The sequence below is a fragment of the Prionailurus viverrinus genome, chromosome A2 (genome assembly GCF_022837055.1).
Source record: "Prionailurus viverrinus isolate Anna chromosome A2, UM_Priviv_1.0, whole genome shotgun sequence".
NCBI lineage: Eukaryota > Metazoa > Chordata > Mammalia > Carnivora > Felidae > Prionailurus > Prionailurus viverrinus.
In genome coordinates this window covers 21,793,933-22,779,938 of record NC_062562.1, presented here as the reverse complement: position 1 = coordinate 22,779,938, position 986,006 = coordinate 21,793,933, and the positions used below count along the sequence as shown (strand labels likewise).

The following is a 986,006-nucleotide window of genomic DNA, read 5'->3' as shown; positions in this document are numbered from 1 at the left end:
ATGTTAGAGCTCATACTCTTCAATGATGGGGATAGGAGCAAGGGTTAATTAATATGTGTAAATTACCTGCCTGTACATAATAACTACCCAATACATTATTTTCTTCTGGGAGATTTTGTGCTGCATGATTTAGATGCTGGAGAGGTGGGGACCACAGGATTCATGCTAGGGGAAAGAGGAAGAGTTTCAGTTTTCCTATCTTCATGTATTGATCGGAAAGTTCTGTCTTTAAGCAGCTGATCATACACGACTTCTCATCTGCCTATGATAATGGCTCATGTAATGACACAAATGAACTGGGGAGTGTTTAGAAGCCCATCTTCTTCCCCAGCCCAGAGGGAGAATCCTGTGGGGGAGACCTCTGTTTCTTCCCCTCAGTACTGTCTGTAAAAGGACAGGGTGGCTTAGAGGGTGGGAGAGGATGAGACAGTCTCCATAATATACTCAGTGTAGGGAGAGGAGAAGGAAAGACAGCTGCCATTCTCAGAACATTGCAGGGCTGTGTGCACGTGTGCATCTGGATGGATACAGTGTGCCCATGTGCACGCGGGTGTTGTGAGTGCACGCGCGTGCGCATTTGTGTGTGTGTGTGTGTCTGTTGGGGCTGGGGCAGTTCCAGTACAGCTGCAGGGTCTGGGGGAAGGTGGAATACAGGAAATGGGACTGCAGTCAGTATTGCAAGAACAAGCATCTTCTTTCTTGTTTTCAAAATACAGGAGTAAAGGAGCTCCAATCCTTTTTATTACCGTTGGCTCATTAATTGTGTTTGTGCAACCTTGCTCCTTGGAGACCAAGTAGTCATGTGACTCAGTAGGGTCTGGAGCCCCTCCCATTGGCCGGGAAGTGTGCGAGGACCGCTGGGTTCAGCAGGGGCTGTCAATTCCTCCTATCCTTGGTCAGGCCCTGTAGCAAACGGTGTCTCAGGGAGGGCTTGGTCTCAGGGGACCACAGTCAGCAGCTGGCAAGACCGGCCAGAGAAGGAGGGGGCAAAGCCAGGGAGGCAAGAGTTCAGAAGCGAAACGAGTTTTCCCCACAACCCAGGCTTCTTCCCCACTGCCCTACAAAATGACAGCAGGCTCACTCCCTTGCTCATCGTTATTCTATATGTACACCAAGGAGCGGAGAGGCTGCTTCTGTTAGCACTGAGCAGACAGCCCTTTCTTTTTTTTATGTTTATTTATTTATTTTGAGGGGGGGGGGGAAGAGCGAGCAAGCAGGGGAGGGGCAGAGAGAGAGAGAGACAGAGAATCCCAAGCAGGCTCTGCACTGTTAGTGTGGAGCCCGACGCCGGGCTCAAACTCATGAACTGTGAGATCATGACCTGAGCCGAAATCAGTAGTGAAACACTTTACCAACTGAGCCGCCCAGGCGCCCCGACAGCCCTTTCTGATGGAAGTGTCACTTGGAATGGAAGCAAGCTGGCTCCCTGTGTGCAGATGAGCTTGTTAAGGATGGCGTTTTAACAGGGAGGAGAGAAGGCTGACAAGGAAGAGGGAGAGACTCAAGCAGAGACAGGAGCCAGCCTGACTGGGCTGCCTGGTCCAGAGGGAACAAGGACAAATTGAGGAGGAGGGGTGAAGCGCTTTGGGCTGCCTCATCCACACCATGGAGGTTCAGGCACATTCTGTCTGGAGCACTGGTTTGGCTGCACAGTTTTGATTTTCCAGAGTCTTTGTGGGAGAATGGCTCCTCAAGGGTTCCTTGGGTGTGCAGGTGGATGGCGAGGATGGCTGGAGCAGGCTCCTGACTCAGTCCATTTGGGAAGCTCATCAATGGATCCTTTGCTGTGGGGATTCGAGCCTTCCATGCACTACTCAGGAGAAGGGTCTCAGATGGGCATCATTTTCCAATCTTGGACCACAGTGTCATCTCCAATATATGGTAAGAAGTATTGACATTATTCTGGACAGACTCCACAAACATGAGTGCGTGAGTTTTCCCAAGCTACCCTGATGATACAAGTCCCGTGACGGCCTGTTGAAAGTGTTGCTTCCTGAGTTCCGCCTAGATCTCCCCAAGTAGGAATTACAGGGGGGAGAGGTCTGGGACTATGGATTTTGAACAAGCATCACAGGTAATTTTTATCTGTACAGTCTGAGACAATCATGTGGATATTTCCAGCATTATAGCTGCTCCCTGCTGTCTTCCCTGACGGGCACACTAGCCACCTGTGGCGGCTAAAGTTGGAGATAAGACATAAGGGTCCTTACCCTGAAGTAGGCATGTGAAACATATAACCCTCTTCCCCCACCAGCTTAGCGACATCACAAATCAGTAATTTGACACTTACTTGGATTACTTTGGACAGAGGAAATCTACACTGCAGGCACAGCTCCAACCCAGAAGCCTTCAGTCTGCCTTGCTCTTCCCCTCCATTCTCATGCTCCTCCCTGGTCCACCTTCCTGCTGCCTCTGGGTGCCCTACCATTTTTAACTCCAGAGGTTGGCATCTTTCACGTGATAGCTCAACCTCCCACCCCAACCTGAGCTCAGCACTCTATCTCCTGAGAGAAGTTTCTCAACAGCACACGTCAGCATCATGGTGGGGGCTCCTGTGTAAGGCCCTGGCATCCCTTCCACTATCAGGTGTGGCCTACTGCACCATTCTTGGGCCACCTGAAAGAGTGTGGCCTTAATTTGGAGGTTACCTTACAAGTTTTTACTAAGAACCTGTGGAGCTTTGAGTGTATTTTTAATTGGAAAATATTGTACAGTTTTATTAGTTTTCTATTGCTGTATAACAGTATCAGCACAAACTTAGAAGCTCAATACAGCACATATTTATTATTTCACAATTTCTGTGGATCAGAATTCCAGGCATGGCTTAGCTGTGTCCTCTGCTTAAGATCTCAAAATGTTGCAATCAACATATTGGTTGGGACCATGATATCGTCTGAGGCTTGACTGGGGAAGAGTCTTTCTCCTAGCTCACTCGGATTATTGACAAAATTGTTTCTTGTGGTCCTTGTAGGACTGAGAACTTAAATTTCTTGATAGTTGTTGGCCAGAAGTCACCCTTGGGTCCTTGACATGTAGGGTCTCCCAACACGAACAACCTGCTCCCTTAGAGCAATTAAGGATGGAAAGACTGAAGCAAGATGAATGCTACAATCTTATACACATGCAATCATATACGTATGATCACATACTTTCCATCACCTTTGTCATGTTATATTGGTTAAAAGCATGTCACAGGCCCTGCTCACACTCAAAGTCATGAATACCAGGAGATAAAGGCCACAGGGGTCTCCTAGAGTCTCTCTGCTATAGTCGTCATCACTGATTGAAGTGTCTGCCCAACCCAGAAACAATACTCTTTTTAAGAACTGGGTCGACCTTGGCAGCCATATTTGTGCGATGGGAGTCTGCACTGTGATCAGAGTTGACTGAGGTACATACAGGTAGAGATCTGGCCCAAACTGAAGTAATCAGATCCTTCCAGGATTTTGGCATTGGGATTTACAGACAGCCCATTAGTCTGAACTGTTTCCTTTTAAGGAAAAGGGCAACCTGTTGTTGGGTGACCTTCTTCCAACATGTGCATATGGGAGGAACAGAGAGAATGAAGTTGAGCAGAAATGAACATGAGGTTGAACTGCAGAAAAAAATAGGGATGGAGAGAAAATTTTGTCTGCATTTCCAACAGCTATGCAGAGGCTTGTTCTAGTTTCCCATATAACCCAGTGACTTTTGAGCTTCAGGTCTCTTCCGATACCCTGTGAGTAAATTTTCTACTTTGCTGAGGCTTGTTCATGTTGGCTCCTGTTACTGATCAAGGTAAAGAACTGTGACTGAGTTGAGATGTCACAGTGGGCCCAAGTATCCTTCACTTACCATCTGTCCATCATCCGCCCACCTGCCAGGTACACTTAACATGAAGGGTTCTGGGGTGACAAGAGCAAACTGGACTCAGGATCCCCACCCTCACCAACTCACAGCCCACGGAAGCACCAGGTAAGCAGAGTGACAGGTGGGAGGTGCTGAGGAGTACTGTGAGGGAGCACACCCCTGAACCCGTGAAATAGGTCTTCCAGGAATGCTTTCTGGAGGAGGTGACTAAACCAAGATCCACAAGGTGCAGAGGAACTAACCAACAGCAGGAGTGAGGAGAGAAGGTTGTTCTGGACAGTGGGGTACGGCATGTGCAGAGGGGACAGGAGCATGGCAAATCTGAGAATCAGAGAGCCTCGTGTGTGTGGAGACCTTCCATGGAAGTAGATAAGGAGGCTCACATTTTACATGTCTGTCCCTCAAAACCATTACCTCCTTGAAACTAGGGACTGCGTGTTTTTATTATTATTATAAATGTCTAGCTTGGCACTTAGGGATTTATTAATTAAAAATTGTGTCTGGGCATTTTGTTTACTTTTTCTTTATACAAATTAAAATCTATTCCTTTTAGTGACCAGAGCTATGACTTTTCACAGATGCATACAGCTATGTAACTACCACCACAGAACAGTTCCACCTCCAACAAATTCCCCTCGTGCTGCTGTTTGTGGCCACCCCCTCTCCTTGCCCTTGCTGGTATTTACATACATAGTATTTTGTTTGATTTTCATATCCACCTCCATGGTCTAGATAGTATTATCTCTATTTGACACATGAGGAAAGCAAGGCACAATGGAGTTTTCTTCCTTCTTTCTCTAGTTTCATTCTGGAAACTGGGTGGTTGGCGTGTGAATAAGGGGTTCCATTCTCTCAGATCTCCAGTTAAGACACTCAGATTTCTCAGGTCACACACAGGAAAAGACCAAGTCAGGTCAGAAAAAATTCATTTCCCAAGTCTTGGGCTCTGTGCTGAAAGGATATAAGAACAAAAAACCAGCATTATCCCTGGGTCAGCTCTGTCTCTCCTGGCCTTTTGCTGAAGGGCTAAAGGCACACGTTTTCACAGAACCAGTAATATGCAACCTTCTTCATAAGAAATGTTAGGACAGCTGGCTTCCAGATCCTCCAATTGTTATATCCTTTTCAAGAAATACCCATTAATTATTTTTAATCATCTCTTGATTTTACCAAGAAGGTCATTATTCTACAGGCAGTACACTGATAACTTGGGGAAGGTTTTCATGTTGCTCTCTTCGTGTGGTATGGTGTGGTGTGGTGTGGTGTAACTTTCTTTGTCATCAATACATACGTCAAACAGGCTAACCAGAATATTTCCCCAGCCACAGCATATGGTTGGGTCATGCAAACCACCATCGTAAATCCTCATTGACAATGGCCCAAAATGATATCGTGACCTGGTCCCCTTGGAATCCAGATTTATGAAGATCTGAATGTGCGAACAGAATGTTAGGAGCATGGGTTTTTAAAAATGTGCCACGTGACTACGTCTGTCTCTTGATATGGCTACTTGCCTCCATATGTTGGCAAGTGAATGAAAAATACCTGCAGAGGTATTCGAAAAATTCTTGAGGTGCCTCTAAATAAGCTTACCTAGAGTTCAGTGCAGAGTAAGCACCCAATAAATATTCGTGGAGTGAGTGCACGAAGGAAGAGATGAATGAAGTGGAGCTTGACTTACAAAATCATCTCATTTTTCTAGGAAGCAGCTTATACTAGGAAGGCATACTTGGTTGCCTTTCCAACGCCTTTCTCCCTTTCCTATTTGTCAATGCACACCCAATTTTGGTTCAGAAAACCTCTCTATCCCCAGCTCCAGGGGTAAATCTTAACTTACTCTAAGCCAATCAGAGCATGGCATTTTTTTTTTCATGGAGCTTGTGATTGGTCTGGGAATAGACATGTGACCTTCTTAGCCCAATCAGACTGAAGGAGATGAGTTGAAGTTGTGGCATGGGGAAAAGTTTTCCGTTCCTTCTGAAGGGGATGGGCAAGGAAGCCGGTTACTGTGTTTGCTGCTCTAGAGTTTTCTCTCCCATGTAAACAAGACTCTGCCTGGGCTGCCCTACTGACCCTCTGACTTTGAAGGGAACTAGCTTTGGTTTGAGGCTGGTGCCGTACAAAACAGAGTGGGACAGAGCCTCTTCCTTGATAAGTAGTTGAGCTCCTGAACCTTCCTGGAGAACACCCAGATTCTGGACCACTTGTTATTTGAAAGAGTGATTTCTTTCTGATTTAAGTCAACTTGCGTTGGGGTTTCTGCTGTTTTCCCCTGAAAACAAAACAAAACAAAACAAAACAAAAATCAAAATAAAACAAAAAAACTAAAGTAAAAGCTTGAACGTGAGAAGAGAATAAGAAAGAAAAGAAGAACGAGCTTGGTTATTTTGTGTGCTTTAAATAAGTAATAACATCACCCTTTGCGCGTACAGCACATGTAAATGTGAAGATCACTTTTAGAACTTTATGGCAAGTACCACGGGGAGGGAGAAGTATTGTTATGCTGATTTCACTCAGGTCCTTCAGGGAAGCCTTACCCGTCTGGAAAAGAAGTCCTCCTTGTCTAGTTGGAAGAATTGAGTATTTTTCTCTCCCTTGCTAGTTTTGCTCGGTTCTTCTGGCAGCACGGAGAAAGAAATTCCTATCCTCACATACCCCACAACCCTCCCATGTTATCGGCCATTCATACAATTGTCCCTCTTACTAGTCAATGAAACTTAGAAAACACCTTAGCAAATATTCCTTTTGAAGTTACTATAAGCAGGGTGCCATTCAAGTTACACACACACAAGTATAAAATGACTCTTGGTTACAAAGAGTTTATCTTCCCATTGGAGTGACAGGGCATAGACAGTGTTGGAAGACCTGAGTAAATAGAAATACAAGACTGTGTTAATCATCAAAAGACCGTATGTCATGAATTCCTGGATGAAAGGAAAACAAAGTAGCTTGAATTCAAACACATTTTTGTCTCTTTCCTCATCGCCATCCTTTGCTTATAGGGCTGCAGGGTTTTTACGTCTACCTGACTCTACGCCATGTGTGACCACATTCAGTGTTCTCCACACTGAAATCGGTGAGATCTTTGTAGAGAAGCAAAACAGACCATGGCATTTCTCTGCAATTCCTGCTGTGCGGGCTACAAAAATGCCTGTCCAGCCTCTGCAGCCCAGTCTCAAACCGTGCCTTATCCTATGTTTTATCCTATGTTTCTGTCCCTCTGGGGGCTTCCCAGTCCCACCCAGCAAAGGCCTTCATGTATGCTGTTCCCTGAGCCTGGAACACACTTCCCCCTCCTCTCAGCTAGTCAACATCTACTCTCCTCGTTCCAATCTTGGCTCAAGCATCTTGTTCTTAGAAAAGTCTTTTCTGACTTGGCTGAGTAGGACAAACAAACCTGCCACAGGCTCTCATTGCACCAGGAATCTTTCCTTCACATTCGCCCGGTTGCAGTGCTATGGTTGTTTGTGTTATCATTTGAAACATCACCTACATCCTACGCACGCCTCCAGGTGGACAGGGGTTTTATCTGCATTTACTCACCATTGAATCTCCAGAGTTTGACACAGTGTTGAGCATGTATAGTTGCTCAATAAATATTTATTAAAAGAGCGAGTATATAAAAGTACAATTCACACTCACTTTGAGTCAGACACCATGCGACAAACCTAACCACATCATCATTTACTCCTTGAAACCACCCTATGAGAGAGGTGCTATTGCTGTCCCATTGTATAGCTGAATATACAGAGGCTTAGAGAGAAAATAATGTGCTCGAAGTCATATGCCAAGTAGGTGACAGAGCTGGGATTCCAGCTAGGCGCATGGCTTGCTTCAGATACTGAATTCTTAACCATGACCTCCACCATGCCTCACAGATGAAAGAAAGCTTAGAGAGTTCGGAGGGCGAGAAGCTTAATGAGTGCAAGGAGTTTGGGCTAGTCCCGTGTTGCTCAGTCGGTTGAGCATCCAACTCTTGATTTCAGCTCAGGTCACGATCTCATGATTTGTGAGATCGAGCCCCACGTCAGGCTCTGCACTGATAGCACGGAGCCTGCTTGGGGTTCTCTCTCCCTCTCTCTCTCAAAATAAATAAACTTAAAAAAAAAAAGGCGAAATGGCTTTGGCCAGAGAGAAAAGGTGCATAGCAACACTGCTGGCATAAAGACGCCTTTGAATGGAGCTTCCCTGCTGACTGTGTGAATTAGAAGATGACAGCCCATCCTCCCTGCTGATGCAGCCCCATCCCAGGACACGCAGGATGATGAGCCAGGCACTGGCTCGATGTCGGGTCCTACTTCCCCCCTCAGCTGGGCGCTTTGGGGCAAGGCACAAACCACAGAGCTGTTTGCAGCATCACGCAGGCATAACAGCAAGGAGTGAAAAATCCATTTGGCTAGAGTGGATGCCTTTTGGGGGAAATGCAAATGTCTAAGACTTGCATTATCTAATATAGGAGCTGCTAGCCACATGTGGCTAGGTAAATTTAAATGAATTAAAATTAAATTTAGCATTCTGTTTCTCTACCCACTTTTCAACTGCTTGTTGGCTACATGTAGCCGACAGCTACCACACAGCACAACACAGAGAACATTTCCATGATTGCAGAGAGTTCGGCTGCACGGCACTGGTCTAGAAAGCAAGCCGGAGCCAGGGTTTATAAAAGGGAGCTCAGCCTTCATGCCATGGGCCATGGAGAGTCACCAAGGAGCTGTGAGCAACGAAGTGGTCTGACTGAGGTAACGGCGCTGGGAATAGTAATAATTATCATTTACAGAGAGACTCTGATGTGCCACATAGAGTATAAGGACCTCACAAGCACGATGTTACTTCAGCTTCATGAGAGCCCTACAAGGCGCATTTATTATCTTCATTGCATAGGTGAGAAAGTTGAGGCCCAATAAGGCTAAATAACTTACAGCTGCAGGTCTGTCTGACCCAAAAGGCTTTACTTTGCACCAGGCTCCTACTCTGTACCCAGATTAGGCTGATCGTGGGCGTGGCTCATTCAACAAGGCAGAGAGGGAGGGCAGGGCAGCCTCTGAAGTATTCTAGGCAACAGATGATAGTGGCTTCAATGGGGGGTCATGAGCTTCCTTTGTAGAAAGCTTCAGATGTTCCTTGGTCTCTGTTCCTGGCCTACAGTTTGCTATGGTCTCCCTCCTTTCCTCCCTAGCCATTAATCTCAATGGGCTACATTTTCTTTGGAATCATCTTTGCTTATCCTTTTGCTCCTTGTGTTGGTGTTTTCAGAGAAAATTGTGTTTGCATTAGGTTTTAACCTAATAAATTTTTATCCCTGGGAGGACGCCTCCTGCCTCATCCTGCCGTTAGGCCTCCCCCTAGAGATCCCAGGACACAGCTGGAGAGCTTGTGTGGGCCCCACCACGAGCCAAGCCCAGAAATCCCATCTGGAAATGTACGTGGCAGAATCCTTCTTTCTTCTCCCGCAACCCCCCCCCTTCCATAAATGGAAATGCACCAATGGATCCCACTTCCTGCTGGGACACCGGGTCTTTTTGCCTTTTGCCTTTTAGCATTGAAGGTAAAGGTTTCACATGGAGTGGTTCTCTCTTCATTGCAAGCGATAGCACACCTGAGTTTGTTAAGTGTTTCAGCTTCAGGTGAGTACCGTCTAGCAATAGAGATGGGTTGGCCCTCCCCTAGTCTTGTAGACAGAGCTGGTTTCCGGTATTTGGTTTCACAGGTAATGGGCAAGCAGACCCCCATGAACTCCTCCAGGCAGTCTATGAGAGGAACTGTTGAGCACTTCTGTGTGACTGCTGGGGAAACTGAGGCACGGGAGGAAGGAGAGAATTCCACATGCATCAGAATTAAAGAATGAGAAAGAAAACCATGACATCCAGGTTGCCTGGTCATGCTTAAACCACAACCCACACTTGCCTATTTAGTTACAACAAACACAAAAGAGATAAACATAGATGTAAGTTAGTCTAAACACCAAATTATAGAAGTTTTTCCTCTGATGTCTAGTCAGCCATCCTGACCCTTATTGAAGGATAAACCAACTCACAACAGCTGTGGACAATTATTTACTGTAAGTCAGAGACTAAAGAACTTGGATAATGAAGTGAATTCAGCATTAGGAGGAGAGCAACGGGCTTGGTACCAGAAAATTACCTTTGAAGTTAACTCTTGAAACCCAAAGATCAAGGTACTGAGTTCACGACAGAAGAGGTGTGAGAAAAGCCTAGGATGTGTGGAGCAGTGGGCTTTGCTCACACGTGAGGGGGGTTACAAAAATGCACAGCCACACCTGCACCTTCCTCAGCCTAGAATGGTCCGGGAAGACACTCTGTGCAGATGCTACCGGAATGATGTGTCCCTCGCTGTCCATAAAAGTGATCTACAGCTGGCTGTGGAGTTACCCAGCCGTCCTGGCTACTCAATAAGAACCAGATTTGGATTCCCTCACTCGGGCTGTCAGATTTTACAGCCACCTGATGGTCTCCCGGCAGTGTGGCCTCTCAGCAAGACACTGAGAAGTGGGGGCTCAAACATTTGGCATTCAAAAAAGGGACGAAAGCTTTGCATAATTTGGGAATGAGTTCAGAGCCAATAGCATTTACACTCCATGCCAGGAGAGCATTTTAAAGCCAGTGAGGTGCCTCTAAGCCAATAAGGTGCTATTACCTTTAAACAAATTGCTTTGGCCCTTTGATAATAAGTGGTGTTTTAAAGTATTTGAAAAATACCATCCACAGTTTCAAACAGGATATGTCACCTCTGCACTTGAAACTTCCAAGAGAAAAAGAAGCTTAGCTTGAAGTTGATGTACTTAATTAGAGACATATAATCTCTCTCTCTCTCTCTCTCTCTCTCTCTCTCTGTCCCTCATCCTCACCTGTGCTGCAAAATAATGGAATCTGGCCACCCTGAGTGTGGCAAGAGAAGCAATGAAGCTACTGAATTTCCTCTCCAGGGGCCTCCTGCCTAGAGGCCAGCCCACAGTGCAGAGAAAAAGTTGTTATAAACACTCTGCATCCACTGAATGGGGCTCAGACCCATGATGCCTTCCAAAGCAAGCTGTCGCCCTGAAGAGAAGCTGAGGACTTTGTGTTCTAGAATTTTAAACAGACCACAAAAGCCACTTGCTCCCAAATTGAATTCTGTGTCTGAACTTGAGAACGACTGTGGTCCTTATGGTACAGATGACAACAAGCAGGGAATGTCATCATTGTCCTGGGCAAGATAGTGAGCATAATAGCATAGCAACGGAATAAGGTATAACCCACCCCCCCAAAACAAACAAACAAACAAACAAAAAACCAAACCCACAAAACATAAAAGACTAAGAACAAAGTCTAGAACTAGATACTGAGGTTCAAATCCTGGCTCTGCTCCTTGCCAATTGTGTGTGACGTGGGCCCACAACTTGAACTTAAATGGTTGATAAATCCTTAAAATTTTGGAATGACTGAGAACTGGAAGTAACTTGACCATCTTGTTCAACCATCATCCCATTAGCCTCACCCATGATGGTTCAATAAACTCCAGAACTGACAATCCTAAGCCCTTCTCACTATTTCTGCCAGAGAAGACCATGCTTGTGTCCACAGTGGCAGAGGAAGGAAGAAGAGAGGAGGGGGGGGGGGTCTACTGTATCTCTTGCCAAATACATTGTTCTACATTGGGAAGTGTCTGAGAATCACTCACGTTTTGAGGGTGGACAAGAAAGTAGGCTTAAAGTTTAGGAGCTTAGAAGTTTAACTGGCAACTAAGAAATGGCTTCTTATTCTCTCTCCCTCCTTTCAAAATGCAAACTCCTTGTTTCTGGAGTACTACCATGCTGCCTTTCACTGTTTACTGTATACAGCCTGAAGTTTATGGTGGAATACAAATTTTCCAACCGGTCTACCCTATTCATCCAGTCTCAACCCTTAACTCACATCTGACCACACTGGCCATCTTCTGTCTCCTAGCATGTCACACACATCCATAACTCTGGGCTTTTTATGCTATTCCTTCCACTTGCAATGTTCTTCCCCCCTTTTCTACCTAGCAAAGCCCTTCTTATGATTCAAGACCAAGGCTAATTTTTAACTCCTCTGTAAGGTTTTCCTAGGCACTATCACTAATTCTAATAATAGAAACGTGGAATACCAAGTGTTGAGCACCATGCTGAATGCTTTCCATGTTTATCTCATTTCATTCATGAATTCTCAGTCTAATTCCATGAAGTAGAGACCACTATTATCTCATCTTCAGATGAGGAAACCAAGTCTCACCAGAGTTAAAGAACTTGCCAAAGGTCACAGCTAGTTAGTGGCAGAGCTAGCATCAAGTCCATATCTGTATGACTCTATGACAGAGTTCTTCCCCATCTGTCCATACTGACTCTCCCAGTAAACTTTACTAACATTTTGGGTTACATCATTTTCCCAGTTTAACTTTGTATCTTTTTCTCCCCTGATACATTAAAACTCTGGTTGTGTGTTATTCTGTTTTGTGTCTTTAATACTTAACTCTTGGCCCACACCAGATGCTTCACAGAAATGTGTTTAATGTATTGGATGGAGAAATGGATGCATGGCTGAAGGAACGAATGGATGGAGGGAAAGAAAGAATCAAGAAAGAAATATTCAGCTTCCTCAATAGGTACATATTCTGAACAAGCTAACCTCTTCCAAGTACACCAAACATTGTGTTCCATAAATGAGAATGATAATACTGCCTGAAAAATGTACCTAGATATTCAATGTATATTTTACATTGATCTTGGACCTTATTAATGGCAGGGTATTCAAAGGAAAGTCAAATCCATACTATGTACACTGATGGCCATGGAAGAAGAGCCTAAAAATGTTGGACAAAGCAGAAAACATCAAGACCAGGTTATGACCTTAAAGAATGAAGATACATGCTCTCTGAGATCAGTATTTGAAGTTAAAAAAAAAGCCTTTATGTATTTCTCATGACTTGAGGGCCTTGTCTTTTGCCATGTTCTCTAAGGAAAAAAATCTCACCCACAGATTTCAAATAGATAAGCTCACCGCTGCTACAAATTCAAGTGTTTAGACCACATCGACTTGCTTTTTTTTTTAAATTTTTTTAACATTTATTTATTTTTGAGACAGAGACAGAGCATGAACAGGGGAGGGGCAGAGAGAGAGGGAGACACAGAATCGGAAGCAGGCTCCAGGCTCTGAGCCATCAGCCCAGAGCCTGACGCGGGGCTCGAACTCACGGACCGTGAGATCGTGACCTGAGCTGAAGTCGGACGCTCAACCGACTGAGCCACCCAGGAGCCCCTCGACTTGCTTTTATTAAGGATGCATAAAAAGATCTAAAGAAAATGAGAACAGATCTTAGCCTTAGGAAAAAAATATATAGGGTACCAAACAGACACATTAGGGCAAGTTCAGAAGTCAGTACCTGTGGCTCAGTGTTCGACTTGGCCTGGCCAGAGTGTAAGCCTCCTCTCAGAGCATCTGAGCCAGTGTGGTTTTCATTTGGTGTTTTCAAAGTGTGTAGGCAACATGAGAGGCAAATGTGAGTTTCTGGGTAGGGATAGAGGGAAAATAAGAATTCTGAGTGATATATTAAAATACAAATCTCATGGTCTGCAAAGACTAAATGCTTTGAAGCAGCATCACATTTGGAACCTCCGTGGGGTGGCCATGTCCAGCTATGATGTAATTTCAGGTTGGCCTGTGAGGGGAAAGCCCGGGACCCTGCCTTGATGTGCTCTCAGTGGGGAGAGGCTGACCACTTGCCTGATTGGAGGCAGATGGGAGGTTTGGAAGCTGGATTAGGTAGAAGCTTTCTGTCATTTGTCTTTGACCCCAAAGGAATAAGTTGAGACCATGTTGTACAAAGAAGTCAATGATTCAAGCTTTGTAACCCCTATGGATATCTCAGAAAAGAATGTGCCTCAGTTCTGAGTATATGCCAGTGCTTTGGGTGGATGCCTGAAGGAGTTTTCTACCTTGATTTTCTCCAGCTAAATTTTGGAAGGAGTGTTTATAGGTTCAGCAAATGCCCTGTACATGCTCCCACATCCTAAATATGAGAAATAACCATTGCTTCCAGTTATGGAGGTGTTCATTGAGTGTGAGAGACTCTGCCAAGGGCTTGATGTGATACTGCCTCCTTTAATCTTCACAAGAAACTCTTTGAGAGAGGTGCATGTTTGGCCATTTCATGGATGAGGGTAATGAGACTTGTCTAGTCCTTCCATAGGAGACGCAGGAATTACACGTGGGCTTGTGTTCACACCAAGCTTCTCTTTTGCTCCTACCATAATGCAATACTAGCCACATTTTCACACATTTATTCAGGTCTCCTCTAGGTTCTTGATGGCCAGGACTATGCTTCACTCTCTTGTGGGACCAAGCAGTGCAATGTACATACAAACAGCTACATAAATTGATGAAACCTTTTTTCTTTTTTTAAATAAGGACAGGTATAGCATTTTTCATAAGGTTAATGTGACCTATGCACCGAGTCCAACACGAATGAATTAAGAAAGGAATTATGGAAGACTCGGGTGGGACCATGTGAAGGTACCATTTTATACCAAGATATGTTGAACCTAGGAGCCAAACAAAGGGTATTTGTTGCTGGAGGATAAATGTTCTGTTCACTCGGGAACCAAGACCACTTCAAAGACCATTTGTTGGCTCGGTGAGAAGCTGTTGCCAAGGTGAAGAGTCCCTATGTCCCAACTGCCCATAAACATGTCTTCAAACAGCAGGAAGGAGCCGTACAAAATGGCTGTAGTAGCCAGAAGAGGCAGTGGAGACTCAGGAAATGGATGCGTCTCCCTCGGTAGCACTGACTGAGCCAGGAAGGGTTCCACGTGCCGACTGGCCAAGACAAACACAGCCCAGCACTGACAGAGAGGCAGCCATTGGGGAACAGCTGAACCACCACAGTCATGCAGCCTCTCGAAAGATTGTTGCCGCAAGAGCAAAACCATGGCCTGTGGCTTCCTGCCGTCCTCTCTGGTACACAGCTTGGGCTTCCAATGACTCATGGCCAGTGGTGTGCCAAGATTTCACATCCCATCTCTGATGCAGCCCAACCTGCTCAGAGCCACGGCCCTTCCCACTGCTTCCTCCTCCTGAGGAGCTTAATGAGGGGGTTAACGATGAGCAGGATGTGAGTGGACATCTTCACACGAGCAGCCTGGTTGTAAAACTGGCCGTGCACAATCACGGAAGGACAAAGCGGGGGGTCAGTAACTATCAGCTGTGCTGAGCCAAGGCTGCTATGTCTTAACTCTGCTGGTTGTGTGGGGAGGAGAAGAAACTAACATTTATTAACTTCAGGCCTCTAGAGAGATGGTGCGGTTCATTGGTTAAGAGTGTGGGCGTCAGATTGCATCTGGCTTCACCACTTACTAGCTGAGTGATCCTGGGAAGTTACTTATCTTCTGAAACTCAATATTCCCATCCAGCAGAATAAGGAAGAATAGTAGTATCTACTCCACCAGAGAGTTCTGAAGATCAAATGGAGATGATAAATGTAAAGTTTGGTAAATGTGAGCTTTTATCATTGTTATTATTGCCACTGATTAATCAAGTTTGGTTGGTGCTGGAGCTGAATAACAGAAAGAATTATTTCTGAGGAAATTAATACCTGTTATTGAATAGAATGCTTTATGGAAGTTGAACGCTGGACTACAATTAGAAGTTGGACGAGAGCCTCCACCCCAGCACCAACTGTGTTCTATGGGTGATTAAGCCCAAAGACCTTTTGGGATCTGTGTATACTTCAGGAACAGAATGACCACAATGACCATCTGACTCCCCACTTGACACCATCATTAATGATCCAAACTCCAATCACACATGAGCCTGCTATTCAATTCTGCCGAGACACATTGATGGCTTATCACATGGCAGGCACTTCATTAGGCACTGGTGTTGGGGAGGAAAAGGGTAGGGAATATAACAGAGAGGGGTAAAGCACAGCCCCTGTTTTTTGAGATGTTAGTAGGAGAAATGGACACATGTACATTCGACTATTATGAGATGGGTAAATCATTATTCCAGTGCTGAGACAAACTACATGGTTGATACCTGTGAAGTCTTCTTAGGAAGGTATTTTGAGATGGATTTCAGAAGTTGATGTGAGGGGGAAGAAAGCAGATTAGATAAAGAGATTATCTCTTGTACAAGCAGTAGCCTATAGTGGAAGGAAGGGATACACTGGAAAACAAAGTTGAAAAGGTGGGGAAAGACCATGTTCTGTAGACTTCTATCAGACAGAAAGACTTGGGACTCTGTTCTTTGTTTTGGGAATCAATATGCATTGGGAATATAGGCTCAGGCATTGACACTGAAGAGAATGTGAATCATGGCTCTTCCGGTGTATATGGGGTGGCCTTCAGTCTCCTCATTGTGAAGATTTCAGAGGGTTGTGGGTGTACACAGGCTGCTCAGCACAGCATCTCAGTCCGGTAGCTCTTGCTATCATTGCCAGCAATCAAGATGCTGTTATAAGAGCTTAGGGTGAAATGAGAGGCTCTGGACAAGGACAGTGGAAAATAAAAGAAAGGAATGTGCCTTTCAGAGGCACAATAGGGAAGGTAACAGCCTATGGGGGTGTGAGAAGTGAGAAAGGAGGAGTCAATACTGCCTCAAGGATTCAAGCCTGGGAAATGAGTTTAGGATGGCATTACCAATGTAATGGAAAATTCGTGGAAAAGGATCTCAGTTTGGGGTATAGTGAATCAAAACTGGCTGGTAAGTCCTTTAGGTTGGTCTTTCCCAGGGGAATTTCAAATGCAAAGGTCTAAATTTCAGCAGAATTTTTAGGACAGGTGACTTAGATTAGAAGATCTTATATGTAGATGTAAAGTCCAGCTTGAGAAGATGTCCGTGTAAGGGTCTTTAAGAGCAAGAAAGTTCATGGGGACTAGAGAAGGAACTAGACGGATACCATGTACGAGAAATAGAATGAGGTGGGTTTTCAAAAGGGCTGCGGTAGTCTGCTCTGCAGAGAGAGGTGAGGCTGTTAGCTTGTGATGGCGTCCTTGAGCATCTCAGGCGAGTGCAAGGAGGAAGCTAGTTTGTAAGGCATTATGGAAACCACAAAGGAGGGGCATGCTGTGTGCCTCATTTACAAAGAAGTTCAGAAGTGAAAGGAACGTGAGAGCCTGAGAGAGGTTAAAACCAATCTAGAGCAAGGCAGGAGTGAGTTTTGAATGGCAATTATTGGAACAGTTTGTAGGAAATGTCCACTGGAGAAAAGAGGAAGATGCATAAGAGGAAACAGGCTCTTGATGATTTAAGGAGAAGCAGGAAAGGCATTATGGTGTCAGGAGGGATGTTAGCTTTGGAGCAAACCAGGACCACATCTTACATGAAATCCAGAGCAAGGAAGAAAGGCTGTGTTTTAAGGCAAAGATAATTTTAGTTGGGTAGTTGGTAGAGTTTGGTTTGATGTATCTTTATTTTCTAGTAAACTGGAGATTTACCTTTAATAATTTAATGAACTTCCATAAGTTAAATACACACACACACACACACACACACACACATGGAGTGTGATTTTCTCCACTTAATTCTCTTGAAAGGCAGAGCTGGGGAACAGAAATAACCACAAGAGTTGACCTGGAGTCAGGAGACTAGGCTAGTCACAACCTCATTAAATCTCGGTAATCTGACCTACACGAGGAGAATGCAGAGCACACTGGGGTTCAAATGAGATAATGTAGGTTTCTGGCCTTATAAAATTGATCTGTAATTACCTAGCACTTGTTATTTTGCTCATGACTTGAAGAAAGAACCATGTCTGAGACATGAGCAACGTGGAAAGTTTGTGCAGTGCTTTGTGCTATTGGTAGATAGCGTGTGATACAGAGGAAAGCGAGGCTATCTAGAAGTCAGTCCTTGTCACAAGCTCTGAGAAATGTGCCACTATAACACTGGGGAGACTTCATGGACTTTCCACTAAGGAAGGCCCCTTTTCTCCCGACTTTTTCCAGTGATGTCTCCAACATGGTTTGGAATGACTCAAGCTTTGGGACTCTTACCACTTCCCTTGTCATGCACGTTTGCCATTTCCCAGATTTCACCATTAGGGCATTTCCTGAAATTCAACCCAATGTGTTCCTTTTTTTTTCTGATTTCAAAGAGGATTCTGTTTCAAACCTCAGCTGTCAAATGGGGAACCCAACTGTGAACAGTAGCGAATTTGACTGTGACATCAGAGTTTCCAATGGGAACCCGACTTTCCATCCTGAGATCCAATACCCCCCTTGATTCAGTATTTTAAGAATAATGCACAGGCTTCCAGACCTCACTGAGGTGCCATTGCTGGAGCCAATAGCAGCAGGACCCCAAATTTCCTTTGAGGTTGGCAGCCTGCAAGGACTGCCTGCCAAGAACCCCTTGGAACCTCATCACCTTTCCAAGACCCTGTTTTTAAGAAGATCAAAGTATTCTCCTCATACTGGTGAAAGCCAGAGGTCCAGGTCAAGGTGAATGAGTGTGGGACTCTGAAGGAAGCTGGCAGAACATCAAAGAAGGATTGGGTGGGGCCTGAGTCCTTTCTTTGAAGACTCTTTTGCGTTTTTCTCAGACTTTTTCAGTCTGACACATCACTGAACTTGCCTCTGCTTCCATTCTAGTCTTTACAACCCCTATTCAGCTGCCCATTAGTTGAGTCACCTGATGCTTGAATTCCTCAGGTACTTCCATGTTCCAAAACCCAATGAACATAGATACTGATTTATACATATAGAGAATAAATACCCATGTCCACCCACATGCACCAAACATTTTATTGTAAACCCTGAACTCACAATTTAACTTTCTTTCCTTTTTTTCTGGAAGTGCTTTGCTATAGTCCCCATAGCATACTTAGTTGCACATCTCCCCCACAAGACTATACATGGCCTGAGGGGTTCTAGGTAGTTTAGCTGAAAGCATCTTTGCTGCAAGCATTTTCCCCACAACCATTTTCACTGCATAACTAATTGGCCATAAGGCAATTCTGGTAGGAGTCAGGGAGAGGGAAGAAGGGAGGGAGTTGTCTGTGGCTATAAAAGGCTATAAAAGGGTAATGGAACTGTTCTCTATCTTGACTGTGGCGGTGGCCACACACATGTGATAAGTACCATAGAACTAAATACACACAAGCTCACACAAATGAGTGCATGTAAAACTGGTGAAATCTGAATCACATCAGTATATTTTATCAATTTCCTGCTTGAGGTATTGAATTGTGTAAGATGTTACCAGTGGGGAAACTGGACAGAAGCTGTAGGGGATCTCTTTGTATTATTTCTTATAACTGCAGGTGAATATGCAATTATCTCACAGTAAAAAGTTAAGCAACAACAACGGGCTACTTCTCATTTGTGCTGTGTGTCCTACTTAGTAGGATTGGTGCTTCTAGTCCATGTGGGTGGTGTGGGATATTAGAGCCTCCACCATCTAGGGCATCACCAGTCACCCCGTCAAGGAAAGGGAAAATAGCAAGTTACTCTGAGGCTCTTAAAGGCTTCCAGCTGGTAGTGACACACTCCTATTTCATTGGCCAAAGCCAGTCCTTTGGCCCTCCTAACCTCCAAGAGGTAGGGAGGCTTAGTCTTGCCATATGTCTAGAAAGAGAAGAATCAAAATATTGGTGACAGTACCAATGATCACAGCTGTTGCTTAAGATGAAATAAATGGTTAAAATATTCATAAAATATTTTGCATTTGCCTCATCGTCATGTGACCAATAAGTGACTTCCGCTGAATGATAAATCAAATATAGGGAAACATAAATATGAATATGACACCAGTCACTGTGGATAAAACTTTGTATTGGGCCTGAGTTTCATTTCCTAGAGAAAGTATGAGCTTTCTGAAAAAGACAATGAGAATATTAAAATATATTTTTAAATGCATCTGTATAACATGACCATTTCTCCTTGGCTTTGCTCTTACTTCCAAGTGCATGTGAAAAACAACTGCCCTTTACATTTTCATAGAAGTAGTGCTTGCAACTGACCTTTAGTTTTTCAATCTGAAGGCACAAATGGCCAATTTAAGATGTATCTCAGACGTACGTGAAAGTTTCTACATGTTGAGGGAGGCCACGTGGAGGGCATCGGGATGGGTGGGCACAGGGGGATCAGAATGACAGATTTCAGTGGACATAAGTGTAGGACAAACACCAGGAAGGCCAGGAATTTGCTAGGAAAAGGATAGTATCAGTCAACAAATAACCAGATTGCTCTGGAAATGACCAACTGAATGGTGTGGTTTTTAAAAATTAAATCAGATACCTTGCTACTTGTATGTATACCTAAGATATGGCCTTTAACTTATACTTTGTCAGAAGATAACTGTATTGATCAGAGTTGCTTAGGAATAGAGACAAAGGGAAACCTACCTTTATGGAGTGTCTATTCTATGCCAGTCACTGTCTATGGCAGCCACCTTTCATCTGCACAATGCCGTTATCAGCACTGTATTTTACAAATCCACAAAGAGAAGAGTGAAGTTATGCACCTAGAGCTGCCAATGGCACCCAAGACTGCCTGACTCATTCATCACCAGTTCCCTGGGGGCAGGACTGTGAACAAGAACACCATGACTGTGTTCAGGCTCCTTTTCCAGACTTTGTTAAAGTGCTTCCTTCCATGATGCCTAAGCTTCAGCCAGAGGACACCTGTCACGGCTCCTCGGGCCTAACCTTCAAAGCCTGACCTCTGCTCTTTTGAGAATGTTGTTCCTCCTACCTTTTCTTCCTTCTGTACCCCAATTCTTATTTATTTGGAGTCCTTGCTCATGTACTATCTCCTTCAGGTCTTCCTACATCATAGGCTTAAAATATTATAAATAACAATGCAAGAAAGGAATGAATGAGTATGTGGACACAGAATATCTTCCTATAAAAGCAATGCTCCATTCCTTCTTTCTTTCCACAGTGATACTTCTCTACTGGAGGTGAGTAGCTATTTCAGCTCAATTCAGAAAACATGGATTGAGTTCTTCCTATTGCAAAACTCAGTGCCCAGAAGACTGGAGAATACAATGGTGGGTAAGACTCAGCCTAGCCCCTGTTCACAATCCCACAAATAGCAGAAACTTTCTGTGAAATGAGCTCAGATGCAACTTGAGTGCCCCTGCCAAACTCTCAGCTCCTTGAAGAAGAAACTACATTTTCAGAGCTGGGACTCCACTTCATGTCTTTTCTAAGAGAAGTCTGACTCACATCCACATCCTTCATCAATAGCAAAGCCCAGTGCAGAATGACCCCATTCGTAGCCAAGTCAAGACCCGCCAGGCTCTGGGATGGATGGCCTCATCGCCCAGGATTGCAAATAGCTTATTGTGGCTTCAGCTGGTCCAAAATGATAAGGTTAGAAAACCAAACAATATTGTTCTGAGTGTTCATAAAAATAAGCAGAAATTAGAGAAGCCTTAACATTAAGAGTTATTTATTATTATAACCTTGCTCATTTCAAAAGTGATCCCAGAACATTTAAAAAAATTATAATAAAATAAGATGGCAACATAATACTACTATTTAAAATAAAATCATAGATTAATACCAGAAAACTCCAGACTATTCCATTTAATTTCATGTAGGGGAGTCTTTGAAATTAGGTTAAGTGACTCCAGGCTTTTTATTTATAGAAGCAACTTGGATGTTGGTCTGAGAAGTGAGATACTCAAGTTTTCAAATAAACTCGAGTCACAGAGAATTGTAAATAATGAAGAACCATGTGGATGAAAAAACAAATCTTTTAAATCCCCTATCTAATTGATAGGAAAAGCATTTCATATTAGATAAAACCTAATAAAAATATTTAAAGACAGGATGTAAAAATTACACACACACAGACACACACACACACAACCTGTACCAGGGTTCTGTATATTGACGGATAAAAGAAGGAAAAAGGAAAGTGGGAAAGAAAGTTGCAGTGCTATAATAATTTTAAAAAAGAAAAAGCAAATCCCCTTCCTTCCCCAAGAGGAACCATAGAAATGAAGCTCAGGGTACAGCCTGGCTGAGGGCCCAGCCGGCCTGTAGTGTCCCTTTGTTTGGATTAGCAAAAGGCGCCCCCTCTGGGTGGATATGGCACTTTGAACACATGACTTGGCATCTGAAGAGACTCTATGCTAAGAAAAGGTACTTCAGCCTCCAGGGGATGCAGTCTCACCCGTGTGCTGAGTGCCTCAGCCCCCAGCCCCCTTGAAGTCCAGAGTGAATTTCACAACTGCCCCTGCTTGCCCAGCAGCATTTTGCATTAAATGGCTGGAGTCCTCATTCTAGATTTTGGGCTAAACCTCACCTCTTTGAGCTGTTTCTTCTGCAAAGTGAGAGGGCAACGCCCGCTGGGACCTGCTCCTAGGCAGGAATCAGATGAGCTTACGGATGCCATTGGTGGGAATATGCAGACGCACCTCATTAAATAAGCCGTGTTCCATTTACCTTTCAGGGAATAAAATGCTTTCCCTTTTTACCTTCTAATGCATTCTTATTTGATATTTTAAAATGTATTCACTCTCGGAGCACCTGTGTGGTTCAGTCGGTTGAGCATCCGACTTCGGCTCAGGTCATGATGTTGCCGTTCGTGAGTCCGAGCCCCGCGTCAGGCTCTGAGCTCTCAGCACAGGCTCTGTGCTGACAGCTCTGAGCCTGGAGCTTGCTTCAGATTCTGTGTGCCCCCCACCTCTCCGCCCCACCCCACTTGTGCTCTGTCTCTGTCTTTCAAAAATGAATAAACATAAAAAAATTTTAAAGTGTATTCATTCTCACATTTGTCTTCACTTACGTTTGTTTCTTCAAGTACAAATAATAATGATAAGCCCAAAACACAATAATGATTACCAGTGGCTGACGACTTCCTGGTGCCCCAGGCATTGTGCCAAGCGCTTCCTATAACTTTCTGGTCTCATGTCATCTTCACAAGGTGGGAATGTCATTTCCTCCGTTGTACAGACATGAGAAGTGAGACCGAAGGGTTAAGTAACCAAAAAAGCACAACCAGGGTTTGAATCCACATCTCTGTGATTCACGGCTTCTGCTCCCAACAAATGAGCCTCCAGATCTGCTCATTGTGGAAAATCCGATAAGAGATAAGCAAAGAAGGAAATCGCAATCACCCTTGCTGTCACTTCACTGTTACCATAATGCTGTTACCTTCATGACACTGCTCTAACATTGTAGGATGGCTCCTTTTAGTCGTGGACTCAATAAAAAAGAGAATGAGGTTTTTTTTCAACAGTTGAGGATGTGACTATTAATAGCTAGCCTTCACCACCAGTTTAAGAAGGAGGGAGAAAGACTAATATTGTCTGCATTGTAATTGCTTCCTCTTAGCCTCTGCAAGTGCCATTATTATAATTCCTAACATCATTCCTAGAATCATTTGTTCTTGTTAATAATTGCAGCAATAACCATTCAGAATCTCTGCCACTTTGGCAAAGGCAGTCGAGGAAATATACATTGTATTTAATTAAGTCTCTATTAAGAATAAGTAGAAGGTGCTTAATCATGTTCATAAGCCTGTAACTACTCTCCCTTATCAGAGACTCCACTCGGGAGGCCTGTCGCTTCTTACAGTTGACAGGCTACACATCACGCCCTGAACTGCCCCGCCGCTGCCTTTGAGAAATATCGCCAGCAACTCGTGCACACCATACCTCCAGATGTTGGGCTCTATTTATGGAACCCATCATGTGCAGTTCATCCTGATTTCAAAACACCTTCCCAATGTCAGAGCACGGACATCTTTCTTTGGTTCAAAATATCTGATTCCCTTGGTGTGAGCAATGCCAAGAGTTGCTCGTTCAAAAGCCCAATTGCTCTTCCATTGTTTTTGTCTGGGGATGGCCAAGAGAACTTTTGAGAGATTACTATGTGCCAGGCAGTGGATTGGACATTTAAAGATGACCTCTTTTAATGCACAAGCCAATCCTTTGAAATAGTTAATACCCTCATTTTATAAATAGGGAAACAATCTTAGAGTGATTAAGGGTTCTATTTTTCCTAAGCACACAAGAATCCTAGTAGCACATTTTTAATTATAAATGATACTACCTCCCAGGTTGGGCACTAGCCCCAAGGAGAATAGGATGGCGGAGTCCCTGCTCTATCACCCGCTCTCTCTTCAGTGGCCTTCTGGCTCCAGTGAGTCCAAAAAGAGCACTCTCCAATAGTATTTTTCTCACAGAAAAAGAACAAATGATTCTAAAATTAATATGAAACCACAAAAGACCCTAATTAGCCATAGCAATCTTGACGAAAAGGAAGAAAGCCGGAGGCATTACTCTTCCTGACTTCAAACTATATTACAAGGCTGTAGTAATCAAAACAGTATGGTATTGGCAGAGAAACAGACACATAGATCAAAGGAACAGAATAGAAATCCAAGAAATAAACCCATACATATATGATCAATGAATTTGTGAAATTGGAGCCAAGAATATACAATGGGGAAAATAGTTTCTTCAATAAATGATATCAGTAAAACTGGACAGCCACATTCGAAAGGATGAAAGTGGACCACTATCTTACACCATACATAAAAATCAACCCCAAATGGAGTAAGACTTGAATGCAAGGCCGGATGTCTTAAAATTCCTAGAAAAAAACATAAGAGGTAAGCTCTTTGACATAAGTCTTGGTGATGATTTTTTGGATTTGACACCAAAAGCAAAGGCAACAAAAATCAAAATAAACAAGTGGGACTACATCAAACTAAAAAGCTTCTGTAAAGCAAAGGAAACAATCCACAAAATGAAAGGACAACCTATGGAATGGGGAAAAATATTTGCTAATTATATCTCTAAGGGGTTAATATTCAAAATATATAAAGAACTTATACAACTCAATAGAAAAAAAAAACCCAACTAAAAAATGGACAGAGATATGGAATAGGCATTTTTACAAAGAAGACATACAAATGGCCAACAGGTACATGGAAAGGTGCTCAACATCATTAACCATTAGGGAAATGCAAATCAAAAGCACAAGATATCACCTCACACCCGCCAGAATGGATATTAACAAAAAGACAAGAAAGAACAAGTAGTAGTGAGGATGTGGAGAAAAGCAAATCCTCGTGCGTCGTCAGTGGGAATGTAAACTGGTGCAGCCACTGTGAAACACAGTACGGAGGCTCCTCAAAAAACTAAAACTAGAATTACCATATGATCCAGTGATTCCACTTCTGGGCATTTATCCAAAGGAAAGGAAGTGACTATCTCAGAAAGATCAGCACCCCTATATTCACTGCAGCATTATTTACAATAAAGTAGACACGGAAACAACCTATGTGTTAATGGGTAAGTGGATAAAGAAAATGTTCTATATATCTATAGATATCTATATCTATATATCTATAGATCTCACATTTTCTTTATCCACTTATCCATACACACATATATATTATACATATACAGTGAGACAGAGAGAGGAATATTACTCAGCCATAAAAAGAAGGAAACCTTCTTCTTTATGACAACATGGATGGAGCTAGAGAGTGTAATGCTAAGTGAAATAAGGCAGACAGAGAAAGACAAATGCTCTATGATATCACTTATATGTAGAATTTAAAAAACAACTAAATCTATAGATACAGAGAGCAGGTTGGTGGTTCTCAGAGGCAGGGCTGGGGGTGGGCAAAATGGGTGAAGGCAAAAGATACAAACTTGCAGTTATAAAATAAATTAAGTCCTGGGATATAATATACCCAGCATGGTGACTTTAGTTTAAAAATACTGTATCGTATATTTGAAAATTGCTGAGAGAACTTTAAAGTCCTCATCACAGGAAAACTATGTGTGGCGACGGAAGTTAACCAAACTTATTTTGGAAATCATTTCATAATATACATATACATCAGATCATTGTGTTCTATATCTAAAAATAATACAATGTTATAGGTCAATTATGTTTTATCTGAAAAAGAGAGGGTGAGAGGGAGAGCACTCACTCCAGTAGAACCAGAATTAGTTTATTGGTCAAGTCCATTATCTTCATATTTTACCATCCCAGATCTGAGCCATGATCCACTTCTCTGTGCCATGATTGGGAAGTATTTTGGAAAGTAAGGGAGAATTCACATAGCAATTCCAATCAACCCAACACGGCTTGTTGAACAATTAAAGGAGCTGAAAATTATACTGTATTTGTAGAACTCTTCTAGAGTTACGTGCAATTTGGGAACAATACCAGAGATCAGATAGGACTCTATAAGGGAAAAGTGGCCCCTGGCACTATTTTTCACCCAGATACATCAAGGTAAGCTTGTATTACATCCTCGCTTGAGCTAGTCTCAAAGGGAACAACCGGAGGGTTGTGGCCATGCTTGCCTGGTATCACAACCCTCCCAGGGGCAGGCAGCCCTTGGGTCCTCGTGGGAAATTCAAATGCTCACGATTCCAGCTGTGCAACGGACGTCATTCTCACTTTGTCTCCGCTGGTGTGGGATAGCTGAGGAAATGATACACTTGTCATCCTTACTTTCAAGGGAAAAAAAGTCTCTATTACAAGGCTATCTATAGTTTTCCAATGTTTTCTCAAAGAAGGAAAAAGAGGACGTGTTGAAAGACACGGCTGCCTGTGGAACTGCTGAGTAAATTTTGGCCAGTTTAGCATAGTCATGAAGCTCCAAAAATATATTTTTTCCTGGTCTAAGGGAGAAGGAAACAGCTCCACCACTCCGTGAGAGATGTGCTGGACTTGACAGACCAAGAGGAAACCCACTTTTGCCGCTTTGCTCTAAAGTGTTTCCATAAGCCCAAATTTCTGGGTGGTTACAAGTAATTTGCTTCAACTTAATTTCTTTCATTCAAATCTATGGAAAAAATGCCTGTCATAGGGAATGGAAAATAATTAAGACATTAGCCTTAGTGTTGGATGTTGAGACGGCAAGGACCCATTAGCTTACGTGTCGATGCTGAATTCCAAGATTGTCGAACTTGCAGAACCCAGTGAGTCCCTGTCCTAGTCCTCTCTTTAAGTTCCTCACCCCTCTGTTCTGGCCTTCCTCTTCTCCAGGGCTCTGCTGCTATCTCTTGAGTGAATTAACTTTGCCAATTCTGAGGATCCTCCTTAGTAATCTATTCAATATGTGCACTCCCTTTGGAAGAAATACAGTAGTCTGTGTGCGTTTCCTATCTGCTCCTAATTTCCTATACTGTGAATTATGTCATCTAGTTTTTGTGCCGTTGCCAGTGGGAAAAGGCTGTCTAGAGCAATCTGGTCAGACTGCCTCATACCCCGAGAAATACCAATTAGATCACCGCAAAGTTGACTCACGCCCAAGAAGACCAACCCCAATTTCCTCTAGTGTTCCTTGTTGTTTGAACATTGAGCCCTAGGAAGGCTCTTGGATAAGTCATTTGACCCACAGTGCTTCTTCCAAGATCTCATGCTATGGTGGGTCAGATTTGTACACATCTTACGAAAGTAATGGAAATATGCTGAGATAGTAAATCTAGGAAGAGATCTATTCAGATTATGGAGGGTGGCTTTTGATCCAGGCAGGAGATAAATTTCTATTGTTTTTTGTTTTTATTATTTATTTATCTATTTAAAGTATAATTAACATACACTTTATATTAGTTTTAGGTGTACAATATAATGAGTCAGCAGGAGGTAAAGGTTTTGGATTCTCACAGTTCTGAATTTAATCAGAGCAGCTGTAGAAGTGGAAAACCCTTGTGACTTACAGACTCAATAGGTTAGGGGTAATGTAATGTCCACACCTACACAATCAGTGGAGAGTAAAAACGCCTTCACATCAAATTATGTGGATACTTGTTTCCATTGTTTAGTTTGAAGCCCATGGGCAAAGCACATAATTTGAAGCTTTTGAGAAGTATTTTAATCCAATCTTGTCCCTTGCAGAATCCAGTTAAGGGGGCAGAAGATTAATCTCCAAGACTCCCTCTGGGATCCCTCTAAGATCCCAAGAAGTCACATACACAATCTGGTCATGTCATCCAGAAAAGTGAGAGCCTCTTTCCTACACCTCACCAAATGCTTCTCCCAAAATACAACCATATATGTTTTTCAGCTTCTTGTGATTCCATCCAGAGGCATAAAAATACCCTATATGTATCTGCTTTACTGTATAGAGATAATGTTATATATTTTCAACTAACAGGAATGTACTCAACACAATATTTTTTACTTTTTTCTTTATGAATTTAATAACATATCTATCTATTATTTACTTATTCATTTTGCTAGACAGAGAGCATGAGTGGGGGCAGGCAGAGAGAGAGGGAGAGAATCCCAAGCAGGCTCTGCACTGTCAGCGTGGAGCCAATATGGGGTTCAATCATATCAACCATGAGATTATGCCCAGAGCAGAAATCAAGAGCCTGACGCTCAACTGACTGAGTCACCCAGACCCTCCCATTTAATAACATATCTTAAAGATCTTTTTAAAAGAGCACACACATATCTTCATTGTTCTTTTTAAAAACTGTATGACATTCTGTAATGTGACCGTACTTTCATTAATATTTATTAAAAAATGAATCATTCTGAAAGTATTGCATGCACATCGCTAAAGTGCACAGAATTACAGAAGGACACATAAGGGAAACTAACATTTCTCTATTTCTCCATACCCCCTGAATTCCAATTCTCAGATCAAATAATTTTAATCCTTATACCAATTTCTTCTCCATAATTCTGAATTATATAATAACATAACTATCCCTTGATGTTTCAACCTTGGATGTTTTCTCTTGAATTCCTGAGAACTCAATCACTTGTCTTTTGAACGCCAACCTTATACCACAGAGCTACTCACCCCTTTCTCTGATAAGCTCCAATAAACCTCTCTTGGATATCACCTGGATTTCCATTTTACTGCATAGTATGAGATGGAGTGAGATCTGATCATAATAATATGAGATCTGGCCAAACAAACACAAAACTGAGCTTGATTTGCAATTGGCTGGGTGATAATATGAGTAATGCAGAACAATAATAATCACTAATATCAAAAACATTTAATATCATGAAAAGAAAATCTTGGTTCCTGCTTATGGGAGGCAGAATGAGGTCCCTGCAAAATGTCCGCATCCTAATCCCTGGAACCTGTTACTATGTTACCTTACATGGCAAAAAGGACTTTGCAGACATGATTAAGGTTATGGACCTTGACATAGGAAAACTATCCTGGATTTTCCAACGGGACTCAATCTAGTCACACGAGTCCTCATAAGTGGGGAACTTTTCCCAGCTTCAGGCAGAGAATTGAGGCGAGGAACAGCCTTCCTGTTGCCTGCATTGAAATGGATGGAGGGAGGGGGCCTGGTGAGACCCATCCCAAACTTTTGACCTACACACTTGTGAGGCTACTTATTAAAACAGCAAAAGAAAACTAATATATCACTCTATGTTGCTTACGGTCCAGAAGGGGGAAAAGAAAGCAAATTGGCAGTGAAAATATAGCAGGGAATCCTAGGGGGTGGAAGTGATTTGGCCCTGGCGTCATACTCGAAAGGAGCCTCAAATCTAAATTTGACTTTGTTGCTAAATGACAATACATATGCATATATGGTCATTGCTTTATGAGTACATCTGCCTGGTTTAAATAAACCAATTTTTAAGTGTATACAAGTAAATAATACAATTTTGTTACCTTTTAAAAAAGGTTTATTTATTTTGAGAGAGAGAGAGGCAGAGGGGGGTGGGAAGAGAGAATCCCAAGTAGGCTGTATGCTCAGTGAGGAGCCCAACATGGGGCTTGAAATCACAAACTGTAAGGTCATGACCTAAGTGGAAATCAAAAGTCAGACGCTTAACCGACTGAGCCACCCAGGCACCCCAGTTTTTGTTACCTTTTAAAGCATTTCTTCATGTTTTAATATGTTGCAGATCCTCAAAGAAAGTGATCTGAGCTTCTCTCCTGACCTCTTGGTGTGTAGGGGGAAAGTTTGCCTCCTACCTACGCTGAAGTGCTTGGGCAAACAGCAGCATGCAAAAAGCTGCTGGGTGGAAGCAGGATGGTGTGTTCCACTAGGAAGGAAGGACCGTGCGAAGGTCAGTGGTGAAGACAGACATCATGGGCCCACAGGACCGGAGAGGAGACCACTGTTTCTGGGTGTACTGATAGGGCATGTGTGTATAGATGATGCTGGAGACTCAGGCAGGGCCCATTGGTGTAGGTCCTTAGCGGCTGTGCTTGGTGCTTGGACTTCCCCCTAAGGGTAGTGGGGAGCCATGAAAGGTAGAAGCAGGGAGGGGAGGGAAGGGTGGCGTAAGAGGAGCCACACACTTGTATCCTCTCTGGCATTACTCCCTGGTTGTACGTGGATGTTGCCATTAGCTGCTCCTTCCTTCTCTACATCTTGCCTCTCTTCTGGGAAATGCTCTTGTATTTTTCCCCACTTTTTACGATGTTTTATTTTTAAAATTTTCTAACAGAAAAGTAAGGCATGAGATAATGAACACCCACAAACCCATTTCCTACATTTAGCAATGCTACCATTTTGCCATTTTGAGTAATCTATTTTCTTTTCCTGATACTGAAGTCCATTACAGACAGGAAGACATCTTGTCCTACAAAAGTTCAACATGAATCCTGAAGAAGGACCTTGTTCTACATAAGCCCGTGTCAGCGTCTTGCCTAACATAACTGACAATGGCCCTGTTATCATTTAAGCCCAGCCTATGTTCCCATTTCCCTCATTGTCCCCCCAAATCTCTTATAGCTGTTCTTTGTCTAAGATTCAATCAGAGTCATGCATCTTATTAGATTATTATTTCTCTTGAGTCCCTTTGAATCAGCATAGGCCCTCATTAGCACCCTTAGTTCATTTTCCCAAGACATTTCAACTTGTTAAAGAGATCAGGCCACTTGTCCTGTAGAATGTCCCACCTTCTGGATTTGTTTAATTGGTTCTTCACGGTGTTGATAAACTCGTTGCCTCCTCCTCATTTCCTGTAACCGGGCTTTAGGATCCTTAACGCTTTTGCCATGAATACTTCCTTAGTGATGCTAGGTACTTCCCACTGCCTTCAGTTAGGAACCCATTATGTCTGGTGTCCCCACCCCAACACATGGTCAAATCAATCTCTACTTAAGGCAATGCCAGAGACAGTTTTTCCACTTCTGAGCTGCAAGTGTCTGTAATAATAATACGTTAGCATCATGTGTATCCATTCTTGATTTATATTTGAATAGGGTTATTTTATGGGGGTTGCAAAATGGTCATATGCTTTTTGATCCAGAGGTGGGCTAAACCGTGGGAGTGATCAAATTCTTTTGTCCAGAGGATCAGCTAATATGGAAAATCTCTCATGTCCCCCATTTTCCTTTCTTATAGTTTTGCTTCTCTGGGTGTTGTCTGGAAGGGGCACGTTCAAGGTTGTCAGGCCTCATGTCCCTCCCTGCAGCCCATGCACACGCACACACATACCTAACCAGCAACTGAGGCTGCCTTTCAATCATTGACAGAATTGCAGCCAGACAGCCAACTTCCAAGAGTAGAAGGTGTAAGAGGCCGCAGGAAGCATGGAGCCCCCAAGGGGCCTCCTCTCACATGCATGGCCCTGTCACGAGAGTAGTCAATTGCCCATCTCCTGTTTGTTTTCTGGGGATCACCCAGCCGAGGAGGAATGGGGCATAAGAGATTCATTCAGGCCTAAGTTCACAGCAAGGAAGGAGGTCCTCACTAGAGACCCCAGAGACTTCTCATGACAACGAGAAATATTTCCAGTGAAATGCAGAGGAAGTTAAACTGACAGATGGTTCTTCTTCTCTTAATGGAGTTCTCTCCCAGTCAACGTCTCTGCCTTCTCTCCATGACACACGCACTTGGCAGGGCTGCCCAGAACTTTCTTGTGAACGGGGATTCTGTTAATTAAATACCACTGTGCTTCCGGGAGACGTTTTCTAGGCAATTATTGATTCTGATTCAACCTTGTGGAAAGGTTCCCCCACATTCTTGGGAGACCTCCCTGAAATGGTAACCTTCCCCCAGTCTTTTTTTTTTTGCTTTTACTATTTTTTTAACCTTCTTTGTACATTTGGAAATTATATGATCCTCTAATAAAACCAAAATGAAAATAATTGGGTTTCTCAATGGATTCAAGTATTTGTTCATTTCCAAAACTGGAGACATTTTATCATTTTAGCTGCTTCTATCCCCTCTGCAATTTTAAATTGTATACCTATTGGCTGTTATTTTCTCCAGTTCCTCAACCACGAAACAATTACAAATACAGGGATGCAGCTCAGGAGGCTTTCATGTGGCTCTTTTCTCTGGAAAAACCACTGGCTTGGCATCCATTGGCTCAGCATGTTGGCCTAATATTCTGTCTGCTAAGGTAACATTGTGGTTTAGCAAAGGAAAGGGAAAAAAAATACAGGGGAAGTGGAATGCCACACTATGGTGTAAAAGACTTGCTTTGAAAATCATTAAAGATGCCTCAAGGTTCGGGAGGTCTGTGATTTCAGAACCGATGAATGGGGGTCAGTTCACAAACCCCTGGACATGATAAAGGCTATTTTGTGGGCCTTTGACTTGTGAATTTTCCTGGGAAGAAGGGGCATGACTTTCTCCAGCTCCTTAAGGGGTTCATGATCCAACAGACGAATGCAATTTTCAGTGCTCCAGAAGACAGAGCAAAACACACTAAACAGAAAGGAACTGAAGAACAGAACAAACCTTACCGTGTGACCTCCTCAGATGACAGCCCTGGTGTTGCCTGCTGTCTGAGTGAAAGGAGCATCACCCTCTTTCACTCTTAAAGAGTCCTCCTGTGGATGGCCTCCCTACTTCTCACCACTCTATTGGTGTCAAACCCCCACTCCCCTCCACCGACACCATCCTTTTCCCAGTACCTCTGCTTAATGAGACTTCCTACTAAACACAGATTATGTCTTTTTTGGCTACAACTGTCTTAGAAATGGTGATAATGGTCCAGATTATCAGATCATAAAATCCTGCAGGGTGAGTCATGCCAGGATGTGGGGCACAGTCAGGGCTATGGGAAGACTGTTCTCTAACATCGTCATCCTGCCCAGAAACCACCTTGGGTGGGGTGCAAATCATGGGGCAGGTGAGGGGAAGGGGGACAGTGCAGAGAAATGAAGCCCCCTATTCACAAAGGATAGTCTATCTAGAGCTTTGCCATCATACCATACAACCTTGGGGGCAGGAGGGATGCAGGAGACTATAAAAATAGTTCTTGGGTACAGGACATATTTTCTCAATGTTTTTAATATACAAGAATTTGAGGAATTAAAAAAAAGAAAACATCCTAGGTCACTCTCAACCTCTGGAAAGCCTCAGACCCAAGATATGTATTCATTCATCCATTTAAATATTGAGTCCCTATGATGTGCCAGGCACTGGAAGTACATTGTGAGCAAAGCATATGTGGGTTCCTGCCCTCCCAGAACTCACAGCTGGTCCTTGTGTGGGGCACACAGAGGTGTTTTAGAGGTGACACCAAATGGCAAGCCCTCAGCACAGTGTAGGCAATCAATTAATGGTCTTTATTAATGTTATCCATTTCTGGAACTAGCACAGGCTGGCTCTTTACTTTGAAAAAATAGCAAATAGTTTAACGTTATTTCTTTTATAAGACATAATTAAATAATTGATATTTAATTGCTGATATCTACTTTTAAAATGAGAATCATCACTACAAAGAATTGTTTTTACTGCCATTACAATAATGCATTTACAGCTAATTTCCATCCTATGAATGCTTAGACAGATACATTAGTTTATATAGATATCCAAAAAGTCAACTACACACACACACATATAAAACAATGGAAAAAAGGAAAGACAGATATCCACACATTTTTTTCATAAGTAGTATTAACAATGGAGGCTAGCTTCTGGGTTTTTTGTTGTTGTTGTTGTATTTTTGCTTTGTTTTGTTTTTCTTGTTTTAGAAAATGTTCCAATTACTTAAAGAACTTGACAATTACTTTAATGAAATCTAATAATTCAGGAATTTTCATTTGCTATTGTTAGTAGTAACTGGGGCTGCTTAATGCCTACCTTTAAAATCAGAGTGTCATTTTGAAAAATGGATGGGAAAGGTTTTTGAGAGTATTATTTTCAGCAATTCATCTTTCTCTTTGGAAATAGCCACTTCAATAATAAACCTGATCTGAAATGTGTTGTCTGCACTTGGTCAAAGTACTTTGGGGGGTCACAGATTTCACAACTCTCTAATCTCTGCAAACTGCAAGATCTTTCCCAGCCCAGTGTGATAAATCAAATTAATGTCTGTAATTACAGCCCAGGAAAACGGGAGACAATTGGTTCAGAATGAGCTGGCCCCTTTGCAAATCATGACCCTTTTATTTATTGTATATATCATGCTTCCTCTTAGGCGTTTTTATTTGAGGTGTCTGTAATTAATGATATGGTTCATTAGTTGGAGAACAGCTCATGCATCTCGGTAACACAGTAGTTCACAGCATCGTGGGATTTAACTGATTCCACATGGCCCCAAATATTTCCTTAATAAGGCCCTAGCGGGAATATTTTGATGTGTACATAGCAAATGACATATTTCCAACCAAGAGCACACAGTGAAGATATGGTATGCTGAACAGTGTTATTTTTGGCTGATACGTAATTATTATCAATTTTTGGCTGATACATAATTAATATCACAAGCTGCTTCTACTAGCCTTTTTTCCCCTTTTGACTTTTTTCAGACTCAGGATAATGGCATTTTAGGCTACTGATTAGAATGTTTTTGTGCTTGAGTTACTGTGGGTAAACTGAACACCTGCATTGGTGTGAGCGGTTTTAGTCTTTTTCCTTTGTATTAAATGCAGCCCAGACAGCAGAGAAAAAGCCTAGCCCTGCCCCTTGCCGTGAGATGTCCACTTTGTCCAGTGGATCCCAGCTCTGGTTTCACAGCAGGGCACTCCAAAAACACCCTATCACAGAGAGCTTAATTTAATTGGTCTAGAGTAGGGCCCAGGTGTCAGTATTTTTTAAATCTCTCCCTGTGTTAAGAGTGTCTGATGTATCTTGACCCTGAAGCCATCTTTTATTTTTTTTACTTTTTAAATATTTATTTATTTTGAGAGACAGAAAGATAGAGAGCAGGCAGGAGAGGGCAGAAAAGAGAGAGACACACAGAATCCCAAGCAGGCTCCACACTGTCAGCACAGAGCCTGACGCAGGGCTCGAACTCCAGACCGTGAGATCATGACCTGAGCCAAAATCAGGAGTCAGATGCTTAACCGACTGAGCCACCCAGGGCCCCCACTGAAGCCATCTTTTTGAAACATTAGGTGGGTTAAGCCTTCATAGCTTCCCACTATATTCACATGGCATGCAAGCCTCTTGTACCCTTGAGACCCTAAATGGCCCAGCCCCTGACCTTGCCCCATCCCACTACCCTGGCTGTTCTTTGTGTGTTGCTACTTCAATCACAGAATTCTAGTCTGCCTCAGGCCTCCACTCATGCTGGTCCCTCTGTTTCCTGTGCCTTTTATCCTCCCTTTGCCAGATCTGTTCGCTGTTTGGGTCCCAGCCTAAATATCACCCGGCAAGGACAACCTTGCATCTCGGTAAAGTACGTCCCTATGATTCTCTTTGCAGCCTGTGACTCTCCTCCTCGGCATTTGGCACCGCTTGTACTCAGGATCTGTTTGTGACACTTTGTGTAACATCATCTCTCCTCCCAGAATGTAGTCTCTGCAGGGCCAGGGACCCAGCCTGGGTGGCTCCCTGTTGCATGCTCACCGATCAGTGCTTCATGTGACAAAGAGGAGACAACAAGCTCTGAGGCACCGACGGAATGCACAGATGCCCACAGCAAGGGCAATGCAACATCATTCAATGATGTAGAGCCAGAGAAATTGAACATACATACCGACTTAGCATGAATAGTGAGGACATGGCTTAAGTGGTGACTCATTTATAAACATCCTGCTTTTCTCCAATAAGACTTTCAGAAAGCTGAGTGCAAGTTCTAACAGTCCTCTTTGAGTTTTAAGACATTTTAACATAGTTGTTAGAATGTCAGCATTTCAACTATGAGAAACAGAAAAGTGAAGGTTTGGGAGAATGTGTTTTTGCTGTATTCCTCTGTCAGAATTCCCCCTCCCAAGTCATAAAACAGGTAAAATTAATTCAGAGCATCTACTTGAGTGGCTAGGTGTACCTCTCAGTGATATTTATAAGCATTTGAATTTCATCCTTACTGGTCCTCCACCCTCCAAAGGGAATGTAAGAGGAACAAAGGATTAATTCAATACAAAAATAAAATCTAACTCCAAGGCTTTGCTACTTTCCTGGGAATAGGTGTTTGTTTGTTTGTTTGTTTTTAAGAAGGCATGCTTGCACTTATTACGGTATGATATGACAGCTGTACCTTTCATCTGAATTCTGGAGAAAGCTGCCTGATTTTTCAGGAAGAGGTACAGAGGAGGAGAGAAGAAACCTACGTCCTGGCCTTGGATCTGCCAGTGAACAGCTGTGTGACCCTGGACCAGTGCTGTTAGTCCCAAAGCAGAGAGAAGAGGGTTGGACAGAGAGGCTGTCAAATCCACACCTGCAACATGTTTGGTTTTATTGCTTGAGATAAGTGGTCTCTCATGAGAAAATATGAAAACTTAGCTCCTCTCTTCCTAGTAACCATCAAGAATGGACCAGGAATAGGGTGAGGAGAGGGTGGCAGTTGCCCTAGAACCCTGAACTTGAACTCAAAGTGTTAGGTTTAGCCCGTGGGTGGGATGAACTTGAGTTTTTTGTCTGCTGAGACCATCTGGGAATAACCCTTCAGGGAAAAGCCCTCCAATGTTACTTGGTGGCAAAATGCTTTCAAGAGTGAGGCCCGTGTTTCTTTTCTGTCCCCAGTGACTCCAAAGGAAACTCTGGAGTTATTTTGTCAAAGTTCAAACTTAACATTTCCCACATTTGCACGTAGTCCATTTGAGTGCTTCTCTTTACCAACATGCTTTGGCTGGACCGAACATGATGCACCTTCAAAAATGTTGGAAAAATAAAATGATTGACTCCAAGTGATTTCAAATTTGATCCCTTGTTATTACAGCTATTTAGATAACTGCCTTGATCTTCACAAAGAAGTGTGAAAAGCCAGAGATGTAATTACTCTTCTCATTTATATTTGGGGAAACCGAGATCTCAACTTAATAGTCACATCTGCAGGAAGGCCACCTTCTCCAAAGTTCTGCTCTCCATCCTCACCAATGAGTCTCCTTTCTAGGAGTACCTTTTAAAGGTACTATTAAAATTAATTTCATCTAGTTCTTTTTACTTTCTTAATGTTACTATTAGAAAATTTTAAACGGCAGATGTGGTTAGCATCTGTGGCCTGCTGGGTTAGAAAGCATGTTCTTTGGGTTCCAGGCCCAGGTCTTATGCACGCCAGCCCTTAGCCATCAGTTCTCACACACCATACCCCAGTTCTAAGCTTAGGATCTGATACACATTCAATGCCCCTCCACGCCCAAAACAAAAACACTACTGATGAAATGAACGAAGCAACAACCATGTCAAAAAGCTTTGTAGAAATTTTCATATGGATCCAAATGGATGTAAGCTGTTAACTAAAAACAGTTCATTAAAAAGCTTTAAAAAGTTTATTTTAGAGTTTGCTTGGGACTGCATCTATCAGATCACCATTTGTCTGAGACCCCTTCCATGGCATCTCAGAGCATCCATGGTGAGACTCAAAACCATGGCCAGAAAACAAATGACTTCCAGGTACTCTGTGTACTTTTCTGCATGTTTCTGAGACTAGCCAGAGGAGACTGAGGAAGTTAAGGCTTTTGCTGTAGACTGACTATGGTTTTGGAATCTTGAGAGGTTATTACTGGGTCAGTATCGTAAACTGCTAGCCAGGAGATCTCTTTTACTAATTGTTTATCCCTCTGGCTTGAGACTTTGGCCAGCCACTGATTCTTGGTGTTCCTGGTTTCTTCCTCAATGAAGGACACATAATAATATTTGAACTGAGTCCTTTAGGGGATTGTTGTAAAGCTCCCTGGCGAAGTGATAACCAATAGAAGGCTGTTTGGAAACAAGCATCATTTGTAATACAGCAATGACAAAGTAAACAAAATAAAAGTGCCTCATTTTGAGGCACCTGGGTGGCTCAGTTGGTTGAGCATCCAACTTCGGCTCAGGTCATGATCTTATAGTTCTTGGGTTCAAGCCCTGCATCGGGCTCTGTGCTGACATGACAGCAAGGGTCCTGGAGCCTGCTTTGGATTCTGTGTCTCCTTCTCTCTCTGCCCCTCCCCTGCTCACCTCTGTCTCTGTCTCTGTCTCTGTCTCTCTCTCTCAAAAATAAACAGACAGTAAAAAAATTTTTTGGAAAAAGTGCCACATTTTGTCAATAGTAACTCGAAACCTTTTTGCATTCACAGAGGATATTCAGAAACTTTTTCTCAGGGATGAAAACAAAAGTTATTTCTTTTCTAAAAATTTAATTTAATTTAATTTGAGACAGAGAGAGAGAGGCAAAGAGAATCTTAAGCAGGCTCCACACTCAGCACCAAGCCTGAAGCAGGGCTGGATGCCATGACCTTGGGATCGTGACCTCAGCCCAAATCGAGAATCAGACACTCAACCGACTGAGCCACCCTGGCGCCCCAAAAGTTATTTCTTTAGGGGAATCACACTCACTGCAATTTCTTTTCCTGTTTCCAAGAAAATGTCTTTGAAGTTAATAAAGAAAGTGTCAAGAGTACTCCCAGACAACTCTGATGGACACTGGCTGGGAAAAGTTAGCTAGTGCTGATGTAGATGAAACTGGAAAAATCATTCTTTCCAGACTCTTCACCCAACTGAACAACCTGCCAGGGAAGCCACTTCAGAGATTTGACTTTTCGGTTCTCTACCTTCAGTCCATTATATATATTTTAAATGTAATCCAGCAAAGTGTAACAAATAAGACTGTTTATTGCCTTGATGTTTGTTCTTTACGACTCATTTTAGACACACCGACAATGTAAGTTTGTGAGGAAATATTGGGCATAATTTTAAGCACCCAGATTTTTCAAATAAAATTGCAAACGTAAAGACTGGTATGCTTTGCCTACGTACACATGTTAAATTTGGCAATAGATCCTGTTTCCAAGATCTCAAACATGTGTGGCAATTTTTCTAGTCCCAAAGCCAAATAAAAAAGTCAGGGAGAGGGGATAAATATATATAAATTCTTCCCATCATGCAGATATTGTTTTGGCTTAAATTGCTGTTTGTTAATGAAAATCTAATGCCTCGGTCTTCCATGAAAGAAAATGCTTAATTTATATCTCTAATTTTGAAGACGTATTTGTCCCTCACCCACAGGTACCTGTATAGTCTCTAGGCTGACCTGAATACTCTGGTAAGAGTAGGAATTATTTTTCCTAAGAATCTATGGCTTGCTTAGAAATGCAATCCAGACATTTGCCCTTCCTGGATTTCAGATGTGTTGGTTGATTTATTTGCTGCTGGAATTTCACCTAAAGTCCTTGAGTAATTTTCAGAGTTATCTTTGTCAACTGGTGATGTTGGAGTAACATTGATATTGTGTTCAAGTACCCCAGCATTCATCTGGGGCAACTAAAACATTTAACTATAACTCTTTCAAGGGTTTAAGATTTTGCGTCGACCCTTATCTTCAGCAAAGGTCTTTAAGACAACCAAAATGATCCTAACATAATTGATATAACTCAAAGAATACATTTCAAATCAGATGAGCAGGTGTTGGATTGGAGTTGGGGGTTCTCCAAGTCTTGGTGGTAAAGAGATGGTGAATAAATATTTTATAACCCAAACACTGTTGCTTACCAAGTGGGATGTTGACAATGTGCTATAGACAAATACAACTGGAATGAATGTTTGGGGTGATATAAAGCTCAAATAAAACTGACTTCTGATTTTTAGTCCTTCATTTCTACACTTGCCTTGCTCTTTATATAAATGCAAGATACAGCTTCGTAAATATTTATTCCATGGATAAATATAAACAATGGATTGAGCGTCCTCAGAGCTGGTATCCTGTCCTAGTACAAAACTGATCTAACACTAGCTGTGCACTGTTTTCTAGTCACATCTTGAACAAGTGGTGAGTAGGCCTTGGTCTTCCCCAGCTGGGGAGGAATGAGCATCCCTAAATCTGTTTTTTTCTTCTAGGTAGCTGTCTCAACCCTTGGTTCTCATGTAATGTTTATTTTCCAGATTTGAAATCTAGATTACCCGACTCTCATCCTTTGCACAGTAAAGAGGATCATTTTCTCACATTCCCCAAGTTTTTTCTGATGTCCCCAGACCTGGACCTGAGTAATAACTTCTACTTCAGGTTCCCCTTTGGCTTGTTTCCTGATAATTCCAGGGCTGCTTCTTCAGGCATTGTTAATGGCAATTAACTGCCATGGTCCCCTCTGTCATTTTTGACCCATTGGCCCTAGCTGAGTCTCTAATTAATTCTGGACCCTCTCTTTTCAGAGAACAGTGTTGCCTCCATTGTCTTTTTGGGCATGGCTTTATAAACTTGTGAGAAAGCTACTTTTCTCTTAACCTTTATTTTGGAGGCTTTCTCTTTGGGTGACGGTAATCCTATGATGAATATCTTCCTTTTGCTGAAGGAAGCTGGCTTCTGGGCATGTGCCATTTGTCTCTGTTTCAAGGTCTCACACCCCTTTGCAGTAATCTTTTCCAACTGAATTGGCAGTGTTCTTATCGTCAATGAAAACAATAAAGATTAATCGTTGGTCCCTTCATGCTCTTTGGTAGATCATTAATCAACTGAGTTTCTGCATTGTGTAGCATCCTTGGACCCGACCTACCTATTTCCATGGGACAGATCAATCATTACTGCTTAGTGAGTACACTCACTCTTCCCCAATGACGTGACTCACATGGCGCCATCTGCTCTGGGCCTGACTCTAATCTCAACGATTTATTTCATATGAACTTTTCCTTGCTACCTGATATAGACAGAGCGTGCTCTAGGAATGAATCGATGAGACACCCTCCGTAGTGTCTGGCACATGCTGATCTAATCTGGATTTGAATCCGGGTGTGTGTCATCTATGCTTTGGCCTTAGGTCTTCTTAATTTTTAGACCAATTCTATTATTTCCAGTCACAAGAATAAAACGGGCTTCTACTGAAGGAGGGCTTATGACTTGCCCTTTTATATGTATACATGTTACATTCACCTCTTTGTTCATGCTTCACAACACTGTGAGGTGTGTATATTACTACTGTACCATTTTGCAGATGAGGAAGTGAAAGTAATGAAGAGGTAGAGTGATTTGCTCAAGATCACAGAATTAGCAGTGCTATGTTTGGCTGTTGTTGACACAACAGCATTTCACAAGGCATTTGCAACTGACCCTGGACCTTCTGTAGATTAACTGATGTGATTAAGGCAGCCATATTGTTCTCATTCCTGACCTTCTGTCTTTCTCTCTTTCTGAAACTCAGAGAAATGGGTCTTTATTCTTCCCTTAGTCTTGATGGCTATCTCCCTTCTCAGCTAAAGATACTAAGCCAGCTGACTCTGAGCCATCTGCTCATTAAATTTTGCCCATTGCGTTGGCCAGAGAACTTATGCACAATTGTTTCTCAGGACTCCAGGTTTCGTAAAATATAATGAGCTTCAAGGCCCATTCAGATCCAGTCGTTCATATACAATCAACGTTTGAAATGGGCACCAGCCCACGAGTGCCAAAAAGTCAAGAAGATGCTTGTGTGGGTTCCTTTAACCCTTTTCCAGTAATAAAAATTTTCATCTGTGATCAGTTTTGTATTATAATTTTTTTCCTTCCTTTTTTCAAAGTAAAACTGGTAATAAAAAGCAGAAATGTCATCCGGACAATAAACTCTGCCTAGTCTTCAAAATCACCCAGTAAGTTAAGGAAACAGTTAATGTATTAAACAGAGTGTAGGAAGTGGACATACATAAATTAACTAAGCTTCTGTATTTTGTTTTAACTTTAAAGGATATTATGAAGGCTGTAGGCACCCAGGAAAGAAAACAGCCTGGCAAGGTCCATTCCCCGTCCCCAGCCCCCAGCCACCCTGCATTCCAGGGGAACTTAATTAAAGTCTCTCGTGTTACTCTCACATTTGCCGCCTCCATCCTGACTCTGTTGAAAGAAGTTCTGCCCCAATGATGGGTCAAGGCATGAGCAGGCATAAATTAAATGGTAAGCCAGCAGCTCCAGGTCAGAATGGGGGACCTTGGCCCAGGCATGTCTTTCACCCCTGGGGATCCTGAGGTGCACCCTGTGCCTCTCTTGTCCTTGGGGCAGGAACTGAAGCCCCAGCGTGAGGAAAAGAAGAGCATGAGAAGTGATGGGCAAATTTGGAAGCCTATGGCTCATGGCCACTTCCAGTGGGTGGCTGTGGGGATGTGTGTTGGAGGAGAGAGACATCCTTCCTGATGATGTCTTTTGAAAGTTGAGGACATTACTGAGTAGGAAGACAAAATAATCCTCCCTTGTGTAAGAATCTCAGATATCCCAAAGCTCCCTTAAAACAACTGTCTGAGCCCTACTACAAGAGGCTTGTTTATTTTTTATTTAATATTGACTTTATTTCACAAATAATACATATTCATTGTTGAAGTATTAGAAAACTCAAATGAGCAAAAATTAAGTACATGGATACTACCTGATGTCTTGCCCTCCTCCCCATTCCACCTAGATAACTTCTGTCAGCATTTTGTTGACTGCCTGTCATGTCTTATTGCTTTTAAGTGGGTGGGGGCAAGGAGGGGATACATATACTCCCACAATCCTCTTCACACACCAATGGGATCAAATGTTTTAGACCCTTTAGTTTCCTCTTAGTAGAGCTTAAAGCATCTTTCCATTTCAACTGTTATGACTTGCTCCTGATTTCTGTTAAAATGAAATTGGGATGAGCAAACTTTCCCTTAACATGTGTGGATCTGTAGCCTGGTTCATCCAAGAGAGCAATAGCAGGCTGACACAACACGCGTCTAAATAGTTTAAAGTTGTTAAATGAGAACTCTTTTGTCCTCTGATCTTAGTGAGCACGACTCTAGGAGAACCCAGAGCACCATGTCCCAGTTTAGATTCCTCAGTTCCTTGAGTTCTATGTTAGAACACGGCAATGCAGAGTGAGCTGGCCTTGGTCCTGGTACCCCACTTCCAGCCCCAGCTCATCCTGTACAATAAGGGGACTCTCACACTCCTGTGGTCACTGCCTGCTGTCTACACTGTCCTATGTCTACACTGCCTGCAAAGAGACAACCACTAGGCTCAGGGGTGGGCATACTATTGGCCCAGACTGCCCTCAGGCAATGGACTTGGGAGCTCAGGACCCTTCGTAGAATCTGGGTACCTGGCATGTGGTCTGGGGGGGGGGTGCAGGGTAGCCACCCCATTGGTTTGGGCTTCTTCACCATGAAAGAAAGGGCAAGGCTGGCTAGAGGAGGGCCAGAGGAGGCCACTGAAGTCAAGGGCCTGAGGCAGGGTGGAACTTGTAATCCGCATCCTGGTGCACTGTTTGCACTTTTCCCATTGTTTCTACAGGTGAAAAGTGCATGGGTCATATCAAAATAATGACCATTTTAAGGCATTAGTAATGATGCTTTTGAAACATTTTTTTCATTATGTCCATTATTAGATAGAAAAACATTTCCTGAACATTCCCCCAATAGCTAGTGATCTTGAGAAATTCATTCTAAGTTTGTGGATTCTTTTGCATTCTATACCTGTATATTTAGTTATCTGGAAATTCTATTAGCATTTTCTTTCTTTCACACATTATACATTTGAATTATTTATCTTGTGTCTTTGCACCAACCACAGTGTATAGGACAAACAGAACAGAGTGGTACTCATCTGTATTGCTGTCTCTTTCCCCATCACATAAGAAAAGCTTTGAACATTGTGTCATTGATGACACTATACCTTCTATGCCTTTTGCAGAGACTGGGCTGCAATCTTCCTTTCTAGAATGCTCTTGTTAGGTTTTGATATCAAGTTATTCTGGTCTCATAAAATGAGTTAGGAAGCACACCTTGTCTGTTCTCTGCAAGTTCACATCCCATTTTTCCATCTTTCTGGGTGTCATTCTGGTTATTGGATCTGGCTTTTCTTCCACTTTGCTTTTCAGTTGTGTGCAACATGCTGAAATGAACTATTCATTTCAGTTCATCTGTGGTTCATCTTAGTTTCCATTGATTTTATTTCTTAACTTTCTGTTGCTTCATTGAAATTATTTTTTGAACAGAAACTCATCCTTAAGAATCCCATTATCTAAGCCTCTCTGGATTTACTTCTATTATCTGTTATTTCTCTTGGTTTTTTATTCTATTGTCCTGTCTCCTTGCCTGGGAAGGAGAATCAGACTAAGTCACAAGACCAGCCCAGATTCATGATGTGGAAAAATAGACTCCACTGCTTGATGGGAGGGGCTGCAGCCACATTACAAAGGATAAGGATCAGATCAGCAAAGGTGTAATCCGTCAACATTTTGATGGATTGATTCCTAATTGGGAATTTATCTTGTATTTAATTCCCACTTGTCTTAATACTGAGTAACATTTCCCTATCATCCACTCTCATATTAACAAGTATCCCTCTTTTGTAACACTTATCACTCTTAGAAATTTTAGATTTATATAGGAGTTTCACTGGTTCAGAGGCATCTTTAGCACCACCTTTAAAGACTTTTTTTTTAATGTTTATTTATTTTTGAGACAGAGAGAGACAGAGCATGAATGGGGGAGGGGCAGAGAGAGAGGGAGACACAGAATTGGAAGCAGGCTCCAGGCTCTGAGCCATCAGCCCAGAGACTGACGCGGGGCTCGAACTCACGAACTGTGAGATTGTGACCTGAGCCGAAGTCGGATGCTCAACCGACTGAGCCACCCAGGCGCCCCTTTAGCACCACCTTTAAAAAAAACTTTTTTTAAGTTTTATTCATTTTTCAGAGATGAAGAGATACAGAGCATGAGCAGGGGAGGGGCAGAGAGAGAGGGAGCCACAGAATCCGAAGCAGACTCCAGGCTCCCAGCTGTTAGCACAGAGCCAAACACAGGGCTCAAAGTCACAGACTACGAGATCATGACCTGAGCTGAAGTCGGATGCTTAACTGACTGAGCCACCCAGGCACCCCAGGCACCACTTTTTAAATTAATAGCATTTTTAATAAGCCACAAGGTGTAAGTAGGTAGCACCTGGACTTGCCCACTGTGTACCACCTTCTCAGCGCATGACGTGTGTGAGGTACAAAGTGAATATCAATGGAGTGAAAAATAAAAATGAGTATATAGCCTACCACGGGAGAAAGTTACCACCACATATTCTCATTTTTCAGATGACAAAACTGAGGCCCAGGGAGGTTACAGAGCCCATAAGTGATAGTTCTGCAATCTGCCTGATTATAAAATCAGTGCTGTTGGCTATTGCACACCCTGCTGCCATGACAGACCTCATGGGTTATTTGGTAACACAAACATGGGGTATTTGGTAACAAGAAAACCCAGCAGCCCAGAGCAGGCATTTTCGTGTTAGGCTCCTTTGTGGATTGGAATCGGATCTTTATGAAAGATAAGAGATTTGGACCACTACTGGACCACCAACCATTACCCAAGTCATTTAAATGCTCTGTCTTGTTTTCAGTAGGTACTACCAGCTGAGAAATACACCAAATGTATTACCTTTGGAGCACAGGGGGCAGAAAATGGCCAATTTGCCATCTCTTTCTCTCTGTCTCTTTTTTTTTTTTTTTTTTTTTTTTTTTTTTTTGACTCACGAATGATTGCATGTGGCAGAAGGCAGTTTACATTCAGAAATTTCCCTTTCACACCTGTCAGGTCAGTTTCTCAGGGTCATTAATCCCTACCAAACCACAGCAGCACAGTCTGTTCAGCTCATTCAGTCTGTTCTCAGTATAAAGTCAGTGGGGGACAAAGTGAAGATGGTCACAGTGTGGCCCGGTCGGCCAGTCAGAAGTCTACAGAACAGCTGGCTGGCCCAGGCTTGATCCTCAAGAGCCCTGTTGTAGAAAGCGACCTTGACTGAAATATTCTTTCACTGAGGTTTGGCTTTGGAGGAGTTGTGACCATGCCTTTTACTAGCTGGGAGAACTTGAAGAAAGTTACTGAACCTCTCTGAACCTCCATTTTATCATCTGTAATATGGTGATGGATGATTCCATCAACCTCTGAGGGTTAATTACAGAATCATAAAATATTAAGATTCTTGGTCGAAATGAGTGTTGTTTTAGCCTGATCAGCATCGCTTCCCTCTTTTCAGGAACAGTGCCCCATGTCACCTTTGGGGGAACATTATTCCTTGACACTTGGGCTGTGGGTTTTGGACTGGCCTGTATGCATGGCTCCTGGGTTAGGACATATGATTCAGTCCTGGTCAACCAGGAAATTCTATCACCCTGACCACATTCCAAAGTGACTGCTTCACAGACAGGCAAGTGACCAAATACAATGAGACGGAACCCAGAAGAATGCAGGTGGTGAGCTGCTGTCTGACCTCATGCCATCAACAGGGAGCCTGGACATGAAACCAGCAGAGAAGACAGAATGTGAAGACGGACCAGAGAAATCCTGTTGATATCATTTCGGGTCCTGGATTCAGCCACACCTGAGGACTATACCTGGACTTTTCTATTAGCTAAGCCAATCAACATCCATTTTCAATTAAGTAGTGCTGGTGGAAATTTTTCAAAGGGAAAAAGTGGATCTTCATATCCTTACCCCATTTCATAGAGGAGGAAACCCAGCTTCAGAGATGAGAAGTAGCAACATGTATCTGGGCACTTGGTGAAATGTGAACTTCCTGTATAATAATGGCCTTTGTCATTGCTGGGCCCTCTTCTCTTCTCTACACCTGCCCGCACTCTGCTCACCCTGCTTTGCTTCCCTTCTCTCTTGGTCCCACTTTAATTCAATTCACCTGATCTTCCAAGCACAGCTCAAGTTCTTTCCTCTGGAGATGTCCTTGCGGACCTTGCCTCGTGATGTGTCTCAGGCAGGTTAGCCACAAATGCAGAGCTTTCTCTCTCTGACCTGTTTCTCTTTTGAAGTCTGGGTGCCTTAAGAAGTTTGGCCAAGTTGCTCAGACACATTAAAGGAATTGGAACACTATAATTCTTGGCTCCTGGTGTTCAAATTAGGCATCTTTTCCTGCTGATGGATTGAAATGTATTGGTCACCAATGTTAAAATGCTTTTTAGCAAAGAGAGTTGATTAAAAGTTAATTCATGAAAAACACAAAATGTTAGTACAATAGGGAATGTGTATTGAATCTGGCCTTTTCCCCATTACCTTCATGCTATTTTCTCTTCCTGTTGCCAGAGAAAGAGATGGCTGGACTCCATCTTGCCTTTTTTGATGAGCAATTCTATGGAATTTCAAAGTATCCTGTCATTTCTGCACTTTAAAAAATATTAATGACAAAAATAAGATGAATGCAAACTGAACTATAAAAGGAAACTCTAAAACAATAGGAGGAAATAAAGGTAACCCTCTGACTCTGGGATGGAGAGGGCTTTCCTCAGCATAGGGACAAATGCAGAAACCACAAAGAAGTGTGACGTTATAAAGAGATATGTATATACACTTGGTATATAAATAAAAGTACTATAAGCAGAAGTAAATGACCATGATAAACGTATGTGATAGATGAATGGTATAACTTTTCCAGCAACAAGTTCATTAACCAACTGAAAGTGAACAAAGGACTTGAAAAGGAAATTTACAGTAAAGTGGGGGGAACTATTGATGGCCAATCCCCATAGTTAAAACACATTCATCTTCACGTGGGCTCAGGCGAGCCAATTAGAAAAAAAAATCTGTAGTCATTTCTTTGTGTCTAAAATTGAGAAAAATGTGTTAAAATGATATCTTGTGTGGTCGGAATGCAAAGGATGAGCATCCAAATATGTTCCTGGTACAGACTGTGAAGGGTAATTGAACAGTAAATGTCAACATCAGAAATGGACGTGCATTCTCTGTGATCCTGTAATTCTGGAGGAATTTATCCTGAGAGAACAATCAGAAAAGATTCCTGCACAAAAATTTTATTTTTTTTTACCTCAGCCATTTATTATCCTGCAAAGTTGAAAATGACTTAAAAGTTCACCGGTTGCACATTGGTTCGTTAAATTATGATAAATGGTCCATTCACATGATAGATATGATTAACAAGGGTGATGAAATAGATCTGTATTCATCGATTTAGGAAGTTATTCCAAGTGAACTTATGAGTGAACAAAGGAAAGCCACAAAAATCTATGGGATGTCAAATTTTTAAAAAAGCGATTCTATTAAATACTTGGAGAATCACAGAAACATATATAAGAAGGTGCTAATATTATTGATCTCTAGATTGCAACATCATGGGTGATTTTTGCTTTTGCTTTCCTGTATTTTTCAAATTTCTGTAATAAACACATTACTTTAAAAATTACAAGTATTTTGGAGGTGCCTGGGTGGACTCCTGATTTTGGCTAAGGTCATGATCCCGGGGTCATGGGATCAAGCCCCATGTCAGGCTCTGTGCTGAGTATGGAGCCTGCTTGAGATTCTCTCTCTCTCTCTCTCTCTCTCTCTCTCTCTCCCTCTGTCCCTCTCCCCACCCCCACCCCTCTAAATAAGTAAGCAAGTAAGTAAGTAAATAAATAAATAATTACAAATACTTTTTAAACATAAGCTGCATGCCTTCACATTTATTTCCACCAATGCATCTGATGCCTGTGTCTGACAGACCGCATCCAATAAGGATTTATACGCCATCGGGCTTGCCAGCATCGGTCACATGCCAGCATATGGACCACTTGGGCCTCCTCTTTTTACCAGGACTGGTATTTGGGGGCACAAAGAGAGATTTGCTACCTACTCCATCCATCCACCAACTGGGTACAGACACCATAAACATTGTCATTTCCCAAATGGAAGAAGGTATGGCTTTGAAGAGCAGAGCCTTTAATCAGACAAAACATCTCACTTTGCCCCAGTCATTAAACTGACTTCAGAGACAAAGGCCCAAGGCCTTCCATCTGTTCAGTTTGTGTAAAGACAGTCAAATGATGCTGAACACTAGGGATACTGAGTGTTTATATTAGAAGTAATGAACTGAAAGCAGAGCATCTAATCCTTTCCCTAGCCAGGAGGTACTTCCAACATTTTAAAAGTCTTTTTTAAAGAGTAATAGAACTTTATAAGCATATTGGTCCTTTCATCTCCCAGAAAGTATACTCAAGGCATAATTCAGACCTTTACATTAGATCATATTAAGCCTAATTTGGTTCTTCAGCTCAGCAAAGAGCCCGGGGGTCTTTAGGAAGTTGTAAGAGTCACAGAAGTTAAAGAACCTGACTTTTTAAACAAACATGCATCTTTCCCATATGATAATGAATGTGTTGAATGTACTGCCTGGGGGGTCTTGCCAACAGATTGAAGGGTGTGGGTAATTCCAGCAACAAAGGAGGGGGGAGTGGAGAGCACACCCAGCTGGTTTCTCCCACTGGATTTCCATTTTAGTAGGAGACCTCAACTTCCTCCTTTTAATTTTCTAGGCAGTGGTCATCCTGAGGCCGTTTTTGGCGAGCCAAGAGTATATGGCAACTCTGGGCCCCGAAATTCCCAAGCGGCTTGCCGTGGGGACCTGACATTTGATTCTCAAACCAGGGTGACTTTCATAATCTTGTATTCCAGACACATCTGAGATCTCAGATGATAGTCATGATCTGATTTTTTTTTTTTTTTTTCGGACAGAGAGAGACATAGTATGAACGGGGGAGGGGCAGACAGAGAGGGAGACACAGAATCAGAAACAGGCTCCAGGCTCTGAGCCATCAGCCCAGAGCCCGACGCGGGGCTCGAACTCACAGACCGCGAGATCGTGACCTGGCTGAAGTCGGACGCTTAACCGACTGCGCCACCCAGGCGCCCCTATGATCTGATTTTTTAAAAGAAAAATGTGAGAGCACAAACCTTGCCAAAGGTACATTTGTCACTTGTGGCATAGGCTCTGGGAAAGCACCAGGCATGGGCTCCTGTGACAGGACTGTGTTCAAATCCTAGGACTCACATTACCTCACTGTTGTGTTCTGGGATGAATCGTTCAACCTCTCTGAGCCTCAATTTCTGAGGGAAGAGGTGGTAATATTTGCCCGCCCTCCCTCACAGAGTAGGAAGAGATGAGCTCATAAATGTGGAAACATTTGTGAACTGCAAAAAAGCTGTATGTCACGTCTATAATGCCAAGTTTTGCTGTTTTGCCAACTTCTTAGGCGGCCAAGTAGGAAATGTTGGAGACTGAAGAACAACGGTCAGTGAGCCACAGAGATGCTCAGAGCTGAGCCTGGGGTCCTGCAAGCAGTGTCTCTGGGTACACTATAAGCCTAATTCCACCTGCTGATGGAGTCATCAGTCACTCTCCCAAGCAGCAAGCTCCCAGGACTAAGTGCCTGTTTAATGACCTGAAGTTTTGTTGCAATGACTATTGCTCAAGTGCACAAAAGCTGGCTGTTCCTCTTTCCGGGATGGGGAAATCTTTCCAGAGAGATTCTGTTGGCTAATGGGATCTTCTGAAGGGGACTTGGCCCACAGCCACCTTCATCTGCCTCCCCTCCCCAGGCTGACTCTGCATCTATTAGCATGAAAAATGGGGAAGTGATTGGGCTTATATCATCCATAAGTTAGCTTAGCTGAATCGAGATCATTTGTCTAGTGCGCACATTCCCGAGGCCAAGGGAGGGTTGCCATTCTCTTTTCCAGTGAGGTCATCCTCCTTGTCTGCAGCTTTGACATCTAGCTAACCAGGGCCCTCACCACAGACTGCGTGTTAGCAGAGAAAACAGCCTTTCATCCAGGAGTGACAAGCCAACTTCGGGTTTCCTTCCCTTTTCTCCATGCTGTTCCCTTGGGCTATATGATCTCCCCCTAGGCTGGGTTGATAAGACCCTTAAGCCTCAAACAGGGGCTCCTCTCTAGGCCCTGAAATGTTCTTCCCCAGGCCGGCCGGGGAACACATTTTCCTTTATAGCTCATTTTGTTTTTCATGTGGTGTGGCTTGCAGAAAGCTTTTCTTTCATGATGGGCTGGCTGTTCATGACTCTCAAAAAACACAAGATTTGATCAAAAGGAATGGAAGCCATATAACGTCTGGTGGCCCTGTATTCAGAAACCCAAATGTGCCTCAAATAGAAAGGAAAGCTCATGACGCTGGGATCCTGAAAAGCTCCATGCTAATCTCACCGTTCCAGGTCCCAAGTTGGATGGGAGATTTATTATCCTCCTATTGTGTGCCAAGCTACACTGATGTGTGCTGGAAACTTCACTGTCACCCTATCTGGTGGGTCCTCTCAGACCACTTTTGAGATGAGGAACCTGAAGCCCACAGAAATGAAGCAGCTTGCCTAAGGACACACAGCAAGAAAGTCAAAGCCAGATGGGTAGTGCCCATGCTCTTTGCACTGTTCTCAAATGTTGCTGGCTTGTTCCCTTATTCACTTAGTTCACACCCACTGAGCACTGAATGCCAGGCACACGTGTACATCCTGGGGGTAGAGCACTGAACAAGAGACTGGGTTCCTGCAGAAATGAACAAACCAAGGATGTTGGTTTGCAAGGCTGGTAGGGACTTGAAACCCCTACAAACAAGTGACAGAAAAGAATGGATGGCTGGAGCAGCACCTTCAGCTGGGGTGGTCAAAGCTGCTGTTCCAAGACAAAACACAGACCCCAGACCAAAAAGTGAGAAGTCAGCCATGCCACCTCCTTGAGAAAATGCTCGGCAAGTACAGAGCTCTGAGGATGGGGCAGGAGCGGAAAGAAGGCCCGAGGGTGACCAGGCCATAGAGAGCAGGGCTGAGTGGGAAGAAATGTGTTTGGAAAGGCAAGCAGAGGTCCCGATTATGGGCTTGTGGTCGGCGATCGAGTGTTTGCATTTTATTCTGAGTGGGATGGGACCCCATCTCAGGGTTTTGGGTAGGGGACTTATCTCATGTTCTAAAGAGATCGCCCTAATCTCTGTAGGGATAATGGCTCTAGGCAGACAAAAGGAGGATAGGAAGACCAGGAAGGGATTTGGCAAACACCGGTGGCTGAAGATTTTATACCTCATTTAATTAATTTCACATCTGTGAACTGCTTTTCCTCCAAACATACAGCTATATATTCTCTATTCTGGCATAGGGCTTGAAATCAATATCCACTACTTCATTGAACACATAGTGTATTGGAAAATGAGAACATCCTCTCTGGTTATGGATAGTCGGCATCAGAGCCAGGCAGGGTGGGGATGATGTCCCTGTGTTGATATAACTGGGACTCCTGGCAAAATCAAAAGGGATCTGAGGGTTAGATGATGGGATGTGTGCTTCCTGACTTCCTGATTTTCAGGGTTTTATCGTGGGTACGAAAAGAACATGCTTAATGGGCAGAAAGGCACCATAGGGTGATGGAACCTCAGGTAGGCAACTTACTCTCAAATGGCTCAGGGAAAAAGTTCTTTGTACCCTACTTGCAGCTCTTCTATAACTTGAGATTGTTTCAAAATTTTTTAAAAGTAAGGAAAAACAGGGACGCCTGGGTAGCTCAGTTGGTTGAGTGTCCGACTCTTGATTTCAGCTCAGGTCGTGATCCCAGGGTTGTGGGATCAAGCCCCACGTCGGGTCTGCACTGACTATAGAGTCTGCTTAGGATTCTCTCTCTCAGTCTCTATCTCTGTCTCTGTCTCTCTCTCTCTCCATCCCCTCCCTACACCTCTCCCCCACTCACATACTCACTCTCTAAAAAAACAAATAAAATGTAATATAATAAAATATTTAAAAAATAAAGAAAAACATACACTTAAAAAATGTACTTCTCATCTCCTCAGATCCAAAATCAAGCTGAATCTTAAACCCTGACAGATTGTAGTTTCAGTTGCCTTTTTTCTTATTTGTAGGCTGTCGTTTGATGGAAGAATTGTCACTTTGGGAGTAACTGCTTTCTTCCTTTGATTTTTTGCTTTATCCCATAGAATGGAATCCACTTGACCCCCACATTCAGCTATGACTTAAAAAGAAATTCCACAACAAGTCAGAATGAGGATTACATGTCAAGGATAAAGGCTAAGAAACACATTATTAAATCCTAACTTTATTAAATCTTAACACTCAGACAGTTATCTCATGAAAACCAAAAGAGATTTGCAACTTTCTAAGCCAATTGCAGCTTACTTCAGGACTGTAGAATGAAGCCCCTGGAGAATAGATTCTGATTTTGTGGATATGTAGAGGCTCACCTCTGTGAAGGAAAACAGTTATTGTCTTGGGAAAGCTATATAAAGTGGGAATAATTAAATTGTCAGTCTTTCGATAAGAATTATGAAATTTAGGGGTGCCTAGGTGGCTCGGTCGGTTAAGCGCCTGGCTATTGATTTTGGCTCAGGTCATGACAGAGCCCCGTGTTGGGCTCTGCACTGGGCACGGAGCCTGTTCAGGATTCTCTCTCTTTCTCTCTCTCTACCCCTCCTTGACTCAAGCTCTTGTGCTTTCTCTCTTGCTCCAAAAAAAAAAAAAAAAAAAAAAAAAAAAAAAAAGAATTATGAAATTTGAACAGTACAAAGAGATAACTTTAGACAGTATTTATGAATTGGCTACACCTAATTGAGAATAAAACAAGCATAATTAACTGCTTTACAACTTAAGTAAAAAAAAGAAATCATTCAGAAGTGGATGTTTCTCTGACACTTTCATCTGAAGCATCCTGGTAACTACTGTTAAATTTTAACCACTTCAAATACTTTTAAAATTATATTGCATCATGTTAAATTACTTACATTTGTTGAATGCATATTCCTATAAAATAGGAGACTTATTGGATGTGTACATTTGAATGTTTATTTCAAAGATTATTTGGTATAGTGATCTCCAGATTTGGGACTTTTCTGGGTAAGGAACAATTCAACAATTTAAATTGGAGAGAACTGCAGAAAGTTTATGATGTTCAATTTTGCCAACTGAGGGCATAAAATACAAATAAATTAAAGTACTACCTTTATACTTTTATAATCTCAGAATAAAAGGTAGTCCTTTAAATGGAATACATTTAATTTTGTGAAAACTTACAAGAGTTTCCTTAGTTTTCTTTCAAAACCAGGAACTGGTAGACTCATTTTCATTACCAGCCTTGATGGCCCAATGAATGTTTAGAGATTCCTAGTTTGCATCAGCTACCTGATTCTGCAGATGCTGGGTTCAGAGTGGGGCTGGGACTTGCCTAAAGCGAGGCTGCCATTTAAGAGAAGACCAAGATCTTGCACCCAGGCCCCCTGAGTCCTAAGCCAGCGTGCTTGTCACTAAGCCCAGCAGTTGGCTTTACATAGTTCTATTGGTTAGATTTCCCTAGGCTACGCTCAACAGAAAACTAACCTAAATTGGATTAAACAATAATAAAGGAAATGTGTTGACTCTGGTAATGGAAAAATCCAAAGGATAATTTCAGGCAAGGCTTAATCCAGGATTTCACTTGCTTTATATTGTCATTAACCCTCCTAACCATTCCAGAGAGTTCACATGTGGCTACAGAAAATCCTGTTCTTATGCCATTAAGTCCAGGGCAATGGAAACTACCTCTTTTCGTACTTCCCACACATCCTGAAAGTGATTTTCTTAGATGGACTCACATGCTTCTTTTTAAGTCAATCATTGGTGCTACGTGGGGGAAATTGATGGTTTAAGTCAATCAAGGCTTGTTCTGGAGCTTAGAGTTGAGTCAATTCCCCGTAAACTATCCAATTGACAATGGGAAACAAGTGGTTTCCCAAGGAGGAATCAAGATATTGTTTTATTTTTATAAAGGTGAATTAACCTTGGACAAAAAGATAAACACAGATGTGTGTTACATTGGGTTAGATGGAGACACTATTCTTAAGGAATTTCTTGCATTAAAAAAAAATCCTTTTATGCAAAAGGACATGGACTGTGCCCAGCTTGTTAATGGCTGTATCTCCAGCACCTACCGTGGTACTGGCACGTGGACAGACTTCAATAGAAAATGATGGGAAAAAAATGGAAAAACTAGAAAAGTACAAAAACGTTTCATATGAAAAGTTACATTAATTCCAGTTCATGTTAATGTTCATAATTCCAGTCTAAAAATAATGACTCTTGAAATGTTGGGATAATTCCTTCCTCTTTTTATTCCTATGTAAGGATGCACATAGCTACTTGTACTTAGCAATATAATGTTCACTGGGATTTTACCTCAATTTTATTTTTCCACTTAGTATTACACTATATACACATCCTAAGTCATGAAAATAACTTGAAAGCACAATTTTTAACAACAGTGTAACATTCAATCATAAGGTTTTAGTGTGAATTTTTCAAACAATTCTTGTCTAAGAGATAGTTGTTTGTTTCTAATTTTTCACTATTGTAAATAAGGCTGCAAAGAACGTATGTCTACTAAACCTTTGTGTCTTTAAGAATTGTGAGTAATGCTCATAATTATACTTTTTCATAAACAAGAGCATTCCTCCCACCTTGCCTTCTTGTGTTTTTGCTGACAAGGATAAGGACTAAAGACAAGAATTAGAAGAAGAGAAATGAGCTAAAATAATTTTTTAATTTCACTTTCGCAAAAATTAACTTAAAAAAAAAAAGACAAGTAGGTGCTCAAGAGAGAAAATGAGGGAACGTTGAGTGTTGCTGATCAGAAAACAGAAACACTGGATTTTGGACGGGTGACTCTCTAGGAGAGGAGTGGCACAGCACAGTCAGAATCCTGTGGTGAATTGCATAGTGCGGTTCCCCCTTCGCCTTCTCTCCCTGAGGCTCCAAAAAAGCAACACATTCTATAGTTGGGTGTTTTTTAAGTTGGACTTATTTTTCTATTGGAAGCCTAAATTTGACAGGAGATGAGGAAAAGCTGAAGTCCCACTTTTTCAATTAGATATTCACAGGAAAAACAGCAGGAAGACGGTAGAAATGTATACTTCCACTAGCAGAGAAGGCAAGTGTGCTGGGTGCTCTTTTTTTTTTAAATTTTTTTTAATGTTTATTTATTTTTGAGACAGAGAGAGACAGAGCATGAGCAGGGAAGGGGCAGAGAGAGAGGGAGACACAGAATGTGAAGTAGGCTCCAGGCTCTGAGCTGTCAGCACAGAGCCTGACGCGGGGCTTGAACTCACAAACTGTGAGATCATGACCTGAGCAGAAGTTGGATGCTTAACCGACAGAGCCACCCAGGCGCCCCTAGGTGCACTTTTGATAGAAGCTCTTAACATTTGGGAAAAGCAAATGTCCTTGTGAATTTCCTTCCAGGCATTTTGGTGTGGAGGATGGATTTTATTGACAGATGGCAAATTCTAAAGTAGGGCATCATATGTTTCTTGTAGGTCTTGCCCACCCTGGTTTGGGCCAAGATCAAGAGGCAATGTGGAGAACTTACTATGGCTTCCATAGTTGAGCTGAGCCTGGACTGCACCACCTTACACCCTTGGGTTCAATGTTTTTATTTCCTAGGGACAGTTTGCATGATTTTCCTGAGAAAAAATCACATCAAAGCAGCGTGGGGAGGGGAGGGTGTTCCAAGAATATGATATGGATATGTTCTACCAACTCTCCACACAGTAAGGATGGAGGAGGAGGGTTATGGGGAAAGTGTCCACCTGTTCTTCTAAGACCTCAAGAGCACCTCAACCTGAGTGTGCTGGGGCTAAAGAATATGGCACATTCTGTGAAACTAAAGGGAACTACAGAAGCACACTGACAGAGTTCACCTTGACCTGTTTTTCTGTCACTTCTATTGCCTGATCTCTAGTAAACCCCAACATATCCCAACAGGCCAATGATACCCACATATTCTCCCATTTTTGGAAAAGGCCAAGCAAGACCACGTATTCCATTTTACGGCCTAGGACATCTGAGTCACTAAACCTTATCCTAACATGAAACCTCAGGTAAGAATGTATACCTCCTTCTAATCTGAAACAGTTTTGCCTTAAGGCTTCCTTCTTGAGACAAAATGGGTGCTCATGAAGCTCTTAGCCAGGACTAGTCTTCCTGAGACTGTTTCTGAGCCTTGCTTGCTGCTAAGTGCTTCTTGTAAAATATGGTAAATTCAGGGCCTCAGAAATGCTTTCCTTGGGGGAGGGAAGAAGAAAGTATTGTGCAAGATAGACAGCTGAGCACACATAATGATTGCCATATGTCAAAGAATTTCAAGCCTTTAAAATGGACGTTGGCAGTACTTTGCTAAGTGTTCCCATAAAACGACTGCTTTTATAGGTTTCTGAGGTCTTAACAATGGAAAACATGGAGTCCTGATCTTTCTGTATCTTGGTTAGTTTTACCATTCCTTTGTTCCAAGGACTTGGGACTATCTCCCCTTGGCATCAAACAGACTCTGATCTGGATCATCCAATTACGGGTCATGAGTTACAATGAAGCATTTTCCCATGATAGTCTCAATTTTATTTAGCCTTTAAGAAGTAGGGAAAATTTCCCTTTAAGTAAACCTTAGAGCCCTTGGAGCAGAAACTGATAAAAATCATGACCAAATGAGCAGTTTGTCTGGCTTCCTGTGTCCTTCTTCCTCTTCAGTGGGAAAATGAGGTGATTAATTTGATAATGAGGCAAAAATCCTTAGGTAGGAGGAATGTCCATAAATAACTTCATTTGTATTTAATCCTCAATCCTGGAAAATCACCTCTGAAGCCCTCCACACAATCTGAACTGTCTTAAGTTGCTTTTATATCATAGAAAGAAGCAAAGATTCTTTTGATGGCCCCAAGGAAGAGTTTTGATTAAATTCTTCAAATCAGGGAAATTGAGTGCTCTGCCCCCAAGCTCTCTTTATTTACCTCTTTGCAACTTATAAACCACAGCTTTCCACCTCACAAAGACTAAGAAAGTTTTCTTTTCTATGTAAAGGAGAATCCAGCAAAGTCTTTGTTCTCCTGAAACTTATGTCCTGGCCTCAGAGACAGAAATAAGAGAATAAACAGATGGGATCTCTATGTCATTTACTAAGCACTGTTAAGGAGATACGCAAGAGTGTGTGCAAAAGGTGAATAAAAGGAAAGTTTCCTTTTGAGGTGGGGTGGTCAGCAGAGGACTCTTCAAAAAGCTGATAATTTTATTGACACCTGAAGGATGTGAGCCATGGGAAGGGCATTCAAGATAGAAGGAACAAAAAGGACAGGACAGGGGCACCTGGGTAGCTCAGCCGGTTAAGCGTCTGACTCTTGATCTGGACTCAGGTCATGATCTCACCGTTCTTGAGTTGGATCCCCACATCAGGCTCCACACTGAGTGTGGAGGCTGCTTGGGATTCTCTCTCTTCCTCTCTGTTTGACCCTCTTCCTCTCTTTCTCTCTCAAAATAAATTATTAAACTTAAAAAAAAAAAAAAAAAGCAAGATGAGGACAGAAGTCCAGAGGCCAGAAAGAGTTTGGCAAGGAATAAAGACTACTGATGTGGCTAGAGAGCTGTGAGCAAGGTGGGAAAGCATGAGCTGAGGGTGAAGACACATAATGGTGCAGCTGCTAAAGAGACCCTACTGGGCCTTGTTGGCCATGGAAATGAGTTTAGCCTTCAGCAAAATCTAGGTAATATTAAAGCCTTCAAAGTAACCTGAAAGACTGAATCTTTGTGCCTGGGATTTGGAAAGCCATATGCCAGTAAAGAAAATCTGTGCCATAAGAGGTACAAAAATGATGAGTTTGCAGAGAGAAGGCATAGCACAGAAATGCCATTTACAGTAGTCCCCTCACACAGCTTTCATATCGTAGAAAGAAGCATGGGTATGTATCATCAGCACCTGTCCCAACCCATCCAGTCAATGTCTTATCGGTCTGTCTCATGTTGATGCTGTAGTGTAAACAAGACAACACAGAGCAAATTCAAGGCTAAATGACTGCTAAATGAAATTGCAAGCTTTGCAAAGGTCGAAAAATTTCTTGAATTCCTTAAAAGTTGAAGAATCCAGTTAACCGTATCCAAAGCCATGGACCAGGGAGGATTGGGGAATAAACCAAAAGAGAAAATCAACCACATTGAGGCTATAACTGGAGCTTTAAAGAGAATGATTTGAATATCAAAGATTAAGAGAGACCCTTAGGAAAATTTGTGAAATCCTTGAGTAATTTTGAAAAAAGAGAGAAAGAGACTTTATAACAATGTTGCAAAAGTTCAAGGCCAAGTTGACTTTTGCTATTATACAATTTTGTCAGAACAACTGGAATAGAAACCACTCGACTCATACTGTATATTTTCTGAGAGGGCAGAGTTTTCATCTAGCCCTCTGTTTTGATCTATTTTGTTAAATAGTAAATAAAATAAGCTTGTTTTCATAATTGCTACCTTTGTCTTTCAAGTTAAAGCCCCACGTAACATTTTTTATAGTTTATTTTGAAAATTCAGTCCTTATTTTTGATGGATTCATGTTAAGTAGCATTTTTCCAGCACTAATTATCTTTGGATAATGAAGACCTTCTGTGCACACAGTTAGGAATGTGCTGCCTCTGCAGATTAAGATGGCAGCCATGAGTCACTTGCCCATGCCCGAGTACCTTGAGTTACTTGTTGAAGAGGAAGAGGACACTTCTGAGTATTCATACTCTCCTCTGGTCCTTCACCGTGTGTGAGGGGCTGTCTGGGAAAGGAAGAAACCTGGGTCTAAGACTCACTGGCCACAGTCCAGCCAGCAAAGGAAGACACTTACTCTGAGGGAGACATATTTTTGCTTCGCAAGAGCTTTCAGAAACTACATTTAAAATTTCCCTGTCCCAGGGATTTTCAGATGTCTGGATAACAATCTAAAGGCTTCCCAGATGGAAGATGTATTCTCTTCAGGAATTACAATTATGAAATAAGTACTTGCAACTCCTTCCCACACTGCCTTTGAGAATGTCTTTCTGTGGACACCTCTTCAGAAAGTTTCTGAGGCAGGGCCAAGAGCTCAGGGCATGGTGTCCAAAAGATTTGGAATCGGATCCAGTTTCTCTACTTCCTAATTGGAAAGCAGATGTACCCTCTCATGTATCACAGCTAGGAAGCTGGGCACTGCAATACTAATCCCTTTAGAAGGCAGATAGGGAAATGCAAATCAAAACCACAGTGAGATATTACTTCACATCCACTAGGATGGCTATAATGAAAAGGACAGATGATAACGAGTATTGGCAAGGATATGGTGAAAATGGAATATTCATACAATGCTGGTGGGAATGTGAAATAGTACAGCCACTTTGGAAAAATTTGGCTGTTCCTCAAAATATTAAATATGGTGTTACCACATGACTCAGCAATTCCACTCCTAAGTATCTACCTAAGAGAAATGAAAACATATATCCACACAAAAACCTGCACACGAATGCTCACAGCAGTATTGTTCATGATAGCCAAAATGCGGAAGCAACCCAAGTGTCCATGAACTCATGAATGAATAAACAAAATGTGGTATATGCATATAATGAAATATTATTTATTAACAAAAAGGAAAGAACTACTGACACATGCTACACCATGGATGAACCTTGGAAGCATTATGTTAAGTGAAATAAGCCAGTCACAAAAGACCATGTGATATGACATGTGTTATATGATTCCGTTTACATGAAATGTTCAGAATAGGTGAATCTATAGAGACATAAAGTAGATTAGTGAGTGCCTAGGGATAGGGGCAAGAAAGTGGGGGCAGGGAGAGTGACCACTAATGAGTATGGGGGTTTCTGTTTGGGCTGATGGAAATAGTCTAAAATTAGATCATAGTGACAGTTGCACAACTCTGTGAATACACAAAAAAGCTATTGAACTGTATATTTTAAATGGGTAAATTTACGGTATGTGAGTTATATCTTAATAAAGCATTTAAAAGAAATCAATTGGGTATAACAATAGGACCAGTTCAAAAGTGTACACCTGTAACTGAATTATGGTGTTTAGACTTTGAACCTTAATTGACACATCAAGGGCAAATCCTACTTTGTCTTTCCCTGCCCCCTTCCTCTATTATTACTTACCATCACTGCTTTCAGCAATGGATACACCAAGTTCTGCCTTTTATTTCTTCCAAATGGGTTCTTTGAAAGACTCATGAATGATATATATGATTACAGACAAAGCCCCAACTCTCATATATTGCTAGCAACCAGCAAGCAAATGAATCAAATTAATTTTAAACCGGCAATCTCAAATATTTACAAAGTCTGTCCTTTAATGTCCATCGTGTTTAAAAGTGGTGTTCTGAAGGACTTACTGAGTCATGATTGCATAATGAATCCAAGTGTTAAGTTACTGGTAATTGGAAAGGACCCAACTGAAATTAATTCTAAACCCATAATCTTATGAGTTTACAAACAAAGGTTGCACTTTAATTCTGGCGGGTTTAGAAGTTTTCTCCCAAAAGCCTTGTTCTTTCAAGAATAGCAGCACCTTTCACCTTTCCCACACCAGCTTGTTTATCGTCAGATCTCAGAATAATTTCATTCTTTCTAAAACCCAAAAAAACAGTCCTAGTTCCAAACTGCAATTCATTAGGAGAGGTTCCATGGCATTTGTCAGACCTCGTGCTGTGTGCTTTCACTGAAATGGGGCAATGGTCTGCATTCACTTAAGATGGCTACCATGTGGTTGGGAATTTTTAATTTGAGATTTGGAAAGGGAGTAATGTGAGGTCCAGACGAGGACCTCTCTGCTCATACTTGTGTCGATGGAGGTACAGATGGGAAACACAAGACCTGGTTCTGATACGAATCCTGGCAGTGCAAAGTGAGTCAGATCATGACTACAAGCTAAGGCCTTTGAATTTTATTTGGTTGACATAAGCAAGCCCCTTGAGGTTTTTAAATAGAGAAGTGGAATAAACCAAGATGGTTGTTAGAAAAATTTATTTTGATCGATGCCATCCGTTTTGAATAACTGATGATTGTAGTGAGTGCTTCCTGTATGCCAGGCACCATCTTTACACCTGACCACCTTACTCACTACCATTGTCCTGTGAGGAGGCCTTTTATTATCCCTGTTCACAGGTGAGGAGAATGCATGTGTACCTGATGCTCTGGCACTGAATGAAAATATTTTAGGAGTATAATCTTTAATATATGTTAACTAGATTTGTGTTACTGGGTTAATCAGAACCTGTCTACTCTTACTTTTTGTCCACTTAACTGTCATATTCTCAGAGAGGTCAATTCAAATCCCTCTGCCATAATCTTTATTACCAATCGTACTCCCTACAGTTCTGATTTATTTTTTTAAGTTTATTTATTTATTTTGAGAGAGTGAGTGGGGGATGGGCAGAGAGAGAGAGAGAGAGAGGGAGGGAGAGAATCCCAAACAGGCTCTGTCAGATAAGGGGCTCAATCCCACGAACTGTGAGATCATGACCCGAGCTGAAATCAAGAGTCAGATGCTTAACCAACGGAGCCATCCAGGAGCTTCCACAAGTGACACTTCTCAATGTCCCCTTCCTTTTCGAAGCATACACATCTCATGGCTTCTGTAACAGGGCCCTCTCTTATTTTTTCCAATTGTTCTGGTCACTACTTCCCATCCCCTTTGCCCATCCTTCCTTAGCTCTTCAATGCTGGAGTGCCTTATGGTCCTAGACCCTCCTTTTCTCATGCCATAGGTCTCCCCAGACTCACGCTGCTCCCACTATAAACGGATGCCTTTGAAATCTGATCTTCAGGTACAACTCCTTAACTTGTGGACTCATTTTTCTATTTACTGGTTATACATCTTTATTTGAGTACTTGGCAGTGATCTTAAGCCAGGTAAGCCCTTTATGGAACTCATCCCTTTCCACCCACTTGATCCTTTACTTCCCAAATTTGCCCTTTCTTCCATATTCCTTATTTCAGTGAATGGCACCGCCATGAACCTGTCTGCCAATCCAACAACTCAGATGTCATTCTTGACTCTGTTTTTTCCCTCACCCCCACAATTGGACCATAACTACATTATAAATGTGTCCACTTCTGTCAGTGCCCACTGCTAGGTTACTGCAATACCTAATAACTACTTATTTTCCTTTTATTCTTGGCCCCCTCTGAACCCTTCTCTTCTCTGTGTCCAGAATGAACTTCCATAAACTTCATATCTAATAAAGTCACATCCAGAACTGTCCTAAAATATTGACCATTGATCTATTTGGTCAAAACCTGAGCTTTATTTGTTTTCCACACTCATATACCGCCTCCAGGCTCTGGCAAATTCTGTTTCCCTTCATAAAACTAAAGTCAGATCTGTACACAGGCTTTGGCGATATGAATGTGGGATCAGAACTGAGATATATTCCGAGTGTACAATTCCCAAGAGGTCAGTTTGGTAAAGACTGGTATCACGTTAACACGATCCTGCTCCGAGTACACAACTAAACTTCAATATCTTAACCTGGGGGACTGTATGGGGAATTTTGGAGATTCATCAGGGTTATCAGATGTTTAAATGTTTACAACCATGAAATGTCTACGACTGCTGTTTGACATAAATGAATTATATTGGGACTTGATAGAACTAAAATATTTTAAGATATATTAAGGCCATCTCATCATTACGTGGCATAGTTAAGCACAGAGCTGTTCTGTTACAAAATTAGCAATACAAAGAAATACTGTTACTAAATTATATGAAGAACAACAACTATCCCCAATCAGTATAATTGTTAACAGCATGCTAGCACAACAACGGTGCTGTTACTCAATATTGGCTGGCAATGACCTTCTACTTCTAAGCTACTTAAGCTATAGGCAGAAGGCTGTAGAATGTCATGGCATTATTGTTAGCAGTACTGGAGATTATGTCACCAACTGGGCAATATAGTAGCTCACAGGACAGCCACTTTATTATTATCACAGCTAAGATCAGGGCAGTCAGCTATGGTGATATTGTGCTATAATTGCTATCGTAATTACAGGTAGAAGAGCAAGGAACGATTATTGTCACTGACGTATAATCCATCGAATAGAGGAGAGCACAGTGTGGTGTGGTTATGATTAAAAGTATACATTGTATGACACTGACTAATGACATTGAGACTTGTACGACCAGTAGTAGGAGATAGAATTATCGTACCTATTCTGTTAAAAGTGATGAATGTTATAGCCTACCAATGTGCACAATGGAAGATTGTTATTTCTGTCACCATGCTCATATGGGACACAGTGTAGGTTAGTATAGAATATGGCACAGTAGAGCCATATCAGTGTTACTGTTCAGAACTAAATTTTAAAATTAAAATAGGACAATCTGGAGGTTATGCTGTATACTTTTTTTTTCTTTTTGCCAGCTTAACAGTCAACGTAAAGTAACCAAATCCCAGACAGCCCAGGATAAGCAGTAACTGCCACCAACAGAGGCATGGTGTAATTTAGGATGGAATAGTTTGAAGTGGTGGGCAAACGAGTTAAAAGTAGCATTAATAGCATTAAAGCAGAAGAAAGTAGATAAGGTCAATGCAGCATAGGATGATATGCAGATTTGCTTTAACAAAACTGGTGCAAGTAGTTGATAGCATATTAGGTAGTAGTATTATCTCGAAGTACCCTAGCTAGCAGTATGATAATTGCCAGAATGAGTATAAGGTATTAATAGTAAAGATAATTAACACAGTATCAGCTTATAACTATCGAAATCACCACATCCTATGCAATCAGAAGGATTCCTCCTTTAGATGGATGGTCTCATTGGAAGCACAGAAGAACACTGTGACATAGGTCCTGACATTAGCTCCCCCCACACAGATGAGAAACCAAGGCTAAAGCTATCAGGTTCCTTGAGCAAAATCACATGAGAAGTAAGCAGTGAAGCTGTCACTCGAGCCTAAGTCTGACTGTGTCTGACTTCACAGACCTTGTGTTCTATACTATTCATGATATTCCCTTTGGTAATGTCAGGGTAGTATATAAAATATGGTATACTGTAGGGATAGCAACACTGACACTATAATACTAATAAAAACTGAAGCAGTTCTGAATTATGGGAGGTTGGTACTTGGTTGTTACAAGTTAAGAAACGGTGCGTGTTATATTTAAAAAATTTTTTTTCAACGTTTATTTATTTTTGGGACAGAGAGAGACAGAGTATGAACGGGGGAGGGGCAGACAGAGAGGGAGACACAGAATCGGAAACAGGCTCCAGGCTCTGAGCCATCAGCCCAGAGCCCGACGCGGGGCTCAAACTCACGGACTGTGAGATCGTGACCTGGCTGAAGTCGGACGCTTAACCGACTGCGCCACCCAGGCGCCCCAACGTGTTATATTTTAGTACACATTGTCTAGTAACAAACTGATGCTAAGCAATTGTGACATAGCCCCATCGAATAGAAGTGTTGCTGTCCATTTTGAAGGTAGCGATATATTATGGTACCAGTGTTGTTTCTGGATTTACAGAAATGAAAGGAAACGTGTAGATTACCATGTGCCCTGACAGTAGAGGACGTACATGATAGTAGAACACTATGACATCCCTGATTAATAATGTAAAAGTGTAGGTGTCATCACGGCGCACTATTCGTGTATTATTGCACTGTGCGTATATGCACTATATCTTCTTGCACTGTGTCTACTACATGCATTATATCTATTAAAGAACAATAACATGGCTGATTGTAAATATAGGCAGCACAGCACATCTACTTGTATAAAGCCATACATTACAAATATTGAGACACTCATACTATGTGTGGTCACTCAAAATCCTGTTTTATCGCTGTACTAAACCAAAATGCATTCTGGCGTATCAATTTTGTAAATATTTGAACACTGTATCTTGTCAGTGAATACTTGCTATTTGAATGTTAGAAAAGTTGGGTTAGTATCTTTTGCTAAAATTATGGCCATCACACACTAGTTACTGTAGTGACAGAATCGTTCCCAGCTCGTAAGCAAGTAGGACATGGTTGAGCAGTATCATCACAGATGCTGAATTATAGGACCATTGGATACAACGGTCCAGCAAAGGTATTGCTTTCAATATCAGAGATGGCAGAGAGCCTAAGTAACTGCTCACAGTGTCAGGCACTTTGCAAGGCAGTAGCGATAGAAAAATCAGGACGTCACAATCCACTGTCCTGCTTTGAGGCACAGGGATGTCTGGTTAATGATTTCACTGTAAACACAAAGCGACAATGGTTGATTTCCAGACACAGGATATATGATAGTGTCGACCAGTGGGCTCCAAAGGGCACTTTTGTTGTTGCTACTAAAACTATTGGCCGCAGTAGCATAGCAGCTATGTTGTTTTCATACCTAGAAATGAGGGAGGATTCTGTACAAGGGAGGTGAGTGTTACTGTTATAAAAAGTAGAAAGAGTGTAATTGTGCTGTCACTACAGCCACTGATGAAAGTATTGTAGAATCGTGATGTGTCAATCTTTCTGTTAAGAGAGTATAACAAAACGACACAGGCGTAAAGCTGTGCCAGCATTACAGACAACATAACACAATGTGGCTCTGGAACTGCTCTGTACCGAGTCTCAATGATGGCACGTGGTGTGAAAAAAGCCACGTGGTGAAAGTTGACTTGGTGCCAGAATGAACGGAACACAGGCTCTAGGGTCCATTGAGCTGCCTTCAAATTCTGGCTTTGTCCATTACAACCTGTGTGATGTGGCCCAATAGTATAATTCCCGAACTTCACACCTTTCGTCTTCAAGGTGCATCTCTCCACAGCTCGCACCTGCTCTCTCATCGTGTAAGGGATAGCGTGGGCCGTGGTCACCAGGCAGCGCCGTCCATGGCCAGCATGCTGAAACTGCCCCATCCCTACCCTGAGCCTATCGCTAGAGCTTGCAGGTTGTGTGGCAGCATAACTGAATGGCACATTCAAGGACAATGTACAATTATTCATAAATAAAAGGGCAGTGTGACTGTAACTTAGTACTTGTCTTGATGCTAAGGTCACTAGCGGCATATCATGCCACGGTGACAATATCTTACTAAAAAAGATACCACTCGATATTTCTGTCTCATAACTCACTTATCGTTAACTATTTGGAGCTAGGGTAATTACAACGGGGTTGTTGGGAGTGGGATTTTGTGGTAGGTTTTTTGTCAACAGGATTCTTGGCAGCCTACCGCATGGGATGCAGCAGTCAGATCATGGACGATGTAAGAGTTTAGGGCTGCACAACACATCCTAGGCTGAGAGGAGGGCCTGTCCTGCAGACGGCACCTGCCGGCACAGCTACGTGATTCTATGCTTCACTTTATTGCATATAATTGTGGGAATAGAAATGACAGTACACCGTGCTGACCTGCATTATGCCAGCCTATACCCTTCACCTTATGCTCAAGTAGCAGGATCGCCAGCACACTGCAGTGAGCTGCGCTCTTTGTATTCGCAGTTACGTGAATATAAAGACATCAGATTATACTAAGCTACTCACAGGGCTTGAAATAGTGCCAGCCTGCATGACGTTAAAGTAAACATCATGCAGTCACATGTGCCCCACAGTAGCTCCGACATGGATAGCCCTGACGCTTCTCCACACACATGCCTGCAGGCCGCAGGGATATTTCGAACTCACCGCACTGCGATAGCTTCAGAAACTGTCAGCGGCGATACCGTAAGTCAAGGGGCTGACAAACCATGGCCCACATGTCAGATCCAGCCTTCCACCTGTATTGCACAGTTTGCAGGCTAACAGTGGTGTTTACGTTTCCCAAATGTTTGGGAAAAACTCAAAAGAAGAAGAATATTTTGTGGCATGTGGAAATAGAGGAATTTCAAATTTCAGTGTCCTTAAAGAAAGTTCTGTTGAAACACGGGCTCTGAGGTGCTACAGTGGTAGAGTTGAAGAGTTGCCACAGGGACGATATGGCCCGCAAAGCCTGAGGTATTTACTCTGGCCCTCTGCAGGGAAAGCTTGCTGACCCATGGTTAAGCCATTCTGCATTACCCGAATGTGTACGTGAGTACAGACTACTGTGTTTTGAATGCAGAAAAAAAAGGCAGCTGTGGTGTCTTGTTACCATATGCTCTTTGTAATCATAGTTAACAAAAATTTCGCTCCACCGGTGCAAATTGCCTTTATGTGTCCAAATGCTGCTGAATTATAATCTCCCAAAGTAGAAAGCATTGCCATCTTGACTTACTACCTGAGGGGGCTGGGGTCTGCCGCCGTGGAGACCTATGGTACACAGGATTGGTACCTATGTATATGGTGCGTGGTATGGCCATGGTTAAGGGCAAAGGGCATGGGGTAAAGCGCTGCCTCGTACTGGCTCTCGCACCTTTAAGTAACTTGCTTGTTGAGCCTCAGTTTCCTCATCAGGAAACGGGAACAACAGCAGGTGCACAAAATGATGATGACAAGCGCTCCACATAGTACCTTGTAAATAGGAGGCTTTGACAGATGTGGATGGTTTATTTATGCATGGTGCAGCTACTTCCTGGGCGTCACTGAAGTTGAGGAGTAATTCCAAGCATCGGAAATACTGCCGTGGACAGGACAGGCCTCCTTCACAGGGTGTGGGAGGGGAATCTGACAGTAAACAGGACCATGTCAGCTTTCGTGAGTGTCAGGCCATAAACGAAAGAGAGGTGAATGGACGGTGAGTAGGTGTTGCCGGGTGTTCACTGGAAGACCGCTGGGGTCTGGATGGCAAGGAGGATCCTGCATCTGAGCTTTGTGAGAGGTGACATAGCAGGCTTGCTACTGAATTGAGTCTACACTGTAGCATCTCACACTATGTAAGGGATTCCTGACATTGGTGGGGCCAACATCCACAATTCTGATGCCACACAGGGATCCAGAAGGAGTCTATTAATTTGTGAAGACAAAACCCCGTGACTGCTAAAGATTAGAGCAGGGTTTCTCCGCTTGAGCCCTACTGAGATACCTGAACAATTCTTCGTTGTGGAGACTCTTTTGGTCTTTGCAGCACGTTTAATGGCATCCTTGCCTCTACCCACTCGATGCCAGCAGCACCTTCCCTTGCCTTAAATTTTGACGAGCACACAAGGTCTCCAGACATTGCCAAACATCCCCTGGGGACAAAGTTGTCCAGGGTTCGTAATCACTGGCTTAGGGGAAATGATGGCTGCGAAGCCCCCAGCAGGAATTACGGTTGCTGCAGCTGGACACACGTGGCTGTCATTTACTGGAAATGTGCCCTTGTCTCTCCCCAGCACACGTGCACCAATTGGGAGCGTCTTCACAAAGCTCCCAGACTGCAAATGCTACAAACACCCCTCAAGTGTCTGTCAGATTATTCCAGCCTCCAATATTGATAATCACTAAAATTGTGCTCTTCTGGGGCGCCTGGGTGGCTCAGTCGGTTGGGTGCCCGACTTCGGCTCAGGTCATGATCTCACAGCTCATGGGCTTGAGCCCCACGTCGGGCTCCCTGCTGACAGCTCACGGCCTGGAGCTTACTTTGGATTCTGTGTCTCCCTCTCTCTCTGCTCCTCCCCTGCTCACACTCTGTCTCTCTCCCTCTCTCAAAAATAAACATTAAACAATTTTTAAAAATTAAAAAAAAACCTGTGCTCTTCTGTCTATAATTATAATATTTTACTACAGTCTCTTATAACATGACAAATGGTATTATCCTCTGTAGTGCAGTACTGTTTATAATTTAAGTAAGAATGCTACATTATTACTTTAGAGCACTACATTGTTCCTAAACCTGTGTTCTTGTCTGTGCTGTGTTTTACTATTCTACCCTCAAAGTATATTGTAGCATTCTACTATATTTTTATTAATTTTATCTATTCTATAAATATATTTTGTATGTAATTATATATGTATATCCATGAATATACATATGAAAACTTTCTACCTTTTTGTAAGAATATTGCTACTGTGTTACACTATAATTTTTAATAGGTGCCTTCTAAATCTGTTACCAATTACAGGAGACTCCTGAACAACATGGGTTTGAACTGTGCAGGCCTGCTTATATACTGATTTTTTAAACATAAATACTGTACATAACTGTGAATGTATTTTCTCTTCCTTGTGATTTTCTAATAACATTTTTTTCTTTTTTTTCTTTAAAAATTTTTTTTAACATTTATTTGTTATTAAGAGACAGAGAGACAGAGCATGAGTATGGAAGGGGCAGAGAGAGGAGGAGACACAGAATCTGAAGCAGGCTCCAGGCTCTGAGCTGTCCGTACAGAGCCTGATGTGGGGCTCGAACTCACAAACCGCGAGATCATGACCTGAGCTGAAGTCAGATGCTTAACCGACTGAGCCACCCAGGTGCCCCAACACATTTTTTCTTTAGCTTATTATAAGAATGCAGTTTATAATACATATAACATACAAAATATGTGTCAATCAACTGTTTATGTTATCATTAAGGCTCCCAGTCAATAGTAGGCTATTAGTTAAGGTTTGGGGGAGTTAAAAAGGGATCGGTGCCCCTAACTCCCATGTTGTTCAAGGGTCAGCCATATACTGAATGTCACAGCCTATAATTTCAGTAACTAGTTGTAAGAAAGGAAGGCATGAGGAGGAAAGTCACTTTCCCAAGGTCATAATACTATATAACTCTATTGTTGTTGAGATGAGACTCTCTGAGTGATGGGCTGAGAAGGAACAAGCAGATAAGAGAGTCTCTAAGGAGTTTGGTTTGAGAAGCTGAGTCAGTCAGAAGGAAAGAGGTTGGTGGAGGAGGATTGAGATTTCTGCTCTGGACACGTTATGTTGGAGAAAACAGATATACAAATAGATAAATGGAGTGGCCAGCTGACTGAAGTCACTGAGGGAACTGAGAATCTGAGGCACAAGGTGGGTGGTTCATTCACATGAAGGTGATGCCTGATGATGCCATAAGCCAAGAGTGTGACCCAACTATGCCATCTTCATGTCACTAAAAATGATGCCACACCATTGCTGAGAACAAGGAGTGAATTTATAGATAGTGAAATTATAAATGTTTATTGGACACAAATTTGTATCATTAGTATTCAGGTACGGGCATTATTATATATTCGACCTACTGTTGCCAGTTCTTTAGAAATATAAAGGAGAGGGGCGCCTGGGTGGTGCAGTCGGTTAAGCGCCCGACTTCAGCCAGGTCACGATCTCACGGTCCGGCGTTCGAGCCCCGCGTCGGGCTCTGGGCTGATGGCTCAGAGCCTGGAGCCTGTTTCCGATTCTGTGTCTCCCTCTCTGTCTGCCCCTCCCCCGTTCATGCTCTGTCTCTCTCTGTCCCAAAAATAAAATAAACGTTGAAAAAAAAAATTAAAAAAAAAAAGAAATATAAAGGAGAATGGTGGGTCATGTCATGTTCTTGTTTATAAAAAATACACTATGGTTGTTTAGTGTACATATAATGCATTTTGATACTTGTGAGGGCAACCTATGAATTTATTCATACACTTAGTGCACAGAAGTGAATAATATCAATGACCACGGTGGTTATAATACTAGATAGCCCCATAGTTGTTGACATTTTGACAGTCAACATGTTATAGTATTGTTACACTGTCAACAATATGGGAGGCATTAGAGTTTCAGGAAATAGAGCAACGTAGTATTATTTTTCCTATAAATACTGGCATCATTTCAAGAGAAGGCAGGATAATCACATCAGTTTTTCTACAATATCAACAGAATAATGTGGGCTTTTTTTTTTTAAAGCTTAAGTGGCATTCTCCCCATGACTTTTAGATGTCTGTCTCATAAAATAAGGCATTCTCGATTCTAGTGAGGCATGGAAATTATTCCACTTTATTTGGTAACCACGATCCGGTGGAATCTGTTTTCTTTGGTTCAGGATCCAGTGTTTTAGGAATGCCTTACACGTCTGGGTAGTTTCACATCTTGTAATATTTGAGATCTAATTTCATCCCTTGTTTATGGGGAAAAAGCCAGAAGCCAAATGCTCAAGCAGAAGCTTGAGAGTCATTTGTAGTCATTGTTCTCTTCCTCCATCAAATCTTTTCAGAATGAATTCCTCGCATTTATGACTTTATTCCTCTTCCCACATAGTTCAACACTCGAGTATCTTGGGAGCTCGTGTTCCCATCCAAATTATGATTTCTACTGAAGTTTAGTTCAAAAAAAAAATTATTCAGGGCTCTTTGTAATAAACGCTTCCCATGAAGATGATAGTTTGGTTTACTTCTGTAAACATTTTTATAACTGCGAGTGAAGCACCTAAACAATTGTTAAATATTTGTCTAGAATCTGCTTCAGAGCAAAGTCTCTGCCAACAACCGCCCTTTCCCGGTATCTGGAATGGGTGACTTTTCCATGCGGTTCTGTCTGTATTCTCAGCAAGAAAGCAAAACTCAGAAGATTATGATTTTAATATACTTTATTTAAAAAGTACACAGTTTTAAATTGGTTTCAATGGGTTTCAAGCAGAAGGGACACTGCCCACTTGCAGCCCCGTTTCTGATGAAGGGTGATTATCATGTAGCAAACTCACATTTGCATGACTGGCAAAGTAAAAAGATAACTTTTTTTTTTTTTTGTCAACAGATCTTTAAGAGTTTATATCACGCACAGTTTAAAATCATGAGATGCTGATGGTTGGACTATATTTCATGTCTCCTATGTCGCACCATATTTTGGTTCACAGTTTATCCATAATTTAGCATGCCAAGAGAACATCTCAGTGTCACCTTGAAAAGAGCATCAAGAGCAGAGGGAAGACGACAAGGACCATCTTGGCCTGCAGGCTCGGTGCACCCCCACACTCCCTTGCATTCTCCTACAGGGAAAGGCAGGGTCGGTTAGAGCGAGATGGATTCCAAGACGCCTTCAATTTTCTGAGCTACATCGAGTCCCCAGACCTCTCCCCGCACTCTCCAATGTAGGAATCAAGTCTTTTGGAAAGTAGATAACACAAAGAAATGGACTTGTCTAAATTTCATCAAGTTTCTGATAAGAATCTCTGATTTCAGTTGTCAGTGCCTAAATGTTCAAACTTACTCTGTGCGTATTATCACACAGAACATTCAAGAGGCAAAGGGCTGGTGGTGGAGCTGTCTGTTGTGATTGAATTAGAACAGCCGAATGTTGCCCTTCTAATGTCTTCCTGTCAGAATGTAAGTAAAGCTTGACATCCAAGGGGCCTGATCATTTCAGCACCAGCTGTAAGAGGTTTTGTGGGCCTTCTTTCTTTATATGTGGGGAAAGGAGGGCTTTGTTTTATAAAGATGAAATCACATTACGTAATCCTTTCTGCAGCAGGCTTTTTATCCACAGGTTGATGGCAACTCTTCTAACTCCATTTTTCTAGCTCTATTTTATTATCGATGGGCATTCATTATCTTCTCTGTTCTCTGTTGGTATGAACAGTGCTGAGTGCAGGTCACTACCAGTCCATGGTCCAGGCCTGGGCCCCTGCCTATGGTAAAGATGCCCAGGAGTGTGAGTGCAGGGCGAGGGGTATTCTTGCCTTTCATGGCTGTAGCCGGAGATTTCATCATCACCTGTCCGTTCTGATCACCCAGTGACTTTTAGCTTTCATGCCCTTGGCTTCCTTTTATATGTACTTGTTTGACTTTTCAATTTTAAAAATTTCTTTAATGATTTGGCTTATAAATGATTTTCTAAGTTGTATAAATTGGCTATTAACTGTAAATTCTCTTTTTCCATAAAAAATTGTAATTTTTATATAATTAGATAAATTCTGTTTTTCTTTCACAGCTGTCTGGTCTTGGATAGGAAGATTTCTCCAATTCCTAACATTTCTTGTAAGACTATTATTTTACCATTTAAATCTAATGTGTATTTTCCGCTTTGAATTGAACCTTGGTTATATCTAAGAATTTCTATTCTGTCGTACTGACCTCATCTTATTAGGTTTAGAAACTTAGAGAAAAAAAATACTAATTTTTGAATACTTACATATATTTACCAGAGAAAATTATCTCATTAACCCCAGAAGATTTCTACTTTAGTGATTTTGGTTGTCTACATAGACAGTCCTGGTTTTAACTGAAGTGACTTTAGTGTTTGGGGACTATTAGTTTTATTTGAATTTTATATAAAGATTTTTTTTATTTGAATTTTATCACTGAGTTTTACCAAAGACCTTTCCAGCATATATCTGTATAACATGTTGCTAGTGAACTCTCCTTTGAACACAGAAGCAAACATTCTCAGTCAATTCCAAGTTCTTATTGGTCCTATATTGACTTTAACATCATTTGCTAGGACTTGAAGAGTTTAGGAAAGATGAAAATTATTTGCTATTTAAAGGTGGACTTAAAGCCAGTCCATTGGCTTTGGTGGCATTTTTAAAAATAGAGATTTTCCCAGTATCCCTATAATAATAATTGGTCTAGGCTAGCTTTCCATTTCTCAAAGTGGGGTGGAGTTAATTTTTAAATTTCTATTATTTCTGCTAGACCAGAAAGGGTTTTTTTTTGCCTATGGCACTTTGGAGGGTATTCCTTTTTCAGGTTCACCTTTCTCGGTGCTAAGTTTAATTTTCTTGTGATCGTCACTTCTGGTGTCAGTGGAGGGCCTTTGTAGTTGTGCCTCTATGTGGTGATTATCATCCCCCCGCAGAAACCGTGACTCTTAATCTGGTATCAGTATTGCCATTTCTGCTTTATATGAATTTCTCATCAATAAAAGGCTGTCTAAAAGTAAGCAGGGGAAAATAATCTGAACTGCAATTTGAAATAAGTAAACCAAGATGGTCAGAGCCACGTTGCGTGTAACAGCGTGAAGAGAGAGAACTACGGTACGTTCGTAATAGGGAAGAGAGTAAAGAGGCTTTGAAATATGAATATGGATACAATAAGACCCTTAAGCACAGACTAAATAAGAAGGCACTGAGGGGCTGAAAGTAAAGTACCATTAGCCTTCCTTTGATTTGCCTGAAAGGATTGTTTCTTCACAAGTAAACTTCTTAACTAGAGTTCTTTGCCAATTGTGAGATTCTCATGGTGAACCTGGTAGAAAAAGAGAACAGGAAGGTCTCTCAGACTTACCTCAGGATGGAAGCCATGACAAGACTCGGGACGCCTTCTGATCTTCTGGGCCTTTAAACGTTCACACTTAAGGGATTCGTTATGTTGACTGTAGTTAAGGCATATTGCTAAGATGTCATCACTTTCCCTTACTCTGCATTTTGAAGGTCAAACCTTGGCACTGCACTCCCTTCATGACTCCTCTCTTTCCAACAGTGGAATGGCTGTCATTTCCCCCTAATATTTCTCCCCTAGGTTCCCTTCCCGTAGATCCCCCTCCCTGGCTTCAGCAGCAGTAGCTGGACCTACACACAAAAGGATATACCTGATTTCAATGGGGGCCATGGTGATGGGGGTCACGGACTCACACAGGCAGCTGCTGTCCACCACCACCATGAACAGATTGCTGCTTGGGATTTGCTGGATGACAAAGGACCTGTTGGAACATGAAGCACAGACAGTGGGTGGTCATTTACCATCCATCAAATTAAGAATCCTGAGGAAAACTCCCCTGGGGAGCTAACTACTATAATATTTTAGAAAACAGTTTTCAGAGACTGCCTTACTACTACAGTTGCCTCCTTCCACAAGGTTCTTCACGGTTAAATACCAAGCTTCATTAAGAAGACAACAGTGCAGGAAGTGTAAGAAGACAACCTATGGCTATGGTAACACAGAGGTCATAAAACTCACCCTGGGAAGACTGGAATGTTGTATGTGCACAACAGGAGAGTCAGAGTTGGCTAAATCATCTCAATTTCCAAGGCCTAAAGGCTTGGGCTTTTCCAAGCCTTGCTTCCTTCTCCCAGTTTGCACCTGAAGTTCCCAAAAGGATGAAGAGAATATCCTAGACCCTTCCTGTACTGCTTTGCACAATGTCTGCCCAAAATAGAGGTACGATACTGGCATGAGATGGATGCTGGTTATTGGAGAGTTCCACAGTTCTGGGGCCACGTGTGCCAGTGCTCAGGCTGTGGAGCAGCTTTGACATTGGGCCCATCAGTACAGCTACTCCAATGGAAGTAAGCCCAATGGCACCTCCTCTCTCATCATCCAACACAGTGAAATGACAAAGTAACGCCACCGTAAAAACACTCCTGGAACAACAAATGCTACTGGCTCTGTGGAGGAACAAATTAGCAAACAAAATCCCATATTCTTCCAGAGCAAACAGAGTAGCTAAATATTTAGCTACAAGCCTAGAACTCCCATCGTATAATTTTTCATGACATTTCACTAAATTAAGTTCAGTCAGATGAAATAGACTGTAACATAACAACATAGTCAATTTCCCCATAAGTTTTTACCTCCATTCATCTTTCTCTCAACAAATTTGTTCTATTCTCATCACAGTTTACTAAAATCATGCAATGAAAAAGAATCCTCTGTTTTGTGGGAAATTATAATGAGGAGAAAGGACTACCTTTTCATTTTACCCAATACCACTTCATATGTTGAATTATCCAAGAATGCCTTGGAGATTATAACACAACCCGTTTCTTGTCTACAAATGCCTTCACCTGTTTATCTAATATCCTGAAATTATGGTTATTGTTTTTCTTTCTCCATAGGAAGGAACAAGACATGACTTTCCTCAAAGATGCTTCCTCAATGCCTACACCATACTCTGGAACATGAACTCTCTGCCCTCCCACACTCTCCACAACTCTGTCTGGCTTGAGAAAAAAGTTTGACTTTGCTGTCTCATTAAGGCTTTAAAATTGTTGGCTTTACCTTCCCCTTTTAGCACTGGGTACCTTCTCACCACTGCAATGACACTGCCCTAGCAGGTGGCCTCTTTATAATGGATTATGCCTATGAGAATAAATATAACCTACCTCAGATGGTGCTCATCAGAAAACCAAAGATTTCCATGTTGGGGGCAGGCTAATAGAGTCTAAATGACCAATCAAAACCAAGATCATACAACTCTTTAAAGAACAAATGATTGACTAGAATACTAACCCAAATGAATCTACCAGATGGCAAATAAAGGAAAAAGAGATTTAAAAAAAGCTCCACAGGAAGAGAATATTTCCCCATTAAAGAAAAATTTGACTTTTCTTTTATTAAAAGGGGCCATTCAAGCATGAGTGAAACTTTAGATCATCAAAGATACAGACCAATCCTAAAAGCTTCTCTAGGAAGAAATTACTTAAAGAATGAGAATGACACCAACTTCTCAATGGGGGACTTTAGATTAACAAAACAGAGCAACATACTTAAAGTTTTGAGGGAATGGAAAAAAGAAAAATAAAAGGTATGTCAGAGTCCAGAGGAAAATAGATTCTAACTAACTTGAGATACAGGTAGAAAATTGTGTTTTAAAAGTTAGGGATAATTACTGAAAAGAAACTAAAGAATGCAAATCTGATTAATCCAAGATAGCATGGTAAATAACACACACACACACACACACACACACACACACACACACACACACACACCACCGCCAGTATAAGATTATTACCAATCACAATAAATGTCTGTCGGCTAGATTCACTTATCAAAAAAGCAGAGAATCAAAAACATTAATTTAAAAAAAAGGCAGAGACTCTTAAGCTGAGTTTGCCAGAACATCAGCATTATGCAGTCTATAGCAGATACTCCTGAAACAGAATGACAACGGGAAGACGTGAGGATACACCAGAAAAATACTAATGACAAAATAGAGGGACAGGTTTAGTAAGATTCTCCTACAAATATTCAGAGGGAAAAATCTTTAAGATGTAATAAAGAAATAGTTCATATTGAAAAACAGTATAACAGTATAACAAGATAGGACATGAACGTTTACGATCAGAGTGTACAGATTCACAGAAAGGCCGCAAGTGATTGATGAATATATGATCTATTAAAAAATGGAGTGAAGACTCTTCAGATCTAAGCAACAGAATATATAAGCTAATTTCAAATACAGGGAACTACAACACAGTCCAAAGAGCTGAAAGCACCAATTACATGTTCTTCTCTCTTTTTAAAAAATTTTTTCTAATGTTTACTTATTTTTAAGAGAGAGAGAGAGTGCACGCAAGTGGGGGACAGGCAGAGAGAGAGAGGGAGACACAGAACCTGAAGAGGCTCCAGGCTCTGAGCTGTCAGCACAGAGCCCAACGTGGGGCTCGAACTCACAAGCCGTGAGATCATGACCTGAGCTGAAGTTGGATGCTTAACCGACTGAGCCACTCAGGAGCCCCCATATTTTCTCTTAGGGTAAAAATACAATCAAAAATTAATAGCAAAAAATATATAAACAGTGGAAATTAAAAATAAAATTAAAAACAACATTCCATTAATCCTTGAGAATTTAAGAACAGTCCAGACTCAAATCTGTGCAGTATGACCTTAGATATTTTGTTTATTGGGAGGGGGGAGGAAGTTTGCCAACAAATGAACTAAGGTTTTGGATGGAGAAGCTGGAAAAAATACAAACACAAGCCTGCACCTGTGCCCCTACACTTGGTCTTCCCTCTGGTACCCTGGGTTGAATACTGATGCCTCTCTCCTAAGCCAGCTCTCAGGCTTCTCCAAGGATGGGGCTGATGGAAGGGAAGAGAGGTGATCATTGCATAGTTACCTTTGACTACCTGCCATTCCCTTCAGTTCACAAACATGCTGTCACATCTCTCACCTCAGGAAAAACAAAACTCTCCCTTGACCTCACCAGTGCCCTATTTCTCCCTCCCCTTTTATAGCACAGTCCTGAAAAGAATTCTCCAGAATCTGGCCACTCCCCTGAATTCCTCCATTCACTGCAATTCTTCTGTAGTCCTTACCATTCGACTGAATGGGTCTTGTGAAGGACCCATGACCTCACCACCTTTCTTTTCCCGCTCCAGTGCCTCTGCTTCCTCCTTCCTTGCTTACTGTCCGCCCCTCACCACGGACTGCAGTTTCCTTGGTAGGGAGGCTGCATCTGCCCATCCCCCACCCCTAGAGACTTCCCCCAGCGCCCAGCACTGGGACTGAGCAGATTCTCAGCAAAGATTTGTTGACTCAGTGACAAGAGGAATTTGTGAAGATAAAAGCAGAAGAATAAATGCAAATAAAACTGTGAAGATAACTGAAAGACCCAAATTCTGGTTTAAAAGAACACTGACATAAATCAGCCTTTGGCACAAAAGAAAGAAGTCACAAAGTCACATTAAAACCCAAAAGATCCAGAGGCATTTAAGCATTTTAAGTGACTATTATGTATACCATTGTAAACAATTTGAAAACTTAGAGCAAACACACCTTTGGGGATAAAGTATAAATTATCAACATTTGGCTAAGCTGTAAAAACATAAGCAGACCGACTGCCATGAAAAAAACCCTGAAATGTTCATTGAGAATCTACCCACAAGTGCATACGACCAAATCACCCACAGAACGGATATCAGTGTGTTCATAGAAAACCCATGTGAACCCACTGACCAACTAGTAGAAGAAAAGAACTCAGCAAGCTGACCAGTTACATAATTAGCATATAAAACCACAGCCTATCCCTGACACAGGCAGTAACCAATGAAAAAAACATTTTTGAAATAAAGAACCATTGAGTATATCAATAATGACTATGAAATGCCTAAGAATAAATCTAGTAAATGACTTCTTTATTAAGAAAATGATCATTTTTACTGAACATAAGAAGACAAACTGAGGGGCACCTGGGTGGCTCAGTCCACTAAGCATCCAACTCCTGATTTTGGCTCAGGTCATGATCTCACACTTTGTGCGATCGAGTCCCATGTTGGGCTCCGTGCTGACAGCACGGAGCCTGCTTGGGATTCTTTCTCTTCCTCTCTCTGCCCCTCCCCTACTCACTCTCTCAAAAATATAAATATAAACATTAAAAAAAAAGACAAACTAAGAATTGGAAGGAAGTACAATGGTTGTGGAAAGGAACACATATATGAAAGATGTCATTTCTCTTTCAATGGACCTTTTAATTCAAGCAAAGGAATTCAAAGGGATTCCTACTGGGACTGTCGGTGGTGTCTGAAGTAATGACCCTAAGATTCATTCAGAAGAGTAAATATGAAGAACAGTCTGGACAATCATATAAACTTGAGTTTTAGAAAAAGGGAAGCAAAGCCAAGGTGCATGCCCTAACCAGTATCAAAACCCATGAGAGGATTTACAGAAGAGGAAACACAGTTGGCAACACAGCTGGACAACTGATACATAAAAAGGGGTTTGATCTCACTCAAAATGAGAGAGCATAGAAGTTACAGTGAGACTAAAGTAACGGAATGCACTTTCCACTAGTGGATTGGCAAAAACTGAATCTATGGTCACGTCATGACGGAGTCTGAAGAAGTGAACATCCTTCTATACTGCTGGTGGGAAAGTGAACTTCTACAGCCGTGAGGAGAAAATTTGTTATTACTGCAGTGGACATGAAGTAGAGCTCATTTCTTCAGTACTTTTACTTCTCAGTAAGAGCCACTCTTGTGCCGGAACCAACAAGTCATGTGTAAAGATGCTCTTGGTAACATTGTTCATTGAGAAGAGAAAACCGTGAAACCCACCTCAAAGTCCATCAACAGAGGGAGGATTAAGTAAGAAGCAGTGTGTCCGATCTGTGGTCTACTTGGCACCAGAAGAAAGGGAAAAGGAGGTTGTTTATTGCTGTGAAAGATTATCCCCAAACACAGTAAGTGGGGAAACAATGTTGCAAAACTATAACAAAGTGTGGATATTTAAGAATATTCAGAAATATTCATTTAAGAGTATTTAATTCTGCTACAGAGAACAAGATAAAATAAGTGGGGTGGATCAGATGTATCCAATGTGCCAGTGGTAGCAGATCAGTAAGCAATCCACGATTCCAGGTAGTCACAGAAAGAACAAATGGACGAAACAAGTAGACCCTTGTGAGTTGAACGCAAAGAGAACAGTGCATACGAAGCGTCTTCCTAGCAATATGAAGAAATGAAAGTACCAAATGAAATGAAATATTTGTAAGACATAAACTATGTCATCTCCAGAACTGACAATTCTCATTTATGGCATCCTTAAATCAACCCACTGGCAACTCCCATTCTCTGCCTGAGCCACGCAGACAAGAGTCATGGCGGCTCGGCGGTTGGAAGCAAGCTGCAGACCCGCTCTCTCTCCGATGAAGCGAGCAGGTACCGGTCCGAGTCACCTTCTGTCTGCTGAGCCCCTATCCTCACCCTCAAGTCTGGCCCTCCTACCATGTCATCTATGGGAGAGAGAGCGAGGGCAGTGGTGAGAGGAGGGGAGGAGGGGAAGAGACTAACAGGGTAACTGTCAAAGCAAATTAACTTAATCTCTAACGTTAAAGTTCTTTAGAAGGAGACCGTGTTCCTGTAGTCTTAAAACATTTATAAAACAGGACATTATGTGAAGGGCAGAGTATTGACACTTTTTCTCTACAAAGGAGAAGACTGGGACTCAGAGAGGGTAAGCAAACTCTTACTGAAGCTGTGTGAATGAGACCTGCTTGTGCCCATTTGGAGATGGGGGAACAGGAGGCTGGATAACTTCCTGGATCAACAGGGGCAGACTGCAAGCCTTGGGGCCGGGCCCATGGTGGGCCCCAGGAGGCGGCACACCTCTTGTCTTGTATAGGGACTCTTAGTGCTCAAACTCCTTGAAGGCAGACCGAGTGACGACTCACTTAATGACAAGGGTAAGATACTGGTTTTAGCACACTTCCCCTCTTAGTAAAAGGCTCCCCAAGCATTCTCCATGAAGTCCCATGGCAAACTTCTCTTTTTCCCCCAAATGCTAGATGATTCAAAGCCCTGCATGCAGCTATCCTGAAGCGGGGGAAACAACCCCCTACAAAGGATTTGCCAGCGGAAAGATTAACTGCTTTTCCATATTTTAAAGACTTACTGTCTGCTTATTAACATGGTGCTTCGGAGGGGTCTGGGCAATGTTAGCTGTACATTTATGTGCACAACGTGTATTTATGGCCCAGGGTGCAGGGTTGAACTTCATAAAACACACCTCCATCCAGCTGGGCCCAGCAGCCAGACTGACATCATTGTGCAGGGGAACTGTGGCCTGGTGGGTTTGCTTGGGGGCCAAAAAAGGCAGCAGGGAAATGCCTCAACAGAGAATCACAATGGCGGTTTCTAAGCAGGGATAGGTCAAACTGCGTGAAATAAATTAGGTCCTCCAGGGAAAGAGGAGGGGAGAGGGAGGCAATTTTGATGTGTCCATTGCCGGAACTGAAATAACGCAGTCCTCCCTTTTCCACTGGCTATACACTGAGAAGGACTAGCGGGGAAAAATGATGTGATTTCAAGACAGCTTCCCCTGGCAAGAGAGACTATTAGCTGCATGCTGTCCGCTAAGAAGGGCTCTGCTGACCACATGAGGAAAGCGACCTTGCAGCTTCCCTAATGCTCTCCCCGGACAAACACGCATAATGGGAAGGGCTCAGGGATAAAATACCCGGAGGACCCACAATGCACATTTGGAGAACTTGGTCGGCTTGTCTTTTATTAATTGGGTACAAAACTGTAGCTTGACAAATAATTGGGGCAGGATAGACTATTTTTAAAAAATTTTTTTAATGTTTATTTATTTTTGAGAGAGTGAGAGAGAGAGAAGACAGAGCATGAGCGGGGGAGGAACACAGAGAGGAATCCAAAGCAGATTCCAGGCTGCAAGCTGTCAGCAAAGAGCCTGACGTGGGGGCTCAAATTCATGAACCGCGAGATCATGACCTGAGCTGAAGTTGGTCGCTTAACCGACTGAGCCACCCAGGTGCCCCCAGGATAGACTCTTTAAAAAAAAATTATTTTATTATTTTTTTAATAAAAGTTTTTTTTAACATTTATTCATTTTTGAGAGACAGAGACAGACAGAGTGTGAATGGGGGAGGGGTAGAGAGAGAGGAAGACACAGAATCTGAAACAGGCTCCAGGCTCTGAGCTGTCAGCACAGGACCCGACACGGGGCTCGAACTCATGGGCTGCAAGACCATGACCTGAGCTGACTTGGGACGCTTAACTGAGTCACCCAGGCACGCCTAAAAAAACATTTTGAAGTCTTTCACCCTTTATAGATTTTCACCATTGATACAATTCCCAGATTTTATCCTGACATGAAATAAAAGACAAAAGTCACAGGGGATTCTCAGTCACAGTACTATTCTCCAGATGGCCTGGGTACACAATTGTGGCTCTCCAACGGGATCTTACTCTCGTTAGGGGTAGGACGATGCCTATCCTCCCCCAATGTACCCCAAAATGCCCTAAGTGACCTAGGCCCGTAACTTGTGGAGAGCAAACATTTGGTGACTGTTTAAATTCAAACCAGAGATTAAATATTGAGGATGTGTTCCAGTAGAACTCCAGAGCCCTGCTATGGAACAGCATGGGGAGGGGCGGGGGAGCACCAGCACCTGCTCATGCTCAACCCAAGGGAGGTAAAACAATGAATAGCAGCGCCTCACCTGCTCACCCCCAAAAGTGTCAGGACTTAATAGAAATGTGAAACAGTTCTCTCCTTCCATCCTTCCTTCGTTGGCTTGGTTTTCCACCCTGCTATGTTGAATTCCTGCTTTCTCATCTCTAAATGATATCTTGTACAGACTCCATAACACTCTGACCATTTTAGGTTAGTACAATTAGGCCAGTCTAGTTAACTGCTCTAATTTCACTCATAGGTCGAAGCTCTACACTATTCTTCCTTCAAGCTTCTAGGTTCTAGCCTCTTCAATAGTTGGGATGGGAAAACAGAGCAGTAAAGAGGCAACATCTTCTATTTACCAGGCTGCCGGGCAACCATCTCACCACGGCTTGTTTTCTTACAACACAGCCTAGCCTTTGGTGTCCTCTGTGCATCCCAGCATCCAAATGTTGGCTCTCTTGTGAGGTTATGATGGATTCTTCAGAGGACCAACAGCTCCTCAACATGCCCTAAAGGGCCCACCCATGCAGCTCCTACCACCAGCAATTACTGCCAAACTTCTTGCCTTGTGAGGACCTCCTCTGAAGAGCAACCATCTAGTTGGGTTTAAGCAAGATGACAGCTACTTTCCACACTGCCCACCTGACCCTTGGGAAACACTATCTTTGCTGGCCCAGACATAGGCCACTTCAGAGCTGCCCCTTCGCCAACCCTCACCCTTTCCCTCCAGGTCTCTCCCTGTTCAGACAGACACAAGGATATATTAGTACATCTATCACCTAGAAGACATTTGACCAGTGCTGGACTTGCCCTTCTTCAGGCACCCCCAAAATATAGAAGAGTCTCTTGGAGCATCCCCCCACCGCCCACTGCCCATCTGACTCCCAGCAGGAAACAGCGCCCCCTAGAGCACCACTTTCCATGAACTTGATCTCTTATTAGGCCCCTCATCAGTGCTCACATGGCAGACCAAGGCAGGCCAGCTGTCTGCCCTCAAATGGGCTTGGAGGTGGGGAGTGGGGGCAGGATTTCCAACTCTAGCGCCAGCGAAAAGGCTGTTCTCTTTAGAACCTGCGGTGCCTAGTGTCACTTCATCCTCACCTCAACCTGGGGCTACAAGGAAACCCCCACTTGATATCCTGTTCATATCCCCTGTAAATCTATTCATGGGAGACACCTTGCATGGAGTTGGAAAAAAGCCAGTGCTGTGGGATATGTTCTGTAGGTGCCCAAAAGACACTGAACAAAAATCTTGTCCCTGAAAACAATCTTTAAGAAAACAGGAATAGGCACTTGATTGAGAACCAAATTTAGCATCAGGTTCAGGACAAACTGCCTGGAGCTGTCTAATTAGAGTTGGAAGAAGGCATGGAAGCTCACGGTCCCTCCATTATTCATCCTTGTTCTGACAGTGCCAGCCTATGCAATTAAGCCAGACAGAAGAGGGCTGATTCAATGTTGGAACAAGGGGAGGATTCACAGGTACCTAAATGTCACCTCTGCTCCCAATTCCAGTAATTCTTGCCCCTTTCCCCCCAGATCTCTTAATAGTACCACCATCTATCGAGTCACTCAAACTAGAGATCTTGACATAATTCTCAGCATATTCCTCTTTGAACATCGCCATGGGCTCATTTGACCCTCTCAAGCCCACCCTCCCCCCCGCTGCCCTCCCGGGGGAGCATGTGTAGTCATGCCAGGACGTATACTCAGAAGGGCTTGTCACTTAGGGTTTACTACTCTGCAGTACTATCTTGAAATTTATTTCATCTTTACATTTATGTTCTTTACTTCTCCAAGTAGGACATAGCACCTCAGTCCAGTGATTAGTGTAAGAGAGAACCCACCAGCCACTGGGCTGCGCACCCCAGAGTAACAGGGTCAGGACCTGGGGGTGCCTATGAGGGTCTGCGCTTGACCAGTCAGAATCCATGTGTCTAAAGGGAGCACAAGATCAGACAGCAAATAAATAGTATCCTGGCAGGTCAAGAGAGAACACAGGAAGCAGGAAAATGTCTTACCTTTTAGGTACCTTTAATGACACTTTTTTCCTGCTTTTTGAAGAAGCAGCCCACATTTTCATTTTGTACTGGGCCCTGCAAATTCTGTAGCTGGCCCTCCCAACCTGCATCATTTGTAGCACACCTCCTAACCGGCTTCCCTGCAATCAGCCCCTTTCCATTCTTAAGGTGACAGTGCTTCCCAAATGCAAGGCTGACCACACCATCCCCCTGTTTATACTAACCGTCCACGGCTCCCTTAGCATCTACCCAATGGTCTGCACAGGAGGGAAGCAAACAAGACCCAGTATGATCAAGGCTGGCCCTCCCTCCAGCCTGATAGGTCTAAGCCAACCTTCTTTCCCAACATCCAGACACGCTCCCTACCCTGGGCCCTTGACTGCTTCATGCTTCTCCCTCAGGGCTGGGACCCAGACGGAGCGCGTAAGAATCACCCAGGGAGCTTCCTGTTTTGTTTTTTTCAACTGATGCCTGGGCCACACCTAAAACATATTCTATTAGAAGCCTGGATGTAGGGCCAAGGCATGTATATATTTTTAAAGCTACCTAAGTGATTGCAGTGTGTTGCCAAGGCTGAGACCCAACTACTGATCAAAAGGAGTGCTCCTCAAACCTTAGGTACTTAACAAATGACCAGAGGATCTTGTTGAAATGCAGATTCTATTCTGGGGCTCTAGAGCCAGGTCAATGATTCGCCCTTTCTCACCTGCTTCCAGGTAGTGCTGATGCTGCTGGCTCAGGAACCAGCAAGGCTCTGAGTGCTGCAGCCACCTTTTCCCCACCCTTGAAGAACCCCATTTCAGTTCTAAAAGGATTACTGAATGTTGCCTCCTCCATGAAGAACCCCCTCTCTTAGCGAAGCACGCCCTCCATGCTCCTATAGCATACTGTAGATACCTATAGCATCCGTGTAAGACACATACACTTCTACACACAAGTGGAATGAGAAGCTCAGAGCCATTTTAACCCCCCTGGTGCCACCAACTGGAAAAGGAGGGAAGGATAGACGCTTTCCTCTAGGCTACATTTGGAATGGTTTGAAAACTGTAAGCTATGGAACTTGTAGAAAATTCTTTTTTGGTAACCCAGGGAAATACATGGAAGTTAACCTCTAAAGCAGCTAAAAATGAGGTTCAAGAGGCCTGTGTGGGTATCAGATAGGAGGCACAGGACACACACATTAAGAAGCCAGGAACAAACAAAAACCTTTTTTCTAGTATGAGCTCAAATCAAAAGTCAGAAAGACAAACGCTTCAAATGTTAGGAGTTGACTGGCCACTTGGCTGTTACTCCCCCTCGGGCCTCTTGATACAGCTTATTCTAGGGCTGGTGGCAGTAGAGATGAACTCACTCAATAATCAATACCGTGAGTAAGCCAACTAGTGTCTCTTCTCCTTTCTTCTTTCCTCCCTCTCTCTCTAGCTCCTCCCCTCTCTCATCCCCTTCCTTTGTCCCTCTAGATGGCCAGACAAGGAGCTATCTTATTTTTTAATTCAGGGGATTTTGTCTATTAGACTTCCAAGGACAAGACACAGAGTTTTGCTTTCCATGCATCAGCTCAGTATTAAAGTTCACTGAATAATGATGGAAAAATAGTCAAAGATAAAAATATAATCCAAAGTAGCACAGGTTCCCTGGCAAATGATTTGTACAGAATATAGTATGAGGTTTAAGCAGCCCAGAATGGTTTATTCTAAGGATTCTGCAAGAGCCAAGCCTCCTTGCTTCTGATTGATTTCAGAAAAGAGGGCCCTGCCTAAGTGCTCTAAAGCAGTCTTCTTTGATATCTAATCTCCCTTCTTTTGATACCAATATCCTACTCTGTTCAGGAATCCACCCTTCCTTCAGGCAGCCCAGGTGCTTCTGAAGAACTAGCCCTGCCCAGGCATGTTACTTGAACCTAAGCTGATTGGTACAACTCCTTCCCCTGAAGAAAGTGACTGGTTCAGAGATGGGCACTGGACCTAAGTTATTCTAATCAGACTGAAACCCAGTATGCTTATCTCTATTCCCAATACACAAAGGAGCCACTGATAGCTTTTCTTTGCCCATGGATCCAAGTGTCTGCCGGAAAATTTAAAGAGAAAACCCAAGTCTTGGTGACTAACCTTTGGGAAGCTAGAGTAAGCCTTACCCGAAGGCTGCATCTCAACTTTTCACTTTATGGTTTCAGCTTGCTTGAGTTGAGCCTTCTTTTATTTGTAGTAAAAGAATACTAGGTGATGCACACCTAAATTCCTTACGATGCTCAACATGCTGCCTGATTAAACTGTAACTGGAAAATTCAGGCTTTCGGGAGTCGAGCCCTAGAAGCCATCAGTTTGGTTCCCACCAAATTTCCTTGGATGGCCTTCTAGGAACCAGACGGGTCAGGCTTCTCTTGCTCCATTTCACTAGCAAAAGAAACGTGCTACATTTTCACAGTTAAGAGCTGAGATTAAATGGAGCAAGCATGCTGTCTTTGTTAAACTTACTTATTCAAAAATGTATACAATGAACACATTATGGCATTCCACTTGTGACTTGCTGATGAGGACAGCACACAAAAAGCCTGAGGGGTGCTTTGTCTACAAGGCACAGTGTCCCGTGGAGATAATTATTATATTGCAGACAGATGAGTCAAAGAGAGCCATGACAATGACTTCCACTCATCCTCAGAACCACCAAGGATCCGTTGAGATTTTTGGTGCCAACCCAGAGCCTGTAAATAACTTCAGCAGCAAGTTCTTTGGCATTATCAGCCCAAGGCAGGTGGCAAGGAAGGGTATTTTGTGTCTGAAAAATGGGTGAGAGAGCCCCATAGAATAAAAAGAAAGAGGGGCCCCAGTTTTCTCATACTAGAAGAGAATTTCAAAAGAGCTAACAACAAGAGAAATTTTCAAACGTTGGCTATTTTTTTTTTGTTGTACTAAGGTCTTCCATAAATCCTCTTAATTATGACATGAACCATTTTCTTCTAATCCCTTAAGAAGAGTAAGGAATTTATTAAATATCTTCACTGCAACTATTAGTGTCTTTTGTTCCAAATAATGAGAGTAAGAGCTAACATGTATAGAGGGCTTGCCTTGTGCCAAGCACTTTCTCAAGCGGTTCCCCTTTAATCTTGATACCTACCCAGAGAGTTACCATCTTCATTTATTCAAGCTTTGAGACGTTACACATTTCCAAGTATAAAACCAATCAAGTATCAAAGTATAGAACCTCTGTTTTAAACCCTACAGTATGACTACTCACCAACACCATCATCCTTCCTACCATCCCAGTCATCACCATCTACTGCATACCTACTGTGTGCAGTGTGTGAAAGTCTTTTACTGAAAACTAACTACAGAACAACTCCATGAGCCATCCAGGTGATGTTATTCCTAATATCAAAAAGGCACCTGAGGCTTACAGACCTTCAGAAGTTTGGACCCATAGTGGTTTAAGAGAGCACAGGTAATAGGCTTCAGAGCCATGGCCAGGATTTAAGCTGTCAGACTCCACAGACTGCCATCCACCCACCGAACATCAAAATTTCCTGTGGAAAATGTTTGGACACAATTCACCGATAAACTAAGAGCAGAGACTTTGTCCTTAGACCTTCAGGGGCCAACTGAACTTTCCCTCGGACTCAACATTTATAATTTTCCATTCCCTAGCTCCACACTGTCTTCCACAATCCCCCTGTGAACTGCCATGTTCATTTAGCAAAATACAGCAGCAGCTGTATGAACCATCATCCTCATGAACCATCAGGAGGTCCAAACAGACTCAAAAGAATAAAGCATTCACTGGGGAATTAAATATCTAATTTTAAGTAATCTGACAAAGTCAGACCTGGACCAACAATACTTGCTTTCTAAAAGACTGGACATCTTGCACTACATGAAAAAAGCACTTTGTCCAGCATACTATGTTGAGGGCAAGAAAATAAATAGGCTAACTATGAGGCTAGTTTTGCACAGGGGAAAAGAAGGACTGTAAGGAAATATAGCACTCTTTAAATCTCCTTACCCCCAGTTTACAGATGAGGAAACTAGGTAGCTTCCCTGAAGTTATTAGGCTAATCAGATCTGGAGCTGGGATTCCAATCCAGGCCACCTGGTTTATTTCTGAGTGGTGATATTACGTGTGATTTTACTTTATTCTCTATGCATTTCTCTATTGTTTAGTTTTCTAGAATGAGTAGGAATTGCATTTTAATAAGAACTAAGAACTGTGAATAACTTTCTATGTTTTAGACTACAGACACACATACATGGAAAACTAAGTCTCTGTGATCAGCACTTTGCTTTACAATCTCAATAGTGAACCACGAGAAATAATAAAAATCAGAGTGGTATTCCTCCAAAAGCATTCATTGAAAGAACATGGAATCACCTCCTTAGTTTATAATCTTGCTGTTCTACTCCATGTACCCAATGTATATTCTTGGGGTGAGTCCCATCAAGGAAGCCTCTCTGAGTCCCTCTATCATATCAGCTTTAAAACTACTTGGGTCTATAGGTGGAGATGAATTCATTTCTACTGATTGAAATAAAGGCTGCATCCATGTCTATCTACTCTGATTCTAAGCCTTCTGAATTCTATATCATGTGGCTTTGAATCAATGTCCCAGGGACAGAGTGAGACAAACCAGGTAGTGTGCTATATTTTCTGATCTAACTTCTGAATTCAATGCTTCTAATAATTCCCACGTCTATTCAACAGCCCCTTATCACAAAATAGCAAGATTTTCATTTTGAAGAGTATAAATACTGAGGTGGGGACCTACAGCCATAGGGAAATTTCAAGAGAAACAGATATATCCCAGAAACACTGTATGAAAGGCAATGCTCTCGATTTTAAACATTGATGTTCACAGAATTTTTTGTGATGATTGGTGATCTACTCCAACACAGAGGGGAAAAAAGTCTCTCAGAACAAAAATCAGAACTAATCTCCCATATCCACACAGAGAATATCAATACAAAATACAGGGTAGGAATAAAATGGAGGAGGAGGATAATAGGAAGGACTAGAAAGCTGACTGGTTCAAAAGTCAATGGAGTTAAATCAAGCTCTCCGTGTGAAACCACCTACTTGTCACCTATTGTTCCCTCCTTCTCTCAGTCCTAGTTTTCCTATCTCAAAAGTGATTTGCTCATTTTGGCCACTCTGACTGGTGTGAGGTGATACCTGAGTGTGGTTTTGATTTGTATTTCCCTGATAAGGAGCGACGCTGAACATCTTTTCATGTGCCTGTTGGCCATCCGGATGTCTTCTTTAGAGAAGTGTCTATTCATGTTTTCTGCCCATTTCTTCACTGGGTTATTTGTTTTTTGGGTGTGGAGTTTGGTGAGCTCTTTATAGATTTTGGATACTAGCCCTTTGTCCGATATGTCATTTGCGAATATCTTTTCCCATTCCGTTGGTTGCCTTTAGTTTTGTTGGTTGTTTCCTTTGCCGTGAAGAAGCTTTTTATCTTCATAAGGTCCCAGTAATTCACTTTTGCTTTTAATTCCCTTGCCTTTGGGGATGTGTCGAGTAAGAGATTGCTACGGCTGAGGTCAGAGAGGTCTTTTCCTGCTTTCTCCTCTAAGGTTTTGATGGTTTCCTGTCTCACATTTAGGTCCTTTATCCATTTTGAGTTTATTTTTGTGAATGGTGTGAGAAAGTGGTCTAGTTTCAACGTTCTGCATGTTGCTGTCCAGTTCTCCCAGCACCATTTGTTAAAGAGACTGTCTTTTTTCCATTGGATGTTCTTTCCTGCTTTGTCAAAGATGAGTTGGCCATACGTTTGTGGGTCTAGTTCTGGGGTTTCTATTCTATTCCACTGGTCTATGTGTCTGTTTTTGTGCCAATACCATGCTGTCTTGATGATGACAGCTTTGTAGTAGAGGCTAAAGTCTGGGATTGTGATGCCTCCTGCTTTGGTCTTCTTCTTCAAAATTCCTTTGGCTATTCGGGGCCTTTTGTGGTTCCATATGAATTTTAGGATTGCTTGTTCTAGTTTCGAGAAGAATGCTGGTGCAATTTTGATTGGGATTGCATTGAATGTGTAGATAGCTTTGGGTAGTATTGACATTTTGACAATATTTATTTTTCCAATCCATGAGCAGGGAATGTCTTTCCATTTCTTTAAATCTTCTTCAATTTCCATCATAAGCTTTCTATAGTTTTCAGCATACAGATCCTTTACATCTTTGGTTAGATTTATTCCTAGGTATTTTATGCTTCTTGGTGGCCAAAATGAACAAATCAGGAGACTATAGATGCTGGAGAGGATGTGGAGAAACGGGAACCCTCTTGCACTGTTGGTGGGAATGCAAATTGGTGCAGCCGCTCTGGAAAGCAGTGTGGAGGTTCCTCAGAAAATTAAAAATAGACCTACCCTATGACCCAGCAATAGCACTGCTAGGAATTTATCCAAGGGATATAGGAGTACTGATGCATAGGGCCACTTGTACCCCAATGTTCATAGCAGCACTCTCAACAATAGCCAGATTATGGAAAGAGCCTAAATGTCCATCAACTGATGAATGGATAAAGAAATTGTGGTTTATATACACAATGGAATATTACGTGGCAATGAGAAAAAATGAAATATGGCCTTTTGTAGCAACGTGGATGGAACTGGAGAGTGTGATGCTAAGTGAAATAAGCCATACAGAGAAAGACAGATACCATATGGTTTCACTCTTATGTGGATCCTGAGAAACTTAACAGGAACCCATGGGGGAGGGGAAGGGAAAAAAAAAAAAGAGGTTAGAATGGGAGAGAGCCAAAGCATAAGAGACTGTTAAAAACTGAGAACAAACTGAGGGTTGATGGGGGGTGGGAGGGAGGAGAGGGTGGGTGATGGGTATTGAGGAGGGCACCTTTTGGGATGAGCACTGGGTGTTGTATGGAAACCAATTTGTCAATAAATTTCATAATAAATAAATATATAAATAAATAAATAAATAAATAAATAAATAAGAAAGAAAAAAAAAAAGTGATTTGCCTTCCGAATGTCACATTCTAAAATCACATCCTTGTTTCCACCTTGCACAAAACTCTTTAATTTCTCCAGCCTGAGATAGCAGACATGGGTTATTGGTAACCCCATCTTTCTCTCCCTTTAGCTTCTACTCTGCCAAAGGGAAGCAGATCTTTCTGGGAAGCTTCTACTCTGCCAAAGGGAAGTAGATCTTTCTTTTAAAAAGGAAAAAGCAGGGGCGCCTGGGTGGCTCAGTTGGTTGAGCGTCCGACTTCAGCTCAGGTCATAATCTCGTGGTCTGTGAGTTCGAGCACAGCATCGGGCTCTGTGCTGACAGCTCAGAGCCTGGAGCCTGCTTTGGATTCTGTGTCTCCCTGTCTCTCTGCCCCTCCCATGCTCATGCTTTGTCTCTGTCTCTCAATAATAAATAAACATTAAAAAAAAAATAAAAATAATAAAAGGAAAAAGCAGTTCAGACTCAAAAAGTTAATTAAAAAAAATTCTGAATGTTCAGTTAACCTAGGGTGACACCTCTAAACCATTTTTAACTAACACAGTCAACTTCTACACAAGACCAAAGTAAAAAGTTTTAAAGGGTAAACACTATATTCCAGAGCTAGGGGCAAAACGAAACAGACTCACCTACAAAAGCCTAAGACCAAGGCACCAAAAGAGCAAAATGATCCCTGGTAATTTAAATGCATAGTGCAATAAAACTTACCATTTTCCAGAAGAAGATAACAAAACCCAGGGCATCTATAATACACAATCCACACTATCAAGTGTGCAAAAATTGCAATACGTGTGAATAAGCAGTAAAACGTGACAAAAAAAGTCAAAAGAAAATTTACTCACTAAATACAAACTACTATATGACACAGGTATTAGACTTTGCAGATGTGTAGGTAATATGTTATATTCTTATATGTTAATGAGCCTAAAGCCATGGGCATATTGAGCAGAGAGATGGAGGAAACTTCAGTACAGACACAGAAACTATGTGAAAGAACCAGATCCAATTCCTAAAACAGAAAGAATAAAATATCTGAAATCTAAAATTCCAATTTGAGTAGCATTAAAATCAGATTGTACATGTTAGAAAAAAAGATCAGTGAATTTCAGGTCAATAGCAGCCATGCAAACTGTAGAACAAGAGAGAAAAAAAATATTGAGACAAAAATGAATAGAACCCCAATAAGCAATGACGTAGTACCAAACAGTCTAACAAATGTGTATTTGGAATCCCGGAGTCAAATAATACATAGAAGTCAGAAAATACATAGAAGAAATATTGACTGGCTTAAAATGGGAGAGAGGAATAGGGAGTATCTTGTCATAATGCATGGACACTACACATGAAATCATTTAATATTATGTGAAGGCAGACCATGAGAAATTAAAGGGATATATTGTAAACCTTACTGCAACCACTGGAAATCCAAAAATGGTATAAATAATAAGGCAGTAGCAGGAAAAACTGGAATCGTAAGACAATATAAAATAAGGTAGAATAAAAAAGAGGAAAAAAAACAAATAAGAGGAACAAACAGAAAACAACCAGGAAGATGGCAGATTTTAAGCCAAATATATCAATAGCTGCATCAAAAATAAATACCTAAATAAAAAGCTGCACAGTGAAGGAAACAATCAACAAAACTAAAAGGCAACCTATAAAATGTGAGAAGATAGTTGCAAATGACATATCTGATAAAGCGTTAGTATCTAAAATATATAAAGAACTTATAAAACGCAACACCCCCAAAATGAATAATCCAATTAAAAATAGGCAGAAGACATGAACAGACATTTCTCCAAAGAAGACATACAGCTGGCCAAAAGACACATGAAAAGATGCTCAACATCACTCATAATCAGGGGAATGAAAATTAAAACTACAAGGATATATTACCTCACACCTATCAGAATGGCTAACATGAAAAACACAAGAAACAAGTGCTGGCAAAGATATGGAGAAAAAGGAATCTTCATGAACTGTTGTTGGTGGGAATGCAAACTGGTGCAGCTGCTCTGGAAGACAGTATGGAGGTTCCTCAAAAATTAAAAATAGAATTACCTTATAATCCAGCAATTGCACTACTATTTACCCAAAGAACAAAAAAACACTAATTCAAAGGGATACATGCACCCTGATATTTATAGTAGCATTAGCAACAATAGCCAAATTATGGAAAGAGCCCAAATGCCTGACTGATGAATGAATAAGGAAGATGTGGTTTATGTATACAATGGAATATTAGCCATAAATAAGAATGAAACCTTGCCATTTACAATGACATGGATAGATTTAGAGAGTATTATGTTAAGTGAAATAAGTCAGAGAAAGACAAATACCATATGATTTCACTCATTATGTGTAATGTAAGAAACAAAACAAACAAAAAAAGGGAAAGAGAGAGCGAGGCAAATCAAGAAACAGACTCTTCACTATAGAGAACAAACTGATGGTTACCAGAGAGGAGGTGGGTGGGGGATGGGTGAAACAGGTAATGGGGATTAAGGAGGGCACCTGTCCTGATGAGCACAGGGTGATGTATAGAAGTGCTGAATTACTACACTGGACACCTGAAACTAATATAATACTGTATGTTAACTAATTGGAATTAAAACAAAGACTTAAAAATAAATAAATAACCTAAACATAGCAATTGAAAGATAAAAACTGACATATTAGATAAAAATGTCAGATCCAACTATATCCTGTCTACAAGAAACCCACTTTAATTATAAACACATAGATAAGCTGAAAGTGAAGAGATTTTAAAAGATATACCATGAAAATGCTAAAGAAAAGGAAGAGGGGTAGTTATATTAACAACCACCAAAGGACACAAAGTATACTTCCAGTGCAAGGAATAGTACAAGCTTAAAGAGGGACATCACAAAATGATACGAGTCAACTCACCAGAAGTCATAACAATCCTAAATGTATATGTACCTAACAACCAGATGTCAAAGTAAATGAAGCAAAATCTAATGTGGACTAAAAAAAAAATGCTAATCCAGAATGACAGTTGGAGACTGCAACATCCTTTTCTTGATAGCAATAGAGCAAGTAGACAGAAATTCAGTAAGGGTATAGAAAATAGCATTACCTATTGACATATATAGAACAGTCAACAACAGCACCGCACACACACACACCTCTCTCTCTCTCTCACTGTATGTATATATATATATACACACACACATGTATATATGTGTGTGTGTGTGTGTGTGTGTGTGTGTGTATACACACACCATATATATATCTTTTTTCAAGTCCATATGGAACATTCACCAAATTAGATCACGTTATGGGTCAAAAAGCAAATCTCTGCAAATTTAAAAGAACCAAAATTATACAAAGAATGTTCCCAAACCATAATGAAATTAAATCAAAAATCAATGACAGAAACATTTCTGGAAAATCCCCAAATATTCTCAAATTGAATAACACACTCCTAAATAACCCTAAGGTCAGAAAGGAAACTGCAGGGAAAATGAGAAAATATTCCGAATTTAATGAACAATAAAATACATAACACATAAATGTTTATCACAAATAAATATCTGTGGAATGAAGTTACACAAGGGCTACAAGGAAGATTTCTAGTAGTAGATGCTTATTTTATAAAAGAAGAAAGTGCTTACATCAATAATCTAAATTTCCATCATAAGACAAGGAAGAGAAAATTCAAAACACGAAGGACAAAGTAAGTAATAAAACCAGAAGAACAAAATTGAGAACAAAAAACAATAGGGAAACAATAAAACTAAAAGCCAGTTTTTAAAAATGATCTACAAAACTAGCAAATCTCTAGTCTGTTTTTTGTTATCAAGTAAAAAAAGAGAGAAGACGCAAACTAAAACTATCAGTTAGGAGAAAGGAAGAAAAGAAACTATCAGTTATGAGAAAGGAAGATATTATGATCTATAATAATACAGATATTATAAGGATAATAAGAGAAAACAGAAAACAATAGCCCGTCCTTAAAATTGACAACATAGATAAACTAGACAAATTCCTTGAAAGATGCAAACTACCAAAGTACATTCAAAAAGAAGTAGTTAACTTCAACAGTCCTATATTGATTAAAGAAACTGAATTTGTAGTTAAATTTTCCAGGGCACCTGGGTGGCTCAGTTGGTCAAGGATCCAACTTCAGCTCAGGTCATGATCTCAAGGTTCATGAGTTTGAGCCCCACATCAGGATCACTGCTGTCACACGAACTCTGCTTTGGATCCTCTGTCCCTCTCTCCCTCTGCCCTCCCCAACTCGATCTCGATCTCTCTCTCTCTCTCTCTCTCTCTCTCTCTCTCCCCCCATCTCTCTCTCAAGAATAAATAAACATTAATTTTTTTTTTCCTACAAAGAAATCGCCATGCCCAGAAGTCTTCACTGGGAAGTTCTACCAAACATTTAAAGAAAAAATAAAACAGACTCTGCCAAAATTTCCTAGAATATAAGAGAAGGGAGAACATTTCACAAATCTTTTTGTGAATTCTGGCCTTATAGGCCAGAATTATTCTGATACAAAAACCAGACAACAATAACAAGAAAAGGACATCACACAACAATAGACCGTAATAACATAGAGCAAAAATGCCTCAGCACAATAGTAGCAGTTTGAATCCAGCAATATATGAAAAGAAGAATACATTTTGACCAAGTATGGTTTACCCCAGGAATACAAGGCTGGTTCAAGATTCAAAAATCAATGTAATATACTATATTAAAAGACTAAACTAGGCAAACTGTATGATGGATTATCAAGAAGGATGACAATTTTTTTTTTACAAACCTTTGTATCGTTTTGTGATAACAAATTAGGAATAAAATGGAACTTCTTTAACCCAAAGAAGGGCATCTAATGAAACTAATACCAGCCCTAATAATAAAATCGTAAATACTTTCTTTCTGTGATATGACATGAGAAGGTTGTCTGCTCACATTCTCCCACTCAACATCACTCTGGAGGACCTAATCAGCATAGTATGGCAAAAAAACAAAAAAAAGAAAAGAAATAAAAGCATACACATACAATTGTCTCTATACACTTATGACATCATTTTTCTACATAGAAAATCCTAAAGAATCCTTAGTTTGTTAACTAAGTAGAAGTTAACAAATTAGCAACGTGCAGGATACAAGCTCAATCTGAAAAATCAGTCATGTTTCTATATACTAGCAATGAAGAGTTTGGAATCAAAATGAAAAAAGTATCATCTAACATGGTGGCTAAAGAACAGGAAATATTTTGATATAACTATAACAAAATATTTGAGGGTCACCTGGGTGGCTCAGTCAGTTAATTGTCTGACTCTTGATTTTGGCTCAAGTCATGATCTCATGGTTTGTGGGTTTAAGCCCTGCATAGGGCTTCATGCTGCCATCATGGAATCTGCTGGGGATTCTCTCTCTCCCTTCCTCTCTGCCCCTCCCCTGCTCTTGCTCTCTCTCTCTCTCTCACAATAACTAAGTAAACTTAAAAGAAATAGTTGTTAAATCTGTAAGCTAAAAACTATAAAACACTGATGAAAGAAATCAAAGACCTAAATAAATAGAGATCTACATATGTATGCCTATGGACTGAAAGAGTTACTGGCATTATGATGTTAACTCCTCCAAAACTGAGTTATATAGTCAACCTAATTTTAAACAAAATCCCAGGAGAATTTTTTAATAGAAATTGACAAGTTTACTTCAAAATTTACATGGAAAGGCAAATGTACTAGAATAAACACAGGTATTTTGAAAAAGTAAAAAGTAAAAAAAAAAAAAAAAAAGGTTAAGGATACTTATTACCTGATTTCAAGATTTAATATAATGCCACAATAATCAAGACAGCTTTATACTGGAGAAGAGATAGACACATGCATCAACTGAATAATATAGAGTCCAGACATAGAAATATAGTAATTTGATTTTCAAAGAAGTAAAAAGGCAACTCAGTGGAGAAAGGATTCTTTTCAACAAGTGGTAATGGAATAATTGGATATCCATATACAAAAAAAAAAAAAAGAACCTCACTCTGTACCTCTCATCATGTACAAAAATTAATTCAAAATGGGTTACAGACCTAAATGTAAAGCTAAAGAGCATAACAATTTTATTTTTTTCATCTTTTTTTGAAGTTTATTTATTTATTTTGAGAGAGAGAGAGCAGCTAGGAGAGGGAGAGACAGGGAGAGAGAGAATCCCAAGCAGGCTCCACACTGTCAGCACAGAGCCCGACGTGGGGCTTCAACTCACAAACCATGAGATCATGACCTGAGCTGAAGTTGATTGCTCAACCAACTGAGACACCCATGCACCCCATGAGCATAACAATTTTAGAGGAAAGGATCAGAGAAAATCTTTGTGGTCTTGGGTTAGGCAAAGATTTCTTAGACATGAAAAAAAATGCATGTTCCATTTTAAAAAACCAATTAATGGAATGTCAAGAAAATCAAGTGATTTCTGTTCTGTGAAAGACACTGTTAAGAAAATGAAAAGACAAGCCACAGGCTAGAAGAAAATATTTTCAAATCACATATTTCTACAAAAGACTTATATATAGAATATATTTAAAACTTCTCAACATTCAAAACAATCAGTAAAAAAAGAAAACAACCCATTTTTTTTAAATGGGCAAAACATTTGAACACACATTTCACTGAATATGTGGATGGCAAGAAGGCACGTGTAAAGAAGCCTAAAATCATTATTCATTAAAAAAACGCTAAACCACAATGAGATGCTACTATGGTACTCTTAGAGTGGCTAAAATAAAGATAAAAAAATATGAATGAGAAAACCAAGAGCTTGCAAAGATGGGGAGAATGCAAACTCCCATACATTGTTGGTGAGAAGGCAGAATGGTACAGCCACCTTGTAAAACAGTTTGGTGATTTTTTTACAAAATGAAACATACATTCCATACAATTACCATATAATCCAGTAATTCGACTGCTAGGTATTTATTCAAGTGAAATGACAACTTTTGTTCGTAAGAGCACCTCAATGTGAATGCTTATAGTGATTTATTTATAATCACTAAAAATTCCAAGCTGCTCAAATATATCTAGATTGGAGAATGGATAAACAAATATGGCACACCCATACCATGGAATATTGTTCAATAATGAACAGGTACTACTGATACAAGCAATAACATGAATAAGTGTCAATTACATTATGCTAAGTAAAAGCAACCAGACTGAAAAAGTTACATTGTGTATGATTTCACTTATATGACATTCTGGAAAAGGCCAAATTATAGGGATAGAAAACAGATCACTGTGAGCCAGGAGCTATGCTTGGGGATGGGTTGACCACATGGGCACTTCAGAAGAATTTTCTAGGGTGATGGAACTGTTATATCTTCATTGTGATGATAGATATACAACTATAAATACTAGTCAAAACTCACAGGACTCTACACCAAAAAGGGAAGAATTTATCATATGTAAATTTAAAAAATGAATAAAAATACAATAAATATATCATTAAACATCAACAACAAAAGAACTAAAAAGCAAAAACAAAATGTATATGTTTCCAAGAAGTGTATTTTTTTCTAAGTTTGTTTATTTTGAGAGAGAGAGAGAGAGAGAGAGAGAGAGAGAACGAGTGGGGGAAGGGCAGAAAGAGAAGAAGAGAGAGAGAATCCCAAGCAGGCTCCAAGTGCAGAGCCTGATGTGGGACTTGAACCCACAAGCCAAGAGATCATGACCCGAGCTGAAGTTGGATGTTAAACCGACTGAGCCACCTAGGCGTCCCCAAGAGGTGCATTTAAATAAAAAGTCACAGAGGAGTTGGAAGTAAAAAGATGGTCAAAGATACAACATGCAAATACTAAGCAGAAGAAAGCTAGTTTGGTTATATTAATATCAAAGACAGGGAATATCACCAGCAATAAAGATGGCCATTTACTAATAGTGAAAATAACAAAGTTCATCAAAAAGACGTAAAAAATCTAAGTGTATGGAAACCAATTTGACAATAAGTTATATTAAAAAAATCTAAGTGTATGCAGCTGATAACAGAATCTCAAAATAATGAAACAAAAATTTAAAGAATGAAGGGAGACTACTCCAACCCCAAATTGCCAAATACGCATTCTTTTCAAATGCATGTAAAATATTCACCAAGATGGCAATATAATAGGCCATAAAATAAGTCTTAATAAATGTAAAAGGACTGAAATCATACAGAATATGCAATAGAACTGAAGTAGGCATAAAATATTAAGAAATCTAGAAACTCTTCAAACATTTACAAAATTAAGCAGTATACTTCTAAACAACACATATGGCAAAAAGGAAATTATAGACCAGAAAATATTTTTAACTAGAAGACTGTAAAAAAGCAACCTGTCAAAATCTGAATACTGTTATCATTCTTAGAGAGAAATTTATAGATTTAAATATTTATATTAGAGGAGAAAAATGATCTAAAGGTAATGATGTAGGCTTTTACCTTAAGAAATCACAAAAGAGTGCAAATACACCCAAAGAAAATAAAAGTAAATATAAAGATGAAAACAATAATCGATGAAACAGAAAGTGAACAATAAAGAAAATGTCTAAAAAGTAAAAAAAGATGGTTCCCTAAAAAAGGCAAAAGACAAACCTTGGAAAATTATTTGCAACATATTTTACTACAAGTAATATTTCTAATACGTGTAAAAATCTGCAAGCTCACTTCTAATAAAAGAAATTGAATTGTATTATTGAAATTGAAATTATTAAAACTATAATAAAAACACTCTTCATGTGCATTGGGGGGAAAAACCCTGAGTTTGGCAATACTCACACTGGCAAGGCTAAAAAGTAACAGGTTCTCACTCTCATACTTTGCCGGGAGAAATACAAAATGGTACAACCTCCGTGAGAATTTGGCAATATCTAGAAAAATTATATATGCCTTTTCCTTTCATCCAGCAATGCCACTTCTATGAATCTATCCCCAAATATTCTGCCAAAAAAGTTGTTATGTATGTGTTAAGCTACTTATTGCAAGATAATGGTAATAAGACTGGAAACCACCCAAATGCCAATCAACAGGAGAGTGAATAAACATCTATAGCCACACAACAGAGTACCACTAAGTAGCTGTGGGAAAGAATAAGGGAGATCTCACTCCCCAAACTGATGAAGAAAGATCTACAGCACATATAATATAGAAAGTTAGGTGCCTAACAGCATATGCTATGCTTCCTTTTGTGAAATAAAGGGAAAAACCTGACTACGTTTCTTTTTTTTTTATATTAAAACAAAAGAAAACAAAACAAAACTGGAAAGCTAAACCAAGAGCTAACAAAAATGAGGGAGAAAATGGGTGGAGAATTGGGGATGGAAGTGATGTGCCTCTGAATTGCATCATTTCATGGCTATGACCTTGATACCATGAGCACATTTTATGTAACCAAAAAAAAAAAAATCTTCCTCAAATTTAAAACAAAATCCCTTATTGTATATGAAATTGTTGGCATTACCACACAAAGAAAAGAAGCATTTCAATTGACTTTAAAACACAGTATTTGCAGACTAATTCCATCTTGGGATCTAGCCTAAAAACAAAATAAAGACCACAAAGAATTCTTAAACAACACATGGTCATGCTATTGTTAGCAATAATATTGGTATTGCTATTTCAAAGTAATTTTATGTATATTGTAGCTTAAGCAAATGATTAATATGTTAATGTGGCTACGGGCTGAGATTTTTAGTGTAAGAGTAAACCAAAGTAGCTAATTAAAAATCATGCAATTTTGAATTGGAATCGGAATTATCCAGGGTAGAAGCCCTGGATTTATTTTCCCTTTCTAAACAAATATGTTTCCTGGCTCTTATTCCTGAAAAGACTTAGAAGATTTTGGCAAAGCCATGGTAATGAATAGTTGGGCCTAGACTGTGGTCTCTAAATAATATCACCCAATAAACAGAACCAAGACTCCCTGGAAAATAGCTGATTCCAGATCTGAAGCATAAAATGTATAAAATAAGTCTAGAATATCTTGTTTATGCAGAAGCTAAGGAAAGTATCAGAGACTAATGAGGTCTTGTCACAAAGGACACAGGGATCAAACTGAAGGGGCTCCCGTGGGCCAAGATGAAAGTTATAAATCAAAATGACTTTAAGTCTGCAAAGAATTAAAATACATGTAAGTACATCTAAATCCTTAAGTTTGTCATGTTATTTTCTTTTTTTTCTTTTTTTTTAAAATTTTTTTTAACATTTATTTATTTTTGAGTGAAAGAGACAGAGCGTGAGGGGGAGAGGGACAGAGAGAGAGGGAGACACAGAACTGGAAGCAGGCTCCAGGCTCTGAGATGTCAGCACAGAGCCTGATGCGGGGCTCGAACTCACAAACCATGAGATCATGACCTGAGCTGAAGTCGGACGCTCAACCGACTGAGCCACCCAGGTGCCCCTGTCATGTTATTTTAAAAGCTAAGTTGTTCATCATTAAAGTTGCTAAGGCACCAAGTCATTATTCTGAAAACTGATAGACACAATCAAGAATGTATCCTGCTATCAGTACAAATTACATTTTTAGGCAAGCAAATCATTCATCATTCAGCAAAGACTGCAGAATCACCGTTTACAAATTATTTTCCAATCTTCTGGAAACAGTGGATCCAGGAATGGATCATCAGTGGATCTAAAAGCGACTGAGGGCAACTTGATAGGGTCAGGCTGACACATGTGAATCCAAGGATTAACCTCAGCATCACTAGTGTGATGAGGGTGTGGGCCATGTGTGCCTCCTGATACCATGTAATAGGAAGTAAATGGCACTTCCTATAGAGTATTTATTCCCACTGAAAGAAACTTGATCAGAACCTAATCAGTGTCTATATCTAACCACCAATTTACAGAAACTACCAGGAAAAGAGACCCATTAAACAACACCCCCGGAAGCAACTGGTCAAGTCCAGAATATATAGAGCATCCTACAGTACAAATGACCTCACAGCCAAAGGCACTGCATGCAATTCATTTGGTTTTGCTTCCAACAAAAATAACTTTTATACTTTTTTAAAACTTTTACACTTACATGAAAACAACAGATCCCACTTTAAAAAACTGGTGAATCTTGAATATAGACAGGTTGTAAGATAATATTTAAGAGCTACTATTAATTTTATAGGGTGTTATAATGGCATTGTGGTTAAGAAGTGTTTTTTTAAGTCCTTTTATGTAAGAGATACACTATAAATACTCTAAAGTATTTACAGATGAAAAAATATGATGTCATGGATTTGCTTTAAAATACTCCAGCAAAATAATAATAGCAGTACTACTAATGATTTAATAGTCATAAGAAGAATGTAGATGGGGTTACCTGGAACAAGATGGGTAAAACATTGGTAGTTGTTGAAGCTGCGTCCTAGGTGCATGGGCTCTTTATACTGTAATTCCTCATTTTGCATGATTATCATATTACTATTGAAAAGGCTTAAAAATTAATCTTTTCCAGTGAGCATTAAAATGTCAAAAAGATTTATATGTCCATGTTTTTTCTGAACTCTAGCACTTTCTGCATGTTTTCCCCTTAGCTGATCTACAAACTATCATTTGTGACAGATAAAAAGAATACCACAGTCCCACGCACTGGGGCATTTTCTAAAGATGGACATTGTCGAGAAGGTCCTGGTACTTACTGTTCTTTGGATTCTAAGGGTAGAGTGATGAATGCTTAAGTTTTTTTTACGTTTTAAGTTTCTTTTAATGCCTCTTTTAAGTTTCCCTATGGTCCTATTTTCAAGAAATGTAGTTTGGGAAGGTGCTAGAAGGATCTTTCAGTGTAGCCAATGTGTCCTTCCTGTTTTTTTTTTTTTTTAACTAGACAGCCAAGAGTAGCACGTCTACTTTATAAACCCAGTCGGACACCTGATGACTCCTTCCTCTTTGACACAAAGCTCTAGGTTACTATATCCTACAAAACTTCCTGGCTTAATAGCTGCATCAATATATTAATATTTATGAATTCAGGATGTATATTCAGCATCCTAGCTATTTCATTTTTCTCAGCATTATGTCCTTGGCATCATCTTATAAAATCCCAAGTCATGATGGACTTCTATCTCATTCAGTCTGTAATGGAAATTATTAGCCTAAAACAGTGGCTCTCCAGATGGGTTTTATGAAACTATCTTGCCAAATATTGATGAATGCTTGGTGAATTCCCAGTTAAAAAGAGCTCAAAAGCTTTATTCACTACAGGATTTCTCAGAGCTTTTAACAGGCTAACATGAATTCTAACTTTCTATGAGGAATAAGGAATAATAGCATTTCATACTTGTCAATGCGTATTAATATATGTGTATACCACATTCCAAATCTCTAAATATTCTTATATGGACACACATCACTTAGCTTCATGCCTATAGATAAATATTCCTATGTCCACGTACAGCATTTTACCGAATGCTATAGATGAATATTTACATGTGTACATACAGCATTTCATGTCATATTTGTCAATACATGTTCATATATGGATATATAGTATTTCTCAAACCCATTGGACAAACATGGCCTGAAGAAGCCCAAGGATTAAAAAAAAAATGTAGGTTGAAAAATGGCAACTGGTATGATCACCGTAATAACTTAAAGTGGGTGGGGGGTGGACAAAAGGTTTAGAAGAAAATAGGACACATTCATAGACCTTAGTATGGATTTTACTCTGACTCTTCTAGGCACCATGACCAAATTGTTCAACCTTAACAGAATTTGATTGCTTGAAGTTTTTGTCTATTTGTACAAAACAACCCAACTTTTAGAAGCAACTACTTTACCACAGGTGGTAGTGAGTGGGAGAGTCTTCAAAATCAGGCAAAATAAATTGTTACAGGGATGCAATGACTTCTTGGGAAGGTCATTCAACTAGGTTACAAGGTCAAGGGCAAGAACCTAACTGACCTGATTTTAATTCCCTGGTGCTTACCACAATGTCTGCCACCACACAGGTGCACAGGGAACAAATTATTACACAAATGGAATGCATTTAATAAAATATATTTAATCTAGAAGCAGCAGAGTTGTACTTTCCAGTTTTTGGCTTTAAAAAATATATATGTTTAATGCTGGAGGGGGGAAAAAAGATTACTTCAGAGGAGGAAAGTGACATCACAGATGATTTAGAAAAAGAAATAAAACCTAACACTAAAATGAGAGGGGAAATGTCTGCCATGATACACTAAGCTGTTAATTTTCTCATCCTTTAAAAATCATCGTGGTGGTAATCTGGAGAAATCCATTCCTGTTTACTTTTTTCCCTTTCTAAATTGACGGTGATGACTGACTTCCTGCATCCTGGCTTCTGTTTACAGTTGGGCACACCCTCTTGCAGGGAGGTATTACCTGCTTTCTCCAAGATCCTAGGATACAAGTTCTAAAATTCCTTCTCTCAAAGATGCCAATGATGTCTGGGTGGATTCTGTGCAGATTTTCCTGAAGTCCTTGGCTCACAGCTCACTTATGATTCCTCATCCCTTTTCAACTGTCGGTCATCTTCCAAAAATTCAACTTAAACACTAGGTTAGCCATCTTTCTCTGAGTCCAGTTGTGTGATAACAACACCTCTGGGTTGTAGCCCTGAGCAAACAACAGTTGTATGTACATCACTACAAACCATCTCTGAATCTTTGGGGAGGGTGAAATGCACATGAAAGTTTTGTTACTACTTCATGCTTGGTTGCACCTTCTTTTTTCTGTCTTAGTTATTTCTGGCTTCTTCTTTGTGTTTGCCAATAAGAAAAAAGAGAGAGGAGTCAAACTTTCGGCAATGGAGTCAGGAAAATACTGTCACATCTTATTGTATTTATCCTCGAAGATGCTCCGGAAGCCTCCCAGCCTGGCTGTGCATCAGCATCACCTGGAGAACCTAGCCAAAATACAGATTCTCAGACCCACCTCCTGGACAGTGGGAGTCAGCAGGTCAGGGTGAGACCCAAGAACATCCTTTCCCACAGGCACCCTAGATGATTCTGATGAGCCTTGTCCTATGTTTAAAAACTACTGCGAAATATTTCAAAAGAAAAAAAAATAGAACAATGACATCATTTTAGAAAGTGGGAAATAAAATTCCTTTGCTCACTGTGACTATTAAAAATAAATCATATGGGATGTTCTAAGAATATAAGATGGAGATAATCATAATAAGGAGAATTGGCTTGTTATGTGGTTAATAGCCTAAGCCAAATGGTTTAATCAAAGTGCCCACAGGTCGGGCCCCCTGAAAAACAGCCTGTCGAATTTTACTTTCAAAAAAATTTTAGGGGCGCCTGCGTGGCTCAGTCGGTTGAGCATCCGACTACGGCTCAGGTCATGATCTCGTGGTCTGTGAGTTCGAGCCCCGCGTCGGGCTCTGTGCTGACAGCTCAGAGCCTGGAGCCTGCTTCGGATTCTGTGTCTCCCTCACTCTCTGCCTCTCCCCCGCTCATGCTCTGTCTCTCTCTGTCAAAAATAAATAAAATATTAAAAAAATTTTTAAAAAAATTTAGACCACTGTTCAGAAAACACTTGATGAAATCGATGTTGCTTCTCCAGAGCAAAGTTAAGTGGAGAAGTCTAGCTAATGTGCATTGAAGATCTCTCTCCCCAGTCAGCTCCGTCACTGGGGCTAACATAGTTCAACCTCTATCCTAGCCCATGAACTACAAGATGGTTACCTGCATTCACTGCTTCCCCTAATATGTAGAGACGTGGCAAAGAGCATTTTTAGATTGATCCTAGATACCCTGACCATCCATCTTTCTTTCCTGGCATGCAATTTGCAAGCCTAGAAAACAAGGTTGCGTATTATTTGTTTTGCCTCCTTTCTTAAAAACCAATTCAGTTTTCCAAGCTTGATAGGCATGCATTTGAAGGCTGTGCAGAGACACAAGAGGTGATGAATAGCCTAGTCAGGAAATGGTTGGAATCAATAGCATTAGCATAATTTATTGGAGAGACGGACTGTAGGCTAAATAAGCATTCTGGACCACAGAGGCCAGCTCAGAGAACTGTGTGAATTTATACACCTGAGCACTTTATCCTGTTTTCATCAAGGCTCATTAATCTCAACAATTTTTCATGTTGCTTTAATTTTCCTGATCGGTTGTACTTACAGCCATGCTCACACATTCAGAAAGTGTTTCTGAAGCTCATTTTTCTGTGACCCCCTCCACCAGCCTGTGTAACGTCATTTCAGTGTTGCTTATTAAGTTGAAGTAATTAACTTGGCACCCCACTAGAAGTCGATACTTTTTGTTAAAAGTGGCCTTAAAAAAATCATCTAAGGAGGTTTATAAATGATTACTAACAAAAGTATTAACTGTGTAAACCTGTCTATCACTACTGTACTTTCTGTTTTTCTTACGTCTTAGGCTAAATTGCAAACAGGCTTCTCCTCTATCACCTTATAAGAAATAAAAGCTTAAACCAAATTAAGTTTCCACCCTCAGCTGGCACCACATCTTCCTGGAGCCGGTGTTTTGGAAAGTAACTTCTCTCTATTATCTATTCTTTTTTTTTTTTTTTTTAATTTTTTTTTTCAATGTTTGTTTATTTTTGAGACAAAGAGAGACAGAGCATGAACGGGGGAGGGGCAGAGAGAGAGGGAGACACAGAATCGGAAACAGGCTCCAGGCTCTGAGCCATCAGCCCAGAGCCTGACGCGGGGCTCAAACTCAGGGACCGCGAGATCGTGACCTGGCTGAAGTCGGACGCTTAACCGACTGCGCCACCCAGGCGCCCCTCTATTATCTATTCTTTATAAAAGTTACATCATATCCCTGAAAATAAGCAACAGAAAAAGGAATCAAAAGAAAAATAAACATTTATTTATCTGTAGCATGAAAACTAACTGTCATCAAGATTTATCTTCACAAAGAATGGTTCCAGACTCTTTTACTTCTAGGAATTGATACTAAAAGTATCATTACATGGATACATGGAGTTTTAAGAGTAAAGACATTCATTTGTGATGTCATTGCTTATACAGCAAATATTATGAACAGCCTAAATGGGGCTGGTTAAGGAAACTAGTAAACCTACACACCGTGTCGTTATTTTAAGAATTTATGTTGCAGATTTATTTCAGGGCAGTAACATATGCTCATGATGTTTCAAATTTTAAAAAAGCACGTTATAAAATAATATTTATAATATTGTGCCATTTTTGAAAAACAAAATAAAACAAAAATAATTTACAGAAAACATGAATGAAAGCAAACAGCAAACGTCTATCAGTGGTTTTGCTTCTGGAGGACGAGACTACAGGTAATTCTCTACCATTTCCATAAGGCCATGTATGACTTTGTAATGACAAAATCATTATGATGAGCTCTGTTTTTCATATAATACGTGGGCTAAAAAACAGTTAATATTGTTATTCTATAAGTTCAATATAAAAGTCGAATATCTTAAAAGAAGAGAATACCAACAGACTAGTAAGAGGAAAAGAGAAGTAAGGGCATAATTAGAGAACCTACAGAGGGAGAAATGTAAGTGGCTTTAAAACATAGAAAATATATTTGGCCTCAGTCATTAAAAGCAGAGTTAAGATAACAATGATATTCCATTTTTCATCTCCCAGATTGGCAAAGGACACAACATTTTGGTAATGCGCTATGCCGGTAAGAGTATAACTAACATAAATCCTTCATGAGGATTTAGGAATGCAAATTGGCTTCACATCACCACAGTGCATTTCTGCAGGATATATCAAAATCACAAATATGCGTACACTTTGACCCATCAATTCTTCTCGTCATTTACCATACAAATAAATTACATAGTGCATGAAAACATTCCTTTCTACTCTGCTTCAAGTAGCCAATGTTTGGGGTCTAATTTGGGTTAAATGAAAATATCCCTCCCAATGGAATCTCAGGTAACCACCCCCCCTTTTTTTAATAAAAAAACAAATCTATGTAATGATGTAAAGATAGTTTCAGATATATCAGGTGGAAAAAAAGTGAAGTACAGTATGTATACTATGTTCTCATTCCTGTAGAAAAAAATGAGTGGTATTAAAAAATGTGTGCTTTTATTTGCATAAGACATCCTTGGACGGGTGCACTAGGACCTAGAAACAATGGCTGTCCTCTAGACAGGATTCAGGGGTAATGGGTGGTGGGAGATTTCATTCTCACTGCATATCCTTACACTATTTGAATTATTGACTATATTTGTATATCATACTTTGTATAATCGCTTATTTATGTGTTTAGTTAATAGTTATTTTAAAAGTTACCAGCTATGGGGGAGATCCAATTCTCACTGCATATCCTCACATACTATTTGAATTACTTACTATATTTGTATATCGTATTTTATTTATGCATTCAGTCAGTTAATAGTTACTTAAAAAATTATCAGCTATTGGGGTGCCTGGGTTGGTCAGTCGGTTGAGCTTCCAACTTCAGCTCAGGTCATGATCTCGGAGTTCGTGAGTTCGAACCCCGCAATGGGCTCTGTGTGGACAGCTCAGAGCCTGGAGCCTGCTTCAGATTCTGTGTCTCCCTCTCTCTGCCCCTTCCCGGCTCATGCTCTGTCTCTCTCTCTCAAAAAATGAATAAACGTTAAAAAAATTATAAAAAATTATCAGCTATGGAGAAGAAGCAATGTGACAGAGAAAAATTCTTAATAGGCTGTCGCCTGGGCTTTGCATTTGGAATCAGCTGCTTTTTCCCTGTGGGACATTAGGCAAGCATCTTCCCTTCTCTGGACCATCTTCTCTTTTCCTAAGGAGAATCACAAAGTTCTCTTTTTGCTCTGGGTAATATGAGCTTTTAGTTGTTTCCAAAACACACACATATTTGTTTTCAAATATCATACAAAATAACAGGTGTCTCAGCTACTGGAATTACAAACACACCCTGTCCTCTGTTGCTCACTTACAAGGCTCTTGGGAAACTCTATCTCAATCAACACTTTTCTGAATACTATTTTACATGCAAAGCTGTATTTTAAGTGCTAAGAATACAGGAATTAACATGACATGCCCCATCTATATTGAATTCAGTAGAAGACTGAGCCATTGAATACCAACTAAATGCCAGGGGCTGGATGAAGCTTTTTAAAAATAATTGGGGGCGCCTGGGTGGCGCAGTCGGTTAAGCGTCCGACTTCAGCCAGGTCACGATCTCGCGGTCCGGGAGTTCGAGCCCCGCATCGGGCTCTGGGCTGATGGCTCAGAGCCTGGAGCCTGTTTCCGATTCTGTGTCTCCCTCTCTCTCTGCCCCTCCCCCGTTCATGCTCTGTCTCTCTCTGTCCCAAAAATAAATAAACGTTGAAAAAAAAATTAAAAAAAAAAAATAATTGTACCTTGTAATAGTCACATCAACCCAGCCCCCCTGTAGACACTATTAGCATCGTCATCTTTCAGATGACCAGATGGCAACTAAGATGGGTAATTCACTCACAGGCAAAGGTCACCCAGTTAGGAAGTCATGGGATTAAGAATTCAAACCCAGGTTTGCATGACGACACCAAAGCCTGAACTACTTTTTACCACTGTTCCAGCCTATTTCACCTGATTTGGTGTGTGAGGAAGACAAAGAAACACATGCTTAAACAGCAATGCACCAGGCACTGCAAGAAACCCTCCAAGTAGGTCAGATGGAGAATTGCACGAAACTGGTATTCAGGAAGTATATGGCTCTTGTCAAATTGGATGTTTGTAATTTCTTCCCATGGATCAAATGAATTGGTACAACTGTCAGTTTCCCAAATAAACCTTCACGGTGAGACAAACTCGGTCTGACATAGGTGACTTGGTACTATGATGGAGAGGCTTTTTCCTGGATGCCAGAGGAATTCTCTATCAGGCTTCAGTGTCAGGAAGATGCTGATCTAACCCAAATCTAGAATTTAGCAGCTCTGTAACACTGGTCAAGGGCTTAACTCCTCTGAGCCTCAGGTTCCTACTTGGCAAAATGCAGAAGAAACGAACAAATGGGAAGAACAAGATACATGGAAATAGATATGAAGCGCTTAGCAAAAAGCAGACATTCAATACACAGAAATCATGTATAAATTCTCATACAGGCTGGGATGTACTCAAATAATGCAGGACTGCAGGAGCCACGTACTTCAACAGAAATGGAATCATTCCTGAAATATATAATTTGTTTTCTAAAAGTCAGTAGCAGAGAGTTTTGTTTGAGAAGCATCTGCTATAAAGATTCTAGCCTGAGAATTTCTCCCACATCACTCTGACTGATCACTTACACCTCTAGATATGTGGACCATGGGTGATTCTGATCCTCATCTTATAACCTCTCCACCCATTTTTCTTCCCAATGCGCAAAGAACCTTGGTCATTAACCAGTGGCTGATGTGTTTGTTAAGGATCTTGGGCTATATCTTCCTAGGCATGAAAGGTGGTACTGAGGTTAATGCTTGCCTCCACCCTAGGTTGCCAAGGGGTTTTCCTGTCAAAATCATAAGCAATCCTAAAAAGGTGGAAGTGGAGGTCACCTGAAAGAGAGAGAGAGAGAGAGAGAGAGAGAGAGAGAAATGCCAAGTCTCGAAGAAAAGCTGATCATTAAAAAATGAATTCCCTTCTTGAGTATACAAAATGTCCTGTGAAAAAGTGGTTCGTGTCTAGAAATTTTATGTCTATATTCAATATGCTGCATTTCAAGCAGCATTTCTGCTTTGATCCTTTGAGCTCCTTTAATACATCAGATGGGTTTTTAATACCCATAGGAATATATAAACTCTTTCCAAGCTAAACAAATGGAGGGCAAGCTGGAGAGTTAATAAACACACATCTATAGGGTTTTGGCAACTTGCTAAGCCACTTCAGGTGCAGCACGGGGCAGCCCAAGGGAGGAACACAGACTGCTCTTTGAGGTGGGGATGGTGGGTGTCACAGCACAAACAGCCATTGGGATGGAGACAATGCACCGCAGAAATGCAGCTCGAAAACGTCAATGGTGTGGACACAGCTCTGCACTCCTCCATTCCCCATGCAAATAAACATTCTAAAAATACTCCTTGGCTATGCTGGTCTCCTACCCTCCGGCATGGAAGAGGAAAGCCTCACTGTGTTGTGAGCCCAGCCAAACTTACATATGCTCCCACCCCGCTTTCCCACACATTAAGAAATGCACAAATGGGAAATTGTGAGACTCATTCATGTCAGGTAGAGACCTGCCTACTCATTACAGACATGCGCCCCTCTCATTTTGCATCACGGACTCGCGAGGGAAAACAGTAATTTACAACATTTCCTGTACTAAAACCTCTCCAAATACTGATTATCAAAGGGCAAGTAAAGATAGCAACATCTACACAACCACCATTCTATCTGGAACCTCAAAGTTGTAATCGTCCTTGTGTTTGCAATAGGGCACCTTTCTTCCTTTGAGCATCTGAGAAAGAATCAGTGAAGTCCGGTCTCCACTAAAGTACCTCATTGAGTTGAGATCCAGAAGAACTGGTAGGAAATTCAACCAGAGGTTTTAATCCCAATTATTCTAATGCCTCCGGGACATATTTTCATCTTCCGGCACTATTTCAACAATTCAAAATACAGCTCCCACGATAAGCATTTACCTCCCTTTCCCCTTTTTTTAAAGTTTAAAGCCAGCATGTTTTTAGCAACCACACACACACAGCACTAACTAGGTTGTTGACTGTAAGAGCCAGTATTGAATTATTCAAACCTGGCACCATACCCATAATATGAAAAGAAGGCGGCCCTTTATTAAGGGTAAGGGATGAGTGGCACATTCTCAACATTAGATGACCAAGTGTTGAGAAGCTTCCAGATTGCATATTCATGTTTTAAATCTTTTGTGTTGGAAAGGAATTGCTTTTAGGATCCAGAAGTTATTCCTACCACCTTTCTGAGCTGTAGAACAGGAAGCAAGCACCAAGCAAGGAGGAGGTGGCTGGCTTTCCTCCACCACAGCTGGGGTGTGACACTGTAAAATTCAAAGGGACACAGCTCTGTATATTACCAGCCAACATGGCAAGGTGTAAGTGAGTAAATGACACCAAGGGAAAATTTGGAGAAAAAAAAATGCACCACTCTCAATCTCCAAAGGGAAGAATTTGACCTTTGGTGTTAATCTCATTGTAGAATGGAAAGTTGTCTTGTTTAGAAGTGAACTAAGCCCGTTGGAAAGGGCCAATGATTATTTCATGGGAAATTGAATCACATTTATTTACACATTTTAAACAAGATTGAGTACAGTAGTTTGGCAAGAATCTATAGAGCAGGAGATACAAAAATATTTCAACAAATTAGTGTATGCTTGCAAATTAAGTGGTTAAAACTGTTACATTTTAACGCCTACAAATTACATTATTCATGACACTAATGTACTCCCACTGGCAAAGCCTGTGTCCAATTTGTGTAATGAAGTATCTGATCACTATTGAATATGTGTAGTCCTTAATTCAGATTTCCAAAAATATTTTTTTTTTTTTAACGAACCAAGAGCTCAAGTAGATCCAAGAAGTGGCAAAAATCCAAGATCCACTTTATCTAGGACAGTCTCATTGGAGCAAAAACCTCACCAACTACTTTTCCTGATTGAAACTATTAGTTTTACCTTCCGGGCTAAGAAATCTGGAAGAAGAGCCTGACTGGAGTTCTGTGGTTTTCCTACATCCCTGTCAACACAGATGGGTTTGTGGATTGTGCTCTATAAAAATATCTCCCATTTATGCAGCATTTACTCTGTGCTGGGCACTGTGCTAACTATGAGGGTTATACTTTTTTTTTTTTTAACCCACACAGAGATCCTATGAGGCAGGTCCTTGGGGAGATGAGCAGAGCCCAGAACATTTAAATAACTGATTAAAATCTTGCATGATTAAGTGTGATAGCCCAGACTGTAGTCCAGCCCCAGAGCCCAGCCTCTTAGCCTTGACTCAGGAAGGCACCGTGTCCCCACTGTGCAATGGATCCATTTTACAGGTCGTTTCCAGAAGGCCCACTGGTAAGAACACCTGCAGGGCATTCGCTGGGAACAGTCTGAAGACTTGCGGTAAAACGCCCACCCAGTGTGAGACCCCAACAGGAAATTGGAGAAGTTTGCAGGAAAATGGAATCCCTGAACGATGGTTCTCTGAACTGGAGCCCACGAAACATGTCAACGCAGCTTCGAGACCAATTACTTTCTTTCAGTTTAGCGGACAAATGAAAGGCTCATGGGGAGAAGTGATGAGAGAAGGAAAAGTGTAGCCACAGCTTTCGGGGCTTCCAAGAAGATGAGCAAAGCTTGCGTTCTGATCCCAAAGTGAAACTGATGGCAACATAATTTTTATGAAAAGCGATGAGTGATACCATCCCCCCCAAAAAAAGGACATCCGCACACATTTATACACACACACACACACACACACACACACACACACACCAAAAAAAAATCTAATTTGCCTTAAAAAATGAATATCTTGCCAGCATTGTAACGTGACAAGGTTTTTAAAGCTCAGGCGTTGTATGCGTTACACATGTTCCCCTTTACTCTTGATTAATTATTTTTCTTAACAGGCTAGAAGTAGTTAATTTAGCAGTTGATTTTCATTCCAAGTGGATCCCCGTCTCAGCAAAGGCTGGGAGGGTATCAAGAAGGAGAGAAACGTATTGGAAAATAGTAAAACATTACATTCTCTTTAGATCCCCAATTTTGTTCAACTTGTTGACAGTCACAAATGCCCAGAAAATATGGGCTGAGTTGTTTTCGATTGCTGTTTGAATAACAGATTAATTTAATAATCAGTGGGATATTGAATGACGAAAATTATTGGTTAACGCAGCCAAACCACCAACCCTAATGACATTCTTATGTAAATTCTTATTTTCTTTTAGGCTCCTGCATTCTTAATAAACCCTATATTTTTGAAAATCCTTTTTTAAACATTGCATACTGTCCTTCTGTTATACTATAGCTGTCTATGGCATTGACGGCTAGATGTCCACTTCTAGAGTTGCCAATTTGAAGGTTTCTATGTAGAGCAACTGAGTCACCTCTTGATGTATTTTCCATATAAAACCATCGAGTGATTCTGGAAACAGGCACAAAAACAGAGTTAGGAGCAGTCGGTCTTCAAAGATTACCGGAGACCAGAAAGACTTGGACGATACGGCCAGAACCACCTGACATGGTTTCCTGAGTTCTAGCAACATGTTTAAGCAGCAAGGACATCTGATCGCTTCTAAGAGATGGGCAGATTGTTGGTGACAGTCCACAGCAACATGCAGCATGAGGCATGTTCCCGTGGGAAGCGCACAGTTCCCTGGGATCGCTACTCTATGGTTTGCCATTGCTTGTGGAGGAAAGTAATCGCTGCCTTGAGAAGGGTTTGTAATGGACACAGTTTTGTATGTTCCATTGCGGGAGGCGAGATGTTTTTCTTTGAAAAAGATCTTAGTGCGTAATTTCTGAAATGCTATAATTTTCACCAAACTCCGTTTCCAACTCACTCCTGGCCAAAGGCTGCAGAATTGTGTTATTTTTGAATGTCACTGCCCCTGACCTGAAGTTACCTACAAAGTTGGTCAAGAATTAGTAATTGTCTTAGAGAACCAGTCCTGTAGAATCTCACTCTTTCCAGGCAGAGGTTGACAAATTTCTACAGGAATTAGATGTAAAACAGACGTGTGAATTCAGCTTCCTGGTTGACAGCAAACGTGTAGGCCATTGTCCTGAAATATCTACCAGCCGTCAACAAGGGAAAGATGACAAAATAACATTATTTTTTTCCTTAACATATTTCATTCCAAGAAGACGAAGATAATTTAAAATGTAAGTTGTTATCTTCATATATACTTTGAGAAATACTCAGATATATTTTCTAACAAATTTCCTTTCATAAGATGGGGAAAGGAAAGAGGGAAAGGGATATGCAAAAGATAATAAAAGACTTGGTCCTTCAAGAGCATCTGAGACTATTGTCATGAGCCTGTTTTGTATGATATGAGAGTTATAGGATTATTTTTGGATTAGAAAAAAAATAGTCACAGATTGGTTTCTCACTCAACTAGTTACCCCAGCTGATCTGTCGATTTCTAACCCTTAAAAAGAGGAGGAGATGGAGGAGGGGATATAAATGGGTTTTGCGCTCTATCAGGACCAGAGTCGGTATGGGTGTGTGTGCTGTGCAGGGGAATGGTGGGCAGCATGGTCCTTCTGAATCATGACTTCCTGCCCAAAGAGATCACCACTGCCACTCTTATTGCTGGCATTTTTCCCATCCCTCCTCACCTTCAGCTCTCTGTTCCAGCTTCCCTGAACTTCTAACAATCTGTGAACAGACTACAATTCCTCTTATCTACACATGGCTCTTCCCTCTGCCCGGATGTTCTTACCTACTGACTCCTTTGTATCCCGGTGGTCCGACAATAAATGCCACTGCTTCTAAGGAAGCCTGTCTTGACCACCCCAAGCCTCCCTTCTGTGCTTCCATGCGACATATACTCAATAATCCTAGCCCTAAGCATGGAGTGTTGACATTGCCTAGTTACCCATCTGTAAACTCCATGAGGGCAGGAATTGTGTGTGCCTCATTTGCTTCTGGTCCCCAACAATGAGGCCCAGTATCTAGTACAGAACCGACAATAAAGAAATGTACGCTAAAGTCCTGGGCTATATTTTTTCCCCCTAAGGCCTTATTTTGTTCTCTAAGCTGATTCCTTAGAAACTCCCCTCAAGGTCATTAATACGTCAGCCCTCCTATCTTATGAACTGATTGCCATCTCCCAAGTTAGACGTGAGAAACAAGTAAAAGCAATCACTGACATTAGAATTCAAGACAGTGGTTGTCATATGGTAAAAAGGAGGCTGCACCCAGCAGGGGCAGGAAGAGGTCCTCCAAGGGGCTTGCAATGTTCATTCACTTCTCAGCCTGAGTGCTGTTTAAGTTAATTAATCTGGTTTGTACACTTTTCTGTATGTGCTACACATCAATAAAAAGTTTACTAAAAAAGAAAGGGAAAGCACAAGTCCCCATTCTGGTCCCTCAGAGAGAGAGAGAGAGAGAGAGAGAGAGAGAGATCTTTCTTAAGCAGGCTTCATGCCCAGCACAGAGCCCAAGACAGCGCTTGAACTCACCACCCTGGATCAAGACCTGAGCCAAAACCAAGAGTCAGATGCTTAACAGACTGAGCCGCCCAGGTGCCCCTACTTTAATCTTAATCAAACTGCATTTGTATTTTTGGCTTTTAATTACAAGTCAATAAGGAAAAACATTGCTTGCCTTAGCAATCATCTATCTTGGTTCTATTTGTTTTCTCATTTAGAATGGAAATGAGAAACCTAAGTTAGTGCACTAAATCTGATTGCCTATCATGCACTAAGAGATGCTGGCTGCCAACTGAATCTGGAGTTAACTACTAAGAATATAATATCCCTCTGGTCAAAAAGGTTTGTAGTCATTATAAAGCCAGTGGAGTCTACTTCACAGAGCCACAGTGCCATGACTTGTCAATAATCCTTACTTAAGTCATACATGAACTCTGGCCATCAGAGGTGTATATATGTTGTACCTTTTACTACAGGAATTCTACAGTAGTGAAGTGATGTTAGACTATAAAAAGGAAACCCCACATTTTAACAGAATAGGTAACGGGGGTTAAAATCTTTGCATACAGTTAGTATAGCATTATGCTAGTATTAAATATGGCCGTTTATTGAGAACTTACTCTGTCCTAGGCACCATGCTAAATTTACAACATAAATTTTCTCACTTAATTCTTTAAAAAAATGTTTTTGTAATGTTTATTGTTTCTTGAGAGACAGAGACAGAGCGTGAGTAGGGAAGGAGCAGACAGAGAGGGAGACACAGAATCGGAAACAGGGTCCAGGCTCAGAGCTGTCAGCATAGAGCCTGACGCAGGGCTCTAACTCACTGACTGTGAGATCATGACCTGAGCCAAAGTCAGATGCTCAAATTACTAAGCCACCAAGGTGCCTCTTCCCACTTAATTCTTATAAGCCTATGATATGCTTACTATTACTATCCCCCAAATTACCCAGGAACAAGCTGAGTTTCAGAGAGTTTAGGTTTTTGCTCAAGGTCACACAGCTAGTGATTACGGGAGTTAGGACTCACACTCTGAGCTCCCTGATTCCACAGCTCCTGTGCTAAACTGCTGTATGTCCAGGGTTTCTTGTGGTGGTCCAAACAGTGAACTGGAACATGGTGGATTAAGCCAATATGGAAGCCATTCTCTTTTAAACACAGAGACATGCTGTATGAAACAGTTAAACAATACAAGCATGTTTAAATACAAAATTTACAAGACAAGATACCAAAGGCCAACTTGTACATTTGTAACTAAGTATAAAAAAGCTGATAATCTGGTACTTCTGAGGTCTGAACAGGAAAAACAATATTAGCATGAGAAATCAAACTTTAAGCCGAAACTACATGCTGCCTAGGAAAAATATTTACTGTAATTATATGATGCAGAAACTCCTAAACACAAAAACTTACATAACGAGAATTCACAGGCAATCAATACTAACAGGATGCGTGATTAAAGTCCAACTATAAATCTACTGTGAAGGGAGACTCGAGCTCTATTCTGTTCCCACAAAAATAATAATTAATAGTAAAAATCAGTCCATGGTCAAAGACGACAGAATACATGAGCAAATTTTCTACCAGGAAAGAAAGAAGACACAAGCGACAAGGAAATTGGTGCCCTGCCCCCAACACCTAATTTAAAGTGCAAAAACAAACTTAAAAAGTCTTTATAATTAGGTACAGAAAATTCAAGAATAAGACTCTTAAGTCTTATTAAAAATACACAGATATTTTAAAGTTCACTTTCTTAGCGACTTTAAAGCATGTGAGAATGCAGATTTTTAAAAGAAACAAATAAAACATCAAGAAGTAAGGAGAAAGACATCCACATCAAAAACTCAATGGACTCTAAGCAGTGGACTAGACACAATCAGAAGGAAATCATGAACTGAAGTTTAAGGAAATTACTCAGAATGAAGTATTTAAGCACACAGAAGTAAATTTCTATCTAGACACATGGTGGTGAAACTTCGGAATATCAAAGAGAAGCCCTTTAAAAGCCCTCTGAGGGGGGAAACACCAGAACACCTATAGAGGTGCAAAGCTAACACTCAGGACACAATGGAACAGTATCTTTAAAATATTTCAATTTAGATAGCATGGAGTTAAATGATCACTGCAGAATATATAGCACATAAAGCATTTCAGACAAAGAATGAGATAATTTACCACTCCTAGATCATTCCTGAAGGAATTTCTAAAGTACTGTAAAACAAGAAGCTATGGTTTTTAAAAAACAGGGAGTAAACAAATTGGTAAACATCTCATTTACTATAGGCAATAATAACAACATATTTGGTGGGTTAAAAACACAACATAGTTAAAATGTTAGGAAATATCACAAGAAAGGGATGGGAGTTAATCCAAGTTAGAGATTTAAGAGTTTGTTCTGGAGGAGGGAAGAGATCCTGAAATATGTACCAAGGTTATGGATAAATATCACAAGAAAAGAGTGTGTAACTTACATGCCAGTAAGGGAAAAATGGAATAGAGAAAACTCAATAGATCCAAATAAAGGTGAAACAAGAAAGAGAGAGAAAGAAAAAAGAAAGAAAGATAAAGAAAGGAAGGAAGGAAGAGGAAGAAAGGAGGGAAGAGGAAGAAAGGAAGGAAGGAAGGAATAAAGACAAAGAAAGACAAAGGAAGGAAGAAAAAAAAGAAAAGAAAGAAAGAAAGAAAATGCATGGGGATAGAAAGCCTATAAAATGATGGTAGAAATAAATTCAAACTTAGCAGGAAGTACAATAAATCATAATATTAAATTTCCAATAGTAGAGATAATAAAAATGCCAAATCCAGCTCTATTCTATTTATAGGACAACATCCTAATGCAAAAGGACAAAAAAGAAAGAAAGAAAGAAAGAAAGAAAGAAAGAAAGAAAGAAAGGAGTGGGAAAGAAGGAAGGGAAGTTGCAAATGGAGGGAAGGGAGAAAACATGCCTAGGAAATATTACCAAACAAAGAAACACTGTACTTGTGCTATTAGCAAACAAAATAGACATTACTTTCCCATAGAGTGGGTGATCACATACTGATCATAGCAATGATTTACCAGTCTTGAACAGGGATGTCCATGATAATAGCCTCCAAATATAGCCTCCAAATATAAAAAGCAAAGTAAAATGAATGACACGAAGGAGAGTAAAAATCCATAAGCCTGGGGAGAGCCTGATATCTAAAATAGAACAACAACAGTTTTGAAGCACAGTTAACACACTTGACCCAATGGATCTATATTAATCCCTTTCCTGAGCTATCAGAGAATGAAACTTGCTTTCAAAAACACGAGGACAAGTGCTAGAAATCAAAGCAAGTCTCTGCACAGACTGAAAACCATGTGTTATACAGACTGCAATGTCATTTAATCAGAGATCAATAAAAAAAGATAGTTTCAAAACCCATATATTAGGAAATCTTAAAACGCTATTTAAAAATTTACAGATCAAAAACATGGTACATATTAGAAAATTATCCCAGCTGAATAATGAAAGCCCTATATAAATTGAAATGCAGAGAGAAATTATATATATATATTATATGTATATGAATGGAGCTGCAAAAGCTACACATCAAACACAATATGATAGAAAATTAAAAAAAAACAGAATAAATCCCAAAAACACAGAAGAAGGATAACAATACAGATAAGAAGCAAATAAATGAAATAGAAAGTCAAAGAAACAATAGAGAAAATCTAACAAGCTAGATGATAGTTCTTTGAAAAGAGAAAAAAAGCAAACATCTCTATTAGTAAGAAGAGGGAGGGAGCAAAGGAAGGAAGAAATGATGCAGGAGGGAGTTAGGGAGGGAGGGAGAGAGACAGAGGGAGAGGGTGGAAGGAAGAGAGAGGAAGAGGGAGATAGAAAGGGAAGGAGAGGGAGGGAAAGTGAAAGAGAAAGAGGGAGAGGGAGGGAGGTGGATGGAGAGAGGGGAAAGGAGGGGAGAAGGAAAGGAGGGGGAAGGAGGGGGTGTTGAGAAGAGGAGCTGTGGGGGGGTGTAAGAGAGAAGAGAAGGGAAGGGAGAGAGATTGATTTAAAAGGGCAAAATCACAAATACGGCAGCATTTTTAATCAAAAAAGAACACTATTAACAAATGCATGCAATAAACGTGAAGAGTGGTATGAAATAGGCAATTTTCTAAGAAATATAATTACCAAAATTGTTTCAAGAAGAAACAGAAATTCCAAAGAGATAGCTAAGCACTGAAGAAACTAATTCAGTAGTTGAAAATTTACTCACACAGAAAAGCAATCAAAAAACCTATCAGTCGTTCGTAGTTTTATGGGTAAATTTTACCAAACCTAAAAGAAGCAGATAATTTAATCTTACACAAAATGTTTAAGATCCGAGTAATTTTGTGACAATAAGATGACCTTAATAGCAAAGCCTAATGACAGTATATGAAAGGAAAAGTATAACCCAATCTTCTTTTTGAGCACAGATGCAAAAGATTCATATGACATGAACAAATGGACCTAGCAAGATAGTTTTTGTTTTTGTTTTTTGTAATCATGACCATGAAAGACCACCCTGGGAAAGAAAGCATGTTTTCACACTAGATAAGCCATCTACCATTGAAGATACTATAGGGGTGCCTGGGTGGCTCAGTTGGTTAAGCATCAGACTTTTGACTTCTGCTCAGGTCATGATTTCACCATTGTGAGATTGAGCCCCATGTTGGAGTCTACCTGGAATTCTCTCTCTCCCTTTCTTTCTTTCCCTGCTTCACTCATGCTCTCTTTCTCAAAATAAATAAATAAACATAAAAACGATATTTATAGTATATACTGATATATTTCACAGTTTAATTTTTTAAAACATTTTTATTATTGTAACTCAACATCTTAAAATTATTTTAGTAATGGATGTAGAAAAATGTTTTGATAAAATTAACATCCATTCTTTTTTTTTTTTTAATTTATTTATTTTTGAGAGAGAGAGAAACAGAGTATGAGCAGGGGATGTAGAGAGAGAGAGGGAGGGAGACACAGAATCTGAAACAGGCTCCAGGCTCTGAGCTGTCAGCACAGAGCCTGATGCGGGGCTCAAACCCACAAACCATGAGATCATGACCTGAGCCGAAGTCAGATGCTTAATCAACTGAGCCACCCAGCTGCCCCAACCTCCATTAAAGTTCCAAACAATAGCAATGAGAGCAACAAACACCGCGGAAGAGGTTTTCTTTAACTTAATAAATGGTTAACTACCAAAAATCTAAAGCAATTCAGGAAATGGATAACCGTTATGGTTGCATAATATTGCAAACATATTTAATGCTCTTGGACTGTGCACTTAAAAACAGTTACAATGGGGGTGCCTGGCTGGCTCAGTCAGGGGAGCATGGGACTCTTCATCTTAGGCTGGTGAGTTCAATCCCCACATGGCTACAGACATCACTTAACAAACAAAGAAACTTAAAAAGAAAATCACCATCAAAATCTCTTCAACAGTTACAATGGTAAGTTTAATAGTATCAATATTTTACTACAATATAGAAAACCCAATAGCATACCATATGATATTACTTACATGTGGAATCCAAAAAATAAATCAACAAAACAAAACAAAACTCATAGATGAAGAGAACAGATTGGTGGTTGCCAGAGGGAAAGGGGGTAGAGGGGGATGAAATGGGTGCAGGGAATCGAGAAGTATGAACTTTCAGCACTAAAAGAAGTAAGTCATGAGGATGTAATGTACATCATGGGGAATACAATCAATGACATTGTATTAACTTTGTAAGGTGACATATGGGGGCTAGCTTTATTGTGGTGACTATTTCATAATGTTTACACATGCTGAATCACTAGGTAGTACACCTGAAACTAATATGATATTGTGAGTTATACCTCAATAAAAAAAAAAAAAACCATAGCAAACATCATAGTTAACATGGAATTATTAGAAGAAATTCCTTTTAATTTTTTTAATGTTTATTTTTATTTTTGACAGAGAGACAGAGCATGAGCAGGGGAGGGGCAGAGAGAAAGGGAGACACAAAATCCGAAGCAGGCTCCAGGCTCTGAGCTGTCAGCACAGAGCCCGACGCAGGGCTCGAACTCACACTGCTAGATCATGACCTGAGCTGAAGTTGGACGCTCAACCGACTGAGCCACCCAGGTGCCCCAAGAAGAAATTCCTTTAATTGAGGAACAAGATACAGTTGTCTACTTTCACTGCTTCTAGTCAACAATCCTAGTTATTTCTAGGCAACAAAACAGTAAGTATGGAGGTTAGAAAGGAACATTTTCACAAATGATGTTAGTGTGTATGAAAAAAAAGTCCAAGAGAAGCCACACACAAACTGTTAAATCTAAAAGAGCATTTAGCAAATGGATACAAGATATTCAACATACAGAAATCAGTGATGTTCTCATATTCTAGCAATTACCAATTAGAAAAGGTAGTTTTAAATGTATGCCATTTCTGCTGGAAGGGAAAACTGTAAGCTTTCAAATTATAAATCTAACATAAAATTATAAAACTGTATTAGAAGACCTGTAACTAAGGAGACATACTTAGTTTATAAAAGTTCTAAGATTATAAAAGATAGCAATTATCTTCAAATTAATCTATAACTCACAATTTTAATCAAAATCATAGCATAATTCATAGAAATTAACAAGCTGATTACAAAATTAACATGAAAAAGTAAAGAGACAAGAAGAGCCAAGACAACTTAGAAGACTATATGGAAAAGGTATTTGTTCTCTTAAATATCAAGTCATACTATAAGCTATAATAATTAAAGAGATATGGTGTTGGCATCATTACTGACAAATCATAAAACCTAGAAACAGATCTGTGTAGAACTAATCCTATGACACAGGTGCCATAATAAATCAATTAGGAAAAAAAAAAAAAAGACCATTCAGTAAGTAGTGCCGGTCAACGGGGCAACTATATTGAAAAAGATGAAATTAGACACTGCCTTATGCCACACACACAAATAAATTCCAGAGGGATTCAAGTCCTAAATGTGAAAATCAACACCTTAAAGTGTTCAGAATCAAAATACATGAGAACACCATTATGATAAAAGAAAATGTCTATGCATCTAAAGACATTATAAAAAGTGAAGAGTCAGATGAAGGAAAAGGAAAACACACATATAAAGCATACAACTGCAAAGAAATTGTATCCAAAACATATGACACCCAAATCAGTAAGAAAAGATTCACCACCCAATAGACAACTGCCGACAGGAATGAAGGGGTAAGAAACTCAGATGATCAATAAAACCATTAAAAAAGGCCCAAACTCAGTAGCAATCAGGGAAACGCCTAGTAAGCTACCAAATTTCATTCCCCATACATCAGATTCTGGTGAATCCTGAAGATTTCGTGCCTTCAGGAAAGACATCTAAGGATCTTTTTCCAATAGATAGCCGAAATGGACAAATGTCACCATCAGGACTTTTTCCAACCAATGACAAACCTGACTAAAAATCGTATATATTCTAGGATGCATCCGCAAGCACTCTGAATGCTTCCCAGATTCTAAATGATCTCTCTAACAAAGCCAAATGATGTTTCCTCCAAGCTGGTGGAAACGCTTCCTCACACAAGAGGGCAGCCATGTTTCCATCTCTCGCTGTGATCCTGACCACGCCATTCACACTGGCCCATCTGGGAGAGCTCTACACTGAGGAGAAAGGAGGCGGGAGGCTTACTTAGAGCAGTCTTCACAAGCAATGTTCCCTGAGGTTTCCTTGATGGTGCGCTCAGAGACAAACGCTGGATACTCTGTATCACAAGGTTCCAGGGTCTGCTTCAATTTCTGGGCTGCAGGGATAGGGGGGAAAAAGAAAAAGATGAAGAACACAGGCACAGGCTTTATTGTGACTGGCAGCCTACAGTAACTCAGAACACAGTTCCGCTTCTGCTGCGCTGTGATTTTTCTAGGCACAGCATAATGCATTATTTTCTAATTAGTCAAGTGATTTCATCTGCCAAGCAACTCTATAAGCTGTAATTCCTCAAGCAGTGTGTTGGCTTCATCCACTATCATTTATGCATCACTAGAATACTTTCTGGGACAACATCAGTCAACGGGTCTCTGCCTTCAGACGTACTTGAACTTAGCAACAACACATATGTATATCTGAATAAATGTATAAAATACAAGTTACACCATATTATTCAGGGTGAGACAAAGGTCATGATGCAATTGTGTGGTTTTATTACAGAAACAAAATTGAAACATGGAATAGTAAAATACGTAATGTCTTTGAACCACAGCCATGAACCTAATCCTACTATTATGAAGTTCCTTGTCCAGTAATATAGCACTAGATAAGCCTGGTACATAGATGAGCACACAGTAGGCACTTGGTAAAGTCTCCGTGGTTGGTAAAATAATAAACAAGTTATGTCCAGTGGGCACGTTCCAAAACCTCTTTAAGTTTCCTTTTTTTTTTTCAATGTGCGAATTGGGGATAATATAGTTTCTCTATCAGTGAGTGATGTGAGAAGTACATGAAACAATATATGTTGAGTACTTAGTACAGTACCTGGAACTTAATGGGTGCTGAGTAAGTATCAGTGAATGATAATAAATACTAACAACAGTAATAGTAATAACACTAGCATTCTAGTGAAGCCATTGTAACATTAAAATGATAAGGATGCTAGATACTAGAACATAGCAGTTAAGGTGAAGACTCTGAAGTCAGAGGAGTTTGGAGTACAAATGCCTGCTCCAATGCTCCCAGCTAATCCTCCGTATCCTCATCTATAAAATGGAAATGCTGATAGTACAGGTTCTTGTCACTCATTAACATCTTACCAGTAGAATGCTCCAATAACCAATAGTTTGGAAACCAAAAGTTTCCAATAACCAAACTTTGTGCACAGTTTTTGGCTGATGTCTATACAGAAATATAAACACATATTTATAAATATCTAGAATATATAATTTATGTTTTCAACTCCAAAACTCAGTAAGATTTTAACAAAATGATGCGTTGACAAAGTCTCAAGTTGTATTCCAACGACGGTTGGATGTCAGAAGCACGGGTACATGTTTTGTGGAGTGTCTATGTGGAGGCAGCTGCACTAAGCAAGGCATCAAAGGATTACTAAATGCTAAATGAGCATTTGGTAACCACTAGCTATTTGTTGGGTGACCAGGAAGCCGCATTCCAGGCATGTATATCCTAACGTGATTCTTTTTCTTATATAGGCTTTTCACTGAGCTTTAATTATTTTGAGGAAATTGACTGGGGGCTTGGGGTTGAAGCATAATGCGTTGTAATTTTTCTTTTTTTTTTAAATTTTTTTAAATGTTTATTTATTTTTGAGAGAGACGGGCAGAGAGGCAGAGCGCGAGCAGGGGAGGGGCAGAGAGAGAGGGAGACACAGAATCTCAACCAGGCTCCAGGCTCTGAGCTGTCAGCACAGAGCCTGACACGGGGCTTGAATTCATGGACTGTGAGATCATGACCTGAGTCAAAGTCGGACGTTTAACCGACTAAGCCACCCAGGCACCCCGTAATTTTTCTCATCTAAAACAAAATGAAGTAGATTAAATCAGCTTGTTTATGTAAAATATGTAATTTCTAGAAACTGGTCACTGATATGAAGACAAAATGCCCATATAACTCACTGAGTTGTTCTGAGTAATAATCCGACTATAAAGCAGGTACAGCTCTCAACCGAGGGATACACGTACACACTTCCACAAATATGCACGCGCATACACACACACACAGCCTTCACGAAATGCTGGCTGCTAGAGAGTGTTCCTATCTACATACCAGGAGTTGGACTAATTACATAGTAACTAAGGGCACAAATCAGGGGTCGTGAATCTTGCCACTGCTGTGTGACATCAGGTGAGTTTAATCTCTATACCTTAGCGTTCTCATCTGTAAAATGGGAATAAGAACACCAACCTCGTGTGGTTGTTTGGGGATCAGATGAATTAATACATGGGAAGTGGCTGGCACAAGGTGAGGCCTATTTAAGTGAACGTGCTGACTGCCACAGGACAGCATGTTATTAGATGGAATCCTCAGAAACTGATGGCCTTTTTGAACCATTGCTTTTTGGTTAGAAAGGGCCGATGGCTACCTTCCCGATGTCTGGCTCCACTGCCAGTACAGCACTGGCAAGTGTCACGCTCCCAAAGGCGGAGGTCCGTCCCCTGTGCCCTGCGGTGCTAGCTGATAGCAAGTGTCATCACGTGCTTGCTGGATAAATGAGTAATTCTCCTAAATGGTGCTTTTCAGGCAATCAGACAAAGGAGATGTAAGCGTCTCAGGCCCGCATGACAAACTGCCTGCCTTCAGGTGGGAAGGCAAGGTCAGTTTAGGTGGCCAGTGCCCAACAGCAACAACACAGAGAGGCACCTGGTGGGAACGTCATTCACTTCCAAGTTCCCTTTCAGTGCCTCTGATTTCCTCAGGGGAACATCTTTGACGGTAGGGAGGTTTCCCCACCTTCCTCTCATTTTCATTTTCTTTCATTTGCTCTCCCCCCCCCTTTTTTTTTAACCTAGGAAGGCCACACATAAAGCACAGAGATATGGCTACACTTTCCTGACGCTTTTTATTTTCACGATTCTTATGTTTACAATTGATTCCTTTGTATAGCAAAGGATAGTGACTTTTGATTTGGGGAAACTTCCTTTTAATGCTTAAATTGTTTGAATTTCAAAAGGTAAGGCCATTAAAACGAAAGAAAGTAAAAAAAAAGAAAACAGCACATATGATAAGAGGCGATAGCACCCATATGCAGATGGCATACGATCACTGAATGACGGTAACGGCCACGTTTATTAAGAAAGTACTCCATGCCAGATGCTGTTCTGCTTTACATGTTTTAATCTGTTTAACAGTAAAACATGACAAAAAAAAAAAAAAAACTATAAGGTAGGAACAATTGTTTTCTCTGTTTTGCAGATTAGTGAAAGGAGGAGAGAATTGCATAAATCGCCCCAATTCATCCAATGAGTGTGTGAGTGGGTGAGCCAAAATTTGAACTTGGGCTGTCTGCCTCCAGCACACATATATTTAACTGCTCTGTGAAGTTTGGCCAATGAAAGAAAGGAAGAAGGTCTGTGGGGCGGGCTGAGATGGGCAGCACACATGATTTAACTAAGCCCAATAATTGCACCATCTCTAATTGTAATTGTCTGGGCCCAGTTACAATGGAATGAGTCCAGCGCTCTCAATGGTGAGGCTCATTTGGCTCTGATCCTTCCTGGAGATGAAATTCTTGTTCCCTTGACAATTGTAGGGCACCCATACTGATGTGGCCACAAACTGTTGAATCCATGTGCAACACAACTACAGAGTGGCTGGAAGTTGCTTGATGTGCTTTTGGGAAATGTGCGAATGATCATATAAAACCATGGCCATATTTAATCTAAATAAGATGGTTTACTACGAAGACCTTCCTTTGTCTGGAGTGTTATGGACACCACATATATTTGCCAGTCACTACCATTTATCTATGGAATTTTGAACCAATAGCTAAGGCTGCCAGTAATCTAACGGGCGCTGTTTTAGCCATTAGGTATTTAAAACTCATTAGCTTACAAAGGCAAAGGTAGAAGCAGTCATGAAGCTCAGCTAGACTGATTCCTTATTTTGCAGAAAACCGGGGTTCAAGAGAGCAGACATAGCTTGCCTTGAGCCCCACAGAAAGTGACTCACCATGACCATCATTTACTTAAACACTGAACACCGCCAGCAATGGGGCACCTGGGTGGCTCAGTTAAGCGTCCAACTTCAGCTCAGGTCATGATCTCAAGGTTCATGAGTTTGAGCCCCGCGTCGGGCTCTGTGCTGACAGCTCGGAGCCTGGAGCTTGCTTCAGATTCTGTGTCTCCCTCTCTCTCTGTTCCTCCCCTGTTTGTACTCTCTCTCTCTCTCTCTCTCTCTCAAAAACAAATAAACATTAAAAAATTAAAAAAAAAATCACCACCAGCACGTTCACAGCCAATACTCAGTAAGCACTTGCTACACCCCAAACACCATGCTGGGCCCCTCGCGTGGAATTGGTCCTCACCACCAATGCGGAAGGTCTGGGGCCCTCCTGTTCTACAAAATGAAGAAACTGTAGTCCAGAGAAATAAAGTCACACCGCCATGAGTCAGGGAGCCCAGATCTGCTTCTGCATGGTCACGGCCCGGAGCGTCCCTTCCGTGCTGTCACACCGCTCGACGTCCCATCCGGCCAGGACCGGCTGGCTCCAGCTGGAGCCATGACCTACCACTCACTCACAATGCAGCACCCAATGGAGCATCCACACAATTGAATTTCTTTAATTTTCCCTTAGCAACAAATGTCCCTGATGAGAATAACTGACTTGGGTTCACAGTAATTATGGACAGACAACTGGGAATGAATAGAGTTGCCATTTGAAAAGCTCTCCTCGTCTTTTGTCTCTGTGAATGCACCCCCATTCACACTCGGTGCCAGCAAGCTCCATTCTCTCTGTGCAACTTCGCCAAAATGATACCTTTGTGATAATCAAGCAGAAATGGGCTTCCACAGTCCCCTTCATTAAGGAAATGAAGCAGATAAACAGTGTAATTATGGATTCCATTTTTAGCTAAACAAAGATGTATGTCTCAGCACAGGGTCTTTGTCTAGTGAGGGAGTGGTAAATTTAGAATGAAGAAACCTTGCAAGTCAGTATTTCTGTGAAGCTTGAAACTTTTCTCTCCTTACGCTGGGTCTCACATTTACATTTGTATTTGACAAAGATCTCCAGCAGCCCCGAGGACGAGTTCATTCACCCGCTTTGATTCCATTTCTTCATCTATAAAATGGAAAACGTCAGCCACGTCCAGCAGAGGGCTATAGGCCTGGACGAGACAGTTCATGTGCTTCACACAGGGGTTCAAGGAAGGCGGGCTGCCTTGCTCGCTGTCACCTAGCTGAGCCCTTGGTTTAGGTCTGAGCCCACCGTGACCCAGTAGCTGTCTGACTGAGGGAGCTCAGGAAGGTTTAGTGACAAATTCCAGAGGTCCCCACCGCTCAGGAACGCTGAAGGGGTCTGAAGATCATCTAGTGCCAGGACTCTGGAGATGGAAAAGCACTACACTGTACATGGGCCCACCGTGTGGTGACGATAGAATCATGTGGCAAGGTCTTTCCAATATCTGGGGGAAGGTCTCACGGTGCAGCACAGGGTGACATGACTTGGAAATACCTATGAAAGAACTTGTAGAAAAGCTTCTAAAACAGAAAATGGAGAACTGAGGCATCACATAAGTCCTGTTTGCTAACATTTTGCCCACTGTTGGTCCTGGTACAGGGGGAGCAGGGGAGAGGGGGTGTGGAATTTCAGAATGGGAAACTGCATACATTTCTGTAAGCATCATGAGTGCAAAGACCACATCCTCTTCCTTATTCTTCATCCCCTACCCCTCTACCCTTCAGTCTACACCGGGGTTTTGCAGCAGTGGCACTGATGATACTCTGAATAGGATGATTCTTTGTTGCCAGGGACTACGCATCGTAGGATGTTCAGCACTATCCCTGGCTTCTACCCACTACATGTCAGCAGTATCCCCGCTCACCCCCACTTGTGACAACCAAAAATGCCTCCGAACATTGCAGTGACTCCTGAGAGAAAAAACTCCCCCTCCCCAGGTTGAAAACCAGTGGTCTAAGCAAGGATCACAGTGACTAGCACACAACAGAAATTCTAAAACTGACCGTCAAATCTGAAGGACCAGAACAAGAGCATGGGCAGGGCCTGTGGCAGCAGGTCACCGGGAAGGGGAGCAGGCTGCGGTCAGAATGGGGGCCATGGTAATGCAGGCTGGCATGAAGAAGTGGGGCATCCTCACGCTCACCGTGGAAGCTCCTTAGAGAAGGTGGGCAGGCACCCGGTTGTGAAGAGGGCGCCAGGAAGCAAACCCCGAAGACGACTGGCCACTGCCCTCAGCACTGAACGCACCCCGGAGAGCGAGCCGCGGTCTCAGCCAAAACAGCCGCCATCGCCCCACACGGGAGCACCACCCACCATGTGTGGAGCACTCTGCTGTGTGCCAGGTCTGCCCGTGGGCTTTGTGTGCACCAACCAACCCATCATTGTCTGTGCTGACCTGCCGGGACACCGGAACCCAGAGAGACTGTGCAACCTGCTCAGAACTAAGCAGCTAGCAGGCAGCAGGGGAAGGCTGCCTGATCCCCGACCAGAGCACTTCACCTGGGCAGAACCGCCACACTCTGGCCTCCCGGAGCCAAGCAGAGGGGACTTGTCCCCGGGAACTGGTGGTGCTGTGAGGGCAGCTCTTTGACCCACTTGTGATCCATTCTCTTGGCCTCTACTGATCTTCCTTCTTCCGTTTCTCTCTTTTAATCTCATTTTACTTTTTTCACTCCTAATAGTAAAATTGTGGAAAAACTAGTGGAATAAGAAGAGTAAACAGAAAAAAAGATAGCAAGTGCCCATTTAGCAGGTCCCTTCCCAGCCCTCATTCTCAAATCTGGTGCAATTTTAAACAAAAGCAGGTTCACGCTATAGGTAACATTTCCTTTGGGGGACATAATAGTCTTCTCTTCCTAATTCATATTTTGTTCTGTGCTTACTGAGTCCCCACTGGCTGCTCATCCTATTTATTTAACTCCCTGTAGGGGCGCCTGGGTGGCGCAGTCGGTTAAGCGTCCGACTTCGGCCAGGTCACGATCTCGCGGTCCGGGAGTTCGAGCCCTGCGTCGGGCTCTGGGCTGATGGCTCAGAGCCTGGAGCCTGTTTCGGATTCTGTGTCTCCCTCTCTCTCTGACCCTCCCCCATTCATGCTCTGTCTCTCTCTGTCTCAAAAATAAATAAATGTTAAGAAAATAAATAGGGGCGCCTGGGTGGCGCAGTCGGTTAAGCGTCCGACTTCAGCCAGGTCACGATCTCGCGGTCCGGGAGTTCGAGCCCCGCGTCGGGCTCTGGGCTGATGGCTCAGAGCCTGGAGCCTGTTTCCGATTCTGTGTCTCCCTCTCTCTCTGCCCCTCCCCCGTTCATGCTCTGTCTCTCTCTGTCCCAAAAATAAATAAACGTTGAAAAAAAAATAATATTTAACTCCCTATGCCCCTGTTCCCTCCATCATTGGATGCTTGTCTGGGGTACACACTGTTTAGCATATTGTTTATCTTGGTATGTTACTTAATTTCATGAGCAGTTTCGATCTTAAAAAGTTTTCAGAAGCGGAATCTTGGTAAAGGTTCTCTCTGCCTCTCTGTGGATGGGCTGTCATTTATTTTGAAACATCCTTATTGTTCACCTTTAAAGAGTTACCTGTATTTGCAATCATCACTTTCTTAGTGATGCTCATCCTGTCATACCATCCTTTGTTCCCACCCCAGTTTATTTCCTCAGGCTAGATCTCTAGAGGCGAGGTTATGGACATGCAAAGCAGGTACCAACCCAACAAGAAGGGGCAAGTATGGAGCCCACACACTGAGGGTCACCAGGACAGCGTGTGCATGCGTGTGTGAGAAAACAGGGCACAAAGGTGTTGTTCCACTGGGCTGTCAGCTTCTGAGAACAGGGTCAACCCCAAACACGTTTGGGTCAGGTACACTGTAATCAGAGCCCATCGAGTGCAGCTGGACGCGACCTCTCTGCAGAGGTTGCCCCATGTCATCCTCTAACAAGAAACTAGGGAGGTCCTGGATTTAGGACACATGGTCCTATTTGTAAGTCACAAAGCTACGATGACAGTGGCTAGACCAGTCATCCCCGGCAAAGGAAAGATTTGCCAGGGTATTCAGTAAGTAACCCGTGGCATTGAGCACCTACTATGTACTGAGCACCAGTTAGGTGCTAAGGGATACTGATGCCATCCAGAAACTCTGGTTTAGTGTGAAACAAATTGGGACAAGAATGGTGCAGAAACGCTGGGGAAGTGTGTGAGCTGACCGGGACGAAAACACGATGGAAATGCTACTAACTCTTCCTGGAAGAACTGAGGGAATCCTCACCGACTGGTGTCTCAGGGGATGGGGGAGGAGATGTCAGCACCTGGGGAAGGCTGCTGCATTACTAATCTACCTCTGTGAAAAAGACAGATCATTAAAATAATAATAATGATAATGATAATAATGGCAGTAGTCTAGCCTAATTCTGGTTCCTTGCATCCCAGGGAGGAAAACAGACATGAATGAATGCACACAGGAAAGGAAGAGCAGAGCATATCTGGGAAACAGCAAGTGCCTGAGCAGGTGGGGCGGATGGCTGTGAGACGGCCCTCATTAAAGAGCACGGGTTTTGTAGGGCCCGGGGACTTGACTGTTTATCCCTGTGGTCAACACTGTCTGCACTGTCTTCATAGTTAATTACAGCTCCCTGTTTTGAGTCACCACGCTCAGCAGATAGCATGATTTATCATTAAGCACACACACATACACACACACGTGATAGGAGATAAATATTATTGTCTCCCATTTTGCTTAATGTAGGGAAACTGAGTCTTGAAGACATCAGCTAACTTGCCAAAGGCTAACCTCAGAACCACGACTCAAATCCACCTTGCTCTAATTCCACAACTCATACCTCTACAAGAGTTTCCATGAATTATCAAATCGCTGAAGGCTTTTGAGTGGGGAGACTATGACTAGATTTGTATTTTACGAGGCTAATTGTAGCAAACAAACAAATAAAAAACTAGAGTGGTTATCCATTCGCTGGACTGAAAAAGGCAATGTGTCTCCCTTAGATTCTGAGCACTGCTCGCAAGCTTTTTGAAGAATTCACACGTGCAGTGTTTGACTGCAAAGTCTTAGTGAAGGAAACAGGTCAGAGTGCACATTCAACACGGGAGGAATGAAACCCGTGGCATTTTTGTCAGGCTAGATGGTGCTGCAGTCAGCACAAAGGGTGCCTTTCGCTGACTGAGCTGAAAAATCATCACTGGGTCCCGGGTGGTTTATGTGAGCACATCCTTGATGACAAGTGGCCAGTGACCCCAAGGCTTATCAAGTTGAGCTGGGAAACAAGAACGGGCTGCTACTTACCTGTGGCTGTCATATCTGAGTGCCACCAGCTGCAGAGGTTAAATTCCACCAGAAACCTGAACAGGTAATGCAAAAACCCAGTGTTACTCGGTCATCTGCCCCAGACAGAACGGTGGCATTGCTCCCCTCATTTGAAAGAGGAACGTCATTACCCGAAGCTATCAGTATGGTTGGTTCTGTTACTACCGAGTTTTCACTGGGCTTTCTCTTCCTTGGGAAAGGCCATTTTATCACCAATGCCGGCCCAACAGTGAAAGCGGGTTTACCTAGACTTAATAACTCGTTGAGAAATATCCCGCTTGTAGGCAGAAACAGTTTTCCAGTTATAGTGTGAGTCTATAGTAAAAAATCAACTCCGAAGGGCTTCCTCTGCCTTGGTGCAGAAATACAAATAGCATATTCTCTACCGATACTATGATCTGCTATAATAAAAGAAGCTTTCAAAATTTATACTGCAATGCAAACTTGTTCAGCCCTGTGTGTGTGTGTGTGTGTGTGTGTGTGTGTGTGTGTGTGTGTGTTTGAGTGTGTGTAGGCATAAATGGAACAAACTTCTCTTTATGAAATTACACCACAATACAACTTCAGAAAAAAAAAATCAAAATCTCTCAACTGCTAGTACAAAGAAATGCAAAAGTAATATAAACCATCCTCCAAGTGAATAGAGATAGATCAAAATTCCATCATTTCTTTTTCAGGCTCATGGCTACTACCTACAGCAACTCACAGTCCATCAAAATCTCACTATTCTCTGTTACTGTTGTTCTCTGCCTCTTAGATACATAACAGAAGTGAATTTGAATTTGTAATGTTGTTAAATTAATATGGGCTACAATAAAGCGATAAAGACAATGGCTGTTCATCAAATGGTAAGAAATCTGCCTCCAATCCTCAGAAAGTGGAGCCTTAATGGGGAAAATAAGAATCTGAGGGTCGGATACAGCTTGAACAATCTGGTTTCCATGCTCATCCATGGAATTCTCCCTTTTCTGGAACACAGTGCTTCTGTCATGTGTCCAATACCTCTTCTGGGAGTCAAGGCTTTCATCTTTGAGCCATTTCAATCTGACTTAAGTAAGTCACAGATGCATCCAGCATCCTCCAAATAGGAACACAGTTTGGCAGGGTAAACAATTAATTCACACCTGAGCAAAGCCCCCACCCCCTGGATCATGACTGCACAAAACCCCTGTCCGGGACAAGCCCCCCCTCTTCTGCACATGCCAGCACATCCAAAGGAGCACAGTGGACAGCCCCAGCAATTTGTTCTTCTGACCACAGCCCACCCAGGCTGCATTAAAAACAGCCAGACATCTATGTTAAATTTAACACTAACCACAATAAATAAATTTGGTTTGTATATTACAAGCTGTTAGTCTGCTAAACAATGACATAACGGCATAAGCAGTGACCATGAATAACTTAAAGATAATTTTTTGGTCTCAGCTTTCAATACTTGGAGATATTCAATGAGGTTATCTCAGAGTATTCTGAATCCAATGCTAGTTGAAAACACGGAACAGTCTTCCACTTCGCTTTATAATACAAAAGACAAGCAATATTACTTTTAAAAATGCAGCAAGTTATACTTACAAGACAAGTTCTGTCATTATCCATTTTACTGCAGCAAGGAAGGCATGATAAGGCTGAAGAGAAGAATTCAGTACATTGAAAACAATGCATCACATATGAAATGTGTAGTTTAACTTAAGGCTTTACATAAAGACAATGTTATTCTTCTAGAGAGATTGATATCATGTTAAAAAACAGTGAAGCTCTAGCTAAAAGAAGAAAATGGTTGGATACTGTATCCTAAAACTAACATTTTAAAACTTTGAACTCCCCTGTAGTGAGATGTGATTTACAAGTAAAATAAACATGATCTAATATAGGGGTTATCTCTGGGAGGAAAAAGGAAGTTCAGCAAATGATGTTTAAACCTTTACCCTCCAGGGGCTAATATTTTGCAGCCTGATGCTGAAGGGCTCAAGTCATATAACTAATTTCAAATGGTAATTCACAGATCTGCCTCTCAGAAAGGTGATTCCCTGTTCTCCATCACTGGATGTCATTCACTGAAACCAGCAAAAGTTGCATATACTTCATTTTCATGTTGCCCATGAGTTATGTAGGGTTTAAGCTGCCTTTTCTCACACATACATATTTGGACTTGAAAAAAAATGACAACCATATGAACATGTGATTTTATCCTTGCCGAAAATCCCCTGCAACTCTCTAAAGGACAGCAACGACAGCCCAATCTTTATTTGAGAATATTTTAATTTAAACAAGCAGTTGTATTGTTTACTCGGTGATATTTTCTATGTGGATAATTCAATTTCCTGAATTCTGGAAAATACCAGGCCCCCGTCTCAGTTGGTTCTCTGAATCTACATGTGCCAGATATTTGATTAGTGGGTGCACTTTGAGAGGCAATGACGCTGGCAAAGCCCTTGCCCCAGAGGGCAGGTCCAGAGAAATCTCGGAACCTTTCGTGGTTGCGTTCAGGTGTCAGAGAATTGAAATGACAAATCCTGCTTTCTGAAGTTATGGCTGTTTAATCCTACCCTCTGAGCATTTGGACAGTAAAGACTACAACTAGGAATGGGGGAATTATCCAGCTTTAAGTGAAACAAAAACCGACTTGCATACCTCTAACCATTTTTTTGAAACTTCCCTATTTCAAGCCAGTAAGTAAATGAACAAAACAACAGTAATGACAGTCTACTGGGTTATTCTCAGCCCACAGGGATTTCAGACTGGATCTCTCGCTCTGATTTAATTGAGCATGTCAACATCATTCGGTGAATCACAGGGCTCTCAGGATTAGGGTCAGATAAGGATGTAAACTATTAACTATTTCCTAAAACTAAATGCAACTTGCTGTCCTATGGCTTTGTTATATTTCTTACTGCTTGAAAAACAACCATCTTTTTTCAAAAAGACCCTGGTGGTCAGGCCCTGGGATAGTTCTGTGCCTTTGTACCTGCTGGGATGGGTAGTGACATTTCTGCAGTCCTTGGGTCCCTGGGAGGAGGGACTGAATAGAGGGATTAGGGAGGCTCTGGAGGTGGGGGGGGGGGGGGCAGCTCCCCCAGGGGCCAGGGGGAAGAGCACTCAAGCATTCTGTGCCAGATGCTGGCTCTATGTATGGGCACACAAAGGGATTATGTAAATACAGGATTAAAAATTTAAATGGCACATTATCATTCAGAAGGGTAAAGCCATTGAGCTTTTAAGCCTAATGATGAAAACATATCTTGGGAACATTTTAGGTCTAGAAATAGTCCTGCTAAAGCTAGCGAAGTTGGATTTGGAAAGACATGTTGATTCTCACTAAAAAGTGGTATTTTTTTCAAAGCATTCAACTTTCAGTTCCTAGTTGCCTCTCAGAAATTTTCCAGCTCCAAATCATTTCTTACTCCCTCAGTGTAGGAGAACTGTGTTAAATACTGGGCTTTTAAATAATCCCCTTGCAAGATCTTACAGCTGCAAATGAGAAGGTGTGTGTTTATATCCTAAAAACCAAAATGGCTCATAAATTTTGTGTTTCAAACCAGATTTTAGGTTCATTTTTGGAATTTACAAAATGATAACATGTGAAGCTTCTATTTATACACATAGGTCGGGTTATATTGAAGTATCCTGTAACTGGTTTTTTTTTTTTCCCCTGTGTTTTCAGGTGATGGGTGGCCAAACTTACATTGCTTGTACATCGTAAATTATATTTTCTAACTGGGAGCAAATTGTAACGGTTAATTTCTGGCAGTGTGAAAGCCTGATTCTAGTGATACAACAGCTATATTGATTGGTTCTCAACTGTGACACCACTGATGGAACCAGCTCCAGCAAAAGTGACAAGGAAGCACACCAGCATCCTGATTAGGGTAGAGGATCTATGATCGGAATGTGAATTTATCCACAGGCTCCTCCTAGGTCTCTTCCAGACCAAAGGGAAGATTTCTGCTAAACCAAACTAAATTCTCATTCATATGGGAGAGAATCCACAAACCTTCTCCTCTTTTCTAGCCATCAAAAGGGGGTTGCTGCATTCATTCATCAGTGACTTCAGACCTGCTTGTCATTCATATAATCAATGGGTTTGGGTTTGAATGGAAGTGGTTCTTCTTCACCAGTAAAATCAGGAAGCAGTTTAAAACATTCATGGTTTTGCAAAAAGATGAACTTGATTACCCCAAAGATAAAGACCTGCTCGCACACAGAGACAGATACAAACGTGCCACTGTTTTGTGGGTGACCACACTGTACTTACATCCAGTAGCCCGCTGGCACTGTCACTGCTGTCCTTGTTGGCCCTGCACATGGCTTGATAGTCATACAGGGTAATTCTGTAGGAGAGAACAGAAAGGAGGGTCACTAAATGGGAAGCTGTGTGTGAACCAGCGCGGTGAACTCACCACACCACCATCAAGTGCAGCAGTGACAAACACAAATAAATACAGGCCTGAAACAGATGACAAATCAGGAACATGCAAAGTCTAGGACTGGAGACACAGGCACATCACACTTGGAACTTGAAGAGGAAGGGAGTAAAGGTAGTGGGGTTGAGGGGAGGAGACAGGGATGAGATGAAACAGTCATTTTGGTTTAAACAAGCTTGATCTGCTTGGACTAGGATACTCCAGAGGGACGATGCTGTTCTGAACTGGATTCTGGGCCCTGAAGGGAACCCACTTGGGCCATGTGTCCAGGATTGAGGAAGGCTGGGAAGGACCACTTTGAGTTCAGAATTGGCAGGATCCTCTGACTCTCTTAAGCACTAGGAAACATCCCTGAACCAAGATAAGCACAGCACTTTGACAGCTAGTTGGAAACTAGTTGGCTCCTTGGTTGTAATCCCCACCACTCTCCACTGCCACCACTATACCACCGACTGTATTTTTGCTTTGGAAACAGTGCCATTTATGAAACAAGAAAATGGATTTTTTTTGTTCAATTGGTGATGAAAGGACAGCTCTCACTCCCAGTTATGACCTTAACTGCCAAGATATTTCACTCTATAATTGTTCCAGACATTTTAATTCCTCATCAATAACTTTACAAAGAAAGGAGAATGGCACTTTCTGGTAGCAAGTTAAAGGTTCTAGATGGAGCAAACACCTTATCCCACAAGCGACATGCCTTCTCTCCTCCTACCAGCTCCCCTTCCCACTACTCTGGTATCCCAAAAAAGAGACACTTACGGTCCAGCCTGAATTACATAACAGCTGCCAGGTGACATGTTAACACTGCAATACAGAACTTCTAAATGGCTGCAAGGGATGCTCCCTGCAGGAATTCCTTTCTAGAATAATACAATGCTAACCATGGAGCGTACTTAATGCTAGGCTGGGGACGGGCCCTAGAATAGAAGTTTCATGCAGCAGGACTGTTGCTGGCGCAGGGCACTAGCCCAGCACCCAGCATGGAGAAGGCATTCACTTTCAAAAGGGTGAATGCATGAATGATTGTCTGATTGCATGAATCTTGAAGAGATGCCATCACAACTAGATAGAAGAGGTCAAGTTCAAACTAAGAGGAAAAAGCTTCCTCCTCTAGACAATAAGCTGGAAGCATCATACAGACAGATTAACAAAGAACCATCTACGGACACCAAGTAGAAGACCAGCCATGTGCGATCAAATCAATATGGAAACCAGCTCCTGACCAGCATCACATAGGTGTCTTGGGTAGCAGAGTCCAAGAGGGCACCAGTGGTCAACACAATCTCCCAGCAATCTCCCCAAAGCCTGTCCCTCATCAAAACATTTCTTGCAGTCTTGCTCACTGTCCTCTGGCTATTTTCTTTACAGCAGATGCCAGAAGAAACTGTGTTTATTGAGACAGGAATGAAGCCCATGAACCAGCCAAGCACCTGGCTCAGGGAAGTCCCCAAACAACCCTGATGCTGCCCCAGCCACAGAATCACCTGCAGACCACAATGGACGATTGCATTCAGTCCCTGACTGCCCCACTATGCCAAAGTCCACACCTCATCTGCAGGATTTCTGCAGGTGTCCCTGAAAGGGCTTTCTAGGACTTGGCAAGAATTATCATTGGCTTCATCCTTTTTATACCACTCAACTCCGTCTCTATAGCTAGAACTCAGGCCAGAGCATGGTGAGAGGCAGCATGGGTTGAGTGGAACGTGCCTGTGTGTGGAGTCTTGTAGACAGACACACAGCATGGCCTTGGTTTGCAAGGTTAGTTTCCAGGTGCCATTATCCAGGGTGTAATCTGAGCAAGATGCTAACCTTCTTCTGAGGCCTCATTTTCTCACTTATAAAATGACTCACAAAGATGTTCTGAGATTTAAATAATCAGACATGTGGAAATATACTGAAATATATTATGTAGTATGCTAGATTTGTTATGATCCTTACAACAAAAGGCCTTATTTTGTTCTTTGTTGGAGTTTGGGATCTTTAAAAAATTTTTTTTAATGTTTATTTATTTTTGAGAGAGAGACAGAGCGTCAGCGGGGTCGGCGCAGAGAGGGAGACCCAGAATCTGAAGCAGGCTCCAGGCTCCAAGCTGTCACCACAGAGCCTGATGTGGGGCTTGAACTCATGAACCATGAGATCATGTCCTGAGCTGAAGCTGGACACTTAACCAACTGAGCTACCCAGGGGCCCCTGGAGTTTGGGATCTTAAAGCTATGTTATTCCCAAGGGCTCAAGCGATTGGCAGTGTGGCATAATGGTTAAAACATCAGCTTTGAAGTCAACATCTGAGTTCAAATCCTAACTCGGTCGCTTATTACAATGTTGTTTCATCTTGTTTCGCTCTCTCGGTGCCTCAGTCTCATCTGTAAAATGGTGAGAAAAATGGCTACCCTATGGGTTGGTTGTGGAATTAAATGAGATGATAGACACAGTGCGATCAGCCCAGTGTCTGGTACAGAAGAAGCATTCAACAGAAGGCAGGGCTGCAGCTGCTGTTATAATTTATTAGTCTGGTTTTCATTGCCATGATTAATTAATGGGGGTGGTGTTTAAAGCAATGGGAATTGACTCAGGCTTTACCCAGCGGGTTAGATGGGTAGGCCTCCGGATTTTCTTAGCTCATTGGCACACACGAGGCAGCATAAAACTCACACTTCATCCTGCAGTACAAGACACCTTCTGGTGGCGTACTGGGGTTATCGAGGGATGATGTGGGAACTTCTGTCTGTGGGCCTTACAGCTGAGGACCATCATAACAACAGCTGATGTCTACGGAACTCTACTTAGCAACCATGAGCAAGGTACTCTTGGAAGCACGTTCCTACCAGACAGATTCTAATCATCCCCATTTCACAGAGGGCCAAACCAAGCCTCTGCTAGCCTAAGTAATGCGCCCAAGTTCACACACCTAACAAATGGCAGAGCCAGAATTAGACGGGGGTCAGGCTGAGTCCCCTTCATTCTGCCTTCTGCTCAGTAGCAGTGACTAGAATTCAGCCTGGTGCCCTCTCCCAGTCTCACTGGAATGTCACAGAAAATGCTGCCCAAGATAAGGTCTCAGGACCAAAGTCCAGAATCAACTTTCTTTTTTTTTAATTTTTTTTTTCAACGTTTATTTATTTTTGGGACAGAGAGAGACAGAGCATGAACGGGGGAGGGGCAGAGAGAGAGGGAGACACAGAATCGGAAACAGGCTCCAGGCTCTGAACCATCAGCCCAGAGCCCGACACGGGGCTCGAACTCACGGACCGCGAGATCGTGACCTGGCTGAAGTCGGACGCTTAACCGACTGCGCCACCCAGGCGCCCCCAGAATCAACTTTCAAGTCAAGCTGAGGGACTGTCTGGGGTCATCGGGCCAGGGCAGACCAGCTGGCTGCGTTAGCGAGAGCCCCCGTGGTAACCACCCTCACAGGAAGCTCGGGATTCTCCTGGGATCATTTTCAAAGGCTCTGGTTTACTCGGTGAGGCCAAACTCAATTGCCGTTGGGGCGGCCTCCAGGCCAGAGATCCTGCCTTTCATTTCACAAGGAAGCTTTCCTGATCCGAGTGCCATTGAGGAGGTTACAAAACAAGCCTTCCCTGTCTTCTCCACGCTTAGACAGCTTTAACTAGATGTTGCAGAAAGAGAGACTTCCAGATTATTACCCTTTTTGAAGTGATTTTGTTAGTTTTAAATAACTCCATTTTGTGGCTACCTGTATCCTGTTTGGCTGATTAGAGCTAAAGAACATGATAATTGCCTGCTTTCATTCGGCTCTAAAATAAGCCCCGAGCATTGTGCCCAGCCGAGACCGTGCTGCAGTGCTGCGTTCGCAGTTTATTCTTATTACAGATGGCATGCTTTGGTCCCCACGACACCCCCATGCAGGCTGCCCTGGGAGCTTATCATTAGCATCTCTGTGCCCCTGACGGGTCTCTCTGAGACTCTGATGGAAGGCAGAAGCAGTCTCTGAAGAAGAAACTCAAACTGATACAAAGAAAACCTAGACAGCCTGTGTGCCCCTGTGCACTGTAGGGCCGTGGATGACAGGCCCGTGACATGGGGACTTGTTGAAAGCTATTTTGCTGATTCTGCTCCTTTCCAAGGAGACAAAGATCACAACCAAGAAAAATATTTCTTCTAAGAATTACAAGTTTCCATTTCAGGGACGCCTAGGTGGCTCAGTCAGTTAAGCGTCCGACTTCAGCTCAGGTCATGATCTCACCGTTCATGGGTTCGAGCCCTGCACCGGGCTCTGTGCTGACAGCTCAGAGCCTGGAGCCTGCTTCGGATTCTGTGTCTCCCTCTCTCTCTGCCCCTGCCCTGCTTAAACTCTGTCTCTGTCTCTCAAAAAGTGAGTAAACGTTAAAAAAAAAAAAAAGTTTCCATTTCAAAGGCATAAGCACAGTTAATTTAGACTTGTTAGTAACTGTAGGGACCAGCATTTATTAAACACCTACTGTGTGCCCATGAGGCCGGGTTCTTTACCTGTGATGGTTCGTAGCATTAGCTCTGGCTACACTATCTGCCTAAACACCAATCCTGAAACAGCTGAATGTTTGCAAATACAGCCCTAAAAACAGGACAGAGAGGCATTCGACATAGACGCTCACTGTATTTACGCAATTTTGAATCTAAAAGTGTAAGAAGCAAAGTGAGTGACTCGCTAGGGCAACATGTAAAAATACGTATTCTTTGTTGAACCATAAAGGGTGGTCTCGGGCAGCTTCCAACTTGCAAGTGACAGGGCACGGAGCAGAGACACAGGGCACGGAACAAGGCCACTGTCGCCACGGGAAGCCTTACTCGTTCTTACATCTCAGAAAACCAAGAGAGTGGAAAGCTCAATCTGTCGATCTGAGTGTTAACAGAAGGTTCAAAACGTGCTGTCCCTCCCCTCCTTTTCACGCTGGTGGCCGTGTCTTCCCACAGCAACTTCCTACAGAGACTGCACTGCTCCCCAAAGTCAGCCCAGCACACGGAACACAGCAGAGGCGCGGAACCTACATGACCCTGGCCCTACCGCTTTTGAGCCCCTGGCTGGAAATCACGGACACATCGAGTTAATGAGCACCTGTCATTAGCAGAGAATAAGCGCCAGGTGGCCACACCGGCCAGGAGCCCAGCCCACAGGACGCTGGGGCCACCAGAGTCCAGGGCAGAACCCTGAGAAGCGAGCCTCCTTCATCCGATAGATTAAGCAGGCCATCTGTCAGCACCAAAGGCTTTTCATCAACAGGTGCTGATAACATAAAACGAAGCAAAGTTTCAGAGAGTGGTCGTGCCAGCATCTCACCTAGGTAATAAAAGCAGTAACAATAAGAAATAATCAATTACTTTCTGCAGCATGGAAGCATTACCTCTTGTGTCAGGGGCATGGTTACATTTTATAGGAGAGGGAACAGGCTCAGAAGGTGCAATCACTGCTCCAAAGTTATCACAGCTCTACTAAATGGAGGAACCGCTTTGGTCCTCAGGCAAAGGATAATGGGTAGGCATGGTGGTAAAAGCACATAACTGGCAACTGGTTTGTCCATTCACCTGCTCCTTCCATGAGAATTAGCTCAACTGAAGGGGAAAACGGAATCACGATGAATGCCACATAGAAAAGATTAAATTTCTTTGGCCTCTTTGTTTAAGAAATAGAAGGAAACAGCTGAATTCTGCTTGGGGACTGAGTTGAAGCAAAACCCATTTGCGGCAAGAAACCTGGATGCTGGGGGGGCTTCCTTGACCTCTGCCAAGTTCATGAATTCACGTCCACATTTCACAGCACTGTGCCACAACAATTCCTGTGCTGCACGCAGCATGTCAGGACCTCGGGGAGTCGGTGTTCCTGGTGCCATTATTGCCATTGGTCAAACCCCACGGGTGTTACTGAGTGTTGCTGCTTGTATCGCTTGGGGTCAGGCATCATGGACAGATGAATCAGTTGGTGGCTACGACCATTTGTGTTCAGGACTGCACTGGGCATGTGAGGTGTGGGGAGAAACTGGGGAGTTGTAAACAAAGCCTCATCTTGGGAAGATTTTCCAAGTGGATATCACCGGAAACCAGATTCAGTATTTAGAGGATGTTATGTGGGCTGAAGGAACCAGGCACGCTGGATGTGGCCGAGACTATTAGAGTCTCCCAGTGTCCATTCTCCTGTTTTGCCAAGCAGAACCCCGAGTTTTTGCTATGTACATTTCCTAGGTTCCTTTGTGGCTAGGTGAGGCTGTGTGGAGTGGGAGTACTGTATGGGACAAAATACTTTATTTTTTTGAAACTTTTTAAATGTTTATTTATTTCTGAGAGAGACAGAGTGTGACCAGGAGAGGGGCAGAGAGAGAGGGAGACACAGAATCCGAAATGGGCTCCAGGCTCTGAGCTGTCAGCAAAGAGCCCGACACGGGGCTCGAACTCACGGACCGTGAGATCATGACCACGGCCGAAGTTGGATGCTGAACCGACAGAGCCACCCAGGTGCCCCTGGGATAAAATACTTTAATAAATAAACTTTATTTTACTTTAATAAATAAGATTTACTTCTTAAAGTAAGTTTTTCTTAAAGTTTATTCATTTATTTTGAGGGAGAGAGAGGGAGCAGGAGGGACAGAAAGAGAAGGAGAGAGAGAGGATCCTAAGCAGACTCTGCACTGTCAGCACAGAGGCTGATGTGGGGCTCAAACTCACAAACTGTGAGGTCATGACCTGAGCCAAAACCAAGAGTTGGTTACAACTGACTGAGCCACCCAGGCACTCCTTATTAAAATAAATTTTAATCAAGAAAATTTACTTGGCCTTTTGGACCTCCCTGGAGCCTCTTTCTGCCAGCAGAGATTGCAGATGTGATGGCTGGAGCTAAGCAGCTGTCTTGGACCATGAAGTAACCTTGAGTTTAAATGCCAATGGAGGAAGGTAGAGAAAAAAGATATGGTCATGGGTCCGTGATGACAACAAATTTGTATTTTCAGACTTCCTTCATGAAAAAGAGAAAAAGGCTCCCATGTTCTCTAGCCCCTTGTTATTCTAGAATTTCCTATTATTTCTAGAACTAACTCCTAACTGATATATTGGACTCTAAGTTTGAGAAACTTTCTTTTACTACCTCTTAGAGCAGAATAAGCATAAATGTGAACAAATATTTCCATAAGAAATACTTCAGTCTGCTCCAACTAGGGGAAAAGACGTGTGGGGATTAGGTAAACGTGGTCTGCCATCTGGAATCTGAGAGACAACAGTTCACATTCCGTGTCCCCCACTCACTACTGTGGGTGAACTTGGACAAGTTACTCACATGCTCAGCCACCACTTGTAGGACTTCATGGTCAAAGGGAAATAATGACAGTAGTAACTTCGTGGAGTTGTTATGGGGATTAATTAAGGTAATACACGTAAACTCCTTGGAATAATGCCCGTCCTGTACTTAATATTCAGTAAATGAGGCCTGCTGCTATTATGATGAGGACGAGGGCAGCGTTCTCCCTGTTGTCATTGGGGATGCTCAGGCAGGCAGCTTGAGGATTTTAAAGAGTGATGCACTGGAATTCTCATGTCTCTGCCTTCCAGAAAGTTTGGCTCAGAAACACACTTGTTCAAGCCAATCTGTCTTCTTGTTCCCTTCAATGCCACCTCTGACAAAGCATACTTCTGTGGAAACGGTCAGGTCAACAGGAAGCTGGGAAGCCATTACATTCATTACATGAGTGTTGAGTATTAGACATTGGGGGGGGCAGTCGGCATGAGAGAGCAGCCATCCAAACATAACAGGCTTCTCCTTTCACACTCTCTAGACTGAAAGGCCAGGACATTGGCTGAAATGCAACGTGACTACCAAGGACAGGGAAAGCTGCAGTCACCGGCCAGGGAGCCTGTACGGTTCCATCATGTAGAGACAGGAGAAGACACGTCCCAAGTCCTGAAGTCTACCTGACGTGTCACCTTTCTAGAAAGGCAATTTAGAGAGCAGAAGGAGCCACCACAGGGAATTCTGCACAAGCCAACTATGTTAATGAATGTGTGGGGCGAGGTGAGGAAGACATTCACCAGGCCCCATAGGGAAAATGTGGTGGTGGAGGGGTGAGAGCTCAGGCATGTTGCACCAAGCACATAACACAAACAAAACCGTATAAAGCAAAACACACACAGCCAAGATGGAGAGGACCTATCAGTAGCTCCCAAAGCAAAAACAGATTATTAGCAAGCGGTCCGTTTCTCTGCAAACCAAAGGCCAGGCAGGACCGATTGGTCTTTGCTTCCTCAAGCTGAATTCGATACACAAAGAACAAAGGAAGACCTTTTGGCAGAAACCACAAAGATAAAGTTTGGTAAAAGTACGCATTACTCCATTTAACCCCCACCTGCAGGTATACACATCCTTCTTTCAGTTCTATCTTGCTACTGAGAAAACTGAAACTTAGTGAGTGAATGCTGACCAATGTCAGGCAACTCCAAAGTGGATAGCACCTGGAATGGTACCCTGGTGCTCTTAACTTAGTATGTCTTGACCCTAGCCATGCATGAGAAGCACGTGGATGCTTTCAAAGAGCGTAAGTGCCTGGGCTCCATCCCCAGATGAATTTCATATGAATCTTTGGGGGTGCAGCCTGAGCACAGGCGTGTTTTAATAGCTCTCCAGTGACGGGTACCTGGGTGGGTGGAGCAGCTGACTCTTGATCTCAGCTTAGGTCATGATCCCAGGGTTATGGAATCTAGCCCCACATGGGGCTCTGCACTGAGCTTGGAGCCTGCTTGGGATTCTCTCTCTCTCTCTCTCTCTCTCTCTCTCTCTCTCTCCCCCTCCCCTTCTGCCCCCCTTCCCTGCTTGAATGCTTTTTCTCTCTTTAGAAAGCAAGCAAGAAAGAAAGAAAGCAAGGAAGGAAGGAAGGAAGGAAGGAAGGAAGGAAGGCAGGCAGGCAGGCAGGCAGGCAGGCAGGCACCCAGGTGGTTCAGTTGGTTACATGTCTGACCCTTGATTTCGGCTCAGGTCATGATCTCAGGGTTTGTGGGACTGAGCCTTGCACAGGGCTCTGCGCTGACAGGGTGGAGCCTGCTTGGGATTCTCTGTCTTCCTCTCTCTCTGCCCCTCCCCTGTTCATTTGCACATGCATGCACATGGGCACACACACACGCAATGCACTCTCTCTCTCTCTCTCAAAATAAATAAACATTAAAAATAAATAAATAAATAAAAGCAAAAGCTCTCCAGGGATGCTGACTGAGTCCAGGCCCACAGGCCCATCCCCAAGGCTGTGCTGTGGAGGTTAACTGTTGCATAGTAACCAGCTCTGGGGAGTTTTAATGATTAAAAAAAAGAAGAAAATGAAAAAAGAAAAAGATCAGACATTTGGAGCTATTATTTAAGAGCTAATCTTACATCCTGCCCACAATACTCTGCAATCTGCCGAGCAATTTCACATACTTTGTTTTAGCTAATTCTCACAAAATCCCCTAAGGTCCACATTTGGGTGAGGAAGAAACTGAGGCTGGGAGACGGGGAGTCTGTGCAAGGCCACACACGGCGATTCTGGTGCTCAACCTAGAGTCCTCTTAGCTCAAGTGCAGTGTGTCAAAGAGGCCCCATCAGGAACCATGGATACTCTCCTATCTATCTATAGGTATATAAAATATCATTTTATATATAAAACATATATACATATTCAATTCTCCTGGATATTTGACACTGAATTTGAATCACTGGGGACAAGAAGTGGGGGAGATACATGAATTCTAAGAAAAATCCTTTGAAACTAGGTGTTCTCTTAGTAATCTGAAGAGGGGTGACACTACTGCCAATGACAAGAGAGAGAACCATGGGGTGTGGATTTTGAGAAACAGGAATGCAAGGCTCTTACTGGCTGTGAACGTGAGTGCAAGAGAAAAATAGCTACGCTGGAAAACCCTACATGAGTCACCATTCCGGGGAGTCTACTTACTCTCTGTGATAAGAATGAAGAAGTATTTGAAGTTCTCTGTCTGGATTTCAACGCAAAAAGCTGACCAGGCACATGGTAGATCTCATGAGAAAATACATGAAGCCTGAAAACATGGTTTGGTTTAAAGATTTATCAACTTCAGCTAAAAGAAATCTGGCTGATGCTATCACTCAGCTGGCCTCCCATCCTCAAAGTCCTGCTTGCCCTGATAAGACACTGCTGAGCCAACATCTTCCTCAAGCTCCCCTTCACTTCTCAAACAGAACAGGAAGAAGCTCCATGCACAACTCAATGCTACTCTACACAGAACCAGGTTAAGGGCAGACACTAGAAAATTCTCTCTGAGCTCAAACTGCAGGCTGTTTGAATCCAGCTCTGTTACACAGAGACTTAGGGCAGCTTCTTAACCTTTCTAAGCCTCATTATTTCCATCTGTAAAATGGGTATATTTATACCCAGGGCCAGCGTCATGGGCATACAGCCTGTGTCATTGCACAAAACCCTGTACTTGGAAGGGCCCCAGGCTTCGTTGAATATTCTGCTGTTGGCGGTCTTGAAATTCTTAATAGGTTTTGAACAAGGGACCCCAGATTTTCAGTTTGCACTGGACTCTACAAATGATGCAGCTGGTCCTGTTTATACCTGTCCCACAGAGTACTGGAAAGTGCTGCAAGAGGTAAGATCTGTCAGGTGCAGCTCAGGTCTGGTGTGGGGTAGGTGCTCCTGGAAGGTAGCCACTGTGACCATTACTTTCACACTGCTGAAGCTATTAGCATGTTATTTGGCCCATCATACTATGTCACAGGTAACCAGGGTAGACAGAGTCAAGTCAAAGACTGAGCTAAAGTGACAACGAATGACCATTTTGTCTTTTAGATTATCTGCACACACTGCCACGGAACCTTCTTGAAGCTCCCTTGAGTTGGTAATTTGCACAAATCTGTGGCTTCCTTCCCATCCCCATGGTGCTGTAGACACAGAAGTGGATATTCTTTCCCTCTGATGACGCTGCTAAGTAGAAGGGCCATCCGGTCACCAGATAAGTGACTACACAATCAAGGCAAGAGTCCACTGTCATGTAAACAAGCATCATCTTGCTTTAGAGAGAGAGGCGGCAAATCTGGACCAGGGGAGAGAGACAAAGGGAAGGTGACAGAGGGGGATGGTGTTCTCCCCTGTGAGCTCTTTCTGGAGAAAGTGGTTTGTAGGGTTCTTGTCTGTGAAACTCATGTTTTAGGACTGGATACAACCAGATCAAATCAAGAAACCTTGTGCCATCCTGGCACTGTCCAAGACACCGAGAGGAGAGAAGATGGGAAGTCAGTGAATTCAGGGAATGGGTCCTGGGCTTTTCCCTGGGTTCAATCACGTCCCCAAAGCAATTCAGCCTCCAGGCATCCTGTGTTCCGGGGTGGGGCTCGCTTTCACGGGGACCACAACTTCTGTTCCAGAGCACCATCAGGTACTTTGGGCTACCTCTTTTCAGTGCTGCTGAAATATAGGCCTTCCCTGAACAAAACGACTGTCACCCTTATGCTCTGAGGACACACTGCTTGCTGTAAAAGGCAGGGGCACCGCAGCACCCCCAATGCTGGAGGCCCCCTCGCCAGGCAGCGTGGGAAGTCTGCTGTGAGGTGTGTGGATGCAGAAGGAGCACCACCTGGTGCCAAGCAGAAAGCGAAGCCAAGACTGAGCAAAGATCCGCAGCGATACAAATCACAGCAGCAGCTAGCCATCATTGAGCCCTTAATATATGCCAGGCACCGGGTACGGGCCTTCTGCTTATTATTACCCCATTAACTCTGACAGCATCCCATGGAAGTAATTATTATTATCACCTTCATTTTCCACATAAGGAAACCAAAGCTGGAGAGGTAACTTGACTCAGTTCTAAGGCACGCAGCTAGTAAATGTCAGAGTCTGGATTTGAATCCAATCCATCTGACTCCAAAACATAAACATAAACTCTCATTGCTCTGGTGGCCCCTGTGAGGGCCCCTTCAAAGAGGCCCATGATCATTGTCAGCTAACTCCCAGAGGACAACAGATACTGTTACACTTGTGTCAAGTCCCTACTCCTTACCTTTTTTCAAATATGTTAGCTACTCTCACAGCAAAAGAAAGTTCTAGATTCATGCCAACCATGCTTCAATCACATGAAGGAGAAGACTGGGAATTTACAATCCTACTACAACCTTTCTCTTTCTCCCACCAAGCTTTTTGAAAGGAATATCCAAGAGGGAAAAGGAAAAAAAAAAAAAGATTTTGTTAAAGAAGTTGAAAAATATGCTTTCGAATGAGAAACACGTGTGTGATTATTCTCATCTTTTGTCTTCCCCCACCACTGAGTCGAAAGGAAACTAACAGGACACAAATGCACACACATCCACGTCAAGATAGGAACAACCAGTGGTGCCCTGCAGGGCAGACAATCCAGACGCTGCCCTGGGAAGCTTTAAGAAGCGCTGGAAAACTCCACAGCAACCCAAGCCCAGCTCCAAGCAGGGTTTTCAAGCACGTGTAGCAAAAGAGGAAAACACCGCACTTGAATTTTAAGAAAGGGAATTGAACACCCCGCGGCAGGCAGGCTGGGGGCAGGCAAGTGAGTGTGTCAGAGAGCGCATAAGTGCTGGAGGTATGCCAGTTTTTTATATCATTTCTTTTTTCCCCTCCTTCTGGCACAAACAAGCTATGGAATCTCAAAAATTGGGTCATCATTTTTGAATTCCCTGCTTTCAGCACAGCGCTCAGTTGGTCTTGTTGACTGGCTCAAAAGTCCGATTTCCTGAGCTAACACTTCCTGGCCATTCAGCTGCACGGAGTAATGACTAGGGGCCTGCCTTTCCCACCAGCAACAGCGGTTCTCACAGGTGAGCCGAGGTCCATCCTTGTAGTGCCTGCTATTATGTATTTAACGGCATCAAATATGCCCACGAAAGCACCGCTTCAAAGACTGTCATTTCCTGTTGACTCTGGGGTGGGGTGGGGGACATTACTGACATCCTGATCTCCTTGGGGAGATGGCTTTTCCCATAGGCTTTGGTGTCCCCCAAAGCATGGCCATCCTGCCCAGGAGAGAGTGGGGCCAAGCGGAAGCTGTCATACATAAGCTTCACTTAGGGTCAGTGACAGCGCTCACGACCGAGGTGCCAGTAGAACTGGGCACCATCTGGGTTTTCTTCTAGCAGCAGATTTTAACTTCCCTCCATCTGGGGGCAGGTTTTGAGACCTTTCACTTGATTTTCCAAAATTGTATCGGCAGGTGTCTGTCACTTTTTATCCCCCATTTCCAGATTTCTAGCAGCCTTCCCCAGTTTGCCAATGTGAGACAAAATACAGTCCTCCTTTTTAGCCAGCGGAAAACATTTCCTATGTCTTTGCAGCCACTTGCTTGAGACTGCTATCATTGCGTCCCAGCGAAGGCTCTGACTCCAGTATTGGCCTCCAATAAACCCTATTCTGGGTGAACAGGAAACCCATTGTGAGCTGAGTTTCTGTGACTCTTAACACTCATGCAAGAGGCATCGAATTTCAGCAAGATCTTCTGATGTATGAACACCCGTACAAACCAGGCAGGGGTCAAGTCTGGGCTTGCTTTATTTGACCTTGGTTCGTTTTATTTTATTTAGGCAAACTTTTCCAGGGGGCGCAGGGGGCCATAAAATCCTTACCTTTTAAAGGAGCCCATTGTTAACAGTTTGTTCATCACGGCCCCTTCGACCTCGCCAAAAAAGTCTCCAGTCTGCGGGGAAGAAAAGAAGACCCAGGAGGAAGTATAGATAAACAATGTGCCCAAACACCAGAGAATAGAAACGGGCGCAGCTCTGTGTTCTGGAGCAAAAGGCGCTGTCACATTAAAGTGGAGTATGTCCTCACAATCAGTAGAAGTGGTGGGATTACGCAGCAGACTAGAAAGCTGACAGCAAGGTTCCACCATACGCGGCACTTGCAAAGAGCGCCGGCTTCGCAAACCGCAAGCGGAGCACTGGAACTGAAATGCACACGCATGCGCGCGCACACGCGCACAGACATGCGCGCACACACCCCTCCCCCCCACCCCCACACCCGGATGCAGTAAGCCTTCACCTGCGCTCAGTCTCTTGTGATTAAAACCCTGCTTCGTAGAAAGAAACAAGCTATGAGAGGCCTTCCCAAGCAGTAATAAAAAGAATTGTTTATAATTCCTGGATGACCTGTTTAGGGAAATGTAGCCGTCCTCTTCATCGGCCCTATAAATCTCCTGCTGTTGAGAATGCATCTATTCTCAAAATCGCTTTCTGAAGAGCACACGCAATTGTGTCCCTGGGCAGTTACCATGTGGACAAATCAGGCAGCCCAGGGCCCAGCCCCTTGAAGAGGCTTAATCAGACCTCTAATGGCTCACCCCTACGTCCTCAGGGCATTTAGGGTGTAGCAGTCCTTCCCCACCACCTGATTGATGTTTTTGCCTCAGACCAGCTCTTGGTGTTGGCTGAGATTTGCATACTCTGAATGGTGGGATGAAAAATTAACATCCTTGCCCATCCCTCCAGGCTCTTGGAGCCATAGTCCTCCAGGTCTCATGGGAGAGGGTGTAGGCAGTGCAGCTGAAAAGAGCTTGGGACAACAGCCTTCTTCTGCCAACACCCTGGAATGAGCCAGTGTAGACCAGTAGAGAACCCCCATGTCTACGGTGGGTGCTCTAAGGATTTATAACTTCTGTGTGGGGTGAGTGGAGGGCATTACCGTCAGAGCCTGAATTAATAAATTCCATAGGCTTTGTATTAGCTAAATCCCGATTCAAATTACAACTGAGTGACCTCAAGCACGCTCCTGGGAGTTTTCAGGCAGAAAGGCATAGAAAGACTTTGTCAGAAAGTCACGAAAGAGAAGAGGAAGAAGAAGGAAATGACATTTCACTGACTAAATATGGAGCATTGCCTCTTTCGTTCCAGGGACAATTGGGATCTTTTGCAAAGTCTATGAGTGTGTGCTGCAGCGAGGAGCTAGGACATTTGTATTTTGTGTGTGTAAATATGCCAGTGTCAATGGAACTGGTTGTTAGATGAAGAACCACCCTAATTGGGGTGCAGGAAACCAGACAACATCAAACAAAGGCAGAGCAGGCCAGTTGGCTCCCTGGGCAACGCTGCAGGGCTGTCCCAGGGAGAGATCCAGCAGGGAGCAGAGCGCACGTGCAGGCCGGGACTGGGTAGGAGTGGGTCACACTGTGGGCCAGTCGAGAACCCCCAGGGACCAGGCTCCTATCTCAGCCCTCCATCATCCTGGTGGGAGGACAGGGTTCCTCCTCAAAGGTGGTTAATTTGGATTCCTGCTCCACTGACTCTTGAAAGTTTGGGTTTTTTTCCTCCCAGCCAAACAGGCATATTATCATAGGCCTCTGGGCTCTTGCACTCTCTCAGACTGGCTTTATGTCATGGGTTCACTCCTATCTGATCTTTACCAACTGTCCAATGTCCAGTGATGGTGAGCATCCGAGGAGACAGGCTGTGGGCAGTTTAATTTCTAACATTGTAGCTTTTCTCTCATCACAGGTGCATTTAAGATTCCCACAACATTTTCGTGGATAAGAAGGGAAATTCAAGCACAATTCCACATGTGACCCAGAGCCAGTTCTGATAAATTAACAAGGCACTGAGGTCAGACTCCTTAGCAACTTAAGGACAATTAACTAATTTATTTAGGCATTAATAGCCCTATCGTAGTGTTGACTGCTAAAAAATTTCAAATGATTTAAATGGGACTTCATTATAAAATGGCTGTCAATCATCCTTTTACAGAGCCCACCAGGAGGCTCAGGCAGGTAATGTGAGGCGCCCACCCCCAAACTAGTGAAGGAAGAGAGTGCGTCCCAGAGACCACGCACCTCCTTCTCTAGTGTTCCTTTATCATGCTAAACACATGTGTTTTACACAGATCTCTGAATAGGCTAATTTAATTTCTAATTGCAGAACAAGTTTTTCTGTGCATAGTTTTAAAGGAGAAACCTGGGGCACGCTGGCGGCTCAGCTGGTTCAGCATCTGACTCTTGATTTCGGCTCAGGGCATGACCTCATGGTTCGTGAGTTCGAGCCCCGCGTCTGGCTCTGTGCTCTGACCACATACAGCCTGCTTGGGATTCTCTCCCCCCACCCACCACCCCCTCAAAACGAATAAATAAACTTTAAAAAAGACAGAGAAACCTGTTTTCTCCATTACAATGCTATTGTTTTGAACTCTTATTTTGATTTCCAAACACAGTGGAGATTTCTGGAGATTTCTGTTCTTGGCCCCATTGCTGAGTGTCTTCCCATATCTTTTCCCTTGCCTCACACTGTGTACAGCTCAGTCAAATGAAGAAAATTTCTTCTCTCTTTCTGGATCCTTTTCCCTCAGTGTTGAGTGTTGACAGCCCAAGTTAATCCCTGAACCCAGATAACTGATTTTTAAAAAGCTAAAACCAGAAAGAAAGTCATAAGGAATAATTATGCTGGAATGTGTGTGTGTGTGTGTGTGTGTGTGTGTGTGTGTGTGTGTGTGTGTGGTGTATATATATGGAAAAAGTATTTAAATTTGAAGGAAACCTCCTTCAAATTGTCCAAACTCTTTAAGGCACCTCTACTTTTGAGGCCAAGTGTTCTACAAATTGAACATTTTATGAGTGAGAAAGCAGACCCTGGGCTCTGCCCCACCCCCACCCCCCAACTGGGAGGTAAAAACTCTTTGGGGCCTGCTGAGAAGTAGGCTGTGATATTTTTAGAGGGACAGAAATAAGGGTTAATAATCTCCTGCTATTACTTCTTAAATATAGATCATTGTCTCAAAGTTTTAACACTACCCTTTGTTCCCCTCACCTACACTCATCCTGAGCTCCTTACTTTGAGTTGGTAGAAATTTCTCACTCACCTGGGTGTAGTCTTCAGACACCAGAATAAACCCATTATTGTCTATGAGGTAACAGTTCACAGTCTAGAAAAGAAAAAATACCACAGTTTCAACTTTGGATCCTCCGACTGCTTTTACACAAAATGACGTACTTCCAACCTGAGAGAAACCTACTGTAGGTTGTTTGGGGGGGGGAATTGGAAATGCCTGTTGGCTCTAGGAGTTGAGGCCATGGTTAAGCTAACCCCAGTGTTTACTTGGCAAAACTAACAAACAAAAACAAAACACTAAGCAAGCCTTGAACATCCCAGATTAGGATAAAAAGAATACATGTTAAAAAATTAATTACAGTTTATCTTCCTTCCCCCACCCCCCACCCCCACCCCTTTCTATGACCTGAAGACTATTTCCCAGGAACAAAGTGTTCACAGGCCCCGAGCCTGCATGCATCGCGGCTGAAATGCAGGCTGTTTTGAAAGCAAAACGCCAGCACAATGTCATTACCCTAATGATGTATTAATGAAAACACTGTGTCGGCTCAGAAGACCATCAGGGGACCAGGTAATATTTTTTAATTTGTTCATAGACTTAGGCAGGGGGGAAGGGGCAGACTTCTGTTAAAGGGGCCCCTCAGGCCTCCTAAAGGTTTTCAAACTGTGTTTTTAATTGGGAGCTGGATTTGGGGGCAGGGCTGTTAGCTTTTGGTAGCTCAGACTTATGAATTGTAGACAGCAAGGTAAACCCAAACCTCTGCTTCCCCCACAGTACTTTAATCTCAAGTGAATGATTTGCTACAGGCTAAGTTTTAATTACAGTGCTGTGGGGTTTAAACTTAAGGTTTAATTCCATCCTTGATGTAACTCAGTTTCTATTTATTGCAGCTTTACATACCGACTGCAACATTTAATTTGTAACATATCTTTACCCTGAGCTAAACTCCCCCTAGCTCCGGGCCACCACAGGGCTGGTGTTTTCTGGGACATTTGCCTATCTGTGGAGCTGTTTTCAGGCAGGCACAAAAGTCCAGCAATGAGTTGGTCCAAAAGTTTCATCCTTTATTACTAGGTCGTGGTGGGGAATCAGCAGAAACTTAAAAGCCATGCTGGCACCTTTTTTTTTTTTTTTTTTTTTTTAAAGAGGCCCAAACAACTGTATTTGGCACCTTTTATAAAAGAGTTGGCTGCTTTGGTGAGTAATCAGGTTTTTCTCGGTTGTCCAAAGAAGGCTGAATGAATGACTTGGGTAACCAGGTTCCACTCTTGCTATTTGAAGAAGCTCTTTAGCTGTATGGACACTACTTGGGCCCTACTGGGTGGGAATCTTGACAAACCTTCTCCATTTTTTGAAGATAGCATTATGAAAGCAATCCCATAGAGCTGTGCCATCCAACATGGCAGCCATTAGCTATATGCAGATTTAAATTTAATTTTTTTGTGAATTAAAACTCAATAAAATTAAATATCTAGTTCTTTGGGAGCATTAGTCACATTTCAAGTGCTTTGCACTACCTTGGCTGGTGATTATACCTGTGGACATTTCCATCACTGTAGAAAGTTCTCTTGGACAGGAATGCTGTAGATTACACTAGTACTCCTATGAGTTTTAAGCCAGGCTCCCCTGGGTCATGTTAGACAAATCCATATCTTTGTTTATTTGAATGTCATGATCCTTTACTGAAGCAAAGGGAGGCTAACCTCCATTTCATTAATAAATATACAAGAACAGAATTGGCCTCCACGTGTGGGTATTGACTAAATCCTCCCAGTTGCATAGAGAATCAAAGTCATCATACCCACCTCCACCCCTAATTATAAAATTAGTTTCCACTCAAACATGCCTAGCCAATGAGTACTCTTGCTATCACAGGGTGACTACCTCTCCATCTAATGTTGTAAATAATGGATAGTACAAAGCAGGTACAAGGCCAATAGATATAAAAGTCAACTGAAAATCTTGAGAAAGAAGGATGCTTCCATGAAGTCCATGAAAGTGATGCTGGCGATAGCTCCAATCACATGGGAAGACACTGGCAGGTTAGACTCTCCCAGAGCAATCTCCCAGAGCTCTGCTAGCCTATAGTCTACACATGCACTACTGATCCAGTCATGTGGGTCACATTAGTCTACATCCTACCAGAAATAAGTGAAAGAGGAACAAGAGGGCCAGCCAAGGCTCCTGGAGGATTATATGCTTCAGCTTCCACTTTCCTCACAGGTGCCTCAGATTTTGCTCCAACATAGTGGGTGGGCTCCTGGGTAAGGACTGAGGTATGACACTTGTTTCTTCTACACCAAGTACAAATTGGCATTTACTTCTCGGGCTATGTTTCCATTTAACATTTTTTTTTCATTCATTTCTCCCCCCCTCCCCCCCCCCCCCGGCTCCCCCTTAAGTTAGGATTCCATGACAGGAACTTGGTGGCAGAGAAGACCATGCTTATTGATGGGTAGCTTTGAATTTCATGTTTGCACTGATTATAAAAATACTTGGTCACCCTTTTAAGCAAGAAACAGAATGGCCAAGGTTGTGATACAAATCACTGAAAAAAAACCAAGGTCAAAATCAAGGATGCTGTGTCATTAATGTGACTATGATGATTTCCTGAAGAGGCAGCCTTACCAGCAAGTGCTTAGATTAAATGATTACTGGGAAGTGTGGTGTAGGTGAGTCGGGCCATGGACTTAGGTGAGCAGAGTACCAGGTTATGGGGCAGTAAGGACAGAATTGCCAGATTCCAGTCTGATCAACTGTTTTCTCTATGTCTCTTTACAATAATTAATATTCAGTTGTCTTCTCCATACTCCCTTTCCTCCAATAAAAGAAAACAGAGGAGATATTTTCTCAGTTTTCTGTCACTATGCTACTTTCCCCACAAACTAAGCCAAGCATCTTAGAAGGTGTCCACTTATCACCCTGTCCTAAGGGTGGACAGTCAGACAGAAGGGCTTGGAGGAAAGAGCTCTACATTTTGACAGATATTGCAAGTGCCTATTCCACAGCCACCTTTGATAAAACATGTAGGGATGAGGTTGTTTGAAAAAAAATGCAGACAGGGAGAAAGAGAGGCAGAGAGAATTTGATTTCCTTAAAAAAAAAAAAACAAAAAACTTTCTTGATGATGATTGGGTAAGTCAAGATTGCTCAGAGAGGTCTGATTCCTGTCCCAAAGGCAGATCAGGCAGATACCTGAGGTTAGAGGCCATGGGAATTGGGCAGTCACAGGTGGTAAGGAAAGGCAGTGAGGAAGGGTACTTGGGAGTAGGAAACACAGCACCAAGGCTGTGTTAACCAGAAGGTGGTTTTAGCCCCCAGGCTAACACATCCACTTCAGAATCAGAGACTCTGAGCAATTGCTATCAGTTGACCTTGAGCAAAGTCTTTACCACTGTGAGTCTCAGGTTTCTTACCTAAAAGGTGGAGCTAGCAAGAACCCTTTGTTAGGCTGTTGAGAAGATTAAATGAGAGGGTGAGTGCAAAGTGTTGAGCACAGTGTAAGGTGCACGGGGCACAGTAAGTAGTCAAAAACCTGTGCTTGCATCCACTCGGCAAAGAGTGTTTATTGATCACCTACTATGCATCATCTTTATCCTAATTAGTATCCTAATGCTATGAATTTAGAGTTCCTCAGAAAGGGAAGCTGTTCCATTGTTCATAGCAAGAGGTTGTGCAGGCAGGTTGGCTGAACTTTGTTGCTTTCTGTTTAACCTTTTTCTTTTGGGGGATGCCTTCTGCCTGTTTTGGTTGGTGCAGGCTGAGCAATGATTTGAAACAACTCACTTAGAAGCCCAGTATCATACTGCCTGTTGTTTTCATTTGTGGGGAGAGAGAGGAAGAGAGACAGAGGGGGAGGGCTGGTTCTTCCATCTGAGGGTAGGGCCTGGGTCTCTGCATTCCAGGTGTGCACTGTAAGGGGTCACTCCTTACTACTTTTCTCCACGTCTCACAATTTCAACCCTAATATTTCAGCTGTAGAGCAGTCTGACCCTTACTTCACACCACATGATGTATCTATTCATCACTGGCCAACTGTCTTTATCAAGATACTGTCTTTTAAACAATTTGTTGCAAAGTGGTTATTTTGGAAAGAAGTGCTTGGTAGGATCCCCTGTGCCCTTGCCCTCAATAGCTACTGCATTGACTGTCAAACCCCCTCCTGACTGGAGTCTTTCTAGACATGGAGGCACCAGGTGGCTTGGATTTAGCCCTTCCCGAGTCTGTCCTACTTCGAGGAGACCCTTCAGATTCCAGAGGAAATGCCTACAAGGCCTTATAAAGTCCAGTCATTGATTATTATCTTGACTCCTCTGGACAAGCAAGGGTAGCAGCTGCGCTGGAATACGAAGTTTTATATCCACTCACTGCCCCCAACATCTCCTCCAAATTGCCCCAGTAGGGGAGAACGTTCTCATCTTCCACTCTCCTTGCAAATATTCTGGTGCTCTCATTAGGAGAGGGAGGCTGTTGGAAAGATGAGTGGGAGAAGAAAATGAGAGTGTGAGACAACGGTGCCACAGGTCAGGCTGAGATTAGAGGTGGGCAGGACTTTCCTTCTCCATTTCCATCCGAATGCCAACCACGCTTGCATAGAGTGCAGTAACCTCGGCCACCCCAGTGCCTTGCGGCCACCCCAGTGCCTTGCACGTGGTATTCTCTGCCCGTGAAGCTCTTCTCTGGCTTCAGGCACTGTCTTCAATGTCATCTCCTCCCTCTTCAGTTGACCTACATGTTATCTCCTCAGAGAAACCTTCCCAGATCACCCCTTTCGTTTAATTCACAGCACTTATCACAGTGGATAATCACGTACACTTGTCTTCCCTGCTAATCAGTCAGTTCCAGTAGGAAAGAGGGCATTTCTGACTCTACTTCCCATTGAATCCCCAGGGGTGACATAAAAGGGCTTAGTAAACATGTCTGGAGGGAATGAATGAGTATGTGAAGTACTGCCTCTGGATCTCTAAAGTTGACATTCACCCAGGATGGAATGGAGCTCCTCAAAAGTCTTCAGTCAGACCCACGGCCAGGCCCTCCAAGTCACATGGCTCAGGCACCGCCTGGGCCAACTAAGGATGTCTACTTTTCCAGATGGGAAGATATCTGGCCATACTGACTCCACCCAGCAGCCCAGGGCACTCCAGCCAGGGCTCAGGGAGTCTACTGATGGAGGGAGACAGAGGGGCTGGAATGGGTCCAAAGCAAAGCGTGTCTGATAAGTCTGAGGGAGTTGGGCCAGGTCTTCAGTGCAGAGGAGAAGCCAGAGCATGTGAACTTAATGAGTCCCCACAGCTGTTTTTAATGGGGACCTCATCACTTGAGGGCAGTTGGGGGAGAGGGAGGGACATGGTCTCAAAGGCTTAATTAAAAGTCATGAAAGGAGAATGACACATGGAAAGAGTGTGCTGAAAGGTGGGAAGGGACTTTGTGGGAAAGCAGGACTGGCATTTCCATGTGAAACTATGTCAACTGGTTGCCTGAAGCCAAACTTAAGAGTCAAAAATGGGGAAGGGATGATAGTTTCACAGTGCAGGATGACGATATTTGAGCATCAGATCAAGTTCAGAAATGAGAGCAAACTCAATGTGTAATTTTCCAAGTATGTGGGCCTTTCCATGACATTCATAGGAGGGCTTATCCCAGTGACTGCTGAAGAAGATCATTAGCGGTGAGGAAGGCATGTATGCTGTGCTCACTGGGCCCAGGGGAGGCTGCCAATACTCCTAGAGGGCATATGCCATTGCTGTCTGAGGTTTTAGATTCAGGGGAGCCACTAACTCTAAGGAAAGAAAAAGTCTGTTGACATTTTTGGTTTATAGCTGACCTTTATTGAGTGTTTACCATTTGCCAGGAACTGTACCATGCATTTTCCATATATTATCTCATTCATTCCTCGCCATTACCCTGTGAGGTGGATATTCCTATCCCCACAGAGAGGTTCAGAAACTTGCTCAAGGTCAACAGCTCATTACTGTCAGAGCCACAATTTCAAGCCGGCTGTTCTAACTCTGCAGCCTGCTCGTTTAACCACCGTGCTATATCACCTGTGAATTCAGTCATTGAACAACAAATAGATACTAGATGTTTCTAACTCTGGTTAGTGGCACCCATTCCCACTTACTTTTATATGTGAGGATGCACAGAGGCAGTGAGGATATAGGAAAATGACTGCCTCAGGTTTTATTCATCAAATTGTTTAACTATTCATCCATCTATCCATCCAACTACCCAGGAACCAATCAACCAATCAACTCTCCAAAACACCATCCATCCCACCAGCCAACCAACCATCCATCCAGTCACCCAACTAACCAACACACTATCCTTAGTTCTCTTGCCATAAATTGGGATTAGTAATTGTACCTACTATATGAGTGAAGGGCTTAACACAGGGTCTCGTGGCACTGATTAATCAATATTATTATTGAGCTATGTTGTCTTGAGCTGAGTACCCCAATATGATAATAAATGTCTCAAAGGCAGAGGAGAGGTTTGAGGCTTCTTGAGTGTCTTCTGAATGGCATTCTCTAACTTACTAGAGGGCATAGATCATAAGGTGTCACAAAATGTTCTTTCCTAAAGGAAAATTATTTTCGATCTGATGGTCAAAGAAAATTGGACTTTTGCTCAAAAGCTAATTGATTGGCTTTTAGTCTTTGGATAGTGATTCATACAACAATGATCTTTGGGGACTGAGCCTTTTGTGTTTAACTTCATCCCGGTTTCCCTTTTATACTTCTCTCCTTGTTTTTGCCTACTTTTTTGAAATATATTCCTAATCGATGCTTTCTGTGTTGACATTATATTTGGTTAGGATTTGTTGATATTTGTTACCCTGTGGTAACCAGAAGGAATATAAATATGATTATTTATAAGTTCCGGTTTATGTATTGACTAATGTTTTAGTTACTGCAGCGAAAGAAAGGCTACCTGAGCCACCACGGAAGGCCTCTACATACCTGCTTGCTCCAAATCATGGGGCAGAGGGTGTACAGGATTAAATCCTGTGAAAACATAAGTCTGAGGGGTAGATTTATGGCAGTGGTACATTTTTTTCTCTTATTGCTCACGGGTGGGATTCAAATTCCTCTTCCCAAAACAGCAACAGAGAGAGAGATAAAAAGAAAGGAAGGGAGGGAAGGAAGTGTGGGAGAGAACACTATGCTAGAATAAAAAATCCTGAGTTTTCAACTCCTTACATTTTCATCTCATTTATTACATGAAATTAAGCAAGCCATTTCTCTGATCCTCAGTTTCCCCCTCTGCCAAATGGGATGATCATTCCTATCCATTTGATTGGGTTACTACCAGGATGAGAAGAGATAACATATGGGGCAAAAGCTCTGAGACTTGTCATGTGAGCTTCAAATGGCTGCAATTTGTATTATTTCCTATAAAATGCCAAAATTCCAAAAGTGCCATCCATGGGACATTTAAGCACATTTTTCCAAGTCTTATAAACTATTTCATTAGGGGAAGAAAGAAAAAAAAGAAAGAAAAGAAAGCAAATGTGCTTGAGATTTTGGAGCTTGGTCCAGAACAATCTGTCAGACATGGCTCCTTTTACAGAGGCACTTCCTCTTTGAGAAGGCACCCTCTGTCACCTCCCCTTGACCAGGGCAGAAACAGGGCCAGGGGCCCTCTTACCTCGTCATCACAGCTGATGGAGCATTTGCCATCCAGAGAGGCACACTGTGGGGTGGGGGGAAAGCAAGGGGAAACGTATTGTTACTTGGACATTCCAGAATTTGCTATGGCTGCCACTTAATTATTCAAGAACAAGCTATTTCCTTGCCTTTTATGCAAAAACCAAATTTCATCCAAAGGGAATGCTCCAATGGGGCACCTGGGTGGCTCAGTCGGTTAAGCGTCCTCTTGATTTCGGCTCAGGTCATGATCTCATGGTTCGTGGGGTCAAGCCCCATGTTGGGCTCCAGGCTGAGGCTGAGATTCTCTCTCTCCCCACCCCCACTCTACCCCTCCCACATGCGCCTGCATACTCTCTCTCTCTCTCTCTCAAAAAGAAACAAACAAACAAACAAAGGAAATGCTCCAAGATGAGTATTGTCTGCTTTCCCTAGGATCAATACCAACTCCAAATAGTCATATAAAAAACAATTTTGGGGGGAACTGACTCTTTTTCATTTTAATTTATGTTGCCTATTTTAACTTATGTTGCCATTCAATATTGATATCTTTTTAAGATCTCAAATCTTTGAGTAACAAAAAATATCACTGTGTGAGTATTTAATTTACAATTTATAAAGGCTAGTGACTCTTTAAAAACACTCCTGTCTTAATCTATACTTTCCTAAAGTGTTTAAGTATTTATGTAAGAAATAATATATTACCCCAACATTTAGAATTGGGGAAAAATTGCCATTTCCACTGAATCACTACACAAATACTACTGAGATTGCTCAATACAGAGAACAGAGTGCAAAGAAGGAAGCCTTCCAGATTTTCCAAGGCCTAGAAGTCCTCTCTGGTCAGAGAGGTCAGATGCATGCTTAGTCAGATCTAGTTATGCAAAGGCCTTCAAAGCTGCAATAAGGAAATTCACAAATAGATAACCAGGCACCACAAAGTTAGAAAAAAATCACTGTGGAAATTCATAAAAGTCACCAATAGTTAAAAGAAAAACTGCTCCTTTGGAAGATCACTATCTTGATTTCACAATTAAAACATTTTGTAGGAGCAAATTGCCTTCTTTCCCAGCATGTGCTGTCTAACATGCTGACAGCCTTTTATTTTGCAGTGAAATGAAAGGTAATCTGAGCGGCCAGCAGTTCATTCTACAAACATTCATCGGAAATCTGGCACTTTAGGCTCCGGGTCCCCAAATGTGAACACCTGTATAATAACAGTGTCTCTAATGCTTCAATACGCTGATTATAACTTACCTGTCTGCTGGCAGTCCAGAACTTCCTCTGGAAAAATTCAAGTTTCATCTGAATGCCTACAGCTGGGACAAATTATAAATAAAACAAGGCATTAGAGATTCCTTCCCACAATTACTTAAGATTATCATTGAAAGTTATCTGTCACGGGGAAAAGCTGATGCAAGCATACCAGATAAGAACTTAAAAACTAAATTTACAGTGAAGCCTACAACTAAGACATTTTACCTTTCAGGTAAGGAATTCTCAAGGCTAATTATACGCACAGAACTGTTGATGACTCTTTGGAGACACATTACCTGTGTGTTTCTAAAATTCATACACTTGTGGTCACTCCCCTCCCAAACCCAGGCTAAAAACAGGAATGAAAACAATAAAGTCTATTTCGAAAACGATTGCTTCTTCTGGGTTCTTGTTTCAGTTATTACTGTATGAACTTGCATGTGTAAAATGTATACTATGCATGTGTTTTTGAGATACAACATTTGGAAAGCACTTGTCACGAGGCTGGTGTTTGGAAGGGAGTCACTTTGCTATGATGTGACTTAGTGAAACTGGCCCCCAGTATCCACATCTCGATGATTTTCTCTCCCCAGGAACTTTGAGGGAATTACGCAATTCTGTTTGGCCATGAAAAGCTCCCTTGAGCAATAGTGCATGCCAGTTCCAGTGAGAGAAACATACAGAGAGAGAAGTTAGGAAAGTGACTTGAAACTTTGGGAAGTAACATTTGGTGGAACCTTAGAATCAGGACAGGAACAAGCTCACACTGTTTCTCTTCCTGAAGCCAAAATGATGTAACTCTTGAAACCATTTCGGAAAGTGCTCAAGGCAGAGCAGAAGGCTCATCAGATGGTAAGAAGATGTTAGAGGAGTTTGGAAAGAAAGAATGCGATTCTGTGCTGGAAACAGTGGATTCCACACGGGACGCCATTGGTCCCAGTGCAGTTCTGCAAACTTCAGTCTTTTGCACACCAACTTCCCCATTTTTGCCACATCTGCACACCACCAGTATTATTTATCTTTCCACACATTTTCTTTTACTTAAATACCTAAAGTAACTTCAACCTAAGTAACAGTACCCATCAAAGGAAAGACATGTTTGGGGTGTGGGGGAAGTTCACTCAATACTCTTAAGATCCCACATGCCACCATGTTTAATCCCCCAGTTAGGTAATCGTTGCCATACTAACTTCAGGAACCTGAAGATTTATGAAAGTCTTGGCCTGTTACTCTTATAACCATCAAGTGCATTCCTACTTATTAGAAAAATTGTTGAAGCAAGCCTGAGAGTCAAGGTTGACTGAGGTATGCACATTAGGAGGGACTCATCTTCTACCTTTGGACTTAGAAACTCAGACTCTAGGATAAGGCTAGAGTGAACATGGCTGCAAAATGCAGAATGGGAAGTCTCTGGAATGCACCATCTCAGCACTCTGGATTCACGTGGCTTTGCTCAAAGCATTCCCTACCTTCTGGACCATAAGCTCTCAAAGGACAGGTACCTGATCTTGCTCCCCACTGGATCCCTGCCCCCCAGCAAGGTGCTGAGCATGTAGATGACCCATCGGTAAATGCTTGGCTTTTAAAAAACCTTTCAGGTGACATTACAGTCAGTAGTTATTGAGAAAAAAGAGTAATATCAATATGAATTATAATCACATCCAAATGGAGGCTTTGCAGTGGTCGTTCTCCACACGTTAGAACCCGGGGAACTTTTTTTAGAAAGGACTGATCCCTGGGGTGCCTTCTCCCTCCACACCTAGACCATTTAAACTAGATTTCCTCGAAGTGGTGTCTAGGCATGGGTAGCTGAATGAAGATTTTTTCTTTTAAAGTTTATTTATGTTAAGAGAGAGAGAGAGGGAGAGCATGAGCAAGGGGAGGGATGGAGAGAAAGACTGGAGAGAGAGAGAATCCCAAGCAGGCTCTGCACTGGCAGCGTAGAGCCAGACATGGTTCAGTCTCATGAACCATGAGATCATGACCCGAGCCAAAATCAAGAGTTGGATGCTTACCTGACTGAGCTACCCAGGTGCCCTAGCATAACTGAAGAACAGCCTCTAGCGATTCTAATGTGCAGCCAGGGTTGAGCACGGCCGCTCCACAGGCCTTAGTAAACTGGCTGTGGGGGACCTGCCACCACGTGGACCACTTTGTCAGACTGCAACACAAGCTGCTCTTCCTGGCCCTGGAGAACATTTCAGAGAACACCTCAAGGAACGTGATTTTGGAGGCTGGAGGCTGTGTGCTGCTATTTCCAATAAATCTGACCTTCCCAAATGCCTGACAGGCCATATCCTAGTTGGGGAGGGGCCAACTGAGGGCACTGCAGAGCAGGCTGGGCTTTGCTCAGATCCACAGCAGGCAGAGGTGAGGGACTGCCCTTAAGAGGCGGCTTGGAGGAGCTTCTCTGGTTCTACCAACAACAGGGAGGGTGCAGGCAGCAGAGAGCTGACTTCAGGACAGAGGGCCTCACGTTGCGACATCCACTCACTGGTGTCTAGGAGGAGAGTGGAGGTGAGTTTCTCTCTCGTCTTCCGTGTGCTTCTCTGTGCAGCTTCTCCTTGGCATTGGTCCCCAGCCAGCTCTTCCCAGGCTGGCAGTCAGTAATTCTAAGGCCACTTGTGAAGACCATGGCCAACAACCATGGCAGGCTTCTAGATGCTAAAGGATAAAGCACAGGGCTTCCTGAAAGCGTCACCCCACAGTGGCCTTTCCATGGCGTTTCTTGTTCCAGTAGCCCAGAGTTGCCCCTGGCCTACCCATCCTCACCTGGGTTCCCCATCAGCAGCCCATGCCCTTTCTGAGAACCCCTTCTATCCTTTGATGGATGCCCCCCCCTCCCAATTTTCACCTCCCTAATGAAGCTTGCTATTCCCTCCTGGGTGTTTATCCATCTCACATTCCTGAAGCCTGCTATCATCTGCCCCTTTCGGCCTGCACCCCAGTTCCTCAGAGTGCTTTAATCTTTCCTCCTGAGTCAGCCCCTCCATCCCATTAATCATGTGGGCTGCTTCCCTCTGATCCCCCTCCAGCATGCTGTGTCCCTTCCCTGCTCCCAATGCCCTAAACTAGACACCGCTTTCCTTGCTCCTCATTCCTCGCACCCCCATGTGGGCTGTGAGGTCGATGCCACAGGGCTGTCTGAAGTCCTGACTGCCACATCTGCTTGGTTTTGCCCTGGCTGTGTTTTTGCTGGCTGACCCCCCCTGGCCCTGTCAGCAACTCTGGCCCCTGGCTCCCGGTAGCACATCTGGTTTCGTAGCATTTTCGCCTACAAGCTAACATACTTCTCTATGATTAAGAGAATCACAAGCTCATTGGCAAGTCAACTCCATGACCATTTGTTCAGTGGCCTTCCCTATGCTGAGCTCTCAGTTGGGTGCTAAGGGGAAGGAGAACACATAATCCCATGGTGTCTAGCTGTGGTGTAGCCACATGGTAAAGGCAACGTCAGAGACTTCACACAGGGCTGAAGAGCACAATAGATGGAGCGGGTTTGGCCTGGGAGAGCTGGCAGGAGCTTTGTGTAAGGTGACACCTGGAGACTTGACTGGCAGGAAAAGTAAGAGCAGAGGCAAGATGGTAATCCAAGCATGGAAACAGTGCAGATGAAAGGATGCAGCCTTTTAAAAGACCACAGTCTCTTCTGAGGCTGAAGGAATGGGAGTGGGGGACATGCTTGTGCAGGTTGAGGTCAAACGGCTGAAGGTCTTGAATGTTGGGCCCATGCATCTAAAGAGTCTCCTGTAGGCCTTGGGCCAGATCCAGCCTCTTTTTATAAATAAAGTTTTATTGGAACACAGCCACACGCACCTGTTTCCACAATGTCTATGGTGTGACGGCAGTGCTGAGTCGTTGCAACAGAGACTGAATGGCCCACAAAGCCTAAAATTCACGTTACTTGGCCCTCCACAGAAAAAGTTTGTTGACACTTGCTATGGGGTCTGAGGAGCCATTTAAGATTAAGCAGAGATATGGCAGGACCACAGATCGATATTTTAGAAAGTCCATGATGGAGGCCTTGAAGAGGAAGTACTAGGGAAACGGTCCAGATAGTGGGAGACGAGAACAAGAGGTGTTAGGCACCTCCAGCCACTTGGTACATTTGGCTAATGATCTCTTAAGCATGAAAATGATTTAAAGCAGAGAGAAAAAACACACACCAAAAAAACCCACAAAAAACCAAAAAAACCTAATACCACCCCTCACCAACGGCCACTTCCCCGCCAAATAGACAAAAATGCTTAAGGAGCATCCTCTACCCGACTCTATTCAAGAAAACAAATAGGAGCTTCCACAAACAGAAATTTAGATTCCTTTCACTATTTTCCTTTATCTTTGTTTCACATGGTTTTTTTTTTCAACTCTTATCAGAAGAAAATCATTATTACTTCAGCAAGTCCCACTCTCTTCCCCCACCCCCCACATATCCCAAATGGAACCCAAGATATTTGTCATGCCTGTCTATTTTGCTCTTTCAACAACATTTTAAGCCATAACAGTATACTCTGATTCAAGTCAATCTTGCTAATTTAATAAGGAAAACAAGGACAGAAAATGCTTTAGTGAAACCCAAGTCCCAAAGAGAATGCAGAAAATAAAAACACCATTCCTGGGGTTTGAAATTTTTTAGACAGTCCAGAAAATCATCAACATATTTCTCCTGGAGCTCATGGTTCTCCTCACTTCCATTTGAGTACAAAAGCTCCCAGACCCCCTGTCAGGGGCTTTCACCATGACCATAGAACAAGAGCCCCTTTTTCCATGACAGCATAGGGTGGTACCTTACCTTCAGGAGTGGAATAGACCCAGAAAAAGGTATCCTTTGGGGCCCTTCCCTATGTGCCAATATTGTGTGTGCCTCTAGGACAGTGACGCCCAGATACTGGTATGGTCTTTGGAAATCAGCAAAACAACAAAACCATTTTTGCGAGAACTGCCATCCCAAAGAGCCCCAGGCCCTTTCACAGGAGATAATTCAGGCATCTGGAGTACTGACATCACTTTTGGTTTGAATTACTCAGGTGACTTTTCCTGTAACTCTCCTCAGTACTCCAGGAGGGCCTCGGTACAGATTTTCATTCCAGCAATGCAGACCACATACCTTCAGTGAAGTATCTTCCAGGCTTCCTCCTTCCTCAACTTTGTAACTTCCTTACTACCTACTTCCTCCTCCTTCTCCTCCTCCATATTTATCAGAAACCCAGTATGTGCGAGGGGGTGGGTGTACTGATATGAAGACAAAACAGCCAGGGATGGGGACCTGGAGAGGGCAGTCAAATCACTGAAAAGAGGATGGCACTTCAGGATTCCCAAGTGGATATAGATGAGCACAGAGCATCATCCATGCACCTAAACATGTAGCCATTTCACGTGGGGATGTCAGTGACTAGTGTGCTTGAATCAGGACAGACACCTCAAATGCTCCAGCTCTGTGCTGTCCAGATTGTGGCTACCAGCTACATGTGGCTATTTTAATTAAAATAGAATAAAATTAAGAATTCACTTCCAGAGTTGTGCTAGTCACATTTTCAGTGCTCAATAGCCACATGGGGCTAGTGCTCCTGTAGTGGATCATGTAGCTCAACAACATTTCCATCATCACAGAGAGTTCTATTGGACAGTGATCACTGATAGGAGCATCAGAGAGGAACTGGGTATTAGCACTCTTTAAGGATCAACGGTAAAGTTCTCCACAGAGCTGTCCACGCTACCCACTCCCTGGAGGTGCAAGAAACGAGGATGACTTAGGTATGGAGGATTTAGATCATTTAGAACTGCCAGTGTGAGAAGACCTGGATTTACAAGGGGAAGTTGGTAATTAGTTTGAGAGAAACCCAAAGAAATCAATGCAATATGCTCAATGTGGCTACCACCCCCAAGATTTATTTATTTTGCTTTATAAAATTTGAGAATACAAATTACATTTCCAGTGCTATTATATTCAAATGCATTCAAGATGAAATCATGCATGCATCTCATATCAGGTTAATAGACATGCATTCAAGTGTAATCTGAGACCCGCCAAAGAACAATGTTACATGTAAAATTAGAAATAAAATAACTTTTTCATATTGTATTCATTTAGAAATAATTTTCTGTGGGCTTGGTCTCAACTTGCAACATACCCCTAGGAGCACAAATCCGGTTTGTAAAATAGTGCTCACCATGCCTGGCACGCAAGCTCACACAGACACCCCTACTTCCATTTGCCCACTCTCCCAGCCATACCGTATATTCAGATACACATTGAGAGCTCATCCAGGAGACAGAAGAACAATCCAGCCGCCAGCAACCAATTATAACCAGGAAAAGTTTTACTGAAAGAACTGGATGTGAACCCTGTTTCTAAGACTGCTGTGTGCAAAGGATGTATTACTTCACCTCTCTGTCCCTGAAAAGACAGTCATACCAGCTTTAGCTTCTGCACAGAACTTTTGCGGGATGGGGGTAAATGGTACAAAATAAAATGGTGTGTATTCGAACACTCTAAAGGCTTGATAGTGTTGTCAGCATTCCTGCTATGATCTGTTCCCAGAGTTTTTACCCGTTATTCTTGAATTTCACCACCACATACAACTTTTCGTGCCAATATATTGAGACTGAACAAAAAAAATCCACCCAGGATAAATCCATCCTGTTCACTGCTAGAAATGTCTATGGTATAATATTGGTGGGTAAATACTGTACTAAATTATGATTCCAAAGAAGGGGGATAGAGACCATATGAGTCCTGGCAAGATGAAGCAGAAAACACAAGGTGATGATTCTCTTTCAGTTGAGCAAGCTTTTAGAATGGATTCCCCCCCCCCCCCGCCCCAAATATTAAGGAAAGCTGTGCTCTATCGTTCAAGCCCTTCACACACCCCTTCTGGAACTGTGATCACTTATGCACACTCAGGACAAGGCTAGACAGGTCTGCATATAGAATCCAAGAAGTTTATTGTCCCCAGTCTGGCAGTACCAGCTTCTTGTGTTCATCCAACAGGGTACCTAACAAACAAAGCTTCTCAACCGACTGGTCACTGATGGCAGCATGTGACAACTATTTCATCCCAGTGCTCAGGCAGACAAAGGTTCCAGAGTGACCCTGAGTTAGTGTGGCCCATAAAGAGAAGTCTTTTGTAATAGATCCAATCCATTGATAGGGATATGTAGACAACTGCATCTTTATCAGAGAAAATTGAAACTATAATAAGTTAATAAATAAAATATCTGCTAAGAATACCCCATGTATTTCATTACTTAAGAGTGGGACTTTTATTTTGCTTTTTAAAAAAATTAAAGTTTTTTTAAATGTTTATTTGTTTTTGAAGGAGAGAGAGACAGAGAGAGAGAGAGACAGAGAGTGAGTGGGGGAGGGGCAGAGAGAGAGAGAGAGAGAGGGAGACACAGAATCCAGAATGGGCTCCACGCTCTGAGCTGTCAGCACAGAGCCCAGTGTGGGGCTTGAACCCGTGAACTGTGAGATCATGACCTGAGCTGAAGTCAGACGCTTAACGGAGTGAGCCACCTAGGTGCTCCTAAAATTTTTTTTAAATGTTTATTTTTGAGACAGAGAGAGCACGAGCAGGGGAGAGGCAGAGAGAGAGAGGAAGAGAGAATATGAAGCAGGTTCTGCACTGTCAGCACAAAGTCTGACATGGGGCTTGAACCCACAAACTGTGAGATCATGACCTGAGTGGAAAAGACACTCAACCAACCGAGCCACCCAGGTGCCCTGAGTGGGACAAGTTTTCTCAAAACCTACATTCTACAAATAAATGCTGGCCATACGTTTGTTATCTCTTCCAGAAAATGAGCTCCTGCTGGTTACACTTCTCAAGCAAGGTAGTGGCTATTTTTACTCAGCTGGCTTAATATCGCCCATCCTGTCCTCAACCCCCTTTGACAGAGCCCCTGATTTTTCGTTCCTTTGTGTACAATGGGAATGATTGCTAGCGGTGACAGTAACAAGGGCTGGCACATTTGGATTCCAACTTGCCTTAATTAACGGTCAACTGTAATAGCTGTTAGCCAGGCCACATTTGTTTAAATGTTTTCTTCTGTTTATTTTCAACATAGTTAATTGCAAGCCGAACTAACAAATGAATCTGCATGTCACTTTTGGGGGAATATTTCACGATCAACGGGGGGTTTGGAATAAGGCCACTGTTCTGGGGTGTTGAGGAAAAGAATTCTAACCTTCCTTACATCAAATACAAGCCCATTCCAGAGGTCTGCTAATGTCCAGGATAAATGACTTACCACATGAATAACAATTTAGAGCTGTAATGTGAATTATGACATAACTCATCTGTTAAATATTTCATGTGAAGATTTTAATGAATTGCATGATGGAATGTTGGACAAAAAAGACAACTGAAATCCTGGGACTAATTTGGGTGAAACTGAGAACAGAGTATCCTCACCATGAGGGGGAAGGAAAGGCAGCTGTTTTCATGTCCCCCTGGGTGTCAGACAGCCAAGTCCAAAGCCTTTCTTAAAAGATTATAGGGGAGAGAGAGCAATCAGCAACAACCGTTTGAAAAATATTTAGATCAAAGCAATATTTGTTTATTATAATCTTGGTAAAGCCTGAACATTAATCTCCAAGGTATGATATTATTTCAGAAATTGGGGGGGGGAGGGGTGGAAACAACATCCTCAGAGCAGTAGACACACCTCATATTTTAGCCTATGCCAACTGAAGAAATACAATGATAAAAGGGGAGGAGGTGTTTTAAATACATCCCCAAACCGAGTGCATATTTCACTTCTGAAGTGTTCTGTGTGGTACAGTGTGGGAGGAGGGAGGGGTGGACTGTCTTGTACATGCTTTTAAGTAACAAAGAGCCCCATGATGTACACCTGTGGTAAGAGAGAGGGAGTGGAAACAGGATTCATTATCACTCGATTGACAACGTGATAGCAAAAGATTTTCTTTGAAGACTCATAGCTGTGGAAGCCTCTTTTAATCTGGAACCATCCCCACCCAGTCTGTGACTGGCTTCTGGGAATGTGTATAGGAAGGCCTCATCAGTTGCCTGCAGATTTCTTTGGTAATCGCTTTGTTTTCGTCCTGCCGAAGCTTCTCGGGAGCAGTCACCTCAGGGAAAGTGTAATAAGTGACAATTATGAATGTTTCCTCCATTTTGATTCTAATTGCTTGACAGAATCAACGCTGAAAAGAATTAGCGGGGCCGTGGGATGGAATCATAACTTCCTTTCCACTCCTGAGGTAATCTGGAAGCATTTTTCCAGACTCCATCTGAAGAAACCTATATTCCCTCAGCTTTCTGAGGCCATGGGAGCTGGCATCGACTATTTTTTGTCACATTGTTTTATGCTCACAAAACTCTTCAAATAATATTATTTCAATAAAGTTTTGGAGCCAATACATTTCTAGAGTCAATTCCCATCTTTTCAGCCTTTCAGAATAAAACATTTAAGCCTCAGGCTTCATTGTATTTTAATCAGGTTACACAAATCAATGTCCATTAAGAAAATTATAAGCTTCCAAATTATAGCTCCCCAGTTAATAATTTCTTATTAGGTCACCACCTAATAACAGTTACCAAAGAGATTATAACAAAATCAAGGGTCAGATTTCCAAACATTTCAAAACCCATAATAGAATGGTCACATTTATTTGCCAAACACCTCTGAGTTGGATGTTTGTGACTGTATTTAATGCAAAGCAGTGCTAAAATATCCACGTGGGTGGCTCACAGGGCTGGAGGGACACATCCAGCTCCTCTGAGCCTTCGGCTCATGTTCCAGGGCACAGGGAAGGAAGGGGACTTGGGTAAGCACACCCAGCTCATTTGAGCGAGCCTGAGTCCATCCCAGAGCTCCCCACCTCAGATCTTTCCAGGACTGGGTGGGAAGGGCAGTGAATAAGAAACAGCCCTGTGCTGGTATGAAGGGAGCAGCTCAGCTCAGCTGACGCCTTGTGGGAATATAGTCTGGATGCTATAGGCTATTCTGATGCTGAAGGAGAAGCTGAAAATCTAGATTTCATATGCAGACAATTCACTGAAAAATTCACAACAGTCTCTCATAGGGTCGCCAGATAAAATACTTCTGATTTGCGACATCTGGCAACCCTACACTGAGGGTCACGCGGCGCATCCCAGGCAAAGACCTGGGGTGACCTCTGTTGCAGGCTGAGCCCTGAGAGCACTGAGGTACTTGTGTCCTGCAGCAAAACATCAGGTCTGGGAACCAAGGCCGCCTCCATCAACATGACTTTCGTGACTCTCCTCTTTGTTCCAGAAAATTCTTGCCCAGAAATGTAAGGCCGTAAACAAGTAAAAAATACCTCATGATTTGCTTGAGAAACTTCCCCCAAAGCAATTTATCTGAGCAACAGACCGCTCCTGACCATAGGGAAAGTGCTCATTTATCAAACCAAGACTTGAGAAGTCCACCATCCTTAAAGCAGCCCAATCCCAATCCGATCCCACACTGACAGACCCTCCAGACCCCAGAACCCTAGAAATACCTTTTGACCTTCCCTTATGGGGGCATATTAAGACCCTGGCAGGGTGGTGTTCTCCTTCACTGCAGGAGGGAACAGCACTGACTTTTCTTGGTCTACAGGATATTCCAGTGGTTTTTTTTGTCTACACAGGCAAACCTGCTTTATTTTTCTTCAAAGGATTTATCGATTCTTGGCAGTAAGTTATATTATGTGCTATTTATTGTGTTTCGTTCCTACCTGATGAGGGGTAAGCCCCTCGAGGGCAGAGGATGTTTATACCTGTATTCCCTGTATCTAGGAAACGTGCCCAGCCCAGGCAGGCCTTGTGAATATGCATCAGTGAATGATTGGACAGTTGGATGCAGTGCTGATGGTGACGTCAGCTACTCTCAGACAGTTTACTCTCTCAGGAGACCCACCTTTGCTATTCAGGTGGTTTGCACAGTGTCCTGAGGGAAACAGAGAGCCACGGAAAGGTTCTCAGCAAGGGACAGGTGTGAGATGTGAACAGATCTTGCAAATGTCGGCAGGTGAAGGTGGGGACCGCCTGGTTTCTGTGAGGAGGTGAGGGATGATGGACTTTCGTGGAGCCAGGGGCACCGGGGATGGGACAGAGAGGTTTGGTCTTGTTGCTGGCTGCTCCTGACCCAGGGAAGTCTAGAACCTGAGTTTTGCCATCGGCACGTCAATCTCATCTACATCTTGCCAGATACCCTCAACCTGAAGGCTCTGTCATTTTACCTTAATAAGTGTCAGCATGTTGTGATTTTGCTTGCATGTGAATTATTTCATGAAACATGTTCCCCTGCTCACCAGACATGTCTTGGAATTACACACAGTATATTCCATGATGGAAATTAGTTTATAAATCGAATCATAGGAATTATATCACATAATAACCGTAGGGGCACCTGGATGGCTCAGTGGGTTAAGTGTCCCACTCACTCCCGATTTCAGCTCAGGTCATGATCTTATAGGTCATGAGTTCGAACCCTGCGTCGGGCTCTGCACTGATAGTGCGGAGCCTGTTTGGGATTCTTTCTCTCTCCCTCCACCTCCCTGCCCTTCCCCTGTTCATGCTCTCTCTTTCTAAGTAAATAAATAAACTTAAAAAAAATAATACCAGTAACTGAAGCTTTAGATACTGCACAGCCAATCCTCACGGCACTGTACAAGGTGAACAGTACTCCCAGCCACACTTTACATGTAAGAAGACCGAGAATCAGAGAGGTAAGTTACAGGCCTAAGCATCCCTGTCAGGAAGTGATCGTCAACTTTGTTTTCGCCTCACGGAGCAAAGCCAAAGAGGTTTCCACAACTGTGAGTTCTAGCACCTTCTCTCTGTGTGTTTTTGTGGGTGTTTATTTGTTTTTCAGACAAAATGTAGACTGAAGGTTTCAAGAGAAGTCACCCATCATTCTCTATTTAAACAATCCGGAATATTTGCACTATTATCAGAATGTTCAAATTGGTTCTGTCTTTTCCAGATATTGATGACCGATTTGTTTAGGTGATTGGCCCATTACCTTAAAAGCCTCTGAGAACACACTGCCTTCTCTGCAGGTACAGTTAGGGGAAGTATTCAGTAAAGAGGCAGGACCCAAGGATGAGTAGAAATTTATGAGGACCCAGGGACCGGGTGAAGAGGGAGTGTGGAGGGAGCATTTTGGACCACCTGCAAAATCCCAGCTGGGGATGAGTTTATGGCATCCGAGAGCTGCAAGAGACCACCTGCAAGGCCAATGCAGGTGAAGAAGCTGAACGCCCCAGGTCTTTCTAACAGGGGCAATGACCAGGACTCGATGATGTTCAAAAAAAACCTGGTAATTATCCTGGGGATATCTCATCATAAGCAGACTTGCACACTTCATGACATCCTCAGAGTTGTGCATCAACAAGACCATCATTCTCCATCTGTACCCAGTGTCTCCAGTTCATCTGACATAAAAAGGACAATAATGGACACAGTCAAAGGAAAACCATGTACTTATTGAGTGAGCTCCTGCAGCAAGGCAGCCTGGGAAACAAGGCCAGCATGCCACTGGGCCTCCTTCCCTCCAGCCATCTAGGTACCAATTCCAAAGTCAAACACCTGGGTAGCAGATGTGTCTGGCTGTATCAGACCTGGCCCAAGGCAGATATGCTTCCAGAACAGCTGTACACAAGGTGATTATGAGCAGGGAGGGAGAAGAGAACGAGAAGGCAGACGGCATTCTGGAGTAATGAAGCACTATTTTTCTTCAACCACTTGGAATCTCAGGATCTTAGAATATTTGGAAATCAGCCTCGGAGTGAAGGATACCAGTTTTGTACTGTAAGTTAATCAGGTGGATGTTGAGGATGGAAAGGCCATCTTCTGTCATAAAGTGATTGCTCCCAAACACGTGGCTGGCTACACCTGAGTCTCTCATCTGGGTTCCTGGACGGGTTTTTAGAATAGGGTGCACTGGTCAGATCCCTGTACGCGTCAAAGGGGGGCTGTAGGGAGTGGGGGTGGGGGGCAGGCACCTCCTTTTCTGCTTTGGTAGGAAAATGCAAATCCTTCTCAGCAAGACCCACACCCCAGAGCCCTCCCTGTAGAGCCCTCTGTGTAGACGGGGGTCTCGGTGGTGAGCCGGGTCCCTCGACACAGACCTTTCCACGAAGGTTCCATGGTGCCTGCTACGCTTTTAGTAAAAACTGACTGAATGAATAAATGAATGAATGAACAAGCAAATGCACTGTGTTCCAGGCACTAGGCAGTTAATCATTTGCCTTTCATGCTTTCTTTGAGGGATAACAGTTTGAAACACAGTTGTTACCAACATTCTTCCCAGTTTCCTGGCACCCCCTGGCTCTTCTCATTCCCTCAGCTAAAGCATTCCATGCTTAGGGCCTCAGGGAAGGGAGGGCACAGAGAAACTCAGAGAACAAAGGAGTAAATTCTGGATTTTGAATCTCAAAAATGGAGGCCTCGGGGAATCTCAGGGTGGGAGGGGTGGCTTGGGAATTGCCTGGGCTGGTGCCTCTCCCTTCCACCCTGCCTCCAGCCCCCCCAAACAGACCTCTCAGGAAAGATGACCTGACCAGAAAAGGGAAGAAAATCCAAGGTGCCCGCAGCCTGAAGGAAAGACTCACGCTATGATGTCCCACAGGTGTCTGCCTTCCCCTCCTCTACCCTAGTTCTGAAGCCTAGGGGACTCCTGGAGCACAGACAAGTACTCCCCAGCACACACTCCACTCTCGAGGAGGCCTGGGAAGAGCCAGGGCACTGGAGCTTGGCCTCTTGTAGCCTTGCTGCTGCTGGGAATGGGAGGGCCTCACGGAGGCCACAGACGGTGAAGCCCAAGGCTCCCCACAGGGCCCAGGGAGCTGCCTGACTCCGGGATGACCCTCGCGTGGAATGAGGCGGCCGCCGTGGCACTGACCTGTGCACAGGCCGATGACAGAGGGCCAGAATGAAATGGCCGCGTGATTCATGATTAAGCCTCCCCCAGCCTTCAATCTCAGATGAGCCCTGGGGGAAAGTGGAGAGAGAAGCTGGAGCCACTGGAATCTCTCCCATGAGGGTAATTGAGGCTTCTGTCCAGATAAAGCTGCACTGATGGCTCACCTGAAATACACGGGCTAGAATTCACAGTCCTTTCTTGTTCATGACTCAAAAGCACAAGCAACGTAAAGAAAGCTGGGGACCTCAGAAAGCAGGGGACCTCAGGAGTGCGATCTGATGCAGGTCTGAGGCCTCTCCCCATACCTGCTCAGGGCTGGGCTCCGTGCCCCCTCTCACAGGGCCCCTCACCTGTAATGGTGGCCTGGGCAGGTGTGCGAGCCACCCCGAACTTCCCAGCCGCTTCCCCCACGGGCAAGGGGAGCAAGGGACGTAGCAGCTTCCTGCTTACCTCCTCCCCTGCTCCGTGGATACTGGACCTTTCAACGTGGACCCCAGTCTTTAACTGAAGGGATTATGGACGTTCCTTCTATAAGAAGTGGCTTTGGGGGAACAGGGTCCTCTGAGGGCCCCACGGTAATAGCCAGTACCTCTTCTCTCTCCACAGTGTGGGCCATGTGCCCACTGTGTGCTGGGGGCTCAGCGCTGCCCCAGGGCCCCGGTCCCCTCCTGTGTAGATTAGCGCTGGGGTAGCTCATGAGTCCCACCTCTGCAGGGGAGAAGCCTCAGCAATGTGATTAGGCCCATCATTCTGGTAGTTCCAACTGATTTCTTAGTTGCCATCGGTGTCTGTTTCCTTATACTCATATCTGGGTTGGAAAATGTCAGATGAACTTGGGTCTGAGTCCTGCCTGGTGGGGTGCTCCCTCCTCCAGTCTGCACAATGGGACAGCAGTCGTACACCCTTCACAGGATTGTTGTAAGACTTACATGTGCTCATGCGTGTCATGAGCCTAGCACAATGCCAGGCACATAGTGACTACTCAGTAAGTGTCATGTAACTACATGACATACAGTAAGAGCTGTGTAGATTCAATATGCGTGATATTTAATATAGTAAATATCCTGCATTATTGCCCTGGAGCTCAGCCTCCCCATAGGTCTTCCAGGACTGACACACTGCTGTCACTTGACAATACGTCGAGGAGTTCTGGCCGCTCTAGCAGAGGCCCCCGTTCATCCCATTTGCTGGCCTGGACCCCTTGCAGGTCCCATGTTATGTACAGGGACACAGAGCTTCAACTCCCCATGTGATGTTTTACCTTTACGGCTAAAAGTAAGTTAAGTGGACCTGGAATAATCACAACTACCTAGAACATTTTCAACTCTGCTGAGAGCTTCTAACATCTGAAGATTTGATAAAATCCTCCCAGGCAGATACTGTCCTTGTCACCTTCTGTTTTATAGCTGAGGGCACAGAGGTTTCTGAGTAGCCAAACGGAATGATTCATAATAGACAGTTCCACCTTGGAAGCTGGGAGGGACTCCGTGGGGGAACTTGGATTTGAACTCCCATCTTCCTGACTTCAAGGTAGAAGACAAATCCCTAAAATGAATGAACCGGAGAGAATTGCCTGAAATGACTTGAAACCCCACTAGCATTATTCGCCTTAACTTTTCCAGCAATTTCTTAAGGGACGGGCTGTTCTGCCCATTTTAAAGATAAGATGCAGGCAGTTAAGTGACTTAACCAGGGCTACACAACTGGAGGACTGGGTGGACCCAGGATTCAAGCCCACACACCTGACCTGAAGCCTTCAGCCTTTCCCCTTAGTTCTCAATTGGGCTGCACCCACCCCTCCCTGCCCCGAGGGGTCTGTTTCGGAGGTTTGTAGTTTGTCGAGAACTGGAAGGCCCACAATTCACGGGACAGGCCTCCACCCCCCACCCCAGTGCTTGCAAGTGCTGTACTGTGATTGATGCGCTTGGAAAGCATAATCCATATCTGGGCCTTGAACTGGATTCCGCTTTACATCTAAATACGAAGACTGTCTTCCATGTGGAGTTTTCTAGAAATGTAACTACAGTTCTGTGAAACAGAGAGATGAGTGCATTTTGTTTTGCCTACGGCTTTACTATTTCAGAGACCACCCCCCCTCCCCATCACCAGTGAGGCAGGGTTTGGGGCTGAGATGTCCCTACAGCAGCCCTTGCATTTACCTACAAAGATCCCATGCAAGCTCTTGACTGCTTCGTTCTGTCTCTTCCTGTAATTATGCCCAAACATTTACATACTAAAGTATATACTATCATATTATAAACTACGGTTCTTTCATTTCTTGATACTAGTGTTGGAGCGTGCTTTAATTTTTGTTTGTTTCATTCGGCAGCATGTGGGGAAACAGGTTCTACTTTCTATGCATCTCATTTTGGGATAGTAAAAGGGATATTACAGATTATTAGTAAAAGGGGGCCTTGCATGGATGGGATAGATTTGAGAGCTGTCCTGGCTTCAGTTTCCCTTCTACCACTGGGTCTGGTGATGATTCCCCCTTCCTCCCCCTCACCCCAGGCCCCCGCGACCATTCTGTCTGCGGCTCCCCTCCCCTCATCTTGCCTTGAAAGCACAGACTTGCCTGGCCTAAACCTCACATGTCGCCAGAGCTTCCTCTATTGTTTCCCTTCCCTTTATTTTGGCCTCCATCAAGGTGCAAGATACTGGTATCTGAGGCTCAGTTCAGATGGATTTCCCACCTCTGAGGTGAGCCGTGAAGGAGTAGCTCCTTCCGTGCTTAGAGAATCGAGGTCCTAGACAAGGGAAAGCTTCTCTGGGGGCTGCTTTGCCAGAGTCTGGAGCTGGGCAGGTCAGCTCTGCTGCTGGTTCATCCTCTGTATCAAGCAGCACTGTCTGTGAATTCCAGGCAGGCCGTGCAAAGGAACGGAGCCCTGCACACTGCTTTTTCGTGCACAAGGCATCTTAATTATAACTATTGTCAGCACTTATGTCACTGCCTTAGGAGACGAAGAGGGAAGGAGGGAATACTCGGCAATTTCGCGGCATACACCAGTACCCTAGAACGAGGAGGGGGTTGCAGAGTGAATGAGCAAGGAATCGAGCCCCCAGTAGATGAAAAGGGGCCTTTGTAGTGGCTACAACTGTACATTAAAATAAATCTCTCTTAGCACTAAAATAACATCTACATTCATTTGGGCCAGTGCCACATTCAGCATTTAAGAAATTTGACAAAACATTGCTTCAGCATGTCGGAGTCTGCCAGCTCACAACAAAACAAGAAAGCTACCTTGGCTGCATGGAAATGCTTCTCCCGGTTCCCTACTTTCACTTATGACTCCCATTTTCCGGCTGCACTTAAAAGAGAAAGACTGTGCTTTTTTCAGGTGCCAACCACTTCACGTGGCCCTGAAATGGGCAGCAAATTGCTGCGGGAGGTGGTAAACTTCAAGAGGAATCTTTCTCTTTTCCCCTGAAGGAAACTACCAGAGACTCTGCATGCCTGATAAAGCCTTTAATAGCTAGAGAAGCGTTATTTGGGGTGGCCCTCAGGTAGACTAGACGTGAATAATGCCTCGTAAAAATAATTACCTCTACCCAGAGCAGAGTGCACCAGATGAGCTTGGCGGAGGCCCCGTTTCCAAGAGAATTGCAGGCAGAAGGGATCTTCCATTGAGGATCCAACAGGGTGTCTTTGTCTGGGGCAGAGACCACAGTCACTTCTGTGGAGTACGTCCCTTCAAAACCAGTTCTGCCTTTTTCTGACTGAGACCCTAACAGTGCTGGGACATTTCTCAGGCTGCCTGTCGGTGCTTTACAGCACAATTAGGCCTGAAATAAGTAACTGATCCACTTGTTGGGACTATTGCTAATGGACCCTGCTCCCAGTGTGGTCCATCTGGTTGTGGATTATGGGTAGATTTGTACAAGTTTAGAGCTGGAATGGCAGAGTGAACCATTGAACCAAACCTACTCATTACACAAATGAGTAACTAGAGGTCCAAAGAAGTTAGCAACTTGCCTGAGATGATTCAGAGATGGCCCAGACTGATCCCGACTCCAGCTGGGCTGGAATAACAGCTGTTGCTTTTGTCAGCTGAGCATCCACGTCCCCTCTGATGGCTGGCAGAACCCTCCCCTCCCCCCACACCCACACCATTGTCTTTAGGGAGCTGTCCTGCCTCCAGTGTCAGTCCAAGGGATTTGTGTAGGGTTTGCCCCCTAGTGCACGAGCACAGGAACGCATCCTCCCCTCCTCTTCCATAGTCAGGTGGGCCCCCATCCAAGCTTTGCCAATGACAGCCAGCTCCCCAGGACTTTGAAAGGACACTTTCAGGAAAAAGAAGGCTTCTTTCCATTGAGTTTGCCAAGCGGGGCAAATGAGAGTGTTAGGGGCACCATGTGAGGAGGGTCTGCTTGAGAACAGGGCTGACACAAAGACAAGGGAAACGAGAGACTGAGAACCCTGGTGAGTTCAACTGAGCCCTAGATCCAACTGCACCTGAAACCAGATATAGCTCTAGACATTTTAGTTACGAGCCCATGAATTTCCACCTATCCCAACCAACCAAATAATTAACTTCCTTTAACTAACTGATTTTGCTTAAGCCGCCTTGAGTTTTGTTTTTTGTTTTGCTTGCCACGGATGGCATCCTGACGAATGCAGCTGTAGTCCAGGTTGGTGGCTCCTTCAGATAGGAGGTGGGCAACCAATCTTTAGGTACAGAGATCTATCCCATGAGCACTTCCACACAGACTGTCAACTACCACAGCTGACAGCAGCACTGGTGTGGAGAGCAAACCTGTATCATCCTGTTGTCCTTCCTGATTTCATGTCAGGTATCACTAATGAATCCTGCTAACTCCTTCCTAAGGACGCTCACAATACACCCCACACAGCTCCCCAGGCAACCACGGCCACCATTCAGCGCAGCCAGGTCGGCATGACCACAATGGTGCTCATGACAGATTCCTTGCGGGAGACGTGGTACCTTTTCCCAGACCGGGTGGACACACGTGGGCCCCTTAACGGCTCTTAGTAACCACACTGTGGGCGATGAAGAAGGCAAACACATGTGTCTCCATGAAGGGCCTCATTGCCAATTTGGGGGGAGTATTTTCATTTCTTCCCATTGACAATTTATCAAGAATCTTGCAGTTTTTCCTGAGGCAGGGTGGGACAATGAGACACTGAGTCGCCTGAAATGGCCCTTCACCTCACACCATTCTGAAAGTTTACCAGGTAAAAAGTTTCCCTGTCTCACCCCCTCATCCAAACGACAAGGGAAAAGTGGGAGCGGGGACAGCAGACTGGATGACAGTGTACCAATGTCACAGGAAGTTCCAGGGCGCTGATGGGTGATCCTCAACCGGACATCACCACATCCTCCTTGGGAGGCCTGTCCTGCATCCAGGAAGAGACGCTAGAACTGCATTTCCCAGAACGTCCCCCACGCTCGGTTCCAGGTGAGAGTTTGCCAAGAGAGGGCCAGAGCTAGATGTGGGAGGCAGCAACGAGATGGAGGCCACGATGACCTGGAGGCAGCCACAGACAAGATGTGCAGTGGGCAGCTCACAACATGAGCTCTTGGGAAACATCTGCATCAGTGCTTCGTGACCCGCATCTCCTCACCCTTCAGTGACTGTGAAAGCTTCTGGTTCCCTGTATTCAAGCCCTTAATACTTGCAAAACCTCGACTAGCTTGTGTTTGTTCGCAGGACCACATCCTGGCTGATAGAGTCAGACGTCCTATTTTCAGGGGGATAGCCAGCAGAGAGACTCCTTGTGCACACTGCTAAATGTCTGCCACCTCTACGTTGTCAGCAGGTTCCAAGTGCCCTGGGGGGCCAGCCAGCACTCAGGATGCCTTGGATCCATGCTGCTCTCCCACAGACACAACGGCATCCTGCATCCTGCAACGGCATCCACAACGGCATTTGAGGAAATGCCCCAGTGACTCCTGCAAAGCTCTATCCTGCACTGGTATCCCCAGCCTGACTCTGGGACTCCTTCCTTCCTCCCTGTCCAGCCAGTCCTAGCTAGAGTCTCTGGTGTCCATTGTTTTTCTTTTTCTTAGCACTGCTTGGAAGATTACTCCACCCATTTTCTGTTCCTTAGTCCAGTGGAAAAGTTGAGAGGCAACACAGAGTAATGGTGGGCTCAGGATTAGAATCCAGCACCTAACTTCTCTCGGCTCAGTCATAAAAGCTGTGATGTAAAGTTCGATCTAGCATGGCATCCGGCACACAGTGAGAGCTCAGTAATTGCTAGCTTATACTATTTCCCTAAAAAGAAGACCATTTTCCTTATGGGGTTCCAGAAAGGGTTAATCATGACCCTTCTCCCAGCCAGAGTTGGCAATTTACTGTCCTCTCCCGAGCAACAGGCTATCAGACCCACAAACTCCCCTCGGAACCGTCTCACTACCTCACTTCTCTTTCACCAACTGCTTCCAGAACAAAACAGTGAAATCCTCCTCGAACTGATGCCGCTTAGAGCCAGTAGCAGCAGAGAGCCGCTGATTTCTCTGCCTAAGGCTCTCCAGGTAATCTTAAATGCCCCATGGTCACAGGCAGATGGATTTCTCACAACGCTTGGCTATTTTTATCAACAGAGTACTACAATTACAGCTAAAGATCACTCACACCAGAGCTCCGCGCCTTATCAGTAATCTCAACTGGGGACAAACTGGTCCCAGGGACTTTTTTTTTATAAACTGCGCCTGCTTCCAAAGTTGCATTTCTTACCTTTTATCTCTTTGTTTCACATTTAGGAAAGAATTGGACCTTTTTCATTCGGTGGAGCAGAGGCAAAAAGTAACATGCTTTTCCAGTATTGGGAAGAACCCTTACTTCCCCTAGGTTTGGAGCGGGTTCCCATGAAAGTTTGTGGCCCCTGTCCTTGGTGTTCTGGAAAAGGCATCAGGGCAGGTGAACCTGCTTTGCCTCTTTGTTAGATCAGACTTTAAATTTTTCATATGCACTGGAAAGCTTATTTGTAAAAGGCTTCATCTTTCCAGCTGTTAATGGTAGCTCACATCGCCTCTACCTTACACCTTCTCCCCCTTCTGTACCTCTTTTCCTTCAATAAATACCAACTGAGCATCCCCTGTGCTGGGGGAATAGAGTGAAGGGTATGACTTGTTCAGCCCTTGTGTTCTTAGGGTTTACAGTAACTTCCAAAGCTATACGATTATCACACAACCAGTGACCATTGTGGGTGGTTTGAAAGACACGTGTGGAATGATACAGGAGGATAAAAGGGGGTGCCCCACCAAGTCCTGGGGGTCATGGGAGAGAGCACTTTCAGTCTGCAGCCTGGAGTGGGTGGGGGGTAGGCAATAACAGGCAAAGGGAAGTGAAAGGGAGGAACATTTGAGGCTGAGATCCCGAGGTGGAAGTCTGAAGAAGTGAGAGACTCTCAGTACATGCTCATCAATGTGTATCGCTTTTTACTCGTGTAGAGGCTCCCACTTCTATTCATGGCAAATTAGAATCAAGGGAATGTGATAATGAGGCAGGGTACAAATTCTCCTGTTATTTGGAAAGAGCCGATGAAAGGGAGTGGGGCAGGACCTCTGCGAGGAGGAAGAGCTGGAACATGGGGTCTGGCCGCTCCTTCATTCCAATAAGGAGGACCACCTCCCAAGGACACCCCAGCTTGTTGCACTGCCCACTGACTGCTAAGGGGCAACTTCTCTCCATGCTGCAAACCTCCCCTGGTCCTCATCTGCTTCCTCACATCCTCACAATACACTAGGGCACCCGAAATCTTGAGAAAAGGGAAGAGAGGCTCTAGACAGATGTCTGATGGAGAAGTGACAAGGAAGCTTTTCACAACTATACTTGAGGAGGAGGGAGTGGCTAAGCTGGACATGCTTGAGATCCACTGGACTGGGCTACAAGTTAATGGCACCAAAGCTTGGAAATGATAGATAAATTGCCCCAGGTCACAGTGCTAATAAATGGAAGAGCATGGAGTGGCCTCTGTTCTCTATCACTATATACCCATGTCATTGTCCATGTTCTGTAGATGTTCACAGGCTCCTGGGAGAAAGAGACATATACTCCTGAACTGGGTGCAGAAGAGAGGGGCCCAGAGAAAGGATGGCATCTGAGCATGGGTAACTGGTCCCACTTGGTCACTTTCAAGGCCAAGACTGTGGAGTAACACCTAGAGAGCCAGATGCACTAGCAGTTTTAATCCATGCACTGCCACGGACAGGCTGGAGGGCACAATGCTAGTAGTTACCAACATACATATTCTATTTCACACGTCACTAGTATGGTCTTATATGGTCCTGAAAACTGCTAGTGTCCAGATGATGTAGGGGTGAGGAGCTGAACCGGAAAAATGAAAACCTGCACTGAATCCCACTGATTCACCCAACAGTAAAACCCATTTGTGGGGAAATTTTCCAGTAGGATTTTAGCTTTAGATATTAAGAGCCTCACTTTTAAATAAGAACTAAGGCACACCTATGTGTGAAGGGCCTTCGCCATGAAAAAGAAAGACAAAAAGCCGCCAGAAAAATTAAATGACTTAGAGTTAGCACAGATAGCAAGAAAAAAACAATAACTTTAACTACAACCAATATATTCAGAGAGATCAAAGACGAAAGACCACAGTGTATCCTTGGAAAAAGACCATGCTGCTCTAAAAAAGAACTGTTGGAAATTTGAAAAAAATAAAAGCATCAAAATAAACACATAAATTTAAGCGTAGAAACAAGTTAGAAGGAGAAAATCTCTCAGGAAATAAAACAAAAAGACTTGGAAAAATAACATGGGAAGATTTCCTAGAGCTGAAGGGTATGCATTTCTAATACAAAAGCGCTTGTAAAATGTCCTGCACAATAAATGAGGAGGAGGAGAAACTGAATCAAGGAGTCTCAGGACACTAGAGACAAAACGTACGTTCTAAAAGCTTCTGGGATGAAGGCTGGGCAAGCCTGATCATAGCAAAAGGTCTGGAATTAGAATGGCATCGGAGTTTTTAACAGGTTAACACTGGAAGGCAGAAGAAAAGACAGCAATGCCTTGGCCATTCTGAGGGAAAACGATCCCACCCTGGAATTCCATATCCAGCCAGACGATTGTTACGTGTAGGAGCAGAATTAAGGCATTTTCAGAGCTACGAGGACTGAAAACATTTTACCTCCCTTTCTTAGAAAATGAGCTGAGAATGTGAGCAAAAGGAGGCGTTCAGTCAAGGGAAAGGAAGGCATGGGTCTAGGAGAAAGAAAGAGGACTACAACAGAGGAACATGGAGAGGAGAAATCACAGGAGCCCAGCAGCTGGATTGGAACAGGACCCTCCGGATTGGAACAGGATGGTGGAGGGTGCCAGGAGCAAATTCTCCCCCAAATACTGGTGGATAGTTAGCAAATAGTAGTAACAGGCACCTAAGATGGTTGATGAAATACAAAGAGGAAAAAAAAAATACATGGGTAAAAGGAAAACAAAGCAAACAAAAGGACATGGGGATTTTTTGATCCAGGGAAAAAATACTGTAAAAAAGGAAACACACAGTAGCACACTATTTATCACAGTAGGGGATACACACAGGTAGTCCTCATGATATAATCACTATCTAATTGATAAAAAGCTATGAGATAGGTATGCAGCTGTGGACTATGGACAAGGCAAGAGGAGATGATGTAAAAAGTGCAAAGTACCACGTATGAAAGGAAGTAAGTAATGTCTGAAATTCAATAAAACCCAGCAATCTCAACTTGCTAATGAGAAATAGAGATGCTAAGAGAGGCAGAAGCTTTTTCTTCTAGGTAGCGGGACTAGGGGCTGGGAGTAGGGGGTGGTGGAGGGTCGGGGCCTCTTTTTATTCTTTGCAAACTTTTATAATACTATTTAATTTTTAAAATTTGTGTTCATAGATTACTTGGATATAAAACCAAGTTGATTAGAAAGTGAAGTGTTAAGGGGAGTAAATAATCCAGCAGATTTAAGCTCCTGGCGCCAGACTCAGGCCTGAACCTCTGTCTCTTGAGTGTATTCCTCTCTGTGCCCAAATAAGGCGTGTGTAGCCGGAAGGCATAGCCGCTCTGGGAGCTGGATGGAAGAAGACAGGGAGAAGTCAAGTCCTGCTCCCTCTTTGGGCCAGGGTCCAATCTCTGAGCTTTGCCTGACCCCACGTAGCATATCTCTGTCTGGAAAGTGAGTCACAGACACTCTGTGACCTTAGGACCCACGGACCACACATCCAGGGACCATGCTGGCAGGAGATGTGTAGATGCACCTGGGCAGGGGCACGTTCGCCTATCATTGTCCCGTCACACAAGTCTTTCTACAGATGCTCTGGGATGCCATGACTAAGGTGTGAGTAATTGCCAGACTCTTGCTAAGAACTATGCGGTAACCCCCATCTGATGTTCGTACACAATTGAGGACATATTCTTGCGAGAAGGAAACTGAGCCCATGAAGAGCACCTCTGCTCTTTTTTGGGTGGAATGGTTTCCAAATGAATCAAGAAGTTTTCTGACAGACAGCTAGCTGTCCTTGCTGTCCCACCAGGCTGAAGTGTATACCATGGTGAGCAGTTTCCATTTTTACCACCGCCCAGGCAGGTGCAAGCTGAGCTGTGGAACTGTGGGGGTGGGGAGACTGGGGCGTGGCCCTGAAGCTTCTGCCCAGGGTCCCGGGGAATGCTCGATCCAGCCTCGCTTTGTGCCCTTCCCTCAAGAGGTCAAAGGCATCCATGGGAAACCTCATAGTTAGAATTCTACCAAGATCCCATTAGCAGGAAGAAATTATGACCTTAATAAAACTTAATCTTGTAACGTCCCACAAACCGTTAAATATTATGGGTTACCTTCTCTTGTCACAAAAGACAATGAGAACAATATGGGGTGTTGTGTGGGGAGCAATGATACATATTGAAAAATCCAAATGTCATCGAGACTTTATTTACTGCTCACCCACATAATCCCAGCATTATAAAACTGATGAACAATGAATGGAGGGGGGAAAAAAACAGACAGACAGAACCCAAGTCTTAAAGCTCCATCTCTGTGCCAATAAGTAGTTTGAAAATAGTGTCCGTCAGGATCCATATGTTTTCTGCATGTGTAAGAATACTCTTACACAGGGGGCTTACTTCATAACTGAGATTCTTTTTCATTTAATTCAGTCATATTAGATTATGGGGCTGATTATGATCATATCCACAAATCAGTATTTTAACAGAGTTTCCATGGAAACACTATATGCCCCTGTTTTTTAACTTTTTGGACAAGGCTTTGCCTGTTTAACAACTTGAACAAGTTTGACGAGGGCAACATGTTTTGTTTAAGTTTCATTAACTGGGGCCAATATTTCCTAATTGCATTACCAGGAGAAACATTCACAGCATTACTTGTACCATGGAAAACCTCTTCTGGTCCAGCGTTCGATTTGCTTTAATCACTGGAGAACAGGAAACATACCAGGATTGCCTTGTCTTATCAAGTTTTAAATGTGTTAACTGGTTTTAAATCTATGAAATAATCTCCCTTATTAAGTGACAAAGTTAGTCTTGTTAAGAGGATCGCCATTTATGGCGATATCCATTTATTTCCCCAAATGCAAACATACAGGTACCTTTGGCTCCCTGCTAGAGAGGTGAACTCATTGTGTATGAACGCATACCCTTTTCTGCATATGGATTTCAGAAACATTCTACACTCCCCGAATCCTCCCCCACCCCGCCCCCCACACCCACAATGGTGAGAAAAATAAGAGTATCACGCACAGAAGAAATGCAAAAATAATGTCCAGGAAGCAAGAACTTTTCATAATACAACTTATTTTCCTTTCCTTCTTTCTTTTTTTCTTGTCTTTTTAGACATTGACACCCATATGACCAGAGACATTTACTTCCAACAGTCCACAATTTGGAAATGGCCTGTATGAAAGTTTTTGGAAATCCTGTACTATATAAAGACATGGGGGAAGGGAGCTTTGTGGACCGAAGTCAGAGTTCACCCTGACAGCATATAAAACATATGGCCCGAAGCTCCATGAGATGTCTGAGCCTGAAATGCTGGTGAAGCTTAATAAAATATCAGCAAGGAATAGTTTAATTTTACAGCATTAGGCACCGAGGCAGTAATTTGAGTGGGGCAAGCTCTATTTCAATATATCAAAGTATACTATACTATAGGGAAGCTGAATATATTTTTAAAAGACATACATTCCCTACTCAGAATTACTTGACTCAAAAACTTTGCTTTCTAAAGGAGGATAAGTAGAAAACAGTTACGGTCTCCCAAGAGCTACCTGTCTTACTTTTTAAACTATGGATATATCTCCAAAGCTAGCTGATCTGTTTCCAGGCTGATGCCTTTTATTCAGGGCATGTGGTTTCAGACAGACCAGAAACCAGCATGGTGAGTGTGTGTTTCCTTCCCGATCACAGGAGTCCAGCCGCCCAGTGGGTTGGGTCCCTCCCATCTGTCTTCTGCCCTCTTTCTGAGCTGTTTATCTGAGTCCCAGCATCCTTTCTTCTGCACTGTGACCTACAAGTCCTCAGTATGAAGGGGGCTGCTATTCCACCTTCCACTTTGTTCCATGCTCTGTCTTCAGTCTAGCTGTTCTAAAGCAAGCATGGCCAAGGGGCTTTGTTTGCATGGCTGTCCAAACACTCGCCTGGGTGGAGGGGCAAGGGGGGGTCCATGAACTGCCATGCTTCTCCTGCTACCGGTCTACAGATCAAAGGAAACTCTCCCCTTCCTGCCCAGGATGAACAGAGGGTGGGCCTGTGGGGGCAGCTTCTGAACAGGGGAGCAGCCATGACGAATATGCCCGAGATCTGACTGATAGCAGTGTTCTGGGGATGGACCAGATTAGTGCTAACTCCATGCACAAAGTAGCCTGCTTTCCTCACCTCTGCCCCAGAATGCTTTCCCCAACCCATGGTCACAGCAGAGAGGCGGCAGGCTCGCCCTTTCTTTCAGTGGCCTTGAGAAGCATGGGGCAGTGGGGAACTACAAGGGAGGCCATCTTCCCTGGTGGGGTGGATGCATTCTTTCTACCCAGTCTGTTTTGCATGGGCTGTCTCTTTTAGGGCTTTTCCTTGGCTTGTCCCCTGGTGAAGGGAGGGGTCTGGGAAAAATAAGTCCAGATCAAAGGGCACAGGAGTTGAAAGGCTTTGAAAGTGGGCATGTTGGGGGTTCAAGTCCCAGCTCTACAACACATAAACTCATCTCTGGCAAGTTACTCACCCCTCCTAAGACTTGAGTTTTTCCACAGTCAGATGTAGAAGATCACAGTTCCACTCCTGGATTGATGGAGGAACTCATGATCGTCTCCAGGTAAGCACCCTGAGTTGGAGACTCTTTCTTTTTAGGGACTTTCTATGTCTGTCAGAGCAAGCAACTTCTAGACAGAGAAAGAACTAAACAAAGAATAAGCTGCTAAGTAACAGCGCCCGTCACTGCCCATGTGACAGAAGCGGAAGGACAAAATGGGGAGGCAGAGTCAGCTTCCTGCTAATCCCAGACTGCCGTCCACATTTGTTACTCTTTCTGATGGACTTCCTCTGGACCAGGTGTCGTCTTCTTGAGCCTGTGGGCATGCTCTGCTAGAGCGTTTCATGAGACACCCTGTATGAGGCCACTGCTGGCCTGCCGCTCCCACAACCCACCTCCCCCACCCCCCCGCCCTGCAGTCACAGGGAGCTTTACCCGGGGGTTACTCGTGTCCAAATGCAGGAACACAAAAGGCCTGTGCCACCCCGCCACCCTGGCCCCCGACTTTTCTGAAATCCCATTTCTAGTGCACACCATTGTTTTCCTGTGCAAATGCACAGGCCACAACTTAACTCCTTCCCGATACTTCCTAAAATTCTGTTTCTGTTTTCGCAAGGCCATTAAAAAAATAATAATAAAATCACTTATTTTTATCACTGTAGAAAAATTACCATGTTCACAAGGACAAGGAGAAAGCAGCAAGTTTACACAGGATGTAGAAGTCTGGGGGTAGTGGGCTGGGTCCGTAGCTTCCTAGGACACGCTTTAAGTGTTCTCCTCAGCAAAGTGGCCCTTGGCATTGTGTGCCAGACTTATTAGCCAAGTTTGCCGAGGGCAAGGCTCTACTTCAGGAACGGCAGCTAGGATTATGTTAGCATGATGCCACCCACTGCCTGCTGCTGGCCGCCTTTGACCCTGGGCTGAAAAGGATTCTGAGGTGATGCTGGGCCCCATGGGGCTGCTGGTGGGGCCACTGGGGCCTACAAAGCAGGTAACTGTGGCACTTATTTGCCACCCCTGGTCTGTTGGGTATTACATCCACAGTGACATACACACGAAGCTCAGGAGAGAAAGTACTGTTGCACCAAATGTAGCCTGTGAGTGTCAGCAAGGCTGGCTCGTCCTCGATCACCCTGGACTCAGGCACCTGGGTGGGGGATGGCAGTTCCATTCTGCCGCCTCTCTGGCACATGTGGAACAGACTTGCCACGATCCCAAACTGTAAGTAACGGCTCAGGATTTGATGAACTTGTACTGAGATTTCGTAATGCTTACAAAACCCAGGCCCTCTCAGACTCCTCCAAGAAGCGTTCTGAGGACGGTGGGATGCGTCTGTCGAGTTTCGAGTTTCGGTAAACTGGTACAGCTGTCAAAGGACCCCTGCGTGGGAGGGGACAGCGCCTCCCCAAGTCATCACAGTGTGTAGTGCAGGGCCCTAATCTCGCCCCCGACCCCGGGCAGCAGTGTTCCCACAGAGGCACGTATGTCTGAGGCACAGCTTTTCAGTCTTATTAAAAACCCAGTGGAAGGTGAGGCGAGGAGCTCAACACCAGCTCTTCACCCCTCCTCCAGCGTTTGTTCGACGGAGGCCCTCCCCTCCCCCTCTCTGCTGTGGCCACACTGGCTTCCAGGATCTCCTCAGGCTCTGGGCCTTCTCTCTGGTCTGTCGGCCTGAGGCCGTGTCTTTACCCGGAACGGCCCTGGTCCCTTCCCTTCTCCACCCTTCAGATTGCAGCCGGGTTATAACATACAAAGGGTGGTGCCCCCGGTCCCCAATCAGATCCCCTGACTCTGTTCTATGACAGCACCATGTATCTCCTCTTCCCGGACCTTTGCAGGGCTGTGGTTTCTCGGATATTTGTGTGGCTGTGTCACGGATGTCTGTCTCCTCGCTGGACCAGAGTGGCATTGGGTTGCAGGTCCACTTATTTTCTTGTGTCTTATTTTCAGGCCTAGAAAATCCCTCAATGTGGAACTTAATAGGTAAGGAGCACTCAGCAGATACGCTGGACACGAAATCGGTGGCAGACTTTCAGAGATGAGAGGAGCCAGGGGTCAAGAATGAGAGTACCTCTAATACACCCTGCTTTTAACCTAAGAGTGCTTTCACCTTTTGGAGACATTTAAAGCACCAATAGGAATAGAAATTCCAGTCTCTGAGAAGTAAACGTGTACACTTCCCATTCTCAGGACTGCCTCAGTCGATTTAACCATCTTAGCTCTCGCTCACACTCAGCAGTGGCACACAGCTGCTTTTCCAAATGCCTTCCTGATAGACGCAACTCAAGGCCATGGCTAGAAACTTACAAACATCAGCTGTAGCAGTGGAGAGCGGTATGCGGAGTTTATTTTCTCCTCCGCCCTCATTAGAATCACAAATGAAATGTTGACAACACATGAAGGAGCCTGCTTGTTGAACACAAATGTTTCCACTCCTATCAACCTCGAAACTCCGATAGTCCTGCTTCCTGATGAAAGCTAAGCGGCTCTGGGGAGCTGACTGCATGCTTTCTCTAATTATGCAGGAATGGGGTAAGGGGCCTCCTACAGGGCGGGGTGGAGGGGCGCTGGCTAGAGGAAAGATCAGTGGACAAACCCCTGAAAAAGCAACAGCACAAGCATATAGCAGGTGGCCCAAGTGGGCTTCTTGGATGAAGTGAAAGGAGAAGAACATCACTCCCGCACCAGAATGGGGAGTTGCCCTGCCCCTTAAAATGTGGTTGGAAGCTGCACGGATGTCAACACAGGACCTTTATTTTGCAAACGAACGTCCGTCCTGAAGGTGCGGTCACATGACATCAAGAACCAACTTCCTTTTGTCTGTGGGGCTATATTGAGGACAATGAGATATGTCCAGCACAAACTCATTTAGATTGAATTGATTCTAGTCAGATAACACATACATATGCGTGCGTCATAATCCAAGAAGATGGTGAACTCTGTCACACAAACAAAATGCTCCTTTGCCTTAACTTCCTCATTTTTGTTCCAAATAGATTAGTGTTAAGCGCTTGCAGCCTGAGTGTCTAGTTGGTACATGCCATACAGACAGAATAATAGAGAAGATAATAGCTAATGTTTATTGCTATGTGCAAAGCCTTTTTTTTTCTCACATTCTTACATAAAAATATTATTTAACCTTCCCTGCGAACCTGCCAGTTGGGTTCCTTTGTACAGATGATGAAATTGAAGATCAGAGAGGTTATATGACTTCTTTAAGTTCTCAGAGCCAGTAAATGTTGGAGGCAGCCTTTGAACCTGGATGGTTTCATTCCATAGTCCATGCTTTTAATAGAGACACTGTTCTAAAATGAAATAATGGGGCAGGTGAAGTCTGGAATAAGGAAAAGGAGTTCTGAACAGTCCCGGATCTAGAACTAGTGGGTTACGATGTAAGTCCTGCCTGAGACAATTGTGTTTTCTAGAACATTTCCAAGCAACAGGTATCCAACAGTTAACATAGAGCGAATCTTAGAAAAAGGCAAAACACAGATTCATTATTGTATCATAATGTACACACACTAAACTGTAACTTGAAAATATGAAAACACATTGCCATCTATTTCAGAACCTGGACTATCATGTTATCATAGAAGTACAAAAGCAAATATAAATTCACCAAGAAGAACTGCACAGAACACTCATTTTATGTGTATAACGTGAGTAAACAATCTAACATGAACATAAATTTGATTCCAATTTATATTCCTGGGGCAGAGACAAAAGCGGCCCATCAAAAGATCTAAGTAAAACAGTGTGTCAGTGCGAGGCTTTGGCCAAGCTTCCTAAGCTGCCATGTTTCTTGGTCTTTTTGTTTCTTTGTTAGCTTTCTATCAACCAGCATCTGTCTGTGTTTATTCCACCAGCCGCATGAGCTCACTAATTACCTTTAATCATACTTATCTCAGATGCATCTTTATCTTCGCATACGTCCCAAATGCAGGCAAACTGAGTGCTGGAAGGCTGAGGTTTGCAAGACACTGAAATGTGAAGTCTGATCTTCCTCTAACCTTGGCAATGCAGAGTTGATGGGCCAAAACCAAATCAAGCCAAACCAAACTAAACCAAAACACCATCTAGGTCTGCCTCTGCTACTAGCCAAAGGACTTCTGAGATGTGGTTCCTGGAGACCTGGATGGTGTTAGGGTCCAATAAAGTCATGTGCAGTCTTCTCAAGGGTAACAGATTCAAGGTGATGAGATGATTAGCGTTGACTCTGATATAATAAATAAAGATTGCTCAATAGCACCCCACAAACAGGTAAGTTCTTTGAAGGCCAAGGGTCAACGTGCTATGTCTTTTCTAGTTCCCATGGCACCTTAGCTCAGACCTGGGTTCTGTGGACAAGTGGACACTGGAAAGCAGTCTCATACACTTGGCCGTTGTCTTCCTTAGTTTTAGAGAGGTTGAAGGTACACATTTCATGTCTACTACTCCACCAATTTTATCAAATATGTCAAGGCCAGGTAAAGAGAGTTTAAACTCTATGGATAGGCACATATGCTGAATGACCCTAGGTAGCCCTATGTAGGAATTTTTACTTTATCAAAAGGCAAGACAGAATGAAGAGGTATACATATCCTTCCCACCTTTACACTAGAGAAACCATGTAACAGCCTTGATTTTGTTCTTATTTTCTGAGTTAGGTAGGGCTTCCAGATAATTAAATTTGTAGCTTACTGTCAGAAAAAATGGACTGTATGAAAATTAACTCAAGGCACTAAATACATAAAAGTGTAAGTTCCCTGATTATTTTACTTAACACGGCCACTCACAATCTGCATATTTGCAATAAATATGTTGGACACCTTGAGCAAGTTACTTTTATGAGCCTTCGTTGTTTTTTTTCTTTTATTTATTTACTTTGAGAGAGAGTGAAAGTGCTAGTCGGGGAAGGGCAGAGAGAGGGAGAAAGCGAATTCCACGCAGGCTCTGCAATGTTAGTGCGGAGCCCGATGTAGGGTTCAAACCCACAAACCATGAGATCATGACCTGAACCAAAGTTGGATGCTTAACTGACTGAGCCACTCAGGTGCCCCTGCTTTTCTGTGCCCTAGTTTTATCATTTGTTCCTTCAACATTCAACATTTATTTAATGAATTCATTATATTTAATGAATGGTATTGTAGAAACTATGGGAAGAAATAAAAGAAACCATCTTAAGCTTACAGGCTAGTGAGTTGTTGTCACCTTTAAGTGAGATATTGCAAATAAAGTGTAGAGGCAGAGATTGCTAATGCTCTAGGATGCCTCTTCTTCCAAGGCACACAGTGAGACTACATTTCCCAGTCTCCCTTGCTGTTAGATATGGTCATGTGATTTCATTCTGGCCAATGGAGGGCAAGCCTGGTGAGTAGTACCGTTTCTAGGCAGGGCCCATGCCTGATTCTTTTCTTTTTCCATGGTCAGCCAGCTGATGGAGAGGGTACTGACAACTAAAAGGAAAGCACAGTGACAAGACCAAGACAGAAGGAGGCTGCATAACTGCATAAAGCCTGGCCCCCTGGTAACCTCAGCACTAGACTGTGATAAGAGCAATAAATGAGTCGTGTTAAGCCACTGAGATCTAGAAGTTTACTCATTATAGTAGCTACGTTACATTAAGGATTTGTATTTAATCAGTGCAAATCTTCAGCAACATCTGGCCCACTGTAAGCACTAAATAAATAATATGATAGCCATTTAAAAATATATTCCTAGTTCACTTGCTAAGTGTTTTATAAGACCAAAGAGAAAAAGAAAAAAAAGAAAGAAACAAGGAAGGAAGGAAATAATACTGAGGTCTTTTATATAGGTCTGTATAAATTTTATACATGGGTGCCATTTGGTCATCTACAACCCTAGGGAAATATTTCCAAATGCCAAATTTCTTCCACAACCAAATGAAATTTCTGTGTGAATTTACGGTGCCAAGGTCTTTCTCTGAGCTATACTGGGAAGCAGCTGTCACTGGCCCGGGGGCCTCCCCCGCGCCAGATCACTGCAGCACCTGCTTTGGATGGGGGCCCACTGAAGGGGACGGGGGAGTAATTTGCCACAACTTTTACCAAAGCAGACATTAAAACTGCGAGAAATATTCCTTGTGTTACAAGGTCTGTTCACTTGTGGCAGTCACTTAGCAGAGAAAGACACGTATCACTTTTGGGGCTAATTCTCATGGAGTGAGGCACAGGGAGATCTAGGGACACCTCACTAGCACACAGAACTCAGCTGGTCACTGAGAACAGCCATCTCAAATATTCCAGGAAACAAGATGCCCCTGTACTTTCTGCTTAACAAAAGTCAGCTCTTCTCCTTTGTGTTTTTAAAATCACAGATATAACACGTGTTTGTTGTAGCAAGTTGAATACGCAGAGGTATAAACAGAAAAAGTTAATTCTCCTCTCTTAATTATCCCCACCTTCTGGGCAATTCATACTATTAGTTTGGTGTCTGTCCTTCCCCACTTATTCTTTCTTCAGACAATCAATGCACATCTTTAGGGTTAATCTTTCCACCTCTGCACCTCTGACTTTTTTTTTGCAACATAAATAGCATTACATAATGTATATTCCTATTCAAATTGCTTTATTTAACCTAACAATTTATTACGAATACCCTCCTGGGTGAGTATATTTAGCTTTAACTTATTTCTAACAAACAGTTGTATATTACCTGGGAGAAAGAGCTGTTATCCATTTGCTGGATTTCAAGACATCACTGATTCCAAATGTTAATAATTGTTGTTTTTTTTTTTTTTTTTTGGAGGAAGGTGAAATGTTAAAAAGACCAATTTATATCATATGGTCTTTAAATCATTAAATTCCTAACTATATTAGGAAATGTTCTGACTTACAATGGGCTAAGCATATAAATATAAGTATATGTATATCTTAGCTTTATATAAATGTGAATGTATAAATTTATATATAATGTATAATGTATAAATTTATATTTACATTTATATATTTTTATTTATATAAAGCTAAGAAATTCTTGACATCTCAGTGCAGCAGTAATGAGAATATTATTCCGAGGGTGTGTCTGAAGCAAGTTCCTGCGTAGGAAACTGGGCTCTCGACTGGGTCTTGGTACCAGGAACCCTGCTGGTGGAGCCCTCCCCTCCGCAGAGCAGCCTGGCCTGACCTGACATCTGGCATCTCTGTTAGTCTTCTGCACGCACAGTTGTCTTGCCACCTCTCAGATCTGGCTCCCCAAGGGAGAGAAGGCACTGCAGGCATTAGCATGCCAGTCACCCTCCCTCCCTTTGTTCTCTGGGCTGAGGTCAGACGGAATAAATCAACCAGACTCCGCATCCAAGTCCTTCAATGTCCGAGAGGCTTCCCCTCGAAGTGTGCCCTGCCCATCTTTTAACCGCCTGTTAGAGTCAGCAGGAGCAAAAAAGAACCAAGGAGTCCCTTTGGGTGGTCAGCCTCTGCTCCTAAGAACCCATCAGCTGTGTGGGTTCTCTGTGTGTTCCCAGGGTATTGACATTTTAGGTGAGAGCAGCCAGTCCAGACTCAGTGGGGCTAGTAGGAGATGCCACTTTTGCTCATTTTGCTCTGCCAGACCCGTGCTGTGCACTTAACATGTATCACTCGATCCTTCTTGTGTCATATGAGGTAGCCACTATCTGCCTTCTACAGATGAGGAAGCTCAGGCCCAGAGAGAACCTGTGGTTTGCCCAAGGTCACCCAGCTCCAGAGTAGAATCAGCATGAAACTGTGCTTCCTCGCTTAGCCACACACCCTGGCTTTACCTGCAGGTTTCAGGACTGTCTCCAGTTTCTCTGCAGGTGTCCTGGCCCCCTATGCTCAGCTGTGCTGGCAGTGGATTCATCTTTCCCAGGCCCCTGGAGTCCACGAGACTGGGACCCTAGTTGGACCCTGCAAGACACAGCTAAACAGCTCTGCTGTAACCCAAAGAGTCAGTCAAATTCTTTGTCCAGGACCCCTAACGTCTTTAAGTACAGACTCTTTCAAGTCCACTCAAGCATTCTGATGAGAATGACAAGGTTTCAGACATGAGAATGCCCTAAAGATCATCCTTTCCAGCCCTCTCAGTCTGTAGATGAGGAGACAGGCTGGCGGGTACGTGCAGCTGAGTGGGTAACCTTGGTGGTGGAGGAGAGTGATGGCAGTGGCTAGGGGATGGGTTTGAGCAGGGCTTGCAAACTATGACCTGTGTGCCAATCCAGTGCTCCACCTGGTTTTGTAAATAAAGTTTTATTGGAGTACAGGCACATTTTTTTTTTTTTTTTTTTACAGACTGTCCATGGCTGGCTCTGCACTACATCAGGGTTGAGCAGTTGTGACAGAGACTGTATGGAGACCGTATGGCCCTCAATGTCTGAAATGTTTACTATCTGGCCTTTTACACAAAAATGTTTGCTGACTCCAGGGAAAGACAGAGACACACAGGTTGATGCAAATTACTGGTAACTTTCTAGTTCTTAGAGTGAGAGTTAGGTTCATAGGTGTGTGTTATATGATGATGCATCAATGACTGAATGCTACGCTGGTCACAGATCATCTAGGCATGATTATTACTAAATTCTGTGCACCTGAAAATACATAGGAAGGAGGGGAAGGAGGGAGGGAGGAAGGATTTAGCCCTTATTAAGATTTAAATGGCTCTCTGTTACCTACACCTGACTTTCCTCCATGGTATCACCGGTGTTCCAAGAACGTTGCAGAAAAGGACAAAAGATAGCAGGCTGGGTAAAGTGGACTTTTCAGGGAGGGGGCAGGATGGTTATATTGGGTTCTGTGAGACTGGAAGGGGCACGGCCAAAGGAGGCAAGGGATCCCAAAGCGCAGGCTCTTAAGGATGGTCACAATCCGGTTTTTCAACTTCATTCACAAGGGTCCTCCTCCCTCGGTCCCACCAGAGTGGCATGAGGGCCCAGGTATCCTGGTCTTTGGTCAGCGTCTTCCTCCTCCCTGTCGAGTCAAGGCTGTGCTTTGGACGCTAGCAGCATAGAGGTCCTGCCAGGCATTCTCATGGGTAACCGTGAACATTTACTAAAGCATTCAGGGCCATGACACGCATTGCTTGCTTTAATTGAATCCTTGGAGCAATCTTGTGAAGCCAAAAATATCACTATCCCTGTGTTAAAGATGAGGCTATTAGGATCCCAGAGGGAGACTCACTCGCCCAGAGACATCGGGCTGGTGAATGGTGAAGCTGAATCCAAATCCAGACCCATCTAATTCCAAATCCCACACTCAACTGCTCTATTACACTGCCACTTCATGCTACATCAGTAAAAGCACGGTTTTCACCTTCCTTGCAGTCGCCTTGGGCATGGGAGCATTTTGGCCTCGCTGAGGAGAAGCCTCAGACACTGAAACCCCACCTCAGCAAATGACGGGGGGATTTGCACATTCAAAGAATGTTCCAGTCCCCAGTGGGAAAGCTCCCAGCAGCTTCAACTAGGGAACAGCCACAGTTCATGGACACCTGGTGCTCATGGGGCAGCTTTATTGTTTCAGACGTGAAAAATGAGGGAAGGGCCAGAACCTCAGCATCAGGGAAATGATGAAAGACTGAGAAGTATTTCCAAAGTCAGGCGAACCGAAAGGTCAGTTCGGGGGGAGAAAGCAAAGGAGCAGCTGAGAAGTATTTGTGGCACCAGTGAGAAGAGACTGTGATGTCCACTAAAGGAAGCCATGACTATGAATTTCAGAGCATCAAGACCCTGTCAACACAAGCTAATCCCTACGGACGTTGGCTGAATAAGACGAAACGAGTGCACTGTGGAGACCGTGTCAGCCTCCAGCAGGCCAATTTGTCCTCATATTACACACTCTGCTGGCTCTGTTGCTAGACCCCCAGATCGAGGAGCCACGGCGAGCGTCCCCCAACCCGACGGGGGTTGACACAGCATGGTTAATAAGTCAACAGAATTCAGAAGCCACCACCGGATTAAGAAGGCAGTTTTATTTCGGTGCCCTGGACTTCAAGCAGATTAAATAATCAAAAAGGCTGAGCCATCGAGGTCATGTTTGAATGCTACAGCTGTTCACTGAGGTTTGACAAACATTCTCTCTGGGGCTCGCCATCTGAATGGGAAAAGCAAGGGTGATCTTGGGGAGGCCGACACTTTAAGAAAGAAGAGGGGCCCAATCAAAAGATCCTCTTATGGAAAACAATCCCAGCCAGATGGAGACGGTGGAAGCATTGCTTCAATAAGCAGTCTCCTGGAAGCCACAACCCTTTGCTGCATTGAAGAAAAAGCACAAGCGCGATTCAGAAAAAGTGAATGACAAGCTGGGCTCTGGGTTTGCCATGCCCTCGGTTTGTCGATCTGCAGATTAATAGAGGTGGGCCACGGGTTCAGCAAGGAAGCTTGCGGAGATTCAGTCATGAAAGGTGAGCCATGATGAATCCCCTCCTGCCTTAGAAAAGTTCTCTGTCCGTGAGAGGAAAGGGGTCCCTTCTGCAAGGTATCTGTGGGAAGCCTACTTCCAGGTTGTATCTCTCTAAAGACCAAACAGATTGAGAAAATGTCTCTAGTGGGGAATGTGTATTTGTGCCACGTTGGGTCCAAAGAAGGGTGTGGGGACAAATGTGCTCAGCTATCGTTGGATATGTAGTCGGCCTGCTGCAGGCCATTTCATAGAAAATACAGTGCTTCAAGTTGGAGTTCATATATCGTCCCCTTGGGCAGGTGGGGGAGTGGGACCTAAGGAAGAAGGAACAAGCTGGATACAAGCTCAGAAGGACAAGGCTTTCATTAATAGATTAGTGGACTCTGTGGAAATCCTGTTCTCTGGCTTCAGATTAGATTTTGTGCAACTAATTGATGCCTGAGCCCCACAGTTAAAGTGGAGGCATTGACTCTTCTCTCCCAGGAAGATGTGTTGGCTTTGAAAAGAGTCATTTAGATTATTTGCAAAATTACAGAAAGGGAAACAAGGATTTTGCTCTTTTGTATTTTGGAACAGGGAAGGGGACTCTGATGTTCTATATCCCTTGAGCTAAACTAAATGAAGCAGAATTTTCAGAAGACTCTCCACATATCTTCCCTGTTGCCCTAGGCACTGTTCATATCAGTAGAGAATTCAGAGGCCCAGTGCATTGGACAGCCACATTGTCTATTTCCCTACTCAAGGCCCAAAGCAAACAAACAAACGACCTCTTCTAAAAGCTCTCTCTATACGTAGACAACATCTTGAGTTTTAAATATTATGTGTGGCCTTGTGAATTCCTCTGCCAATTTAACAAAATGTCCTTGCCATATTTTGAAATTCAAATCTCTGGAACAAAACAGGAAGAATTATAGCTACTCTGGCAGTATCTAAAAAAATGTCAACCCAGCATCCTCTCTGAACTTTGTGAGGAAGCTCCTGTTGATTCCAGAGACCCTCTTCGTAATTTCTGCATGGTCAGGTTGTCCCATGCAAGGCCGCTCTGTGCAGCATCATCTGTAGTGAAGGCAAGCACCAGCAACTCAAATGCCCACCAGTAAGGGAATGGCTAAATATTAAATCTGGCATGGTGTCACTGCGGAATTGCCTATAGCACTTAAAAGGAATGAACAAACCCTCTAGATATCTGCATGGATAGGTCAGCTTTGAGTGAACAGAGTAAATTGCAGAATGAGATGTGCCAAGGACTATATTTATGTAGTCTTAAAACACACTATATAAAACATCATGTAGCGTGTGGGTGGGGGGTATAAAAGTTTTACAGGTGGTAAAACATAGCAGATAAGGATCCTGGCAGACTCCGGAAGCAGACTGGGTTCAAATCACGATTCTGCTACTCATTGTCTATGTGACCTTGGACAAATGATTTAGCTTCTCTGTGCCTCAGTTTCCTTACCTTTATAACGGGGATAATAATGAAACCAGATTTACAAGGTCATGAGGATTAAATGTATAAGATTATATATATAATGCACTTATAATGGTGCCTGGCTCAAAACATGGGATACATGACTGTTTGCTATTGTTGTTGTTATGAAGTATTGTTTGTTAAAGGCCTAGAGGGATATATTGGTGATGGTAGGGGTGAGGAGGGTTCATGCTGGAAAACATCACTTGGGTGCTAATCAAAGGGATTTCAGTAATGCTTTGTTTCTTTAAGTTAAAAGAAAAAAGAGGTGAAAAATATGACAAACTATGAATGATTGACAGAACTTTGTTATAGGAATATGGGTGTTTGTTACATGCTTTTCTGCATTTTTAAAATCTCTTGAATAAGAAGTACAGATGATAATCATTCATGGAATTATACTTGCAAACACGACATCAATATATAGGAATACTGTAAACCTACCCTATCCAATATGGTAACCACTGCCACCATGTGGCTATTTAAATTTAAATTAACTAATGGGGCGCCTGGGTGGCTCAGTTGGTTAAGCTTCCAACCTCAGCTCAGGTCATGATCTCACGGTTTCTAAGTTCCAGCCCTGCGCCGGGCTCTGTGCTCACAGCTTGGAGCCTGGAGCCTGCTTTGGATTCCCTCTCTCTCTCTCTCTCTCTCTCTCTCTCTCTCTCTCTGACCCTCCCCTGTTCATGCTCTCTTTTTCTCAAAAATGAATAAATGTAAAAAAATTTTTTTAATAAATTTAAATTAGTTAAAATTAAATACAAATAAAAATTCAGTTCCTTGGTTGCAGTAGTCGTGTTTCAAGAGCTCAGTAGCCACATGCAGCTAACAACTACCATACTAGACAGCAAATACAGAGCCTTTCCATCACCACAGAAAGTTCCATTGGACGGCACCGATCTGGAGCATACCTTTTGGAAATATGAATATCTCACTGACCTGCTATTTTTCTAAACTTCTGTCCTCATATAATTCTGCTGCACCCTACAACAGGCATGTGCCCCCCAAGATTTTTTTCACCTTTCTATTTGACAGTCTTCCATCTCCCTATTACTGAGCCACCAAGAAAGTGTTTTTCCCGAGGCCTCTGACCATAGTTAGCACAGAGTGTGCAACAGCTGACCACGCTGGGGAGGAACCCAGCCCAGCCTGACTTTCCTAAGTATGGGGAGTGACAGAATGTCTCGTACAGGTAGATGTAGATGTTAGCTGGCTCCGAGTCACCGTACTTGTGATTTCAAAGGGGGGACAAACGCTGACATCACTTACAGATTGGTTCTGATCTCAATTTCTTTTCGTTGCTTGCAGGTGAACTGCTTCTGCTTTCCAGTGTGATCTTCCTGCTCCGGGTGGTGTGTGGCTGCCCCACGAGGTGCCGCTGTCACTCACCCTCACGGTCTGTAGACTGCAGCCGGCAGGGTCTGGCTGAAATCCCTCCCGATTTGCCTCCTCAGACCCTAGCGCTGCACTTGCAAGATAACCAGATACACCAGCTCCCTGCTTTTGCATTCAGGTCGGTGCCACACCTCAGGACCCTGAACTTGTACAACAATTCCCTTTCAGATCTGGCCCCTGGAGTCTTCCATGGACTTCAGCACTTGCAGGTCTTAAACCTAACCCAGAACTCCCTGCATTCTCTGGAAAGCAGACTTTTCCATTCCCTCCCACAGCTGCGGGAGCTTGATTTGTCATCAAACAACATAAGCCACCTTCCCATATCCCTGGGTAAGCCTTGGGAAAACCTGACGGTATTTGCAATTCAACAAAACCAGCTTCAGCAGCTTGATCGAGAGCTCCTAGAATCCATGCCCAACGTGAGGCTTTTATTTCTCAAGGACAACCTCTGGAAATGCAATTGCCACCTGCTCAGTCTTAAACTCTGGCTGGAGAAATTTATCTATAAAGGTCAGTAACGTCTATCTGGAACCTCTCATCTATGTGTTACCGGCCTAGGATGAACCTCATCTGTTGTCTGCATTAGAAGGAACATCGAGGAGTGTGTGAGGGGCCAGTGTAAGCTTTTTCACACTGATGTCATTTCATGGTATGGCAAGAGAGGCAGTGAGTCATTAGAGACTGTTTAAATTCAGGATTTAAATGCATCTACAAACATGATTCACGGAGACAACTTTCCACTTTTTGATTAACAACATTACTTATCTGAGAGCTGCAGGCCCCTAAGAAGGAGGGAAATTCAGTCACCCCCTCAATAACTGCTCAGCTCCAAAGTGGCACCAAACTCTAATTTTCAAGTGTGATCCAGCCTGGTATCTCTCCTTGGGAGTTTCCCCCTGTGTATGCATCTGCCAATTTGATAGCTACAAATCTTCCCTAAGATTATCCCTTCTGCTTTAGCAAATACCACTGTTATTGAAATTGGATGCAATAGGGACCCCTCTCTAAAGTTCTTTACTATTTCTTCACCAGATGATAAAATCAAAGAAAAAGAATCTAGAATATTAAAGATGGGGGCTCTGGAAATCACCCAGAGGGTCACCAAACTACAGCCCAAGGGCAAAATCCAGCCCCAGTCCTGTTTTTGTAAATATTTATTGGGAGACATCCAGGCTGATTTATCATGTCCTTAGCTGTTTGCACTATAAAGGCAAAGCTGAATAGTTGTGACAGAGACTATTTGGCAAAGCTTAAAATATTAACTATTTGGATCTTTATAGAAATAAAGTTTTCCAAACCTTCTAACTCAATGCTAGCCTATAATCAATGGGAAATGGAGGCCCAGAGATGATCAGTGACTTCTCCAAAATGACGGAGTAGAAGCACAGATAAGAATAGCATGAATGACTGTTGGGTCTTGGCCGTACATTCTTTCCTCTATAGCACAATGCTTCTTTCCTCTTAATTTTCAAGCATCATTCATTCATTCATTCATTCATTCATTCCTATACTTGAGTGCCACTTATGTGCCAGGCACTTTTCTAGGCAATGAGAAAATGTGAACAAGAAAATCTCTACTATCATGGAGGTTACAAGCTGATAACAGAAACAGATGTTAAATAAGATGGCCAATAAATATCTAAGTTCAGACAGCACTTGGCACTGGGAAAACAATGAGGAAGGGTGAGGGGAGAGTCAGTGATAGGATGGGGGTCCCACTGCAGACAGGAAGGACAGGAAAGACCTCTCCAAGGAGGTGACATGGGTGAGCAGAACCTGTACAAGGAGGAGAAATGAGCCATTCGATAATTGGGAAAAAGGATAGAAAGTGCAAAAGCTCTGACAGGGGAGTAAGCTTGGCTTGAGTGAGAGACAAAAGAGGGACGAAAAGTGGCTAGAACAGAGGAGGGGGCTGAGAGAGCAGAGAGATGAGGCAACACAAGTACTCAGGGGCCAGATCAGGTAGGAATGTGCAGAGCGGGCTGAGTCATTTGGATTTTATTTTAGATGAAATGGAAATCCCTTAAAGAATTCTAGTCAAGGGAACAATATCTAATTACATGTCAAAAGGTGACTCTGGTGACTCTAGGGAGAACAGACAACAGGCTGCAGAAGCAGCAGCAAGGGGATTAGGGGAGAAACTGATTTCAGTCACCCAGGGAAAAGAAGATGGTAGCTCAGACCAGTGTTACGAGAAATGACCAACTTTGGGAGATACTTGGAATACTGAACAGATAGAAATTGCAAATGGACTGGAATGGGAAATGAAGAAAAGAGAGATTATGGGAAATTCAATTTGTATTGTCCTGTAAGATTAACCACATAAATAGTGATGCCAGGGGCTGATAAGGGACAGACCTCCACTTCCCATTGATTATAGGCTAGCATTGAGTTAGAACAGGTTGCAGTGCAGGTCTTGATGCTGCCTTCTTTGGCAAGTGGGCTAGTATATGGGGGAGACCATAAATCGAGAGTTGAATTTGGGGCGAGTCAAGTTCAGGATGCCCATTATATATCCAATATATACCCATATATATTATGGGTGCTGTTGAGTTGGTGGCTGTATGTTTGAGCCTCTAACTCAGGAAGCTATCAGAGCTATAGACATGAATTAGGGGATCAGAAAAGTCTGGATGGTTGTAGCTGTCACATAGAGGGAAGGCGGATAGAACACAATGTGAGTTCAGACATACAATACTGAACTAAGAATCCCTCTCAACAATGTAACAGCAAATAGCCTATCACTAGCCAAATAATCTTCAAGTTGACCTACAACAGGGGGCATGCAATGTGGCAAAAGTCGTTCTAATAAAAGGCTGCAATTAAAACTTTTCACACCTAGAGGCAAAGTGGCTTTAGCAATTGTGTTCTGACTAAATTCTAAGCATACACTAAACCATCACAGAAAGTTTTCATCAAAGAACATTTCTTGACAAAAGATAGTTGCCAGGTCCAGGATACTAGAAGCAGCATGGGCTAGAAGAAAGCTCCCCTACTCTGCCACAAACTCACAAACTTTGACCTCTGGGCACATTAATGTCCCTCCCAACCTCTCAGCATCACCAGGTGGAAGCTGACAGAGTTAAGCCAGAAAGTTCCTGGAGCACATTCTGATTCTCAGATTGCATCATGAACAATAGATACTGAATAAGGCAAAACAGATATTGGTCAAGACCTTATTTTTTAAAGGCTACATAAATAAATACAAACACTAACAGTATTAGTCAGGACAGGCTGGTGGATATGACACCCGTGTCAGTGATGAGCACAATTAAAGTCTGTTGCTTACTCTCGTTAGAACCAAGGGGCGAGGTGGGGCTGGGTCCCATGCAGTCATTCATGGACATAAGCCCCTTCCAGCTTCTGATGGTGCCACTTTACCACGTGGCCTCTAAGGTCACCATCAAGTGGGAATAGATCACATGGAGGATTAAGCAGGTGGTTTTGTGGCCTGAAAGTGGCATTCATTATTTCCATGGGCCAGAACTAAGTCCCCAACCTGACTACAATGGGTGGGGAAATTTTGCCTTCCTGTGGGCTCAAGAGCCAAAAAAATGCGCTTTCATGAATACCTACTAAACATCTCCTTCACAAAAGGAGGCACATAGATTTTGTAATCTGTATTCCTCTCTCTCCATTCAAGAGTATTCAAATCATCTTCTTGTCAATAGCTAACTCTAACATTTACAGTTAGGTATTGTGTTAAATACTTGACATACTTCACCCAACTGAACCTCAGAGTGATCTTGTGAGATGAATTTCACCATTACCCTCCCCTCCCACTTTCCAGATGAGCAAGCAGAGGCAAAGAATGACCAAGTACTTGCTTACGGTGGCACAGCTAAGTCACAGACTCAAAATCTGAATCCAATTTCTTCCAAGACACTGGTTAAGAGCTACCGGTGGCCAGATAGGGGATAATGAGGGCTCGGCAAGCTGCAGCTTCTTGCATTATCAGCTGCTATGAATCTAGAAGGGAGGGGGCCTTTCCCTTGATGACACTCAAGCTGTCATCAGCAGATTTGCCTTTTGGGGTCATGGCTGAGGAGATGGTAGTGGAAGGCTGGGAGGTGAATCCCAAGGACACAGCTGCACAGGTGACAGGGAGCTCTTGGTGGCCATAGCCTCTGACTTCCAGGATGTCCCTGGCTCCAGCCTGTGTATTTCCTCAGCACTCTGGGTCCCAAGGCCATGAGCCCCACCCTAATACTGATCATAAGGAAGCTTTAAACTGGAGAAGATACTGTGTAAGCCTGGAGTGATGGGATGGACCACCCCAGTCTAAGAATGGGTCAGCTGGTAGAATTGTTGGTCCCATGGCTGGCCGCCTTTCTTTCCCTGGGGGGGTGTCTCAGTGTTCTTTGGCCAGTTTAAATGTCATTACTTCTTCTCAGACTTCATTTCAGTCTCTGTGGCCTTCTGTCTTATAACAAGTTGCTGGGCAGAGGCATGAAATGGTCCATGAGACAGGGATCTATAGTCTCAGCATAGCCTAAGGGCACCTAGGGCTCATCAGGAGCAACCACCCTGTACCTCTGGCCTCCTGCATATGAGCTCAGGAAAGGAAGAAATACTTCTGATACCTTTTTGCTTTAGAGTTGGGGCTCTTGCCTCAGGGGATTACTGAAGAAGCCAGGAGGGACCTAAGAGACATTAGTCATAGGCCATTCAGTTTCAAGCAGTGGTGACCAAAAAGTATGGGTTGAATTTTGCCATAGCCACTAATCCCAGTGTGACCTGGGCCATGATAATGCTTGCACTACAAAATGGCTCCATCTACTCACAGGGCCTTGTAGGACTCTGCTTATGAGACCCAGACAATGGATGGAAGCTGTGCAACAGGTTATAATTACATTGAAGTGACCATCTCCTGCATGTGATTTTTCTCGCATAATTCCATAATCCACCTGTGGTGTGTACAAAGAACCTAACTTGGCCAAGAGTGGTGCCAGGCTTCACAGCCATCCTGGGGGAGGAGTTCATGGCAGCTGGGGGAGCTAAGCTGGGGGAGCTGAGGTCATGCAAGCCAAGTTCTGACTAGTCAAAGGGCCTAACTGAAGGTCATTGTGTTTACTCCACTGACCTCAAGAGGCTCCAGAGGAGAGGGAGAAAAGGGAGGAGGAGGTGGAGAGAGGCTGTGAGTGCAGTGGGAAAACTGGGATCAAGAGGAAGGGCAGGGTTTGAGTGCTGATCCACCCACTTATGGCCTGGGTGACCTTGGACAAGAATTACCCATTAGAGCACAGTTGTGAGGACTTCTCTAGCACCACTTTGTAAACTATCAAATCAGATACAAATACGGTGTTTTAATGGCAAAAGATCTAACCAGAGAAATCAATTTGCCAGAGGTCAAACAGTAAATCAGTGGTCATATGTGGCCAGAATGAAATCTGTTAGCTCAGTACTCTTTCTAGAAAACAATTGCTGGGCACCCAAATCCACCCCCCACCCCTGAACAACACTAGTCTACATACCTGAGGAAATCAATCACCTTACAGAGAATGGAAACTGGCTCTAATAACGTGCTGGAAAGTTCGGTACTCAAATTACTGAATGTTCCAAGGCCCGAGGAGACACATTAATTGTACTTAATCCCATGAATTAAACTAATATTACTGTCAAAGACACACAAACACTCAAAAGGCCATTGACCTTCCCTTTTGGCATCACTGAAGACAGGTGGTAGACACATGGGGTCTTTGTAATTAACACATAACATCACAGCAAAGGACATTTATTTCATTTACCTGTTGTTTCAGATTTCTGGTGGGAATTTGGTACAGTACCTGTCTCGTGGGGCGCGGTTCTTTGGGGGGTGGTGGTGATGAGTGGCAGGCATGTTGTGCCTCAGGTTGGCCTCCAGTTCCCCTTCTTGTCAGCTTCTACAGGGCTTTTCCCTCAGCATTTATCAGGCAGCAGTGACTTGGATTCTAACGAATTCTTGGTCATACATAATTGCCCATTTAGTGTGTAACGTTTCTAGCATTTAGCCAACTTAGAAATCCTAAAATTATAAAGTCCTTTGACTCCAAAGATGGGGAAAAAGGTGCTTTATAAATCATATCTACCTAAGCTTTTGCAGGCTGAGGATTTTGGAATCCAGTCCTACCAGGTTCTGTTGTCAGCCTTTGCTTTTGTTTTTTAAAGGGGGAATAACAGACAGTGTCACCTGTGCGTCACCCGACACCTGGAAGGGGAAGGACCTCCTGAAGATCCCTCATGAGCTGTACCAGCCCTGCCCTTTCCCTTCTCTGGGTGTGGGGACAAGGGGGGTGCAGCAGCTGGGTTCTGCCCACCGGCCGGGCCCCGGGTCTCCTGAGAGCCCCAGCACGGGGCAGCGAGACCACTCGGAATGTGAGCTCAAACCCAAGCCGAGGCCGGTTAACCTGCGTCACGCGGTGGCCACTGTCGTCATCACCGGGGTTGTGTGTGGGATCGTGTGTCTCATGATGCTGGCGGCCGCCATCTACGGCTGTACCTATGCGGCTGTCACAGCGCAGTACAATGGGGGGCGCTTGGCTCAGACGGACGAGCCTGTGAAGATGGAAGGGAAAGGGCCGCATGACCTCGCACAAGCCTGAAAGCCTCCACCTCAAAGAGGAAGAATCACGTTAGGCCAGAAGAAAGTGTGGAGTCGGGCTGATGCGTTCACTGTGACTGTCTCATTTTGCTTTTTTCAAAAGGAAAACAAAAAACATCCCCAGGGAAAAATTATGTTGAGATTTAAAAAATACCATGTTGAAACAGAGACAATACTTGTGCTCTGTGTCTGAGAAGTTACTGCAGTTACTCTGTGTGGGGGAAGGCCATACCCCGCGAAAGGGAAGATCTACCTCTCAGGTACTCTTCCCTGACTTACGTGGCTTTAAAGAGCATCAGAAATTCAAACACACGCACTAGTCAGCATTCCCGGGAGCTTTATGGTCCACTGGAAAACTGCCCAATTTTGAGTGCCTGGGAAGAAGCTGGCTATCTTACCCGAGGGGCACTGAATGCCTCTATAATTCAAATTCATGTGAGATCAGTGATACTTTTAGATGTTCTGCATGTTATATATTTAATGGGAGATTCTGTTGGTTGGGAATTGCATAGCTTGCCACAAGAGTCAGATTATATTTAATTTTCTAAATCAGAAAACCATTTGGGGCTTTCGAGGCCACAGAGGAAGAGGAGGGTTCCATGTCTGGATAATGGGACTCAGGCTCAGGGTCTGGGGAAGTTTTCTGATGCAAGGGTAAATAACATATAAACAAACACTAAGAGGATGGGGAGCTGGAATCCAGGGCACATGTTACCAGAAGGCTGTATCCACCAGGCGATTGGAACCTTCCATTTATAACTCTTACAGCAGGAACAAATTTAGGGTGGGCTGAGAGCAAGATAATGGCTTGTGTGTATCTGTATCTACACACATAGTGCACCGAGTGCACAGACTTGTACAACCACACCCACACATAAACATACTCGGAGCAATCAGTTTACCCACTAATGAAATGCAGCCGTGGCAGGGTGGAAGCCAGCAGCTGTTGACCACCACCCAGATTGTCTACTCAACACTCTGGGGTAGGAAGTAGGAAGGAAGTCTGGGGAGAGTGGAAATCATCAAGAGACTCAAGTTAGGTGGCAGCAGCCATCCTGAATATTGTTTGGGCCGAGGTTTAAAAAAATCAGGTGTGGCCTGCTTTACTCCATGGACACAGTCCTGAAGAGTTGCATGCAAAGTGAATTTTTGTAAATTAAATCATCATTTTAATGCAGTAGGGGAGCTCGCTATTTAAAGGAACCTTTCATGGAATCTTTCTGTAATGGCAATAATTGGCTCCAGATTTATGTATTTTGTAAATTTGCATTTTCTCATGTTAGGTTTTCTTAAAATGTCATCTACCTGCTCTCTCTCATGAATCCGTATCTCACACTTAGAGTCACCTGTTAGTATTAAAATCATTTTACAGAGAGGAGTTAAGGACATGTCAAAAGCAGAGAATGGCAAATATAGGGTCAGCTGTCCCTCCAGAGGCCTTGACAGACATCGCTAATCAATCCCAGCACTCCTCCCAGCTGAGCCTTGATGCAACACAGATGCCTTCTTAAGACAGCACTGTAGGCAACCAGAACTAATCAATTGGAATTGGTTCAAAGGATAAAACACATTTGCCATTCAGGGCACTGGCTCTACATTCACTCCTTCAGGCCATGTAAAACTCAGTTTGGATCCTAAATTAGTAGTCCATTCCCTAACCTGGAATGTGAATGGGAGGTCCACACAGGCAGGAGTTATTTTCTCCCTGTCTGATGCAGCCAGAGCCTTGGCCAATAGTATAAAGAGGCCAAGGGAAATACGCATGAACCTACCACAGCCCACCTTGCAGGACACACACCTATGCACCCCTAATCATCACAGAGGCCATCTACACCTGCCCACAGAGACTCACAACTAGTGTGGGCCCCACATACCACAAGCTAAAGATGGACCATCTTCTTAGAGCAGCAATTTTGCTAAATGATTTTCTGGGGGCAGCGGGGGAGGGGGGCACGTATCAACTTTGATGTTAATTTTTTTCTGAATGTTAAAATAAACCTCGATATGTTGAAAGTAGATTGAAAACTCATCATGGATTTTAAGATCAAAAACAGACCCCAGAGAAAGCTGGCTGTTCCAACAACTCCATCCCAAGCCCTGGGGCCTCTTTTCTGCTCTGCCTTGGGAGGCACTTCAGTGGGCAAGGCTAAGCATCCAGTCTAAGGACACAGTGGTTACTTCCAGGTGAAAAAACTCATTCTTGCCCTTGACCTGGGCTGTAAGTCCTTGGCCAAGAAGGCAACACAAGAAAGGAAATTTAGAAGATCTTTTCATATGTCGTCCCAATTTCACCAAACCTTTCCAGAGCTTGCATTAGGTACCAGGCACGGTGAGAGGTGTTTTTGTGAGCATCGGTCATGTAATCCTGGCAACCAGCTCCGAGATACTTGAACAAGTGTTACAAAAGCTGGGTGGTACCCAGGCCAATAACACGTGCTTCCTCTCACCACTGTGACTTAAGATCGTGAGTGCACAGTGTTCTGCCGGAGGTTTGGTGACACTGCAGGTCAACCCCGATCCCCCACCCACAGTGGTTACATGAGAGAGCTTCCAATATGCCGCAGAAAAGCCTGAATGTGGCTAGAATCCTCACTCATCAACACCCATGTCCTACTAGATTTCTAAGTACAGACGATAACTCAGGCAAACAGATTCCTGTTTTATGAATAGTCTTTAAGGCAAATGATTAAAACAATGCCTATGTATATTCAGATTTCGATCTTTTGCCTACAGTCACCACAAACAGCAGTTGGCAATGAAAATAATTACTTACCCTGAAATGTCAACAGCCTCTCAGCACAGAAAAATATAAATCAAATTGTTTAGATTAACAAATGCAGAGTTATCACTTGCTAATATGAGAAATGAAATGTTTCAACTACAAAAAACATCGCAGATGAAAGACCCAATTTGCAGGGTATTCTGTGAGAACCACAAATTATCTTTCACAATGACTACAGCTCATGAGGGGTAATTTGAAAACGCCTCATAGATTATTTTCAGCTGCTTATTGCTGCTGTCATATTCATAAATCCCCCTATACAAATGCCCTTCTATCATAGAGCCTTGATAAAGGCACGTTGTGGACAAAATTCATGCATGGTATGGATGGATTCTGAGAAAACCGTCTAAAATATTGTTTCTCATCATACTGAGTGGAACCGTATGACTACAGACTGGTGATTTTGGTCTTGCCTGAGATCACAAATTTACAATAGCAGGACCCAACGGATGCTACAGCTGTCTGAAGTGAGGCATATAAAAAGGAAGTATAAAGAATAGACCCTGCCTGCAAATAGAAACTGTAGAGAGAGAAGACCTCGCGGGAAACTGATGCCTGAAAAGCTTTTACAATTAAGGCAAATACCCCTGACTTGCAGGGAGAATGTTGTGCTTACGATGGATAAACTGCCCAGTGGACAACTGGGTGTTTTATTCTTCCTCACAAAATTCCAAGACTGAGAAGTGATTCACATGATTTCCTCCTGAAGATTCATAAAAGTCCAGTCCCATTACCCGAGTTAACCAAGTTACCCCAGAAATAAGACACTCTTGTCTTAGATCCTAAATATCAAAGGAAGTAGATAAATCAATTTCTAAAATAATCTATGTGTAGTACACATTAATATAACTATGACTGCTAGAAACCTATAACTTTTAACTGGAAATCAGGAAATAACTCTTTCTGGTTTGGTTAAACCCACTAGTGTATCCATTGCTAAATGTTAATGGACAGAAACCTACCAGCAAATGATGTTCCAAACCCTACATGGCATCACTGGGATGTGGTTTATATGCATAACTTTAGGGAACTATCAAAAGAGGGTGCACGCTCATGAGCAGGGAAGGGGCAGAGGAAGAGGGAGAGTGAGAATCCCAGGCAAGCTTGCTTGCTTGCTTGCTTGCTTGCTTGCTTTCTTTCTTTCTTTCTTTCTTTCTTTCTTTCTTTCTTTCTTTCTTATTGCTCTAATTGCAATGAAGTCTCAAAGAAACTCTATTTCCATTTGGAGAAGCAGCTTCATTGTCTACCACTCTCCTTTCAGATTCTTAACTTCTCACTCCACTGGTAGTAAATATCCATTTATTATCAGGATGTCACCAATTACAAAGGCCCATCAAGAAGACCCAGAAAAGGAACTAGAAGATTGGGAGTTGAGACAATCCCTAGAGAACATTTAGTTTAGACCTGACAAATTTGGGATAGCTGTGACCAGCCTCCCTACCCATGTTAGGCATTGAGAATAGATCACGGAAAATTCATCTCCTGAGCTCAGCCACTGCCTCAGAATCCTTTTAAATCTGTATTTTCAGTCCCCAGTACTGATTACCTAGAGTTAACAATAAAGATTAAACCTGTTTTCTACCCTGATATAGTTCTGTGTCCTTAGTTTACAAATGGGAACTAGAAGCATGGAAAAGGAATGGGACTTTTCCAAAGTCACACAGATAATTAATTATTGGCTTGACAAATGCAGGTGCAGGAGCATGGGGTTAACATGGATTATACAACCAAACCCCCATTATTCTTCATGCATTCTGTGTGAACCACAATATCAATATGAACTGATATCAAATATCAGTGTGAACCACAATAACAGACTATGGCATTATGATATTAATTATAGTCCTGCACTCAACGTTTATTGAGCACCCAATTTGTGCCAGTTGTTTCCCAAGTGTAATGCTTTCATTTTCTCTAAGCCTCGTATTGACCAAAACATGTAGGCATTTGGGGCGCCTGGGTGGCTCAGTCAGTTGAGCATCTGACTTAGGTTCAGGTCATGATCTCATGGTTCGTGAGTTTGAGCCCTGCATTGAGATCTCTGCTCTCTCTCAGTGCAGAGCCTACTTTGGAGCCTCTGTTTCCCCCTCTCTCTGTAACTTCTCTCTCTCTCTCTCTCTCTCTCTCTCTCTCTCTCTCTCTCTCTCAAAAATAAATAAACTTAAAAAATGTGGACATTTTACTGCTACATTACAGATAAAGAAACAAAATCACTGGATTTGGATTATTTGTTCAAGTTCACACCATTAGTAAGTAGTGGAGCAGGAATTTGGATGCAGGATCTGGACACTTTCTGGGATGTGGCTGGTTTGAAGAAGTCACAGTTGAGATGCTTTCCTGGCACTGCTAGCACTGACCTTAAAATATGGCAGAGAAAAGAAACCGATCCACCAGCCAGTGTGTCACTGCCAGAACTCTGGTCTCACCAAGACCTGGTAAATCAGATGAAAAGGCCGAGGAAAATGAAGGTCCTTATATCACCCATGACTCTGCTGAGCTGGAAAAGATGTTCTTAGAATGGGAATGTAGAAATTCAGCCACACTCTCTCGCAGCTACTTGAGAAAATGATGAAATTAGACGCTGCCTAATAAGAAGTGTTGCCCATTGAAATACTCATGAATACAAAGTTGAAAAAAAGTTATGAGGATCTAGAAACTGAGAATACAGGTCAATGAGATACAAGCCTCCAGGAGGGATGCCCAACATCCAAAGCAGAGATATGGCTCATCAGATAGATGAGTGGGATGCAAAGGAAGACAGTCTATGTACAACCTATCCTTATTCTGGTATCTTTCCTCTGAGACATGGACTTCACAAACCAGACGGAAACCACTTCCTCCCATATAAGATGTCTGAGAACATTTAAGTCCTACAACACCTGCCATTAAGACCTTGCTGTCTTCCTCCACCAGAGATGAAGAATCTCAACAGTGTAGCATATAATAGGATGATAAAATGAAGGGAGTACAATAAGATAAGCACAATGTAGGGGCTATAGCTTTTATCTATTGTTTCTTACAAGGAATGAAAACTACAGATGACTTTGGTTTACCTAAGTAGTCAGATCACCAGGCAGTAGGACATGGCATCTCTCACTGGTCCTGCAATGCCACTCTAGATGGAGGACACCTAGACACTGGACATTTGTTTAGGGGCTGTGCCTATCAACTAGCCTTCTATCTTAGTCTCCAAGGTGTGATCTGAAGTCAACAATAAGTGACCCCTGAGGGGAAGTCATTCACTCTGTCCATCAGCAAACATCCCATATTAAAAAAAAATTTTTTTTAAATGTTTATTCATTCTTGGGAGAGAGAGACAGAGTGTGAGCCTAGAAGGGGAAGAGAGAGAGGGAGACACAGAATCTGAAGCAGACTCCAGGCTCCAAGCTGTCAGCATAGAGCCCAATGCAGGGCTTGAACTCACAAACCGTGAGATCATGACCTGAGCCAAAGTTGGATGCTCAACTGACTGAGCCAACCAAGCATCCCGCAAACATCCCATATTTTATTGGTGATTAAAATTAAGAAAGAAACCTAAACAGAACCTTCTGAAAGATATTTTTAAAAAGGAACAAAGGCAGCATTGCCCACAAGATGCAGAAGAAGCATGAAAGATCTATTTCAAAAAATATCCTAGCACAATTTTTAAAGTTTCTGGTTGGATTTGGTGTACATTATACCCACTCACATTCCATTGGCAACAAGATGTCATATGGCTAAGTTCATACTTAAGGAGCACAGAATCATACAGTGTCCAGTAAGATGGCACAGGGAGTGACCTAGCAATAGGCAAGGATATTCACTCCCCTTATAAGAAAAGAAGGAGGGGCTCTTGGGTGGCTCTGTCGGTTAAGCGTCTGAGTCTTCATTTCAGCTCAGGTCATGATTTCACAGTTTGTGGGTTTAAGCTCCATGTCGGGTTCCTTGCTGACAGAAGCCTGCTTGGGATTCTTTCTCTCCCCCTCTCTCTCTGCCCCTCCCCTGTCTGTGTGCGCATATGTACTCTCTCTCAAAATAAATAAACTTTAAAAAAAAAGAAAGGAAGGAGTAAATAATTGCAAACAATCATAAAATAATGACAAATAATAAAATAATAATGGCTAATAATAGTAAATAATAAATGAATAAAATCTTCCATAGTCACCATCAGAGGTACAGAAGAAACATTAGGACATATTGAATCAGTGATATAGAACACTATTACAGGCATATTCACTCCTGGAATTCAAAAGAAAAAATAGAGATGAAAGCAACAGAAGATGATAGAAATGAAGGAGAAATGGTAAAGAACTAAAATATGGATACTTGGTTTTCCCAATAAACAGATTAGAACCTGCCAAACAGAAGGAAAGAAAATCTGAGAAGACATCTTTCCTGAGCTAAAGAAAAACTCCAATTATATAGATTGAGAAGGGCTTCCTATAAGAGAGATCAATGGAAAAAATATTAAAAGTTAGTCTAGCTTATTGCCTGGTACATGAAAGTCTCAATCAGTATAAATTAGAGAAAAAACACATAAATTAAACAAATGGATTCTGGTAAAATTTTCAAACTTTAAAGAAAAAATTAAATATTCCAAAGTCTAGAAACTAAACAAAAAAAACGACACTTAACAAGGAACCAGACTGAGCTTGCAATTCTCAGATACGCAACCGTTTAGGGAGCATGCCATCCATGCATTGTTTTTGAAGAAAAATGACTCAAGACCTACTTTAATTGATCAAGGGATGAATTATAAAAACAAGGGGAAGGGGAAGGGGGAGGAGAAATGTGAGAAGAACTGAAAAATGTGGAGTCCTGCCATTCAAGTGCGAGCAATAAGCACCAAATCAGTTAAAGTTAGGGGTATGTCTGGTTTAGTTAATATGGTTACAAAACAATGCAAAGTCAAATAATTTGATAAATTTGTAAGCACCTTCTGCATGCCAGGCAATTTTCTAAGTATCAGAGATGAAGGAGGGAATAAGAGCTATAAAGCATATGCCCCATGGAACTTAACATCTCCCAGAAGGAGAAGATAATGACATAAAATCTATGTACATCAAGTGGTGGAGAAGTAGGTATGACGGGCACAGAGTACTGGGGATATGGGAGAGGAAGAGTTTCTGTTTTATACTTGGTGATCATGAAATCCCCTCAGAAAATAGTTGAGCAGAAACCGGAAGGAGAAGATAGAACCAGTGGTGAAGATATCTGGAGGGAAACTGTCCCAGGGAGAAGGCACAGCAGGTCCAAAGGCCCTGACATATGAGCACATTTAATGTGTTTGAAGAACAGTGTAAAGGTAATGTGGCCAAGTAAACAAAAGTAGAGGCAGAAGGAGCTGAGGTTAGAGGGTAATGAGGAGTCCAATCATGTAGGACCCTGTGGGTTGTGGCAGCTTTTCAGATGATTCTTGAAGGTACTCATGCCCTTTTTGAACTGCCTCCCCTTGAGGGTGGGCTGGAACCAGTGACTTGTTCTAGCAAAAAGAATATGAGGTACACATCATAGAATATCACTTCCAGGACTAAGTAACAAAAAAACTCTGGCTCCCATTGTGTTCATTCTCTCCTGCTTGTTCTGAGGAAAGTCAACACCTGTGGAGACAGTCACATGGTGAGGATGTCAGGATGGTGGCTGACCAACAACCAGCTGCTAAGCTTCTCATGAGTGACTGCGGAAGCATTTCCTCTGTTTGCTGAGCCTTCAGATAAGACCACAGCCCCAACAACATTTTCGCTGCACCCTCGTGAAAGACCCTGGGCCAGTACCTTGACTGCAGCCTTTGTGAGAGACCCTGAGCCTGATGACCCAGTTAAGCTTCACCAAGATCCCTGACTCATGGAAACTATAAGATAATAAATGTTTGTAGCTGGATTCCATAATGTGGAGGTTATAGGTGACCTTGAGAAGTGCTTCACTGCGGATGAAACTTGTCTGGGGTGGGTTCTGGAGAGAATGAAGGAGGGGACATGTGGAAAAATCCTATGGCATAAGAGACCTAGAAATGCATGACACAAAATAATTCAATAACAAAAATAATTTTGGCTTAAAAACCTGACTATACCAGCACAAATCTGGAAGTTGGTAGGAGTAGGCTAGTGAAGCAAAAGCATGGAAAATGACCATACACTATGGTTTCATTCCAAAATTTTCTTTTTTTTGTTTAAAGACAATCATACACTCCCATCGGCCTCACCCTGGTCACATATAATTTGTTCTTAAAGTAGGAATGACAATTAGACACTTATCCTGGTCTCATGTAGAAATTTTCATCCAGAATAGAACCCAGGAGCTCTTGGTGGGTGCAAGTCTCTGATCCGCACTGTCCCCCTTTCCCACCACCAACCAGCCAAAGCATTTTCCATGAGTAAGAGAGTCCTCGGACTGACTGGCAGAGCATTTATGTTCCTACTGCAGACTCTGCTGATGTCCATCCTTCTCCTCCAGGAGGGGAGATTCAGGTCAGCTCACTTTTCCTCTGTGGGCACTTGACTTAGCATGAGTCACATATTCTAGTCTTAAATAAGATCAAGATCCCAACAAGGTCACTAGGAGATTTGCCTGGATAAAGGCAACTAAATAAATCCCCAAATCTCTCATGATCCATGCTGGGGGGGGAAAAAAATCCCATAAACTGTTTTCCACCAAAGCATGTGAGGGCATTTCCAATGCTCTACCGAGCATTATGCTGATTACACTGTTCAGAGGTTTATAAACTAGAGCGAAGATTAAGTAAATCACTGTCTTGACTGACAATGAGAGCATATATTTTTAGAACGCTTAGGATCTTTGATTGGGATTTCTGTGTAACCACATATACAAAAACATTAGGCACAACTGATGGGCACCTTCTGATACATGAAGCTCGGTCTTCAACATTTACTTACATAGCCTCTGATTTAAAAATCCACTTCATTTTTATAAAATAAAAAGATGTTAAATAAATGAAGGAACAAATCAGTGTTTTGTGTTTTTAAAAAAAAAATAGATTGTGACATATTTTTTTCTAAAGCAAGATTGGCAACTTTTGTCTATAAAGAGCCAGGTATTAAATATTCTTAGCTTTAAAATACACATTTAAAAAAAAAAGGGTGGCTCGGTTGGTTAAGCGTCTGACTTCGGCTCAGGTCATGATCTCATGGTTTGTGAGTTCGAGCCCCGTGTCTGGCTCTGTTCTGACAGCTCAGAGCCTGGCACCTGTTTCGGATTCTCTGTTTCCCTCTCTCTGCTCCTTCCCACTCACACTCTGTCTCTCAAAAAATGAATAAATACACATTAAAAATTTTTTATATATTCTTGGCTTTATAGTCCATATGGTCTCTATCCAACTACTGAGGTCTGCCATTTTAGCAGAAAGGCATCCATAGACAATAAGGGCATGGCTGTATTTCAATAAAATGTCATTTACAAAAACAGCTGGTAGACATCAAAGTACTTATATCCAGAATATGTAAGGAACTCATATCTCAATAATAAAAAGACACATAATGTAACTTAAATATGGGCAAAGGATCTGAAAATAAATTTCTCTTATGAGCAAATTCAAGTAGCACATGAAAAGATGCTCAGCATAATTAGTTATTAGGGAAATGCAAATCGTTTCACACCCACCAGGATGGCTAAAATAAAGAAGACAGACAATAGCAAGTGTTGATCAAGATGTGGAAAAATTGGAACCCTCATACGTTGCTGGTGAGACCGTAAAATGGTGGAGCCACTCTGGAAAACAGCTTGATAGCTCTTCAAAATATCAAACATAGAATTACCATATGATGCCAAAATTCCACTCTTAGGTGTCTACACAAGGCAAACGGAAATATGTGTCAACACAAAAACTTGTCCATGTCCACTGTCCATGAGTGTTCATATCAACATTATGAATAGCTAAAAGGTGGGAGCCCAAATGTCCATAAACTGATGAATGGATAAATAAAATGGTGTATGTACAAACAATAGAATATCATTTGGCAATACAAAAAAAACCCCAAAGTATTGACACATGCTACAATATGGATTGACCTTGAAAACATTAAGCTAAGTAAAAGAAGCTGATCACACAAGGCCACGTACTGTTGTGATTCCATTTATCTGCAAAGTCCAGAAAAGGCAAATCCATAGAGACATAAAGTAGATTTGTGGTATCCTGTGGCTGGGGTAGGGAATAAGATATCAAGAATGAGACTGTGTGTGTACAAGGGGTTCTTTGTGGGATGTTGAAATTGTTCTAAAATTAGATTGTGGCGATGGTTGCACAACTCTTTCAATACACTAAAATCCAATACACTGTATACTTTATGTGGGTGAGTTTTTACAGTATGTGAAATATATCTCAATGAAGCTATAAGAAAACCAAACAAAATAGACTGCAGCCTAGATTTGGTCCCATGGGCTGCAGCTGGCCAACCTCTGGGTACATGGGGACATGAAAGTGTGAGTTTCAAAGTTTTGTGAAACATGTCAAGATACTGTAATGGTATTTCCTATGCAAGTTCTCACGGAGAACAGCACATGACAATAAGCACTGGCTAGTGAGTAGTGGCGGGTGTAGCCAACCATCATTCTAACAACAGAAGCAATAGTAATGACAGTTTAGCAGCTACTCATGATTGAGCATTCACTGGAGGCATTTGCCAAACACTGTACGTGTATTTATTTATAAGCAAATTTATTTCTCTCAACAAGAACCCCAGAGGTCCCCCAAGACAGCATCTGGGTGTAAGTAATTCTCCATTATCAGTCAGTTCTTTCCTTTTCTGTGATGATGAAACAAATCCCCATCTTTAAAAACTAGGCTGTTAGAAATCCGGCTGAAGCACCAGTCAACCTCATTTTACAAGAGGGGCGAAACGGCCCTGGGCTCACTGCCAAACCCTCGGTTCACATTGGCTTTAATGCCCAAATCACACCATGACCTCAAAAAGAAGGGTCTTTGCTTGCTGATTCAGAACACACACAAGCAGGGGTGAGGACCTGTTATCCGAAAGTTCTGCTGCTGATTTTTGGGTGGAGGACATGTTGGAGCTTTTGATAAGGTTTATAAAAGGACGGTGACTCTTGGCAGTGAGTGTCCTGGAGAGTTAGCACATGGGATCCAGTTTCTCAAACTTCTGGGCTATTTTTATTCCTGGAGCAGAAGTCCTTACCGCGCCCCCATCCCTGGCTACCATGGCATGCGGGGCAGCTGTTCTCTGTGGCAGACTTGATCTATGGCATAATTAGTAGCTACATCATTAATCCATTTCTATGAGGTTTGCTGTTGTCAGTCATACTGGCTTAGACCTCTTTTTGCCCCTGCATTGCTCCTGTTTGTCAGCTTAAAAAAGGAAAGAGAGAGAAAGAGAGAGAGAGAGAGAGAGAGAGAGAGAGAGAGAGAGAGAACCAAATGCCAAACATATAGAAAAGCCCTATCTTATAGCTAATATTTATAATGAAGAACTGCCTTGGGTTCCCCACCTCTCCCTGGGTCATCTGCCCACCTGCCCATCAGTCCTGCTTTAAGATCCCAGCAAATACCCCTGAAACCCGAGAGGCTTGTCCGTGTCTCAGAGTACCCACCTGGAACGTGGCTACAACATGTGTGAGGGATCTCATTCAAGATTCCTGGACAAGTTTGTTCTGTCTGCCTGGAATGCCCTGCCCACAGATCTTTGCAGATGGCTGCATCTCACCATTTAGGACTCTGCTCATGTCGGGCCTTCCCTGACCCACCCTATCCCGATCTGGAGAAGCACTGCCCCTACCACACAGCCAAACGTACATGTGTGAAAATGGGCACACATCCCTGCCTTTGCCACTGCCAGCCTCACCTCATCTCTTTATCCTGGTCTATTCTCTATAGAGCATTTACCACTACCAGTCTGCCTGGCTCCTTCCCCCCTCCCTCCCTCCATTCATGCAATACTTGTCTGTGGTCTATATCTCCTACACATATGGAAGCTCTCCATTGGCAGCAACTTGGTTTGTCTCAGTATCTTCAGGGAGTGCCGTGGCATCTGGGTGGAAGGATTCTTCCTTGGGCAGCTGTCCCCCGGCCTCCGGGTACGGCATGCTGACGGCGCCCTCCTATCGTATCAACCAACAATCCCTCAATACACTCCACAGTGATGTCTAGGGTGGCTGTTCACAGCTGTATCCCCAGCACAACATACACGGTAGATGCTAGATACACATTTACTGAATAATTTAATTACACAATAAAAAAAATAAAACAAAATCATTTATAAAGGAGCCCAAGAAGGGAAAGCAGTGAATTTGAAAGCACTAAAAGTTGACATTTGCCTGTCATTTCTCAATCTCTCCCCTCCTGACATTTTGGACCAGATAATTCCTTGTTGTTTGGAGGGGCTGTCATGAGCCTCAGAGGATACATAGCAGCATTCCTGACCTGGACCCACTAGAGGCTGGTAGCACCCCCCTTTAGCCAGTTGTGACAAAAACGTCTCTGCATGCAATCAACTGCCCCATGGGTGTGAGGGAAGTGACCCTGGTTGAGAATTACTGGTTTAATCAGTAAGTACTAAATGTCTGCGGAGATAAAACACTCCCTTTGCTCAGATCTGACAAACTAGAGGCTTATCTACGCACACTTGACTCAATTCCTGCCACACTAGATAACTCATTTATATCAAATATGTGAAATCCCATCAAAGGAATGTTGTTAAACTAAGTATCTGCCTATAACATTTTGCCAACATTATTCATCCAGTTCTAATAAAGAGTACATATGAAATAGTCCGTGCAGTTTAAATATCATATACCTGACAATAGATAGTGGTCAATGGGAATTTCATCTCTTTCCTAATTAGCTGGTTAAAATGAGATCATCTGTCCTAATATCAAGCATTCCCCTTATTATACTGTCTAGAATTATGCAAATTAGATCACATAACCCACATTTTCAAATTTCCCCCAATGAATGAATTTAACATGACCTGTGTTTCTTGCAGAGAAGCAGACCAGGAGGTCAGAGCCCTGCTCCCACTCAATTATTTATTTACTAAAAATAATCAAATTTTATACTTAAAATCTGTTTTAAAAACTGTTTCTGTAGGAAAACAATGCCTCCATGGTCTCTAATCTAGTTTTCTTTATGTTGATGATCAGATTGGCTATTATAAATATCACTTTAATGCTCAGACCTCAGAAAAGACATTTACTGACATAGAGATTAACTACTGGGCCAGCACAGCTGCCATTAGGATGGAGTACTACACAGTTTTTCTATTTCTTAAAATACCCATCATGGTCTGCATCATATCACCAGGACATGGATTGGAGTTTTAGCTGCTGCCTACTTCTCTTAGAGTTTCAGTCAAATACTGTGTTCCCATCATGTGGATGGTAAAACTTGTAAACTTATGGACCTACGCAGAGCAGATGAAAATGAAGCCCATTTTCCTTGATTCATCTACTGTTTTGACACATTTACCACATGTCAACCTCCTTTGTGCTCAGCGCTGGGGATAAAAAGGTAATTGGGACAGTCCTTGCCTTTGGAGAGGTTTTTCATTTCATTTAAGAAATCAAACTGGCACATTTGTAGAAGAGGTTTTAGATTTTGATGTGCTAAAATTTACATTTTAAAGCAAATGCAAAAAAAATCAGAATTTATTTTCTGTTATTTAAAAAATCCCCAATCCTGAACTTATTTAGAAAAACTGAGATTATGTACTGTGTATTGTTAGAGTCCAGAAGGACAATGGGGGGTGGAGGGGATCAGACAAACTGTCCAAGGAGGGAAGAAGTTCCCTGCATAGTTACACCTTCCCTGATGGCTCAATTCTTCCCTCTGTGCGTTTCTTTCTCTATGTCATTTCCATCCTCTAATGGTAGAATCAGTGCCTGTGACTGTTGGCCGATATGGCCCAGTGTCCCACGAAGAACAGCATAGGGAATTAACACCATGATCTAAGTAATTTATGGAACTCAAGTCAGTAATAACAAAATGAGGGCAAAACAGGTTTCTACAAGTTCAACTCAATTTATAGAATTCTTATTGAGGCTTAATCTACTATACTTCAGAACAGGGGTTCTGTTCTGAGGAACAGGAGGTGAAAAGAACAAAGTTTTTTACTTCCAGGACCTTCTAGGTAATTATCCAGCTTTTCTCTTCACCTGTCCTGTGTGGACATGGCTTTAAAAATAACTGCTATTTAACATGTGTTTGGAGGGAAGAAGGGAATGTCATTATGGAGCCTGGATCTTATTCATGTATATCTAGAGTGCTTGGTAAAGGAAGGAGGTCAGGAAATATTCAATGAATAAATGAGTGAATGAATGAATAAGCTTGAAGGTAAAAATAGGTTCCCCCAAATTCCAGCATTTTTATACTTCTTCATAGTCCAGTATTTTGTTTTCTCATTTTACCCCCAAATCAAGCCAGAGTAAGGTGAAAGAGGTAATGATCCCAATGTTATTTGAGATAGACCTTCGGAGACCCAAGACCACATATTTAGTAAGTTACAGAGTGAGTGACAAACCTATGTGGACTTCACAGTCCAAGGTTTGCATTGCTAATAAGAACAGAAAAATGGAGGAGAGGTTTGTCATACACAGGAGGCTCCAGGGCTCTGGAGAGACTTGGTAAGCCAAAGAGAAAGTCCTACCATTTCTTCCTTTGCAGTGGGAAAGCAAGTAAGAAAATTCAGCACACTAGTGGCAGCTGGAAAGCTGGCAGGTCCCTCCAGAGAAGGACTGTAAGCAATGTCATGGGCCAAAAAGATGGATGGGGCCCATTTATGCACCAGGCTGACGCATAAATGGAATCCTTCCCAGTTTGACTGCCCTTTCTGCAAAGATGTCATTGACAGATGAGTATCTAAATGTTTTGTTTAAAAAAGAAAACAAAAGAAAGAAAGAAAGAGGATAAAGCAAAAACAAAACAAAACAAAAGAAACTCTTTCTGTCCCAAACAGACACTGAGAGCCAGTGAACATGAGAACACCCGAACAGGCTTGAGAGCTGGCCTTTCAAAGGTATCCTTGATAATGATTTGCAAAGTTGTACACCTTTCCTTCCATATACTTTTCAATTGAACACAAGGATTTCATTGAGACCCCAAATTACTGCCAGTTGGCCGTATTCCATCTGCAGTTGGAGGCACACTGGTGGGGAAGCAGGCCTGCTCACATATTCATCCTCACTTGCCAAAACAAGGCTTCTTCCCCAATTAAAATGACCTTTTTTACTTTAGAGTAGTAAACAATGTCTACTTAATTTGAGGAAAACACACAGAAGAAAGTTACCGAAACTAATCACACAGTGACAGGATGGGTGAGTCAGAGTCAATGCAATCTGTGGGAAGTGCTGAGGAGGCCACTCTGCTTTTGGCGACAGAAAGGTCCTCTTGAGGTCATTGCCTTCATGGTGCCTCCTCCATGGCAGCCTTCAAGATCAAACTGAGCAAATCTGTTTTATCTTACACCTACCAAACACACTTTTAAAAAGAAGGTTAATAACTACCAGTTTTAAAAGGTAAGTACTAAATACAGCTTCTTCGATAACCTTGCTTCTTCCTCTTGCTCTGTAATTATCTTATGAAGACAGGGACCAGTTGACACACACTGAGTAGCAGTAAACAGGAGGACGTCTCTTCCACCCACTCATAGCTGGACAAACCGTGTCTTGTGAGCTGCCTGTGTTCTCTGGCCATCTGTGTAACTCAACAGTAGACCAGCATAGACAAATGAACCATTTTGGAAAACTCACGTTCTTCTCCAGACTCGATACACGGTACCCAGGCTGAGTCCACATTTCATCCATACTGAGCCAAACAGACATTTACAAAACAATAGGCATTTGGAAACATTTGAGCTTAGTTTGCAAGCTTAGACAAAAGTGGCTGGGATGGGCACCACCACCTTAGGGCTGACACAGAGCATCCTTCATGATGACTGAATGAGAAAACTAAGGAAAAGGTTTTTTATTTTTTTAATTTTTTTAACATTTATTCATTTTTGAGAGACAGAGAGAAACAGAGTATGAGTGGGGGAAAGGCAGAGAGAGAGGGAGACACAGAATCCGAAGCAGGCTCCAGGCTCTGAGTTGACAGCACGGAGCCCGATGCGAGGCTCAAACTCACAGAGCACGATCATGACCCGAGCCAAAGTCAGATGCTTAACCAACTGAGCCACCCAGGCACCCCATGAAAAGGTTTTAAGAAACTTCCAAACAGTTGGCCAGTCACTTTGGTCAGGCCACATCTTTGACAGCTGCTGCACGTGGCCCTGTTCCGGGGAGATAACATGCCTCCAGAACTAGCTGGCTGGGTCACCCTAGAGGTAAGGAAGGCTGACTTCCTTTGAGCAAAAATAAACCCTGCTAAGTTACATGATCCTGTCTCCTACTTTCTTCAAGGAACATGAGATGCTAAGTGACAAAATTTAAAGACAGAAGCTGTGAATCCTCAGAGCCCTGATCTCCTGGCTGATTAGTTACAGGTCTGCCTAGTTCAAGATGATCTATAGGTCAGATACATAAGACAGTATTCCTTGCCGTATCCAAAAAGCCAGGAATAACCAGGGAAATTGCCCCCAGGTCTTTCGATCCCTGCTAATACAATGATGACACATAGACTAAGTCAGAAATAAAGTGGGGAAAGAAGCCTGGTGTTTTCCAGCCAGAGAACAACCACACTCAAAACTATCTGCTCCATTTGCAATCCTTCCCACAAATACTCATGGTGTGCAGACACAGCAGTTGATGTTCAAAGCCCCCTACAGTACAACTTACTGAGAGAGGTTGTCTGGAAGCAGAACAACTCCCTTTGGTAAACCTAGCCAATATCAGGATGGAATTTGGAGGGTCTCATCTACCCTCCGCCAATGGATACGACAATGTCAGAAATAGACCACATGCCAGACAAGCCCGTAGACTCCATTTTTGTCAGCAGCTGTCCCCAAAGGAGCACCTGTGGCAGTTTCCAGCCCTTTAGGCCAAACACCACCAATGAAAGCCCATCGCCGGCCACAGATGTCTACTGACATTCTTGAGAGTGAGAGAGATGGCAAAAGCCAGAGCCAGGGTTTCTTTGACAATTTAAGACCCTCCATCATGAAATGGTTTGGCGTTCACCTGGTCCCAAACCTGGCACCTACAGATACATCTAACTTCAATTCCTCAGCAGGATGAGAGAGGTAAAAATCTCAGGCTCTCCAGAGAAGGCACATTTCGGCTCGTGTGTGCCTAAAACAAACCCACAATTGCCTAGTATGCCCACTGTTATCCTAATGATGTAGCAGTGGGAGATATGGAGCTTACTTTAAATGAGCACACTGCCAACTTTCAAGAAATTCTCCTCTGCATGCACCAACAATTTCTTACTGGTTTGAGAATAAGAGTACTGGGAAAGATTTTTGTTGTCACAACAAACACAACCAGTCAGAATCCTGAATTGGTGAAGATAACACCAAGCTAAGGAAGAAGTACGTGTTAGCTTTTGGTTCCTTTCAAAACTTATTTTGTGAAGAATAAACATGCTGCATAGAAGCAGTTCATTGGCCAGATAAATGGATGCCATGCTTATTTCTATTAATTGACTGAAATCCATCCTTTACCTGCTACCACAGGAGATTTCCGTTCATCGAGGAGCTGGATGGAGGTACTCGCTGTCACCACATTGCTTTTGTTGACTATTCCTGAAAGAAGAAAAACCATCACAACAAAAATGGAGATGGTTGTGTGCCCAGGTTAAGAGAGTAATCATATGGCCCATGGCCACCAATTCTGCAGATTGTGTTAGTGCATGGTTCCCAGACTCAGAGTTGGCCAACTCTGTTAGGCCACAGGTGCTGTGTAGACAGTCCTGTCAGCTGAAGGAATCAGTGCACTGAGTTATGACTGCCACACTGGGGGCGGGGGAGGGGGGGTGTCCAGTCTTTTCACATCAAAATTATTAAGCACCACTGGAGGGACCACATTTCTCTTGTGATTTGTGGTTACTAATTACAGTGTTTACTTGTGTTAGTGATCATATTTACACTGCCTCTCTAAATACGGCTGTGGAGAGCTACAGGAGATAAAGTTTTGAAACTGTTTTACAAGTTGGGAACTTTAGTTTTGGTTTGTTCGTTACAACTTTACTGAGTTATAAAATTCTAATTTCAAGACCAGTTTTTCTTAGCAAAACCATTCCAATCAGGGATAGACTTGGAATTCAATCCTTACTCCAAACTCTTATTAATGTGGTAACAATAAGGCATTAGTATGAAGACATTTGCAATTACTAACAATGGCTCCAATATCCATAAATTAAAAGACCCTGAGCACAGGTTTCAACCACCCCCCCCCCCCACCTTGGTTGATAATTGTTAGCACAATGCTTGCCTTATAAAAGGTGTTCCATGAATGGAATCCAATATGAACTGGGAAATGGAGAGGGCAGACCTGAATTTGAATACGCTTATGACTGAAGCAACTGAGAACCTTCTCCTGGCTCAAGCCTAAGCAGTAATAAAAACCAGCTTGTTTTCCAATGTGTGCAGGTAATCAACACATGGTAGAAACAATAAGACAGCTTCATCATAACACTTGTACTTGGTGATGTTACATTCTCCGAACCAAAAGGAAGAATGAAATCTCCTAAGATGTGAAGTCATCCTTAACTTTATCACGAACAAGGTAAATTCCTTTGACAACCCCACTTGCCAAAAACCAATTCTACAACAGCCTCAATTAGCCAGAATTTGTTTTTCCCAGACATAAGTCTCTGTAGGGAAAATGGTGAAGAGTAAAAGAAGAAACCCATACAAGGGGCCATCATTCATAAGCACACACACGCAGAACACTTCGGGGATTGCTCTTTTTTCTGACTGCTCCTTTTCTTTGTCCAGTTTTGAGCAAAATCCACCCTGCCGGAAAAGAAGAACTTCATGCTTGCTTCCAGTCCAAATCTAGCAAGCTAAGTTCTTTTTTTTCTTTTTTTTTTTTCTTAGAATCCCAAGACAAAGAAAGGAGCATGAGATTGCATGATAAGAGAAGACGTTGACAGGTTTGCAGCAGAATGAGAAAGTTCACTGTTCTCTCGGTTGGTATTTTCAGCAATAAAGTGTCATCCAAACAAACATAAAGAAAGAGTCTTAGTCACCCGGACATTTGTATCTGAGAACACACGTGTGTGTGGCCATGGGTACAAAGGAGTACAGACTCCAAGAATTTCAGTTTTTCCTGGAAGGAAACTAATTGATAATCTCCTCTAAAATTCTACCTGCTCAGGGAATTTCTACAGTAGCATTTGGCCTTTCCTTGAATATCTTCATGAATGAGAGACTCTCTTCCTAACGAGTCCATGCAACTAGTTATTAGATAATTCTTGCCAACGTGTCTTCTGCAAATTTTGAAAGCATTCTTTCTGAAGACGTTTTCATTCATGGAAATGAGCAAGTGCTAAGAACCAAGGAAGGGGCTTTGACACTAAGCACCAGAAAACCGCCACTAGGGCTGATTTTGGAATGCTTGAAAAAGACTAATACGGTGGCTCTAATATAAAACATAAGTATAGACTGAACTGTCTAAAGCAATCCAAGTTTATAGAACTAGGTCTTATTCATCTCTGAAGTTGCTACAAGGCACAGTCAGAGCCTTCCACAAAATGAGCACCAAAAACTATCAGCTGCATGAGACAAGAAAAAGCCAAGGACAATCGAAAAGTATGTTCAGTGTGTTTTGCTTCTAAACATGGTTGAAATAAGATGGTGTTCAGTTCTTTTTTGGAGGGAGGCAACCTTAGTTTTTTTATAATATAAAATCTTAGGACTAGAAAAATCACAGGTTATGCGCTTTTCCTGGGTCACTGCAGCCCTCTGTCAGGAGATCACAAGTCTACACAAAAATCTCAGCGCTCACTCCTGCATGTTGATTTGAATCAATTTAGTTTCTGATGGGGGGACCGTGGGCCTCCAAAGTGATGTGATTCACTGAAAGTTCTGGCAAAGGATGGTATGTCTGCATGAATTTTCTCCAAGTGGGGCCATGATAACATTAAAAAAAAAATCTACTGAGATGTTTGTATTCAAATTCCACACAGTAAAAAGTACCAGTCCTGCTTTGTGAAATGCTCTTTTCACACTTCAGTTAAGCAAAAGCTTCATTTTACTTGGGGCCATTGTATTTATGAAACAGATCAATGGTTCAGTGCTGGGCCAATATTCAGCATTGGTCCTCAAGACAGAACTTGGCTCCCTCCAGCATTCAGATGGCCCCCACTACACTCTGCATGCAATGCCCGGGCCAGCAGGACCAGACAGACAAGAGTCCCAACTCTAACAAGGACCCCCACCTGTGCTGAATGGGATGGAGTAGACGAAGCTCCCTGGAATCTGCTCCGCAGCTCTTCGGTACCAGAGAGGGAAATGGTCTGCGTTAAAAATGTTCTCCTTGTCTCCAGCTTTCAGGAAATCCCTGGAAATGGAAAGGAATAAGAACATGTCAAAAAACCACAAATAATCCAATTAAAAAGTGAGCAACATACCCTTTCATTTTTCCAAAGAAGATATACAAATGGCCAACAGGAACATGAAAAGATGCTCAGCATCACTCGTCATTAGGGAAATGCAAATCAAAACCAAAATGAGATATCACCTCACACATGTTAGGGTGGCTATCACCAAGAAGACAAGAGATAACAAATGTTGGTGAGGGTATGGAAAAAAGAGAACGCTGGTGCACTTCGTAAATTGGTACAGCCAGCCACCATGGAAAACAATATGGCGGTTCCTCAAAAAATTAAAAATAAGACTACCATCTGATCCAGCAATTCTACTGGGAATATATACAATGGAAATAAAAACCCTAACTCAAAAAGATATTTTCCATTCACTGCAGCATTATTTACAACAGCCGAGATATGGAAACAACCTGAGTGTCTATCAAAGGATGAATGGATAAAGAAGTGGTGGCATATATACCACACATTCCACACAATGGAATATTATTCAGCCACAAAAATGAGAAAATCCTACCATTGGCCACAACATGGATGGAACTTGAAAGCATTAAGCTAAGGGAAATAAGTCAGACAGAAAAAGACAAACACTGTAGGATCTCACATGTGGAAGCTAAAAACAAAGAAACAAAGACAAACAAGCAAAAACCAAAAAACCACCAAACTCAAAAAAAGAGATCAGATTTGTGGTTACAAGGGGCAGGGGTTGGGGGATGGGGAATGACAAGAAGGTTATAAGACAACCTGGGGACTACAGCTAACACTGCCGTGTGACCTACAATCAAGCTGTGAAGAGAATATTTCCTAAGGGTTCTCATCACCAGGAGAATTTTTATTCTTTTCTTTTTATTGTATCTATATGAGATGAGAGATGTGAAGTAAACCTACTGCAGTAATCATTTCACAATATATGTAAACCAAATCATCATGCTGTACGTCTGAAACATATACAATTATACGCCAATTATTTCTCAATAAAACTGGAAAGGAAGAAGAAAGAGGGGGACGGGGAGGAGGAGGGAGGAGGTGGGGGAGGAGAAGGATCATGGCACCACTCAGCAAGGAAAAGCCGGATGTGGGTATGTCCCAACCACCTTTGTCAGGTGAAAACAGTGTTGGCTTTCTCAGTGCAGAGAGAATCTGTGTAGCATCATGCACCCCAGATGGCTCAGAATTACCCTGTAGAACTCCAGCAGTCAGACTGTCCGTGGGTGAAATAATTTTTCCTAGTATATCCAGTGAACGAATCATCTTAGCATCTAACGCAAGCAAGCAAAACCTCCAGAAATCGTATCACAAGACCAAAGAAAGGGTAGTCGGAAAGCTGTCTTGCCTTACAATCCATACATGATCACATATCCTTGGAAAGATCAAATTAAGTAGACTTCACTCTTCTGAGAAAAAGTATAACAGAGGTAGCAGTGGGCCCTATGAATATCCTTGCTCCCTCCCTCCCTCCACCACCTGCTCTCCAGCCAACAGGACTGCTCCAGCTGTCTGTAAATCCTTTACCTTGCCCAGCCTCCTGCGCCCACTGCCCACAGTGCTTCTCTCTCTCCTGAGGCCTACCTGCACTCTCTTCCCCGTTTCTTCCTTTCAAAATCATATTCCCTTCACAGTGTGCCTCAAATCCCACCCACCATACAAATCCACAGAGACATTAGCAAGTTCCTGCCCCACAGCCTTGGTCTCTCACATGGCCTTCTCTTTCCTTGGTCTTATCTGCTCTGTCATGTCCCCATCCCAAACCTCCTGAAGTCTCTGAGGAAAGAAGCTTTGGTTCCCATTTTGGCTCCCTTCACAGAGACTTACACATCCCCAAGTTCCAGCGAATGTTTGTTTGCTTCACTTATCTCCAAAGACTCATGTTTACTCTCCCAAGTGCCTCATCTTGGCTGAGACAGTATAACTCGGGGGAGGAAATGACTGCCTGGCTAGTCCACAGTCTTCAGAGTTCTTGCAGGAAGGGAGAGCAATCAAGGGATGGAAAGGACAGCAATCAGGGGACAATGTGTATGCAGGGAAAAGGCCACTGATTGAACCAGAAATGGCACCATGTTCTATCCATCAGTTTGTAGTGTGAAGTTGGATCACACAGACCATGGAGAGAAATACTCAAATATTCTCCATTGTTATAGCAGGGTTGAATTTATATGCTAAGTTGTAACAAGTTGGGTTATTAGAAACTACTTGAATTGTCTTCTAACTCAGGAAAGCATTCTGTAGTTTTAGGGTATGGCCAGGCACTGATCTCTTGATCTCTTTCTAAGATGCAAAGCTCCCTCCTAGAGGAAGCCCGTGCCATTGGAGGCCACCCTTGAAGTTCTCAGCATAGAAATACACCTCCTTCTAACTTACACTAGTATGTTCTAATTCCTCTCTAAGGGCAGAGACATTATTTTTCTTGACATTTCCAGGGCCTGGCACTCATCAGGCACTCAGCATGTGCTTAATGATCACATGATAAATCAAATCTCATATTCAGATAAGAGCTCCTCAAGTATTAAAAGCAATTTGCTGAAACTTTTCTAAACAGTATTTCTCAATTCTTTCAAATTGCCACATCAGTATGGCCACGTTCCTATGTAAAGGCTCTCTGCTGTCATTCAAAAGGCCAACTGATGATGCATGGACCTCTGAGTTATTCAGTGCTGGGCGTAGGGAGTTCCAGGCTTGAGGTCACAGACAAGCTCCTCCTGGCACCGGTATATTCAGTGGTAATGTTTCCTGATCCTAAAATCAATAGGACTCACAAACATTGAAATGTGACCTTCTGCTTTTTTTTTTCCCCATCAGACACGAGATTTTTCATAAACCTGACTGCGATAGGTGTGTGAAGCAGACTCTGCTATCTAGTCCTCCGTGGGATGAACAGCTGTATTCCACACTGGGCCATGGCACAACCAAGCATTTTCACTTGTGGCAGTCCTATTTGGTGGTGGGATGCATATAACTACGGGGAGGAAGGTGCCCTTCTCATGCAGCAGTTAATGGTACCGGGGGCCCCTTTCCAGTCCTGGAAGGTGAGGCTAATAGCTTGGTTAGGAGGTGTGAGGTGGTTTTCACTTAGACTGATGGAGACATTTGAGGAAGGCAGGCGACAGGCTTGGAACACGGCATTACTGAGTGCCCAGTGGCTGCTGCCCAGGACCAGACCACGCTGGCACCAGGGCAGCGAGCAGGAGCCTGCAGGGCATGATCTCCATTGGCTTTGGTGTTCACATGAGAGGGTCTGGTTGCCAGGAAACCCTGTAGGTCCCTGATAACTACCAAGTGGTGATTCAGAAGGAAGTAGAAGGAGAGAGTTGGTTCTACAGAATCTCTGAAAATGTTCTTCAGGAAGATAGATCTTTCTAGGTAAGATGAAAGCCTACCTGTATATACTAGGGGCTGTTGTGGTGTTGTGTGAGACCAGTTTAGGTTTTAGGCACAGACGAATGACCTTGGGTGAATTACTTGGGTCAATCACTGAATCTCTGAGCCCCATTTACTCATCTATAAACTTATACTATCAGAGTTATGTATACAGTATGTAATTCTGTATGCGATTCTATCAGAGTTATGTATACAGTATGTAAACTGAAAATGGCTCCATCAAGTATATGGGATTTTTAAATCTCGGGAGCTTCTTTTGTTCTCTGTGGGTCACATGGAAGCTGTGAAGCAGTCATCGCTTAGACTGCCTTTGTGTGCTACGGGTGTTCCAAGAGGCCACACGGAATGCACAAGATTCACTGCTGACATTGATGGGTGCAGAGGCAGGGACAGAGTCCTCGGACTAGAATCCACGTGCTTCCAAAGCAGATGGTGGTGACAGGAGGTGGCACCTCAGTGTAGCAGGCTGATGCTAGTACCAGTTAGTTCTGCGGCAGGGACTTTATATTCTCTAGCACTCTCCCCACAGCTTGGCACTTTTCTCTGTATGCCTTATTTAAAAACAGAAATTCGAAAAGCTTTCTAGCCCTATCCAAGAGTATATCTGGACAGTTGGACCTTAACAAATGCCGTCTTCTTGGACAGGGTAGGCAGGTACAAGACCCTAAGACAATGGAACTTTTGGAGTGCCTAGGTGGCTTTATCAGTTAAGTGTCTGACTTTGGCTTAGGTCATGATCTCACAGGTTCATCAGACTCTCTGCGGTCAGCACAGAGCCTGCTTTGGATCCTCTGTCTCCCTCTCTCTTTCTCTCTTTCTCTCTCTCTGCCCGTCCCCCACATGCTCTCTCTCTCAAAAATAAATTAAAAACGTTAAAAAAAAATAGAACTCAAGGTTCTGAGTTCTATATGAGTCAATGGGATGAGTTTCTTGAAGACCGAAGAATCATCCGGATAGCCAGTGTCTACTCACTCTGGGTCACAGTAGTGTCACAGGGAGCAGAGCTAACCCTTACTTGCAGATATTTTTAGTTTCTCAAACTGGTTTTACATCCACAGTTTTTTTTGATCCTCACAAGAACCCAGGGAGATCATCACTGCCACTTTCCAGGGGCACAGAGCAAAGGCAACCAGTGGGATGGGCCAGATGCTCATCCCAGCAATCCTGAGCATGACCTACAGGACAGACTAGCAAGATGCATTGTCTTGTTGTTGTGATTGTTCTTCTGGTTTGTCTGTTTTATCTCAATACAAACAACAGCCTTCCTCTTGAGCAGGAGAAAGTCAGTGCCTACATCTCCTTCTGCCTCTCTCTAGGTTCCAGAAGGAGAAGGTGATGTGTATCTTGTAATTTCTAGTCCTTCTAGGAACTTGCCCTCCGGAAAGACAATTGAGCAGGGCTAAAGGGCTGAAGAGGGCTTGGAACAATCAAGTCACAAATGTAGTCAACTTCCTAAATGACAAATTTGAGATGCTGAGAAAGAGTCCTCAAATGGGCCGTAGAAGCCAGTTCATGAACCATCTAAAAATCTATTGATTTCCCACTTACCAGACTCGGTGTTATAAGATCATATGGTTGGGTCAAGGCCTCACCTAAGAGGCAAGAACGCTGCTGACCGGGGCTTGCTGGGACAGGAGTGTCCCCTCCTCGGGTCTCTGTGGGGCCGCCCCCTTTCAGATTGGTGGCCAGCCTGTGGCCTTGTCATTCAGGTATCCATACATCAGGGTGTCTGAGGGCCCACAGTAACGTCTGAACCCTCCTCACACGCACTTGGCAAACTGTCTGGATCTCGGACTCCATTTGTCCCTCGCCTAATAATGCCTCTTACTTCAGAGAAAAAAACAAGCAAGCAAGCAAACAAACAAACTGAGAAACAGTAATCAGGCCAGAAAGGACTTCCCAGGCCCACACTAGCTCTGGTCCAACACCAGTTTGAAGAGTTAAGACCCTGTTGCTCTCTGAAGATACAGAGGCTGCGCAGTGATTTCAAGGACATCTGGGTACTGGACGCTCTCCCCATTGTCCATCTGGGTCTGTTTGGCAACACAAGGAAACACTGTCCAACCCGTGTCCCACTGGACTGCCCACTCCTGGGTGTGGGGCTCTGCAGGCCCTCAGGCACAGTGCAGAGGCACCGAGGTTTATTAAAGCGCACACAAACAAATAAACAATAGACTTGAAACCCTGATTCTTGGACAGGCAGGAATCCCTCCGCAGAGCTGCGGAGCAGCTGAATGCCCTGGAGCCATCCATCAGGAGTCCTCCTTCTGGCCGCTCCCCCAGCAACCCCTGGGTCGCCAGATTCTGCGGTGACTCACCAGCGCGGGAGAGGACTCCAGGACAGTGGGCGGAAGCCAGCAAGCATGAAGAAGAAAGGGTTGCGGAAAGGCCAACAGGCAGGGGAGCACACAAGCCGGGGCCTCCGCGGTAGAACAGAGAGGAACCATGTCAGCAGGCCTGGGGTGGCCTGAATTTTGTTTCTACTGCTGGTAGAACCGAGAAGCTTAAGCATCCCTTGAATTTCCCATTTCAGGAGCTCCCCGGGCCCCTGCAGGGGAGCTTTCCTACTTACTGATTGGTGAGCTGCTCAGCCCCAACAAACAAGTTGATCCTCGAGAGGCCCGTACGAGTGCCGAGGAAGGCAACCTCCACGCCCTTGTCAGAGTTCCTGAAACACAGCAGCAGACAACAGAGGGTTGTGTCCAGACAGTAAGGAGAGAATGGCTTTTGCATTTTAAGACTCATGGACTGCTTTATGAAAAAGCAGTTTTGAAACCTGAAATTTTAAAAGAAATTATAGAAATACACACACACGTATGCACACCTGCACCAAGCATGGAATGCAAACTCACCCCTTACAAAAGCATTTTTGGTAATTCTTGCAAGAAAAACTAAGAACTCCATTGAGTTCTGAGAACTCCAAAGCACCATGAACAAATGCACCCCCACACTAAATAGGTACATCTTTATCTCAGGGTTCTGAGTGTAAAGTCAGAAGAGCAGACCGGAATGGGAACGGCTGGATGGAGAGGAAGAAAATCATCACAGGGAACTTTGCATTGATCTACCAAGTCCATTCTTGGTCCTGAAACCATTAGTGGAATCTGCCATCAGTGAAAGTACCAGCTGGGCCACTGGGTCAAGTCTGCAGTGACCTGCAGCCTGGAAATGTCTAGGACCTGAATTCTATGCTGTTTGAAGTCACGGACTTGTAACTTCTTCCAGAGCACAGGCCTTCTTCTTACTACCATCCCCAAAGAGATGAGTAAAGAAATGGCTTCTTCAAATCCCTGCAGGATACCACACATAGGACCCCTAAGAATGGCCTTGGCAAAGGAAACTTATTTTAAAATCCACTGAAGGAATTTTTTTTCAGCTTTCAAGGCAAATATTGTATACGTTTGAGCGTGCTGAGGATTTTCGCAATGCCTACCTCTTCACAAAAAGCGAGTGGTCTTTCTCCACAGATACATAATTTAATTCTGTGATAAAAGTATGAAGAGAATACTGTTTCTTGAGTTTGCTTCCCTTCCCTAAATGCTAGTAGCCATTTGATGCGAAGCACTATCCATGTCATCTTCAATATAAGATAATTTGGTTACTTGATCTTTGATGGTAGTCAAAGTGGCTGGTACTACCTTTAAGTATTTAAGGGGTGAATAAAAACCAACACTATGCATTTGTTTCTGCTTGCAGCCTACCCAAATTGGAAAGCCAGGCTGCCCAATCAGTTACAGATGTGGACTACAAAGCAAAGCTACCATTTTGGAAATCTTTAGCATGTGTTAGGAGTGAACCAGCAATCTTTGCACGGGATTTTGAGTTTCATGAGAGCTTAAAAGAAACATTTCCACATCCACCAGAGAAAGCAATCGCTGGAAAGGTTTTGACTCTTTCCCAACCTCCCAGGGAATAGGAACCATGTTAGTAAGCAGTCTAAGGACACTTCCAAGTATAATGAGAATGGTGATCTCTCTTTGGGGCTCCAGACTCCTGTATTAAACTGTCTACTTGGGAGACTTAAGCTTAAAACATCTAGAAAAGCACTATGGACACGTTCAGTTCCAAGCCAATTCTTCTTTCATTGTCTTCTGTCCTAGGAAATGGTACCACTATCTATACAGGCATTCGTGTTGTAAATCTGAGAATGACCCTTGAGAGCTCAGTCTCCCTCCCTTCACTCAGTGGACCATCAAATCCTCGGCAGCGGTGGTGGTGGTGGTTCTGAAGCATGCCACAAGTGGATCTTTCCTCTCTGTGCCACAGCCACTGCCTTGGTCTGAGTGGCAAATCCCTTGGAATGCTGTAGAAGCCTTTCTTATTGCTCTTATCCCATTAAACTATTCTTCACATAGCAGGAGGAGGATATTCTTTAAAAATGCAAATACGATCATGTCCTTCTTAACATCTTAAAATGTTCTTAAAATCGTTCAGTGGCTTTCCAACACTTGTAGTATAGTAGCCAAAATCCTTCACCTGACTCCCAAGGTCCTGAGCCATCTAGCCCCTCTGCACCCTCATCTGCCAACATCTTCGAGCCTACCTTCTATATTTCAGTTCCATTGGCCTTCTTTAAATTCCTCAAATGTGTCAAATACTATTGTACCTCAGGACGTTTGCACACGTTGTTCCATTTTCCTTAGAATGCTCCCTAACCCTTGAACTAGTTTCTGCTCAGAAAGGCCTTCTGTCTTTCATCTCCACTCTAGGTCTTGTCACAGTCTGCACGTCCTTACACTTCTTTCAAAGCAGTTATCAAATTCTTAATAATCTGGGATGCTACACACCACAGGTACCATGACGGCAAGGACTGTGTTTGATTGAGTTACTCCATTTCACCAACACCTAGTCCAGCGCCTGGCACACAACAGATATGCAATCGGTGATGCATGGATGAACGAATGATAAAGGAATGACAATGAGAACAGAATGAATGATAGGATAGAGAAGAGGATATACAAAAGGCAAGGTAAATGAATGAATGGAGCTAACGAAGAACAAAAAAGGAGAGAGAACTAAATAATGTCTGACATGAAGGTATAAGGAAAAAGGAATGCTTTTTCTTTCTATTTTCAATCTTTAATAACCCACTTCAATTAGTAAAATAATAATAACATTGATAAGCTGCTGAAGACTTTGACAACAGCTACCACTGCCCAGCCCCCTCTCCCTGCGTCCTCTGCCACAGAAAGAAAACCACAGGGTTATATCCTGACACCCTCATGAAACAGAGCTCTCACTTCCCCGTCCGACTTATAACCCGGCCTGGCCCAGATCCCAAGTCCCCTCCAGACTGTGAAGTACAGGGGGCCATGCAGGGCAAGAAGCTAAGTGCTCCTTCTGCCTCCCTCTCCCTCACCAGTGCCCCCCACCCCGGCACACCAAATTTCATGTAACGCTAACGCTCAAATTATATGTCAAACCCGGGAGCTTGCCACCCAAGCCCGAGCCGCTAATCTGCTCTAGCTCTTGTGGTTTGGAGCTTTGGGAAAAATTAAAGCACTTTAACACCAAGCTCCCCAAACACTTTAGTTCTTTAAACCATAACCATATTTCGGACGGCTTGTGGGGAAATGGCCAGGAAAGGGGGACACGTGCAACCACTTACTCAGATTTGTTGAGGGCAAGACTGGTCCAATATGCTTCAATGGGAGCGCTCACCACGGCATCAAAAAGGACTTCTTGTATCAATTCTTTATCACCTATTGGGAGGGACAGACTTGAGAAGATGGCTGTGGCTGGGCCCCAAACGGGGGCACGAGAGGTCTCGCCGTGCTCATTTGCAGTGTCTGCAGGCCACTCTCTCCTGTGATGTGTCGCGTTAGGCATTAACCTCCCACCGGCTGAAAATATGGGTCAGTTCTGACAACTGATATGCCCGCAATACAGGGCCCCCCAGAGCATCTGGATGAAACGATAGTAAACAGAGAGTCTCGGGTGTGTCACACTTCAGTTTTCCGCTTTCTCTTCCCATCTAGGAGTTGATGCCATGGACCGGCATATCTTAGAAAGTTTGCTCGGTCCATCTGCACTTCTGTCCTCTACCTGTGGTTCTTCAGGGCCCTGCTCCCAGTCGTTTGTAAGAAGAGAGAGGGATGTGATAACTAAACACTCCTGGGACTCCTCTACTTTGTGACACCTTCCATCTGGTAGCACTGTTTGTTTTTGCCGATTTAAAGCAGGAAACCTGCCCCTATCCAAAGAGGGAATCTTGCTGGGGCTCTGTGGAAGAGGCTAAGGAGTCAGGGGGATATCATGAGTGCAGCAGAGGCATCCCAGAGCCCTCCAATCACTCTGCAGAGGGGCTAACTGTCACCTACAGCCGGCCAGTCCTCACCCTGATGCTGGCCAACAAGATAATGGCACTTTGCTCTAAAAGCAAAAACTAAAAATAACTCATCACCAAAAAGACAATGGACACAGTGAGATATAGTTACGTCTTGGGATACCATATAGTAATTCAAACAAATGCATCACAGGTAAATGATCAACATAAGTAAATCTCAACAATGCAACGAGTGAAACACAAGTTATAGAACAATACATATGTTATATTGTAGATAATATACCATATATAAATTTTAATATACAGAATAATGAAAATAATGGCACATACTATTCATGGATACCTATATATATGTATATACATATATATACACACATATATACATCTGTATATATTACTATATATAGTAATAGTATAATATAATAATGTAATAATAATATAGATAATATGATAGTATAATTGCCTAGGAGTGACAAATACAGGAGGGTAGCTTTTTCTGGGAGGGAAACGGGACCACACAGGGGACTCAGGGGCTTCAATATTATCTGTAATATTTCATTCCTTAGAAAGCGCCTGAAGGAAATAGGGCAAAATATTAAGATTTGATTAAGCTGGATGGTAGATGTAAATTTTAAAACATATCTCTATCCCTTTGTTTTTTAAATATGTCCTTCAGAAAATCAAAGAAAATGAAACAAGATAGGCTTATATGATGTCCATCTGATCTTTTCTCTACTAGAGCATGTCCCCAAAAGTAAATCCATTCCATGAGGATGCACTTTAGAAGCTAGATAAACGTCCTTCCAGCTCTCACAGGGCTGCTGTGGTTAGTCTAGGAAATAATATAGGTAAAGAACCGTTCACATCAATGAACAAGTGCTACCTGTTGGGGGTAGGGGCAGGTGCTGTGCTCACTGCTGAAATCTCTCCTCGCCCAAACTAGTCGCTGTAACTAACTTAGATGCCAGTCCAGGGGCTTCTCTTGCACTTGGTGAGCATCAGGCCTGCTGCTCTCTCCCTGCCCTCTCTGCACTGGCCACGGGCCATTTCTGACTCACTGAGCTCCCTCAGAGGCCCTGTGGTAAGAGGAGGGGCAACAGCACATATACCTCATGAGGCAACATGTGTCCGTGATGATTCCACTCTGGAGGGAAGCAGACCTCGAGTAGGCCCTGAGATGCCACCAGTTCTGTTTCCTGCCCTTGTTTCTCATGTAAAATAAGGGAACAGATATTCACAGTCCCCTCCTAGTGGTAGTTTCCATCTTACTCAGGTGCTTGACTTAAATGGTCTGGTAGGGGGGCAAATCCAGTGCAAAGGCTAGAATGAGACTGGGGTTTCTGCATGGTTTCCAGTGGCCCACATTCTTCCTCCTGCTCCTCTAGGAAGCAGAAATTTGACTGATCATCTCTACTGGAGCAAAGCTTCCCTTGAAAGCTGAGGGGAAGTACGGTTTTCGGTTCATTGTGTACTCTGGTGACACACACACACAGCACACTCACATTGGAGCAGAGGTTCTTTGCCTTTGAGGTAGAGCTTGATGGCTTCTAGCTGAGATAGATGACGGTGCTCTGGGTGTAGGTCAGTGTTGCAGTAGGACCTAAGAACATGACATGGGCCAAAACAGGAACACGTGAGTATTTGTGGCATCGCCTTCCTTTGCCTTTGAACCAGGAGAGGTAGGGAGGGAGTATAGAGGATTTGAAATCAAAGATGGCAACAAATACCCATGCTGATGAAGGATGGTTTAATTCTTACCATTCATCTGCCAGGGATACGTCAGGGTGCTCTAAGTCATGCAGGCCTGGAGATCAAGGAGAAGGAGTTAATGAGTAAGGATCACCTGCGTGGGGCACGGACACCCCTCAGCTCTCATGTGCTCTAAATGCTTGAGGACAGGGCCATTGAGTGGTGATGGGTAGGCACCAATGCCAAAGATATCTGCCCAAGAAAAGGGACACTGGACAAAGGAAACCAGGCAGAACTCTCTCCCCACTTCCATCTCCCTAGGCCACCACTGTAGCCTTCCCAGGCTGAGTGCCCCAGGAAAGCCTGAACTCCATGAAGATAAATGACACACTAGTGAGTTCCGGGGGACAGGTTTAGTATGACAGTGGAAACACTGGCATTGGAGCCGTGCACGGCCTGAGCAGAGAGCTGGGCTGGACCACTTAACTCGTGCATGACATTAGCAGGTTACTTTACTTTTCCAAATGACGGTTTCTTCCTGTGCAAACCAGGAATAATAATAGTCTCTAACTGATGGTTGGTTGTGAGGGTGAGATGATAGGTTGAATGATATGCAATTGTCAATACTCAACTGTTTTTTTTTTATTTTTTTAATGTTTATTTTTGAGAGAGAGAGAGACAGAATGAGCAGGGGAGGGGCAGAGAGAGAGGGAGACACAGAATCCAGAGCAGGCTCCAGGCTCTGAGCTGTTAGCACAGAGCCTGACGCAAGGCTCGAACTCACGAACCACGAGATCATGACCTGAGTCATTGTACATTCAACCGACTGAGCCACCCAGGTGCCCCAATACTCAACTGTTTTTGACCAGCAAAAGTTGCTAGTTGTTACAGGATCCTAAGTAAAAATGTGCCATCAGTCCAGAAAGGTAGCTGGGACAACCGGGGCTTGCAGGGAATTGGGGAGTTTTTACAGAATGCTCCAGATCACTCTAGCTCTGTGAAATAACTCTTTCATTGTATCTTCATGTGAGTTCATTTTGAAGGCTCATCAGCAGACACACACTTGTGAGTGATGGCCTCAGGAACTCAGATGATGCTTATAGTCTGTTTGAGGATGTCAGAGTTTCCCAAATGGCCAGCAGTATCTTACTGCACTCAGGATTCCAGCTTCTTCCTCAAATACAAATGTAGAACGTAAATAGCCAAACACTAGATCTAACTATTGCCCACCCTGCTTGATTTTACAGGAAGTAGGGAATACATTGGACAGAATATCATCAGACAGAACTAAAGTGTCATTTCCTGGCTCCAACACCAACTGGTTGAATGATCTTGGGGATGTCACTTCAACTCTGAGTTCTATTAGTCAGAAGATGTATATGACAGAATCTACCTCATAGACTCCAGGAGAGGGTTAAGTGGGGCGGGGATGAGTCCCTAGGACAATCCATGCAGCCATGCATGCATCTATCCATCCTGTCTTCCCTTTCTCCCTCCCCTGCTCCCTTCCTTCCTTCTTTCCATATATGTACTGAGCATCAACTCTGTGCCAGATACTATTCTAGGCCCTGAGACTATAGCAGTGAACAAAACAAAATCACTGCCCTCACAGTATTTGTTTTCTAGTGGTGGAAAGAGAATAAAATTAAAAGACATAGCATATCAGTTAGTGATAAGGGCTATGAAAGAGACTGGAATAGGATAGGCAGCACCAAGAGATGAGAAGTAAAAAAGAAAGACTTCCAATTTTGAGTAGGATAGGCAGGGAAGGCTTCACTGAGAAAGTGACTTTTAAGCAAAGACCTGAAGGAGGTGAGGGACCGAGCCTGTAGATAATGGAGTGTGTGCTCTGGCAGAAGGAATAACCAGTACAACAGCCCTGGGATGGGCTCTCACCTTCTTGGAATATTGGGTTAATGATGTCAATTATATTTTTATAGTTTCTTTTCTCATCAACCTTCATCCACAAAGCCCACTCTGCCTCTATTTCATAGGACCTATAGATAAGTCTCTGATGGGAAGATTGTTCTGATTGTTTCCTCTATGAGTTCCCAGGCCACCAAGGAAATTGAATTGTTCTCTAAGTTGCTCATCTCTGACTTGGGTCCTTCTGACACAACCACATCTACTGGTGACTGATAACATGGACAATAATGACATAAGCTCTAATTTATTGAAGAACTACTATGTTCTCTTTCTCTGTGTATGTATATAATGGCATATATGTATATATATGCATGCCAAGGAGATTCAGAAGAGAAACAATTTCAGCAAGTGGAACTATAACCCATACCTTCAGCCTCAGTAACAACTCCTTACATTTTGAACAATGTCTACCTGTTGACCACCTTTGTAACATATGACAATGGGAAATGCCCAATGTTGAAAATTCCCACATTCTGTGGGGCAGCATTCCTTATGGAAGATCCCACAGAAGTGTGGTTGCCATCCCTAAGAAACTTCTACCTTCTCCAAGAACAGAACAGAACAATAATTGTGCCATGGCCCTTATGATCAGGACCCTCTACTACTTGGCCCAAGTGGAAGTAGCTTTCTCAGGCTCGGGTACTCCAAGTTGGCAGGATTGCAAGCCCTCTTATTTATAGAGAACCAACAGAGAAAGCAAGATCTGACCTCATTTGTGTGGATAACCAGATAGTCTCCCCCTTGCTTGGGTTCAAACTAATTTCTTGCATGGTGATTATAGTTAGCTCTGAAATTCTATGACCTCTCAGCCTCACAGCTGTGGAACATACAGGGAGAGGTGATGGCTAAAGAAATGACCCAAAAGACAATGCAAAACAACTGTGTGTGTGTGTGTGTGTGTGTGTGTGTGTGTGTGAGAGAGAGAGAGAGAGAGAGAGAGACAGACAGACAGACAGAGGGAGACAGAGAGAGACAGAGAGAGAGAGACAGAAAGACAGAGAGACAGAGAAAGAGGTAAGCCCATGTACTGAGGATTGGCTAAGGAAATGGACACATGAGATGCAAATAACCCATTAATAATCTCTCTCTCTCTATTGTTCTGACCATGAGCTGTTCCCTCAGCTTCACCTCACATAGTTTAGACATGTATTTTCTGGCTTCATGGACAGTGATATCCACAGAGCCACACATGGCTCATACAACCAGAAAATTCTAGAAGTTAAAAAAAAGCAATTTCTGAGAACACATCCTTTTAAGTATCTCACCCAAGTAACAAAGTTGCCTGCTCTGTCTTATGTGTCTCTGGGAAAAGAGGCCATATGATTGATTAGCTCTGAAATGGGCACAACGAAAGCTTTCAATCTTCTTTCTAGTCCTTAAGATCTCACAATGACTTGTGAGACAAAGACTCACACCTGTAAAACAATGCACGCTAGTTGTCAGTAGACCAGAGGCTGGCTATGGAACTTGGCATCTCGGGACCACCAATCTCTTCACTCTCCACTACATCATTGGAGAGAGCCCCAAAGTGGTCCAGCTTCTGGAAGTTCACCACATGCACTTGTAAGCAGCTCGAACCAATTAGAACTGGCTTGTAATCAACCTTCCTGCTCTTCGCCATACTTTCTGGGGACACCCAGAAAGAGCACTGGTCTGGTCCTGCTCCTTCTCTGTGGAGATGCAAAATCTAACACCCAGATTGGGTGAGTGACTTACTCAGGGCCACTTGGGGAGTGGAGACTTTCAGAGCTCAGCCTCACCCCTCCCTGTGAACTGGTGATACTGGGGAAGGCAACTTCTCTGAGCTACCGGGTTGTTGTAAAGGGCAGTACGGGTGTGGCAGTGGTTTAAAAGTTTCAACCGCTACTGTTCGTTGGGAGTTTGAGTACGCCTATGCTTTATGAAGACAAGAGGACCTGGGAATCTCAAGGTGCTCCTTATTCTTTCTGACCTAGCTATATCATTTAAATGATCATATTTTCCCCCTTGGACCTGGGCTGCCTTGAGGCACAAATGAAATCTGTGGCTCAACTGTAGAAGACTAAGGCTTGCATACCGTTGTTTTCATTTTATTCCTCCTGGGCTTGAATTTTTACACTACTTTGTATTTTTCTTGGTCGTGATTTTTTTTGCATGAGAAGAAGATAGTTGGTGGATGATCCTATGAGTTAGCTCAACAGGTTTGTGGATTAAAGCAGAATATAAACAAATGAAACCATAAAGAAAGCCACCCCTAGTGGGGGGATTCCCACCGTTCAGAAAGCAAGCTCACATCAAGTGAGCAATCAGTTGAGTCAAATGCCCAGGGATTGGAGAGAGGGTTGAACAGATGAGCAAGATCTTTTGTGAACCCAATGGCTGGGTCTGGGGCCTTTCCCCCATCCTAAAAGATAAAACGGGTCAAAGCATCATCTTACCTTCTTCAATGGTTACATTCCCTCGGAAGAAATATTTCCCATGGCCTCTGGAGAGCGCCACACCTAAGCTGTGCAGAGAAACAAAGCAGACCTTGAAATCCATGGCATTGACTGGAATAGACTTGTGGGTTAACTTTTTATTTTCCATTTTCACATTTCCACTTCATGTTCTGTAAACAGTTTTTCCAACAGTTTACTTTCAAAACCCCACTGATTATAGTTGGTGTTCGTTTTTCTTAGGTTCACTCAGCCGCTTCAAAGCAATTTCTGATTGGAAGTGCCAGCAGCCATTGGCTGCTCTTGCGCATCTTGAAAGAGGCGTGGCAAACTGCTGGCCCTTCTTTCGGATGCCCTCGCGAGAGCCATGCGCCCTGGCCCTCACCACTACCTTACATACTCCTGCCCTACATTCAGCCACAGATGGGTCTTTCCAGACCCTAGAGCTTAGGACTAGGGAACCTTCCAAGGGTGAACATAAAAATTTCCACTACCGCTAGCATGTAGCCACATTATTGCATTGTGGGCATCTGTGCCCAACCCTCTCCCTGGTCTAGTAGATTTTTCCCACTCTCACGAGCTTGATTTAAGCTCCTTTCTAAAGTAAGAGAATCTATTTTGAAAACACAGTCTCTTCATTTGGCAAACCCACTTAGCGGTCCCGTGTTCCCTCGATTGCTCTGCTTCCAACTGCAATTAAACTCGGGATCCCTGGCAGTCTATGACAGCGATGCCATCATTTATTTTTCAGGTTAATCTACAGTCAGTAAATTCTTTCTCTCCTTAGCTCTGTGAGGCACCAGCTCGGGAATGTGAAGCAGCCCCACTGAAATAACTTCCTATAAAAGTGTTACAGCAGTAAGGTCACAGGAGCAGGAGACTATAGAATGCCACATGCATGTCTGAGAGCAGGCAATGGGGCAAAGCCATTTTTCAGGACTGTTACAGAGAAATAACAGGATTCAAAGGTAGACAAGCACAGAAGTACACTTCAGAGAAATTAAAATGGAAGCACAACACGTAAGGATGGATATGCTATTTCCTAGTTTGAAGGCCTGTTTTTTGATCATGGAAATAAAAGGTGAAATGGAACTCACTGGGCAGCAAGTTAGATAGATGGTTAAGGAACCTGGTAACCCTCTGAACTGGTCTCTCCACCCTTAGTTGGAACCCCCAAAGCTTATTTGCTCGATAATGAGATGCAAAGCCATGACAAATTGAGTGAGTCTTCCTAGGTGAGCCTGAACCATCTTCCCCCTTCTGGAAAACAGAAACAAAAGCAGCCTGGGAAAAGCCCCTTCCTCACTCTTTCCAGCCTTTCGGCAGGGTGTTTGGTTATCTTCAGATGACGAGCTCTGAGAGCGTCAGCAGGTTTTGTACAAACACAAGTGATGGATCTGATGGAATGTCCATGTATTATGGTCAGCTCTACCTGAAAGGGGTACCCTTGATGTCTGTATAATAGTAGTCATTTGTCATCACCAAAACCCGTTTCTAGATTGAAAAAAAAAAGTCGTAGAGAGAAGAAAACATGGTTAGTCTGCTAGGTGACGTTTTCAGAAATAAATAAAAATAAATGGACACGCTATGATCACGTTAACAGTACTACATGAATCTTGTTTGAGATAAGTAAAGACAAGAGAAAAATGATCTCAGCGAAAGATATTTATTCCAGATAGAGCTTTCAAAGCTAATTTTTCACAGTGGTTTGTTTTAAAGTAAAGCGGCTAGAATGTTTGAGAAAAATGTACCCCTTTGTCCACTGTCTTCTTCACCTCCATAGAGAACTTCCCAGTCTTTCGGTTCACCATGGCGTTTCTTAACTGAAACGACAGAAGGAAGCTGGTATTAGTCCTTTCCTAGGTTGCATGCCCTCTGGGCAGCTTGTGTCCTGCAGCTAGGGAGCACATTCGGTGGTGCATGCCAAGCACCCGCGCTCTAGAACAGGGCTTCTCCAGAGTACACATCCAACAGCCGCTATACCAGGGGAGAGAGGCTAACAGCGACAAATGACTTTCGACTTCAGTTTGGGGTGCTCGTGTAAACCTCAGGGCAGCCCCAATGAAAAAGCCTGGGCTATGTGGACGACGCCTGAGAGTCAGAGAACGAAGCCCCAACGACCGTGAAAACACTCATGAGGGCAAGAATGTCTCTGGGGACAAGTTGCGTTTTCAAAAAGGGTACTAGTTTTTCATGAAGAAATCGTTTTTCAAAACATAATCAAGTTAAAGATATTTTCCTACATGGTATTTTTTTAAGCCAACCATTTGGAAGACAGGGATTCGCTTTCTATGGCACGAAGCATCTTCAAATGCTCTTGGAGAAATCTGAGCCAGTTAATGGTCTCGCTTACGGTTCACGGGCAGTGACAGGGCAACCCGGTATCTGAGTTCTGGAGGTCCCATCTAGGGACAGTGAGCCTCATGCTCTCCTCCCGCCCCTGGCTGACCTCTTCTAATTATGTGTGGCCCTTCTGTGGGTTCACAGAAGGACAGCAGACGCAGTGATGAAAGACATGGGCACCAATGGGAGACGAAGGGTATGCCATTTAATGGAACAGGAGCAGATGCTAACATGCCACAGCCTGTCAGGAGAGACTCTTTCCTGGCCTTGTGCTTGGGTTTTTTTTTTTTTTGTTTTTTTTTTTTTTTTTTTTTTTTTTAATTCTCTCCCCTCTTCTCTCCTCTGAGGAGCTTGACTAAGATCTGGCCGATAGAAAACTGTAATGTTTGCAAGCAACCTAAATTTGATTCGGGGCTGTCTAGATTTGGGTTCACATTCCCGTCTTCTGTGATAGAGAGTCAAAAGCATAATTTTTAGCTGGAGGCATGTATAAAATAAAACATATATTTTACTCTAGATATTTTTTAACAACACATAATGGGCATTTCTGGAAATATTTTCCCATTTTAACTTTTGTGGTTTTGGATGGGGAGAGCTGGTCCTAATTAAGTCTACTTTCTAACTTTTAAGAACGGCTCGATTTATCTTTAACATGGTTTTCATTTTTCCTCTTTCTGGTGCCTGCCTAAAGCCATTTGGGACCCTCCCCTCTCACATTCCCCAGGCAAGTCGGAGATTAGGTAAGCTTCTCCATGAGTCCCTACCACCCCGCCCCCAACCCCCAGTAGCACTGAACAATCAGCATCATCCCCAGGCGGCTCCAAGGCCAAGGTCACTGATACTCTCTGGAGGCAAATGGTTGGATGATTAGTCTGGTCTTTCTCTTTTCTTCAATTTTAACAAAAACAGATTACACTTATTGAACACCTACTTGTACGCAGAATAGCACTATAGTTAGGAAGTGGACTCCAGAGCCAGAGCTTACGATCTTGGACAACTCGCTTACCCTCTCTGTGTCTCTGTTTCCTTTCCTGCAAAATGGAACTAACGACAGCACCCAACTCACGGAGTTGTCATGGGAAGCAGATGCACTGATATTTAGAAGACAGCCTCGTCCACCCTAAGCACCGAGCACATGTTTGTTGTCCACCGTCATCACCTCCAATCACTGTCATTACCATCCTCCCCCTTCCCTTTGATGTCAGACCCTGGTCAAGAGCTTAAGGAATCAGAATTCAAGCTTGAGTTTGCTTGACCACAGATGCCCATGCTCCAAACCGATGTCTTTCCAACTTTGACTGTGAGCCACATAAGAAATACACCTTACTCTGTGATGCACTCTGATGTCTCTTAATAGGTTTCATTGCTTGGAAGTGCTGCTCATGAACAAATAACGGATTATGGGAACCCCCCTGCACCGCGCCCCCCTCCCCAGTTCCTGTGTTAAAATCGTGGCTCTTTACAACCTGCAGGTCAGCCCAGAATGAAAAAGGGTCAGCCCATGGTAAAGAGAAATAACCCAGGATATCAAGACTCAAGTCTTACTGGTGACACAGACCACTGTTCTGTGACCTCTCTGTGGCTACGTTTACTCCTCTTTCATTCATCCCATCAAAAGTGTTCTAAGTGAGGCCTCCCAGACCCCAGGATCCCATCAGGTGCTGCATAACGGTGTTGATCAGTCTTATAAAGCCCAGACAATACTTACAGACACTGTCTACTAAGCTCTTACTATGTGTCAGGTACAGGTTTTAAAACCCTCAAAATAAGGCACAATTATTATCCCTGTTTTACAGGTGGGGAAACTGAGGCACAAAATGAAAAAACTTGTCTACGGTCACACAGGATCTCTGCCCCTTAAACCCATGTCATTATTTTTGTTTCTCAAATCAGGAGAGAAAGCTTTTGGACAAATGTAAAGCATTCATATACAACTGTAGAGCATGAATATAAAAATAATGTATGTTATTTCTGGATTTTTTTTTTAAATCAAAGAAAAGTTTTAATTTAAACTTGACCATGAAATGTCTGAGGTGGCTTTTAAAAAGATTATTATTTAGAGAGAGACAGAGAGAGCGCACGTGAGTCAGGGAAGGGCAGAGAGAAGGAGAGAGAGAATCCCAAATGGGCTCTCCGATGACAGTGGGGCTTGATCCCACAAATAGTGAGATCATGATCATGACCTGAGCTGAAATGAAGAGTCAGATGCTTAACTAAACAAGCCATTCAGGTGCCCCACCAGTCTGAGGTTTTAATTTTCAAGTAGGCTATCCCGTCTGGTTACTGTGAACTAGGGCTGACAGGAAGGTGGTTTCTGTCCTTGTTGCCACAAGAGGAAAGGGGGTTTTGTGCTTTTTCAATGGACTGAGTGATGGGAACAGCACTGGAAGACTGAAACGGTCTAGAAGTGTCACTTTTCCATCTGAGGAGACGGAGGTTTGACCCCACACATCCTACAGTAAGTACAGCTAGCGTGCAAGACAGGATGGCAGAGGCATACACGGAGCAGAGACCAGAGCGGTGGGGCGGTAAGGAAGCTATACACCCCAACCAGGCCAGGAAGGGTTTGATCGACGGTGCTGCTCAGAGCTGTCCAAATAGCCATTGAATTTGTCACTACCTGGACGACAGCGATGAGCGACTGGAGAAATGAACATGGCCTGGTGGAGGAAAGTTCCCTAACAAGTCTGGGTGTGCCCATATGTTAGCATATTATGTAGTCATTAAAAAAATCACCTGTGCAGATGTTCCACTTAATGGTGTCAAAGAAGAGCAAATTAAAGCATCAATGATATACCTTTCTTTTTTCCTATCTGATGCAAGTGTGATAATGCGGTGGACATGAAAGCAGCTTTCATCATAGTGTAGCTGATAAAATAAAGGTCAAACCTCACCGAGCTGAAAATAGTTTTCTGGTGATGGTGATCAGGCTCCCCGGTCGATAAGAGCCATCCTCCTTCCCCTGGCCCCTGCGTTATCCAGGTCACACGTGCTTCCCAGAGCCCCCAGTGAGTCTGTCTCTCTCGCCTGCACCCTGAAGCTGAGGCAGCTTTGCTGACCATTCAAAGCACCCATGCTCAAGCTAGTGGTCATGCTTCTGGTCCCATTGGGAGCCTACAGCTCTTCCTCCTGTGTTAAAGCTTACTAAGGAAGTTTCCCTCATGTAGACGCTCTGGAAAACAGTGTGGAGGTTCCTCAAAAAATTAAAAATAGATCTACCCTATGACTCAGCAATAGCGCTACTAGGAATTTACCCAAGGGATACAGGAGTGCTGATGCATAGGGGCATTTGTACCCCAATGTTTACAGCAGCACTTTCAAGAGCCAAATTATGGGAAGAGCCTAAATGTCCAACGATTGATGAATGGATAAAGAATATGTGGTTTACATATACAATGGAATACTACTTGGTAATGAGAAAGAATGAAATCGGGCCATTTGCAGCAAAGTGGACGGATCTGGAGGGTATTATGTCCAGTGAAGTAAGTCAGTCAGAGAAGGACAGATATTGTATGTTTTCACTCATATGTGGATCTTGAGAAACTTAACAGAAGACTATGGGGAGGGGAACAAAAATTACAAATGGAAAGGGAGGGAGGCAAAACATAAGAGACTCTTAAATACAGAGCACAAACTAAGGGTTGTCGGGGTGTGGGGGAGAGGGGAAAGTAGGTGATGGGCACTGAGGAGGGCACTTGTTGGGATGAGCACTGGGTAGTATACGGAAGTCAGTTTGACAATAAATTATATTTTAAAAAAAGGAAGTTTCCCTCAGATATTTGTTGATCACCTTAGGTTTTATGCGTAAGTATATAATGATACCTTATCCTGCTAATGGTGGTTTGTTATCCACATCAGAACACGAGCCTCACCTTTCCTGGTGCACAAGTGGCACGCACATCCAAGGCCCCCAAAGACATGCAATTTGGGGAAAGGAGAAGCAGGAGATAAACAGGTCTATCATTTCCAGTAAGCATTTACCCAAAATATGAAAACAGACTCGGGCACAGAGCATCTGTACAACAAAATCAAAATCCTCTCTCTCTCTCTCTCTCTCTCTCTCTCTCTCTCTCTCTCTCTCTCTTCAGGTGGGCTGTGCTTGGTTTGGGGTCCTGGGCTCAAGCATGAACTGCAGAGACACTGGAGTAGGTATAAAAAAGAACAACCTAAATGGGCACAGTTCTCAGAAATTTACCCCGGGAGAAGAGGTTTATGGGGCTTCACAAAGAAGACACAAAGGACATTTCCTCCAGAATCATCCTAGGTAAGGAGAAACATGAGTTGATTGCAGGGCTGTAGACAAGGCTCACACAGCAACAAAGGGATGTCAGTTGGACCAGAGGCAGGATCTGACAGGCTGGTAATTGCAACAACACCCCATGGCAAGCTTTTGTTTAGCATCTGGGTGCAAGGACCCCCATCTTTGCTGCACCACTCAGGGGAGGATACTATGAGAATACTGAGGCACTGATACAGTCTTCAAGGACTCTTGGACACAAAGGCTCTCTCTAAGGCATACCAATGTGGTCAAGAGCTTTGGGGCCAGACTGCCTGGGCTGGAATCCATACTGTGAGCCCATGGACCAATCAGTTCTCTGTCTCAGTTTCCTCACCTGCAAAATGAGGATAGCAATAACACCTACTTCAAAGGACGATTGTGTAGAATAAACCAGGTCATCCACATATAGCACTTATAGGAGAGTTGGCTTGTAGGAAGAGTTCAAATATATGTCAGTTACTATTATTTATATTAGTTTTTTTCCTCTTTATAGGAATAATCATGTTCCCTGTGGAGAGTTTGGGAATGACTAACAGGTAACAGAAGTAAGAAAAATATCCTCACTTCCTTCAACCTTCTCTGGGAATTCGTAACCAAAGAATAAATACCATTTTAAAAGCTATTTTTTCCTTCCCAGAGGTGATCAACACCAGGGATTCAGGCTGGGCTATGGATGGCTCAGCCTCGCTTCTTGGCTCACGGGTCCCTGAAGATCTGTTCTACTCACTGTGTTGTTGATGTGATGCCTAAGTCACCTGGAGCCTGGGCCAGCGGTTCTGCTCATCCTCCTCTAAATGGTTTCTAATTTCTTTCTCTTTAAAAAATTTTAAATTTAGCCAATCTATTTTGCACGTGTTTTAATAGTTTATGTGACCTCACATCTTTTTTTGGAAGGACACAGGGTCTATGTTATAAATACCGTTATTTTATTCAACTAGAGCCGACCTGCCAAGAGAAGTAGGATGCACCTTCCAAGACGTTCTCTGCAGCTGGGCAGACTCAAGCTGCTTCTTCCTCAGTTGGCCCTGCTTGCAAGGTGCTTTCCCAGATCTTGACCAAAAGCCTGCCCTCTGCTACTCACACGCAAACCCCAGTGGTGGACATATGGGTAGGGTGGATCCTGTGTAGACTTCACAAAGATGCTTTGTATGGGTTCCAGCATTCTCCAATCAATGAAGTGCAAATCTCTAGGAGACAAATGGTGACCTGGGTTTCCCCAGACATGCTGGTGATGAAGGAATTGACACTTTGAGTATGCCATGTTCCTCAAAGAGACGAGGCAAGGGACCCGAATCAGAGAGACGAGAGACCACTGTAAGCAGAGTAAGAACACTGGACGTGTAGGAGATGTGGGAATTCTGAAGGTGGACCCCCCCCCCCCCGACCTTGCCCAGTCCTATGAGTCAGATGGAGGTGAAGAACATGCTCAGGAGTCTGGGAATCTTGGAAAAAGATGATAGGGCAGGGAAACCACTATTAATAAGAGGAGATATTAGCTCATTGAAAATTAACTGGAGCATAGGTGATAGATAAAGTGAGCCAAGTAATAAATCGCTTCCACACAAAGGAGAAGTGAGAGCGTCATCAGCTCTGTGCTTAGGAGCAGAGGACCTGCTCCCTGGATGGCAGGACTCTGAAGTAAGAGCAAGCATTCTCCAGTTTGCCTCCCACGTTAATCAAAATGGATGAGAGGAAATTGATGGAGAAGCATGTTGACAACAAGGTTCCAGCCTTCTGGGAAAGGAAACAAAAAGGTCCAGGGAGGTCAAAATAAAGCAACCGATAAAGTAAAGATGGAAGAGGAAGGAAAACAATGGAATGCACCCTTCAGACACTCACGAGACAATTTAGCAGCTGTAAGTCCACGGGACCTTCATTAACGAGAAGGTTCCCTGAGGATTAATGATGATGAGAATGGTATGAAGAATAGCCACCACTCACAGGCCTCACCATGTCTGCACAGTGTTATAAATACCTTTTCATCACTTGGCATATTTACACATTTAAGATTCACAACTGATATAGGTACTATTATCATCATACTCATTTTACTGGGAAAAAAGAACAAAACAACAAAATTGAGGCACGGAGAGGATAATTGCATGCTTGGGACCAATAGCCAGCAAATAACTAACGTGGGATCTGAACCCAGGTAGGCTAATGCCTGGAGGGGTGCCCCTCACAACTGCGCTAGCCTGCTTCTTGGGAAGAGCAGGTTGAAAAGGGAGGGCATGGGCATCAGGCACAGTACAATGTAAAGACCCCAATGACCACGTTTAAAAGAACAAGGAGATGTAAACCGTATCAGGTCATTGAGCTGACTTGACATCAGGCCACCAGCCCCTGGGAAAAGAGGGCAGGTTAGGAAGCAGCTTTTAACCAACCAGCCATTATTTTGTTTTAACTTGAGTTTAAAGAGTCTTAGTACAGATGAAGAAGGAAATCAGCTAAATTTCTAAAACAGATACACCTCTTGCAATTTATAGGCAAGGAAGAGAATCCAAGATTTATGCTAGCTGAGATGTCCAGGGAATGGAGGACTTGATGAGAAGAAAAATGACAGCCAGAGAACAGTGATGCTGGCCATGTTTCTGAAAGGCCCAGGAACCCAGCTGGGGCGTCCAGGTGGTTCTCTTCAACAACCCTTTGGGAAATAGGACAGACTGAGGGACAGAAACATTTGTGTCTCAATGGTGAAACTGCAGAAAGAACCCTGGACAAATCAGGGAGGGTGAGGGCAGAGAACCATGGCCCTGCACGGAGATACCACAGAGAAAGGAAAGAACAAGGATCAAGGCAGGAACTCATGGGAAGTGACAATTTAATTAAGGACAGTCTGCCTACATTCATGCAAAGGCAGCCATGTCGAACAAATCTGATTTATTGAGGAAGTAACAAGAAGACAGACGGGGTTAAGTCTTGGGCATAAGGAAAGCTTTTGATACAGTGCCGAAGGCTGAATCCGTGCGGGAAAGAAGCGTGTGTGCTGCTGGCAGTGTGGCCAGGATGGGGAAGGCTGAGACGGCCCAGGAAATGCACTGCCAGCCGTGCAAATGGGAGGTGGGCCTGCTAAGCCCTGGACTGCTCTTTAAAAAAAAAGGGCTAGCCCATGGTGTCCCTACAAGTGCACTGTGTCCCTGACTTTGTGGTGGGCAGAGCCTTCTGCTGTCTGGCCAGGCTCCCCTGAGGGCAGCAACGTCCCATAAACGGCACTGAGGAAGGGTCTGGACTAATCCACAGCAGAAGGGACCAGACAGGAGCTGGTTTTGGCCAAATGCACAAAGCAGGCCTATCTGCAGTTTTTCCAACCAGCAGGAGAGTTATAAACCCCAAATGCCATCAAAAGGGCCCATTATCTCCATGTCCCTGCAGTGGCCACCTCCTAGGATGGCCTCCAGGTACAGAAGTGGGTACAGTGGAGCTCCCTCCTCACCAGTCACTTACCACATCATCCCGGTCTTCCCACTCTACCTCCGAGAGGTCAACGCTACTGTAGTTAGGTTTCCTTCGCTTTTTTCCTTCCTCGTACTGGCAGGGAGAAAAGGAAAAGAAAACAAAATATTTCCATGAGATCAGCAGCCAGGGCAGCCTTTATCTCCCCAAGCCCCGTTTCTCTGACAGGAACCATGAGTAGAGAGATATTGGTGAGAAGCCCGGCAGGGCACAGTCCTAGGGGTTTTAATAGCAGGGAAGCCGAGGCCAGTCGCTCTGAGCTGGGGAATAACAAGTCAACTCTACTTGATATGAATTTACCTACTGGACTCATTGGCTCCAAACACGCCAGAAACCAAGCAAAATTTCCCCTCTGCCTGGATGGTATGTGTGTGGAATGGGGGAGATCCTTCTCTACTCCTAAGTTTCAAAGACCACCCCTTCATGACATAGGAAAGGGCTTTGTAGACAGTTTACCAAACATCTAGTCATAACCCTTTGTTTTATAGTTCTCCCACCCCTACCTCCTGTCCCAAAGCTACCCCCTAATTCCTTGGCTAGGAAACAAAAGTACTGATCTCCACAGTTGGGCTCAACATCCTGGTACCATTTTGTAGACACACAGAACCTTCTCTACTTGCTATCATGCTGTCTATAGCAGTACTGAGCTAAGTGCAGCTCCTTTACCTGGAGTAGATGTGGGTACTGGGAATCCCTGTCAGATTTAACAGCCATTAGGGCATTTCTCTGGAAAAGCTGATGAGTGCATTAATAACTGGGGAAGTGGTTTTCATTTTTTCTCCCTAGATCACTGGTGTTAGTCACCCTGCAAGCCTACCATTTTACCAACTGGATGTTCCTGTGTCTGGATGGTCCTGTGTCTCAGGGCCTTTAATGCTGGTTGTGGGGATGTTTATAATGTAGGAAAGTCTGCCCTCTACTGCAGGCTAAAGATAAGCAGCCCCTTTACAAGTTCATAAGATGTGGCTGATGGCATACTAGAAAAAAATATGTATGTATGTATAGCCTTTTTCGTTTTTGATTTTATCTCTAAACTGGTCATCTTTGGATTGAATTGGTAAGATTTTAAATGAGATGCAGTGTCACTGTAAGTGTGTTAAGACCATAAAACCACAGGTTACCATTTTGGACACTGCTTGGCTACTGCAGAGACAAGGTGCTGAAGGCACATGGGTGTGAAGGAGAGACTCACTGCCAGTGTGTTGAACCAAACAGGTCTAAAATGGGCCCCCAGTGGAACCCAGGGAACAGAGGCCAGACAGGGTAGTCACTGTAGAGCCAAACAGGGCCCAGTGGCTTTCCTCCTCTCTTGTTTTCCCTGTCAAGTGTATTTCAGGAGTGCTGAGACCTCTCTGGAAAGTGGTCTTTCCACTTTCCACTTCCTGAGTGGAAGGCTACATTGGCTCCAAGGGGCAGTGGGCTCAGATCACCCAGGTCAACCACCCTTCCTCTCCCGGCTCTCAGGCTTTCCAATGAGCAGCTGTTCATGGCCAGTTTTACGACATCGGATCCACTGCAGATGAAGAGGGAGGGAAGTGGTTCCCTGCAAAGATGCTGTAAATGACAGCAGATTCATGGCTGGATCCTGTTACGGAAAATTCGTGTGCTCACAGAAGCTCTGGCCCTGGCAAGTGCCAGGCTGGGGCCAAGTGGGAGGAACAGGAACGAGGTCCATGGGGTTGTCACCCACAGCTTTCAGTGAGGAGGTGTGATGGGGAAGGGGGCACATGATGCTAAGTAAGACTCCACATGTCCCTTCGAGCAGCAAGAGTCAGACACTCTTGGGCCTCTGTTAACTGCCTAACGGCCCCCATGTTCCATTTCAGTAAGAACCCTACTCCTAAGAGCCAGGAGGAACACCAGAAGCTCATGCAGCCCAGCCTCTGGCCACTAAGGGCAAAGCCTTTACAGTTTCTTGGGCCATGTAACACTAGGTCTACACCATCTTTTTGTGAGAAGCACTTCCTTTGGTCATTACAAAATTCTCCTTTATTTATTTACTCAAATACATTTATTGGACCCCTAGTAAGGACCAGGTACTAAGGATATAAATAAAGCCAGCTAAATAGCCTTTCTTTCTTTTCCAAGGACTCGCTCGCAGTTCATCACTCTTAATTCTGCTCCACCCCCCCCCCCCCGAAGGTCAATGTATTGCCCACCATGCATATTGGAAAAGAGCCCATCACAAGTTCAATAACAAATTCCATGACACATTAGATAACATGATATAACTAGAGTGTGCAGGACATCCCCACTCACCACCAGCCCCCGACCAAATTTTCGTGTCTGAGCATCATGCTATTTCAGCCACTCCTAAAGAAACTCAGGAAGACTGCCGAGGTCCTGAGCACCAAAAGTATCCACTTGTCTTCTGTTAGACAAAGTGTTTCTGCCACTTACTGGGCACATGATCTTGCACAAGGGGCCCAGTGGCTTCATGTTCCCCTTTTCTCACTTGCAAAATAAGAGAAACAATAGTGCCTCTGTGGCAATGGTAGATTGAGAGAATGAACTAGATAGTGTGTATAAATTGACAAACACATTTCTGGCATAGAATAAATCCTTAATATGCTAGCATGATTCCTGAGACCCATCATCTTGGCCAACAAGATCATGGGTCTTGTTGTATACAGTTGGCTTCTACGTCATTTCCTTGAAATGAAGGAGATGCAGTCAGTGATTCTGCTCTGCAAACCATAGGCAGGAAGGAGGTGTTTGTTGAAGATGGTTGTGTCAGAGAGTCACAGTCATGCACCTCCTCCTGGTGTGTATCTTAAGCACCAAGACTTGCATACTATATACCTCATCTGGGACTTGAGACTCTCGCAGCAGAAAAATCCATACCTGTGCTAAAGCACCCAAGTCCTTTTAGATGGTATTTGGCAATTTTCTAATGCTTAGAGAAGCCTGGCCTTCTGACCACTCCCAGCTGTCAAACACTCAAGAAATTCAGTACATTGCACTTTTGATATTCAGAGAACCTGGAGAGTTTAGAGCGTGAGGTGAAGAAGCACTCCCAGTGTATTGGTCCACAAGCCAGTGAGTCTAAATAAGTTAGTTTCATTGAAGGAAACAGGCAGGACTGGGGATACTTGCTCTGGAACTCCATTTTAGGAATGACTCTCTCTCTCCTCTCTCAAAAATCAATAAACACTAAAAAAGAAAAAAAGAAGGAAAAAATAAAAGAAAAAAAAAGAAGGAAAAAAAAAAGAAAAAAAAAAAAAAAGGAATGCCCCACCACAATGTCTGCTTAACCAGGTATGTGAAACCAGTCTGAAAGACTTCCCATTTGGGTCTTTGTTAATGGTCTCCCATTAGAGATCAAGCAGTAATGTAGCAGAGTGATTACTCTGAGCGAGAGAAGGAAAAGTCAGTGGCTGTTGCATAAGACAAAACAGATTGAGGGTGGTAAGTAAACTCAAGTATAATGACCCTAGATCCACCTTTATTTTTTCTCCCATTTAGAAAGCACATTGGAAGGCTAGAGATTAGACTTCCAAGAGGAAGACATCTGTGCTGTGCACTGCCCCCACCCATCCCTCACATTTTCCAGGGCAATCACCTTGCTTTATTCCAGGGGAAGACCTTGGGCCCTATGCTCCATAAATATAGTTCTTGGGAAAGCAAGACCATCCTGGTTCAGAGGTGGGCAAGTGACCTGAGCATGTAAGGAGACCCACATCTCTCCAGGACACAGAGATTGGTTCAGAGCTGGGTATATAACTCATGCCAACCCAGATGAGACCCAATCTGGGATGCTTTCTTGGATTTATCCGGATAAAAGAGCTGTGCATCCACTAGCATCATTAAGGTGGTAGGACGTGAACTTGAGCGCCTCATAAACATCTCTGCTTCTGCTTGGAGAGAGCCTTCCTGAGAATGAAGCCAGTGCAGAGAAAGCAGAGAAGAGACAGGAAGAGAGTCCTGAAAACACGGCGGGTGTGCCTGGATCAAGCTGTGACTGAAATCTTTATGCCCTTAGATGTTTCAGGTACCAACACATTCTCTCCACATTACCCCCTTCCCTTTCTAAAGATGTTGTTTTAAAGCTGGTTTGGGTTTCAAACGTAAGTAGTCACTGGAGTTGTGATTTGTATATATTTAATGCCTTTATTATTTTCCTTGTAAATTAACCACTTTTAAAGTACATTTTAAGTGAAGTGTTCCTAACGGTTCTTTAGGAACATGTGATTTGCAAAATACCTCACTGTTAATCAAGATAGACTACTGTGTTTGAGCACGGCTGATCCCCTACTTTCTCCCCGAGAGGACACACGGGAGGCCACAGTGTAAGAGTGACAGAACGAGAAGTAAATCTGACTCCCAGGCCAGATCTCCCCTATCCCGTGGGATTCAGCCTGTGACACATCCCGGATCCACCAGCCCCACTCCCTGCTTCCCTGCGTGAGGATCTCGTTACTGGGGCTGAGGCATCGGATATGGCATTTGTTAGTGTATCTATAAACTGTAACTTCCTTTGAAAATGTGATTAACGAATTGCGAACGGTTTCCAAAGGTTTATAAACAGATACTTTGAGAGCCACGGGTAGGTTTGTAGTTTTTGGTGCCTGTTTTATGAAAAAAATATGTGGGGGAGAATTTAATAAGGAAAGATATTCTGTGCTATGAAATACTTTGAGGTGGAGTTTCAAATAAAGGCCAGATGTGGTGAATACACAAACCAGCCCGTGGCCTAGGAGGATGGGACAAGATGGGCACCCATCTGAGGGGCAAGCTGGAGCCATACAGGAGCTGCCTTATGTGCCTGAACCTGCCAGGTGGGGGTTAACTGGGTGCTCCTGAGTGTTCTCATGGGTTATCTAGAGATGGACTTTGGAAGCATAATGGGACGGGCTGAGGTGATGGCCATGTTCATGTGAGTTTGAAAAAAAAAATGCCTTTGCTTTTTTTTCTGTGTGTGTGTGTTGGGGGGGGGGGGAAGGGCCAGAGGAGATCAGCTACACACATCCACACAGCCTCTGCGAAACAAATATTGTGTATGCTAATAATTGATAAATTGTACGTGCTGCTCCACACTGCCAACAGGAAGGAAGGAGATGGGGTGGGAGGCCCACAACTGGAGAGGAAGAAACCTTGCCCAAAGCTAATGCCATCTGGTGCAGGGGTGTGGCCAAGGGCAGGGAGCCAGCCATTGTCTGGGCAGATGTTCTCTCCCAAGGAAAGCACGGTCCTCAGCTGGTGAACACCTTCGCCATCTCCTCCGAGGCCCGCGTCTCCTCTTGTCTGAGAGGCCGAAGTGGTCCTTTCAAGGAGAAGGAAAGGAGACACATCTTCTCTCCTCCATGCACAAGACAGCAGGGCCTGATGGCCACCAGGCATGTCATTCCTTCACTCCCTCAGCCATTCGTTCCCTTATTTGCTCATTTACACACCCACATACCCCCAAATACTGTTGGATACTGAACATTTATCAGGTCCTGAGCCAGGCCCAGGTGAGCCTGGGGAAAGCATGGAGAAGCTGTCTGAGAATGGTCATTTCCTGCACTCAGGTTGTAGACGGTGGTTCACTGCTCATCAATCAGGGTGGTCAGAAGAGCAGTAGAGATCAGGGCCCTAGAGTCAGACTCCGGTTCTAGTCACACACACACACTGTGTGCTCCAGGGCCGGTGTGCGTTTCTCTGAGCCCACGTTGCTCATCTGTAGGATGCAGGTAATAGCATTCAGCTCACAGGGCTGGGATGAGAAGCAAATGGGTACACACATGGTTGAGTAGGGGTATGTCTTGGCAAACAGTCTCAAGAAATGCCTACTCGGCAAACACCAATAACTGCCAAGGTCATTACTGACACCTGAGATGTGGCAGCACCTGCCTCAGCCCTGGAAAGTATGCTCATGGGATCAAAGGTTTCTTAATAGTACAGTCCTTTTAAAGAGAGGCAGTTCAACCTGACATCGTGGTCCATTCTTCTCAAGGTCAAAGCAAGGGTCTCAAACACAAGGTCTCCGGTTGCCATGGCACATAGCCTTAGAGGAGGTGGCCCAAGGGAATGGGAGTCTCAGTGGAAACAGAGTATCAGTGACTCCTGTCTACAATCCAAATGGTTTAAGCTTTGGCTGTTTTTTAAGGTGTTTTGTTTTGTTTTTTTCTCTCTCTCCCTTGATTATCCATGTAACAACTGCTCACTGTAGAAAATTTGGAAAATACTGAAAAGTGAAGGAATTAAAAAAAAAAATATTGTGTTCACTATCACGATACAGGCCATGCAGGGATCCCCACCCACCATTCTGCTATCTGTTCCAAAGGGAAAGTACTTTGAAGTAGTTACAGCTTTCAGTCTTCTAAGTTCATTGTTTCTCCAACAAGGAATTCATAAAATGTAGCAACCAATCTGTTCTGCTTTCCAAGTGACTGCCTTTAGCAAAACAGAAAAAAAAAAGCAAATGTTTTCTGACGGCTACCTTCCCTCTCACCTCCTAGCATTCCTCAGGAAGAGTGAATGCGCTTCTTCCAGGAGCCGTGCTAAATGGTGTGCCTATCTCCATGGAAGGATAACCACTTCACAGACACACAAACGCAGAGCCCAGGGATGCAGGCCACGTGGTGGCATGGCTAACTGGCAGTGGAACTGGGATTCCACCCCATCTTTGCCTGGTTGCCCAGCCTCGGGTCTTCACCACATTTTGCACTAGGCCTCCCTTGAGGGTGTCTCAGCTCAGATGGCGACCACCCACAGGACGCAGTAGGCATATTAATGGGTGCAGAACCATGCCGGAAGCCAAATCCCACCAGTCCCTTGTGCCTCCACTGGACGCCAACTCATTCAGGCTACCCTGAAACTGGCCTTCGCGGCCAGGGGTACACCGATTCAGTTTTAGATTGAGAACAACTACGATATACTGAGTGCATGGAACCAGGATCATGGCACATGCCCGGTGCACACAATACAAGGCCCAATAGCCAACACTGACTCAGAGCCTCAGAGAAGCCTTGTAGCATCTGATGGTACCATGGTATCTAGGATTTCCCTCAAAATGGTGCTGGCCCTTTGGTTGCACCACCCCATGCGGCTCAGACCTTTCTAGATAAGTTTGATGACCGGATGACATAGACATGCCAGGGGACAAATACCAAGGAGTTTGTACGTAGGGATGAAATCCTCCGTGTTCATGGGTAGATGAGAAGCCCAGATACGCTGGAGGGAAGCAGGGAGGGCGTGTCCAAAAGCAGCCGGAAGGTGGGAGAGAGGCAGCAGGGCATGTCGAGACAACAAGCCTTTTCCTTTTTCTACCAGGTACCCTGCTCTTATTAATTAATGTTTTTAAGTGTCTCAAAGATGAAAAGTTCTACGTGCTCTCCTAGTGTGATTACAAAATCCTTTTGATCGCTGTAAAACTAAAACAGCCTTGGTATTTTTTTAAAAAACAACAATTAACAGGCTGCTTTGAAAACCCCAATGACCTTTATCTTAATCAGTGTCCTCTGAGTCGTGGTGAGTCACCCCCATGGTGTGTGGGGAGGAAGTGGCCTCACTCCACCAGCGGTTTTGTAGGCTTCGGTGTGGCTGGTACATGGCGGCTGGATCTAAATTCCCATTCTCAGAAAGCCAGTCTGCCTTGTAATAGCAAGAGAGTCATGAAAATGAAAAGCGTGCTGAGTAGTTGGGGCAGGAGGAGATTTGGTTGCCAGCACAGGGACTGGGAAGCAGGGACTCTGACCCAGAGAGAGGGGAGCTGTCTGCAGGCGTCTGAGTCAGGTGAAGGGCTCTTGCTAAGAAAATACCAGTCCTGACCACAGAAGAAAGACCACGATGCTACCTGCAGAGGAAAGGTGAGTGTGGGTACCTGGAAGACCACCCCACCGATTGGTTAGAACACTCTGGACAAAAACCCACATTACAGTCTTCTGGGCAAAGGTTAGATGCAGGACAACCTTCAGAACGAATGCCCAAGTTCCAAACAGAGTTGCTCCGAGTTCTCGAGCACAGACAGTGCCATATTCCAAAGCTGATTTCATATAAAGCTTTCAAATAGCTGGGTCGTTAGGAAATACTATCTAGGATAACAAGAGGACCTCTATAATTTGAAAGGATGTCTGTGACAGTTGACAAGCAAACAATTTTTTATGCATTTACAGAACTTTATTTGGCATTATTCCCCTGAGCACTTAACTGCATCAAAATACCCTTGGGTATTGAAATGTGTCAGACTGTTTTGAACATGTACTATAATTGGGCACCAAAAACTGCAGAGACGATGCATTTTCTTATTCACCCAAGTGAAATAAAAAAACACCCTCAACCAACAGTGCCACAAAACTGTGGCACATTTGCCTTCCAGAGGTGCTGCAGCTGCCCATTCACACAGAGAGAGCTCTCTGCTGCGGCGTTTCTGCCTGTGGTCAGGGACATGGGCCTTCCTTGCCTGTCACCCCGTTCCCATCACCTCTCCTGGCTCAGTCCCTGGGAGAAATATTCCAGTCCCATTGGCTCCACTTGGAGGGATGATGTTTGGAACAGAGAGGCCTCTCTCAATGTTAAGGTTTCTGTGCTAACTGGCATGAAGTGCAGGAAGCTGGCAATGATTTGCAAGTGAAGGAAATGGAGGGAGGAAGAAACTAGGGAAAGGAGTCCTTTCTTGCAAGCCAGCTACCATTACCCTTGACTCTGGTTTATGCCTGTGATGATATCAACCTACATCAGATAGCTGAGCCTTCACCAAACGTGTGTGTGTATATGATTTTATTAGAGGGCTGTGTGGCGTGATAGTTTTCTCTTTTTCTGCTAAAAGTTTTAAAGATACTTGTGAAGGAGGAGAAGACATAAAGGGATCCAGCTCTGTGCCCACATCTTCCATGGAAGTTTCTCTGATCCTTCAGCTAGAGTCTGTCTCCCTTTTCCCCTGGGGTGGCCCTTGTTTGCGCCTCCCTGAGGACACAAGAGTTTTTGTGGTATAAACATGCACATGGCCGTCTTTTCAACTCATCTGCTCTCTGCCCCTAGCCACATTCTCATCACCAGACTGAACAGGTTCTCATCCATCACGGATCCATCCATATCCCACTAGATTGGTGACCCAGCAAAATGTTTAGGCTTGATTTTTTCTTTGCAGACGATTCTGATATACAGTCTTTTTTTTTTTTTTTTTAATTCTGGATGCATGCTGGTCTGAATAAGCCCAAGGGACTTCTGATGTCACTCGTGACTCATAGGAAAACCAAAGGTCCCCCGCAAGGCTGACTCAGTCCTCTGAGTCTTACACTTGTCTGTGATCATGGAGATGTGGGCAGAAGCTAAAAAGGCAAGTAGAATCAGAGAAAGAGGCCAGTGGGCCAGGCAAAGCAACCAGGGCTCATCAAACTGCCATATGCATTGCTTCTATCTTTTCCTTGTCTTTTGAAATAGAGTCATGTCTCTCCATCCCTCTTGCCATCAACTTAGTTTCAACCACCATGATACCCATCCACCTTGATGAAGGTGAGTGTCTTCTAAGCCTTTCTGCATGGAATTTACCTCTCTAGTCCATGCTTCAGGGTCCAGATGCCAGAAGGGAAGATTCTTCTGCAACCCAAATCACCACTTGGCCCAGAATCCTCATGGCTCCCCATGCCCTCTAGGATGATGTCCAATGTTCGGGAATGCCACAGTCCCCATCACTCTGTCTCTGTTTGCTGCTCTGACCTCTCTCTCTCTGTACTTCCTGCCTATCTCTCTATGACTCCCCAGCTAGACTGAGCTGGCTGCTAACTGTGTCATTATCATCCTTGCCTCCAGGTTCTGTATCAACCACTCTGTTTCCAACAGCCTTTACCCCAACTCAACATCCAGTGGCTCCTCAGGACTTGACAGAGACATCAGCTCATCTGGGAAGTCTAGTGCAGAGTTGGTTCAGGTCCTTCCTGTGTTCTCCTGAGCCTCCTGTGGTCTCTCTGTCCACACCCATCACATCTCCCCAACTAGGTCCCAAGATCTCCAGGAAAGAGGCTATTTCTCATTCAAGATTGAACCTGCAATGCCCAGGAGAGTGCCTGGCAGAAGAGATTCACCATGAATATTTGAATATTTGAATGAGTGAAGAGAGTCAATGAACAAATTAGGATGTGAATATAAGCGAATATACTTAATGAACACATGTAGAACCCACAGTACGTGTCTGGCCAGTTCTAGACCTTTTGTGAACATGAACTCATTTAATCCTCAAAACACTCTCAGATAGTAGGCACTATTTTTGTACTCATTTTGTGGCACAGGAAAACGGAGGCCAGGGAGGTTGAGCAACTTGTCCAAGGCCACACAGCTGGCAGATGAGGCTGAGGCTGACCCTCGCCTCAGAGACAGCTCTGCCCCACGGACAAACATGTACCTGAGGCTGCTGTCTGGTGCCTGCCTGAGATGTGTCCTGTGACGGCACAACAGAAGGACGATGATGGCAAGGTGACCTGGGATCACAATCAACCAGCTCCCTGCCATTCTACACGGAGCAGAGCTGAGCTTCAAACAAATTATTAACACTCAAAGGAAACTTTCCATTAAATATATATGAATGTACTGTTCATATTTGTATTTGAACCTGGATGCAATGGGCTCCATGGAAGGAGCATCCCAGCCGTATGACTCTCAAGCCTGCCCCAGTACTAGGGAGTCAGGTAAATGCTTGCACCTGCCCCACTTACTCCCAAACCCTCCTCCTGGAATGCAGATAGAAATTTAGAAACTCCAGGTGAGACTTTTGGTGAGAATCAAGCATTTGGCTCCTTGGGTTTTTGATTTGATTTGGAGTACTCAGTGTGTGTGTCTTCCCTCTAGATGATGTTCTAGACTTGACTCTGGCAAAGTACATCCGCAGGTCTGCCTAGGGTGAACTGTGTGCCTCTGTCAGTAGGACTTTGGTTTTCTAGTCACGGGGTCCAAATGGGAGAAGCCTCTGTGGCTACGGTAAGTGGAAATGGCCAGTGTCTCCTTGACTTGCTCCTCAGGGGGTCTCTGCCCTTCTGAGAGGAGAGACAGGCACAGAAAGCCTCACATTTCAAACTTGAACCCAGAGCTTCCTGGGTTGAGGCTGGCAGGCTAGCCACTCATTTGGGATTTCTGGCTCTGGCAAGTTGCGTGAGTACCCAACCTTGTCAAAGTCCCAGCTATGGGCTAAAGAAATTCCAACTATTGGGTGCCATTCTACTATGCCATCATCTACTGGGGGGCTCACTGGGGCAACAACAGGGGTAGATCCCATCCCAAGGAGAAAGGGGCAGTGAGGTTGAGAAGGGTTTGAAGCAAGAGCCCTACCTGGCTTGGCCAAACTACTTTCTTGCCCAACTGTATTAGCGTTCCCCCTCATCCTGCAAACACCCACAAAGGATGTGGAAGTGGCACCCCGGAAGTGTGTTCAGAGATACAATGATGTGCGATGGTCAGTCCAGCGGTGGTGGGCATTATTAAATTATGGTGCCCAAAAGCCCATGGTGTCAACTGTTTTATTTGCATTCTTTGGGTCTTATCATTTAAGATCATGTAAAAATGACAGCTGCTTATAATTATTTGGAGGTTGGAGCTGCAATAATTAAAACCATCTGCCTTTATCTTACCGCTACCAAACTTAACCCGGAGAGGTTGGGTCTACTGAACTTCAAAGAGGGAAGTAAGAAATAAAAGAAAACTCCGCACATTACTAACAAATTTCTTGTGATTCATTTAAATGTATAACCAGTTATTCCAACAGCCTTCAAACCTTTAATTATCTTTTAAATATATATAATTTGGGACTGCTAATTAGATAGCAATTTAATGCTCTCATGGGGATTCAGATGCACTGTCTTTCTAAAATGTAAACTCCGGGAGGAATAATCATTGGCATTCAAATGACTGAATTCTTCAGTTATTCAAATGAGTGTGGGTATTTTCACTGTTGGAATCATTTGAATATTCTGCTGTCGGCCCAGCTGTAGGGTTTAAGGGACTCCTCCAAGAGCAGGGAATAAGGCTAGGCTTTCTCCCTGTCCAAGTCCAGCCCTCTGGAGAGAAACCAGCCGGGCTCCTTGGGAAAAGCCTAACAACACTCAAACAGCTCAGTTAAGGCTCCTCTGAGATACAGATGGTTCTGTTTTCCTATTTTAAGGAGAAGCAAACTTTCCGGGAATTTACAGTTATGAAAGCTTTAATGCTTGCTTCGCAGGCGCTCTCCATGCTGGTCTGCCTGCTATTGTCTGGGCAGTTAACATTTTAATTAATAACTCCCTCCCGGCAACAGGCTGCTGCAGACGGAGGAGGTGAGGGCTTCACTCTGCCTTGAGCTTCCACTTCCTGTGTATTCCTACCCCCGTTGAGATGGTCCTTTAAATTATATAAAGATGTGCATCACATGCAGAAAAGCAATTGATCAATTGATGACACTGGGTAATGATAGAAGCCAGCTCTCCCATCTCAGACTCACAATATGGCTAGGGTTTGCATTCCTGAGCGGGGGGCTAGTAGCTAGCAGCTGAGGCTCATTTCCCCCACGAGGGGAAGGAGGTGCAGACAAATCTATAGGAATTTTTAAGAGATCATTATTCAACACATTGCATGTAATTACATTTTGATGAGCTTTTTATTGCTAATTCATCATCCAAGATGGGGCACTCTAGATATGAAATTAATCTAGTAAAACAAAGGTCAGAGTGTGTCCAGTGTAAAGAAAGGCTTTGTCCTCATCAAATCCTTTTGCCAAACAATAAAGCAGCTGAGAATGTTATCTCTAAACCAAATTCCTTTCGCCTACCCTTGATTAGTAATAGCACAAAGCCAAGGCTCCCTGGTACTTCTAAGCACAAATGTGGATTCTCCAAGTAAGCTGGTGTGATGTGAATTCATGTTCAGGAGCCCGAAATGTAATGGAAAATGTGTCTGATGGCATCGTGTTAATGCAAAAGGCCATGGGGGCACACGCAAAACTGCATTCGAAGCTCTAGTCTACAGCAAATCAATTTTTCCCAAGAAATAGCAGTCCACTGGTATCCTGGCTTGAGTTCTCTCTGAAGCGGTCCCAGAGCCCTGGATTCAAGGGCAAGGTTTTTTACTTGGGAGGGGTTCTCAGGAAATACCTGTAGGGATGCGGCAGAGTGACCCAGAGACAGAGACGGGCAGGTGGCCAACACAAGGCACATCATCGAGCACATGAGCACTGTGGGCACCCAGAGCCGAATCCCATGGCCAGGCTCTGGGAGCTGCTGTTGAGGAGACTTCTCGAGAGAGCCCACCTGTGAGGGGCGGGGGAGAGGGGGGTGCTCACCAGTCTCTGGTGGGGGCTATGCTAACTCCCTGGCACATCTGGCTTGCTGCCTCAGAGGAGTGCACTCCGAAAGCCAGAGGAGGTCTTCAGCCAGGTGCTGGCAGCAGGAAGCCAGGCTGGCATGTGTGGACATGGCAGTAACTGAGGGGACATGAGCAGAGTATTAAAGGCAAGTGCTTCACTGAGCTTCTTCCCAAGTAGGACCCTATCACTCCCCAGTGACCCAGTCACTCCCCCTTGTGCTTTGGAAGTCTGTCCTAAATCCACCCAAAGATTCCAGACTCCGACACACTCAACACGCCACACCTCAGCGTCTTTGCTGACACTCTTCCCTCAGCCTGAAAGAGCCTCCAACATCTCTGCACAGTGATTCTCTTTCCTCCCACAGGGGCTCAGTGTAACAAGCCATTCCCAGGAAGGGCTCTCCCCGACCATCCAACCAAGGGAGGTGCCTCTCCCTACTTTCTGTTTTCTCAGATCCTTGTCTCTTTCGGAGAGTTTATCCAAAATGCGTAGTACTTTTTATTTATTTGTTTACTTATGAACTTTAAAAAATGTCCATGAGATTGTAAATGGGGAACGAAGGGGAATTACGTCTGTCTCATTTTATCACTAGATCCCCAGCCTCTAATAGAGTGCGTCCAATGAATACAGGCCAGATGAGGGAGGAATGGGAGGGAGGGGGGAGAGAGGGAAAGGAGGTGGGGGAAAAAGAGAGGGCAGGGAGGGAGGGAGGAAAAGAAAAGAGAGAAGAAAGGAAGGAAGGGAAGGACCCAGAGAGAGAGGAAAGGAGGAGGGAGGAGGAGGGTGGGAAGAGCGGGGGAGGGCAGGAGGAAAGATTCACCACTCCAGCAGTGCAAGAATGAGCTTGTTATGCATCTGGTGTCTAAGGGCCCTTTGCTGCTCCCAGCTGTGCTGGACTGGATCACAGACTGTGACCTCGGGCTTATAGGCTGCAAACCGGCTCCCCGCAGCCTTTTCCAGCCACCCCTTCCCTTCCACAGCTAGACACCAAGTCCTTTTATAAATTCCACTTCTTGTCAGTATTTTCACCCTAGTGCCTAATAATATAGTGTGTCATCAGTTTCCTAGATGTGAGTCTTCTCTCCCCACTTATTTACCATTGCATCTCTTCTGTGAGGTACCTCACGGGGCCGTGCATATACAAGGATGAACAAAACACAATGTGATCAGCATTCAGGTTGCTGGCCGTGCAGATGCAGCGAGGGGCAGATGTGTCCAGATATTTCTATAATGTAGTGCTGAGACCAAACTCAAAGGCCTATGCAAGAAGCCTGGTTGGACAGGGAGAGACCTCTTTGGGGAGGGTGGCGGAGGGCAGGGGTGCACACTGTGGGTTCCCTGAGAGCTGAGGCCAGGCCACACCCAGCAGAGGCTCCCAGACTTGGGGATTTCACTGCTGTAGCAGCTAGGCTGCTGTTGCTGTAAGCAACAGATATCCATTCTTTTTCTTTTTTCTGATTTTTTTTAACATTTATTTTTGAGAGAGAGAGAGAGACAGAGAGAGAGTGGGGGAGGGGCAGAGAGGGAGAGAGACACAGATTCTAAAGCAGGCTCCAGGCTCTGAGCTGTCAGCACAGAGCCCAATGTGGGGCTCGAACTCATGGATCGTGAGATCATGACCTGAGCCAAAGTCAGATGCTTCACCGACTGAGGCACCCAGGAGCCCCACCAGATACCAATTCTTAATCACTTGGGTAAAAGGGAAATTTACCAGAAGGTATAGGGAAGCTCTTTGTTCCCACTGCATTGAGAGATAAATACATAAATGAATATGAATGAATGAATAAACAAGGAACTGACAGAGTCTCTTGTTCTTCTTTTTCCTTCTCCTTCCAACCTTCCTTCTTCCTTCTCTCTTCCTTCTTTGGCAGAGTAAAGACTTAAGAAAAACAAACTTTCAGTCTACCCTTACCTTTGTATCAGTGGGGCCCCAGCAGGAAGCACATGGCATAGTCACGCTGGCTAATTAAGGAAGGTTTAATAAAGAGGCTATTGTAACGGTGTGGGCAGGGTGTGGGAAACTAGAAGAAATGATGCAGTCCCCCAAAGCCAGCAGTAGCGGGGACCCTTCTCCCACTCTTCCTGAAGGGACAGAGGAAAGGGCACTGTTCACGTCCTGAGAGAGAAAGCCACAGAGACAGGGAGGCAAATGTGACTTTAGATTGGGTGCGGCCAGTCCCGGGGCCACAGGGCTGAATGTGCACTCCGACCCCACCCGCCTGTCTCTACCTCTAGTGGGTGCCCCCCAGGAGCCAAACCCCAGCCGCTGCCCAGTGCAAAAGAGCCCCCGCTGAGTTCAGTTCAGGGCAGTGTACGGGGCTGGGGCCAGCAGGAGGGCAGAGGCAAAGGGGGAAAGCATCTGCAGGAGTGCCGGGAGGCTCTCCAGCCCAACTTGCATTCTGTGAGGGAACCTTATAACGCTGCTTCACAATTAATTTTACGAAAAATGACCAGGCACATGTCATTGTCCATAGTCATCCTTTGGTTTTCCCCTGAAGACTGACCCAAATTTGCTGCCTGACCGACGGTCCTTGACCTAGGCATCAGTTATTCCCTTTGAGATGGGTACCACCATCATGCGGGGCAGTATGAGGACTTAAGAAGGCAAAACACACGGAGGTGCTCGGCCCAGAGCCTGGGTCCTGACCCGCTAAGTAACAGCTGCATTGTTACCACCAGGTCCCTGTCTGCTCAACCCCATCTACGCCCTGAGTGTCCAAACACACACCCAGCACAGAACTTGGGGGCCCAGAGCCTGTTGAGTCCTTGAGGTCTGCACAGCAGAGGGCAGCTCCCAGCCCACAGAAATTCTGGCACCCCACGACCTGGGATAACTCTCAGGTTCTCTCCAGGTAGAAGCATCCCCCACTCGCGGCACTTCTTCCACTCAAGTGTCCAGACCAGGGCAGTTCAAACAGTGCCCTCAACAATTTCATCAAGAGGAAAGCCATGCAGGGCTCTGTTTTCTCTTTGGCCAAATGACGTATCTCAAAACGAACAGGCTTGCTACACGGGGGTCACACAGCCTTGTTCGTTTTTTCTCAGAGAACACACTCCTCTGAGCAGATACACTCACTAGGCAACCCTTAATTCTTTCTTTTAAACTAAACGGGATAGATTCAGACCAGGAAGCCGGAGTCCCTGGGCTGCGCTCTGAGAATGTGCCGCTGGCAGGGACGCCATCCACGAGGGGACCCGGCACAAGGCGGTGCCCGGGCGCCACCTACTGGGGAGTCTCCTTCAGTTCATCTGCTGCCTGAGCGGAGGGCGAGGAGGCTGAGAAGGAATTCCAGCACTTGGGAGAAAGGTTTGTTAGGCTAGGCCCCCACTTCAAACACCCTCATGGGCGACTGCATGGTTCTGAGACCAGAGAAGTCGTGTGTCTGGCCAGGCCCGAGGACAGCGGTCCTGGGGAGGGTGTGGGGTCCCGGGCTGAGTGGGGTAAAAATGTCCCCTCGGGTGGACTGTGGATACAGTTGATGTGCATGCCACCTCCTCTGGGAAGCCCTCCTGCATTTCAGGGCACCTTTCCTTGAGAAAAGCAGACACTCCCACTGTGAGCTCATAGCTCTTCTTGGCTTTCTCACTGTCGGGGAACTCTTGCTTTGTGCAGTGAGCTTCTGTGGGCAGAGACACCCTTTTACCTATTTCTAGGCCCCTACTAGCTAGCACGGTGCTTGACTCTAGGAACATCTGATGAAAGCTTGCGGGCAAGCAGGAGGGCAGAAGGAAGGACAGAAAGAGCAGAGGGCCTGACCAATCACGTGTAATTCAATTTCTGTGCCTGATGCAGGAAGGACTCGAGAAATGTCTGATGGGTGAGTATGTGGTATCTGCACTTTTCGTTGATCGTGGGAAACTGGTACCCACACATGTAATCACCAACATCATTCAAACACCATCAAAGTGACTCAACAAATAGTTACTGACCATCTTTTCCATGCAGCAGAAAAATCCCAGGAACCCACAGGGACAGTAGGGGAAAAGCTGAACACATCAACCTTTCCCACAAGTGATTAGTGATCTAAAGAAACTATAGCAGGAGACACGATGGAAAGGTGATGAAGGAAGGCTGTGGCTCCTCTGGTCCAGGAGCAGGGGTGACATCTAGATGAGGCCTGGAAGGTGAGAACAAGCCCGAACAGCCACGAGTGTATTTGGGATGAGATTCCAGGTAGAGAGAAGAGCGGGAACAAGAAGGGTTCAGAGCAGGAAGGAGCTTGGGTTGTTGGAGGAACGGACAAAAGGGCCAGAGTGTGGCCAGAACACAGGTGAGCACCGTGGGAAGCCACACAAGCTCAGGCAGAATGGGGAGGTGGAGTGAGATCTGGCAGGGTGCTGCGGTCACAGCCAGGAGTTAGGGTTTTACACTGCATGCCAATCTGAAGCTCTCCCATGACTGATGTCTCTGAAAGCAGCCCCTGACGTGCAGAGTGAATAATGCCACAGTGAGCAGGCAGTAGGGACGGGCAAAACCAGGTGCCCAGAGTGGAGCAGAAAAGGGACAGAAGCCCTCTGGGAGAGACAGAACGAACGGTGGCCTGACCAGGGGGTACAGACAGAGAGAAGGGGGAGGGCTTGGGGCACATTTTGGAGCCAGATCCGACAGCATGTGAGGGGGGGATGGTGTGGGGAGGCCACACCCACACCCCTTGAACTAAAAAGAACCCTGAGTATTTGCACTGAGTAGGTGTGGCTGGGCAGAAGAAATGAAGGAAAATGCACTGAGGTGTTCTGGTATAAGGATTATCCACAACAATAAAACCAGGAGATGTGTGGGATGGGAGTCAGCCCTTGCATAACCAAAGATCTACACAAAGATAGAGAGATCACATTTGAACTCCGCATGAACGTTTTTTGGAATGATACAGAATCTCTTCACATGGTCCACTGCTCGCGCTAGATCAGGTGGATCTGGACAGGGGTTCTAATATTACCCCCAACTTTTAAGCTCCTATTTAAACTGGTGTTTAATATGCACCGTCTCCTTAGCATTCCACATATATTTACATGTGCCTGTAGGAATGTCCCCTTGATTCTTTAGGAAAGGGCTGCAGTACAAGAATGTTTCTATTTATTAGCACATTCACACGTTGATCCACGGATTCAATGACCTTCTGCAAGGGCCCACCTATTTGTGCAATGGCAAAAGGACAAAGAAAAACGAACTGCCCAGGTGGCCACAAGAACAAAGCAGCAGGATCAACATCGAGAGTGGGACAGTCAAGGGGTGACCCAAGGGAAAGGCTGGTGAGATCAGACAGACCTCGGGCTGTGGACAGCTGGTGCCTAGGACAGCAGCACTGAATCCCAGAGAGCATGGAAAACTTCTGTCATCGGTTCGGAAGATGACATGGCTATCTGCACAATTTGGGCTCCTTCAAGGTGACAGAACAACAGAAATGGTTGGGGCATCTGAGTATTCTGATTTAGAAAATCTGATAGCTCAGGCTCAGCCAATGCGGCTCGCACCCCCCGCCCACTGGCCTGTGCTTCACAGTTCGGTTTAGGAAGTCTGCGTGGCTTAGGAGTGAACTCACGCGGCTGCAACTGCCAGAGCGGCATGGCCAAAGCCAGGAGCCCATCTTCCCTGGCCACCAACCTCATGCTCCTGAGTTCTGAACAACTCCCTGCTTCCACTCTGCAGCTTGGGAGGGAGGGGCTGAGGCCACAGGGGAGGGGGCTAACTGGCCGTCCACTGTTTGCACAGACCCCCAGGATGGAAGAGCCATAGGAGATGGTGGTGGTAGTGAGTTTGTTCCAACCCACCTGCAGGAAAGGGGAGGATCTACCATCCATTTTGTGTAGAAGGGACCAAAATGTCTGGTCATACTCCAGACCTGTGCTGTCCCATACGGTAGCTTCGAGTCACACGTGGCTCTGGAGCACCTGAAATGTGGCTCGTCTACATGAGATGCTCTGAGAGTGTACAATACACATCAGATTTCAAACACTAGCATGAAAAACAATGGAAAATAAAACCTTAATGATTTTTTATGGATTATCTATGGAAACTATAAGATTTCAGATATACCGGGTTGACTAAAACATGTTCTTAAACTTAATTTCACCTGTTTTTCTTTTGCTTTTTTTAGATGTGGCCACTGGAAAATTTCAAATTCCATAAGAAGCTTCTGTTTGTGGCTTGCATTATATTTTTACTAGACAGTTCTAGTCTAGACAGATTCTAACTATAATCGTCCAAAGATGAACATGTTATTCATCCATGTGGCCTCCTGTCACTGCCACCTTCCAACCGCTCTGTCTCCCATTTCCTAAAGATCCAACCAATGGAGCAGAATTCGGCACATGTGACTTGATCTGGGCTAGGGCTCCTGGTTCTGGAACTTTCTAGTCACCTTACCACTTTATCATTGGGGCCTCAGCTTCCTGTCTGTCACATGGGGATATCTGCCTTCCCCACAGAGAACTGGAGCTCCTCAGCCTGGCACGTACAGTTATCTGCAGTCTGACTCCAGGCTGCCTTCTCTATACACCTGCCCAGGATCATCCCCAGAGACACCCTCCCTGTGAGCCTCTGGGCCTTTCCACAGCACCTACTCCTCAGTTTCCTATCAAATAAATTAATGATTGAAAGCTTTAACACATATAGAACACTTACTAGAACAATAATAGACATCAACGAATGTTAGAAAAACCCACTAAAACCCAACAACAACGATAACAAACACACAAGAATGCACTTTTTCCTAGGAGTGTCTATAGTTACTCACCCACCCAGAGTATACAATCTTATCCATCCTTTTAGATTTTTGAGTTCCTGGAGGCGGGACATGTCTTTGTAACCACCCCAAGCAGCTTGCTCGGGCCTAGAACTTAGTGGATGCCTGCAAACACCGAAGGAATGGCTGAGGGTTTCTCTCCGTCATTCCCACCTCCCGTCCCACCCACCACAACACCTAGTGGCTGATGCGATTGGCAGATTTTCTTACAGAATAGAAACACTCTAGCATCCTTCCCCTTCTCCTGGGCTCACAGACCCAGAGCAAACAGCTTTTGGAAGATGTCAACATGGTCTCCGTGGAAAGGAGTCCTAAATTTTGCGTGCCCCAGGCTTCTCTGTGGAGCCCTGCCTGTGCTGTGGCTGCTGGAAAGGAGCCTTATTTGTGTTCTTTTGGTGGTTTGATCAGGTCCACATTCCAGGCCTCCTTGGGGAAGGAAATCAACTCAGTTGACCCTTTCGTCTAAAATGTAGGGGCAGATGGATTGCTAAAATCTCAACAAAAATCAGGTCATGTCAAAGGCGGCACCTTTTCAATTTTATTCCCCTCAATGCCCTGTTGGGCAAGAGAAAAAGATATATAGTCAGGGTTCCACATTTTAAAAAATCCACAAATATTTGGAAAATAAAGCACAAGAAAACTAAATCTAATGTTTATTTATTTTTGAAAGAGAGAGACGGAGAGAGAGAGAGAGCAGGAGAGGGGCAGAGAGAGAGGGAGACACAGAATATGAAGCAGGCTCCAGGCTCTGAGCTGTTAGCACAGAGCCCAACAAGGGGCATAAACCCACAAACCATGAGATCATGACCTGCACCGAAGTCAAATGCTCAACCGATTTGAGCCCACCCAGGTGCCCCAAGAAAACTAAATCTAACAGCAACTCTGCTTTGAAAATATTTTTAACCTGAATGTTAAAGAGTGGTAAAGATCCAGAAAAAACCTTCCAGATGTCTAAGAACTACTCAAACAGCATTCCCCAAGGTCTAACTTGAGTCCGTCTTGCTGTGGTGTTGGCCCACTCCCCACCCAGAGGGACCTGAAGACAGACACAGCAGCCCCCACTGCCACATGAGACCCAGCACACCTGGCAGCAGGTAACGTCTGTTGCGTGAATGCCAGGCTATCAGAAATCACAAGGTGGTAGCAAGGATAGAGTGGCTGAGAAACACTTGGAGAAAGACCAGGGAGAGCCCACTTATCAACAGGAAAGTATTATTTTAGCAGTTTTGCCAATTAAACCAAAGCAAGTCTGCTGAGTGAAGGCTCCTATATCTGAGCTGTTTTTGGAGACGCTTCATGATTCACACCCAACTCACACAAGATTAAAGAAAATACTGGATAAAATCAAGCCGAGCATTAAGTTCAAGGGGAAGATTTTATTGGACAAATTAGAAAAATATTGGTATTGTGCTTCAGAGAAACCCACTTCTTTCCTCTGGCTACAGGGGCAGAAACAGCCCCCGTGGCAGATGGAGAGGGAATCGGAGTTATTTTAAGTGAGCTTGCGCCATCCTCCTGTGCTGGCCACAACCCCACGCTCACACCCACCGTGCTAATCTGGCAGCCTTGGCCAGAATCACAGAGAATGAATAAGGATTCGATTATGTGGCTGGGCTGGGGAGAGACAAGTCTGTTCCCTGCCCCAGCTAGCCAGGGTGGCTGCTGGCAGCTGGCTGTCCTTGGCCATGCGGGAGCAGTCTGAGCAGGGCAGATGTATGGCCTGGTGCAGAGAGCAGGTTTCCAAGGCAAGCTTACAAGTTACGTTTTTCAGAAGGACCCAAAATAAGTGGTAACGAACAGTGGCTCTGTCCAGAGTCCCTACTTTGTGCTGAGTGGGCTGGTGCTTAGAGAGAAGGTGGGAGAAAGCTTTCTGCTTCCTTTGTTGGGGTAAACAAAACTGAGATGGACAGGTCACTTGTTCATGCCAGAGCCAGTGGCATCCCATCCATGCAGACGGATGCCCAGCTAGCTTAGCTCTCATTCTGCACTTACCACAGCTCCTGGTATTATTTTTACTGCTACTTTAAAAACAAACAACAACCACAAACTTTAGTCTCCTCACCTGGTAGGGCTCACAGAGAACCTCATAGTAAGATTGTTGTCTACCTGCCTTCCGGAGCTGGCCTTGAAAACAGAGTCTGTGTGTGTGTGTGTGTGTGTGTGTGTGTGTGTGTGTGTGTGTGTGCAATCCCTCGCCAATGTTTCTCATGACAGTCTGAAGCAACTGAATAATCAAAAAGGGTCCTTTAGATCCTCCTAAGCATCCACCACCACCACATTCTCCCAATCTTTCTAGGAGCTGAGCACAGATAGATAGAGCCCATATAATATAAATAGAATGTGGGTATAACCATCACTGTCCCCACCATGTCCCAGGGCCAGCTTTGTCACCCAAGACTTTTGCATGCATTATCCCATTTACTCTGACAACAAAGCTGTGACACATACATTATGGTTATGGCAGGATTATAAGAGAAGATGAAGCTCAGAGAGGCTGTGTGGCTTAGTCCAAACCACACAGTTAGGATGTAGCAGGACAAGAGTCAAGGGGAACCTGAGAGTTGCTAAATTTGAGTTCCTCCCACTTCACTGCCGTCTTTTGCCCAGGAAGAAAATGCAAAACTCGAGGCAGAGTCAACATCCACTAATCGATCACATTCAGATGGATGAGTTCAGATAATCCTCAACGGCTGGCATTACTCCAAACCTCTTCTAAGTATCCCAGGGCCTCAGGGTCAGAGATAGATAAATGGCTTGGCCATTCCTTATGCTCTCATCATGGATCAGTTGCAAAACCATTCATCTGGTTTGGATTTTCACAAGTGAGATGCTGGGGCATTTGCTTGGGCCATCCTGCTTATGGGAACTTGACCTTGGCTATCACTTCTGGTGAAACCATTCAATACAATGTCTCAGCAGTGACAAGAACAGAAATGATTTGTATCTGTGAGCATTTGCACTGTCACGGGCTGATCAGTGCTGACTGGTTGCCCTGCGTTTCTAAGAGCGTTTTGGCTGCCTTCTCAGTGGCCACAGCTCTGGAAAGTGCATCAGATGTACTATTTGCAGGCAAACTGTTTACTGCATGACCAGGGGATATAAAAGACCAGGAAGGCATTGTGAGTCAACTGTGCTTATGGGAGCTGCTCATTGCCATTGCTGCAGAGAGAGAGAAGTTACCTTGGTGACTTCTGACGTCTGGTTCCATTTCATCCCTTTTTAGAAAGCTGATAAATAGGAAGCCAATTCATTCACTGGCAGAGGATCCAGGTTTGATTGTTTTATTGACTCTGCCCCTCTCCAATTGGAATAAATAAGCACGAGGAGCCCATACTCAACCACAAACACGTAACTCCTACCACCCCAACGGACAGCCCTGAGTGGCTTGGAAATGGGTAACGGGCAAAGCATTTTAGACTTAGCTATATTTTAAATATCCTTAAATTAGTAAGTTTCCCAATCAGACTTTTCAGTAATTCTGAGTTCCATTTGGAATTAGCTGACCAGTTAATCCTTTTCTGATAAAAAGTTTGTTGAAATCATATTTAATTACTGAACTTATTACCATAAATCCCATCTTAAAGCATGCATATGGGATCCACATGATATGGCCAGAACTCCATTAATACCGGGGAGATTAGAGCAAAGTTGGATGATGACGCCGTTCAAATATGAGCTCTTTCCAGACAATGATCCACGCGAGAAACAAACCGATCCCCGTGATACTGCACTGACAAACATTTGCATGGCAGGCAGTGCCGCTATCTGCTGAGCACGATGAAAGAAAAAAAGGACGTGTGCAGTGGCTGGGTGCGAGCAAATGTATGTGTATGTTGCTGGAGAAAACCACCTACACCTTCTTATCTTTCAAAAGCAGAGTTTACAATATTGCCTTTTATGATTTTACATCTTTTGTAAAATTAGCTAAATACACTCAAACCCAAAGGGTTGCCCTTTCATCACGTTGCATCTGGTCCAGGGACAACGAACACACTCTTTGCCACTGCCCCTCCAGAGTCCACAGGGGCTACTGCCAATGGACTGGGGCCTCCTACCAGATGAGCCTGGCTGCCCTTCGGACTCCTCCTCAACACAATGCTCCAGGCAGCCTCTCCCCAGGGATTAGGGTGGACAACGACACCATGGGCTGTGCTGGATGAGGTCGGACCTCACTCACTTCAGAAAGAAAACGGTTCACACATCAGGTCACCAAACAATGCTACTGGATATGGCTTAGGTGGGGAATGGGAGAAAATCTCAACTGCTCCAATTAAACAAAAAAGGTATTGTTGAATACCTTCAACACAGGAGGCACTGAGCTTAGGCCACGTGGTTTGGGGGCAAATCCCACCGTAATGAATTTCTAGGGATCCTGGGTCTAATATGTTGTGTCCAATGTAACGTGCAGTAAGGGCATCTGGTTGGAGTGAGAGGGAACATTTGTTATATAAAGGGATCCATTATGATGGGGTTTGGGCTGTCCAGAGTTAAAACTTTTTCCATGTGCTGGCAGGTGTGAAATAAATAAATAAATGCACTTATTTATTTATTTATTTACTTATATATAAAAGAATGACCATAAATATATTTATCCTACATTACTAATGTATTATGCATCAAAAAAAACTAGTTATAACCTATTAAAACAACCTTTAGGAGACCATGCTATAAATTGAACTTTTAAGGTAAACACCACTGCAAAGTGTCATCACTGTGGAACTGAAGAAAATCTTTTAAAATCATAAGAGGAGAAACACAGAAATAGGTACTTCTCTTACCAGTGGTCTGAGTTCTGGATGCGTCAGGATATATCCATTATTTGTGATCGCAAAGGCATAACCGTGAATCCCTAACTGTAAGAAGTGAGAAAGAAACCTTCATTAGCTGGCTCCCTGGTGAATTCACAAAGCATAAAGCAGCCCGGCATTTAGTAATTTACAGCTTAAACTTGGCATTCATAACCCTTATCAGCACAATATTTCATTAAAATGAATGCAAGGCGCTGATCCTTGACATTTAGTAGAAATGAAGACCTGTCACAGGATAAGCTCAGCAAATAGCACAATTTAAAATGTCATATCCTCATGTTGGCATCCAAAGGCCTTACTTTGATTTATTTAAAACAAAAATAACTCCTTTTTTTTTTTTTTTTTTTTTTTTTTGTACAGAAAGTAGCTGACGTTTCTGGTAGGACCCTCTGTCGAAGCAAACAGAGTTTTATCAGCCTGGGCGTCTTCCACCTCTTGATAAGGAAAGGAAAGAGGAGGCCCCATCTGATGCACATCTCGACTTGCTACAAGTCAACACCCATGGGGCCACCTCAAGCATGCCCCGAGGGAGTCCTCTTCCATAAATCTTCAGGGAGAAAGTGTCCCCACCAGCCTATCCAGGAGCCTGCCAACTCCTTTTACATCCTTTCGTCTTTAAGTTTCGAGGCTGCCAAGCTTTTCCATGCATGCTTCCATCGACACAAAGCCTGGGTAATTTTCTATGCAGAGCCTCACTTAATTTATGTTTTCTGACCAAATGGGACTATGAGAAATAGTTTGAGAGCAATGAAATGTTTTATTAGCTTTAAAAAGTATGTAATCAAATTTAACACTGCACTTATTTAAATAATAATCCCGGCTTTTTGACAATATTTCTATTACACAGTTGACTGCACCCATTGGCTACAATAAATTTACCTACAAATCATTCATGTATTAAAATGGCCCCTGGCATAAAACCCATACTGATCTCTCTCTCTGAAGAAAGAAAGCGTAGCCCACTTTTGCCAGAGCAGTGAAAGGAGAGAGGAAAAAATATCCTCTATTTTTTTTTCCGACAAGTTATTTCATAGTTCTGAGCACTCATTGTTACCTTTCTTTCAAATTCTCTGCCGCTCACATTCTTGAATATGATACTATTAAACGATCCAGACAACACAGTTTACAAACCAGGAATGACCCTGTCTGCTTGTTAGCTTAACGTCAAGGTGATGTGGAATTAACTTCAGAGAATTTAACACCGACAATTAAAAGTTTCCCTTGCATTACATAAAGCAAATATGCATGTGGTAGTCAAGGGCAACAGACATTTTCTCCTGGAGTTACCTTGCACAGCAAGTCTTAATAAGATTCTACAAGACTTTAATGATAAAGTATATTTCATTATGCTGTGAAAGATAAACCAGAGATTTCCTACCCTTTGAGATGTATATTGTCCCTTTCATCTTGTCTCCTGGAAAAATGTCAGACACAGTCAACACTGCATTAATTACCATTATTATGTCTCAGTGTAATACAGACTGAAGGGGTCAAAAAGGACTCAGAGAGTTTGACTTTTTCCATTTAAAGGCAAAAGTGGTATTTGATGGGAAATTCAAATTCAAAATTCGACCAAACAAGTGGTATTTTATAGTCCACTAATACATTCAGTGCCTTCTAACGTACATTACTTTAGTTCTCGGTTTGCTTGTAAGAAGTGATACTCAGAAGAAGGTAGAACTCCTTGTATGTGCTCTCTTAATGCTCTTTACTTTTCTTGGATAGTATTAATCAAAATTACAATAATTATTTGTGAGGCTGATCGTAAGGAATCAAGACATCCGTCAAGCAAGACCTTTGATTATTTAACGCCTGCCTCCCTACCTGAGTACAGGTTCCATGACGGCCAAGGTCAAACCATGTGGCCAAACTGGTGGTTGGGATGGAGGGATGAGGAGCAGGGAAAGGAGAAAGAGGAAAAGGAGAAAGCAGGAAACAATGAGGGGAACTGACTGGAGCACAGATCACACAGAGCTGACCTTCTCACCCAGGGCCCTCCCCCATCAACCAGCTGCTCCCTCTGCCTCCTCCTTGCCCATGGGTGGAATCTGCCTTTGCGGTGCCCATGCCTCCCACCGAGATGCCACCAGAACAGAACTCCCTACTCTACCGTAGCCGGTGGCCTCCCGACTGCTGGCCATGCCCTAGAGAAAGCTCTCTTGAATCTTCCCAGTTGTAGGACCTGACCACACTCCCTCCTGACACTCTGTATTCCTCGCCCCATATACCCAGCTATCCTCCTTTTCATAGGATCCTCATCCTCTGTCCACCCTCAAGCACTCTTTTCCCCACAAGTTTCCAACCCCAGGGCCCCTTGTCTGCTTTAGCTCTCTCCCCACTGGCAGATCCAAGTGTCCAACTGTGTGTTGGGCATCTCTACCTGGACAGCCCCCAAGTACCTCAGAGTCACCCAGCCCAACACGGTGTTCTTTTCTGCTCCTCTCTGTGGGGGCACCACCCATCCACCTGGACTCCTAAGTTAGAAACTGGAGCATCAGCCTTAGACTTCTTTATTTATTTCATCCCCAACTTCTTGATCCAAGTAATCACTAATTTTTCTTGTAGAAATTACTCGTATTCAGGGATGCTTCCCTACCCCACCATCCATGTAGGTTTAATGTGACAGACTTCCACAATGGTCCTAACTGTTCTTCCTGCCTCAAACAGAGGCCCCAACAAAGCCATGCTCCAGACTGCTCAAAGTCAAAAGTAACGCCGACCCTGTAGCTCCCCTGTGTAAAACCCACTAAGGACCTCTTGGGGCCGGGCCCCTACCTAAGTACCCATCTTTACCTCCTTCTACTCATTGCCTCTTAGGGCGCATGGCACTGACAGTTTTCTCTTCCACCCACACCTTTGCTCGTACATGCCAGCTGTCCAGAGCACCTGGCCTTCCCATCTCCCCCAGCTAATGCTCACCCACGCTGTAAGCCCAGCATCAGGATCATGTCCTGTAAGAAGTCTCTCCTGACTCTCCCCATTGTACCCTCCTTTCCATACCATGTTTCCATAAACCCTGAGAATCTTCCCATTACTCCCTTCATCCTAATGCATGAATATGGGACACCAGCTTTTTCTGCCTCTCAGCCCCTAGCTGGTTCTTTCTCTCCTCTGCCTTGTTCTAAAGGCAGTCCCCCGACCCCCATTATGATGGGCCCTTTGTGGGGATGGACCATCTCACTCATCCTGGACTTCTACAGCCCCTAGCATAACATCTGGCACATGGCAGGTGCTCGAGTTGAGGTTCACATGTATTTAAGACATTTAGCACTTTACCGAAACGTCTAGTTCGTCTTTAAAGTTTGAACTAAAGTAGATAATAAAAATGAGCCGAAAAGGGGAAGCTGATGTGCCATGGCAGGTGCAGCTCAGTCCTTTGCAAGGCTGTACCTAAGAAAGTCTTCCTGACATTCAGAAACTATCTGGTGAAAATCCTTCTCAGGTGGGTGACATGTAGCTATAACCTAATGGAGATGTAAGAAAGGAAATCCTAGGTAAGCCTCAAAACACATTCTGTGGATAAACTTCTCAGAAAACCAAAAGCTTATAGTTAAGACAATGTCCATGCTTTGTTGCTGGCCACGCATCAGTATTCCGATGAAATCTCTAGTTTTTGTCTCCTCTGAAATAGAACTAGTCTTCCTGTCCGTTCTCATGTGCAGTCCCAGAGAGTAGTAGGAACGAATCAGACACAAGGCCTTCCAGTACGTGGGGCTGCCAAAGGGCCATCGTCCTGAAACATGCTCTCCTGGAGGCCAGGAGCCTCGTGGTTCAGCACCCCAGGGAGCGAGGTGCTTCCCTTCCAAGTGCACAGACTTTGGGCTAATGAAGTGAACCCAATTATAAAATGGCTCATTATGTTAACAGAGGCTGTGGTGTCTGGAAGTTATTGCTGGGGTGTCTGGAATTCTTAATAAAAATTACAGGAAGTCTGATTGCTTGTGGGAAAATCTATGAAGCTAAGGGAAAAGAAAGAATTCTATCTTCTGGGAAAACCCCAAGAGCCAAGAGCTGACTCATCTTTACAAGGTGTTAATCAGGAGGAAAAGGTGTGAGCCACACTCTGCTCCCTGGAGCTCTCCTCTCTTGGATGAGAGAAGCCTGTTCGGCTGTGGCTGTCCCTGGCTGACGTACCTCCTTTTCCCAAGGCTCTTTGTGGGAACCAGAGAAGGGACAACCTAGGTTAAGGCATGTCGTACCTGTGTCTCCCGTTCCCAGGGGTCAGGCTGGGAAATAGGAGTGAAATAGAAGTACCTGTATTTCAGGCCCTGTGGTTAATGTTCTGTAGCTGATCTTCCTCTAATCTATTGTTCTATTTCATTTCATTTATCTTTAATTAGCTGAGTTATGTTGAGAAAGTTACTGTAAGTATCCTCAACTAACAATGGGGCCAAGTGGTACCCACTTCAGGGAAGATAGTAAGGATTCAATGGGAATAGTGCATATAAAGCCCTTTTACCATACCAAACACACAGTAAAAGGCTCAATGAATGTTTTATTGTCTTATTTTATTCCAACTATTATATTATTTTTAGTATTTTAACTATCATTTCAACTACTGCTATTATTACTGCCCTTTATTGTTCCTAATGGTTTTAGGGCAATGTGGCTAAAATCATGGCTTGCTAGCTGTGAGACTTGGCAAGCTACTTAAGCTTTATGTGCCTCAGTTTCTTTAGCTATAAAAGGGGGGTACTGGCAAGGTCTACCTATTAGAAGGGAGATGATGCTATAAAGAGCTCAGCACATTGCCTGGTAGAGGAAACTGTGAGGAGAAATTGAGGCACAGGGTCATCATTATTACCTATTATGTTCATACTGTCTTGATCGTTGGGCATCTATCAAGCAGTGGCCCTGTACTTGAGTTTCTACATCTTCTCATATGAAATAAGAGATGTCAGGGGGCACCTGGGTGGCTTAGTCAGTTAAGCATCTGACTTCGGCTCAGGTCACAATCTCGCGGTTTTGTGAGTTTGAGTGCTGTGTCAGGCTCTGCACTGGCAGCATGAAGCCTGCTTGGGATCCTTTCTCTGTCCCTTTCTCTGCCCCTCTCCCACTCGTGCTTTTTCTGTCTGTCTCAAAGTAAATACATAAACCTTAAAAAATAAAAAAAAAGAGGTGTAAGAAATGTTTGCAAACATTCTGTAAAGGTGGGATGCCCTTCCTTAAACACTGAGCCATAAATTCTGGGCATCTGGGTTTTGGGGTTTCAATAAAAGTAAGGTCCACTATCTTTCAGCGCCTCAAATCCCTCCCTCATTCCTGTGGCTTTCTGTCTCTGGGGGAGCTACACAGTTTTCAACACTTGATTATGTGGGTTTCGATCAACCAGCTGTCCTATCATGCCTCTGGAAACCTAACTCCAACCATAAAAACTTTGGTGGTGGATGAAGCTGGTCGTCAGTGGCCCAGGGTGGCAGGAGGACAAAGGGCCTTTGTCATCTCAGTAAAGCCAAGCAGGAGTGTTCTTTTACTAAGGAGGCCCCCTTTTGTGAGCCTGAACACCTGATTTTAGTTCAGAGTTCATTTCCTCTGGTTATGAAGGTGACTTTCTAATTTTATGAGCTAAATGGCATCAGCATATGGGAACAGACATGACTTCCTTGTTCAAAGAAGTTTCCTCTTCTAGGAATGGAGCAGGTGCCAAGGACAAGACAGAAAGTGCTGGAAAGAGTCAGACCCTCCAGTCTGGGGGAGCACGGGACATGGGCTTATGCATGGTGGCCATGGTGCTGGTGTCCATGCTGAGAGGAACCCAGAAGGCAGGAGTGAGGCAGGGGCATCCATCGTCCCAGGCTGAACAATACCCATGGTCCTCACTCCTCAGCTGCCTGTCATCTTCCCATGCATGACTTTGCTTTCTTAAAAACAAAACAAAACCCAGAGTGTGGGTTATTTATTTTATGTGGCATGCAGAGCTGGTATGGAACTTACTAGGCCAGGATCACTAGTGAGAGCCAGCCCTTTCAAAATTTCTTCCATCATTCCAATTTATCAAAGAGAGTTGCCACTTAGTATATCTTTAACACTTGCCTTTCATACTACCTTAAAAGAGAAAGAACAGATCTCAAGTTCAGAACCCTATATTATCAAGCAATCATTTAATACTATTTTTTAATTAAAAATTTTTTTGTAACATTTATTCATTTTTGAGGGACAGAGAGAGACAGAGCACAGGCAGAGGAGGGGTAGAGAGAGGAGACACAGAATCCGAAGGAGGTTCCAGGCTCTGAGCTGTCAGCACAGAGCCCAATGTGGGGCCGAGCCCAAGAACCATGAGATCATGACCTGAGCCAAAGTCAGACACTCAACCGATTGAGCCACCCAGGTGCCCCTATTTTCTTTTTTTTACAATTCTTTAATATTGGCCAATGACACTTTGTTCTTTGCAAATGGTATTTCCCTTTACAATTTACTTAAGTGAGGAAAGTTTTGAGTTGATGTACAAATGGACTGTTATGTAAATAATGGTGTAGATGGTATATGAACAAGGCAACAAATCATGAAGTATTACATGAATGGCTTAGATCTGCCCAAAGCGCATGGGTCTAGGAGTGACACAGACCTGGTTCAAATCACATTCACCACTTCCTGCTCAGGTGGCCCGAGCTCTGTGAACAGAAGCCCTATGAACCCGAGTTTCCTTATGAGAAGAATGGATACAACAGCCCTGCACTCATCTGAGGGGCATTTGGTGTCACGATGTGGGCAATGCACTTTGGACAGTGCTGAGTACTTGGCAAATGTTATCTGCTAATATTATACCATAAGACTCCCTGCCTGGTACCACAAATGGTGTTTTAAACGGCCATTTTATGCATATCTCACTTTGCATCCAACCCTCTGAGGGATGACATGATCATTTTGGCTGCAGTCATCTGCTCAGCTGATTTTCTGGGACAAGAGTTTACTGCGATGCCTGGTGACTGGCTGAGCCATTGGCTTGCTCTTATCCTGACCCTCTGTCAAAAGGTAAGGCTGTCCTTGTTGTCAACTGCCTACAGCACATGACCTCGTATCATAAACTTTTCCTCAGGTCTTTTAAAATTCTTGGAAAACCCCACTGTTAAAACTGGCAGAGGATCCCAGAGTATGCTCAGCTCGTCATTCAGTTAAACCATCGTTTTGTTGGCATTGCATTTTAGCAAAGGTCCAATGGATGTGAAGCCCATAGTTGCCTGAACCTGGCATGGGAAAGATATGAACAGCACTATGCTGGCAGCATCCCACATGAAACAGGGCCAGGAGGCCAGGAGTCATTCCCATCACCTTGACCACTGTGTTACCCTAGTTAACAATAATGGTCAATGCTTCACGCAAGTCTATGAACAGGTTGTATTGTTATCACTGGACAGAAGAACTAAGGATTTGAGAGACATGTCCACCCAGAACTCCTCAGGGATGGTGCTGGGACCCCAGTGTATCTGCCTCCAGAGCACTAACCACTGCCTTCCTCCTACTGAGGTCCAAGAAGATCTCTGGGCCCCTCACAAGTGTGGCTAGGCTAGGAATGGACCCTAGTGAGAAGCTCAGCATGTCAGAAGAAGGTGGTAAGGAAGGGGGACTGTTAGCCAGTTAGCAATCTCAGACTCCTGGCCCAAAGGAGCTTGCCTACCTCCATACTGGGCAAAGGGAACTCTTGTCAATCTATGAGTGGGCCAAAGTAGAGACAGGCAAGCCAGTCTGCTTGGTGCTGGGGAAGAGGGGACGGGTGTGGTTTCCATCCTCGTGCAGTTAGGGGAACTGTGTCGGTCCAAGGGACGTTTCTCAGGACTGGGAGTGGGGCAGTTCTCTGTCCCCTCCTGCACTCCCACGCCTGTGCACACACTGAGATAGCTCTTGGGCAGTTCCAAACGCATGGCTGTGGTGGGGCTTGAGGGGACTTTCGTCTCAGCACCTTTACATTTGCTTCTCTGTAGAACTGCTGCCAGAGAACAAGTGAGAATTTTCTATACGGGGTTCAAGGACTGTCTGGGCCATCTTTTTCAAAGGTCGTGTCAGTCCCTGGCTCACTTGTGTATCAGAAAAATATAATGATCACATCTCAACTTACGACTTCACACGTGATTGTTCAGGCTGGGGTCAGAGGAACTCATTAAGAAAATCAGCAAGTCCACTTAATGAAAAAGTACCCGTGTTGCTCAGTACCCGTGCAGGAGGTTTAAGGACAGGGCAATGCCACTTGATAGTGGCAAGCAAAGGCTGAATTAGGAAAACACTGTTGTACAGGAAGTGGGGTGTGGAGCCTGGCTGTATTGGAAACCAGGCCCCTGGTAGGTCTATTGCTCTGATTTCACTAACGTGCTGATTTAACCACAGCAATATACCTGGAGCAGCCAGGGAACATAAGCAACAGTTGGTGTCATCCTCAGGGACCCCGAGATGGCTACTGCCACTAGTCACCTTCTTGGTGACTGCCCGTCCTCTGCAATCAGCCCAGGTGGCAGAGCCGTCCACCAGCTTTGGGTGGGTGCTTGTGCCGTGCTGGCCTGCCCCAGACACGGCAGACTCTGGTTTGCAGATGGCTGGGAGGTCACTCTGGACGGAGCTGGGAGGCCTGTCATGGAGACAGGGGTAGGTCTAGCTGAGGGTGGCACTGTGACAGTCCATGAGAGGCCCTCTGTTCCCAAATGTAGAAGCACTAAGTAAACTGAAGAAATAGTGCCTGTAATAGAGTGCTGGGAAGTGCAGTGTGGGCCGGACAAAGGGGCAAGCATGGCCCGTACCCTCATCCCAATGCAGGGCTGGCCTCTCATGTGGAGTGGAGTTCTGGCATTTCCACCCCAATCCTGAGTCCCTTCCATCTGAGCTCCTTCTCCACTGCCCATGCCTTACAATGCTCTTATGCTGGTCTGCACTCGTGGCTCGCCAAGGTTTGCTGTGTCCTCTTTGCTCCAAAATTACCTACTCCACTCCCTTAGTTACCCCCAGAGTCAAGAAAAAGAAACTTATAATTTTCTTAGTGCCATGGATTTTAATTTAGCATTAAGAGCATTAATTTGCACGTACACCATCGCCTTCCAGGATAGAGGGTATGCATACACAAAAGCATCAGAGACCATTTTCCTTTGTGCCCCATTGGGTTCCTGCTAAGAAGTAACATATTTTAGAGGGGTCTCAGATTAGGGTGAGTTAGAACTGGTTTAGAGGACCATCAGAGATGTAGGACCCGTGTAGACCCATATAAACATATAGACTTCCATGGACCCACACAAACCTGGGTAGCATGTGTAGGCCTAATCAGATCTGCGTGAGCTGTTAATGTACTTACCAAAAAAAAAAAAGCCTACCAGAAAGAGAGTAGAGGGGCCTCTTATTTGATGTTTCATTACCACTATGGCAGGTTGTGAAATTATCTTGGACACTTGGCCCTTGACTATGAATTAGCTGATGCATTACCTTGTATTTGGGGATGGTCTTCAGAAGCTCTTTCACTGGGACATCTGTGCCAACCACACCCAGAAGAATGCCCTTTGATCTCTGTTGGAAAGCAAACATTAAGCAATAACAACAATAGTAAGTTACTTTGGTAGAAGGAATAGAACCTAGTGACAAGCCATACACCATAGATCACTGTCTAGTACCTTCTGTAAGCTTCTAGAAACCAAGGATTAACCCAGATCTCTACAAGGCCCCTCTTCTACCCGCCCCCCCCTCCATATTGCTAGACAAGAATGGTAGCTTCTCAAACACTCATTACCATACTTCTCAATACAGGCCTATACCAGGATGCCCTAATAGCCATCTCTTCTCGCTCCTGAAAATTCAAAATTAATGTGAAGTAGCACAAAAGTTTCAGCAACTAAGGACTGTGACCATTAACCAGTTTATTTTAGGGGAGCTTCCTACAGGAAAGACTTAGCATGTTAACCGCTTTCTCAATTTACACTGCCATCTGGTGCCCAGAGGAAAGAGATAATAACCCTCACATTTGTAGCTGTGTATTGGCACCAAGGACCAAGATGAAGGAACAGGCCCCCAGGACGGGTCCTCGTTTCCAAAGTCAGTGTGATGCATTGAAACTGTCCAGGTCAGAAAGACCTTCTGGAAGAAGAGACACATTGCTACTGTCTATTCTTTCCCCCCAGTTCAAGTCTACCTGGAACCTCAGAATTTGACCCTTTTAGAAATAGGGTGTCATTGCTCTGAGGTGAAACCATCCTGGATTTAGGATGAGCCCTGTATCCAGTGACTGGTGTCCTTATAAGAGGACGGAGAGACCCACGAGAGGAGGAGGTCACATGGAGATGTAGGCAGAGCTTCCACAAACAAAGGAATATCCAGGCGCTGGAAGGATCTTCCTTTAGAGCCTTCCAAGGAAACGTTGTCCTAGCGACGCCTTGATTTGGGGCTTCTAGAATCCAGAATGATGAGAATAAATTTCTATTGTTATAAGCCACCCGTTTGTGGCCCTCTGTTACCACAGCCCAAGGAAACCAACACAAGGCTGGTCACTATAAATTGGGGAGGGGTCATTCGATTCTCTCTGGGTTTTTCCTTCCTCTGGTCATTGTTCACTTAACTTTGGGAAAAGTGTTGCATCCTGTAACATGACACCTGCTGGAATTCCTCTCATCTATTCTTGATTAAAAGTGAGGACAAATGATATATCCCCTATCCTTAACACAAATAAAGAAAGGTCACCAGGGCTTGAGTCAGAGGGTATCTGAGATAGCAACCCTCTTAGCATCAAGCAGGAGCACAGCCGCTGTACTCACGGTTTCATTCTGCTTACTAAACACAGGCATGGCGACCGTGGTCATCAGGACGAGGCCCTGATCATCGGCAAGCTAGGTGGAGAGAAAAGCCAGTTACCTGGGAATGATCTGGAAACCACAGATGGCTGGAGGCCATGGCCCTCGACCGTCTCATCCTTTCCTGACCAGGGGCCACTGGGAATGGACCAGTGCCCACTCAAGCCAGTAGCCTAGAAGAGAATGTAACATCTCTCTACTCTGACTCAGAGATAAGGATCCCAGTCCATGGCTGCAGAAACAAAGTCAGTTGCCATCGATCAGTCCAGATATCTATTACCATATTCAGCCATTTGGGTTCAAATAAAGCCTTGTTTGGATCATAGTGATTCATTTCATTTTATTACCACAGATTGATTTTATTCTTTTATACTGCAGACGTTTATGTGCAATATGTGCAATATGAATGCTTCTCCTTAATCTGAAAATTGAGGATCAAAAAACACGAGCATAAGGGTTTTATGAGTTGCCCCTGCTGGAAACAATGGAATCTGGAATCATTTATTCCCCCCAAGGTAGCCAAGTCAAGGCCTTTTGGTAGCTCTACACATCTCTGTGTGCCAGTCCCAGACAGAAAACAAAACAAAACCAAAACACAAAAATAACTTGATCATCTGATCTCTCAAATCACTGCTAAGAGGCTAACATTTCTCCTGAAATAACAACCCTTGAAATACGGCAAACAATACACTTCTGTGACCATCTGAAGTGCATACAAATGATTGAGACCCACCGTCACATCTGCTTTTCACATCATGTTGGGAGGCATGAAGAAACCCTTACCCTGCCTTAATAACAGATGGGGAAACAGAGTCCTGGAACACAGTAGGCATTGGTCCAAAACAACCCTGGTTTTAATTCTCAGCTTTGAACCTTTATTAACTGTATTTGTTAAGCCTCCATGTCCTCATATGAAATAATGCCAATTATTTCCCAGCATTGTTGCCATGATGATAAAATGTGAAACTTCCCAGCATTGTACCTGGCATAAGGACATGCTCGAAGGATGCTGGTTTCTTTTCCCTGTCTGAAGGTCACATGGCTAGTAAGTAGCAGAGTCCAAAGTGAGATCAAGGCATGTGACACTTCTGACAGGGACCAAAATTAGGATGGAAAAGTCTGGTGGGAGAAAGATCCCTTCTGGTTTCGCAGTCCATTCTAGCCTCAAATGAAGCAATCTGTGAACGAGAATCCACTATCTTCAGTTTACGGTGCTTTCTGATGTGTACTTCTCCACAGCTTAGTTTCATAGAAAAATCAGGTATTATTCCCTCAATCTTCTTGGGAAGAGGCATTTATGGAGAAGATTCTAAAATCTAGGGGTTCCCATGGACTGAGGTCTCCATGGACTGGCTGGCCTTTGGAGAAAAGGTCATTAAACTCAGTCCATCTTCCACCAGTCTTGTTCTTCCAATAGATTCCTTGAGCTATAGGGTCTCAGTATTTGCAGTGTGGTTCACAGAATATCAGCAGAATTAGTGTCTTAGAAATGAATAATCCTGAGCCCCACTCCAGACCCTCTGAATCTAAATCCTTATTTTGATAATTGGTATCCACATGAAAATTCAAGGAGCATTATTATAGGGCAATCCTTTTTACCATCAATACTCATGATAGCCAAAGAGAAGCCTGTAGGAGTAGAGAAGAGCTCCTAACAGAGACATATGGGGCCATGTTCTGGGTTTACATATCCAACGTGGGACCTGTATTCCTCCATTGCGAGATGAGGCAAGAATCTCATGTTCACTCAAGGACTAGGAATTCCTGGCGTGATGGTTAATTTTATGTGTCAACTTGGCTAGTCCACAGTGCCCATTATTTTGGTCAAACACCAGTCTAAATGTTGCCATGAATACATTTTTTAGATGCGATTAAGCAAACTCTGATAAAGCAGATTACCCTTCATCCTGTGGGTATGTCTCATCCATCAGGTCAAGATCTTAGGAGAAAAAACAAGTCCCTCATGTAAGGAAGAATTCTGCTTGCCTACTACCTTCTGATGCAAGACTGCACCAGCCCCTCCTGCCAGAATCTCCAGCCTGCCAACCATCCTACAGATTTCAGATATGCCAGCCCCCACTATCGTGCAAGGAAATTCCTTACAATAAATCTCTCCCCCCCACACAGATGATATATATCCTACATATAGAAAAAATAACTATCTATCTATCTGTCTGTCTGTCTATCTATCTATCTATCTATCTATCTATCTATCTATCTCCTATGGTTCTATTTCTCTGGAAACCCCTGACTGATACACATGGTAATCACGTAATCTATTATTTGGGGCAGCCTAATTTGGGTGTGAGAACAAGAAAACAAACTTACTACTATATCATAATATTATTAACTAAATAATATTGACCATGAGATGGTAATGACAGTTTGTGAAAACATGGTTCCAACATCTTGCTAAAAATACTTAAAGTATCTATGGCCACCACTGGGGGTATGGAAGGCCATTTTCAAAGGCAGAACCAACACACTATAAACATCTCTCTTAGAATCAGAGATCTCCCATATTCCTCCTCCTTGATTAATCCTTAATGCTATACAGAAAACTGATTTGAGCTGATCCATAACCCTGGGCAACTTCCACTTTGCAATTCAAATCAAAATTTCAAATGATGCCAACATGTATCATGGATGAAATCAAAACACACCATTGACAATAATGAGAAATGAAGCTTTTTCCTGCAACCAGTAAAAATCAGTTATAAATCACTGGTAATTGTTCTGGCACAAATACAAGATCGTGGGAAACTAACTTCAAAATATTAAGTCAGAATACAGTATCAGCGTCACTCAGAGGCTAATTCTATAAGTAATTACGGCCTGTCATTACCTTTAAAAAAATCCCCATAATGTTGCATGTGAAAAACCATTCATTTTTTAACCAAACCCTGGTAAACAAAGGAAATGCAGTGATCTCAGTCTAGCCACTATCTGTGAGCATATGTACTCTCTCCCTGGTGTAGTTATGGCCCAGATTTGGACTGGCTTGGCCAGAACCCTAAACTGTAGTCTACTTGATGTATATAGCTCACCAGTGTGGCCACAAAGGCTGGCGGGGCCTGAAAATATCACATGCATGACACTAAGATGTTCCTCTGCACCCACCAGCTCCATCTCTCCAGTCTCCACAGATCTGGGGTCTGCGAATCTTAAACTGTCATGGAGAAGAAAGTTAATTTGTGCTGTGAGCACTTTATGATTGAAAGGTATTCTATAGTCCTGCCATAGGAAATAGCAGCCATTGGCAAACGCTTTTTGTCCAGACCACCAAGCAGGAGTTATGCAGCCAGCCACAGCCAGACACCCTCTGTCCCCACACACTAGGGGGTCCTTGCTTTTCTGTGGCCCCCTAACCTGTAGTGGCTGCTGAGGCAAGAGCTGCTTATGATTCATACACATGGCTTCCAAGAAAAATGCAGAGGTAGAGTCAACATTCATTTTCCAAAGGGTAGGAATGGGAGAGAGAGGTCACCATGGTCCATCTGGGAAAAATCCCATTAACTCAAGTCCAAGTGGGAATCCTAAAATGAACTCCCATTCAATTACATTTGCCCAGGCTTTGAACGGGCCTCTGAAATGCTTGGTTTTGGTGCTCTGTTGTATAATAAGTGTATATTATTCCATATCCTTCATTTCCTATGCTACATAATGGGGACCGTTCTGGTATCAAAGGAAATGATGAATAATAATACCGAACATCTGGTTTATAAAACACAAACTTGCTCAACAGATTGACTGCTTCCTGTCAGCTTCCCAAGTTAATCATACATGTGGGCTCGTATGAATATGCATTTGGATTCATGTGTGAGGTACATGTAGTGATGCCAGTCTTCTATGACTAATGCTTGATTAGTTTCCCACCAGTGGCACTAGCTGGCAGTGCAGACAAGTCTTGGGTGTGGCCCCAGATAGAATAACCACCAGAGTTCTGGTCTATTGCTGTTGCTGCTGGTCTACTCATTGATTCCCTTTATAAACATTCCTTGAGCATTGGCTTATGGGCCAAGTTCCATGCCATGTGCTGGAAGATACCTAGGCATGAGATAGAGGTCTTACTCTCCAGGGACCCTAAGTCTTCCAGAAGAGACAGAAAAGCAATGGGACAGTGGGAGAAGAGCTGGCTGAGGTGGCCACACTGGGTCTCATTGCATGAGCAGAGAAGCTATCTTCTTCAGGACTAGCCTGGACTGAAGTAAAAATGTCCAGCATTTACTGATGTCTGTCAGGGTTTATGTGACAGATTCAGAATGCTTCCTGAAGTTCAGTTTAACAAAACCAGGCACAAATCCCTGCTATATAGCAGTTCCATCCAGTTGCTTTGTAAGAATATGTATCAGTGGAAAAATGAAGCGGGAGACATTTTTCAAAACTGCCCAGTACTTTTTTTTTCTTTTTTCCCCCTCAAATACTACTCCCTTTCTTTAGAGAAGTCCTCTACATCCCTTTCATCAACAAGGTTCTCTTGGCAACTAATGTCTCCCATCCTACATGTCACTGGGCATGGAACCGAGGCTGAGCCAACCACGATACTACACACACAACACACACACACACACACACACACACACACACACACACACACATGCACACAACACCCCGCCCAGGCCACCTGGTTTTTTTTTTTTTCCTCCAACATGGAGCTAATAGGAGAAACTCTCTACTTCCCTTCGTGGATAGTTATAAGAATGTAAGACTGACAACCATGTCCTTTCCCCATAGAGAAGGGACTGAGAAAATAAAGAAATAAAGTCAACCTAGAGACAGGAGGAGAGGTGTGTGTGTGTGTGTGTGTGTGTGTGTGTGTGTGTGTGTGGTGGGGGAGAAGGAGAGGCAGAGAGGGAGAGGGAGCAAGGAAGAGGGACAAGGAGAGAGGGAACCAGTCCCTGGATGCCTTCATCCCTAAGCTCAACCCCATTCATGCTATTTTCCATTACTGGGGTCCCTGGGGCAATGTTTTGTTTTTGCCCAAGTGAGTATGGATTGGATTTGTAACTCTAATAACAGAAGAATCCTGACTTGCACAAGTGCCAATATTGACTACAGAAAAACCTAGGTAGCTACAGATATTCAGTGAAGTGGTCCCAAGCACCTTGTACAACCCACACAGGGAGACACTGCAGAGGCCGAAAGGGCCAAAGGAAAGATAGTCCCAATATGATGAGTGGCTGTGTGTCTTTTCCACAAGGGAGGAAATGTAGGTATCCCTAAAGTACCCAAATACTGAATGGAAATAGGCAGTAATGGGCAGCCATCTGGGGAAATGATGACTCTTTATGATGGTATAAAAACTATTGTCATTGGGATTTTGTGTAAAACTTTCATAACAAATAGACGTTTGCCTGCTTTGAGAAAAGAGCCTGCGTGAGAAGTTGCAGAACCAGAGTCTGCTTTGACAGAGTTGCAAGAACCCACTGAGAAAGAGGACAGGAAGGGAGGCAGGTTGCAGGCACTGCCGGGCCCTGGCAGGGCCCTTTCCATTGGGACAAGTTGTGGCTCCAGGAATGTTTGGGCATCCATTCGAAAGACACCTGTTATGCTGTCTTCTTCATATCTCCACTCACAGGAAGCTTGCCAGGATCAGTGGCAGGACTCTGAGTCCCCTGCAGCTAGAGATCCCTGAGGGTGAGTACCAAGCCCTAGAGGAAGGAGGAGACCTGGACATTGGGCCCTATAAGGCATTTGAACAAGTGAAGGGCAGTCCTCAAATGGGCTGCCAGGTGGTTTTCAAGCACAGCTTCCTGACATAGCTGCTCAGCCCTGGAGGCTTGGGCTCAAACAGAAGTTGGTGCAGAAATGGGGAGCTCAGCTCAGGAAAAGAATGGCTCTAAGCCAAGAACAAAGGCCAACTCACCAACTCTTCTCAAAGATTATATTTCTTCTATACTTTGCCCTTCTTATGTTTGTGTTTTTCTTTTTCATTAAAGCCAATCAACATATTGACTATGTTAATGGAGTACCTGATATAAATGTATACCCTAATAATAGACATTTTATATATGTGTACATAATTTGTGAGTACACAGCTGCATTTCTGCTGTGTCTTCCTTCCAACACCTGGGATGAACACCAACTTGCACTCCATGAAGGGACACTGCCACCATCTAGTGGCAGTCAGGGTGAATTACAGGCACAACGTCCTGGGAGATGAGTCATTTCCAGAGTGTAGCCTTTCAATAAAAATGTATTTAAAAGGCAGGCAATATCACTTAGTTCCCCACCCAGTGGAAGCAAAGATAGCCTGTCTCAACTCATGGTTCTGTTAATAACCTCCACCTTGACAGGGAAAAAAATAGTACCAAGGTGGAAAAACAAAGCTTTATACATCTTTAAATAGAAGATGAAACATTTTAAAAGACAAACTATTGATTCTTTAAGGTGTATAGGATCTGATAATGTGCCAAGGGAGTGAAGGAAGGGGGAGGTCTTCTCTCTCCTCTCTCCATGAGCTTAAGTTTACCAATCACCTAGGAATCCCCAAGGGCCACTCTTTCAGTAGCACATGATGGGGGGCAATGGGAACAAGATGGGAACAGACGGCAGCTATGTCCTCAGTTTTTACACTCCATAGAAAGGGGAGGGTAGATAGTAGAAAACCACCAGAAAAACACTTTGTACAAATTAGTGAGAGCACCAGGGAGGAAATCGGGGAAACACAGATCCGGAAAAGGATGTGTGAGCAGAATATGTGGCCATGTAGAGACCCTCCACAGAAACAAATCCTTGGGCCTTCCTTTTTATTCCAAGACCAAAAAGTCCTCTATACCTACCCTTTCAATGCCTGCCTATGGCCCCTCCCCCAATTCTCCCACGCCTTCCCTCATCCCAGCATCCCTTATCTCTAATATTAAACTGAGATTGGGGGAAAAAATCTAGTATGAGCCACACTCAATGATGGGTCTTAACTACTGTCCTGGATACACACCTCCTGCTGGAGATGCAGACACTTTACAGAGGAAGAACGAGTGAAACCCACTGAAACATGAAAACTAAACCCTATTGGTGCATCTTATGCCTGAAAAGGGTGCACGGTATCAGCATTACCTGTTTGGCTGATGTTAACATCATCTGACTCCGTGAATGTTACTCTTATTTAGATTTCCACAGCTGTTAGTGGTAGTCATTAAATTTACTGGCTGTTTCAATAGTGACCAGTTTTAAATGAGAGGCTTTACACATGTATACATATTTAAAACTACAATTGCTCAATAATCTAAAATGCCATTTTGAAATGAGAAGAGAGAGAAAGAATAGCTTGTTTCTGTGATAAAGCCAAGATTTCTAAATCACCTTGCTGTACCTATGTATCTTTGATCTTTTTTTCTGTAAATATCTTCTTTGTATAGTTGAAAATTTTAATAAAAGGAACATTCCCATGAATTTTCATATACATAAAGCATTTTATAAATAAAATCACTCAACAGCATGTTTGCAATGAATATTAGTGCCTTAAAATAATAATAATAACAATAGTAATAATCCTATTCAAACAAATCTTTTTTATAAAGATCAAAATACTCCATTAAACAAACCATGGTAACACTCTGACATGAAAATCCTATGAGAATAAAGTTTTTATATTCTGGGTTAAACATATTATGCTTGATTATAAGTATTTTAGATGTTCTTTATAGTAAAAGGTTTACAAAAAGCAGGCATTACTATTTTTAATTGAAGGAATGGTTCTTTCAATGTAAGCGATATGAACTGTCTGCCTTTTATGATACTATGCATATGAACTGCTTCCTTTTTAAAATCTAGACAATTTTAAGAACACCAATCATTGTTTAGATTCTCATTTTGCACTGGCATCTTTCAACATTTTTGTAAGATGCCTGAATCCTAAATAACATAAGGCATTAAAAAAGTAGCAGTGGAAAATAAAAAGAAATAAGTCAATCTTCCAAGTCACATTTCCCCTTACTTTGCATTCGATTGTCTTGGTAAAGTGCAGTCACTCAGTTCTCAAGAATGCTCCACCAATGACATTTTCCTTTTAGCCGAGACATTTCTGCTTCTTACTGAATCATTATTCCTTGCATCTGAGATTTGGAGACCCTGAGTTCTTATGAGATTTATTGCACTTTAAGTTGTCTCAATACAAAAGTCAACAGATTTCCCTCTTTAAACTTTGCATCTTGTATGAACTCAATTGTTGAATTTGTTTGTCCTTTCTTGTTTTAACAACCTGAAGACAACTTTGTGAGAGATAGTGCTGGATAATGATGGAACATCTGTATGATAATCTCAAAATAATGGTCTTCTAATAAAGTTGTTATTATTTGGGAAAATTTTTATGTTGTTTCTTCTTTTCCCAACATTTCTGAGATATGTCATTAAGCAAGGAATATGTTTTATGAGTAAATATCTAAACAGAGGGAAGATGTGGTCTTTGGCCAGGGACACATATATAAGTAAACCCATGGGCAAGAGAATATTACACATCAACGTATCTGAAAGCTATTTTATGAAACCACTTTGTTTGTTTATTAGGGTACAACACGTTTATTTCAAGAATGCCCCAGAATAATGACAATAAATATTACCATAGGGCACTGGGTTTTGGCTAATATTCGTGATAAGCTTTGACACATATCTGACCCCGCCCCCCCCATAGCTGAGCATTTATATTTTCACAAACGTGGTTTAGACACCTCCCAAATAGATGCCTGAAAATACAGTCAACTCTTGGAGCTTTGGGCCCCTGGGATAAAACCTTCCTCTTGTTTAAAGACCCCCTGAAACGTCGCTTCCTCCATAAAACCTTCCCTAACGAAGTGGAAATGGGAACCAGATGTTCTCAAACTTCACTACAAAGATAATCATATTTATTCTACAACCTAAGATACCATCTAGGACCAAATTTGTGCAAACTGTTAATACAGCAGTTACTGAACACTGTAGCTAGAAGAAAAACTGAAAATTCGGTAGAGCTTGTAAACTCCAAGGGCAGAAGTTGGGAGTGATTCCTCTTTTTATCCACAGCATTCAGCACAGATATGGTATATAAGAAGCGCTCCGTACATGATCCCAGAATGAATTTATTTCAACCCTGCCCTTTTATTTATTTTATAAGCGAGGTCCAAGGGGGAAAAGAAGTCACAGAGAATTGGTACCAGAATGTGGACAAGACAGTCCTTTTATATTCTGTGGCCACTGCTCGCTCATGGCTCCTTCACTCAGTATCCTTATGCACTGTGCCTGTGCTAGTGTGGTGACAGACTATGAGAAGGTTCTGAGAAGCTGCTGCTTACATGCTGCTGCTGCTACTGGTAGGGACGGAATGTTCGTGATGTCCAGCCAATGCCACAGAGATAAAAGAAAATATTTTTTTGTTTTCTTTTTCTTTCTTTCTTTATTTCTTTTCTTTTCTTTTCTTTTTTTTTTTTTTTTGGTAACAGCTTAGTTGAACACTATGACTTCCTTGGAAAGCAGGACAGAGAGGAGTAATGAGCTATAGATGCACCTGGAATTAAATCCCAGAGCAGGTTACCTAAACTTATGGAGTCATTTTTATTTATACATCCTTCCATCCAACCATCCATCCATCCATCCATCCATTCATCCATCCATCCATCAATATCTATAGCCAAGCACAGATTGCTATTACCAAACATTGCTTTAAATGTTTTTATATTTACATAGCCTTAAATTTAACCCTGACATAGACCTTGCAAAGTGTCCATGCCCATTTTGTAGCTGAAGAAATAAAGGCACAAAGTACCTTGCACCAGTTCACAGAGAGCAACAGGATGGGGATTCAGGCTTTGGCCCAGGTGATGCTAGAGGCCCTGTCCCAATCACTGTGCCCTCAACTTCCTTTCTGTAAAGGACAAAGACAAAGGTTGTGTTTTGCCTTAAGGAGACTGGAGTGCAATAAAAGAGGCAACCACACCAATCATCACTAAAGCAGGAATACCCTCCATAGTTCTTGGGAGGAATAAGTGCAATTATAGATTTAAAGCACCCAGTACAGTGCCTGGCACATCCAACAAATGCTCTCCTAAGGACCATTCTTGGCTAGGGGAGAGAAGTTCATTAGCTTCTTCAGAATTCAGCCACTGCTCTACTAAATTAGAACTCCATCCATCTCTCCATTTCAATTGCATAAACACAATAGAAAAATATTACTCCTTTGTCCCATGACAGAACATCATGACTTTCATAGCTAAACAAAATGCCTCAGAATGCTGTTGGGGATGGCGGTTATTGTAATTGTAAACATTGAAGGAGGTTAGGAAGGAAGCATACTGGGAAGGAAACTGTCAGGAGGAAGGGGCTGGGGAAGAAGGAGACAGATGCTTCAGAAGCACCCAGCCTCCAAATGATCTACTGTGTCCCAGGCCTGGGCAAACATGGATGGGGCCAATCCAAGCACAAGGGTTCATGATTCAGCAAGTGGTTCAATTCTGTGAGTCATTTCTGGAAAAAGAAAATCCATACCATGGCATTAGTCCTTTGCCTGACATTTTTCTACTTTATGAAACTAGGTTGGGTTTTCCAAAATCCTTCCAGTTAATTTGAAGGGATAAACATCTAACTTTCTGTTTGTGAACTTGCTAGTCGTGTTGCTGTGCAGGATTGCACAACAACTGCTCCAATTTACCCCAGAGGGCATTTCAGTCGACTCCTTTGGCATGAGTTGTCTGAAAGCTCGCACAGAGCCATCCCTGCAGTTCTCAGGGAACCGGGCTACATTTGGGTTTGTAATGAATATACATCCACTAATCTGGGGTCTGACCGGCCAATAATGTGGAAAAGGGATCAGGCAGTTGAACTATGACCAGGCCAACTAAGTGACTCAGTTTAGAAAGACAAACTGAAAAGACAGTTTCATTAAAATTAAAATTAAAATTAAAATCAATTTTTATGGGCAGAAACAATACAGGTAGATAAATTCCGCAGGCAAAAATTGTAATGGTTGCTATCAAAACATTATGCCCCTAAAAAGTAAAGAAAGTGAAGGCTATGCCTATGAGTGTATAGTGTGTATGTGTGTGTGTGTCTTTTCTCTTGAGTGATACATGGCATTTTTGTCCCACACCTGCCACACAGGAAATCCTTACCTGTGAGGACCCACCAAGGAAAGTTAGCATCAGTGACTTGGCATTGATTTCATATAGACTTGGCTTAGATTTACATTTTGATATAGATTTGGTTTCCAGATGAATAATTGAATTGTATTGACTTTCATTAACCCTGTGTTGGAATGGTGTTCTTTACTGGGCCTTCTCTCTCACTTCCTCTTTCCTACAGAACTAATGGAAACATAGTAACACAACCAGAAAACAAATGATTTTCTGATCTAGTCCATACTCTCTGGGCTGCTGATTCTTTCCTTCATTCAGGTATTCCATGAAGCTGCCCCCTAAATGATACTCTCTCTTCCAGGGCCTTGACCTATAAAGTGTACATTCATATGCTGCTTTCAAGAAACACATCTAGTGTGTCAAGTGATAGATACAGTTGTCCTAAATCTACCAATAAGTACAGAGGAGACCTCACAACAGCAATTCTTTGAGCTCATTATCACCTTTGGGTCAATAAGTATGCCCTGTGGAATGGCATCTAGAAGCAAGGAAATCCGAACATCAGGTGTCCTGTGATATCCTCTCTTGAAGAGGAAGCATAATGTCAGTTATGGTGACATTAATGCCACCATAGCCCACTTCATTGGCTTTTTTAAATAGCTCTTCTCAATCATCTGCCTTCCTTTCTATGTAGAAGGAAAAAGAGTGTCTATACTTGAGGAGGTGAGAACTCTAATGAAAACAATTTTTTAAATTACATTGTTTTTACTCAGATGTTTCTTCAATTTTCGAAAGAAAAGGCTGTTTCATCTTAGTAATGCTATCAGTAGAGTTTGTATTTTTCCACATCTCAAGACAGCCCTATTTTATAGTTGTGCTTGATTTAAATAAATAGTAGAAAACATTCACATACCTTAAATACATGAGAATTTTTTTAAAGAAGAAATTGAATTCCTAAGACACTAAACATGAAGTCTGGGGCTAGAAAACACTGAGATAGTAGGGATTTTTGAATCAATTCTTGGTTCTTGGCTTTGCAAAAATATCCACTTTTTTGCTCGTTTTTAGAACACCAGATTATATCGGGGTTTCAAAGTCATTTCTGCTTTATTTGTATCAAATTTGTCTCTCTTAAACAACGTATACTACTAGCATAATGGGTAGTATTGCTTCTGCCATGGCCAGCCCGCCTTCTGGTTGGGTAGTCAGTGTGGATACCCCTGGCAAGCACCGTTCATGTGCTTCTCAGGAGAGTCCTGCAAAGGGGATGTTTTCACCCCATCATGACAAGGAGAAAACCAAGGCTCAGGATGATGGTGTCCTGGTCCCAAGGTTCCCAGGCAGAACTGACAGGGCTGGGCCTCCCCTCCATCTTCAGCTGACACTGAAGCTGGTCTTTGGACAATTGGGCTCTCTTCCCTCTGCCATAAGCGTGCAATGGCCCCATTCTGTCATGCACACACACCACTAAGGCCTGCACTGTGCAGTAACAGCACTCTCCAAATAGCAACCGGGGCAGAAGTCACCCTTACCTGCTCCATTTTTCGCTTTTGAAAGCCAAGGGAGTCTTTCCTTTGAATCAGCCCTGACTGAAGCATGAGTAGGACAGGCAACACCTCCAAATGAGGTTTGTAGAGGGTAGGTAACCCCCAGGGTTCAACCATGCACCTGCATTTTCTTGGATTGCCCAGACTCAGATCAGTGTTGCTCTAAGTATCTGATATGGACTGGGCCTTTGACTAAAGATCAAAAATGACTTCTTTCTGTTAGAAAATGAAGGTTTTTGATAAACAAAGGCACTTTTTAGATTGTCCCATGTAAGACAACACATCATTGATAAACTGTCCGTCTTCTGTTTAGAGCTGTTTGTACCAAGAATCAATGTAATTGTATGTGTGTTTTTAAAACCGAGTTTGGATTTCCCAGTTTTTTATATGTTTCTGGAGTGAGTTAGGTTTACCAAACAATTATTAGGCTAAGCCTTATTCGTCCATTTAATGTATTTATGAGTAATGCATTTAGTTCACTGTTATTATAAATATAGCTAATTACTTATAAAAATACATGCTTACTGCACAGAGTTTGAAAAGTTCAGAAATGTATCAAGAATAAAGCAAAATAAATACTTGTTCTTCTCCCAAGAGAGAATATCCTCTATTAGACATGCCTATGCATTTCTTTCCAATTATGTTTTTTTTTTATTTTGTTAATGTTTATTTATTTTTGACAGAGAGAGAGAGAGAGCAGGGGAGGGGCAGAGAGAGAGATGGGGACACAGAATCTGAAGCAGGCTCCAGGTTCTGAGCTGTCAGCACAGAGCCCGACACGGGACTCAAACTCACAAACCATGAGATCATGACCTGAGCTGAAGTCAGACACTTAACTGACTGAACCACCCAGGCACCCTTCCAAGGATTTTCTGTACATCTGTATGTTTACACACACACACACACACACACACACACACACACACACACAGCATAATGTACATAAAATGTTATATTCTGATTTTAAAATTAATTTGTTTCTTACATTATTAAATTTCATTTTGAGCACAATTTTATAATGGCTACCTATCCTTTGGAACCTCGGTAACTTTTGTCACCACTTTCCTATTGCTGGGTATTTTGGCTCTTCTTTGCCTCAATATAGATAAAATTGCAAGTCACTGACCAATTTAGGTTAGAGTCTTTCTACAGAAGAGGATTACTGGGTCCAAGCCTGCAAGTGTGAAAGTTCTTTATATGTACTAGCAATGTATTCTTAGAGGTTTTTTGTTTTGTTTTGCTTTTTTGTTTCTAACCAATTTTTATGCCTAACAGTGTAAAAGTTAAAAACTAAAAAAACTATTTTTTCATACTGAATTCTGGTTCTTACCTTGCTTTTATCCTTATTATAAACTATAACTTTCCCATGAAAGTTCTAATATACATGAACTTTCCATGTACATGAATATTTTTTCCAGATACATAACTAAACACATTATGAGGTTGTTTAAAATGAGCCAATTAGCTTTTTAAAACAAGAAATGCAAATAAGCCCCTTGCTTCTGAACGGGGGACCCCATGGTCCCCCATTGGCCCACATGGGACTTCAATCGGAGGAGCTCTTATATGCTGCTCTGCTGGCCATCCCAACCATTGGGAAGCCATGCACTTTGAATCTGAGCATCTTGGATTCCTGTATTTATAGTCGCAAACACAGAGTTGGAGAGGACCACGGGAGAGTGGTTGGCCAAGACTCCCATGGGTATGAAACTGGCAGAGTACATGTCCTTCCTCAGCTGGTCTGGACTGCCACAGATAAACCCACACAGAACTACAGTGGGGAACAAACTCCTGGGTTCTGTGATCACCCTTCTGGTTCAGCAGTATGCTGTGACTCTGACCTCCACAGAGTTCCATCACACTGGATGCGGGAAGTGGCAAGACTTACTGTGGTTTCTGCTTCCCTTTCCTTATTCACAGAATGGATCTACCAATGTGAGTGGTAGCCCACCGTGCTACCATCTTTCAGACTCAGCGTTGTCAATCTTGCCAGCCCCAGCTTGGGAATACATATAAAAGATGCCTGTACATGTTCCTCTAAAACAGTAAATGATAAGGGGGAAAATAGGTTATCAAAACAAGATATAATAATTTACACACAAAGCAAGTAAAGGTAAAAGCAAATGAGTCATAAACCAGAACCAACCGTAAACTGTTACCACCTCTCAGTTTTGCACTTCATTTGCATGGATTTTGCCGGTTATATAACTATAATGAAACACTAAAATCACTAGACCTACAGTTCTATGAAAACAGCAGCCTTGCAAACTTTCAATTTTCTATTTTCAATGACAGTTAATTCAACATTTCAAAGTACAGAAGTTAAATGAGGCAAAGAATGATAAATGATGCCCCCGATTGCTGAAATCTGATTACACAGAGATAAGAACAGGCCAGATTCTACTTGCACAAGTTTGTACCTAAAGAACGAGACAAATGAGAGAAAGAAGGGAAAAAAGTAAAGGGGGAAGAAAAACTTGGCAGAAATGAATGCTTCCATTTATCCCTCCTAAATAGAATATAAACAAGGACACAAAGAAAATGCAAATGGATTCAGGATCCCATTGACACTCAGAGGGGGATATTAATAAACCAGTTCCATCCTGAAAGAAAACCCAAAAATCGACCTCCATTTAAGAAGCTAATTTATGCACTCCTGAGTCCTCATACAAGTTAAGCAGCACAGAATATCACAGCAGGCCTAGAACAACAGATCTTGAACCCTGCTGTGTTTGTTCAAGAAGGCAAGTTAAGCTATTCCTAACAGGAAACAAAATATGCAGTCGGGCTATTAAACAGGGATCGTTTTGCCATACTGTGCAGCCCTGAATGCATCAATTGCTGTTCCAAACAGGATTAGAGATGTGGTTTTCTTTAACTATGGTTTTGAGAAAAATGCTTATGCCTGCTCAGAATTCTCAGACGGATATTAACTAATATAGTGCCGGGCAAGACAGAGCACTTTGGAAACCTTCAAGAAACTGTCTCTGGCAAACTCCAAAGTGGTGTGAAAGTAGCACAAAATGAAGGGAAGCAGGTACCGATGTATGGAAAAGTTAACACATGTAAACAGCCAAATTTGGAATTGCCCAAAGAGTATTTTTGCCTTTAAGTATTGAAGGTCTCAGTCTACAGTGATGAATCATGCAGTGAACAACCGATGTTTCGTTCCTGTAGATAGAACCTACCTGAATGAATATGCAGCTTGAAAAATGGACTATTTTTGCTATGAATGACTATTGAATGTACACTTGCAAATGGTTTTGGGTAATTCTGCTATGCTATTATTATAAAATAGGACCTCCCAGATATTTCGGTAGAAGTCAAGAAGTACCACGTAAAGAAAAAAAAAAGGCAAACCTTTCTTACATATGGACCTTTCTTCATTGTTCAAGAACAATCAATCAACTGGTTTAGAAAGTGGTTCAACTTCCACTAAAAAGAACAGATTTGTGATGGCTTGAGGGTGTCAGGTCTGTATTGCTACATCGTTTTTAACCAAGACTTCAGGACACTTCACTGCACTTGGTGAAAATATTTAATATTGATCAGGCATTTCACCAGTTACTACTATCCCAATGTGGTATCAGGGATTGAAATTTATGGATAGAGTCTAGAAATCATCTCAGAGGTGCTTAAGAATCACAGGAAAAACAAAAAAAATTCTTTTTTGCAAGCCACTCTTCTAGAAAATAGTCATAAACTAGAAGATAAGTCTTGAAAGGTCCTCCAAATATCAGAATTATGAAAACCCTAACATACAGACAACAATCATTAATGACTACTACACATATGAGGGACACCCAAACGGGACATTTTTAGTGATAGACCAGCTAAGAGATTAAAGTAAGCATGTTTACAGAGACATAATCATTTAAAATATTTATGGAGAAAACAGTTACAGATGATACCGAGAGATTCCAACAAAAACACAGCACAAATGCAGACACCATATGGTCCAATGTATGCACCCATGACCTCATGTGAAAAGCAGGCCAAAGATGTAACAGCTGGAGATGTCTCCCCTTTACCCCCAGAACAACAAACTCTTGGGTTTGGAAGAGGCCATTATAATCATGGCCATGGATGGGTGAAATCTATGGATAATGTCAAAGACTTTGGGAAGGAATCTCTCAAAACAATTGTCCCTGGAAGCCTTTGCTTTGTTGAGGTTTCAAGCCCTATCCGCATTTCCTGCTGACTCCATGTAAAAGGTGAAGTCAGGTAATGCAGAGATTTTAATGAAGTAAGAAGAACGTCACATATCTCCCAGGCTCTTTTGTCATCTCCTGATTATTCATCAGGCTTGAATCAGAACCACAAATCACTGCAGAGGCCCAAGACCACCACATCACATATGATCTGCTGCTCCAAATCATACAAAATGGTAATAGAAATTCTAAGTTGTTGAAGGCCAAGACATGCAAATGGTAATAGAAATTCTAAGTTTGTGAGTGTCTAGCATATGTCAAGTTCTATACTAGGCACAAGTAAGAGAAATAACTCTCATAACAAAACTGGAAAGCCAGTCTATCATTCTTGCTAAATAAAAGAAACCTAAGCTTAGATAAGTTAATTAACTTGCCCATGGTCACAAATGGATGAAGGCTGGAATGGAACCCACCATATTCCTTTGCTGCTCAAGCAGCAAGGCAATATTTTGAAGGGGGGGTTGCTGGTGCTCAAAAGAACCCCATCCTTCTCACAAAGTCCTCTGTACATGTCACTGAAGTAACACTGGGGAAGGGAGAGGAAGAACATGAGGGGCACGGATACTTCTATATCAGCAACTGAGACTAGAAGCCCTGAGGGAGGATGCCTTCCATCTGCAGTGTGACTTTCCTCAACTGCCCTCACCTTCCAGCCCAGATACCAGAGGTTTACATTGAAACTCCTTCTCCGAAGAGCTGAATTGCCCAAAATGACTCCAAGGAGTTCTGAAACCATTTCACACAGGGCTCTTAATAAATTTTAAGGTAAGTACCTTTCTTAATTTTAATAAAAAGGCAATTTGTAGCAATGGTGAGGAACAGGGGGAGGAAGAGCTATTCCTTGTGACACAGGGCTGCAGAGCAAGTTCTTGGGCCAGTCCAGCATCGTTTGGAAAGGCACTGGGGCATCCTCCTCAATTTGAAGTTTCTATTTGCAGGGCATGTGACGTGAGTGACAGAAGGAAAGAGGTCAGGGAGCTAAGTGCTATTGAAGAACCATATGTCCCAACAACCTTTATTCTTACCATATTCTGTGTTGGTTTGTTTTGAACCTTGTTTTAAAATTCCATGGCTGATGGCACCTCATATTCATGAGGAATCTTCTACAACAAAATGCTTCTGTATATAGATCAGATTAAATTTGATGAATAAATGCCAGTAAATTGAGGCCAGTCCAGCTTTAGGCACTGAATTTGGTAAGTCTCTTTACAAAGAAATTTCAAATGTGGGCAATTAAGAAAGCATGACCTATTAAAGATGCCAATCCTTCCAGATAATGTGGAATTCTGACCATATATTTACCCTGGAAGCTGTTGTTCTACTCAAATACTTTAACTTTTAATGAAGTGTTCAGTCTTTTTGTGATGGCACTGAAGTGTAATCAAACATTACCACAAGCCAAGTCACACACTAGCATGTCTCGCCTTGTTTAAATATCTCAAATATATTTGAGTGATTGTGTAATGATTTCTAGGCCTCTGGTTGTCCATATGGTCTGAACAGACTGCCTTTTGTAGAGCAGTTGTGCTATCTCTCTCAACAGGAAGGAATCAGATCATCTTTGCTGCAAACTGGAAAGCTTGGGAGGTACTGCTTACAGTTCGGGGAGGCGTCTTACCTCAACTCTTGAAACAAAACCAACCCACATCTGGCCCCCAGAAATCACTGTGTCTTCTGGAAATCCTGCTTGTGTTTGTGAAATGTCCCAAAACAATGCAGCAGGCATCATGTGTCATGTTCTCTTCCACAACTGTCCTTAGGATATGATGACATACCATGGGGACAACATAGCAAAGCCAGCATGGCAATCACGTGGAATCTTAGTAGACAGAGAATATTCTAGATGGTGGAACCAGATCATCTCAGACAGACAATGAGGACCAGTGAAAGGGTCTGACATTGGCAAGAACTTTGTTCTAATGCTCTACATGTGGTACAGGCAATGACACAAGCAAAGGAGCTACTGATTTTGCAATTAATGAAACCCAAAAGGAGTTTTCAGAGATTTGCCTTAAGAGCCCAGAATCTAAACTTAGTTATTGGGCCTTACAAATTTTCACATTAGCTGTATCCCTAGGAAAGTACCTCAGGGAAGAACTGGAATACTATGTTTGGAGGAGTGTGCTAAACTTATTCTTGACCTATTGTTTGAGAATTCTTAGCAAAGTGGTTGGGCATAGAGTTGCCCCCAAACCACTGGCCACGAGAGGGTTCTCTGATGGGACTAACTTGGCAGGGAGACAGTGGACCGATGAGTCTGTCGGCCTTTTTGCTCCTGCCCAGCTTCAGGCTTTTGAAGTTGGAAGAGGAAAACCATTTCACTGGTCATGAACAGAACCAAATGCACAAAATCATGAAGACATGCACAGTTCGCGAGTTCTGGGGATGACTGCAATGTGATGGAAAAGAGTTTACCTTTTGTGCCTGAGGGAGCTGAAAAATAACAGGAGAACAAAACAAAAAGAAAAACAAGAAAAAAGCAATCATTACATACAAAGTCAAGATTAACTGTAAAGCTTCATTTGGTTGCCATTGGAAAATGGAAAAACGAATATTGGGAGAAAAATAGGGAAATAAAACTAAAACCAAGTCATTTTCCCAAATTAAGCTACAGTGCTGATTATTTGACCTGCTATCTGAATCTGTAGTATCAACAGATAATCTGTGAGCACAAGCTTTGGGAGTCGTCATACTCAGGAAGTGAGTTTGGCAACTTCCTGCAACGCTGGAACTGAGGTTCTTCTGTTCAGTGGCCCCAAACACACATTTCTAAGACCCAGCTCCTTATTCCTGTGCACCAGTGGTTCCCTAGTGGTGAAGGACTGTTTGGAGACATTTGTGATTGTCAAAGCCAGGGAGAGGGGAGGGAGCCAGAGCTATTGGCCTCTAGTGGGTAGAGACCAGGGATGCTGTTAAACATCTTACAATGCACAGGGCAGTCCCCACAACAAAGAATTATCCAGCCCGCATGTCAATTGTGCCAAAGTTGAGAAACCCTTCCCCATGTAAAGGTAAGACAGCTAGAAGCATATTGTTTTTAAAGTCAATTTTTCTTGCTTTGTAACACATTAACTGTTCCCTTTATTGGTGGTTAAGGAAGCAGGCACAAGCATTTGTGCATTTGAAGTAAAGCTAATATTCTAAGAACAACGAAAAGGCAGTCAGTCAACCCATAAAATAAGACATAATAGCTTTCCCAATGGTACAGGCAAGAAACTGAAATTATAGATATGTGGAAAAAGATGAACATTTACAAGACATACTTGTCTACTTTTCAACATTGAGACCATTAGGGTATGGTTTAATGCCACCAGATTTGTGACTGCCATTAGAGTATGCAGTGTTTTGAAAAGCATTTTTCTAATCTGAAATGGAAATAACATTATCCATGTATTAAATATTGAATCTAGGAGTTACATCGTTTTCAAGACTTCCTTCTCATCATAGAGCCTAACATTTATTGTGTGTGAACTTGTCATCAGGCACTGTGTTAAACATTTTATTTGCATTATCCCACAAATCAAAGTGTCCCAATACTAGGTAGGTACCCTTATTATCCCCATTTTACAGATAAAAACAAAATGGAAAATAGAGGGTAAGTCATAATACACTGTCCCACAGATAATAAATTGTAGAGCTGTGCTAACTTTAGAATGTGTAACCCAACGCACACACTAAAGGCCACACTCGCTAGGAAATGAGATGGCCAACTTTTCTCTCTGTCTCTACAAAGTTTATAACATTGGAAGTGCTAGAAGATTCAAGATAACTAAACCACACATCCTAGGGTCCCATTTGAACCTTTTGTCCTTCCCATTCATTCTGCCCTGGAAAGAATGCTTTCTCTTCATATGCACTAAGATGAGGGCTTCCTACGGCCCTGTGCCAGCGGATGGAACCCAGCAAAGGACAGAGGGGTAGACCCATACCAACAAGATGCCTTGTGTCTCAGAGACATCTCCAGAGTGACTTGGAAAATGTCCATAACTCTCCAACACTCATTTTTCAAGTAATTTTATCCCCAAAGGTCTCCCAATTTAAGAAAACAGGAATAGCATAAGCATGCTTTTTTGATTCTTTCCTCCTGGTTATGGTGACCGCTATTGAAAAAGGAAGCTCGTGAGTTCCTCCAGTGTTTCTTAGGGGTTCAGAAAATAGGTATCAAGTGGTGAGAAATTAAGCTGAAAATGAGGAATCACTTCAAGTAAAGTCTCTGAAATATTAAACATTTTTTCATATGACGGAAAAGAAACCTTGGAGACGTGAACATTAAGGGAATGATAAATGCATGTTTCCTTAGGAAAGCATTTGTGTTGAATCACAGCTTGTCATATGAAATGCACGGGGGGCCCTGAGGATTACAAATGTTTGATGAACTGAAAAATAAATACCAAGGTTCAGTCCTGCACAAACTGCCGGACTTGACAGGCCTCTGAAAGGAGAGCTACCCTTTCTCTCTCTCTTTCGGGAAGCTTTGTCCCAGTCAAGCAGGAAACACCTCTTTTTGACTCACCCATTTAAGCACATGGGAAGGAAAATGAGAGACTAGGCCTTTGTGGTGATGTCCTCAGTTTAAGACTGTCCTCAAACTCTCCACAAAACATATATTTTCCTCAAGAAATAACTCATGAAAACAAAGAGCTACTTTCCTATCGGAGCCTTAAAGGAACAGAAATTACAGCTTGCAGTGCCCTCAACAGGTTGCACCTCTGAGAAGGAGCTTCAGAACAGAACACAACAAATTCAGATCAGATTAGCAACAGTCACAGATGCTACTACCTGGGAGCGTGCTCTCCTGACGGCACATCATGCACCCAACAGTCACAAACGGTATACACAACCCTGAGCTGGGAGCCTGACCAGCTGGACACTGGGGCCTCTGGCTGGAGTCTTGAAGCACGTGCCTTCCAGCCTTTGGCCAGATGCTTGTCTGTTAAAAGGGATGGTGGAAGGAGGGCTGGGAAGTGGGCCAAATCTTGGATGGCCAATAGGTTCTGTCTTGAGAGCCAAGACTGACTGATTAGTAATGGCTGTCTGGAGAGCCGTGTTGAGAAGGATTCTGAAGTTATGTCTGAGTTTTGTTGGAAAGAATGTAAGAGCCAAATGGCAATGTCCTTTGTGGGCTAAAAATTAAGGAATGGCAAACCATATCCCCGGACACGATGATCTCTCAAGGTCCCACAGCACTTTTTTCTTTGTAATTCTGAGCACATCTATGATTTATTTGTACATAATCTATTTGTTTAATGTCTCTCCCCGCTAGGTCACAAACACCATGAAGGCATGAGGGTATTGATCCTATATGTAAGTCCTTATTATGTTTTCTATGCTGTGCCTGTAACCGGTGTTCGCCTTGTTAAAGAAGGTAACGTGTTACGAGGGTATACCGAAGGAAGATGCTAGGGAGAGAGAATTGGGGTAACTGCCTTGGATCCACACGAGCCCCACAAACACACCAAGTTGATAATCAAAGTTGACAGCTTTCAATAGAAAAAGAGATATCTCTGCCAGAAGGGTAGACGTGAACACTCAGATTCCCATATGCCTGACATGGATGTCTGTATACGTGCGGGCTGTCTTCCTGGTCCACGATACATGTAAAACCAGGCTGGGAATTTCTCATCATCATGTGGCCTGAGGTGAGGCAATCTCTCTTTTGCAAAAGCCACCTTGTTAGGCATTGTCAACCAGGCTCTGTGTCTCTGGATCTGTTTCTTCACTTAGTACATAAGGGTTTGCATGGGCAGCTTCAGGTTCCCTCCAGGCTAAACAACCCCAAGTTGTACGATTCTGTATCTAACCACACACACCCTCAAGCCACTTTTTAAAAGGAAGGGCAGAGAAAGAAGTATGCTCTGGGCTCACACATTCCTAGAGAAAAGCTTGGTGCAGGATGCATCCATGGGACACTTGGTATTTGAATGTGGGAAAACTGAGAAAGTGTCATTCAAAAGAGAATGAAGGAGAGGGAAGGTGATGACGATGAAGGTGGCAGTAATAATAGAATAAGCCACTCTTTAGTGGCTACTCTCAGTGGACCAGGTACTTGGTTAAGTGCTTTTTATCTTGAGCAATGTTGGTCCTCACAGAGGACCTCCGGGTTAGATAGTAGTATCATCTTCGGTTTAGAGATGAGAAAACAGATAATATTTAGAAGGGCTAAGTACATTGCCAAGGTCACCCAACCAAGAAATGCCTTGAGCTGGTGGTCAAAGTCAAGTTTCTCTGCAGCCCTGCCTCTGCTTTAGCCATCAGGCTCAAAGTGCTTCTTCTCATGTAGACAAAGGGTATCAGCACTAACCCAAGCTCTTGAAGGACTTAGGGACTTCTCAGGCCATTCCATCTGGGCATCTCCCATACTGGAAAGCGGGATGAGAAATTCCAGCACCACCCTTATGGGAGAGCCTGGATGGAGACAGAGAATCCAGCTTACCATATTTCTCAGCATGTGGTGCATGATATACCATGAGCATAGATACTTACCATACCCTCTCCTGTTGCAGACATTTACGCTTGTTCTTGCCTCATCCTGGGACTCTCCCTCATACCCCTCCTTGCTTGCCTACTTCTCTGGTCAGTTGTCATTACCTCAAAGAAGCTCCGTCTGACCTCTTGCATCATATGTCCTCGTCACACATAATACCACATGCCTCCCATTTGCAGTACAGTTACTTACAGTAACTGCCGCTCTGCCCTCCTGTTTTAGTAACAGCAACCAAACATTTAGCCAGAGTCAGCTAAATGACCCTGTAAGAGCTTGGTGTGGCTAAGTGATTCAATCATGGTCCATGAGATATCCATGGATATGACTTTTCCAGACAGTGTCCTTAAAACGACTCCTTCCATCCTGCTGCCAGTAAGACAGATGTGATGGCTGGTACTCTAGCAGTTATTATGGACTATGAGGTTATCTTGAGGATGGAAACCACCCATTAGGATGGTGCGGACAGCAGTAATGAAAGGCAATTATAACAGCTATAGCAAGCTATCCACCATTCTAAGTGCTTCAGCTATATTAATTTATTGAAAACTCACAGGAACCTTTTTGGGTGGGTTCTATTATTTCCCCGGTTTTGTAGATGATGAAACTACAAGGTCACATGGCCAGAGAGCAGCAAAGACAGGATTTGAGAAGGGAGACCAGTTCAAAGGACAGCGGACAATCCAGGTAAAAAAAAAATAATGGAGAACTGAATCAGGGTGCTAGTGGTGGAGGTGGCAGTTGTCTGACCCTAGATCTATCTGAAAGTAGAAATGATGGAGACAGAAATGAGAATATAAAAGAAGAGGGGCACCTGGGTGGCTCAGTCAGTTAAGCGTCTGACTCTTGATCTCAGTCCAGGTCACCTCTTGAGGTTTGTGGGATCGAGCCCCACACTGGACTCTGTGCTGACAGTGCAGAGCCTGCTTGGGATTCTCTCTCTCTCCCATCCCCTGCTCGCTCTCTCTCTCTCAAAATAAATAAACTTAATTTTTTTTTTTAAAGGAGGGACATCAAGGGTGCATCCAAGGGTTTTTGGTTCAAGAAATGCAAAAATGGAAGATCCCTTTACTGAAAGGAAAAAGACAAAAGGAGGAGCATATATGAGGGAAGATTTCCAGATTAACAATTTTAGGATGTCTCCTAGATTTGCAGGCAGAGGTAGAGGCTGGGCAGCATGGTCACTGACAGTATGCTGATGAGGTCACTGACAGAGTGGCTGCAGATAAAAGAGAGCTTGTGTTGGGGACAGAATCAGGAACATCCCACCAGGTAGAGGTCTGGGAGCCAAAGGGAGCCAGTGAAAAGAGTGAGGGGTAAGGAGCCAGGGGGCAGGCAGGAGATTGGAGAGGACTGGGAGTCCCTGAAGCTACATAAAGGTGCTTCAAAGCGAGACAGTTCCTCCACCATGGCAATGGAGTGTTTTTGTTTTAACTTTCCTCATTCCCTTCATTTCTATCTCAGAGTCTGCACAGAGTCATGGGGCAACGGAGGGGATGTGCATCCATCACTCCCACTCAACGAAGTTCCAGTGTTGAATGGACTCCTTTTTAAAAATAAAACTCCAATTAAAGATCTATTGATCAAAACAACACATTTCGCTATGAAATATGTAAAGACCAAATGAGAAACAAAGTATTTTCCTGCCAACTGTGTAAAACAAAAAAAGCCTGGCTTACATATGTTTCTTCCATTTGTAAAACTGGCCTTTTGCCTCAGGCTTATGAATGAACGATAAATCCCTGCTAGCTGCAAAGGTTCCTTGTGTTCGTTTATTTCTCTTGTGCGTGTTTGCATTTAAAATCTTCCATTCTTCTTCATTAAGCAATGTGGATAAAGATCCCTATTCCTCTTATATATCAGAGGAAGCTCCGCTAATTGGCTCAAACTCCAAAACCCACATACCAAGGAGGGAAGGTCTCTGATGAGCTAAGTAAGATCTGGTGGTGTAGTTCCTGTCCCACATCCATCCACTCTGCCACCCCACACCGAGTCACCACTGTTCTCATCCATCTCTTCACTTTGACTCCTCCCCAGCCCCGTGTCTATACTGCATCGAAAATAGTCTAAAAGTATAAACCTGGTACTTTGCCAGCCCTGTTGTCCACACCTCACTTGGCTCAAAGCCTTTGTGTGGCTATTTTCTCTGAATGGCTGATGCTCTTGTCCCCTGTCCATGTCAGTTCCCTGACCACCCCCCAACAAACCTGGCCTCACCAATTCCTACCTATATGTCAGATTTCAGCTCTGGTAGCACCTCCTCTGACTGAAGTCCCTATCTTAACCAAGTGTCTTGCTATGACATCATATTGTTGATTCCTGTCTTAGCATGTATCACCTTCTGTAATCTTCTTGTTTACTTTTTAATTACCTCTCCACATGAGAATTTAAGATCCATTCAGGGGCCATATTCATTGTTTTGTCACCAGGGACTACACCTGTACTGTATGTGGCCCTTGCTACTAATTCAGTACATGTTTGTTGGAGGGGTAGAAGAAGGAGAAAAGGAAGGAAGGAAGGAAGGAAGGAAGGAAGGAAGGAAGACAAGGAAAGGAAATTTAATGGAAGGGAATGGAAGGGAAGGGAAGGGCAGAGAAGGGAAGGTGGTGAAAGGAAAGGAAAGGAAAGGAAAGGAAAGGAAAGGAAAGGAAAGGAAGGAGGAAGAGAGGGAAGGAGGAAGGGAGGGAAGGAGGAAGGAAAGAAAGGAAAGAAGGAAAGAAAGGGTAGGGGGACAGGAAGAAAAGAGAGCTGAATAAAGGAAGCAGGAATGAAGGAAGAAGGAGGGAGAGCATTAGAGTCTGATAGGCCAGGTTTCAAATCCTACCTCTACCACTTAGTAGCCACAAGGACATGGACAGAAATATATTATCTCTGAGTTCCAGATTTCTCACCTATAATACTGTAATAATAACATCATTGCAAGGGAATTAACGTGAGGATTAGGTAAGAAAAATGCTGAGAACCTACAACAGCCACTGGCCCACAATAGTTGTCATTTTTACCCCTTGACCTTGTAACCTCTGGAGTTTTCAGAGTTGGCCCAACCTTACAATGTGTGAGAGATTATACCAATAACCAAGTACCTCATGGTCCACAAATGAGCCCACAGACCTGAAATCACAATCTCCCTCAGTGCTTTATATGAAGTGTTATATGAAGTTATATGAAGAAGTGATAAGGCCTGGATAAGGTGTCTTAGGTGTGTGACTCTTAACAATGGATGTATGTCTCTTTGTTCTCAGTAGGAGCCCCTTCCTTTTGTAGTAGTCCCCATTCTCTGGTAAGGCTCTGCACGAAGCCCTGTCTTGTGGACAGTACCAACCAATTAATCACTCTACTCTGGCCATAGCAACTGGCTCGGAGTGGACATGTGATCTGAACTAATCTAGTGAGGACTTTTATAGAAGTAATCAATAATTACATCCTGCTCCCCATTTCTCTCGTCTTCCCTTTCCTCTCTTCACTAGAGTGTGAGAGGACACACCTCTGGGACCAGTGCACCAAATGGGGCTGAAGAGTAAAGTCTATGGAAGGTGTGAAGTTATAGGGACAGAACTTAGTGCCACCGGTGTCATTTGAGCCCATGCCCATCCATGGGAGTTAGTTTTCTAGTGGCTCCCTGCTTAGTAGGAGGTATGGGGACATCCTGAGTGAACTGAGTTCTCATTATTCCCATAGATACTTGCAGCTGGTCACTTCTAGTATACACCATAGCTGCTCACAACTAGATTTTACTTATACAAATCAAGGGAGTCATCAAAATATTTCTGGATTGTTTGTTCAACTTCAAAAATACTCGGGAGCAATTTCCTCAAAAGATTTCCAATGACATATGTGAAATTTCCTTTCAAAATTACAGGGCATCATATTTTGGTCTTATGAAAATGTCAATTAAGTCAGAAGACAAAAGGTGGCTTTTTGTGTCCTCGTCCTGCTCCACAGAATCTCCTCCCCGCTTGGCACCCTGTTACTCATCTACAATCCCTTATTGAGGCCACCCCTCCAGCCTCATGGCTTTGACTAATTCCTCCTCAAGGTGGTGATGATAGGGGAGGAGGAGGAGGGAAGAAGGAGAGCAGTGATGGAAGTAGACAACCCTGCAGAGTGGAGGGCAAGACTAAAAAGAGGGCTAATAAAAGAAAATAAATATAACTGCTTTTTCCACCTTAAAATCATTCAAGTCCCTATTGGAATTTTTGCTTCATATTCTACAAGTCCTTCAAGCCCTGTTAGAAAGAGTCATTTGGAAGAATGGTTCTCTATGTATTCCAAATTTTCTTGCTTTTATCAGTTTGAGTGTTATCTGACCATCTACAACTTAATGATTTCTCAAGTTCTAATTTGGGGTATAGATGGAACTTGAACTTATTTTTCAAACAGTGTGTTTAAAAGCAAGACAAACATGGACAGAAAGACCTTTCTATGCAACACATTTGCTTTTTTAAAGTGTTTCGTTAGAACAAAAGTCATATAAGCAATGCATGTTCCTTGTAGAAAATCAGATATCAAAAGAGAGGTAAAAGGAGACATTTAAGGCCACTTATGATGCTAACATCCATTATTTCCCTTGCATCCGTTGTTATTCTTAGTCAACATTATTTTAATTTTTTTTTCAACGTTTATTTATTTTTGGGACAGAGAGAGACAGAGCATGAACGGGGGAGGGGCAGAGAGAGAGGGAGACACAGAATCGGAAACAGGCTCCAGGCTCTGAGCCATCAGCCCAGAGCCTGACGCGGGGCTCAAACTCCCGGACCGTGAGATCGTGACCTGGCTGAAGTCGGACGCTCAACCGACTGCGCCACCCAGGCGCCCCAGTCAACATTATTTTAAATGACTACACGGTATTCCATTATTTGAACAGATGATAAATTACTGATTGGTTTCCTTAATATTGGCTACCTAGGCTGTATTCTCTTTGTCACTAATGCAAATGACTGCAATAAACATCCTTGTAGTAAAACTGTTACACACACTATCAACTTTTAAAGGAGTTGAATTATTAGTTAAAGGGCATTGCATATTTCAGTCCATGTTGTTCTAATTTACACTCGGAGCAGGATTCTCTCTTTCCAATATCCACTTCACCACCCCTAAGCCAATTCTAGGTGTTATCATCTTAAAAAAATCTTCCAGTAGTTTTTAAAGGTTAGATTATAGGGATGAACTTTTTCCATAGTCCAAATGAGTTAAAGACAGAGAGGATATTCAACTTTAAAATTCCTGAATGGCCAAAGGGCTAGCTCTGTTGCGGGTCTCCAGAGAACACTGCACTGCTTACTGCAGACTAGCACCTTCAGGTTATTTAGTAGAAAAGAAGTGGATTGATAACTAAAGGTCAGATTTTTCAAACTTAATTTTGGATCCAAAAAATCTGGTGTTTTTGTTGCAGCAGTAGACCCTTGCCTACATGAAAGGCAAGACTGCATAAATTATTCACTTGATGGCAGACATTTTTGGGGGACGCTGGAAAATGTGGATTATTAATGGGCAGACCAGAACAATTCTCACATTACATATAGCTAAGGACTATCAGCTGGGGGAAAGCCCCAGACATTTTGCTTGTTATAATGTTCTAAAAATTCTCACAATAAGAAGTCATTTCTCATCAGACTTGAACTCTGCATTGTATCGGAAAAATAAGTTTCCAATTAAAATTGTCATTCCTCAGCCTTATTTTGTGTGGTCATCTTGCTGAAAAATTATCTGGAGTTCTGGCAGTGTGGGGGAGCCCAAGGTCCTGCTGGTTTCCTGTGAGAACATGGGTTGGTAGAATCAAAAGGAAATTTGGCAAAGTACAGATAAAACCACCACCATGATGCATTTGTATTTCCTGTTTGAAAACCACATTGGTTCACATGGCAGTCCAGGGATCCATGTAGATTAAGGAGGATCTGATAGGGAAGGAAGCTCGTTTCTGCAGCATTCACTTTGGAAATATCTGAACAGGATGCAAACCAACTCAGACCTTCTCCTGAACTCCCACCCTACCAGTGTCACTTTTCAACATTGTGACTGCTTCCAGTTGGATGCTCTAAGCTGCTGGTTTTAATTAAAACTTAATTTGCAAAAATGTTTCATAATTTATGCATGTCATATAACTCCTCTGAGACTATGAACTTGGAGCCAACTCAGGGCCATATAAGGAGACGTTGTACTGAGAAGGTTGTGGGAGGAAAGGGATGTAGGAGGAGAAGTACCAACAGGGGTGCAACAGAGGAAGGTACTGACACTTTCTTTCAGCTTCCCATCACCTGGATCTGCAGCCACCTGGGAGAGACATGGGTCTTGACGTCTGGAAGCAGAGAGCCCATTTGGCAGGTCATAGACTTAGAGAATCTGAAGGGTCAGCAGTGGCCAGAACGGTCCTCCAAGGAAGGTCTTACCAGGGGAGATGATGAGCCAAAGAACTTGAAACCCTCCAAAAGAGACGAATGGGTTTCCACCCTCTCCACAAAAGGAGACACTGAAAACCCACAGAGGAAAAGTAACGAAAACTCAAGAGTCTGCAGTGAAGCCATTACTTCACTCAACAGATGTCTTCCAAGAGAGAATTTGCAGGGATCTGCCAAACTGTTGAACCACAAAGAAATCTGTAGAGCAACTTAACTAGATATATTAGGCCTCCAAGAAAGATGACCAGAAAGACCCTCCCCTCAATACACATCCTTTGTTAATTATAAAGTGAATGACTCTCCAGTCACTCTCCATGTCTACTGTGGAAAAAAATATATATACATATACAGAATTTAACACAGAAAAAATCAAAGGGGACAGAAATGAAAGTACACATGTATTCTGCACACTTACAAAGAATGGGCCACCATGTCAGTACTATAGCCTTTAGTGGCCAACGTGATAAGCAATACATTTCACTGATAGATGATCTCTAACTCTAGCTGTAACTCAAAGGTCCTTCCATTTCCTGCTGCCTATGAAAAACATTATTACCTATCAAGCAAAAGCAAGAGACTATATAGTTTCTCTATCAAGTTTGCATCTCACAGATGTGAACACATTAAATAAACATTTAAGAAAGAGTAAAGGTGTGAGCTGTGGGTGACAGATAATCCTCTGTTGGTGTTCTCAGTTAGGGGATCCTTCAGGAAACTCCCCACTCGGTGATTCCAGCCTGTGAAAAGTCTATGATTCTAGTTTATGAGTTCTTTTCTGTGAAAACATCTACAAGCATTTCCTTCTCTTACATATTGTTTTCACCTTGGCCCATTAGTGAATGTATTTATGTTCACCTGGAAAGAGGAAGAACTGCCAAAGCCATGTGTTGAATGATACTAGTTCTCTTTGTGCATCTGGGCACTTTTGCAAGTCAAGACTGGATACTATTTACTAACAATGAGAACTTGCACATGCTGAGTGGGTGCTTACTCTAAGCCAGGCCAGGAGTTAAGGGCTCTGAATGCATCCTCATGAGAAATTCTCCCACAATTCTAGGGGCTAGATATAGCCATTTACATTCCAAAGACAGGAAAAGGAAGACTGACTCCAAACCTTGTTTTTTGACCCAATAGGATAAACAAGTCACATAATCCAATTAGTCTTCTTCTAAAAGCTTAGAATAATCTATTGATGGATAATGAAAGGAATACAATATAAAAATAAAAATTAAGTGGTCTGCTTGGCAGTAGAACAGAAGGGAGCTTTGTCTTCCACTCACGCCTGCTGACACACTGACTCCCATAGTACTTCAGGCTGATATTGGTTATGTCTAGGAAGAAGGAGACCTATTAATATGCTGCAACTGCTGACCTCTCAAAATACATTTTGCTCCTCACCCCCCAAATCTGGTGTTTGGCGATCTTTAAGTACTTTTTGCCAAACACATGTTCCTACAATTTTGAAGTCCGTGTGTATTTACAGTGGAATTTTTCTCATGGTCTTTATTAGCTTATAATTAAATCATAAAACAGAGTAACTCTTATCAAACATCTTTACTTCCTAGTGCCTTTTTTGTTATTATAGTATTTTCTTTCTCTTAGTTAAGATAGTCAGGTCTTACCACTGACACTTGGGCCCAAATCTCAAAGAGGCTAATAATGTACTTCTAAAGTTCACATTTTTTTAAGTTTATTTATTTTGAGAGAGAGAGAAAGAGAGAGAGTGGGAAAGGGGCAGAGAGAGAGGGAGACGGAGAATCCCAAGCAGGCTCCGCACTGTCAGTGCAGAGCCCAGTGCAGGGCTCGAACACATGAATTGTGAGGTTGTGACGTGAGCCAGAGTCAGACACTTAATCAACTGAGCCACCCAGGTGCCCCTGAAGTTAGTATTTAAAAGCAAGAGGAATCCAAATGTTAAAAGCTGAGCTACGATGCTGTCATTTATATTGAACTCATAAGTTAGGTAACGTGATTAAGGAACAAAAAAAGCAGCATAAATAAAATAAAGAGGACTATCAGGGCGCCTGGGTGGCTCAGTCAGTTCAGCACCTGACTTCAGCTCTGGTCATGATCTTATGGTCCATGAGCTCAGCCCCGTGTCAGGCTCTGCACTGACAGCTCAGAGCCTGGAGCCTGCTTTGGGTTCTGTGTCTCCCTCTCTCTCTGCCCCTTCCCCACTCATAGTCTCTCTCTCTCAAAAAATAAATAAACATTAAAAAAATTAAAATAAAAGGGACCATCACAATTAAACTGACTTAGTACAGTATTACATTTAAATAAAAATGATCTCAATGTCATATCCAGTAAATTGTTACTGTCTTAAGAAGTTAAGAAAAGATATGAGCATTATTCTCTGGTAACAGTAATCTAAACCCAATATGTTTGTTAACTGTGAATACAAATAAACAGGTGAAACAATTTAATTAAGGAATCTTGAAGATAAAAAAAACTAATCAACTAATCATCATCATCTTTTATTTCTAAACTTCTACTGTGGTCACCATAGAATAACTAGTATTGGATTAGCCCTCTTGACACAAACAAATAGATAGGTGGAAAGAATACATACACAAAAAAGTCCTTCAATATTGATCAGCAATTGGTCACTTTGCTTCCAAGAAGGCAAAAAAGTGAGGTGAGACTCATGACCACTCCAATATTCTTCCTGGTGGCAGTTATAAGACCCTAGGGTAGGGTGATTGAGCCCATGTAAAGCCTAGTAGTTGTGCTGAATTGAGGAAGAATTAATCAGAGTTTATTGAGGCTGAGGTGGCAGAATTTTTCAAGGTAGAGAACTGGAGAGAGAAAGCTATACAGAGAAAGAGCTCCAAAAACTGACAGGGAGGTCTTCTTGAGTCTTTGATTTAATGCTAAAATAAGTATGTATAGTGTGAAACTCCACAGGATTGGGCAAAACACAATTATGGGGTGAGGGTAGGGTAAGGAGGGGAACTTCAATAAATTTGAAGTTAAAAATAAATCTGTTGGTCTTCAACCATGGTTAGAAATTTACAAGTTCCAGCTAGTCAGAAGAGAATTCTCTGTTAAATACCTGGAACATTTGGTAGGAACTCCAGGGAAGTTGTTCCTAGGATTACATCTAAACTAGCTTTAGACTGAAAGATACATCATACCTGCCTAATCAAAGCTTAAAACAAAGCATTTAAAAGGCCAAGCTCAGACATAAGTAAATTAACTGGCCATTAGAACAGAACTCAACACTCTTTAAAGGAAGGCAACAAAATCCAGACACTTAATACCACATGCCCACAATCATGATGTCATTATGCCCAACAGTTAATAAAAAGAAAAAAAAAACCCTACTAAATACAGAAACAGGAAAATGTGGCTCTTATCAAGGAAAATAATCAATCAATAGAAATATACCCAGAAATGATGCAATTGGGAACATCACTTTAAATAAGTTATTAAGGATATAATCAAGGATTTAAAGGAAAACTTGAACATTATGAAGAGAGAACTAAATAGTAAAAACAAATTCTAAAACTCAGTAAAAATCAAAATGAAATAAAACCCCTAGACTGGAGAAACATAGTACTTAAAAAAAAAAAAGTCCACTGGATAGGCTTAAGTGCTATTTAGATATTTCAGAAGGAAATATCAGTGAATCTAAAGACACAGCAACAGAAGTAATTGAAATTGAAACAGAGAGATAAGGGGGGGGGTAGTTTAAGAGAGAATTCTAGTAACCAGTAGGAAAATATCAAGCAGATGAATATATGTGCCATTGAAATTCAGAATTATGTCCAGTGGAGGATAGACCAAAAAGAAATTTTAAAAAAAGTGGCTAAATATCTCAAATTTAGTAAAATTTATAAACATGCCACTGCAAGAAGCTTAATAATCAAGCAAGGGGTGCCTGGGTGGCTCAGTTGGTCAGGTCATGATTTCACAGTTCATGGGTTTGAACCCCATGTCAGGCTCTGCACTGACAGTTGGAGCCTGCTTCAGATTTTCTGTGTCCCTCTCTCTCTCTGCCTCTCCTCTGCTCTCTTTCTCTCTCTCTAAAAAATAAATAAACATAAATAAAAAACCTCAAGCAAGAGAAACACACACAAAAAACCGATACCAAGGCACAGTATAATAAACTTGTTGAAACCAATCAGAACAACAAAATCTTAAAATTAACCAAAAAATAAATTTACATATGTATAGTACAAAGATAAGAATTATCACTGGCTTCTCACCAGAAACAACAAAAGTCAGATAATAATAGATCAACTGGTTTAAACTACTGTAATAATAAAAAAAAAAGTACATTTAAAATTCTATATCCAGTGAAAATATCCCTCCAAAATAAGGTGAAGTAAAACATTTCAGACAAAAAAAAAAAAAGGAGAAAATTCACTGTCAGCAGACTTGCACTTTAGAAAAGATTTTTTAAAAAGTTCTTCAGGCTGAAGGAAAATGATTCCAGATGGAAGCTTGATTCTATGCAAAAGAATAAATAGGACCAGAAATGGAAAATATGTGGATAAACATGAGATTCTTTTCCTCACTTTTAAATTAACTATTTTAAGCAAAATAAAAACAATGTATTGTGTGGGGTTTATAATATATGTGGGAGTAAAAAGTATGATAATAAAAGCACATAGAATGGAAGGAGGGCATGGGAATATACTGTTGTAAGTTGCTTCCATTATGAGAAAGGGAGACTGTGAAAAGTTGAAGATGCAAATTGTTACATTAGAGCAACCACTCAAAAGACACAACTAAGAGGTACAGCTTAGCTAATAGGCAGATAATGGAGATAAAGTAGTCAGGGGCAACCAACCTCCCATATAATCAGAAATCCACATATAACTTTTGACTACCCAGAATCTTAAATATAAATAGGCTACTGTTGGCTGAAAGCCTTACCAATAACATAAACAGTTGATTGACACATATTTTGTATTATATATATACATATATATACCTATAATATGTATTATATATATACATATATATAATGTTCTTTATTCTTATAATAAAGCAAGCTAGAGAAAAGAAAATGTTATTAAGAAAATCATCAGGAAGAGAAAATACATTTATAGTACTGTACTATACTGTATTTATTGGAAAAAATCTGCATATAAGTAGACCTATACAGGGGCGCCTGGGTGGCTCAGTCGGTTAAGCGTCCGACTTCAGCCCGGGTCACGATCTCGCGGTCCATGAGTTCGAGCCCCGTGTCGGGCTCTGGGCTGATGGCTCAGAGCCTGGAGCCTGCTTCTGATTCTGTGTCTCCCTCTCTCTCTGCCCCTCCCCCGTTCATGTTCTGTCTCCCTCTGTCTCAAAAATAAATAAACGTTAAAAAAAAAAAAGTTTAAAAAAAAAAAAGTAGACCTATACAGTTCAAACCCATGTTGTTCAAGGGTTAAGTATATACATATTATCTATATTTATGTGTACACATATGTACACCTATAAATACATATAATACATACACTTATTTATGACAATATGGTAGATTTAAATGAAAAGAAAAATAAGAGAACAGATTAGATACCTATTTGTAACAACATACGTAGACTTGAAACTAAACAATAGAAATAATTACTTTAAATGTAAATGGATCAAATACACCATTTAAAAAGTAAAGATTGTTAGACTGGATAGAAAGAAAAAGAGATCGAACTATATTTTGCCTACAAAAATATGCCTTGTAAGTAAAAAAAAATGTAGATTAAAGGTAAAAAATAAATGGAAATATATATACCACAATATATAAATAAAACAATATAAAGCAGTAATCACAGAAAGTTGAATGGCTATATTAATATCAAACAAAATAGTGTTTAAGATGAGGAATACTATAAAAGATAATAAAAATATTCATAATAATAAATTGGTCAATTCATCAAGAAGACATAATGTGTTCTCCTCATAATAGAGCTTCAAAATACATGATGCAACAATTGACAGAATCAAAAACTGAAACATATGAATTTAGAATTTTCACTAGTGATTTCAACAATCCTCTCAGCAATTCATAAAACAGAGTCTGTGAAGATATAAAAGACATGAATAACATTATCAACCAATTTCACCCAATTATTATTTCTAGAACAAGATGCACAACAATTGTAACATACATGTTCTTTTCAGGTACAAATATGAAATATCCACTGAGAAAGTCCATATGCTGGGCTATAAAACAAGTGTCAGGAAACAAAATTATTGAAATAATAGGATACATTCCCTGAACACAAGAGAATCAAAATAGAAATCAGTAACAATAATGCATCCCGTAAAATCTGGAGGTATTTGGAAAATAATACACTTCTAAATAACCCATGAGTCACAAAATCCTTTCATCACAAGAAATATTAGAAAATATTTTGAACTGAATAAAAACAGAAATGCAACTATCAAAAGCTGTGAGATGTGGCTAAAGTAACTCTTAGAAAGAAATATATGGCTTCAAATGCTTACAATAGAAAAGGAGAAAAGTTTAATATCAATAGTCAAAGCTTTACCTTAAGAAACTAGACAAAAACCAAATTAAACACCACACAATCAGAGGAAAATAAAGAAATAAACAATAAGAACAAAAAACAATGCAACAGAAAATGGGTAAACAAAAAGAGTAAAATTGGTGAAATCAAAGGCTGGTTCTTTGAAAATAACCCCCAAAATTGAAAAATATATAACTAGACTGCACAAATTTCCAATATCAGGAATGAAAGAGGTGCTGTCACCATAGATCCTAAATACATTAAAGGTACAAGAGAGTATTACGAACATCCTTATGGTAATAAATTCAACAACTTACATGAAAACAAATGAGCAAAACTGATATAAGAAATCTAAAAATCTAAAAATCGCTAAATCTATAAAAGAAAATGAATTCGGAATTAAGACATTCCCCACAAAGAGAGCTCCAGGCCCAAATGGTTTCATTAGTGCCTGTAACAATATTCAAGGAAAAACAGAGCAATCTTATACAAGCTTTTTTGTAAGATAAAGAAATACTTCTCAAATCATTTTTTAGGTGGTCATTGTCAAAACTTGACAAATTACAAAAATAAAAATCACCACCACCACCACACTACAAACTGATATCCTTTGTGAACATAAAAGCAAAAATCCAGCAATATATAAAAAGAAGAAAAAAATCATGACTGAAAGTGCTTCTCACAGGAAGGCAAAGTTATTATGATATTCTTACAACGATATCAATCGGTATAATTTGCCACATATAGAAGATTGCATTTGCCAAAGCAGACCATAATAAATATCTCCCATGCCATACTCTACTTACAGTAAATTTTTAAAAATTTAAATCCAAGTTAGTTAACATATAGTATAATAATGATTTCAGGAATAGAATTTAGTGATTCATCACTTACATATAACACCCAGGGCTCATCCCAAGTATGCTCCTTAATGCCCATCGCCCATCCAGCCCATCCCCCACCCAACACTGCACCACTACCTCAGTTTGTTCTCTGTGTTTAAGGGTCTCTTATGGTTTGTCTCCGTCTCTATTTTTATCTTATTTTTGTTTCCCTTCCCCCATGTTCATCTGTTTTGTTTCTAAAATTCCACATACGAGTGAAATCATATATTTGTCTTTCTCCAACTGACTTATTTCACTTAGCATAATTCACTCTAGTTCCATCCATGTTGTTGTAAATGGTATGATTTCAATTTTTTCACTGCTGAGTAATACTCCATTGTTGTGTATATACCACATCTTCTTTATTCATTCATCAGTCAATGCACATTTGGGCTCTTTCCATACTTTGGCTATTGTCAATAGTGTTCCTATAAATATTGGAGTACATGGGGCCCATTGAATAAGCATTTTTTTTTTTGTATCCTTTGGATAAATACCTAGTGGTGGTTGCTAGGTCATAGTTGGGTCATAGGGTAGTTCTATTTTTAATTTTTTGAGGAACATCCATACTGTTTTCCAAACAGTATAATGTTGGCACTCCTATAAAGTCTATGTCCCCACCCCTTTGGGATTGCCTCAATAGAGAGTACGGGGGAAATGTACCATGTGACTTCCATGGTTAGATTATAAATATGCACTTCTGCCGTGCTCTGGAAATCCAGGCACCATGTTGTGTGGAAGCTCAAACTAGCCCACACAAAGCGATCACATGGAAAGACAATGTAAGTGTGGCTAGTAGAAGTATCTGGCAGACAGCTCATCTAAGGTCCTAGTCAATAGCCAATATTAACCACCTGACATGTAAATAAAGGTGCTTCCATGGGATCTAGTTCCCAGCCACTGAGTTACCCTTGTGGTTGAGTCTTCGTAGTGTGAGGACCCCAGATATTGTGGAGTAGTGGTGAGTCAGCCTTGATGTTCCCTAGCCAGATTCCTGCCACACCATTATGTTCCAGGGTGTTTACTAAGCAACAGGAGTAATAGAAAGTAAGTACCACAATCCCTGTTTTACAAAAGACGAAACTTCACCTCATGAGAGTGACCTGAACAAGCTAGTGTGGGTGGTAAGTGGCAAAGCAACCCAAAGACACTGCATGCAACTGATCTAGACAAAAGGAGGTCTGAGTGTGGTACCACCTCATTTACCAGGGTTGTAGAACAGGGCTAGAAGAGGCTTTGGTGCCATCTTCACAAAACCACGATCTGTCCCCAGTAACTCCTCTTCTCTCAGGAAGACATCTGAGGTCAGGGTTTGGTATGCATGGGTCATGCAGCGAAAACCAACTCACTATTAAACCTTTAGCAAAAATATATCCCCAGTGTCTACATTTTCAAAGCTCAAGTAGCTCAATCAGCCATGAATTCTGGGCATTTGTACAAGAGTTGGTTGAAACACGAGCTTAAGGAACTCTTGCCAAACAGCTGCAAAGAGTACAGGAAGTAGAGGAATAAAACCTGTTACAGTCTTGGCTCGCACTGCAGAGCAGCACAGGAGATATCAGGGGGTGAACCAGCAAATATTCATGATAACAGGGCAAATATAATTGATTCATTTCCTTCCTAGAAAGATGACTGAACTCAGGACGGTTGAGATGGGTTGGCATTTTCTATTTTCTGTTGCCCTCTCCTCTGTTCCTCCCCCACCCGGGGAGTCTTTTTCCCCTTTACACAAACATCAGTCTATTATCCACAGAGATACAAGTCCTCTAGCCCAGATCTAAACAAAATCTCCACACTGCAGAAAAGTAGCAGGATCTGCTTAGATTCATAAGGCTGTTAGATCTAGAAGGAAGCTGGACCAAATCGCTGCCTTTTGCCTGAACAAAATCCACCCCTTCTTTGGTAATAGCACCTTGATTGGCCTATGAGACAGACCATCCCCTATTCTCAGGCCTGGTGGTGAGACTGGGGCTGACTCCCTGCTTCCTGCAATCCAAGGGTAGACATGTGACTCATGCCTGTCCAATCAGAATGCTCCATCCTGATGTCCACTGTGACTGGTTCAGGCATGTGGTTGAAGCCGTGAAGAGTCAGCACCTGAGCCTTAGCTAGAACTCAGAAGAAAGAGATGATTTTCTTCTGGGGACAAGGGGCTCCACTAGTAGGATGTGAAGGAGCTACTGGTGACCGTCTTGATATCACAAGGTGAAGGGATCTCACCTGAGAATAAAGCCACACAGAGGAAAACAGCCAAGAGACGGCAAGAGGCAGATTTCTAAGAACATTTGGGCACCTAAGAGCCAGTGATGTCTGAAGAGATTACACACTGACTCTTCAGTTTTATGACGGAGTAGACCCTCCTTAATCATACAAGTCTGGCTGAGCTGGATTTCTGTCACAGCCAAAGAGACCTGTTTCGCTATGACAGCATATTATCAATTATCTACACCAGCGTTTCATGAAGTCAGCTCTGTGAAGCCCCCAAATTCTGTGAACCAGAGAGTGATCAACAGGGGCTTTTGACCCCAGTTTTGTGAGAGCTGCTGTTTTTTTACATGTGATGGATGTGATGATTTCATTTAAACAAAAGTTTTGCTAATTAAGAGTAAAAAAAAAAAAAGACAGCTATTCAAGTTCAACCACCTTATTTTAGCGGTCTGAAAGACCTGAGTGTCTTTGACAAAGCAGTTCGTGACAAAAGCATGCCTGGTCTCTACTGATCCACTCAGCTCACCTCGCATCATCCCCTAATACAAGACACCACTTGTATCAGCTTTGGGTCTTGCTTCTGGGGTGGAAGCCTATCTGTGGCTTTCAGGTACTTCACCCGGGCATATAGGAGGGCCTCACACGGACTTCTGGCATCGGGTTACCTGCACAACCCTGAATGCAGAGCTCCATACTGGCCATACCCAGGTGCCACGCTTGTCAGAGTGTATCATGGATCACAGATTCTCAGGGAACTAACCAGTAAAGGAAAGAGAGTCCCATCCTGAAATCTTGGTAGGCTTCTGTCACTAGGGTGGAAGAGCCTCTTTAAGTACAGTGAATGGTGTCACCTCCAAAAGCACCAAGCAGGTGCGGTGTTTTTGTAGTTTTAAAGATCACAGTATGGCACAGCTTTGATCAGAACCATCTTCTTTGACTTCTGCTGGGCTCGTGAGGAAGTCCTGCCCGTTTGCCAGGGAACAAACTTATTTTTGTACCCACTGCCTGTCAGAGTAAAGGGCAGAACTTCTTTTCAGTGTTCTAAAATAGTGGTTTGGTTTTTGAAAAGGCTTTTGGAATCTATCATCTTTAAAATTAAAAAAAAAAAAGCAAAATCTGGTCACTTTTGAGACAAATTAATTAAGTCCCATCTGTCTCAATGTGACTGCCCTCTATTTTGAAGTGGAAAGAAAGAGAGAGGATCCAAACTGGCAATAATGTCCTTTTAATTGAATAAACCAACACTTTTCTCATTCTAATGAGCATAAACTGCTTACAGAAAAGATTTTATTTAAATTACCCAGAGTGATTACTTTAAATGCACAGTTTGGTTAAAAGCTACAGTCATAAATAATTAATTTTTCTTTTTAAAAGAATTATGTAAATTTAAGCCATGAGGCTAAAAATGGAAAGTGTCTAATCACATGTGAATTGCACTTGTATTTCTCTTCTTTGCCACTTCGTCACTATGATTCTGTCTTCCCACCTGCTCTGAATAGAAACAGTGTCTGTCCTCACTCACCATGGTCCAGGGTGGTTCTCATACCTTCTGCCAGTTCTTCATATTCCTATTAAACACTGAGTGAGATCAAGAAATGGGTGAGAATAGCTTTGTGTCATGGCCCAGATAATGCCACATGCACATGAACATTAGTAAATTCGTGGTGATGGAGCGAAAACTGAATCAAGTGATCTGGACGTGTTTCCTGAGCATCTATCCTGTGCAGGAATTCTGCTGAGTAGAGCACAGAGGAGTAAACTCCTCTTTGAGGAACTCCATAGACTATCCATAACAGAAAGTGAAATAAAGACTAAATAAAGGATAAAGACCAGACAGTAAAATCTTCAAATGCCCAGGGGCAGTGACCAGTTAACAGTGCGCAGAGAGAAACACCACAGAAACTAGGACCTTGGGCTTCAGGTGAGGGTTTTCAGATCAGACAGTCTGAGATTCCATAATCCCTTTCACCTTGTGACAGCAACAGACACCTCTGAGCACAGCCAAGAAAGAGAAGCCCTGTCCAGATGATGGGCTGTGGCCACAGTTCTGCAGGACACAGAGAGCACTGCCAGCTCTCTGTGGCAATGAGCGCATAGTGGCAGGCTCTATAGGTGCAAGCCTGGGGGACATGAAGGGTGAGCCCCTACCTAAGTGCAGAGAGACTGAGATGGGTTCTGCTATTCTAGCTGCAGGAGTTCTTGTGCACAGGAAAGAAGGTGCCAGAGGCTTCCATAATTTGAAGAAGATGGAAGTGGATCCTGGAGGGCAGGAGATGAAGGGGGCAAAGCAAAATTGTGAATGGCACAGTCAGGCAAAAGGCATTTCCAGCCTCTAGCAGAATATTCCCTTAATTTCATTTGGCCATCAGCTATGTTTACAGTATTGAAATGCAAACCTCTAGGTGGTATGTGCAGGCTATGGATCACTGTAGTCCCCCCACCCCCACCCCAACCACTCCTTTTTTATACCCAGAGTTCTCCATGTGTATTTCACCAGCCGGGTCCCTCTAAATATTTACATTGTGCCCCTGGATGATAAACAACATGTGGATGTTCCATTGTCAGCCCACAGTAGCAAAAGGCAATCCTGCTTCGGCTGCCACAAAACCAGCCGGTGGGGGGTGGTGGGAGGAGGCCGTTTCCCAAGGAAGGATGCTACATCAGTCATCCCTACAATACCCCAGCAGGGCAGAACCTATCTTTATCCCTTTTGTATATGATGAAACTGGAAACACAGAAGGAAGGGTTAAGCAAACGGTCCCAGATGACACATCTAAGCGACAGAGGGCATTCGAACCCAGACCCGCTAGCTCCAGCGCTCTGTTCTTAACCGGCATGAGACACCCCTCCAGCCTCTGTAAGTGGTACAAATACCTTATTAGGAAGGGAAGTGAAAACATTCCTCACTCTCAAAGAAGTTGGACTCCTTCTCCAAAAACTCCATATTGCAATTTTTGGGGGAGAACATAGTGGGTCGATGTCAAAATGCAGAGGGATAGACACATGGTCTGCGTGCCTTCACTTCTCAGCCGGACAGAACTCTTGAGCCCTAGCTCCATTCACTTTAGATGGGACTCAAATTGGCTTCAGTGAATGTGGCCATAATCCACTTTTGGTTTAGAGGAGCTTTAGAGAAAGCTCTAACAGCTCGTATAGCTAGAACTAAATAACAATTTAATGAGTAATGAGTAAATGAATCAGAGGCACAGATTAAATTTCCATCCAAATAACCATAGGTTTCTCAGTTAAGGGGAGAAAGCATGCTTGGCAAAACAGTTTGACTTTGGCCATGGCCATGTGGATTTTCACAGTCTGCTTGCTGAATATGGTAGTGCATACAGATGTGGGAGAACATGGACCTCGGATGTGCTCACAAACCTCCTTCAAAACCAAGCACAGGATAACTTTACAGTGTCAGGAATCACCACATGGTTATCAGAAAGGAATTCCAATATCACACCACTCTTTTTTTTTTTTAATTGTTTTGTATTTCTTTTTTGAGACAGAGACAGAGAGCAAGCTGGGGAGGGGCAGAGAGAGAGAGAGAGACAGAGAAAGTCAGAGAGACAGAGAGACAGAGAGAGACAGACAGACAGACAGACAAACACACAAAATCTGAAGCAGGCTCCGGGCTCCAAGCTGTCAGCCCGGATCCCAATGCAGGGCTTGAACTCACAAACTGTGAGATCATGACTTGAGCCAAAGTCGGACGCTTGACTGACTGAGCCACCCAGGCGCCCCAATATCTCACCACTATTAATTGTACATAGAGAGCAACCCAAGGGTCTTTAGGCACAAGGTAAGTGTCTTCATGCTCACAGAACTCACTGGTTTTACCTTAAAACATTCACATTCTACCACAGAAAGGACAGTTGTTTTTTGCTTTGTTGGTTTTGTTTTTGTTTTTTAAACAAATACCGCTAAGGGATATTTGGAAAATTATTCATGGTTTCAATGCCTCTGTCTCATCATCTGCAAATGGAGATAACAATAACACCTATCTTGTAAGACGGTTATATGATCCTATGTAATGATAGATTTAATTTTATATTTAAATACATTATTAATGTTACATTATTTAGAGATAATGTGACATAGAGATATGTGTCAAGCTTTTTGAAGTGTGCCTGGCCAATGGTGAGCATTCAATAAATGTGGATGTATTTATTATCATTATTTTGGGTTGCTCAATCAGTACTGCATGCACCTAGGCATGTTTTTCTTCATTTAACAAAGTTTATTGGGGTGCCTGGGTGGCTCAGTCAGTTAGGCATTTGTCTTCGACTCAGGTCATGATCTCACAGTTCATGAGTTCGAGCCCCATGTTGGGCTCTGTGCTGACAGCTCAGAGCCTGGAGCCTGCTTTGGATTCTGTGTCTGCCTCTCTCTCTGAACCTCCCCTGCTCATGCTCTGTCTCCCTCTCTCTCAAGAATAAATAAACATTAAAACAACAACAACAAAGCTTATTAAATGTCTTCTACATACCAGATACTAAGAACTGATTGACAAGTCTCTTAGCACTAAATATCTGGAAATACTTGCTGGGGGTAAATTCAGTGTACTGAGTCAGTAGTGCAATGGCTATTGTAATGTAAATATTTTTAATATCCATAGTATCACTGCCTTAATTTTGTATTACATATTATAGTTTATATAGCATCTGGGCCTACAATATAGGGAAACTGAGGTCTAGGAGAAGGAAGTGATTCACATTGGGCACATGGCCAACGAAGGGCAGAGCAAAGATTAGATGTTAGTCTTTAAACTCTAATTCAGTGATCTCTTTCCCAATAGCCTTTCAGTTGTCGAGAGCTTCAGAAATTCGGGGGGGGGGGGCGGTGACACAGTGTTGACAAGGACAAAGGTCAGTTCCTCAGTATCCCTACACTTCCCATTCCTTCTGACTTGGGGAATTTCAAAAGTGATTTTTTGAGACACCACTGACTGGTTCCCCCGATGGATACTAAGAATAAGGCAGTCACTACAGAGACATTAGGAGTCTTGAGGGCACTATAGTGTCTGGGCACTGTGACAGATGTTCCCCCACATGTAGACACTGAGTACTTGAGGACGTGAGACCTTCCTAAGCAATCAGGGAAGGAGTATCTGGGTTTAAAGCCCATATGGAGATTCAGCCAACCGTAGTCACCTCAGCAGATTGAGAAGTGGTTCATGATGACTCATTGTTGAGTAGCAGCCTTCTTTAAGATCATAAAAGCCCAATGCTGGTAGGATCCTCAAAGCTCTTATGACCCACAGCTATGTCATGATTGACACATCAGATCAGATGGTTAAAGGATTAAAGAAAATATGGAGCCAGAGAATCCAGCAGAATGCCCATTAATAAGGAAGTTCACAGCAACTGCAGTAACAGCGCTGGGGACAGACCAGTCTAAAGTGGTCGTGATCTGAAGCCTACGGTAGAGAGCAGGGAGTTGCTAAAGAAAAAGAAGACGGTAAATAGCTCCCTTCTGGTTTCAGAGATAGAAATCAATTGTGCTTTTGGTCCAAATTTTTAAGAGAGAACAAAAGATTGGTGGGTGATTTAGATTTCTTAAAAAAAATCCTAAAGGTGCCCTAATTAATGGTAGGGGGTTGAAAGATTTTATGAAGCAATGAATTTGAGCTATTAAATTAGATTATCCCAGAGATTCAGGTCGTATTGTTACCTTGATACTATGTTACCCATAACTAACTCAGATGAGCTATTTCAGAATTCAATTACTCTGAAATTCAAGGCAATCGTCATGACATGTGTTGTGAGTTTTGTATACTCATGTGAGTTTTGTATACGTCTCCTCAAACACGTGTGTGCAGGAAACACCCAAAAGAGCTCTGAAACATGTGGGAATGGTGAGATTTGGTTGTTTTTATCTTTCTTTCTATTAACTGAAATTAATGAATAAAAACTATAGTTCTTTCAAATAACAATGCCTTCTGCATCTCAATATATGGAAATCTGAAAACCAAATCATGTATACTAAAAGATCACAAGTTGAAGTCATATATTCATATGAACATTTATATGAGTATTGGATATGCAGGCCACATGCAAAAATAAGTACGATACAAGCTCTCTGAGAGATCACCCACCGTATGGGTCCCTAGTTTTAATATTCAAATGTAAAATCAGTTGCGGGTGTGAATGTTTAATCACGCATGGATCATATGAATGCAAAACTGCAAATGGTTTATCCACAGTGTTGTAACTTACTGATAAACTCATCACATTCACATCTTTTTTTTTTTTTTTTCAGTTTTAAGCCTATCAGAACTAATAATGCAGTCCTTTGCTTTTTATTTACTTACTAAATATCTACTAAGCATCAGCCCCTGAGCCAGGGAAGAGTACTAGGCATGGTGACTTGGTTATTACTCTGGGCTTGGATGGTACAAATTGGGAAGACATGGAGGTAAACTGAAGATAGCCATACTGTGTAAGCGGGCCATGAAGCCAGAGCAGGGATGGATGGGTGCCTGGAAGATGAGCTACTTAAAAAGAGACTTATCAAATGAGTAAGTGTTAGGCAAACAGATTCAACTATAACGAGAATCAAATCATGTTGCCCAAAGTGGAGATTATTTTACTTAAAGGGCATCAGAGTACACCATCCCCAAATATGCTCCTTTGGCATCAGGATTATTTTGAGCCAAAGGCAACTGAGAAACAGCAGGTGCGGGAAAAGCTCTCCACCTTCCCCCCTTTCTGCCTAAAGGTAGGGGGTACAAATTTCCCTCTGTGAAGGTGTCCCCCCTCTCCTCTCCCATACCAGGAGCAGGAAAATGGCTCTTAATCATGGGAGACACTCTCATCACCCAGGAGGCCGCATCAGATTGCAACTGCAAAACAAACTTTACTGAAATAACCCAAACTTCCATTCGTTCTGGTATATTTTACCTTCCCACCATTTATCTCCCATAGAAGTCATTTTCCAAAGTCATTTTCCCTTGTCTCGTCACTTCTCCACAAACATATCACTCATTGTTAAAATGGTGTGTAAGCCCCATTTCCATCTTCCTACCCCCAGGCCTAACTGCCTGTTTGAGTCTTTACCTCTTTCCTCTGAAGGCCTCCACGTGCACACATAGTAAACCTTTCTTCCTAACGACTTACCTTTAGTCAGTTTAATTTGCAGGGTCCATATCATTAAACCTAAGAGGGTAGAGTAAAAAGTATTTTTCCTCCCCTATATACCATTAGTGTATCCCTCCTACTATTTGTATGATATTGTGATGGATAGCGGGAATAAAATGTCCCCCCCAACTCAGAAAATGTCAGTCACTACCATGCATAATTCAGTGTAAGCCAGAGAGACATAATTTTAAAAATAGCCCAAGCAATGTGTAATAATAAGCTGTGTGAAATACTATAGAGGAACGAGAACTGATTCAATGAGAGAGTAATAATTTGGCAGTTAGGTCAGGGAAGGAATCTGTAATTTAAGACCCAAAGATTTTTTTTTTAAGTTTATTTATTTATTTTGAGTGAGACAGAGACAGCAAGAGAGGGGGTGGGGCAGAGAGGGGTGGGGAGAGAGAATCCTAAGCAGGCCCGCACTGTCAGCACAGAGCCCACGTGGGGCTTGAACCCACGAACTGTGAGATCATGACCTGAGCCGAAGTCAGATGCTCAAATGACTGAGCCACCCAGATGCCCCTGAGACCCAAAGATTAAGTGAGAGCCAGCCAGGAAACAAGCAAGGGCCCTGATGGCGAGTGGTAGTGGGTGATCACCTCCAAGGAACTGAGACAAAGTCAGGGAGAGAGACTCGCGGTGTACAAGTGGAGCCAGGGGACCAACTGGGAGTCTACAGGCATGGTCTAAACAGGAGAGAGGGTGGAATGCACATTGCAAATGATGAGGGGAAATCTGAGATGTATTTGGGGAGTAGAATCAATAAGACTTGTATCTCAAACCCAGTGGCATTCATTGGGTATTCGGGCCACTATTCTTTGTATCAATCATGGCTGTGTCCAGTAGGCCTATCCCTCTCCTAAGTCAATGGCATCTTTGTATAATATGACATGCAAAGTAGGATCTATGTTTGGGTTTATTGGTGTCTGAATGTCCCCACAACAATGATTAAGTATTTTGTTTGCCATTTAGGTAGAGAGAGGCAATGCACAACAAGAGAAAACTAGAACAGGCTCATAAAGCTAGACTAGACCTCAGACATCTAGTCCAGCAGTTCTTAACATTTGTGGGGAATGATGGAAAATTATACCTGTTCATGTACACATTTTGATGGGAGGGATCACAGACTGCCTGAAATTCATACATGGCTAGATGCAGATTTTGAGGTCCCCTGTTCTAGACCAATCTTCCCATTGTTCAGGTGGAGAAACTAAGGAGTAAATGTTCTATAACATAGACAAAGAGGGAAGACCAGAAGTGTTACCTCCTGACTCTTTCGCTGAATTGTGTAACCTATGGAGCTTCTGGCAGAAACATACATTTCAGCCAAGGTATTCTAACAGCGGGGCTTAGATTTACGTGATCCATGGGGAAGCACCATGGTTCTGCTGGTGGCTGCTGGAATCTTGGGGAAGGAGGGGGCTTCCAGGTCTCCAGCCACCACTGATTCTGATCTGCTCCTGTTGGATTCATTCCATTGCAGACGACCTCACCATCCTACACCCCCTCCACCCCTTCCCAAGAGTGTACACATGTAAAAAACTAGAACTTTCCCACGGTTTCCCCTCCAAAACTACTCCCCTGAGGCCTTTGAGAAAATGTGATGGGCTGCAGCATAGAAAATAACTTAGAATTAAATAAGAGCTATCCTTGCCATTGAAAAGGTCTTAAGTTGTTTTGTGTCTCTGGGGTCAGGCCCATGCCCTCTTGCTAATAAGCTTGCTGGTCCCTGTCTTCTTGCAGGAGGCAACACTGTTGTTTTTGCATTTGTCTTATTTTCCTATACAGAGCAATTTTGTTCTGCCCCTCCTTCATTCCAGGCACCGACCTGGGGCTGCTCTTTCACATCCTCTAGGCTTCAAACCTTTCCTGAGGAATTCTGATTTGGAGGTGAACATCTGACAGTGATTGAAGGTCAAGGGAAGAGGTTAAATCTGACTGTCTATTCTTAAAAAGTAAAAACAACTTAAGTTTGTTTACTATTTGGGGGGAAGAAAAAGCACAGTTCAGGAATGAAATGCCTGACCACGTCACTGCTTCCCCTCCTGGCCCCATCCAAAGTTGCATGTGAGCAAAGGTTCAGACACAGCTAAGGACTCAGCCCCAAGGTTAATCGGACCCCCTCTTGGAAGGTCTCCAGCACGAGCCTCACGTCCTGTTGCTCATGCAATGCAGGGGGCTCCCAGACTGCTCAACTTCCTAGAGTTCCAAACATAAAACGCTCTGTTATGGCTTGCCTTTGGGACACCTTGGCTTGTTCAATTTCATACTTGAAGTTTAGATCTACTTATTAACCCACCGCCTGACTCACCTGACTACCTATCAAGGTGGCCAGACCTTCCAGACAAAGTCATTAAAATTGCCCCCAAGGAGTTTGATTCAGGACCCTTAATTTCCTTCAGGGGAGAAGCTGTGTGCGTATCAGCAACAGCATATCATGATTTTTGACATAGTGATGGCAGGCAGTTGGAGTTATATAAATTATAGGATGTGATTACAGCATTGCTGTGATAACACCATCGAAATCCTTTTGTGATGCATAACATTCAAAATGCAAATTCCAGGATATTTATAAGCCCATCAAATAGAATTGTTACGACTCCTTTTAAACCCGGGAATGCTGGGTTTCTTTTACAAGGAGGATGAGCTGAGTTTTCTTTCTGTCACTTAATACAGTACAGAGAACTCTCCATGTGAGACATACATGCTGCAAATTTCAAGTTTCCTATCTTGTGCTGCCAACACTATGAAACATGATTCAGGACAAATCAGGCTCTGGTGTCTTCATATCTTAAAAGCAGGCACTGTGAGCTTTTCAAAATTCACGAGAAGCAATGTAACTCAGGCTGGTGGGAATGGAAAGGCCATTTCTAATCTCACATCAAGCATTTTAAAGACTCTGGCACTCTGTAATGCAGTCCGTTGGGCTTGTGCCTCCGCACAGCACATATATATGAGATATCTGCCAACATCCCATGGGAGAGCAGAGGCCTCACATCCATGCAGGCGAAAGAGGGCTGAATGAAGCCCATTTGTTCCATTAATTATCCCAACTCTTTGGGCAAATTCCTCAATCTCCCTAAGTCTTGGCTTCCTCATCTGGAGAATGGAGACAGTAGGACCCACTGACCAAGGATGCCAAAGCACACTTAGCAGGATCTGGGGTGCATGTTAACTGCCCCCATACCGGTGGCTCTTGCACCCATTTATTCTTACCGTGCTGCATGGGAGGCCTGGCCTACTGCACTGTAGAAGCATCAAAAAGGATGCTTCTGAAGATCACCACTAGCTTTTACAGTTCAACCATTCCTCCCGGGCTTTCTGGTTCACTCCTGCTGGCCACAGCACAAGAACAGGACCATGGCAGATTCCGTTACTATAATTATGCCAACGCTGGTTGTTGCTCTAGGACGCTGGCATAGAAATTTCTGAGACAGTGACGGCCAAGGGCATCAGTAGAATTTTTTCGTTCCCTTTCTCATTCCCAAGAATGGAATGGAGCTTCCAGGCAAGACACATGGATATACCCCTTAGAGTAGAGAGAGTGGCTTCAAAGAATGGGAGCATCCAGGGATTCCTCTCTGTTGGGAAGGGACACATATACATGACCCTCTTTACCCCCCTTTTTTTAGAATGTCAAAATTTGGGAAGTCTAAAATGAAAAGAAGGTAGAATTCGTTCCATAAGACTCTGTGTACAGAACAATAAATAATGCTACTCTGAGTTTCTAGATAAAAATGATTAGCATTTATATGGAGCACTTGCTATGCACCTGGCATGGTGTTAAGCAACATTATCTTTTTTAATCTTCACAATCTATGAGATCGGCACTGTTACTATTCTCATTTCACAAAGAAGAAACCTTGATTGTACAGTTGACCCTTGAACTACATGGGTTTGAAACTACACCGGCCACTTCAACATGGAAACTTTTGATAAATATTAGAGTACTGTAAATGTATCTTCTCTTCTTTATGATTTTCTTAATAACATTTTCTTTTCTCTAGCTTACTTTAAGGTAAGAATATGGTATATAATACATATAACATACAAAATACATGTTACTTGACTATGTAAGTTATCAGTAAGGCTTCTGATCAACAGTAGGCTAATAGTAAAGGTTTTAAGGAGTCACAATTTATACATGGATTTTTTACTACAAAGGAAGGGGTTGGTGCCTCTAACCCTGCATTGTTTAAGGGTCAACTGTGTACAACACTATTATGTGGTAGGTAACTTACTGTGAAATACTTTAGCATAGATGATGTGAGTGCATATGCTGATTTCTAAAAAATGTTTATTGAGAGAGAGCAGGGGAAGGGCAGAGACAGATGGAGAGAGAGAATCTCAAGCAGACTCCATGCTGTCAGTGCAGAGCCTGAGGTGGGGCTTGAACTCATGACCCTGAGACGATGACCTGAGCTGAAACCAAGAGTGGGACACTTAACTGACTGAGTCACCCAGGGGCCCTGGATTTTAATCTATGTCTTAGAGAAAGTCAACTGCCTTAACCAGAAATACATATTCTGGCTAATAGTTAAGCAAAAGGCAACATGCCCTACCATTTATCTCTGACCAGCAGCAGAGGTTTTGTCAATTACCATAACAATGGACATTAGAAAGGATTTTTCATTGGTAAATTGGAGATTTCCACTCTATATGGATTGGTTAACAGATTGCAGAAACCCCGCCTTCCTCTGCAGGAGCCCACAAAGGGTTTTGGGAGCTCAGCAGATTCCATCTTGAGAAACAGCATGTCAGGTCTTCTTGCTAAACAGACAGCCTTCAGCTGCTGACTCAGGCTTCTCAGTCACCTGACTCCAAACAGAAGGTTAACTGACACCTGCAAATAACACGTTTGTTCTGATGCAAGATGCCATCAGAACATCTGAAAGGATAGAGATCTGGGACTTCCTGGAGCTTTCAGAACATTTAGTTGACTTGTTCAGGATGTTAACAAATGTTTGCAGGGATGGCACAATTTGCCTGAGACTTGTTTTCACCATAATGTGGTAACAGGATTGCGAGAAAGACAAAGTACGGCCTTGCCACTACATGTTGGAAGCTACCGATAGCTTTAAAAAACATCTAATAATTTTAAATTACCTGATTGGCTTGTATTATTCACTTCAGAGACTTAAACTGTATTTCCTAGAAATGACACCCTGCTGTCTAGCATAGGGACTGACCCTCAGCTAAGTAGGCGTTTGCCTAATAAACTAGGTAACCTACATCTGGTTTCATAGGCTTCCCCAAACGATGGCCAAAGAGTAGACTCTCCTATCTACTGACACTACAGAAAAGGAGCAGTTCAGCTGGATACAAGGGCCATGAAGTCCAGACACCCTCAGTGCTCCTAATTCAGCCCTAGGTTGGATTATCATCACAAGAGAAATGGGAAACTGACAAACTTGATCTAGATTCCATGAAGTCTGGGGAAATCAACAGACCTTACAAAAATGTGTGGTTCTGCCAACACGGCAAAGGGCTGCTGTGAACCTATTGGCTGCGGCCAAGACACAGCTCTCAAGGCATCCCTGCATTCCTAGCCACCAGTTTTCTTTTCCAAGTTTATCCTTGTTTGCATTCAGTTCAACTTGGTCGAAAATCTGTTCTTAATAATATTAATAGTTAAAATTAAGATTATTTTAACCTCTAAATAACTTATGTTTAACAAAACCACACTATTTTCTAAGTAAAAAGACCCACACATTTTAATAACAAAACAGTCAGAAATCTCACTTTAAAAGGAGAGCTTTTGCAACACAATACGGTTTGCTACAAACGTATTGTCATGCAGTGATCGATATTTCTTGAGAATTCCATGCTTTCACATAACAGAAAACTAAATAAGAAGCAGATTGTCAAGTGCTATGATGGTGAACAGCTGCCAAAAATCTCTGTTTTTTTCCCCCTCATTCCGTTAGTATTCTGTTGCAAAAGTTATATTGAAACCGTAATTCATTAAGGAAGGATTTCTCAGCATCTTCTTCAGAAAACACACTGTGATTCTATCATATCAGACTTTCTGGGAATTTTCCTTTCCAGTCCGGCCCAGAGTAATTAACTTGGCCTGAATAAAGATGGTAATTAAAAGCAGACAGCATTTATATTTTGATGGAGAATTGAATGCTAATACTAAAGAAGCTCCATGGACCTGAATATTTTTCCCAGCCTCTCCCAATATCAAATGTCTTTGGAGTCCACCTAAATTATGATGATGCCCTACCAAGAAAAATCGCATTCCACTCTTCATCCATAGACCATATCTTTAGCAAAAAAACCACTGTTAGGAACTTTTCCATCAGACCTAAGTAATGTAGTATAAACAATGTGCCTTAAGCAATCAACCCTTTCCCCAACATATTGCTCTTAACAATATGCATAGAAAGGGAACATTGCAGAAATCTGGTTCACTCCTGAAAGTTCCCTGTTCTTCCATCTAAAATCAGTGATTTCTACTGAGTAGATGAGATGAGGCTGGCATTCATTTAAACCAGCTGTTTCAGACCTGAACTTGACAAATATGACAGCCATATTTTGGGGACAGTATTTTAAACTCTACTTGGTACAGCCATCCTCTTTGTAGCCAATATTCTATACTATTTCTTTCCTACTTCTTGGTGTCTCATTGGATGTTTTTAGGAGAAATATAGCGTAGAGTGAGAGAAACAAGCTCTAGTGAGTAGTAAAAAGAGGCTGGTGGTATATGACAAACAACATGCTACTTTATTTCACTTTCATCCACTTCCTCAAAGAGTTTACAGTTCAGTGAGATAAAAAATGTACATATGTGGAATTTCTGATATAGTACAAGATTCTGGGATGGTGCCAGATGATTTAAGAGCACATCACAAGACCAGAGCACCTGGGTGGCTCAGTCAGTTAAGCACCAGACTCTTGATTTCAGTTCAGGTCATGATCTCAAGGTTCACGGGGATCAAGCCCTGTGTTGGGCTCTGTGCTGACAGCACGGGGCTTGCTTGGGATTCTCTCTCCCTCTCTCTCTGCCCCTCCCCTGCTCTCTTTATCTCTCTCTCTCTCAAAATAAATAAATAAACATTTGTTTTAAAAAAAGAGCATATCACAAAAGCCCCATTTGAGACTAGAGGTGGATCCAAGGAGATCAGGACATGCTTCCCAGAGGAGATAGTGATGGAACTGAAAGTGAGGGATAAGCCCAAAAGGCTCCCAGCTGGGGTGGGAGGAAAAGGCTGCTTCTTGCAGTTAGGTAGAAGAAAATCTTAAGACTATGAATCTGTGGGTAGGGTGAGGCTGCACAGAATGGAGAAAAGCCAGGTTGAAACAGAAGAATGACGGGTGAACAGGGGTCAGGTTATCAAATGATTCAAGTTTAGGTCCCCCTTGAGGGTTCTGAGCCAGTGGTGAGTCAATCCACACTTTATATCCTCTTACTGGTTGATAGCTAACATAGCTCAACCATTTGTGAAGCACTTTGCAGCTGGGCCTTGAAATACTTTTCTGAGGCAGACAGGAAAAGTCATCTAATTTAGCCTCAGGATGGTCCTCGAATGTGTGAGGACAGTCCTTCCCAAGGGTCCCTTCTTGGAAAACCATGGGAGGTGAACTGATGAACAAGCAGTGCATTTGAATCTGTCCTCAAAGGAGGATCCTTGACATGGAAACAAATGCTCATTACACGGTGCTAAGTGAGAGAGAAAGAGACTGGGATGAATACTTGCTCTTGCTTCATCTCGGGTCACCGTCAGTGTGATTGCTTTGGAAGAGAAATCAATTACAAGAGTGTTGAACAGTTGTTTCCATCAACCAGCAAAGATGTTGATGTTCCAGATTTTTTGAGTAAACATAATGGAAATTGATTTGAAAACACGTTCCTTTTGCCTGAATAAACCATGTCTTTGTTTTTCCTTTCTTTGTTCAGAACTAGAGAGAATTTCCCCTGAGGCACTGAGCTTCCTGCTTGGTCTGGACATTTAACAGTAGTGTGTATCATCGGCAGAATAATGCCGAAGGAGCCCCCAGTTGCTATATCACCCACAGGCAGTTGTGAACAGCCAGGAAGGAATAATCTTTTAAAGTCAAGAGGCAAAGAATGGTCCTCTGCCATGTTTCAATAAAAGTAGCTGAAGAGCCCAGCTAGGTGAAATACTCTCATCTATGGTATCTGTGAGCCACGGTCACAGACAGTACATCTGCATTTGGCACAGCAATGCTTACGGAATGAAAGCAAAAGAATTACATCTTTGACATGGAGAAAACCCTGTGTGCAGCAAGAGAAGAGAAACTGGCAGCTGATATCAAACCACAGGTTGATTCTCTGGGATTATTTTAATTCTTCTTCATGCTGGTAATAAGAGGAATGCATTCATTTTAGTTTAAACCAGGTCGGTGCGTGAGAATCAGCTCTGAGAATCGAAGTTGCCCAAGTATTTGGGCCATTAAGGGGGAAAAAAGCAGTACAGATTTAGTTGTGGTGGCCAAAATACCTCCCTCAGCTCTCAAAAGACACAAGGGGAGAGGGATTCCTATCCCCCATGTAGCAGACAGGTGGATGGAGGAAGGGCGATGTCAAGATGTGGGAGGCAGGGAAAGGACTGGGAGATATTTGTTGGAGCAGCTGGAACTAAAAGGAAGCCATGAGCCTGGGGCTCAGAGAAGAGGAATGAAGATATGGTACTGAGAGTTAGTATTAGAACCTAGTTGGGGATGCAGCTTATGGAAACTGTGGATGGAAAGACAGAGGTCTAGAAATGTTACCTCCTCCAGACTCTGGTCATTTCCTCTTGCTTGAAAATCTTTCCTACAGAATCTGTGATCCACAGCTCTGGCTGATCTGTTTCCATCATATGACCCTTCCCTAGCCACAGCTGATTGGATAAGTGGTAGACATCTGACCTCAATGGGATGGTGGGATGGTGGGTTAGAGTAAGTTATGCAATTTGCTCAGAAATGAACTCATATCACAAACACTGAGCCCATCTGTGTCAGCTTTGAATTGGGATATCATGTTAAGCAGGACTTAGAGAAGACCATGTTTCACCTGTGAATAAGGGTGGCCAAGGGAACTGGTCTCCAGAGAATATAAAAAATACAGATATTTGAGGGAAAAAACACAGGCAGTTTGGTTTTCTAATACAACCATGGGCACAACCTTCCAATCCCCATAACCATCTCTCCTAACTGGACCCAACCCGGTGCCTTGATATAAGCTTAGCGGCACAGCAGATAATCCACAGCAGCGAATTCCATTTTGCCATTTTCAGAGACTGATTCACTTATTACTCAGAATACTACTTAGGTTCTTCAGTGCCAAAGAGAAGCAAAACAGTGCTTTGGAGCTTCCCTAAGCATTCAGGAGGTGGCCAAGCAACCAGGGCTCCATGGCCCTACTCCCCACATCCACCAGAGCAGCTTAGCTTCTATATGTATTATACACCAAGTGTCCATGGAAACATTTCACTAGACAAAGAGCTCTACTGCTTAAAAACATGGCACCATAGGGCACCTGGGTGGCTCAGTTGGTAAGTGTCTGACTCTTGATTTTGGCTCAGGTCATGAACTCGTGGTTCATGAGACTGAGCCCTGCATCAGGTTCTGAGCTAACAGCATGGAGCCTGCTTGGGATTCTCTCTCCCTCTCTCCCCCACCACCCTGTCTCAAAATACATAAGTAAATAAACTTAGAAATGAAAACATGGTACCATAATGAATATCATACTGATGGAATACATGATCTCAGGCATAGATTAGTTTGGGAGTCTACAGACAAAGTCTATGCAGGACTCTGTACCTTGCAGCCCTCCCAGTATCAACTACCTTTGAGACTGGTTTCTTCCCCACTCTGTGAGATTCCAGCCATCAGTTAGCTCCACCTCACCCCTCAGAATGGGGTTGTGACCCAAACAGACCTATTATGGATTTGATATAGATGCTGGAAGAGAAAGGGAGAAATCAAGGGTATCAAACAATGAAAGCTAGTGGATGGGAAAGGTCGTGTTTGTCATCCTAAAGAGTGGGAAACTGCCTTCCCAAGAACTAAGCCAAGAAATCAAGCAATTCATGAGATTCATTGGAAGTTGAAAACACAGGAGTGATTCCTGAAGCTAGTCATGCCTCAGGACAGAACTACACAGGTATCTTGGTTCCAGGAGCTCACGAATTCCCTTTTTGACCTTTGCTACTTTGAGTTGAGTGCTCTCACTTGTAAACAAAGAATATGAATAATCTATTATGCTACATGATTATTCAGGCTTAATGGTCTTATCCATTTCTGTAAGATCTTATCTATTTCTAGAGCCTGTCCTTTCTTTGGGGACAGTTACAAATTATTATACCATAATAGCAGAAACAACCATAAATCTAAAAATAAAAAAAAAACCTTAAAAACTAATTTTTTTCATTTTCAGCTCTAAGCATTTCTATTAGTTGACAGTCATCCATAATGTATCAGAATATCTTTCCTGAAGATAGTACTTTTATACTTTGAATTCATAGTTTCACAACATGAACTCAAAGAAAAAAACAAGGTTGAGCTAAAAAAACAAACAAACAAAACAACAACAACAACAACCCACTATTTAATAGAGAAATCTAGAATCAAATGGAAAAGAAAAATATTTGGATAAATATAAATGACACTAGAAATCAGAATGCACTCTTTTTAACATCACCATCTCCTGGCAAAAAAATAATTATAATAGTAATCTGTTTCAATGGAAATAAAGTACTATAATATTTATAGTCTGTGCCAGAGTTATAATGACTGCAGGGGCAGAAGTGAAGTGTCACAGCATGCTCCACATGTTTTTAACACGGTTTCTAAAGGCTCTGGAGGCTATTAAATTTAATGAACCCATCTGCTATGAAATAGAGGTCCCAACGTAATCAGTTTTCTCCATGCCATGTAATGCAGATGGCATTCTCTGTTCCACGACCCAGCAGGATGGTTTATGTTTCTCTATACGTGTGTCTTTTTGTTTTGACGATTTGAACTCCTTTGATATGCAGCGGTGTCTTGGGAAAATACTGTAAATTCAGTTTCCAAGCCCCAACAACTTCTTTATGATGGCTTCGACCCCCTGAGTAATTGCTTCTAGGCAGTGCGATGTAGCTTAAGGCAATCACCCAAACGACTCCTAAATGGCCTAGGTACCATTCCTAGATGAGAAACTGAAACAAATGTGCAATCTATCAAATGCGAAGCATTTTCTCCCAAGTTGGACTTAGTGGGGGGTGAGGAGGAAAGATACACGTCCAATTTGCAAATGCAACTAAATTGGTTTGAAAGTTCCTACAAATTGCATACTGAATTGCATTACCAGCAACAGGGAGGGGCAGGAGGGCTTGGTAATGAATTCTCATTATTTTAAATGGTCACATTCCCACTGTTTCTAAAAGACTTCTTTGCTTCCCTTCTGCTTGTCACCATGGTCTGTGGAAACTCCCCTGGAGGGGTTGATCAGGGATGCTGATGCTTCCTCAGTTTAATGCAGCGTCTACCCTGCACAGCAAGTTGGGTAGCATTCCCAAGATGATTAAGTCCCAACTGGAAAGCACAAGTCATTTGCTTACAAAATGGAACAAATTCCATTGTTAATGATTTTTTTGCTCTGCACCTAAGAGATAATGACTGTGCATGACTTGTATTCTGATAAGAAGCCCATGAATTTCAGAATTCTGGTGTTTGCTGTTTTGTCAATTAATACATGAGATCTTATTAGATTAAACATAATTAATGTTGTTAACATTAATTCATTTATTTGGGCTTCACCGGGAAAGCAAATTGAATAGAACAGCCAGGCAGGAAACAGAATATTTAATCAGACGGGTAGTAATCAGCAGAGAAGACAGGCCCTGAAAGGAAAATTCTGTCAGTCCCGATTCTAGATCAGGCTTAGTTAAATACAATCCTTGACTCATGTGCAAGAATCTATATTTAGGCTATATAGACTTTTATCTTTAGCTTGTCCAGACCCCGAAATGTATGAATCAATACATAATTAATAAAAAGGTAAAGTACCACACTCACGGGTCATTTTAAGCTATTCATTTAAGTATTAAGTCAATTACATGATTATATTTGTCACTGCTGGGTCTTCAGCCATAATGACTGATGAGTCAACCAACAGGAACTCCTTTTGCCTTAACTTCCAGATAATTAAAGAGAAAGAAGACTTTTAAGACCATGTTAAGCCAACTGGTGGAATCAAGTGTCTATGTTTACTAGATAATCAACAAATACCTACTCCTTCAGTATTTGGTAGAAATGATATTAATCAGCAGGTCTGGTTAATCATATCTGAGTCCGAAGCAAATCAAAGCCACTTTCAGACTACAATGTCACAAAGAGACTCAAGGCTCTTAGAGGCATTAGTGGTAAGCAGCAGTCTTATGATGAAGAGCAGACATGGGTGCCTTGAGACTTGCTCTTAATAGAGAGTTTGCAGGAAGGAGGAGGTGTTGGTTATATTTCCTTCCAGCATGATCTTTCCCTCTCAGACCACAGCATGTGGGCAGTCTGTTGCAATAGGCAGGATTCTAAGACAGCTCCCAGGATTTCTGCCATGGTAGGTACATGACCCTTACAATTCCTTCTCCTTGAGTATACGTATGATGGGATATCATTAGCATGATTAGGTTGCTATCAATGGACTTGAAGTTAATTAAAAGATTATCGTGGGTGGGACTGACGTAATCAAAGAAGCTTCTATTTAGAGGGATGCACTCTTGCTGGTCTGGAAAAGAGCAAACAGCATCGCGTGAACTGCCTCTCATTGACCATGTGGCAGGAACTTTGGGTTCTAGGAGCTGAGAGCAATTCCCAGTTGATAGCAAGCAAGAAAACCGGGACCTCAGTCCTCTACCTGCAAGGGATCAATTCTACCAACAATCTGAATGAGCCTGGAAGAGGCCCTGAGCTGCAGATGAGAACTACAGCCTTGGGAGACCCTGAGCCAAGGGACTTAGCTACCTTGTGCCCAGACTCCTGACCAATGGGAACCCTGAGATAATACATTTGTGTTACTTTAAGCTGCTGTTTGTGCTCATTTGTTACACAGCAATAAAAATGAACACAGCTGTCCCCATGATGCTGAGCCGTGTCACAAGAGCATGTGGGTCATTCTAGCTGGAAATCAAAACTCTGCACATACCAACTGCTGGCCCTCTTCCCTGTATTTGGTAAGGTCACTGTCCACGGAGCTCACAGTTCCCAGAGGCTACCAAGAGGCAATAAGATAGGAACCAGATACTAACCTGGCCACCAAACCTACCACATCAACCTGAGAGAGAACAAACAAATCAAGGTAAACTTACCCTTAATGAAAAGGAAGGAGGGAAGAAAAGAAGGAAGGGAGGAAGCAAGGGAGGAAGGAGAAGAAGGGGAGGAAGGGAGAAATAGAAAAAGAAAGAAAGAAAGAAAGAAAGAAAGAAAGAAAGAAAAGAAAAGAAAAGAAAAGAAAAGAAAAGAAAGGGAGGGAGGGAAAATAGCTAAGTACCAATTTCCTCTGAATATATGGAAGGCTATTTCTCCCCAGTCTTACAGATACATGGCCCACAGTTGACACATTGTTATTTTCAGCAATAATCTGTAGAGTCTTTCCAATGCATTCATTTACATATCCACGGAAGTAACAATTTTCTTTTAACACTCATTAAGTTATGGGTTTCGATAATAATTAATTTATACAATTAGGATAAAATAACAACTAGCATCAACAAGTTTGGGAAGTCTGAATATGAAGACAACTAACTTTGAATAAACTCACAACTCAACTTGGAACAGTTGTGTATAAACTTCTTGTACCAGTATGACCTCCAGATCCAGTGTCCAGTGTGCTTTGGGCAAGAGGCACGAACTGTTTCACTGAGCCCATTATTTGGTAGCCAATTGAGAGAGCTCCTACCGTGTTTCCCTTGCCTTGGGAAATCAGCCAGTACTTACTTCCATGAGGCTGTGGGGACTGGTCTGGATGGTGCAGCACGGCTGCTAGTCCTTCTTGGGGACAGTGACCCTAGACATCAACCCCAGCTATTAATGCCCCACCCACAGTAGGTAATTACAGTGAAATGAATTCCAAGGGATTAAAGTGCATCTCTAGATGAACAGTGCTTCCAAGGGACTCATTATACCTAAATGCCAGATTCTATTATCAGAAGGGAATAAGCCGTATTGCAGTTACCAGCCCAAAAAAGGAGAACATTTCCAAAACTTCCTATAGCCAAGGAGAAAAATTCCCACTGGGCTTCCTGAGTTTGGGAAAGGATGATAGGTATCATTTACTGCATTCTCACCATGCACAGATGTTTAATCCTTAATGTCAATCCTGGAAGTCAGGTTTTATCCCCACATGGTAAAGGAAGAAAACAATACTTGAAGAAGCTAAGGGACTGACTTATGGTCACATAGCTAGTATGGTATAGACATGGAATTCAGACTGGGTCTCTTTTAATGATAAATTCAATGCTATCAGTAAATAAACTAAGGTAGATTGTACATGCTTAAATATATATATACATATATATACACACATGTACATATATACATGTATGTACATATATGTATGCATATACATACATATACATGTGTGTGTGTGTGTGTGTGTGTGTATATATATATATATATATATATATATATATATATATATATAGCCCAGAGCTGCCAATGCTACCAGAACATTATGAAAATGGGGTCACCAGTTCCAATGTCAAATGCTTCTGAATTTGGTGTCTTTCATTATTCCATGGTGGGACATATTAGGGCACTGCTGGCTTGAGACTGTCCTGAATGTGTCAGGATGGTCACAAACTTGTCTTGCTTATGCTCCCTCCCTGCCATTTATCTTGTGGGTGGTTCCCAAGTTGGACTCATCTCAGAATTTCCACTCTACAGATAAGTTCAGCATGCAAATCCTCTTTTGAGCCCACACACAAACAACAGGGGGCTTTTGTTCTTGTCCTGGCAGAATCCAGGCCCAGACAGAGTTTGAAGAGATTGTTGCTTCCTGGCCAAAGATGCAGCCATGGGAGCAACAGCCGCTTGTCCTCACTGAACAGCGGTAGAAAGAAGGAAGATGGAAACCCCAGTGTCCCCCCTGACCCAGCCGGTTTCTCAGTCCCACCAAGTCGAGAAGAGACTCTCAGAATGTTCTACTGGGGGAATTATTTCTCAGGGCTATTTGCAAAGACACAACAGAAGCTTGGAAAGCATAGAGGTGGTGCTGAGCTATCATTCATTATGGCGGGGGTGGGGGGGCGCTAGTTTTATGTCTATCAAAGGATTCTTGAGGAGGTAGAATAAATGAGCTCTGTTATCTTGGCATACCATTTTACTCAATTATGAGCGACTTACAGCATTATTTTATTTTTAAAGTAAGTAAAGATGATTATGGAGCAGAAATGTAAATTTCATAGACTGTTGGAGATAAAGCACAAGACTTCAAAGACATTTCCTCTGAAAACTGCATGTCCAGAGCTGCTCCCAGACCATTTATTTTTGCTTCTGCTATCCAGAATTCTTTCGTGGAACAGTTGGAGTAGCAATGGGTTCTCCTGATCTCTTCATTGCCTTTCATATGTAAACGTATATATGTATGTGCATATACATATGTGTATGTAATTTAGTAACTCTAGAACAATTGATTTAAGTGATTAACATTATCTAAAGCAAGACATCATATTAATAAAAATCTTTGCCCTCTTCCCTGACCTTCCACCACCATGACCTTCAGGTTATGTATCCTCAGGTGGCATACTCTATGAGTGTGGTGTGTCTTTTCCAAAGGCACGCCGTGCCTATTTGTTTCTCATTAGTGACACTAGTATTTTTAAAGTTTATTTATTTATTTTGAGAAATAAAGTGAGTGAGAAAGCAATAAAAAATGAATAGAGTGAGAGAGCAAGGGAGGGGGAGAGAGAGGGGGGGGGAGAGAGAATCGCAAGCAGGCTCCATGCTGTCAGCTCACAACCCAGCATGGGGCTGGAACCCACAAATCATGAGATCATGACCTGAGACGAAACCAAGAGTCAGACGCTTAACTGACTGAGCCCCCCAGGTGCCCCTAGTGACACTAATTTTGATGACCCACGCCGGATTTTATTTGGATTCTCCCACTGTGTAGAGACTATTTTTTCCCCTCACACCTAGTCAAAAATCTCTGGGGAAGATCTTTGAGATGATGAAAATATCCTGCTCCAAATCTCCCCCTTGGTTTAACTTGCACCGAGGAACTTTTCCCTCACCCAGTCTTCAATACAATGGCAGGAAAGTGGTGATCTTCTGTCTCCATGGCTGCCGTGACATTTATCAGTCAGCGGGGCACTGTGCACCACGCCCCTGCCCACCTACTTCATCTGTTCAGTTCATCTCATTGACATTTGTTCATCTGTTCACTATTGGTAAGAACACATGGATTTCCGTTTTGCTCCACAGGTTATACTCCACTACCGTCCCTTTTATTTTGAGGCTCAAACTGTCCCAGAGCTGACCAGTGAGGGCCCCTTCATACTGACTCCTGTGTCCTTGTGAGATGACCTTACTGTTGTTTTGAGCACTTCTTAGTTTCTGGCATAAAATATTCTAGGCTCTTTGGTGGGGGGTGGGGGGGAGGGACGGGGGCAAGGGGTACCTTCCCCGCCCAAGCCCTGAAATTAGCAATTTCTCTAAGAACGCTGGTTTGTTTTAGTGGGGAATGGTTTTAGGAAGGTGGGATCCGGGTTCTAGATGTGCTCACTGCTACTGGGGTGCCACTGCTTAGTCTAGGCCCTTTCAAGGGACAGAGTTGGGGTTTCATTCTGAGACCTCCCATCCCGTCTTATCCTGCAGGCATCTGTTTTATGTTCCTCATCTACACGTTTGCTCACTCCTACCATACTCACAAACCAGATTCAGATTTGCTAGGCCCACATGAACCACATGACACCAAAAGGAGTTTGGTGTCAGTTCTCTCTCCCGCCTAGACTGAGGGTAGTCTGTTCAAGATTTAACATGGTGCCTAAGTTCTATATTCAAAAGCGTACTGCTTTTTCTCCCCTTTTTTGGTAATATTTTTAGTTCATACGAAATGCAGTTGGATTCATTTGGTTCTGTTTGCATTCACTATTAGTTTTCCCCCCATTCTTGTTGACTGTAATTTTTGAATGCGAAGGACATCAACCTGCTTTCAAAAATCCAAGCTATGCAAAATGGTGTACCCAGAGGAGTCTCACTCCGTTCACTATCTCCTCCTCTGCACTTCCGCTTGTCGTAGGTAACTGATTCTATGCGATATCCTTTCTGTGTTTCTGTTCGTAAAATTAAGCATATATACCTATACCTTCTACTTCCTCTTCTTTCTGATACAAAAGGTGACACTCTATTTATACTCTTACATTTTATTCTTCTTACTTGGCAATATATCCTGGAAATCCTTCTATATCTACCAGGAAAACCAAATCACCCTCATTCCTGTTTTTCATATTAAGACCCATGATGTGTATGTACGATGGTTTATCATAATCTCTCTCTTATGCTTGTGTATTTAGGTAACTTTCAGTATTTTGAAATGACATGCATTTCTGTAATGGACAAACCTGTGCACATGTATTTTCATATTGCTGCAGGTTCGTCTTCAGAGTGCATTCCTAGACGTGGAATTGCTGGGTCCAAGGATAAATGCAAATGTCCCTTCATAGAGATGTCCCCATTCTCTTCCCACACACAGTCTAGGAGTGTTCCTTTTTCCCACAGCCTCATCAACGGAGGGTACGGTTAGGCTTTTAATTTTTGCCACTCTGATAGATGCCAAATTGTATTTCACTAGGGTGTGCTTTTCATTTTTCTTGTCTTTCTACGAGTGAAACTGTACATCTTTCATATGTGGAAAAGAATTGTTACTATTTTTGTAAATTGTCTACTGTCTTTTGTTAACCTTTTAAAAATAGGAATATTAAGGTGTTACCCTCAATTTTAAAAAGTTCTTTATATATTAGGTTATTAATGACTTAAGTGTGCTCTATGTTGCAAATATTTTCTCTCATGTTACCTTGTGCCTTTGACTTTGCTTATCGTGGTTTTTGACTTATCAAAGTTGGTTTTCATTTGGTTTTGTCTTTAAGGAGTTAAACTTATTCATGTTTCTTTTCATTGCATCTGGATTTCAGAGCCATTGCCAGAAAGATTTTCTCTGAATCCAGGTTATAGAGGGATTCACCCAGGTTTCGTTCAAAGTGCTTGCATCATTTCATTTTTTACAGTTTGGACCACTGATCCACTTGGATTTCTTTCTTGGGTAGGATGTGACAAATAGAACTAGTTTCATCTTTTTCTAAATGGCATCTAGTTTTCTCAAAAGCGTTTATTATGAAGACCATCCTGACCCCAGTGATCTGAGATGACACCTTTATCTATACTGAATTTCCATATGTAGTTGGATCCCTTGTTTTTTTTTTTTTTTTGGACCTCCTATTCTACTGACCTATCTCTCGGTTGCTGGTACCACTATGTTGTAATCATAGAGGCTCTGTTTTATAGGTCTTAAATTGATGAAATAAATAAAATGCCTGATCAAACTGGCTGATCAAACCCTGTTCAAACCACTGGGTGACTGGCTCACTTCATTCTTGGCAATAGTCACATGGCTCCTTTTCTTTAAGGCTTTTTCCTGCCATACTCAACCACACATAAGAGATGAAACCACCAGTGGTGTTGCTGTGGCTATTGCTGTTAGTATGGTGCCCACATAGATGGGGCAGCTTAGTTATTTCATTGCCATGATTCTAAACCAAACTGGGGTCAGACTACGGAAATGATGAATGCCCCAGGTCTCCCTGGCAACCAGAGAGGGTTTTTCACCTTAGCATTCATCTCCATGCAGGGTGATTTCTCCCCGGGAAGGGGTAGGCCACCACGGTGTCCCCCAAGTTGGGTCCCCATATGCTGTTTCTGCCCTGCATTCACCTACAGCTGCCAGAAATGCAGCAAGAATGAGAGAGCTCATGGAGAGAAAAGCCGGCCCACCGCAGCCATTGAGATCACTCCAGAGGACAGCTGTGCCTGGGTTACAGTGATTAATGTGATGTTAATTCCAACAAAAACGATGGGAGAGAGGCCCTGTGAGAACATTTACAATCAATAAATGAAAAATGCCACTCCCATCAGACTCATTATCACTCTGAAAAATCACCCTGAAATTATACAAGAAACCTGGCCATTGAGCCATTGCTAGATGATTGGCAAAGCTCCTCCTTTTACACTAATTCTGCATCAGATTTTTTTTTTTTTTTTGCTTGGAATTTGCTTTAGAATGAGCTCATGGCCAGAGTTCCAACATCAATCCAGTGCCTGTGTAACCACCATTGAAGCATATTCTCACTCGTCTCTGGGAAGAGAATGCAGCTGTGGCCTCTACGGCGGCTCCAATTCACTGTTGGGGCTAAAGGTTGGTCACCTTCCCAAGCTGAGACCTCAAGATTCATCATCAGGACCGGGCCTCTCAGATGGTTAGCACTGAATCTAACAAGCCCATAATAACTGCTACTGATAGAATCTGTACACATATGGGAAGGAAAACAAAGTGCTGAGCAGACACCTGCCAAAAGTGCTGGTTACATTCTGATATTATGATTTTTCACCAACCTTGCTTGCCCAGAGGACCAACACAACTGTACCACAAAGGAAAATGTCATCAAACTCCATTATTGAGGAAGAGTGATAGAACAGCCATTGTAAAAATTAATGAAAGAAAACCTCACTCAGGTGGACTTGGTTGCTAGAAAGGGAGACCGGTCAGAAGAACTGTCAATCACAGACCCAACAGAAGACTACTCAACAGGAAAGGATCACCAGTTACAGGCCCCAACAGGAAAAGATGTACATTGCATCTTCTACAAGAAATCAAGCACCTTTGCAACCCAGCCAATGGGAAACCATCATCACCTTGAACTCTTGCTTCTCTCCAGTGGATTTTAGTTCAAAACAACCCCTCCCAACTTTCTCCTTTTTCTCCATAAAATAACGTTGGACTTGTCTACGGTTTTGCTGTAGCTTGCTTGTCCTGGATTGCAATTGTCTACTATTCCTGAATAAACGCATTTTTGCTGGTCAAATAACTGACAGTTTTATTTTTAAGGTTAACACCATCTTCTGGAATTCACAGAGGAAAACCCTCAGGCTCTCCCCCAAGGGCCCCAGGGACTCACAGTGCTGTCGATGTAAGCTTCAGTCCATACCACGTCGTGCTCCTGATCGATGACTTTGGGCCGGCTGAGTACATGCAGGTATTCCATGACATTTTCCTGCACATCAGCCAAGGTGGAGATCTGGGTGAAAAATCCTGCCGAGAGAGAGAAACAAGCTTAATAGCAGGAAGAAGTACACTGCAGAGCAAGCATAGGCCATTCCTTCTTGGCCTCTAGTTAACTTCTTTCATTTCTTTTCCTTTCCTTTTTATCTTTTTAATTTATTTTTTAAATGTGTATTTGTTTACTTTGAGAGAGAAAGCATAAGTGGGGCAGGGGGAGAGAGAGAGGGAGAGAGAGAATCCCGAGCAGGTTCCACATTATCAGCAATAGAACGTGACCTGAGCCAAAACCCAGAGTCAGATGCTCAACCGACTGAGCCACCCAGGCACCCCTTTTCCCTTTCCTTTTTAAACATCGTATCTCATCTCTACCATCACCCACTTCATGAGTAATATGTTCATGTGATATTGAAAATATAATCAAGCAAAAGGAGTAAAATTAAGATCAACCATAAACCCACGTCTCAGAGGAAGCCCCTGCTAACCCAATAAAGAAAGTTCACCTGGACTTTTTCCCAACACATCCATTTACACACATCCACATGCACCTTCTCTGTAAGAAACGGGAGTCCTCTCTACATGCCATTCTGGAGCTTTTTTTTTTTTTAACTTTAGTGACTTTATTTCCAATGGGAAAACTATGAACCACAAAATTTAAAGGCCATCTCATTTTTATAACTGTAACAATAGCTATGCCGAATGTGAAGGGGCATAAAATCTACTGAGCACTCGGTAAACAAACTCTGTCTTGTTTGTTCTTGCAACATGAGGAAGTGGGTATAACTGTGCCCACTTTCAAGACAAGATGACTGAGGCAGACGAAAGAGATGGGCTTCGCCCAAGTTCTCACAGGTATCAGGCAGCAACCACCGAAGGTGCACCCAGGGTTAGCTCCAACCCTGCTCCAACAGAATTTGGCCCTTTGTGTGTTTGAGGCGGAAACTCCAGCTCACATGCCTCATGTGGTCACCAGACCTGCGTTTTGAATAGGCTGGCTTGACATGGTTTCTAAGTACCAAAAAAAGTCTTCAATGTGCTATCGTCTCATGATGGGGACACCGTTTTGATTTTGAGCTCCTCTGCGGTGAGCAGTCCTGTTGGCTTCGCCATGGGCTAGGAGATGTTAGCAGAGGAGGCATGAGCTGAGCAAGGTCTGGGTCGCCGGAGTGGGGGGCTTTCACTCAAACATTTCTGAAAGGCTTTTGTGGTGCCCGGCACTGGAGAAGCAGGGATTAACAAGATCAGCACGACCTCCTGGGGCCTGGCAGGTCTGAGTAAACAGACAGCTGCAAAGTAGCACGGTCAATATTATGCTGAAACCCACACCAGGGACAGTCCACCAAACCCAGCTACCCCAAGGAATGGTCAGTGCAGCTGGCCCCTGGAGGGTGAGGGCCCAGTTAGCTAGAGGGAGACTGTATCCAGCACAGCAAGGGGTGTGAGTGAAGACCTAAGTGGAGAGTCAGGCCCCTTCTAGGAACTGAAAATCACTCCGAATGGGTGGAGTAAGGAGCTGGGGGAGGGGGGCTGGAAGTCAGATGCTGTTAAGATCAGAGATGAGGGGGGGGGGGGGACAATTACATAGGACCTTGGAAAGGAGTTTAGACTTTATCTTCCAGGCAGGTAGTCATGAGAGAATTTTAATAAAGGGGACACTGACGGACAATATTTATGTTTCCTCCCCATGCCTTTCAATAAGGACCCTTGCAACTAAGCTCACGCCATGTCCTACTTGCTAGCAAATCAGAGAAGGGTATGTACGCCCCTGAACCAGATCCGTCACAGCACTTGCTACAGTGTTTATAGAACCTCTCGTCTAAAACAGTGCCCCGGGTAAGGAAATGCCTGCCCCTCTGTTGTCCAGAATGGGCTAGAACACTCCCAGGGCATTTCCAAACAAAGGCCAGCTGGTTTGAATTTGCTGTGCCAACCCCAAACCAGGTTGGGACCATGTGGCTTCTGGCTTCCTGATGACAGCTCTGCACAGTGCTAATTAACATGCATTGTCACTCCTGTCCAGGGCTGGGGCCTCTCCCACCCCAGGGGAAACAGGGCCCCAAAGGCACAGACCTTGAGTGCCTGTTCCAGCTTGTGGCCTGGGAGGGGGCCCATGTGCACCTTGGCACTCCCTCTGAGGTCAGGCACTACAGTTAGGGACATCCATCTGGGATGGTGCTCCCACAAGGCTTCCAGGTGGCCCTTTCTTGGAGGCAAGGTGGGAAAGGCAAGATTAAAGAGGGCTGCTGGGTGACAGAGCATTCATGCTATCATCCCTTTATGCACGGCAACTGCAATCACAGTGTGACTGAGCAGAAAGCATTTCATCTCTCCTTTAGCAGGCAAAACTTGGGCTCTGAAGGAAGGGTGTTAGGTCCAAAAACAAAGCACAGGGGACAAGCTAAGAGAAGTGTTGCCACGTTGAGAGGAGAAGGAGAGAGCTGAAAGTTCTGGACCATCAGGGCACATGGGCGAACAATTCACAGTGTAGAGCAATTCCAATTGGGGATCCTGTGCCAAATGTGCACTGAAGACAGCATCTCTTAGGAGGAATTTTTCTTAGTTGTCTGTATTTTCATTCGAATGCTCAAAGCCAACAGTAAAAAACCCTGATTTGGGTTTTCCGAAATAGGGCCAAGAGAAGAAAGGGAATGAATGTAAGGAGGAGGATGGGAGAGAGATCATTAGCATAGGAGGGAGTAGGAAGGAAACACAATCACACATTTGGAAGGATATTGAGCTGGGACACCATACTCACTTGGCCTTGCTTATCATACTCAGAGTTCTGAAAAGCTGGCTTCTCCCCAGAGCTACAGACCCATAGCCAACCGTATACCTGACACCTCCATGGGGATGAGTAACAGGATTCTCAGGCTCAACTTGTCCAAAGCCAACTCCCAATTTCCCTGTCCAAACCCATTCCTCCCCTGGTGGGTCTTCCCCATCTTAGCAAATGGCGCCACTGCCCAATTAGGCCAAAAACATAAGAATTATCTTTGATAGCCATCATTTCCTCACCACACCCCATAGCTAATCTATGGCATGTTCCTCTGGCCCTGCCTCTAAAATATATTTAAAATTCTGTTTCCCATCTCCATTGCTCCCAAGACTCCATCATCTCTCCCCCAGAGCCTCTCACGCCTCTCCCTCCTTGTTATCTATACTCCTCATGGCAGTTGTATGGAATGTCTGTAGGTATAAAGCAGATCACCATCTCCCTTCTTAAGGTCCTAAAACAGATTCTGTTTAGAGTTACAATAAAATTAAAATTCTTACTCTGACCACCAAGACTCGCCATCAACTGGCCCCTTCCCACCTGGGTGATGGAATCCCCTTCTGTACTCCCATCCTTGCCCACTGTTTCACCTCACTGGCCTTTTGCTTCCTCTCACAGAGCATGTTCATCACCACCCCCACCTCCGGGGCCTTTCACTTGCTGCCCCTTCTGCCCAACATACCTTTTATCCTCTTTTGCCATGACTGGCTTCTGTTATCATTTGGAGATGAGCTGCCTGAACTTACTTCTTTCGATTCACTCCACCTTCCCTTTATTTGTTTTACTCTGTTCTCTTTCACTGGAATATAAACTCCATGACATGTGACAAAAAGCTGGTGCCTATCTTGTCCAGAGCAGCATTCCCCAAACCAGGCACAGGGGTCTGGGGGAACCAACAGTAATGTAGGGACATTCATGAGGCCCGAGGGTCTCCCTGCACCTGGGCCACACAACAGCCTAACTCGTGTGCTCATTGTATACAGAGGAACTTGAGCTCAGTAACTTGTCCTGGATCAATTCGAATCTAGGTTCATCAGATTCCAAAACCTTTGCTCTTCACCACAGAAGACACTGCCTCTCCCCGTATTGGGAAGGGTCAGGCACAGCTGCTCAGAGGTCCTGCCCCAAGAGGGTGACCCTCATGGGCTGTTTGTGTCTCGGTGGCTGAGAATTTGAGGATGGGGATGGGAAATGTATAGCTCTCCCCTGAAGTTCCTGGGAACTGCTCAATGATTAGCACCGAAGATCTACTGAAAAGGTCACATGTCACAGTTCTAACTTCTATCTGAAAACATAGACCAGGGATGCAGATGTATAAAATGTAAGAAAAGCTGAAATTATAAAAATACTATTAATAATGTATATTGCAAAGCTTAATGCAAATTTATCATCTAGCCCCAATTCATTAAAACCTAAAAACTTTCTGAAAGGCTCTTTTTTGTTTTAAAATGTTTTCATATAAGTTTTAGTTAACAAATGTACCTTTTGATGGATAACAGGAAGTCACTGAGGGCTGGCCGCTTTGGCTGTAACTATAGGTGCTTCCCTTGTTTTCCCTCCTCATTCTCTGGACTGGCCACCTGCCCTCCTCCCTCCCCTCACTTTCATTTCTTTTAAATCCTAGCTCGTGAATGTTTATTCTCTTCTTTAATGTGCCTTTTTGGACTTCATAGATCATGTAAGAAAACAGAATCAGCAATCATTTGGTAATTACCAAGGACTAATTAATGCTGAAATTAGCCATCTATTACAAGTGGTCTGCTCATTTTTCTACATAACATCAATTTATTTACCTTATTCCCTTGCAGAGCCTTCTGTGAACTCTGGGTTACAACTGCTCAGTGCGATAAACCACAGGCAGCCTGGTGCTTTGTGTTTCTGAGATTTTACCACCCTTACTTTGAGATTTCTTAAGGGTCCTTGTCGAAAAGATGCCTCTGTGTGAGATGCTCCGTCGGCACATCACTCGATACTCAGCTTTGTGGTGATGCCAGAGGCGAGGGCCCTGTAAGTCAGTCCTCAATGGGAGACTCTTTCTGTGCACCTCGCATGCTGGGGTCCCTGTTCCATCTTTGGTGTGATGGACACTGCTCCTAGTGAGTCTTTTCAGAGGCTTCCCCCCGGCCTGCCTCTTAAATAAGACAAGCTGAAAACTAGAAAGCCAAGATTCCGGTCTTGTCAGAGCAATAAGGTGGGCAGCGAGGTCGATGGTGTGACCTTGTGTGCCTCTCCTAAGGAAACAGCAGTGTTCTCGGAAGACCCTCGCAGTGTTCTATCTCCCTCCTCCCTGTCAACAGCACACACTGCTGAAAAAAGCCCACTTATTTCTGCAGAAAAATGTAGTTTACAAAGTGCTTTCTGTCTCCACAGTTCTTTGGACTTTCACAAAGACCAAGCAAGAGGTCTACTGAGCCCTGAGAGATGAGGGCTCTTCAAGGAGTTGGGAAGAACCCATTGGGAGAGAATGCCCCCCTGGACAGGGAGCCCAGTGGCCCTGGTGGGCATCGTTGTCAAGTGTGAAGCTATTGGAATGAGCCCCAAACCTCAGATTTAGGAGCAAGCCTTTTCCTTTGTGAATAAAATTACATTTTTAATTTCAAATCTCATGTTAGAAAAAACTAATTTGAAGGATCATGCGGTAGAGCTAGGAATGCTGGCTTGTCTGCAGCTCTACTGCTGAGCCAACTCTTCCCACCTCATCTCCTCTCAGAGCCTTAATGTCCCCATTTGTAAAATGTCAGGAACTGGACCACACGCCTGCACAGGCTGAGGCAGGATCACTTCTGGGACGCACAGGCTGAGTATAAATCCTGGTCTAGCCTTTATGCGCTGCAGCATGTTAAAGTCCTTCCTCAAACTCTAAATTCTGTTTTCTAGATTCTCCCATACGATGGGAAACAAGCACAAGTCTTCTGTGAAACAGGACTATCATCCCCCCAAAGAGAGGCAACCCTACAGCCTGGTGAAGAGTTAAGCTTGGGCTTTGGATCAGCCGGGCCTGGATCCTGGCTCGGCCACCTGCTGGTTGCTAACCCAGAGCAAGGTGCCAGTCTCTCCAAATCTGCTTCCTGGTCACGCACCTCCCAAAGCTTTACGAGGTCAGAGATGACACACCAAAGTGCTCTGCATTCTACCTGGCATTGAGTAAGCAGTTTGGTGTGCTTAGCTGTGGTTTAACAACAGTAGCCCTGTCTTCCTCTTCATCACCATTACCCTCTCCCCTCCAATCCTCATGTTTACAGAATGTGCACAATGGAATATTATTCAGCCATGAGAAAGAAGGAAATCCTACCAGTGAGACAACATGGATGGCCCTTGAGGGCACCATGCTAAGTGAGTAAGTCAGACAAAGAAGGACTAATACTACATGATACCACTTATGCGTGAAATCTATGTGGAGTCTAAAAAAAGCCAAACTTGTAGAAGCAGAGTAGAATAGTGGTTACCAGGGGTTGGAAGGGGTTGGAGGAATTGGGAGATATTGGTCAACAGGTATAAAATTTTTAAAAATTACATAAATGTATCTGAATGACATTTTTGCCTTCTCCCACCTGCTCCAAAATGGCAAAAAGTTGTAATTTTCATTTTCCCCTCAATCCCACCTACAACCATTCTGGGCTCATAAATTTAACTATCTTTTAGGGGACAAGACACTTGGAAAGGTATGGCGAAGTTAAGGATTTGGGGATGGAAAAAGACTGTGGTTCTGAGTGCTCGAGGAGGTCTTAGGCCACCAGTTCTCTCTCAGATCAGGAGAAAATGACCATTAACCCATCAAAAAGGGACAAGCTGACCAGAGGGACAACCAAGAGAGACTCATGGGGCATTTCCATTCGACCTAACGATGACTGATGGGTTGAGAACCCAAACACAGAGCCCCTTCTTTATTTGCACAGCTGGAAAACACTCCCTCCACCACGATTTCTGAAGGAGAATCAGGCATTGCTTATTTAAAATCTTGGCACACTGAACATTAGAGAAGGTCATCACGGCTTTATGGAGTATCTGGGCTAGTCGGCCCCTCTTTCCAGTTTTCCCAGCTCACTTGTTCCTCCAATAGTGTGAATACAGAGCTTTAAGTTCCACAAGCCACCCTACAGTGGCAATGATTATTTTCATGCATTTAAAATGATTTGCCTCTTTGCCTCATTAGGGCTGGTTCCCTCAAGATAGGACCTAGTTATGCATAAAATGAAACAAACCAATGAGATCCAGGCCTCTCTGGATTTTGCTAGTAGATTGGACAAGACAGAGAACCCCTGCAAGGGGCATGAATGTCCTCAGGAATCCGTTTCCAGGGGACAGTGTCTGAGGTGCACTGACTGAGAACTGTCTCCATGGTTACCAGACTCTATTGGTGCAGATAATGGGTCCCTGACTACTGACCCGGGGAAGAGGTGCTGGCCCTAGGACTCCTGAGTCACTTTGGCCAGTCAGCCAGCAGACTTCTCCTTGGGCTCCCCTGGGCTCCCCCTGTGTCTGTTTTGGTCCCCGAATGCTAATGCTCCATTTCACTGAAGAACTTGGCTGACTCAGGGAGAAAATATGTAAGGGGGGGGGCCCCCTCTGGACCTCATGTCACTTGAGATGAAAAATGTTATGCTGTCTCCATACTATAACAATCTGAGACTATAAACAATGATTTAATTAATGACCAGAGAAGAATACTTGCTCACCGATGTTACATGGTCTGAAACCCCATAACTGACGCAACGTGAAGCCAATGTTTATATGGGCACAGATGACTGGAAGCTAACATTTTGGTGGCGACTGTTACTTTGAAGGGTGGCAAACAATGACATTTTATTCCCAAGGCCCTTTAGAAAAGAAGCAGAGTGAGGAAGGCAGACGTCTTGAGACAGACTTGCTTTGGCAGGGAAGGAAATGACTGGATTTGTTCAGGAAGAGAAGGAGAATCACTGTGGAATCCGATGGCCTGGCCAGCAAGGCAGCTACTGTTACCTCCTTGGGTTTTCCAAGTTGCTGTACTCAGAACTTATAAATCTAAAGGCCTATATTCTATAGCCAGGCCCTGGAATACTCTGAGTTGACTAAATTGTCTTCAAAAGGATGCCTCAAAGATTCTTATAAACAATGGCTAAAACTGAATTATGGTGTAATATTAGTTGATTAAGACAAGACTTCAATTTGAGTAATTTTCATCAGCTGGACACAGACAGATACAAACAAGAACCCATGACTAAATGCATCCTAGCTGATGGGAACAACTACAATCCAATGTGGCAGGAATAACAGCAACATTTTTTAAAAACTTGAAAATGGAAAGGAACTCTTTCTTTTCAAGACCACAAAATAAAGGAAAAAATGGGAAAAGTGTAGTTCGCTCAAGGTTTTCAAATGTCAACAAAGTTCCAAAACTTATTTCAAGAATGGCCTCTTCACTCAGAGGAAATCTGGGATCCCCTGAACCCCCATATCTTCATTGCCTATGTTTCTCCTTTACTTTGCCCCCACGTGAAGCCAGATGCATTATCCTGAGACAATCAGAATTGTTGATACCTTTTAGTGAGGCCAGCCAGCCGCTAAACTAAACTAATTGTAAAATGTGTTATGTTAGTGCTTCAAGGAAATGTTAAAAACCTTCCACGCTGTTCTCTCCTTTTAAGATGAGGGGATTGACATGGGTTTAAAAGACTGTTCCAAGTAGAAGCAGAGAATTCAAGACAATGTCAAGCAAAGGGAAAGGCGAGAAAGCTTTATTTGGTTGTCCATGCACCTTTTCACCACTCATGTCCCACACCCGCCCATTCACAGTGCTAAGCCCCCGCAGAACACATATATTTTTCTCTATGGGATTACCTCCACCCATGCCCAATTTAGCTTGGGGAGACCTGATCCAAGCTTGGGGTCATAATCTTTTCTGGGGGAATGAAGGGACTTGAAATCAGAATTTAGAATGCTGACCAGCCTCAAGTGGAGAAGATACAAACTCTTCTTTTGAATATCATGTCTTGCCCACAATGTGTTGTGTGGACAGAGGAGTGTGCACGGCATGGTGTGGTCATTTCTAGATGTGCACACACCACAGCGGGCAGAGGGGGGTGGTCTGTCTACAAAGAGGAAGAATGTCATGGGGTGCAGAAAGAAACCAACGAAGAAAGGAACTGAAACCAGCCTCCTGGTCCCTCATGAAACATGAGCTTCTCTTCCCGCTCTGGGCTCTGAGTCACTCCTTTTCCTCTCCAAAACACTCCTCTTTTTAATTTCAGAGAGCAACTTCAGCTGCTTGCAACTAAAATAACTTTGTCTTAAGAGCTGGGGTGTGCAAACTCTTCATGGAGTCCTCCTTCCTTCACTAACGTACAAACATTGGAACTTTTTTTTTTAATAAAGCATGGCTTAAGAGACAATATTAAAAAAGACCACCTAAATCTATCAAGACTAGTTTACTATGTGATAGGACATGTCTTCCTTTGTAAGTGTGTATAGCCAATTTACTCATTTTTCAAACGTTAAAGGAGCACTCGCTCTGAGTGAGATAGGAGTCTGGGCTCTCCCCAAGTGCTCATGATGAAATCAGAGTAAAAGCCTGTTCTCATAGAACATGTAGCCTCCGAGGGGAAATAAGACACGCCTACAGATCAAAATGGCACCAGGAAATAATACAGGACATGCATTTGTGAGGCACTGCACTACCAGTTTTACCTGCAGAACCCCATTTCAGGCTCACAACAGTGTCGGGCACGTGTCATCATTACCCCTGCTCTGTAGGTGACACAACTCAGACCCAGATAGGTCTGGTAACTTGTCCATGGGTGGTGGATGGTGGAGGCTAGATTTGAACTCAAGGAGTCTAGGTTAAGACTCCAGGGGTTGGACTTGACCAGCTATTTGCCTCCTCTGTTTTGCCTTTTTGGTTGTGTGTACCATGAAAAGAAGCCCTTTACTGACTAGTGGGCCAGTTACCTCCCTCCTTCTGTCTTCCCCAAAGCATTGTTTCTGACACACAACAGGAGATTATTAAATAATAAACCTTGGAATATCGAAAAGGCAACAATTACTGAGCATTTACCATGCCTCAGCATTGAACCAGGTACCTAAAATACACCATTTCATTAATCCTTACATTTAATAGGAATCAAAGGAAGAACTATTATCCACATCCTGATTTTGGAGATTAGAACATTGAGGCAGGTTAAAAACTAATTCGATTAGTTAAGTAGGCTAAGTTATGCTATGGGAACATATCAAACTGAAAATCTCAGTAGCTTAACACAAAGGGTTATTGATTATACTGGCAGCATGGGCCGGCACACAGCCGGGGGCAGGGGGAGTAGAAAGGCCTCCGTCCCTAGTGGTCACTCAGGAAACCGGGCTGATGAAGTCATCTCATGACTATTCCATCCAGAGCATGGAGTTTCAGAGTTCACAAGGGCAGGAGAACATTGTATGGACACTATCATACTAGCTCTAACGCGCTTTAGCCTAGGAATGATGCAGGTTGGTTTTGCTCACGGCCTACTGAACCTGCCTTGAGGCCCCAGCTAACTGCAAGGGGACTAGGAAGGTGGAGTGAACACACGGGTATCTGGTGATCAGTAAAGTGCTATGCCATCGTAATCATCCCAAGGTCACCCAGCAACTAAGCGGCAGAATGTAGAAGGTTAACCATTCCACATGACAATGTCCTCGAAATTTCTAAATGTATTTCCGGAGATGCTATTATAAGTTATCAAAACTCATCTAGAAACACCCAAATGTTGTCTTAGAACTCATAGCCTTCTCTTAGAACTTTCTACTTGCTCAGGACTACCCCAATTTTGGCACATCCGAGGGGAAGTTACTCAGAGCCAAGCACACGGGGGGAACCTACCTTTGTTGGCACAAGCCATCCACTTGAGATTGTCTGCAAAAGCAGCCTCCCGTCCAATGAGGTAGGTGAAGATGCGGACCTGAGAGGAAGAGGAACACAGGCATCAGTGGTGTTCACCTTTCACTCTGCTGCCCCAGATCACATGCGTGGCACACACACATGTGCTTTACCTCTTTAATGCCCCAGGCTTCCCATCTGTAGGAACATATTTAAGACATTTGAAGTACAGTCAGCTAGAAATATATTCAAAACTCAGGCCTTTGATCTTTTAAACCATATGGCACTGGTGGTGGTTGTTTTTCGGTGTGCAACACACGACAGAGGAGAGCAACTTGAAATGGGAAATGGCAACATCACGGGTCTGGGTTTGCTACAAACATATGGACAAGGATCGTCCAGGTCTGGACCAAATCCGCAACCATTTTCCTCATCCACACAGGAAATGCAGGGTATGCTCTTCCTGGGAATACAAACGCCACCAAAAGACCCTCAACATCCCTCTCCCCCAATGGTGAGGACAGGCTGCAGAGAGTCTTACCATCTGTGGTGTCTGGCGTGATTTTAGGAGGTAATTAAGTGGGACCAGAGGCACGGCCTGTAGCCAGGAGACCAATGGGGACTCTTTCTTGCCTTCTTAAGCATTTGGTTCCCAAAGAGTAGAAAACACATGTAAAACCCTGTCTCTCTCATTTTCTACTGCTTTCTCAACTCTCTCCCATGAGGCTAGAATTCTCTGAAATAGAGTGCAATCCATCCCCCAAAGTAGTACTTGCGGGTAAGATGGGAGAAGAGGAAATAAAAGGGATACAACTCTTGAATTCAAATTTAAAATGGTACATGGCTGAAGACTACACAGTCCAAACAAAAGTCTTCTGGCGGGCCAAGGATGGTGCTGTGGCTACCTCTTTGTGGCTCAGTTAACGAAGACATACTATCGGATGAAGACACTGGATATGTGGTACGAGAGGCTTTACCAGCTGGTGTCCCCCCAGCCCGCTGAAACTGGCTCAGGCACCCCTACTGCCCCTTCAGTGCCTTTATTATAGTGTAGATAACTAGTATCTTGTGTGGTTACGTCTGTGAGGTTGATTCCCGCTAGCCTGTCCACCTGATGCAGGGAAGGAAGAGGTGTGCCTCTTTCCCCTGGCTATGTCCTGATGGAGCACAGCTCACTATATGAATGGGTAAAAATACATGAATGCTCCCAGCTGAGTGAAAAAAAATGCAGATTGTGTTTTCTTTTATTTATTTAATTATTATCTTTTTAAGTAGGCTCCATGACCAACATGAGGTTTGAACTCACAACCCCAAGACCAAGAATCATGTACTCTACCGACTGAGCCAGTCAGGCGCTCTAGATTTTGTTTTAATTATAAATATCCTCTTCTCTGGGCACTATAGCTTGAAAGCTAGTTTAAAGAGATGTGTGTGTGTGTGTGTGTGTGTGTGTGTGTGTGTGTGTGTATTTAAGTTTTTATGTATTTATTTGGAAAGAGAGGGAAGGGGAGGGGCAGAGAGAGAGAGAGGAAGAAAGAAAATCCCAAGCAGGCTCTGTGCTGTCAGTGCAGAGCCCAATGTGGGGCTCAAGCTCAAACTGCAAGATCATGACCTGAGCCGAAATCAAGAGTCAGATGCTTAACAGACTGAGCCACCCAGATGCTCCTAAAGAAATGTTTAAACACATGTTATCATTACATAACCTCAGCCTGTCCTCACTTGTGTGCACGAAGGCAGTCATTTCATCCATCACAACTCCTCCAAGGGTGCTTCCTGAGTGGGTGAGCAGGCAGAGAGAGATTTGCCTCTCTTCATTCCCCTCACTCTTTCCCACACTATTCCCAATGGAGTCACATTGAGGGAGAAAGGATATGTCACTTATTTATTTATTATTATTATTATTATTATTACTTAAATTGGGAGATTCTGGCTTCTCTTGGAGGAAAAAAGAGAAGAGTCAGTTTCACGTGGCCAAAAGTGATTATCACTGACCAAGCCCTACATAAAGTCACTTTCTTGTTCACTTTTCCTGCCTGGCCACTGTGGGCATTTAGCTGAAGATGTCTGATGTAGGCAGTAGCTGAGGTCCAGTTAATTAAAATGATTTGCTTAATTTCATCTAGTCCTGGGTCATCTGAGTTCAAGCCCCATGTCAGGCTCTGCGCTGACCGTGGGGAGTCTGCTTGAGAGTCTCTCTCCCTCTCTCTCTCTCTCTCTCTTTCTGTCCCTCCTCTGCTTGCACTCTCTCTCTCTCAAAAATAAACAAATAAACTTAAAAAAATAATTCATCTAGTCCTGCCTTGGGATAACACTGGGGCCTCCTCTCAATCTCTTCAAGATGCTGGGTCTGTCCACATAGAAAACCCCAACCAGCCCCATGGCCCAGAGCCAGCACCCAGAGGAGCCAGCACTGGAACACAGTGTTTTGAGACCCAGACCAATGCTTTTTTTTTTTTTAATAAGTCCTCACCTTTCATTTCAAATTTAAGCTGTTTTAAGGGGAAACCCTAGATTGATAAAAACTTGCATCCCCACTGGCTTTTAATGAAGCAGAAAGCTTAAAAGATAGCTCTTCGTAAATGAAGCTAGGGGTCTATCTTTGCAGGCAAATAGGAAAAGATGTGGCACAGAGCAGCCCGTATGTTCGCATGCACCAAACCTCCTCTGCCATGCAGATTAAGAACCTCAGGATAAACTGAGTTCTCTCTCAGCGGCATGGTTAAAGCTCCAGCACAAGGCTGTGAACCACTAGCAAGACTTCTATAATCCCTCACTTAAAAAGATGGCAACCCATTTGGAAAAACAGCAGGATCGTGCCAAACTTCAGGCCAGACATGACTGCTCAAAGAACTGTGCTAACAATAACCACAATAATGGAATCCAGCATTGCAGCCCCCACACCCCCACCATGGCTCCTATACCACTGCTGTGACCCCTACCTGGCCCTGGGAACGGGGTCCTGGGTCAGGTACGTGCTAAAGGATTTATAGGCATCATATTTATTTTGTTAGTTTGTATTTTATTTTACTGCTTATGAAAAGAGGATCAGAATCATGTTCAATATTTCCATTTATGTGGCGCCCTTGGCTCCCTGGGGGACTGGCCTCCTTATCTGAGTAGAAACGGCATGGAAAGGACTTGTCACATCTCTGCCTATAAAATAAACATCATCAAACAATACTAGGTCCACACCCTGGATTTCTCACAATGATGCCTTTCAACTGGCAACAAAAGAGAAGGCATTTTTACTCCAAAATAAACATTTTGGAGAGCAATTTAACAATATCCATAGCATTTTTTATTTGTAATTTTTTCAGGCCCAGTAATTCTATCTCTAGGCATTTATTTTATAGCCAAGATAACAACAACAACAAAAATACCCGTAGGAGCTGAGCAGGTATCAAAGATGACAGGAAGTGATAGGCATATGGAAAAACTATAGAGTTGAACGTCTTCATAAAGCCTTGTAATTTCATTTTATACATTTTCACCAATACACAAAAATGGTAAAGCTACAAGAACGTTCACCTTCACTATTTGTAATAGTCAATAACTGTTAGAGCTTAAGTGTCTCTTGATAGCTGAATGGCTAAAAAAAAAAAAAAAATTACAGTCCATTCACAGAGCCGAATACCCTGTAGATATGTACTCATGTAGAAAGACATCCGGTATAAACTGGTGAGGGGAGCAACGGCAAGTTGTAGGATATGGTATAGCACAGAATCCTATTTTTCTTAAAGGGGACTTATACTTTTTATTTCACAAATGTCTCTATCATTTGAATGTTTTTACAAATGAACAAGTATTGCTTTAATAATTGAAGATCATTCTAAATGAGCAGAAAGTAATCAGACGGCAACTTCTTGAACCATTCCACAAGGACCTAGGGAGAATCAATGTAGCACTGAAAATTCAACACAAGAGATGAAATGTGGCCATTAAGACCCAGCCCTGCATTTTCCATGGGGGGGCTGCCATAGTCCACCGCTCAATTAACTGAGTGCAAAAGCTGGAGAAGTAACACAATCAAATCGCTCATTTCCATCATTAGCAGATTCCGTAATCTGATAGATATTATTTCCAACAATTAGAGATTTCTTCCCCAAGAAGCACCTTTAAAGAAATGTTCACAAGTCTGCCTTGAGGCCAACTACTTTTCACATCAGAGGTGGTCTTGAAAGCCAGGTTCACAGCACAGAATATCGAGGGACAGAGGCACCACACAGTTCAGACCACAGCAGGAAGGACACACTGAGGCTCCCCAGAAAGCCAGGGTTTTGTGTTCATCATTTGCAGGCATGAAGGCACCACTCTCATTAATGCAGCACAAAGGCAGCGGGGGAAAGTCTGCATCAACCTATTAGTTCATTTTGATCTCCCATTTAAGTTTGTATGGTCTTTAAGTATTCTATAAACCCAATTAAGCTTAATAAAATTTAGAATGTGGACATTTCTAAGTTCAAAGTCACTTAATTTAATCTGCTTAGTATAAAATTTCCCAAGTGAAACAAACAAAAATCTCAATCCAGTTTTTCCAAAAAACAAATCATGCTTACTCATGTAGATGCAATTCCCACCAGAAAATGTGAGAGGCACCATTCCTCTCATGGTGAATATAGGTAGTTTGAGTTTATAATAATAATGAACCAAATCTCTTCTTTCTATAGCTATCAAAATAGGGGACGAAGAGTGTCTGCCAGTACACCTATCGTGGACACGTTTTACAGCCAGAAAACAGGCGGCCGCCAACTCCCCCACAAGTCCCTTTGGTAATGAATGGTACATTGTCAATGACCATGCTTTTGAAACAGTCTGAGCGTAACAGGTCATCCTCCATCTGTCACAAGTAACTTCTGAGCACCTACTATGTACCAGGGACCTTTCCTGGTGTTGGGGATAAAATGGATAAACCATTAAAACAAACTCTGTCTTTAGGGAGTTTACATTTTCATGAAAGTAAAACAGATAATTAATGGCAAATTCATATCTAACATTTATTTGTTGGATTAAATGCTTATGAAGAAAATAAAGCACAGTAAGGCAATGGAGAGTGATGAAAGCTACAAGAGAGGAAGAGAAGCCCCCCCCCCCCCCGATAATGTGACATGTCATCAGGGATCTGGACAAAATGGGGTGGGAGAGGCAGAACAAGACACATGGCTATTGAGGAAGAATGCTCCAGGTGAAGGGAACAGAAGGGAACAGAAAGTCCCAGCCACTGGGACTTTGAAGGCACCAGTGGAAATGGAGTGGAGTCAATTAGCAGAGGTTGTAGAGAATGAACTTGGACAGACAACAAGGCCCTTGCAACCACTGTTAGAGAACAGAACCACAGAAGGGACTGAGTCGGAGCCTGATATGAGCCACATATAATCTTGTAAAAGGGTAAGTGTGTTTATAGTGTAGAGAATGGAGAATAAGCCATGAGAAGTCATGCACAACTTGGCTGCTCATTTGATTTTCCTGTGATGTTCTTACAAGTCTGAAGACCCAGGTCCCATCCAAGCACAATTAAATAAAACCCTCTGGAGCAGAGAGTCTTTTAATCTCTCTTGGTTCCAATGTGCAACCAAGTTTGAGAACCACAGCCATAGGGAGACAGGGTAGAGCACAGACACAAAAGTAGGAGGCCACCAAAGTGGTCCAGGTGAGAGATGACAGTGGCTCTGGCCAGGGTAGGGAGGGTTCTTAGACTTCACCGAACATCAGGATCACCAGGGGCCTTGGATCACATCTTACCCCAACACCCACCCTCCAGAGATTCAAATTAAGTAAGCCACAGATCTACATTTTTAAAACAGCACCCGTGGTAGGTCTGACATAGGTAGACCGATGCCAACTTTATTTATTTATTTATTTATTTATTTATTTATTTATTTATTTATTGCCAATGTTTTAAAATAACACAGAGAAGGTGAGCCTTGAGCAAAGGGAAGTGGAAGCAGGAATTAATAAATCAGTGGAGCCATTTCCAACAAAGGTATTTCCATACATTGCTAAGGACTGAGGCTAAACTTCTAGTTTATAGTCTGTATGTGGTTTAAAAAAGATAGAGGAGATGGATCAAGAAGACATTTTTTTTAAGTTTGTGTCAATCCAACAAGGCAGGAACATCAGACACCAACAAGACTGGGCAAACAGGACCAGCCATATGCAGTTCCTTTTTTCCCAAGAAAGGGCAGATCTGTGCTCACATGTCTGTAGCAAGAGCTGAGTCTTTATACCCAAAGCATTGCTCCTCAGAATTACAATAACCCCATTCTTGCTCCCATGTACAGAGGAAAGAGCTGAGGGCAGCACATTTAGAAACCTCCAAATACATAGTCTTCACATTTATTTTTTAAAAAGACTATGTTTTATTTTAAAATAACATTTAACTACAAATCTAGTACTTATAAAAAACTTATAAAACATGGATCCTGAGAAACTTAACAGAAGACCATGGGGGCGGGGAAGGAAAAAAAAAAGAGAGGGAGGGAGCCAAACCATAAGAGACTCTTAAAAATTGAGAATAAACTGAAGGTTGATGGGGGGTGGGAGGGTGGGTGATGGGCATTAAAGAGGGCACCTGTTGGGATGAGCACTGGGTGTTGTATAGAAACCAATGTGACAATAAATTTCACATTAAAAAAACATGCAATCTACATGGATTATATGTATAAATGGCATTTGCTAAAAGAATCATCAAGTACCTCTGGGGGCCCACATCCATGGGTTCCAAATTTTAATTCAACTAAGTGGCAGCCTCTGCAAATGAATATGTGCACTTACTTTTATGTCTTTGCACCTGCTCATGCCCCTTCAGACTCACTGCCCAACTCAATTATTCCCTAAAATACCTTCAGGATTTCTCAAAAATAGTATATGACTTCAACTTAGAAAGAAGACTCCTGATGTCTTTATGTCTTAAAGTCAACTATTACTGAGTATGTTCTTGCTCTGTATCTTCACAAGATATATTCCTAACCAGCTTCTCTTATTTGTTCATTCCTATGAATTATGGTGCAGAGAAGCACCTCTGAATAAAATCTTTAACCTCTAAGCAGAAGATGAGGGCTGGAGCTTGATTATTCCCCAAATGCTTCATAAATGACTGCCAATATTGTCTTCATGGAAGCACTGCAAGAGTAGAGGCAGCCCTGGAGAAGGCTGATGCCAATGGACACAGTTATACTGAGCAGGTCGCTTTAATCGAGAAGCCATCATGCTCATAATAAAAGGAGAAACATCCTTATCCAAAGGCTGAGAGAGGTGCATAAGGTAACACTGTCCTGAGCAGCAATATGAGGGGACAAATTGAATTAAATTACAAAAGTAATAAAATTTCAACAAATGAGTATCATAGATCATTATGATAAATGGACTGTCATTTGGGGGATGCTGTAAGAGCCTGTATAATCTCTTTCCTCTCAAGCACAGTGCCTGATACCTCATGTGTGGTACTGAAATACCACAATTCAGAAAAAGTGCAGTTTGGGAATCTTCTGAGAAGGAGGATGCAAGTCTGGTTTTATGGGCATGTGTTTTTTTAAGGTGGAGAAGGCGTGTCTGAATCACCCAGAGGCTGAGCTGAGTTAGCACAGCAGAGCACCGGTGCGATGACACACTAATCACAGAACAACAAGTAGTCAAGCTACAAACATCCTCAAAGGTGGGTGACACAATTCATTAGACTATCCAGCCCCATGGACTTCATTCAGGAGGCAAAGCCAGTGTATAAACTATCTTTTTATGTTCTGTACTTTTGATGTTCTGGGGCGTTGCTGCCTTGGAGGAACTACCCCTCCCCGGGTTAGCTAATTCCTGGAGCTAGCAAATAACTTGCCTGCAGGTGCACCTCTGAATGCAAATAAACCAATCCGACCTCCTCTTTTTATCAGATGTTCACACTCTGGACCATTCTCCACCTGTCCTAACCACTCCATGGCTGCTACCAGACAACTAGGGACAGTTCTTATGCCCCAAAGTCCACTGAAATTATCCAATCCCAACCCTGCTTACCCTGCTTTGCCTCTTTCTTACATGAAACCACAAAAAGGCTTCAGCCCTCTAGCTCCTCTCTCTCTCTCTTTCTTCACACTCGCCTTGCCTCGGTGTTTCCCTTGGTGAAGCTCCATGTGGTATGGTGTGCCTCTTGCTTCTAGAGGACAAGTATAATAAACTTCTTCCTTCACACCAGCCACTTCTATGCCTGTGCACCTTACCATATCTGATTCAAATAAATACTAAGTACCCTCAAAAAATCTGGGAATCAGGAGACCTGGGCTCCAGGTGCGCCCAGCTCCACACTTACTGGCTTGGTGGCGTTGAGCAAATTAAACCCTCAGACTGTACTTTCCTTATGTGTGGGCAACATGTGGATCACCTGCCTCACTCCCTGTGATCAATGGGGAAGGGGATAATGGATGCAAGGACAGGTCAGAGGCAGTGAATCTGTCAGAGTTGCAGCCATGTGTGTTTCATACAATTTGCTGCAGTAAAACTAAACAAAGTGAGTTGAGGAAAGCCAACTCTCTTATCCATAGACACCCCCCCCCCCCCTGCCCAGAGGTCTGGTTAAAGAGGAAATTGATGGTTGTGGGTGAATAAAAGATTCTTCCTAGGGGAGGGTTTTGAGCAGCCATCACTGATATGTGTCATTACCAAGGATGATGGGATTGAAGTCCCTAACACTAGAGGTACAGCAATGACAACTTCTGTTAATCTCTGCAGAGTCATAAGATCATTTAAGACATTGGCAAAGGCTATGGACCTTCCCCCTACCAAACAACAACAACAACAACAACAAAACAAAACAAAAAACCCCAAAGCTGTACATTCACAATTTCAGATAAGATTTATGAGATTTGGGGCACCTCCTCACCAAAGACCCAGATTCCCTAGGAATCTCTGGATCCCAGGTAAAGAACCTCTGTTTTATAGACTTCTTGTATTCTGTACTCTAAATTCCTCAAAAACAAATTGTATTCTTTGGACAATAATAGTGGGTTCTTAAATGCTTGCCAAATTGAGAGAGAAGTTCATTTGTTCATTTATATGTCCATTATCCAATGATTTGGTGAGTCCCAGATATCAGCCATCCATGACCAGATCCAGACTTCACATTGGGAATGAGTCCTCAATATGTAGGAGCAAGGTGGACACACCAGGAGCCCTGAGACAGAATAGGGACAACTATAGACCTTGAATTTGCACATTACAACATGGAGCCTTTGAATGACCACACCTAAAGGAACAGGGATGGAATGGACAGACAGATAGGACCCCCGTAATTCATTTTTAAATCCAGAGAATCCAGTGTAATGGTTGACATGAAGCTAGCACCCAAACGTGTTGACTGGTAATACATAAAAATCCTTTTCTGCTGATATGAGGGCTCTTGAAACAAATTCATCACCAAGATTGAAATTGCTGGCCACCACAGGGCCTACAGAGATCAAGTGGATCAAGTGGAGATCAAGTGGTAACAGTTATTTGTTTACAGGTATGCCCTTTCTTCCAAGAAGGCTCACAGATTCAACACCATAAACAAAAACACAAACTCATGTGTGTAAAGCTGTTAAATTCAGCGGAACAGGTCAGAAGGTCTACTTACGTAAAAGGGAAATTAATTGTTCTACAAATGGGGATGCTCATACTTACACTTGTGAAACATCTTGGAATCATGTCCCTCCCTAGCTTAGAGCCTTCTGATGTCTTCCCATTGCACTTGGAATATATTCCCAACTCCTGATCACAGCTACGATGTCCTGGAAGACCCAGAGACATGAAAAACTCTTTTTTGGCTTTAGGGTCTTTGTCTACAGACCCTGTCTTTAGGGTCCTGTCCCACTGCCTAGAATGTTCTTTATTCCCTCACTTTCTATGGCTAACTCCCTCTCATCCCATGTGTCTCCTTCATGATACCTGGTACGTTTTGTAGGTATCTTAATGACTTATTTCCTCGAATTACATCGATTTTGTCCTCCAAACAGAAATGCAGATGTGGGAGCAGAATGAGGCCACTACACCCAGCTCAGTGCCCAGGATGTGGTAGATTCTCAATGAATATCAGTCATTCACTTTCTCTCCATTTCTTTTCACAAATTTTGTAAGTCAAAATAAGTTGGCATGGGATGCTCATGAATTTATCAGAGTTAGAGCTCTTTCCTTCACTACCAACTTCGTTTTAAATGCTTTCCTATTTTTCCAAATTGATATGCTATTAATCAGCTGGAAATTTCACTTTCCCCTACAATAAGTTCCCTTGATTTCTTTTCACACTGCAGTTCGGTGATAAATAGCAAGAAATGGAGGACGGAAAAGTTCCCGTCTTTGTTACTGCCATCTCATCTTCAGGAGCCAGAAAATGGTGTCTTAGTTGAGGCCTCACATGGGTGGATCATCAGTTTTATAGCATATTTCTTCCTAGGTGCTGCCCCTTGATTCTAGATGGAAGGCATACAAGCTGTAGACTGGAGTCAATTGTATTTTAAATAACGGCCTGCTTCAAGGATAACCTAGCAGGGAAAAGACAACACTTTACAGAGATGATGGGACACTTGTTCTTCCAAGCAACTTTCAGTGCAAGTCCCTTCTTCCTCCCGCCCCTTGGCACAGTTTGAACAGGCAGCAAGATTTCATGGAAAACGGGAATGACTGGGTAGACAGGTGAGCAGAATACAGTGGATACAAGACAGGGTTGAGAACTGGACACACCCAGTTTTAGCATCTGGCTCTTCCCCAAGTGAGCCAGGCAACCTGGGGGGAGTTATGTGATATTTCTGAGTCTCATTTTCCTTACCTGCAAGGCACTATGGTTAACAGAATACCCATATGGCAGGATTGCTGTTAAATGGTAGGGTGAGGGCAGGGTTTGTGCTACTAAAGAGTGTGTGGGGGGTCCTTTCTAAGAGGAGGTCTCCAATGGGGCATCTTGCCTAGACCCTAAAGAGAAAACATGTAGGAAAAGGCCCAAAGGTGTGAAGCCTGAAGGCGTGAGTTGGCCTGTCAGTCTGGACCTTAGTGAAAAGCTCCTTTTCCCTTAATGGTACCGCCCCCCCCCCCCCCCCCCCCCCCGCCCCGGAGTTTGTGTTCACTACCCAGATGAGGGTACAGACCCAAGACTCACACGGCCTTGGGCACAAATGCAGCCCTTGTGTGGGATGTGGGCCAAAGCCCGTCCCCACCCCCTCGCCACTCAGTAAGAAGCAGCATGCGTTTGGATAAAGCCGTCCCTCCACAGACCACCCTAGTGAATCAGCACAGTACAGGTTATAGGTCGAGGATTTAGGGGTTTGGAATTCTGCCCAAATCATTCTCAAACTTATTAAAACCAACAGCTGTTGTGAACTCTAAGCTAGCACGGTTCTTGTCACTTCTATCTTCCCCACCAATCCTCCCTGTCACTAAGAATTAGTCTAAAATAGCAGTTTCTGCTGTCAAATCACCTGCCACCTTCTGGGGCTTACTGTCAGAAAGAAAAGTCAAGGACTCATCAGACAACTGCAAGGATATTGTTGAGGACAGCATTCATTTCATTTTACCTGTGACTCTCCAAGAGGCAGATAGGTAGGAACATGGCTCAGGGTTGGGAGGGAAGGACTTATCAGAATCACCTGTGGGGTTTCGGCAATCGATACATGCTCATTATCAGTACCCCGACCTCTGCCCCCTCCAGGGATTCCAGTGCTCCCATGACCCTGAACATCCACTACGGGAGCATGCGCCCAGCTGAAGACCGTACTATCAAGAGCCACTGTTTTGACATCAACGAGTACCATAGGTGGATGATGCAGGAAAGTGAGAGAAAGTTCCAGGGGGCAACTGGGGGGAAACATATCTTCTTTCTGAGAAACCCCAGAAGAAAATTTATTTCTTGCCTTCAATCAGTTAGAGTTGTATTTATCCTAAGAATTGTTATCTTACAGACCGTAAGCCTTAAAGTTATCCAGGTTTCCTCACTGGTGTTGGCTGTCCTCATCTCTAACAGAGATTAAGTGTTTTGTTTGGCCCTACTTTTATTATGTTCTGGTCATATATTTGTTCAATGCTCTTATCATGAAAGAGGGTTAAATTTTGTTAAAAACTTTTAACTGTAAAGTCCCTGTATTTCTTCTCTTAGCTTTGTGTCCCTTTGGAGGGATAGTTTAGGTCAAAAGAATCCTTCCTGATCTTCCCCTCGGCTCTTTGCTCCTGGAAATGAACCCTCCAGCATTTCTCACATTTTCCCCACCACATTTTACATGTAAGAGAAAACAACAGGAAATTAAGTAGTATCAGTCATGCCAGTAAGTTGGTGAAAAAGCCATGGTGACCAAAAAACACTGAGGAAGGGGAGGTCATGCAGGGCGACAGATCATCTCTGTCCTGCAGGAGCATTCTTGCAGTGGAGAGAAGCTACAAACCCAGTAGAACCCACATGGAATGCACGGGATGGTGGGGAAAGATAGCCTGGGAGGCAGCACACAGATCAGTGAAATGCAAGCCATGAAGAGCAATGGGTTTTAATAGAAGAAAATACATAAACTATGGGGCACCTGGGTGGCTCAGCTGGTTAAGCAGCCAACTTCGGCTCAGGTCATGATCTCACGGTCTGTGAGTTCAAGCCCCGTGTTGGGCTCTGTGCCGACAGCTTGGTACCTGGAGCCTGCTTCAGATTCTGTGTCTCCCTCTCTTTCTGCCCCTCCCCTGCTCATAGTCTGTCTCTCTCAAAAATAAATAGACATTAAAAAAAAATTTTTTTTTAAAAAGAAAAAAATACATAAATGCAAAGGTGGTATTCCTGAGAGCTAGAACCTATTTTCTTTCCTCACCATTATGGCTTTATTTATTTGTTGGTTTGTGTTTTTCTGGGGTCAGGATTTTTCATGAGGATTGAGGGAAGAGAAAGATAGATACTGTGTCCTGGAACTGAGCTGTTTGTTTTTCCAAAATATGTTTCTCCCAATGGAGAGCCTGAAGATTGGTCAAAGCTGCTGGCTCTAATATCAGCAACAAAGTTCTCCAGTTTTCCATCTTAAACACCACCTTCCAGGAGATGAGGGCTTTTCCTGGAGGAGTAAGCTTGAGGATATGAGGAGAATACTGGTGCAATTTTGATTGGGATTGCATTGAATGTGTAGATTGCTTTGGGTAGTATTGGCATTTTAACAATATTTATTATTCCAATCCATGAGCATGGAATGTTTTTCCATTTCTTTGTATATTCTTCAATTTCCTTCATAAGCTTTCTATAGTTTTCAGCATACAGATCTTTTACACCTTTGGTTAGGTTTATTCCTAGGTATTTTATGATTCTTGGTGCAATTGTGAACGGGATCAGTTTCTTTATTTCTCTTTCTGTTGCTTCATTATTGGTGTATAAAAGTGCAACCGATTTCTGTACATTAATTTTGTACCCTGCAACTTTGCTGAATTCATGTATCAGTTCTAGCAGACTTTTGGTGGAGTCTGTTGGGTTTTCCATATAGAATATCATGTCATCTCCAAAAAGTGAAAGTTTGACTTCATCTTTGCCAATTCTGATGCCTTTGATTTCATTTTGTTGTCTGATTGCTGATGCTAGGACTTCCAATATTATGTTAAACAACAGTGGTGAGAGTGGACATCCCTGATGCTCAATGTCACTCCTCATCAAGGAAATACAGATCAAAACCACACCGAGATACCACCTCACACCAGTCAGAGTGGCTAAAATCAGGATACTATAGATGCTGGTGAGGATGTGGGGAAACAGGAACCCTCTTGCCCCTGCTGGTGGGAATGCAAACTGGTGCAGCCGCCCTGGAAAACAGTGTGGAGGTTCCTCAAAAAATTAAAAACAGATCTACCCTATGACCCAGCAATAGCACTTCTAGGAGTTTACCCAAGGGATACAGGAGTGCTGATGCATAGGGGCACTTGTACCCCAATGTTTATAGCAGCACTTTCAACAATAGCCAAATTATGGAAACAGCCTAAATGTCCATCAGCTGACGAACGGATAAAGAAGTTGTGGTTTATATATACAATGGAATACTATGTGGCAATGAGAAAGAATGAAATCTTGCCATCTGTAGCAACATGGATGGAACTGGAGGGTATTATGCTGAGTGAAATAAGTCAGGCAGAGAAAGACAGATACCATATGTTTTCACTCATATGTGGATCCTGAGAAACTTAACAAAAGACCATGGGGGAGGAGAAGAGAGGAAAAAAAGTTATAGAGAGGGAAGGAGGCAAACTGTAAGAGACTCTTAAATACTGAGAACAATCTGAGGGTTGATGGGGGCTGGGGGAGAGGGGAAAGTGGGTGATGGGCATTGAGGAGGGCACCTGTTGGGATGAATACTGGGTGTTGTCACACAGAAGGTAAGTGGCAGCTATCAAACCCTTTTAAGGCATATGGGACTCCAAAGTTCATTTCTTTAATTGCAACACTTTGACTGAGAGCAAAATAATGGGTCACAGGACATGACTAAACTCACTTTAAAGGAAAAATACAAATACAAATTAAGAGTTTGGGGGTATTTCTGTTTTTTTGGGAGGTGTTTTTGGTTTTTTTTTTTTCCTTTCCTTTCTTTTTTTTTTTTTTTTTTTTTTTTTTTTTGCTATGGAATTGAAAATGTTTTGTTAATGACAATGAGAGTATTGGGAAATAGCCTTCCTGCTGGTGGGAATATAAATGGGCATAAGCTTTCTGACAATAACTTGACCATATCTTTCAAATATTTAAAATGTACGTAATATCCAACACAGCACTCCACTTATAGGAAATCACCTCCAATTTTTTTTCCCACCAAGTTGAAACTTTTCATTTTGTTAAAATGTACAAATAGAATTAATATAACAGTCCACTTTCTACAGTTTCTAAACATTTATCCATTGATGATGTCCATAAGATGCTGTTGCCCTTCATTGCTCAGACCAAGTTCAAATGTCTGATATTTTGCCTTTCTTTCTATCCACCAAAGCAATCTGTCTTTTCAAAAGTCTTGATGGATATTTTCTTTGTTTGACTCTCCACATTGCCCAAGGAAACCATCATGCAGCGAAACGATTTAACATAAAGGATATATGTTGAAGCGCTGTTCATATTAGAGAAAAATTACAACCACCTAAATGTACCCACAGAAAGGAGATTAAATTATAGTACATTCATTCAATGAACTTTCATAAAGCCATTACAAATAATGGTCAGGTTGATCACGTAATAACTTGGAAAGACATCACTAAAAGAACAAAATAGGCTCCAAAACGCCATGTACAGTCTTAGCCAATCTATAAAAAAAATAAAAATATATTTTAACAGAAAAATAATGGAAAGATATATGCAAAGGGTGCCTAATGCTATAATCTCTGGTGGTTGGAGAGCAGATGATACTTCTTTCTTGCTTGCTATCTGTTGTTTTTTAATTTTCTACAGTGAACATGAAACACTTTTGTAATAAGAAAATATTTTTTAGAAAGAGGCGGTAAGAAATTTCCACTCAATTCCATTCAGCTGATATTTCCAGAGCACCTACTGAGTGTCAGGGTCTGGGCAAGGTAGGAGAGGTGCAATATTGATCCAATACCCAACTCCATGCAGAAAATATCCAGGTAGGAAAATTCAGATTATTGTTTAAGGATTATGGACATGATTAAACAGGTCTTACAAGGATGTTCTACTGAAAATTAGAAGCAGCACCATTCGCCAGGTCATCAAAAATGGACTAGGCCAAGACCCGTGTGAAGGATCACTCAGACCTGTCGAGAACACACAAGAAGTCATGCTTTGTCTGTGTGTTTGCAGCAGAAATCTGATTTCTATGGGTATTAAATCGTCGTTTCATTTCATGCTTCTCCCCTTTGGAAAAAATCTGACCTGAAAGATGTCTTCAGCTCAATGTGACATATCAACACTAAGCGTGAATGTGGGTGCCTGCAACATTGTGGCAGATCCTCTCGGAGGCCGTACCCTCTGAAGTCCACCATCCACATTTATTGTCTAAGGTAAGCTAGAGAACAAAATGTAGACTCCCCAAAAGTGCTGGGAAGATCCCAAAGACGTAGGTCTGTCATCAAGAAATCAGAAAATGAATAAATCCATTTCAAGGCAGATTTATACCTAACTATAATCAATACAGCGTAATTTGATTCTCTTTAGAGGCGGAAGAACAGAGAAAACACTGGTGTGATACTTCTCTGTCTCCATGCTAGGGCAAGGATGGACCTGAGCTAGTGGCTTAATAGTTACAGACAACTACAGCCTTGCATCCTCAGGCCTGAGGCCAGCCTCCTGCCTCAGCAGATAATGAGTTTGGCAATCTCTGATAGTCTTTTCTGGATGCTAATCCCCATCATGGAACTTCTATAATGCATGATATAATTTAATACACCTGGCAGACTCACCATCAGTTCATTCTTTTGTTATGTAATAGCCCAAAGTGAAGTCGAGGGTGGTTAATGCTCTGACAACCAGCTATTATCCCCAATAACAGGCGATTTTCAAAGGATTATTGCCGTCAGAAACCATTTTATGACAACTGGCAACTGGAAGCCAATGTAGCAAAGTAAGATGGTTTTTGAGAGTCACCTTTTTTTTTTTTTTTGTACAAATCTACAAAGATGCTTCAAGCATTCCCCAAATGAAACCACTGGAGTAGTGATAGGTTTCATAGGCCAAGATAAACCCCCTCACCAGAACACCTAGAGGGACAAAGGCCTTAAAGTTACTCTTTTAAATCTTTCTATTCTTATAAGACTTTCTATCTTTCCCCCTATCTTTGCCCTTTTATAATATTCTCGTGCCCCAGAAGCCTGCTTCCAGGTAAGTTACAGAAGTCCTGAGAGCTTTCCCAGGAACTGATTTCACTCCAAAGATGTTTTACTCTGTGCTGGGCCCTGGAGGGAAGTCCAATCATGGGCTCCATCAGTTCTGAGGGGTTTCTTCCTGATATGCATGTCCTGACTTAACTGAATCTCACTTTAGGAAGGTAATTTGGGTTGGGTTATGACAAGTCATGAGAATGACTTACTGTCTTCAGCACACAGGAGTTTGGGTATCAGTCTACGGCAAAGTCAGACTTGATTCAACACAAGGCTGCTCGTTACCGAGTAGGCCCTGCCTCTTGGAGGAAGATTTTCTTTCAGAGAGTAATTTTGTTAGACACGAGTCCTCTCTTGAAAGAAATGCCCGTGAATGATACATCTCCTTAAGGCAGTTCCCCCAAATGCACTCATATCCAAACTCAAAATCCAAACTCTGAAACATCAAGAAGGTGGTTTTTTATGTCACTGCTATGATAAAAATCATCGGGTTCTTTGTACTCTACGCAGATTGCATAAATCCCAGCTGTTTGAACTTGGGAAATGTGTTCAGTGATGAAATTAAATCGACATCATCTTCCTTTATCTTGACAGCTCAGGCGACTGGAGGCAATTGCTGCACTGGCTGTCGGGAAAGGAGAGTCAGTGCTAAAATTATTATACTGCCTTTAAGTTTATCTTTGATTAAAAATTAAATTTAACTTCCCTTTATCATTTTCCATACTCCAACAACATGCATGTGTTCTCCAAGTTAAATCAAGATGGACTAAATATTTAATACCCTGTACTAATTAACTACAACTGTTACCTGATTTCTCTCTGTAAATGAATGTGAAAGGGCCCGTGAGGCCTAACGTTAACCTTCATCCACTCTCGTTATAGGAGAGAAATTACAGGCTCTAATTAGATGCTTCAAATTGCAAAGAAATAGAATTTTCATAACCAGCTTATTAAAATCCTAGGGCCCCTTTGGGATAGGGCAAATTGCTTCTATTCTGATCTGCTTATCCTGGTACAACACCATACAGAAGACTCGTGTTGTCTGCCATACACAGCTCATATTTCTCCCAAATTAATGAGTACTCAAATTATTCCAGCTGCCCTCTTGGCACAAGAAAAAATTGAAAATCTAAGGCTGCCAAGTGATGTGGATAACTCAGCTGCTAAATAAAATGTGCTTAAGGGGACACAGCTGCTGGGGTGCCTATTTACATTAAATTTACTAAATCCATGAACACAGAACAAATGTCCCAAGACAGCTAAACAGTGTTCAATACTTGGGTTAACCCTTTTATTGTTCCAGGACCCTCAAGGTGAAAGCGTCCCACATAGTGGGGCAGAAACACAAAGTTTTTACCAAATGACTCTCCCCTCCCCAGGACACATCCCTAAGCATTACAGGGGGAGGACCAGGGAGGGTGATCCTTAGTGCATCCCCACTTTGGAAAGTTCTAAAGAGTTTTACTTCTTTTGGTGTCTTCATACGAGCCAGTCAAAATTAAGTATAGACCTTACATTTGTTAAATTTTGACATTTCACAAATCTTCAACAAGATTGTCTCTTCTGTGCTCTGACCTCTGAATTATTTAAAGGGTCCAATTTCAGATGACCAAGACATGGAGGTCTTCAGAAATGATGTTCCAATAGTCAGCAGTCAATGAACTGCATCTCAAATGGAACTTCTCAGCCATTTGGTGAGAGTTCCTAAAGAGACCCCTGAATAACCAATTCAGACAAAAAGAATGAGACAGTATGCGACTTCTTCCATTTCTGTCTCAAAATCACAGATGTTAAGGGATTTGATTGTCTCCAAATTCTTTGATCGCTGATATCATCAGTGACCTAGTCCAGATAAAAAATTTTACCCCACAGTTCAAAGGCTCAACCTCCATCCAGAGCCACATCTCAACCACACACAGCATTTAGGCAACCCTTCAAAGTCAGTCTTGGGCCACCAAAGGATGTATCAGTGAGGACCATATTTTCTCATAGGATTTGTAAGTGGATTTTTTTTTTTTAAAGAATCACAAGCGTAAGAGATCTGTATGCTGAAAACTATAGAAAGCTTATGAAGGAAATTGAAGAAGATATAAAGAAATGGAAAAACATTCCGTGCTCATGGATTGGAAGAATAAATATTGTTAAAATGTCAATACTACCCAAAGCTATCTACACATTCAATGCAATCCCAATCAGCATTGCACCAGCATTCTTCTTGAAGCTAGAACAAGCAATCCTAAAACTTGTATGAAACCACAAAAGACTCCGAATAGCCAAAATAATACTGAAGAAGAAGACCAAAGCGGGAGGCATCACAATCCCAGACTTTAGCCTCTACTACAAAGCTGTAATCATCAAGACAGCATGGTATTGGCACAAAAACAGACACAGAGACCAATGGAATAGAATAGAGACTCCAAAATTGGACCCACAAAAGTATGGCCAACTCATCTTTGACAAAGCAGGAAAGAATATCCAATGGAAAAAAGACAGTCTCTTTAACAAATGGTGCTGGGAGAACTGGACAGCAACATGCAGAAGGATGAAACTAGAACACTTTCTTACACCACTCACAAAAATAAACTCAAAATGGATAAAGGACTTGAATGTGAGACAGGAAACCATCAAAACCCTAGAGGAGAAAGCAGGAAAAAACCTCTCTGACCTCAGCTGCAGCAATTTCTTACTTGACACATCCCCAAAGGCAAGGGAATTAAAAGCAAAAATGAACGATTGGGACCTCATGAAGATAAAAAGCTTCTGCACTGCAAAGGAAACAACCAACACAACTAAAAGGCAACCAACGGAATGGGAAAAGATATTTGCAAATGACATATCAGACAAAGGGCTAGTATCCAAAATCTATAAAGAGCTCACCAAACTCCACACCCGAAAAACAAATAATCCAGTGAAGAAACGGGCAGAAGACATGAATAGACACTTTTCTAAAGTAGACATCCAGATGGCCAACAGGCACGTGAAAAGATGCTCAACGTCGCTCCTCATCAGGGAAGTACAAATCAAAACCGCACTGAGATACCACCTCACGCCCGTCAGAGTGGCTAAAATGAACAAATCAGGAAACTATAAATGCTGGCAAGGATGCGGAGAAACGGGAACCCTCTTGCCCTGCTGGTGGGAATGCAAACTGGTGCAGCCGCCCTGGAAAACAGTGTGGAGGTTCCTCAAAAAATTAAAAATAGATCTACCCTATGGCCCAGCAATAGCACTGCTAGGAATTTACCCAGGGAATACAGGAGTGCTGATGCATAGGGGCACTTGTACCCCAATGTTAATAGCAGCACTTTCAACAATAGCCAAATTTGGAAAGAGCCTAAATGTCCATCAATTGATGAATGGATAATGAAACTGTGGTTTATATACACAATGGAATACTACATGGCAATGAGAAAGAATGAAATATGGCCTTTTGTAGCAACGTGGATGGAACTGGAGAGTGTTATGCTAAGCGAAATAAGTCATACAGAGAAAGACAGACACCATATGTTTTCACTCTTATGTGGATCCTGAGAAACTTAACAGAAGACCATGGGGGAGGGGAAGGAAAAAAAAAAGGTTAGAGAGGGAGGGAGCCAAAACATAAGAGACTCTTAAAAATTGAGAACAAACTGAGGGTTGATGGGGGGGTGGGAGGGAGGGGAAGGTAGATGAGGGGTACTGAGGAGGGCACCTGTTGGGATGAGCACTGGGTGTTATATGGAAACCAATTTGACAATAAATTTCATATAAAAAAAAAAGAACCACAAGCTATAGCCTGGGTTTTCTGGGTAATTATAAAAACATGTCCTGTTGGCTGTCCCAAATATTCTACCCTGTGCACTTTGTATTGTCCAAATCATGTAAAATTATAGAGTGATGTCATCAAATAGATCAGGCTTAGGGGAAGCAGATGAAGATTCTATAAACACTTTTCGCCCTTAAACATGTAGCCTAAACAGAACGCTTCCTCTCTCTGTAAAAGGAAAACGGCAACAAATGAGATTTAAAAAACAGAATGGGGACATGTGAACACCAACTCACAAACATTTGAAGACGATTAAGGAAAAACTGACATAAATAAAGATAAAAAGGAAAATGTTGCTCTCAGAAAGAAATAAAGGGAGTCTTGACACTGAAGGAACCCAATACAAAGTCAGTTTCAATTACACGGTGATGCTTTTGATCTATGCCATTGCCATATATACTTTTTCTGGTACTGAAATGTTTGCCTAAATACCTGAGTGTCTCCAAAGGAGACATAATCTGCCATTAAACAGCCCTGCCTCATTTAGAATCTGAAGGCACAAATATTTTAACTCATAGTCACAGAGTCCTGGGTCCTGCTGAAAACCAAAAATTTTGGAGATACAGGCTTTGCAGTTATTTTCCTAGTATGGGAAACTCCTCCTAAATAATACAGAATTCTCCAAAATCCTTCTGATGAATGATGTCAGGTAAATGAAAGACAGAATCAAGTTTCAGCTATTCTCGCTGGTAACAGAAACAGTGCCATGGGTAATATAAACCATCATAGGTTCTAAGTGTTCCTTTCATAAGGCAGCACAACTTTGCATGAAGATATGCCTTTCCTAATTATCTAAGAGGAATATCAGCCTAGGAATCTGAAAAAAAGTATGTATATACAGGTGTATGTATATGTCTGTATATGCAGTCATTTAAATACATAACTACATAAAATCACAAGACAGATTTACATGTGATCATTGACTGACTCTTCAGATTCTCTGATTTCTTGCCAAGTTGACTCTTTTAGGATAATTGCCAACCTAGTTCTGTATGGTAGATCAAATGGGCTGATAGTTTTTAAAGCACAGTTCCCTATCTTTCAATGTAATGACACTATTATTTGATCTCTTGACAGTTTTAATTTAGAAAATCAAACCGAAAGATGGGTTTAAAGAGAATTTAAATTAATTTTGTTTCAGTAATGCAGCAATGGTTGTTGAAAAGTGTGACAATGCATAGCCAAGAGTCAGACTCACTGTGGTAAATTAAAAATTCTGTTTCAATCTGATACAGTCCCTAGAGGAAGCAAAACACTCCAAAATGACCACTTCCATTAGACATTCTTTCATATTGACATGCTCTAGCTAGCCTTTTAAAAATAGAGTCAGTGACCACTGGAAGCAGAAATAAGGCACAGCAGTTGTCCATAGAGATTAATCCAATTCAGTGTTTCATAAACATGTCTTCTGTACATGGTCCTGGTGCCCCCAATGTGGATTGCACAGGAAATTTCAGTCCCCTCTAAGGATTTTTTTCTGCCTTGTTCATTACTATAGTCTCAACATCTAGAGTAGCAAAATTATATGCATTAGTGTGAAAAATGCTGGTCTATGTCTTTAATATGCTAATACTATAGGATGTATATTTTTTCAAGTGAGAACTAAGACTTTTTAAGCTTTTCTAAGCGGCCCGCACATAGTAAAAAAAAAAAAAAAGCTTCTATAAACATCAATTTTTAAAGTGTAGAGCACCTTTAAAAATTGGAGTTCATAGAATTTTATATGCTAGAAAGAACTACTTCATAACCATACTGAGATAAAGGCAATACTCCTCTCAACAACCCCTGAGTGGAAAAAGCTGGTATTTCTGGGCTCAGCATTTCCTCCACAAGCTGTGTCTGGACGCCCACCAGTACCTGGTGACTCTGTACACAATCAAATAGCAACAACACATGGAGTCCAGCTTCTTGAATGAAGCAACCTTTATAGCCAAATTAAAAAGCATTAACTGGAGAAATTCTACTTGTGGCTATGACAGACTAGATGCTGTCAGATGAACGCACCCTAACACTGAGAACATCCAATGAGACTGGATAAGGTACAAACACAAACAGCTGCACGGAGGCATCAGAGAACATGATAACCAGAACTTGAAGGTACTAGATCCTAGAGGGAGGAGAAGTGCATGGAGTGAAGCCCTACATTTACTGTCCCTTCCCTGACTGTGGAATTTGCCAATTCATGGAGCAGGACACAGAAGCCAAACAGAAAACAGTAACCTGGGGTTAGGGGCAGTCTCACTAGGATAGGGAGACAAAACTGGGTTCCATGCTACAGAGAAAGCCATAACATGAGGGAAAAGATCCCAAATAAAATGGAACGCTGGAGAGGTAATTCTATATTTTGTAGGCAATTTCTCCTTAAGGCATTTGCTAACCCCTAAATTGGGCAAGACTCCATGAAACCAAGCAAAGAGCAGCTGATAAGAGACTGAAACATTAAGCATGGGAAATCAAAACCTGAAGTTAAGTGCTCACCAAGGAGTGGGGCACAGGTAGAAAAAACAGGCTTTCCTGTGGAACCCCTAAAAGGGCTACACCTTGGAAGTAAGGACAAATCATAAATAAGCCAGCCATAATTGGTTCAAGGTACTTTGCCTGTATTCTATCTGCCTACCATAGCATTTATTCCTTTCAAGAGGAATGTAAAGATATCGAAAGCCTCAACAACTGCCAGGCATGCCAAGAAACAAATAATTGAAAATTAAAAGAAAGAAAAAAATAGACTTAAAAGTGATACAGATATTAGTTATCAGGCATGGGCTCTAAAATACCTACAATTAAAATATTAAAGAAAACGATGAAAAGATGAAGTATAAGAAAGAAAAAAATGGAATTTCTAGAACTGAAAGTGACTGAAATTAGGAATTCCACATATGGGTTTAATAGAAGATTAGACACTGTACAAAAGAAGGTAAATGAACTGAAGAATAAATCAGTAAAAAATATCCAGATTAAATGGCAGAGAAGAAAAAAAAGGAAAATAAAAAAAAAAAAAAAACCAAGTATGTGATCTGGTCAAAAGTTCTGATAAATGTAACTGAGATTCCAAAGGAAGTAAGGGAAAGAATGAGACAAAGGAAATATTTGAAGAAAATGAGCCAAAAACTTTACAGAACTGATGATAAACATCCAGTTACAGATTCAAGAAGATATACATACTCCAAATAGAATAAATACAAAATAAAAACACATTTATACATAAAAAATTCTAGAAACTGAAGAATAAAATCTGCAAGCCAGCTAAAGAAAAGAAGACAGAACTCTCTAGAGATCAACAGTAAGACTGAGAACTGTCTTCCCAATGGAAACCATGAAGGGCAGAGACAACAGAACACATATTTAAAGGACTAAATGAGCCTAAGTCTCCAACTAGAATTTTATAGTCAGGAAAAGAATCCTTTAAAATGAAAGCAAAAATTTGGGGTGCCTGGGTGGCTCAGTCAGTCAGGCATCTGACTTCGACTCAGGTCATGATTTCAGGTTCGTGGGTTCGAGCTCCACATTGGGCTCTGGGCTGACAGCTCAGAGACTGGAGTCTGCTTTGGATTCTGTGTGTGTGTGTGTGTCTCTCTCTCTGCCCCTCCCCCACTCGTGTTCTGTCTTTCAAAAATGAAGAAACATTAAAAAAATTTTTTTTAATGAAAGCAAACTTTTAACATTTTCAGACAGCTTTGTTATCAGCAGAATTCAAATACTTCAGGCAGAAAGAAAAATGACCCCAGTAGTTAGCATGGTAATGTAGGAGGCAATTAATAACATAGAAGGTGTGGGGGGGGGGGGAAGCTATATGAGTAAATCTAAGTAATTATCATCTGTTTAAAAATGATAATAATCATGGTTTGGGTGTTAAATAGCATTAAGGGCAAAAGGGGTAAAATAGAGTTAAACTGCCCTTAGGTACAATATCTGGAAAACGGTAGGAGTAATAATTGAAGAGTAAGTGTTATAATGTCTAGGATAGCCACCAAAATAAATACACAGTAATGCATTACTAGCAAGCTAGTAGAGAAAAAAACTGAAAATAAAACGTTTTTGCCTTCTTTCAGATTAACCAACTAAAGAGGAAAAAAGAAACAAAGAAGCATAGATGGGACACATAAGCAGGAGGGTGGTTAGCTCAAATCTGTCAATAGTTACACTGAATATTGACTATTTTTAGTTTATCATGTGTCACGTTTTTACTTTCACATCTTGTAATCCAGTGTAATTATAAATAACACTATCTGTTAATAGATGTAATTTTTTAATAGATGTAATAAAAAGGTTGATTCAACAGGAAAATGTGACGATCCTATATTTACATACTGAGAATAATGAAGACACAGCAATGTGTTAAACAAAAACTGACTGAACAAAAGTGAGAAATAGAGAAATATATCACAGTGGGGGACCTTAAAAACACCTATTTATAACTGACAGAATAAACAACCAAAGGAATCAGAAGAGAAATACTTCTGAATATCATAGTTAGCCAATCTGACCTAACTGACATTTATAGAACAGTATATCCATAAACTACAGAATGCATTATTTTACAAGTTCTAAAGATTGTTAACCAAAACACATGTCTATAAAGCAATTCTAAATGTATCTGAAAGGACTAAAATCATACAGAAGCTATTTAATATTTCAGTGGAATAAGCTAAAAATCATAAAATATTAACTAGAAAATTTGGAATCCAAATTGCTTCAAAATTAAATAATACACTTTGACCCATGGGACAAAAAAAAAGAGTCCACAATGAAAATTAGAAAATAGTTTTAATTCAATGATAATGAAAATATAATATTTAACAACATGCAGGAGGGCTGCCTGGGTTGCTCAGGCTCTTGATTTTGATTTTGGGGTCCTGGGATTGAGCCCCACATCAGGTTCTACACTGAATATGGAGCCTGCTTAAGATTTCTCTCTTTCTCTCTCTCTCTCTCTCTCTCTCCCCCTGCCCCTCTCCCCTCTCATGTGCATGCTCTCTCTCTAAAACAAACAAAAAAAAGATAATAAAAATAAAAACATGCAGGATATTTCTAAACTACTAGGAAAAAAACAGCTCTACATACATATAATAAAAAAGACAGAAGGCTGAAAATCAACAATTTAAGATTCCATTTTAACAAGCTATCAAAAATGTCAAATTTAACCCAAAGAAAGTAGAAGGAAGGAAACAAAAAATAAGAATCAAGTCAATGACATAGAAAACAGACGTACAATACACAAGTTGCTTTTTGAAAATTCAATAAAATTGATGAATCCTTAAAAAGACAGATTAAGAAAAAATAAATGAAAACACAAGTTAACCACATTAAGAATGGAAAAGGGAAAGTCCTATAGATCTTTTATATATTTTTTTTAAATGAGGGGACTGTATAAACAGCTGTAGGCCAATAAATAATGAGAATTTGAGAAAAATGGACACATTCCTTGAAGAGTACAACTTACCAAAACCGATTAAAGAAGAAATTTAAAAAATTGGACTAGCCTTACATCTATTAAAGTGATTGAATTTATAATGAAAAATCTTCCCTCAAAGTAAACTACAGTTCCTTGTGGTCTCAACATTGAATTCTTCCATACAATTAAGGAAGAAAGAACAATCTTACACAAATACTTCCAGAGAATAGAAAAAAGAAGAAACACTGCCCAACTCAAACTCAATTTGAGGCCAGGATACTCAAAAATCTGAAAAAAGCTTTTCAAAAAAGAAAATTTTCAGACCCGTATCTTTCCTGAACACAGACACAAAAATCTCAAAATCATAGCAAATCAAATTCAGTGAAAGACAAAAGCTTAATATATTGTGACAAAGTTGGTCTTAACTGCGACATTTCATTTTTAAATGAAAAGTTAGTTTAACATTTGAAAATCAAACAATGTAATCCATGGCATTAAAAAATTAAGAAGAAAAAATAATATGAGAATTTCAAAAGATGCTAAAGTACTAGATAAAATTCAACATCCATTCAACTAAATTCTTACCAAGCTAGGAATAGGATAGCATGTCCCAACCTCAAAAAGAATATATACAAAAATAAATAGCAATATAATATTTAATGATGAAAACATTACCATTAATGTTCACCCTGAGATCATGGATGAGAGAAGACCACCCTAATTAATCCCTACCTTTGCAACATTGTACTGGTGGTTCTAGTCAGGCAAGGAGGTAAGAAAAGAAACAAAGGAATACTGACTGAAAAGGAGGAAATTAAACAGCCATTATTCAAACACAAAACGGCTATGTATGCTGAAAATCAGAAAGGATACATAGATTATAACAATTATAGTTAGTAAATGAATTTAATAAAGTCATGGGACAAAAGGTCAACATAAAATATTGTGTCTTCATATATTAGCACACAAAATCAAAGGCTACCTCATTTACAATTTTAGAAAAATCCATCAAATACCTGGTAATAAATTTAAAAAAAAAAAGAAAAGAAGCATAAGACTTTCAACACACACACACACAAGCTACAAAATGTTATAGAAAGAAAATAGATAAAGGGATGGACCCAGTTCACAGACTGGAAGACTCACTATTCTAAAGATGTGTCTGTTCTTCAATTGATTTTCATAGTCATCTCAATCTCAGTCAAAGTCCCAGCAGGATATTTTGTGGAACTTAATAGGCCGATTACAAAATTTGTATGGAAATGGATCCTATCCATGTGGAGAAAAATAAACCTTAATTAATTCCAGATGGATCTTAATAACAAAGTTTAATAATGAAGCTTAATAATAAAGCTTCTAAAAGATAATATGGGGAATATCATCTACCATTGGAGTAGGGACATAGGTCTTAAATTGCTCATAAAAAGTATATGCACAAAAGTATCTATAAAGGAAAAGACTGGTGCAATGAACTTTATCAAAATTAAAAAATTTATTTATCAAAATATAGCATTATAAGAGAGAAGAAGAAGCCACAGAGTGGGAGAAGATATTTGCATTATGCATATCCAATAAATAGCCAACACCTAGAATATATAAACTATCATAAATCAATAAAAAGATAGTCAATTTTTAAATGAGAAAAAAGCTTGAACAGAAACTTCACAAAGGCTTCCAAGTAGCTAATGAACATATGAAAAGCTGATACATAGGCGTCATCACAGAAATGCAAAATTAAATGACACTTAGATACTAATACACACACACACACACACACACACACACACACACACACACACACACCAAAATGGCTAAAATTAAAAACACTGAAGATATTAGGTGTTGGCAGAGAGGAGCTAGGACTCGCATGGTTGTAGTCACTTTGGAAAACTCTTTGGCAGTATCTACTAATGCCTAACATACGCATACCTGATGATCCAGCAATTCTACTGTCACATATATCCCCAACATAAATGTACACCTAAGTGTGCCATAAAAGACATGTGGAATAATTTTTATAGCAGCATAATTTGAAAGAGCCCAAACTGGAAATAATCTAGTCTCTAGTAGAAGTATCCGTCTAGAGTAGTATCCGGATCTAGAGTAGTATCCGTCTCTAGTAGAAGAGATAAATAAATGATGATATATCCATATCACAGAGTACGATATGACAATGATAAGAACAAACCACTGGCAACCACAACAACCTGGATGAATCTCACAGACAAAATATTGACCAAAAGAGGTCAAATACAGAAGAGTATATATCAGCCAAATACAAAAGGGTATACAGCAGTAGACATCAATAATAGGTAAAACTAATCCATGGTGATAGAATCCATTAAAGTAATGATGTTTGGGGACATAATGATTGGAAGAGTGTGTGATGAGAAAGGCTCGGGAGGCGCTGGAAGGTTATCTTGATGTCTGTGATGTTTACGTGAGAGTGGTCACTTGGTAAAAATATAAAAAATCATAGAGTTGTACACTTAAGCTTTTTGTACCTTATCCCATGTATTTTTGAAATTTTCAATATATAAAGTCATTAAAAAGTTAATCAACTCTGCTTATATAAGATTGTATTACGAGAGGAAGTTAGGGGAAGAGTGCATGGGTTCACACTGAACTATTCTGCACTCATTATGAGTCTAATTTTTTTTTTCAGAATTAAGTTGTTTTTAACTCCACACCCGAAAAACAAATAACCCAGTGAAGAAACGGGCAGAAGACATGAATAGACACTTCTCTAAAGAAGACATCCAGATGGCCAACAGGCACGTGAAAAGATGCTCAACGTCTCTCCTCATCAGGGAAATACAAATCAAAACCACACTCAGATACCACCTCACACCAGTCAGAGTGGCCAAAATGAACAAATCAGGAGACTATAGATGCTGGCGAGGATGTGGAGAAATGGAAACCCTCTTGCACTGCTGGTGGGAATGTAAACTGGTGCAGCTGCCCTGGAAAACAGTGTGGAGATTCCTCAAAAAATTAAAAATAGATCTACCCTATGACCCAGCAATAGCACTGCTAGGAATTTACCCAGGGAATACAGGAGTGCTGATGCATAGGGGCACTTGTACCCCAATGTTTACAGCAGCACTTCTAACAATAGTCAAATTATGGAAACAGCCTAAATGTCCATCAACTGATGAATGGATAAAGAAATTGTGGTTTATATACACAATGGAATACTACTTGGCAATGAGAAAGAATGAAATTTTGCCATTTGTAGCAACATGGATGGAACTGGAGGGTATTATGCTAAGTGAAATAAGTCAGTCAGAGAAAGACAGATACCATATGTTTTCACTCATATGTGGATCCTGAGAAACTCAACAGAAGACCAGGGGGGAGCAGAAGGGGAAAAAAAAGTTATAGAGAGGGAAGGAGGCAAACCGTAAGAGACTCTTAAATACTGAGAATAAACTGAGGGTTGATGGGGGTGGGTGGGAGGGGAAAGTGGGTGATGGGCATTGAGGAGGGCACCTGTTGGGATGAGCACTGGGTATTGTATGGAAACCAATTTGACAATAAATTTCATATTAAAAAAATAAAAATAAATAAATAAATAAATAAATAAAATAATAAAAACAAAATTAAGTTGTTTTTGTTTTGCTTTGTTTTACATTAACAATATTTGTGATAATACCGTGCTCCCATCATCCTCATGACAATAAGTATAAATGTTCCAGAGCTAAGAAGCTGGCCCAGTGAGGAAAGAATCTATGGTTGCAATATTTTTACCCAAAGTGTGGACATATCTGGAACCTGGACAAGTGGGGCTGAACCACAGTAGCTCTAGGTGAGACTCACTGACCTGACCAGTTTCCACTTTCCAAGTATGGCCATTGCTCTTACCATTTGAAATCGAAAGAATCTCGGGGTACGACAAGGCTATAAGGAATCCTGACAGTGGCTACGAGGCAGGCAAAGGTGGCCTCTAAGGTTTGTGCTCTGGGTAAGCCATCCTGTAAAGACAAATCACTCAGAAGGATCTTTGGCCACAGAGCAGGGCACCAATGCCTCTCCACCCTGGAGTTAGTACAATGTGCTCCTTAAATGCAAGCGCTCCAGCTTTGACTTTCCTTCTGAACTATAATCCTGAATAAATTAATGCCATGGCTAATCTCACACGGATGAACAAAGGCTGTCTGCAAACAACAGCACTGTTGTTTCTTAGCCTGTTGACATTAAAATATCATCTTGTCTTTCATCATCTTTGTCTTTATCTTCAGTTATCCTTGTTGTGGGATGAAAACCGCCCAAGATACTACTCCTGCCGAGTCCAGGTCCTATAACACATTTCTTTCCAACCAAGAAATTGGGGCTTTCTGCTCTCTGTCCCTGGCCCAATTGTCATAATCCATCTCAACCAACAAATCCTTCCTCCTCCCACAAAGAAGATTCAAAAACTATCATCACCTATATAAAACTTGAACAATGGCTACTTTCATTCTCCAGACAACATTTTCATCTCATAATTACATATGATGCAATCTGGGGAAGAATGTTTAATGGAATAAACATTCACTCTGAGATTTAACTACATGAGAATAGGATTTTGGAAATAATGCTCAGAATCCTGCTAGCTTTGCCCCAGACTAGCAGGAGAATGGCTCTTTCAACTCTAATTATTTTCAACAGGATTCTGAGTACATACAAAACATCCCAGACCTATCCCTGATCTAGCACTTAGTGCCAGGCCTTCCCTGTGCCAAGCACTTTGGCTATATTAGCTCATCCAGCCCTCATCTCATGCTAAGGTAAGTATTATTTTTATTCACATAAAACAAGTGGGGGAAACGAAGGCTTGTGAGACAAGAAGAGATTTCAATTCCAGAGTCTATTGTCTTAAGTACACCTTGGACTCCAGCTCCTACACGGACTTAATAACATCCTGGGGTGGGTGGCTCCTTACCTTCCTACTGGCTATTTTTCTGTGAGGATAATGTTATCTGCTTGGATCTCACCCAATTTGTTTCATTCTTGCTACTCATAAAATTGGCTTTGTCCAAACCACACGTTTTCTTTGGAGAATCACACAATTCCAAAGGGATCTCAGGCCTTGAGCTTTGGCCTTGGAAAGCAAAGTGTAGGTCTCGAGGAGGAACTGGCTGTCTTATCTACACACTTTTATCATCACTTCTACCAGTGAGGGAGGAAGCATGGATTCCTCCTGGAAACCAAACTGCTGGCAGCCTGCCCCTCTTCAAAACAACTTCATGAAATGGTACGACATAATGGGGTCATGTCTGACATTTACTGAGCATGTGCTTATGTGACTGGCACTGTTCAAAGCCATTACAGGAACCATCTCTTTAAATCATTACATAGGAGCCATTACATATAATAATTATATTGTAAGAACCATTTAATTGTTACAACATTCCTATATGGTAGTGGGATAGGCAAAGTAATGTTGCCCCCTCCCCCCACCCCAAATTTGGTATCTATATCCTATTCCCCGGACTTTGTGATGATGTTATGTTACGTGACAAAGGGGAATTAAAGTTGCATACGGAATTGAGATTGTTAATCTGATGACCTTAAAATAGTAAAATCATTATGAATTATCCTGCTGGACCTATACCACCCCAATGGTCCTTTAAAGTGGAAGAAGGCATCAGAGTCAGTACTATAATGTGAGGAAAGGAAGACTCAACTGGCCACTCCGGCTTTGTAGATGGAAGGAGGCCATGAGTCAAGAAATGGGGACAACCTCTAGAAACTGAAAAAGGCAAGAGAATAAATTATCTTTTAGGGTCTCCAAAAAGGAATACAGGCTTGCTGACCCTTTGAATTTAGCCCACTGAGACCCATGTCAGATTTCTGACCTACAGAAATTTGAGATGTCTGGGCCACTACATATGTGGTCATCTGTTACCACAGAAATATAAAACAAATACAGGTAGGTTTTATTATGATGATGATCTCGATTTTACAGATGAAGAAACTGAGGCACTGAGCATTTTAGAGGCTTGCCTATGGTAACCCAACTGGTAAGTAGCAGAGTGAGAATCTGAACCAGGCTGTCGCGAGCCCACACTCTTATTACATTTTATCTTCTTCCCAAGGCCATTCCTCCTACTATCAAAATCATTCCTATCATTTGTTTCATTAGAACAGAGGTTTTGTTCAACAAGTTTAATATTTATTGTGTTAAACTAAAAGGAAAGGAGGGAGAAGGAAACAATCTTTACCGTTTTCAGCATGCAAGTCTTTCATCGCCTTAGTTAAGTTTACTCCTAAGTACGTTATTCTTTTCTATGCCATTATAAATGGGATTGTTTTTCTTTATTTCCTTTTCATATAACTTGTTTCAACGTATAAAAACACAACTCATTTTTGTAAATTGATTCTGTATCCTGCAACCTTGTTGAACTCACTTATTCCATTTTTTTTTTACTGTTTATTTATTTTTGAGAGAGAGAGAAACAGAGAGCAAGCGGGGAGGGGCAGAGAAAAAGAGGGAGACACAGACTCCACAGCAGACTCCAGGCTCTGAGCTGTCAGCACAGAACCCGATGCGGGGCTCGAACTCACAAACCACAAGATCTTGACCTAAGCTGAAGTTGGACGCTTAACCAACTGAGCTACCCAGGTATCCCTCACTTATTAGTTCTAACAGGATTTTTTTTTTGTCTTTAGGGTTTTCTACATGTGAGGTCATGTCATCTACACACAGATAATTTTACTTCTTCCTTTCTGATTTGAATGACTTTTATTTCTTTTTCTCACCTAATTGCTCTGGCTAGGACTTCTAGTACTATGCTGAATAGAACTGGTGAGAATGTGCATCCTTTCTTTGTTCCTGTTTACTGAAAAATTGACAGTAATTCTTCTTTAAATGTTTGGTAGAATTTGCTAGTGAAGCCATGAGACCTTGGATGTTTCTTTGTTGGGAAATTTTGGATGATTGATTCAGTCTCCTTACCAGTTATTGGTGTGTTCAGACTTTTTAGTCATGATTCAGTCTTGATAGGTTGTATGTTTCTCAGAATTCATTCATTTCTTCTAGGTTATCCACTTTGATAGAGGATAATTGTTCAGAGTAATGTCTTAGGACACTTTTCCTCCTTGTGACATCACATCACATGTCTCCTCTTTCATTCCGATCTTAAGTCTTCTTTTTCCTTAGTCTAGCCAAAATTTAATTGCATTTATCTTTTCCAAAAATCAACTCTTACTCTCATCGATTTTTTTCCTTTATCTGTTTCCTTCATTTCTGCTTCAATCTTTATTATTTCTTCCCTTTTGCTAATTTGGGCTTAGTTTGTTGTTTTTTTCTAGTTCCTTGAGGTGTTAACTTAGGGTGAGATCTTTCTTCTTTTCTAATATAAGTATCTATCACTATAAAATTCCCTCTTAGTACTGCTCTTGCTGCATCTCATAAGTTTCGGTTTGCTGTATTTTCATTTTCATTTGTCTCAAGATATTTTCCAATTTCCTTTTTGATTTCTTTTTTGCCCCACTGGTTGTTCAAAGTGTGTTTAGTTTCCACACATTTGTGAATTTTCCAGTTTGTCCTTCGGCTATTGATTTCTACTTTTATTCCATTGTGGTTGGAAAAGATACTTATGATTTCCATCTTCTCAAATTTGTTAAGACTTTTTCTGTGACCTGCCATGTGATCTATCCTGGATAATGTTCCACATGCACTTGAGAAAAATGTATGTTCTGCTAATGTGGCTATATTTAAAATTCTAATTACTGGTGAAAAGTCATATGTTTGGAGATCGTCTGAAACCTCTAGTCTAAATGAAGTCTTCCATTAGAATAAAGATGATCACCATTCCCATTTCCTCCTTCTGGGCACGCAGGGAGACTGTTTCCTAGTCTCACTCACTATTAGGCTAGATTCTGGCCAATGTAATACAAGCAGAAATGATATACCCATTTCCTAGCTGGCCCAAACCATACCTATTTAATACTCTTCAATCTTTCTTTCTCTCAGCACAACTGTGGAAACCACATGTTGAAGTCAGTGGTACCAATGATGGAAGGAGGCTGGATAGATACCTCCCAAAAGAACTAACCAACCTCACCATATGGGGATGCAAAAAAAAAAAAGTACAAAAAACAAAACCCACAACTTTGTTTTTGTTAAGCCATTTAATTATATTATGCATAGTTACTGTAACATAGTCCAGCCTAACTTTATTAACACAAATCTCTTATGAAGAGATTTGCTTTTCCTTTATCATGCTTACCATATTTGTTATGAAATATATCACTTGGAGTTCGCTTGTTTATTTCCTGACTCCTCAGTAACCACTGTTCATCTGTGTTATAATTGACCAGGTGCTAGTTCAGTGTCTGGTACACAATAGATGCTCAACAAATACTCGTTCAATGCATGAATAAATGGATGTTTAGCTAATGAATCAATCTATTCTATTATTTTTGTCTCTCACATCTCTGCCTGGTTTTGTTTGTTTGTGAAAACAAAAGGCATATATTCTTTATGGAAGACAGCATCTCTACCACGTGTTAAGTACTGGACTTTTTTTTTTAAGGATACAAGTTTAAGCAGTCTGCAACTAGAGCTTAAAAATGAGGACAGGGTGGAATGAGACTTTAGGGTTGATGAATAAATGTAAACAATAGTGAAGACTGGTGTCATTTCTTTTTAAAAAATTTTTTTTTTCAACGTTTATTTATTTTTGGGACAGAGAGAGACAGAGCATGAACGGGGGAGGGGCAGAGAGAGAGGGAGACACAGAATCGGAAGCAGGCTCCAGGCTCTGGGCCGTCAGCCCAGAGCCTGATGCGGGGCTCGAACTCACGGACCGCGAGATCGTGACCTGGCTGAAGTCGGACGCTTAACCGACTGCGCCACCCAGGCGCCCCAAGACTGGTGTCATTTCATCATAACAGAATTATTAGGAAAATAAAACCATGTTTCTTCAATTGGTGAAGTTGCAGAAAAAGAGGAAAACTTAAGATCCAATATTTAAGTCAAAACCAAATTGGGCTGGTGGGAAGTCAATGTGTAACTAAAAGCCAAGGTAAGCTTGTTAGGATCTTACTCCTCCACCAGGAACTGAGGTGTTGGAGGAAATTGTGGAGTCTCTTGGGATGTGGGCACTTAAATTACAGCTTAATTTACACATTTGCATTTAAAAGCATTCTTCTTTAAAAGAGTAGGCTATCTGTCTCTTTTCCAAATAGTCCCTGCCCTCTGCCTCCAGCATATTTGGGCCAAGGCTATGGTATTCGGTGCTAGGATCCCAGATTTCATACATCTCTGCTCAGTCAATATGTACCATTATAAACAACTCAAAGTCCAGTTTGGCAGTTATCCCAAGGCCTCTAATCAAAGGATCTTATTCAATTCCATCCTTTCGAAAAAGTATTTATTTATTTGGGTTTTTTTTCTGTCACTTTGTCTTCGGTAGCTCTACAGAGTAGGCCAAATAGCTAATAATCTAAACTTTAAAACTTGTCTCATTGAATCAAAATTTCTATTTTTTATTAGAATCTGCAGGCTGAACAGTGGTAGCCTGCTATCAAATTAGATAACACCTTTGTATATATGAGATGATACTATCCAGCAACTTCTCATGCTCAGAGATAGTAATCAGTGAATTGAAATTAATGACTTACAAAAGTTTCACTCGATGGTTTCACATGCCCTTCAATCAAATCAAGGCAAGCAATATAAGATCCCTTGGGCTCTTTAAATTGTCTCGCACATCCCTGACTTTTGGCTTCATATAAGTAATTACCTTTTCAGGCCTTGACCCTTATCCATTGCTCAACATGGGTAGTACTTCAAAGCTTTAAACAATAAAGCTTTTGTGTGGATACAGGTAGACCTGAAGTCACACACTCAAGCTTTGATTATTATAGCCGGAATATGATTCTAATCAGAAAAAGGTAGTGAAAATAGGATTTGAAGGTGCCTTTCCATCAGATAATTGTTTCCTTGGATAGACAAACAGAACATACTACTTACTGTTCTCACCTCACCTCCCTGCTGAAGTCAAACAAGCAAACAAAAACTCATGCAGTGGTATGCCTCAGAATTTCCCGCCTCATTCTATCTGCCCCACACAGTGAAATTCTTAGATAAGCAGACCAAGGAAATTCAAGAGGTAAGCAAGAATCCTGTGGAAAGTTGCCCTCACTCACAGGCTTTTTCATAGTACGGTTTCCCAAGCTTTGGAAACATTAGCCATTCCTAGTACTGGGACTGCAAAGAAAATTCTGCAGATGAAAGACAGAGTCAGGATTCTTTTCCAGCCAACACAACCAATGTCAATCTTAAACCGTAACTTACAGTCTCTTTCCCACTCAAACTCTAGGTTGTTCTATGAAGGCTTTTCATGTGCCGGTACAAAGGTGTAGATATCTTTTGCAATGAGGCATTAGATTGATAGCATAAAAAGCCAGAGTTGACCAATGTATATGAACTTTGTCCAGAAATTTAAAGGCAAGGGGGACATCCAATGAATATAACAAACAAACTTAAATATAACATGTGGGAAACACACATGACAAGCTTCAAATCAGATCTCTCCTCTGACCTCCAAAATGCCAAGAATATCCCCCTTAGAACTGGACTGGACCATGGCCAATTAAGTCTGAATGCACTACATATGTTTCAGGGGATAGGGTTTTTGTCTGGACTCACTCTAATGAATCGTTGGGCCTTCATGGAAATGCTCTAACGACAACAATTTTCAGGAAGTTGCTGGTTCTTGCCTTCTTTCACTTGTTACCCCTTAATACACCTTCTATGCATTACTCAGATTAAGGACTTTGTAAAGGAGGCCTTTGTAAGAGAAATAACTCAGGCAACAGTGCAGCAGAGCATGAAATCCCAATCTGGATGGTTGGCTGCTTCGTAAAATGTGACCAAGAATGGAGAAGCCAAAAACGGAGGTAGGGAACAGAGTGATGGAGTTCACAGTAGCTGATGGAAAGCTTCCCAACCATATCATGACAGTTGGCCTGTGCAGGGTTCTGAATGAAATCCATTATGTTGCCCACAGAGCATGGGATTCTGGCACAGTCAGCGAAAAATGTTTCCCTCTGTGCACTGTAAAAGTTATCAAAGCCTCCCGCTGCTCTTCACCTTGAGAACGAGGGTCTAAAGCTGGAGAGCTTCAGTTCTCACAGTGCCCCGACAATCAGTTACAAGATCATTTTTAAAGGCAGGCAGTCACACAATGCTTCAGGTAAAAGTACAGTCTCCAGAGGCATCACCGCTCAAGGGCAGTTGGGTCTCAATGGCAACGTGCTGTGGGTCATGGGTGGTTAGTAACTAATGAAAGTCCAAGAACCTAAGTCTGAGAATACATGATATTTTAAATAAATACAGATTCCAATCATGCTACTAATAATGTCACTGCACCCACTTACATTCTAAGGCATGTTCCTGAACGGGAGGGAAAGAGGTAGATGCGTAATGCCAGGCAAGTATTGGTATGTGTGTCAAACATGGCAACGTCATGTATCACTTACTCCATGATGAACACTGTTGAGGTCTGCCACTACTTTGAGAAGAAAATGTCATTTTAGGGAGCGAGGCATCCTATGCCAACCATCTACTGAAATGTCAGTCTCAGGAAGAGGACCAGTGCTTGGCTTTACCCAAACTCCATTTCAGCTGGGGAAAAAATGGAGGATGCTCTCTCCCTGTGTCAAAAGTTGGCTTTATTGGATACAAGGAAATAAGGCATGGCTGGGTCTTCATGGGCATGCTACTTGTCAAAGAAATGCTGGAACGTGAAGGAATAGGACGCAAATGTAGGAATGAGGATCTAGTTTATCTGGCTATACAGTATGCGAACGGGAAGATGCCTAAAACATATGGAAGAGCTACTGGTGCGATCTTGAAAGAGGCAGAGAAACCAGAGCAGATCAACGTATTCTTGCATGAGGGCTGCCTGATGAGAAAAGAGACCGTGGTTCATCGTTGAGGAGGAACTTCAGTATCACTGAAGTGATTGTTCAGGACGACATCCATTTTCAGGTATGAACGGAAGCAGTGGTCTTCAGGTACAAATCCTCACACCAAATTGTAAACTTATAAAGTTAGGATCAGCACTTTATATGAAGCAATTTACAGTCCTCTAACCAGGAAGATACCTTATTATTTTATAATTATATCAGATAATCCCAACAAGGTTAATGCAAAGATTTTAGTTATAGAAACATTTTGAGGGGAGGCTCAGACTGTTGAATGAAATAACAATACTGCTCTAAAACACCCATTATAGATAGTGGTCATCAGTGAGAAGGGACAGTGTTAGCGTGTTCTCTGCAACTCTTGAGTTCACTGATTTTAACTAGAGTCATCCACTCCCTCAACACACACACACACACACACACACACACACACACACACACACACTGACAACAAAACTCTTGTGAGAACTCACTGCAGGGCTAAGTGTGTCACCAGGGGCTGAGGGACAACAAGCCATTGAAAAAGGCTAAGTTATTGTACTCAGGGAATACGCAATCTAGTGGGGATACAGAGAAGCTACCTTGTAACTCTCATTTGTAGCAGAATTCCCAGGACACTGATACAAACGATAAAATTTGGCCGCACTAAGAGCTACCTCTCCCTCAGGAAAGGAAATGACTTGACCCCTGGAGAAGGAGAAAAGGAAGGACTTAAAATAAGGCCAAAGGGTTGAAATAAAAAATGGTAAAATGTGAATATTTGCTGCTTCCAGACAGTGAGCATTCAGTACATTTGAAATACATCACCAACTAAAAACAATGAGCACAATCTTTTGGTGACTGAGCCATTTTTAGAAATAAATAGGAAGAAGTACCTGTGAGGGTGACAGTACAGGAGCTGTGTCAGCAACACACAGAGGGTCCACGGTAGCCCTGTGCCCAGATGGGTGGGGAGTGCAGTGGAAGCCCACTGGGAATGTCCGTTGCTTTGACTTCAACTCACTCAACAGGGATCTTTTCCCTTGAAATTATCTTCCACTTGGTTCAAAGAAATAGAAGTTGCTGGGGTGGGGTTGATGGAGAGGACTGCCATTCACTTCAATGAGTAGATCTGGATCGTTTATTTCCAGATCTTAAACAATGAGAAGGGAGTCCCTCACTTGGGTCACTGCCTTGCATTAGGTGAGTTATGTCTGTGTCTCTTGGCCTAAATACCTCTTGTTAAAAGAATTCCTCCCCAGTACAACTATGTGCTATTTCACCAACATCTGGGTGATCAGAAAGACTGTTTCTACTAAGTCAAAAAGGGAAAAGACTAGCTCAACAAATTTTCATCAAGACACAGAGCCCACGGAGATCACTGAGCCTGCAGGAAGCAACAGGGGGAAAGGTGAAAATCCATTTGCCAGGTATCAAAAATTAGGCAAAAATAAAGGCATGGAAACGATTTACAGACAGGAGATGCAGGATCCACCTCCACCCCTTCCAAGAGAAGATTTTAGCTGTCCTTACAAGTCAGTTAAAAATGTTTAAGGAACGTACTTGGACTGCAGCATTTCTAATGCGGCTGTCACACTACATTTAATGCAGAAAAGATGTATTTTTAAATGATCCGGTTACTCCGAGGGCTTTGGCTTATAAAAGCCTTTTTTATTGAGATTCTAAATTCCAGTCTGAATAACCTTTCAATTTGTTCCAGTAATTTTTTCCCCTCCTGCATTTGCATTGGCAATACAGCTGGAGTCATTTCAAAGCCCAGGCCCTGAGCACTGAGCCTTTTGTACCAGGTCTCCCCCCTTCAGCATAGACTGTGGAGGCCAGATTTGACATTTCTATGAAGCTGTTTGCACAAGAAAAACCATTTACTTTTCAAAGATCAAGATTAAATTGAGCTTAGGAAAAGAGAGAGAGAATGTAGTATTTTTCATCACTCCAGTGATTACCTGGGGGCTGAGGTAGGGATTTGGACAACGAATTAAGTCACTTCAAGATTCCTGGAGTAGTTAAAAGTGCTGTAAGCAAACATGGCTCTCTGTTAATAACTCTGTCTACACCCCAAAGCCCATGTTTCTTTATCTCTAACCATCGCTTCCCTTTGGGCTCTATTTTGAGCCACCAACTGGAACGTCTTCCAACCTGGGACATGAGTGACACCCTTGATGAAACTTCAGGGCAGAGATATGTACACTGTGTGAAGTCTACCACCTTTTGTTGACATCTTCTTCCGAAATATTGACAGGAAAAGGGTACCCTTGCAGAGATGGGAACACTGTGCAGGGATTCTGGGTAATTCTAAGCAAAACTTGGTAGAAGAATAACAAGTATTGATGAGATCCCCGCTACATGCCCAGCCCAGGAGTCGTTTTGCCCAAACTTCTTTTTTTAAATCTGAGTAACGGGCCACCACCATTCCAACTGTGGGAACACTAGTTATCTTCAAGAAAATTTAATACTATCCAAGAATCTGGAAACTACTCTTGTATTTTTTTGTTGTTGGAAGAGAATTAGTCCTGGAAGATTCTTCAAGGTAAATTCTGGTCCCAAATGGCTAAAATGAATCTTACGTAGGTTACCTGGAACAAGGCAAACTTCATAGTGCCTGGTCCAACCTAAAACTTTTAAATGACCTTGTACAGGGAATAAACTTTCACACCATTCACATCTTTCAAGCACATCCTCTGAATAGGAGCTAGGTATGCTGGGTAGAGAGAGAATGGGCAAGGAAGTCCAGTAGAATTCTTACAATTTCTTGCAAACAGCTCTTGGCTTCTTGCAGTCAGTAGGGCTCATTTTATTTTCATTACAATCGCTAGTTTTCAGGGGCGCATGGATGGCTCAGTCGGTTGAGCGTCCAACTTCAGCTCAGGTCATGATCTCACGATTTATGCGTTTGAGCCCCACATCAGGCTCTGAGCTAACAGCTCAGATTCTGCTTCAGTCTACTTCAGATTCTGTGTCTCCCTCTCTCTCTGTCCCTCCCTGCTCACACTCTGTCTCTCTCTCTCAAAAATAAATAAACATTAAAAGAAATCACTAGTTTTCAAAACCTTGATGACATAATCAGTTTCCCATATAATTTGTTTCTGACCCATTTTTTTTAGCAGTAGCTAACATTTATTGAATATTTTTATGGGTGATTGGCATGAATTATTTTACTCAATACTCACAATGATCTATAGGGTCTATGTTATAGCTAATCCCATTTTATAGATGAAGAACATGAAGGCTAGAGAGGTTAATTTGCCCAAGGTTACAGAGCTAGCAAAGTGGTGGAGACAGTATTTAAAGACTGTTTGACTCTCAAAATATGTTCTTAATCAATTTGTCTCTGTTCATCTATATGTTGAATGCTTAATTTTTTTTTTTAGCTTTTAACATTGCTACATTGCTTTTGTGATTTTTGATTTGAAAAAAATTACCACTTAAGTAGAACTGACATACAGCATTATATTAGTTTCAGGTGTACAACATCTTGATTTGACAATTCTGTACCTGGCTCAGTGATCGAAGTGGTAAGTGTAATCACCATACAACATTATTACAATACTATTGACTATATTCCCTATGCTGTCCTTTTCATCCTCGTGAGTTATTTGTAACTGGAAGTTTGTACCTCCTAATCCCCTTTATCTCTGATCCACTTTTGAATATCAGATGATCTATTTTGATGGGCTGCACATGTTTTCATTGGTAGAAATGAAGACAATATATAGGAGTAGAGATGATTTTCAAGGCCTAGAAAAAAAAAATTTCAGTTCAGTTGCCAAGCTGGTTTCTTTAAGGAATCAGAGATCCGTAGGAATGATGAAAAGATTCCGGCTTCTTTCACCCACCATGACCCAGTTCCATTTAAATTCAGAACAGAGAATCCTGCTGCCACTGTCTTTAAAATCGACAGCTCGTACTTAGGAGAATTTGCCGTGACTGGCAGGAGGCGATGCAGTGGCTAAGGGCCAGAGCTCTGCGGTCAGCTTCATGTTCTTCCACTGACCAGTTCTGAGACCTCAGACCAGTGACTTCCCAACCCTGTACAAAGGGACTGGTGATAGCGCCTACCTCAATGGGCTGCTACAACAATTACATGAGACAGCTCACAGAAAGCACTTTTCATAAAACCCAACACACAGTGTAAAGACCATTAAATCAAAATGTAATCTTCTTATAACTATTTGCCATTCTCTACCAGCTGGTTAGCTGGTGTCTCATAAAGTATAAAACACTAAGGGTATAAAACCCTGTGCATCAGAAAAAAATAAATAAATAAAGCCCAGCATCTTGCCTGTTATTTATTTGAGGCAATTCTCAGGAGTAGAACTTTCTGCAATGATGAAAATATTATATATCTGTGATTGCCATGAATGAAATGGAATTGTTGAACACTTGAAATGTGGCCAGTGTGATCGAGGAACTAAATTTTGAATTTTATTTAATTTTAATTAACTTGAATGTGAATTTAAGTAGCCCTATCTGGCTCACAGCCACCAAACTGGAGGGCACAGTCAGCCAGGGAGTAAGGAAAAACAGGCTAAAGAGCACAAATCAACAAAGAAAGAAGCTTCAGTGGGAACAGTCACTTTGGGATGAGAATGATTACTTAACACTCGCTCAGCAAACATCTGGGGGGTCACACGGGGTTAGGCAGCTGAGGGGGGAGTTCAAATACTAAATACCCCACTTACAAGTTGTATGAGTCTGGGCAAATCTGTGAGCTTCCCTGAGCCTGGGTGGCCCCTGGCTGTGGTTAGCTGCTACAGGGAGATCATAAAGACTAGGAAAGGGTTCTGTCCCTTAAAGAGTGTGCCTGCATCATCACACACAGGTGACAAATACACAAGCATCCCCATAAACACACAATTTAACATCATGGTTGATATGATACTTTGAGTTGGCACCTTTTTGGTCATTCATTCAAGGAGGGCTTCAAGTATCTTTACAAAGCACCCTTGCTGTGTGGTGGGAGTATGTGGTGGGCAAGAGAAATAGCCAAATTAACATGACTTGGCGCATGCTTAAGTGCTTTGCATACATCTCATTCAATCTACTGGCAGCCCAGGATGAAGTCAGTATTGTAATCTGTATTTTATGTAGACTATAAACCAAAGTACCAGTGGTTGGTTAAACAGCTCACCCAAAAGGCACATGGCATGAAAGGGGCTCATATCCAGCTTGATAAAGTCTCCATTCAAAAGAAGTGCTGCTAAGAACCACATCCATACATGGAATACCACTTATAACAGAATGCTACAGGGTGCCTGGGTGGCTCAGTCAGTTAAGCGTCAGACTTCAGCTCAGGTCATGATCTTGTGGTCCATGGGTTCAGGCCCTGTGTTGGGCTCTGTGCTGACAGCTCAGAGCCTGGAGCTTGCTCCGGATTCTGTGTCTCCCTCTCTCTCTCTGCCCCTCCCCTGGTCTCTCTCTCTCTCTCTCTCTCTCTCTCGGGAATAAATAAAACATTAAAAAAAAAAAAGAATGCTACTAGCCTAGTAGGGAAGGTAAGGCAGATACAAGACCAGGTAAAAAGTGGTACATATACTGTCACAGGGGAGAGGAGAAGAGGCCACAAGGAAATGCTGGCTTCTGGGCAATATGGATGTGGAGCAAATAGCTAAGGGAGCAAACAAGTCGTTTTCTAGCTTCTCCCCGTCACCCCATCGCTGTCTGGCTCTATCAGAGATTGGCTGGTGTGGGGTCAAAAGGAAGGAACAAAAATTTAACAATTGCAAACGAGGTACCACCAACTACTTATGTCTTATTCCAGTTACCTTTTTACACCCTTGGGTTTTGTCATTCCTTGGTGCCTTTGTTTCATTTTTACCTTGAGTCTTTTGGGCAAGTTCAGGGTCTTCTGTTGTTTCTAATGAAGCACACTGTCAGTATTCAGTAACTGTTAAATAATAACAGTAAGTGTACTCCTCTTACCCAAATGCTTCCTATGGTTTCAATAATCTTCATTATCAGTCTGAAACCCCTGGTGAGCTGCCTGCATTTACATGGTTGTTAGTGATCTGTACAAGCTCTCACTCTGTCCCCCATACTTCTTTGCACTTGCATAAACGGTTATACTTGGGGGAGGGGACCCTCAGGGTGGGATAAGAATATATGCAGAACACTGCCCGTGTATCACTTTACAAAATGCATCATAAGAGATGAAAGTCTTAGGCAAATGTATTTATTATCTCTGTGCTGTTAACATTTTCCCCAGTCACATCACATCTCCTTCCCCAAACGTTCTAATCGTGTTTCATTCTGTCAGAATTCCGCTCACTTGAACGTTTTCATCTCTTCAAAGACAACAGTGAGCAAGAGGCAGAGATTCTGTTTTAATCCTTTGCTTGCCCTCCCCAATGTGAAGCATTTGTGTTCAGCATTTTCAAAACCAACAGCGGCCAAAAACATATCAAAATGAATATCAGATCGTGCAGAGTGGAATATTACATGTTTCTTAATGTTTTTCTACATCAACTTTTAAGCACAGGACGGGCAACAGAGCAAGCTGAAAGTTTATGAAAACAGACAACGCCTGCTGTATTCTATCTCCCATTGTCTGGAAGCCGGTTCTTCTAAAGGAGTTCAAAGGAAAACAGGATCGTGACTCATCTTCTAAACAAATAACATCATCCCTGGATGTCAATAAGTTAACCTCTCCTCTGGCTCCTGGCTCCTGATGTCCAAACCTATCCCCCCTGCAACCCCCCTCCGCCCCGATTTGCCACCAGCATTCCTGAGACTGCTCCTTGGTTACAAATCCGCTATTGTTGGCATTTAATTCTACATCCACGGGTAGTCTCCTGGGAAGCACCACAAGGAATCAATTGTCACTATGATCTGACAATAGCTTGAAAACATTGTTATTTGGATTGTCTGCAGTTGGTCGTTTTAAACAAAGGTAAGGAGGGAGCAGAAACAGCGACAGCAGAGTTCAAAAGGGGCAATAAACATGATTTTCTGTTTGTGGAAAGTGTTGCTAAGATAACATATTGGGCGTAATTTAGAAAATAAGAATGAACAACAGGCCAACAATGCAGATCACCGTGCCCATCAGAGAAATGAGACTCTGGAAGGAAAAAACAAACAAACAAGACTCAGTGTGGCTAAGGAAAAAAGGAATTAGCTGCTCTCCATCTTAACGATATTTAGCAAATACCCTTCCCTCGTCTCCTCCCCCATTCCCTTCTCAGCAGTAGCTTTGGCATTTGTTAAAATGGGTGATTTGAATTCATGGAAGGTAGTTACGAAAGGACCAGAAGTATCTTGCCTACAGCACTCTTGCTCTGACTCCCTCTCTCTGGAATGCATGAAAAATAAGTTAAGTGTGCGCACTGCTCCACTCCTTCCCAGGCCATAAGAGAGGGGGCACCTTGCAGCCCGGACGGGAGGAGCAGGAAAGAGAAGAGGCTGAGAAAGCGGAACACACATGCAGGACCTTGAGCAGTGTTTCCATGCAATCGATGGAGAGGGACTTGAGTCCACAAACTCAGAACCTTTACTTGTCCCCCGAAACTGGAGACAGTAGCTGCTACTGCCATCAAGAGCCTACCCTGGACTGCAAGCTGTTCTCGGGCCTGCTTTGAGGAAATTTTGGGGGAGGTTGCTAAGAACCTCCTGGGAGCCCAGAGATTCCTACTTCTCTTCTGAGTCTCAGGGGGGATTCATGGAGGATGCCATGGGATCAGGCTCTCTCAGGAGGCACCTCCACACCCCCCCCTTCCAAATTGGAGTCTCTCTCTCCCATGAGGCTGTCTCTTCCCCCAAGTCCATGGCCTAAGCCCTGTCCTGTTGGAGGGTGTGAGAAAGGGGCTGCACGGGCCAGTGAAATTTAACTGCTGAGTCACCATGCTAAGAAGTGGTCCCCTGATGTCCATTTATGGTTCCACATACTTGTGAAATGCAGAAAGGAAGCATGAGAAGAGCCACGTGTCCTGAGAAGCGCCAAGCTGCCCAACTGCCCTCCCAGAGTGCACTCCTACCCTCCCCAAGTCCTCATCGCCCACCTGCCCGCCTTCCAGAGAGGACTCTGTTGGGAAGGCAGTTACATCACACGCAAGCTTCACAGGGACAAGGACCTGAGTCTGAAGGGGCCAGTGGGGTGACTGGGCCGTGTGGTCCTGTTCTTGCCCACACGCACCTTACGTGTTACATGACAGTCAAGAAAAACACCCTCTCCAGGCTTAGCTGACTGCACAGTGGAAGCCTGGGGAGGGGGTGGCCACTGGGCTCTATATGCAGATGAAGGGGCTTCTCTAAAGCAAGGGGTCTCACACTTCCTTGTGGATAATTATCATCACTGGCGCCCATTAAAATGCAGATAACCTAGGACTGACCCCAGACTCAGAGTTACAAACTTAGGGGATGCGGCCCTGGAATCTGACTTTTGAAAAGAGACTCCAGGATCCTCCCAAGCTGGGAGCCCTCAAGTCACAGGTTCAGGGACACTGCTTCTCATCAGCAGGTCCCCCAAGCAGAAGAACTCTGCAGACACACAGGCCGAGAGACACTCAAAGTCAGAAAGGATGGTTTTTAACATAATATTGCCCGCTTATTTAAGAGACCACACTCATTTTAGCATCCTTTAAAATGTTATCTGGAGAGATTAGTCATGGGCAGAGAACTGGGATCCTCTGTGAAGTGCAGGACTAGGAAGACCAGGTCTGCCCAATGATGGGGTGATGGTTAGTGCATGTCCTGCCATCAGTTGGATGAATCCTACCAGAGAAACAAAACACTCTCCCAAGGAAACAACCTACGACAAAGGAAAGCAAACAATGTGAGTTATAAAATCCGCTGATGAAGGAAGACAAATGCATTTCTATGCTTTGCAGATAGCATCGAGCCTCACAGGCATTTGAAAAGAGTTCCTTAATGTCAGTGCAGCAAAAGCAGACTCCTCTTCTCCAAAAGCAGAAAGTCACTTCTCCAGGAATGGGGACCTTCTCACCAACCATCTCGGGATGAAATGTGAAGGCGGCAGTAGCCCCCCCGTCTGTTGACTTGGGGAGGGACGGGCTCAAAGCAGGGATACCACTGGTAATTATTTATAAAGCTGCAGCTGTCAGCAGCTGTAATTGAAGCTACTAAGAAGATTTTATCTGAGTATAATGATGGAGTTACTAGAAGCCAGAAGCACAGAGATTTGAGAAGAAGCAAATCCCAGAATGGTAGAGAAGTCAAACCAGAGAGATAAATAACAAGCAGGAACACATCCACTCCTCAACCTTGGCCGTGCCTCCCACTTCTGTCCCCAGCCCCTTGGACCATGCAGGGACAGAAGTGAAGAGAGAAAAGAGAAAGAGAGGCAGAAATAAAAGGAAACAGGAAGGCAAAGTTGTCCTTTTCAGGAACATTAGCCAAAGAAGAAGCCATAAAGGAACTTAACGAAAGCTTTAAATGTTGACATGGCAAAAGCCACCATGAAGATCAGAGGGCAAATAAAGAAGTGAGAAAAGTATGTGCGGATGAGGACTAAAAGACGTCTTATAAACCAGTAAGGAAAAAGATGAATTCCTTGATTTAAAACAGAAGGAAGCAAAGGCCCTGGTAAATCCAGAGAAGAAAACACAAATGACTATACAAAATCTTACTAGTAAGGAAAGAAAATAAGTGGAAGTCTCACTTATTCTGCAATTGATTAAGGTATTTTATTTTTAACAGCTTTACTGACGTATAGCTGATATTCAAAGCGCTATATTTGATAAAAGCCTATATTTGATGAGTTTGGACATTTGCAAATACCTGTGATGAGATCATCATAATCAAGGTAATAGACAAATCCAATAGCTGAGGTTTTTTTCAAGTCTCATCTTAGTCACAGCTGGTGGGTGGTGGGAAGATGTTACGGTAAGTGTGCAGATGGACATGTGCATTGGTCGGCTTTCCTTGAGAGCCATCTGGAAGCAGGTAGCTACAGCTTTAATATGCTCTTAATGTGGGGCACCTGGGTGGCCCAGTTGGTTAAACATCCGACTTTGGCTCAGGTCACAATCTCAAGGTTTGTGAGTTTCAGCCCCACATCGGGCTCTGCACTGAGTTCAGAGTGTGGTTGGGATTCTGTCTCTCCTTTCCCTCCGCCCCTCCCACCCCCATATTTAAAAGTAATAAAAAAGTAAAATGTTCTTAACTTTGGATCCAGTGCTGCACTTTGACGTATCCTAAAAATAGCTTGTGATATGCACCAAGATTATCCTTTTTTAAAAAGGCAGAGAGAAAAAGGAAAAATCTGAACTTGAATACTACTCTATCATTGAAATTATGCTCCTATAAACTACTGCATGATACGACAAAGCGGTAACAATGTAATAGAAAGGAAAGAGCGATCAAAATGCAAAATTATTGCAAAGATGGTAGGATCTTCATTTTGTGGGGAAACATGTAGAGGAAAAAGGCTAGGAAAACTACAAGAGGAATGTTAGCCATGGGTTCCCTAGGAGATACATTAATAGAAAAAGTTTATTTTTCTTTAATATTTTTCTGTCATCTCTTAGAACAATAATAATATGGCAAAGGTATACACCCAGAAAGGAAGGAAGTGGAATCAGCACACAGCAGCCGAGTACAGGGTGGGCAGAATCGATCCTCTCAAAGGGAAGGGACTCGGCTAGCAGAATCTCGGATTCTTTCTCAAAGTAGCTCCTTGAGTCTGTGAATTTTGGCATTTTGAGTGTGCGGACTACAAAGCATCCCCTAGCTGTCTTGTCACAGGATCTGAGTAGGGGACCGACTGACTCCCTTGGTTAACGGGTCCTGTCGTCATCAAATGCTGGCAGGTGCAGCAGTCTCTGAGAACCCATCATCGCCAGTCCCAGGGAAATGGGGGAAATAACAAGAGTGTCCAGTTTCCCATGAAGTTAAATGTGTTGTATTTAGAGGACTGTCTTTCACTCTGAGATAACGTCTTGCCTATACTTGAGTGTTAAGATGTGCATTCTTCTATGAGATGACAGATAACACATAATGGTCATTCTGTTTTGTTTTTCTTCACATCCTGACCAAGCACAATAAAAATGGGCCAACCCCATGCTCCTGTATATTTTTCCCTTCTGACATTTTATTGGTCCATGAAATCCAGATATCTGGCAGCCAACTCCCCAACCTATAAGCCCTAATTAAATTTTTTTTTCAACATTTATTTATTTTTGGGACAGAGAGACAGAGCATGAACGGGGGAGGGGCAGAGAGAGAGGGAGACACAGAATCGGAAACAGGCTCCAGGCTCTGAGCCATTAGCCCAGAGCCTGACGCGGGGCTCGAACTCACGGACCGCGAGATCGTGACCTGGCTGAAGTCGGACGCTTAACCGACTGTGCCACCCAGGCGCCCCTATAAGCCCTAATTAAAAAGAACTAGCAATTTCATTTGTGGGAACAAAACCTAAATGGCTTTTTTCTTCAGGCCCTTGCTGGGTAAATCCTCAGCAGAGGATGATAGATAACCACATTAGAGTTGAACGGTTTGGCCGGGCAGAGGCATCTGTGAAATAAGAGTAACTCTTTCTAAAAAGGCTGCTACAGACCCACACATCTGCCTGCAGAATGATCGAAAGTGGTAACTCGGCCGCAGCCCGTCCTGGCTGTTGGTGAGTTGAGGCGGGTAACTGGGCTGGGGTCTGCTTATTGATGGGCTGTGTTTACAGAGCTGAGGCCTAGTATTTTCTAAGAAATTCTGAGAGGTTCCAGTGTGGTGACGGAAGCTTACTTCTAACCACTGACTGGTTGCCTGACTGACCAGGGGAAAAACAAGGCAGGGAGCCTGTGAGTCCGGGCACCCACACCTGCACCCAGCTCATGCTCGCATCATGGGCTCAGTGCCCGGCAGTGCAGAGGGGCAGGGGCGGGAGGGAAAGGGGATGTGGAAGCTGGCATTCTCCTGAAAAATGGTCCTCACTGCTTTGGCCTAAAAGGGATTCTTATGGAGGGCAGGGGAGGGAAAAACAAATCTGTAAACAGTATCAATAGCAATTAATACTACTAACTTAACCAGCTACCGGCTGTTTGTGATGGACGGCATCATGGTAACATGTGGGATGTTCACAGAGTCAAAATTAAAAGATACAGAGAGACTGCTGGAGGCCTCCACTGCATTCTTATTTAAAAAGCAGCTCTTGGGGCGCCTGGGTGGCTCAGTCGGTTAAGCGGCCGACTTCAGCTCAGGTCACGATCTTATGGTTCGTGAGTTCGAGCCCCGCGTCAGGCTCTGGGCTGATGGCTCAGAGCCTGGAGCCTGCTTCCGATTCTGTATTTCCCTCTCTCTCTGCCCCTCCCCCGTTCATGCTCTGTCTCTCTCTGTCTCAAAAAAAATAAAACGTTAAAAAAAATTTTTAAAAAGCAGCTCTTGGGGCGCCTGGGTGGCTCAGTCGGTTAAGCATCTGACTTTGGCTCAGGTCATGATCTCAGAGTTCATGAGTTCGAGCCCCACGTCGGGCTCTGTGCTGTCAGCTCAGAGCCTGGAGCCTGCTTCAGATTCTGTGTCTCCCTCTCTCTTGGCCTCTACCCTGTTCGCTCTCTCTCTCTCTCTCTCTCAAAAGTAAATAAACATTAATTTTTTTTAAAAAGCAGATCTTGAAGCCAAAAAACAACAAAAGACAAGAAACTGCCAACATGAACACCTTGCTAAGCACATTGTAAACAAATTGAAACTACATCCTTCAGGCAAAGGCACCGCACCGGCAGCCCCACAGACCCTAGAGCTGGCCCTTCGCCACGCTGCTGAAGTCTGAAGGAATTCAGCATTTGCTCATTTTCATGTTAATAAACTAAGGACTTTGAGCTAGAGATTACTATAATTACTTTTCTTTCTAAGCTGTCTGCTGGGAATACACTTTCAGCACCTTCCCTTGGCATTCTGATAACCTCTTCTCAGCCAGGCGAGCTAATATGGCCAGGCTTCAATCCCACGGCCCCCCGTCCCCTTTCTCGCCGAACTGAATGCTGCCGCCCTGTGTGACTAGAAGCTAACCAAATGAACTCCCCACAATATGTTCCTTTGCTGATTATACACATCAGGCTATTTATATGGTGTCCTGGAGCCAGTGGGGAGTCACCTGGTAGCAAAGTGACCAGCTGCTACCAAAATCTGGACGGGATACCCTGGGGAGGGGGTAGGAGAGTCAGTCCAGGGTGGGATCACATTTTAGCTGCCAGGGAGGCTATTTCTGTGGCCTGCAATGGATATTTCAAAGACATGTACAACTAGCTCTGTCAGGGTGCAGCTTCATTTTCTTTCATTCAGGGGCCAGCCATACAGGACTGGAGAGGGCGCTGGATGGTTGGGACCGAGGTCTCTCTTTTCCAAGAAGTGACAGAGCCCAGCCCATTACGATCGAGGGCTACAATTATTTATAAAGTCATCCTTAAACACACTAAACAAACAAACGCAATAGAAAAAAGAGTAACCGACAAACTCTCCTTTCTTGCCATTCGTGGGCCACACACCATAAAATATAATCAGTGGTCGGGTGAACAGGAAGAGCAGCTCCTCAATCAAGTGGGGCTTTGCTGCATTACCCCTAAAAGGTAACTTTCTCCAGGAGACTAGACGGCATCCCTCCAGAACCAGCTTAAGGGTTTCCCTTGTTATTCTAGACCCAACGGAAATGCAAAAGGAAGACAAAGAAATCAACACCAAATCTATTCGTGTCCTAATAAATTATATCTATGAAGTTACATTTTCCTAATTTTCCATATGATTTCTCATCATTCATATTTGTTCCTCAATCAGATCTAAATCTGCTTTCCAATCACAAGCTGCCTGGGGAAAAGTATACTTGGTCTAACTACCTGTCCATAAAACAATGCCTTTTCAATTCTTTTTTTTAAAAAATTTTTTTTTTCAACGTTTATTTATTTTTGGGACAGAGAGAGACAGAGCATGAACGGGGGAGGGGCAGAGAGAGAGAGAGACACAGAATCGGAAACAGGCTCCAGGCTCTGAGCCATCAGCCCAGAGCCTGACGCGGGGCTCGAACTCACGGACCGCAAGATCATGACCTGGCTGAAGTCGGACGCTTAACCGACTGCGCCACCCAGGCGCCCCGAGCCTTTTCAATTCTAATACCACTGGCCGGGTGACCTACTCCATGGAGTGTGTGCCCAAAATGAGCTGGGTAACATGAATGCAATGATAAAAGTTATGGTGGCGATGATGGTGATGATTTATTCAACAAGGATGTATTGAATGTTTATTATGTGTTGGGCCCTGTTTGGAGCGCTTGGAATCATCAGTGACTAAGCTACAAAGACCCTCTTCCCAGCCAGGTGAGCCAATATTCCACTGGAGAGGAATAAACAATAAATTTTATCAAAAGTTTAGTATGTGAGAAGGTAATATGTGAGATGCTATGGAGAAAAAAAACCTACAGCAAATTACGAAGTATTAGGAGTTACTGAAGCAGCGTCAATGGGGAGATATAACTTTAAATAGGCTATATGGAGACAGGAATGTCTGGGCAAAGACTTAAAGGAGGTAAGAAAGTCAGCTATGCACAGATCTGGAGGAAAAGTGTCCCAGGCAGAGGGAACAGCCAATGCAAAGGTCCTGAGGCAGCAGAGACAGAAGGCCAGCTGGGCTGGAGGCACAGGACTGAAAAGGAAAATGGAAGAAGTCAGAAAGCTACCAGGTGGGCAGGTAGAGCAGGGCAAGTAGAGATAGAATTATTTATAAGGAATTGGCTTCCTGTCCTTGAGAATGGGAACCACCAGAGGATTTGAGTGGAGAAGAAACATGAGATGACATACATTTTCGAAGAATCACTCTGGCTGCTGTGTTAAGAACAGATTACAGGGGAAGGGGTGCCAAGGAGGCAAGGAGACTGGTTAGGTGGCTGCTGTTGTAGTCCAGCTGGCTGGACTGGGGAGGCAGTCGTGGGGGTGGTGTGTGTGTGTGTGTGTGTGTGTGTGTGTGTGTGTGTGTGTGTGTGTTGGAGTCTGGGTATAACTGAAGCAGAGCCAACAGGATTACCAGACTGACTGGATGAGAGGTGGGAGAGAAAGAAAGGCATCAATGGTGACTCCAAGATTCTGGTCTGTGCAACCAGACGGACAGGGTTGCCATCTAACATGAGGATAGTGACGGAGGGGGCAGCAGGCTGGGAGGCAGGTGAGGAGCTAAGCTTCTGGCAGGAAAGGTCTCCCATGCTCAGGAGACATCCAGATGTGGAGGTGGGTCAGCAGTTGGAAGAATAGGTCTGGACATCAGAAGAGGTGCAGAACCTGGAGATACACATTTGGGAGCTGTCAACATGTACGTGGAACCGAACATGAGATCACCACCCAAGGACCAAGTGTGGATAGAGGAAGGAGCAGCACCAAACATGCACCTGGGGCATTCAAGGTCAGAGGAGTGAGATGAACCAGAAAGGACATGGAGACGGAGAGGCTGGTGAGAGGGGGGAAAGCAAGACACCTGAGCTCCTTGGAAGCCAAGCAAAGAAAATGGCCAAGGAGGAGACAGACCAACTGTGTCAAATGCTGCTGCTAAAGAAGCAAGGGAAGGCTACAAACTGCAAGATTTAGCAACTATCACTAGAATTAGTAGCATTCGTAAGAGCAGCTCTGACTGTCCGACTGACTGACTGTTCTCTACATCAGAATGTAGGTCAAGTGCTTTATGCATATCACCTCCTTCAATCCTTACAGCCATCCACAGAGCCCACTTTACTGTCACCATGACACAGGCTGAAGACTGAGGTCCGGAGAAGTAAAGTGTGAGCAGCCAAGGGGGGAGAAAATAGATATAAATGCAAACCCCATCCAATCCAACATTGGTGCTCTTAGCAGCTGTGCGACCTGCCTTTCTCCTTCCTCCCTCCTGCTTCCCTCCTCCCTGTTCTTCCTCGACATTCAGATGAAAGGAGACAGAGGGAGGAAGGAAAGGAGAAAGAAAAACAGGTAACAAATAAAAACTGAGTATGGAGAAGAGGGAGGAAAGAAGAAAATAAATCAAGGGCTCTTTATGGATACAAATGGCTTCTATTTGGGCTAACATCAGCAGGTAATTTGCAAGATGCAGGATATTTATAATGAATATCTGACCAGTTAATGGGAAATAAGGAATGAGAGCTTCGTGCTCTTGGGGACAAAGAGCCATGTTTGCCATTAATTAAAGATTTATCTGTTAATCCTTTTCTTCTTTTGTTAAAGGCCAGTGTGATTCTTACAAACAACAAGAAAATATGAAACATAAGTTGCCTATACAATACAAAAGATAAATAAAATTAAGAGGGAAATCAATGCATGTCACTGAGGGAGAACATTCTGGTTAATGGCAGTGCAAAACAAAAGATTCACAGTGTATCTCATGGGTCAAAAAAAATAATCTGTTGGGCAAGGTGTTGAGACAAAGGGTGCCTGTGGGGGTCTGTATATAGAAGAATCACTCTCAGTAATAAAGTTTTTCTCATGATTGCATATATCTAACACCAGTGTGATTTCTCTGGAGGAGCAGTGTTCAAAAGCACTGTACCCAATATCCCCTTTGAAAATCAAACTCAGCTGGGTGTGGAAGAGACTCACAATGTTTAGAAAGCCAGACTGCTTTGTCAAAATGATTCCTACAATGACTCCTGCAAGCACAAGCCTTTCTGTTCAACGTCATGTCTCCAGCATATAATAAGCATTAAATTATTACTTATTGAAGAAGCTGAATCCAAGTGATTCCTTTTGGTTTAGATATTTTTGGACATATTACACTTTCGGATATATTAACCAGCGAGTTTTGAGATGATCGATTTCCTGTTTTCCCTTCCACCAGCACTTTTTATATCCTTTAAAAAAAAAACTTGGACACTGTTTTCCCAAGAAAAAGAAAAGTCCCAATTGAATATCAGAATATATTGAGTGTTTCTCCTCGACACTCGGATATGCATTTGTAAAGGCCACAGTAAGAGTGTTGAAACTTCCGTGATTTCCAGCAACCCCGAGCCAAAATATCTAAGAGTCCTTCCTGTTTATTAAGTAGCTGTGTCCTAACAACTTAATGGGAATTTGGAAAAATAATATTTTATATCATTCTTAAGCAAGGATGTTTATACCTGATGGACCAGGCACACATCTCAAGCCTTGAAGCCATCAGGCTGGATAGAAACACTCTGTTTCCTGGTCTGCACTGATTTTCACGTGGTACTTGCTTTTTCAATCACAGCAACTGCCCAAACCCATCCTCACAAACATGTGACACTACTGAGAGGAGGTTGCATGACCCACTGAAGCTATTAGTCCACGCAATACGTCAGTGCTGAGGCTTACCACACTTCCCTTGGAAATTTAAAATATCCTGCAGACCTCTTAGGATTTTGCTGCCACGCCCTGGGGTGCCTTGGCACACAACTTGGGAACTGCAGCCATGTACTATACAAATTTTAGTATGTCTGAAATCCAATACAATGTAAATTGGGAAGACATAAACTTAAATCTGGTAATTGAAACTTTCTTCTGTTAGTTTGTAGATTCAATCTTTTTTAAAAGTTATTGAGAGAGAGAGAGAGAGAGAGAGAGAGAGAGAGAGAGAGAGAGAGAAAGTGCTAGTGGGGGAGAGGCAGAGAGAGAGAATCCCAAGCAGCCACTGCTCTGTTAGCTCAAAGCTCGACATGAGGCTCAGACTCCTGAAAGGTGAGATCATGACCTGAGCCAAGATCAAGAGTCAGATGCTTAACCAAGAGAGCCACAGGAGCCCCTGTAGATTCAATCTTAATACTTTAACACTTGACCATGAGTCTTGAGAAAGGCAAACAACTTTGTATCTCTGTGTAGTCTGAAGTACTAGGTCTGAACCACCTGCAGTTTAATGACAAGGGTTAGGATACTAATGAAGAGTTAGCCCGGGGTCAACAAACGTCTATAAATATATTAGGCTTTGTGAGCCATATGGTGTCTGTTGCAACTGCTCAACTCTGCCACTCAGTGAAAAAGCAGCCATAGGACAATATGTAAATGAATGAGTATCGCTGTGTTCCAATAAAACTCTACTTATAAAGTAAAAGTGGCAGGCCAGATTTGGCCCATGGGTTGTATTTGTATTTGCAAACCCTGGTCTAGCTAGATAGGGAGATTGCTCTATCTCCTGATTTGAATTAACACCGTGGTGCTGTATGAAAAACAGGACAATTGAAAACGTCATATAAAAAAGCATTTCTGTAATAGCCAGGTAATTCAGCAAGCATTTGATGATCACTATTTGGGGCAGGTCCTAGAGTAGGATCGAGGGACATGAGGGCCTTCCTTCCCCTCTAGCTTTCCACAGACTACAAGAATGTACAAGTTAATAATTACAGCATAAAAGCACCCAAGACCTGATGACATACAGGAAGCAACTGAGGAAAAAAAAAAAAACCTCACAAAACACAAAATGACTCATCTAGGGGTGGTCTTTATGAACAAGAAGTCTTTCTACACTTGTTTGTAGTAAATAGCTAAACACCAACAATTATTAAGGAGTTATTATGAATCAGCTACCATACTAAGCACTTTATATGTATTATTTTCCCAGAAGAATAAACATAGGTAAAGCTTACACTGTAAGTGAATGGCAACTGCAGGATTTGAACTCAGGTGTTGTTTCTCTAGAATCTGGCTCTTAACCACTGCTGTGTACAGCTTCTAAAAAAAGGAAGGAAATGAGCTTCTACAACATAGAATTTAGGAAATAATTTCTGGAAATCAGAAGGAAAATAATAAGATGGGCTGATTCATCCCAGGGTTTGGCAAACTATGGCCTATGAGCCAAATCTGGCCCCCCCTAGCTGTTTTTGCAAATAAAGTTTTATTGGAAAACTGCCATGTCCATTTATTTATATATTGTCTGTGGCTGCTCTCATGTACAGTAGTAGAGTTAAGTAGCTACAACAGAAACTGTCTAGAACATTTACTATCTGGTACTTTGCATAAAAACTTTGAGGACTCCTGATTCATTCACACAACTCAGGGTTTTTGTTTGCTCGTTTGCTTTAGTTGTTTTTGTTCTCTCTCATTTTTCAGAGCCAGTACATAAGCTCTCGGCCTCGTGGCGTCTGTCCTTCTGTACTTTCTGCTGCTGAGCGGGCCTCTGAGATACACCTCACAGGCCTCTGTCCTCTGGAACACTGTCATCTTCCACATCTGGCCCAGCTTCCAAGATGCACATGCAGGAGTTGATAGATCATAAGGTGACATTTAAACAAAGTCAGGGCTTTCCAATCTTGCTATATTTGAAGGTAAACAGATGTCTCTGCTGATTCCTATGCTCCAGGCAGGTGGGATGCATGCATCAAGCAAACAGAAGGGATTGAAGGCTGAGGCGACTTTGCAGACCCTTCCCTTATCTGGCTGAGTTTCATACTGTTCAGCCAATACTCACCCTTATCAGACAGCACCCACTGGGCTGCTCTCACCATGCTGTGATCAGCTAAGAGCTTCTCAATTGCGAGATTTTTTTTTGAACATGACAAACATTTAATAATGGTTTTCAATTTTGTATACTGTCTCCTGGGCCTCACAGGAAATGAGGAAGGTAAGAGTATCTCCTGCCATTTTATCAAACATCTATAATACATACTCAAACCACAAAATGCATCAAGGGAAAACAAGACACAACAAGTCCCACGAAGAAATCGCTAAACAAATAACAATGCCGTCAGCAAGGTCCACTTGTGGGCGAAGAGAAGATACAGCAGTTGGCAAAGCGGGTGACTTTAGAGGATGTGCCTGATCTAGGATGGAGTCAATGCTTCCTCAGGCCTAAAATAAAGATGGCGTTTGTTGCAGGCTGAATTCTATCCCCCAAAAGTATGTCAAAGCCCTAACCCCTGGTACCTGTGGTTGCGGCCTTTGCTGGAAACAGGGTCTTTGCAGTTGTAATCAAGTTAAGATAAAGTCATACACCTAATTCAATGACTGGTGTCCTTGTAAGAAGACAGAAATTTGGGCACTGAGGAAAGACAATGCAGTAAAGACAGAGGTGGAGATTGGAGGCCAAATAACACCAAAGACGACTGGCAACCACCAGAAGCTAGTAGGGAGGCATGGAACAGATTCTTCTCTGGAACTTCCAGAGATAGCATAGTCCTGCCGACATCTTGATTGCAGACTCTCAGCCTCCAGAACTGTGAGAGCATACAGTTTTGTTGTCTCAGAGCATGGTATTCTGTGGTATTCTGTGACAGTAGCCTAAGAAACTATACATGTTGATGGTGGCGGTCAAAAAATGGAAGAGGGAGAACGGCAGTGAACACAGAGGGAGAGATTTCCATGCCCCAAGTACCATGCTAGGTGTGTTGTGTACATTTAATCCTTACCATTTTTGAGGTAAGTATTGGTTATCCCCATGTTACAGCTGAAGAAACTCCCAGAAAGTTGATCCACAGTCTCAGGGCTAGTGAATAACAAGATCCGGATTTGAATGCTGGTCGCTGGACTCCAGATCCATGCCTGGAGCAACTACTTCATAGTGTTGCCCATAACCACACGGAAGGTTTTTGTCCGTGCGTCTGTTTTTGTGATTTTATTTTGGGACCTAGCAGGCCGCTACACACAGAGAAGCTGGCTCCCAAAGTCTTCCACCTCATGCATTAATTCCCAGGAATGAAGCTGGTGAAGGCAGGTGGCCCCCTGAAACTCATGGAGAAATCCCATGCTGAGTGTTTCATCTCAGAAATGAACGTCCAGTTCTCTCTTTCCTCTTTATTCCTGTCAGCGGGAAACTTTGTAGAGAGAGTGCAAATGAAGAGGATATGATCTATATGGGTTTGTTTATGGGGACCTTTATCTAGTTGCCTTTGCGAGATAACCAGGATTCAATTTTCGTTTTTCATATTTTCACTGCACTGTGTTGTCATACAATTTAATCAACCCAGAAGTTAAAATTAATAACTCAGCCTCAGAGATGTCATCAGGGCCGACCCAGCAGTGAGGCAGACAGTGCATCCTGGGGTCGTAAGTCTCCAGGTGGTCTCCCCAAGCAGTGCATGACCCAGCCCGATACCTCTGGCTGCTCCCCACGCCTGCTGCTTTGGCATCAGTATTGATGACCTTGTGAGAAGATACATCTGCATTTTCAGGTTTCCAGACATGTTTATGAAAAAAGATATATTTAAAGAACATTCTACGAGCATTAACATTTGCCTTCTGAACTTAAAATTCTTTAATTCTACTCCTGATTGATTTCATTCTCCATGTGCTAACAATATAAAACGGAGGAAATTTTGGTCCAGACACTTAATTCCACTTCTCCATTTTCTTCTCATCTTTATACTGAAATACTTACCTTTGTTATTATTACATTACTTGGGTTTTCGGGTGTGTGTGTGTGTGTGTGTGTGTGTGTGTGATGTCTTTGCTTTGCTTTGTATAAATGAGACACAACAAGGAGGCAGCACAACACAATAGCAACATAACACGTGGCAATCATGCCAACATGGATTCAAATTCTGAGCCCCCGTATAGTACTTCTGCAGCCTTGGGCAAGTCGCGAATTTTCTCTGAGACTAAGTTGTTCATGAATTAAAAGCTTGGATCGTATAGGCATTTAAATGTTAATACACCTTCTCCTACCCATTCAATCTCCCACCTTCCTCTATGTTTGCCCCTGTTTCATATTTTCACCATCCTTTCTATCTGCATACATGATGACACAGTGTCGCAGACTTAAGAGATACAGTCAGGAGAGGTTAGGGCTTTTGTCTTTATTTTCCCTCTCACCCCTAGATAGCCTTATATACACGAACAGAAAGGGAAATGTTCCCAAGTAAGAACTTAATATACCTAGAATGTTGGGGGGGGAAGCCATTAGATAACAACCAACCAACCAAACAAAATATGTTCTCTCTTGACAACAGAGCTCTCCTACTTAGAAGCAACACTGCGTGGACCAAGGCATCCCTACCTTGGCCATGGCCGCACAGGGAGTGAGTGTTCACTACATGCTTGGGGAGAAACAGACCCAGAGGAATGGCTCTCTCACCTCTACCCCCTATTGATTACAATTCCATTTTCAAAAATGTACCAAAATAGCTATAACTCCCCCAAACCTCCCCAGCATTCAGAGGTCCTGACTGCAATTTGGAAGTCGATGTTCTTCTCTGTAGACAATGGCCTCATGGATGCCCATGGAGAACCACCTCAGCTGGGTCAATTCTTATCATCTGAAGGGAAAACCATCAAGAACTAATCTACCATCTCATAGTCTTGACACTAAGCTTACAGGAACCATTTTTCCCCTCTCAAATATCTTAATTATCATAGCATGTGGAGGAAAAGTTCAGGGAAACCCTGAGAATACTAAGAATAAAGTTTCCTCAGACAAGACCCAAACTGGGGGTGCGGGGCAAACTGAAGAAGCTTGAGCACATTTTTACTATCTGAAAGCTACATATAAATTCAATAAAAACTCCATTCATCAGCACGGCCTCAGAAACTTGCAAACATATAAACACACCCAGAAAAATTAAAAACATGTGTGCAGCCAACAGAACAAAACCTTCAAATAAAAAGGAAACGTTGTTGAGCTTGGGTAAGATTATCAGCTTCTCCTTTTCCACAATTATGTGAGGGCATATCTTTAGAAGTATCTACACACCACGCATTTGATTGTGGGGTGTAGCTGGTGATTTTTTTTCCCCCTGGTAAGCGATGCTTTTAGCCTTGAATGAATTTGGAGGCTATTTTACAATCCCAGCCTTCTCAGTCGTGCCCTACACCCACCCTTGCAAAAGTGATTTGCATGAGAAAATTATCTTTTCTTTTTACATGAAAGATGAACTAAAGTATCTCTTTCTACTGCTATCACTGTTCATAGAGTACAGGTTTTAGAATTTAAATTGATAGCAACAGAAGATCTATCACACTGGTTCAGGGTCAGAGAGGCAATAAAAGATTTGATTCTGCATTTCAGAAGTTTCAACATTTGAATTAATTAAAAGAATTGGCAATTGGCAAAAAGGTAATTTTATTCACTATAGGAAATATTTAGCCGTGATTTGCCGTTTTATTTCAAAATAAGAAATGGCTTTCTTTTCCTTTGACTCTAATTCACCCTCTTAATGCTGGCTGGGTCTCATTTTGTTGACCGTGAATCCACTGTGAACCACATTTTGATGGAATGGTCTGCCTGGACTCCTGAATCCATTTAAGTCAGCAATTGCCAACAACGAGGGCATTTCTGAGTGGAGACTTGAAGGATGAGTAGGAATTTGACAGAGCGATAAGGGGCCGGCCTAGGCAGAGGGAACAGCACTGAGCAAACACACAGAGGTACCCCACATGTGGGGAAACCACAAGGCACCTGAGCAAGGCTCGGACCCCTGGCTCTTCCAGCTCCCTAGGGGGTTAATGCATAGAAAGAAGCTCCCAAGTCTGGATTTGGAGTTCTTGGTCTCTGCCTCAACAGTTCCTGAACTTCTTCCTACTCCTTAAACCTCTCTCCCTGGCCTACTATCTAAGGCAGGGTATTAAAAGTGTATTTTGAGAAGGCCTAAGAAGAGTGGAGAGCCTTTGGATATAATAATACCCAGGAATATGCTGAGAGCGGGAGCCTTGGAAATCTGATTCATTTGTAGTTGCTACAACCTCAGGATTGGAGCCCCAGAGCCCCTTCCCTTCCAGTGTGGAGCCCAAGAGGCTTAGGCAAGCTCAGGAAAAGAACTTAAGGTACTCTCGGGGAAAGAGACCCCAGAGAGAGATGGATTGGTTCATGTGTGAGCAGGAAGATATTCTCTACAGAGCATGGCCAACAGCTAAGTCTTGAGCCCTTTTTATCCATCTTCTGGACTCTGTGTATTTGGCTAGCCAAAGGTAAGGGTCTTCGATCATTACCTATACCACCATGCAATGGATTTTACATACTTGTGTTTCAAAGAACCAGTTTCCCTGAGATCCTAATACAGCCCCTCATGTGAGCTGCCACTGCCTATTTTTCCCATCTGATCTTAAAGCCAGCGTTTTTGCCTGTAATTCTCTGCCAACTGCAGGAAACACCATCATTTACATTTTTAAACTTAAGAAAGAAGCAGTTTCCTGAACACAGAAATGTTTATGCAGTTAATGGGCTTGTTCATTTACTTTTTATTTTGCTCTTTTCCCTCATGTGTGATTTGGTTTCTGGGATTTCCTATATGTCCCTCCTTTCCTACTAAATTCTCTCTCTCTCTCTTGAATTCCTCAACTGGAAGTCTCCCTTCTTGCCACCTTATTCTGCATGGGAAGCAAACTTAAAACTTACAGACACTGAATCTTAGAGCAGAAAGACTTCAACTCCTGCCACGGCCAGACCATGTCACTCTTGGAGACGTATAGCCAACTTACAAAGACCTGTCTAAAATGGAAGGCAGGACTACTGCCCTAGGATTCTCTCAGACCCCTCCATCCCCACTGATCTAAGACCCTCACACATGTCTCAGATTCCTCAGATTCAGATCATCATATGCAGAAGTCTTCAAAAACAAGGTTCACCTACAGCTACCTCCATCTACCCCTTGCATCTTTTTTAGAATTCTGTGTATTTCTGTTCTATGAATTTCCCTCCTCTTGCTTCATCTCTCTGTCTTGTCACAAATGCATCACTCAAGATTCTAAAGATAACCTAACTTTCCCTTCTAAATATCGTGGGCCTATCTCTGACGAAGATCTGTTTCTTAAGACTAAAGTTCCTTTCCCTGCCCCGCATCCCTCTAGCTTAACAACTAAACTCCACTCCTATGGCCACCATGATATGAATCCAACATTCTCTTTGGTTCAGAGATTTGACGTTTTTCCCACCCAAATAATGAATCAACTGGGATGGAAATGACAGTATTTCATAATCCTAAAACATGGTTTATAACAGATCCCCGGGACAGAGTAGTAAAAGAGAAAGTACTTTGGCTACAAAAGGAGATTCTTTAAATACCACTAAGTTGTCTCAAACTGTTCATTGAATTTTCATCTAGTCACTCTGTATGGTTCATAATTAATGCCTTGCTTCGGAAGGTATGTTAAACCTTAATGTGTATGTGAAGTGAATTCAGATCTATTTGTCTTGAAATAGGCCAATGAGGCCAATTCTTCTTACTAAAAGATTATCATTTGTTAGCTCAGGTGATGAGAGTTAATTTTTTTTCCTGAGTTCAAATATCCTATCAATCTTGCCATTTACAGCTCTTGGCCACAAAATAAGAAAAACCTGAAAGATAGCGCGTATGCTGAGTTCTGCTTTCCCTTTTTATTTTTCACCCTCCTGGAGAACTACCAAAACTAGGCTTCTTTGTATCAAATAAGCCAGGTGAGTTTGCCTTCTAACAAACTGGCTATAAGGCTCATGGTACCAAATACTTTTACTATTTTACATTCAAGATTAAGCAATATTACAACAGTTTAAAGTTTGGTACGTAAAGTTATATATTGTGGGGTGCTAAGAAGAAAACACAAGGCTTCTAAAGTAGACTGGATAAGTTTTCTCCCAGGGACATCTATTTTTGTAACTGAGGGGGCTGTGCTCAAGGGCCCAAATATATCAGCTCCTTTCTGATTCTCAAATACCACACATTTGAGTTTAAAACGAAAAAAAAAATGTTGTAACTAGGAGCTCCCTAAATGTGCTGAAGCAGAACTAACACGGTGTGGACGTCACATTACCTACCCGGTGCCAAACACAATTCCTCTTCCTCAGTCCTTTTAAGGGGTCAAATTTAAATGCAAGGGAGATGGCTTCAAAATTCTTAGGTCTGGCTAATCTATCTTCCCTCCACCTGCAACAGCAATTCCAGTCAAGGTTTATTTTTAGTTTTAATTAATCCACTCGGTCCTCACTGTGGCACGTGGCTGGCAGCACCCCTCTGACCTTCTCCAGCTAACAGAGCATCAGGGGGACTCCTTGGAGAAGGTGGGTTGGGTCTCCGCTCCTGGGAATTCTTGCCAGCCGTGGGAAGGACAGTCCTAATGACCCAGATATCAAGATAAAGCAGAAGGTCATTTCCCCAGATTCCGTCCACCTAGCTCATTTATCTGCACCCTTCTAGCCTGCGAATGGCCCAGCATGTAGGACCCAGCATACACTCTCGTTCACCACCCCACGACATATACCCTATCGCAGGAGGGACGGAGCAGCCCCACAGTGCCCAGGATGGAGTCAGCATCTATCAAGGTCCTAGCGAGACTCAGGTACAAGCTGCCGATGAAACCAGTGCACCCGTTCCAAACCCCCATTTACCATTCCCTCAATCAGCTCTGTTATGTGTGAAGAGCATGACTCCTTCAGCAGATAGAATCTGTGATAGAAGTTCTGCTATCAAGATACCACAGAAGCTGCTGGGGAGCAGTGAGGAAGGGGACTCTCATTTCCTGAGGAGTGGCTATAAGCCAAGCCACGCAGTCCCAGGATTCTCCCAGACCTCTAGGGTCAGGGCTTTTACATGTGTTTACTCATAATTCCTACACCCTGCGCGTGGTCCATGTTGCCAAAGGTGAGACAGTGGAAGCTTAGGAAAGTAAGAGATTCAAAGCCAGCACTTCCAGAAGCATGGTCCAGAGAAGGCCACCTCCGCAGAATACCAACAGGGGCTCTATAGAAGAAAGAAAAAACAATCCAAAGTCCAGGACATAACCATGAAGCAGGTGGTTGAAGTGGGTAGAGGACACCATCTTTGGAAGGGATGGTGTGTTAAGAAATTCAGAAGCCAGGATGTCTGATGACCCATGTGTGTAGATGTTAATGTCACTAAGAGTGACAACAGGTAGATGGTGGGGACAAAGGCAGTGAGCCCACTGCTGAGGTATTCGTAAGTGATCAGGGGATCACGGGAGCAACAAGAGGGCACCTGGATGGTCCGGGCTGATGGAAGGTTGTTATCACTGTCGACACTTCATTACTGTCAATACTGTGTTACCTCCAAAATCTCAATTTTATGTACTCAATTATCAGACCACCAGCTCACTTCCCTCCACTAGGATCTCAACGTAGTAGATCCGGAGTAGATCATTGCCTGTCATTTGCCTCTTATCCTCACCTCCCTCCTTATGCACCTCAGATTCTGAGGCACGTTTCATTCTCTTTGTGCTCTCAATGCCATCAACTCTCCTTCCATCTAGCTTGCACCCCACCCCTGATTAGATCCAACTTTCCACCTCCTCTGGCCTGTACTGAAGCAGCTAAATACATTGGGAGAAGAACACATCACTGTGTTGACTTTAAACTGATAATTAAAAATCCCAAGAGGGTCCTCCCATAGCAGAGCATCCTTCTGTGTTATCCTGGTCCATTCTCTGCCCAAGCCTCTTGAGACAGCTATTGCACCTGTCCCTTCCCCCAACCTCCATCCTCCTTCCCCTTCTCACTCTTCATCTCCAACACTCCCCTCCCCCTCTCACTCACTCAGGAATGAATGAGTGATGAGCGGAAGGGGCTTGTGCTCGGTGGGACCGCTTGGGGGGAAGTAATGCTCTGTGTCGCCCAGCAGAAGAAAGGAACACTGGGGACCATATCTACATTCCAAGCACATTCTCGGATTTTGCTTGCTAACAGAGACCAATTACCCAAAGTTGCTGTACGGCATTACTGATACCAAAAAATGATTTCAACAACCTTCAGAGACAATACAAGAGGAAGCTATTTATTGATTACAAGTGAGAAACTGTCAGTGCCATAAGGGTGTTTCCTTGTTATTCCTCACCCACCATGGAAAACACACTAACCGGAACAAGTGTAAAAGGCAGACTGAGGCTTCCCTTTGCCTGTCAGGCAGCTTAGACCAGCGGACGAAGTGACAGGAGTCTAAGGTGGAGAGAGAGAGTGCAGCGTTTCTGACCCCACAGGTCCTCAGTGCACACCAGCCCAGAAAGGAAGGTCAACTATTGAGAAAGAAGGCAAAGAGTGGGCCAACCCTTCAGGATGACTTTGCAACTGAAGCTGAGATCCAGGATGAAGTGTTTCTAAACGTCAAAGATTAGTGTTTTACTAAATATCACCTTTGGTATTTTTCAAAGGTGTTCTAAGTCAGTGGAGAACCATCATTCAAATGTGGCTTTTAAGAAAGAGCTGCACTTTTGATAAGATAGGAAAAGCTCATGGTGGGGAGAGGCAGTCATTAAATTATCTGAGTTTTTGAGACTTAACAGCTTTCCAGACTTTGGAGAGAAAGAATGGACCTCAGGGATTATCTCATTTCACTGGTGTGCAACACAAGCCTCTCCAGTTGCTACTGTTGTGAAAACAAATGTGTTCATGATCAGGTAAGGTTGGAAAGAATGTCTTCTCTTGGAATTTTTGGCGCATCAAGGTTCTGAGAAGTCCTGCAATAAAAGACCCACCTTAACTTGATAAATTATACATCACATTTCCAAAACCTACCCAAAGAACATTCCCTACCCCTGCCCCCAACATCTTCTGATACTCAGCTGAACACTTTGAAGAAACCTGATCTGGCCCAACCACCCCCATTCTACGTATGGGTTAAAAGACCAGCAGATTCCAAGAGAAGTGGATCTACCCCAGATTACATATTCAGGGCAGTAGGGAAGCATTAATGAGATAGCAAATTCACTGTGTGTGGCATCACCCTGGTTCTACCTCTAAAGGCAAATATCCCTAACTGATTTCTCACTGAGCCCATATGCAGGCTCAGAATCTTGCTCAACACAGCCATCCCATCAGTAGAAGCTGGCACGTGAAATTAAATCTATTGCTCATCCGTAAACTAGCTTCCAGGTCTTTGGGCTCTGGGTTCCCAGGGTAATGATGTCATCATCTGCGTCACTCTCCCGTCACTGTCATCACAGCTCTTCCTTATGGAGTATTTACTTTGCGCTAGCCACCATGATATGGGTTAACATGCCTATCTGTTTCAACCCTCACAACAGCCTTGAGAGAGTTAACACAACAATCTCAAATCACACACAGGAGAGTCGAGGCACAGATGCCTTATACATCTTGCACAAGGTCACCCAGTTTGGAAGTGGCTTTGCTGGCATCGTAGCTATGCCAAGCATGTCACCCCCAGGATACATCCTCAGTCCTGACCAAGCCATAAGTGTGATACTGAGTTAAACAACCACCATGTTCAGACCTGGGACAGCAAACTATTCCCAACAAACACTTTTTACCTTTCACTTTTATTCTGGAAACAAGTACCTAAAATGAGGCCAGAGTCTCCAACAGCGGATTTTAGCGAAGAGAAATGTGACATATGAACAAGTTCTGGGGTCTGCCCAGATCTCAGAGGAAGGAATGGCCTAAGTGGGGTTAGAACACGGCACTGAGGGGTAGGGAACTGAATCAAGACCCTTTGGCTGCTTTCTCAGCTTGGCCTCATCTCCTGGGACACACAGCATGCCCCGCTCATTCTGGAGCTCTCCCCCACCCCAAACCCCACCTCGACTCTCTTACCAAGAACTGCAAAGCAGTCAACTAGTATTGGTACCGCCTGCTCCAACAGCAAAGGTGCTAATTACCTGCTACGGCTCAGCCAGTTTCAAATGCAAACCTTAAATCAAAGCAGCTGTGTGTGTTCAGCATCCTGTAGCCCATGAGGTCTCCTGACACACACTCAGTCTCAGAGCAAAGCCCCGGCCAAAGCCGGTGCCTCACTGGGTGCTGGAATCTTGATGAAGCAGGATGATGAGGACGCTTTTATTTCACCTGGAGAATCCCTTTGAAGGGTAGACTGTTTTCCCCCTTGACACAGCGTGATCCTCTCGGTCTATATATTAATGTCCCTCTGTGACCCCATCAAGTCTTACCAACTTTCCCATTACAGCAGGGCAGACAGGCAGACCCACTTGTGGGCAATTGCTAACTCCTCCAGGATTTGACTCTTTCCCTCAGTCTTGGGGGTTGGGCTTTGGCAACCTCCCAATTTGCAAGCAGCACTTGGCTTTGAGTCTATATTTCCAGGGCTTCTTCAGCTAGAGAGTGACTTTGTCTCCTCCCTCCCTCCGTGTGGACCACTGCATAATTCTGCTCAGAGAGAGCTCAAAGTATCCCCTGTGCCTGCTCCGGACCAGCTGTATTTCCTTGCAGAGTCCATGAACCTTACCTGGCCATCTGCTGGGGAAAACACTGGAAGGAAGGTGTTATGTAAATATGAGGGTAGCCGAGGCTGATGGAGGAGCTCTGTTCTCCTTGTCACTTTTGATAAATCGCGCACTCCCTTGCTTGCTTCTCCTCTGCCTTCCCAGAGGCACCAGGCAAGCCTTTATGGAATAGAAATCGGTGAGGCGGATACATTCCACTCTCTGAGGGCCCCCAGAAGCCGCTCTATAAACACAAACAAGCAGCCCAGGCACCTCCAAAGCTCTTCTACAGCCCCGCGAAGGGCAGGAGCACAGACCAGGTAGGGTGAAAAGGCAGGAAAAACAGAAGAGCTTCTTTCACTTAACTAGATGCAAATTTTTCTTCAAGGACATGAGACCACAGTTACTAGGTACAAAGGAAATGATCAATATTTGTTTACTTCCAAAATGGGTGATGGGTTCCATTGTGAAAATACATAAGCATCAAAAATAAATTCCTCACTTATTTCTAGGCACTGTTTTTAACATGATTCATACCCTTTTATTATTATTATTATTATTATTATTATTTTACACCTGGTAAACCTCCACCAGAGACGAGTTGGTTTCCTAGCCAGAATAACACATTTCTATCCATCGCCACGTAATTAATAATTTCCATATTTACTTGGCTCCCAAAGCACATCTCTTTGCACTGGTGAGGGAAGGCGGAGGGAGAAGGTGATCCCCCCTCTCTCTGCTTGGCAACCATTTCCAGTTAGCTGGGAGCACACCTTGTTAAGATAATGCAAAGTAAATCAACGCGAATAGGTCTGCACGCCATGCTGAGGGTGTGTGTCCTCTCGTGTGGCTTGCAAGACAGCAACCAGGTCTGGAAATTAAACGTGAAAAATCAGCGAAGACCTGAGGCCCATCAAGGGAAGGGAGAACAGGACCCTGACAGTCCAGCTAATGCCTATAATCACAGTGATAAAGGCTTGTAAATGGCTACATTCCACTCCCAGCCCTCACTGCACACCCCCCACTCCTGCTACCGGCAGTGACCTTTGTCATGCTTGAGAAAACAGCTCCCACTGTGAGTTCTCTCTTACAGAGTGGCCAGATGGGGCAGTTTTGCTCCATTATTTGTGCCTGTAAAGGGAAAATGCCAACAGAAAGATTCATTACGGTCCAGTCCATCTCTGCAAAGCGTCTCTGATTTATTAGGGCATAAACTGCTGTACGGGCTGTAATGAGACATAAATGTTCTGGAAGGCCTATGAACTCCAGGAGGAAACGCCTTGCCATCACACTTCTGTGCACCTAATTTATTAACAGCGTGTGCTGGCACAGCCTGGAAAATCCTGCCAACCCCACAGTCTGTGGGAGTCACCTTTGGGGTGGGCAAGGGGGGTGGAGAGGAAAAGGTGTCCAGGGCAGATAGCTGACAGGGAACGTGTGGGCACTCTGCAGAAAATGGTGAAGGCTTTGCATTTTCTCCACGACTCCTCAGCAGACATTTGGCCAAGCTTACCTGGCAAGAGAGCAACATTTCCCCGACTGTATGATGGGAAGATCAAACTGGACATTTGGTTATTTCAGCGTTTCCGTGGTCCTGAATGGACATGGGAGAACGTGTTTATACCTGCTTCAGAGGAGCCCAGCCACTGTCTCAACTTCCTCTATCATGTCAAGGATATACTGTCTCCCACGTGGTATTGGCCCCGGCTTATCACGGCACCCTTTGCAAGACAATTAGCATTTTTGCTTTCTAAACATCACCCTTTCGGTTCTAAATTTAGAACAAAAATGAACAACAGACCGGCCCATTTTTATACTTCCTATGGTTTGCAACCAATTTTTGTTCTTAGATCATAACACACATGTCTCTTTAATTCAATTTTGGTTGCATTTGCCAAACTTTACGAAAAGAGTAAGATTAGGTAGTGAGCTGCCAGGAAAATAGAGACCATCCTGACTTGAAATTAGGTATTAGGCATTTTATACCTTGTGCACTGATGAAACGAGAGCAACCCTTGTCACCGAAACAGTCATTTTCAAAATGCTTCTTGAACGTACACCACATGCTGGAGATCTGACAGAAACACACATGGCCCCAACCCAGGACACGATTTGCGGGGCCTCATGCAAAATGAAACTGTGGGGGCCCTTGTTCAAAAAGTATGAAGGATTTCAGGAGAGCAACAGCAGAGCATCGAGACAAGCAAAGGGTCCTTCTGAATGTGGAGCCCGGAGCAACCATGCAGTAGCACGCCCAGGAGGGTGGCCCTGACTCCCGTGGAGACAATACAGTTTAATGAAGGAGCTAACCGGTGAGACAAAACCACTGGGAGGATGGAAGTAGACACTAACGCTCAGAGGGAAGGGAATACTTCCCATGTGAAAGCGGGACAACAGAATACGGCCCAGGCTGGGACACAGGAGACAGGAGAGGCAGGTCTGAGTTGACATTTGAAAGTTGTGTGTGTTGTTGAGCAACAAACAGGAGCATGGCAAGGGGACCGGAGCAGCAAATGCAAATGCCCTCTGGGGGAGAACGTGGTGCCCTGGTACAGGAAAAGGCCTGGGTTTGAGGTGAAGCCTGAAGCCGACTAGATGCCAGACCTCTGCAGGGCCTTACAGGCCACATGAGGAGTGTGGTCTCTAAGGAACACTGATTGCCAGCACACAGTCGAGTGGTTCTCTGTCATTCGTATGGGTCCTCTTCCAGGGTCCTGTTCCCTATACCCAGTGAATGGAGTAACAAACCGACTCACCACTGGAGCAATCTGGGCAGGCCTGGCAAAGATATTTACTTTCATAACCCCGGAAGGAAGAGAATGATTTTGGTTTTAATTTAAAAGATGAAGAGCTCCCTTTGTTGTAGAGCAAATGCCAAGAGTAAGCTCAGAGTGCATTTCTATACCTGAGGAATAAGCCTGTGTCAACAGCGACCAAGATTTTGTCACTGTTATTGAACACAGCAAAAGGCCAAGGATGCCTCCCTGAACAATGGCGGTGCCCTGCCCACACATTAACTTCATCATTTTCCGTCCCCAGAGTGATGGGCCAGTTGTCGCAGCAGCACCCGTTGGCAGATCCTGGCCTCCTGGCCTCTGCCAGGCTGTTCACACTCCCATTATTATGAGAAGGAAGAACAAAGGCTAGGGTCTTCTGCCTCCCAGACACATACTAATGACTGACTCAGCATGGAAAAAGAGTAGGGATTCCAGGCACCGTACGTTTGATTGATCCACCATTTTTTTGTTAGACCTAATTTATTACTAATATGTAAAGCATTCTCTCCCACACTCAGAAGATTTGCTTTTTGGAGGCCTACTGACATCTGTTCTTAAAACAGAGTTATCCTTGGGGCGCCTGTGTGGCTCAGTCAGTTAAGTGTCCGACTTCGGCTCAGGTCATGATCTCACGGCTTGTGGGTTTGAGTCCCACGTCGGGCTCTGTGCTGACAGCTCAGAACCTGGACCCTGCTTGGGTTTCTGTGTCTCCCTCTTTCTCTGCCCCTCCCCCACTCATACTCTGTCTCTGTCTCTCTCTCTTAAAAACAAAATAAATAAAAAAATTAAAAACTAGAAGTTACCCTTAAACACCACGTAATAAGATAGTTATAATAAATCATAGCCTTTTGCATTTTTGAATAAGAAATTCTTTCTTCATGCCAAATCTACTTGTTTTTGCCATCTCAATTGATTCCAAAAGTCAAAATTAAAACGCCTATTTTGACTCTTAATATATGGTCCAAATATTTATCACAATTTTTCCAGAAAGCTAGACTGTTTCTGTTCTTGTAACTCAGCAGAAAGTACACTGGCAGTGTGTCCATTATCAGGGTTCAACACCCTGGCTTGAGCGAAAGTGAGCTTGTTGTCTCTGAAGGAACAGAAATAAAATGGAAACATGTTCATGTAATCATCACAAGCACACGCATCTACTACAAATGCCATCTGACTTTACTACTATTGCTTCCTTTCAGCCTCTACCTTAGTTATGATGATTGATCATGCTTATTGAATGTATATCCATTTAGCACAAAGCAGAACTGCCCTGCAGATGTCATAACTTAGTCTTCAAGACCAATTCATGTCTTTCACTCTATTACGTGAGGTTCAGGGATTCCAACATTCTATTGGAAAGAATAGTTCAAGGAAAGGTCCTATCATGTGAGTGTCTCATGAACGGACCCAGCTCAGGGGTTTTTAAAACAATGTTCACACAGCAATTACACGGTGCCTGCCAGAATGGAGATGAGTAACACGAGGGAACTTGATCTTTGGGAATTTAAGCCGGACTGAGCTGCTTCTGCTAAAGACACGGCATAACAAACCCTTTGGTCAACAGAGTTCACGAATGGCTTTTTTGATGGGAGGAGAATCCAACCCTACAGCCAAAGAAGTGCTCACAGGTGCTCCACTGCAGTTCAACCACCAACCACACGGGCGGGTTCTTATAAGGATTCTTCCGCCCCGGGTGTTAGGCCAGACGGAAGGTGTTTGATGGGGCAAAGTATTTCCTGGTGTGCTGGGGATAATGCAAGCCTAGGCTGCCCTCACAGGTAGTTCCCAGTCTCCCTGCATCACGTGTCATAAAACAAGACATCTTCTGTCTTAGGAAAACTTGGTTTACTATCTTTCCAGGGCTTTTCTTTCTACATGTATTTCAAGGGGCATCTGGAAAGGAGGTGACTTCATAACAAACAGCAAAAACGCCTTTGGTGTCTGCGCCCATCAGAAGAGATTCATGACTGCTTAAATTGGGAGAGGAAAACCAGTAGACATCCCTGCATCTTCTCTATGCCTGTGCCAACATAGGGTTGGACAGGGCATCTTCATTATTAAATGTAAAAATCGAGGCAGAAACACTCCATAAATGTCACTCTGAATGGCTCCTTCTTGGCTTGGGTTTCATTCACTAATGTGATTTGGAACAGTCTACTTTTCAGTGAAATTTAAGCAGAGCTTTGTTCTAATTTTGGTTACGAGTGACTTATTTATAGAGAATATATTTTTATCTTATATTTTATGCTATTGGAACATAATACTTTCTCTTACCTGGTTTGTCTCAGAGACATTTCTTCTAATTTTCCTCCCGAGTCAACTTTCCCTGCATCTTTGCTGTTACCTTTCAAAGCTATCTATTGAGCAATTAAAAGAATTTTGAGCTTCCCTTTTACAAATAAGAAATTATTAGAAAAAAAGTCCCTCTTTTTCTTCATAATTTTCTCCGACAGTCAAGTGCAGGATAATATATGCAAAGGTAGAGTTTTGTGCATTAGCTCTGTTCCATCTATATCCCTTCCTGATTAAATATTCATCCATCTGTTCAAATACACATCTGCCCTCTCATCTCACCATCCACTCACTTAACCACCCACCCATCCACCCATCTATTTAACTCTTTTCCCAAGTACTTATGTTACAGATAATGCAATTCGGAGTCAAAGAACTCATTCCCTTTGGCCTTGTCATTATTCTCTTCCTAACTCTGGCAGTTTTTCTGGTATTATGAGACTTAGTGATGCATTTGGGGGTGGTGGGGGAGATCTTTATGTTTGGGGATTAGTACAGCTACTTTACACATGGCCATTCACACAGTACAGAAAGCTAAGAAAAACTGATGTTCTTAGAAGGAATAAAAAAGAAGTACATAATAAAATAACTTTGTGTTTCATTTCCAAGTTCTGTGGCTGTAAATAAAGCTTTGCTCCCGGAGCTAGAAGGCGAACCCCAGAGGACTGACTCGGAGCTCAGTGCTAAGCAACAGACAGCTTGCCAGAGAGATGAATGTATTTCATTATCGTGAGCTGATTCCATAGGCATAATTAGAACTCCTTTGAGAAGTCAACTAATTATGTAATATCCAACAAAATATGTGAGGATTTCATTTTGGCATTAAGCAGAATCTATCAAAATCTGTTTTAATTTATGATTTCCTATTAGAAGGGGACCAAACAGGGCAAGGTGTTTCCACAGCAATGGTTTCTGATTAGTACCATCGGATAACATAAAGGTAGAGTATGTATCTTCCCCTTGGGTCATCGCTGGAGAAAAGGCAGCTTAGATCAGCCCGATATATTATTAGATGTCCCCGTTGTCCTACAGAAACACAGCTGCAGGTATATTATTTCTGGCTGGGAAAATGGTAATGTGAAGTATCAGCAGAGACATCAAATGAACAACCCTTACTAGCTGGCTCGTTTTTCCTTTCTATACTTAGCCTGTATGGAGCAGGGCGATCCGGCCCCCAGCTTCAGGGGTCCAACTGAAGCCTGATGCCCTACCCCATAGCCAGCGTCTCCGTCTCCAGCTGTCTACTGTGATGAGGAACGCCAGCCATCTCGCTGGCCTCGGGGAGAAAGGACCAGTCTCTGGACCCTCCTACTCCACCTCTGCCCATCTCCGGGGGTCTCGCCTCCCAGTCTAGGCCCAGGAAATGGCTTTGGCACTTTCTTTTTTTTCCTCCAGGAAATAAAGGTGAAGGAAATAATGTTGCATCCCTTTAAACTGCATTCCTGAGCGTTTCTCAAGTTTGTGTAATAAAAGGCAAAAATGGAGTAACTAAGACATTTTTCAACAAGAAGAAAATGGGAGGCAAAACTAGGCAGTTTCATTTACAGGTAACTTATAAAAAGAAGGTGACTTTTTTTTCCCCCAAAGCCCAAGTTACTCCTGGATAAATTAACTTCAGATGATGCTTGGAAAAAAAAAAAAGTTGGGGAAGTAAGCAAGCAGCCAAAGAAATGGTTCAAGAGATTTTTGAAAATTTCTAATGACAATTTTTTGGAACATGTACATTTAACTTCCCAGGTTCAGAAAGGCAAGGCGGCTGGGCCTTCAGGATGTGGAGAGACCACGAGGAGAGGGATGGCAGACGTGTGGCACCAGGGCCACTGCTGGCCTTCTCATGCACGGGGACACTGCTTCCTGGCCATAGCCCTGTCTCCGCCCAGCCAGACGCCAGCCCCCACCCCCACCTCCACCCCTTCCCAAGTGAGCACTCTGGTGAGCCCCTCCCCAGGCCAGGAGCCGGCCCTCCAGAAGAAATCCCTTTGCCATCTCAGACTCGGCGCGAAACAGCTGGAGTTAATGAAAGAGTTAATGTGATTTTCCACTCTCCCTGCTTGCTTTGGGGACTCTGGTGGGAACTGGCCTGATCGAATCACCTTTAGGGAATGGAAAAATCTAACTCCCCACACATGAAGGCAAGCGCAGGAATGCTGGAGATGAACCAAGAACAGGCTGCATGTAACTGCACCAGCAGGACGCAAGGAAGGAAAATACAGACTAGAGGGGGAGAAAAAGGTGGCGATGAAGCAGCCATCTTCCTAACTGTGTATAGCCAGCTCGCTCATATGTCCAAATCCCACCCGTGGGGTGTGGGTTCCAGGCCTGGCGTGCACATGGTGTGGAGAGGGCTCAGCCCCCATTCCCTTGTGCACCTCACAGATGTGTCAGCTGGTATGAGTTAGCAGGGCAGTGACCACATTTTGGGGAGAAATCATCCATTGATTTATCACAGGGGCATAAATCATAAATGCATTTACTTGTCTTCATCGCCTTTCTTGTTATCCTGCCCCTCTGAAGTGAAATTAAGAGGCAGATGTATTATCTGGGATCAATTCCAGATCCCATTTGTGTTTAAAAAAAAAAAAAAAAAGAAAAGAAAAAGAAAAAGAAAGCCAGGAAGGGTTTCACACAAACCTTCTGCCACAGGTTGATCAAAGTCTGTGGGCCCTAAAGACCAAGTCACCGCACAGATAACTCCATGAGGCCCGGTGATGTGAGGGGTGGACCCTTAGTTCACACTCGCCCCTCGGGCCCAGATGGAGCTAAGGACAACATGGCTCCTGCACTGTCCCTAAATGTAAGCCAACCTGTCTCGAGCTCATGGACACTGAGGCCTGCAGAGCGCTCCCCCCCCCCCCAACCTGCTCTCAATTAGCTAGGCAAGGTCATAGAGGTAACCTAACAGCCGGTGGTCAGTCACAGCTGCAAAGTGTAGAATTCAGTCAATGAAAACTGGCCATAGCAACAGTAGAGAGGGATTCTTCCAGAAAGGTCTAAAGGACTCCTCCTAAGTGTTTTTGCATTCTCAATATCTCAAGTTCCATCTAGGTCTCTTCAAGGCTCCTGGCTCATTTACTTTGTTCCTTTTCATCATGAGTTTTGTCCCACTTCCCTCGCTGGATCTGTGGACCGGAAGCACCTGCTAGGTGCCCTTTCTCATGGTTTTTGCAAGAAAACTGGAAAGAAGCTCCTATTAGCAAGGCCATTTTACAAATCAGAAGCTTGGAGGGTTTCACCCCTTTCCCCTGATGTCGGGGGGCCCACTCTCCATCCCTAGCTTTAGACAACTCTCACTGGATAGTGTCTTTTAAAGGGGGACTGTAATTGTTTTTAATGAGAAGAGCTCATAATAGGCAATTTCTGAAGTCCAGAGGAAGAGAAAGGATCCATATTTTCAGGAGGGTTGAGATAATTACTCTACGGAGAGAAAACACATTTCAGTAAGTATCTCTTTGGCTCACACAGAGATCCTTTCGTTTGGACTCTGAACTGGAACACGCTTCTTCAAAATTCTGAAACCATCATTTTTGCCTCTGGCCCACTGAGGCACAGACACAAATCAGGTGAGAGCAAAATTAAAATGATCCAAATATTAAAAGCCTTAAAGTTTCTATGCATTCTAAGGATCAGATTCATGGAACCAAGGATCAGGGAGTGCCAAAAATTCAGGCTTCTGACCCAAAAGGTGCCAGACTCTTGCCCCCAGGTAGGTTAACCCTCTCCAAATCAGAGGGCCCTGTGGAAATCTGTTCCAGGGCCTGATGTGGCCCCAGAGGCTGCATGGCTAGTTGGCTAATCCTCCCTCTACACCTCACTTTCATTTGGTTATTCCAGCATGATCTCCACATGGGCCTCTTGCTTTATAATAAAGTGTGCAAGGCAGCAGTCTTCCCACCAGGCAGTTAGCATGCAGCTCAGACCAGCCTCCCCCGAAGAGGCCCCACCGGTCAGCACCATCAGCTGTTTTAATCTAGGTAGGAATCCCAGAGGAGTGAAGGGTATAGCACAGAATCTACGATGAGATTATGAAACAGTGAACAATGGACAAAAGTCAACTTTGCTATGATGTGGAGAGGGAGGGGAAAGGCCCTTTGGGCAGCTTGGAGCTGAGAGCAGGGCCCACGGTGCAGGCCACAGTGATGGAACATATTCAGTAAGCCCTATAAATCTCCTCCCTTAGTGTTTTTTTACAGACAGGATTAAGCCAAGGGTAGCCAGGGAGATACCAGGTCGATGGCCAAAACCAAATGGCATTGGGAGCCTCAAGTTTTGTCCCCAGTTGATTGAAGAGATCACCCTATGGAAGATAGTGGATTTCCCAAAATCTACTGGAAAAAGGAATTTCATTTATGAGGAATAAGGGTGATTTCTCTACCAACAAAGTTAGCTGAAAAGCAAAGGGCTTCTCTATGATAAAGACCCAGCAAAATGAAAACAAGTATGAGCTACCAAGGGGTGCAGGGCTCAGAGTCAGGCTGGAGTTGGGGACCCTTCCTGTTGGGCTGTTGGGATCGAGTTTGAAGGTTGAGTCAGACCTCTGTGCACATGGCATTTAAAACTCAAAGCAGTTGAGGATTCACAAGGGGGATGCAGAAACCTTGTCTTTTTTCTTTTGTTTTGTTTATTTATTTTGAGAAAGAACAAGACAGAGTGTGAGCGGGGGAGGAACAGAGGCAGAGGAGACAAGAATCTGAAGCAGGCTTCAGGCTCCAAACTGTCAGCACAGAGCCTGACGCGGGACTCGAACCCAGGAACTGCGAGATCATGCCCTGAGCCGAAGTCAGATGCTGAACCAACAGAGCCACCCAGGTGCCCCCCAGAAACCTCATCTTGACCTAAATCTTCTTGCTCTTCCCTCCCCTCCACACATGGTTACGGAGTACCTACTACGCATCCAGCACCATGTCTAGTACTAAACTTTCAGGGATGGGGAAGGAAACAGGAGCCAATCTTGTGTCTACTGGAAAGATACTTATTGCAGAAATAATGACACCAACTGTCAATTAGCACTGCATTTAGTGCCACCAAAACGTTTGAGGTGCTGGAAATTCCCTTACCTGGAAGCCTTTCAACAGGTCCCTGGGCACCCTCTACCTTCCCAGAGAAGCTCAGCTGGAAGTCCTCAGGTGGCTTCCGTGCTCTCTCGGTCCACCCCAGGGTCTCAGACCAGAAGGGGGTTGCTGGCAAGCAGGCTAAAGGTAGGGCTTTGGGGCAGAGTTGCTTAACCTGCTCTGAGTCAGTTTTGTCACCAATAAAAGGGACATACTATAAGCATCTACACCGTAAAGGTGCTGCCAGGATCAAAGGAGATGATACTTGCAAAGCACTCAGCCAAGTGCTGCTCCAGCACCGGCTCCCTCCTTCTGGGAAGGCTTCCTGAGCACACGTGTGTGCTGGGCACTGGTCTGGCCACTTGCGGCACACCGAGGGACAAAACAGACACAGCACCCTGTTCTCGTAGAGTCATGTTTCTAATGGATGGGGCACCAGGCACAATTTGCCTCCTTGGGATATTTATATGGTATGCTATGGACCCAAAGTGCTGCCATTAAAAGGAAAGCAATAACCAACCAAGATTACTGGTGGTCAGGGCTGGGGATAACATTAGATCAGAGAGTCAGGGTAGGTCTCATTGAAAAGGTGGTGTCTGGGCAAGGACATGAAGAAAGTGAGGAGGGAGCCAACTGGAAATCAAAGGGCAAAGTGTCCCGGGCAGAGAGGGCAGCAAGTGCTGATGTCCTAAAGTGACCGTATGCCCAGAGCCAATGAGAGCAGTGGATTGTGCAGAGGGCATGAGGGGACAGCAGTCGAGAGGAGGCTGAGATGAATGGGCACCGGTCTCTCTCTTGGGACATCAGCTGAAACTCAGCACAGCCTGGGGAGCCAGTCAGGTTTGGGGGGTAAATTTTGCCCCGATTTTTGGCAAAACCAGCCTCCGTTTTTGAAGTTCTGGCTGCTGTGTAGAGAACAGGCGGTGGAGTGCCTTCTATGAAGCCAATCTATCTGAAGCTTGGGATGAAATGTGATTTGATCAAAATTTAAGTGCAGGTATCAGAGCAACAGGAGCTGCAAAAGCACAGTTGGCTTGCAGGCTCCTGACCCCCAGAACACAGGGGCACCTTTCTAGATAGTGGGGGGAGGGCTGCTCTGCCCTCCTCTCAGTCCTGAAAAGCACCCCCACCCCAGCCCATCCTAGGAAGGAAACCCAGGAAAGTGGGCAACACTGGTGAGATGGCGAACATACAAGCTGGGCTCAGTGTGAGCAAGGCTCTCCCAGACGGCCGCCCGGCAGCTCCCGCTAGCAGAGGCACACAGCCTCTGCCAGAGGACCCCTCTGTGGACTCAGACAGATCAGCTCGCAATCCAAGGACTCCCACAAGCAGGTTGTTGTGAGGCTTCCCACCAAACAGTCCACGGGGGAGTGTTTTGGCCAATGAGGTCGGGAAGCGGATACAAGGCTGCTTAAGAGAACTAAGCACTTCCCAAACCACTCCACCAGCAACACGTATTCCGGAACCTGCCGTGCCAGGTTCGGATCCTCCTCCCTCACAGCAGGGCCGGCTGCCTGAGGACGTTTGTTCCGAGCACACACCTGCAGAGCCTGGCCCAGACTCCTGCAGACCCCAGTCTCTTCTCCATCACTGGCATTAGCCAAGCACCTCCCGCCTGCTGGACAACCCTGCCCGGGCAGCGTGATTTCTGCACCACCCCCTCCCCTTTCCTAGATGACGATGCTAGGCATGAGATTCAGTCACTAGCCCAAAGTCACCCCACTCAGAAACAGTAAAGCCTTAACCACCAGTCTAGAAGAGAGAACTAATACAAAAGCAACACTACTTTTCAAATCTCCTTTTTACGTTTTGCCAATACAGACAGGTTGCTCATCTGAATTGAGGAACATTAGCTATTAACATAGACTAGTTCATTAATGATTGTGAATGACCAAATAAATCTCAGTGTATTTTGCTGCGTGCCAGAAGTTTACTTCTGTGTATATGTTTATTCATGAAACAGGTAAAAGGAAAGGCTTAAAAACGTTTTTTTTAATGCATCTGAATACTTTAATCTTCTTATAAGTCAACCAAGACGCTACATAAGATTAATCCATATTCAGGGATGAAAAAGTACTTTCTATTTTCCACATGTGAAAACCTATTGCTACACCGTCTTGAATTCACCCAGTACAACTACATTTTAACTACAGCAGAGGATTTTCACCGTACGAGTAGTTGTCAGTCATGGTAACAAGGATGAGGATATAGCATCGTGTCCCCCGCCGACTCTGTGCCCAGCCCTGATCTCGCTGGCACATCATCTCGTTTCGTTCTGAACAACACGGCAAGGTGTGCATAATTAACCCCGATATACAGATGAGAGGGACAGATCTGCCGGCACCCAGATGCCATCCTCTTTCCATCAGGTAGCACGGCTTCCCTACGCTTGCCCACTCCCCAAGAGCCCTACTCAATAGAGCAAGAGGAATAAAACCCAGGAAATAAGAATTTGATGTGTCATTAGGCTGCAAACAATACTGAACTCATTCAGCAAGTTTCCAGTTATTGCTGGGTGTGCCTCAGCACCAAATCCGCCGGGCTTAGTGAGGCTGGGGCTGGGGCTGGGGCTCCGCAAACCACGTTTCTGCTTTGCCAGCTGTTTCTGGCCAGGCTCTGCCAGAAGGGCCAGCAGGGGGAGGCCGTAAGGATGCAGGAAGGATGTGGGACTCGTTCCCTCCTGTTTGGTTCCTGTTGGCTTCTGGTTCCCAGCGCCATGGCTCCAGCAAGGCTCCTTGCCCCGGGCAGGGACAGCTCATTCCAGTAGCAGCGAACAAAGCTAGTTTACAGTTTTCCTAACACTCACTAAATCAGGTCCATTCACGTCAGAGACCCCAGCACCCGCTCCTCAAAACCCTTACCCCCCTCCAACCAGTGTGCCCTTCCCAGGGTCTCTGTGCGGGCCCCCCAGGTCCTCTCCTCTCGACTTCTAAGTCTTACCTAAAAACCTCTCCTCTTCCCTTCCCCTCTCCTGCTTGCCACCACCAGCTGTGGGGTAGCATCTGTTGCCTGACATTACTACTTCCGTGACATCCTACACTTCTCTTTTTGCCCTCTGTGGTCAACAATTCTTTTTTTTTTTTCAACGTTTATTTATTTTTGGGACAGAGAGAGACAGAGCATGAACGGGGAAGGGGCAGAGAGAGAGGGAGACACAGAATTGGAAACAGGCTCCAGGCTCTGAGCCATCAGCCCAGAGCCTGACGCGGGGCTCGAACTCACGGACCGCGAGATCGTGACCTGGCTGAAGTCGGACGCTTAACCGACTGCGCCACCCAGGCGCCCCTGTGGTCAACAATTCTTAACATGAAGTTCTCTCTGTGAAAATGACTGGCAGGCTTCTGTCCCTGACTGGACCCTGCCTGGTCCACTGGGAACACAACCGTGTTGAGTGGCATTTCTCACTATGTTCCAGTCTGGACAGTCTTCACCCGTTGAGCCACAGAGGGGTTCTAAGACCCTCCTAACTCACCGAGTGTGGTCTGTGAGCTGCCTATCAAAATGACAATTCCAGGGCTGCCCCTACAGAGAGTGGGACCAGGAAACTTTTTTTTTTGCAAGTGCTTCCAACTGCCAACCCCTTCGTTTGGACACACAGGTGTGGAGATAGTCTGACATGAGTCAGAATCAGAGACTCCCGGGTTCATAGCTGTGCACTCTGAGCAAGTGACTTAATCTCTCTGAGCCTGAGCTCCCTCACACGTAAGATATGAGTGGCACTAGGAGTATCCACCCATAGGGCAGAGATAAGAATGAAATGAGCAGAAAAGTATTTGACTCTGGGCCTTGCGTGGGGATGGGTGGGGACGGGGGGGAGGGACAGGAAGGAATGCACACCGTCCCCTACCTGCCTCGTGAAGACAGTGGTGTCCGGGTGGAGGCCAAGACCCCAGTGCCAAGCCCAGGAAAAGGAACAGCACTCGTAGCTGCAGGGACGGTGCCCATGAGGCTGTCTGAGTCCTTGACATGAAGTGATTTTTCAATGGCTGGCACCAGCCATGCATCAGTGGGCCTCGTTCCCAACTTGTCTCGTCATGTTCTTCTTGCTGGAGTCACACGATGTCTAATACCAGCAGAAGTAATTAAAAATAAACCGGGAGACAGCGAACCATTTCAACCCTTCCTTCAGCGGCAAGGAGGGCCCGTGTGAGCTCTTCCCGCAGAGACTGAAAATGCCTTTTCCTGTCATACCGTTGACTGCCCACGAGAAATGAATGTTCCTGCTATTTTCCCAAGACAGCTTTAGGATTTATCACCCTTGAAAAAATACAGCAATGACACACACTGACCCAAAACTTTCAGACCAAAATGCGACTTCAGACAGGGAAGGAGCGAGAGACGGAGGGAGGAAGGGAGGAGACAGAGAAATGTAACCCCCCCAACTGAGCCTTGAAATAGAACAGCTGAGGGACACAGGGGAATCTTGGAACATTCGAAAGAAGTTAAAAAAAAAAGTCTACTACCTGCCTATTACCTACTGCCTCCCCCCCCACAATGACATCAGTTATGATGAGCAGTCAATCCCAAAACTGTATACCTAGCCAGGTCCGTACCTCGTGCACCGGTTCCCCATAGGGTAGTCAGCACTTTGGAAAACAGCTCACGTCTGTCCCTGTTCAAGAGCCTTCCGTGGCTCCCCACTACCCTTGGATCACAATCAAAACTCTGTACTGTGCCCATCGAAGCCTGGAGGCGCTGACACCTGCCTGTCCCGCCTGCCTCCCCCATGGCACTGCCCCCATGCCCACCAGGCTTCAGCCACCTGCTCTTTATCCAGTTCCTCATGCACGCCCAGCTTTTCCTTTGCAGGGCCGTTGGAAATACTGTTCCCTCCACCCTTCCCTGCCCAGCTCCTTTTATTCACAGGTGCTCTCCGTAGGGAGACCTCCCTTGGTCACCCCATTCTCTGTTGCAGGCTATTGTCTGTCTCCTTCAGAAAATGCATCATGGATTCTAACAACTGGTCTTTTTACTTGTTTGTTATCTGTGATCTGTTATCTGCTCTCTAGGATCTGCCTGGAGCTGTCACGTCAGCCCCTTGCTCCTGGGCTCTGGTACAATGGCCTGGGACATGGGGGGCTCTCAGTACACATCTGTTGAATGAATGAATCTCCACCCCACCCCCACCACATGGCCACTCCTTTCCCTTTACTGCCCTTGCCACCCTTAAGCCCCCACAGTAATCTGGTTCTGTAGTATGAGGGACAGAGCTGGAGTGCAGGTGGGGTGGGGACAGGAGGAGCACCTTGAGACCTCCTCTACGAGCAGTATGGCCCAAACTCCTTCCCCAGTTGCTATGTTTTGGGTAAACCCCTTCTCCTCCTGACCAGCTCAAAGGAAGACAAAGAAAGAGCTTTGTAAAATCACTGGAAAGTCAGAAACGGAAACAATGTAGTTTAGGGAAAAAAAAGAAAGAACAAAAAATTCCTTCCAAGTTGCTTGAGACTATTTAAGGGATGGGTTCTTAAAAGGATAAGGCCTGACTCAGCTCAGAAACTCTGCTCCCCAGAGTGGCACATGTCCCGTGGAAAGATGAGGAGAGAGGGGTGCTGGAGTTTTCCAAAACCCCCTCAGAGCCACTAAGACAGAGCTAAGCCTTCCAGCATCTCTTCGAGGCCACTAGGATATGGCTGGGTTGAGGCTTCAGCTTCCAAATTATGCCAAGGGAGTGCTCGCTTCGGCAGCACATATACCAAATTATGCCAAGGGAGGGAGGCCTGGGGCAAAACCCCCAAAAGATCTCCTTCTTGGATCTTTGTGACCCCAAATCAAAGGACAGTGACTTCTAACAGTGTTTCCAAAAGAGTTCCAAAGTCAGACCCCCAAACTGTTCTGTGATCAAGAGCTTCCCTTGGACCCCAAACCAGGAGTCATGTTTGCCCCACCCCTCCATGCCATCCCCACCAGGCCACCAAGGATCCTCCACGGACCCTGAGCCCTGGTCGTCTCTCTAAGGGCCTCAGTGCCACTGTCCTCGCTTTTGTTCTGGACGTAACCGATAATAGAACACATAGCACCCATAACTGAAATAGCATTCACCTTTGAAATTCTTTATAAAGAGGAAAATCATTTAGTTTCACCCAGACAGCTTCGTCCTGAGGCCACACATTTGCCATCCGCTTCTCCTCTGCCTGTAACCTCAATGGGTGGTTCTGTGATCCCTAAATCTCTAACATTCTGCAGACCACGCCCCCTATACTTGGGGGTGGGAAGGCCAAGGAAATGAACTTATTTTCTGGGTGACAATGTGTGTGGTATGGACAGCTACCCCTGGGACCTATGGTTACTTTGTTTTGCTTTCCCCCTCAAAATGTCTGCATCCTGGTTCAGGGTACAGCCTCAGCGCTCGATGCTGGGTTGACATTCCACCAAATGCTAGTCATGGAACCCTGAATCATTGGGTAGCCTCAGTTTCCTCCTTTGTATAAAGGGGATACAACAGTACTCGCCTCTTGGATTTCTGTGTGAATTAAATACAGGTACAGCATTTAGAATGGTGTCTGATGCTTCGCATTCGGTGAGAATTCGCTCTCATTAGCTTTGTTTACACATTTCGGCACAGGAAACCAGCTGAGGGCACGCTCTTATTGAGGGCGATTCAGGCCCAGGGAAGCAGATGAAGCATCCTAATGCTGCCTGCACTTCTCATCACAGACCCAAGTGAAGGACAGGTCGTGCAAGGTTGTCTAACAGGCACAGAAGGATCACTGGCCCTCCGTGCACCCCCAGGAGTTCCGTGCACGACCACTTCACCTACAGAAGAAGCGAGTTGAAACGTGGTCTGTTATGTGGCAGCTGCAGCCAAACATCCCTCCAGGGGTATAACACCAAGCAAATAGAGTGATTAGCCTCTAAGCAGGTTGATTTTGACAGGGATTCCAAGGATCCCATTTTATTTGGATTCTGGGAGTCTCTGGCTTGCTGGGTCTCAGCAAAGAGGGAACGTGACTCTCCAGGGTGTTGCCATTGTTACTCGAGTGACATGAAAGCTGTGACACTGCCATGTGCCCCTGTCACCAGCAAAACAGGGTTCAAGGGGAGGTTAAGTCTGACATGTATGGAGATCCCACATGCTGGGCACTGAGTCCGGCCCCAGGCTGTGTGCCTGCAGCTCAGCCCCCTTCTGAATGGGCCCATCATTGCGTCCTATACTCCAGCCCTGGTGCAGCACTGACATAAAAGGGGAAAACCAGAAACTGTTCAGGACAGAAAAGTAGAAAGCATGGCTCCGAGCAGAGGAGACACCCCACAGCACAGACAGCGGTATTTGCAATCAAGGTTTCCACCCCTCTGCCATTGATTAGTGCAGTTATTCAAGTGGAAAAAAGCAGTGGAAAGGAAGGGGAAAGCCACCACAACCATCCTCTGTTGGTTAGCCAATGCACGGATTTCCAGAGGCATCTCAATGACTGAACAATACACTTAATAATTTCCTTAGATCAGGGGTTGGCAAACATACTATACTCTTAAAGGGCTTGACAGGTCTTCTGATAAGATTAGATTCTTTAAATCAGTTACCTGCCATTTTCTTACCCATTCACTCTGTCTTATGCATCAGGGAAGGTAATGATAAATCATTCGATGACCTTTTTTTTTGTTTTGTTTTTGGTTCACTTGAACTATATAGGTGGCAAGTATGACCATTTTTCTAATTTAAATGTAGGCAGCTTTATTTCTTGAGCAGGTCCTGCAATGAGTCCCTTCCACGTTGAAGAGTTCATATTTTATTCCAAGTATGTAAGAGCTGCTGTTAAGCTGCTAACCAATGGATATTAGGCAAAAGTAAATGGCACTCAATAAATGAATAAATAGCTCCTCATTTCCGCTCTCAGAAATAAAATGCTGGCAAGGGACACATTGCATGGACAATCATGATGCTGTCTTCAGACTCATAGTTAAATCACCAATAACACATTCCTTCTTCCAACTCATTCTAAAATGTTTTATTAAGCAGTTGCCTTGAGCAAGGCCCTGGATAGGCAGTAGTTTTAAAAAATGACACCCATTGCGGTGCCTGGGTGGCTCAGTTGGTTAAGCAATCGGCTTCGGCTCAGGTCATGATCTCGCAGTTTATGAGTTCAAGCCCCACGTCGGGCTCTGTGCTGATAGAGCCTGGAACCTACTTCAGATTCTGTGTCTCCCCCTCTCTCTACCCCTCCCCTGCTCACACTCTGTGTCTCTCTGTCTCTCGATAATAAATAAACGTTTAAAATTTTTTTAAAAAAATGACACCCACAAGTGCCCTCCTAGACTGCTCCCCACTTCCTTCTGCTTTCCCCTTCTGGGAACCCAACTGCCATATTGTAGTCAAGTCCAGGCTACTGCACTGAGGGGAGTGGGCTCACAGTGTGGCCCTGGAGGACTAGCCCCACATGGAGAGAGAAGCGTTCTGGAGAAGAACCGAGACAGCCCCGCCAAGCTCCCAGCTTCATGCAGCTTCAGCAGTGACTCTACCTGACACCATGGAGAGCAGAATCACCATCCGGTTAACCCACAGAATTGCAAGAAATAATAAATTGTTATTTTAAGCCATTAGGTTTGGGGATATTTTACAGTATTGCTATGATAAATTATTTCCTTTCCTTTTCCCCTTCTCCTCACCTCTTCTGTTAATTCTCTATTGCTACATAACATATTACCGCAAACTTAGTTGCTTAACTCCACATTTGCAACCCCACAGTTTCTTTGGGTCAGCTAAGCACAGCTTATCTGGGTCTTCCGTTCATGGTTTCACAAGGCTTCAATTAAGGTACTGATTGGGCAGTGTTTTCATCTGGAGGCTCACCTGGGGAAGAATCTGGCTCTAAGCTCATTCAAACTGTTAGCAGGAATTATTTCCTTGTGGCCATAAGACTGAAGGCACGGTTTTTTGCCGGCTGTTGGTTGGAAGATGTTCTCAGGTCCTAGAGGGTGTCCTCAGCTCCTTACCAATGGGCTTCTCCAAAAGCTGCTTACTTTATCAAACTGCCACGAAGAGTCTCTGCCTTCAGGAAGTATCCAGTCACTCTTTAAATATTTTCTGTTAAGTAAGGCTTACCCAGGATATCCTTTTTGATTAAGTCAAACCAACTGACTTGAGACCTTGATTACATCTACAAAATTCCCTCACCTTCTTATATTCTATGGGTTCGAATGCAGTCACAAGGCTCACTCATATTCAAGGTGAGGAGATTATACAGGGGGTAAACACCTGGAGGCAGGAATCATGAGACCACCCTAGGGTCTCTATGTCACACTTCTCATCAGGGCTGGGACATGGCGCATGGTGGTGGCACTGTTAGGAGATACAGAATCTGTCCCCAAGGACTCACCAAACCAATGAAGATGAAAGATAGGCCTAGAGGTAATTATCATGCTGGACATGAATCTACACTTCCCTAACAACAATCCTGAGGGAGTCTAAAGTTTAGGACTCAAGCAAAGACAAGATGACCTCTGAGGAGAAGAGAAGAGGGAAAGCTCGGGGCAAACCCAAGACAAAAGAACAAAGCCCCAGAAGCTGGGGAATACAAACCATGGCTGGGAAACAGCAGCTACCTGTTAATCCAGAACTCCACACCTGTGGGCATGTAACACACAGGAGTGAAGTGGGCTGGGTGGAGATGACAGAATGGAGAGGTCATAGTCAAAAGCAGCACGCATCTGAGGGGGCAGCCATTTCTCAGCTCCAGCCATTTTTTTTTTTTTTTTGCTATATGAGAATGTTGGATCCAAAGTGCCAAGTATACCCCTTTATGAGAGAAACTAAAACTTTAAAATTTTACATACTCTCTAAAGGAGTAAACATTTTAAAGTTTGTTTGTTTGTTTGTTTATTTATTTATTTATTTATTTATTTATTGAGAGAGAGAGAGAGAGAGAGAGAGACAGAGAGACAGAGAGAGAGACAGAGACAGAGACAGAGAGAATGAGTAGAGGAGGGGCAGAGAGAGAGGAAGAGAAAACCCCAAGCAGGCTTCACACTATTGACATGGGGCTCAAACTCACAAACTGCGAGATCATGACCTGAGCCGGAATCAAGAGTCTGGTGCTTAAATGAGCCAACCAGCCACCTCAACTCTCTCCACGTTGATTGACTGATTGATTGATTTTTATTTTTATTTACTTGTTTTTGAGAGAGAGAGAGAGACAGAGCATGAGCAGAGGAGGGACAGAGAGAGAGGGAGACACAGAATCCCAAAGACTCCAGGCTCTGAGCTGTTCAGCACAGAGCCCAACGCAGGGCTTGAACTCATAAACTGTGAGATCATGACCTGAGCTGAAGTTGGATGCTTAGCCAACTGAGCCACCCAGAGCCCCCTTCAGATTTTTAAATGATGATCAGGAGTTGGCAATTTTTTAAACAAAGTATGAGTCAAGAAACACATACCTGTGCACTGGATTTGCCCAAAGGAGCAGGTGCTCATAAAATAAGCAGAGAGGACAAAAGTATCCCAGCCCACAGCAGAAGCAAACACTGTTCCTCAGGCTGTTTCCTATGGTAGCTGCTCCCCAAGTGTGCAGCATCCACGTGACCTGGCAATGTGTGAGGAATGCTCATTCCCAGGCCCCAGCCAGCCCTACTGGATCAGAAACTCCTGGCAGGAGGTAAGCAATGCATGTTGGAATAAGTCCAGATGATTCTGATGTTTGCTCAAGTTTGAGAACCACTGTCTTATGGGAAACACTTTCCAGTCTTAAGATCATTTTCCTCTAGACTGGGTCGGAAGATGGCGGCATAGGAGGATGCTGGGCTCACCGCGTCTAGCTGGTCACTTAGACTCCACCTACACCTGCCTAAATAACCCAGAAAACCACCAGAAGACTAGCAGAATGGATTCTCCGGAGCCAAGTGCAGAGGAGAGGCCCACGGAAGAGGGGCCTCTCCCGAAGCGGATCACCTAAGGATAAGCGAGCTGAGCTTGCCCCTCCCACCCCTGTGGACCTTGCCGATCCACCCCAGCTAATATGCCAGATCCCCAGCACCACAAGCCTGGCAGTGTGCAAGTAGCCCAGACGGGCCACACCACCCCACAGTGAATCCTGCCCCTAGAAGAGGTGAAGAGAAGGCACACACCAGTCTGACTGTGGCCCCAGCGGTGGGCTGGGGGCAGACATCAGGTCTGACTGCGGCCCCGCCCACCAATGCAAGTTATTCAAGACAGCACAGGGGAAGTGCCCTGCAGTTCCGCACCACTCCAGGGACTATCCAAAATGATGAAACGGAAGAATTCCCCTCAAAAAAACCTCCAGGAAATAACGACAGCTAACAAACTGATAAAAAATGATTTAAACAATATAACAGAAAATGAATTTAGGATAATAGTCATAAAATTAATCGCTGGGCTTGAAAACAGTATAAGGGATAGCAGAGAATCTATTGCTATAGAGATCAAGGGACTAAGGAACAGCCAGGAGGAGCTATTAATGAGCTGCAAAATAAAATGGAGATGACCACAGCTTGGATTGAAGAGGCAGAGGAGAGAATAGGTGAACTAGAAGATAAAATTATGGAAAAAGAGGAAGCTGAGAAAAAGAGAGGTAAAAAAATCCAGGAGTACGAAGGGAAAATCAGAGAAATAAGTGATGCACTAAAGAGAAATAATATACGCATAATTGGTATTCCAGAGGAGGAAGAGAGAGGGAAAGGTGCTGAAGGTGTACCTGAAGAAATAATAGCTGAGAACTTCCCTGATCTGGGGAAGGAAAAAGGCATTGAAATCCAACAGGCACAGAGAACTCCTCTTCAGACGTACATAACTTGAATCGATCTTCTGCATGACATATCATAGTGAAACTGGCAAAATACAAGGATAAAGAGAAAATTCTGAAAGCAGCTAGGGATAAACGTGCTCTAACATATAAAGGGAGATGGATAAGACTCGTGACAGATCTCTCTACTGAAACTTGGCAGACCAGAAAGGAATGGCAGGAAATCTTCAATGTGATGAAGAGAAAAAATATGCAGCTGAGAATCCTTTATCCAGCAAGTCTGTCATTTAGAATAGAAGGAGAGATAAAGGTCTTCCCAAACAAACAAAAACTGAAGGAATTTGTCACCACTAAACCAGCCCTACAAGAGATCCTACAAGGGGGATCCTGTGAGACAAAGTACCAGAGACATCGCTACAAGCATGAAACCTACAGACATCACAATGACTCTAAACCTGTATCTTTCTATAATAACACTGAATGTAAATGGACTAAATATGCCAAGCAAAAGACATTGGGTATCAGAATGGATAAAAAAAGCAAGACCCATCTGTTTGCTGTCTACAAGAGACTCATTTTAGACCTGAGGACACCTTCAGGTTCAAAGTGAGGGGATGGAGAACTATTTATCATGCTACTGGAAGTCAAAAGAAAGCTGGAGTAGCCATACTTATATCAGACAAACTAGACTTTAAATTAAAGGCTGTAACAAGAGATGAAGAAGGGCATTATATAATAATTACAGGGTCTATTCATCAGGAAGAGCTAACAATTATAAATGTCTATGCACCGAATACGGAAGCCCCCAAATATATAAAACAATTACTCACAAACATAAGCAACCTTATTGATAACAATGTGGTAATTGCAGGGGACTTTAACACTCCACTTACAGAAATGGATAGATCATCTAGATACACGGTCAATAAAGAAACAAGGACCCTGAATGATACATTGGATCAGATGGACTTGACAGATATATTTAGAACTCTGCATCCCAAAGCAACAGAATATACTTTCTTCTCGAGTACACATGGAACATTCTCCAAGATAGATCACATACTGGGTCACAAAACAGCCCTTCATAAGTATACAAGAATTGAGATCATACCATGCATACTTTCAGACCACAATGCTATGAAGCTTCAAATCAACCACAGGAAAAAGTCTGGAAAACCTCCAAAAGCATGGAGGTTAAAGAACACCCTACTAAAGAATGAATGGGTCAACCAGGCAATTAGAGAAGAAATTAAAAAATATATGGAAACAAACGAAAATGAAAATACAACAATCCAAACACTTTGGGATGCAGCGAAGGCAGTCCTGAGAGGAAAATACATTGCAATCCAGGCCTATCTCAAGAAACAAGAAAAATCCCAAATACAAAATCTAACAGCACACCTAAAGGAACTAGAGGCAGAACAGCAAAGACAGCCTAAACCCAGCAGAAGAAGAGAAATAATAAAGATCAGAGCAGAAATAAACAATATAGAATCTAAAAAAACTGTAGAGCAGATCAACGAAATCAAGAGTTGGTTTTTTGAAAAAATAAACAAAATTGATAAACCTCTAGCCAGGCTTCTCAAAAAGTAAAGGGAGATGACCCAAATAGATAAAATCATGAATGAAAATGGAATTATTACCACCAATCCCCCAGAGATACAAGCAATTATCAGGGAATACTATGAAAAATTATATGCCAACAAACTGGAAAACCTGGAAGAAATGGACAAATTCCTAAACACCCACATGCTTCCAAAACTCAATCAGGAGGAAATAGAAACCTTGAACAGACCCATAACCAGTGAAGAAATTGAATCAGTTATCAAAATCTCCCAACAAATAAGAGTCCAGGACCAGATGGCTTCCCAGGGGAGTTCTACCAGATATTTAAAGCAGAGATAATACCTATCCTTCTCAAGCTATTCCAAAAAACAGAAAGGGAAGAAAAACTTCCAGACTCATTCTATGAAGCCAGTATTACTTTGGTTCCTAAACCAGACAGAGACCCAGTAAAAAAAGAGAACTACAGGCCAATATCCCTGATGAATATGGATGCAAAAATTCTCAATAAGATACTAGCAAATCAAATTCAACAGCATATAAAAAGAATTATTCACCATGATCAAGTGGAATTCATTCCTGGGATGCAGGGCTGGCTCAACATTCGCAAATCAATCAACGTGATACATCACATTAATAAAAGAAAAGAACCATATGATCCTGTCAATCGATGCAGAAAAGGCATTTGACAAAATTCAGCAACGCTTCTTAATAGAAACCCTCGAGAAAGTCGGGATAGAAGGAACATACTTAAACATCATAAAAGCCATTTATGAAAAGCCCACAGCTAACATCATCCTCAATGGGGAAAAACTGAGAGCTTTTTCCCTGAGATCAGGAACATGACAGGGATGTCCACTCTCACCGCTGTTGTTTAACATAGTGTTGGAAGTTCTAGCATCAGCAATCAGACAACAAAAGGAAATCAAAGGCATCAAAATTGGCAAAAATGAAGTTAAGCTTTCACTTTTTGCAGATGACATGATATTATACATGGAAAATCTGATAGACTCCACCAAAAGTCTGCTAGAACTGATACATGAATTTAGCAAAGTTGCAGGATACAAAATCAATGTACAGAAATCAGTTGCATTCTTATACACTAATAATGAAGCAAAAGAAAGACAAAGAAACTGATCCCATTCACAACTGCACCAAGAAGCATAAAATACCTAGGGATAAATCTAACCAAAGATGTAAAAGATTTGTATGCTGAAAACTATAGAAAGCTTATGAAGGAAATTGAAGAAGATATAAAGAAATGGAAAAACATTCCGTGCTCATGTATTGGAAGAATAAATATTGTCAAGATGTCAATACTACCCAAAGCTATCTACACATTCAATTCAATCCCAATCAAAATTGCACCAGCATTCTTCTCGAAGCTAGAACAAGCAATCCTAAAATTCATATGGAACCACAAAAGGCCCCGAATAGCCAAAGTAATTTTGAAGAAGACCAAAGCAGGAGACATCACAATCCCAGACTTTAGCCTCTACTACAAAGCTGTAATCATCGACCGCATGGTATTGGCACAAAAACAGACACATAGACCAATGGAATAGAATAGAAACCCCAGAACTAGACCCACAAACGTATGGTCAACTCATCTTTGACAAAGCAGGAAAGAACATCCAATGGAAAAAAGACAGTCTCTTTAACAAATGGTGCTGGGAGAACTGGACAGCAACATGCAGAAGGTTGAAACTAGAACACTTTCTTACACCACTCACAAAAATAAACTCAAAATGGATTAAGGACCTGAATGTGAGACAGGAAACCATCAAAACCCTAGAGGAAAAAGCAGGAAAAAACCTCTCTGACCTCAGCTGCAGCAATTTCTTACTTGACACATCCCCAAAGGCAAGGGAATTAAAAGCAAAAATGAACTACTGGGACCTCATGAAGATAAAAAGCTTCTTCACGGCAAAGGAAACAACCAACAAAACTAAAAGGCAACCAACGGAATGGGAAAAGATATTTGCAAATGACATATCAGACAAAGGGCTAGTATCCAAAATCTATAAAGAGCTCACCAAACTCCACACCCGAAAAACAAATAATCCAGTGAAGAAACGGGCAGAAGACATGAATAGACACTTTTCTAAAGAAGACATCCATATGGCCAACAGGCACATGAAAAGATGCTCAACGTCGCTCCTCATCAGGGAAATACAAATCAAAACCACACTCAGATATTACCTCACACCAGTCAGAGTGGCCAAAATGAACAAATCAGGAGACTATAGATGCTGGAGAGGATGTGGAGAAACGGGAACCCTCTTGCACTGTTGGTGGGAATGCAAACTAGTGCAGCCACTCTGGAAAACAATGTGGAGGTTCCTCAAAAAATTAAAAATAGACCTACCCTATGACCCAGAAATAGCACTGCTAGGAATTTACCCAGGGGATACAGGAGTGCTGATGCATAGGGGCACTTGTACCCCAATGTTTATAGCAGCACTCTCAACAATAGCCAAATTATGGAAAGAGCCTAAATGTCCATCAATTGATGAATGGATAATGAAATTGTGGTTTATATACACAATGGAGTACTACATGGCAATGAGAAAGAATGAAATCTGGCCCTTTGTAGCAACGTGGATGGAACTAGAGAGTGTTATGCTAAGTGAAATAAGCCATACAGAGAAAGACAGATACCATATGTTTTCACTTTTATGTGGATCCTGAGAAACTTAACAGAAGACCATGGGGGAGGGGAAGAAAAAAAAAAAGGTTAGAGTGGGAGAGAGCCAAAGCATAAGAGACTCTTAAAAACTGAGAACAAACAGGGTTGATGGGGGGTGAGAGGGAGGGGAGGGTGGGTGATGGGTATTGAGGAGGGCACCTTTTGGGATGAGCACTGGGTGTTGTATGGAAACCAATTTGACAATAAATTTCATATATTGAAAAAAAAAGATCATTTTCCTCTCTCCTGAACCCATTTCCTGTATCTACGATCTTGAAGACTGCCCACTATGGCATGACAGAGTCCTCTGCTAAATATCTAATGTTCAGAATAACAGAGAAAGAGGACTGCTTAGACACTGAACATCTCCTCACTTTAACACAATGCTAAATCACACTGGGATCCATGCAAACTTACTGCGCTCAATTTCACAGACAAATCATCAAGAAGATAATGTGTACGTGTATATATGTGAACACCATAAAACTCTCCAGAATGCAGCAGGAGGGATGGAACCCTGATATGAACTTCTAATCACAGAAAAAGACTGTTTGGGGGTACCTGAGTGGGTCAGTTGGTTAAGAATCTAACTCTCCATTTGGGCTCAGGTCATGATGTCACGGTTTGTGAGACTGAGCCCCGAGTCAGGTTCTGCGCTAACAGTGCTGAGCCTGCTTGGGAGTCTCTCTCTCCCTCTTTCTCTCTCTGCCTCTCCTCCACTCACATGTGCTCATATGTCCACTCTAATACATAAATAAAATATTGTTTTTAAAAAGAAGACTCTCGGGGCGCCTGGGTGGCTCAGTCGGTTAAGCGTCCGACTTCGGCTCAGGTCATGATCTCACGGTCCGTGAGTTCGAGCCCCGCGTTCGGGCTCTGTGCTGACAGCTCAGAGCCTGGAGCCTGTTTCAGATTCTGTGTCTCCCTCTCTCTCTGACCCTCCCCCGTTCATGCTCTGTCTCTCTCTGTCTCAAAAATAAATAAACGTTAAAAATTTTTTTTTTAATAAAAATAAATAAATAAAAAGAAGACTCTCTTGTTACAAAAGTCAAATCTGCTTCTGCTTGATAATACTTTATAAGTCAATGAAGCTCCTTTATGTAATGTTTAAACTTCCAGAATCCTGGTTCCAATATATCTAAAAAAGCAACTGATTGAAAGTCAGTATTGTATCTTTGGCAAGATATGTTGACATTTGTGTTTTGTCTGAAGAACTGTGACTTTGAAGACCTCATTCTATGCCTCTCCTTACAAGTAAGGATATTCAAATACCAATATTATTGAGCAACTGCTATCCACCAAGTATCACCAAATGGGACAGATTCAGAGAATTCAGTATGTGAGACTTGTCTGATAACACATTTGGTCTTAATGAAGCTGCTTATGAAAAGACCCTCTCACTTTCTTATGTACGATGGTCCCAAAAAAGTCAAAATACCCTTCAACATGCTATGAAACGTCATGGCACCAGCAAACATTCCACATGACTGCAAAATGTCTGTGGCCCTACCCATGTTTACTAGCACTGTGGCCTCCCACCCCGCCAGGCCCCTCGGTCACTCAGCCACACCTTAGGACTGTGCATTAGGTACCGGCCACATGCCCAGCATCGTGCTGTATGCTCCAGGGGTGCACATGTATCCAGCACATTCTTCCCTTCACATGACTACATCTATCAAGGAATTACCTGTGGCCTCCACCTATCCCTGAAAACCTACACCTGAAATCCTACATCTAAAATCTCCTTGTCCAACACTGAACTGCCATCTTATACGAGGGCTAGGTTCTAAGGTAGTGCTTGTTGCGGGAGCTGCAATCAGCCACATCTATCCCTGGGCATCCCTTAAGCCGTATCACAGTCCCACATCCCCTGAGAAAGCCCAGCACAGCAAACGTTTCCTCCAGCTTCAGAAGTGATGGCTCTTTCTAAGGTTGAGCACCAGGAGAAGCAGTTGGCATCCATTTAGGGACCATGTTGTTCAAAACGTATGTATCTTTAAAATGCAGATGCACACTCAGTGAGGTGAGATGTCAGTGTTATCAGAGCAATGTGGGGACCAAGAATGACTAAGGGAACATGGGATGACACCTTGACATGTCACACTCCCTCAATGGCACACACTCTCTGGATACAGCTGAAGACACAGCGGTCATTTGTCTTCTCTTTCTTTTTGCCAAGTGTGTGTGGTTAGTTCGGTTCCAGGAAATTAAATACACAAAATAGGTAAAGTAGGACAGACTTGGTCTGAATGGTCTTACGCACTTATAGAGACAGTCAGAGTAATGCCACTGGCTCATGGGACAGGACAGCGCCTCTGTGATACCCCTGGGATAGCACCTTCTCTGACTGGCCTTTTTCCTGTGAAAATTCCACCATTCAGGTGAGATAGAGATCACCAACTGCTAATCTGCTGATTGGTGCCCACTAGAGGAACTTATTAAAAACATGGATTACCACACCACATCCTTAGAAATCTTGATTCTGTAGGCATGGGATAGAGTACAAGTATCCAGAATTTAAAAGATCTCCCCAGGGAATTCAAACTGGCTAACAGCTTGAGGAATCTCTGGGTTTTGGCACTCAGACACACCAAAAACATTAACATCCATCATGGACACCCTAACATATGGGTTCAGCAGATAAATAAACGTCAACTTGGAAAGCAAAGAAGGAACTAGAACAGTGTACAAGCTTTGACAAGGATGGGGAACAGCCCTGGGAGATGGAGAGAAGCTTCTGGGTGGTAATGAGGGTAATGAGGGTGGTGAACGAGGAGCTAGAGAAATACAGAAACACACAAGAGAGGACTGGGTGGCCGCCATGGCCAACTTCACCATCTATAGATGCAGGACTCACCAAGCAGCTCTGGGTCCACGGAAAACAAAGGTGCTGCCCACTATGGACAAAGCACGCTTCACAGTGAGTCTTTTCACTGAACACGCTGAATGTGTCTTTACAGGTTTCTTCTCTCCTCCAAAAAAGTGTCATTTTGAAAACAAGGAAAGCTATAGTATTTGGCTTGGTCAACCAAAAACTACAAGCCTGAGAAACAGTAGTCTTTATGAGATTCAGTCCAGATGGGGCACCTACCCCTGGACAACCTGGGGGTTACAGCACAACACAGATTCTCCATGGACCATGCTGCATGGCATCAGCACCAACTCACCTTCCGATCTGGCCAGTTGTACTTCGCAAAGATAGTGTCATAGGTGTCCACTGCCCCGTCGGTGATGAGCATGATGGCCTGGCTGCAGACACTGCCTTGCCCAGTATGGTTGAACTGCGGAAGAAAGAAGTTCAGACTAAAAAACACACCAGAGTTCTGTACATCCGTGAGACTTCAGAGGCATGAGGGCTTGGGCTTGGGAAGCCTCTCAAAACAAGAGCTTGTTCTACTTCACCAAAACACAACCTACACCATAAGCTTCTCCCCACGCATTCACCATATTTGCTCTGACAAACTGGAACTAAATCCAGACGGCAGAGAGGATTTCTGAAAAACACACGCAGGGTGGGAAGTGAGGTTCGAGGACACATAACCTCTCTTACCTTCAAGCACAGATACTGCCTCATGATACAAGCCCCAAAGGCACTGGTACAGTCACTCTTTAGCAACACTTGACATGGGCAGAGCATACGTGGCCAGCAACATCTCTTTTAAAACCTGAATGAATCTGGCTTGATGGGTACGGACTGCACTATATAGTAAAATCAGGGAGGTTTTGGACACATAAAGTCAGAAACAGGCCAATTCAAACTAGAAGCCTAGGCATCCTTTTGTTAGGGTTCGTTTTAAATACATATTTGTTAGGGGTGACTGGGTGGCTCAGTCGGTTGAGCATCCGACTTCAGCTCAGGTCATGATCTCACGGTTTATGGGTTCAAGCCCCGCGTCAGGCTGTGTGCTTACAGCTCAGAGCCTGGAGCCTGCTTCAGATTCTGTATCTCCCTCTCTCTCTGCCCCTCCCCTGCTCACACTCTTTCTCTCTCACTTTCTCAAAAATAAATAAATAAACTTAAAAAAAACTTTAAATATGTATTTGTTAGCAGGTAACATTACATGTTAGTTTATTACATATTTATTTTGTCACATATTAGTTTATTAACATATTATGTATAGCAGGCTGAAATTCCAAGATTATGCCCACTGGTGTGTAAGACCCTAAATTTCTTCAACTTTCAGTTTTACATGGCATTATAAAAGCTCCCAGTCTTTGTGAGTGGTAGACAGGGTGACCAGACTGGTTACCAGAGCTTAGTGTCCTTTCCTTGAATCAGGGTTGAAGAACTCCCTTAATGATTGCTATCAATGCTACAATTCAAAGCAACACCATGTCCGTTAAATACCCTATAATTCCATGACAATGCCGAGGCATGAAAATATACAAAAAGTCTTCAATTTTCAGTAGTGAAAACTCCCACCATTATAGTTGGTGAAATGTATTCATTAATTCTAAATTATTTACTAGTGCCCACACAGAGCTGGGGCTGAAACATATAAAAATCCCCTCCCTTGTGTAGTTTGTATTCTATGTGGGGAGATATATAAAAACAAAGTAAAAAGTAAATTTTGTTGTATGTTGTGTGATAACAGCAATGCTAAGAAACAAAAAAAAGAGAAAAGAAAGCAAAGTGGGGGGACAGGAAATGGGGAGGGGGCAGCTTTAGAAAAAATAGGGAAGACCTCACCAAGAAGGTGATGTATGAGTAGCACCTGGAGGGGGGAGTACCTGTGGGGGGGGGGGGGCATCTCAAAGAGGGCAAAGAGCATGTGCAAAGGCACTGAGTGGGCATGTTTGATCTGTTGACCATGGCACTGGGGAAGGATGGAGACTGGTCTTAGATTTGCTGCTGGTTCCTGGTGAGCCAGAGAGCTAATAAAACACTCAAGTTGAATGTTTAATGTCTAGTCTCTGTGCACTTAGAATTCTCATGTGGAGACTGAAGTTGTGACTAGAGAAAACTATAACTAGCTGGATGAATAAATGGATAGAAGGATGAATGAAAGAAGGGATGGATAGAAGGATGATGGATGGATAGAAGAATGGATGTAGGGAGGGATGAATGAATGGATAGATGGATAGATGGATGGATGGAGGGAGGAAGGGATGGATGGATGGATGGATGGATGGATGGATGGAGAGATGGAGGGAGGGTTGGAGATGGATAGATGGATGGATAGAAGGATGGAGGGAAGGATGGATGGATGGATGGAGAGGGATGGATGGAAGGATCAAAGGAAGGAAAGGAGCGAGGGAAATGGGAGGGGAGGAAGGACGGAAGGAAGGAGGGAAGAGAAGGAAGGAAGGAAGGAAGAAAGGAAGGAAGGAAGGAAGGAAGGAAGGAAGGAAGGAAAGATGGACAGAAAGAATTTCTTGGGGCCATATTGGGATAGAGCAAAGCCACCTAAAACATACATGGACTGCCATAGTATAGTGAAAAGCACTTAATTCCATCCCAGCACCACAAGCCATGTGCCTGCAGTAAGTTCTGTCAGAGTATCCTTTTCTTCATTTATAAAATGAGACTACCATGCGTTGTTACAACGCAGGTTAAATGTTCATTATATGGCAGGCAACAAGTATTAACTTACTTAATCTTGACTAGCCTCTGAGGTAGGTACTATCATTATCACCACTTTACAGGTAGGGAAATTGAGGCACAGAGAGATGAGTTAACTTGCCCAAGGTCACACAGCTACCCTCTGTAGTGGCCAGGATATAAATCCAGGCACTCCAGCTCCAGAACCTACTCCCAGATTCAGCGTACTCTATGGCCTCCCAGTAAAGAGATGAAGGTCCTTGAGGAGATGGAGATACATGGCAAGGCTCCATAAGCACTCGTCTCCTTCACCTGCTTCTTCCTCCCTCCATTCTTTCCAGAATTCTAGGGCCACATGACAATCATCAGGTCCCCCACTCTGAGAGTGAATGAGTGCTCCTCAAATTTTGTGCCTTAGGTTCACTTTAGTCCTGGCCCTGGCACCCACTCCTGCAACTCAGACCAGACCAATGCCCTTGAATTAATGAGCATACATGGCCCATGATAGAATATCATAGAAATTCTCAGGTAGGTACTAATATTTGGGAACTAAAGCCATCACACATAGCTATGGTTCTACTGTCTTTATCAATATAACTAACTATTCCAGAGCTCTCTTGCTCAGGAAGATAAAAACTGCAAATAACTTATTTGCTTATTCCAGGAACGTCTTGAAAGGCCCATCAACTCCTCAGTAGAAACTGTCACAGGACAATTTGTACCCTAAGACTCTTGGGGAAAACACTAACCTCAAAATCTTCTCTCTGCTGCATCCACCAAGTCTAAACTAGAATATTAGGATTCTCACCCAGTCTTAACCAAGCCTCTTCCTCCCCCTCTACTCTGAAAGACCCACATTCAACCAGACTTCATAGTCTCCAATACATGACTTTGTCCCTTCCACTTTGGGACATTACTAACATTCTATGGTCATAGTGCATTTTCTTCCTTACTGCAGTAAGAAGAAACATCTCTGCAGTCTTGCCCTATCAACAAGTTGTTCTGGAAATGTTTTGGGGAGGCTTCATTCAACATTGTCTTCAAATCACTGAATAAAGCCGGCAGCGGACCACTGAATAAAGATGATCTATGCTTCAGTTCAAAGAGGGCTGGAGTTCACCCTGGGCCTGTTGTTCATGCAACTCATTTGAAAACATCCTGGAAAAAAACTCTCCCAAACAAAAGGCAAAAAAGAGTGGGAAATGAAGATATCTGAATGATGCAGACTGGAAGACAGGGCTGCCCTGAGCTGTTTATTTAAAAACATCACTTTCCTCTCTGGCTGAGCCCCTGGTATTCTCTGCAGCAATCTGCAGTTGGAGAATTTTGAAGAATGCAATTAACTTCAAATGCTTTGATGAGTATTATCTCTTCTCTGCATATTTGTCTAGAACTTTTTTTTTTTGAATAGCGCGAGTGATGAAAGTGTTTTCCATAATAATAACAATGACAAGGGCCTGATGAGGAACTACAATTAGCTCAGTGATTCATCAGTTAGCAGCGAAAATTTCAATGCATCCTGACATTTAGAGCATTTGGTTGTGATTAACAGCCTTTGAAATGTCACCGAATTTTATTTAATTGGCTAAGAAAAATTTTTAAAAGGTAATCACTGCAAAGATCATATTCATCGCCAAAAACGATAATTGCGGGTGTCACATGACAAGGTAGATGCTAACTACTGTAGCAAACTGGCTCTGTGTTCTTACAGAAACTAATGAATGCAGCAGAGATCAATAGCTGGAAGAGTCTTAGAAGTTTATTTGAATGCTCCTTTCAAAGTCCTTTGTGCAACAACTGCAAGCCTTTAAGTCACCCGAGCAAATACTGACACTGAAATGCAGGTAATTGCAAAACAGAGTTAACTTCATCTAGTAACCCCTGAACCACTCTGAGCCCCGGTCACAATCACAATTTCAAGTGTGTGTGTGTGTGTGTGTGTGTGTGTGTGTGTGCGCGCGCGCATGTGTGAGGGAGAGAGACAGACACAAAGACACACACAGAATGTGTGTCTGTGTAACTGAGAAATAACTCTTCGTTCCTATTGGCTTGCAGGGGCAGGCATCATGCACAGGAGAGAATTACATCACTTAAAGGTCATACTGATGAAGTGGAAAACAGCGAAAGAAAGCTTCACTTTCATGGGAGATTAACCAGCTCTGTGTTTTTCAAAATGTTTGGCTATTTAAAAGCCTAGCAGCTAGAGACAGGATGGAAATGTTTCTCTCTCTGAGATAAATGTGCACTCAAAATATGGTGCCAACCGTCAACCAATCTCTTATCGGGGACATTTTGTAACATTTCTGGTCCTTCCATTTCTTGCTATCCAGAATTTACACTGGACCCATTAGGTTTTCTAACTGGCCAGACCCCAGAGGGTTTTTACAGGTGAAGGCAGAACAGAGATGTGTGGAAGATTTCCCTGGTTCACAAATACTTATGTGAATGAAGGAAAGAAATCCACCCGTGTGTTGGTGATTTTTCTGGACCTGAGAGGTGCTGGGAGGTTAATAGACCCTGCTGGAGTATAAGACACATTATGCCTGAAGGTGTGCTTGGTGAGCTGTGACTTCTATAAGATTCTAACCCTGAGGTTCTGATATGATATAAAGAGTTCTTGAGTCAATAAGTTTGAGAACTGGTATAAATACATTTTTAAAAGGTCTGTTCCCTGGAGGACTTTGAAGACCTTGAATATGCACAGGTGTGTTGTGAGTCTCTGGGACAGGAGGACGGCATCTCCCCACCTCGACAACACCTGGGGTAGAGTATCCTGGCAGACCAGCATCGGCTGGGCATGCAGTGGGAAACACTGGCTTGGAAGTGTTTGGGAACAAAACTGGTAAGTGGACAGGGTGGGGAGAGAGAAGTTACCAGGGCAAGAGAAAGGAAAGAAGGGAAGATAAAGGGAAGTGGACATTCCCAAGGACGTGGGCAGGAAGTAAGACCAAAGCATCAAGAGCTCCGGCTGCCTCTAGAAGCCACAGGCAGCCTGGCAAGAGTTGAGGCTGCCCAGTGACTCCATGGTCATAGACATGACACTTCCCAGCCACCCCAGCCCTGCTGGAAGGGAGGCAGGTACTGCTTCACTGTGCTGAATCCTCAACCCTGGTCCACCAGGGCCCGCTTCATGGGTATATCATGTGCACAGGGCCCGCACTCGGGGCAACCCTCTGCTGTCACTCTCTTAAGATTCTTAATGCTTCTGAACATTTTCATTTTCATTTTTTCTGAGTATTTTTAATTTTTAAAAAAATGTTTATTTATTTTTGAGAGAAAGACAGAGAGTGAGTGGGGGAGGGGCAGAGAGAGAGAGATACACACAGAACCTGAAGCAGGCTCCAGGCTCTGAGCTGTCAGCACAGAGCCAGACGCGGGCCTTGAACCCACGAACTGTGAGATCATGACCTGAGTCGAAGTCCAATGCTTAACTGACTGAGCCACCCAGATGCTCCTTTTCTGAGTATTTTCACTTTGCACTGGGCTTCACAAGTTATGGGTCTATTCCTATCCCCATTTTACAGATGAGGATAATAAAGGTGAGGCAAAGCAAAGTTTTCTCAAGGCTTCACAGCAAGCTCTGACCAAGTCAGGCTTCTCAGCCCAACCTGCCTGACTCCAGAGGCCACAAACTTCACATGACAAGCATTCCCTAACTCTTGCTCCTTCACCACTTCTGCCAAAGAGCCAGAAAACAGAAATTCACGGCAGGACACATTTCCAAACAAGGGATTCACGAGTTCGGAGTGCCTCCCCCTGCTCTAGACACTAGGCTTTTGAGATAAAAAGAGAACCAATTTTATAATTGTGACAAATCCTTTCAATATGACTTTCTAGAAAGAGCCTGCCAAATATGCAGAGTTTGGCATCTCCAAGCCCTGAGACGGTGCCTATCCAGGGTTCAAATCAGAATTTAAAGATGTAGCTTGGCCCCCTGCTCTGACCAGCTACGTTTGCAAATTATTAGTAAGCTGTGAAGAGGGCTGTGCTGTCCCTAACACTGAGCCTTACACAAATGTGAATTATCTGCAGTCAGCAGTCTCGTGCAGCCAGGTGGGAGGGAAGAGCCGAGGGCGATTATGTGGCACCTTCCCTCCTTATCTCTCCCTCCTCTGCAGTCCCAGCACAGGCTCAGGACCAAAATCTCAATGGCCCTCTGTGTGCCAGTGGATATTATTGGTAAAAGAAAGTCTAGAATTAGGGCTTGAGAGGCTAGTGTAGCTGAGTGAGAAAGATTCCAGTTTTTGAGATGGGCACAACTGAGCACCAGGATGAGCCGTGTGGTGTTGGGTGGGTGATCCTATGCAAACCCACACCCGGGGCCCCACCGAGTGGCCTGAAGACTGGGTGCAGAGGGGCTTCTGGGCCCCTGGCTGGTCTCCCAGCTCCTGCAACAGCTTAACGTAACTGCTGCTCCGTTTAGGGCTTGTTTGCCCTCAGTTCCACCCCGTGACTTTCCCTGCATTCCACACTTTCCCGGCTCCCGAAGAGTTTGGACAAGGCTCATCCAAAGGAGAACACTAGAAGATAAGCCAACGCTTTTCTAAGCCATCTCTCCCTTTCTTCTTTCTGATCTGGGGGCCTGGGTGCTTTCTGGCAACAGCTGCACCTCTTCCAAGGTACCAGCTGCCACAGGACAGGCCTCCCCCTGTGACTCCGGCTTTTCCCAGGCAGCCCTCCGTGGCCCCATTCCCATCTAGATGGCCATGAGGAGGAGGCTCCAATGGCGTCCCTTGCTCTTGTTTTCCCCCCTACCCTAGAGAGGAGCTGCTTCCTGCTGCTCCCATCTGAGGATGGTTTCACTCTCTGGTTTCTGAGCTTTTCTATCCCCTATGCAACCAATTCCCTGAAGTAAATCCCGGCTGTTTGAAACACCTAGAGTGATTGCTATTTTTCTGCTTCTTAACATCTTAACCTACCTCCCTGGTCCAAGCCACCAGTTATGCATCACCCAGATAACTTAATGGCTCCCAGCTATTGTCTTTGTTTCTCAATACAGCAGCCAGGGACATACTGCTAAAACTCAGGCAGGTCATGTCGTTCTCTGCTCAGACTCCAGTGACTTTCCATCCCACACAGAACAAGAGCCAAAGTCCACCTCCCCCCGCCAGAGTCTGGAGGGCTCCATGGGGTCTGGCCCCTGCTACCTCCATGATCTCATTCCCTTGCACTCTCTTTCTCCCCTGCTCTGCTCCTCACACTGGTCTCTCATGGTAACTATGCCAAGCATCACTGCCTCAGGTCTTTTGTACTCTGTCCTCTTGCTGGCAACTTCTGAAGTGACTGTTCCCTCACTTCCTTAAGGTCTCTACTCCAACCAAGGTCACCTAATCAGAGAGATCTTTCCTGACCTCACTGTATAAAGCAGCAAGTCCTTACTATGCTGGCACAAAGGGGCTCTCCATAGGCACTTCATCTGTCTTTTCCCCTTAGACCTGAGGTCAGCAAACTTCTTCTGCAAAGTCCACACAGTAAATATTTTAGGTTTTACAGACCATATGGTCTCTATAGCTAATCAACTCTGCCACTGTAATGCAAAAATAGCCATAGAAGGTACGTAGTCAGGTGAGCATGAATGCATTCCAATGAAACAATATTTACCAAAAGAAGACGCAGGCTGGATTTGGCTCACGGGCCATAATTACCCAACCTTTACACTAGTCCATTAAGGCAAACCCTTTGTGTAGTCTGTTCTCTGGTGCATTCCCAGTGTCTGATATTAAAAAATACACAACACATACTAGTTACATAAATGATACGGAACCTGCATTGATAAAGATTGCCATTATTTTCCTACTACTCTCCCAGAGTAATAAGAACACAAAAGTCACATGTTCTTCTAGCTTAACACAATTGGATTGGAGGGGCAGAACCCCCAGCCCAGCACTCCCCAAAGTTTTTCATGGAATGTTAACAGGTGCTACCTGAAAAACTGATTCTTGTTCCAAGAAGTGTGGGAAACAGTTGGTTCAGTGGCATTCTTTCCTGTAGTACCTACTGGAACTTTGATTATGTGACTGTGTATTAGGAATCTCCAAGGGGCTGGAAGAAAGGCAGGGATGGGTACGGCACTCCCTAAGCATACTGCACAGAGAACGTTTTTCTTCTGCTAACCATCACCACAAGCAGGGATTCAGTATGAAACACAATGAGGGATGAGTCTACTCTATGAAGAAACTGAAAGTTTCTGAGGCAAAATCCGCACTGGAAGGTATTTAAGTGTTGGTGGTCCCAGAGCCAACAAGCATGGCGGGTGAGTGCCCTGATCAGAGGGCATTTTACACTCCGCTCAGCCTCACTGGCTGGACCTGGGTCCCCAGAGGACCCGAATAGCCAGCCTCACCCTCCCATCTGATACCTATGGATGCCACTCAATGACAGCAGGAGCTAACTACTGTTAGCATTATTTGCTGGTCCACGATCGAACAATTTAAAAAAAATCCATCTATTCTCCTGGACAGAAGAAAGGCAAGTCAAAGAGGAGCTTACATCACTGAGAATGTTGAAGGCCTCATTCAGAGCTATATCCAGCATTCCAATTCCTTTGGCAAACAGCTTGTCCAGATGCTCCCTGAAGTGCTGAAACGACAAAGTAGAAAATTCATTAGCGTCCATATGGTTACGTGATGCCAACCTTGGGTGTACACCAGGACCAGTGCATCCCAGGCCCAAATGACCATAGTGTGTTCTTCTTCCCTTCAGAATTCAAAACATAAGAACTTATTCAATATAAAATTTACCTGCCATATGCATTTTTAGCTGTGATCACATTCTAGGGAAAGAATTCATTTAATTCTGGTGAAAAGTACTTAATTTATCTAAAATTCCTTCTTTCCTTTCCAGTTTCATCTCTCAAAACTTACTTTATCCTCTTCTACCCTCAATTTTTCCACTTCTGATCACTTCTGAGACTGTGTACATGCTCTCCTCACTGGGAATCCACTCTCCATCCATTTCCTGGCTCCCCTGCCACACCTGGTCCCATCGACTTTGGAGACCTCACCGCCTTCCTGCCTTGGAAAATTTCCTAGACCCCCCCATCTCTGACAGTGACTTAGAATGCTTCCTTAGTGGTGGCGGGGGGCTGGGTGGCTCAGTTGGTTAAGCGTCTGACTTTGGCTCAGGTCATGATCTCATGGCTTGTGGGTTTGAGCCCCACATCAGGCTCTGTGCTAACAACTCAGAGCCTGGAGCCTGCTTCAGATTCTGTGTCTCCCTCTCTCTCTGTACCTCCCCCGCTTGTACTCTTTCTCAAAAAATAAATAAACATTAAAAAAAATTTAAAAAGAGAATGCTTCCTTAGGACCCCATGCTGCACCCCATGCTCAGATATACCTTTCACTTAGCACTCCAGGTATGTAACTGCCTAGTTAGATTCTGCCCCCACTCGAGACAATGATGTTCTGAGACCAGGCATGTCTTGTGGCCTACTCTATCTCCCATGAAGACCACATATCTGATACACAAAAGGTACTCAAACCATCTCTAAAGAGCAAGGATAAAGATTGGGTCATGAGGTAAGAATTGTGATTACGGCAAGAGAGACACAGGCTAGAAATCAGAAGAGATTCAAGGAATTCACAAAAAGGGACCAAGCCTCTTCAGAAACATCCCTAAGGCCCATCTGGCTATGTTGGATCGACAGAAACCCAGCATCAGCTGGAGAGGAAAGGGGGCAGAAGGAAGCAAGCCTGGAGCCCATTATGTTTCTGCTTCTCAACAAAGAGGCAAGAGCAGGTCCAGGCACGTGCTCAGGGCCACGTGAGCTTGTGGCATGTCCGCTGACCCAAAGCCCGTGTCCACAGTGCCATAGCTGCCTGGCATTATTTTCCAGTTGGCCTATTCCAAAACCACTTCTGTTCTACCGAAATGAATTGGGCTCTCCCCAAAGGCATCCACACCCTTGTCTGCTAAAGAAACTGGATGGAAGAGTCACCCGGGAGGGAGAGGGGCCGGAAGGGTGTGCTCACGGAAAATGTTTGCTGGTGATTTCCTGGCTGAGGAATGGCTTTCTTTCTCTTCCATGCCCTGGGACCCTTCAATGCCCCAAGAATTCCATCAGCATTCAGATAGTGACACCAGCTCATGATGTGTCTGCCCGAGAACCCAAAAACTGATCACAAAATAAGAATAGATCATAGAGACGGATCTTAGGACATGCTGATGGTCTAAGATGCTATTCTCCCTAGGCCCCCACAGGAAGCATCAGGGGCCACTGGTCATGGGGGTGGCTGCAGATTTGCTGGAAAACTGGACTGGGAAGTTTGGTGGGATCCTCACGGTGGTTCAGCTTTAATGGCACCCAGACCTAACACAAATCAAGGCTGGATTTGAAGTTGGCTGCTCACCCTAGATATATTCACATAACCCATAAGACCCCTTCCCAGGTCCATCCTTTCCTCACAGCAATCATACTCTCATGCTCACCAGAGCATGGAGTCATGGAAACCTGCTTCATAATAGGTCCTTAGCAAATAACATGTAACTGCATCCTCACAACAACCCTGTAAGTTTCCATCAACCCACTTTGCAGATGGGAAGAGTGAGGCTCAGCACTGTACCCAAATTCACACACCTCCTAGCTGCCTGGCCCAGGTTCTACCCAGGTCTGCTTCACCCATTCTAATGCCTCCTTCTCTCTGCTATACATTTGCTACATATATATATATATATATATATATATATATATATATATATATACACACACACACATATATATATATATACACATATACATATGTATATATGCCAGGTACTGGCCATGAACTCTTAATCTCTACACCTGCACTACAGGTGAGTCTAGAGGTAACCATCAAGTGGCTTGGGTGTTGGGGGAGAGGAATGCTGAGGGCCATGGACCCAGACAAACCACAGGGCCAGGAACCAAGACTTGTGCTTCTCTGTTCTTCCTGCTGGATGCCCAACGCCCAGCAGGATGCCAAGCACATGGCATGTCCTTCACAAGCACTGACTGTACAAATCCAGACAGTTAACTGAATCTGAGGAAGCCCAGGTGTCCCTGGCTACAGGTGAGCAGGAAGGGATCAGAACAGATCAGTCTGCCTTCTCCAAGAATGGCCGCCTATGGAAATCTGACTCGTAGGCGACTAATGTCCACCAGGAACAACTTAGGCTCAGCAGGCATCACCTCAGGGTGGTCCCCACACACCCTACAGGACGCAGAGCATCATGACACATGCCCATCACGCAGCTTGTAGAGAGGCTGGGCTTTAACCTGCCCTGGGTTCACATTGCTGTGGCTAGACCTTGCCTTCACAAGTTCATTCTATTCATCTGATGTCATTTCTGTCAACTGCATTTCATTGTGCTCGGCCACACAAGTTTACGCAGCATTGTTGTTTTTTTTAATAACATAGCAACCCCATTTAATTTTTCTTTAATCCATGTGCAACTGAATGTCATGTGCAGGAAGATTGCTTCAGACAATGGTTGCTTTTATTGTCGGACACTTAGGAGTAAAATGCAATAACATGTCACGGAATTCCCCTCAACCCAACTTTATAACAAGGTCCATTCTGATTTTCTTTCTTTTTGGTACAAATCTGGTCCTTATATTACATGGAAAAAATATGTCCCCAGGTTAAGGGTTTCCAAACGACATCACAGATGAAGGACTCTCTCTTTGTGTCTTTCCCTCTCATGTCCGTCATGTCTGGACTCTGTTTTCTCCTGTTGTATACCTGGACCAAATCTGCTTCATCATCCTGGTCTTCCAATCTTCATTTAATCCTTGGCCCACCTGTCATTCTACACAAAACTGAGGCCTTGCCTTCCAGGGAACTATCTCCAGTGATGTGGCTCCACTAAGAGCTACTATGGCAGTTAAGAGCTATAGGTAGCCATCTACATTAAATTTAAATAAAATTACCTAAAAATAAAAACTCAGTTGCTTGGGGTACCTAGGTGGCTCAGAGAGTTAAGCGTCTGACTCTTGATTTTAGCTCACGTCATGATCTCACCATTATAAGATCAAGTCTTGTGGTGGGGCTCCTCACTGAGCATGGAGCCTACTTAAGATTCTTTCTCTCCTTCTGCCCCTCCCCTGCTCTCTCTCTCTCCCCCCCATAAAAACAAACAAACAAAAAAAAAAACAAACAAAACTCCATTGCTCAGTCCCACCAGTCTCATTTCAAGTGCTCAACAGCCCCATGTGGCTAGTGGCTACTGCATTGGATAGTGATGATCAAAGAACATTTCCATCATTGCATAAAGTTCTACTGCACAGCACTCATCTGGAGACATTTGGGCAAGACTGGTCCTTTCTCCTCACCAAGCCACTGATCAAGAGTGAGTCAGAGGAAACTAAGGCTTATACCCACTGGATATGGGTGGTTTTTGCCTGTTCAACATCCATTCCCCTCCTTCCGATTTTCCTTCTCCACTAGTGCCTCATATCATTTGGGTGAGGTTAACATCTCTCTTCCTCCTTTCCAGATCAAAGGGTAAACCCATTTATCAGGCTTGACCAATTTGTGAATTCCATCCTGAATTCCATGAGGCACCATCAGGCATGGGCATATGACCCAATCCCTGGGCCTCTACTGAAATGTTGGGAAGAAAACTCTCTCCACTGAGACTATAGGGAAGAAGGCTGGGCAGCCTTGAAGGCAGCCATCAAGCCTCTGGGGAGGAAGAGCTCACCTGAGTAAAGGTAAAGCCAATGAGAAAAGAGCCCATAATGGAGGAAACAAGGCAGAGTCATGTGGCTTGGGTTCCTAGAACCAGGCATGCCTAGCTTTTTCAGGTAAGTGAGCCAATAAATTTGGTTCTTTGCCTGACCAGATCTAGCTGGATTTGGGCCGCTTAACTGAAAGGAAAGGACCTTAATGACCACAACCATCACAATGACTCTGGCTGGGACAATGCTTCCAAAGCCCTGCCCTTGGATTACAATGATCCCCTTCATTTCCTGTCCCCAGCCTCCCGTTTTTAATCACTGGCATTACACTATACGATTTACCTATGTCCTGTGAGTACTCCTGCCAGACAGAGTCAGGCACTTCATAGAGCTCTCCTGGTGCACGTGGATTTAATGGCCACTGCTTTCACTACTCAAAACCTGGAGGAATTTGCTAAGGAGGAATCCTACCCACGTGCACTCCAAGGGCACTGTCTGGAAGGGATGGAAGGGGCCTGGCCGACTGCTCTGAAGCGTCTTCATCAATTCAGATTTTCTTTTCTCTGTCCTCAGCTGTGGTTGCTCTAAGATTCAAAATGTGTCATATTTAATGCAATCACATTATAATCACTGTATATAAGCAATTGGTATATAGGACCCATGGACTCCGGAAGAAAAAAAAACTGAACTGAAATTCAGGAGACTGAGTCCTAGTTCTGGTTGTACTATTTACCAGCTACAAGGCCCTGAGGCAAGTAGCTTTGGCTCTCAGGTCTCAGTTTTGCTCCCTGTGAAATGGGGATGAGAAAAGCCGCTGCATGGTGGGTGGAAGAGTGAGCTCGCATTGGTGCCTCCGAGTGGCAGGCAGAAGCAGGTGGCCTGAATTCCAAGTCCTACACTGCCACTTACCCTCCATGAACACCTGAGGAAGACATCACCTTTATCTGGGCCTTCGACTCACTCTTTTTTTTTCTTTTTAATGTTTACTTATATTTTAGAGAGAGGGAGTGTGTGAGTGGGGGAGGGGCAGAGACAGGGGGGTGATACAGAGGCTCTGAAGCAGTCTCTATCCTGACAGAAGAGAGGCCAATGTGGGGCTCGAACTCATGAACCATGAGATCATGACCTGAGCCGAAGTCAGACACTTAACCCACTGAGCCACCCCGGCGCCCTCTTCAGCTCACCTCTCACGCAAGGGGTATTGGGCTGACCTCACCCTGATAATACAGGAAAAAAGTCATCTGAAAGAACAGTGATGACAGAAAAATGTGAGACTATCTCAATTTCACATTCACTAAAATAAATACATGGAAAAAAAATCCTACAAAGCTTTATACTCCAAATGCCTTCAATGCCAACTTCCTGGTTTGCAGCGCTACCATCTAATGGGCCTTGGAAAACGACTTCTTTTTCCCTGTGAGGGCCAGGTTTGATTACATGGAGAAAGACATGTGGCTGATTTCACCAACACCGAGATCCGAACGCCTTCCAGAGCCAGCTACGGAGAACAGAAGGTTCAAGAGTGCCCGAGCCAGGAAGACATGCCCCAACGGCGTGCCAGAAGGTGGCCAGTTTTCGTTATTTTTCTAAATTAAAATAAACAATTTATTGGAAATGGTGACAGTTCCACTTTATTATGAAACTTCAGTGAAGGAGGAGGAGGTGGCTCTTTATCTTTGCTCCACGCACTCAGGCAGCATATGCTGCTGCTGCCCGGGAAAAGGCCTCGCTTCCAAAGCAATTAGTACAGCTTTATGCCTGGGGAGATAACCAAGAGCCCCACAGCCTCCGGCGCCTGAGTGCCAGCAGGCCCAGCAGGGCTGCTTATCTCCGTGAAACAGTCACAACATCCAGGCCAGCGGAGGGTCCTGGAGCAATAATCCTCTCCCTCCACCAGCATTTGATTTAGTTGAATCAATACTATAGTGCTCTCTGTGATACAGCAATCACGTTTTTCCTGTCTACATAATTATAACGAATGCTTGAGTCCTCCCAATTAAAAGCAGGGGACTGATATGACAAATGGACATGAGGAGACAAAACCATCCCCCATCCACAGAGCTGGGGGTCCGGGCTAGGGGGACTTAGGGGGAAGGCTAACAGCCACCAATCCACGATGCCCATCAAAGTCACTGGCATTCAGCAGACCTGAATTATACACCCACTAGGTGTGGAGGAGGTCACTGCAGCACCCCCGCCATGGCTTTGAAATTGCCTCACCCAAGTCCTCCAATGGCAGCCAACATTGGCCCAATGACAACCGTATGCTGGGCACTAGGTGTTTTGCATGCATTATTTCGCCTGATCCCCCTAATGACTCTAAACGGTACTATCAGGTTCCTGTTGTACATATCAGCAAATGGAGTCCCAAAAAGTGAAATGTTTGCCCAGGATAGCAGAGCAAGTATGAGGAAAGGGAGCCTCAAAATGTGAAGCCCCATACTCGAAACCCTGTGCAACACAACCCCTCCCAACACTGAGAGCTCAGCTCCCTACATCCCTGACAAAGTACAGTCCTCAGGGGTGGACAGAGTCTATAGGGTCATGTGCAAAGCCACGATCCCATTCAGGGCTGGCTTCATGGGCATGTGACCTAGGCAGCCACACAGGGCCCCCTGCTTGGTTTAATGCTTTGCCATCACTGTCTTGAAATTCTTAATAATTTTACTTTTGAATTTGTGACTTGTAAATGAAATTCCATGGACTAAGAGCATGCGTGTGAACAGAGCAGGTATAGGAAGCATGTGCATGTCCGCTGTTCCTCGCTGACCATTCACACCTAGCATCCATAATGACCGGGGGTCCAGAATCCTGGGGGACAGCTGTAGTGCAGGCCTTTATCAAACATGCTTGACTTTATTAGGTCACTTAGCACCGTGCTGTCAGGTAGCTTAGGGTACATGTTTATTGACAAACTAAAATTAAGAGGCTAAAAGTGAAGATACCCTGTATAGGGTCTTCCACTGTCAGTTTTAGCAGTAATAGACACGGTACCCCTTGCCTTCTAAAATAGGGACGTAGCTCATGTCAGTCAAGTCAGCCTGAACAGACAAGCAAAGACTGTTGCATTCTTTTTTTTTTAAATTTTTTTTTTAACATTTATTTATTTTTGAGACAGAGTGAGACAGAGCATGAGCAGGGGAGGGTCAGAGTGAGAAGGAGACACAGAATCCGAAACAGGCTCCAGGCTCTGACTGAGCCACCCAGGCACCCCAAGACTGTTGCATTCTGATGTCAGACTCCTCATTGACATCTCTGTGGTCCACTGCCACTGAGCTCTGAGCGCAAACCACAGAAGCCTGTTGGTCAGAGACCCAGAGACAACTGACTTCTGACCTGACTAGGATACTAGACCACATGATGATTTAGTATAAATATGGACTCTTCATCCTAATATAATTCCTCCTGACAACACCCTTTCAACTCCATCCCTGAGATGATCTTCCCAGGCTCCAGCTGAGGCTGAGAAATCCTGTGGCTGAATTATGACTGCATCTTTTGGGCACCCACACATCAGGGACCTAGGGCAGTGCCCACACAATACAGTTTACAGGAAAGGCACATGTCCTGTGGCACTGCTACCCCAAAGCCCAGGCTCCAGTGAATCAGACTGTCATTTGATTCCAGCAGGGAAAGTAGACAGTGACATGGTGTTTCTCAAACATGAAAACAGAATGGCCCAAGAGGCTCGTGGTATTAAAGAGCAGGCCCAGATGTTTGCAATTTGGGGGAGAAAGTACAGATACTGAGAGAACCTTGTCTGAGCTGGTCCTGGTTTCTCCTTAACATTGTCTATAACAAATTGAAGTGTCTGAAGATAGCAGCTGTTCAATGCTAACGCCGAATTGGAGACGAGAGATCTCCTGGACGTGAACAATGGACAGCATTTCAACATCATTTTGAGGGCAACAGCAGTATGTGTGCCAGGTGAGATGGTGGTGACGAGCCCAGAATTGGTGACTCTCTACAATCAGAAAACACCTGAGATGGAACAGGGGCCTGGAGCAAAGCCATCGGAGGCAAGGCTGTGTCCAGGACCACTCACTGCTGTACTGTGTCAGTTCACTGTCCTCTTTGTTAGGGTTCGAGGGAACCTGCTCAGGGCACCCCTGAGAGACTGAAGAGAGCCACAGCCCAAATGCTACTTGGACAGAAATATCTGCTTTGTGTCTCCATGCAGTACCATGGTGTGTATATAAACAGCAGGCCTCACTCTTCGCATCTTTCTGACATTTCTGAAGGTCCAAGTTCATCCTCTATAAACTTTATGAAAACTTTGATTTGATTCAGCTTTGCTTCTTGGGGGAAGAATGCTTGCATCAGTTTCAGTGTGCAAGAGCAGACAGAAGTCACAGTGCCAGTTAATTCCAAACATGGTGCCAAGCTCCGTGGAAGCTTTGACTCTGAAGAGATGTGTATTTATAGTCAGCATTTAGGGAGAATGGAATGCAGATGTGGCCCCGGGGATGCCGAGGGCTCATCTTCACCAAACCGTCCCCTCCCTGTCAGGCTGACAGTCCCGTGCACACGGATGCAAAGTCACAGCCCAGAGTGGAAGCCGGTAGATGCCGAGAACACACATCTGGGGTCACCGTGCAGGGGGTGGTGATGGATGTGCCCTGACCCACCCCAAGCTCGCCCGTTCAGCGATAGCAACATTCATTTCTGGAAGAGCCTGGCAACGACAATGTGACCCCATGAGACAACTACATGAGAACTTTTTCTGTAGAATCACTTAGAAGATTTCCATAGTTTTGTAAAACTTATACTCAATTAAAGTGTATTTGTTTCAATGATCTCTGTAATTTGCCAAATTAATTACATATGGATATCAAACTTGTCTGATGGAAATCTGTGAATAAGAAAATACCCTGTATAGCATTGTGACATATTTTTTAGGGATGTATCAACATTTGACCAGTCAGTCCCCTGCTGATGAAAATTTAGTTTTTCAGGGTCTTACTGTTTCAGACGTTACTATAGTAAATATCTAGTACACATACCATAGTGACACAATGCGTATGTATATAGTAATAGCAGTGTAACAACTCACAGAAAGGAAGTTATTAGGTCAATAATTTCTTCATTTATACCATGCAGGGTTACAACGAGAATTTAATGAGATAATCAGACAGAGTGCTTAATCCAGTCCAGCATATATACTAAGCAGTCAGTAAAGGTTAGGTTTTCCTAGTAGGGCACCGATGGCATTGTATTTTGAGGCTATGAAAGTATTTAAATCAAATTCTAAAAACAAAAACAAAGCCCCCCTACAAGTGTGCCTACAAGTGTGCAAAAGGAAAGTCATTGGCTCCTATCAGGGGAGGACCAGGAGCAAGGACTCAATGATGCACTCCAGGCTGGGTTCCTCTGTGTCTATCTCCCAGAACCACTGGGCTTCGTTCTGCCAGGTGGCTCTCAACCACACAGCTGTCTACATCACTGGTGTCACACTTTCCTGGCTCAGTCTGCCCAGTGGCCAGAGCTAAGGGTGCCAGATAAAAACAGAATGCCCAATCAACTTGGAATTTCAGAGAAGCAACAAATAATATGCTAGAAATGTATCTAATGTTTATCTGCAATTCAAAGTTAAGTGGGTTCCCTGTTTACCTGTTTTGCTAAATCTGGCACCATGACATCAGACCGATTTCCACAATATTTTTTAGCAGAAAAGTCCCCGGAAACACACTGATTAGCCCAGCTTAGGTTATGTATCTGGGGCTGAGCCAATCAGGTGGCCAGAGAATGGGACCATTGACTTACCCAGGTCTGGATCATGCTCCCATTTCTGAACTTGAGGTTGTAGTAGCAAGAGCTGGGGAAAGTCCTACTTAAACTTCACCAAATGGGTTTGGTAAAGACGGAGGGATTTCACTGATAGGAGGGAGGAGGGGGTGCTGGACAGATAAGAACTGCAGCACAGTGAATGTATAATCAGCTGTGGGAAAGGTGCAGCCCTTCACTGGCTTAGGCCACATTCTCAACGTACTGACACAGCCAGGAAAGCAAAGACGTGTCCACACACGCACACGTGTGCACGCGCGCGCACACACACACAGTTTCCACGGTGAGCAAGGTCTTTACTCTGCAGCATATTGACAGGAAACACATGTAAAGAGGAGATAAGAAACAAATGGTAGCTTTTCCAGAGAAAATCACAATATGCCTCTAAAATGTTAAAGGGTTTCTAGAAAAAAGGTGGTCCTGCGAATGGTCCTGCGAATATCTCAGCAGAAAGAATGTCTGAGATAGAAGAAAAGATATTACTGCTGATAACTAGTATTTATTGCGTGCTTTCCACACACCAGCCTTGGCTTGAGCACACACGAGTAGTGTGTCCTTCAAGCCTCATGGCAACCCCCACGAGATACTGCATTCTCATTACTCCCTTTTTATAAATGGAGAAACAGATTCAGATGGTTCACATCACTTGACAAGATCTCACAGCTAATAAATACAAGGGCTGAAATTGAAATCTAAGCATTCTGTCTTTAAAATATATATTTCTTCCCATCCCCCCAAAAACTTTTTATTACAGAAATTTTTAATTGTCAACTCATGGTGAATATTATTTTATCAGCATCCCACCACCACTTTCCTCTAACTCCCGTATGGTCTCCAAGATGGCCTCCAATGATCCTCCCCTCCTGATATTCACAGCCTCACGGGGGGGTCCTCCAGGGTTGCTGCTCTGTGATCCAGAGTTGGGCTCTGTGATCAAGAGAATACAGCAGTGATGATATGCCACCTGCAAGATTAGGCTGTAAATGACACCATGGCTTCTGTCATGGTTGCTTTCCCAATCTCTGTTGGATAATTCACTCTAGGGAGGCCAACTGCTTTGATGGAAAGAGGCCTATGGATTGCCCACTGAAACTGAAGCTTCCAACCAACAGCTATAAAAGAACTGAGATCTCTTCCCAACAGCCACATAAATGAGTTTAGAAGTAGATCTTCCATCCTAGTCAAGCCTTCAGATGATCACAGCCCTCAGCCGACACCCTGCACGCAACCTTGTGAGAGACCCTGAGCCACAACCATCCATCCTCCTGCATCCCTGACCCTCAGAAACTGTGTGAGACAATAAATGCTTCTTGTTTTAAGCCGTTAAATTTTGGGGTGATTTGTTCTACAACAACAGATCATCCAGATTATTGGGAAACATCCCAGACATCACATTATCTCATCTGTGAACATGTCAATATAGGTCTCTGAAAGAAAAGGACTTTTAAATACAAAAGCCTAATAGTCATCCCACATTGTGCCAATCACAGCCACTGTTTGAATTAGGATCCAAATAAAGCCCCCACATTGTGCCTTGTTGAGGGGTTTCTTAAGTCTCTCATGCTAACTCCCTTCCTTATTTCTCTCATAGTTTTTCGTTAAAGGAACCAAGTTGTTTGTCATGAAGAGTGTCTCAGAATCCACATTTCACTGATAACAATTCTCAGGTGTCATTTGACATGTTCCTCTGTCCCCTATTTGTGAACTGGTGGTTACATTTATAGGCTTGATCAGATTCAGGGCTGATTACTTATGGATGGATGGATATATTTACTTCATTTATGCTACTGTTACTTCCCTCAGACAAATGTCTGGTAGTCTTCTTGTGATGTTGACAGCCATTGATGCTCAATGCCTAGATTAGTTCACTAGGGGTCACACTTCAATTCTATCAACCCTCATCGTTTATTAAAAATTTCCAGAAATTTCTAGAAAGAAAAGGTTCCCTTCCTGCACTTTATTTTTGAGAGAGAGAGAGAGAGAGAGAGAGAGAGCGCGCGCGCGCAAGCTGGGGAGAGGGAGAGGGAGAGGGACATAAGGACAGAGAGAGAATCTCAAGCAGGCTCCATGCTCAGTGCAGAGCTTGATATGGAGCTCGATCCCATGACCCTGGGATCATGACCTGAGCCCAAATCAAGATTTGGACACTCAACTGAAGGAGCCACCAGGCGCCCCACTTCTTGTACCATTTAGCTGACAGAGGAACCATTTGTAGAGGAATGTTGGATAAATGCTTGCTACTCTTCATTTTTTATTGGTTTCCAAAATAAATATTGGACCAATGGTGACCCTCTTTTTTTGGGTACTATTTTGAACTTGTGGTTTTGCTGCCTCTTATTTTTATTTTCAACATGGATTGTAACATACATCATGTGTTTTGATCTGTTGCTAATTTTTTAAGGAGAGACTCCCAGTAAATCCATCTCTGGTCAGTGGAAGCCTCTTCCCTTTAGGGTTGCAACCAAGTCCTTTCACAAGAGTCGACAGCTTCCTGCTCTCACAATGGGCAATATGTGCCAGGTTAGTCTTGTTCATTTTCTGCCCTGAGCTAGAATCGGCCATTTCTTCAAGGAGCCCAATAAAACCCCCTTTGTAACCACTCGCACTCCACAGCATCTGTGTTTTCCTTGGGTAACACCCGGGTAATGAGAGGGACGGAGGGACAGAAGAAAAAGCAAAAATGGGCTGACTGAAGAGTCAGAGAAGGAGCAGTCATGTGAGAAGCTCATGAAGGGCATAGAATGTGGGATGAATCTCACTCCAATAACATGGACAGCCCATGATTAAGAACCCTTGAAATGTCACATACTATACTTGATCAATTAATAAGCAAGAGCAGATCTGGTGTCTAGACAGCAATCAGTAAGTAACACCAGTATATGCAAGAGTAACAAAAGCCATCAAGGAAAGGCTTACAGTAGTTTGATGCTACACAGCAGGAGCACTGAGGGAGGGCCCAGAGACAAGTTGACTAGGACATGAGAGTCACAGGTAGAGAAACAGCATGTGCCAAGATCCTGTGGCAGGACGAAACAGCGCACACTTAAATGATTGTAATAAACTCACTGAGCACAGAGAGGGAAAAGAAGCTTGGGCCTGGAGAGCCAGGAAGGAGCCAGACATGGTAGGAACTTGTAGGCAACATCCAATGAATTATTTTCAATGTTTTCAATGAATTATTAATTAGAGGCTGTTAAGGATCAGAACTCAGAGCTAAGATAGAATGACATAATATGGAACAAGAAGCCTTTCCCAAGGACTCCCAGATCAGAGGCAGGGGGGCCATGAGAGTAAACCAAAACACAGACCTCAAAGAACAGGTGACACAGGCCCAGGGCCATTCACACACTGAAAAACAAACTGCAGTAATCCACAGGAAATGGACACATGGATCCTCATCACAGGACGTGAGGTCAACACAGAGCTTTATAGATAACATGCATCTTCATATTCCAGGAAATTTAAGATTCAGTCACTGGCCAGGTGAACAAAATCGCAGAAGAAATCTCTCCAGCAAAGAATTTTAAGACACGTGAATAAAGGAACTTTTTAGATTCACTGTCATTGTAAGATTAAATATCCAAGTTGTTGTTTAAATATCCAAGTTCTTTTTCCCAAAGAAAATGCCTCTTTTACAAATGTGCAGTCTACCTGACAGGTAAAAATGCAAATTAATAAACATGTATATTGTAAGAAACCTTGTGGCTCAAAGTGACAGATCAACAGAATTATCAACTGTGCTAAATTCTACTACTTTGGTCTCTTTCCTGGGGACAGTCTCATAAGGTTCCTTATCTGTATCCACCTGTGCAGGTCACCCATGCTGCTCATCTTCATGTCCAGCCACTGAGGCACTGAGGCCACTGCCCGTGTCCACCAGCCACTGAGGATGCGGGGGCCCATCCTCAGCACACAGACGGCTGGTCTGAAGAAGGCAGGGTTGAATCATGTCCTACCTGCTGCTGGCATGCCAGTCACTTCAGCTGGCTCAAAAACGAGTTTCTCCGGGGGCGCCTGGGTGGCTCAGTCGGTTGGGTGTCCGACTTCAGCTCAGGTCATGATCTCACGGTCTGTGAGATCCCCACATCGGGCTCTGTGCTGACAGCTCAGAGCCTGGAGCCTGCTTTGGATTCTGTGTCTCCCTCTCTCTCTGCCCCTCCCTCACTTGTGTTCTGTCTCTCTCTCTCAAAAATAAATAAATGTTAAAAAAATAATAATTAAAAAAAAACAGGTTCCCCAAACTGAGGGTTGCTGGAGGGGGGTTAGGGAGGTAGGTATGGGCTAAATGGGTGATGGGTACTAAGGAGGGCACTTGTTGGGATGAGCACCGGGTGTTATATGTCAGTGATGAATCACTAAATTCTATCCCTGAAATTATTATTATACTATATGTCAACTAACTTGGATTTAAATTTTTAAAAAGTAATTAATTAATTAAAAATTAAGAAAAACAAAAAGGTTCTCTCGTGGTAATCAGCCAACTGGGTGTCCTCAACCTGATTAGCTGGCCTCACCCCTTCCTGCAGCTGGTTGTCCTCCCTGGTTGTCAGAGCATTTTCTTGGTGCCCTGGAGGTTATGTGCTTCTCCTCCTGGTAGGCAGTAGGTTTGATGAGTTTAATTTAATCTCTACTCACCTCTAATTGAAATTAAAGGGACTCTACGAAGAAAATCATTATTCCCATCAGGTAGTGAAAAAAGCAAAGTATGCTAATCACCTGACATCTGGATACTGCGCTTCACAAATATAATCAAGGCAGGAGAGGAGGTCCATTATTTGGGGTTCAGGCCCTCTCTGGACCACCCCTGACTTTACCTGCACAAAGTCTATTTGCCACTTTCCTCTGTTGCATCGGGTTCTTCGGCCGCTTCTGGTTCCAGGTGAGCTATAATTACAAGTCTCCAGCACTAGTGATTAATGTGATGGCAAAATAGGAGAGGGTCTCGTGGATCAATCTAGAGAGGGCCCCTGTAGTCCGCCAAGGTCAAAGGTGTCCTGGCCAAGAAAGGTTTGGCCATTAAAGAAAAGAAGAAATTCTCTTCCAACTGGGAGCTCTTTAACACAAGCCACCTTATCAGCTCTGCAGGTTGTCAGGGTGTGAGCCCTGCTTCACTCCCTGAGGAGAGCAGAGGAAGCGGAAGGAGGGCCGCTGGGAGAGGGATCAGGCTGGAACCATCTCGACAACAGGACAAGATGATGGGGATACCAGCATGCTTTCTTTAAACCTGTCCTTTTAATGTGGGCCTTCAGAGAATGTGCGACACACTAAGAGCAAGTTAATATGATGCCTAATCTAAACAAGATAAAACACAAGCACCCCTCTAACATTATGTGTGCTGAATTCGTTTATTTCAAAAAGAAAATGCCACATGACTCAAATAAGGAATTCTGCAATAGGCACTGACTGATTTGATTTGATTTGATTTTTGACTCTTCTCCCTCTGCACCCTGCCAAAATCCGAATGTCCTCTTCAGGGTAGCACCATTTATTACATACAACCTTCCCTGAGATGGTAATTCTGGCCCAAGTCTACAAAGATTCTTCTGAGTATTCCAACCCTTTTAGAGAAAAGAATGGATGGCCACATGCCTCGGGCCTCATCCTTCCATGTTTCTAGATTTATGGAAACTTCTTTGAGCACAAGAGCAGGCATACTAAATTAACAAGCTGGCCTCTCTGATCAGCACGGTAGATGAAATATGACTTCATTGCTGAATGATTTGACTCAAAGGGGCATCCTAAGGATCTTGAGGACAGAGACAAAAGACCACCCAGGTAAGGTGGTGCCAAGAATTTAGAGAGAGTCATTTAAGAGCTGCTTAGCAATGATCTTTCAAATAACTTCCTGAAACAGAAATATAGTCTGAGAAGTGGTCAACAATTAATCTTCACAGATGACATGATACTTTATGTGGAAAACCCAAAAGGCTTCACATAAAAACTTCTAGAACTGATACATGAATTCAGAAGAGTCTCAGGATATAAAATCAACGCACAGAAATCAGTTGCATTGCTATACACCAATAATGAAGCAGCAGAAAGAGAAATCAAGGAATCTATCCCATTTACAATTGTACCAAAAACCATAAAATACCTAGAAGTAAACCTAACCAAAGAGGTGAAAAATCTATACACTGAAAACTATAGAAAGCTTATGAAAGAAATTGACAAAGACACACACAAAAAAAATGGAAAAACATTCCATGCTCCTGGATAGGAAGAACAAATATTGTTAAAATGTCAATACTACCGGGGCGCCTGGGTGGCTCAGTCAGTTGGGCGGCCGACTTCGGCTCAGGTCATGATCTCGCGGTCCGTGAGTTCGAGCCCCGCGTCGGGCTCTGTGCTGACAGCTCAGAGCCTGGAGCCTGTTTCGGATTCTGTGTCTCCCTCTCTCTGACCTTCCCCCATTCATGCTCTGTCTCTCTCTATCTCAAAAATAAATAAACGTTAAAAAAAATTTAAAAAAAATGTCAATACTACCCAAAGCAATCTACATATTCAACGCAATCCCTATCAAAATAACATGAGCATTCTTCACAGAGCTAGAACAAACAATCCTAAAATTTGTATGGAACCAGAAAAGACACTGAATAGCCAAAGCAATCTTGAAAAAGAAAACCAAAGCAGGAGGCATCACAATCCCAGACTTCAAGCTATATTGCAAAGCTATAAGCATCAAGACAGTAAGGTGCTGGCATAGAAACGGACACATAGATCAATGAAACAGAATAGAGAACCCAGAAATTGACCCACAAACATATGACCAATTAATCTTTGACAAAGCAGGAAAGAATATCCATTGGAAAAAAGACAGTCTCTTCAGCCAACGGTCTTGGGAAAACTGGACAGCGACATGCAGAAGAATGAACCTGGGCCACTTTCTTACACCACACACAAAAATAAACTCAAAATGGATGAAAGACCTAAATGTACCAGAAAGCCATCAAAATCCTAGAGGAGAGGGGCGCCTGGGTGGCTCCGTTCCACTTCAGCTCAGGTCATGATCTCGCGGCTCTTGAGTTCAGCCCTGACGTTCATCATGACGTCAGCTCTGTGCTGATAGCTCAAAGCCTGGAGACTGCTTCCAATTCTGTGTCTCCCTCTCTCTCTGCCCCTCCCCCACTCACACTCTGTCTCTCTCTCCCTCAAGAATAAATAAACATTAAAAAAAAAAAGATTTTTAATCCTAGAGGAGAAAACAGGCAACAACCTCTTTGACCTTGGCCGCAGCAACTTCTTACCTGACATGTCTCCAGAGGCAAGGGAAACAAAACCAAAAATGAACTACTGGGACCTCCTCAAGATAAAAAGCTTCTGCACAGCAAAAGAAACAATCAGCAAAACTAAAGGGCAAGCTATGGAATGGGAGAAGGTATCTGCAAATAACATACTACATAAAGGGTTAGTATCCAAACTCTGTAAGAACTTAACAAACTCAACACCCAAAAAACAGACAATCAAATGAAGAAATGGACAAAAGACATGAATAGACACTTTTCCAAAGAAGAAAACCAGATGGCTAATAGACACATGAAAAAATGCTCAACATCACTCATCATCAGGGAAATATAAATCAAAACCACAATGAGATACCACCTCACACCTGTCAGAATGGTTAAAATTAACAACTCAGGCCAACAACGGGTGTTGGTAAGGATGCAGAGAAACAGGAACCCTTTTACACTGCTGTTGGGAATGCAAACTGGTTCAATCACTCTGGAAAACAGTATGGAGGTTCCTCAAAAAATTAAAAATAGAACTCCCTTATGACACAGCAATTGCACTACTAGGTATCTGTCTAAGAGATACAGGTATGCTGTTATGAAGGGACACATTCACCCCCATGTTTACAGCAGCACTATCAACAATAGCCAAAGTATGGAAAGAGCCCAAATGTGCATCGGCTGATGAAAGGATAAAGAAGATGTGGTTTATATATACAATGAAGTATTACTCGGAGATCAGAGGATGAAATCTTGCCATTTGCAACAACAGGGATAGAACTAGAGGGTATTATGCTAACAGAAATTAGTCAGAGAAAGTCAAGTACCATATCATTTCCCTCAGATGGAATTTAAGATACAAAACAGATGAACATAAGGGAAGGGAAGCAAAAATAATATAAAAACAGAGAGGAAGACAAACCATAAGAGAGTTAAATACAGAGAACAAATGGAGGGTTGCTGGCAGGGTGTTGGGTGGGGGGAAGGGCTAAATGGGTGATGGGCATTAAGGGACACTTGTTGGAATGAGCACTGGATGTTATATGTAAGTGATGAATCACTAAATTCTATTCCTGAAATCATGATTATACTATGTGTTTACTAACTTGGATTTAAATTTTTTAAAAAAATTCATGTGACTCTAGGGTGCCTGGGTGGCTCAGTGGGATAAGTGACTGACTCTTGGTTTTGGCTCAGGTTTCGATCTCAAGGGTTCATGAGATCAAGTCCCAAGTTGGTCTCTGCAATGACAACGCAGAGCCTGCCTGGGATTCTCTCTCTCCCTCTCTCTCTGCTCCTCCCCTGCTCCTGTACTCTCTTTCTCTCCCTCTCAAAATAAATAAACTTAAAAAAAAAAAAAAAATGTCATGTGACTCAAAATCCCAGCTCAGCTCCATGTAACTCCCACACATGAAATGCCATGCACAGAGCACAATTTTAATGTATTTAATCCAGTCTGGCCGTGTCCATACTTTGCCCTGGCCCATAGTGCCTTGGAGAGAAAGCTTTCAAAGTTATTGCCGCAGGAGGCTTGGCCGAGCCACGGGATCAGACTCCCAGATGCATCCCTCACCTACACATTCTTCCCTGTGCTCTGGGATGAGACTGGGCCATCCCACGCATCATGACCACACACTTGCAAAGTATAGCAACGCACTTTTGGGGGAAGGAGAAACCGTGAAAAGTAGATATCAGAGGTGTTTGAAAAGAAGATCCACATGTAGGCCCTGAAAAACTCTGGAACATAGAAGACAGACAGTCACATCTAGTGTCTCAAATGCAGCAGTTTTCAAACAAGCCTGCATTAAAGTCTATCACACAAGCCCCCACTGGATCAGAATCTTGAGTTGGGCAGGGGATGGAAACAGATTTTTTAAAAAGTATTACGTGTAGTTGTTCTATGCACTTTTGATTAAAATCTGTTGCTTTTAAGAGACTTAAAAACTGAGAACAAACTGAGGGTTGATGGGGGGTGGGAGGGAGGAGAGGGTGGGTGATGGGTATTGAGGAGGGCACCTTTTGGGATGAGCACTGGGTGTTGTATGGAAACCAATTTGTCAATAAATTTCATAAAAAAAAATAAAAAAAATAAAAATAAATAAATAAATAAATAAATTAAAAAGTAAAAAAAATAAATAAATAAATAAATAAAATCTGTTGCTTTAAAGAACGTAAAATTTAAATGAGCAGCTTATACCGAAAAACAGACAGACAAAATCAACAAAGTAAAATTTAGGGTATTTATTACCATAGTTGTAAAATACTTCTAAGAGCTACCAGGGGTTAAATTGTGTTCCCAAAAAGATACGTTTAAGTCCTAACCTCTAGTTCCTTAGAATGTGACCTTATTTGGAAAGAGATCTACTGCAGACGTAATAGTGAAGATGAAGTCATTAGGATGGGCCCCTAATACAGCCTGGCCAGTGTCCTTATAAGAGACACAGACACACATAGGGAGAAAAAAAGACAGCCTTGTGACAAGCGGGGCAGGGACTGGAGTGACTCACACATCTACAAGCCAAGGGTGCCAAGGCTTGCTGGCCACCATCACAAGCTAGAAGAGACAAGGAAGGAGTCTCCCTAAGTGGCTTTAAAAGGCCCATGGCCCTGCTGATGCCTTGATTTTGGACTTCAACCTCTAGACACGTGAGGCAATAAAGTTCTGTTGTGTCAAGGCACCCAGTCTGTGATACTTTGTTACAGCAGCCCTCGGAAAGGAACACAGCACCTTTTCCCAAGCTGTCACCCACAAACCTTACTTGATTAAATGGTGCTCCTAGAAAAAGTTTGGAAATGCTATACAATGAATTATCTAACGCTTCTAAAGAGTCACAACCCATGTATTTCAAAAGGCTCTGGGCAGTCTTGCAGCAAAGAAGTTTATTTAAATTTGTTTAATCTGTCGTTTCTAAGTTTTGTTTGATCACAAAACCTCCACCTCCCTGTTCCCCATAAGCACCTCTATTCGCATCTTGTCACGGAACTACTGTTTCCTCAGATATATTTTTAAGACACACTGGCTTGGACAATTAAAAACATGGGAAGTATGGTGCAGACTTGTGACAAACAAGATTGGGTGCTAGATTTCCATGCCAACCTCCTCACCTGATATGCAATCAGCACTGAAGACTTTTCTAACACCTTCAGATCCTATAGGAGTTATTCTCTGTATGTGTGTGCTAGGGCTGTGTGATACTGTGACTTCAAGTAAGAAATAGATATTCGGCCTTCATTCATCACTATTGTTGGCACAGGTCTCCTAAAGCCATTGGCATTTCCTATGCGATAAGAGCTACAAGGTAAAAAGAGTTTCTTTTGTTATTCATTGTAAGCCCCTTTAAGCTACACCCAACTTTATGTTAATGAGGTGACTTTTGGAAAGCCCCAAAAGATGGGGGCTGGTTGTCAGGGAAACCAACCGAAATTAGAGGGTTGGAACTGGAGCCCTCCCACACCCAAGACCTCCAGTTCAGTCACCAAGGGATAATGACATAATCAGTCATATATGTATATAATGAATCCTCCATAAAAGCACAAAAGGACAAGATTTGGAATTTGGAGAGCTTCTGAGTTGGTGAACAAGTGGAGGTGTCGGAAGGGAGGGAGGGAGGGGGAGAGAGAGAGAAAGAGGGAGAGGTTCTGAGAAAGTGGGGGACAGGTAGAGCATGGCCCCTTCCCACATACCCTGCCCTGTAGATCTCTTCTACCTGGCTGTTTCTGAGTTGGGTCCTTTGTAATAACCAGTAATCTAGTAAGTAAACTGTTTCTCGGGAGTTCTGTGACCTGCCATCAAATTAACTGAACCCAAGGAGGGTGTGATGGGAACCTCTGATTTACAGCCATTGGGTCAGAAGCACAAGTGGCAACCTAAACTTGCAAACTGGTGTCTGAACGGGGCTGGGTGGGGGAAGTCTCATGGGACTGAGCCTTCAGTGGGAGGTTCTGATGCTATCCCTGGGTAGACAGTGTGAGAAGGGAGCTGCATCTGTGGGAGCTGCATCTCACTGGTCAGTGCCCAGTGAGAACCAGAGAACTGCCTGGTGGTGGAGGGGCTGCCATGACAAAGCGCCACAGACTGGGCAGCTTCAGTAACAAAAGTGTATTTTCACACAGTTGTGGAGGTCGCGAGTCCTAGATCAAGGTGTGAGCAGGGCTGGTTTCTCCTGGGGCCACTCTCCTTGGCTTGCTGCTGGCACCTTCTTGCTGTGTCCTCACATGGCCTTTTCTCTGTGCGTGCATCCCTGGTGTCTCCTCCTCTTCTTAGAAGGACAGCCCTCATATCAGATTATGGCCCCACTCGCATGACTTCATTTCATTACTTTAATTACCTCTTTAAAAGCCCCAACTGAAAATATAGTTACGCTGGGAGTTAGGGCTTCAACATAAGGATTTTAGGGAAACACAGTTCAGTCTGTTACACTCTTCCAGCTGTTCAGTCAGGGGGCATAGGTCTCTGTTTTGCAGGTAAAAACAAAAACAAAAACAAAAAAAACCAAAAACCAAAAAAACAGACCAGAGAGGTTAAGTAAGTTGTTCATGATCACCAGTAAATATCAGAGTCTAGATCACAACTCAACATCCTCAAAGCCAAGGGTTCCTTTTCTTTCCCCACACTGCTCTGCCCCCTACTCCCAGCAAGCTGCTTCTGTGATAAGGGAGACTCTAATAATGTGTGATAGATTAAGCATTCTCTTTTATGCATTCTTATTGCTTTCTTGTGAAAAGAAATTTGAAAAAGACACTTTTAAATCTGCAAGAGCCAGTTCATCCCAGCAAGTCAAAACCCACATCTTTCAGCAATACCATCGGGATTCTCAGCAACGTGGTCTATTCACAGTGTGGTCTACACTGGTGTTTGTATCTCAAAGCTTGGTAAGGGAGGAAGAACCGAGTTAAATGCACAGACTCTGGAGCCAGGCCACACGTGTTCGAAACCGTGTTTGCGTATGATGTTGGTAAAGTCTTTTCACCAATAAACAGGGAAAACAGAACGTACCAGCCAGGGCTGTTTGGGAAAGTCAAACGAGATTATAGACGTCGGGTCCTGAGCAAAAGGCCTGAAACTAGTAAATATTCAGAAATTGTTAGCTCCTAGTAAGGAAAATTTTAAAACCTTTTTACTCTTAAATGATTGCAGACTTGCAAGGAAGTTGCGAAAATAGTAACAGAGTTATGGAAACTCAGCTATGGAAGCCTTCACCCACCTTCCTCCACTGATAACATCGGTCCCACCGCACAATTACTGAAACTAAGAAATGGACAAGAGAGAGATAATACTATTCAACTAAAACTACAGGCTTTATGTGGAATTCATCCATTTTTACAAAGTGCCTTATTTTTATTGAGTGTATACTTTTATGGAACTTGATCACATGAATACACTCTTGTAACTATCACCACAGTGAGGACACAGCTGCCCCAGCACGAGGAACAAAGTCCCTGGTACTGGCCCTTTATCTTGATACCCTTCCCGCTCTCCGAACCCCTGGCAACCACTGATGGTTCTCGATCACTGTAATTTTACTTTGAGAATGTCACACAAATGCAATCTTACAGTATGTAACCTTTTAAGATTGTTTCTTTTCACCAACATAGTACCCATACCATCCATCTTTCTGAGTTGTCACAGCATCCACAGGTCTTTCTTTTTATTCCACTATATGGAGGGATTAGCACTTGTTTACTGGCTCACCTGCTGAAGGGCATTTGGGTTGTTCCCAGTTTGGGCAATTACCATGAAAGCTGTTATGAACAGGTTTTTCTGGAAATGAGTTTTCATTTTGCTGGGGTTCATATCCATGAGTGGAATTTCTGGGTCATAAGGTAAAGTGTGTGTTTCAACTTAGGAAAAATTGCCACTGTTTTTTAGAGTGGCTGTTCCATTTTATATCACCACCAATGACCTAGTTGCTTGGCATCCTGATGAACATTTGATATTAGCTGTATTCTTCTTCTTCTTCTTTTAATTTGGGCCACGCTGATAGATATGCTGTGCTATTGTGGGAGTATTAAGCCCTCGGGGTGTGGTGCTGGGAGACTCACAAGGGGACCACCGTGATGCAGAGTGTGAATAAAAACAGCCTCGTGCCAGGAGCCCCTCTGCAATAAAGACCTGCTGTGCTAAACACTCAGAAATGGCTGCTTTGCACACTGACAGATTTAGGGGTGCTCAGCAGGAGTCAGGGAGAAACAGATCTCTGGGGAAACACACATGCCACCGAAGGTACAGAAGGTGTGCCCTCAGGCTGTACAACCCCAATAACCCTGCCCAGGAATTTCTCCAGTGTGGCTTAATCTCAGTGGCAGCAAGAAAATACCATTTTAGTAAAAACCTTAAAATTGGGGTCTTTGTCCGTTTTTCTCTTCCGGCTCCAAGGACCACACGTGGCAAAGACTGTTAAGTTCATTTCTAAGGCAAACTCAAACTACACTTTCCAAGAACTCATGCAAGGGAGTGAAGAAGGTCTGAAGGTATTCGAGCGACACTAAGCCAGGCATGAAGCAGGCATCCATAGCAAGGAACTGCAGGCAGGTGCTTTTTGTTTTAAAGGATGCAGACACCATGTAAGCATTTTCGTTTTCGCCTTTCGTGCTCTGAGTTGATGTAAAGAAGGACCGGAGACAAGGTACAAAGAAGGGATCAAGCCATGTCTCCTTCAGGTCCCACGCCCAGGGGTCCAGCTCCCCTGTTTGTGCCGTGTGGGACTGTGTCTACAGGGCCACACCACCACCAGGGCAGGCTGCTGTGTCCTTCTAGTATGAACGACAGAGACTGGGACCAAATGAGCTTAGAAGGTGAGTCCACACTGGGACAAGATACATGGCGAAGAGCTTGAAACTTCTTGTAACCATCATGGGTTTCAACCAGGGTTATGGGTTGCACTGTGTCCCTCAAAAGAGAGAGATACCCCCAATACCTCAGAGTCTTATGTACAAAGGTCACCGCAGGGGTAATTAGTAAGATAAGGTCGTAGTGGAGTAGGGTGGCCCCCTAATCTGATATAACTGACATCCTTATGCTATAGACTGAATGCATCTCCCCAAAATTGACATGTTGAAACAATCCCCAGTGTGGTGACATCTGGAGGTGGGGCCTTTGGAAGTTGTTTAGGAGCCTTATAAAAGCAGCCCCAGGGGCACCTGGGTGGCTCAGTCATTTGAGCATCTGACTTCGGCTCTGGTCATGATCTCATGGCTCGTGAGTTTGAGCCTCGTATAGGGGTCTGTGCTGACAGCTCAGAGCCTGGAGCCTGCTTCAGATTCTGTGTCTCCCTCTCTCTCTGCCCCTCCCCTGCTTGCTCACTCACTCTCTCTCTCTCTCTCTCTCTCTCTCTCAAAAATAAATAAACATTAAAAAAAGAGGGTCCAGAGAGATCCCTTAGTCCTTCCACCATCTGTGAAACAGGAAATGGGATCTTGACCAGACACTGAATCTGTGGCACCCTGATCTAGGACTTCCGAGCCTCCAGAACTGTGAGAAATGAACGTTTGCTGCATAAGCCATCCAGTCTATGGTGTTTTTGTTACAGCAGCCCAGAGGAAGACGCCTTACAAGAAGAGGGCCACAAGAAGACAGAAACACAGGGAGAGTACCATGCAAGGACAGGAAGGAAGTGATGTAGCTGTAATTATTGCTGGCAAAGCCACCAGACACTAGGACAGAACCCCCTATAGGCTTCAGGGGGAGCATGGCCCTGCCGACACTGATTTTCAGACTTCTGGCCTCCATCACTGCGAGACCATCAGTCCCTGCTCTCCCAAGCCACCCAGTGTGTGCTGCTTTCTTAGCAGCCCTAGCAAACCACTGCATACAGCAAGCTGTATGATTTTCAAGGTCTCCTAGATCAGTGAACTCTACCAACAAATCCACTGGCTTACAATTCTCTGAGGGCTTGAAAAGCATACAGCTTGAGGCATCTGGTTGTATTCTGCATTCTTCAGCCGTAGTCTTAGAGGTTTTACATACGAGAGGCCCATGTCACACGTGCTCAGAAGCCACACTCTGGTGCACACACTGAGGCATAGACGGAAGGAGTCGGAGCCCATCCCTCTCCCTCCAGAGATGCTATGGCCGTGACACCCTTCAAGTGATAACCGTGCACACGCTCAAACTCACTAAAACGCTCACGTGCTGAGGCACCAGCATGCTTTGGTTGCAAGCAACGGAAACTAACTTGGTCCAGCCGGCTGTCAGACAGCTTTCAGAATCCATGGGAAGAGTCAGGTGCTGGCTGCAGTCAGCTGCCTCCAACAGTTCTTTCCTGTCTTCACTTCCCAGACTCCTGAACAGAAAGTTTCATCAACCTCTATGGGGGGCGGGGGGGGGGGGGCGGCGCAGACCTTGACGTAACAATTTCTCCTGCCAAGGCACTCTAAAAGAGGAGGCTGCATGCAGGGCAGTCCAACCCCACAGATGACCCCGCATCCGACTTGTAAAGGAGCACAGGCCATGGGACACAGTGTCCCGCAGCTGGTGGCTCCATACCCAACAGACCTTGATGACACTTACTCATCAAGTTAAAAACTCAACTAAGTAAAAGGAATCCTTAGTATTTTCCTCTCTTGAACGAACACCATGACTCCATGACAAACTGGCAACATCGTCTCTTCTGTTCTGTAAAAATATTATGGGTCCTCCTTTGCAGGACCTCCCCTTGTTTGTTTTTAATGGTTCCCTGAATTTCTTTTCAAGCATGGTAACTCCTTGAACCCTGTTTCCCTGTGACTATAAGGCCCTTGCTTCCCTGCATATTGTAAGCATTTCCCTGCACATTGTAAGGAGCAGTGGGCATCTGGGGTCATCTCCACGTATACGGGAGAACCTGTACATTGGTATGTCAAGAGCTGAGGTGGGGTGGCCCCAGCCTCTGGCTAGTGAGTCTCTCATCTCTTCCCATATATGGATCTTTAATAAGTGGCCAGAACCATTTTTCAGATCTTCAAGCCGGGGACCTTTCTTCCACGACACTGGTGATCGCTTTTCTATAAACTTACAGAGATTTTCAGAAGTCATCACTAGCTCTTTGCAAATGAACACAGTTGGTCTAATTAATAGTACTACAGTGTTCACACATTTAACAAATTGAGAGATCTTTTTAAAGGCTGTTTTAGTAGATAAAAATGAACCTTCTTCTGACTTAGCAGGGTAAAATGTAAGTGCTAAATGTGTCATACCTATTTCCGAAATCCCTTCTGAAACCCAAATTTAGTTATAATCGTGGCACCAGACATTTTCCTGTGGGAAGCTGTCTCTCACAGAGACCCAGGAAATAGTGAAATCACCACCATTGTTTATTTATTTATAACAAGATGTGCCCCCCACAAAAACTGCAGAAGCAGTGATCTGCATTGGTGTAGTTCTTCACAATTTAGAGCACCCTTTCACATATCTGATGCCTTCAGGATGCCTCTGTGACCTTCTCTGGCCCTCCAAGAACCAGACCCTCATGTTTACTAACTCATTGCTGTATTCTTCTCCTTCAACACTATCCTCCTTCTTTCATGTTCTATTTACACACAGAGAGAGTCATGTTACTTACGAAAGCCAGCTCTCGTCTTTCCCCTTCCCAGAGAATTTTGGGGGTGTTACGATCTATCTGGATTGCTTCTCTTCTCCCTGGAACTGTGCCAACATGGACACTTCAGAACAATTTAAATCCTTGTGGGGAAGAAACAGGAGGACCCCACACAGTCCATCAAATTTTATAAGCACGCTAACCTACTTTGACGTTCCTTTGTATGTCTTCAGATAGCGCACTGTAGGTACAGTACGTTCATAGAGTACATGGGTACTGCATGGTATATATTGATACAGTATATACATGAACAGTCAACCTCACCGGTCATGGGCACCCCCATATATGGCCGCTGAAATTAACAGAGTTCCCCCGAAGAGTACACAGTTTCGTAATTTCGTTCTATCGTTGTCCATTTTCAAAGCACTAGCAAATCCTGCCAACTCCATTTTCAGCATGGAGCTGAATTTGCCCCCTCCAAGGCCCAAGGCACCCCTCTTCTGCACTGAGAAAAACCCTTCTTTAAGGTCATTTGCTTCTATTCTGACATGATAGGACCATTCTCCTCATAGCACTCAGAGATTTTTTAAAATGTACATTGCACCAGGCCACTCCCCCACATGATGCATCCCAGAAGCTTTATATGTGGAATGTGACCTCCTCAGAACCCCAACATGGCTGTGGCCGGCCTCTGACAGGGCAGCTAGAGGCAGCCTTCTCTCATGCTGGTCCCCTTTCAGTCGGCAGCTCCTCCCAGACACCCTCCCTGACTGTGGCCCTGTCCCCACCTGCTTGCTCTCTGCCACCTTATTCTGCTGTATTCTTTTACAACACTTAGCTCTTTATTTCTGTGTGTGCTTGATCGCTTCAACAGACATGTATCAGCACCTGTTATGAGCCAGGCCCTCACGGAGTCTGTACTCGGATGTGTGAGGGAGACAATCAACGACCAAATACAAGACAGAATTCATGGGGTAAGTTCTCTGCATGACTGTGATGTAGGGGAAGAGGATAACAAGGCTACAGTTTCAGAGAGGCTGGGAAGGTGTCTCTGAGGAGGCAGATCTTGAGCAGAGACCTGAGGCAGCCAGGGATCTTGTCACACGGCTGTCTGGGCAGGTCTCTGCAAGCAAGGAACACAAGTGCCAAGACCCTAGGGTGGCAGCCAGTTCTGTGGGTCCCAGGAACAGCACGGAGGCCAGCGTGGCTGGAGCTGGGTGAGCGGGAGGTGATGGAGAGAAGTCTGAGAGAGGAGGGGTGACCAGTAATGAGATCCTCGTTGGCAGGAGTCTAAGACCCTGAGCCACTGTGGAATGTTACACACACAGGGGGTGTGATCTGACCTTTGTTTTAAAAAGATAAAGCACCACTCTGCCCACTGAGTGAAGAATGGACTATACTCAAGGAGAAGCTGCAGGTGGAGAAGCACGAAGGCAGGGAGACCAGTCAGGAGACCTGTTGCCACAATTTCAGGGAAAAGGGTGGTGGCTCAGCCCGGGGTTCAGTGGAGGAAGACACAAAGTGAGGGCAGATTCCGGTTCCGAGGAAGACAGAGGTGACAGAACTTGCTGGGGGTGGGAGGAACCAGAAAAACAAGGACGATGGCAGGTTTGGGGGACTGAATCTTGAGAGTCTGGACCGCCATTTGCTGAGATGAGGAAGACGATAGGGGTGGGGTTTGGATGCAAGAAACCTGAGACTCCTGGTGGATATTCCAAAGGCAGGGCTGAGATCATGGCTGGAGGTGTGAGTGTTGGTATTACCGGTGTCAACAGTTCTGGTCTAATAATCACTTTGGTTATTATCCTTCTTTCTCCTCACACCAGAAGTTACCATCTCCACAGGAGAAGGGACTTCATGAGTCTCACTCACATTATGCCTCAATGCCCTAATGTGCCTAGCCCAAGGCAGACACTCAAATATTTGTTGAATTAGTGAGCAAGCTAATACATATAAAAAGCCTTTACATGTTATGTAAAAGTTAAATATTATTTGACCCAATTTCAATTCTATTAATTTATTCTAAGGAATTAGTACTCAAATGCTTATACATAGATTTAAATACCAAATATTTACAGCACAGCATTGTTTAAAATAGAAAAAAACAAGGGGGGCACCTGGGTGGCTCAGTCGGTTAAGCTTCCAACTTTGGCTCAGGTCATGATCTCATGGTTCGTGGGTTTGAGCCCTGCGTGGGGCTCTGTGCTGACAGTTTGGAGCCTGAAGCCTGCTTTGGATTCTGTGTCTCCCTCTCTCTCTGCCCCTCCCCCACCCATTCTCTCTCCTCTCTCTCAAAAATAAATATTTTAAAAAATAGATAAAAATGGAAAGCAAGTTATATTTTTCAACAATGAGGAGGTTAGAATGCTATGTAGCCATCTAAAATACTGTAGAATACTTCAAGGTCTGAAGGGTTATCATAATTTATTGTTAATTTTAAAAAGCACTTAAAGAACTTACAATCTACCTTTTTACCTGAAGCACATATACTTGATATGATGGCCTTCAGGATAAACACAAAAATATAACAGTTGTTTTGTTTTTGTTTTGATAATAGGACTACAGTGCAACTGTTAAAATTTTCCTTTGTTCTGTTTATCCATGTTCTTGATTACTCTGTGCACTGATAAATGATAAGAAAAAAAAATTTTTAAATAATATGAAAGCATCATTATATAGACAAAGCCTCACCGATGCGAAGGAGCCTCTCAGCCTGTCTGTATTTGTGGAACAATTCTATATTTTGGAATCTTGGCCTCAAAGCCACCTTCCAAGTTGCCAGCAACACCCGCCTGCTCCGCGGGATGACGGACATGTTATCAAGCGCCCATGGGGTGCCTGACCCTGGGCCTGGGGCAGTGGGGACAGTGGAAGGGAAGATGGCACCTGCCTCCGAGGGAGCCAGAAAGACCTCCTGTGATCATTGGAGGGGCAGGCCCTTGAGAGGAAGAGAGGATGGAGGGGTGGAGAAAGGCTGGCAGGTAGAAGGAATTCTTGGAAAATAAAAGAACTGAAGACAGTCTTGAACCCAGCTGAGCCCTGGGGCCCTATGTAGGAGGGGGCAGGGGCAGAGCCTCCTCCTGGGAGAAGCCACCCACAGGCGCTCTGGGGGCCTGCTCCCTAATTCATTCTGCCTGCACTGCAATGCAGCCGACGCGCCAATTAAGGCAGGGCTGATTGAAGCCTGCCCGCATCTCCGGTTATTTCTTCCTTACACACGTTTGTTGATAGTGACACCGAACAGAGGGAGACCACCCACAAAAACCTTCAACTTCAGACAACAACAATGTCTAAACAGCCACAGACACTGCACTACTTCAAATCTGAGACTATGTGGCTGGTGTGTTTGAAAGGGTCCCGATACGGGCCCTTTCCAGGGTGTGGGTAGTAGACTTGCCTCCTCTAGTGGTCAGATAAGCTTTCCTACCACCACAAGTGAAGTGGAAACGAATTTCGTATTGGCTAAAATAATACTGACAGAGCCCTAAAACTCAGTCTACCTACCTCAGAAATTTCTACAAAAACTCAAGACTCTCTTATTTACTATGTAAATGCTCTTTTTAAATGTGTATTATTTATTTATTTTTTTTTGAGAGAACGCACATGCACACAAGCAGGGAAGTGGCAGAGAGAGGGGAATGGAGCCCAAGTGGGCTCCATGCTAAGGACAGCAGGGAGCCTAACATGGGGCTTGAACTTGCAAACCAGGAGATCGTGACCCAAACTGAAGTCAGATGCTTAACTGGCTGAGCCACCCAGGAGCCCCACAAATACGCTCTTTTGAAGGCATCTTATGAACAGGTAGAAAAAAGGAAATATTTATTCTCAGGACTAATACATTTGAGATCAATCCCCGGGTTGGTCTTACAGCGGAACTCATCTGTAGAAGAGCCTGGCTCTCAGCTTAATACTCTGTTGTCACCATCTTGAAATTTTTAATGTTTGAACAAGAGGCCCCACATTTTCTTTTTACCAAGGCTGCAAATTATGTAGCCAGTCCTGATGACAGCCATGGCTTAGGGCAGACATAAGGACAAAAATCTGACACTGTGTTAGAAGACTGTATCCATTCATGGCATTTCTGCTCTATGTAAAGTCAACCCGTGTTCACCAATGCCTGGTTTTACTTCCCAGTGTCCTGAAAGGCTAAAATAAGAACACAGAATTTTTTCCTTAACCAGTAATTGCTCACAGAGTCCTTCACAACTGTAAGTTTGATGTGCTAGCCACTAAGATTAACGGATGTCGAACATCAGAAAAAAGAGATTTAGAAGGCAGCTCCTAATCATGAAAATATTTAATATTTTAACTCCAAGAAGGAGTCATACATTTAAATCAGGCTCCAAAACTTGGACCGGCAATGGCAATGAGAGATCAGAAGGTGTGTGCTCAGAAAGCTCCTATATTCAGACAAATCCAAGCAGAATTGCTAGTTTCTATAGAGTGGCCGGAGCAAATGTTTTGGGGGTCATACTATATCCCAGTGATGTCTAATGGTAGGTTCATGGGCTGACTATAACAGAATTCTCTGAAAACTTGTTTTAAAAACATCCTGGGGCTCTAGGCTGAAAGGTTCTGACCTAGATTTTGCATGGGTGGCTTGGGAATCTATACATTTTTTTTTAATGTGATGCATGAGATTCTTAGGCCCAGCTGCCAAGTTATGATTATCCCCTATCTCAAAGACCAGGACGGAAATTAGAAAATATTTAAGTCAAAATGCTCTTAGCCAAATGTAACCAATCTCATGCAGTATGATGCATCTATGATGCAAATCTGGTGAGCGTGTGGTCTTGGTTAGCTACTCCGATCACACAATTCCAAGTGCATGTGACCTGGGTGTCACCAAAACAAACAAACAAACAAACAAACAAACAAACATCCATTGGATCCTCAGTGAAAATGAATCAGAAGTAAGAAAACCTATGGGCAGGAAGATCAAGGGCAGCATCCCAGAATGTAATGAAGGGAAGACTCCAGATGTGGGGGGTGGGCTGTATTTGATGAGCTGCTCCTTCTAAGACCTGCAGCTTCCAAGCACGGCTCATTAGATGTACACACAATGAAGCCATCGTGTGGGAGGCTCACATAGCTGGTGAGAAAGCAAGCCAACAACAAGTGCAGCGGGAGGGCTCCATTTATGACGCGGCTCCCTCTGTGCCTCGAAGCACACTACATTATCTTGGTTACCCCGCAGTCTGCACTTCCACAAACCTGTCCTTGAGGAAAAGCCAGGCACGTGGCTTCTGAGCCCCTCCCCCCCACCCCCGGCCCCATGGAATGATCATGAAAAATCAGTTCCAACCAGGGCACGCCGATCTGCGCTGGATGCTCTCGTTGAAGACCCAGCTAGCTGTTAAATGAGCTCAGTCCAGCTCAACTCGGCAAGAGCTTGCGGCAAATACACAAGAAAGCTGCTGGATTTAAGGTGAATATTTTAAGTATTATCAATAGAAGGACATCTCTCTGTAAAGACAAGGAAGAGGCAGAGACACAAGTGGAAACAGTTTCTGCTTTGTGCAGTGGGTGTGTTTCATGGGAGAAGAGACGGCTCCTGAAGAGGAGACGGCAACGGGACCCGAGGACAGAAGCTCAGTGGGCTTAGGGAGGAGGGAGAAGGCTGCAGGAGGTTCCTTCCATTATTGTTGGGCCTTCTACCCAAACGGGCCATTTTATCTTATCACCCCTGCTCTCCTGGGAGGTGACAGGCCGCATCCCACAAAAGCTCAAGGATGCAGAGCTGGCCAGGTTCAGGTGAGACGGCAGCTTCTGCCTGGGAACTGCACTCAGCTCCCTCTGGTCCTGGACTTCAAAGTTGGGGGACTGCGCAGGGCCCCTGCCAGCTGGCCCACACCTCCAGAGCCCTTGACGGGCAGAGTGGAGGGTCTCAGCCTGGCGTCTGGACGGTTCCTCCCCAGGCTCAGAGGTCATGCTCGAGGCTGAGCCAGGGAGCCTGGCAGCCAGCCCCTCCCCAGGCTCTGCCTGTGTGGCCAGGGGGCCAGTTAATGCTCAGATTGCATCCAGACCCAGACCTGAGAAACAAGCACAAGGTGAAGTCATGCGGCATCAAAACCCTGGGTGATCTCTCATAGCTCATTTTAACCAGCTTGGGCAAAAGCAACAGGCTTGATCCCCCCAGAAATGACTGAAGATAGAGGGCAGACTACAAGGCTCCTTTCCCACATTGGCAGGGTAACCTTCACAGGAAAGCCCATCGTGTTGCCTGCCATGTTGGTTTTTTTAAATTATTACTTTACTTGCTTGTAGGCTCCTGCACACTTAATTAATGCAATTAATAGTGATATCAATTGAATCTGCAATACAACAAAATTGGGAGCACATGAGCTAATAGGTTATATCTGAGGTCACCTCCAATTAACAAGGACTGGCCAGAGCAAGATCTAAGAGAAACTCTGAAGTATCAGGGTGCACTCACAGGAAATGGCTAACATTTGCCCATTTTTTGATCTACAAAAAGAGCAGTATAAGACGGTCCCTCCTAATAGCTTTTTATTCTGAACAAGTCCCTGGATGAGACTGCACGGTGTGATTTCCTCTGCCACGGAGTCAGTGATGACCAAATGAAAGGAGAGATAAGACGAGGGCTTAGAAAGTAAGGAGTTGACACGCAAGCTTGAGGGAGGCATGACTTGTGTCCCCATTATCTTGATCAGACTTGTGATGTTCTAGCCAGTTACAAAGAGAGGAGCCAAGCTGCCTACCCCTGCGAGCCACTCAACAGGACAGGATTTTAAAATGCGCGGTGGGACCTCTTGCCAGCTGCACTTTCTTGTGTATCTTCCTATCCACGGCACCTGCCATAAGAATCACATGGATTTCAGCATAAAGCGAGGGTTTTTCAGACATGTGATGCTGGCCAAAACTCCAGCCTCTCGACTACAGTCACAAACAGTGTTATTCAAACACATCTCTGGCATGGCCTGTAAAGTGGGCTACATGCTGTGGGTCACTTAGTCACATTTGACTCAAAGACCGTTCTGTTTACTGATGGCCAAAAACATGTGTGCATCCAAGCGTTGGCCTATTTCTGTGGCACGTTCTAAGGTAAAATTCCCATCGTCATTAACTAAACATTTGTGAAATCATGGATGGCACATTCTAGCTTAGTGGGTGTTGCCACTAAAAAGGGCAAAGGGGAGCCTGGGTGGCTCAGTCGGTTAAGCGTCCGACTTTGGCTCAGGTCATGACCTTGCGGTCCATGAATTTGAGCCCCACGCTGGGCTCTGTGCTGACAGCTCGTAGCCTAGAGTTTGCTTCAGATTCTGTGTCTCCTCTCTCTCTGCCCTTCCCCTGCTGATGCTCTGTCTCTCTTTCAAAAAAATAAACATTAAAAAAAAAGTTTAAAAAAATGTCAAAGGGTGGGTGGCTGGGAGGTCATGTATGCACTTGAGAACCTGATGCAGAAGGTTCGTTCCTCTGGGAGAATGCTCTGGAAAGTGGCTCATCCTGGAGAGTGCAGTTTATCTTTCATACACTGTCTTTCTGTATGTCAACCTTTTGGGGTGAGAGGTATAGGAAGGAAGGGTACCACTGATTCTGTGGATGGAAAGGGCAGTCTTCAGAGGTAAGGTGGCCCACTGCCCCACAGCCAGTCCTGTGGCCAAGACGTGCAGCTACGTTCACCTTGTTCTCAACCACCAGGCATTTCCACCTCTAAAGTCACCTCCTCTCTCTAAAATACAGACAACTGGGGGCGCCTGGGTGGCTCAGTCGGTTAAGCGGCCGACTTCGGCTCAGGTCATGATCTCGCGGTCCGTGAGTAAGCCCCGCGTTGGGCTCTGTGCTGACAGCTCAGAGCCTGGAGCCTGTTTCAGATTCTGTGTCTCCCTCTCTTTCTGACCCTCCCTGGTTCATGCTGTCTCTCTCTGTCTCAAAAATAAATAAATGTAAAAAAAATATTTTTTTAATAAAATAAAATACAGACAACTGAGGATAGTTTAAATTCACTCCAGTGGCTCAAACTGCCAGGCTGAACATTAATGCTGATGGATATACGTATATTACTGTAACTTTCCCCCAAATACCAGACACGCCAAGTGGCTGCCTGCGTCTTCCTGCCTGTTGTACCTAAAACAGCTTTTGTTACCCCCCTCCAACCCTCGCTCGCAAACATCAGACTGTCATCTCCCATTTTTCAACCGTCGCTTTGCCCAATTCTAACTTCTCCTTTTACTAAAGACTTGAGGCTCCATTTTTAGCTACAGCAGGATGAGGAAACTAATATCCCTTCATCCCTTCACTCACCTACAGAGCAGCTCTCTTGGGCCCATGATCCTTCTAAGAGATGCAGCAGTAATAAAATGCAGAGCGTGAGAGTTTGCAGAGTAGACTTCAGGTTGCGGTAAAGGCGGGTAAGAGGCAGGCAAGTGGACAAATAAGTAAAAAAGAAACAAATCTCTGTCACAAGAGCTTCAAGAATGGGAGCAGAGTGGCAAGGAGGAGGGTGTCAGGGAAGGTGACCTTTGGTCTAAGATGTAACAAAATGAAGGAGCGTGTCTCTTTCTTCCAGGAGAAAGCTGGAGGCAAAGAAAGGGGCAGGAGGCCCTGTGCACCCAGAGCACGGGGAGAGTGCAGACAGGCCAGCAGGGTGGTATCCCCCGAGGCTGCACTCACCTAGAAAGGAGGCTAGATTTCATTCTAGTGCTGTAGGAGACCTTGACAGGGTTTTGGCCCAAAGACTGGATCTGGTTTGCTCCTTTCTTCCTTCAGTGCTCTTTAGGGGCAGCCTGTTCCAACACTGGATGGGCTGGAAATAGGAAGAGCAGGACATCATGCAGGAGGCCCCAACCGGTGGGGAGGGCAGAGAGAAGCCAGGTCAGCACACAGCCTCATGAGGAAACTACAGGGGTGCAGAGCCCTATCGTGGGTGGAAAGGAAGGTATCCTAAAGAGAATGGTATTTTATCTGAGATCAGAGGATGAAAAACAGTTCACCAGGCACAGGGGGTGCAGGGGAGGAGAGAGATAGTATGTCCCAGGGAGGGGAAACAGAATGTTATATAAAGTCCTGGTTTTAAGAAGGTGTACGATGACCTTGAGAATAAAGGGACTTCAACATGGCTGGGTCAGGAAAGAAAGAGGGAAGAAGGGAGGAGAAGAGAGAGACAGAGAGCCAATGGAGAACAGGGGGTGGGAAAATGCCATAAAAGCAAGAGATAAAAACACAGGGATTAAACAGTAGGCTTATAATGAAAGACTGGATAAGGAGGGGCCTAATAATGCAATCATCCAAGTTGGGATGCTTCTTACCACTTAGACCTTGACAGGAGGGCCATACAGATACTTACTATCTGGCCCTTAATACTAGGGGATGTATGCCCCGTGGTTATGAGCAGGGAGTTTGCCCTTATCCCAAAATAACAGGGGGGCCATGAAGGGAGGTAAGCAGAGAATGCACAGAGCAGTTTTGCTGCATCACCAGGCCCCTCTGCCTCTGGTGCAGAAGCAGGTGTGCTGTAGGGAGGACCTCAGGCAAGGAACTCTGTATGGAGGCCACTTCTGGGATGCAGAGGAAGACAGCGATCATGGGGGCCAGGACCAGGAGACAGGCATCTGGAGCAGAGGTGTGGGAGAGAGCAGAGACTTGAGGAAGAAGTGTCAGTATGGGGTTTGGAGACTGAGGAAGGGACCCAGTGGGGACCTTGTACGTTTACATTTTGGGCATCTGGATAAAAGCAGGAACCATGCCTGGGATGGGGAATGCTGAAAGAGAACAGTGTCTCCAGACAGTTCTGCTGGCCCTGCCCTGCCCACCCAACTGCTTTCCCTTCAATGTCAGCTAACATTCAAATTGGTTAAAACTGTGTGTCAAGTGAGAGTCAACGGTCTCTGAGGGTTGAAGGGGTCCCATATAGGGTAAGTAGCTTTGGTCCCCCACTGTAGTCTAAGTAGTGAACAGATCTGTGTTCTTTGAGTAAATGAGGTGCGCATGTTTATGATAAGATATCTGAGTGTATCTGGGAAACTACCCCCTGGGGTCTCAGGGTTTGATAGTTTTTATTTATGCCACCCCAAAGCCCCACACAACTTGAGACATCAAGACAGGGCACCAGAGAAGAAGCCTCGGGAAGAGGGCCATCTACGTGTTTAATGGGATGCTGAAATGAAACACAGACAAGGCCACTGGGGCCCAAACAGCTGTCACCGGGCAAATCAAGGCACGGTCAGTGAAAGCATGGGGAGTAGAGGACGGAGTTTATAAAAGGTGGTCTCCATAGTGTTTTCTGGCTGGGGACTGGGGAAAATGGCAGGAGCACAACCACCAGGCCACCCCCAAGCAACCACAGGACACCATTTTACTTCAATAGTCAACTCCTTAGCTGAGCGGTAGAACCAAGAGATGGGAGCAGCACACACACACACACGCACACACATGCACACGCACACGCACAGGCACGCACACAGCTTGCAGCAGACCTGCCATGTGCAGCCACAGAGAAGGCCAAGATAAAGAACTCAATGAACTCCCACATGGGGAGAGAAAAATGATGAACAAACTTCTGGATTATCACTTGCTTTACACTTCATGCAGACATGTGGTTCAGCCCTTTCTAGTAGGGCAGACACCACAGCTACATAAAGATAGCTTATCACACAGACACCCCCAACACATCGTATTCAATGGCATTCTTTAAAACCTAAATCTGAATTGGGTTTTCTCCACACAGCAAGACTGTAGTAGAATGAAGTACCGTCGAACCACGTGAGAAAGATAACCCTACCTGCTCAGGTAGTGAGGGTGGTGGAAGGATCTGGAACATAAGATTGGTACTGGTGATGGGATTCTGTATATACTGATTGCATGTACCTGTGAGAGACATTCACACACTCTCTGCATCCCCCTCTACCATTCCTCTGCCAGCTCCACTGACCATATGCATCTCAGCCCAGGGCTCCAGATGTATATGTTGGGAATAAGAAAGGTAATAACCAGGAGAATCAAAAGAGAAGTATTTCTGAATTGTTAAATACTGTATTATTGGTGGTATTATTTTCTTATATCCACCACTACTCACAACATATATCCATGTTTTCTTGCCCTTAAGTCAAATAGTTCTCAGCTCACACAGAACCAAGCAATAGAAATCAGTGAGCTGTCCAGTCTATTCAAAGTAAAAATTCAGCCAAAGGTTCAGGTTGACTCAACCCCTCGTTTACCACAACAGTTAAATGAGAAGAACAAATGAATATGACACAGTCTATTCAAGCTCTCAACCACCGATTTCCATGTGGCCCTTTCTGAAAGATTTTAACCTGATGTAATGTATGTTCTTTATTCAATAACAGACCTCTTCCAGTGTTGTCTACAATCTAGACCAGCGATCAGCAAACTACAGCCCATGGACCATATGAACCTGTGCCAATTTTTGTAAATAAAGTTTTATTGGAACACAGCCCTGTCCATCTGTTTATGTATTGCCTATAGCTGCTTTCATGCCACAATGTCAATGTTGAGTCATTACAGCAGAGCCCACATGGCCCACAAAGCCTAAAGTATTTATTATCTGGCCCTTAACAAAAACATTTGCTGACTCCTGATCTAGACTCTTACAGAACTCATAATCAGCATGCTATACTGCAGTGGAGATTAGCAAAAAAAAAAAAAATTGTGCTAAATTAATGGTTTTAACTCAAACTATGTAGCAGTTTGGCTATTTTCAAACAAGTGAATTTTATCGAATAAATATAAATATATAACAAAGTATAAAGGTGGAAATAAATAACTGACATTATTTCTAGGATGCATCTCCTATAGAAACAGGCCTTAGATCACCATTTTCATATCTTTAACTCTACAGAGCTAATACACAAGGAATTTGGACAACTAGTAGCCATATTCTAATTCATGTAAACTCATAGGGAGATACGGATTTAAAATATGGCTATTATCTCTTGACCTTGATAAGCAGAAATCAGTCCATTTTCAAACGGAAAGATCTACCAAGAAATTAGCAAAAAGGACATTCTCAACAACCATAGGAAGATAATTGGACTCGTATTTATAGACCTACAGAAATACTTTTTTTGGTAAAACATTTGCATTAATTTCAAGGATAGGGAATTAATTATTAAAAAATACTTTATTTCTGATTGCAAAAGGGGCTCAGTGTGGACATTTGCTCTTGAGTGGGTATGAAGTCTTAGTTATGCCAGATGAGTACGTTCTATAAATCTGCTCAGAACTTCATACCTACAGTTAATCTAATCACACACCCCATTACTCTTTCATGCTAATATGCATAAACATACCTTATTCTTGTTTAAAGCTGCATTGTGTTAAGTTATATTGGGTCTAGAAGAATTTCTTTACATTTCAGTTGTTCCCAATCTTTCTCTGTGTAAGTTATTTTTAACGTACTCATGACACAATTCACACTACCTTTTATTAGTTCTGCGTTGAATGAAAGTGGGTTGGTATTTGTTCCCTCTGCAAACTTGCTCTCTCTTGGTGTGGGGGCAGCCACCACTCAGTGACATGCAGAGGGCTACTTTCTGCTTACAGCTCATGACATACCTCTCACTCCCATATCACTGGCAAGTGCACTGGAGGCCCATAAAGCCATGAGGGCAAGTTTTAAAATCTCGGGTGCCTCTTTTGACAGACCACAGGCTAGAAAACAATGGTACTGGGAAAAATTCAGTGATTCTGATGTGTACTTTCGTCAATGCACAGAAGTTCAATGTCTGTTGATCCCACAGGAAAAGGCCAAAACTGCCAAAGATGAGAGTTACATGGGACTCTACGATGGGTTGATTTTGCAACAAATATTCACACGAGAATCTTAAACAGAGCCATGAAATTCAGTGGATTTCAGAACATCTTCATTGTAAAACCAGAGAAAGACCATACCACTCTCCTTCCTCCCTCCCCCTGCAGAGAGACCACAGGAGGTTCATTTTTGGGTCTGATGAATGGTTCAGAAGGTCTGAAGTAGATTAGGATGAGAGTTTACTCATTTGAATTCTATATTTGAGCTCCAGGCTCATCCAATTTGTCATGGTTCCTTTCTCCTTAAAGAAAAAAAAAAGTCAGTCATCGGTACATAAAGCAGCAAAGCAAAATTCTCTCCACACAGCAAACAATACCTTTAAAAGACAAAACCAAAAACTTAGAACCTGGAGATCACTTGTTCAGGGAAGATGTGCCATAGCCTACTTCAAGCAAAATCACAGGAAGTCTGTGAATTTAGTTTGACCAAGGCCGGCATTTTTACCCTAACCTCTCTTCTATTTCGAGACTCACTAAGATGCTCTCCTCTTTCAAAAATTTTAAATGAATTTCATCAAATACTGTTTTACTTAAAATCATCTAGCTCTGGCTTCTCAGGATGTCACCAGCATATTATATGGTAAGACCAGAGCTTGATATCACTGAACTAAAGGTACATGACATAATAATCCCAGATGTCACCGTCGAGAAGCCCTTTCATTAGCTGGAAGTCACACTACAGTGGCCACCAGGGAAACAGCCATGAGATGAAAAGGTACGGGTAGGAAAGGATCTCAATTATTTGCTGTCATGAGAACTCGTCAGGAGGCACATGGACATTTTGAGTGAAAGATGAAGCATCGCAAAGAACCTGGCACGCTGCAGTCAGAATTACTGAGCTCAGAGGATGGAAGGCTAGCATCACTGTACGCACTGCAAATTCCACACAGGTTTAGACAGAAGATCACAATCCCCCACCCCCATTTCACACACAACATGAGAGAATGTCTTCCAAGCTGCCATTCAGGGGATTTCGTCTAAACAAATGAGCACTGTCGACCTGGAATCCGGTAATTTCAACCGCAATCTAATTCAGATTGTTCTAGTTATCTTAAAAGGGAATGAGCTTCACGCTTTTGTTTTTAATGTTTCATGGATCTTCTATTGAAACAAAAAGAAAATCTGATTTTCAGTAAGAATCCTCTCCCAGTGGCTCATCTATTCATTCATTCATTCATTCATTCATTCATTCATTCATGTATGCATGTATGCTTCTACAGAGCATGTACCTCATAGGTACTGGCCTGGTCACCCACAGTCTTTTCGTTCTGGAACACTAAGCAGGTCTGTCCAACAAAGGCCTGCCTTCTAGCCACAGTTACACAGGCCAGGACCATGCTGCTGACTGGGCTGCCCCACACACTGAAGATGGCATTATGCATCCAGGATGGGCATCTGGCCTAACAGAATCCATCAGAGTCCACAGAAGACACAGGGGAGGAAGCCGGGGAGAGGGGGGTGACTCCTGACATCACGTTTAAGGTGCAATGGGTATATACTCTTTCCACCCCGGGACTCTGCGGTTAGGTGAACTGACATAAATTCTCATTTTGCTTCACATGAATTTGTCAGTCTTTGTCACATGACACTGAGTCCTGAACGCACAATGGCCTAACATCAATTTGATGGCAAAAATGGAAATTGGTTCAAATTCACCAAAAGAACACACCTTTATTTTGAAATATCCCAATATTTCAATGGAATAAACGATTTGTCTTCTGAGATTTTCTCCAAATAAAAAAGTCTGTAAGGTAAAAACATTATAACCTCTTGCTATGAGAAACTGAATTATGACTGGTACTTTTTAAAAGATAAATAAAGCAACCTAACACATTGGATTCACACTGATTTGATAAAGCCCCTTTTAATATCTCCTCATATACTGTAGATTATTTTTAATTACACTTTCATTTTAAGGTAATTATAGATCCAAATGTTGTCAGAAATAACACAGAGAGACACCATACACCCTTCACCCAGTGTTCTCCAATTACATGCTGCAAAACTACAGAACAATATCACGACCAGGATATCGACACTGATGCAGTCTGGCTATAGAACTCTTATGCTACGACAAAGATCCCTCCAGCTGCCCTTTTATAATCCCTCACCTCGCCCCTGCTTCCACCCCTAACCCCAGGCCACCACTAATCTACTCTCCATTTCTATACTTTTGTTATTTCAAGAATGGCATATGAATGGAGTCATGCAAGATATATTATTTGGGGATTGGCTTTTTTTTTTCATATAACTCAAGATAATTCCCAAAGACTCAAAGACTCATCCAAGCTACTGCATGCATTACTGGTTCTTTTTTTTTTTTTTCTTTTTTAATTGCTAAATACTGTTCTGTGGCATGGATATATTAGTTTGTTTAACCATTCACCTCCTGAAGGATATCTGGGTTGTTTCAAGTTGAAGCTATTATGAATAAAGGCTGCTATGAATATCTGCACACAGATTTTTGCGTGAATGTAAGTTTTCATTTGTCTGAGATAAATGCCCAAGGGTGTGATTGCTGGAACACAAAATAACTGCATGTACAGTTTTTATGAGAATCTGCCAAATGTTTTCCAGAATGGCTATACCATTTTACTTTTTAAATGTTTATTTATTTATTTTGAGAGAGAGACAGAGAGAGAGGGAGACAGAGAATCCCAAGCAGGCTCCTTGCTATCAGTGCAGAGCCTGACACAGGGCTCGAACTCAGAAACCATCAGATAATAACCTGAGCCATAATCTAGAGTTGGATGCTCACCCAACTGAGCCACCCAGGTGCCCTGAGAATGGCTATACTATTTTACATTTCTAACAGCCCCGTTTCTCCACATCCTGACTAGCATTTTGGGGCTTTATTTTTTTTAATTTTTAAAAAACTTTTTATTCTAGCCATTCTGATAAGAGTGTAGTGATATCTCATTGGGGTTTTAATCTGCATTTCCCCAGCTAATCATGTTGAATATCTTTGCATGTACTTACTTGCCATCTATCTACCCTCTTCAGTAAAATGTCTCTTCATGTCTTTTGACCATTTTCTAATCAGATTGTTTGTTCTTACTGTTGACTTTGGGTTATTTATGTATTCTCTATATACTCATTCTTTATCAGGTATGTGGCTTGCAAATATAACTGGAGAGGATATTTACAAGCCACATTCAGCCTTTCATCAGGGTCTTTCACACAGCAAAAGGTTTTTTTTCTAATTTTAATGAGAGAGATCTATTGTATCAAATTTTCCTTTTATGGATTGTGCTTTTGCTATCAATAGATTCTGAAGATGTTCTCCCATGTTTTTTTAAAGTGTCAAAGTTGTCCAGTTTACAGTGAAGTCTTTGATCCATTAAAGTTAAATTTTGTTTAAGTGGGGAGGTTTGGATCGAGGTGAAGTGTTTTTAACTGTTTTTTTTTATTTGTACATTTTTTGTTTATGGATGTTCAACTGCTCCAGCACCACTTATTAAGGGTAGTCTTTCTCCATTGGATTGTTTTTGCACCATTGTCAAAAATCAGTTGGGCATATCTGTGTGGGTGTATTTCTGTGTTCTTTCTTCTATTCCACTGATTTATATGCTTACTCCTTCATCAACACAACACTGTCATGATTACTGTAACTATATAATAGGCTTCAGTGTAGGGTAAATTGATTCTTCCTACTTTTATTCTTTCCATGATGGTTTTACTATTCTAGGTCCTGTGCATATGTAAAATTTAAAATACCCTTGTCTATGTCTACAAAAACCTTGCTGGAATTGATAGCAATTGCATTCAACTTACAGATCAATTAGAAAAGAACTAACATCTTTACTATATTGAGTCTTTCTATCTATGAACATGGTAAGTCTTTCCATTATTTAATTAGGCCTTTGATTTCTTTCAGGATCATTTTGTAATTTTTATCACACAGAACCTGCACGTGTTTTTTTTTTTTAACTTTATTTCTTTGGAACAATTGTAAATGGTATTGGTTTTTAAATTTCAGTTTCCATATGTTTATTGTTAGTATATAGAAATAGGATTGGTTTTGGGGTGTTGATCTTGTATATGTAACTTTGTCTAACTCATTTATTAGTTCAGGTTTTGCCTTTTTGGAAAAGTCTAGGGAATTTTCTACATATATAATCATGTCATCTGAAAATAGGGAGAGCTTAATTTTTTCTTTTCAGAACTGTATGCTGTTTAGTTGTTTTCCTAGTTTTATTGTACTGGCTAGAACCTACAACCCTATGTTGAGTAAGAGTGGTAAGTGTGGACATGCTTACATGTTCCCAATTGTAAGAGAAAAGGTAAGTTTGATATGAGCTGTAGGTTTTTGTAGATGGTCGATACCAATTGGAGGAAGTTACCTCTGTTCCTATTTTGATGAGAGGTTTTTGTTTTGTTTTGTTTTTTAATCATGAATGTGTGTTGGATTTTATCAAATGCTTTCTCTGAGTTAATTGCTATGATCATATGATTTTCCATCTCTGGCCTGTTTATATGGTGAACTACATTGATTGACACTGATGTCAAGCCAGCCTTGCATATCTGGAATAAATCCTACTTGGTGGTGGTATATTATTCTACAGATATAGATATATACATAGTTAGATTTGATGTGCTAAAATGTTGCTGAGGACTCTTGCTGTAAGTTCATGAGGGTTATGGTTGGTAGGTTTCTTTTTCTCATCGTGGAGTCTCCCCTGGAAGGTAACTATAGGTTTCTTTTTCTGCACCATTTTTGTCTGGATTATCAGGGAACCACTAGACTCATAAAATCAGTTGGAGGGATTTCCCTCCTCTTCTATTTTCTGGAAGAGATTCTGTAAAATTCATAGTAATTCTTTAAAGTATTTAGAATTGTCCAGTGAAACCATCTGGGACTTGAGATTTCTCTTTGGAAGTTTTAAATTATGAATTAAATTTAATTGTTTATAGGATTATTCAGGTTATCTATTACATCTTGGTTGGATCTTAGTAGCTTGCAGTTTTAAAGATTTGGTTCATTTCTCCTAAGTTGTCAAATTCATGAGTGTAAAGTTGTTTGTAATATTCCCTTATTAATAATTCTTAATCACTGCAGTTCTGTAGTGATATTCCCCATTTCATGCCTAATGTTGGTGATTTGTGATGTCTCTCCTTTTATTTATGTCAGTCTTTCTAGAGATTTATTAGTTTAAAAAAATTTTTTTTGAAGAACTGGATTTTGGTGTCATTGATTTTTCTCTGTGGTTTTCCTGTTTCAATTTAACTGATTTTTGCTCTTTATTATTTCCTTCCTTCTGTTTGCTCTGGGTTTAGTTTGGTCTCCTTTTTCTAATTTCTTGTGGTGTGAAGTTAGATTATTAATTTTTTTAATTTTTTTTAACGTTTATTTATTTTTGAGACAGAGAGAGACAGAGCATGAACAGGGGAGGGGCAGAGAGAGAGGGAAACACAGAATCTGAACAGGCTGCAGGTTCTGAGCAGTCAGCACAGAGCCCGACGCGGGGCTCAAACTCACGGACCGTGAGATCATGACCTGAGCCGAAGTTGGACGTTTAACCGACCAAGCCACCCAGGCGCCCCAGTTAGATTAATTTGAGGCTTTCCTCTTTTTAATGTAAGGATATAGTGCTGTAACTTTCCATATCATCACTTGATTGCTTTATGCCACATCTTTTGATATATTGCCTTTTCATTTTCATTTGGTTTTATATTTTTTAAATTTCCTTCAAGACTTCCATTTGGCCCATGGATTACTTAGTGGTATACTTAATTTCTAAGTGTTTGGAGATTTTTCTGTCGTCTTTCTGTTATTGATTTCTAGTTTGATTCCATTATAACAGAAAGCATGCTCTATATGATTTCAACTCTGCTAAAGTTATTAAGGTTTGTATTTCGACCCTGAGTATGTTTTATCTTGGTGAATGTTCCATGAGTGCCTGAAAAGAATGTGTATTCTGCTGCTGTTGGGTAGAGTGTTCTATAGATGTTATTTAGATCTTATCAGTCGGTCAGTTCTTCTATATCCTTGCCGACTTTCTTTTCAGTAGTCTATTAGTTACTGACTCTGAAGTGTACAAGTCCCCAGCTATAATTGTAGGTTTATCTATTTCTACTCTCAGTTCTATTAGTTTTTGCTTCATGTATTTTGAAACTCCGTATTTGAAACTCTGGTCCAAACACATCTAGCATTGTCATGTCTTCCTGGTGGATTGATTCTTTTATTATTATGTATTGTCCTTCTTTGTCTCTAGTAATAGTAATTTTCTTTGCTTTGAAAGTGGCTTTATCTGATATTGACAGAACCACTCCTGCTTTTTTTTAAATTAATATTTGCATGGTATATCTTTTCCATCCTTTTACTTTCAACATATCTATGTCATTGCATTTCAAGTGAAACTCTAATAGTTGGCATATGATTAGACTTTTTTTTAAATCCACTTGCCAACCTCTGTCTTTTAATCTGTGTGCTCAGACCATTTACATTTAAGATCATTAGTGATACGGCAGGGCTTAAGTCTGTCAATTTATCCTTTTTCCTGTTGTGTCTTATTTTTTACATTCCTATGAGTTACTTTTTAAGTACATTCCCCCCTCTATCCACAAGTAGAACATTCGTATGAAACTTGTCATAAGCTAAAATGGTGTAAAGAAAAGAAGCAATTACCAATAACTTATATGGAAACTTTTTTGAGTGTTCCCAGACCCAGAAATAATCTCCTAGGCTTTTCGGACACCTTAGGACACATCTTGCTAAGGGACACACAAAATAAACGGAGATAAAGCACAGATGCTCACAGACAAGGTTCAAAGCTCTGGAGGCTTCATGCAAAGTTGCAAAGTGTGATTCCTGGGGAAAGAGCTTGGCAGGACTGCTCTCACTGCTCAGGGTGCACCCTGCCTCTATAATAACTCACAGCAAAACAAATGCTGGATGCTATTTTTGCTTTTTGTCTTTCTTTATAAAAGTGAAAATCCTCTTCAGATATCTTTCGGTCAGCAAAAACAGGTGTTAATGTAGGTCTTTTATAAAAGCAAAACAGTGTAAAGTGAACTTTCAAAAGTGGAGGATACCTGTATACCTCTTTTCATTGTTTTCTTAATTGCTCTGGGTGTTGTAATACGAATATGTAATGTATCACTGTCGACTGATATCAGCACTTACCACTTTCAGAAAGATGTAGAAATCTTATTTCTAATTAGGTCCTTTTACCCTCCATACTTTAAAAATATAATCGGCTTAAGTGTTTCCTCAGCAACAGTGGCCTCTACATCAGATGATGCTATAATTTCTGCTTCAATTATCAAGTATGACCTAATAATCTCTTGATAATTAGGATACTCTATTACACTTATTCCTATTTTTACCCATTCCAATATCTGTCCTTTTTGAAGATTCAAGCCTCTTTCTGTTATTTCCCTTCTATTTAGGTAACTTCTCTAGCCATTTTTTTTCTGGGTAGGTTTGCTGGTAAAAAATTTTCATAGTTTTCTTTCATCTGCATATGTCTTTATTTCCTCTTCATTCATTAAACACATTTTCACTGAATACAGAGTCCTGGGTTGATGGTTGTTTTCCCTGAATACTTAAAAGATGCTATGCCACTTCCTTCTGGCCTCCATGATTTCATAGGAGAAGTCTGCTGTCATACAAATAGGTAATCTAAGCAATGTGCCCCTTCTCTCTGTGGCTATCAAGTTATTTCTTTTCCCCTTTTCTCATTATATTTATGATGTGCCCTGCCATGGAGTGACTTGGGTTTATCCTATTTGGAGTCTACTCAGCCTCTTGAATATGTCTGTTTATGCCTTTCACTAATTTTAGGAAGTTTGCAGCCAACATATCTAGTCTTAGTCTGCCTCTCCTCTGCTAGGACTTTTCTGCTATGAATGTTAGCTCTTCTGTTATCACTCCACATGTCCCTGAGACTCTGTTCATTTTCTTCCAGTTTATTTTCTCTCGGCTGTTCAAATTGGGTAATTTCTATCGATTTGTCCTGAAGTTTACTGATTTTGTCTTCTGTCATCTCCACTCTACTACTGAGCTGGTCCAGTGAGCTTTCTATTTTGGTGACTGTATTTTTCAGTTCTATAATTTCCATTTGGTTCTGGTTAATAACTTCTATTTCTTTGCTGAGTTTTTTTTTTCCGCTTGTTTCAAGAGAATTCCTAATTGCTTGTTGAAGCAATTTTATAATTTCAACATCTGATTCATGTCAACACTGGCTTCTGTTGATGGTCTTTTCTCATTCATGTTGTGATTTGCCTGGTGTGGGGAATGACTAGGGGTTTTCGACTGCTTTCTGGGCACGTTAGGTTTTATGTTACAAGACTCTGGATCCTATATAATCTTTTTCCTAGCAGCCAGTCTCTGTGTTGAGGTATAGCACAAGGGCCCAGTGGATGCGGGTGAGGTGGAAGGTCGATTCCTCGTCGAGCCCTGAAGGGGTGGAGGGCTGCCCACTACGGTCATCCCACTGGTGTTTGTGTGCAGTAGTAAAGGTATTGTCAAGGAGGTTTTCTGTTTGAGCCCCTTCCTGGCTGTTAGGCTAGAAGGAACAGGCTTTTCTTGAATTATTTTTTTTTAATTATTATTTTTGGTCTCTGCCTATTGTAGGTATGAGAGGGAGGGTCCTGGAGTGCTCCATTCAGACAGATGGTGGGAATCAACAAGAAAACCCAGGGAACTCAGCTCATGCATTTAAGTCCAGGAAGCTCATCTTCCTTTTTCACCTTCCAGAGTCTTCCTATTCTTGTTTACTGGGTTACCTCCAGGGTTTTTTAGTTGTAAGGGGAAGAATCTGATTGGAATGTGGCTGTTCCTCATTGGCAGAATTAGATGTCTAGATACATTTTTATATTCAAAACTGCTCCAGTCCAATGTGTGGAAATATTCACACATTTCCAAAGACAGTTTTAAATAAATGCTTAGCCTGCTTTATCTAACAATCTTTTTTGCCTTTCATAAGACTTCATACATCCAAATATCACACTGCTCCTTGTTTATTTGGGAAGCAATCTGAAGGGAGGCCTTGACCATTTTAAGCATCTTTTCTAAATTTTTATTTATTTATTTTAGACAGGGTGGGGGGCAGAGTGAGAGAGAAAGAATCTTAAGCAGGCTCCACACTCAGCACAGAGCCCAACGCAGGCTTGATCCCACAACTCTGGGATTATGACCTGAGCTGAAATCAGAAGTCGGACACACAACCGACGGAGCCACCCACGCACCCCAAGCATCTTTTCTATTTAATGTTGCAGGCACCATCACTGGACACCTATCTGAGGCTCTGGAGGATATTCCAAAGCTATAATATTGGGAATGGGGCAGAATCCAGACCCAGGCAATGGTCAAACAAGGGGAAGGTCCCTAGGAAAGTTTGGCTATAGGTTTAAATCATTCATTCCCTACGAAGTGACCATGAACAAACATTCCCTAGATACACCTGCTCTTTGAGCTACAATGCACTTCTTCTACCCTCCTAACATAAAGCCTACTACAGTGTTTCTTGCCCCTCAAATTGAAGCTTGGATATTAACTCTGGTATAATTTTTCCTTCTCACTCTGTGTTCTAGCTGGAATGAATTTCTCCTAATCCTCTGTTTTTCACCCCCTCAGAAATGCCACCTGCATCTAAGATGGCACCAATGCCACTCCCTGCCCACTTGAGCCACGAGGGGTCTCCCCAGCACAGGCACAGTGCCTCACAGAAACCTACCCTGGCAGTGCCCCTGAGCTACCTCGTGGGAATCTGCTCTCCAGGAGAGGAGCAGCCCGTCATGGCAAATACAACGAAACAACACAAGTAATGGCAGCTGTGTGTCCTAGGAGGTGTGATATTGTTGCTACACAGCTAATTTGACCTAAATTGTCACCCGGCCCTGTAGGGGGTGCTATGTGGTAGCTATAGTGGTCTGCACGCATAAGTTTAAAGATGGGTAAGGGGAAAAAGGATTTATTTTATAGAAACCTATTCTGGGCATTTTCCCAGAATGCTCCAATAGGAAGAGAAACTTTTACCCCATTTTCCAAGGCCCTCCTTTAACACATCCTTCATTTGTTCCAATGCTCAGAGCACTGAACACACAGCAGTGAACAGACATCATCCCTGTCCACATAAAGCTTACCTTCTAACCTGGGAGACAAGTTAACCCCATAGATACCCCAATGATTATTTAATCAACTGTAGGAAGAGCAACAACAGATTTAACAAGTGGGTTCAATTTTCTTTGAAATCTCAGCAAAAGCTGTTTTCTTTCAATGGTTTCAACATAGGTATCAAGCATGACTCAGGACGTACATAAAGCAAGAAAAAGTAAATCAATGCAATTATTTCAGAACTACTGAGCTTCTGAACTCAATGTAATTATTTTACTGCCATGATTAAAGGCAATACATTTGATGAGTTCCTAAAAAGTAGAATAGAATTAGCAGCAGCCACTACCGTGAGGGAGAGTAGGCCATGCCATGACCCCTGATGCACCTGCCCGGCCACAGACCCTACCTCCTTGTTTGTCCTGTCAGCTTGCACCAATGTCCCGTTCAGGCAAGGTTCCACATAGTGAAGCTCCTCATTATACTGCAAAGAGACGAAATAGCCAAGAGAACACAATTAACCATTTTAGTGGTACCAAATAACTTAAGGATACATGCCAACAAACAAAAAAGCAACATAACTAGGGGTTCGATTCGTTCACATAGGTGACTTTCTCAATCGGTGCCCCTATATAAAATTGTGCTTAAGTGCCCAATATTCTTTCCTTGTTTGAGGAAGGAAGTTCTAGAGCATGTGCTGATATATGGCAGTGTTTAGGGTGTATACAGTTAACTGACATTCCTTCAGGAGTGGCTCCGTGGCCATGACTGACAGTGCATGATCCAGGTGGGATCTAAAGAGCATCCCAGACTTGGGCAGATATAGTTCCAGCTCCTGTCTTTGGTTTTACGGAGCCAAAGGACCCGTGTGTGGGTCACACGTGAGTGACAACAGAATCGAGGAAAGGAGAGGACCTTGATATTCCCTGGTCACTCTGGGAGGCTCTGCGGGTATGGGTCAGAGCACTGCTCATGAGCAGTGACACCACCTTCCACACAGGCCAATGCCGACCTTCCAATTATTTCTTATCCCAGAATACCCAGAATATGACCATTTGTTTTTGTCCAAACTCACAACTAGGGAGTGGAAATTTGAGTGCTCTCATCTTCGCTTCTCTCATCAAGCATGATTCTCTGCACTATGGCGAGGCTGGGTCCTTCTAAAACACAAATTGGATCATGCTGCATCCCGCCAATCCCATTCACACTTTCCACTGCTCTGCAAATCAGCCTTCCCAGGGTACGGTAGGGCTCTGGACACTTGGCCCTATTGACCTTCCCAACTTCACTCATTCATTATCCCTCCCTAGAGACTTGGCACTGGCAGCCCTAACTCCCTTCCTGTCCTCTGATATATCCCATCTTGTCCTCCCACACAGGGCCCTCTGCCTGGAGCCTTGCTCTGGCATCTCCCAGCTGATTCCCATTCATCCTCTGGATCAGCTCATTCCTGCCTCCTCTGGGAAGCAGCCTGTGGTGTAGGTGAGGCTCCTCTCCTGTAAACTCCCAAATCCTAACAGCCTGGTGCCTGGATCCCTCACCACAGGTGGGGCCACACTGTAAGGGTCCATATCCGGTTCCTCAGTATGTCCCCTAGTGACAACGACAGGGGTGGGCCCACAGTAGGTGCCCAAGTACAACGTGTTCAAATGAGTATCATCATGTTTCCACTGCAGCAACCAAAAACCCAGCCCAGAGCTCCAGAGGAAGGGAACCAGAACCACCTCTCACAGGCCCAGCTCTCAAGCAAAGTCTGGCTAAGGGGTTTGGACTTTAAGTGTGTGGAGTGAGGACCATGGAGGGCTATGCACAGGGAAGTGGGGGAAATAAAGAGATGAGCTTGGGCCCACCGCTTCTGGACACACTACAGGGACAGACTGAAGAGGGCCAGAACTACAGTTGCTACAACAGTGACAGAGATTATCCTGTTTCAGTGCCGAGGTGCTTGCTAATAAGCAAGTAGGAGCAGTGATAATACTGATATATGCAACTCACTGTTACTGAGCCCTGACTCCACCTGGGCACAGACTAGACTTCATTCACGGGACACCTCAACCTCATGCGGTAAGCCCTTCCAATTACTCCCCCTTCACAGATGGGGAAACCGGGGCAAACCAAGGATGGCCAACTTGCCCAAAGTCCCTGGGGAGTATACAAGGGGTGCAGTCCTAATTCAAACCCAGGTAGTTTGACTTTATAGCTACTGATCTGAGGACCTCAAAGCCCCCAATTTCTCTTCTCTGGCCCCCAAGATTCTATGCTATCAGTCTGACTTTTGCTCCCTCTTTAATCTTGGTTCTTAGTCACAGAAAAGCACTTGAAAAATTGTCACTCAATGGTCATAGAGCTTAGATCTCCTCTGAGGAGGCATGGACTAAAAAAAAAACAAAAACACATTTACACAGTTCTGAAATTAGCCCTTGACAAATGGGACCATGACTTTCAGTCCACAAATGGAACATCATCTGAGGATCCAGGAAGCAATTCACAGTCCAACGTTCTCAGTCCATATTGGACTGAGGTGGGCAGTTGTTGAAAAAAAGCAGCTATTTCCCTGTCCTCTGTCTCCCTTGCTGACTGAGTTGGTTGAGAGTGACAAGATACCCATTCCTAAAGCCTGAAGCAAAACGAGACTTAGCCAATCACATCTATCCCATCCTCCTCTGCTGAAAGCATGCTTTCCTAGCTTGTCTTGAAGCTAGAGATGGTCCCTTGATTCATTCCCAGCCAACTAAACATAAGGGTTCATTTTCTGGAAAGTTTAATGAGTTTTTTTCTTGCCATTATGGGAAAACTCTCCTCTACCCAATGCCTTCCTTCTCTCCTTCCTTCCCACTTGGGATGCCATTGTGGGGTTGTAGCAGTCATTGTGCAACAATGGGGGTGACAAGATTAAGAATGGAGAGCAAAGGTCAGGAAGATGGAGCCAATGTGGGTCCTTGAGGACACTGTTGAAGCATCATACCAAACCTGCAGCTGCCCTGCTCCACATCTCTTCCGTGAGATTATGAGATGCCTATATGCTAAAGCAGCCTTTATTCAGGTGTCCTATACCTTGCAGTCCCAAACTTCCCAGTTCCATTTTCCACGTAAATTTTAAACTTCATCTACATTCTGCCTAATATATATCATCAATATTGATTCCTGGGGTTGTGTACTCTGAGGCGGGAGTCAGGACACTTGGGTCCACATCCTGCCCTGCCATATACTCCCTGTGTGGCCTTGGGAAAGTCACTGAACCTTGGGTCCCAGATTCGTATGCATAAGAAGGTGCTAATTCATCTTCTGTTTACCCTCCAGGGGTTCCTGTGAGGATCCAGTGAGGCAACAGACCTGAAACAGCTTGGCTAGTGTAAAGGTCCGTACATGTGGGGGGCTGCAGAGGGGGCTGGAAAGTAAAGAAGACCAAGATGTTCTTGCCCTCATCAGGGAGGAACATGTGCAGTAATCAAAACCATGCTCGCCATCGCTGTGTGAGCTGTGGCCACAGTGGAGGAATCTGCTCTTCTGAACCCCCGCCAGCTTGTTAGTGGCATCATCCAAGCTTGCAGTTGACTAATTTCCCTTGACTGCATCAGGATAAAGCTATGCTGAGCAATCTGGTGTGTATCACCAAAGGGAGCTGGGCTCAGCCGTCCGTGTGAGGGAACGGTGCACACCAGGCAGCTGTGCCAAGGAGGCCCATGGGCCGTGCGTGCTCACCATGCTCGCCGCACTACCCACTGCTCCTCCCTAGGGGAACGCCAAGGGCGCCCTGTATGTGAAACTGCTTCCACGCTCCCAGCAGCTCGCCGTTTGGAAACCTTCCAGTTCCTACAGTTTAATGGATGTTCTCTGGATTTCTACTTTGTGAAACGATGATGTGGGATGGCCAGATCAATTCACAACTGAAGATCTGGTCAACTCCAGCCCTAAGATCCAACGGCCTGATAAACAGCTCTCCTTCGTCCCTACTTAAACAATCAGACAGCATTAGTCTAAAAAAGAGACGGATGCAGTGTGCACCGTCGTCACTGGCCAGGTAGAATTCTCTTCTGCCATTTGCTTTTGCACCCTCCCACTGCTAGGAATGAACCCTAGAGAGGCGCTCAGCCATCTCTCTCTCTCCCCCCAAAGTGGGTAGTCCTTCCTGTAAATCTCGGGGAAATGGGAAGAGTCTCTTAGCACGGTGGGAGAGAGCTGAGGCAGCCCCGGAGATGGTCAAGCCAGTCCACCAACTACGTACTAAGAAGGTAGACAAAGAATTTTCACCCCTTAAAGAGCTAGGACCGCCACATGGTCACATCTGTTTCTTTCTCCCTTTCTCCTTCCTTGTTGGCTCTCCTCTTCTGATTCACACACGGGTAGAGCAGTAGAGCCAAAGCAACAGAGGCAGACAGCCCCGAGTTCAAATCCTGGCTCTGCCACACACCAGCCGGGTGACCTTGGCCAAGGCTTCTCAGCTCTCTGAGTCTCAGTATTTGTGTTGGGGAAATGGGAATTGTAACTGGATTTCCCCCTGTGAACTCACTGTGAGGATGAAAAGAGGTAAGTGGGTGAAGAGTCAACACAGAACTCAGCATATAAGAAAGAGGAGGATGGCATCTGGATGCACAAGCACAAGGAACCAAGAAAATATATACGTGAGTGTCATGTGTGCTACTAGAGAGAAAGACCAACAGATGTGGCCTCCAACTGGAGCTGACATTTGCTGAGTAGGAAGGGGGTGTTGAGGACAGGGGTCACAGGCCCCAACCTCCCCTGGAGAGTGAGGCGCTGCGTTCGTTGGACAGAAGTGCTGCGGATAGGCCCACGTGACTGTCTAAATACCCAAGATGGAAACCACCATGGTGCACGGCTGCACACTGTCCCACTCCATGCCACACTCTGAACCCTCTCAGTGACAGGGGTCTGTGGCAGACATGGAGTCAAGACAGTGCAGCCGGCTTACTCCCAAATCCCCTCCCAGGAAGGCATCTGCCACCGGGCCCTTTGTTCCTTTGTTTGTTCACTGAATAGTAACTAACCTGCTAGGTGCCATAAAACATAAAACACTGACTAAACTTGCACGTGAACATCATTGCAGAGTTCTCATGAGCCACTTTTTCCTACTTGTATCCATAAAAGAATATGCTCATTACATCCAAAGATATTGCTTTGGAAGATACTGTTTCTCCTTTTCATGATAAAAAGTGCATATCTATGATGCTGCCATGGTCCATCCAAAAAACAAAACCAGGCTTGATGTAAACCCGTGGTCTTCTTCAGGGATTAGACTACCACCCACTCTTCTCTCCTCTCGGGAACTGTTCCTCCCTTCCTCCCAGGCCAACCACACAACTCTGGGCTCTGACAGTGAGGACACATCACCACCTGCCTTTTCCTTCCTTCTGCACAATCCCTGTAGGCATTCGTCACCTCTGTCATTTTAAAGACACAGCAAAATCCTCAATGGGAAGTTTAATGATCTGAAATAGGAAAGGCGAGGTTTATGTTTCATTAAATGAATGGCCGGAATGTGCTGGAGAAGGATCTAAAAATAAAGAGTTAAGTGGGCCGGGCTCGCCCACCAAGGCTCACACAAGTTTTGGCACTGGTGTAGGATCGTGCCACATGTTGGCTCACGAAAATCGAAGCCTAGAGCCCAGGAGTGAAAACCAGCTGACTCTGGGCTCTGGATGATATTGAGAACTCAACCCTACTTCATGCCGGAAGCTGGGCTGGAGGATGAAAGCAATGGAGCTTCCAGGCCTAACAGAAGAAGACCATTAACTGCCTAAAAAAGAGGATGAAGGGAGACCTAATCAAGAAGGGGAAAACTTTAGGGGGATGTCCCTATACATCACTCTGCGGCTGACCCTCCACGTCCTCCGCTGCCTCCAGGTAGAGTTCCAATTCTTTGTGTGGGTTGGTCTGGCCTGCCTCTCTCAATCCAGCCCCGTTCTTTTTATCATCAACCCCCCCCCCAGCCCTCACCCCAGCCACCAACTCCACCTCCCACATTCCCCACCCCCCTTCCAATGCGTCCAGAAAATAAGCTCCTTTCAGGTGTTCCCACCAGGCCCAGCCCTTCAGGCCCGTACTTCCTGGGGGTTGGAGAGGAGTGACTACCTCCTGCAAAGAGCAACTTCCTCCTCACCTGTGCATTCTCCCCGCCTATCCCATCTCCTGCAGAAGCCCCCTACCTTATTGTTCCCTTAGTCATCACTTTTTCTAAGACACCATCACTGAGTCCCCAGCCTGCCCAGCTCTGTGCCCTCCTAGAGCCCCTCACTGCACCCTCAAAGATCACACTGCCCCGACTCTGCCCTGAGCACCTGCTTCCTGGATGTCTCCATACCCAACACTCACACACACAAAACCTCAAGGTCCACAGCCTGTCTTCTTTAGTTGCAAAGGCAGCCTTAGTACTTAACACTTCACTCTTAGCACTCAATAGTATTTGTTGAAAGAATAAATAATCAGAACAAAGAGATGAAAGGCAAAGATATAGAGAAGATTATGGAGGGAAAAGGAGAGGCACAAACCTGGGGGGGGGGGAACTGACACAGAAGAAACAACAAAAAACAACACAAAAAGAGACTCTCTATCCCTTTCAAAAAACAGATAAAAATTAAATGAAGTAAGTGGGTACATTTTAGAGAATCCTAAGTTACACACACACACACACACACACACACACACACACACACCAAACCACACCACAGAATTACAAGGCTGGCATGCTCATGCAGGGCAAGAAACTGATGCAGAATTGCTGGAACTCCATTAAATATTTATACGGTTTTATTGGGCGCGCTTTTGATTAAATAACCTTTCGAATGAAAATGTGTAGGGTTTATGTAATGAAGCAGATGAGCCCACAGTATTTTCAGCAGTACAGGCATCCCAGGGATCTTCTGCATTAGAGGAGCTTCCTGTGTAATTTGAAACACAACTGGACGTAATTAGTAGTACAGAACAAATGAGCACTGAAAGAAAATACCAGCCTCATACTTTTAATACGGAATCGATTACTTTAAAGAGTAAATCCGTAGCAGACAAAGCACTGGAGGAACGGTTCTAAAGAAAATTCTGCAAATTAAAACCAGGGCACCAGAAAGTTCTGGGTTGAACTAACAAATGGTGCTCTTCTCTATTCAACTCGGCACAAACACAGGCTGCAGGAAGCATTTAAATTGATTTAACAATATCAGTCCAGTTAATACTGTGTTCGTTTAATGCATGGCTTAGGCTTCTGTAAAACCATTTTTCAAATTTCAGCATCGGACAGAATTAGCACCCTCATTTTTATGATAATATTGTTAATTTAATGCATGGCTTGTAGTTAGACTTCAAAGCAAATCAGAAAAATATGCCTTTTCTCTTGTCAGTGACATCTCTCTTCATGCGCCAGTGGTTTGACCTTAAATTTTAACTTTGGCTGCACAAAATCACTCTCTCATTTCTTCTATTATTTTATAATTCACCCATTTAGTTCATCAGTCTTAGATTTTGCAATACCCTGTCCGTGAAAGCTAAAACAGTTTCTAACATTATCGTTTCACATTTATTCTCTGGAAAGACCTGAATTGGAAGCTTTTCAGTATAATATATAAGATGCATTTAGCCAATGAGCTTAATACAAACATGCACACGTGCACACAGGACTGAAACAGCCAAGGAAAGACTCTTACTATTTACATCTTCTCCCCCCTTCCCTTATTAAGGCACTGAAAACCAAGGGGCAACGATGAAGTAGATCCCTATAAACAAATACCTAGGATGCACATGGGCTTCTAACACTGAAAAACAAGAGTGTATTCTTTACTTCTCTCCGAAACTCTGAAATGTCTCCTCAAACATCTACCCAACGAGCAGGAGAAAGCGGACAGTGTAATGAAAGGTGAAATGATCATGTCCTCTCCCATAAATGGACTCCAGCCGACAAGAACAGGGCACTCAAACAGATTTGCAGGGCATTCTGGATGGAGTTTCAAACCTCCCATCGTCCTGCACGTACAAGAATCTGCAGTAGGGTCTCCCTCTAGGCGGAGGCAAGTAACCATTCTCAACAGACTGAAAAACCTACATACACCATCTTACTTGAGCAATTTTACCAGCGTAGAAACCGAAGGCAATGGCATGGTTGCATGCCACCATGATGTGGCAAGGCAACATTGGTGAAACATATTTAGGATTGAGAGAGACAATTCAAGGGAATGAACATGGACGTTTGCCAATTACAAATCCACTGTTTAGAACTCTCAAAATGTTGGCGTCATGGACTGAATGTTTGTGCGCCCTCCCCACAGTTTCATGTTGAAGCCTTAACCCACAATGTGGAGATGGGGCCTTGGGAGGGGATTAGGGCTACGTGAGGTCATGAGGATGGGGCTTCGTAACTGGCACCTGCGTGAGAGGAGACAGGATAGAGCTGGCTCCCTCTTTCTCTCTCTCTCCGGGAACATACACCGTGAGAAGGTGAATGGCTGTCAACGAGCCAGGAAGGGAAGCCTCACAGAAACCAAACCCTACTGGACCTTGATATTTGACTTTCCAGCCTGTACAACCGTGAGAAAATAAATTTCTGTTGTGTAAGCTACCCACATTATGGTATTTTGTTACAGCGGATGGAGCTGAGTACTAAAGGCATACCTTGTTTTATTGTACTTCCCAGAGTCTGCGTTTTTTTCACAAGGTTACTTTCTGAAGGTTTGTAGCAACTTTCTGCAGGGCAAATCTGTTGGCACCATTTTTCCAATAGCATTTGCTAACTTTGTATCTGTCTGTCACATTTTGGTAATTCTCGCACTATTTCAAACTTTATTATTATTATATTTGTTATGGTGATCTGGGATCATCAATGAAAGCTCAGATGATGGTTAGCATTTTTTAGCAATGAAGTATTTTTAAATTAAGGCACATACATTGTTTTTTAGACCCAATGCTGTTGCATACTTACAGACTACACTGTCATGTAAACATAACTTTTATATGCGCTGGGGAACCAAAAATTTGCCTCATTTTATCGCGATATTCACTACCACAGTGGTCTGGACCCAAACCCGTCATATCTCCAAGGTATGCCTGTGCAATTTCTAAGTGTGTAACCATTATAAGACCCTGCTTAGTGGACATTCTCGTAATACCTAAGTATATGCATGCCTCTTGGTGCAGCAATTCCACCTCCAGATATTATTCAATAGAAGCACACCCAACCCTGCAAGAATACATGCCCAAGTCCGTTCTCTGCAGCACTCTCGAGCAGAAAAGAGACCCAGAACAGCATGAATGTCCAGCAAAGGGGGACTGGTTAAATAATTAATGTCAACTACAGGGTGATGAAATGCTCTGCTCTTCAAATACACTTGCTTGCAATAAAAGCATAGAAGCAAGTTGCTGAGTACTCTGGAAAACAGAATTCTACTGCTGGGGAAAAATTACATATGTTCATATACTTGGAAAAACTTGAAATATGTGGCAAACAGCAAGAGAATAGCAACTTTTCTGATTGTTTAAAATTTTTACATAAGTTGCCTGTAATAAAACAATCAACGTGTAAAAGTCACTGTTAATTAGTGGTTCCTTTTCTCACCCCGGGGCTTTTAATATAAATTCACTAAAGAATTTGATCCATTCTCTTACCCCTTAGGGGGACAGCCTTCACAACTTTACTATCGAGGGCTTCAAATAAAAAAGTTCAGAGTATCTTCCTAATCGTCCAAATAATTATGTAAATGGTCTTGAAGTTGATCATTTATGTTGAAAACTTACAAGCAGATGTACAGTGAGGGTTAATGGGACCTCTAATGGGTTTCTTTATATAAGGGGACAATTTGGGGTAAAAAAAACATTAATTAATTTTCTTCCTTAACTATTCTATAATAACTAGCATGTCTGCTTTTAATTATCTTAATCACTCCGTCTTCATTATTGGGTTGACACTGTTTGTATATCTTAATGAACTTACAGAGATTATTTCAATCGATTGGTTTTGTTAACAGAACAATAAATCCTGACTGATAAAGGATCCACAATGTAATTAGTTAGCACTTCTTATTATGCTAATTTCTGATACTTCTGTAATGAGTAATTAAAGATTAATAAGAAAGATAGTCCCAAATTAGCTGCTTCTTATCTGTAAATGCTTCAGGATGTGTGGGGATCAGGCTACATTTGCATATTCACAATGAGACTGGTAACTAGAGTAGCTTTTCTGAATTTAGAAACCCGAAGTTCTGTCTGAAAGTTTCCTTAAAGAACTGTGCCCTGGGGCCACAGAATTTCACAGCAAGATGTTTGAGTCACTCAACTATGATCTCTTCACTTCTGCTCAGGAAGCAGGATGAGGTAAAGCCAGACAGTTTCTGAGTTTTTACTGGGCCACTTTTTCTGGCTGTGTGACCTCTAGCTGGTATCTTCTTTTTATTATTCTTATTATTCTTATTATTAACTTATTTTAAGAAAGAGAGAGCCTGCGGGCAGTGGGGGATGGGCAGAGAGAGAGAGAGAGAAAGAGAGAGAGAGAGTGGGGGGGAGGGGCAGAGAGAGAGGGAGGGGCAGAGAGAGAGGGAAACAGAGAATCCTAAGCGGGCTCCATGCTGACAGCACAGAGCCCAACGTGGGGGCTCAAACTCATGAACCATGAGATCATGACCTGAGCCAAAATCAAGAGTTGAACATTAACCGACCGAGCTGCCCGGGCACCCCTAGATGGTAGCTTCTACCTGTCGGTTCCTCTGTGTCCATGCCCCAGAAGTGGGGGGAAGATCCCATGAGATCCCCCACATGGGACACTCATGAGGGCTGGCATAAGGTGGGCGAGGCAGCTGCAGGGATTATCCTTTCAGCAGTATTTACACTCTCACTATTTGCCAGGCACTGTCTCGGGCACTGGGTATAGTTGAATAAATAAACAAGCCTAACCCTTGCTCCCATGGAATCTATTGTTCTCCTTCTCTTCCTTTTCTTCTTTAGGGCTTTTAAAAATCTGAAGCTACAAATCATGGTGGCCCACAGTTGTGCCTTCCTGCTCAGTCTCATCAGAAGCATGCGGGCAGGACACTAATTCGAGCCATTTAAGTGCCATTTAAACACCCGTGCCCTCTGCCTCGCCAATAAAAGTAGGCTCTGTGCCCATGCAGAAGGCTGCCTAGATACAGGATCCCATGATGACACATCTGCTCAGGAGCCTGGGGAAGCCACACAGACCACAGCAGGGGCATGCTTGGAGCCTGTCTGCACTACTCTTCAAACAACACCCCTTCTTTCATGTCCTGCCATTGGGGGGGGGGGCTCCTGTGCCCCAGCTCAGGTAGTCCTGGCAGCAACTCTGCAGGTAATGTGATTACTCAAGCTTCAGCTGACAGTTTGCCTCAAGATGTGCAGCTTGCTGTATGGGACAGAACTATTCAAAACTAAGTCCCAACCCCAAAGCACACACTCTGTTCACCACACCACGCTGCCTTGACTGCCTTTTGCAGCCACTCAGTGTCCTAGGCAGAGGTGGTGCGGCAAAGCACAGGTGACTACCAGGCAGGAGCTTCTGGTAAAGTACTCAGGGAAAAGAAGCAGGCTTGTTGTGGCTATAGTTTTTGGAAAAAGAGTAGGAGGGACATAAGGTGCGTGATGAGACTCACACCAGAGAACTGGGGAGAAGAGGAAAAAGAGCTGGAGATGGAATTCAGAAGCCATTGCTCCTTTCCAGGAAGCATGTTATTACTATCCTGTTTGGGTCCCGGGTCTCCCACCTCCCCGTTCTATAACCTTCGGCAAGTCACTGACCTTCGCAACCCCAGCAGCCTCATCGGAGAAAATGCAAAAACCATTCTAAAATTGCCGTGAGGAACAAAAGACCATGCAAATATGAAGGGTAAGCAAACGGCATTCAGTATGCACTTAATAAACACACTTTTGTTTATGAAGCTGAGACAAAGGGTTCTGTGAGCCTTAAACAGCTCTCTACAGCGTAGTTGTTTTGTCATCATGATTAGTATTCCTATCATGGTCTTCAGACCAAACCAGCTTAAAGTTAATCTCCACTAGCCGTCTGAGGAATATCTTGCAAGACCTAATTCCCCAAGGTTCTGAAAAGGTTGGCTCCCCAGGAAAACCAAATCTGGTGCTACTCTTCCAGATGGCAGTGCCTGAGTGCGAGGTGAGGAGAGGAAATGTGCTAGACTGCTTTCCCAGACTCTGAAAGCCATTCCAACATCGTGATTCAGGGAGCTCACATGGGGCTAACTGGTCCTCATCTTGGGCAGGACTTCTAATGTTGTGTGTACAAAAGCAATGAGAATGTGAACCGGTTGCTGCTAAAAGATCAAATGAACCCAAAGCGCAGAGAAAGCACAAAACAGCTGCACTCACAGCAATTATGTTGAAAAAGTCATCATCCCCCAGCGTATCCAGAATAGATGAGACAGTTTGCTTTGCAATAGTCAGACGGAGCCCTTTCATGCTGCCACTGACGTCCACTAAAATGACCACGTCTTTCGGAGAAGTCGCTGCCTGGATGTACCTAGGTCAGGGGAAAATTAAGCAAAAAATGAATTATGAACCTCTCCACAAGTTCTCTTTAAAAAGTAACTAAGAGGTTTGACCATTTCCTACCATTTTCGGTTCCTGCAGTCAAAGGCAATGACTCCATTCTCATCTGGTTCCCATTTAATCCCTAGAAGAAAAATAGAGTTATGAGAAACCCAGGAACTCCAAATATTTATTCATAGCATTTCAAGGCTGCTCTGCTTTGCTGATTGAACAGACAGGGTGAAAAATCACATGCAATGACCAGCTCATCACATGCTCCATCACCGGCTCAGGGAAGGTGCTTCAGGGCTAGAACACTATAGCAAACATGGCCTTAGCTCAGTTGCTTTAAGGCCTGCTGGAGAGTGGGGACATCTTCAGTAACGTTTGTCTCTCAGGGAAGGACAGGACTCCAGCCCCTTCCCGTGGTTAATGATGAAATTAGCCAAGGTCATTTCTCACTGTCCAGCAAGTTGTTGAACCTGGCAGCATCACTCATAGACTTCGGGGCAGAGTTGGGCCATGTCTCTGGGTCCAGGTAAACGCAATGTGTGTAGCATGGCAGGTAGGAGCTCGATACATTTCCATCTTAGAATATACACAGGCCTGGGGCGCTTGGGTTGCTCAGTTGGTTAAGCGTCCAACTTTGGCTCAGGTCATGATCTCATGGTTTGTGAGTTCAAGCCCCGCGTCGGGCTCTGTGCTGATAGTTCTTCAGATTCTGTGTTTCCCTCTCTTTCTCTGCCCCTCCCCTCCCCTGCTCGAGCTCTGTCTCTCAAAAATAATAAATAAACATAAAAAAAAAAAAGAATATACACAGGCCTGTCTTCCCCTCACTCTTGTATTTACCATCAGGAATACTGGCCTGGCTTTCTACAACTGAAATGGGAAAAAATGGTCCTAATTATGCTGCATTACAAAGTTTGAATTTCAGGCTTTGAAGCCTGGGGAGTTTTCCCCATGTGTAAGATAGGATCCCATATCCTTCATCTTGTGGTTTGCAGACTGGTCGGGATACATCCAAGGTTAACATTCTCTATTTACAACTTGGTTTTTAAGAATAAAATTTCATTTAAAAAGAAAAGTGCTCCCTAAAAATAAGATAGCAAATCATTGTTTTCAACCATTAATGCTGCTCAGGAATGGATTTGAAATACAGACATTAGAGTTAAGAAAATAAAAAGAGAAAACTGATTTTCACAGGAGGAAATCCTGACTCAAATGGTAGCAGTGGGAGTCTCCTTTCCAGTTACTGATGGCCAACTTTCTGGACCACACTGAAATAATAATATGTGTCTGAGATAATTATTACTCAGAAAACCATGAGATGGCCGTTTGTTACCCAAAAATCATTTTATTCTGTTCTCCTTGTACCTACATGTCCCACCTACAAATGGGCCTAATGTAAAGAGTTTCCTGTACCAAATCAGAAAACAGAAGTATGAGAAGCCCCTGCCAATTGAAGGTCATTAGGCAATGAAGGTAAAGTAAAACTGACATGATATTGCACACCAAAGGACAAAAACACAATTTATTTAAAATATAATGGAAGGGCACCTGGGTGGCTCAGTAAGTTGGGTGTTTGATTCTTGATTTTGGCACAGGTCATGATCTCACGGTTCATGAGATCAAGCCCCGAATTGGGCTCTGCACTGACAGAGCAGAACCTGCTTGGGATTCTCTCTCTCCCTCTCTCTGTGCCTTTCTCCTGCTTGCACATGCTCTCTCTCTCTCTCAAAATAAATAAATAAACGTTTAAAATAAAATAAAATAAAATAAAATAAAATAAAATAAAATAAAATAAAATAAAATAAAATAAAATAAAATAAAACGGATGCACTGCTTTGTGTAAAGCCAAGTATAGTTAGGATAGCATGGTCTTAACATACACTGAAATTCTACCCATGATGAGGCCAGATAATGTTCCAATTTATAAGTTCACAAAGAGTTGGTTTTAGCCCAAATAAAGATAATTATTTTATAACGTGTTGACCCATGGTAGACCTTCAGCGGATGTTCGTTTCTCAAATTAAATTGTGGTGACTGTTCTTAGACAAGGACTGTGTCTGATCCTGCTTCACTCCTCCCCACTTTGCTGTCCTTCCTCCCCATCTCAGCCCCATCTCTGTGTGCCCCACTGGGACAAGAAAATGTGCAATTCTTTTTACAGTTCCAGCATTTAGGCTAGGGCCTGGGGGGAAGGGATTAATGACACTCAGTGGTCTCCTTTTGGATTGAGATCATTCCCCTGCACCTGCACGTTGGCTTGGAACTCCTTCCAATTCCAAGCACTGCCCTGCTAGGTGCTTTTTGAAAAAGTTGACATGAAATGAGTCTGTTGGGAAAACCTTATAAAGGATATAATTCCTAGGAAAGTGGAACAGATGGGACAACCCCAGAGCCTTGACTGGGAAGGACAGGCCTGGCCCCTGCCTGCCCTCAGGAAGCCTCATGCTGGGCAGGGAAGCTGGCAAAGGATAAGAAATCCCAGGAACCAGAGATGTCACAAAGGAGAAGTGCCTGAGGCTACATTAGTGTACAAAAGGGGATTCCAATCTCTAATGGGAAGAAGGATCTTCTTCAAATTGAGAGCAGAATGATGGTATATTAGTTTTCTAGAGCTGATATAACAAAAGTCCTACAGATTGGGTGGCTCAACAGAAAAGAACTCTCTCTCAGTTCTGGAGGATAGAGGTCTAAAATCAAGGTGTCGACAGGGCCTAGGGAAGACCCCTCCCTTGTGTCTTCTCAGTTTCTGCTGGCTCCCAGCAATCTTTGGTGATCCTTGACTTGTTGCTTCATCACCCCAATCTCTGCCCCTGTCTTCCCTCTGTGTCAGTCCTCTCCTCTTATAAAGGTATCAGTCATACTGGATTTAGGGTCTACTGTAATTCAGTGTGATCTCATCCCAACTTACTTATTTACATCTGCAAAGACCTTAATTCCAAGTAAGGTTACATTCTGAGGCTCCAGGAGGACATAAATTTGGAGGGAGATATTATTCAACACACTACATATGGGTAGGACTCATAAAACAAAAGTGGTGGCCACAGGGTGAACAAGAATATCCCAGGCATAAAGAATGAAATGTGCAAAGGTCCTGAGATTGAAAAAAGCATGTCAAGTTCAAGGAAACGGAGGAATTCTGGTATGGCTGTGCATAGAGAATGTCTCTGACAAAGGTAAGGAGCCTAGGTGGCAGCAGGACCCATGAGACCCAGGCCTTTCCTGGTCAGGACGTGAGGTATACACTGAGCGGGGATTAAGACAGTACCTTGAGACAGTTCTAGGCATAGTGGCCTAAGGTAGAACAATAAAGGTCATAACTTGACTCAAGTCAGGACTGGATGAGCACCGAGGAGACATCTTGCCCAAACCTGGCACTTGGGTCAAAATTTTCAACTCATAGCAGGGACTCCAGTCTCTCAGAGTTCAAAAGATTTTCCTGAGATTGCCAGTTATGACCATAGGACTTATTTCCCAAATGCCACGTCACCATGCTCTTCCTTACACAGGCGTTACATGAAGATGTCCTATGAGAAGTCCTCCGGGATGTCAGCATGAGTTGAATGAATAAAAGTAAAACTGGTTTCTATGCCATGGGATGGATGCCGTGGGCCTTTAATCTGTTTATAGCATCTTGAATCTCCATAACTGGCTCAGCAGAGGCAGCATTTACCAAACTAATTGGACCACTGAGCCCTTCCTTTCCCAATCTCAAAACAAAATGTGTTTTTGGAGGCAAACACCAGGCAACCCTGTCTCAGCTGGTACTATCTCCCCTAGGATATATCAACTTTTCAGTATATAATTTTTTGTACACACAGATATTTTGAAACTGTTCAAAGGACTTTAAATCACTGAGAAATAACAGTTGGCTCATCTTAAATCTTTGAGAACCAGGAAATTGATACGTAGCCAAGAAGCACCCCATGAGCTATATAATTTCTGGAATTGCCACTATGCCTTTTGGGATCCCACCCAGGTTGGTTGGGGAATGAATCTCAAGATAAAAGGAATTATGTAGCCATTGGCTCAGGAAGACTTTGAGGAGGGAAGCAATAGAGAAAAGAAAGGGAGCATAGCTTTGTAATGTATTTATGCCAGTTCCCTACTTAGTCACTGTGTCCCACCGACTATAGCCAGTGACCACCTTCTCAGAGAGGCAGTAACTCTACTGTATCTGAAGAGGCAGGGCTGCTACTAATAGTGTGATGAGACCAATATGTCTTGTAGATTTTGGTCCACTGAGTGATTCATTCATTCAAAAATATGTACTGAACACCTATACACTATGTTATTGTTGATGATGGTACCAGAGTGATAGCCAAACGTCTCTGTCCTCCTGGGGCAGATATCTTAGCAAAGGAGATGGGGATTGAAAGCCTGATGGCTCAGGATTACAGGCCAGAATTCATATTTTATAGATTAAGAACTGCCATAAGAACAAAGCATGAAAGAGGTGCTAAAAATATTAACACCATTACCAACTCCCTCCTATCCTGCTGGTGTGGCTTGGTCAGTTAACCCCTTGGTCTGCTTTCTCATTGGTAAAATGCATTTTATAGTAGCTCCAGCCCATAGAATTATTGAGGATTAAACCACACAATGCTTGTACAGATGTCTAGGACAGTGCTCAATAAATGATGGTCACTATCACTATGATCAGCATTAATATTAATATTATATTAATATTAACCGTACTCCCAAAGACGCCCAAGGATGACAATGAAATAAGCAGAGCTTTGATAAGGCCTGAGTAACAAATTCTGCAGAGCTCAAAGACCCGTTATCTGTATTTTGTTGCTGTTTTGGCTGTTGCTGTTCAGAAGAGCCTAACCAGAGTTCTCTCTCTGCTCAGTGAGACCTTTTTGTAATACAGGAACTAAAAGGTAGGCCAGTACCTTGGAAACTGGGTATCAGACTACAAAAGTCTTTACCCATAGAGTTACACAGCTGAACATGCCAGCTACTAGCCACATGTGGCTGTTTAATTTTAGATTTAAGTTAATTGAAGTTAAATAAAACTCATATTTTAGTTCCCCTGTCTTTGCTAGGCACATCTCACATGCTCAATAGCCACATGTGGCCATTGGTTACCATAACAGGTGCTATAGATATAGAACACTTATATCATCCAAAAGACAGTACATGGAAGTGTTGCCACATGGCTAAAGGCCCTACACTGAACTTGTAAAGGCCTGTGTAAATCTATTCAGAAAGAGACAACATCATCCCAGGTACTTTATTAGGGTGATGTTGACTAAAATCCCCCTTCTGAGAACTCCATGCTCCCACCTACAGAAGTTGAGACTGCCCTCCTTCTTAGTGATCCTCTAGCACCTTCTATTTCCCCCATGTTAGCATTAAACACACTGTACCATCATGACCTGTTCACCTGTCTGTCTCCCTCATGTTCCCTGTTACTTCCTTTGGGGATCCCCACCAAGCGAGGCCACAGTAATGTAATCCTGATCAATCCCCATGGTTTCAGATGGCTAGCCCTACCACTGTCCAGTCTCCCTCACTTGAGGATGTGGGCATGTGACCCATACCAGAATAATCCTTGGACTTACATCTAAGCCACTAGGACAGATGCTCTCTCTTCCTCTGGGACCATAGTGAGAAATAATCCTGCAAGCACACAGCCATATTCTCCATCACTAGGAGATCACCTGCCAGTGAAACATGGTAAGAATAGAGGAGGGTGGAGAGGAAAGAGGGAAGGAAAGATTCAAAATCCAAATGACAATGCTGAATACTGGATCTAGCCATGTCTCAAAACAGCACATTCCCTAGAATTCAAGTTACCTGAGCCAATAAATGTATTCCTTGCTGGAGCTAGCTAGAATGCAGTTTCTGTCACTTGCAACCAAAATCCTGAGGAATGCATTTTCCCACAAGAGGGAACTTCATGAGGGCAGAGACCTTTTCTATTAAGTTCACCATTTTAGTCTCTCATAGTGCTTGGAACAAAACAAGAACTCAGCACACACTGAATGAAGAATGAAGAAATATCCCTTCTCTTTAAGAACACGCAGACTTACCACTGATTCATACTATTATACCACTCTAAACATGGAACGAAGTTTCCTGAAGATAAAAAATTCTAGCAAAAAAATGTCCATGAGTCATTCTTCTAACAATCATTTTGTGTCCAAGAGACAAGAGGTGTGTTTTCTGTTCAGAACCAAGCACTGAGTGACCGCAAGACATTAATAGGGCAGTGAAACACCATAGGACCATGACTCGTGTCTTTACTAGCACAGAAAAGATGCAGGAATTTTACAAAGTTAAAATTCTGCCACAATGTCACAAACATGGTAAGTATTTCTGAGTCGATGGCTCTGACTGATTAAAAACCTTGTACATTAACTCATCTCCCCTGTTAGATACACCCTTCATGAGGATGTCCTTTTGTTATGAACTGGATGTTTGTCCCTGCCACCAAATTCATAGGTTGAAAACTAACATGACCCTGTGTGACAGTATGCAGAGGTGAGGCCTTCCGGAGGTACTTAGGTTTAGATGAGGTCAGAAGGATGGAGCTCCCACGGTGGATTAGTGCCCTTCTAGGAAGAGTAAGAAATACCTGAGCTTTGGCTCCCTACCATGTGCAGCTACAAGGAGAAGGTAGCCATCTGCAAGCCAGAAAGAGGGCTCTTACCAAGAACTAAGTCTGCCAGCACCTTGATCTTAGACTCCCCAGACTCCAGAACTATGAGAAATGAACACCTGCTGCTTAAACCACCCAGTGTGTGGTATTTTGTTATGGCAGCCTGAGATGTCTACTGCACCCCCCCCCCCGTTTTTGTTTTTTTTTTTTCAAATTTCCTCATGACCATAGTTTAAGGACTTCCTGCTGGCGGAGACAAAAGATGATCTATGGTTTCTTCTTATCGGCTCCACCCTCATCCAAATACCACGTGGTAAGATGGTAAGAGGTCCCTGTAGCTTCATCTATGGATCAGCCCTCACCCACGCTTTATTTTCAGCAACATCTGCGTTAAATTTGCTCTCTGTTGAGTGTATCAAAACAGATTGCAATTTGGTGACACTGGAACTTTAATAGACCACTGTTTATTATAACATTATCTTTACTAGGATGCTTATTGTTTAAATTTCTGTGAGCTCCAGGAGGAACCACGTGTGCCCCGCTGAACACAACTCTTGGGAAATGTCGAATAATCAGGCAAAGCAGACACTTGGCAGGCAAGTCTCAGGGGACAGATGCTGTGTGCAGGGCAAACGGCTCCTCGAGGCGGAGGCTGGCGGTCTCTGTGCCTCAAAGTGGGAAGACATCAGGTGCCTAGTCTTACTTAATGAAAACATAAAAGTCTCCACTTAATTGCTCCAAGATTATGCCGGGAGTTTTTTCCTTCTTTTAGGTTGAGCTTGTTAATTTCTGCAGCTGTGATGTTGGCACAATTGCAGCCTCGAGTCCTGTTTTCACAACTTGTGAGCAAAATTAAAACTTCCCTTCTTAATTAAAATTCAAACCAAGCCAGAATTAAATTCTTATTGCAAAGTGGAGGTCTGGGGAGGCCTCAGGAACACCTGTTCCAAAGGTATGATGGACAAACTCTGATGAACATACCATCTGAGGGTGCTTTTGGCGGCCCTGAAGATGAGCTGGTGCCATCGGCGGTGCTTGGGCCAGTCCGAGCTCTTCCTCCGAGGCGGTCAGCTCTGGAGTGGGGAAACCTCAGTTCATAGTTTCCATTTCTCTCTTTTTTTTTCTAACTTTTTTTAACATTTATTCATTTTTGAGAGACAGGGTGCAAGCAGGGGAGGGGTGGAGAGAGAGGGAGACACAGAATCCAAAGCAGGCTCCAGGCTCTGAGCTGTCCACACAGAGCCTGATGCGGGGCTCAAACCCGCGAACCGCGAGATCATGACCTAAGCTGAAGTCGGATGCTGAACTGACTGAGCTACCCAGGCGCCCCTCACATTTTCCATTTCTTACCCCTTTGGTCGGAATTTAAAATTCAGCCCAATTATGACTTGTTCCTTTCCACGGTAATAACAATGATGATAGTAACTATAGTAGTAGTAACAGTAATAAAGCAAACTCTTGTCCAGAAAGATCAAATATGCTGTGTCTCACACCCCAACTCCTCACTTTTGGTGCAGCTCGATGAATTGCTCTATTGAGAAAGATGTGGAAACCACGTGCAGATCTAAATGCCTGTGTGTGTGTACGGACGCCATGCTACCACGCCTATCTGGACCATGACAATAGATATAACAGATTTGAATTTAATCTTTCATTTTTTCCTAATGGGAGGGGGAAAAATTTAACCCTGAACATGAAAGAAAAATATCACAGGGTCATTAATCTCAATCATAATTCTCAAGGCAGGGATACTCACCTGGATACTGCCTAAAAAAGCCCTTTGCACTTCCAAAGTACTGCCATATGAGAGACGGGTCACGATCAAAGTTATCTACGAAAACTTTGTTTAGGGATTCGGACCAATAAACCCCATTGACGATTGCTGGGTCTGAAAAGAAACAGAGAGAAGAGAAAGTTACAAACCAAAGTGAGAGAGAACCCCGGCTGGCGTCCCTTGGAGCCGGCAGATAGCAGCAAAATGAGACTCATCTTACAGGAAGCTGTGAAGAAAGTTATAGCTTCCCAAACATTTAGCTCCTGGGAACTCCATACATCAGGGATTCCTCATCCTGCCCAAGCCCCCAGAGCCACCCAGGAGCCTTTATTGATGACTCCTTACTTGAAAAATACATCCCTTTATTTGTAACTTTCAACCTTGTACAGCACAGAGTTCTTGAGAAAGCAGAGAGAGACCTTCTCAGCATTATTTTCCACCTTTTGCCTCTCCTGGGTCAGAACCCAGCAATAAAAACAGGAAAAATGTGTTTTCTCTCACTGAAATGACCTCAGCCAACATGGTCCTGTTCCAATTCTCTTCACCTCTGACTTAGAAGTTTGCTTTTTTTAAAAATAAATAAATAAATTGCAATTACATAACTACATCTCTCTACCTCTTTTGTTCAGCAAATGGTGAACTCCAGGAGCGCAGGAACCATTTCATGTGGTCTTCTGCTGTGCCCCTTTGACCAGCACATGGCAGAAATTCTAGACATTTATGGACACATGAAGAGATGAATGGATGGGGGTGTCTGGATGGCTCAGTTGGTTAAGCACTGGATTTCGGCTCAGGTCATGATCTCACGGTTCGTGAGTTCGAACCCCGCGTCAGGCTCTGTGCTGACAGCTCAGGGCCTGAAGCCTGCTTCAGATTCTGTGTTCTCCTTCTCTTTCTGCCCCTCCCCTGCTTATGCTCTGTCCTGTTCTCTCTCTCCAAAATAAATAAACATTAAAAAAAATTTTTTAAAGAGATGAATGTATGGATAGATGAATAAAACAAAGGTTGCTCATCACAACTGTCTACTCTTCTTCCCTTGTGATCCCATGAATAAATCTCTTTTCTTCACCCTTGGCAGCCCAAAGCTAACTCTTTGCCTTCTGTCCACAGATAAAAACTAAGGGCAAAGGCAAAGAAGGACAATAAGTATTTTTTTTTTGGCATAGTGGTTGAAGAAAGATGGATCACTAAGGATGCTTGGTGACCATCCACTTTTTCTTAAACTTCTTAAGATCCTGTTTCAAAATGATGCCACATAAAGCATAATTCTGTTAAGAGGGGAGATCACCATCCAGTCCCAGCATGATGAGCGTAAGAATGACAACAGGGTGAGCATGTTAATGATGAGGAAGAGGAAGGGAAGGAGCAGAAATCTTTACTGAGTCTCTCCCGTGGTGCAAGCACGTACTTAGCTCATCTCCCATTGCCTCTACCACAGCCCTCCAAGACAGGCGCCATTAGTAACCTCCATGCTCCACAAGTAGAAACGGAGTACCAAGAAGTTAGGTTCTTTCCTAAAAGCATCCAACTCATCAGTGACAAAGCTTCTGATCTGTGATTTATAAATGGGATAATAATACACATATTAAAGGGCTATTTGAAAGGCTAAACAAATCTACAGAAGACCACAAACAGCAAAAGGCATTCAGAAAGTTATCAATGGAGCAATTCCATTCACCTGGATTCCAACACCCTCAACAGAACTTCCTGTGGGACCCCAAGTCACAGAAATCCCACCATGGCATCTTTATTCCAAAGATCCCTACATTCTACACCAGGGGGATAAAGACAGATTTGGTCACTCGAGTCCTCAAGTTGCATAGTAAGCCAATTAGCAAAATAATGCTAGAAATGGTCATGTGAATTAGGTACAGTGACAAGGAAACTCACTGTTGGCACAGTGCACCCCATCCCTCCTCCACAGTGGCCTGCCCATTGCCAGACTGCTGCCCCCAAGATGCCCATCTGAAGAGGTCTGAGAAAGAGCCCACAAAATGGCGCCTAACCCAGCAGGCAGACATGGTGTCTTGTATTGTCTTACCTCCAGCCTGTCTTATTCTTTCAGATTGCTTACCCAGATTTCATAGACAACTGGGATTCTGAATCTCACCTCAACATAAGTGCTCAAACTCTTATAAACTATAGTAAACCACATCATAGGCTCGGAGAGTGAAAATGACCAATTCAACCTTTTACCACAAAGTAATTTTGAGAAAGACTTTATCCTCACAATCCTGGAAAATGGAACCCTTTTTTGCTCCTGTACAAGCTTGACAATAATTACTGTGACTCACTCCTTGTTACAAAAGCCACTGAAATTAATCCACAAAGATGTAAATACAATAATGACACTGAAAACTCCATGGTTCTTGCCTCCTCCATCAATGGCCTCAATTATGTTGCCATCATATAAAAACTTTCCACAATTAGAAGCAAAAATTCCATTTCCCTCACTCACTGCCTCAACATGTTAAGCAGTCAAACAGTTTCCAGTTAGAGATTCTTTTTTCTTGACTGTGATTTCTTTGGGGGTAGTAAAAGGCCACTCATACCCCAAGGTGGTCCTAGAAACTTAGGGTTGCCCCTTGGGGACTTGTGAGCACCTTCAGAAATGCAAAAAGAATTGTGATAGTCAGAGGTTATTTCAACAATCATTTTGACACTAAATGTCGCTCTGAAATTATGCCTCTTTAAGAAAAGGGGGCTTTGATTTTCCCAGGGCACGGTGAACAAGGGCAGGAGAATCACTAAAGAATATGGTCTAGTTAAAATGAGGGCTGTGTTACACACACCTATTTGATCAAATATTTGAGATAACATGTCCTCTGGCTTGTAAAACAATCACAGTATATTGATTTCACAATCTTGCTTAGCAAGCAATTTTAATAGAAGGGAAAATCTCGAACTGCTGTCCATTATTCATCATCTAAGAGATGAAAAGAAACAGGAAAATGCTAACGTTATAAAATGGGGCCTGCATCTAAATATCTGGGTTAAAACAGACACTAAAACTTAAGTTAAAAATGGTTTTCCCAGCATCACTGGCAGAGAGCAGAAATGAAAGAGCCCAAAGGGTCAGTGCCACCCATCACATCCTGCTTACCCAGGTCCTCAGATCCTTCCACTGTCTACTGAGGAGGAGGTGAACATGACACCGTGGGCCACATCCCAGCCAGATGTTCCCTCTATGGCTGCTGAGCAGGTGTGCTTTTTTAAGGTCACTTGCAAAAATAACAGCATCCTCCTAAGCAGTAGGTTTCCCTTCTACTTGTGTGTGTTTTGTTTCTAACTTTGTTGAAAAACCCTCCCCCTCTGCCTCATTTAGCATTCTTCAGGAGTCTCAAACTAATCTGAGCGTGGGTTTCACTTCCACCCCTAGTCTTCTTAGGAGGTTAATGTATTGTATTAGTTTCCTGTGGCTGCTATAACAAATTACCACAAACCGAGTGACTTAAAACAGAAGAAAAGTATTCAGGAGGCCAGAAGTCCAAAATCAAAGAATTGGCAGATTGGGTTCCTACCAGGGGCTCTCAGGGAGACTCTGTTCCACACTGCTCTCCTGGCCTCTGGTGGTCACCAGCAACCCTTAGTGCTTCCTGCTTTATAGACACAATCGCTCCAATGTCTTCCTCCATCTACCCACGGCCTTCCCTTTGTGTATCTCTGTGTCATCTCTTTCTTTAAGGAAACCAGTCACTGGATTTAGGGTCCACCCTAAACTCCAGATGAGCTCATCTCAAATCTTTCACTTAGTTACATTTGCAAAGACCCTGTTTCCATATAAAGTCACATTTGCAGGATGTACTAGAGGTCAGGACTGGGGCATATCTTCCGGAGGCCACCACTCAACCCCCTGCATATATTCAGACTCCCTTAATTATGCTACATAATATACCCATATTTCATGGTTTGTATATGTTCTTTTTAAAATCTGAGTTTCATATGGGTAGGCCTTTTTCCTAGTGAAGGATCCTTTTAATGGAAACAGTTCAGATTTTCACGTCTGCATTATAATTTTACGAGCTTACCATTCTTCTCAATCTCTGTTGATAGGTCCTACCTCCAAGGCTCTCACTTGGACTAAACTCATTTCCCTTAATGCCTCATGTATGTGTCAATGCCCAGTTTTCTGCTCAATACAGTGAGCTCCATGTCACATGGTCATTTTCTCTAATGTCCCTGTCCATTCAGTGTCAACTTATTATTCACAGTGGTCAACGTGAAGTCCAGCAATAGCAGTTCTGCTTCCTGCTTCTTCTACCTTCTGAGAGATTAAATCACCTCCAATGCCAGTCAGAAATTTATCAGATGTTCAGCTTTTTAGCAGAACAGACTACAAGCAGATGTTTGGAGAGTAAGAGTCCCACACCACCTTTGTGATCTATTGGCAATTTGCATCTGAAAAGCAGCTCACACGTCCCTGCTCTGTCTTTATAATGTACCATATAACCCATAAAGAATTTGTAGTTTCCTTCTTTTATTTCCACCCAAATAACTGCTCTCACCTGTGCTTCCCCATCCCTCAACAAGTTTGCACTTTGTTATATGGGGGTTTTCTGATGTTACGGATGGCCGATGTTCTCTCTGCATCCTCCCCTACACACTCACACACTTTTCCATTTCTGTTCTGTATCTTTGAGTGGGTAGCCCCTCTTGTCATCCTCAGTCAATCAGCCCTTTGGGTTCAAGCAAATTAACGCACGTAAAGCACTCAGCACAGCAACTGGCACACACAAAATGGTCCATACACATTGGCCATTATTTATGCCAGGCGTGAGGAAATAAATAAGGTCCCAAGAAGATCACCCAACTTCTTCTATCCCTGTTCTCTGCAGCAAGAGTCCCTGCACAGCATCTTAATACTACAGCATGCCACTGTGAAATGCAGGCTTTGGAGTTGGGAGTCTTGGATACGAGACCTCACTTGGCACTTGTCAGTTAGTGGCCTTGGGCTTGTGACTTAGCTTCCCTGAGCCCCATTGTCTTCTTTGACCAGAGTGGCTTTCACTCAAAGGTTTCTGAGAAAAGGCATGTAGGGTGCTCAGCAGAGGGAGGGCTCTGTTACCATCAGGGGGTACATCACTAGTCACAGCTCTGGGGTGGGTCCCCTGCTCCCCATCCCGGGCAGTTCCGCTCTCCTATAGCTATCCAGATGAAACTTCACCTAAGCCTCTTCCTCCCTTCCTCCAATTATCAGGGCAAGGTACTCTTGACAACTCTTACATTCATTTGTTCATCCAGTGAATATTCACTGAGTACCAACTACATTGGGCATTCAGCAGTGACCCAGGCAGACCATGAAGTGGACATTTCGGTCTGAGGAGGGGTGACAATGGGCACATAAATGAAGGTTCCAAACAGAAGTGGGTGTGACAAAGAAAATAAAAAGGGATGGTAGGCTTGAGAGTTACCAGGTATGGAAAGGGGAAAGGGGAGTTACTCTAGCTGGGTGGTCCAAGATGACCTCTTTGAGGAGAGAGCTGAATGCTGAGAAGGTGTCAGTTTAAAAACACCTTGGCCAGCAAAAGCTTTGAGGCAGAGCGAGTAGCAAGGGCAAAGGCCCTGAGCCAGGAAGAAACCTGTGTCCTGGGAAACAGCAAAACAACGAGTGTCGTTGAGGCCCCGTAAGCAAAGGGGAAGAGGTTTGAAATTGGGCTGGCAAGATGGGCAGGCCACGGTGAAGGTCTTAGCAGATGGACAAAGTTTCCTGCCAAGCATACATTTTCTCACAGACATAATCTGTGCTCCACCAGTGCCAAGGCTCACTACGCTTTTATTCATGGTTCCAAAATCAAATTTCTTGTCTTATGAAATCTATAGCCAGCATAGCCTACTTCCTTCAAGCAATCAGGATCTTTACGGATGCCTTAGCACTTGGGTTTCCTCTCCAGACCTCAAAGTCACCTGATACGCTCACCATCTTTTTTCTCAATATCATTTATTCTCCAGTGAATTAGCAGCATCACTGTATTAATTTAAACTTGACATTTTCTACCACAAAATATGGGTCCATTTCTAGTGAATCTGAGTGTCCATGAATAATTACAGGCTAATCTAGAATTACAAACCACTGTTAACCCAAAAACCATTGAAGGGAACGGTCTGAATTCATGTTCAACTGGGTTTCTGAAGCGTGGCCCTTGTAAAGGTTATTTCCTGCCTGAACAAGCTAGAGGAAGGGTCTTAGGTCTGCCTAAAGGTCTTTGAAGAGGTGTGACTCCTGGATGTGAAATCACAGCAGGCACAGGGGACTGAGTCCACACAAGAGCTCTTCTACAGTGTCGCACATTGAACCACACGCAGAGGGAGAATGGCTGGAGAGTCTTTGTGTCTCCCATTTCAGCAAGTAAACGCTATCTCTAATTCATTCTAAATAGGTCATAGATTAAATAATGAGTAGTTTTGATGCTAATTATCAAGCACTTATATATATTGGAAAATAGCCACTAATGTGTGTTGAATTATAAAATAGACTTATTTGCCAAACATTTCCCCTTCCTCTAAACTTAGTGACGCGCTACATATTAAATGCAGGTTGCTTTCCACAAAGCTGGAGTCAATTTCTGGCAGTCCTGAAACCAAAGGGATGAGGAGGATTCATGGTCCAATGCTGAACCACTCTGCGTGGATCTGGAAAGCAAAATGAATGGGAAACACACTTACCAGTTTGGCAAATCCCAGAAGGTGCTGGACACCGTCTCAGACTACTGCCTCAGCATGACAGATGTCAGGATTAATTGCCCAGTTAGATTTCACATCAATGACTCCACTTGTTTGTGTGATTTTTTGTTTGTTTGTTTTGCCTTAAATATATCAACTTTAAATGGCCCTCCTCCCTTAACATATTTTAAATTTTGTGGAGAAATTCCCATTTCTCCCTCCTCATCACTCTTATTACCCTGGAATAAATCATTTTCAACTCTTTGTTGGAGATATTAAGAAGAAGAAAATGATATGACAGAAATCATATATAACGATGATCATCATCGTATAACGATGATGATGACAGCAGCAGAGGCTGCCATTTCTGGAACACTTGCAACGGGCCACGTCCTATGCAAGATGGCTACCAACTCCTCTTCTTACCCCATTTTCCACATGAGGAAATTGACCCTTGGAGCACTGAAGTTCATTTCCCCAGGACATCATCACCTTACCCACGGGAGAGATTAGCTACGTTCCTCATCTAAACTATTAGATGAAAGATGACTTGCGTGGAGGCCTTAAACTCTATTTACTGCCTACCAGACAGTAAGTAGAGGGAGGGAAAAAGGGAAGGCACAGGACGTGTAGTCTAGACACCAGGTAACAGGTGGCTCACAGCAGGCTGCCTGTCCCCAGCTGTCAGCAAATGAATGGAGTGGGTGGTCCCTGGAGAAAGGGGCTGGGATCAGGATGTCTTCAGGCAGGGCTGGACACGGCATCTTTGCACCTAATAATGCTCAGGATGTGTGCATGAGCTCAGGAGGACACGGTGAACAAAGAGAGGGTAGTGCTGGGAACCAATTCAGAGCTCTCTGCGAGAGTCCCCTTATGCATCCACCTTGGGTTCTCTGCTGCAGAGCCAGAGCCACCAGGGAAGGTCTTCTGTCACCACCTGCATTTGGATTTGGGGTCTGCTTACAGAGGGGACATTTACAAGGCATAAAATCTTGAATAACACACTCTAGAGTGAAGATAAGCACATCTCAAGAGGCTTCTGATTCTAAAATGGCATTTATGATAAATTGTAATTAAGCCAGTATTCACTAGCTAATTTAAAACACCTCTGTCTTCAGAGATCATTTTCTCACTAACCAAGTCTCCCTTCAGGTCTGTAATGAAAAGCTGAAGAACCAGAGCCTCATTCCTTCTTGGGGATTTACTCTGGTTGGAAAGGGAACAAACCTCATCTTGCACAGGTTCAGAGATGGGGTGAGCATGGAGGCACCATTTTCCTACCACAGTACCAGAACAACAACAGCCTTGCAAATCCCTCATAGCGGTTCCCTGGAGCTCAGCATCCTGCTTGAAAATCTGTGCTACGTAACACAGCTAGACCACTCAGCTTGCTCCAGAAGCATCAGTCGTTCCTGCTAACCCATCACACGGAGATTGTACCCCACTGCGTGGTGCCCCAAGATGCTCTGGTCTTGCCCAGGATCGCTTTTCAAATCCACTTCCCTTCCAGCTTCCAGCATCCACCCACATCTGCCCCTGGCCAAGCTCACTAAGGCTTCTCCGTTCTTGTATTTTAATTATTCCATTTACAGCAACTAGTTCTACTACCACTGGACAACCTGGTTAAAAGGTGTACATCATGTACTCATTATAGTATGGATTGTTTATTCATTCATTCAGAAAACATTTGCTGAATGCCAGGAACCATGCTAGGATTTGGGGATAAAATAGTGGGCAAAACCAGACATGGCCTTTAACCCAACGAAGCGTACAGACCAGTAGGGGAGGCAGACAACCCAGTAATTACCTAATTGTGTATAAATTTACAGTCATGATTAGTATAAGAAGGGCAAAACACAATGTTAGGAAACATGCTCTTAGGGGAGGTCCTGCTAGCCCAGATTTGATGGAGCTGGAATCTTCAGAATGAATAGTCATTCAGAGGGGAGGGGCAAGGCACTGCTGGCATTGCCAACTCTAAGTTTAAATACCCACAGTGCAGAGGATAGAAAGGAGGCTGGGGTAGGTGGGAGGAGTCAGGGCCAGGGGACCAGGCAGGGCCTTGAAGACCCTGGTCTGCAGTCTGCTGTCAATCTCAAGAGCCATGGAGGCCCCTGGAGGGCCCAAAGACAGGGCAATAACACCCTTGCCATTTGGAGAGGCAGGTGGTCGAGGGTGGAGGGAGTGTGTATAGAGGCTCCTGCTGTCGTTCAAGGGGGACATAACGGTGCCTGCACTAGAATGACAGAGTGTGAGAAAGTCAGTGGTATGTAGAAAGAAGGAGCTCAGCAAACATGTGAGGGTCCAGGTTTTGCACTCTGAAAGCCAAGGTAGAAGCCCTCTTCATCACAGTCCCAGTATCTAAACGGGGAGTCCCCGGCAGCAGGGAGCCTGGACAACACCCTCCTGAGCACCGCACCGAGGGGGAGTTAGCCCAAGGGGAGCTGGCATGCTCCTCACATCGCACACAAATGGGAAAATCTATTGACGGCAACCGGGAAAACTATGTCCCCAGACAGCTAGACTGTCCCAGATTTGCTACCACCGACTGTTCTGTTGTAACAGTCCTCGGAATGTACGTCCTTGCCTGCCATCCTTGCAGCACGCCTCTCACTGACAGACGTTATTCATAAGCAGCATGGAAGAATGGGAACCAATAAGAATGGGAAATCCTCGACCACCCACATCCGGGTATTGCAAACCTTCAGTGAGGCTCTCCTTCTGGGTGCAGCTATGCATCCACACAGCCCCAGCTGCCCTCACCCTCATTCTCCATCATGCTCATGGCTCCTGGGAAGGCCCGTACTGTTTCTGAAAGATGAGGCAACTGAGTCCGGTGAGGGGAGGCCATGCAGCCAGGGAGGAACTAGGCTGTCCCTTCCCCTAAAGTGTTCCTTGGCAGTGGGATTTATGACGTTCAGCCCTGGGCCTCTGCCCCAAAATCACTCCCCTTCAAAGTAAAGCCAAATAAAATCTTACCCATCAGTCAATAAACACTTAAAAAAATCTAGGGTATTTGAAACCTTGTCCTATGTTCTGGGGCTGGGTAGGGGGACATAAAGAAACAATTCTGGAGAAAACTGATGTTATGACAAGTCACACGCAATAAAAGACAACCCCAGTGGGAGAATATATAGCTGTCATCCTTTAGTAAGAACCCATTCCTGATATTCACACAGAAAGTCTCCTCTAATTTCAACCTTTGGGAAGAGAGAAAGAAATTTAAACGTTCCTTCTTTCCATCTTCTGGACAGGCCTGGCTCCCAGTAAAATATGATTTTGTGGAGCCTGCCATCTGTACTGATGCTATCAGCTTTTTATTGATATTTAATATAAACAGAACCCCGAGGCTAGCAGGTACCCTGACAGGGTCTGAAATATAATTGCCAAGGAACCATACAAATGCGTGTAGCAATTAAAGAACTGTCAGGGATATTGCTGGTGTGGACACAGAGCTGCGGGCTGGATGAAGGAGGGATGTATGCAAGCAGGGAGGCAGACAGAGCAGAGGGCTGTGGGAAGGAAATGGGTGGGAGACTCGCACATCCGTCCCGCAGCAGGCCCAGAAATCCCACACAGGGAGATAAGGGGATTATGGACATTCAAAAAGGGAAATGAAGCTGGGTTTCACTTGGTGTTTGTTTTCAACACACAAAGACCAAGAGCCAGCTCTCCTGCCTCTGCTCTGAGTTTTATACTGCAGAGACAACATGCAGCCAGTCTTGAGTCTGGCTTGGGTGGGGGATCCCAGGACAGGGCATAGGAAGGAATTTGTTTTCTGCACGGCTTTTAAGAGTTGTCATAGTGGCAGAAGGCTGAAAAACTGGCTGTGGCTAAGAAAGATGGGGTGCATGGAGATGAAAGGGGAGTTCTGAGTGAGGAAGAAGGAAAGACAGGCCAGCTGGAGGGCCAGGGCCAACAGAAGAGGAATCTGAGCGCAGCCTTGAGGAGGACCAAGGAATGCTTTTTGCCAGTTCTGGTTGCAAAAGCCCTGCCCACACCTGTGGCTAGTACTGACTTCACAGGGAACCCAGCGGTGGTGGGGATGGGGATGGGGACGGTCACGGGGATGGAGGTGCAGACACGATCTCCACCCCGTACCAGGATCTCTAGTCATCCTTTGAGGGGCCCTGGAGCTTTGGCTTTCGTGACTGAAAGACATGGGGTGAGAAAGGGAATGGTACTTAATGAATGGCTTGGGTTCGGGGATCAGAAGAACCAGGTTTAGTAACAGAACCATTTGTCATAATTTGCTCTTGAATTCCTAGGAGAGGAGCACCTTTTCAAATGGAATGCTGCTGCCAGAGATCTGGGCTGCAAATAGCCAATGGGGTAGTAGAATAAAGGAATCTTAATCTCCTCCTTCTTTAACCATGAATGGAGAGGGGTTTATGCCCTGCCCTCACCCCTTCCCAACATACACATATGAGCAACACACATATGAGCAACACGTGCACGCACACACACACCCTACAACCCGCCCTAGACAAGCGCTTTTGAGTCGAACACTAAGGAACTTGTAAAGACTTTAGTAGTTAACATATTTCTTGGGGTGCCTGAGTGGCTTAGTCGGTTAAACACCTGACTTCGGCTCAAGTCATGGTCTTGCAGTTTGTGAGTTTGAGCCCCACATCGGGCTCTGTGCTGACAGCTCAGAGTCTGGAGCCTGCATCAGATTCTGTGTCTCCCTCTCTTTCTACCCCTCTCCCACTTGTGCTCTGTTTCTCTCTCTCTCAAAAATAAATAAACATTAGAAATGAAAAAAAAACATATTTCACAATGTTAGAGAAGTTTTAACCAACACATGGAACCACAGATACTCAGATCATTACTCAGAATGGGGTTATTTTTACTTAGTTAGAAACAAAGCGTTGATTTAAAGGAAGGCATTAAGGAATCATACAGGTGCTGGGTAGAAACAGGTGAAATCATGAGTGTGGCCTGGGAATGACCGGGGCTGGGAAAATGCAGCTCCAGTGGCTCTGAAGAGCAATGCCCACCATCTCCTCCCACATCTTCCCATGTAGGAAACTCACCTCAAAGCCTTAACAGTGTGTGGGATGACAGCGGACATAGGCTCCCATTCCTCATTTTAAAAAGTTGTGTTTTTTTTCTTCGATAAAATATAAATACATTCTTTATGTATCCCTTCTCTCAACCTGACAAACTCCTGAAGGCATTCAGACCCAAGAATATAAAAATGTAGATGTGGTCGCATCATGAAGGGCATTCCAAGTTCTACACCCTGAGAGTGTGTAAGCAGGAGTCAGAAATCATCTGAGAAAGTGCAGAAAGAAGCCCCAAGAAGCAGATCGTGTTCTCTGCTCGTAAACTGCAGGGAAGATCCGCCCCCCGCCCCCCCACACCCCACCCCCCGAGCTCCTGGGAGGAAGCCAATTTCATGCCAAGGTGGTTTTGATGGATATGGCACCAGGGGGCTGGGTTCACATGGCTAGAACATTATAGGAATTTGCTTTTGATGCCCAATTTCATGTGAAGATCGCAGGTCGTAAACTCCCCTGGACTCTACCACTGGAAGTTCAGACTACTCCCCAAGAGCATGATACACACTGAGAAAAATGCCAGCTGCCAATAATGTTGACCAAGTACTATTAACAATAAGGTTCCAGCTGTCTTTCCACCCGGTCGTCCTGCAAACACTTTCATTGGTTATTTCTTGTCTTGCTGAACAATAGCATTTAGGCTCAATTAATTGAGACCAAATGATTGACTTTATGGACCTTAGTAGCAGTGCTCACTGACTCCCAAGTGGCCCCTCCTCTTGTCATGAAACATCGCAGGGAATAGGTTTAATTCTGTTACGTGATTTATCACTAGAATAACCATACTGTTTATCATCCAAACCAAATCCCTTTTGATAAGGGGGCCCCTTTTTATTAATATAGAGAGATAAGCAGTATCAAGTAGGTCTATCCTTGGCAAGCCAAAACAGACAAGCACCCCATTTAGAACTCACCCCATTCCACAGAGAATGGAACTGAGTGACTGTGTGTGTGTGTGTGTGCGTGCGTGCACTTTGATCTCTGATGTGATCATGATTGCTTAAGCAAAAAGGGATAGAAGCAAGAAATCATTCCTGAAATAATACATCAAACGCTTACTTTTAATACTTGGCCAATCATTGCATGTAGGATCATGGCCTTTTGAGCACTGAGGCAGTTTGCTAGCGGTGGGCATTCAGCATGCTTTAGACACAGCCAAACTGTTTAACTGATGGGAGAAGAGCTGAAGAACATTCATTAACCCACTACATTGCTTAACTGGAGGTTACTCAAGAGTGTTCTACTGTAATTAAATTAATGCACCCTCTACTTCTTCAAGTTGGGAATCTTTTCAATTTAAAGAACCAAACATCCTACTCAAAATACCTTAAAAGATATTAGCTTCTAGAACTAAGAAGATGACGGGTAGGAATGGTTAAGGGGTAGACTTACCCCAAGATGGCCAATTATTTCACCAAGGACCCAGTTACTTTCTTTCTGTCCTGAATCCCACTGAGTTGGCTGCATCCTCAGACCCTTCCTCTCACACAACTGGCCCTTCTCCCTACAGCCTTTGCCCCAGCATCTCCGGCCGTTCCTTTCATAGGGTCACAAAACTGCTACAGCACTTAGAGCCATCAATCTTTTCCCCACTCTACTCAGGGGTAGAACGTGAAATCTCCAAATGTCTCCTTACATTTATTGACTTTGAATACTGTAAACCCATCCCTGAACAAGTCAGCACGGGATGGGGATGGGGCATGCTGATCCACCTGCTTGAACCTGTTAAGTCCTGGGTCTGATTTCAAGTCCGACATCCATAAAGGATGGGTCCCGAAAAGAAATTCAGGGTGCCACTGGCAACAAGAGGAAGGTAAAAGTGCCAAGCCATAAACATCTCCTCTAAGGTTCTGATATGGTCACAAACACCCAAAAAATCAACTCAGAGGCCACAAAACCCATGTGACTCAGTATTTCCCCAACTACTAATTCACGTAAAGAATTTAAATTTGGAGGGACCATTTCCCAAGTGAAGCATTTCTATACCATAATGGTATACAAGAGGTATGTTGAGCATTCTAAAACTACATGGCAGACAGAAGGAACTTTATCAAGGGAAGTTTAATGCAAAAAGATAGATCTCTTGGGATGCAAAGAAAAAAATCAAAGAAGAGAAAAAGAAGTATTTCATGGGAAATAATGCTACAAGTCCAGCAGATTACATGCTACAAAAAACAATGAAAAAGAAGAATATATTCCTACTAACATAAAACCAACAAGACCAGACATATTTAACAGGAACTGCACCCAAAGAGGAAGAAGTCAGTTGCTACAAAAATGATGTATGATCTTTGGTTAGGTTTATTCCTAGGTATTTTATGGTTCTTGATGTAAAAGATCTGTATGCTGAAACCTATAGAAAGCTTATGAAGGAAATTGAAGAAGCTACAAGGAAATGGAAAAACATTCCATGCTCATGGATTGGAAGAATAAATATTGTTAAAATGTCAATACTACGCAATGCAATCTACCCATTCAATGCAATACCAATCAAAATTGCACCAGCATTCTTCTCGAAGCTAGAACAAACAATCCTAAAATCTGTATGGAACCACAAAAGACCTTGAATAGCCAAAGTAATATTGAAGAAGAAAACCAAAGTGGGAAGCATCACAATCCCAGACGTTAGCCTCTACTACAAAGCTGTAATCATCAAGACATCATGGTATTGGCACCAAAACAGACACATAGATCAATGGAATAGAACAGAGACCCCAGAATTGGACCCACAGATGTATGGCCAACTAATCTTTGGCAAAGCAGGAAAGAGTATCCAATGGAAAAAAGACAGTCTCTTTAACGAGTGGTACTGGGAGAACTGGACAGCAACATGCAGAAGAATGAAATTAGACCACTTTCTTACATCACTCACAATAATAAACTCAAAATGGATGAAGGACCTGAGCATGAGACAGGAAACCATCAGAACCCTACAGGAGAAAGCAGGAAAAAAAATCTCTTTGACCTCAGCTGCAGCAATTTCTTACTCAACACTTCTCCAAAGGCAAGGGAATTAAAAGCAAAAATGAACTATTGGGACCTCATCAAGAAAAAAAGCTTCTGCACGGCAAAGGAAACATCAACAAAACTAAAAGGCAACCAACGGAATGGGAAAAGATATTTGCAAATGACATGTCAGACAAAGGGCTAGTATCCAAAATCTATAAAGAACTCACCAAACTCCACACCCGAAAAACAAATAATCCAGTGAAGAAATGGGCAGAAGACATGAATAGACACTTTTCTAAAGAAGACATTCAGATGGCCAACAGGCACATGAAAAGATAGATGCTCAACGTCACTCCTCATCAGGGAAATACAAATAAAAATCACACTGAGATACCACCTCACGCCAGTCAGAGTGGCCAAAATGAACAAATCAGGAGACTATAGATGCTGGAGAGGATGTGGAGAAACGGGAACCCTCTTGTACTGCCGGTGGGAATGCAAACTGGTACAGCCACTCTGGAAAACAGTGTGGAGGCTCCTCAAAAATTAAAAATAGACCTACCCTATGACCCAGCAATAGCACTGCTAGGAATTTACCCAAGGGGTACAGGAGTGCTGATGCATAGGGGCACATGTACCCCAATGTTTACAGCAGCACTTTCAACAACAGCCAAATTATGGAAAGAGCCTAAATGTCCATCAACTGACTAATGGATTAAAAAAAAATGATGTGGTTTATATATACGATGGAATACTACTTGGCAGTGAGAAAGAATGAAATCTGGCCTTTGGCCATTGGGTATTAGGCTAAGTGAAATAAGTCAGGCAGAGAAAGACAGATACCATGTTTTCACTCATGTGGATCTTGAGAAACTTAACAGAAGACCATGGGGGAGTGGAAGGGGGAAAAAAGTTACAGAAAGGGAGGGAGGCAAACCACAAGAGACTCTTAAGGACTGAGAACAAACTAAGGGTTGATGGGGAGTGGGGGAGAGGGGAAAGTGGGTGATGGGCATGGAGGAGGGCACCCGTTGGGATGAGCACTGGGTGTTGTATGGAAACCAATCTGACAATAAATTATATGTAAGAAAATGATGTATGACGGGGCAAGCCTGCAGAAATGGAGATTGACCTCCAAAACCTTCAAGGACAGGACTACTTACAGATTTTCAGCTGAAAGTGTTTTCATAAAAGCGTGCTTATAAGTCAAGGTTTGAAAAATCTTTTCTTAAAAATTTTAGTAGCCCAAACTTTGTTATTTTCATCTTTGTAGAAATACTTGTTTGGAAAGATCTCCTAGTAATAAAGATGCTAAAACTTAAAAAAAAAAAAAAAGGATGCTAAAACTTTTAATATACTGATGCTGATCTATGTAACCAATTTGATTAAATAGCTTGGAACATATTTTAAACTGCCAGAAGTACAGAGTAAATCAAAACTCCAATAACATTTTGGAGTCCTAACACATTTGATGACTAATTTTATTACAGCAGTTCACTAGAAATAAGACAGGCAGCTAGTATCCAATTCCACGTTCTCATTTAATCCACCCTGATTTCACCCTTTGGTCTGTTTGATTATCTTTAAATGGCTTGTTTCTCTTTTGCATGTGAGTTAAAGGACATGTAAAATTAAAGGTGTTGCTATTCCAATACCATTTACATTATTAGAATATAACAAAGCGTAAGAACTGAAAGCTGTGTTACTCATGGAGTGTCCCAAAGCAAGGGTATCTGTGATACCCAGTCAACGTTCACAAGGTCAAAATAAAGTCTAGCTTGGTTGCTGCATGGTCAGGGGATGGGTGGAATCAGCAACAACAAGAACAACAAAAGATGTGAAGAGAGGATGATAAAGCTTGTTTCAAAATAATAGCCCATCATAAAAGGTAGAAATATTTAAAAGAAAACATGTTACTTAAAACAGATATTTAATTTAATTTTAAGTTGTTCAAAATTCGTCCTCTAAGACGTGTATTTACCATATATACATATATGGAGATCTTATCTCTTACAATTGAATTAGGGATAAGACCTAGTTAATTAGCATATGGGATCAGTAAAAATTCATACCAGAGGGTCAATCCAATCCTGAAGTCTATTTAAGGAGAAAAGGGAAGAAGGGCAAGAACAAATGGGCCCTTTCGTCTTGAAGTAGCTGACTACAGTGCACTGAAAGGTACAAAAAAAATTAATAACTTTCTAGGTCCTTAACTTTCTCCAGACATTGTCTTCAAAGCAAGAAAAAAAAAGGTTCAAATGTTTAAAATCTCTCCAAAACTATTAGCAAAAACAATATGGAAATATATACCAGATGCACAAAGGCATCTTGGGATGAATATATTAAGGACCCACAACTGCAAATTCTAAAATCTATTTAATTGTGCCAAAAAAGAAAGACCTTTCGATAAACAAAATGCAGACAGTGTTTCAAAAAAAAATCTTGAGGTCTTGAGCCAAGACTATTCCTCAGCTGGATATTTCAGACTCTAACTAGACCACCAAAACAGACTTTGCTGTCTCGTTGGCCACTTTGAGAATAGCGATAGAGCTCCAGCCTCAATCTTACCTGGGGAGAGAGTGGAATAATAAATGAATTCTGCAAGAAGTTTCCACTCGGGGCTTTTTATCTTAGACCAAACATAGAGCTCTTTTGTAGGGGGAAGAGAGTGGGAATCACCCTCTAAAAATATTTTAATTCTTTCCCTTAAAAAATAACTTCTCAATTAACCAAAAACCAAATGACCAAAAAGAAAAAAAAAAAAAAGAAAAAGAAAGAAAAAGAAAAAAAAAGAAAAAGAAAAAGAAAAAAAAAAGAAAAAGAAAGAAAAAGAAAAAAAAAAGAAAGAAATTCACCCCCATCCTGTAAATAATCACTGTTAGCATCCTGACATAAGGCCATCTACTCCCTTCTCTGTATGTTTTATTTGTATAAAATGGGAGTGGGCTATATGCACTCCTTTCCAACTAAACCCTCCCTCTCTGTTCCATTTACTAGCTTCCCAGACCACACACATTGCTGTCCTCAGTAATAGCAGTATAGCATTCCATTTCAAGTGGGGAGAAGGAAAGGAAGCTGTTTTCATGAGTGACATTCTTAGCACCCAGAGAATTTGCAGGAATTTGATTTAAAATAAATAAATATACTGGGCACCTGGGTGAGTCAATCGGCTGAGCATCCAACTCTTGATTTTGGGTCAGGTCATGATCTCAGAGTCATGGGATCCAGGCCCGCATCAGGCTCCATGCTGAGTGTGGAGCCTGCTTAAGATTCCCCCCCCCCCCCGCCCCTCTCCCACACTCGCACTGTCTCTCTCTATAGGAATGAATGAATGAATGAATGAATGAATGAATGAACAAAAACAAACAAACCTTCCTCACAAGTATGGGAAGAAAATTGCTGGTGTGCTGAGAAGCAATGCCTGTGTCTTCACTGCAGTAATGTGGACAGGAGCCAGTTCACAGTCCTCACCATATTCCAAATCATCCCCCACACCTCTTGCTCACCCTCTTGCTCCTATACATGGTATCACTGTTTTAAATTTTCATTATGAAATACTTTCAGACTCTAAAACAGTTGCAAAAAGAGGGGGGGGGAATCCAAAATACCCTATATCCAGCTTCCCCAAATGTTAACCTCTTACTTAACCACAGTCCAATAATCAAAACCACAACACTCACACAGACACAATACCAACACTCTTTACAGATCCGATTTAAATTTCATCAACAGCCCTGCCGCTGTCCTCGGTCTGGGCCTGAAACCGACCCAGGATCACACACGACGTTAGCTGTCCTGTCTCTTCCGCCTCTCAGCAAAGGTCCTCAGCCTTTCTTCGTCTCTCCTGACCTTGATGCCTTCCACCCGCCCATGCAGCCCCGTGTGGAAGTGACTTGAGAGACTGTAGAAAAGGACTCAGAAGGACCCTGGCAGGTATGTCACTTTCCCAGTGCTGCCTCTCACACTTCCAGAAGTCAGAAGTCTGAAGTCAAGCATCGGAGGGCTGGTTCCTTGGGAAGACTCTTGGGGGAGAAACTGTCCCATGCCCCTCTTTACCTTCTGGTGGTTCCTGGCAATCCCTGGCATTTCTACACATACTCCAAATCTCCACATCTCTCTTCACATGGCCTTCCTCTCTGTGTGCCTCTGTGTGTCCTCCTCTCTTCTTACAGGGACACCTGCCATTGGATTTAGAGCCCACCCTAAAATCCAGTACGATCTCATCTCCAGATCCTTAAAAAGTTGCATCTGCAAAGACCCTATTTCCATATAAGGTCACAGTTTGAGGTTCCACGTGGATACACATTTTTGAAGGGAATATTATTCAATCCACTGCAATGTCCTTCAATTTGGTTGTTTCAAAATATATATTCGGGACAATGACTAGGTTGAGCCCTGTTCAACAATTTCTCACATCACCTTATTATAAGACAGCAGGAGCAGGTGAAAGGATTATTCTATTTCTTAGACTAGTTTCAAACAAGCTCAAAACACCCATAGGATCTTGGGGAAGATAATGGCAAATTATATTTAGTTTTACATTTGGTATTTCAATTATAGATACACTCAGCAGCGGCTTCACAGCTCACTACTGTTTCTTACTCTAGCTGAAAACATACCCGCAATCAGTCCGTTGATGAGAGGAGAAATGTAAACACTTTTGTCTAGAAGGAAGCCAGAGTTTGAAGCTGCTTCTGAATTGGATGCTCTTGTAAGAGGTCATTATTTCCAAGAACTGCCAAGACTCTAGTTCTCTGCCTCACAGGCCCCATGAAAAGGACATTTGGGACAATCACCATGTTCAATAGCCCGGCCGCCACTTGATTAGGGAAGGAGATGAGGTTGGCTTGGCAGGATTTATTTCCGGCAGAGACTCACTAGGGGAGAGACAGCAGCTTGTCTTTTTCAAGATGTCTGCAAATTGAGTTGACGGTAATTTTGCTACGACTCGTAGGGTTTCCAGGCTCACTTCTTTTTCTCCTTCTGAGTAAAACGGACCATGGTCTTCTTTTCCAGCACAGCAGCAGAGCCCGCTCCATGGCCGAGATACCCGGTCACAAGCTGGCTGACCCAAAGAATACTCTCCAGCACATCTCAACAGACGAAGAGTCTGACGCATTTCTTTCTTGGCAATTTCAGTATTCAAGCAGAGGAGACCCCTCAGGCTCACAGTCTGTGAGCCATGGTCCCAGCGCCGAGTTTACCAATTTCAAAAAGATAAAGCTTTGCAAAGAGAGATGAGGAGCACCTGGGTGGCTTAGTCGATTAAGCATCAGACTCTTGGTTTCGGCTCAGGTCATGATCTCATGGTTTGTGAGTTTGAGCCCTGCATCAGGCTCTGTGCTGACAGCGCAGAGCCTGCTTGACATTCTCTCTCTCTGCTCCTCCCCTGCCCACTCTCTCTCTGTCTCTTTCTCAAAAATAAATAAACTTACAAAAAAAGAAAAAGAAAAATGAATAGTCACAGTGCACACACACACACACACACACACACACTTAACTCACGCAAGCACCGTCATGCATGTGTCCACACGGAGGTTTATTCTGGCTGAGATGTCTTTGGTCAGGGAAGACAAAGAGATGCAAGTCTTCCCATGGCAACTGGATGTGTGCCACACACATGCCCATGTGGGAAAAAACCACTTAATATGCACTTACGTCACACATACACACACTCAAAAAACAACAGAATATACGCGATCTTGGTGGTCCTGGAAAGGGTACCATGAACTGTTCGCCAGGCATTATCTGAGTAAGAATTAACACCGGAAAAGGGAGAATGGGTTCAATTTCAAAAATGTATCACACAAAAATAATGACAACAGCCTTGTATGCGTACTTGGCATCTGCTTAAGCTCTTTTCATCCTTTGGTCCACTTTTTCCTATTATAGGTCCCCCACGCACATTTACAAAGGAGGAGCCTGGGGCAATAGACAACTTTAGTCATTTACCCAAGTCAGTACCTTTAAAAGGCTGTGGAACATGAATGCCATCAGCAAGGACTGAACACCTTAGTTTGTTCTAAGACATCTAACATTTGATTCTCAAAACCATGGCCGGGTGGGCACTCATGTACTCCCCATTTTACAGATGTGGAAACTGAGCTCAAGTGGCTGAATAACATGCCTAAGGTCACAGAGTTAGGAGCAGAGCCCCTTAGGTAGGTCTTCTGGACCACATTTTATTGGCAGAAACCAATGCAAAGAGAATAATTACGGGGGTCACATTTCCAAAAGCTCAAAACAATCCATGCATACAGAACGTGGACCCCTCCGCTCCTGCTGCACAAATAAAGCGGCAGCCTCAAGAGAGGTGGGCCTGGGGTCTCACACGCATATGGGCGAGCCTTGAGAAGAAGCAGATAGAGGACCCTGCGAGCTCTGTGCATCTCTGTATCACGGCCAAGGGGAATGAGAACAAAGCAGCGCAGGATGACAGCAAATTCCTCAGAACACTGGCTAAGTGTGTCAGGGTAAAGCCGGTCTTCCCTGGAGGAAGCAGTGATGAATGCCCAGAAACTTGGCAACCTCTCTCCCTGCTCCCCCGAATCCTCAAATCCCCTCCGCATGGTCAGAGGGGGATTATGGCCCTGACAGGGTGTCCTGATGACAGAGGAGTCCTCCAGGGGAGCAGAGAGGAAGGGGAGGGAAGAAGGGCCGAGGGGAAAAAGGAAAAGGAAGATCATTGTGTATCCTGGGAATGTATATGCAGCACGGCGGTGCTCGATTCATCAAGGGATGAGTTGAGATTAGTGTTCACATCATCTAACTTGCCCAATGTTGCTCTATGTCAAGCCCCTTGGAATGCTGGAGGGCAGCCCACGCCGAGGACAGAGGCAGCAGCACAGGCAGGTCCTTAGTTACCTGAAAGGCCCAGGGAGATGATGTGACCTGTGCAGAGCGAATTCTCAGCAACTTGGAGACCAGAGCCCAGACTGCCTCCTGGGTTCTACTCTGCAAGTGGACACAGACTGGATGGGACACGTGTGGGTGTGGATGATGGTGAGCGAGGAGAGCATGACCACGATCGGGGGCGCAGGTCACAGAGAAGAACCAGTGCTGCCCACTGCACCGCTCTACCCCCCTGTGTGGCGGGACCAGAACCGGGGCGGGGGGGGGGGGGGGGGGCGCGCCACGCTGCTTCTCACCAAAGCGATGCCACAGCAGCTATCGATCCAGGCCAGAAGCCAAGGCAGAGGCGCCACTCTCCCAGGGCCCTGGGCGCCAGCTCAGGTCTGCCACCACTGCGGTGGCACCCTCCCCACGTGCTCTGTCACTGCCTGTCTATAGGTGCTGCCTGCCCCCAAGAAGCAGGGACCTCACGTACCAAAATCAAATCCCCACTCGATTCAGGTACGAAGCCCCTGGATCTCTGCAAAACAGAGCACACCGTGTCTTGTTCTCGCTGTGATCGTGAAGTTAGGGACGCCTCGGGGAAAAGCACTCAGCACAGCGCCTGGTCTATGGCAGGCGCTCAAAACGTTATTGCTGCGATTAACGTCTAGCTTCTGAGGTGCCCTTAAGGAGCAGTCTACACTCCATGTGGGAATAACTGCCATGCGCTGGTGTTCCAAGGGGGCGGTGCAATCTGAGGGCCGAGCTGACTGCTCAGGGCCAGGCTTGTGGAGGAGACTTGAAGCTAAAAGGGACGGAGTAAGTTTTGCTGCATGGCCTGGGCTATACTCCTCCCCATGACAAATCAATAAAGGCCTGATGCGAGGAGCTCTTGTTCAGGCTGTGGGGAAGGCCTGACCCTGGCCTTCGGGCAGGCCGGCCCACCTGCAGGGATCTGGCCACCTGGGAGTTGTAACCATCATCGCCAGGATGTGCTGCTTGCACACACTCTTAGAAAGTGAGCCCAGGAGCCAGGCCAGCGTGGTGTCAGGCTCTCCCAGTCCACGTGCTCAGGGGCCAGTGCAAATCCTCATGAAGCTCTTTGGAAAGTCACTTCACATGATGGTGTGTGCTCTAGATGGCGTTTTGAAATTCCAGAACCAAGGCTGGCAGCAGGGTCGGGGGAGCAGGGGAGGGGCGTCAAAGGATCCCTTTGCTAAGTGCTTGCACACAGTAGACAATGGTATGTGCTTTAACACATTACCTTGCCAGCATCTGCCTCATTTGGATTTATTCATTTATGTGTGCGTGTGTTTGTTTTTCATCCCCCTGTGAGGCTGGAAATTCCATGAGAGCAGAGAACCAAGGTCATTATCTTTTCCAGCGTGCACAGAGACTGTGGCTCGCTCAGTGCTGTCAAACTGCACAAACAGACAAAGCAAGTCAAAGCCAGGGCCTGTCTGATCCAACAGGGGGAGATACAAAGAGCCACTTTTAGATCTGGGCAGTGTGTCGCTTACCTAGACAGAAAAAGGAAGCCACAGCACCAGCCAGGTCCCTGTGGTTCTCGTCCCCACGCAACAACAGGAATGACATGAGATAAAAGGGCCAGATGACTGCAGCGCAAGTTGTTGCTGAGGGGCCCGATGTAGGCTACAGCACGGTGGCTTTATATTCTGCAGCTCTATTGTGGGGGGGGGGGGGACAGAAAGCCCCACTCCTCATCAGAACCCAGGGGAGATAGCAAGATGGGAAGTGTCTCATGACAGCCTCCCAGGGAGACAGCAGTTCCTCACATGCGCACCCCTCCCATTCTCTCCTGTTCCAGGAGGATCCCAAGGCATCCAGCCAAGACTCAGATTCACTGTGGTTCAAGCCTTTGCTATTGTGGTCTATTTAAGTAACAAGCAAAGACGCCAGGGCACCCTGGTAGGGCTAGTCCCCTAAAAGTGTAAATGTTCAAGAAACATTTGTTAACTAAGTGATTCCTATAAGGTGGTACTATTAACACCCCCGTTTTACAGAGGGGCAGGTCAGAGTGCCAGGGAAGTACTCTCCCAAGGTCACACAGCAGGAGAACGGAGAATAAAAGCTGACCCACGCCCCGGTGAAGTACCAGCGCCCACTTCCTTCCCGACGACACGGTACGTCTCTCAGAGCCAGGGCTTGAGAGCATGGGCGTGCCAGGGCAGGGTGACCCTCGCCACTCACACGGCCACTCCAGGAACTCTTCACACGTGCTGATCCACATGCTAGCATCCCTGCCTGTCCACCTCTCTGTGCCCGTCTGTCTCTTCCTCCTTCCATCTGTCTCTCTTTCTCTCTGCCTCACTTTCCTCATCTGTAAATGAGGATAATACTCAGCTGATAGGATTGGAGGGAGATTATTATTAATAGGAGTCATACCCATTTGTTGAGCATTTGTTGAGAGACGCCAGTCTCTCGGGAGCCAGCACTACCTCTCTCTCACTGAGGTGTGGCCGCGATAGCCCCTTTCACAGATGAGAGCGCTTATGTGCTTCTCCAGAGTTAGCGTGGTGCTGTGCAGCTGTGAACACTCAGTGCGTGGAAGCTGCTTATAATATTAATGATAGCAAAAATAATAATGATAATAATGGAATAGCTTTTAGCTATTCTACCAAGTAAGAGAAAAGAGAATGAGACAAAAAGAGTTAGGAAAGATCCTTCTCAGAAACTCCCAGCATCCTCATCTTGTCCTGTTCTCGGCCAGGATCTCTCCCCAGCACATGGCGCTCTGTGCTGCCCAGGGACAGCCTGTGCCCTGACCACCTACCCTAAACTGGGTCACAGAGCAGCAGGCAACGTGAGCCAGGGAAACAAGAGTGATATCGGGACGCATGGTCACCCTGCAGAAAACACATTTACTACTGGCCGGCAGGCATGGATGGTTTCTGGAGTGGTTTCGTCAGGGGATCTTGGATGATCCCTGGTGGGGTGGGTCCAAACTGTCTTTGAGATTGCCCGGCTCCCTCTCTGAATACCTTAGTTCACACACAAATGGAAAGTGGCCCAGCCTACCCAAATAATTTTCCAAACACACAAGATCTTTTAAAAACGTCCACTGTATGATTTCACTCATACGTGGAATTTAAGAAACAAACAAGCATAGGAGAAAAGAGAGAGAGAGAGACAAACCAAGAAACAGACCCTTAACTACAGAGAACAAACTGATGGCTACTAGAGGGGAGGTGGGTGGGGAGATGGATGAAATAGGTGATGGGGATTAAGGGGTACACTTGCTGTGATGAGCACTGGGTGTTATATGGAAGTGTTGAATCACTATATTGTATACCTGAAACTAATATAACACTGTATGTTAACTAACTGGAATTAATTTTTTTTTATGTTCACTGTAGAAAATCCAGAAAGCACAGAAAGAGAGAATAAAAAAAAACCAGCAACCCACAATCTGAGTTACCCACAAGATTATCACCTGTAACACTGGGAAACGCCTATCTATTTTACCACCTGCCCAGCCCCACTACGTAGAACAGGGCAATTAGCGCATGAAACATGCCAACATCAGCTTGGCAATTTTTTATTAGCTCTATACCATAGGGTTAGAGGTAGAGGCTGAAAACTGGATGTTTTTAATAATTTTATTTCTTCTCTAGGGTAATTCAAATGGAAAGCCCACATTTTTAGATGGATTACTTAAGTATAACCACAAATACTCATATATAAATAGCTCTTAGCACTAAAAAACATCCAAAAGATTCTCTCCAGGTTGAAACTTCTAATTTTCTAACAAATAACCTTTTGGTACCTTTTATTTTGGCCATTCTACCTGGTGGCCACTTCATCTGTTCTCCAGACAAGAATGAATTCGGAACTGACACTGACAAATTGACCAGCAGAAGTTCTGGTCATGCCAGACATTAGTCAGCATCCTGACAGGTGACCTGTCCACCTCGAAACTTCTACTTTTAGCTGAGCAGTGAGGCCTGATATGAATCCCAACTTGGGCCAGCTCACCAGCTCAGGACACAGCTTGCCATCATATATTCTTTCAACAAACACTCGGTAGCATAAAGTGATATCTCTATGATCATTCATAATTTGATATTATTTCCCCAATAGCAGCCATTATCAAAAATGTAAATCAAGGAATAAGAGCTTAGCATCAGCATAAAACCAAGGAAGAAGTAAGGACAGAAAGAATAAAAACAGAAGTCATATTTTAGCCGTGGGTCCTTATGAAGTCCAAGGTTGAAACACTGTTATAATGAAAAACTTATGTCTTTATAGACTAGAATTTTAAGGTTCTGAATCAAGAAGGTAACAGAAAGTGGACATTATAACACAGACAGGCACCAGATATTTGTTTATTCATTTAAATATTTCTTAGAATTTGAGGCACCAGTGTGGCTCAGTCAGCTGAGCATCTGACTTCGGCTCAGGTCACCACCTTGCGGTTCATGGGTTCAAGCCCCACCTCGGGCTATGTGCTAACAGCTCAGATTCTGTGTCTCCCTTTCTCTCTATGCCTCTCCCCTGCTCACACTCTCTGTCTCAAAAATAAATACTAAAAAACATTACAGTAAATAAATATTTCTTAGAATTTAATGGATGTGAGGCATTATTTGAAAGTAGTGATTCTCATATTTTAAAATGCATCAGAATCAATTGAGGGGCTTGTAGAACACAGACTGCTGCTTCCCCCTCTGCACCAGAGTACCTGATTCAATAGATCTGGGAAGGACCCAGGAACTGGCACTTCTAACAAGTCCCCAGATGGTCTTGATGCTGCTGTTCTGGGACCACAGTATGAGAACCACCGTTCCAGGCTATAAAAATACAGCAGAAAACAAATCAAAGCCCTTCTCCCAAGAAGCCTACATTCTATTAGTATGATAACAATGAAGCATAATGTAATTTCATTAGTGACAAACTTATCTCCACCATGAACAATAAAGCCAGAAAAGAACCGAGGATGATCAAGCAGTTTTAAAAGAAGATGGTTAGAGAAGGCATCTCGGAGGGGGTAACCTTCAAACAAATGAAGTGAATGAAGACAGAGGCCTTGCAAAATCAAAGGGGAAAGCACTACAGGCAAAGGAAGCATCTCATGGGAGGAGCCCTGTGTGATAGCAAGCTTCAAACTTCCAGAACAGCAAGACCAGTCTGAGTAGAGACATGCAGGAGAGGAGTTACATGCAGGCAGAAGGGCAGAGTAGATAGGCAAGATTTACTGGAGGGGATGGGTGGAAAAATGATGTGACATGATTGCTGATTAAAACAAAACAAATCAAAACAAAACAAAACAACCAAAAAACCCTTGGCTATTCTGAGATGTGGAAAGAAGGCTGTCTGGAGAAGACCAGCTGGGAGGCACTTAGAGATGATGTTGCTTGGACCAGGTGGTTACTCGCAGTTCTGGTTGGAAAGGAAGATATCCTGCAGGGGGCGCTGAGAGACTTCCTGTGGGACGTGAGGTGAGAGGAAGAGAAGGCTTAAGGATGACCACAGTGTCTTGTCTTGTTTTTATTGGGGCTGGGGGAAGGCAGATGGAAAGAAAACATTTATTTGGAAACATTCTCAAGCCTACAGAAAAATTGCAAGAATAAAAATAGCATAAAGAGGGGTGCCTGGGAGGCTCAGTCGGTAGAGTGTCTGACTTCGGCTCAGGTCATGAACTCGGGGTTTGTGAGTTCAAACCCCACATCAGGCTCATTGCTGTTGGTGCAGAGGCTGCTTTGGATCCTCTGTAACTCCCTCTGCCCATCCTCCGCTTGCACTCTCTCAAAAATAAATAAAAACTTAAAAAAAAATAGCATGAAGAACACCTGTAAACCCTTCTAGATGCTCCCACCCTTAACACTTTATTCCATTTGCTTCAACATTTGCACACTCTCCCCATAGACGGACGGACAGACACACACACACACACACACACACACACACACACACACACACACCCCTTTCCTTTCCAAACCACTGAAGAACAAGCCACACACATTGTGGCCTTTCCTCCCTAAATACCTCAGAACCACAATGTTCCCGGCGTGTTATGTCCAGTTTTACACATGTGGCTGGTTGGGGTGGTCATGACACTGGGCTCAAGAGAAAACACAGTATCAGCCCATGATACAACCCAGCTAGGAACCAGCACAGCTGGGACAACATGAGAAAGTCGGTAAGCCCCAGATTGCAGGATTCCACCAACACGTTGTGCCAGAGCTCTGAGAAGAAGGTCAACAGGATGCAGGAGGCTTTCAGAAACACAGCAGAGCTCGAAATGAGGGTCCATGCACAGGATTTTAGACACACAGGAGAAAGAAGGGAAGAAATGCCCAGCAGCGGGGAGGGCAGTCTGCACAGAGCGTGAGGAGAAAATAGGCATTGCACACACAAGTGATAGACAGAAGGCCACCGTGTGCTGGCAGGAACTTGACGACTGGGGTAGGAAATGGGGTCAGAGATGCAGGATGGGCGCATCAGAGAGAAAAGACACTGACAGGCAGCCCAAGGATGAACCAAAACAAACAATAGCTCTGGGTCTGCTAGTTCCAGGAACTCCAATCACTGGTGGAGGGATTTTACATTTCCAAGAGGAAAATTAGCATGACAAGGACAGTGGCAATAGGGCAAACAAGCTGACCACAATTCCCTTCCCTACATTTTCCCATGTTGCAAATTTCTTTTTTTTTTTTAATTTGTTTTTAACGTGTATTCATTTTTCAGAGACAGAGACAGAGTGCAAGCAGGGGAGGGGCAGAGAGAAAGGAGACACAGAATCTGAAGCAGGCTCCAGACCCTGAGCCCTGAGAAGTCAGATGCTTCACCACTGAGCCACCCAGGCACCCTTGCAAATTCCTAATATTATCTCCTATGGACTCCTATTGGTCAGTGTCCCACCCAAGCAATTCAGGTTTCTCAGTGGCCACCCAATCCTTCTGCCTTTGAACAGTGACATCTGACATTCCCACAGAAACACACTGAACTTGGCCACTTGAACTCTGCAGCTCAGCAAGCAATGGGGTCCTCCCCCCAGTGACATTTCCAGAGCCTGGCTCTCACTGCCATGCTCAAAGACGAGCGTATTCATTCCAACTTGATAAATGCAGGTAGTAATCGAAAGTTCTGCTTGTACAAGGGGAAAAATCTTCTGAGGGTATAGAGGCAGCTCAAAATGAGATGGAAATGTGATGAACCACTGCCATTTTTTTTTTCTATTAAGCAGGGTTTTTCAATTTGCCACTCAAAGGGAGCTATGAATATGCTTCCATCATACACCCCTATCAACTTCATCCAAAAGGCAACTGGGCCAAGAATACCTGTATTCCTGAAGCACAAGAACTCCCAACCCAAGTTTATCCCCAACCGGTGTGGAGTGATGATAATCTACAAACAGCAGATATGTAAAAATCCTCCTCTGAAAGGTACAGAATGCAAAAATATGAATCAGACCAACTGCTAGAGCATGTCCTCCACTCCCACAGCTTCTGATAATCTATCCTTGACCAGAACACAAGGCAGAGTAAGAACATCTTGAAGGCCATGGCAGCTGCCAGACTATGTCTCTACAGGCTCTTCATGGGCTTTGGTTCTGGTGTCCTGAACTCTGTTGTTTAAACCAAAGAGGACCCATCTTCTTAGGACTTTAGCACAGAAGGAAAGTATTCTCTGGCCTGCTTGGCCCATTTGGCCAATCCGGGAGATAGTGGAGTGTGTGTCTGGGACAGGGGCCACAACAAGGCATATCTATTCTTTTATTCAGCTGGGACAACGCAACACAATTTGCCAGGTGTCCATGTCCTACAAAAGATTTCATAGGCAGGCAACATTGTATATGGTTGAGTATATTCATAAGCTGTGTGACCCCAGGAGAGTTGCTGGCTATCTCTGAGCTCCATTCTTTATAAAATGCAGATAAAACCACAGCTGATCTTCAGAGAGGTGCTGTGAAGACTGAAGGAATTATGTTCAAAACCCCCATGCCTGGTACAGAGTACGTACTTCAAAAATGTTAATGTTATTATCAGTTGAGTCCAGATTTCCTATCTTACTCTGAAGACACACAGGCTTGGTCTGGGCTATTCTTATGAGGTGCTGAAGAAGGGAAGGAAGAATTTCCCCGGGGTTGCTTCTGTTTTACACTATCCACAGGTGTGTCTAGAGCCTTTCAGAATAGAGAAAAACACTCCTTTCTTATTCCCTTCCAACTTAATCACATGCATGGAATATGTGCCATTTCCTGCTTCTAGGGGCTCATCAAGTCTATCTGTATCCTTCAGCCCACAGCTTTAGAGCGCCCACCAAGTGCTGGGCTGGAGACCTCACCGCCGACAGGGTGGCAGAGCAGCCCCGAGGTGATAACACAATGCACGGTGCCTGCAAGACCAGAGCACTGGGGGTAGTGCAGGAGGGACACCTGTCTCATCTGTGCAATCAGAAAGGTGTTCCTGAAGCAAGTGACCAAGGAACTGAGTGATGCTGAGGCCCTCTCAGAAATGAAGCCTTCCTAAAGGAACCTCAGCCTAAGGTCCTATCATTCTCAAGTCTTTGTCCTGGGCACTGTCATGCCTTCCTTGAAAGCATGGTAAGAATTCAGGACCCTGCCCAAGGCCAAGAGCAAGTGTCTATACCCAGCATTGAGGAGGCCTGGCAGTCAGCTAACTCTGTTTCCAACCCTGAGATTCTTACAGCCACAGGGGCTGTGCCCTGCCCACCAGTCTACCCCACATACCCAAATGCACAGCCCTGTATTCCTGATGACCGCCCATGAAATCTAAAATATCCAAAGTAAAGCAATTTAAAAAATTATTAGTAAACATCTCAAACCAGATAAGAAAAAAAACAAAAATCAGGGGTGCCTGGGTGGCTCAGTCCATTGAGCATCCACCCTTGATTTTGACTCAGGTCATGATCTCATGGTTTGTGGGATCGAGCCCCACATTGGGCTCTGTGTTGACAGTGCAGAGCCCACTTGGGATTCTCTCTCTCCCTCTCTCCCTCTCTGCCCCTCCTCTGCTCACATGCGCTCTCTCTCTCTCTCTCTCTCACATACACACACACAATAAAGAAACTTAAAAACAAAGAACAAAAATCAGAGTTACAAATAAAGTAAGATAATCAACTAGAAGGATACAAACCTTTCTTTAAGCTCAAAACTTACTAATTCAAAGAAATAATAGTTTGGTTATTATTATATAATACATTATTATATTGTATTTTTTTATTTATTTACATGTTTTACCATGTTACTCATTTACTACAACAACCTTCTGGGGTGGGAACCATTCTCACCCCTATTTTACAGATCAAGAAACTGATCTTTAAACGACATGGTACCTAAGATCACAAACTGTTAAATGTCAGGGCTATACTCAGATCAAAAGCCCACGCTCCCATTCATTCATACTACACTAGTAACCCCAACCCTGGATGCACCCAAATTTCCTGGGGTTTTCCAAGCCCTATCCACATCTCAGACTTTCTAATTTTCCAGAGGGAGAATAGGCACCTGGTTATTTAAGAAGTACCCTGACAGGTGCCTGGGTGGCACAGTCAGTTAAACATCTCACTTCGGCTCAGGTCACCATCTCACCATTGGTGAGTTTGAGCCCTGCATCAGGCTCTTTGCTGTCAGTGCAGAGCCTGCTTCAGATCCTCTGTCCCCCTCTCTCCCTGACCCTTCCCCACTCACGCTCTCTCACTCTCTCAAAAATAAACAAATATTAAAAAAAAAAAAAAAAGGATCCTGAGAGGTTCCACTTTTGGCACAAAACCATGTGGAGCTTCTCAGACATGCTCCCCAGTGAAACTGGTATAAATTACTTTTAATAATAATTTAAAGTTTCTAGAAATTGTACTAATGGCATACAGTGCATTAAGAAACAATTTGTTAAAGAAAATCCACTAAAAGTCAGAAACCCTAAAGTCTACTCTGTTTGAACCAAGATATACTTTCTCCCTCTCTCTTCCCAGCTCAGCAAAACACAAATTCCACTGCAGACTGGTACAGCCAAGATACAGGGTTCTCTCTCTCTCCCAAACTGGCAGTTGTAAGGCATTAATCCTTAAAGGGGCACAGTATCAGCTTACTTGTTGCTAAGGCTAAGTTCTGAGCATGCACAGATGATAGGTAAGGGGGCCCTTCTTCCACACTGCCTGTACCCATAGGAATAAGGCTTACCTTGGGCTCAGCACACAGAAAAAACTGGGGCTCTCACTTTCCTTTACTGGACTTCTAAGGTGAAGGTTCTATGCCAGGAGAGGCCCGCTGAAAACACTTGAGGGTACTGCTTCCCTTTCCAGTGAGCATTTAGCTCCTAAAGCATAGGTGTCACTTAGAAAGAATCACACCATTGTCCCACCACCAGCCCCAAAGCCATGACTCAGGGTTGAAAAGTGACGAAAAGCAGGTCACAAAAAATTTTTGAAATCTCCTCCCAAAGGAATTGACTTCATTTACAACAAAGCGTGGGGAAGTCCAAGCCTAAGGAATTCTCACCAACAGCAGAGCTTATAGTGGAGACAGTTGGTAGGAGACTGACAGACACATTGGAGATAGAAACTAAACTGTAGGCTGGTAAGTTTGCTGGAGAGAATCTGAGGAAGAAACAAGTGGGAGAGAACAATCTCAAACACTGACCTGCTGTTCACAGGAGGCACACTTTAAATTTAAAGGTGCAAACAGATTAAAAGCAAAATGATGAGAAAAGCTATTTCACTCAAACAGCAACCACAAAAAGCTGGAGTGGTTATAGTATTATCAGACAAAATAGACTTTAGAGCAAAAAATGTTATTAGAGATAGAGAGGAACAATTCATGATGATAAAAGAGTAAATCCATTAGGAAGATATAACAGTGTACACGTATACACACTGAATAATAGAGCACCAAATTTTATGAAGTAAAAACTGATAGAAATGAAGGGAAAAATAGATACCTCAACAATAATAGTTGGGAACTTCAATATCTACTTTGAATAAAACATAGGACAAGTAGGCAAAAGATCAAAAGGTAAATAAAAGATTTAAACACCACTATAAAATAATTAAACCCAACAGACACCTACAGAACACTCTAACCAACACTAGTTGCACGCATATTCTTCTCAAGTACACATGGAACATTATCCAGAATAAATAAATCATAGGCTAGACAATAAAACAAATAATAAATTTAAAGAAGTATAAATAATCAAGAATATATTTTATTACCATAATGAAATGAAATTACAAATCAGTTACAGGAAGAAACTCAGGAAATTCACAGATAGGTGGAAACTAAATAATACATTCCTAAATAACCAATGGATCAAAAAAGAAATTAAACAAGAATACTTTGAGATGAAGGAAAGTAAATACACAACAGACCAAAACTCATGGGATGCAGCTAAATAAGCACTAGAGGGAAATTTATAGCTGCAAATGCTTATGAAAGAAAGATCAATCTTAAATCTAAATCCCTACCCTAACACAATGCAAAAAGAAAAGCAAACTAAACCTAAAGCAAGCAGTAGGAGGGAAAAAAGAACGGGAATTAATAAAATGGAGAATAGAGGGGCGCCTGGGTGGCTCAGTTGGTTAAGCATCTGACTTGGGCTTAGGTCATGATCTCGCAGTTAGTGAGTTCAAGCCCTGCACCAAGCTCTGTGCTGAAAGCTCACATCCTTGAGCCTGCTTTGAATTCTGAGTCTCCCTCTCTCTCTCTCTCTCTCTGTCTGCTCCTCCTGAACTCATGCTCTGTCTCTCTCTCTCAAAAATGAATAAACATTTAAAAATTTAAAAAATAAAATAAAATGGAGAATAGAAAAACAATTGACAAAATCAATAAAACCAAAAGAATATTCTTTGAAGAGATCAATAAAGCTGACAAATCTTTAGCTAGATTGAATAAGAAAAAGAGAGAGGGAAAGTCAAAGTATTAGAAATATAAATGAAAGAGGGGACAGTACTACCATTCTTATAGAAATAAGAAGAATAAGAAAAAATACTATGAATAATTATATACCAATAAAATGGATAACTTAGATGAAACGGACAAATTCTTAAAAGGACATATACACCTAAAACTACTCAAAAGGAAACAATCTGAACAGATCTGTAGCAAGTAAAGAGATTGAATTATTAATCAAAAATATACTTCAGAAGGAAAAGCCATGGCCAAGATGGTCTCATTGGTGAAACATTTAAAGAAGAATACCAATTTTTCAAAAACTCTTTCAAAATAATAGAAGAGGAGGGACCTATTCCCCACACATCCTTTGAGACCAATAATAACCTGTCAAAGACATCACAAGAACACTACAGACCATTATCTCTTATGACTATGGATTTAAAACAAATACTAGCAAAACAAATCCAGCAACTCTTAAAAAGAATCATACACCATGATCAAGGGAAATTTATCCCAGGAATGCAAGGTCAGTTTAATATCTGAAAAACAATGTAATGCACCATTACAAAAAACAAAAGTCACATGATCATCTCAACTGATGCAGGAAAAAAAAATTGAAAAAAATACAACATCCTTTTGTGATTAAAAAACACTAAATAAACTAGGAATAAAAAAAGAAGTTCCTCAACCTGATAAACAGCATCAACATAAAACCTACAGCTAACATCACATTTAATGGTGAAACACTGGATGCTTTCTCTTAAGATCAGGGAGAAGACAAACATGTCTGCTCTCACCACTTTTATTCAATGTTGTATTGAAAGTTCTAATCAGGGTGATTAGGAAAATAAATAAGTAAATCCATTAGAAAGAAAGAAAGAAAGAAAGAAAGAAAGAAAGAAAGAAAGAAAGAGAAAGAAAGAACGGAAGGAAGGAAGGAAGGAAGGAAGGAAGGAAGGAAGGATGGAATCCAGATTGGAAAGCACAAAGTAAAATCATCTCTTCACTGATGGCATGAGCTTGTACACAGAAAATCCTAAAAAATCAGTTAAAAAACTATTAGAACAATAAACAAGTTGAGCAAGTTGAAGAATACAAGATCAAATATATTAAAATAAATGACATTTCTATAAATGTGCAATAAACAACCCAAAAATGAATTAAAATAACTTCATTCACAATAGCTAAAATACTTTGAAATTTATTTAAGAAATAAATGCAAAACGTATATTCTTAAAACTACAAAACTATGTTGAAAGAAATTAAAAATCCAAATAAATGGAAAATATCTCATGTTCATGGACTGGAAGACTTAATATTGTTAAGATGGTAATACACTCCAAAGCAACCTACAAATTCAGTACAATCTCTATCAGCATCCTGGCTGACTTTCAGAGAGAGTTGCAAGAAATCCAGAATAACCAAAACAATCTTGAGAAAGAAGAAAAAAGTTGGTAGATTCACACTTGCTTATTTCAAAACTTATTACAAAGCAATAGTAATCAAGACTGACATAAGGATAGGCATACAGATAAATTGAACAAAACTGAAGATCCAGAAATAAACCTGTTTGTCTATGGTGAATTGATTTTCCACAGAGAGGCATGACCATTCAATGTAAGAAAGAACAGTCTTTTCAACAAATAGTGCTACAACAACTGGATAGCACAAGCAAAAGAATGAAGTTGGACCCTTATCTTATGCCACAAAAATGAACTAAAAATAGATCAAAGACCTAAATTTAAGGGCTAAAACTATACAGCTCTTAGGAGAAAACATAGGACTAAAGTTTCATAACCTTAGTTGAGCAATGAATTCTTAGCTATGATACCAAAAGCATGGCAACACAATTTTAAAAATACACAAATTATACTTGATCACAATTAAAAACTTTTGTGTTTCAAAGAACACCATCAAAAAAGTGAAAAGCCAACCCATAGGAGAAAATATTGCAAATTATAACTGATATATTATACACAAATCATATCTTATATCTAGAACAAATTAACAACTCTTACAACTCAATAATAAAAAGACACCCAATTAAAAACAAAGGATCTAAATAAACATCTCTCTAAAGAAGATACACAAATGGCCAACAAGCATATGAAAAGATGTTTAAAATCATTAGTCATCAGGGAACTACAGATCAAAACTACAATGGGGGCGCCTGGATGGCTCTGTTGGTTGAGTTTCTGACTCTTGATTTCAGCTCAGGTCATGTTCCCAGGGTTGTGGGATCAAGCCCTGTGTTGGGCTCTTCACTGAGCATGGGACCTGCTTGAGATTCTCTCTCTCCTTCTACCCCTCTCCCCCCTTGAACACTCTCTCTCTAAAATAAAAACAAAATTAAAAACAAAACCACATTGAGATTTCTCACACATCTATGGTTATAAACAAACAAACAAACAAAAACCCTGACAATAGGAAATGTTAGCAAGAATGCAGAGAAATAAGAACAATGCTGGTGGGAATGGAAAATGGTGCAGCCACTGTGGAAAACAGTCTGGCACTTCCTCAAATGGCTGAACACAGAGTAACCATAAGATCTAGCAACTCCACTGCTGAGTATATACCCAAGGGAAATCAAAACATGTCCACACAACACCTTGTAGTTGAATATTTATAGCAGCATTACTCGTAAGAGTCAAAAGGCAAGAACCTAAATCCTATCAACCGATGAATGGATAGATGATATACAACAAACTGTAGTATATGCTACAGATGAATATTATTCAGCCACAAAAAAGGAGCGAATATTGAATCATGTTACAACATGGATGGGTCCTGAAAACATGCTAAGTGGCATAAGCCAGTCACAAAAGATTACATATATACAATTACATTTATATGAAATGTCCAGAAAAGGCAAACCCACAGAGATGGGAAATAACCCCGTGGTTGCTTACGGCTGGGAGGCATGGGGAGGGGGTTAGGTGGCTGATCCCTAAAGGATACATCTGAGGTGATGAAAACGTTCTCAAATTGACTGAGGTGATGATCGTACAGCTCTGTGAATACACTAAAAACACAGAAGCGTACACTCTGAATAAGCAAACTAGATCTCGATAAAGCTGTTGTTTGTTGTTGTTTTTATTTAAAAATCTTTTTTAATGTTTATTTATTTTTGAGAGGGTGGGGTGGGGCAGAGAGAGAGAGAGAGAGAGAGAGAGAGAGAGAGAGAGAGAGAGACGGGATCCAAAGCAGGATCCCGGCTCTGAGCTGTCAACACAGATTCCAACACAGGCTCGACCTCATGAACCATGAGATTATGACCCGAGCCAAAGCCGAACGCTCAACTGACTGAGCCACCCAGGTACCCCTGTTGTTGTTTTAAAAGAAGCTCTCTGACTGATTTTTAAGGAGTAAATGGTGTGAGGTGAGAACCACTGCCCCACCCTCTGCTGCCCGGTGTCCCCAGGGTCTCTGTTTAGCACTGAAAATTACTTCTGGCTCTTTGACACCTTCATGATGCTGGCTCTGGACTCAGTCACTTCTGGGCTTTGTAAACTGCTCATGCGTTAGAGCCAAGTACACTGACAAAACAGCTACGTGAAGCCCCAGGTTCATCTGCCTCCAAGATCAAACACTAAGGCCAGTCCTCCGGCTGCTGGGCCAAGACACGGACCCCTCAGCTCTCAGGCTGGGAGAAGTGCCAGCCCAGCACCTCTGATGGATGTAAGTGGCCTCTTCTTGGTAGCCCAGCGTGTTACCATGTGAGAAAGGCTGTTGGGGGGGTGGGGCAGGGGGGAGACTGCGTGAGCCATTTTTGAATTATCAGCTGTTGCACATGTAAATACCTATACGGAGGGTTACTGAAGCCATTAGGAATTTCACTTGTCCTTTTGTGGACCAGCCTCCTCACTGCCAGCCATTGCCACTTCCACGGTATTGAGATCTCTCATCTTGGTATTTTTAACTCAGACACACCAACCCCTAAGGGATGTGTTCAGACTCCTTGCTTCTCTTCCTGGCCAGGACTGCCCTGGCCCCAGCAATCTCCCCTCTACCATCTGACACTGGACAAGCCCCCCAGTGGCCTCTGCTTAAGCTACTCAGCACCAACACACAGTTGTACTTCTCAGCAAATAAGTTAATCATCACTACCCATTTAAAATCAGACTTTGATCTCCATCCTTTGTCAACAGAACGTCTGACTTAGATTTCTGTCAGTTGAGCTAACGTAAACCACATCTCTCCAGACGCAGAGTATCTCTGAAACCGTTCTTCCTAAGTTGGCCATCCATTATCCAGAAATATATGCCACAGGCCCGGAAATGGAAGATAAAGCTCTTTTTGGCACAACCTGAAAGTGTATTACGTGTCTCCTATGACTAAGCTATTTATTAAGAAGAGAGACTTCTTAAAATGGGAAAAACATATTACCTTTGTTAATGCGCTCTCTGAAAAGGGGACAGAGCTCAGCAGAGGCTCCACACCACTGTTTGGAGGTCTGACTTCATCTCAGATTCACGCTGGTGTGGGTCTGCTGGTCTCCAGATTCTGATTCCATGAAAAGAGCCATTCCTGCCTGTCACATACTAGTATGTATGACCAAGAGCACATTAAGACTCTGGAGGATGGATGGGAGTGTCCACCCCGTGGCCTCTGGGCTGACTGCGGCCCAGGCTCAGTCCCCATCTGTGAAGCCCCCTTGCTTAGCAGAGTCACCTCTGTTAACACCTAGGGATGAACCTCTAATTTATAAATGGCCTGTGAGGAGTGCCCTTCCTTAGGGATAACTTCTTGGCAAGTGGGGAACAATGGACCTTCATAACACCCATACCGCACATGTGTGGTGCCATTTCATTTCTCACCTGTCACCCGATGGAAGCCAGCAGGTGGAAGCCCATCCCCGCAGACAGGCTGGCTTGGAGCTGTGTGAGTGTGCCTCGCTTGTGCAAACAGCACATTGGGCTCCTGCATCCGGGACGATCTATTAGTTTTCCACCCTCCTCCTCTGAGTCCTGTGTTTGCTCAAGTGATAATGTACTTGTCAATTCCTAATATTAGCTAATAAATGTCATTTCCAAATACTTTATGCAACTCTGAATTTGAAGGATGAAGGTGGCTTTTCCTGTATAAGTAAAAAATAACCATCAAACCCCCAGTCCTGTCTCCTTTTTTATTAACTTGAGTGAGACTTGGGAGGGGAAAAACGGGTGAAAAGTGTCAAAAGGTATTTCATATCTTGACAGTTGAAACAACTTCTGGTCGTATCTTCTTCTTCAAACTCTTTAGAATGAGCTACAGGGGCAAAGAAATCTCAATTCTAGAATGAAATGTGTCAGCATAAGCACAGAACATTTCTGGAGTCAGACTCTCAATAATACCAGCCACTAAAATAACCAGCCAGGTGGCTGAGGCCAAGGGGATCCTGGCATGGACTCTCTCTCTCTCTTCCTTCCTTCCCCCTCCCCCTGCTCCTCCCCTCCTCTCTCCCTCTCCCCTCCTTTCATCCTTCTCCTTCTCACTCCTTCTTCCTTCCCCCTCCCCATCCCTCCCCTTTGCTCTCCTCCACCATCCCTCCGCTGCTTTCTTCCCTCAACCCTCTCTCAACTGCTCCTTTCCAGTCTCTCAGGTAGCTTCTGGCCATCAGACTATGGGGATCCTGGGCCCTGTGTAATTGACTAACTCTCACAGAGGTTACCAACTGGTCCAGTCTGGCAGAGCAAGGATTGGACCCCAAGCCTGCACTCATAACCACCCAGACACACAGCAGCTATGGTGCTGGCACTACACCTGCCAGTGAGAGATTCTACCCCATCCAACTCACCCCAGTTTAAAACCAAAAAAAAAAAAATCTCTGCAGACCCTGAAAAGATTCCATCAAGAATAATTATGGAAGCCACTATGTTTCATTAGAAGGAAGATTCACCCGAGAATAAGAACCCCAGGGATTCTGAGGGCTATGAGCTGGGGTGTAGGCTGCCACCCTCATCGTCTCTGCTGGGATACCCAGGGAAACCCTAGGCTCACTCCTTAGCTGAGCGGGGTTCTGGCCCCCGGGCTATGGGAAAGCTCCAGAGGTCCTTAGCCAGCTCTAGGTGTGTGAATCAAGTAGGGAGTCAGAGCAGCTAGAATCTGGGACCAAAGCCAGGTAGCCAAGGGGTACATCAGGAGAGATGAGGCAAAGGCGTAGATCTCTCAGAGGAGAGTTAGAGCCCCCAGGCATCCAAGAGAAGACATACATCTACCCATTGCTGAGGTCACTGCCAATGAGCCATGTTAAACTGCAGCCAAAAGAATGCAGAGCCACCACACCTGGGTAATACTCGGTGTCTACCTGGCAGGTGCTGACCAGGAACGATGGGCATAAGCCTCAGCCCTGAAGGCTAGTCACCAACTCCACACGCTGTTTCAACATTCAAACCACCAACTCAGCCACACTGATGCTTCTCGGCTACAGGTCGGCCTGTCACTGAGAACAAAAGCCATGGAGCCATCACTGAGAACAAACTGTCACTGAGAACAAAAGCCATGAAGCCATCATGATCGGGCTGTGACCAGGCTGAATGTCAGTGAGGAACAGCCTGGGTGCTGGGCTTCCCCCTGACCCCTCCCTTGGGAGCCTCCCAGTACTCATTAAACCATGGCAGATAAGATGACAGGCTTTGGAGTCTGGCAGAACTGGATCTGAATTCAGACTTGGACAAATAACTGCACCTCCCTGAGCCTCGGTCTTCTCATCTGTAACATAGGTGAAGAGTGGCCGTAACGGTGGCTAATCCTCTCTGAGCCTTCTGATATGCTAGAGTATCTGTCTGTCTTTCTCTCATCTCGTCCCCACAAAAACTCCACGTGTTGAGTTGCGCATAGTTATTCTCCCCTGAGGCACAAAGTGCTCAAAGATGTTGCCTGAAATCACACAGCAGCTAAGTGATGGAGCCTTGATCCAAGGCTTTTTGGCCTCACAACCCATCCACTGAGCCACCAGACTTGATTATCTCCTCCTCATGGGGGTGGCTGTGCGTGTCTGAGGAGACAGTGTAGACAGAGCACTCCAGGCAGCAGGTGCCCACAGTCAGCACACAGACATGGTGACTGCTGTCCTCCTTACCCATCGTTACCCCCTCAGGAAACACGAGCACCTTGATGGAGCTTGTGTTGACACTTACTCGGTATCAACTTGTTTCCCTCAAAAGGAGTAAAAAGAATGACACTTCTCTGTGAGTTCTGTGTTTCTTGCATGCAAAGCTGACAGTTCTGTTCTTTAGTGCCCTTCTTTTCATTCATCACCATGGCCCCAAACAATACTTTAAAAACTAGTGCTTTTGGCAGCCTGTGAGGCTCACTCAGCCATTTGCGAGACTCCGTTCACAAAGGAAAGGGCAGAGCAAGAAGAGCAAAGGAGAAAGACCATTAGGGCTCAGGGCGAAAAGGTGATTTGGCCACTTTTTTTTTTTTTTTTTTTTTACTGAAAATCTTTGGGAGGAGAGTAAACTGGCAATAAAAAAAATTTTAAAAAAAAAGGATAAACCCTTATATAAGCTCATCTATTTGAGCCAGGCAGACATCCTGTGAAGGGAGACATGGCTAATGAGTGAAGGATGGGGAAGGATCCCGAGGCAGGTGTTGCCAAGGGATGCGGGGGAAAGTAAAGAGACGAGAACAGAGAGTGCGACATCCTGTGACACCCTGTTCTTGAAATCCGAGAGATCATTCCAGGAACACTGTCAGGCCTCACTGAGCAAACAGCTTCTAAGCATTCTTTAAAGTCTGGTTTGTGGAAAAACAAACGACCACCACCCCATTCTATGCGTACCACAGGAGGGCTCAACCAAGTTCTCCCTTTCCTCAGGGCTCCTGCTCCCTCCAAGGAAAGCTGCCCGCCACCTCCCTAATGCTGGCCTGTCATGGGCACCTGACTGGTCCTGAGCCTGTGCCCCAACAGCCAGGCCCTCATCACCTCATCTGGGTTCCCGAGGCCCTGTGTCCTGCTATTTACCATCCTCTCTGCTGCCTTCGATGGCAGTGAATGGAGGATATGAAAACCCACCCCAGAAGAGTCTCTGAAGAATGAGAATGATCCAGCTTCCTTGGACCCAGCACCGTGCCTTGAATAAAGTACACCTGAGGGAAGATGTGTCCACACAGATTCAACTGTAGAGGCTCTGCTTCAAGCTCTAGGGAGGAAAGCGCAGATTGAGAGCTGGAAGACTTTTTAACTCCAGTCCAAGTTTTGCCACGTAAGCGTCTCATGGCTTCAATCTCTCTGGGATGTGGATTAACCCACCTGCCAAAAGGTAAAGTCACAGTGTGTTGTGCCTGTCTGCATATGGAGATAGACAAACATCTACATGTGGACGCAAAACAGGGCAGTGGCAGCTGATGAGGCAGAGGACACTCAGGAATTGTACTGTGGTGAAGCAAGGGGAAAGAAGAGAGTAAGATCAGCAGAGAGGTTCTCCCACTTCAAAGTGCAAGAAGAATATGAGACAGTGGCCTTTGGAGATTATGAAAGGGAGCTTTCCCCATCGCACAGAGAATCATGTGTTGAAAAATAAGTAAAGCAACCAAAGCCATTTTTACTAGAGGCCCGCCTCAAATATCTGAGGCACATTTTCGGACATCACAATTTCACTAGCAGGCATTTTGAGGACCTGGTGGCACAGAGCAGAGAACACACCTGCGAGTGGGTGTCCTGTCCCCAATGCCTACCTGTGCCATCAGGCATCCTTCAGGTAGTGAAGATGCCATCTCTGATCCCAATCCCCATGACACATGTCACCAATGCTGGCCAGGCTTGATGAGGGGACCTGACACAGCAGGGGCTGGCTGGGACACACCATTGGCCCCCTTAGCCCTGGGCCTCCACCAGGGACTTTCTCACCTCTGAAAGGTACACTGAAGCCCAGGGACAGCTGACCTCATGGCCCTTCTGCGAGTTATCCGAGATAATGCCCACGAGGGAGCACAAAACCAGACTGCATGCTGCCTGCCTCTGCCTGGAAACCAAAAACCCTCACTTCTAATCCTGGTTTTCCATCTGACCCTTGGAAGCACTGATACATTTTTTCCCCGAGTGCAGAATGTTCTTCATATTTGAGGCAGGGCATCCCCATGTCTGCAACACTCGCCAGCGGGTGACTGGGGTATTATGGAATCACTTTAGAGGGAGCACATTTCTCTTTTCCGAGGCCAACATCGTTTGTATGAAAATAACCACTTCCACCATAAGGACACAATATGACACTAAATACAACCTTCAACGAAGGCAGCGTCCACGCACAAACAACTTACTCAATGGTTGTCCTGCCTCAAACAAAACCATTGTCAACCATGGCCACCACGAAGCCAAAAGAACTATCAGCTGGAAAGCCGGTAACAAGCGACATGCAGGTGTTTTCCCACATACCTGAAAACTACTTGTAGATGAGTAGCTTTTGTAAATCAAGTTCTTTTGTTCTTTCGCTTTTAATTGGCCCCAAAAAACACATGTTCATGATAAAACATTCAATATGAACAAAAGGGTGAAAAGTGGAAAGTAAGTACTTTAATTTCCTGTACATCCCTCCAGTAATGTTCTCTATACGCAACCATTTATGTATATCCTTCACACACACACACACACACACACACACACACTGTACTATGCATTTTCTTCTACATCTTTTCCTCTGCTACACCACTGGGCCTTCTACCTGGGCACACAGAGCTCCAGCTCACCAGCGTCTCCTGATCCCAGAGAATCCCATGCCTTCTGAGAAACTGGTGGCTATTCCATAGTAACGTGATACCCAAATCAACTAAATTTGGAGAAAGCAGACTCATACAATTGAACGGCCTTCTCTGTGGTAGAAACACATGCTCCTTGAATACCTCATGTACACAGTGGACCACCAAGTGTCACTAATGTTACACAGCATCTCCTTCCTTGTTTCACCCCAAAACATTTTCTCAAGGGCCCCTTAGCAATATATTGTGCAACCTGATCCCTCTTCCTGCAACACCCCCTGTTCTACCCCTCCCACCCCAGCCCACCATCAAACCATCCTCCTCACCCTTCCCCAGGAAAATGCCTTCTGATCGTGGTCATCCCTCACCCCTACATCACCATGGGCCCAGTGTGTCCCCCACCTTGGGCCACACTGTCCCTGGGCCACAGCAGCCCTCTGGTCTCACCAAATGTTGAGTGGAGGGCTTACTTCCCACCTGCCTCCCGGCCGGCCTCTGAGCTTCACGAGAGCACGGGCAGCGTCTCCCCATTCTTCACCAGACCTCACCTCACCTCTCACGCCTGAGATCTGCACCCAAGAGGTGCTCTGTGAGTATCCATTAAATCAATATATGGTGGCAGGGTCCCCGGGTCCCAGCTCTGCAAATGTCACTCCAGCCACTACACTGGAGGAATTTGCTTCTCCTGAACATGCTGTGGGGATCTTTCTGGTGAGGTGAAGAGCCTTTCTGCATTGCGAATCATTATCTCCTCACCCACTTGTATGCATTCTGGCATGGCAGGTTTGCAGGATTAAATGTGGAACTGTCTCATCCCCCGACAGAAATATCCCTAACGTGTGAGCAGTTGGTACCCACTGACATTCCGGTGCAGAATTTGCTTTACATTTTTAAAAAGGCTCTCTGCCGCAACATTTATTTTGATCAGGGGAAGAGACTGGGAGTGTTTATGTAAAATAAGACTGGTTTTCATTTATGGAGCGTTTTTGCACGCTGAGAAGAAAATCGCACACTTTGACAAAACAGGGCCTTGCATGTGCTGCACATGTGAAGTGTGCCTGTAAGCAGGCATGACACGGCTAACTGAACACTGGGGCACAGCCAGTGGGTGCACTGGCAGTACACAGGACACAGTATGGAGAGGCAGGTGTCCCAGTGGTTCTGAAGACAGGGCCAGGGTTACATGCTGACTTGCCCATTTCCCTCACTGACTCATCCTCAGCAGGTCTCAAAGCTTCAGTATTCTCACCTGTAAAATGGAAACAATAAGGGCTCCTACCTCACTGGGTTGTGGGTAGGACTGTATTGTATCCGGTCATGCGTGTGCCTGCACGTAGCATGTTATCCAGAGGGGACATACTGACAGAGGGAGACATCAGTGGACTAACGGGCAGGTGAGTGTCTCCAAGGACAATGGGTAGGGCATCCTGGACAGAAGATTCCATTAACTGGGAGCTACAAAGAGGGGAACCAGTGCGAGACGTGAAAAGGAAGAAAGCTTGCTTCATGTCCTTTCTAAGGGTAGTGCCACCAAACAGCTGAGGGTCCCCAAAAGGAAAGCAAAGAGCATTATTTGAAGCCTTATAATTGATATCTAATTGACATTGACATCAAGGTTCCCGACAGCCACGTGGCCTGAGCAGTAGGGCCTGGACTCACAGAGGCTGCCCGTGTCTGAATCTGAACACGATGAGGCAGAGGAGGGCAGGGGTGAGGGCCGGGGACCCGAGGGACCCCACCGCATACGGAAGGTGCTCCTGGGCTTCTGATACCCACAAGCAACTCTGGGTCCACACAGTCTGCTGTTCACTGAATTTTCTTGATGTAAACTCCAGTAATAAAAGGCCTTGCAAAGTGCAGGAGAAAAGAGAATATTACCTTGTTGGGTGGCAGAGATATTCCCAGGAATAAGCCTCACCATCGTGGGCTTTTCAATACCTTTCTTATAGCAATACTAACAAAAGTGACTCTTAAGCTTTTACAAGGTACCAGCCACAGTGCCGGTTTCACAGGGCTTGGTTTAACCCTCCCCACCCCCTGGGAGATAGGTGCTGCCAGAATGCCCACTTTACGGGTGAGCAAGCAGTACAGCCTGAGCCCTCGTGGGGGGGCCCAGGTCTTCACTGCGGCAACAAACATGTGTCACCTTCACACTAAGACCAACAGCACGCCCCTGAACAAGCCCCACCCTGAGCCAGCACCTTTCAGAGAGGACTGTTGAGGAGGCCTACCCACATGTTTCCCCTGCTCTTCCCCAAATCCTGGAGGCTCTGCATGCATTTCCAGTAGAGCGGTCCCCTTCTCGCTCTTGGGGACCTGCGGCATATCGTGGTTGGCTGTGTCAGTCCGGGGACAGTGGTCCTACCGTTTTCCTTCCTGGAACACACCTGACTGTCAGCAAGGCTCCAACACTCACTGCTATCACTTTCGGAGTGTGGAAGGTGGCTCCCCGTCCCAACCAAAGACAGATCAGAAAGCAAGCTCCTATGAGTGGTGTTATCATAGGAATGACTTTGAATTCCAAGTCATTAAAATTAAAAAAAAAAAGTCACCTTCCAACTCTGTCTATGATTACTGTGACATTTCATAAATGTGGAGACATCAGGTGAAAAAAAAAAAAACAACAAAAAACACACAATTAGCAATCACTCCTGTTCTTACAATGTCCTTTACTGACTGGGCACCGGCTTGTAGACTTCCTCTTAGCCCAGATTCAGCTCCTATCCCATTTCAAGCCTGCATCTCAATTTCTATTATTCAGAAAAAAAGAGAGAGATTACAAAATACAAACAAAGTAAAAGACCCTGAAAGTATTACCTCATTAGACATACATCTAAAACTATTGTCTTCAAAAGCAACATTCCCCTCAGAAATCAAATTCAAATAGAAGTAGAATGTACAGATCAACAAGCAGGAAATAAAACAAAAAACAGAAAACAAAAAATACCAATCCATTTATGACGACCTGTGGGAATGTGGGAATCAGGTAGTAATGTGGGAATGTGGTGATGTGGGAACCAGGTAGTACTGTAGTAATGCAGGATTCAGGTAGTTATGTAATAATACAGGACTCAGTTCAGTTCAGTGGACAATCTTTTCTATTCCATTCCTTCTGCTAGGTTCCTAAGGGGATGGAAGAAAACAAACCAGCCTCTGCCTTCAAGTTCAAGGGGAGAGAGTCAAATGAAAAAGGAACCACTACACTGGGGATATAAGGACAGGTGGCTATTCTGGAGAGCAGGGTTGAGGCCAGAAGAAAAGACAAGTCACTAGTGAAGCTCACAGGAAAGGACAAGCCTGGCTTGGGCGGGGCGGGGGGGTTGGAGAGGGGGCGCAGGGTGAAAGCATGCTGGGGGGGGGGGGGAGGACAGAGCCTAAGGGGAGGCTGTTAGGAGAATGGAGTCCTAAGTCCATGACCAGGAAGAGGAGGGAGACAATAAATGGGCATGTTTATCAGCCTATTTGCACTTCACCCTACAAACTAAGCCGAAGGGAAGCACAAGGCTGTGCCCGGGTTTGGGGGCAGGGCCACTTTAGGAACTCCCCTAGGGAACATGGGGCTAGAAACTGCTTCAGTGTGAGAAGCCAAAGTGTATCAGTGAAGTGTCTGCATGTGCCAGATGCTATGCTGGGCGTTGCACGCTTATCTCCTGTAATCTTCAAATGACACTCCACACCTCACAGATGGGGAAACTGAGGCTCAGGGAGGTCACTGCCTTTCCCTAGTCCACCAAACTGGCACCTCTAGACTGTGATGCAAGCCTGGGCCTGTCGTGCTCCAAAGACGCCCTGATGGCTCTGGGAAGAGCCTGGAAGTGGACCAGAATGGAGACAGCGGCCTCTGCCTGGGTCAGTGCCCAGGGCGAAGGAGACCGAAGGAATATCAAAATGTTTCAGAGAGCCTCAGGCAGGGGCCCTTCCCACTTGCTTTTTAAGATATGGCCCACTAGCACCCAAAGTCGTGTGTTGAGTTTTACCCCGTTTTTGTGTAGCACAGAGGCCATGGAAGGCACGCCCTGGAATGCTGTCATAGTAGGTGGTGAAGGATGGTGTAGGTGTGCTGCCTACCACACAGGGCTGGTAGCAGACGAGATGATACAGCTAAGGTGCTCAGTACAGGGTAATCAGCTCATCTGTTTGTTCATCCATTCACTCAGTCACGTATTCAACAAGCACAACTTCTGGGTTAAGCCTAAGCCTAAGCCTAAGCATTAAAGGGCATTGTGGGCACAGGACACCCTCCTTCCATTAACACCACTTCTGAGACACAAACCCATCACACACACATGCACACATCTATGCAGACCTATGTTGGTGTAATGCACACACACACACACACACACACACACACACACACACACACACACAAGTGTGAAGGAACTTCTAAAAGAACTTGTACTGAGCCACTCAAACCATGAATGTCAAGACAGAGTTAGTTATTCTGTGACATGAAAATATGACATCTAAACTAGGAGAGAAGAAATGTGAGTACTTCAGGGTGACAGCTGTGGAGTCACTCCAGCACCATTATCTTGCGTGCATCTTGCCAAACACTTGGGTCTTGCTGCTCTCGAACTGACGAAACAGGGGTCAGGAAAGTTCACCTGGTCTTGGTGAGGATGCAGGTGCCAGAGGGCCATGTGGCGGGGAGGTTCCCTCCCTAGGACCAAAGCAATGTGTTCAGGCCTGACCTCTGATCTTGACGCCTGATTCAAATTTCTGGCCACAGCACCAGCACATTCACTTAGTGTAGGGAGACAACATGAAAGCAAGATTCAAGCCTATTCCAGAAGCTTCAGTTCAGAATTCCTAGGAGAAAACAAACCGCATAGAGTCTAAATTTGTTTCTGATATCCTGGAATCTGTCTATCTCTGTCTCTCACACACACATACACATGCAAAAACAAAAGTAAAAAATTTTAAATCCATCTTTTTTTCTTGTTTGGCGCTCTCTTTTTTTCTTCTTTCCCCAGTTTTATTGAGAAATAAGTCACATACTCCATTATATACGTTTAAGGCATAGAGCAAGATGGTTTACAATACTGTGAGATGATTACCACAGTAAGTTTAGCTAACATCTGACTTTTCGTGAGCCTTGATTCCTTACACTAGTATTTGCACATTTGAGTAATGGGCCTCCTCTTCCAGGTTTGCCTTGGCAGACTCAGTTCTTCAGCAGTTAGCCCAATGGGGGTTTCTGGGTGTGACTGCTGGGAATGTGTTTGGGCAGGTGGGACCTGCTATTATGGTCTCTTTTCAGGAAAGGCAACTGCGAGAGCCCTGAGGACAGGGGTGGGGGTGTGCCTGGGTGGCATTGTTGGCCCAGTCCCCCACCCGAGTGACTCTGTAGGAACGGCACTGTGCTGGCCTGGATTCTCTGGTCAGGCTTCCGAGACGGGTGGGCCTGGGCGCTATGTTCAATGTTAGGTGGGGCTATGAATTAGCTTCCCTGCCCTGGCAGGGTCTCAGGCCACGGCCCAGGGCTTGGACAGCTCATTGTTTGGGGGCCCGAGTCAGGCCCGAGTGTGCACCGATTTCCCTGGTTAGGGGAGGCCACCGGTTTTGCTCTGCAGACGGGGGAAGCCCTGGCCTATGCTCTGTGTTCAGAGTGCCACTGTCTGTAGGGCCGCTGAATGGGCTCTGCAGCAACCCCTGTGCTCTGTTAGGTTCCCGGGTCAGACAGGCTGAAGGCTCATTTCAGGGAAGGTCATGGCCACAGAGTAGACTCCCTGCCTGCCAGAGGCCGGGGGAGGAGCAGCTCTTAACCCAGCAAAGGGCTTGTTGTCCTAGCTCGGGTCAGCTCGCAGCCCAGTTCCCTGGCTGAACGGGGCCACGGGCCTTGCTCCGTCTGCTCTTCCCTCAGCCTGAGTGCCCCTGGGCCACACAGCTTCCGGGCATGGTGCCAGTCCTCTAGTCAAGAGGGGCCTCCACGGTGGGCGCGGCTATGTCTCAGCCCCCTTGCCTGGGTGGGAGGTGGGGCACAATCCAGCCTCCTCTCAATTTCCCAACAGGCTCTCAAGATAGGAGGGGCCAGGAGCTCAACCTCAGCCTTGGCTATGCATCAGCCTTCTTGCCTGTGCACAGCACGGAAGCCCACATGCCCAGTGCTGGCTGTGCCCTGGGGGTGAGGGGGGTCAGCTCTGCCATCCTGCCTCTTGCACACGGCTGCCAGGAGTTGTGGCCAGCCCTTCTGGTCACATGGGACCAGAGCAGCTGGGGCTATGACTCAGCACCTTGCATGAGTGGGGGCAAACTGGTCTCTGGACCACCCCAGAGCCCACCCCACCAAGATCTCTGGTCAGAGTCCACCCCTGACTCGGTTGTGCAGAGGAGGAGAGCCGCCGGCTGGGGTCACCGCTTGGGCACTGCGGGCGGGAACTCGGTCCACCGAGACCCGCGTGCTGGTTGTTGCCAGCCCCTCCCCCTTCTTCATCACAGTCTGATCCCCAGTGTCTGGGCCCCGAAGATTCCCCTGCAGTCCCCGTAGTGTGAGATCAGGGTAGGGGCTCCCCCAAAGTGACCCACGATGCTGGGGAAGGTTGGTTGTCACCCCTGGGCTTTCCTTTCCAACCGGTAGGAACGGAGCCTCTGGGGGATCTTCCTTGGGGTGGTCCTGCACTGGCCCGGGGGAGGGGAACGGGGTGCACATGGAACTGCTCCTCTTACCCCCTAACGCTGTCTGTCTTGGTCTCTGTGGTGTGGGGGTGCTTCCGCTTCACCCCCGCGTTCTGGGTTTCTCTCAGTGGTGTCTTGTTGGTGAGTAGATGTTCGCCGTTCTCACGAGGGGAGCAAAGTCAGGAACAACCTATATCGCTATCTTGGTGATGTCACTTTTAACACAGCTCTTTAAAAGGTTCATGAGCCTTCCTGCACATCAAATGGCTCTTAGAAAACATTTAAATGATTTCCGTGTAAACAAATCAGAAACATATGGATTAAATCTCCCTTAAAATATACACATGTAATTAAGGGGAGAAGTGCTTGGCAAAGCGTGTTTTGCGATTTATCAAACCCAACATGTGAAAGACAGGTTGTGACATCTGACAAATCCAAACCCAGCAGTCCTGCTCATCCGTACAGCAGCAAGCATACTCTGCTTCCAAGCCAGGGACCCAAGTCCCCCTCACCAGACCTCTGTCCTTCCCTGGGCTTTTTAGAAGAACCTACTGGGTTGTAGCAGACAGACTGAATCCTTGGGTTCTGCCACGTTGGCTATGGGTCTCACTTTCCTTAGGCCTGTTTCATTTTCAGGGGTTGGACACTCTCCCCCGCCCCAATACGCGTGCGCGCGCGTACACACACACACACACACACACACACACACACACACAGGAGAGCTGTGCAACCCAGTCCACTTGACCAGACACCCTGCCGGGGAAAACAAGAAGAAAAGGTAGCCTAGGTCATGCCCTTCTCCCACCTCTGCCAGGCAGACCACCTCTCTCTGCTATCTCCCCCTTTGTATCCTAAGCCAACAGTTGGAGCCTTTGTACTTCTTAGGCCAAAAATGTTTGCAGGGCTGATATGCAAAAGCTATCTGGGTCAGCAGCTCACCCCAGCTCAAGTGGGAACTCAAGTCATTGAAATCATTAGGCTGTGTGTCATGGAAGAAAGAGGGAGGAGGGCTGGCCAGAGAGTGGCCAGAGACAAGACTCAGGAGAAGCATCTGGGGTATCACTACCATGGGGACTTGTGCCCTGGCAGTGCCCAGGGAGAGTTAGAGCTTCAGAGGAAGGCTGGTGATAGGCCTAGGGCTGAGGTTCTCAGCCTGAGCAAAAATTCCTATATCCTAAAGTGGACAGGAAGTGACTGAGCCCCAGACAGGGGACCCTGGGGGACCAGGTCCTTACTTTCTCAGAGCTCATGCCCAGAGAGGCATCAGAGGAAGCTGGACCCCTCATCAGGATGTCGAGGTCCACCCTGGCATGAGCCTTCCTACCTGTGTGACCTGGAGCAAGTCACGGGGCTTCTCTGACCCTTCGTTTCTTCATCTGAAACACAGACACGAGAACACCGCCTCAGTGCCCTCATGGGGCTGAAGAGGGAAGAAAACAAGGCCAAGGTGCTAAAATGACGCAAAAGTTTAAACAGATTAACTTCTAAGATTTGCATTTTTTTATCCAGGCTAAAACCGCCAAGAAAGAAGCTGTGACCTCTGCCTCTCTGTTGCTTGGTCTAAAAATACTCAGAAGCTATAGGCTTCGTTCCCTCCCTGCTGACCCCCCAGCCGAATCATAGAGTCATGTGTGTTTAGTGTTATCTATGGGCACATATTGAACCCGTCACCTTTTCTATTCCACGGTTATCTTCTGGCTTTCCTCCGTCTCAGAGGCAGCGCCACTGTTTCACAGTGATGGAAGGAAGGAGGGAAGTGTGGGAGCAGAATGGGACAAGGAAGGTGAAAACTCTCAGACTGGCAGCCAAAACCCCAAAACAACCCAGCATCATGGAACTGCCCATTTGTGTTCTTCCGCAGCCATGACAGAAGATGTAAGCAGAGGCTTACAGTCCAAATTCTGGTCTATATCCAGGTCTTGGGTTCCAAGCCCTTGAGGAAAATGACTCCCAGTCTACCAACCCAGGCACCGAGGTGGTGGGGGGTCCAGACAGGACACAATGAAAATGCCTGGTTCTAACCCTGCCTCCGCCTGAAGGTCCTCCTCTCTTAACCATAATTGCGGTGAGAATTGAACAAACTCATATGGTCACAATAATAGCAGAGTGCATTGGCCTTCGTCAAGTACCAGGCTCCCTGACAGGCCACATGCTTTACCTGTCTGTGCTATCTGACTGCAGCCCCATGACATGGGTTGTACTTTCCAGCCAGCAGGTGACAGGAGCCAACATCAGTGGGTGAGCCACTCCTCCCCAACCCACATGGGCATCGCTGCTGCCATGCTCCCAGTACGTCCATAAGGTTAGGATTGTTATTCCACTTGCTGTATAGCTAAGGATGCTGAGGATCGAGGAGAAGAGAAACTAGCCCAAGCTTGTGTACCAGGCAGTCACCATGCACCAAGCATCTTTCTAAATGTTTAACTCGCACCGCAACCCCCTGAAGCAGGTCACTGGGATTATCATCTCCAATTTAAGTTTGAGGAAAATGACGCACAGACACTTTATGCAGTCACAGGGGCACTGGTGGGGCAAATCAGTGCAGGAGCCTCACCAGGCTGGCTCTGGGTGTGGCTGACCCCTGGCCACCCTCCTTCCCCACCATTTTCCAAGTCTTATTCTCTAGCTCTCTTGGAGAGTCTGTGAGTGACCCAGTGTCCTTTCAAAAGGTTTCTTTTCCATTTAAATCAGCCAGGATATGTTTCTGCTGCTTGTGAACACCATGGGAACACTACAACCAGGGTTGACTTTTCACAGCCCAGGAGGCATGGGCACTGGCATCTCCCAGCTGATCCCACATCTCTAGAAAACCCAATAAGCAAGAAGCATGCTGTTTAGGGCAAAGTGGGGCACCAGGCTGAACCAGCAGGGTGCCCCGCCCTCAGAGAACTCCAAGTGGAAAAGGAAAAAAAGTATGCAATGCACTCCTGGGACAAAACAATGTTAAAACCAAGGAATAAACCCAAGTCACGTAATAAAAGAGCGAATGAAAGGTTTACTGAACTGGTTTTGAGAAGAACATTCACGTAAGGAGGAAAGAGGAGGCAGGGATGACAGAAATGGAGTGAAACAGGGCATCATGGAAGAAAGACAAAGGTATACTCCATGAACTCTCACCTGGGTGCACAGAGGTGCAAGTGGGAATAAAAGGGCAGGTTGAGAGCAGAGTTTTTCTTTCATATACACATATATAAACACACATACACAAACTATACACACGCCCACATGCACATATGTAGGCATGCGTACATGCACATGTGTGCATGTGTGTGCATGTGAATTTTACACCATTTCAGCCCAAAGAGGACTTAAAAAAGAATTCGGTTTTATCTGAATCTACTGTCAGACCATCAGTGGTCCTCAAACAAGCATCCTGCCCCATGCTTTACTCGTCCAGGCAGCGGAGTTTCCACGGCTCCAGAGGCATGGGCAGCCATTCTTCAAAGAAGTGTCACGGGCAGCAAGATGCACAGGCTGGGGGTGCCAGAGTAGCCACTGAGCAAACCTCTACTGAAGAAGGTTCGTGAAGAAGCTGCTGCATAGGGCACCACAAGGATCCTAAGACACATTTCTAAAGACTTGGAATGTGGCTCTTTGAATTCTCATGGCTTGCCCACATGCCATGCACTCTGATGCCCCAGTGTCTCGCAGTGCCTGTAAGAAAGGCACCTGGAGCAGGGGCATATGCTGACCTGGGTGAACGGCCTGGTTGCAAGGCCCAGCCAAGGAGGCGAAGAGCAGACTGCGACAAGCAGGTAGTGTTTACCAGCTGTGTTCAGCTGTGACAAGAAGTTATGCCAAGAGCACAGCACACAGCAGCTCGTAGGCAAGTATCAAACCACCCTGCTACGAGCCCACTCGGTTATGTCCAAGCTGCCTAGAAAGCGGACCCTGTACCGGTTTCCTCTGTCAGGGCAAGATTTCTAACCTAGGAATGTCACAGCAGTCAGCGACCAAGCTCTGAGCACGTGTCCCACGTACATGTCATCAATAACTAGATCTGAGCTGGCAAGCCCTCTTAACATGAAATACATTTCTGCAGCTTGAAAAGAAAAAAAGACTGTTTGAGGCTGGTTTGAATTAGGTGGAATGGAGACAGGAATTTTCCTAAAGTCCCTTCCTCTCCCCCTTGGGCCACTAGCTACTCACTGCTTGGCAGAGACAAGATCCAGTGCCTGGCTGACCTCAGTCCGTGACCCCACGACCTAGCTGGGGGACCAGTGAGTCTGGGTAGGGGTGGTAGGCAGGCCCTACAAGGGCTGCTGAGGTTGACTTTAAATATTATTACCTACTTCCATGGTTCAAGTGATCTATTAAGATTCTGCCTAGCAAGTCTCATAGCCCTAATTCTGCAGCCTGTGTGATCAATGGCAGTGCTGGTCCCTTATGTGTTGCTGCCATCGAAAGGTACAATTATGCCTTTAAAGCTCAAGGTGCAATTAAACCTCTATAATGGTGTTAATGGCTCGAGCAACCTTGAAGCAGCTACCATATTTTAAAAGATCATTCTGAATTGTTTTATGCCTGAAATTGCTCTGTAAAATCTTGTTAATTTTTCATCTTCAGTTGAGAATGTATTTAATGCTGAGACGATGGCTTTCTTCCAGCCACACTGCACAGAAGGGGGTTTCCTTCCTCAGCTAACGGGATCACCCTGGAGGACTAGGACGAGGTCCTCAACCACTGGACGAGGTTGAGCTCAGCCCTCTAAGGAGGCTTAGACTCTAAGGGATCTGTCCTAGGGAAGAGTCCAAAGTAAAGATTAGGTCACAGGATATAGTCCAGCCCAGAGCCCACTAGGGACAGTTCAGCCCAGCATCACTATCTCTAAGAGAGACAGAGAAAGACAAACATGTGGCTGCCCACACAAGCACATGGTCAGGTTCCGTCTTGGAGCTCCCACTGCCCCCAGATGTCTGTAACTGTAGCCAGCAGGTGACACACACAGCGTTCTAATGATCTCATTACCTATCCATTTCCCCCAAATAAACTGTGACCCCCTAGAGGGAGGGGCTCTGTCTGGTTCACCATGGGGTCCCCAATAAGTGTCAGAGCAGTTAATAGATGGGATACCACCTCCTCTGAATTTTAAGGATGGGCAGTAGGTAAACCGGGAAGGGAGCCATTAGTAGCATGGCCACAAAAGACAAGCACGAGAAGAATGTTTCAGGCATTGAGTTAGAAATTCTTTAATCATTGGCCAAGCTTTTCAAACAGTGATCTAGAATAATTTAGAAATGCGATTTATATTCACGGTACTTCCCGACAACAAGAGCAGCTCAGATGCACTGAGCACTTTCCATGAGCATCTCGTCGCAAAGGCTGTAGACACATCATTCCATATCCTCACAACAACCCCCGGAAGGGAGGTGGTATCCTTGTCCCTATTTTACAGAAAGGGAAACCAAGGCTTGGGAAGGCACAATTACCTGCTTAGGATCACAGAGCTGACAAGAGGAAGAGTGGGACTCAAACCCAGAGCCCTTCTCTTGACCACTGCCCTCTGGATATGACACTGAAACTGGGTGGGTGGTGGAATCCGGCCCCCAATGTTTTAGAAAGCTCGGCGGCAGACAATGGGGCAGATTTTTACTTTGAAGATGCCATGGCTCTCTGACTTACTTTTCCAGGAGGATGGCTCTTTTTGTAGGAGCCTCCCAGGCCTGAGAACGCAGAGCAAAATCCTACTCACTAAAGGTGAGGATGAGGAAGGCAACATCCTGAACTTAACCGCATTATTATGAGATGGACACAATTATTATCCACATCCTAGGTATGTGGAAACTAAGATCTAAAAAGACAAGATGGTGCACCCAAGGTCACAGTCAGTAAGCGATGGATGCAGGACCAACCAGAGGCAGTCTGAGGCCAGAGCCCTGTCTTTGGACATTATAATCTCAGGTTCCACAGGCAGATGGGAATTTGGGGGAAAGAACTCTAGAGTCTATGTGAAGGCTGGATTTGAGCAGATTCTATATTCAAACCTAAAAACAAAGTCCATTCTACTTTGTATTCTAGGCAAAGACCACAGCTGATCCTGTCGCAACCCCAGGGGCTTCTGATCCACTAAAGCATTATAAGAAATGGAAGAGAAGAGAGAAAGACTACACCTGGGGTCAGTGAACTACAGCCTGCAGGTCAAACCCAGCCATCTGTTTTTGTAGATAAAAAGTCTGACTGGAACACGGCCATATCCGCTGATTTATGTCGTGTCTACAGCCGCTTTAGTGCCAGAACTGCAGAGCTGGGTAGTTGCAACAGAGACTCTATGGCTCACAAAGCCTAAGTTAGTTACTATCTGGCCCTTTACAGGAAAGGTTTGCCAGCCCCTGGATTCCACGTTAGACTGCTCGATGCACACACCAGCTGGGGAAACAGTGAGCCATCTCCAGGCACAACAGGCATGCACACCTCACCTATCCAGCTCCTGCTGACACGGCCAGCTTGTAGTTGTGTTTTTCATAAAACCCAATACCCAAACCAGCCGGGTTGTCCCTCACAAGCCCTGCCCTTCACCCTCTAAAAGGAGCCGCAGCGGTGAGCCTTACCTTTGTTGTACATGTTCGTTGGCACTTGGACGTCACTCAGACTGATGTTCACAGGCAAATTATTAAAATGGTCATTTGGGGCTAAGATGAATTCCTTCCCCAGCTCCAAAAAATTCCCATCTTTGTCCCTTTCGTTTATCAGCACAGCATTGAAGTATTCATACTGAAAGAGAAAGTCAAAATGCATTACTTGTGGCTTAGGGCATAAGGCTGTGAACTCAGACAGATGTGGGCACAGGTTGCGGGCGGTCCCTACACGCATAGATCCTGCTCTGGTCACACTATCTCTCTTAGTCTTCCCTACTGTCTACGGCTGCTTTTGCACAGATATGATAGCGCCATATAAATATTCCCGATGTCATAAAATATTCTTAGAAAACCTTACTGCAAGGAGCTGCACAGTACTTTTTTATATGACTATAGAGAAAACTGCCCTAAAAATATTTTAATTCTTTAAAGTTCGAAGATAGACCCTGCCCTTATGCAGCCTACATTTAAGTTGAAGGAGACATGAAGTCAACAAAAAGTAAGTAAACCTATAGTTTGTCAGGTAACCAGACTTGCTACAGAAAATAGCAAAACTGGGCAAGGGGGAGAGCAGTAGCAGAAGGGCTGCGTGTTTATATACGGTGTTCAGGAAAGGTCTCAGTGCTGTGGTGACACTCACGCAAAGACTGACGGACAGGAGGAACAGGTTGTGTGGGCACCTGGAGGGAAGCACCCCAGGCAGAGGAGAGATCCCAGGCAATGAATGGCCCTTGGATGGGAGTATGCTAGTATGTTGTATACATGGCTGTCTCATCATCAACATAGTCACCGTCACTATCAGCATCATCTAACATATACAGAATGCTTACTTTGTGGCAGACATTATTCTAAGTGCTTTTCACATGCTAACTCATTCAATTCTCCTAACAACTCCATGAAGTAGGTTTTGTGAGTATTCCCACTTCACCAATGAAGAAACTAAAGTAGAAAGAACTGACATATCCTGTCAAAGATTACACACCTGATGAGCAGAGCCAGAATTCAAACACAGGCACTCTACTTCCAGAGTCTGTGCTCTTATCTACTGAGCAGTATTCCAAGATGGTAGGTATGGCTGGAATTATGACAGAGAATTTGAAACAACTATGATTAATGGGGCACCTGAGTGGCTCAGTCAGTTAAGTGTCTGACTTCGGCTCAGGTCATGATCTCATAGTTCGTGGGTTCGAGCCCCGTGTTGGGCACTGTGCTGACAGCTCAGAGCCTGGAGCCTGCTTCGAATTGTGTGTCTCCCTCTCTCTCTGCCCCTCCCCCACTTGTTCTCTCTCTCTCTCTCTCTCTCTCTCTCTCTCTCTCTGTCTCTGTCTCTGTCTCTCTCTCTCTCTCAAAAATAAATATTTAAAAAAAACAACTATGATTAATATGCTAAAGGCACTAATGGAAAACATAGAAAATAGGTAAGAACAGATGGATAAATCTAAGTAGAGAGATGGATATTCTAAGATAAGTGAATAGGATTTATGGATAAGTGAAATGAATGACAGCAGTGTTATAGGAACAGGAGCAAGAAGCTGGGAATACTGGTAGTTAAAAGCTACCTATAGTACCCATGAAGTAATACAAGATTATTTAAAAGTGGACTTGAATTAGCTGTAAATGTATATTGCAAAATATCAGGCAACCACTAAAATAATATTCAAAGGAAGTATAATTTGTATGTTAAGAGAGAAGAAATACTAATTCATATAAGATGCTCAATTAAATTGAAAACAGGAAATCAATAGGCAAACAATCAAAGAAGGCAAAAAAAAGTAGAAGACAGAAAATGAGAGAGAACCAGACGAACAAATAGAAAACAGTTACAAATATGGTACATATTAATCCAACTATATTGACAATCACTTTAAATATGAATGGTCTAAATGCACTAATTAAGATGCAGAGACTGCTAAGAGTAGATGAAAACACAAGACCCAACTATATGCTATCTACAAAAAACCCACCCTATACATAAAGAACAGACTGAGTAGAAGTAAAGAGACAGAGAAAGATATACTATGCTAACACTAATCAAAAGAAAGCCAGAGTAGACATATTAATTTCAGACAAAGCAGACTTCAAAGCAAGGATATTACCAGGGAAAAAGATGGGCACTACATAATGATAAAGGGATCAATTCTCCAAGAAAACATAACAATTCTCAATAGTATAGACCTAACAACAGTGTGTTAAAATATGTGAGGTAAAAACTGACAGAACCACAAAAAGAAATAAATGAATTCACAATGATATTGAATACTTCAACACCCCTCTTATCAGTAACTGACAAACCCATCAAGCAGGAAATTGGTAAGGATATAGTTAAACTGAACAGACCCATCAAGGAGATCTAATTGACATGTATAGAATACTTCACCCAGCAACAATAGATTACACATTCTTCTCAAGCTCACAGGGAACAACCACCAAGATAGATCCCATTCTGGGCCATAAAACACACTTTAACAAATTTAAAAGTACTGGAATCACACAATGTCTGCTTCTATATTATACTGGAATTAAACTAGACATCAATAACAGAAGGATAGCTGGACAAATCCCAAAATATTTGGAGATTATGGAACATAATTCTAAGTAATACACAGGTCAAAAAAAAGAGTTTCAAGAAATTTTAAACTGAATAAAAATTAAAATACAACTTACTAAATTTGTGAAATGCAGTAAGAGCTTAAAAGAATATTCACAGCATTGAACACATGTGTTAGAAAAGAAAAATAATCATCTAACCTTTTACTTCAGGAAACTAGAAAAAGGCGAGCAAATTAAATCCAAAACAACCAAAAGAAAAGAAATAATTTTGTTTTATTTGCAGAACAGAAGTCAATGAAATTGAAAACAGGAAATCAATAGAGAAAATGAATAAAATCAAAGGTTGCTTCTTTGAAAAGATTCCTTACAGTGAAAAGATATAAAGCAAAATCAGCCAACAGAAGAGACTAACTACAGGGGGCAAAGTCCAGAGGAATCCACATTCAGGTTTTCAAGAGTTCTCTCCTGGTGCAATCACATAAGATGCACTAATTCTTCCAGTGCTGAGCTGTGACAAACATCTGAAATGCTGCTCACCGGGGAGGCTTGATAAGACTCAGTGCTAAGGACATTTATTGCAGGGTGGTCATGTAGCAACACTATTTACCAACATAACTTCACTGAATTTATAGAACTCTACACCTAATAACTGCAGAGCACATATTTTTTTTTTTACCAGATCACACACTGGGGCTACCAAACAAGTCCCAGTAAATTTAAAATGAATGAAATCCACATATTATGTTCTCTGGTAATAATGGGCTAATTTTAGAAGACGATATATGATAGTGATATGAAAAATATCAATGATATCTAAGAAAAGATGGTGTCTAGAGAAACCCCAAAGATTTGGGAATTAAACAGCACACTACTTCATAATACATGTGTTGAGGAAGAAAATGACATGGGAAACTGGAAAACAGTTTAAAACAAACAATGAAAAAATATCATTATTTGTGAGATATAGCTAAAACACAGTTCAGAGAAAAATTTACAGATTTAAAAAATTATAGTAGAATAGAAGAAAACTTTAAGATGAATAGTCTAAGATACTCCTGTAAAAAGAAAAAGAAGAAGAAATGAAACTCAATGTTGAAAGAAGGAATAAGAGATAAAAGGAGAAACCATAAAATGGAAAAAAAAAATAACGAAAAAACACCAATGATATCAACAGTTGGTTTTTTAAAATGATTAATGAAAATTTTAAACCCTAGCTATATTGATGAAGAAAAATGTAAGAAAGTACAAAATACCAGTAGCAGGAATAAAAGAGGAAACACTATAATAGATCCTACAGATAATGAAATAAGGAAATATTACAAACCAATGTATGCAAATATTTGGTAACTTGAGTTAAATGTCAATTCCTTGAAAAACAGAAACTACCAAAACTGACACAAGAAGAAATATAAAATATAACTGGCTCTATATATACACAAAAATGTAAATTCACAATTACTAGCCAAGCTAATATAAACAGCTCCAGGTTCAGATGCCTTAAATGATGAATTCTATCAAATATGTAGGGAAAAAACAGAAACTATCTGATATACACTCAGAAAATTAGAGGAGGGAATACTTCCCAACTTATTTAATGAGGGCAGCATAACCCTGACACCAAATCAGACATGAATATTTGAAAAACTGTATTACACACCAATATTTCTCATTAACCTAGATGTAAAAATTCTAACACAATATTGAATCAAATCCAACTACAATTAAAAGGATAATACATCATGACTAAATTATATTTATCCCAGGAATTTATGGTTGGTTTATTTGAAAAATCAATCAACACATTTCACCACATGAACAGAATAAAGAAGAAAAAATTGCATGACCACATAAATGCAGAAAAAGCATTTGAAAGAATTCAACTTTTGCTCATCCTAAAAACTCTTAGGAAATTTGAAATAGCATAAAATGTCCTCAACCTAATAAAGAGCATCTTAAAAAAAAAACCTACAGCTAACATTATATTTATGATGAAACAATGAATATTTTCCCCCTAAGATCAGGAACAAGGCAAGGATGGGTTACTACATCTATGTAACAGTGTACTGGTGGTCCTGGCAATTGCAGTAAGATGAATGAATGAATGAATGAATGAATGAATGAATGAATGTTTGAATGAATGAATGCCATAGGAATTGGAAAGGAAAAAACTGTCTTTATTTGTGGACATGACTGTCTATGTAGAAAACCCTAAGGAATCCACATAATCTACTACAACTAGTGAGTTTTAGCAAGGCCACAGGATAGGAAATTAATAGACCAAAATCAATTGTATTTCAATATACTAACAAAGAACAAATGGAAATTGAAATTCAAAGAACAATAACATTTACAATAGCATAAAAAGCATTTAAAAATTAAATATAAATCTTTTAAATTATGTGCAATACCTGTATACTAAAAGTTACAAAATATTGCTGTGAGAAATTTTAAAAGGTTTAAATAGATGAAAAGAGATGCCTTACTTAAGGATTAGAAAACTTGGTATTAAGATGTTAATTCTTTCCAAATTGATCTAAAAATTCAATGAAATCACAATCAAAATCTCAGTGGTCTTTTTCTAGGAGTTTCTAGGTTAATTCTAAATTTTATAGAGAAATGAAAGGGATCTAGAATATCAAAAACAATTTTGAAAAAGAAGAAAAAATCCAAAGAGTCACATTTCCTGATGTTAAGTCTTACTATAAACCTAATTAATCAAAACAGTGTGGTATTGGCATTAGAATAGACAAACAGATCAATGGAACACAGTCCAGAAATAAAGCTGTACACATACAGTCAACTGAGTTTCAATAACGGTACCTACATTATTAAATGGGGAAAATATTTTCAACAAATTGTGCTGGAACAAGTGACTTAACCATAGGAAAACATCCTCACCCCTAATTCACAACACACACATTATTAATTCAAGATGGATGATAGACTTTGATGGAAAAGCTAAACCTATAATATTTCTTAAAAACAAAAAATGATAAATATCTTTGTAGCCTTCGGGTAGGCAATGGTTTCTTAGGACATACAAAGCACTTATAATTTTAAAAATTGAGAATTTAGGGGCGCCTGAGTGGCTCAGTTGACTGGACGACCAACTTCGGCTTGAGTCATGATCTCACGGTTCGGGGTTCGGGCCCCGTGTCGGGCTCTGTGCTGACAGTGCAGAGCCTGGAGCCCGTTTTGGATTCTGTGTGTGTGTGTCTCTCTCTGTCCCTCCCCTGCTCATGCTCTGTATCTGTTTCCTTCAAAAATAAATAAACATTTTAAAAAATTGAGAATTTAGATTTTAAAAATTTCAAAACTTTTGATCATTAAATCCACTATCAATATAAAACAAATAGAAAAACCATTATTGAGGAAAAACAATTCATAATACACATCTGACAAATGACTTATATCCAGAATATGTAAAGAACTCCTATAATTTAAACATCAGTGAAAATAGAAGGCCAAAGAGGTGAACACCTTCCAAAGGAAGGTATTTGAATGGCCAATATGCAAGCCTAAGTGTGTTCAATGTGATTAGTCAACAGGGAAATGCAAAATAAAACACCAACCAGATGCAATTTTGCATCCACTAGAAGAGCTAACATTAAGTTTTCTGAAAATACTACATGTTCACAAGAATGTGGAGTAAGCTGAAATCCTATACATTGCTCACGGATATATCAAAAACTTTGGAAAAACATTTTGCCATTGCTTGTAAAGTTAAACATGTATCTACCCTATGATCCAATAATTCCACCCCTAGGTATCTATCCAATGGAAACACAGCCACCAAAATATTGTGTGAATGTTCATGGAAGTGCCTTTCACAATAGCCCAAAACTAGAAGTCAAGTGCCCATCAACAGATGAAAAGATAAACAAATCTGTGATACATTCATATAGTGGATTGTTACTCAGGAACCAACTACTGATATACTCAAAATATGGGTGCATTTCATAAACGTTTTGAGTGAAAGAAGCCAGAAACAAAAGTGAACATATGTACAATCCCATTTATATGAAATTCTAAACAGGCAAAATTATTACTCAATAGTAACAGCAATCATGGGTTGCTTCTGGGCAGGAAGGTGGGGAACCACTTCAAAGAGACAGAAGAAAACATTGTGGATTGCTGGAAATGTTCTATATCTTGATGAGGTATGGGTAACTCAGGTGTATTCATTCATCTGTCAGTACTCATTGAATTGTATGCCAAAGAACCATGTATTTTACTGTACAGAATTTATGTTTCAATAAAAAAATTAAGTCACAAAGACTTCAATTTTTTAAATTATTAAATACAAAACTGTACAAAAACATTAAGGGAGGGGGTGGTAGCTCAGTCAGTTAAGTGTCCAACTTCAACTCAGGTCACGATCTTGTGGTTCAAGAGTCTGAGCCCTCCATCAGGCTCTGTGCTAACAGCTCAGAGCCTGGAGCCTGCTTCAGATTCTGCCTCCATCTCTCTGTCTCTCCCCCGCTCACGTTCTGTCTCTCTCTTTCTCAAAAAATGAATAAAACATTAAAAAGAAAAAAGCTTTACAGAAACAAAACTCAGTTTAATAAGTTCCACCCACGACGATTTTTTTGAAACATAATTTACTATGATATAACACCCAGAAACAAAAGAAATCATACCTTTCTGCTGAAACATAAATCCAGGGAATGCCTTACCAAGCAGAAACACCTTGTCTAGCCCATGAATTGCCTGCACCAAGGGGAGGCCCCTTCTTCTGAAAGGCTCTGCTTTGTAGGAAACTTGTCAGTGGAGATTCCTCCCACAGCTCCATGTTAATTGAGATCTTAACCTTCCACAGACCCATGTTCTTCACATAATATTACAATGGTTTTAAAAACTCAAGCTTTCAATGCCATTGTTTCATTATAACTGAATGCTAAATTAACACACAAAGTCTCAGGCTGCTTGGTGAAGGCCAGTGCAATCATGGTTCCTGCACAAGGCTCTCCGGAGGCAGCTTTTAAACTGCCATTTAAATGAATAATTCACACAGCCCAGAATGCAAACGAAGAAAGAATGGATGCACAGGCAGGATTTCACTCAATGTTGCTCATCATTCACCACCGATGACTGGGGGTTCCGTGCCTCCTCCCCAAATCCATTTGTCCTTCCATATTGATTTTGAAAACCCTGACTCAGTGCAAACAAGAATCATTTCTTGGCCCTTCGAATTCATCACTATAATTATGGGGCTCAGTGGCTTTGTCCATATTGATCAAGGAAAAGATAATGTTTAATCCATTTCAGTATTTCTGAATCCCTGTCACCCATGGGGTCAAAGTAAATTAGTTCTTTTGTGAGTAAATCTGATAGCCTACTAAGTGTGAGGGGGCAAAAAGGACACTAACTCAGGGGACAAAATGTAGTAAAATATACCAGGGGCAAAACGGTGGGTGTGCTGTTCCCCAGAACCCGGCACAGCACCAGCTCAGAAAGCAGTGGTGTCTAAAAGTGATTCAATAAGGCAGGGGTAAGCATACTTTTTTCTGTAAAAGGTCAGGTAGTAATTATTTTAGGCTTTGTCAGCTATGGAGTCTTTACTGCAACTCCTCAACTGTGCTATTGTAACGTGACAGCAGCCACAGACAATATATAAAAGAATGGGCCTGTCTGTGTTCCAGTCACACTTTATTTACCAGAAATTTACAAAATTAAAAAAAAAAAGGTTTGGCCTGCAGGCTGTAGTTTGCCAACTCTTCAAAGGAAAAAATAAAATTATTGAAATAAAAAATTTCCAGCTTGACTAAATCAAGCATTTCTTTCAATAAAAATTTTGAGCACCATGCTGAACAAGAACAAAGTTGGAGGACTGACACTTACCCAACTTCAAGACTTTCTACAATACGACAGTACTCAAGACATCAGTATTGGCCAAAGATCAACAGAACAGAAGAGAGAGCCCAGAAATAGATCCACACAGATGAAGTCAACCGATCTTTGACAAAGAAGGAAAGACAGTCCCTTCAACAAATGGTGCAGCAACAACAGGACATCCACATGCAAACAAATGAATCTAAACACATCCTTCAGGGGTGCCTGGGTGGCTCAGTCGGTTAAGTGTCCCAGTTAGGCTCAGGTCATGATCTGGTTCATTAGTTCAAACCCTGCTTTGGGCTCTGTGCTGACAGCTCAGAGCCTGGAGCCTGCTTCGGATTCTGTGTCTCCCTCTCTCTCTGCCCCTCCCCTGCTCATACTCTGTCTCTCTCTCTCTTTCAAAAGTAAATAAAACATTAAAAAATAATAACATAAAAATAAACACAGACCCTTCGTAAAAATTAACTCAAAATGGATCAGAGACCTAAATATAAAATGCAAAACTATAAAACTCCTAGATGAGAACACAGGGGAAAACCTAGATGGCCTTGCCTATGGTGATGCTTTTCTAGGTAAAACGCCAAAGACGCGATCCATGAAAAAAGTAATCGATAAACTGTACTTCATTAAAATGAAAAACTCCCTTCTGTTCTGTGAATGACACTGTCAACAGTATGAGAAGACTAGCCACGGACTGGGAAGAAACAATTGCAAAAGACACATGTGATTTGGACTGTCACCCAACATATACCAAACATTCTTAAAAGTCAATAATAACGAAACTAATAACTGGATTAAAAGATGGACTAAAGACCTTAACAAAGAGCTCCACACAGGATATAAGCAGATGGCAAGAAAGCATGTAGAAAGATGCTCCACGTCATATGTCATCAGGGAAATGCAAATTAAAACAACGAGACACCACTACTTGCCTATTGGAATGGCCAAAATCCAGAACGCTGACAACACCAAATGCTGGCAAGGATGTGGTGCAGCAGGCACTCTCTTACATTACTGGTGGGAACGCAAAATGCTACAGCCACTTTGGAAGACAGTTTGGCGTTGTGTTTTGTTTTGTTTTGTTTTTGTTTTTGTTTTTGTTTTATGAAATTTATTGACAAATTGGTTTCCATACAACACCCAGTGCTCATCCCAAAAGGTGCCCTCCTCAATACCCATCACCCACCCTCCCCTCCCTCCCACCCCCCATCAACCCTCAGTTTGTTCTCAGTTTTTAACAGTCTCTTATGCTTTGGCTCTCTCCCATTCTAACCTCTTTTTTTTTTTTTTCCTTCCCCTCCCCCATGGGTTCCTGTTAAGTTTCTCAGGATCCACATAAGAGTGAAACCATATGGTATCTGTCTTTCTCTGTATGGCTTATTTCACTTAGCATCACACTCTCCAGTTCCATCCACGTTGCTACAAAAGGCCATATTTCATTTTTTCTCATTGCCACGTAATATTCCATTGTGTATATAAACCACAATTTCTTTATCCATTCATCAGTTGATGGACATTTAGGCTCTTTCCATAATTTGGCTATTGTTGAGAGTGCTGCTATGAACATTGGGGTACAAGTGGCCCTATGCATCAGTACTCCTGTATCCCTTGGATAAATTCCTAGCAGTGCTATTGCTGGGTCATAGGGTAGGTCTATTTTTAATTTTCTGAGGAACCTCCACACTGCTTTCCAGAGCGGCTGCACCAGTTTGCATTCCCACCGGCAGTACAAGAGGGTTCCCGTTTCTCCACATCCTCTCCAGCATCTATAGTCTCCTGATTTGTTCATTTTGGCCACTCTGACTGGCGTGAGGGGATACCTGAGTGTGGTTTTGATTTGTATTTCCCTGATAAGGAGCGACGCTGAACATCTTTTCATGTGCCTGTTGGCCATCCGGATGTCTTCTTTAGAGAAGTGTCTATTCATGTTTTCTGCCCATTTCTTCACTGGGTTATTTGTTTTTCGGGTGTGGAGTTTGGTGAGCTCTTTATAGATTTTGGATACTAGCCCTTTGTCCGATATGTCATTTGCGAATATCTTTTCCCATTCCGTTGGTTGCCTTTTAGTTTTGTTGGTTGTTTCCTTTGCTGTGCAGAAGCTTTTTATCTTCATAAGGTCCCAGTAGTTCACTTTTGCTTTTAATTCCCTTGCCTTTGGGGATGTGTCGAGTAAGTTGTTTTGTTTTGTTTTTAAACTAAACATACTCATACTATATGATCCAACAATCATGCTCCTTGGCATGGATCCAATAGAAATGCAAATTTACATCCACACAAAAACCTACACACGGATGTGTATAGCAGCTTTATTCATAATTGCCACAACTTTGAAGCAACCAAGATGTCCTTCAGGAGAAGAATAAACCGTGATACATCCAGACAATGGAATATTATTCAGCACTAAAGAGAAAGGAGCTGTCAAGCCATGAAAAGACAAGGAGGAACCTAAATGCACATTACAAATTGAAAGAAGCCAATTTGAGAAGTACTATGTAATTCCAACCATATGACATTCTGGAAAAGGCAAAATTCTGGAGGTGGTAAAAAGATAAGTGGTTGCCAAGAAAGGGGGTGGAAAGGGATAAATAAACAGAGCATCGAGGTTTTTCAGGACATTGAAAATAGTCTGTATGATATTTTAATGAAAGATGCATGCCATTAAACATTTGTCAAAATGCAGAAAATGTAAGACACCAAGAGTGAATCCCAAAGTAAACCATGGACTTTGGGTGATTAGGTGTCCACGCAGGTTCATCCTTGGTAAAATGTACCATCCTGGTGAGTGATGTTGATAACGGGGGATGCTATGCACCAACAGATGTGTAGGGGAAATCTCTGCACCTTCCTATCAATTTTGTTGTAAACCTCCAACTGCTCTAAAAATGCAGTCTTTTTCAAAAAAGTTTTGAGTAAGATCTGCCTCTATATTCATTCATAATTCATGGGTACTACCTACCACCTATTATACTAACGTATGAACGTTATAAGACAAACTGCACAAATAAAAATAAAAGTGAATAGGAAAAAAAGTGACATATTCTCCTCGGGCATCTCAGTGGCTCACTTTGTGCACCCCTGGGTGTAGAATTTCTCAGCAGTGCTCCAAAGCAGCATTTCCAAATGATGACCTGTGCCACAGAAAGCCACTCCGTGGATTATTCATAAGGAATGTTATTTTAATGTGCGCCATGGTGAGCAGAGTTTGGGAAACACAGGAAGAACTGGGGTTTCTGCATTTCAGGACTTCTCAGGGCCTTTAACTCATTCTGAAAGTATACTATGTGCACTTTGAATATCTGGGCTGAGAGCTGTCCTTTACAGCGCTCCTCAAACACAGCCGATCACGTAAGTGTCCTTCTCAGCATTTACCAGGGTGACCCCTTTACAAGTACCTGTGCGATGTTTCACTAATGCGGTTCCCCCATGGGACTTGTTCTGCATTGGCAGGAACCTGTGTTTACTCACTGTTGTATCCCCAGCGCCTAGCACCTGTTGGCAGAATAACTGATCGAATGACCAACGTCAGAATCCATGTGGTCACCAGGCCTCTCCCTGGAGCTACCTTCCTAAGACACATCTTTGCAGTTGGCTCTTCTAGGCCCTGTGGTTCTACGGAATGTTCTCAGCAGGGAGCTATAGGAGCCGCACGCCGTAACGTTGCACAACCCGTGTCACAAATTCAAACAGGAAAGGGTATCCAGAGTAATGGTGTAAAGGTGATTCCAGAAGAGGCTGGAATTGCTGATCTGTGCTGATCACCATAAGATGAGGAGGACAAGGCAGGAGCTCTGTGATACCTCCACAACCATGCCTGCAGCTTCCCCGGGGGCGGTCTGGGCATCCCCCTTCTGGCAGAGTCCCTCTCCTTCAATACACTGTCACAGAACATGTCCACTTCAGTTCTGACATCACCCCTGCCAGGGAAAAGAATTCATTGCTCTACCGCTCTGTCAGCTATAGAATCCAACAGCTCAGGCCTTCTCATTGATTTCAACTAGATTCCTGTCACCATGCAGAGTCAAGTTTCAGATTCAACAGGAAATATCACTAGAGGACAAAAAGGTTTCGGTTGGTGTGAGCGCTCCAACTGGTTGGTGGTGACTGCCTGTATATATTGCGAAGGCTTCTGAGGCTGTATCTCAACACAAAGACCGTATGCTTTTCTGGTAAGGGTGGCCCAGCCTCTCCCACACCACCCACATCCTTGAAAATGCATCCCTTCCTAGTTTAGGGGTTGGCAAACTGTTTCTGTAAAGAGCCAGATAGTAAATATTTCAGGCTTTGCAGGCCAGACAGTCTCTGTCACAACATTCAATTCTGCTGTTTTAGCAAAAGTAGCCAACGGCGATCCATAAACAAATGGGTGTGGCTGGGTTCCAATAAAACTTTATTTACAAAAACAGGCAGCTGGTAGGACATGTAGTTTCCTGAACCCTGCCCCGGTTCGCTCTTTACTCCTTCCAGGTGAGAGGGACATAATCTTCTCGTCAAGATGTCCTAAGGCAGTGCTTCTCAACTCCAGCTGGGGAGCTTTTCGACATCCAGATGTCCAAGCCAAACCTCAGGGAAATTACATTTGAGTCCCAAGGCGGTATTTTTTCAGCCTGTCCCGAGCGATCGCAATGTGCAGCCCAGGCTGAGACACACTCTTTCCAAGGGTGACTTCCGTTTCCCCTTCCTGCGGGGTAAGTTGCATAACAGAACTACAAGGCCCCACCACAGAGGGCTTGCTTCATGGGCGGGAAGTATCTGCTCCACACATTTTGGCTTAAATTAAATCCTGCCTATAAAGTTCTCCAGTTGTCTCCTATGCGTGTGTCCTGTCGAGCCAACCAACTGTGAATGCCCTGGAAGCTGGGCCTGTGTCCCTCTCACCTACTTGCCAATGATCCTGAGGACAATTCCAACTGGTACCATCCAGCCCTAGGCCCAGACCACATGGTCAAGCAAAAGTAAGTACCCAATGAGTAAGTGAATGGATTCGTCTGGGTTCCCCAGAGAAACAGAACCATTCGAAAGAAGAACTTGGGAGAAAGAGGGAGATATGGATTTATTAAAGAAATTGGCTCATTTGCCTAGCAAATCCAAAATCTGTAGGTTAAGCTACTACAGTCTTGAGTCTAGGTTCCGCAGGGCAGGCTGGGCAGGCTGGAAACTCAGGCAGGGTTTTTGTGTTGCAATCTTGAGGCACAATTGCTTCTTTCTCAGGGAATCTGTCTTTGCTCCTGAGGTTTTCAGCTGGTTGGGTGAGGTGCCCCTCATTATGGAGGGTGATCTGTTTTTCTCAAAGTCTACTGACTATAAATGGTAACTGCATCTGAAAAACACCTTCACGGCAACAACGGAACTGATGTTTGACCAAACAAACAACTGGGCACCATGGCCTAGTCACACGGACATATAAAATTAACCATCACAGTGACTGTCCCCTTACAATGGACTGCGGCAATTTCCTATCAGCTGGGCTCCCAGCCAGCTTCTTATCCCCTACCATCCATCCAGGCAGCAGCCAGTGATCGTTTAGAAATGTGAATCAGACTGTGTCACTCGCCAGTGGTTTCCTGCCACCCTGCCACCCTCAGAATAAGCCCTTCCCTGGGCTTTGAAAGACTCTGTTCTTTGAAAGGCAGCCGTCCGCCTGGTGCACCTGGTCTCCTGCACCGAATGGCCTGTCATCCCACTCCCGCCACACAGCCCTCTGGGCTTTAGCCCCAGTCCCCAACTCTTCCGGGCAGGTAGCAGCAGTGCCCTGGGATTCCCTAAGGCACTCTCTCCTCAGTCATTATAATAAACTCTGCGGCTGGCCTAAGCTCACTTGAGTGGGCTTCTGTTACTTGCAAGCACTGCGTCCTAAATGGTACACTCATCACATCCTGATGATCAAGGACCTACCTCCAAGAATCTAGGAGGAAGACTTGCCTTAGCACCCAGGCTCCACATGGATGTGCGCCTCCAGCCCGGTTGGGTTCCTGTTCTGTGCACATTCCCCACTTGGCCCGGTCACTGGTTTCAGTCTCTACCCAGCCAATCATCACCCATCCACCCCATCATCACCGTCTCTCCCTACCTGATCTTTATGTGCTTCAACTTCCTCACCTGTAAGGTGAGGCGACCGTGAATTCCTACCAGCTACACATCAAGCTCCTCTCACAGGCGAGAGAGCTCAGTCAAGGGCAGCTATTGTTAAGGACTGAACCTCACCAGCAAGATCCAGGGCTCTCCCATTCCTGTGACACCTTTCTCCTCCCCAGTCACCCTGCATCCTCTAATCTCCTCTCCCCAGTCAGGAAATCAGTGGCAGTTTTGGCTCTTCATCGTATTTGCTCCTCTGGAAGGCCTTAGAGGGTTTGTTTGGGGTGGTAACCCCCCTAAGGGCAGGCAACACCCATGCATCCCAGGATTTCAGAAGCTTCTGTCTTTCCCAGAGACACAGCACCTTTATCACCCCCCACATCCCCGACAAACACACTGCCTGGAGGTCCTAGGTCAGGTGGTAGGATGAGTGAATGGCGACAACACTCCTCGTCTGTACTAATTAGGGAAACATTTTCATGTTTCACCAGCCCCTGGGAAGAGCCTTCCCACTTCCTGCCTGGAATTTAGTTCCCAGCTAGGGAAGCAATCTGGGTGGGCCTCCTGATTCCTGTCCCAGGGACCCCTCTTGTCTGGATTTCACCCTGTGCTCTGTTCTAGAATCAGGAAACCAGCCGGGTACAGCAAGGAGAGGAGGGGCTTTGGAGCCTGATGCCCGGGTTGAAACCATGTTTGCTTCCGAGGGGCACTCTAACGTCTCTACCACTCAGTTTCCTTGTCTGTGAAAAGGCAATGGTGATACCTACCTCTTTAGGACTTTCTGCAGATTGAATGGGATAAAATGTACAAAAGCAATGGGCACAGTGCCCAGAGCAGGCTCTTAATATGTTTTGGTTCTCTCATCTTTTCCTCATTTTTCCCCCCTTCTCTGCTCTGGGATGATGGCCAGATTTTTACAACTTAGATTAAAAAATAAAAATTACTAGGAATATTAGTTCCAAATGAGCCAGGCAAATACCAAACTCCCAGTGCATGTGTATCCTGTGGGGAAGTGACATCTATCGCTACTCATGCGTGCCCCTCTCCAAAGGTCTAGTGCTGTCTGGTTACTACTCAATAATCTCATCTTCTCCTCATGTGTGAAAATTGATTTTTTAATGATCTGTTCCAGAATATTTCTAGGTATTAATGTTACGTTAACTCATTTATAATTCCCCAAGTGTCACAGTTGTTTGAAAAAAAACAGATAATGAATATGCGTCTCCCAGCCATCTGGAATCTCTGGCCTCTTGAGAATACTCCAATACGAACGAGCATTAACGGCCCGCTTCACAAGCTACTTATGCAGGCCTTGGACTGCAGCTTCTTCCTGCAAGCTCGTTGGCCACTTGGCATTTAGTCTCAAGAGACTTGGAGTGGAGCATTTCACTCCAGCATGCTGGGTTCGAGTCCCAGCTCTGCTGCTTAGTCACAATCTCTCAGTTACTTCATCCGTAAAACGGGATCACAGCCACCCACATTACAGTGGAGTCGTTGTGAGAAATAAATAAATAGAGGGGCAAAAAAGAAACAGCACTCAGTTCAGAGCTTGACTCACAGTAAAGGACTGTGCTGTATAAAGCTGCCTTCTTTTGTAGGTCAAACACCGCTGTTTATTGGTAATTTCCTAGTTTCAGCTAACAGGATTTTGACAGATGGTAGAAGCCACTACCAGGTGGAGCTGACTGGCAGACAGAGGGCAGAGGGAAGCATTTGAAAAGGCAAGGAGAGAACACCATCATCTCTCACCCCCCAGTGGTGGGCTTCCCAGCTGGTCCTCCCTTAACCACTCTGCCCAGCCCCCCAACTTAGCACCCCCTCGCCTCTGTTCCCTCCACCCAGCCTCACGGGTCTGTTAGTCAATCCACTGCTCTATGGTCCATGTGGCCTCTGCCCATGCTGTTCCCTCCATCCAGCTGCCACTTAGAGAATCCTCATTCCTCCTGAAATCCAGCCCAATTATCTCATCCTCAGTGCAGCCTTTTCCGACCTCTCTGACTGGGGACCCCCTGATGGGTGTTCTTGAACCACTTATGTATAGCACTTATCCCAGGGTAATCACACAATTACCCACATAATTATCTGGTTGAGACAGCCTCCATCTACAGTGTGAGAATTGTGTCTGCAGGGACCATTGTGTTTTTATCCTGTGCCATTTTAATCCCAGCACCAAATACAAGGCCTGGCCCACAACAGGTACTCAGTAAAGATGAATGAAGGAACAAGAAGGGATGAATGGCCCATGGAAGCAATGCCCTACACTGGTCCCCAAGACAGGATAGGAGCTTTGAAGAGCTGAGAGCAGCCACCAGTGAGCCAAGCACTGGCCTTGAGAGACAGGGGTACTGTTGGAGGAACTCACATGCTCTAAGGACCCAGGACCCTCTAGGGCTTATCTGGCTGACCACTCGGTCTGACACCATGCTTGAAACACCTCCATGAGCTCCATCAGGGCCTAATCCCTTGCAAGGAGATGTCAGACTAATGGACACCTCAGTGTGGCTGGGCCCTTCCATCATTCTTTTAATTCATCAAATGATTTCTGGAGGCCTTCTATGTGTTGCCTCCAACCTTGCCATTCCCCTCTCCCATCAGCAGCCAGAATGATTCTTCAGAAATTAAACAAATGTGTCAATGCTTACGCAATGGCTTCCATTGGTGCAGGATAAAACCCAAGATGCTACTTGATCTAACTCTTCCCTGCCTCCCTAACTCAATCAGACACACTGGCCATCGCTGGATCTTGAAATAGCCAAAATCAAGACCACTTCCATCTCAGGGCCTTTGCATTTACTGTCCTCTATGGCTGGAATGTTATTCCCTAAGACCTTTGCTTGGGTGGCTTTAGTTCCAAGCATAAATGCCAGCTTTGAAGCAAGCCTTCCTAAGCAACCCCCCAGCTATAGCTTTCCAGTCACCGTCAAGCCCAGTGAAACAGAACCCTGTGCAATGATGGACATATTCTATATCTGCACTGTCTATATAATAGCCACCAGCTACTTGTGGTTACTGAGCACATGAAATGTCACTGGTGTGACCACAGAACTGATTTTTAAAATTTTATTTCACTTCACTAAATTTTAAATTGCCATCCATGGGTAGTAGCTACCATATTGGACAACGACAGGCCCAATACCCCCGTTTTATTTTCTTTATTGCACTCAATATCTGAGGTTCCTTTTATTTGTTCATAAGTTTATGTACATCATCCCCCATTAAAAACTTGAGCACCAGATGAATATAGTGACTTTTTCTATCTTGTTCATAGCTGGAAGCCCCATGCCTACAAAAATGTCTGGCTGTTGGCAGGCACTCAAAAGTGTTTTGAATACATAGGCTTGTGTCAAATAAGGTATTGATACAAAGGTATCAATTGATACAAAAAAGGTATTGATGGTGTTATCTTCACCATCAATCTCAGATGGGTCCAGATAACATCCATCTGAAAGCAGGGGTTTCCACCCCAGGATGTGTGCCCCCAGCAATTGTGAGATGTGTCGCATTTGTTACTACTAATGATGGGAGAACTCACATTGCAAAATACTGACTTTTCTAATTAGTTAGAGTAGATTTAAGGTTATCTGAATAATAAGCTGCAATTATCTGTATATAGATTGATTTTCTTGAGTGGGAGGGAGGGGAGGTGACCAACAGCTGGAGGAGAAAAACTGCATATGGGAGTCTGTCACACAGATGAACATCATCTTTCAGGCAGGAAAAAAACAGCAAATGTGATGAACAAGAATGCTTTGGTCTGTTCAGCATCTCTTCTCCCTTATTTCAGTAATGGAACCCCAGATCTCGGACACAGAGGGAGATGTCAATCAAGGGGGTTGTCACACTCCAGCATATGACCCAGGCTGACCCATCAGAGTCCTTTCTCAGGCAGTGCAATGGTCACTGGGAGACTGACATCCCCACACCCTTTAGCAAGGGCCACAGGTCACAGTGTTGCTGCTTCAGGCTGCCAGTGGCCATCCACAGCCCCATATAGAGATCAGTCTTCTGGGAATAAAGCCACAGAGAAATAGAGCAAAGGAAGAGTGAAGTTTGATCAAATGATTCTGGTCAAATCCTTGACTCTAGTCATGCCTAGAGGCAGCGTCACATCTTGGGATTTCCAAATAAGTGAATCAAAGATCCCCTTTTGGTTTTTGATTCTAATTTGACTTGGATTGCTGGAGCCCTGACCAAGAGTTCAGAAACACTGACATCAACTCTCCATAAGATTGACTTCCCTGAGTCTCAGTGAAGAACAAAAAACATCTACTCATGTTAGTTTTTTGTGTTTTTTTTTTAAGAAGTAACAAAATTTATCCTATGATATAAAAGTGCTTGAGAGGCGCCTGGGTGGCGCAGTCGGTTGAGCGTCCGACTTCAGCCAGGTCACGATCTCGCGGTCCGGGAGTTCGAGCCCCGCGTCGGGCTCTGGGCTGATGGCTCGGAGCCTGGAGCCTGTTTCCGATTCTGTGTCTCCCTCTCTCTCTGCCCCTCCCCCGTTCATGCTCTGTCTCTCTCTGTCCCAAAAATAAAGACAAAAAAAAAAAAAAGTGCTTGATGGAATTCAAGGGACTGAAAGCAGCCAGGCCTCAGGAAAAGTCTAGAACCAGAATCAAGAAAGCCTCCAGACTCCTGGGCCAAGGTCTCTCATTTCTCCTCTCTGTTCCTTTCCAGTCTTCTTTCTACAGACTGGCTTTCTTGGCCACTGGCTCACAGAGCAGAGTAAGACCCATAGATTCTTCATGTTTCCATCTTTCTACTCAGACATGAGCTCAGGATAAACTGAAATTTTTGATCGAATTCTCAAATCCAAGGTGAGGGAATGTAATTGGGTCACCATGTGTACGGTGGTCCGGGATGGGTGAAAGGATGATGAGGTCAAGCTACACAAACATGGTTCTTGGGGCTCACCCGCATGAATGAAGGGGCTATTGGGGGGAGTGGTCATTGTTGGCCTGGCAGAGACCTCAAAACTTGTATACTATACTACGCTATAGAGGTTTTACAAGGACTTACTGAGCTAACATACTGTACATGAAATCATCCGTAAGATATCATTGACTGGGGACATGTGGGTGGCTCAGTCGGTTAAACACCCGACTTTGGCTCCAGTCAGTCATGATCTCACAGTTCGTGGGTTCGAGCCCCGCACTGGGCTCTGTGCTGACAGCTCAGAGCCTGGAGCCTGTTTCAGATTCTGTGTTTCCCTTTCTCTCTGACCCTCCCCTGCTTGTGTTTCTGTCTGTCTCTCTCTCTCTCAAAAATAAATATTAAAAAAGTTGATCATTTTATAGCTCACACTCAAGAACTGATGGTTCAGTAAGAACATGTGACCTCTAGGTCCAAATGAGCAAAACAGCTTACAAGACTAATCATCCTATAATGAGCTCCTTCAGTGTCCAATAAGCAGACTTCTTGGTTAAAGTAAAAAAAAAAAAAAAATCACCTACGAATTTGAATACATAACTGAGTAGTAAAATATGGAATAACAAGACTCAACCAGGGTACTTGGGTCTTAGATCATGTGCTTTATGCATGACAATATGTCCTGCCTCTAAGACAAATCCATATTTGGGGGGCTGCCTATTTGTAGTATTAAACTATATTTAAAATTCTCTACCTAAGTTGTTCTTTTTCAAAGGAACTCTCACAATTCCCAATAAACTAAAAAAAAATTTCTTTATAAAGCTCAATTTAAGTACGGAATGAATCACTCCCTAATCTCTACATCATGATAACTTTGCTCTTCTTACTCAGAAGAGTTAAGAAACAATGAAAAGAGAAAACACAGAATATGTGGCCTCATTATGAAGATTAGTACTGCAATTTAGAATGTTCCAGCACTTAATATCACAGTGGTCCAGTTGCTCCGATGATTTACTTCTGCATTTCTCACAGGATGTTAATTAGGGGATGAGATATCCAAGGCCACAGCATACACACTGCAAAAGGAGGTGACATCCACTGCCAGTTTCCAAGGTAACGAATTATAACAATGTCTTTCCCATTACTACCTAGCCATTTACAAACTGCTTCTCAGATAAAGAAAAAAATAAGTTATAACTCAACAAGTGTAGTTAGCACTGGTGTGCCTAACATGTAGTGCTGGGTTCCCAAAGGCTGACTTAGTGTATGCTTGGGGTGGGGATATTTGGAGGATCAGGGTAAAGAATGGAATGAAGAGAAACCATGAGCTTTTCTAGGCACATCGAGGGTATATAGAATTTTGCAAAATCTAGAAAACAATGTTATATTTTCAACACACAGTAAGTTCTGTGTCATTTCATAAAATACCAGTGTTAAGTGAAGCTACCTGGAGGGTGATGTGCCCAGGTACGATACTGTGTCCTTGCTTTGGGTCTCTTAACGTCTTTCTCACACTCTCCTGTACCATCTTACCCCATGAGGAAACTGCAGCTCAGCACAATTAAGTAATTGCTTGAAGGTCCCACAGCTACCCACAGCGAGGAGCGGCAAAAGCTACTTAGGAAACCTGATGTGACCAAGTCCAACACCTACACCATTTTTGGTTGCTCTGGGCTACTTCCCAGAATTCCAGCTTAACAAGGTATCATGGAAGAGGATACAGTTCTCACAACATACCTGTATCACGCGTTTTCTTGTAGTTAATGAGTGTTCTGAATATGTTTGAGTGAACTGACCTATTTGAATTATAGTAAGTTGAGGAAATGAGAGGTCTTGAGTCAAAAAAGGGAAAACAAGAAATTAAATAAAAGGACATTCCTTAAGGATTCTGCAACAATTACTTAGGAATAAGATGGATGATTGTGAGGTTGTGATCTTTTCCTCACCCAGCCTTCCCTGTTTATTTCTGTTATTGTTTTAACTTCATATGACAATAAATAAATGGGATAAAAAAAAAACTGAACATCAAAATAACAAATAAGGGAAGACGGTAAATCCATTTAGTGCTCTGACACTTCATTTGAGATAATGTTTTAGAGAAAATGGATAAACTCTTCCATGCTGACAATACAGATCAGGAACGGCTCTGTGGCAGGAGAAAGTGACTTCAATTTCATCTTGTCAATGGAGGTTAACCTTCTCTGTAACCTTAACAAGGTCCATTCCTACCAGGCACGCTACCAAGGCTCTAAAACACTTCTACCTAATACACTACAAGATGCTATTTGCTTTAGAGGCCTCTAGGATCAAAAAATGGAGTTTTTTCAGGCTGCCTCTGTGGGTACCTTGAAAAAAAAATCATGGTGGGGCATAGTCGAGCTATCTAGACTTCAAACCGGCAACCAAATCTTACAGCGGTTGTGATGATGCAAATATACACAAAACTCCCCTTAAGGTTAACATTTGCCCAGTGTTTTTCAGTCCCTTCTCTATCAATTTAAAATAGCAATAGCATTCTCCAACTGCCAGGCAGTTTAACGGGACTCATGATTCATTCATTTGCTCTCTCAGTTAACCTTTGCTAGGCACCTGTTTGAAACAGTAGTGCTGAGTACCCCCATGTAACCTCCTACATTCTCTAGCATCCTTTATAGTCTGTGTAGGCCATGTAAGTAGTTTGGGCAATGGGTGGTGAATAGATGTGACCAAGTGTCACTCAATATCTAAAGTACTTGAGAGAGAGCTCGGTATCACACACTGTCTTTTCCCCCTATAGCAATTCCAGTAGCTTCATATTCCAGATAACATAATGGAAGGTGCTTGGGTCCCTGAGTCTCCCTCAGGAAGAGAAATGCCCTGGAAGCTCATGGACACACAGTGGCATTTACATAAGCAAAAAAATAAACTAACCCCAGTATTTCAGGTTTGTTATACTGACAAATGCAGTTGGGCCTCGGGCTAGGCATGTGAAAAGATGAGAAATAACATAAATTCCTGCCCTCATTTATTCAAATCAAAGAAAACTGAAAATAAACCCATAATTTCTATGGGTATCAGTCTTTTATAAAAATATGAGATTGGTTTAAACCACCTCAATTCACATTCAGATCTCCCCGCTCACTAGTAATGAAGGCATTCTATTTGGTTGAAAGCCTTCTATTAGTTTAAAAGCTCCAATTGTTGAACTATCAACATCTATAAGAGTGTAATAAAGGATGGAATAACTAAATGTTATCAAAGCGGAAGCTATAGCCAGATTAACATTCATGAGTTTACCCACCACTGTCCTATTCATAGTCATTTAGAAATACAAATACAATAATAAAAATTTCTACTTACAAAGAAGCCAAATGCTTCTTATTCCCCCACCCCCTCCAACAAATGACAACGAAGTCTGGAGTTTCTTTTATGGCATCTCAATTCTGCTCTAATTATTATGGAAAGAAACAGCATTGGAGAGTTACCAAATACAGCAAATGCAGTTTGTTGGGAATTGGAGTTATAACTTACATACTTATTGATGCATATTTCTCCCAAGTGTTCGCTCTAAAAAGGAGAATATATTTAATCCGCCAACGCAACCCAAAGAAACATAAATATACGGCTGTTCAAAAGGAAAAACTCATTTTCGAAATCCCCATGTGTATATTTTAGCATCACTTAATGAAAATTTTGTATAAACCAATAGACCTGATATGGTAACATGGTATGAGGACGTTTGCACTCATAAAGATCCATTTATATAAACTAACACAGACATTGCTTAACCCCTCCAAGCATCACTTCCTTCTCCTCAGAAAGCTACACATTAATTCAAATTTATTCACTTCATAGGTCTAAGCAAATGGAATTCAGATAAACTCATCTAGCAACAGACTTGCCTGTAGTCGGGGGTGGGATAAAATGAGAATGTCTATTAGCTTTCAACTGCTCTGGAGGATGAATGCCACGTACGATTTTTGGAAAAAGATGTAAAAGCTGGGCTTTCGAGAACAAATAGCTGTGGAAGAACTGAGAACAGCTAACAATCATTTCACATGCTTGAGCTGTTCTGAAGTCTTTGATCTGCCCCAGAGACGCCACAGAAGCCAGGTCACTGAGAAGCTACCCTAGATTCCAGGGCCATTGTGGAGTGTTAGCCACCAGTTCTCCAGAAGGTGGTAATGGAGATCACACAACATATCCAACTGCTTGAGATTTCTGAACAATCCTGCAGGCAACCCAGGAACACAATGAAAACACAACTCTATCTGGCTGTGCAAGTGAGACACGAAAGGGAAGAGAAGTTTTGGAAGAAGCCAAGGATTGTCCCAAAGCTTTGGAAGACAAAATACGTGTGTGACTTCTCATCAAATGTCTTTCCTGTTTCATTACCCAAGGGTGGCCTAGCCAGAGGCCATTCTTTCATGTTTGACCTCTACATTCCCCTTCTCAGAAGCAACAGCAGAAGTGCTAGCCATCTCCAGGGATCTCAAATTCCAGGAAGCCATCAAGAAGCAAGCATCTCCAGACCTCACTGGTTCTCCCCGACAGAGGCAAAGCCACACCCATGATCCGAAAGTGTCCCAGGGCCCAGGGATTCCTGTGGTCATCACAGACAGGAAGAATCTCAGGCCTGAGTCAGAGGGCTTGGATGTTCTGCTCAGGGTTGTTTCTGCACCTGGGTGAGTCTTCAACTTTTGGAGCCTCTGTCTCTGCATCTGTCAACCAGGCATTTCCATCAGATGACCTGAGAGTTTACCTCCCTGCTTCCATACACTTCAGATTCTGGAGTTTGTTCCCAGGATTTTGAGGCTTTTAACACCAGCCATCACACGGGTATGTGGAAGCAAAAGTCCACATTTTCCATCAAAAGTGCCCCAACTGGAGAAAGAATTAAAGTGTCCTTGGAAATCAGGAGGCAGCCCAAGGTGACTAGCCACAAGCATGCAATTCCTGAAAGTTCCATGTTTAAGTTTACAATTTTCACACACATTTTGTTCTATGACTTATTTGTTTGCAACCCTGCTTTTATGATTTTTCTTATTATAAGACCTCCATTTCACCAACTGAAACCTGTATTTTCTACTACCCAGGAACTGAAACAACACAGGTGATGGGACAAGGCAGTAAACTAGGATAAGAGAGCATAATGAAGTGATCTGAGACGCAGAAAAACTTTTTTGATTATGGGATGCGGGCTCAGTGGCTGCAAATCCCCATGGTTCTGTACCAAGTGACAATCTCAGCAAAAGCACTTTATCTTCAAAACCCCAAGAGAAGGCATGATGAGAAATCAAAGAAATGCATTCTCAGGGTCAGCAAACTGAGTGCAATTGCTTCAGGAGTGCATGTAGTATCAGCTGAGAGGTGAGGAGGAAGTGTTAAGTCCTATCATAGACTTGACTTCTGTGAGCCTGTGCAGACACGTGAGATTTAGGGATGAGCAGCTTCCTGCGAGTCTTACATTCTGATGAACAATTAAGGGGAGAAGAAATTCTCCTGGATTGTTACAGAATTAACCCTAAAAGAGAGAAGACAGCCTGCTGAGCCAGAGCTGGATTTCCCAGATTCTGAAGATGATACGATGTCGGACTGAGTAAGTACCTATAAAAAGCTTGAATCGGGGCGCCTGGGTGGCGCAGTCGGTTAAGCGTCCGACTTCAACCAGGTCACGATCTCGGGGTCTGTGAGTTCGAGCCCCGCGTCGGGCTCTGGGCTGATGGCTCGGAGCCTGGAGCCCGTTTCCGATTCTGTGTCTCCCTCTCTCTCTGCCCCTCCCCCGTTCATGCTCTGTCTCTCTCTGTCCCGAAAATAAATAAACGTTAAAAAAAAATTTTTTTTAAAAAAGCTTGAATAAGAGCTGCCCACTGAGCATCCTAGAGCATTTATTCCTCCAAGATCTGAAAATACATTATTCAATCCTGTGCTTTCAAATATTTGACCATGTTTAAAAACATGGCTCATACAACATCTTCCTTTAATGAAAAATTTTAGTAAAATAATGTGTGTCAACGACAGTCCTGTGGCTGCAGGGCACAAGGATTAATGTGGGGCCGTCTAGCCTACTGAGCTCTCAAGTCTCTGAGTAGGCAAGGGCAGAAAGGTGACAGCTGATGCACAGGACCCCACTTTCAAGAAACAAACCAAATGATGGAAATATGGGAGAGCTGAGTCCAAGGAACACAGGCAGGGAGCAGTTTCCAGAAAGTGCTATAACTAAGGTTCCCTGAACTCCAGGCTTTCTTAAGCCATGATCAATTTTTGCTGTACTGTATCACCTTTTCTGTTCCTTAATTAATAGTCTTTATATCATGCTGTTATTTTAAAATTTAAATATACTCTTTAAAAGGTAAGTTTGGGGACACCTGGGTGGCTCTGTCAGTTGGGCATCTGACTCTTGATTTCAGCTCAGGTCATGATCTCACAGTTCCTGAGTTTGGGCCCCACATCAGGCTCTGTGCGCAGACAGCATGGAGCCTGCTTGGGATTCTCTCTTTCCCTCTCTCTCTGCCCCACTACCAGGTACATACTCATGCTCTCTCTCTCTCTCTCAAAATAAATAAACAAACTTAAAAAAAATAAAAGATAAGTTTGTATCACTACTATAACTGGAAAAAGTTGTATTGTGAGCCATAAAGTAGAAAGTAACCATAAAATTACAATTAAAAAAAAAGCAGTGGTATTAAATTCTAACTAACTACAGCTGCTTTCTCTCTCGGTTAAAAAATGAAAATAATCAAGAATTTAAAAGATCTTGAAGATGTATTAATACTAAATTGAGACTTTCTTCCTAAGGTTGTCAGAGGCATTAACTGAAAAGGAGTAAGTCTATCAATGCTGATCCAAGGTCCCTCCCTGTGAAAGTGCCCTCAAACTCTTCTTGAGTAGCATCCATCAAGTGATCATGCAGAAGAGGGCACGTGTGGGGAAGACGGCTCCATGTCACGGGATGGAGGGTCCAACCAAGGACTTCCAACCTCAGAAGAGGGTCCAATTTGAAGTCCAGAAATCTCTAGGAACTATAGGGATCAGACCAGAGGAGAGAGGACCAGAAGACAAGCTAGCAGACTAAGCCAGACACCCATGCAAGAGACCAGGGCACCTTAGAGCAGGATAGGGCTATGGGTGCATAGGGCCAAAGGATCAGGTGAGATAGTGGAGATGTAGAGTTTGACAAAACGTGGTGATTGATTGAGGTGGGCACACAGGAGGTAGCAAGTCAAGGGTATTCCTCAGATGGCTGGCTGGTGCAAATGAATGAATGGTGGAACTATTCTTAGAGAGAGGAATTGCAACAAGAGAAGTAGGTCGGGGGAAGACGGCCGTACAGTTTTAAATAAGTAATCATGAGAGACAGAGAGCCTGGCAGGGTAGATAATCCCACAGGCCCTGGAGTTGAGCTGCATGGTGTCAAATCCTATTCTGCCACTTACACTTACTAGGTATTACTGTGATGACCTTGGTCAAGCTGCTAACCTACATAACTCTGTGCCTCAGTTTCCCCAACTCAAAAAATTGAGGATAGTTGTTTCCCCACAGAGTGAGGTACTCCATGTCAGGTACCTATCTAATCCCTTTACATATGAATCAGTACGCTCTGAGTATTAGCTATCAGTATCATTCCTAGAAGACCAATTTAGCCAGATATATTTGCTGACCAATGAACATCCTCAGAGTGACCAATATGAGCCATGGCCCTGAGCTAGTCTCTGCTGACCTTCCCTGACAGGCCCAAGCCACCCCCATGTTGTCCCTGATGGGGACATCCAGCCACTAAACTGCCATCCTATCTACTGCTTCTTGACAGCCAGACTTAGAGATGCTCATGTTACCACCCGCCTACATCTTTATCAATAAAGAGAAAGGGATTATTGATTGAAACCTTTACAAGCTGTGAAACTGCCTTAAAATTTAGGCAAAGGCATTAGTTATAAACGAAGAGGCCCACTTTTTATTTGGTTTGATTCTCAAAACAGGGTTGAAAGAGAGACAAAGTTAGCAGTAGAGAATAATAGTTGATCTTGGTGGCTCCCCGGTGACCCCAAGAAGAGCCCAAGGAAACTGATGGTACCTCCCAAGTATGCTGGCTAACTTTTTTCAAAGGAGATTTCTTCACTTATTCTAAGTGAATGGATTTCAGTACCAAAATCTCAAAGCAAACCAAAGCAAAAAGCCCTTTATTCCTGTCTCTCCCCTTGCTGCAACTGAGACTTTCCACATCATTTGCAACTTTGCTGAAGGAAGTGATTCAATTATCTTATTCTCCAAAGAGCAGAATCACTGGCAGGCCTTCGAGATATTCTGCCCCAGATTAAATGAGGACTCTGGTGGTCATGAAAAGTGCATTCCTTCCTTTGCAACTCACAAACAGACAGCTACAGTGGCAGTGAACCCAGAACAAAGCTAAGCACTGGGAGAGGAACATAGTTCAACCCTTCAGCCTAAAGCTCCATGGGGACAATCTCTCCCCTGAGCTCCTTCATTCATTCCCAACTGGCTCCACTATTCAAGGTAATATTTTACTTAGATTACAGTTCTCCTGAGATTCTGTGCTCAAAGTCACAGTGAAAAGTTTTGATGCCAACATTTTCAGTGTAGAGTAAGTTTACAAATAAAGGCTTATGGTTATAAAATATTTCCGGAGCTCCACTAGTATTACCACTGGATTACAGAGGCATCCTGTGAGCTATGTTGGCCAGTCCCTTAAAGCTTCAATCAAAGAATAGAGAAACTCAGCATCTCAAAGGGATGCACACAGTAAACAGTGTTCATCCCTGGAACTCAATCTCACTTGGGCAATGAAATATTCAATTTAAACGTATTCTTCTGCATGCATTGAATTCTGGTGACCTAGACTACCTTCCCTCTTCTGTTTGCCCTGAATAGTTTCATTTTAGCATATTCCCTTTCTTCCTTCTCTTATTTCTCTCTTTCTCTCAATCTTTCCTGCTTCATTCTTTCATGAATCTCCTTCAATTACAGCCAACATTTGCTAAGTATTGCATGCCAGGTCCCCTGCTAAATGCTTTTATGCATCGCTTGTAATAATCACCCAAAAATAAGAGGTATTGCCTTAGTTCATTTGGACTGCTATAGCAAAGTATCTTTTACGAGACTAGAAGGCTTATGAACAATAGAAATTTATTTCTTACAGTTCTAGAGACAGAATTCCAAGGTCAAGGTGCCAGCATATTCAGTGTCTGGTGAGAACCTGCTTCCTATGTGACTAAACCTCTTTCTGCTGTAACCTCATATGGCAGAAGAGTTGAGGGAGCTCTCTAGGGTCTCTTTTATAAGGGAACTAATCACAGTCATAAGCCTTCCCCCTCATGACCTGATCACCTCCCAAAGGCCTCACCTCCAAACACGATCACATTGGGGTTAGGATTTCAAAATATGGATTTGAAAGGAAGGACACAAATATTCAGTCCATATCAGTTATTACATTATTATTAATCTCTATTTCACAAATGAGGACCCTAGAGTTTGAAAAATTAGACAACTTGCCCAGAGTCTTACAACTTGCCCAACTCTCCTTCAAGCTAAAACTTGAAGCCCAGTCTGGCTAATTCCATAACAATTACTCCTCAACCACTGAGCTTCTCTCTCCATCACCTCCTCCTCCTTTTCCACAATCCCAAGTGGGTTCAGGCAGCACTGATGTATTTCCAAGACTCTTCCCAGGTTTATAGTTCACAGCACAGAAGGGAGCCCACATTGGTTGTCAAGGGCAGCCCACAGAGTTACACCCCCATTCAGATGCCATTTGGTGCTTTGCTTTGAACTTATTTTCCTGGAGACAGATCAACTGAGGCAGTGGTCTATAACCTTTTGTCAGCGAGGACTCCTATTGTTGTTTATTTGTATGGAGAGGAAAATGCTGCCCCGACTGCTCACTTGAAGACAACAGACAAGAAAGAGAAAGAAAGAAAGAAAGAAAGAAAGAAAGAAAGAAAGAAAGAAAGAAAGAAAGAAAGAAAGAAAATAGCTGTTTTTCTTTTAAAAAGTTAATTAAAGTTGATTTTTTTTTTTAATTTTTTTTTTCAACGTTTATTTATTTTTGGGACAGAGAGAGACAGAGCATGAACGGGGGAGGGGCAGAGAGAGAGGGAGACACAGAATCGGAAACAGGCTCCAGGCTCCGAGCCATCAGCCCAGAGCCCGACGCGGGGCTCGAACTCACGGACCGCGAGATCGTGACCTGGCTGAAGTCGGACGCTTAACCGACTGTGCCACCCAGGCGCCCCTAAAGTTGATTTTTAGTATGGAGGACTTTATGGGGTTTCTAGAAAATAGGCTATAAGCCACAGTGTGGCAAAATCCACCAGGAATCTCTGAACTTTTCTTTTTATATGATCCTTGTTTCTCAACCCAAAGATAACACCACAAAATGATGAAGCAAACCTTTTGACACTGGATTGTCTGCAAAATCCCAACCAACTGTCCCAAACTTTTGAAGGGCACACACTTTCCTAGCTCTACTCATAATTATAGTGTTGAGCAACTATCGAAACTCAACACGGCTCAGAAATCACAACATTATAATGAAGTAGGTCCCTTTTTACAACTATTTTATATTGATTGTACTAACCTTCTTCTTTTAAACTTTTCCACATGTTTAAATCCATTTTTATTTTAAAAAAATAAGTAACTTTTGTTTTTTCCCAAGACCCCAAAATAAATAAACACTATATATGAATAACACTTGTAATGTTACTAAGCGGTGCCAGCCATTGAGGGGAAAATGTTGGCCCAGATCAGCAATTCTCTTCCTTCCAAAAATAAAAAAGGCAACAACATCAGCATAATTACTGGTTTGTTTGGGTTTTTTTCCTGTTAGGTTGTGGTTTTATTGGTTACAACAATGGGCAATATAACCAGAGTAACACTAATATCATTATTAAAGGAGTCCTGAAATTAGCAGAGGTAAAACTCAATTAATTTGATACTTTACTTAAAATTTCTGTCTGTTCTCTACTTAATTCAATACCAAAATGATGACAATAATGATGATAATAATAATAATAATTTTACATGACACTGCTATGGTAATCAGAGTTCTAAAGATGGCCCTATCCAAAATTCCTGCCCCCTAATTATTCAATTAAACATTAATCTGGGGCTATTCTGCTGATGGAATTGAAGTCTCAAGTCAGTTGACCTAAAAATAGGAGATTTGGGGCTGATCCAGTCAGATAAGCTCTTTAAAAGCAGAGAGTTTTCTTTTTCCCCCTGCTGTTGGCCAAAGGGCAAGTCAGCCATATCTGAAGCACAAGAAGGTTTCAACCTGCCCTTGATGGCTTTGAAGATGAAAGGGCCACATGTTAGGGCCAGAAGGCAGCTTCTAGGGGCTGAAAGCAGCCCCCAGCCAACAGCTAGAGGGTAGGGACTATAGTCTTACAACCACATGGAACTGAATTCTATCAATAATTTGAGTGAACTGGACAGTGGATTTTTTCCAGAGCCTCTAGATGAGAACACAGCCCAGCTAACATCTTGATTTCAGAACTGTGAGACCCAGAAACCAAGCCAAGCCTACCCAAATATCTGACCTACAGGAACTATGAGATAATAAATTGGTATTATTTTGGGGCGCCTGGGTGGTTCAGTCAGTTAAGCATTCAACTTATGCTCAAGTCATGATCTCGTGGTTCGTGGATTCGAGCCCCGCATTGGTCTCTGTGCTGACAGCTCAAAGCCTGAAGCCTGCTTCAGATCCTGTGTCTCCCTCTCCTCTGATCACACTCTGCCTCTCTCTGTCTCTCAAAAATAAACATGGGAAAAAAATTAAATCGGTATTCTTTTGAGCAGCTAGATTTGCAGCAACTTGTTATGCAGCAATAAAACAGCAACACACCTACTATGTGCGTAGCTCTGTCCTAGGGGATTCCAAGAGGAAATATACTCACTTTTATACGGTCAGTTACTGAGCAGTCTTCCTCCCAAAACATGAGCAAAGAGCATCTCTTCCTTCTATAAATCCACAGAGTTGTGTGGCATCAAGTCCTTTTGTGAAAAGTCAGAAGCAAATGAACAACAGGAAGAGGTGCAATCAAATAACAAATAGCAGGCTGAAAACAGCCTAGCACTCAGCAGAGTGGAGGATGGCAGAGCATCCTGGAAGAGTAACTGTGCACTGAACAACCAACCAGGTTCCTTAGAGAGCCATTTGAGGATAAAATAAAATAAAATAAAATAAAATAAAATAAAATAAAATAAATCTGCGTCAGTAATTAGATTCTACCTGACATAAACAATGGAGAATTGTATTATGGGACATAACAGGAAGTCCCATGTTAGGGCAGAGCATGGCTGGTTCAGTCGACAATGACTTGGAACACCCAAGTTCTTTCCACTTCTATCCTTTGCCAATCTGTGATTATTTTGTTTCCTTGTGGGTAGAAGATGGGTATAGCTGCTTTGGTCTTTGCATTCAGAAACGATGCTGTCCAGAAGCAGAAGGTCAGGATCAAGGGAACATTTTCCCAGAGGCGCCACGAACAGATTTCCCCTCAAGTTTCATTGTCCAGAGTTTGGTCTCATGCCCAAACCTAAACCAATCATGTGCAAAGGAAATAAAGGAAGGATAAGCTTTCCCCAAAGGGAAGAGACCCCTGGAAAAACATACAGGATTTCCAGAGAAGTAGATTCCTAAACCAAATCAGGGTTCTAGTAGGATGGAAAAGAGGGGTAAAGATGCTGGGTGGGCAACCAATAGAATCTAGTGTAGAAGTTCTGAGCACAGGGCTGCACAAAATACACACTCAAATGTTGGCTGTAATGTTCATTATTTGTGCCTTATATCATTTAATCCTCATAGTGATCCTAAAGGAGAATTGTTGCTGTTGTTATTTTCATTTATTATAGTTAAATAAACCAACTTTCAATGAGATGCAATTATCCATCTTCAAGGAAACCGCCCTAATACGGAGCAGAACAAGAATTCAGACCAGGATCCGGTTGATACTAATTGATCCAGAAATTGTTTCTGCTGGAAAACTATAGCCTGAAGAGTCTAGTGTAGATTTTTCTAGCCTCTTTCAACCAGGCTGGGTTACTGTGACACAAATCTGGTTGAGAATTAGGACTAGGAAGTGGGGACAGGTCACTGGTGAGAACCCATGCCACACACCCAGGCTCATCAAGAGAAGAGAACACTGGAATAAACTGAAAAGGGAAAATACAATTTTTATTAGCCCAAGTCACTCCCAAGTGGAACCCTGGGGGCTTTCTTAGACTGCTTCCTTGATCCTATCTTGCCCTGGAAAAATAGGAGATGTGATGATCCATACTACCAAATATTTTTCTTCTACCACTGATGTTCCAATGTTTCTCCAAAGCATATTATAGCTTAAACTATAGATTGAAGCAAAATGATATTTTTTTCTCTCTAAAATGTTTGTGTCTCATCTTAGAAAGAGAGAAAAGGACAGAAAGTGTTAGATTTTCCCTTTGTTGTCAGGTTCAACCAAGATAGAAGACTTCCTTTTTTTGTTGGTATTAAAAGGGATGCATTCTTAAAATGATTTTGGTTTTGATGTCCATTAAGTACTTATTTTAAACAATTTCCAGGGACAGGATCATGCACTTATCTCTTTGGGATGGCATGCTGTAACAGACAGGACTCTGCAGTTGCAAGTGACAGAAAAAAATACAAGTCCAACTGATATAAGCAAAGAACAGCACTGGCTTATGTAACTGAGATATCTGGGAATATGACTCTAAGGCACAGCTGGATATGACAAAGCCTCAAATAATGTCATCTAGATTCTGTCTCACTCTTTGACTCTCAGCTCTACTTTCTTCTATATAAGTTTTGCTCTCAATCAGGCTTTCTCCACAGAGTGGCAGGATGGCTTTCATAGCCCTGGGCTGAAATCTTTGTAGTAGAAAAGAGCATGTCTTCCTCAGTAGCTCCTTACTAGGACTCAGTAGCAAAGTCCTAGTGTTGGGTTCTGATTGGCTCTAGCAGGGTCATGTGTTCATCTGTGAACCAATCACTGTGACCAGTAAAATATCACTCTTTAGCCAGACATGGGGCAAGGCATAAACCCTGTGGGCTGATGGATCCCCAAGGAAAATCAGGGGATATTACTAAAAGAGGAAGAATGGTCACTCAGCAGGCAAATCACTTTCAATAATAAAGCTCCCTTCTTACAATGATAACACATTCTTGGGGGCACCTGGGTGGCTCAGTCAGTTAAGCGTCTGACTTCAGCTCAGGTCACGATCTCACGGTTTGTGAGTTTGAGCCCCACATCAGGCTCTGTGCTGACAGCTCAGAGCCTGGAGCCTGCTTGGGATTCTGTCTCCCTCTCTCTCTCTGTCCTTCCCCCACTCACACTCTGTCTCTCTCTCTCAAAAATAAACAAACATTAAAAAAATAAATAAAAAAACAATGATAACACATTCTTTATCATATTACACCAGCCTAGATGACAACTCAAATTCCATCACCAAGCACAAAGCCACACTTATCAAATGAGTCAAAGACAAGGGACAAAGATGGCTGACACCATATTCCCTATGCAGCAACCATTAGGAGTAGTTTGAGTGGCTTCTTTATCCTACTCTTATCAGACTGAACCCCACAAAACTGCCATTTTTCATAGGTTAAAATTATTCAATATCATCAGTGGCATCTGGTTCATCCTCAAATGATGAATGGATTCTCTTTAATTTCTCCAAGCCCATTCATAAATAAGCTACTATTTATGTAAAACTGTACCAGGGCTTTAACTCTAGCCATAAAAGTTAAAAACCAAGTACTTCAGTGGACTATCTTAAAAAAAAAAGTAAGTATGCAAAGCTGTAATATTAGAAAGCAGATCATAAATTATCAGGGATGAAGGATGAGTTAAGGAGACTATCAAGGGGTACAGGAGAACTTTTGGGGGTAAAGGAAATATTTTATGCAGTGAATACAATTACTATAATTGGTGGTTACACAACTGAATGCATTTGTCTACACTCATCAAACACTTAATTTTTTTAAGTTTATTTATTTATTTTTAGAGAGAGGGAGAATGTGAGCAGGAGAGAGGCAGACAGAGAGGGGAGAGAGAGAATCCCAAGCAGGCTCTGCACTGTCAGCACAGAGCCTGATGCAGGGCTCGAACTCACGAACCGTGAGATCATGACCTGAACTGAAATCAAGAGCTGGACACTCAACCGACTGAGCCACCCAGGTGCCCCCAAACTGAACACTTATAATTGATAGATTTTATTGTATGTAAATTATACTTTATCAAAGCTGACCCTCCAAAAAATTAAATTTAAAAAACCCACCTTATGCAGTAGTGTTCTATTGGCAAAGAAACTAAAGCTACCATATATAACGATCTGGCCAAGAATCAGCGGGGGGGGGGGGGAGTGGGGGCAGTGAGAGCTGAAGGGCCCTCAGAGACCTGTTGGTTCAGCCCCTTCCCATACTGACTGAGATGGTCATCAATCTGTGCCGGCCTACCTGGCGGGCTCTCCCTCTCCCTTTGGTAATGGCAGCTTAATTTCTGTGATCTCAGCCCATGTGGCTGACCACACCTCCGGATGCAGGAGAGAACCAGTGCACAAACTATGCAGCAAAGCGCATGTCCTCAACATGCACGGCAGGCACTTTGCAGAGTGAAGCTAATGACAGGAAGGTCTAGGACTTTTGTGAAAATTTCTGTGATAAGAGCAGCCTTTTCTCTGAAAAAGAAGCAGAAAGGAGAAAAACCCAGCATGAATTACCTGAGAATGAAGATAGCACAGAGGAACAGGAAACGGAGAAAGAGAAAGAGTGCCCAAGCCCTGATGACATCTGAACTACCCGTGAATATAGCAGTTATGAGAGCCAAACAGGCTCTTTCAGACTAAGCCAGTTTGATTGGTGTGCTCTGTCACGTGCACCCAAAAACGTCCTGTTTGTGTAAATGTGGAAAGTGAAAACCCTCAGAAGGATAGCGTTGTGAGTTGAATTATGTTCCTCTAAAAGATACGTTGAAGTTCTAACCCCAGGAACCTGTGAAGATGGCCTTATTTGGAAAGAGGATCTCTGCAGATGTAGTAAATTATGATGAGATCATACTGGATTAGGGTGGCCCTAAATCCAATATGACTTGTGTCCATGTAAGAAGAGACACAGAGATGTGGACCCACACAGAGGGAAAATGGCTACGTGAAGACAGAGGCAGAGATGGGAATGTCACAGCTGTAAACCAAAAACATGAAAAGGATTGCTAGTGAACCACCAGACGCTAGAAGGGGCAAGGAAGGAGCGTTCCCTAGAGCCTTCAGAGGGAGGTCAGCTCTGCCAACAACTTGATTTCAGACCTGTAGCCCCCAGTACCATGAGATAATAAATTCCTATGTTTTAAGCTACCTGTGTGTGGTACTTTGTTATGGCAGAGCCCTTGGACATGGACACTGATTCTGGTACCGGGAAATAGCAGGTTGCTGTGACAAACACCTAAAAATGTAGAAGTGGTTTTGGAATGGGTCATGGGTTGAGGCTGGAAGGATTTTGAGGCGCAGGATAGAAAAAGCCTGGATTGCCTTGAGGAGACTGTCAGTAGAAGTAAGGACATCGCAAGCAATTCTGGGAAGAGCTCAGAAAGAAGAGAGAGCTACAGGAAAGCTCCTTTCATCTTAGACAATAAATATATCATTAGGAACAGAATGTTGCTAGAAATAGGAACGTTATAAGGTTCTTCTGGTGAGGCCTTAAAAGGAAATTATGAACGTGTGATGGACAGTGGAGGAAAGGCGATCCTTGTTTAGAAAGTGGCAGAAAACTTGGCTGAGTTATGTTCTTCTGTGGACTGGAAAGCAGAATTTGTAAATGATGAACTTGGATATTTCACTGAAGAGACTTCAAAGGAAAGCATGGAAGTTGTGGCCTGATTTCTCCTTGCTGCTTACAGTCAAATTTGAGAGGAAAGAGATACATTGAGAAAGGAATTGTGAAACTAAAGAGAACCAGCACTTGGTGATTCAGAAAAATTTTCACCTATCCAAATAACAAAAAAATGAGAATGTGAATTCTGGAAAGAATACCAAGAGTGTGGGTGAGCCAACTTTTGGCTACAGAGATTATGGGTGTGAGTCATGTATCCAATCAACCACCTCAACAGGAGCAAGGAATAGAGATGGGATCATCCAGGGAGAATCTGTGCAGAGCCCTCTGGTTTACTGTCACGGACCCCCCTGACATTCATGGAAGACTGTTACATCAGTAGAAATGCTGTCAGTCTGGATCGGAAGAGACATGAGACAAAGGGAAGGAAGAGTGACTCAAAGGGAAGAGCCACAGATTCAGAGGCCAAAGAAAGTGGGACTCAAGAAGTGGGGTTGCCACCTGGTCCCAGGGTGAAGCCTGGAGCTACAGATTATTCTCAGGGCTTCAAACCTAATGAAACTTGCCCTGCTGGGTTAAAAACTTGCTTAGGATTCCTGATTCCTTTACTCCTTCCAATTTCTCCCATTTGGAATGGGGATATCTATCCCATGCTGGCCCCACCATTATATTTTTGGAGGTAGATACCTTGTTCCACAGGTCCATAGATGGAAAGGGAATTTCATTCCAGGATGAGTTGTATCTAGAGTCTCACCCATACCTGGTTTAGATGATTCAGAAGATGAGAGTCGGGGCCTTTTGGATTCATTATATGTTTAGGGGAGATTTTTGATTTACAGTCAATGCTGGAATGGGTTAAGATTTGGGGGATGTTGGGATGGAGTTGAAAATATTTTGTATGTAGGAAGGATGTGAATTTTGGGCAGACTGTTATGGGTTGAATTGTGTCCTCTGAAAAGATATGTTGAAGTCCTAACAACAGGTACTTGTGAATGGGCTTCTGTCCTCCAGAATCATGAGATAATAAATCCCCGCTATATTAAGCCAGTGTGTGGTACTTTGTTATGGCAGCCCAAAGAAACTAATACAAAGACTCACTCAGCTCCCCAGAGCCAATCAATGGCAAACCTGTGAACTGTGAACCTGATTTGTAGATTGATTTAGCTTACAAAGAAAAAAACCCAGAAATACATAAGTAAATACCTTCAGAACAGTTTCTTCCATAAACAACTAGTTGTTACAATTATTGCATTTACAGATAGAATGCCCAAAGAGGAAACAAATAGTACAAGAGCTTGTGGGTGTATATTTATTTAGATACAGAGTGACATAAAATTGACACTGAGTTTATTACTTTCCTTGATATACGGAAAAGCAAACTTGAAACAAAATTAAAATGCCAAATTAGCAAATCCTTTTCATTGAAAACATGAACACACTATGTTCATTGAGTGGAATGAAGTTCACTTGCCCTATATATTCAGCTACATGTAGAGACAAACTCCTGTATTTAACCAATTCTTCAATAGTAGCCAATGAGAGCAATTCTTTTCCTTCATACTGCTTATATCAGAAGCCAGAGCACTCTCTCTCCTGTGTTTTGTACTATCCACTCCCTAAGAAGTATTAACTGAGTGTGATTAATAACAGAACATGTACTGATTCTTGGATCCAATTCCTCTGTCCCATGTTATTCCAAGGTAGCATGCATAACTGAAGAATTCAAAACTACGGTTCAATTATCACATTAAAAGTAGTTTGCTTTTTCTTGTTTTTCACTGAAAGGCTGATTGAGTGATACTGACCACTCTAAAATATATAAGACAAAGTCTCATATGGCTCCATTATTAAATTCATCCTAAGTCAAACTGAGACATGAAGAGGCACAAAATACCTAAAGATGAACAAATCTCTTCAGAGATGACATATGACCCCCCCCCCCAGACAAATAGAAGAACATAGCTCACCTTGCAGCTGGAAAACTAAGATGCTCTAATTATGAAATAATGCAGAAGTGAAGCACCTGTCACTAAGACCTGAGTTCTGGACAACAGAGACAGCTGAATCCATCTGGTTCGCAAACACCCTGGAAGTCTGGGGTGGTTTGATACACGGTTCAGTGGTGACCAACGAGGTGCAGACAGGCCACACTGGTAAGAACATGAGGTCTGCTCATTCATCTTCCCTCTTGTTAGCTCACTGGCACTTTCTGCAAGGTGTGGGCCTTTCAGCAGCCCTATTTTACCTCTTGTTTCAACCCTCCAGTTTTTTTCATAGAACCAGACCTCTTCTCTCCTTTTGACCTAGGGAGGACATAACTTATCTGAGAGTGAAAACAACCCACGGGGAAAAGAAACTGAGAGAAGTTCCTGATGGCATTGTTCAAATGTGTCCATGTCCTGATGGCAATTGTTTGAATCCGTGGATGGAACATGGTCTAGACTCTGAGTCTAGAGGAGATGGCTCCTCCTGTTCCAGGAGAGAGGCTTCTGACCCAGGCCTTAGCAACCAGTGCTCAGTGGCCATCTCAGAGCTGGACATGTGACTTAGGCTAAATTTATCAGGCCAATCAGAGGTAATGAGCCTCAGTTCTGAGATGCTTAGGTTGAACTCCCAGGGAAGAAGATTCTTCTTTTCCACTCAGCTTTGGGCCTGGAAAATAAAGCTAGTGCTGTGGTACCTCAGCCTGCCTGAGAATGGACTAGCCCAGGAATATGGGGCTGAATCATGAACACAGGATTCAGGTGTTCTTATAACCTCATCAGAGACCATGTATTCATGGTCTTATTCATAAACTTCTATGCTATTTTGAGTTGATTTTTCTGTTCTATCTAATCCACTAAAAGGCATTTTCTATTGTTAAACTCAGTGTGAGCTGCTTGTTTCTGGAATCTTCTCCCAAAGGTCTTATTGAATGACCTGAATCCATTACCAAGGGCTCCAAGGCCAATAGTAGAATGCTCCTTCTTGGAATAATCAGAAGTGTCATTTGAAATAGCTCAAAGATTAGTTCTCAGTAATATGTCACTATAAGAAAGACTAATCCTGGTACAAAAACAGACACTGAAATCAATGGATCAGAATAGAGAACCCAGAAATGGACCCACAAACGTATGACCAACTAATCTTTGACAAAGCAGGAAAGAATATCCAATGGAATAAAGACAGTCTCTTCAGCAAGTGGTGCTGGAAAAACTGGACAGCAACATGAAGAAAAATGAACCTGGACCACTTTCTTACACCATACACAAAAATAAACTCAAAATGGTTAAAAGACCTAAATGTAAGACAGGAAGCCATCAAAATCCTCGAGGAGAAAGCAGGCAAAAACCTCTTTGATCCTGGCCACAGCAACTTCTTACTCAACACATCTCCAGAGGCAAGGGAACAAAAGCAAAAATGAACTACTAGGACCTCATCAAAATAAAAAGCTTCTGCACAGTGAAGGAAACAATCAGCAAAACTAAAAGGCAACCGACAGAATGGGAGAAGATATTTGCAAACAACATATCAGATAAAGGGTTAGTATCCAAAATCTATAAAGAACTTGTCAAACTCAACACCCAAAAAACAAATAATCCAGTGAAGAAATGGGCAAAAGACATGAATAGACACTTCTCCAAAGAAGACATCCAGATGGCCGACTGACACATGAAAAAATGCTCAACATCACTCATCTTCAGGAAAATACAAATCAAAGCCACAATGAGATAGCACCTCACACCTGTCAGAATGGCTAACATTAACAACTCAGGCAACAACAGATGTTGGTGAGGATGCGGAGAAAGAGGATCTCTTTTGCATTGTTGGTGGAAATGCAAGCTGGCGCAGCCACTCTGGAAAACAGTGTGGAGGTTCTTCAGAAAATTAAAAACAGAACTACTCTATACCCAGAAATTGCATTACTAGGTATTCATCCAAGGGATACAGGTGTGCTGTTTCGAAGGGACACATGCACCCCCATGTTTACAGCAGCACTATCAACAATAGCCAAAGTATGGAAAGAGCCCAAATGTCCATCAATGGATGAATGGATAAAGAAGATGTGGTATATATGTACAATGGAGTATTACTCGGCAATCAAAAAGAATGAAATCTTGCCAGTTTCAATTATGTGGATGGAACTAGAGGGTATTATGCTAAGTGAAATTTGTCAGTCGGAGAAAGACAATTATCACATGATTTCACTCATATGAGGATTTTAAGAGACAGAACAGATGAACATAAGGGAAGGGAAACAAAAATAATATAAAAACAGGGAAGGGACAAAACAGAAGAGATTCATAAATTTGGAGAACAAACAGAGGGTTACTGGAGGGGTTGTGGGAGGGGGGATGTGCTAAATGGGTAAGGGGCACTAAGGAATCTACTCCTGAGATCGCTGTTGCACTATATGCTAACTAATTTGGATGTAAATTAAAAAAAATACAATACAAATATAAATAGATAGATAGACAGATAGACAGACAGACTAATCCTCATGGCTTTCTTCCACCACTGCCAAAGCATCATTGTCAAGAGAATAGGGAAACTGGACTCTCAGGCCCATATTTGCTCTGATATATAACTGTGACTTAGTAAGAATCAAGCGATGTCTTGCCTGAGTGTCAGCAGAAGCAACAGATGGGTGCCCTCCTGTCATCATTCAAGGCCAAGAAGACTCTAAACAAACAAAAGCATTGTATGGCTCCCAGGCCACAGAGGCCCCACCACATCACATGAGATATAGAGTCTTCACTTCTGTGGTCTGGTTTACCAGCCTTGTATATTCTACATTTGACTGACATGAAAACAAAACACCGGAAATAGTTCACTTTCTGGAAACTTCCTCTGACAGCCACTTGAGGTTCTGAGATTTGAACCAGTCTCAGTACCCCTCCTGAAACAGCCTTTGAAGCCCCCAATGTTCTCCTCAGACAAGTTGCCTTTCCAGGATTCCCCTTTTATTTTCCTTCCATACTTTCCCCATGCTCATCATCTTGGCAAGGAATTCAGCATTAATACTCTCACCCGGCATAATACAATCTCTCAGATTTTTCCCCCCTCAGATAGAGGACTTTTAAGAAAAACAAAAACCTGCAGCTGCCATTCATGTGGCGGTTTTAATCTATTTTGAATTGGAACAGATGAGCATTCAGAAAAGTTGTGTAATGCGGATCAAAGGAAAAATGAGCTTGGAACGCCTGGTTCACAACATTTGCAAACAAGGACGGTCCTGTTGGCTGGAAAAAGCGCCTATTGTGTAACTAACTGAGATGTCAGTGCTCAGCTTAAAAAAATGCTCCTCCCGAGGTGTCCTTGTCCCAGATCCCACCTTGAAGAATCTGGAATGTAGAAACAGCCTCATCTCTGGAGCACACGGTTCAGACACATTCCGTTCCGGGGGAGTCAGAGGTGCGGAGAATACTGTGCGGGGCTGGCACGGGCAGTCACACCAGACCACTCATGGCAGGCGGCCCAGCACTGCGGGAGGGATGAGAACGTCATCCTCAGCCTGGATTCCAGGATGGCTTAGACCCACCGTCTGATGCCTCCTTAAATATCACCATTTAGGAATCCAGTCGTTTTGACTATACCACAAATGGGATTGGATCAAGAAGGCGCCATACTCCTCAAGGAAAGGAAACAAAAGGACAACGAACAGAGGGAAAATACCCATTAATTCTGGGTGGTAATCTGGATATTTGTTATATTGCTTATTGTCCTTTTCTGAACGTTTTAAATCTTTTTTTAATGTTTATTTATTTTTGAGACAGAAAAAAATAGAGCATGAGTAGGGGAGGGGCAGAGAGAGAGAGGGAGACACAGAATCCTAAGCAGGCTCCAGGCTCTGAGCTGTCAGCATACAGCCCGATGCGGGGCTCGAACTCACAAACAGTGAGATCGTGACCTGAGCCAAAGTCAGATGCCTAACCCACTGAGCCACCCAGGCACCCTTAAACGTGTTTAAAGAAAAACAATAGTGCAGTGTGGAAGCGGCCTGACTTGTAGGCCTAAACACCTGGCCTCTGGCCTCTTCCCTCCTCCTTACCACCTGTGGGGCCTCCCCTGATTCAGGTCTTTCTGGAGACTTCCTTGTTCCCTTCTGTGCAGGGAGTCTTTCTTCTCTCTATGCTGCACAGATTTTCCTCCATGACAGTTCTTGACCAAATTCGCCAAAGTTTGGGAACGGAGAACCTGAACAGGTAAGGGCATTGATTCTGATCGTGTGCAGGTACGAGAGGAAGACATCAGGTCAATCAGGAGACATAGAGGGTGTCAAACTCAAAGCATCTTGTAAAACTACAGACTGGCAAAGACATGTGGAGCAAGACATGAAAATGTCTCCTCTTCTATGAACACAGGTGGATGAAACCTAGCATTGAGGCAACTATACAGTGAATGCTGGCAGCCCAAACTTGCCCTCGACCTTCTTCATTACTAGAGCTGTTTCTATGACTCCACTGCATCCACTCACTCAGTCCGCTCAGAGAACACCAGTGGTCACCCACATGCTGGGACAGCTTCTATGATGGGCACTGCAGGTCAACAAAAATGAGGCAGCTCCTGCTGTCAGCCAGCTCTGGACAAGCAGGCAGAGGCCCTGGGAACACTCAGCCTTTGGAACAAGGGAGTGGCTGCAGTCACCACACAAATACAGCACCATCAGGCTCCCACCCCCTCCTGCCATGCCAGATGCATCCTTTTTGGCTTTTCTGACTACCAAAGTAAGACGGGTTTGAAACTAAAAGCTTACACGTAACAGAAATGAGACCCAGAAGCTGTAAGCATCCCAACGCTCGCCACCACCCCTTTCCTCCAAGAGATGATCATTACTGACAATAATAATCACTGATGTACATTCTCTATTTTCTCCCCATTCATATACAAACGTGTGTGTGCATGTGTATTTATATACATGTAACGCATATATATAGATATCTGTCCCTTTATCTATACATTCCATACACACATATCTATATAAATATACAAATGCATATACATACAGCCTATACATATTCTCCTGTGTTTTGCTTAGAAAGTTGCTTTTTTTTTTCTATGAATTAATATAGTTCAGGCCTTGTTACCTAATATTATGCAGGTCAAGAGTTCTAGAGACCAGAGGCTAGGATCAGTCTGCAGGTCTGTTCTGTTGGGCCAAAGTAGTAAGGTCTGCACAGTGTTTTAAATTTCAATTCATTGCCAATGCTTTTTTCAGTGAGGTGGTTCACTTCAAACTATAGATTTCCAGCTCTGACAACAGTGGACCTACCTTTGCACACAGCAGCAGTGGTAGGAGCTGAGCAGTGGTGCCCCTCCCCTCAGAGAGGACACGGGTTGTGCTAGTCCCAGCCCCTTCCCCTGCCATCATATTCCTCATGTGAGGTTGAGAATCACCACTGTTTACCATCCAACACCTGTCTGGCTCAGGTGGATTCTGGGGTTTGTATCCTATGGCACATGAAGTTCTGACTCATTTACGGCAGGCGGAGGCCCACTGCTAAGGGACAGGGGTAGGAGTGAGGAGAGGAGGATATCATGGAGGATGCAGGATCTTAGCTGCACTTGGAGAGGTAGACTCTTCTCCAAAAAAGAGGATATCTATCTTCAAAGTAATAGCAAACAGGATTGCTATTTTTAATAAAAGACAAAACCCTAAAAGCAGTCCTGAGCAATGAGCCAAGTTCTGAGTAAGGAATCGTTAGCCCCTACAGCCATGTTATTCAGAAACATATAGCTCTGAGGATCTCAAAATTCAGGCCAACCACTAACTTAAAGCCAACCAAAGTGACAGCTATATGCTGCTGGCAGCTCTAAGTGCCCCCTGGGGAGGAGAGGTTCAGCATTATGGGGCTCCAACTCATGTTACTTGGTCCCCTTGATTTGTTTACCATCTTAGGAGGCAGTTGTCTGTGGACAATAGGAAGTGGGAATGTGCAAGAAAAGGAATAGGCTAGGGGCACCTGGGTGGCTCAGTCAGTTATACGTCTGACTTCAGCGCCCGTCATGATCTCACAGTTCATGGATCTGAGCCCCCATCAGGCTCTGTGCTGTGAGCACAGAGCCTGTTCCAGATCCTCTGTCTCCCTTTCTCTGCACCACCCCCCCCCCCACCGCTTGCGTGCGCGCACGCTCTCTCTCTCTCTCTCTCAAAAATAAACATTAAAAAGACAAAAACGAATAGGCTAGTTTATGAAAAGGCCCACTGCATCAGGCAGCGTTCTTTAGTTGCAAGCAAAAGATACTCACTGTAGCAATTCAAACCAAGAGAGAATGTTTTGAAAGCATACGGGTCACAGAATCAACAGGAAGACTGGAGAATCAAACTTGAGAAAGAAGGCATGAGGGCCTCCATGGATTTCCAAGTGGCAAGAAGTATTCACCTTATAGTCAGGAAAATGACAGAGAAAGAGGGGGACATTCTGTTCAAACTGAAGTCCTGAAACAGTCTGACAGGCCAGGTCTGGGTCTAGCTTCCCTCTGGCTAAGGGAAAGCTGGGAAGCTGGTTACTATCTTCAACCAAGGGCATTCACTAAGGAAGCATCCAAAAGAAGATGGAAATAGATGATAAGGGGGAAACAGGGCATCACACTCACTGTCTGTTACACCACACGTGGACAGGTCTCCACTCTTTCCTTGCTTTGGTGGCAGAAACGGGGCATCACCTGGTGGTTTTGCATCCACCATCAACATTGAACAGCACAGTGAAGTCCGGAAGCAAAGAGAACTAGAGTACATAAAACCGAAATCCTCAGTCTGCTCTCCCCAACAAAACAAAACAGCAGCATGTTTGAGAACTCTATAAAGCAAAGATGACTTTGTGGCCACTTTGATCTGTGACCCATGATGCAGATCAAAAGAAGAAACTGTGAAAGTTGTTTTCCTTCCCAATCTCTTCTATCTGCCTGGATTAAAGACAAGACACGGCAAGAGACAAACACGAAGGCTGAACACGACACGACCAACCCTGTGAGGAAAGGAGGCCAAACCCCTGCCAGCCGGCCGCAGATGGAGAACAGAGCCCTGTGCCAGGGGGTCCGTGGAAGCTCTGTCTCTCTCTTCCCAGTAAACACTGAGCAGACCTGTCAGGTGAGGGCAGGAGAGCATCCCAGTGCAAGAGGTCCTTCCCCCCCCCCCCCGCCCATCTTCCTAATTCCTCCTAGCAAAGAAGCCTTAAAGAATTAACAATCACAGACGGGGATACCTTATATGGTGATCCAGTATACAGAAACCGGAGCCTGCCAGTCATGAGTTTTGCAACAAATTTACCACAACCTAAGACACTGCCTAACATGAACTGTGCCTCATTACCATGCCCGCCCGCCTGCCCGCCTCCCCACCACACACAGACACGCATATACTTAGACGACAAAACTAAACAACCCAGGAAAAGGCAGACAGCTGGTGGTATGGAAGAATTCCTGGTCTAGCCTGAATTCCCTGGAGGCTGGTTCTGGCATATAAAGCTGTCCCTAAAACCTCTGCCTGCACGTAGTCTCTTTCACCAATAAAGTAAGTTGATTCACGGTGATTTTCTTCATCGACAGTTCCCCTTTGCCTTCTTCCCCACAGACTTTCATTCAGTACCTGTGTGGTGTGCCAGGACATACATTATACCATTAAATGTTGCACACAGCCCTTCTCTATAAGCAGCTACGGATGGCCATTTCTACAGGAAGGCAGGCTCAGGGAGATGTAGATCATGTTCACGTTCCCAAGCAGCTAGTTCCACAATGCATCCAAAGCCCAAGGTCTTTCTCCACTGGGTCTCTGACCTTCCTTCATCTATGGCTGGCCACAAGTAAGATGTGAACCCTGTTTCTCAGAGAACCTGGCCCAATGCTGCACATACAGTAAGTAGCCCCTTGTTCTGTTCATATATATTGAATGGACATGCAGATGATTGGATTAATGGATGAATAAATGATGATTAAACAGCAACTGAATTGAGCTAGATCAACCAAGCAGAATGGTTCTTCTAACTCTTCAGCTAAAGATTTGATGAAGCTGTGTGGATTTTAATTCGTTGACAGTATATTCAACTACAAGGAATGGAAAAGCCACCCAACAACGGCTTGAATAAGCACGAGCTTTGCTTTCTTTTCATGAGTAACAATGTCCAGAGTGGGCAGCTAAGGGCAGGTGCAGTTCAAGAATAGCATCGAGGTACCAGCTTCTGCCATCTTCCTAGCCTACCATCCTTAGCCGATGGCTTTCATCTTCATGATAGTAGAACGGCTGCTGCACCTCCAGGCATAGATAGCACATGTGTTCCAGGTAGGAGGGAGAGGAAAGAGGAAGTGCCTTCTCTTTACAAACCTTTATGTTGTTAAATGACGGGAGGCACCTGCTCCAGGAGCATTTGTCAATACCCCATCAGTCAGAGCCAGGTCACTGGACATCCGTAGTTGTACAACAGGCTGAGAGGTCACAGAGAAGGCAAGGGACAAGGGGGCTGAAACAGGCTCTGTGAGACATCCTGTAGAGTCTACCACCATGGGTTCATTACTCAAGTCTGTATCAATAATTCAAGCAAATTCAAGCAAAGGGAATAGTTCTTTGTGGTTTTCTTTGTTCAAGAGTCAATATAAAACAATGCATAATTAGAGACTTGAAAGTAAAAGTTTTTGTGCCATTACCATGCCAATCAAATATACCATCCTTCGTAATTTATTCACCCCATAAGTCCTTGTTGGGTCAAGGATAATTTTTTTTTTCAGTGAATGATATGTGGTACATTAAAAGGCACTTAAAAACATTTATTGAGTTGAACTAGATCACGTTTGTCTAACAATGAAGAAGAAAGCATTTCCTGAGTGCTGAGTGCAATGATTCAAAAGAAAGAGAAGGCACAGAACTACCTTAAAGACTTTATAATCCAGCAAGAGCGTTCAGGAACACAAGCATGTACAACAGAACAGTCACTTGCTAAACCATGGTAAGGTAGGAAAGAGAAGCATGCTCAGAGTGGGGTTTGACCTGGACCTGACAGAGAAACACCTACCACTGCTGGCATCACTCCTAACACCACCGTCAGCCCCCGGGACAAAGGCTCAATGCTGGCTGCTTTGCATACCAATCCCTCAAGTTGGTATGACCCCTCCACACACACAAACTCCAGATGCTTAAACCCAAGTCTGCCTGGGCTGAGCTGGATCTCCGGAAATGGAGAGAAGACAGGTTGGGGAACACCCCAGAGAAGAAGCAAAGCAGGAACACGGGTCTGCAGTGTGAGTAAGAGGACTGTGGGTCACAAGCCTGCTAGGTGCTGGAATGATCTACAGGGCAGTGAAGATGAACCTGGCCACACAAGGTCAGAGAGCCATCTGAATGCAAGAGGAGGTCTGGACTTGTGAGTATCGAAGTATCAGAAAGACCCAAGTGTGACAGTGGTGTGACATCATTGTTACCTTGGAAAAGCATATCACGCAGCTGTGAGGAGGGGAGAGAGGAGGGACAGATGGGAGGGGAGGAAAACAGTGAGGGCTGGCTCCACCCTTCCTAATGCAAGAGGGTGAGAATTTGGTCTCCTGTGGCAAGGAAAGTGTACATCTCAGGGGTCAAGCGCAGACTTACCTTGGGTGGTTTGCCAGCCACCAGCCTTCTCTGCAACTACCTCCCCCTTGAGGCGTGTTTTGTGACAGAACCTGTCCTCTGGCCACAGCTTACTGAACTGGGGCTTATTGAACCACAGCATGCTGACAACAGAGCAACAGTTTCTCCCTACTGGGAATGTGAGGTTGGCACTCAAACCTTCACTGCCAGCACTGGCCTCAGAAAAGCACGTAAGTTCAGGGCTGGGGTCCATGCTCCTGGAAAAGCCAAGAAACCGATGCTGAAAGAGGTTGAAAGGAGAGTGGCAGATGCTAGTGGGTGGGAAAGAGAGTACCTTGGTTTCTAAGAACTTCCCTCGTCCTGCCCCAGGCCCTCAGGAGACCTTGTTATTCTGCTGCCCAAGGTTTCAAAAGCTGACTCTCTATCCTGATGTTTTTTTAAAATTTTTTTTTTCAACGTTTATTTTATTTTTGGGACAGAGAGAGACAGAGCATTAACGGGGGAGGGGCAGAGAGAGAGGGAGACACAGAATCAGAAACAGGCTCCAGGCTCTGAGCCATCAGCCCAGAGCCCGACGCGGGGCTCGAACTCACGGACCGCGAGATCGTGACCTGGCTGAAGTCGGACGCTTAACCGACTGCGCCACCCAGGCGCCCCCTGATGTTTTTTAAAAATTAATCTCATCTGTGGAGGTTAGCGTGAGTGGGTTTATTTCATTTGCAAGCACAGTAACCCCAATGGAGACAAAGACATTTCAAAATAAGACATGAGAAGGGCTGGACAAAGGTGACTCCAGGCTGCTAGCTGTGGTGTCCAGAAGATGGGAAGTGGGCACCTCCAACTGCCATTAGACTAACGTGATGGAGGCACTGGGGAGAGTGATGAACCTACTTTTGTAGCTGTTGATCTTGAGACGATGGCAAGGTTTCTCACTCATGGAAGGTGGAAATATGGAGCCAATCAATGTCACCAACCCATACCTGGTCAAAAATTTGGTACTGGTATTCCCATGAATCTTGTACAAAGTTACGGCACAGGCACAAAATTTGTTTCCTCATTAATTCCAATACTCAATTCTTGAAAGAAGCTACCAGAAAACAGAAACAAACTGTATATTTGACCAAAGTAAAAATGGCAGATTAATCTTTTTGGTGTTATATAAAGCTTAGATCAAGTACATCATTTGCAAAAATGATCACCAATCTACTAGTGCCTCCCTTAATGACTGTTAAATTACCCCTTTAATAGATAATTAATGCATTTAATGTCTCACTATAATGATTACTTTTATGCAAATTTGACTAATAATAGCTGACAAATACAATATCCCCTTTATCATAATTTAGCCATCTACACGCCCTTACAACAGAAGACAGGTCATCTTAAATGCTTTTAATAATAATCCAATTCAGTTTTTCCTTTAAACAAAGAAATATGCGTTAATTACACACAGATTTCTCAAAGAGTTTTCCCTCCTCCCAGAGAGTTGCTCTGAAAATCTGAAATAAGAGGTCATCCTCACTTCCCAAGGCAATGTTTTCTTAGGAGAATTTTCAGAACTTAAAATTATTTGTAAAAGTCTTCATGCCCTTATGTGGGAGCTGATAAAGGTACATCACCCATCCTAAGGCATATCATGAAACATAAATTAGGAACTAAAATTCCCTACATGACAGCTTTCAAATTATTTTACAGTCATATTTAAGAAGTAACCCACAAGGAAGTGAAAAAGAAAAAATCACTTAGAAACCAATAGACTTTTCCTCATGCAAAGGGCATCATGATAACAAAGCAGTGGCTCCATCCAGCTTCCTATCCCCTTCTCATGGAGTTAACAAAGCCCTTCTTGTCCTCAGAAAATCTTTAGTCATTCAATCATCACTAATTTACTATAATTCTTTTTGTCTCTAATATTTTCCTGAACACAACCACTACAAAACTGACATACACACTCTGCAACTGATGTAAACACTGTGTACAATTGACACCAATGTATCCTGTCCCCACTCCACCAATGATCTGTGGGCCATCCGTACTGTCTGTCCACTTCCGGCCAGTGAGTACTAGAGTACCAACCTGAAAACACTCTTAGCCACAGAGTGTCTGTTTCCCTTGCCACCTGAGTGCAGCACTGGCCTCTGTGGCTGCCATTTACTTGGCTTACTGACTAGTTTAGCCATCTTGGCTGACCAGAGAGGTACAAGGGGTCATGTCCCTCCATACCTTAAGGAATCAAGAAGAGAACAAGTTTCCTAGTTCCCCTAGGAATCCTCAAGGATATGGATCTATGAGCAATCGGGGTCTGTGGACATAATGACAAGATTTCTTGAACATCCTTGTGATTTGGGAGGGGCAACAAGCAATGTCTGAACCCCTAGGCTCAAGGCCTGCTGTGATGCAGGCACACATCGTCTGATTTCCTTAGGGCTTGCATTTCCAGGAAAGCAATGGGATCTGCAAGAATCTAACTCAGCATATGGGCCAGAGTGAGCCAAGGAAACAATACATGAGAAAATACCCAAGGGGTTTTATTTCAATTAGAAAAATTCAAAAACAAACACACACACATACGCAAAGAACTTCCAACAAGCATGTCCATTATGCATTGCCTGTAATGGCTAACCTGAAAAAATGTCTTGAAAATCATCTCTCAATAAAAGAACAGAAAAATAAAGTGGTGCATTCATAGCTAGCACAGTAGTTATGAGGAATTGTTGTAAAAAGCATACTGAATAAAAAAGAAAAAAGAAAATTGCAGAATACCATGTAGACTATGGAACCAATTCTGTAAAATGCTCCTAAGCCAACACTGTGCATTTTGTAAGGTACATACACAGGTGTGTAATCATGTTTTGAAAAACCTCAGGAAGGAGAATGACCAATTTGGAATAGTGGTCGTTGCAGGTATTACAATATGGACACATGACTTATGAGAGTCTACTGGTAGAGAAGCTTCTGGTGACATGTGGAAAACTTGAGGGCCCTCTACCCTCCCCACCTTTTCCATTTAATTGTCTTCTATGTACTTCCATATACACTAAGCAGCACATTAGGGTTTATAACTTTTACTTCAACCATAAAACACGATTTAAGAAAGGACAGTCTATTACATTCACACCTATTTTTACCCATCCCAATGTTCTGTTCTTTCCTTTCTGAATTCAAGCCCTTTCATTTAGAGAATTTCCTTCAGCCATTCTTTTTAGGTAGACCTGATGACAACAAAATCTTTCAGTATTCCCTACTCTAAGAATTGCTCTACTTTGCCTCATTCCTGAAAGATATTCTTGCTAAACTTGACAGTCTCTTTCTCTCGGTATAAAAAAAATATATATCATACCATTTCTGGCCTCCTTGGCTTCAGAGGAGAGACCACAGTAAATCAAACAGGTAATTTCCCCTATAAGTAATGAATCCATTTTTTTCTTTGACTTTAGTGTTTAGAAATTTAATTTTGATGAGTCTTCATGTGAATTTCTTTTTGTTTATCCTAACTGGAGTTTACTCAACTTCAGCTCATTGGATCTATAGGTTATGTCTTTTACCAAACTTAAGAAGTTTTCAGCCATTATTTCTCTGAATACTTTTTCAGTGTCACTCTCCCCTCTCCTTCACTGTCTCTGCTAATACAGATGCTACTATATTCATAATATTCTGTATTATGTTCTTCTGTTGTTGTCCCCAGACACCCCCCACCCCCCAGGCTCTATTCTTTCTCTTTTCCCCAATCTATTTCTTTCTGCTTTTCAGACTGGGTAAATTCCTGGATGAGTTCTACTGATCTGTTCTCAAGTTCCCTGACTCTATCCTCTGTCATTTCTACTCAACTATTGAGCCTATCTAGCAAGCGTGTGTGTGTGTGTGTGTGTGTGTGTGTGTGTGTGTGTGCGCGCGTGCGTGTGACAGAGAGAGAGAAAGAGAGAGGGAGACAGACTATTTTTCAGTTCTACGATTTTCATTTGGTTCTTATAACTTCTATTTGTTGGGTGGGATTTTCTAATTTTCATTTGTTTTAAGAGAATTTGTAATTGCTTTTTTAGTACTTTTATGATGGCTTCTTTAAAACCCTTGTTAGATCATTCCAACATTCAATTCATTCTTGATTGATGTTAACTGTCTTTTCTCAATCAAGTTGTAATTTTTCATTGTTCTTGGTATAATGTGTGATTTCCACTATGTACTGGACATTCTGGATTTTATATTATGAGACTCTGGCTCCTCTTAAATCTTCCCTCTTAGCAACCGTCCCCTACTGAGGTATAGCAGGGGACTGGGTGGGTGCGTGTTGGCTTCCCACTGGACCCCATCCACACTATCTCAGCAAAAGTGACACACCGAGCCATATGATTTTATTGCCTTCAAGTAGGGTGGAAGTTCAGCTGTCCTCTCAGCCCTGCTGACATCTTTCTGGGGAAAGTGGGACTCAGGTCACGTCACACCGTGGCCTCTGAGTAGGCACGTCAGCCTGACTCCCTGTTGGACTCTACCACGACTGGAGGAGGGAAGGATTGGAGAGAGGAGTGGAACACCGCTCTTTTGCTGCAGAACAGACATGGACACTCAGCTCCCCACTGGGACCCACTCACACTGAGACTGGAGGCACTGGGGAACTGACAGCCCCACCTCACGCCATCTTGGCCGGTCTCACTGAAGTCAGAGGGGACCTGACCAGCACTGACGGAGGTGGGCCGAACCAGAGTGCCAAGTAGCTCTGCTTCACACCATCTCATTCAGCCTCGTTGCTGTTGTGTGGGCGTGGAGGGGGGAGGCTAGTGCCACCCTGGGGTGGCAGAAAGGAGAATGCAAACAACCCTCAATTTGTATTGCCTCACTTAGTCTTGTTGATGCCAGGCAGGGGTGGAGGCTCAGCTCACTCTGAACTGGCCAAGCAGGAGATGGGAGACCAGGTCCCTGCTCAATTCTGACCATTGAGACAAGCCTACACTGCCTCCTTCGGTTAGGCGGGAACGGGCGATTAGCTCCTTGCTCAGGTCTGCTGACACCACTGGGTAGGGGGGCTGAAGCACTTCAAGCACTGCTGCGTGATGCTGCTGGCTGGGAGCACGGGACGGGGAGGAGGGGCGGTGGGGAGAGGCAGGTATGTGGGAGATCAGCTCTCTTTGGCCCTGTTAAAACTATAGGGAGGTGAAGGATGATTTTTGCCATTGGTATTTGGCTGGTGTCGGGTAAATATTGCCAAAGTGGCTTTCTGCTATTAGGCCATTCTTTTATTGGTCCTCCGTCTAAGGGAAAGTGACTTTCCTTGTAGTCTGTGCTTGTTGGAGGTCCAGGCGGGAAGATTCTGGAGTGCTCTGTACATGACATATGACAAGAAATAAGGAAACCCAGGGGACCTACAACCATGTGGTTCCTCATGTGTGAAGGTCCTTAAGCCATCTGTCTTCTTCTTTCTACCCTTCAAAGTCTTCCTATGCTCGTTTTTTATGTGATTTCTAGAGTCTTTTATTTGTAAGAGGGAGGACCTGGGTGACGAGGCTCTTCCATCTTTGCTGCAAATCGATGGGTCATTAACATTCTAAAATTTCTCAAGGAGGAGGGATTACTCTGCAGAATTCAAATTTTAATTTTTCAAAGGCTGAGGAACATTTTATCAAAGGAAAATCAACTCCTGGCAAAAATACTTGAAGAGGACAACTTCGCCATTTCCAGAATATATTCATCTAGTATTTATTTACTGAACATCTACTAAGTTGCAGGCACTGGCTAGTTCCTGGAGTTACAACAACAGAGAACATAACAGACAATGTCTCCATTCTCACAGAGCTTATGTAACTGGAAAGAGAGATAGACATTGAACAAGTACATGAATCCCTGGCTACTTACAACCCTGATAACTAGCCCACTAATCTATATTCCTTCCTGCTTTCCCCAACCCCCAATGCCAAATTAAGCTCAACACAGAGTTATTTTATTATCCATTTCATAAGTGGATTTGTGTGCATTTTTTTTTTGCTTTGAATCAAAATGTCAGCTCCACGATACTCTGATTAGAATGTGTTAGTCTACCCTAATTAAAACCTTTTGAGTTTTTTTTTTTAAGAATTCCTCCACTTAATTATTTTAGCCCAAGCAAAAGGCTACATCATCAAGCAAGACCCAGTAATCCTTGGTTCTTCATTTGTAATTGGAGCGCAGAAGATACAATGCAGACAGCCTGTTAGGAGAACCTCCCAAAGTGTCAACCTTTACTTCTTTCTCATTTTATATTTTAATTAAAATAAATTGAATCCAGGAAGGCTTTCTTAAAATTAATGCCTGAAGTGATTTAGGAAAAAAAAAAAAGTAATAAACAGCAACAGAATTCCGTATGCCAAAAGCCTCACATTCCTAATAAATGTGTAATGTTTCGATAAAGCCTTAGCAGAATCCTAACCAAGACTGGATGGAAAGAAACACATGAAATGGGTCTACTGGCACGGGACACTTCAGGAAAACGATTTCAGAGCTTTTGTTTCCAGGGGAAAACTCACAGACGGTAAGGAAAAGAGCATGTTCCTCCTTCTTTGAAATGAAGTACAATATCTTGGAGAATGACACCGTAGTCTAGAATTCACTTTGTTACTGAAATGCATCTGCATTTTCTGCTCTAGTTATGTTTTGATATCGGCAACTGAAAACACCCAGTGAACTGAAAGATCTAAAATAAATATGACCTTCGTTTATCCCCTATAGAGTTTCTTCCTTATTTATTTTCTGACAATAGAATATAATTTCATCTGAAAAATTAGAAGGCACAAGAGAATTAAAAATATTTAAATAGGTGTATTTCTACTAGTCTAGTGGTATATAGAGATTTTTACACGTGCATCTATAAATACACACATTTACAAAAACGGGACTACAAAAGCACAAGGCATTGCACTTTCTATTTCATTTTGTTTTGCCCGAGAATGTGCATGGCCAACTTTCCATATTAATAAACATTGACCTTCATCATACTTTTTATGGCTGTAATTCATCTGAGTCCCTTATGGATGGACATGAGGTTTGAACAACCAAATTTATGAATCCATTTTATAAGCACATATTTTGATAAAGCTACAAGGTTAGGTTTATTTCAAGGACATAAATTTAATTTATAATATTTTACACAATGACACGGTATTCTAGAATTTACTTTGCGACAGAAATGCATCTGCATTTATACATATGTATATAATAAATATATATTATTGTACGAAAGAATGAGTTCTCAAACAAATTTCTCTACACTCAAAAAGTATAGAGAAATCCTCCATTGACCAAGTCTTTGTAGATTTAAGGTATTCACTCTAGTTTGAAAGTGCTGGTCTTACCAAGGTTATTACAGATCTGGAACACACCCAAGGGTCAGGCTGGTTTGGGAACTTCCTGCAGCATGGACTTTGCAAACATCTGAGGGACCCAGAATACCTAAGACCCATCAAGAAACCAAACCATATTTAGGACTAGGTCAACTTCCGAGTATGTTGAATAGGAAGAGGAGCTTTAATCAAAGACATAAAAAATGGTTACTTGGTAGTTTAAACTCCAAATGTTGCCTCTGGGGACAAAGAGTTATAAATTACAAAAGTCAAACGATTCGCTAGGGATCTTTGTAATATATGCACAAATAATTCTAAGTGAGCCCAACAACTCGATCAAAGCTGTGTTATTGACCCAACCCCACTACTTTTAGCACTTTGATTGAAGGGGAGGGAAAATATCAGTAATTTTTCTGAAAGTGAAAAATAGCGACACCGCTTCTTGGTAATTCTGCAGAGAACAATTTGTAGCGAAAGGGACATGTAGCAAAGAACAAATTCACATGTACAAGCTCATTTTAAAACTTGCTTGGGGCTTGGAAATGTTTTCACATTTTCCCACAATTTACACAGGAAGTTGTTGTGTAGCAAGGACATAATTAGTATTAAATATGATTAATTCATACTGTGGGGAAACTCAGGAAGTATTTTGTGTTTTGTTACTGCATTGCGGCTTCTTTTTCCCCAATCTCCATCCACAGTACAGTCAAGTGGACATTTATAGGGCATTCATTCCCTGAAATTCTAAACAGAATGTCAGATTATAATCAGGGAACATGGGCCTTTCTCTTCCAATGACTGGGAGATCAAACCCTCTTATGATTACATTATTCTTATTTCATGGATGTTAAATTTTCTGCAATATAATGAAATGCATAGAAGACTATGTAAAAATTAACTCAAGCAAATACTCCATTCCACCATTCCAATAACCTCCATGGAAAAAGACAACTACTTCACGTTTTAGAGGACTCTGTATTGCTGAGTACCAAGGTAGACAGGGGAGATGGACAGTAGAGGTTAGCAAAGTACCATTCACTACACAGTTGTCCATGAAGCATCACGGGTATAACCCCCAGAAGATCTCCTAGTCCTTTTATTAAATCCCAGCAAAGCTGAAAATCATAGGACTCTCTTATAGAAGGTACTACAATAACAGGGCTCTCCCGTAAAGACAGGATCTAGACCAAATTCCCAGTCGAATATAGGGTTCTAACATCCCCCTCCAATCAGGTGGTTTGCTATTTAAAAGAGAGGAGACTACTCTTTAACAACAAAAAGAATAAAAAGGAAAAAACTGCTTGTCATTATAATAGTTACAAAAGAACTTTCCATGGGTCTCCAGCTTTTCTGAAAATTAGTTTTATGATTTGTTTGGGGTTTTTTTTGTTGTTTTTTTTTTTTTTTGTTTTTTGGTTGATTAAAGCTAACCTTACTCACTTTCAACATTCCTTTTTTAAATCTGAGGATCCCATTCCATATTAGCCATGCTCTGGGGGAAAAATGTCGTTCATTAGGAGTGGAAATCTATAGCATCTGCTAGTCTTTCTATTTTTGTTGTTGTTGCACAGTCTAGAACTTGATCTGTGTACTAGAGGGACTGGCTTCATAACCCCTATGGCCAATCATCTCGTCTTCCTCCGGGAGCATGCACCCCTCCATCCAGAGTCTTTAAGCCAGAACGGCTGACCAAAGATTCAGCGTCTCTGGACTGCAAGAGGTATTTGACCTGTTATCAGGGGCATTTGCCCAATGGCAAAGACATATTTTTCCTTTCTCAAAGTAAATCAAGCAAAGATCCATGAAAGGAAAATCACCTTCACTGGATTTAAGAAATCTGCATTAACTACATACTTTAAGTGAATACACACTAACCAAACTGAAGAGCTTCACAAAATCCTGGAAAACAACATACACAAACAGCAAGATGGTTTCAATAAGACAGCCTTTCTTATCCTCCTCAACTTGCTTTTTGCTAAATTTAGAAAGGTAGATCACTGAAAAGAGAAAGGCAGCTCATTTGGATGAACACAAAGAAGATTAAAAAGTCAAAGGTGAAAAAAAAAAGAAAGAAAGAAAAGAAATACTTGGAAATTCCAAATTTTTAACTCTGGCTTGCCAGTTTTAAGGACTTTTTAAAACATCCATAAATGGGCTTGCAGGGGCGCTGGTGTGAGTCAGCAGCGACATCTAGTGGATCGTAATGTTATGGTGTCTCCTGCAACTTCAATTCAAATCAGATCTTGGACCAGAGTGCTTCACCCTATCTTAACATTTTCTGTTTGCAGGAAGAAAAGAAAAAAAAAAAAAAATAGGTGACCTTGATTTACTTTAATTCAATAAGTCTGTCTGGGTTTAGTCTGAAGATATGAACACGGAATAAACTGTTAAGTTGCTTAGTCAACCTGGCAAGGAACAAGGGTGGGAAGAACCTGAGACTATCTAACTGATGTTCATGCCGAGACCTGGGTTTTAGAAAGCTGTACTGTTGCTCAGATTGATTTAAATAATTCAAGTGGAAGAAGAAAGGACTGCACCATAAACAAACACTGAGGTAGTAATTACGTGACTATGGCCAATGCTATTTCACCCCTGTCAAGCGTATTATGCTTCAGACATTTTTCAAAATGACTTGACATTTTTTCTGTGTGACATGTTTTGGGTTTGATACAGTGAAAACAGCTGGTTGCCTCCTGCTGCCTAAAAAATCCAACAGTGGGGAAGTAATGTTGAAGGCTCTTCACTTCTCTGCAAGACCTCTTAAAACCCTGCAAAAGGAGCTCACTGCTGTCACATGCTGGTCAGAAGGCAGGAGGGTGTGGTGGGGGAAGGGCAAAGCCTTGGCAGGTAGCTGGATCTGATGTCCTGGTCCCCATTTCCCACCTTGCCTGCCCAGGTCCTAATGTCTGACCTTGCGGGGGGGGGGGGGGGGGTATTAACCTACCAAATCCCCACTGCTAAGTTGGAAAGCACCGTCTACCTACCAGCATTGTCCTGACAGGTGGAGTCATCAGGACAGTGCCCAAGGTCAAGTCTGGAGTTAGGATCACTAGACTGTAAACTCTGTGCTGGCAGGGAGCATGTCTCATGTATTTATGAGTACAAATAGGGCCACGAGGAGAACAAATAAAAACAAAGCATGCCCAGTTGAATTTAAATTTCAAATTTGACCAGGTGCCCTATATTTTACTTGGCAATCCTACCATTTTTGCCCAGGGTAGACCAACAGTAATTATCAAAAGCTCCTCTTTCACTTTCAAAAGTATCTTGACTTGGAGATATAGTAACTACTTTTGGATCCCGAACTCCAAGCCCACACAAGCACATGGCAATAATGGAAGAGGCCCTCCACTGTGCATCTTACGCAACCAAACGAACGGCTGATTGTTGGATGTGAGACCCAAGGGAAGCACACGTGTCTGAGATGGTTGCTAATTTAAAAACCGCCCTCTGTTATACACTTTGGAACATCTGTTTTACAAGAAATTTTACTCATCAACAGATATGTACTGATGACCCACAAGCACAGGACTTGGGGACATTCTACAATGCCAAGTGACAAGGCAGTAAACATTTCAAGTTCATCCTGAGCTGAGTACAGTATACAAATAAACAAAGAGTCCCCAACTATTTGGGGACTGACAACACTCTGAAACAAATAAAGAGGGTAAGAGAACAAGAGGAGAGATAGGGAGGATGGAGGGAGGGAGAAAGGGAGGGAAGAAGGATGGAGGGAAAAGAGGGAGTGAATGATAAAGATTGAGGAGGGATGAGAGAGAGGACAGAAAAGGCAAAAAAAAATCAAGAGTAAAAAGAAGACACAGAGGTAGAGAGAATACGAGCAGACACATAAATAAGGAGTTACACGGCATATCTTTGAATCAAAAAAGGATTTTCTGACTTAACGGAATGGAAAGAAATCAAAGGGTAAGATTTTGCAAACAGACATCACTGCCAACTGTGGTTACAGATTATTTTGTAAAATGAAAAAAAAAATCAAAGAATGCATTTTTTCACAAAGAAAACCATTAAGAATTCAGATGTGACACTTGACAAATTCAGTTGTTCCCCAGGGAAAGACACACCATCTACTCTCTATTTGCTGCACATACATTTCACTCCTCAACTGATTTCACTTCTGCACATTAATTGGGGCTGGTATTTATGATGGGTTAATGACAGAGCCAGTCAGGAATGCCAAAACACTATCGTTAATATCACCAGGGAAGAATAACTCAGCAGGGATGTGCATCATAATTAATGTCACCTAAGAAATTATTTTCAATATTCAAAATATTTAAGGAAAGAATTGGTGGTTATTTAATGTGAGAAACAAAAGCATTGCGTAACTGATTCCAAAATATCGCAACCCGTTAAAAGGAATGGAAAGGCAAATATTATGACAGACACGTAAAGTACAGTTTATAACAAAGACGGAAGGCTGAAAAAGATCAAAATAATTTGGAGCTATAAAATTATTGCTATTTTATGGCATTCTTGAAAAATAAGTGTATTTTAAATGAGACTTTGTTGTCTGAAGTAAAGTTTGCAAACATCCTGCATCTTTAGAATACAAATAAAAATGTGTCTACCAGCTCTCTCCAACTAGCAAATCGATGACAGAGACATACCTCTCGCCCACTATACGCCAGAGATCAACATGTGCCTGGAGAGTCGTCCAGGATATATATACTCGGGTTATAGTTACTAAATTCAACTGTCTGACCAAGAGGACCAAGTTAACTCTCACTTCAACCAACCAACCTCCAATGTGCCCTGCGGTGGCTAATGTCTCCAAGGTTAAGAATATGCCGATTTTAACTTCTCCATTGAAACCTGGGTTCCCAAAGAGACCATGTGTCCATCTCCAATCTAGGTCCATGGAAGAGCAGTGAGGATCACTCAATGAATCACATCTCCCAAAGGCTGGACTCTATGCTGGGTAACAAAGCAGAGCTATGGGATGACCTGGGGCTTGGGATCTCAGTGTCACTTGCAGCTCAGGATTTGTTCACTAAAACTACAGAACACTGGGGCTTGCCTCCTCAAGCAGGAGGAACAACCATGGGTACGTCCCATCTCCTCCTCCTGCGTCCCCTTGTCCAGCTGCATGAATAAGATAGATGGGATATGGAGATGCAGGAAATGCAGGGGTGTGGGGTGCAGAGATGCAGGGACGAGGGGATGGAGACACACAGAAGTATGGAGATGCAGAGATGTGGGGTGGGGGTCCAGGGATGCAAAGGATGTGAGGGAGGCAGGGATGCCAGGATGCAGAGGTGCAAAGATATGGGAGACGCAGGGATGTAGAGATGCAGGAATGTGGGGAGATGATGGAAATGGTAAACAGTGGCCGTGTGGAGAAATCCAAGTGCGTGGACCACGGCAGTCCAGAAGCTGCTGGGCATGCGGCAGAGGCTGCCTCCTGGCCGCTGGCCCCGTCGCACAGCGTGCAGAGCCCGCCGGAGGTCCTGGCTCCGTCTGCAGCTCAGGACCTGACTGAAATGCAAACCAGAGACCTCCACTGGCTGGATGAAAGCCTCATCATCGTCATCAGCCATGGAGTAGAGCCTGCCTTCAGAGAGGGGCAGGCCCATCAGGAACTGTCCTCATTTAACATGCGTTCAGGCACAAAAGGAGAAAGGGGTTGTTGCCCTCCGGGTGAAAACACAAACAGATTCCATGGTCTCCTTTGAGAAACATGAAAGTCTGGGCTGTCATACAGAGCTCCTTTTGTTGCTTCAACATCAGAGCTGTCTGCTTTTTCTGGGGCCATGAGCCAAAAGCTTCTCTTCCAACCAGGGTCAGGGTTCTCATCAGGTGTACTCCCTGCCTGGCCAGGGGCAGGTACCAGAAGTCGCTCTAACCAAAACTGGCTACATCATCGGGAGGGCACAATGCAAAAGGAAAACGCAGGCCTCGCATTCAAAATTTATTAAGACTTTCAAGGGTAGTGACATCACTAAGATGGTGACATGGCTTGTTCCTGACTTTGCTCCCCTCGTGAGAACGGCGAACATCTACTCACCAACAAGACACCACTGAGAGAAACCCAGAACGCGGGGGTGAAGCGGAAGCACCCCCACACCACAGAGACCAAGACAGACAGCGTTAGGGGGTAAGAGGAACAGTTCCATGTGCACCCCGTTCCCCTCCCCCGGGCCAGTGCAGGACCACCCCAAGGAAGATCCCCCAGAGGCTCCGTTCCTACCGGTTGGAAAGGAAAGCCCAGGGGTGACAACCAACCTTCCCCAGCATCGTGGGTCACTTTGGGGGAGCCCCTACCCTGATCTCACACTACGGGGACTGCAGGGGAATCTTCGGGGTCCAGACGCTGGGGATCAGACTGTGATGAAGAAGGGGGAGGGGCTGGCAACAACCAGCACGCGGGTCTCGGTGGACCGAGTTCCCGCCCGCAGTGCCCAAGCGGTGACCCCAGCCGGCGGCTCTCCTCCTCTGCACAACCGAGTCAGGGGTGGACTCTGACCAGAGATCTTGGTGGGGTGGGCTCTGGGGTGGTCCAGAGACCAGTTTGCCCCCACTCATGCAAGGTGCTGAGTCATAGCCCCAGCTGCTCTGGTCCCATGTGACCAGAAGGGCTGGCCACAACTCCTGGCAGCCGTGTGCAAGAGGCAGGATGGCAGAGCTGACCCCCCTCGCCCCCAGGGCACAGCCAGCACTGGGCATGCGGGCTTCCGTGCTGTGCACAGGCAAGAAGGCTGATGCATAGCCAAGGCTGAGGTTGAGCTCCTGGCCCCTCCTATCTTGAGAGCCTGTTGGGAAATTGAGAGGAGGCTGGATTGTGCCCCACCTCCCACCCAGGCAAGGGGGCTGAGACATAGCCACGCCCACTGTGGAGGCCCCTCTTGACTAGAGGGCTGGCACCACGCCTGGAAGCTGTGTGGCCCAGGGGCACTCAGGCTGAGGGAAGAGCAGACGGAGCAAGGCCCGTGGCCCCGTTCAGCCAGGGAACTGGGCTGCGAGCTGACCCGAGCTAGGACGACAAGCCCTTTGCTGGGTTAAGAGCTGCTCCTCCCCCGGCCTCTGGCAGGCAGGGAGTCTACTCTGTGGCCATGACCTTCCCTGAAATGAGCCTTCAGCCTGTCTGACCCGGGAACCTAACAGAGCACAGGGGTTGCTGCAGAGCCCATTCAGCGGCCCTACAGACAGTGGCACTCTGAACACAGAGCATAGGCCAGGGCTTCCCCCGTCTGCAGAGCAAAACCGGTGGCCTCCCCTAACCAGGGAAATCGGTGCACACTCGGGCCTGACTCGGGCCCCCAAACAATGAGCTGTCCAAGCCCTGGGCCGTGGCCTGAGACCCTGCCAGGGCAGGGAAGCTAATTCATAGCCCCACCTAACATTGAACATAGCGCCCAGGCCCACCCGTCTCGGAAGCCTGACCAGAGAATCCAGGCCAGCACAGCGCCCTTCCTACAGCGTCACCTGGGTGGGGGACCGGGCCAACAATGCCACTCAGCTGTTGTCACCCAGGCACACCCCCTCCTGTCCTCAGAGCACTCTCAGTTGCCTTTCCTGAAAAGAGATAATAGCCGGTCCCACCTGCCCAAACACACTCCCAGCAGTCACACCCAGAAACCTCCATTGGGCTGACTGCTGAAGAACTGAGTCTGCCAAGGCAAACCTGGAAGAGGAGGCCCATTACTCAAACAAGCAGATTGCAGATACCAATGTAAGGATGCAAGGATGACAAAAAATCAGATGGATGTTAGCTGAACCTATTGTGTTAACCATTTTACAATACATGTAGGTCAAACCATCATGCTATATGCCTCAGACTTATACAGTCAAGTATGTAAATTACTTCTCAATGAAATGGGAAAAGAATGAAAATTGTAACATTTTGCCAAAGTACATAATTTAATATTTTCAGTATATTTCTATTTAAGTCACCATATCCTATTTCCTTTTGTCTTTTATGTAGGTTGATGTATAATTTATACACAGTAAGTCAGGCCCAAATGTACAGTTAACAGAAAGAATGTGCTGTGGGCTCAAAAACAAATAAACAAATTAATTCTAAAAAATAATTGCAATATGGCAACAGCAGAGCATTAAACCAAGCTTAGGGCCCTATGTGCCCAAGAATTCAGCTCTGGCTCTAACACTCCCCGGCAGGTCACAGAGAGGCCTCAAACAAAGGGGCAGGAGGCCCCTCTATTACACAGACTAAGAGACACCCTGCTCAGGAAGCGAATGGAGGCTTAGGTAAACCCAGACCTACATACAGAGTGGGCTCTCCAGAATCAAAAGCCAGGACACCTCTGACAGCAAGGCAGATGACAATAATCTATCACTGGTTACATGCCTGCAGCCGTGGTCAACAAAGCCCTCCACGGCAGATCTCCACATTCGCTGCCAACCCGATACATAATGTTTCAGGGCCAGCCTTGTGCCAGGCACCATGCTCAGGGCCCGGGATGCAGGGGAGGGCAAGATGCACACAGATCCCGTTTGATCTTTGCCAGAACCCTCCAGGGCGGTGGGATCCTGAGGCCTTATAAAGAGAATGAAAAGGAGTGGTTTCAATGGGAGCTACTGCAAGGCACGCAGCACAACTAATGGGTCTTTGCCCACCAACCCATCTCTTCTTTCTCTCTTGAAAGAAAACTTTACAATTCAATTTTGATTATCCCAATTTTTTTTTGTAATAAAATAAGAAGCATCCCAGATAACAATCACATCCCCTTTGACTCCAGTGCTAATACCAGGCCCCTCCCCAGGTGCTACCAACAGACCTTTCCTCTATAATAACAGACATATATTAATACTCACTATCTGTATGATCGTTTTCTTTTTAACCTAAATTATATCATATTGTACACATAGCTCTTAACCCTGCCTTTGATTTTTATTTATTTATTTTTTATTTTTTATTTAAAAAAAATTTTTTTTAACGTTTATTCTTGAGACAGAGAGAGAGCAAGCATGAACGGGGGAGGGTCAGAGAGAGAGGGAGACACAGAATCCGAAACAGGCTCCAGGCTCTGAGCGGTCAGCACAGAGCCTGACGCGGGGCTCGAACCCACGGACCGCGAGATCATGACCTGAGCCGAAGTCGGACGCTCAACCGACTGAGCCACCCAGGCGCCCCTGCCTTTGATTTTTAAAGTTAACCTATGTTCTGGACATCGTCCTTGCAATTACCTGTATATATCTGCTTCATTTCTTTTAGCTACCCCCGAGAATCCCATTGCACGGATATGCCACTGTCTCAGCCTTTCCCACACAAGTAGACACGGCAGCGTTTCTATAATCAGATGCAAGATGTGGGGTCGATGGCTCAAAGGGTCTGTGCGTTCTCAGTTTTATAAACTTCTGCAAACCTGACCTGTCGGGTGGCTGTACCAGCACAGCCCGCTGTTCCCGGCCTTACCCACTCTGATATCATCACCATCACCACCACCATCATCATCATCCTCATCTCCATTACTTTGCCAACTGATCAGTCAAAATGGTATTTCACTGCTTTAATTTGCTTTTGCTTGATTATCAGTGAAACTGAGCACCTTTTCTTGGTCCATGTGATTCCACTCCTGTCAACTGACTGTTCACATCTTTTGCCCATTTTTCTGCTCCTTCTTTACAATGAATTGATATGAAGGAGTTTTTATTATGACAGAGTTTTTACTATATCTTTGTTATGAGAAGCTCTGTCTCTATCCTTGATACTAGTCCTTTGTTGCCTGTACTGCAAACATTTCTTTAAACATTTCAAAACTGAAAAACGTTGTCTTCAGAAGTCCCTAGCACCAGAGACCGGTACAAACCCAGAAAAAAAAGGTACCAACATTAGTGCACTCGGGGTCTGCAGCACACAGACTCCGATTTGCTGTTTCCCGTGGGAAAGTCCTCAGGGTCCCAGCACATGAGATGCTGGAAACCACCATGAGGGACGATGGACAGGGATGAACGCAACCCCAGGGGATTTCTGACAGTAATCATTACCAGGTTCAATTATCTGCTTGACAAAAGCAGGGCTCATTCTCTCTCTAGCCAGTGAACCCTGACATGCACACACTACAATTAGAAGCAAAGAATAAATTAAAGCACATCTTCTCTGCCATGTGGAATAATGAACACAAGGGCAGGCCTAATGATATTTTTTAAAGCTATAAGTGAATTATAAAAATAAAGACAACGGACAAAACTGAGAGGTGATGCACAAGGTTGTCAGTGACATGCACCACCTACCTGCTGTTGAAAACACAGATGAGAATGTATCTCTCACCCCAATGCCCCTTGAATATTTTTCCTTCCATGATCATCTGAAATTTACTCCCCTAAATATCTCACCAGCCTGAAATGGGAAGTGGCCTAGGGCAATGTGCTGCTCAGTGGCCTGAATCTCCTCTTCTCATATGTATTCATTAAATCCTTATCGCCAACGTGCCTGGGTTCTCAACCCTCAACATGATAACCATGCAGCAGAAAATGGTTCCCTCTCTCAGAAAAGCAAATACGACAACAACAGCTCTCCCTTCATGGAGTCCAGGTGAACTTTTCAAATTGGAGCTGGATGCTGCCACGTTGGAAGAACGTACATCAGTAACCTGAATCCTAGCAGCAGACACTCCCAAGGGACGCCGAAGGACTTCCTTGCTCAAGAGCAGGAGTCACCTGCTCTGCCTTTTCCCCATCTTTAGTCTATTAGACTTAAAGATGAGAGAAAAAAGGCAAGGGAAAGAAACAAAGAGAGCACAGCGTGTCTGACAGACTGCATCAGGCACCTCCAATTGCTGCCGGCTTCCTGCCTGCTCTCACAAAGCTCAGAGGAAATATTCTGAAATCTTTTCCTTGGCAGGTGGATCCGAGAAAAGAATGAATGAATGAATGAATGAATGAGTAAATACTCAGGGCCCTTGGTACAGAAAGCTGTCGATTACAGATGTCCCCACACACCATCGACAAGCTCACTGCAGCAACATCTCTCCAGAGGTGCCTCTGGCTTCATCTGAGAGCAGAGCTCCGTACCCCCTGGGGAGAGCATCCCGTGGATTGTAAAGGGTGACCTCAGAAAATGTAGGAACAATAGCAACAATAGCATCAAACACTGCAGAAGATGTTGTACATAGCCCAGTGGAGCAAGGAAATAAAAACACCACCTACCTGACGCAACTGAATTCAACCTATGCCTTTGATAGTCTGCTTTCCAAAGTCATTACAACTTCCAATCACTCAACACCAGCTCTAAGAAAGACCAGGGAAATAAATATCCATAAACAAAGGATGCTTTCTAGAAAGTGTTAATATTTAAGCTCTGTTCATGGAATCAAAACCAGTTAATTTCCGACCCTAGGTCCACCACATCGTCCCATGTAACCGGGTAATTTATTTAACTTTTCTAACCGTCAGTTCTATCATTCATGAAGTGGAAGCAATAATAACACCAACCTCCCCCAAATGTTACCTCACCCGACAGGCTAAAGTCTAAGGCACACCTCTTACTCTGAGTCAAGATCCTGTGACTCCTGTGGAATGATATCCTGAGGCAGGATGTGGACCTGGCAGGGGGTGTGATTGAGATTCAAGGTTAAAACCTGCAGTTGAGGTTATGACATAAGAGACGCACAAAGTCCATTTAGGTGGCTCCCAACTAAAGAGAATTTTGCTGAGTTTATTAACCTGATAGTTAATGTTGTCTCTGAAGTGAAATAAATAAAGCCATAGATTCCAGACATCTGTCCCTGCTAAAGACATTTCTAAGAGCATGGTGGTGCTTCTGGAAATTTAAATGAGAAGGGCATGCTCCCAGAAAACCACCTGCTCTATAGTTCAATGTCATTTTTTTTATTTAGAAGGTCACAGAAAAATTTGGCACAGAGAGTCAAAAAGAGGTGTAGGATATAAAAAATGACTGGTATTTAATAATGAAGACAGAATACTCAAGGTAATTACAAGAGAGATTTCCTTTAGAGCTATTAATGAAACTAGAACAGGAATATAAAATATGTCCTAGCAGCAGTCTCCTGTTTGTTTCTCATCTGACATGTAAAGAAACTTGTTTAGACAACAATGAAACCAAACTGCACAATTAGTTAGCCTCGTGCTCCAAAACCGGCTGATGATTACAAAGGGATATTGTTCCACGTCTTTTGCTCTCCCTGCTTCTGACTATCCGCCATGCGTACCCAGGAGGGCACAGGTATGGCCAAAGGTGATCTGAGTTCAGCCCCTGGGTGGACACAAAACACCCAATCCTGTGACTCACCAGCCTCCCAAAGAGGCTGGAAATGGCTCAGATTCTAAGCCTGGGCAGCCTTCCTGCTGCAAAGTTACTACCAATTCCAGCAGCACTGCATTTTTTCTCTTTGCCAAGTGATGCTTTTAACCTCCCTCCTAATGGGTGTCTAACTCTTGAGATGATCCTTCATTTTTCTCCCCCAGTCAGTCACTCTTCAGGTATTTACTGAGTGCCAGCTGTGTGCCTTAGCCCAATCATAATGCCGGAAAACAGATGTGGTATCTGCCTCACAGAGCTCATGGTCCTCAAAGGAGGCAGAGACTACATATGCAATTACAAGTGGGATTAATTTCTCTGCATTTCAAGAGTATTGGTCAAAATAATAATCACAATGATGCTAACGGTTACCCCAAACTGGAATCATCTTCTGTACTAGACAGTGTGCTAAATAAATACCTCATGTGGTCTAAACCCCTATGGAAGTTTGATGCCCTTAAGGAGAGTATCACCAACCGAATTATGCAGAAGAAGAAACTAAGAGTCCAACAGGCTAAGGAATTTGCCCTTGGTCTCATCACTAGTAAGGGAAAAAAGCCAAGACTCAAACCAGTGTCTTTCAGCCTTTAGAAGACATTCTCTGGACAGCTCATCCAGATTCTTAAATCGTCAGATAATATGAATCTTCTTTTATTTCCTCATAATCAAAAAAGCATTTTGACCAGATGAAAGTAGGTTGTGGCTCATTGTGCTCTTGACCTGAGTTTCAGAGAATATTACTATGAAAATGTAAATCCTTCTCCTCCTCTCCATTCTTGCTTCCTTGAATCAGAACTACCACTACATGTCAGCCAATCTCATGATGTAGAATGATGACAAAAGCTTCTAAAACCTAGAAAAAAGTTATCTTCGTGGTGGTTGTATGTTCTCAGCCACCTGAAACCTTTTAAGAAGAAGTATAAATTATGAACACATTCATATGCACAACATAATCACTTCCAAATATGTCAGAGCAAAGGTTTGATTTGGTTCTGAATTTCTTTAACTCAACAGAAAACTAAGGTGGAGTGAAGCAAGTCATTTCAGTTCCACAGTTAGGTTCCTAAAATCACACCCCCACACACACACATACACATGCATACATGCACATGTGCACATATACATACACACATGCATACCCAGTATATAAACATATATACAAATACACACACATAAATGCACACGCATACCACATACATACATGCAATAGCACATGCATACATACATGCATACACACATACACGTGCACACACATGCTCCTACATATACATACACACACACACACACACACACACACACAAAGGATATTACTCATAAGAACCTCTTTAAATCTAACATAATTAAATTATTTATGGGGGCATCTGGAAATAATCCAATCAAGCTATCTTTTCTTGAAATTTCTCCCTTTTTCAAGTTTAAAGTACAAAGTTTGTATCTATTTAGAAGGAGGGAAAACAAGAAAAAGAATTTTATTCTCAGAGATGTTTCCCTTACAACAATGGTTATGCTTAGAAGTTGCTGGATTCCCTAAAAGAATGAGCATGCAACCTAAGGACAAATGATTGCTATCCTTCTCATGTGAAATGTCACAACCTTATTGACCTAGGTAGTTCTAGATCAGGAAGGAAAATCAAGCCAGCAACACCCCTGTCCCCAGTGACATGGAGTAACATGAGGTCTGGCAGGACACATGACTTTCCCAAGGTCACACAGCTGATGAGCAAAACTTCCAGGCTGCTGGCTACCTAATGAAATACTTAAAGGAAGAATATTTTTTCCCACCATTAATGACTACCCCAACATGAGAAAGGTTGTTTTGTTTTCAATTTTATTTATTTATTTCGTTGCTATTTTATTTTGCTATGGACAAGTGCAATGAGATCTAGGATTTTTCATGAGGGGCTGGCTGACTGTTACAGCTATTACAGGTATTCCAAGGAGATGATGATGTTAGAAGTTCACTTTCTGGTAGACACAAAGATTCAGATGATTTCCTTTTCAAAGAGGAAACCCAAGTTTTAAGAGCATGTTTCCCTTCTAAATTTTCTCCTTTCCAATTTTAAACATGTTTTTCTACAAGTACATACCTGTTTAATAAAATAACTTGGTAAGTATTCATTTAATACAATATTCAATAAATATAATTGTCTAGTTTATACTTAATTAGCATATTCATATATTTGTAACCATATATTGAATGGCAGAAAACTATTATTTGCATGAGGAAAATTAGCAAATTCATGAATTTATTACAAGTGATATCAAAAGCCAACTCTTTCAATAAATGGCTGCCATTAATATATGAAAACATCTTTGAATATTACAGCAATAATTAAATCACTTCTGGTCATGCCATTAGTATTTATTTGAAGAAAGGACCAAATTTCTTTCCAATGAAAATAAACAGATGACAGCTTCAAGAATTACTAAGAATGCACAAGCCTAGTGATCACCAGTCAGCTGTGGATTTTAGTAATTATATTACCATTAGAAATTTCAATTAATTCTAATCAGTACTTGTGGACATCAACCACAAGTCAGGTGCCTGCCCTCATGGAGCTCATGTTTTTCTGGAGGAGACAGAAAACAAACAAGCAAACCCTACTGCTGTGCTCAAGCAAAAGAAGAAAACGAGTCAGGGGCAGAGAAGGCACAAAGACACAGTTGGAGGTGCCTGTTAATGCACATCTCGAGTAGAGTGTGTAGTACTCTGTAGGTACATGGAGAGCTCATTTTGTATTCTAAGTATGAGAACAGTGTAAGCGTAATAAACAAATATGTATTGACCCTATTTACATCTTAAAAGGTCACAGTGGTTACTGTGTAGAGGATAGATCTAATTTCCAGGTGAGGAATGATTTCCCTTATGTTTATGTTTCTAACAATATCAGTAAAGTTATGTTTGATCATTTTTATTAAATCCTTATATCTTATTAAGAGATTTTTTTTCATTTCATAAGTTTCTGGGTCAGAATTCACCACTCTAAAGTATTTCTTTTTGAAGAATTTGACAGACCTTTTCAATAACCCATGATAACTTTCATCTTAAATTTGTTGCCTTACAAGATTTTGTCCAGTGAAAATTAAGGTCAATATTAAAACCTGTGGCTCCATAACCCCACATAACTTACTGGTCTTTTGGGCCATCAGACTTGGGTATGAATTCTGGCTCACTCACTCACTGTTGTAAAACCATGGACACATCACGTCATCTCTCAATCTTGGTTCTCCATATATTAAACAGAGATCATAACAGTATCTAACTCACAGAATCATGGAAAGGAAAATAAATGAAATAATGCCTGTTAAGCACTTAAGCCAGTGCCTGCACTTAACACATACTTGTGTCTATTATTCTTATCATAGTTAATATATTCTACTCATGTTTATTAACCAGCAAGGAGAAATGTCCTAAAGTTGTCAGTCACGTAAGAAATTTCAATTTGAAGAATTTGGATTACCATATCCTTTGATAAATTCTGGTAAATTCTGACCCAGAAACTTATGAAATGAAAAAAAAATCTCTTAATAAGATATAAGGATTTAATAGAAACCATTAAACATAACTTTACTGATATTGTTAGAAACATATACATAAGGGAAATCCATCCATGTTGTATGCATTATGAAAACCACATCACAAACTAACCTGGAAGTATAAAAGGTGAGAATGAATTCACCTATGTATATATTAGGTGCTTAATCAACAGGCTTAAGTGAGATTAGAAATTTTCTGTTGAGTTGCCTACTTTCTGGATTGCCACCAAGTTCAAGTTTTACTTTAAAAAATCGATAGCAGTTGCCAAATGCCTAGACCACAAAGATCCTTGGTGAAAAATCAGCAACCTAAGGACACTGCCACTGCTGCCAAAGAATTTTCTGGAGAAAGATCCAAAATAATTTCTGGGTTCTGCCAATGACCTTTGCAGTTAGCTATCTTAATGAAAGACACTAAGGTTTCTGTAAATGTTCTGTGGGACTCTGAATATTATGATTAACAGAACCACCAAGTGTCTACCTAACATTATTGTGGATATACCAAGGTGGCCCTAGTGTCCCAAAATGTCCCCTTTAGCCAAACTGGCTGATGTCTGAAACACCACAATCAGATTGTGCATGTGAAAATAATTAACTAAATTTTAAAAGTATTTGTAAATTGGAATGGTCAATAAAGTTTAAACTGGTGGTGTTTCATGTGTTTAAAATATATTATTTAAAACAAATGTGTCTTAAACAAATATTTATCTTAAGTAAATATTCCCAGCTTTGAGAAATGCCAGTTGAGAAAATCCAAAAGTTGAAAGAATCACAAAAGAACCAATGACTTCGGTATGAAAGAAAGTGCTCTCAAAAGCAATAATTCACATTTCTATAACCATTATTACCTACAATTTGAGATATAGATGGTCATGATAGAAAAAAAAGAATGTTGTAACAAGGAAAACTAGGACAATGAGGAAAACACACAGGCATTTTACTAGATTGTTAATGAAATTAAAGACCCAGAGTTTCTAAACACATAAGTAGCAAAGAAAAAAGAAGGTCACTAATATGGAAATGTACATGCAAATAAAAAATAACTTTGAAAGGAGCAAATAATGCAATTTTCCCCCTCTGATCTATAAAGTAAGATGACTGGTCAAACAAAACCAATTATTTTTGCTATTGAGTTGCATTTTTTTGTCTTTAAATTTATTAATATTAACACCTTTATTTGGATTTAGAACACATAATTGTACTAATATAATTAAGCTATAAGAATGATAAGGTTTTGAGAAACAAAATTTACAGTTTAATTTTATCAACAAAAATGCACTTATTCTTTCAGCTAGAAAATGATCTTGTGTGGTACTTTTGGAACAAAGAAGTCGTTGTACTCACTGTTTAGGTGATGTTAGAATACAGAATATCAAATCACTGGAGGCTTTCCTGCTATATAATGATATATAATTTTGTCTCTTCATCTCTTCAATAAGTGTTTCCTACTAATTTAATCAAATTCAATAAATTTGCTATTTTAGAACACCTACCACATGGATCGAATTAAGTTATGATGAGAAAATTTATAAAAATCAAAGATATAATTATGATGTCCAGCATACAATGAAAAATCACGAGACACATGAATAAGGAGGGAAAAAAACTCTCACTTCAAAAGAAAAAAGGAGTCAACAGAAATGACTCAGGTGCTGGAATTACCAAAGAAGAAATTTAAAACAGCTCTTAGGTATGTTTAAGGACTTAAATAAAACAACATGACTGGGGCGCCTGGGTGGCGCAGTCGGTTAAGCGTCCGACTTCAGCCAGGTCACGATCTCGCAGTCCGTGAGTTCGAGCCCCGCGTCAGGCTCTGGGCTGATGGCTCAGAGCCTGGAGCCTGTTTCCGATTCTGTGTCTCCCTCTCTCTCTGCCCCACCCCCGTTCATGCTCTGTCTCTCTCTGTCCCAAAAATAAATAAACGTTGAAAAAAAAAAAAAAAAATTTAAAAAAAAAAAAAAAAAAAAAAACAACAACATGACTATAATCAATGCATAGATTAGGAATTTCAGCAGGAAAGAGAAATTATAAAAAAGATTTCGTGAAAATCCTCAAACTGGGGCACCTGGGTGGCCCAGTTGGTTAAGCATCCAACTCTTGATTTTAGCACTGACAGTGTGGAGCTGCTTGGGATTCTCTCTCCCTCTCTCTCTGTTCATCCTCCACTTGTATGCTCTCTCTTTCTCTCTCAAAATAAACTTAAAAATTAAAAAAAAGATAATTCTTGAACTAAACATACAACATATAAAATCAATGAAAGAGTTTGACAGCAGATTAGAGAATACAGAAGAAAGGGTTAGTGAACCTGGAGACTAATTAATAGAACATGGGTTGGAAACAAATGATAAAAAGAGCTATCATGACCTGTGGACAATATTAAGCAATCCAACATAGATGTGACTTAAGTTCTAGGAGGAAATGTAAAGAGAATGGGGTAAGTAAAATTTTGAAGAAAACATTGTTAAAAATTTTTCAAACATGGTGACAATATTCAACAGTCTCAGGAAACTCCAAGGAGAATAAATACAAAGAAAATCACATCTAGAAACATCATTAACTTATCATACTATACGGTATACTGAAAATCAAAGATAAGGAGAAAAGTCATGAAAGTAGCAAAGAAAAATGACTTACTGTACAGAGGAATAAAGATAAAAATAGATAAAAAAAGATAAAAATAAAGATAAAAATGATGGCTGACATATCATTAAAACATTAAAGATCAGAATAAAATGGGATTATATCTTCAAAGTGCTAAAAAAAATGTAAATAAAAATTCTATAACCAGCAAAATTACCCTTCAAAACTGAAGGTGAAATAAAGATATTTTTAGATGAACAAAAGCTGAGAGAAGTTGTGGCTCCCAGACCTGCAATGCAAAAAAAGAATTTTTTTTTAATTAAAAAAAGCTAAAAGAGGTTCTTCAGCCTGAAGATGATAACAGATGGAAACTGAAATCCATTGGAAGGAATGAAGAGTGCCAGAAATGGAAAATGTGTGGGTAAATATATTGCTATCTTTCTTCTTATTTAATTTTTTTTTGGAAATAGCTGATTAAACCAAAAATAAAGCAAAATAAAAATAACATTTATTATGGTATTTATAACACATAGAAGTACAATACATGATAATACCATAAAGAATGGTAGTTAAGTAGAATTACACTGGTGAAAAGTTCTTTTTCCAGGTGAAGTGGTACTTCATACACTAAATTAAGTCTAGATACACTGTACACTTAAGGATGCTCACTGTAATCCTTATAGCAACCATACACACACACACACACACACACACACACACACACACACACACACACTATGCATACATACACATGCATACATTTAAAAAGATAGATTAGAATTTTCCTGGGTTATAAGGGTCACATCTCAGTTTGTGGAAGTCCCGCAACCTAGAACAGGGTCCAACATGTACCCAGTCCTGTACTCAGTCCTAAATGTTAAATTAAGCAAAAAATAGACATACGTGAATAAAATTAACAGAACAGTAAATGGTAAGCATCAAAAAAGAGGCAAAAATAAAGTATCATCAGAGTTCAGAAGTGAGAAAAATTATTATATGGAAAACAGATCAAATAATTTTAATTTTGCACTTATGGAAAATAAAAATATTATGGGTTCTCTGTGTCTGGAGACATTTCTTCTAGCTGTGATGGAGGCAAACCTTGAATCTCCACTCAATCAAGACCCACTCTCGGATGAGTCTTTGCTCCAACGTCCCTTGAACTAGCTGCACAGATTAGGGGAGGTCTGCTAGCTGTGCACTGCGATAATGCCCTGTACTTCTCTTTCATGTCATTTATCAGATTCAAATGTAATAATTATTTATGTCACCACAGTTTTAATATCAGTCACTGCTGTTAGATGGTGAGCTATGTGAGAACAGGGACAGCATCGGCTTAGCACTCGTGGCCATATGCATAGCACAGTGCCTGACACAGAGGAGCTTGTGGACAATTACTTGTTGAATTATCACAGCCCACGAGAGATGGATGAAATCTTAGAAATCATCTAGACCTTACAAGTACATCATTTCATGGACGAGCAAAGAGACCACAGTAGCAGATCTTTGAGCATGTAAATGGTCTGGGTAGACAAGAACTACTAGAACCTACATTTCAAGATCTCTAAGCCAAGGCTCTCTGTGTTGGGTCAAGCTGAGGCTCCACCTGCCACCCCTTCTTCCACTTCCACATGACCAACAGGCGGGGTCCTGTGCATAACATGTGACTACCAGACAACTGATTAACACAAAGCTCAATCATGCCCTGACCTTATGTAAAGTCATAACGTTCTAACCAAATGAACAAATACAATTGTGTACACAGAGTGACTTTGATGTTAGAATGTTCACATTTAAGGATTCTTGGGAAACTATTTACACATCAGTCTTGTGCATAAATGACATGTGGCCCCTAAGAAACATCCCAATGTAATAACTTAAAATGCAGACTAACTGTGACCCCCTGCCAAGCTGATAAAAAGAAAGAAAAAAAAACAATAGGCATGTTCTCAGAAGTTAGATCAGAAAAAAGTGGTGGAGGTGGGGGGAACACTTATTTTAATAGGAAGTGTGAAAATCTCCTTCTGTTTTCATTTATTTTCCTATAGATGTGACCCCTCTCCTTCTTGCTTATGCACAGAAAGTCAATTCGCTACCTCTATGAAAAGCACCATTGTCTAATTCCGGGGCCTGGGCTTCTGTGCTCCACCTCCTCCCTCTGCAAGGAGCCAACCCCTTGCTCAGGCAAAAAGGATGAGGATAGACTGGGGCTTGTCAGGAATAACTGTAAAAGCCCGTGAGGACTCTGATTTCCTCCGCTCGGGAAGAACTTCTACTAAAGCCGTCCTTGGCTTGCGTCCACAACGTGCGGGTTTCCCCAGGGCAATGCCTCACTGGCCAGCAGGGAAAGACTGTCAGGGAAAAGGATAGGTCTGCCCTGCTGCTCCACTGCCCTTCCTAATCCTTTCCAGGAATGGCTTCCTCCTCCCAGTGAATGGTGACACAGGTGGCCTACAGCAGAGGATGTTGGGGCTCCCAAACGGGCCCACGTCCTTCACCTGGGTCTCCCTCAGCAGGGACCTCATGCTGCACCAGGGGTGGCCAGGAGGTGGCTGTGGGAAGCGGCCCCACAAGTATGGAGGCTGGCGTCCCACCAGCCCAACCGCTGGGAGATTTCCCCTCATGGTCTTTGCATCCTTCCCACTCCAAATCCCTCACCCCAACATTGAAGTCAGTCCACGGTGTTTGCAAGGTAGGTGTCTGAGGCTTGAGGATGACAAGGAGGGACGTTCAAGACACTCCGTTCCCCAGTTCCTTCCCACTTACACTTTTGTTATCCTTCTGCATATCACCAGGCTTTTTATTTTCCTATTACTTACAAAATAACAAAGAAAAATTATTATAGAAAACTTTGCAATGGAAAAGGCTTCTGCAGGATACACAATTCAAAACCACATTTTTTTTTTCTGCTGTGCACCAGCTCTGTGCAATTGGCACTTATTGGAGACAGCTTTCAAAGAAAATATGTTTGCGGTTCAAAGATAAGCAGGTTTTTAGTAAACTGTCAAAAGGACTTTTTTTTTCCATCTTCTTCGCTGCCAATGGAAAAACCCAAAAAGAAAGAGTAAGCAAGGTTGGGGAGAAGCATTCTCTCCAAATTCTACTATATATGTAGACCTAGTTTTCTGGAAATTCATTAGTAGCTAGGATAACCCGGCCTATGGTCTGCTCCCACCACTCTCTCCCCAACTCCAGTTGGGTTTGGCATCAAAATAAAACGCTACAATAATCACATGTGATAATTAAGACACAGGTTCTTTTCTTCAACTTTTCACATTATCAACCTCATATAAGCTTTATAGTTTAAAAAAAAAACCTATGTTAATTCAAAGCACAAAATAAAAAAGCAAAGATGCCATTTTAACACAGCCTCTGTTCATATCAATTATAAGTTGCCCAAAGGGAGAGATACCAGAGAATAAAGGACAAAACCAAGATAAGACCCATCTAGAACCCACAGGCCTCCCATAGAGAGGGACAAGCCAGAGGGCTGAACTGACCCCAGTGTCAACAGTCAAGTTTTCCAGCCACTTAAGACGACCAGGCAGGTCTGGTTTCCATGGAGGGCACTGCATTGTGGGCTGTTCACACATGCTACCCTTCCAACGTTGTATTTTACCTGTTGCCCCAGTACAGTTTTTGTCAAGAACGGTTAATTCTATGTTTACGGACCTTACAAAGGACACTGATGATGTGAAGGCCATAAGCCCATGAGAAAAATGTTAAACCTCTAGAGAAACTGTAAGACAAAATTTAAATGAAAAATAAAATCCTGACAATAAAAGACACATGACTTTCTTGTGGTAATTTTTGATGATTCTACCAATGGAAAACAAACTCTTCACTTCCAAAGCTCCTGAATGGTGCAACGAGGCAAAGGCTCCAATTTAACCTGAAATAAGAGGCAGACCTTATCACTTCTTTTCTATGTAGGGAACAAAGAGGAGGGAGCTACAACTTGAAGCTACAAAGTTGAGGAAATTTCACAAAAGCACTTTTATTTTTTCTGGAGGAAAACAGACCCCCCCAGCTCCCTCTGCTCTTCCTGAGCTAATAGCACAGGGACGTCCTTAGCATTATCTCACTGTGAGCAGATGGTAGTCTGAAATTTTTTTGATAAAAACAATCCACTGGCAGGGGTTGCCAAGAGGTCAGTGGAACCCAGATTAACAATTGATCAGCTCTAATGGACTGTCGTAGCTATAAACCCAGAGCCCGTACACGGACCTGCTACCTCGGTGATAGCAACAAGGCTGACATCCAAGCTGTTAAGACCTGCACTTAGTAGCACTGAAGCTTCCCGGCTTCAAAACCTTCATCTCAGAAGACACACATTCTTCCATGCACATCCATTTTCTCAAAGGCCTCTCTCTTATAGGTTCTCGCAAAAGCACACATGGTTTACTCTGAGCCAGAGAAGATTTCACCAAGGTCTGAGGTCCAGGTAGTAAATGATACTCTGTAATACTGACAGATTTTTTTTAACCTCTACTCTAGTTCAGACCACAAATGTAGCCCCTAATATTTCTGTTGTACCTTATACAAAACATATGACCAAGAGAGGAAAAACTGCGCTCCCTTTCTTTGTTCCCAAGAGAACAAAAACTATAACACTCCAAAGGCTCTTTTCACGGTCGCTCTTTTTTTTCTTTTTTTTTGAAAAGAGATGCCAATGCTGCATTTATCCTTACAGCACCACATTTGACAAGGGAATCTGTTTGCTACACCAGAATTCCACTATAAAGCTTCCTAATAGGAAGTCAGAGCACTCTTGAAGGGAACACTAGCTTTCAAGGGACAAAAAAGAGTGTCTCTAGGTTAGTTGACCTAAACCACACAACATTTGTTCTCTGCTGAAGGATAAATAACCCTCTCAAGTCATTAAATTATTCCCTCTCTTGCCCACTCGTGTTTTGTGGACAACTGATCTCAGAAGAAAATTGACTGTATGAGCCATCAACACCAGATTTTCCAAACTAGTCCTGACTTCCAATAATCTTTTTCACTCTCCTACAAACTCATTTCTTGGACCAGTGGGTGCAAATGTTTGCTCCAGAAAAACTCAAGAAAAGGACATTCTCTTACATAAGCACAATACACAGAAATCAGAAAATTCAACAGAAAATTGATACATTATTATCATCTAACGCAGGGTCCATTTTCAAATCTTTGCTTCTGGGTTCTGAATCTAATTTAGGATCAAGCATTGCATTTCATTGTCATGTGTCTTTCGTGTCCTTTAGTCTGGAACAAGTCCTCAACGTTTGTCTTTTTTTTTTCTCATGTTTATTTATTTTGAGAGAGAGAGAGAGAGCAAGAGAGAGAGCGAGCAGGGGTGGGGCAGAGCAAGAGGGAGAGAGAGAATCCCAAGCAGTCTCCACACCATCAGTGCAGAGCCCAATGCAGGGCTCGAACCCATGAACCATGAGATCATGACCCGAGCCAAAATCAAGAGTCAGACACTTAAAACTACTGAGCCACCCAGGCGCCCCTCTTTGTCTTTCTTGACCTTGGAATTTTTGAATAGTCTAGCCAGTTGCTTTGTAGAATATTCCCCAATCTAGATTTGTCTTATGTTTTACTATAATTAGATTCAGGTTACACATTCTGGGCAAGAATTCTACATAGGGATGCTGTCCTAAGGCTCAACACACATCTGGAGGCACTTGATGTCCCTTTGTCTTGTCATCAGTGATATTAATTTTGATTACCTGTTTAAGGAAGTGTCTGCCAGGTTTCTCCATGTAAAGTTGCTATATCCCCCTTTGTAATTAGTAAGTAATTTGTAGGCAGATACTTTGAAATTGTCAATATTCTGTTCTTCATCAAACTCTTTCTTACTAGGTTTAGCATCCATTAAAGATTCCTGCCTGAATTATTACTATAATCTTCTATCTCCACTATTTCTTCTATATTTATTAGTTGGTATTCTACTGTAAAAGCTTTCCCTTATCATTTATTTATGTATCTACCTATCTATTTATATCTTCTTGTTTATTGACATCTTATTAGAGTGGATTCAGGGACTCTTATTCAACACGGTAATCTCTTTTGAGTTGATATGAGCTTCTGTAATTTACAGCCAGAATATTCCCCAGGAGAAGGAGACAGGTTCTCTTGACAACACATTCAAGAGGTCCTTACAATCCTTACAGTTGCAAAGTTGCTTCCTGATGCTTCCATTCAGTCCCTCTGGCCCACTCTAGGAACTCCAAACTGCGTGAAGAGGAGGCACGCTGAAGATAAATGTGGCCAGTAAATAGCCTCTGGACCTTCCTACGGCTGCCATGGAGGTGTGACTGTAGGAAACAAGGTGCTTCTTGCCCCATTCAGCTGACTCCTCTGCCCCTTCTCCTGCAACTTAGCCCAAAGAGCTGGGCTGGCCTCTCCACCTCTATCCTACTGTTACTGATCGTCCCCAGCAGTTCTCCACCTCTCCCTGGAATCTCTTTTGTTTGGCTACCGTCCTGGCTCTATTTGCTTCATATGTTGGTATTATGCCTGAAAATGACTACCAAGTGGTGGGGGTTGATAGTTTCTCTTTCCCCTGCAGACCAATTCTTCACCCTTATGCACCTAGCTCAAATGCTTCAGAAGACAGAACAACATCAACCACTTCAATAGCTGGATTCAGTCAATGGTGGGTACCAGCAAGATATCAGAAGGCTAGATACTGTTATTGGGGTATTATCCCCCCAAATTCCACCCTTCTAGCTCACCACGACTGGCCGCACCCCTCTATCAAATAACCTGTCCATACAGCTACTCTTCCTGGGTTTTGGAAACCACTCCCCACTCATGTTCCTCAGGCTAGGAGGGTGGCTTACCCTGGGGTAGAACATCACTGCTTGTTGGCTTCTCTATAACCATACCTTTGTAAATAATCCCATAGAAATAGAACCATACCTTTGTAAATACTTCCTTTATTAAGCTTTCCTCCATTACCCCCATTTGAGTGTGCATTTTTTTACCCATAGATGGGGAGTGATGAAGAGGGACATCCATGGAACAGAGATACAGCCAAAGGCTACCTTTGGTATCACCACCTCTTTTGTGCTTGAATACTTAGATCTGCCTTTGTCATTTCCAACAAATGAAAACATACCAAAATAAACACTACTTTCTAATTGTGACCACATGCCACTAAAGGAGATGCACTCTAGCAAAGTACAGATTTAAGGATTAAGATTCATTCCTTCCGTCTGCTTAGCAGGGGGTAAACACCACTGAACTCATTTTGACAATACAGATAAAATTTCCTTCAAGAGGGACCAAAAGGAACCTCCAGGTATTATTCAATTCCCTTGATGCCTTTTAATATGCTTTATATATATATGGCAACATCAAAATCCTTCTCTGCCAAATGCAAGTGTGTCATAGTTGGATATAAAAGCCGCTGAAAGAAATTTATTAATTAGATGTTCAAATGCCATGTCAGTGAATGATTTAATTTTTAGATATAATATAACAGCCAATTCAAGATTACATCCGTCACAATTTTGCGTTCAGTCAGCCGGGGAAGTGGGATTTGCTAATATTCTGCTGTCCAAAGCTGTGCATCTTATCAATAAACCATTAGGAGTTCTGCTTATTATTGTTAGTTGACTGGTTAAGTCCTCCAGAACTGGGGAGGGGTTTGTCAAAATCCGGTTACGTGCATGTATGTGAGTGTGTGTTATCATTCACTATAACTGTCAGGGTAGAAAACTGTCGAGGATCACCACCCTGCCCTGTCAAGAAATGGACAGGCTTATTTTTAACTGCATAGCATTCTCCTGAAAATCTCTCTCACTGAAAGCTGGTGTTTTGCTATACCTAGTGTTTCTTGTTCTGCAGCCAACACACAAAAAATTTAACTCAACTGTAATCAGTTACCTGCAAGTCTGCATCAAATTCATGTTTCAGATGTGCCTCTTCTGCAGCCTCCACAAGACGCTGAAAAGAGAGAAGGCAACGTGAAGGATCAGAAATGTGGCCCAGACCCCATTCCAACAATGTAAAAAGGCAAATGCTTCTCCATTGCCCCCAGATGACAGACTGCATCATGGCATGTACACTGTGACTTGGTCCCTTTGCTCCCATGAAACTGGAGACAGTAACATCAGTGTCAAAATCTGGGTTTTGCCTTCATCATTAAATCAAAATTTTCCAGCAAACATTTACTGTTATGTGTGCATTAAATGCACATGTGCTCTGCATCCATTTTCATAGCATTTTGTAACAACTCAAAGACACTGGTCCTTGAGGCCCAATAAGAATGACAAAATCTACCTAAAAGAGTGATTCCTTAGATATAGATGTCTCTTCATCACAAGATTTATTGAACTGAATTGAGTCCAACACTACGTGGGCTAACTTTCTCCCCCTTCAGTTTGGGAAATACTACTGATTTTAATTCCCTCACTCATTCAAAGCAATTATTTCTGCACCCAGTTCTAGTATGTAATTATCAGGTGACAATTATTTGGATTTATGGTACATCAATGCCACTGTGACCATCTGCATCCCAGTAAGAAAATCGCTGAAATTAGATCAATAACCAGAACCTTTAAATATACAACTCTTGTTACTCTTCTTAGCCAATTAAATTCAACCAATCCATATTCTTATGAAAACAATTTCATGAAATTCCATTCGAAGGCAATTAGTCAACTATCAAAATCATGTTTACTTTAATTTGAATTTGCCAACATTAAGTTGAAAACGTAGGTTAGAGGATGTTGCAGAAAACTCACTTAGTGAGATAATATTTCACTAAAATTTCATCGAACTAAAAGCAAAACCTTTAGATCCAAATAAAAATCCAGCCATTTCTGTTTTCCTTCTGGTTACTCTTGTAACCTGCGCTGTCTTTAGCTTGTTTTTTCTTGGCATAACACAGACCTGAGTTTAATAGGCCATGTTTGAAACATGGTGACACGGGTATTAATCTCTAAATGATTACAAATCAACAGACAAATGTTCCATGAGTAATTATTCAATTGGATATGGAAATGAAGAGGTTGAAATATATGTGGGTAACATCAGGCACCAATACAGACCACTAAGCTCTCTCCATAGAACATGCAAAGAGATAGGTCAGCCAGAGACAGTGCTGCCCACAGACAGGAATCTGGGAGGGCAGCAAATCTGGCTTCCCACACTTTCTTTAGACAGTCAGGAAGGGGCTTCACCTTCTCTGAAGAATCAAAGAACAGATCCCAGGAGAACACTACAGAGCCACAGCCAGAAGACCCAGTTCTCACCCGAGCCTAGATACAACCCACTACATCTTACTCAAGCCCCTTCCCCTGTCAGGCCTTGGTTTCCTCATTGGAAACACCTGAAACGGTGACCCTAGAACAGGGCTACTCCAAGGGCAGTCCCCCACCCGAGCATCAGTTTTACCAGAACGTGTTAAAAATGCACGTTCTCATGCCCCATCCCATCTTACAGAATCAGAGGCCGTGAGGGTGGGCCTAGAAATCCGTTTTAACAAGCCCTCCAGGGGATTTGGAAGCCGCTGAAGTTTGAGAACCACTGGCAAAAAAAACAGCATTCATCTTAGAGCTGAATACATCCCTGCTGCCTTGATTAATGATATGCACCAGCTCTCCAAGTTTTCTCAACTTTCATTCGTCTTTTTAAAATCTGTGTACATGTGTATTTTCACTATAAGACAGTATATGCTTTCTAGAGGAGAAGCATACAGTTGAGAGGATGAGAAACAGAAGAAAAGAAAAATTAAGAAGAGACACTATTTATGTAGATTGGATCCATTGGCCCCAACCTTTCATTGCATCACAGTCTTCCTAGAATCATCCTAGAAAATGAAGTATGTCAGCCACCGGGAATCACATGACCCATTCTGCAAAGGCAGTGTGCAAAGGCACTTCGACAGATGAGTGACAGACAGTGATACAAGAAATTGATGTATTTGTGAGAGCTTATTCTTTTTTTTAAATTTTTTTTAACGTTTATTTATTTTTTTTTTTAATTTTTTTTTCAACATTTATTTATTTTTGGGACAGAGAGAGACAGAGCATGAACGGGGGAGGGGCAGAGAGAGAGGGAGACACAGAATCGGAAACAAGCTCCAGGCTCTGAGCCATCAGCCCAGAGCCTGACACGGGGCTCGAACTCACGGACCGCGAGATCGTGACCTGGCTGAAGTCGGACGCTTAACCGACTGCGCCACCCAGGCGCCCCACGTTTATTTATTTTTGAGACAGAGAGAGACAGAGTATGAATGGGGGAGGGTCAGATCGAGAGGGAGACACAGAATCTGAAACAGGCTCCAGGCTCTGAGCGGTCAGCACAGAGCCCGACTCAGGGCTCGAACTCACAGACCGCAAGATCATGACCTGAGCTGAAGTCGGAGGCTTAACCGACTGAGCCACCCAGGCGCCCCTAGAGAGCCTATTCTCTTAATCTCTGTAACAGATTGGGGCACCTGGTGGTTCAGTCGGTTAAGCTTCTGACTTCTGCTCAGGTCATGATCTCATGCCTTTGAGTTTGAGCCCCGTGTTGCACTCTATGCTGACAGCTCAGAGCCTGGAGCCTGCCTCGGATTCTCTGTCTCCCTCTCCCTCTGCCCATCCCCTGCTCACGCTCTGTCTCTCTCTCCTTCAAAAATAAATAAACCTTAAAAAAAAATTTTTTAATCTTTGTAACAGATTTAGATTTTCTGTGTATGTATCATGAAATCAGTTTCATATTGAGGTTTATAGAACGTGTATGAATATATATTTACACATAAATATACATGTCTGAGCACTTACATTATTAAAAAAAAAACAACTCATGCATTTTGATTATGTATTTACTTAAACACACAGAAGTGGTTGTTTCATGATATCTAAATACTCCGAGAATCCAGAGAAGAAATGCTAATGACATGTACAAATGACAAAAAGATAAGAACAAATAAAATTTCATGATGACCAAGACAGAAAATATTGAAAGAAGTGAACTGGAAATGAAAAAAACAATAAAGCAGCATAATACCAACAAATAAGAGAACAAGATGGAAATAATAGGTAGTTGAAATTATCACGAAAGAACACAGCATGATATGTATTTCACATATTTAGTAAAAAGCATTTCATTTACCTTTGTGTACCATTTAACATATTCATATATAACATAACATGAAATGTAATACAGTTCAACCACAAACACTGCAATACAAGTCATAGGGCACGAGGAGGTAACAAACTGGAAACAATTCAATACTATTGTACTGACTACTAAGATAAGGCAAAGCACTATTCTCTGTGTGGTGCAGCTAGTACCCTGCTGGCCAGTTTTTACGTTCATTCTCAAGTTAAATTTGCCACATGCTTTTTTTTTTTTAACTTAATTTATCTCACATATTTTTTGTTTCCATGAAGATATTTTACCATCAAGCTCACTACAAGACCTTAAGAAATAAGATTCAAAAACAGATGGTCCACTGGCAGCTACACATAATAGTTATCTCATGGAAAGCAAGTTAAGTACTTTTGAACAGGGCTCTTTTTCAAAGGATACATACTTCATGCAGTATGGGGCTACTGGAAGAGAGGCCTACATTTTATGGGAGAATTCAGGGGAAGATCCTCAAGAACAAGCTCATCGGTTATGCACAATGGTAATGACAAACAGCACACCAAGAACTTGTAGCTTTTGGAAAGAATAAAGGATAGTTGATCCTTCTTCTGAAATACTCTTATAAAGACACACAAATTAAAAGAAATGTTATTTAAGAAGGATATCATGTGCCGGGGTGCCTGGGTGGCTCAGTCAGTTAAGCGTCTGACTTCAGCTCAGGTTATGATCTCATAGTTCATGGATTCAAGCCCCACATCGGGCTCTGTGCTAACAGCTCGGAGCCCAGAGCCTGCTTCGGATTCTGTGTCTCCCTCACTCTCTGCCCTTCCCTGCTCATGCTCTGTCTCTGTCTCTCAAAAATAAACATTGGAAAAAAATTTTAAAAGAAGGCTACCATGTGCCATAAATTTACCTAAAACAGAGTCCTGAGGACAAAACTTCCTATTATAAAAATAAATTGAATCACCATTTCAAAAAAGTCAAGACCATTCAACTTCCAACTCATGCTTGCCAGTAGAAAAGAGCAGCTTCTAGTGTCTCTTTCCTAAGCAAATCCCTTTATCACCTAAATCAAATTAAGTATGTTTTAAAAATAAGTTTGATCACTGCTTGCAGGTAAGAAAAATCAATTAAAATTTGCTAATATTTTAGTTATTATATAAGGAACCACTGAGCCCGAGGGAAACTGTTACTCTATTATACCTATTGGAAAGGCAGTGTGCTTTTAATAATAATGAGTTAATTTTCTCTTGTATGAATTCCCCTTTTGGATCTGCAGATGGGATTACAGAATTGTGAATGTGGTTTTTAATTAAAACTGAACACTGGAAATAAAAATGGCTTTGAAGACTCGTATTCAAAACCGGGCTCTGAGGCAAGGAAACAGCAGTGTTGTCCACCCGCGGATCCTCCCCACTTTAACGCCAAAGCATTCCCTCGCTCAACAAAAATGATAACAATGTACTAGAATATACATGCTGGTCTTGGAACAAAGCATCTACAAGCCAAAAAGTTGCCATTCAGGATGTGATGTATGTTTCAGCGACTTTATATTCCCAAAGAATGCTTCCCTTTTAGTGAAATAAATACAAACAAAAGCCATCTTTATAAATAAGAAATGCTAGAAGCCATGGACCATGGACACTATTTACAGCTACGGTGAAGGCAAAACTGCCAAGGGAAACAGTGGGATATTAAAGCGTTTCATTTTAAATCACATCTTATTTCTTCTTACAGTGACCCCACGTATAATCAGTACGATGCTACAGGACACACAGTCTCCAGTCTCCTCCTCCAAACACTTAAATCAAGATGACAGCTATAGAGGTCAAACTTCCTGTCATGGTTGAGGAGGGGGGAAAACAGGACACCAAGTCACCGTAAAAACTGGATCAGAAGAAGAAAATGATTTTTTTGTTGTTGTTCTACTTGTATTTTATCTTTTATTTTTTGTTTTTGTTGTTCCTGATCATTTTGGCTTAATAGGGGAAAAGACAGTACAGTGAGAGGTGGGAAAGGTAAGAGAAAATGTGATAGTAACTTACTACTGGACTCCTACTGAGTCTATCAGAATGAACAAATTATGTACAAATGAAAAGAAAAAAATTTTAATAAGAAGGGGGAAAGGCGGAGGAGGGAACCATTATAGACAGAAATCCTTAAAGCAAAACAGAAATATAAAAACCATATGGAGAAGCAAAGAAAAATGATATTTTTATTTCTCATGTTAAAACTAAAAAGCTTTGGCTTGTAAATGCTGTTATAATGGGATATTGGAATTTAACAAAGATTTCAAAGCACTTAATGTGCTTCATTTTGCAACAGCACATTTAATAATCGTACCTACATTTTTATTGCCTTTTTTTCTGGAATGAATAAATAATTATTTTTCCAAAAAAAAAGGGGGGGGGTTACATTCGACTGAGGGGATTCTAAGGAAAACCTGTAATCCCTAACATGGCTTTGGGCTACACTGATGACTCACTTGAAGCTAATGATTGAATTGTCAAGAATACCAGGGTTAGAGATCACGTGAGACTTCCTTCAAATCCAACAAGCACTAAACTTGGTGTAGAAGAATAACCATACAGAATGACCAGAAGACAGTACGACCATACCCAGTGTCGCATGGTTCATGTTTTCCTCACACTAGATTCAGCGGCTTTTGCTTGAAGAGCTAGTTTGATGCAGGAAGAGTTATACCTTTTGCCCATCTGTGTGCACCTAGGGGTAATGCTACCCTGGCACCATTTAGGGCAGGGCTTGAACTCAGCATGTTGACGGTCTACAGCAGCGAAGACAGAGGAGACCCTGGTTCTATCTGCATCCCAGATTTCAAATTCAATTGATCCCAGAAATAAAATGAAAAATCTCTACCCTCATTAAAATGCTGTCAGCACATGACAACGTGTCTCTGAGAATCTGGACAAAATGGGATTGATTTGTTCCCAGGGCTAATTTCAAACACTCCTTTCTTGTATGAAGGGTCAGAAATCAGGGTGCCTGGATGGCTCAGTCAGTTAAGTGTGTGACTCTTGGTTTCAGTGCAGGTCATGATCTCATGGTTCATGAGTTCGAGCCCTGCACTGAGCTCTACACTGACAGCATGGAGCCTTATTGAGATATTCTCTCTCTCTCTCTCTCTCTCTCTCTCTCTCTCTCTCTTTCCCCTTCTCTCTCTGCCCCTCCCCAGCTCATGCTCTTGCTCTCTCAAAGTAAATAGTAAACTTAAAAAAAAGGGGGGGGGGGTCAGAAATCAATAGTTTAAGACCTGTTAAGTTGGGGGGGGGGGGTGTAAGATGTTCAAACTTACATTTTCATTCCTTCTGGCATGGAAATCCCTTCCCCTTTGTTCTTGGGATGGAGTTTTTACTACTCTGTCACAGTGTTGATTCATCTTTGCTGCTTTTGCACTAGAATAGTCAGATCACTACTTCCCAAAGTGTGGGGCTTGTACCACCAGTGAGCCATGAAACATGAGGTGCTTTACAGAAGGGTGAGGGCCACACATGAGGAAAACAGCAAGTGCACATAAAGGGACAAGTGACAAAGAATACTGCCAGTAGGCTAGGAAGCTTCCCAGAAGAAGTGACATCAAGCTGTGCTCTAAAGGAAAACAGAAGAAGGAAAGGTGCTGAACCAGTGTTCCAGCCCATGGGAACATTGCGCACAAAGTTCTGGAAGCAAGAAAATGTGCTGGTAGCAGCCTGATCTCAGAGACCTACACAGAGGCCACATCTATGAAAGATCTTCAGGCAATAAACCAGGGCCAAAGGAAATTACCTGGAAAGATGGACACAATTAAAGAAGACTGCTTTCCCTCCCAGTGAGAAATGCTGAAATCCACAGTTAGAGTCATATCTGAGAGCTTCACAATATTCAGTAATCCTTATTGATACAAATGTTTTTACTTTTCAATTCCAATAGAAATGACACATATAAATCACCAACTATCAAGATGATCATTTCTTTAGAGAAAAACAGCTTTTAAGGAGCCTTCATTATTTCTTTGTTCCTGTAGAAGAAATAAGCTTTGTTGCACACGAATGAACATTTTGTATAAAATGACCTTCTGCCTGAAAACTGCAAAGATTGCTTCTGCTTTAAAAACAGCAAACATTTCAAAGTAGATTATAAAAGCTAATCTATAAAGTTTCCAGAGAAAGCAGGTAACGGAACAAAAGAGCAAACACATCGAGCATGTACCTGGGGCTCTCTCCTCCCTTCCGCTACTCCTCCCCCTTCCCAGCTCCATCAGATTACATAAGCCTACATCAGACTTTTACAAGACAAAATAAGCCTAGACCTTTCATCAGAAGACAGGATCACAATCAAAGCAAACTACCTTTGTATCCACAGGAGATAGCTGTCATCAATTTGAGGCTGATTAAATTAATGCCTGTTATCAACAAGTATAGCCAATTTCCAAACCAAAGCCACCTCATTCTACAGATAAGGCTGCGTTTGCCCAAGTGCAACATGTGCGAAGCCTCTACAGATAGAAACAGCCAAACTTTGCTCAAGGGGCTGCCCAAGGACCATGGCAGCTGGGAGGAGTTAGGAAGAAAAGACAAGCAACGTTTTCAGATGATCCGGGATCTTATGGAATGGCCCTCTGTTTACATAGCCTTCTTGGGAATGGCTTACTTTATTACCAAAATGAAGTCAACTTAACCACAAACCTTGAAAAGTTCCCTCAGAACTCTTCAGTTGTGGGATAACTGGGCTATTTCCTTTGTGGGCAATGAAATTATCATTAACTTCCTAAGGGGGCAGTCCAGGATGGAGGGGAAAGTCCAAGATGAACGGGATTATAGAAGTTTGAGGATAAACATTTGTTTTCCACAACGAAAGGAAATCACCTATCCCAGAGGACTCTTAACAGTAAAAAAAATCCTGTTCCAGCCCTTAATTACATCTTTTCCAGGACTTACTCGGAGGTGTGAAACCCACAATGGCAGAGTATGGAAGGTACCATCCAGATAGCTAAGGATGATGGGAACATCTACATAAGACAAGGCACAGCTAAGTTAACAAGGTGTTATTGCCAGTGGGAAAATCTGTCCTACGGAGTTTCTATTCTGAGTTGTAGTTCCCTTCTGTTCAACTTACTTTAACAAGTGTTTGATGAGAACCTATCAAGTAACCAGAATGGTACCAAGAACTGAGTGGGACATCAAGCAATAAATAACTTAGTCCTGACCCACAAGAAGCTTTTGGTCCAGCAGAATGAGAACAGGTCTCAGAGCCCAAGGACAAGGGTTTAAATCCAGATCACCCTACTCATTAGCTACTTCTTCTGGGAAAAACCTTAACTTGTCTGAGCCCTGATTTTCTTATCTGAGGCCCTGAAATAATACCATCTTTCCTCTTACTTCGGTGTGTGAACTTGGTGAGAATGTAGACACAAAACATTTCCTAAGGATTCCGTGCAAGTGCAAGAAATTATTATGATGGGGCAGGAGAAGAGACAAGATGTTCAGGCATAACACAGCTTGACTGTAACAAGGAAAGCTCACAGAGTCTATGCCTCCCACGGTTGGCTCTCATATGGGGAGAACTTGGAACAACGCCTCAAGTTCACAGTTACATGGAGGTTATGAGAACGTCGATTCTGCTGCCAAGGAGAGGACTCCAAACCTTGTGTTCACAAACACAAGGCTGTGCACCTGCTCCTTAAGGACTGGTTTTCAGAACCCACCAGTCTTTTTCAGCTTCTGCAGCAAAATCCGTGATCGGTGAGGCTGAAAATGGAATGAGGCCAGGGCCTTTATTGAAAGGTTTGACTGATGTCCTCAGAATGGCACAAACACAGAAATTAAGCTGTTTGCCAAAGCAAGCTCCTTTGACGGATGGCACCTGAGACGTGGAGCAGGCCAATAAGTGTGGCAGGCAGTTCCTAGCCCCTGGCCCCAAACAATGGCCAGGGAAAGAAAAGGTTCTTTCAACTTGAAAGCGGAAAAACACAGAGCAACCTTCACGTCCATTCAGACTTTACCTACTCAAGATGGAGTTTTACATAAATTTGATGCATAGAAAACCTATCCCAGTTCTCTTTTTATTCTTTCCTTCTATCTGTCCATGCAAGTATTTACCAGGCAACTTCAGCTGGGAGTCAGGGGGCAACATATTTTGGTCCAGAGAGCAGGCTCTGGGGTCAGACAACCTGACTTTGAATCCCGGCTCCAGCTACTTCATGAGAGAGAGTACTCTGGGCCAAAGTCCTGGAACACAGTAAACACCCATTGGTGTTAGGTCTTCTCATTGTTGATGATGACACCCATGGCCGTGATGAGGATGATGACACGTATCAAAAGAATTATGCCAGGGCTTGGGCCATGAAGACAACTGGCACCTTTGTTGTCTAGGTGGGAGGAGAAGCAAATCATTAGTGTGGTGTGGGACACAATGGGAGGACCACATGGGTGACAACAGCAAATAGCTGTTGGGTTTCACACCTCCTGTCCCCATGTGAAGCTGCTCTAAGCGTTCGAGTCAATCAATCCAGTTAATCCTCACAACCATCCCATAAAAGAAAGCACAGAGAGTATCCCAAGTCTACACGTGGGGAAAACAAAGGGCAGAGAGAGTAACGTGCAATGAAAACTCAAAGCAGGAAACAGATAACCCTGCCAGGGCATGGGACACCGTGGGGAAGGTTTCATCAGTGATGTGACTGTGAGCCTGGCTTAAAGGATGAGTGAAAGTCAGCCACATGGCCAAGAGAAATGATGGGGAGGGAACAGCAAAGGCTCCACAGTAGGAGACCTGTGTGTCTGCAGAGCTGCAGGTGGTCTGGAATGGGGGAGGTAAAGGGGAGGAGGGTGCCAAAAGGCAGGCAGGTATGGCTCAGGTGAGCAAGGACAATGAACTAGGTGAAGGGATCCTGTGTCCCGTGCACAGCGGGGACAGGGCACTGAAGAGGTCCAACTGGGCAGAAGAGTGACATGACGACCTCTGGACATTAAGTCATCTTTATACTAATCCGGGAGCACTGCTGAAAAAACAAATTATAAGCAGATAAACCTGAAACAAGAAGATACTGATGCAGGGAAACTGCTCAATTTAATGCCACTGATTACACAAATATTTCAACCCATCAGCGAGTCCTCTGGACTATCCCTCTAAAATACACCTTATGTATACCACCATTGTTATCATCTCCCCATTAGAACCTAGTCAAAGCCAGAACCATCTGTTCCTAGACACCAGCCTAACAAGACCCCAGCTTCTGCTCCAAGACATCTACACTGCCAGAAGGACCTTTTAAGAGTAATTCTGATGGCATCCCTCCCCCATTGAAACCCTCTGATGACTTCCCATTACTCATGACCATGACTCACAGGCTCTTTATGATATGCCCTGCACCCTCAGCAGCCTCCTTCTGCACTGGCTCCAGATCACCACAGACTTGTCTCTGTCACCCTTCCTGTTCTCGTGGCTAAGGATCCTCAGATGTTTGCCCCCTCCTCGTCATCCATGCTGTAGCTCCCATGACCCCTCCTCAGAGATACCATTGCCATCCCACCTCGCACAAAACAGTGACATGCTGTGTTCTTAAAACAGCACTGAGCACACGGCCGATGCTCAAAATGCAGCTGTTGCGCAACTTAACGAAGATCCGTTATTTACCCTACTATGCACCAGGTACTATGTTTGGCTGGGACTATAAAGTTTATAAGATATACCTCCTTCCCTTGAGGACATTGTAGTCTAGGGAGGGAAAAAGAAAACCAGACAACCAGAACTCAATGTGATAAAGGTTCCAAGAGGAGGAAGCCCACTGAGCGATCAACTAGACCAGGCTTACAGGTGCAAGGAGGCTTCTCATCTATGTTGACACCTGAAGGACAAGCGATAGCCCAGGAAACAGGAAGGTCCTTTCAGGATCAGGAAACTGCATGTGCAAAGACCCCAAGGCAAAAGACAACATGACAGACACACTCAGGCAATCACAAAAAGTTCAGTATATGGACACATGTAGAGGTGGGGTTGCATGGAGCGAGGCAGCACAAAAGGAGGCTGGAGAGTTTTAAGCAGCTAAGTATTATTGAAGTTATATAGATTTTTAAAAATTTTTCAGAAGGTGACCCGAGGCAATGAAGAGAAAGACTACAGAAAAAGCACGTTAAAGTTATTCAGAAGAGTGAATCTGCAAGACTCGGAGGCCAACAGGCCAGAGAGAATGAGGGGACAGAGTAATGGTAACTGGCTTGGTGCTGTTAACCACTAGCCAGTACCACCCCCAGGAGACACCAAGGAATGGTCAGAGAGGCAGATGGAGCTCAGAAGGAACACTTGAGAAAAGAAGGCTGGCAGATGTTGCCAAAGCTCAGAGTGACACCAAGTAACGTCATGATGGAAGATCTGCTGAAGAAGGGCATATGCTGGATGCTGCCTGTGGATTCTCAGCATCACTGAAGCAACCCCTTCTATGGCAAGGGCTAGAAGCCTGAAAACTACCTGTTCTAGAATCCCTTACCAGCAGGGATTCAGATTAGATTTGGAGAGACAAAGGCAAAAACGGCAGATGCCAATGTTCTCCAACTGAAGCTATGGGCAAGTGTGTGGGCATCTGCAGATGGCACAGGTCTTTTGCTGGTGTCATCCAGATGCCCTCCTGAGAATTACCCACTGAGTGTACAGAGGCTCAGGCCGCTGGTGGTGGTTCCCTGTGACCATGGCACTTCCCAAATCTATGCACTTGGGCAGCAGCTTCCCTGAACCTCGTGCCCCCGGTTCTGCCAACTATCAAGTGAGCTTTAAGCTCCTTATGTTAATCCCCGCCTACTTAGAATACCTAAAGGCTTTTTGGCTTTTCTGGCCAAACCTGAGTGAACTGGAGGGTTAAGTACGCAAGAACCATTTTAGAGCAGAGGTAGGAGCAGGGTCCAACGTGCAGGGAACAGAAAACTGGGAGGAACTGAAGTTTGGGAGAGTAATCCAGATTCCTGTATGAAAATACTAGGAAGAAAGGAAGGAAGGAAGGAAGGAAGGAAGGAAGGAAGGAAGGAAGGTAGGTTGGGGCGGGGGGAGGAAGGAAGGAAAGAAAAAAAGGAAGGAGGGAGGGAGGAGAGATTTAGGCCCTGGCAGGAAGGGAATTCAGGGAGAAGGAAGGTTTGAGGATGAAAACATGCTTACAGTAACAAAGGCAGTAATAAAAACTGTCCTGGGAAGCTCCCTGATGACCCAGCTCAGGGAAGCTCTACAATCCTTTCCAGGCCCAGCCATTGGACCCAGGCCTCCAATTCCAAGGCCCTTAAACTTAGACTTTCCACTTTATCTCCTAAGGAGATTCCAGATGCAGTCAAAGAGAAGCCACTGCACTGGAGGGAGAAGCTGTTTCATTCAGTGCCTGGACCACATAGTCTATGATACATTACTACTTCTTTTTACTATCTTTTATTTTCTTGGGAAGAGCTCAACTATATTGTATACGTTTGTTAAAAAGCAGTAATTTGTTCAACGTAAATATTTAAAATATGTCACAACTTGAAATATGCTTTGTCATTTCTTCACATCATAACATACTGGGAGCTTTAGAGGAAAAAACGTCCAAATGGCCTGGGTCACCCTTGACTTCTGAAGGACCTTGGGTAAATAGGCCCAAGCTGCTTTTTACTCCTCTAAGGTAAAGTAAAACACATGTACTTATGTGTGAAGCTTATTCCAAATGAAATCAAGAATGAATAATGAAAAATAAGACTATTCCCATGACCCTGATCCCCAAATGTTTTACACAAGCCCCCTGCTTCAATGTCCTCAGGAAAGGCCCTCCTCCCACAACGTAGAAATAAAATCCTGACGCCAATACTCTGAACCTTGTCCGATACTTTCAAGAAGATGATGGCTCCAACTTAAAACACGGGGTGGCGAGGGAACCGATCCTGGGGTGCCCGTGGGGAGCTGAGTAAACCAAGGGGGATAGGCTCTGAACGAAGTGTATCTTTCAGGTCATTTTCTGTTATTTGTCCCTTCTAATTCTCGTATGTTCCTCTGTGTTCAAGAAATGACATTTTCACCCTCCAGAACCAAACTTCACATTTTTACATTTCCAAGGATGAGATGCTAGCTTAAAAGATAAGCTGACTCTCCCCTTTTTAATGCCCAGGTAATGAACTGAAATTGCATATAAAGTTTGAATTTTTATGGGAAGTTATTTTTATGTTTTATTCTCTCGGTTTCAACTCTCTCCTCTGTCAACCCTTAATTATAACTTTATTTCAAAATGGCAAGGAAATACGCAGATAGAGAAACACATGATAGTGGTACAAGATTTGAGGATTTCCTTTTTAATGAAGAAAAGACGGAGCCCATGAAGGACTCAATCCATTTTCCATAAAAGTAAACTAGGACCAAAACCTTACATTCTCTCGACGTCTATGCAATGCCTCATTTGTAGACCGTGCTTGCTCCTGACATTCGTCATGCCTTGCTCACACACAAGCCCCTCCACAGCCCCGCACGCCTTGCAGTTTGGGCTCTTGTAGCTCTCCAGTGCTCTTAAGGACCAAACAGAATGAAGCCTTAGGTTCAGCACAAAGCACTGAAGGCACCGACCCTCCGTGTTCACCCCTCTGCTGCCCTCCCCGCCTGCATTTACTGTGAAATAGACGCACACAGAAGTAGTAAGTTCAACCATGCTAAACTTCCATTTTGTGAATCAAAAGGAGTTGAGTATCAGCCATTCTATGTAGTTTAGGCAAATTCATAAAACATATTTGAGCTTCTGTGGTTTTCAAATTCCCACAAATGTTCCAAAGGAGTGAAATCGTTTTGAGCAAATCAAGCAATCCTAGGCAGATACTAAAGAAGGGAACGGACATGATCAAGGCCCTCCTCTGTGCCCAACTTTACAAATGGTTGTCCATTTAAGCCTTACCATAAACCCTTGGGGGGCTATCACATCCCCACTGCACCAACCGGAAACAGTCTCACAGGGATGGAGAGACCACCCCAAAGTGACGCAGCAGGTGAGGTATGAGATTAAGAGTGGAACTCAAAACACTCTCACTTGGTTAAACTTTAGGAAGACTCAAACCGTCGATGCCAACATGGAGGCACTCTGGAGTGACAAGGGCCCTCGGAACCATGGCCACAAGCAGCTGTCTCAACTGGTCCTTCAGCAAAGACACTTAAATCTAACAAGCAAATAAACTGAGGCCAGGATTCTTGCCTAGACCTTGACTTTCACGAGTATTTTGCTGTAAAACCAGGTGTAAATTGAGGGGCGAAAGAGCTAGAACAGAAGAAATTACACATTCTGTTACCTTGTGTGTTATATCAGAAAGCATGCCCATCACCTAGTTATCTGACAAGAGACGAGAGAATGAGCAGACCGATTTTGGTTACAACTTTCTTCCTGTCCCAAAAACATGGATGAAAATCTAGATTTGAAGAAAAAAGAAGATAATCTGAAGGCCGGTGATTGTCTAATATCTTTCACTGCTGAGGGGTCCTCCCTTTGGGGCCTGGAGACCACTCCGAGAACTTTCTGTTTCCATCTCCATGGTGACAGGCTGGCACAAGAGTGAAGACCAGACGTTTAGTTTTTGATGCTCTGGGAGAGGCAGCAGCCTTAGGTAGTCTGAGGGCAGCTCCAAAGCACTGACTGTTAGGTCAAGTCCAGCTCCCTCCCCATGGGTGAGCCAAGCAGAATTGGCTCAGTAGCAGCAGACACTCCAGCAGGGATAGGCTGCAACAGCCGGGGGGGGGGGGGGGGGGGGGGGGGGGGGGGGTGGTCTTCACGCTGTACCGCTCAGTGCCTTTCAGCAGCATCCCCACAAATCAACAGCTAGGACCTCTGATTTTATGGGACTTATGTTGGATGAGACATAGATAGCAAGCAAGGGGACAAATATGTTAGATCACAGTAGGTGAGGATAAGTGTCCTGAAAATTATAAAACAAGGCAACACAGTAGAGAATGACAGCAGTACAAATATTTGGGGTGGTCAGCAAGGGGATCCCTGCAAAGTTGATACATGAGTAACAAAAAGGACCCCAGAGGATATCTGGAGGAATAACCTTCCAGGAAGAACAGCCAAACAGCAAGTGCAAAGGCCCTGAGGTGCTGGTTGCTGAAAGCAAAAATAGGTCCATAAGACCATCTAAAACCGTTGGGGCCAGGAAACACCTGGGTGGCTCAGTTGGTTAAGCATCCGACTCTTGATTTTGGCTCAAGTCATGATCTCACAGTTCCTGAGATTGAGCCCTGTGCTGAGCTCCACATTGACAGCACGGAAACTGCTTGAGATTCTCTTTCTCCCTCTCTCTTTGCCCCTTCCCCATTCGTGTTCTCTCTCACCTCTCTCTCTCTCAATAAATAAACTTAAAAAAACAAACCAAAACACTGTGGCAGGGCGGGGTGCGTCTGCATGGCTCAGTCGGTTAAGCACCAGACTTCGGCTCAGGTCATGATCTCACAGTTCGTGGGTTCAAGGCCTACGTTGGGCTCTTTGCTGACAGCTCAGAGCCTGGAGCCAGCCTTGGTTTCTGTGTCTCCCTCTCTCTCTGCCCCATCCCCACTCACACTCTGTGTGTCCCTCTCTCTCTCAAAAATGATAAATAAACATTAAAAAAAATCATTGGGGCCAGTATGCTATGCTAGTTCATCTGGATTTTAAAAGATGAAAGAATACACGTATCTGTATTTATTACAAATCCCCAGTGAGAGCTAGGGCAGCACCCCATAATCAAATATTAATATTTGTGTAGTAAGACATGATTATTCACATTAAATAGAACAAATAAATATTATACATACCCACATGTCATTTCAGATAAAGCTTTTCCACCAAATGAGTTATGAAAAATTCTCAATTTTCAGAGAGTTCTGGATTTCAAAATTGCAGTATGAAATTGTGAACTTGAAAAAAATTAAGTTGAGGGGCGCCTGGGTGGCTCAGTTGATTAAGTGTCTGACTCTTGATTTTGGCTCAGGTCATGATCCCAGGGTCATGGGATCGACCCCCGTATCAGGCTCCATGCTGAGCACAGAGCCCGCTTGGGATTCTTTCTCTCTCCTCTGCCCCTCTCCCCAACTTGTGCTCTCCCTTGCTTGCTCTCTCTCTCCCCCCCGCAAAGGAAAAGAAAAGAAATAAAAAATTAAGTTGATATAAGTGTCTCAGTTTTATGTTGTTAGCCATGAATTTTTCTCAGCCCTTTGGCCCAGCTACCACCTGGGCCAGCAAATGACAACATTAAATGAGTAAGGACAGATCAAATAAATGGGAATGGGAAGAGAGGTCATATTGCAGTGATGAAGATGTCCAGACAATGTGATGTGCATCAATTACCACATTATAGTGATATACACACAACTTGGCAAATCTACTAAAATCATTGAATTGTACACTTAAAATGGGTGAGTTGTACTGGATGTCCATTATACCTCAATAAAGTTGTTAGAAAAAAAACCATCAATGGGAAAAACTCTGAAGTGTGAACTAATATACTAGTTTGCAAATGTAGAACCCCTCATATATTGCATGATCCTAGTTTCTCACAGTAAAAGTATTCCTAGTAAGGTAAAACAATACAGTCACTTTGGAAAACAATCTGGAAGTACCCTGGAAGGTTAAACACAGACTTACTATAGGACCAGTTAATTCCATTCCTACGTATATACTCAAGGAAAACAAAAAGCGCTGTGCACACAAAAACTTACACACAAATGTTCATAGCTGTGCTATTTGTTAACAGCCAAAAAGCGGACACACCCAAATGTCCATCAAGCAATGAATTGGATAAAATGTGGTACATCCATATAATGGAATATTATTTGGCAATATAAAAGAATGAAGAACTGATTCACACCACTACACGGATGAACACTGTAAACATTAAGCTAAATAAAGGGAGTCAGTCACAAAAGACCATGCAGTGTATGGCTAAAGGTATTGTGGTTTCTTTATGGGGTAATGAAAATGTTCTAAAATTGATAGTGGTGATGGTTGCACAGCTATAAATAGACTAAAATCTACTGAATTGTACACCTTATAAGGGGGAAAATTATATGATATGTGAATTATATTTCAATAACACTGTCACCAAAATAACAAAGAGGTGTTTTTAGTATACTAGGGTGGAATTCAATACGTTTTGTTGTCTGATTTCCTTCAAAGCATACAATGACTCCTTGGCACCTGCCACATTAGTGAATACAACCTGCCAATCACCATCAACACAGGGAAAGTTCTCATCCCGAGCAAGTCTGTGGAGAGATTCAAATCTCCTTTAAAGACTTACTTATTTACTTGGTTCTTAATTGGGATCTTTTAAGCGTCTTTAGCACAACAACCCATTTTAGATTAACTAGCTAAATTACTATCATTTGCAATAACTGTGACAAGAAACACTAAATAAATATTATTCAGATAATAGTAAGTTAAATACATTAAAATGATCCTTAGAAGTATGCTATTGTGAACATTCAACCACTGGAGTCTAAGAATTAGGCTTCAATGGCGTCTAGCAGAATTCTAAGGTCGACTCACAGCTCATATACAAACAGCACTAATTAAAGATTTTCTCACTTTTGGGGAAAGTGAACACCAAATGGAGGAAAAGATCATTGGTTAACAATAACATTTTGGAATGCTTATAATAATTTATTAGCGTTTATTTATATCCCACCTCATCCCCAAAAGATTTTCCCACTGTTTGTATGCTACATTAAAAAGTGGGGGGGGGGGCCCTATTATTAAACTAATTAAGAGCAGCTCACCTGAAGGGACACGAAACCTATTAGTCAACAAATATTTATTAAGCATCTACTGTATATAAAGAACCAGGCAGTGCCAGGCACTGAAGGGAGCTAAAATAACCCTGTCTCTTCCCCCTAGGAATTTATAGCCATATCTGGCAATAATTAATAATTACCCCTGATGCTATTTGCCAGATTTCCAACTCATGAGGTGGAGGAGTTGAAGGAAGAAACAACGACTTCCACTACTGAAGCCAGGAAGACAGAGCAGACAGGTTTTCTTCTAACATTAGAAGGTGTTTAGGACGTACACAGATTCTGAGAAAAGATAAGCTTCAGGAACAAAGGACAGAACAGTCTGGGCACAGAGCTAAGTATGGCGAGACAGCAGATCGGGGGCCAGCTTGGGGCAACACCTGGACCATCAGTGCAAGGCTGAACTTCATACCACCTGAGTCCAAGGAGGTGCCAGAGGAGAAGTGACTCAGGGTGGTGAGAGGCCCATGGCGGATGGACACAGGGAAGGAGATTAAGAGGAAAGCACAAGGCCTTGGCTTGTCCCACAACCATGCAGACAGCTCCCCAGTGCAGCCGTGGCTCTCCAGCACAGCCAAGTCTAACTGCATTCCACCAACAGAATGAACTTAGTCCTACTCTAAACTGCTATTTAAAACAAAGTTTGTTCCCTCTCTCTCTGACCCTCCCCCGTTCATGCTCTGTCTCTCTCTGTCCCAAAAAAAAAATAAATAAATAAATAAACGTTGAAAAAAAAAAAAAAAAAAAAAAGGGGCGCCTGGGTGGCGCAGTCGGTTGAGCGTCCGACTTCAGCCAGGTCACGATCTCGCGGTCCGAGAGTTCGAGCCCCGCGTCGGGCTCTGGGCTGATGGCTCGGATCCTGGAGCCTGTTTCCGATTCTGTGTCTCCCTCTCTCTCTGACCCTCCCCCGTTCATGCTCTGTCTCTCTCTGTCCCAAAAAAAATAAATAAATAAATAAACGTTGAAAAGAAAAAAAAATAAAACAAAGTTTGTGTCATTAAAGTATTTTACAGATTTTTTTAAATAAAAGAACAATGTTTTTTCATAAAGTTTCAGGCCTGGGGGCATTGGGGGAGGAGAGACAACACTTTCAGTGACCTATCATAGCCCGGAGATATTGATGTTATAGGTATACAAATCTGTGATTATTTCTATGCTGTTAATTAAGTTGTCCTTACTTGGGGAAGTGTAAGCAGGTTGAAAAAACATAGCAAGAAAGGTTATAAGGAAACCACACCCCCAAATATTAGCTTGCTTCTGGACACATACACTGATTAAACTGATGATGTCATACACACTGGTTATATGCTGAAAATCAGTTTATACAAACCAGAAGAGATCAGTGACTTTCCTGGGTTCTGTCCCTTTCTTTTCTTTTCTTTCCTTTTCTTTCTTTCTTTCTTTCTTTCTTTCTTTCTCTCTCTCTCTCTCTCTCTCTCTGACTCTCAAAAGAAGTTCAACTATTATTTATTAAGCAAAACCTAATAAGACACAGTCCCTCTTCTTGAAGATCCCCCATTGAACAAAATTATAAAGGAGACAAATATCTAATCAAACAACTACTATTGGATATGATGAATGTTAAAGATAACTCAGACATGGTAATTTTAAATAAACACTAAAACAATCCTAACTATTAATAAAACAAGTCAAAACAAGAATACTAACATGTGCGTATGTATTCTAATAAAATCTTGTTCCTCATATAATTTCCCATATTTGCCAATACTTCATGAAGGCAAACCACTTAATTTATTCTGTTTAGTAAATCATAGCTTTTAACATGCTAACTCAACGCATACCATCAATGGTACATCTCACTTTGCTAGTAACCTAATACATAACCAACATACAGCAATGAATGGGGAGTCATGGGACAGACCAGTACCAGAGGTCAAGGTGGGCAGGCATCTAAAGCATGCAGATGGCAGGTAACACTTTACACGGTCAGGGGCAAGGAAAGGGCAAAAACAGTGTTACAAAGTCCAAAGGGGCTGGTGGGAACATAACACAGGACACCCTGGGAAGACATGATGCTGAGGCAAGATCCTGGCCTGATTAATGATTAAGGTAGATTTATACAGAAAGGCAAGCTTTAAAGGTTTAAAAAGGGACTCAGAGACTAGAATGAGCTCTTCTACGTACCAAGTTAGGGGGCAGGGTTTGCTGTCAGGGCTCTTTCCAGACCCTGTAAGCCTGCATGTCTCTCTTGCCTTAATCCCCTGGGATGATGTTTTAAAGCACTCAGAGGGGCAGTGTTTCCCATGATGCCTCCGCTCCCTCTGTACCAGGGACTTTGACAGCTACTTCTTGTGATTAGATGGTGGTTGGGGGGTCAGAACTAGACTCTGGGGCTTCCCTCTCTCTGGATGCTGACCCTCAGGGAGGCCACTCAGGGCTGGAAATAACGTCTCTGGAGACAATAAGGTGGGAGGCACCTCGTACAAGGTTAGGGGCACGTGAGTGCTGACGAGCAGAGAACCCCCAGTACTCACAGCAGGCTGGGGCAGAGCTGACGCTCACAGGAGTGGTCCGCTCTTTGGTAATTTCATTGATTTTAAAGAAATCTCTTCCTTGATGAAGGATCAAGGAAGTGAGTTCACTGAATAAAATTTAGGGCACAGAAATATTGGTTAGTCTCGTAGTTAAAAACAACAACAACAAACGACTGTAAACATTACTGGACAGCTGTTGGAGGACAAATTATTGGAAAAGGTGAGCTGCTACTAGGAGAACTGGACCTGGCAGTTTATCAAGTGCGAACGGGGGAGGATGCATGAATTCTACGTCAATAACCGCTTCATCACTCCCGAGGACTTCCACCTGGCAGGTGCCTGGATTCCCGCCACAACATTTGCTGGCAAAAATGCATTTGCCTTGTCTCCCCATTTTCTCTGCTGTCTGCTTTGAATGTGCAGCACCCTTCCATTTGGAGGCCACTTTCCTCTTTATAAGCCTGGTAGCCTCTTCCAAGAACCTTAACCATAATTGTGAGATCATTTGGAATAATGAAAATATGCATGAGGTTAAACAGCTGCCTTTTTCTCATCAAGAGGCATCTGGGAAAAGAAGGAAAAGGAAGGAAGGTTAAGGAAAACTGAGCCTAAAATCCAAGATCCGTGTCTACTGAATGTTTAAGCTCGTGGTTTCCAGGGTGAAATGCACAGGCCCTTTGAGTTTCTTCTCCTGGTTTTTCAGTTGTATCAAGAAGCCTTACTCTATGGGCAAAAAGCCTGTATCATTTCAGAAAAAAATAATAATAATCTAATACATATGTGGGGCTGGCGTAGCTCCTGTGAATCCAATCTAAGCCCCTAATCTTTGCATCCTAATGGGTTTAAACATTTTCTGACAAGGGGAAAAATGTGTTTACATTTGCTTTCCAAGTTTCAGAGCAAACTATTTTCGAGTCCTAGGGTTACTAATTTTCAAAAGGAAAGCCTAACTCCTCTTTCATTTTGGTAGATTTTCTAAACAAAGTACAGAGTAGTGGAAAAAGTAAGTCCCATGTCATAATCATTGAACACCACGTGCTATCCAAACCAGTAACAAGCAGGTGTCTTCTCCACGGGTGGTGTCTCTGGCTACACTCATCTCACCCCATGCAGCAAGCTCCTATTCCTCCTTCAACACCCTCATTGAATACCCTCTGCTCTGTGAAACTTTTGTTAAACCCTCCAAAGCAGAATAAAGAGCTCCTCACTCTAAGGCCCCAGACCCCTTACAATAGAATATTTCACAAATCTATACTGAGCGGAGAAGTATGCTTCATCTGTATTGTACTGTAAGCATCAGCCACAGAACTGACCCACCCCTCCTTCTATCCCTGGATACCTTGGGCTTGTCCACAATAGTATGCTCAGGGCTTAGGTGAGTACCCCCTGCATGGTGATGCTCCATCAGTGTCCGTCCATCAATGAACGATTCTTCCCATCTTTCTCTAGCCCACCCCCCCTCCTAGCAGGCTGATCTCTGGGATGGTAGACTATCTTGTTACTCAGGTTTTTGCTAACCTCTGGCACACAGTGATCACTCAATAAGTATGGGCTGACTGTATGAGCAAATGAATGAATGAAAAAATATAAAAGCATACAGTGCCCAGGCCCCACCAGGCATTTAACACAGGTATTGAATTAATGGCTCCCTACTCTGGACTTCTTTATCTGCCTAGACCTCCTGTCACTCCACATTTTATACCTTGTATCTTATCTCCTGGAATAGAGGCCCCCTAGGGTGTAGAACTTGCTTGATTGATCAGTGCACTTAGTGAAGCATACTGAACCCAGAAACCACTCAAGCGACTGTTGACTATTTAGCAAAGAGTACATAACACTGTAGGATACTTGGGGTAGCCCCCTTCACTCAAAGAAGGTCCAACAACATGAGTTGGTAAGTTGAGCTCAGGTTTGTGAAACACAAGTTTCACTATCTAATTACAGATCACAAAACTCGGTGACTGCTGCCGGCTCTCTGCTTTCTCCAATTCTTTATCAGACAGAAATAATATAAAATTTGTCTTCAATCTACTATATAAAATAAAGGGTAATGCATGAGATGGGACACATTAAACTCAGGTTTCTCTGACAAGGGAGTTCAATATGTTATTAGTCAAATACAATGCTTGGAGAAGCTAAATATGATTATTTACTCAATGGTTATTCATTGATGTCAAAAATGCTACTTTTCATTCAGCACCTTCCTCATTCCACTTCCTTGCACTTATTTTTAGTTTAGAACAAATGCAGTCTGTGAATTATGATCTATATTGTAATAAATAGCTGAGGAGAGTCACTGTAATCAAGCGAAAAAATAATCAATATTGAGAAATGCAATGGTCTTCAAACATCTAAAAGTGTTATATAATTGGCTTTCTTCCATTTGTCATCCTTTTTTATTCACAATTTTTTTAGACTGAAGGAGTAACCTGACCTACATGTGTTAAGAGGAAAAGAAATCACTTAAGTAGCAGCAAATGAGATACTATTATCACAGTTCAATATAAAATTGCCGTCCATCATTTAAACAATTTGATCTGTGGCAGGGGCAGGAAATTTCCATAGACATTCTTAAAGACTACAAACATTTTTCAAGCTATCAAATTAACAGGCACAGGAATAATTAGATGTTGCCCAAGGTCTTTCTATTCTGAAGGGAGAGATTTTTCAGGAAGATAAAATTGTGTGTCCCTGTTGTTTTGGTATTTGGTCTTAATGAAAACAGGACCATGTTTCAGACAATGATTGAGCAACAAAGGGTCAAAAAGGTCTTCACTAATTATTTTTTTTAGGAAGTTAATCAACATACCCTCCATGGAGAGAATGCTAATATGTCCTCTTGAAGTCAACACATGGGCCGGTGTAAAAGGCATTCTGCAGTGTCTGCTCTGCCCATGCTTCCCCTCCAAGAGCTGGTCAAAAACCCTCACACTGAGGGGACACAGATGCCATACCGTACTAATCAATCTGTCTCAAGAGTGGACATCTGACCAAACTGGGCTCCTCAGATGCTTCTCCCTGCAAACTGGGACTTAAAGGTTGGTGATACTCATCAGCCTCTATGGCACATTAGAAGTAAGCATGTGAACTTGGGAAAGGGGTCATAGCTGTCATCATCAACAATGCACAGAGACCCAAAGAAAGCCAGGGTTCGGAAAGGACAGCGAAGCGGGAGGCAGAGCGGCAGAAGTCAGAGACCAAGAGCAGCTGCCTCAGCTCCTGGTCACCGCCTGGCTGCAACCTCACTCTGCAGGCTCCGTCAAATCCTCATTTTCACCAGCACTGTTTCCTGTGGGCTCCGGTGACCTGTCACGAAAACAAGCTTGAGACAATCTTGTCAACCAAGCTTGAGCATTCGGCAGGGCAGCTTTTCTATAAACTCCAAAAACAATGACACAGCAATGACCATCAGGGGCTTCTGAATATTCCAATTCAGAAGGCACCCAAAAATGTTGGAAATTTGGTTGGAGTTATTTTTAGGCCCGGCTTAGCAAGAAACAATGTGCAAGAGTACTGGCCAGAAAAGCTTCAAAGAGCTTAGCTACTATTTTAACCCAGGAGATCGAGGTGGTCTTATTCCCAGGTGCATTCAATTTTCAGCTCTAGAGCGAGGGGCATCGGGGCCCCATTTGATGACAACCGGACCAACAAGCTGTGTTCTTGACACCAAGATTCCTCACACTATCAATGGGGGTTTATTGGGGAGGGGGGTTGTTTTGTTTTTATTCTGATGTGTATGCATTTGCCAATCTGTTGGCGTCCAGCACTTCTGTAAAGCACAAAAGCATAACGTGCTCAATGTGCCAGCAATGTCCTATTGTTATAAATGTTTCTAAACACTTGCTCTCAATTTCTTAACTCGCTCCAGTAACAAACAGTTCCTGAACCAACACCAGCCCATGGTCCACACTTTGAGGAGCTGTGGTCTACAATGCAGTTGTCTCAAGGCTCAATATGCATAGCTGTTCAAGTGTCCTCACCCAGTGCTTTCTTGAAGGCACCGTGCCAGCCCACATTATATAACATGAAGGTGCATCCTGCCTGGAAGGCTATTAGTAATCAAGTCTCTGCTTGGTAACTGCTGGCTTTGTGACTCTGGGCGAGGAATGTAACCTCTCTGAGAATTTCTCTCCATCCCCAAAATGGGGGTGTACAGGAGGCAGAATTCTAAGATGGTCCCCCAAGATGCCCCTTCTCCGGTCAATACATCTTATCCCCTTCCCTTGAGCATGAGCGACACTGGTGAGTGTGATGTGATCACCACTCTCTTAATGAGGTTAAAGATGTTTTGTAAGCAGAAATGGAAGAGATTGATTCCCTGCCGGCTTTGAAGAAGTAAGCTGTCATACCGTGACAAGGTCAGGGGGCTAGGACCTGAGGGTGGTCTCCAGAAGCTGAGTGCGACCCTGGCTAACAGCCAGCAAGAAATGAGGACTTCAGTCCTGTTACCTCAAGGGACTGAGTTCCATCCACAACCTGAATGAGCCTGGAAGAGAACCACGAGTCTCCGATGACACTGCAGCCCCTGCCAACACTTTGGTTGCAGCCTGTTGAGACCCTGAGCAGAGAGCCCGGCCATGCTGTGCCCAGATCTCTGACCTACAGAAAATAATAATAATAAATGGGTGCTGCTTTGTTATGCAGCAATAGAAAACTAATACAGAGTGCCAGATCTACTACCATAGGGTTATCGCATGGGTTAGAAATCCCCTATGGACGATGGTGTTGAGCGCGTCCTAATTGTTCAGGCCACAGCAGCAGTTATGCCATACTGATGTTTGGTTTTCATCAGCCATAAGTAAGCCTACTTATACCGTGACTGAAGTATATGTATGTACAAACACACACGTTCGCATACATAAAATTCTAACATGCTTCATAAGCCTTCCCACAGAGAACAATCCGCCTCGCATTTTCAAAAACTAGCTTGTCTCCCTCTTGCGTCTCTGTCTTCTGATAGTTGTCATAAGCCTGGGAGGTTGGTAGGACAAATACTACCATTTCCATTATACCAGAGAAAACTCTGAGACTCAGCTCCACCCAACCTCACATAGCCAGCTGGCTTACGGCAGAATCAGACCACAAGCCTAGTCTTTTCAAAAGAATCTATGACAACCTTAGCGTTAAATGAAAAGATTTCCTTAGATACAATAAGGGGCCTCATACAGCTTTTCAAAACAAATTTTGCAAACGTCATGGATGCCATCAATTATACCATAGGTCTCTGTCCATCCTGAAATCACAGAGTAAACTATATTTTCTGGTTCTCAAATGCAAAAAAAACTAAAGTGGATATTCCCATAAGCAAAATCCCACAAGTTGAATGGGGCTGAAAATTCATTATTCTTAGAATACTGCCTTTTGCAATGAGAATTAAAAACCAGCCCAATCATGTTGGCATGTGAAGACACAGGGTGCACAGACCAAAGCTGCTCTGTCGGACCTGCGTGTGATTTCAGAGCTTCTGGCCAGGTACGCGACGTTTTCAATTCGCTTCACAGGTTCTGCATCAACTTTTGCGTTTCATTTATGACCACCTATTTTATAAGCTGTGGAATTCTTTGTTGGTACTTAACTTGCTGTAAAAACAAATATTCAAATCATGATTAGATGGTGAACATTTTTACTGACATGTTTCACAGCTGAGAAACATATATTTTATGTTTTGTGTGCAGCTATCTGAAAATATGGGATTTTTTTAAAGTACTTGCTACCACAAATAAAGTGACAAATATTAGCAATTCTTACAGATCTTCTTCTCGTCCTCCTTCTTCTTCTTTCACTAACTTCCGTGGACTCTCAAGTACCACTGAAAAAAATACATTTTCAAACTTGTGGATAGCTGTAGGAATGAGACAAGATAAAATAAAATATATATTGGGTGTTGGGCATCCCAGGGCTTGAATGGAGCGCATAAATCTGTCTTGCGGGAGTGATGGAGTTGAATGGCACCAGTCTACCTTTATGGAACAACACATACTTTATCATCACAAGACTTTACATTATAAATGGAATGAGTATAAATAAATATGCCCCAAGAAATATGTGTAGAAAGTTGCTCTCCAAGGGAGAGCAGACAACATCTGCCAGTATCAACATTATATAGAGGCAACCGGGCTCAGAGGAACCAGAAACAGCAGTTAGATTCCTTCAGGGTTGTAACATAGCCTGAGATAGTGCCAAAGGTAATGACTGATAGCTTACAAGGCTCGACCTTCAAGGATACAAGTGGCCTCTTACAACAGCTTCGGCCCCACCAGACAAGGGATAACAAAACTCCACCAAAGAGGAAGGCAGGTCTTCAGTTCTCTTGGATCTTCAGAGCTAAAAAGGCTTTCATTCAACATTCAAGTTAGGGCTTCTAGAATTTGATTTTTGGGATTCTATTTGTATCTATTTTTTTTTTCCATTCATCTGTTTGAAGAAAATGGAACTGAAAAATCAAAATAATTCTCTTACCCTTGCAAAAACGAAACCAATCCAACCAACCACCCATACCAGGACTCAACAAATGTTTCTATAAAGGGCCAGATGGTCAATATTTTTGGCTTTATAAGCCATGTGGTGATCTCTGCCGCAACTGCTCAATGCTGTTGTTATAATGCAAAGACAACATGTAAAGGAACAAGTGTAGTTGGATCTGTGTTTCAATAAATCTTTACTTACAAATATGGAGGAACCATTGTTGTAAATGGTGGATCAACCAGATTTGGCCCATGGGCCATCATTTGCCAACTCCTGACCTAGGTCTCTAAAAACATGTCCAGGGCCCTCCTAATTTCTGCACTGGTACATCCTTCGGCTCACGTAATGGTATTCTGATACATGTCATTCCTTCCACTCCATCCTCTACCTGCCATCAAATTTCTATAGCACAGATATGAGCGTGTCCCTCTTCTCTCAATCCTTATGTGCTCCCCATGGCCTAGAGCAGCACCCCAAATCTATGCCAGGGATACTGTGATTACCCAAATAATCATGGGTAAGTTACACACAAAAGGATACTATCTTCAATACCATGTGTTTGAAAAATGCCAGTTCCAACTTTAGCAAAGTTAAAGATTCCTTTACTACAGAACATCTGAGGACTCTGCACTAACGGCATCATACAGCTATACTGGAGCTACAATCTTTTCTCAAACGTGTTTAACTATGGAACCCTTCATTCCCGAAGTATCACTAGGAACTTGCATTCCAGGGGATACACCCTGGGAAACATTCCCACGTGATACATTCCTTAGTGTGACATAAATTACCCTTTATAATCTGGCCTGAAGCCCACTCCTGCTCTGTCTCTGTCTCTCAAAAATAAATAAACGTTAAAATTTTTTTTTTTTTTAAGAAGGGGCACCTGGATGGCTCTGTCGATTAAGCGCCGACTCTGGCTCAGGTCATGATCTCGCAGTTTGTTGAGTTCAAGCCCCACACTGGGCTCTGTGCTGACAGCTCAGAGTCTGGAGCCTGCTTCAGATTCTGTGTCTCCCTCTCTTGCTGCTCCTTCCCCACTCCTGCTCTGTCTCTGTCTCTCAAAAATAAATAAATGTTAAAAAAGAAATTCATAATCTGGCCCGAAGCTACACAGAGTTTCCATTCGGCACCTGCCAGGACCCTCCCAACTGCACCTGCCAGGACCCTCTCTACAAATTCTTCTACCCCTCTCCCGGGAGCTGTGCACCACATCCCCAACACACCAGAGTTTTTACATCCCTATGCTGTAGCACACACCACAACACAATCCTTGCCTACCAAATTCTGTATTGCAGGGACCAGTACAATGTTTAAGTAGCCTCTCCCATTACATTTATCTCCCAGGTCTTAATGCCTACAGAATACTGGAAGTAGTAACTCAATTATGCCGTACGGTGCGATGTACTCCTAACCTGATGGGGAGCAACATAACCCTGGAGGAAGAGATACGTCCCGTTTGAACTTATGACAGTGGATGACTGACTTGAGGAAAGATCCTTGTCTACTGGTTTCTGTAATCGGGTACAGTGCACTCAGTTTAAAAAGAGGTGATTTCTCCCCTATATGTCATGAATATACTAAATACACTCCCTCATCGCTCTCTCCACCCCATGTTATGTACTTGGGACTCCTCAGACAGCACAAAGAGATGACGGAGTGGGAGGAGATGGAATGTTTATGGGAGGAAGCAAAGGAGGGCAGGAGAGAAGGAAACTATCCTAAAATACACCCAACAAATACCAAGTGTAAACTATTAAAATTAATTCTCTTATTTGATTCTCCAACCTTTCCCTCTACCTTTTGACTTTCAATAACTGAATATTGGTCCTCTAGCTTGCTTCTGGTTGATATCCAATTCACCGTGTTGTTGATTCAAAGGCAATTTCACACGCTAAGTAGCAGATAGGAATGGCTGAACGGCCAGGACTGGAGAGAACAACACGATCGTTTTTCAGATAAGAGAGCCATGAGCCAGCAGGGAGGCACCTTGCCCCAGCAGCTCTCCTGGGGATGCCTCACGTTTCAGGAGATTCTTCAAGGGCCATGAGGCACCCCTCCTGTCCTTCCACAGGCCTCTGATTTTAAGTATCGTCAGGCATTACTGTCCTAATTTTACAGATGATGAAACCAGAGCCAGGAGAAATTGAACGGCCTGCCCAAGCGAACCACTTGAACACTGAATGTTAATGCCAAAATGCCACCATCGGGGCTTCTTGCCATCATGGCCTCAGAGAGAGGACGTTTCCTTCACTGACATGAAACCACGTGTTCCTTTTCACAAAGAGACACATTAATGAATTCTGTATTCAGATACAAGTAATACTTTTCTTTGATGACACCAATGACAAAAAGACGTGATCAACCCTCTCCTTGCAACCCCTTATGTTTCTACAGCACATTACTTTTCTAAAAATAGATTTTATTTCTGAGAGCAGTTTTAGGTTTATAGAAAAACTGAGGGGAAAGCACCAAGAACTTCCACCTGGCACCTCAACCCCCACCATACAGACACACACCCAACTTCCCCTCTTATTAACATCTTGCATTAGTGTGCTGCGTATGTTACAATTGATGAGGCAGTACATCATTAACTAATGTTCATAGTTTACATTAGGGTTTATGCTTTGTGCTGTACATTTGATGGGTTTGGGCAAATATATAATGACATCCATCCACTATCATAGCATCATACAGAGTAGTTTCACTGCTCCAAAAATGTCCTGTACTCCACCTGTTCATCCTCACTTCTCCAAACCCCTAGCAACCAATGATCATTTTACTGTCTCTACAGTTTTGATTTTTCTAAAATGTCATATGGCTGGAATCATGCAGCATGGAGTTCTTTCATATTGGCTTCTTCTACTTTACATTACACATGTGAAGTTCCTCCGTGCCTTCACATGGCTGGACAGCTCATTTTTAAATCATGAAATAATATCCCATCGTCTGAATATACCCCAGTTTATCCACTCACTATTGAGCAACATCTTGGTTGCTTCCAAGTTTGGGCAATTATGAATAAAGCTGTTATAAATATTCATGTGCAGATTTTCACATACACATAAGTTTTTAACTCATCTGACTCAATACTAAGCAGCACGATTTCTGGATCATATAGTAAGAGTATGTTTCATTTTGTAAGAAACAGCCAAACTGTCTCCCGAAGTGACTATACTATTGTCCATCCCCACCGGCAATGAATGAGAGATGCCATTGTTCCATGTCATCTTTATCGCTTGGTGTTGAGCAGGTTACATTTTTATAAAAGATGTAAATGGGACAGCCTCAACTTACAACAGCTTTTATGGAATATATCCGTTGCGCTTCAAGGGACATGATTTTGATATTTGATATACCTAAGCCCCTTTGTCTATTCCAGGTTTCTGCAGGGCTAATCGTATTCCTTGACCACACTGCACTCACGTTGATAAATATTCATTAAGGCCCTCCTCCATACCGGGCGATGTGGTGGCACTAAGGACAGAGTGACTAACGAGACATATGGCTCCTACGCTCACAGAGCTCATGTTGTGGCACAGACCAGGGAGTTGACACTCACGGTCATGGCACATCAAGACAAACAGAAGGTAAGGGAGGAGCTGAATGTGGCCTCCACTCGTGGTGAGCCCTCAGTCACGACAGCCCACAAGGAAGGGGTCCCACATTCATCTCTAGGATCACAGAACAAAGGGCCTAAACCTCCCGCAACTGCGTTTTTGCAAAGCTGCCAGAAAGAATTTGCTCTGCCAGAAAACCCAGGGACAAAGGTGACCCAAAAGCTAAAATTAAGGAAGAGCTGCTGGAGGTTTCCGAATTGAGAGTGCATATCATCCCTGAAAGTGTTTGCACAAACACTAATGCTTTAAGGAATGTTGTTGTTTTTTTTAACTAACACCACTGTTAATAGATGTTTTAGATCCATACAGTCCATTTTTCAATAAACTGCACTAACAAAAATTATTCAGTATTTTTGGGGGGATACTCATTAACATTTAATACTGAGCGCCTCTTATGTTTCCAGGCTGCCTTTCTATCTATCCTCTTTTCTTTAGGGCTACTTGTAGACTCTGCTGTGCTGGTGGCATCTCTGAGCCAGCCACATTATTTACAAAGGATTTCACAGAGACGGGAACACAGTGCCTGATGGCAGCTGCCAAGGCATAACTCACCACACTGTGTCAAGGTTAGACCTCGGTGCCAATAAAGATTCATTAGGTTCAAAAAACTGAATCAGCAGTGTCTTTGCAGTGACCTGAACGTTCAAGTTGGCACACAGCTCTGGAAGTTTTCAGCACAACAAAAAATTAAGATGAAAAGACAGCTTTTAATGTGTGTACCACACAACAAAGATGGGGAACAGTAGGCCACACAAACATGGATGACCAAAAAAGATTAAAATGATTTATGAAACATCACCCCATTAGCTCAGCTCCGGTTCTGTCCATGAGCTCTCTCTCTCTCTCTCTCTCTCTGAGGAATGGCAACTAACCTACACTGACCCATCTTGTAAAGAGTTGTCCAGATTTCATTCTGAGAGCCCCCCTCCAGGTCTGGACATTGGGGGATAGTCATCACAGAACACATCAGTCTGTAAGGAAACCAGACCAGAATGACCCAGCCAGCCCTTACAGATCTCCAAATATCCTGTTGACAAATCACTGAGCAGTTCCACAGTCACTGGCCCCCGGTTTCAGAGCAGTCAACGAGAACAGAGCAGTAAACAATGTGGCAATGTGTGCGCTTGCACATGGACTTTCCAGTCTAACGAGAGAGAGAACAAAGTAAAAAGTGGATGCAGCCCAAGCGGGCTCCCTCACCATTTGTAGACTCTTCCTATTGACATGACTATGCTACTATAACATACCATCTATATGCCGGTCCCCCCAAGCTTCCATCTCCAGCATGGACTCCTGCCCTGGGCTTTAGTCTCATGGAGCCAACGACATCTTTTATATCTCCACTCACATGTCTAACAGACATCTCAAACTCAAGGTGGCCAGAGTGGAACTAAAGGCTATAAAGCAAAATCTAGAAGTTATCATTTGTTTCTCTTCTTCCCTCAACCTTCCCACAAACACTCACTCCCCTGTGGCCAATCTGTGTGCAATTCCTGATGACTCTAACTTCAAATGTACCCTGACTCTACCTCTCTCCATTTTTGTGATACAACCCCATTTCCTGATCTCTTTCTCTAATGAGTGTAGACCTTAGTTGTCAACTCACTGGTAACTGACAAACGTTAAGAGCCCCCTCGCTAACCTCGTCTCTACTCTCACTGGCTACAGGCTAGTCTCCCTGCAGCAGCTGGAGGAAGCAGAGCATAAATCAGATTCTATCTCTTACTGCTTGAAATCCCTCAATGGCCTTGAGCTGTACTTCAAATAAAATCCCTACTCCCATCCCTAGCCTGCCAACCTGTATATAACCTGAACCCTAGCCCTCTCCTCAACCTCATCCTTCATACAGATCCCAGAGTCACACTATAACTTCTGCAGAGACTGTCCCTAATCCCCACTCTAAAAAGAACACCACTCACTCTCTCATAGCCTCTTATTTCCATTCTCTGGAGCATACTTACCATTTTTCATACACACACACGCACACACAACTATAAAGTCTGTTTACAACAGTATCTCCACTGCCCAAAACGGAGAATGTCCTCCATAAATATTTTTTTGAAGGAATGGAAACTGATAAGCCATCATTCACTAAGTCCAACATAGTCATTTTCCTCTCAGCTATTGTAAATGAGTTTAGTTTTTGTTATTGCTGCTGAGTAAAAGATGAAGTAATTGGCTTACACTTACGGACCGTGTTGCACGAAAGATACGTATCATTAAATGCTGGAATCCCACCCCAGCCCGAGGAGAGACACTTGAGAACCAAGTAGCCTGAGGGGTCCAGCAGACACAGGTCTTAGATCTCACATTCCAGCCACTGAGTAGAATGACAAGTAGAATTAAATTTAATATTTAAATAGTTTCCCCCTTTTTTGTTGTTGTTCCTTTTGGCTGATTTTGTATGATTTAAATTGGCTTTGTTGAGAAGCAAAAGCACTGACAGAAAACCCTGAATGCACAATAAAGGGACTCAAAGACACTCAGGAGGGGCCCACGGATGGAAACCACTGGAACCCCATTAAACTTGCAGCTCACCACAGCACCGTTCGTCATTTTTTATTACACTTGCTTTTTTTTTTCTTTTTTGGTTTTAGGCCTTTTAAAAAAAATCCTTCATACTTTATCAGCTTTAAAGTAATGGAAACACTAGTCATTGTTGACTTTTGCCCATGCCTGAAATTCAATTTAAAGAGATACCATCGGGGGGGCTAAAAGGCCCTGTGCCGCACTTAAAACAACAGTATACTGGATGGTGTCTCCTTAATTCCCTGTGTGAGTGTGTTTGCGGCAGACTTAGAAAGTGCACACCAGTGCCAATAATTCTAAGGAGAAAAATTCTTCCACTTCCAAGATCTAATCCAAAGCAAACACTGCACAGCACGTATGGGTAGGTGTTGAGGGGCTGGAAGGCGGAGATTTATGTGCAAAAATGAGAAGGCTCTGAATGTGTGTAGCTTGGCTAAAGAGACATGATAACTGCCCTTAAGTGTCTGACAGAGTAAACACCAAACGGGAAAGAAAATAACGGCCAAAGCTAGACAAAGGAGGTAATTAGGGGTAACAGGAATCTTGGGCAAACTGGATTAAAAAATGTCCTGGTGAGAGGACCTTCTAAGTGGAAAAATAGTTCTGTTTAGTCCAGGACGGAGCATTCCCCAAAAGGGCCTGTCCTGCGGCTCCCCAACCCCGCCTGCAGCAAGGCTGGTTGGCCTGACTTTCAAATCAGGACGGGGTGGCAAGAAGCCCAAGTCTGTGGGGACGCTGGCTTGGCTAGTTGCTCTAGCAGCTCTTGTCACCCCACTCCACTGCCCTCCCTGAAGTTCGCCAGGAGAGAGGAATGTGTTTCCAAGGGGTCACTTCAGGTCCCAGAGTTGAGGCTGGCATCTTTGTACATTACACTGTCTGCTGCATTGCTGAGGGCGAGGTGACGTGGGATTACTCATCAAAATGCCCGGCCATTGATGCCACCTTTGTTTAGAGCTGTGGTTCCCAGTCTCAGCTGATAATCAAAACCACCTGGGAAGCAGGAGTAGCGTGTTGCCTTTACAAAAATACCATTCCTAGACCTCCCCACACCCACACCTGCTGAACCAGGGCTACAGGGCGGGTACGGGGCAGAAGTGCGATCCACATCGGCATCAGTCTGGCTCTGACACTCTGCACTTAGCTACTGGTCGTGGATCATGAGGGGATGGCTGTGTTTCCCAATAATTTCAAATTTCAATATCTGTGCTTCTTTCAAGAGCTACCCAGAAATTCTGCTGCCCTAATTGTCCTGCTGTCTCTGACTCTGAGGAAGCAGCTATATCAGTAAGTTAGCCACATGACTTAAATGAGACTAGAAAACTGCCAGATTTATTGGCCAGAATTTTTCAGGATTTACAACCACAGCTGTATGCCCCAAAGTTCTGGAAGTAACTATTTCTAACATTTATGGACATGTCCTCAGAAAAGAGTACCACTGCCTTTCTACACACTCATATTTGAAATTGACATATTCAGAATAACCTCAAATTGCTGGAGCTATGTGCCATCTGGGATGGGCTCCCCTGTTGCCCCAGGGACCAGGAGATGCCTGATTTGGGTTAGGAATGACCTTTAAAAGCCTTAGTAATTGCTGATTTTTGTTTGTGACCTTTCTACACATGGATTGTGTGTTGGTGCCCCCATGAGTTAGAATCAACTTTCCCCAGGTTTATGTCTCTGATTGGTACAGATCCATTTGTTCAATTTCAAGTCACCTGAACAAGTATTTATTGAATATCTTGTATGAATAGGAGTAACAGTACTACTAGGAGTAGTAACAATAACACAACCACCAACACCACACTGCTATCTTTAATTGTACGGAACCCTGGGACTCCATCTTTACAGTGGTTCTATGAGGTAGGTGCTACTGTCACTTCCATTTTGTAAATGGCTCAACAGCGGTTCATGGAAATTTTAAGTAGCCTGCATGCGGGGGCAAAGAGGCAGAGCCAAAACTACAAGTCGGGTACACCTGCTGTGTTCTGACGCCCGTGCTGTATGACCTTCCGTTATGCCAACTGCAAGGGGATTAGAAGAATGGCCTGGCTCATATAGGGCCCGTCATCCACTGGGGACATAAGACCAGCATATGTACCCATGTATCAGTGCAGTACAGGTCATCAACCCCAAAGCACCAAAAGCCACAAGAACTTCGAGGAAGGAGACTTAGCTGCAGGCTCTGAAAGTTCAGCAAAGGCAGAGTCAGACTCTAGAAAAGGAGGGGTTCAATATGAGTTAAGGTGAATCAGATGAGTAGCTTGGGAACACTCTGTGGGACGCCAAGAGGGAGCTGAGGCAGGCTTGATATAACTGGGAGGCACTTTAGAAAAGTCACCTGGTAGCGGGAAAAGAGCCTTGAATACGGGGCAGTAGGCAGGGAGACCAGTGCTCCCTTCCCAAGAACAGTCTCCACTAAAAGCAATGTGCTTGGTGAGGACAGTGAGTCTAAAAAGGAGGCTGCCAATTGGCGTGTTGAAAGAGCTTCTTCCCCATAAGGTGGAATCACATGAACTGTTGAAATGAATCACTCTTTAAAGATATTACATCCCAACAACCCTTGAATACCTAGAATGCTCAAACACGGAGATGAAGCTCAGGACTAAAGAGCTGTCCAAAGCAGGGGACACGAACATATGAAGGTTTTTGGACTCTTAGCTTAAACACCATTCCAGCAAAATAGAAAATGGCACTGAGCAAAATAGAAAATCAGCAACAAGCCATCATTGGCTATCAGACAAGAAGAAAAGGAGACAGAAGACGTTTAAAAATTAAACTCAAAAACCCAAAACCCATAGCAGCCTGGGAACATTTGACCCAAAAGCAAATTCGTAAACAAGCCCTGGAACTGTGTCACAATTAACGAACATTAAACGTGACTGATGAGACCGCAAAGGAAGCATTAAATGATGATACCATTCAGGTAGGCAGACAGGTAGGGAACACATTCAAAACACAGGTCCCACCAAACTCCCAGTATTTTACAAGGCTTGATGCTTCACGTATCTGGAGAGCTCTCTCCTGCACAGTGTTCAGCTGGGACGTGAGCAAGAGGGCACAATGTGGCTCGCTTGATAACTGAAGTGTTGAGCCAATCATCCAGAAACTTCTAGATGCTTCTGACCGCGCTCCAGTAAAGCATGCAGAAAATGCGAAACTGTGAATTATTTTAGAAGAATCTACTATACTCCACACCTTTGGGACAGAGCTTCCGTGCACTGACCCTAATGAAGTCACTGACCCTAATGAAGTCACTGACCCTGCCAACACCCAGACCTTAAACTCAGTGAGAGAAAGGCCATGTCCATCTTGCTCACTTCTCCACCTCAGGGCCTGTCTGGCACAACACCTGGAGTGTAACAGATGCTTAATAAAGAGCGCATTAATTAAAAATAAATAAAAAGGGGGTTACCTCAATCAGGAAAATACTACACTTACCTGAAATGTCCATTTAAATACATAAAATGACAACTGGAATTAAACTGTGCGTCTAGAAACCCATTTGAAGTTTCTAGCAAGAGTGCAGGTATTGAACATCTTAAAACAACAACAACAACAACAACAACAACAACAACAACGGGAGGAAGGCAGTCCATTTCCCCTTGAAAGGCCATTCTCTCTACCCCTCCCAATACAAGCCATGCAGAGACAGATATTAAAGGGAAGGGGGAAGGAAACACTGCCCAGTGAGAAGCCCAGTCTACCCTACCAAGAAGCCAGAGCTGGAGGCATAACTGAATTCAGCTACTCTGGTTGTAAAATGTCAAAAGATGCACCAATAGACAAAACATAAGACAGCTGCACAGGCAACATATGAACCAAAGGGCTCTCTGTCCAAGGAATGCGTTAAAAAGAATTTACATCCTGGCAGCCCGCATTTACAGACACATCACAGAAGGCAAGCAACTGCTCTGAACAATGGGGTAAAGAACAGAAGGTTCTGGATGATGCTCAGACACAGAAAGGAGGTTGGAAACTGAGATTAGGATTTAAAGAAGTCATGATTGGACAGACCAGGACATTCGTCCTAACAAAGAAGAGATGCTGAAACAGGGCGGACCATCCCCTAACAAAGCCACGCTATGGGCTGTATTTGGTGGATGGATGCCCTGCCTGGGGTCGTGTGATGTTTCAAGCAGCTTTGTGGACGAAAGAGGCTTAAAGCTAATTAAAAAGAAAAAAGGAAGCTTATTGGTGATTTTAAAGATAAGGAAGCGAATAATGAAAAGTTAGACAGACAAAAATTACAGGAGCATAGTGAAATAAAGATAAACACAGCAATGCTCTGGAAAGATAAGGAGGAAACAGCTTGGCATGGAGTCAGGGGAGCCATTAAGGGCTGTGGCGAGGAGGAGTGGCAGATGGGGCTGGTACTGCTGATGGGCTCCGTGAAGTCTTTGCTTCAAAATTCCTCAAAGGAGCTGCCTCTTAGGAATGTCTCCTAATGAGAGATTCCTAATGAGAAAGTGCAATGTTCAGAACGAATGGCTGCAGAAAGCCAGGCCGGGACAGACTCCATGCACAGGCTCGGTGTGCTCAGGGTGTGTGGGCACGCCCCACTTCGCTTCATGCCATCCTCCTGAGTCTCTCTCCTTGAGTCCTGCAGTGTGGTTGTGGAGGTGAGAGCTTCAACGGGGAGAACAGCTCGGAAACTCAGCACCCCACTCTCTGAAATGCCTTCCTTTCCCGGCCCCCACCACAAACACCCCGTGACCCACTCTGCCCCTCCCTCCCTGGGACAGAGCCTGGAGCCTCTTATTCGGGCTGCAGGACGTTAATCGAGAAAACCGCAGTCACAATTAGGTGTGTTTCTGAGGGGAGAACCTCTCTATCTTAACAGAAAAGAAAGATGAGCAAGTAATTTTCATGCCATGCGCAATAATCCACAGGATGAGGAAAAAGTTGAGTAATGGGTAAAGAAACAACAGTGTTTCTTCAGAGAACAAGAGACTCCTGAGAATGTGCTCTGAATTTCCATTCTAACGGAAGTAGATGTCTCTGTGAGTTCACTGTATGGAACATTTTCTAACTGAGACATAATATTGCAGATATCAGAGAATTAGCAATAAAATTACCAGAAAATTATCCATTTTGACTTGCATGTGGAGATTTTGTCAATTAAAACATATTTTATCTTGCAGTGAAAATGTTTCAGTGAATGATGGGTCACAGTGCTTTCAGCAGCAGTGCCAGCCAATGAAATAAAAAAGAACCCCATCAAAATGCATCAATATTTGCTCAGGCTGAGAATGAGGGCCACGTTTCAAAAGGAACAATAGCTGGTTATGCTGAACCCATTCACAAGGCAGCAAAGGGGTCTATGGTTAAAGAGCTGGATTGTAGTCAAGATGCAGCTTAATCCCTGTGGCTGACACACTGGGTGTTCTTGGTCAAGCCATGTGCTGCAATCAGCTCAACACTCCAACAAACCCAAGAGCAGAACAGTCCAGGAATTTTCTTTCAAGAGACACTAACTTCTTTACATTCAGTCAAATACATGTAAGCTGTGATTTTCTGTACATGGGCCTGCTTTGAAACGCATATGACGTTACATAATTAATTACATTCATTAAATAAACATTTACAAGTCCCGACAGGGTACCAGTTGTCATGAGAGGCTCCTGTCTTCTGGGGGCCACAGTCTGGGATAGGAAGGTGGGCCCACAGACCGGTCAGCACATGCAAGGGCCCTGAGGCTATCTGTGCATGCACAGTGGACCCCAGGCAAGGAGCACCTCCCAGTTCTACCTGGGATGGGCAGAGGGGAGCCTGGAGTCATTTTACCAGATCCATAGGATCACCTGACAAACAGACCCCAAAAAGAGCTTTTATGAAGAAGGAGCAGAGATTTAAAAAAACAAAATTCAGCCAAAACAAGTTATTTCAGATCCTGACCTAGCATAATCTCATTCTTTCTTCTGTGTGCCCACAACCTTCTGATGTTTAATATAGAAATGAGCAGGTTCTGTATTAAGGATGTTTATTATAAGGCATATATCAAATCTGATAGAAAAACAAGCAGGAGAAAGACAAGGATCATCTTACGTCATCATCTAAAGGACCTATTACTAAAGCAAAACAAAGATCTCCATCTCAGTTGGTCTCCAATGAAGGAGTAGGTATCACAATCCTAATAGAGCATCTAAATGGCCTCTTCCTCAAGTTCCCACGCCAGCAGGAAAGTGCACTCATGAAAGTGGGAGCTTTGGAATTGGGCAAACAGAGATTTAATCCCAACTTTGCCATTTATGGGATCAGCTACTGGCCTCCCAGCCTCTTCTTCCTTATTCCTAAGTATGAGTGGGTGTAATAACTAATGGGATTTAGTGCCTTTATAAGAAGAGGCCAGAGAGCCAGCTTGCTCTCCTTCCACCACATGAAGATTCAGCAAAAAGTCTGCAGTATACAACCCAGAAGAGGGTCCTCACTAGAACCCGACCATGCTCGCACCCTCATTTGGGACATCCTGCCTTCAGAGCTACAAAGAATAAATTTCTGTTGTTCATAAGCCTCCTACTCTACGCTACTTTGTTATAGCACCCTGAACTGACTATGATACTTTATAACTCAAGGTGAACCCTAACATAAACGACTGACTTTAGTTAATAACAATGTAACCATATTCATTTGCCAATTTTAATAAATGTACCACAATAACACAAGATGTTAATAATAGGAGAAACAGTGCAAAATGGTATGGGGCAGGGGGAGAAAAGAGGTATATGGGAACACTCTGTGCTTTCTGCTCAACTTTTCTGTAAACCTAAAACGGCTTTTCTATTTATTATTATTGTTTGTTCATCAATTTTAAAAAGATGCATGAGAAGAATAACAGGTAACAATTATGCTATGTCAACAAATTCACAGAGATCCCCAGTACAATTAACATTAAAGATTATCAACAGAAAACAGAAAACTCTGGCAAGGGCTATTGAGTATTCTAAAGGAGAAATACAGATCCCACACCAGGTTCCCTGATGCAGGTCAGTGTGACAGCCCTAAAGGATCTCTTCAGACAGCTGCCGCCCCTGCTGTTGAGCTGGACCAGAGAGTGGAGGTACGTGTCACCCAGGAGGAGCCTTCTGGGTCTTCACCATCTCTCTACACTGCCATGCATTGCATGGTCATCTCAGGAAGTGACACTTACAAAGAGGTCGCTATAAATCGGGCCTGAACAACCAATACCCCAGCTTCAAAGCAGGGTCATCAAACCTCTGGAGCCAGGATTTGGCTTCCTCCTCCTCAAGGACAGGAACCTTTTTTTTTTAAACCCTCTTGCTTACTCCCAGCACCTAGCGGGGGTTGAAGGCAGGAAGTAAGCCCAGCCCATAGGTATGGGCCAGCGCTCTGTAACTACTGGCGTGGGTGGACAGATTCACGATGCAAGTGGGGTCTTCCCAGCCCCTATGTTTATTTAAAGTGAAAACAGCTATAAGAGACACCTGGTTTCCCAGGAAACTATGATTCAAACACGGCACTTGAAGTTTTTCCAGATAAATAAATTAATCATGGTAACAAGAGAGACCCAGTAACTAACCTGGAATCCTCCACGGCCAAAGGTAGAGGCCAGTGGGGATGCATAAGGTTTAAGACACTATGGGGAGTGACAGTGGGTAGTCACTGGTCACCCTACTAAGCACACTGAACTTCCCAGGAAGAAAGGTATTTCTTTTCTAGTTCTCCTGCAAGCCTCGTGACTCAGACAAGGAGAAGGAAAGTCTCTGCAGGGTGTTCTGGGCCCCAAATGCCTTTCTGATCCACACTTGTGTTTCCTCTCACCACAGGCCTCGGGCTCAAAGCCCTACAGGCCCCAGTGAAGAGCTGAGCAAGGCTGTTTGGGTTTCACTCTACCTCTTCAACTACCTTCTTGTATGGCCAGCTGGTTTTCTTTCAACAGTAGTGATTTAAAAGCTACTTTTTAAATAAATTTAAGGAAAAAGGAAATCAAGGCGAAGGAAAACATCCTGTTAAACATTTCTACAGGTGCGACTCAAATAAGGCAAAACATCATCAAGGCAAAATTGGAAGAGCTGAACTTTGGGTCAATACAGTTCCCATTTTTCACTTATTTTGGGGAAACTGAGACCCAACCCCCCCCCCTCCCCACCAAACAAGGGGAAACTTATATAAAGGCCATAGAGATAATAAGCAGCCAAGTGGGACCCAAACCAGGTCCTATGAGCCTATGTATCCAGTCAAAGAGACATTCTCTAAGGAATAGATGCCTTCTGGTCAGATGGCATACTGGGCAGAAAAGAGGGATAAATGAGTTATTATTACCAATTTGCTTTTGTTATGGTTCCCAGCGTGCTGAGTACAATGAATAGGGGCCTTCCTAACCTTCCCCCACTCCTTCCCCACTTCCCCCCTCCATCCCTCCCTCCTTCCCTCCAACATTCAGTCACCACCATTCAGGAAGCCAGGCACTGTGTGGCAGGGGCAGAGACACAGACTAGAAAAAAAGACACACCAGCTCTGCCCTGGAGGAATTCATAACCTAAGAAGGGGTCCGGCTATCAGGTAAGAAAGCACTCCCCGCTGTAACTGCGAACTCCTGGAAACACACAGGCAAGAGAGAGGCCTGGCCAGCATAAGGTAGCAGCGCGCCTTACCTGTTATTCACTGATTGTAAGTGAAATGTAATACTTTATTACTACTTCTTCTAATTATCTGTGACACAGTATGCCTGGCCTGTTTCAGCAAAACAAATCCTAAAACCTTCCTTCAAACTGTCTGAATTTTTAAAAATGCATTTCGTATCAGCTAAAAAAAAAAAAAGTGAGCATATGCCTGCTAACAGGTACATTTATATTATACACATTAAAAAAGTTACAGATAGGGAAGGAGGCAAACCATAAGAGTCTCTTAAATACTGAGAACAAACGGAGGGTTGATGGGGGGTGGGAGGGAGGGGAAGGGGGTGATGGGCATTGAGGAGGGCACCTGTTGGGATGAGCACTGGGTGTTGTATGGAAACCAATTTGACAATAAATTATATTTTTTATTTTTTATTTTTTTAAAACATTTATTTATTTTTGAGACAGAGAGAGACAGAGCATGAACAGGGGAGGGTCAGAGAGAGAGGGAGACACAGAATCTGAAACAGGCTCCAGGCTCTGAGCTGTCAGCACAGAGACCGACGCGGGGCTCGAACTCAAAGACCACGAGATCATGACCTGAGCTGAACTTGGCCGCTTAACAGACTGAGCCACCCAGGTGCCCAATAAATTGTATTTTTTAAAAAAAGAAAAAAAATATACACATTATATAAATATTACTATTGTGTACATCATCTTAATGTACTATTACTCTACTAAGTGCATTATAAAAGATATACAAAAATAGGTATTTTAGAAGAGACATTCTAACATTTTCTTCCTGCACCACAGAGGAGCATTTTGTAAACCTTCCTTCAGAAATTACTGATTTGGCTCAAGTCTTCCTGAAATGAGAGCCCAAGATCTCCAGGCTGGAACGTGCCAGGGGGTTGGCATCGGGGCTGGCAGTGAGGATGGTATTAAAAGCCCGCCCTCCCAGTACTCCTCTCAGCTTACAGAGCCAATCCTGTGCGTGGGGCCCATGGATCTGTAGTCAGCAAGCTTCTCAGGTGAGTCTTAAATTCACTTAACTACATTTTCCCAAGAAGAAAACAAATGTTTAAAAACTTCTTTAATGCAATAAATCTGTTTCAAGGACTCACTACGCAAGAACCACCACCCAAACATCAGGGATAATAAGTTGTTCTGATGTGTGGCAGTGTCTGTCCACGGGCAGCCACACGGGAAGCGCCATCCCCGACCCCCATTCTCCTCTGGCTGGAGCAGGCTCTCTGCCAAGCCCCAGACAACCAGAGAGCCTGGGTGTGGTGCCTCCCCTTCCAGGCAGCTCCAGCCCAGATCAGGCTTCTGTGGGCACCTCTCCACCATCACCAGCAGCCAGCCAATCATCCACCCTGTCAACTTCAAACCAGTCCGGGTGGGCCACCCCAGACACTCTACTGATGTCAGTTTTACCTCCTGGGACCCAAGAGTGTTTTTGAAGTATAAACTGGTCAGTCATTTGTTCAATGCAGTTCTTAGCACTGATTTGTCATCTAATCTCTGGTCCTGCAGAAAACACAAGGCTCCAAGTTCTGAAGCATCAGCTTCACACAGGAAGACATCCTGCTTCTAAATCACTGACCACAGTTCCTCCTCCCTGCATCTGCCCCACTCCCGCCATTTCCACCACCCAGGATGCTCCCAGCCAGCCCACCCACACCTCTTCTCAGAGCCCTCTCCTGGTGCACACACCAGCACCAATCACCATCTCCTGTGTATTTCAACACAGTGTTATGTCTTTATCATAACAGTCCCATCACCTCACAAGATAGCTTTGTGCATACCTTCCTATCACTAACTCGAGACTGCAAGCTTCCGAAGATCCTAAAACTGACTTACTCATTTTAAATCTCGCTAAAGCCTACCATTTACACATAAGCACGGTTTCATAAATGTTCAGTGGATAAGCAACCTATGATACTCTGTCATAAGCATTCTCATGTATGTTTAGATGACAAAGTAACATTATATGACTACCATATTATTATTATATATTATTTCTGCACATTATTAAAATAAACATTATTTAGATATTGATGGGCTCACGTCTGAGCTCATCCACGTGCCGGCTGTGTGATCTTTGTCAAGTAACTTAACAACACCTCAGTGAGGAGTTTCCTCATCTATAAGACAGGGAAATAGTACTCCCTGACCCCTTAATACTGCTGCAAACATTAAATAAGTTTATACATGTAATGGGACTAGAACAAAGGGCACTGTAAACACTCAATAAATGTTATTTCTTATTCTATTAATTTGACAATTATTGAGTACTATTATTGACTTAGGCACTATGCTATGTACTTAGACTACAAAAAAAAAAAAACAAAACAAAACACACACACAGAAAAAAAGAACAGAACAAAAAAGACCTCACTGTAGCTTGGAAGGCAGGGGAAGTGCAGTTAATTATGTACGCTCTACAAGTGCCACACCAGGAACTAAGACAACAAAGAGATTTTGAATCTGTTGTAAGAATCAGCAGGTGGATAAATGAAAAGACGTTCTCAGTACCTAGTGGCTACATATTGCTGGAGATGCCCCAGCACCTTCAGCCCCTCAGGGCTTTGAGCTCTTGGAGAAGGGGATGCTAGTGGCAGTAACGGTGAGCTCCTTTCCCAGCTTCCGCTATGTGCTGTCATCCCATGCATGTGTACCAGATGACAGGATGAACCAACCTTCATGGTCCTTTCAGGTCAGAGGAGACGCTGGGCACCAGGACTGATTTTGTGTCTATACCACACCTCTGAGTCTCCTCCTCTCTCCACACAACCTCCAACTAATCTCCACTGACTTACCTCACTGGGGGTGAACAGACACCGCTGCTCTGACTCAGGCACCAGAAGGTCAGGGATCTACCCGGGGCTCCACCGTGGGGATGTGGGATCTACCATTGCCAGAGTCCGAGCTCTGGGAGTCTTGGAGAACAGTGAGAGCACACACTGCCGGGGTCCAAGCGCTGGGAATCTTGGAGGACAGTGAGAACACACACTGAAGGAGCCTGAAAGAAGGTGGCATCATCACCTGGACCTCTTCGGTAGGAAAGAACAGAGCCTGACTCAAAGGTGCTTACACAACACAGTATTAGCCAGAGGTGCTTTTAGTGAGAATGAACAGGTAAAGTGCCTCTAGGAATTGACATTTGAACAGAGACCGAAATGAAGTGCAGGGCAAGCTGGCTGGCTCTCCGGGGGAAGAACGCTCTGGGCAAGGGGGCTGCAGGCACAAAGGCTCAGAGGGAGGAGATGACCCACAGTGAGGAAAGGAGAAAACGGCAAGAAGTAAGATCAGGAAGGTGACGAGGCCAGAGCAGCTTGGACCCCACGCACCACAGTAAGGACTGTGGCAACGTATCGACTGCACAAGCCTTAGCCTCGTGCCCACACCTGCCCCTCAAACCCTGTGGGATGGGGGTCAGGAAAGGGCAGATTCCAGCAGAAAACCAGAAATATGGTACTAGGAAATAGAATAATGGATGTTATATATATAAAAAAAAAACATTAGGGGAAAAAAAAAACATGGAATCCATTACCAGAAATACACTGAAATCCAAAAGCCAACTTCAGTTAATACAAGCCCCACTTTCCCAATGACATTACATTTTACAGTAACTGCACAGCCTGGCGATGATTTGAGGGACTTGGAATCATAGCACAAACAGAGATCTCCTTCTATGTAACACAAATCTTAATGAACCAACTCCATTGCCCCAAATAGCACGGGCACACTCGCGCGCGCGCACACACACAAACACACACACACACACACACACACACACACACACACAGTCTGACAAAAATAAATTGGTGAAAGACACTAATAGAAGTACACAGTGATTCTTGCATGCTTGTAATTACTCTGCAACCCTGTTATAGAGGCCTAGAAGCAACATATATTTATGTCTGTTTCAATTTGGGCACTGTTTAGTACATGATATGATCATGGTGAGGTTTAACACTAGAGATTAGAAATAAAGTGATTTTGCGCGTGTGTGATCTAAGCCAGAGATATCAAACAGCAAAAGGTTGGCCAGGAGTCCTGTTAGCTTGGTGTTCACGATGTAACCAGGAGGTATACGAACCTTAAACAAGTTCTAAGGCTGAGGTGGCCTGGGCAGCGGACCCTCAGGCAGGCAAGGGTTAGTCGATGGGACCCCTAACCTTTACTGGCCTTCACGCAGTCACATCCCAACGATAAATCCTGAAAGCTGGGGGAGTAGAAAGGAGGCAGAGGGCTATTCATTCATTCAGAGCAGACTCAATTCCTGCCGTGTGGAGCTTACTGTTTTATCAGGTATGGAAGAGAAAGGTACCAGGCCTGTTCTCAGGGGATTATAACCCAAGTGGACACCAAAGAGGGAGGAAGCAGAGTGTCAACGCAGAAACATCTATCCAAGTCAGTAAGAGGTGCCCTAATGTAACATCACAGGATAGTCTCAGGCTTTAGTTTCGTCTTGTCTTGTTTTGCTTTTTGTTTTGTTTTATGAGTGGTGCATAGGACATATTTAGTTGCAAGTGACAGATATAGAAAACCGGCTCACCTAAAAAAAGGAGAGAAGAGTAATTGGCTGACAAAAGTAAAATGTCCAGGCTAATGGCAGCTTCAGCCACAGCGGGATTCAGAGCATCAGACCGTGTCATGGTGTACCCCCACATCAGCACGTGTGAGACAGCACACATGGCCTGTATCAGTGCTGGGGTATGTTCTGGGGCAGAACACCCCCACCCCCAACCCCCCGCAAGGGAACAGAACAGTGGTAAGTCCAAATGATATCCTAGCAGCTCAGCCTCTCCGGTGAAAACAGAGTGCCTTTGTCTTCATCTTTCCAAAACAAGTACCTGGTGGGAGTTTTCTTTGGGCTGACCCAGGTTAAGCACCCATCCTGAGACAAATGACAGAGGAAGACTGTCCAGGCCTGAGTCATGTGTCACACATCATCCCCATTCCTGCTCCTACCTATAGTCTAGAAGGAGAGAAAGTCAAGGTGTGGCCACCTGAGTAAGGGGAATGGCCTTGTGGAAGGCAGAATACAGCAGACATCCATGCCAGAAGGGCCAGGTGTCCTTTGAGCTAAAATCCATTCAAAACATGTATTAACTTGATTGTGCAGCTCTAACACAGAATCCTGAAGAACTCTTGGGGGTAGTGGTAGGGGACTTAAATCCAAAGCCATGTAAATGATTTCACGGGGCTCCAGGCCAGACACTCCTGCCCAGTAAGCATAACTCCATGTTGTCAGTACATCATTTCCACTTCATTCCTTTGCATTTTGGAAGGATCCCCACCCCTGGGCCCTTAGCAGACCATTTGAAAACACATATACTTTGGAGAGCCATCATTATATAAGTTCTTCTTTCACTAGTCACTCATCCATCTGTCCAAACACATTTGCTTTGGTCAGGGTGAATTTATTAAAGTTCCATATGACAGAATACAAGACATGAATTTTAATCCCAAACATTTATAAAAGCAAAATACTATTACTTGTATCTCCAAATGACACTAGGATACTGTACATAGTACCTAAAAACATAATATATAAACATAATGCATAAAATCCTATACATAAATATTCTGGGTATAGAGTTCTAGGTATAAAATTTCTTGGTTTCTGATAAAAGATTTGGTAAACATGCTTGTGTAGATTGTTGGTCATGTGCTTGCCTCTGTATTGCAGAGGCTGGAAGCCCAGGAACTACATTTCCCAGAATCCTCCAGGCAGGTCCAGGTTAGATTCAGACAGTGAGAGGTCTTCTGGGGAGATAAGGAAGAGCTAGAGAAATGGAGCGCGTGTATTGCCTCCAGGGCAGTCAGGAGCAGGCACACTTCAGCTCAGGGTCACAGGAGGCTTTGCCAGCAGCTTCTGGGATACTCCAGCAAACTGCCAACTTTAGTGTTGCAGACAGTTGAAATCATGGGTGGAGTGTCCCCTGGGATCCCCCCTCCCCACACTTCCTGGTTTCCTAAAAGCTTCAGTAAGCTTTTCCTGATGTCTGTTCCCTCAGCCCTTCCACTGCAAGCCTTGAATTCTATGTGTTAAAGCTCTTCTCATTTTAAATACCTGTTTGAAAGCCCTTCCTCATACTACAAAAACTTCAAAATTTGTCAATAGTGTATTTGTCTAAAATAGTGCATGTGATAATAACTGGTCATGTCAAACCTAAGGTTAAAGCCCAGGAAAGACTTGGGTTCTGTCTAATGAAGCTAAATATTTTACTAACTCTACTTCAAGTTTTTGCATTAACTATATTAGACATATGTATCAGCCCAACTTCTACAACACATCTGTTTCTTTTTCAATGACAAATGGAGCACTGAAAATACTATCAACAAGTCTGCAATGTCCTTTGAGATGCATAAAAAATAACATGTATTAGTGGACAGATAGAGGGAAAATAAAATAAAATATCGGGAGCATTAACTTGCCCATCACCTAAGTTTTCTAAAATAATTTCTCTCTCGATATCATCACTTTCCTTTGTCCTCTGTCACCCTTGAGAGTAAGATAACCATGTGACTCAACACCTTGGGAGAAATCTTTCTTTCAAAAAATAACCTTGTGGTATCATCAAATAAATGCACATAAAATTCATAATGAATTATTCAATAAATATTTACAGGTCGTCACAAATTATACTATTTAAAGCCATGAGAAGATTAGGGTTTGACGATTAAATCTCATATTCCTCTCCACCCTGTAATTACCAGGAGCTGGAGGTGTCATTACAGTTTTAGTTCCACCCACTAGAGTGCATCTTAACAACCCTCTCCCGAAGAACAGTGTTGCTGCCTAATACACTAAAAGGCTATTCATTAATAGTGATTTATTTAAATGTTTTGAGTTTCCAATATTTTCATAGGCAAAATATTCCAATCTGATCTCCTGCACACCAGGAAAACATCTGTTCATTCCCTAATTTGACGAATACCTTTTGCTCATCTGTGTCATAGGAATGAGGGTGGCATTTGGAGTGGGAGGGAGGGTTCTGTCTTGGGTGAGGTAGCCAAGAAAGGCTGCCTTAAGAAGGGGAATCGGAGCTTAACCCTGAGCAACGAGGAGGAACCAGATCTTGGCAAAGAGGATCCCACTCAGAAGAGAACACCTCACACAGGGTCAGTGAAGAGAGAACAGGATGGGCATTGTGAAGGAACAGGGGGAGAGGACCTGGCAGAGACAGGCAGGGCCAGGATCATGCCATGGCCTTGCCAATGAGCTTCCATTTCACATAAACGGGATGGAGGGTGATAATCTCTCTGCAACAACAAGATGAACTCTCAGGAGTTAACTGGGTTGCTTTTACATATAAATTCTAAAGACTGCAATATAATCCCAAGATTAGTGAAAATAACAGGGCTACGGGAATACATGCAGTGATGTGCTCATCGCTACTGCTGCGTGACCATAATAATGTGAGGGAGCAATTATTGGGCACCTACTGTGTGTCCAGAATTGCAACACATCTTTTACAGCCCCCGACCCCACCTCGAGTGAGGTAAGTCACTGCTCTCGTTTTATATCTGCTCATTCTGAGGCTCAGAGAGAGAAATGATCTGCCCTGTGTCACACAGCGTTCAAGAGGCCGACTCAGGATTTGAGCTTGGATTCAGGGAGCTCTTCTAAAGCCCATCTTCTTCACCACTGAACCAAGAGGCCCAAAATATACAGGCCCTTCAGGATGGCATGCTGGGTAACTTCAGAAAGATAGCATCTGTATGCTGGTGATCACTGGGACAGGCATTGTTCTCTGGTTCACTTTCTCTTAGCCTACCAGAGCCTGAGTAGACACACACACACAGAGTCATAAATACATACATATACACACATATCCATATACACACATACACACACACACACACACACACATACACACACGCATACATAACATGCTTACACACACACTTACACTCATACATACATATACACATACACACACACACACACACACACGCACACACACATACACACAAGAGTGGAGGGGAATAGAGGATAAGGAAAGAAGTCAAACATAGCTGGAAGTTGTCTTCCAGTCAAGTTTAACTTCTTCTCCTGTGGCAACAGGAATGCGCTCACAACCCCCTTGGTTCATAAAAGAAAAAAAAGAGAGCGCCCACCTTGCAGTGGCTACAGCTCATATTTTCTTTTCTGGCCTGTGGTAAACAAGTAATGGTGTTTTATTCCTGTGCACCCATCACCCAAGCCATAGGAGAAAAACATTGTTCCCAAATGTTTTCTTACTGCAGCGCCTTTGTGCGCCGATGATTGCTGTAATTTAACCTCCATAATAAAACAGAATCATCCCCGGATGACAATTTATAGCACAGTTTCAGAACTGTTTACCTCTTCCATTGTGCTCCATTGTGATTACGATTTATGGGCGTTGTCTGCCCCTGGGAGCACTCACAGACCCTCCCAGCAGCCATCAGGCCAGACCAGGCGCTCACTTAAGGTACCCAAATGCTTTGCATGCAAGAGCCAGACTACATCTTAATGACCAGGAAGGGCTCCACGGCTTCATGTACTTGTGTGGATGGTGAAGTAAACCATAAAGCGTTCTGGGTGATTCAGCTGTCGACCGTAGAAGTCATGCATCTTCCTGGTAAATCATTTTGAAGATACACACATGGAAGCCCATGTTATACACTCACCTGCTATAGACAGCAAGCATGAAGATGCTATTTGGAATGAAGCCATTTTCCTGGCTGGCTCGTGGATGGGGGAGGAGACAGCATTATTGTTGCAATAATGCAAATGAACAAGAAAGAAAGGAAGAAATAAGGTGGTAAGACCCTGGACTTCAGAGGCACAAAATCAAGAATCAGGAGGAGCAAAAGGGCTGCAACAACGAATCTTCCTCCACCTGAAAGGGTCCAACCTAATACCGCTCACGGGGCCTTTAACTACTGTTAGAAGGACTGTTTTAAATAATGTACAGACAAAAGAACTCAAGCCATGCAAGTATTAACCAGGGTGGGGGTGTAAAGGTGCACCCATTTTATTTTTTTTAATGTTTGTTTATTTTTGACAGAGAGAGAGAGAGAGAGAGAGAGACAGAGCATGAGCAGGGGAGGGGCAGAGAGAGAGGGAGACACAGAATCTGAAATCTGAAGCAGGCTCCAGGCTCTGAGCTGTCAGCACAGAGCCCAACGCGGGGCTCGAACTCACAAACCATGAGATCATGACCTGAGCTGCAGTTGCTCAACTGACTGAGCCACCCAGGTGCCCCAAGGTGCACCCATTTTAAAAGCATCTTTGGCTAAAGGAGTTTGTGCGTAACGTGAATGGGGGGCCTGGACTTTGGGGTCAGATGCACTGGGTCAGCACCCGCTCTCCCATGCTTTCCCTCCATGACCTTGGACCTGCCTCGGTGTACTCCACAAAGAAAGGGTAATAATATTACCTACCTCACAAGGTTGTTGAGAAAAAGGAGTGCCGTCGTGTGTGTGAAGCACAACTGGTGGGCCACATACAAAGAAAGTTTAAGAGAAGTTCACTCTAAGTGTTATCATTCTACCTTTGCGCCATGGCTCCCGCTTCCTACATTTGCTTGCTGCCAGGGCTACCTGCCAGTTCAGCCCACCGTCCCGCATGCCGACGGGGACCGACACGTCCATCTGCGGCTCACCCTACGCGTGAGTGTACAGCTACCAAGCACACACAAGACTGAGTTGTTCACACTCAGCGTATGATCGGCACTTGTCCATGCAAGCCCGCCCTCTTCACCTACATGTTCCCTTCCCACCCTGACCTACACTCTTAGCCCCCGCCCCCACTGGCACCCGCTCTAATCCGGTTTGATAAACAGCGTTAACTGTGCTGTCTTACGTGCTTTTAATTTATATAGATGCCTTGATGTTAGAAATCTGATTCTATCTCTAATACATTGCTTCACTCAAGATCAACCCCAGTTGTTTTGCATACATCTATTTCATCACTTGCCGTGGCCACAACGAGCACATCTGGCCTGTCCTCTTCTCTAATGGTGAGGCCCCAGGGAGTGTCCAAATGCCTCCCCCAAAAAAAACATGTTACGCCTGGCCTCAACTCACCTTTCCTTATTACATTTCTTGAAAACAACTCACATACCTTATGTAATTTTGCTTTAAAGTGTGGCTATATTTCCTCTAATATAGAATAAAATACACACATAACTGTTAAAATTGTCTGTGACCCCTGGGCTCCCCTACGTGCATCACCCCATTAAAGGCTGGCCTAATGCTGCCCACACCGGACAACCATCCTACCCTTGGCTGAAAGGCAGGGACTGATGAGCTCAGGCTATCAATCTAGTTTTCTTGTTTAAACTGTTCTGTTCAATCTGCAGTGCTTCCTCCTCGCAGACACCAGGCTAATGCTGCACTCATGCTTCCCCTTGGACCCTCATGTAACTTCCGGGGGTGACTTCTGCATCAGTTTCTCCGTTTCAAGAAGGGAGCAATCTGGGCTCAGAGTTTGATGGAACCAGCTACAAACCGAGCTAGCCCTGCCCCTACCCTGAGAGTCACAATGCCCGACATGCTATCATGTCCATTTCACAGATGAGAAAACAGAGGCTTAGAGAGGTAAAGGTGTCACACTCAGTAAATGATGGCTAACCCCAGGTCTCCAAGGCTCCAAAGCCCAGGCAGACGTGCTACCTCCCAAAGAAGAAATGAACCAGGGTCAACAGAGTATCTAGTTCATCAAACCTCCGCAGGCAAAACAAACGGTGTTGGCAAAGGCCCCGTGCTCCTACTTCTACAAGAGGTGACCATTCCCAAAGCAGGCCTTCTTCAATTGCTACGGTCACTGAGACAAAGGGGGCATGCTTCCAGAAGCCACTGATGAAGGCACGCAATTACATACTGTCTCCACAAAACTGCCTTCAAAGAGGTGAGCCCCCCAGAGGAGACAAGCTTGAAGAATTAATGGGTGAGTTCCCCTCCTGGGCTGACCCATAGAAGGTGCCCGCTTACTGCCTGAGTGGTGGGTCAGACTCATGAAAATAGAACAATCCAGAACGGATCCATCTGCTAAATGTAGCTGAATTTTTTCTAAAGCTCTGTTCCACTGAGAACAGACCTCAGGGTTTCTCCCAGCACAAGAGAGGCTGCAGGGACTTTTCAGCCCCTTCCTCCTGAGCGTTTCCTGGGGACTTCTGGCTCCTGGGGCTGTACAAAGGATCTGTTCTCTCCACTCCTCAAAGTACACTCAGCTAGAAGAGAGGGGCGGGCGACCAAGGAACTGAGCCTCCCGCTGTGATCTGGAGGAGCTGCTTCCCATTACTGAGAGGAGAAAAGACATTTTTGAGGAAAGGGGTGGGTGGATATAAGTCAGATGCACAGAGAAAAGTGGGGAACATGGCAGCATTGCCCTAGGGACAATGAGAGAGGGAGACAGCCTGACAGCAGTGCAGAGACAGAAATGCAAACCCTCCCATTGCCTCCTGCATCTTTAGCTGACACCCAAATTCTTCAGTAAGCACCTTCTGCCCACGGAGCCAAGTGTGCAAGGTGCTGAGGGTAACACAGGGGCACAATGGACCCAACCGCCGCCCTGGTGGGTGGCAAGAGAGGCATTCGAATAACCGCACAAATCCACCGCTTCTACCCCACCGCACCAGCCTCTGCCCCACCCCCAGCGCCAGCTCACCTCGTGGACCTCAGGGCCCCTCATCTTGCTCTCCCCACTCCAAGCCGACCCCTGCTCTGTTCTCCTTTCAGCTCTGTGAACTTGCCCCATTCCCAGCCCCCTCTCCAGCTTCAGCCGTGAATCTCCTCGTGCCTGGAGCCCATCCTCTGCCATCTCTGGGTCCCAGGCTACGCTCCTCATCAGTCCTTGGCTGCCCTCGTGGCCCCCTGCCTCCGGGACGTCCTGCCTCCAGGCCTGCCCACTCTTCTAACTTTGGACTCAGCATCCATCTCTCCCAGTGACCGGTAAACTCCATGTGGATTGGGAACCGAATTCTTCCTCATGGCTGCAATCTAGTCCCCACAGCAGCCAACTCAGAGACCCAGGCTGTCCGATTTAGAAGACACGGCTCACAGTCCACAACATGGATAGGATGGTAAAAGCCCCTGTGGCCAAGCGCAGTCAGGGCAGGTGCAGTGAGCCCTCAAGGCCACTCAGCCTTGTAGGGATGAAGGCACCTTAGGGCAGGAACAGCCAACCAATCAAGTGCAAGGCTACTCTCAACTTTTATCTTCTCCTTAAAATGGCAGGAATTCTCAAAGAAAGGAGCACTTTGCCCACTCCCAACAAACATCAGTTTGAAGCACTGCTCATCCTGTCCAATTCTGTGAGGAAGTAACCAGATAAATGAGAGAACCTGAACTTGATTCATAGGGACTGGGACCTCACATCTGGGTCAGTTCAGAGCAGCAGGGAGTGAAAACGCATGCATATCCCTAGGAGAGATGGGAGGTCCCTGTGTGGGAAAGTGGGGGAAGGAGTCAGACAACCCTGTGTAAGGGCTGGCTCAGGCCAGGGTCAGTCACCCACTTCACGGGAGGCAATCATAGACCACGATGAGAGAGCTGGGAGCGGCCCTTGCAATCATGCCTGGACTGGACTCCCAGCTCCCCTGGGAGTCCACAGCCTAGCAGCTGTGTGACCTTAGGCCAGTCAGGTAGCCTCCGCAAGCTGGGAGCCTCGCCTCTCAAAGCAGACTCAAGTGCCTACCTGTGGGGCTCCCTGAGGGGTGGAACGAGATAAATCAGTGCTGCTCAGACCTGGTTGCACATTAGAACATGCTGAGGAGTTTCTGGAAATCCCTGTGCCCAGTCCACACCCCAGACCAAGTCAACTAGAATCCCTGGGGGAGAAGCTGGGCATCCCTATTTTCTAAGCTTCCAGGCAATTCCAATGTGCCCCTGAGTCTGAGAACCAGTGAACTAATTAATCTCCTTCTACTTGGAATGTGATCCCCTGACCAGCAGCATTCGCTTCTCTCAGCTCGCTGGAAACCCAGACTCTCAGCCTCCGGAAATGGAGTCTTCATTCTAACAATATTCCTGGGCTATTCTGGTGAACCCTGTACTCTGAAAAGCGCTAACATGTTTCACCTGAAGTGCTTAGCTAGGTTCCTGATCACTCACAGCCACTGTTTTTGAGATGTTAATGTAAACCCGAGAAGAGATAGTACAACATACAGGTTGAGAGGGAAGATGGCCTGGGTTGAAATCTCAGCTATCTACAGTGAGAAACGGCCTCAGCTGCTTTACCTGTAACATGGGTTCATAACTGGTAGTAACAACACTACCCAACTCAGAGGAGGGTCGTAAGCACTAAACCAGATAACATATGAAGAGTGCTTGATATATGCTTATCAGAATCAGTATAAGAGTGCCATTGTGATCACAGCTATAGTAGTGATCAGATATTCTGATGGCAGCATTTAGTTGATTACATGTCAAAGTTGAAAGGAACTCACCTTGAGTGGCAAGGGTACTTTTCAACAGGTGGTGCTGAGACAAGTGATCTGCACATGCAAAGAACAAAGTTGGACCCCCACCTCACACCATATACAAAAACTAACTCAAAATGGATCAAAGACCTAAATATAAGAGGTAACACTCTAACTCTCTTAGAAAACAGGCACAAATCTCTGTGACCTTGGATTAGGCAATGACTTCCTAGATATGATGCCAAAAGCACAGGCACAAAAATGGGACAAATAGATACATTGGATTTTGTCAAAATTAAAACTTTTGGCTACAAAGAACATCATCAAGATAGCAAAAAGACAACCCACAGGATGGGGGAGAATATTTCCAAATCATATATTTGATAAGGAACTAGTAGCTAGAACATATAAAGAATACATCCAGCTCAATAATAAGAAGACAAATAACATCATTTTTAAATGGGCAAAGGAGCGGTGCCTGGATGGCTCAGTCAGTTAAGTGTCTGACTTGCGCTCAGGCCATGGTCTCACGGTTCGTGGGTTCGAGACCCACATTGGGATCTGTGCTGAACACTTGCTCAGAGCCTGGAGCCTGCTTCAGATTATGTGTCTCCTCCTCTCTCTGCCCCTCCTCTGCTCTGTCTCACTCTGTCTCTCAAAAATAAACATAAAACAAAATTTAATGGGCAAAGGATCTGAATGGGCATTTCTCCAAGGAAGATATACAAATGGCCAATAAGCACATAAAAAGATGCTCAACATTATTGCTCGTTAGGGAAATGCAAGTCAAACCACAATGAGATATGACTTTGCACTCAGTAATGTGTGTAACAGATAATAACAAGTGTTGACAAGGATACGGAGAAATCGGAGCGCTCAAACATTGCTGATGGGAATGTAAAATGCACAACCATGTTAGAAACAGTCTGGCAGTCCCTCAAAAGGTCAATCCTAGAATTAACACGTGATTAGCAATTCCACTCCTATATATACCCAAGAGAAATACAAATATATGTCCATGCAAAAATATGTCTGCAAATACTCAACAGCAGCATTAGTCAATACAGGCAAAAAGTAGAAACAACACAAGTAACCACCGACTGATGAACAGATAAACAAAAATGTGGTAATCCATGCAAGAGAACACGATTTGACCATAACAAAGAATGAAGTATTGATACATGTTATAATACAGATAAACTCTGAAAACATTATGCTCAGTGAAGGTAATCACAAAAGACCATACACTGTATGCTTCCATTTATATGAAATATCCAGAAGAGGTAAATCTTTAAAACAGAAAGTAGAATAGTGTTTGCCTATTCTCCTTGGAGGAAGGAGGTTTTGGGGTAAATGGAGAGTGACTGCCAGGTGTAGGATCTTCTCTTTGGGTTGATGAAAAGCCTCTGCAGTTGATTAGGGTGATGGTTCTACAGTCCTATGGGTATACTAAAAAACACTGACTTGTATACTTTGTTATTTTTTTTAATGTTTGTCTTTTTGAGAGAGAAAGAGAACATGAGCAGGGGAGGGGGAGAGAGAGAAGGAGACACAGAATCCAAAGCAGGCTCCAGGCTCTGAGCTGTCAGCACAAAGCCTATCATGGGGCTCAAACTCACAAACCATGAGATCATGACCTGAGCAGAAGTGGGACGCTTAACCGACTGAGCCACTCAGGCACCCCATATACTTTATTTTTTTATTTCTTTAACATTTATTTATTTTTGAGAGACAGAGTGAGACAGAGCATGAGCAGGGGAGGGGCAGAGAGAAAGGGAGACATAGAATCTGAAGCAGGCTCCAGGCTCTGAGCTGTCAGCACGGAACCTGACATGGGGCTCGAACTCACGAACCATGAGATCGTGACCTGAGCCAAAGTCGGACGTTTAACCAACTAAGCCACTCAGGCATCCCATGTACTTTTATTTTTAATTTTTTTTAACATTTCTTTATTTTTGAGGGACAGAGACAGAGCACAAGCAGGGGAGGGGCAGAGAGAGAGGGAGACACAGAATCCGAAGCAGGCTCCAGGCTCTGAGCTGCCAGCACGGAACACGATATGGGGCTCAAACCCACAAACCATGAGCTCATGACCTGGGCCGAAGTCGGACGCTTAACCCACTGAGCCACCCAGGTGCCCCTGACTTGTACACTTTAAACGAGTGAGTAGTATTGTGCATGAATAGTACTAAGCTGTTAAAAGATTGCAAAGGTAACTCAGTGCTGGTGTGGTTCCAGGTTGGGCCAATGATTAGATAACTGTTTTTTTAAATGCTAACAACTCAGTTATTAAGACGAGTTACACACATGACAAACATCAGAGAGGAGATGTGAGAATCTAATTTAAAATCATTGACTATGCAAATGTGAAATTTCAAAATATGCAAATGCACCACACCATGATAAAAAGGAAGGATACAGGGGGCTAATTTCTTCCTGTTAATTCTGCTAAAATAACTCCTTTATTGTCCCGTTCCTACCATGGTGAGCCCTTGATGTTGTTGTTGACGAAGATGTAATGTTCTTTTTTCTTGAACGAAGCTTGATAAATTATTTTTCTATAAGGTGCCTGCACAGAGAGATAAGTGCCACATATTCAAATGTAACCACTTTGAGCATTTTTCATTCCCTTCTCCCTGTGAGAGATATTGTCTCCGCCATCATTCTAGTAGGAAAGTGTGCGCTGTAGGGAGGGGTATTGGAGGGAGGGGGTAACTTCTCATTTTTGTTGCCTGATTCTATGAATGAGACCAGATTGAGAGTTATTTACATAGATCTAAGTCTTCTTTGAGATGGGAGAAAATACACAACAAAAGTAATAGGACTTCTTATGCATAAAAGCCTAAAACAAGGGATGCAATTCTAAAATGTTAAAGGTGAAGAAAATCTCAGAAAGAGTCCCATCCAGTGGTTCACAAACTTAAAGACACACACACACACACACACACACACACGCACACACACACACACAGAAATCCCATGTCCCCGTACAAAGCTTTCTTATCCTGTGAACATCCCCTCTCCCCAGCCAAGAATTGTTCAATCCCACTTCACAGGGATGGAACATTTAAATGAGACCAAACACAGAGAGCACAGCAGAGCAGTGTGGCTGAGGAGAAGCACTCCATAATGTGCTGATGCTGGTGACCATAACAGGGACAATGTCCAGCATGATTTGTGAAAGCTCCGAGTACTTGCCTAGGAGCTTTCAAGCTTCACACACTCAAACATTCCTCCGTGTCCCCTAAAGAGGTTGTGGCCCTCATCGGACTACTCCAGAAGCTGCAAACTCAGCCCTCTCTGGGGCCAGAGCAGCCACATACATGAGCAGGGGGCAGCATGGAAATCAACAAAATGAACATTCATGCAGACTGTTGCCATGTGGGGATGGGGGACAAGGGAGAGGGGAGTACACCTCTCAATTTGTAAAGCTTTAAATCTGGATTTTTTTTTTACATTTTTTTTTAACATGTATTTATTTTTGAGACAGAGAGAGACACAGCATGAGCAGGGGAGGGTCAGAGAAAGAGTTCTTTTTTTTTTTTAATTTTTTTTAACATTTATTTATTTTAAATCTGGATATTTCTATATCACTTCCTATTTTTACACGTGATTTCACTTTCTTTCTCAAAGCCCACACAGATCAAGCAAAACCTGTCTGCGGCCAGGACTGGCCGGGGGCCATTGCTTTATAACTGTGACACCGCTGCTTGTTTTTGACCTCCGTCTCTCCACTGAAGCAATTCCTGTGAGACCAAACATTCATGCGTCACCCTCCACTCCCCAGCTCCCATTCCTGACACCATTAGATGCACTTAGGTGTGTACATATGTGCGCGCCCACACACACACACACACACACACACACACACACACACACACACACACTCAGCTTTAGAAGAACACCCACTCGGTCCACCCTGTGTTCGTTTTTGCCAAATAAACAAGGCAGAACAGGGGCGCCTGGGTGGCTCAGTTGGTTGAGCGTCCAACTTTGGCTCTGGTCATGATCTCACAGCTCATGAGTTCAAGCCCCACGTTGGGCTCTGTGCTGACAGCTCAGAGCCTGGAGCCTGCTTCGGATTCTGTGTGTCTCCCTCTCTCTCTGCCCCTCCCCACTCATGCTCTCTCTGTCTTAAAAATAAATAAAAACATTAGAAAAAAATTAGAAGAAGGCAGAACACACTTCCTTGGAGTAAACTCATCTCCACCATGTCTGCCCTCAGAGGCTACCTCTGATTTCCTGTTGTGGACTACACTGTCCCCAGATGATACACAGACTACAAGGACAGACTCCCAGCACGGCAAAGGAAGAGGTCCACTGAGCTTTTGGGGGAAGTCCTCTTGGAGATAGGCTAAGAGAGGCCAACACTCCTCTAAGAGAGGCCACCATTTAATGGTCCAAACAGCTGCCCATGGGCCTTGCCCCCCCTCAAGTCTGGCCCTGCTCTTGCCTTGAGCTCCTTCCACTGCCCCTCTGCAGCTGGTACCCACCAGCTCACCTCTCGGTAAAAGTCCTGAGGGCCAGCACCTTTGCCTGGCCTGAAGTTCTTCCAGAGATACCTGCTTGAGGGGAGGAGACTCCTCCTCACTGGTTGGTATTGGAGTGTTTACAAGCAACTCCCCCTGTGACTGGGATGAGGGTCTGCTTTCCGACGGCCACCACCGCCTTCTAGAGACCCCGGGAAGGACCGCTCTACGAAGCCCATCAAACAACCTGATGAGATGCTCCAGAATCACTGAACGCACACAGTGAGAGAAGCTAAGTATATTCCCGAGGATATGATTTTCCTCCCCAACTGACACACAGAATCAGCTAAAAGGCACACCAGAAAAAAAAGAGAAAAAATCCCATTTGCCCCTGATCGTGCAAAAGCATTATATGTTGTCTGTTCAAGCAGCCAGTATGGCTCGAGATGCGCAGTCAATGATATCCCAGCTGATTTTCAACAAAGACTCTGATTACTCAAAAGGGCTGTCAAACCTCTGCTGAATGCAGTGTAAATGAAATGCCAATGAATCCCCAACTACCTTTTCATTTTACCCTCCTAACCTAATTTACAAAACGTAAATAATCTCGCTGTGTTTGTAGGACCAGCTGCTCCTTACCTCCATATGGGAAACTGAGCAGAGACCAGAAACAGACAACTGATGTCACCAACTCATCCCTGGTTAAACATACTAACTATGCATTCAAAATATTACTGAAAACCCTTAATTTGTTGCCAGTAATTTATACAATTAAAGCCAATGGTCTTTTATTATTATTATTACGGCTTTATTCTGTCATTTTGATCTCTTGATGGTGACACTTCAGTGATTCACCATAATTTCCTGCCACCCACAAACCTCTTAAGATTTCTTTTGCCTCGCCTGAGTATAAATTAAGTGGCATTATTTGCTACCTGGTCTGGTGTAGAAACGATACCAATCTTTGAAAAATCAGCAGAGGAACCAGCACCTTGGTATAACACTGCTGTGTTGAGCTGTCCCCACCCAGCTACTCGGGCTCAGATAGTGTCTTGCACATCTTCCACCTGCGGACGACGCCTCCCTCTTTTAGTCCTAGTGGAGAGGCAGTCAGAGAGCGCAGCGAGGCGAGCTCAAAGCCTCCATGTGGGCGCCCTGATGGGGCATAATTGCTACTTAGGCTAAAGGCAGGGATCAGCACTGTAATTTCACGCAGGTCTCCATGGCCACGAGCCTCTCTTCCCCAGGCTGTTTGGTCTACTTGGTCTTGACCAAAGCGACAGGAAATCTTTCAAAACCAGATTTCATAAATGGAGAATAAAAATAGGCAATGAAAATGGGAAATATGATTTTAAATGATGTTTCACTTTGGATGGGAAAGAAATTTTTCTCTTTCTTTTTCTTTATCATCGTACAACATAAAGCAAATCCAAGCTTCTGAGACAGAGGAGAAATGGATCCTCTGGTGGGGAACAGGGGCCAGGGCAGGCACAAACACACAGGAAACACCCAGGAAACCTTACCTGGCACCATGCCCTGATGACCAGATGGTCTTCCCAGGCATGGGGGGCTTACCCCCATGACAGCATCATCACCGGGGTAGCAAGTTCATTCATTCACAGATACTTGCCGAGTGCCCAGTCTGGGTCCCGGGGCTACAAGGGGAGACGTGACCATCGCGGTCCCCACCCTCATGACACTGGGGTTCTAGAGGACAGACAGCAATTCTCAAGTCAACACTAAGCAAAACAGAGTTCAGTACAGCTTTCAAAAGTTTAATAAAAGGAGTAAAGAGGATGCCAAGATGGACCATGCTGGCGGGATGGGGCGGGGCTCTAGACAGGTGCCCTGACCCAGCCATGCTACAGTTGAGAGAGCAACAAGCCCAGAAGTGGGGAGCCTGGCAACTACTCTCAGCATCACTCCAAAACTCTCCTTCATGACATCATACTCAAATTTACGAAAAGCCCCTTGAATCTGCTCATACATCAGTGTGTTCCATTTCTTGTGGGTAGTGAGCTGCCCATTTTACCACCTGCCACATGAAGAGAAACATCTGCCACGCCTGGGGGCACACACCCTAGCTCTGGCACCCAGTTTGCATTATGACCAGAAGATCACCCAGCCAGGCTCAGAGAACATCAGGGAAATTATAGTTATTCTGCTAAGCCATAGCCTCAGAACACTGACATTCTCCTCCCCTGTCCAGGAAGCGTCTTCCTTCATTGGTTCCAACCAAATGGGAGGGAGGGAGGAAGGGAGGGAGGAAGGGAGAGAGGGGAAAAAGGAAGGAAGAAGGAAAGCAGGGAGGGAGGGAGGGGAAAAAGGAAGGAAGATGGAAGGAAGGCAGGGAGGCAGTTCTTTGATTCCCTCGATAGAAATTGTTAACTTTTATTTCCACTCTGAGCAGCTGGCCTGGTTTCTGCCCATTTCAAGTCCCCTATTCACCTACTTCCGGGAGAAGGGCCACGTGGGGAGGGACTGGGCCGAAGCTGAGGATTAGAGTCTAAGCAGGCCGCAGTCTGATTTGGGACAGCATACATAGGACTCATTCACTCAGAACACACAGTGAATTTCTGGAAGGCACATAAGCCCTGCGGTTTCTCTGCAATTAAACCCTGATATTCTTCTTTCCCCTTCATCATTCAGGACATCTTTGGTCAAAGGGAAGAGTTGTAACTATGATCACTCTGACTTTAAGTTACCTGACGCCAAGAGGGAAGGTCTGTAAGTCAGTCAACAAATGTTTAATGAACACTTAACTCCAGACTCAAGATACTGTGACAGATACCAGGGCTTGAGTAGGGACAAGTGGGGACAAGGAAAGGAAGCAAGTATAATACACACAATGGAAAAGGACATTAACACGCAGTTTATAAGAAAAAAAGGAAAAACAACTGACCAATGAACATATAGAAAGATGGTATCCTAAGGAGAAATGACCCAAAGTGACCGCTGGCACCCAGCAACAAGCCAGCTGGAAATGGAGTCCTTTCTCAGTGAGAAGGGCTATACCAGGCTCAACTTCTCTTGGGACTAGTGACTTTTTCCTGCAGTAGGAGGGTCTAAAACACCCAGCACCATGGTCCTCAGGTGTTGAACCACTGGGATTCCCAGAAAACTCTTCCAAACTGGCACTCCAAACTGGCAGTCAGTGCCCCACATCCCCACCCCTACAACCACGCTGTTATTATGATACAGTCCAGGAAGGAAGAGGAAAGGGGTAGGGAGGGCCCTCCAAGTGTGTCCAAGAAAGTTCCTGGGCCTACACACTTCTTTGAGAGATGATAAAGGACCAGCACGGACGTTCTCTATGCTGTAACACTGATGCCCGTGCTCCGAGACATTGTGTAATTTGCCACAAACCTTGGTGCAGGGCAAGTGAGGAGCCAGAGAAGATCCCCCATGCTAAATGCTGAGCAATTAAATAAAACAAAGTAAAATGAGATACTACTTTGTGCCTGTAAGACTAACAAAGATCAAAAGTAACAGCAGCCAAATGTCAGAGAGGAAAATGGAGAAGGAGAGCCTCTCCAGCCTCACAGGTGGGAACACGAACAGGCGGATGCTGTCTGGAAGACAAGCTGGCAAGGGATACCAAAAGCCTTCATTTTGTTTCCAAGAATAGGTCCTAATAAATGCATCAAATGAATGGACACAATTTCTCTGCAAGAAAGTTTTTCATATCATGGCTTATCATAGGGACACGCTATTTCACAAGTAGTATTTCACCAATAACATCAATTATTCACCAAAAGAGAATTTCTTGATTAGAACAAATAACAGGAATATATATATTCGTTGACATGGATTGATGTCCACAACATGTAAAATTAATTTTGTAAAAAACCTGGTTACAGGAAAGAATGATTCAATGCGCGTAAACGCATATACAAATGCACAAATAGAAAAAGATCAGGAAGAAAAGAAATTAAGATGTTTAAAAACAAAAGGTATTGAAAGATACCAAGTGCCTCTTAATCCCCTGGTGTTGTGATCTTTACTTTCTCCTTTATCCTTTTCTGCACCTTATGTTATTTTTTTACCACGAATGTGTATGATCGATGAAAACAAAACAAAAATAGAAATAAAGCAAATATGGGTGAGGTGAGTTACAGAGAAAATCCAAAACTAAGTCTTCCATAAAGCTTTAAAAATGGAGAGATTTTAGAGAAACGTTTAGGAATGTACCTAATAACTTTGAGGCTGGCAAGAGCTTCAAGCGGTGATTCCACGCACAAAGAAGAACGCCTAAGGGCCAACAGCTCCATAATAAGCAGGAGAGTCAGGATACAGTTCACTAAGCCAACCCACCTTCCCGCATGGGAGGGTGATGGAGACAGGAGATGAAATGTCACCTACAAAACATCCTTTCTTCTCTTAGCAGGAAACTTATCTCCCCCAGGAGGCAGGTGAGCTGCTCAACGTAGGTTGGAGAACAGCCTTCTGGGCCTCTCTGTGAGGCTCAGGTGGATACAATCTGAAGTATGGTAGAGGAGACCCAACCCCTTTTGGAATAAACCCAAGAAGACTTGTGGTTTTCACCTCAACCATCAACCAAGAATGGTTCACTGACCTCATCAAAACTGGTGAATCCAGTTTGTTGCTATTTTTTTAATGTTTACTTATTTATTTTGAGAGAAGGAGAGATCGTGAGTGAGCAGGGGGAGGGGCAGACAGAGAATGAGAAAGAGAATCCCAAGCAGGCTCTACATGGTCAGTGCAGAGCCTAACGTAGGGCTTGATCCCACAAACTGTGAGATCATGACCTAAACCGAAATCAAGAGCTGGATGCTTAACCGACTGAGCCACCAAGGCACCCCATTGCTACTTTTTAAGCTTTTTCTGGTGTGAGGTTTCTGCTGTAAATTTTCTTATACATATGCATGGGGTTTTACCTCCCAGTTTGCGGAAGGAAGGGAAAAAGGTAGGGAGGAAGGGAGGAAGGGAGGAAGGAAGGGAGGGAGGGAGGAAGGGAGGAAGGAAGGGGCGGGCAAAGAAGCAAATAGGCTACAAGATACAATAATGTAACAAACAGTAGTCTTTTCATTTGTGACTCAAAACACTATATTTTTGCCTGAAATAAATTTACTCCTCTTTTAAGAAACACGTTTTGAAACTCTGAGATCAGATGAGAAATGAACAAAGGCAGAAAAATCTTTTGAATGTGTCCAGTTTCTTCTTCTTTTGGGCAAGAACTAAAGGGCCTTTTAGCAATGTTAGGTATATTCAGCTCCTAAGACTTCTACAGCTCATTTTGCACTTAATATGTAAAGAGTCCTTACGATCTAAGAGCTTTTGTATATAGGAAGAAACAGTCTGTCCTATGAACCTGCCCTTCATTTAGAAATTCATAAATCAAGCGGTTGACTTCCTTTCCAACTTAATGGGTATCCTTTTGAAAATATTCCTCACCAACAATTTTCACAATGCCTACAGATATAGATGCGTCTTTAAACCAGAAGTATTCATATAGTCTCTGTAGATATTAATCCCTTATATCACGTATATGTGTGGTACAGATCATGCTTTCCTTAAGTGCCTCCTACTGTCCATGCCTCAGCGTGTGTGTGTATGTATGTATGTATGTGTGTGTGTGTGTATATATATATACACATATATATGTGTGTATATATATATTTACATAAAGACATAGATGCGTTTTATAGTCATACATATGTAGACACCAGTCAAAAAACAGCTAGAGGAAGTTGCTTTAATAGTACCCTCTAGCTTTTTGGAAGATTGGCGTAAATCTCTTCTGCAGGGGGAAAAAATCCATTTTTCTGAGAAGGTAAATGTTTATTAAATGCAAATACTGATATTCGTTACCTAGGAAAAACGTCTTGCTGCATGTGGAATTTCTCGATAAAAAGCTTTCAAGTCCCAGGTTTCTCCAGATAAACCCCTATCGGTGAACTGATGCGTGAATGCACTGAAATTGAATTACTGTACAACAGCAATTACTTCCCACAGTACAGCTATAATGGGAATCAGTTCTGCAGCGAACAGCAGGTAGCTATAGGAGGGGAGAGAAATTTAATATATAATCTAGTCTCTTTTAGCTTTTCCCAACAAGCAAGGATGTTTATTTTTAAGCAATACACTCTTTTTCAAGTGCCTGATTTATCATTTTATCAATGTAAATCAGAAACTAAGTAAAACAAGATTAAGTTTATTTACAGGTCTGAGCTTCAGAGTGCTATCAAAATTATTAACTATCTTATTCAAGGTTGGAAAACAAGAGACTCTTCACTTAGAAAGTTTAGGTACAACTTGCTTCCTGTGCCTTTTCATATCCCCAAGGAAGTTGGTTCTTTTAGACATTTCTAATTAATTGCTTGGGGGAGAAGATGAATTTGAACAGCAAATAAAATACTTAATGTTCTGCCTGATATGCTACCAAACTAGATAACATCCTATAATCCTGTGTGTGTGTGTGTGTGTGTGTGTGTGTGTGTGTGTGTGTAAGTGAGAGAGAGAGAAAGAAACGTGTTTAAGCTATTGGAGATCTGAAGTCTGTCCGGTAGAGCAGTGAAAGTTGCAATGGATGGATCAGTACCTGGCCCTGGAAGCAGGTACAACCTCAAAGCCTTCTGGGTCCTTTGGAGGTTACAATTCTAGCCAAGATCAGTGTGATGAAGGCAGTGGCTGCCCCAGAGCTGTTCCACAAGATCAAAGGCAATACTTATTCTGGAGAACTCCCCCTTAGAAAGCCATTCTAGAGAATACTAGTATATATGTGCAAATTCTCCCAAATCCTTCTGTTTATTATTTCCTGGTGTATCTACTTTTTCCAGGTTGTGCTGCTCATCTCAATTATATGGACCATTCCAAAATCACAGCATCATTACATCTCCTGGCTGTGTTGGAATCTGTCCTAAAAGCATATGCCTATAATCAGAGATGCCCACAGTTACTCAGATTTACTTCCTACCGATTCCCCTCCAACTGTAGGTTTGTCTGTGCCTGCTCAGAGCTCCCCGGGGCCTCAGATGATCCTCCCCGCTGTGTAATAGCTTGTATTACTCCCAGTGGAGGCTTGGATTTTGAAGACAAAGGAAATGCTGGGGCAGCCCATCTGTATAACAAAGCCACTGAACACAATTCTTTTGCCTTCTTCCCTCAAGTCATCAGCAACTCAGGATAAAGGGGAGCTAGGTCAAAAGTGCTTCGGATGAGCTCTCTCTTGTGACACAGTTGAGCATTTCCAGGTGTCACTTAGGCATGGCCCAACAGGGGTCCACTACTGGCAGAGGATTGATGTATATCACTTCCCCCGCGTCCAGCATGTGGAATATCTTCCTTGAAATGTTAATGAACTAAAAACAAATTGTTTCCATTTCTTGTCCATTTATAGGGACTTAAAACTTGATAAATTGCTCAGTAACATCAATTGAGGGCTTGGTAGCTTGAATACGGTTGAACAAAGAAGGTGGGAGATAATGCTTTGGGCACAATGATCTTGTACACGAGCGAGTAGCAGCATCACTGCATCAAACCCAATCTGGCTCTTAAGTTAAAATAACCTACACATCAACCCACCGAGTGAATTAAAAAAAATTATTTAAACCACCGACGGCATTAGAAAGGTGCTAGAAAATATTAGTTAAGAAATGCTACCATAATGATGGCACCATTATGTTAATGGTAATTACCGAAGCTAAGGTTATTTGTAATTTGCTAGGCCGGGGGGGAAAAAAAAGTTACGTATAATCCATTACCAAGCAGAGGACAGAGGTTATGTAATGGGCAGGCCACTCTGGGTTTCACATTTACTCCAGACATCTGACGGGGAGAAAATAGGACTTTCTGTGATAGGATAATTGCATAGTGGAGAGTAATTCAAATAGGGGACGAGTATGATAAAATCACTCTGATTCAACTAATCACTGGGAAAAGTGATGGGGGAATGATGAAATCAAGCCAGAAGAGACAGAGAAAAGATCAACATTGTTTAACAGCCAAGACATGACAGGCGGGTGGGGCGGGATTGTAAGTGCTCCTTTGTTTCCGGGCTCAGACTGACTCACTGCACCTACTTTCACAGACCGGAGGGGTTATGCCCCTTTCGAAATTGCCAGCACCCATCTCACAAAGATTTTATAGACATCAATGGAAATTTTAACAATCTGTGTCGTTTGTGAGTCAGTTATTTCTTATGTATGTTCCTGAGTCCTCCCAGCCATCCACCATCTGACCATCCATGAGCACTGGGTACTGGATCAGTTACTGGCAGGAAGGCACTAGGACCTCTGACCCGACTCAGGTTGCTGGGGGTGGGGATGGAAGCTTGGAAACAGGATTTCCAGGCATGGTACCTCAGAACGATGGAGCAGATTCTAAAATCCACTTTTCTTGGGCCATTAGAGAAAGGGGTCGCTGCTCAGTGGGTGACGCGGAATGGGACGAGAAGGGCCCTGTTGCACGGTGGTTCATTCTAGGGCCACCTGGCAAATAAGGACTCCACCTGCAAACCCACAGGCAAATTTGCACTTGAGGTGTCTGCACTTCAAAAGCTTACCAATCCCAGGGACAAACAGCAACCTTTCCTAGTTGAGAAGTGAGGTGTCATTATAATATGAAAAACAGTCACACCCACTGTTCCTTGGCCTCCACATAAGGCAACATCCAGGGGCCCTCTCAGTGGCCACCTGCTCTCATCCCAAATGCCACATGGCTCATGACTGTTGTCAGTAGTGCTGCATGGCTCACAACAGGACCAGGCCCATCTCAATAGCAAAACTGCCTCCAAACCAAACCCCAACTTGACATACAAGCCCTCTTTTCTGTTTAAAGATTGGAAGCAGGGGCTGCCACGTATCACTGGACCAGCTAACCTAGATTTTATGGTATCAAGTGTGTTTACAAAGGGTCTCCTACATCTATTTTAAAATACACAGTTCAGAGAATACTGGATACCTTTAGTCTGGGTACATTTCAATTTAAATAAAGCACCCTTTTTTTTCCTTCTCAAAGGAACCACACCAACCATATCAGTTCTTTTTTTTTAAGTCATTAATTTAAAACAAAAGGTTTCAAAATTAAGTTCCCTGCTGTCAATATCCTTGAAGCTTTTTAAAGCTTCACGACTCTCTCAGTTATTAAATACTTACACACTGAAAGGTCCCCTTGCCAGCAATTACAGCAAACATTTACCGAATGCTTCCTGTTCGCCAGTCACTGTGCAAAACGCTTTGGTCAGCTACACCCAGAGGCACTGCAATCCTACCTTCTGGTGCAAAAGGAACCCCACTGAGCCCGTCCATGTGACCTGGGCCTGTGACTCCACCCTGCCAAGCCTGTGTGCTCATCCTCTGAGCCAGTGATGTAGGAACGGTGTCTCACTCCCAGGGCTGATGGCAGGTTGAAATTAGATGACCTATATAAAGTGCTTCACATGGGGCCTGGTGCATAGAGACTCGATAAACATGAGCACAGATTAGTAAGTCACCTACTCCTCCTGGCATCTTCACAGAGGTGAGTGAGGAAAAGAGGTCCTTTGGTTCTTTAGTTTTTCTCACCAACCTCTCACTTGCCACGTGGGCCCCTGCCTCTGAGCGATGAGTCCAGGTTCTGGAGCTGGCTGGACCTCTGCATCACCCTGCTATGTTGCACAAGCCCCCCAAGGATCAGGTTCCCATTCCGGGCTTCCTTGTCTGTCAATCGCAGAGGTAGAAGCTAAAGAGATGTAAGTCCTCTTCTGCTCTAAAATTCTGTGATTCACAAAGAAACCCAAATTGAAACAAAAATAGCACTTCCTGGGGCCTGGGTGGCTCAGTCGGTTCAGTGTCCGACTTCAGCTCAGGTCATGATCTCAGAGTTCATGAGTTCAATCCCCACATGGGCCATCCGGCTGACAGCTCAGAGCCTGGAGCCTACTTCAGATTCTGTGTCTCCTCTCTCTCTCTGCCCCTCCCCAACTCATGCTCGCTCGCGCTCTCTCTCTCTCTCAAAAGTAAATAAACATTAAAAAAAATTCTCTAAAAATAGCATTTCCTTCTCTCAAACTGACAACCGTTGTTATTAGTATTTAAAACAAAATAAAACATCGTCATTTTTCTGTGAGGATTCAGGCAAATGAGCATTCACGTGCCACTCCTGCTGGAGGAACCGTGAACTGGCACAACCTTATCTGAACACGAATGTCGTTCAAACCTTTGAAGATGGGGTTAGCATCTCTGCACTGTCTTCTGTGTTCAGGTATTCATCTGAAGGAAATCAAAGTAAAGGACTGATGCTGAGCACGGATGTGATGAAGAACGTGGACTTGGGTCCGTAGGCCCATCCCTCACCCCCTATGTGACCCTGGAGAAGTGACTTAACCTCTGCCTCTGTCTTCTATTCTGTACAAGTGGGATAGTAATAATACCTTCCTCTGGGGGCTGCTCTAAGGACAAGCGAGTACCTGTAAAATCCTAAGAGGAACACCAAACATATAGTAGGTGCCGAGTCGTCTGATCTGTTATTAATATACAAGAAGGTTCACTGCAGCATTATGTATACCAAAACTTGCAAACAACTTAAATATCCAGATTTGGAGGAATAGTCAAATCATGTAGACACGTCGTTAAACTCAAATGTGATGCAGCCATTTAAGAAAATCACATAAGGTACTGATGCCAGGAAAAGCACACACAGCACTGGTGCAAACAAGCGTAGAGAAGTCGGACACCAAAGCAAACAGGCAGTACACCTGACAATGTGAAAAAGAAAAACACACAAGTACATGCACAGAAATGCAAATTTAAAAGACTAGAAGGAAGGAAACCCAAGAACACAAGCCTGACTTTCAGGTGATTTTTGTTCTCTGTTTGATACTTTTCAATATATTCTTCAAGTGCCACCAAAGGGGTGTTCATTTTATAAGCAGAAAACAGTAATTACTGTGGGCTTTTGTTTTGTTTTGCATTTGTATTTCAGGTTCTGAGTGTGAGATGCGGATGGCTACCATGTCTGTAAAGAACAGCACTTGCTTCGAGGTAGAGACATAAGGACACGCAGGGATCACCACGAAGCTCCCAGGGCTGGCTATCAGGGCAATACTTCTGTAGCAACTAAAAGTAATGTTTTTTCTTCTAAGATACTTCAGACTTCCTCCCTAAAAGTCTCTACTTATGTCATTAACGACCATAGTGGCGGTATAAAGTGGCCATTCAATGAGCATGGCTTACACAAGCCAGGGTCTGTGCTCAGTCGCTCAAAATCATGACTTTGTATAATCCTCGTTCAGCCTGTGTGTTTTTGCCATGTACAGATGAGAACATTGAGGCTCCCAAGGGCAGTTTTACTAAAGGTAAAAGCTCAGTAAGTGACCAAGGCAGGCGCAGAAGCCAGGCCAAACTCACGTTCTTCCCTACTTGACTACAACCCTCCTCCCCACAATCCAAGTAGCACAACAATGTTTTAGAGACAAGCACTGGAGTGGCACTGTCAGGTCTAAAGCAGGAATAATGTGTGGAAATTTTGTTCAGCCAATGAATTGCGGGAGAAGTGAAAGTAGGAAGAGGCCTTTTAGAGCAAAGTGATTCTGGAGATAATTATCAAAACCAAAAGGTAAGCAAACTATAGGTTAGAGATAAAGAACTCTTCAGACTGCCATTCCTTTCCATACCCCCGTGCCAACAGAGCACAGATGTGGGATGTGTTCTAAAGCAAGAAGGTAAGATTCACTGCTGAGCTGGCAACAAGGAATAAAGTTGGAAGCCACCTTGGAAATCCGAAATGATACTTTTCCATTCATCCTGATGACAGTATGAAACCTCAGGGAGCTCTAACTGGTGGAGAGAAACATTATAATTATAGTAATATTCCAGTAGAGGTAAGGGAAGCCTCCAAGTTCATCTAGACTCCATTACTCCATTGAGATTTTCAACTCCACATTTCGGCAAGCATGGCTTAAATTTTTTATAGTTGCTTAGTTGAACTACAATGTGCCTTTGAATGATTTTTGGTAATTAGTGAATGTATCGCACAGTTATAAGCCATCCTCTGAGACTGTACAATCAGTGGCACTTACACTGAACACATAAAATTCTAAGATGAAAACTGTCACCTGAACCCTATCGTGCCCCTACTAACTGCTTTTGCTGGTTAACTAAAGAAAGTAAAATGTTTACATAATAAGCTGAGTCAACTTTGATCTTTGAGAGCTGGAGTCATCAATGCCAGTCCCCTGAAGGTGCCTCCGTGTCTTTGGGCAATACAGAGAAGATACCAGAGGCACTTACCCGCACTGCTTCAGACTTTTTGTGAAACATCTCTTCCATGTTCTTTGCCAGCTTTTTCACCAGTTGGAGGCCATCGATTTCTTCTATGGCTACGTCTTTCTCATACTCTTTGTATTTCTGTAAGGAGGGAAGGCAACAAGAAAGGCATAAAACAGCACACCTATGATTCTGGAGCATACCTACTTACAAGGCATAAATAGGACCATCTCTCTTGGGTTTGGGGAGATTGGACTATATTTCGAAATTATTAAATCAACTAAGGAAAAATGTGAAAATTGGCTCTGGCTGTCTTAGAAACTTATCTAGCACGCAGGAAAGAAATGAAACAAAACCCTAAAGCAATCAAACTCTTTATCATCCGTCCTCTTCAGTTCCTGAAATCAACACTCTACACTTCGGACTTGACCGCACTCAGTCGTCCTGGAGGACTGCCCAGATTTGCTAGCTATCACACAGCCAACGCCACTAGAAACTGACTGTTCCAAATGTACCATAAAATAAAAATGAAGAAATTCAACTCGTGTGTGTGTGTTTGTGCGTGTGTGTGTGTGTGTGTGTGTGCTTTTTCCTTTGAAAATCACAAACTTAATTTTTTCATGGCCAAAGACCAGGGATTTAGAGAAAGAGAGTTTCAAGGCTATGACTGTAATGTATAACTCCTGCAGGAGTCGGCAAAATATAATCCTTGGGCCAAATCTAATCCATCACCTATTTTTATAAATAAAGCTTTATTGGGACAAAACCACACCCATATGTTTATGTATTCAATCAAGTTTAATACTAACAACAGAGACCAGATGACCCACAAAGACTAAAATATTTACTCTTTTTTATAGAAAAAGTATGCCAACTCCTAAACTGGAATGGGAACTGAAGAAGGTCACATGGCAGAGCATCTTATAAACATTTTATAATGAGAGAGTCCTTGCCATGGATTTTAGCATTTCAATTCCCTCTACTAAATGTTCATCGTGGACTTCTTATGTTATCCTCAATGAGCTCACAGAAAGGAGAATGTATAATAAGTACAAAAACCATAAAAATACTTTATATAAGATTTCATAATGTGTTCATCTGTTCATAAAAGACTGATTTAACCCATAATTTACTCAAACTCTCAAAGACAATTTTTCACTTAAAGCCTATCATATACTCTAGTGATTTATCTGTTGAAAGCAGCAGTTCTCAAAGTGATCCATGACCCCTGAGGATTCTCTGAGACCCTTTCAGGGGTCCCTCAAATTTTCCTTTTCCCCAACAGCATATCTATGTGAAGCCAGATTTTCTTTGTAGATTTTAAAAAATCACAACAGACTGAACACAGAAACTGACATGAGGATCTACCTGTCTTCTCGTAAACCATTAAAAAGATCTGCAAAAATGAAAAAAAAAAAAAAAAGAAGTGAGTGCCACTCCTCTTTTTTTGGGAAAACACAATTGTTTTTCATAAAATATGTTACTTATGTTAATATGTAATGAGTTTTTATGCTTGAATTCATTAATTTTTAAATGTCTCAGTTTTAATTTCTAATACACCAAATATCCATAGATACAACCCACATTAGCAGAAGCTCTTAGGGGTCCTTAGTATTTTGTAAGAATGCAAAGGGGTCCTGGGACCAGAAAGTTTGGTTTAACTAAAGATTTAATTTCATTCCCACTGGAAAGAAATGTTTATTAATAAATACCTCCCAAATGGGGTTTGAAATAACTTCAGTGTCAGCAGGAATTTCTCACATTTACACAGCTTACAAAAGACTGGGAAACTAAAAATACTGGGAGCCCTACATTCACTTGTATTTGTTAGGAGAACCTGAACCACTTACTAGCCCCTCACGCCAAACTCCTACTTAGAAAAAACAAGGGGCTCCACATCTTATCTCAGCTTTAAAGACCTTGAGAGTCATTTCTGAAGAGGAAGATAGACTGACATTTTTAACAGAAGGATAATTTTTTAAATAAAAGTTTAGATTTTCTCCCCATTTCCTCTCTTTTACTTTAAAAAATGCACACTGAGAGGAGGCTGTTGTTCCTTGCCCAGAGAAAGGGAGTGTGTGTGTGTGTGTGTGTGTGTGTGTGTGTGTGTGTGTGACACAAAGTACTTCCCTTCCTAGCTTAGATTTCCAAGTCGATTGAGGCAATAATACTGGGTGCCATGAAAAGACAAGAGCAGAGTTTGAGGACAGAGGGAATGACCCTATGGGAACGAACATAAAAGAGAATTCTTCTGATCCCTCAGACTAAAATGAAGTCCCTGGAGTCTGAGGGCATCTGGCTAGTGTCCCCAGAGCCCAGCACTGAACACTGACAGAGCAGAGGTGAGGAGGGCAGGAAGGGACCCCCAGACTGGGCATTGGGAACTCTAACCTAAATGTCAGGCCTAAGGGCCTGGTATTTCTGAGAATCAAGGTGAGCCTAAGGAAATATACAAAATGCTATTTAGACCGCCTGAGTCTGGACCAAGACAGACATGTGCTACGTTATTCGTAAGATGCTCAGTGCTGCTCCGCACTGTCCTATAATGGACCATGGGTTGTAAGTAACACACTTCTCCTTGCTGCCTGAAAATATCCATAAGCATCTTACATGTTTGTCTTGAGAGTCTCTCTTGCAGCTCACCTGGAAAACAACTCCTCCTTCTAGCTTTCCCTTCCTCTTCGACAAGGCTGTATTGGTTATCCAAGATGAGGGGGCTGTACCCTTCCTTTGAGCTCCAGAGCACTCTGTGCTGATCTCTCCTGGCACTATATAGCTCATGTGGCCTGCGGGGCAAGGACAGGCCCTTGTGATCACCCACAGCAGACACTCACAGGACTTCTCCGAAGGAAGCTTAATGCGAAACAATTTCAAAGTTACAGTACAAGGAAGATACACGCAAGGGTACAGCTGCATTGTGCTCTGGTCCCATAAATGTGACCTCTCCACCCCTTGAGAGTCTAACTGGATTGGCGTGAGATGTGGGGCTCCAGCCAGCAGCCCAACTCCAGCTCAAGCTAACAGCGTCCTCTGGTGTATGAATAAAACTTCAATGACAATCACTGGAAACATTCCCTAAGTTCAAATGTAAGCCAATGCTTTTGGAGCCAAAAGTCCTGGGGGTTCTCTGCTGCCTGCCAGATGTGTTCCAAAAGCCAACAGCTGAGGCCAGCCTATACCCAAGGCTGATTCACTACCAAAAGTGCAAAGTTCAAGAAGCGAGTAAAATGAAACAAAATTGTCAATCTATTATTTACAGAGTCAGTGAAATAAATCTCTGTCTCCTGTAATTCTGTAACCGAAGGTGATCTAGAGGCTAAAGAAAAATAACACAGATTTCACAATGAGCCTTTACCTGAATCTTTTTTTACATAGGGCCTCATTATTCTGGCCATATCTGTTCCTTGCATGTGTTTTCTCCCAAGAGTCCTCTAGAAGGGAATGGATTTAACTCCACCAGCCCCCAAGTTTTCATGAGATCCTCCTACATCCTCTCTCCCTCTGAGTCTGCTCTGTGAAAAGGAGCCAGTCGCATTACGGAGGGCTGTCAGTCTCCCAGGGCCACTTGTGCCTGGTGACCTAGCTAAACAATCTCAACACAAAACTCTCTGCCGAGCTCAGGACGCCAGATCTGGGACAAATGCAACCACTCACTGGTTCCATCCCTATGCCAGCCCAAGTCCTCTCCCTTCAGGACATGTGACGATGGGTCCTCCCTGCCAATGAGCCAAGCCTGTACTACTTTCTCCCCACCCTGGGGAAGTTCTCCCATAAGCAAAAAAAAAAAAGAAAAATCCTACTTTTCAAGATGTGTTAATGCCTGTTGGAATTGGGTCAAACAACGTAATGCCTTACTCTTACCAGGAAACGTTACACTTTGCTGGAATCAAAGGATTCTGAAGAACAGAGAGAGTAACACAGTGACAGCCATTAACCAGTTGTAATAAGCACTTAGTAGCTTGGGATGGTCATATGTATCAGAACCTTTAAGAATGTGCCTAGTGTAGGGCACCTGGGTGGCTCAGTCAGTTGAGCATCCGACTTCGGCTCAGGTCATGATCTCGCGGTCTGTGAGTTCGAGACCTGTGTCAGGCTCTGTGCTGACAGCTCAGAGCCTGGAGCCTGCTTTGAATTCTGTGTCTCCCTGTCTCTCTGCCCCTCCCCTGCTCTTGCTCTGTCTCTCTGTCCAAAACAAATTAATATTAAAAACAATTAAAAAAAAAGAATGTGCCTACTGTATAAAACCAAGCAATTTGACCTCCAGCAACTAGAAAGAGGAAGCTACAACAGTACAAGAGAATTCCACAGAGCCATCCCAAATTGTGTAAAGCAACGTAGGAACCGTGCACCCAGTATATTACAATATGTTCCAGACGATAATCAGTACCTTTTTGTTTTAAATTACTAATCTCCTGTATACACCCATACACAGGAACACCCTGCTACAAGGATACAGACGTATGCCATGTATTCACAGCTGGCTATATGATTACCCAGGATTTTTTTTCTTCCTTTTCTTGCTTACCTGTATTTTCTAATTTTTACAATGAACATACTATTTTGGAAATTAGAAAATATAAAAGTTGTAGTTATGTGCGAACAGCATATGGGCACCTAATAAACAGATTTCTTTAGGGAAATGTGGTCCCAATTAGAATCTGTGTAATTAAGCGGCGTGTCTTCATTAGCAGAGCCTAAGGAAGTCAGTAAAATGAGTCCTCTGTGTACCACAGGCTCAGCACGGTGCCGGAAGCTTTTCACATATTAATTTGTCTAATCCTCACAGCCACCGAGAGGTAGGTATTATCCCCAAATTGCATATGGAGAACTGAGGCACGGAGAGGTTTAGTCAGGAGTTGGAAGCCAAATGGTCAGAGTGAATTTTAAACCTATTGAGGTCTGACTTCTAATCACTTGGTCTTTTGAACTTGGGGATAGGGGTAAAGGACAGGCAGTCTATGGGGCGCCTGGGTGGCGCAGTCGGTTAAGCGTCCGACTTCAGCCAGGTCACGATCTCATGGGAGTTCGAGCCCCGCGTCAGGCTCTGGGCTGATGGCTCAGAGCCTGGAGCCTGTTTCCGATTCTGTGTCTCCCTCTCTCTCTGGCCCTCCCCCATTCATGCTCTGTCTCTCTCTGTCCCAAAAATAAATAAACGTTGAAAAAAAAAAAGGACAGGCAGTCTAAATATTCGCAAACTTACTTCAGAGGGCCCATCTGACTGTTGTGCTAACCCCCTGTCTCAGTGCTATTGTAGCCAAAGGTGGCTTGGACTCACCAAGAGAGTCAAATACCAAACCCCGACGACCTGCCCTGTCCAATGATGGCTGCAGCTCTTCCCAGGCTCCCCCAGGGGAGCAAAAGCCATGCAGCCAGGGTACCCTGGACACCACAGCAGGGGGCTCTGTCCCTCCCAGGGCCCCTCAGGGGGTCAGCTTGGAGCCCGGCCTCAAAGGAGCAGACACAGCTCTTGATAATGAAAATATCTGGAGAGAGAGAAGCATGCCCACTCTGAAATGAGCCCTGGAGCCTTAATTATGAATTACTCCTTGGCTGTGTTTGGGTTACAAAACGTCTTTTGTCCTCCAAGGTACCAAGAAAGACCTGGAGGCAAATCACCCCCAAACGCCTTTTCCTCCAGGGTCTGCCTCCCCACACAGCTGTGTAGGCAGTGGCACTTTATTTCCTATAGCTTCAAGGACTGCACCAGCAATTTTATCTGTTTCATATGAAAGCAGCAGCCCTTCAGCTGGGAAAAGGAGTCAGGGAAGGGTCAGCAGTGCCCTGTAAACACACAAAGGAAGGCAGAGGAAAAGACAGGACACAGAAGAGATACCATGCCGCCTCATTAAAAACTCAGGCCAGGCTGGATTTGAATCTTGTCTCCAGCACATTTCATTTGTTCTGCAAGCTTCTCTTTTGTGTCTCTGGTATGTCAGGCAGGGTACTAGACACCAAGCACAATGATGAGTAAAGCCAAGTTGCAGAAAGCTGGCAGCTTTGGTCAGGAGTGTTCTGCTGAGTAAACAGGTTAATAAGACACATCATGGTAAGTACCCGGATGGGGAGGTCAAGGCAGTGACTCCCTTCTTGCTGGGCCTTTAATGGATAGCAAGGCTGGGAAGGTCGGAGACAAAACAGGCGATGGGCATGCCAGGAAGAGGGAGTAGCAGGGATGGAGGTCCAGGGACAAGAGGCTGCCTGGAGCTCAAGGAACCACCCACCCCCTGCCCCCTATTTCCATTTCACTGGTGCATGGGTGGACAAAGAAAGGGCTCTGCTGAGAGACGAGGCCAAAGAAGTAAGCACGGCCGGGCCATTAAGGGAGTGTGCTAGGATTAAGAGTTTGTACCTTATTCTCATTTGGGGAGGTGGAAGGGTATGGAGACAGGCTAGAGCCCATGCCCTGGAAGGATTCAAGGGTGGGAGGGATTCAGCAATTGGATGTGTGCTTTTGAAAAACTTTAGTGTGCAAAAAGGGGAGGAAGGAGGTAAAACTGGATGCAGAAAGGGAGTTGAAGGGCTTGAGTGGTTGGGATATGGGAGATGGAGCTGCAAAGAGGCCACAAGAATCTGAGGGATGGAGAGACGTGCTTCCTGGAAGGTATCAAGAGGGCTGACGGCCGGATGCAGCAGCAGCCTGGGCTGGCTGGCCACGTCACTTCCAGGAAATTGCCGAACCTCCTGGGCTTTGAGTCTCCTCCGAGTCTCCTCAGTCAGAGAGCCCGGGATCCTCATGCCCTTCTTCCAGGGCCGCTGGAGGGGGCTACTGGGAGGAAGTCTGTGAAAGCCCCCGGCACAGTGACTGCACATAATACCCACTCCAAATCCTAATGCTCCCCTGGTTTTCCCTCTTGGCATTTCTGCTACGGAACATAGTAGCATGTGTTGTATTTTCACACGAGCGCTTTCTGGAACTGAAGTTCTTAACGTAAGAAACAAATTTCAACAGGTTGGTTGATGGTTATCACGACTCTTTGCTGGGCCACCTCCAGCCTCTGGGTCTCCTCCTGGCTTGAGGCGGTAGCCAGAGATGCCTGAACAACACAGCCTGTAGCTTTAGCCAAGACCAGGGTGGAGGCAGAACACAGCCCTCCCCCAAGAACACCTCTCTGCATTAATGTCACAGAAGGAGAGCAAGCCTGAGACTTTTTATTCCCTCTGTCACAAGAGAACATCTGAAGCTTCCATTCCTTCTGTTAGCAGAATCAGCATTTGGCAAGAAATCTTGTGATGAGCCAAGAACATTCATCATTTGAGAAGGGAGACACAGAAATGCATTATTTCTGCAGCATCTATTTTGCCAGATCATTTCACACAAACACCAGGAAGAGAAAAGCACTGCTTCACTGTCAGAGCACTTAATGTTGTTCATACATTTGGGTCATTTTTTTCCTACGTGACAACTGCATATCTAGAAGTGAGTCACCTGGAACAGCACCCAAAGAGGGGGCTCCGGTTAGGAGACTTCTGGCCAGTCACGTTAATTGGGATAAGAGCCAAACATGAAGAGGGGCTCTGAGTACCTCTGTAACACCAGCAACAAAATGGCTCACACAGAAGACGGATGTAAGGGATTGCCCTGGGCCAAAGAGCTGGTGCATCCGAACATGGTCTCTTGGCCAAATTTTCTCACCAGACACTGAGATTCCATCTCTAGTTCAACATAATTCAACCACTGGATGAAGACTGGCAGAATGTCCAGGGGAGGGGATGGCAAGAGAATCTGGGGAGCTTACTCAAGCTCATGACTTGAGAGAAATTCTGAGAAACTGGCCTGCTTCTCCAACCCTCCCCTCAGCCTCCAGCACTTCCCTTGAAATCCCCTGACCCAGATCCCCCGGTAAACCCTGTTACTGGGAAAGCACCCCGGAGAGAGGCTAAGCCCAGAACCCTTCAAGGTGACTTGTTAACATAAGAGCAGAAGATACTCTATGTTCCTACCATAAGGTTCAATTCTCAATCTTATTCTCATTCCTTCCAGCTCTGAAACAGCCACAGTACAGGAGCTAAACTCATTAAACCAATCATTTAAATAAGGATCACACCAACACAAAAAAAGAACCTCAACTGAACTCACTGCTATTTTCATTCATTCAACAAATATTTGGAAATAGCCTACCATGTGCCAGGCGGGTGGAGAGAGTGGGGGACTATTGACAAATGCATGTGTTCCCTTGGGGTATAAGGAAGCCAACTTTTGTTCATTTTCCTAAAAATACAGAAAAAAACAAGTTGGAACTGAGCTGCATGGGTCATTTCAATCTAAACTAGAGCCCCAATAGCCCACCTAGTCATTCTGTGCAGGTCTCCATCCGAGGTCACACTGTCTGCACTGCAGCTACATTATGTCTGCTGTATGTGGGAGGGTGTGTGTCTCCTACTGAGCCCATAACAGTCTATAAAGCACAAACATATATTTCTCCTTGAGGAGGGAGGGTGAGTACCAGGAAGTATGCACAAACCACAAGTCCTACAAACAATGAAAGCTTGGCCAGGAATAGGAAGGACATCACAGTCATCAGGGAGGAAAGAGGTCCCAGGGAAGGATATAAAACAATGCATTCGCCCAGGGTCACAGGCAAGGGATGACTGTCCAGCACGTATAATTCCTTGCCTCTTGAGAAAAGAAGTCTATGAAGTATGCTATTAATGTACTGAGATAGTCATGAGCTGTCACAAGATGGCTGATAAACAGAGGCAGGACATCTGTGACCCTATGATGCATAGTGGAAACAATGGTAGGTTGGGGTGGGGGGGAAGAGAAGGAAAAGTCTCTGTAGACTGTATGCAAACTCATCAGATATCCCTCCAATGGGAGAAACTGATTCAGCTCCCGCTGTCTCCTCAGTCTTACTCGCAGCAAAGATGGAGAACCACGATGGGATGGGTAAGAAAAATCTACGTGGATTTTGCTGGACTACTCTTGATTTTTGGAACCTGGTAGCAGCATCCTGCTTGGCTTGGAATCGCTGGCTGGGGTTTAAGACTCAGGAAGATCAACAACACGAACACCACTTGCTAGATAGTTTGACGTGGGGCTAGGATCGGGGATTTTCCAGCCAGGTGCACTAGGCTCTGTGCTAATGTTACCGCTCACTGGCTATGTGACTAGCTGCTCAGTCTCCATCAGCTCCATTCCTTCATTGGTAAAGGGGATGATACCAGACCTCATAGTGTGCTTAGGGTGATCAAGTGGGGTCAAGTGTGTAAAACACCCAGCAGGATGCTGGCCACAGAGGAATGTACTCAAAAAATGGTGATGGTGTTGGCAGAGGTGGGAGTAAATTCTGACATTTGCTCTATAACTTCTGCAAATGATCATTCTCTTGCCTCAACAACAAGAAGAAACTCTGAACTGACATTCACAGTCTAACCGATGAACTAGCCCTGAAGGCTGATCCGGGCAGTGGCATTTTTCAAACACCTTCCCAAGGCACTGAGGGGTCTTCAACAGTAACTCTTTGGGGAATGGCTCCCTGCTGGCAGGAACTAGATGCTTGAAGTCTATTTGCATAGTGGAAATGACAGTTTCAGATATGTTACTAAAGGTGTTGCAATAAAAACTAATTATCTACAATTTTTGGATTCTCTCCTTATAGGCAGTGTCATTTTCTTATTATGACATAAATGTACTTACTATTTCTCTCGACTCAATTATTGCATACAGAAGTGTCACTTCAAAATACAACACTCCAAAGTAATTATGCTTCCAAGTAAATATATCTCCAAAGCCTTTAAGCTGATGTTAGGAACGCTTCTTCTTAACCGTAACAACGGACCCAACTGAATTCATGGAGCTCTAGGTCGCAAAAGGATATTTTTCTATTTGAAAGTGAAAAGTGCTGTTTTGTACAAATAACGCTGTTTCACACAGGTATTCCAATCAGTGTCTCCAAGGTCCAAAAAATACCCACGATAAATGCAGTGCTCTTCCAGACCTAGGTAAGTGAGGAAAATACTTACAGGATACAATTTTTTGCTGTCAAAGCCATCAGAACAAGAGACAACTTGCATAAGAAGAGACCCTGTTTAGGAACTGACAGAAGGAGGGGAAGACAGGGCACTAAATTACTACCCAAAGAACAAAATAGAGAGCAGGCAGGGAGCAGCTGGCCTCCAACGTCTGCAGGGCTGCAGAAAACGGAGACCACCTGTGGGATCGAACGATCACCTGCACGTAGTTCTTGCTCTCTGGGGAGAAAAGCATGGCTATGGACCGCCACTGAAGGCAGCAGAGTTTTCTCAATATGTTATTAAGAACCTCCAGCTGGGGGATGGAGGTTGTGGTCTGGTCTAAATTACTTCTCAAGGTGCCTTCTGGTACTCACCTCAAAGAAGCACTGCCACAAGAACTACCAGGGCCCCCCACCTGAGTGTCACTGGAGTCCCTGCTCCCAGCTAGCTGTTTGGAGCGCCCTCCATTAAATCACAGAGTTCTGGGGACACTGCTCCTTAGAACAGCGGCTCTGCAGTGGGTGGTCTCTGACAGATTTCTCGTACTTTCAGACTGTCAGCTCCTGAATTAAAAGATGGATATCTCTCCTCTCCCTGTTTTACCGTCTATGCTCCTTTTTTTTTTAACCTTGATAAGTCTCATGAGCTTTTACTGTTCAACACAGTCAACTGGACAAATGCCACTGATAAATTTTAGCTCTGTGGTGATAAAACTGAGTGTGAATGCTGCATTAGATTCCTGTTTTATATGAGGGAAATTAAGTCAGAGGCAAGCTACTAAACCAGCTGTTGCTATGACTGTCCTTGCCCTAGCATGGTGGCATAACATACGGCTTGAAAAATGGGAAATTCACCTGTCTACTGAACAAAATCAAATGGACTCAGTGCTTATTTTTAAAAAATCCAGTTCCTGGATATTTTCTGGATTATTGCGTGGGGATCTGAGGCTCTGAAATGCAAACATTATGCTGCACCTACATCCTCACAACACTAAATGCCAAAATGATGACTACAGGTCCATGTGTGTTAGAGAGAAAAATCTCATTGTATGCATTTATGACTGTTTTATGTATGCCAACGAATTTAAATACAGCCAAGCCACAAATAATACATTACTTTACAAAGCCGGACTACTTGAGATAGATTATTTTCTCCAGCCTACTCTTTTCAAACACAGTGTTCTAATGTTCCAAGTTAAAAGAATTCATCCTTCCTGCTCCCCAAGGATCAGAGGGAATAGCAACAACAGTGACAATAATAATAATTTATTTTTAATAATAACAACCAGCATTTATTGAGCACTTAACTTTCAGTCAGATTGGTATTGTTCTCTCCCATTTTACAGAGACATTAGCCAAGTTACCAAGGTTATACTACCGGTAAGTGGTTGGATGAATTAGAGGGACAGGAGTTACTATAACAAAAATATCTCAAAATCTCAGGGGCTTAACACAATAGACATTTATTTCTTGTTCATGTAACCAACCGTTCCTTGTCTTCAGTTTTCCACATAGTGATTTAAGGACCCAGGACCCTCCCATTGTGCATCTCAGCTCTCCCCTCAGACCTTGGAGTCTCCTGCATTCAGCCAGCAGATGGGAAGAGAGGGTGTGGAGAAGGACATGCCTGCTTCCTCACTCCGAAGCCTGGAAGCGACATGCATCAGCCCTGCTCACCTTCCACTGGCACTTACTGGCCGTACAGCCCACCCCGATGTACCAGAGCCCGGGAAACGGAACTGGTGGCTTTGGAGCCATATCCAGGCTTTAAGTCAAACTGTGGAAATGGACGCTTAAATCTTCCAGGATCTGTGAGCTCTCTGTGCTGCTGTCACGGAGCCAGGATTCGAACCCAGGCAGCATAGCCCCAGAGTCTATATTCTCAACCACCACACTTCAGTTTAAGAGCTTGATAAACTAGAAATAGATGAAACCTTCAATTAAAACTTGGCTGGGAACCATCTACAAGATGGATAATTTGGAGCTGGCACAATCAAGTCACAATCTACAAAAAGGATAATATGACCCAACCACTTGTATGTGTAATTACGGTCAGGCTCAGATGTTAAAGGCCAAGATATTGCAACACAGAAAGGAACACACTATAAACAATTCTTAGACCTTCTGTCCGATTTCCTTAATCCCAGCTCAAATAAAACTGCTATTTGAATAACACCAGTGACCTTCTCTAGCGTATGATATTAGTTGTCCAGGCACCACAAAAGTTAATTGGCTTAACTAAAGTCTCTTTAATTCTATATCCAAGATGTCCTGGAAATCGAAGGCAATCAATGAATGAGTCTGCAAGATCTGTAACAAGCTTAGAGCTAATACTATTTGCAGCTGCTCAAGTGGTTTCTGTACTTAACAGAGCCAGAAGCTGGAATGAGGGTTAGGACGCTGCATCTGAATGAACCTTTAACTCCATCAACTCCAAACTGAACACAGGCTCTGGTTTATGGCACAGCTAGACCCTAGCTCTTCATTGGGGAATTTAGAGAACCATGGTGGGATCGTGCTTAACAGTTTGAACCAGCCCTCTGTCCTGCTGAAAGGAAGAGCTAAAAACTCAGTCTCCCTCTTCTTGGTGGAAAGCTTCCCCTGTAGAAAGGTTGGGGAGATTCTGTTCCCTACTGCTGAGGTCAGACGCTAAGAGAAAACGGTCTAGAGCATCAGCATTCTCCGTGGAAACATCTCTTTGCCTCACATTTGCCCACAGATGCTCTACGAGTTTGCAGCAGGTGACACCCCCTTTTATCCACCATAAACAGTTTCAAAAATTGAAGGCGTCACAGCAGAACCACCCCTATGCTGAAATGCAAGACATAATCAGAGCCTTTGAGGAGTTTAGCTGTCCCTAACTTCACCACCAGTGATTTTTTTTTTTTTTACATACTTCACCAAGCCCGGCACATAGCACTTCTCTCCAATATTCTTTTTTATTTTTTAAAATTTACATCCAAATTAGCATACAGTGCAACAATGATTTCAGGAGTAGATTCCTTAGTGCCCCTTACCCATTTAGCCCATACCCCCTCCCACAACCCCTCCAGCAACCCTCAGTTTGTTCTCCATATTTATGAGTCTCTTATGTTTTGCCCCCTCCCTGTTTTTATATTATTTTTGTTTCCTTTCCCTTATGTTCATCTGTTTTCTCTCTTAAAGTCCTCATATGAGTGAAGTCATATGATATTTGTCTTTCTCTGACTAATTTCGCTTATCATAATACCCTCCAGTTCCATCCACGTAGTTGCAAATGGCAAGATTTCTTTCTTTTTGATTGCTGAGTAATACTCCATTGTATATATATACCACATCTTCTTTATCCATTCATTCATCGATGGGCATTTGGGCTCCTTCCATACTTTGGCTATTGTTGATAGTGCTGCTATAAACATCTCCCCAATATTTTTAAACTCACAGTGTTAGAATCTGACAGAAACTGAGAAATAATCCGTTTCAGAAGCCACTAACTCAAACGTTCCCAGAGGAACGGGTCATATCAGGTGAGGGAAGGAAGGTAGGCTGGGGTCTGCGGCAAAGGGCAGAGTTTCTGTCCCACCCATGGTTACGTTTTGGCTTCTGCTGATCTTTGTGGGGAGAGGGGCACCCTGTGGTTACCCGATCCTGTATTTGTTAAGAGATGCCAGAAACCTATGTTTTTATGTGAAATCTGCCCTTGACTCTGTTTCTTTGAACACTCTGAGACCCAAAGAAAACGTCTCTATCTTCCTCCCCAGACATTTTCACGTGAGGAGACCGAGACAGAATAACAAGGGCGTGCATCTCCTACAGGCAGTGATGTGCTAGAGCGTGCAGACTATTTCCTGGCATCTATCATTAACCCTTGAAGCAGGCGCCGATATGATCTCTACTGTAATATGAGTGTGACGCAAGGACATGGCAGCAGCCAGCCCAGGCTCATAAGGGACAGATGTCCACCTCCTGTCTTACCAGCATCCCAGCCAGGGGGGACAGAGCTAGGGGTCCTCCTCCTCACCATTTGGGTCCCCTGGGGCTCAGAACCTGAGGCTGGCTTACCTTAGAGATCCCCATTTATGACCGAAAGCATTGGATTCCTCAGGGTTGCTAGGCACGGAAATGAGGCCCTGAAACTGAGGAATCTAGACAGGATGAAGGAAGCCCACACGTTTCCTCCTGAAATAGGGTTTTTTCCTGTGGTGGTTTGAAGAGTCCTAGAGAATGTTAACTAATGTTTCCTCTCCTCTCCCTTTCCCTCTCTCTCTCTCTCTCTCTCACACACACACACACAACCACTATGCTACCAGTATTTTCTCTCCTAAGATGTATTTAGGAAAATATAAGGAAATCAATCAATACATCCACTTCACCCACCTTATTCTTATTACCATCATATGATGTGCCTTTAAGATGGAGACTTGTAGTGGTTTGGGGGGGGGAGGGCAGGGAGTGCTGCGCTAGCATTTGGTGAATCCCACTGACCCCCTTCTCAGAATGATACATTTAGATGAGAAAAAGAAAACACACAGGGAGGAAGCCAATTATATGGATTTTCAGTTTTCGAAATGTTTACAACATAAATTTGTGATGCAGTAATGCCCGTGTTTCCTCATCGCTGCCTTAAATAACAAGATCTAGTGGTGAGTCTGTAGCTGTCATATCATCAGTGTCAAGAATGAGTGCCAACAGCAAGGAGATATCTGCATGGGCTATGATATAAAATGAAAATATCTATGATTTCTGTCAATGACTAAGTCACAGGCACCACTGTGGCTTGCTACCTACACTTGTAAGATAAAGCAGTACATTTCAGTTGGAGGCTAGTGAAAATAAAAGACGTCTCCTTTTGCCACCTAAGTTCAGAGCCCCCTTCACTCTCTCTAAGGCGTGAACACAGGTTAGCACCTGTACACACTACCCAAGAGTAGCAAGAGGTCCCAGGCAAGGTCAGCTGATGTGCAACTGGTACAGGGCATCTGCCCCAATTCACATGCAGCATCAGAACGTACAATCCCTGTTGACTGCTAGCCTCTGTCACGTGCATGTACCGCCTGGTCATTAGCATATATTTACAATCCGATTTAAGATTTCTCTATATTAAACATATACATCAAATTGCAGGCATTTCCTGTAATGATTAATTCTAGCAGATGGCTCTGCTGTCTCTGTAAGTGAAGATCATGGTTTATGAGTTTCTCTGGGTGCTCTGTCAATAAATGATGATTTCTCAAATGGATCAGGGAAGGGTAAACACTAAACTGGAAACAATATTTATCTCAGGCCATGGTGTTAGAGCAGAATTGATGAGAATGATAATTTTCTTCCCTGTATACTACTGGGTTATTAGAATTCTTCACAAAGACCATATATTCATGTATTATTTGTGTGATTAAAAATATATAAAGTGTCAAGTTCAAAGAAATTTAGTAATCACTGACATAAAAGTATAATAAATGCCTCATAACATGCAAAAGGGAATAGGACTAACTCAGAAGGCTGCATGCAAGACATGAATTAAACAACCCACTGGAAAAGCTGGCCTTTGTCCACAGCTACAAGATGCCTATATCAAAAACTAATTTCACCCAATGTGTGCTATCATAGAAATCTGCGCATGAACTAATGCTAAGTGAGGTGAATGATGTTTATAACTACAGCCATGTAAAAACCCAAAGCAAAAGACAGTCAGAGAGGCCACAACAAAATTTTAACCATGGCTGGGGTAAGTGGTAGAGTTTTGGTTCAATTTTTCCAGTTTTCTAAATTTGTTACATGATACTCCTTTTCAAATGGGAAGAAGCAAAGTCTAAGATGGTGAAAAAATAGACAGGTAAGGGTGGATTCCAGTCCAGGCAGGCTGGCTCCAGAACTCATGTTCTGACCTCCCCAAATCACTCTCCTAACATAGTTGAAGGTAAAATGAGACTTTTTCTTATTATAAAAGCAAAATGTTCTCACTGTAGGAAGAACTATCAGAAGGTAGATATAAGCAAATAGAAAACAAATAGACAAAACAAACCCTTGATCCCACTATCCCAAAATACCACGGTTCCACAGTGTATCCTGTGGTTTATATCCTTACAGATTCTTTTTTTTTTCTTTCTTTTGTTTGAGGGAGAGAGAGAGAGAGAGAGAGAGAGAGAGAGAGAGAGAGAGAGAGAAAGAGCATGAGCGTGCACAAGAAGGGGAGAGGCAGAGGGAGAGGGAGATAGAGAATCTTAAGCAGGCTCCACACTCAAAGCAGAGCCTGATGCAGGACTCCATCTCACAACAGTGAGCTCATGACCTAAGCAGAAATCAAGAGCTGGATGCTTAACTGACTGGGCCACCCAGATGCCCCCTTACAGACTCTTTTAATGCAGAAGTATAATTGTTTCTTTACAAACAAAGTGAGAGCATCCTGTAGATGACAACAGGATATATTTTCTAATTATTCCCCCAGAAATCTTAAGTATAAAGTAGTTCATCCTTTGAACCACCAAAATAAAGAAGGGGAGTGTTCAGGGGTCCGACAACCCCAGCTCTCACTGGAATACATTGGGACCCTCGGGCCCTTGGGGTCAAGATAGTGAAATATGGGCCTCTCACAAAAGAGGAGGGTTACATTTAGAGCAGTGGCTCTAAACTAGAGGCCATTTTGTCCCCCAGGAACACCTGGCAGTATCCGGAAACATTGTGTGTTTTCACAACTGAAAGAGGGTTGTAGGAAGATGCTGCTACTGGTATCCAGTGGGTATAGCCTAATATGCTGCTAAACATCCTACAAAACACAGGGTAATCCCCACAACAAAGAATTATCCAGACAAATACGTCCACATGAAGAGGTTGTAAAAGCCTGGATTAGAGAATTGTTTTCAATATGAATGCATGTAACGCAAATCCTAATGACCATCACCAAGCCCAATCTCCCTCCAAACGCTGAATTTCCATCCAATGCATCCTGGACAAGTGGCCCCTGAACTCTTCCAAGGAGCCTCTTGCAGCCCACTTCTGGGCAGCGCTGAGCACAAGCAACAGAAAATGTTCTCAACTTGAACTCTCTCTGCCCCTGCTGTAATAGCTGCCTTTAGAACCCAGTTATGCTAACTGGTTACACAAACCAAGTCTCATCCTGCCTTGAAATATTCTAGAAGAGAGATGAGGAGGTCGTATGGCATAAGGGTAAGAGCACAGACTAACTGGAGGAGAATCCCAACTCTACCACTTACTCTCCACTCACTCTCCATGGGCCCTCGGAAAAGATGTCATGGCTATCCTCTGCCTCAGTTTCCTCATCTGAAAAACGGGGGTAATAATAACAATGATCTCATGGGGTTGTTATGGACATGACATGAGTTTCCTTATATACAGTGTTCATAGCATTACTTGGCATATCTGCTGCCTGTGTCACCTGTTTTTTCACGGTAAATACAGTCCCCATGATCTGTCAGGGGACAGTGGACTCTAGACTCCTCTTGCCATCCTGTTTGTCCCTGTCCCTCTTCAAGCCTGGAGCCTGCATCTTCTGACTGCACGTCTTGGGTCTGGTCAGGGCCCAGTGCAATGCTGTCTTCTCTGCTCTACCCCATTTTAGCACCATCAGGGCACCTTGGACAGCACTAGTTCTGGGGCAGCCGCTGGCCTCACCACATTTTATAGCCCCATGTGGGCACAGAGCAGGCACACCACAAAACAGGTGAGCTGCAAGGAATCTTCAGAGACCTGTAAGCTACTAAGTCAAGGCTTCTTGAAAGCGACTGGCCTTCAGATAGGCTCTTATGATAAGGACCGTGAATGGCAGAAAAAAGACCGAGAGCACCTGGATTCCTGGAGCAGAGAACCTGAAGTCACTGACGAGGCTGACAGCAGATGAGCTGACTTTTTGCCCAAGTCAACCACCTACTCAATCATGCTAGCAGCTAACAATGGCTGAGCTCGGCCTCTGAGCTAGGCCTCCTGCCAAGTGTTTTCATGCCCCATTGCCTTCTCAGAACAACTCTTGAGAGAGCTGCTACACTGGGTGGGTAAGAAAACTGAGGGTCCAGGGGCACCTGGGTGGCTCAGTCGGTTAAGCGGCCGACTTCGGCTCAGGTCATGATCTCGCGGTCCGTGAGTTCGAGCCCCGCGTCGGGCCCTGTGCTGACAGCTCAGAGCCTGGAGCCTGTTTCAGATTCTGTGTCTCCCTCTCTCTGACCCTCCCCCATTCATGCTCTGTCTCTCTCTGTCTCAAAAATAAATAAACGTTAAAAAATTAAAAAAAAAAAACAAAAAAACTGAGGGTCCAGGAGCCAAGACCCCAGGTGTGGGCATCATAATGTGAAACTTCAGAAGGGCCACCAAATGGCAGACTCACCAACACATTTCACAGCACAGTACATACATGTGAACACACTCTGCCATGACAATTAGAGTTTTGAAGACGGCCCTACAGGTAATTCTTTAGGAGAATATGGGACTCTGAATTAATTTATTCTTAGGAAACAAAGCAGCGTCCATTCGGAAATCAAGTATAATTAGAAGAAAACCAATGCTTTCAACAAGATCAAGAGAGTGTCAGGAAAGACTATCGAATCAAGTCAACGACTGACTGTCTTAAATATTTACGAAATACTATGTGCCAGATACTGTGCTAAATGGTGGGACTATTCTAAAGAGCAGAAACAATAAACTCTCCCCCCTCACAGAGCTAAGAGTTTACTGGGGAGATATTGGTCAAATAAAAGCACAGAACACACATGTCATTATCTACTGCGACAACTAGCACCAAGTGCACCCAACAAGGGAGACCCAAATGAGACAGAGAAAAGACCTCTCCAAGGAACTACTACTGTTACAACAGAGAGGTAAAGAATGAGTTGGGGTGCGCGGGGGGGTGCTACTGAAAGGGAGAAACTGGCAGGCAAAGAGAATGGCATGAGCCCACACCCTAAGCGAGGGGAGCCAAGGAACAAAGACAGCACTGGGAACGAATGACCTCACTCACAGTAACAGAAGGCAGAAGGCAAAGGAGAGAAGAGCAGGAGAGGGATCCCAGGACCAAGCCTAAGCACATGCTTCTACATACAACTGGATGAGGAGGAAGAGGAAGGAAACAGATGAAGGAAGAGTGGACAAACAGGATAGGGTGAGGTCATGGAGATCAATCATAAAAGGCCATCCACCCTGATACCCATTGGTACATGGACATTGTCTCCTCATAGCTCATTAGACTTTCTGAAAGCCAGTTCCATTTTGAGCTTTTGCAATTATTAGGGGGTCCTGGTGGGTGGGAGAATACGTATGTGGATGAAGAATGCATACTCAGCTAGAGTTCTTGGCGAACAGCCTGGAAACACTAAACTCAAGATGGAGAATGAGAAGATCCAATGAGTGCTGTTTCCATTCTGTACTTGAGCCCCTTCAGAATTTTTCCATGGAAGTTTAGTCATGTTCTGAGAAACACATTCCACTGAAAAGGCCATCTTGTCAATATCGGAAAGTCATGGTAGAGAATCCTCTCCACAAGCAAAAGTTGCTTTGCAAACAGGCTCCTAGGACCATGCCAACCACTCCCATATCTCCATCCCTGAGCCCTCGCATAGACATTCAACTTTCTGGGGGCCGCTCATCAATTTTACTGTAGCTGGGAGATGCTGGAACTGTTCTCAGCAGAGAAATTATAAGACTAGAAGCCTTGGCTGAAAGATTTTACCAGTGAAAGGAGAATGTGCTGTTCAAGTCCACAGGTTTGGTATAAAACCGAATACAATATTAAGAGCTCTCAGTGAATCTGAGCTTGGTGCAGTCAGACGTCAATGCCAACCTGTATGTGATCAATCAGAAATCAAAACAATGACAAAGTGAGACAGGAACTGTTAAAGTTGCGTGCGTTATCTGTTCCACAGGCTTTCGTATTCAATTTCAGGAAGGTATTTTCTTTTCTTCCCTTAAATTACATATTCTGTAATGTATATTAAATCTGCATAAGGAATCTTAAACAATGGTCGGGTAGGAAACATATGTCCGCTTGAGTCATAGGACTCATCTTTTCCAAACACGGGCTGATCCAAGGGTATGGCTGCAAGGGAATCATCCTTCTCTCCCCTTCTCCCCAAAACCTAGAGTGTGTGTGTGTGTGTGTGTGTGTGTGTGTGTGTGTACATGTGCACGCTGTGTTTCATGAGATGTATATGGGTCCCCCTGTGTAGGTGTGCATGCCGTGTTTCGTGGAATGTATGTCTGTGTGTGTGTGTCCATCTGTGGATGTGGGTGTGCTGTGTTTTGTTGGCTATACAGAGATAAATGTGGGGAACAAAGAAAACTAGAACAAGGAAAGGAAATTAAGGACTCTTTCAATTGGCAGGATGACCAAGCTTTGTTTGAAAAAACCCTAACTAATGAATGCAGTACATTGGCAATTTTAACATAGCAGTCAGTCTCCCAATATCCACAGGAGATGCCTGAAACCACAGAGGATACCAAACACTACATAACACCATACACTATGTTTCTCCCTACACATACATACTTACGATAAACTCTAATTTATAAGTTAGGCACCTTAAGCAATTGACAAAATAATAACAAAGTAGAACAATTACAATAACATACTGAAATAAAAGTTATGTGAGTATGGTCTCTCTCAAAGTCTCTTACTGTACTGTATTCACCCTTCTCATGATGCTGTGAGATGATAAAACACCTACATGATGACGTGCAGTGAGGTGAAGGATGTAGGCACTGTGACATTGCCTTGGGCTACGGCTGACCTTCTGACAAAATGTCAGAAGGAGAAGCATCTGCTTCTAGACTGTGGCTGACCACAGGTAACTGAAACCACAGAAAGTAAAACTGATATCAGGGGGGCTACTGTAACATATAATAATTTCACATGAAAATTATTATATCTGTACAAGATCTGTATCAATTATTAGATCTGTAAATATGATCTGTATATTTTTAAAATGTTTTCTTTTCCTTTTTTCCTATCTCTGAACATTAATAATTACAACATACTTTAAGATACCAATTCACCCAATGGACCATCAAAAATAAGAACTGGTAACAAATGACATTGTTGGTAACACTGGTACCCAAAAAGCAGCATAATCAAAAGCCAAATATGCAATCAGATATCCATTTCTTCCACTAACAGACAGAGGGGGAAAGAGGCATGAATAAAGAATAATGGTAGGGGATTGGAATTAAGTCAGGGGCTGATGCACACAGTCACTTTTGTCTTCTAACAACCTCCAAACAACCTCCACCCCCTCTCTGTCTGCAGCACAGCCTATATCCTGAAGGCGAAGAAGCTATAGATCATCAGAAAATCAATAATCCTTTGTGAATTAATGAGTCAAACAATCCAACCCAACATTCTCTGGAAGGGTCAGAGACAGGAAGGCACGCGAGGGCCATTTCAGAGAATGGGCCATGTGGCAGAGATTGCCCGCGGCATTTCCTACATTCAGTTCATCACCTGACGACCGGGCATCACATCTTATAAAACCTCCATCAGGTAAACTGCCATGTTCTGCCGTCAACAGGCAAGATGGGTCTCAGGACACTCCTCTGAAACCCATGGAAATGCTTTCATGGAATTCAGGTGACGTGCAGGGAGAAATGAACAAAAAGGTAATAGAAAGCTCTTATTAAAAGAATTTCCTCTGTTAAAGATATGATTTAAGTTTCTGGTTCCAAATTATTCTCAGTAAGTTTTAAACTAGCTTCTCTGATCAGAGGGGAAATCCTCTGAATTACTAAAACTGAAAAAGAAATTATCTGAAATGCACAGAGACAAATACCAAGAGAGAAAGAGGCTGGCATCCTTTTTATAGGGTCTACATCACTCCGTGCTGTAGGATTTTAGCCATAGGATTTTCAGCTTCCCTGGGTAAAAACCAGCAACATAACACTTACAGGTTTCAATTACCAAATATTTATCTTCCAACTAAATCTTGTGTCTTCTAACCCTTACAAAAAATCAATTTGTTAATTCACTTGTATTTCATTGGATAATGTCTCCTTTTGTTAATCCTCTTTCCCTGGGGGACTCTTCAAATCTTGTCACTTACCCTTTACTGAAAAAGTTCTCTTTAACCCATTCATCTTTCATTAAATACAGTGGTGGGCTACATAAGGTTAACCAGAAAAAGGAAAGCAAAAGGGAAAAACTGGCACATCAACCGAAAACGCAAAGGGAAAAGTAGCTCTGAAAACGTGATGTACACATTTGTTGAAGAAGCACCCAATGTAAGGCACTTACTTGGGCAAACACTCTTCTTACAAATGAAATGGAGGGTAACTCTCCGTGGCCCCAGATCCAGGAGTGCAGTACATGACTCTATTCTCCCCCTCACCACCTTTATTATGTTTCAGATAGGCTATAAAGCACTGACTTTAAAAAAAAAAATAGGAAACCACATATCTGAAGGTCAAGAAGCATGAATTTCATGACTCTCATTACAAACTAAGTTTTCCCAACAGGCCAGTAAAGTATCCGAAGCTACACGTCACAAATAAAGACTCCAAGATTTGCAGAGGCTACTAACTGACCCAAGTTTCTTCCCACAAATGGCAGAGTCTGGATCCAGACCCAGATGGAGGACTCCAAAGCCCACCCATAACCTCCCCTTCTTATTCCCAGGGAATGTAAGTACTTCTGCGTTATTCAAAAATTATTTCCCATGACCCAACCACATGCTCCTGTATGAGTGCTAAAAAGGATCCAAGAAATGATAAATACCAAATCGAGAAAAGTACTGTCAGGTCAAATGATCTTGACGTCACTGGCTTTGTACATCCATTTTTTTTAGAGGCCCCTCCCTCCTCTACTTGCCCTCATCCCACCCTCTCCCAGCCAACTCCTACTCCTCAGTCAACCTACCTGTAGGAAGTCCCCTCGTCCCCCAGGGCCAGACTTTGGTCCCCCTTGCTGGTATTTATACTTTGACTTACTGGGACATCTTCCCACTGAGAGCAAGATATGCACATGAATCTCACCAGGGGTTTTGTTAAAATGGAGGTTCTGATTCAGATCTAGGGTGAGGCTGAAGATTCTGCATTCCTAACAAGTCCCCAGCTGATGCTATGCTGTGGGTCCATGGACCACAATCTGAGTTCTAAAGAAAGAGACTGGATTTCATCCCCATATTCTCCATGCAGTGGAGCAGCAGGAGAGAGGGTGAGAAGGGGAAGTTCTTTGAGGGAATAAGGAATTCCTGCCGATGTAGATCAGGAAAGCTGTTCAGCGGTGCCACCATTTGTCTGGCTTTAAAAAGGAAAAATTCTACATTAACACACAAAGTACTCTGATTTGAGAAGATAGAACTTCTGAATCAAGGCCCCAGACTTAACTTCGAAGTTATTTCCTACCACATTCAACAGACTCAAAATATGACAGCATCTTGGGCAGCTCGGGGAGCTCAGAAGTTAAAAACAACAGGTGAGAAAACACAACACTCTGGGGGAAAATAAATGAGGTTGTCAACGTTCTCTGTAATTTGTGGCTCCAACATGCCGACTCCCTTCCCCTGAATGCAGACGGGGTTATGAAATAGCAACACTGCATCTGTCCTAAAGCCTCCACGAGGACTCTCTCGGAGGCTGATATTAAGAGCAGTAATAACTAGGCAGTGGCAGCAGCCCTGAGCTTCACTGAGACTGTCCATGCACCTTCTAAATGCTTCACATAAAAAGTCAATAGTTTAATCCCAGGACAACTCTGTGAAGTGACTGCTATTACCACCCCATTTTACCTGGAGCTACAAAATGCTATGGCTTGCTCAAGGTCACAGACCTGGTTCCCAGCAAGGCAGGATTTGAATCCAGGCTGTCTGACTCTTAAGGTGTGCATCTTTGAGACAGGCTGTCAGATCTTTTCAAGGCAGAGTGAAGGAAAAGGTGACCCTAAAGACAAATTCTGAGACCTGGATCACAACTCCGGATAGGAAGCAGGGGACGTATTCCCTGGCATGTGCACAAAGGTCTCCCGACCTCGAAAAATGCTAAATTCGGTCCAGAACCAAGCCCAGCTCTGCCCAAGTCAGCCTGACCACTGGGGTGTCCGCTGATCTCCCGTTTTACTCCTTCTCCCCTTACTTTGCATGAAACGCATTCCTGTCCTTTTCCCCCACAACGCAATTTGTCTCTCTCTCACTTGGCTTTTTAGTTAAAAACAAGAGAGATGAAGCTTGAAACCTAATTAAGGAAATGGCCCATGTACAAAGAAAACAGCCAGGGATCATTATTCAAACGGCAGCCTCTCTTTTTATTTTTGAGGGAAAGCTAATGGCTCCTCTGCAGCCCAGTGGCCTCTACATCATATCATGTACACATCCTGTTATTAGAGAATAATGCCAGCAATTGGAAAACATGGTGAATAAAAGCATGCACAGATCCCTGTTCTCCCTTAAACGCTGTTCTGATGATTTAAAATAAAGACAAATGTTATCCTGGGAAATGCAGAATGCCCCATGGCCAAACCCATCCATCTTATGTTAGTAAGGCTCCCTCTCTAACAGACCTGAGTCTGTGAGATGGGGGTTGAGGGCAAGAAAAGAGAAAAGCAACTTTCCTGAGAAACACCAAGAAAGAAAGGGAGGGAAAGGAAAACAACAAAGCAATCTTCTGGAAAAGGCTTGATTGATCTTCCCCCATGATTCTGCTGAAAAATGTTCACTTTTAACCATGCCAACCAAGCCAAGTCCAATTCATACCCACCTACCTCTCTACCTCAATGCCTCAGGCACCTTCCCAACATCCCCCCAGCCTCGCCGTGCCCAGTCCTCCCTCCTTCGGGCCCTTGGAACGCACACCTGAGAACACGTGCTCCTCCAGGGCTGGGCAGAGACAGAGACAGCCCAAGGGGTGTCCTCCACCTGAACTCTGCCAACCTCTCCTCCATCCATCCATCATCCCACCATCTTGCACTTGTACTCCAGCCACACTCAACACCTTCCTCTTCTGCCAAAGCCTAGGAATTCCTCCAACGTGGGGAGGGCAACCCCAGAGTTCACTACTACTGGAATGTTCTCCATGCTCCACACTCCCCAACACCTACTTGTCAAGTCTATCTTGGGGCACCACTCCCTCCACACAAAACTCCTTGCCCCCAACTAGATAAATCCCGCACCGTGACCATGCACCTTTGTGGACCCCAACTCTTTCAACTCATCACAGCCCTTGCCACCCATCCAGGGTTTGGACTATTGTGAATAATAAATAATAATAAAGCTGCTATGACCACTCAGGTACAGGTATTTATGTGAGCATAAGTTTTCATTTCTCTTGAGTAAATGCCTAGGAGTAGAATGGCTAGGTCATCGGGTGGGTGTATGCCTGACTTATAAGAAACTGTCACACTATTTCTAAAGTGACCGCACCATTTCACAGCCCCACCAGCAATGTTTGTTAGTCCCATTTACTCTGCATCCTCTCCCACGTTTGTATTGTCAGGGTTTGTTGTTTTGGCTTTGGCGAGGGGGGGCGGGGCAGGGGAGTGGGGACAGAATATCAGTCCTTCCCATAGGTGTGTGGTAATATCTGTGTTATTAACTTGCATTTCTCCAATGACTAATGATGTCAAGCACCTTGTCATACGCTTATTTGTCACCTATATAATTCTCTGGTGTAATGTCTGTTCAAATCTTGCCCAATTTTACAGGGGTTGTTGTTCTCATTCTTGAGTTTTGAGAGTTCTTTATATATTATAGATACAAGTTTTTGTCATACACATGAATTGCAAATATTTTCTCCCAATGCATGGTTTTCTTTTCACCTTTTTAATGGTATCTTTCACAGAGAAAAAGTTTTAAATTGTGATGAATTCCAATTTCTTTTTTTTTAATGTTTATTTAAAAAAAAATTTTTTTTAATGCTTATTTATTTTGAGGGAGAGACACAGTGTGAGCAGGGGAGGGGCAGAGAGAGGGAGGCACAGAATCCAAAGAAGGCTACAGGCTCCGAGCTGTCAGCACTGAGTCTGATGTGGGGCTCAAACTCACGAACCACAAGATCATGACCTGATCATGACCTGTTTGTTTGCTTATTTATTTTTGAGAGAGAGAGAGAGCACGCATAGGTGAGCAGGAGAGAAGCAGAGAGACAGGGAGAGAATCTTGATCAGCCTCCACACTCTCAGTGCAGAGCCCAACACAGGCCTCGAGCCCATGAACTATGAGATCATGACCTGAGTCAAAACCAAGAGTCAGATGCTTAACCAACTGAGCCACCCAGGTAGCCCATCTTTTTTTTTTTTTTTAATGGATCACGCTTTGGTGTCCTAACACTTTTGTGCCTAATCCACAGCTACATAGTTTTCCTCCTCTATTTTCTTCTAAAAGTTTTATACTTTTACATTTTACACTTAGATCTATGATCCATTTTTATTTAATTTTTGTAAAAGATGTGATGGTTGAGATTCATTTATTTTATATATGGATTCAGATTATTCCAAGCCTCATTTGTTATAAACTAATGCATTTAGTGCATTACAAAATTTAATGTTAGCACATTAATAATATCAGGAGCTCACTTTTTGTTAGAAAATAGAATTAACAAAAGTTCTTGTAATTACCAATAAGTTAACCATATTAAGTGAGAGACTTTGGGACAAAAATCTGTCTTGGAAAACTCAAGATTCCTCTCATTTTATAGGTTATTTTTTGTGTATGCAGTAAAATATACACAACATAAAATTTATCACTGTAGCCATTTTGAGTGTACCATTCAGTGGCATTAAGCACATTCACAATGTTGTACAACCATCATCACTATTCATTTCCAGAACTTTTTTATCATCCCAAACTGAAACTCTGTACCCATTAAACAATAAAGCCCCACTCCCACCTCCCATCCCCAACCCCCGCAAACCTCTTTTCTATTTTCCATCTCTATGACTTTGCTTATTCCAGGTACTTCATGCAAGTGAAATCATGTAGTATTTGTCCTTCTAGGTCTGGCTTATTTGACTCAGTATGATGTTTTCAAGGTTCACCCATGTTGTAGTGGGTACCAGAACTTCATTCCTTTTTACGGCTAAGTAATATTCCATTGTGTGCATTTACCAGATTTTATCCATTCATCCGTTGATGAACATTTGTGTTATTGCCACCTTTGGCTGTTGTGAATAATCCTTTTACAAACATTGATGTACAAATATCTGTTTAAGTCCCTTCTTTCAATTCTTTTGGGTCCATACCGAGGGAGTGGAGTCAATGGGTCATGTGGTAACTCTACGCTCACCATTTTAAAGAACCACCAAGCTGTTTCCCACAGCATTTGCACCATTTTCCATTCCTACCAGCAATGTGAGAGGGTTCTGATATCTCCACATCCTTGCTATCACTTATTACCCGATATTTTGGTTACAGTCATCTTCATGGGCGTGAAGCTGTGTCTCGCTGGGTCTTTGATTTTCATTTCCCTGATGACTAATGATTTCAAGCATATTTTCATGTAACATTTTCATGTGTTTATTGGCAATTTTGTATATCTTCTTTGGATAAATGTCTATTCAGATCCTTTGTCCATTTTTAATTGGGTTATTTGTCTTTATGTTATTGCATTATAAGAGTTCTTTAGGTTTTTTTTTTAACATTTATTTATTTTTGAGAGACAGAGACAGACAGAGCATGAGCAGGAGAGGAGCAGGGAGAGAGGGAGACATATAATCTGAAGCAGGCTCCAGGCTCTGAACTGTCAGCACAGAGCCTGATGCGGGGCTCGAACCCATGAATAATGAGATCATGACCTGAGCCGAAGTCGGATGCTTAACTGACTGAGCCACTCAGGCACCCTGAGTTGTAAGAGTTCTTTATGTATTCTAGATACAATCCTTTATATGATACATGATTTACAAATACATACTCTCATTCTATGGGTTGTCTTTTCACTTTCTTGATGATGTTCTTGGAAGCACAAAAGGTTTTAATTTCAATGAAGTCCAATCTACCTATTTTTGTTGTTGTTGTTGCTTATACTTTTGGTGTCATTTCTAAGAGCCCATTGCCAAACCTGAGGTTATGAGTATTTAGCTCTCTGTTTTCTTCTAAGAGTGTCAAAGTTTTAGCTCTTACATTTAGGTCTTTGATCCATTTTGAGTCAGTTTTTGAATTTGGTGTGAGGCAAGGTTCCAACTCCATCCTTCCAAATGGGGGTATCCAGTTATCCCAGCACAGTTTCTTGAAAAGACTATTCCTTCCCCATTAAAAGATGTGGCACCCTTATTAAAAGTAAACTGACCATATATGTGAGGGTTGCTTCTCTGGCCTCTGTATTAATTTTTTAAATATTTTTTGGTCAATAATCACTCTATTAGTTATCTGCATGCTTATCTCCCTTCCTGGAATGTGTTACATCCCACAATTTCTAGCACAGTATCCTGCACGTAACATGAACTCACTCAATAGTTGAGTGAGTGAGTAAGTGAATGAATGAATGAATGAATGAATGCTCTTTCCCCAGACATTATGATGAATCTGTCCAACATACCCCTTGGGATTAACCATGTCCACCAAACAGCCCCCGCTCCAAGGACAGATCATAATTTAGGTTTTAGGAAATGTTAGACACCTACCAACAAGCTGTATCAGGTAAATAGGGTGCACTATCAATAAAAGTTACAGAAAACCAACTGCTTCAGCCAGATTCTGTTATGTACAATGTTTACCTCTTTTTTTTTTTAAGATTACAGATTCATTGAAGCATTCTTGGCATACAATGTTATATTAGTTTCAAGGGTACAACATAGTGATTTGACAAGTCTATACATTAAAAAAAAAGATTACAGATTCAGATCATTTAGTGACATAAAACATCACTGGCTAAAATGACAGGAGGTTTTGATAAACAGTGGTTTGAGCTTTCAGGAATAAGAATACAAGCCAAAGGAAAAAGATGATGTTTCAGGAAAAAGGAACCTTAAGGGTAATATTTAAGGGACAAAATTTGGACAGTGTTTATGTATGGGCATGTCAGTTTTATTGCCTAAGGTAAAGGATATTAATCATACCTACAACTGCTTTTTAAATTCATGTACTGATGGTGGGGCAATTAATTTTTTTCTTTATTAAACAACTAATACATGTTCATGGCAGGTAAAGTAGGAAATGGACACGAGCAACATATAAATAAGAATCATTCATAACCCACATGCTAGTTATAAACAACAATTTATATTTTGGTACACAGCCTGCCAGAATGTTTTCTATCGTCATTTATATGTAGTTACATATTGTATTCACATACTCCTTCATGACCTACTTTTTCCACATAGCAATAACGTTATTAATGTCAAACATATTCAATACCATCATTGTTATTGCTGGATTGCATTCAAAGCATATTGAAAGCCCATTATTTATTTAACTAATCCCTTATCTGGGAACATCTTTTACTCTTATAAACAATACAACAATGAACATCCTCTTCTGATTCCTATTTTAGAAAAATTACTGAGGCAGGCAATCTGATGACTGTTTTCATTAAGATGCTCTAATGTCAAAGGAGCTTTCTTCCCACCAAATTTATTTTTTACGCCTTATGCTCACACTTAAGTTGTTCATTAAGACAGAGATGGGTGCTGCTCAGAATATATTAGATATCATCCTTACAATTAAAAGATATTTTAATAAAATCTATTCCTTAAATAGATTTATTTTGAAATAATTCTAGATTTACAGAAAAGTTGTAAAGGAAGTAGAGTCACCATATAGCCTCACCCAACTTCCTCTAATATAACATTATACAAAACTGTGTTATTTGTCAAAGCAAAAAAATTAACATTGGTACAAAATTTAATTAAGCTTTTAATGATTTAAAAGGAAACAAGAAGACAAGTTTTCATATAGCAGCTATCTATGTACATTCACATCTCAGAGCTGCAGTGAGGAAATCAGTAGTCTCTCTCCCTGCAGATATATCTATACACAGAAACCCCTCTGGTTGGAAGATCAAGAACACTGCCATTATCAACTACCACAATGTACGAAGGAAACATGATTCACCAGTGATTATCCCAACTCATGGAACTATGCACACACACAACACTTGCTTTCTGAGAACACTGATTAAATCCTATCTTCAAAACATCACTCTGGACAATGAAAGCCGGGTCCATATAATAAGCCACTAAAGCAATTTCCTTCCCTTGCCAGGAACACTCCCTTAAAAAATTTACCTGCCCTTACAGTTAATAAGTATCTAAACTCAAGACACTTACCCATTAAGAATCTCGTTCTCATGTTTAATGTTTCGGATAAAATAACCCAGAAATCCAATCTTCACATTATATTCTGTGACCATAAATACCACCTAACACCATGGGCTACCTTAAAGCCTACCTCTAACTATTCAGAGGAAGGACTCTGACCCCAGAGACAGGAAGGATTTACTCCAGAACAGTTGACAGATGGTATTCCTGACTGGATGAAAACCAAGAACCTGGGACAGCTGGACTGGCATCTTTTCCACTACTTGACTCCACCTTTCCTATTAACTCTCTTTGGACAAGATTTCTTCTTGCTGAAATTCTGCAATTTGCATCCTACAATTATAATCACATTTCTAAGTCCTGCTTGCTCAAAGCATAAATCAATCCTTTTCTTTTTTTTTTTTTTAAGGTAAAAATTACATTAGTGTCACGTAAAGTCACATCCTTCAGCACACAACTGCTTCAACGCAAGTAAACTTGCCTTCAGAAATAAAGACCTATTTCTCGCATACATGGCTCCCTATTTGATAACAGACTTTAATCTACAAGCACAAACAATGCTAACTACCATGATATGGTTTGTGATTCAGTTAATAATGACTGCATTCAGTTGCAAAGAAGCCAAAACTGAAAGTCTGTGCTCATCTTAGTGGGCTGATTCCCAGGGAAAGGGATGGCTCTTAATCTCTCATTTTGCAACCTGTTTTGTTTCATAATACCTATCACAGTTTGTGCTATGTTTACATATTTACCTGTCTAGTGTATTCTCCCTCATTACACTGTAGCTCATGAAGGTATAAATGATTGCTGCATCCTCAGACACCAGCACACAAGTTGGTGACTTCAGAACTGAGAGGAGAGTATATCCCTTGGCACAGTCACTTCTTTTCCTAGATCCCTTTAGAGGTCTAGAAAGGCACATGATATTGACATGAGGTCTCCCACGCTCCCATTCTTCAGCTCCACAAGCACATATGACCACTTTCGACAAGGGTGTGCATGCCCCAGAACCATACACACAGCACCCCTCTGTCTCTACAGTGACATATCTATTCTTCATACCTAATGATCTGTTACTTAACTAATGGCTACTATCCAGAAGGGCTATTAGCATGTCAACCCAGTCTCACAAGGCGGCATAAAGGGCTTATGTTTGCTCGGTTTCAAAGTTTAATTCTCCATATCTTTGTTAATTAAAAACTTTAATAAATGTTCATTGAAAAAAAATTACAGATAACCAAAATATGAAATCCTGTGATAATGCCACCAACCCTACCCCCTTCCACCATCAAAAAAAACAAAAAACAAAAAACAAAAAACTAATATTTTGGTTGTGTGTCTTCCATTTTTTTCCTCTATGTTGAACATATATTTTAACTGACTGGAACTATACCATCTATGCCACTTTATGAAGTATTTCTACATATCATGTGATGAAGAGTTTTCTATGTCAATGAATACATTTGTTGTCACCACTGTTAGTCAAGCTTCAATTTGCTGAGACCACCTAAGGAATAGACGCTTTCTGTTTAATATCATAAATGTTGAGAGAGAGACAGAGAGAGCAATGAATGGTTTTCCTTAACACATGGAAGCAGGCCTCCACCCTGTGCAATTCAGTGAGCAGTGCTGGGTCTGGACAAAACGGCAGAAACCCCCCATCATATGGCCATATAAGACCCACTGGGAATGCACAGCCTCCAGAGGCAAATATCTATTCCTAACTGCCAGGAAATTCTATTGATCTAGACAGGCCTCACCTCCTAACATATTGCACTAACACAGTGTTTAAGCTCCTTATTTGAGGCTTAATTCTATACAACAAACTCATCTCTTCCCAGCAGAATCTGCAGAGAACGGAAGACACCAATAAAATATAACCACGCCATCTGGACATTCCATGGGTTCTCAGAGGAGTGTGAGGCTGCACGTGACCATGTGTGCTCAGTAGTTTAAGGAGTAAAGAATTACCTCATTATAGAGCTGCGATGTTTGAGTGAGCTCTGGGGTCTGGGGTCCACCTCCTCTTCTCAGAGCCTAGCCATTCCCTTGCCTCATGGTCCATCATGACGCAGGGAGGAACAGGAGTAGGTTTACCAGAACTCCCCACACTTCAGCCACCTGGTCTTTCAAACACAGTTAAGTAGCCACATGCTTTTTGGCTACTTGGATGAACCATGGAAGAGATTAGGGGTCACAAAATATATTAAGAATCTACGCAAAAATAGTGATGCCTTCCTGTTTCAGAAATCACGAAACATTCCTGTTAGCTCAAAGCCAGGGAGAGGGGGCATGGCTCTTAACTCTGTTTGAGTCTACACTGTTCTTCCCATACCTGATTGAGACTGGTGAACTATCTGCATGTGCTTTTAGACCTCCCACTATGCCCTGTGTGCTGCCTTCCTGCCCTCAGCTCCAAGACCGGCCCAGCCTCAGCCAGCACCCACTCACACGTGCCTGAGTGTGCTGGTGACGAGCATGGAGGCCAGAGAGGGAGGGATGAAGGAGACGGTCATGGTCCGTGCCCTCTGGGAGGTTATAGCCTCACAACGGAGGAAAGCAAGACAGCAGCATGCTCAACACCATGAAAAGAGAAGCCTGAAATACGCATGCCATTTCCAGGAGTGGTACCCCTTCCACACTCGAGAATCACAAAGGACTGTCCAGAGGAAGCGTTGCCTATGCTTTGGCCCAAAGGATGAGCCACACTCGGGCAAGAAAGAGAAGGCATCAGAGGATCATGCAGAGGGCTCAGCAGTGCAAAGGCAAACAAAACAGGCAAGAGACTGAGGGGCACCCGAGGGAAAGCAGGCTGGGAGGCCATTCTCTCTGAGCTCAAGGGGAAACTGTCAGTGAGAAGCACTGAGACAGGCCTGGTCCACATGTCAGTCACCTCTCGCCCTCCATGTCACCTCCTCTCAGACGCCTGCCCTGATTACCCCCTCTTCTTTCTCTCAGTACAGCTGTTCATGGACTTCAAAGGACCTCACACTTCATATTTACCCATTTACTTTTGTCCCCTCCACTAGATTAGAACTTTCGCAAACAAGAATTATTTGTGTGTTTCTCCCCACTGCACACCAGCACCACGCCTGAGTTCCAAGAGGCACTGGTGTGCAAGAAATACGTGTTAAATGAACAAACAAATCATCCTTGCTGGTTTCCCTTTAGGCCTACTTGTCGTATTAAACAAACCACCGTCAAAACGCTCTTTAAGTGGAGCCAACCTCGGATTGCCTCTACTACTGAAAACTCAGGGCATACAATGTAACTTAGGGAGACTCCACTTCAGGCTTCACCAAAACAGAACACTTGGGTCATACCCTGATCACACCTCCTACCACCTTGAGTACTTGTGTTACACACAACACAAGCTCCCACGCCGGGGTCCCCAGTCCTCAGTCAGAAGGCAGAGAGAGCTCCATGCCCAAGACTCTATGGCTCAAAAAAGAGTTTCAATCCTTAGGAGTAGCCCAGAGTTCTGCTCACACCTCCGGGTGTAGTGGTGCTCACATGACATAGTGCAGATAGCAGGATGGAGCAGAAAAGTTCTAGAAAATCAAACCTCCTCCTGCAATAAGCAGACAAGGCCTCTCTGTAAAAGCCGCACCTGCAAGGTGCAAGCCAAGTGCAGTCTCAACATAGTCAAGGTCGTCTCTGGGCAGGGCACATTACCAGAGAGCCAGAGAGCAACAGAGCTTGTCAGGATTCCAATATTTCATAAATCCGCTGTCCCTGGGGAAATTACTTAGCTCTACTTGGGTATGCATAATAGCAGGGTCATCCTGTTCGGTTCACCCTCGTGCGCACACAGCGGAAGTCACGACTACCTGCCTGCAGCCAAGGTGGAGAGGTGCCACCGAAATCACTTGCGATGTTTCAATTCCTTAGTCAGAATCCGCACCTCACCCTTGCCTTGGACTTGTGCATTCCACTCGTGTAACTAGAAATTAAATGAGTCATCAAAGTGACACAGCCAATCTCTTCATCGCTGGAGCCTCACAGGGGAGGGGCGAAGCTTTGGGGAATGAGGAAACAAGTCCATTTATAGCAGTGAATTAGATATCTTCACAGAATCCATGTACATTAAAGAATGCTAATTTGATTCTGTCAGCTTTGTCGCTGGGCTGTCGATACTAGCATGTTTTAAAGAGGTAACAAAAGTGCAGAAGTTTTTTTAAACAGCGGTGGCCCAGTCCCGCAGGATGGCTTAGTGCAGGGGCACGATCAGAAGGCCAGGGCGGTGCAGGGAGCTCCCCACTGGGTCTCTCTCTGCAAGCGCCACCTGCAAGCCAGGGAGCAGTGCCCAGGCAATGTGGTATCTGGGAAAGAATTATGCCCCACCTTTGAAAACTGGAGCTGTACAGGAACAGGCGGCAGGCCAGCTTTGGCCCTCGGGACGTGGTGCGGCAACCCTGGTCTCCATAAATAATCACAGGACAGGGTCGTGCATGAGCAACCCAATCCAAGAATGCCACCTCACGGTCTAGCTCTAGCCTGGAGACAAGCTTGCAGGTGCAATGGTCGGGCAGCCAGAAAACACAATTTGAATCTTTACCTCAATCTCACAGAAATACGTAGGGCCATACCTTCCCCATCCCATTCCCTCGCCCCCACACTGTGTCACACAGGAGCCCGGCAGGCAGCTCTGCTCCAGCTCACCCAGTCTCCGCTTTCCCTGCAGCAGAGCTTGCATTTTCTGATCAAACTGCCCTTCCCCTTCTCTTCACGCCAGCCTCATGTTCCCAATGGAAACCTGGCTGGCCACGCCACTCTGTGGCAACGGGTCAAACGAGTTCCCCTTAATCTGGGGGGCGACAGGGGTGGAGCCATGGGGAAGAGTGGGACGTCCATGGAGGCAGCAAACCCATTCCTCCAGGTGGGGGTTCTTAATCAGGGGTTCAGGATGTCCAAAAAACAATCGTATCATGATTTTAACTAATGTCTCACTGAAATTTACCATCCCCTTGAATTTTGAATGTAAACAAGTCATATGAGAAGAACCTGAGACTTTATCACCAACAGAAATCAGACAGTTTCCTACCAAATCTTAGTTGCCGCTGGTATCTCAAAACTGCACTTACTGTCATCACTATTTTGAAATTAAACCCACTACTGGATCTTGCTATTTGAGATGTTCATAAATAAGCCCATAAATCACTATACCATATATCCAGGGGATTCTATTTTGGTAACTGTATTTCATTATAATTGGGCTTTCGTATATCCTGTTCAGTTTACTTCATGAACTTGAAAATGTATTTTTCCAAGAAAGAGTGTCAGACTGTCCAAGTGGTTGATGGCATGACAGAAGTTAGAACCACCCACCTGGGAGAGGGGTACATGAGCTGAGACCTGCAAACCTTAGAAGCATTTCCCAGCAAGGCACAGCGGTAGATGGGGCAGAGGCCACTAAGAGGAAAGCACATGCTCTGAGAGCCCAAAGGGGCAGGATTCTGAGAGCCTACCTCAGGGGCAAGATGCATTATCTGACTCAACTGTGATGGGTAGAGATACGAACGAGATCAGGCAGGGCTCTGCCCAAGATGCCAGAAAGTCCAGTGTGGGAGAGACAGCTGCTCATAACTAACCCTGTCTGCAGCAGGCAGCTCCCAGGGTGGCCCCCACAGTCCCATCCTGCTTTCTGGTGTTGGTGCCTTTGCAGAACCCCCCTCCAAAGAACGTGGTTGGACTTGGTGACTTCTTTCTACTAAACAAGGTATGACAAAAGTAATGTGACGCCACTTCCAGAATTAGACCATAAAAGGACTCTGGCTCCTCTCTTCTTGCCTCTTCTCGCTCTCTCACACGTTCCATCTGATACAAGCCTGCCACCATGTTACGAGCTGCTCTACAGAGAGGCTCACAGGTCAAACACCTGAGGGAAGCTTCCAGCCAACAGCCAGCAAGGAACTGAGGCCTTCAGTCTGACAACCATGCATGAAGGTGAGCCTAGAAGCAGACCCGCCCCCAGGCGAGCCTTCAGAGCAGACAACAGCTGACTGATGCTTTGATTGTAGCTTGTAACAGATGCAGAGGACTCAGGCTCTGCTCTGATTCCTGACCTACAGAGAATACCGCAGAATAACAAATTTTGCTGTTGCTGTTGTTTTAAGCTATTGTATTTTAGGGTCATCTATTATACAACGACCCAGAGCACACAGTGATGAGCAGGAACACCATCATTTTAGGGATGCTGAGGAAGATGCCATCCCTCTTAGCTGGGAGTGACTGTACACAAAGGAATCTGAAGAGTCCTGCACTTGAGGTGGACTTCAAACTCAAGGGTATCCCTCGGACAAATTTATCAGAGTTTCAAAAAAAAAAAAAAAAGAAAAGAAAGGAAAAGAAAAAGAAAAGAAAAGAAGAAATCAAAATGCTTATAACTAAGTGATAAAGTTATGGGGTTTTGCTTTCTACCTTACAATTCTCTATATTTCCTAAATATCTCTGCATAGATAGAAATAATTCTATAAATATAGAAATATATATTTGTACATTTCCCAGGTTTTCTACACTTTACACATACTGCCTCATACAAGATCTTTTTTTATTTTTAATGGGCAAGATTGGGGCAGCTGGGTGGCTCAGTCGGTTGAGCATCCAACTCTTGATTTCAGCTCAGGTCATGATCTTACAGTTCATGAGATTAAGCCCCACATCGGGCTCTGCTTAGGATTCTCTCACATCTCTCTCTCTGCCCCTCTCCCACTCATGTGTGTTCTCTCTGCCTCTCTGCCTCTCTGCCTCTCTCTCTCTCTCTCTCTCTCTCTCTCTCTTTCTCTCTCTCTCTCAAAAATAAATAATGGGTGCCTGGGTGGCTCAGTCAGTTAAGTATCCAACTTCAGCTCAGGTCATGATCTCACTGTTCATGAGTTCAAGCCCCACGTTGGGCTCTGTGCAGACAGCTCAGAGCCTGGAGCCTGCTTCAGAATCTGTCTCCATCTCTTTGACCCTCCCCTGTTCATATTCTGTTTCTCAAAATATAAAATAAAACATAAAAATATTTTTTCAAATATAAATATTTTTAATGGGGGCAAATTTATACTTAAATGCCATGAGAAGGTCATTTCCAATAGACTGGATAACACGAAGAAGAATGATTTAATTTATCCAGATGATTGGCAGGTTAAAGAAAGCTGTGGGAAATAAATCAGGGAAGCTACAATGGGATCGGTGATGGGTGTGGGGGTTGGAGAGGGGGAAGTGTGTGGGAGAAATACAGATAGAGACAGAAAGAGAAGGAAATGGGAGATAAACAGAGACAGAGAGGGGAAAACAGAAAAATGGAGAGAAAAATCTCTTTGAACTTATGAACAGTTAAGAAAGGAACAAGGACCCAGCAGCCAAAAGTAATGAGACAAACCCAAACCCTCCTCCAGCCAATAAGCACAGCTGGACAAGAGGAAAGAACAAACCTGAGACCTTCACAAATTCCACTGCAAGTTTCCTCACCAAAAGATATCCTTGTGTTGGGCATGTGGAACCACAAAAATCTGCCCTCCCTTCTCAAGTGACATGTTTACAGCGAGCGAGACAGAGTAAGAATATGAAGAAGCAGAGTAATCTTTTAATGGATTAACCAGCAGGAGAGACTGGTTCTCCTCGCAGCCCACAGCAGGACCCAGAACAACGGAGTTTAAGGCTTGGGCTTGAATTTTCTCCAACAAAGACCTCAGGGGTAAACTAAGCCTGGGAAGAATGGGGTCAGAGGCAGCAGGAGCCACTTCTGCCCACTCCCCCTGCTCACCTGTGCTCCAAAGTGCCCATGGCGAGAGCCAGTCTATGCAGGCTGGAAATGCTGGTGAGTTCTCAGAGGAAACCAAGGGGTGTCCCTGGGAAGGGTCTGTGGGAAGGAGCCCTGAGTCCCCACCACCCCACGTTGGCTGAGTCAGAGGACAGGAAGAAGCCCAAGAAAGTTTTAGGGAACCTGGAAACACCTGCGTCTTCCGGTCCCACAGTGATTTCACAACTATCACTTTTTATAATAGAACAAGATGTTTACTATTCCAGCTCAGTAGTTCCTAGGGGCCTTAATGTCATCATACATAATTCAAGAAGTAGCAGAAATCTTCTTAATCTCAGTGGCCATCGTTAACACCACCTCTACAGTGGTTTTATTGCCAGGTAGTACAGGTAAACCAGTCAGGAAGCCCCCATAACAAAGGCTGGAATAACCACTGATCTGTGGTATGAAGGCTGCTCCTGAAGTGGGTCTCTATCAAAATGTAGTGGTGTCAAAATCACCAGCATCTGACTGGCTTTTCTATCATATCCAAACTCCCAGACAATGTTATGGGCCTCAAAATCAGTTTGACATAAAGTACTAAGTAACCCCACTGTCAAGAAAGTGGGCAAAAGACATACATGTGTGGTACAGGTGGGCTGAAGAGCACAAACGACCCCAGCACTTCCCCAAGCATGGAGGCATAGAAGAATAGACAGCTTCCCTCACTGGGGGAAAGCGGCTTGAGCACAGGGAGCTGGCCACCTGCTCAAGACTCACAGGCAGGACCAGAAAATGTAAAGCAACTCAAAATGAGTCAACAACCGTGGTACATGGCCGCAACGATTGCTTGAGATCCATGTGTCACACCCCGTCCCCCACACACACATTTTCCAGCCCCATCCAGGGATGGGCGGGGCCATGTGTCCAGCCACAGCCAATGGATATGGGAAGGCATGGGTCACATCCAAACCAACATAGTTAAGAGCTACCCAATGACCTTCCAGCTCTGTCCTATCTGCCTGAGGGACTAGAGGCTTCATGCTGAAACAAGACAGAAATAGCTTAGTCCTTGATCACTAGGTAGATGAACAATGCCTTGGATAATTGTCCAAAACATGGAGGATTCTTCCTGAATAAGAAAACAACTTATGTATTACTGGGTTTGGGGGGTTAGTTAGACTCTCCTGAATAAAATCAAAGACAACTGGGAACAAGAATGTCTCTACAGGCAGGTGACAGCAAAGCACCAGCTGCCCCTCTACCTCTATGCCTGGGCTCTATGTGAGTCCACAGGACTTAGAACAACCCCAAAGAGAGCCAAAGGGACTATGGTGAATTAACTGCAATTTCATTTCTACGACTTGGCAGAAGAGGGGCTCAAACTAGAAATGAAGTTCAATTAGAAGGAAAGAAAGTGACTTTTTATGCACACCTCAATTTGTGGCTAGAAAACTAAACCCACTCCCCAGATGTCTGTATGACAAGCAAAGCCAAGGCCAACTGGCTCTTCTCTGGCTGTCTGCAATTTGGCCAAGGAAATTGATAATTTCTCATTTCAGAGAATCATCGAATTTCAGATGAAATGGGACCTCCAAGTGCTAGGATGACACACAGGTTTCATCTCCAGTGCCAACTCCAGTAGCTTGCTGGTGACTCCCCAGAGGGCCATGTCAAAAGGATTCTAGGACAGCGTCCAAGCTCAGCAGGGAAGACTAAGATGGTTGATTAATGAGGTCTGCCAGGGGAAGGCAGAATGAGAGTGAAGAGAAAAAAGGAAGAAGAAAAAAACTGACCCTAAGAGCCCAGCTATCTCATTTTACATATGATGAGATCAAGTCCCAGAAACTGTGCCCCAAGCTCTCTAGACTCATGGTCCCAGAACCAAGACTTGAACTCTCATCTCTCAGTTCCTGTTTATTGTAGTTCTATTACCACCAGCTGTGGCTTAAAAATAATTACTTCTAAAAATGCAAATGAGATACAGCTCTTTTGCTTTTCTCCAGTGTCTCTTGGTAGCAACACTGTTCCTGATTTTATATGAAAACCATGCATTAAACTAAATAATCTCTTAAAAGCAGAGAGCTTCCTCTGACTGGCAACAAAGGGGAAAGCCAGAGAGACTTGAAGCTTGGGAAGGCTTCTATGCATTACTGCTGTCTCTGAAGACGCAGGGACCACAGGAGAAGTACTGGGGGTGGCCGTAGGGAGCTGAGAAATGTCCTCAACTGAGAGCCAGCCAAGAAATAGAGACCTCAGTGTTACTACTGCAAGGAACTGTGTCCAGTCAACAATCTAAATGAGCTTGGAAGCGCATTCTTCCTCAGAGTCTCCGGATCATAACCCAACCTAGGTGGCACCTTGATTTCAGCCTATGATACACTGAACATAGACCTCCCCAGAGCTCACCTGGATGGCTGACCCGCAGGACTATGAGATAAGAAATGGCAGCTCTCTTAGGCCACTAGGTTTCTGCTAAATTGTGCAAGAAGAGAAAGCCAATACAGTTGGCAGCTGAAATGGGCTTCCTGTGGATGGCTGGCAAAGCCACATTTGAGAAATGAAGATTGTCAACATCTTGTTGAGCAACTCATGTGGTAAACTCAAGAGAAGCATTGAGGTAATGGCTTGACCAGGTCAATTAATTCCTATGACACTCAACATACAGTATTTCTATATTTTATATTTAAATAAAGCAAGATTTGTATGGTAACAACAACAACCAATTCTAAAAAATCTCCGAAGAGGAGGGTAAACAAGATGGACGGACGGACGGACGGAAGGAAGGAAGGAAGGAAGGAACTCTTTTTTTCACTCACATTTGCAAATTCAGCACATAAGAACGTTTGCTAAAGGCTGCTCTAACAATTAAATCTGCAGTACACTTGAGGGGAATGCTAAATGCAGAGAGAATAAGGCAATTTCAAGAACACTTTCAAGCTTAAGATCACAAGGTCTGAATTAAACGGTATCCACATATGACCTTGCCCAACCTCAAACTCAGACTAGCTGCTTCCACTTCTGGTATGCCAAGCCAAGAAAAACTTTTATTTGTCTGTTCTCTGAGCCAATATTTGACCGATGCTAATATTATTATTACTAAACAATGGCAACCCAACAGATACCATATACTGACGTCTTTCCTCATGTGCCAGGCACTTTCCAAAGGATCTGACATAGTTTTAAATTTCCTTCATCAATCAAATTCATGAAAGAAAAAATAAATGTTTCCAGAGCCACTGCCTCCAAGGTTACAGTTCCCAAATACTCTACTTCCTTTACCTATTTCATAATTGTTAGAATACAAAGACTAGCCCAGCTTCAAGTCCCAGTTTTGCCAAGCTCAGAGACCTTGGACAAGTTCTTTTTCCCTTCTCCAAACCTCAGTTTTCTCATCTCCAAAAGGCTGACAATAATTGTCCCTAATTCACAGGGCCACTGTGAGGGCAAAGTGAAATCAGGCACACATCTCCGCTTAGTGGCAAGCAAGTGGTCACAGGTCAGTAATGGCAGCCGCTGGCCACCGTATCAGCAGAGATGGAACAACGCCCTGTATGGCCGCTCCATGAAGACTGTCCCATCTGCAACAGACAAGCAGTATTTCTTATACATGAGCAGCAACTTCCTTCCTATTAAAAATCTGTCATATGTGCTTTTTCTTTAAACCTCTTTTCCAAATTCCCATGCCACAACACAGAATATTAATATTCCCCAATTGCCAAAGCCAGCTCACTGTTCCAATTCTGAATATAAACACATACCAACCCCGGGTTTCAGATCATTAACTTCTTTCCTTTTCTTTCTTTCATTTTATCATTCCTAACTTAGAGCAGCCAAAGAGATTCATATTTTAAACCTCATTTAAAAAAAAAATTCCCTTGCTCCCAAGCTGAAACCTTTTTGTGCCATTAGCTTTAGCCCCAAAATTGGTATATGAAGGAATTTGCAGCCCCCTGAAAACCACACATGTTTAGAATAGAAAAAATAATTCAAGAGCAGTGGACTCTGGAATAATCACTGAGAATACCCTGCCCCATTGCTACCAAAATATTATAGGTACCCGTCTTCCAAATGTCATTTAGGATATACTTTTGAAGGCCTACGAAAAGCTTAAGGCAGTCTGGGATGAGGTGTTCTTCACCTCCAACATGTGCCCTGAGTATAAAAAGCATCAACTGATCTCAAACTCACATCCAACTTTTGACAACTGAGGAACAGTGGCTAACTCCTTTCTGGTTCAGAAGGGATACACTTAATTCTTTTTTTAAAAAGTAAAGTATGGAGTGCTACCTGAAACTTGACAAGTGCTCGTCCCAGTGACTGGAGGAGAGGGGCCACCACGCACCTCCAATGGACACTCACAAAGTCCCTAAAACCATCTACTTCTGGACTGAGCAACCCAGAACAGGGGGTTCCAGTTTGTCTGAGCCTCCTTTGCAACTCCAACAAGCCACTGTCATTAAAGAGTATTCATGGAGGGTTATTCAAGGAGGCTGAATATATATACTCCTCGCTGAAAACATCACATCACAAGACCCTAGCCATGGAAGGTAAGCACACACCATTGAGTATGAGCCAGTATGCAAAGATACTGTTTCCAAACTATTAGAGTTGTATGGTCACAACTGTAATGTCTGAACACCACCTGCAATATTTGTTTTTTAATAAACTCACATTTTCTTCTTACTGCTCACTTTAGCCTCATCCTTAAGCCAAAATGACAACGACATCATGGTTGTGCTAGTTATGCTTCCCCGATTTCACATTAAGATAAATACAAACTACGGGTGACCGGGTGACTCAGTCAGTTTCACATTAAGATAAATACAAACTACGGGTGACCGGGTGACTCAGTCAGTTAAGCATCCAACTCTTGGTTTGGCCTGGTGGCTCAGGTCACGATCTCATAGCTCATGAGTTCAAGCCCTACATCTGCCTCTGTGCTGACAGTGCGGAGCCTGCTTGGGATTTAGGATTCTCTTCTCCCTCTCTCGCTGCCCTTCCCCTGCTCACTAGTGCTCTCTCTCTCTCTCTCTCTCCCCCCCTCTCAAAATAAACTTAAAAAAAAAAAAGATAAATACAAACTACTGAAATGTAAACCATCTGTGGTCCAAGCTCAGAGCAAAGTTAAGATGAAGTGTGTAAAGGATCAAGCAGTGTTGCTTAAAAAGAAGCCTCTGGACTGTCTCCATGCTCTTTTTACAAGGACCTGCCCTGCCTGCTCTCATAAACCATCTTCATGTGCCCAAGTTTCTGCTGATGGGGTCACTTGGTTCCAAGGGCCACTGAAATGACAGTGGAGTAAGCCAGTCACAGACTCATGGTTAACTGAAGGTGAGCAGGAGGTCTGGTCAGGCTGGGTGTCATCCCATGTCATCACCTTGCCCTATTATCCATTGTGCCTTGCCAAATTGGAACCTAAAGGACATGGTCTGGTTCTGCCATCGTCACTCCCTGCAGCCTTGAATTCTGTTCCGTCAGCCTGGACCACGCAGCTGCTGCCACCCTCCATCATGCACTCACTCATTCAGCAGGTACCATTACCCCACGAAAAGCCTTTGTGTGAGAACGGACACCTAGGCGGCCAACAAACCGGCCATAATGCCCTGCGATGTGCAAGAATAAGCTGTTTCACCAGGCACACCCACGCTTATGTTCCTGAAGAGACAGCGCACTTTGGGCCGGCCGTGCAACAACAGAGCCCTCTGTTCTCCACAGCCATAATCCACCACCTTTAGCCAGAAGGCAGAGGAGCATCAGGCAACGTGAAACTCCCAAATCCAAAATAAGTGAATTCAGGAAACGCACTCTTAGGAAAGTCTGGAGGACTCCTTGATCCCTCACTGCGTCTCTCTCAACCTTATTTTCCCTTTCATTTATCTAGAATGACAGCCAGAGAGACATGGGCACATTTGTTACGGACAGCAGCTAGCAGGAGATCCAATTCCAGGGTAAGCAGCATTACCTCGACCTCATATTCCAACATCTCTTGTGTTAATCTCATACATCATAGAGACGGCTAAAGGACTTCTCACTTCCAAAAGGCTCAAACCAAACTGAACCATTTTCTGGGTTTGGCAACAACCAGAATTTTCCAAGAGTCACTGAGTTAAGTCCCTGTCCTCTAAGAGCTAAGAACTTTTTCCACTGCTTTTAAATATGATTATATGTAAAGAAAAATTGGCCCATACTTTTCTAATTGCTGTGTCCTTCACTCATCAAATGTTTTCTCTGAAAGCTATTTGGTATCCAAGAAGGCTTTTGAATATCTTATAAGTCTTTAAAATTCCTCCCCTCTTTGAACTTGGGAAGCTGTATTTTTTTTGCTAAGAGCAAACTAAATTTGAACCTCAAAAGGTTTTAGGTCAGTCTGAAATTTAAACCTCCTCAAAGTACAAGTGGGTTGTAACCCAAAATAAAAATTATGCTTTCTTATCTTAAATATATATATTTTTTCCCATTTTCCCCTTCACATGTCTACCAAAACGAGAAAGGTGTTACTCAGGAGGAAGCTGTATCTCTCAAAAAAAATGTGGTCTTCAGGCAGTTTGACAGCTTGACAGTTTTTGGTTCAATGGACTAAAAAGTAGAAGACTATAATTTAATGTAGCCAAGTGTACCCAAATAAATAAGAAAGTGTAACCAAATAAGAGTCATGTACCTCTGACAGCAGCTGGTATAAATTCACTAGTACATCGAGCCCATTATAAACTAAAGTGCTAGATAAAAAGTCTGGTCACCATCACCTATGGGCTGCCTTTCCACTTCATTGTTGGTAGAAAAAAAAAAATCAAGAAAAGGAAAAGAGTGAAGACTTTAAACTTTTTCCACTCCTAAACTGAAAGATGATTGTAGGTCCAAATGAAGAGAAAAAGATGAACACGCCCCCTTCATCTGAGCCTTCGGGACAATTAATGCATCTCAGAGTTCAAAGCCAAGTGGCTTACACTTCCTTCTGTCCTTCATTGTTCTGATTTTCAAAGAAAAAAATCCTAGGCCCTGTGATTATCTTTCATCATTATACAAGACACATTAAATATAAGAGAACCTTTCCCTTACTTCATTTTTCAACACTAGAGCAGCAAAATCAACCCCCAGAAGTGATATGAGGACAGGAAGTAAGAGCCGTTTCCTGAAATGCCTGGGCTACAATCTTTGTAATCAGCCGAGGACACCACCCACCACATCTGGGTGGGCACCAGAGCCCATTATGCTAACTATGATTGAGCTGGATGAATAGCAAATCTGTCATATTGTGGCTGGGCAGCAAGTGGGAATAAAACACCAGCATCCAGGATGTGCTGCTGCATAGCATAGAAGGCAACCATGTCACTACAGAAAGGCTAGTCTCCTTCCAAATATGTCAACCGACCCACATTCATGATGCAGTTTAACAAATGCCATTTTAACATGCAAGAAAGTAAAACAAAACAAAACCCAGCATCCAGACCATAAAACCCCAAAGGGGCCGAGATCCCCACTCTACAATGGACAGACGTCATGCCTGGCTTTCCGTAGGTGGCCTCAACATTATCCTAGATCTCTGTGAGCCTTGTGAGGCAGGGCTGTGCATTTTCTCTGTGCTCTCTGCAGGGTACTCATAAAGCACCTGGCATGCCAAAGGTGCGCAACAGGTATTTGCTGAATCAATTTGTCTGCACGTTGACAAAGGCACAAACCAGCCAGTAGGCCCCTCAGTGAGTCCCTGGTGAATAGCGTACCATCCCGCCACACACTGCTTCCTTGGTGGCATTTAGTATCTAACTTCCCGGAGACCACGGGTGCTCAAGAGAATGGAGAAACCCCAGGCTCTGCTGTTGCAGTACCTGACTGCAAATCTTGGCATCCCTTTTTAGCTGTGTGCAAATTACCTCATCTCTCCTTGCCTCAAATTCCCTCTCCTGTAAACTGACAAGAGAAACAACACTTCGCCCACTGAGGTGCTCTCGTGATTAAATGAGATAATCCACGTGAGAGACTTAGTCTAGGAAACATGAAGCACTCAATACATGCCAACTAGTTCTTTACTTTCACTATTGTGGGTAAGTAAACAGTCACCAACGTACAAGCTTCTCACAAACAGAACTCTTAAATTCAAATTAACAGACTATATATTTCCAGGAATCAACATAAATTAATGTAAAAATCATACAACAGAATAAAAGAAGCAAACTGCACATATAAGTGCACAGCAAGTGCTGCATTTGTGTTAGAACAATGGCAGTAGCTTTCAAGGTGAGTGAACACACACACGTGTGGAAATATGACAAAAATTCTCTACAAGGCCAAGTCTATCATAGTGCTCACCTGGAGGGGGGGTGGGGAGTCTAAAGGAGCTTAAGTTTTCTTTGTAATGTTCTAATTATAAAGCAAGTGGATTCCGGAATCATTTTCTTAAGTTATCATTAAAATTTTAAAACACACGTTTAAAATGTACACCAAAAATAAAAACAAAAAAGAAACACACACGCGCGCGTGCACACACACAAAAACTCATCTCCTCTGGCAGCACCAGGAGGGAGCTCTCCATGTGGTTGCTGGAGGAGGGAACTGTAATTACTTAAATAATGGCTTCTTGGCTAGATCGCAGGCTCTGCCTGGCAAGAAACCCACTTGCCTTATCATTCCACTTGTGTCCCCAGCACTGATCACAGCACTAGGCACACAGTGGGTGTTCAGCCTGTGTCTGTAGACCAAATGGATGCCTTTAGGAAAAAAAAGAATTCCAAAAGCCTTTAAGCAACTGGATAAGGTCTTTCATTTTTCAGTATCTTCCTTGAAATTCGAAGCACATTTAATTATTTAACTTTCAAACTAGGAGAAAAGACTTCTGGTCAACCAAGGGTTTAAGAAGCATGTTTAAATCACAGATATTTGGGGAATGCTCCTTGCCAAAATGGTGCTGTTTTTATTGTCCCCCCCACCCCCATCTCATGTCACGACCTTGGAGGCACAACAAAGATTTCGTAGGTGGGTCCCACACGGCCCGATGTTGCGATACACTATGCAGACATGGTCTACCAAGTCTTGTGGGCCGAAACAAACACGTCAGCAAAATCTACCCATCGTTGCTATAGATTTATGTCGGTCCAGCAATTATACAGGCTGTCACGGGTTCTGGGAACACGCTAAAGTGAAATATAGAAGAACTCCTTAGAGAGTAGCAGCAAAAAAATCGAAACTGCTGCTCCTCCACTCCAACCCCCTCTCTTTCTAGACTGATGTCACCACCCTCCCTCCCCTCAGAAGAAAAACCATGAGAGCTGCAAAGAGCCACCTACTTTAAGTGGCTTATTGGTGGGTCATATTAAAGCACCGTGGAGGCAGTTATGAATTCCTAGGGGGAGTACAGGACACTTCAAACATTCCCCTCTATAAACCTACGATCCGGTATCACTAAACACACAAGACCGTGCACGTTTCTGAACTTGAACTGTCTGTGCTGGGGAGACGGATTTTATACTTCTTTCACCCTCTGTATTACAGAAGAATGGGTGAATGAGGAATTTTTTTCTTCTAGCCATGAGAAATCACAAAATGTTCAGAAGGAGTTCTGTGGTCACAAAATCCCGTGTCCAGACCAGGCAGAGTAAGAATTTCAACCAGGAACTGCCCTCCACCCTCATTATTAGCACCAAGGCCTAGAACACCCACTCTGTGCCAAGTCCACCATAAGGATCAGAGGGTCCAACAGTGGACACAGCAATCCTACGACCACACTTAAGGGTCCAGCAGAGAAAGAAGAGGGACACATATGATCACAAATTCAGTTAATCCACACAGTAGCAAGTGTCAGAAAAAAAATCTAGGTGCCAAAAACTGAAACCAGACTGCAGACATGGAGAGAAAATGGGCTTGAGTAGTACTTCTGGTTCTGAAGATCTTTGTAAGGATTCAATGAGATCATTTAATTACAGCATCCAGCTTAATGTGGAGTCGCAAACTTGAGTATCCCATTCTACCTCCCTCTCTGTATCAGAGAAGCTGGAGAGAGATGCTAAAACAAATTGCTTAACTTACTTGAATGAGCTCACTGCTCAGAGGAATGAGTAAACTGCTCAGCCATTTATTCTTTCTGGAAATATAAGTGACCATTACTGTGTGCAAGGACACAGGTGCCAAAAATACGGCAGGGAATAGGTCAGACTATCCCCTCACTGCCATGGTGCTTATATTCTAGCGGGAAGACAAAACAAGGAGGAAAGGAGTTCAGATCTCAGAGAAAGCTATTAAGGAGAAAAGGAGGCAGGGTTATGCATGACAGAGTTAGTAACTGGGCAAAGGTCTTAGATCACCCAGTCAAGTGCAAGCTCCTCTACAAAGATGACATATGAGCTGAGACCTGAGTGACAAGCCAGGTACATAAAGAAAAGGGAGGGAGGAGTATTCAAGTCAGAGGGAACACGAGAGGAAAAGTCCTGAGCAGAAAGAGGTTGGCATGGTTAAAGAGGATAAAGAAAGCCAGTATGGTCGAAGCCTTGTTAAACACTGGGGAGAAAAGGTGGGGGACCCAGTGGGGAAGGAGACACATCTTGGTGGCTTTGTAAGCCAAGGTGGGAATTTGAGGCACTCAATTCTAGGAGTCTGCTCCCCAGAGAAAAAGCACTATGTATGGCTCCAGGGAGTGACAGCTCAGCATGTATACAGTAAGTACAATTCCATTAGAAAGCAGACGAATTTGTCCTGTGGCCAGGTCCATAGAAGGAATGGCTCACATAACTAAGTAAACAGCTGACATCGTTTACAAGCATCAAACATTACTGGGCTCACTTGTTGGAAGATGTTAGGATTAAAGACCCTGGATTCCCAAGGAGGAGGAGGAGGAAACATCTTCCTTCTACCCATATATTACTGAATCTCCACAGAACAGCTGGTCCGTAAACGCAACTGAAAATCCCTTAGCACCGCAAAAGCTGAGCAGCTAGAACCCAGCACTTTGCGTAAGCAACCAAAAATTCTGTCTCTTCTCAGAAGCCCCTATTGTGCAGCTACATAAATGTATTGGCAGGCTTCTGTTTTAACCAAACTGACTTTTGTGTATGTTTCCTTCACAGAAAGCCCTGATGATATATATTTATGATGCTGTCCTCATAAAAGTTACTTAGGAGGACTCTTGGCATCATAGTAAATGCTTCCAGAGGTGACCACATGGCCTTGTGAGTCCTGAAAAACAGCCGCCAGGTGTCAGCTTGGCCATTCCCTCCTGGAGAAGGTCTTTCAATCCTACTGCCTGGCTCTCCATATAACAGAAATGAAATCTCACCAGTGCAGCTTAACTAAGTGGAGGCATATTTCAATTTTTTCTTAGTTTTTGGAGGACTTTTTTTTCCCCATTAAATATGCATGTTGGTTTAAGCTAGGCAACCTGAAGAATCAAGAACTCACAAGTGTGGATTATATCTACATCGGCTATGTTTGTTTCTCCCTGCATTACAGCTCTCGGCCCAACTGACTTGCTTCCAGATAACTACTTCCTAAGTGTCCTGTCAGGTTCACATCACCATGCCAGACTCATTCCCTCAGTTTAGCCACCCTGGTAGAAAGAATGTCTTTCTCACTGGTTCCTGGACAGAAGTCCAAAGAAAGCTCTCATTGGCCTAGTGTAAGTCACAAGCCCTTTTCTGGAGCAACTCATGTGTCCTAGGACCTTGGCGGGCCGACACTGGGCATTCGTTCCACCTTGTGGCTGGAGCTTATAGGGTTCCAGCAACAAAACGAAGGAGGAGATGATCCTCAAAGACACCCCAAACTGGGCAATGGGAAAGCGTGATGACCAGGTTGGTATTTCAGCCACATCAGTCCACTCCAGCAGAGGTGTGAGTTAATGAGGTTACGTGTTGCATCTCACCATATGCAACTGAATAATGTGGAATCCTCCTTCCTAGCCAGCATCATCTGGAGTTTTATAATTCTCTGAGTTCTGCTTTCCTAGGCTATTTATTATTAATCAGTCCTGATCCCTTCAGGTGTTGTGAAAGCGTTCAATCAATACTTTCAAACACTTACATGACTGAGCAGAAATAGAACTACTTACCTCTAGAGCCATCCCCAACATTCTCAATTGGGTATTTTATATCGGCTCTTTCCCCTGACCACTGATAGCATAAAATCTCTTCCTTCCAAGGTGTAAAAGGAAAGCTCTGACACTAGAATGTCTCAAAGACAAATCAAGTTTAATGGTAAAGGTGGTTTCAAGCTCATGAGCTACAGTGGAATCAAACCTACGTTACTTACTCTTTCTTGGCCTTCGTTCTCCAACATCAGGCAGAGTGGCCACCTTCCATCATCTGCCATCCCAGACACTATCTGACATGACCTGCCATATTTGAGTGTACAGTTATTGTCTATCCCACAAGAATGTAAGCTTCAGGGGTCCAGGGCCTCATGTACTAGGGTAGCCCCAGGGCCTAAACAGTACTTACACATGGCCAGCACTCATGAATTACTGTTTGGCTATAGGATAAGTTGTCACAGAATCCCTTTTTCTTCCATAAATTCCTATAGTAACCAATTTGGAAATGCTACAATAAACAATGATTAAATTAAAAGGCATTGCCAACCCAGCAGAACTAACTTCTGACTTATCCCTAGAATCTAAGCCATCCTCATCTTCAGTAGGATATCCAGGTAACCAGGGTTCCAGAAAGCCCTTAAGCCATGAAGGTTACTGTGCTTTGATGCCCCTCTGTTTCTATAGCCCTTTCACCCTTCCTGGCACCACTATGAACTTGCATACTTGATTTTCTTATAAAAATATTTTATAATACTTTCCTTAAATTGTATTGGGGTCTTGAATTATCCAACACAAGTTGGTCGGCTGATGAGGACTGAATGACAAGCCACCGTGGGGACTATCCCCACTTTCCAACTTCCTCAGTTGTCCTTGACTTGTCATCTCCAGTGGCCTCATCATTTCTCCAGCTGTGGGCGTCTGATGCCAACTGTATTCAGAAGATTCTCAGCAAAATGATCACACATCTTGAATTCGCCTACTGCAACCATGAAAGAACATTAGACTCACTGCCATTTGCCTAGTTAGTTCTATACCTTCCAGAAACGCTTTGAGGTCTTCTTGCTTTTGTGTTGGCCAACAAAACCCCCTCTTTTTATAAACAAGCTTTTCAGAGAAGAAATTTACTGTAGCTGCAATCAACCTTTCTAGAAGGCAACATTCTCTCTGACATGACAAGAGCCACTACAAAACAACCACGGCGGGAACAGCAGCTGCACGATACCACTGACACCTAAAAGAGTCAGGGGAAAAATAGCTGGTGGGGGAAAACACCAAGTCCATAAACATTGCAGAGAGGCGAGGCTCCCCAGCTCTCGTGCTACATGCGGCAACCAATTACTCTCTCAAAAGAAGAATGCAGGTCTTACATGAAGTGGAACAATTAATTTCACGCTTGTCATCCTGGCCTCAATAGTAAGTTGATTTGAATCAAATATTTGCGGTACATTACGGCTTGCAGGGGACAGTTCTGGTGCCTCCTGAGCTGACGGACTGCCTTGATGGCTACCATTGTAAAACAATCCATCAATAAGAGTAATTATGGTATTGATCAAAGCGGTTGCCTGCCTCAGATTGGAATCAATTCTCAGGAGTTGCTGGGAACAGAAATGTCTAATGGACTATTCCATCACTAGTCACTGCAGCAACTGAAACAGCTAATATTCTGGAAAGTTCTTAATAATTACTCATTGAATCTGCATTTCTGCTTCAGTGCTCCTAACTAGACCCTGCTTACTGTAGCCTGAAAGTCGGTCCAAGTGGGGGAAGGAAGGGCCAAATGCAGATGTATAAAGTGCTGGCATTGACCAAAAAAAAAAAGAAAAGAAAAGAAAAGAAAAAAAATGTAGAACAAATAATGTGGAAAACTACCTTCAATAATTTTATTGTGTCCTGTTAATCAGAGAAGTTTTTTTGTTTTTGTTTTTTTACAGAGTTTCTGGGTGAGAAAGTATACTGGGAAGAAAACTGTATCTCATAGATGCTGCTCTTAGAGAGGTCCCGGGCAGAAGAAGAAAATTCTGCATTTCAATGGTGATGGCATCAGTAACAGAGTAACACATTATCATTAATGTGAAATTGGCCTGCAGGTGCCATTCACCATTTCCTAGATCATGTGGGAAAATCTGGGAAGCAGCATGAACTTGGGGAAACCCATATTAGCACATAAGCCTAATAAACCTCCTTTCTTTTTCTCTCACTCAAAAGCCTTTTTGATTTACAATCAGGTTCTGCTGTACCCAGGGCAGCCCCTACATGGAACAGGAAGAGGCCTGAAGCTGCTACACTCCTCACCAGGTGGTCTCTTGACCCGCACCGCTGGAGAGAGGGTAGCTGTTCAATCTTGAGGACTTCCTTCTCTGGTCCTAGCAAGACCTGGTACCCAGCACAGACTGCACGTCTCTACTAACAAGATTACAGATCTAGGGGCGCCTGGGTGGCGCAGTCGGTTGAGCGTCCGACTTCAGCCAGGTCACGATCTCGCGGTCCGTGAGTTCGAGCCCCGCGTCGGGCTCTGGGCTGATGGCTCAGAGCCTGGAGCCTGTTTCTGATTCTGTGTCTCCCTCTCTCTCTGCCCCTCCCCTGCTCATGCTCTGTCTCTCTCTGTCCCAAAAATAAATAAACGTTGAAAAAAAAAATTAAAAAAAAAAAAGATTACAGATCTAACAGAAAACGTGTTGCTGTCTCAGGTTTAGAGGCTTCCCTTTCAGGTTCTCAGCATACCCAACCTTCTTTCAGGGTGCAGGCCAGTGATTCATCCTCGAAAAGCCTTACTTCTTGCCCCTAAATTTGACATTGACATTCCCTTTCCAGCTATGGCTTTTGCGTTTTCATTTTCTCATTATTTCATTGCTTGTCCAGCTCCGACCCTTAACCTCTCTGTGCTTCCATACATCTATGTCTACTCCTGTAAAGGGGGAGGAAATGATTAATTCTGAGGGTACAGTGTTTAGAAAAGGCTTACCTAAAGACATCGGATGTGACTTGAGGGATTCCCCAAGTACCAAAGAACCTAGCAGTGGAGACAGGGGAGAGGTTTTCAGGCAGAATAAATAAAAATAACAGCAGAGACCAGAGAGGAGAACGGGGCGTCAGCTAGTGTCGTCTACAGCACAACAGTATTGTGGCAGAGACAACCCACGTAGGGTGGGACGCATACAGGAAGGGCCTGCCATACAGAGCTCCAAGCATTATACTTCCTTAGAGGTAGCAGGGAGCCAGCTGATGGAAATATTATTGTACAAAAGGGAACCCAGAATCGTTGTGCAAGATGAACTGAGAAAAGGAAAAGGAGTGGGAAGACCAGTCAGGAGGAGAGATGATGCTAAAACACCAAATTCTTACAAAATAAATCTGTAATTGGGATACTATTTCAAATAGCAAGCGGATTAATACTCACGTGGACATTTCCCAGTGCGCAGCGTCACCCTGCATTTCATCACCCTGCATGTGGCTGCGAGAGTGGCCACAACATTATTAGGAATTTACAGGATCATTAGCCGCCCTCCTATTTATCAAAGCCCTATAAGACGCCTGAGTGGATTCTGAGTTTAGTTTGGAAAGTTTCAAGATAACAATATATTTATTCAGAGGCTTAGACGGTTTTAACGCCAGAATGACTCTTAACTCTGCTTAGCACTGCAAACATTACCATTAAGTCAAACATGATTCCATCTTAAAAGGGGGAAATCAGGTTAAGGCAGGTTTTAACCTGAGAGAAAAATGTGTGCAATAGAAACCAGGCAGCCACTCCACCAGGGAAAAGTTACAGATGTTTGTCTTTCCCTCAGCAACCAAATATTAATTTCACTGATGGCGAGATTAAGGAGGCAGACAATACTCAACTGAGATTACGCCAGTGCTTTTATCTGCAATTGGCAGCACCCTGAAGCTGGGGCTGGAGGATGGGAAAATGTCCTATTAATGCTCTGCACAGCAGATAGGTTGATAAAGCCTCCACATTGCAGATAAGGACTGTGCTCGTCCTAGAAATCCACGGACTCCCTTAGAGCATGCAAACCACTGGGTATAGGGTTCTCCCATATCTTTCTTGTTGCTTCCTATGAATTTCTGATAGGGAAGAGTTTCACATCAATTCAAATAAGTTAGTAACAACAGTAACAACAATAATAGTAATAGCAACTGACACTGATGCAGCACTTATTACATGCCAGGCTGTATTCTCAACATTGAACATGTAATCTTTACAACAACCCCGTGCATTAGGTACTATTATTACCTCCATTTTCATGCAGGGGAACTGAAGCTCAGCGAAGTTCAGGAATTTGCCCAAATCCTTGTCTTCTCCCATTAACACTCAGGCATACATACATAACCACCTGGAAGCTACCAGAAGGTTGCATTTGGTGGATACCTCGTCACACTCCTTCAGAGTGAATACATTGTGTTGTTCCCCAAAACAACAGTGGATTATTCTAAGCTACTTAAAGGTTTTAACTGGCTCCTAAGCCACCCGACAAAGGGGAAACGGAAGTGTGGGATGGAAGCCGATTGGGAGATAAAGAACCACCACTTAACCCAGCTCCTATCTGGAAATGGAAAATGACCCTCGAGAGATCGGACACATCCCTGACAAACCCAAACCTGTCATTTGATGGGAGAGCATCGCTCCTCAGAGAAGTGCTTCTCAAGTGGTCTCCAACTGCATCAACATCGCCTAGGAAAATGGAAAAAATCCGTATGTCGGAGCCCAGCCCCAGCCCCGTGACTCACTGTGAGGAAACACAAGGAACTGCATCTTAAACAAGATCCCTGCGTGATTTTATGGAGAGTCCTGGATTAGAAACTGAAGTCATCCCGATCTTGCTACCGTGGACTCCTCCAAGTTGCAAGCACACATACACGAATATGCAAATACCTTCCTCCCTATCAAACATGTGTAACAGGAATAAAGAGACCCGACCACAACCTCTTATTCGCAAAGGAATTAATGCCACAAAGCTCCTTATGCTGAACAAAGAAACACCTTAAAAACACACGCTTGCTATAGTATTTTGAAATATGTCACACCAACAAGATGCTCTAGGCAACATTGCCTGAAGCAGTTGGGTCAAACCCAGGGCAGTTTTGAATCTTTGCTATTATATTAAAGGTCTAATTTCAGAGCCACCAGTAAAAAAGAAGGCCACAGGATGATTCAGTGAGAAAATGAATCAAATCCTAATCTTTAAAGACCAGCCAAAACCAGAGGATCATTCAAAAGGCAAAAGTTAGGTGACTCTAGGATGGCCAGCAAAGTCTCAGAGAGTACGGACAGTTGCTGAGGCCAGGGAATGATTTCAGGTGAGAACCATGCTGTGTGGAAGCTGAGATCCACTGTGCTTCCTTGGGGCCTATTCCTCCTACTGGCCACACTCTTCTGGCCACCCCAAGACCTCTCCACCCTCTCGCGGAACCCTCGGTCAACAGCAGGCTCTGGAATAGTAGGAACACGGGAAGTGTCACTCAGATCCCTGGCACAAACGAGCTGGGCGACCACAGCCAGACAGCAGGGCACAGATGGCAAACGCAGAATAGAATAGACAACAGAATAGAGAGCAGAGAAATTCAGTTCGGCGTCCCTGGGTGGGCAGCCTGCACGAAGATACCAGAGTGAAGAGCAAGACCGTGGAAGCCTTGGTGTGGAATGTGCAGGAACTCCTGGAGACAAAAAAGTCTGCTTTTAAAGACCTGAAGCCAAGTCCTAATTACAAAATCCCTGGCCAGGTAAGTCTTTACAGAATCCACCCCCTCAAAGACTTCTAAAACAAAGAAAAAGTAAAAATAAATCCTAGAAGACAGGAGAGAGCCAAGACACCGGCCCACTGCCCTTGACCACAGAAATGAGACAGCTCCCTGTTCATGCTTGACCCTGAGACAGACATTTCCCTTAATAGGTAGGGCTGATGTTATCTACTAGTAAATCTATATATACCCATAGTATAATTGAGGTATTCTCAAATAAAGTTTGGTGTGCAATCCAGTACACGGAGCTCAAGCTAAATCTAGCGCTATTTTCCTGACAATCACATTATCAGACCATCCTTGGAGAAAGCAGAGGTTTTTCCTGTAAGGATCTGCTTGTCCTTGAGCAAAATTGTATAAAGGGAATTTTTATTTTTTTGAATATTATCGTACTAACAAGGCAGCTCTGCAAAAACAGAAATTGGACCCACTGGGATCCAGGCACTTTACATACATGTATCTTGAGGTCCCAATTAAGGAGTATTTCTAGAGACATTACTACAGGAATAAAATCTTTCAAAAGCTGCTAATAGACAGTACATAAACACTGGAACCAAGCAGAGTTCAACAGGAGAGCTTGAACAGTAAAACACCAGGGCCTCGCTATAACCCAGCACGTCCTCAAATTTCACACTATTGTTCTGTCTTATCAACGGAATCATTTTATGACAATATCATTTTGATATTTATCTAACTAGCCCCTTGGAGCCAGGTCACCTAATAGTACTTCTGCTCCTTATCAGTGCCACACTTAAGCTCCAAAGGAACAATATGTGTTTAGATTCAAGAGAAAGAATACAGATTTCAAGAGCCAGAGCAGACACAAGGCAAACATTGTTTAGGGAGGCAATAAAGCTACTCCATTTCTGAAATTGCCCTAAAAACTAGATGGTGTGGGATCAGTGTAGAGGGGAAGGCTGCAAGAGCCCTTTTTTGACCAAAATAGGTTGACAGTTGAAATTTCCACCCATTTGCACTCACTACAATGCCACGGTCTACAGATTCTAAATAAACAGTGGCAGATGGCAGTAACGATGCTTCCATGAAGAATCCCGCATTTGTCACCTTATTCCATCCTAAATAATCTATGGTTTCAAATTAAGTTGGTTATGCAGATATACTTGTCATCTCTTAGCTTCAAAACAAAAAGACACTGATTCTCACAGCAGAGTTGGAGATGCTCAGCAATTATGCTTCAGAGGCTGACTCTACTTCCCCACCTCTTGCAGTGACTTGAGTCTATCACTCTCATCTTTTGAGGAATCCTCTTCCCTCCTGTGCCCCAAGCCTATCCGTGCCCCCCCCCCTTTTCAAGACCCTGTAGCAGGATCTATGCCATGCAGGAGCCAAACCTGGATTGATTTCCCAATGGGTATCCATTTCCCAACCTCTCCACTTGATCTGGCCCTGACTGCGTCTACTCATCCCCCTCACCATTCTCCCCTCTACATTCTTCAGCTGAGACTGTCCATACCTCACAATCTGCAAGCCGTGCTGCCCTGGAGCATGTGCACCTGCTTCTGCTTCTACCTAGAATGCTCTCTGTTCCTATCTCCATTCCTCCTTGTCATCAGGTCTCAGATTGAACGTTATCTTCATTGCAGAATAAATGATCCCTTCCCTGGACACAGAGATGGAACCACTACCTAGCAGCACACTAGCAGATGGCCTGTTGCTCTGCCTAGTTCTTACTTACATCTGAGGACACTTTCTTGCTCATTTGTTTCTTATTTCCTTCCCCCACAAGACAGTAAGCTTCCTAGAAGCAGCACCTTGATAACCTTTGTAAATAAAATGGATGTATAGTTCCATGTAACCACATGTTCACCACTGACCACAAAACAGGACTCTGCCTGATCCTAGTACGTATATCAGAACAAAATAACCAGTCATGAAAATCAAATAAGAAAAGTAGTAAGTAATATTCACTGGGCTAGTAAGACTCTTGCTGATCATGGCTGCTTTCTATCAAACTTCAGACTTCACAAATATTGTATTCCAAGAGCACATAATGATTTGTAGAAAAGCAGGGTTCTCTGAGGACCTTCACAAGATGTACATGCCCAATGCATTTCAGAGAAGTCCTGACCAGTTCACCCCTAACTGGTAACACAGGGCACTGATGCTGTGATATGAAAAGCATCAGAATATGATCTTTTCAAACACCAAAAAGGCAATTAAAGAGTCATCGGTAGCTATTTGGAGTCGCTATAGACCACCTTTATATTATTAAGAGACAAGAAAAAGAATGGTCCTACTCACCCACCCAAAAAAATCCACAGTTTTGGTATACAATGTTGAATGCTTGTATGTTCATCAGGGTTGTCCAGAGGCACAGAACCAAAAGGATGCATATATATAGAAAGTAGAAGATCTATTATAAGAAATTGGCTCACGCAAGTATTGAGAACAGCAAGTCCAAATCTGCAGTGTGGACTGGCAGCGTATAGACCTAGGAAAGCCAGTGGTGCAGTTCCAGTCCCAAGGCCAGCAGGTGGAGACCCAGGAGAGCCAATGGTACAGATGAAGTGTAAAGGTAGTCTGCTGGAAAATTCCCTCTTGATCAAGGAGGCCAGTCTTTTTGTTCTATTTAGGCCATCAACTGATTAGATGAGGCCCACCACATCATGGAAAACAATCTGCTTATTCAAAGTTCACTGATTTAAATGTTACTCTCATCCAAAGAAAACCTCTCCAAGTTGATACAGAAAATTAACCATCACAAGTCCACCCCTTGCCAACTTGGCATCCACATGCATTTCCTTAAATCATACCTAACCTCTAAATAAAGGCAACGACAAGGTCATATTCCACCTAATATGATAGAACTATTCTGTGTACAACCAAAATGCACTAACCCTTTCCCCAGAAGAGGGTGTGAAATCCCTGGATGATGCTTACTCTTCTCTTTAATATCCAGTAATTTAAATTCCACAATGTAAAGTTAGTAATACTTAAATACTATGATATAAAGTCAACACATCTTATATTAGAAGGGTAACACAGGGAAGAAAACAAAGATATTTGCTACACACATACACACATTCATAACAAAATAAGGAGGAAATACTCATGACAGTTACAGTCCTCATTTCTGTGACCAGTTAAGTGGTCATAGTTGTGCTGCCTTGGGGCATTTGCACCTGCTTCTGCTTTTACCTAGAATGCTCTTTGCTCCAATCTCCATTCCCTCTTGTCATCAGGTCTCAGATTGAATGTTATCTTCATTGCAGAGTAAATTATACCTTCCCTCTTTATATCCACCCTCTTTCCACCATCCATTCTGTGTTCCCTTTGCCTTTAGCAAGCACCTCATACTGTGGCTCTTTACCTGATGGAATGACCAAAGCTTACGGTCTTTAAACTAAGGCAGCCATAACAAAATGCCACAGACTGAGTAGCTTAAACAATAGGACTTTGCTTGCCAACAGTTCTGGAGGCTAGAAGACCCAGATGAAGGTACAGGCAGGGCTGGTTTCTAGTGAGGACTATCTTCTTCATTTGCAGGGGCCACCTTCGTGCTGTGTCCTCACATGGCCTCTTCTTTGTGTGTGCACACTCCTGGTATCTCTTCCGCTTCTTATAAAGACACCAGTCTTAATGCTTTCATTTAACCTTGATTACCCCTCCATTAAGGCCAAATCTCCAAATATAATCACATTGGAGGTTAGGGCTTCAACACATGAATTTGGGTGAGGGAAAAAACATAATTTAGTGCTTGACAGCTTGCAATAATATTCCCAGTATCACCCAGGGTCATATGCAACAAGTAATAGTTACGGGAAATAAAACTATTACATTTTCTAGACATTTTAGAGAATATTCTATTTATTCACCCAAATTTAATATGTTTGGCCAACAGTTTGAACACTTTTTTTGAAGCTAAGAGATGACAAGTATATCTGCATAACCAACTTAATTTGAAACCATAGATTATTTAGGATGGAATAAGGTGACAAATGCGGGATTCTTCATGGAAGCATCGTTACTGCCATCTGCCACTGTTTATTTAGAATCTGTAGACCGTGGCATTGTAGTGAGTGCAAATGGGCAGAAACTATGTACTATGTACGCTGTTCTAGGCACAGCAGATATAGGCAGTAATCAAATGAGACACCAGAGAACGTCTTGGTGTCTCGGCTGTTGGGTCACTGTGGCCCACTCCTCTCAGATATGAGGTCCCAATATGGAATTTCAAATCCTTTCATTGCAGGTAATTTTTCTTGAATTATAGATTCAGTGTCAGTTCTGTTTCTTGCTTTACTTTTCTTTTTCAGGGGCTCCTATTAGTTATATGTTAGATCTCCTTTGTCTGTCTTCAATATTTGTCCCTGTCTCTTGAATTATATTTTTTCTACTTAAAATGTTCCTAATTTTCACCTTCTCTTTCTTTGAAGGCATTTTCTGTTGTGTTTATTTGCTCTTGTGTTGCTTCTAGTTTAATCTTTATTTCTACAGGATTTTTTCTTCCGTTTCCAATGGCCTTCCTCACTTGTTAGTTCATTTCTTAGATTTTTTCCTGTTTTGATTTATGTTGCTCTGATATCTTTTATCACTTTGTTAATGAATTTTCATTCTAACAACAGTAAATTATAGTGTTAACCTGTTTTATGGGTTCATCTATGTAGCGTGTTATAGGTAGAGATGTTACTCTGCTCTTTATTCTTTTTATCTCGCTTTGTCTTTATATAAGATTTTACCTCCATAGTTTTCTATGGCCTATATTTATGTGAAATTAATTTTCCTGAACTTTCAGGAAGGAGCATGGCTCAGAGTGGCTTTTCTAACTTCAGAGTTCCCTCTCCTGTTGTTTTCATAGAGTGTTAAAAAAATGTATGCTAGTTGCTTTCTGAGATATCCTAGCTCTATTTCTACCTTCACGTTCATTTTTATTACTTTTAGAAAGAGAGAAAAAAATTTCTGTAAGCATCTGGGCAAAAGAACAAGCGACTTACAAGGGAAAATTGTTATAATCAGACTTTGAAAGTAACATTTAAAACACTCAAGGAAAGAAAATATGTGCCAAGGATTTTATATTCAGCAAAATTATTTTCAAGTATAAGGGACATAGGTTACATGTAAAGCCTGAGGGAATATAGTCCCCTTGAGCCATTTCTGAGGAATACACTAGAAAATAAGATTCAGAAAATCGAAATGGCTAAAGAGAGGAGATTAGGACTGGTGGTAAAGATGAAATGTATAAATTCATATAAAATATATATGTGGAATAAATATATAAATGAAAGATACATAAATGAAAAATTAAAACTAAGTGAGTGCTACAAGGGAAGGTATAGTATGAAATGGCTACATGCCCTCAAAATGTAGACACAGTACAATAATTTTTTAATAAAGAGAAGAGAAAAACAAATTTTAAAATGTTTTAAGTATTGAGAAGTCATATTCATGAGATCTTATTCTGAAATGTTTTATAAATAAGACCAAACAAGTGAATTATTAAGAGTTATGAGACATTCTATCATCCCTTTGTCCTTAGAACCTAGTTTCTTGATGGAAAGACAGAAGATACAGACATAGTATATATAAGGTCAAAAACTCTATGGCCCTATCTTTGAATTGGAAGTATCAATATGAAATTATAATTTTTTTAATTTTTTTATTTATTTTTATTTGTTTGGAGAGAGAGAGAGAGAGAGTGGGAGAGAGAGAGAGAGAATCCCAAGCAGGCTCCGTCCTGTCAGCATAGAGACTGATGTGGGGCTCAAACTCACCAATTGTGAGATCATGACCTGAGCTGAAATCAAGAGTCAGATACTCAACTGACTGAGCCACCCAGACGCCCCTAAAGTATTTTACACACACACACACACACACACACACACACACACACACAGTTATATTTATACATCTTTATCCTTGCCAGCTTTGAGCTTTGTCCCCTAAGTGGAGCTAGAAACAAAGACTAACCAAGTAACACTGAGCACTTCTAGCGCTCAGACGTGGCCTTGATATACTTATTTCTCACTAACAGAAATCAGAATATCTTGCAGAAATGGCTGATTCCAGGTGTGGAGTAGGAAACGTACATGAAAAGCCTAGAAAATCTTTTGTAGCAGGGAAGCAAAGACTGTTAGGGCCATGTCAAATGATGCCCTCGTGAAGAGGCTCTCCCAAGGCAAAGATCTGAGCTTCAAAACGATAACTGTAACTAAGTGAAACTCAGAAAATATGTTTAGATCCATTTGTTCATAATAATACTAACAAAAAAGCACACAACCCATTGGTTCCCTTCCAAATACAACAGGGGAGAGATTCCCTACCTTGAACCTGGTGAACGAAAGCAAACAATCAAGGATTTCTCCTGCCTATCTTTACAAATTATACTGAACCAGAAATCAACAGAGGCAAGGAAACACTTCTTTACAGAAATATTCCAGCTAACAAATGAAAAATAAATGATACACCCAGAACATCACTGCTTTGCAATCCTAGGAAGTGACGGATCTAGGCATCAGACACCAATAGCAGTGAATGACACAGAGAGCGCGGTAGGTGCCATGTGGCTCCCAGCGAAACAACACTCTGCCACTGCCCAGAGTCCTGCCAAGGAATTAGACCTGAGTCTGGTCAAACCTGTCAACAGCAGCTGCCAATTAATTTACAGGAAATTCCAAGGACAGAAGAACAGGATGAACTCCATTATGACTGAGCAATCAGCAAAATACAGTTAAATGGCCTGATTTTTAACTAATAAATTGTAAGGGAGGAAAAAAAAACAAAGGGATGGAGGAGGAGATAGCAAACAGAGAGGAAACGAGTGAAACTATAGTGTGTCTGAGATGCACACTTGAGTGGCCAAACTGCAAAGAAACACAAGAAGGCAACAAAATGAGAGAATATCTCTGCCCTTAAGGTGTGGAGAGGAAGACAAAAATAAATTAAAAAATACATAAATTCCCAAAGCAATCAAGTTTATTTATAAAAAAATTCCCTACCAGGTGACAATGACAATAGAGAAGCCAACCCCAAACTCATCATGACCACTATACTCTTTAAAAAGTATCCATTCTTGTGTTCCATTTCCATTTGGAGCACTGACAACAGGTGGGAGCATTGGTGACGGCTTCCATTTTCCAAAATCAGCATTCACTCCTGGTTAACAGTGGTGAGGGAATGAGAGAAAACAGTGTAAACCCACAGAAGAAGGCTTTCTGAATAGATGCTGTTTCTTAAACTCTGTATTATGCTGAGTAAAAATTCCATTATATAGAGTATCAAAAGTTGGCCGATGAAATCCATGCCCCAGGCCAATTGCCACATCACCAGAGTGGGAAGCAATCCAACATACCAGGCTCTAGATGAAGGATGGGAGGGAAGGCCTGGCCTAAGGTCAAAGGCCGTAGCCTTCAAACAGAAGCCAAACTTAGAACCAAAAATCTATTTTCTCTCTGGTTCAGCACAAGCTACCTTTTAAGTCCCCAAAGGAAGGATCATTCACTCACTCACTCACTCACTCGCGCACGCGTGCACACACACACACACACTCATTCTCAATCATTAAAACAAACAAACATACAAACAAAAATCCTGTGTTCTTTGACAATCCAGCCACCTGTAGGCTATGACCATAGAATTTATTGTTCAAATGAGGACACCATTAAGCTTGATAGGGAGTGACATTAATAATTATGCCAGACAACTGGTATAAACTGGCACTGTCCTGGACAAATCAGGACAAAAAGATTACCTTAGGTATGACCCGCCCAACAAATTTTAAAGTGCTCATATATCACCTAAATCCTTCCAGAATTCTAGTTTCAGCCTTCATACAAAAGGTAAAAGTATGTAATTACCAGACTATCAATGGATCCCCAAAGGTAGGAAGAAGATCATTTTAAGAAGTACTTGGACAAATATATACTGTTTATCTTATTAGTCAAATATTTCAATGTGAATTGAATAATATATAGATAGCATCTTAAACACATGATTTCAAATATTTTATTGCTTACAATGAAACTAAAGTCTTTCAAAATGTCCACTGATTTAAATTAAGAATGACTAGTAAATGCCTCTGCATGCTTTTTTTCTTCCTTCAGCCAATCAGTCAACAAGTCTTTGCTGAGCCCTTACTATGAGTAGGGCATTATCCCAGATCCTGGGGCCACAGTGGTGACTCTGGTCTCTCCTCAGGGAACTTATCAGCCACTGAGTCTTTGCAACAATTGATGTTATGTTTAAAGCTAATGAGGCATTTGATAGTTTGATTGACTCTGTTTTACAGTTAACAATTTTAACATAGTTTTATTCAACTAATATTTACCAGTCAGTTTAGTTTAAAGCCCAAGAGGAAATGTTCTTTTTTCACGATCACCTCCAATGTCTCAGCTGCTTCTGGTTCACCAGCTGCTCTCCCCAGGTCAAGATTCAGTGCTTTTCCCCACTCCCTGACTAAATTAGTCTTGCTCATCTATAGCAGGTGGGGCCACTTGACTCAACAGCTGAGCTAAGCTTACTCAAAGGACACCCAGTAGTGGTGCTCAGAGGCCATGATTTCTCAGTTCCTCCCCAGTGCCTCCTAGGTTGAAAAGGACTGAGGGGACACTATTGGGTTCTGGGCAGCATGTGCTATAGAATTAGGTTGTTCTCCAGCAGAAGATGGGGAAGCACTGTCACCTGAATCTGTACCCCCTACACAAAGGAAGCAGATTTACTCATCTAAGACACACATGTCAAACATTACCAGTATCTTTTCCACACACTATTGTGGGCTGACTATATGTTATACGTGCCACACAGGTATACATCATGGATGTGCTAACCTCTGTGACCTTGGGGGAAAAGAATAGAAGAAACCAAAACTAGTATTGCACAATTTGGAAAGGACCTCCAGAAACATTCTAATTTCAGTATCTACAAATCCAGTAAGGAAGGCAAGGCAGGTATTGTTATCCAAACTCAACAGCTAAGGAAAATGAGGTTTGGAAGGATCTGTGACTTGTCCAAACTCATGCTGGTAAAAAGTGGCCAAGCTGAGTCAGAACTCAAGAACTTTCTGTTTGGCTGTTTTTTGGGGTTTTTTTAAGTTTTATTTATTTTGAGAGTGAGAGACAGAGAAAGAGCACAAGCAAGCGGAGGAGGGGCAGAGAGCGAGGGAGAGAGGGAGAGAATCCCAAGCAGGCCCCACAGTGTCAGCACAGAGCCTGACGTGGGGCTCGATCTCATGAACCATGAGATCATGACCTCAGCTGAAATTAAGGGTCAGACGTTTAAGTGACTGAGCCACCTAGGTGCCCCTCTGCTTGGATGTTTTAAGTCTGGAGTCTGGAGCCAGATAATAGGTGGCCGACTTTGGGCCCCAACCCCCCCAGGATTGTTTTATGTGTGTGCAGGAGGGGATGTTTTGTTTCTGTTTGACTGGTTCTCCCTTTTGATTCTAAGTAATCTTTTTTTGTTAAAAGTATCAAATGCTTCACTGACCTGAAGAATAAGTGTAATGAAAAAAAAAATGCTATCATTTATGCAGAAACGTAAAAGACACGCAGTTCCTCATGCAATATGAACAGTCACCAACCCTAAAGTTTGTGAGCGCTGAAAATAATGAACCCGTGTGAACGTACAACAGACTAAATACTGAATATGATCAAGAGCACCCATTCCATTTTTGGCCAGATTTGTCTGGCATCAACCGGCGTTTTTCAAGCATCTAATGGCTCCCTTGGTCTTGAGTCTTCCCACACCATCCCGTCTCCCTAGGTAGTGAACCCAAGGTCTCTGCAGGCTTGGGTTTCCAGAACTCCACAAGAATGTGGGATAGAGGGGCAAGCACTGCTGAGCTAGAGAATCAATGAACCGGAGGCAGAAGGCACAGTCTTGAAGGATGTCTGGAATCAGAGGGCACCTGGTTTATGATGAGAAATTGGGACTCAGGCTAACTGTCGAAGCTGATGGAGATTCTCCTGTACCCCAATCTCTTCCAGCCTCTCTGTTGGTAGGAAGAGTTTTGTTTGGTTTGTTTTTTAAGTAGACTTCACCCCCAGCGAGGAACCCAACATGAGTCCCAACACTGGGCTTGAATTCATGTCCCTGACACAGAGGCCTGAGCTGAGATCAAGAGTTGGATGCCTGACTGAGCCGCCCAGATGGCCCAGCAAGCGTATTTTCTACAGAGCACTTATGCATTTTGACAACAGGTAGAAGTTGCTTCACTGTCCATTGTCTTCAAAACTTCCTCCTTGCCCTCAAAGCAACCAAAGCCAGCCACCACTGACCACACACCATGTTCCAGGTCCTGCATAACAGCTTTCCCATGTTTTCTCTCACTTAATCCTCAAAGCAACTCTATTTCATAGGTACTCTTATCATATTTTGGATGGAGAAACTGAGGCCTAGGAAGTTAACATAACTTGCCCAAGATCACACAGGAAGCAAGTCTTGGAACTGCTAACCAGGTACCAGTACCCTCCATATTTGGAGCTGGGTGCATGTGTCCCCAGAAGCCAAACCCTTAATCACTGCCCCACACTGGCACCTTCTGCCACAGGAACTTGCTAGAAATTGCCAGCCTGCCATCCACTTTGTCCACCTCCCACTTCCAAAACAGCCACGGGACCAGCAGACAGGTCACACACCAGCCCACGGTCCTGTGTGAAGTTTGAGTCAGGTGTGCCCAGCTTGGTCTCTGTGAGGCCCAATTTGGTCAGGCTCTGCTCTGCAGGCCATGTCTTCATCTTAAAGTTTCCCAAAAGCTCCTTGGTGATTAACAGCCTTTCTTAGACTGTGGACTCTGGAGCCAGGTGGCCGGGGTTTGAATCTCTGTTCCACAACTCAGGAGCTATGTGGGCTTGGGCAGCACATTTGGCTGCACTGTGCTCTTTCTTCTCATCTCTAACACAGGTACTCATGCCAGCATAGGACCCATCGCTCAGTATACTAGGAGTTTTATCTGAAGTTCTACTTCTCAAGTGCTTATGCTAGTGCCTAGCAAGGAGGAGGCCCTCAGCCATGGTCACCTGGACAATAGCCGTGTGCAAGTCAGCACTGAGGTTTCTGGATAAATGTTTAGCTTCTTCTTAGAAACTGAATGTTGGGCAGCAAATAAAAGCAAAGATACAGAGTGACCCAAGGGGCTGTCTCTCAGCTATTGGACCCATTTGGCACTAGATTCAAGTGCCTTTATGAGGTCACCTACAGGAAGCAGACCTCGATAAAAGAATAAAGACTCCCAACGTTATTTTTAGAAAGCTTTTCTCCAGGGACTTGGATGATAACAACTGGCACCAGGTCCTTATGTATTTTTTCTCTTTGTACCAAGGTATTTCCAAGCATAACAGCACCTCCAAAGTTTCCAAGGGAAAAGCCAGTCTACTCTGTGCTGTGCTTCCTCCAAGCATCTCTTTACAGAGCCAACAAATGAGAAGAATTAAGAGGCTGAAATCAATGTATAGAATCCCATCACGAACCATAAATCAGGTAAGTCAAATTCTTCCTCTGCTACTTCCTATCTCATCTTTACTGACTGGAGGGAAATGCATTGCTCAGCTGCTGATCCATATTCCTTGTACTTCACCTAATTAGCATTCTGAGTGGATGCTTCTCGCAAGGAAAATCATCCTGCAACTTCTGTCGTTCTGATTATGCTGAAGCAGCAGAGGGTTTTCAGTAACCGCCTTTGACAAGCATTATTATATCTGGTAATTACTGTTCTCTTGGGTAGGCTGGAACAAAACAGACTAGCTTATCGTGGCTGATCTTTTAACCTAAGCTGCTGAGGTTCTGACCTGCAACAACCAACCTACAGGATCTGCTAACACCCTTTCTGGCCCACGTCTAGATTTTTTTTTCACGCAAAAGAAAAAAAAATCCACCCAATATGATCATCACTAGTCAATTCTTTTCTCATATCTTGGTGGACTGAACATCCCAGATTCCCTCTTACATAAAGAGCCCCTTTAACATCTTGGACTGCTCCAGATAGCTCTGGCATAAATGCCAAAAGGATATTTTAGATTTAAAAATTAGAAATTAAGTTCCTTAACTATGTGTTCTATTCCCTATCCTATAAACGTTATTCCTGGCCCCAAATACTAGTCCACAGGTGTCATTTATAGTGATTCTTATAGCAGCTGATGTTTAGTGGGACCTTCCCAAGGCCTGGCATAATGTAAAATTGTTTTCTTCTACAAGCATTATCTGATTCTATTTCATAGAAACTATGTCGGTAGTTATTACCCTGGTATTGTATTTTCCCTATCCCTACTTTAATACTGAATGAATGGAGGATTGGAGATTCAGATAACCTGCCCCAAATGCCACAAAAGTTTGCCTTCTTGAAGCCCTTGTTTTTATTCACTATACTCTATTACCTCCTTGCCATTATTCTGAGCAAGGCTCAGATTTTCTGCTTTTCAGGCAGATTTTCTACATTCTGAACCACGGCAGGCAGTGGAGCCATGCCTGTCCTTCCCACACCTCTTCAGCATACAGTGATTTTCCTTCTTCTGACCCAGCCCTTTGGACTTGGACTCCACGTTCAGCAACGAGAACCACAACACACATATCCTAAAGCTTTTTGGTTTTGGTTTTGGGGTTTTTTTGTTGTTGTTTTTAAAATAATTTATTGTCAAATTGGCTAGTGTGTACAGAGTGCTCTTGGTTTGGGGGGTAGATTCCCATGGTTCATCGCTTCCATACAACACCCAGTGCTCATCCCAACAAGTGCCCTCAATACCTATCACCATTTTCCCTCTCCCCCACCCCTCATCCACCCTCAGTCTGTTCTCTGTATTTAAGAGTCTCTTAGGGTTTGCCTCCCCTCCCTTTCTGCTTGTGACTATTTTTTCCCCTTCCCTTCCCCCATGGTCTTCTGTTAAGTTTCTCAAGATCCACATGAGTGAAAACACATGGTATCTGTCCTTCTGACTGACTTATTTCACTCAGCATAATACCTTCCAGTTCCATCCACGTTGCTACAAATGCTTTTCTAGTGCAGCTACTGAAAACCTGGGGCTGCTTCAGCATCCTTCGAGAATCTTATATTGTCAATGGACTTTGTCAGTGAGTTTATATCTCATCTGTCTGAATTACAAAATATCTAAAGGCTAGAGACATTAGGTTTCTTGCTGCACACCCTTCCTTTTGCACAGTGGTTACTCCATAAATACATACTAACTGACTTATTTCCCCACTTAACTCATGCAGTAACTGCATTCTTTCTTATAGGGTTGAAAGCAAAGCATCTAAAAAAAAATTCAACCCCTACTTTTTTCCTGTTCTTCAAGAACCTTTGAAAGGTGTTGACCACTCTCCAAGCCACGCCCTGCCCCAGAGCTAGGACTCAGCTGACTCAATGATTACTGTCCAATACTGCCTTGGGTCCTATATTTTGGTCTCAGAGCCAGACACCCACTCCTTTTCACATATCAAATAATAATATTTTGACAAGCATTAGGAATAAGGACTGATAATGAATTTATAAGCATCACAGCCCCAATATGTTTATGGTTCACAACAATAAACACATCTTTTGGTTTAGAAGTTGCTGAGAAATAAAATATTCAAGATGATCTAAAGACCTTAAATGGGCTTATGAGTGCTGTCGCTTACATTTTTGGTAAACAACACTATGGAGGCACAAGAAAATTAATTTCCTTGGGCCACAGGAAGAAAGATAGTTGATGTGAATCACTGTACCAGGTCCCAGTCAGACCCATCGTGGGCAGTTCAGATTGCAACAAGGAGGTAACAGCCTCATGTTTTGGTGTCAGTCTTCCCAACAGCTCTTGAAATAGTTTTTTTTTTTTTTTTATTCATTTAGACTTAAGAATGAGAAAGAAAAGCAGGATATGTTTGCTTAATTGTATCCACTTCTCCACCAGGTACTGCCACATATAAAAACTGACACCACAAAAACTAGATGTCTTGATATTTACTGTTTTCTCCCCAATAATAAGAAGGTCTATGAAGACAAATGAAAATACCTTAGCAAATGCATCAATGCTTTCAGCTTTTTTTCTACTAAAGTAAGTCCACAATGTGGGGCTGCCATAAGAAAACAATTTGGATTTTTTGCATAATCATTCGAGGTGATTTGCTCCACCTCCGGGTTCAGCAGCCATTTGCTTCCACCTCCTTAATATGCACGGATGACTGACAACTCACTAATGCCAATACAGGCGATTATGTGACCAAAATAAACCCCCCAAAGTTCTACAGAAGTTCAAGTATGCTATTTTAAAAATTATATATATATATATATATATATATACACACATATATATATGTATATATATATATGGAGAAAATGATGAGGAAAATTTAATAGCATGTAAATTTTGCTACATGTGACTAGTTGTTATTCAAAAAAAAAAGAGACAACTCTGATGAGTGCAAATAAATTGAAAAAGAGTGTGGAATGGTGTTTTTTGAGTATACACCTAAAAGCACTGATCTCTCAGCATCAGGCTCAACAGACACTGCAAGAAGGTAGGTTTCATGAGAGTTTGGAGATGAGCCATACCACACACATTCTGAAAGACTCCCAAGGTGTATATCAGGAAAGTCAAGGCTCTGAAAAGGTGTGCAAGTAAAGAAACCTGCTTAATGTGGCTTAACTCTGTATTTCCTAACCCTATTTACACATGAAGCCATTTTTATTTTTCTACAGAGTATATATTAAAATGTGTTGAACTCTTATGGCTTTGCAGAAATCCTGCAGTAGAAAGGGAAAAACGCTGGGAAATGCAGCCAAGGGGGGAGTGAACCAAAGCCAGCATGCTTTGCTGCAGCACATGCCAACAGCAGAAACACCCAGGTTTTCGATCAGAGTAAAAGATGTTGATGTAATAATTCCTGAGAGGCAAAAAAAAAAAAAGGCAATTAGAAAGTTGAATCCATTAAATGAAGTCTTGGTGGGTCAGCTGGTTTTCCTCTTTATAAGAGTCAAGTTCCAGAGATCCAGCTGCTTGGGTAAAGATTAATCTTTACCATGAAAATCTATAAAAATGCTTTTGGCCTACATTTCATTTGTATAACTTGGATAAATCCAAACTTCTTGTATACCTTGATTAGCAGGAAATATAAAATATTGTAGATAAACAGCAACGGGGCCATCCCTGGGCAGATGTAGGTGGATTTAGGAAGTCAATGGGGCACCTTCACTCTCTTCTCTGAACCTTTTCTCCTCTCCAGATGTTCCAACGTCCCGGTGAGCTCGGTTTCTCTCGCACAGCAAATCTTGTAAGCCCTTTCATGCCAGATGTGTTATCCCTTCAAGGGACATGAGCAGCTTGAAAGAGGTATGGTGATATTTAATACAAGTTATTTAACATAATTAATTCTTCCAGGGGGAAACAGAGGCGTTGATAACAGATTTTTGCAAGGAAAGAAGTTCCTCTTACCCTTGAAATCAGATCAAAGTAGCCACTGGCAGCATCTACTGCCATTAAGCAGAATCACTCAGACTGTGTTAATGGAATATTTTTTGCACATTAAAAAAAAGAGAGAGAAAGTTATCAGCAACAAGAGTAGCTGCCATTTATAGGACAGCTAATGAGTACTGAGAACTGTGCTAAGTGCCTTACAGACACCATCCCCCCTTCATTTCATCCTTGAACGTCAATGCTATGGTGTTACCATGATATTCATTCCATTGAGGAGGAAACCAAGGTTCAGAACCGCTTGTGCAAAAATCCCTTGGCTAGTATACTTCAGGGCTGGATTTGAATCCAGCAACAGTGTGGCTCAGCCACTATGTTGCACAGCCTGCTTGGTTTGGCCCACTTGGAACAATGGTCTTTCATATGAGGTTTGAATTATTTTAAGTGTCACCCAGTTGGTCCTGGCAAGAAGTTTCTACATCCCTGACAATTTCCATGCAGAGTCGAGCTAGATTTTTTAAGCCATCCCTCAACCTTCATCTAAATATAGTGGCCTGTTGACTTGGCATCTGATCTTCAATCAAAAGTGACAATAAACCAGGGTTTAGCTCAATGGGTATTTTTCAATAAACTTTTTATCTTCGAATAGTTTTGGATTATAGAATGCTAAGGTAGTACAGAGTTCCTATACATTCCCTGCCCAGTTTCTCCTATTGCTATTCACTTATACAACCATGACATATGTGTCACAACTAATGAACCAATATACACATATTATTATTAACTAAAATCCACACTTGATTCGGATTTCCTTAGTTTTTACCTAATGTCCTTTTTCTGGTCCAGGATCTCATCTAGGATATCACATCACATTTACTCATCATGTCTCCTTGGGTTCCTCTTGGCTGTGACAGTCTCTCTTAGACTTCCGTTGTTTTGATGACCGTGGCAGTTTTATAGAGTACTGGTCAGCTATTTTGTAGAATGTTATTCTGATGGGATTTTTCTGATGTCTATCTCATGGTCAGGCTGGTGTTACGGGTTTTTGAAGAGGAAGAGTCGTTGCTATCGTTTCACATGACTTATCACTGTTGATGCCCACCTTGATTATCTGGCTGAGGTGGTAGTGACCAAGTTTCTCCACTGAAAAGTTATTCTTTCTTTCCTCCCTGTCTACACTGTACTCTTGGAAGGAAGTCACTATGTATAGCTCACATGTGAGGAATGAAGTTATGCTCCACCTCCCTGAGGGCAGAGCAGCTACATACATTACTCTGAATTCTTCTACATGGGAGACTGGTCTCTCCTGCCATTCATACATACCATTTATTTACTTTACTTTTACTTTATCTTATCTTTTAGATTGCAGTCCAGTACTGCTTTATTTTGTTACTCAAACTATTCCAGTGTGGCCACTGGGAGCTCTTTCAGTTGACTCCTGTGTGTCTTTGGCATATACTCACCACTGTGTTTTTATGTTTGCGTTTTGAGCACTTGCTTATTACTTTCTGACAGTACAAATTCTCCAGGCTCATCTTATGAATTCCCTGCCACAGTCCAAGAATCTTCTATTTCTCTGAGAAGCCCCGGTTCCTTTTATTTGGAAACAGTATTAGAAGCCAAGACCTGGTAGAATTTTTTTTTTTTTTTTATGTTCAAAGAAACCTGCTCAGTTTTATTCTTCCCAATGGTCAACCCATCTTTAATCTTCTAAATAGAACCAATCCCTGTCTACACAGCTATACAAGACAACGGAAAACAAACTGTATGATAATCAGAGAATTTAAATCCTCCATTCCTAATGATTACCAACTTTTCTTTGAGCTGAGAAGGGATCCAGATCTCCTCCTTAGATAAGATTGTCAAGTAGCCCACCAGGTCCAAATTGCTCATTTTCTCAATGCTATGAGAATTTTGTCCCAAAGAATAAACATTCCCACACTCTTTCAGAAACAGAGCACAAAGAGCTACTGCCCTTAACCAGTGCTGTATCATTTCATGTTTCCAAAGATGCAGAAGGCCACGGAGGCCAAAATGGCAAGGCAGCCTCTTGAAAAATATGCACCCGGGACACATCCACCTATGGTGTCTCCAGGCTCTATGCCTTTGGATAAGCTGATCCTGTGGCCAACAATGCCTTTCCCTACCCTCTGTGTAGAGCTCACCCTTGTTTAATGGGTAACCTCTTATACACTGTCCACAGCTTTTAAATGATCGTTCTATGCCTCCTAGTTACTGGCTCCCTTTATCAATCACCCATTCCACACTGGATTGGGCTGGCCTAGGACCTGGGACCTGGGATATATAAGAGCAAATGCTAACAGGGCACCTGGGTGGCTCAGTTGGTTAAGCCTCTGACCAGCTCAGGTCATGATCTCACGGTTCATGAGTTTGAGCCCCCACATCTGGCTCCACATTGACAGGGATTCTCTCTCTCCCTCTCTCCCTCTCTCTCTCTCTCCCTCTGCCCTTCCCTGATTTGTGCTATCTAAATAAATAGATAGATAGATAGATAGATAGATAAATTTTGAATATATTTAAAACAAAGAGTAAAATGTTCACAGACTAAGGCCCTGTTCTCAGAGTTGACATTCCATGGGGATGTGTGGGGCAACAGAAAAATGGCAGGTGGTCTTAAGTGTTAAGGAGAAAACTGGAGCAAATGAAAGGAGCAATCTCCATTCCAATGCCTCATCAGAGAACCTTCCTGAACACACCCCCACCACTCTCCCTCGCCTTAACCTACTGCTTTTGTCTTTCTAGCACTATCCAATCATTCACTAGGTTGGGTGTCATGATGTTGAGTGGAACTGTTTGACTGACAGCTCCTGGGGAGCAGAGATGGTGGTTAGGTTTATCTCATCAGTCCAGCATTGTGCAGAGAGCCAGCATCCAGAGAGGATCAGACTGACTCCAAGGCAAACTGATTGGCATGAGACTCTGCAAACAATGAGGGCATGGACTGCAACACAGCTCTGTACCCTAATTACATAACTTGAAGTCTGCATCTTGTGCTATCGTAAATCAAAATGCCCATGTGTTCTACATCTGCATTCCAAAAAATAAGCTATTCAGTATTAAGAAAAGATTTATGTAGAGCCACACAGGGAAAAATCCAAAAAAACTGATGTGAAAAGAACAGACCTTGAGCGCAAGGCAGGGTGGGGAATATGTTCGGTGTGGGGGTGGGGGTCAGAGATTGCCTGAATATGATATTTCTAGAAAGGAAGCTCTTTTGGCCAAAACAAAGAACAAAAATCCTCATGCAATTCATCACTTGTGACATGTTTCCTCCTGGGCTTAAAAATTCACCTCATAGTATTGCTAGAAAAATTAAGAAAGATTATGTGTGTATGACTCTAAGCCCAGGACGCAGCTCCTAGTAATCTTGCACTAAGTGGTATTGATACAAGAACAGTTATAACCAGCACACTCTCACATGTACTACCACTCAATTTGCTAAACCCTCTTATGCACTAACACATTTAATGCTCAAAGTAACCCTATGAACCAGGTGCTATCACCATCTCCCTATAGCTGAAAACCCCAAGCTCCAAGTGATTTGGTAACTTTTCCAAGAGCATGAAATAAGCAAATGGCTGACCCAGAATTGGAACCTTCTAACTGACTCCATAGCTGAGCTCTTCATGTCAGAACAAACACATGCATCATGTCTGTGTGTGTATGTGTGTGTGTGTCAATACATATACATATCTATATTAATATCAATATCAATATTGATATAGACGTTATGTGTTATATATACACACACATACACATATTTACAAAGCTGAGGCCACCCCCACCACAGCACAGAGGAGGTCACTCCTGTGAAACACGTCTATGCTTCACATGAGTCTATAACATCCGATGCTATGCTCGAGTACCAAGGCAGTGGACCCAAGAGACGGGCGCTGTCATGCCATGTAGGAACAAGGAACCCCAGGTGTGCCAAGGACAAGGGGTCACATCCAGGGCAACAGCTTTGGCACTGCTACCTGAGTTCATGTGAAGTCCCCTCCCACCCCACCCTAGGACCACTCTTTCCATTCATCATACAGCTTCTTGACATTAGGCAGCTGTCTGTCTCCATGGAAAGAAATGTAACAAATATATCTCTATAACCATGAAACCTATAACCTTGCGCTTGACAAAATCACGTACTACTATTCACTGTAATACCTGTGAAAAACATTCTTTCATTCATTCATTCATTCATTCATTCATTCATTCAACAAATGTTATGGAACCATTAGTACATGCCAGGCATTTTATTACACACTGTAAATATATGGGTGAACAAACTGGACAGAAATCCCTTTCAGCTCCAAGATAGCATTCTAGTAGCATCTAAAAGAATTCTTACAACACAGCTACATATTAGTTACATATATGTGCAAAAAGGCTAGCCCAGTACAAGGCCCGCTTCTCTCGCAGATGCTTACCAACACACTAACAAACTGCTTCAGATTTCTCAAGGAGCGCTGACAGTCCCCACTTGAGAGGGCTCCCTATCTTTACCCTGAAAAAGGTTGAAACAAGTAACACAGCCCCTGTCTCACAAATGGTGGATCTATGGTTCCACGTGGTTAGCTATCAGAGGGAGGACCAGAGGCAGGCTTTTTAATCTGACGTAAGAACTTCTTCCGCTCAACCAAGATGCTGCATTTCAACAAATGGTTAACAACCTTACAAACACGCAGATATGTGGGCAGCTATGACATTCCAGCCACATTAGAGACCTATGCCCCTGACCAGAGAGCATTCCCCCTTGTCACGTCAGTGTGGTAGCACCCTAAAGACATCACATGAAACCACTGACCACCGAGCCCTGGTTTATGCATTGGTGGAGTGGATATTGTTTGTAGACCGCAACCTGTGGCCAACACACTCAGGCAGAATCCAGAAGTGGAGTCTATCCAAGTCACCATGTGTCCCCATCACCATCTATCATGTTTACCAGAGCTGGGTATCTTTTGGCAAGAGATTCAATTTATGCAATTAAAAAGAAGCTTGGAAATTTTAGATCATTTAATTAATCTTTATGTATTTTGTCCTATTAAGCAGTAGAGAAAATGTTTACCGCTCAATGGAATGAATTAGCATTTATAATTCCTCCTCTTGCCAAAAGATGTATCTACATCTATCTGTATAAAATATTGTTGAAATAAAAATGTCAAATCTGGATTCTCTGGCAAGATAGAAGGAATTTTATAAGACTGTGGAGGTGACATGTGGCCTGAATAATCTCTCATACAAATTTATTGCCTTTCTTGAGCTGTAAGTGTAACATGCTTAATGAAGCCCCACATTTTCAACCTGTCTCCCACAGAGTCCGGCAGACTTTGCCTTTAGAATCTGCTGTGTCTAGCTGTGGCTCAGAAACTATTTACATGCTAAGATGAGTTTTTCATTCATAGATCACAGGATATACTCTTCAAAAATTACCGGCAAAAATTATTATGCCTTTTCAGAAATTAATGACCCTCACAATTTACCAATTTAAACATGTATCAGCTTAGTTAATTCTTACGAGAACTGAGAAACATCTTCTTGAATATAAGTAAGGTACATCAGTGTCTCAGTCAGAAATCCACTATAAGTTGGGTGGCAGAAACCAGAGATTGCTTATTTTTTCTCACAGTTTGGCCAACATCAAGGTGCCAGCATGTTCAGTGTCTGGCAAGAGCCTTCATCCTAATTTGCAAAGGCTACCATCCTGTCATATCCTCACACTGCAGAGAGAGGATGAGCTGGCTTCCTGGTTCCTTTCTACAAGGATTCCACCCTCATGACCCTCAGCGAAACCTAATCACCTCCCAGAGGCCCCAAATACTATCACACTGGGAGTTAGGGCTTCAACACATGAATTTGGAAAAGAGGACACAAAATTAAGTCCAGGGGCACCAGGGTGGCTCAGTCGGTTAAGTGTCCAACTTCGGCTCAGGTCATGATCTTGCAGTTCATGAGTTCAAGTCCCATGTCAGGCTCTGTGCTGACAGCTCAGAGCCTAGAGTCTGCTTCGGGTTCTGTGTCTCCCTCTTTGTCTGCCCCTTCCCCATTCATGCTCTGTCTGTCTCTCTCTCAAAAAATAAGCATTTAAAACAAATTAAATCCACAGCAGTCAGAAAGGAGGATTTCACAGACTCTTGGATCTTCATCTTTTGGGGAGCCCAAAGAAGGGACCAATAAATACTACACTGGCAAGAACGGAGGAAAAAAATGAAATCTGGCATAATTTCCTTACAATATAACTATACTATCTTTTAAACTCATGTTTGTTTTTAGGAGCAGAAACTGGGAACACTAATAGGTTAAAAATACTTTAAACCACAAGGCAAAGGAAACAATTAAACCATCTTACAGTCAGCCCTGTGAGTAGGCCTGATTTTTTCTTCTTTATCTGATCACATTTAAAATAATTTTTTTTTTTATGGGGCACCTGAGTGGCTCAATCGGTTAAGAATCCGACTTCAGCTCAGGTCATGATCTCATGGTTTGTGGGTTCAAGCCCTGCGTTGGGCTCTGTGCTGACAGCTCAGAGCCTGGAGCCTGCTTCAGATTCTGTATCTCCCTCTGTCTCTCCGTGCCTCCCCCACTCATACTCTGTCTCTCTCTCTCAAAAAGAAAAATAAAATAGGGGCACCTGTTTGGCTCAGTTGGTTGAGCGTATGACTTCAGCTCAGGTCCACAGTCCATGAGTTTAAGCCCTGCATTGGGCTCTGTGCTGACAGCTCAGAGCCTGGAGCCTGCTTCACATTCTTGTCTCCCTTTCTCTCTGCCCCTCCCCTGCTCATGCTTTGTCTGTCTCTGTCTCAAAAATAGATTAAAAAAAAAAAAACAAAAGAAAAAGAAAATAAACAAACATTAAAAAAATTTTTTTTTTTTGCTTAAAATTAAACTTACCTTTGACAAAGCTTCCAGCTTGCGTAATATTTCACCATGATTGGAGTGCCTTCTACAAGGCACTTATAGAAGCGTCATATGTTGAAGTGGCAAAGAATGGATGACAAGAAGTTACATCAGGATAAAAAGGGAAGGGAGGTACCTGTAATCTTCGGCCATCAAATGATTAAAATTTCCCTCTCCACCGAAACAAGCACTTTGAACAAGGTAGAACAAAATGAATCCCAGAACAGTAAATTTGGTGCATTATAGGAAAAGCTTGCCAAGGCAGCTGGTACTCAGGAGGAAAACTGGCTTTTTTATAACTGGGTTCCTGCCATATGAACACAACAAAGCATAAGAAGAAGAAAAAAAAAAAAAAAACAGAAACGAATCCAGCCAACTCCATAGCCTTCAGATTTCCTTAACTTATCGATAACTTTCAAATCCTGAAAATCACTAGCCCTTCAGGCCTTACAAACACCCGGTAAAACAGAATCATGTTATGGAGCAAAAGGCCCACAAAAAAAGAGAGAGAAAGAGGATCAAGTCTCCCCAGACCGGCCTCTGGCAGCAGTGTTAGCCCAAGAAATGTCTGATTCACTCCTGATGTTTCAACACAGCACGAAGAAAGCATGTTGGGAGCAACACACAGCCCTGGAGGTGCCTGAGACACACAAATCTTCAGGTGCACGTGGCCTCTAAAAAGATCTCAAGGTATTCAAAAAAATAAAATAAAGTGAGCTCCTTGTAGAAAGAAGAGCAGCTAAGCCCCATATTGCTGTATCAATACACTCCTGGCATATCCAAAACCCATATGTGAAAACTCAAACTGAAAACCCAGATTCCGCTCACGACAGCATATGCGCAATGCCACACCTCTGCTCCCCGGCTGCGAAACAGTGATTCTGCCATCTCTCAATCCAGATGATGAGGATACTGTCTGGTCACCACAGTGAACACCTTAGTAAAAATTGGTAGGGACCTGCTGAAAGCAACAGTGGGGGCAGGATAAAATTGCAGGTCAAATAGATCACAGGTCCTCAGGGTTCCAACTTCAAGGTCTGAATTCCATGTGTGAAGTAAAAGGACTTGAACTAAGTCTCAAATCTTTATGAACTTGCTAAAGAGATCACCGCTACACTGTGGCCACCTCCTCAAGACAGGGCCCAGGTTCTCACCAAGGCATCTGGTCAGAGTCAATAAATATTAGTTCAATCTCTTTAACACCATCTAGTGGTGCCCTGGGCTAGGTGATCGACGTACATGATGCCTAATTCTCAAGGCAAGTATTATCCCACGGTACAGATGATGAAATAAAAATCCACAGAAATCAGATCTCTCCATGACATCACACCCAGTTAAATGGCAGAGCTAGGTTTTAAAGCCAAGGCTTCTGTAGCCCCATCCTGCTAAGGAAACCAAACGGGAGATCCGTTAAAGTTCAAAATGTAGAACTTTGAACAGGTCTCCATTTTTTAATCTATAAAATCAGGAGAACAGACCTAAACTCTTTGTGCCCTGGAAGTTCTGAAAGTGCACTATTCTACTGTCCCTGGTGTCTGAGCTACAAGGTAGAAACACAGTCTCAACAAAGGTCGCACGATATCCTCCAAATCGCATGAATTTTGAATCAAAATAAAAGCAGAACCACAAAGAGCTCCTGGAACAAAGTTGGACCAAGAGCATGTAAGTCAAAAAAAAAAAAAAAAAAAAAAAGAGCATGCAAGTCAGTTCCACCTCATCCAAGCTTTGCTGGCTCAGAAAAACAAATTCTTTAAAGACTGGTGATGGCAGGGCACCTGACTCTTGATTTTGGCTCAGGTCATGATCTCATCGTTCATGCGATTGAGCCCCACATCTAGCTCTGCACTGACAGCACGGAACCTGCTTGGGATTCTCTCTCTCCCTCTCTCACTGCTCCACCCCAGCTCATGCAAGCTTGCTCCCTCAAAAAAACAAACAAACAAACATTAAAAAAAAAAAAAACATCGGAGAATGTAAGTAGGAGGGCAGTAGCTGAACTGTTTGGCTTTTTGTTTCTTCCTCTTGTAAAACTCTGGGTAGCAAAGGCTGAGAGAACTTAACAGAGATTTGCATGTAAAGGACAGATCAAAATCAGCATACCATAGCTCAGAAGGCTGGACTGAGATCTGGACCACCATCTGCCAAAGCTGAGGCAGAACTGACAGTCTGAACCTAATTAGATTGACTGCCTGATGAAACAACTAAAAAAGTCAACATTTCCATAGGAATCTAACCAGACCCAGTGCTTATACAACATAACATTCTGAACATCCAAGATACAATCTGAAATTCCTTGAAGAAAAGTATAATCAACAGATGCCAACCCCAAGATGCTTCAGACATGAGAACTATCAAGCAGAGACTTTAAAAGAGCCATTAAAACTACAGTTCAGGGGCACTTCGATGGCTCAGTCGGTTAAGTGTCTGACTTTGGCTCAGGTCATAATCTCACAATTCATGGATTCACAGTTCATGGATCTCATGGCTCATGGGTTCGAGCCCCGCATCAGGCTCTGCTCGGACAGCTCAGAGCCTGGAGCCTATTTTGGATTCTGTGTCTCCCTCTCTGTCTCTGCCCCTTCCCTGCTTGTGTTCTCTTTCAAAAAAATAAATAAGCTTAAAAAACAAAACAAAACAAAACAAAACTACAGTTCATGAGCACCTGGGTGACTCAGTCAGTTAAGCATCTGACTTTGGCTCAGGTCATGATCTCACAATTCATGGATTCAAGCTTTGCATCAGGCTGACCATGCAGAGCCTGCTTTGGATCCTTTGTCTGCCTCTCTCTCTGCCTCTCCCCCACTTGTGAGCACACGCACGCACACTCTCTCTCTCTCAAAAAAAATTTTTTTAAGAACTACCGTTCATGAAGTGAAGGAAAAGACAGTTGAAATAAATAGAATGAGAACATTCAGAGAACACTCAAGAGAACAATAAAAAACCAAATGAAAATTTAGACACTTACAAAAACAACATCTTAAATGAAAACTCACTGGATGGGCTCCATAACAGAATGGAGACGACAGAGGAAAGAATAAGTAAACATGAAAAGAGAAAAATTACCTACTATGAAATAGAAAGATTGGGAAAAAATAAACAAAACTTCAGGAACCATGAGGACGATATCCAAAGGTCACTGGAGTGACAAAAAGCTAGGAGAAAGAGATCTGGGCAGGAAAATATGGTGAAAAAAATAACTGTCAAATTTGTTCAGAGACATAAGTTTACAGATTCAAGAAGTCCAGAGATTTAGAAACAGGATAAACTCAAAGAAGACCACACCTGTACACAGCATAATCAGATGGCAGAAAACAAAAAGAAAACACTCTCAAAAGCAACAGAAGAAAAATGACACATTACATAAAGAAATGATGTGAATCACCACAAATTTCTCATCATATCCAATGACTCTCATTAGAAATTATGGTGACCAGAAAACAGTAGAACATCTTTTAAATGATGAAAGATAAGAACTGCTAAGGTGCCTGGTTGGCTCAGTCAGTTGAGAGTCCAGCTCCTCATTTTGGCTCAGGTCATGATCCCAGGGTCGTGGGATCAAGCCTCATGTCAAGCTCTGTGCTGAGTGTGGTGCCTGTTTGAGATTCTCTCTCTCTCCCTCTGCCCCTCTCCGCAGGTCATGCTCTCACTCGCTCTCGCTCTCTCTCTCTCCTTCTAAAATAAAAAAAGAAAAGAACGGTCACCCCAGAATTTTATATCCACTGAAACATCCTTCAAGGATAAAGGCAAAAATAAGACATTGGCAAATGAAGGAGAAATGAATTTGTCACCAGTAGATCTTCTCTACAGGAAGGGCCAAAGAAAGTTCTTCAAGCCAAAGGTTAAATGTTAATAGAGAAAAACCTGTGTCTTCAGGCAAAAGGGAAGAGCAAGAGAAATGGTTAAAAAAAAAAAAACTGATCAAATGCAACAGACTGCCTTTCCTAGTTTTAAATACTCTAAAATACATTTGACTGAAGCAAAAATGGTAACATTGCCTGTTGGGGTTTTCAATGCATGTAAGTGTACTACATATGACAACTACAAAGATCGGGAAGAAAGAGGCTGATACAATTGCAAGCTTTCTACATTTTACAAGAAATGATACAACAGTCACATTAAGTGGACTATGAAAGGTGACGTGGTTGCTTTGGGAATTAGAAAATGCAAGAAGGAGAGAATAAATGAATCAATTAATAAGAAAAAGTTTTCTTCTAGAATTATAAACTGTTTCATATGCCAGTAGCATAGCTTTACAAAATATGTTGCTGGGAAAAAACTCATAAAAACTAGCCTATAATATGTCCATTTAACAATTAACCATATTTTAGTGGATTTCAATTTAGATGAACTCTCATACAGGTGTATATGTTTCAAACAACCCCAAATATAACTCTCAATGAAACTAGACTACCAAGTTAGAAGCTCAAAAGTACAATGGTACCATACAAAAATACTCAATTGTGAGAGAGGTTGAATCTATCAACTTTAAACACATACAGGAGAATAAACTACAGTCATAAAAAGTTCTCCTTACCCAAACTGGAAACTAAATCATTAATGGAATTTTTATTCACCACTGTACCATTCTCAAGATCCTACCATCTTAATATTCTAACATTTTAATATTTAATATTTAATATTTTAATATTTAATCTAACATCCTAACATTTTAATATTCTAGACTGTGTGCCCCAGGAAGGCAGGGATTCACTGATTTCTGTCTGTATATCCCCAGCACCCAGCAAAATGCCTGCCACATGGTAGGTACTGCAAAAGAGCATTCAGAATGAAGTAAACATTGCTAAGAATCAATCAAAATAGAGTCCAAAGGACACTGAGGAAGTAATTTCTCAGGACATAAACTTGTGACTTCGGTCAACTGCAGCCTATTGGTTGCAACTAAACCACCACCTGGAAGACATCCTTCCACTTCACACTAGCATAGGGATGAAGGAACACTTCGTAGCTAAAGAACCAACTGTGTCTTAATCACTTTAAACTCTGCCAGCACCAACCATAATCCTTTCAGAACAACTTCTGTATCTGTGCCGTTTTTGCCTTTATAAGTCTGCACCCCCCACCCTCACTTGGAGCAGGTCAGCTCTGTGTCTCCCCAACTACAATCCCCAAGACCTCAAATAAAACCTTTAGTTGCTTTACAGCCTCGTTGTCTGGATTGCACTACTAATATTGGCAGGATGAATTGAAGAACACTTTTTGGAAGGGTGCAGAATGAAGCGCATAAGTGTAACTTAAAGCACACCACCTGGTGCCTAGCATAGAGTGGGTGGATAATGTTGGCTGGATGAAAGGCAAACTCTTCCTCACCTCCATCTTCTCCTGTCTCCACTCTTACCTAAAGCCTCTCGTCCACAGGGCCAGCATGTGTGGGCTAGCTGGGCCTCTAAGCCTCTCAACCAGGAAGGGGCCAGGGTACAACAGGAAAGACAAGAAGTGGACGCCCACACACCTAGGCCCTCAGCCTTGTCCTCCAACGAAAGAGCCCTTTTGGACTCAGTTGTCCCATCTTAGAGTGGCTTGATTTTCTAAGCTAATCATCTGCCATTTTTTAAGGCTGCCTGAGTATCAGACCTTTTGTAAATTTGTAATATTTTGGTCAACCTTCATTTTTAAAGACATTCTTAAGAAACTTATCTATAAAGGGAATATTAGAAAATAATCACACACCTAATTAATGAGGCTTTCCTGAGAACCTAACTGATAAGAGTAATCGTGCCCCAAACATGGTAGCAATCTGTGCAACAAAAATACTGACTCTATCAGAGCACTGACTGAAAACAAAGATGGAAGAAATATTCAGAGCAGTCACCAAGAAACAAGTAACCAAATGTTGACATAAAAGGGGAAAACTGTAATTCTATAGTATTTTAGAAAGACCATTGTATGAAACTCCTTGATCAAAAAGTTGCTTGAAACCCCATTAGAAAAGAGAATAGCAAATACAATTTTAGAGATTCAAAAGGCACAGTTAGCATGATAAAATGCCAAGTACAAAAACAAGCTTCAGGTTTTGTTAGAATGTTTACAAGAATCTTTCAGTAAGGAGAGAGAGTTTTATTGAAAAAGAATCATTAATTAATTACCCCACCTTGTCAGGATGCTTCAAGATGTGCCCTATTCTATCAGGTTCTGGTGATTACTAAGGATCTTATAATCACCAAGTTTTTAGCAGGACTGTACACATCTATGGAAGTCAAAACACTGGGAGGGACACTGACAGTCCCTTAACATTGGGACATACAAGAAATAGGTCTAATATGAAGGGAGGAAGTCATTTATTTAAAGACAGCAAATATTGTATGTTTCCTTTATATGAAAAAAGGGGGACTGTAATGCCAGCTACGAATGAGCATAAATCCTCCAGATTCCTTTGAAGAAAGGAAAACCCAAAGGGCACATGGTTTACTTTTCAAACCTATAGAGTTCAAACAGGTATAAATAACGGTCTCCACACCAAGATCTCCATAATGCTTCTGAGGCATCCATATCCACCTCCCCAAACGTGAGACAATAATCCATAGAAAAGTGGGCAAGGTGTCCCAGAAAACAGGAATCTTAGACCAAATGGAGTAGGTGGAAGTCAATGGCATGCTGATAAATGTTTGATATCCAGCTCTCTGGGACAAAGAATGGAAAGAGGTGGGGTGGAAAGCCCTGAATTATAACATTTGCCAATATCTATGGTGTAAATATTCTACCCTGGCCAACTTCAAGCTACCAACATGAAGTCACTGAACATAAAATTGGGAACTGATGCATACAATGGGCCCTTGAGAACTGGTATCAGCACAAATTAGAATGGGTAAGAGGGAGACAAGGCAGTCACAGGGGTCTTTCATATGCAGGGCATAGAGATCTACAAGTAAGTACTGGTTACTGACTGACTATGGAAGGCATTATAATGGCCCCAAGAGATATCCATATTCTAATTCCAGAACCATGTAATTACCTTACATGGCAAAAGAGATTCTGCAGACATGATTAAATTAATGGTCCTGAGGTGGAAAAATTATGTAGTCACAGGGTCCTTAAGGGGAGAAAGAGAAATGATAGAGAAGGAGATATGACAGAGGTTGGATCGTGCCGTGGAAGGGAGCCATGAGCCAAGGATAACCTCTGGGAGCTAAAAAAAAGCAAGGAACAGATACTCCCCAGATCCTTCAACAGGAACGTAGCTCTGCAAACACCTTGATTTGAGCCCTATAACATCTATTTCTTTAACATTTATTTATTTTTAGAGAGAGAGCACGTGCATGCAGGGGAAAGGCAGAGACAGAGAGAGAGAGAGAGTCCCAAGCAGGCTCCACACTGTCAGCACAGAGCCCAACATGGGGCTCGATCCCCCGAATCATGAGATCATGGCGTGAGCCAAAATCAAGAGTCAGATGCTTAACGGACTCAGCCACCCAGGTACCCTATAACATCTCTCATTGACTTCTGAGCTCTAGAACTGTAAAATACAAAATGTGTATTGTTTAAAGCAACTAGGTTTGTGATTCCTTGTTACAGCAGCATTAAGAAACTAATACACTGATTAAACCCCAGGCTCATAAAAATGGAGGTGGAAAATAATATGTTAACATTAGGGACAAATAAAAACTATAAGACAGAAGTCACAAAATAGAGCCTTTCACCTCACCCTGGGTCAAATCAGACGTGCAACTAAAAACCAGCTTTCAATAGCAGGAAATTTCATGTTTTAAAAAAATCTGATTTTTTTTTCAGGCTTGTCTGAGAAAACCAGGGCATCTGACCCCACTGGCCCCACACATCAGCTGAGGGGAGGTGCAGCTGCCCAGGGCATGTGCCAAGCTCCCTGCACACTGCCCTCCTCAACAAGGCATGGCCGGTCTGATCCCTGGTGTATGAAAGTGGGAAACCCCTGCTCTAAACTGAGCTTGGCTGGAGCGTAAAGAGGGCAGATATGAGGGGACACTCCCACACAACGGGAGAGTGGTCTCTCATCGCCCTCAACCTTTCTACTCTTTCCATGCCCGCCCACCCTGCGTGGGTTGGAATTCCAAAGAAGAGAGGAGATGACTCACATCTCCATCCCCCCATTTCTCCCTGGAGCCTAGGTTGGTTTCCTGGGACTGCTGTGACAAATTACCACAAACCAGTGGCTCAAAACAAGACATCGATTCTCTCAGAGTTCTGGAGGCCAGAAATCAAAATGTCAGTAGGGCCACATTCCCTCCAAAGGCTCTCGAGGAGAATCCATTCCTTGCCTCCTCCAGCTTCTGGTGGCTGCTGGTATTTCTTGGCTCTGTCTTCACCTCCTCCCCTCCTTGGGGAGTGTATACCTTCCTTTGTCTCTCTTTTGTAAAATGGCATTTAGAGCCCACTCGAATAATCCAGGGTAATCTCCTCATGTCAAAATCCTTAACTACACCTGCCAAGACCCTTTTTTCTAAATAAAAACATACAAATTCCAGCAATTAAGACTTGGTGTCTTCGGTGGCCATTATTCAACCTGCTTCAGTGTCCATCAGCTCCCTAGCCCAGGAGCCCAGGGCAGGGTAGGGGGCAGCAAAGACAGAGCCAGGGGAAGGAAGTCTGCCACTGACAGAGGCTGCCAATATGAGGAGTGGGGGAGACTCAGGAGCTAGGAGACCCCGCCTCCCTCTTAGTCACCGCCCTGATGGAAAATCCTCTGGCTGCTTTCCCATGGCACCAGAAACAAAACCCTGCCTCCCTCTCAGACCCCAGGGCCGCCCCCCTCCCCTTGCCTCACCCACCCACTCCAGCCAGTCTGTCTCCTCTTACTCCCCAGCAGGGTGGGCTCCCCCTCCTCTCAAACCCAGCCAGGACCTCCTTAGAAAGGCCGTCCCCAACCCCCTACTCAGCATCATGGCTGTCTGATCTGCCCTTCTTTATGGCACTTGTCACTACCTGGAATTGCTCATCTTGTTCTACTTTGTTCTTGTTTGTCTCCCTCCACCAAACAGAAGCTCCAGGAAACCAGGGAACCTTGCCCAGCTAGATCTTGCAGCATCCTCCAAGCCCACAGAGCAGGTGCTCCAAATAATCAAAGCTAAATAAATGGCTTCCGCAGTTCACACCACTATGATGATTTCAAGTCCTGCCTGGGTACTGCTGTCTTCCACCTGGGCTTATTTTTGACAAAAATAAAATAGTTAATACATTATTCCTGGGTTTCCTTCAAATGTGCTCAGTTAAATCACTCATGTTAAAAAGCTTTTCTAACCAGACAATTAATGGTGCTGCCTTCCAGCTGGAGTACAAGAAGCCATTATGTTTTCTTTGAAATGCATTTTACCTACCTAATTAGTTTCAAACGTTGATATCAATCCAGAAGTTCATTAGTAGGTGTGGCCCTTTGGTACTCACAACTGACCCCATACAACTTGGGGAAGTGGGGGGACAGCTAGGTAAAAACCTATTAGTGCCAACTTGAAAGGAAAGCAGGACATTTCAACAATTAAACAAATATTAGCTTTTGTTTATTATTATATGAAATACATATATATTTGGAACATGTAAACATCATGAAAACATAAATTTTTAAAAATCACTAAATGTGAAGAAATGTTTTATTGCACGATCAATACTAAAAAGCCTAAAAGTTGGGAATACAAAGATCCCATCTTTCAAAGCCACTGCTTCCTCAGTTGTAAAGTATCTTCTGCAAAGGGTGGATGTCAGGCTTCTTAAGTTGTGCAGCCCCTCTCCCATCTCCCAAAAACTGAAAACGGGAAAATGAATATAAAACAGAGAGAAACAGAAGCACAGCTCTCAAATGGCATCCACAACCCAAAAAGGTGAGGAAAACCTAATTTGAGGGACCAGCACAGGCCTATTGAGATTATATTTAACAAAGTAAGGAAATTAAAGAGGGAATGAACACACACATGAACACACACACACAACCCTACCACTTATTATTACAATCACTTCTTTAAGGATATTTTAAATTTTTTTGATGTTTATTTATTTTTGAGGGAGTGAGAGACAGAGCGTGAGTGGGGGAGGGGCAGAGAGAGAGGGAGAGACAGAATCAAAAGCAGGATCCAGGCCCTGAGCTGTCAGCACAGAGCCCGATGCAGGGCTCGAACTCACAGACCGTGAGATCATGACCTGAACCGAAGTTGGACGCTTAACCAACTGAGCCACCCAGGCATCCCTCTTTAAGGATACTTTAAACGCAAAAAGAAGAGTAAGCTGAGGATAAATAAGCTTAGCCCCTGAATGGGATATGTTTGCATGCATGAATGCCCCCTGCATTCTTCTTAGTTCTTTTTGGTTAATTGAGAATGGAGGAAACAAATTTACACCCACTGGCGCTGGGCTATGTTGAGTTTGGAAATTACTTGTGACAGGCCGAGTGGCAGAGGAAAAAGTAAAGAACGCGTTATTCCACCTCCCACCCTCACTAGCTTTACTCATTTGGAAAAGAGGTAAGTCCCCCCCCCCACACACACACACCCAGGAAGGCATGGCAAAACCCAGCAAATGAATACAAGATCAATCTTGCCTTCTAAAATCAAAAAGGTCAAGTCTACACATACACAAGGGTATCTGAAGGGAGATGAAGCGGGGCGGAAACTTTGGCTCCCGCTTCAATCCAGCAGGATTGAATCCCTGTAGCTACTGGGGGTTGACATCAGTTAAGAGAGAGGACAGGGAGGGTGCAGCATGTGTGGGAGGGGGCCCAAGGGGACAGAATGAGGTCCCAGTCACATTTCAGGTGATGGACGCTTGGCAGATGTCACATCTGTGGATCCCTCTTCCAGGACACCGTGCTTCATGTAGGACTATCTGCTCTCATTGGGCTTGTTGGAAAGACTCCAGCCAAAGAACAGACAGCCTGGGTCCTGCCCTCCAGCCCCTGTTGGTGTCAGCATCTGAGCACCAAATGATAAAAACCATGGTGACCAATCTCACTCGGTCATCAATATGAGTATTTAGGTATTACAAGACATAAAAACACTAGTGTTGCCATTTTGGTCTGCTACTGTCAACTCTAGACACTGGCATGGGGACACAGATGAGAGCTGCTTCTTCCTAACTATGGTGGGGTGGCCTTTGCATGCCCTGGGACGTTACATGGCTACCTAACTGTGAGCTGTTTAGAACAGAAGCGCCAACCACACCTCCTTAAAGCTCTAACACAGGCACCTTGTGAGGTTCCACATAAGACCTACAGTAGAGGGGTACCTGGATGGCACAGTTGGTTAAGCATCCAACTCCTGATCTCAGCCCAGGTCATGATGTCACGGTTCATGGGTTCAAGCCCCGGATCGGGCTCTGCACTCATAGTGCAGAGCTTGCTTGGGATTCTGTCTCTCCCTCTCTCTGCCCCTCCCCTGCTTGTGCTCGCTCTCTCTCTCTCTCAAAATAAAGAAATAAACTTATGGGGCGCCTGGGTGGCGCAGTCGGTTAAGCATCCGACTTCAGCCAGGTCACGATCTCGCGGTCCATGAGTTCGAGCCCCGCGTCGGGCTCTGGGCTGATGGCTCGGAGCCTGGAGCCTGTTTCCGATTCTGTGTCTCCCTCTCTCTGCCCCTCCCCCGTTCATGCTCTCTCTCTGTCCCAAAAATAAACGTTGAAAAAAAAAAAAAGTGTATTAAAAAAAAAAAAAGAAACTTAAAAAAAAAAAAAAAGACCAGCAGAAAGCACTGGCTCATCAATGACAAGGCACACAGCAGAAAAAAACCCATTCACTTCTCCAATTCACCTTTAGTGACAGCCCACTAGGTACAAACCAGGTCCTGCCCTTTGGCTACAGACTGTGCCCCTTAGAGACCAGAGAGGATGCGCCACCCACTTGTCTCTCAATGTTGTGACTTGAAGAAGTTTAGAGCACTTCTGTGTGTTTACTAATCAAAACAAAGGTATAGAAAATATTAACAGAGTGGCACTTGGAAATACTTGCAAAGACAAAATGTTAATGTTGGATGCTTGAAGCATGGTAAATGATGGGTCTAACGAATTGATTAAATCAGCCAGAGTCTTCTGGAATATGAGAATTTCCCCACAAGAATTGTTAAATTCTAGTTTCCTTCCTGCCAGAGGCACCTCATGTTTTTATGAGGCATTACAAGATGCTCCAAGGCACCATTCCAATAAGCTTGAACTCCAGGGTCCAAGGGATCTCAGTAAATACCTTTATCTCACCATTTCCATTTAAAATCCCAAGGCTCAGAGCATTCCCAGCAAGGAAGGGTTGACCCAGTGGGCAGACCAGCCACTCATCTGATTCTTGGGGCCCCACTTCTTCTGGCATTTTGCTACTGAATGGACTCTGTCAACAGCAGGTGCCACAGAGGGACCCAAAGTCAGAGGCATCAAAGGCTTAAGGTTCCCCCCACCCCTCTCCCTCTCAGACACCAAGATAAATAAATATCCCCACACGTGATTTCATTTTTACTTCTATCCTAATGTCTTCTGCCATTAATATACAGTCCTCATTTCTATCTTTCCCCATCATTAGAGGAAAACCTGACAACTGTATGCCATTTGACTCTGTAGCTAGTGGTGTAAATCAAGACTGGTGATTCCGTATCCAATCCCTGCACTTGGCCACATGATAGAAGCAGCCACCCCCTAGAATTAGCATCATATCTCCAGGAATTCCTTAATTCAGCCTACATCGCCTGAGCAGTGCAAGGAGGACAGGAACTATCCTTAAGGCAAGGGCCACAGAGGAGAGAGGAACACTGTTATCTTCCACAAGCAGACTCTGATGGAGACATCCATTAATGGAACAATAAACTGTGACCCAGGAAAAAGACCAAGGGAGCAATTGTTCCTGTATTATTGATGTTCCCCGGGGCTTGGGCTGGGGGTGGGGCTTTAACGGCCCAAATCCACGTAAATAGCCACACTAACATTATAGAAATACACTAATTAATACAGTCAGAGAGGGCCTGAAGAAAAGAGGTTTCATCATTTCTATTGAAACAATCCCATTAACAACCTTTCAAAAGGGTGAAAAATAAGGTTTTTAGGAAGCAAATGGCTTGAGCATTTTCCTAAAGGAAATGTGACCCGGTTTCAGAGACCAAGGGCCACACGTAGATGCATGTGTTAGTCCTCGGCCCTCTTCCCGACCAAGAAAGCAGGTCATCTGGAAGCTCCACAAGGAACGACTGACAAGTGGATAGTCTCACCTTAGATCAACAACATCCCCAGTACATGCACAGGTTACAGGCTGTTTGTGAGGAAGCATGGAGACATGAGTGGTGAAGCTGCAAGAAGGGGTAAGGACGCACCCTGGAGGGCTTCCCGATCCCAGCACCTGCTCTAATGGCATCGCACATCATCTCATTAACCCAAGTAGAACCTCCCCTGAGGAGGGCACTGTCATCATCCTCCTCACTTCACAGATGAGGACACTGAGCCTGGGGCCAGATACTGACCCCTCCCACCGCCCACACCTACCTGAGCACAGAACAGACTCGGAGCTGTAACCTGGCCTGTCTGGGCATTATTTGTAAGGGGGTTTTCCCATTCCCTGAGCCTTAAAAATGTAAGACTCCTCCATGGGGCACCTGGGTGGCTCAATCAGTTAAGCGTCCAATTCTTGGTTTTGGCTCAAGTCATGATCTCACAGTTTGTCAGTTTGAGCCCCGGGTAGGGCTCTGTGCTGACAGTGTGGGCCTGCTTGGGAGTCTCTCTCTCTCTCCCTGCCCCTCCCCCACTCACTCTGTCTCTCCCCAAAATAATAAATAAATAAATAAGGTTAAAAAATTTCTTTAATGAAAGACTCCTCAAAGAGTCTGAGGGGGGCGCCTGGGTGGCGCAGTCGGTTAAGCGTCCGACTTCAGCCAGGTCACAATCTCGCGGTCCGTGAGTTCGAGCCCCGCGTCGGGCTCTGGGCTGATGGCTCAGAGCCTGGAGCCTGTTTCCGATTCTTATCTCCCTCTCTCTCTGCCCCTCCCCTGTTCATGCTCTGTCTCTCTCTGTCCCAAAAATAAATAAACGTTGAAAAAAAAAAATTTAAAAAAAAAAAAAAAAGAGTCTGAGGGACACCTTGGCAAGACAGAGGTGAGTGACCCCAAGACTTCTGTAGTGTTCACTGCGGTCCTCCTAGCTAAATAAGTTCATCTGGCTTCAATGTGCCTTTGCTTCACTGTGCACCTCACCTCCATTTTTTAACAAATACAATGCCTAAAAACCTACAATGTAAAAAAAAAAAAAAACAGAAAAAAGTGAAGTAATTTACATCTTATAAATACATTTTCATTAAATGATTTGTGAGTATCTTTTTTTAAATAACAGGTTCCCTTCCGTTAATTAGGCTTTAATTCATAGATGACTTATCAGCTGCAGTAGAGAAGCTAATGGCAGGGAAAGTTAAAACTAAAGAATTGAGTCACTGTCAACTAAGACAGCAATTAAGAACACCTAGACAATAGGAGGAAAGTATTCCATTTGTGAAAAACAAAGGGGTCTGAGTTTTGCATAGAAATTGAAGGAATATGTGTAGTATAGAGCAGGTTATGGGGTTCAGGGGTACGGTTCTGAAGTGCTGGTCACCTGCGCTTCTGGGAGGATGCAGAACAGAGAGGAACTGGCCGTCCAGAGGGCACAAGGGCATTCAGAAAACCTCTCCTTCTAAAAATGGCATCCTGTTTTGCACATTAGGTGGGCAGAAGCTTGCTAGCACACAATCCTGGCAAGACTATAGGGAAACATGGTATCATTCGTGGTTGCTGGGGCACAAACTGACACCACCTCCCTCGGGGTTAAATTCGCAAGACTTTATCAACATCACCAATGCATAGAGCCTTCTTCCCTACACAACCACTTCTAACCTGAAATAAAGGTGCCACACGTGAAATTATGCTTGTGCAAGGTATTCACAGTAGCATGTGTGGGTGACAGCAGAAGGCAGGTCTCTCAAAGACACCTGGTTAAAACCATAATGACCCACTCATGCAATGTCCTACTGTGCAGCTGTAAAAAGAACTGAAGAAGTATTTGTGCTCTAATATGGGAAGACCTTCAAAATGCATTCTTAAATGGAAAAAAAAACAGAGCTGAGAGCAATATATGTAATGTGCCATAATTTATGTAAAGGAGAGAGAAACAAGAATAGATACTTGCAGTGGCTTGTATATGCATAAACATAGATCTAGAAGAATAAATTAATATGAGTTATTACCTGTTTGGCTAGGGAGTAAGAACAGGGCACATGGAAAACAGGTGAGAAATAAACTTTTTCTGTGTTCTTTTATACTTTGTTGATGCTTTAATCAAATGCATTGCCTATTTTAAACCCTGACTGAGCGGTGCCTGGGTGGCTCAGTTGGTTACACGTCTGGCTTCAGCTCTGGTCATGATCTCACAGCCCAGGGGTTCGAGCCCCACATCAGGCTCTGCGCTGGTGTGGAGCCTGCTTGGGATTCTCGCTCTCTCTCTGCCCCTCCCCTGCTCATGCTCACTCTCTCTCTCTTGAGATAAATAAACTTTTTAAAAAAATATATTGAGTGATACTCAATAATCCCTTCCCATCATTATATACCCATTTCTATTAACATATCCCTTCTTTAAATCATCAGTCCCCCTTCTCAGGATACAGCCTATCAGTCATTTACACACTATCAAGAACTACTGGAATTCACTACCTCTCTCTTATGCCTGACTTATAGCCTCAGCAAAGGTTAGAAGATATGAGGGTAAACTTGGAAGGGAAAGCTTCAGGGAGCAGGCCAACTTGGGAGAAGGGTACATAAGGAAACAATGGACAACAGAAGGCCTTGACAACAGAAACCTGGTGGGTTTACTATATCCTCCCCCAGAGGCTTTCATGAATTGGCTGTGAGTCCCACATGGTATCATTCCAGGACATGATGAGGTACATTTCACCGTCTTTTCATGTCCATTATCTCATCTACTCTCCCAAAACCCAATTCATATCTGATGATGAGGAAACAGGGTCTACAGAAGTCCTGTCCTTATCAAGTTGACAAACCCATATAATAAACACAGATCTTTTTTCTTAGGCAAATTTAAGCTATCTTACATCATGAGCTACATATTTTTGCACGGTAGATAAACAGATTTTTAAACTATATTTGTGAGTTTTCCTATAAAGAAATACACTAGGTCCTTTTATTACCTAGGAAACAACAGGTGTTTAGTTAACCTTACAGACTATTTTTTTTTAAGTTACCTCATTGTTAAGAAAAAAAAACTAGAAGTTATTTCTCAACATCCTAATCTTACATGATGGAAAAGTCAGGGGCTGAGAAGCTGGGTCACAAGTGTCACCTCCAGCCTTCCCTGTATGAGGGACCCCTAATCTTCCTTACCTCTCTACTTTTTCCAGATCACTTATCACCTGTTAACAAACTTTATGTTTTTCTTATTTATTGTCCATCTTCCCCTCACTAGGGTATAAGCCCTACCCAGGGCATGGATATTCTTTCCTATTCACTGATGGATCCTAAGGGCCTAGAATAGTACATGGTGTATAGTAGGTGCTCAATAAATACTTGCTAACTATATCACAAAATCAATGATCAAAAGTCCCCACTGGGTAAAAGATACACACGTGCATCATTTACCTCGAAAGGGTCCCTGATTTTTCAAACAGACGTAGATATCTCATAGCGTAATGGAGGCAAGAAGACCACGGAAAACTTACACAACAAAATAATAAAAAGTTTAAGATCAGAAGTGCTTAGAGAAAGTGAACTCATACTTCAGGTTATCCTCTGGAGGGGTCTATTAAGGTACATTCCATTAATATAATCCATGGGACTGCCTGAGTCCAGGTTTTAAAAAGATCTTTGTTCTCAGAACAGACGATCCGATGAGAGATTCTACCATTACTAACTAAAGCTCCTGTCTTCCTTCCATCAGAGTTAAAAGCCTTTCACATTACGCTTTCTTTAAATAAAGTTGTAAAGGAGCATACATTGGAACAGAACGCTGGAAATGTAATTTAATGGGTGAACTCCCTTCAGCCTCATTCGGTACAGAATGGATACAGGAATAATTACTTCTGACCTCTATTTTCATTAGTTAAAAGTTCTGTGGAAAGTTCTCTCACATCCCCTGAGATGCAGCCCCAGTCTGAGCTTTAGTCTGCAGTGAGATCACCAGGTACAAACAAAGGGACGGGCGGGTGATGTGTGATGGACAACTGACCTTATTAAAGGGCTTGTAAAGGGCCAAAATTATCTCCAGTCTTCTCTTGCTGCAGCCTCAGGGGTTGCCAATTATTTCAATGCATATCTTGAAATTCTCTAAAAAGTGTGTGAGCCCTCAGTCCAAGATGGTAAGCCCAATATACATGGAAACTTCCCTCCCCACTTCATTCTCTACACCAAATATACTGGGATATTTGGGAGGGGGGGGGGGGGCTTATAGTAATTACCATCCACGCAGTGATGCTCTTAAACAAGGAAGGGAAATCTGTATAGACCATAATTGGATATGCCTCTCCAAAATGAAAGAAGGGAGGAGCCCACTGGAGGAGCCCCAAATGCTACTCGCTACCAAAAGCAGAGATGCTGGTGGAGTGACAGGGGAGGAACACCAGCAAGCCCACTCTAGGACCAGGACCAGATACTCCCTCCCTGGTGAAAGTGGGCACGGGGGGAGGGGGAGGGGCCACCCAAGTTCCCGGTCGGCACTGCAGGCTAACAGGGCCAGGTGGGGGCCATTCAGGGACCAACAAAGCTGACCCTTCCTTCCTAAGCCATTTAAGTAAGCTTGTTGGGGAGCAAGAGTTCCCCGGAGGACCCTTGAGGCAGACCAACATCTTGAAAGGCAGTTGGTCAACAAGACCAACCAACTAAAGAAGTTCCAGAACACAGTCAGCACTCAGACTTTTTTAGAAAAAAAGTAGAGGAAATGCATCACCAAATCAAGTCAATAACACTGAGCTACCCCAACTTCAAAAGGGGCTGTGAATCACTGGGCTGGAGGGACAGGGGACATGAGAAGCAGGATTCATACTAAGGCAGTCACTCAGCCAGCTGGACTATAGATCACTTTTCTGCATACTAGATAAGTGTCACGGGTACAGATGTAACCCAGGAAAGTTAATCCAAAGTAATCTTGTGGAAATGCTTTCTGTCGGGGGCTCCATCTCACAGCTCTCATGATGAGGCTACAGAGGGGAGATCTGTCACTTTCCCTTCATGCCATCAGCACTTTCCCTCCCTCTCTAGTGACCACACTCCATGGCCCACTCCCCATACGGTGCAACGTGCAGAGCCTCGTCCCTGACATTCCTGAGGTAACTCAGACAAATGCAAGTTTCTCCTCTCTGCTGGCCTGGAAGACTGCCACCAGGAATCTTATACCAACTTCCATTCATCCAGAAAGGCTGGCAGTGGGTTTGTGCACGGGAGAGAAATGCATTGTTCCAAGCTTCAGACACAGTATGGAAACGAATGTAAGAATTCATCCAAAAGAAATTTTTAAACACGGCCTAAATTTGTTCACGGTGCTGTTTCTTTTTAAATAAATGATTAAAATGCAAGGAGAGGACTGATCAGGATACAGTACTGCCAGATGATGAGCAAGCCCTGCTCTCTCACTTGCTGGGTGTGTGACTTTGGCAAATGGCAATGCTTCTGAACTTCACTTTCCTGGTGAGGAAGAGAGATCTTAGAACACATCTCCCAGGATTAGTGAGATAGTGCATGTACATGGTTTAATACATCGTTAAAGTGTTATAGTGAGAGCTCAGCACATAACAGCTCTCAATGGGAGACAGCGCCTAGAGGCTTAGTTAAACCTGTTCTTCCTACGAAATCAAGAGAACTACATTTCCCAGCCTCTTCTGCGGTGAAGTCAGTGCCGTGTGACCAGATTCTGGGCCACTGAATGGAAGCACAAGTGATATACATCATGTTCTGGCCTGGCCCCTAAAACATACTCTTCTACCCTGTGTCTAGCCCTGTTTGTCCACAGCTGGCCTATAGAGTGAGTCCTGCTGAGGGTTCCAGTAGGAAGCAGTGGAGCCACCAGATGAGAGAAGCCTAGGTCCCCAAGTCACTCCTTGCAAACACTGACCATGAACACACTACTGACTGCTAAACCAAGGAATATGCCACTATCACATTTCCTCTCTCATGGACCTTTGTTTCTCCTAGTGTTAATAGCTGTCTTATATTTTCATTTGCTGATTCTTTTGCTCCTATCACATCACATGATCTACCAGCCTCCTTTCCTTTTTCTTTTGGAGACTCCACTCTGGTTCCCTCATTCTTTCTACTCCAGCCAAAATGGAGTCTCCAGCTCATCATGCTGAAGCTTCCTGGGCCCTACAATGGATTGAATGTCCACTAGATTGCCATCGTCCAGTTGATAAAGAAGAAAAAGGATAAGCTTATGCTCCAGTCATTTCTGAGTATTATTACTCTACCCTTGTTCTTGATAAGAGTTTATTAGAGCACAGAAACCTAGATTGGAAGTTATATTTCTGGTAGATTATCTACTAGCTGCCACTGTTACTGTTGAGAAGTTTGGATGCCAATCAGATTCTGGATTCTTTCCCCGGAAACTTTAGAACTGTCTTTCTATCCCTGGTGTTTCAACCCTCACTCCAACATGCCTTCGTATAGCTCCCTAACTATTACTTTCCCCTATTATGCTAGGTGAGATTTTTCCCATCTTGAGACTCCTGTCTTCAGTTCTGGAAAACTCTTTTATATCTGTGATAATTTCTTCCCTTCTTTTTTTTTTTTGTGCGAGAGAGAGTGTGAGCCAGGGAGGGGCAGGGGGGGGGGGCTGCTCTGTGCTGACAGCAGCAAGCCCGATGTGGGGTTTGAACGGCCCATGAACCATGAGATCATGACCTGAGCCTAAGTCAGATGCTCAACCAACAGCCACCCAGGCAGCTCCCTCCCCTCTCTTCACTGTGGGGCTATGGTTAGTCAGATGTTATATCACCTAGATCAGTATCTTGACTTTCTATTCTTTTCTTACCTGTTTCTATATCTTTGCCATTTTTGTCTACTTAAAGGCAATGTTCCTAATTTTATCTTCCAAACCATCTATTGAATTTTTTATTTTGGCTATCACTTTTCATTTCCAAGTATTTTTTCCTTTTTCTTCATATTCTTTTATAGCTTCCCACTCTTTGTTATCCTCAATATATTCTTCTATCCTTGATAAATTTTTTAAATGTTTTCTTGTCTTCCATCTCTGCGTTTCTCCAGTATTTCTTTTTTTCTGGTTGTGTGTCGTCTCTCTTTCATGTCAGTGGTTTTCTTTAACTCTGGTTATCCTTGGATGTCTATCCATAAAGAACTGGGCCCCCAAAGTTGGCTAGAAGCTCTGTGTGTGTGTCAGCTGCTGGGTTTCTTTAGGGTCAGTCTTTTCACCAGAAAACAATTCTCCCACCTTCTACCTGGTGAGCTCATTCTCTGCACTTAACATATACTCTCTCCTAGGCCTGGCTTAATGGTATAATTTCCTATCCAAACAGAGACTCCTCAGAGAATAAAGTCTGGGGCAAGAGAAGGGACACTATTAATAACTACAATTGATAACTATTCATAACTACTGTGACATCAGGCATAGACTGGGACTGTCCTGGGACACCTGGTCTTCTTATCTGTATCTCTTTTCCCATTTCCAGTTGCCTTCTAGGAACTGAGGAATCAACAGAACTCTCACCTTGTACATATTTTTTTCAACAAAAGTGAATCCATGTGCTCGCTGGATAATTAAAATATGTGTTCTGATTAAGTGTTCTGATTAACAGACCACCTGCACTTTTCTCCTCTTCCTGAAACCACATTAAAAGACACTAAAGGAATAAAGTGGGTATATAAACTCACAGCATAAGGAATGGGGAGGGGACTAGAGCAAACAACATTCATGTATTTTAGAAGATGGCATGGTAACTTGGGATTAGGGCTGGATTCCTCCACTCTGTTAACTGGCTGCAGCATGATGGGGCCAGCTGATCCTGCAGAACCTCGGGCAGATTTAAGACACAGAGGTGCCCTGTTTTCTAGGAGCCAGAGATAAAGTGCAGAGTGAAAAAGGACAATTGGTTGAAAGCCTAGCTGCAGGGCAGTTGGACCCCAGGTCCTTTCTCCCCCATGCCCAACCATGTGACCCTCCTTTCTCCTTCTGCATCCTGGGGGTTGAAAGTCTCAGGCCTAGGGTTGCCAAAAAAGACACAGGATGTCTAGTTAAATTTGAATTTCAGATAAACAACAAAAAGGTTTTAGGCAAACGATGTCCCAAATTCTGTGTAAGACGTGTGTATACCAAAAATTGTTTTTTATCGAAATTCAAATTTAACTGAGAGTACCATATTTTTATTTGTTAAATCTGACAACCATACTAATAACCAGATAACTGGCAGGAACAAGGCCTGGAATTCATAGCGTTCTGATGTCCATTCAGTGTGGTCTTCTGAACCTTGTATCTTCAGGGGGTCAGGAGAAGCTGAGACAAGTTCTGTGTTTTTATACCTGACTCGTTCACCTTTTTAACTCTATCTGAGTTCTTTTAAAGAATGGAACCCAGTTTCTCTGTTGTCGACTCCATTTTTCCTTTTACGATTTCTTCTACTGCTTTTATTCTGAAATCAAATATACATTTCACTAGATGATGTTCTGGCTTCTCTCAATAGTTTCATTTCTTACATTTACACTTCCTTAATCTATCTAGAGCTTATCTGGAGTTCAATTATAACATGAGGTTCAAACTCAAATCTTTTACCAAATAGTTAACCAGCTATAGACTATTTATTAAATAATCTTACATTTTCCTAGTGATCACAGGCCACCTTTACATTTACTGAACACAAATATGAGCGTTGGTTTCTAAGCCAAATGCTTCGTGCTATCAATCTATGATTCTTGAGCCAATAATACACCCCTTTGGTTAGTTTCAAACACTTCAGTAATATTCTTCAGCATCAAATAAGTCAAGCTTCCTCATCATTGCCTGAAATGTTCAAAATTTATGCATTCTCACCTTAATACTCAGCACTTCCCAAAATAAATATATGATAATTACATGTGTGATTTTAAATTTTCTATTAGCCATATTAAAAAAAATTTTTAAGTGTGATTAATTTTCAATAACATACCTGGTTTAACCCAACACATCCCAAATATTATCAACATATAATCAGTACTTTTAAATTATGAGGTATATCACATTCTTTTTGTTGTGTTACCTTTTCAAAATCCAAGATTTATTTCACATTTATACAGTTTCTCAATGGACACCAGCCATATTTCAAGTTCTCTGTAGCTAAAGGTGGCCCAGTGGCTATCAAATCAGACTGTGCTGTTCTAAGTAAACCACAGAATCATTTTAGCAAGTTGGGTCTCCCACAATACAATAATAATTTTGAACTATCAATGAAGAAAAAGATTTTCAAAATCTTGGAATCTCAACCAGAAAATATTCCTATTTTCCTAAGCACTTGCCTAAAATGGGAAAAAATCAACAATGTCTACGGGGCAATATAATCTCATGGCTACTGGACCCTAAGTAACACAATGATGTGAAATATAACACCCAGGAACTGTTCTCCCTACAGCATTATGCCTGCTCTAACAATTATGGCAGGAATGAGAAAATCACAAGTACATGCTAGAGATCTTTTACATTTTATTTTACCTGGTGCTTTCCTCCCAGCTGGATATCTGCCACAAAAGCTAGGAGATGAAATTGATATCACAGAGTAAAATCAGCTCAGCATTCTATGTTCAGAAACCCTCAGTGTATTCTATTTGGTGGTAAATTATTCAACTTCACAAATACTCTACTTATGTCTTTGCAATTAGTTTTCTCCTAGTCAGTATAATAATTTGAGGGGCTACAGCAACACAGACTTAATACAAAGCATTTTGTCCTAAATTACTCAAAACTAGAAATTATGTCTGCTCCATAATGAACAACTGCCCAACATGAGACCAATGTGAAATGCTTAGAGATGTTAGCACAAACCCTGTGGCAGGATGTTATGGTGGGAAAAGCCCAGGCATGGGAGCTGAGAGAGTAGGGGTGCAGGATGAACTTCCCACCCCATCCCCAATCGTGTGACTCACAACAAATCCCCTGCCTGAGTCTCAACTACATCAGCTACAAAGCAAGCTATCTGATCTGACTGGCATTTCCCACACTTCAGCTATTTATGTGCCAAGGTCATGATATATGCTCCATCCACGTACTTCCTATACCATGGGTCAGCATTTTCCTGTGAAGAGCTACATAGTAAATGTTTTCAACCTTGTAGGACAATTTCTGTTACAACTCAACTCTGTCTTCACTGAATGAAAGCAGCCATAAACAAAATATAAACAGTAAGAGAGACTGTGTTCCAATAAAACTTTATAAAAAACAGGCAGCAGGCTAGATTCTGTCCTCAGGTCATAGTTTTCTGACCCTCTGTCCTCTACTAGTATTTACCTAATATTTTTATTTTAAGATTGATTCACTTTATTGATGTCAATATCACAAGTGGAATAGCAGTATCATGTACCATAAAATAGAGCATATTCAGGGAAACAACTAAATAGTAAATTTTTTTAACTATCACATGCCACCTCAATCACTGCACTTTGAGATACTGCACTTTGAGAAATGCTGCTTTTAATGACAGTTAAGAGCCTCTGAAGAGCCAAGCTTCTTTGATGTTCTCCTTTAAGATTCTTTCATCCAAAAAAAGAAAGAAAGTAGGGGCGCCTGAGTGGCTCAGTTGGTTAAGTGATCGAGTATTGATTTTGGCTCAGGTCATGATCTCACGGTTAATGAGATCAAGCCCTACATCGGGCTCCATGCTGACAGCATGGACCCTGCTTGGGATTCTGTCCTCCCCACTCTCTCTCTCCCCTCCTCTGTTTCTCTCTCTCTCTCTCTCTCTCTCTCTCTCTCTCAAAATAAATAAGATAGACGTTTTTGAGAGAAAGTAAGAAAGTCTTCCTCTTTTAGAGATGTGCACTGAAATACTGAGACATAAAATGATGTTCTATATGAAAATTGCTTCAAAATATTACAGGGGGCAGAGAAGGGGAACACTAGGGTACAGATGAAACCAGACTTGGCCAAGAGTTGATAACTGTTATAAGTGGATGATTCTGTGTGTGTTTAAAGATGTCTATAATCTAAAAAAAAAAAAACAAAGAAAAAAAAAAAAACAAGAAAAATTCAAGAGTAGACCAAAATAGGGAATATAATCATTAGCCTGAGGAGGAGGTCAAGGATAAGGTAAAGAAGGAACAGAAAGGCTTAAAAGAGAGAAGAGAGGGGAAAACAAAAGGTAGGGAGATAGGAATGAGAGAAAAGCAATAAATTTCATTAAAGCCAATGGCCTTCTATTCCACAACAAACGTATGGAACCAAGCACTGAGGAGCCCCTAGCTATCACTTAGTACAGGAAAATCAGTGGAAGAACAAAGGCTTTGGTGAATGGCATCAACCAGACCTATGCACTCAGGGTCTACCTGCAGGGAGGCCTCTCTAAGTCTGGGCTGCACCTGAGGCCACCAGGCAAACCCAGAGCCAGGCAGCACCTGGGCCCGAAAGGCAAAACCACAGCCTTGAACTGACAGATATGAAAGGCTGAATTCCACTGTGCTCCCAAGCAGAGAGCCTTCCTTTTAAACAATGCCACATGAGGCTCAGTGCCACAGCAGGAGAACAAAGCCATTTAATGCGCTAGAAATGGGCCAGTTTAATTTCATTGTCCAAACGTACTGGAACTGAAGCATAAAAAGTGAGCAAATGGTATAAATTAGCAAGAAGAGCCCCACAGAGCGGCTGGCCCATCAATACTCTATTGAGGAAGCCTGGCCAGCAGCCTCCAGCTGGTTTACAGAAATACCCGGGGCCACAGGAAGCTAGAGGCTCTGGCCTCACACCAGGCCACAGGCCCTACTTGGTTCACATGAAGAGGGTTCAACACACATTAATATGCTCTTGGAAAGGCTACACCGCCGGCAAAGAGAGTCTTGCCTTTCCGACAACAGTGGGTTCAGGGCATCAGACCTCATGTGGTCCGACTGCTAGAGCCACAAGGAGCCTATTAGGATGGGGGCTCTTTCAGCTATTACAAAGACAAAGACACACAAAGAAGCACAAAGACAGTGATTCACCCTCTTTGTTATGCACAGGTAAAGAACAGAACCAGCCTTTCAGATCTTTTAGGTTAAAAAAAGAAAAGTCTGATAAGAAAGAGGCACCAATTTAGTTTCTCCTGTCTCTCTTTCCTTGGAACTTCACACATGCTGCTCTGACTTTCATCCTGAATGTGTCCAAAGATACACACAATATCACTTCACTAATCAAAGCCCAAACCCAAGATTCTCATCTCCTAAAGAAAGTGGTTCTCAAGAGAGTGTCTAACACCCCAAAGGCTAGACACTTTTAACTTCAGGTTGGAGACAGTGAGGAAATGGGAAAGGAGGTGTTCCAGACATGGCCCATCAAAGAAACCAAGGAATGGAGGAACGAATACGGAAAGGATGGGCTCAGTGATGCTCCTGTTCAGCCCCATTCCCTCGATGGCCCACACACACTCATGTGACAGTTCCTTCCAACAGTCTGTGGATCAAAGACCCTCACACATAGAAGCAATGCTGAAACTGCGAGATCCTCAACAAGTGTAAGACGGTATCATGACAACTTCCCACAAAAAACTGACACGCAGCTCAAGGAAGGAATTTTATCCTCAAGCTCATCCTCCTCACTTCCCCCAAGACATCAATGTACAACCAGGGGGTGGAAGATGGTACCTGAATGAATGAACGAAAAGAACTTCTGATAAGTTTTGAACTGGAAAAAATGCCGAAGGTAGATCCACACTGGAGTCTGGCATACCGTATTCTCTGGGAATTGAGGAAGGATGAGGACATGCGGCAGATGGCGTCAGCATCCTGTAGATGCTCAAGGAACCACCACCGGGGCCAGGGGACTTGGGCCACAGTGAGCATGTTTCCCACCAGGCCCACATTCAGTCTCTCCAGGACTTCACTAACACCATTCGCAGATCCCCTCTTCTGCCTTATGAGCTCATGAATGGAGACGAGGACAACCTGAGCTAGAATTGTTTTTCAAACTTGGTCCTTTGTATAATAAATTTTAAACCTGTTTACTAATATGTCCCACAATGGGTTTTATATAAACATTAGTGGGGAAAAGTGAAACACATTTTACATTGGATCTCATAAATAATGCAAAAGGTCTAATTTACCATAATCCACGCCTGGCATTTATCTTTCGTCGATAATGTATCGGGCACTTGTGTTATTCTCTATTGCAAGGCAACAGCACCTCATCTGTGTTTGGAATTTGGTAAATTCCGATGTCCCTGGAGCCCATGTGCAAAACTTGCCATCTGAGGACATTCACCTAGGCAAAGGCTGGAAATGTCATTATTTTCTATGCGAAATTAAGTGGGAAATTACTGAAAATGCAATTTAAATGAGGAGTTTTTTTCTGAGACATAAATATTCATAACTCGCAAACTGACAAAGCCCTGCAGATACCATAGGAACCACTTTATAAGAAGGGCTGATTCTTCCAGATTCCGTTTGTCAGTGACAAGATAATTTTCATAGCAACAAATTAACATCTCAAAGAGAACTGGGAGGGCAATGATGTGTAGGCAGGAGGCAAGCTGAGGTCTAGCGAAGGCATTCCAGGCTCGAGTTTTATTTTAACAACTTTCCTACCAGGATCCACCCATTTAGTGTCCTTGTGTCTGTCCTGGGAACTCACTGCCTTCCTACCCTTAAGAGGCCACATTATATATTCTTAATCTGATGAGACAAAAGACCTCCTGATTATTTATTAAAGTTTTTATTTTTTTATTTTGAGAGACAGAGAGAGCACAAATGGGAGAGGGGCAGAGAGAGAGGAAGAATCCCAAGCAGGCTCCAGGCTGTCAGCACAGATGCCGATATGGGGCTGGAACTCAAGAACCGTGAGATCATGACCTGAGCCGAAACCAAGAGTCAGACGCTTAACCGACTGAGCCACCCAGGCGCTCTGAAAGACCTCCTTTTTAAACAATCATTTTGTGATGCCTCCTCTACTACCATGAAATGAAATTCAGATAATACCAACATATAACATTTTTTTAAAATCACTAATATTCCTGACCTATCACATAAAAGAGAATCAAAGGCAAGTGGTTCATAATAAAGTACTATGTATTTCAGTAGGTAAACACTTAGGCACAACTACACTAAAAAACATAAAACAGTCAGATACTTGGACCTCTACACAGAATCACGGAAAAGTCCACAGCTACAGATGCAGGTGGACACAGGTATGTCTTAATGGCTATTCATATTGCCCTCAGTGATGGGACGCCTCCAAAACACTGAATAATTGCTGATGGTTTACAGTGGTCATGCTCCAGGAAAATTCAGTGCTTATTAAAACCGTGAAATGCTTAAAAAGTGTGTTTAGATTAGGCTCGGATCATTATGAGCAGGTTTATCATCTGCACGAACATCAAGCAGAATGTCTGCTATTCATGAAGGATGTGGGACAATGTCTTCATAAACGGGGTTGCCCTGCTCCCTGCAAGATGTCTGGCATCCCTAAGCTGTGCACGCTGAAGGCCACCAGTGTCCTCCAATCAATGTGACACTGTGACGATCTGAGCCAGTGCCGCAGAAGCTCAAGAGAAGGTGCCTCCGCCCACCCACCCAGCTGAGGCCTGGACCGCCCGGGCTCCTCCCTCGCTCACTGGCCACAGGCAGGCCCTGGAATAAGTTACTCATCCTTCTGACACCTCACCTTTCTACATCTACGGAAGTGGGGACAATAACAGCATTGAGCTCTGAGGTCTATGAGGACCAAATGGCTTACTACTGATACAAACTTCCATAGGCATAGGATAAACCTTCCATGAATACTAGATAATATAATGATTATCTCTGTCATTACATCCTTGTATCAGTCTCTCTCAAAGTTAAATCTTAAAACACAGAAGCCAGATGGGAGGGGAAGCAGAGGCAGGGAACAGAGTGGATGGCTGAGCAAAGACACATGTGCAGAAATAAGCCAGGCTGAGGAAGTGTGTTAAGGAGCTTGGGCTTGATCTTCACGGGTCAGTGTTCCAGCCCAGATCTCGCACATCAGAACCACCTGGGATAACAGCTGGACAGCCCAACTCAGACTTGCTGAACTAGAAGTCTGGGGTGTGGGGCCACAGGATGCGCATATTAGCTGACTTCCCTAAATGATTCTGAAGTCCTGTGAGGTTCAACAACAACTGGCTATAAGTGACCAGGTCAGATGTGCTTTGCTGGCAGAGCAACCTGGTGATCATGCAGGAAATGGATCAAAGGAGACACAAACCTGAGACAGGGAGGCTGAGCAGGAGGCAGACCTTCCACACGAGACTTCACTGGTAAAGGCCCCATCTATGTGGTAAAAAGCCAGGAGGAATGTTCCAGACAAATGTTGGAAAGATGAAGTGGAAGAGAGACAGGAAAGAAAACTGGTGTGCGTTTCTTGCTTTGGCCACTGGGAGATATTCCCACCATCAGGCCTTTGCTTCTCAGTTGTGAATTTAGTGATAGTTCCTGTATATCGTGAGCTATAGGTCAGACCCTGAGCTGTCAGCATCCCAGTGAAGTAGATACCCTTCTCCCATCTTAGATAAGAAGAAACCAGGGCACAGTAAAGTAATATCTTCCCCATGGCCACATAGCCAGAGACCCCACAGTGGCAGCGGTGCTGGGACCTGGGACTCCAACACTCAAAAGCACGTGCCCACTGTGGACTGACTCCTGCACATGCCTTTACATCTCTTGTTTTTAAATACCCCAGGAGTCTGTTTGGGCATTGCTGTGGTTTCTATGTTTTTATCAAAGATTAATGTGCAGATCACACTAGCCCTACCTCAGTCAGAACTCCTCACCCACATGTTGCATGGGGAAAACTCAAGTGTCAAGCCCTGTTTGCAGAAGAAAAAATAAACACTGTTTGTAACAGCAAGCATTTCCCGTTTAAGCATAAACTCACCACGGTAATATATTTTTGTCAAAACACATCATGTATGTTAAAAAGAAAAGCCTTCCCCTCCACCCCCAAGCAGGCTTTAAAAGAACTTTCTGGAAGTGGGAGGATGAAGGGCCACCCACTCTTGAATCACTTGGCACTGCTGACTGACAAGGGGGGAAAAAAAAACACTGCATACCAGGTTTTGTCATTATCGATGGCATTCAACATTCTAAAGACAACTTGCAGGGAGAACATGAATGCACTTGAAGACAGTTGACAGGTCCCAAATAAATCCAAATCTTCTCCAAACAAACCCCCTCAATGCCGATGCATCCTGGAACCCTCCACTTCCACATTCAGGGAGGAGACAGCAGATGAGGTATAGCTGCATCATAATATCGGCAACTGCAGCAGCTAATGTCTGTGGGGCCCTTCATTGCCTGCCCACCAGCTCTGTGTTCTACATACATTCCCTCCTCATCTTCACCACAGCCCTATGGAGGTCAGCACCATAATCCATCACCATCCCCAAGTATCAGGAAACAGAGGCCCAGAGAAATTACAAAACTTGTCCCAACCGCAAAGCCCTGCCACCCAAACCTAGCTCTTCAAAGCCAAACTGGCCAGAGTCAGGCTAAATACACAGACACACACAGACACACAGACACCGCACAATCAGGGAATGTGTCACCTAGTTCTGTGTACTCGGTCAGTTCAATGCGAAAACAGACAAAAAACAGTACATGTCTTTCCAAGGAGCTCCCTGGATACCAGATTGCGAAGTCCATTGAACGGTTTGGATGGCTCAGCATGATTATAAAACCAAAAATACTAAATGAGGTAGTATTATGATAATATCGCTGTTGATGTTTTTTTTAAAAAAAAGGCATTAGAACATTAACTATGGCCAGAAGGCAGAACAATACTCATTTTAAAATCATTAATCTGATGGGATCTCTCATTACAAAAAGACATTGAAGATTACATGTTTGTCCCCTAACCCAGCCCCTGCTTGTTGAAGCTGCCTGAGTTCTGCTTCTCATTCAAGGAATAGAAATGGCTGCTGTGTCTAAAGCTTTGGAGTTCTGCTCAGTTTCCCCAGAGTAGGATGTGTTTGGGCTCCCTGTGAGTCCTTCACAACTATCTCTGAGTTGGTTCACTGTAACTAAGACAAATCCAACTCAATAAAGGAACATTTTCTTCAGCTTCCACCAACCTTGGTCAAGCAGCAATCCATACCAAACACCAAACACCACACCAGACTCTGATATTCTCTGCCTTGGTCCCACGGACAGTCCTTGAAGGGCTTTTCTTTTCTTTTTTCGACAGTGGTCCCCACTTAACAGATGGGAAAACTGAGGTCCAAGGGGGTTAAATGCTTTGCCCAAGATCACATGTCTACCAAATGCCAGGGTCAGAATGCGAATCCAAGCTCTACAGATTCCAACCCTGTGTTCTGTCTACTGGACCGTTTTACTGAGGTTACAACAGACGCTGATAAAATGTCTCTAGAATATTTTACTTATAATCCCATACGATCTTACAAGGAGGGTAAGAAGAAAGAATTTGCTTTCCCTGGAAGCAAAATGGCTTACCGCCAATGGTGTCATTGGGAAAAAGAAGATGAGAAAACACACCAGGAGGACCACTTTGAGGTTCACATTCAAAGCTTTCTATAGACAGGAACTCTGAGAGTGACATGCTTGGAGATTTAAGCTGGAGCTAACATCAAAGTTACAAGGATTCGGGGTTTTAGATCCCTGGATTTCAGGAAGGAGGAAAGTGGCATGTGCATCAGTGGCAGGGCTAGAAGAGACAACACTCACCGAGAACATAGCCTGTTAACCACTGACAGTAGGTCCTAAGCCTTGTGTCCGCCCATTACCTCTCTGCCTTCTATACAGGGAAGAGGTTTTTCAGACACACTTGCCCTTTCTTTCTGGGTACTTCACCCTACCTGCCACTAACACTTCGTGTAATAACCCACCTCCAGTGAGGAATACTGGGGAAAGAGCATTTATGAGGATGGATTGTTACACGCGAAGACTAAAATGTAGAAAATTATGTGTGTGCATTAACCTTCACGACACAAGAATAAAAAACACTCTTTGTAAACCATCTAAGGGGAAGAAGGCACAGAGGTCCTGAATTCAGCTTAATAGGGAAGAAAGCCTGCCCGTGGAATCCAGCTGCTGGGTCAGGCCTCTGACTTTCCTGCCTTTCCTTCATGCCCAATGGGATGGGAAGGGCTTCCAGCAGGCCCCCTCAAACTCTCACAGCTCCATACAACTTCCTCCTAAAGCTGGGTAATGGTCAGCCTGCATTCTACCTCACACAGCACATTCATCTAGTGAGTGCCACCTGGCAGGGCCATGACCCCTCCTTCTTGCCTCCTGGGCTCTAGATCTCAAAGGATGAATAGATGTGTGGGGGAGTGAGGAATAAGGCCACTAACTGCCTTTGTCTTCCAATCTGGTTCTGCCCTCCACTGGCCTTATGCTAAAGCTATCTACCACAGAGGACAGTTATGCAATCTTTATTATGGACAGAACACCTATTAAAACCCCTTGTACCTCTATGGACTCAGAACTCATCAAGTCTCTATAAGGCCCTGGTACTCTAGTTGTTATTCTCTTGCTGTTATTCTGTTATGCCCAGGACTGATGACAAATTTGTGGAACTGCATGAGAAATAAAAATGTAGGGCCCCATATTCAAAAATTATTAAGAATTTCAAGAAGGCGACCGCACAGCATGAAAGCAAAGGTGGGTCCTTCTCAGTGTAGGGCTCTGTGTGACTGCACAGGACACATGCTCATGAAGCTCTCCCTGATTCTGCCACACCACTAGTCATAACGTCCATAAGCACAATGAACCCTTGTGAGTTCATTTTGAAATATTCATATGAAATTTTATTTTAAAGACACAAACCCTTTCAGACCACAGATACCACACATAGGATCAGTGGGCTGGTTTCAAGGAAAGCCTCTTTTTAATCCTTCTAGCTATGACTATCCAAATATAAATATCCACCGGGTCTTTTTTTTTTAATATTTCATTATTTTTTAGAGACAGAGAGAGACAGAGCATGAGCAGGGGAGATGCAGAGGGAGAGGGAGTCACAGATTCCGACGCAGACTCCAGGCTCTGAGCTGTCAGCACAGAGCCCGACATGGGGCTCAAACTCACGAACTGTGAGATCATGGCCTGAGAAGGAGTCGGACACTCAACTGACTGAGCCACCCAGGGGCCCCTCCACTGGATCTCTTTAGGGAACCAAGTACATACACAAAGGCTTCCTAGTCAACGACCTGGCCTGACAGGAATGGAAAAATCAAAATTTATGATCCCAAGATCTAAGAATTCTTTCAACAAGTTTGAGCCTTCATTTCCAAAGCAATGTAAAAGGGTTACTTTAGCTAAAGTTTCCAACAAAATGTGCAGAGTGGTGCTGGAGGCACAGACACTTCGGTTTCACTTCTGGCTGAGGCTAAATATATTGGGGGAGGGGTAGAGAAAATTCTATTGACTTATCAAAGTCAGTCAAAGGCCGAATCCATTATCTTGAGTTGCTGAGGGGACAAACACTACAAATGACGTTGGAATAGCCTGCCAAGTGCTAAATGAGTGACGCTCTACAGTCTACACAATCTGGCAGCTAATATCACTACTAATGTCACTTAACTGACAAATAGAAAAACTAGCCATTTTGGAAATTTGGGATCTGTGTGTCTTATAAAAGAGGCCCTTGTGTCTATTATCCATGCCCTGGAAAAGGCATGGAAATTCCTCATACATTAAGGAATTGAGAGTGTAACTACTACGTTGGGCCAACTGTCTGGTAGAAAACAGCAAGCATGAACTTCATTTGTTTCAGGAGCAGGAGAACGCTTATGGTCACATTCCAACTCTAAGTGGTCTTACCAAGGGAATGCAGACTCAGGCACTTGGCCTCCAAAAGAGGGGTATCACAGCCTTACTGATGACAGACAGTCAAATGTGGCTTGAGTACAGTCCTGAGGGCATGGTGAACATAGACTCTGCAAAGAATGACATTCCTTACTACATTCAACACCCATGGTATCAACAACACGATTTACCACTTCCTGGAGCTGGCCAGGCTGTGTGTCGCTGTCCTCGGTGCTGAATCATCACTGTTCTCCCCAGCAGTCTTGTCCCTTAGGGGTAATCCCTGCACAGCCTCTACAGCTACTCCGTTTTTTCTTAGTTCATCTTTCACACTTGATAAAAGTAAGTGTAACAATGAAAAAGGTGTAAAAAGCACAACCATGACCTGTGTTTAAAAATCTGTATAATGAGTTCCCAGTACATATGCTTCACAGCTATAAATGTTCTTCTTGAGTGGCTGGTTGGGGAAGCAGGACCACCTGTTATAACCCCAATGCTGTATCTGGGGACCTTACAGCTATTTGGGAATTCAACTTTCTTCGTGAGGAAAGTATGACACCCGGCCCCTCTATATTGTGAACATCAGGTCATCCTTAAACACCCAAATCAATTGTGACCTCACCTGCAAAGCTCTTCCTGACTGCCTAGTTGCCATTCCAAACAGACAACCAGTCTGCCCACACCCCCACAGTGCTTTATACATTCTATTATCCCCTAGCCCTGCAGTTCTTAGTTTGTGTGTCCACTTCCTTTATTCAAATATGAGCTCCTTGAAGAAAGGACCTATAAGAACACAAATGTGGTATCCAAATATTTCAACTGTCAAGGGTAAAATCTCTGTAGTTGCATTCTACCCACTTCCTGTAAGATCAAAGTGAGACACGGACATGGTGGTATTTAATATTCAACTGGGTACACAGAGTTTTATTTGCTAACATCGAAAACAACCCAGGAGGACAATCAATCACTGCAGACACAGATGGAGTGATCCAGAGGCTGAAGGCCAAGATGTCAAGTGACTCTCCCAAGGTCACCCCATTCATCAGCACTGGCATCCAGATAGGACCCGCCCTGCTTGCCGGGACTCTGAAAGTCACTACACCCTGCAGTGTTCCTAGGGACAGCAGCAGAAGGGGGCCAAACTGCTGAAAGATTACTGGATTCCCAGCAGTGGACTCTGAGACAGTCATAATGTCTCTTCTGGATGAATGCAATTCAGACTCTAGGGGATGTCAGGCCAGCCTTCCTTTCCACTTCTCTTCAGGCCAGCTCAGGGTCACAGACATGCCGAGAGGTCAGTAGAGCTTTCCATCAAGGAGGCAGATGAGAGCAGGGTTATCTTGACTTCAGAGATGGAGAAGCCAGTCACTGAATGAGCACTTGGGCTGGATCTGAGATTTTAAAGGCTCATTCCCTTTTAATTCACCTACTTTATTTTAATATTAACTCAGTTAAATTTTTTTCCGGAAGGCGTAAGGAAGGAGAGGTATCATAAATCCAGATACGGCAGAGAGCACATTAAAAATGCAGTTCTATTATCTTAAAACTAGAGATGTAATTAGAGCAGTCATGTAATATGAAGAGAAATTACCACAAAAAAATATTTTAAGGGCCTGGGTGAAAAGAGAAAAAGGTCTATATCATTTAATCTCTAATACATGGAGAAAGAAGGAGAAAAATACGCCTTCAGATCTTTCAAATACTTCCCCGTTGCCCCCTAAATTATCATTTTCACTTGGCTTTTCTGTTCCACATGCATAATTTACCATAGTGCACAGCAGCCTCATTTCTTCCTTTCTTTGCTCAAGAAGCATATATCCTGGGAGGATGTGGAATTCATCCCAGCTTCGTCCAAATGATCCATGTCCTTGGGGATACTTGAAATTTTTGTTTGGAAAGAGCATTTCCTCCTGTTGTACTTACTATTAACTCTAAGAGTTCCCTCAAATGAAACAAAACACTGTATCAAGTTATTATAAGATCATATTCATCCAACAAGCTCCCAGTCAGTGCCTACAGTGTGTCTGGTACACTGTCCTCATGGTCCAAGCTGAGGATACACACTAGTAATAAGGTCTTTGCCCCAAGAGCTCACAGTTGGGCCAGATACACACTAGTAATAAGGTCTTTACCCCAAGAGCTCACAGTTGGGCCAGAGGCCGGGAAGGAAACAAGTGATGACAGCACATTGCTTAGGGCTATGATAGAGAAGGCCACAGAGAGCTTCAGGAGGATGGGTCTTAAGCTGTCCTGGATGTCCAAGAAAGCCTCTAGGGGAAGAGTGAGTAGGAGTTGCTGTGTTGAATCAAGATATGCATTACAGCCAGAGAGACGGCACGGAATATGCAACAGAGTATTCTGGAGAGCAGGGATCTACCACAGATGGGCAAACTATGACCCACAGGCCAAATCCAGGCTGGCAGCTGTGTTTTTGTAAATAAAGTTTTATTGGAACACAACCATGTCAGTTCATTTATGTACTGTCTCTGCCTGCTTTCACACTATAATGGCAGAGCGGCAACAGAGACCCTACAGCCGTAAAGTCTAAGATATTTACTATCTGGCCCTTTAAAGAAAAAGCCTGTGGATCCTTAGTCTAAAAGATTTGACCTTGAACCCATAGATTAATGTGCTCGTGAATAAATCTAATTTAACCTTTAGATGTTGTGTGACTGACTTCTAAGTATTTAAAATTCCATTTCTAGAAGTGTGCTTCAGGCAAATTAAAATTTGGGGTAGTAAATAAGGTTGAGAAAAGCCAGGTGGTAAAATTAAATAGATTACTTTTGCAGAACTTTTCAGAGCCTTTAATACGCAAATGCACAACTGCCAAGAAAAAAAAAATTGAGAAAGTAGAATTTCCCAAAGTTATTTGTTCCAAAGACTCCTTTTGTGAAGATCCTCTCTTCTGCAAGAGAATCCTTTAATGCTAATGTAAGTGTTTCTTTTTGTATCCAAAACAGCCTTAGTGTCAGGACACAGCATAGCTTGGAAACCTCTGGATTCAGTGAGCCATTTGGAAGAACTATAACCCTAAAAGCACAAGAATCACAACTTTGTGGTACTGAGACAGGCTTTTCCATTACTTCACCTTCCAAACCAATGGGTTCATTACAGCCTTGTGGACAGAAGAAGTCCAACATCCATGAATAGAATCTACTGGAAATATACAAAACCCCCTCCTCCTTCCTCTGGCTCAGACCCTTGGGGTATTAATAATGCAATGCCAGATGAATGGTCTCTATTCAGAATTTCTCTGGTTAAGTCATCTACAACTTAGGAGTCATTCTCCTCACTAGAACTGGTAATGGCTAGGATTCTTGCCTCACACAGAATGTTGCTGACAGAAACAAACACCGCAGCATGCTGCTATTAGCTCTAGAAAACTCCGGAATCCCAGTTCCAGAGAAAACCTGTCCCCATTTTCGCCTGCATTCACTACTCTCATCAAAGGAAAAATAGAAATGTAAGCCAAGAAGGGATGAGAACATGAAACATGGTTAGGAGAGGCATTCATCTCCCAAAATGGATTCAATTCCATCTGGTGTAATAATAACCCATATAAACCATCAAGAGCTTCCACATGTGATAGTTCATTTCACATAGGAATCGACCATGAAGGCAAGGGAAAAATGAGGCAGGGAGAGGAAGGGATTGCTCTAGGGGGCACGAATGTCCTATTCTCCTATTGATGGCACTGGGCACAGCCTTGGTTCTAATCCAGACATATAGACTTGGGGCTGGTGACACAGACTCTTAGATGTGTCTTCATGCCTCTAAAACTGGAGAAAGAAGACGGGCACCTGGGTGGCTTAGTCGGTTAAGCATCTGACTCTTGGTTTGGGCTCATGATCTCACAGTTTGTGAGTTCAAGCCCCACTTCAGGTTCCACACTGACAGTGTGGAGCCTGCTTGGGATTCTCTCTCTCCCTCTCTCCCTGCCTCTCCTCCACCCTCTCTCTCACTCTCTCTGTTTCTCTCTCAAAATAAATAAGTAAATAGATTTTTAATAAAATAAAATTGGAGAAGAGGAGAGGGGAGGGATCATAAGGCTTTAGTACAGAGCCTGGCACACAGTGAACAACCACAGGAGTGGACAGTATGCACTCGAATAGGGAATGAATGCCTAGCATATCCTAGGGATGGGGTAAACACCAAAGCCCCAGCATTTGTCCTCAAGGGTTTGATGCATATGACAAATGTTCAGAAGGACCTTTTTAAGGTTCTGTCTTTCCTCAACTAGCCAGAACCTCTGGTCACTCTATTTCCCCAACTCCATGAGAACACTTGTTTCCTACATTCAAAGAGATTGCCAAGTACCTATTCTTGTGCTCAGGACAGCTTCGCCACCTTTGAACTTGACCTTGGACAGCTGAGTGTCCTCTAAGATGACCACCACAAATGCACAGGGGCAGATGCCCTGGAAAACGCAGGTGATTCTACAGTTGAGGCAATCCCATGTTGCCTAAATTGAAAGGAAGTAAGTCCAAGACAAAAGAAGTGTTCCCATCAGTCACTGCCAAAGTCTCTGCTGAAGAGTTAGTTATTTTGTGGCTCCTGCTAAACTCAGGCAAATGTGAACCTAGAAACTGAGAGAACACCATGCACTGAGGTATTAAAAGAAGTCTACAGGCTTCTGAAAAAGAAAAGTTTTAGAGAGGCAAAGGGCACCTTGGCAAATAGCCTTCCGAGTACATGAACCACGATGCAGACCCAGTCCTGCCCTCGACCACCCATGTGACTCTCAGCAGGCTGCCTCTCCCAGGTCCTGGCTCCCCTCAGCTGAACCAAGAGAGAGAGAGAGACCACCATAAACTCCACAACTACCCACCACCTTTCACATATACCAGAAATGGGTACAAACTATAAACCAGAAATGGGTACAAACTACTATGGAAAAATGGGGTCTCCCTGCATCTCCTTCAGCAAAAAAATAATTTTCCAACAGCAAAAAAATTACTCATTTTTTAATCCCCAATTCTCCCAAACCCAATTTCACTTTCTCGCTCACTGGTAACTGTGGTGGTTTTTATTCCAATTTTGCTGGGTATAAATAAATTACATTTCACAGTGTGAAAAACGTTCTTTGGGAGGACGAGGTCAACTTCAGGGGGGAAAAAAATAGGAAAGCTTTGTCTCTGATTATTTCCCATGAGAACATGTAGATTGTATCTTTGAAATGGAGATGAATTGTGATTTAAAGAAATGTTGTCATAATGTGCTGTGAAATAAAGTCAGAAATAGGCTTTCCAACCAATGCCTGACAGATTAGTTCCTCTGTTTGTTAACTGAATTTGTGTCTCGGCTTCTATTCACTGCTCTGATTGTTATTTTCAAATTGTCACTTGAGCTCTATGGCGCTTCCAGGATTTATTTTCTGTCCTGTGCCACGATAAGCAGTTTCTGTCATCCCAAAGGAAATCTGCAGTGGGGAAGAGATCGCCAAGGGCCCACTTCCCAGTAATCATCCCCAGCATGCAAAGAGCATTCAGCTATAGCAACAAGAAACCCAACCAGAATTAATTGTGAAAGTTATCTAATTGTAGCCACTCTAACTCAAATAAAGTGGTGGCATTCATTTCAGACTCCAGCCTCTGGATTTTCAAAGGCAGCATCAAATTCCTCCAGAGTTACACCAACATGCTCTTCCCCTCTGCCCATTAAGAAGGATTGCATTTATTTATGCCAGCATCAGATTTTTATTTATTACACGATCTCACTGCAGAAAGCTGTGTGTTACCTCTCCTTTACACTTATAATAAAGGTGACAATATGTATCAAAAAAACTCATTATTATGTGAGACAAAAAGTTAAAATTGGATTTTCAAAATAAAAATAGCAATCAAGCAAAATCTCATTTAAAGCAAATAGACTTTTTCACTCTGAGGGGGTTACTGAATGCTGATGAGCTCTTCTCGGTGAGCGCTGGAAAAGGTTGTACCCGCTAAGTGGCTTACCCAAAACACCCTCATTTTTCATCAGTCCCTGGCATAGAAAACACAAGTATTTGCATTAAAATTACTTTATAACTTCAGTTTTGGGGCAAAATAAAGCCTAACTTTGATAAATTTTGTTGCCTGTAAACACATTTCCAGAAGGGTTTATTTATCGACCATTTCAAGCCCTCCAGATTATTCAAGGTATCAAAACCAGCTTCCAAATTCAGATATTTGCATCAAACCACCAAAAATATCATGTTAAAAGTAGCTCACGTGTTCTGACAGTTTACTATGTGCCAGACTCTGTGCCCAGGACATCCAGAGTTTCATTTTCCCTCACAATCCTGCCACGAAGGGCCCCTATCACAAGAACACAGGGACACGTGACATAAATAAAATGCATGTGAAACCTGGGCCAACTCTCAAGGATTGTTTTAAGAGTAAATAAGATAGTTTATGGCAAAGCACTCAAAAAACATTCTGAATTAGAGGTGATGGGTTCATATCCTAACCCATCAGCTGTGACACCAGAGCAAGTCACATGACTTTCTAGATTAGGACAGATTTTAAAGGAGCATACATTTAAAGCCAATAATTTATTTATAATTAACTGAAAATAATTAGCAATGTCTGTTGGTGTGCCTAACCATAACTATTGTTTAAATGCAGAGCTATTACTTTTTTAGAAGTCTAACTGTAAACAGCCAGTGTTCTTAATGGGATGCTAATCATTAAATGGTATAATTCATCCTTGGGGAAGTTTATTTACTTTTACAATCCCTCACGGTAGCTGTTACTGCTAAATATGAATATCTTGATTAATAGCAACAACATAATTGGTGTCCAATATCTATTCATCACTACAGCTCAATTTCTTTATGAAGTACCTCCTTATACAATAAATAAGACCTTCATGTTCTACCTGACAGCTTGATTAACAACCCTACAATCAAACCCTTTTACACAGTAAGTGGAGGGTGAATATTGTAAGTGTCAGCTGTTCTGCTGTTTCCACTCAGGCTAGAACCATCCACTGGTCACAGAGAAGAGGGACAATTCCAGCTATAAAACGTAGGGGCAGGGACACTAGGAAGCCTATGTTATTCATCACTATGGGGTCAACTGGATGGTTTGCTACTTCACAGAATCTACTCAGAGTTAACATCTAAGGGGGCCACAAACATTTACTGAGCACCTGCTGGATGTGAGGGTAGAAGACACAGCCCTAGCCCTCAAGGGCCCCTCAGGCTGGGAGGTTGGACAGACAAATACAGACTTAGTGCACACCATACTCCCCCACCCCCATAGCCACTGACCACACACACTCCAGGACATCAGCAAGAGAGCAGACAGGCCTGCCGAGGCAGGAGTCAGACATGGCTCCTGGAAGACTCCAAAGAGGAAGCAACACATGACCTGGGCCTCGAAGGACTATAGCTTCAGAGACATCTGCTAATGATGACTGGGGGTGGCAGCAGCAGCTGGTAGACAGAAGGCCTGGGTCCCAGTCTCAGCTCTGGAGCCAGGACCTCCCTGGACTGAGGGAGGCCTAGGTGGGACTTCAGCAGTGAGGTCACATATCTCAGGGACTATGGGGCTCTGGGGTTTATACATCTGGGCTGATGCCAGTCAGAGGCTTAAGTTTCTCTATCTGTGAAATGTAGATGGTAACATTCATCCAGTCACGGGACAGGTCTTTGTCGCATGTCCACTCAGTGTTGTGAGCACCAAGCAAGATCACGCTCAGTATCCCACCCGGCATGGAGCAGGTGTCCGGCACATAGAGCTATGCATGGCCCCACCCGAGAACCTAAGAGTCTCCACACTCCCCACCCAGCTCCCAACACTGTCAACCAAGGGTCTCAGAAAGGTAGTCACTATGCCAAGGTAAGGCTGTTCTTGATGTTATACTCACATTTCTAGATGATTTTCCTTTCCTTTCCCAATCAAGATTTAACAAAAAGGCAAAAAAGAGAAAGTAGTTGAAACATAGAATGTGAACATAAAGAAAAGAAAAAGAACCTCTGAGAAACTAAAGCTAAGAAAATCCAAGGCACACGTAAAGATGGCCCTGGTCAGAAAGAGGCCCAACCTGCAGACCCAGCTGAAGAACCATGAAGGATCTCAGCAAAACTCCACCAAGGTGAGGTTCCTGCACCATCAGGCAGGAGAGTGGAAGTGCAGACCGCTCGACCAAGCATCCTGGAGAGTCAACATCCACTCGGGTCCGAGTTGAAGAATGGGGAACACACGCCCCAAGAGCAGCACGGTTCCCACAGAAGGGGCTTCCTTGGGGAGCAAGAAGAGAACAAGGCTGCCGGAAGTCCTGCTTCCTCAGTTTTTCTACACACCAGTAACGCGCACACAACTACTAGGTGCTGACAGAAGATGCAAGTGTTAGCATTCCCACTTTGGGTCCGTTTAATCCTCAGTGGATTCATGACTGTTTCTCACTCCCCTCCCAGGATGAGCTACACACAGCCTCTCAGGGGAGAGCTTCAAGCCATTACTCTCCCCTCCTCTCCCAAAAAGGGCTGACCGTGCAGGTGGACACAGTACAAGTACCATCAGCCACCAAGTCAAACCAATCTGCTTGCTAACGTTTAGGAAACAAGCTTGCTGTGCAAACAATTCTTCAAGACCAGCACCTGAACTGCCATCCAAACAGAGGAATCAAGAGATTCTGGAAACCAACCCCTCACCAGGTGGCCTCATGGGTTAAGGTCCCACACTCTGACCTTCTGTAGCCCAGAGCCAAATGCCCCAGATCCAATAGAGGAGAAGGCCATTCAGACATCCCATTTTGTCCTTATTTATTTTAAAATTGTTTTCTTCAAAGGACATCATTTTTTTTTTGACAGATAATTTCTGTTAATGGTATCAGTTAGGGGCTCCTGACCAACTGTTCTGCTAAAAGTGTGGACCAACTGGACTTAAGTAAAAGCATAAAGGTAATTCCATAATTTCCAGGTAGACAACCAAAACAGCCCTCAGAAATTGCAAAATGCAGTCCATGACAGTGCCACTCAACTTTGCCTTTTTGTTCCTGTATCTGCTTACAAAAGCAGTCAGACAATCTGAAAGCTTCTGCCAGTCTGTGGACTCAGGGAGGCCACACTCCTGGCAGACAAAAACTGGTTTTTTTCCTCCTGATCACCTTGACAGACCAGAGATACCAAAATTGCCGGGCAATCAAGACCTGATTGTCTCAACCGCTTTAGAGACAATTCTAAAAAGAAGGCAGTTGTAAGTACCCAGGAGAGGCAAAGCTGCCTCTAAAGCTTCTAGAAGATAATGGGAAGTATGGAAAACATCAGAGCCTCTCATGTCAGGGTGAAGGCCATTTTCTGGGCATTTCCTGAGCTCCCAACAGATACCAGCATCACAGAGAATTCATGACCAAACTGTGCACACAGCAACCCGCATAGAAGGGTCTGGGCCACAGTCCCAGGGCAGCTCGTCACTTGATGGAATCTTTTCTACCTTGTCTTCACCCGTTTGCTTCCATCTCTATGGAAACTGAAGTGGGAATCAGGAGCCAGCCCTGAAAACGATCGTCAGAAACTATCTCCTAATTCTATTTCCATGGAAACAGATGACAGATCAGTAGAACTAAGGTAATATTTTTAAATAAGGTAATCCTTTAAAAAAAAAATCTTCTCATCTAATTCTCCACCACTTCCACTGAGTTGAAATTTGAGAGTATATGTTGCTCATAAGCCACAGAAGCAGCAACGTGCTCTTGAGGTTAAAGACAAACGTTGGGACAAAGAAACAAGAATCCAGCCCCTCAGGACACCCATGAAATTAAGAAAAGGCCACCCTGGCAGCGATCACAAGAGCCCAAAGTAGGTAGGATATTCTATGCCTGCCACACAGCGTGGTCTTGGCCCTTCATCAACTTTACCATGGTGTCACCACCATGCTGTATGGTTTGCACTAAAGAAAGTAAAGGTGCTTCCTAAAAACTATGCTCTCATGGAAGCTTTACAACAGGAAGGATCAAGTGCAAGGGCAGGACCATCTTCCGACAGCAGGCACTCCCCAAAGCTAACCATCTCGTAAAAGAGCCCAAGGAACCGCCATTATCAACAGGATTGGGAAAGCACCCCTCGGACGGGCAGCAACCTGGCCATGAAATGTGACTATTGCACCTACCATTTTTGTTACAGGGACTGAGACTGAGGAGACAAGACATCCTGCCAAATCCTTCCTGTGAAATAACTGTGGGTCCAATACCCAAAATAGCGAGCCACAGAGAAAGAACCTCAATTTGCAAGCTGAAAACATAACGAATCACAGCATTCCAGGTCGGAAATAGGCAGGGCTCACAGGAACTGGCATAGTCAAGAGAGATGGCGTTTCTTCTTCAGTAGATGGGAAGGGATTCGGTTGTGGATCAGAGAGAACAGATTCATCCATATCTCCTCGTTATCATGGTAACAGCTCCTGCTTCTAGGACACTGGCTCTCTGGCAGGCACATGCTAACGTTTTACATGCATTCGATACAACCCCCTCCCAGAAAGGTACTATCACCTGTGCTGTTGCAGAGATGGGGCCTTGGGCTACAGGTAACTCAGGCAGGGAGTCCGGGCTACCCTGAGAACCCAGACCCTTCTGACTCCTGACTACCAGCCTCTTAAGCCCTCACCAGGTTGTGGCAATGCTCACCCCAAAAGCTTCCAACCACAGGAGAAAACACTACCTCTACAGAACAGGTTAAACAAAAGTCTATGTAAATGAGTGGAGGGACATTTGTTGCCCAAAGAAATGTGTAAATATTTTCTGGATGAAATGTAAAAATATAGTGGAAACGTAAAAATAAAAAAATTTTTAATCAAGAGAGAAAATGACATATAACAGATGCATAGCATAAACGTTCATATTTTAAAAATATATAAAAGCCAAAGTTTTTGAAAAAATAAACAATGAACTAGAGAAGTCTTTAAATCGCTTTGTGATACATGAATGCAAACTAGTTTTGGAAGTGGGTATAAATATATCAAAAGAAAACGTTCTTGTATTTGATAACACGAGATGACAATGACATCGCAAAGCTACACAAGCTAATGACACCATAATATACAGACTGAAATCATGTGGGAAACAGATTTTAAGGCTGAATCAAACAGAATAACTCAGGTGTGTGTGTTTCCAGCTGCCGTGGGAGCGTAACGGAATTAAAACCTCATAAAATGCACAAATTGGCCACCATCATTACCCCTTCAAAGGAAATCTGAAAATAAGATAATAGCAAAGGATTGCTACAACACAAAGGAGCGGGGCTTCAGGGATGTGAACAGAAACACACTCTGAAAGCCGCATTAGCCCATGCATTCATGGCTGTGGTCCAAAGGAGCAATTTCTTCCTTAAAGGCATAAAAAGAAAACTTGAAGCAAACTATTTGGAAAAACAGAATACTGTTTCCTGGAAGCAGGAAAGCTCAGAGTCTGGTTGGATGTATGCGGTTGGGACAGTCAAACCCCACACCCAGCATAACACAAGGAAGCACGCAACAGTACATTCTCTAGTGCTCAGGACTAACACCAAGAGAACAGGACCCCGTCACATCAAAAGCCTTCTAAACACAATGAAAACTTAGCTGCGACAGACATAACACAGAGTGTACCATGACAGTATGTGAAAACAGCAAGGAAAACTCACACTGCTGGACTTATGTGCACCCCCGAAGAAGAGTTCAATGTTCTCTGAAATAGGGGCACAGACACAAATCCAGTTCTGAGGGTGGAGAGGGTCTGCCTGGCTCCGAAGGCCAGGTCCAAGAGACAGAGCAGGAAATCCCTCAGAAGGGACAGAAGCAGCCAGTGGGGCAGAGAACAAGAAGGGAAACGGTACCTCTCAAACTAGCCCCCCTGCCAACGCCAAACATCTGTCTGCTCCTTTAAGAAAAACCTGAGGCTTTTCTTCAAAACAGATTCAAGTTCATCTGTTCACTTCCATTCTAGCCCCGCAACCAGGAAATCACCTTATCCACAGTTAGGATGAGTGGCAAGGAGACTCCTGACCCACTTCAAAACTCATCTTGGCAAATGTGGTCATCAGAACCCAACCAGCAAATCATTTATCATTCCCTCCCCACAAACCCCACCAAAGGCACATTCTCCTTTTGCCCATTTCCAGGCTGGACTGAAGTGGGTATCGGGACGAGTGGTTAACTCTCAGCACAGACACCGTCGAAAGCAGGAGTCCCCTTACGGGTGCAGCACTCCACAGATCCTGGAGCAAGGGTCAGTACAAACGACAGCTAAGGGCCAAATCCGCCAGCGCCTGACGTAGAGTGAACCGAAACACAGCCACGCCCATTACTCTATGTACTGTTAAGGGCTGCTGTCATGCTACAATGATAGAGTTGCAAAGCCTAAACCATTTACTACCTGGCCCTTTCTAGAGAAAGTCTGCCCTAGCCTGGAACAAAGCTAACTCTAGTGAGCAAGCACTGAACTTGGCTAGAGGGCTTGTTACAGAATTGAATTCTGAGACTTCCCCAAGACGTCTGACTCGGCGGGTCTGGAGAGGAGCTGGAATCTGCATTTTCACAAGCTGGAAGAAGGTTGCAAACCTTCTGAGAAACTATATAGGCTTAAGAGATGCCTTTAAAATGTTTAATTTTAAAAGCCAATTACCATAATATTAAAGAATGACTTTCCTTTTTGAAGTAAGGAAAGACTCAAAGCCTGAACTTGATCGGGTATTTCCAAATTAAAATTTTCTAGGGCTGTCAAGTGCAAAGGCCAAAAAACACCTGTTCAATCTTTGAGGCTTACCTGCTCTTTGCAAAGATTAATCATTTCCACTAAAGTTTGCTCAGCCATGCTCTCTAATTATTAGCAAGGCGCTGTTCTCAGGCAGGGGAGACCATTTCTGTTTCCATAACAACTTGGTTCAGCCTTCAGTGCAAAAAACCCACTTGCAGAAAGAGGTGAGCAGCCAGCCAGACTCTGTGTGTGTCAGCCAGAAAAAATAGCCTTGCGGTAACTCACGACCCTCCACAGCACATTAGCAACCCTTCTGAAAAACCTTTTAATCCCAAGACTGCATTATTATTACATTTTCTTGTGATGGGCTATTTAAATACTAATTGTTGCCCGAATCATGGATAAGACTAATAATATAAGGCAATAATGTGCACTTTAGGACAGAGAATGATGCAATTTTCCCCCAAAGGACAAAGAGGGGAGAACACAAAGATGTTCACAGGATGTTAAATATAAAAAGAGTTCCCAAGTCAAATAAGTTAGAAATCTCGGTTAAACAAATTAAACAGCTTTCCCCACTGAGACTTCACAGAGCCTTTATTTTCCTAATATGCTTTTGAACTCTCCCTGGTTGGAGGGGGTGGGCTTCGTTTCCACTCCTAAACTTCTTTAATCACAGAGTTGTCCGTTTTTTGCACAGAAATATAACTGCCACTCCACAATCCCGCCCTCACACCCTACAGGAATATGATCCATTTCCCCAGGACTTTCAATTAAAACTGGGACAGTCTGTGGCAAATGGAGACAGTCACCCCACCGTGCCCTCAGCACACAGAGACTTTCCTCAGTACCCCTGACAGCTGGACGAGAGTGAGTTGAACGTGGTCCTCCTGGGTAGAGGGCAGGGGACAGACTCCATCTCTTTTTGTAACCACAACACCTACCAAAATGTTTAGAATAAGAAATGCGCTACATGGGTGTGTCCTGAATAAATGAATTCATGAAAATAGAAAATAGGGAATCCTTTTAAATGAGGCTTATTCTCCCTATTCATTCAATACTACTAGGTTGATCTGTATGAAATTACCATTTTTATGGGTCAAAAATATTGGCAATTGCAAGTCTCAACCTAATGTAAATCTAGAATTTCATTCTAGAAATGAGGTTTTCATGTGCAAAATATATAGAATTCGTAGCCACTTTCTCCATGTACCTAATACCATTAGGCATTAAGCCCACAATTAGGTACCAAAAGCTTTGCCCGGCTGGGTTTACATCACCTTCACCAATATTTATAAAGGACCATACTAACAATGAGACCACCCTTTATTGTACAAAGTATGGAGAGGAGGTCAACATCTAGGGTCCCAAGAGGAAAACCCCATAATATTTCAACACACAAGCTGTACTATGTGTAGGACCAGGGTTTGCCAAAGACTACGTGTCAAAGGCTCAATGGAAAACAAGCACAAGGGCCTGACATAAATAACAGGTTTTCTGCCAAAGTAAATAAACACCTTTCAACGTGGATTTACATTGGCAGCCCAAGGAGTGTAAAGGCATCGACTGCATTTGGAAAGGAAGAGTGGAGGTAGAGAATGCCTGAAGAGAGGCACTGGGGGGCAGAACTGCAGGATCGCTTTGCTGTGCAAAGGCATGGGAGCAGTGGGAATGTCTGACGGACCAATGATGCTTTCTCAAAAAAGTAAGCCATTAGTGGAAGCAAGAGGGAGCTTTCTCATTGACCACACAAAGGATATGGGAGAGGAGGAAGGATCCTCTCTGGACTCTGGTTGAGGAAGGAAGGACAGCCAACAACAGACAGAAATGAGTGTTAGAGAGGCAAACAGATGAGAACAGAAGAGAGAGGCAGATGGACAGAAAGAGAGAAGGAGGAATAGACAGACAGATGCATAGGGAGAGATACAAGCAAGGATTTCAGCCTAGAATAATTCAAAATTTTTTTAAGATTTTATTTTTATGTAATCTCTATACCCAACAAAGGGCTCAAACAATCTCAAGATCAAGAGTCACATGCTCTTCCAACTAAGCCAGCTGGGCACCTCTAGAATAATTCAAATTTTAATGCAAAGACTCGTGGAAGTAACATGCCATTTCTTCAACAACCAACAGTCGTTGACCACACTGGCTAAACATTCAGAAGTGCAGAGAAAGAGCTCTCTCCTCAAACTCTGGCTGGCAGCCTGCATGTTTTAAGCCTTCAAGCTGTTTGTGAGTCCATCCTACCTAACCATTTGTGCTTCTAAGTGCCAAGAGACTTCTGAGTGTCTTTAATTAACCTTCAATTTAGATGACCATTTCTTCAATAGTTTTGGACATAAAACACCTCACATCTAGAATGTGGTGTTGGGGAGCAAATGTTGCCACCCCAAAATATGCCTACTTGGCATATTGGTTATGTTAAGCTGGTTATTTTTAAGAAACTATCAATACAAGAGAAACTCAGAAAACTGAGTATAGAAGTTACCTTTTGTAAGACACATTTACATGTATAAAGGAAATCTCCATTTGTAAGTATATCTCTCTCTTGCACTAGGAAGAGGGGGATGATTCTAAATCTCTAGAAACTCTTATCAGTGGAATAGGCAAGGACTTAAATCTGAGTAACAATCTTATCCTTGTTTACTGTGCTTTTCCTGGTAACCTCCTGTTTCTGACTCTGTACTCACAACATCTTTTTTTGTCTTTAGCTGAGGATGGTATTTAAGGTGATGGCCTCAGCTATTTGAGAGTTTCTCAGTTTTCCTGGGTCTCTCCCATGTATGTTATTAAACTTTCGTTTGATTCTCTCCTGTTAATATGTCTCATGTCAGTTTGATTCTTAAACCAGCTAAAAGAATATTGAAGATGTAAGAAAGTGGTCTAGTTTCATTCTTCTGTCTGTTGCTGTCCAGTTCTCCCAGCACCATTTGTTAAAGAGACTGTCCTTTTTCCACTGGATACTCTTTCCTGCTTTGTCAAAGATTAGCTGGCTATACATTCGTGGGTCCAATTCTGGGGTCTCTATTCTATTCCATTGGTCTATGTGTCTGTTTTTGTGCCAATACCATACTGTCTTGATAATTACAGCTTTGTAGTAGAGGCTAAAGTCTGGGATTGTGATGCCTCTCATTCTGGTTTTCTTCTTCAATATTAATTTGGCTATTCAGGGTCTTTTATGGTTCCATACAAATTTTAGGATTGTTTGGTCTAGCTTTGAGAAGAATGCTGGTGCAATTTTGACTGGCGTCGCGTTGAATCGGTAGATTGCTTTGGGTAGTATTGACATTTTAACAATATTTATTCTTCCAATACAAAGCTACAGAGAGGGAGGGAGGCAAACCATAAGAGACTCTTAAGGACTGAGAACAAACTAAGGGTAGATGGGGGGTGGAGGAGAGGGGAAAGTAGGTGATGGGCAGAGAGGAGGGCCTTGTCAGGATGAGCACTGGGTGCTGTATGGAAACCAGTTTGACAATAAATTATATTTTTAAAAAAGAATATTGAAGAGCAATAGAAAAATTTTCCTTCCCAACATAAATTTGTAAACAACCTGCTCTTCCTCTCTGATAACAATGTGCATATATGTCAGAATGACCTCTGCCAGAGGAAATACATCCCGGCATGAACTGTCCCACTACCAGGAATTAGCCTTGCCCCCAAGAAATTACAACCACAAAGACTACAGGGCTTCCAGAATATACCCTAGAGCCCCAGAGTAAGAATGAGTAAGGCTTCAGTTTAAGAATGACTAAAGATCTTTCTGGGACTTCTTTCACAGTAACTCAACATCACTCACACACAGCAAACTAATTGGTATCTCCTGACAAACATCAAAGTGTACGATACAATTACAGAATTCACAGAAGTCCCCCAAAGTAACTTCATTCAACATTTAGCTGTTTCTAATGATGTGGGAAACAAAGGCAATAGAAAAATTTAAATTTCCTTACTGCCTATATCCCACTGACAAGTCCTTGAGACAGGCAGAGTGACCTTCCTCTGGAAACTCTGCTGCCTCAATGATGACACTTTGCTAAGGGCAAAAAGTGATCTTAGCTTAACATTATCCCAACCTCCAGGATCCTGTAAGTCTACTTTAACGTATAAAAACTCCTTTGGAAACTTCCTTTATCTCAATTCCCCCAAGGTAGATGCTGGCAATCACACTTCAAGTTTATGGCCCCCTGATATACATCTGAAGGGTCTTATGACTGAGTTTTTACTCACTAAACAGTAAGAAATGACCTTTTCCTAACAGTAGCTAGCTCCTCAAGGTCCTGGAAACCTTGTTTCCAAAATACCTTAGAGACTTACACTATCCCTAACTCCCTTCCAACTTGAAGGTATATAATCAGCCAGCCATCACAAGCTCAGGGCAGCTCTTTCTGCCCACGGGTCCTGTCCCTGTGCTTTAATAAAACCACCTCTTTGTACCAAAGATGACTCAAGTATTCTTTCTTGGCCATCGGTTCCAAACCCCAACACTTGAAACCACATCACTAAGAAATGGCTATATTCCTTAAAAAGTAAACAAAAGGCTTCTGAAACAGTTGCACAAACATGCCTAAAATAGAGAATCATCAAAGCTCCACAACTGTAAGGTCCTTTAGGAATTTTGGCTCTCACCCCAACCACTCTGTCAGATCACCTGTCCAAAGTCTTTCCGTCAATACATAAAGTCTCTGATTATTTGGTCTAAGGCTTTGATAAAATTACTCCATCTACCCTTTTTTTTTTTTTTAATTTAAAATATATGACAAAGCCAAGAGAAATTCTGAAATCCATTGACGGCAAAAATAAAATCTACTCATCTTTCCAGCTGAGTTGAAGTTTGACAAAAATTTGGTTTCTTAAGTTGAATAGAAGCTTTAAAATGTACACTTGCCAGACTTCATAGAAAAAGCTTTTACTGAACAAAATTGATTCCAATGCAAGAAAGGTTTACTCACTGATCTGCCCTTGGGCAATATTGGTGAACGGCAAGGAGGAGGGAAGAGAGAGGAACAGTTCTTGACTCTCTTAGAGCAAAAGTATCAGTACAGAGGAAGTTCACAGCAACAATATTCTTAAGTTCCAAACGGTGCCTCAGGGTGCCCTCAAATCCGGTCATTAAGATTTATCTGTATAAGGACTATTTTTTATCATGTCGTTCATCGTGTTGTTTAAATTTTAATTGTGCTTTGCATTTTATTCATAATCTATTTTTTACTAGGAATCAGAAAGCTTCTGCTCCTAATGAATACAACGTGAAAACCTCTGTGTGAAGGGCAGACTGTCCAGACCACCTTCTCCCCGGCTTTGACTAGGAGAGCTCATTCTCATCATTCCAATCTTGGCTGAGCTGTCCCCTCCTCAGAGAGAGGTCTTCCTTCACCACCTTATATAAGAAAGACATCTCCTCACAATACACCACCACACATGCACATGCACACACACGCTCATTCTGTCACTGTTCCACTTCCTTTATCGCACCTGTCACAATTTAATTTCAAAATTTTATGTATTTATTTTGTTTTTTTTTAATAGACTAGAAGCTACTAGTGGGCAAGTGTCCAGCACGTAGCAAAAGCGTAATAATTAACCATAAAATAAGATGAACGCACGAAAGAGAATCAGAAACGAGAGACCATTGCCTGCTGAGCAAAGTGTAACTTGGGTCCTAATCCATTTCCACAGACCATGAGGCATCATTTTCAGCTTTTAGCATCTAGGAAACAGCTCTATATCCTAAAAATAAATCCTTTACTTGAGCTGGGCGTGTCTCTGGCCCTGCCACCCAGAGAGCACCACCCTCTCACATAGGCTGCTACTGTCTTTACAGGTTGAGGATCAGACACTGACTATTTTTCAGTCTTGATACTTCTGCTGAAATCTGAAGAACTGTTTTTGTTTGTTTTGTCTTTTAGCCTTTCAGTTTTGTATTTTTAAGACGAGTAACACTTAGGGGCTCTCTTCCCACAACACACTAACAGCTTACAACTATTGTGTACCACCAGCTTACAATCTCCCATAACAGGCAACTTGCCCTCTGATGGTTTTGAAGCTTATTCTTGACCATGTTCCTGACGGTCCTGAAACGTCTATTTCAATCTCAGTCTTGGACATGACACTATGTATACAAAATTAAGAGGGAATTTCAGGCCAATGCACAGAAGAACATGCTGGCAAGGCAGTGACTATTCAGAATCAAGCCGTGGGGAAGCAGTGCTTGTAACATCAGACTTCCTGACGCTGAACATTAAAGTAGGTAAGGCCGCTGATCAAAAAGGATTTAAATAATATAACAGAAAGTGAATTTAGAATAATAGTCATAAAATTAATCGCTGGGCTTGAAAACAGTATACAGGACAGCAGAGAATCTCTTGCTACAGAGATCAAGGGACTAAGGAACAGTCACGAGGAGCTGAAAAACGCTTTAAACGAAATGCATAACAAAATGGAAACCACCACAGCTCGGCTTGAAGAGGCAGAGGAGAGAATAGGTGAACTAGAAGATAAAGTTATGGAAAAAGAGGAAGCTGAGAAAAAGAGAGATAAAAAAATCCAGGAGTATGAGGGGAAAATTAGAGAATTAAGTGATACACTAAAAAGAAATAATATACGCATAATTGGTATCCCAGAGGAGGAAGAGAGAGGGAAAGGTGCTGAAGGGGTACTTGAAGAAATAATAGCTGAGAACTTCCCTGAACTGGGGAAGGAAAAAGGCATTGAAATCCAAGAGGCACAGAGAACTCCCTTCAGACGTAACTTGAATCGATCTTCTGCACGACATATCATAGTGAAACTGGCAAAATACAAGGATAAAGAGAAAATTCTGAAAGCAGCAAGGGGTAAACGTGCCCTCACATATAAAGGGAGACCTATAAGACTCGTGACTGATCTCTCTTTTGAAACTTGGCAGGCCAGAAAGAATTGGCACGAGATTTTCAGGGTGCTAGACAGAAAAAATATGCAGCCGAGAATCCTTTATCCAGCAAGTCTGTCATTTAGAATAGAAGGAGAGATAAAGGTCTTCCCAAACAAACAAAAACTGAAGGAATTTGTCACCACTAAACCAGCCCTACAAGAGATCCTAAGGGGGACCCTGTGAGACAAAGTCCCAGAGACATCACTACAAGCATAAAACATACAGACATCACAATGACTCTAAACCCGTATCTTTCTATAATAACACTGAATGTAAATGGATTAAATGCGCCAACCAAAAGACATAGGGTATCAGAATGGATACAAAAACAAGACCCATCTATTTGCTGTCTACAAGAGACTCATTTTAGACCTGAGGACACCTTCAGATTGAGAGTGAGGGGATGGAGAACTATTTATCATGCAACTGGAAGCCAAAAGAAAGCTGGAGTAGCCATACTTATATCAGACAAACTAGACTTTAAATTAAAGGCTGTAACAAGAGATGAAGAAGGACATTATATAATAGTTACAGGGTCTATCCATCAGGAAGAGCTAACAATTATAAATGTCTATGCGCCGAATACCGGAGCCCCCAAATATATAAAACAATTACTCATAAACATAAGCAACCTTATTGATAAGAATGTGGTAATTGCAGGGGACTTTAATACACCACTTACAGAAATGGATAGATCATCTAGACACACGGTCAATAAAGAAACAAGGGCCCTGAACGAGACATTGGATCAGATGGACTTGACAGATATATTTAGAACTCTGCATCCCAAAGCAACAGAATATACTTTCTTCTCGAGTGCACATGGAACATTCTCCAAGATAGATCATATACTGGGTCACAAAACAGCCCTTCATAAGTTTACAAGAATTGAAATTATACCATGCTTACTTTCAGACCACAATGCTATGAAGCTTGAAATCAACCACAGAAAAAAGTCTGGAAAACCTCCAAAAGCATGGAGGTTAAAGAACACCCTACTAACGAATGAGTGGGTCAACCAGGCAATTAGAGAAGAAATTAAAAAATATATGGAAACAAATGAAAATGAAAATACAACAATCCAAACACTTTGGGACGCAGCAAAGGCAGTCCTGAGAGGAAAATACATTGCAATCCAGGCCTATCTCAAGAAACAAGAAAAATCCCAAATACAAAATCTAACAGCACACCTAAAGGAACTAGAAGCAGAACAGCAAAGGCAGCCTAAGCCCAGCAGAAGAAGAGAAATAATAAAGATCAGGGCAGAAATAAACAATATAGAAACTAAAAAAACTGTAGAGCAGATCAACGAAACCAAGAGTTGGTTTTTTGAAAAAATAAACAAAATTGACAAACCTCTAGCCAGGCTTCTCAAAAAGAAAAGGGAGATGACCCAAATAGATAAAATCATGAATGAAAATGGAATTATTACAACCAATCCCTCAGAGATACAAACAATTATCAGGGAATACTATGAAAACTTATATGCCAACAAACTGGACAACCTGGAAGAAATGGACAAATTCCTGAACAACCACACTCTTCCAAAACTCAATCAGGAGGAAATAGAAAGCTTGAACAGACCCATAACCAGCGAAGAAATTGAATCGGTTATCAAAAATCTCCCAACAAATAAGAGTCCAGGACCAGATGGCTTCCCAGGGGAGTTCTACCAGACGTTTAAAGCAGAGATAATACCTATCCTTCTCAAGCTATTCCAAGAAATAGAAAGGGAAGGAAAACTTCCAGACTCATTCTATGAAGCCAGTATTACTTTGATTCCTAAACCAGACAGAGACCCAGTAAAAAAAGAGAACTACAGGCCAATATCCCTGATGAATATGGATGCAAAAATTCTCAATAAGGTACTAGCAAATCGAATTCAACGGCATATAAAAAGAATTATTCACCATGATCAAGTGGGATTCATTCCTGGGATGCAGGGCTGGTTCAACATTCGCAAATCAATCAACGTGATACATCACATTAACAAAAAAAAAGAGAAGAACCATATGATCCTGTCAATCGATGCAGAAAAGGCCTTCGACAAAATCCAGCACCCTTTCTTAATAAAAACCCTTGAGAAAGTCGGGATAGAAGGAACATACTTAAAGATCATAAAAGCCATTTATGAAAAGCCCACAGCTAGCATCATCCTCAACGGGGAAAAACTGAGAGCTTTTTCCCTGAGATCAGGAACACGACAAGGATGCCCACTCTCACCGCTGTTGTTTAACATAGTGCTGGAAGTTCTAGCATCAGCAATCAGACAACAAAAGGAAATCAAAGGCATCAAAATTGGCAAAGATGAAGTCAAGCTTTCGCTTTTTGCAGATGACATGATATTATACATGGAAAATCCGATAGACTCCACCAAAAGTCTGCTAGAACTGATACAGGAATTCAGCAAAGTTGCAGGATACAAAATCAATGTACAGAAATCAGTTGCATTCTTATACACTAACAATGAAGCAACAGAAAGACAAATAAAGAAACTGATCCCATTCACAATTGCACCAAGAAGCATAAAATACCTAGGAATAAATCTAACCAAAGATGTAAAGGATCTGTATGCTGAAAATTATAGAAAGCTTATGAAGGAAATTGAAGAAGATTTAAAGAAATGGAAAGACATTCCCTGCTCATGGATTGGAAAAATAAATATTGTCAAAATGTCAATACTACCCAAAGCTATCTACACATTCAATGCAATCCCAATCAAAATTGCACCAGCATTCTTCTCGAAACTAGAACAAGCCATCCTAAAATTCATATGGAACCACAAAAGGCCCCGAATAGCCAAAGGAATTTTGAAGAAGAAGACCAAAGCAGGAGGCATCACAATCCCAGACTTTAGCCTCTACTACAAAGCTGTCATCATCAAGACAGCATGGTATTGGCACCAAAACAGACACATAGACCAATGGAATAGAATAGAAACCCCAGAACTAGACCCACAAACGTATGGCCAACTCATCTTTGACAAAGCAGGAAAGAACATCCAATGGAAAAAAGACAGCCTCTTTAACAAATGGTGCTGGGAGAACTGGACAGCAACATGCAGAAGGTTGAAACTAGACCACTTTCTCACACCATTCACAAAAATAAACTCAAAATGGATAAAGGACCTAAATGTGAGACAGGAAACCATCAAAACCTTAGAGGAGAAAGCAGGAAAAGACCTCTCTGACCTCAGCCGTAGCAATCTCTTACTCGACACATCCCCAAAGGCAAGGGAATTAAAAGCAAAAGTGAATTACTGGGACCTTATGAAGATAAAAAGCTTCTGCACAGCAAAGGAAACAACCAACAAAACTAAAAGGCAACCAACGGAATGGGAAAAGATATTCGCAAATGACATATCAGACAAAGGGCTAGTATCCAAAATCTATAAAGAGCTCACCAAACTCCACACCCGAAAAACAAATAACCCAGTGAAGAAATGGGCAGAAAACATGAATAGACACTTCTCTAAAGAAGACATCCGGATGGCCAACAGGCACATGAAAAGATGTTCAGCGTCGCTCCTTATCAGGGAAATACAAATCAAAACCACACTCAGGTATCACCTCACGCCAGTCAGAGTGGCCAAAATGAACAAATCAGGAGACTATAGATGCTGGAGAGGATGTGGAGAAACGGGAACCCTCTTGCACTGTTGGTGGGAATGCAAATCGGTGCAGCCGCTCTGGAAAGCAGTGTGGAGGTTCCTCAGAAAATTAAAAATAGACCTACCCTATGACCCAGCAATAGCACTGCTAGGAATTTATCCAAGGGATACAGGAGCGCTGATGCATAGGGCCACGTGTACCCCAATGTTCATAGCAGCACTCTCAACAATAGCCAAATTATGGAAAGAGCCTAAATGTCCATCAACTGATGAATGGATAAAGAAATTGTGGTTTATATACACAATGGAATATTACGTGGCAATGAGAAAAAATGAAATATGGCCTTTCGTAGCAACGTGGATGGAACTGGAGAGTGTGATGCTAAGTGAAATAAGCCATACAGAGAAAGACAGATACCATATGGTTTCACTCTTATGTGGATCCTGAGAAACTTCACAGGAACCCATGGGGGAGGGGAAGGAAAAAAAAAAAAAAGAGGTTAGAATGGGAGAGAGCCAAAGCATAAGAGACTTAAAAACTGAGAACAAACTGAGGGTTGATGGGGGGTGGGAGGGAGGAGAGGGTGGGTGATGGGTATTGAGGAGGGCACCTTTTGGGATGAGCACTGGGTGTTGTATGGAAACCAATTTGTCAATAAATTTCATAAAAAAAAATAAAAATAAAAAAAAAAAAAAAAATAAAGTAGGTAAGGCCCCCAAAGTCTGCTCTGCTGAGCCCCTGGACTCTACAGAGTGCTGGCCCAGGCCACCAGATGGGGTCTTTCCTTCATTTCTCCTTTGCATCAATTCGTGAATTCATTTGCATAAGCAAACTCCAGAGAGTCAACAATCATGCCCTAGAAGTATGGCCTTGGCCAGGTGCTCCCAGGCCAACCACAGCAACGCGGGCAGGAATGCTGAGAAGGCCGCAGACCTTGGCAAACAGGCCTGGAATTTCATTTTGATTGTAAACGGAATTAAGCCAGCCTTCATAAAGTGGCTTCTCAGCACCCACAGCATCGTGGGAGGTGAGCATCCTTGCATTCCAAATCTGGGCTCTCCACTTAAAACCACAAACAACTTCCACCCCAAATCATCCCAACTTGTTCAACATCACCTCTAGAGTATTCACTGATCTTCCCATTTTATAAGAAAAGCACCCCCCATCCGGAAGAAGATTCATAGGGTATGTTCACATGAATTAACAAAACAAAATGTACTTGCCATGATGCAAACGTGAAATAATGTCATTACAAGTGAATAAAAGCTACAAATTCATTCATTGCACAAGGCTTTACGGAGAACCTACAGCGTCCCAGATTCTGTACAGGAGGCTCCCACTGACCTCATTTTCCCCACTTGCTTTAATCCTTCCCCTTCTCAAGACCTCTTCCTTCAATCACCAGGAGTCAAACAGAACAGTCTCACATTTGCTCTGTTAAAGGGCTCACTAACAAGCAAAATACAGTAAAGGAGAGAAAGAGAAAGAAACGAAGATTAAAAAAAAGAAGGAAGAAGTGAACGAAAGGGGTTGGGGTAAATGAGAAGAGAGTGAATTGAAGAACACAAAAAAGAGGCTGCCACTTACAGAGGTAAACAGTGAAGGCCAAGAAGCATCAGCAAACCCAGTACTCATCCTCTCATCAGGCAAAACTTGAGCAAATTGTTCAGAAGCAAAAGAGAATCCTTTAAGGTCCTCTGCTCCAGTCCCTCTCCCCACACTGCCTCACGGCAACACCAGAAGCCTCTTACAACAGGTACAACCAAATGGGCTTCCCATCCCAGTTTCTGCCTGAGCCTCTCCAGTGAGAGACCTTCCCTCTACCACCGGGCAGCTCTGTCCCACTTTACCTCCACTGGGCACCCATTCCCACCACCAAAGGAAAGTGGACAACAACATGAGCTCAAGGGTCCATCCCTTGCCTCCCATACTCTCTGCTTCTAAAGGTTGGCTCTGCATTTAATCAAAACCCACAGACGTGAACCAAGTCCTCCTTTAACTTCACCAAGGCTCTACCATTATCTTGAACACACTCTCTTCCAAATGTGAGCTGTCACTGAACATCTCCGTAGACTCCACTATGTACAACAACAACAAATGCTACATGGCTGTAAGGAATCCACTGGAAGATGCCATTTCTTAATGAGAGAAGGGCAGAAAGTTGGGGATGAATAGTCAGAAGTGGAGGGTATCAGGTCCAATCGGATAGCTGGTACACACCAGTGCCTTGGCAGGGTTAAGGAAATCATACATTTTTTCATTTGACAAACCTTCACTGAAAACATTCTGCTGTGGACCAACTATGTGCCTGGTCTGGGAACACCTAAACACCGTCAGAGAACTTACCACCTAGTGTGAACATAGTTGTCTCAATAACCAAAGGGATGAAGTAACTCAATGAGAACACAAGAGAATTAAGCATAAAGACAGGACACACTGTGTAAGTAGAAATGCTCATTCTATAAAGGGAACGAGTACGTTCCCCCTTGACCAAAGACTGAGTCACAACTTTTTTCCCCAAACCTAACTTACTAGATAAGTAGTAATGCAGGCAATAACTCATAAAATCTTCTGCCAAATGTTAACTTTCATCAGGATATCTTTGATAGGAGAAAGGACCAAAAATCTATCATCAGTCAAATGTAAATAAAAATGTCAGAATTTTTCAGACCATTAAGTTAGCAATCTTCATCTCTCTGCACTAAAGAGATATTGAGAATATTGTCAAAGAAAGTCTCATAAAAACTCATTAAAAATGTTCCAAAAGGTTCATAAAATTATCTGATAAATGCAACAAACTCTTCAAAATTCATCTTTTATAAATTAAGCACCACAGAGGCAGAGGCATCACTGAGGATGCTTGTAATGAAAGGTACCAGGGAAGAAAGGAAAACCTTCCCCCAGATCACCAAATTTAAATAATTTAATTAGATGAACATCCAGGGATAAAATAAAAATAAAAAGGGGCAACAAACTCTCATCTCTCAAAATTAACGACACTCTCTGTATTCTTCCACCACATATTCAATTAATAAAGGGCTCTGGACAGTAGGGTAATTTTCTTCTCTATTCACAGGATTTCAAGGTGAGCAGCTAATAACTTGCAGTAAGTTGCTTGCTTAAGATTAATGGTATTCAGCAAGGGGCATTATAATTTAGGGCTGTCAAGCTCAGGAGAATAAATGGGCAAAGGGACATGACGGACTCAAGCTGCCAGTGATCCTCACGACCACAAAGCACCAGTTGGAAAAGAAAAGTCCACCACGGTCAAATTTCCAGCCTTGGACTGCCTGTTTGAAATGTTGAGACAGTCTGAAAGGAAACAAAGCCAACTCCACAGGGATCCACACTGCAAATTCCAAGGGTTTTGCACAAAGCCCCTCCCCATCTGGATGGCTCTTGGCAAACAGGGCAACAAGGATTTCAGGAACTAGGCTACAGTCTGTGTGCCTGGGCTCCTCTCTTAACAGAGCACTCAAGACACCTCTCTCTGTGGTTCCCTGTTTTGAGCCGCATACTTCAGGTTATACGAATAGAGGTCAAATGTATTTCCAGTGATCATATGGTCACCTCTCCATTGTCCTAGGAGAACATCATATATCAACTTCCAAGAATGTGACTAGGGGACAAAGAGTCATCCTTAGAACAGAACCACGTTTCTGTTTTCATTTGTTGGAAACTCCTTCCTTCCTCCATATGTGGCGGCCAAGAAGCTTCTAAGTCAGAGGAAATTAAGCTGTCTCAGAATCTCAAGAGTAGAGGGCCCCCGTGAACTATTCCTTGTCTTACTGCCCTGCTAGATCCCCACTTTGCCACTCACACAGGATGTCAGACAGAATCAAAGTTCAGGATGAGCTTGTTCAGCAGTTCCTAAGAAGTACCATCACCCACCCCAGGGGACATTTAGAAATATTTGGTGACGGGTGCTATTTTGGGGTGTAACAGTGTAGGGAAGCAAGTGGCATTTAGTGTAGACACAGAACTAGTAATTGTCCCTCCTCAAATGCCACTAAAATTTCCATTAAAAAAGGCTGATCTCCTTCATCCATCTTGACACAGAAGAAAAAGATTCAGAGAAGCACCTTGTCCTAGCTCAGCCAGCCAGCTAAGAGGCAGCATTGGGACTAAAACCCAGGTTTATTGGCTGCTTCTTCCTATTCCACCACTGGGAAAGGTGGAAATAGCAGTAATAGAGGCAATAGGTATTATTTGCTGAGCTTTTGCCATGGCTGTGGATTAAGTGCTTTGTATTTCATTGAATCTGTGCAAGGTTCCTGAGAGGGGAATCTAAGTCACAGAGAGGGTAACTAACTTGTTAGCGGCCACACAGCCTGGAAGTGGCAAACCCAGGTGAGGCTCTCACTGAGAACACTGTCCTGTTCAAGAGCTGGGCACACAGAGGAATGATGGGTAGGAGCTGAGGATACACCCGGTCATCCCTCCCCTTGTCACACAGCGCCCACCTCCTAAGGCCTTCGGCAAATGCAGCATGGCCTGGAAGGTTACCATGTCGTCCCTTCCTGAACTTTCAAATGATTTGAAAACTGAATCCAGGAGAGGAAAAAAGTTCCTTCTGATGCTCAGGAGCTGACTGGACAAAGATCAGATACATGAATCTAAAAGGAAACTACAGATCCAAGAAAGCAAAATGACAAAATTTCAATTGAATCTCCAGGAGGAGGAGAATGTGGTAGAAAGCCCAGTCTCGGGATGAGCTCTGATGGCTTTCACAGTGTGTTAGTCCTTTGCCGTGGCGGGGAACTGTTTGTTCCACACTTCAGTAGTGTGGGGGTATTCCCATGGTTGAGACTTGCACATTTGCTGCAAGTGGAACTAGGATGTCTACCAGACAGACATGTGGAGCTCTCCTGGAGGGAGGAAGAAAGAGGAAAGACAGGGTAGAAGGTCCCACAGGAAAGGCAGAGGGCACCCAGACCTTGGCTAATTCCCCTAATACAGAGAGAAGATAACACGAAGCCACGCTTCTCACCTAGGAAACATTGCTGATGCTGGTCCCTCTACTTATCCCCTATTCCCGTCTCCACAGCATCTCCTCCTCACTTGGCTAAGTCCTACATAATGTGGAGCCTCCGTCGAGCGGTCTTCTCCTGTCCTGACATCCTGACGGGATTGGGTACAACACTGGATGCTACCATAGCCCTCTGGGCTGACCTCTATCCAGAAACCAACCCCACTATACTGAAATCGCCTTTTCACTAGTCTTTTCCCCATATCATGTGGAAAGCACCTCCTACAGCATCTGACATTGTGCCCAACATGCTGGGCATTGACACCTCCTCTGCTGCAGGCCTCTGCTCACCTGTCACTCTAGGGGCTACAGTGCCACACTCTCTCCTACTTAGCTCTCATTTCAACAGCAGTGTTCCATTTGTTTCTCCAGAGGATCTTCTGAAACAGCAAGATGTCACTATCCACTCAAAAATTCCAAAGACTCTAACGTAGAACACGTTGCTTTTTCATAACTGTCTTCTACCCCTCTGGGAGGACTGTCACCCCCATCCCACTGACATCAGGCTTGACTGTAAGACTTCTTTTGGCCAATGAAACATGAATGGAAGTGACATACTCACTTTAAAGCAATACCTTTATGAGTTATCACAGATTCCGCCGTTACCCTTTCCTTCTTCCACCAGGACAGCACTCTCCCAGAGAAAGAGGACTCCCTCAGCTTGGATCCAGGGATGAAGGGGATGTGGAGCAGAGCCACAGTCAACCCATGAAGGTAAGTAACCATAATGGTCTTGGTTAAATGTTTGAAAGGTGAACTATAAGCCACTCCCTAAGGCTTTCCTACGATTTTCCTTCACAGAACTTATCACCATTAGTTGTTGTCACAGGTCACTGAGATTTGGTTGTTACTGCAGCATAAAGCTGACTCTTACAAACTCCCAATGCAATCAGTGACAAATCCAAAGTCATCACTGTAGCTCGGACCCACAACATCTGACCCGTGACTGTTTCTTCAACTTCATTTTCAAGCACTCTTTTCCTTGCTCACTCCGCTCCAGCTGTACCACCCTTCTGGTCATTTTCCAAACATGTCAATAGTATTTCTGCCTCTGGACCTTGAACTTATCCTTCCCTTAGCCTAGAAAACACCTAATCAATACGGCCTTCTCTAATAGCCCTAACTAAAACCTGTCCCTTTACCCTATTTAGTTCACTTTATTTCACCTATTGCTATATGACAATACCTTATATGTTAACTTTATTTCTTACCAGTTTTTACCATCAGCAGTTAAGCTTCATCATCAGAGAGTATATCCATCTTGTTTTTTTTTAATGTTTATTTATTTTTGAGAGAGAGAGAAAGAGAGACTGAGCAGGGGAGGGGCAGAGAGAGAGGGAGATACAGAATCCAAAGCAGGCTCCAAGCTCCGAGCTGTCAGCACAGAGCCTGACAAGGGGCTCAAACTCATGAACTGCAAGATCATGACCTGAGACAAAGTCAATGCTTAACCAACTGAGCCATCCAGGCACCCCAACATCCATCTTATTTATCTCTAAATCCCCATCACTTAGGACAAAACCTGGCAAACTATAGGTGCTCAATAGGTATTTATTGAATAATTCAATGCCTGGCTGCTTTACCCACTAGGTTGTAAACTCCATGAGGGCAGCACCTAGAGGTGAGGGTGACCTCCATGTCTCAGCACCCTTTAAGACAGACTGTATTTTCCAAAGATGGCCATGACAGCATTTTCCATCCCACATGTTCTTTTCAAAATCTTATTACTCCTGGGGCACCTGGGTGGCTCAGTCAGTTAAGCATCGAACTGTTGAATGTGGCTTAGGTCATGATCCCAGGGTCATGGGATCGAGCCCCATGCGGGGTTCTGCACTGAGCATGAAGACTGCTTGGAATTCTCAATGTCTGTCTCTCTCTCTCTCTCTCTCTCTCTCTCTCTCTCTCTCTGCCCCTCCCCAGCCCCTGTTCATGTGCACCTATGTGCTCTCTTGCTCTAAAAAAAAAAAAAAAAAAAAAAAATCTTACCAGTCCTTCACCTTGAATGTAAGTAAACCTTTACTGAGTCAGCCAATGTGGCAGAAGAGAAGCCAAGTGATGCCAAGACTTTTCAAACAAGGTCCTAAAGTGCCATTCACTTCAGTTCTCTTGGAACTCCACTGACATTATAAGGAAGTCCAAACCATCCCACACAGAGAGACTGTATGGACAGGCCACATGTAGGGCTTTTATAGGCCAATGGAGATCCCAGTATATACACATGAGTGAAACTGACTCCAGAAAACTCCAATCTCCCGCTTCCAAGTCATCCCCAGTCTTTAAGTCTTCCCAGATGAGGTCCCAGCAAAAAATAAGCCACTCTGCTGTGTTCAAATTCCTCACCTCAGAATCCATGAGTACGCCAATGGTGTTTTTCACCACCAAGTTTTGGAGTATGCTGTCACTCAGCAATAGTAACTGAAACATCTCCATGCCCAGCACGTGACCCAAAACCAACATACAGTAGGCACACAATAAATATCCCTGAGTGAAAGAGTGAGCTCTGGCTCAGTGTCCTTGTCTTCAGATTAAGGCTACATTCCATCCTCTGCCTGTCTCCAACAAGTGGTGGGGAAGAGTGCTATCTGTGATCTGGGCCCCTCCAGGATTCCTGGGGCTCCACACACCTCAGAAATGACCAGGACCATGGATGTGAACCCAGATTATGAGCCAGTGAACCTCTGCACCTGTGGCTGGTAAGGTATAAAAATACACATTGGCTACTCCCCAAGGAATGATCTTCACTGTCTTAACGTCAGGGAATAACAAGACTCAGAACCTTTAACCAGGTTGGCTTTTTTGTTCAGTCTTTGCTGTATTTCCTCAAGGAGCGTCTCGTCAAGGTACACAATGGAAACAGGGTGGCAGCCTAAGAGTGATGATTTTCATATCATGATATTCCACCGACTGTAAGGCTGCTGCCTCAAAAAGCAACAATCATTTCTCGTACAATGAAAGCGGAAGGAAAGACACAAAGTCTGAACTGTTTTTGAAGGTCCTAGGGCTGAAACTTTGTCATCAGTACCTCTTTCAGCCCCACAAGCTTCAATCTAGCCCACATACATGACATTCAGTCACTAATTCACATGCCAGAACACAGGTGGGTGAACTGTGAAGCTAGAGACTCAGCCTCCAGGGACTTTCACTGGCAGGGGTCCCTCCCAGAAGACCCAGCACTGTGTTCACATGCATGTGTTTTTGGTGGGTTAACAAAAAAGATGTTTTAACCTCAACTGGTTAAGACCACTGTCTCCTTTCCACCACCTTGCCCTCTGTAATGCTTCTCTTCCTGGCAGGGGGCACTGGTGTGGCCAGGGGCTTGCAAGGATGCACTAAAAGGCAAGTGGGGTTGGAGATCTGTTCAGATTGGGTGTAGAGGGCTATATATATGTCCAGTTTCTGTGGATAGTCATTACTGGTTAGTAATTAGTAATGTGGAATTCACCCAAAGCTTTGTGGTGCCTCTGAAAGGAATAATCTTTTTTTTAATATTTATTTTATTTTTGAGAGAGAGAGAGACAGAGACAGAGACAGACAGAGCACAAGTGGGAATGGGGCAGAGAGAAAGGGAGACACAGGATCCGAAGCAGGCTCCAGGATCTGAGCTGTCAGCACAGAGCCCGACGTGGGGCTTTGAACTCACGAACTGCAAGATATGACCTGAGCCAAAGTTGGACACTTAACCGACTGAGCCACCCAGGCGCCCCTGAAAGGAATAACCTTAACACTCCATGGTACTATCTTCCATATGCTTATTGATCCCTTAAACCAAAAAGCAGAGTGTCCATCCTCCAGCACTTACCAGCATGTGGCACTTTCCCACCGGTGCCCAGGCTCCCTGTATGCCCAGGTTCCCTGGCCTGGCCACGTGGCCCCCAGCTACCCTACCCGCCTATTGCCCACTATCTACACTGCACTTGCCCACAGGACCGGCCTGTCCTTTGCACACATTCTTCCTTCCAATGGTCTCATCCAATCACATTTCTGCAGGCCATTTAATTTCTAATTCCTTTGACACAAACTACTGATCTCATTGAAAAACAGCATAAATTTCATAAAATGCCTAGATGAAACGAGGACACCAGTGACAAACGGTTTAATGAGTGTCTTGAATTCAAAGAACATTTAAGATTAGCCGCTGCACACAAAATCTGAAATGCCCCACAGCCCCTGTATGAAAGAGATTTGACAGGGTTTTTCCCAAATTTGACAATAGGCCTAAAAATATACGTGACAATACCCGTAGCAGGTAGTTAAGCTGAAAGATGGTGTTCTAAACCATCAATAATAAAACCACCAAATTTCTACCATCTGTTCTGGTGTTCTCACCCATGCTTCTACAGAAAACCAATACCTGTGCCCCAGCGATTCTGATTTAATTGGTCTAAGGAGCACCCTGGGCTTCAGGATTCTTACTAGTTCCCAAATTATTCTACCAGGCATCCCATGTAAAGAACCACTGCCAAAAAAAAAAAAAAAAAAAAAAAAAAAAAAAGAATGGATCATCTTTCTATTCTCTCCAAATAAAACGATATTACAAAGCCGTCATCACATGAAGGACAGAGCAACGAGCATTCAGCCAAAACTGTAAGGAGATTACGGAGTATGCCAGGCAGTTAATTAAAACAGTAAGGAGAATCAGAACAATTCTGTATTATCTTCTGGATTTCACTGTGTTTGTGGTATGTTTGTTTTACACTTTTAACTTTTAAATTAAATACCATTCTGTGACTTCTATTCACAACTTGGTGTTCTCTTTCATAAAGCGTACTCCCCAAATTGGATAAGCTTGAGTCCTCCCCCGGGGAAAGGGGCAATTTTTGTGTGTGTTGTTTTTCAAAATAGGTAGATTCCATTAGCCAAGTTAGACAAAGAATTCAAGTGGATAACAAACCCAAACTAGTCCCAAAAGGATTAGAAATAGAATCAACATTTATCAGCATCAGGCCCATGAGAATGTGAGGATTCTGTCATATTTGCCTCCAGACCCAGCACAAGCCTGGTACACGAGAGGCATGGGTGAGAAATGTGTTAACTCTGTTTTATTTAATTATTTTTTCATACATCCTCCTCTACTGGATATATTACAAGTATACAGAATATAATTTTTATGATTTTGAAATTTAAAAATCTTTGTATTTAAATTGCATCCCTGGGGGTGCCTGGATGGCTCAGTTGGTTGAGCATCTGACTCTTGAGTTCAGCTCAGGTCATGATCCCAGGATCATGGGATCGAGCCCTGCATCAGGCTTGGTGCTGAGCATGGAGCCTGACTGGGCTTCTCTCTTTCTCTCTCCCTCTCTCCCTCTCCCCACCCCCCCCCCCCGCCCCTCGTTCCCGCTTATGCTCTCTCTCTAAAATTAATTAAAAAAAAAACTGTATCCCTTATTCCACAGCCATTAAAAGGGAGGGTGTATAAGAACACCCAGAATGATAAAATGTTCGTGAGAAAGGAGATAAGACTATACATACCAAATGGCTATACCCAAGTCAAAAAAAAAAAAAAAAATCTGCACTGGGCAAGGAAAAAAGTCAGGGGGGGAAAAAGGAAGGTCATGTTAATAGTAGTGATGTTTGGGTATAAAATTATGGATTATTTTTTCTCTTCGTTCTCCATTTCTCCATTTTCCAAATTTTCATGAGCAATCATGTACTAGTTTAATAATGACTGAACCAGCAGGGATCCTAACAGGAAATAAATGACACAGGTAGATGGGATAGTTTGAAGAGGATTTGGTTCGGAGGGATAACTTGAAAGATGACAGGTTGACAGAGACTCTAAAACTGTCTGAAACATTGCGGTTGCTATACTGGCTGATCAGACACGTGATTCCTACAGGCTTCTCCCTGGAAGGAACACGCATCGCCTCTACTCATAGTCCACTGGCCAAACAGCAAGTTATATGGCTACACTTAACTTCAATGGGATGGGAAGAGTGATTCGCCATGTGTCCTGAGGAAGAACAAATGGAATATCTGTGAAGAGCACTAATGACCAGCACAGCACAAGGACCCAGACAGCTAATTTCTTGGCCGAAGCTTCAAGGGGCACAAATTCCCGAAGTTTTTGCTAAGTTAACACAGGAAAACCATTCCCACAAGAGGACGCTCTCTCTCTCCACTATCTCCAATAACACAGAAGCAGGCACAGCAGGTGGGACCTCTGTCAAGCCCTTGAAAGGAATAAGGGGAAACCCACCCCCAACCATGGAAAACTGAGCATAGCTGTCTGATTCCAAGAAACCAATAGAGCTTCCACACTCCTGTTATTCAAGAGATTAGATTTTATGCAAAAAAGGAAATGTCGGTTTATCCTGGAAAGAAGATACATCACATGATTCTGCCTAGGAAGGGCTGGATGCAGAGGTCCTCCGGTCCTCTCCTCCCTCCCTCTCTCTCCACTTCCCCCTCCACACTGTTCTGAAAGCTCAGATGAGCTCCTTTTTTCCTGGCAAGTGGTGGACTTGGGTATATTGTTCAAAGACAGAATCAATACTGAAAACATTTTCAAGTTTGTCTGGAACAAAATTTCCACAGAAGGCATCTGAAATAAAACAGCTCACAAAGGGAGCTAAATTAGCAAGTATGGGATCTTCGTGCTGCAACCAGGGTGACCTCAGAGCTGCCACCGGAAAATACACCCCCTAGAGAGGCCAAATAAAAGTCCACAGAAATAGTGAGGTAGGGGGCTCCTAATCCGTTCCCAGCCCCTGCCAGAGAATCACAAAGCTCTAAGTAGCCCACTGCGGGAACCAGAGATTACAGCAGAGATTACAGACAGAACAGCAGAAGGGACAATCTTTGGTGCTTCCAGCAACCCAGAGCTGCTATACTTCTCACCCTGGGTGGCGATTTCCTTCCGAAACAGTGTAGCTCCTTTTGAAATTATTTGCTGCTCCTCCCTTCTCCCCCCAAAAAACTTCTGAATGTAATGGTTACTAAGAAGTTGCAACTGAAAACGGCCTCTTCGCAGAGATTTTCTCCTTTCTTCTTTCTTTGCCACCCAAGTCACCAGCTTTGTTCAACAGGTCCACCAACCCTCACTCAAAGAAGAAATCACCCTAGGGTCACGTGAGTGGCTCAGTCAGTTGAGTGTCTAACTCTTGATTTTGGCTCAGGTCACTCTTGATTTCGACTCCGGTTCAGGAGATCAAGCCTTGAGTCGGGCTCTGTGCTGATAGCGTGGAGCCTGCTTGGGATTTTCTCTCTCACCCTCTCTCTCTGCCCCTCTCCCCCTTCTCTCAAAATAAATTTTAAAAAATTAAAAAAAGAAAAAAACACCTGAGCACAGGGGCATTGAAAAGCACTCAAAGACTGGTGAGCATGTAAGTTATCTATTGCTGCATAACAAGCCAGCCCAAAACCTAGTGGATTAAAACAGAAATGATAATTTCTTATCTCTCGTGGTTTCTGTGGGTCAGGAACAGAGGAAAGGCTCAGCTGAGCACTTCTCATGTGGGGTCTCTCAAGTGGTGCCATCAGATCTCAGCTGGGGATGCCCTCGCTTGGAAGGGTACCCAAGGTCATTGGAAAGGCTCCACTTTTTTAAAAAATATAATTTATGACAAATTGGTTTCCATACAACACCCAGACAAGTGCCCTCCTCAATGCCCATCACCCACTTTCCCCTCTCCCCCACCCCCCATGAACCCTCAGTTTGTTCTCAGTATCCAAGAGTCTCTTATGGTTTGCCTCCCTCCCTCTCTGTAACTTTCAATGCGGCTTGTTCACCTGGCCTGCAAGTCAGTGCTGGCTGTCGGCCAAGGGCTTTAGCTCCCTTCCACTTGGGCCCCACATGGCATGGTGGCTGGCTCTTCCAGAGCAAGAGATCCAAGATACCACAGTAGAGACCAAGCCTTGGAAGTCACATGTCATCACCTCTGCCAGGAAAGACCGGCCCAGATTCAGTGTGGGAGAGGACCATTTAAGAACATGAAGATCAGGAAGCAATGGGGGGCCATGTTGGAGTCTGGTTCCCAGGGAGTCAAAGAGACTGACCATTAGGCACTACGAGTGTAGCAGATATCATTGATGTCCCACCCACAATCCCCCCAAATTTCAACTGGATGGGAAGCTCTGAGGACTGACCACCTCCCAGGAGCAGCCCTCCACCAATGGCTGGCAGGCACTGGTACCCAAATGCCTCAGCTCGCTCACCCACTGAGATGGATAATTCCATAGTGAGTGTACCACACTGGCTCCCAGAGTCCCCCCAGCACACTACACTCCGATGGCCCACATGGCGACTGGCTTGATAAAGCACCTTTTACTGTCTGCCTTCGCATCCCTTCCTCACTTCCACAGCCCCCTAATGGAGTCTCCTGGGTGCATCTTATAAATAAACTATTTGCTCTCCTATCACTAACTCAGGGTCTGCCACTGGAACCCAACCTAAGGCAATGAGGGAACTAGAAAGTTTCCTGTATTCATGGAGCTTTCTTTTAGTTGGGGAGACATAACATAAACCCATAAATCAGGCTGCAAAGCCTGAAAGGACAAGCTAGAAACTAATATTACCAATTATGTTCCGAAAGTGAATACTATGTTGGGCAAGATAACGTGAAAAGCAGAGGATTTTCAGTGGGGTAACAATAAAAATGACATTGTATGTATTTTAAACTACAATAAATAAAACTCGTGGAATGTACCCATTTCTAAAACAAACAATTCGTTTGAATAAAAATCCGTTCAGGTTGAATCTTTGCTCCGGAAAACAGCCCTATACCTGAATGACCTTCCTCCATTGCCCCATAGCCAGAGCTCTGGTGCTGGGACCTGCTAACACAGTCTTCCTGCATGCTGGGCATGAGGGATGACCCAACAATGACTAGCATTCATCCACACCATGAGGGAGGGAGTTTTCCTCTTTATGACTTGCTTTTCATTCTTTTGCTCATGTTAAGAAAAACTAGAAACCTCAACGTTGTATTCAAGGTTACCTTTAACGAAACATCCATGTCCCCTGCACTAGACTGAGGCCATGTAATTGGTTCCGGGCAATGGAGACAAACAGAAGTTATGTGTATCCCAAGGCAAACCAAGGCAGGCAGAGCCAAGGTGCATCCTCACTCTCTCTCCCCCTTCTCTAGCATCCTGATAGGCCATGACAGGTGCTGGTAGAACCCGCATGGAAGTGGCCCACAGGCCTGAGTAACATTCACGACGGACAGTGGTCCTGGAGGGTCAGCTGCCCTCAGCAGGCTTCGTGTGCATCACAGGTAAAGCATTGTTGGAGTGAGCCGTGGGATTCCAAAGTGTATTTATTACTGCAACACAGCTTAGCCTGACCAATAAAACCACTCTCCAAAGTCCCTTTCTAAAGGAGAGAACGGGCCTCAAGCAAAGAGCCCTCAGCAGGCCAAAAATCGCCAGTTAGAATGGAATACGATTATTTTGTTTTCATAGCAGCTATTTCCACTACTGTAGGTGATAATAGTTTGTTATTTATTTATAGCACCAATGCCAGGCTTCCCTTTAACTAATTTTACTGAAGTTAAAAAAAAAAATAGTAAGTCAATTTATGGAAAAAACAGTAAATATAAGGAAAAGGCAAGAAGGTAAAAAACCAAGTGACTGAAATGTAGGGAACATGGCATCGACCTCACAGAGTCAAAGAGCGAATCACAGAAGCACACTCTTTTGTGGACGGCTCTGAACTACACATCCACAGCTAAAATCAGGTTGGACAAAACCTTAGTGGGCCGGGCATTACAGGACAAACTAAGTAAATAAGCCCAGGGTGCAGCATTAAGGCAGAGGTGACTGGAGGTTGATGGCTGTCCTGGGGACAGGCAACCTGGAAGAGAAAAAAACTGAACAGGCATTTGACACCACGGCAGAGGAAATGATAATCATTTCGAGGGAAAAAAAATATATAGTGCAAGGCATTCAAGGCATAGCGGGTACGTGTGCTGCTCTAACAAATACACTAGCAAATAGCACAATGGTTAAAAATACAATCCTAAGCCCAGGAGCTCTGGATTCAAATCTAACTCCATCATTTGATGGTGGGAACATTATTTTACCTCCTTGAGCTTGGTTCTCACTTGTAAAAACGGGAGGAATAAGAGTACCTCCCTAATCAGGTTATCCAGAGCATCAAATGAGTGATTTCATACAAGTGCTTACATTAGTGCCTTGCACGTAACAGATGCTAGGAAGTACTAGCTATATATTTTTTCTTTTTTTTACAAAACCTGGTACATAGTAGGACCTTAGTAAAATCTGAATGAAGAAAAATGATTTGAATGAAAGTAGCATTAAGAATAGCTATATATATATTTATATACACATATATTTACATATATTTATATATACACACATACATAATCTCTAGAATTTCTAGAATGGATGTACAAAATAGCTCTTTTTATATATATACTATATATACAATATTAATATGTTATATATCATATTTGTATGTACATATATACACATATATACACATATCTCGTAACAATATTACACTGACACAAATCCCCGTATTTTGTAGCTAAAAAGCTGGGACTAGATCTAAAATTCAGTATTTGTAGTCTACCACGTTACTTAGCTGCTCATTCTTCACTGTATGATGTCCATGCTACCCACCATAGAGGCCCTGAAAGGATTTTAGACTGCATTTCATTTTATGGTTAGACATGCACCAGCCAAGTCCCAGCAAAAAAAGGTTAAGGATTTTTCCACAGAAGTTTTGCAGGCTGCAAGTGGCAATCCAATAGCAGGTAATAAAATTAATTTAGTGGGCTGGAACTACCAGTTTTTAAATAAGTAGAATAAAAATATCAACATAATGCACATATAATGAAAAGTAATTGCTACATACACACACACACACACACACACACACACACATACACACACACACACACACACACATTTACGATGTAAATATATTTCTTACTGTGGGTCATGTTAAAAGTTCTAAAGATGTACTATGGCCCTTTTAAGGTTTCTCTTCATTAGTCATTATATATGTATTCCTTTATTTAGCATCTATCCACCCAGCCACCCTCCGCCAACCGGATATCCTGAGGTCACAACTGCCTCATTCGCCATTCATAAATAACAGGACAAGCATAGTGTCTGATACATGATACATACTCAATAATGTTGATTAAATAAATGAGATTCAACTTATTTCACAAGCCCCACAAGCCCTAGAGTCCATCCATTTCTCAGTTAGCATATTTATTTGGACTCCGAAGTAAATATGTGTGTATTTCTCCTTTGTTGTGTCCTTTCAGTGTCTCCAACTAAGGGATTCAGGTAGGCTGCTGACATTGATCTGTTGCTCTATCAAGTGCAGAATCAGTATTTACATATGTGATCCTAACCTTCCCCCCAAAAGAACACTGCCCTCTTTCTACACGTGATGAGGCCCAGAGTAGTGACTTAACCTGCTCAAGGTCACAGAGCTACCTTGTGTCTCTATAACCCAACACGCTATACCCGCACGGTTATGGGTATTCAACACAGAGGAACCCTCCCTGTGTTCTCCTCCAGAAAGAGACTGGGGTCTCAGTGCGGTTCGTTTATACAACATAATGAACTTATGAGGAAACTGAGTGTGATGAATCTCTTCCAAAACCCTGGATTCCTGGCTACCTCCCCAGTGTCACTTGTATGAGTCCAACTTAGAGAAAATCACCTCCCCATGGGACATCTTTGCTTTACCAGCAGCTCAGGAAACAGGAGCTGCCTCAACAATCTGCTCACAATAAATAAGCACCAACTCACACAACCATACATTTTAGATAAAAATTCTTCAAGGATTAAAAAAATCAATCATAGGTTACAGTTAAAAGTATCTATAAACGTCTCTTTAAAATATTTTCCCATGTGTTTCTGTTCTATAAACATGATTAAAAATTAAGAAGGGAAAACGGGACAGTTACATTCTGGGGTTTCATTTTGCCTTTGTCTCTCCCCTCTCTTGGGCCTTGAGGGATTCATTTCTCTCTCAGTTTATCCATCTCCCAACCCGTGGTTCCCTGGCCCAGGCGTAGACAAATAACCAACTTCTGAGAAACACTGATATAGTCCTTGAAAAATATCTGAGGCACACCGGTATGTGCTACATTGTGTGACATTTAGGTCCATATGCATTTAATTGATGAAGGTTTTGAAAAGGAGTCGAACTCTCTCTAATGGACTTTCTTTAAGTGAGCATCACTTAAAAGTCCCACCAAATAAGAGGATCCATCGACAGAAATGCTTTTAAAGAAACAGACCCAAACTCAATGGCCAAAACATCCCAGGTGTGGCATTTAGTATAAACTCAGACTCAGAACAGCATCCCTTCTCCTGAGAGGAGAAGGTTTCTTTTAATGTCATTTGATTCAAGGACGGAATACTAACCACAACATGTTGGTGCCAGGCCATGTGGGGGACAGAGACGAACCAGAGGGTCCCTGCCCCCTAGAAGCTCAGTGTCCTAAGACGCCAAGGGCAGAAATAACCAAACATAAGTCAAACTTGAATCAATGCTCCAAAGTGCCTGTGACAACGGTTTACAGGAGTCCTGCAGAAGCACAGTGATATAAGCACATTTCTAATTCTAACCCCTTCAAGGAATCTAGCGAAGGTTTCATAGAAAAGGTAACATTCGAGCAGAGCCTGCAAAGATGCCAGGAATATTAATAACTCTGAGAGAGTTTGCCAGGAAACAGGATAGGTGACAACAAGCAGAGGAGAACATATATAACCTTTTAGGGGAAAATGATTTCTTCCTGGGGATAGAATTGGGGGTAAGGAGGTAAAGGCAGAGGGATGGAGGTGGAGGCCACAAAAGAAGGCTGTCTGTGGCACTGTGTGTGGCACCTTGACTACACAGGGAAGATCCCAGAAGAATACACATGCCAAGTGCTGAGGCCAAGCATGTTCCCGGTCCATGGGCTGGTCATTCTATTAGCATTGCCTCAGCAAAACATGCCTCTTAATGGGGTTACACTGCCCCTCATGACTTTGCTCAGCACTGGCAAAGTAAGTGGATATATCAACCTGGATAGGGGAACAGAACAACTGCCCAGGAGAAGGGCCAAGAATTCCAAAGCCCCTGAGAATATCAGAACACAAAGTTGTTTGAAGAGGCTATTTGTGTTGAAAACTTCATTCTGTCATCCCTCCCTCCTTCCATCCACTCACTCACACATCCATCCATCCATCCATCCATCCATCCAACCCATCCAGTCATCAATCTATTCACTCAACCTTCTATCTCTCCCTCCCTCCATCCACTTATCCATCATATATTAAGCATCAATTATGCAGCTACTTCAAGAACCATCTCATCTTAGAATACTCCCCAATCCTGGCTGAAATATAATTATCACTTTATTTATTCCTCTGAAATATTTTTGTTTTAATTCATGACTCATGCTTCTCCCAGGGTAATGTGACAGTAAACGCTACCATATAAGGGATCTAAGTTACAGTAATTACAACAGTAGAAATAATAATGATGTTACCATTTGCTGAGAATTTACCTTGTCCCAGATTATTTGGTGAACCCTCACAATGGCTCCCAGAGACACCAGATTCATCCCCAGCTTAGACCCCAATGGGCATGCTGTGTTGAAGAATCAAGGCCAGAATGGAGTGCCCAGGCCTGTCCAGCCTCTGCCCATATTCTCAGGAGAGGGAAGGGGTCCAGGTAATTATGCCTGGCTCTCATTCATTCCCATCTCCTCGGCCCCTGGAATAAGGCTATCCATCTGCCTTTTTTTCCACTATATTTTTCCTTTAAATTTCTCAAAGGATTTCCCAGAAAGCTTAGGCCTTTCAGTAAAAACTGAAAGGGAGAAACTAGACACTAGAAAATCACAAATTCAGTTGTCAGCAGGCGGGCTACATCTTAACGCATTGGAGTTTTAGGGATTTTTCAGATTGTTCTTGTTTTTTTCTCTCCAAGAACCACCAGAAATCTTTTTTATTCCTATGGAGGGAAGCAGACCCTCAAAACTGAAGTTCCCCAGAGAAGGTCAAATCTGCTTCTCTTCTTTGTGTATGTTTTTCTGTATCTCCATATGACATACACACAGAGAGGGTGGGGGGAGAAGGAAGGGAGAAGGGAGGAGGAGGATGGAGGGAAGTTCTTTCAGGAACTTTTACTAAATAATATGTTAATAAAATAATATGAAGTACAGCACCCATTCAAGAGCCTGACACAAGTTCATCTACCTCTTAGCCAAACTTCTGACAAACCCCAGAGGACCACCAAGCATACAAGGATGTCCTCTGAGCAACCAAAACTCATCACGTCTGGAACCAAGCTTGTCATCCTCCCCCTATAACCTGTTCCTCTTCCTGTGCTCCTTGGTTGGCTCATGAGACCATCTAATCAGGGAAGGCCCTGCCCTGGGCCCCAAGCGTCAGAGGGTCTCCCTCTAGCCTTCCCAAAACCATGTCCCCCCAAAACAGAGAGGGGTCTACAGGTCTAAGGGAATGTGCTCACCCAGATCCAAACCGACATTCTTCCCCTTTTACACTCAGCTCCAGGTACCTGGGATCCTGAAATTCTCTGCCCAAAAGCCTTCCCTGGGCCTGCTTCCAGGATCTGTGTGGGCCTCTTCCCCAAGTGGTCCTCCTACGGGCAAACACTACCCTAGTGTACAGCTCCAGGCTGCCAAGAGATGGTGGTTGCAGAAAGGGGGTGTGGAGGTAGCTAGGGTGTTCACACATTGGCGTGAGGCCCCTCACGCTGCCAATTAGAGTCAGGAGTGGGCGGAGAGAGCAAGGAGTCAGACCACAGGCTGGGGGCCTCAGTTTGTGCTCCTTCCCTGAGTCTACAAATACTAGACACGGGTCTCGATTCTGCCTCTGAAATGTCTCCCCTGGTGCCCATTCTCCCAGTCCTCATTGCCCTGGTACAAAGCATTCATCACCAGACTTCTTGCCTCTCCCCATGCCTCCCCGTGTCTTCTTACGACCTCTACTGGTTGGTGCGAGAGTTTCTTAAAGTGTAAAATGGATCACATCCTGCTCTCATCCTGTACCAGACCCATGGTTAAAGCCTCTCACTTAGCATAGAAACAAGTCCACCCACTCCTTGGCTCCTGCCCACCTCTCTAGCTCCATCCCCCTTTCTCTGCACCCCCATATAGGGCTCAGACCATAGCAGACTCCTTATCACCAGCCCCATCCCCGGCCCTGCAAACATGGCAGAGCCTAGGTGCCCCTCAGCCTGGGCCCCAACTTCCATATGGCAGGCCCATTCCAGCTGCCAAATGCTTGTTGGTTCAACCATCACCTCCTTTTTGGGTATCTTACACCCCAGGGTCTCCCAGGAAAATATATCCAGGTGGCTTTTCTCTCTGCGGATCCATCTGTACTGGGAGGCATTTCTGGCTTTTCTGAAGTCTGATTCTGTGTCTATGCATCCCTCTGCACTGTGAGCCCCAGTTCGGGCTCTGCATCCCAGCTCTGTGTGGGGCACACGGAGGGACAGCAAGAATGGAGGGGACATTTGAGGCTGGGCACTTCAGGGATCATACCTAGCACACTGTGGAAGCTAGGGGTATAAAAGCATTCCCATCATAACTATTCCTGAAACTTTTGGAAAAGCTCACCTTGGCCCTCAAGCAGACAGCCAAGCTGGACAATAAAAGCATACAGTAATACAATGCTCACCATTTGCCAGATTACCTATATCAATTCTGTAATCCTCACAAAAGTCTTACCATTATCCCCATTTCACACATGAGGAAACAGAGGCACTGAGAGGTTGTGTAAATTGCACATGACCACACAGGGGATGGAAGAGTCGGGATCGGACCCAGGTAGTTTGGCTCCAAATTCTGTTGTGTTTTCTTCTACAGGATATCACCGATAGTAGCAGAGAAGAAGAGAGAAGGAAGGGTCTGTTGTGGTCCTTGTTTTTACCAGAGCTTATTGGGAAATTCTCCAAGCAAGGGCTCCCGTGATGTCGTTCCCCTGCTAATGTTATGTCCACCAAGTTCCACATTAGTTCTTAAAGAATGAGAGGAGCTAATGGTTCCTCCATGCCAAGCACTACGGTGATTGCCTTAAACTCACGTTTCTTGCTCCTCACAATGATCTCATGGTGCTGAGGGTACTTCCCCATTTTACAGATGGAGGCCCTGAGGCCCTAAAGAGGAAAGCCACATGCCCAAGGGACAGGGCCAGCAAACGATGCAGGGGATACTCGCAGCTCTTCCCTCTTACTCATACATTTTGCTTCCCACCTTTTTTGGTAGCTGTACCCTGGTTCTCTCGGGAAAGTATGGAAGTCAAAGTCTATTGTTAGTATTATTCACTAAAAAGGGTGAATTTTCATTCTTTCCTCAACCTGCAATGCAGGTAAGAAAAGGCCACGAGTGACGCTGAGCCTGGCCTGAGGCCGCGCCTGGGACGGTGGGTCCCCAGAGCCAGGAGGAGCCGGCTGGGTCCAGGGCTACCCAGAGCCCAGCTGCAGCCTCGGTGTCTGACTCTTGCTGCCACCCTGTGACCAACAGCAGCAATCACAGGCGGGGCGCACGGCAGACCAGATGGGTCAGGGACAGAGGGGGCACCCTGGCACTGACTCCCCCGCAGAAGCCCTCAGCATCTCCCCCATGCAGAGCCCAGCTGTGGTTGGGAAAACCGCGTGGCCAAGCCGGCTGTGGGAACAGAGTAAGACAAGAGGGGGCCAGGCCCCCAAGGAAGCCCTAGGTTCTTACGGGGGCACCTGAGCTCAAGCCCTCTGAAGGGTAACATCCCAAGGCTCCCAGGCAGGCTCCTGGTTGCAAAGCCAGACACCATCACCCGGACCTTGGAGACCCCATGACCCTGTTCCCGCCTGTCCTACAGGGGAGTGAGAAGGCCCCCATCACCCTCACAGAAGATGTGGGCATAGAGGATGCACCTATAACTGGGCCCACACCTCCCTTCTCCTGCCACACTCTCCTAAATGCACTCCGTGATGCAGACTTATTTTTCACAGTGTGAGGAATTAGACATTATTTACTTTGGAGGCAGAGGGGAAACCCAGAGCCCTCAAGATCAGGAAAACATCTTGGATGTAGACAGAGCACAGAACAGCATGGAGCTGGACAGATGCGAATATAAACTCACCCTGGGGATCCTTCCCTGGGTGACCCAGGCCAGCCAGCTGCCCTCCCTAAGCAGAGCTCCAGGCCTGTATGCTGGGGATTACCACACCTGCTCCGGGGGTCATCAGGAGGATTCGGTGAGAAGAGTGTGAGTGCCCCTCGCACAGCAGTAAGTGACTACAGACCCGGCTCAGTGACCCAGATCACTGGCTGTTATCCTAAGTGCCGCGTCTCCCACCAACCCCACGTGCTCCAACTCCAGGCTGATTAAGTTGCCCTCTTGCCTCCCCCTCTCCAGAGTCACTTACTGACTGCAGGACATTGAGCAAGTGACTCAAAGGCTCGTGGCTCAGTTTCCCCATCTGTAAGACAGGCAGGATAGGAATAGGGCAGCTCTCTCAGGGGGATGTGGTGAAGATTAAATTAAACAATGGAAGTTCAGGGCAGAGCACACCGTCCTGCTCAGAGAAAACTTAACCAATAAACGTTCACTCTGATGGAGAATGCTGCCCTCTCGGAAATGCAGGGTGCAGGGAGAGGGCTGCAGCTGGGAGAGACCCTCAGGCCAGGCATCTTCAGACGTGCCTCACAGGAATCCCTCTGCAGGGAAAGTGGGGTTCCGGCTTCAGGTCTGCTCCAAAGGGGCTTCTGCCAAGCTAACCACGGAGGTCCTGGATTTGTCCTCAGCAGGAGAACAGAAAACCGTCTCCTGCCAGGCTACAAACCGTCTCCCTGGTAGTCTCCTTTGAAAAGAGAGAAGAGATTTACATAACAGAACAGCGGAAACAGAGACTAGTCAAAGGCTGATCCAAGCAGCAAAAGGCATCAGGCACCTGGAGGGGACCAAGGGGTGGAAATCAAAAGCGAGGCTTTATACCATCCATCCCCTGCTCCCTGGATTTCTGCTGTTTGATCCGTGGCAATGGTTTGCGAAGCAGCCGAGCGCTCTGAACTGTGGCAAAAGCAAGGGCTCTGACATGTTCTGAGGTGTCTGGTGACCACCCATGAGCCTTCCCACTGGGCAAAGTGGCCACACAAGTCCCGAAGGGCTGCAGATGTGGATGACCACCACCGAAGTCTTGGCCCCCAAGGACAACTCACAAGGCACCACTGAGTTGCTTCATCCTCATGACAACCACTTTCCAGGCAGGTGCAACCTGCATCTTATTTCTTGAGATAAAGGAAACGAGCTCGGTGACTCCTCTGAGGACAGAATGCCCCCTCGGGCCCTGCTAGATGCGTGGAGGTGCTGTGGTTCACGGAGCTCACTCATGAAAAGGGACTAGCGTCACCTGACCACACCAGGCCACTCTCCCTCTCCCCACAGCCACACATCGGCCCAAAGATCAGGAAAGAGCACCAACCACCAGATTCTCCAGCCTCACCCTCCCTGCCGCACCGAGGGGTCCCTCTTCCCACCAGTGTTCTGCTGCTCTGCTCGGTCAAACTCTTCTCTGGAGAGCCCCCAGGGTACAGGGATATTCAGTGGCAGAACTAGGCTCCGCTATCTGTGACCACTAGCCTTCAGACGGCATCTGGATGGTTTCTCTCCTTTCCTAGTGATAGGAAATAAAAAAGAGCACACTTCCCTGAAAGAAAAAATGCAGCTCTTTACAAGTGTCTAGAGTCCCGGTTTTCAAGCTAGCAGTACACAGCTTCTCAAGTAGCATCCAGACACCAGAAGTCCATACATAAGCACACCCGCTGCTTTCATTATCAAAACACAAACCCCTGGCCTCCTGACATTGGTGCAGTGCAAGCGCGCATCTGTAAATACCTCCATTTACTCTGGGGTTTAGATACCACTATGTAATTGGCAACATAACTCATTTTATAATTAGTCATTGTTAATTCCTATTATTACTGTTACCCTTAATTTATTTGACTGCTAAAGCAATTGCATTTGGGAGATTAAGGAGGCAGCTTGCGCTCCCCCAGCCGACACTCAGATCCTGGTCCATCTTTTTAAAGCCAGTCTTTTAGGGTAGACGCCAATCCAAAATCTCAAATTATTTGGGGGATCCCAAACACTTATTTAAAGTGACACCCAACACCCCGAGTCCTCCCCCTACACCACACAGAGAGTAGCTAAAACACGCGTACGACTCTGGGACGTTTTAAAGCTCTATTTGTAAGAATAACAGTTTCTAAAATGAATCAAATTCCTGTAGTCAAAGTGTGACGATTAGAATAAACAGTAAAAATAATAAAAATGACATTTGCCATTACAGAGTCCTTTCTATGTGCTGAGCACCTGACACATATTATTTTACTTAATCCACGTGGTGACTCTAATAAGTGGATATTATTTTTCTCTTAGTAAACTGAAACTCAGGGTGGCTGGGTAACTTGCTCAAGCTCACACACCCAGTAAGTGGCAGAGCTCAATTTGAACCCAAGTATGCCTGACCGCAGAGCCTTGCTTTGAGCCCCATGTCGACTGTCCTGCACGTGGAGGGAAAAATAAAGGTCATTTAGTCCAACTGATGCCATCTGATCTCCCAGGCAAGCCTGAGCATAGGACAGAGCTGGATGCTATGGGAAAACAAGAGGGCAAATGAGCACAGGCACACATACACACGCGAATACACACAAGCAAGCAAGCACGCGCGCGCGCGCGCACACACACACACACACACACACACACACACACACACACAGCATCAGCAAGAGAGAGTGCTAACAAAGCTCATGCTCTCTGGTACAGTGACTGCCCCCCCCCCCGCCCCAAAAGGATGGCTCCAAGGGCATAACTAGGAGTGGGACAGACGGACAGGCAGGGATGTTCATCAAAGCACTGTTTATGCTAGGGTAAAACCTGTGTTGGAAAGCCTCCACGTTGGAATAAGGGGAAGGTAACATAAGTCACCCCACATTCACATGACAAAATGTTTTGTAGAGGGAAAACAAATCACTTTGAAGAATGCTAAATTATAAGAGGACATGTTCCTGCCTTAAAGTTAGGAGAAAAATAAGTAACTTTATAGCTACAGTTTAATTCTAATTTCAAGCAGCCCAAAAGAAATGCTAAAAAATTTTTAATGTGGTTATTCTTGTATCTATTATGTCATTCGGTACTTTCCAATTTTTCAAAGAAGAGAATGGATTTGATTTTTCATAGGGAGAGAATCATTGTAAGTGGCCCTACCCTGCCTGAATCCGCTTGGAAATGTCTTGCCATTATAAAATAGTTCATATAATATGATACCATTTACATAAAGTATATATGCATACAGGCACATACACACATATTCAAAGGAAGACAGGTTAGAATAAATGCACCCAAATATTAACACTGATCACACTGGAATAGCAGTTGTTTATAATTGTTCTTTATCTGTATTTCAAAAAATGTCCACAGTAAATAGACAGCATTTTGTAATTTAAACAATTTTTTAATGTTTTATTTATTTATTTTTTGAGAGAGAGACAGACAGAGCACAAGCAGGGGAGGGACACAGCAAGAGTGAGACACAGACTCCAAAGCAGGCTCCAAGCTCCAAGCTGTCAGCACAGAGCCTGACGTGGGGCTTGAACTCATGAATCATGAGATCATGACCTGAGCCGAAGTCGGACGCCTAACTGACTGAGCCATCCAGGCACCTCAACAATGCTTTGTAATTTAAAAAGTGACAGCTTGTCATAGATATTATTTCTTCCTAGGTAGTCATCCAGGATCAAGGCTTGAACGTTGCAGTGGAAGGAAACTCCTGTCTCTGGCACCTTTTGAAGCCTGTGTGGTTGTGCAAAGGATCTGCACCTGTAATAGTGAACTGTTGAGGGCACTTCTGTTGAGGAGCAGTCACCCACCGAACAGCTGGGTCTGGTCTAGGGACTTCTTCAATCCTGGGAAAAAAAGCACCTGGGGGAAAAGAATCTGGCCAGAGCCCGGCAGGACTGCAGGCATGACAGGCACATGTATCAGCTTTGCTCCCTACTTCCTATGACAGGAACAAATTCTGGAGCACAGAAATCTAGTCATGACCAGCTTCCCATGGTACCCAGGATACCAGTATTAGCCAGCTGGTTCTTTATCACTCAGGGTTGCTATCCTCGTACAAACACTCTAGGAGAAGGGCACATTGTACCTGTCACTAACTAGCACAGTTAGCTCACTGTGCAACCTGCCAGGTGCAGGCCATGCCAGGAAGGAGATGCAGAGCAGTGGGGCCCTATCACTTCCTAGCCAAGTAACTTTGGGAAGGTTACTTAATAGTCTCTGTGTCTCAGTTTTCTTCATTGGTTAAACAGAGATAATAATGGAGTAGCTTGCATACAGGGTTATTGCAAGGACTAGATAACGTCAGGATGTATTAGGTGTTCTGAATGCTGTCTGGCTTGTGGTGAATGTTCAAGAGCATCAGTGAGTTGTCACCATCACCACCACCATCACAAGGCTTTGCCTTGGGAAGCCACAAGGAAAACGAGGATGAGAAAGACAGGAGGCCCTCATAAAGCCCGTGGAGCTGGGCAGAAGAGCTTATAGTGATGGCAAAGCAGTAATTAGAAACCAACTCAACTCTGATAACCACAAGTGACATACAAACGGCAAACGAGGACAGAGATTGGGAAAGGCTGCCCCGAAGGCAGTAGCAACTGAGGGTCCAGCACAGAGCCCCTGGCATAGCAGAAGCTCAAAGGTTGGTTGCTGGATTAAGAAACTAGGCTGTGAAGACTGAGAATTCAACAAGCAGCTGGAGGGACAAGAATAGGAGTTTATGGCAGTGGGAACAAGTAAAGCAAAGGCCAAGAAGAAAGCATGGGATGGGTTTCTGAGACCCAGAACTCACATTTAAGGAGCTCATGGGTGCATGTACTTGGGTGGTGAGGATATGGCTGGGCCAGGACAGGTGAGGAAGCATCACAAAGGATCCAGCCAGCCCTCGATTATGAATTCCTGCCAGCCCTCAAGTCTCAGCTGAAGCCCCTCCCTTTGCAAAGCCTCCTCGGACCCTGAGCCAAAGCAGGTCTTTAAGTCACATGCTGTCAGCACACCTCCATGGCACCGCAGGGAGACTTGCATGTGGTAGTCTAATTCTTTGAGAAATACCCAATTTCTGCACTAGACTGTAATCTCCATGAAGGTGCAGCCTATCTGATTTTTCTTGTCCTACATCCCCAAAGCCAGCACCATACCCAGAACAGAGTATCAAGATATCTGTTCTGTTGAATGATGAATGAACAAATGACTGATGAATGAATGACTGTTTCCTCATGCTCCTGCCAGGGACCAGCCACAGCCCGAAGCAGGCATGTGTACTATCTGGAGATGCTCCCCACCGCCTCCCTACATGTGAAATGGAGAAATGGAGAAAGAACGTGTAATTGATGTATTCTGACATCCGGGACTAAAAGCTGGCACACAAGAAGCAAAGTATTACTAGCCGTCATCTCTCAAAGTTATACTGCGCTATTCAAGGGCTGAATTCAAGGACTTGTCAAAAAAGAATAGAAAGTGACTCTCTTCACTCTTCAGCCCTTCTGCTGCACCTTCTCCTCCACTCTCAACCCAGCAATCTTGCCCACAAAACAGATCTAAGAAAGACAGTGCACAGTGAAGATTCATAGCCCATGGCAATGGGAGTGTGCAGGGTTTGGCGGGTGAGCTGAGAGGTCTAAATCACCACTACAATACACATGAAAAAGATGACACACACACAGGTAGATCAGCAGGGAAAGCTTTCTCTCCCCAAGTCCTAGAAAAAGCACTCTGAATGGGGTCTTGATGGGTAGAAGCTATTTCAACATCCTAGTGGGACTTTGCAGTTAATTCAGAACACGAGAGCTTTTAAAGAGCTTTTTTCCAAAAGAGATAAAGGGTACCCAGCCTGTCATTTTACCCTAGAATGAAAACTAACCAAATAATTAGTTTCAACACAACCATGAGGCTACATCTAATATGACCTCTCTTCTTGAGATGCCACCCTGGAAAGTTCATGTGCGCACACACACACGTGTGCACACATACATACCTCACCTTCAGATAGCGGGGGACAAATGGTGTTTTGCCTGGGAATTTAGGTAACACTAAAATGAGGAAACAACAGCCCCCATTAGCTGAGGGTCGTGGCTGAGGACAGAACAGACCAGGTGTGAATCTGTGTTCTGTCTTTTATGATCTGGCTGATCTCTCTGAGCCTTAGAGTTCTCAGCCCCTGTACTCATTCGTTTATTCCACAAATGTTTACTGATACAGACTATCACAGGAACCAAAAATAGAGCAATGAAGAAGCCAAAGGTCTTGCTCTGGAGAATGAACGTCCTCTAAATGAAGCAGCACCTCTAACCTCGGAGGTGGGTGTACAAATCAAAGAAGGCAAGAATCACAACAATGGCGGCTGCCCTTCACTGAATTCCTACAGCTGCCAGACACTGAGCTAAATTTTACAGTCATGGTCTAATTTAAAAATCCGTACAACAGTCCAGTGAGATAGAGATCACTTACAGAAGAGGAAAATGTAAAGCTGTTCAAGGCCATATACTATCCACAGGTACCTTCTGGCACCATGAACTTCACACTCAGCTCCACTGCTTATGTCTGACCCAAACAGCCGGCGTTTCTGGGATGTGCAAGTTCACCTTCCTGTGCTACTCAGGTTACATCTCAGCCTTCCCTCCCCCAAGGGACCTCAGCTTTTCTTTACTGGTTCCAGCCTGAAAAGAACACGGCACACTTGTTGAATGAATGCTGGCTTTTTCTTTTTTCTTTTAATTTGTCAGTTTAAAGCAATTAACGTCATCTAGTCAGGCGTGTTATTAAGTCAACATTCAGGGGAGGCTGGATCAGGGGAAATGAGTATACCAGGTTATATAAATGCCAATTTACTCACTGTCTAAAATATCACAGAATTTCATCATATGTCAAATATTTTAGTCCCTTTTATTTTTGCCTTTTATATTCAAAGATGACTCCATTCCCTGATACAACTCTCAGAACAAGTCTGTGGTACAAGAACCCTTGGGAAATACGTTAGCAAAAGTGGAAAGGAGAATTTACCAGGATGGGATGTCATTTTAGCCTCCTCTGACATTGATGCTGCTCTGTCTTCCCTCGGCCACTGGGCCAAGTCCGCCTCATCGTCTACACCTAATACATCATTTTTGCACTGGTGTGAACTGGTGACCCTGCTAGACTCTGCGTACCCTGGTGGGGCCAGGAGTACCTCCACACCCTCCCCTCCCACAGGCACCTGCTGCAGACAGAGGCAGGGCGACAGATGACGGTAGGATGTACAGACCCTGGCACAGCATGGACTGAGTGCCACCCAGCTCATGGTGGAGCATCCTGGGAGACGAGGTGAGGTCTGCCCTCCCCTAGAAGCAGGCTGAGTCTCAGCACAGAGGGACTCTCCAGCTCTGTCGCATACAGGCCCAGAGAAAAGCAACAAGCTGCCCCAAGTCTGCAAGTTCAGCAGTGTCAGAGCCAGGGCTAAAATCTGGAACTCAGACTTCCAGGCAGGGCCCTGGGACCCTCTAGTCCAGCCACATCACACCCAAATAACCAAAAGGGGAAAACTTTAAAAAAAAAAAAAAAAAAAAAAAAAAGAACAAACAGGAAATCCAGCTCAGAAAACTCAGATCCAAATGGTAGGAAGATAAATTCTTGGAAGGAGGTAGAATAACCAAACCAACCTTCCACAAACAAATATGAGCATAATAGTCACATCTGCATCTGGGGGACGGGGTGGTCCTCTACCTGCTTCTCCGTCACTAGCTTCATGATCTTGGGCTCTGTTTTCTCAAATACAGTATGAGGATGGGATACTACTCATGGGCTATTGTGAAGATTAAATCACAAGAGCTCCCTATGCACTTGTCCATTCACCAAACACTCATGGAGCATCCGCCAGGACCAGGTCCTGGCCTTGCCAAGGACAAGGCATCATCCCCAGCCTCAGAAAGACAACACCTGGTCAGAGAAGGAGATGAGAAAGCAAGTAACTGCCAGCAGGTGCAATAACAAATACCAGATGTAGTGGATGCTCTAAGAGCAGGAGGCCCATCTAACATAGATGGACAAACTCTTTGTAAATTCTGTAAGTGCTAAGTAAAATATAAGGTGTTCTGAAGACCACTTGGCTCACCCTATGCTTCCCAAACCCTCCTCTTCCACTCTCCTCCCTGTCTCTCACATTTCCTCCCCGTCGCTCCCCACCATGCCACCCACATATCGCCTCTAGCTGGGCTGCCCACATGGTAACACCTGTGACCAACTGAGCTGGCTGCTGGCAATAGGAAGAGGCAAATGCAAACAGGTAAGAACAGGCGTCACAGTCAGACAGCCCTGAGTTCAAGAACCAATGCCACCACTTACTAACTCTGTGACCTTGGGCAAGTCCCTTCACCTCCCTGAACCTAAGTGTCCTCATGTGGAAAATGAGGCTATCAAAGTACCTGTCTCATGGGATTGTTGAGAAGGTAAAATGAAATTTATACAGAGAGCTTAGCATAAACCTTATCTACCACTATCAGAAAACGCAGCGTTAGTCCCAGACTCAATGCTGCACCTCCCAGCATGAAAACGAACCCGCCTGTAATTTACCCTAGTAACACTGAGGGCACTGTTATTCTCTTAACATATTTATTAGGCTGTAAAATCAATGTATTGGTCACAGCCAGCCTTCCAAAATGAATAGAATAGAAAGAGCATAGTAGGTTACAAATGAATACGAAAAAAAAGAAAAGAAAAGAAAAGAAGAAAAATAGAATCAGAGTCCAGTCCAATAGACCAGATTGCACAGCAAGGAAGGCTAAGTAATGTTGCATGAAACTTGCGTTGCACATGTTAAGTCGTGTGCAATGGTTGCACTGAACCATGTATTTCTTACTTTGGGTCACGGTCAAAAAACTCTGAAAGCTGCAGACTTAGGAAAAATGCAGTTTTGTGCCCAAGAGGACCCTGGGAGAGCAATTCTCATACCAGGGAGATGAGAAGCAGCCTTTTATGGAAAGCAGACGGCATCTTTCATATTGATGTTCACCAATTTTCTGTTAAAGGTCCTGGTAACCTATTTGGTAGGAAGAAAAGCCATCGGTGACAGGTCAACAAATTTCTCTCCATCTTACAAATTGGAGAATGGCCACTTCAACTCTGCTCAGTGATTTCTAAACAAACTGCTTCAACAATCAGATGTGCTCCTGGGTACCTTCTGACTTAAAAGATAAAATGCCTGACTTGTTCTAAAGCCCCCTTCTCCACTGCAGAGAAAATCTCCATTCATGCCATGCCCGCTGAGGAAGCCTGGGTTCAGGGACCGAGCACAGACTTCACACACACGGACACTTAAGCAAACCACGGTAGGACGATGTGCACATTTCCCCTCAGCAGGAAAGAGAGGGAATGATTCAGTCTCTTTAGGGGAATCCAGAAGACTTCCCAGGGGTGGGATTCAAAGCACGGTCTCTGGACCACCAACAACAGAATTACCGAAGATGTTTGCTAGAATGCAGATTCCAAGGCCCTGGGTCGCGCTTACTGAGTCCAAATCTCTGGGGTAGGACACTGGAATAATGCATTTTAATAAGTTCCCCAGGTGATATTTCAGCGTGAAGTCTGACCTCCTCGAGAGGCAGGGCTCAGCAGTCAGACAAGGGCAACAGGGTCAGCAATGTGGATGGCGGGAGTTGCATGGGCCGAGGCACAGAGGCGTGACACAGCCTGATGCGTTTCGGGACCGCAAGCAGTGTGCTGTCACCGAAGCACGCATGGCCAAAGGATGCAAAGGTGGCCACAGTGGCAAAGGGATTGTGGCACCAAACACAACTCCACACGCCTCACTGCGTATTCAATGGGTGTTTATCGAAGCAGGAAGGGAGTGAGGGAAGGAAGGAAGAAAACATTTCCAACATTGGGTCAAAACCAAATGTGTTCTTGTAAGTCTGTTAAGACAGCTAAAGATTTTCCCAAACCAAGATATTCTACCCAAAACGAAGCAATTGGTCAGTTGAACCTCTATTGTGGAAAAGGAGAAGGCTGACGTCTCGGGTTTCCAGATGGGTTTATCAATGCTGAATAAACACTTTTGTTGACTGTCTCCTACTCCCTTCATTTGACATAGATTGTACTAATAAGGGGAATGTTCCCCATGATACACTGGGACAAAATATTTGGGCAGTTAAAAACAGACACACTAAGGGAACATTTCCTCTATGTGAAATTCAGGCCTACACGTGGCTGGATCAGAGGAGAGGCCGCACAAGAACAGGCTTCCTGCGGGGTCCAGCGGTGAGGCTTGGACAGGCGTGGGCCAGGCTGAGGCTAGAGGCTGTCTCTCTCCATCCTCCAAGGAGCCCACTGTGGGATGTGGAGCCTCCCTTCCCTCTGTGGTCTCGACGCTCTGATCAACATACGAACTGGCAGTAAAAATGTCAGTGCTCCAGGCCTGGCCCATTCTGGATTCACTGTGACATGGGCCATGCCACCAGGCTCAAGCACCCAGGGCTGGAGGGACTGGTCCCCAAGATGTGCCCCAAGCTTGGAACCGACCCCCCCACCCCCCACCCCCCACAGCTTGAAGCTCATGCCCTTCTGAGTAGTCCAACTCAGCATGAAGGTAGGAGGTAGGCGTCAGATTACGGTCAATGCGTGCCACGCGGCAAATCCCAGGTGTGATGTGACACAGGAGCAAAGACCACCCAAGGCAGCCTCCTAGCCTCCCCGCAGAGTGATGTCCCAGGAGGAGCTGGACGGGAACTCCTTTGTAAGCCTGAGAAATGCAATAGTGTCGGACCTGATACTAGGGGAAGTGGGCTGGAGCTTAACATCTTCTGACAAAACTGCCCCTCCATTAAATCCACGTAATTTAATTCCCACTTCCCAACCAGCTGCTCCCCTAATCTCAGAGGGGCTGTGCTTGGTGCAAGCTTTCAGCATATCCTAGGGCCAATGGCACCTTCAGGACTCAAAAGCAAATGCAAATAACCCCGCCTGGCTGTCTGGCCTCTCCCACCGTGCCTTGCCTTCATACAGGGAGGTGGGGGGACCAGCCATGCAGGCTGCAGCCAGGACGCTGTCCGAGAGCGGGTAATGCTGCCCTGTGGACGCTGCGGTTACATGCAGCGGACAATAAGCTCCCGATCGCCCACGACGCACACTCAGAAACCCAGTCCCGGTGATGTAAAGAATAGGCAAACAAATAAACAAACACATGCAAAATAAAAGAAACCTGCCAAGAGAAGGAGAAACCAAGCCCAGCAAACACTGTGCAGCATCCTGACACCGGCAGGGCCTCGGAGAAGGTGAAAGGGATAGAAATTACAATTCACATTTGTCCCTAATGTCACTGGGAATGTGGCATTCGAGCACTTCATGGAATTAGCTGCAGCAGCTTCCTAATTGCCTTCGCTGAGTTGCCTCCCCCAGGTTGATGGTGGCGGCTGCGGCGGAGGCCCCATCAGTCTCGCTTGGTGCTCTTCGTGCACCCGCCCGGCACTGCGGTGCTCCCGCCCGGCACTGCGGTCCTCCCGCCGCAGATGCTCGGCTTGGCGCTGCGGAGGGGCCGGGACCCCTCAGCCTGGTAAGGAGGCTTCTGGGCGAGACACGGCCGTGTTTTCAGGACGCGGCAGGGATGCTCCCCAGGGGCGAGGGGGTCGCAGGCTGGAAGAAGTGAGGACCAGCTGGCTCGGATGTCTGGCAGTGCCTGCTGGCACCAAGAGGGCTGTGGGCGAGGGACCTGCTTGCAGGGCTTCCGAGCTGGCTTGCTGCAGCCAGGAGGCAGCCCCCGACTTTTTGCGGCATCCACGCCTGATGCTGAGGATTCATAAAACCCGGTACGAGAGAGTAAATGGGGAAAGAGATGTGAAGGACCTAGTTCTTGGCCTGTGCTTAACAGTGTTCTTATTCTGATCACCAGCATGTGAGCACCAGAAAAAAAGGCCCGGCAAGGTTCTTCCTTTGTTTAATCTGTACATTCCACCAACAACCCCTGAACCCCACCCTAAGGATAGCTCTGTGCTAAGTGCCTCTCCCATCAAAAAGAGCAAGTCTGCCCTTGGAGAATTTAAGGTCTAGTTACCTGCCTCCTTCTTGACACTCCCCACAGGAAGAGATAAGGGATCCTCAGAATATTGCATATATATCCCCAGGGCTGCCAGGGGCAGGAACAGATCTTCCGGACTCATTCTATGCAAAATAAAACTGACCCTAGTGGGTCTAAGGGCTGTGGCCTTCAAGCTGGTTGTCAATCAAGCAGAAAAACAGAACTGTTCCTTCCCCGAGGCGGGGTGGGGGGAGGGGAGCACCAACAAACACCCAAGAAAGATAGACAAAGAATGAGCACGTCAAAAACCAAGGAGGTGAAATCTATTGGGCACTAAAACTGCGAACATGCCAACACAGGTGATTCTCACCATGACCCCATTTTACAGGTAAGGAACCCAAGGGCCAGAAGTGAAGCAAAGAAGGGATACACTGGGGCTCCAAGCCAGATCCATCTTGTACCAGGGTCCTGGAGCCCAAGCAGGCTCTTCCACAGGATCATCTGTTTCCATAATGGGGAACACAAAAAGGGAAACTGAGCCAAATTCAATGAAGATTCTCAGAAAGGCTTCTTAAGAGTCAGACCTGATGTGGAGAGGGCTGGCTGACCCTCAAAGGAAATCAAAAGACAAGCAGCATCATGTTATTATAATAAAAAAGGAAACTGTAGAAAGCTAGAAGGCTTACTGGGCCCTTCCCTCATTGTTGCTCCTTTTTATGTTATTTTTTTTTAATTTTTTTTAACGTTTATTTATTTTTGAGACAGAGAGAGACAGACCATGAACAGGGGAGGGGCAGAGAGAGAGGGAGACACAGAATCTGAAACGGGCTCCAGGCTCTGAGCTGTCAGCAGAGAGCCCGACACGGGGCTCGAACTCACGGACCGTGAGATCATGACCTGAGCCGAAGTCGGACGCTTAACCGACTGAGCCACTCAGGCGCCCCTGTTGCTCCTTTTTAAATTCTGTATTATGAAAGCAAACGACAATGCATCCACTAAAAATTCCAAAGGGGAAACATTAAGGATGAGGAAGAAGCTTCCACCAACTGTCCGAATGAGCCAATACCAGGCTAGGACCAAAACATGCTGGTCCTAGAAATACCCAGATGCCCCAGCCCATGCACCTGAACAGGACTCACAAGGCCGAAGTTCTAAGCCTGCTTTTGCCACTTGGAGCTGGGGAACCTGGGGCAAAGTTACACTCTCTGTTTTGGCTTCTGCATCTCTAAAATGGAGGTGGTGACGGAACCGACCTCAGGAGTGGTTGTGAGGCATTAAATAATGCAAATGAAGCACATGGCACAACATACAAATCACCTGTATCAGTATTATGATCACTTTCTAAGACGCCCTTGTGGAGCTCAGTGGTGAGCAGCTTCAATGGAGGTCTCCGAATAAGGCTTCCAGTGTCCCGATATCAGCACTCCCCCAAGTGGACAAACCACTATCTCCAGCAGCCAGCAGGCCCAGGTATGCGGGAGCAGCTCCTGGGGAATGGTGACAACAGCCCACCTTTTCCAAACGCTTCCTGTGAGCCACTATTGCTAAGCATCTTGTGTACATCTTCTCATTTGGACTTCCCAACTCCACCGTAGACGTTAGTACCATTGTGCCCACTTGACAGATAAGAACAGTGAGGTTCGATGACTGACTCGTCAGGGTCATACGATTAGTCAGTGGTAGCAGTGGATTCAAATCTGGATTAGCCTGACTCAGATCCAGACTTTCACCAACACATTTCTGCCTTCCCAAGACCAACCGCCTCCCTTGTAAGTCGGTTAAGCGTCCAACTTCAGCTCAGGTCATGATCTTACAGTTCTTGAGTTCAAGCCCCACATGGAGCTCCGCACTGACCGTGTGGAGCCTGCTTGGGATTCTCTCTCTACCTCTCCCCTACTTGTGCTCTCTCGCGCTCTCTCGCTCGCTCTCTCTTAAAATAAATAAATAAACATTTTTTTAAAAAAAGTTTTCAATCAATAATCCCTTGATTTCTTTCCAAGTCTATATATTTTTAACATTCATAGGGTATTTGTTTCACACAAAAACTGAAAATCTTGCAATTTAAGTAGAAAATCCAGCTGTGGCTCCATAATTTTGAAATTCCTGTTCTGGCAAATGTATATCGCTGGCTTTTTTCAAAAGATTAGTGAGCTGTGAGCCCTTTCCTGAGAGGATTACATCTTATTTCAGGGTGACCAAGTGACTCCTAATATTCAGAAATACTCACACTTGGCCACAGATCTTGAGATTTTAAAGTAGACACCAGTTTTAATCTACACAGGGAAATAGCCCGTGTATATTAAAACACACACACACACACACACACACACACACACACACGCGTGCATTTGACTGGTTTCCTGACAGTGAGTCCCGTAAACAGTGTCCTCTGTGCTGGTGTACAAAAGCACAGCATTCTGACAGGGGCACAGGCCAAAATTGAGAAAAAAGAATATTCAAACTTTAGCATTACCATCCAAGAAGCCACATGACTGTCAGTGGGGCAAAAACCTATGCCCACTGAGCTGTTTGCACATAATGTAATCATATTGTGTTAATAGAAATTTCACCGATAATGGAAAGTGGTAGGAGGCTAAGAGTAAAGCTGTATGTTATGACTCGTGGCCAAAGACTACCTACTTCCAATGGATTTATTGCCTCCCACACCTATTGTTCTTTTTACACTATTTTTCCGCCTCTGCCTCAACAAAGCGCAATAGAAAAGGCATTACGGATGGTGCAGGTACAAAGAGCCAAAGCCCTGCCCGGTGTTTCTGAGTCTCCCCTTGCTTTGCAAATTACAGTACAATGTTATAGCAAGAACAAACTTGTGTCCCAAAACTTCCCACCTTTACTGTACGAGGGACTAGATTAGAAGAATTCGGGAAAGAAAGCAAAAGCAATCCACCTCCCTGGGGACATAATAAATGCTTTTGTTTGCAATGGTGCCTTTGTTGCATTAAATGCGTATGCCATATGCTGTCTTAATTTTATGAACTCATCATGGGGTCAAAGTGACTAAAATTCCTGAAGTCTCTCTTGCTCTTTATTAAAAATGAGGCGGGACACTACAAACAAGAGAAGCCAGGGCAGTGAGGCTTCCCATGTGCCACATATTGTTCCAAACACTTCGTGTGGGTTATAGCATCCAATCCTCCCCAATGCCTATGACACAGGTGCTTTTATTATTAGTTCTGTTTTGCCAGTGAGCAAACCAAAGGCCCAGGGAGGTAAAACTAGTGACTGGGAGAGCAGAATTCAGCTCCAAAGCCCGTGCTCTTTTTAAAAATCTCTTTTCAGCTGCTCAAGCTCATCGTAATAGAAATCTAGATTTTTCTAAAACCAGACACTTGGCTCCCTCCTGGGAGCCAAGAGTGAGCAGCTGTCAAGAAGGAAATGCAGGGTCAAGTTTACATCAGGGGAAGGTCTAGACTCAGGGCAATTCCACAGGCCAATTACACCTTTCACTCCATTTTAATGCAAAACACCAAAGTCTCAGGAAAATATGTCAAATCAGTAAGTGTATGATACCACATTTGCCATATTTAGAGACCTGAGCCAAGAGATGAAGAGCAGGTTTGACTTTTCAGGGAAAACATGGAGGTAAATGCTCCCCGGTTTTGGCAGAACGGCTCAGTCCTCTTGTCTTAGCTGAGACTGCATCCTGCTTGGGGACCCCACAAGGTCACTCTCTTCCTTGGCAGCTGTGCCCTCCAGGCTGAGAAGAGGCCTTAAGGTGTCCGACACTGCCACCTCCCCCCTGCCAGCCAGGGCCAGACCAGCCAACCCTGCCCACGCTCCCCTAGGAACCATTTCTGTCCCACGGAAGGCACAGCCCACGCTGGAGGTCAGAGAGCCCTTCCTGGCCTCGCTGCCCAAAGAGCAAATATCTCGAAACCCCACCCAAGCACACACGAGGCCTCTGGCATCCCCACCTACCCAGCCCTTCTCATCCTGCTGTGGCCCTGCAGACCCCGCCAAAGCGTGTGCTCAGGTGGGATCAGCCCACACAGCCGGCATGTGCTGTAAAGGAAAGTCAAAGGCTTGGGGGGTCAACATGAACCCACATGAGTCCCAGCCTCACCGCGTGGCCAGCTGAGCTACAAGCCCCACCTGGGAGAGGCGGTAAGGTGGGCCGCCTCCAGGAGAACTAAGGACCACATCAGATACCTTACATGATCTGCTTTCATACAAAGAACGCTTGGCTCGTGAACACTCAGAAGAAAAAAAAAAAAGTCCATCTCCTTCCTATCCAGCCCCCATCAACCATCTGTTTACCTAAGCTGGTTATGACCTTGGTGGATTTCAAGAAGCTGCTGGTGCTGTCAGACTCTGATGTTCTGTAACATTTCTGGGCACGAATGGTGCTTGGGCACTTTTCTGAACTACCTGGCCCAAGGGGAACTACCACAGCTTCTGCATGTTCACCTTCATGCCCGACTTCTTACTGATTTTCACTGCTGGTTACAAGAGCTGCGTGCATAAACAATTTTCTAAAGTTACGCGTCTACAATAGCACCCCCCACCATGGCTTCCAAGTGTTGGTGCCTATGTCTGTACAAACCGGGGTGGCCCGCGTCACTCCTTCAACATCTTCAAGGAGACCAGCAGAGGACTGCAGAGGCTCACAGGCCAAACACAACAACAGGATGCGCCAAGCAAGCTCTGAAACATAGGCAGGCAGGGCCAGTGGGAAGGGCCAAGGGACACAGAATGCCTTTCAGTGCCTCCTGTGACTTGGTGGCAGATGGCAGTCCCCATGCATCACTGCACCTCCCTGTCCCGACAGGAGGAAAGACCCCCTGCCCAGTGAGGTGACCTGTCCCCTGCTGGTCTCTAGGGCCACCACCTAGGAAGCTGTTGGGAGAAGTCTAGCAGGTGGGAGGAGAGCTGGAATGCTCTCCAAGAGGGCATTCAGATCAATGAGTGTCCATGGCTGGCTCCTGGATGTGTCCCCCCGCCCCAGCGAGGGGATCGCTGGGCGCCTGGGCTCTCCTATGGCTTTAGCCGCACCCTGAACACTGGGGCACAGGCAGCCACTCCTCAGCCTGACCCACTGCCCCCACAGCAGGGTGAGCCAGGAAGAAGGTAACAGGGAGACCCTGAGGCAGTTCTTCAAGCCCGATGTGTGAGGGGTTCCGCTCATGACCCTCAGGAGAAGAGAGCTGACCTCAAGGAGAGGAGGGCATGTCTGGGGGGAGGCTGCCTCCACATAGCCTCCTCCCACCTCCTCCCGCTGGGGTCCACAAGCTCCTCCCTGTCAGGTGGGAGGTGGGATCACCTGCCAACACGCTGGCACCCAGCACTCACCCACCCATTCGTGCACTTGCTCATTTAGTCACACATATCTGTGAGCCAGGCCCCACGGATGCTCAGGGAAGGTTACCTGAAGACCCTCTATTCATATCATGCAACCAATCATGATCTCAACCAATTCCTGCCGGGAGGCTTTCGCATACCAGGCACCATGCTAAGTGTTTTTTGCACTTTATTCCATTTAATCCTCACTACAGCCTACAACGTAGAAGGTGCTGGTCTCCTTTCATGTTTAAGGGTACAGGTTCAGAAATGTTAAACTACGAGGCAACCCAGCTAGGAAACGGCAGATTTGGGACTCCAATCCCAGTCCCTCTGACTCTACACCTGTCTTCTCTGCTGTTACCGAGGCTTTCAGTTCCTGAAGTAACTTCTCAGCTGTTACCTCATTTAATCCTCCCAGACACCCAGGAGGTGGAGAAGCGCAGGGATTAGCCACAGTTGTTTCAAACAAGAACTGAGGTTTAAAAAGGTCACACAGGGTCAAAGGGAAACTCCAGCACAGCGGCCAGGTAAGCACACTCCATCACCTTGGAAAGGCTGCTTAACTTCAGTAAACCTCAAGCTCCAGATCTGTAAAATGGGGTGAATGGTAGTCCCTGACTCATTCGGTCGCTGGGAGAACTTAGGGATGGCGGATGGCACGTGTGAAGTACTTATCACAATACCTGGAATGCGGGACTTGCAGAGTGGACGCTACCTGTCTTTACTAGGAGATTAAGCAATTTGCCCAAATCCACTCAGGAAACGCTACAGAAAAGATAAAAAGACAAATGCCGGGGCTCCGAGGCCAGTGACCTTTCCTTTACCAACACTGCATCTCCAAAGGAGTGCGTCTCTGAAAATGCTCCATGCTCTCCACCTATTATGAGGATGAACAAAGACGGGCAAAGGACACCTTCTAGCCTGTGGCGGGAGCGAACGTTCAAGTAGGCTGAGAGGACGAACTACCCAGCAGGGAAAAGAAAAAGCCGAAATGAGGACGGCCTGCCCCGTAGAGGACTTCACCCAGCACCCAACAGGCCCTGTGCTTTAATGCTCTGCTGTCATCATCTTTAAATTCTTCTTAGTGTTTGAAGGAGGAGCCCCATATTTCCCTTGCACATTGGGCCCTGCAAATTATGTAGCTGGTCCTGGTCTCAGAAGATCCTCAGCTTCCAGCTGCCTACAAGATCTCAGGTGCCAGCTGGACTGGCTCTGTCCCAGCACCCTGGTGGGGCCCCTCAAGCCACACTCTGGCAGCCCGAGAGGACAAGAGTGGTCTTCTCCATCAGCAGGCGGCATCTGGCACAATCTGTGATAAGCAGCATCCATTTTCACGGGCATATGCACGCATGCACGAAGCTAATAAGTGTAATGGTAATGACATGTGCGAGCCCTGAATATCAACTGGCTTCACCTACAACGGATAACCAGAGGTCTGCTCTGTGAACCCACAGCCACTTACGGCCCTGCCCAGCTTGCCTGTCCAGATCATTTACATGGATAGCAGCTCTTTTAACCTTCGGAGGCTACTGTTCTCCAATATCAGGTGCCAAGATAAACACTCTGAAGTGCACAAAGAAATGGCCATCTATTTCTTGTCAAACGATAATGCTCTCCTTTCCGATATGTCCTTGAAATGCCCATTAATAGTTTGGCTTCTGAGCTGTTTATTTCCATAATCTTGATTTGGGGTAACCAGGAAGGTATGCAACATACAAATTTAATACACATTATACATTTAATGCCTTATTTAAACAGCCTTGGAATGAGCACCTAATGAGTGGTGGATGTCCAAAGCAAATGGACACTGAAATGTTTACCATTTATTGGTAACACACTGGACTCCTCTCATAGTTTGTATCCGTAAAATAACTTTCTTCTGAAAAGCAGACATGCTGGCTACACACACAGAAATCCCCTAAAAAAAATCAGCGATGCAGATGCCTAATCTGTCAAGGCGGGGGGTTGTGGTCCAGACAGAGGACTGGGTCACAGAGGGGTCTCTGAGACTGGCTTTACATTTCAGGAACAACCACCTCAGTCTGCTGGTCACTAAATACTCAGGAAAATCACAGGAAATCAAGCAGCCCTCCTCTTCCTCTATATCATTTCCTTCTCTCGAAGGAGACGCTAACTTTTGTTTAATGGACCAAAGAAGGCTGATAAAGACTCCACCAGTGTTTCCAGAAGCCTGACGTGGGGAACTCTGTCTCTTTCCGAATGATACGCAATAGCATGACTGCAATCACTCGAGATAAAACATAGGCCATTATGTCTCTTGTATAAAAGTTGCATTAAAAGGATCTCAGATGCTAATTCACAGGCTGGCATTTACAGCATTTATTTCATCTTTTCTCTGTCTCAGCCACAGCAAACATCCCAGTCAGAGCAGAGCGTCCCAGGGAGCACAGAATCTGTTCAAAGCCTCTGTCTAGAAGATGCTGTGGGTCTCCGCCGAGGAGGACCATTTCAATTAGCACTGTGACTGCGAAACATGGAGGACCCCTGACCGACATGAACACGGACAAAGAAGAAGTCCATTTGTTGCCATCTATGATGGTAAATCTGGATGAATAGCAGACAGGACACAAAAGATCTTGGTGAGAATATACGCTTCTTTAAGTAAGCCCAACGCACCAAGTCACGTATTGATCAACCTAAGTGTGAGCACTACCACCAACTAAGGATCAATCAAAGACTGAAAAGGGCTCAAATCTCAAACTTGCACTCCTGGGACCATGTGCTCCAGGCTGCAGGACAGCTAAACACCTGGTGGGCCCGCAGGTGCTTGGGGTAATGATTCCACGTCTCTTTTACTTTTGTTCGTCCTCATACATGGCTAGGTCTTCACCACAAAATGGACACACCAACTGTGCTTGCACGTGCCCCACAGATTTCATAATTATTAGGTGATTTGGTACTCGCGTGCTTGCCTAAAAGCACCCTGGTATTAGAATAAGATAAAACATAAAATGAAATAAAGAGCCAGCATGAGATCGCCATAGTAATTGATCAAAATTATAACCACACTGAAATAAAAATCTGAGTTTGCCTCCGACAAGAAAATAATGCCTATATTTTCGTTTCCCTTAATTTTGACCAGCATCTGCAAATCCAGCCACAGGGGCTGCAGCGGCTCCTAATGAAAGAAAAGGCAAAGCACAAGTCTATCTGGCAGCAAAGAAATTTTGAGAGAAAGTAAAAGAAGAAAAAGACATGAACAAAAGAAGTTCAGACAAAAATTTAGCAAAGCCATACAAAAAGAAGTTTCTCTGGTGGGCAAAGGACAGTGTGTGAGTTCACAAATGCAGTTAGATACATGCGTGGGTAAGATATCACTGACTTGCAACTGGTTCACCCTGTTCCACTAATGTTCTGGTGACTGGGATAATGAAACCAGTAAAGTGTCCTGAAAGACTGAAATCTGTCATTTCTGAGATTTCAAGGCTTTTAAAAATAATCTGCCAGAGAAAAGTCCAGTAGCTGAAGTGGCGTTGGGAATTAAAGCACTGGCGGTGGAGGCTGAATGCATTCATCTTGCAGAATGACAAACAACTGTGTTTTCTCAACAAAAATGTTCAGCAAAGTAGCACCCCCCCCCCCCACCTAAAAAGCAATCTGTACACGCGTCAGGCTTCCTACCCAATTCCTGACAAGTGAATCCTCCTTTTCAATTATTTAAAAGTCCATCGATCTCCACGCTGATGAAAAGTCATAATTATCAAAATGGGTAAAAGAACCAACCTTTCACTTTGCTGACTCCGTCTTGCGCAGAGACATCGCGTTTATGTATTAAAGCCGTCCTCTCAATAAATAGTTGATGACGCAAAAGCCTTGCCATGCATTCCAAGAAGTGCATGTTTGGTAAGCGCTGCATGAGGCATCCAAGGTAAATGTCAATTATTTTCCTCGCATTAAAGACAGAGACATACCGTACCTGTATTTCCGCTGTGTACTTATCATCACAATTCTAGAAAGTGTAATTGGAACCCTTCATTCCCATAAACATAGCATTGTCTGAATGCGGTACTAAATAGAATGAAAAACCCAGCCTCGACCACATTCTTCCTAAGGAGGATGAAATGAGAATCACACCACTTTAAAACCTTGTATTGTGGATGTTCGGAGCGTGGAGCCCATGAGTTTAACAGCCTAGGTTACCAGACCCGCCGGAATGCTGTGCACTGAATCCCCAAATAGAGAGGTAATAAAACTATACCTCTCCAAAAGAACACAAACAATGTGCATTCTTTGAGGAAAATGAAGCAAGATAGAGGCAGCTGAATACCGGCATGAATACGTCAAATAGGAAAGTTAATTAAAAGTTGAAGTGAATCGAAACGTCTACAGTACCTGCCGGCTTAGGACAGCGGGATACGGACCCGCAGCAGCACGACACGACTTCCCTTGCAGGGGCCCATGGTTCTGTAACAACTGTAAAACCCCTCAAGCTTAACTCTGGGCCCAACATACAAGTCTCATGTTCTTCCATTCCGTACTGAAAACATGCGACTTTGCTAAAACACGATGACTGCATCTTATAAACTCAAAAATATCCTCTTCTTAAGAAACTAATAGGCTGCTATTCCTGTGCTCAGCAAAGACAAAAAGCAGGGGGGAAAAAAAAGAGGAAAATTCTGGCAGAGAATACGTACCATATTATCATAAGCTAAAGTAGCAAAAGCCGTGGTATTAAACATAGAAACAACTGAGGACATACTCTCTTTCTTGAAGCCGTGACAATGAAGTACATTGTTAAATACTTGTATTTATGCTGATGAAGTCAGTGATAATACTACCAGCTCAAATTATATTATCTAATAAAAGCCTTACCAAAATGGCAGTTTTCCCAGTCTCCAAACACCTTAAAATAAGTGGCCAATTGTTATTTAACTTATACTCACAATAGCTGTTTTGTAAAGTTTTTGCCCTAGTGCAAAAATTACTAAGCTCCCATTCTAACAATGAACACACTACATTAATTCACAACAAGAAGCGTCAACTAGAGAAACTACACAGAGCATGTAAAATTATACACTGGTATACAGTATACCCACTTAACTGAAAACCAAGTTCAAATGTCCATGCCTTAAAAGTGTAATTATGCAAAAGTGTCCATTATGCAACATGGTATTGTCACCTTTGAAGACCCTTAATACAGTGTTCGCACATTTTTCAGCCAAGTTTTTTTTTTAAAACTCATTTTGAAAGTATCTTCATTATTAAGGATGAAGTGACGTGATGGGAGGATGCATAGAGTTCTGACTGGAAGAGTGTTTCTTCACGCACATGGGCAGAAACTCGAAAATAGGCAAGAGAAAGGCAATTGTCTCCTTGCTTTTCCAAACGATTTGATGCCTCCCACACTCTGAGCACCTGAGACCTTTCTTATACCTTCCTATACTCTGAACTGTCAAAAATCAATGTTCTCTGCTAATTGAAAAAACACTGTCATATTTGGAGGTAACGGGCCAAGATGACCAAAAGGTACCTACAAAAGTGCCCCCCAAGTTGTCCGTCATGCCTGCCCATCGTTCATGAAAGTCCTTGCCTATCAAGCCAAAGCCATAGGTATCTCAGGACTCCTCAGCAGATGCCTGCATTCCAAATGCAAGAGCAGGTACGCACCCTGGAACCCAATGGCAAGCAACACCCCACCTTCCCCTCGCATCAGATTACAAAAAGCCAGGCAACAGCAAGAAATGACAACAAAGCCATAAACAGCTGGATATAATTACACAATTGTCAAGCTGCAAACATGACAAAAGCAGAGCTAGGCTTGTGAATTCAATATCAGAAAGGATGCTGATGAGAAGGTAAAAGAAGCATTTTGACTGTTTCCAATTTGCTATTATAGAGTGGCCAATAATATGGCTGATGGGCTTTTGTGCAGCACGTATGTGAGTGCGAGTGCCTGTGCTAACTTCAGAGAGAAGGAAAAAGCGTATCTCATGCACTTCTACAAAACGTGAGATAAAAGATATGTAAGCACACACACACACACACACACACACACAAAACATTCACAGGCTCTGAAGGGATACTTTCAGAGTTGGTACAACCGCACTACAACATGCAGATGAAAAATGTTTCTTTAAAGTTATACAAAACGTTCTCTTCTTTAAAAGCATAAGGAAAATACACAAGCAATGCAACACACGCAGTGCAACAGTCCAAAACTTTCCACATAAAACATCTGACACGCAGGCAAAATGCCAAAGCAGAATACAGACTGGTCCAGGTTGAAAGAATGCTAGCAAAGACGCAATTCCTATAAACGGAGAGGTGGGTCACAGGAATGTAAATGATCATCTTCCATAAAGGCACATCGTAGCCTCAAGTTTTTATCAACTGCCTATAATTCAATGGATTCCTTCCCCAAATAGCGGAGTTGAGCAAACAATTTTTTCACGGTTTCAAAGAATATGACTATTGGCAATTTTTAAGAATAACTTCCCTCATTCCATTGTGGGCTGATGCCTTATTACGATATTCGGATTTCATGTGACAAACTGTTTCATATAATGTCCCCAAAAACGCTACTCTCTGAAGCGGAATGCCATAAATAAAATACGTACTTGGTTACCAGGCAGCATGCATAACACATATGTTACATTGGCCCAAAAAGCACATTTAAAAATGCTTAAAAGTTAACTTGACAATTTAAGCTGTTTGTACCCATTTTCAGAGAATTATCCCCTAAAGGCCAATTTTTATTTTCTATCTTTGAGAGAATACTTGGATTAATCCTGTTGATTTGTTAACTTGAAATTCTTTTAACCCCTGTAATCTCTCCTTCCCAGCCTATATTTTTCCTTTTTCTTCCTTGGAGAGGAGGGCAAAGGACCATACATTTCACAAGGTAATTTTAAGCATAATACTGCCTGTTTGAATTAAAATTGATGCAGCTTCTGATAAAAGCCTAATAATCAATTCTCCGTTCTCATTACTCTCCAGAATTATATGGACGCAGACCAATTTCTTAAGTTTGTGGACTACTCTCATAGGTTATTACCCGGCAGTGCAGCTGAGTGGAAAGATAACCACATTCATTCTCCTTATCTGTAATGATGTAATGCATCCCAGCCGTGGGTCTAGATGATTGGGGAATAATGGGATTGTACAACCGCAGGGATGACAAACAATAGTGCAGCGTCTTTCTCAGACACGCCGAACCCCAGTCTCCAACGCAGGCAAGGTGAAAGACACCGTAAAACAGGCGCTGATGCTGCCCCTTGGATGAAGTTAGCATTTTTTGGCCAGAGAAGCATCTGCCCTCACACTGTAACAGCAATACCGGCACTGGAAGGAGAGCCATGCAAAAACACTCAGTTTCTGAGCCCTAGCCAGGACAGTGCCAGTGAGTATCCCGCTTTTCTTTGTGTTTAGAATCAAGTGTCATCTAAAAATAACCAGTTGGTGGGGAGAAGTCATTGCACACTTCATTGCCAAGAAGCGAGGGGATCAGAGACACCTCTGATAACTGATGCTGCTCCTCGGGGTTCACGTTTGTTTGGAAAACTAAATCTGCCTCCATTTTCTGTGCTGGAAAAATCATCGCTTCCTGCCACCACAGAAACCTTACCTTTTGCAGAAGCTGGGAACCAGAGTACTTAGCAGCAATGGATTTTATCTCCCCACCAAAAGCCGAGGCCCAGAGCTTCACCCTACAGGGAGAAAGGGCAAATGTAACACCCGTGTCACAGTCAACACGCACGCACACACGGAGCTGTGGCTGAAGGAGCCGGGCGATATAACATTGGAGGGGGAGAAAAAAAAAAAAAAAGATAGAAAAAGCGCCTGGGTAGAAACTGCCAGCACCAAACTGCAGAGCGCAACGCAGGAGGGGGCCCGAGGGGGGTCACATAGTTCAGAATGCGCAAAGTCTCCCAAGCTCTCTAAAAAGATCACTGGGGGTTATGTGAATAATTGCCCGAGAACTGGACCACGCAAACTGGGATCACCTGGCAAATACTAGTCGGAAGAAACCCACCCATCCCCCCACCCCAAAAGAAGTGAGATGGCAAGATAGCAAAGAGGGAGTAAATAAACGGCCCGTGGAAGTTGGATTCGGTAAACAGGCTTCAAAGTTGGAGGTGTCACTTGAGGTGAGCCTCTCCAGGTCTCCCTCGCCGACCCGAGCGAGGGGGCAAGAGCATCCCACCCCAGCCTCGCCGCCCCACGCCCGTCCTGAAAGGCAGGTGCGAAAGGCGAGGCCGACGCCGGCGGCAGGTCCTGCCCGGCCGCACCTGCAGGCGCCCAAACTTGGACACGGCGGGTCGCGGGCGGCCGGGTCCCCTCCCCGGGCGGCGCACAACCCGGCACTTACACGGAGAGCGGGATCTGCTGCTCCGAGCGCACCACGGCCCCCAGCGCTGCGTAGAGAAGCGCGGCGGCGAGGAGCGCCGAGGCCCCCCGGGACGCGCGCCGCTGCGAGCCCGGCCCGGCCATGCTGGGCTCCCTCCGACGCGCCGGCGGCGGCGACAGGAGCGGCCGCGGGGAGCTGCGCCGAGCGGGCGGTGGGCGAGCGCGCTGGGCTGCCTGCTCCGCGCCGCCCCGCCTGCCTCTCGCGCGCCGGGCTCACTTGGGGAGCAGAAAAAGGAGCAGGGGGTGGGGGAGGGCGGGGAGGAGGGAGGGAAGGGAGGGGAGAGGCAGGCAGGCGGGGGGAGGAGGGAGAGAGCCGCGCCTCTCGCTCGGCGGCCGCCCGGCCCCGCCTCGGCGGCCCCGGGGAGTCCGGGCGGGCCCCGGCGGGAGGGCGGGAGGCGCCGCGCGGGCGGGGACTCGCAAACTCCAGTGTCCTTGGCGGCGGCGGAGCGCGCCCTGCCCCGCCCGGCCACTGCGGCCGCCGAGTTCTTTACAACTCCGCAGTCCGCCGCCGCGGGCGCGACTCTCGGGCTGGCCCAGGGCCGTCCCCCGACCCCGGCGGCCCGAGCAGCGGGGGGGGGGGGGGGGGGGGGGGGGGGGCGGGGACGCTCGATGGGCGGCCGGGTCCCGGGCGGCGGGGTCTCGTGCCGCGACGCCTCAGAGGATTCTCCGGAGGGTGGGGGCGGGCGCAGAGGCAAAAGTGAGGAAGGCGCCGGGGCTCGCAGCGGCGGCCGGGTCGCCCGCGGCGGAGTGGAGTGGGGACGGGACTGGGGGCTCCGCGGGTCCCGGCGAGGGCACTCCTGCGTGGCCGCCCGCGGCAGCTCCCCCGGCCGCGGAGCCTGAGAGGGGAGGGCGCGGAGGGCGGCGCTGGCGCGCGAGCGCGGGCTCGGGCTCCGGCCGCAGCGGGGCCGCCCCCGAGGCTCCCGGAGCCTGGGCTGGGGCTTCCGAGCCGCTGGCGCTCCAGCGCGCTGCAGCGCGGGGTCCGCGCGAATGCGGCGGGCGGCGGGGCCGGACTCTCAGGGCCGGGAGGGGAAGCCACCGCGGCGCTCTGTCCCTCGTGACCGGCGGACCCCCTAGATTTCGGGAAGGCGAGACTCTCCTGAGGCCGGGAGGCCACCCGCTCCCCCACGCCGACCCCCACCCCTTGGGCCGGAGGTGCTTTCGGGCCGCGCGCCGAAGAAAGGGCGAGGCGAAAGAAAGTCGGGGAAGCCCTGGGCGCCCGGAGGACCCCCCCGCCTCCCCCGCGGCCTCTCTGGCCGCTCCCACCCGGACCCAGCTGTCGGAGCCCCCGGCCCGCGCGCGACATCTGGGCTGTGACTGGGAACTTTGAGGGGCCCTCGCGCCCGACCGCCAGGGAACACCGACCCGAGGGAGGCTGAGTCATCCTCGACCCGCCGAGCGCACCTCGAGTGGCCCCTGGCGAGCCGCGCGCTCCCGACGCCCGCGGGGTCTCCGGTGCGTCCACCGCCCGGGCGCGCCTAGTTTGCGTGCCTCCGCAACCCGGGCCGTGCGCTCCTGCGCGCCGGTTGCCTCCAGCCTCCGCGCCCTCGGGCGGCGGGGGAGCGAGTGAGTGTGGGCTGCGGCTGCCGCCCTGGGGTGCCCTGCGAGGACCCAGGCCGGTGCTCCGGCCCAGCGGCCCCTGGAGAGAGTTACCCCAGCAGATGCTGGGCTTGATCTGAGTTGGCTGCGTGGGGAGGGAAGACCCAGGGCTCCTGTGGGCCGGTAGCGCTCCCACCCGTGGCTTGGCGCCGGGAACAGGCCCCACCTGGGAAACGCCAGGTGCGTCCCGCCCACGGGCAGCGTCTACAAACTCCACGGATGACTAACCGGTTATAATGAATTCTCCGCTTCTGTGCACACCTCCCGTCATTGGAAGCGTGCTAGCAGTTCCAAACTGAGCCAAGCGTGGCCTGACCCCGGGGCAAGTGGTCCGGATGGCTTTGCTGCTCAAATGGGGGCCTGAAAGAAAATCATTTCCCTGCCAGACCCCAGAAGCCTTCTTTCTAAATGAATGAGTGAATGAGGGTAGGAGGGAAGCATATTAGCCCTCAACAGTAAAGCACCAGTCCGTTAAGTATATGGTATCTATATGATAATAGCCCTTCACGCATTCCCTCACTCAACTAGTGAACTGTCAAGCATCTGTGTGGTGGGATATGTGCTGGAGATCCAGTAGAGAACAAATGACACCTGCCTCACAGAGTGGATGCCCTAGCGAGGGAGACAGGCTTTCCTCCTTATGCATTTAAATCATAAATGCATAACTATAAGCTTTAACAAGAGGTCAACTACAGCGCATATGAAGAAAAAGTACCCATAGCATCTATAGTATTGTTATCCCTATTAACTGATGGGAAAATTGAGGCACAGCAAAATAATACAACTTAGTCATATGTAAGCAACCCCTGGACTGCTGGACTATATTAAGGGCCACTTGGGCACCAAGGTCACAATGACATTTTATAAAGTCCTTATGCTCTGTCACCCTGACCTGGGCAAACTTCACACGCATTCTGGGCAACTAGAGAGCAACCAGGAGAGGAGCCCTCACACAGGGCATCACAGTCCCAGGAGGGTGGCATCTTGACATTTATAACCTTGGATCACTTTATTTATTATAACATGGACCACCTTAAACGGCATGATGCACAATATGTTTAAGATGAATCCCACTAAACATTTCTTACTCTGTCAAAAATAAAAATATTTAAACTATCTGCTACCAATAAATTCAGAGCTCGAAGTGTCACAAAGATTTGGGGTTTGTGTGCCACATCAGAATAAGGAACCAGGAGCACCTTGCAACGCACCATGTGCAGCATTAGGCACTGGGTCCCACCTGCCATTTTCACCCAAAAGCCTGTATTTCAACACCCAGCTCTCAGTTGAGGCACTAAATCCAGCCAAATGAAACTTTTCACTGGCAGACTTGCATACTCTGTCCCCTCAACTGAGGATGCTGTATTTGTCCTATGACAACAAGCTGCTGTAGGGCTTTGAACAGAAATGAAACACGGTGAAAAATTTTAGAAATGTTCACCTGGTCCTGGTCTATGGAATGGACTCCAGAGGAGACCCCAAAGCAGCAGTTCTGGGTGGAGGAAGGAACATTGCCCCTAGGGGCATACTGAACATTTGGGAGTTTTCCATTTGTCACAATGACTTGGAATCCTGTTGGCATTTAGTAGATGGAGGGCAGACAGTCCCACACAAGGAAGAATTGTCCTGTGTCCCACAGGACTTTGAAATGACCCACTGGACATTCAGGTAAGAAAAAAACCTGCTCATCATTATCTTAATCTAGAACCTAAACTCATTTTATATAAAAATACAAAGGAGTTTTTGCATGGTTTTAACAAACACCAAATTTTCCAGAAATGTAACTGATGTGTAAATAAAGGGAAGGCTGTCATCAGTCTTGTTTAGAACCTTAGCCAGAGGTGTGTGTGTGTATTTGCTTTACCATTTTGGAAAATCATTTCTGCAATGGTAACTGTGCTCACAGGTCCTAAATCACCAATAGAGCACATCTGTACCAGTCAACACTTGAGTGTGGCATTCACAGTTAGTCTGCATATAGGTGCAAGCTTCTAATGACTTTATAACATCTTGCAGTGTAATCATGCGTGTTTCACACAGTGAAACATCTCTTGTTTTATTATAAATTACTTTTATTTCTCTTCGATATTATCAGATAAATCATCATATTGATTTTTTTTTAATTCCGACTGAGTAGGAGATATTGTCTCAGAATTTCGTATCAGGATGGTAAAGAGGGTGCTGGATCTAACTGGGTAAAGATCTATTGCTCTAGATCAGAAACAGACACCTGCTGAAAGGCTGTAATGTTGCTGGTAGGGACACAAAATGCTTCACCCTGAAGGTGCAGAATGACAAATGCTTTAGCCTTTGACCTAGCAATTCCTTTTGTAGGAATTTATCTTACAGTTAGTCAGTTGCATCCATATACAGTTCTTCATTACTATATTATCTCCAAGAGCAGAAGACTAGAAACAACCCAACTGGCTATTAGTACACGATTAGTTAAACATACATCTACACAATGGAGTATTATGCAACTATACTCCTTCAGCCCTTGGCTGAAGACCAGCTTCCAGCTCACCATCACCCCCCCGCCGACACACACACACACACACACACACACACACACACACACACTTGCACACACAGAACACATCTCTCCATCCCACCACACTGCCTGGCCCAGACCTCTATCATCTCCTCCCTAAACTCCTGTGACTGACCCCTAATAAGACATCCCTTCTCCTCTCGCCCCCCTTCAAATACATTCCTTCTTTCTACAGTAGCCAGAGCCCTCTTTTTAAAAACAAAAATCAGACCATAAGCATTTCCCTGCTCAAGATCCTCCAGTGGTTTCTGTTTTAAATTAACATGCAGACTCTTAACCAAGACCCCAAGGCCCTTGACTTCTGTCTCCATAAGCCTCATTTTCCCTCCCTCTCCCCACTGCTTACTGTGCTCCCGCCTATCTCCTTGGAATTCCTGGGAAACGCTGAGCTTGATCCCACTTTGAGTCTCTGCATGTGCTATGCCCTCTGCCTGGACCACTCTTCCCCAGATGGCCCCAGGGCTGTTTTGTACTGTACTCAGCTTTCGGTTCGAACATCCCCTCTGTGGGGAGAACTTTCCTGACCCTCCAGGTAAAGAGAAACATATACAGGCACACTCGCACACACACCCGTATGACTCTGTGCTTTTACCTTTCTCCATTTTTCTTCCTAGCAGTTATCACTAACCCATAGAGTGATTTATTTGTTTACATTGTGCCTGCCCATTGGGTGGGTCATGTCCAACTTTTCATCATTGTGACTGGAATGGCTTCAGCAAGGCCTTTGATATTATGAGGGCTCCATAAACATCAGCTGAATGGCTAGAATGGATGTCAGCTTGAAATTCCTTTCTCCTTGGGTCCCACCTGTTTCCTTCTTCCTCAGGCTGTAGCATCCACCTCACCGAAGACACAGAGTCTTTTAATAAGCACTAGATTTGCTACGAAAGAGAGAATCAAGGAAACTGTTTTTCTTAGAATTCCTCAGTCACATCTCTGTGGGAGGATGCTGGTTGGACAAAGAAGAGGGGAGATAAGGAAGATTTCTCAAAAGTTTAAAGACACTGGGAAAACACCATACAGAATGCTGTATTTTAAACAATCACAGGAAAGAAACTTATTTGTTGCCTTCAAAATTCTATTTACCATACAACAGTGACCTAACTTCTAGCCCCACAGTGCTGCTCAGGGTGTGGATGTGTGCAAAGGGGACCACTGGGAGCACAGAGGAGTGCTTGGCTCTTAGGAGCAGTTTGGATATGTCTAAAATGCAGCCCTTGGGAAAGGTAGTGTCTGTTCACATACTGTCCATTTACTATGCCAAGGTTCCTTCCATGGAGTAGACTGTGAAGGCCACTTCATCTGACTTCAACCAAACTAGATGATCCTTTCAGACATCTCTAAGTCTCCCACTAAAGAAGGAGGGCTCTCGAGTCCACAGCAAAGAAAAAGGCAAAAGATGGGCGGGGGGGGGGGGGACTTTGCATCAAGATGTGGGAACCGCCCCAATTTAAGAGCCATTCCCAACTCTGAGAAGGGAAGGACCCAGAAAAATCAGCGGGCCATGCAACAGCTCCCCTGAACCTCATGATCTGTCGGCCCACAGATGTTACAGGCAGGGGGTCCACTCCTCCTACTCAGGGGCATGAACTCAGCTTGCAAGGCTGGGTGCTCCTCCAGCTCTCTCCTCCCTGCCCATCCCAACCCCACCCCCTAGTACACTGCGAACCCTCATAGCTTTTTATTGATTAAAGTGATTCTGTGTATGTGTGTATGTACATACTATACACACACACACACACACATACATTAAATATACATTCTGTGTGTTTATACTATATGATATATAGCATATATTATATATGCATTATATATAACATGTACAATATATAATATAGTTTTTATATATAATGTATATACACACAGAATGTGTATGTAAATAATGTATATATACACATGCCTGTTCATACAGAATATGTCTTGGTATGAGTATATAATGTATAAGTATGAATGTGGGGGGGTCATCTATGTGACTGTGTGTGAGTGCCTGTATGTGTATGTGATTGTATGTGTGAGTTTTTGTGTTTGTTTTTGTTTTATTTTTGTGAGAAAGAGAGAGAGAGAGACAGAGACAGAGTGTGAGCTGGGGAGGGGCAGAGAGAGGGAGACACAGAACCTGAAGCGGGCTCCAGGCTCCTAGCTGTCAGCACAGAGCCTGACATGGGGCTCAAACTCCCAAACCGCAAGGTCATGACCTGAGCCGGAGTCAGACACTTACCCGACTGGGCCACCCAGGCGCCCCTGTGTGAGCTCATAATTGCGATTTTTTTGTCCATGTATGTGACTGCATGTGTAAGTGTGCGTGTGAATGCAATAACCCTAACCTTGCAGTTGTCTTCTTTGCAAAAAGCAGTCTAAGGTAAGGCAGTTCTAGCATTCAATTGAGCGGATCCCTTTTTTTAACGTTTTATTTACTTTTGAGACAGGGAGAGACAGAGCATGAACAGGGGAGGGTCAGAGAGAGGGAGACACAGAATCTGAAACAGGCTCCGGGCTCTGAGCTATCAGCACAAAGCCCGACGCAGGGCTCGAACTCACGGACCGCAAGATCATGACCTGAGCCAAAGTTGGCCGCTCAGCCGACTGAGCCACCCAGGCACCCCTGAGCAGATCCCTTTAAACCAACTTCTACCTTCATCCCCAGGAATGGTGGCCTCACACTCACACAGCCACACTTGCACACGCAGTGACACAGATTTTCAGCAACCATTCTCTGGGCAAAAGAAGAATGTTACTGTGGAAAAAGGAGCGCTTAAAGGAACAGTTGCAACACACGCCATGGCTACTCTTCTGCTTTTGTTTTACATCACAAACCTCGAGCAAAATGGAGGAAAAAAAGGGAAGTGTTCACACGTGACACACTTCTAATTATCTGAATCTAGTATATGTGCTGCCGAAGCGAGCACCTCTAATTATCTGAATCTAAAGTTGCCTGTTTTCAGAGAGGGCATAGACTGACTTTTGGAGGTTAGGGATATAAGAAAATGTCCTTCCAGGATGGGATCCATTTCTTTGAGAATACCTTAAGAAATTACAAGGTTTCTAAGTGTCCATCAAATAGGAACTGGTTAAATTAATCATCATATAATGGAATTTCATAAAGCCGTTAGAAAGGACAAGGTGACTTCTGTGAACTAACATGCCCACATGGCAAGCTGTCCATGATAATTGGCAGTATTAAATGGGAACAAAGCGGCACCTGGGTGGCTGTTTGTTAGGTGTCCAACTTCGACTCACCTCATGCTCTCACAGTCTGTAAGTTCAAGCCCCATGTCGGGCTCTGTGCTGACAGCTGAGAGCCTGGAGCCTGCTTCAGATTCTCTATCTCCCTCTCTCTCTCTGCCCCTCCCCCTCTTGCACTCTGTCTCTCTCTCCCTCAAAATAAACATTAAAAAAAATTAAAGGGGAAAAAAACCAGGTCATAGAACAATGTGTGTAGTATAAACCCATTTCTGGTTTTTTTAAAAAACATAAATATAGGTATAGATATAAGTATGGGTATAGATATATCATTATAAACCTTCTGAGTATGTAAGCATGGAACACACTGGGAAGTCACACGCTGAACTGTTAATGCTGGTTACCTCTAGACCACAGGATGGGGACACTGTGAAAGATTTCACTTTCTAATTTCAACAATTCGGTATTGTTTGAATCTTTACAAAAAACATGGAGGGTAGAAGCCAGTATGTCTGGAGGTATTAATACAGGAAGCGTATGAACAACACAGGTATTCCAAGACACCTTGTGCGTGATCACCTATTTTCAACATCATGATAAGGCAGCAAAAGAAGACCCATCAATGCTAATGAACGATCAGGGGGAGGAAAGGTCCATCCTCAGGGCTGAGTCCTGTGTGGAGGAAGTGATCCGTGTCCTCTGGACATGACCACGTCAGCAGGTGCCGCCCATAAAGTGGCATGGGCAGTGCCACCCCCACCCCACCACCTCTAAGGCAGCGCGTACATTTGTGCTTTCCCCTCAGTGAGTTGTTTTCACTGATAACAACTGGTTTTGAAATGCTGAATTGCAATTACGCAAATCTCTATTACATGTGATAACATTTATTTTACTGATCATGTTTTAGGGACATAAGGTATTTAAATTCCAGGAATATCAATAATCAGAAAAGGGCATTGTTTTCTGCTACATAACTTTTATAGTAAAGATAAATATAATATTTGAAAGTTTGCATGAAATAGGTTTCAAATATATGTTGTAAAAACCTGTGCGTGAAGCCAATTTGGGGATGATCCACCCTCAACTTCTCAGCCCAGGTGAGCCTCCCCACTGCCCATAACTCCTCCCACTATTCAGTAAGGCTACACTTTGGAAAATAAAATGGTTTTTAAATAGGATAGATAAAATGCATTTAGGTTGGTAAGTGATCTATTTAAACACACACACAGGGGTACCTGGGTGGCTCAATCAGTTGAGCAGCCAACTCTTGGTTTTGGCTCAGGTCATGATCTTATGGTTCTTAGGTTAGAGCCCCACGTAGGGCTCTGCACAGAGCCTGCTTGAGATTCTCTCCCTCTCTCTCTGCCCCTCCACTGCTCACATACGCAGGCCCTCTCTCTTTCTCTTTCTCAAAATAAATAAACTTAAGAAAAATTAAAAAACACATTCACATATTCTGAAGGCAAATGTAAGCGTGGATGAAATTAACCACTGTTTTTGAGTGCTCAGTGTCTATAGTTCTGTCTCTCTCACGGACTAGAGCTGGCAGTAACTTCCTGTTGTGAACATAGAACTCTAAATCCTCCGACCATTTAGACAGTTTCAAGGTCCCTTCATTGGATAACAATTTCATTCAATCATAATTTTGCATCTAAACATTTTCTATAACATGAGTTGGGGAGGGGTTGATCCCTCATCCCATGAAAATAGCCCAATTAATTCAAATATTCTAAGTTGTCAAATAAACAGAGTCATTTCCATAGTAGATCTCAGTATTCACATAGTTAAGGAGAAATGTTTTAAGTTAAGGACCATGGGGCCTAATCTCAAACTAACTTGTATAATTAAAACTCATCTGACAAAATTTTTTGTCATAAATTGAAGCATAAATTAAAGCATTTTTGACATAAATTAAAGCAACAATATCAATTAGTCAAAATTTTGTGAACCTTTGCACATTTTAATCTTAAGAATTTATCTTAGAGAAATAATTCACGAACACAAAAATATTTAGCTATAAGAATATGTGTCAGAATATTATCTGATAGAAAAAATAGGAAATCACTGAAATGTCTAAAAATTGGGTATTGATTAAATAAATCATGGTTGATTCCTGTAATATTATGCTGGTTTTAAAAATGATGGTGAAGGGGGGACCTGGTGGCTCAGTCAGTTAAGCGTCCTACTCTTATTTCTGCTCAGGCCATCTCAGGGTTGGTGAGATTGAGCCCAACACTCTGTGTGGAGCCTGCTTGGGATTCTCTATCTCCCTCAGTCTCTGCCTCTCCCCCACTTGTGTGTGTGCTCTCGCTCTCTCTCACTCTCGCTCGCTCTCTTTCCTCTCAAAATAAACATTTAAAAAAATGATGCTGAAGACAATCTTAATTACCAAAAAAATCCCATGATAAAAAAGAATAACTCATAAACATTTGTGTAACAATCCAATGCCTTAGAATATTAACTACCAATGAAAACATAAACAACAAAAAAAAGCTCTTGAAAGTATTTATTAGCAGTGAAACTGCTTTGGCATTTTTCTCTCCCTTTTTTCTTTAATCGTTTCTTTTAAATGATAGAAGCAATGTGCAAACATAGTTTTTAAAATATTTCAACCAGTACAGAAACACCTAAATATATATATATATACATATACTTTATTTTAATTTTTTAACATTTATTTTTTGAGAGACAGAGCATGAGCAGGGGAGGGGCAGAGAGAGAGAGAGGGAGTCACAGAATCCAAAGCTGGCTCCAGGCTCCAAGCTGTCAGCACAGAGCCCGATGCGGGCTCGAACTCATGAGCTGTGAGATCATGACCTGAGCTGAAGTCGGACACTTAACAGACCGAGCCACCCAGGTGCCCCTATCATTGGAACTTTAAATAGTATATCTGTATTTCAACTTTTTTATCTGTTTAGTCATCAGCTTAGCCATTTTTACAGCGCCCTTAACATGCAGCTGAGACTTTAAATGCCAAGGATTTGAGGGCGTATGAAGCAGTCTGTGTCCTGGCGTAGTTTACTGTCTGATGAGTTTATTAACTTGACCCTCCAATGCTGCTTTACCCAGTATCCTTGGACTCACCACAATGAGAGACGACTTTCAAATTCACGTATTCACCCTCCCTTATACACTTTCTCCTCTTCAAATACGAATATTTGAGAAACATATATATATATATATATATATATATATATATAACAATTTTTACATTGTCAAGGTTTATTATGTTTACATCTTATCTTATAAGTCATTCTTCCAGGGCTTATTTACAGACTCATTGTAAAAACTGAGACCCAAAAGTCACATTTACAATAACAGATGGTTATGTACTTTATTATAATCAGTTTCTGTGAAACCATGCAGGGTGTTTGGACCCACAGAGAAAACAGACTTTGGGTAGGAACATGGCTATATCAATTCAGCCTTTTTTACTTTCTCAGAGAAATCATATAAAAAGCAACAAAGATTTTTTAAAATCCACAAACTTCATTTTCATCAAAATTTAAAGACAGATGTAGTCTGGAGCCTATAAAATACAAGTAAAGGCCAAAGGAGCAGAAACACTGCAGATGTTTATAGGGCATCATATGGGCATATGTATATGGCATTTATATATGACATATATATAGGCATGATAAAGGTCATTCACCAAAAACAACTATAGGTAGGTAAGGTGGGCAGGGGGATGGGCTAAATGGGTGATGGGTATTACAGAGGGCACTTGTTATGATGAACATTGGGTGTTATGTGTGATGAATAACTAAATTATATTCATAAAGCTAATATTATACTATATGTTCACTAACTAGAATTGAAATTAAAACTTGAAACATTAAAAAAAATTTAAAAACCACCAACTACAGATAACATATTAATGGTGAAACATTGAATGCTTTCCCCTTCCAAATGGGAATAGGCAAGGATGTTCACTATCATCATTTCTATTTAACACTGTACTGGAATTCTTAACCAATGCAATAAGGCAAGAAAAATATTGGAATATTTTACTTCTTTAAAGTAAAATTTTCATGATTTGCATATAAATTGGTTATATACATATAAAACCCTATAGAATCTAATATATATAATATATAGATAATATAGATATATTATAGATATGTATCTATAGATAATATAGATATGTTACAGATATGTCTATCTATAGATAATATAGATATATTGTAGATAATATATATATGTATATAATAAAAAATTCCAAAACTAATAAGTGAACTTAGCAAGGTCACAAATACAAAATCAATATATAAGAATAAACTGCATTTCTGTATATTAGTAGCAAACAATTCAGAATGAAATTTTAAAAAATAACACAAACAACAGGGGTGCCTGGGTGGCTCAGTCAGTTAAGCGTCTGACTTCGGCTCAGGTCATGATCTCTCACTCTGTGAGTTAGAGCCCCACGTCGGGCTCTGTGCTGACAGCTCAGAGCCTGGAGCCTGCTTTGGATTCTGTGTCTCCTTCTCTCTCTACCCCTCCACCCCTTATTCTCTCTCTCCCTCAAAAATAAATAAACATTAAAAAAAATAACACAAACAACTAATAATAAATCTAAGATGTGTAAAGTCTCTATACTAAGAACAACAAAAAATTCTTGCAAGAAATTAAGGAAAGCTTAATAAATGTAACTAAATGTCCATTTTCCCAAAACTGATCTCTAGGCCCAACCAAAATCCCAGAAGACATTTTAACAGAAGTTGAAAAGCTGATTTTAAAAATGCAAACAAAAAGAACTTATACTAGATAAAATGTGAAAAAGAAGAACAAAGATAGAGGACTTTTATGATCCAACTTTAAAATTTATTATAAAGGTACAGTATCAAGACAATGCTATATTGGTATGGGTGTAGACATAAAGATAAGTAGAATAAATAGAGAGTCTGGAAATAGACCTATAGTTACAAGGTCAATTGACTTTCAACAAAGATTCCAAGGTAATTCAACGGGGGAAAAGAAGAGTCCCTTGCACAACTGGAATCCATATGTAAAAAAATGAGCCTCAGCCCTTGCATCCCATTGTATACAAGACCAACTCAAGTGGTTTATAGATACAAGCCTAAAGGCTAAAACTAAAATTTCTAGAATATAACAAAAAGCTTTATTACCCTGGTATAGGCAAAGATTATGCACACAATGAACACTAACCAAAAAAGAAAAAGATGATGGTCTGGACTTCATCAAAATTAAAAACACCTACTGTTTGCAAGACAAGACAAGAGAAGACAATATCTAACAAAAACATCTAGAATATGCAAAGAATTTCTACCACTCATTATTAAGAAGATACACTATTTACAAATGGACAAAAGATTTGAGCAGACATTTTACAAATGATGACTTATGGATGGCAAAGAAAACATACGAACTAATGCTCATCATCATTATCCAAAGGGAAATGCAAATTTGAACCCACAATGAGAACACCACACACCCACTAGAATAGTTAAAATTGAAAATCCAGAAGTACCAAGTGTTGGTGAGTACATGGTGCAGCTGGAGCTCTCCTATATTACCGATGGGACTGCAAAAGAGTACAATGATTTTGGAAAATGCCTGAACAATTTCTTATTCACACAAGCCTTCCCTATAAACCTAGAAATTCCTAGGTACTCACTCACGAAAAATGGAAACACATGCCTACAAGTTATACACGAATGCTCCTAGCCTGGAACTGAAAACAGCCCAAGTGTGTTAATAGGTTATTCGATACACAAGTAGTACTATATTCAAAATACTGAAATACTACTCAGCACTGAAAGCAAATTACTAATACATGCTACAAGCAACGTGAGTGAACCTCAAAAATATACTTGAGTGAAAAAAGCTGGGTACAAAAGAGTGTATATACTCTCTGTGAAGTCCAAAAGCAAATAAAAACCAGTCAATGGTGACAAACCCATAAACACTTGCCCAGTTGGAAGGCATTGATAATTTTCCAGAAAGGGCACAAAGATACTTTGAGGGGTGAAGCAAATATGCCACATTTTGTTTTGGGTGTTGTCTGCACAATACTACTACCAAAACTCATAAAACTAAACACTTAAAATCTGTGCATTTTATTGTGTGTAAATTATGCCTCAATGAAAAAAAATCATGATTATTAGATTTCTCTGTATAATATTGTTGCCCAATTTTCAAGAGACACTGATGGACTACCTTGCATTGTAGTAACTGTCTTTTTGTACTATGACTGTTTGTAACCTTATGAAATCTTCATAAATGTGATCCACTGCAATAATAGAGTTGTGAAACATTTAAAAATGACAACCAGAAGATGCGGGCGGGAAATATTTGTAACTATCTTTCAGACAAAGGACTAATCACTCTTAGGTGTAAGAATTCTTAAAAACTTATCTTTAAAATACCCTAAGTTACCAAAGTGAAGACAACTTTACTCTAGGAGTGGAGTGCTCTTGTCACAGTGGGTTTTCCACTCTTGGGTGTAGCCACTTGTCCTGTTTCTGGTGTTGTTTCCATGTCTAATGGTGGTCTGGACAAATGGAGGGAGGGAGAGGGAAAAAGATCAGTAAGAAAGGGAGGGAAGAAAGTAAAGAAAAAAATGGATACAAACCTATGCTCTGAAAAAGTGCTGGATAAAAATATGTCAACATATTTATAACAGGGAGTGATATTATGGGAGATTTTTTTCCTTTTTATGGATTATCTGTGTTTTTTACAATGACGGTATATTACTTTCTGCTCATTTATAGGAAATGTTATCATGCAAATGAGAACTATTTCTGGTGAACCTATTATACTTACAAGTACTTTAAATAATTTTCATGAAGTTCAATTTATGAGTTGAAATTTTATTCCTTCAACAGGCAATGCTTTTATTATTCATTTATCCCCACCCACCCACAGAATACGGATGAATTAAGAGAGCTTCATGAACTTTTACTTATAAATGCTGCATAATTTTATATTCCAACAGCAGAGAATATCTTTTAAAGTCATTTAAATTTACCTAACTTATATTTGGAGTTTTATTCTACAGTTTCCATCAGAGATGGTGCTCATATTGGTTTCTTAAAATACATGCAGAAAAGGAACCCACAGAAAATTTATTTGTCCTTTAAAAAAAGCCTTTGTATTATATTTCAAACACACATAAAAATAGAGAATTCTTTAGTGAACCTTGTATAACCATAACCTAGATTTAACAAACATTTTGCCATATTTGCTTCATCTTTTAAAAAAGAAATTAAACATTGTGAGATTTTATCCCCAAATACTTCAGCATGCATTTTTTTTTTTTTTTTTTTTTTTTTTTTTTTTAGTAAGAGGGAGTGTGAGTAGGGGAGAGGAGCAGAGGGAGGGAGAGAGAGAGACTCTCAAGCAGGCTCCATGCTCAGTGTGGAGCCCAATGTGGGGCCCAATCCTAGGACCCTGGGATCATGACCTGAGCTGAAAACAAGAGTCAGATCTCAACTGATTGAGCCACCCAGGTGCCCCCTTTCCTTCAGCATGCATTTCTAAGAAAATGAGGACACCTTCTTACATAACCACAAAACTATTTTCACACTTAACAAAATTAAATATAATTTCTTAATATCATGGAATACTTAGACCATATTCAGAATTTCCCCATGTGTCCCCAAAATGTATTTTGCAGTTATTTGTTAAAACCGAGATCCACATAAGGTCCAACTGACCATTAAATTTCTAAACTGTAGTCTTTTTAAAATCAACAAGAGTTTGCATCATCGCCACCACTATTTTCCTTTAAAAACATTTTTTTTTCATAATGTATTGACTTGAAAACACTTGGTCAGCTGTTCCAAAAGTGTTTTCTGGCAATTTAAACAATGGTTTGAGAAAACCACCAAAGAACTCACTGCAATAATCATCATCTCTGAACATAACATCAGATTCGTATTTAACATCCAAATTTCGCAAATCTTGATCTTGGACATCAAGAAGGTAATGTGGGTGGGGGGAGAGAATCGGGGAGATAGCAAAAAAATGTCTTCAAACTGGCATACAAATAGACTGATTTAGATCTGCTCATCTTTTGTTCTAGAAGACCTGATATGGGGAAGAAAGTTGCCTCGCCTTTAGAACCTCTAAACCTGGAAGAGACATCACAATTTCCCTTCTGGCCCAGAGGAACATGAGCTTAATGTAGCTTGCAGGAAGCCTGATTTCAGCTGGCTTTCACACCCCCAGAAGGAGTTAAAATGTGAAAGAACAGCACTTTTCCTTTTAAGAGGCCTATCTTATCACAGGCAACAGGGGTAGGAGAAAACATTTTAAGCTAATGATGTTTACAGCTAACCAGATCTGGTTGAAGAAATCCGCTGGACTTGAGTTTGCAAGTCTCATTTCTTATAAGGTCCATTTATCTTAGAATGCTCAACTACCAGAAGCACCCTGCCTTTACATTTCTCTGAATATTAAGCTAGACAATGAATTCTTCTCCCAGCTGGCTAACTATCTTTAACCCCCCCGCAGGCTGCTACGGTATTGTGTGTGTTAACTCAACTGCATTACAAATTCTCTAATATTGAACAACCACCACAACAAAAGAGACAAATATTAAGTGTAATGAAAGGAAGGTTGCTAGGGAGATTTTTATATGATGCAACCAAGAAAGTCCTCCCTGTATAGAAGGAAGAAACCTTAAGTCATCCAATGCATAATAATTGAACATCCACTGATGGAGTCAGACACCCATCTCTATACTAGCCTGGAACAGAGTTTGGTCCTCCTTGTCAGACCTGGCTCACACGCCCACCCCGGAGGTCAGAGGTGAAGTCAACTTCATCCAAACCTAAAGCTAAGAGTGGTAAACAGAGCCTTCCCAAGGAAAATCAGAGAGCAGCCACCAGAAAGAAGAAGGGATATTGGGCAGGCAAAACCAACAGATGGGCATCTATAGACCAAGTAGTAAATGAAAACAGGACTCCACAGACATAGAGAAGGGGTCATCATTGGTGTGTGTCCCCTCTTTCCAGTCAACTGGCCAGGCCCCTAATATTTCTTAAGTGACTAGCCTCGGCCCTTCTCCCAATAGCATCCATTCTTTTAGGACTCTGAGTCTATCAGGTTTGTTGGCCTATTGGGCAGGTCTCAGGGAGACAAACCTTATCTCCAGCAAAGTGCATTTTATAAAATTCTTAATGGAATGTTGTCATGGAAAGAATGTTTTGGTTCCGATCCCTGGCAACACATCATCGTTCAGCTATCTAGGATGTTGAGTCTAGCTTCGGTGGGAGAAAGCGTTCATTCTTGATTTGGTTTTTCTAGATGTTGGGAGGCAACATAAGGAGCAGCCATTTAATTTTTCAGCAAAAAAGGAAAAGACAGCAGGGAAGTGTTTTCAAAGACTTTATTTTCAGGGGGGAGTGGAGTGTGCAAAATGGTAAAGGAGGTCAAAAGGTACAGAATCCCCGTTACAGAATAAATAAGTCATGTGGGTATCTGTACAGCATGGTGACTATAGTTAATAATACAATATTGCATATGTGCAAGTTGCTGAGACACTAAATTTTAAAAGTTCTTATCACAAGAAAAAATGTTGTCATTATGTACAGTGATGGATAGTAACTGGATTTACTGTAGTGATCATTTAGCAGTACATACAGATAGTGAATCATGATATTGTATACCAGAAACTAGTATGTCGATTCTACCTCAATACCAAAATAAAATAAAAATTTTTCAAAAAAACCTTCATTTTTGGGGCACCTGGGTGGCTCAGTCGGTTAAGTGTCCGACTTCGGCTCAGGTCATGATCTCATAGCTTGTGGGTTCAAGCCCCGCATGGGCTCTGTGCTGACAGCTCAGAGCCTGGAGCCTGCTTCAGATTCTGTGTCTCCCTCTCTCTCTGCCCCTCCCCTGCTTGCTCACTCTCTCTCTCTCTCTCTCTCTCTTAAAAATAAACATTAAAAAATTTTTTTCAAAATAAAAAAAAGACTTCATTAAAATTTTTTTAATTTTAATTTTATTTTTTTAATTTACATCCAAATTAGCATATGGTGCAACAATGATTTCAGGAGTAGATTCCTTAGTGCCCCTTACCCATTTAGCCCATACCCCCTCCCACAACCCCTCCAGCAACCCTCAGTTTGTTCTCCATATTTATGAGTCTCTTCTGTTTTGTCCCCCTCCCTGTTTTTATATGATTTTTGTTTCCCTTCCCTTATGTTCATCTCTTTGGTCTCTTAAAGTCCTCATATGAGTGAAGTCATATGATTTTTGTCTTTCTCTGACTGACTAATTTCACTTAGCATAATACCCTCCAGTTCCATCCACGTAGTTGCAAACGGCAAGATTTCATTCTTTTTGATTGCCGGGTAATACTCCGTTGTATATATATACCACATCTTCTTTATCCATTCATCCATCGATGGACATTTGGGCTCTTTCCATACTTTGGCTATTGTTGATAGTGCTGCTGTAAACATTGGGGTGCATGTGTCCCTTCAAAACAGCACACCTGTATCCCTTGGATAAATGCCTGGTAGTGCAATTGCTGGGCCATAGGGTAGTTCTATTTTTAATTTTTTGAGGAACCTCCACACTGTTTTCCAGAGTGGCTGCACCAGTTTGCATTCCCACCAGCAGTGCAAAAGAGATCCTCTTTCTCCGCATCCTTGCCAACATCTGTTGTTGCCGGAGTTGTTAATGTTAGCCATTCTGACAGGTGTGAGCTGGTATCTCATGGTGGTTTTGATTTGTATTTCCCGGATGATGACTGATGTTGGGCATTTTTTCATGCATCGGTTGGCCATCTGGATGTCTTCTATTCAGGTCGTTTGCCCATTTCTTCACTGTATTGTTTTTTGGGTGTTGAGTTTGATAAGTTCTTTATAGATTTTGGATACTACCCCTTTATCTGATATGTCATTTGCAAATATCTTCTCCCATTCAGTTGGTTGCCTTTTTGTTTTGCTGATTGTTTCCTTCGCTGTGCAAAAGCTTTTTATTTTGATGAGGTCCCAATAGCTCATTTTTGCTATTGTTTCCCTTGCCTTCCCTCGTGTTGAGTAAGAAGTTGCTGCGGCCAAGATCAAAGAGGTTTTTGCCTGCTTTCTCCTCGAGGATTTTGATGGCTTCCTATCTTACACTGAGGTCTTTCATCCATTTTGAGTCTATTTTTGTGTGTGGTGTAAGAAAGTGGTCCAGGTTCATTTTTCTGCATGTCGCTGTCCAGTTTTCCCAGCACCACTTGCTGAAGAGACTGTCTTTATTCCATTGGATATTCTTTCCTGCTTTGTCAAAGATTAGTTGGCTATACGTTTGTGGGTCCATTTCTGGATTCTCTATTCTGTTCCATTGATCTGAGTGTCTGTTCTTGTGCCAGTACCATACTGTCTTGATGATTACAGCTTTGTAATACATCTTGAAGTCCAAGATTGTGATACCTCCAGCTTTGGTTTTCTTTTTCAAGATTGCTTTAGTTATTCGGGGTCTTTTCTGGTTCCATATAAATTTTAGGATTGTTGGGGCGCCTGGGTGGCTCAGTCGGTTAAGTGACCGACTTCAGCTCAGGTCATGATCTCATGGTTTGTGGGTTCGAGCCCCGCGTCGGGCTCTGTGCTGACAGCTCAGAGCCTGGAGCCTGCTTTGGATTCTGTGTCTCCCTCTCTCTCTGCCCCTCCCCCACTCATTCTCTGTCTCTCTCTCTCTCTGTCTCAGAAATAAATAAACATTAAAAAAAAATTTAGGATTGTTTATTCTAACTCTGTGAAGAATACTGGTGTTATTTTGATAGGGATTGCAGTGAATATGTAGATTGCTTTGGGTAGTATTGGCATTTTAACAATATTTGTTCTTCCTATCCAGGAGCATGACATATTTCAACATCTTTTTGTGTCCTCTGCAGTTTCTTTCATAAGCTTTCTATAGTTTTCAGTGTGTAGCTTTTTCACCTCTTTCGTTAGATTTATTCCTAGGTATTTTATGGGTTTTGGCGCAATTGCAAACTGGATCGATTCCTTGATTTCTCTTTCTGTTGTTTCTTTGCTGGTGTATAGGAATGCAACCGATTTCTGTGCATTGATTTTATATTCTGCAACTTTGCTGAATTCATGAATCAGTTCTAGCAGTTTTTTGGTGGAATCTTGTGGGTTTTCCACATTGAGTATTATGTCATCTGCGAAGAGTACAAGTTTGACCTCCTCCTGGCTGATTTAGATGCCTTTTATTTCATTGTGTTGTCTGATTGCTGAGGCTAAGACTTCCAATACTGTGTTGAATTAACAGCAGCAAGAGTGGACATCCCTGTCTTGTTCCTGACCTTAGGGGGAAAGCTTTCAGTTTTTCCCCATTGAGGATGATACTAGCGTTGGGTCTTCCATATATGGCTTTTATGATCTCAAGGTATAACCCTTCTATCCCTACTTTCTTGAGGGTTTTTATCAAGAAAGGAGACTTCTTTTTTTTTTAAAGAGCAGTTTTAGGTTTACAACAAAATTGAGAGGAAGGTACAGAGAGTTCTCCTATGCCCCCTGCCCCACCACACACATAGCCACCTCCATTATCTACACCCCCACCAAAATAGGATATTTTTTGCCAAGAATGAACCTATACGGACCCACCATAATCACCCAAAGTCCATAGTTTACCTTAAGGTTCACTCTTTTTTTTTTCTATTTCAACTTTGTTTCTAAGTTTATTTATTTTTGAAAGAGAGAAAGAGAGAAGGGGGGGGAGGGCAGAGAGACGGGGACAGAGGATCTGAAGCAGGCTCTGTGCTGACAGCAGAGAGCCCAATGTGGGTCTTGAACTCACAAACCGTGAGATCATGACCTAGGCCGAGTCGGACACTCAACCGAATGAGCCACCCAGGTCCCCCTCTGTTTCAACTTTTTTAGAAACTTAAGTATATAGTTAACACAGTTTATGCTAGTTTCAGATGTGCAACATAGTGATTTAACAATTCTATACATTACACAATGCTTACCATGACAAGTGCTGTTCCCATCTTCTTGGTGGTGTACATTCCATGGGTCTGGACAGAAGTGTAGTGACATAAATCTACAATTGTATCATAGACAGCATTTTCATTGCCCTAAAAAGTCTCTGTGCTCTGCCTGTTCATCTCCATCACCTCCCCTTCCCTGAACCCTCCATGGCAGGGAGTTTTCAAATCACTACACAGACTTGCCTTTCTAGTAAAAAGAAATCCCTCCCAGAGCTTTCTAAGCCGTTCAATGAGGTTGTTTGTCCTTGGGGGTTTTGCCCTTTTCCTCCCCTCCTGCAAGCAACACAGAAGCAGAGGGAAAAGTCTGTAAACAGGGGCCTAAAGACAGCACCAGGGTTCCCCTGGCCATCCCCGACTCACTTATCAAAGCCCTCCAGTGAGAGCCACATGTGTGCTGAAAGATGCATGGGAAACTAAAGGATGATAGATAAAAAATTAAGAGGAAAATGAGTAATGTTTGCATGTGAATTTATGTTTATACAAAATGTTTGTGGAAACATGCTTTTTCACTTTGGAGATTCTGCTAATCCATCACCATGACACTAATGTGGCAAGAAGCAGATCCGTCAGGCAGCAGTGACCACTGCCTGTTAATAGACCACTCCATTCTCAGCAATCACACTAACAAAATCAGGACACAGCCCGCTCAGCTTTCAGGAGACACAAACCAGAAAACGCTTCACAAATGCTGCCCTCTACACCCAGGGGGCTTGCGCACAGGGAGTCTAGATGTAGAACAGGAGGGGGATGTCAAGGGAACATCCCACACATAGATTCTTCCAGAGCCTGGCAAACATCTGGTGTGGCGCCTGCACACCTGGTACTAAGTGTGCCTTTGTTGTTCATAAAGCTGTTCTCATTTTGCCCAGAAAGGCTCTGCTCAAGGCCTGGGTGTGTGGCCTTTGCTTTTTGATTATATAAGATGCTAAAACACACAATCTGGATTATACAGGTCCAACCAAGTATGATTTTAAAGCTGCTTACCAATGGACACTAAGAGAGCACTTTGTTTCATTTTTGTTTTTAACTTTCTCATGTATTTGTGACTATACTAGAACACACTTCACTTGCTCATTTGATGACTATCTCCTACGTGGTGGGAAATGGGCTTGGTGTTATGGAATATGGATATTTATACATCATGATTCCTGCTCTCAAATGAGAGGGAAAAGTACAACTGACCATGCTAAATATCAGAACTAATTAAGTGTGAAACCAAAAGTACAAGTAAGGGTCTACAGGAGCATAAAAAAAATGAGCTTCCAGGATGCCTGGCTGGCTCAGTCAGTTAAGCATCCGACTCCAGCTCAGGTCATGAGCTCACAATTTATGAGTTCAAGCCCCATGTCCGGCTCTGTGCTGACAGCTCAGAGCCTGTAGTCTGCTTTGGATTCTGTGTCTCCCTCTCTCTGCCCCTCCCCTGCTTGTGTTCTCTCTCTCTCTCTCTCTCTCTCAACACTAAATGTTACAAAAAAAAAAAAAAAAAAAAGACCTTCCTGTGAATCCAGGAAAACTTCAAGGAGGGGATTTTTTTGAATCCTGACTTTGAAGGATCCCTAGGAGCTTTTACTATATTATCATTATTTTCTTTTATTGCCTTTATATGTTTGTATTATCAAAAATATACACAAGCAAAATCCCTATAATTCTATAACTCAAATACAACTATCATTGGTGGTACCATTTTTTTCTAGGAGTGTGTGTTTTCCACACACACCCAAAAAAAATACAAAAACCTGAAGTGATCATACTTCCTGATTTGACTTATAAGCTGCTTACTGCACCGTATATGCATGTGTGTGTGCATATACACACCTGCTATTACAGCAGAGGCTGTCTTACCTGATATAATCAGAAGTATTAGCTAGTCAGCAAAAAAAAAAAAAAAAAAAAATCAGTCAAAGGGAGGAATCACCAAATATAACAAAAACCAATGCTTAAAATCCTTATTTTAACTTAAAGTCATGTGCCTTCACTTGCCACTCTTCTGGTGTAAGGCCCAGGCCTTTCCTCTGGGTGTGACATTGCTGTGAGAGTGCTACGTCAGCATTCTTGCATAAGCCATCGTCCTAATGCATCATGGGTAATTCCTAGTTTCGAACTCTTTATCAGAAACAAACAAGTTAGAGAAACCTTCTAGAACTTTACCATGCTTTTCTGGTCTTCCAGTTACTTCACCCTACCTAATTCCAGAACATTTTCTAGGGACTCCCTACCTATCCAGTCATCCCAAAGCATTCAACTTCATCTTGTAGAAAGAAGCAACCTCTTCATGTCCACTCTTACATCCCCAGTTGACAAAATACTTACACACAGATAAATATGTAATTATGATAGCCAATAAAACTACCTGTCAGCAGGTTTGGGAGCAAACGGCTCACCCAGCAGCATTAGAAGAGGACAGGAGTATCTTCGAGTCGCCAGCAGTGAAGGTGTTCAGGCTGCAAGGGCTTCAGTAAGCAAGTCTTACACATGGAATCTACCAAGTTCAGCAGGTTGGTTAAAAGTAATTTCTACTACGTCTGACAGCCCTCTCTCTTTGTCATTGTATTTATTCTCTATTGTTACTGGAACCACAACTGAGCAGCTTAAAACAACATCCACATTTATCTCACAGATTAGTAGATCAGAAGTCTTAGGTGGGCTCAACTGGGTTCTCCCCTTAGGGTCTCACAAAGGGTCTCACCAAAATCATGAGGTTAGCAAGCTGGGCTCTTATCCAGAAGTTCTAGGGAAGAAACTGCGTCTATGCTTCTTCAAGGAACTGCATTGTTGGCCAAATGCAGTGCCTTGCAGTGGTAGGTCTGAGGCCCCATTTCCTCTCCTGGGATTACTTTCAGCTCCCAAAGGCCGTCCACATTCCTTGGCATGTGGCCTTCTCCATCTCCAAGCCAGCAAGGATTTATAACATTCCCCTCCTTCAAATCCATGACTTCCCCTTCTGCTACCAGAAGAGAAAACTCTGCTTTTAAAACGGGCTCATGTGATTAGGTCAGGCCCACCCAGATAAACCTACCAGAGTTAACTGTGCCATGAGACAAAGCACAGTCACAGGAGTGATAATTCATCTTATCAGGGGGTTCTGGGGATTAGCGCTATGGAATCTTGAGAGCCATTTTTAGCATTCCACCTGCCACAGTCATTAAAACGGAGACAGAAGGAAAGAACTTTCCAGGCTAAACGAAGAACACAAGCAAAAACACAGGGAAATGACAGAGCACCAGGTGAACACCTTAGGAAACAACAAATTGCCACCCCCTTCAGTCCCAGCTATGGCCTCCTTCTATTTCTAATGTCCCAGCTAAAAACAGACAAAAGAAAGTAAGGGAACCTGAAAAGCTAAAGTCATGCTAATATAGCTAAATAATATCTCCCTGGGTTGTTTTCCAATTATTAGTTTAAAAAAATGATGAGTTAAGAATTGAAGGAACTGTCATCACATCATTTCCCCAGAGAGCAAGAGTGAAGACTTGGAAATAATATCCACTTGTCTATTGACAAAGAATGATATAATGACATCAAAAGGCACCCAGTTTCCAGCCATTCAAGAAGAAAAAACTCTTAATGAGAATTCCCAATGCTAACTGGTAAAACTGATAGCATCAAAAATTTCAATGTAAATGAATACAGCTCATTAAGGGTATAAATTTGCACTCTTCTAAAAAGGGTAAAACTATTCAGATCCTTTGACTTTGGGGACTTTAAACCAAGAAAATAGTCCAAAAGAACTTTTCTAAATTATGCAATAAAAATACACTTTGTAGCAATATTTATATACTACAATATACTTCATCTAAATATTCATAATTGAAAAATGATTAGTTCAATTATGGTTTCACCATTCAAAGGAATATTATTATTAGCATTTTAATTCAGATATTAGCATTTTAATTGTGAAGAGTAAAATGAAATACTGAAAAATGTGTATGATACCTTACATTTAAAAGTAAAATGCAGGGCACCTGGGTGACTCAGTCTGTTAAGCATCAGACTACTGGTTTCGGCTCAGGTCATGAACTCATGGTTTGTGAGTTCAAGCCCCATGTTGGGTTCTGTGCTGACAGTGGGGAGCCTGCTTGGAATTCTCTCTCTCCTCCTCTTTCTGTCCCTCTCCCGCTCACTCCCTGTCTCTCTCTCAAAATAAATAAACTTAAAAAAAAATTTTTTTTTTTTATAAATTTTTTTTTTCAACGTTTATTTATTTTTGGGACAGAGAGAGACAGAGCATGAACGGGGGAGGGTCAGAGAGAGAGGGAGACACAGAATCGGAAACAGGCTCCAGGCTCCGAGCCATCAGCCCAGAGCCCGACGCGGGGCTCGAACTCACGGACCGCGAGATCGCGACCTGGCCGAAGTCGGACGCTTAATCGACTGCGCCACCCAGGCGCCCCTAAAAAAAAAATTTTTTTTAAAGGAAAATGCAAAACCTTATCTATCCTTCTATTGCAACTATGTGAAAAATGCTTCTGTACATGACCAAGATTTAGGAGGGAACTTGAAAAATGAAAAAAAAAATCGAGTAGGATGGTGAATGAACTTTGATTTATATTAACAGTGCTATCAACTTGTTTGTACAATAAATAATAATGATGGTAAGCTTTAAAAAAAAAAGTAATATATGAACTCCCAAAGACTCTGACTACCATGAATGCCACTGCACCCTCACTGGTTTTAAAAGGACCATAGACAGTTAATCAAACAAACAAAATATAGAGTACAAGTCAGGGCCATTGCAAAAGAAGCCCTCATGTCTGAGCTCAATGCCTTGAAGCAGCCCAATAAAACAGAATCGCAAGTACACTTACCTATGCCTTTTTTCATTAAAGGAAATAAGCACATATGGTACTCAAAATTGTATCCTCTGCCACATGAAGCAATGAGGAATGTGAGGAGGTGAAAAGAATCAATACAATTCACAATTGTTGGAGAGAGAAAAAAATTTGGTTATCTGCAAGATTGCATTATAATAAAGAGGGAGTCAAGCCTCCTTAATGAGACCCATCATCTATCTAGAGAGTTATTAATTAAGAGAGGCTTTATTTTCCACTGACCATTGGTAATTCTTGAAAACATCTATTAAAAAAATTCACATTCCTAACTTAAATTGGGCAAATGATACATTTGCAAAGTGATTTCAAAGGCACACAAACCAAAAATCTTGCTTTTTAGCTGAAAGTCGAAACAAACTAACCTGTCTCTCCTATTGTGTAGATTTCATTGCTTGCAAAGACACAGTGACGCCTACCTCTTCCCTTCAAAGATGAAATTTGTTTTCATTCTGTTTTGCTGGGAATTGTCTCTTTTTCATCCCAGGACTGGCACTGTAGTACCTGAATCTAAGGAGAGGGCCTGCTGGAGGGGACATGGCAGTTCCCATTAGGGTCAGCAATTGATCAGGGAGCACTGACCTGCCTCACCCCTGTTGGTTTCTATTCCCTCTGGTTTTATCTCCATCAAAGAAGCAAACATTGGGAGAAGTAGTTCTATTACCATATTTAAAATTCCTCCACTAGTCAGCAGCATTCAGGAAAAATTCATGCCTCTTCCAGCTCTAGGGGATCTATTGCAAATCCTTTAAATTGCCATATTATCCTTTCATTTGCTCCTATTTTAGCAAAGCAAATGATTAAAAATTAAACTTTCATTTAGAAGCATAATTATTTTAAAGGATGTCAAGGCTTCATGTTAAACAAATTTACCTCAGCAAATAGAATGAGGACTTGGAATTCAATTGAAGAGTTAATGAAATAACCATAATTTAGTTAGGTGAATCAACCTACATCATCTTATTTATTTAAACAGATTTCTCTCTTTATTCAGGTTTCATATATGTAGTTGTGTTTTTATTCCTCCAGTAAATGTCTTGGCTACACAGAGTAAATCAAAGGAAATTTTTTGCTTTCAATCAGGAAGAGTGTTTTTTATATTAAAATAAAATAAAATAAAATAAGATAAGATAAGATAAAATAAAATAAAATAAAAAATACAATAAAAAATAAAATAAAATGCAAATAAAACTTAATGCAATTTTCCTCAGGGTGAGAATTTATGAATTAGGAAAGTAGCAATAATACTAACCTGAATTTCTAATCCTAAAAAATTTCCCACGAACATAAAGTTTTGATCTGAATCACTGAGATAAACTAGTTTAGCATTATGAGTTGAAAAAGGCCAATGCCCAGTATGCAGAGAGCTCTCAACTGAATGAATGAATGAATGAATGAATGAACTAAATGTGGTAGGCAGCCTTCTTCTATTGCCTCCAGTGATCTCTGCCTCCTGATATTCATACTCTTCTATAATCCCCTCCCTTTGGATATGGGCTGGACCTAGGGACTTGCTTCTAAGACACAGAGTGTGGCAAGAGTGATGGAATGTCACTTTTGAGACTCACAAAAGACTGTAACTTCCATCTCGATACTTCTCTCTTCTTCTCCCTCACTTGCTCTGATAAAGCAAGCTGTTTTGAGCTGTCCTATGGAGAAGTCTACATGCAAGGAGCGACACCCAACACCCAGTGAACAACTGAGACTCAGTACCGTAGCCCGCAAGAAACTAAGTCTTCCCACCCACTGGGTGAGTGTGTTTGGGAAGTCCTTCCACTGCCACACCCTGAGATGACCACAGCCACAGCCTCAGCCAACCCCTTGACTACAGCCTGGGAGCATCCTGAGCTGTGCTGAGATTTCTGTTCTGCAGAAACTATGATAAACATTTTTCAAACCACTAATTTTGGGGTAATTTGTTACACAGCAATATATGACTAATACACTAACCAATCAATTCATTCAGGGCAGAGTATCTCTCCCAGGGATACATTCATATGTTAATGTCTGGGCTCTACCTAGCAGACACCTCAGAATTATTTCAGATGACATGGCCTCCATGCTAAAATCTATGCTAACCAGTCAACAGTCTAGGCAGTCAGTACCAGGAGCTGGTAGGGAGGGAGCCCATGGCGGAGGTCACGATAGATACATGACAAAAGTGCCACCTCTTGTCTCTTCTACTTTAAAATTGTACCCACTCCACCCCCACCAGTCCAAAAGGCTTCCTAGATTTTGCCAGGGCGGTCGGGGGGAGCATTAGAGAGTCATGGTAAATAAGCCTGCTCCTAAATGTATGGGTACGGACCAAGCCTATATGCTAAATGTTTCTTTCTATATTTAAAAGTTATAACCAAGCTACATTTACAGCAAGGTGCATGTTCTGAGTGCTCCCCTATTCCTCACCCACACAACCCTTTACTCAGGAGGCCAAAGGAGTCTGCTGTGTGCTCCAAAGCCAGCCCTCTCTTCTGATGCGCTGGGGGAAGGCAGGGTGGAAGCCAGGCTGGACTCTTCAGCTGTGCCTTGGCTAACCTAGCTAGGGGTGGGAGCGATCCAGTCAAGCTCCCCAGGTAGCCAGTAAGAATTCTTATCTCAAAGACCAACCGAGGGTGATCTCTGTACCAGCTTGTGTAGGGAACCGTGTGAAACCTCAGTGGTCCTTAGCTGCAGCAAAGCAGGTTAGACCGAGCTCAGTTCATCCCACACAATCACCGTGTGATCACCATCCACAATTAGAAGGCCAAGACCAAAAGGAAAGCCCGAGGGAGGATTTACTCAACGGCAACCAGTTGCTCAGAGTACAGAGTACAGTACAGCGCTTTCCAGGTTACAGTGTCCTTTTGCACCTATCAGGCAGATGTCCTGAAGAACCCATACTTCCAGCCTCAAAAGTATCGTGCGTAAGTCTACTTTTATTCAAGAGAAAACGGATTTAGAAATAATGGCACTGGTAATAGCTAATGTCTACTGAGCCCTTAGCACACGCCAAGCACTATGCTGCCTGCTTCCCTCGGATGACCTCACTGAGTCCTGCAGACAACTCTGCTGCAGGGAGAAAGTACTACAACAAGAGGAAACAGAAGCCCCCAGGGGTTAATTCCTTTTGCCATAGCAAGTGGCAGAGAAATCAGCAGGATTCAAGACTGTGTGTTCTTAGCCTGTACACAGATCCCTTTGGCCAACTGCATTTCGTAAACACAAACTGTCCTTCAAACATCTTGTCTTTGAAGGAAAGAACAGAAACCCTACGAGAAATATAACCTGTTCTAGGTCACACATGTCCCTATCCATGACTCTCTCCTCCCTCCACCTCCCCTGACCCAGCCAGGGGAACAGACTAGGGCCCTTAACACTGAGACCCCCCCAAGTCCCCTGTATAGTCAGCTGGCTGAGAGATCCTAGGAAGATTATGTACCCCCTCTTTTCTCTCTTCCCATATCCACCAAATAAGCATGGTAGGATTATGGGTCCATTCACCTAAAACACAAGGATGATTGGTCTTTATGCAAACATACATTCTCTTTTTTACTCATTTTACTTTTGAGCACCAAAAATGTATAAATTCTATACAAAACACATTTATACAAAGTTTCCCCGTAAAGCCCCTGAGTGTACACCCAGGCCCTGGGGCCACCATGCCCCTCCCCCACATCCCAGAGAGACTCACAGCCATGGGTGTGGCCACCATGACTCCAGGCCACAGAAACACATTTCCCCTCTGAGCTGCCCAGCATCTGCGGGCAAAGCGGCTGGTGATATGGCTTAAAAAAAAAAATTGTTTTTTGAAGTAATAGCTGGTCAGTCTGGTGCACAGCTTTCCCCCCACTTTCCTTTTCAACGTTTTTCTCATAGTAGTCTCCTTTAGGCCTGTCCCAATGCTCTCTTAGGTGCATTTAGTTGGAGGAAAAATTGACCCACAGAAGTCTCTGCATTGTACTCAAGACAGTATTTGAACTTCCTAATGGCCCTAGGAATCCCCTAAGGGCCTTGCTCCTAATAAACCAAACCTGGGAAATAGAAGAAAACAGTTGTCTAACTCTGCCCACTAGCTTTAAAATTGAGACTCCACTGGAGAGCCCAACTCGGACTCTGTGGTGAGTCACTACGTGCCTCCAGGCTGGGGACCTGTGGACCCCAACAACAGGAGCTGAGGGAACAAATGGGCATACCAGTCACCCCTGTTGAGCATTTACTAGGGCCAGGTCTCCCTGAGTGTTCTACAGAGCAACCCTGTGTGTGGCGATATTATTAAACCCATTTTGTAGAGAGCAAAGTGAAGTCTGGGGACGAGTGACTTACCCAAGGTCCCCTCCCTTGTAAGCTGTGCAGTTAGGTCTGGAATCCTGGTCTGTGGGTCTTCAAACACTCTTGAACTTCTTCCCGTGCCCAATAAGATTCTCACTGGGTTATCAGAAATTTTGGGCACTGCCTAATTTAATGAAATCGGCTACAAACAAAGGGACTATCATTTCTGGTCAGTGGCTGTGTTAACCATTCACCCTTTGTAGGCCATTTGCAGGCAGGTGTAGTTTCTGGAAGGCCATGTTAAAGAAGACTGTATTTCATTCTGTTGACTCCCTGTGGTAGAGACTGGCACTGGTCAATTTTCCCACGAGCTAGTAAATCTAGGTGCTGCCTGGCACTCGAGTATGTGCACTTTACATAGAAACCATCTGTCCGCACTGAAATCAGCACCGCAGAAAGTTTAACATCATGAAAGCATAGCTCCTTGCTTGCATTTTCTGCTGCAGATTTTCTCTTTTTCAGTGTCCTTAGGCTTAAAGCCCTCATAAAGCATTGTAATCTAAAGTCACAATGACAATGTGCATTTCCTTTTCAAATGTGAGAAATGAGAAAAGCCATAATCAGATTAATACTACAGGGTTTCAAATGGAGTGTCTGTCCAAGTCTGAGATTTAGAGCAACATCTTTACCAATTCTCCAGTTTTCCCCTTGAAGAAAATTTTCCATCCTTTGAAGACCTGCTTATTATGTCAGAAGAAAATTTGCTTTTCTTTAGCTGCCTTTCTCCTTTGTTTTGTTTTAATGATGTGGGTAAAAGTGAGATGTACTAATAAAGAAAACCTAGATATCATGGAAGCAGGAAAAAAACAAAGGATGGATAATCTAAGGTTAAAAATGAAATTCAATCAAGACTTGTAACTTCTAGGCTCTTTTGCTTTCCCATGTTTATCGAGTCTACTATGAGCCAGACCCAGGGCAAGGCACTAAAGAAGAAAACAGACTCCGTTCCAGTCTTCATGGAGACTCACAGAGTAGTGAGGAAGACAGACCACAGGTCAAGAGTTACTAATTGTGAATTAAATGATACGGGGAAATATGAGAACATCTAGCAGGAGGATCAAACCCAGTTTGGGGTCAGGGAAGCTTCCCCAGAAAAGGGAAAGTCTCAGGTGAGTTGAAAAGAACAGAGCCAAGCAAAGAGCACCCTATGCCATGGAGAGTCTGTATGAAGACCAGAAAGCAGGAGGAGAGCCTGGCAGGATGGAAGAACTGAGGAGATTCCAGAATGACCCAAGGGGAAAGATAGGGAAGAGAGTGGTGCCAGGTGAGGCTGGAGAGGTCCCAGCCTAGCAGTGGACCTGACCTTTGCCACGGGAACCTCCCCCCATGGTGTAGAGCCAAGAGGAGTAAGCTCCATGAGAAAAGAGAGCAACCCTGCTTTCTCTGGCCATACTTCGCAGACTTGCTAGCCCAGTGCTAGATAGTAGGTTCCAGCAAAACGGCAGCCATTTCTACACCGTTGTCACAAATCTTCATGCATAATAACCTTTTTCTTCTTTCCTTCCCTGCTTGAAATGAAATGTCGCTCCTGTTTTTCCTGTTTTTCTCTTCCTGACTTGAAGGTCACGGAGTCACGAAGTTTCTCTCTACTTCCCATATTCTTCCCTCTTCTTCCTTCCCATTTTGCCATGTAATGTATTTAACCATTCCTTACAGTGCCAAGCAGAAGGGGGAAATCATCCAGCTAGAGTACTAAGGGGAACAAAGTCCCGGCCACTCTTGTCTCTTCAACAAAAGTCTATTCATTCCAGGCTGGCTCAAATCTGGGCAAGGCTGGTGGATTTTACACAACCAACTGGCAAAATAAGGAGGACTTTCTAGTTTGTGCTTTAAGTGACAGGTCATTTATACCCAAAGGGAATGCCTTAATTCATCATTAAGCTCCTCTTCATTGATTACGATTCCAAAGCTTGAGGTGGCACATAGGAAATGTTGTATGCCCTGAGTGCCAAATTGGTCCCTCTGGGACTAGAAGAACATTTTGGAAACCATTTTCAAGGCTGATGTACACACATTTTTGAGTCATCAAAGCTCATCTCTCTATTGTGGCAGAAATCACCAATAGCTTTGGCTTCTCAAAAAAACTGGCACCAGGGACTTCCCAGACACTCATACATATGTTGCATTTTATTTTGTTTTGTTTTCAAGCACTTTGGATTCCAGGAGACCTTCCCAGAAACCTACCTAATAAGCAACTCATCCTTGAATTTGTTTATTTGAATTCTACCTAATAAGCAACTCATCCTTGAATTTGTTTATTTGAATTCCTCAGCCTTCTGGGACAGTCACCCTTTGCTTCAACATCCAACTAAGATGACCTACATTGTCATTCCACTGTTGGTGACAGGTCCAAAGGCTTCCCCAAAAGTTCCAGGACATAGGTTCTTGTCCTGTCTTGCTCTGAGTTCCTGCTCAGAGCTCATGCCTCCAGCCCCCCCTTCTCAAGCATGAGCAAAGCCACCTTGCTTTCAATTTCCAGATGTCACCAATCAAGGTTCTGTGTATAAGAGACCTGTATCAATTCTGGAGTCAATGGAAGGTAATTACAGCACAGGATGGAGGTGGGAGAGGGATATCAACTGAACACTGGGTATGGACAGTTACTGAAATCCATAATAGAAAATGCCCTGACCAAGACTCTCTTACCGGTTGTCATCTCTTTGGGCCCTTGGGTCACTGGTCCTTTTTCTCTCATCTCCAAAAGCTTTTCCCTCTCTTTTTCTCCAGATGAATTCCACTCTTACCCTATCATTCAAAAAGCAACTAGAGACATTTTGTGTTCTCAAATAGAAATCATTTCCGCCCAGTTTCACATTTACTGGAAACTCTTGAAGAAGAGGAGCCTACCTTTAAACGTTAAAATCTACAAACTCTGTTTCAAAACTTCAACAGCTTCCTGCCCCTCCATGTCTTCCACCCCTTGACAATGATATTTCTAACACAGAGAAGTAACCTTAAAACTGCATTTTATAAGAACTTTCTAGATACCAGGTGCTTAACAAGTTTTATTTCATTTCATCTTTATAATGGCTCTACATGATTAGCACCATTCTCTCCATTTTACAGATCATAATTATAATAGAGCTAAGATTTATTGACTGCTTACTATGCATGAAGGTCTATGCTAAGCAACTTGCATGAATCACCTTGCTGAATCCTCACAACTCTACAAAGTTGGGATCATTACCATCCCCATTTCACAGATGAGGAAACTGAGATTTAACGAAGAGAAATGATGGGTGTTAGCAAGAATCAAATAAGAATGGAGCCCAGGTCCCCATAACTCCAAGGACTGGGATTTTTCCCTACACCATAAGGCTTCAGTATGACTGAGCTCCAGGAATTTAGAGAACATTCTTTTAAAAGAACATGGGCAATGATCTTCTCGAACTAGCTCTGAGATAGCTCATGGCATGCCTCAAAGCAGGCCTTCAGTAATTAGTCAAACGATTAAGGGATACTGGTTCTGGATTCAGTCTGCGGACTCCCAGGAGCACATCTCTTGGTTAAAGGGGCTTATTCACAATGGGGTTTTTCATGGCTATCACTGTCATCCCCTGAGATGGTTCAGTTAACTGAATACCCATCAATTAAGAAGATGCCTCCTTGCTGAAAGTGCAGCATTAAATTTTCATGGGGAGAAAGAGGGAAACACTGTAATTGGGGAAAGAATAAACTAGGCTTTTTTTTTTTCTAACAAAACTCATGCCATAATAATGTCTGATTTGCTTGGCTCTCTTTAAAACAGGTCGGATTGTGGCATGATGAAAGATCCTGCTGTCACCGTGTGACGTGGAAATCCCAGTTCTCTCCCATCAGCTACCAGGACCTGCACTCTTACTCTTCTGTTTCCATTCGGTGTCAGGAACTTAGCACCGTAAGCTCTCAGGAGAACACTGTCTTGGTACTAATGGAAGAAGGAGGTAATTCTCTTGGAACCTGATACCAGGCAAATGAGGTTCCTGGCCTCTCCTAGCATCTGGGTTCCTATACGGGACACGTGCTCTTCTCATCAGACCCATGTCTAGTAGAAAGGTTTCCTTGTCAGGGAGCTTTATGGGATGGGACAGGAGGGACCGGCATGCCCCCTTGCGCAACACTGTTGGCAAGGCTACACCCTCCTGTCCTTCGGGTGTGCAAAAGAGAAAGAAAAATGGTAACACCCAGTATTGGAGGGAGTGTAGAGGAGTCGGCCTTTTTGAGATTAAATTCCAGAAGTCAGACTGGCACAGAGCTGTGTGGGTCACAGAGCTTTAAAAGCATGCGTTTCATTTGACCTAGCAATTCCACTTCTAGGAATTTATCCAAAGGAAATGATTTAAAATGTACAATATTTTAGCTATGAGTATGTTCATTCACTCAGTGTTTTTATAATAGCATATGACTGGAATCAACCTAAATGTCCAACAGCAGAAAATTGGTTCAATTAATTTTGGTTCATCCCTATAATGGCATACTCAGTGGCCATTAAAACAGTAACATACAGCTCTGTTTGTTGACAAGAAAAGATGTGACATAATGTGAAAGTGGATTAAATCAGTACGTTTCTATCTCTGTGTGTGTGTGTGTGTGTGTGTGTGTGTGTGTGTGTTAGCAGTGCTTGTTTCTTACTGGTGGAATCATGACTTTGTTTCTTCTTTATACTTTTATGTACTCCGTGAAAATTTTGTAAGCCCAGAGAAATTATAATCAAAAAAAGAATCAATAATGACATTTCTGTTTCTTTAAAAAGGATTATTTGTCATGAAACTCAAGGACAAAGACTAATCCTAGGAGGTCCCCATACAGCCTGAAGACAGAAATCAGTTGACTGTTGAAGATACATTTGGAACAGAGCCTGTTCCTCTACCCTTTAAACAGTAAAGCATCCTCTCTGCCCCCAGAGCATTGAGTCAACAAGAATTGGGGGTGCTGAGGGGGTTCTGTGATTTCTGGCCTTTCTGCCTTGAGGCCTCGCTCAAGGGTTCAGCTATCCTATCTCTTAACGTTACACCCTCCACAAAGCCATGCATCTTTTTGGGATTTACTGAGCACTCATACTGTGCCAGGTGCTGAGCTGAGCATCTGGGATTCACAGGGCAGGAAGATATGGCCCTGCGATTACAAGAGAGAAGTCTTCCCTTGGTGTGAGTGTTCCCCCACTGGATCCTTCTAGCGTATGATCTGCATCTCCTGGGGCACCTTCCCTTCCCACCTTGTTTTACCCTTGTCTTCTGCTTCAAATCCTCTTTCAATCAAGCCATCTGTCCCTTGCAAGCCGCCCCTCAATCTCCTGCAGCATGTAGGACAGTGAATGACACATGGCAGAAGGTCAGTAAATATTTATGGAATGAAGGACTAGATGTAATTGCTACCAGAGAAGCACATTTCCTTTATTTAGATTTATGTGAGCCTCATGTCTGATATCCCGGGTGAGTTGGAACTCTTCAGATGTAAGTGACAAAAAAAAAAAAAGCAATCGGAACCGTCTTAAGCGCAAAGGGAGGTTATTTTTTTCCCATAACTACGAAGTGTATAAGCATGGCTTCAAATGGGTCCAAATCTCCAACAATGCAGGATTTGGCCTCCCTCTATCTCTTAGCCCTGTCTCCTATGTGCTGACTCCATTCTCAGATAAGCTCTTCCCATATGAAACAAAGATGCTTCCCAACAGCTCTAAGCTCTTACAGATCCAAGTCTCCGGGGAAAAAAAGAAAGAGCGCATTGCTTTCAAAGTCCAGGCAAAAGTCTCCAGCTTGGCTGAGGGGGACCTGACTGGTTACTTTGGGTCGTGTGTCCATCCTGAACCAATCACTGAGCTGGGGGATACGGTGTCCTGACTGGCTGGGCCTGGGTCACGTGACTGTGTGTTTGGTGTAATGGGGGGTGGTGATGGCTGGCTCCCCCAAACCCAATCTGTGTGCCCTTACCAAAAGGGTGGGTGGATTTGGGGAATGAAACAATGTCTACTAACCCTCCCTTCCTGGCAGCAAGCACATCTTGCTTGTTTCTTGAGCCCAAACTCAACTTATTCCTTTTCAACCATAAGCCTCTGTTTTCTCTCCCTGCCTGAGCGGCACAACTGTATCCAAGTCCATGTGGGGAAGACACAACCGTTTCAAGCTAAACCTCCTCCCTCCAGCCAAGTGCTGCCCGTGGCGTGGGGTTTGCATCTCCCAAAGCAGTCATTCTCCAGCAACCCCAGCTGCACATGGGGATCATCTGGGATGAGGAGGGCTTTTTAAAAACAGATGCCTCCCTGTGGCCTCTCCCATTCTGGTTCAGGTGGTCTGGCCAGGACTCCTTGTCTCCCTCACCACCTCAGCTGTGAAGCATAGCGCAGTGAAGAAGAGAGAGCCTCTGTTTTCAGCATTCGGACCTTGCTGAGAGCAGGACTGTACCCTGCCCTGCCCCCTTACTAACAACGACAGTGGGCAAGGGAACCCATCTCTCTGAGCCTTACTTTCCTCAACTGTAAAATGGGAATGACAACCCCTAATTGGCAGGGATGCTGTGAGGATTAAACAAGATAAGGCAGACACAATTGTGGCACTAGTAGGTGCTTAGAAATGCTTAGATGCAGGTTCCAAAGGAGACTGCCAAGAGGCATCTAATACTCATCCACGCAGAAGCAAACCTTGCTTTGTTCCGGACTAACTTGTTTTTCAAATGTCAGCCACCCTTTCTATGCTCCCCCAAGGAAGTCAGGATACTTAATTTAAGAAATCCCTCTTGGGGCGCCTGGGTGGCTCAGTCGCTTAAGCGTCTGGCTTCAGGTCAGGTCAAGATCTTGCAGGCTGTGAGTTTTAACCCTCTGTGCGTTAGAGACCCGCATGGGGCTCTGTGCTGACAGCTCAGAGCCTGGAGACCGCCTAGGATTCTGTGTCTCCCTCTCTCTCTGCCCCTCCCCCGCTCCTGCTCGCGTGTGCGCATTCACGCACTCTCTATCAAAAATAAACATTAAAAAAAATTTTTAAAAACACGAAATCCCTCTTAATATTATCATAATGTGAAAGGATTTTGTTTTTAAAGTGAATGTGCCATGCTGGGATAGCATGAAGTACAAAAGAGACATGCATATGCAAATTAACCTTATAAAAAAGGTACTCCAAAGACACTTACTGAATAATGAACGTGAATAATGGCAAGAACACTGGTTACCCAAGCACCAAAACCTGTCTTGGAAACTTCAAACATTTGTTTTATATATTGTTGACATTATATGAAAGGAAAGGTCACAGGTGAAATGTAAAGAGATTTTACGATTTGAGACCTGTTGCAAGAACAGCCTCCCTCTAACATCAGAATATCTAGAAGGGCTTAAAATGTCACTAACTGTCTCACAATTATTGTAGTGGATTTGCAGAAAAAAGGGATGTAAAGGGCTTTCCTCATTAAAAATGTTCTTTGATTTCTCACTTGTAGCTTTGGTGGTGTTATTGGCAAGGGAGCAATGGCAGGGGACTGATTCTCAGATGGTGGGGCTGACCAACTAGGAAAGGCATGGGGGGCAGTTTACACATGAAAGGAGTTTCTGCTCAAAGAGGAAGTGCAGACACTTACTTGTAGCCATGTCATTAATTTCTCCAAAGAAAGGACTTTGAGAAGAATACTTCGGAGCCCTCCTCCCTGTAAGGAAACCAGCTTAAAAGCTCTGACGGCCACCACATCAGGGCTACAACCCTCACCTGCTTGCTCATCACAAACACCAATGAATGTCTGTGTGGGTCCCTGGGTTACAGCAGGCGAGGAGGCAGGGGTGAGAGAACTCAAGACCCAGAGGGGTCTATGGGGTTGTGAGCATAAGCCTCATGCCTCCCGCAGGCTGCTCCCAGCCTCACGCAGGCTGCTCCCAGCCTCACGCAGCCTGGCAGGCAGACCTCGCCAGGGAAACACTGGGGACTCCCTTGACGGCCTGCTTTATCTGGAGGTCTGGGCTACAGCATGGAGGTGGCCTGGCCAGACCTTCCTGGTTTAGAAGGTGGCACTACACCCTCCTCTTCCTCTCGGTCTCTGGGTCAGACTGGCTCATGGTCTGAGGGCTCCCTAGGCTCCCCCCTCTCGCTTCCTATTTTCTTTTCTTTTTTGTTTTTAATTTAAAAAAATGTTTATTTATTTTTGAAGGAGAGAGGCAGAGTGTGAGTGGGGGAGGGGCAGAGAGAGAGGGAGACACAGAATCTGAAGCAGGCTCCGAGGCTCCGAGCTGTCAGCACAGAGCCCAATGTGCGGCTCGAACTCACAAACCATGAGATCATGACCTGAGCCAAAGTCCGACACTCAACCGACTGAGCCACCAGGAGCCCCCTTCCTATTTTCTCCCAAAGACGTTTCCCCTAATAGAATCCCTGCACACTTAATCCTACTGTGGCATCTGTTTCTTGGAGAACCCAGACTAACACTGGGCCCCACAAGACGTTCTAGAGAAACTGGAGAAGAAAACTCAGGTATGAGGAAAGCTTTCTGTGTGTCACATGCTGTTGAGGGCTCTACTTGGACCTGCAGAGCCAATGTTCCCCGTACCCTCCAAGGCAGCTACTGCTCTCATTTTTGTTTAAGGCCAAGGAACTTTGCCCAGCTGGTAAGTGGTGGCACCAAAGTTTGTGCCCAGACCACCTGGTTCCAGGGCCCACATGGTTAGCTAGAACACCATCGCAGAGCACTGTAGTGGGACATGTGCTGGTTTTCCCTGGCCAGTAAATCATCCCCCTTCATCAGGTAATAGAACTTCTCTTCCTGAGAGAACCCGCTCCATACGGAGCTAACCAGAATGTCCCAATATGGGCACCTGGCCCAAGCAGGGCCAATCAACTTCTCTCCTCTGGATTCTCCTACCAGCATTTTCCACTGTCATTACTAAGTTAATAGGATACAAGACTTGCGCTGCCAGCAGCCATCATGAAAACAGCCTATCCAAGGGATGTAAAGAGAGACAGCTGGAGTAGCATCACTTGATCCAACCATGCCTGAAGCTGGAAACCCTGGGAGTAATTGAGCTTTTCAATTACAGGCATCGCTTGATTCCCTTTCTGCTTATGTTAATTTGATTTAGGCTTTCATCTCTTACAACCAGCAGAGATCAGAGTCAGAAAGGTGCTCTTTGAGTAAAGATTTGAAAGGACACGGGAATCTATATCAGTCTGCTAGTGCTGCCACAACAAAGTACTATGAATCTAACAAAGCCCTGCACACCGAAGTACCTATAAGTTAAACAACAAACATTGTCGGGGCGCCTGGGTGGCTCAGTTGGTTGGGCGTCCGACTTCGGCTCAGGTCATGATCTTGTGGTCGCGAGTTCGAGCCCCATGTCAGGCTCTGTGCTGACCGCCTGGAGCCTGTGTCTCCCTCTCTCTGACCCTTCCCCCGTTCATGCTCTGTTTCTCTCTGTCTGAAAAATAAATAAACATTAAAAAAAAAAAACTTTAAACAACAAACATTGTCTCACAATTCTGGAGCCTAGAAGTCCAAGATCAAGGGGTTGACAAGGCTGTGGGGGAAGGGATTGTTCCAGGCCTCTCCTTGGCTTGTAAATGGCCATCTTCACCCTGTCTCTTCACAAGGTGTTCCCTGAGGGCATGTCTGTCACTGTATCCAAATTTCCCTTTTTTTTAATTAAAAATTTTTTTTTAATTTTATTCATTGAGAGACAGAGAGAGACAGAGCATGAGCAGGGAAGGGGCAGAGAAAGGGAGACACAGAATCTGAAGCAGGCTCCAGGCTCTGAGCTGTCAGCACAGAGCCCGACGTGGGGCTCGAACTCACGAACTACAAGATCATGACCTGAGCCAAAGTCGGATGCTTAACTGACCGAGCCACCCAGGCGCTCCCAAATTTCCCTTGTTATAAAGACATCAGTCATATTGAACTAGGGCCCCCCCAATGGCCTCATTTTAACTTGTTACCTCTGGAAAGACCCTATCTCCAAATAAGGCCACATTATGAAGTACTGGGGGTTAGGACTGCTACGTATCTTTTTTTTATTGGTAGGAAGGTGTGATATAAGGAATACCATCCAACCCATAATAGGACCCTGCTTCTATTAGCCTGGAAGAGAAGGACCCTGCTGCTATATAGCCTAGAAGAGAAGGACAGAGGCATACAGACAGGATGAACAAGAGTGAAGAGGTGATCTCCATCCCCACTGGGGACAGGCTAAGAGAAAAGGGGAAGATTTCAGCTAGAAGTCAGGACAACCCCCTTTCCACAAGGTTTGAGACACAAGGGAAAATGTTCACAAAAGAAATGGCATCACCATCTCTAAAGATCCTTTAGGACCTGTTATCTAAAAGCAACCCGACCCAGTGCCATGCCTCACAGAGGTGCTCCATAAATACTGCTCAGGTTGTTTTGGTTTTCATTCCCCTCAAATGCTCTGAAGTAAATATCATATGCCTTTGTTTTGTTCAATCAAATTAAATCTAACTCCAAGTTCCCACTCACCAAGATGGTGAGAAATGTGGTAAATTCAATCTTTGCCATCCCAGAGGCTTCCTCTCAGCACCTCTCTCCCTCCACCAACACCATTTGAAGGTTCTGATCATATCTGGTCTGGAACATTCGGGGAGGGCCTTCTGGCCTTCAGCCACCTCTCATCACCACTGCTACTCAGGGCCAAGCCAGCATGGCCCATGGAAGGCAGAGGCTCCTCTGTTCCTCTGTCCAGTCTGGGCACAGGGATTTTAACTGAGGAGGGGAGACACAGTGCCTGGGAGGGGTCCAGTCTTCCAGGACCACCATGCAGCAATTCCCCTCTGAGGCTCTGTCATCTCCATGTGTTCCTCAGGGAAACTGGCACAGCCCCCACTGACACATGAAGGGGAATAGTGAGGCTATTCCCGAGAAATCTGCAGGAGGGTGATGTTCCTAACTGCCTTGGCAGGGTGGAGGAGGGTGGGGCTTATACGACCCGGAGACGACCCTGCAGCCAGAAGCCAGTCCAAAACTGCTGGTCAAAGAGCCCCACAGATGGAAAGCCCAGGAGGCTCTGGGACTTGATACTGAACCACTAACACCTGACTTCCTGGGGTGCCCTGTGCAGTGGATGCTGCTGTGTTTCCCCTTCTTTATCCTCTTGCTCATGGTGCTTCAATTTCCCTCTGGTGAACTCTCTCCCACCACAGTCCCTGTGTTTTTCATAGAGTTCAGTTAACTTCTGATCAAATTCCCTGGCAAGGATGACTGGTTCAGGAATGGGCTTGGGAGCTGGTCAAGTCAAAGAGATGTGGTGGGACTTCCATGGTGGCTGACAGAGAAGTGGTCTCTCCTTCCCCACTGGGCTTGAACCTTCCAGGGTACAGACCAGGAGCCCTGGGCAGTCATCTTTTCTGAGAAGGAAGCCAGCAAGGAGAACAGAACTGAGAAACAGAAACATTGAACACCCGGATCCAACTGAGCCTGAAACCCACATGCCCCTGGATTTCTCAGTTACCTCAAAGAGGCTGCAGTGAGTTTGATCTAACTTGCAATGGAAAGCTTTTCAACTACCCAAGCCTTCCCTCCCACATTTAGTCTGTGTCTCCTAACTTTCCTGCCAGACTTCTCATCCTTGCCAAACAAAAAGGATCCCAGAGATCCCTTTGTCTTCCTAAATCCTGCATCCATGCCTGCAGGTAACCAGAGTCAGGTCAAGCCAGCAGCACCTCTGGACCCTGCCAGTGACCACCCTCCAGAAACTGGTGACCTGGGGACCAGCCATCCTGCCAAGGAGGCTGAGGCTCACTGAGCCCTGAGGTTCCCGCCAAGACCAGTTGCAGGGATTCCCCTGCTGAAGACTGGGCCCCCCTCCCTACAGATCCCCCTAATACTGGCTATGAGGAAAGAGGACCTAAGGCTAGAACAGCAGGCTATATGTAGGGTCTTGGTTCATGGGCTTTCCACAAATGAGGGCAGGCAAATTTACAGAGCAACAACCCCATGCCAGGCACTGGGCTGAGCCCTCTTCTTCACAAACACCCTGTGATGTTGGTGCTATTATTACCCCATTTTACAGATGAGGTAAAATGACCCTTTGAGAGGAGGGAGATTTGTGGACCTTTCTCATCCTGTTTCCAATTCGTTACAACTTTGCTTGTGTAGCATTATTTTTTTTCACCTTAAAAAAATAGGTGATACAAACAAATAATCTAAAAACGTCAGCCAATACAAAATAATTTAGTGTGAAATGTCCTTCTTCCATCCCTGCCCCTGGCCCCAAGGTACCAGGTCCCCTGCTAAGCTTTTTACATTCTGCATTTAATCCACAGAACAGCCCTATGCGGGCACACATTAGTACTCGTCCCTGGTTGAGATGATGAAGTTGAGCCTGACTGAGATGGTGAGGACAGAGCTGGGAGGGGAACCCTAACTGCTGGCCTCTACACCCATCCCCTGGACCTCATCTGCATACTGAGACTCCTCCCCCTCGGGCCAGGACTTTTTCACTGCAGATTCTGTTTGCAAAAAGTGCTCCCAAGCCTCAAGGTCACTTGGCTTCTGTGGGTTTATTTCAGAAATAAAAGCAAATTGCTTCCCACTGCACCTGAACAATCCCTGCACATCTGCCACGTGTCTGTTGCCTTACTCCAAGCCATGTCTGTGCCCTTCCTCGGCCAACATCAACCAGCTCCAGGGTGACTGGACACACCGCAGCATTGTGAGGCTTCCCCGTTTGTTGCTCAGGGGAACATACTGGTCTGCAGTGATAACCGGGGTCTTACTTTAAGGCTGCCCATTACTATTTCTACACACTCTGACAGCCCAGATGTGGATATGGGAGATTGCAACAGTCCAGTTAGTTAATATTCTCCATGACATCCCAAGTAATTGCATCCTACCCCTCTGGGAAGAGGAGGCCAGCAGGCAGAATGGCTGGCACCCCTCCAGTTCACAGCTGGCAAGACAGAGGAGGGGTCCGGGCACTGTCATCTCAGTAGGGGGGAGAGGAGCGTGGAATTGTTTCCCCCACGAAGCCCGCTTTGGTCCACAAGCCATCTGTGCGTAGCAGCAAGTGGCCCAAGCACTGAGGACTTCTCTAGTTTCTGCTTAGACAGTGCCTCAGGCGAGCGAGGAGATAGAGAAGACTTACGTATCCTGGCTGCTCCGTGCTAATTAAATTGTAAAGAGCCAAACAGGAATGCAGTAATGATAACAGTCCTGTGGGTGAATCAAGTATATCTGCCTCTTAGAAAGAGGCTGGGAAACCTTTGCTGTGAGCAAACTGTATTAATAAATGGGGGACAAATACAGAACAGCTTCCAGCCCGCAGGCCATGCTGTCTTGCCAGTGGAACTGAGCACGGCTTATGTGTTCTTTGATAATGTAACTTCAGGAAGCCCACTTTCCTCCTGTGCCCACGGGCAGTGGTGTGCTGGTAAATGTTTAACTACCAGCTCTCAAGGGGGAAAGCCATGATTTGTAACATTTGCTGATTTCTGAGGTGTGAATACTCCCGCCCATGCCTGATTTCAAGCTACCAACATGAGGTCACTGAACGTGAAATCGGAAAGAGGCGTGCCACAGCGCACCATTATATAGGTAAAATATAAATATAAATAGATATAAACAGACTCAAGGGCATAGATAAGAGTAAAATGTATAAAATACCTGGGTAGAAACGAGGTTTGATATTTATTACCTTTCTTTTTCGTATTATGTAATTGCAAATATATATAATTTAATGTTTAATAATGACTGTGCTTAGTGACTTCCTCATAGAGTTTCCAAAAATCTAATAATCAGATCTGACAAGCTGGCATGAGCCAGCCCAGCCCATCACTAACAGGTCAGGAAAGGCAACTGTAATCGAGTCGTTCAGATTTCAAGGAAGAATCAGACATGGATTATCCTAGGAGCAGGGATTCAGAGTAATGATGCGATAGGACGTGAGGTAACCCCAGACATTCGCTCATCAGCCACAGGCTCACTGGGGTTTTTAGGAGCAGAATGGATATTCAGCCCTTTGGAGAACTGGAATGATCAGCTTGTCATGGTTGTGAAGACAGCCCAAGCCCTTGTGACCCAACGCCGAACACCTAACATTTTGGAACACGTCTTTTGGAGAGTTTTGCATCAAGACACATCGGGGCTGAGCTGGTCTCCCTTAGGCCCAGCCCACATCTGGATGGCCACAGCTCAGGCCATACCCCCTGTCCAAATGGTTGTGCCTGAAATTGCAGAGTTCCCAGGGACACCCATAGCCTGAGTCTAATGACCTGAAGCAGAGGGAGCCTCTTGGGCCCTCTTTCCTCACAACATGATGTGGCCATGGCAGGCCTTGGAGCGCCACGCATCCTTTGCTCTGCTGAACTCCTTCATCTCATCCTGCTTGGAAAGGGCTACGGAGCCACTTGAAGGTTCTGGCTTATTTGGTTTCTGCACTGAGTTCTTCTCTAGTGCTGAGTACATAGAGAACCAGTTCCTGGTCCTCGATGCCCTATACCCAGAAACTCAGACACATGGAGATAAATGTGTCCTTTCCCATCACTACTGTGCGGTATATGGGAAAGAAATGCACCAACTTTCAAGTACAAAGCTGCTGCTACTACCTCCCATGCTGTCCCTGCTGCTTGGAAGACTACCGCCCCCTTTGCTCCCTTTCCTGCTTGCCTTTAAACCAACTCCTATTCATTTTTAGGGCATTTTGCTAAAATTGAGGAGCAAGTGACAACATAGTATGTGAACTTCAATCTCAGGTTTGGATATGTCCCCCCACACACCATACATCGGACAGGAAGCACATACGTGCACCCAAACAGGATTTTTTTCCCTCTGTATGCTTTTCTATTTGTTCTATATTTTTTCTACTGAACATGTATTAGTGTTACAAACAGTGAAAGGGCTCTTTCTCATGTTCTCCGAGAAGCCCTCTCCCACCCCTGCAGCAAGCACATCTATCCATCTTCTGCACTGTCTCTATCTTGTGCATCGGCCATCATTGCCCACGCCACCATGGGTTGGAATCAGCCTTGTATTTCTTCCTACTTCTTCCACTAGATGTGAGTACATCAAGGGCAGTGACTTGGCTTGCCCACTCCTACCCTCAGCATCTGACCCCGTGTCTGGCACAAAGAAGGCCTGGTGGAATGATTTGTGGAGTCACACTAGCTTGGTGCAGAGCCCAAGATGAAGACCACCTCCACCTGTGCAGAAGGGAAGACCTAACTCTGACTTTCCAAGAGTATTTCTGTGGGAATATAAATTACAAGACCCTGCCAAGGACAGACCTCATTCATTTCAACTTTTTCATCTGTGCTCTTCCAGAGATAAGAAAATTGAGGCCAAAAGCGATCTGGAGACTTTCCCAAATCACATAGCAAGTAAGTGTAGAACCAAGTAATAATCCAGGTCCTTTAATCTTAATATTTTCTATCTCACCAGCTACGAGTGTAGAGAGAAAGTAGAGGGCGCTAAATAATGACAACAAAAGCATTGATTGAGAACTTCCTGTCTACCAAGTCCTCTGCTGGACCCTTCTCACACACTCTCTCATTTAAACTATACAACGTGTATGATTATCTTTCTCATTTGACTGATGGGAAACAGGTTCAGAGAAGTTGGGTAATTCTCCCAAAAGGGCATGCCTGGTCCAGCCTAATATATCCTGGGTCCATGCCTCTGTGCTATTAGCAGCTAACGAATCAGAAAATCAAGAGCTGGGTGACATGGAAGTGTTGCCTTCAAGGAAGGCATGCAGCCCTAGGAGGCTGTGTTTAGGATTAAGGGAATAACAATCAGGTCCAGGACAGCTGAACCAGACCAGTCAGAGTCCCATTTTTCTCTGACAGAAAAATGCTGAAAAGGACCAATTAAAACTTCACCACATCTCAAGTGTCTTTCTTGGTCATTCTCCCCTCTGCTTCATTATTTTGCTTTCCATTCTGATGGGCTGTTCTCCATTGGCTCCTCTCCTCCCCTTCCCTCGGCTCTGCAGTGGACCCCACCCGCTGTGGGACTCTCCTTGCTCCCCAGCTGGGGTGGTGGCCTCTTGTGCAGAGCACCTTCCTAGGAGTGCTGGCTCTTTTCCCCTGCCATCTCTCACTTCTTCACTTAGCCCACAACTCTTTGTTCTTCTTCTGCCTTGGGCTTAAATCTTAACTGAGCATCTGTCACATCACCCCTCCCACAGAGCCGAGGTCAGCACCTTTGATGGCTCCTGGGCCCTTCTTTCTTTTACTAAAACAATCCTCTCTTTTCATCCCTTTTCTTGGGAGCTCAGGATTCCAACAGCCCTTCTTATCTCATCTTCAAATCCTTATCATTTAGGATTCTTTGTGAGTTAGTAGGATGGTGATAAAGAAGCATGTCTAGCCTTTCATATAATAAAGTTACTCCAGTTTACTAAAGTTTTTAAGAGAGGTAAGAACGCCCCCCCCCCCCCCCCCAGAGATAGTTCTTATCACAAAAATCACTTTTCTGTATACTGGAACTTTTTCAGGTACTTGTATCTGGGATAGGGCAGTCTCTACCAAATGAGGCAGCATGGTATAATGACAATTTAACAAACCCAGTTCTGCTCCTTCCCAGCTCTGTGATCTTAACAAAGATGCAGCTTCTTTCTGGTGTAATTTCCTCATTTATACAATAGGATGATCATGTCGCTCTGCAGGGCTACATGAGGTCTCAAAATGATGCCTGGCACACAGTGGGTTCTAAAGAAGACCTGCTCTTGGAAAGTTCTTATTCCCTTATTCCCAGTGGTTTATCTTGTGGGAACTACTTCATGTTTATAGGGAATCTTCATTTCCACTGTCTCACTGGGGCCCATATCCCCATCAGAGTTCAGTTGTAGAATATAGGGTATTCTCTAGCCATCATAAGCAAGAAGGATTTATTTCAGGGTATCAGATGGTTTACAGTATCATTCGAGACTTGACCCTCCCCAGCTCCATCACCGTTGCCATCATCAGATGCTGTGGAAACATGGCCTCTACCTCATTTCTACCTCCCGGATTTCCCCTGAGCATGTGTGCTTGGCTGAAGTTGGAGCGCATCGGGAAACCTAGCCGCAAGGGAGTCTGGGAAATTCCATCTTCACCTTTCCAGCCTCTGCAGTACAGGAAGGCAGACTTCAAAGAGATCAGAATTGATGCAGAGAATCAGTCTTCCATTTCCACAACAGCCTGACAAGTGATTTTCTGGTAGAAATCTTGTAGCATGGCACCCTGTTTGACTGCTCTTTCCCTGCTGATGGCGCTGAGTGCACTGGGAGCTAAGGGAATCTATGAGCACTGTCTGCTTCTGGAAGCACATCTTTTCCTCAGGTCTCTCAGGTGGGACCTGCTTTATTTCCCAAAGGTGGGGCCACTATCTTCTTTGTTCCTCATTGTCACATCCAGACCACTTCCCCTCCTTTCTCTCTCCAAAATCGCAACTCCTGTGAATCCTAGACCATCCTCTCCCTCCCTTTTTAGACACCTTTTTTTTAGAATCTTTTGACTTTTTTAGACAATTATAACTCTTCATTAGAGATTTTATTACCTTGCTCACTGTCTTCCTCTCCACCTCTGCTCTATTCATCATCCTCAGGGACTTCAACACCTATATAGATGATCCTCGAGCACCCTTGCACTGTCCCTTGATCTTTACTTTCACCAACTTTTTCCTCCACCCCACCTCAGTCACCATCTTTCAGCACACCCTAGACCTTATCATTTCCAACATCAGCACCCCCTCTATGTCAGCTGCATCCATCCTACTTGCTGAACACCACTTCTTGAGTCTCCAGTGCACTTATTCAATGATACCCACATTCTTTGAATCTAACAGGAGCTGAAGTCCATTAACCTTTTTGCTTTCTATTATTCATCATGTCCTTTCCGCCTTTACTTCCCTGCTTAGATACCATAGCCCATCACTATGCTAATTCACTCTATTACAAACTTTTAACCTCTCTACCCCATTTATCAAAACACTTCAGCAAAAGCCCAATCCTAGTTAAACCCAAACCACCCAGCTCTGCACCTGAGCTGCTGGATTTGGCTATAGGGGAATACACCATGTAAACAGGTCTCACTTTAACTACACAACTCTATTTCTTTGCAGTGCCTAGCAATTTACCGAGGAAATCTGCTTCCTAACCCTTGAGACTGTGTTCAGAACTTCTCCTTTCTATTTATTTTTTTATACTGGGTTTTAAGGGGGAAATGAGTTCAATTTTGGAGATTTTCAGTCTGGGATGCCTGTAAGATGTGGAGGCATCCAAAAGGTACTAGAATATACACCTCTGGTCTTAGGAGATGTGTTTGGGTTACAGGTAGACTGGGAAGCATCAGCATATAACTAATACCTGAGCTGTGTTTCCAGTTCTGAACACACACCCGCCCCCCCCAACATATACCCAGATGCTCATCAAGAGTCCATATACCACTCAACCTTGACATATACCAATGTCAACCCCAGTTGGACATTTGAGGCCACAACGAAGCAAATCTTGCTAAGTCCTTTCCCAGTTTCTACCTTTTCTCACCCTCAACTTATGACTGTTCAGAAGAGCATTGAGAAAAGTGGGACCCTGTCATTCCCACTTCTGGCCCACCAACCTTGTGAGCTGGACCATATACACTGCCTTCCTTCTTCCATGGGTGTCCTGTCCCCCTCCTATCTGACCTATTCTGCTTCCTTACCTCCTGTTGTTCTCTATTTAAGTCATCCATTGAATCTACTCTTGTCAAAGTAACCCATGACCTCCATCTTGATGAATCCACTGATCCATCCACTGTGCTCATGTTACCCGTTCCAGGCATGGAATGTTTGAACCTGCCCCCACCCCAGTCAGTAACTTGCCTGTCCTGGGGGATGCTGACCTTGTTGCCTAACCTTAGGAATACATTTCCTCCTAAAGACATTTCGGTTTTAATGGAATAATCCAGCCTTCAGGG

At 43.4% G+C, this 986,006-nt stretch overlaps 2 protein-coding genes across 2 annotated transcripts; one reads left to right on the top strand and one right to left on the bottom strand.

The window, feature by feature from the left end:
* Window positions 1–72,046: 72,046 nt before the first annotated feature.
* On the bottom strand, window positions 72,047–937,955 carry CACNA2D3 (calcium voltage-gated channel auxiliary subunit alpha2delta 3). The gene is made up of 37 exons (XM_047850751.1): window positions 937,726–937,955; window positions 936,982–937,063; window positions 756,205–756,321; window positions 684,478–684,537; window positions 603,239–603,401; window positions 547,005–547,136; window positions 538,717–538,777; window positions 538,474–538,624; window positions 526,553–526,627; window positions 476,623–476,712; window positions 467,759–467,872; window positions 370,711–370,789; window positions 360,003–360,136; window positions 293,446–293,517; window positions 292,127–292,207; window positions 282,698–282,772; window positions 257,922–258,005; window positions 249,607–249,678; window positions 249,288–249,349; window positions 247,859–247,926; window positions 243,585–243,630; window positions 243,329–243,426; window positions 241,149–241,242; window positions 238,113–238,208; window positions 232,001–232,122; window positions 229,281–229,361; window positions 164,072–164,133; window positions 162,816–162,860; window positions 155,199–155,261; window positions 151,985–152,055; window positions 138,243–138,318; window positions 135,563–135,615; window positions 133,970–134,025; window positions 124,676–124,787; window positions 74,959–75,071; window positions 74,657–74,739; window positions 72,047–72,420 (listed from the first exon to the last, which is right to left on the bottom strand). Exons 1-37 carry the CDS (start codon window positions 937,845–937,847, stop codon window positions 72,328–72,330), a joined length of 3,258 nt encoding a protein of 1,085 aa, XP_047706707.1. The 5' UTR covers window positions 937,848–937,955; the 3' UTR covers window positions 72,047–72,327.
* LRTM1 (leucine rich repeats and transmembrane domains 1) lies at window positions 201,465–210,960 on the top strand. The gene is made up of 3 exons (XM_047850750.1): window positions 201,465–201,517; window positions 204,293–204,889; window positions 210,527–210,960. Exons 1-3 carry the CDS (start codon window positions 201,511–201,513, stop codon window positions 210,958–210,960), a joined length of 1,038 nt encoding a protein of 345 aa, XP_047706706.1. The 5' UTR covers window positions 201,465–201,510.
* Window positions 937,956–986,006: the final 48,051 nt, after the last annotated feature.

Bases quoted from the DNA above. Each gene is read 5' to 3' on its own strand.
- LRTM1 (XM_047850750.1), top strand. The intron at 204,890-210,526 runs GTCAGTAACGTC...TGTTTTTTAAAG, and splicing joins GGAGAAATTTATCTATAAAG to GGGGAATAACAGACAGTGTC.
- CACNA2D3 (XM_047850751.1), bottom strand. From the start codon at position 937,847: ATGGCCGGGCCGGGCTCGCAGCGGCGCGCGTCCCGGGGGGCCTCGGCG. The intron at 293,518-360,002 runs GTGAGTCCCTGG...CTCTCCACCTAG, and splicing joins AAGCTTACATCGACAGCACT to CTTGCCGATGATCAGGGCCT. The intron at 162,861-164,071 runs GTAAGTTATAAT...CCCACCCCACAG, and splicing joins TCTGGACTGCCAGCAGACAG to TGTGCCTCTCTGGATGGCAA.